Here is a 1,153,433-nt window from a genome sequence, read left to right as displayed (position 1 = left end):
AGTTCTTTTGTGCACTTTGAAAATGATAACTTCTACAAGTGATTTTTTAAATTCTTCTTGCTCCCCAAGTTCCTTTGAGGGAGACATGAAGCAAGACTTGTCCGCCATGGTGGATATGGTGAGAGAAATGTATGAGGATGGAAGGTAGTGCACCATACTTAGAGAGCAATTGAATTCCATGGAGGAAGGGAAGCAGATGCTTTCTAGAAAATTGCAAGAAATGGAGAGGCAACTTCATATTGCAAATATGAACCTGAAAAGGATGCATGAGTTGGAGTCACAACTCTTTGTTGCTAAAGAAGCCTTGGCCAAGTATCAACTTCAAGAAGAGGTAAACCATTCCTGTTTGTCTTCAAATTCTTCTAAGAATGCTTATATTGGTTATTTTCAAAAACGTACCAGAGGCATAGGTTCCACGCTAATGTCCAAGATGGTCTATGAAGGAAAAGGATTCGGCAAACATGCACAAGGTATTGTTGAGCCAATAATTGTTGAGGAAAGGCCTAATTATTTGGGTCTTGGCTATGGACAGTCTTATGGAGAGAATTCCAAAGCTGCCATGAATGCCATTGGAACAATTCCAAAAAGGAGTTTCATTGCAGGTCCTCTACCTCAGAAGTGTGAAGATTTTATTCAAGAGGAATGCAATAGCTCGAAACATCGTTTGCAGGATGTAGGTGTTCAGAAGCACACACTTAAACCAAAGAGCTGTGGAAACTCCGACAGCCTTGAAGAAAGTGATGGTGTTCAAAAGGGAGCCATTTCTTCATTTGCTTCACCTCCTCATGAAGGTAATAAAGGTGAAAGAGGTAGGTATAAATCTGGTTCTAAAAACATTCCTTTCGATTTTGTAAAGCATGGAAAAAGAATTGCATGTTCCTTTTGTGGTTTGGATAACCATTATGTTTCTAGATGTTGAAAGAGGATGGCCACATACAAGAAACTTTTGAAGCAAAAGAAGCAAGCAACCAAAGGTCCATAGGACAAGGCAAATCATGGTGTCAAAAGGATGCACATGTGTTGCACTTACTGCCATAAACAAGGGCATCTTACTGAAAGGTATTGGACTTTGAATCCAACATTGCTTCCACCAAAGCTGAAGGAGAAGGTGGAAAAATAAAATGGCAGGGATGGAAATAAAGATTCCATGATTGATGTGTTTCAAGATGATTCACATATTGATTCTAATATGAAAACAAAGGAGGGACCTTTGAAATGGATTGGTAAGAAATGGTTAGAATTATTATCCAATTAAGATTGCATGTCTATTGTTGCATCTGTTTTCATTTCTTTGTGGAATAAATGCAAGTTGCGGGATTTTACCAAAATGGTAAATGGAAAGAGGTTGAATAGGAAACTCACTTTATTGCTGCAACAGTATGATCATTTCAAGTTCAAAATACAATATACTTAAGCAAAAGTTGAAATATGGAATGCATGCATGAGGATGAGGTGCATGTGATGTTGGCTTTGGATAAGTTAACATCGTCTCCAAAATGGAGATAATGATGAAGTGTTTCATTTTTTGGAAAAGAGTCATAAAGGTCTTTTCCTACATGCTTGAATTGAAGAGTCATTTGTTGTAAAGGCATGTTTTATTGGCTTATTATCTAGTCAATCATTTGTATGTAGATATAATACATGGAAGAGTTCACAAGATGTGAAATATGTTTCTTTGTTGAAGCAGGAGTTAGTCCATCTAGTTGTTGTCTGTATGCCTACTGATGTTAATAATTGTTGTTGGCCTCTTTTCAAATAGGTACAAATGAAAGTTTTGTGGAGCAGTTGTACTTCACATTTGTTTGAGCCACGTTGGATCAAGGATCAAGGCAAAGAAGTTCAAACTACTTTCTGTAAACTTCATAGCAGAAGTTCTACATGAAGTCAAGGAGGAAAATAGTTTTCCCGAGACGGTCAACCCATCCAAGAAGGGAAGTGGTCAGAGATTTTGGTTCATAGGCACTATGCAAAGGCAAGTGTAGGGAGGCTGAAAGAAGAGGGTGATGTTACTCTCATTTACTGCTCAGGTCAGTATATCAGTCTTTTGTTGGACCAAAAGTTATTTTAGTGGGAAGGCATGATCCAAAATGGATCCTAAAACTCTCTAAGTCTTCATGAACTCCCTATAATTTATGCCAAAGATTTAAAATATTGTGAACATCAAGCTTATCAGAGGAATTCGCATGACAGTTGCTAACTGCGATAAGCGCGGATCAATGAGGGCCGTCGATCAAGCGCACAGAGCGGTGGACCATGGTAACGTGCGCTATCACGAATTAGCAAAGTGAGTGATGGTTTTAGTCAATGCGGGAGGAATTTGATATGTGATTAGCAACATGTTGCTAATCGCATATCACAGGGAAAACCCCTCAAAGAAGGAGAGCCACATGCGCCCGGACCTAAAAAATCATGAAATGCAGCGGAAAGTGTTTCGGCTCCGTTCAAGGTGGGATTCCACAAAAACTGGCAGTATATCACAAGGGTTTTGAGCGATAAGCGGTTTAGAATGGGTCCCACATGATGCCACATAGCGAGTGACACACGTACAACGAAGGAGAGATAAAACCGCTCACACCGGATGGGTAAATGTTGAGCAAGTTATCTCCCTGATATGTGCGATGACCGTAGGATCTGGAGGGTCCATATCAATGGCAGAGAGGTGTCCCGATGGATGACCTGATTTAACGAAGTTATAAAGTAGATTGTGCAAGACTTTGAAGTTTGACGTGGATGATGAGTTGGCAGAGATTCATGTTTTGTGGGCATTCTTGGAGTAAATGGAAATAATGACCGTTACAAAAGATCGAGTGTTTCTGGTGAACATGACATAATCATCTGTTAAAGGAATAGGTGGCCACCTCCCTATATGGCGTTATGCAGTTACTGTAACTGCCAAAAGAAGGGATTCGAATGGGCAGAGGTAGGGAACCAGAAAGCCGAGAAGCGGAAATGAACAGTCATGAAGCAGATTGGCTTTAAAGCCATATACTGACATAGTAGAGAGGAGAGTAGCCCAGGAAGTAGTAAGTAGACCTGGAAGTAGAGAAACCAGAGTCTAGCTCACTGTAATAGTCAATTCCACCAGAGGTTGGAGGCAAAGCTGCAGAGCTAGAGAGCTCTAATAGACTTCTGAAGAGCCACGAGGTTGCAGTGAAGTTACAACACAATAGGAGATTAAATGATCAAGATGTGGCTAGTTGTCTGAGGTGTGTCAAAGACAGGAGAAGGAGTTCCAGAGACAAATGCAGAATTCTGAGGGAGTCGGAGAAGCCAGAAGCTCGAGAAGCTCAAAGCACTGACTGAAGGAGTCCAGTCCATAGAAGCCTAAACCTATTTACAGAACAAGGACAGCCAGGGGTAAGATGGCATTCTAAGCCCATTGGTTCAGCTGTAAACTAATGGAGTTAAGTGTAGCACTTGTAAAAGAATTGAAGCCATAATCCCAGAGAGCCTAATCGAGTTGATTAGAGCTCAAGGAGACATAGCCGAAGATATCAAGGTGAACTCCATATTATATTGTTGTCTTATGGGTTTGTTGAATTGCTGCTTTATTTTTGTGTTTCACATCAGCATAATCAAATAAACATAAGCACTCAACAGTAAAAAATAAATACAAGCATACACCTATATTTTCAAGCATTTCTTAATTTTGCACTAGTTAATCATTAAGATTTGGGAAAATGTAAAGATTTGGAAGTGGGAGAGGTTCTTGTAAGTTACACAAGAAGCCTAAGTGCCCCATTTTCAGATCAATACCACGGGTCAATACCATGGATTCTTAATACCATGGGTCATTTTTAATTTATTTTTATTATTGATTTTTATAGGGTTATTTTTATTTTACTTTAAGAGCATTAAAATGTTCATATTATATTACATTACATTAAGTTACACATCTCTATTATATTTTATTTTATTTTTTCTGACTCAAAATGTATACATTAAAGTTAGACATCTCTAGCATCCTCGACACCTCTCAGCCCAATAAAAAATGAGTAATTTTATTAAAAACAATAAAAAATATTATATTGTATTTTAAAAAAAGTATTATATTCAAAATCTAGAATCCACCAACCTTAAATTAACTATTTTACTTTAATTATTTCACGCTTTCTCACAAATAAAATTCCACTTTGTCACGTGAGACCAATTCCAGTTGAAATTTTGTAAAACCAATATGAAATTTATATTTTGTTTATACATAATAATTATATCAATTTTTAATTAGGAATGATATTGAAATTAGATCTAAAATTATATTAAATTTGTTAAATGTTAAATGTTAGACATTTGCAGTTGACATCTACCTCATATTGGGCTCTTGCAACACTTTATTCATAACTTTTTTTTAAGTAAAATTAAAATATATTAAAATAAAACTAAATATATATTTCACATTAATAAAATTTAAATGGAAATTAGCATAATTTTGTCAATATATTCTTGATTTAAAAAAATAATGTAAATTATAAATTTAAAAAAGATGATCTTGTTTATTGAAATTAATTTGATAGCAGAAATTTATGAAAAATTAATGATCATGAAAAATAGTGTATTGAAATCAAAATCTAATCTTCACACATATTCAATATTTGAAAAAATGATTTTAATTTTTTTTTTTCCGGGGAAAATAGAGTGCGTAATTTCTATTAAGAAGTAGATAATAGAGATTACATGTTGTAGATGCCTAAGCATATGCAGTAGTGTGGCGATGCCACTGAACAGAAATATTTACATAAAGTTCCAGAAGGTGGCGCTATGGATACGAAGAGGCTGTATCCATAACCAAAAAGAATGCTATACTTTTCTGCCCTTCTTCTTTTCCACCCGCCTCCAGCCGCCTGAGTCAGGAGTGGGTGAAAGAATGGCAAGCTGGTTCTCCGGAGAGGTCAGTGGAAGTTCCTTTTCAGATCCAGATCCCTCCGATCCATGTGTTCTTTTTATACCACTAACTTCCAGGTGAGGTTCATGCGTCTGTTGAGAAATATTTGGCTCCAGATTAGCTTCCGGAGGAGTTTTCTCCTGATAGTGTTCCTGTCCAGAGAAAAAATCAGATTCCATTTGGTTCTCTGGAGGTGCTGGTTGTATGTCCTCCTCTTCTTCCTCCTCTTCTTCCGGCAGGTCAGTCTGCTGCCAGCCCTTGGGCTTTTTTTGTTGTTTCTTTTTCCTTTTAGGGTCTTTTTTGATCAGCGGACAATTGTATTGGAGATGACCGGTTTGCAGGCAGTTCCGGCATCTAAAAGCAGTGTTTTCATAGTCTAGCGGTTGAGTTCTGGAAGTATTTTTGTAAATCAATGTGATATGATCAGGCAGTCCTTGACTCAGGTCTACCTCAACACAAATTCTGGCAAAAGTGACAATTCCTTTGGAGACTCTATCTTCATCTATTTTTAGGAATTTCCCCAATGAGTTCCCAACCGCTGTTAAAACTTTGTAGTGCCAAAAATGCAGAGGGAGGTTATGGAGCCTAACCCAAACAGGCATTGTAGAAATTTTCATAGTGTTTGCATCAAACCCATCAAACCATGGAGTAATGAAAAGGCCAGCATTGCCCCAAAACCAAGGCCCCTGTTGGATAATGCTGTCTCGTTCCTGTTCAGTACAGAAGCAGACTATGAAGAAACCCTTTGAGCAGAGGTGAACATCACAGTCTGTGGTCCATGAAGAGTAAATCCACTGATGCAGAGCATCGGATTTTGGCCAGAAGCCATTGAATCTACATATAACTGCTTTTTTGGAAAATTCAGAGTGTAGTTCCATTACCTCAGCTATATGTACTTGGAGCAATGGGGCTTCCTTTTTTTGTTCAACTATATAGGGTCCTGGTAACTCTGTTTCTGTCACTGTTTTATTCTGCGCTGATCCTTTTCCTTTGACAGCGTCCCGGAAGGAGCCAGAGTGTTTTGTGCTGTCCCTGTTGCAGCCACCACGCAGGCGTAGGTTAAGAATAATAGTTGAGTCATTTTTGATACTATACCCCTGAAGAGAGAGGTGGTCCTGTAGACAGCGTCCGGCGAAAATCAGGTTTTGGTGTTTGATGGGAGTCCCTATCTGGTTCTGTATTTCCTTCTTAAGCTCCTGTATAAGTAGCCCCCTTTTGAGCCTCATACAGTGATATCTTCCGTCTGTCTTTTTGATAAATATATTTATCCAGTTTTCAACCGCGCAGCTTGATTTTATAATTTTGGGCTCCCAGCAGGTAAAACTGGTCGATTTTCCATCAGACCCCACTGATTCCCAGCAGATATTTGCTTGTCTGTCTTCTGAAGGATTCAATAATGGGAAATGCCGGTCGTTTTTAATATATTCAGTCACCGCACCACAAGCAATGTGGCCCTTTGAGGTCGATCCACCTTCCCTTGCGCTACGATACCACAGAGTGAGTTGGGGCCAGGACGCTGTGAAGCCCTTTTCGCTAAACCGCGCACATATCGGGCCAATAGTGTTAGATTCGATGTCCGGGGATGGCGCAGGTAGAACAGGGGATGGAATGACCATATCAGATGTCAAGGAGTCATGAACCCCAGTCACCGACCCCTCGAAAAATGGCGGAAAATATCGAGGACAGCGTTCCAAAAAGAAAAACAGATGGACAGAACCCCTGCTGAGGAAACCGAGTTCTTGGACCTGTGTATATATCCAGAAAAATCCATTTTGGTTTTGAGGAAGTTGGAGAGTTACCTGGACCGGACGATAAATAACCAGCCCGAGCGGGAGAAAGCCAAGCGACCGGATGCCACCATCTAGCACGAAAGAGTGAGCCCGGGGGAAGGATCCATCACTGGTCAAAGGAGCGATCGCCATGGAGGGTTGAGCACAGTTCCCGCTCTCTCTGAAATCCACTAACCCTACTAATGCCTTGTTCTGAAAAAAATGATTTTAATATTTTATTTATTAGATTAATTTAAATTTAATTTAATGAATTTTTTTTTATAATAAATTTTTTGTTTTCTTTTTTGTTTTTTTTTTTGTTTTTATATATTTGACATGTATTTAATTTATGTATATGGGATTTATGTTGTCACATAATATTATATTAAAAAATTAAAAATATGTTTCACTAATTAATTAAAAATAAGAAATAATATTGAATATATTGTTCCAATTAAACTTTTTAACAAAAACACATAGACAAAATCTTATATTTAAAAATTAAAAAATTAAAAAATATGTTTTGAGAATATTTTTCAGCGAAAATCAGATAGAGATATGGCTAGATAGAGATATGGCTAGAACATCAGTAGTTGCTGGCTCCCAGCCCTCTCCTCCTAGTCGTTTTCTTCCATTCTTCCCCTCCCTTAAATAAACTATTAAATAATTTTTTTTAAATATTGAAATATTTTTCTAACACATGAATTCTCTAATATTTAGATATTTAAACTCTTTGATTATTAATTTAAATTATTTTTTTTAATTAATTTAAAATTAATTTATTTTATAATTAATTAATTTAAAACTAATATTCTATTTTTTACCCTTGGTAAATTATTAATTAATATTGTAATATTTTTTAAACACTTGAATTCTCGAATATTTATATATCGGAAAACTCTTTGACTATGAATATGAAACTAATTTATTTATTTCAATATATATTTATAAATATATGTCCCTTTAACTTATATTTTAAAATATAATTAACTATTTATAGATTACTCTATTTTTAACTTGTATAACTAACTAATATAATATTTTATCTAACAATTTTAAATTAATATATATTTATAAATACATGTCCCTTTAACTTATCTTTTATTTAAAATATAATTAACTTATATTTTGTTTAAAATATAATACTCTATTTTTAATATTTATATATAATAACCTGGATATCTAACAATTGGTAATTATTTTATTTTTTTATTTACTTAATATAATATATTAACTCACTTATTCTAATATATATTTATAATTATAAAGTAGTCCATTTACATTTATTTTAATAAGAATATTAATAACCGAATTAAATTATTTAATTAAATAAAGTTTATACCCTTCATCATAGTCAAACTAGCCATTTCCCGGTCAAATCTAGTTGTTGTCATTTTAGCCGTTACCTTGTCTAGAAATTTGGTCATTGGATATTCTACCCTATCTATTTAATATGCATAGCAAGATCTGCTCATTCAACTTGTCCTGACGATGAACCACATTGGTTGGTTCGAAACGCGTCGACAAAAATATCTCTATGTGATTTTCGCCGAAGAATCTTCTCAAAATTGATATGGATCACAGAAGCCTAAATTCAATAAAAAATATGTGTCAGCTAATTAATGAAAAATAAGGAATAATATTGAATATATTGGTCCAATTAAACTTTTAACAAAAACACATAGACAAAATCATATTATGGGATGAGAAAAAATCAACAAAAAAAAGAATATAAATTTCATTTAGTGAAGGAGGCTGTAACATCCCCAGTAAACCTTGTATTAAAACACAAGATTAGAAAATTTTTACACAATTACCAACATGTACTTTCCAAATTACTATTCCATAATATTTAAGGACTATAAAATATTATCATCACTTAGAGTAGCTTTAGTAAAGGAATAGTAAGTTACATTAACATTAACAAGCACTTTTGTAGCATATCATCATAAACTTTTTGATGTAACCTTTCATTATTTATATTATTCTTTTAACTAGTTAGTTAATCACGTACATGATAATATAAACATCACATGATGCAAGGAATGAACATCACAAGGACTGAAAAATAAGAAAAAACATCATTGAACATCGATATATCCTATAAACCCCATACACGAAAACCAACAAACATTTAATTTTATTATTAAATGCTCATGAGGTGTTCACCACTCACACAATGGTTATATGCGAGTCCATCCCTTGACCATTGTCATGAATGATTACATATAATATCATCTAAAAAACAACATAACTAGCTATAACCCATTACAATAATCATGGCATCATTTACGCACTATCATCATGACCTCATTTACCCACAAACCCTTGAGCATTGTATCTTTGGGGCCTGGTTCTTCCCATAAGTGGATTGTCCTGTAACTGAAATTCCTTCAAATTGCATATACCACTAGCATATTTTCTGCCATAATGGTAAACCTACTCCATCTTTGCATATGCCACATTCTTTTCCTGCAACTGCTACTGTCAACAAACTTTGATATCATGATTAGATCAGAGTATTAATCAAACCAATAATAAATGTACACGAGTGATACTTCATTTATTCATGTGCATTCATGAAATGTAAATAAAATATCATGATATGCTTCTTTTAACAACATTGAACATGCATTAATTATAATCATATAACGGTCAAATCATGTCTATAAATAAATATTGCATTAATTATTTTTCCCCTTGCATAAACACATGTTCTTTCTAAGGAAAATCATTACAACTTTTGAGACATTCCTTTAAAGGAAAATGAGACATAAATTATGATCTTCGTGCATGTGATTACATAAAATTTATCAAAAGAAACTAACCCTTCAACTATTACTTTTGGTACATGAAAATACATAAAAGAAAGTTAATAGAATGGATGTTGTTCCTATGTATGCAAATGCATATGTTTTCCAAAATAATCTTCCCAAAAAACATCTTAACACAATAGAGCATGCAAATGCATGTTTTCTTTTATATAAAACTAATACAATAAAACATACAAATACATGTCTTCATTTCCAAAATATTAAACCACCACTAATGTAAATGCCTCATCCCACATTTACCCTATTTTACAAGCTCCCCCAGGTAAACATTAGATGAGTGCTACTATGACATGAGATGAATTCCAAGTTCAAGTGATGGAAGTGGGGCCTACAAATCGTAAACTTTTTGACATCCGTTAGGGACTACATACCACTCAGGAGTAACATAACCACCCTAGGTGATTAATCCTTGAGTTGAAACCTTTTTTCATTGAACTAACTCCATAATCACACCCTTGACACACTGTGCATGTAGTTATGACACTATAAACACAGTCATAAGCCTACTTCCATGTAGTTATGACCCCAAAACTCGATTTCTATGTCAGCGGTTTCGAAATCTGAGCCACTTCTCTAGGATAGGCTCAATAACACTGCCCAAAACTTCCTATAACTTTATAAAAAAATAAAAAAATACTAATAATGCTAACCATTCAGAACTTGAACAAGAAATTGACCTAGACATGCCTAATCCATGATAAAAATTTTGTCAAACATATGATAAACATATAAGATTCAGGTCATGAATGCATATATGATCATAAACTTCATAGATTCAACTGAGAATCACCAAGAAGGCCTAATTCACTCTCAAGATAGTTGCAATCAAATGTTTTACCCCATACATTCATTAACAATTCAATAAAATATAAAATCATGTGCAAGAGCCATATCTAGAGCACATCATAGAACCATGCTTATAACCAACATATAATGGTAATAGAAACCATGACCTTCATCCCTAAAATCCACATAATAACAAGTACATGTGCTCATTAATTACATTACAAGAATAACTCATATTATGTTATGTAAAATCCAACCAAGTCAGGTACTTCCACATACCACCTGACCATATATTGGGTTGAAACAGATATTTATTTCATCCAATCACGCTTGTGCCATATTACAAGCATGAATGCGGGATGTCATGGGATAAACCAAAACAAAATCAAAGAGGGAATCTAGAGGTTAAACCACCTTCACCCTCAAGCTACCATCATTCGACCTAAACTAGTCCTGAGATCACAACACCAAACCAAGCTTGAATGCCTTTGAATTCCTTCACCACACCTTCAGGAATTTTCCTATCTCCACCCACTTGTTGAGGGCTTCCCAGGGAAAACCATATCCACCCCCAACCCTTGGTATTTTCCTAGGATCACCTCACCCAATTCCAAAACCTTTTGTAAATCTAAAGCTCAAGTAAGAATGAATCCCATCACACCATAACTATCCACGAAATGGAAAGGAAAGGCTAAAACCACCGTCAAACCAGGTAAAACCCATGCAAATGAAAACAAATGAACCAAATAAATAAATCCATGGACCATGCATTCACAACTCATTTAGGAAATCACACATGCAACCTATTACCTCCAAAATCCTTCTACTGAAGCTATTGATCCAACCTTCCCCTTATGCTCCCTTGCTTTCCTTTGTTTTCCTCTTCTTATACTTTTTTTTTTCTTTCCCTTGCTTTCTCTCTCCTCTTGTAGGTATCTCTCTCTCTCTCCTTCAATTGGTCCAAGCTAAAACTCACAAAAAGTTGCGAATTGTTTCTTTGATGCATTTTTATTATTGAGATCTTGTTTTTCTTCATTTTTCTTCATTTTCCTTCTAATTTCCCTTGCATGCATATTTGTGTCTCTTCACCTTCCTTTTCTCCTATTTTCCTTTATTTTCATAATTAAATTCCATTTATTTCTTATATTCCTTTTCCAATTCCTTTGCCAATCTCCATAGCCATTATTAAACCACAAGTGATGCCCACTCAAGTATTTTCCCAACATTGAACTTGGAGTATGTTTTCCATAAGCTTGGTATTATTTTTCCTTTATTATCCTTTATTACATGGAACTTTAACCTAGGGATTTTACAAACCCATCCCCCTTAGGGGAAGACTATCCTTGGTGTTCTATGACACCTATGACCAACAAAACATACTACCTATGGTGATTTATAACATAACTCGATGTAATATTACATTAATATGCTGTTGAAAAGAAAAACAAACATACCACTTATTGGAGCTTTATAACATATGTCATTGTGGTATTTACAACCATATACATACATACATACGTACATACGTACATACGTACATACATACATACATACATACAAACATACATAAATACATACATACATACATACATACATACATACATACATACATACATACATACATACATACATACATACGTACATACATACATATACATATACATATACATATACATATACATATACATATACATATACATATACATATACATATAGCGAAGACACATTTTCTTGAACTAGAAAATAATTAACGGTACAAATTCCACATATGATCAATCATCTCCCGTGTATCTTCATCAGGCCAAAAGTGCTTCCACTGCCATTTAACTTGATATATTTCTTGGTTCCGGAGCATGATATGTTTATGCTGCAATAGGAACTAAGGTTCTGGTTGAATCTCTCCCTCTGGTTTCCTCTATAATACAGAGAAATCAATCATATGATCAAAATCTTGCACATATCCCTTAAGTAATGAACATGGAAAATATCATGGACCATCACTATTGAAAACAGTGCAAGTTTATAGGCCAATGGTATAATGCTCTCAAGGATCTCAAAAGGCTTGTAATGCATAGGTGCCAAATTGGCAGATGATCTAATCTTCAAGGAGCTTCTCTTGGGCTTGATGTGTAAGTACACATGCTCCCCAACCTGAAACTCTTTGTATTATCTATGTTGATTTTCATAAATATTATTCCTTTCCAGTGTTTCCTTTAAATTCCTCTTGATAACCCGCATCTCTTTCTCCATCTTAGCCAACGTATTTGGTCTAATAAGAACCTTATTCATTAGATCACTGCAACTAATAGGTGTATTAAAATTCCACTCCTAAAGAGCCTCAAATGGACTCATACTCAAGGAATCCTGATACCCATTATATATGCAAACTCTACTAGTGGAAGGTACTCCTCCCACTTCCTTTGTTGATGCATGACATACATACTGAATATGTCCTCAAGAATCCTCTTAACCTTGTTTGTGTATCCATTCATCTGCGGATGATAAGATGCACTGGAATCTATCCTTGTCCCTAATCCTGCAAAAACATATCCTTCTTAAACCTCAAATTGAACTTCGCATATTTGTATAATATGATTTTCTTGGGAACACCATGCAACCTCATTATCTCCTTGATGAATATATGAGCTACCTCACTAGTTGAATTAGTAGACCTCACCGCAATGAAGTGAGCTACCTTGCTCAACCTTTCAACCAAAACCATCAAAAGGTATTGGTGTCTGGATGTCCTCAAAAACATTGTGATCAAGTCCATGGAAACGACTTCCCATTTCCATTCTGGAATCAGAATAGGTTGAATAGACTAGTTGGGTGCTTACACTTAAATTTCACCTACTCACAGTCCAAATATCTAGCAACAAATTTGGCTAGCTATTTCTTCAAGTTTAACCAATGATAGAACATCTTGACTACTATCAAAGTTTTCTGATATCTTGGGTGAGTGAAATATGGCTCGGAATGAAACTCCCTTAAGATACGTTTCTTCATCTCACTACTATCTAGTACATAAATCTTGTTCCTAAATCTCAACAAGCCATTTGTTGTGAGGTGATACTCCTCATCTCTATCAATTTCACCCTACTACTGAAATCCATACTTTAGTTGTTGGTACCTATCATCATGTTGGCCTACTTGTGAGTTCCACTATTGTAATTTTGTCCCAGAAGAGCTCACACTAAAATATGATTTACCTACACTCTCCTACCAAGAGAATATACAACCTAATTATCCTTACCCTAAATGTATCTAATCCCAAAGTCAAACTCACTAAGGGTAGCCAACCACATAGCTTTCCTGGAATTTATATTGGGTTGGTCAAATGAGTACCTCAATCCACTATTATCAGTCATCAGAAAATAGCTCCTATGAGGAAGATAATTCTTTAATATCTTTAATGCATGAATGATAACTTCCAACTCAAGATCATGAGTCACATAGCTCTTATCATCCTCATTAAACTTCCTTGAATCATAGCATGCCAAATTTCCTTCTTTCATCAATAACCCACCATTTCCTTCCTTGAAAGCATCTATACATACCATGAATTCCTTATCAAGATCTACAATCTTCAAAACTAGAGCATTTGTAACCAAATGCTTCAACTAATCAAAACTAGTTGCACACTCCTCAGGTCATTAAAACTTCTTTCATTTTCTCTACAAATATGTAATAGGATATGCAAAAATTGAGAATTTATTGATGAACCTCCTATAATATCCTGCTAATCCCATGAATGATCTTATCTTATCCATACTTTTAGGAGTTGGCAACTCCATGATAACTTTAATCTTTTTCGGGTCCTTTACTATCCCTTCGTTAGAAACAACTTGTCCTCAGTAATGAACTTGATAATGAAATAGAATGCACTTGATAAGTGATCTGAATTATATATTATATTCATTTTCATCCATATTGATGCATTTGGAGTGGAAAAAGTTGAGGAATCAGCTCACGGGACCGTTTTTACCAATATGACCTAGTTTGGCGAAATAGGTTCTGAAACCTTCTGGGAGAATTTTGAGGCATCAAATGCAAGTTTTTAGGGGTAAAAGTTTCACACTTTTGTGCTACAAAATTTCATGTTATTCTACGCACATAGGCCTTTCGAATGATGCAAGAAGTGTGTCAATCAGAGTCTGTATGAAAAGGTTATGCCACTCAAAAGTTGACCTTCTTATTTTCACACCTACAGTTCAGGAGGATGCCGCGTCAGCCCCGAAATTCATGGAAAAGGTTATAGTCACGTGTTTGTGATGTAAAAGACTCTAGAAGAATCTATTTTGTAACTCTAGTTAAGAGTTGATGTAGTCAAAATTAACCACTAGTAGGCTATTGGGTTGTGTTATAACCAGACCGTTAGGAGGAAGAGGCATTCCACGCGTTTGAGAGAATTTTAATCCATAGTTGAGCAAATATGGCCAAGAGAGATAGGAGGTAGAACACATAGAGAGGATATATGAATTTTAGTAGCTCACGGGCCACAAACATTACTTCTTTGTACCTGCAACCATATTTCCAGACAGAGAAAGAGAGTGAAGCGACCTCACCTTCTAGTTGGGTTTTTTCCTGAAAGCTTTTCCGAGAGAGAATATCTTGTGTCTTATATGTGTGTGATCTTATTCTGTCATTCTCTATGTTTCTTCTTAATTTTAATTCGCATGTATGCCCTAATTACAATTAAATCCACAAATCTTAAAGTTTAATAAACTGTGATAGTGTAGAATTTTCAAAGTTTTAATATAGTATTATTAGATATGTTGTGACAAATTTTCTAGTGGAATATCCACATCTGTTTATAGATCTTTTGGTATCATAGAAGTTTTATTTAGGTGTTTTGTGGAGATTGCAGTGACCTCGGTTTTCGAGACTGAAAATTGTAGAACCCTAATCATGGGCGACGAATTTGTAAATGAACCTCGTGATCCTCCAGAGGTAAGGTTTCATGGCTCGAGCAACAAGTTGCGGATATAAACCGCAATGTAAACCTCCTCATGGAGGCCTTATGCAACAAGCTAGGGATATTTGGAGAATATCGGGGTTCGAATGTAGAGGACAAATCAAAATGCGAATCAGGAGATTAGGAAGACACGGAGAACCAGTCGAAGAAAGAAACCAAAAAATATCAACCTAATATGAGTGTTGTTAATCAATACTCGTTCAAAATGGAAGAAAAATTCGATATAAAGACGTACCATAGCGAGATCAATGCTCTGAGGTTGAAGCACTAGTTGCAACAACTGGAAGTGTATTTCAGCATCCATCAGATTGAGGAAGGGAAAATGATCTCATTTGCTTGGCTGAAACTAGAGGGCCATGCACTAACTTTGTGGGAGAGCCACATAGAAACCCTGAGGTTGGAAGGAGAACCTCCAGTAAATAAGTGGGAGGATTTCAAAATCATCATTAAGTCACATTTTTATCCCATTGGGTACATCGAGGAACAGTGGATCTGGTGGTATTACTTCAAGAAAATGTCAGGCCAAAGCATGCAGGAGTACACCACAAAATTCAGAAATATGGCTATAATGTTGGATATGTCTCCAAAGAACCCAAATGTACTCCTCAAGTATTTGGGGGGTCTGCACCTCTATCTGTGTGAGCAAGTGATGTTGTTCAAGTCTAAATCGGTGGATGAGGCAAACATAGGTATGAAAAAAGCTCAATCAAGTGGATTGAAAAAAAAGGAGCAACAAGAAGCTTCTAAGGAAGGGAAGAAGAAGCAAAAATGGGGAAAGTTAGAAAGACGACAGGCACAACACACTAATGCAAATCTCCTAGAAACTACTTCAACCACTACAACATTGATGGACATACAGAGGAGAAGTGTTGGATTTAGCATCCTGATCTAAACCCAAAGAATAAGAAGAAAGATAATAAGAAGAAGAATCTCATGATCACTGATTCAAGAAACCAGGTTGAAAGTAGCTCGGATGTGGATGAGAAGATCATCTGTACATCAATGTATAAGGAGGTGAGTCTGAGTAGCCTTTAACAATAGGAAGAGGAAGAAATGACCAAACTCTTCCATATAAAGATACAAGTCAAGAAGACAAAGATTGATGCTCTTTTTGACTTAGGATCATGGGTGAATCTCATTGCAGTAGAGCACGGGGGCTTCATTGCGGGAGAAATATCATACCACGTGCATTCATATTGGGGGATATATATTGAGGAAAAGGTGACACAATATATTGAGCATATATTAGGGGGTAAAGGGTTTTTAAATTGGAAGGTACAAAAATGGAGCTTTGAGTTAATGAAAAAATATAAAGGGGTATAAAAAATGTTAATGAAAAAAATGGATACCTACAATATCTAGTGAATCTAAGGGTTTTTTAAATTGGGATGGTGTATTCGGTTCATATTGGTAGGGGGTTAAATAATGTGATTTTTAGAGGTATTTTCCAATATGTAGTCAAATTAGCAGTATTGTTTAGCATGTCACGAATGCACGTGATATGTTACATGTTCATTGAGTGAAGCGCCCGTGCAGTAGAGTTGGTCAAGAAGTTGGGGTTGGAATTTTATGATCATCCAAACCCATATCCATTGAGATGGGTGAATAAGGATGCAGAGTCGAAGGTAAAAGAACAATGAAAAATTAGATTTTCTATCAGTGTTTATTTATTGATAAAGTAGATATGAATGTCATTCCGCTCGATGTATGTGGAGTTATCTTTGGGAGTACATACATGTACATGCATGAGGCAATATTCACAAGGAGAGCTAACTATTACTATCTCATCAATGATGGAAATCATTTATCATCAACGTGCAGAAAGGCAAGTCAAAAATTTCACTGGTAAGTGTCAACCAAGCCAAGAAATTGATCAGATCCAGCAAGAAGTATGTTTTGTTGTTTTTACGAGAAAGTCAGTATGAAGAGGATTCAATAAAAGGCAAGGAATCCATGGAGGGTTGTACTAAGAAATAGAAAAAATAATTTTAGGAGTTGTTACAGGCATACAAGCATGTGTTATGAGATCCTAAAGGGTTACCACCTAAGAGAGAAGCGGAGCACAAGATTCAGCTATTTCCAGACTCCCCATTCCCAAATATTTGGTTTGACAAGCAATTTGCTATAGGAGAAAGTGAGGTGAAGAAATAATTGCATTAGCTACTAGAGTAGGGTGTCACTTGACCAAGTACATCACCATGTGAGTCACCCATCATTATTGTGCCAAAGAAGGATGGGACTTTGTGGATGTCTATAGATTATAGGGCATTGAATAAAATCACGCTCAAGAATAGATACCCCCACCTAGGATAGATGATTTGCAAGATCAATTGCAGCAAGAAAAGTATTTCACCAAGATGGATTTGAAGTCTAGATATCACCAGGTTTGAGTCAAAAAAGAATATACATGGAAGACTACCTTCAAAACCAAGCAAGGTTTGTATGAGTGGTTAATTATGCCATTTGGCTTAAGTAATTCACATGCTACATTTATGATATTAATGAATGATATATTGCTTCCGTTTATAGATTCATTTGTTATTTTATATCGAGATGAGATACTAGTATATAGTGCTACCTGGAGGAGCACATTCCACATTTGACACAGGTGATGGAAACATTGAACAAGCACTAGCTGCTAGCAAATCTCAACAATTGCGAGTTTGCAGAGAAGTCCTTGGTGTATTTGGGGTATGTGATAGGTGGAGGAGAGATTAAGATAGATCCTTATGAGATGGAGGCCAGCATGAAATGGGTGGTTCTTACTAATTTTTCTCAGGTTAGGAGTTTCATTGGGGAAAAAAATTACCTAAGGAAATTCATAGCCCTGTTTTCAGTAGTAGCAACACCTCTCCAAGCCATAAAAACAAGTGGCAAGAGTTTCCAGTGGAAAAAAGGTTAGCAAAAGGTTTTTGAGGAGCTAAAGAAGAAGATCAGTCAAGCACTAGTTCTGGAATTACCAAACTTGCAGTGACCCTTTGAAGTGAATACAAATGCAAGTGGGTATGCTATGGGAGTTGTCTAGATGAAAGGAGGAAGGCTCATTTTCTACCGTTCTGAAGTATTTTATGGGGTATTTCTTAACTACCCTACCTACCATAAGGAGCTCTATGCCATGGTGAAATATTTGAAGAAGTGTAAGGACTGTCTAATGGGAAACGAGACAATAATCCACACAGATCAACAACTATTACAATACATGCAGGCCCAGAGTAATCTATAACAAACTAGGCATTACAAGTGGATGGAGTTTTTATAACAGTTTCAGTTGGTGATCAAGTATAATAAGGGAAATATAGAAAATTTAGCTGATATCATTTCAAGGCCACCCACATCAAAGATTACAACTTTGGGGACCCTTATCCACATGGATCTGTTCAACCATTATGCATACAGAGAGGCATATTCAGAAGATGAGGACTTCAAGGAGGTGCATCAATAGTTGCAAAGTCAGAGTCATGTCCATGATGGTGAAAACACCATTGAAGGGTTACTTTATAGGATGGATAAGCTATGTGTTCCTAAAGGTGAGTGTTTGTAGCTAATTATAGAGGCTCACACCTCCAAGGTTTCAGGAAAATTTGGTGTAGGCAAGATCGTGGCTAACTTGCAGAGCTATGTTTATTGGCCCAAGATGCCATAGTAGGTAGCTGGGATGCATGATTCATTGTACCAACAAGCCTAGCAATAAGAAACATGGTCTGTATCATCCCTTACCTTTACCTACTCATCTTTGGGAAAGCATTTCCATGGAATTTGTGCTAGGTTTACTGACAACCAGGAAGGGACATGACTACCTATTCGTGGTAGTTGACAAGTTCAACAATATGTGTGTTTTGATGCCATGTAAAAAGACCATTAGTGAACAAGAAGTAGCAAACTTGGTCTTTGAACAGGTGAGGGTGCACTTTGGGATACCAAGGAGCATCATTTCAGACAGGGACATAAGATTTCTTAGTGTATCCTGGAATACATTATGGGAGAATATGGACACAAAGTTGAAGAGATATACAACATTCCATTCACAAATAGATGGGCAGACAAAAGTAGTTAATAGGACTTTGGTGTAACTTTTGAGAGGATACAACTAGAAGCATCTGAAGACTTAGGATGAAAATTTTGTATATATACAACATTCTTATAATAGAGCATTCCACACTTCTACACGAAAGTCCCTATTTGAGACTTGTTTTGGATATTTTCCACCTTCACCTTTGGATATTGCATATGGGTAGCAACAAGGAGTGACGAAGGATCTTAAATGAGATGCTTTGGGGGTTGAAATATTTATAGAGAAGATCAGGCATATCCATCTACATGTACAGAAAACACTACATATGTCGTAGGAGAAGTATAAGGCCATGCATGATCAACGCAAAACAATGATATCATTAAAGGTGGGAGACAAAGTATGGCTACAAAGAACAAGGAGAGGCTGAAGGGGCTTGTTAAGAAAATCAAGGCTCTATGATATGGGACCTTTGATATACTGGAAAAGGTGAGTGACAATGGATATCAACTTAGTTTACCACCATATATGTGCATTTACTCAACTGTGAATGTAGAGAATTTGAAACTCTATGAGCCTTCCATGCTGGATTAGGAAGACGAAAAGGTCCTACCCACTGTGAAGGATTTGGGACCAAATGCTCAGGAAGAGTTGAAAAAAGATATATTTTTGTGGAAGAGGTTGAGAACCACAAGAAGGGGGTAGCATGACCTTTGATAGATTGGGTTGAAGGGACAACCTCTAGGAAAAGCTAAATGGTACACTAGAGAGAAGGTAGAGGAAACATTTCTTCACCTCATTCAGTAAAATATAGTTGGGAAAAAAAGCCTCCCAAAATGGGGAGGTTTGATCCAAATTGGATCATTATATTGTTTTTCATCCATCATGATGCATTTGGAGTGGAAAATGTCAAGGAATCAGCTCACGGGACCATTTTTACCTCTGGGACACATTTTGGTGAAAGGGAGTCTGAACCATTCCAAGAGAATTTTGAGGCATAAAATGATGTTTTTGGCAGTTAAACTTTACCACTTCAGTGCCACACATTGTCATGCTATTCTAAACACAAATATCTTTCCAACGATGCAAGAATGATGTCAATCATAGTCTGTGTGCAAAAGTTATGCCATTCAGAAGTTGACCTTGCTGTGTTCACACCTATAGTTCGAGAGCATGTTGCACTAGCCCCCATTATTCATGGAAAAGGGGCTATTCACGTGTTTTTTATGTAAACAACTCTATAAAAATCTATTTTGTAACTCTACTTAAGTTTTGATGTAGTCAAACTTAATCACTAGTAGGCTATTGGGCTGTGTTATAACCGAAACACTAGGAGGAAGAAGAATTCCATTCTTTCGAGAGAATTTCGTTCCATAGTTGAGAAAATATAGCCATGAGAGATAGGAGGTAGAACACACAGACAAGATCTATGCATTGTGGTAGCCAATGGACCACAAGTCTTACTTCTTTGTACTTGCATCCATATTTCCAGGCAGAGAAAGAGAGCGAAGTGGCCTCACCTTCGAGCTGGGTTTTCTCCCTAAAGGGTTTTCTAGAGAGAATATATTGTGTCTTTTGTGTGCATGAGATTATTTTGTCGTTCTCTACTTTTCTGCATAATTTTCATTCACCTACATGCACTAATGACAGTTAAATCTACAGATCTTAAAGTTTAATAAACTGTTATACTGTAGAATTTTCGGAGTTTTAATATAATATTATGAGATATGTGTTGACAAACTTTCCAATGTTATATCCAAAGAAGTATATGAATCACTAATATTGACATACAACTAATGGTGTCTCAACAATCTTAATACTACTACCAGGTTCTCTACATGCTCTTCTTCATTCTTATAATATATTAATAAATCATCAATGAAGACAATCACAAACTTTTCTAGATAAGGATGCACCACATTATTAATCAAGCACATGAAAGTTGTTAGAGAATTACTAAGACCAAAAGGAACCACAACAAACTCATAATGCCCATTCCTTGTATAGAGTGCATTCTTGTAGATATATTCTTCTTTGATGTGTGCCTAATGATATCGTGATCTCAAATCAATCTTTGAGAATACTATTGCATCCTTCAATTGATCAAACAAGTCATCAATCTGTGGCAATGGATACCTATTCTTGATAGTCACCTTGTTCAACTGCATGTAATCAATGCACAATCCAGGAGTACCATCCTTATTCATTACAATAAACATTAGTGCTCCCCAAGGTGATACACTTGGCCTGACATAGTGCTTATCATGAATTTACTTTATCTACAACTTGAATTCTACCAACTCCGGAGTACTCATCTTGTAAGGTGACGTTGATGTTGGTGTTCCTCCTTGTACTAGATAAATAGAGAAATCCACTTCCTTATGAGGTGGTAATTTTGAGATCTCTGCCAGAAACACATCTTGAAACTACTACAAAATAGGATAGCTCTTTAGGACTTCATCATCCTCCACATCCTTCCCTTTGTTATTAGAAATACACATTGCAAATAATACACACCCTTTCCTACAGTTGTGCTTATAACCATCCTGACTAATGTAGGTTTCTTCTTTCACTACAAGATTGTCTTCTCTCCAGTATCATCCAGGAACTCAATAGCTTTATCATAAAAATCTACTTTGCTCCTATGAGTAAACAACTAATCCATGCCCAAAATAATATTATATGATCCAAAGGAAGCACATTTAGATGTGTCTATGTATCCATATCATTCATCTCAAATGCACAAGATATCACCCAATGATGAACTCTTCTCTTGGTCTCTCTAGCCAGCTATACCAACCACTATTTTGCATGCAATTTTTTACTCAAATGACACTGATCCACCATGTCAGGACTAACATAATTATAATTATATCTGTGATCAATCAAAATGGAAACAACTCGATCATAGAGCTTATGTTACATTTCAATAATGGATTCTTGATGATCTTCCTACCTATTATGAAGTGTTTCATAGATTCAAGGAATGCTCTGACCAACAACCCCAACTTTCTACACCTCCTGGGCACTGTAGATCCTAGGATTGCTACCCTGTTATAATGGACAATCCTCGATGATCCTTGACACAATATAACACTGCAACAATTCTCTACCACTACCTTTATTCTATATCTCTCCAGCCTGAGGTGCATGTTCCTTCTTAGTTGCACTAAACTTCTTATAAGGAGCCACATTTTGTTTCTCACATGCATCCAGATATCTTCCCTGCTTCTGAGGCCATTTTCATTTAGCCTTCACATTCCCTTTCCAAGCATGCTTATGCTTAGACTTGCACTTCGATTGCTCATAACAATGCTTCAATTTTCCAATGACTTCCTCCAATCACTAAGACTCATCATACTCAATCCGATCAAACATACCTTAATGAATTTTAGGGGAGGCTATTGCGTCTGCACATTGCAGTCCATATTAGCATGATATACATGTATGTACCCATAATGACATCATCCTATCAAAATCTCACATCATGCATGATAACATAAGTTGTAATAGCAACTATATACATGGAAACTATAACCATTTTAATGCATGCATATTAGTCACACATATGACTAACATGCATGCCTAACAATCATGTCTATCCCATCCTATCTAAGTGTTTGAACTTGGAATCTCTCATACCAATTTATAAATTCTTCCTCCCATATTTACCCACTTTTACAAGCTCCCTAGAGCAAACATGATATGAGTGCTATTATGACATGACCTGACCTCCAAGTTTAAGTGACAGAAGTGAAGCCTACAAACTAAAATCTTTCTCACATCCCTCAGGTACTAAAGACCACTAAGGAGTCAGATAACAACCCTAGGGGATGAATCCCTGAGTTGGAACCTTTTTTTCACTAACCTAACTCCATAACTGTGCCCTTGACACAATGTGCATGCAATTATGAGGCTATAAGTGTTGGGTTGTCTTATATTCTTTCCATGACTAGCCCACGTAGTTAACTAGGGGGTTAGAAGGGGGGCAGAGCCCCCCTTTAGTTGCGCTGATTGCGTAGTGGAGGGAGTCAGAGGGGTTTTGAGGGGTGCAGGTAACCCCACTCTATGGGGCAATGCGTCGAAATTTTTTTGTTTTGGAACCTATGTTAGGTTGGGCGGACCCACCAATGGTTTTGAGCATGATTTTCGCACATGTTTTTGAACACAATGGTTTTCAGTCCATGGTTTTGGACGCGATGGTTTTGGTCCATGATATTGGATGCTTCGACATGTATAAATATGTATTGTAACATTGAAAGGAAAATAATAAAAAATCAAGTTGGTAGTCCCGATTTTGGGATCCAGGGGAAAATCTCTGTGTATATGTGTTTTATTTGTTATGCTCTCGCATTGTTTAAATTATGTGTTTTAGAGTTCATATGCAAGTAATTTCTCTACGGGGTTAAAACCTACATTTGGTATCAGAGTTGTTTTGGCTTCAAGGGGACACCTTTACTGCTCAGGGGTTTCGCTCAAGCCTGTGGTAGAGCTTGTTCAGTGGGAGATTTGCGAGATTGATTCTGGTGGTGAAAGAAGATTGTGAGCAGTGGAAAGATAGAGATCGAGAAATTTAATGGTTAGAGTTTTGAGTTGTGGAAACTCAAGATGGAGGATCTGTTCATGGATAAATATCAATGGATCGTGGTATATCCAGGTACAAAACCAATGGGAGTGTCTGATGAAGAATGGAAGAAGTTGGATCAAAAGGAAAAGAGCACAAGATGATTTTGTGTCTCAGATTCAGTATTGCTGAATGTATCAGGGGAAGCTATGGTGAAGGCGTTATGGGACAAGTTAGGGACTTTGTACCAATCTAAGTCGTGAATAAACTGTTTGTGCAGAAAAAGTTGTATAACGTGAGGATGAAAGATGGAGACTAGGTGACAAAGCATCTGAATGCATTTAATATTGTGGTAACCCAGTTAGCATCTGTTGATATTAAAATTTCAGATGAAGATAAGTACATCATTTTGTTAGGTTCTCTACGAGATTCGTGGGCTAGTCTGCTTATTGCAATAGGTAGTAATGACACTGCCTTGCAGTTTGATGAAATAGTATCATCCTTGTTGACGGAGGATATTGGAAAGAAAAATATGGAGAGCCAGAATGGTAATGCCTTGTCTGTATGATGATGGTCCCATAACAAAAACAAAAATAAGACATTGAGTGGGAGATCTAAATCTCCAAGAGAACTTGTAAAGGTGTTGTGTTGGAAATTTGGAAAGGAAGGGCACCACAAAAGGGACTGTAAATCTAAAGCTCTCGATAAAGGAAAGGGATCTGATGATGCTCCTTTTGCAGAGGTGAAAGCCACCTCAGATGAAGGTGGGGGTGTGTACTTGGCTTCTTCACATGTAGATCATGAGGCATGGTTGATTGACTCAAGTGTATCCTTTCACTTCACTTCCCATAGAGAGTGGTTTTGCAAGTATGAGAAATAGGATGGTGGTGATGTCTTCTTAGGGGATGATAGGAAGGCTAGAATCATTGGTCACGGAAAATTAAAGTTGAAGTTGCAAGGTGGAAGGTTTAGAACACTTCTGGGTGTTCTACATATTCTTGCATTAGCTAGAAATCTGATTTCTGTAAGCAAGTTGGATGATGCAGGTGCAAAAACAGTGTTCATGAAGGATACATGCAAGATAATTTTGGGAGCACTGGTATTGATGCGGGGAGTTCAGATTCGAATTCTGTATAAGCTACAAGGTAGCATGGTTGTTGATGGGTGCAATAGTTCTGTGGTTCCTGAAAGTTGAGTAAAAAATCTAGTTGTCTTTGGAGAGAAGACCATGTTGTGGCATCAAATGCTTGGACATATTGGAGAGAAGGGCCTTTGAATACTTCATGGTAAAGGTATGGTAGAAAGTATGAGTAATAGCTCTCTGGATTTTGATTTCTGTGAAAATTGTATATATGGGAAGCAGAATCGGGTGAGTTTCGCCTCTAGTGGTAAGAGGGCAAAACATATATTAGAGCTTGTGCATAGTGATGTGTTTGGACCTGTGAAGGTTCCATCACTGGGTAAGTCTATGTACTATGTATCATTTATAGATGACTTCTCAAGGAATACATGGATATATTTCCTTAAGAAGAAATCTGAAGTCTTTGACAGGTTTAAAGAATTCAAGGCTCTAGTGGAAAACCAGACAGAGAAGAAGATAAAGGTGTTGACGACAGATAAGGGTGGAGAGTTTTGCAGTTAGGAATTTGAAGATTTCTGTAAGAAGTGTGGTATAGCACAGCAGAAGACTACTCCATATACTCCTCAGAAAAATGGAGTTGGAGAAACAATGAATAAGACATTGATGGAAAGGGCAAGAAGCATGATCAGTGGTGCCAGGTTAGGATAGGAATTCTGGGCAGAGGTGGTGGAGACAACATGTTACCTAGTCAACAAATCACCTTCATCAGTGTTGGAGGATAAAACTCCACAAGAGGTATGGAAACCCTCTCTTTCACATTTGAGGTTATTTGGATGTGATACATATGTACATGTTCCAAAGGAGAAATGAACCAAGTTTGATAGTAAATCTGAAAAGTGCATCTTTATTGGGTATAAGGATGGTTTAAAGGGTTATAATCTTTGGAACCCAGTAATAAGGAAGGTTGTGTATAGCTGAGATGTGGTGTTCAGAGAGGTGAAAGATGTTATTAAACATGAAGTCCAACCAAAGGAACCTGAGAAGATAAAGTTTGAGCTAAAGAAGGAAGAATCAGACTCTATAGGAGAGGATGAATTAGAAGATGAAGAGCCACAAACTCCGGGTGTGAGAAGATTAGTTCAAGAAAGAAGACAACCAGAAAGGTATAGTCCATCTGCTTTGTGTTCAAATTTTTCTTTATTTATTACTGATGATGATCCCAGAACTATGAAGGAAGCAGTAGATTCAGAGGATGGAAAACTATGGAAAGAGGCCATGGTTGATGTAATGGCATCTTTGCACAAAAATGAGGCTTGGGATTTGGTGGAGTTGTCGGCTGGAAGGAAACCCATTGGAAGCAAATGATTGTTCAAGAAGAAGACAAATGCAGAAGGAAAGGTAGAGAAATACAAAGCTTGGTTGGTAGCAAAAGGTTATTCTTAGGTTCCGCGAATTGATTTTGGTGATATCTTTTCTCCTATTTCTAAGGTAGCTTCTATTAGATTACTTTTATTTATTACTGCTGCTTTTGATTTTGAGGTAGAACAAATGGATGTCAAGACAACATTTCTTCACTAGGATCTAGAAGAGGAGATCTACATGAAGCAATCTGAAGGCTTTACGGTGAAGGGTAAGAAAGAACTGGTATGCAAGTTAAAGATGTCTCTATATGGGTTAAAACAGTCACCAAGGATGTGGTATAAAAAATTTGATACATCTATATGGGGACTTGGCTTCACCAGAAGTAAAGTAGATCACTATGTGTATTTTAAGTTAATTGGTGACCATGTTATTTATTTGGTCTTGTATATGGATGATATGTTGCTGGTTGGAAATGGCAAAGAAATTATCTAGGATTTGAAGACCCAATTGTCCTCCAAATTCGACACGAAAGATCTTGGGGCTGCAAACTATATTTTGGGCATGGAAATTAAAAGAGATTGGGCAAAGAGGAAGCTCTGGTTAAACCAAAGGAAGTATGGCGAGAAAATATTACATAGATTTAATATGCAGGATCGTAAACCAGTGAAGGTTCCTATCCCTGTAGGTGTAAATTTATCTACTGAATAGTGTCCCAAGACACAAGAAGATGAAGAGGACATGTCCCGAGTTCCATATGCAAGTGTAGTCATAGCCTGATGTATGCAATGGTCTATACTAGACCAGACATTGCACATGTGGTGGGAGTATTGAGCAAGTTTATGTCAAAACTAGCAAAGGAGCATTGGACAGCAGTGAAGTAGGCTTTCAGGTATTTACCTGGCACTAGTGATTATGGTTTGTGCTACAAAGGAAGACCAGGATTAGCCAGAGTGTTGGATATTCATGGCTTTGTTGATCTAGACTCTACTAGACATCTGGATGAGAAAAGATCTACAAGTGGGTATGTGTTTCACCTTTTTGGAGGTGCAGTCAGTTGGACGAGTAAGAAGCAATCTGTAGTGGCACTATCAACTACAGAGGCAGAATACATGGCAGCCACTCATGCAAGCAAGGAAGTAGTTTGGTTGCAAATATGGGGTTAGTATAGGGAGCTATAAGGATAGACTATGACAGCCAAAGTGCAATTTTCTTGGCAAATAACCCTGCATATCATTGAAAGACAAATCAAATTGATGTTTAGTATCACTTTGTGAGGGATATGATAGAAGACAAAAAGGTGTTGCTGTTAAAGGTGGACACTTTGAAGAATACTGCAGATGCATTGACAAAATCTGTGAGCTCTGAGAAGTTCTCTTGGTTAGAGAAATAATGGGTGTTGTAGGGTTGGATAAATGACTAAGCTCTCTTGTGGCCCCATGTGGAAAGAAAACAACAAATGGGAGAATGTTGGGTTGTGTTATATTCTTTCCACGACTAGCCCATGTAGTTAACTGGGGGGTTAGAAGGGGAGCGGAGCCCCCCCTTTGTTGCACCGATTCCGTAGCGGGGGGAGTCACAGGGGATTTGATGGGTGCAGGTAACCCCACTATATGTGTTCCAGGGCAGTGCCCCAGAAAATTTTGGTTTTGGAACCTATGTTAGGTTGGGCGCACCCACCTATGGTTTTGTGCATGATTTTCGCACATGTTTTTGAACGTGATGGTTTTTGGTCCATGTTTTTGGATGCGATGGTTTTCGGTCCATGGTATTGGATGCTTTGACATGTATAAATATGTATTCTAACATTGAAAGGAAAATAATGAAAAATCAAGATGGTAGCCTCAGTTTTGGGATCCAGGGAAAAATATATGTGTATATGTGTTTTATGTGTTATGCTCTCACATTGTTTATCTTATGTGTTTTAGAATTCTTATGTAGGTAACTTTTGTACGAGGTTAAAACCTACAATAAGCACACTCATAAGCCACTTCCATGAATTTATGACCCAAAAACTCTAGTTATGTGCTAGTGGTTTTAAGATTTGAGCCACTTTTCCACGATAGCCTCAAAACCACTGCCCAAAACTACCTGTAACTTTCTAAAAAGATAAACAATATGCTAGCAATGCTAAGCATTCAGAACTTTAACAAGAACTTGACCGAGGCATGCCTAATCCATGATAGAAATTTTGTCAAATATATGATAAACATATAATCTACGGGTCGTGAATGCATATCTGATAATAAAATTATGATATTCATTTGAGAATCACCAAGAAGGCCTAATTCCCTCTTAAAATAGTTGTGCTGACACTTGTTATCCCATGCATTCAATAAACTATCAAATCATGAATAAGAGCATTATTTAGAGCACATCATAGAACCATGCTTTTAACCAACAGATAACTGGAATAGAAACCATGATAATGATCTATAAGATCTACATAATAAAAAGAAAATGTTCTTATTAATTACATTATAAGTATATCTCATATTACGTTATCCAAAATCTAACCAAGTTAAGGACATCCATGTAACACCCGAGCATAGATTGTGTTGAACCAAATATTTCTTTCACCCAATCACCCCTGTGCCATATTTCAAGAATGAATGTGGGATATCGTGGGATAACTAAGATAAAATCAAACAAGTAATCCATAGGTTAGAGCACCTCCAGCTTCAAGGTATTGTGATTTCACCTAAACTGGTCTTAAGATAAAAACACGAAACCAAGCTTGGATGCCTCATAATTCCTTCACCATACCTTGAGGAATTTTCTTGTTTCCACCCACATGTAATGGGTTCCAGATAAAACCATCTCCAGCCCCAACACTTGGTATTTTTCTAAGATCACCTCACCTAGTTCCAAAAACTTCCAGCAATTTAAATATTAACCAAGAATGAATCCCATCATAGCATGGCTATTAAGGAAATGGCAAGAGAATGCTGAAACCACTATCAAACTAGGAAAAACCCATTCCATTATAATAAATGAACTAAATAAATAATTGCATGTACCATGCATTCACACCTCAACAAACAACACATGAAAATTGTTACCTATAAAATCCTCCTGTTGAAGCTACTTATCTAACCATCTCCTTCTACTCCCTTGCATTCCTTTGCTTTCACTTTCCTTTTCTTTGCTTATCCTTCACTTTCCTTTCCTTTCCTTTCCCTTTCTAGCTCTCTCCTCTTGGAGCTCTCTTTCTATCTCAATTTATCCAAGATAAAACTAACAAAAAGCTCTGAATTGTTTCTCTAATGCATTTTTTACTATTGACACCTCTTTTTTCTTCATTTTCCTTCATTTTTCTCTAATTTCCCTTGCATGCATATTTGTGCCTCTTCGCCTTCCTTTCACCTATTTCCATTTATTTTAATAATTAAATTCCATTTATTTCTTCTTTGCCTTTTCCAATACCTTTGCCAATTTCCATAGCCATTTTTAAACCATGATGTTGACTAGAGCATTTTCCCAACATTCAACTTGGAATACATGTCTGATGATCTTGGTGTTATTTTTCCTTTATTATCCTTTATCACATGGAACTTTAATTTGATATTTTTACAACTACCCCTATATATATATATATATATATATATATATATATATATATATATATATATATATATATATATATATATATATATATACATATATACATATATACATATATATATATATATATATATATATATATATATATATATATATATATGTATATATATATATATATATATATATAATAAAGAAAGCAACACCTCACTATGATTTTTGTGCATGTAAATTCATCTTCTTTCCCAAAAGAATCTTTTCCAATGAAGGCTAACACAACATGTTATCACTCCTCACATAAAAAGGTATGTTATTTATAAAATAAAGCTAACAAAAATCTTGCATGCAAATATATGATCTTATTCCAAAATAAAGTAACATAATATTTATGATAATTGTTAATCTTGCATGCAAAATAAATATTTCTTTCGAAAGGAAACTAACTAAATCTATATTCAAAAACACATTTCTTTTTCCAAGGGACCAAGTGCAAAACAACCACTCTTTCATGCATGAAAAAAGCATTTCTCTTTTCAAAATGGTGGAAAATAAACACATATTCTTTTAAGATAAATCAACATGATGTTTATTGTTTTGTACATCTCTCACATATTCTTTTCCAAAATCCTGGTAATATAAATTTTATTTATGTGCATTAAGCACATGTTATTCCTTACACGAACTAAAAAAAATAATCATATATATTTTTAAAGAAATCTAGCTAAATAATTGTTCTATCCATGCAAATACATAGAATTTTCCCAATGTAAGCTAACACAATAACAATTCTTTTTTATGCACGAAAATATATATTTTTCTTTTCCAATAAATTACTCTTTTACTACATGAAAATATATATATTTACTTTCTAAGATATTGTTCCTTTTCTGCTCAAAATTTCATAAATAGTTTTTTAATAAAATAATATTTGGTTCTTATTATTCCATGCATGAAATTCTTTCGTTTCAAAAGATAACAGAACTAGTTATCCTTTACCATGAGTTCCTTCCCAAGAAAAGAAATATAACATGGCTAATTTAATATTGATGCATATGTTTTCCTTTTCAAGGAACTAATGCCATAGTATATAACCACACATTATTGTTTTCAAGAAAAATTTACAACACCAAAATTTATGAAGGGTTCCTCCAAAAAATTAGAATAGGTAATGCTTACCAAAAAAATGTACTTGACTAAGATTTTACCCAGATAAGAATTTGAGGTTCCAATCTCGACACATTATCCATATTTATCTTTTCTCCAACGCACAAAGATTGGACTCTGTCCATACCAGTGAATTTCATAGATTAGTCCTTACCATTCCTCCTAACTCTATCATAACAACAACTGGATTTATGAAAATGTGACTCTCCATATCTCATATGGATTTTCCATTTTATAACAACCAAAATCTCCTACAAGGCATCCTTGTTGAGAAAGACCTAGAGGAGTTTTCTCCAAATGGGAGAGAGAAAGACATCTGTATTTGTTCTCATAGTCGAGAGAATCCTCATCGCTCTTTACCCGTAGACGTAAATTCTCACCAGGGACAATTTTAGGGGCCAATATTCACAGGTGGGCTAATATTATAGGCTTTTTCCAAAAAAAGGATTTGCCAATTTCCATTTTTCTATAAATGAATTCGCCTAAATTTTATAGTATAAAATTATTTTACCTTAAAAATCACCAATATTATATATTTTCTAATATAGAATAATTATAAATCGAAACATTTTTACAAAATTCTCATCAAAGATTTTAAAATTTGGATATTAAGGACTAGTAAGATTAGTCAAGGTTGCTAAACTTTAGGATAAATTTCTAGACTTAAAATTTTCCCTGATTCTCACATCTTGTTAAACAAATACTGCTTTGGCATTCTATGATGTTGCTGGTTTTTAGGAGGAGAAACTACCATGAGATGGTCAAGGAAGAGTTGTATATAACTGTCTCACGTATTAACATAAATTGAAGATTTTAGACCCGTGTCCTTTTCTTGATTTCATAGTCCTTTTATATTTTTGAGTTATACAGGTCGTTGAATAACTAATTCTTGAAGAAATAATTTAAACATATATTAAATTCATAATATCCTCATTTTGTAAATATATGAGTCTTACGAGAGTTGTATGAGAGTTTTACAGTAGGAGCACTACATCCTGCCCCCCAAAGACAACATCATCCTCGATGATCATCCCTTGCTGGAAATTTAACTTTTACTCGTAATATAACAATATACATAACCAAAAGGGAATCCTTTCCCTTGAAAATGAAGGATTTAATGTTCAATAATAAAAATCAATAATGTTTATTAATAATCATAACAATTTACATCTACAAAAAAAAAAATTTCTACTTCACTTAACCATTATTCAATTTTCAGAGATAAAAGAAAAATATCTACACCAAATTATAGTTACTTATCAATTACTCTTAGAATTCAAGGTCACTTTATGCAATTTTTCTAACTATAGGTGGTTCTACAACCTCCATGTCAAGCACCCTATAATGTCTGATAAGAAAATTCAATCACATTCATCACAACACTTTCAATCAAACGAGATACTTTTGGCTATCAATCAACAATCCAATGTCACGTGATATTTTAATCATAATATTTCTATAAGTACTCAAATATCACCTAGCTCTCTAATCAGCAAAATGATTCATAAATACACCAAATGCATATTTTCTTAGCCCCTACTAAGATATTCACAATACTGGTAATACAATAAAGGAACTTACACTTCCAGTAATTCCTTTCCGAGCACTAGGTTGTCGGACAACTGATGGTGTTTTTCCTAGTATTCAGCATGAATGTTGGCAATGATGTCAACCAGACTAGAAAGAATGCGTGTTGCAGCAGATGCATGACTCAGAAGGATTCCTCTGGTAGCTGCATGTTGCATGTAGAGGATCATCATGGTGGGTGTGATTTCAGTTGTCCAAAGAGTTAATGAGAAGAGGAGTATTCATTCATATTCCATGTAGCATAAGGACTCAAAGCCTACATCAAAACCTCTTCATTGATAATTTCTCTGAACAAGCTTTCCAACGATATGTGTAAGTCCACAAATGGACTCCAGGATCAAAAGATATGGTCTGCTGAAGTTCCGGGTTGCGATGCCTTATGAAGAAAGAAATATTTTTCATATCAGAAGTCTAGGATATCAACGCATCAGAAATTAGGAGGTCAGCATAATCAACATATCAAAGATCAGAATGTTAGAGGTCCAGCATATTAGCACAATCAAAATATTAGAGGTCATCGTATTGGTGCATTGACATATGGGAGAACAAGATGTCAAAGGTCAACATATTAGTGCTTAGGCATATCAGAAGTCCAAGGCATCAATGTATCGACATATGAAAGATCTGGATACTGGAAAATAAGATGATTGGAGCAAGTGGCACATCAAAGGTTGGCTCCCTAGCACATCGAAACATTGACATATCGAGGATCAGAATATCAAAACTTCTTAAAGTGAGGAACCTTTAAAAGTTGCAATATTTGATAAGTGTCGATAATCCTTTATAAGCATCGAGGAATGCCAAAAGAAGATTAACAAAGGATTTCAGTGCAAAACCAAAGGTTGATGGGCCCTCTTCTCTCTCCTCTAGCAAGACACATGGAAGCATATGATTAGCTCTGATAAGTTACATTGGTGTCTGATGTTAGAATGATGTGGCAGTATGACAAGACACATGGAAAACATATTTAACCTTATTGGGTAGTCTAATGAGATAGAACCAAGTGAAACGTGTCACCTCTAAGGAGTCACCACATGGAGTGATGACGTCATATCAAAGGTTTGCATATGGGAGGTTGATGATATTAGAATTATAGAATAGTTGGAGTTTGGAAAAATTATGATAATGTGGGCTTTTGATATTGTGCTAGCACATGGTTGTGAGAGTTTAGAAAACCAAGGGCACAAAGAAATTAACAAAGGAAGAATGGCCCCTGGGAGGCAAAAATCACCTTAGCACCTTAATATTGAGATGAAATTCACAACCTCAATCTTGTGGAGGAGAAATGATCAAGGAGATTAGTGGCAGAGGAGTATTGGAACATTGCACCACTGTGAAGTTGCGATATGAAGTGTCTCTGATAATACAGTACAATGAATCAAAGGTGTATGGGTCGAAGGCTACAAATATGAATATAGGAACAAAGGAGTTGGTATATCGAAAGCGGTTAAACCTACAGACTACTTCACGTGCATGAATGACTATATTAAATGGGAACAAAGAAGTCACATTTATGATCTGTCAGATACCTGTGGAACAATAAACGATATTGGGACTCTTGGAGAAGTGTGCAGGTAACCTGAGAATTAATTTCTCAACTTGGGAATTCTACATAGTCACACTATGGAGAACTACAAGTTTCATCTCTATTTTGGGTAATGTGATAAGAAACCACAAGAAGATGTAGGAGAGGTAAGGGGAGCCATGCCTACAAATAGTTGGGTAGCTAAAGGATAGACAGGAAAGACTACTTTGTACAGAGTGCCTCAATGGAACAAATGTGTAAGCATGTTGTGTTGTGAGTGAAGCACATCATTACAGAGAGGTTGAAGCACCTGAGTGGACTCTATCTATTAGAGCAACAAGAGTGACGAGAGGGTGGTGTGAAGAATTGCGAGGCAAGTGATGAAAAGAAGTTAGTGAAGAGTCCTTGAAAGTGAAGGAAGAGTGCAGAGGAAGTGTTGTGAGCAACAAGAAGGGATATGTTGGAAGTCATCACAATAGGAAAAGTGCATAAGTTAAGTTTGAAAACAACCATTTATTGGTATTTTAGTTGTATGATTGTATGCCTCTATTTTCAATTTGAAAATTATATGAAATAGTATAACAATGGCAAGGGCAGAGTGGTACCTACATACTGAAGAGGTTGGTGCCTCTTGGTAGGTTGGTGCTTGCTAAATACAGGGGGTTGCTGCTTCCCGTGAATGGGTACTCACAAACAAAGATATGTAATAAAGTGGGTGCTTAATTTACATAATAAACACACAAAACACTGGTGGTTTTTTCCCTCTGGGTTTCAATGGAAAAACATAGTGTCAAATGTTTGTTGCTCATGTGATTGTTGTTTGAATATGTGGGTCTGAAATATTGTTGGTTCACTATTTTTTGAATGAATTCTCTCAGAAATTAAATAATATAAGGGTTTGTAAGCATAACAAGAAAAATAAAAAGAGTTTCCTAATTACTGATTCACCCCCCCGCTTAGAAATTCCTTATTTCAACAATTGGTATCAGAGCCAAGTTCCTTCAGCAAACAATTTAAACACTGGAATATAGATCTATAAGGAATTATGTTTAGGAAACAGAGTCAAGAAGCTTACTCAAGTAGAATGCCAGCCTTTTATGGGACCAACTATTATTTTTGGAAGGTGAGAATGGGGGCATCTCTTATGTCCTTGGGAGTAGATGTTTTGACTTCAATACTAGTATATAGATGTTTTGACTTCAGTACCAATAGAATACAATATCCATGATATTCCTGGCACTGATGTAGATAGAAAAAAATTATATGTGTGAAATGGTAAAGACAAGAATGCCATTCCCGTTAGGCTTAGTCAATTAGGACTTGTAAAAGTTATGAATTGTAAGTATGCTAAGGAAGTGTCGGTAAAAATTAATCAAATTCATGAAGGAGATGACAAAGTCAAGAAAGAGAAACTTCAAAATTTCATAATGAGGTTTGAAATCCTGAGAATGAATGAGAATGAAAGCATAGCATACTACTTCCTCAGAGTTGATGAAGTGACTAATATGATTAGATGACTTGGTGAAGAAGTTAAGGAAGATATGATCATTCAGAAAGTATTAAGATCTCTACCCATGAGATTTAATGCCAAAATCTCAGCTACTTAGGAAATGGCTAATTCAAAGGATCTCAAGATGGATTAGTTGCATTGTACTCTATAAATCTATGATATGGGAGTAGGAATAGAAAAGTCTGAAACAAAGGAAGAGACATTAAAAGTATCTAGAAAGGGGAAGGAGCAAAAATATAGTCAAGATTGTTCCAACCATGAATCTAATCAGGAGTTGGCTCAACTAGCTAGAAAATTGAAGCATGGCTTGGGAAAATATAAAGGGAGGCTTCCCTTTAAGTTTTTTGACTGTGGAAGAGTAGGACATTTATCTTCCAATTTCCGTTATAAATAAAAGGCTAAAAGGGAAGGAGATTTGAAATTTGGAAACAAGTCTCAGATACATCAGAAAAAAAAATCCCTATAAGAACAATGGGTTCTACTCCAAAGAGGATAGCTCAACACCAGAGTCATACTGAGAAGGCACATCAGAGGATGAGTTAGATAAGTATCATCTTATGGCCTTTGAAACAAACTCCAATAAATAAGGCATTATGGAATCTGAAGAGGAAGAAGAAGGAGTAGTATACCTTGGAGGGGAACTCATCAATGCCCTCGACAAATTAAAGAAAGAAATGAGGAAGAATAAGCAACTGAAGGAACAATTACATCATGTAGAGGAAGGTATGTATAAATTTGATAATGAGGAGTTTTCCTATCAAAAAGAAAATCTTGAAGAAGCTATCAAGAGGAAGGAGAGTCTAGTCCTTCTACTGAAAGAAAACCAAGGAAACTCTGAGAGATTTGAAGGGGAGAAGAAGCAGTTGAAACAAGAGATGCTCAAGTTAAAAAGGGAAACAATCTCAAAAATATGCAAATGTGATATTCTGTCTTTCAAAGTTGAGTTGGAGGAGGCTAAATGAAAATAAGAGTTTCTTGAAGTAGAGGTGGTCTCTCTGAGAACAGATATTGAGAAAACAAACGCTAAGAAGTGTCTAAATGAAAAATTTGGTGAAGGAACAAGGTGATGTTGAAAATTCGGCGATCTCGAATCCTACTATAGTAATCAATAATATTTCTTTTATATGTTAAATTACTTGAACAAATAATTTGCAGTTTTCTATGACAAATATAAAAATACATACACTACAACCTTCACAAATACATTTTTCCAAAAGTAAATACAAGGAAAATACTAGCACATAAACACACTAATAGAGTTATTTTTGAACAATTGTCCCCGAAAAAACCCAATGTGGGAAAATCAGTGCATGAGATGAGGGTTTATTTTATTAATCTTCAGCGATAATTTATGTACAAGACACAGATAGAAAAGATAGAGGAGGAATCATAGAGAGAAATTTAATGATGAGTTTCTCACACTCAACATATTTTTTTTTACCCCAAAGAGGACCTCCTACCCTTACACTACCATTTCTACATCACCCTCTGTGTAGTGAGTGTGTAGGCCCTATGTTAATACTCTGCACTAATGACCTGTGTCCCTACTCTATGATGCCACCTCCAGATTTTTCTTGCACTCTCAGACTATGCTGATGCCCTATCTCTTTCACGTGCAACTCACTCTCTGACTCAAATTTCTCTTGCCGAAATTTAGGCATTGCTAAAATCGGTTTACTTGAGAAACTAAGTATCTTCCCTCAAGTGTTCCCCATGTACCCATCTACATATTCTTATAATATTTTGTTGGAGCACCAATGACCAAGATTAAAACATAATTGATAGCTAAGGTTAACTAGAAATCAATACATGTGTTCTTTTAGAAGATTCTCAACATGACTTAATCAACACTTTTTAATTAACCATGTTCCCTAATTTTAGACTTAGGAACCATTAAAAAAAAGTTAATTATTTTAATTAAGTCATCTCTAGGTGGAATTTCCAGAAACGATTTCTTGGTTTCGGACGATACATATATTCTAGCCTCTCTACAATTTTTTTTTGGCTAGAACACGTTCAATGCTACAAAAATAAACACTCCCTCTTAGTGAGGAATGTGTTCTAGTGCTACAATCTACTGAAGCAACATTGTATTTCTGAACCATCTCCTGTCACACTACTGATGTCTAGATGTTGTTGCCCACTAGCAACTATGTAACTTTGATATGTGTTGCATGTGTGTTGTTGTTGACCTTGCTAAATTGTTGTCAACTACTACATCTACACTGCAACTCCCTCTCAAATGCTATTGTTGAGAATCTATTGAAACAAATTCTCCACCATACCCATATGTTATCTAAATTGGATGAACTAAGCTCTCCCTAAAGTTTTTTTTAGTATCTGTGCTACCTAATTGCCCGTGGGGGCATATTGCAACTATACTACCCCATATTTAACTCAATGTCTGATGAGATGACATATGATATCAATGTGCTTCAACCTATCAAGAAACATTGTATTCTAAGAGACTTTTATGCAACTCTGATTATCACCGTAAACCCTGGTCAGTCTCATTTTATTCTTGAACAAACTCCTGAAGTATTTCCTTAGCCATATAGCTTTGCACGTACCCATGTTGACTGCCATAATTCTACTTCTGCTAAACTTAATGCTAATGTCTTCTGCTTAACATAGCGCTACTAACTTCTGCTTCCTACTACACCAATAGATCATCCTTGATCCAATGTTGAAGGAGTACGGAAAGAGACTTTTCCTATCCACTAATCTACATGCCCAATCTGAATCTATGAATCCGATCAACCTGAAATCATATGCTCAAGTATATTTCAAACTGAGTCTGACTGTTCCATGCACATTTACCTAATGTACCCTTCTCAGTTCCACCATGAAATTACTAAGGGTATTGATAGCGAAACAAATTTCTGGCCTGGTGTTGACCAGATACATGTGTGACCCAATTAGTTGACTGTACAAGGTGGGGTCGACTTCCCTGTTCCCCGAGGCATATTTCTTTTTCCAATTGCTAATCATGGGTGTTTCCATGGGTTTGCAATCCTGAATTTTGAATCTCTTTAAAAAAATTTAGCATATCTTCCTTGCCCAAGGAAGATTTCCCCATTCTTCTACCATACTTCCAACCCCAAAAAATAGTGCATCAACCCCATATCCTTCATGTCAAATTTTTTTGGAAGGTTCCGTTTGCAGTCCTCTATGACCCTTGATGATCCTGTTAAAAACAGATCATCTACATATAAAACTAGAATGAGAGGCTCATTCTCTGAGTAACTGTTAATCTGACCATACCATGCCCTGGGTGCTTGCTTGAGCCCATAGAGGTGTTTATTCAATATCAATATATGAGTACGCTTCTCATGAGTTTGGAAGCCTACACGATACTATATGTACATCTCTTCTTCTATCTCCCCATTGAAGAATGTTGTATTGATGTCCATCTGGTGATTTTCCCATCTCATCTGCATTGTTAGGGATATGAAGGATCAGATAGAGGTATATCTAGAAACTAGGGTGAAGGTCTCCCCATAATATATTCCTTCTTTTTCTTCATACCCCTTTGCCATAAATGTAGCCTTATATTTCTCTACATTTCCATCCGCAACAAACTTGATCTTGTAGATTGACGACGAACCCATAACTGATCTATCCTATGGTCTCACCACTAGATCCCAAAAATCATTTATCATGATAGAAGTGTGCTCTTCTACCATGGCATCCACCTACACCTAATGTTGTGCAGCTTCTTGAAAACTAGAGGGTTCTGCAACTTGAGCCAGCACGGCCTAGTATCTGTCAGGTTGTCTGCACTTCCTCTTGTGAGTTCTAAGAGCTCCAAAAAACTCTTCTGCTTCCTTCAAGGCATGGAAAACTTCCCTAATTTTCCTACCATAGATGGTGGGAGGTTCAATTTTTCCTCCTCCTATAGTTGCATCTCTATTTTCTGAGAATGTATTGGATCTCCTTCTATTGAGGAGATGCTAGTACCAGTCACTGTACTCGAATCCTATGACTACGCCCCCACTTTTACTACTTGCAGCCCCTACTACTCCTATACTAAGGTAACATTTGATGAATGATCTCCTGCAGTCATCTCTCAAGATCTTCTAAAAGCTCAGTCTTCCATGAACTTTACATCTTGCCTCACTACATTCTTCTTGTTGCCAAGAATGTAGATTCTGTATGCATTTGAGGTCTCGTTATATCCTACGAGATAATTGTTTTCACCAGTTTGATCCAACTTACTGTGCTTCTCATTTCGAATGTGACAATAGGAAAAACTCTCTAATATGCTCAAATGACTTACCTCAGGATTCTTCCCGGTGAAGACTCCCTCTGGCGTTTTCTTCCCCGAAGCTCTATGAGGTGTCCTGTTTTGAATGTACACTACTGTGTTGCATGCTTCTCCCCATAGGAATCTAGGTAAATCCTAATCATACAACATGGCCTTTGCTACCTCGACTATATTATTTTTCTTCCATTTTGCTGCTCCATTTTGCTGTGGATTGTGGGGAGTTTTCCACTCTGTTTTGATACTTTCCTTTGTGCAAAAATATATGAAGTCTTTATAAGTGTATTCTACACCATTATCTGAACATAGTACCTTGATGTTTTTCCCTTTCATGTTTTCTAAGAGGGTCTTCAACTCTCAAAACCAATCAAAGATATCATCCTTGGTCTTTAGGAAGTAGATAGATGTTTTTCTGGAATGGTCATCAATAAAGGTTACAAAATACTTGTCACTGATAAGAGATCTAGTGGACATAGGGCTACAGATATCTGAAGGTATCAATCTGAACACACCATTGGCTCTGTTATCACTTCTGGGAAGACTTCTTTTACATACTTTCCATGTACACATCCTCGGCATAGATCATCGTGCTCAGTGCCAAGAGTTGGAACTCTTGTTATAGTCTCTCGAAGCATCCAAAGTGTTCCATTCTCCTATTCCATAGATCATTCATCTCCCTCATACTATTCTTATCACTGCCTATCAGTGCCATTGGAGAATCAATCTGCGATATATATAGCCTTTTTCTTCGAGCTCCAATCTATCTCACCTTATTCTAGGTAGGATGCTTGACATATACTTTCCTTCGCACAAAGTATACATTGTATCCCTTGTCTTGCAATTGGGACACTGAAATTAGGTTCATACCCAATCTTGGGACATGCAATATATTCATGGCACTAGTATTGTTCCTGATTCTGTCTAAAAGTATATGGTGCATCTCCCTAATGGGGTAGATTTGATTTTGTTTCCCATAGTGATTTGGAAGTCCATTTTATCCTCCTGATAGCTCGAGAAATATTCCCTTACTCTAGTCACGTGAGATGAAGCTCCACTATTAATATACCAGACACAAACTAAATCCCATCCTCACGGACATGAAAACTCGTCTTCCAATCTGGAAGATAATTCTCAAGATTCTTGATTATCCATAATTTTTTGTGTTATTTTCCTTCCCAACACCGAATTCACAGCTACAAAAATACATGTCCTGCTTTGCATGGAAACTATTATGCTTCTCCCTTTAGTTCTGGAAAACCTCAATCCTAAAAATTTTATTCTCTATCGACTCACTCAGAGAATTATTTTTCCAGGAAAAATTTTCCCACTTAGCAAATGGATTTTGCAGTGTTTCTGGAGTTTCAAATTGCTACCTACGCAGTTCTTTTCAAAATCCTTCTTCTATATGCAACTGATCTCTTCCTACTTTACCAGTGGTCTGATACCATGTAAAAATTCAATGATCCTGAATCCTATTGTAGTAACTGATAATATTTCTTCTATTTGTTAAATTACTTAAAGAAATTATTTCCAATTTTCTATGGAAAATATCAAAATGCATACACTGCAGCCTTCACAAATAAAATTTTGCGAAAAGTAAATACAATAAAATAATAGCACATAACCACAACGACATAGTTATTTTTGGACAATTGTCCCCGAAAAACCCCAATGTGGGAAAACCACTGCAGCAGATGAGGGTTTCTTTTATTAATATTCAACAATAATTTTTGTACAAGACACGAAAAGACAAAATAGAGGAAGAATCACTGAGAGAAATTTAATCGTGAATTTATCACACTCCACAATGTTTTTCCTGACCCCAAAGAGGGCATCCTACCATTTCACTGGTTTTTTTTGTGTCACCCTCTACACAGTGTTTGCGTAGGCCCTATGTCAACCCTCTGCATTAATGACTTGTGTCCCTCCTCTATGTTGCTCACTCTAGAGTTTTCCTGCACTCTTAGATTATGCTAATGCCCTCTCTCTCTCTCACCTGAAACTCACTCTCTAACTCAATTTTTTCTTGCCAAACTTTAGCCACTGAGAAAATCGATCTACTTGAGCAACTGAGTATCTTCCCTAGTGTGTTCTCCATCTACCTATCAACTTATTCTTATAATATTTTGTTGGAGCACCAATGGTCAAGATTAAAACATAGTTGATGGATAATATTACCTAAAAATAAATCCATGTCTTCTTCTAGAATATTCCCAACATGACTTAATTAATACCCTTTAATTAACCATATTTCCCAAGTTTAGGCTTACGAACCATTAAAAAAATCAATTATTTGAACTAAGTCGTCTCTAGGTGGAATTCCTAGAAATAACTTATGGGTTTTGGAGAATACATGTATTTTATCCTCTCCAAAAACAATTGTGGCTAGATCACATCCAATGCTACAACAATCAACATAGACTAGATCATATATTGAATAGTCGAAGGCCTTCATGCATCAAAACCAATCTTATAGATTCTAAGACTCAAGAATCTTCTATTGGGAAGAAAACTTCAGATCCACAGGATTTGAAGAACCAGAAAGCCATGGGAATAAGAATCATGAAAGAAATAATGAAGAGAAAATAGTAGCCAGAAAAAGAGGAGATTGTTAATGGAGAATGAACCAATAAGTTGGACGACCAACATATTTTCCTACACACTCTCATAATGCTTCTAACAATAGGCATGCCTATTTTGTTTATGGTCACTGCTATAGGTGTCATATCTTTGGACATAAAGCAATTGATTGTAGAAGGGTCAAAGTTGAAAGAGATGAAAATCCCAGATATAATACGCATTGGATCTCTAATTCTGAGAAATTCCTCTATCCGAAATCGAAATTTCTTCTCTCCATTACTAAGTGAATTAGAATGCTTGAAATGTAATAATTTTGGGCACAAATATAGTGACTGCAGATGTAGGTTTAAAAACCTATCTAGGTCCTAATATGTTAGATTATCCAGAAGGATAATGGGAGCTGGAAACAAAATACTAAAAAAGGAATGCAGTGTGGACTTGCCTTATCAACTCACAATCAAGAAAACAAATGGTATGTGGATGGTGGTCGTTCCAAACATATGACTGGGGACAAAAGATTTTTTCTTTTTGCTCAAGGAAAAGGACAGAGGAAGGAATTTCACTTTTGAAAACAATGTTCTATCAAGAATAAAGGGTAAAGTTGTAATTAGTCTTGATAAGAAAACATAAGCACAAAATGTGATGTATGTAGAAGGTCTCAAGGAAAATCTGCTTAGTGTTAACCAAATGTGTGATAATGGCTATGATGTGACCTTTCGATCTAAAGATTATGAAATCTGAAACATAAAAAAGGAAAACTAGTGGGAAAAACAATCAAAACTCACAATAATGTATATGTGTTTAATGATTCTAGGGTTGACTATTATTTAAAAAAAAAAAGTGAAGCACGATTGTGGCACAAGAGACTCGGGAATATGAATTTTGATAGTTTTGTAAAAGTAAGAAAGATGGGATAAGTGAGAGGGTTATCAAGACTATCAAAGTCCGATAACACAATTTTCCATTCACGTCAGTTTAGCAAGAAGAATAGGATTCATTTCAAATTGAAAGAGTTCTCCTCATCTAGACTTCTAGAGCTCATTTAAAGAGACATTTGTGGCCAAACCAGAGCAAGAATCTAAAATGGAGAGATTTATTTCATGTTTCTCATTGATGATTTCAGTAGGGCCACTTGGATTGTCCTCTTAAAAGAAAAATCACAAGTGTTCAAGAATTTCAAGAAGTTTAAAGTTCAAGTAGAAAATGAGAAAGACTTAAAGATAACATGCTTGAGATCAGACAGAGGGGGAGAGTACACCTTAAGAGAATTTGAGGAATTATGTGAAGAGCACAATATCAGGAAGAAATACTTAGTGGCTAGAACGCCTTAGGTAAATGGGGTAGTAGAGAGGAAGAAAAGATCAATGCAGGGAATGGCCAGAGCAATGTTCGATGAAGTAGGAGTGTTTCGCAACTTTTGGGGAGAAGCAACCTAGGCAGTAGTATATCTGTCAAACATAACTCATCTCAGGCCTAATAGTGATAAAAACCCCTATGAGTTATGGAAGGGAATAGTTGAATTAGCTAAACAACTCAAGGTACTCAGAAGCAAGTGCTTCATTAAAAGGAATGAAAAGAACCCTTGGAAGTTTGATTCATAAGTCGACAAAGGGATATTGCTCAGGTACTTTACTCGAATCAAATAATATAAGTGTTAGAACAAGCGCACAAGGAAGATTGAGGATTGCATCAACGTAATAGTAGATGAGGTAGGTTCACAACCTGAATCCCCTAAAATAAGTATGAACTTGGATGATGAATAAAGTCCCAATTTGAGGTCCACAGATCTAGAAAAAACAGATTTAGACAATGAATATGAGGAAGCAGGCATGGGATCAAGGCCAAAGACACCCTCCATGTATGTACATAAGGAACATCCTGCGAGTCATATTATTGGAGCTCAAAGACATGGCATCCAAAATAGAAAAATACTTATTGGAAATACTAGGTATATGAATTTGGATCTACTATGACTTTTGGGCATGGAATCCCCCGACAGTGTGTTTTGGGGCTTAAAGCCCAAGTTGTAGTCAAAGGGTTTTGTAAGAGTCTACGATTTGCAAGTGCGAAGTGTGAAGTATAGGTTAAGTCATAGGGTTGTCTGCCCTAAAGTAATGTAATGTAATGTAAAGTCATGTCGGTCTACCCATGGTCCACGGACCATGGGATTGTATAAATAGAGCGAGGCTCTAAATTGTAAAGGGAGCGAAGGAAGAAAAGGAAAGAATATGAATGGTTCGAGCTTAGAGTAGGAGTATAAGTGTCTTGGGTCGTAGTAGTAGGAGGAGGTTATGTAGCTAAGTGCGCAGAGGCCTAATAGAGTCTGCAGCTGAGTGCGCGGACCCCTGCAGCTAAGTGCGTGGGGCAGTGTCGAGTCTGTAATCTAGATTGAAGATTAATAAAGAGAAGTTGATTCCTATTTCTGTGTATTTGTTGTGCATTGCTTTCTTTACGTTTATATTGTTTTATTTATCGCACGCACTAATATGATTGCTGAATATGCAGTAATAATCATTAGTCTTGTATAAACAAGTTAAGTAATTAGATAATAACAAATTAAATGGAAAGGAACTTGGGTATTATATGGGTTTCATAGAAGCAGCACTGCGGGTTGCGAAAGGATAGCAAGTGCACGTAGCGATGGGTCAGACCGCGGACCTCAAGAGCCCATGAGACATCCCCACGGTGTGAAAACTTGGTTCTAGCACCCTCCCATACTACTTTGGGTGAGACCTCAATTCGCGCTCCGTGGAGTGTTGCCAAAAGGGCCATTAATACTGGGACTTGCTTGGCTAAATCACCTCTGAACCTAGGTCAGGCCCATACAGGCCGAAAAATGGTTCCGTTGCCGAGACCGAGATCTACATAAAGGATGTTAGCTATCATGCCACTGGAATCCAACGAAGAAAGAAATTGAAGAGTGGTTGGACAACAATATTCATGAGTTCGCAGCGGAGTAAAATAGAAATCTGCGAGTAAATAAGGAGCAGTGGTTGGAGCGCTACTTGTGTACGGAAATCCATGAAATTTTCTTTACATCCTTACCTTCTGAGCTGTATGAGTGGATCGTGAAGTTAGAGACAGCCAAGGAAGTTGTAGACTCGACAAACCAATAGTGTGGACTCTGGAATTGGTTTGTAGACTAGAATCATCATGAGATAAGATAGCCTGAGCTGTGGACCATTGGCTCAAGCAAATAATAGGAGGATTTATCACTGAATTCTTGGTCAACATGAACGTTAGCTACAGTGAGGTAGAACGACGTTTTCTCAAGGGACTGCGAGGTATGTATATTAAAACTTTGAACACTTGGATTAATATGCTATTGTGTGAAAAGTGGGTTATACGAATAAATTAATGTTTGGGACTATGCGAAGTGGGAACATCTATAGAAGTGGAAATAGTGAAGAGTTAGAAAACAATCCCCTAATTTCACCCTCGCAGGAAAGCGAGGATTAGCTTGTTAAAGTTTCTTCGAGAAGCGCGGTCAATTTGATAAGGCTGCGTATTCCACATTTACCACCTCCACCCACAACACTACCCATCTCACCCTCCTCACCTCCATGTCCACCCACCCCACCTCTGCCACCACCACAGTTCATTATGGCAAGTGCGATCAAACTACCGGTATTCAGAGGAGTGGGAAATGAAGATTCAGACCAATTTTGGTTTGTGGTAAGAGCAGTATGGAAAGCTCAGGGCATCGTGGATGATAATATTAAAAAGGCTACGTTGGTGAGCGTGCTGTAGGATCACGCATTAGCATGGTATATCAAGCATTATAATGACTACCCGAATGCAAGAATCGCAGAGATCCAGGCCGCACTGAACAGGTAATTTAACAAGCCAAGATTAGAAACACAATCAATCATCATGTTTAAGGATATTGTGATGCTCCTCGGTGAGACCCCTTCGGATCTAGACCAAAGGCTAAAGAGTACAATCTGCGAAGCCAATATCATGTTAACGGATGCATAGCATCGCGTATGGTTTGCGGCCTCACTCACGCCACACTTAAGGACGGTGCTGTCATAACAAAAACTTTCCACCTAGGCCGAAGCATTAGAAATGGAAATGAGATTACATGAGGCCACTATACAAGACCCTAGGTTGGGAGTCTAACAAATCCACACGCAACTACAAAATCTGTGTTTGGAAATGCAAATATTGAAATAGGACAGGACACCTCAAACGGAGGTGTGCAAGGAAGTATGGTGCATAAAATGCAAAGGCCAAGGGCACGACAAGGACCACTGTGCAGTGTTCGCAAACTACTTGGCAGGAGGAGGGCTATTGCCATTAATACTGGAGGCATAGGCAGGGCCGAGTGCGGCGTCTACCCTATGGTGCGTGATCTGCCAAATAGGAGGAAAACACACTATGGACAATTGTCATCTGTTTCAGAAGTATACACAGATGTCCCAGCAATTATTTTGTAATTTTTGTAGGTCAGTAGGCCACGATGAACACACTTGCTGAGGCTAGGAACTAATGATAGATTGGACTCCTGCCTACAGAGTGCACACTGAAACACAAACCCTCAACCCAAATTCATGGATGGCACGTGCTAGATTTCATGGGCACGGGCATGGTCAAGGTGGAATGGGACCAGGAAGGGGTCAAGGAAAACTAATTTGTTACAATTGTAGAGGGCCAGGGCATTATGCCCATGATTGTACAAACCTAAAAATAATATCATGTTGGTACTGTACTCAGTTTGATCGTGAGGCAGAAGACTACCCTTTGCTGATCGCGAGGATGTGTAAAAAGGGGGTACTCCAACCTCCTTCGACCTAGAATTTACAAATGATGAGGTCTGAGCTGCACGAAGGAGACCCAAATGTAAACATGATGCTCAGGAGTGCTATGATCATGGGAGATGATAAAAGGGAAGCAACCAGACAAAAGCACATGGGTTCGCAAGGCTCCTACAAAGGAACCCGAATTTTATTTAGAGCATGCGAAGGAGACGTTCATGGAAGCTAAGAAGAGCTTCGTGGAGGCCTCCACTTCAGGTAGTAAGGATCAACTAGAACCAGGAATGTATCCTTCAATGCTCACTACCTTTCTAGAGACATGCATGAAACTACTGTGCGACAACAAGGTGGTTAAAGGACTACAAAAACTTATCACTAAGTGCATAGGGTTAGGAGAACCACACGTGGTCTGGAAACTTGGAAAGCATGCATTGCGCACAAGAAGGGAAATGAGGTTGACTACGCAAATAGGTGAATACTAAATGGATTAAGTAATCCTAGATTTGGGTTTGGACATGAATGTACTACCAAAGAAAACATGGGAATGCATGGGAAAACCCACATTACAATGGTCCCCTATTCAGTTACGAATGGCAAATCAACATAAGATTTTTCCCATGGGAAGATTGCAAGGGGTAGCAGTCGATATTGAAGGTGCGACCGTGCAGGTGGATTTTGAAGTGATGGAGATTGTCGATGACAGCAATCCCTATCCCACGCTACTAGGAATAGACTTGGCCACTGATATGAATGGAGTCATAAATCTGAAGAAGCGCAAAATGATATTTGAGGAAAAGTCACTACGCGTGGTAGTACTACTGGATCCAGCTGAAGGAGCGCGATACACTAAACCGGTGTGCAACAACAATAGTGATGACGATATCAATTTTATTTACAAGATAACTGCATGAGAAGAAGATTGGGTGAATTTGACTATAGATGGAAGGATTTCATGGGAGTGCGAAAGCTCCTGCACTTCGAATTCAGACGAAGAGATAGAGCGATGGCAGAATCGGCTACACGAAGTAACAACGCTTAATTGCAACATGATGATTAGATCATTGCACTATGTGACAACAGAGGCAAGGGAGTTACTGACATATAATGGATTAACAGTGGTGGACGAATTTCTGAGAACATTTGAAAGAGCAGTACCAGAACAACAATGGTTCGATGTGCTGAAGTGGGCAGTGCGTGCAACACCTGCATGATGGTGGATTACACATCAAGCAACTTTGGAGGACTGGTGCAGATGTAGAAGGATGATGCACCTATGTTTTGGAAAACCCTAGCTCCAAACGAAATCCAATCAGCAGTGGCGAAACAACTTGTGCGCCCACCTTTCCTAATGGGTACAGACATATGTTGTACAGTGCGCACAAGTGCACACCACCACCAGACTAGAGAATTAGAGCAAACCACAATAGTAGGAAAGGCGACACACGCTACCAATTGTTCATGATGAGGAATTTGATAAGGTGTGCAGATTACTGAACAAGGTTCACCAGGCGAAACAAACTGATTGGGACTTGTGAGTACTTGTGATTTAATGGGACTATAGGACCATGTGCAAAACCCTGAACACGAAGATGATTCCAAAGATGCGAAACAGAGTAAAAACCATAATTTCTGAAGAGAATACAGAAAGGAGTCCGCACGTAATCTCTCTCTTAGTTGTGAAAGTGCACGATGGCCAGGAGGAAGAAATCACACATCTATGCGAGGACGAACATCTAAGGATTCAGGAAGCCATCTGGCGAGCAAAACTTAGACTTCACGAACTTGAATAAGATGAGGTACGATTGAGGAAGAAAATCATTTGGATGGACGCTGAAATCAAAAGGCTGGAAAACGAGATCACTCAAGCATGTCTCGTCGATAAACCAAGGATGACAAAGCAAGATATGGATTACCATATCACTGCATTAGAATATTGTCACCGAGAGTTTATGACTCTGCTGGCATGGCTACGACTGCACCTCACCAAACGTAGTAATTAGGGAAGCGCACTGCATACAATAGAATGCGCGGCGTCAGTGGTTGCGCAAACAATTGAGGAGTTTCGGTAGACTATGCTAGAAGGCAAATTGAAGTCTCGCACAGGTAGTATGACCACCTGAAAAGCCGTAGGGAGCACAGTCTTAGCACTCTAGACAGTTGATAGAGAGCGCAGGACTCTAAAAGAGTCTATTTGGGGGTTGCACGATGAGGGAGGTGTGTGCAGAATCAGTAGGACACAAGGTTCACGCTCGCACAGGGAGTCTGCGCTACCACGTGAGTAAGCTGGGAAATAACCATTGTTGTCAGAATTCATGATGAGATGTCCAATTTAAGGAAAAGGGAGCAAGTGACGGGAATTTAAGACATGAATTAAGGGCCAGAATTGGGGGGAACGGTCAAATTCAAATTGAAAAGGCACTATAAAACTCCAGGGGCTAACCACGAGACAACACTTGTTCATTTAAGATTTGAGCAGTTGATCAGAGCACAGAGTGTTGAGTTCCAAGTGAGATTGGAGCCTCGAAGTTTGCAAACGACCACAAACAGCTCAAATAGGATGGCGGATACCAAGAGAGGTTTGCGCTCAGTAGAAGGAACCACCAAGGAGGTCACGTAGAACACCATGGTACATTATCTTCCTAGAGACACTAGGGTTAAGCCGGAAATCCCAAAATCGCCTTGGACAACAAGGCCTAAGAAGGATAAGAAAGCAGCGGCACTAGTTCACATGTCCCCGAGGAATCTATGGTTTGGTAAACATTCAATGAAAGAAAAGGGCAAGGCTGTCACAATTGAGACAGATGATGAGGAGGAAGACCTATAAGCTCTCGTCGATGAGATAGAGGTAGCAGAAGACAGGGAAGAGGACATCCATATGGTGCATGCCACAATGAAACTGCCCGAGTACGTCCCTCTGTGGAAAGGGAAAGCTAAGATACCCAAGGTCTTGGATGCCAGTAAAAGAGCACTCCAGACCCCTCTCCTCCTCGATGGAATTGTGTTTGAGGGTTCGCACTTGGGTCGCGTACCCATAATGAATTTTGAGGATTAGGACCTCACGTACAGTGAGAAGTTCCCACACTTGGAGATGGAGAGCCTCATGAAGAAAAGTATGGAGGGGTCATTCATAACACAAGAGCCACAAAAATGGTTGCGCGGTGTGTAGAAGGCTAGATTACTTCATCTACTGTGGATTCCACACTTTCACCATGTGCCCATCACTATTTTTGTCATCAGGAAACTGCTTTTCCTAGTGCCCGATGGGTACTTATGGCTGGAAGAGCCTATTCCCATCACAACGGATCTCGTCCATAGGATTTCTTGGCTGCGCTATAAGGTTAAGGACCCCGTGGCGATAATAGGAAAAAGTGGAGATTTGGCGCTCACAGAGGCCATGAAGAAAAAATACAAACTGAAGAAGAAAAAGAGGGGTTATGCAATCAACAAAATTAAAGATAAAGGGGTGCACGTAGCCACCCAGCTCTTGGCCAGGAAGATAATGAGAAAATGCCACGGAGATGAGGTACCAGCACTGGTAGTTGTGCTGGCAGAAGAATGCACGGAGGCAGTCCAATTCAATTGGGCCAATTTCCTTTGCGAGGAGTTCTTGACCAACTGTAAGGAAGCCCAGGAGCAGGGCAAGACCTTCCACTATGCATGGTTTCTCTTGTCTATTCTACCGGCAATAAGGGAACTTCCCGAGGATAGTCAGTTCCCTAGTATTGAACAAGACTTACCAGAGGTCGCAAAGTACGGGTCTCTCTGGGCCACCAAAGACACCAAGCGGATTCACAAGACCAAGATCTTGTAGGTGCTTCTGGAGGCGAGCATCCATATGTGGATGAACAGATGACCGTGCCTGTCCCCCACAATGTACAACAATTTGTGGAGCTTTGAAGACTTCAAGGCAGACATGCATAACGTGTACATCAAGGCACGTAAGGACCCGATGAAGCAATGGACCAAGATCCCCTTCATCGCTATCGATGATGTGATCTTTTTAGTGCTAGAATCATGCTCCCCTGAGTGGCGCACCCTGGATCTGGTAGAGATGGATAGAACAACAACATAGAAGAAGAAGGATGAAACCAAGTTGCATATCATGAAGTTGGCCCAGCAAAGGCACAACGAACAACCAGCCGCAGAGGTAAGGGCTATTTGTGAGGTAGCAAGGGTAGCCGCAAAGGAGGCAAAGGTCACCAAAGAAGTAGCAATAGTGTAGGAAATAGTGGCCACCACAAAGCCTGATGCGGAGGGCCAAAACTTGTCTACAGGACAAGGAGTAGAGGACATAGAAGAAGGCATGGACCTGGGCACAACGTCAACATAGCTGAAAAGGCTGCGCATCATGGAGAGATTGAGTCCATAAAAAAAGGTCAAGGAATCCAAATTGGCCATCGAAGCAATCACACTGACAGAAGCCGACCTCTACAACATCGGTGACATGGTTTGCGAAGTCACCAAGGAAGCGCTCCAGGAAGCCATGTCAGAGCAGTAGATTCTGTTGGGGGCCCTAAAGGCGCAACTACAGGAACTACAGGTGTGGCCCCCATATGAAGGAACCATAGCCACCTACGGCATAGCAGGTACATCAGCAATAGAGTAGCTTCTACACACAAAGATGGCCAATACCATAGTGCTACCGAAAGGTGCCCAAATAGTAGAGAAAGAGGATGATAGAGCTGCAGTGGGAAGAATCAAGGGACTTGGCCTAAATTTGGCTACCCTTCCGCGAGATACATTGTACTGGCTGTAGGATGGCATAACAACAGAGCTTTGTGCCAGGGAGGGCCGAGTGACTCAGCTAATGAGTGAGTAGAAGATCAACATTGAACATCTCAGCCTGCAACGAGATGAACTGGTGTCACAGAGCCAGCAGATTGTGAAGATAGTGGACGAAGCATGCCGGCGAGTCCCAGAGTTGTCCATCACCATAAACGTACCAACAGAGATGTGTATCCGTTGTCTGGAAAGTGGAGTCTGCAGCCCACGCAAGGAAACAACACGAGTGCAGCTGGAGTTGAACCTCCAGATTGCTAAGCTGTGGATGAAGGCACACCCTTCCACTCCCCCAGAATTTAGAGAGTAGCGCGATTCAAACAGGACTGGAAGAAATTTGACGAGCAGTGCAGGACTGTACCAGTATGTTGGACCAAGCTTTTGACATCCTCACATCCTTGCAGGGGGACCCCAACATACAACACCTAGAAACAAAGGCAAGCGAACTACACGTACATTATGATAATGTTAGGGGAACTGTGCACATAGTCATCCTCACCCAACGACTGGAAAAGATGTTGCAGGCAAGGGCGCTGAAAGAGCAGGTGGATGCCACCAGACAGAAAGAGGTACTTCTCACGGCACACGTCTAGCCTTGGATTGATGAGGCCTTCACCATTACGACCAACATTGAGGTCAAGCTCGCACAGATGTAGGAACTATATGCGTTAAGGCAGGTAGCAGATCCTCACAAAGAAGCATCATAGGAGCGCATGCAATAGGTCCAACAAATTGCATAACAGTGTGTCGCCGACCTTCAAACAGTACAGGACCCGTTAGAAGGGCTCCGCGCCAAGTTTCTCGCACCAGCAGAGTGACTTGGGACAAGTCATGATGATTGTGTTGGGGGCCTATTGGGCATGGAATCCCCCCATAGCATGTTCTAGGGCTCAAGCCCAAGTTGTAGTCAAAGGGTTTTGTAAGACTCCATGATTTGTGGGCACGGAGCGTGAATTATAGGTTAAGTCATAAGGCTATCTACCCTAAAGTAATGTAATGTAATATAAAGTCATGTTTGCCTACCCGTGGTCCACAGACCATGGGATTGTATAAATAGAGCGAGACTCTAAATTGTAAAGCGAGCGAAGGAAGAAAAGGAAAGAATAATAATGGCTCGAGCTTAGAGTAGGAGTCTAAGTGTCTTGGGTCGTAGTAGTAGGAGGAGGATCTACAGCTGATTGCGCAGAGGCCTAGTGGAGTCTGCAACTGGGTGCGTGGATCCCTACAGCTGAGTACGCACGGTGGAGTCGAGTTTGTAATCTGAATTGAAGATTAATAAAGAGAATTTGATTCCTATTTCTGTGTATCTATTGTGCATTTCTTTCTTTACGTTTATACTGTTTTATTTATCACGCGCACTGATATGATTGCTGAATATGCTATAATAATCATTAGTCTTGCATAAACAAGTTAATTAATCCAATAATAATATATTAAATAGCAAGGAACTTGGGTATTATATGGGTTTCACCCCGAATAGGGCTGCACGAGAGCATCACCGTGGGTTGTGAAAGCATATCAAGTGTGCATAGTGACGGGTCAGACCGCAGACCTCCAGAAGCCCATCAAACATCCCCAGGGTGAAGAAACCTGGTTCTATCACCCTCCCATACTACTTCGGGTGTGACCTCAGTCCGCGCTCCGTGGAATATTGCCGAAGGGGCCAGTAGTACCAGGATTTGTCTGGCTAAATCACGTCTAAACCTAGGTCAGGCACAAACAAGCCAACAATGACAGATAGAACTCAAGAACCTCTTTCAAGCAAGTGAAGATAAGTTATGGGTGAAAGCCATAAATTAAGATGTTGACTAGATTGAAAATAATGATAAATAGGAGCTTGTTAAGAGGTCAAGAGAGAAAAATGTTATTGGAACCAAATGGATTTTCAAGAACAAACTGAGTGAATATGTTCAGGTAATCATGAACAAATCTCGATTGGTATACAAAGGGTATGCACAAATAGAAGGGGTAGATTTCGAAGAAACCTTTGGACCAGTAGCTATACTAGAAGCTATAAGAATATTTATTGCTCTTACCATCCATAAGAATATCAAAGTAGATCATATGGATGTGAATTTTGCCCTTCTCAATGATTATTTAGATGAAGAAGTTTACATTGAGCAGCCAAAAGGATTTATACTCTCCTCCGATGAAGGGCTCGTATGCAAACTGCAGAAGGCCATGTATTGATTAAAACAAGCCACTAGAGCTTGGTATGAAAGGCTGGATAGATATCTTTAGCAATAAGTGTTTAAGAAATGCACAGTTGACAGTAACCTTTACGTTAAATATGAAGGAAAACATCTACTGATAGTAGCTATGCATGTGGATGATATAATGTTTGGCAGTGATATGGAGTGGTTGGGGCATCGATTTGCAAAATGTATACAAATAGAGTTTCAAATGTCCATGATTGGGGAACTTTCCTTCTTTTTGGATCTGCAAATTACTCAGTCTCCACAAGGAGTGTTGTTATCCCAATCTAAGCATCTCCAGGAAACTCTGAAGAAATTTTGAATGGAAGATTGTAAACCTGTCAGCACACCCTAACTACATGTTGGAAATTGTGCAAAGAAGATGGAACACTGCTGGTAAATCAGACAGAATACAGGTCAATGATATGAATCTTACTGTATCTTACAACTTCAAATCAAGAAACCATGCAAACAGTGGGGATTGTGACTAGATTTTAGGATTTTCCACAATAAAGTCATGTTGTTTCTCTCAAGAGCATCTTAAAATATCTTCAAGGTACAATAGAGTATGGAATGTGGTATGATAAAAGTGAATATTTCAAGTTGAATACATGGATGCAGATTGGGCTGGAAGTCTTGATGATAGGGAGAGTAATTATGGTGGATCTTTCTTCCTGGGTAAATGCTTGGTGTCATGGGTAAGCAAGAAAAAGGGCTCCATTACTCTGTCAACTGCTAAAGTAGAGTATATTTCTTATGCTTCATACTGTACATAGATTCTATGGATGAAGAAAACCTTAAAAGATGTACAGGTAGAGTTGTCTAGTCACATTCCAATAATGTGTGACAACACAAGTGCCATCAAGATCTCCAAAAACATTGTCATGCATTAAAACATCAAGCATATTCTTACCAAGTTCGATTTATTGAGGGAAGAGGTTGTAGCCAACACTTTTAGACTTAAATATTTGCCCACTAAATAAAAACTGATAGATATCTTTACAAAGCCACTAGCAAGAGAACCATTTGTCTATCTCAGGAAGCAGATAGGAGTTGTGACTCCTCCCTCCAAATGACTTCATTTTAGTAGGTGGTGGCATCTACTCAACACATTGAACTCATTGGAGAGCAGGATGCAATGGTTCAGGGGGAGTTCTTGTGAAGAATTCGTTTGCACTGATGTAAAAGGGAGAGAATATTAGCATTAGAGTAGATCATGCCTAGCCTGAGGGCGAGATTATGGTGTTTCCATTAGTGGAAAAGGGGAATATTGTTCGAAAATTGATGGTGGATGTGCTCGTATTGTACATGAATTTTCACTGATGTTAATCAAACTGGAAAGAATGCATGCTACAACAAATGCATCACTCGAAAGGATTCCTATGGTAGCTACATGCTTCACGTAGAGGATCATCATGGTGGATGTGATTTCAGTTGTCCAAAGAGTCAATGAGAGGAGAAGTCTACAGTCATCATCTAGGTAGCAGAAGGACTCAAAGCCTACATCAGACCCTCTCCATTGGAAAGTGATTTCAGTAACACTTCCAACAATATGTGGAAGTTCAAAAATGGACTCCTTGATCAAAATCTATGGTTTGTTGGGGTTCAGGTTTGTGAAGCCTCAGGAAGGAATAAATATCGGAATATCGGTAGTCTAGGATATCGACACATCAAAATATCAGAGGTCAGCGTAATCAACGCGTCAACATATCAGAGATCGGAATTTTGGAGGTCCAGCATGTCAATGCAATCATAATATCGAAGGTTAGTGTATTAGCACATAAACATATCATAGAATAACATGTTGGAGGTGATCATATCAGTGCTTAGGCATATCATAAGTCCAACACATTGGAGTATCAACATATCCAAGATCTAGATATCAGAACATTGGAGAATTGGCGCAAGTGGCACATCGAAGGTTGGAGCCTTAACACATTAGAACATCATCATATCGGGGATCGGAATATCATAACTTCTTCAAGTGAGGAACATTTAAAGTTGCAATATCTGATAGGTGTTGCTAAGAATTTATAAGCATCGAGTAATTCTAATAGAATATTAACAAAGCATTTCGGTCCAAACTCAAAGGTTGACGGGCCCTCTTCTATCTTTTCTAGTAGGACATATGGCAATATATGATTGGCTCTGATAAGCTATAATAGCGTCTGACGTCAACATGATGTGGCAGTAAGGTAGGAGACATGATAGGCATATTTAACCTTATTGGGCAGTCTAAAGGGTTAGAACCGAGTGACACGTGTCACCTCCAAGGAATTGTCACGTGGAGTGATGACGTCATATTAGAGGTTGAAGATGTCGGAACTATAGAACAATTGAAGTTTAGAAAATTTTCGATAAACGGGGCTTCCGATATTAGGCTGGTACATGTTCATGAGATTTCTTAAAACTAAGGGCACAAAGTAGTTAACAAAGGAAGAATGGCCCATGGTAGGAACAAAGCACCTTAGCACCTTAATACTGCGTTGCAGGTCACAACCCTTGGTCCCATGGAGGAGAAATTCTCAAGGAGCTCAATGGCACAGGAGTATGGGAACACTGCAACACTCTGAAATTGTGATGTGACGTGTCTTTGATAATGCAATACACATAACTAAAGGTGTATGGGTCGACAACTGCAAAATAGAATGTAGGGACAAAGGAATTAGTAGATTGAAAGGGGCTAACCCTGCACACGACTTCGTGTGCATGAATGGATGTATTAAATGAGAAAAAAGTGGTCATCTTCGTCATTTTTCAAATATATGTGGAGCGGTAAATGAGATTAGAACTCTCGAAGAAGTGTGAAAATCACCTGAGAATTAATTTCTCAGCATGGGAGCTCTACATAGTCAGACTATAGAGAACTCCAAGGTCCATCTCTATTTTGGGTATTGTGACAAGAAACCACCAGAAGGCATAGGAGAGACAAGGGGATCCATGCCTATGAATAGTTAGGCAGCTAAAGGATAGACAAGATAGACTGCCTTGTGTAAAGTGCCTCAGTGGAAAAAAAACCATCACTGATAATGGAGAAGATGCAGGAGTTGAGGAAATGTGTGAGCATGTTGTACTCTCAGTGAATTGCATTGTGACAAAAAGGTTGAAGCACGTGAGAGGACTCTGTCTAATAGTGAAATAAGAGAAACGAGAGGGCGGTGTGAACAATTGCAAGGGTAGTGTTAAAAAGCAGTGAGTGAAGGTCTCTTGATAGTGAAGTCAAAGTGCAGAGGAAGTGTTGTTGTGAGAAACAAGAGGAGATATGCTGCAAGTGAGCAAAGAAAGTAGAGTGCATAGAATCTGCAAACAACAATTTATTGGTATTTTACTTTTATGATTGTATGCCTCTATTTTTACTTTGAAAATTATATGAACTAGTCGAACAATGGAAAGGGATGATTGGTGCCCACATACTGAAGAGGTTGGTGCCTCTTGGCAAGTTGGTGCTTCTTAAGCAAAGGCTGGGTTGGTGCATGCATACTAAAGAGGTTGGTGCCTCATGGAAAGTTGGTGGTTGCTAACCAAAGGGGGTTAGTGCCTTCTGCGAGTGGGTTCTCACAAACAAAGAGATGTAATTAAGTGGGTTCTTAATTTACATCATAAACAAACAAAAATTTGGTGGTTTTTTTCCTCTATTTTTTGACGTGAAAAAAACTGTGTCAAATGTGTGTTGCTCATGTGATTGTTGTTTCAATATGTGTGTTTGAAATATCGTTGGTTCACTGCTTTGTGAATGAATTCTCTCACAAGTTAAATAATATAAGAAGAGACTTTAATCATAATAAGAAAAATAAAAAGAGTTTCTTAATTACTGATTTACCCCCCCCAAGCAATTCCTTATTTCAACATAGGTTGTTTTCCTATCAATATGTACACAAAATATCTACACAATTATATAAAAAACATTTTTAACATATGACTTATATGATTACTCAACTTTTTCTGCTATGAGAACCATAATGGAAAAGAAATGAACCTCCAAACCAATGGGAACTCATTTCCACAACTAGATTTCGCCATTTTCACATCGAGATGGTTTTCTTGATGAAGACCATACTAAGTCTAATAAATATTTCCTCTTGGTAGTGTCATGCATATTCCTTTGACAACATTTTATGTGTGAGGAATTTAGAGCTCAATAACTCACTATTTGGGTCTCCTCCAAAAACCTCCAAAATCAATAGAGTTGCCTCTAGATTTTTCTCCTCTGACCCTCTTGGCCAATTATTTTAACTTACTGAGATCATCTATCTCTAGGGAGATGAAATCTAGGTAGGAAACCACCATGAACACATTGGGGTAGGAAATTTCCATCAACCCAATGCCTCATATTCTTTCATAACTGTCCATAACTTTCTACCATGTAAAATTATCTTTTACATGTTTTTCCATTGTAATTTATATAACCGACCATTTTCATATCATCATCAAAGAAAAATCAACTTTTATGCACATCATGTATTCATAATTGGCCCTTAGCATGGGCCCCACAATCTGTAAAAGTAAATTAACAAGAAATCATCACATGTCATATAGGAATTCATTCTAAATTTCCACATAATAACAATCATGCAACTTAGAAAAAAATTATCATATCCTACATATCATAATATTATACTTTTTCATTTGAAGTTGAAAATCACATTGCAATGTTTTACCTTTCATAGGTTACTATGATGCCATCAAGCTACCCCTTCTTAATCACATCAGCAACATTAATCACAATTATTTTTAATAAAACCATACATTCTGAAAAATATTGTTATCCATAAAACATTTGTAAAATACATTCAGAGTGCATTTCAATTTCACATGCATCTATGTTCTCAATATTTTAACAATGTAGAAATGTATTGCTTGTATTACTTTCCATAAACCAACTTTTACACATAAAAGTAATATAACAAGTAAGGATGCATCTTCCAAATGTTAAAACAAAGTTTCCATAAAGTTGTTTTTTCCAAAAAACTATTAAGGGAATAGTACCTTAATCATTAACATTTCCATAATTGCTAACTCATGCAACATGTCATTTCATATATTCATATGCATCTAATCAACAATCATTAATTCATACCAGCTAAAATCATCATCGAATCATCAAATCATAGAGTTGTGAAGTTTAAACAAAAAAGGTGATCAACATCATCTTATTACTACTAGTTCTATCATTTAGTAGAACCATTAAATCGGTTACTTTAACAACACTATTGTACCTTGATCCAAGTTCTTTGTCACCTTCAAGAACTTTTAGCCATATGTATGCATTTCTTAACAATATCTAGTTTTCCAATCTTTGCAATTTCTTGCATACAATAATGTTATGCATAAAAGAATATGCAGAGCTTTATCCATATAAAACACTAATTTAACATTGATGTGTAAATCTCAATAACAATCAGGGTAACAATCAAAACATTCTCAATTTACACTATGTGTTGTTAAAAACAGACGAACACATGAAGTAAACTACCACAATCATTTTTTTACAACTTGCAATAGTATTTAATCAACATATTCAAGCATATAAGTTTCAATATTTCGTCATGCAATACTAACTAAACAATGCTACCTACCATCTTAAATTCAATCATGACAAGACTCAATCATCTTTTAGCCATTACAGTCAAGTCTTACCACTTAAATCATTATTCATTTTAATATATAAAGGCATTCTTTCAATGTATTTTAAAAAATTATGTTTCCCTCTTCAAGGACAAACCTCCCACCCTTTACATTCACACATTCATTATTTATAAGAAGTGCATTGTAAGTTTATTCATGTTCATTGAATGTATCATTAATATTTTCATAATTGAAAAGGTTGGTAGTCAATTCTCACTTTCACTACTAAGTGCTGAGGAATGTTAATAGGTTCAACGTAGGTTTTATTGTCTTTCATCCTTGTCAAGATTCAAATTTCATGAGCACAATTTTGTAGTAGACTTTATTACTTACTATTCTTCAATGTGGTTATAATCATGCATCATGCATCTCATGTCAAAAATAGTCTACTACATATATCGTTAAGTAGTTTGTTAGAATCATACATGTGATAATTCCCACTAGTATCATACATCTACTTCTTCTCTTCTTACCAATTTCCAAAAGGTGCATGTGCTACAACCTTCAACATTGATACCACTTATTACATCCCCTGATAAACCTCGTGTAAAAAAAAGTAGAATTATAATCTTTTTATAGAATTACCAACATGTAACTTTCCAAATTACTATTCCATAATCTTTATTGACTATCAAATATTTATCATCACATAGAGTAACTTTAGTAAAGGAATAGTAAGTTACATTAACATTAACAACCATTGTTGTAGCATACCATCATAAACTTTATGATGTAACCTTGCATCATTTCCATGATTCTTTTAACAAGTTAGTTAATCACATACTTGATAATATAAACATCACTTCATGCAAGGAATCAACATCACAAGTATGGAATAGTAAGAAAACACATCATTGAATGTTGATATACCTTGGAAACCCCATAAGGTGAAAACCAACAAACATTTAATTTTATTATTAAATTCTCATAAGGGTGTTTACCTATAAATCAATGGTTATAAACGAGTCCATTCGTTGACCATTGTCATAAATTATTACAAAAAATATCATCTGAAAAATGACATCACTAACTATAAGCTATTTCAATCATCATGAGATCATTTACCCACAATGAGCATGACATCGTTTACCCACAAACCCTTGAGCATTTTGTCTTTTGGGCTTGGTTACTCCCATCAATGGATTATCCTCTAGCTAACACTCCTTCAATATGCATATACCACTAACCTATTTCCTACCATAATGTTAAACATAATCCATCTTTGTATATGTAACAGTCTTTTCCTTCGACTGCAGCTATCAACAACTATTGATATCATGATTAGATCAAAATATCAAGGAAAGAAATAATAAATATATATTAGTGACGTTTAATCATCTGTTCATGTGTGTTCATTAAATGTAAACAATATATCATGACATACTTCCTTTAACAACACTACACATGCATTAATTATAAGCACATAACTATCAAAGCATGTCTATAAAGGAAACTAACACATCAATTACAATCTTCGTGTATGCCATTATAGAAACTTTATCAAAATAAAATAGCCCTTCAGCTATTATTTTTGGTGCATGCAATTACAAAAAATAAAGCTAACACAATGCATGTTGTTCCTATCCATACAAATTCATATGTTTTCCAAAATAATATTCCCAAAAGAAATCTTAACAAAATAGAGTATGCAAATATATCTTTTCTTTCTTAGAAAACTAATACAATAAAGCATACAAACACATATCTTCTTTTTGAAAAGATTAAACCACCAATACCCATATATACATTAAAGGAATTTTCAGCCTAAAATGCCCATGAAATTTCATGTACATAATATGTAAGAAATCAAAATCTTTTAAATTTAAAAAGAGGTACTTATAAATATTTTGGGGAGAAAACGCTGCTTCTCTAATTATATTTTTGGCTTATCTCCTTACAGGTTTACTCAAATTTCAAGTGTAGACACTCGTTGGATGTAGAATTTAATTCCACATCCAACGAGTACCCATTATACATACTTCTAAGATGACACACATTGATAAAAAGTGAAGATACATTAAAAGAGTGTGTTGAACATGCTTTTTTAACGTATCTTCATTTTCTCTTTAAGTGAGTCTTCTCATAAATATTCATAATAGGTACTCATTCGATGTAGAATTTAATTTCACATCCAATGAGCCTCTACACTTGAAGCTTGAGTAAGACTATAAGGAAATAAGCGAAAAATACAAATAAAAAAAAATAGTTTTCTTCTTTTCCCTCCAAAATTTATAACTATTATTTTATTATTTTTCCTTAAGAAGTCATTTTTAGGCTACAATTTTCTATAATGTATTTTAAAGAATCCAATAGATTATTATGCTTTTTGTGCATGTAAATTCATCTTATTTTCCAAAAAACTTTTCCAATGAAAACTAACACAACATGTTATCATTCCTCACATGCAAATTTATATTATTTCCAAAACAAATCTAACACAAATCTTGCATGCAAATACATGATCTTATTCCAAAAGAAACTAAAATAATAGTTATGATAATTATTCAGCTTTAGTGGAAAATAGAGATTTCTTTCAAAGGAAACTAATTAAATCTTATATGAAAAAACACATTTTTTTTTCCATGTAAGCAAGTGCAAAGAAACCACTCTTTGATGCATTCAAACACAATTTTCTCTTTTCAAAATGGTGGCAAATAAACAGATACTATTTTAGGAGAAATTAGCATGATGACTATTATTTTGTGCATCTCACATATATTATTTTCCAAAAACTTGGAAATATAACTCTTATTTATGTGCATTTAAGAACATGTTCTTCCTTACCAGAACTAATAAAACTAAACATATATATATTTCTCAAAGAAATCTAGCTAAATAACTGTTATATCCATACAATAACATATATTTTTCCCAACGAAAGCTAACACAATAGCCATTCATTTTTCGCATGCAAATATATATTTTTCTTTTACAAGAAATTATTCTTTTCCTGAATGTAAATATCTGTCTTGTTTCCAAATAGTTATTTCACTGCATTCAAATATATATATCTTATTTCCCAGAAATTGTTCATTTTCTGCGCAAAATTTTGTAAATTGTTTTTCAAGAAAATAATATTAGGTTCTTTTTATTTCATGCACGAAAAAATTTCCTTTCGAAAGATAGCACTAGTTATCTTTTACCATGCAGTTCTTCCCAGGAAAAATATAGTAGGGCTAATCTAATCATTATGCATATGTGTTATTATTCAAGGAACTAATGCCATGGTATACAACCACACATTATTGTTTTCGATAAAAAAACCACAACACCCCATTTCTAGAAAATTAGGATAGGTAATGGTTACTTCAAAAATGTTCTTAACTAAGATTTTAACCACATAAGAATTGGAGGTTGGAGTCTCAATACATTAGCCATCTCTATCTTCTCTCCAATGCACAAATATTGGACTCTTTCTAGACCAAAGACTTCCAGAGATTGCACGTTGCGATTCTTCCATGACTTTGTCATAACAACAATGACATTGGTTAAAATATCACTCTCCATACCTCATGCAGATTTTCGATTTTATAACAACCACAGTTTCCTATAAGGAATCTGGTAAATAGTTTTCTCATATCGAGGGAGAGAAATACACGTGTCTCTATTCCCGTGGGAGAGAAATACACGTGTCTCTATTCCCGTAGTCGAGAGCATCCTCATCACTCCTTACCCACATACCTATATTCTCACATCTTGTTCAATAGGAACTACGTTAGCATTCTCTGATGTTGCCACTTTCGAGGTAGAGCAACTACCATGAGATGGGCCAGGAATAACTGTGTATAACTGTGTATAACTGTATATAACTCTTTCACGTATTAACATAAATTTATGTTTTTAGACTCACTCCCTTTTCTTTATTTCGTTTTCGTTTTCTATTTAGACTCACGCCCTTTTCTATTTTCAAGTTATTACTAATTCTTGAAGAAACAATTTAGACATATGTTAAGTTCATAATATTCTCATTTTGTAAATATGTGAGTCTTACTACAATTTTACGTGAATTTTATGGTAGTTCTATTACACAGGATTTGTGGAAAAATATTCAATTAAGGTATGTTTTTTTCTTTGAAAAAATATTAAATCATATTACTTGTAATACATAGTGATGAAATAAAATTATTTGTTTTGAATTTTGACTAGCTTGAATCTTTATTTAGTTATAAATCTTATTAATGCCTCATTCCTTATTCCACTTAGTGTTGAGGGAATTACATAGCAAAAATATATTAAATTTGTCTATAATGTAAAAAATCCTATAAGACTATTTTCCAAAATGTGAAATTGAATAAACACAAGTAAACTCTTATTATGTGTGAAATGTTGCATGAAAAATTATGTAAATTGACATCATACTTAGGTTGTGCTTGTGTAAGGCAAAATTTATCAAAGTGAAAAATAATTAATATTATAGACATATAAGTTAAGTAATTTGGTAGGATAGTTAAAAATGTTTTTGTGTGAGTTAAATTTTGTTAAAGTGAAAAAAAAGTATTTTTTTTATGTAATTAACGTAAATTGATATGATAATTAGAAAAATTTAATAAGTATCTTAAGTATAAGAAAGAAAAAAATATATGTGTGTGTGTGACAGAGGGGGGGGAAAATAAATGTTTAATGATAACAATATTTTGAATGGAAAATAATCCTACTACAAACTATATAATTAGATACCATAGTTAAAGCTTGTTTGTGTGAGGTAAATTTTATAAAAATAAAAGATAATGAATATTTAAGATACATAAAAATTTAATTATTATTCGATAATTTCATTATGAGTTACATTTAGATCACTATTAGAAATATGATCCATATATGGATGTTTAATTTAATTGAACTCAAACTATTTAAATTTGCAAGTTGTAATCCATTAATAAAAAAATAGAAAAATAAATAAAGACTAATTTAAATGTAAAATAAAATCACAATATTTTAAATCAACCTAGATCCATCTTAACTCTATATTTGCGAAGTGCCCAGAAATATCAAATATCTTTTCACTCTAAAATAAGTTTTCACCTCAAGAGATTCCCTATCCACGCTTGGTAGATGTAGAGTTTATGAATCTAGGCTAGTAATTATAAAAAATGATATTATGCTTAATTTTTGAAATAAAATTTAATTTAAATATACATTAAAAATTTAAATAAAGAAATAAAATTAATTTTAATTTAATAATTCTAAATATTGTAGAACTACATAAATAAATGTAACTTCATTAAAAATGACAATACTTAGTTACTAGCACAACCACATTAATAAATGTGGTTGATATACGTTGATAGACATCATTGTATATATATATATATATATATATATAATCATAATAATAATAATAATAATATAAAATATCATTATTATTATATTAGAAATATAATAATAATTACAACAATTATAATGAAATTTTATAATAATCTAAGAAGATATTCGAGATAATTAAATCATGAATCGAAAAGAATCCAATCTCAAATTTATAATAATCATTATTATATTATAATAAATATTGATATTATTGACCAAAATGATTATTAATATTATAAACCCAAGGCATTATAAATCCAAAGAAATTATATTAAACACAAATAATTTATATTATAAACCCAAAGGATTATTTTTATACATCCTCAGATTAATAAACCCAAGAGATTAATATTTAAAGCCTAGGGGATTAATATTGAGAACCCAAGAAATTAGTATTATAAACCCAAGCGATTAATAAACCGAAAGAATTTATATTATAAACCTAATGCATTATAAACCCAAGGGATTTATATTAAACCTTAGGATTAATATTATAAACCCTAGGAATATGAACCCTTAGATTAATAAATATGAGAGATTGATATTATAAACCCAATGCATTAATAAACAAAAGAGATAAGACTAAAAATCCTAGTGAATAATATTAATCCCAAGAGATTAATATTGTAAAGGCAAGATATAAACCTTAAGATAAATATTATAAACTCTAAAACAAACATGGTTGACCATTGTTGATTTTTATATTGAGATAGTCTTTGTCACAAGGCAATGATGGATCATCGTTGACCATCGTTGATTGTCATATAGAGAGAATCTTTGTCACAATGTGATGTTGGACCATGATTGACCATGGTTGATTTTCATATTGAGACAATCTTTGTCAAAATGTAACATTGGATCATGGTTGATCATGGTTGATTTCCATATTGAGATAATATTTGTCACAATGCGATGTTGGACCATGCTTGATCATGGTTTACTATGATTAACCATGGATGATTTTCATATTGACCATGGTTTCCCATGGTTGATTTTCATATTGACCATGGTTGACCATAGTTGACCCTGGTTGATTGTGTTTGATTTTCATATTGAGACAAAGTTTGTCACAATGTGATGTTGGTCCATGGTTGATCATGGTTTACTATGATTAACCATGGATGATTTTCATATTGACCATGGTTGACCATAGTTGACCATGATTGAGCATGCTTGATTTTCATATTGAGACAATTTTTGTCACAATGTGACGATGGACCATGGTTAACCATAGTTGACCATGATTAACCATGGTTGAGTTTAATATTGAGACAATCTTTGTCACAATATGACATTGGACCAAGCGATTTATATTAAACCCCAGGATTAATATTATAAACCCTATGAATAACATTATAGCCAAGGAATATAAACATTTGTATTAGTAAACCAAAGATATTGATATTATAAACCTAAGGGATTAATACTAAAAACCAAAAGAAATAATATTAAAAGTAATAAACGATTTATGTTAAACCCAAGGGAATAAAAATAAAACCAAGAGATTAATATTATAAAACCAAGGTATATAAACACCAAAATAAATATTAAAACTAAATATTTTGGATATATTTCATAAAGAAATATAACATCATTGAAAATGAAAATACCAATTATTAATTAAAATTAAAAAATGTCAGATGAAAAATAAATTTAAGAAAAATTTTAAAAATGTCGCATGAAAAATAAATTTAAGTCAAAAATAATGGAAATACCTCTTCTTCTCTACCATGAGAGTGAGCACAGCTCTCGCAACTATTGTGCTAGTAGACAATATTATTATTAGCATGACCTCACAAGATGGTACATCATTTGTTTTAGATGATAAATGGATTTAACCAAAAATAATTGGCAAGCGGTGCCCTACTATTACAAAAATTATAATATTCATTATTTCACCAATTTATAGGTCCTCATAGCATATTGTATCATTTCATCATTTTATTTTTAAACACATCATCATGAGAAATTGCCAAAATCTATGAATATTCTTATAAAATTTGCCAAAACCTTTGGATATCACTTAGAAAATCTACCAAATCTGGTGTGATGAAAACTCTGACTGATTCTAAGGGTATGGGGACGTAGTGGTAAGACTTTGAAGGAAAGTTATGAGGGAGTGGGAGAAATGGATTGATAACAATGAGACTTTGAAGGCAAGCTAGGCGGCAACATGAAGAATGCAGTGACAAAAATCGTGGATTTTGGTGGAATGTTATATGAAAATCTATGGTTCCAGTCAATAATGGATTCACAGTTAATAATTTAGTATATAATAGCAATTATCAATATTAAATGGAAAGGGTGATACATGTTTCATTTTTTTATTATTAATAATAAATGTTCTATGATGGATTTTAAAATCCATGTCTTCAATTAATTATTTTTCCTGTTTCTAAATAATATGTATATATTTATTTAAAAATTTAGGTGAAAGGTTTTACCATTAAACAAAAACAAGGTTTAGTTTCCATGAGTTCCTAGGGTGGAGTTAGGTGGCACCTATATGTAGTGGTTTAATCATGTGCAACAGTCTTTTGACTTATGAAAACATAAATGGTTCAAAGACCACCTTTATGTCAATGTATCGATTAATGGGTGATAGGGGTGTATTATCAAGGCACTACATGTGACACCAATCATTGAAACCCTTGTTTAGCTCTCCGTATTTGTTGGAGGTTAAGGTACTCGTCCTTGTGGATCACTTCAAGGGTAAGGAACTCCTTATGATGTTATCAATTCAAGCCCTCTACTATCCCTGTGTGTCAGTTATATATTAAGGCACTTGTTAGGATGTTATTTCTTTGAATCCCCTATTAGTCTTGTGTGTCACTTGTAAGTTACAATGTCTATTCCAATTTTCAATGGGGTGCAAACATAAGTGGACGAAGCGATACATATTAAATGGCATTGTGACATGAATAAACATAAGTGGATCAAATTCCACCCCCATATTGAGGTCTAGATCAATTAGTGATATGGGTGCAATATTAGAGAACTCTTTGTGATGTCACTAATTGAAACCCTCAATAATTTCACTCTTTTGATGTCCCTAGTTCAAACCCTTGACTAATGTACTCCTTGTGATGTAATTGGTTCAAAATACTATTGGCCATGTGTAATTTGGGCTCTAGATCAATTAGTAATAAGGTGCACTATGAAGAAACTCATTGTAAAGTCACTCATTCAAACACCTAACAAACCTTGTGTGTCGCTTGGAGGTTAACAAAATCGTTGTGATTTTTCTAGTTCAAACCTCCTACTATCCATTTCTATCAATTCGAGATTGTAGTGCTAATGCCTATTGGACATGGGGTGTGCTATTCAGGCACTTTTTATGTCATAAATTCAAACCCACAACTAGTCCCTGTATGCCATGGGAAGGGTGGCCCTAATACACCTAGAAGTTATAGTATTTGTGATAATCCTATGTCTACATCTAACCATAGTTTCCAACTACATTAGTTCACCCAAAAAAGAATTAATAATAAAATAACCAAATTATAAATTTTAGTAATTAATTATAATATCTTATTGAATATTCAATAATTTGATAAAATCTTAAGTTTAATATAAAATACCCTAATTTTTATTTAAAGATAATGCTATTTAGTTTTAATTTTCACAGATTGCTACTCAAAGATATACATAAAATATGTAATAAACAAATAGTTCACTAGCTATTCCATATAAATTAAATGGTTGCTCAATTCCCATAGGAATTAATCCACAATAAACATCGAAATACTTACTTCATAATACATTGCTGAAATTTAATACTCCCTATCCTATCCTATTGATCAAAGCTGATATAACCCCATTGAAGGTATGAATATGTTTAGATGTATGATGTATAAGAAGAAGCTTTACAACATGGAATCCAAGAGGCCCCTAAAAATTGCTTCTAACTTTAGTCAAAACCCCCACCTTCGCCTCAAGCATGGGTGGCATAAGGATGACCAGTCTTGGCTCAACCATTGGGGAATTGAGGAGATCATTATGGGAAGAAAAGATAGTTTCAAAGATACTATTAACTCCAATTTTAAAGACAATTTGTGGGTGGATAAGGAGCTAGAGGGTAAAAGGAAGCTAAGCTACTATAAGGATATGATTAACCCCACCCTTGATAACTAGAATTATCTCTTTGTGTTCACCAACACTAAGAAAGAAAGTAACATCATTAGGATAAGAACTAATTCTCACGAGCTTCGAAGTGAAACTGGGTGATGGTATACTCCCATGACTCCCTAGAACGATAGAATCTGTAAGATTTGCAATAGTAAGAAGGTGTAAGATTAAGAGCAATTCCTTTTAGACTGCCTGACTCTTACTCACATCCACTCTCATTTCCCTAATACCTATCACACTTCCAATATTCTCAACTTATTAACTCAACCCAACTATAGCGATCTTGGAGTGCTTCTTTCCCTTCTCTTTGATCATAGAAACAAGAGTTTGAACAATCGCACTTAGATTATTTTTATTTTCTTGAGGTCTGATAGGTCACATTGGTCTTAGTGGACGTTAATCATCGTCGTCATCATCATCATCATCATCATTATTAATTATAAAAAATTAATATATAAGTCAACCATATCTATATTTAAAAAAACATATAACAACATTCCTATGAACATTCATTTACTTTATTTAATTATTTTTTACAATATCATAAACTTTGTTATAATATCATGAATCAATACTCTGACTTATCAATAATACATGCCCAAAAACCACAACTTATTTCTTATGAAACTTGGTTATTTACATTTTTTAGTGAATCAATTTAATTAAAAGAATAAAACACAATTATTTGGAAATAAATTTTAACCTCTATAAATTTACTTTAAAAGTTATTTTAAAATATCGTATTGAAATTTAACATTTCCCATCCATGAATTAATAATTAAATTAAATTATAAAATTATAAAAGCTTGTATTCCAAAATGCTTGTAAAAGGTACAAGCTCACGCCAATTCATAAATCGGTGTCAACAATTTTTGGGGCCACTCGACAACGTACATTAGAATCGTGGTCAATGATTTCATCGGTATTGGGAAACTATGTTGTCGAAACCTTTTCAGAATGGTTCTAAACCAAGTAAAAAGACACAAAAGAAAGAAAATTATTTTAACGTCCACGAGGCTAAAGATAGCTTATTGGACAAATTGCTTCTTCATCTCCTTGATGTATTTATCCCTTTTTCTGTGCAACCTCACAATAAATGCTCCCAACTTCTCGACAAAGCCCTCACTAAATAGATTATCCGAAGAGCTAGCTGCCATAATATCTGCATATATTTCCCTACTATCTTTGAAGGCCTCACATTCTAAACTTAAATGATTTCCTGTTTCCACTTTTTCGGAAGAAGAAAAATGGCATACTCTTTCCTCCCACAATTCTTTTTGCCTTTTTGAGCACCCTGTTTCATAACGAAGTTGATGAGTATTAGTCCTTTAGTGAGAAATAATAATTTTGGCTCTACAAGAGATATTGGACTCTATGTATGATTTTGTTTGATGACTATGAGTTTGATTAAACACTTCAATATAGTACTTTTTCTTTCTTCCTAGCTCCTTATCCCAAGTATGATTGTGGAATTTATCCATAACAGAAGCTTTTATCTCTTTGTTGTTTATGGGACACGTGTTCAAGAAAATAACCCATTTACTAAACCATTTGTTGTTTTGCTACATCCAAGGCTTTTTTCTATTGCACACTATGTCATTAAAGTGAACCTTAGGCCATCTACCCACTTCCATTTGCTCCTTTTTTTTTTTAAATACCTTATCACTCACACCATAACAATTGCTTCAATAGGAGTAACCCCTATTTCACTTAACAAGATAGCATAAGGAATTGCACTTTTAGTCTTGAATTTTTCTGTTATCAAACACTTTTGAATTTTCTCAATTTATTTCCATTGCATGTCAGATGTACTACTGGCCCATAGTTCACAACCATAGAGAATCATCAGAATGAGTAGAATCTCAAAAGGAGTTTAAGTGGTTTTCTAGTCCCATAACTTTGCCTCGCTACACTTATTTTGAAAAGCATAAAATGATTTCCAACCCCCCAAATTTCTTTTCTTTCTACAACCATCTGAGCTTAGATTTTTGTTGAAGTCAATTCGGGGTATTTGTAATCCACAACTTCTTCCAGAATGTCCCCTTCAAAGTAGAACTTACATTGGCAAACATTAGCTGAACAATGTGATTTCGAAGCTATTTTATGATATATGCTGGTTTGAAATGGATGTGGTTTTCAGAATAACTCTCGCACACGACAAGGTGAAAGAAAGAAGTATTAGTGCATTAGTATTGGATTGACTACGTTATCCTCCATAACCTTTAGGGTTGCTTCTTTGCAAATGGTGGATCGTATTTCAATGCATGAAGATCTAGAATTGTTTTGGTTGTCGTAGCGTCTTGGATATAAGTTATGGTCGTGATCTGTAACCCACTGAAATATCTGTACAAATGATCCTAAAATAGTTTCCAATCCCACAAGACACGGAAGCCTAGCTACATGAGTGGGTTTTTTTTGGCATCCTCTATGGAGAGGAAATATGCTCGGATGGCCAAAAATGGTAGGCTAGTTTTTAATGGTGGAAATGGATTCAACACCATCAAAAATTCACGGGCACTGAAAATCTTGAATGCCTTTTAAGCGAATTCATGATACAAATGGTTCCAAAATATTCGAGAATCAATGGACATGGGTGAGTTCAAACAATTGTACTGGCCCATGTAGGTTCTAGAATATTCTACGAATTCACAATCAAGTTAAAGATACCCTTAATCCTCACTACAAAGTTTATTGAGGGGAGAGGCTCATTTTGTAAGCATGTGTGTCTGTCTGTGACCCTTTAAAAAAAAGGGGTGTATGTTTAAATCTTATAATTTTCAAAAATATTTTAACCAGAGATTTAAATAAACTATTTGAATATCCATGTTAACTAATTTATGTCAATATCGACTTCATATATAACTATATGTAGAAAGAAAATGTTAAAATAAAATATTTTAATGTTGTATATAAAAATTATTCAATGTAGTGGTTAAAATGTTTATTTAGTATTATATATACTCTATTAAACATTCAAAAATACAATTTAAACAATGAAAAATAGCATTGTATTTTGCAAACTAAAGAAGTTTGCACGTGAAAAATTTTGATATCTCTAACCTCATGTTAGATCCTTAAGATGGATCTATTCTCTTAACATTCCATATAGGATTGCAAAGCGGTATATCATATAGGTATTGAAGGAATGAGATAATATTTTTTATATCTTTTGTTGATAAGATTTTAATGGGTCGAAAAAGGTGAAGATAATCACATTTCAAAACAGTGGATACAATGCCTTCGATATTAGATCAATCAACCAAAAGAGGGAGAGAGCACTTCCAGCTTGATGTTTTGGCTGTGGATAGTAGTAGAGTATGCAAATCACAAAGTAATGGAAAAGCATTTCAAGAACTCCTATGATCAAGGTAATATAGTATTCCCACTGTATAGATAATTAGTTTACTGATTTTTTCGGTGTTTTTCTATAGGTAATAATTTTAGTTATTTGAAATATTATTATGCATCCATCGCTGTAGTGGATAGTGGGAGAAGGTCTCTCGAGTTTATCACATTAGGAGATGACTGCAATGCTGTAAATGTAAGAAGTTGAAATTTGAAATTTTGAATTGGTTTTTTGTTCATGGACAAGCTGGACAAGAAATTGGTGAATTACATTTTTTTGGATTAGACCTTTGAATCTAGACAATCTAAACATGGAATGAAATCGCTATAGAAGACCCATAATTTAGGGGTTTGAATCTGTAATGTTTTTAGGATGAAATAATATGCCTTTATCTATTATACCTGATAAAAATCGATAATGTAAACTATCTTCACATAAATTAATGAAATATCATATTACATATATATAGGAGTATTGTCTCAAGATAGGAAAACTATCTTGGACATACAATCTGTTGGCTGAGAGAATACCTCATCTACACACCAAACTAGGAAGATAGTTAGGAATAGACTCCTCTAGTTAGAAAGACACAACTGAGACAAGTAGTAATTAAATATTCCAACACACCCCCCTAATGAGTACTTGTCTCGATATCAATATGCAAAGTCTACATCTGGTCTAGTCTTGTAATTACACCTTATACCTTGTTCATGCAATTGTCAATGTCCATATAAAGGAACAACCATCTATCGGAATGTATGTGTTCCCAACCACTGTCGCTAGACTACTATGAAGTCCCTCACATACATGGTTCTTGATGAACTCCCCCTAGCTATAAAATTTCACCTCACAGAGTCTGAAACTAATACGGCCCACCCAAGTGTATCCATCCCACATGACACACTCTTCAAGGGTGTTAAAACTTTCTTGTTGAGGGAACACATAAAAAAGGGTATGCATGCCTCTCTGGGTCTTATAACAGGTAAAAAAAACATTTCAATACCACAACTAACCATTAAAAAAGAGTATATGCCATGTATATTTGTTCTAATTACAATATGTGACTCATACTACACCATGAGTCTGTTCCACAAACTCACACTAATTCACACAAACTCGATTGTCCATCATTCTCCAATCTTTTATGCTGCCATTTTCAGTATCTTGTCTTCATCATATCTGGTAATCAATGATTCCTGCAAATTTGTGTATTGTTGGAATGACCAGTTCCAACACACTCAAAATTGTGACAATAGTTGGTCAGACCAATGTCACTTCAATGACAACCAAAAATACCATGACACAATATACTAATGCACAAAAAATGCACCACAAACTAACTTAGAAGTTGCGATGACTTGCAAAACGAATGACTACAAAACCAAAGAATTAAATTCATTGGGACACTAGCAGAAGTTTCTACCATCAAGTGATGACACAACTCAATGAAGCCTTGACTACATTTTAATAACTAAGAGAATGGATGAGTTCATATCAATCTTCAGAACAAGCAGCAATGAACGAATGCAAATAATAGTGGCTCACACCTGGCCACATGCACAATAGTTCCTTCTCATCGGACCTAGGTGCAATCTTCAAATCGTAGCAAATGATGCCCAAAATTAAAGATTCTTCATTGTCTAGAAGTATGTTTTCACCGGTCCACCAAATCTCAAACAATCCGTTCTCCAAGTCCATGATAGGGTCTATGCCCACAATGACTGCAACTGCCCCATCGGGAAAGAGGGCCTAGGGGATGAGGCTATCTAGGTGGCCTTCATTCATCCCTCTGAACATCATGGCTATTATTTCACTGCAGACAAAGAAGATTCGAGATCCTCTATTGTTCTCCGTAATATTCTTCGCTATTCTCATCACCGTGCAACCTGAAAAGAAGCCCTGCTGATATAGCATCACTCTTTTTACAGTGTACCAAAGGCCTATAACATCCACACCACCTTAACGTTACTGGCCACACCACGCTTCCGTTGCGCATGGAGACATCGACCATCCAATATTCCAGCCTATGGGTTTCACTATAGCGAGCCAGCAAATCCACGCTCCTATAAAGTTATCTGGGCTAAAATTGAGGGTAGCAGATTCAATTTCCTTCAATGTGAAGCATTTCCAAGAGGGCATTGAGGCCGTGTCTATGAGATGTTTCTCCAAGTTCCAAATCTGACTGTAGATAGACGAATTTCCTTTTCTTTGATTAAAGACATCTTCTCTTGAATAAGTGGAATTCCCAACACTATATTTATTGCTCCCAGAAAGATGAGAAGGACTTGTAGGAGGAAATGTGGACAATCAGTGTATAGATCTATGCTTCCACATCTGTAGAAAACTCGTCCATCGGAATCCCTTTTCACCAGTTCCTTCCCCCAGTGCGAGGGAGACATTACGATTGATTTCTCCTTCTCCAAGAATGAATTTCTGGTGGGAGAGAAAATACTATCGGAATCCAAACATGAATCTAGTCCCTCAAGAACAGCTCTCGGCTAGCTTCCGCCAGTTCGCTCAGACCAAACTTTGCGACCTTCGTCTTCTCCTTCTTCGTCGTCGTCTTTTTCTACTCTGTCTTCATCTTCTTATTGATTGACATCAAAATGGACTTCAATAACATTTGATTGACATCAAAATTGACACCAGGCACTCGAACGTAGCCTGTCATATCCTCACGTTAGAACAGGCAGTCAACCCACAGACCACGCTCTTGATGTAATCCCTCTCATAGACCACACATTAGCCACAACCACTGCTATTCCTCAGCTCTAACCACAGTCATCCTCACACCAAAACAGAGCGTCCATGCATCAAATGTGAGATCCTTGTTAATCTGGCTTCATCCATGCTATAGGCCAATCCACACTTGATTCTCTACATCGGATCTATCCAATTACGCAACTACATCTCCTCGGTAGAGCAAGGTTTGTGGACTTCCACAAAACAATCGATTTCTCATCAACGGCCACAGCTCCATGAGTCTATGTTAATCGACAAATAAACAAAAAAAAAATTATAGAGATATAATCTCACTCTTATTTTCCTTGGCACATTTCTCTCAGCCCAGGATGGGCCAAGCCCACGAGGGGCCAGGCCCACAGGGCTTTGATACCATGATAAAAACCGATAGTGTAAACTATCTTCACATATATTAATGAAATATCATATTACATATATATAGGAGTATTGTCTCAAGATAGGAAAACTATTTTGGACATACAATCTGTTGGTTGAGAGAATATCTCAACCACACACCAATCTTGGAAGATAGTTAGGAACAAACTCTTCTAGTTAGAAAGGCACAACTGAGACAAGTAGGAATTACATATTCCAACAATAGCATTCCAATTATACTTCCTAAATTATGAAATCATGCAATAGGCATGCTAAAATTGTTCATTAGATCTGATTTAATCTCATATAATTCTGCATGTCCATTTTATCCAGGATGTTCATGTAAATATGATAATCATGGACTACTCTATACTAGGAATATCTGGCTAGGATTTGCTAAAAAAATAAAGGTTTTTAATTCTTTTCAAACATTGATTGAATAGGAAGTTTAAGTTATTTGTTTTGAGGGGATAGTTAGTGACATGATTATTGTTTTATATATGATAATCACCAACTACTATATACTAGGAATCCCTAACTACGATTTGTTAAAAAAAGTAAAGCTATTTTAGTTTTCTTAGAATAGATTTTTTATTAATTTATTTATAATTACTGTAAATTTTTTCTAGATAAATTGTACCAGATTTTAAAATCTAATTTTCTTAAACCTTTACTGAGTTATTTTAGTTCCTTTCAAAAATTTATAGAGTAAAAAATTTGGAATCTATTTGTAAGTAGTCTCACCATTCAGGTGATAGTTAGTGAGATGATTATTTTTTATGAAAACTTCTAGGAGTCCTCAAAGCTAAAAGTGGTTCATGTGGTGCTCATGTCTTGTCATTTCTGGGAAGTGTAGGTAGGATGCCTTTTGTCGAGTACATGTTCTTGTTTACAGGTGTTTTAAATGATTGCATACTTATGGCGTCCTGTAAACTTAGCATGAAGGTGCAGATGAGTTCATAGTAAAGCTTCTACAGGTTTCAAATGTGAAACAACAAAAAATTTATATTTTTCAACTTCATTAGAAAGTGGTAAAATGAACTTATTTTTTGAAAAATTCGTTCAATAATTTGGATTATGCAAAATTGTAGAATTCGAACTTATTATTAATAAATATCCACAATTATCTCTCTCTCTCTCTCTCTCTCTCTCTCTCTCTCTCTCTCTCTCTCTCTCTCTCTCTCTATATATATATATATATATATATATAATATATATATATATATATATATATATATATAACGTTCAATGTACAACAGTTAGTCTATGGAGACTTGTATTTATAATTTGGTTCTCTGATTTGACATCAATGGATTTACACACATCTGTTGTTTTGGAAATTAGGGTAAAGGAACATAACGCATAGTTAGGGTACTTATGATCAACAAAGAGAAAAGAGAAAAAATATTTCACCACAACATGGTTTTTTAGTTATATGGCATTCTTCAATCTCTCATTTTCATAAATAGTGATTCAATATGAGAATTAATCAAAAGGAATATGAGAATCAATGCATGGGAATATAAAACTTAAAGTTTTTAGTATTAATCCCTTGGGTTGATTATCCCTTGAATTAATATTAGTCACTTGAGTTTATAATTCTTTGGGGTTTTAGTATTCACCCGTTGGGTATATTATTATCTTGGGTTTATAATATCAATTCCTTGGGTTTATTAATCTAAAGGTTTATATTACCACGGTATAATATTATTCAAAGAGTTTGCAATTAATACCTTTGGTTTTATAATCCCTCAGGGTTTCAGCATTAACCCCTTGGGTTTATAATTCCTTGGGGTTTTAGCATTAACCCCTTCGATTTATTATTCTCTTTAGTTTATAATATCATTTCCTTTTGTTTTTTAGTCTAAGGGTTTATCATTTCCTTCGGTTTTTTAGTATAAGAGTTTTTGTCCACTAAATTTTAGTGCAATGTGTTCTTGCTAAACATTGGCCCACCCCTCCATAGTTTTCTCCTAAATAGATTTTTGGCGACCACTATCAAATTGTAATTATATAATGCCTTGCAATTAAAGTTCACCATATATTCCAAAGTTCAGCGTGCATTTCTGATTTGGTGCGTCTATGTTTGCTTTGGTTCACAAAAAATTGTAATTGCTAGGAAGTACACCCAAATGTGAGGAGAATATATACAGTCTAGTTCTATAAATCAAAAAATTATTTCAACATAAATGATATCCCCAAGGCTGTCTTTTTTGTTCTACAAGATTACAGGGAAAAATAATTGATCAGTGGATGTCTAAGCATCTACAAGAAAATTGCCATACTTGATCAACTTTAAAAAGAGTATACTTTTGGAAGAGATTCTAAATGATTGCTACAAATCTTCATCTCTCGCAAGATTCAATTGTTGAATTCCATCGCTACCTTAAGGATCTCGTTGGTACATTCTAGATGATGTTGTATTTGCTTCCTTGCACCACTAGATAAACCGTTGGTAGGGACTTTTGGAGTAAGCAACTACAATTTATATTCTTGATGTTAAGAAGGGGACCTGGCACGAACATAGGAATCATCATTTACATCTTCTAACAAAATTCCTTAGTAGATTATAATTATTTTGAAGATCAACAAGTTGAAAGGTTACATAAATCAAGATTTGGTTTACTATTAAAAAAATGGGATCTAATGGTGGAAGAACTCTCAATTGTCTAACAATAGATCTGATGGTACAAAGGAGTGCAAAGGGACAACGCAGGGAGTTTTTTTCTGAAAGGGGAGCACCTTACGGTGTAATGAGACACGTCAAACTCAGATTTATAATAGATATGGCCATTGCTAACCATAATATGATATTCTTTTATTACACTAAAGGAATTTTTTAATGGACACTTATTTTTCAAAGATGTTTGACATTGAATTTTTGCCAATATTGTTGATTCATGAAAAAAGTGTGATTAAGTGTCTTTTGATTTGGAGATATGTATGTTTCATTTTTTTTCTGTGAATGATATTTTCATTTTATTATTATTATTATTATTATTATTGAGTTATAAATTTATAACAAAATTTAAATACATTTAATCAAATAATTTAAATATTATTGTTAATAATAAATGTTATTATTAAATTTGAATTCGAGTCAAATTTACATCTATTGCTAAAAAAAATGGTTAATTTTTGAATTCTTTGTGTTAGCTCATTGAAAATATATCAATTCACATCCCTACTAACTCTATGGATATTATTATTTTTAAGAACTTGTTGTAGCGGCTACAACCACCCTCCAAAATTTTTCCTTAGCTTCGTTTTGGAGCCTCCTTACCAACCTTCACAACAACGCGTCTTGCTTCATCAAGTACACAAGCTCCAGTGGTTTTCTTGTAGAAAGACAACGTGTCAATCAAACCTTAATGCATTCCCCTCACAGGTTGTTCATTCAGACTTGGTGTAGTAGCAAGTTGAGAAGCTCCCTCAAGAATTTGCGCAAATTTGGAGCGTAGCTAACCTTCCCTCCAGAAATTACGCAATCCTGAATGGCAGCCTAGTGGGCCCCAAAATTGTGCAATTCTACTTAGCAAGCTTCACCCAGAAAATTGCGCAATCCTTCCTAGCTAGGTTGCTCAGCCCATAATTTGCAGAAAGCTGGGTAGCAATTAGCAGCTCTGCCTAGAAATTGCGTAAATATTCTGAACAACAAGCCCAACTCTGAGCCAGAAATGTGCATTTTATCCCAGCAGTTGAGCAACCTCTTGCATGTGTAGCTGAGTTAACCGATTCCCTCCGGGGGTGAGTAAAACTAACTTTTATGCATGGGCTACCTCTCCCAAGACAACATTCAAAGGCATCCCTTGTTTTAAGGACCTATTTTTGGTAGTTGGAGGTTACATGCCAGGATCATTTCAGAAACATCCCATGAAGTGGCACTTTCCATAGATTTGTGGCATGCACATCACAACCTCGATTTTATCAAAATTCATCAATCAGATGTTGCAAAGTTCATTCTTCACATCAACCTTATAGCTCTAACATCCGACATCGCTTCTAGGAGCTGTTGGCACATTCAGCTCAGTAGTTTTGGGGTAAGCCTGAATTCTGTTTCTTGTGTTGCATTTTTGGTGCATTTTGTGTTTCGTTTCATATGAATACTATCTACTTGATTTCAGTGAGTGCTTGCTATCATTTTGATGCACACTAGCGTGTACAAGCACCGTTTCAGTTTTCATTAACATCTCACTACTGTCACATGCATGAAACTGTTTTTCACAAACAGTCGTTGATTCGATGAATCGCCTCACTCACATGCATCTTGTTCCACTTTCTAAATTTGTCATTCAACGTTTACATGCATTATGATTCACTTATGCTCACACTCAACATCACCATGCATTCGCATTCACTTTCGCTTTCAATTTCCCATCAGCGAGTCTGAGCATTCTTGGCCTAGACTCTGCCTCACCAAGACAACATTGCACAATCCTGAGATGGAAGGCTCTGTCTTTGTCTCAGTAAATGTGCATTTATTCCCAGTGACTGTCCTCCAGTCTTGCATTGTGCAATTCTGAGGGATAGTGACTGGTCGCCCAGAAAATTGCGCAATACATTCACTGAGCCTGCAACCATTGCTAGTAGAGATTGCACATTGCTCAATTCCAATAGTCAGCAGCCAAACTAGACTGTGCATTGCACAGTTCCAACAATTAGTTAGCCTCTCAGTATCCTACATTATGCCTTGCATAGTCTTGGTAGTCAGTCTCTCATCCTCCTGGAAAAAATTAAGCGACTTCATGATCAATCACACACATATGCTGCAATTCAGTTCTCAAGTTCATTTTGATTTTCGACTGACAAATTTCTTGCCATGAGTGTTTCCATGTCTCCAGGTATCACAAGTGCTCATCTGCCTCTCAGCATCATAGGTACAATGGTTTCTAAGAAAGCAAATTCAAAGACACCATTCGGAGCACACTTGGAGATGAAGTCGATCAAGTGTCTATGAGATTGCCTACTCACAAAGACGTCAAGTTGTTCATAGAAAGGGACATCAAGATATGCTGACAACAACATCATAGCGAGCAATGTCGTGAAGAACAACCGAAGTCAACATACTGGATGCAACGAATGCAAGAGGAAGGTGACAACTATGAGGTGATGGTGCGATCACGTGAAAACTGATAATGATGAAAGCAACTTTGGAGACTCAGGCTATGAGGTGATGGTGCCATCACGCGAAAACAAATAATGGAAGAAAGAAGGAGTTGCAGACACAAGCAAATGAGTTGCAGCAGGAACAGGAACAGCAGGGGGCACAACATGCACTTATGGATTAAACTATGCACATACAAGTTATAGATCCATCCCAGGAGCTGGCATGGTGAATACATGGTGAGCAGTGTTGTTGATCAGATGTAAGGGATTCAACAACATGCATGTCATTGTGTGCATGCATGTGATCCATCCCATTTAGCACACTCAACAAGGCAAAGATAAGAAGCAAGTTCAATTGGAGCTGAGCATGTAGTTGACAGTTGATGCGCATGACCACCAGCACACGCTGGAAGATCAACATGGACACCATGCATTAGTGTGTTACAAGTTTAGTTGCACCGAGAAGACCATGTGCACGCTATTAGAAAATTTTGATGAAGGAGCCACACCAATGCACCCAGATGCAATGGAGGTAATATTTTGCTTCAGTAAGATGTCACCATGGGGTGGATGCACACTATCATGGACGACCAAGCTTGGCATTAGCTCACCACCTTCACCATCCCAAGCATGTCAAAAGAGTTGGTTTCATAGCAATGGACCGAGTGTCAGTGATGTCTTAAATGGGTTTCCCAAGCCATTTTGTCTCACATGAGCACATGTGCATTGTAATATAATGTCTTGTCGATAGTTGGATGCAACAGTCATAGACTAGATGAAGAGTCATGAGGTTAGATGAACTGTCACAAAGGGGAATGTCAAGGGTCATCCCACCCTTTTCTATAAATAGAACCTCATAACTCGTTGTAAAGGCTTTTGGTTAGCCAAGTTGCGATTAGAGTATGTTAGAGAAGCTTGGATAGTATTGTAATGAGCCTTAGATTCTCCACTGCGTAGAGTTAGTACATCTCTTTGAAGGTGCAAGCAATTCTGGCTGTAACATTCCACTATTGGAACTAGTTGTTGGACATGGATGTCTTGTATGACTAGAACTTACATTTGATATAATAGAGAGAACACATTTCATGCATATGTTGCATTGTATTCTATGCTATATGGTTTACTCTAAATGATATATGTATTTGTTTTCTTACGCATGCATGTATGGACTATTCTATATAAGTATTATGAATCTTTCTTAAATGTGTTGTTGGTTTAACCATCACTTTGGATTTCTCGCTAACTTTCTTTCCATCTTGTGGTGCATCTTTGCTCGCGTGTTCCCTTCTAAGCCGTGTACTATTACAAGTTTCTAAGTGCTACACTCAGCTCACCATGAGTGTGTTAGAACCTCTCATGAACCTTCCTTGGCTTGCTACATCTGTCACACCCTTTCTACGAACAGAGACATCTTACTTGCCTCTGTGCGAAATCATGGTCAAGGAATTACCGTACAACCCTCTGTTGGGGCTCCTACACAAAATGACCCGAGGTCTAATTGGGGCTTCTTACTAGGGAGATCCCCTTACATGTTGGTGGGTCTAGCAGCGTCAAAATTTTGGCACTAGAAGGAGGGCCAGATGGTAAGCTAAGTCCTCACATCTGTTTTGAATCTCTACGTATCTATTATGACTAACTACCGAGTTGCTCTTCCGGAGTGCATGTTGTATGGAAATGACTTCATTATCTTGGAAAAGCTCTCGGATAACTTGTCTCATAAAACATATGATGGTGGAGGCCACGTAGCCTTGGTTAGTCATGAGGTCAGCGTTGTAGGCTCATGCGAAAGACATGTATTCTTTGAAGAATACATGAGCTGCGTGCTATTCTTCTACACGCTTTGAGGGCACCCAATGCACTGATGTACCATGCTGCCTAAAAAATCTATTCATTCTCTTGCTCATCTCGTCTCAGAGATAAACTGTGCTTTCAATCACTTTGACTATAAAGAAATCAACAAAGAAATTTTGAAATTACAAAAAGCAGTGGATGAATCCGTTGAATAGTTTCACACTTGTGTTTGTAATCTTTCATACCGATTCCCCGAAGATGATATTGATAATTTGGGAATTTCTAGATGGGAGATTTGAGTGTCTTCTTTACATATTTCAAAATCTGCAATTCTTGAAATCACTAGAATCCACTGCATACTCCAGTGATGGAACTATGTAATCACGAGCAGGCACTATCACTATCACAAATGACTGTCCTCCTTCACTGCATCAAACAATTCCACCACCACGAAGTGATCTGGGAGATTGTGCACATACCTCTGTTGAACTGTCACATCCTCCCACCCCACCTGCTGTTAATATCTGCACAGATTTGTCTTGCAAGCTTGTTGGTTATCATGTGGATTCATTCCCTTGACCTCTGTCCTTGCGTTATGTTGATCCTTTGGATTGCATTGTTTTGTGTTCATCCATTCTGGACTCCTCACTTGTTATAAATGAGGATCAAGTTGTCAATGAAGTTGGTGTTATGCAGCCAACCTATGCCATCATTCATGATGATTGTGTGTGGGAGTATAAAGAAGAATCTACAGAGAAGGATGAATCCCTTCCAACCATGCCTCATTTGCTTTATATTGGCATCCCTTGTGATTTTCCCACTGCTGATTTCCCCCATAAAAATCCATTTCCGGATGTTTCTATTTCCAATCATTTAGAGGACACGTCGATGTTAGTCTATCATTACAATGTACAGAGGACACATCTTCCTCAGAAGATCCATCCAATCTATCATCTATCTTTGTTGGAAGCATAGAGGATCACAATCTTTTCTTCCCATCTACCCCTCTGCCCAATTCATCAAATCATGATGATGCCGACAAACATCTTGAATTTTTTGATCTCGGTTGTCGTGTTCTATCCACTTCCTTATCCAATGATGATGTTGATTCAACCATTGTTAATATGTCTAAGACACTGGTCTACAATGATCTATCAGTCAACAAAGTCGAAATTCCCCAGGCTATCGAGGCACTTTAGCCCGAGCTGATGGTTATGTGAGGCCCTCACTATCCTAAGGTTGCTTTCACTTCTAGTCAGTAAATTATTGAAACAATCAAGGATCTTCATCACTCTATGCTTTACATTGAAGATCAACTGGACACCCAGATTTCGGTTCCTTGACTCGAACTACATAATCCCATCGCTCATGCATTGGAGGAATCTTACACAGCAAGCACACATGCACAACGTAAGTGCTCTACCTTTATGAATTTTTCTTGCTTGTCACAATCAAGAGAATGCATACGCCCAACATTTCCACACAGTGTAGCATAACACCATGGAGAGTCGACAGAAAGCATGTCATGCACTTTCACTTGTCTTTGATCTATGGTTGCTTGTAAACTCCGAGTGTGTTTGTCTTTATTGTTACATCTTTCTCATTTGCTGGTTCACACAGCTGTCTTGTTCGTGAAACATGCCTTCACCAACATGAGTCAACCAATGCACCAATGGTTGTATTAGAAGTATCACTTCATGTGAGATGGCCCATGCACCATTAGTTTAGGATTAGGAGTAGGGTTTGGTTTCAGTGAGTTTGCTTGCATGCTTGTTTTCTTACTTGCTTTGTTTGTTTGTTTGTTTGCTTGCTTGTTTGCTTTCCCACTTTTCTTTTACTTTTTCTTCTACTCTTGCTTTGCTTTGTTGTTTGTTAGTTTTCCTGTTTTGTTCGTAGGTTAGTTTTGCATGAAACCATGTGTGACTCTTGAAAGAAGATGGGTAAAGTACAAGAAGCCTTGTGAAACTATCACTACTTGAATATCTGTCATCCTGCCTCTATATGAATAACTTGTTACCTTTATTCCATGATAAGCTGAAGGAAAATATGTATTGTTCGAAGTGAAACTTGGCGAAAACAAAACACTTGCACACTAACTAGTGTCACATACTCTAGTCGATTGTTTTTGGGTTAATGCTTGTCAACTCAGTCAAGTAGAGTTGGGTGAGGGGGAAAACCTTAACAGGCATGTCAGAGATATAATAACTACTTCTCTTCAGGAACAAGCTCTTGTGCTCTCAATAAGTTTTGATCCATCTTCCACCCTTGAAATGAATAAGTGTTATGCATAGTACAGAGAAGAGAAAGAAGAGAAAGGCTTCCTACGTAGAGAGGTGATCCAAGTAACTCCGTTGGGGTACTGACCAGGGTCACTGGTAGTAGAACCATGCTTGTGTTCCCATGTGACTCCCCTAGGGTACTGTCCAAGTACGCTTGCAGCGGAGCAACACTAGAGATAAAAGTAAGACTCTGACGACTATAATGCTTGTGCATCAATATACCCCTCAACCTCAATCGAAACAACTATGTTGACTTGGCTTAGAATGTGTGTCAATCGACCAAGTGATTGGCGGATTCTACGTCTTACAATCTAGACAGTGTGAAACCAGGACAAGCTAAGAACTGAACAATACTTCAGGAGGTGTTAGACTTGTTTTTCATGAACAAGGTCCATTCAAAGAGCTGGAGTACTACCAGTGTATCGCCATGTGTTGTAGCGGCTACAACCACCCTCCGAAATTTTGTCTTAGCTTCATTTTGGAGCCTCCTTACAAATATTTATAACACCAAGTCTTGCTTCATCAAGTACACAAGCTCCAGTGATTTTCTTGGATTAAGACAGGCTGTCGATCAAACCATCATGCATTCCCCTCATAGGTTGTTCATTTGGACTTGGTCCAGTAGCAAGCTGAGCAGCTCCTTCAAGAATTTGTGCAAATTTGGAGGGCAACTAGCCTTCTTTCCAGAAATTGTACAATCCTGACTGGCAGCTTGCTGGGCCCCAGAATTGTGCAATTATGCTAAGCAAGTTTCACCCAAAAAATTGTGAAATCCTTCCGAGTTGGGCTCCTTAGCCCAAAATTTGTGCAAATTTGGGAAAAAAACAGTTTCTCTGCCCAAAAATTGTGCAAATCCTCTGAGCAACTAGCCTAGCTCCCAGCCAGAAATGCGCATTTTCTCTTAGTAGTTGAGAAACCTCTTGTATGTGCAGCTGAGTTGATCATTTCCCTCCGAGATCGAGAAAAATAGAATTTGATGCATGGGATGCTCCTCCCAAGACAACATGCAAAGGCATCCCTCGTTGCATGGACCTATTTTTGGCAATTGGAGGTTAGATGCAAGGATCATTTCAGAAACCTCCCACCAAGTGTTGCTTTGCCTAGATTTGTGGCATGCTTGTCACAACCTCAATTTTATCAAAAATCTTCAACCGAATGCTGTATAGCTCATTCCTCACATCGACCTTGCAACTCTAACATCCCACATCACATATAGGAGCTATCGACACATTCATCATAATTGTTTTCGGGTAAGCCTACTTTCCATATCTTTTGTTGCATTTCTGGCATTGTTTGCCTTTCACTTCATATGAACATTGTGTTCTTGATTTTAGAGAGCTCTTGCTATCATTTTGATACATACTAGCTTGTACAAGCACTGTTTTAGTTTTCATTAGCATCTCACAGTTGTCGCATACTTGAAACTATTTTTCACGAACGGTCGTCGATTCAACGACTTGCCTCACTCACATGCATTTTGTTTCATTTTCTGAATTTTTTATTCACCACTTTCATGAATGATCATTCAATTATGCTTACACTCAACATTGCCATGCATTCACATTCACTTTCACTTTCATTTGCCTGTCGGCGAGTCTGGGAAACCTTGGATCTGACTCCGCCTCACCAAGACAACATTCCGCAATCCTCAGAGGGAAGGCTCTATCTTCCTCTTAGGAAATGCACATTTCTGCCCAGTGACTATCCTCTAGTCTTGCATTGCACAAATATGTGGGACAGTTGACCCAAAAAATTGCGCAATGCAGTCCCTGAGCCTGCAACCATTTCTAGCTGAGATTGTGCATTATGCAATTTCAACAGTTAGCATCCAGACTGGACTGTGAATTACACAATTCCAGCAATCAGTCAGCCTCCCAACATCCTAGACTGTGCCTTGCACAACGTTGGCAGTCAGTGTCCCAACCTCCTGGCGGAAATTGCGTGAACTTCATGATTAGTCACACTGGTATGTTGCAAGTCAATTCTCAAGTTCATTTTGGTTTTCAACTCAAATATTGTTTTCCATGAGTGTTTCCATGTCTCCTGGTATCGAATGTTTTCATCTTCCTCTCAGCAGCACAGGTACAATCGTTTCTAGGAAAGCAGAGTCGAAGACACCGTTCAGAGCACACTTGGGGATGCAATTGATCAAAAGTATATGAGCTTTCCTACTCATGAAGACATCAGATTTTCGTAGACAGAGACATCAAGGTATGATGACAGCAACATCATAGTGAGAAGCATCATGAACAATAGTTGAATGCAACATACCAGATGCAATGAATGCAAGAGGAAGGTTGTTGACAACGCAAAGGTGGAACAAAGTTGCAAGCTCAAGTAGATCCATTGATGATGAAAGCACTTTGGAGACTCGAGATATGAGGTGACATCACAATCGCACGAAAGCAAAGAATGTAACAAAGAAGGAGATGAATTTGTTGAAGCAACAACTCAAGGAAGAACATGAGTTGCACAAACAAGCGAATGAATTGCAGCATGAATAGGAACAACAGTTGGCGCAACATGCACTCGTAGACGAAATTGCAGTTGTACAAGTTATAGATCCATCCCAACAGCTGGCACAGAGTAGACATGCTGAGCAGTGTTGTTGATCACATGCAAGGGATTCAGTAGCATGCATGTCATTATGCGCATGCATGTTATCCAACCCATTCAGCACACTCACGAAAGCGAAGACAAGAAGAAAGTTTGCCTAGAGCTGGTTGATAGTTGATGTGCATGACCAACAACACACACTGGAAGATCAGCACAGACATTATGCACTGGTGTATTTCCGATTTGGTTACACCAAGAAGACTGTGTGCATGCTAGCAGACGAGTTGGATGAAGGAGCCTCGGCAATTCACTCTGATACAATGGAGGCAAGAGCTCACCTTAGCAAGATGTCACCATGGGGTGCATGCACACCATCACGGACGACTAAGATTGGCATCAGCTCACCACCTTCACCATCACAAGCATGTCAAAGAGTTGGTCTCACCACAATGGACCGAGTGCGAGAGATGTCTTGTGTGGCTTTCTCAAGCCATTTTGTCTCACATGAGCACATGTGCATTGTAATGTAACGTCTTGTCAAGTGTAAGTGAAGTGTCGAGAGTTGGATGTAATGGTCATAGAGTAAATGAAGAGTAAGGGTAGATGAACTATCACAAAGGGGAATGTCAAGGGTCACTCCACCGTTTTCTATAAATAGAACATCATAACTCATTGTAAAGGCTTTTGGTCAGCCAAGCTTCGATAGGAGTATCTTAGAGAAAGCTTGGACAATATTGTAACGAGCCTTGGCTTCTCCACTGCACAGAGGCAGTACATCTCTTTCGAGGAGCAGGAAGTTGTGGCTGTAACATCCCACTATTGGAACTAGTGGTTGGACATGGATGTATTGTATGACTGGAACTTACACTTAATATAACAGAGCCAACACATTTCATGCATATGATGTACTGTGTTCTATGCTATCTGGTTTACTCTAGATGATATATGTATTTGTTTGCTTACGCATGCATGTATGGACTATTCTATATAAGTATATATGAATCTTTCTGAAATGCGATGTTGGTTTAACCATCACTTTAGATTTCTCGCTAACTTTCTTTCCAATTTGTGATGCATCTTCGCTCGTGTGTTCCCTTCCAAGCCGCGTACTATTACAGGTTTCGAAGGGGTGCACTAACCTCACCCTGAGTGTGTTAGAACCTCTCATGCACCTTCCTTGGGTTGTTACAGTTGTCACACCCTTGCTACCAATACAAACAACTTACTTGTCTCTGTGCGAAATCGCAGTCAAGGCATTACCATACGACCCATTGTTGGGAGATCCCCTGGCATGTTGGCGGGTCCAGCACCATAAACAAAACCTTAAGTTGCACTACAATTGTGTGAAGAATAACTACCCAATTTGAAATTTAAAACCACCATAGATCCATCTTAAGTAAGAGACTATCGAGCAGAGAGGCATCGAATTCCTTTAGGTGCAAACTTATTTTAGAGTGCAAAAAGAAATGTGTAAATTTTCATTGTTTAAATTGTATTATTGAATGTTATATATTTTTAAGTAGAAGTAAATATTAGTTCATATTAAAATGTTTTATTCATAATCTAGAAATATTTTTTATATACAACATTAAAACATTTTCTTTTAACATCTTTTTCTATATATAGATATATATGAAGTTGATATTCACATAAATTATTTAAGTTAAACATATTTCTCACATTCCTTCTCTCTCTCTCTCTCTCTCAATATATATATATATATATATATATATATATATATATATATATATATATGTTAAGAGGTACATGTGTCAACTCAAAGTTGAAGACAGACATACTTACACATCGCCTTCACATCTAAGAAACATCTAATTTCCTTGCACTTTTTTTTGTTCCACTAGTAGCCATAATTCCCTTAAACTTCTAGCATGTATTTTAACATAGAACCACCACATTTTGGGTATCAAGAAATCCAAAAGATTAGTTTTACAATCTATGGTTAATCACTTTGAAAAACAACATATTTTTAATAATACTTCAATAATTCTAAAATTAACAATCTAAATTTAAGTAAAATATTTAATCTAAATTTTATATGGAGAATCAATTGAAATTCATTTACACTCATATTTTACGTATATGTATGTCAATGAATCAGTGTATTTTTTTCATGTAAATTGGAAAAATTAGTTACATCTATAAAAAAAATTATTAGTCTTAATATATAACCAATTTAGATCCATTTTAACTTCATATTTTTCAATTATCAAAATTATGGAGCCCACATTAATAATTACCAATTAGAATTACTAAGTTTTTTTATTTCATTTTATTTTTTAAATTTCATTTTCATATAATTGTACCTATTTGAAATATTTATGTAACATGACATTTCATATCTCTTCTACACAACACTAAGCTCCTCAACACAATAAACTTAATATTGAAATAAAAATACACATATTTAAATAAAAAATAAAATAAAATAAACATTATGGTACTTTTAAATAAACAACATTATTCCAACTTGTAAAATTCTAAAACATCAAAGAAAAAAGAAACTAAAATGACAGAAACCAATTTTTTTTCAAAAACAACACTTTACAATTTCAAACAATGATTGAAGTGTGAATGTGTATCTTTAATTTAAAAATATATTTGACATATTGAGGCTCAAATGTGATATTATATATATATATATATTTGTATGTGTGTGTGTTATATTTTTTATTAAGATTTTTGATGTGGTATTTGATTTTTGTAATATAAAAAGCATGTTAAAGAAATTAAGAAATATCTAATTCCCATGCACTTTTTCTGTTTGCCCACAGAGAAATGTCTTTTGCAGTCAAAACTCCCATAAACCTCTCAAGTGTATTTTAACATAGAACCACATTCAGTTATAGTAAATCCTAAAAAAATAGTTTTAGCACAATTTATGGTTAAACATTTTGAAAATATAAAAAAATGTAGTTATAATGAAATAATTAACGTTAATCACTTTGAAAAATAAAAGAATTTAATGACACTTTAATAATTCCAAAAATAACAATCTAAATTTCAGTTAAATATTTAATCTAGATTTTTATTTTAAATAAAATATTTAATCTAAATATCTAGATTCAAAGTCTCCATTCCACTCATACTCCAGGTCAATCAAATAACAATCACTTTACCCAAACATATTTAAATCTTAAAAAAAAATCTTTTATATACACTTTGAATATATAAAAAATAATTTATTTATAAAAAACAATTACATTTTTATTTTTATTTTAAATAAATTATTCAACTTGAATATCTCTATTCAAAATACTATTATGATTAATCTAGGCTCCCCTCTTTTTTTTCTCCTCCCAACCTGATCGAGGCCCGTCCAATATTTGGAACAAGCCTTGGTCGTAACGAGGGTAGCTGCTTGATTGTATTTTTTCATTGTATTGCGGCCTTCACATACACATAAAAGAAAAAGCTAAGTCACACATTTTTTTGACATTAAAGTCTAAATTAAAAATAATTAAATACCGAAGTAGTTCTAGGGGGTCTCATGAATTATAAGGGAGAAAAAACCATTTTGAGTGTAACTGGTCTATGAACTATACTGTTTGGAGAACTAAATAATTAGTAGTTAAGGCAACGCAGTTCAAATTTAAGACACATTGAGTATCAGCCCTGTCTCCCTTTAATTTTCGTTGACCCTCCAGTGTGTAAACTGTAATGTGTGTTACCTGTGACCTACAAACTTTAGCCATGGAACCTGCACACATATATGGACACTATAGGTAGCATAGGAACCAAACTTTCTGACAGAGATAACAGAAGGACAAAATTAGGTTGGATTTCTATATTCTGGTCAGAGCCCTCCCGTATGTGACACGGTCAGTGGAAACTTCCTCTCTGTTAATCTCTTTAATACGTGCAGAATTTGTAAAGAAGTTCGCCAAATTTTCAAATTTGTATAAAGTCAATAATTTTTCACTGAAAATATATTCCTAAATATATAAATGAAAATTTACATAACTGAAATTTCAAAATATTTCCTAGTATTTTTAAATAAAAATTAAAAATTAAACCTTGAATATCAACTATATCTTGCTCTTTCGAAAAACTCGATTGGTAAACTCAATAAGTTGTTATTTTTCTTTGCAAGAACTTTTAAGAATCAATAAGTTTAATGGTTCAGTGAAATTTAAACTCATAAAAACTTTCAGCTTTCTAGTAATAAATAGCAAAAAAATGCAAAGTAACACTGAAAAAATTCTTTCTCCAAAAAAATTTAAACAATATAATTAAAAATTTACTATACCACTTTTCATTGAAGACCTGTAATAATTGATAAAATTTAGATTCATTTGCATTCAGACTTGGCTTGGGTGGATAATAAATAGATAGAATTATGTAACATCTTTGGGCTCTCCATTCACATTCCTCCCTGCGGTGGCATTACTCCGTCACTGGCACGAATGTGTTTAGTTTCACTATGTTTAGTAGATCATAAGTCATAGTGGATCATTGGCGTAGATTTTAACAATATTACATTTTAATAATATTATACTGGTTGAGTGTCGTTATGCTAGGTTGAATAAACAATAAAGCAAGTTGGGTGAATTAGGTTGAATCACCTTATATTTATAGTTGAATATGGTGTATATTTTAGATTTATAAGTTTCGGTTTATTATTTTTTTATAGTATTAGATTTTATTACAATAATATATTATTAATAGATTTTTTAAGTTTATAATAATAATAGTATTAATAACATTTATATAATATTAATAATAATTATTATAAGGGTAATATTATTTATGTTTAATAAATTTACTAAGTTTATAATAATACTAATATTAATATTAATAATATTTATATCATAATAATAATTACGCCGTAAGGTGTTCCCTATGAGAAAGACATCCCTAAAATGTGACGTGTGGGATCCTGAGCCATTGACTATGTGTGTTAGATGATTGGAGTGTTTTCTGTGGTTCGTTTAATCTGTTTTTTTCATATAAAAATGGTTTTTTTCCCATGGTAATGGGCCATGAAAAGCATGAGACTCTTCGCAGAGACTGCCTGCTGGCGATGAGACTCTTCTACTAGCGATGAGACTCTTCGCAGAGACTCTTCATGTCTTTCTTCCCTGCATGCGTAGCCTTGTGGTGTTATATCAATAGCAACCCTGTGCACATGGAAAAAAAATGACCTGCCTTGAGTTTGAGAGAAACTTGGCCCGTTGTTTTCGAGGCTCGTCCAGATCATTCAAATTATATAATTCAGACAATTATGTTGCAAATCGTCTTTAAAAAGTTTTATATTCAAGCACTGTTATTTGCTAAGAGAAACAATTTTGTCCTGTTTTCATACGATTTTAAGGCGATTTCAATTCTTGTTCTTGGCAACTGTTTCCATTCCTAGAGTTGGGCAGCCCGAGGGTATTACAGAGGTATTTATGGTCTAAACTTGTCAATTTACGAATCAGAATTTATTTGTCTTCTGTAAATGTAACTTGGTTAACTATATGCTGTGTGAATTAATCTGGGTTTCTTAAGACATTGGGTTAATCACCACTCTATTTTGTTAATCATCAACTAATATGCTCAAGATTCTTTAATGAAGAGATTCGTTTTGGTTTGTACTTTTATCTTGAAATTTAAATTCATTAACCTTTGACTCACGGCGTGTCACCGTAGATTAGAATTGTAATCACAATGTATGCCGAATGTACATTAATATTTTAAATGGAATTTCCTTGACAATATGAAACCCCATCCAATCTGATATGGCGCTCACACGCATAAGCATCATGAGATTTTGCTTTTGTTTAGACATATTCTAGATTTTTTTTAATTACTGTAATTGGGGTATAATTTTTATGCTATTTATTTTATAGCTTCCTTAATTCGTGTAATTTGGGTGTATTCTTTATTCTAGGTAATTAATTAGTGTACTTTATATATTCTTTAATTATTGTAACTGGTTATAGTTTCTATCTTGTCCTTGTTCTGTTTTTTTTTCTTTTATAATCTTGGATGTATAATCATTTCTTAATTTTCCTATGTATCAATTTTCTTCGATCTTGTATTTTATTTGGTTGATTTTCATTTTTCCTATGTTTCAATTTTCTTTGATTTTTTTAATTTTCATTGTTTCAATTTTCTTTGATCTTGTGTTTCATTTGGTTGATTTTCATTTTATCCTGTGTGTTTTCTATTTTTATATCAATTGTTTGTAGTTGTATGATTGAAATTTGATTGTAATATATGCTGGTGAAGGTTTCTTTTGATCGTGCTTTTTCTTTCACATGAATGGATGAGAAGTAATTTTCACAATGTATATACAAATTGTGCATTGCTGTGCTGGAATGCTATGTTATGGATATATTTAAAATCTACTGATCCGTACTCTTGGACCTTGGCTGTAGGGTGGAAAAATAATAATCGCAAATGTTTGCTGAGAGGAGATATGTTGAAAAATGAAAGGCAATTTGGTAAAGCTTTTCATCCGGCAAGTTACTATGTTATGTTATTTTTGTTGTTGTTGTTAAATCTGATTTTTGTGTTATCTTTCAGATGGACAGAAGAGACTTAATTTTTGTTGTTGATATATAAATTATTGGTGGCTGCGTTTTCTGTTCAGGAGAATTGAGAGTGATATTGTTTCTGAGGAGGAGCATTGCATGTAACTGTGAGTGGTTTTTTGAATGTTACTTGTTTGATTGAACTATGTTTTATAGCCTGTGAAAATGAAAGCCTGTTTTAGATGGTGTTCTTTTTTCTTAAGTTCCGAAAAGTTAATTCAAGTGAAATTTGCCCAGAAGTGTTACTTCGAATGATTATTATTGAAATATAATTTATCACTTCTGATCTTTGGTGATCAATTCTGTTTTGTTTGAAGTACTTTTATGAATAAATAAATATTAATTCGATTAGAACAGTAAGGGCCAGGTGACTTCCACAAGAAAATGTTTGCATGGGTCATTGGGAGACTCTTTTGGTACGGACATCCGAAAAAGCGGGTCTCGGGTGTGCATTCCACTAACAAGAGAGTCCTTCTTAGGATATGTTTGATAGCCAGTCACAATGAGCGATGGCAACACCAAAATAAGAGCCCTATGCACATTGATGATGTACCCCAAGTTGCAGATGTGGAGAGGGCAGGTCAGATATACCATAAATTCAGAGATCAGCCAGAGGCCAAATGTCATACTGGTCATTAGCAAAAGGCTCATTAGAAAACGGGAGCTCATACAATTTACACAAATTTTGGGTCAATTAAATAATCAGCACAAATGAATTCAAAACAAGAGGGCTCTGCTGATTCAGAGAATTCAAGATTAGCAGTTCAGTGAGGTTAAGAAGTGAATTTATACAATGTTCCTTGAGGTTGAAATTAAACGTGAATTCTGCTATGTGATGAACTAGGATTTGGTGCCTATTATATTGATGAAATTTTTGTGTTGAGGGTTACTTTTATTTCAGATCTTCTTTTTCCAGGTTTTTTATTAGGCAAAAATGTTTGTTCTTTTAATGTTTGTTCTTTTAAAGATTGTTATTCACATTTGTAATAACCTAAGATGGTCCTCGTCTTATCTGGTAATCTAACTCAAAATAGTTGGTATCCCTCTTTTTCCAGGTTTTTTATTAGGCAAAATATTTGTTCTTTTAAAGATTGTTATTCACATTTGTAATAACCTAAGATGGTCCTCGTCTTATCTGGTAATCTAACTCAAAATAGTTGGTATCCCTCTCTAAGATAGCTGAGGAAAATGACATTTAAAAGGCTGCAAAGAAGAAGAAACCAAAATTCCTGTGTTTTATAGAACTTATCAAACTTTCTCTAGTGCCCCCTTCATGTTCTGATATTTGTATTATATCAGCATTACCTTTGACAACTCCACAGAGAATAATTCTAATTCCAGTTTCATATTGTTCAAGTTCCTTTGCAGACGATGGTGAAAATGTTCTCAGATTGTTATTCACATTTGTAATAACCTAAGATGGTCCTCGTCTTATTTGGTAATCTAACTCAAAATAGTTGGTATACCTCTCTAAGATAGCTGAGGAAAATGAAATTTAAAAGGCCACAAAGAAGAAGAAACCTTGATGAAGATCAAGCCTGCTAAGTTGCATGTGAAAAAACAACTGTTTAAGATCTTAAGCTGGAACTAATGTATAGACACTTGAGTGACAACTAGAAACATGGAATCTAGCTCAATATCCTTCTCTAGGATAGCATGAGGCAAAGGAATGTTTCAAGACATCTGGAAGTTGGAACCTTAGATTTTTATATCAGAAAGGTGACAAAGAAAAGGAAGAACCTTGATGAATATTAAACCTGCTAAGTTGTATATGAGAAAAACATCTGATTAAGATCTTAAAATGGAACTGTTGCACTTGGGTGACAACTAAAAACATGGAATCTAGCCTTTGACAATTTTAAATTAGTCGTTATCAAAACAAGATGAAAGAATGTAGTAAATGATATTTATAGACAATATCCACACTAAAGAATAGTTAGACAGAAAATGAGATGCTAATATATATGTCACATAAAATGTGTAACAAAAATGAAGGTGGAATTGTTTATTTTGGGAAATTCTACTGTATTTACAAGCGTTTCAGGTATTTTTGTTCCAGGGCATGGAAGCAACCTTTAAGGAAAATCAAAGAGAAAGATGTAAAGATGGGATTATACAATGTGATACAAACCAAGTCATTTGTAGATAAATTGTAGAAGAGAAGATCTATGGTTTATATGTTAAGCTAAATGTGCAACTCTGAGTAGAAGCTATGGGTTCATACTATCACCTCAATGTACTATTATGGGTATTATTCTTCTCTTGAAATTGATGTAACTATTTTATCTCTATTTAATAATCCTCGTTGTTGTTCAGCTATGGAAATATCTTTTGAAAAAGGGTTCAATAAGATGCTAGTGTTGTTCATGGGGCAACTCGGACTGTCAGAACTTAGACCTATGACAGCATGGAGAGGAAGAAATACTCAGAGAAAATGCAGGGTTAGATAGCCTGGAATAACATCAAGAGAAAACTATCAAGATTCAAAACTAGTTTAGATAGACGAAGAAGGACAATAGTTTCGGTGCTGTATCTCAGGGTACAGAAACCAGAATTACAGGAATTAACAGCAGATGTGTCTGAGCAAGTTGAAAACTCTAGGAGACCGTTTGTCTGTAAAACAGAACACAAAATGAAGATGAAGAACAACATTGTGAATATTCTGAATCCTAAAATGACCATGGGGTGGATCTGGAGGAATTTCGTCCCATCCATATAATCAAGACTGTAGATAATAACCTTATCCAAACTCTCCATCGTTCTTGTACTGAAGCATGTTAAAGGACAGAAAACGGGAGCTCATACAATTTACACAAATTTTGGGTCAATTAAATAGTCAGCACAAATGAATTCAAAACAAGAGGGCTCTGCTGATTCAGAGAATTCAAGATTAGCAGTTCAGTGAGGTTAAGAAGTGAATTTATACAATGTTCCTTGAGGTTGAAATTAAACGTGAATTCTGCTATGTGATGAACTAGGATTTGGTGCCTATTATATTGATGAAATTTTTGTGTTGAGGGTTACTTTTATTTCAGATCTTCTTTTTCCAGGTTTTTTATTAGGCAAAATGTTTGTTCTTTTAAAGTAGAAATATCATTATACTAAGAGGAATTTAGTCTTAGAAGAATTGTTTAGAGTTTAGCTTCAATAACAAAGTTCGAAGTCATTAGAATAGAGCTCATCACATCAATCTCCTTTCCGAGTTTTTGCTTCATTTCTATTTCATCCATGGACCATGATAGAAAATCCTCTTCCATCAATTGTACATTAACCACTGATCAGCTACAGAGTCTTATAAATTTGATTCAAAATCATTTCCGATTGAAATGATTCAATTATATATATGCTTTCTTGATAATTTAAATTTTATTCCTTTGTGTTAAACTAATGCAAAGTGGTGCCATCGTGACTGTCTTGTTTCTAGTGAACAGACTCTAGAAAATCTTAGATACAAACTTCAATAGCTTTGCTTATGTCTGTCGGAATTCTGGACTAGTCATATCCCTGTATTGATATTATATTCCACTTGGCATTTTTTTTGTCATCCACACATTAAGAAAGCGGAAAACAAATACATGCATGTACATTTACATTTAGAATGCATGCGGAAATTGATTTAGGACTTAGTGTGTGCTCTCTGCTCTATGTTGAAACAATTTCATTTCTCTTTCCTTAGTAGCTAGGATTTTCACTGCAAAAAAGAAAGTAAACGGTTGTTTATCATCTTAGATTGCATATTTAGGAATTTTATATGTACATCACACGATCAACCTTAAAGGAAAGCTTCTTAAGAAATATCAACTGTAAAATACATTTCAATAAACATAAAAACGCTTTGGAACCTAACGCACACCATTTAGAAGTCTAGGCTAGAGACGTGTTCTGGCATCGTAAAGCCTGGTAACTATCACTTTCATCGTAGGTTGGGTGATTCCTCCTCTTTGAAATGACAAGTGCCAGTACGGACTTGTGCTCCCACGTACCGTCGAGTATATATTGGGAGACCACAGTAGGCTATATCTTGTATCCTTAGGAAGCCGTGTCTGCTGCCCTATCGATCGCAATGCACTGAACACAACATTCGGGAAGATTGACTGTCGTACCATAAAAAGTATTCTGCAATTTTGCGATTGGTTTGGTAATCCCCCTGTCTAGATATCCAGAGTAGTCACTTTCGTTCCTTTTCAGACTCCTTAAAAGAAAAGGACCATCTGAGCACTTGTCACTTCAGGCTCGTTAAAAATCAAAGGCGACTAGAGTCATCTTTAGCTTTTTCTCGACTCTTAAAAATTGAAAAAGAAAATTGTGTCAAAGTGTCATAAAATTTATTTAAATCGGAATAACCTCACTATTCCCTCGTTGGTCTTAGGGTGATAAAATGGAGTCCACCAATCAAGGAATTCCCCTTGCAGGAATCCTGCTCCCTTTTCCTCTAGGGGAGATGTTGGTGCACCTCATATGGCTACATTGTCCCTTCCAGGGCTTGCAATTGGCCTGCCAGTATGCTTTTTCTCGACCTCTGCCGTTCAAAACACCGTGATTCTTGAACAATCAACTCAGCAACCAGATGATACTAGAGTTACCCAAATTGAAGGCGACTAGAATCATCTTTAGCTTTTTCTCGACTCTTAAAAATTGAAAAATCAAGTTGTGTCAAAGTGTCATAAAATTTATTCAAATCGGAATAACATCACTGCTCCCTCATTGGTCTCAGTTTGACAAAATGGAGTCCACCAATCAAGGATTTCCCCTTAGGGGAATCCTACTCCCTTTTCCTTTAGGGGAGATGTTGGTGTACCTCATATGGCTACATTGTCCCTTCCAGGGCTTTCACTTCGCCTGTTGGTATGGCTTTTCTCGACCTCTGTTGTTCAAAACACCATGATTATTGGGCAATCAAATCAGCAACCAGATGATACTAGAGTTACCCCCAAACCTTCTATTTCATTTGTTTCTCCCTCTCCTTCCTCCGCGCTTGGTGGAACTATGCTTAAAAAAAATGATCGTATAAAAGTTGTTGTAATAAATATCTTTCTTCATTATGTTTACAAGCTTAGATGCCCACTCATTTAGAAAAAAACTGAACATGCTTCTTTCCCTTTGCCCTTTAATTCATATTTTTTCAAGTAATGCAGTAGGAATGTAATGAATTTTAAACAACTTACGCGAAGAAAACAACATTTTTGTGTTTTGTTTTGTACCAGAAAATGACAACAAACCTTACTGAAAATGCAATTTCCTCAATGTTATCTATATCAACTCATATTCAACCATACCTACAAATTGTTGAACTTGAGCCAATACAATCAATGCAAAATTCAACTCCACGATATCGTATTGCAATTTCAGACGGAACACATAACAAACACATCATGCTTCCAAAAGATTTCAATGATCTCGTAGCAACAAGCTTGCTACAAAATGGTTCTATTATAAATGTTAAAAGTTGGACTACCTCAGCTATTGGTCCTTCAACGTAAGTTTGTTATAAATTTCTTATTTCAAATTTAACATTTTTTATTTATAACACAACCGCTTCTAACAGTTACTCCTTTGACTCTCATTTGTCGTGTAGGTCTATAAAGCTAATAGACTTTGAAATATCTACTTCATTTGCACCCTTAATTAGCAATCCAAAAACTATGAGTATCCCCATCACATCTGATGAAAACACTCCATCCTCATTGGATCCACATCCTTCATCAAAAAGACACTGCCCTCTTCCAACTACTCCAACTCTGTCTGTCCTACCAGTTCAAATTCCCATCGAATCGTTAAACCCTTACCACTCAAACTAGTGCATAAAAGGATACGTCCAAAGGAAAACAACTCTTCGACAGTTTTAGAATCAATACGGACCTCGTAAAGTGTTTGGTTTTGACCTGTTCGATACAGAGGGTGGAGAAATACATATTACATGTTTCAACAATGTTGCAGATTATTTTTTCGACAAAATCCAAAATGAAAATGTCTACATTGTCTCTAAAGGGAATGTAAAAATGGCTAATAAGCAATACAACCACTTGAACAATGACTGGGAAATTTTGTTGAATGCAACATCTACCATAGAACATGTTGCCAACGAAAAAAAACATAAACCAACAGTGCGATTCAATATAAAATCAATTGATTATATCAGAACAACAAATGTCAACTCCATTGTTGATATTCTTGGTGTTGTCACAAACATTTCCAGTGTATGCACTATACGTAGAAAAGACGGCTCTGAAGTCAATAAACAAACAGTACAGCTTCGAGACATGTCAGGGTATAGCATAGATGCAATCTTTTGGGGAGATAATTTTAATGTCGTGTCACAGGAAATCTCCTCCCTATGTGCTACAGGAAATGACCCCATCATTGCAATCAAATCTGCACGTGTTGGAGAATTTAATGGAAAAAATATCGGCACTACAACGAGATCCATTGTTCCTGTAGATCCTGACATTGAAGAGGCCCATGCGCTAAAGTCGTGGTTTAAAAAAGAAGGTTTGAATGCAGCTTCTACATCTTTGACAACAAGATCTCCTTTTGGCCACCAACAAAAAAAAATAACAATTGCTGACATTTACAGTATGGATTCCTTAGAGAAACCAACATTTTTCCAATTAAAGGGCATAATAACAAAAATTCGGATGGATAGTTTTTACTACATTTCTTGCCCGTCGATTGTTGGTGGAAAAAAATGCTTGAAAAAACTTATTTCAAAAAATACAGGGATGTGGTTCTGTCCAAAATGCAACGTTGAAGTAAGCGACTATGATTACAGATACTTATTGAAAATCGACATACAAGATCACACTCGTGAATTGGCTTCAACTGTTGCTTTCGAAGATGCGGGCTCTACAATTCTTGGAAATAATGCCAAAGACTTCTATCTATTATCTTCAGATCCAGAACTGATCAAGGAAATTATCTCTAGAGCTCTATGGACAGATCATATCTTCACAATATCGTTGAAGACAGAAACTTTTAAAGAACTCCCACGATTGAAATGCGTTATCATAAAAGAAGAAAAACTGCATTTCACGACAGAATGCAACAACATCCTTTGAGAAATTCAGAACATCTTGAAATTGTAGATAAATATTGCAAAATGTATTCCTTGCTTTTTGGCAATTCCTATTGTCCAATTTTATAAATACCACTTTACAAGATATATTGTTTCATGTCTTCTTATGAAATTTTCTTATATACCATTGAAATAAATATTCGTTCTCCATTGTATCTAGCATTATGTGAGTAGACAAAATCACATTTTTTTTCCTTTTATCAGCTTTACACATGAAACTACCTACATGTATGCAGAAAAAATACTAATACGTTCTTTCAAAAACATTTCTCAAATAAAAAAATTCACATAGCACTGTTCAGAACTTAGATTTTTTTCCCTTCTTTCACTTTCACTTGCATTTTTTACCCTTCTTTCGCTTTCATACAATAACATGGTTGTTGTCTCCAAATAACATTCTTCTTTTCCCCTCTCTTGCTTATAGGTACCAAAAATTTTGCGAATGGCTTCTTCTTATAATAATGAACGTGCTCGAAGATACTATGAAACAAATAAAGAACGAATAAATGCATGGCGATGTGAGCTTTACCAAGAAAAAAAAAACATCATAGAATGTCAAAAACACAAAAAACAAAAGGGTGACCAACCTTCCTTGTCTGAAATGGCCCACCCTGAAAACAATCCTCCCTTGCAATTATCAGACTCTTTATCTTCTCAGCAAACCTCTCAAACAAATACATCCATCCCTCATTGCCCTAACCCCTCCTTCACACATGCTTTCAACAACGTTTATACTGATCAAGCACATCGAGATTTCTGTTCAAAGATTGATAAACTTCCACCTAAATGCCCATGCTCCATTTGTCTTGAATCATATCCTGGAATACAAATCTGCAATTCCAACCACATGTGTTGCTGCTCCAGATGTGTCTCTGAAACAAAGGGTCATCGCTTCTCATTATCAAACAACATGGACCCTGGCCCTCAACCAGCTACCCTTACGTCTCTTTCACAAATAAAAGAAATGCTCATTGCTAGGGTTAACCCTATACTGCAGGTAACACATGCACGTGGTGGCGAGTATAAATACAGTGGCCGCACAATTTGTTTTCCTCAAGACATTACAAAAATCGCAAACATGCTGCCACGACATGTTGAACACTTGGACATCCTAATTGTCACGCGTCATAGTAATGACCATAAGGCTTATGATTTCATTGTCAGTAGACATCGCGTTCTCGCTCCATTGGAATACAAATTGGCAAATGACCCATACTATAAGAATATTCGTATTGATTCCAACGCACTCGCATCCTTACCAACAATCCCCACCGATGTCTCCTCCTCCCTTCACCATTCCAATACTACAGAAACCACTGTCCGCCTTCCACTTGAACCACCCCATGAGCTCACCGAAGATTTCACAGACCCATCCGCTGACCAAACATCATCGTTCGTACCCATCATACCTAATACAAATACAGAAATATAAGAAATCCGCCATTATTTGCATGCTTACAACCACCAATCTGGTACTACAATTGAGTGGCCAACAATTAGCTTATCGCCAGTCAATGAATACAACAAAGAAGGTCTACTCTCTATGGCTTTCCCAGCCCTTTTCCCGACAGGCACTGTAATGCCAAATCAACCAAGAATGAAAGCAGTGCAGTTACATGAATATGCACTTCATCTCATACGTTACTACGATAACAGATTTGGAAGCCACCCACACTTTTGTTATTACATATATAATCTCATGATGCAGCATCGCAGTCAAGCAACAACGTCTATTTTTGTGAAAAAAAACATCACAGATAACTTTCCAATATCTATTCAAGATCTGAACATTCGATTAGAACAATTTCCAGATGAGCAATTGATAGAGCAAGTCATGCGATTCGGTAGCTCTTTACGTGGAACAAGGTCATTTTGGCACAAAGCTAAAAATGAACTAACGGACATGATATCTCAACTCGGTTGCCCGACGTTCTTCTTCACATTAAGTGCAACTGATACAAAATGGCCTGATCTTCATGCAGTCATGCCTGGATGTCTTCCTTCTGATATTGCAAAACAACAAAAGTGGAGAAATGATAACATTATATCTAACCCACATTTAACATCACTATATATTCACCATAGGTTCACAACATTTCGTGAGATTATCTTAGAGAAACACTTGAATACAAAAGATTACTGGTACAGGTACGCATTCTACCGCATTTTTTTTCTCCAAGAACTCTAAACAACATTCCTCACCTATTGCAAAATTATCTTACAAAAATGCATACTTGATAGATATGAATGGCAACATACGGGATCTACGCACATCCATGGTTTCATTTGGATAGAAAATGCACCTGATATGGAGAATCGCAACTGGGAAGACATAGAAGCAGTCAATATTACATGGCAGTTCTTCGACAAATATATTTCCGCTTGGAACCCTCGTGCTCCTTCGACTTCAAACCAACCAAATGCTTGGACAAATCCTGAAGACCCTTGCCTATTGTCCACACTGCAAATCTTTAGAACCAATCCTTTCAGTGACTATGAACAACTCGTCAATTGTGTTGAACGTCACACAAAATGCTCAGAAAGAACGTGCCTAAGAAAAAATGGATCCTCACTCCAATGTTGTTATAAAGCACCATGGGAATTACATCCAAAATCGGCCTTATTCATTGATTCCAATGGCCAAAAAACATACACCCCTGCTCGCAACGACGATCGACTCAATAGCCATAACCCTACCATCCTATCTATTTGGCGTGCAAATGTTGACTGCCAATCAGTACTCTCCATACACTCTGTACAAAAATATATCGCCAAATATTCATCCAAAGAAGAAAAAAAATCTGAAATCTTCCACCACATGCTACGTAGAATTGTCCTGGCTTCACCCGTTGCTGACCCAGCAACATCCGCATTTCGAAAATTTCTTGCAGAAACCCTTGTTGATCATGACATTGGAGCACAAGAAACTTGCCATATGCTGCAAAAATTACCATTAACATTATGTAGTCGTCCATTCATTTCTTTAAATGTAAACCAAAAAATTCTTATGTGCCTTCCACAAATGAACACTGCCTCCACTACATCCCTGCACTTCATAGATACATATATCCAGTGCCCTTCTACCCTAGAGTACACATCACTAATAGGATTGGCAAGATCGTGGTCATATGATCCTCGTCGAAAAACAAACAAATGGAAACAAAGGCCTACAAAAGCAATTGTTTGGGTCATACCACCTTACTCCTCCATACCATCCACAACAGAACCTTGCTACACTGACTTTTGAAGGGTTGAACTTATGCTATACAAACCTTTTCGCCATATAGTACAAGATATAGGAGATTCTACTGTAGAATTCATCGCAAATTGGAAAACATTTCGTCCATTCTACAATCCTTGGCATCAACACCGCACACTATCTGATATTGAATCTGTCACAAATGATACCTCAACTATAAACGAAGCCAATCCAACACACACCATGGAAATAAACAAATGGGAATTACTTTCCAATTACACCCTACAAATGAGCTTCTCATAAACGACCTTGACATGCTTGGTCTTCGTGGCTTTGATGACACCCATAACTGGAATCATACCACTATCCCATTGGATCTACAAAATAATGCAATACAATTCATTGAGAATAGCCGCTCCATCCACCACATTCTTCAAACACATCAACATACCCTGCCGACGCTTACTACATTATCTCCAATGCAAAGAAAAGCTCTACATTATTTTTAATCATTTTTCTAGGAAGGATTATTTACCCGCTCTCAGAATGATAATACAAGGCACTACTGGTACGGGAAAATCCCTCCTTATTAATTGCATCAAAGATATGCTCATAGGCCTTGCAAGCCTAGAACCTTCACCGATCATGCTCCTCGCCCCTAGAGGTGTTGCTGCCTTCAACATACAAGCATCGACAATCCATTCTGCTTTGCACCTTCCTATAAAGGATCTTATGCCCTTAGAAGGTAATGCTCTTGCAAAATTCCAAGAAGAACTCAAGCATATAAGATACATACTAATCGATGAATTGAGCTTCATTGGGCCAAAGCTTCTCAGCCATATTGATGAACGTCTTCGCGAGGCATTTCCCCACCAAAGAAACACTCCTTTCGGTGGTTGTTCCATAATATTGGTTGGTGATCTCGGTCAGCTACCACCCTTCAAAGACATACCTCTATATGCAGGGACGAGCCACGAAAGCGCATTGTGGAACACCTTCAACACGGTCATCACATTAGACATAATATTTCGTCAACAAGCTAACGACATCACACAGGTTACTTTCAGGAACATTCTCCAGAACATTAGAGATGCAAATCCAACAATCAACGACTACAACGTACTCATTTCGCGCACAGATTCCTTTTTCTCAGAAGAAGAGATATGTTCATTCCATGATTCCATGCATCTATTTCCAACAAATTCTCAAACAATGGTCCATAATAAGCAAATGATGAAATCTCTAAACACTCCTATCGCACGATCCGTTGCTGAAGATGACAACACATATTCCAGTGTTTCCTCTGAAGATGAGCAAATTGAGCGAATTATATTGCTATGAAATGGCGAAAAAGTTATGTTGACTTCCAACCTTTGGGTTTCAGCTGGTATTGTTAATGGTTCCCTTGGAAAAATTGTAACCATCTTTTACAAAGAATCAACTGCACCACCACAAATTCCAACATTTTTTGTCGTAGATTTTCCCAAGTACATTGGGCCTCCTTGGGATGAAAGAAACCGCACTCACTTGCCTATTCCAACAGTAAAAAGAAATGGTCGTGCACAAATTCCACTGAAGATGGCTTGGGCTTTAACCATACATAAATCTCAAGGTATGACACTTCCAAAAGCAACAATTGACATTGGAAAAACAGAACGTCAAGGTCTCACATTCACAGCTATTTCAAGAGCGCCTTCTGTACAAGATCTCCGGATTAACCCCGCATTCAGTTTCGATCGTTACAGTAAAATGAAGGACAACAAAAACATTGCTCGCAGAAAACATGCAGAAGAAATTCTCCGTTCAATGCCACCTCCAGATAATCTGCTCCAACCCATACTTTGACATCAACAAAAGGTTTCCTCCATTTGTTTACCTCATTCTATTTCATAACATACTTTGCATATCTTTCAACAACAACCAACTTTAATCAATATTAGTAAATAAGCAAATATTAGAATGTCTTTATATTATCTGTACATCTCATTCTAACCTTTTCTTTCTTTTGCAACAGGCCACATGGGCTCAGAAATAACATACCTGCACAACTACATGTAGATTGGCAAGCAAAAAAACTGCATCTCCAGCTGCGCATTAACCTCCAATGGTGTTCAATATGCCGTTATTCACCATGCATCTTCCACTAACAATATATAAATCCCCATAGCAAAGGTAACTTCATTACCATTCATTCCAGATTCATTTTAACACAACTCACCTGCAAAGTATTACTAATAAATTTCTGCAGTTGATTTACATATTACTAATTCTAACAAAATATACATTTTGCAGGTCCATTACTGCTTCTTCAGGTCTTCGCTACCTCCACCATGTTTTCGTACAACTTCAAATATGGAATGACAAGCACAATGTTCTTTAGACTATTATATTCCTTCTCGAACCTCTTTTGTTACAATTCACTGTTTGTATTTTCCATTTCAAACTTGAAAAAGGATGTTTCAAGATCAAATACCGTTTTCATGGTTTGTTTCCTCACAACTATTTGTGTTTTCCATTTCAAACTTTAAAAAGGATGTTACAACACACTATTTGTATTTTCCATTTCAAACTTTAAAAAGGATGTTACAATACACTATTTGTATTTTCCATCTCACACTTAAAAAAGGATGTTTCAACATCAAATACCATTTCGATAGTTTATGTCCTCACAACTATTTGTGTTTCCCATTTCAAACTTAAAAAGGGATGTTTCAAGATCAATACCATTTTGATAGTTTATGTCCTCACAACCAATTCATTGTCAATGGGTTTTAACATATTTTGTTGACAAAATCAATTGATTTTAATGATTATAATACATGTTTTCAATATATCTTCATATTAATTTAATTTTCCATTTGAATAATGATTTCTTAAATAGCCCTTTCCAAATCAATATGTTTTCCGGTTGTTGTTCGCATATTAATTTAATTTCCCATTTGAATAATGATTTCTTAAATAGCCCTTTCCAAATCAATATGGTTGCCCGGTTGTTGTTCGCATGGATTCATTCAATTATCTTCACCTTTAACTCCACAATTTTTACCAACTACAAACAAAGGTCTCTAAATAGGTTCAATGCATATTTATGGCTACTTGCATTCCATTTCAACGGTTTTAGGCATCTCTCCCTCAAATTAAAACTCGAATTCATCGACCCTTGCTTTCAAAAAAGCTCGCAAAAGCCTATTCACATTTCAATATTCTTCCACACACTATGCCTTACGGCGTTTCCTTTGCAACATTAGGTTCAAATGCTAGTTATTATAATGGTAATATTAATTATCTTTATGTTTTATAGTAGGTTTACAAGTCTTCGTTATTTTAGGTTTATAAATTTAGATTTATTATAATAATATATTTTATCATAATAATTTTGGGTTTTATTGAATTTTAAAAAATATGAATAATATTAAGTTTATAATAATATTTACATTAATACTTATTTAATATTAATAATAATTTAATATTAGTAATAATTATTATAATATTAATATTAGTTATTAATGATATTCTTTTAGATAAATATTTATCAAATATACATTAATTATATTGATCATATTATTAAAAATTATATAAATAAAATTAAAATTGGTTATATGAATAAGATTAATATTAATGATAAATTTATAATAATATTTATATTAATATTTATATCACATTAATAATAATAATTATATTAATAACTTTATTAAAAATTATTATTATATTGCCCACGGGGTTTTGGATTGACGGTGAATGGGTGCGCTGTTAGGGCACTCCTTGCGATAGGTCACTGGTTCAAATCCCCGTGGGTACTTAGGTTAGTCTAATAGATAAAAAAAATTATTATTATTATTATATTAATAACTTTATCACATTGACAAGATTACATTAATCATAAAATAAGTATATTATTAATATATTTTATATAACCATTTTTTTTATTAGTATTGAGTTATTAATTACGTTATTAGTAATATTTAATATATTGTGTTATTAATAAAATAATATAATATGTAATAAAATATAATAGTGTGATTTATATGTAATATAATGAGGGTTGATGATAATATAGTAATGTGGTTGATATGTAATAATAATGTAATATGTAATGTAATATATTAATCATGGTCAATGTCAATCAATTAAGGTCAAAATGTTCAATAATAGTCAATCACGATCAACCATAGCTAAAAAATATTAAACATGGCTATGCTCACCCATGATTAAACCATCCTGACATATAGTGGATCACGTCTGTGCCTAGAAAGGTGGAATACCTGCATGCAACCTTGTATAATCCTCACTTATGAATATTGATATAGACCTATCGGTCCTCTAGATTTCCCTCAATGTTGCGTGTGAAAATAGTGTTGATGTCCTGGTATGTGATCTCGATGTCTTTCTCAATACACATATATGTGTTTGTGTAGATAGGCAAGCTCATAGACCCCTGCTCAACCACATCTCCAATACTGCTTTCAACTGTCTTTTGATCGAGCTCTCTTGGAGGCCATGATACCTGTACTACTGTGAAGCTACCCAAAACCTGTGGTACTTGGAGATAGAGAAGACACTCATGGAAAGGCAATGTCAACTAAAAAACATAAAGAAACTCGATAATCAACCAGAAAACAAACTGGGTGACTGTTCGGCAAGATTGCATAGCATTGACGTTGGGAGGCTTGGAGAGTGTCCACTGGAACTGCGCATTGCATAGTCTCAGCTTCCAGTGGCTCACTACTATCTCGAACTATGCAATCCACAATCCAGAGAGGTTCACTATTGACTGGAACTGTGCAATACACAGTTCAGTCAAGATGGGTTGGTAACCGAAACTGTGCATTGCATAGCTCTAGTAAGCAGGATTGGGGCACTATTTCCGAGGATTCCATACAATACAGCTTAGAGCTAGTGTGGGAGACCTCTACACAATTCCTGGAGGCAAGGAAGAACCTTGACTGCCATGAATACACATAACATGTCGGGAGAAGTAAGATCTGGGCCAAGATAGCCCAGATATGCCTAAGGGAAACCTGAAAATGTGAAGGACTGAATGTGTTTGCAAAGCTGGTGTAGATATGAGTGAATAGACATATATGTAATTCAAGCAAGTGTAGAAATTATTTAAACGAAAAAACCATGGAGCTCACGAATAGAGTCACCGCAACAGTGACTGTAAGTGCATAAACAATGTTATGCATGCAACACTAAGGAAAGGCAATGTAAAACTCAAAACAACAATTCTACAAGTTAAAACATATTGAAATGCTAGTGTTCATTCAATAAAACAAGGAAAACAACACTCATACAAGCCGAGAAAAAAAAAGTGATAGAAAAAGAAATAAAAGGCATGAAAAGAAAAACTTATCGGGAAAAGTTCTATCGACTGTGCTGAAGGTTCTTAGACGCCTTGGGAATACGAGAGCCCCAAGATTAAATGTGAAGAATGAGGTCTGAAACATCATTTAAATAGATTTGAAAAACATAGGGTTTATGATGCACATGCCACAAATTTAGGAAAAACGACACTTGCGAGGGAGTTTCTAATGACTTTCCATGTAACTCCCACTGCTAAAAATATATCCCTAAAATATAGGGATGATTTTTCACTTTTTCCTTTTTCTTTTTAGGGAAAAGATGCTTGACATTCAAGCAAGGATTACATAGTTATGGACAAAACGAGCAACCTACCGATACATGCAACAGATAGCCATTGAGGGGAAAACTCCTGCACTATTTCTGGGATGAGTGACCATGGCTGGATGTCAGCTCTATACAATTTTCCATAGCAGGGCTACTTGTCAACTCTACACATTTCTAGAGAGAAGTGCTAGCTCGCCTACTCTGAGCAATTTTCCAGAGCAAGGCTGGCTAGCCTACTCTGAGTAATTTTTTAGTGTAAAGAAATTGTTGGGCTTCTCCGTGCAATTCCTTAGGGGAGGCTAGACTGCCCTCTATGATTGCGTAGTTTTTCTCAATAGCCTAATGAACTGATGTGAACCAAGTGTTGGGTACGCTTGTAGTTAGTCTACAAAACAAGTGAGTGAACACAAGTTGTTAAGCGACAGATAAAATCAAATAATCATAAGTACTTGATGAGTGCAGGATAGCTGCTTTGATTTCGAGGAGGGAGGATCTAAAATGAAGTAAAGGAAAAACTTTGGAGGGTGGTTATAGCTGCTACAATGTTGGCAACGCACAGGTAGAACTCCAGCTCTCTGTATGAAACTTGTTCATGAAAAGTGAGTCTAACTCCTCTGGAAGTATTGTTCAATTCTTTGATTGGCATGGCCTCAACACTAAGCTTGAGTTAAAGATATAGTTCCTGCCATTCTCTTGATTGGTCAGCACACATACTAAGCCAAGTCAGCTAAGTTGTTTCAATTGGTGATGAGGGGTATATCAGTGCACAGGTAATATAGACGTCACAGTCTTAGTTTCATCTTTGGTGTTGCTCTGCTGCCAATAGTCCTAGACAATACCCTGACAGTGTCACGGAGGGAATCAAGTATCAGTCTTCTGCCATCAAGCCTAGTTAGTACCCCAACAGTGTTACTTGCATCACCTCTCTATGCATGAAGGCTTTCTCTTGTTTCGCCTTATTTACTTTTTCCATTTTCAGTTATTTTTTTTTCAAATAACTGTGCATAAGCACTTATTTATCTCGGAGGCAGAAGAGGGATACCAACTTATTGAGAGTAGAATAGATTTCCCCTTCAGAGAAGTATGTTATATATACCTTTGACAATACTTGTTAAGGTTTTTCCCCTCAACTTACTCTAGTTGACTAAGCTGACAAGGGTTAACCCAAAAAAAAAGATTAGAGTAGGCGGTACTAGTTAAAAGTGTGAGTGTTTTGTTTTCACCAACATTCACTCTGAATAGAATGAATTTTCCATCAAGGTATCATTGATTGAAGAAAACAAGATCTTCATAAAGAGAGAGGACAACAGATAACCAAGTGTTGGTATTTATACAAGTCCACACATGGTTTCATACGGAATTAAATCTATTGGTGTACAACAAGAAAACAAACAAGAAAGAAAAGGACAGAAGTAAATGAAATCAAAGAAAGAGAATAAAGAAGACAAATAAGCAACACAAACAAAGTAAATAAATCAAGCATGCAAAGAAAGAAAAACAAGAAAGAAAACACTACCATTCTCCTAAACTAAATGGTGCATGGGTCAGGTCACGTAAAGTGATATTTCCAATGCAGCCATCGGTGCATTGGTTGACCCATGTTCACGAAGGCATGGTTTATGAGAAAGGTAAGTGTGTAAACCAAAAAATAAGAAAGATATACATTGAATACCGACATGCTTTGAGTATAAAAGTGTCTACATAAATGAAAATAATAAAAGTGAAAGATAAAAATTTTGCAAACCTATCATGGTTATGCAAAACACTACAAAGAGACGATAAACACATACACTCTTTTTACCATGACAAATGAGAAAACATGAGAAAGAAATACAACTGACATTTAGCAAGAGTGTTTTTTTATATGATTCCTCCAATGTAAGAGTGATGGGATCGTGTGGCTTAGTTGGAGGGTGTGAATTATCTAAACTAGATTGATCTTCAATGTAAACAGGAGAGTGATGAGGAGCCTTGGATGTTTCAACATATTGCTGATCAGAAGTGGAGCTAACCTCAAGACAATGAGGACCTAACATAACCATCAACTCTGGCTAAAGTGCCTCAATAGCTTGATGGTTTTTGATATCATCAATAGCTAAATCATCAAAGACTGGTGGCTTAGAAAGATCAACAACGATTGAATCAACAGCGTGATCGAATGAAGGAGTAAAGAGATCCCGATAGCCATGATATTATAATTCGATAAGTTCATCGGCATCCTCATGATCTAATGAATCATACAGAGGGGTTGATGAGAAATAATAATGTTCACCCTCTGCATTTCTAGAAATGACAGATGAAATATTAGTGAATTTTGAAGGAAAGATGTGTCCTCTCCTCTATGTAATGATTGAATGACATCCAATGTGTTCTATGAATGATTGGAAGTATATTCATTTGGGAATGAATTCTCGTGTGGAAAATCAACAATTGTAGAATCACCAAAGGTGTGAGGAAAAAGAGGATGAGATGCAGATAGAAGGAGGTCATCCTTCACCAAAGGATCTTCTTCAAATTCCCGCACATACTCTTCATAAATGATAGTGCAGGTTGGTTGCTAATTACCAACTCCATTGAAAAATTGATCCTCTTGAACAACAAGTGTGGATTTTGAAATGGGAGAACAAAACAAAATACAATCTGGAGGATCAAAAGAATGAAGGGATAGAGGTTGAGGAAACAAGTCCACGTGACAACCAACAACCTTACCAGCCAAACCTGCACAGAAATCAAGAGCAGGTGGGGTGGGTGGATGCGATGGTTCAAGAAATGGTTATGCACCTTCTCCCACCTCACACTCTGGGGTTAAATATGTTTGATGAGATGAGGAAGGATAGTCACTTATGACAACAACCTTGTTTGGCTTCAATTTGGTAGCTCCAACAATGAGGTATGCTGGGAGGGGTTTGAAAGATTCTAACAGTTGTCAGTTTTCAGATATGTGAAGATAGTGAAATATTTCACGAAGAAGTTTCTAGTCAATTTCATCCTCTAGGAATTGAAATGCGAGATTACGAAAGCGTTCCCAAAATTACAATAAGGACTCATCAAGGGCTTTTCGCAATTCCATATTTTTTTCTTATGTGATTTATAGTCAAAATTATGGAAATAAAGGTCCATCTCTATAACAAAGAGAATAATATAGTGAATAGATTGATCGGGAATTGTGAAACACCATTGCAATGGGTTCCCTCGAAGTGTGAATGCGAACAACGAGCAGGTCATGTAATCCTCATTGATTTTGTACCTATGACAGAGACTGGGAAAGACAACTCTTCTTCTAAGCCAAGTTGTTTCGCCTTCACCTTCGTATGAGTTTTGTGACAAGCCATTCCATAAATCCTCCGAGATTTCAAGGTCATTCCCATAAGACATACATATCGAAGGATGAAGTGTACGGTTAGTCATGATAGATGTGAAAATATTAAAAACAGATTTTGAGGACTTATCCTGTCATCTAGCCCTCCTTCAAGCACTAGAAATGTTGACGGTGTTGGACTCGTCAACATATCAGGGGATCTCCTTGGTAAGAAGTCCAACTAGACCTCATACCATCTGGATTAGGAGTCCCAACAGTGGGCAATAAAGTTATGCTTTGACTGCAATAGCGTGCAAAGGTAAGCATGATATTTTTGTCAGAAGAAAGTTTGTGACCTTGTAGTGAGTCAAGAGAGATGCATGGGGAGTTTCTAACACATGAAATGGAAAAAAAAATGTGTATGTTAGAAGCATGTAATAGTACGCAACCTGAAAGGAACACATGAGTGGAATGACATCATCATAGATTGGAAGCAGAATAATCCACAATGCAGAGTGATGGGTTAAACCAGCAACACGATTCCAATAAGATTAATACAATCATATACAAATTAGTTAATACATGAATGCGTAAGTTAAGTAAAATAAATTGCTAAAGAAACCAGAATAGTCCAACTACCATAAGAACATATGCATGAAAATGTGTTGGATATGTTATATTATATAAAGTGAAAGCTCCAATGACAACCACTAGCCATAAAAATGGAACATTACAGTCAACATCGCTTGCTCCTACAAAGAGATGTACTCGCTCTGCACTGTGGAGAATCCAAGGATCATCACGATACTCTCCAAGTCCTCTCTAACCAATGCCTAGAAAAATCTTGACTCCCAAAAGTTGGTTTTATCAGTTATAAGGCTCTGTTTGTAACAAAGGGTGGGGTGATCCTTAACATTCCCCTTTGTCACTCTTGGACTACCCTCATGACTCTTCAACTTCATTACATAAATATTTACATTACATATGACCTTTTTAACTCACTAATGACACTTGGAATTTCAATTTACATCATAATTACAAAAATAATATATTTTCCACATAAGCCCATGCGGGAAAAAAATAAGCTTGAGCCAGCTAGACAAAACAACATTAAGACTCAAATGACTATGGAAAGAACAGCTCATCAACATCCTCTCTATGATCCTTGGTGATGAACGGATGCCATGGTTTGTAATGCACAATGGTGTCAGTGAAATAATTGATGATGTCTTCCTAGAAACAAACTCTTTCCTCCATTTCTTCTGTGTACACTGATTTGGAACCTTGGTCCAACTCGTCTTGTAAGATGCACAACATAGTCTTGAGAAAGGTTGAACCACTAATGTACATCTGCATGTTATCTGTGCTGACTTGCAAATATTTGCTGGAGGCCATGAGCACCAACTGATCAAAGTATGCATTGATCTCTAGTCTAACTTGGTTCTTCTCTTTGGTCTTGGTGAGCATACCAATTGACGAGGTGCCATACATTCTCACCATGACATCAAAACTTCTGAAAATTCATTTGTACAAAGCCTCAAGATTGGTGATAAGCAACGCGAGTTCCTCATAGTTCCAAAATGGATGTTGGATGCGTGATTTTTCCAACTCTACCCATGCTTTCATCATCTTGAGCAAGTGAAGTGGGGCTCCCTTGTATCAAAATTTCCATGTCTGTACATGATCAACAATGGCATGTATGTATGTGAGTGTTCATGCTATCTTGGTGCAGTGTTTTTGATGACTATGTAGATGGATAACTGCATTGTGCATGGTGATGAACATATCATATAGTCTCCATGTGATTATCTCAAGAGCCGATACTTCAACACATATTACTCTCTTCATCTCTGCTCTAGCAGATCCTGTTGACTATTCCTCTCTCTGCTTAGCTGCTCGTAACTCCTTAGTCATGATCTCATTTTATGCTATCAAGAACGTCACACTTGATCTTATGGCATTGGCATAAGACTTTATAGCATCGGGCAAGGACATTGGATATCCTCATACATCTAGCATAATTACCCATTCTTCAAAGTGCACAGGTGATGCATGCTCATCCGAGGTGTGCCTGCACAAATATCTGTTGTGACTCATCAAAGGCTATGTTGTACACATCTGTTCCCAGATTATCGTCAAGGATAAAAATATCCCCTTATTCACTTCGGACTTGCTCTACTGTTGGAGTTGGTGAAGCCTATGGAGTGACCTTGGTTTCTTTTGGTACGAGGTCAGTGTCTTGATCCTGTTCCGGCTGCTCCATCTCCGTGTCCATGTGTTCTACTATTGGTTCATCATGCTAAGAAAGTTCTTATTCTTTCATCTTCTCAACTTGTTCCTCATCTGCTTTTGGTTTTGAGTCTTCAACCTGTATCGACACAGTTTGCTCTATCTAAATGCCTTGCACTTTTTCATGTTCTTGTTCCTTTTCATGTTCCTGCTGTGCTTCCTTCTCTCTTCTACACAACTATTTTTCTTCTTTGATCTTCTTCTCTAATTCCTGCAACTTCCTCTCAGTCTCTTCCAACCTTTTCTTATCTATCCTTTTCTGCACTCCTCCCTTGTTGCATTGTCATCTCTTTACTTCTATCTCCAAAGCTACCCTCTTGAGAAGTGGATTTGCTTTGAACTTGTAGCTTTGATCCCTCTTTATTCTTTCACTAATCTTCCTCTTTCCTTTGTCTTGTGCAAGTTTACTAGTTACTACTACTATTGTTCCTGCTCCCTGTGGTGCTACTTCCTTGAGTGTTACTAGCCTCTCTACTGGCATGCTGACTAGTTCATTAAGCTTACTGGAGTTATAGCAATATCTCCATGGGTCTTCATCTAGACAATGACATGCCATGTGGATCCAAGAATAGTACACTCTCGTACAGTGGTCCCTGCATAATCCATGTGGATCATATTGATTGAAACTCCTAGTGCCAAACTTAAATTTCTTGAAGTCCTCAACCTCAACTTCCGCTTCTTTCAAACTTCGGATCACATATAACCCAATCCTCAAAGGAAGGATATGCCATTGTTCTTTCTTCATTCTATGCAATATAGCTGATAACCCTATCGATATGTGGTCTGCAACCTCCTGCATGACTAGTTTGTTTGTGGCAAACCACCGTAACGCATGTAGAGCCTTCTCTGCAATGTACATTCTAATGAAGGTGCCATCGGGTGAGGTGTACCAATATTCAATGTACAACAACACCTCCACTACTTCCTGGGACATGCAAGGTGGATATCATTCATAGATCGACACATACAAAGGGGCGATTCTGACCACCATGTACATCGTCACTATGTTCATCAACGCTTCCATTACTGCCTGGGACATCCAAGGTGGATATTGTTCATAGATCATCGTGTACAAAGGCGTGATCATCGTGTACACTGCTTAGTATCATCATCTCAAGATAAGTGTGTTAGACAATACAATGGATCAAGTATGTGCACAGGAAGGTGGGATACCTGCATCCAACCTTGTATAATCCTGACTTATGAATATTAACATAGACCTGTCGATCCTCTAGATTCTCCTCAAAGCTACCTGTAAAAATATTGTTAATGTATTTCCATATTATATTTTTATCTTTCTTAATGAACAAGTGGGTGTCTATGTACATGAGTAATCTCATAGACCCCTACTCAACTACATCTCTAGTACTAATTTCCACTATGTCTTTTGATCCAGCTCTCTTGGATTCCATGATACATGTACTCCTGAGAAGATGCCCAAAAAATGTCGTACCTGGAGAAATAGAAGAGACTCACTGCAAGGAAATGTCAGCTAAAAAACATAAAGAAGCGCAAGAATCAATGGAGCAACAAACTAGGTGACTGCTGGGCAAGAAAGCCTAACATTGCCTCTGGGAGGTCGGGAGATTGTTAGCTGGAATTATGCATTGCACAATCTTAGCTATCAGTGAGCCTCATTGCTAACTAGAACTGCGCAATGCCTAATCCAGAGAGGTTGACTACTAATTGGAACTCTGCAATGCAAAGTTTAGTTAGGTTGGTTTGTTGGCTGGAACTGCACATTGTGCAGCTCTAGTAGGAAAGACTGGGACACTGCCTCCCAGGATCAGGAAGAGTAAAATTGCAATCCAATCTATGTAGCCTCTGTGTAATTCTCGAAGGCAAGGTAGAGCCTTGATTGCCAGGAATGTGCAGAGCATGCTGGGAGAAGTAAGATCTGGGCCAAGGCAACCTAGATTTGCCTAACGGAAACCTAAAAATGTGAAGGATTAAATGTGTGTGCAAATCTAGTGAAAGTATAAGTGAATAGACATGCATGCAATTCAAGCAAGTGAAAAAACTAGTTAAACGGAAAAACCAAGAATCTCATGAAGAGAGTTGTCGCAACGACAGCTGTAAGTGCAAAAATAATGTTATGCATGCAACACTAAGGAAAGGCAATGAAAAACTCAAAAAAACACTTCTACAAGTTAGAACATATTGAAACATCAGTGGTCATTCAATAAAACAAGGAAAACAACACTCATAATATGTGAGAAATAAAAAGTGACAAAAAAAAGTGGCGAAAGGCATGGAAAGCAAAACTTACATGGAAAAGTTGCACCGACTGTGTCGAAGGTTCCTATATGCCTTAGGAATGTTAGAGCTCGATGATCGAGTATGAAGAATGACCTCTGAGGCATTGTTTAAATATATCTAGAAAACTTAGGTTTTATGATGCACATACCACAAATCTAGGAAAAAGCGACACTTAGTGGGGAGTTTCTAGAATTGACTTTGCATCTAACTCCCATTGCTAAAAATAGATTCCTAAAATATAGGGATGCTTTTTCACTTTTTTCTTTTTTATTTTTAGAGAAAAACCACCTGGTATTCAAGGAAGGAATATGTAGTTCTAGAGAGAACCAAGCAACCTACAAGCACATGCAATAAACATTCTCTGAGGTAAGAGATTCTGCACTAATTCTTGGCTGAGTGGCCCTGGCTGAATGGCTAGCTCTACGCAATCTTCTAGAGAAAAGTTGTTGGCTTGCTCTACGAATTTGCTGACTGGCCTACTCTGTGCATTTTTGGAGAGAAGTGTTGGCTGGCCTACTCTGTTTAATTTTCAATAGCGAGGCTAGCTCGCCTGCTTTGCACAATTTTTTAGTCCAAGGTAGTTGTTGGGCTACTTTGTGCAATTCTTGAGGGGAAGATAGACTGCCCTATAGAGTTATGCATTTTTTCGACAACCTAATGACCTGATGTGAACCAAGTGCTAGGTTAGCTTGTGGTTAGTTTATAGAACAAGTGAGTGAACATAAGTTGTTAAGTGACAGAAAAAATCAAATAAACACAAGTGCTTGGTCGGTGTAGGATAGTTTCTATGATTTCGTGGAGGAAGGCTCCAAAATGATGCGAAGGAAAAAATTTGGAGGGTGTTTGTAGCCTCTACAATAAAGTGATTCTAGTATGTGAGGATTTTTAGATATGTGAAGAAGATATAGAAACCTTTCGTCGATAAATTTCCAATCAATTTCATCTTCAGGGAGTTGAAAAGAAAGATTTTGGAAGCGCTCCCATAATTGTCAAAGATATTCATTAGGTGCCTTCCATAATTTAAAAAAAAAAATGTTGAGTGGTTGAATGTCATCAAGATAAAAAACATGAAATAACTCAACAATCATGTGATCATAAGAGTGAATGGAGGTTTCAGGCAATGTGCGACACAATTTCTTGACGTGCCTTTCAAATGTGTAATCGAAAACCCACAAGAAACATCATCAGAGGGGACTTCATTCTTGTGAAAAAAGCTTGCAAAGGAAACTCCATGCCTTAGTAGGGGTGCCCTAACTTCACCATCATACTTAAGTCATGACAAGTTATCAATGACGTCCTCCAACACTTCTAAATCATCTGCATGAGAAAAAAATACCGAAGGTATGATTGTAATGGAAGTCGTGAATGATGTGTAGAGATTCAGAAAAGAATTTCAGGACTCATCTTGTCATCTAGCCCTCGTTCCAGGGCCATAAATGTTGATGGAGGTGGACCCACCAACATGTCAGTGGATCTCCCCAGTAAGATGTCCCAACTAGACCTCAGACTGTTTGGAGTAGGACTTTCAGTAGTATGTAGTACAATAGTGCCTTGAATGTGGTGGCATGCAGAGGTCAATATGATAATTCTGTTAGAAGAAAGCGTGTGACCTTACAGTGAGTCAAGTGAGGTTCATGGGGGTTCTAATACACAGAGGGGAAAAGGAAGTGTGTCCCTTAGAATCTTGTAGTAGTACATGGCCTGAAAGGAACACATGAGCTGAATGACATCACAAGTTGGAAGAGAAATAGTCCACAAACCAAAGTGACGGGTTAATATAACAACATGTCTTCAACAAGATTCGTACAATCATATACAAAATAGTTCATACACAAATGCATAAGTGAAATAAGATACATTTCTAAAGTAACCAGGATTGTCAATCTAGAATAGCAACATATCCATGAAAACATGTTGGCTCAATTATAATTAAGTGAAAGTTCCATCCATACATACACCATTGACAACCATTATCCCCAATAGTGAAACATTACAAGTAACGTCACATGCTCTGTAGAACTGTAACAAGGGTCTCTTTCACCTCTAGTTATCCCACATTAACAAGCCAATCCGGGAACGTTTTGTTATTGCAAAGAATATCTCATTCCGAGGCTATTCGTCAGAGTAATGCTTAGTAGTACAGTGTTCAGAAAATACAAGAGTAAACGGATGCTGAACTATGACTAAATTACTTCAAAAGGATAAAATCACACAAGGCAGCTTATCAGTCAAGGGTGCAGAAACAATAACCCATCCCTCTAGAAACTGATGGAAAGGAAATTAGAGCATGGACCATAGGTCTGGGAGCTAGGCAGCAACTGCTGAGGCTCACTATAGCCTTAGACCTTCTCTCACACCAAAGCAGCAAAGGTAAGTAAATGGAACAGCAGAAAGTAAAATGGAACAACAAACAGGTAATGGAACAGCAAGTCTAAAATGGAACATCAGTAAATGGAACAACAATCAAATGAACTAAGTCTCGTGAGTCAGAACCAAACTTGCTCTATTGAACCAAACTCACACTCTGCAATAAAATAACAATCTTCTCTCTTAAGGAAAATTGGATGGAATGTACTTTATGGAATGGCACTCATTGATGAATTATGGAACAACAGTAATCGATCATATATACATGCAACACGCTAATATAGTAATCTGACGATTAAGGAGAATACGACTATGTTTCCAAATAGAATAACATTACTTTCGGATTCCAATAATCGAGATTGCAAATGAATCCAATAACAGTAATGTTCAGTACAAACGCTCTGTAACAGAAATAGCTGGTTTAGACTAATAACATGCAATCAACTCTGAAAAGATTCACTCATACATTGCAGAGTCACTACATGAATTTCCTGAAGGAACCATTAATGAATTAACCGTAGCAGAGCATGGAATAGCACATGAAAAGCATATCATATTACCGAGAAATAAAGATAAGCAAACCACGCAGAAATCAAGTTATAATGATACAAAAGCAAGTGTGCTTCGGAGCCAGGCCCTTAGCTTCCAATGGTACACCGCCTTAGATTACTCCAGACGCAAAGATGAAATAAACACCAAGTCTTTTATATTAACGCATCAATAAACATACAGTAAACTAGGTCTCAGTGAGACTCGATGATCAAAGTTTAGTCTGAAACTGAAAGTTACATAAAATTCCCTTTGCTTAACGATGTTGTTCCTTTTTATAAAAGTAACGGCAGAGATATCTAGGTAACAAAATAAGTAAAACAACGATCCCTCAGGATCAAAGATCCTGAGGGATTCGCCAAGCTGTTAATCCTTTACTTTTCTTTCCCTTTTCCACCGAATTGGTATCCCTTCTCCCTTTCCTGGATCGTTCTGCTTTGATCTGCTCAATCTTGTTTGCATCCGGTTCCCTTCTAGAGGGACAACAGTTATTCCTCATTTGTCTTTCCCTATTGAATGGCAGCTCTTCATTTCCACCTTTCCCTGCATAGAAAAATGACAATTATCAGCGATTAAGCTTTCCATACTAATTCTCACACATTTTATTAGAATTCTTTATTTCTTTGAGTTCATGATGCAGAAAAGGTTACAATTGTTACTGAAAAGTCACTAAATTGTTTGTCAAAAACATACCTTTCAAGTGCTCCACACACCCCCTTGCTTACCCTGTTTCATGCCCTCATGAAAACATTATAGTTGACATGCAAGGCGGTAAGAGAAAAGGTCGGAGAGGGAACCTCATGTGGAGGCCTACAACCATGATGAGCAACTAGATCATCAAAGAACTGATTTGTTTGACCTTCAGGCATTTCATACAAGGCCTGATATCCGGGTGCAGGGTGGCAAATGATTGGACTACGAATCGGTACCCTAACCAGGATGGCCCTGCTTGCAAAATATGCTCGCCATAAAGGTTCAATCGGCTGGCAGCCAGCTCAAAATTTTCATATTTGAACGGTTCCCTGAGCTGGATGTTTGGGTTAGAAATCCGGTATCGGAATTTTGCAGCATCGATGGCGAGGTCTTTAATAGTCATAAAATATTTCATACTGTGTCGGATTAGGTCCTCGTGCATGGCTCCTAATGTCTCCATAACACCCGGGGTTCTCATAAGGTTCCTATGTGCTCTCCATAACAGCACTGGGTCTCTAGGCTCAGCTCTCACCCACAAGTCTAGGCTATTCTCCTGTCTCTTAAAAGTGTTATAAGCTCTGAGCCATTTCAGTTGATTAACCCCGAATGAAATGAAGGCTTGCAATTGTATGTCCCCAACAAAAGGGCCAGGATTTAAGTCAGTTTCGTGGTCTAGCACGAGGTTATGCAAGTAAAATTCACACAATAATCTTTGAACCTTAATTCCATAATGCTTGCAACAGTCTATGAAATCATTAACAATATTGATTTGTATAGGGGCACCCGCCCTAACAGCTTTTATCTTTAATTGTAAATATCGTTCAAGCAAAAATAAAGCATAGTTTTTAGCAGGCGCCCTATAGGTCAGAACGTCATTATACAAAGAACACACAGTGTCCATCTGCCTAACAACAATATCTAATCGACGAGTTACCTTGGCAACCTTTTCTTGCTCCTTTTGCCATCCTTCAAAGGCATGGCTCTCAGACTGACTAATATCCCGAAGTTGCTATTCTAACTCTTCATATTTCTCCCGGGGGACTGTTTCTTCTCTCAGCTGTTCAGCTTCTTGCTGAGCTTGCTTCATCATCTTGTGCAAGGTTCTTGTTTTCGGATCCCTTTTCCATAGAGGCATAGAGGCCGGGAGTTTTACCTGAACCTTTTTGTTATGCTGTTTGGAGTTCAGAACCCGAATTACCCCTGAGGGTGGTGCCTCTGTTTGGATCTCCTTATTCTCCTTTTCATTCTTAACATGAATGAAAGGTTGCTGTGGTCCCCTTGTTAATGGAACATCATCCTGTTCCTCTGCCTCAATTGGAACGACAGTCCATTCTTCAGTGTCAATTGGAACAGCAGTCTGTTCTTCAACGTCATTTGGAACAACAGTCTGTTCTTCAATGTCATTTGGAACAACAGTCTGTTCTTCAATGTCATTTGGAACGGCAGTAGGTCTTCCAGCGGGGTTTTGACCAACAGGGCGGCTATAAGTCCTTCGTCTTCTTGTCCTACGGGATTTTGCTGCAGTGGCCTTTTTTCTTTTCCTTGTGGTCCTTCGTATCCTCAGGTTGGCTTTTAGAATCCGAATTTGCTGTCAGAGCTGGGCTATAGTGTTTAGAAACCTCTGCTTTTTCCTCCTTAATTTCTTGATTTCTATTGCCTCAGCAGAGGGTTCATCACTGGCCCTTAAATTTGCTCCTACTCCGTCTAGAATTTCTTCTGGTGTCTTGGGAACAGATTGTTCCCGATTGGTGTCTCTTATTTCTTCATCATAAACAGGCAGGTTTTCTTCTCCTGCCTTTTCTGCATGTGATTTCTCAGGTATGTCTTCCTCCGAAGGTCCGTCAGGGAGGCCTGCTGGGCTAGAGGGTTGGCCATACTCCCCCATATTGGCCAGGATTGCGGCCAATTCGTCTTCACCCACAGGGTCCCACGGTAGGCTGCCCTCCCGTTGTACTACTTCCTCCTCTTGATTGGCCTGCTCAGTGACTGCCTTGGAGTGTTCAGCTTCTGTTTCTGTTTCGGAGTGCTCGTCTCCCTCCTCGACTCCTTCTCCGGCTTGCTCAGCCTTGCCCCCAGATTGTTCAGCATTTTCTTCGGAAGGTCCTCCTTCTGGTTCTGGAGGTTCGTCCATAATCTCGATTGGCTGGCTGGTGCTCTCCTGGATCTTTTCCAGCCTCCCTCGTATCCGGGCTAGCCGGGCTGATTTTCTTGGTCTCTCAGGTTGTTCGGGTGTACTAGCAACAGGTTTTTCTGCTACCAATTTTCTGCATTTTTCTGGTCGTTCCGGTGTACTTGAAGAATGTTTTCGTTTTGGAGCAACATGTTTTTCTGCTGCCAATTCCCTGCGTTTTTCTGATCGTTCTGGTGTGCTAGATGAATGTTTAGGTTTTGGGGATGGTGCAGCCAATCCCCCCTCGATCATTGCAATGAGCTCCTCCCAGCTGCTCTGCTGTTGAGTGAGACTATGGCTCACTATTAATCGAATCAGTCCATGGTGGCTAACAACTGTTTCTACATGCTGTGCCTTTTTCAGGCTTCGGGTTGCATCATGCAATAATGAATTTAAAAGTGCAGGCAGATTTACAGAACATTTTTCTTTCAAAACAGCTAAGAGTTTAAGATGACGTGGTCTTACCATGTCTTTCCTTCCTTCACAAGTGATGTAGCTCTGCACTATCTTTGCTAATTTGGTCCAGGGTTCTCCTAACATTTCTGGTAGAACTCCCTTCCCCTTAACTGTCAAGCTTTGGCCTTCATCTTAGAAAATCTCCATAATCTTTTGTAATCTTTCTTTCTTCAGCGTCCATACAGGTCCGGTGGCTGGCAGTCCCGAGACTTCTGCAATTATATCATCAGTGACCGCTATCCACCTCTCTCTTACTATGGAGTAATCCTCCTGCAGGTTTTGCAGAAACTCTAACGCCACTATTTCATTCGATTCTTGTAGGCGACTGAAATAATTCATCCACCCTGCCTTTTCCAGGATCTCTCGGGCAGCAGCGGAGACTGTCAACTCCTGAGGTTCGCTTCGGATTGCCTTTCCCCCCATGGTTCCACTAAGAATTTCCAATGGAACAGCAACTGCCTGTGCTGTTTGAGACGCAGAGAGGGTGATTGTCACAAGAAAAAAACAGAGTATGCAACAAAAATGGATTGTGGATGGCAACTTTCATAAAAATATAATTATCATACCGTTAAACCATGTCATACCTTCATACACTATCTTCTCTGAATGGTGTGCTGACACGTAATTCGTGGAGTAATGAGGTTACCTTCCCCCCCGTCATATGATAGGCTATCCCAGCCGTCAAATAGAGGAGCAGCAGCCGTTCTGTAGCCAAGTCATAAAGGAACAACATATGAAATTATGCCATGTTTTAGATGGACAATGAAATACCGAAATCGAGGCAAAAAGGTGGATCGCGTTTTACATAAGAGCCTGCATGATATGATGCGAGGCCGAGGGATGGGACGTCTGTCAATCGTATGAAATCTCCAGAGGTCATTTTCAGTTCCTTTGCCATGATTGGTGGTAATGAGTGTTCATGTGATGTATACATCGGGACATAAAATATGACTTATTCATAGGATATAAGAGAAAATATGACTTATTCATAGGATATAAGAGACAAAGAAGTATTGATATCATACCTATTGGTGTAACCATTACGACTTCGATACCATTAACAGAGCTCTGCTGCCGACAGGTGTTCATAACCTTGGCAGAGTTGTTTATTTAACCCCCGGAACCATGATCCTTTGTGTGTATTTTGAAGAGTATTTTGTCAAAATCTAGGCCATTATGCTGGCTTGGTAACCAGGTAGCCATAATGCCATTCACAAGGAAGGTGCGAAACGTGGCCAGGCCGGCTCGTGGTGAGACCCCCTATTCCAAGCTATGTTTATTTAGTGTACCTTTTGGACCATATCCCTGGTGTGGTGGCCATAATGGGAATGCCACTTCGCTTCCATCCTTATGATCATGGTAGGCTGGCTCTTGATGAGACCCCCTATCGTGCATTTGACAATTGATAATCCATATTTACTTTTTTCTTTTTGCAAAGCACTTTTTCTTATTTATTTATAGATAAGGGTGGTTCAACACTCCTTAAGAGTGGTAATGGTGGAAGAAGTCTTATCATCCCAATAGGAAGATATAAATCCTCTACTCTTATCCCTAAGTAATAATCAAAGAATTTTTTTTTAGGGAAATCGTCATGATAAAGATAACCAACCAGAGCAACGGTAATAAGACAATGACAACGAAGATGAGAAGTAAGTGTGTCCCTCCTCTTGTCCTCTTATCAATACTAGGCCTTATAAAGATAGCGATCTATGATCTGCTGACTTCGGTATGTTGTGATTTATGTTCATTGCATAAGTGCATAGTTGTATCTTAAAGACTGGAGAGAACATGGGCGAAAAGCATCCTCAATATAAATCATCACAGAGAGAAAAAACATGGCGATGGTGTTCCTTTTGAAAAAGGAACAGCAGAGAAGAATCCATGCAAACAAATACTTGAGATGCCATTTCTTTAAAAGGAACAACCGAAGATCACGAATGCTGTCCCTTTTGAAAAGGAACAACAGAAAATCACAAATGCTGTTCCTTTTGAAAAGGAACAGCAGAAAATCGCAAATGTTGTTCCTTTTGAAAAGGAACAGCAGAAAATCGCAAATGCTGTTCCTTTTGAAAAGGAACAACAGAAAATCGCAAATGTTGTTCCTTTTGAAAAGGAACAGCAGAAAATCGCAAATGCTGTTCCTTTTGAAAAGGAACAGCAGAAAATCGCAAATTCAAAAGGAACAGCAGAAAATCGCAAATGTTGTTCCTTTTGAAAAGGAACAGTAGAAAATCACGAATGCTGTTCCTTTTGAAAAGGAACAACAGAAAATCACAAATGATGTTCCTTTTGAAAAGGAACAGTGGAAAATCGCAAATGCTATTCCTTTCGAAAAGGAACAACAGAAAATCACAAATGATGTTCCTTTCGAAAAGGAACAACAGAAAATCACAAATGTTGTTCCTTTTGAAAAGGAACAGCAGAAAATCACAAATGTTGTTCCTTTTCAAAAGGAACATCAGGAAATCACAAATGTCGTTCCTTTTGAAAAGGAACAGTAGAAAATCACAAATGCTATTCCTTTTGAAAAGGAACAACAGAAACACAGAAACAGGCAAATGCTGTTCCTTTTGGAAAAGGAACAACAAAGACACGCAGAATGCAAAAATCAAAATTAAAAAAAAGAGAAAGATTAATGAAAATGTTCAGAAAATGTATATACAAAAACTTATGTAGAAGTTATAGAAAAAAATGCATTCCTTACTAAATTATAGGTGAGGAAGATTTTGCTTCCTCTCCTAAAATTTCCATATCAATGTCTCGACGTAGCTGCTGACAGAAGGATTCCCGAGTGAGTGGCTTGTGATAGAGATGAACTCGGTGGCCATTTACCTTGAATGCATATCCAGAACCGTCGATTGTGATCAGAGTGAGGGTGCCATTATCATGTACTTTCTGGATTTCGTATGGTCCCAACCAACGAGTCTGAAGTTTCCCTGGGAAGTCCTGAAACCGAGAGTCATATAACAGAGCCCAGTCTCCTTCGTGAAAGACTTTGTTCTTGATAAGTGCATCATGCCATTTAGCTCGTTGCTGTTGAATAAGTGTTGTATTCTGTAATGCAGAGAGCCTGATTTCGTCCAATTCATTAATCTGCTGTAATCGATTAATTTGTGCCTCACTTAAATCTAGGCCAACTTCCTGTGCAGTTCGTAACGTTTGGATTTCGAATTCTATGGGGAAAATAGGTTGTTTTCCAAACACTAATTGATAGGGTGAATAACCGGTGGTACTTCTCCATGTGGTTCTATAAGCCCACAGTGCTTCAGGTAATCAGGCGGCCCAATCACGCCTATGTGAAGCAATGGTTTTTGTTAAAATTGATTCTATTACCTTATTGCTACTTTCTACTTGGCCATTCGCCTGCGGGTGATATGGGGTAGTAATTTTATGCTGGACGTGATAATTGTTAAGTGTTGCAGCTAATTTGCTTCTGGCAAATTTTGGTCCTCCATCTGTAATTATTTCTCTTGGAAGGCCATAATGTACAAACAAGTGGAACAAGAACTGTATTACAGAATCTTCTGTAGCTCTAGGCAACGCTTCGGCCTCAACCCATTTGGTGACATATTCTGTCGCCACCAAGATATATGTTCTCTGATTTGATGATGGGTTGATGGGTCCAACGAAATCAAGAGCCCATCGTTCAAATGGTTCAATGACTAATTGTGCCCTCAGAGGCATTTTGTCGGCTTGACCAAGTCGTCCTGCTCGGTGGCAGCTGTCACAGGCTTGGACAAATTTCTTCGCATCCTTGAAAATTGTAGGCCAGTAGTATCCTGTCTACAATACTTTATGTGTTGTTCTTTTTTCAGCAAAGTGTCCCCCACATGGTCCGTCATGACAGGCTTTTAAGATGTCGAAAATTTCATCTTCTCGAATACATCTCCTAATTTGCATGTCTGCTCCTGTGTGGAACAAATAGCCCCCAATCCACGAAAATCGAGTACTCTTTTGAACAATCTGCTTACGTTCATTAGGGGTTAAGTGTTTTGGTAGCTTACCTACTGCAAGGTAATTGGCAACATCAGCATACCAGGGTGTTTGAACAGCAACAGCAAACAGGTGCTCATTAGGAAATTGATCCTCCACTGCTGCTGCTTCAATTGATTTTGGTATTTGTGAGAGAAAATCAGCTACAGGGTTTTCCTTGCCAGGTCGATCCTTGATTGTGATATCGAACTCCTACAATAAAATCAACCATCTAGTTATTCTAGCATTTGTGACAAGCTTATTTGCTAAATATTTGATAGCAGAATGATCTGTATATAAAATAACGGGATAGCCTGTCATATAGTGTCTAAACTTATTGACAGCATGTATTATAGCCAGGAATTCTTTTTCAGTGACAATGTAATTTAATTCAGTAGGGGATAAATTTTTGCTGATATAATAGATAGCATATGGTTTTTTATCCTCTTCATGCCCAAGGACTACACCGATTGCTGTATCTGAGGCATCAGATGAGATTTGGAATGGTAAATTCCAGTTTGGTCCTCAAACGACTGGAGTTGTTGATATAAGCTTCTTTAATTCCTTGAAAGCACGGTCACATTTTTCTGTCCACAAGAAATCAATATTACTAGTTAGTGCATATAGAGGTGCGGCAATGTGTGAATAATGTTATATAAATCGTCTATAATACCCAGAAAATCCAAGAAAGCTGCGTACCTCTGTTTGAGTAGTGGGGGTGGGGATAAGAAAAAGTATTTGAATTTTGGCTAGGTCTACCTGAATGCCAACTGCTGAAACATAGTGTCCTAGAATGAGCCCTTCAGTCATCATCATATAACATTTTTCGTGGCTTAAGCAAAGCCTCATAGCAATGCAACGTTGTAGGACTTTTTCTAGAGTGTCTAAAGCTGGATCAAAATCATCTCCATATGGTGTAAAGTCATCCATGTATACTTCAAGTCCATCATTTATTAAATCTGCAAAGATGCTAAGGACAACCCTTTGGAATGTGGCAGGAGCATTACATAGGCCAAAGGGTAGAACTCGATAGGCAAACGTTCCCCAAGGACAAGTAAAAGTAGTTTTATCCTGGTCTTCAGGGGCAATCTGAATCTGATTGTATCCACTGAAGCCATCCAGGAAAGAAAAGAATTTCTTTCCTGCTAAAGTGGCCAATACTTGGTCTATGAATGGGAGAGGGAAGTGATCTTTTTGTGTGGCTTTATTTAACTCTCTGTAATCCACACAAATCCTCCATTTCCCATTCTTCTTGGGTACCACCACAAGCGGAGAGACCCATTTACTATCAGAAATAGGATAGATAAAATTAACATCTAAAAGTTTCTTAAGTTCAGTTTTTACAACATCTTTTAGGTGAGGGTTGAGTCTTCTTTGCGGTTGACGAACAGGACTTGCATCTTTTTCTATATAAATATGGTGGGTGCACAATTGGGGATCAATCCCTTTCATATCAGGGTAATCCCACGCAAATGCTTCTTGATACTTTCGTAACAGATGGATGAGCTTTATTTCTTGGTCCGATGTAAGTTTGGCATTGATATTTAGAGTCTTTTCGGGTTCAATTTCCACTACTTTACTATTGGCAACAGAAGTCACAGGTATTGTTTGGTCATGCGCATCTTTCAAAGGATGTTCTTCTAGTTCGCTATCGAATGTTGCTTCTATCATGAAACATTGTGTGTGAGATCTAGATTCAGTTTGACTAATGAAATTATTGATGGCATCATCTTCTGTTTGGTCTTTAAAGTCTAGAGCCTTCTGTACAGTCAATGGGGATCTGATATTGTCAGTAAGGTATGACACAGGGCGCTGGTTAGTTTTTATCATTGTAAGACTTGGCTGTGCTGGAGGGTATAGAACTAGATTTTTAATATCTGGTCCTCTGGTTATAGTCATATTTCCCTGCCAGCAACCAATGTAAGCATTGGCGGTAGCAAACCAAGGTCTACCTAAAATTAGCGGGTGTCCATCCAGTCGGGTTTTTGGATTAATTATCAGGAAATCGGTTGGGTATTCCCAAGAATCTACAGAGACCATGACATCGTATAGAGTACCTTCTGGTCGAACTACAGATCGGTCGGCCAATTCTAACAAAGTAGAAGTAGGTTCTACCGATGTAATGCCGAGCTTTTGGCAAGTAGAAGTTGTCAAAATATTAATTGCAGCTCCTAGATCAACTAAAGCATTAGTCAGGGTCTGACCATAGATTTGAACAGTTACGATTGGATTTCCTGGATCTTCATATTTAATGGGTGTTCCTGATAACAGGTCAGATAAAGTACCGACTACTTGGACTCTTGGGTTAGTGGTTGCATTCCTCCTTGATTTCTTTATGCATAATTCTTTTATAGTTTTTGCGTATATAGAGATGTCTTGAATGGCTTGGAGGAATGGAATTCTTATGTACAGGTTTTGTAACTCTCCCAGAATGTCAAAGTCTGGATATTGTATAGGTCGTGGTATGACTAATAGTTCTCGGAAGGGAGGAGAGGATGTACTTGCTTGATGATGACTCTGCACCTTATTTACACCCTCTCGTTGTAACGGCTGTTCTGTTGGTAACTGATCTTCAATGTGAACTGTTTTATCTCCCTCTGTTTCTATTATATGTCCAGATCTTAACTGAAGATCATTGCACTCCCTGAGGTCAGGTCCGATTTCTGATGATTCCATGATTTGAAGGGATTGGACCAGTCTATTATTTGGATTGGGATTGGGTTGGGCTGGGAGTTGTGGTCTCAGATTAGACTGGGGGTTTTGTTGTAAAGCTGGCAGAGTCGGTTGAGGGAGCGGAATAGTTCCTGCTAGCTGATATGTTGATTTTGGCCAGTTTGTCTGCTAGGGTGAACCTTGTGAAGTAGGGGGAGTCCATTGTGGAGGATATGGGTTATTCTGCCAATATGGTGGGGCGTAAGGAAAATTCGGCCAACCAAATTGGCTTGTCTGATTCATCCACGGATTTGGAGAAGGAAACGGTTGTGATGACCAGTTCGAAAATGGGGGTTGAGATTGGTTTTGCCACATACTATATTGCTGAGCATTATACTGCGGAGGCTGGAAAGAAGAAGTTGGGTCTGAAAACATACCAGATTGCCTTGGTTGCCATTGGCAACGCTGGTTAATGAAGTACGCTGATTCTGGCTCTTCTTCTGCTTCCTTATATACTGCCTTCAATCCAGGAAGTGAGGGGCAGCTCTCAGTAAGGTGATCTTTTGTACAGATAGCACATATTTGAACTTCATCCAGTAGACATTCCTTGTGGCTATGTTTTCTTCTACATCGGGGGCAGAAGATCGCCAAATTCTGTTCTGCCTCCATCTGCTTCTGTTTAGCCTACACAATATCAAGTTGTGTAGTTAATGTCCCCAGAATATCAGTTTTAAAATTTTCTAATAAATTTCCAAGTTCTACACGTGTTACTCCTTCTGTTGATATTTTGTTATCTATGACAAGCCGATCATATTCTGCTGGTTTTATCCTTGTGCTACCTGTCGAACTCCTGATACATAAATCAATGATGTCAGCAAAATTCTCTTGATAAATATCCCCTTTTCCCATGATATTTAATGTTTCAATCCACTGTTCCTTCATGCCTCCGATCAATGCAGTTTTTAACACATTATCAGGCAGAGGTAATGATGCATAGGGAGATCTTTGTAAATTATACTGAAAACGTTCTACGTATTCTTCTAATGTTTCATTTGGTCTAGCTATCATCTGAAATATTTCATCTTTCAGTTCTCTAGACCTACAGTAATCTTGATATTTCTTTAGGAAAGATTCTTTCATTTGTTCCCAATTATTTATAACTCCACCACATAAACCCATAAACCATCTTAAAACCGCCCCTTTCAAAGTGGAGGGGAACAATTTTAATTTCTGGGGGTCAGTGGTGTAATCATATCCCCTGCATAGCACATCAAATTCAAATATGAATGCATCAGGGTCCTCTGATGTAAGTCCGTGAAATGTAGGAATGTGTTGAAGGGGGATTGCTTTCATAGGAGCATTTGCTGTGGAATCCACTATGGGATATTGTAATGTAGAGGTTTGAGTATTTGGCTGATTCTGCGCCATGGGATCGAATATATGCCAATAAACTTCTGGGATTTCTAGGAGGGTATTCCCAGGCTGAGAAGGAACGGCCCTGACAGGGATTGTTTTAATAGCACTTCCTTTGTCTGGAATAATGAAAGTCCCTGTTGTTTGAGGAGATTGAATTCCCCCAATAATGATTTTTGCCACGCTCCCTTTATCTGGGCTATTTAATGGCTGAATTATCCTAGGAGGAGATCTTGGCTCCCCAACTTCCCCTGTTTCCCCTTCTCCTTCACAAAGATTGCTTAGATTCCCTTCCTGCAGTTGCTCTGGAACAGAATTTTCAATTTCTTGAAAGTCCTGTTCATCAGTCTGACTATGCACCTTAGCGAAGGCTACAGATAGTGATCCTGTGACCTGAAGGGAGCTAGTAGGCTGTTCAGAATTGGTTTTCCTGGGGCCTACTGATGGCTGAGATTCAGTTTTCTTATAGATTTCGTCTATGAAGGTTGTTCGGCCAAGGGTCACCGGCCCTTTGGCTTTTTCCGGTTTGAATGGAGGTTTGATATTCTTTTCTGGCTTTTTCTGCTTAGTCATGCACTCTAATAAACTACTAAATCCTATTCAACCAACAATTCTGCTAGGAAAGCGGACGGTGGAGCAGGGTTTTTACATGCTCCGTACGCAGGTTCTTACCTTTCGTTTTTAAAATCCAACTCTCCCCTAGCAGATTCGTACACTACTCTGTAAAAGACAAATGGGCATACTCTTTCCCCGGCAACGACACCAAAATGTAGAACTGTAACAAGGGTCTCTTTCACCTCTAGTTATCCCACATTAACAAGTCAATCCGGGAATGTTTTGTTATTGCAAAGAGTATCTCATTCCGAGGCTATTCGTGAGAGTAATGCTTAGTAGTACAGTGTTCAAAAAATACAAGAGTAAACAGATGCTGAACTATGACTAAATTACTTCAAAAGGATAAAATCACACAAGGCAGCTTATCAGTCAAGGGTGCAGAAACAATAACCCATCCCTCTAGAAACTGATGGAAAGGAAACTAGAGCATGGACCATAGGTCTGGGAGCTAGGCAGCGACTGCTGAGGCTCACTACAGCCTTAAACCTTCTCTCACCCCAAAGCAGCAAAGGTAAGTAAATGGAACGGCAGAAAGTAAAATGGAACAGCAAACAGGAAATGGAACAGCAAGTCTAAAATGGAACAGCAGTAAATGGAACAGCAATAAAATTAACTAAGTCTCACGAGTCAGAACAAAACTTGCTCTATTGAACCAAACTCACACTCTGCAATAAAATAACAATCTTCTCTCTTAATGCAAATTGGATGGAATGTACTTTATGGAATGACACTCATTGATGAATTATGGAACAGTAGTAATCGATCATATATACACGCAACACGCTAATATAGTAATCTGACGATTAAGGAGAATACGACTATGTTTCCAAATAGAATAACATTACTTTCAGATTCCAATAATCGGGATTGCAAATGAATCCAATAATAGTAATGTTCAGTACAAACACTCTGTAATAGAAATAGTTGGTTTAGACTAATAACATGCAATCAAATCTGAAAGGATTCACTCATACAATGCAGAGTCACTACATGAATTTCCTGAAGGAACCATTAATGAATTAATCGTAGCAGAGCATGGAATAGCACATGAAAAGCATATCAGATTACCGAGCAATAAAGATAAGAAAACCACGCAGAAATCAAGTTATAATGATACAAAAGCAAGTGTCCTTCGGAGCCGGGCCCTTAGCTTCCAATGGTACACCGCCTTAGATTACTCCAGACGCAAAGATGAAATAAACACCAAGTCTTTTATGTTAACGCATCAACAAACGTACAGTAAACCAGGTCTCAATGAGACTCGATGATCAAAGTTTAGTCTGAAACTAAAAGTTACATAAAAGTCCCTTTGCTTAACGATGCTGTTCCTTTTTATAAAAGTAACGGCGGAGATATCTAGGTAACAAAATAAGTAAAACAATGATCCCTCAGGATCAAAGATCCTGAGGGATTCGCCAACCTGTTAATCCTTTACTTTTCTTTCCCTTTTCCGCCGAATTGGTATCCCTTCTCCCTTTCCTCGATCGTTCTGCTTTGATCTGCTCAATCTCGTTTGCATCTGGTTCCCTTCTAGAGGGACAGCAGTTATTCCTCCTTTGTCTTTCCCTTTTGAATGGAAGCTCTTCGTTTCCAACTTTCCCTGCATAGAAAAATGACAATTATCAGCGATTAAGCTTTCCATACTAATTCTCACACGTTTTATTAGAATTCTTTATTTCTTTGAGTTCATGATGCAGAAAAGGTTACAATTGTTACTGAAAAGTCACTAAATTGTTTGTCAAAAACATACCTTTCAAGTGCTCCACATGCTCCTCCAAAGAGATGTACTTGCTCTACGTTGTGGGAAATCTAAGTCTCATCACAATACTCTCCAACCCTTCTCTAAGGAACGCCTAGCCAAAAGCTTGGCTCCCATAAGCTTGTACTATGAGTTATGAGGTTCTATATATAGAAAATGGTGGGGTGACCCTTGACATTCCCCTTTGACTCTTGGACTACCCGCATGACTCTTCATATTACATAGTGATTGTTCACATTCGACTAGTGACACTTGGAGTTTCACTTACAACATATTTACAATAATACAATTTCCACATATACCCACGTGGGAAAAAATAGGCTTGAGTCAGCCTAACAAGACAAACAACATCACTTGGGGTCTTCGGGAAATAACAACTTCATAACATCCTCGCGATTTTCTATGATGATGAATTGATACTAAGCTTGGTACTCTGCTATCATGTCCTTGTAATGTTTGGTGATATATTTATCAAAGAAGACTCTCACATCCATGGCTTCCGGGTATATGGTTATGAGATCTTTGTCTAGCTCATCCTGAAGAATGCACAACAGAGTCTATCCTGAGTGTGTCTATACCATCGATGTACTTTTGCATGTTCTCTACACTCAGCTACAAGTCATCAATGGTGGCTTCACGCATCAACTGCTTTATGTACCCATCGACCTCTAGAATGACTTGATTATTCCTCATGGCTTGAGTGAGGGTTCTGATGGAAGGGATCCTGTGTGTCCTTACTATGACATCCACACTACTGTACAACAATGCATACGAAGTCTTAGTGTTGGTTATGAATGGAGGGAGCTACTCATGGTTCTGGATCAACATCTGAATTCATGATTTGTCCTGTTGCGCTTGTAGCTTCATCATCATACTATGAGTTATGAGGTTCTATATATAGAAAATGGTGGGGTGACCCTTGACATTCCCCTTTGACTCTTGGACTACCCTCATGACTCTTCATATTACATAGTGATTGTTCACATTCCACTAGTGACACTTGGAATTTCACTTACAACATATTTACAATAATACAATTTCCACATATACCCATGTGGGAAAAAATAGGCTTGAGTCAGCCTAACAAGACAAAGAACATCACTTGGGGTCTTGGGGAAATACCAACTTCATAACATCCTCGTGATTTTCTATGATGATGAATTGATACTAAGCTTGGTACTCTGCTATCATGTCCTTGTAATGTTTGGTGATATATTTATCAAAGAAGACTCTCGCCTCCATGGCTTCTGGGTATATGGTTATGAGATCTTTGTCCAGCTCATCCTGAAGAATGCACAACATAGTCTATCCTGAGTGTGTCTATACCATCGATGTACTTTTGCATGTTCTCTACACTCAGCTACAAGTCATCAATGCTGGCTTCACGCATCAAATGCTCTATGTACCCATCGACCTCTAGAATGACTTGGTTATTCCTCATGGCTTAAGTGAGGGTTCTGATGGAAGGGATCATGTGTGTCCTTACTATGACATCCACACTACTGTACAACAATACATACAAAGTCTTAGTGTTAGTTATGAATGGAGGGAGCTACTCATGGTTCTGGATCAACATCTAAATTCGTGATTTGTCTTGTTGCGCTTGCAGCTTCATCATCTTGTGAAAGTAAAGGAGGCCCCCCCTTGTGCCTCATTTTCCATTCCTGTACATGCACAATCGCGGTGTGGATGTCTTTGAGAGTTTGGGCCATCTTCATGCACTTCCACTGAAAATCATATAGATGGAAAATTGCTTTGTGCATGTTGACAAATATTCTATACAGTGTCTGCATGGTTCTCTCCAAAGTTGATATCTCCACAAGTATTACTTTCTTCATTTATGCCATAGCGCATCCTGGGGAATGCTCTTTTCTCTACATGGCCTCTTGCAAGTCTTCACCATCCGATCATTCTCTGCTATCAAGAAATTCACCATCGAACTCATGGTTTGTGCATAAGCCTAAGAAGCCTTGGCCATGGCAGCTAGATGTCTTATAACATCTCATACAATCACCCTTTCCTCTATGTGCACAGGTGATGTGTGATCATTCGGGAGGTGCGTTATATGTGCTTGTACAACCTTGTGTTGTGACTTCTCGAATGACATATTATACACATCCATCTTCGGATCATCAACAAGGAGAACAACCTCTCCTTTCTTGCTTGGGACTAGTTTTGATTCTAAAGGTCGCGGACATCAGGGTGTGACCTCGGATGCTCTTGGCATGAGATTAGCTTCTTAACCCTATCGCTCTTGTTCTGTCTCTATGTTTTTTCCCTCAACCATTTACTCAACCTGCTGAGAAAATTCCTGAACATATATCTTCTCATCCTATTCTTCATCTGATGGTGGCTCTGCTATCTCAACCTGTATAGGCACAATTTTCTCTGTCATTGCACCTTATCTTTCCTCCTGTTCCTATTTCTACTTTCCTCCCCCTTCAATCCTCTTGAGCTCTTTGTATGCTTTCAACTTCATTTCTATTTCCTACAACTTCCTCTATGTATCTTCCAACCCTTTCTTATCTCTGTTCCTCCATTCTACTCTCCTTTTGCGTTGTCACCTCTTTGCATCTATCTCCAAAGCTACTCTCTCAACAAGAGGATCTTCTCTAAACTTGCAGCTTTGTCAGCCTCTTCACTCTAGGCAACATTCCTCTTGCCTTTGTCTTGCATCAGTTTACTTCTCACTTCGGTTGTTGTTGTTTCTTCCTGTGGTGTTGATTCCTATAGTGTTTCTTTCCATTCTACAACTATGCTGACTAGTTAATTGAGCCTAGAGGGGTTATAGAAGTACCTCCAAGGATCTTCCTCTGGCCAATGACATGCCCCGTGGATCCATGGGTAATACACCTTTACACAATGGTTCTTGCATATGTAGTGGGGATCATATGGATTGAAACTCTTGGTGTTGAACTCAAAATTCTTCAAGTCCCTGACCTTGACATCTACATCCTTCAAGGCATGATACTCGTACAACCCAATCCGAAAAGGATGAGTAGGCCATGTTGCCTTCTTCCTCCTTTGCAATCCTGTTGATAACCCTATGGAGATGTGGTATGCGAACTCTTGTATGACCATCTTGTCCATGGGAAACCTTGGTATCTCATGCAGAGGCTTCTCTGCACCAAATATCTTGATTAAGGTGCCACTGCTGGGTGAAGTATAGGGCTTATAAATGTACCAACATTTAATTTTTCAATCCGGAAAGCTTGTGAACTTCGAGGCGTAGTATTGGAAATGCCAGAGAAAGCCCCTCAGAACCTGCAAAACAAATGCTGGTTTATTTTGCGTATTAATCTCATCAATAAATGAAATCCGACACTAAAAGAGAATTTGAGAAAACACCAATCCAAACAATTAAATCATGCAAGAAATAAAAGGAAATTAACAAAGCGAAAGGAAATACAGAAAGGAAATCATAACTAGAAACCAAACAATGTCAACACAATATCGAGAGACTGTAAATGTTGGAAGGAATTCAAAAGAAATTCAAAATCATTCTTCCTATACTAATTTTGCTTGTACTAATCCCATGTGAAATTATCTTGAAACCATTGGCAAATAAATCTACTGTGTAAATAACTTATGAAACAAATAAAATTAATATGAATCTCACCTTCCTTGCCCCTGAAAATAAATCATGGAGAACTGTCGAGAAGCTTAATGGAAAGTAAATATCATTGTTTTCAACATAATACAATTTTCTTTAATGAATATCAGCGCCCCGACATATAAGTAGTATATGGTTCTTGTAAGAATAGATTGAATGAATATGTGAGTACCTCAAAACCATAATCACTCACATCATTTTCATGTTCTGGAATATAAATCAATTAGAACTCATCAATGCATAAGCCGATCTTGTAAATAAGAACAAATGGAGGGACACAATTTGATATGAAGAAATATCCCAAGTGTAAGAAAGAATATCAAGTATAGGAACAATTTCTTAATGCGGCAAATCAATGAATTTTAGAGCTCAAAGGAAAGCGTTGTAGCAAATTAAAAAACATCAATCTGGAGAAGGAAAGAGACTATAAATTATTAAATAAACTTCACATGGAAAATTCAACAATTTAAATTCTAATTAATTTAACAAATGAAGAGTGGTGGCAATCTGGTCTGGTGGCCAACCCAACTAGCTCACACCCTCAATTAACCTGGTTCACACAGTAATCAGAATCATTAGACACAAAAAATAGATAAATAGAACATGTTGGGAATCGCTTCAATTATTTCTTGAAAAAATAATCTTTACATCAAGCAGACAATGCTCAGCTCCAGCAAGACAAGAGGAGAAATCCACCAGTTATGAACTGCATGAGGCTACATTGGGATAGTTCCTATTTCGTTCAGTGCCTTCCTTTGTGTGCACTTCCTCTAGCTCAATAGATTTCCTAATTCTTGTCTGTCTAATTAATTGACTAATTGCATATTTATAATTGCTCCAATCGATTTCTTATGTAGACATCGAATTACATACTGGGCCTTTTAATTCAACCAATTAAAATGCAGAAGATTCTTAGTTTCAACAACTCAACGAAGTAAGAATTAGTTTGAAACTGAGTGTTTAAAGAGGGAATGATTTTGGTGAATCGTTCCTCTTTTCCTAGAGTGGCTATTCCTGGCAGGTGTGATTCAACTACTTCCTCAAATTTCCTATTCAAATAAAATTATTTTCCTCAACAAATTGGGATCACCTAGAGAATTTCTATTTTAGAAATAACATTTTTGACTCCACATTGGATGGGCACAATGTTTCCTCATCACAACTTTTCATAGCCGTAGAAGAACAATTATTTAGCGCAATTTTTGAATTAACAAGGTTTGAAACCATTCTTCTACCTACGTAATTGCCAGTTCAACTGGTGGCTTCACACACGGGATCCATAAGATTGTAAATGCAAATCCCTAGAGTTGTTATTCATAGTACTCCACCGATCCAATTCAATTGTTTATGGGAATGACCCAATTATTGTCATGGGGAGGATTGGAAGATTTAACTTTTTCTCAAGATTGGTGTAGCTCATTGATGGTTAGAAGTCTTCAACAATGCAGTGGCATTTTGAATTTCCTCATTGGTCATTCTTAGAGACATCCTCCTTGAAGTTTGTGCAGATGCATTTAACACAACTGAGAGTCAGTATCTCCAAAAGAGTTGCTAGAAGATTTCCCCAAGGAGGAAGTTATAACAACATGAAAAATTTCCTTTTCAACCTCAGTACCATCTATCACAGCCTTAGCAACCTTACTATGCATGTCAACCTCTCCAATATTCTTACTTGGTGAAGCATCCAATAGAATATTTCTCCAATTCCGAGGGAAACTATATTACAATTATAACCAAGATTGTTCTGTGCAGACCTACGCCTTGTCTACAAGATGCACCACCAATTGGCCAATGGGAAGCGGTGAATCATATAGGAATTTGTAATGGATACACTTAGGACTCATTTGAAGAGATAGCATGGGCTCATCTGTAGTGACACCAACTTCAAGCTAACAATATGGAAATATAATTACTTCCCAAATCACTTCATCACCGAAGATACAATTCATCATAAATTGAGAGCAGCAGCGCATGATCATCAAATCCATGAATCCCAATGGAAGATTTGTGTAATACTAGAACAAGATTAGGGCTCCCGATCAACACATTTCTTGTCTCCTAATGCAGGAATGTGAGAATTCCTCAGAGTGCGTGAATCCATAAAAACCTGCCTAGACTAAACATGCCTTCACTTGAACATGCCTGCACTGGTGTAGGAATCCATTGGATGGTGTAGGCAGGTAAGTGCAATGGTGCAGGTAGGTAAATATAGGTTCAAAGGTTGTATAAGACATGATCGAATTAATTTTTATAACTACAACATACAAACCTTAATTAATAATGTTTTAATCATGTTAAAGGGAGAAAGTAGGAAATATTCAAAACAGTTAATCATTTAACCTAAACACAACATGAGAGAAATGAATGAAAATAAGACAAATTGGAAGCCCAACATCCCCCCATGCTGACCATCTTGCATGTCCTCGTGCAAGGAAATCTGGAACTGTCACTTCCTCGCAAAAAGAAAATTAGAAACATTTGTAGGTATTCAAAATGATGTTCCTGGAATTTTGCGTGATCACACTTCCTGCACTAGTTAAAGCTTGCTCTAAAAATAGAGTGTTTGCTGGATTATTTATTTTCTTAGACTGATTTCAAGAAAACCTAAATGAAAGCTGCCATGAAAAACTAAATTTCATGGATGGTGTTATTACTTGAATAAAATAGCTAACTTTTAAAATTTCAAAAAGTATATCTCGAGGCATCCCTCATCAAAATTTTCACTTCTAATATCCTCGTTGTAAATATGTGTGACAGGATTTAAAAGCATGGTGTCAAAAATAGACATAGTAATACCTTCACATAGTGACCATTTTACCATTATTCATGTATAGTTGTGAATTACCTGCACTAAGGGTCCCCACACCCATAAAAATCATTCCAAAAAGATAGAACTCCAAGGTAAAACAAGAGAAGGATTTTGAAGCCATTCTCAAAGATATTGATAGTGAGTTCAAGGAAAGAAAAAAAAACAAGTAAATTATAGTGTAGAGTCAACTTTAATACCAAAAGCATGGCCCTATTGCCAGTAGGCATCCATAGCCTCAATAGGGGTACCTTTTAACCTTATGAAATGCTTTTGTTCCACCTATTAGATATAGATTCAGAGTCATTTAAGAACATTTTAATTTTGCTCTTTTAAGAAGTTAATTGAAGGTCGCTATCCTGGCTTGGTAACCAGCTATTAACGGTGCCATTCATGAGAACTAACAAGAATGAGCAAGTTGGATCGTGGTGAGACCTATCGTCTTCCATTTTTTCAACTAAAATCCATTACCCTGGCTTGGCAACCAATGCAGTAATGTCATTATCCTTAGGACCCATGAATAATAGGTCGGCTCGCAATGAGACCTCCTATCCATCAATTAATTCATTTACGTTTTTAGAAAAAAAATATGATTATGACTAACCTTAGATGGGTTACATAATAGTCAGGGAAACAAATCTGCTCCTTAAGAGTGCAGAATGGCGTGAAAAGTTTTTAATTACTATTATTTACTAGTTGGTCATGCTACCCTAAGAACGTATTTAAAAAAACATCTCGGATAATGACCAAAAATATTTGTTGGGTTGATCATGTCAGGGTCCTTTATGAAAGCTTATTAGAGTTTTGTAGGTCAGGTCCACCATAGGAGGTTTTTCACTGGTCCCTTTGAAGACAAATTTGAAAATATTTTTTTGGATGATAGTTTGTTAGAATATGAAAAGGTATTACATGTAACTTAAAACAATATCCTTGACTAACACGTTAATCCATAATCAAAGTCACTTTAAAAATATGAGGTTTTGAGTGTAAATTTCTTATGACAAGTGTTACCATGAGAGTGCATGATAATATAAATTTCAAAAAGTTGTGCTTTTGGGGAATCACAAGCTCATGAGTGTTGTTATGAATTTTTATTTATTATTTTCCTATTATCCTACCCTATTTTTAAAGAAATAAATATCACCTTTAAGTGAAGGCATACTTCCAGTGAAGGCATGTGCGTAAACAAATGCTGATTATACTCACACTTAGTTTTAAAGAATAGACTTCAAGACATACCAAAGCATGAGAAACCAATTGTTACAATTCACGTGGTACCAAGAGTTTCCGAATGATGAGGAAATAAGATGGCTTGATGACTACTAGAAACCAAGATTCAATGGAATCCACATATGTATGATTCTCCAACTGATGCAAGTCTTCCATAGTTTAATAGTCATTTTCCTGGTGGCACAAAGAATCTGGTGACAGACAAAAGACAAATCCTCAAATTCAGGCTGGAATATTTGATTTTCAAATTGACAGGAATTGTTGAAAGAGATTCTAGGGTTGCAAGTCTCAACAACATTTTCAGAACAAGTTCCAATGAAAGATTGCTCCTCTGGTGGTCTTTGAATGATGACTTCCTGCGGTGAATATTCTATGGTAATTAGGGTAGTTTCCAAATTCATTCCCTTTATATTAGGGTTTGTTACATGGTTTGGGCTAGGGTTTCGGTTAATGGTTAAGGCTTGGGTTTGGATTGGGATTAGGGTTTGGACTAGGGTTAGGTCTACGGTATGGATATGGGTATGGACTAGGGTTAGGCTATCGATTAGGGTTTGAATGAGAGGTAGGGTATGGGTAAGGATAAGGAGTAGCGCAAAGATTAGGATAAGGGGTAGGCTATGGATTAAGGCTAGGGTATGGTTGCACATGCGGTTGAGACCATGGGGGAGGATAACTTAATGGTGCATTGGAAAAAAATTGTGGTTGTTGTTGGTGCTCCTATGATTGATTTTCATGGGAGATTTCCCTAGAGATAAGGATCCAAATGATTCTTCAGGCCATGGAGGTATCTGGCTCGAGGATGAGGGCCAAAGAGAGGGCCACCACGACCATGTAGTAGGATATTCAATTGGAGGAGGATTACAAGTTTTCCATCAAATTGTAGGATTATAAACATGTTGACGAGTCCGATCAGGAAAATAAGCATTATTCCAAGTATCAAATGGTGATGGGTCTTGGGTTATACCTGGTAGTCGATTTGATTCCTTAATTGATTTCCTCAGTACCAGCAGTAACCTTGGTAGTGATGGAAAACTTTCTGTTGGATGATCCTCTTCACAAATTTTGAAAATTTTCAGGCTACTAAGTGGAAACTTTCCAAGTAGGTGTTTCTCTCTACAGTTGGTGCAAAAGATAAGTGGTGGGCTTTTATCCTCCTCCCTCTCTTCCTACAAATCATCCAATTTCGAAATCAAAAATTCAATAATATTATTTTTATGTTTAATCAAAATATTAAAATTTTCAATTGTTAATTGTTCATTGGATGAATTGTATGTCTCCGTAGCATCATAAAAATCCCTCATTAGAATGATTCCTCAAAATACCATTTTCATGTTTTTAACAAGCCAATTGGTACATTCGTTAGCACATGAATGGTGTATATATATGTGTAGGGTGGATGGGGGGTTCTTAAAACATTAAAGAAAATGAGAAACCTTAAATAAACAGGGCAGAAAAGAAAAAAATTCAAAGAACATAAAATTGCAAAAGGAACTAGGTGAAGGAAAAAACCAAATGCAACAAGTCATGAAGGTCAATCCCCTGAGCGCCTCCCCGGAAACAACACCAAAATGTTGGGTGTAGTATAGGGCTTATAAATGTACCAACATTAAATTTTTCAATCTGGAAAGTTCATGAACTTTGAGGTGCAACACTCAAAATTCCAGAGAAAGCACCTCGCAACTTGCAAAACAAATTCTAGTTTATCTTGTGTATTAATCTCATCAATAAATGAAATCCTGCACTAAAGGAGAATTCGAGAAAACACCAGTCCAAAAAATTAAATCATGCAGGAAATAAAAGGCAATTAACAATGTGAAAGGAAATTCAGAAAGGAAATCATAACTAGAAACCAAACAGTGTCAACACAATATCGAGAGACTGTAAATGTTGGAAGGAATTCAAAAGAAATTCAAAATGATTATGCTTGTACTAATGCTTCTTGTACTAATCCTGCGTGAAATTAACTTGGAAGCATCAACAAGTAAATATACTGTGTAAATAACTTATGAAAGAAATCAAATTAATATGAATCTCGCCTTCCTTGTCCCTGAAAATAAATCATGGAGAATTGTCGAGAAGTTTAATGGAAGGTAAATATCATTGTTTTCAACATAATGCAATTCTCTTTCAAGAATATCAGCTCCGTGACATATAAGTAATATATGGTTCTTGTAAACATAGATTGAATGAATATGTCAGTAGCTGAAAACCATAATGTTATGAAACCAGCTCAAGAAAAGATAGAATAGATAGATCAACGCCTTAGAATTTAGCCTCTTTGAGGTTGCAACCTCCTTTACATTACATAAATGAACAATTCTCGGATGATACAATTGAAAATACCTCCTTTCTATATATAGGAGTCTAAGGGGTCATAACATAATCAGAGCCGACATAACAATAATAATGTAGGGGCACAGTAATAACAATAGTGGGCTTCTATGGGGCACAAGAGTAACAATATGGGCACTACATGGGTACATCAATATAATAAGTGGGTTTTACTAATAACAATAAGGGGTTACACTAGTAGTATAGTGCCCTAACATGCCCCTCTCCTTCAAAAAGCGTTATCCTCAACGCTTGAGTAGTTCTTGATGCTTCTGTATAAAATTCTTGTGCTCCCATGTGGAATCTTCAGCAGGTAAGTTCTTCCACTTGATGAGATACTCTGAAATTGATCTATTTCGTAGCTGTCGGGTTCTTGTTTCTGTGGCTACTCCAAGTTCCAAAATGATTTTTCCTTCCTCTTCAATTTCTGGCTATATTGTTTGAATTGGGGTTTTTTACAACTTTTGAATAAGAGGACATACTTCTTTGTCTTTCTTCCATTCATCCCTTGCTTCGTTTATCCAATCTGGTTGGATAAGAGAAATAGCAAAAAACAATGCTTTCACATCCTCATCCTTGAAGAGTCTTCCCATTCGGTAAGGTCGCCATTTTTTAAGTGCATGTAGTATTGCCAACATTTTCTTCTCATAAATAGATTTCTTGAGATGTAGCAGTAAAAATTCCCAATCACCTACATGAAAACATTTTTCACTACAATGTTTATCTACCTGTTGTTTCATTTGATTTTGCACCGAAGTGGCATTATCCTTTAAAATTTGGAGAACTTGTTGTTGATGCTTGATGTGATCTTTCACTTCTTGAACCTTTTTCTTCTCGATATGCCCTTCTATATTTAGAGTTTGAGGAGTGGTAATTTCTTCCATTCCTTTACAAGATATGGTCGGATTCATTTCTTGACGCTCAATGTGATCTTTCACTTCTTGAACATTTTTCTTCTTGATATGTCCATCTATCTTGATAGTTTGAGGAGTGGTAATTTCGAACAATGAATTACAAGATATGGTTGGATTCATTATTTCTTTCTCGATGTGATCTTTCACTTCTTGCACATTTTTCTTCTTGATATGTCCTTCTATCTTGAGAGTTTGAGGAGTGGTAGTTCTTGCCAATGCTTTACAAGATATGGTTTGATTCATTTCTTCTTTCTCTAGGGTGGGGTCCTGGCATATATCTTCTTCTTTTGATGTTTCTTGATCTTTTTCTTCCTCCTCTTCATATTCTATGTAAAATAATTTCTTCTCAGCACACTTATGACCTTTAGTGCATTTGCTATCACAATTGTAACAAAGCCCTTTTTCTCTTTTTTCTTCCAATTGTTGTGGTGTAATCCTTGTAGGTTGTGGAAGGCTAGGAGGAACAACACTTCCATATTTATAGTTGTGAGAGGTACGCTTCCTGGTTTCCATAATTTTTCTTTCTACTATGTCACAAAGCCCTTTTACTCTTTCCAATTGTTGTGGTGTTTCTCTAAAGAAGGTGTTGCTCTTTGTATCCTCATAATGTGCTATCATTTCCTCCATGAAAATTGACCACGTAACAAGTTGTTTACGAGAACAAAGCCCTTCATACCATAAAAGTTGGTCTGGTTCTAAATATGAAGATGCAATACATACCTTTTGTAATAGTTGTACACCATGTAGATAAAAATATTGCTCCATCTGAAGTATCCAATTTACCGGATCCTTGCCATCAAACTTGCTCATCTTGCTTTTTCTTGATTTTAGGAGCTCGACCTTAAAACGACTATAACTCTATACTTTTAGATCTTTAAGTTCTGAAAATGCAATGTCTCTTCTTTCCAATGCCACGAGTCTGATCCAAATTGGATTTTCTAGGAAAGAGTTATGCACAATCTCCCAAGATGACCTAATTATAGACCTTTCCAGAAGAGCGAACTTGTATGAAGTGCCAGGTGTCACTGTTTTGACCTTTGACTCTAAAAAATACATATAAGAAAACTACAGTCCATCCTTTTTCTTCACCTTCTTACAAAATTTCAATCGGATGCTCAGAAATAAAGTTATGATGATTTCCCTAGGTCACCTATTTTGAATGAAATTCAGGAGTCTGCAAAAAGACCAACTTCCTCAGATCATATCTCCGCAAATATCACGCAAAAAGCTCTAAAATTCGGACCCAAGGTTCAGCGCGATTTCGTCTCACATGGGTTTTGTTTTCGACTTCTGAAACGTCACAGAAAAAAAGTTATAGCAAAAATGCCACGATGACCTGTTTGGAGCAGCGAAACCCTAGAATCAAAGCTTTGATACCAAATGTTATGAAACTAGCTCAAGAAAAGATAGAATAGATAGATCAACGCCTTAGAATTCAGCCTCTTCGAGCGGGCAACCTCCTTTACATTACATAAATGAACAATTCTCGGATGATACGAATGAAAATACCTCCTTTCTATATATAGGAGTCTAAGGGGTCATAACATAATCAGAGCCGACATAACAATAATAATGTAGGGGCACAATAATAACAATAGTGGGCTTCTATGGGGCACAAGAGTAACAATATGGGCACTACATGGGTACATCAATATAATAAGTGGGTTGTACTAATAACAATAAGGGGTTACACTAGTAGTATAGGGGCCTAACACATAATCACTCACACCGTTTTCATGTTCTAGAATTTAAATCAATTACAACTCATCGACGCATAAGCCATTCTTGTAAATAAGAACAACTAGAGGGACACAATTTGATATAAATAAATATCCCAAGTGTAAGCACAAATATCAAGTATGAGAACAATTTCTTTATGCGACAAATTAATGAAGTTTAGAGCTGAAAGGAAAACGTTGCAGCAAATTAAATAACGTCAATCTGGAGAAGGAAAGAGACTATAAACTATTAAATAAACTTCACATAGTAAATGCCAATATAAATGCTAATTAATTTAAGAAATGAAGAGCGGTGGCGAGATGGTCTAGTGGCCAATCCAGCCAGCTCACACCCTTGAATAACCTAGTTCACATAATAATCAGAATCATTAGACATAGCAAATAGATAAATAGAACATGCTGGGAGATTGCTTGAATTAATTCCTAAAAAAAAAATCTTTAAATCAAGAAGATAATGCTTAACTCTAGCAAGACAAGATGAGCGATCCGCCAGTTATGAACTTCATTATGCTACATAGGGATAGCTCTTCTTCCCTTCTGTGCCTTCCTCCCTGAGCATTGCCTCTAGCTCAATAGATTTCCTAGTTCATGTCTGTCTAATTAATTGACTAATTGACTAATTTATGTTTCCTCCAGTGGATTTCTTATATAGACATCGAATTACACACTGGGAATTTTAATTCAACCAATTAAAATATCGAAGATTCTTAGTTTTAACAATTTTCTGAAATAAGAATTAGTTTGAAACTGAGTGTCGAAAGAGGGAACAATTTTGGTGAATCATTCCTCTTTTCCTGGAGTAGTTGTTGCTAGAAGGTGCGATTCAACTGCTTCCTCGAATTTCCTGTTCAAATAAAATTAATTTCCTCAACAAATTGGGATCACCTGGAGAATTTCTATTTTAGAAATAACAATGTTGACTCCAAATTGGATGGGAACAACGCTACCTCATCAAAACATTGCATAGCTATAGAAGAACAATTATTTAGCGCAATTTTTGAATTAACAAGGTTTGGAACCATTCTTCCATCTACGAAATTTCTAGTTCAATTGGTGTCTTCACATGTGTAATCTAGAAGATTATAAATGCAAATCCCTGGAGTTGTTCTTCAAATTACCCCACCGACACAATTCAATTGTCTATTGGAATGACCCAATTATTGTCGTGGGGTGAATTATAAGATCTAACTTTTTCTCAAGACTAGTGTAGCTCGTTGATGGTCAGAAGTATTCAACGCTGCAGTGGCATTTTGAATTGCTTGGTTGGTTATTCTTAGAGGTTTCCTCCTTGAAGTGTGTGCATATGCGTTCACTACAACTGAGATTCAGTATCTCGAAAAGAGTTTCTCAAATATTTCCCCAAGGATGAAGTTATAACAACATGAAAAATTTCCTTCTCAACCTTATCACAATCTATCACAGCCTTAGTGGTCTTACTATGCATGTCAACAACTTCAACATTCTTACATGGTGAAGCATCTAGCAGAATATTTCTCCAATTCCGAGATCAACTGTATTACAATTAGAAACCAGATCGTTGTGTTCAGACCTACGCATTGTCTACAAGCTACACTACCAATTGGTCAACGAGAAGGGGTGAATCATATAGGAATTTTCAATGGATATACTCAGGCCTCATGTGAAGAGATAGCATGCGCTCATTTGTAGTAACACCAACTTCAAGCTAACAATACTCAAATATATTACTGCCCAAATCGCTTCATCACTGAAGATGCAGTTCATGATAAATCAAAGTTTAATAAAATAAAGGGTGTTCTAGTGAAGAAATTGAGAGCAACAGTGCATGATCATCAAATCCATAAATCCCAATGGAAGATTTGTGTAACACTAGAACAAGATCAGGGCAGCCAGATCAACACATTTCTTGTCTCTTGGTGTAGGAACGTGAGAATTCTTTAGATTACATCCTTCAGAGTGCAGGAAACCATGAAAACATGCCTAGACTAAACATGCCTTCACTCAAACATGCCTGCATTGGTGCAGCAATCCATTGCATGGTGCAGGCAGGTAAATACAGGTTCAAGGTTGTATAAGACATGATCGAATTAATGTTTATACCTACAAGATACAAACCTTAATTAATAATGTTTTAATCATGTTAAAACGAGGAAGGTAACAAATATTCACAATAGTTAATCATTTAACCAAATAAAAAAATGAGATAAATGAATAAAAATAAGACAAATTGGAAGCCCAATAGCCACTAGGTGAGGCATACCAATCTGAAATGTTAAGAAATGCACGCATCTCTTCCTAGGACATGCAAGGTGGATACTGTTCGAATATCATCCTGTACAGCAGGTTGATGAAGTGGTTAGAGAGCCTTGCCATGACTCCTTAGTAGCTTCGCTCAGAGAGAAACTTGTAGTAGATGTTCATAGAATCCTTTGATGGTGTTCATGTCTAAACCATGCCAAGGAACTGTTGTTGGGCATAATTTTCATCAAGCAGGTATGCACACATAAAGAATCTTACTTTCTCATCCTTAGGTGGACTCAGGGTGTTAAGCACATGAACTTTCAGCTAAAGATCCAACATAACAGGCCAGTTGAATGACCTTCCTTCATTCTCCAACTGCTTTAACATAGCCACCCAACTCTACAAGAATGTCTCCGTGCTCTCTTAGCCATGTAAGAGACATGCAAAGAAGACCAAGATTTGGTAAACCTTCCTAAGTGATTTCGTCTTGTATACTTGGTTGGGTATCGCTCTAAACTTCGATGGCTCTTTTACCCAATGCTTATGATGTCACTAGTGTTCACAATGTTTTTGGGAGTGTAGAACAATGCATCCATGTAGTTCACCAGTTGCGAAAAGTGATACATATGATGGTAGTTTTATGCCTTGAAGGTGGCAAGTTGTGTTCCATTGGTACTTCTCAATGCCATCATATTGGGATCGACATGTCAAACAATCCAGTGAATGATATCCATGCATGGGAAGGCAGGGTAACTACATGCAACCCAGTACAAGGTTGACTTGTGGATATTGACATAGACTTGTTGATCTTCTAGATCTTCATTGAAGATGCCTACACATATGTCCTTTATTTCTTGTCATGTAATCTTTAGGCACTTCTTTATGAACAATTGCGTGTCTGCATTGATAGCAATGTTCATTAGCACTTTTTCAACCACATCTCCAGTGTTGCTCTCTACAATATCCTTTGATCCATCTCTCTTGGAAACCATGATGCCTATACTACTAAGAAGCTACTTGACAATTGATGAACCTGGAGATAGGGTAGAGACTCAAAGAAATCAAATGTCAGCTTAAAAGGACGAATCACTTGAAGGCTCGATCATGAAACAAATTAGGAAATTGTTGGGAAAGATTGTGTAGTTGTGACTCTCAGAGGTGACGGAATTTCAACTAGATCTATGCATTGTGTAGTCCCAACTACCAGTGAGAGGTACTGTTGACTAGAACTGAACAGAGGGCAATATAGTATAGCTTGTTGTGGACTTGAACTGCATAATATGCAATTAAGTCTGGCTTGATATTGGCTGGGACTGTGCATTTCGCAATCCTGTTGGGTGACACTGGGGATTGTCTCTTAGAACTGCACAAAGCGCAGTTGGAGGTAGTTACTCTCATGCTCTGTGTAATTCCTAGAACTAAGGTAGAGACTTGAGTTCCAGAAATGCACAATGCATGCTGGGAGGAGCTAGATCTGAGGCAAGGCAGCACAGATCTGCCAAAGGGCAACTTGAAAATGAGTAGATTTGAATGTATGAGAAAATGATGGTGCATATCTGAGTGAATGGTCATGCATGCATTCAAAGCAAGTGCATAAATTAGCCAAACAGATGAACAACTAAGATTGTGGTGAGAGTCTCAGCAACACTGAGCGTTAGTGTATAACGGGGTTATGCATGTGATGTCAAGAAAGACAATGAAAAACTTGAAACAACACTTATAAAAGTTCAAAAGAAAACTAAAACACTAGCATTCGTTCAATAAAATACAAAAAACAACACTCACACAAGCCAAGGAAACAAAAACAACAGAAAAAGTAGCAAAAGAATTGTAAATAAAACCTTACCCAGAAAAGATGTGTCGATGGTGCTGACGGTTCCTAGATGCCTTGGGAATGTCAGAGCTCCAAGATCAAATGTGAAAATGATCAATGGAGGTGTCCATTAAATATATTTTATTGATTAGTGTTTATGACGCACATGCAAGAAATCTATTAAAAGGCGAGCAGTGGTGGCAGTTTTCTAAAATTAGCATGAGTGTAACTCCCGCTACTTAAAGTAGATCCCTATTTCCTAGGGATTCTTTTTTCTTTTTTCTTCTTTTCCTTTTTGGGAAAGGCTACCTTGCATGCATGGAGAGATTGTGTAGATTTTGAGGGAACCGGGCAACTTGGCGGCACATGCATCATGTAGCAGCTGAGGGAATGCTTCTGCACAATTTCTCGGTTGAGTGGCTTTGGCTACCTCTCATGCTTTAAGCAATTTCCCATTGAAAGACAGTTGTCATCTGGGTCTGTGCATTTCTGGAGTCGAAGCTCACTACTCAGCTGATGTGTGCAATTATTGAGAGCAAGGTTCACCAATGGGCTACTCTGCGCAATTCCTAAGAGCAAGGCTGCATTCCCTCTAGGACTACACAGTTTGCCAAGCTAGTGCAAGAAATGGATCAACCAAGTCACAGGGGTCAGCTTGTGGTTAGACAACATAGTAGGTTAATGAACACAAGCTGCAAAGCAAAAGATAAACTCAAATGAAAACATAAGTACCTGAGCAATGCAAGAGAAGCTACTAAGAGTTTAGGAGGGAGGCTCCAAAACAAACAAAAGGAAAACATTTGGAGGGTGGTTGTAGGTGCTACAACAGTTTGTTAATAAACTTTATAAATAGGTTTTTTTCTAAAAAATTATATTAGTGAATAAACATAGCCCCCAAGACCATGATCTATATCATTATTCTTATCAGTGGGTCTAGTTTTTCAATACATATATTGGAACTTTGATATCGGAGGAATTCCTTAGCATTATTGATATCCAAATTCCCAAACTATATCATGTGGTTGTAGTTTATTTATGTCTTGAATATCACATAGCCTTTTTCTTAGAAATAACACATATCGAAACCCTATATCAGGGCTAAGGACCATTCACAAAGAAGTGGCTATAGTTCTATTGGACGAACAACTCATATATACTAGATAACCATTCCTCTCTCCATTTTTATCGGAGATAACAGATATCGTAGCTTTGTTATGTGTTACCACAAAAAGCTTTTGATGTCCGATTGTAATACCCTATGAGCCTCCCGCTCCGATCTTTGATTGCTGATCTCTAATCACTGATATCCACATATTCATCACCTTTAGACCCGATACAATTATAAAATTGAGTTTAAAATAATATCGCATCCACTCTCATATCAAAAATTTTGCTATGAGTGACCATTTTAAATCACCAATAAATGAATGTGATATGGTATTAGTTATAATCTAATCACAATATCATGTCGATTCAATCCAAACTTTTGTATTGTGCCACCATTTGAAATATGTGATCGCCAATTTGATAATGGATATAATATTGATATTTAAGAAGGATTCATTATGACATCACATCTGCTCAATCGATGTTTTCATTTGTGTCCATTGTTAAAACTGCTAATATATATTTCTCCGATACCATATGATTTTCGCCACTTGTCATGTCCAGGCGGGTGCTATTATAATAAATGAAAATTTAGTTTTCATTGGTTTTACAGGGATTTTATCATGTTAAATTTCAGTTTAGTTTGTGTCTGTGTTTAATAAAGCCTCTCTTTTAGGGTAACATGGATGAACCCTGAGTCAATAAGGAGAAGTAAGAGTTTGAGCAATAATTCTCGAAGACTTGCTACCATGTGCCACAATGTAGGGATTGTTGTAATAGAGATTGAAAAAGACCAACATGTGAGTAGAAAATCGATACTTTGGCTAAAGAATTCGTTAGATTGTTTCCAAATGTAAAAATTGAAAACAGAAGTATGGTAAGAATGACCTTGAATGCCGTAGGAATTTCTCAATGAAATTGCATAATCAGTCATTGACTTTGAAATGTCTCTCCAGTATAATCATCCATTTACTCTTAGCACTAAACAATGTGCTATCCACTGCATAGAGATGTGCATGACTAAATAATCCACCTGAATTAAAGCCAATGACATATATGTGTGAGACTGGGGAAATTAGGGGAGAGCGAATTTATTACAACTCCAAGTGACTATTGTAAATTATTTTAATTTTAGTAATTGTTTGTGAAAACCACTTCAAAATTCTTTGGCACTTTTCTAGAATTATGAACTATAATTCCCATTCATTGTTATGGAAGGGTTCAGAATTTCTATGAGAAAGCTTCTAGTCTACACTACTGTATCTTGAAGAAGTCTTAAGAGAAAGAGGAACCATTTTTATTTCACTTATGAGTTAAGTTAATGATTGTCTAGTAATATTATCTTAATATCAAAACTATCTTTATCATTTGAATGGTTATTGTATTTGTGTTTTTCACATACATTTCTGTAATTTATTAAGATTTATCACTACTGATGTGTTTAATTAAAAAAATATTAAATGCATGAATGAACAGGAATATTGGATATACGTGATGCATTTCAACAACTAACCTTGTTAACTATTTAACCATATTAGTCATCTATATTTATTTTATCCTCACAAAATATTTTATAATTTATATTGTAATATCTAATATGGGATCCTTATAAGTCACATATCCACAAAATGGTTTCCCCGGATAGAATAGTTTAAGTTTATATATTTCAGTATCTTAGTTTCATTCACATCATCAACCCTACACTTATATACATCACTTTGTTTTTTTTATATCTTTCATTAAGGGAAACTAGTCCCATAATCCCAGTCAGAGCAACCATTCAAAATGGAAAAGGAGCTTCCCTAAGTTCCTAGCCAACTGGTTTTCCCTCGATATTGAGGCAGAGATTTTCAAGCCTTCAACATCTAGCTACAATGATGGTTGCATGGTTGTACACTTATGTGTTATGCTTCTTTCTCCTGTCATGATTATGTTATACATGTATCACACTGATTTGTTGATATTGCAGGCAAGGTATCCTCCCTGAGCTATACTAAGGTATATTAGTTTATTGTGATTTAATTTAACTGACATGGTATGCCTTGCAGGAAGAAATATCAAATGGCTAGCAAGATGTTAGACTATAAAGACTCTCCCTATGAATCAGATGAGAAGTATGGTGTCGCGAACTCTTCCGATTTGGCAGATACACTGAGAATGTTAAAGGAAGAAATAAGGAGTTGTAAGGGAGATAATGACAGAATCGTACAGGAATGGGAGAAGCTAGCAAAGGTAAATGCAGTGATACTTGAGATCTTGTCATATTTGTAGTGACAGGGACCACTTCAAATCAGCCATGAGTAGGAGGAAAAAACTAATGAGGAATATGGTAGTAGGTTGCATGGTGGTCAGAGGTCAGATAGCAATGACAAGGTTAGAGATGGAAGATTGTTTGACATTCGAAATATGAGAAGGGGTAGACACATGTACCATTCTAGTTTTGGTTTTGACAGGCATGATGATCGATATCGTTATCATCTGTACATGAGGAGTGATAGGGGATACATTCCAGATGAGTTTAAGAAATCAAAGCCACCAACATTTGATGGAGAAATGAAGAAATAATAGGATTGAAAGGCATGGTTGCTTGGTATGATGAATTTCTTCACATTGCATGACTATTCAGAGAACATGAAAGCCAGAGTATCTACATTCGATCTCAAAGGTAAAATAGACATTTGGTGGGAATATGTGAAGAATGTGAGAGGTATACATGAGGTGTAATTGACTTGGAATGAGTTTGAGTGACTACTCAAAGGGAGTACCTATCAAAGAGATACTTTGATGACAGGGCAAAGGAATTCTATGAACTAAAGATAGGATCTATGATAAATGATGAGTACACTAGCATGCTCTTATAGCTACTGAGGTATCTGCCTTACCTTAAGGAGGAGAAGGCCAAGATGCATATTCACTAGTGGGTTATTAATGGAATTCAAAGATATGATTGAGTTCAATGAGCCTAAATATTTGGAGGAAGCCATCTAAAAGCTAAGGAATTTTTATGAGTAATTGAAGCATAGATTTGAGACTAAGCCAGATTTGAAAGGTAATGCAAGAAACAAAAGAAAATGGGCCAAGAAATGAGAAAGACCTTAGGATACACATAATAAAGAGAATTTTTCAGCATATAAGAAGTGAAATGCGTCAGATAGAGGACATGGACATCAATCTGAGGAGTAGAATAAGGATGCAAGCTGGAAGCCTATAATTTGTTGGACTTGTGGCAAAGATCATCACATGAGTGATTGTACACAGTATCAGGGAAATAGACCTCAGATATATAGTGCACAGGACGCATAGACTGTTGAGGATGTTTGTTAGAGCATTCCTCGTATATATGTAGAATTGGGTAACAAACAGGTAGACCATCATGCATATATCATTGAGATGGACGATAAGCTTTGTGATCAAGTTATTTCAATTTTTATTGACCTGGATATAATTATAGCTATGTTAGTGGACTGACTTAGTGGATAACTATGGTTTCATTAATTGCATGCAAAATATTTGCTAGTGCAGTTGGCTACTAGTACAAAGAAGTGAGTTTATCATTGGGTAAGAGGTTGTGTATTTGATTTCAATGGTATTCCTACTGCAAAAAAATTGAATGTATTGTCATTGGGATCATGCAATATGTTGTTGGGCATGGATTGGTTGTACCTTCATAGAAACAACGTGGATTTCTATGACAATGCTATTGAGTGCTTGGATGACAATGGGGAACCAAAAGTTTTACATGGAAAGAAGAAAGACACATCAACTAGGATGGTGACAGCTATGCAGAAAATGCGTAGTCACAAAAAAGGGTGTGTGTTATTTGTAGTACACATTTCGAGTGACAAGGGTAAGGAAGTAGAGGATGCAGATGTTTTGAAAAGGTACCTAGTCCTACAGGAGTTTCAGGATGTATTTCTTGAGAACATTATTGAGTTTCCACCTCATAGGGAGGTTTCCTTTTCTATTGAGTTGGTGCTAGGGGAAGCTTCAGTATCAAAAGGACCTTATAGGATGAGCACACTTGAGTTGGTAGAGTTGAAGCTATAGTTGAAGGAAATGTTGGACAAGGGCTATATTAGGAAAAGTGTATCACCATGGGGCACACTGATACTGTTTGTGAAGAAGAAATATGGTACTCTCACATTATGCATTTACTACATGGAGTTCAGCAAAGCGATCATCAAGAATAGGTATTCGTTACCGAGGATTGATGAATTTTTCAATTAGTTGAAGGGAGTAGCAGTGTTCTCAAAGATTTATTTTAGATCCAAATATCAGCAGGTGCTCATCAAAGACGAGGACATTTACAAGACAACATTTTGAGCTTGGTATGGGCATTATGAGTTTGTTGTAGTTCCATTTGGCTTAACTAATGCTCCAACTACATTTATGTGATTTATGAATATTGTGTTGTGTTCCTTATTTGGATAATTTTTTAATTGTGTTTAGTGATGACATATTGGTATACTCTAAAAATGATGAAGAGCATGTTGAGAATTTAGCAACAGTGTTGAGGTTGTTGAGAGAGCATTAGTTCTATGCTAAGCTCAACAAGCATAGTTTCTTTCATACTAATGTACACTAATTTGGGCATGTTGTCTCCAAGGAGGGCATTGTAGTACATCCAGAAAAGATAAGGGCCATCATGGAGTAGGTAGCTCCCATGAATGTTTATGAGGTGAGATATTTCATGATGTTGGAGGGCTATTATTGGAACTTCATCAGGACTTCTCACAAAATTCTTATCCTATCATGTTGTTGCAGAGGAAACATAAGAAGTACAAATGGACAAAGGAGTGTGAGGCTAGTTTTGAGTAGCATAAGCAGTTGTTGACACATGCACTAGTGTTAAATATTCGAGATCTGGATAAATATTTTGTAGTATGCACAGATTCTTGCAAGAAAGGACTTGGTGGAGTCCTTATGCAAGATGGGCAAGTGGTATGATATGTGTCATGAAACTAAATGGGAACAAGCATAACTACCCCACACATGATCTTGAGTTGGTAGTGATTATACATGCATTGAATATTTGGAGACACTATCTTCTGTGCAAGAGGTTTAAATTGATGAGTGGTCACAGTGGTGTGCGGTACCTATTTGACCAACCAAATCTGAATGATACGTAGGCTTGGTGGTTGTCTACAATCAATGACTTTGATTTTGAGACTAGGTATATCAAAGGAAAAGAGAACAGAATTGCAGATGATCTTTGCAAGCAAATATAGGTATATCACTTAGCAGCGATGAGATTCTATGGGACAGAATTACAAGATAGGATCTTGTAGGCAGGTCAGTAGGATGTCACATATATATAGGTATAGGTAGCAGGTACAGGTAGCAGAGTACGTGTATAGCTAAAAGTGGTAATACAGGTATAGGTACAGGTGATAGTACAAGTATAGGTACAAATATAGGTACAGGTAATGGTAGATGTACAGGTGCAGGTGCACACGATGTGGACTATTTCCTTACAATAGATGGTTTTGTTAGGTTTGAAGATATGATATATGTGCCAGAAAATAGTGAGATCAAGAAGGTGATCTTAAGGGAGTTTTATGCGAAACCATATTTGGCTCACCGAGGTTATCAAAAGACAATGAAAACAATGAGGATATTTTATTATTGGACAAATATAAAGAGGGATGTCACAAAGTTTGTGGCTAGGTATCTTGATTGTCAGTGTGTGAAGGAAAAGTGTAAAAATCAAGGTGGATTGCTACAGTTGATTGCTATTCCAGAGTGGAAATAGGAGGCCATTTCCATGGACTTCATCATAGGTTTTCTGAGGACAGTGAGACATCATGATTCCATCATGGTTATTGTGGATAGGTTGACAAAGGTTGAAAATTTCATTCAAGTGAAGTCTACATTCTCAGCTAGAGATGTAGCATATGTATTGATCAGGGATGTGGTCAGATTGCATGGTGTTTCGAAGAAGATTGTGTTAGACAGGGATGTGAAGTTCACTTCTAAGTTTTGGAAGGAATTATTTTTAGGTTTGGGCACAGAGTTGGCCTTCAATACAACTTATCATTCATATAAAAATGGAAATATAAAGAGGGTCAATAGGATATTGGAGGAAATGTTGAGGATGTATGTGATGCATCAGTAGCGATAGTGGGAAGAGTACCTTCCATGGGTAGAGTTCGCTTATAGCAGTCGGTATCAGGAATCTTTTAGGATGAGTTCTTTTGAGGCATTGTATGGGCATAGTTGCAATACTCTTGTCTGTTGGAGTGATCTAGTTAACAGGGTGTTGATTGGACCAAACATGTTGGCATACATGGAGAATGAAATACAGGCGATCAAGAAGAACCTAAATGTAGCACATGATAGGTAGAAGAGCTATGTAGATCAGAAAATGTTATTCAAGGAGCTCGAGGATGGGGAATAAGTGTACTTGTGTATCAAATCGAAGAAGAACTGCTTATGAATTTGATCTTGTGCCAAGCAAGCACCATGCTTTTGGTGACCCTCCAATATTATTAAGAGGATTGGGCCAATAGCTTATCAAATTGCACTACCTCCGATAGTCAAAGTCCATGATGTTTCCCATGTGTTATTTCTTAAGAAGTATGTTAGATATATCGATCATGTGATTGACTAGTTTATATTATAAGTGGAACCAGATGGAGAATTCGAACCAAAGCCTTAGTGTCTATTGGAGAAAAAGGTGTTCATGCTTTGGAACTAAGAAATGGAGCAGGTTAAGGTGCAGTGGAAGAACTTTGGTCCCGATGAAGCTACATGGGAGATGAAAGATCAGATGCGGGCTAAGTATCCTTCCTTGTTTGCCGATTGAGGAAAAGTAGTTTTGGTATGGTGTTTTGGTATATGTTTTAGTGATGTTGCTATATGTGCATGGATGTAAATACCACCATGAGCTATGTCATAAAAATCCAACAAGCGGTATGGTTGTCATGTCATTATGATGTTATGCTGTTATGTTTCATGTTGGTTTGCTTCTCAGCAAGTTGATCATTATAAATACTGTGTCAAGATAAGTTATAAAGCTCCATTGGCAATATATTTTTCTTACCACAATTTTGTGGTTATAGGTTTTGTTGAACACCATGGATGGTGTTCTCCCAAGGGGGAGGGTTTTGTGACAGCCCTAGTCAAAATTCGATGTAATAAAAATTAATAAAGGAAAAAATAATAGCCACAGTTGATGGTACACTTATTCAAAGCTTAATGTTGGGCAAGAAATCTTAATGTGGGTTTGCATTTGGTTATTAATGTCTACAAAAATTTGAGAAGACAATGGATAAGGTTTTGGAAAGGAAAAATGGCATTTTTGGCACATTTATTTATGAAAATAATGGAAACTAGCAGAAAAACGAGGTGAAAGGTCACAGGTTGCATGTGAGGAGGAAAATGAAGGAAAATAATGGAAAATGAAGAAAATAAAGGCCTCATTCATATAAAGGCTTTTGAGGATCAGTTGGTAACCTTTTGTTAGTTCAATTTTGGAGCACTCTCATTATTCTCTCTCTCTCATACTCTTGGATACTTAGAGTTTTCTTGTACCACTCTCGGAGGGTGTGGCATACTTGGACTTTTGGAGCAAGAAAGTAAAGGAAGAGAAGGAAATTGCAAGAGGGCATCAAGATTAGTACCTACATTAGATTTTTCTTGCATGTATCAAGTTGCATGTATGTTTTCCCTTCTATTTTTGGCATTCTTGGAATATGCATGTGGTTTGTTGGCTGTGATCTGTCATTGACATTGAGGATGGCCAGGATTGACAATGGATTGCCTAGCCTTGACATTTCCAGGATATCCACAGTGATTTTGGATTTGTTTTCATTGTTTTTTTTTGGTTGGTTTTCATGTTTCCTTACCTTGGGTTGAGTTATAAGTCCTCGAAGCCATGGTTTGAAAAACACTCTAGAAGCCCTGTAACATCATGGGTTAAGTTACTTGTCCTGGAACCCTTGGTTAGGAAAATGTGATGGAAGCCCTTGATTGGTTGAGTTACTAGTTCTCGAAGCCCTGTTTAGATAAATGCTTTAGAAGCCCGACAAAAGTTGTTGGTTAAGTTACTAGTCCTAGAAGCGTTGCTTCAATAGACACTTTGGAAGCCATTGAAGGCTTGGATAGAGAGCAATCTGATGATGGTTTTGTAATGTATGACCGTGAGGTGGATGGCCTCTAGAAGCCCTAGATGGTTTTTATTAATATGTTCTATGATATCCCACATCCATGCTTGGAATATGGCAAGAGGGTGAATGGCTAAAGAGATATTTGGCTCATCCATTATATGGTCGGGTGGAACATGGAAGTCCCATCCCGGGTTGGATTTTGCATCATCAATATGAGGTTATTTCCCTTTATAATTTTATGAGTATTATACTAGTTGTATGTGGTTTATATGGTTGTGATTTCATTGGTATTTCTGCTCCTATTATGTTGGATATATATATATATATATATATATATATATATATATATATATATATCTGTTTGTGTGTGTGTGCGTGTGTTTTACTATAGTAGCTATGCATGGCTCTCATCATGTTTTTACTAGTAAATGAATGAACAATGTATCTATGACATAATGGATGAAATCATAGTTGGTGTGTTGAGGCATCATTGTTTCTTATCGACTCTAAGCTAATTATGAGACCCCTATATGCAGATATGTTATTTACACCTCTAGATTACATATTCATGATATGTCTGAAGAAATGTCTGTCATGGCTAGTAGGGGTCCAATCATGGTCTTATTCAAGTAATTTCATTTGTACTATCATTTCTCTATTATTTTAGTATTATGAAGATGTCAGATAATTCTCGGTAGTGACCTAGGCTCTGGGCCCGAAAAAGTGGCTCAAAACCCCAGGACGTTGGCACAACACTATGAAAAATAGTCCATTAACACTAGATTACATGCCTATGAGAGCATACAAAGGTCCCTAGACACTGGCATGCCCATAGTTTGAGAGTGTCCAGAGGTCAACTGGTCCAAAATATGAGTGGCACCTAAGGGCTAGTTGGCTGAAAGGTTGGATTGGTTCTTGAGGGTCCTAATGTTTATGTTGAATGTACGTATGGTATGTTTTCGTTGGTTCTAGTTCATTAACATGGCTTAGGGGGTTGAATCATATTATAGTGGCCTCTCATCGCATGTTTACCCCGACTGGCCAGTCGCTTGGGTAGATGTGGAGGAGGGTGTTACATATCCTCTACTCCTATGAGCCTCAAAGAGTAATGACAACGAACCATGTTGTGAGTACATGAACATATTAATGGTGGATCTCTTTCAAACTGTATACTGCCTAATATTTAATACTTAGTATCAAAAGAAAATGTAGGTGCCCATTCTCAAATTTAATTTAGTTGCAGTGGCTAAGAAATAGTATAGAACAAAGAGATAACACTTTCCCTACATAGCCTGATTGAGAATTAATTTTTAGTATGGGAGAATCACATAGGTGCCCATTCTTATGTTTAATCTAGTTGTAATGGTTGGGAAATTTGATGTAATAGTGGCATGGAGAGCCATGATGAGTACACTCTTGGGAAGAATGAGATTAATTGTAGAGACACTGTCGATTAATGTGTAATAGTGAAATAGAAACAAGGGTTGCAATGGAGCAAGTGGTGTGAAGAGGAGATAGTTGATGAGTGCAGTGTTGTGAATGTGCAAGGGAGAAGGTGATTCGGCAAGGTTTGTAACAAAGATACAATGAAATGTAGGGTAGTGACCAGAGATCACTAAGCAATAGGAAGCACAACTTAAAGGAGAACTGCAAAGCTAAAGGAAAGGAGCTGGTATTAATTTATATCAGATTTGAATTTATGTGTAAATGTATTAGCCTCTAATTTTAGTTTGAAAATTATATGAAAAGTACAAAATTGGCAAGAGAAAGTAGTGGCTTGCATTCAAAAGAGGTTGTTGCCTCTAGGCATGTTGGGGCTTGCTAGCTAAAGGGGATTAGTGCCTCCTATGAGTGGGTGCTCACAAATAAACTAATGTAATTGAGTAGGTCCTTAATTTACATAATAATAGGAAACAAATTAGTGGTTTTCTACCTTCGGTTTCCACGTAAAAATACCAGTTTCAATATGTGTGTTCTAATCATTTGATGGAATGTGTGTACATGTGAATGGTTATGTTATTGATTATTAACAATATATTATGAATGCACTCTCATGTGATTGAAAATAGTGAAAAGAAATAAGGAATTATGTCTAAATTTATCAGAAACTCTCTATTACTAAATAACTCCCCCGACTAGTAATTCCTTATTCAAAGAGTAACAATATTTCCAATGAAGCCATCATAAGTTGTCCTCACTTGCAAACATAAAGATAAGAGAAATTAAAACTGATATAAAAGAATATACAACAAAAAAATTATAAGATTGCACAAAACATTGAAGGTTTATCCTACATGAAGAAAGATGTCTCATAACACATGACATTATCCAACCTATAACCTTACCTTTTTTATAACAACATAAACTATACAAACCTCTACAACTCCTTATGAAAGCAACTCCATTTGTTTTTTTCTCCAACATTAAGAAAGATAGAAATATCCTTTTAGCACTAGGGATTCATAGGTAAGATGCTTATAACTAATGATAGATTGGATCATGAAATTCATAACAGTCCTCTTGAAAAGCTTCAAACTTTTGTAAAGGGAATCTTTCAATTATTGGCATAGAATCAGGATGGAAATCTTATAAGGGAAAATGAATCTGATGATGTTGAGAAGGCTTGTCAAGATAGTGAGGGCCTGCAATAACCATCAATGAAAGCTCAAGTGCCTCAACTGCTTGGCAAGTATTTGAATACTGACATGGTAAAACACAAATATCGAATGATATAAAGCAATTATCATGAGATAAAGTAATGGGAAAATGATAAATTGAATGACAGTTATTAGAGCAAGAACCATGATTATATGGGTTGATTATTACATAAGACCCTTGACCATTAGATAGAAAAGACAAATAAGTTTGAACAACTTTACAAATAAGTTGATTGAAATAATCATGTTCCTCATATGTTAAATGTGACAAAATATCTACTGGTGATTACCTATAAGCTAGATTGACATCATCACCATTGAAAGAATTAAAAATCAATTCCATTATGACAAACACATGAAACAAGTCAAGATGTAGTTGATGAAAAATAGGAACTTGATTCACCAAATAATTCAAGAATTCATTAATGCTCAAGATGAGATCATGTGCCAAAATGAATATTATTAATGTCAAGACATTCACAAGAAATATTATAAGTTTATTACTTTTGAAATTATTTGATACGTATGAATACTTCAACCAATTATAATCTTAAAAATGATCAACTTCACTACTTCGTACATCCATGAAAGGTATGAATTCCAAACCTAAGTTTGATATAAGAGATTTAAATGAGGAATGATCAATTGAAACATAATGTTGAATATGGTCTGAAACAAAATCATGAAAGCCTGAAAAGTTATATAAGAAATACCACACAACTCTCAAGAAGGAATTTACATCCAGTGAAACCATGTAAAGGAAAGTCTTTTGTGCAAAGATCCAAATCTGATTTGGTTCGGGGGTATTACAAGATTTGCAAGGGCTTGACATAACCATCAATGGAAGTTGAAGTGCCTTGAATTCTTGGTGTGTACCATAACCTTCAAGAATTTTAGAATTTAGTTGTAAAGATAAAATAAGAACATGCATGTTGTGTGGATAGCTACCACCAGTAATTTCAATAAGATCACTACTATGCAAATGAAAACCATCTACACCACTTATTTGGTGAAAATTTCCACCTTCAACGAAAATATTACCTAATTCATAGGGTTCATCTGACTAAACATCTAAGGATGAATAAATTGAATGAATTTCATGTGTAACCTAAATAAAATAATTTTCTTCATGCAAATCTGGAAATGATAAGGCATGCAATGGATAATTGAAAACTTGATTAACTTCTTCAACATTGGTGACTTTATTAGCCTATGCTAACTCATAATTTAGCTTATCAGGTGGGAAGTCCAAAGAGAAATACATAAAAACAATAGGACACAAGGAACAAGGAGTTGAGGGAGGAGATTTCATAAGAATTTTTTTTTTACCGAATTATATTCAAGATATAAATCTTTCAAAACATTTTTTTCTTGCGAAACCAAAATATCAAATGGTTCACTTGGGAAAAAATCATTACATACAATGTTGGAATCAGAATCATTAGGATGATGATTGTACAAGATTTCAAATTGACAAAGAAAATAAACATCATCTAATACATCACTGAGATTCTTATATTAAAAATCAACTAAGGATGGAAGGACATTATCTTGACACATAGGATTTTGGAAAAGAGAGGAAATATCAAAAGAATGCTTGCCATCCTACTCTCATACTTGTGAGGAGTGACAACCTTGCATCTGATCACTGTTTGGATTCGAGAATTGAGAATTCAAAATATCAAGGGGCAAGGGGTTATGAGAATGAGGTGATAGAGGATGATATGAATCCAAATAAAATTCAATACTAGAGTTATGAGTGACAATAACATCTTGAGAAATGGAAATATTAGTCTTCACCATAAGCTTCATGAACCATTCTAAAGTTTCCACCATTGGATCTAGATCATGGGAAATGGATGAAGGTTGAGAATATGGATGAGGAATTTTATTTCTAGATTTCATAACTTGAACATTATCATAAGGATGCACCTAAATTGTTACTGGAAAAGGAGGAATAGGAAAGAAAGGAATAATAGATTCCTCCAGGATTATATGTGTCTCACAATTTACAAAAGTTGGGTAATAGGAACATGGGGTTTTAGATTCAAACTAATTCAAAGAGCTATGAATCAAATGTTCAAAAATTTTCTTAAAGAAATCCCAATCCACATCTTCTTTAGGAAATTCACAACATAAGTGAAGGAACATATTAGTGAAATCATTAGTTGATTCATTAGCACTCATTCTTAGCTTATTGATTCTTTAATAAAAATCTCAATAATCATACATATCAAAATCTTGATGAATCTCACTAAGAAATTGATGAAAATAATGGATGGAGGAATATGGTAAAGTATAACACAGTCGATTAACATGACCTTAAAGAGTAAGGGTGAACAAAATACACAAAATATATTCATTATTGATTCAATGAGATTTACAAAATCTAAGAAAATAATTTATGTGTTTGGATGAAAATTTACCACCCTCACCATTAAACTTGAATGGATACAATACATGAACACTTTTTGTGGATATTGAATGTTTACTGGTATATAGGTTAGAAAAAAACTCCAGGATTATGATTTGGGAAAGATTCATTTTAGATAGCATAATCAAACATAGTCAACGAGCAAATCTTGTCATCTAGCCCTCCTTCTAGTGCTAGTGATTTGAAAATGGGGCTCTTAGGCTTCTTGTCTAACTTACAAGAACCTCTCCCACTTCAAAAGCTTAAATATTCCCATGTCTTATTGATTAACCAATGTGGAATTAAGAAATGCTTGAAAATATAGGTGTATGATGATATTTGTTTTTAACTAATTATATGCCTTAAATTATGTTGTTGTGTTGTAAGTTGATGTGCTCAAATTGATATGTAAATAACAACAATATTAATTAGGATTTTACCGAAAACTCTTGGGCTACATCTCCGTGAGCTCTAGTCAACTCAACTAGGCTCTCCTAGATTATGTTCTGAGTTCTTTTTAAGCTCTTTGGCTCAACTCCACTGGTTGACATAGAATTCAGTGGGCTTAGAACACCATCTTCTCCCTGGCTCTGAAGCTCTCAGCATTCTGGCTCTCGGCTCACACTCTGGCTCTTGGCTCTAGCTCTTAGCTCTAGCTCTAGCTCTAGCTTCCTTGGCTCTATCCAATTTACAGCTCTTTGGTTTTTCCACTTGAACTCCAAGTGACTCCCTCTACTACTCTATGCTTCAGCTTTTACTTTCTACGCTGCTTGTTTTCATTGCTTCCTTTTTGCGCTGCTCTCTTTTTCCTTACCCTCCCACTTTGGCTTCTCTCTCTACACTCCTGTCTTAGCACTGCCTATGCTCGGTTTCAAAAACAACTCTAATAACCAACCCTCTATCTCTGACATTCATTGCTTTTAAGACAATCAGTGATTGTCGGTTCATTTTCCCTCTTGGCCTCTCTAGCTTCCGGACATGGTCCATCCAAATCCCCTCTCTGACCGTTAAATAATCATTGCTAATGCCTTTAGGGGAAGTGGTCACCTGTTCTATAATGGAATGGAACCATCGACACTTGAATCCCTAAAAACAGTCATTCCCTGTTTACACAGAGAAACGATGTAAAACACGGGAAAATCACCAAATCTTTGTTTATCGAGCTCTAATTACTATGAATTCCGCCCTAAACTCCTATCGGGTCCGCCCATAATCACTATCGCAAGTTGCAATGCCCATGTTTCATGGTTTCTCCTTGTATTTTAAAAATACATTAAAACGCTGAAAATCCCACAAAATGGCCTTATGGCAGATTTGAAATAATATACATTTGTATTTAGAAACCCCTTTCGGGTCCAGATTTCATCGCATCGGCGCTTCCCTTCGTATTTCGTTTATCAAACGAAATACGCGAAATACATAGCAAAATGTCGTTGGGCGGATTTCAAAATATATCAACTGTCGCCTATAGCCCCATCGGGTCCGGCCACTGTATCACATATATCTATATCTATATATATATATCCATATATATATGTATATATATATATATATATGTACATATATATATATATATATATATATATATATGTACATATATATATATATATATATATATATATATATATATATATATATATAACCACCGTGCTCCTTTGCAATGTTCTGATGCAATATGGTGATGCAACTTGTCGCAATTACATATCACATAAGCCCCAGGCCATTTGGTAAGCACTCCTTTGTAATCACCGATTGCAATATCACGATTGTAATTGTCACATAACACGCTCTAATATCCTCTGCCTACCACCGCCGATTGTGATTTGTTAATCGGATGTGGACCGTTGATCAGCCAGATCCCACTGCTCCTATTCATTGTTGTTTTAAGCCTCTAATAGGCCTTATTTCCGCTATTTCTTCATATTTTTGGGTCCCGGTAGTGTTTTCCAGCTTTTCTGAAGGTTCTCATTTTGTGCTAGTTTTGAATATTTTTTAAGATTTTGAAGACCTAGAGGGATTTTAGGACCCATTCTCTGGGGATTTTGCCTTTTTTTCCAAAGGATAAAGGGTAGCTTCGTTTTTTGATAAATTCTACATCCTAAGTCAGTTTTTTCCCATTCAAGTTGCAGTAGATTCAGAATGAGACGATCTTTGTAATGGGGCTAGTTCTAGGAACTTCCTTGGACCTTCATTTTCCTCAGTGAGGAACACTTAGACTTAGAAGTCTATCCAAATTTCATTTTGGATCACGCCTTCCCACTAAAATAACTTTTGGTCTCCAAAACATTGATATACTGATCTGAATAGTAAATGAGAGTGACTCACCCTCTTCTTTCAACCTCCCTACACTTGCTTTGCATAGTGCCTCTGAACCAATGTTTCTGACCACTTCCCTTCTTGGTTGGGCCGGTCTTCCTGGGAAGAGTTTCCTTCCTCCTTGCCTTCCTACAGAACCTCTACTGAAATGGTCATAATAGGTGGTTTGAACTTTTTTGCCTTGATCATTGATCCAAGGTGGCTCAAACAAATGTGAAGTACACCTATTCCATGAAATTTTCACTTGTACCTATTTGACAAGCTGTCAACAACAACTGTAAACAACAACTAGATGGTCTAACTCCTGCTTCCAAAAAAGAAACAGAATTCACATCTTGTGAACACCTCCATGCCTGACATCTGCATTAAAGTGATGGACTAGGTAACAAGCCTACAAAACATGCCTTTAAGAAAAATGACCCTTCAATTCAAGTATGTAGCAAAAGACCATTTGGGATCTTTTCAAAAGATGAAACACTTCATTATTATCTCCATCTTGGAGACTTAACTTATCCCAAGTCAGCATTACATCAAAGGAATCAACCCTACAAGTTAATTACTCATACATGTTCAAAACAAGGAAAGCATCAACATCCCTGTGTCCATGCATATCATTCTCATGCATGCATTTCATCCTACAACTTCTACTTAAGTACATTGTACTTTCAAAGTTGAAATGAAATATAGTGTTGTAGTAATAAAGCAAGTCTCCTACTAAACTTTTCCATTCACCTTCTTGGTAAGAACCTGCAACTTGCATCTCATTAACAAAGAAATGCAAATATATGCATCAATAGACATGCAACCTTAATTGGATAAGAACTCTAGCCATTATCACCAATCCCTTTCAAAGGTACTACCTTTGTCTGCACATCAACATCAACTTGTGAATCATCCTCAGACACATCAGCCATGGAATCTTCCTTCCCATTTCTCCCATCTTCTCTTTCCACTTTCTTCAGCTTTAGTGGAAGCATTTCTAGATTCAAAATCCAACATCTTTTAGCAAGATGCCCTTGCTTATGGCAGTAAGTGAAACACATGTGCATCCTCTTGGTAGCATGATTTTCCTTGCCCAATGGACCTTTGGCTTTTTTATTCTTTTCCTTCAAAAGTTTCCTGTATGTGGCAATTCTCTTCCAACATCTAGAAACATGATGGTTATCCAAATGACAAAAGGAACATGCAATTATTTTCCCATACATTTGTCGACATTTATCATGCTTTGCACAATCAAAAGGAAAATGTTTAGAACTAGATTGATACCTTTCTCTTTCACTTTTATTGCCTTCATGAGGAGGTGAATCAAATGAAGAGGTGGCTCCCTTTGGGACACCATCAATCTCTTCAAGGTTGTTAGAGTGTACCCAACTCTCTGGTTCAACCGTGTGTTTCTGAACACCTACATCCTACAAATGATGTTTCAATCTATTTCATTCCTCCTTAATACCACTTTTACACTCTTGAAGGCCTGCAATGCAACTCCTTCTTGGAGTTGTTTTAATGGCCTTCATGGTAGCTTTGGAACTTTCTCCATAAGCTTGTCCATAGCCAAGACCCAAATACTTAGGCCTTTCCTCAATTATTATTGGCTCAATAATACCTTGTGCATGTGTACCCAAGCCTTTTCCTTCATAGCCCATCTTGGAGATTAACTTGGAAACTATGCCTCTAGTATGATTTTCAAAAGAACCAATATAAGCATCCTTAGAGGAATTTGAAGACAAACTGGAATGGTTTACCTGTTCTTCAAGCTAATACTTGACTAAGGTTATTTGGGCAACAAAGAGTTGTTTCTCCAACTCATGCATCCTTTTTAGGTTCATATTTGCAATATGAAGTTGCCTCTCCATTTCCTGCAATTTGTCAGAAAGCAACTGCTTCTCTTCATGGAATTCAAATACTGCCTAAGTATGTTGCTCTCCCTTCCATCATCATACATTTATCTCACCTTGTCCATCATGATGAATAAGTCTTTTTTTAAGTCTCCATCATAGAGTCTTGTGATGAAGGAGGAATTTGAGGATTCACTTGTAGAAGTTGTCATTATACCAATGAACAAAAGAACTTCAAACAAGATTAATAAAAGGCTTTATTAAGCAACCTTTTGTAACAAACCTCTTATGCTTCAAGGATTGCTTTGAGGCCCTTTGGGATGGAAGAATGCCTTCAACTGCTCTTCCGTCTTGTCCTTCCTAGACTGAGGTATCAATAGCTTTCTCTTTACCTCCACAAACTCATAAAATAGTCAGTCTACAAACAAGCATACATAAAGCAGACAATCAATACTTGATTGCCCAAACACCTTTTAGGCGGGCAATCTTTGCTCTGTCAATCAAGCATTTGAATATATCCTTCCTTGAAGGTGGGGTTAATCAATCTTAAGCTCTGATACCACCTGATCTGAAAATGGGGCTCTTAGGCTTCTTGTCTAACTTACAAGAACCTCTCCCACTTCCAAAGATGAAATATTCCGAAGTCTTATTGATTAACCAATGTGGAATTAAGAAATGCTTGAAAATATAGGTGTATGCTGATATTTGTTTTTAACTGATTATATGCCTTAAATTCTGTTGTTGTGTTGTAAGTTGATGTGCTCAAACTGATATATAAATAAATATAACAATAAATAAAGCAACAGAGACAATGTAGCAATAAAACACACACAGAACAACAATATTAATTAGGAGTTCACCCAAAACTCTTGGGCTACGTCTCCGTGAGCTCTAGTCAACTCAACTAGGCTCTCTGGGATTATGGTCTGAGTTCTTTTTACAAGCTCTTTGGCTCAACTCCACTGGTTTACATAGAATTCAGTGGGCTTAGAACACCATCTTCTCCCTGGCTCTGAAGCTCTTAGATTTTTGGCTCTCGGCTCTGGCTCTAGGTCTTGGCTCTGGCTCTGGCTCTGGCTTCTTTGGCTCTGGCTTCTTTGGCTCTCTACAATTTACAACTCTTTGGTTTTTCCACTTGAACTCCAAGTTACTCCCTCAGCTACTCTGCGCTTCAGCTTTTACTTTCTGTGCTGCTTGTTTTCGTTGTTGCCTTTTTGCACTGCTCTCTCTCACGTTAGCCTCCTGCTTTGGCTTCTCTCTCTGCACTCATGTCTCAGCACTGCCTATGCTCGGTTTTAGCAACAACTTTAACAAGCAACCCACTGTCTCTGAAATTCATGGCTTTTAAGCCAATCAGTGGCTTTTTGTTCATTTTCCCTCTCGGGCTCTCTGGCTTCTGACCACAGTCTGTTCAAATCCCCTCCGTGAGCATTAAATAATCATTGTTAATGCGTTTAGGTTAGGTGGCCACCTATTTTGTAATGGAATGGAACCATCGGCACTTGAAATCCCTACAAACAGTTGTTCCCCGTTTACATAGAGAAACATTGTAAAACACAAGAAAAATTGCCAAATCTATGTTAATCGGACTTCAATACTATGAATTTTGCCCCAAACTCCTATTTTGTTTGCCCATAATCACAAACAGTCGTTCCCCGTTTACATAGAGAAACATTGTAAAACACAAGAAAAATTGCCAAATCTATGTTAATCGGACTTCAATACTATGAATTTTGCCCCAAACTCCTATTGTGTTTGCCCATAATCACTATCACAAGTCGCAATGCCCGTGTTTCATGGTTTCTCCTTGTATTTTAAAAATACATTAAAATGCTGAAAATCCCACAAAATGACCTTATGGCAGATTTGAAATAATGTACATTTGTATTTAGAAACCCCTTTTGGGTCAATATTTCATCGCATCAGTGCTTCCCTTCATATTTTGTTTATCAAACAAAATATGTGAAATACATAGCAAAATGTTGTTGGACAGATTTCAAAATATATCAACTGTAACCTATAGCCCCATCGGGCCTGGCCACCGCATCGCATATATATATATATATATATATATATATATATATATATATATATATATATATATATATATATATAATGGCCCCGCTCCTTTGCAATGTTCCGACGCGATATCGTGATGCGACTTGTCACAATCGCATATCGCATAAGCCTCAGGCCATTTGGTAAGCGCTCCTCTGTAATCACCAATTTTGATATATAGTAACAATTGTCACATAACATGCTTCGATATCCTTTGCCTGCCACCGCTGATTGTGATTTTATGATCGGATTTGGACCGTTGATCGGCCAGATCCCACGACTCTTGTTCATTGTTGGTTTAAGCCTCCGATAGGCCTTATTTCCACTATTTCCTCATATTTTTGGGTCCCGATAGTGTTTTCCACCTTTTTTGAGGGTTCTCCTTTTGCACTAGTTTTGAATATTTTTGAAGATTTTGAAGAATTAGAGGGTTTTTAGGACCCATTATTAGGGGATGTTGCCTATTTTTCCAATGGAAAAAGGCCAGGTTCATTTTGTGATAACTTCTACATCCTAGGTTAGTTTTTTCCCATTCAAGATGCAGTATATTTAGAATGAGATGATCTCACCCATTCTTAGGGGATGTTGCCTCTTTTTCCAATGGAAAAAGGTCAGCTTCATTTTGTGATAACTTCTGCATCCTATGTCATTTTTTTCCCATTCAAGTTGCAGTAGATTTAGAATGAGATGATCTCTGCAATGCGACTAGTTCCAGGAACTTCCTTGGACATTCATTTTCCTTAGTGAGGAACACTTACACTTAGGAGTGTATCCAAAATCCATTTTGGATTAGCTAGAACGTTGACGAAATTGGATACCACCAACATATAGGGGGTCTCCCCATTGTGAATTCCGAATTAGACCTCATGCCATTTTGTGTAGGAGGCCCATCCATAGTATCAGTTGGACCACCATAACTGTAAGCTTCACGTTTGTTTTAACGAATAATTGTAAGCTTCATGTTTGTTTTAACAGATAACATAAGAGATTATATACATAAACCTTGTATAAGAAAGTAAGTCTCTCGAAGGAGGTTATAGTTCTAACGTAAGATAGACACACAACATCATGAAAATGTTCATTAGCGAAATAGTTCACATAACAATTGTTAAATAAAATAAAACACACATTCAACAAGATGAGTACCAAGGCCAGTGAAATAGTTCAATTTCTCCAGTACATATTAACACAACATATATTGTGAACATCCCAAGAATAGTCATAAAACATTCATGATAGATGCATGAAAATTTGTTGGCTCATTGAGTTTCAATTAGGTGAAACATCCAAGTACACAATGACAATGATGAGGCACTAGTTCTAGTAGTGGAACATTAGGTCACTTATTGCTTCTCCAAAGAAAAAGTTTTTTTCTGCTATGCCAAGTAAAGAATCCAAGATTAGCTCTCAGAAGCTTAAGCCCCCAAACACCGCTTGATTGAGTTATGAGGTTGCTTTTATAACAAGAGGAATCAATTTTCATCTCCCCTTGACTCTTGATTTATGCCAATGACTCTTGGACTCCTTGATATTCCCATTAGACTTCTAAACAACTATTGAACTTCTAAACGACCTTTTTAATTCTCTATGTGACATTTGGACATATATGACTATTTGGATCTTCATGTTACACATGTGATTCCTAGAATTCCACACATTACATTTAGTTATTTTCCTTGAAAATACATCATTACATTCCACAAGATGATGTGGCATGACACATGAACACAATTGACCATTATGATGACACTTCTATAAGTTACAACATGACAATGACAACATGGACGTCTTGATAAGGTGTTAATGTGAATTTGTCTTCATTGTTGCTTCATCTTTATTTCTTGATGCTAGATCTGATCTATGCTTCATCTTCATGAAAGATCCACTTTGTTACTTATCTTCACCCTCCAAAGGGTCTTGGATCAACACTGGAATCTTCTGAGTCATCATGCAAAGTATTCTTTTTATGTTGGTACATGATTTGAATTATGTCTCCATGATAACTCTCTTTTGTTCTTCTTGTCCATAGGTACAAGGTGGGAAGGCTTAATTCTTAAATATGTGCCATGGGACTTAGAATGAAATAGAGGAAGACCTAGAAAATGTAGCTTGACTAGTTAAGGGTTGAGAGGAGGCTTCCTTCTTCCTTTCCTTCTATGACATGCATTGAAGAGGAAGGGTCTCGGCGAAGGCTTGCATGTAGAGTGCATAGAGGAGGAGGGAAGGATTAAGGATTCTTGCTTTAGGACTGTACCATGCACGCTAAGGGAGAGGGAATGATCTAAATAGAAAATGGCATCAACCCATGGTATTCATCCACCCATGTTATTCATCCACCAATGGAATTTACCCATGGTATTGTAAGTGGCATCCACCCATGGTATTATAAGTGACATCCACCCATGGTATTCATTCACCCATGGAATTGACCTGTGGTATTGTAACTTAAAATACTATAAATAATAACCCACATTTTTTAAAAAGATAGATATCCCACCATAATGTAGTCTTTACAGTTATTATCTATTTAATAAAAAGTTTCTTTATGGTTTTGTTTATTGGGCATTCTCCTCTTTTTTTTTCTGGAGATTTCAATTTTTCAGATCTTGGGGGCCTCCCCCCCAAGATCCATTTCAATCTTTTAGATCTTGAGGGCGTCCCCCCAAGATCTAGATCAGTGCTTTCAGAGTAATTTATGATTCCATGAGAATAAGGGTTTCATGCATAATTCAGTTTCAAAATTTTCAGCAATATTCAACAAACTTTAGGCATGTTCTATGTCCTCCACAGAGCATTTTTTTGGGCCAAGTGGGAAGATATTTTTTTTTCGTTCTTTCTGCAAGAATGTTTTGGGGCAATGAGTTTGCATATCAGATCTGAAATTTTCGTGACAAAATTTACAAAAAACAAATAACAGATCTGTCTTCCTAGCGAAAAATACCCAAATTAAAAAAAAAAAAACCAGTTGAATCAGAGTCTGTATGAGGGAGATATCGCTGATTTAAAATCAGTTATGTTGTAGAAATGTTTTTGATGGAAATTTGTGGGTGGCGAAAATACTATTCGTTTTTGCAATTTTGGTGCAGAATTTCGGAAACATGACTTTAGATCTAAGCTCCTCCTAAAAAATCGCCCAATTTCAAAAAAAATGGGTCGAATTGGAGTTTGGATGTGGGAGATGTCGCTGATTTAAAATCAGTTATTTTTTCAAAACTTTTGTCATGGCGGAAAAGATGCAGTGCGAATCTGAGATTCTAGTGTGCCTAGATAAGGATTTCCAACACATGGGAAGATGTGAAATGGTCCTTATTTTTCCAAAAATAGGTTATAATAAATATTCTGAGTTATATTGACTGAGTTATGTCCATTTTAATTCTAGAGCAACATTGAGAGTGGGTTCCCTTTGCAGACGTGCCCTCCCATCCCGCTTTAGTAGGCACCTGCTTCACATTCATCAGTTTAAGCATAGCAGCATTCGGCTTGGGCTCTTTGGAGATGTACCCTCCCACCTCAGGCTATGTAGGCACTAGCTACTTCATCAACAACCCACATCACAGTTATGGGTCAACCGCACAAAATCCTTGTCATCAAAGTCCATTTGCTAGGCTACACACTACCAGTATCACAATTGGTCATAAGCATTATAGGGTATCTCTATGATCAGCTCTTCGTTCATCATGATTGTGGGTCATCCAAAACCCACACTTCATAGAAGTCCATTTGCTAGGCCGCACATTGTCAATATCATAGTTGGTCACAAGCATTATAGGGTATCTCTATCCTCTGACCTTTGTTCATCATGGTTATGGGTTAACCACATAAAACCCTTCTGTTCAGTGACTCTTCATATTCAACAAAGGCTTCGTAGGAGGGAACTTCACACAATTTGGATCATTGCTTCTTAAGGAGGGAGGAAAGATCTGAATAGAAAATGGCATCAACCCATGTTATTCATCCACCCATTTAATTCATCCACCCATGGAATTTACCCACGGTATTGTAAGTGGCATCCACCCATGGTATTGTAAGTGGCATCCACCCACGGTATTGTAATGACATCCACCCATAGTATTCATTCACCTTTTTTATTATTCCATGGTATTGTGACACCTACCCATGGTATTCATTTACCCATGGAATTGGCTCGTGATATTGTAACTCAAAAATACTATAAGTAACAAGTCACATTTTGTAAAGGACAGATTGTCCACCACAATGTAGTCTTTATAGTTATTAGCTATTTTAATAAAAATATTATTTGTGGTTTTTTTATTGGGAATGCTCGTCTTTTTCTTCTAGCAATTCAAGTTCTCAGATATTGGGGGTCTCTCCTTCCAAGATCCACTTCAATTTTTTAGATCTTGGGGGCCTCCCCCCAAGATCCGAATCAGGGAAGCATAAAGGATTCAAGCTTCATGATTGTGTCATGCACCCTAAGAGGGGAGGGAAGGATGATGGATTTAGACTTCATGACTATGCCATGACCTTTTAAGGAGACAAAGGATCCTTATTTTTCTGAAGTGTTGTTTGTTGTTCCGAAGTGCATGAAAATAATCCTTGTTCTTCTGTAGTTTTTTTTCCCTAAGTGTTTAAAGTGATCTCACAATTAGTTTGGAGTGCACTCACTGTGATTTTGGAGTGTGCTCAGGCTCGAGCGGGTTCAATTCTCTCAGACAATGGCTACTTGTTTAAATAGAATGTACTTTTCACTAAGGGAGGCAACAAAAGGTTAGGCCACTTATCTTAGGAAATATTAATGCACTTTGAAAGGGATGATACCTTGCAAAATACATAGTGGTCAAGTGTGGGAGGAAAATATATGTTAATGATGTTCATGAATAGGATGTGATCATCACCTAGTAAGAGGGCTATTTCCTTCATGACTTGCACTGAGTAGGAGAAAAACATGAAGATAACACTTGTAAATTTTGAATTACCCTAAAGCTACACATTCTAGAGTGAAGCTAAATGAAAATGATGCTTATTAAAGTGAAAGCAAGTCAAAAAAAAGGTCTCGAATGTGAAAGTGCCATTTGTGGAAGTGAAAGTGTGTAAAAGATGACAGTTGAGAAAACTCAGCAAAATAGTGTTTCAAGTGCAACCAAGGTGATGGATATTTTCAATGAAATTGCACACTGACTATCGACATGAGTTGAAAATCACACAAGAACTATATTGATGACTGATGTTATGCTTTTTTAAGCTTTCATAAAGAAAGTGTGCTTATGAGTTCAACCAAGACTGTGCACGTGTGAGCAAGTGACTTTGACAAGAAGAAATTGAGAAGAACACTTCAACATATCACAAAAGATCAATAAAACATGAAGGTATTATGGAATGATAGATTGTAAGATCCTTAGTAGGCTCCAAAATTAAAGTGTATGCAAAATTTTGGAGGGTGTTGATCATAGTGTCAACACTCAGAGACACAATGGTAGAACTCCAACTTCTTTGTTTAGGTTTAATTCTCTAAGTGTAAGATCTCAATCATTCAATAAGTATTGATTCACCTTTTGGCTTACCTTGGCTTCCCCACTTAACCTATTTTTAGATATAGTCCCCTCCATTTCCTTACTTGGTTAAACACACATTGAGGCTTGCCAAATCACAATTTTTTGATCTATTAAAGGGAAATTTATATCTGTGTGTTTAAGATATTCAGAGTATGAGTTTTCATCTATGGTGTTGCTCCGCTACCAGTAGGCCTAGATAGTACCTTAGTTGAGTCACTTTAGGAACAAAAGAATTCTTTTGTTGTTAGTGAGCCTAAACAATGCCCCAAAAAAGTCACTTGTTTCACCTCTCTGCGTAGGAAGCGTTTCTCTTCTTTCATAATTTATTTATTTTATTTATAGAACTATGCTTAGGAACTTATTTATCTCACAAGAGTAAGAGGGATCACCACTTATTGAGAGCTAGATATGTTTTTTCTTCAGAGAAGGTAATATAAACCTCTAATATTGGTTTGCCTTCTAATTTATTTTCTCCTTTACCTTTCTCTACTTGACTAGATCAACAAGAAAAAAATATTTACTTACAATGTTGAGTTGAGGAATGAGAATCCTAGAATAGATACATGCTTTATAGTTCGACCAGCAACTTTCTAGTCGACTATATCATATTTCCCATTTAGACATCACTGGCTTCAAATATATACAAAACCAGATAGAGAAGAGGTAACATAGTAGCCAACCATTGTTTGTCATCACAATTTCCATTTCCAAGTTTTTCCACATTGTCTTTTGAGCCAAAATTAGCATCTTTCATGCAAATTATTAGTAAGAAAACATGAAAGAAGAGATATAAAAAATTAAATAAAATTGGAATGTAAAGAAATCATTCATCACAAAGAACAAGGAAACAAAATAAATCTAGATATTAGATGGAGAGAAAGATAGAGGGTGGATGTAATGCAAGGGAAACTAAATTATTCTGTACCTACTCCTAACTTAGCCATCTAGAAGGTCAGGGCTAAGCGTAATGATATTTCCAATGAAGCAACCGTAATTGGTCCTGACCTACAAACATAAATTAAAGAGAAATTACAACCGATATCCAATAATGTGCAATAGAAGATATAAAATATTGAAAATGTTGCACAAAACATTCAAGGGCTTGCCTACAAGAAGAAAAATGTGTCATAACACTCGAATTTACCCAACTTGCAACCTTACCTTTTTTATAATAACATAAATCAGAAAAACCTCTACAACTCCTTGTGAAATCACCCTCATCTGTGTTGTCTTCAAACATCAAGAAATAGAGAAATTTGTTTTTAGAATAAGGGCTTGCTAGGTAAAATGATTTAAATCATAGATCAGATCATGAAATTCATAACAGTCCTCTCAAAAATCCTAAAACTGTTGTAAAGATAAATTTTCAGTTATTTCCATAGAATCAATATGAAAGTCTTTCAAGGGAAAATTGGTTCAGCCATGTTCAGAAGGCTTGTCAAGATAGTGAGGGCATGACATAACCACGAGAAAAAGTTGAAGTTCTTTAATTTCTTGGAAATAATCTGAATACTGAGATGATAAACCATAAATGTGAAATGACGTAAAATAATTTTCATGAGATAAAATGATGGGGAATTGAAAAATTGAATGACAATTATTAGAGAGAGAACCATGATCGGATGGGCTAACTAAACCAGAAGATTCTTGATCGGTGGATAACAAATATAGATCGGTTTGAAAATATTTATAGATGATTTGAATGAATGAATCATATTCCTCATATGTTAAATGTGGAAAATTATCTACTGGCGACTGACTACAAACTCGACTGGCATCACAATTATCAAAATAATTAAAAAGGAATGTCAGTGTGACAAACATATGAAACTAGTCAGGATGTAGTGCATGAGAAAGAGGAACTTGATTCACCAAATAATTGAAGAATTCATTAACACTCACGAAGATATCTAGTTCCAAAATGAAAATGATTAACATCAAGACATTCACAAGAAAGACTAAGAGTTGATTACTTTTGAAATTATCTGATAGGTATGAATCCTTGAGCTAGTGGTAATCTTTAAAATGATGAAATTCACAACTTTGTACATCTGTGAAAGGTATGCATTCCAAACCAGATTTTAATATAAGAGATTTACATGGGGAATGATCAATTGAGGTAGAATGCTCAATCCAAATTGAAACAAAATGTAGCTTGAAAAGTTATATCTGAATAACCACAAAGCTATCAGTAAGAAACTTGCATCTAGTTAAGCTATCCAAAGGAAAGAGTTTTGTAGGAATATGCAAATCCAATTTGGTTCAGGGGTCTTACCAGATTTGCAAGGGCATGACATAACCATCAAATGAAGTTGAGGTTCCTTGACTTCCTATTGAGTCCCAAAACAATCAATTGTAGAAATTCATTGTAAATATTGAATCAAATCATGCATGGTGTGTGGATAGCTACCACCAGTAATTTCAGTAAGATCATTACTATCTAAATGGTAACCATCTACATCATCGATTTGGTCATAATTTCCACCTTCAACATATGAATCTTGGACTTCCACACATTACATTCTTTCCTTTTCCTTGAAAATACGTCATTCCATTTGATATCATGATGTAGCATGACACACGAACACGTATTGAAAGTTATGATGACACTTGTAGAAGTTGCAACTTGACAATGATGACATGGACTTCATGATGAGTTGGAAATGCCAATGTGTGTTTGTTGCTATTTCATCTTGCATTCTTGATGATAAATCTCATTTATGCTTCATCTTAATGAAAGATCCACTTTGTTTCTTATCTTCACCCTCCAAAGGGTCTCGGATAAACATTAGAATCCTATGATTCATCGTGCAATGTCTTCTTTTCATTTTGGTCCATGATCTACTTCATGTCTCCATTATGGCTCTATTTTCTTATTATTTTCCATAGGTACAAGGTGTGAATGCTTGTTGCTTAAAGATGCACCATGTTCCCTAGAAAGAAAGAGAGGAAAACTTGGAAAGTGTAGTTTGAGTAGTTAAGGGCTTAGATGTGGCTTCCCTCATCCTTTCCTACTACACCTTGCACTAAAGAGGAATGGTCTAAGCATGGCTTGAAAGCAAAGTGCATAGGGGAAGAGGGAAGGATGAAGGCTTCGTGCTTCAAGACTGTGCCATGCACCCTAAGGGAATAGGGGAGGATGAAGGCTTTATGCTTCATGACTGCACCATGTGCCCTAAGGGAAGAGGGAAGGATGAATGATTTAGGGTTCATGATTTCACCATTCACTTTTAGGGAGACAAAAGATCCTTGTTGTTTTGAAGTGTTGTTTTTCTAAAGTGTGCTCAAATGGTCCTAGTTCTTCTGATTTTTTTCTTTTTCACTCAATGATGGAAGTGTGCTCACTACGTGTTTGTATTGCACTCAATGTGAGTTTGGAGCGCACTTAGACTTGGGAGAATGATGTTCTCTCATATAGTGGCTTCTTATTCATCTGGAATGCTCTTTTCACTGAGGGAGTGTTATAGACATTTTTGGGCACTGCAACCCAAAGCATAAATGTCCATAAACCAAGGGATCCTAAGTCCCTAAAGGTGTTGTTCCAACCCCTAAAAGAACAAGGTCAACTGATTACAGCATCTCCCAGAAGTTCTCCATGAAAAACTACTAAGAACTAGTCAAAACTGGACCATTTCACCTGCTCCTTAGGAAAAGTGCGTTGCATCCCACCTGGATACACACAGTAGGTGTGATGCATGTCAAAAAACCCTTCTATGGGGTGTGATTGGCGAGAAGGGATAAATTGCAAGGTCAATCCACAAGGTGGAGGAGCATGGAATCTCCTAGAAACCTCTCCTGTGAAACTTGCCTCTCTGAATTCGACCAGGGATGAGTAAGGGATCATCCATCTCCAAGTGGAATCAAGAACTATCAGAGAGAAGACACTAATCAAATCTCAAAAGCTGACTCACCTCCCTTGCAGACATCTATAATGGATCCCTCATCCCAGAGATCCAGGAGGCTGGAATTTTGTGTCTTATAAGGAAGTGATGTTGGTTTCTTGGTGAAATATCATAGTGTTGGGTGATCTAAGCTTTTCATGAGGTGAAGAAGGGCTTTCTTGCTGAGAGGATGATGTTGGGTCAGAACAATCGGTTGTAATCCTCTTTTCTCTTTCTTGATTATCAATAAAGATATTCAAGTTTTCCTCCACATTCTTCTATGATTGATGATTTATGCATTTGTGTGGTCAATGTACATCTAATCCTATATTGTTTATGATAATAGATCTATGTTCTTGGATAGTGTTATGCTGCTTTGATTCTACAAGTACTCCTTGAAGCTGGGTAGACAAGGAAGTGAGTGGTAAAGACCTACCAGAAGAGAGAGGAATCGAGAAAGGAACCAAGCGCAAGACAGAGATTGGTCTCCTTATTCTTCTCTTATCTATTTCTCATAAAGGAAAATGAAAGTAGTTTTTAGTGTGTTTGTTTCTAAGGTAGCTACCAGCCTTAGTGGGACTAGCAGCTCTCTATAAACACTAGTTTTCCCGATAACAAAATGGTGACTCCACTAGGGAGAGAATAGATTGTTTGTTCATCTACATTTTTTTACTTTATAAACTTACAGACGGAGGCTGAAGTCAAGCCAGCTAGCCTTCGAACTGCATTTGCTATGCAAGTGCAAAGTAGATCAACGCTGCTTCAGTCTATCTCCGGGTTTTTTTTATGAACTAAAAGATTGATTTACAAGCTCTCTGATTGCCCTCGTGGTGGCTCTAGTAACCTCCTTAGATCTACCCCTGTGATTGATTTACTGATTACCACTTGCTCGGCCTAAATCCCTGAACTAAACTGCAAACTGTGACCTGGAACCCAATCAAAGTCTCGTCCTTGGTCCAGCGCACTGTCTGTTCTGTGAACTTCAAATGCATCGCACTTTCCAAGTGTAGTAGGTGCATTGCATTTTAGTTTCACTGTGTTACAGGTGCGTTGATCAGACAAGGCCCTGTTCCTAAATTTTGGTTTCTGTGTTCACTCTTTTCAGCTCTATTCAGGAGTTTTTCTACCTGTAGTCAGTACACCTTTGTTTGAAACCCCTTTCCTTGTTGTTATTCCACCTCCATTGTGCAAAGAACTGTAAATGTTTTTATGTATTTTTGAGTCATTTTCAGTTGTCCTTTACAAAGAAGTAGCATAATTGTACTGTCATTTCTTGATTTGAAAGTGTTGCAAGTGTTGTTTTCAGTCATAGAAGAGAATTTGATTGTTCTTGATAGTTGAATACATTTTTACTCTTGTATTCGATTTGATTTACTAGTTTTTCAAGTGTCGAAAGCAAGTTTTCAATTCCTAATAACAAAGTGTCATCATTGTCCTCATTTTGTTTTGAAAAGAAACTTGTTAGTAATTGTCACTTTGGAAAATAATTGAAATTTGTGCTTAGCTTTCTTTTTGTCATTCACACATTAAGAAGGATGAAAACAAATACATGCATGTGCATTTGCATTTATATTGTTTGTTGGCTTGATTTAGGACAATGCATATAGTGTGTGCTCTCTGCTATTTGTTGAAAAAACACCATCTCTCTTTCCTTAGTAGCTAGGATTTTCATTGCAAAAATAAGATTAAACGACTGTTTATCATCTTAGATTGCATTTTAGGAATTGTACATCTACATCATGCAGTGAACCTGAAAGGAAAATTTCTTGAGCAAGATCAACCATAAAATAAATCTAATGAATCTAAAAACGCTTTGGAACCTAACACACAACATCTAGAAGTCTAGGCTAGAGACGTATTCTGGCGTTGTAAAGCCTAGTAATTGTTGTTTTCATTGTTGGTTGGGTGATTACTCCGCGTTGAGACAATAAGTGCCAGTACGGACTTGTGCTCCCACGTACCATCGAGTATATTTTGGGAGACCACAATAGGCTTTATCCTGTATCCATAGGAAGCCGTGTCTGCCGCCCTATCGATCGCAATGCACTGAACACAGCATTCGGGAAGATTGACTGCCATACTGTAAAAAGTATTCTGTAGTTTTGTGATTGGTTTGGTAATCCCTCTATCTAGATTTCCAGAGCAGTCGCTTTCGTTCCTTTTCAGACTCCTTAACGGAAAAGGTCCATTTGAGCACTTGTCACTTCAGGCTCATTAAAAATCCAAGGCGACTAGAGTCATCTTTTGTTTTTTCTCAACTCTTAAAAATTGAAAAAACAAGTTGTGTCAAAGCATCTAAAATTTATTTTAAACGGAATAATCATCACCTTTCCTATGTTTATCTTAAGTTGAGAAAAATGGAGTCCACCAACCAAGGAGTTCCCCTTGGAGGAAATCCTAGTCCCTTCTCCTGTTGGGGAGATGTTGGTGCACCCCATATAGCCACATTGTTTCTTCCAGGATTGAAAATCGGCTTGCCCGTATGGCTCTTCTCAACTTCTGTCGTTCAGAACACCGTGATTCCTGAACAATCAAGTCAGCAACTAAACGATATTAGAGTTACCCCCCAACCCTCTACTTCGTCCAATTCTTCCTCTCCTCCTTCCTCTTTGCTTGATGAATTTGGTAAAGCCCAAAATCAAGTAACTGAGAAGAAGAAGGAGAAGAAGAAGAAAGAGAAGAAGAGGAAGGAGCCAAAGGCGAAAAGGGGCAACCAAGCATCGTCTAGCAAAAATCCACACACTGCACTGACTAGGCCTAAATCACCATGTGTCATTTGCAAATGAGACCACTATCATCGAGATTGTCCTTGCATCCCTCAGATTTTAAGGGACTGGTCTCCTCGTTTGCACAATCCGGTGTCATCAACCTCTGACGATCATGCTGAGCATACACCATCAACTAGTGAAAGTGAAGCCCCTGGACAAAAAGGAAAATATAAATTTCATTGTAAATTGTGTGAAGGCGATCACGCCGTCCACCATTATCCCTTCTTAGATGAAGATAAAAGAGTTTTGGACGACCATCTGGTTTCACCGTTACGGCTTCCTCCTGGATACAAGAAACTCTTGCCAAGTCCATCACTAGTTGAAAATCCGGCTAACACGCCCTTGTGGTCGGCCGAAGTTTCTACCATTGAAGATAAACCATATGAATCCATACCAGACGAAAGTCAAAAGGTCGAGGCAGTAGTTGACCCGGTCTTGCCTTCAGAAGGTCCACCTTCAGATGATACAGTCACTGAAGAGAACAAGAACGACACCATTCAAATTCTCTTTGTAAGCACAGACTCCGATGAACATGGGGGCAGTCTACCCATTCCTTTACCGCAGGAAGGAAGTTCGTTAGATTCGTACGCGGCCGTCTATTCGGTCCCACCTCCAAGCAACCTGGTTGTTTCCTTTGACTGGAATCTACTAGGCAGACCCCATTTACCGGCTAGTGTACCATTCCAAATCATTGCTCAAGTATATAGAATGGTTATGGTCAGTACCATCATAGATGAAGGGGCTTCTGTGAGTATCCTTTCCTCAACTGCTTGGAAAGCACTTGGTTCGCCATCGCTTTTTCCTGAGATGAGAAATCTAACAGGCTTTGACAAAGGAACCAGTCGACCATTAGGGATACTTCCCAATGTGCCGATAACATTGAGAAGGAAAACTATTCACATGAACATAATGGTATTCCAAGGACCACTGGATTATAATATACTCCTTAGATGAGACTATATATATTGCATGGGAGCCATTGTCTCCTCACTCTTTAGAGTAATGTGTTTTCCTCATGAAGGAAGAGTGGTCAAGCTCGTAGACCAGCTTTCATTCCCCAGTTCACACATAGCAAATAGTCATATACCAACCCCGAATGGTCTTTTCACACAAGGAATGTCTCATCAATCCCTAGTGCGTCCTCTTGATGAGCACGAGTGATTCGGAGGACATGATTGAAACCCAGGGAGCATGCACCCTGGCCTGTTTCGATAGGAAAACCTTGGGTATAGGGTGGGTTTTCACGGAGAGTATATGACTGGCCTGACACACCCGTCCATTTTGGAAAATGGGATTAGATCGGAATAAGATACCTCTTTTGAGGTAGGCCTTTCCCGATAAAACAAATGTTTTGGCTACAAATTGAGGGGTAACCTAGAAACTCTAGTTCGCTATACCTGGGGGCATGCAAACCTTTTGGCGTGCAAGCAAAGAGCGACCATTTATTTTTTAAAATTTATAGGTCCTCTAACCCTTTAAACTTGTAGGATTGGTTGTTTCCTAACTTGCATAAAGAAAGGACGCAGGGCAAAGCTTTGAAATAATGTCGTTTTTATGAGACATCTTTATTATGCAACTGGATTAATTGAGCAGTTTTAACACGAAATTCAAGCTCGTTAGAAACTATACATAAGCAATGAGCAAGTGTTTCCCCCAGCGTTTAAGCTCATTAATAAATGAACCAATTTCCAGTAAATAACCATCGTGAATGTATTACTTCAGCCTTTGAAGCCTTGGTCGTGTTCTCATCATCACCTCCACTCTGTATTGGTCGATCATTCACCTCCACTTGATTGTTTACCCCTTTTGAGGAACAGCTGCGAAGAGTGATCTTGTTAGCCATCCTTGTGACACTGCCGTGATTGGAAAATTCCAAACCTTACCTGGAATCAGCTGCTACCCGAATCTATCACTCGTTCCTCAAAAAATGAGTCTCCTTTAAGCTCCTTTCAACTGACTCGTAAAATATGAAAAGATTGCCGAGCCATTGGCCTCTCCAGCTCATTAAAGTGACCAGAAGTGCTATTCCTCCTTTAGATTTTAATCTTTTTAGACCTTAGGGATTATTACACAAAAATATCGAGCGCTTGTTTTGTTCGGCTCGTTAAAATTACCAAAAATTCATCCCTTTTGTATTATTTTATACTTTTTTGGACTTAAGGGATTAGATGACAAAAAAGGATTTTTGGAGTTTCCTTTACGTCCCTTTTCAGACTCTCTAAAATTGAAAAGGACCTAGTTATCTTTGTCGTTAAACTCGTTAAAATCTAATAGCGACAAACTTGTCCATAATAGACAAGAACGAGTTTCACTATCGCTAGGCTTGTTAGAACATAGCGATGGGTTTGCCAAAAGGGAAAATTATAGAACAAGCATATGTTATCCTCCTCAAGCTTGAAAAAAATATAGAGGTACTAGTCAGCAATGAATGGGGAAAATTGGGAAGAAAACTTGAAGAAACTTTGTTGGTAGCAAGTCGCTCTTGAACATGACACTTTCACTCCGCATCCGAGTCGGGTCGGGTTGTTCCATTAACTAGTCACATCACCATGGTTCAATCACACCATCCACATTTGGGGTTAATGTTACCAATCCATTATGTCAGTGTCACCGATATGTTCAAGAGAAGTCGCTCAGAGAATTCACCTGTGTCCCACCCACTATAATACATTTTCGCTCCATTCTTTCATGACCTCCACCCTGAACCGTATATCACCAGATCGTTTTCACCTCCATTAAAATAATTTACTCTATTCCATGTCATTGATGTGGGACTCACTAACACCCTCCTATGGCAGATCGCTTCTTGTCGACATCAGCTCATTATCCAAGAAGCCGATCTAGGAACAACCCTTTCAGTACATTAAAGCTTGCATGCCCCAATGGCAAGTGTCTCACTTCTGGTGATAGGTTTACATAAATGGCCTTCGACCGAAAGATTTTGCTTGGTGTTCGATGCCAAGTCCCTTATTCACACCACGTGAATTGTACTGTAGTACCTTGAGGGTCATTATCATTATCGGTGATTCCTCTCGCGCCTGTTAACAACTTACATCATTGGCTGGTAATCAGGCGATGTTTTTTCCATGTTCGACTCCAGAACATCTCTCACATGGATCGAATTGTAATTTGAGTGAAGATCGAACGAGATTGAAGACCTTGGATCTAGTTTCATCCATCCGGGCTACGATATATATTTAGGAAAATAAAGACATCAAATGTACATCATTGCTGCACAGATAATCATCTAATCTAAGGGATGATGGCTCTACCAGAATCATCAGTCTACACTCAGACAATTGTCTCTCCTATGTACATGAAAATGAATTTATAAAGCTGAGCATGGGAATGCCCACCTCAGCTAGATCATGAAAATAATATGAAGATAATGTATTGTATTGTATCTTATTACAGGTCACCTTCCAACTCAAAAAAACTTTGTATCCTCATGATAAAGCATTTCACCCGACATCAAAAGATTAATGACCTCATGCTTTAGGGGGCAACTGTTATAGACATTTTTGGGCACTGCAACCCCAAGTGTAAATGTCCATAAAACAAGGGCTCCTAAGTCCCTAAAGGTGTTGTTCCAACCCCTAAAAGAACAAGGTCAACTGATTACAGCATCTCCTAGAAGTTCTCCATGAAAAACTACTCAGAACTCGTCAAAACTGGACCATTTCACCTGCTCCATAGGAAAAGTGCATTGCATCCCACCTGAATACACACAGTAGGTGCGATGCATGTCAAAAAACCCTTCTATGGGGTGCGATGGGCGAGAAGGGACAAATGGCAGGGTCAATCCGCAAGGTGGAGGAGCATGGAATCTTCCAGAAACCTCTCCTGTGAAACTTGCCTCTCTGAATTCAACCAGGGATGAGTAAGAGATCATCAATCTCCAAGTGGAATCAAGAACTATCAGAGAGAAGACACTAATCAAATCTCAAAATATGACTCACCTCCCTTGCAGACATCTATATATGGATCCCTCATCCCAGAGATCCAGGAGGCTGGAATTTTGTATCTTGTAAGGAAGTGTTGTTGGTTTCTTTGTACAATATCATAATGTTGGGTGATCTAAGCTTTTCATGAGGTGAAGAAGGGCTTTCTTGCTAAGAGGATGATGCTGGGTCAGAACAATCGGTTGTAATCCTCTTTTCTCTTTCTTGATTATCAATAAAGCTATTCAAGTTTTCCTCCAAATTCTTGTATGGTTGATGATTTATGCATTTGTGTGGTCAATGTACATCTGATCCTATATTATTTATGATAATAGACCTATGTTCTTGGATAGTGTTATGTTGCTTTGATTCTACAGGTACTCCTTGAAGCTGAGTAGACAAGGAAGCGAGTGGCAAAGACCTACCAGAAGAGAGAGGAATCGAGCAAGGAACCAAGCATAAGACAGAGGTTGGTCTCCTTATTCTTCTCTTATCTATTTCTCATAAAGGAAAATGAAAGTAGTTTTTAGTGTGTTTGTTTCTAAGGTAGCTACCATCCTTAGTGGGACTAGCAGCTCTGTATGGACACTAGTTTTCTCCATAACAGGGAGGCAGCAAAAGGCTAGGTTATTTATCCTAGGATGTACTAATGCAATGTGAGAGGGAGGAGACCTTAGAAAAGACTTAGTGCACAAGTACGGGAGGAAAATATATAGTAATGAGGCACATGAATAGGTTGTGTTCATCACCTAGTAAGAGGGATAATGCCTTCATTAATTTCACTGAGCAAGAGGAAAATACGAATATGACCCTTGCAAAATGCAAACGACCTTAAAAGAAACAAATTCTAGAGAAATGCTAACATGAAAATTCCACTTATTAAAGGTCAAAATGATGACCACAAATGTGAAAGCGACAATTATGGAAGTAAAAGCGTGTAAAAGATGACAATTAAGAAACTCTCCAAAATATAGTTACAAACAAACGTAAGGTGAGGGTATGATAAAAAAAAATGTGCACTAACTATCGACATGAGCCGAACATTGCCCAAATAGTTTCCTGTTGGATGGTGTTATGCTTGTTTAAGCTTGCATAAAGAAAGGGTGCTCATGAGTTCAACCAATACTCTGCATGTGTGAGCAAGTTAATTTTAAAAGTATAACCTTAGAAGAATACTTAAACATATCAAAAACAATTAATCAATAATGAAGGAATTATGGAATGAAAGATTGTAATATCCTTAGTAGGCTCCAAAAATCAAGTGTAGGAAAAATTTTGGAGGGTGTTGATTGCAGTGTGAACACTTGGTGACACACTGGTAGAACCTCGACTTCTATTTTTTGGTTTAATTATATAAGTGTAAAGTCTCATTATTTTAGGAAGTATTGATTCATGTTGTGGATTACGTTGGTTTCCCCACATAACCTGGTTTCCGGTATAGTTGTTGGAAATAATGTTAATACTAAGAGGGGGGTGAATCAGTATTAAGGTTAAATTTATTTTTTTATGCCAATTTATTTTTAATTCAAACTTGGCATCCATTATATGAGAGAATCCTTTAACATACCATAACAAAAACCATATAAATCATCACAAGAATACACATCCTGAGTGGAAAACACATGACACATGGGGGTTTTATGTGGAAACCCTTTCGGGAAAAAACCAACAAAGCTTGTTTGTGTTAATTATGTAAAATAAGAGCACCTACTCTATTACATCAATTTATCTGTGGGACACCAGTCATAGGAAACACCAAATCCATTTGATTATTTTCTAGCACCCGCTAGCAGGGAGCACCAACTCCCTCCTTTTGTAGACACCTATTCATCTTACCAGAAGAACCATGTGAAGAACCAAATTCATGGATTTGTTGCAAGCACCAACATTTACCTCCTTGGATTTATGCAAACACCAAATTACAATAGGCACCAACCCCCAAGCCTTCTTCAAAAACCCATTGGACATGGAAGCACCAACTTCCTGTATCTAGGCCCCAAACCACACTCAATAAGGAACTAAATGTTCTTAGTCCATAGTAGCCACTCTTCTTGATATCACCTTTTTTCTCTTCTCACTCTTCTCACTCTATAACAACCTATTTTTCTACTCAACAACAATCACTCATCTCAAACCGCACAACACTATGTCCTATGCTCTTCATTAACATACACATAGCTCTCAACCTTCTATTCCTTAGGCTCTCTCACCCTCTCACACCAAAACCACACACTCCTCTTGGCCCTCTTCTATCACAACGTACATTTACCTCTCACAGTATTTCCTTTGCATAGGCACTCTCAGCCTCTCTTTGAAAAACAAGATCAATTGGCCTCACACAGAAGAAAACACACTCACAGAGCTCTGTAGACAACTCTCTCACAACAATGCTCCTTTTCACCACTTTTCTCAACTACAATTCTAAGTAATTCTCCTCTGTTGCACATTGATGGATGTGGCCTCATATTTCATCCACGACAGCTGAGAGTGTACTCTTCATCATGGTTCTCCATACTGTTGTTTCGTTTGACTTGGATTTTTCCATGACCTTAAAAATGAGGATGGGAACATTGGTGATATCCATATAGAGAATTATTTCTTAGTCCACCTATAAACTTGAACCAAGCATTGTCCTCTCTATGAATAAATCTCCTTTCACCAAGGTTCTCCATGCTTATTCATGGCATCACAGATCTTAACTGGTACTTCAGAATGGCTTCTCTATGCTTCACTTATTTCTATAATACATGCACAGGAGATCAGAGTTGGCTTTCTTTCAACATTGGGACAAACCCAACAGTTCTTCTACGAGAATTGTGCTCCTCATCACGTCGAACCAAAGATCTCTGTAGATGCCTTTAACTTCATCAAGAAACTCCTATGCTCTGCATTTAATCTCTAGCTTCCTACCCATTCATCCTTTAACACTCTTCACTACAATATCAGAGCCCTTTCATTTTGTAACTTTTATAAAAATACCTTACGAAATCGCAAAATCTCGATTGGATTTAGCCCTTTCCTACTTAGCTCCTTATCACTTTTCTATCATAGGGCCACTACCTATGAGCTTCGGTTTCATTCTCCTTTGTATCAGAATATCATATCTCTCATATCTTATAGCTTTTGTTAAAAGGATGTTAGGAAATTGAAAGACTCTGATCTGCCTTTGACCCATTTTTCTTAACCTTTTTTTTCTTCCACCATGGAACTATGAGCTATGATGAGCGACTTCTTATACCACTATAGTGTTATAATTAGACAGGACTTACGAAAATTCAAAACTATGAAATTATGACCTCTGAGATGATGTCATGTCAATGTCATCTCTCCACATGGTGTCTCATTTGTTGTGACAAATGTCACCGATCACATGTCCTCTGTACTGCCACATGATGTTGACATCATCTGCCTCGTCAACTTTTTAGGGCCAATCACCTGTTGACATGTGTCCTATCTTGAGGAAAAAGAAAGGGTCCCTCTGTCCTTGGTTATGCAAGAAAATTCCTTTGTAAAATCTACTTTCCGCGACCCTTAACTCTTTTCAATAATTTAGAAGAAATCTCTTCTCCTCGCAACCTCAACACTTTTAATGAATTCCAATCATACAAACTTACGAGGTTCTAAAAACCCAAAATTCCAAAACTCTAAGGTTTTTCTTTCTCCTCATTATTCTTCTGCTCCGAGGTTCCTATATGACATGCTCAGTCCTTCTAATATTTGGTCCCTATGACGTGAGCCTTCCAATATTGGGTTTTGATATTTTTCCTTCTCCGATATCCATTTTAAATAAACCTTTGATGTCTGGACCTACTTCTGATATTCAACCTTCTAAAATTTTGCTTTCCAAAGATCTCCAAACTCCGACCTCCACTAAGTTTGGCATTACAAAGAACATTGGCTATGTGCCAAGACTCCTCCAACAACCTTTCAACTTGCTTTCATGGCTTTAGTCACCAAAATTTGACTAGGAATAACTCCTGCTATAGGATGCTATTTGTAGACTTCATCATACCTTTGGAAAGCTATTTCAGAGCAATTTATAGTCGAGAAGGTCTAGTGTAGGCATTGATCTAAATTTCTACGTAAAAATGGCTACAAAATATCTGTTCTTCTTTCCACATTGCATATTATTCTTCTTCCTAGAATGTTCTCTTCGAAGGCATTTTTTAAGGTTCCACTTACCATTGGAGATGTTTTTCAGAGAACTAACCAACTATGTCATCTCCAAGAGTATTTGAGCTAACCTCTTAAGGCATACCTCCTCCAAACTATGGGACTCTCAACCACCATAGTCATCATTTTATGGATTCTCCAATAAGCCTCCTACTATGGGGATTCTCTACTAAAGACTTCATCAACCATAGAACTTTCCTTGAGCTTGACACATCAAGTACATCAATGCTAGCATATGCTGCCATCACACTAGCCTAGTAGACATCAATGTTGTTTTTCCTAACATCATGCTAGAAAATACATCCATGCTAATATGTTTGACATCAATGCCAACTCTCTTGCTAGCTATCAACTAATTCGAACTTCCAAACTTAATATCCCATCATGGTTGTTGACATTAATGCCAACATACTTACAACCACTAGCCATCTAGGTAGTGCCAATTGTCCAACAATAGTCCCCTCCATTCCCTTACTTAGTTAAACACATAGGAAGGTTTTCCAAATCATAACTTTTTGGATCGAGGATAGGGTATTATGAAAGTATTAGTTTAAGATAGTCAAAGTATGATTTTTTATATTTGATGTTGCTCCTCTTCCAACAGGCTTGGAAAGTACCTTGAGAGAGATAGTTCAAAAACATAAGCATCACTTCACTGCTAATGAGCCTGAACAATACCTTGACAAGGTTACTTGTTTGACCTCTTGGCGAGGGAATCATTTATCTTATTTCATCCTTTATTTACTTTATCTATATAACTATGCTTATGCACTTATTTATTTCATAGGTGAAATAGGGATCCTCACTTAGTGAGAGTAGGAGAGGTTGTTCCTTCAGAGAGGGTAATATAGACATCTAATATTGGTTTTCTGACTAATTGATTTTCGCCTTACCTTCCTCTACTTGATTGGATCAGTAAGAAAAACATTATGTACTTACAATGTTGATTTGAGGAATGAAGATCCTAGAATATATAGAGGATTTATAGTTTGACCAAAGGCTTTTTGTTCAAGTGGTTTGTATTTTCGATTCAGACATCATGGGATTTAAAGATATATAAACCCAAATAGAGAAGAGGTAAAATATTAGCCAGGCATTGTTTGTCATCACAATTTCCCTTTTAAAGATTTGCCACATTGTATTTTCAACCAAAAGGAGCATCTTTCATTCAAAGTCTTATTAAGAAAACATGAAAGAAGAGATATAACAAAGAAAACAAATCTAACATGCAAATAAATCATGCATAAGATAGAACAAGAAAACAAAACAAATTAAGATTCTAAATGGAGAGCAACAAAAAGGGTTGATGTAATGCAAGGGAAACTAAATGAAAACGTATCTACTCCTAACATAACCAGCTAGAAGGTCATGCCTTAGTGTAATAATATTTTCAATGAACCCAGCATAATTGGTCCTAGCTTGCAAACAGAAACGATAAGTGCAATTATAACCGATATAAAATAATGTGCAACAGAAAAGATGGAAGCTTGAAAATCTAGCACAAAATGTTGAAGGTCCTCCCTACAAGAAGAAATATGTGTCATAGCACTTAACTTTACCCAACCTATAACCTTACCATTTTTATAAGAACATAAATCATACAAACCTCTACAAATCCCTGTGAAAGAACTGACCTTTGTGTTAATGTCGTCAAACATCAAGAAATATAGAAATATGTTTTTAGCATAAGGGATTGCTAGGTAAGATGTTTCTAACTGACCACAGATCAGATCATGAAATTCATAATAGTTCTGTCGAAAACCATGAAAATTTTCTAAAGATAAATTTTGAATTATTGGCATGGAAACAAGATAAGAGTCTTGCAACGGAAAATGAATCTGACCATGTTTAGAAGGGTTGTCAAGATAGTGACTAACATAACAATAAATAAAGGCTAAGGTACCTCAACTTCTTCAAAATTATATGAATACTGAGATGATAAACCATAAATATTGAATGATGTAAAATAATTGTCATGAGATAAATTGATGGGGAAATGACAATTTGAAAAACAGTTATTAGAGCAAGAACCATGAACAGATGGGCTGATTAGAACATAAGACCCTTGATCAATAGATAATAACTATAGATCAATTTGAATAACTTTGAAAATTATCTTAATGAAAGCAACATCTTCCTCATATGTTAGATGTGACAAACTATCTACTGGTGACACGCTACAAACTTGATTGGCATCATAATAATCATTGAAAGAGATAAATGGAATGACATTATGAAAAACACATGAAACGATACAAGATGTAGCTGATGAAAAAGAGGAACTCGATTCACAAAATAATTCAAGAATTCATTAACACTCAAGACGTGATATAGTGCTGAAATGAAAATGATTAACATCAAGACATTCACAAGAAAGACTAGAAGTTGATTACTTTCAAAACTATCTGATAGGTATGTATCTTGTGTATAATGATAATATTCAAAATGATCAACTTAACAAATCCATATATCTATGAAAGGTATCCATCTAATCCTAAGATTGATATAAGTTATTTACATGAGGAATGGTAAGCTGAAACATAATGCTCAATCTGACCCAAAACAAAATCTTCAAATATTGAAAATTTAAATCTGCAATACAACACAACTCTCAAGAAGCAATTTTCATCCAATAAAATGATGCAAAGGAAAGTTTTTTGCGATAAGATCTAAATTTGATTTGGTTCAGGGGTCTTACTAGATTTGCAAGGGCTGGACATAATTATAAACGAAAGTTGAAGTGGCTCAACTTCCTAGTGAGTACTATAACTTTAAATAATTGTAGAATTTTATTGTAAAGATGGAACCAGATCATCCATGGTGTGTGGAAATCCATTGCTAGTAATTTTAGTGTGATCACTACAATCAAAATTGTAGCCATCTACATCACTGATTTGCTCATAATTTCCACCTTCAAAAAATAGATTACCCAAGTCATAAGGTTATTCTAACTGCACATCTATGGATGAATAGATTGAATGAATGTCATGAGTAACTTGATTAAATTAATTTTGTTCATGAAAAATTGTAAATGATAAGGAATGGAATGGATACTTTATTATTTTATTAACTTCTTCATCACTAGTGACCTATTTATGTTGTGACAACTTAAAATTAAACTTACTGGGTGGGAGGTCTGAAGAGAAAGACATAGAAACAATTGGACATAAGGAACAAGGCGTTGAGTTTGGATTTTTCATGAAAAAATATTCTTTCACCGAAATAGGTTGAAGATCTAAATATTTAGAAACAATTTCTTCTTGAGAAACTTAAATATAAAATGGTGCACTTTGGAAACCATCATTTCATGCAATAATGGATTTAGAATCATCAGAGTGATGGTTGTCTAATATTTAAAATTGATTAAGAAAATTAACGTCATTTGATTCATCACTAAGATTCTTAGATCCATAATCAACAAAGGATGGAATAACATTTGACATGGAGGACTTTGAAAAATAAAGGAAAGATAAAAATAATCCTCACCTTCCTACTCCTATACATATGAAGAGTGACTACCTTGCACCTAATCACTGTTTGGATTCGAAAATTGAGAATTTGGTAGATCAAGGGGAAAGAGGTTATCGGAATGAGATGATGGAGGATGACAAGAATCCAAATTAGATTCAATACTAGAGTTATCAGTGACAAAAACATATTGTGGAATGGAAATATTATTCTTCACCATAGGCTTCATGAACCATTCTAAATTTTCCTCCATTGGATCTAGAGCATGGGAAATGGATAGATCTTAAGATGATGGATAAAGAATTTTGTTTCTAGATTTCCCAACTTGAACATGATTACCAGGAGGCACCCAATTTGTTATTGGAAAAGGAGAAGGACTAGGAACAAAAGGAACAATAGGTTCCTCCTGTAGCAATGGAGGTGTCTCACCATTTATGAAATTTAGGGAAATAGGAACATCTGACGGTTTAGATACAAACTAATTCGAAGAGATCTAAATTAAATATTCAAACTTTTTCTTAAATAAATTCCAATCCACGTCTTCTTCACGAAATTCACAACATAAGTGAAGGAATCTAGTAAAAAAATAATTAATTGATTCGTTAGGATTCATTCTAAGTTGATTGATTATTTTATAAAAAACTTGATAATCATACCTATCAAAATATTGATGAAACTCCTTATGGAATTGATAAAAATAATGGATAAAAGTAGATGGTACGGTATGACACCACCTATTAACATGATCTTTAAGAGCGAGGGTGAATAGAATACATACAACATATTCATCATCAATTCCATGATATTTACAAAACCGAAGAAAATCATTTTTGTGTTTGGATATAAATGTACTATTGTCACCGTTAAACTTGAATGGAGACAAGAAATGAGCAATTTTCAAGGATATCGAAAGTTTAGTAGTAGATAGTTTAGAAAACTCCGTGATTATGATTTGGGAAAGAGCCATTGAAGATTAGAGATTCAAATAAAATAAATGGGCATAACTTGTCATTTGTCTATCCTTCTAGTTCTAGAATGTTGACGGCTCTAGATACTACCAACATATAGGGGTTCCCCACAAAGTGAAGTCTGAATTAGGTCTCATACTATTTGGATTGAAAGCCCCTTGGAGATTATCAATCCAACAACCATAATTCTAAGGTGTGCCATCGTTTTAAGGAATAACATAAGATATTATATACATAAACCTTGGATAAGCAAGTAAGTACACATTATGAAACATCGATTGCAATGTGAAAAAGGAGACCTTCATGAGTCACAGACAAGTGTGAGTCTCTAGAAGGAAGTAATATTACTAACCTAAGAGAGAAACATAAGAGAATGAAAAGTTCTGTTAGAAAAATAGTTCCATAATGATTGTTAAAGTGCATACAAAACACATTCGACAAGATGAGTACCAAAGCCACTGAAATAGTTCCTTTTCTCCAATACATATGAACACAACATATACCATAAACATCCTAAGAATAATCCTAAGACATTCACGATACATCCATGAAAATGTGTTAGATCCTCGAGTTTCAATTAGTTGAAAGATTCAAGGACACACATACAATGATGACGCACTAGTTCTAGTAGTCGAGCATTAAGTCAACTCTTGCTTCACCAAATAATAGTTATTCTTTCTTATGCCAAGTAGGGAAGCCAAGACTGGCTCTTCAAAGCCTCCAAAGGCCCGTTGCTTGAGTTATGAGGTTTATTTTATAGCAAGAGGAATGCTTTTTATTCTCCCCTTGTCTATTGGTTTACCCTCATGACTCTTGAACTCCTTAATATGTCCTTTATACTTCTAAACATCTCTTGAACTTCTAAATGTCCTTTGGACTTCCCTATGTGAGTTTTGATCATATATGACTATGTGACTCTTCATGTTCCACATACGACTCTTAAACTTCCACACATTACATTTTGTCATTTTCCTTGAAAATACATGGTTACAATCAACATGATGATGTTGCATGACACATGAACATATATTGACCATTATGATGGCACTTGTATAAGTTACAACTTGAAATTGATGACATGTAATTCATGATGAGGTGTCAATCCGAAGTTGTCTTCCTTGCTCCTTCACCTTGTGCTCTTGATGGTAGATCTAATTTATGTTTAATATTCATGAAAGATCCGCTTTGTTGCTTATCTTAACCCTCCATAGGGTCCTAGATCAATTTTGGAATCCTCTAATTTATCATGCAATGTATTCTTTTTGTTTTGGTCCATGATTTGCTTCATGTATCCATGACGAGTCTCTTCTATTCTTCTTCCCCACAGGTAGAAGGTGTGAAGGTCTGTTGCTTAAAGATGCGCCATGTGCCCTAGAAGGAAAGAGAGGAAGACTTCGAAAGTGCAGTTTCACTAGTCAAGGGATGAGGGGAGGCTTTCTTCAACATTTCATAATCAAAATGAGTTGAAGAGGAAGTGTCTAAACAAGGCTTGAATGCAGAGTGCATAGGGGAAGAGAGAAGGATGAAGGATTATTACTTCAAGACTGTGCCATGCACCCTAAGGAAAGAAGGAAGGATGAAGGCTTCAATATTCATGACTGCACCATGCGCCCTGAGGGAAGAGGAAAGGATGAAGGCTTCAGTCTTCCTGACTGCGCCATGCACTTTTAAATATACAGAGGATCCTTTTTTTTCTAAAGTTCACTCCATTGTTTCAAAGTGCACTCAAATGGTACCCGTTCTTTGGAACTATGATTTTTCACTAAGTGTTTCAAGCGCGGTCACTGTGAGTTTGGAGTGTGATCAAACTTGGGAGGGTGCAGTTCTCTCAGACAATGGTTTATTGTTCATCTTGAATGCGCTTTTCATTAAGGGATGTAGCAAAAGGTTAGGTCACATATCTTAGGAAGTACTAATGCACCGTGAGAGGGAGGAGACCTTAAAAAAGGCTTAGTGCAAAAGTATGGGAGGAAAATGTACGTAAATGAGGGTTATGAATAGGCTACGATCATCACCTAGTGAGAGGGATAATGCCTTCACGACTTACACAAAGAAGGAAGAAAACATGAAGACAAAAATTACAAAATGTGAATGACCTTCAAAGTGACACATGTCAATGTGAAGATAACATGAAAATGTCACTTACTAAAGTGAAAGCAAGTCAAAATGACAACGACAAATGTGAAAGGGACACTTATGGAAGTGAAAGTGTGTAAAAGAGATGGTTGAGAAAACTCACCAAAATAGAAGTACAAACACAACCAAGGTGAGCGAGACTGTCAATGAAATTCGCACATACCATTGACATGAGCTGAACATCGCACATGCACTGTCTTGATGGATGGTGCTATGATTTTTTAAACTTGAATAAAGAAAATGCAATAATGAGTTCAACCAACATTGTACATGTATGAGCAAGTGACTTGGACAGATAGGCCGTGAGAAGAGGACTTAAACATATGACAAAACATCAATCAACCATGAAGGGATTATGGAACAACAGATTGTAAGATCCTCAATAAGATCCAAAATTCAATTGTAGGAAAATTTTTGGAGGGGGTTGATTGTAGCATCAACAAAACCAAATATCATAAACCCCAAAATATGCTTATCCTCAAATACATATATTGAAATATGTATACTCATATATATAAAACATCAAACAAAGTAGGTTATATCCAACTCTAACTATGTTAGGTAGTTAAGTATGCTCCTTGGGTCCTAGATGATCTAATATGAAATATGTATTACTAAAGATGAAACCTTTACTCAATGTTGTCTTAACCATTGTGAATTCCTAGTAATAATTCCTAATAATAAATAAGTACATTGAGAATACTGTTGAGAAGAAGTTAAGAAGATGTAGTATTTGATAACTTAAAACCAAATATATAACTAGAAATGAAATATCAATCATATGACTCTACCACATACTATAACAATTATATCAGCACTATGTGATAGGATTTAACCCCGAAACCATAATATAAGCGCATTGAGAATACTCTTCAGAAGAAGTCAAGAAGATGTAGTAGCTGACAACTTAACTCAAATATATAACTAGAAATGAAATATCGATCATATGAACCTACCACATACTATAACAATTATATCAGCATATGTGATAAGAGTTAACCGTGAAGCCGTAATATATGTATTCTTATATATTTCATATTCATCCAAATTAAAATCTTATGAATTTCAAATAATACGACATAATTTCTAAAGTAGCAGACGGCCATATTTGTGGGATTATAGATATATTTTCTACAAATAATTTCAAAGAATGTTAAAGATCAACTGGTCGGGCGCTACTGGAAGCACTTGAATATGTGCGCTAATCTGTCATATGGATCTTCACCTCATGCAAATCTAAGGGTATTCGCAATGACCATATAGTTTATCTTTGGGAATTGAATATTTGAATGTAACCATCACAGATGCATACAATCTATGAAACATGACAAAATGAATGCATGATCTGACGTTAGAATGGGATAAGATACTTGTAACGAAAAATTAGTATTATTTACCTCATTAATAGAATTGAAGAACTACCAAAGGGTTTGCTGTGATGCCAAATTAATTTTAACATTCGCAGAACCTTCAATGGTGAAAATCTATAGAGATAAGCCTAAATGGGTCTGAGGGAAGTGCTTACTGGGGTTAATATAAATAGGCATAACAAAGAGAGGATGAGTAAAGTAGGCCCAGAAACATATTGGTAGAAACCATATAAAAATTTGCAAGCCTAAAGTTATACTTATGAATACGTTGGGAAATTTCAGAACCAGAGAATTCGACATGCAAAATCTCAAGAAATTTTTTTGGTGGAAATTTATGTTTTTCTTTAAATATTTTATCTATCAAAATTTTTAGTGGGACCAAGGATGCCTCTTACTCTTCAGCCTCACCACGTCTTACAACTAATCCAAGTCTCCAACGATGGTCTAAGCTCCAAAATCCTGGTAGAAACAATGATTCGTTACAACATGATAGGCTTCCTTCTGCTCCTATTGTAGGGTAGACGGTACAGGATATGTATGCAATTTAGAAATTACTATAATATAAACAATAAAGAATGAATTGGTTAATTACATTATAATTTTGAATTGAATTGCAAGATGCAACTCATAATTAAAGTATATATTTATTTCTTGATCGATCATCCTATTTACTTGGTTGTTATTTCTCCCAACAATATTGGCTTTTTCATTCATTTGCCTCTCATATAATGTGTGACGCAATGGGGAACTACCGTAGGGTTTCTCCATGATTCCAGACCAATTTTAACATTCGAAAAACCTTTAACAAATGAAGATATATAGAGATAAGATTAAATGTGTTTCAAGTTAATGTTTACTGTGGCTTATCTTAATTATTAGGGTAGAATGCATGTACCTTCTAATTCATAACTACCACGTTCTAGCCTTTTACTGAAATCAGCTGAGAATCTTGTGTGAGAATGCAATAAAAATCAGTTGTATATCTTCCTCAAACTTGTGAATAGCTTAGGAGATTTTCACACATGGCAAATTTAAGAAAATATTATGGTGGACTTTATGTATATCAATAATTTTACCTCAGATTTTATAAATACAAATCTTACTAAATCATTTATTCATGAAAACAAGACAGACACCAAATCTTTTCACCCATAAAAGACTCTTTCAAAAACATTATTTATATCTTAAACTTCCACACGCTGAAGATTTATCGGAGTAACAAAGTGTCTAAGTAAATCGGAATAACATCATAGTAATAGACTACCTAGATTAATTCAACAAACAAATTACACATGAAGAAGGAAATTAGTTGACGGGACTCAAAGTTTTAATACACAGCAACAGGAAAATTATGGCTTATGTGACAGGAGAAGGAACACATGAAATTCAAAATGTGCTTAAGGATGAGGGGCACATTCTCAGAATTTGGATTCAGGAGATGAAAGACACAATTTTCACCTTCCATCGTAACCAAGTCGACCTCTTTTCCCACCTTTCGTAGTGATATGAAGCCTCCAGAATGGAACATACTGGCGATGGCAAGCACAATCGATGCACCAATGATGTGAAGCACCGAACAATGGAATAGACATGCCATGACCTTTAGAACCAAAACAATTAGCATTAAACATATGGCATGGAAGCCCCCATTATAGAAAATTGTGACCATTCATTATCCAAGCTATTAATTCAATCTCTCCTTTTCAAATTTAGATGAAGAATATTCAAAGCTTATGAAATAGTTATCATTCAAACAATTTTTTAATTCTTAAGGAAAACAATTTTATAATTTTTAAGGATTCGAAATGCATGCACAATAATTTTGAAATAAATTATAGTTTTTAATTTAACTAGTACAATTATATTAATAAATATTATTAATATATATCAATATGTATTTTACATAAAATACAAGTACAATGACATTAGTAAATGTGGTTGATATACAAAAATAGGCATATATCAACCACATTAATAATTAGTAATTACATATTATATATTTAATATTAATATTAATTATTATATAATTATAATAATTACATAAGTAATAATTAGGTTTTAAAATATAATTTTTAAAATATTAGGTTTTAATATTGTATTTTATTATTAGTATTTATTATTGAAGTTTTTGTGCTAGATTTTAATAATAGGGTTTTAGTATAGGGTTTAAATATTGGATTTTAATATTTCCATTTAATATTAAAATTATAATATAAGTAATCATAAGATAAGTATTCAACTAAGTGAGTAAGTTTCAATTAACATTGAATTTTTATTTTTTTTAACCCTAACTTTTTGTTTTTATAATTCTAGATTTTTATTCTTGTAACCATCATTATTCTTGTAACAAACAATGATTCATAGCTCAATGATATGCCATGGTTGAGCATTGGTCAAGAGAAGACCAAAGACAAAACTCTCATGATGTGTGCATGTTAATGTTAATATCATTAAAAGCCTAATATTAATATTAATATTTCTTATTATATATTATGTAAAACAAAGTGCTCTAAACGATAATATTAGACACTAATATTAAGCCCAATAATATAAACCATAATATTATAAACCAATTTTATCAACCTAATATCATAAACCCTAATTGTATACCCAATATTATAAACCCTAATATTAAAACCAATATTAAATATCCTACAATTATAAACCCAATAATATAAACCTTAATTTTAAACTCAATATTGTAAACCCTAATATTAAACCGGATATTAAAAAAATAGTATTATTATAAATCCAATACTAAACCATAATATTATAAACCTAATATTATAACTCCTATATTACGAACCCTAATATTATACCCAATATTATAATAGCATCATGGTCAACTATTTAAACAATGACTATCAATGTTGACATTACCTCACTATGTTCACTAATGTAGTTGACTATGATTATTAATATTAATTAATAATAATGGGAGGAGATTACGTTTGATTAAAAATGATAAGGGTTTATAGTTTAATATAGTTGCACATGCTCAACAACATTAGTAAATATGGTTGACTAATTTTGTAATTTTACAATGTAACATTGAATAAACACTAAATTAAACCCAATGTTAAACCCTAATATTATAAAAAACAATATTATAAATGATAATGTTAAACCCAATATTATAAATGTTAATGTTAAACCCAACATTATAAATATTAATGTTAAATCCTATAATATAATCCCTAATATTAAACCCAATATTGTAACACATAATATCAAACCTTAATTTTGTATTGTTGCAAGGTGACATTGAATAAATTGCAATATAATGTGACATTGCAACTATGAGTGCCACATTGGTTGCTACATTACGTCAATGCTCGTCACTCTACAACGTTGGATAGATTTATATATTATTTTAACATTACAATATTAAACCCTAATATCAGACTCCAACATTAAACCCAATATTATAAACCCTAATATTAAACATTAATTTTGTAATTTCACAATGTGACGTTTAATAAATTGAAATGTGTTGTAACTTTGGGACAATGATTTTCACGCTCGTTACCACATTGCAACAATGCTTTTCACAATACGATATTGGATAGATCTTTGTAGCATTCCAATGTCACAATATTGAACCCAACATTTTAAACACAATATTATAAACCCTGATATTAAACTGAATATTATAATATCAGCATGGCCAACTATTTAAACAACAACTATCAGAGGTGACATTCTTTGACTATGTTCACTAATGTGGTTGAGTATGTTTGACTATTAATATTAATCAATAAAAAGGGAGGAGATTATGTTTGACCAAAGATGAGGAGCGATCACTATTAAATATAGGCAAATATATTTGAACATACTCAACAACATTAGTAAATGTGGTTGACTAATTTTTTAATATCGCAATGTGGCATTCAATAAACTGCAATGTAATGTTATTTTGTGACAATGATTTTCACAGTGTGAGAATGTATGCAAGAATGCAACATTGGATGTATTTATGTACCATTCTCACATTACAACATGTTTGATTAATAAAACACTAATATTAAAGTGCAATATTGAAACCCCAATAGTAAAACCTTATTCTAAAACCCAATACAAAAACCACAATACTAAAAACTCATACTAAAAATATGTTAAACAAATGATTGACCAAATTTTATCATGGTCAACTATTTAAATAATGACTATCATAGTTGACTTTGTTTGGTTATGTTTTCTAATGTGGTTGGATATGTTTATTTACTAATATTACTGAGTATTAATTATATGTGACTATGTTTGACTCAAGTTGATGAATGTTGACTATCAAGCAATATTATTATTAGTAATAGCCAACACTATCAACATTAATATTATTCATATAAAACATTTTATATATTGATTGAAATTGAGAAAGGCTTACTTAGATGACCAAGGTTGGAAATGGTTGACTTTGGTGAATTATGGTTAAAAATAATTGAATATGGTTGAGTTAGTTTCGATGCATGTGATTATCAATGAACAAGGTTGACTATTGTTAAATATGTTAAACATAAGATTTACCAAGTTTGATCATTTAAATGCTCACTATAAAGGTTGAATTTGTTTGAATATGTTATAAACTCAACATTATAAACCCTAATATTAAAACCCAACATAACCCATTATTATAAACCCTAATATTAAACCCAATATTATTAAACTGTAATATCATATAAGAAATATATGAAACCCTAATATTAAACCGAATATTATAATCATGATATTAAGGACAATAGTAAACCCTAATTAGGTAATGTCGCCATGTGATGTTGAATAAATTACAAAGTAATGTAACATTGCGATAATGAATGTCACATTGATTGTTACATTGTGACAATGTTTGTCATAATGTGACATTGGATAGAGTTTTATATCATCCCAATGTCCCGAAATAAAGCCTACTATTAAACCTAATATTTTGAATCATAACAATGTAAAACCTAACATTATATACCCTAATATTAAACTCAATATTATAAACCTTTATATTATATGACTAAGGTTGAAAATGTTTTACTTTGGTGAACTATGGTTGAATATAATTTAATATGTTTGAGTTACATTCGATAAGGATGATTATGAGTGAACAAAGCTTACTATTCTTAAATTTGGTAAACATAGGGTTTACCATGTTTGATTATTTTAAAAATGACCATAAAAATTGACTTTGTTTTATTATGTTATAAACCAAATATTATAAACCCAATCACCTCTAATATTGAAACCAATAAACTTAATATTATAAAACTCAGTATTATAAATCATAATATTAAGCATTAATATTATAAACATAATATTAAAAATCATATATAAATTAATATTATAAATTTTAATATTAAACCCTAATATCATAAATCTTAAAATATAATAATCATATCGTTAAAACATATATTGAAATATATACACTCATATATATATACAACCGTGTTATATCCAACTTCAATTATGTTTCGTTATTAAATATGCTAATCAACTTTTTAGTTTCTAATATGAAATATGCTGATGTTACTAAACATGAAACCGTTACTCAATTTTGTCTTAACTTTTTACTTTCTAATATGAAATATGCTCATATTACTAAACATGAAACCTTAACTTAATTTTGTCTTAACCATTGTGAACTCGTAACAAGAAATAAGTGCATTTAGATTAAAATCATGAAGATGTATTAGTTGATAACTTAACCCCAATATATAAGTATAAAGGAAAGATACTTTTAAAGACCAATCATATGACTATACCAAATACTGAAACAATTATACTAGCACTATGTGATAAGAGTAAGTCCTTCAGGCATAGTATATTGATTCTTACATCTTTCACATTCAATCAAATTCAAATCTTATTAATCTCAAATAATACAACATAATTTACAAAGTAATATATAGTGAAATTTGCGAGATTGTAGAGACATTTCCCACAAATGATTTCGATGAATGTTGAAGATCAATTGGTTGGGTGCTGCTGGAAGTTATTGAAGATGCGCCCTACTCCATCAGATCAATGTTGACCTCACGCAACTCCAACAGTATCTGGAGTGACCATAACTAGTTTATCTTGAATGTAACCATCGAAGACGAATACAATGTGTGAATCACGACAAAATGACTAGATGATCTAACGTTAGGGCTGGACAGAATAATCATAAAAAACTTTAGCATCAGTTTCTTCATTAATAGAATCGAAGAACTGCCACGGGGTTTGTCGTGATTCTAGATCAATTTTAACATTCGCGGAACCTTTCAATGATGAAAATATATAGATAAATGGATCTAAGGGCAATGTTTACATGGGTTAATACTAATAGGTGCAACAAAGCGGGGTTGAGTAAAGTAGGCCCAGCCAAAACTTGGTAAAAGCCCTAGAGAAATTTGCAAGTCTAATGTTAGACTTGTGAATATGTTGGGAGATTTTCATACCTGGAGAATTTGGCTTGCAAAATATAGGCAAAAATTTTAGGGGTGGAAATTTATATATTGTTTTAAATAATTTATTAGGTGAAATTTTTATTAACAAAAATTGAAGAGAACAAAACTATAGTACAGTATAATTGTTATTTTCAGTATTACAAATCACTTAAATAAAATTACATTGGAATTCACTTAAAGAAAATTATATTGGAAACATCTGGAGTTAAACTCACTAAACTAAACTAAGTGAGACTGAACTAGGACACTTGGAGGGACTGTTTTGACATGTAACAGGTGGTTGGCATAGGATTCTCCAATTAAGACACTTGTTGGTTTATCTGTCAGCTTAGTTTACAATTTAAAAATTGACTTCAACTTTTCTTATTCTGTTTTTTCAAGATCCTATAGCCTCTAAATTGTTTCTGCATTTTCTTCTTGTTGTATCCTTTAAACCTCGGTTTCTTCATTTCCTTGTGCATATCTTCCATTTTTTCAACCTGTTTAAAAATAAAGAGTTGTATGTAGACTGCTGCCACATATTATCTTCTATAGTGCACTTTTCATTTTCAATTTACTGTAACATAAAACTATCCTATATTTTCATCTCTTCTTTACTCCAATACCTTAAAAATTCATTAATTTCTTCATCATCCATTAATTTGGTTTACATGCACATCTGAAATATTCCAGATACCCGTGATGAGGCTATTTACCTACCGGTGATTTCTCTCAACAATTTTGGCTTACTCGTCCGTTGGCCTCTCATATAATGTGTGATGCAATGGGGAACTACCATGGGGGTTTTCCATGATGCCAAACCAATTTTAGCATTCACAAAACCTTTAATGATGAAAATATATAGATATAAGTTTAAATGGATATCAGGGCAGTTTTTACTGGGGTTTATCTAAATTATTAGGGTAGAATGCATGTACTTGGCTTGATAACTACCGTGTTCTAGCCTTTTGCTGTAATCAACATCAAAACCAATAATTCTAATAAAATTTAACAATTCTAAGCACCATGTTAAAACTAAAGTAATTATATCCTCTCTCAAATTAACCTCTACCAAGAAAAAAACAACTCATGGATGAAATGTTGGAAAACGTCAAACCATTTTTACGTCATGAAAATATTCATATTATTTACCATAGGCCTCTTATAGAAAACGAATAATATAACATTATATGCATTTTGCCTCGACGAAATTGCCTACGTTCTTACAAAAACCTAGTCACTAAAACTGCTCTCTTACGTATGATGTCTATCCATAGTGATCATCTAGATCTCAAATCAAAGCCTCAACTTGGCAATGGCCGACCTCGTGAAGTCTTCAGATATAATCTTTCAGTCGTTTTACATCTGATATCTGTACGGCCTTCAGTATGAATTCTTCTGCGCCTTCGTCCAGGCGCCTGCTCAGTTTAAACTTTACAGAACCCTGTAAGTATAGAATCAATCAAAGCAATTCATTCATTTATGGGACGATCTGGGGAGCTTAATGATGGGAAAATCCGTTAAAATAAGCTGCGGTACTATAACGGTGGAGTTGACTAAAATCCTAAGCGTGTAATCAAGTTTCCATGGCTGTTGAAATTGAATATAATTTCGAGATCTCTGACCACCTCAGCCATGCCACATTTAAATAGCACATAGTCCGGCACTTCTTTTTTTTTTTAACAAAAATATTAACAATTCTAAAAAAGATTTTAGTTTCAGTCCTAAATAAAATACTTCATATCCAAATTAAATAACATAATTTTATACCAACACATAAAAATAAAATAATTTAAATAAAAAAAATCTTATATTTTTATTTTCAATTGTGATAAATATATATAAATAACATAATTTTATATAAAGACATAAAAATAAAATAATTTAAATAAAAAAAATTCTTATATTTTTATTTTCAATTGTGATAAATATGTATAGTTTATTCCATATATATATGTAACATTTGAAAAATATTAATAATTTAATTTAAATCAATTTTTTTTTTACTCTAAAACAGATTTGCATCTCAAAATGATACAGCCTAACCTAGATCCGAAGTTAAGTTGGATCTATGTTGGTTATTTGTGTTGGACAAGTCTTCAAGAATTAGCTGGACTACAACTTTTGGCCATATTTTACCCTAAAATTTTTCAACAAATCTTACATAATCAATGTTTAAATAATATTTTTGAAGGTGGAAATGGATTCAGCACCATCAAAAACTTGTGGGGCACCTAAAATCTTGAAGTTTAACAATTGTAATTTAGATTTACAAAAGTACCTTATCAAAATATTGCAGGAATTTTCATGATTTTCAGCAACTTAGTTAGACTAAGACATTTATCTCTGCGGCTGCATTCTTATGGCATATTATCTCTACGACTGCGTTACTTTAACACGGGGTTTCCTCGTCTTCCATGTGCAGCTATTGATCTGAAGTTTCATCATATTTTTGTTTATCTCTCCGACTGCGTTCTTGTGGCTCCGTTCTTCCGGCATATTATCTCTGCAGTTCCGTTACTTTAACAAACATCATCACAAGATTACCTTTGCGGCTTCATTCTTCCCTCTGTGGCTGTAGTTCTTAGATCTGCGTTATTTTTTATATTTTTTATAATCTGCGAGAGCAAGTCTTCCTTTACGAAATCTCTGGATCGAGTGGTTCATGAAGCGAAAGTTGGTGATTTATTTTTTTCCTGCTAGGTTCTAGATCTAATCTTCTGCGACTAGATCTAGATCTAATCTTTTGCCTTTTTTTTCTGTGGCTGGGTCTCGTCTTTCTATGGGCAAATATGGCTCCGAGCTTCGCATAAATAGCTCTTGGCTCAATTCCGTTTGCTTTTGGAGAGCAAGCTCCTGCCCATATGGTCAGTGAAGCCCCAGCTCCCACTATCTAGGTGGTCTAGACGTCACTCGATGAGGCTTTGAAGTTTTCCAAAAGTCCCCTAATTTGCCGATTCAATGGTTTTTGCCTCTGTTGACAGCTCTCCACAATTGGATCTCGGAGGTATGGAAGCCCGTCATTTCTGATGAAATTAATATGTACCCCTGTGCTAGGGGTTTTTTATAGTAGATTTTGAAAATCCTAAATGTAGACAATGTATTCTAGATTCCGGCCCTTGTTTTTGGGAAAACTCAAGCCTGTTCATGAAGCCATGGAACCCATCATTTGGATGAGATTGCCAAGCCTACCCTTGCATCTCTGGAATCTCTCCTTGCTAAAATCAATTGGAAATGTAATTGGGAAATTTTACTAGAGGTGCCCAGAAATAGAGGAATATGCCAAAGCCACCTATGCATGCATCTATCTGGAAGTGGACTTCAGTGTCAGATTCCCTACTGAAATAAACCTAACAAGTAAAGACTATGTGTGGAACCAGAAATTTGATTATGAGAGTGTCCTCTTCAGATGTCGATCCTGCTTTGAGACGGGCCATCTAGCCAAAAATTGCCCAAAAGGCTCCATGGCAGTCCAACCTGCGAGCTCAAGGATCAATTCCCAAGTGCGCTCCAATTCCGCAACGATCCAATTCAATTCCACAACAATAAAAAAAGATCGTTGTATGAAACATTAGTTTTCCACTGTCACTGCAGCATCCGACATGGCCACCTCACACTGTTGACTCCACCTTGCAGGTAGACTTCACGATCGGTGTGATGATTGCACTAAATTCTGTGTTGATCTCCCTTCAAAACGCGTTGGTCTCTCCTCTCAAGGTTACAGGTAGTCCTAAGCCCTGTAGGTCTTATACCATGTCCAAAATAAGAAGAATCAAATTTATTAATAAACCTGAGCAGTTCACAAGTGTGGAACATCACCTGGAGATTTCCTCTGTAGAACACGCTTTTCCTTACATGCATTACATGAGAAATATATATAATTTACAAAAATTTAGGGAAGTTGAAACAACACCCTAGAAAACAGGAAAAAACTCCTAATCTAAGGTTTGGTTTGAACCATCACTCCATTAAGAAATTTCTTCATTAATCTCAACAACCATGAGGCAAGTTTTCCTTTAACTTTATATTACCTCAACTCAACGTTCTGGCCATCACCATGTCCTCATCCTTTCACTAGATGCTTTTGCTAGAGGTTTTGTATGACCACTATTCAGTAAACATAGCCTTGGAAGAAATAAATTACTCCTATGTTAGCAACTCCCAGAAACTGATGTTGTGTGTTGTTGTTCATGCTATAGGAAAAATAGTCACCAAAACTCATAGACATTACAACCCAATATTCCTTGTATTGAATTGGGTTATTGTTTCAACTTGGTACAATATCGAACCGATTCCAGCCCTAGGATTTTGATCCCCATAATGATTGCAAAGATAGAGAAGGTGTATGAACACATTACCAATTCAAAAATAAAATCGCTAATTACAAAGACAGGAAAAATATGCATGGCCTCAAAAATCAATTCCTTTTATTCATTTCGAAGCCAGTATATTTACAATGCAACATGGGTGTATCTTGGTATTTCTAGAACTACTAGAGTTTAGGTACCTGACCAATTGAATTCCACCACCTAAGATGCTTAGCTTCCCTTTTTGCATGCACCTATATGGGTATTTATAATCCAGAAATATCTTAACAAACTAAAAGCCAATTAGACATATGCCTTAACTCCTAGAAATTAGCTGAACACCTCAGCCTAGGATTTATTTCTTTTACAATGGGCCACATGGCCAAAAGTGTTACCTCATCAAACAAGTTACCAATCCAACTATATCATATCTTTCTATAGTTTGTACACCTATATCAAACTACATAATTTTACAAAAAAAAAAAATCTTTGGGAAACATTTTTTCCTTAAGAATTCTTTTAAGGACCTTCTTGGGCTTAGGAAAAATGAATATCTTGGGCTTGATGCTCCCGCATCAAACTCTCCACATTGAAAATTTGCATGACCTTCTTGTCATGTGCTTCAATTGTTGAATCCTCTAGAATCCTAGATTTTGTGCTATTGTTGACCATTCATTTATCCATGTTGTTGTCCTCCTCTTGTCCTTTCCCATTGTTACATTGTTTTCAATAGTCTTCGAGGCATCCTCCTGTAATGCCTCACTAGCCATTTTGATATAAAATTGCATAGTAAATTGTATGTTGTTGTTGCCTTGATTCCACTTTGATATGTGCCTTCTTAGGCATCCTATTGATTAATAGAGTCCATACTTCATCAGTTTCATTATCTAACTTTGTCCTTAATTGAAAGTTGTTGATGTCATTTACCTTTAGTTCTAATTTTACATGTTGAAAACACACCATTTGGTTTAATAATCTCTCTTCTATGTATTTTAATTCCATCAGCAACTTTATGTCTTCATCACACTTCATGAGGGGTTCATCTAAGTTCTTCTCTTCATATTCATTAACCTTCATCTGGATATCTCCCCAAGCCAACTTTATCTTGTTCATTTCCACATCGCCTTTTTTACACTTTTCCAAGACATTACTTGTATGGTTAACTCCATTGTTTTCCATAACAATATTTCTCAAGAAAAGTGCCTGGTCCATATTACTTTATTTGAAATCAAGTAAAATTTCATTTTTAGGAGACAAACTTGTCTCATGCATCTTATTTCCCCTTCTATGGATAGAAATTTCTTTCCTTCTTCCATAACCCTAGTATACTTTATATCATCTGGTGAAATAAAAAAATATTTGGATGCTTTTATCATCTCAAACTCTTCTTGTTCCCTAATTTCTAGCTCTCCTTCATTCTTTCTTCCTTTTATAATATGCATTAGTAGCCATTATTCTCCACCACTTGCATTGTTACCATTGTCATCTTTGTTCTCTTTTATACCAACTTTCCATGGATGTCCTTTACAAACTCTTATGAGATGCTTGGAGGACCTCTCTTCATTGTCTCCTAAAAGCAATCATCTTTCTCCTTGTCTCAACTTTTGTGAAGTATTCCTTGAGCCTTATGTTTTAGGGAAAACTAGTGTCGATTTGAACTGCTAGTCCCTCCAAGACGGGTAGCTATCTTAGAACCAAAAAATGAAAGCTTTTCAAGAGTTCCTTTAAGTGTGATAGATGGAAGCGAAGAAAAGAGGACCAACCTGGGTCATGCATTTTGATCCTAGCTTAATTTCTCCTTCTCTTGATAGAATTTTCCACTTCTCTCCTACTTGTCCCGCTTCAAAGAGTACATGTAGACTCAAAGTAATAGCAAACTATCAAAGACTCTCTATCTGAAACATCATAACCAAGATGGAATCAGAAACACATTGACCATACAATTGCATTCATAAACAATAAGATTCACAAATACAAGATCATATGGAGGAAAACTCAAAGGGCTTTATTAATAGTAATGTAAGAGAGTATTACAACCTATCTGTCTGATCCAAAACCATCCTCCCAGTTGTAGAAGCCCTCTTCACCTCATGAACAAGCAAATCACCAAACAATGCAATGTCTCTTCTCTCCAAACCAACAACACTTCCTTACAAAATACAAAATTCTAGCCTCTAGATGTCTCAGATGAGTGATACATTTATAGATGTCTTGCAAGGGTGTGAGTCAGCTTTGGGTTTTTGATTAGTGTCATTCCACTGATAGTTCTTGGTTCCACTTGGAGATTTCATGATCTCTTACTCATCCTTTGGCGAATTCAAAGAAGCAAGTGTCACAAGAGAAGTTTCTGGAAGATTCCATGATCATCCACCTTGCAAACTGTCTCTGCCATTTGTCTATTCTCACTCATCGCACCCCACAGAAGGCCATTTCAGAATGCATCGCACTTGGCCAGTTAGGCAGTCAGTATGCATTGCACCTTGCCCATGGAGCAGCCTGTATGGTCCAGTTTTGGCTAGCTCTAAGTAGTTTTTCAGGTGGAACTTCTGGGAAATGATGTAATCAGCTAACCATGATCCTTTAGGGTATGAATCAACACTTTTAGGGACTTAAGGAGTCCTTAGTTTATGGAGATATCAATTTGGGGTTGTAGTGCCCAAATATGTCTACAACAGATGCCCCCTAAAACACGAGTTCGTAAACCTTCTGATGTCCAGTGAAATTATTTATTCATGAGGATTCGAGGTATTTGAACTGGAAGGTGACCTATATAAGATACAATACAATACATCATCATCGTATTATTTTCATGATCTAGCTGAGGCAGGCATTCCCATGCTCAGCTTTATAAATTCATTTTCATGTACATAGGATAGACAGTTGTCTACTGTTGCAGACTTGTGATTCTTCACATGAAGAGTCATCTTCCTTGGCTAGATGACTATCTGTGCAGCTTTTTGTGTACAATTGATGTCTTTATTTTCCTTAATATATTACAGCTTGGATGGATGAAACTAGATCCGGGGTCTTCAGAACTCGTACAATCTTCACCAGATGTACAAGTCAATCCATGTGAAAAGATGTTCTGAAGTTGAACATGGAAGGACATCGCCTGATTACCAGCCAATGATGTGAGCTATTAATAGTTGCGAGAGGAGTCACTGATAATGATGATGAACCTCAAGGTATTATAGTACAATTCACGTGTTTTGAATATATGAGCTAATGTCAAACACCACGCAAAGTCTTTCGGTTGAAGGTCATTGATGTAAACCTGTCGTCGGAAGTGAGAAACTTGCCATTGAGGCATTCAAGATTCAGTGTACTAAAAGGGTTGTTTCTAAGTCAACTTCTTGGATAATGAGCTAATGTCGACAAGAAGTGACCTGTCATAGGAGGGCCTTGATGTATCCCACATCTATGATGCAAAATGGAGCAAATGATTTCTATGGAGGTGAAAACGATCTAATGATATGAGGTTCAAGAATGGCAGTCATGAAAAATGAAGCGTGGATGTAATGTAGTGGATGACGCATTTCTTGGATGGTGAATTCTCTGAATGATTTCCCTTGATCATATTGGCGACACTGATATGGATTGGTATAATTAACCCCATGGATGGCACGGCTGACCAATGGTGACGGTGAAGGGAAACCCAACCCAACTCAATCACGGTGATGGAGTGAAAGTGTCATGCTCAAGAGTGACTTGCTATCAATAAAGTTCTTCAAGTTTTCTTCCCATTTTTCCCCAGTCATTGCTGACCAGTACCTCTCTATTTTTGACAAGCTTGAGGAGGATAACATATGCATGGTCTATAATTTTCCCTTCAGTCAAACCTGTCGCTTTGTGTTTAGTGAGCCTAGCATTAGTGAGATTCGTTCTTGTCTAGGTGGACAAATTTATCGCTATTGTTTTAAGGAGTTTAATGACAAAGATAACTTGGTCCTTTTCTTGTTTAGAGAGTCTAAAAATAGATGAAAAGGAGACTCCAGCGGTCCTTTTTTGCATAATCCCTTAAGTCCAAAAAGGTGTAAAATAATATGAAAGGGATGACTTTTTGATAGTTTTAACGAGCCAACAGAGACAAGCGCTTGATATTTTTGTTTAATAATCCCTCAAGTCCAAAAAGATTAAAATATATGAGAGGGATAGTGTTCCCCTTACCTTAACAATCTAGGAAGGCTAACAGCTTGACGATCTTTTTATGTTTAACAAGTCTAAAAAGAGTTTAAAAGAGGCTTTCTTTTTAGGAATGAGTGATTTTTCCGGGTAGTAGCTGGTTCCAGGTAAGTTTCGAACTTCTCAAAACATGGCAATGTGAAGAGGGTGGCGATCAGAATCACTCGTCGCAAATGTTCCTCAAAAGGGTAAACAATCAAGTGGAAGCGTATGGTCGGCTAAATGAAATGGAGGTGACGGAAGGAACACAACCAAAGTTTTAAAGGGCAGATAGCAAAGCGATCACAAAAGGTTATTTACCAAAGGAAGGTTTATTTTTTAATGAGCTTGAACCTTGTGCCAACATGTGGTCAGTGCAGGTTGATTTTTTAACGAGCTTGAACCTTGCGGGAACATTACTCTTACCAAACTTTTGAAAATGTCTCTTGGTAGATTTATTTTTTAATGAGCTTGATTACTACTATAACATGTGCTCATGACCTTTTTATGTAAGATATAAATGACCAAGCTACGAGGTTAAAGGGTTAAGAACCTACAAACTAAGAAAATCAAGGGTCGCTTTTCACTTGCATCCAAAGGTTTGCATGCCCCCAGGTCTTTCAGTAAAAGGAGAATTTTCCAGGTTATCAAATGAAAATCCTATGGTTAGGCAGGATCATTTCTGTTGGGAGACAAAAACTCTTCCTTTACAATGTCCATCGAAATAGACAAAGGTGATTGTTGTGAGCTTCCAATCACATAACGTACAAAGGTGAATGTTGTGAGCTTCCATTCACAATCATACAAAGGAAATAATCACATCAGACTGATTACATAACCTATACGGGAATGTTATTTGGTCCAAGTATTATGCCCCTTGAATAAAATCTATCTTTTCCTCCGGGTTTGCCTGCCGAAGCAGACTAGGGTGCATGCCCCCTAATCTTTATCACACTCACCAAACTACCTGCGGTAATTAGCTGGATGGGATGAAGACAGAAGAGACATTGTTGATGCAAAGAGACCATTTAGGGATGATGGTTGATTTATAGCTGTGTTTGAACCAAGAAATGAAAGCTGGTTGACAAGCTGTACCAGTCTACCTTCATGTGGAAAACACATCACTCGAAAGAATGTGGAGACAATGGCTTCCATGCTATATATATAATCACGTCCAAGGAGTAGATTGTAATCTAGTGGACCTTGGACTACCATCACGTTCAAACGAATGGTTTTCTTCCTAAAAGTTATAGGATACTTTGGAAGGATCGCTAATGGTCACCTGGTTCCTTTGTTAAAGCCCAAAATTTTATGTTTTTTCAGGCAAAAGCGATGGTGAAGCAAGTGCTTTCCAAGCAGTTGAGGAAAGGACACTTGCCGAAGCCCTTTCATTTATGATTGTACCATACACGATCATTTTGTAAACATGTACTATGATTTGGAATGGTACATTAGATGGAAGGCGAGGTTTCGCTAGTTGATTCCAGTCAAAGAAAACAACTAGGATGCTCAGAGGAGGTACCAGATAAATGTCCTGATAAGTTTCATGAACTGGGTGGTCTCTTCTTGTTCTGAAGGAATGGGTGGATTGCCCCCAATTTCATAAGTTTCATGAACTAGGGGGGTGTCTTCCTATTGTAAAGGATTGGGTAGACTGCCTCCAAGTTCATTAGACTCTATATCTACAAAAAGAATTTGAACAATGTCGTTCTCATCCTCTTTGGAAACTATATCATCTGAAGGTGAATTTTTTGAAGGCAAGACTGGGTCGAATGCCATCTCGACCAGTTGAATTTGATCTGGTATGGACTCAGAAGGCTCAATTTCAATGATAGATGGTTCGATCGACAATTTAGTTATGTCAATCGGGTTTTCAACTAGCGAAGGATTTGGCAAGAGTTTCTTATATCCAGGTGGAAGCTACTGTGGTGAAGCAGGATGGTTATCCAAAATGATTTTGGCTTCATCAGAAAAGGACAACAGTAAAGACTATGATCACCCTCACATAACCTACAGGGAACTCTAGCTTTTCCTTTTTGTCGATTGACTTTGTTTTCACTAGTTGATGGTGTGCTCTCAACCTAACTATCAAGGGTTGATGACACCGAATGGTGCAACCGAGGATACCATTCTCTCAAGATCCATAGGATGCAAGGGAAATCTCGATGGTAATGGTTCTCCTTGCAAATTTTGCATGGATTTTTTGGTTTGGAAACTTTAGTGTGCAAATTTTCGCCAGACGATGCTTTGGTGTTCCCTTATTTAGTTGGCTTCTTCTTCTTCTTCTTCCCCTTCTTTTTCTTCTCAGATGCTTCGCTTTTAGTGTCACTACTTTCACAAAGCAAAGACAAAGAAGGGGAAGGAGAAACAAACGAAGCAGAAGGGGAAGGGGTAACTCTAGTATCATCTAGTTGCTGATTAGATTGTTGAGGAATTGCGGTGTTTTGAATGACAGAGGTCGAGAAAAGCCATACCGGCAGGCCAATTGTGATTCCTGGAAGGGACAACGTAGCCATATATGGAGAACCAATATCTCCCCAAGAGGAGAAAGGGCTAGGATTCCCGCCAAGGGGGATTCCTTGATTAGTAGACTCCATTATCTAAACCTCAGATCAACGTAGGAACAAGGATGTTATTCTATTTAAAATAAATTTTAACGACACTTGGATGCAACTTTCTTTTTCAATTTTTAAGAGTCGATAAAAAGCTAAAGGTTACTCTAGTCGCCTTTGATTTTTAATGAGCCTAAAGTGACAAGTGCTTAGATGGAACTTTTCTTTTATGGAGTTGAAAAGGAACGAAAGTGATTTCTCTGGAAGTCTAGCTAAAGGGTTTACCAAATAGATTGTAAAAATACAAAATACACCTTGGTGATAAATGATAGAGAAATTACCAAGGACTTATGTACGACAGTAAATCTTCCCGAATGCTGTGTTCAGTACATTACGATCAATAGGGTGGCAGACACAGCTTCATAAGGATAAAGGATGATAGCCTATTGGGGTCTCCCAATATATACACGAAGGTATGGGGAGCATAAGTTCGTACTAGCACTTTTCATATCAAAGAGCAGGAATCACCAAACCTATGATGAAATTGATAGTTACCAGGCTTTATGACACTGGAACACATCTCTAGCCTAGACTTCTAGATGTGTTGCCTTAGATTCCAAAGAGTTTTTATGTTCATTGAGGTTTATTTTATGGTTGATCTTGCTTAGAAGTTTGTCTTTCAAGGCTCACCACGTGATGTAGATATGAAATTCCTAAATATGCAATGTAAAATGATAAACAATCATTTATGTTCTTTTGGAAATGAAAATACTAGCTACAAAGGAAAGAAGATAATGATTTTTGTTTCAGGAGAGAGCATAGAGCACACACTAAATGGACTTTCCTAAATCAAAACAAAATGTAGATGCACATGCATGTATTCTTTTTCCACTTTCTTAATGTGTGGATGACAAAAAGAATGCTAAGTACAGATCTGAATTATTTTCTTTCAAATTGACAGTACTAACAATTTTCCTTTTTAGAAATGAAAGGAAGACTAAGACGACACTTTTCAATTTCAAATTTAAAACTGTTTTGGACACTTGAAATACTAATAATTTCAAAATAAAGTACAATTACAAAAGTACAATCACCTATCTAGAAGAGGAAGACTTTACGGCACTCTTCTTTTGATTGAAAAAGACAATTATGACACTTGCATCAAAAAATGACAGTTCGATTAGGCTACTTTCGACAAAGGAGGATTGCAAATGATTGACAAATACACCAAAACATTTACAATTCCTAGCTGATGGAGGCTGAAATAATGTGAAGGAAGATGGTTACAACAAGATGGTACTCATCATGAACAACAAAACTACTGAATAAAGTTGAAAACAAAGAGAAAAACCAAATTTCAGAGAAGAAAACACAGTTTATTCAATCATAGCATCTGTAACACATGGAAACAGGGATGCATCTCACCTGCAACACACGGGAGGTGTGATGCATCTAGGTTGCATAGTTATAAACAATGCGATGGGCCAAGGAGCGAAACTGAGCTTGGTTTTTGCTCAAAACTTGTAGCTAAGTTTAATGATTTGGGCTGAGTAATGATGGATAGTAAACACAAAGCATAAGGGTAGGATCTGATGAGGTTCTAAGCTACCACAAGGGCACCTAAGATGCTTTGTAAGTTATATATTTAGTTCATAAACCAACCCAGAGATTGACTGAAGCAACGTTTATCTACTTCGCAATTTCATAGCAAAGGCATTTCAAAGGCTAGTTGGCATAACTTCAGGCTCCGTCTGTAGTTTATAAAGCAAACAATAAACACACAAAACAAACTATTCATTCCCCAGTGGAGTCGCCATTTTCTTTCAGGGAAAACTAGTGTCGAGTCAAACTGCTAGTCCCACTAAGACATGTAGCTATCTTAGAAACAAACAATGAAAGCTTTTCAAAGTTCCTTGAAGTGTGATATATGGAAGAGAAGAAAAGAGGACCAACCTGGATCTTGCACTTTGATCCTAGCTTGATTTCTCCTTCCCTTGATAGAATTTGCCGCTCCTCTCCTACTTGTCCCGCTTCAAAGAGTACCTGTATGTTCAAAGTAACAACAAACTATAAAAGAATCTCTATCTAAAAAATCATAACCAATATGGAATTAGAAACACATTGACCATAAAATTGCATTCATAAACAATAATATTCACAACTACAATATCATATGGAGGAAAACTCAAAGAACTTTATTAATAGTAATGTAAGAGAGGATTACAACCCAGCTGTCTAATCCAGCATCATCCTCCTAGTTGTAAAACCCCTCTTCACCTCATGAACAAGCAAATCACCCAACAATGCAATGTCTCTTCTCTCCAAACCAACAACACTCCCTTACAAAATACAAAATTCCAGCCTTTAGATCTCTCAGATGAGTGATCCATTTACAGATGTCTTGCAAGGGTGTGTCAGCTCTGGGTTTTTGATTAGTGTCATTCCACTGATAGTTCTTGGTTCCACTTGGAGATTTCATCATCTCTTACTCATCCCTGGGTGAGTTCAGAGAAGCAAGTGTCACAGGAGACGTTTCTGGAAGATTCCATGATCATCCACCTTGCAAATTGTCTCTGCCATTTGTCTATTCTCGCTCATCGCACCCCACAAAAGGCCATTTTAGTATGCATCACACCTCGCCAGTTAGGCAATTAGTATGCATTACAACTTGCCCATGGAGCAGCCTGTATGGTCTAGTTTTGGCCAGTTCTGAGTAGTTTTTTAGGTGGAACTTCTGGGAAATGATGTAATCAGCTGAGCATGATCCTTTAGGGTATGAAGAAACACTTTTAGGGACTTAAGGAGTCCTTAGTTTATAGACATATGAGTTTGGGGTTGCAGTGCCCAAATACGTATATAACACCTTCTTCTTTTGTTGGGACAATCTTTAAGAATTGTCCACCCTCGACTGAATCCTTTTCTTCTTCATCATCTTGGATCAAGTTTATTTTCTTTCCACCCTTTGGACATTATCTCCATGCTCTCGACCTATAACTTCTATTCATAATTTGTTAGTTTGAAAAGCATGAGTCCTCCCTACCTCCTTTGATGTTTCCATCAACAATTATTACTTTTGTATATGGGCCTCCCTCTGGTGGCCTTTATGAGGTAATGGTGTCTCATATTCTATTTTAAAAGAGTTTTGGTTCTATCCTTAATTAGTTATTTGAAAAGAATTCCTCTATTCTCCAAAATTATCATGACAAATTTGGTTGGTTGTCCTTCTTCATGTGTATGACCTGCACATGAACATAATTGATTAGCTTTAAAAATTTGAGGCTTTGAGCCTTTGCCAAAGGTCCTAGCATCCTCTGCTAGTTTGGACTTTTCACCTAGTGCAGGAGACTTCCCATAAAATGATCCAAGTAGATATTGATGGCCACCCACCAAGTCCACTTGGACCCCCACCATTATTTCTTTCAGATTTTCAGTTTCCTTAACTGTAGCATAGTTTACTATTTTTAGCAGTTTTTCAGGTCGTGAACTTCCAGAGCCATTTTGAGGCCCTAAACAACATTTTCTGGGAAAATTGGGAGTGACATGTGTCCATGGACTGATGTTTCTCTTCCCAAAATTGTATTTCTTGGATAGATATTTCCAGCGAGATATTATGCATGTCAAACAAAGATCATATGCCAAAGTTACGACCTTGGGAATTTGATGTACCAATTTACCCAAACGGGGCCCACAGTTTGGTGTTCCATCTTATAGGGTTAGGTTTTTGGATGTTTAGAGTTTTCCATTGTTTCTCAACAATAAATAGACCTTCGAGCCTCATTGTAATGCAGTTCAGAGGCATGTAGCCACCACATCTCTTCTCAGACATAAGCTACCATCACCCTAGCTGGTTTATTTCCATTTTTGTTTGTAAGCATATTTCAGTATTTTACATTAATAAAATGAAGTATTATTCCGACTGCATCTTTGTGTTTATGGTTATCTCTGTAATTTGTTGCATTCTTGTTTAAGTCCGGATTAGTGGTATCAGAGTAGTCTACTTTTTCTCTGTTTTTCTTTACATGTCCCCAACAAGGTCGAGATATAAGGAGTTAGGGATTGAACTAGTCAAACCTTTGCAAGACAAGCCTTTCAAATCCCAATGGCCTACCATGGAAGATGAAAAGAAAGATGAGGGGGTAGGAGATCCTATCAAAATCTTGCTCGAAGAAGCCCTCAAGTGATAAAGGAACGCAATGATGGACAGCTTTTCCCAGATCCTTTGGCGGCTAACCAAGGGCAATGCATCAACTTCCAATAGCTACTCTGCAAACACCAAAGCATTTAAGGTACAAGTTAATTTTGAAATCCTCATGTTCGAGGGTCAGATAGACGCAGATGTCACCGATAAATGGTTAAATCTGTAGAGCTTTATTTTTTTGTTCATGATTTTTCCAGTCGGGAAAAGATTATTTTTTCTCTTCTCAAAGCAGCCCCCCACGTCAAGGACTACTCGAAAACCTACTGCGAGAAGCAGGATGAAAGTACATGCTCACTATTTTCAGCCACACCCACTTGAGATTCATTTCGAGATGCCATCAAGGAGTAGTACTACCTTATAGGAAGCTATGAGGATCAATACATAAAGTGGACCATGCTACGGTAGGAAAGGGACCAAGACATGACAAAGTTTACCAATATTTTCCATACCCTTCGTACAAAGTTGGGTATGAAGGATTCAGAGCAACATTTGGTACTCAAAGATTTTGGTTTCCTGCACAAGTATATCCAGGAGGAAATAGAATTCTTGAACATCTCCTTGCTCGGCACGGCATACCGATATGCCATCAAGGTCGAACAAAAGTTTAAATATAAGAAGTGAGACTTTCAATCTGCGAATCCGAAGTAAGGGAAAGCTGCCCCCAAACCATAAAACAAAGGAGAAAGCCAAGGCAGGATGACCCAAGACAGCCCATGAAAGCTGCAAGCAAATAAAAACACCGAGAAGCCAAAAAGGACATGGGAAAGTGGTGTGAGTTCCATAAGAGCTCCACTCACAACACAAGTGAGTGTTGGGCCAAGCAGTCACTCGTGGCCGAGCTAAAGGTTTTAGAATCAGATGCATGTTCTGACTTTGAGTCAGAATCTAACAAGGGGAATGAAAAAGGGAAGTAGATTATCGATGCAGAGCCCAATGCCATCGTTGCCACAACAAATATCCAGAAGGAGAAACCCGAAGATCTAGAGGAGGAGGAGCATCTCTTCGACTCCGAGATGTGGGTAAAGGGCTCCCCACTACAGCTCATTATCGAGAGCAGAAGCCCAAAGAACCTCATTTCAACAGAGGTCGTGAAGCGGTTGGGCTTACTGACCACAGCACATCCACAACTGTACACCATTGGGTGGCTTCACTAAGGATGAGATCTTCGCGTGAGCTAGCGGTGTCACCTTCCATACAAGATGAAGCCCTTCATGGATGAGGTATTGTGTGACATTTCTCCCCATGAAGTTTGTGATGAATTATTAGGGAAACCATACTTGTGGAAGCGACATGTTGTGTCTGAATTAAGGCCCTGTGCTGTTATTGTTACTTTGGGAAATAAGTTGTAAAAGATACCGAAGCTAGCACTGCCTACTACCATCTCTTTGGTTATTGCAAAACAATGCAGTAACCTCATTTCCAAAATTGGGAAATTTTCTTTCTTGATGATACGCCCTTAAGGAAAGAAGAAGACGGTGACCACAACCTCCAGACAGGGCCCCTCTGCACGACAACTATAGATGGACAAGGTCGTGGAGGAGTATGAGGACATCTTCATCTCCCCCGCAGGGGTTCCTTAGCACTGTCAGGTCATGCACTCCATCAATCTGACCCCAGGTGCACAACTGCCCAATGGACCATTCTATCAACGCTTCAAGAGGTAGATTCAGGAGCTGCTATAGAAAGGTCACATACGTCCTAGTTCATCACCCTGTGGGAGCTTGATCGTGTTGGTACAGAAGAAAGATGGGACTTGGAGACTCTGTATTGACTATCAGGCACTGAACAAGGTCACTGTCCATAATAGGTACCTGACCCTACAGATTGATGACCTCCTGCACCAACTAAAGTGGGGAAAATATTTTAGCAAGATCGATTTGACGGTAGGATATCACTAGGTACCAATCGAACCCTCTAATGTGTGGAAGATTTCATTCAAAGCCAAGGAGGGCATGCTCAAATGGTTGGTTATGCCTTTCGGATTGACGAATGCTCCTACAACCTTCATGAGGTTAATGAATGATAGATTGCATCCATTCACCAACCCATTTGTAGTGGTATACTTGGATGACATCTTGATCTTCAGCCATAGTTGGGAAGAGCACCTGCACCACATTAGATAGGTTCTCCAAACACTGCGGCAGCACAATTTATGTGCCAATTTGGAGAAATGAACTTTTTGCATGACCCGGGCTCAGTATCTAGGATACATTATTGATGAACGGAGGGTGCATGTGGGTCCAGCCAAGATCCAAGTCATTCAAGATTGGCCATCTCCAACCACTCTGACAGAGCTTCGTAGCTTTCTAGTTCTTTCCAACTTCTACTATAGGTTCGTGTTAGGATTTTCTCATACCACTTGGCCCTTGAGTCAAGTCACCAAGGGAGGAGCAAAAGACAAATTCTTTTGGTCTGAATCTAAATAGAAGGAATTCACAGAGTTGAAACATCGCCTCCGCTCGGCACCAGTGCTCGCATTACCAGACTTGCAACAACCATTTGAGGTCGAGACAGATGCCTTTGACTATGATATTGGGGCAATCCTTACTCAACACGGGCATCTGTTGGCATATCACAGTGAGACACTTTCAGACACAATCTGGAAGTATCCCACTTATGATAAAGACATGTATTCCATTGTGTAGGCCTGTCGACAATGGAAGCATTACATTTTGGGAAGGAAAGAGTCATCCACACAGACCATCGACCCCTGTAGTTCATACACACCCAAGGTAAATTAAAAAATGATTACCATCAGAAGTGGTCCACATACCTGCAATAGTTCCATTTGAATATCAAGTATAAGAAGGGTTGCACCAATAATGTTGCAGATTGCCTCAGTTGACTTCCAATCATGGCGTTAACTACCATGCTCAAATCTTATGGGGACGAGACTTATGATTAGCCACTTCTCTACAAAAGTGACCCAGAATTTGGCCACACATACCAGACACTCTTGGAGGGTCAACATGTTCTAGATTTTCACCTCCAAGATGCTCTGTTATCTCACCTGGGTCACCTTTCTGTTCCTTCAAGCAAGCGTGCCAAGATGATTTCAGAAGCACACTATAGTATGGCTACTGGGAATTTCGGGGTTGAGAAAATGGTGGCAGTACTGCAGAAGTATTTCTATTGGTTGAATCTTCGATAGGATGTTGGGAAGTACATCAAATCATGCATTGCCTGTACCATTGCCAAACCAACCATTAAGAAGCAAGGTCTCTATACCCCACTTCATATCCCTAGTCGACCTTGGGAATCCATATCCATGGATTACATGTCAGGCTTGCCTTCCACTAAGCATGGAAACGATTATCTTTTTGTGGTCGTCGACAAGTTCTCAAAGATGGCCATTATGGCAGCCTACAAGAATAATATCATAGCAGAAGCCACTGCTAAATGCTTCTTTGAATGATTGTGGGTACACTTTGGGATCCTATAGCCTATCATCTTAGGTTGAGATAACACGTTACTCAGTACATTTTCGTCTAGTTTCTGGTCGATGTTGGACACCAAACTCATTAAGTCCACAACCTTCCATCCTCAAACTGATGGCCAGATAGAGGTTGTCAATAAGACGATCATGCACATTCTATGCATGTACAACTCAAAGAAACCATGCACATGTGACAAGAGCCTCCACTATGTTTAGAATTCCTACAACAGGGCTCTCCACAGCTTGATTGGCCACAACCCTTTTCTGGTGGGCTTGGGATTCTAGCCACTATGTCCCATTGATGTGGCCATGCCATCTGTAGCTACTCACGTAGATTCGGCTCATGTCCAGTCTGAAACAAGTAAGGAAAACAACTTCATTGAGAACATACAACATATTTGCTAGTAGGTCCATGAAATTCTAGAGAAATCAAGTGCCAAGTACAAGTTTTAGGTGGGCGACAAAGTCTGGTTGCATTTGCAAAAGGAACACCTTACTAGAGCCTATCGAGAACTTAGACCTCTTCGATATGGTCCCTACACCATTACTAAGGCTATCAGAGACAATGCATTTAAGCTCAGCATTACCCCATTCCTTGGCCTACACCTAGTGTTCAATGTGGACCGCCTTTGACGATACTTTCCACCTTTGCTAGACACATCCGAAATTGCAGAACAACTCACACCGACAGGGTTAAATCTAGATTGCATGGAACCAGCTGCAACTAATCGGATCATGGACACACAGATCAAGCATGCTCACTAGCAGAATATCCAACTGTATCGTGTTTTCAAAGTAGGCCAACTCCTTCACCAGGGAAAGTGGCTCACCAAGGACCATGTTCAGCAAAAGTTTCCTCATCTCATGGAGGAACTCAATGCAATGGGGACCATTGCTTCCTAAGGGGGGAGGAATGATCCAGGTGGATATTGGTGGCCACACACCAAGTCCACTTGGACCCCCACCATTGTTTCTTTCAGCTTTTCAGTTTCCTTAATTGTAGCACAATTTACTATTTTTAGTAGTTTTTGGGGTCTTGAACTTTTGGAACTATTTTAAGACACGAAAAAAACCATTTTTTGGGAAAACTGGGACCAACATGGGTCCATGGACTGATGTTTCTCTTCCCAAAGTTGTAGTTCTCAAATATATCTTTATAAAGAGATATTGTGCATGTCAAACAAAGATCGTATGCCAAAGTTATGACCCCTGGAAGTTGATGTACCAATTTACCCAAACGGGGCCCATAGTTTGACTTTTCATCTTCTAGGGTTAGGTTTTTTGATGTTTAGGGTTTTCCATTATTTCTCAACAATAAATAGGCCTTTGAGTCTCATTATAACACAATTAAGAGGCATGTAGCCACCACATCTCTTCTCAGAGATAATCTACCATCGCCTTAGTTGGTTTATTTACATTTCTATTTGTAAGCATATTTTAGTATTTTACATTAATGAAATACTCACCCAATACAGAAGGGAGATATTGAAAGAAGTTCGCAGATTTCAATGACATAGATTTCTCTTAACAAAAAAGAAGACTGACCTCACATTATATTTAAAAAAATGAGATCAGTTTTCAACAATTTTCACATCCTGAAGATGAACCACCGTTGCTGGTTCGAAACGTCGATTATAAAAAAACCTAATGTGATGTATCTAGAAGAGATGCTACATAATCATGAAACTCACAAAAACCTCAAAGACGAAATGAAGTATTATTTCCACCACATCTTTGTGTTTATGGTTATCTCTATAATTTGTTGTGTTCCTGTTTAAATCTGGATTATAAAACTCCTTCTTGTCTTTGCTATCATCCTCCCTAAGGAGTGACCCTTCTTTTGGATCACAATAGTGAAATCCATCTATCAATGACTTTTGTTGAAACTCATCTTCTCTAATTTTCACTCTCTCTACACAAGCATTCAATTTATGCTTCAAGACATTCCTTAGCTTCCTTACAAATAATCATATTCTAAGCCACTTTACCTTCTTTCTCACATTCCATCCTACTCTCTGGTTCTTTTCACTCCCTTTCCTATAGCAGTTGCATTTTTATGATGGTGCTTTCTTTTAAATCGACAAGCTCTCTCATATTACTCTTGACTCATTCTCCACTTTATGCCATCTTTGTTGGGATATTCCCCTCATCTGCTATGGTTTGCACTTGAACCCTTATTAGGACCAACAATGGTAATTTCTTTCCCCTTATCAGTGAGCTTCTCTAAGCTCATCATGACCTACAACTTAACCTCCACATGATACCTCACCAAGCACTCTCCTTTGGCTCAAACTATTGATATCAAAATTTCTCCCTCACTAGAACTCCTTGAGCTTCCTCTTTTCCTTTGGTTGTTACACTACTACTCACCACTCTCTGAAGGATGTCCTCCATCTCCCACTCTCTTCTACATCAGTTGGAATAATTTGTAATAAAACTACTCTCCTGCAAGGGTTTTCTACCACAAGCTTCTATTTTTCTTCCATGAATTACACATGCTCTTCTTTCACTATCATAGCTTCTCTAGTTGTAATGGTTGTTGCAACCATAAATCTTTGATGCTATATTAAGCATAAAATAAGATACCAGTTACTTGTCAATTTTCTTCACCACTAAGATCTTCAAATATCTACTCTTCTCGTTATGCATCTTTATTGATATTTATTTAGTGCCTCTTTAATGCCACCTAAATATGATGAGTTGTTTATGTTATCAATAACTAGTGCCAAAACTCCTTCCCTTGAGCATTCATTTGTTGCTCCTCACTATCAACGACTTTACTCCCAATAATTTTCTGTCATAAAAAATTTGTAATAGGATTTGCATTTCAATCCAATATATGGGTCTATTTCCATCTAAAATTACATAAATGATACAAATATGTTCACACAAGTATTTTCTTATTTATGCAATTCTGTTCAATATCTTCAAATTTCCCCATAACAAGAACCTTGTGCTTGTACATCAGCTTGAATTGGGGTTTAAAAACTATGCCATTAAATCAGTTACTCTATTCCTCCACTTCAGCAGTATATGCTTATATACACGAATAAACATGCATATACTCACCCATGTCCACAATGTCCATTGAATACATTGTTTTCTTTAAGGGAATTTCCCTGGTTTTTCTGCATATGCAAATTTCAGCATATTAAAACCATCAAGTATTGGAGTCTCTACTTATAGGATGCGATCAAATTTGATGATAGGGTGGATGCACTTACCCTCATAATTTTGTATAGCTCTTTAACGTTGATTACTGATCATTGTTTTTAGTTCAGCCTACACATCTTTTTAACAAGAATATGATGGTATTCAGAGCAACCTTTAGCAGTGGCATAATGCTCTATTGAAATGATTCCTCTCCTTTGAAAAAATGCCAGTAGTCATTCCAATCTCAAGAGAATTACAACTGTCATATGACTTAATGCATACATTTCAGCTGCTACCAATTTCCCATCACTCGACACAATGGTTGAAAAGTTTTATTTTCAAAGCCTTCGAAGCCTCACTAGAAATCTTCACTAAGTGGCCCTCAACCAACTGCTGCACCAACATTTAAAACCTCGTTTGTGACTCAAATGGCATCTGTCACAGCCTATCTAGTGCAGTGAGTACTTTCTAAGGTCGAGCCCTGACCTCTAGTAAACCTCAGTAATGTTAGAAAAATTTTACGAGGGCAAAGGAACTAAGAAATTGGTTGCAGAAAAGTAGCCAAGGTCAAATTTAGTTGCGGAAGGGTAAATCGTAGGTTGCAGCAAGGATATCACAACCACATAAGGACTTAATTAAAACACAAAGTTCACTCACAACAAAACAGTGTAAAATAAAAATGGTTGCAGTAGATCTACTCATGAAGTCTTCAGACCACATCGCAACATAACATACTTTTCATTATAATATAAAACATAGGAAATACATTGGCATGATAAATTGGAGGTTGCTACTCCAAGTAAAATACAAAAGACTTACTATGATTTACGCATTACTAGGTTACGGAGTAAACGTCTATAAAACTCCGTAAAAATGGTTTTCACACACCCACCAATATTTCCTCCACCATTTTCTCCTGACTACCTCATAGACTCTCGCTCCCTTTCCCATCATGCCCAACATTACAAACGACATTTTCATCCATATTTATCACAACATACAAATTTGACACTAATTACATGATAGAGAAAATATTTAATAGGCAAGATGGGTGATTTTACATAGTAAATGATTTTCTGAACTTGCAGGTATTGTGGATTGTCGGAAACAGTCACGGAATGAATATTTGCCCATATATAACTAGTATACTTCATTAAATTCTTTAACCTCTGTGATGTGTTGCGAAATGGTCCACTCTGAACTTTTGTTCCAACTTTTCTCATTCTGCCTGCAAACAAAATCGCAACCATGTAGTGTTTGACTAGGAAAACATGATGGTTTTCAGTGCATTTAAGGTGGTAGTTGGGATTATTATTTCCAAGACTCCCCCTTAATCGCAACTATCTCCATTGAAAATTCCCAGACAATCTCTCAGATAAACTAAATTTTCACGTGCCAATGGCTTTGCAAAAATATCAACAAACTGTTCCTATGACCTACAGTGCTGCAACACAATTTGATCATTGTTAATAAACTCTCTAATAAAATGATATTTAGCATCAATATTCTTGGTCTTCTTATGAAAACCAGAATTCTTTAATAATGCAATTACGAATGTGTTATCGCAGAAAATAGTTTCCACTCCCTCTTGGTCACAGCGAAGATCCCTCAACATCCTTCTCATCCAAACTTACTGACACGTCGCTACTGTTGCGATGACATATTTAGCTTTTGTTGTTGACAATGAAACTATCAGCTACTTCTTGGAAGCCCATGAAATGGATCCAAAACCCAAATGAAAAACCTATCCTGACATGCTCTTTCTGTCATCGATACATCCTACCCAATCATTGTCAGTGTAACCAACCAACCTAAAATCATCTGTTGCAGTGTACAAAATGCCATATTGTTTTGTCCCATTGACATATTGCTTGCCAATGTGTCTCCTTGGGTGTCTCCATGAACCTTGACACCAAACTCACTACATACATGATATCTGGCCTAGTGGTGGTAAAATACATCAAGATGCCTATCATACTTTTGTATAATGTCTAATTGACATTGCTGCTACAATCTTCTTTGCTCAACTTCAACCCCATGGTAGTTGGAGTTGGTGCAGGCTTACTGTTATGCATTTTAAACCTCTCCAAAATTTCTGCCACATACTTTGCTTGAGAGATAAAATTTCCCTTTTCTGTTTGCTTTACTTCTATGCACAAAATACATCTTAACAACCCCAAGTGAGTCATTTCAAATTGATTCTTCATGACTTGTTTGAAATCAATGATGAGAAAATCATCACTGCTTATAAAAATTATATTATCTACATATAATACTACCATGAGAATCTTACCACCATTCTCTTTGATGTAGAGAGTAGGGTCTTCGTCACACTTGTCGAAACCATTGTCCAACAAGTAGGCATCTATCCTATTGTACCATGCACGTGGTGCTTGCTTCAGCCCTTAAATAGCTTTCCTCAACCGATACATTTTGTGTTCTTTACCTTCTACCTCATAACTAGGCAGTTGCGCAAGATAAACTTCCTCTTTCAGCACTCCATTCAAGAACACTCACTTTACATCCATTTGATACACTTTCCATTTATGTTGTGTGGCAATCGCAACAATTGTATGCATCATCTCCATCCTCGCGACTGGTGCAAACCTCTCCTCATAATCTCTTCCATGCTACTTCTTTTATCTTTTTAAAACTAGCATTGCTTTGTGCCTTTCAATCTTCCCATCGACATTACTCTTTGTATTATAGACCCACTTCACTCCAATGACTTCTTTTCCTTGCATAAGGTTCACTAAATCCCATGTGTTGTTCCTTTTTATTGCTTCTATTTATTCCTCCATTGCTGCAACCCATTTTTCTTCTTTTACTGCATCTTCAAAGTGGATTTTGTCATCTACATGAAAAGACAAAGCAAATAATTAATTCAGACCAATGCCGCTATCAACCTCATATTGCTTATACATTTCATTTAAATTTATGAATTTTGATCTTCTTATGCTTGTTGAAGATGGGCTTGATATGTTACTTGTTGTTGCACTTTGTGGCGTTCTTGGAGAAGCACTTGCTTGACTGCGTGATGTTGTCCTATTATTTGTTGATGGTGTTCCTTGTTTCCTGCTTTGTTGTGCTTGAATAGGAGTATAGGGAGTTACTGTTGAGGAATTACTTGTTGCTGCTAATTCCTCTTTGTCCTCATGTGGTATACATGCTTTCACATTAACTGTCTTCTCTAAACTTCCATCTCTGCTAATTATGACTTTCTTGGTTGATGGATTGTAGAGCTTGTATGCCTTGGATTCACCACTATATCCAAAAAATATACATTTCTCCCCCTTGCTCTCCAACTCCTTCCTCAATTCATCTAGGACATGTGCATGTGCCACACAACCGAAAAACTCTCATGTGAGTGACACTATCCTTTCTTCCACACCATGCCTCTTCAGGAGCCATGTTCTGGATGCTTTTGGTTGGACATCTATTCAAGATATATGCTGCACATGCCACAACTTCAACCCAATAATCATTTGGCAAATGCTTTTCCTTCAACATACTCGCCATTTCCATAATGGTCCTATTCTTCCTTTCTGCCACACCATTTTGCTAAGGTGTATATCTCATTGTAAATTTCTTGTGAATTCCATGGTCCCTGCAAAATCAGAGCAAGTCATTTGATATGTATTCGCCACCTATGTTAGTCCCAAGGACTTTGATGTAGTGTCCACTTGGCTTCTCAACAAGAGCTTTGTACTCGCGAAAGCACTCAAACACTTCACTTTTCTATTTTAGGAGATAAACCAATGTCTTCCTTGTGTAGTCATCTACGAATGTCAATACATAGTGGTTGCCACCAATTGATGGTGTCTGCATTGGTCCACATAAATATGAGTGGACAATCTCCAAAGATGATTTTTCCCTTACTCACTTTCCTGCTGGAAATGTCTCTCTATGTTGCTTGCCCAAGATACATCCTTCACATAGGGTATCTGGTTTCTTTATGAGTGGTAATAATTTCACCATGCCTTTCCTATGCAGCAAATTCAAACCTCCAAAGTTGTGATGACAAAATCTCAAATGCCACAACCAATTTTCATCTTTGAGCTCTGCTTGATAGTTCACTTGTGTGACAGATACCTGTCTTCTTCCATCTACTTGTGAGTTCATTGATAATTGTGCTTGTGCACCTTCTTTCAAGTTTGATCTTATCTTTAGGGTAAAAATTCTATTGTTTGTCATCTAAACCTTTGTAATCAACTGTCTGCTTTGGAGGCCTATCAAAAATTGTGCACACATCATTTTTGAAGAAGACATTGTAGCCCTTTTGCATGAGCTATCCAATGCTTATGAGGTTATGCTTCAGATGGCGACAAAATAAACATCTGAGATGTACTTCTTCTCTCCATTGTTTGTTAAGATATTAACTCTTCGTTTTCCCATGACAAAGACTTTGCTATCAATCCCTAATATCACTTTGGATTTCACACTTTCATCTATATTGGAAAACATTTATATGTTCCATGACATGTGGTTGCTACAACCTGAATCTAGATACCATATATCACTTTGTTTTTCTTCTGCTACATTACAAGCTAAAAACATGCTATCATGGTTCTGATTTTCTTTTGTGAAGTTTACACTTAGCTTGTTACTAATTTCATATTGCTTCTTTCTACACTCATTTTCATAATGACCATACTTCTTACAGTAATGACATTGAACTTGAGATTTATCATACCTCTGACGTTGTGCTTAATTTTGGCTTGGGCCTTGACTTGGATTTTGATTGTTGCCCCTTCTACTTGATCTTGAAGGGTTACTTCTTCCTTGTCTATGTGGGCTTCTTCCTCTTCCTCTAGCATATGATATTCCTCTGCCTCTACCTTGACCAAATGAAACTTGTTTCTAGATGACATGCCCCAATCTGAAGCTTGTTGCTCTATTCATTCTATGTTCATGCGAAATCAGTGATTCATGATGCTCATCTACTGAGAACTATGAGAGATCCTTTGTCTCTTCAATGGCCACAATAATTGCCTCAAACCTTGTTGACAAACTTCTCAAAACTTTCTCAACTATTCTTATTTCTTCAAGTGTCTCACCATGAGATCTGATTTGAGTAACCAACCCAATTACATGTGTAAAAAATGAGTCTACATTCTCAGAATCTTTCATGCAAAGTGTTTCAAAATCTCTTCTCAACATTTGTAGTTTTGTTGTCTTGAGTTTTTCCATGCCTTGGTAGGCTGTCTAGAGGGTGTCCCATGCTTGCTTGGACTTCGTTGCTGCTGCAACCCTTTGGAAAATACTTTCATGAATTTCTTAGAAAATATAGAACAAGGCTTTTAAATCCTTCTTCCTGTTGTCCCTTAATAGATATCTTTCTGCTTGAGACAAGGCATTGTATGTTGCTGCATCTGCTGGTTCTTGAAAACCATTCTCTACCAAATCCCAAATTTCATGAGATGAAAATAGGGCCTTCATTGTAATAGCCCAATAATCCTAAATTTTTCCATTAAACTTAGGTATCTGAGGATTAGTCAAGCTTGTGCTTGATGTTTCCATTTCTGAGGGTAAAAAAAACTTTCTACTTGCTGGTAAATACACTTAAAAATTTCTGCCCTAAAAAACAAATTTTAATTGCTAGTCAAAAAACTTATTTTTACACTAACAATATTTAAGCGGCTCTGATATCATGTTAGGAAAATTTTACGAGGGAAAAGGCACTCAGAAATCCATTGCGGCAAAGTAGGCAAGGTCAACTTCAATTGCAGAAAGGTAAATCTTAGGTTGCGGCGAGGATATCACAACCACACAAGGACTTAATTAAAACATAGAGTTATCATGAAGTCTTAAGACCACATCGCAACATAAAGTAATTTTGATTATAATATAAAACATGGGAAAATGGATTAGCATGATAAATTGGAGACTGTTGCTCCAAGTAAAACACAAAATACTTATTGTGATTTACACATTACTAACTTGCGAAGTAAACTTTTGTAAAACTCCATAAAAATGGTTTTCACGGGCCCACCAATATTTCCTCCATGATTTTCTCTCCTCACAAACTATTACTCCCTAATTTTCCCAACAAGCCCAACATTACAAATGACATTTTCATCCATATTTATTACAACATAAAAAATTTGACATTAATTACATGATAGAGAAAATATTTAATAGGCAACATGGGTGATTTTACATAGTAAATGATTTTCTGAACTTGCAGATGTTGTGGAGTGTGGGAAACAGTCATGGAATGAATGTTTGCTCATATCTAATTAATAAATCTCATTAAATTCTTTAACCTCTATGATGTGTTGTGGAATGGTGTGCTATGAACTTCTATTATGACTTATGTCATTCTTCCAGCAAACAAAATCGCAACCGTGTAGTGGTTGATTGGGCAACCATGATGGTTGTCAGTGTGTTTAAGGTAGTGGTTGGGATTATTATTTCCAATAGGAAAATGTAAATGGTCGGCTCTCTCTCTAGTTATAACCCTTGTGGAGACTTTTTTCATGTGAGAGCATCTTAAGACCAGTGTTCTTGCCTTATGGTAACCAAATTTTAATGGTTGTGATCAATTCAGAATATCCACATCTTATAAAAATTGTGCACGACCCTCCCCCGTGACATCACAGGAGCGGGAGGGGACGTGCACTGCTAGCTCTCTCCCTTGGTTCTATTGTAACAAATCAAATGGTGGGGAGTCCCTTCACTATTAGAAAGTGTCAGGGAAGGGGGCGGTAGTGTCTACCCCTATGTCAATAACTAGGACGGCAAGGGGTCACACTTGAGGTTTCCCTTCCTTAGGAACATACCTTCTGTGAGACTTTTATGTTTGCATTCACGTCCAAATAATTCATCATTGTGCTTCAACACCTGATATTTACATCAAAGAATGTGGGTTTGCATTACGCAAATACTCCAAACTCCCCTTTTGGGTGAGGCCTCATTCCAACTGCCTAGTCAATTCATGTAGTAACATGAGGTAGGTTCTCCCTTAATCCTGTATTAACTCAAATCGGCATTCTAGCCATCTCCAAGTCTTCATCCTCTCAATAGATGATTTTACTAGAGGTTCTCTATTATGGCCAATTAGTGAATACAACCCCAAAAGAAATAAAGGACTCCTCTGTTCTCGACTCCCAGACCCAATGCTCTACATTGTTGTTCTCACTCTAAAAAGCATAGTTTCCAAAATTCAAAAGTGTTACAACCGAATTCCCCTAGGTTGTTTTTGTATTGAATCTGGGCTATTGCTTGAACCTAGTGCAATATTGAATCCTCCGATTTGGATTCCCATAATGATAACACATAAAGAGAATGTTTCCTAACATATTATGGAATTAGAAAATAAAATCTCTAATTAGACAAACAGACAAAACAACCATGGCCTTGAAACTCAATTCCTTCTATTCATTTTGAACCCATTATATTTAAAGAGAAATTTGTGTATAGATATAATATATATCTTTATGTTATTGGAACAACTCAAGCTCATGTATCTAACCAATTCAATTTCACCTCTTAGCCTCTTTAGATGCCCTGTCTGCATGTACCTATATGGATATTTATAGTCCAGAAATATCTAAACAGACTAAAGTATTAGTATACATTTGTCCTAACTCTTAGAAAATTGACTGACACCTTAGCCTAACATGTGTCATTTTTTTTAAATGGGCCACATAGCCAAAAGTGCTAGCTCCTCAAACAACCTAACAACTCAACTATCCATGATTGCTCTAGAGTCTTATATCAAATGACATAATTTTACACAAAATTATCTTGGAGAAATGTCTTTTACTTAAAGAGAATTTTCATAACCACTTTGGACCTAGGCAAGATGAATGGTTTGGGTTCATTGTTCCTACATCTTAATGTGACTTGAGTGCAAGACTAACTTTTTATAACACTTTCTTTTTCAACCATGTACTCTTATTCTCTTAGAGTGTCATGTTAAAATTATAATATTGCTAGATGCTCATACTTTTATGCTTACAGTAATCCTATTTAAAATTATATATATATATATATATATATATATAATTATAAGTTTTTGACTCATTTATCAAAAGCCATAAAATAAAGGCCTTTAATTATATTTGAATTTTAAATGGGTTGATATTTAGCAATTAAATAAGTAAAATATGATAAATATTCATCCAACTTAGCCATGATTCGGCTTATAAAGTCCCATATGTCATGTCATGGCTTTCTCTACCATTATGATCGGAATTTTCTTGCGTTGTTTGCTACGTGTGCCCAATCCTAGTACCCAGCGAGTTGCTCGGAAACTGGATCTTGCATATATTTCCTTGAATTTCTCCTTGATTTCAAAAGATAAAGGTTGAGTTTTAGAGAATGGCAAGGTGTTGTCTAATTGTGTCACAATTTGGCTTAACTCTGAATTTTTGTGAATTTGGCGAAAAAAATCTTCAAAAAAATTAATTGTGGTAGTGTTTAAATGATTTTTATGACGGAAATGGATTCAATATTATTGGGGCATTCAAAATCTTAAAACTTCACAGCTTAATTGAGATTTTCAAAAAATCCTACCATATTTCTTCAAAATCATGTGGGAATTTCTATAGTAAAATTAGGACTGGGCGATTTAGCAAATTTTGTTATACATTATATTATGGGGGTCGAAAATAATGTATGTGCATGATCGGTTTAAAACGATCATTAAATAATAACCAGATACATAAATGAGACATGGTTAGACATCCAGGAACAATGGAAGAATGGCACTAGAAAATGAAGAAACTAAGGTTTGAAGGATAGTACAAGAAGGCAATACTGAAACAATTTAGAGGCTATAAGATCTGGAAGAAGAGAAAGAAAAGTAAATCTAGTTGAAGTGAATTTTTTAAATTGTAAGCGGACTTGAAACATAGACCAACAATCATCTTAGTTTAAATTTTTTATGTGGTTTTAATTAACAGGGGGTGTTGGAGAATCTAATTCCAACCACCTGTTAGGTGTATAACTGTCCCTCCAAGTGTCTTAGTTTAGTTTCACTTAGTCCAGTGTAATTCGAGTCTCACTTCAGTGTTTTATTAATGATGTTTCCAATGTAATCGTATTTAAATGATTTGTAATACTGAAAAAAACTAATCCTCTTCTTTATCATCATGCTCTCTTCAATTTTTGTCAAGATCTAGTGGGGTGTGAGAACTTGATACAAGAGGGCTCAAATCCGTGAGGCATTAGATCTCGATGCAAGAGGGCTCAAATCTGGAGGGCCATGAGATCGAGGGTTGTGATATTTGGTTGTTACAACACTGCTACCCATTTTTTCTCTGTTCATTTGTTAAGATAGATCTACATACCCAACTAGAAAAACCGTTGAAGCATTGGCTGTCTGCAGCTGTTGTGTGCAATCAAGCTTCGGTTCTCTTGGAGTTTCTTTCTGTTCAGGCATCTGAATTTGTAGGTGGGAGGTATTCTCAAGCTGTGTCACGAGTTCCCTATAACAGATCGGTTCTAGGAAGATGATGTGCATATCGACTATAGACACGTTTGGGAAATCGTCGGTCAATCTGTGGCGACTATTGAAATGTGAGAAGGCCTTTATTTTCTCCATGGTGTGTTTGAAAAATGTTAGACCAAACAATGCACAACGGAAATAAAAATAAACAAACATACACAGCGCATACAAAAAAATCAAAACCATAACACACAGATTTAATGTGGTTCACCCAACCAATCTGGGCTATGTCCACCATAACAGAGGCATCAGAAATCTTATTATTCAACAAGAGATTACAATAATTTTAATTCTTCACACATACTCTCAGCTCACCCTATTTTCTCTACACTCTCTACACACTCACAATCCTCTACAGGATTACATTTCTTATAGCTGGAGTATAAAACTGAATCATAAATTCCCTCACAACAAATATAGGATGCATTAACTCCTCCTCAAAAAATACTGGAGCTAATATAGAAACTAATCCTATTGTTGTCACATACATGAGATTTTTTCCAAAAAATTAATTAACAGAATAATCTCAACAATATCCACCTTGACAACAATTAGCCTGATACCCTCTTCATTTATTATTTTTATCTTTTCTGCAAGCCAAGAGAAGCCAGCCACCAATGTAGCTTCTCTAACAAAACTGGTTTCGTGAACATGTATGCACAATTTTCCTTCTTATGCACCTTTTCAAGAGAAACACCCTTTTCAATGATAACATGTCTTACAAAATGGTACTTGATAGGTATATGCTTTGATTTACTATGATAGGCCGGATTCTTAGTCAAATGAATTACACTTTGACTATCAAAAAATAACTTGATGTTGTCATGTAACCTACCAAACTCACCAATCAAACCTTTTAACCAAACCGCTTCTTTGCAAGCATGCGAAGCAGCTATGTATTCTGCTTCAGTAGTGGATAAAGCAACAATATTTTGTAGCTTTGACATCCAGCTAATAGCTCCACCTGCAAGAGTAAAGACATACCCTGAAGTTGACCTTCTCTTATCCAAATCACCTGCAAAATCGGAATCAACATATCCGCAAACAAATCACTACTTTTTTTATAAGTTATACAATAATCACTTGTGCCTCTCAAATACCAAAGCACCCATTTCACTGCTGACCAGTGTTCTTTCCCTGGATTTTCCATATACCTACTGACAACCCCAACTGCATGTGAAATATCTGGTCGAGTACAAACCATCGCATACATTAAACAACCTACTACACTGGCATATGGAATTCGAGACATATATTCCTTTTCTTCATTTGTATTAGGACATAAACCTAAAGAAAGCTTAAAATGGGAAGCTAAAGGAACTGAAACAGGCTTCACATTGTTCATACCAAACCTCAAGAGTATTTTCTCAATATACTTCTGTTTTGATAGCCACAACTTACCATTGCTCCTGTCTCTAAAAATCTCCATGCCCAAAATTTGTCTTGCTGCTCCTAGATCTTTCATATCAAATGTCCTAGCCATCTGAGCCTTTAACCTATTGATCTCTATTATACTTTTGCTTGCTAAAAGCATATCGTCAACATATACCACTAATATAATGAACATGCCATTACTTAATTTCTTAAAGTAAACATAGTGATCATATTCACTTCTTATATAATTTTGATTCAACATGAAAGAATCAAACTTCTTGTACCATTGTCGAGGCAACTGCTTCAGACCATACAATGATTTCTTGAGCCTGCAGACAAATTTCTTGTTGCGGTCTTGAACAAACCCTTCCGGTTGTTCCATGTAAATCTCCTCATCTAAATCTCCATGTAAACATGCAGTTTTAACATCTAGTTGTTGTAATTCTAAATCAAGTAAGGCAACTAATCCTAATACAATTCGAATTGAAACAATTTTTACAACTGGTGAAAATATCTCATGAAAATCAATGCCTGCTTTATGAGAAAAACCTTTCGCAACCAGCCTTGCTTTGGACCTATCCTTTGAACCATCAACACCCCTTTTCAATTTGTACACCCATTTACATCCCACAATTTTTCTGTCTTTAGGAAGTTCTACCAGATCCCATGTGTCATTTTTGTCTAATGCCATCATCTCGTCCTTCATAGCTTCTTTCCACTTTTCACTTTTAGAACCTTCTACAGCTTCTTGATAGCACAAAGGTTCATCATCATTAGCAGTTAAAGCAACTGACGTAACATCATCATACCTTCTAGGAGGATGTTTAATTCTTGTGGACCTCCTTAAAGAAGTTTCTGGTACTTCCACAATTTGCTAATTATTATCTGTAGGAATTTCTTCATGATCAGCATCTAAATCATGTTCATGATCTACATTTGAAACTTGTTCATGACCTACATCTGAAACTTGTTCATGACTTACATCTGAACCATGTTCATCTTGATCATCATCCATATTTGGACTCGTTTCAAACTGAATGTGTTGAAGCTTAGATACATTATCCTGTTTCAATTTATCATCTACATCTGAATTTTCAAGTGAGGATTCATTAAATTTAACATCTCTGTTAATGATGATCTTGTGAGTAGTAGGATCCCACAATCTGTATCCCTTAGTCCCATCACCATATCCAACAAAGATATATCTTTATGACTTAGGATCTAATTCAGAACGCTGATGTTTTGGAACTAGAGCATATGCATCACAACCAAAAAATTTCAGTTTAGAATAATCACAAGGATGACCTTTCCATACCTCTTGAGCAATTTTGCATCCTATTGGATTTGATGGTAATCGATTTATCAAATAGAAAGTTGTAGCAACCGCTTCTGTCCACAATTCCTTCTGCAAATTGGCATTACTCAGCATACTTCTTGCTCTCTCTAAAAGAGACCTGTTCATGTGTTTAGCAACTCCATTTTTCTGAGGAGTATATACAGTGGTTTATGTCTTTCGATCCCAACTTCCTTGCAATAATTATCAAATTCCTTTGAAGTAAACTCACCACCATTGTCAGTTATTAGACATTTAATAGTTCTTCCAGTGATGTTTTCAACCAATGCTCTAAACTGTTTGAAAGCTATAAACACATCAGACTTCTCCTTTAACATGTAGACCCACACTTTTATAGAGAAATCATCAATAAAAGATACAAAAGATGACGATCCGCCATATGAGGTTATAGGAGATGGACCCCAAACATCAGAATGGATATAATCAAGCAATCCTTTACTAGTATGTTTTCCAGTTTTAAACTTCTGCTTGCTTTTTTTCCCAAACAGACAATGTTTGCAGAAATCTAACTTATCAGACTTTAAATTAGGCAGTAACTTACGATCAAATAAAATATTTAAACCTCTTTTGCTCATATGGCCCAACCTTTGATGCCATAAATGAATAGAATTATTGTCATTTTCAGACACTATACAAACATGTTCTAACTCTATTCTTCCTTCTAACTGAAAAAGATTTCCAACCTTCTTTGCTTTCATTACTAGTAAAATTCCTTTATAAATTTTCATTACTCCACCTTGAATAATGGTTTTATATCCATTTGTGTCCAATAATCCTAATGAAATGAGGTTTTTCCTTAGTTCAAGTACATGTCTTACATCAGTTAAAAGTTTATTTGTCCCATCAAACATTTTAAGCTGAATGGTTCCAATTCCCACAATGTTACATGTGACATCATTTCCCATGTAAACTACTCAATCATTGATTGGTTTATAAGTTTTAAACCATTCCCTATGAATACACATGTGATTTGATGGACCAGAATCTAACAGCCAATGTTGATCATGACTAGACAAATCAACTGATAACACTTCATCACTCATACCTGTCTTGAATGCAAAACCTGTATTTGTCGTGTTTGCTTCTTTCTTCTCTATTGAAGAGTCTTCTTCGAATGCTTGCTGTCTCTTCCAACAGTCCTTCTTCAAATGTCCTGATTTGCTACAAAACCAGTATTTTACCTTACTCTTCTTCCCTTTCTATTTTGAACGTGAGTTGTTGTGCTTACTGGAGCATCTTTCTCTAGAACGACCTTTAGCCATCATTGCTTCTGATGTAGAGGTTTCAGAATTTGACCTCTTCCTTGTCTCTTCGGACAACAAAGCTCCAACAACATCATCAAATTCAAGGGTTTCTGATATACTTAGACTTATAGAAGTAACAAAATGATCCCATGACTCGGGCAACGAGCATAATAAAATTATAGCTTTATCTTCTGATTCAAATTTTACTTCTATACTTTCTAATTGCACCAGAAGAGTATTAAATACATTAAAATGATCATTAATAGTTGTACCTTCCTTCATACACAGACTACACAATTGTCGCTTTAGAAGAATCCTATTAGTTAAGGATTTGGTCATGTGCAGCTTCTCAAGCTTTGTCCACAAACCAGTAGCAACTTTCTCTCACACGATGTTAAACAAAACATCATCCGCCAAACACAGTCAAATATCGCTTAGAGATCTTCCATCCAATTCATTCGATTCATCATCTGTCATGGTGTAAGGCTGTTTGGATTTTCCCAGCAGCGCCTTCACCACACCTTGTTGCACAAGAAGATCATGCATCTTCACTTTCCAAATTTCGAAGTTATTTTTGCCATTGAACTTCTCGATCTCAAAATGAGCACTTTGAGTTTTTGCCATGTTGTAACAAACTGAATCTCCAATTCCAACTTAATAAATAAAGTTAATATTTAACAAAAAATGCCTTTGCCTTCTACTGTGATGCCTTTACCTTATCATACAATCCCTCTACTATACAAACTACAGATTACAAATAAAAAACAAATAACAAAATTGCAATTTTACCAAAGCGATCTTCGCTTGGCATGTTGGCACTTCGTTGACAGCAGATGATCCGCGCCGGAACAAAAACGATGTAAGTGACAAAAAATTGGCGCGCTTAAACACATCGATTTCGCGCCAATTGGGATAGTAGCACTCTGGCGCGAGTATTAAACTCATATCCATGCCACTGGCCCATCTGTTCCAAAATAAAACGCGTCAACCCGATCACTGTCAGAAATTGGCGCGACTGTCTCTGCCGAAACCGTGCCAATCGCCAAAACTCCACCTTCAGCAGCTCTGTCACACGCACCAGGTCCACAACCAGATACCTGTAGGTTATGGTCCCTCCACGCTTCCGTTGTGCCGCTCTGATATCACTTGTTAGACCAAACAATGCGCAACAGAAATAAAAATAAATAAACATACACAACACATACAAAAAAATCAAAACCATAACACACAGATTTAACTTGGTTCATCCAACCAATCTGGGCTACGTCCGCCAGAACAGAGGCATTGGCAATCTTATTATTCAACAAGAGATTACAATAATTTTAATTCTTCACACATACTGTCAGCTTACCCTATTTTCTATACACTCTCTACACACTCACAATCCTCTACGGGATTACATTTCTTATAGCTGGAGTATAAAATTGAATCATAAATTCCCTCACAACAAATATAGGATGCATTAACTCCTCCTCAAAAAATGTTGGAGATAACATAGCAACTAATCCTATTGTTGTCACATACATGAGATTTTTCCAAAAAATTAATTAACAAAAAAATCTCAACAAAAAAAGGGTGTGAATATTTCAGTGTGTTCAAACAAAAGTTTAAAACAACTATTTGTCATGGCTGAATAGTTAACTGTCACTGAACTAATCCATTATTTTTTGAAGTAAATATTTTAATAAGAAAGTATTTTTGTGGTGTACGTTAAGTTTATTATAAGGAGACAAGGATTAAACAATTTTTTTTTATGGTTATAATGATTGGTGAAAAGAATTTATATCAAGTTTGTTTTTGGAGTGAAAATTGTGTTGGATGAGAAGGAGAAATAAGAAGTATTTATAATTGGTTTTGTTTTTTTGAAGTGGGATTTTTTTTTACATCATGTGTATATGGTTTTGGATCTGTTAAATTTGGGTGTAGATTTGGTGGATTTGGGTGCATTTTTGTTGATTGGGACAAATATTTTGTCATTATGTCAAATTTTTTGGCAAAAACTTATTTGAATGAGTTCACAAGAATTGATGGGGAAAATTACGCAAATTGGAAATTCAAGGTATTAACAATATTCGAGGGAAATTATTTATGGCCCAAGTGAGTGGGGTGGATCTCAAACCCACTACAGTTGTAGCCATACCAGATTGGGAAAAATGGGAAACAAAAGAAAAAGTATTGCTACGAATTTCAGTTAAGGAAAACATCATTCATCATATTAGGGACTAAAAAACATCCAAATAAACATGGTATGTTCTCAAAATCTTGTATGAAACATCTAATACCAAACAGATTTTTTTCTTGAAGACGAAGATTTTGTCAATTAAAATGGAGACCAATCAAAATATAACCAATTTCATTTCCCGTGTCAAAGAGCTAAGTGATAAGTTAGGAGACATTGGTGAAAAGGTGTCCAATAATGACTTGATCACCATCACATTAAATGACTTAGTGCAACATTATCAAATTTTTGCTTCAATTCTTTCAGTTAGAGAGAAGCCTCCTACTTTTGATGATTTGATAGCTATTCTTCTACAAAAGGAAGAGAGGATGAAGAACTTCAATTTGGGCTCAAAAATTCAAATTTGGCATTGGTAGCCAAGGGTAAGGAACCATACAAAGGCAATCCATGAAACAAAAGAAAAGGAGGGAAGTTTCAAGAAATGCATAAAGGTATGGCACAATCTAAATTTCCAATATCCTAAATATTGCTATAAAAGAAAATACAATGAGTCTAAACAGAGAAAAATAAGGCATAACGGGAATTTTTTTGAAAAAGACACCTCGACCAATGATGGATTTAAAAATCTCAAATTGTTTGTTTCTGATGTTGTATTGTCCACTCAGGCTGATGACGTGAATGCTTGGTTCATTGATTCTGGTGTATCATTCCACATGTCTTGTAATAAATATTAGTTTGATGGATATCGTGAGAACATTGATGGAACATGTGTATATCTAGGAGATAACATGTCCCTTAAAGTTCAAGTTTATGGAATAATATGTGTGATGTTTCCTAATGGACAAAAGAGACAGATCCATGATGTGATGTATGTTCCCGGTATCAAAAAATAATTTAATTTCTATTTCTACTATTTTCGATCAAGATATAAAGGTGGAATTTGTCAAATTATAGTGTGTTGTTAAAGATATCTAGGATCACTACAAGGTTATTGCCACGAGTACCAGAGTTGGAGGCTTGTATAAGATGGATGTGACCAGGACAGGGCATTAAGCATTGACATCTACAAAAATGTTGACAAAATAGTTGTGGCATCAGAGGTATGGGAATTTAAATCACAATGATTTAATGTTACTTCAAAGAGAAACAAGGGTTGAAGGTCTTACTGTTATGAAGAATAATCATGTTGAATGTGAAGCATGTGCACTTAGCAAGCAACATAGAGAGGAATTTCATGTACATAAAGAAAAAAGACAAAGATACATACTTAAATTAATTCATAATGATGTATGTGGACCTATGCAAACTAGATCTCTTAGAAGAGAATTGTACTTTCTAATTTTTGTTAATGATATATCTAGATATACTTTGGTCTATTTCATAAGAAAGAAAACTCAGTTTTTTGAGTACTTTAAGGAATTCAAAAAATTTGTGGAAAAACAAAATAGGAAATATATCAAAATTCCTAGATCTGATGAGGGGGGAGAATACAAATCAAGAGATTTTAATCAATGTTTCAAAAACCATGGGATTCTACAACACTTTACAGTGCCTCATACACCTCAGCAAAATGGATTTCCTGAGGGGAAAAATAGAACACTAGTGGAATGTGCAAGGATCATGCTCCAAGGTAAAAATATCTCTAATGGTTTTTGGGTTGAAGCCATTAACACTATTGTTTATTTGAAAAATAGGAGTCCAACCAAAAGTTTAGATTTGAAAACACCTTTTGAATAATTTTGTGTATATAAACCAAAAGTGAATCGTTTCAGAGATGTTGGATGCAAGGCATTTTCTCATATTCTAGAATATGAAAGAAGAAAACTTGATGCAAAATCAATTAAGGCACATCCATTTGTTATTGTGATGATAAAAAAGCATACATGGTGTTTCATCCCAGTTCACATAGATTGCTTGCAATTAGGGATGTGGTGATTCATTAAAATGGAGAAGAAGGGGATAAAATGAATAACACGTGTATAGCATGATATTAATTATTATGTCAAAATAGAAGCAAGTGTTGAATAGGAACATGAATAGGTACAACAACATGTATAAGAATAGGTACATTTTCAAGAGTAGGAGGCATCGAAGAGTCATGACACTCCAAGAAGAAAACAAGAGACTCCGTAAAAATGAAATAAAGATGAAAGCAGTAAAAATCTAAAGAGGTCATCCCGTCAAAGTCAACCACCTATAAGGTATAAATATTATTCATTTATGTATCATGTAATGAATGTTGTAGAACCTTCAAGTTATGAAGAAGCTAAATAATATGAAGAATTGGTGAAGAATACAAATTTGTAATGAAGAATGACACATGGGAATTAATAGAATTTCCCAAAGATAAAGTTCCCATAGGATGTAAATGGTTGTTCAAACAAAAATTTAATGCTTATGGAAATATTGATAAGTATAAAGCTAGATTGGTTGCAAAAGGTTATTCACAAAAGGAAGGCATTGATTATGAAGATACTTTTGCACCTGTAGCTAAAATGGATACAATTAGAATCATGATTGCATTGGCTACATAAAAGATTTTGAAAATACATCAATTAGATGTCAAATTTTCTTTCTTGAATGGTCAATTAAAAGAAGAAGTTTATTTAGTTCAACCTTAAGGGTTTGTAAAGGAGAGACTAGAGCATCTTGTTTGCAGGTTAAATAAAGCTTTGTATGGTTTGAAACAAGCACCAAGATCTTGGTATGTGAAAATTGATTCATTATTTTATGAGAAAGGTTTTTGTGTGAAGCAAAAGTGATCATAACTTGTACATTGAGAGAGATAAAGATGGGAATATTTCCTTGATATCTTTATATGTTGATGATGTTACCATAATAAGCAGTGCATTTAGGTTGATTTAAGAAATTAAAATCTAGTTGTCACGAGTATTTGAAATGAAGAATCTTGGTGAATCACATTATTATTTGGGTCTTGAAATTTGGAGGGAATATGGTAAGACAATCATCACACAAAGCAAATATGAAAAGACAATCTTTGAAAAATTCCATATGTTTCAATGTAAACTATTGTCTACTCCTTTGGAACAAAATTCCAAGTTATATAGTGATGATGGATCTAAAGAAGTGAATGGAACTTTGTATCATCAATTTGTGGGAAGTTTTTACTACCTCACCACTACTAGGCCAGATATCACATATTCTATCAGCATACTTAGTCATTTTATGGCTAAGCCTTGTGAAATGCATTGGAAAGTAGCAAAGAAAGTCCTTCGATATCTGAAAGGAACATTTTATTTTGGTATTTTGTATAATGATGAATTTAATGTTTAGTTTGCAGGTTTATTTGATTCAGATTGGGCTGGAAATCCTGATGATAAAAGATAAACCTTTGGATATGCATTCAATTTAGGATTAGGGATCATATCATGGAATATCAAGAAACAAACAACTGGTTCATTGTCATCCACAAAAGTTGAATACAAAGCCTTGACCGATGAAACTTGTGAATCTATTTGGTTAAGGAGGATTCTTGGATATGTTGGAGAAAGACAAAGAGGAAAAACAAGCATCAAATGTGACAACCAAATTTCCATCAAGCTGACAAATAATCCATTTTATCATGCCAAAACAAAACATATTGAAGTCCATCATCATTTTGTAAGAGAAAAGATACAACCAAATGAGATTCATTTAGTCTATTGTAATACGAGTGAGAATGTAGCTGACATATTTACCAAGCCTCTTGGAACGATAAGCTTTGAAATATGTAGCAACATCTAGGCATCGTTGAAAACCCATTTCTCCATTAAGGGGTGATGTTGGCATAATGTCGAAATGGTGAGTCCAGATAGAGTTGTTGAGTTTTTTTGTCGTAGTTAGTGTTTAAGTCTATCTGTCATGAGTTGTGTTTGTTGTACCTTTGAGATAACCTAAGGTCAATTTGGCTATTCCAAATCATATATAATGTTTTGGTTTATTTAATGGTTGGATGACTAGAGAACTGTTTATAAATAGTTGCTTTAAACTTAGACAAATTCTTAATAAAACAAAAGGTTGTTCTTCAAATACATATGGTTATTTTGATTTAAGTGGGATGGATAAGTAGAATATAGAGAAGTATAAGTGATTTAATATTCAGACTGAGTATTTAACCATTTATAAGCAGAAATTAAGAAAACTGTGTTTTCTTAATCAACAAAATATAATAAAGCTATTACAGAAATCTAGTGCAATTTAAGTTCAAAGAGGAATTTACAATAACAGATAGTCTTTTAAATTAATCTCTTATTTAAATTACAACTTCATAGAGGATTCAAAATGAAACTGAGAATCAATTAAATTTTCAATCAGATGATTGTAAAAGAATTAAATTATATGAAGAATACATAATGAAAAACATGATGAAAACAAATCATTGAGGGACAAACCATATGAAGTAAATCCAGAATCTTTTATTATATCAAAAATGCTCCATATTAGTACAAATTTGTTTGATAACTAGTTCAATGTTGCAACCCTAAATACTTCAACAGACTGAAGTATTTAAACAAAATTACAAAATATTACAATAAATGCCTAAGTGACATGACTCTCTATTATTACTTAAAACTAACAGAAACATAAGTAATTAGATCAAAAGGAATGAATGTAAACATCTAGCCCAGTTACAAAAGAGAGAACTTGTTGAGTGGCCACTATTTGGGTGTTGTGCTAATGAAGATCACATGTCCTTTAATCTTGAAATTCACACAACTTTTCCCATCTTTCTTCATCTAGAACAACTATCTTGGTTACCTTGTAGTAGATTTCATCTACCTCAGTGTACCAAGAAAAATTCGGTTTCACAGTGAAAATATATGTTATCTCATGTTGAATAAAACATATGTTGTTGATAGCTTCATAAAGCGCTCTACCTGTCATGGAAACTTTGACATTGGAGAACTTGGATGTATCCCTGGAAATGTCTTGAATCTTCTTCATATAGTCTTCATGGTCATTAATTTATCATTGATCACAAATAGTGAAGGCATACCTTTCTAGTTCAATGCATCAATCCTTGTGAAAAACCCATTGGCTACTACCTATAGAGTGTGACACTTCTCTACCAGCTGTACAACTAAGTTCTTCTTGGTTAGAACTTTCTTCACCTACAGGATGGTTTATGTTCTATTATCCACTCCTAGATCATCCAGCTCATATCTATTTTGCAGTTGAGGAGCTTTATAATTTTGTTGGTTGTAGTAGGCATTTCTCGTAGCTAAGCATTGATATTGGAAATGTTCTACTTTTCCTTCTCCATGAGTTACTTCAACTCAAAGATAATCTAGATACATGGCCAGATTTCATCTATCTCCTTAATGATGTTATTCCATATGATTTACTTGATAGGACCCAGAGCGTGGCCAATAGAAGACCCATTTTGTAACTTCCTCCATACTTCTATTTAATTTTGAGCTCTCTGAAGCTCTGCTGCATGAAAAATGTCAGGTTTCTGGTGATGATCCTCTAGATGTTTTACTCGATCCTATAATGTCTTGATTTATTCAGTCTGGAGAGAAATATTTTGGACTGCATTGGCCAACCGATCTACAACATCTCCCATACTTGTTGTAGCAGATATTGTTGTAGGAATGACTATGATAGGGAGTGCTTCCAAAGGGGCATTCTTTTTAGCAACTTTCTCCTTTTCTTTAATCAACTTCTCCATCTCTGTCTCCATTTGCTTGAGTTGTACAGTCTACTCCATAAAGAGCTTCATCATATCTGCCTTTTGAGTCTGTGTCTCTATAATATCCTTAGCTAGAGGATCTTGTATAGCTCACAATTTTAATTGCTTCCTCAATGCTCCTAAATCCAACTTCTTCTTCTTGACAAGTTCCTCTGCAGCATTAATGTTTGCAGGATCATAACCCAGTTTGATTATCAAATCCTTTAGGGTTTTAATCCTGGTGTCTTTGGCAAGCACAAAGACCTTTTCCATCTTCAGTTGCAATTGGAAATTTCCTATGGTAACCTGCAGTTTTGATAAATTCATGGTAGTTTTGATATACATTCCATCTGATCGATGGGATGTATATCCTTTAGATCAAACTAAAAAGATGTATTTTTGTAGTTTGATGCAATATTGGGCTGGGGAACTTGTGCTTGTAGGAATGCCATTTGCATTTTCCCCTTTTCTGAATCAAAGGTTGACAACAGTCTGCTTTAGGCACCTCACATCTGCTTCCAGAGCTAGTTGTAGGTGTTAATCTTCAAGGCTTCATTTCTGACTTTTATCTCCTTGAAGATATCCATAATACTCTTCCTTGTTTCCCCTAAAGTATATGTGCCTATTTGTATAAATTTTTGTTGTTGTTGTGAAGTTGTGGAGGTGGTGGGAGGTTGTGTTGTCTGATCACCCACTTATGAGGAAACAAGTGGCTCATTAGTGGTGATAATAGTTTTCTGCTCTAAGTCCTTGCTAAGGCTTAGTCTAGAACTAAGCTTGGCCTTCTTTCTATACATTATCTTGAATCGATCACTGGAAATATTAGTCCCTAAAGGGGACTCCTCTCTACTTCTCTTGGCTGTCTTCTCTTGCATTGTAGGAGTCTGCACTATGGATGGTGATATATGTTGTTCTTCTGCCTCTTGTAGGGTATTTTCAACCCATTCTAATTCATTCTTGTAGTTCTCTATCTCTGGCCTCGATGTGTGAAAGTAAGGAGTAGACTAGGTTTCTACCCTTAATTTAGAAATGATCCCTAACAATTCATATGACCAGGTGAAGCTTAGGTTGAACTGCATTTGCTTCAAGAGCTTATCTGCTTCTTCTCGTGCTACCCTACCATTACAAATGAAAGGGCCAACTTGTGTTTTTATTTCAAACTAGGAATTTTCTTGGTAGAAACAAAGTGGATTTCATCCATGTCGATCATCTACCTTATTTATTCCAAAGAAAAAATCCTCACTGGGAGGAATTTTCGCAGCTTGTAAGGTCAAAGTTCACATCCAAATATTCTTATTTCTATATAATTCTCATAAAGGTACGAGTCTCCTATCTGAAATATATTTGATAGCTGCACACCCTTCTAATTTCCTCACTGATCCTCTATTATATTCTGCTGCTTAGGAGACCTATTGTGGGGTGAAAAAACATCTTTGTAAACTATTTATAAGTGTAATATTTTTGCTCCTTCATGACCAGAGTAGTCCAAAAGATGACTGGCTATTGGTTTCCCTTCTCATCCAGCTTTTACCAAGATAGGTTGATGTTGTCCCCCTGAAAGTATAGGAACATCTAGACTAATACAGAGGCATACCTGAATACCTCTTCAGTTAGAAATTTGATAAGCTTCTAATGAATGGATTCTACAAGAAATTGTTTAAAGTTAAATACAACGGAGGGCTTAGAATTAGTAGAGAAGATGGACAAAAATCCTATAATTGCCTCATCTACCCATTGATTAGAGTAGTAGCCAAGGAGGTAGGAAACAACTGCAATAATCTTCTTAGCTCTCTCAAGGGAAAATGGAGGAGGGATAAGGAGGATTTTTCTTTGGTAATGAAGCATTTTATGTCAAAAGCAACTCAAGAGTTTGGGTTCTCTTGGAAAATTCTAGTTTCTAGTATAGTTCAACCACTGCTTCATAGGAAAATGTGGTAGCATTCTCTACTGAGGGGGCTTGCATCATCTGATCAATGGATTGAGGAGTTATGGTAAAAAAAATTTCTCCAATGGGGGTGACGATGGCCTTTTGTCTTGGAAAATGGGATGCATGTCATTTTCTAATAAAATCTAGAGTGTTGTGGGTACGAGGAAAGATGTAGTGATGTAAATTTGACTCCCACAACTGGATGTCATCAGACCTGTCAATTTATTTGTCCTCAAGCCCGCAATACATCTCAAAGAGGTCAAGTTCACAGAGTGTCACATGGATTTTGTAGTCTTTGTCAGCCATAGGAACGTGGTGAAGATTTATGGGAGGAAAGATTATAAGATTGACAATTTCCTCCAGTCCTTTTTTCTTTGGAGGCATCTTGGCTATGGCTAAGAACAGGAGTGAAAATTGGATTGGGAGGTGGAAATATACAAAGAGAATTCAAACTTTACGACCAAAAGTGGAGGTAACAGGTTGGAAATGATCGAATAGAGAGAGTTGATGATGGTTGAAGATGTCAGGATTGAGTCCAACAACCTGTAACAAATAAACTGACAGTGATAATGCAAGAATTTAGTGACATGTTCTCAAATGGGAAGGAGGTTTATATGACAAATTTGGTTTTATATTGAAGGTGCCACAGGTCCGTTGAACTAATGGATAAGCCAATTAAATGCTTAACATGTTAATTATGGAGGGAATGAATGTGATTTGATGGATTTAATGGATGGATGAGGTGGCAGAAGGTGAATGGTGGGAGCACAACAGGTAGGAGAGCAGTATCGAGAGTGAGGGAATCAACTTTTCGGGGGGGGGGGGAAGAGTGGTTATTCGTTTCACTCGAGGGGGTCCGAAACACAGAGTACCTAACATGTCAGGATGGGCGCGGTTTGGTATACCACCCATTTCAGACCCGTCCCTAGCGGTAAAGCTCAGATGGTGGGGGGGGCGAAATATGTTGTGTCTTCGGATGTGGGAAGATTGGCAGAGATGGAGTGTGATATGGCATGGAATTAATTGTGACATGATAGGATACCCGATGGGGTCAACGGACATTAATATACCGCATAATATGGATTATTTATAATGTATGAGGGGTGTAATGACTTAGGGATAAGTGGGTGAAGGGAATTATGAGTGGAGGGGATAATGATTTGGGATTTTATACTTAGGGATACAGGTAATATCAAATAATTGATATATAAACCTTAGAGTAAATCCTTTACTCCTTTGATTTTTGTTCTTCACATGAAAACACATTTGATGTTTGTTTATGGTGCATTTAGACTAGCAGCATGTGCATTTATAAAAGCATGAAACAAAGCCTTTCTTTTCTTTTTGCTTCCCTAGAATTTTATTTTCCTTTTTCCTTCTTTATTTAGGGCAGCTACCACCTAACATTTTATTGATATGGATGCCAAAAAACATAAATTTTTCCTAAGATTTTAACTTTTCATTCTTTTCCATCCATATCCTAACTTAACATTTAAAAATTATTTTTTGACTAATATGCTAACTCATCAAAACAAAATAATGTTACAACATCAGCTCCAGCTGGGGACTGCTTCCCCCTGTGGGATGCAAAGAACAAGCAGATCCAACTGCCTTCTCCTCAGGCTATGGAGTCTTTGTTGAAACAGATACTCACTTGCAATTTTTTCAGAAATTAAATAAACTCTCACGATATTTACAGATTATAAATGAATGGAAAACCAATATTGAATGTAATGTTTCAAGTATCTCCCATTGACTAGAAATGGGGAATAATCTCCTTCCAGATTTTGTTGGATGAATGTATTGTTCCCTTTGAATTCTGCAATTTTGAATGGACCAAGCCAGAGGTTGTCAAAATTTGTGTGCTTTACTTTATTATCTCTCCTTGTATCCCATCTGAGCACTAGGTCTCCCTATCAAACAATTCTTTCATCTTATTTTGATATTTCCTTAGCTTGTACTGAATTTCATCTCTGTCTTCATTTAACTCAATAACTTCACTAATCCTTCTTGATAAATAAACTTTTTCTTCATAGGATTCCATGAAGAATCTTATAACAGGTAAAGCTAAATGAGTAGGAAAAACCGCTTCCTTTCCATAAACTAATTGGAAATGAGACTTGCGTGTTGATCTCTTAGGATAAACCTTGTTTGCCAAAATTGCATGGATTAGATGGTTGTGCAAACTCTTTTTATGGTCTTCAAGAGTCTTCTTAATGACCATGACTAAGCTCTTCCTGGAGGACTCTGCTAGCCCATTACCCTATGGATAGTATGGTGTAGAATGGTGTAAAAGTATTGAATACTTTAGAAAAAATTCAATCATTTTAACACTCTTGAAAGCTACAACATTATTTGTAACAATCTATTGAGGAAATCCAAATCTTGATAGGATGTTTTCTTCAAGAAATTTTATCATGACTGTATCAGTTGCATTTTTAATAGGTATGGCTTCTTCCCACTTGGTGAAATAGTCTGTAGCAGTTAAAATCCATCTGTGTTGATTACTGGAATGTGGATGAATTTCACCTATAAAATCCAAACCCCATTATAGAAAAGGAGCATGGGAAAATACTGGGACCAAAGGAAGTGCTGACAATTTATGTTTTCCTACAAATAATTGGCATGGTTTGCAACTTCTTACTCTTGCTCCAACTTCTTTAAAAGGTGTGGGCCAACAGAAACCTACTTTTAAAAATTTGTAGGCTGCTGCTGTCCAAGCATAGTGTCCACCACAAAACCCTGCATGGGACTGATCTATAATTCCCTCTGTTTCATTTTCAATTAAGCATAGAAGAAGGATATTAAGAGGGTATTTCCAATATAGATTAGCATTTATAATGTAGTATTTTAATTCTTTAAGCATTAGCACTTTGCACTATTTAAAATTAGGAAGAGCTGGACATTCAAAATCTCTAAGAAACTGCACAATATCAGAATACCAATTAGAGAGCAGATATTTCTGATCTATGTGAAGAAGATTGGCTTGCTTTGAAGAAAGAGGTTCTTGTGGATTCTCCCCTTTTCTAACAGGAGGAGGTTCATGTGGATTCTCCTATGATATTAAGGAAAGTTATTGTGGATTATCCCCTAATGTTAAGGAAGGTTCTCGTGGATTCTCCCCACATGGAATTTTAGAAACCATATTAATTCCCAATACTTTACAGTTGGATTCATCTAAGAATTCAGCCTGGCCTTGGCCTTTCACTAGCTTTGTAGTTTTAATTTCAAGGTAAAATTCAAGGATTTTAGAAATTCATCTCCCTCTTCTTCCATCAGTATCACGTTGATTCAAAACAATTTTAACAACATGATTAGGGACATAAGCTATAATGTCTGAATGAAAGATATAGGTTCTAAAGGCTTTCTGGGCTTGAATTAAGGCATAAGCTTCTTTTTCAATAATATCATACCTAATTTCATCATCCCTCACAACTTTGGGAAAGAAGGCTATAGGTTGGTCATCACCATTTGTGTTCTTCTATAAAAGTACAACAACTAAGGTTGTCTCAAATGCAAAAGAAAATATGCTAAAAGGTGAAGAATAATTAGGGCTACCTAATGTAGGGGCCTCAGATATGGCCTTTTTTATGTGATCAAAAGCATATCTAACAGGGACTGTCCATTTCACTTCATTTTTTTCTTAAGCATATTTGCTATATCCTTGACTATCTTAACATAATTTGGGATGAACCTTCTAAGAAAATTGATATTTCCAAGGAAGGTTTATATCTCTTTCTTGTTCCTTGGTAGAGACAGGGTCTGAATCATTGAAACTCTCTTTCGGTCAATTATAACTCCCTCCTTGGAGATTATATGCCCTAGTAATTTCCCTTCCTTCACAAAAAACATCGATTTATTTGGATTGATGGATATGCCAAATTTCCTACACCTCTCAAAAACGTTGCTCAAGTGTTTTAAATGATTTTCGTCAGAATCACAAAAAACAGTAAATTCAGATGCTTTACCTACAAATTCTAGGTTCGTGGCTCTCTGGAAAGTGGCTCTGGCATTAGTTAACTCAAATGGCATTCTGGCATACATGAATGTACCCCAAGGTGTGTTGAAAGCAGTTTTGTCTTGGTCAGCTTGACTTACCATAATATGGTTGTAACCAGAAAATCCATCTAGCATAGAAATCCTATTGGCACTTGAAACTTTCTGAAGTAGATGGTCCATTTTAAGAAATGGATAGTTATCCTTTAAAGATGACTTCATATTTCAGAAGTCTACACATAGCCTAATCTCACCATTTTTCTTTCTGATAGGAACTAGGTTGGCTACCCAATTAGAGTACCTTAAAGGCATAATGGTATGAGCATAAAGCATCTTTTTAAGTTCTTTCTCAATGGTTGGAAGTAATATAGGAATGATTCTTCTTAGTTTTTATTGAAACGGTTTTCCTTCTGGTTTCAAAGGAATCTTATGTTCAATCAAAGATCTATCATAAGTTTTTAAATCATTATAATACCAGGCAAAAACATCTTTGTAGTTTTTAAGAAGATTCAAGTATTTGCTTTTTACATCCGAAGGTAAGGTTGATGACAATTTGATATTTCTCACATCATCCATAGTCCTAATATTGCATTCTTTGATTTCTTCTTTAGGTGAGTGAAACAAGGGACTTTTATGGACATCATTATCATCAAATAATTTTTCCAATGGGGCTAATCCTTTAGGAATAAAATAATTAGATAATTGGATAATATCATGATCAATAATTTTAGGACAGAATGAAGTTTCTCGAATTTTTTGATTTAATTCTGGAATATTGTATTTATCTCCTTCAATTTTCATATTTGAGAGTTCATCAATAACTTGAAGGAAATATTTCAATTGTTCATCATCTTCAAAAATATGCCAGTGTTTAAGGTTATCAAGAATTGATGGCTGATACTTGACTTGGATTTGGTATTCTAACGATAATGGCTTAGGGATTTTGAAAGAACTTGTTGAGGTAGGTAGTGAATCAACATGCATGTTTTCATCTCTGGGAATAGCATTTATGTTAAATCCTTGGAAGAAATTTGCAATTGTATCCTAGGCTTCATTTCTGTAGGACCTAAGCCTCAGGTGCTTTGTTTGACACATATTTCTAACCTAGTTTACTATAAGCTTAGAATCAAAAAAGACACTCAAGTTTTAAACGTTTAAACTCCTAGCTAGCTCAAGACCAAGAAGAAAATCCTCATACTCAACCACATTATTGGTGACCTCAAATTCAAGTTTACATGACTGGGTTATGTTTTCCTTGTTTGGTGATATTAAAAAAATTCCTGCTCCTGCTCCTACTCCTTCTTTCGAGCAATAGACATCAAAATAAAGTTTCCAAATATCTCATTCTCCAACTTTAGGCTATGAAACTATATTCTCAATGCCAAGTTGACTATTCGATGCATTTTGTAAAGACAAGTGAAAGAAACCAAAATCCTGATCTACTGCATAGATAGGGTGGCTTTTTGCTTAATCATACTTACAAATATTATGAAGGAACCTAACTTCCCTATATAACCTTAAATGCTCACCTCCATAAACCGATATAGTAGCAAAAGACATGTCCATCTGAAGTGATCCTCCAAGTTTAACACAACCTGAGCTAGATAGAAGGATACCAAACTTCGAAGGAATATCAGTTAGAACTATGTCTAAAACTATAATTTTGACGGGTATTTGAGCGAAGGTCATAACTAGGTCTTTGATCAATCCTAGGCATTGCACTTTTTTTAATTGAAGGTGTAAAGGTCATGATAAGAATAGCTAACTTGTAACTGAAGCTGGTCCATAATTACCTTTGGCATAAGGTTATGAGAGGCTCAATAATCTAGCATGCAGTTATACAAAAGAAAATCATGAGATTTAAATGTTACATAGAATGGTGGAACAGTTTCATCGATCATATCAGAACTAGGGCCAAACACTACCGACGGCTTCTCATCTCACAGAATAATAACATCTCCCTCATCATTTACACTAGAATAATGTATCCATTTAGACACTTGATTTTTGTAACCAGGATTTTTGGAAGATTTAGCTAAAGGTATTAGAATCTTGACCCTTTCTAAATACTTTTCAATATTAAAAGTTGTCAAAATAGTCTTGTCAGATAAAAGGGTTCTAGTGGATGACTCCGTAGTGTGAGGTGTTGGAGTTTGTGTTTGAATGGTTTTCATTGTAGGTTAAATTATGGTCATAGATTTTGGAGGTCTGCAAATAATTGATCTAGGCCTTAGATCATACCTTTTATTCAATTTTGAAATTAAAAATTTAGATAATTCTAAGTATTTTGAATGTTAAGCATCTCTCGGTTCTTGTTCAAAAGATTGAGGTGAAGGAACTATTACCATTTGTATTGATGAAGAACAAACATTATTGATATCTTCAATAATTAAAGGGCTTGTATCCTGTAACTGTTGATCATCAATCATCAAAGGTGGTTGAATTTTTTGGTTAGAACCTGGTCTCTGAAGAATTCACATTTGAGGAGCTCTTCTAAATTGAGTTTGAGCTTGAGGTCTGAAAACAGTTTGCTGAACAGTTCTAAGTTGTGTTTCAATTTTCGAAATTCTATTAGAAAGTTTCCTTGAGCAAAGTTGTAATTTCGTCAATTTTCTGATCTTCAAGTTTAGGTTTGGAGGAGGATGAATCATCAATCTTAGCTTTTGAGTTTTGTTTCTTCTTTCTCTTCTTTGGCTTTGAGTTTTCCAAAAGCTGATCTATTGGCTTCTACCTCTATACCAATTGTATGCATGTCTTCTAAAGTATTAGAAGACCTTTCCCTTAGCATGACTGCAAAGTCATCATCAAATGCTTTGGAAAATCTAACTTTTGCAGCTGCTACTGGTGGTTTACAATCAACATGCATTTTATGATCGAGTTTGTTAAATATTTTGATTAGTTCAACAACTAATTCACTAGGGTTTTTCTTTAATTCATTAAATTCAGTAAGGAAGTAAACATCATATTATTTACACCCCATTGGTTTTTGAAGATAGTTATGAGCTCATTCCAATTTCTGATAGAGTCAACTTTGAGCTATCTAAAGCAGATCCTAAGATTTCCTTCTAAATATTGTACAAATAATCTCATATAAACATTTTCCTCTTCTATGTTCATATTGTCAGCAAAATCTAGGAAGGATGATACATGATTGTCTCATGAGGGACCTGTTTCTCCACTAAATCTTGGAAGATGTTTTAGATATCCATCAGGGAAATTTACCAAGTTTGCATGGAGAACTAGAGAAGCATACCTAGATTTCACAATGGGTCTGAAAGCCATAATATCAGGAGGAGTATGGGGTTTCTGAGTGGATGTTGATGAGGAAGAGGAAGATGATGAATATGAAGATGAAGGAGATGAAGATGAGTCAGTAGGTGTATTAGTATGTGGAGGAGATGGAGGAGACCTCTTTAAGGATTTGAAAGGGGTTTTGATAACCAATTTCTAAACTCCTGGTGGGAAAGCTTCCTTATTTTCAAACAAAGCATTCAAATAGACATAAAATGTCTCTTCAAGATTAGTAGAGGTTGATGGAATAGAATAAGGAGTTGTAGTAATGATATCTTGAGGTTTGAATTCATGTAAATGTAAACACAATTCTTCCTCAAATGAAGGTGATTGGATAGGAATGGATGGAACTTGATATGATTCAAGTGAGTGTCTTAAAAAGGCTAATGGAAGGTCTACTCCAGTATAAATAAGATCAGAAACCCTAGTAGGTATTTCAGTGCAATCATGATGAGTTGGTATAAATGAAAAGGGATCTATAGATGGAATGTCTTCAGGGTCTAAATTTTAAGAAGAAGGTGTTCTACATCTTCTCCTTGTAGAGGCTCCCCTAATAAGTTTTCCTGGGTCTGGTAGAGGGCTAGAAATCTTAGTAGAAGAACGAGATCAAGTGTGCGTAAAAGTAGCCAGCTTGAACTGGTGGAATCACCATGTGAAAGGTTTTGACCTATAGCCTTATCCTTTATTCACCTTAAAGGAAAGGAAAAATCGGTACCCCAGGGAAATTTAACTTTCAGTTTCTCACTCCCCAGCAACGATGCCAGTCTGATGTTGTACCTTTGAAATAGCCTATGGTCAATTGGATATGCCAAAGCATCTATAATGTTTTGTTTGATTTAATGGTTGGATGACCAATGAACTGTTTGTAAACATGTGCTTTAAAATTAGACATATTCTTAATAAAACAAAAGGTTGTTCTCTAAATACATATGGTTATTTGGATTTAAGTGGGATGGATAAGTAGAATATAGAGAATTATAAGTGATTTAATATTCAGATTGAGTATTTAACCATTTATAAGGAAAAAATAAGAAAACTGTGTTTTCTTAATCAACAGAATATAATAAAGCTATTATAGAAATCTAGTGCAATTTAGTTTCAAAGAGGAATTTACAATAAGAGATATTCATGTAAATTAATCTCATATTTAAATTACAACTTCATAGAGGATTCAAAATGAAACTGAGATTCAATTAAATTTTCAATCGGACGATTGTAAAGGAATTAAATTATATGAAGAATACATAATGAAAAACATGATGAAAACAACTCAGTGAGAGACAAGCAATATGAAGTAATAGGTAGAGGGGGAATGACCTGTTGTAGAGTTTTATGAACCCAACGTTTCGGACTACCAAGTGAGTCCATCATCAGGGGACGATGCATCAATAGATATTCTTAAGATCTTAATGATGTATCCAAGAGCTATAATTAGGGTATATATATAAGTTATTAAACAAAAGAAATAAGAAAATAGGTCGGCTCTTATCTTTTTATTTAATTAATTAATTAAATTATTTATTATTATTATTATTATTATTAATTAATTAATTAATTAATTAATTCAAGGGGATAACTTAATCACTTAATTTTATTATTTATAGAATTAATTATTATGTTTATTAATTCTATTTTAAATAATTGGTTCAATTGATTCATTAATTTGTTTAAATAATAAATTAATTTGTTTGATTAATAAAATTAATTAATTTAATTATGTATTCTTTACTAATATGTTTATTCATTTATTTACATTATTAATTTGATTAATTAATTCATTAATTAATAAGTTTACAGGGATAAATTAATTACTTATTTTTCTATTTATTGAATTAATTATTAGGTTTAATACTTTTATGAATTTTTTTTTTTTGATTGATTAATTACTATGTTTTACTAATTAACTAATTTTCTTTAGTTAATTAAATAAATAGATTAGTTAAAAAATTTATTATTTATTATTTTTTTAATAAGTTTATTAATTTAATTTAATGTACCTATTTCACTATTGAAGTATGTACTATTGATGCAAATCCAGAAACTTTTACTATATCAAAATTTCTCCAACTTAGTAAAAATATGTTTGATAATTGGTTCAAGGGTGCAACCCTGAATACTTCGACAGACTGAAGTATTTAAACAAAATTACAAAATATTACAATAAATTCCTGAGTGACATGAAATTATATTATTACTTAAAACTAGTAGAAATAGAAGTAATTGAATCAAAACGAATGAATGCAAACATCTAGCCATGTTATTAAGGAGAGAATTTACTAAGTGGCCACTATTCGGGTGCTGTGTTGGTGAAGCTGACATGTCGTTTAATCCTGAAATTTTCTAGATATAAAATTCACTATTGAAATTGAAAACAACAACCAACTTCCCTTTCTCGATATCCTTCTAACTAAAAGAGATGGGTCTCTTGGTTTCCAAGTCTACAGAAAGAAAACCCATATAGAAAGTTATCTTCATGCAAATTCCCATCACCACCCTAAACAGAAGATCGGCATCATTAGGACCTTAACTACTAGGGCGGCAAGAATATCTGATGCGGACCATCTAAATGATGAGCTTAACCATCTTCACAAGGTGTTTGAACTAAATGGATACAATAGAAATACCATCAAGAAAGTTATGCACCTATCCCTAAACAAGATTAACAATGATATTAAAAATCAAAATTTATCCACTCCTCAAGTCTCCCTTCCATACATAAAAGGCACCACTCATAAAATCTCTAAAATTCTTAATAAACATAACATTAATGTAGCATTCAGCGCTGCTAATACCATCAGACAATTATTCAACTCTGTCAAGGATCCCATAAACCCTAAACTTCAAAAATGTGTTTATGTGATTCCTTGCTCATGCGGTAAGGAATACATAGGCAAAACGAGTAGGTCTCTTAATATTAGAATTAAAGAACACATTGCTGACTTAAGAAGAGAAAGGACCTCTAAATCAGCCTTAGCTGAACATGTTCACTCTTCCTCTCATTACATCTGCATAGAAGATGTCAAACTGGTTAGAAAAGTAGACCACTATCTCAAAAGGAAAATCAAGGAAGCCATTGAAATAGAAAAAGGAAGAATAACCTGAACCGGGACGATGGATTAAAACTAAGCAACACCTGGAAACCATTACTTGAAACCTTAAAAGCCAATAATTAACTATGTTCCCTTAAAAAACTTAAAAAATAAATAATAAAATAAAATAAATAAACAAATAATAAAATCATCAATTATGTAATATCCTCCTTAAAACAATAGATTTAATTAACAATCATAAACATAAATTAGTAATAGATTTCTTCACTTATAATCATTTGATATCATTAAAAAATAACTAATACAATGCATATAGGTGTAATTACACAAAACTTCAAATAATAATAATAATAATAATAATAATAAATAAATAAATAAATAAACTCTAGAAATTATAGATAAATAACTCACTAAAACCAAAAAAAAAAAAATGAATAAATGAATAAATAAAAAAATTATAGAATAAAAAAATTAATTAATTAATTAATTAAGCAAATAAAACAAATTAATCAAATAAATAATTAATTAAACAAAGAAATAAGTACATTAAATTAAATTAATAAACTTATTAAAAAAATAATAAATAATAAATTTGTTAACTAATCTATTCGTTTAATTAACTATCAAAAATTAGTTAATTAGTAAAAATAGTAATTAATCAATCAAAAAAAAAACAAAAAAAATTTAATTTTTCAAAAAAGTACTAAACCTAATAATTAATTCAAGAAATAGAAAAATAAGTAATTAATTTATCCCTGTAAACTTATTAATTAATGAATTAATTAATCAAATTAATAATGTAAATAAATGAATAAACATATTAATAAAGAATACATAATTAAATTAATTAATTTTATTAATCAAACAAATTAATTTATTATTTAAACCAATTAATGAACCAATTGAACCAATTAGTTAAAATAGAATTAATAAACATAATAATTAATTCTATAAATAATAAAATTAGTCGATTAGGTTATCCCCTTGAATAAATGAATTAATAATAATAATAATAATAATAATAATAATAATAATAATAATAATAATAATAATAATAATAATAATAATAATAATAATAATAATAATAATAAATAGAAAGGAAGGGAAAAATAAGAGGATCTGAAGATGGCCATCGCAGCGAGCTCTTCCTGTGCCGGAAATGGAATCCACGATTGTGCGATCGTTGGAGGCGGTGTGGCAGGGACGGCCATAGCCTCTGGCCTCTACATGTTCGGCTTCAAGTATGTGATGATGGAGCTCCCGGAACCCCTTCGATTAATCAGTATGGACGTGCTTATGTGGCCCAACGCCAGGGAAGCACCCGACGCTCTTGGCATAGCAGACATGCTTGAAGGGCTAAACATATCAAAGGCAGAACGGAAGGAGAAGCTCGGAAAGATGAATGAGGACAGAGATCGGCAACAAATTTTTCGTTTTTTGGGCTCAGAACCCATTTCGGGGGCGGAGAATCGTCAGGGTTTGGCCCGATTTATGCAGGCCCTGCCAGCCGGCTGTTCATCAGGCTAATCTCTCTACTGTCGCCTTTTGCATGCAAAGATGGGGGACTGCATGTAGCAGATCTAATCCATCTCACATCTGCATGGCCCAAATTCTACAGATCCAGGCCGGATCTAACTGATCTGAGCAAGCTTCAAGATTACCCAGAATCCAGGCAGCAGATCGGCGGGAATAGGCATCGATTGAGCAGAGGGTACGTAGATTCTGTCATACAAAAGGTAGATCGACCCAATAGGAGGCAAGATCTGGAAGAATGCACACAGCCAGACCATCTGGCAACCAGCAGCGACACCGGTTCAGGCAGAGCTCAGCCAAAACGCAGACAACAGGTAACCAAAAATCGATTTCAGATTTTTATTAAAACCCTTGAGAAGAAATCTTTTTTAGTATGGGTACATGCAGAAAGCTCTATTTCGCAGCTAAAGCAACAAATTTGGGCATTGACTGGCTATCCTGGCCAGATCCAACACTTAGTCAGTGGCAGGTGGTCTCTCTAGGACAACAGAACCCTGGGAAGCTATGAGATCAGCCCAGGAGAAACCATTGTTTTGGACCTCCGGCTGAGAGGAGGGGCCCCATCTCAGGGACAGCCAAGCAGTTCAGGAAGGGACAAGGGGAAAACAGAACCCCAGCATAAACCTAAGGAAGTTCCATCCTACAAAAACATTCTCCAAGGCAACAGAGAATCAGGATCCCCCCCAAATAAAGGAGGATATACTCCCCGGCCTTACATAGTAGACCAGCTTCGACAAACTCCAGCCTTTACTATAGAATCTACAGGGCCTGATGATTATGTTAAATCCGATGAAACGCAAGTTCTAATATGTCGTTTCAACAGCTTCTGGCCAAAACCAACGGATCTATTTCATTGGATATTTACCACTTGGACCATGGAATGTGACATCCATCTATGCTCCAAAGGGTTTTTCATAGTTAGATTTGCATCCAAGGAGGTCAGAGATACTATCATCAGTAAAGGGCCTTGGTTCTGGGGAACGGCGGGGCTGTTCATGACCCCATGGTTTAAAGATTTTGATCCAAACAAAATGATTGTATCTAAAGTGCCGGTTTGGGTTCGTCTACATAACCTTCCCCTTCACTTTTGGAGTGAACGAGTCTTGGAAGGAGTTGGGAACAGCATAGGGAAATACATCAAAACAGATCTGGAAAGGATTGATGAAAGGATCTTCACTTTCGCACGCATTTGTGTGGAAGTAGATCTAAGTAAAGGGCTGCCAGACAACATAAGGCTGATCTACAAACAACAAAATTGGCTGCAAGTACTAGACTATGAAAATACTGCTTTCAGATGCAGGCTTTGCAGACAAACAGGACACTTGCAAAGCACATGTCCAGAAGCCAAGAAAGTAAACAGTAAAAGAAAGCAGAAAGGGAAGCAGAGGAAAGGATGGCAATTCTCCCCCCCTATCTCAGAGGATGAAGAATCAGAAGCAGAAGAGGACGATACCCCCACAGAGAATGCTGAGGTACCCCAAGCAATGGGAACCCAGAAGGAAAATACATCAGAAAACAAGACTCCACAGTTCTACCCAAATCAGGCAGAGAAGACAAACGAGGATCAGAGCATGGGAGGGATTAAACGAACTCATCAATCAGATACTTCAGATTCAGACAAGGAATTAGGTCCGCAGAGAGCAGAAACACAGTTAGTCATAGCTTCGATCGAGCCTACTCAAGGAGAGTGGCGCAAGGTCGAAAAGAAAAAGGGAAGGAAAACCTGAAGATCCGAAATTCAGTTTTCCTTGCTCCTCCTTTCTTCCCTTTCTTTCTCTTCTTCTTCTTTTTTCTTTTTTTCATTTTTTGCACGCTAGTTGTGTATCGTTGCGAAGGGTGCGAAAGCACTTGAGCCCAATGGGCAGCTTATGGAAATGCTCAATGCATCTGCAATTGTAACTTTTCATTTTTTAATAAAAGGTTACAGATTTTTCCACTGGAAAAAAATAATAATAATAAATAATTTAATTAATTAATTAAATAAAAAGATAAGAGCCGACCTATTTTCTTATTTCTTTTCTTTAATAACTCATATATATACCCTAATTATAGCTCTTCGATACATCATTAAGATCTTAAGAATATCTATTGACGCATCCTCCCTGATGATGGACTCACTTGGTAGTCCGAAACGTTGGGTTCATAAAACTCTACAACAGATCATTCCTCCTCTACCTAAAACTATCTTCACCTGTATGCATTCATTATTTAAAAATATGAAGTAAATCCAAAAAAATTTATTATATCAAAATTTCTCCAGCTTAGTACACATATGTTTGATAATTGGTTCAAGGGTGCAACCCTGAATACTTCGACGGACTTAAGTATTTAAACAAAATTACAAAATATTACAATAAATGCGTGAGTGACATGAAATTCTATTATTACTTAAAACTAATAGAAATAGTAGTAATTCAATCAAAACGAATGAATGCAAACATCTAGCCATGTTATGAAGGAGAGAATTTGTTGAGTGGCCACTATTCGGGTGCTGCATTGGTGAAGCTGACATGTCCTTTAATCCTGAAATTCACACAATTTTTCCAACCTTTCTTCATCTGGAACATCTATCTTCGTTACCTTGCGGTAGATTTCATGTACCTCAGTATACTGAGAAAAAGTTGGTTTTGCAGTGAAAATATGTTTTATCTCATGTTCAATAAAACATATGTTGTTGATAGCTTTGTAATATACTCTAACTCTAATGGAACCTTTCATGTTGAAGGACTTGGCTATATTCATAGCAATGTCTTGAAGCTTCTTCAGATAGTATTCCCTGGTCATTAGTTTATCATTGATTACAAACAGTGAAGGTAGACCCTTTTGGTTCAATGCATCATTCATTGTGAACAACCTATTGACTGTAACCTCTAGAGTGTGACACTTCTCTATCAGCTGTACAACTAAGTTCTTCCTGGTTAGAAATTTCTTCACCTCCAAGATGGTTGTTATTCTGTCATCCACTCCTAAATCATCCAGCTCATATCTATTTTTGGAGTTGAGGAAATTTATAATGATGTTGGATGTAGCACGCATTTTTTGCCAGTTGAGCATTGATATTGGAAATGGTCTTCTTTGCTTTCTCCATGAGCTCCTTCTGGTAAAAAATTATATGGATACATGGCCATATTTCATATATCTCCTCAATGATGTTACTCCATATGATTTCCTTGACACTACCTAGAGTGTGGCTAATAGAAGACTTAGGCGTTGACTTATTTAACACTTCTATTTGATTTTGAGCTCTCTAAAGCTCTGCTACATGAAAGGTATTATATTTCTAATGATGATCCTCCAGAATTTTTTCTTGATCATGCAGCTTCTTGATTTCTTCAGTCTAGAGAGACATATTTTAAACTGCATTGGCCAATTGATATGCAGCATCTCCTATACTTTTTGGAGCAGATATGGTTATAAGAATGACTATGATAGGGAGTGCTTCCAAAGGGGTGCTCTTTTTAGTAGCTTTCTCCTTTTCTTTAATCTTCTTCTCCATCTCTTTCTCCATTTGCTTGAGTTGTGTAGTCTGCTTCATAATGAGCTTCATCATATCTGCCTTTTGAGTCTCCGTCTCTGTAATATCCTTACTTAGAAAATCTTTTGTAGTTGGCAGTTCTAATTGCTTCCTCAATACTGTTATGTCCAAATTCTTCTTCTTGAAAAGCTCCTTTGGAGCATTGATGTTTTCATGATCATAACCTAGTTTGATTACCAAATCCTTCAGTGTTTTAATCCTAGTATCTTTGGCAAGTGCAGAGACCTTTTCCATATTCAGCTATGATTGGACATTTGCTAAGGTAACATGCAGTTTTGATAAAGTCGTGGCAGTGTTAGTGACAATTGAAAATATCATTTTCCCGGTCTCCTTATACATCTCCATCTGATTGATGGGATGTATATCCTTTACATCAAACTCAAGAGCTATCTTTTTGTAGTTTGATGTAGCCTTGGGCTCGGGAACTTGTGCTTGTAGGAATGCCATTTGCATTTTCCCCTTTTCTGAGTCAAAGGATGATAATAACCTACTTTGGGCAACAAAAGTCTACTTCTAGAACTCGTTGTAGGTGTCAATATTCAAGGCTTCATTTCTGACGTTTATCTCCTTGTGGATATCCATAATACTCTTCTCTATTTCCCCTGAAGTAGATGTGACTGTCTGCATAATTTGTTGTTGTACTTGTGAATTCAATTTCCACATGTAACTGTATAACCCCCTATTTTTACAATGGATTTAAGACTTGTTTTCTAAATAATCCATCATATTGCACTAAATTAAAAAATATTAAAATTTGAGGTAGAGAAAAAATGTAAGAAATACTGAACATTAGTCATGTGCATGTATTACACTATAATTTAACACATTTTACACTTTTGAATTACTTATGCTTTATGATGATATCTTACCCTCTCCATAAATTATTTCATTTTATGTTCAAATTGGCGGTAAATTTGTCAAGATTGGAGTTTAACAAAATTAGAAAATATGACTCGGAACTTAGTATTCATATGCCAAAGTGCCCAACTCTTATTTTGTGGTTGCTATCACCTATATGTAAGCACTATCATCCTATTTTGTATTAATCACCTCTTATCATTAATGAATTAGGATGGGAGTGGAGAGAAGATTATTTATCCTCACTAATTCACTTAATTCATTCATGAAAATTTCAATAGCGAGAGCACAACTTTGGAGAAAGATTGCTTTTGAAGAAAAAGAGTGGTTTTGAGAAAGAAAAATTCAATTCTATGATCCATGGAGCGATGAAGGAGGGGTTTCTCTGTAAAATAAGACATCATTGAAGACTAATTAAATTTCATTTCCAATCCATAAATGTTGTTATCCTAAGAAACCTAAAGAGGCATAAATATTAGTCCAAATAAGATTCTTATTGCTAGAAATTAAATCTAGAAGTAGGAAGCCTCTAATGATGAGAAGTGTGGTTTGGAAAAAATTCATAATATTTCTCTCCTTGGTTGTCTTGTGGCTCAACAAGAAGAAGAATTCGATAATTAAATAGAAAAAACCCGAAAATTACTTACCTTGGAGCTTCATCATTCAAATTGTAAGTGTTATTTATCTACCTCAGTTTTTACAAATTTAACAATATAATATTTTGAGATGCAATTTACCTTGAATATTTCAATGAATAGTTTGCCACAGTAGATCTACTAAGATATATTTGAAAATTAGAAATCTACGCAATGAGGTTTAATTTCTCCTTATATTTATGGATTCATTAGTTACTATGTTAGGCTTATGCATGAAGTATAGAGAATGTGGAAAATAGAGAATAATGAAATAAAACTCACAAACCATAAGAAACACAAGATATGATCTAAGAAACTGTTATAGGAGAAAACCCACCGAGAAGGTCAGGCTACTTTTTTTTCTCTTTCTCTGAATGGAAATCGATGTAAGTACAAAACAGTGACACTTGTGACCTATGGGCTACATGAGTGTACAAAACCTCTTTTTGTTATCTCTCTCTCTTTATCCACTCTTAGTTACCCTTCCGATCTATGGAACAAAATGCACTGAACTAGTTGTAACAAAACATGATAGCCTCCTGGAGGTTATGCTTAAATGTTTCAACTCTTAGTTAGAGTTACAATATTAAATCTTATAAATTCCTACACATCATTATCATGTGGTTATCATAGTTTCCATGAATAATTGTGTTTGACATAAGATCCTCTAAAATCATGGTAGTCAAAATAGGAAGGTAGACCTCTAGGAAAGATAACATTTTCTATAGACTTTGTTTGAGGTTTTTCTTATGTTATTGGACATACATCTAACTGTTGAATAAATATGTGGGATGTCACACTTAAGTGGAATTCTTTTATCCAAAAAAATGTTTTTCGATGCCTCAATCTACTTCTAGAAGGTTTTTGTCCCCAATTCATGAGACTGGGAGCTCTTGGCAAAAATAGTCCTATGAGCTAATTCCTCTAGGTTTCTACTTTGAAAGCTTAAAAATGGATTAAAAATAATATAATGATCGAATTGAAATCATATTTCCCTATTTTGGAACGATTTTACTCCCCAAAAGTGTTTTCGATTCTATCATCAAACCTTACTTAGAAGTTATCCCTTCAACCTCGTTTTCCAAAGGCCATCCTAACATTGTCTTGTAGCTCTAAACCCCTTTTAAAAACTCTCACTTTTATCAAATATTCTTGAGAATTTGGTGCTAAATTATCTACAAAAGATAGGACATTCTCCTCTTGCTAATCCAACATGAAATGTGATGATCCATTTTAATTACCTCTCTAATTTCTGAGAGACACACCCAAAATATTGTTCATTTAATTGTCAACCTGGGGTTCGTAGAGGTACTTGTGATTTTTCATTCGCCATATATGCTAGTACAATCGTGCACGTCTCTTGAAGTTGTTGTAACTAAATGATTATCATCATTTAAGATATAAGGATAGTCTTACAAGTCACCAAGTAATATAAATCACATATTCAATCCAATCCATGCTTTTAAGAATGAAAATCACACTATCTAATATATGTTGAACGAAATTAAATCACACTTGCACAAAAAGTAAATCACATCAACATCTGAAGGTGACTTGCTCAAGTGTTGAGAATGGCCTTGATTGTTGTAACTAATATGTTTTTGCACGTGTAATGGAAATGCATTCAATTATAAACCATTACTCACACCTTCTTTTACATAAAATGAAACCGTGACCACATGTGTGAAACAACCAATCAAAATTGTTTAGGAAAATAGAGCTATTAAGATTCAAAAATAATGGTAAAAACAATTTATTTAGATAATGGTAAAAGCATGCATCAATTTCCTGAATTCATTTATGTGACAAATTGTTGCTGAGTCAACTCCTTTTATTGCTCATCCACTTTTCCATGTCATTTTTTGTAATTATAAACATTTTGTAAAATTTTATGATTAATCCAAAACTAACAACTAGATGGTTGACTTTAATATTGGAACAATAAGCATGGAGTTATAGAACTATCACTATGGTAGAAGGAAACAAGAAAAACAAATAATTGTACACCACTAGCATGGGTAGCATGAATTTAACCAACGATTTCATTGATAGCACTAGCAATAGAAATGACAATCGCAACACTGTAGTTGAAGCAATGTTGAGGAGTTTTATCAAAGGTGAAGAGTTGCAACAATAGTGAAGAGTTGCAACAACTGTGAAATGTTGCAACAAAAATGGAGAGTTGCAACAACTACGGTTACATCTAGGGGTTACAACCACTAAACCTTGTCTGACTAGAGAAAATTGTAGTGTTGCAACACGTTCATAAGGTTGCGACACCTTGAGGGAGTTGGAACTTATGTTGAGAGTTATAATAACTCTCAAGATCATGTGTCAATTAATACTTTTGTAGTCCTTGAATTCTCTACACCACTGTACTATAGAAAGGAAATAATTTCATGAAAATTGAGTAAGAATAATCATTAAGATCACACAAAAAAGGGTATTCATGCCTTGAACAAAAGTGTATTAGTATAAATGAAAATGTGATAAGAAAAGGACAAAATATGAAAAAACGTTGGGAAGAAAGTTTTAGATGGTCCTAAATATGTGCTAATTTGGGAACCCATCCTCTTTCCCTAACTAAATGCATTGCATGTCCCCATGCAACCAACAATTTCTGCAAATATAAGAAGGTGCAGGTCCTGTGTAGGTTACTAAGGCTACAATAAGTTTTTCCTACCTCATCTACATGAAAATGTCTCCCTCTTTCATGAATTCACTACCAGCAACCTAATCCCTCTTCCTTTATTAGCTTATATCCCTTCCTGTAGTCCCTACATGGAATCTAGATAAATAGATACAAAGAAAATATAAACTGATAAAAGAACAAGAATTTATTCATAGTTCTTCCAACTGGTGTTACAACATAAAATTGATAATTCGAATAACAAGAAATATTATAAAGAACAATTGTGTTTTTCATGGACATTGGAAACATTCAAATTTACAATTAAAAAAAAATGTAGATGAGGGTTTGGCTACCCTTTATCCTCTTTAAACATAATCTTGAATGGATGTTCTGTTCATAGAATATTTGTAGGAAGGGAAACCCTCCAAATGCATTGTTGTAAAGCATCCTAAATTGTATAATAACTCTTAAGAGAAATAAAACAAATATATTTTTTTAAATTGAAAGAATGTATGTAAATCTTTCGCAAATCTAGCTTGAAAAGGACAAATCTAAGCTACGACGAGACTACCTAATTATATTGTTAAAATATAGTATGCACGTCATATATTTTTAGTCGAAAAAGATAGGGATTAAATTAAAAAGTGTGTTATAGAGTCCCTTTATAATGTAGTACACTCAAGCCGAATGGTCACAACCATAAGAAGGGTTGGGTTAAATATATACATATGTTAGATCTGAGACTTTTGTGACCCATAATGTTGATATACGTCTTTCAGATTTATGACATTGTTAGGATTTGGTCGACGTTTGAAACCAAATAATGTGGTTCATCTTCAGGACAAGGTGAGAAATCAATCAATCTGAAGGAATAAATAGCATGGATGCATCATTGCCTAGAGTTAGCCGTTAACAACTAGCCGTTGGTAAAATATTATTTAAGAAAAAGGTATGGTATTATCTATTTAATTATTCAAAATTTAGTCAAAAAACTAGTTGTTATGTGATAATTAATTATTTAATTTCGATATTACAAAATAATAATTTAATGATATCAATTTATATGCTAATATTATATGAAAGTAGTTAATATATTTATTATTGTTTGACTTAATAAATAGAATATATTCTATTGAAAACTAGTTGTTAGGAATAATTAAGAATTAAAATAATATATTTTAACTAAAAACTCAAAAATTAAAAAAATTAAATATTTCGATAAAATGTTAATTTATTAATATTATCAATTTCTATAATAAGAGTATTTATCAATTTGGACCATTTAATATGATCTAAAGCTTAACTAAAATATTAATGGTTAAGTTGTATTATTAGGGGAAAAGTATAATTATTTTGTAAAAAAAGAAAGAAGAAAAAAGAAAAACTTATCATACTAGTCCTATGAAGATAAAGAGAAAAAATAGGGATAATAGGGGGAAAAGATTAGAAGAGGACAAAAAAATATAAGGAGGAAACAGAGGGAGAAAGGAGGAAAAAAGAAGATGAGTCATGAGGAGATAGCTAGAACCCAACTTCTACTTAATTTCCATCCATCATCCCTATTAAGGTTACTGATATGCCTTTAGATTTCAATCGCTTCCCTAAGTTTCCTGTGGTGGAAATGATCCCTTAACTTTTTCTTAAATAATATTTTACCAATCGCTAGTTCCTAACAACTAACACTGGGCAATTATGCATCCATGCTATTTATTCCTTTAGGTTGATTGATTTCTCACCTTGTACTGAAGATGAACTACATTAGTTGGTCTGACACGTCGACCAAATCCTAATGATGTGATTAATAAGAAAGACTTATATCTATATATACATATGCTTAATCTATTTTAAAAACTTGTAGAGGGTATAGATGAAACAAACTTCTTCTAAAGGTTGTTTCAGACCCTACACCATGTAGTTACAAATAAGTTAAATGGGTATTAGCCTTTCAGTCAAAGAACCCTCAAAACAGAGAAAAACATAGTAAGAACCTGGACAATCACTGGTAAAATTGTAAAGCCAAAGAGCTATAGTTATAACCCTCGACAGTCATGGCTCCAAATAATATCATCTAACCAACAAGAAACCAAGAGAAATTAACAAAATTGTAATGGAAAAGAGAAAGTATGCAACCAAATTATATGGACAATATCACTAAGAAAAGAAGACCTACCTTTTTTTGCATAAGTTTTAGGGTTACCCTTCCATTCATGTATCCAAACAAATCATTATTTTATAGGATGGAGGAGAAAGAGGAATTCTTTTAAAACAATAATATTTGTTTGCAAGAAGGATACGACCCAAGGATAGTGAAGAGCTTACAGGATATTGCATGGCATCCAAACAACTAGTTGCCACATTTCATAACCAGATGAATCCTGCCATAGCACCCCTTCCTTTTTCGTTATGTAACCTATGGATGTAGGACATCTGAGGATTAAAGCCCAAGAAAATATAAATTTAACACTTAACACAAGCGAAAGAAAGACAATGATTTTTTAAAAAATACTACCAACAGAAACAACTTTACAAGCGTTTACAGCGAGGAGGAGTGTAAAAACCTAACCTAGAATTTTTTACATGGGAGGAGCACCATTGTTTGGCTTCATTGTGGATGTGAAAGACTAAATAAATTCAATAGCTGACTGCAAGATGATTGCGGTAAGAAAAATGCATGTACCAAAATAAAATAACAACATGGTTACACAAATCGATTCAAAAGAGAGGAGCAAATGAGGCTAGTGTGGCACTATCGTCGAGGGTGGTTACACCAAAGCAAACCCAAGAACTGCACCGTCAATGATCAAATCCCTAACACAAGAGGATTTTCCAGGCTTGATACCTCACGAGAGCAATAATTAATGATGGAAAATCCAATGTGTAACCAAGACCAACCATATTTCATTACAACTAGAAAGAGATCTAAGCACTAGAAAAATCAATCAACATGATAGACTAGAAGTTGAAGTGTGGTGCCAAGATAACATATATTATAGTGACCGCATTCAAGACATTGACATTCCCTTAAACATTTATATATATCACCATACAAGAGGTCGAGGATAACTATATATACACATGTATGAATCAAAAGGCATCGTGCTACGAGCTCAATAGTTTAGGAAATCCCTTTGTGAGCTTTTCAGAACTTATTATATAGTTAAGCCATTAATATTGGTAAGAAAATGGTAATTTATGTAATATTAATCAATATAAATATAATATATTATATTATATGTGAACATTGAATGTTAGTATCTCTAGTGTTATAATACATATATATAGAGAAGTGTAAAATAAAAGAAGAAACAATGAGGTACATGATGTATAATTAGATAATGACTAGGAACAAAAGTATAAATTGGAAGATATGGTGATGGTTCACATTAAAATTTAATATGTATTGATGTAGAAAGAAATCTAAAATTTGATGTTCATTGTAAAAGAAATATAAGGAAAAGTACATATAAATGTTAATTTTCCTGGCTCATAGTTAAACAATGGTATTTATAATTCTACAATAGTTCTCCAATCACAAACATTGTGTATATCTACAAAAAAAGCATTAACACATAGTAATAAGGTGTTTTTCTCTCAAGGGATGTTACATTACACATCTTTCCATGGTTGCTCTCTCATTTATGTTGATTTGCTTCATACATTTTGTGATTGATACCTATTTGTTCTTAGTTATACACTCTACTTGTTGGTAAGTGAAAAACCACTACTTATGAATTTTAATGAGATGTAAGGGTATGTGGTATTCTCCTCTTACACAAGAATTAGTAGGATAATTATGGTGTGTAATATTACGGGATACGAAGTGTTCTCATGGAGATCTAAAGTGTCATGTTTTCCATTTATAATGCCTCTTTTCTTCTTGAAAGAGATGTGCACATTATCAAAAAATATAGGTTACTTAATTTCTTAGGAATCATGGGTTTGGATGTTTTAGAAACTAATGTGGATGGTTACCAAAATTGATGTGGTAGTCTAAACTTAGACTAATGGTTCACTTAAAAACAAATCAGCAGCGCGTTAAACATATTATATGCGTGTACTTTCTTCCCGAGGGTCCCACTAAGCTGACCAATTAATGTCAGTCCCACCTTGACTTCTTACTCCTTGAGTGCTTCAGTCTCCACCATTGATCTAACTTCTTCAGATCCAACGAATATCGTTTCATATCACGCAGCAACTAGCCCGGACAATCTCCATCGTCGATCTATCCTGTCTGATCCAACGATTACTGCACAATCTCACGTGGATTATTGCAAGGCTGATATCATGTTGAGAGCATGTGAGAAAAGTGGTTTTCCTGTGGTACCTATCACCAGCTTAGGTTAATCATGCAAATTAGAGAAATACCATTTCCCACTTATTTTCTAGATGATATATCACTTACTACTTTTTAATCCCGCTAACGTTCTCAATGCATAACATTAAGAACCACGGTTTATTAAAAGGTTTCGCTTAATCTCAATTTTGAGCCTTAATGCTAATTAACAGTGATTAATGATAAAACACATAAATGGAAATAGTACCTTATTAGGGTAAAGAACAAGGATACACAGACTCAAGCAAATTTCACACCAGAAATAATACACAATGCCACACTTAATCAATTTATTCAATAAAATAGAAATTATAGAGTATTAGCCCTCTTGGCTTGATTACAACAATTTTTCTAACCTTTTTTTCACTTGCAAACCCGATTTCTCTCTCAACCTTTCACATGCTCACTCTTCTATTCCATTCAATCTCTGTCATTACATTCTTTTTTATTTATTTTATGGATCAAATCATATCCTAACAACATTGACAACTCAATCTCTATTTTTATCAGCTCGACTATCAAATCCCTATTCTTGAGCTCTAACACACACTTATACTAACAAATTATCTCATATTCTAAAAATAATACAATGGTTTAATTATTACAATAATTGCAATAAAGATCAATTCGAGATATCCAACCCTCTCTATTAGAACTGATTTTGACCACTCAAGTCAATGAAATTCATCTCATGTTAACCACAACATATGAACATACAATCACATCACTGGCTAAGTCCAAATGCTCCTGCATCAAACTCCTAAGGAAGAAAAGAATCATTCATCAAACTATCAGGATTGACTCTGTACTTATGTAATTTTGCTATTATTAACCAATTGGCATCCTCCATTCGATGTCCCTTCCATTTGACTAAATACTAAGAAGAAACCTATCCTCTGGTTCTTTTAGTTACTCTTTTCTCCAGAATAGTTTCCACTTCTTCCTTGATTGTCTTTGGCATTTGTTCTTCCTATTGTACAGTATGTTATTCATATTCTGTAGGTTCCTTCTGTAACTCTACCTATGTCTCCTTGTATGGATATAAATCTGCAACATTGAAGTTAGCTGATATTCTAATCCCTTCTGGCAACTCAATTTCATAAGAATTGGTTGAAAAGTTCATCACAATTCTACATGGTCATATCTTTTTCATATTTAGTTTATTATAAGTTCCAATAGGAAATATTTCTTTCCTCAAGTGTACCATCACTAGTTCTCCCACTTGGAATTCTATTTCTCTCCTCTTCATATCAGCTCTCTGTTTGTATTTTCCACTGCTTTCCTACAATCTGTCTTTGACATCTTCTTGTAGTCTCTGCATCTGATCTGCAAACTCTTCAGCGTTTGCACTTCTTGTCTCCTGTTTTCCCAAATTTTTGAGCTCATACACACCTCTTGGATTCATTCCAAAAACAATCTGAAATGGACTCATCCCAGTACTTTTGTTTGGAGTGTCATTATAAGCAAACTAAACTAGAGCAGGTGCTATATCCCACAGCTTAGGATTTTTGATACACCAAACTTCTCAATATGTTTCCCAAGCTTCCGTTTACCACTTCAATCTGTCCATCTATTTGAGGTTGATATGCTAAACCTAAAATAACGTTGGCTCCTATTTTCTTCCAAATAGTTCTCCAGAAATGCCCAATAAACTTTGTATCCCTATCATACACAATACTTATGGGCAATCCATGTAACCTTACAACTTATGAAAAAAATAGATTAGCAATATGTGTTCCATCACTAGTAATTTTGCATGCCATGAAATATGCCATTTTAGAAAATATATCTACCACAACATAAATGGAATCATTTCCTCTTCGATTTCTAGGTAACCCCCAAAAAAAATCCATATTAGCTACATCCCATGGTCGGTCTGGTATTGGTAATAGCTTGTACAATCCTATATTTTGGCTTATCCCCTTAGCATGCTGACATATCTTGCACTTCTCAACAAATTTCTTAACATTAGTTTGCATCTTTCACCAGTAGTAAAAAGAATTTACCTAAGAAAAGGTTGTCTTGTCCAAAGTGCCCAGATAACCCTCCACTATGTTTCTCCTTAATTATGTTTTCCCTCATAGAACAATTGGGAATGCACATTTTGTTACCATTAAACAATAAACCTCCTTGGATAAGATAATCTAACCAATGGCTTCTATTATGAACTGTCAGATTTTGTACAAATGCATAAGTATCTTTAAATTATGCATCATCTTTATACATGTCAACCATTTCTTCAAATCCTACAACACCGAATCTTAATTCTTGCACAGTGAAATTTACCCTAATTAGAGCATCAAGAACTTTGTTCAACTTACCACTTGTATGTTTTATCACAAAAGTGAAACTCTGTAAAAATTCTACCCATTTGTCATGCTTCTAGTAAAATTTTGGCTGAGTGCTTATAAACTGCAATGCATGACTGTCAGAGTACAATAAAAAATCTTTTGGTAGTAAATAATTTCTCCATTTTTTTAAAGCTTGCACAATAGCATAAAACTATTTGTTACCAGAGGAATATTTCTTCTTAGTTTCGTTACATTTCCCACTAAAGTATGCTATTGGTCTCTATTCCTGACTTAAAATTGCTCCAAATGCAGCTCCACTAGCATTAGTTTCAACTTGAAAAACTTTTCCAAAATTAGGCAAAGCTAAAACTGGTTTTTTTGTAATTTTCTTCTTCAGCAATTTAAAATTTTTGTCTGTTGCTTTTGTCCACTTGAATGGTTGATTAGTCTCTTTGATTGTTTCAGTAATTGGTGCACAAATCTAACTAAAACTTCTGATAATGTTTCTATAAAAACTTGCAAGACCATGAAAGCTTCTTACCTCAAATATGTTTCTTTGGATAGGCCAATTCCAAATTACTTGGACTTTTTTGGCATCCATTTTCAGACCTTCTTTACAAACTATAAATCCCAAATATATTAACTCTTCTTTCATGAAACTAAATTTCTTAAGATTTATCAGTAGTTTCTCTTTATGTAGACTTCTTATAACCAACTTAAGATGCTTTGGAAGTTCCTCTTTTCTTCGACTAAAGAATACAATATCATCAAGATAAACGATGACAAACTTTCCTACATATTCCTTCAAGACTTTGTTCATTAACCTCATGAATGTGTTAGGTGCATTAGTGAGTCCTAAAGGCATCACTAGCCACTCATACAACCCACTGTTTGTTTTAAATGCAGTTTTTCATTCATCTCCTTCTTTAATCCTTATTTGATGGTATCCACTCTTCAAATCTATGTTAGTAAAATACTTTCACCCACTTAAACAATCTATTAAATCATCCATGTGTGGTAAAGGAGAATGATACCTGATTGTGATTTTGTTTATGGATCTAGAATCAGTACACATACACCATTCACCTCCTTTATTTGGACTAAGTATTGTTGGTACAACACATGGACTAAGACTCTCTCTGATCAATCCCTTATCCATCAATTCTTGCACTTGTCTCCCAACATCTGCATTTTCTTGAGGAGTTAACCTATACACTGATTTATTTTTCAAACTTGCTCCAGGTATTAGATCGATGTGATGACTAATACTGTTGATTGGTGGTAATTGATTTGGTAGCTCAACCACAATAATATCAGCAAAATCATTCAACATAGTTTTTATTTCTTCCTATAAATCATCTAAGTTTGTGGATGTCAAAATTACCTTAGGCCTACCCACAGGGCTTTGGATTGATGGTGAATGGGTGCACTGTTAAGGCACTTCTTGTGATACGTCACTGGTTCAAATCCCCTGTGGGTGCTTACATACCAAAAAAAAAAAAAAAAAAATCACCTTAGGCCTCCCTATGACAACACAACGCATTTCTTCACCTTTTCCAACTTCTTGTAACATCTCCTTTCCACTCATCCACATAACACTATTTCCATTTGTTAATTTTCCAGCTTCATCCTTTAATGGCAATAATGTATGCTTCACTCCATTCTTCTCCAAGGTATAGGTGCTTCTTCTACCATCATGAATGGATTTTCTATCAAACTGCCAGGGTCTTCCCAACAATACATGGCATACATCCATTAGCATTACATGACATAATACTACATCCTTATAAGTACCAATCTGTATCTCCACCTTGCATTGTTATGTCACAACAAGTTGATGACATTTTGCAACCATGATACTTTGTAAGGAGTAGGGTGTACTATTTTTACTAATCGTAACTTGTCCACCATTTATGTAGAAATCAGGTTATCACTGCTTCCACTGTCAATTATCACTTTACAGCCTTTTCCTTTGGACTTTCATGTAGTTCTGAATAAACTCTTTCTCTGAGCTAGTTCTCCTGTCCCTTTCTCTGCTTTAAGCAATACCCTTTTCAATAACAAATATTCTCCTACATCAGGTGATTCTTCCTTATTTTCAGTTTGAGTTTTTTCTTCCTTTGCCTTAGCCACATTCACATTCTGCTAACTTGTTGCTTTATTATGACGATAGCCCAATGGTCCATGTCCCCATTAAGCACATGTGTAACATAGAATTTATCTTCCTCTACCTCTTCCTCTGGGTGCAAATCTCCCTCTACTAAAGTCTCCTCTCTATGGTGGTCTACTACTTGAACCTCCTACTTCACTGTGAGGATGTTGAAATCTTGATCTGGTAGTTCCTCTACCTCTTGCTGAACTTTTCCCTTTGTTCCTCTGATCTTGTTTCCTCAACATCTTCTCCTCTACTTTCAAAGATGCTTGACAGGCATCTTCAATTGTCTTCAGACTCAGCAAGTTGATTTCATCCTGACTGTCATATATCAAGCCATTGATATATTTTCCTACCCTTTCTATGTCATCCTCTGCATGTCCTGATCTAATGCTCAGCTTATAAAATTCTTTTGTATATTCCTTGACAATCAGTCCCTTTTGTGTCAAATTTTCCAATTTTCTGAAAAGATTTAACTGATAATCTTTTGGCATAAATTTAGCTTTCAATCTACTCAACATTTTATCCCATTGTTTGATCTTGGACTTCCAGTTTCTTTCTCAGCATGACCTTTTAATCTGGTAACTTCAAATTTCACCTTCTTTTTTCATCAACCACCTAAGAGTCAAAATACTTGTATAATGAACCGATCCAGTCCTTCAATTCTTCTGCACTGAGATTCCCATAATGCAAAGGTATTTCCACCTTTGGTCTTCCACTTACTTTGGTCAACATTTTGAGAACTTTGGTAGCTTTTCTTTCATCCTCTTCGTCTTCCTCAGAAGATTCCTCTGCAACACTATCATCTCCTTCATTAGCTCCTCTCCTTTGGGCATTTTCCATTGTCTCCATTATTGTACACATACTTTGAATATCTTCGAGCAGAACTGCATTAGCTACAGGTCTCCCCTGACCTATGCCAACTAAACTCCTAGGTGGCATGTCTACTGTATCAGACTTAATCCTTGGGCTCTTATACCAAATGATGTGGATGATTACCAAAATTGATGTGGTAGTCTAAAATTAGACTAATGGTTCACTTAAAAAGCAATCAGCTAGGCGTTCAATAGATTATATGCTTGTACTTTCATCCCCAGGGTCCCACTAAGCTGACCAATTACCGTGGGTCCCACTTTGACTTCTTACTCCTTGAGTGCTTTAGTCTCCACCGTTGATCTAGCTTCTTCAGATCCAACGAATATCGTGTCATATCACATGCCAACTAGCCCAGATGATCTCCATCGTTGATATATCTTGTCTGATCCAATGCCTACCGCACAATCTCATGTGAATTCTAGCACAACCGATATCAGGTTGAGAGCACATGAGAAAAGTGGTTTCCCCATGCTATGTGTCACTAGCTTAGGTTAATCATCCAAATTAGAGAAATACCATTTCCCAATAATTTTCCACACGATATACCACTTACCTCCTTTTAATCTCGCTCGTGTGCTAAATGCATAACTTTAAGGACAATTTTTTAATAAAAGGTTTGGCTTAATCTCAAAATTGAGCCTTAATTCTAATTAATAGTGATTAACGATAAAACACATAAATGGAAATAATACCTGATTAGGGTATAGGACGTCGATACATAGATTCAAGCAAATTTCACACCAGAAATAATACACAATGCCACACTTAATCAATCTATTCAATAAAATAGAAATTACAGAGTCTTGGCCTTCTCGACTTGATTACAACAATTTTTTTGACCTCTGTTTCACTCGTAAACCCTATCTCTCTCTCAACCTCTCACTTACTCACTCTTCTATTCCATCCAATCTCTATCATTACATTATTTTTTCTTTCTTTTATGGATCAAATCCTATCCTAACAGCATTCACAACTCAATCTCTATTTTTATCAGCTCAACTATTAAATCCCTATTCTCAAGCTCTCATACACACCTACCTTAACAACACATCTCCTATTCTAAAATAGTACAATGGTTTAATTATTACAATAATTGAAATAAAGATCAATTCGAGAGATCCAACCCTCTCTACTAGAACTGATTTTTACCACCTAGGTCACTGAAATTCATCACATGTTAGCCACAACATGTGAACAGACAATCACATTGCTGTCTAATTCTGGAAGCTCCTGCATGAGAAACAATTTTCCCATGAACAATAGCCTCTATCTCTTCTTCTTTTGAATAGAGTTCAAAATTTCTGGTAAGACTTTCCCCGAAAGCTTCACTTGTTGGTCCTTATTACATCAAGTTATTCTTTAGTTCCTTTGTAGGGTCAGTAGAAAATAATTCTTCCTCTATCTCACTTGTTGCTTCTTTTGTGTCATCGTGGTATTATGGTGTGTAATCTTATGGAATACGGTGCGTTCTCATGGAGATATGAAGTATCATGTTTTCCATTTCTAATGCTTCTTTTCTTATTGAAAGAGATGTCACTACTACACCAAGGGCACTTTTAAGACATTTTTTAAGACAAAATAAATATTTTGTCTTAAAAGGTCACCTTTTATTCTAGTTATTTTACACGAAAATTTAATATCAATTGAATTGTCTTAAATATAAAATTTAAGACAAAAATATTTTAAGACAAAAATATTATAAGAAAAAAATTATATTTAAGACAAAAATAGATTGAGACAAAAATGTTTTAAGACAAAACATTATATTTAAGAGAAAAATAGTTAGAGACAAAAAAATTTTAAGATAAAACATTATATTTAAGACAATGGGCACTTAAGACGAAACCCATTTAACAAAATTAATGATTAAGACAAAAACATATCAATTTAATAATTGACTATGAGGATACCCTTTCTCCTGTAGCAAGGTACACACTCATCTATTAGATCAATTCTTGCTCTGGTTATGAAAATTGGGGGGAATATCCATGAGATGGATGTAAAAATAACATTTCTAAATAGGGTTATTGAAGAGGAGGTGTACATCGAGAAATGCGGTCTTGAGGGGGCATGACCTAGGTTCAGAGTTAATTATCCAAACAAATCCCAAGACTACTGGCCCTTTCGGCAACAACTTGCGGAGAGTGGACTGAGGTCTAACCCTAACCAGTATGGGGGGATGTTGGAACAAAGTTTCCGCACCCTTCAGATGTATGAGGGGTCAATTTACTCCAATTGTGAATGGCTTCGCGCAGGTCACTTCGTGTACTGCCCTAACCTGCGAGGCCTTCATGATCTATTATACTTGCCTTCACGCAGCCCTGACTAGGGGTTGAGGTGATTTTGCACTGCTAAGGCAACAATCTACGCTATTTCCCCAAGTTACACCACGGATCCTACTTACCTTCTTATAACTATTATTTAACTTTTCATAAACATATACTTTATCTTATATTCACTTAATCAACACAATTGTATAGGTTCGCACATCATATAAACAATAGAAATGTAATTTATCCCCAATATATTCAATGCAGAAGACAGTAAATAAATAATCATTAATGGTATAAAACTTCTCTTGATTAATGGTTCAATTGGTTACAAACTCAACCTGCCCTACGCACTCAGCTACAGGGGTCCACACACTAAACTGTGGACTACTAGGCCTCTAAGCACTCAGATGCAGAGCCTACTCCTACTCTATGACCCAAGACTCAACACTACACTTAAATAAGAGTCAATTCTTCCTCTTCCTTCTTCAATTGATTTGGTGATTTACAACTTAGAGCCTTGCTCTATTTATACAAGCCCATGGCCCACAGACCATGGGTAGATCTCTAAAGCTGAGATTACATTAAAAAAATGAGGGTAGACAAACCTATGAGTCATTTACAAGCTTGTGCTCTGCACCCACAAAATGCGGAGTCTTTACATTGGATTTAGTCAAAATTTGGGCTTTAAGCCCCAAAACTTCCCTTGGGGGATCCTGCGCCCAACAAGCCCCCAACACAAACATCGTGACTCACCCTCAAGTTACTCTGTCGGTGCAGAGATCTTCACATGGAGACCTCTCAACTTTGCTCAGACCGCTACAAGGTTGGTAGCGTACTGAGCGGTTGCCTATTGTACATCCTGGACACATTATTCAGAGACTGTGGTACTTGAGCTACTTCCCTGCATCTGCTCCTGCATTCCATGTATTTATGCAAGCTAGGCCTCGATCGAGGCCCTAATGATAAATTCCTCATCAATACATGGTTGGATGCATGCCTTCAAACCCACTTCCTTATGTCATGCCATGTCTACCTCCTCCTTGACCACTTTTTCCTGTTGCATCCGCGTGAGCCTCTATGTAAGGGAGACCATCTAGATGGTCCCTTTTATATCGTCATATCTTTGCTACAACTCATGTGCCTCTACTTCTGACCGCTGCATGTTTGGTTCCTCCTGCAGAGTGGTGAGGACCTCAAATGACTCTTTCAAAAGTTTGGTGCAATCCTTCACTGCACTGTTGATCTCCTCTATTCTTGTTGTGATCGCACTGGTGCGTTGTTCCCTTACCTCTAGTGGAGTTGAAGGTTGTGACTTCAATTGCAGCTCAGCTAACTGAAGGTTCAACTCTAATTGAACCTTAGCCATTTCTTCTTGTGCCTCGTGGACCCCTACTACTAACCTCTGGATGCGAGCCTCTGCTAGTTCCTCTGCTACAATGGCCAGCTCAGGGACCATCTGGCATGCCTCTTCAACCACTTGCACTAGATACCTATTATGTGTTATGACCTCGTTGCATTGTAGGCTTAACTGTTCCACGTTAACTCACTGTTCACTCAACACCTGTAGCGTGCGACCCTCCCTAGCTTGCAGTTCTGCAATTACTACGTCCTGTAGGACATAGAGCGTCTCCTAATGGAGTGCAACTATGCTGATCCCCACTCCTTTTAGTGCACTTACCATAGGCCTGTTGACCTCATTTTTTGTAACCAGTGTTCCCTCAAACAACACTATAGTATTGTTCATGTGGGCATGCATCATTTCCTTAGCTGTGGCCGCTCCTAGTGTGAGGATGGTCGATAGAGTACCCACCTAAGGAGTGTGCACCTGTCACTCCTATATCTATGTGCAGATGGCTCCAACACCATCTGATTTTCCTCAATGAACTGCTAGAGGGCCTCCATGATGACTTCTCCCACTGTCTCCCCTATGTCATGTAGATCCCCCTCATTGAGGGTGATTGGGTCGAAAGAAACCTTGGAGGCTTTTGACTTCTTCCGTTGCCCCACCTGCTCTCTCGGGCACTAGCGCTTCAACTATGTAGACATTGTCTATGGGTCTGTGCCACCTTCCTCTATCTTAGGCTCTTCCTCAGGCGACGATGACTTATGGCTCTCGAGCTCCTTATTTGTTTCCTGTTTTTGTTCTATGGTTTCCTTCTGTTGTTCTGTTGTTGCCTTCATAGCATCCCACGCCTCCTGTGGCTCTACTGCTACTGCCTCTTCTCTTCTCTTCTCTACTAACTATGTCATTCATAGCTTTTCCTCTTTATTCTTCCTTTCTACAGCCAACTTCTCCGTTTCCAACATGAAGATAGCTGGAGCACAACACTCCGATAGCCACGACTCAAGTACAACGAATATGACATCGTCCGTGGCCAAGTATGGCAGCTCCTTCCACTTCTCCATGGGGTCCTTGTGTGCCCTGTTATACATGTGATGGAAGTCCACCTTGAACTCTACAAAGCTTTGTAGATTATTATAGATAGTGGACAATAACCACAACCTGCAGTTAATCCCCATTTTGATGTTCATCTCCATGAACACCCAGAATATATTATTGTCTTGGATCCTCTATGCATCTTTAGTGGCCCACAACAAAGTGTACTTTGTTGCATCCGGAGGATCCCATGCAATTGTGGGGAACTAGATTTCCTCAAGAAATTCCCAAGCCACCAACACTATGGACAGTAGAAGACATGGATAGTGAAGGTCTTCCCCTGTTCCTATGCCTCGCGGAAATTCTCCAGGAACTCTTTGCAAAAGTACTATGACGAGTTAAACTAGACCCCTTCCATGCATTGCGTGGTAAGTGCTATCATCAACACGGGCACCTCATTCACACGACACTTCGTCATAACATTTCCAGCCAGTATCTGGGTGGCAACTCTGACTGCCTTCTTGTTGATTCTAGAGATCACGTACCCTCTCTTCATTTTCTCTAGCTTGAATTTTGTCTTCATGGCCTTTGCGATGGCTAAGTCGATGCTCTTACCCTTTGAAATATCTATTGGGTTCTCCCCCTTGAAAGGGAGTTAGGTAATTTTGTGGATTAGGTGGTCCATGATGGGGATGGGCTCCTCCAGCCAGAAGCAACCATCATGCACCAGGAAGAGCAACTACTTGATGACAAAGATAGTTACTAGGGCGCGATGGCAATGCACCACCTAAAGAAGGTTTAACAGCCCTAATTTCTCTACTCCACATAACCACTTGTGTGGCTCCAACTTTATGACTCCTTCCACTGTGTTTTTCTTCAGCTACATTAGCTGCGCGGTTGGCAAGTGTGGGAATTTTTCATCGTCCGCGAGATCCCAATCTTCAAAATTTAGAGCTAGCACCCGTCCTAAGTGTGCTCCTTCAAAAATGAGATCATCAGCGAGTAGTGGAGTCTATAGAGAGCTTTTGCTCTCATATATGTCGTTAGGTACCCTTGCTTTCCATTTCTATGGAGGAACATACGCGGGAAACCTGGTTAGAGGGTTCACACCATGGGTTTCTTCCTCCATTTCTTCATCCTCCTTCTCTTCCACCAAGATTTCCTCAAGGTCTTCCTCCTCCTCACAGTTTCTAAATTAACTACTTTCTGCTTTCCTTCCATGGTCAGTTTAGCTCTCAGTGGGTTTCGAGGGGACACACGCATCAGAACCATAGGCTTCTTATCTTTCTTGGGCCTTAGTGTGCACAACAACTTAGGGATTTCTCCAACTATCCCGACACTTTATGGGGCATCTCCTATCATCATGGCCTGCATGGCCACTTTGGCATTCATTTCTCCGATATCCATGGCTTCTTTAGATGCTGTCATATTGCTGCTCCATAATTCTCTCAATGGTTCAGGTAGGTGCTCAAATAATTCCTTCGAGTGCAAAGAGTAGAACATATCATAGTTGCTAAATCTCAGGACGCGCAATAGCTCAATTCTCAAATGGCCAAGTGTTGTTTTTTAGGCAACCCTTTTCAATTTATAGTGCCTTTTGAATTTGAATTTGACCGTTCCCCTCAAATCCTGTCCATTAATGCTCCCTTGCTGGTTAGTTTTCCCAAATCTAGAACATAAAGTCTTCCTTAAATGCCTACCACCTACTCCATTTGGTCTCAAACCAAGCATCACATCATGAATATTGGCTACAACAGTCACTTCCTAGCTGATCCTCGTGGCAGCGCAGCTATTTTTGCGTTGTCGCGAACCCTATGACACTTCACTCCTGTGCACAGTCCTGACATTGTGAAGCTCCTGGGCAGAGTATTTTATAGTCTCACGCCTCCTTTCAACTTCCTAGAGTGCTACGATTGTGCTTCCTATGGCTAGTCAGCTGGCCAGGCCACCTGTGTATGGCTTCAACCGACCACCATTTACTTTCCTTGGGAAGAGTTCACTATTTAACTTCTTGAACTGTACCACACAACCATCTGTGATTTCCTTAATACAATACAATCCCATCCATTACATTAAATTGATAAACTCTCAGTGGTAGTCCCCAAGTTTTTCAACGTAATCATGCTCATCCTATTTTATCACCACATTTTTTTTTATCAAGAAAGTCCCTCTTTATTTCTTCCTCAAGCTTCTGGACTTTTGCTTCCGTCAGGGTACTTTTCTCCATCAACCAAGCTCTTTCATTCATGAGTGCTTGGAGCCTAAAATCACCCTAATGAATCTCTTTATTGGGTCCCAAGCATTCTTCTTTGAGTTCTTCCAACTGCATGACCTCGTCTTCCAAGGCTCTGTGATCCATCATATCCATGGGCGCTACTACGCACAAACTAGGCATGATATATTCCATCGATATTACGACGTTCGCTTTATAGGCCAGCCTAGAAGGTGTCTGTGTTGTCAGTTTCTTTCATGTTCTCCTATAAGCCCATAAAACTGCTAGTATGCGTAGGTCCCAATCACTTCGCTGCACACTACATACTTTGTTTAGTGCTTCGCACACCTCGTTATATGATTCTGTGTGAATAACCTTCTACACGATCATTCTCTCCACATTCTGTTGTTCCAACTTGAGGAGCCATTGGCACATTTTCCCCCCCAACACATGCTTATTTACCATATCTCCCATGGCGAAGTTCATGTGCATCCACGTAGGTTGTTTGCCATATGCCTATACCCACCTGGCTAGATGTGCACATGGATTATCGTGCCCATTTCATTTATCTATCAATCGCACTCTAGGCTTCCCAAACCATGTACGCATCACACTTCTATATTCTTGCCGGTCCTCAATACTCCCTTTGTGCATACCCCACTACCTCATAGGCGTAGCGTGCAGTACCCAATTAAAAGCCTAAAACCATTGCTTTTCTGGCACCTCCCTTTCAAACTTATCCAAGAAAGTATCTACCTCAGTTAACCCATCATGAGTAGGCAGATCCCTCACTTTTCTCGATGTGCAGCGCAGTGATCTTGATCTTTTCATAATATTACAGTTCAACGTGGTTACCTCATCTAACTGGTTCTACCATCACTCTATCTCATCATCAGAATCTCACATACATGAGCTTTCCTGCTCCCATGAGATCCATCCGTCCGTGGTGGGATTTACCCAATCTTTCTGTCACCCGGTTATTTTGTATATGCAGTCCAAATCATCGTCACATTCATAGTCGCACACTGCCTTTGTATAGCACGATCCTTTCGCAGGTGATGATCCTCATCATTGGGTAGTTATATGGGCCTTAATTCACCTCCTAGCTTAGTCAAACATACTATTCTCGCAACTTATTGCATACTTTTGATCATATTTTGTTTATGAGATGAGTTAGAGTTGGATATTTTTATTTGTGGTCTAATGTGCATTTAATGCAAGATTAAATGATAAAAGCAAGGAATTTTAGCAAAGACCTTGGTCAAAACTTGAATGGGACAAAGGAGAGGATCTATAGGAGGGAAATCCTCCTCATTTAGTATCCTTGCATTTGAATATTCCTCCATTAGCTTGGTGTACAAAGAACCAAATCATGAGGACTAGAAGGCAGTTGAGAAAGTGGAAGTCAAAGCACCATTTTATCTCAAGTTTGGGAGCTGAGCGTCCCTAATTTTAAGGAAGTCGTTGGAGACTTCAAACGTATAAGTAGAGATTCCTAGGAGCTTAGTAGGATTCAAACTTTTGAATGTGAAGCTCTACTTTAGTTTCGAGCTGCAAGACTTGTGACAGTTTCTGATGTAATCCATTTTTTTGATAATAAGAATGAGTTTTGCTAGCACTTTGTTATCACAGAGGGCTAAAGATCTTGGGTTAGGGCCCAGCCCTAGTAGTTAAGGCTCCTCTTTATTGTACGTGTATGCTAGCATAGATTCATGGTTTAATCTTCCATTTTCTTAAGTAGCTGCATTCCCATTACAGTAGTGTAGCATAGATTAGTTGTGTTTTAGTTTTCTTCCATTTGTGCCTTTTTTCAATTAGCAGGTTAGCGAGGACTTCTTGCATGAAGTTTGTTGTCTTGATTCAATACGAGGTTCATTTCATTGTCATCCTTTTCCATCACTTTTTTCTCATATGCTTATTTCCTTCAACATGAAATGCTTAAGCAGAAGCTAATAAAATAGGTCTTGATCAGATTATACCCATAGATTTCCTTACATTTGATACACAACAAACGTGACCAATCACCGTTTGATTCACTTCAACGCTTAACTTTATGTGCTCTAGATCTCCGCTGTCGATCTGTTTAGCTTGATCGAATGGCTATCATGAATTATTCCACCTACTTTATGCATCCAAATCTCCACTTTCAATCTGTCACACCCTCGATCCAATGGCTATCGTGTCACCCAATCGCTAACTAGCCTCACTGATCTCCACCGTTCATCAATCCCACATGATCCAACAATTATAGTGCAATATTCCATGAATTCTTGCACAACTGATATCCGCCTGAGAGAATGGGAGAAAAGTGGTGTTCTCATGCTACATGTCACTCCCTTAGGCTAATCGCGCAAAATTTAGGAATTCCACTTACAGCTTTCAGGGTGCCCAAGAAACTGTTTACCACCTACAAAGACTGCTCCATCATTCTGCATGTTTTCTTTCCTTATATCGCCATGTGACTTGATGTGATCCATCCATCTCTTTGCTTCATCATCACAATAATATCTCTGCCATTCATCTTCATTAATCTTGTTCATCCATCTATTGACTTAACCTCCCGAGGTAAGATATTTGCCACTCATCTTTTGTTAATCCTGTTCATTGATTGATCCATCCATCTACTCACTTAATCCCCACGATAAGATCTACGCCATTAATCTCCCATTAATCATGTTCATCCATTGATTCACTCAAACTCCACGATAATATCTCTGCTGCTCATCTTCCATTTTTATTTTTCGTCGATCGGTCCAACGACTCCTATGCACTATTGCTTCATTACGTCCTCCCTTCGCTAATTTCAATATTCCATTGCTTTTCTGCTCCACTCCTTCCCAAACTTTTTTCTGCATATCATTTAAACGCTGCCACTTCTAAGCTTCGATTTGGTTATTCAATCAAACTCTAACAGTATCCAATCATCAAAAACCCAGGAAAGTGAAAACAGATTTAGTTTAGTTCCCTTGTTTTCTCATTAGTTTAGTTTGATGCTCTTTACTTCTGTAACTTAGATAACAACATTCGGTTAGTGTTGATTTATCAATTCTGCTTAGCATAGTTGTTTAAATGGTTAATTATGATATGGTGTGATATTAGCATTACATGTTGTTTTCTTCATTACTGTAGTATAGTGGCTCTCTTAGAATAGATTTGCTCTTCTTCCATCAAATAATCAAGCTTCTTCTGACTCTATAGAAGTCTGGCTTGGAACCCTTGGGGTCTCTCGCCAAATGAACAAGTGACAATAGGAAGGACCTTCACTTCTACTTGTGCATATAGCACTGTCACCTCCAACTTTGTACGAACCCCAAGTTGATAAGTAAATTTGGTAGCCTAGGAGTTGCATCATCCTTACTACAATACTAGTGCTCATCATTTTTTGGCACCGTTGTCAGGGAGGTGTCTGAGTAGAATGTGAGTACTTCTCTCTTTTCTTGTATTTCTAGTCTTCTTTCTTTTCTTCTATTTATAGTCTCCAATTTTCTTCCATCAGTTTATTTCTGAAAATTAATCTAGTAGCTTCCTTTCTTTTAGTTGTTATTATCTGCTTTCCTTTCCATTCTGCAAGTAGAATTTCAATTCAGCCAGTTCTTTCTTTTTGTCAGTAGTTTTCATTTAATCAGCATTTTCATTTCTGTAAAGTACTTTCCAGCTTAAAAAAATCTTACAAAATCAAACCCAAAATAATTTCCTTTCATGCCTCATAGGAGTAGAGACAATTTAGGGAAATTCTTGCCAAATACCCCCACTGCATCCAAAAACCATCCTTCTCTCTTCTTCAGTGGTTGTGCACTGGAGGGACCTTTAGGTGAGCAACCTTACATATTTGAAGAACCTATAGGGGAAGAAGAAGAAGAGGAACCCATTCCTACTAAACCAATGGCTGAAAATATAAATGATAGAGGAAATAGAGAGAGAATTGAGGGTGCCTTCTGTTAGGACTCCATATTGTCTACTTTTGACCTTATACTTTGTCATAATTTTACCCTCTTCAACCCATAATTGAAAGCCTTTGCTAGCATTTTGTCCTAATTAGTCCAAAGGTATGAAGTAACTCTCCTCATTGCTATATGTTTAATCATTCAACACATAATCATGTTATCTTTATAATTAATCGTTGAAGTTGACTAAGTTTCTAAGTAATTATTGAAACTGTTCAAAGTCTACAGAATTATATTTTGCAGTTGCCGAAATAGCAGAAACAACAACTGTCTAAAGTTGGAAAAACCAGTTGCCAAAATAGCAGAAATAGTAACTGTCTAAAGTTGGCAATACCAATTGCCGAAACAGTAGAAACATCAACTGTTTAAACCTGGTAAAACCATATTTTGCAGTCGTTGGAACAGCAGGATCAACAACCGTCCAAACCGGCAAGACCTCAGTCGCAGATGCTAAAACAGTAGAAACAACATGAGAACTTCGAGGAAACAGTTGAGATTTACCAAATCTGCAACAATGGTGAAACAGCAAAGGATAACACATGAATTTCAAGGAGACGGTTGAGATAGAAAAGGGATCCGATCAATGAAGGAATATACAGTTACACACTGTTGTAACAGCATGCTGTAACATGAATTGATTTACTAGTTTTGTACAAAAGGGTCAAACTGAAATGAAAAATGACAATCTATTGTAATAGATTTCTCCTCTATAAAGGGGAGACATCTGCATTAGAACGGAGGGGAACAAGTTGTAACAGAGGAAATTGTAGTGAAGGAACAAGATTGAATCTCTATTGTAATTTGGCATATTGGCAGATGAATAAAGCACTGCTCTGAGTATTTTAACTTAGCATCTGTGTCCTGGGGAATCCTGTGAGAAGGACAGGGCTCACCTTCATCAGAAGATTCACACATTCCTTTTCTGTTGAGTGTGTGTGTGTGATTTCTGTGTATCTCTAGTCCATGAGCATTGCTTCTGATATTTTACCTTTGCTGCTATTCTATTTTCTTAATCAATCGATGCTGTAAAAGAGTGTCTCACCGATGATTAGGATTTACAGAGTGTAATGGCGAACCGGATAATAAGGGCATGTGTTGAATGTTCTTACTTTGAGGGTAGGGTCCTGATCATCTGTTCCAAGACAGCCATCATTTCTTTTTGCAAATTTGTTACCTTTAATTAGTCATCCATTTCATTCCATTCCTGCAATAGATTATAACTGTTGTAACACAGAGTAAGGGTTTGACAAAGAATAGATTGTTTATACTACATCCTTTAATGCTTTTAGAATTGAGTGCATACAGTACAAAGTCACCTTTGAGATGAAAGGACTTTCCTGGGTTGACAATTTAATGTGGTACTCGACAATTTAATTAATAAAAAATTAGAGCAGCCAATATTTTGGCGTCGTTGCCGGGGAAGGTGACTAGAGATTTTAAAGCCATTAATGATTTTCTTTTAGAATAATCGGATGCATGAGAGGACGCAGGAAAGCTAACCTTACAGGCGGCAAAGGCAGAGGAGGAGGAAGAAAAACTTTCATTGACGAGATCATTTCAAGAGCTGAGACATCCTAGAGGACAAGTTCCCGAAGGCCTCAGATCCAACATTCCTCCCAAACAGATCACCAGACGGAGGATGTACTAGGACCTGAAAGGAAGCTGGAAATAGCAGAGCACATTGAGGAACCGGTAGAAGAACCTGAAGAAACAGAAGATATTGATGACCGGGAAAGCGATTCAGGAAAAAGACCAATGGAGGAAAACAATGATGGACTTTACGGTGGAGGTCGTAGAGCAGAAGGAAGGGGAGAAAATTCTCTCTCCACCCTGGAGTTCCCTATTGGGGAGCTCCCAAGAGGAGCAACCCCCATGAAGAACATTCCACTCTCAGCACTACCCAACTTTCATGGGTTATCCTCTGAAGACCCTGATGAATTCCTCTTTGAATTTGATATACTGTGTAGGAGCTATGATTATGTAAACCCTACTGAGAAATTAAAATTGTTTCCAGCAACATTGAAAGGGAACGCGTTAAGATGGTTTATGAGCTTAGGAGCTCATGTCATCACTACATCGGATCAGAAGAAAGAACGTTTTCTGGCCAAATATCAGGATTATTGTCGAACAAGAGAAAGGAAGGAAGAACTGTTTAAGATGGTTCAGAAGGAGGACGGGAATCTGGAGGACTTCGTGGAATGACTGCAGTATAATCTACAACGATCTGATCATCCAGATATGAGTAAGCATATTCTTAAGACAATACTGCTAAAAGGGGTACGAGATGATTGCTTGGACATGCTGAATATGCTTGGAAAAGGGGATATTTCCAAAGAATCATTTGATGAGATTGTCAACCTCTGTAAGAGATGTTCAAGAGAAGCAGCAAGCAGACCAAAAAGCAGGGATAGTATATACTCAATAGTCCAGAAATCAACAAGTGGAGGAGCGACAAGGGCTTAAATAGGTAACTTACTTGAAGAATTTAAAACTGAAATGTTAAGCTCTTTTGCTTCACAAATTGATGCTTTACAGGTTAAAAAGAAGCAAGCAGAAGCAAAAGCTGCTCTGGCTATTTTCTATTCTAAATGCAGAGAAAAGCAACCACTGAGGGAATGCCCACTGGACAAGGTACCAATTTGCACTATTTGTGAAAAGGACCATGAGACTCAACAATGCCCTTCTTTGCCAGGAATAAAAGCAGCGTTGCAGTCAACTGAAGAAGAAGCTGAAGCAGTGTACCTGATGACCCAGAGGAGGCAATGGCAACCACAAAGACAAGGTATGAATTCTAACACATCATTTAGTCGTTGGAATAATCACCTTCCTTTTCAAGAAAATTACCCACCCTTGAATCAAATGCAATACCCACCCTTTAATCCAATGCATTTCCCACCCATGCAGTAGCCAAATCCTCCTTTTGTTGATCCTACCATGTGGAATCCTTGGGCTCCATAGCAATCCTATTTTAATCAATGGAATCTAAACTGGACAGCCCAACAGATTCCATTTCCCCAGCATCAACAATTTCTTTCCTTACCATCTAATGCTCCACCAAATAACCAAACAATCAGACCCCAGCTGCCTGTACAAGCTAACCCCAACCCAAATAACAATAGATCTCTGCAGGTAATTGATATTCAAAACCAACCTGTTTCCCCTATGCAATGCGATGATATTCATTTACGCTCTGGGAGAATAGTTGAACCCATTATTGATGACATTACTGACTCTGATAAAGAAGAAACTAGAAAAGAAAAGTCATCTAACAATAATGCTGAAACAGTTGAATCATCCTCTAATAAGACTGCTGAAACAGAAGAGTTGCCATTCCCTGAGCGTCTGGGTCTTACCAAAACACTTGAGCCACCTGCTTTTAACCTTTTAGGAGAACTGCAGAATTTATATGTCAAAATTCCACTTTTACAAGCACTGAGAGATGTACCAATTTATGCTAGAACTGTTAGGGATATTTTCATTAAGAAACCTGGAAGAAAAGCTAAACATCCCCTCACAGTTCATGTGATGGGAGCACTAACTGCTTTAATGACAGAAAAAAACCCCTCTGTGAAATATGGTGACCCTGGTCAGCCTACAGTCACAGTTTAGGTTGGTAAAAACTTTGTTTCTAGAGTTCTAGTAGATCTGGGTGCTGCAATAAACATCATGACACTTGAAACATCACAGTTACCATAGTTAAAAAAAATAATTAGGGAAACCCCAACCATTCTAGAGCTGGCTGACCGCTCCACAATCAAATCTGAAGGAGTCATTGAAGATCTGATAATCTCAGTAGAATCTTGGAATTACCGAGCCGATTTTGTTGTCTTACAAACTAAAACAAAGTTGCCGGGTCATCCGCTAATTTTAGGAAGACCTTGGCTGGCTACAGCAGATGCCTTCATCAGCTGTAGGTTAGGATCAATGACAATCTCTAATGGGCAGGAAACTAAGCAGCTTACTCTTTATCCTCATGCTACACCCATGATTAATAATGATAATTCTGTATGGTTAGATTATGAGGATGAGGAAACCCAACCCATCTTGATCGTCGGAAAAGCTTTAACTTTTAAAGATTCAACCGAAGATTAATTAATCAGCAACTTTATTTCTAAACCTTCTTCGGTTAGCCCTGAAATACATGATCACTTGACTGCAATCTTGGAATCTGAATTTCAGCAAAACCTTAGAACTGAAAATCTATCTCAAACATCAGCTGGCAGCTCCTCCAAAAGTATAACAGTAGAAATCAAGCCTGGCAAAACATTAAATATAAATCCTAACCTAACAGATGATGAAAAACAGCAGTTAATAAAGCTACTCCTTGAAAATAAAGAAGCATTCGCATGGGATTACACAGATATGAAGGGGAACTCTCCAGAACTATGCACTCATCGCATTTATATTAAATAAGGATCTCGCCCAGTCTGTCAACCCGAACGACAAATGAATCCCAATTTAAGGGAAATTGTGAAGGAAGAACTTCAAAACTGTTGAATGCAGGATTTATATATCCTATATCTGATAGTGAATGGGTTTCTCCACTAGTAATTGTACCCAAGAAAAATGGGAAATGGAGAGTATGTGTAGATTACAGAGCTCTAAATAAATCCACCCAGAAAGACTATTTCCCTTTACCATTCATTGATCAGGTACTAGATAATTTGGCAGGTAAGAAATTCTTTTCGTTTTTGGATGGATTTAGCAGATATAATCAGATCAAGATTACACCCCAAGATTAGGACAAGACCACCTTCACTAGCCCATGGGGGACCTTTGCCTATAGGGTTCTTCCATTTGGGCTATGTAATGCCCCAGCAACATTTCAAAGAGTAGTGATAGGGATTTTTTATGATATGCTTAATGATTCCTTAGAAATATTTATGGACGACTTTACTCCTTATGGTGTGACTTTTGAAGATGCATTACAGAACCTTGAAAAAGTACTTAAGCGATGTATAGAAGGACATCTTGCCCTAAGTACTGAAAAATACCATATGATGATGAATCAAGGTATTGTATTGGGATACTTCATCTCATTCCTAGGAATTCAAGTTGATCCAGCTAAAGTACAGGTAATTCAGACTCTCCCTATCCCCAAAACACAAACTGATGCAAGAAGCTTTTTAGGACATGTTGGATATTATAGAAGTTTTATCAAGAATTTTTCTAAAATAGCTTCTCCTCTGTTTGTGTTACTCACAAAAAATGTTGAATTTAAGTGGACTGATGACTGTGAAAAAGCATTTAATGAACTTAAACATCAGTTTTCTACAGCTCCCATTTTAAGAGGACCTGACTGGGCACTCCCCTTTCATATATCCTCTGATGCCTCAGATACTGCAATTGGAGCTGTCTTGGGTCAAGAAGAAAACAGTCTTCCCTATGCTATTTATTTTATTAGTAAAAATATGACCCCAACTGAACTTAATTATACAGTTAATGAGAAGGAATTCCTAGAAGTTATTTATCCTATCAATACGTTTCGACATTATATTACTAGTTACACTACTTTTGTGCATACTGATGACTCGGCCATTAAATATTTAATGAAAAAATCAGCTACAAATGCTCGAGTTACCAGATGGTTATTATTATTACAAGAATTTGATATCACAATTGTAGCTCGACCAGGTAAAGAGAATGTAGTTGCTGATTTCCTTTCTCGGTCAAAAACTGATGATAATATTGCAGTAGATAATTCTTTTCCTGATGAGTATTTATTTGTAGTATTTGATCACTCACCTTGGTATGCAGACATTTCCAACTACTTAGTTGCAGGGAAACTACCATCACACCTATCGCACATAGAAAAAAGAAAGATCATTCAGCAAAGTGCTAGGTACAACTGGATAAGTGGGTGTCTTTTTCACACAAGACTTGATCAGGAAATTCAGAGATGCATCGGTGTAGATGAAATTTATGATGTACTGAAAGCTTGTCACGATGGCCCTTGTGGAGGGCATTTTGCAGATAAAAAAATAGCACACAACGTTCTTAGAATGGGTTACTGTTGGCCCTCACTCTTCAAGGATGCAAGGAAATATGTAAGGGCCTGTGATAGCTGTCAAAGAATGGTCCAGCCTAATCACAAGGATGAAATGCCACCCAATCCCCAAATAATTCTTGAACCTTTTGAAAGATGGGCACTATATTTTATAGGTCCCATTAATCCTCCATCCAATCAAAAAGTTTATATACTAGTTTGCACAGATTATATGACTAAATGGGTAGAAGCTAAGACACTCCTCAAAGCTAATGAAGAATCAGTACTAACGTTTTCATTTGAAGAAATCTTTGTTAGGTTTGGTTTTCCTATAGAACTAGTCACATATGGAGGACCTCCTTTTAACTCTCATGGATTCAAAGATACACTTCAGAAATATCATATTAAGCATAAAATGACTACACCTTATCACCCCTAGGAAAATGGGTAGGTGGAAAGCACCAATAATGTCATAGAAGCCATTTTGACAAAAATGATAAAGGAGAATAGAAGGGAGTGGTTTCAAAGGTTGTTTGAAGCACTATGGGCTTATAGAACCACTTAGAGGAACACTACGGGCTTTTCACCTTATGAATTAGTTTTTGGTAAAAATGTTGTTTTCCCTGTGGAGTTTGAAATCAAAACCTTAAGGATTGCTTTAGCTGTTAACCTTGACTTGACTGATGCATAGACAGCCAGGTTGCAGCAGCTTCAGGAATTGGACGAAAAGAGGTTGGATGCCATCCATCAAACAACCATGATACAACAACAAAGAATCAGGTGGCGGGACAAAACCATTAAGCAAAAGCAGTTCCAGAAAGGTAATTGGGCTCTACTGTATGACTCCCGTTTTGAAATTTTTCAAGGTAAATTAAGAACAAGGTGGCTAGGACCTTATGAAGTAGATGTTGTTTTACCAAATGGAACAGCTAGACTCCTAACGATTGATGATAGTAGAACACCATTATTAGTGAATGGGTATCGACTCCGTTTGTATCAACGACCTGTTTCTAAAGAGGATTTCGAAGCTACTTGCATGGCAAACATACATTATGTTTTTTCAGGGGGACCAGTTGTCCCTCAATGCACTTAAATTTCTATTTGTTTATTTATTTTAGATTAGATTTCTTAACTAATAATCCCTGTCAAGGGTTGCCATGTTACAATTAATTATTTTGCAGATATTAGTTTCGGAGGATGCCTGAGAAAAAAAATTCCAAAATAATCACTTTTCAGCTTGGGAACCTCTTTTAGACCATAAATCATTCCTTTCACCATTTCCCGTTGCTGCAAAACCATTCCCCGTTGCTGCAACACCATTTCCCGTTGCTGCAACACCATTTCCCGTTGCCAAAACACCACATTCTAGTGCTTAGCAGCAATCTTTTTCATTTTTACTAAAGAGTACCAATTTCCTCATTTTTGTTCCCGAAAATGAACCATTATTCTGATGGAACATATCATTCTTCATTAAAGGAACCAGCCATGCGCCCTGATAATTACATTTCTTCACTATTACTTCCTATGAATAATGAAAAATGCCTGTATTTTCATACTTTTAGACCCTTTTTAATCATTATTGATCCAGCGAAGACAAGATAATACTTTTTGGCACATCAACTTAAGGTAAATATAAAGGTACGCATGTTTAAGTGTGAATATTAAATTATAGTTAATGCGGAGATGTTGATATGATTGCCCAAACCATCATACTACCAATCAGATCATTCAGTCGTAGCTTTGCGGATATTACCAAAACATCGTAATTATGACATAACACGTCAATCACCACCATCCCTAGTTATCGCGGTACTATCTAAGTCACCTCGACTGTACCTTATCGTGTCATAACCTCATTTGTAACAGTTTACTTTGTCTCAACCTCGGCTACTCGGCTCTGCACTGTGTATTTTGTCTGAACCAACAACTATGGGGGGAAATCTGATTACACATGAACATGGCTCAACAACACTACTGGAACTCTACCCAGAGGCTTACCAAATATTTCTTCAAGCAGGATGGGTAGAGTATTTCAGAAGACTGTTGGATTTTAATACACAGCAGGTTCTGGAATTTGCATGCAACTTAAGGGAAGGATTCTCCATTGTCCAAGGGGTGCAAATTCCAGTGACAGAAGAAGACATAGTGCAAGTTTCCGAATTACCAACCAATGGTACTCGCTGGTTCAGTAGGAAACATCTTATTCTTAATGCACATCAAGACTTTCTGCTACCAGGCGAGCATGTGGAAACCAAAGGCAGAGGGGTCGCACTTCTGTCACTGCCCCCACCATGGTCAAAGGTTACAAAATTCGTTAAGCAATATTTCATTTGCGAAGGTCGTTTTCAGGTAATCTACCAACACGACTTCGTTTTACTAAATCATTTGAGGCATGGTCATTTAATAAACATGCCCTATTATCTATTGGGTTGCCTAAAAAATATGTCACGTTATCCTGTGAATGCAAAGCATCAGCTCCTTTCCCTCAAACACCATCGTTTAGTCCAACTCCTAATAAATAGAGGCTTTGCCCTGAACCGCCCACCTCTCCTCATTAACCCTCCCCAGCAAACAGAAGAAATTCCCCAGCAAACAAAGGAAAATCCCCAGCAAGCTGCTGAAAATCAGCAATCAGCAGTAGAAACACCCCAAGTAAGCACTGAAAATCTGCAGAGGACCCCATGAAGCTGAACCATCCACTCCCATAGTTGATATTTCCACTGATGACTCCGATGATAATACCCCCATCATCTTTTGAAAAAGGAAAAAGCAACAGAAGGATGTAACCCCACCAAAAAGAAGAAGAACCAGGGCTTCAGTTAAGGAAGCCAGTATTCCTGATAGTTCCCCTATCCTAACGAAAAGTGGTCGTAAGAGAAAAATCACTGATTTTCCTACTTCCTTACCAAGGCGACAAACAAGGTCGTCTGCAGCAATTGAACCCATTGTCCCCAGTATCCCCAGTTCCCCACCCATCATGCTAAGATCCCGTATTCCAACTAGCTCTGAGTATTCACCTGCCTCACCCTCTGGTGCTGAAATGCAGAGCGTTGACAATTTTGTGACATTATTTTCTTTAAAAGAGGCAGTTGTTACACAAGAACCAGCTGCTGAAACATCTAAAGTAAACATCCAAGATGATATTGGGCATGTGGCTGTTACACAAGAACCAGCCACTGACCCAACAGGTGTTACACAAGAACCACCTGTTGGGAAACAAAAAGACAATCACCTGCATGTGGCTGTTACACAAGAACCAGCCACTGACCCAACAGGTGATACACAAGAACCACCTGCTGCGGATACAAATGATCAAACTGATGCCGAACAACGATCCCTTCCTCCACTGTAATCTGCAGCTACACAAGCCCCGGCTACCTTAGCCTCCCTGCAGGAAGAAATTTAGTTTTTAAAATTTCAAAGTAAGAATTATCAGCAGGAGATAATAATGGTTAAAGAATCCTATCAAAACGAATTCAATCTGCACATCCTAGGATGGGTAGCATCTACAACCAAAAAGAGTCAATACAATGAATATATGTGCAGTGAGTGTGGTGAGCTTTACACTCAAGCGGGATACAAGATAGTTGAAGTTCCAATGACTGGAGCCAGCCCACAGACTTCTCCTGTTGTAATCAAAACAGAACAACCTGTTGTTACACAAGAACCAGCAGGCTCTTCAAGAATTGCAGAAGAAGACACAGAACCACCCTGGCCTACCCAAACTATCACAGAGCAGAAATCTTTTACAGATGCCTATACACAGACTGAACCTCCCTGTGTCAGCACTGCTTACACTGAGACCTCTAGTTTTCAAGAACTAAAGGATACATGGAAGACAGAATATGAGCTCTCACAAGGGAGGGAATTTCAGCAACAAAAGTCAACCTGGTTCAGCTATGCATACAAAAATTGGGAAGCCCTCGAACAGTCTCGAGCTCAACACAAAGAGAATAGGAAATTAAAAGCTAGGCTATCCTATATCTTTGACTTGGTCCAGAGGGTACTTGCTACAGGGAAACCTTCTTTTAATTATGCAGTATTCTTGAGAGAATTCGTAGCGTTCTTACAAATAAAGTCAATCAAAGATGGAAGACCCCACCAGGTTGCTACACCAGAGCAATTTATTGAGACTTTCATAGAAGCACCAAATAACGACGAGAACTTGCTCTGTGAACTCTATCTTCACAATGAGGCTATGCCTGAAGATAGAAAGATGAATATACTCCCTCTTGTTGGCGATATCCAAATAAGAGCCTTCATTTCTTTCCTAGCCAATCAACTTACTTGGCAGAATGCTTTTATGTCAGCAACACACAATGAGCAGAACTGCCTTCTCTGGATTCGTTCTGAACCATAGAGTGCAGCCACCTTCATTGCACAACATCAACAAAATCTAAGCAAACCAAGGATGGTTGATTATATTAGGAAACTACAAGGAGCAGTCTTGCAAGACTGCCAACATTATGTGAAAACAAAGGGAGCTCTGGCTATCAAAGAAAACAACTTATTTTGGGAACATTGTTCGAAAGAAAGACAGGAATATCATCCTTACAATCCCCTCAATCTTCAGGTCGCAATTTCATGCATACCTTATTATGTTAAATGTATGGGACAATGTGCTGAAAGGTGGATTGGTTACCGTTTTCATTTCCCTCTCTTGTGGTTACCTGGTCAGCAATATAAGGCTCATTTTAAACTGGCCAAAAAGGAGGATTTGGTAGCATGGCAGCAACTACAGACTCTCTATGGGTTCAGAAACAGGTTTGAAAACACCTTCTATAGCTACTGTGTAAGGAACTTACACTCTTCATCCCAGTATTTTGACTCAGATTCAGAATAAACATTGCATTAGGACATGCAACCCTTTCATTTGGGGGGGATGTTAGGACTCCATATTGTCTACTTTTGACCTTATATTTTGTCATAATGTTACCCTTTTCAACCCATAGTTGAAAGCCTTTGCTAACATTTTGTCCTAATTAGTCCAAAGGTATGAAGTAACTCTCCTCATTGCTATATGTTTAATCATTCAACACATAATCATGTTATCTTTATAATTAATCTTTGAAGTTGACTAAGTTGCTGAGTAATTGTTGAAACTGTTCAAAGTCTACAGAATTATATTTTGCAGTTGTCGAAACAGCAGAAACAACAATTGTTTAAAGTTGGCAAAACCAGTTGTCGAAACAGCAGAAATAGCAATTGTCTAAAGTTGTCAAAAGCAGTTGCCGAAACACTAGAAACAATAACTGTCTAAACCTGGTAAAACCATATTTTGCAGTCGCTGGAACAGCAGGATCAGCAAACGTCCAAACCGGCAAGACCTCAGTCGCAGATGCTGAAACAACAGAAACAACATGAGAACTTTGAGGAAACAGTTAAGATTTACCAAATCTGCAACAATGGTGAAACAGCAAAGGACAGCACGTGAATTTCAAGGAGATGGTTGAGATAGAAAAGGGATCCGATCAATGAAGGAATACACAGTTACACACTGTTGTAACAGCATGCTGTAACAGGAATTGATTTACTATTTTTATACAAAAGGGTCAAACTGAAATGAAAAATGACAATCTATTGTAATAGATGTCTCCTCTATAAAGGGGAGACATCTACATTAGAACGGGGGGGAACAAGTTGTAACATAGCAACTTGTGGTGAAGGAACAAGATTGAATCTCTATTGTAATTTGGCATATTGGCAGATGAATAAAGCACTGTTCTGAGTATTTTAACTTAGCATATGTGTCCTGGGGAATCTTGTGAGAAGGACAGGGCCCACCTTCATCACAAGATTCACCCATTCCTTTTCTATTGAGTGTGTGTGTGTGATTTCTGTGTATCTCTAGTCCATGAGCATTGCTTCTGATATGTTACCTTTGCTGCTATTATGTTTTCTTAATCAATTGATGCTGTAAAAGAGTGTCTCACGAGTGATTAGGATTTACAGAGTGTATTGGCGAACTGGATAACAAGGGCAGGTGTTGAATGTTCTTACTCTGAGGATAGGGTCCTGATCCTCTATTCCAAGACAGCCATCATTTCTTTTTGCAGATTTGTTACCTTTAATTAGTCATCCATTTCATTCCATTCCTGAAATAGATTATAACTGTTGTAACACAGAGTAAGGGTTTGAAAAAGAATAGATTGTTTATACTACATTTTTTAATGCTTTTAGAATTGAGTGCATACAGTACGAGGTCACCTTTGAGATAAAAGGACTTTCCCGGTTTCACCATTTAATGTGGTACTCGACTCTTTAATTAATAAACAATTAGAGCAGCCAACACCTTCCCCATCAGAGAGACCAATATAAGCCCCTCTGCTCTACCACATTTCCATGGCCTGACAACAGAGGACCTAGAAACTTTCCTATTTGAGTTTTTTTTTATATGCCAAACCTATGACTATATAAATGAGGAGAAAAAGGTAAAACTATTTCCATCTACGATGCAACATTGCGCTAGTTCGTGGATTTACTTGGAGATAACATTACAACTTGAGCTCAGACGCAACAGGGTTTTAACAATAAATATAGGGACTACTGTAAGTCAAAGGATACTAAAGAAGAGATTTTCAGAATGACCATGGGCCAGGATGAATCCTTAGAAGACTATGAAGAAAGATTCTAGCTCAGGTACAAAAGGGCCAGGTGCATACTTGACCTTGAGTCACTAAAGTTGGTCCTGCTCAGGGGAGTAATGGAAGATCTTCTGCATACCTTACATTTGTTAGTAGTAGGAGATATCTACCAATTATCCTATGAGGATATCAAGACCTAGGAGTAGGAGTAGTCAACCTATGGCTAGTACATCATCTTCCAACTCATCCATCAGGGGTGAAATTCAAAATATGATGGAAGATTTCAAAAACGAGATGCTACAAACCCTTGCCTTGCAATTGGACACCATTAATATCAAAAGGAAGAAAGAGGAAGCAAATAGAGCCTTAGACATATTTTTTCCTAGATGCACCAAGAGACATCCTAGCAATGAATGCTGATTCAACTGCATTGAGATTTGGTCGGTCTATGAAGAAAACTAGTCCACAAACTAGTGCCCTTCTTTACGCAGACTCAAAGTTGTATATCAAGGAGCTGAAGGGGTCACTGAGCAAATTTTCTACTATTAGCTTGTTGGGGCCTGAACCAGGTTCAGAAGCGATTTAGCCCAACAAATGCTGGTACTACTAGCCCTTTTGGCAACAGTCAATGGAGCGTGGACTGAGGTCTCACCCGAAGTAGTATGGGAGGGTGCTAGAACCAGGTTTCCACACCCTAGAGATGTTTGATGGTTTCAAGTGGTCTGTTGTTCGACCCTACACGCATGTCGCTACATGCACTTACCCATACTTCGCAGCTTGAGATGTTGCCTTTGCGTAGCCCTACTCGGGGGCCAAACAATGTTATTACCCAAGTCATTACTAGTAACCCGATAATAGTTGATTAATATTAGATTATTTGTATGCTTTTAGTTATACTTAACAATATTCTCAATTCATACAGGTGCGCACAGTAAATAAATAGTATAATTGCAAATGATATCAAACATGTAATAACTCAGTACAGATGCACATAATAGGTAACATACTCTTTATTTATTAATCTTCTTCTCTGGTTACATACTCAACTCTACCCTGTGCACTCAGTTGTAGGGGTCCGCGGACTTAGCTACGGACTCTAGTAGGCCTCTGCACACTCAGCTGCAGAGGCTCTTCATACTACTATGACCCAAGACACACTTAGAATCTTCCTCTATGCTTTTCTATCTCATTCTATCCATTATATTCTATGACCATGATGATCCTCTTACAGCTTAGAGCCTCACTCTATTTACAGCCTGACATTACATTCAAACTTAGGGTCAACAGCCCTATGACTCTAACATACATTTTGCACCCCCAATTTGTGGAGCTTTACAATAATATCACTCAAACCTTAGGCTTTGAGCCCCAAAACATGTTGTGGGGGGATTCCATGCCCAACAGGCCCCGAACACAAACATTGTGACTCACCCTCGAGTCACTCTGTTGACGGAATGATCTTGGTGCGGAGTCTCTCCAACTAGTCTTGAACAGTCTTGATGTCCGTAACGCACTAAGTTGTTGCTTGTTGAACATACTGCATCCATTCTTGTGAGACCTATGCGGTTAGTATGTTTTCCTCCATCTTTGCATGCATCCCCTGAATTTGCGCGAGCTTCCCTTCAATATTCACTGCGGTTGTGAAGGCCTCATCAATCCATGGTGGAACGTGCGCTTTGAGAATTGCTTCCTTGTGGTGCACCATGTCCACTTGCTCCTTTAATGCCTTGGCTTGCTACATCCTCGCAAGAAGCTAAGTGAGGACTACTATCTGCACAGTGCCTCTGATATTGTCATACTGTTGTTAGATTTCTCATGCCTCTATCTCTAGGTGGCGGATGTTGGCGTCCTCCTACAAAGTCGCGACGAGCTCAAGTACCTATTCCAACCAGTTGGTGCAGTCGAGCACTGCACCTCCAATTTCTTCCAACCCTGCTGTGATAGCGCTATCGTGATGTTTTCGGATTTCCGGGCGAGTGGAAGGCTACGCCTTCAACCACAACTTGGCAATCTGAAGATTCAGCTCCAACTGAACCTTTGTTATCTCTTCTCTGGCCTCGCGAACTCCTGTTTCCAAACTGTGGATCCACACTTCTACTAGTAGATCTGCTGCGATGGCCAACTCCAGGACACATCGACAAGTGTCATCTACCATCTGTACTAACTATTTATTTTGTGACACCAATTCATCGCACTATAAGTTGAGCCGTTCTATGTTTATTTTTTGCTCGCTAAGAACTTGGATTGTGCGGCTCTCCGTAGCGTGTAGCTCTATCGTTATCCCATCCTGCAATTGATACAACGTTTCCTGGGGAAGGGCAGGTAGACTAAGGCCAAGGCATTTCATCATGCTAATCGACATCCAATCCATCACATTGGACGAAAATAGAGCTCCCTCTGGCAACACTATTGTGTTTTCCATCCTTGCATACAACATATGCTCTGTTGTTGAAGTTCCTACTATGACGTATGTTGATAGAGTACCTTCCTGAGGGGGCCACACCTGTAACTACTACAGCTGTGCCCTGAGGAACCCCAACACAGTCTGATGCTCCTGTATGAACTCTTGAAGTGCTTCACTTGTGACATCGCGGACCGTCTCATCGATGTCATGGAGATCACCTTCGGTTAAGGTGATTAGGTCAATGGCCAACTTCGAGGCCTTGACCTTATTCCTTTGGCTTGATCTCTCTGTGATGCGTGGGTGCTTTAACTCTGGGGATGCGGCTCCTGGGTCCATGCCGCCTTTTATTATTTGGGTTTCCTCTACCTCCTGACCTGAGGGTGTTGCTTGGCCCTCGTCTGCCTGTGTTATTGTTGCCTTTGCTACCTATGTTTCTGCTACTACTTTTACAGTCTTCTTCTGCTCTGTAGCTTTCAATGTCGCTTCTCGTGTTGCCCTGACTTCAGCTGCTGCTTTTTCATTTTGCCTTTTCTCTGCCAACTAGGTGACGCACAATTTGGCATTATCCTTTTTCTTCTATGCTACCACCTTCTCTAGTTCTGCCAGATCCAAGGTACGCCATTCAGGAGGCCATGTCTCCAAAATAGTAAAAATTGCGTTGTCAGTGGCTACAAACAGTAGCTTTGTCCACAGCTTCACTAGATCCTTTCATGCTTTGATATAAATGTTGTGCATATCAACTTTGAAGTCTGCAAAACCCTACAGACTATTGTGCACTGTAGGTGACAGGCACGGCCTCCTACTAATCCATGTATGCATGCCTTCCTCCATGAGCACCCATAAAATTTTGGTGTCGCAAATCCATTTCGTGTCCTTGGTGGCCCAAAGCGAAGTGTACTTCGCAACCTCTGGTAACTCTCTGTCAATGTTGGGGAACTAAGTGTCCTCTAGTAGTTCTCCCACTGCTAGCAATATGGATAATAGCAACCATGCATAGTGGAAGGTCTTACCCTGCTCTTGGGCTTCATGACAATTTATCAAAAATTCCTTGTAGAGGAATTCGACCCAGTTGAACTGAACCCCCTCTGCGCACTGCTCGGCCAGCGCAACCATCGAAACTGGTACCTCACCGGCACAACATTTTCTCATAATTTTACTGGCTAGGAGTTGGGTTGCTATGCGCACCGCTTTGCCCTTGATGCTAGAGATGGTGTAACACCTCTTCTTCTTCTCCGGCTTATACTTTGCCTTCATGGCTTCTATAAGAGCCAAATTGCTACCTTTTCCAGCTATAGTCATGGGGTCTTTTCCTTTACATGGGATTCGAGAAATATTATGAATGAGGTCTATTGTGATGGAAATAAGCTCCTCCATCCATAGATAACCATCATGCACTAGGCAGAGTAGCTGGCTGCTGATGAAAATGGTGATGGGCATGCGGTGGAAATATGGTGTCCATAATAGGTGCAGCGACCCGACATTTTCCACACCTCGTAGCCATTTCTGTGGCTCTAACGTTATCACCATCCCCTCAATGTTCTCCTTCATTAAGTTCTTGGTCTTTACGTGTTGGAACTTCTTGCTGTCTACGAGGTCCCAATCTTCAAATTTCATGGTTGGCACGTGGCCTAGGTGTCTGCCCTCATATACAATGCCATCAGGGAGGAGTGGGGTATGGAGTGAACTCTTTGTTTCGTCCAGATCCTTTGGTACTTTGGTTTTCCCTTTCCACGAAGGGACATACGTGGGTAGTTTTATTGGAGAGCGCAATGGTTGGATATCCTCCTCCACATCTTCTTCTTCTTCTTCTGCTATGGCTATCAGGGCCTGGAAATATTCTTCTTCCTCATCTATTTCTATTGTGACTACTTTCCCTTTTCTTCCATGGATAGTTTGTTGTGTCACTGATTCCTTTCGAACATGCGTACTGGACCCATTTCTTCTTTATCCTTCTTGGGCCTTGGTGCTTGCGGTGATTTGGAGATTTCTATCACCACCCCGGCACCTTCTGGGACATCCTCTACCATTTGGGTCTGCGTAGCCTCGTGGCGGTTACCTATTCAATTCCCAACCCATATTTATTGGTCGTCATCATCTCTGGACTGTATTCGGTCTCTGGCGAACTTAGGGGCTCAATTATCACTCGGTTCTCAACACTCTATGCTCTGCTCAAATGCTTAATTCTCAAATGACCAAGTTTTGTTCACTGGCCAACCCTTTGAGTTTTATATCACCTTTCAAATTTGAATTCAACGATTTCCCCCAATTTCAGGCCATTAATTCTTTCTTGGTGGAAGATCTTCCTAAATCTTTCCCATAACTCACATCTTAAATGCCCGACGCTTACTCCATTTGGCCTCAAATCGCACATCCTATCATGAATAGTGACACCAATGGTCACTTCCCAGCCAACCCGCTTGGCAGCACAACCCTCCATTTCTGGTCATGAAACCTACGACGTTCTATTTCTACACACATCTCCAATATTGTGTAGCTCCCAGGAAGAATAACTTATAGTCTTGTGCTCCCTTTCAACTGCCTAGAGCACTAAGACAATTCTTCCTACGAATAGGCAGGTGATTGCACCACTCATGTGGGGCTCCATCCCATCCTCCAACAAGGTTTGCAGAGAATCCCCATCCTCCATTATGGTGATTAGCTTCACGCATTCTACTATTTGTAACGTGATACCCTGGTCACTTCATTTGGTGATATGTGGTCCAAGCCATGACAACAGACCAACTAGTTCACGGTGATAGTCCTCCAACCTGTCAATATGATCGTACACACCTTGCCTGGCCATCCTCGGTTTCTCGATGAGAAACACTTCCTTTATTTTGTTTTTTAGCTTCTTGACCTCTGCATCCATTAAAGTGCTTTTCTCTCTTAGCCATACCTAGTCTTTTTTAAGTTTGTGAAGTCTATATTTCCATCATTAGATGTCTTGATCATGTCTTATATGTTCTACTTTGCATAGCTATGTGATTGCTTCATTCTGGTCTGCGAAGACCATCGTGTCTATCGGTGCTGTTACCTGCGAACTCGGTTTCGCATGCTCCATAGGGACTACATTCCCTAGTTCATACTCAAGCTTTAGAAGCACTTTCACGGTCAGAGTTTTGCACATGGTCCTATAATCCCATACAACTGCTGGTATGCATAGGTCCTAGCTAGTGCATCTCATAAGGTGGAGCTTATTCAACACTTCACACACTTTGTCAAAGGCTTCCCCATGTATGGTTTTTGGTGGGCTAGGTTTCATCATACTTTTCAATTCACACACTTGTCTTGCCTACTTCTGCTTGGTATAGTTGTTTCCTATCATGAGAGTTGAGTGCATTCATGCGGGCTGCATACCATATGCCTATACCCATCTAGAAAGCTAGGCGTGCGGGCTATTTTCATTCATCATGCTTAGTGTTCATTCTCATCCGAGGCTTCCCGAATCGTAAGCACATTATCTATCTGTATTCGCGCCAATCCCTGAAACTCTACTGGTGCGTACCCCAACACTTTCCAGTCGTAGCACATAATGCCCATTTAAGAGCATCAGATAGCTACTATTCTAGCACTTCTCTTTCAAATCTATTCAGGAATTCATCCATCGTTGTCAACCCTTCATATATAGGCGGATCCTTTAGCTCTATTGTCACCCGGTACAGTGATATTATCATCATGTTGCAATTGAGCGTGGTTACCCCGTGTAATTGGTTCTACCATCATTCTATTTCTTCGTCTGAATCTGAAGTGTGGGAGCTTGCATGCTCCCATGAAATTCTTCCATTTGTTGTTGGATTCACCCAACCCTGCTCCTGAGCAGTTATCTTGTAGATACAGTCAAGATTGTCATCACTATCATCATCGCACATGAATTATGTATAGCATGCTCCTTCGGCAAGGTCTAATGTTACCACTACACGTAGTGAATTTTTCTCAAAAATCATTTTGCGCTTCTTAAGATTTAAGACTCCGTTCATATCAGTGGCCCAATCGATTCCTAGCAGCGTGGGATAGGATTACTACCATCAACATTCTCTATCACTTCAAAGTTTACCAGGGCACTCGTAGCCTCGATGTCTACGGGTATTCCCTACAATCTTCGCATCGGTAGGATCTTCTGCTAGTTCACCATTCACACTAAATAGGTGACCATTGTAATGCGGGCCTGCCCATGTGCTCCCATGTCTGCTTTGGCAGTACATTCGCGTCTGATCCTAGATCTAGAATCATTTGATCCATTTCATATTCTCTAGTTTCTGTAGTCAATCTCATTTCCATTCCTATTCACAATGCATGTTTCCGAGTTATCGGACTACACACGATTCTCCTGACCCAACGCACCTAGTGATAAGTTCCTACAATCCTTTTATAGCCTTGCTGTCACACGACATCTTCACACATGTCTCCAGAAAGGTAGTGATCATTGAAGAATCCATCATCGGTTCTAGTTGATCCTTAGTACCTGAAGTGGAAGCCTCCATGAATCTCTTCTTAGCTTCCATGAATGTCTCCTTTGTGTGCTCCAAATCAAACACAAGTTCCTTTATAGGCACCTTGCAAACGCACGCACTTTCTTCAGGCTACTTTCCTTTGTCATCTCCTTTCGTGATACCACTTCACAGCATGTCGTTTACATTCGGGTCCACTTCACGTGGCTCAGACCTCATCATTTGTAGGTTTTGAGTATGGGGAGGCTGGAGTACTCCTTTATCGTTCCACCTCACTATCAGCATAGGGCAGTCCTCCATCTCATGATCAAATTATGTACAATATAAACATGATGCTCTTGTCGGATTTGTACAATCGCAAGCATAATTCCCTGGCACTCCACAATTATAACAAATCATCTGTCGGCGACCCTGTCCTGGTCCCATTTCACCTCGACCTCGTCTGCGCCCCTAAAATCCAGCGCATGGCATCCCTGCATTTGGATCGAGGGCTCGTGTTTCAGTATGTACTTTACAAGCAAGAGTCTAATCCACCATCAGCTCGTAACTTCTGCAGGTGCACTCATCGTGGCCTACCAACCTACAGAAATTAGAGAACAATTGCTGGGACATCTGTGTATACTTATGTAATAGGTGATAGTTATCTATAGTGTGCTTTCCTCCTATTTGACAAATCTCACACCATAATGCAAGCACCGCGCATAGTCCTGCTTGTGCCTCTGGTCTTAATGGAATCGACCCTCCTCCCACCAAGTAGTTCACATATACTGGACAATCGTGCTTGTCATGCCCCTGGCCTTTGCATTTTATGCACCATACCTCCTCACATGCCTCTGGCGAAGTTGTCATGTCTTCTTTCAAACTCTGCATTTCCAAACACAAATTTTGTAGTTTCACGTGGATTTGTTGGACTCCCAGGCTAGGATCTTGTATTGGGGTCTCATGTAGTCTCGTTGCAATCTATAAAGCTTCAGTCTAGGTGGATAGCTTCTGCTATGACAACGTTGTCCTTAAATGCGTTTTTAGTGATGCGACAAACTATGTGCGGTGTTGTCCATTTGTTAAGGTCATGTTGGCTTCATGAATCATACTCTTCAGTCTCTAGTCTAGATCCCATGGGGTCTCACCTGGAAGCATCAGGATTTCCTTAAACTTGATAATCAATAGTGTCTTTAATTTTGGCTTGCTAAATTCCCTTTTCAGCGTGACCTAGATTTCTGCGATCCTTGTGTTTGGATGGTCATTAGAGTGCTTAATGTACCATGTTAGTGTGTGATCCTGCAACGCGCTTACTAGCATTTCCTTCTTTATATTTTCATCCATGACTCCTTGTGCTTCCCATACAGCCTTTACTACAAACCAAAATTGGTGGAGATCTTCGTTCCCTACTCCTCTGAATACCAGAAATTTTATCACGCTCACCATATTGAACTTTGGTGGTAGCGGAAGTGGCATGGGCAGAGATGGATGTGATGAAGGTGAAAACAATGGCGGTATGGGTGGGGGTGGAATTCGTGGAATTCGCTGCCATATCATACTGATCGCGCTTCTCAGAGAAACTTTTGCGAGCTCTTCCTACCTTTCCCACCGAGAAATCAAGGGGTTGTTTTCTGTCTCTACGCTACCTTCATTTCTATAGATCCTCCTACCTCAAGTAGCCCCAAACATCCATTTATTTGCATAACCCACTTTTCGCGCAATAGAATTTTAATCCAAGTGTTCAACGATTCAATGTACTTACCTCACGGTCCTTTGAGGAAGCGTCATTTTGCCTCGCTATAGATTATTGTCGTGTCTATTGCGAACTCGGTGATAAACCATCCTATGATTCGATCGAGCCAATGGTCCATAGTGCACGCGATCTTATCTTCCAATGCTTCTAGTTTGCGCACCAATTCTGGAGTCCACACAATCAGTTTGTCGAGCCTACACCTTCCCTTATTGTCTGCTAGCTTCATGATCCACTCATATAACTCAGAGGAGAAGGATGCAAAGAAAATTTTGGGGATTACAATATATATGTAACACTCCAACCACTGTTCCTTTGATACTTATGGATTCCTATTTTCCTACATCGCGAAATCGTGAATCTTTCTGTCCAACCACCCTTCAATTTTTTTCTTTGTCGGATTCCATTGACACGACATCAGACATCCCTTATGCAGATCTCGGTCCCGGAAATGGAACCATTTATTGGCTTGTTGGGGCCTAACCCAGGTACAAATGTGACTTAGCCAAACAAATACTCATATTACTGGCCCTTTCAGCAACACTCCATGGAGCATGGACTGAGGTCTCACCCGAAGTAGTATAGTAGGGTTCTAGAACCAGGTTTCCCCACCCTCGAGATATTTGATGGTTTCAAGTTGTCCACCGTTCAACCCTGAATGCACACCGCTATGTGCACTTACCCATACTTCGCAGCCTAAGATGTTTCCTTCGACCAACCCTACTCGAGGACTGAATAGTGTTATTACCCAAGTCCTTACTAGTAACCCGATACTAGTTGATTAATCTTAGCTTATTTGTATGCTTTCAGTTATAATTAACAATATTCTCAATTCATACAAGTGCGTGCAGTAAATAAATAGTATAATTGCAAATGGTATGAAACATGTAATAACTTAGTACAGATGCACTAAATTGGTAATAAACTCTTTCTTTATTAATCTTTTTCTTTGGTCACAGACTCAACTCTACCATATGCGCACTCAGCTGTAGAGACTATTCCTACTACTACGACCAAAGAAACACTTGGAATCTTCCTCTATCATTCGCTATCTCATTCTATTCATTAGATTCTATGACCATGATGATCCTCTTACAACTCAGAGCCTCACTCTATTTATACAATCCCATCTTTCGTGCACCATGGGTAGGCCAACCTTACATTCAAACTTAGGGCAGAGATCCCTATGACTCTAACATACATTTCCTGTCCATAATTCGTGGAGATTTACAATAATATCACTCAAAACTTGGGCTTTGAGCCCCAAAACATGCTATTGGGGGATTCCATGCCCAACCGCTACATCAACCAAAGGAGACCTCCTTGGCGTAAAGCATACTAGCAGGGTATGGAAGGGTTATCCCATGCATATTACAACCCCAACCAAACCACAACTATACCTTCTTTCAGACCCCTTACTCATTCTTCCTATTGTACACCCCCTCCTTTGTCCTATACATCTCAGTATCATTCCCAGCTAGCCAACCCGTCATTTCAACCTTATGTTCTGCCACAACCTCAATGGAATACCCCACACTAGGGGTGGAGACCCCAATATAACAATTCTCTAGCTCTATTGCATCCACCACCTAGCCAACCACAATTCCTACACTCTACTCCACCCAAACAACCCTAGATGCCTACCCAGCTAAATCTGAATCAAAATAATAGGTAGGCTCAACAAGTATACAATGGAGAGACACCATACCTAGCTTATGTTGTATAGATCTAGGAGATGAACCTAAGATCTAGGAGAATTATCTCAGATAACCAACCTCCATCTCCACATAGGAAGGTTGAGGAGGAAAGAGCGGAAAGCAACCTTTAATTAAATCCACCCTTTCCTAAGCGATTAGCCCAACCACTCTAGCCTACCCCAAAAGAACTTGAACTTCTAGGAGAATTGAAAAATCTCTATGTAAAGATCCCCCTTCTCCAAGCAATAAAAGATGTTCCCATTTACAATAAGTTTATTAAGGAGAAATTCTTCAAGCATCCACCAAGAAGAAAAAGGGATGCCCTACCGTTAACGTCATCAGGTAACTGTCTGACTTAATGCTAGGGAAGGTAATATGTCCAAAATGTTTGTACCCTGGAAGTCATGTAGTAGATGTGCATATCGATGGCACCATTGTCCCACACACTCTGATCGATCATGGGGCTGCCATTAATGTGACGACCAAGGACAGCATGCTGAAGCTCAACCTCCAAGGGTCATTAAGGGAGACCGCAACAATTTTGCAACTTGCAGATCGTTCCACATTCACCCCTGAGGGAATTGTGGAGGATTTGATGGTATCCATTGACTCCTGGGAGTACCCTGCAGAATGTTCTCCAACTTAAGGTTAAGCTTATTTGTGGCCCTCTCAACCTTTGGAGGCCATGGTTGGCCATAGTTCATGCTTACATTAGTTGTAGAGGTGGGAATATGACCATAAAGAATGGGCATATGTCCAAGCAATTTGTCCTATACCCTCCTACTCAACCTTCCCTAGATCATGATTTACCTTTATGGTTGGAGGATGAAGAAGATGAGGCTTATTCAGCCCAACTTTATGCTTTAGAAGAAACCATAGGAGGAGCACAGTAAGATGAAGATGACTTAATTTAACATCTGCTCCAAAGTCCAACTCCTAGTTCATTACCATCAGAAGAAGAAGTAAGGGAAACCTAGAACAATCATCGAACTGACTTATTCCTGGCCAATTCCACCCACTCTATGTCAAAACCATAGAATTTAGCCCAGAGAAAAATTTAAAATTAATCCATCTCTTTCTTCTCTTGAAGAGGAAAAGCTATCCAACATGTTGAGATAAAACCTAGAAGCCATTGCTTGGAGTTACAAGGAAATGAAATCAGTACACCCCTCAATGTGTACTCACCACATATACGTTAAAGAAGGTTGCAAGCTAGTCTGACAACCACAAAGGAGGAAGAATCCAGCTCTTAAAGATATAGTCAAAGAAGAACTGCAAAAACTGCTAGATGCAAGATTCATTTACCCTATCTGACAGTGAGTGGGTCTCTGCTTTAGTGTTAGTTCCCAAGAAAAATGGTAATTGGAGAATTTGTGTCAATTATAGGAAGTTGAGCAAAGCCACAAAGAAGGATCATTTTGCCCTACCCTTCATTGACCAAGTGCTAGATGGCCTAGCAAGGAAGAAATTATTTTATTTCCTAGATGGATTTAGTGCATACAACCAAATCTAAATCTACCCAGAAGACTAGGATAAGACCACATTCACTTGTCCTCAGGGTACTTTTTCCTATACGGTCCTTCCTTTTGGCCTATGCAATACTCCTGCCACTTTCTAGAGAGTAGTCTTGAGTATTTTCGATGAATTAGTACATGATGCGGTGGAAATTTATATGGATGATTTTACACCTTATGGTTGTGATTTTCAAGAAGCCCTGACTAACCAAGGCAAAGTATTTCACAAATGCATTGAGATGAACCTATCTACGTATAAAAATGTGAATTATTAATGACTGAAGAGGCTGTGGTAGGTCATTCAATATCTCAGCAGGAATTATAGGTGGACTCGAACAAATTAGTAATCATCCAAAGGGTTCCACCTTCACAAAAGTAGAGGGATGTCAGGAGTTTCTTGGGGTTAGTTGGATACTACGGAAGGTTCATTAAGGACTTCAGCAAGTTGGCCTCTCCTTTATTTGGGTTGTTGGCCAAAGATTTTGAGTTTATCTGGTAAAAAAACTATCAAGAGGCCTTAGAAATTTTAAAGGGTAAGTTAACCACTGCACCAATTCTTCGGGGTCCAAACTCGGCCCTCCCTTTTCATATTCATTTTGATGCCTCACAGAAAGCCATAGGAGCATCCTTAGGTCAGGTAGACGAGAAATTGCCCTATGCCATATATTTTATCAATAATAACCTGTCGAAGGCTGAGCTAAACTATATTGTGACGGAAAAGGAATTCGTGGCTGTTGTGCATTCATTAAACAAATTTAGGCATTACATTACAGGCTATCAAACATTTCTTCATACTGACCATGCTGTGATCAAATATTTAATGAACAAACCAGATGTGAATGCTAGAATTATAAGATGGTTGCTTTTATTACAATAGTTTGATCTAACTATTTTTGATATGCCTGGTAACGAAAATGTATTTGCATACTTTCTATATGGGATTAATTTGCCTGCAGGTGAAGAAGGAATGGTGGATGACCAGTTACCAGACAAGCATTTGTTTGCTATTTCAGTTCTCTCCCCATGGTTTGCTTATATAACAAAATATTTGGTATTAGCATAGTCCGACCAAACTTTCCCTCCAATGAAAAGAGAAAGATAGTCAGGAAAAGTGCTCCCTTCACTTGGATTGGGGGAAATCTCTTCAAACATGGCCCCGTTCAAATCTTGAGAAGCTATATAAGGGAAGAGGAAGTTTTTTACATCCTTCTGACCTACCATGATGGGCCTTGTGGAGGTGTCTTCACAGCAAAGAGGACAACATTTAAAGTGTTACAAGTAGGCTACTATTGGCCCACTCTTCATCAGGATGTGAAAAAGTACATTAGTCAGTGTGGTCGGTGCTAGAGGATTGGAAGGCCTACTCCAAGAGATGGAATTCCCCTACAACCTCAAGTGACTTTCGAGCCATTTGACAAGTGGGGCATGGACTTCATTGGGAATATCAACCCTCCTTCAAAGAAAAAACAATACATTATTGTGTGCACTTATTATTTGACTAAGTGGGTTGAAACCAAGGTGATTAAGGCATCAACAAAAGAGAATGTGGCCAAGTTCCTAAGGGAGAATGTATTCTACAAATCTGGGTACCCTAGAGAGCTAGTCATATACCAAGGTAGCTAGTTTATCTCCAACATGATTGAAGAACTACTCAGCCATCACAAAATCAAGCATAAGACCTCCTCTCCTTATCATCCACAAGCTAATAGGCAAGTGGAGGTGACCAACAGGGCACAAGGGAGCATCTTAACCAAGGTACTGAGCAGAAACTAGAAGGATTGGGTAGAGAGACTAGTTGAGGCCACCTAGGTCTCTAATACAACACAGAAGACCACCACTGGATTTACACCCTATGAGATGGTCTATGGGAAAAAGGCTTTGCTATCCATTTAATTTGAATACAACACATTGAGGATGGAAACCCAACTAGATTTGGATCTCAGTCATCCACAACAAGAAATATTGTCCATTTGAATGGCTTGGATGAATTTAGAATGCAGGCCCGCCTACATAAAAAGATAGTTCAGCTTCAGTGGAAGATTTAGCATGATAGACTTATTCAGGGGAAGAGATTTCAAGAGGCCGATTGGGCATTATTATATGATTCTAGTTATAAAGACTTCAAGGGCAAGCTAAGGACAAGATGACTCGAACCTTATGTGGTAGAAACATGCCATGATAATGGTTCAATGTAAATCAGGACTATAGATGAAGAAGCCATTCCATTGCTTGGTAATGGACACTTATTGAAAATGTACAAGAGGCCTTTATCAAAATAAGATTTCATTGAAAATATCAATAAGACAGTGATGATGTTGGAGCAAGTTCCAAATCCTCCCTCATTAGGTCACTAAAAAAATAAAAAAGGAAAAAACAATAACGATTCAGGTGAAAACCTCCATGAGGCGCCTAAGTCCCATCTTTGGGTTGAAAACCTCGTGAGATGGCCTAATGATGAAAAAAATAAAAAAATAATAAGAAGATCCCTGGGTGAAAACCTTCCTTGACACACCCAGGGAAAACATCTAGGGTGAAATCCTCTCCGAGGCAACCTAGGTGTTTTTAGACAAAAAGACATAATTGTTATTTGCAGGTGGGAAAGAAAGACAATAAAGGAGAAAAGAGGGGATCCAAATGGAACCTTGCCTCCGATATATTCATCTCCTACACTCCTTACCATGCATCTCTCCATCAATTCCATTATTTTTTTCACTTCATTACTTCTATTTAGGTGAAGATTGTGTTTCCTACAGGATCCCCCGAAATCCTACAGGGGTCAATCCAAGGGTGTATGGTAGGTTTGTCATGTCCTGTAGTAGCCTATCCCACATAATATTAATAATCAGCTACAGGTCTTCACTAGGATGATCCAGGAGCTCCATACAATAGACAGAAGAGGAGGAAGAAGAATGACCAGCCAGCAAATAAACAACTCAACACCTCTGATCTTCGACAACTGCAGCATGGCATTGAGACCACAGGTAAGTATACCACTCACTCACTCATATGCATCATTTGATCAAAACTTGTAAGGGTTATGGGGTAGTTGGTTTATAAGTGAAAATATGACTAGTTAACTTGGCCACCTTCAACAAAGCAGAAAATCAAGTGGAAAAAAGGAAATTCTTTTTAAAATTAAAAGAGAATGAAAGAGTATGAAAACAATGATTTATCTTTTATGGCATTCAAATCTGATGTAAGGTGGGGCCCCAACCCATATTAAAGTTCGAGCGGTATCAAAAGATAGAAGCATGGGTTCGAGAGGCAGATAAAGTGCTCTACGAGGAAGAAACGAGCACGAGCTATAACTCAGGCTCGACCCCCATAGTTGACCATGATGTCAAGGTGTTTGATCAATATATATGACCTGAGATTGCTGCGAGGGGGGTTCAAGCCTGATGAACACCCCGTAAACTCCCTACTCCCACAGTGTGCCACCCTAATCACTCTACTTCATCTCATCTCCTCCACATCATCTGTCACCCTCGTTTATTACCATCCACTTCATTCACCATACCCTGTCACATCATCTGCCACTCCATAGATATAGTCTTGTTTATGGCTACCATTTTAGGATGCTTAAAGTATTAAGATTTGGGGTAGAAACACAAGTTCACCAAAGACTTAGCATACCCTATTTCTTGATGCAATCACTCATAGAATCCAACAAAAAAGTAAAGGAACAGAATTTCCAACAATTGGCTCATGATGGGTTCATCAGGATTCTCATTGAAGATTCCCTCCGACACCTCAAGATCCCTTAACATGGACAGTCATCATAGACTTACCAGCAGAGGATGAATGCATAACCCTCACCTCTGATGTTAGTACTTTTGTTAGTGAGGAGGAGGAAAAACAAAAAGAAGAAGATACAGAGCTAGATGGGGATGAGATGGATGAAGAAGAAACTAATATAGAGGAACATGATGAAGGCTAAGAGAAGGAGGATGATGTTGAAACAGAGGAGGAAATGAAGGAAGAAGCTAATAGAGATAGGAAAGAACGGTAAGAGGAAGAAGATAATAAAAACATAGATGAAGAAGGCATTGAAATAGAAGGGGAATAATATGAGGAGGAGTCACCTAGGGTGTCTCTAGAGGCCACTGATAGGGAGGCAACAACTTCCTTCACTGCTCTCAACACCCCAGTCAAGCAAAAATGGAAAAGAAGGAGGCAAACCCATCTATATTTCATAACAAGAAAGAGCACAAGAATCAAACAAGGGAAGCCACAAATATCAACAAAAATCACTATTGAGAATGAATATTCCCCTACACCAAGCAACGGAGAGGTAATAATGAGAGATTGACTTCAGAGGGAAAATGCATGGCTAAGAGGACAACTACAGGAAATGGAAAAGAATCTAGCATGTATGGCCAGCCTCTCCTTGGAGGCCATCCAGTGTAGGATGTCAGCTAAATCCTATGCTCTTTACCTCAGAGAATAATGGCTACAATTTCAGATTAAAGCACTAGCATGAGGGGGCACCATGCCATTTCAAGACTACATGTAGTTTATTGATCTTTGTGACCAAAGTACACTAGAGGATAGGGCCAAAATGACTGAGTTTTACTTGCGCAACATGGCCCTCACAGACATGAATGTTTAGGATCCTAATGCCGAGCTAGGAGATGTACATATAATGGCTTTGGCATCACGGATGAACCATGAGGAGTCAATGACTACAAAGATGAAAAGAATATTTTCCAGAGATCAAAATGAACCTCTTTTCATTAGAGTTGAACAATCAAATCCCATGGCCCTAATCAACAACCATAATCTAATTGCAAATGTTCCTCAGCTAGCACCTAGATGTCTTGCTGCCCAAGAGCAAGCAATTTCACATTTTGACAATATGTTTAGGCTGCTAGGAGAAGATATTATACATTCCTGCTTAAGGAGATGTAACACACTACCACACAGCTTGAAGATCAGAGAATATCACTCCCCTCAATGGTTGAGAGAGGGACTCAACAGGACACTAATGTATAAGCAATCAATGCAAAGGTTGAAGGTCAATTGCATAGGCCTAAAACTTAGTCCACCACTACTCCTAGGGATGCTAGAAGGAAGAAAATAAGAAGAGGAAAAGAGGTAGTGGGAAGAAGTAGAAAAGAAAGAAAGCTTCTATGAATAAGAAGAAGATACCATAGTAGAAGCGTGGGATGTCAAAGAGGCTACCACAACGATGAAGGACATGGACATTGACTAAGTTACTCAAAGGATGAGTAACACTTTCAGTTGGTGGGTGATGATGAGTCTCATCATTGGGTAATTATATGGGCCTTAACTCACCTCCTAGCTTACTCAAACCCACTATTCTCACAACTTATTGCATACTATTGATCATATTTTGTTTATGAGATGAGTTAGAGTTGGATATTTTGCTTTATGGTCTAACGTGCATTTAATGCAGGATTAAAGGATAAAAGCAAGGAATTTTAGAAAATACCTTGGTGAAAACTCAAATGGGACAAGGGAGAGGAATTATAGGAGGGAAATCATCCTCATTTAATAACCATCCATTCGAATATTTCTCCATCATCTCAGAGTACAAACAACCAAATCATGAGGACTAGAAGGAAGCCGAGCAAGTGAAAGTAAAAGCACCAGTTTATCTTGAGTTTGGGAGTCGAGCCTCCCTAATTTTAAGGAATTCATTGGAGACTTCAGATGTATAAGTAGAGAGGCCTAGGACCTCAGTAGGATTAGAACTTTTGATTGTAAAACTCTACTTTGTTTTCGAGCTGCAAGACGTGTGATAGTTTTTTATGTAATCCATTCTTTTGATAATAAGAATGAGTTTTATTTCGAGCCAGCACTGAGTTAACTCAGAGGGCTAAATCTCTTAGGTTAGGGCCCAACACTAGCAGCTAAGGCTCCTCTTTATTGTACATGTACGCTATGTTAGTTTCATGGTTTAATCATTCATTTACTTAAGTAGATGCATTCCCATTACAGTAGTGTAGTGTAGATTACTTGTGTTTTAGTTTGCTTCCATTTGTGCCTTCTTTAAATTAGTAGGTTAGCCATGAGTTCTTGCATGAATTTTGTTGTCTTGATTCAGTACGAGGTTCATTTCATTGTCATATTTTTCCATCACTTTTTGCTCATATGCTCATTTCCTTCAGCACGAAATGCTTAAGCTCAAGCTAATAAAACAAGTCTTGATCAGATTATACCCATAGATTTCCTTACTATCTAATCCACAACAAACTAGACAAATCACTGTCTGATTCATTTCAGTGCTTGTCTTTATGCACTCGAGATCTCCATGTCGATTTGTCTAGCTTGATCCAATGGCTATCGTGAATTCTTCCAACTACTTTATGAACTCCAAATCTCCACCATCGATCTGTCACACCCTTGATCCAATGAATATCGCGTCACTCGATCACCAACTAGCTTGGTCGATCACCACTTGTTGAACAATCTTGCATGATCCAACAGTTATCGCACAATCTCAAGCAAATTATTGCATGATTGATATCTGCCCGAGAGCACGTGATAAAAGTGGTTTTCTCGTGCTATGTATCACTCCCGTAGGCTAATCATGGAAAATTTAGAAATTCCACTTACAACTTTGAGAGTGCGCGAGGAACTACTTACCACCTATGAAGACCGCTCCATCATTTCACACATTTTTTCCCTCTTGTCACCACGTGACTTGATGTGATCCATCCATCTATTCACTTCATCGCCGCGATAAAATCTCCACCATTCATCTCATGTTACTCTTGTTCATCCATCTATTGACTTAATCTCCCGCGATAAGATCTCTGCCACTCATCTTTCGTAAATCCTATTCATTTATCGATCCATGCATCTATTCACTTAATCCCTGTGATAAGATCTCCACCATTCATCTCCCATTAATATTGTTCATCCATCACTTCACTTAAACTGTGCAATAAGATCTCCACCTCTCATCTTCCATTTTTATTGTTCGCTGATCGATCCAACAGTTCCTATGCACTATTGCTTCATTACATCCTCCCTTCGATGATTTCAATCTTTGATTTCTTTTCCAATTGACAACTTCCCAAACGTTGTTCTACATATCATTTAAATGCTTCCACTTCTGAGCTTCGATTTGGATATTCAATTAGACTCTAACACTATTCGATCATCAAAAAACCAAGAAAATGAAAACAGATTTAGTTTAGTTCCCTTACTTAGTCATTAGTTTAGTTTGATGCTCTTTACTTCTGTAACTTAGAAGCATGAGGTTAGTGTTGATTTAGCAATTCTGTTTAGCATAGCTATTTAAATGATGAAGTACGATATGGTGTGATATTAACATTATATGTTGTTTTCTTCATTACTGCAGTAGAGTAGATCTCTTAGAATATATTTTCTCTTCTTCGATCAAAGAATTAAGCTTCTTCTGACTCTATAGAAATGTGGCTTGGAACCCCTGGGGTCTCTTGCCATATGAGCAAGTGACAACAGGCAGGACCTTCACTTCTACTTGTGCATATAGCATTATCGCCTCCAAGTATTTATGAACCCTTGGTTGATAAGTAAATATGGTAGCCCAGGAGTTGTAGCATCCTTGCTGCAAAACTGGCGCTCATCAGGAGGGTCCAAAGGTATAACTACCCGTAGAGAATTATTTTCAAAAATCATCTTGCGCTTCTTCAGATTAATCACCCCATTCATGTCAGTGGCACAATCAATTCCTAAGAGCATGGGGTATGGATTTATGTCATCAACAATTTCTATTACTTCAAAGTCTTCTAGTGCGCTCGCTCCCTCAATATCCACAGTGATTCCCTGTAGTCACCCTATAGGTATTATCTTCTACTGGTTCGCCATTCGCAGTTAAATAGGAGACCATTGCAGCATAAGCCTCCCCATGCGCTCCCATGTCTGCTTTGACAGAACATTCGCATCTGATCCTAAATCCAGTTTACTTGGTCCATCTCATATTCTCCATTCTACGCAGTTAACCTCATTTCTCTTCCCGTCCTCGTCGTATGATTTCCAATCTTTTGGACTATGCACGGTTCTCCTAGCATGGTCCCAGTGCATTTGTTAATGATTTCTTGTAGTCCCTTTACAGCCTTACTGTTGCACAGTAGCTTCACGCATGTTTCCAAGAATGTTGTAAGCATAGATGGGTCCATTTATAGCTCCCGTATATCTTTGCTTCCTAAAGTGGAGGCATCAACAAAGCTCTTCCTAGCTTCCATGAAGGCTTCCTTAGTGCGCTCCAAATCAAACTCTGCGTCTTTTGTCAGAGCCTTGTGAACCAAAGTACTATCTTCATGTTGTTTTCCTTTATCACCTCCCATCGTGATTTCCCTTTGAAGCACAATATTCACATTTGGATCTTCCTCGACTCATACCTCATCATTTGCAAGTTCTAAGTCAGTGGAGGCAGTAGTGCTCCCTTTTCACGTATCCTAGCTATCAGTGTAAGACAATCTTTCATCTCATGATCAAACAAGGTACAATATAGACATTATGGACACGTTGGATTCATACAATTGTCAGCATAATGTCTTGCCTCTCTACAATTGTAGCATATCAGTTATCTGCGACCTGTTCTAGGTCCTCCTCCACCTCAACCTTGTCTGTGCCCCTGATATCCGATTCACACCACTCCTGCATTCGGGTCTAGGGGCTGTGATTCAGCCTGAACTTTGTAGGTGGGATTTTTATCAATCATTAGCTCGTAGCTTCTACAAGTGCACTCATTGTGTCCCAACGATCTAGAAAAGTTACAGAACAATTGCTGCAAATTTTTTGTATCTTTCTATAACAAATGGTAGTTGTTTGTAGTGCGTTTCCCTCCTATTTGACAGATCGTGTACCGTAAAGAAGGCACCGTGCTAGGTCCTACTTGTGCCTCCAGTCTTAGCGACATTAGTCCTCCTCCCATGAGGTAATTTGCGAACACCAGTCAATGTTCCTTATCATGACCCTGACCCTTGCATTTTATGCACCACACCTCCTCGTGCACTTCTGGTCGAGCTGTCTTATCCTATTTCAGACTCTGCATCTCAAGGCATAAGTTTTCCAACTACGCATGGATCTATGAAAATCCCAAGTTAGGATCTTTCATCCAGGTCTCATGCAGTCTCATTACGATCTCTAAGGCCTCTGCCTGAGTCGTTAAATTATGCTATCATAGTGCGCTCCTCAAATCCGGCGTTAGCAATTCTACAAACCATTCATGCTGTTGTCCATCCATCAGATTCATATTAGCTTCGCGAATCGTACACTTCAACCTCTGATCAAACTCCCAAGGAGTTTTTCCTAGTAGCATCATGATTTCTTTCAACCCAATGATTGATTGTGCTTCAAACTTCAGCCTGCTAAATTCCTTATTTAGTACAATTTGGATATCTATGATTCCTTCATTCGGATTATCATTAGAATGCTTAATATACCAGGTCAGCACATGGTCCTGCAGGGTAATAACCAATGTCACTTTCTTTCTATTGTCATATGTAACTCCTTGCACTTCCAATACGGCTCATATCACAAACCAAAACTGGTCCGAATCTACATTTCCTTCTCCCTTGAACAGAGGAAACTTTATCGTGCTTGCCATACTGACTCATGGTTGTGGTGGTGGTGGTATCGGTGAAGATGTAGGTGAAGGTAGTGAAGCTAGTAGCGATGGGGTGGGGTTGGTATGCATGGAATCCTATGTCTTATCAAATGGATCACACTTCGAGGAGAGACATTCGCAAGTTCTTCCTTGTCCCCTCATGGAGGTGAAATCAAAGGGTTATTCTTTTGTCCCTTACTTCCTTCATTTATGTAGGTTTTTCCACTTCGCGTAGCTCTAAACGTCAAGGTAATTGCATAACCTTCTTTTCACACAATAGCATTTTAATCCAGGAAGTCAGAGACTTTACATACTTACCTCGCAGTCCTTTGAGAAAGCATCGCTCTACCTCACTATAGCTAACTAAAGCATCTACCTCGAACTCAATGATGAATCCTACTATAATCCAATTGAGCCAATGATCAACAACGTGCGTGATCTTATCCTCTAATCCTTCCAATATGCACATCGACTCTGGGCTCCACACACTAGGACCATCGAGCTTCCACCTTCCTTGGCTATCTACTAGCTTCCTGATCCACTCATACAACTCAGTAGGGAAATATGCAAAAAGGATCTCATAGATTTATGTGTACAAGTAGCAATCTAACCACTCTTCTTTTGTTAGTCATGCATTCTTGTTCTCATACGCCACAAACTCGTGAATCCTCCTCTCCAACCAACCTTTAATTTCCTTCTTAGCTGGATTCCAATGATACGATATTAGACATCTCTATGAAAATTTCGGTCTCAAAAATGGAACCTTTTGTTGGCTTGAGGGACCTGACTCGGGTTCAGAGTTAATTAGCCAAACAAATCCCTACACTACTGGCCTTTTCGGTAATAGCCGTAGAGCACGAATTGATGTCTCACCCAAAGTAGTATGGGGGGATGCTGCTACCAAGTTTTTGCACCCTTGAGATGTATGAGGGGTCGATTTAGTCCAACTATGAATGGGTTTTTGTAGGTCACTCCGTGTACTACGCTAACATGTGAGGCCTTCATGATTTGTTATACTCACCTTTGCACAACCCTAACCAGGGGCTGAGGTGCTTTCACGTTGCTAAGGTAGCGATCTATGTTATTTCCCCAAGTTACACAATGGATCCTACTTACCTTCTTATAATTTTTAGTTAACTTCGCATAAATAGATACTTTATCTTATATTCACTTAATCAACACAACCATATAGGTTCACGGATCACACATAGCTTAGAAAAGTAATTTATGCCCAATACATTCAATGCAAAAAATCATAAATAAATACACAGGAATGGTATAAAACTTCTATTTATTAATGCTTCAATTGGTTACAGACTCAACCTACCCTGCGCACTCAGCTATAGGGGTCCATGCACTTAGCTACAAAGCCTACTCCTACTCTATGACCCAATACTTGACACTATACTTAGATAAGACTCAATTCTTCATCTTCCTTCCTCAATTGATTCAGTTATTTACAACTTAGAGCCTCGCTCTATTTATACAATCCCATGGTCTACATACCATGGGTGGATCTCTAAATCTGACATTACATTATAGAAATGAGGTTGGACAACCCTATGACTCATTTACAAGCTCATGCTCTGCTCCCACAAAATGCAAAGTCTTTACATCGGATTTAGTCATAATCTGGGCTTTAAGCCCCAAAAATTCCCTTAGGGGATCCCGCACCAATCACGAAACTAAAAGATTTTGAGACATTTGAATGAGATTCTCATGTATTGAGACTCAAGCTTGCATTGTATGGTTTCAAACAAGCACCCTGTGCTTGGTACACCAGGAACGATAATTATCTCACTGGTTTAGGCTTCACCAAAATTGAAGTGGATGAAAACCGCAATCACATTTTGGTAGAAGGTACATTTCTTATTATTGTCTTATATGTTGTTGATTTGATTTTAACAAATGATGAGCAGTTGATCATTTCTTGCAAGAAGGAACTTGCAAGGTTATTTGAAATGTAGGGCATGGGTCTCCTGCAGTACTTCCTCTGGTTGGCACTATGGGGAGACAACAGGGAATTGTTTATCTCTCAAGGAAAGTATTCAAATGAGATACTACAGAGATTATGCATGGAGAGATGTAAATCCGCAGAGACACCTCTATAAAACAACTGGAGGAAGGAGGATGTCACTTCAAGTGAATAAGTGGATGCTACCATTTATCAACAACTATTGGGCTCACTCATGTGTCTTGTGAACACATGACCATATATGTGCTATGTAGTAAACTAGTTAAGCCAAGTTATAGTTAGGCCAACCAAATTATTTTGGAAGCTAGTTAAGCATGTTTTACGGTACCCTAGAGGCACTAGTCAGTTTGGACTATGGTATAGATGGGCATATGGAATTAAGTTGTGTGGCTTCATAGATGTAGATTGGGCATGGAGTCCATCAGACTAAAAGAATACATCAAGTGGAATTTTCAGTGTTGGGTTTGAAGTTTTTTTCTTGGTACACCATGAAGAAAAGATATGTGGTGCTCAACTTGGCAAAAGTGGAATACATAGCTACAAGTCAAGCAACATGTGAGGTGATATGGATGAGAAATATGCTTATTGGACTATTTATAGTCAGAGGACGGATCCAACTAGGATCTACTGGGATAATCAAAGCTACATCAAACTCTCTAAGAATCCTGTATTTTATGATCGATCCAAGCATATAGATATGTGGTATCACCATTTACGGGACTATGTGAAAAGGAGGATATTGTTGCTACAAAAGATTCCAATAGAGGAACAAGATGCTGGGATTTTGAAAAAAGGTTTGTCAAGAGGGAAGTTTGAATTCCATACGTGCAGGATAGGGGTGGTTGATATTCCCTTTCTTACTGAGACAGAGTGTTGAAAAATGGAGAAAGAAATTATCAATTTGATTTTTCCTTGATTAAATTGATAAAATTTGAATTTCCACAACAATAGACAACTTGGATGTAGTTAACTTGTGTGACATGGCTTTTGTCACTTGGTTTACTCAGTAAGTTTGAGTTGGAGGAGATAGACTTTAGTTAATCACGTGGGATTTCTAATGTGTAGAAACCAAAGTTAGTTATCGCAAGTTGTTTTGAGTTAAACTAGTTCCAACTATTAGAGGATCTAGTGGAAGGTCAATTATACAGTGGGACTTCAGTGGCAAGACACCTATGGATGGTGACTGCAAAGTGAGTTGTGAATTGATGAATCCAACAATAGACCTTGTTGATGATGGTGAAACTTCTAATAAATAAGTGAATAACATGTGTGATTTAGTTGGTATGATTGTAGTTTATGATGACCACTTTGCATCATAGCACGAGGCATTTATGTTTGAGAGTAGAATGAAAAGATGATATTATTGGTATTGACTGCACCTTATTTGGAGACCTCATTTGTATTTTAGGGGTTGGTACCTTTCCATTGGATCTGGTTGGTGATGTGAAGAATACTCAACTTCTAGTAAATATTCATACTAACTCTAACAAGCCTATGGAGGCTTGTTTACAAAGGGATACCCCTATCTAATCAGCTCATTAGATCGTTTGTTTTTTCATGATATTTGTTGTTCTCAACCATCCTTATCTAAGAGTTTGAGACTATTTTCTTAATTTATTTTAAATGGCCCAATGAAAGAAGAAGAATGGATGTTGTCTCCACAACTTTTCCATTTCACTAAGTTACAAATAAAAAGAGTCCAATTCTATTGGAAGTAGACTAATTGCCTCTTGACACACCTTTGGTGGGCTATGCATAGCTCTCACCTATTACCTTATCTCAGTGAAATGGAATCTAATATATCTCATGCGAAAGAGTTCAATTTTATTCCCAAGACATTAGTAGAAATGGAGTAGTTGTGAAGGAAATGATCTCCATTGGGGATTTCCATTTTTATTTCAAAAGATAAGAAGAATCTTGGTGTTGGATGAGATGATAAAATATCGCTACCAAAAACATAATATCATCATTCTCCTGGTGCCATTAGTTTTTGTTAACTCATTCAAATGCATGTAATGTATAAGTATTTTTTAGTGTATATCATATTTTCCCTCTTTCCAATAGAAAAATAGGTTCATCCTAGTATTAGTATATAAAATAAGGTACATAATATGTATGGTTCAATTTCGTTTGATGATCCTATTTCTCCAAAGCATATATTATTTTTTATTTTTTTTGGTTTAAGATTTGGTGATACCTTTAAATATGAGTTCATTTTCGGTAAAATTAGAAGTGGAAAGACAAGTTGGGGTTTGAATTTGCTTTGTAGTAGTAGGCTACTTGAATTTTCCATCGAAATGTTTTGTTGTGGGCCAACATAGAATAATATTTCGATGGAAAGGTTTGTTATGGGTGGTATAGTTTTTAGCCCTTCGACTCATTATATTCTTTTTATTTTCATGGTATTTGTTGTTATCAACTTCTATTTTCGAAGGGGTTTGTTGGGTCCCTATAATACTAGTGATTACCCCATTACTATTGTAGTTATACCCCTTATTTATATTCTTGTGCCCTTATTACCCCCATATTGTTATTTCTGTGCCCCATAGAATCCCTCTATTGTTATTTTTGTGGCTTTATATTATTATTGTTAGGTCGGCTGGATTATATTGTGACTCCCTAGACTCCTATATATAGAAAGGAGGTTTTGTCATTTGTATCATCCAAGAATTGTTCATTTATGTAATGTAAAGGAGGTTTCCCCCTCGAAGAGGCTGAATTCTAAGGCGATGATCTATCTTTTCTATCTTTTCTTGAGCTGGTTTCATAACATTTGGTATCAGAGCTTTGGATTCTAGGGTTTCGCTGCTCGAAACAGGTCATCGTGGCATTTTCGCTATAACTTATTTTTCTATGATGTTTCAGAAGTCACAAAAAAAGCCCATTTAAGAAGAAATCGCGCCGAACCTTGGGTCCAACTTTCAGAGCTTTTCGCAGGATATTTGCGGAGATATGATATGAGGAAGTTGGCCTTTTTGCAGACTCCTGAATTACATTCAAAACAGGTGACCTGGGGAAAATCGTCATAACGTTCTCTTTGGGGATCAGATTGAAATTTCGTAAGAAGTTACAGAAAGAGGACGGACTATAGTTTCTTGTATGTGTTTTTTAGATTCAAAGGTTGAAACAGTGACTTGTGGCACGTCGTACAAGTTCGCTCTACTAAACAAGTCTAAAAACAAGTCACTGTGGGAGATTTCACATAACTCTTCCTTGGAGAATCGAATTTGGCTCAGACTTGTGGCATTGGAAAGAGGACACAGAAGGCTACTACAGGTAGCAATTTCAGAATTGGATGATCCGAAATTACAGAGATACGTCAGATTCAATATCAGGCTTCTATAAAGTGAAAAAAGGTGTGTAGTTTTTTTTAAATTTTTGTGTAAGCTTGGTTTAATGGAAATCAAAGGGCATAGTAAAGCATTATTATCGGTAATTGATGCCCTGAGGAAAAAAAATGCAAACACCTAGTAAGGAACCTGAAAGCTCTATCATGACCCATGAAGAAGAGGAAGAAATGCTACATGATCTATCAAAATTACAAGAACAAGTGCAACAAATGTCACGCTCACAAAAGCTAACAGAAACTAAGATAAGTGGCGTGGAATCTAAGATAAATGGTGTGGAATCTAAGATAAAGGGCATGGAAGCTAAGATGGATGATTCGAAGACAGATTTGAAGAGAGACATGGCAGATTTGAAGATAGATATGAAGACAGACATGGAAGAATTGAAGAAGTTGCTACAAGAAAGGGTCACTAATGGTGAAAAGGTAGTAAAGGAAACTCATGATGAGAACAAAAGAAATGTTAATCATGATTCCATAGACGCTAATGTTGGATCGAAGAATCACCATATTCCAAAAATCGATATGAGGAAGTTTGATGGCAAGGATCCCGCCACATGGATATTACAGATGGAGCAATTCTTCGATCTCAATAATGTGCAAAACGCACAAAAGGTACGTATGGCAAATGTATATTTGGAACCAAATCAGTTTGTATGGTATCAATGGCTTTGCTCTCGTAAACAATTTATCACTTGGGCAATTTTTACGGAAGAATTGATAGCACATTATGAAGATACAAAAAGCAACACTTTTTTTAGCCAATTGATAAGTCTCAAACAAAAGGGTTCAGTAATGGAGCACATTGAGGAGTTCCAAAAATTGAACATAAGGGTAAAAGATATTCCAGAGGAGCATAGGATTGATGTGTTCATAGGGTCTTTAAAGGATAATATCCAACATGATGTTCGCCTTTGGGAACCTGATTCATTAGAGAAGGCATTCAGGTTAGCAAGAAAAATGGAAAGCAAATTATGGCAACCAGGAAGCATACCACTCACAACTATAAAGACGGAAGTGTTGTTGCCCCTAGTCTTCCACAACCTATAAGGTTGACACCACAAAAATTGGAAGAAAAAAGAGCAAAAGGGCTTTGTTACAGTTGTGATAGCAAATACACAAAAGGTCATAAGTGTGCTGAGAAGAAATTATTCTACATAGATTGTGAAGAGGAAGAAGAAAAGGAGCAAGAAAGGTCAAAAGAAGAAGATATACTCCAGGAACAAAGCCTAGATGAAGAACAAATAAATCCGACCATATCTTGTAATGCATTGGCGGGAATTACCACTCCTCAAACCATCAAGATAGAAGGACAAATCAAGAAGAAAAAGGTAATAGTGTTGATTGATTCAGGAAGCACCCACAATTTTATTCATTGTAGGGTAGCAAAAGAATTGAATTGCTTCCTATATCCAGCACCAGAGTGTCAAGTGATGATTGCAAATGGAGGAACAATAAATTGCTCTGGAAAGTGCCATAATATCAAGCTATCCATGGGAGAATATGTATTGACTAGCCCAATGCTTTCCATTCCAATGGGAGGTGCTGATGTTGTACTAGGAGTCCAATGGCTACAATCCTTGGGTACAATAGCTTTTAATTTTCAAGAACTTTTCATCAAATTTTCTACGGAAGGAAAGGAAGTTGAATTAAGGGGTATTGCAGGGAAACCAGGAAAGATAATCAGCTCTAATGGTATGACAAAGCTTCTAAAAAAGGAGCAAAGAGGTGTAATTGCACAATTATGTTCGCTAGATGTTTCCACATTGAAATCATCTATTTCTCCAGATCTCCAAAAAGTCCTGGACAATCATTCCAAGGTATTTGAGACTCCCAAAGGTCTCCCACCTATGCGTGATCATGATCATGCTATTCATCTGATTCCAGGAAGTGTTCCTCCAAACATCAGGCCGTACAGATATCCCTATGTCCAAAAAAGTGAAATTGAACGTATGGTTGCAGAAATGCTAGAGGCTGTATAATTCAACCGAGTCAAAGTTCTTTCTCAGCTCCAGTAGTATTGGTGCACAAGAAGGATGGATCATGGCGCATGTGTCCAGATTATAGGGAGCTCAACAAGCTCACTATTAAAGATAAGTTCCCCATTCCTGTTATTGATGAATTACTGGATGAATTGCATGGATCAATTTACTTCACCAAGTTGGATCTTCGTTCGGGATATCATCAAATCAGAATGAAGATTGAAGACATTCCAAAAACGGCATTTAGAACTCATGAGGGTCATTATGAATTTTTGGTCATGCCTTTTGGCCTTACCAATGCACCTTCAACATTTCAAGGTTTGATGAATTCAATTTTCAAACCATTCCTTAGAAAATTTGTGTTAGTATTTTTTGATGATATACTAATCTACAGCAAGTCTTGGAAGGATCATGTTGAACATGTTGACAGGGTGCTACAACTATTGGAGGAGAAACAATTATATGCAAAAATATCCAAATGTTTCTTTGGAGTCCAGGAGGTGGAATATTTGGGTCATATTGTATCTCATGAAGGAGTTAAGGTAGACCCTAGCAAAATTAAAGCCATTAAGGAATGGAAAATCCCCACATCCATAAAGCATCTGCGAGGATTTCTTGGGTTGACAGGGTATTATCGCAAGTTTGTTAAGAATTATGGGAGAATAGCAGCACCTCTAACAACATTATTGAAGAAAGATTCATTTTCATGGACTCCGGAAGCAACAAAGGCCTTTGAACATCTTAAAGAGGCAATGTGCCAAGCACCGGTCTTAGCTACACCGGACTTCACAAAAACCTTTATTGTGGAATGTGATGCTTCAGGAAATGGAATTGGTGCTGTTCTAATGCAAGATGAAAGACCCATTGCTTTTGAAAGTCGTCCAATCAAGGGAAAGTTTTTAAGCAAAGCTATTTATGAGAAGGAAATGTTGGCAATACTCCATGCACTTAAGAAATGGCGACCCTACCTAATGGGAAGACACTTCAAGGTAAAAACGATCATGATAGCCTTAAATACTTTTTAGAACAAAGATTATCCTCTGAAGAGCAACAAAAGTGGGTCACAAAGATGTTGGGTTATGACTTTGAAATCATCTACAAAAAAGGGAAGCAAAATGTGGTGGCAGATGCACTCTCAAGAAAGGATGAGGATGTGGAAGCATTGTTGTGTGCCATTTCTATTATCCAACCAGATTGGATAAACGAAGCAAGGGAGGAATGGAAGAATGACGAAGAAGTGTGGGCACTTATTCGAAAGCTACAACAAGATTCCAGTACTTCTGATACATTTAGCTGGAAAAATGATTCGTTATGGTACAAAGATCGCTTATACCTCTGTAAGAATTCCCAGCTAAAACAAAAGATTCTTATGGAATTGCACACTTCTCCCTTAGGAGGGCACTCAGGATTTTTAAAAACTTACCACAGGGTTAAGAAGGAATTTTTTTGGGATGGCCTTAAATCAGATATTCAAAAGTTTGTGGCGGAATGTTTGGTTTGCCAGCAAAATAAAGTTGAAACAATTAAGACACCGGGTCTATTACAACCTTTATCCATTCCAAGCCAACGTTGGGAGGAGGTTTCAATGGATTTTATCACAGGTTTACCCAAGTCTGAGGGAAAGAGTGTCATCATGGTGGTAGTTGACAGACTTACCAAGTATGCACACTTTTGTGCATTATCACATCCATTTAAAGCCAGTACAGTTTCTACTGCATTTATGGAAACGTTCAAAAGCTACATGGAAACCCAAAGATTATTGTAAGTGACAGAGATCCCATTTTCACTGGAAATTTTTGGACAGAATTATTTTCTTGTCTTGGTACTCAGTTAGCTCATAGCTCATCTTATCATCCTCAATCTGATGGGCAAACTGAGATAGTAAACAAATGTTTGGAAGGATATCTTCGTTGCTTTGTATCTGATAAACAGACACAATGGGTCAAATGGTTGCCTCTGGCTGAATGGTGGTATAACACTTCCTTCCATATAGAAACAAAATTGACCCCATTTATGGCACTTTATGGCTATCAACCACCATCCATCACATCATGTTCAGGCAATGGAACATCACATCGAACATCAACAACAAGTCCTCCAACTCTTAAAGGATAACCTCGTGTTGGCACAAAATAGAATGAAACAACAGGCAGATCAACATCGCAGTGAAAGAAGTTTTGATGTAGGTGATTGGGTATTCCTACGGCTACAACCATATAAGCAAATGTCCCTAAAGCAAGCTAAGAAGGATAATAAATTATCACCAAAGTATTATGGTCCGTACAAGGTGTTGCAAAAGATTGGTACTATGGCATACAAATTGGAGCTTCCTGCAGCTTCTCGATTGCACCCAGTTTTCCATGTTTCATGTTTAAAGAAGGTTATAGGTGACAAGCTCCCAATTCAAACAATATTGCCAGAACTTGACGAGGAAGGAAAAATTATATTGGAACCGGAAGCAGTCACAGAAACAAGAACTCGACAGCTACGAAATCGATCAATTTCAGAGTATCTTATCAAGTGGAAGAACTTATCCGCTGAAGATTCCACATGGGAGGATGAGAATTTTATGCAGAAGTATCCAGAACTACTCAAGCGTTGAGGACAACACTTTTTTGAAGGAGAGGGGCATGTTGGGTCCCTATAATACTAGTGATTACCCCATTACTATTGTAGTTATACCCCTTATTTATATTGTTGTGCCCCTATTACCCCCATATTGTTATTTCTGTGCCCCATAGAATCCCTCTATTGTTATTTTTGTGGCTTTATATTATTATTGTTAGGTCGGCTGGATTATATTGTGACTCCCTAGACTCCTATATATAGAAAGGAGGTTTTGTCATTTGTATCATCCAAGAATTGTTCATTTATGTAATGTAAAGGAGGTTGCCCCCTCGAAGAGGCTGAATTCTAAGGCGTTGATCTATCTTTTCTATCTTTTCTTGAGCTGGTTTCATAACAGGGTTGATATAATTTACTTTATTCATTTGTCATGACCTAGTGAGAGAAGAGGAATGCAGCTTGTTTCCACAACTATTCCATTTCCCTAAGTTACAAATAAAAATAATCCAATTCTATAGCCAAGAGACTAATAAACTCTTAATACACCTTTAGTGAGCTATGCATGAATAACTTGGATGAGCGTATAACTAAAATATAGGTTTTTGAACTCAAGAGTTTGTTCTTACACACATTTAAAATCTACCCCTTTTCCCATTTGATCATTGTTTTCATACTGATATTTTATATTATAGATCATTTGGTTAAAATTTGTAAGTCTATATAAATGTATTCATGATTTGGAAGACATATTTTGATGTAAATGAAGCTTCTATATCTTTGAGAAATACCTTTCCTAGAGTGGACAATGAGGTAGTGCGAAAGTTTATATGTTGACAAATGCTATGTTCCTAGTGTTTGGCTTATTATCTTGAATTTATTGGTTATATCATTGTTTACAATTCTTGCATCTTAAATTACTTTGTTCGCATTTTATGCTCATGTTTCTTAGGCTATATTGATCTCATTTTTTTGGTTTTTCTCCAAATATCTTAGTGAATTGTTGTCACTATATTTTAAATCAATGGTTGCCGATTCTTCACTAGCATCCTAAAGTGGAGGAAAATAGCTACAAATATTTTGAGTGCCATGGTTATATTGTTGACCATTGTATAAGAAATTGAAATATCCTAAAACAACCCCATTACAGTTCGAACTGGATTCCAAAAATCTAGCTATGTTAGCATGATCAACATGATCCAATGTTTCATGATGAGAATAAATTAACAGTCGCATATTCGGGGATCACATGTAGTCACTCTCATTCATGGATGATGTAGTGTAAGTCCATTACTTTTTTTTTGAAGTTGGGTTATAAAAAAAGGAGCCTTCAACTCGTTTCAAGTTGTTGTAGCCATGCAAGGTATTTGAAACTTGGAGTCCTTGAACCTGTAGACCATTATGCCATTGTAATATATATTGCGACTTATGGTTCTTACATTTTTTATTTCTAGAGATGGCTAAATTTATTGAATTTTTAGTAGCTTACTCTCATTGCTAAGAGATGCAGATTCTTCGAACAGGAACTATGGAAAATTAATATGTACTTTGCAAGCCTCAATATTATTCGAGATTATCTCACCCTTAACAAGTTCTTTCTTTATCCAAGACTTCTAGCAATTTTAAATATCATTATCTATTCTTCTAGGTGGATGGAATGCTATGTATGCCCACTTGCAGATATTTATTCCATTAAAATATATATTAATGTGAGTCCTTTAATGCACCACCAAGAACTAATAAATTGATGAATCTTAAACCAACCTATTTCTAAAAATGGTATGCAGATGAATGATAATATTTTATTCATTTGGACTAAAACTACCTCACTTGATATCAACTCTCAAGTAGTTGATCCATCGCAATATGTAGCTCTTTCCAAAATGAATGTTGAAGACCTGCCATGAAAGTAAATATGAATCGATGCACAATAATACTAGAAAAAACCATAGTTTTAGTTATTGTTATGCATGCTATTTTTGGGTAAGGAGGGTTTATAGAAATAGGAATTGTTGGTCCCACATTTGTTCAACCAATATTTGCACAAGGATGGAGTTTTGGGAGTCTCTCGATTTATTGGAGATTTGAAAAATACCCATGTCCTTAACTTCTCCACACCAGAGGAACCCTTGGAGTGGACTCACCATGCAGAGCCTTGAAAAACTATTTTCCCTACTAGACTTACTGTGCATAGCCCTAAAAATCTTTTTTTCCCGAGCTATTGATGTAATTAATTAAATAAACTTTACCAACTACATTCAATGGTTATGTGCTTAAACCTGATGACGGGACAATAACAATGTTCAAATATGATGAGTGAAGCCCAATAAATGCCATATCGCCAGAGCTAGATCCTTTGAAGGAGAGTCTCAAAACATACCATATATTTGTGACTCATCATTCTTACTCATGGTTGAGGTTGCATCCACACTTATGTTGAATAGGATATTGAAAAGGATGTATTAGATTTTCCGCGACATCAAACAAACAAAGCATGTTGAAACATAGCAACAAACTATGCAAGTGGGATAAAGAAAGTGTTAAAGAGTTTGCACATGTAACATCCCTCACTAGGGATTCCACAAAAACCCTCAGGAACACTAGAGATTTTTTCTTTTAAATAACATCTTTAGAGTGCACTCAAAACAAAATACCTCTAGACAAGAAATAACATCGACCATATATATAAGTAATTACAAAATTCATAATATTTCAACAAAGCAAGAAATTCATTGAGAGTTTGTTAATTCATTATAGTGTACAGTCTCTCTTTAGAGTTTGGACTTTAATCTATGATACATGAAGATGGGAGTATATTTCTCATTAGTCCTTTTCATCTATGACATGGGACTATACTACTGATTGTATTAGTTAGCATTTGTACTTGTGCATATTAATCCAAAATTTTTATGAACTTTACCATGTTCATAAAATGATGACTGTTCTCAACCTATAAATTTGTAAATTTAAATTTGAGGACCAGTAAGATATTTGATGGTCTTATTTTGCCTCTTCCCAAGGAATAAAAACCATATCATTGATATTATTCATACAATATCTCTGTTCCTATGCATTTATTTGATTCGTATTTCCAAGATTTAAAACTAATGCTAACATTAGTTTATAAACATCAAATGCTACCTATAACCATGGAAACAATGAAGAGCGCTAGATGGATGTGTGCATATTGGTGTGGTATATAAGGAATTAGGCCCTTGTTATTCTTGTTATTCTTCTCCAAATAAAAATGAACAACTACCTTCATATTTAGTTGTAGCTCTAGACTTCTTATTAGGGTGAAGAAACTCTCCTCTACTTTAGCTTCACAACCCAACTTCAAGTCTAAATTCTTTAGCTTGAAAACCCAAATTCAAATCTAAGGCAACTGATTTTATCTTTGACAATGGAGTTGTGGTTGGTGCTGGTGCTAGTGGGATTTAAGACTCATCCAAGCTACCTAACATCTACATTTGAGCTTTGGTGAGTGCATCTCACATAAACTGCAAACATTCGAGGGAAGATGATGTCCAAAACCATGATTGGTAAAAATTTCATCTCGAAGTATGCGATGTGATTTTTGTGTAGCTTGGGAGGTACTCCAAGCCCTAGTGTTTGAGCGTTGGAGGTCAAAGCGCCACAAATAGGCTTGGGGGCTTGGAACCCAAGTATGGGGTTTTCCACTCATCGATGTTTGGGCCAAAACCATGATGACTTTTTGACATGTGATGAATAAGGATGATAGTGCTCATCAAGATGATTCTAATGTAATCAAAATCATCTGATTTTGGGTTGTCTTTGAGGAGAAATGAATTTTTGAAGTTGACAAGTAATTATTTGTTTCCAAGTCATGTAGGCTTGATGTAAAATTTGTCCAACAAATGTGTCTCTTCATTGATTCGTGGAGCCCCTCATTTGGATATAAATAGAGGGTGATTTTATGGATTTTATATCATCCAATGTGAAACATCTTCTTAAGGAAGAGGATCTTGGAAATTGGGATTCAAGAGAAGCCTAGACAAAATGAAAGAGGTCAATCCATAGCCACAGTAAGCGAGGTACACCACAGGAAGGTCGAAGAGTTCTTTTGGGTGGGAACAGGGATCCAAATTTTTCATGATAAGGGCCGAGGAGGCTGGCCGTTAGGCTGAGTTCCTTGTGGGAAATATCGTTGATGTTTAGAGTTTGTTTGGACACCATTTTGAGGATTGTATCACTATTGGAGGCTTGTTGTGTTATGACACATTCCATAGAACACAAATGGGTTTGTTTAATGGTTTTGAAAGGTTTACATATGCCTTAAATAAGTAGTGTAGTTGAGGACGAGTACTCTTAAGGTGTATCATAGCCATTTAAGGGCCTATTTAATGACTGTTGGGAGGATTTAGGGCCATAGAAAATGCCCTAACTAGGTGTCATGAACAACAAGGTGCATGTTGCGTTGTGTTATATTCTTTCCATGACTAGCCCATGTAGTTAACCGGGGGCTTAGAGGTGATTGCATAGCAGGGGGTCACAGGGGGTTTGAGGGGTCAGGTAACACCCCTCTATCGGGTCCAGGGTAACGCCCTAGAAAATTTTATTTTTGGGACCCTATATTAGGTTGGCTAGACCTACGTATGGTTTTGTGCATGATTTTCACACATGGTTTTGAAAGCCATGGTTTTCAAACCATGGTTTTGGATGCATTGGTTTTTGGTCCATGGTTTTGGACGTGATGGTTTTTGGTCCATGGTATTTGATGCTTTGGCATGCATAAATATCCATTGTAACATTGAAAGGAACATAATGAAAAATCAAATTGGTAGTCCCTGTTTTGGGATCCAGGAGAAAATCATTGTGTATATGTGTTTTATGCATTATGCTCTCGCATTGTTTATTTTTTTTGTTTTAGAATTCGTATGCAGGTAATTTCTATACGAGGTTAAAACATACATTCGGTATCAGGGCACTACAAAAGGGATTGTAAATATAAAGCTCCTAATAAAGGAAAGGGATCCAATGATGCTCCTTCTACAAAGGTGAAAACCACCTTAGATGAAGGTGGGGATGTGTGCTTGGCTTTTTTAAGTACACATGTAGATCATGAGGCATGGTTGATTGACTCAAGTGCATCCTTTCACTTCACTCCCCACAAAGAGTGGTTCTGCGAGTATGAGAAATACGATGGTCGTGACGTCTTATTAGGGGATGATAGGAGGGCTCAAATTGTTGGTCGCAGAAAAGTAAAGTTGAAGTTGCAAGGTGGAAGGGTTACAAAACTTTCGAGTGTTCTGCATATTCCTGAATTGGCTAGAAATCTGATTTTTGTAAGCAAGCTGGATGATGCAGGTGTAAAAATAGTGTTCAAGAAGGATACTTACAAGATGTTTCGGGAGCACTGGTATTGATGTGGGGAGTTTCGATTAGAACTTTGTACAAGCTACAAGGTAGAACTACTGTTGATGGGTGCAACAGCTCTATGGTTCCTAAAAGTGGAGCAAAAAATCTAGTGGTCTTTGGAGAGAAGACCATGCTGTGGCATCAAAGGCTTGGACATAATGGAGAGAAGGGCCTTCGAATACTTCATGGTAAAGGTATGGTAGGAAGTATGAGTAATATCTCTCTGGATTTTGATTTCTATGAAAATTGTGTATATGGGAAGTAGAATCAGGTGAGTTTCCCCTCTCGTGGTAAGACTATGAAACAAATATTAGAACTTGTGCACAATGATGTGCTTAGACCTATGAAGGTTCCATCACTAGGTAAGTATGCGTACTATGTATCATTTAGAGATGACTTCTCAAGGAATACATGGATATATTTCCTTAAGAAAAAATCTCAAGTCTTTGACATGTTAAAAGAATTTAAGGCTCTGGTGGGAAACCAAATAGAGAAGAAGATAAAGGTGTTGAGGACAGATAACGGTGGAGAGTTTTGCAGTAAGGAATTTGAAGAATTCTGTAAGAAGTGTGGTATAGCATGGTAGAAGACTACTCAATACACACCTAACCAAAATGGAGTTGTAGAGAGAATTAACAAGATGTTGATGGAAAGGGCAAGAAGCATGTTCACTACTGTTGGGTTAGGAAAGGAATTCTTGGCAGAGGCGGTGGAGAGAGCATGTTACCTGGTCAATAGATCACCTTCATTAGCATTGGAGGATAATACTCCACAAGAGGTATGGACTCATAAGAAACCCTCTCTTTCACATATGAGACTATTTGGATGTGATGCATATGTACATGTTCCAAAGGAGAAATGAACCAAGTTGGATAGTAAATCTAAAAATTGCATCTTTATTGTGTATAAGGATGGCTTAAAGGGTTATAATCTTTGGAACCCAATAACAAGGAAGGTTGTGTACAACCGAGTTGTGGTGTTCAGAGAGGTAAAAGATATTTTTAAACATGAAGTCAAACCAAAGGAACATGAGAAGATAGAGTTTGAGCTTAAGGAGGAGAATCAGACTCTACAATAGACGAGGAATTAGAAGATGAAGAGCGGAAAAATCAAGGCGTGAGAAGATCAGTTCGAGAAAGAAGGCAGGCAGAAAGGTATAGTCCATTTTCTTTCTATTGAAAATTTGCCTTATCTATTAGTGATGATGGTCCCAAAACTATGAAGGAAGCAGTAGATTTAGAGGATGGAAAACTCTAGAAAGAGGTCATGGTTCATGAAATGGAATCTTTGCACAAAAATGAGACTTGTGATCTAGTGGAGTTGCCGGCTAGAAGGAAACCCATTGGAAGCAAATGGATGTTCAAGAAGAAGACAAATGCAGAAGGAAAGGTGGAGAAATACAAAGCTCGGTTAGTACAAAAAGGTTATTCCCAGGTGTTGGGAATTGATTTTGGTGAGATTTTTTCTCCTGTTGAAAAGTTAGCTTGTATTAGATTACTTTTATCTATTGCTGCTACATTTGATTTTGAGGTAGAACAGATGGATGTGAAGACAACATTTCTTCACAGAGATCTGGAAGAGGAAATCTACATGAAGCAACCTGAAGGCTTTGCTGTGAAGGGTAAGAAAGAGCTGGTATGGAAGTTAAATAAGTCTTTGTATGGGTTAAAACAATCACCAAGGATGTGGTATCATAAATTTGATACATTTATATGGGGATTTGGCTTCACCAGAAGAAAAGAAGATCACTGTGTGTATTTTAAATTAATTGGTGACCGTGTTATTTATCTGGCCTTATATGTGGATGATATGTTGCTGGTTAGAAATGACAAAGAAATTATGTAGGATTTGAAGACCCAATTGTCCTCCAAATTCGACATGAAAGATCTTGGTGCTGCAAACTATATTTTGCGCATGGAAATTAAAAGAGATCAGACAAAGAGGAAGCTTTGGTTAAAAAAGAGGAAGTATGTCAAGACAATACTGCAGAGGTTTAATATGCAGGATAGTAAACAGGTGAAGGTTCCTATTCTTGTAGGTGTGAAGTTATCTGCTGAACGGTGTCCCAAGACACAAGAAGAGGAAGAGGAAATGTCCCATGTTCCATATGCAAGTGAAGTCAGTAGCCTGATGTATGCAATGGTCTATACTAGACCAGACATTGCACATGCAGTGGGAGTATTGAGCAGGTTTATGTCAAAACCAGGGAAGGAGCATTGGACAACATTGAATTGAGTTTTTAGGTATTTTCATTGCAATAGTGAATATGGTTTGTGCTACCAAGGAAGACCAAGATTGGACATAGTGTTGGATATTCGTGGCTTTGTTGATGTATATTGGGCTGGAGATTTGGATCAAGGAAGATCTACAAGTGGGTATGTGTTTAACCTATTTTGAGGTGCAGTCAGTTGGATAAGTAAGAAATAATCTCTAGTGGCACTATCAACTTGTTGTGGCCACCAACAACCCCCCTCTTTGTTTGGTATTAGCAATAACACCAAGCAAATGGGGACCCTTAACAAAAAATCCAATTTTTTTTTTTTATCAAAATTTTTATATTTTAACTCCCTAAAGCTGTATCGCATCGCGAGAAGAGAGTGAGACGTTTTCCTATGCGCATAATAAGCTACGAAGAAGCGACACGAAATTCATCGCATCCCTTATATTGTGAAGCGCTCTTAAATGAAAAACTTAAGGAATCGCCGACGGCCGATATGCGACATCGCATATCGCAACATCGCATAAGCAACACACAATGATTGGATGATTAAGTGCGATCTGCGATATTGCGATCTGCGATTTTTGATCCGCGATATTACGATTTGCGATGAATGTGATCATCAATTCCTGCGATGACACATCTTGATGACGCAATCCTCGATACTGCGATGCGAGTCGCAGAAATCACTCAGCGCAAAATTTCCTCGACATAGTGTTCAAGGAAAGCTGTCTGTAGACCAAAATTGGGTGCGCGCCTTAAAAGAAATTAATGATTGTACGCCAAAGTATTCAAGAAGGATTGCGTTGTGTTTTTTGAATAGTCAGTTCATTATGAGTGTCATGATTATGCATTCATTAGAGCTTAAAGCTTTCATGTCAATCTTTTTGTCATTACTCTTTTCCTTTGCGTAAACTGTAAGACAGCAACTAACATAAAGCAATGTGCAGGAAACATCTAAGGAAAAGGGGAAAGCGTCAATACTTGGAGAACAGAGAAGAGATGCCTTCACAAACGGATGCCGCATGCAGCAGGACCACGGATTCCACAGTATCACTCAACAGATACTGATGGAAATAGACTATCGAAGACTCAGAGTCAAAGGCGCACAAAAGCAGCATGTTTACAAAAGATCCTGAAGCTTAGACTGGGTAAAGAATTAAGAAAAACGCTAAAGAGGGAAAATGGACCAGAAAAGCCTGGAACAAAGAACGGAAGCAGTTTTCAATACAGAAAATTGTTCAGAGAGCAAAGTCCCTAACTTATTCAGTCATTCGCAAGGCCGAAAACCGAAATAGCAACAACACAATCAGTTTGAGAGAAATTTGGGTTATTACCAAGTATACACACAGTGAATACACCAAGCCAGAGGAAGATTTTCAAAAATATCTTCTAGTTTGTCAAAAAGTGGTGCCAGCTCTTGTTATTTCTATTTTCGTAGCTCAAACGAAAGGAGAAGACAACCAGCCGACTCTTCCCAGGCGAATGTTGCATTGCTTACAGCACTGAGGAGCAAATACAGAAACGGTTAGAAATTATATTCGATTTTTAGAAATAAATTCGCTTTAGTAGAAGGGCGGTCATTTGAAACCATGTCCTAAATTTATGTAATTAAGATTAATTAGTTAGCAGTATTTCAACCCTTCTCAGGCATTTGGAGAAGGGTCCGGAAATTTGTCAAAAAACTTGTCCTCAGAACATGCACTTTTGCACCCTCGGAGGGGGTTTTTGATGAATGGATGGATCGAGATTTATCAATGTTTGCATTTAATGTCTGCTACTGATGTTGCACTTTTGTACTCTTAATAGATGTTAGAACAAGTAGAGATAAATCGTTATTGCTTGAAGCTTATGAGTGGAACCAGTCATAAATGGTACTTTTATCTCTTGACCAATTTCTGCTTATATTATTAAAGTGATATGCAGTTTTCAGTTGTTTATATGTTAATGCATGAATGTGTGGGTTACCATTTGGCACTTCTGTACGGTGGAGTCATTTATTTGTGCTTGATATATGAATAACTTATTATGCAATATGCTGTTCACAACTGTTTTGCTTAACTTTTTATGCAGAATGGTTTATCTTAATTGATTTCTATTCTTATGATAGCTGAATGATCTTTATTACCAGTTATTGTTTGAAATCTCTTTAGATAGCATAATAGAAGAAATACACCCCGGGTTAGCGTAGATTAGATGTGTTGTTTCTCATTAGATTACAATAGCATAGAGTTAGTTTAGAAGTTTGAATTAAATTAGCTTTAAATACTCCTAGATCAGCATTATCCAACTCTACACACACACACACCCATTAGATTGGGAAATTAGTCCCATTATCCCCAGTCGGACCCACTATACCAAATGGATAAGGAGCTTCCAACCAAGGTCCGGACCAGGTGGGTATTCCCCTTGTTGTCGACCCGATTTTCAGGGCTTCAACATATTTGGCACTAGAAGGAGGGCCTGAACTATGAATGGCACCTAAATCAAAATCTAAATACCATTCTGCGAGTAAATCGCCCTCATCCACTCCCCCAAATTCCCCAGTACGTTTAAATCCAGAGTCAGAAGTCGCTCGAGTATCAACCGCTGCTACATACCCTAATATTTCTGACCAATTTACCATTGAACCCCCAAAAGTTCAAACTCTGATTCGCAAACTCCAGGGATTTTCTATTTTTACTCAGAGGTCTGATAAATCTCAAAGCAGCGTGACTTCGCAGTACAATCCTGCTCATCCCCTGACCAGATTAAAGAGTGAAAAATTTGGCATCCAGCCTACTGAATTCCCTCTCCCCACCAGGAAAAGATCGAGGAAAACACCACCAGAGTCTGACAGTGAGACTCTTTCATCTACGTCATCCATTTCAACTCCCTCACCACGAAGTCAGCCACCCACATCTTCATTCCAAACCACTCATCCATCTTCCACAGCCCCTCCTCCTCAGTCATCAAAGATCATAATATCTTCATCTTCCCAGCATCAGGGATCATCCTCTGCACTTTCATTTACTAGCAGCTCAATGATGGCCTAGTCTCCATGGAACAATCCTGGGGCAGTTTTAATGCCTCCACCCCTGAGCCCAATACCGGTCCATCCTGAGAAATGGCTACCCAAGTTCAATCCAGAAGCAGGCATGCTAGCTGAAGAGCATATTAATAATTTCATGCTTTCTGTTAATCTCAACGGAGTTACCAACGAGGATGCTGTCGTCCGGATTTTTCCCTACACAATGCAAGGAACAGCCGGGTCATGGTACTTTTCATTACCTTCCGGGTCTATCACAAGTTGGGACATTTTTCAAAGTCAATTCCTTACCAAGTTTGGTGATGACAGATCAACGGTGACGTTAATCAATTACCTATCCAATCTTAAAGCTGAGGCTAGAGAACCCATCAAAGATTTCAATTTACGGTTCAATAAAATCCTCAACAAAATTCCCACTGCTTCCCAGCCCAGCGAAGAAGTGAGATGTGAATGGTATATTACGGCCTTACCATCAAACTTGGCAATCTTCGTGGATAGGGCAAATAAGACAACCTTAGTTGAAAACTTGACAGAGGCGATAGCAGTAGAGAAACGCGTAGTAGCCCTGGAAAAATGATCTGCGATAGAGGAACGCAAATCTAAGAAAGTCTCCTTCAAGGAAGACCCCAAGAAGAAACAAACGAAAGACCCTTTCGATTTGGAAGGATTACAAAAAGTGTTAAAAACCATGTCCAATGAGATGATTGACATAAAAAAACAAGTAGTAGAAACTTCTTCAAAAAATCCCTACAGAGCTTTTAAAAGAAATCCTTCAATGGATGTGAAACCACCCAACGCTATCTCAAACATCGAATCCGAAGAAGAGGAAGAAGAAGAGAATACCACTGAAGGGCAGACCGATGATGAAGAAGTTGTGGAACTACAAGGAATGTGGGATTTCATCCTCCTGCAAGAAGAAGATCAAGAAGTATTTCCGGTTAGCACACGAAGCAAAAATCAACTTGATCCTCCCCAAACTACCCCTAAGCAGAAGGGTGCAAGCCCTGCAGCAAAATATAAAGTCGTAACAAAGAAAACAACCGCTAAAGCGACTCAATCTAGCCCAGTCCAATCAGATCAAACACCTCCATCAAGAACACTGATTGTGTCGGATGAAATGGAGTACAACATTATTGATGACATGAAAAAGACTAGGGCACTCTTTATGAGTTGAGCAAATTGAAACATCAACAGAAGGTAATGATGAAAGAATTACATGCCGTGCCTACTACATCTTTGCCTACAGCTGTAGCTTCCCACAACATAGGAAGACCTCCAACCAACACGATCAATAAGGTTGACCCAAATGACATCGCCTTGATTGGAGGAAGATCAAGGTCTCGCACTCCCCCTTTTCTTCTCACTTATGAAATTTTCAACAAAAATGTGCACAATTGTTTGGTAGATTCTGGTGCTTCAGCGAATATTTTACCCAGATCAATATGTGCCAAGTTGAATGTTCAACCACAAAAATCCGCAGTGCGCATAGTTCAGCTTGATCGATCTCAAGTCGAAGTGATTGGTGAACTTAATCAAGTGACCATAATATTGTCGTCTAACCCAAAGGTATGTCAGGTTATTGACATTCTAGTAGCTGATATCCCTGAATTCTATGGCTTAATTCTTAGCAGGGATTGGTCCAAAAAGCTCCATGGATACTTCTCAACTGACTGGTCGCACATGTGGTTACCCTACAACGGTAAACCGAACCAAATAAAGGTTGAACGAGAGTTACACCAAAAGTACATAGTAACGGAATTGGAGGGAGAAAATGAAGCAATAGCATACAACAGCAGTATCATAGGCAATTACTCGGTAGATTCTTTCCTCGGCAATTTCAATGCTCATACCTCACCTTACTTAGAAAATTTAGTTTTGTCCCAAGTTGAAAATTTTTCCCAAACTGATAATTCAAAGTGTGTTAATTTTTTAGATAACCCTGTAAATACATCTTTGTTTTGGAAATTATATTTTGATGGCTCTAAATCTAACGAGGGAGCAGGAGCAGGATGCATTCTGATTAGCCCAGACAGAAATAAGACCATGCTTACGTGCAGACTTGAATTCGATTGCACAAAAAATACAGCGGAATACGAGGCCTTGGTGCAAGGCCTATACAAAGCAATCAGGTCGAACGTTAAGTACCTTCAAGTCTTCGGAGACTCTGAGATTGTCGTCAAACAGGTACGTAACACCATACATTGCCTATCAGGTCATTTGAAGCACTATCAATCTTTAGTACAAGATCTGACTGCACATTTCATAGCATTCAATATTTCTTCAATCCCAAGACTCCAAAATGCGAGCGCAGACCTGTTAGCTAACGTAGCCTCTAGACTTATTCCCTCCGAAGATTTTAGTCCAGATAGATTCTCAATAGAATTAATCTTTAGACCATCCATCCCTGACAACATTACAAACTGGAGAGTATTCAATGATGATCCTGACATTATAAATTTCCTCACTTCTGAAGGATCCTACTCAAATCAAATAATTGACGAAGACCATCATGATCACCAAATACAACAAAATAGCACCGATAATGCTATACCTAAATCGGTGGTTAAGTTAGAAGACTTATATGATTTGAAAAGTTGGTTTAAAAGGTCTACCAATTCTAAGCTCTACAGTTCGACTCTGAACTACGAATTAGTAAAGCTAGGAACCGATGAGAAACCACAAAACGTTAATCTAGGCCACGGCCTAGCCCCTGAAGAAAAATTAGCGTATATCCGTCTTTTGAGACAATACAAAAATGTTTTTTCCTGGAATTACGATGAGCTGAAGACATACGACATTTCTATCATTCAACATACTATCCCTATGATTGACAATGAAAAACCTGTCCAACAGAAACTCAGAAAATTCCACCCCAATTTAGAGAATTAGATCAAGACTGAGCTAAATAAGTTATTGAGAGCCAGAATAATTTTCCCCGTCAGACATTCCAAATGGGTCTCCAATATGGTACCCATTAGAAAGAAGAACGGAGATATTATAATTTGCATCGATTTCTGGAATCTCAACAAAGCTTGTCAAAAAGACAATTTTCCCCTCCCACCTATGGAGCAGATATTACAGGTAGTAGCAGGCTCAGAATTAATGTCTTTTTTGGATGGATTTTCAGGATACAGTCAAGTGCTGGTACATCCTGATGATCGGTTAAAAACCACATTCCGAACTAAATGGGGCACATATGCATATCAGAAGATGCCATTTGGTTTGATCAATGCCGACACTACATTACAGAGAGCCATGGACATCGCATTCAAAGGTTTAGTCAATAAATCTGTAGTGATTTACCTGGATGATATAACTATGTACTCCAAGAAGCGAAGCGACCATCTCAAAGACTTGAAACAAATCTTTCAACAATGTTTAAGGTATGGGATTTCACTTAACCCAAAGAAATCTTTTTTCGCATTAAGTGAAGGAAAACTTCTAGGATTCGTAGTGTCAAAATCTGGTATTCACATTGAACCTGACAGAATCAAATAAATTTCTGAAATATCCATGCCTCATAACAAAAAAGCCATGCAATCTTTCCTTGGTCAAATCAATTTTGTGAAGAGATTTGTCCCAGATTTCTCACGTATTGTTTCTCCTTTGCAAAATATGATTAAAAAGAATTCAAATTTTAAATGGGGTCAAGATGAGCATGAAGCATTCAACTTGATCAAACAAGCTATCATTAACACTCCATCTTTAGCGACCCCAAGTTTTTCAGAATCTTTTATCTTATACACATTTGCCTCAGAGAAATCTTATGCCGCGATTCTAACTCAAGCAAATCAAGAGAAAGCGGAAGCTCCAATCGCATTTTTTAGCTCGAATTTACAAGGTGTTGAACTCAACTATTCAGACGTGTTGAAACACACATATTCTCTTTTCAAAGCGATCAAATATTTCAGACCTTTCTTACTTAAAGCCCATACTAAGGTCATAGTACCGTTTCCAGCGGTAAGAAACCTTCTGATACAGAAGGATGTGGGCAAAAAAAGAGCAAATTGGATCACCGCTTTACAAGAATACGATCTTGAGATCAAACCAGCAAACATTGTAAGAGGTCAAGGCTTCTGCAAAATGTTGGCTGGAGCATCGCAAATTCCTGAGAATTCATCCGAAGAGGTACATACATATGAGGTAAGCCTAAACGATGCAGAATCATTATATGCTGACACCATTTATTATCTTAAGAACGGGTATGCTCCATCACACCTGGATCACACCAAGAAAAGAGCTCTGAGATTGAAAGCTAAACAATACAAGCTCATAAATGATGTTCTCTTTAAAAGGAATTACGATTCTGTGCTTCTTAGGTGTCTTGAGAAAACTAAAGCTGAAAAGGTTTTGCAGGAACTCCACGATGGACCAGCAGGCGGACACTATGCTGGAGATGCTACTGCACATAAAATCTTACGTGCAGGATATTATTGGCCCACGCTGTTCAAAGACTCACACAGTTACGTGAGGAAATGCCAAGTCTGCCAGAATGCTACAGGGAAACAAAAGAAACCGTCCATGCCACTACAGCCGGTTAACATCGATCAACCATTCAGTCAGTGGGGCTTGAACATAATAGGTGAGATCGTTCCTCACTCTTCTAAGCAGCATAGGTACATCCTCACGGCAACAGATTATTTTACTAAATGGGTAGAAGCAGTTCCTCTCAAGACATCTAATTCTGAAAACATTATTGAATTCATAGATCAATTTATAATCACTAGGTTTGGATTGCCAACGGCCTTAATGTTTGATAATGCTTCATACTTTTCTGGAAATACAATGACTGAGTTTGCACTTAAAAGAGGGTTCAAACTGAAATATTCGGCCAACTACTATCTGCAAGGTAATGGATTGGCTGAATCAACAAACAAAAACCTGATCAGGATTATTAAAAGAACAGTCGACCAAAACCAAAAGAATTGGCACAAAGCGTTGGTAAATGCTTTATGGGCAGATAGAATAACGAAGAAAGCTTCAATCGGCACTTCTCCCTTTAATTTAGTTTATGGGAAAGAATTGGTTCTTCCAACTCACTTAGTCATCCCCTCTTTGTCTTTAGTACAACACATCGATGAGGTATCTACCTCCTCCATACAACTAAGACAAATGGAAATAATAAAATTAGAAGAACGATGAGAACAAGCTAAGAAAACCCATGCCCATCACCAAGCGCTGATAAAATCCTCTTTTGACTCAAGCATAATGACCAAAAAAAAATTTCAGATGGGAGATTTAGTTTTGAAATGGGATAAGGCTCATGAAGAAAAGGGAAAACATACGAAAATTCAGAAACTGTGGCTTGGTCCTTTTCAGATTGTAGAAGTCATAGGCCCATCGACGTTTGTGTTGTAGGATTTAGCAGGTAGAAGAGATTCTTTGCCTGTTAATGGACAAATTCTTCAAATATATTTTCCATAGAAGATCGCTCTTCTATTTTTGTAGGATAGTTTTAGTTTTTATTTGTTTTTCTCTTTCTATAAATAAAACCAGTTGTAGATGGTTACTAAAGGGTTCATGAAAAAGACACCAATTCTCTATCAGATTTTTAGCTTTTTACTTGTACAAGTAGCAAAAATTTTCGAAAAATCTGATCTTTATTATTGACAGGTAGAGTTAACTTTAGCCTAGACATGATACTAGTTTCAACTTCAAAAATTTGATGAAAGCAACCTTTGGTAAGAAATTGTTTTATATCAGCACAATGAAAGGTATCAATAATAAAATAAATATTCTCTGTAAAGCTGCTATTTTCAAACTCTATTATTGTCATCCAGAGCTTTCTTAAGGAAAAACAATGACTTCCTCCCTGCTAAAGGAAATCGTAGCATTCAGAGGAACAATCCGGGAAAACACTGTATCTCAAAGAATAAGAGGTCTCATCACGAGCCGGCTTATCATGATCACAGATATTATAACTTGCTGACTTTGCCAATAGTGTCTACCAAAACAGGGCAACGACTCAAGATTGTTGCAATCAAAAGACAAGGGGTCTCATCACGAGCCAGCTTGTTCAGCAAAAGTGTAAATCAAGTGAATGACTGTGTCATAATTTGGCCACCAAACCAAGACATTGTTCTTTAGAGAATAAAAAAGGAAAAAGTGTCAAAAAAGGGTTTTCCTCTGAAAAGTTGTAAATAACCTCAAGCAGGATAAAGGATCATTACTAGGTAACAGGTAACCCTGTGGAGGCTATGGACGCTTGCGGGCAGCGGAGGCTCTACCTACGACAAATGAGCATATTTTAAAAGCCGGCACGCAGAGAAGACCTTATTTTATATTTAAAAGACCAAGTAATGTCTGGTGTGAATACAAGAACTAAGCCTGAGGAAACAAACAATTGGAATATGAAAAGGTTGAGATGAAGTATGATTGATAGGATAAGGCGTAATATACTCTATCTGTCCATAACAAAATTTAGACATATGAAAATTTTTCTGCTTCGGAAGTTAAAATTCAATAGAAAAACAGAGATAACTGGTTCTTCACAGTGAATCGCCATTGTTGTGGCCACCAACAACCCCCCTCTTTGTTTTCTATTAGCAATAACACCAAGAAAATGGGGACCCTTAACAAAAAATCCAAAAAAAACATTTTATCAAAATTTTTGTATTTTAACTCCCTAAAGCTGTATTGCATCGCAAGAAGAGAGTGAGACGTTTTCCTATGCGCATAATAAGCTGCGAAGAAGCGACGTGAAATTCATCGCATCACTTATATTGTGAAGCGCTCTTAAATGAAAAACTTAAGGAATCACCGACGGCCGATATGCGACGTCGCATATCGCAACATCGCATAAGCAGCACACAATGATTGGATGATTAAGTGCGATCTGCGATATTGCGATCTGCGATATTGCGATCTGCGATTTGCGATCTGCGATATTGCGATCTGCGATGAATGCGATCATCAATTCCTGCGATGACACATCTTGACGATGCAATCCTCGATACTGCGATGCGAGTCGCAGAAATCACTCATCGCAAAATTTCCTCGACATAGTGTTCAAGGAAAGCTGTCTGTAGACCAAAATTGGGTGCGCGCCTTAAAAGAAATTAATGATTGTACGCCAAAGTATCCAAGAAGGATTTCATTGTGTTTTTCGAAGAGTCAGTTCATTATGAGTGTCATGATTATGCATTCATTAGAGCTTAAATCTTTCATGTAAATCTTTTCGTCATTACTCTTTCCTTTATGTAAACTGTAAGACAACAACTAACATAAAACAATGTGCAGGAAACATCTAAGGAAAAGGGGAAAGCGTCAATACTCGGAGAACAGAGAAGAGATGCCTTCGCAAACGGATGCCACATGCAGCAGGACCGCGGATTCCAGAGTATCACTCAACAGATACTGATGGCAATAGACTATTTAAGACTCAGAGTCAAAGGCACACAAAAGCAGTATGTTTACAAAAGATCCTGAAGCTTAGACTAGGTAAAGCAAAAAGAAAAATGCTAAAGAGGGAAAACGCACCAGAAAAGCCTGGAACAAAGAATGGAAGCAGTTTCCAATACAGAAAATTGTTCAGAGAGCAAAGTCCCTAACTTATTCAGTCATTCGCAAGGCCGGAAACTGAAATAGCAATAGCACAATCAGTTTGAGAGAAATTTGGGTTATTACCAAGTATACACACAGTGAATACACCAAGCCAGAGGAAGATTTTCAAAAATATCTTCTAGTTTGTCAGAAAGCAGTGCCAACTCTTGTTATTTCTATTTTCGTAGCTCAAACGAAAGGAGAAGACAACCAGCCGACTCTTCCCAGGCGAATGTTGCAATGCTTACAGCACTGAGGAGCAAATATAGAAACGGTTAGAAATTAGATTCAATTTTTAGAAATAAATTTGATTTAGTAGAAGGGTGGTCATTTGAAACCGTTTCCTAAATTTATGTAATTAAGATTAATTAGTTAGCAGTATTTAAACCCTTCTCAGGCATTTGGAGGAGGGTTCGGAAATTTGTCAAAAAACTTGTCCTCAGAACATGCACTTTTGCACCCTCGGAGGGGGTTTTTGATGAATGGATGGATCGAGATTTATCAATGTTTGCATTTAATGTCTGCTACTAATGTTGCACTTTTGTACTCTTAGTAGATGTTAGAACAAGTAGAGATAAATCGTTATTGCTTGAAGCTTATGAGTGGAACCAGTCATAAATGGTACTTTTATCTCTTGACCAATTTCTGCTTATATTCTTAAAGTGATATGCAGTTTTCAGTTGTTTATATGTTAATGCATGAATGTGTGGGTTACCATTTGGCACTTCTGTACGGTGGAGTCATTTATTTGTGCTTGATATATGAATAACTTATTATGCGATATGTTGTTCACAACTGTTTTGCTTAACTTTTTATGCAGAATGGTTTATCTTAATTGATTTCTATTCTTATGATAGCTGAATGATATTTATTACCAGTTACTGTTCGAAATCTCTTTAGATCGTATAATAGAAGAAATACACCCCGGGTTAGCGTAGATTAGATGTGTTGTTTCTCATTAGATTACAATAGCATAGAGTTAGTTTAGAAGTTTGAATTAAATTAGCTTTAAATACTCCTAGATCAGCATTATTCAACTCTACACACACACACACCCCTTAGATTGGGAAACTGGTCCCATTATCCCCAGTCGGACTCGCTATACCAAACGGATAAGGAGCTGCCAACCAAGGTCCAGACCGGGTGGGTATCCCCTTGTTGTCGACCCGATTTTCGGGGCTTCAACACAACTATAGAGGCAGAATACATGGCAGCCACTCATGAAAGAAAGGAAGCAGTTTGGTTGCAGAGATTATGTTCAAGTATGGGGTTAGTACAGGGAGCTATAAGGATAGACTAGGACAACTAAAGTGCAATTTTCTTGGCAAGGAACCCTGCATATCATTCATAGACAAAGCACATTGATGTTTAGTATCACTTTGTAAGGGATATGATAGAAGACAAAAAGGTGTTGCTGGTAAAGGTGGACACTTTGAAGAATACTACAGATGCATTGACAAAATCTGTGAGCTATGAGAAGTCCTCTTGGTGTAGAGAAACAATGGGCATTACAGGGTTGGATAAATGACTAAGCTCTCTTCTGGACCCATATGGGAAGAAAACAACAAGCGAGAGAATGTTGGGTTTTCTTATATTCTTTCCATGACTAGCCCACGTAGTTAACCGGGGGGTTAGAGGGGGGGAGGAGCCCCCACTTCATTGCATCGATTGTGTAGCAAGGGGGGTCACAAGGGGTTTGAGAGGTGCAAGTAACCCCCCTCTATCGGGTTCGGGGCAATGCCCTAGAAAATTTTGTTTTTTGACCCTATATTAGGTTGGGTGGACCTACCTATGGTTTTGTGCATGGTTTTCGGACATGGTTTTGGACGCGATGGTTTTCGGTCCATGGTATTGGATGCTTCAGCCTATATAAATATCCATTGTAGCATTGAAAAGGAAAATAACGAAAAATCAAGCTAGTAGTCCTAGTTTTTGGATTTAGGGGAAAATCTCTCGTATATGTGTTTTATGTGTTATGATCTCGCATATTTTTATTTTCTACTTTTCAGAATTTGTACATAGGTAATTTCTGTGCGGGGTTAAAACCTATAGTGCAAACATTATTACAACAATGTTTCTTGGGGATGTTGGGTCAAAGACTTTGAACAATGGCTGGATCCATTCAGTGGGATGTTGTAGTAGACCCTAGGAGTTGTTTGGAGGAGCTCACGTGGACCATTGGGAAGCCTACCGAGAAGCCAAGATGACAAAAAGAACATTAAATGAGAGTCAAGTGGATAGTAACAAGGAGAGTTGTAGATGTTTCCTTGATGAAATTTGGATAGATGTCCTAGGTGAGGACATGGTTGGTGCCCAGATTTGTGCAATAACTCCTCTATTGCAGAAGCAAAGGGAATATTGCTAAAGTTTGTTGGAAACTGTGTGTAGGGGTATCCTAGGTGTGGGATGCACTAGATAGGTGCAGATGCTATATCATGGACTTGGTCACTCGTGGTCTGTTGGAGGGTAGCATGAGAGTGGACAAAGTGTGGACAAGATTGGGCACTTATGGTCTTCTAGAGGACAACGTGATAGTGTCCAAGTTAGGGCTCAATTAGGAACACCTTGATGGACAAAGGTAGTTGCGAGAAAGGCAGTTGTTGAGATCAAGGGTTTAAGAACCAGAGGAGTAGATATGGAGCACAACACCTCGAGTGTTATATTACCGGTACTCCTCCTATATTAATGAGTTCTTTTAATGGTCCTTTAACTCTTTATCATTAGCTTTAAAGATAATCCTTTCAAAATATAAATCATTGTTTGACTTTTTCATTTTTCTATGTAACTTGTCCTCTTATGATCCAAAGATCCCAAGGAAAGGATCCCTCTCTCTAGATTTATGGCTTCTAGAATCCTTTTTCTAGTTTCCTAATTGGTTAGAAAAGGTGGTAGATTATCTCCAACCCATTTACCATATGCTTTTATTGCAACAAAATTAGCAAAATAATCTCAAGGATGAAATCATTGCATTGTATCCAAGGTTAGAAATAAGAGATTCATTATTGTTGTAATGTAATCAAAAATGTTGTCTTGACATGAGGGGATGAAGTAAGATAGGAATATGTTTTACGTTTTATAATCTATAATATTGAAATAATTTATAAATGTTATATAAAAATAGATTTATAATAAAAAATAGTATTAATTAAATAATCATTTTTTATAAAATTTTGTATATATAAAAATATTGTTGTGAAAAGAAATAATTTTAATTATTAAAAAGTGAAATATGAAAATTTTGTGTTCATATAAATTTGTATTATTTTCAAGTGTGAATTTTGTGATAAAATATGTTTATATATTATATATGATTAAAATGATAAAATCTAGCCCAATCAAATAAATAAATGATAGAAAGGGCATAAATTTTTTCGAGATAATCATAATCTTTCATTAATGGGTATTACAATAATACTCTAGCATATTTTATCGAGTTTAAATCTCAACCGTCCACTTATTAATTGTTCATAATTAAATTAAAATTTGGGAGATAATCACAATCTTTGATTTACAACTACAACATAAAATATTCTAGCATATTTTATCGAGTTTAAATCTCTACCATCCACTTATTAATTGTTGATAATTAAATTAAAATGTGGAAAGTTTTATCCCAAAATAAGCATTTTGTAGTGATTCAAGGTGTCATTCATTACCCTGGAAGCCTAAAATCTTCGTTGATGGCCTGATACTTAAGTTTGTTCGATTACCACATACAAGTTTCGGAAACTAGTAATTAATGGTCAAAAACTCATAATGTTAATTAACCCCATTTAGAGACCGAAGATACCTTGGCAAGGTTTTTTTTGGTGTTTAACACATTGATCATATATACTTTAGTAATCTTTACTACCTAAGCATGGGTTTCCTCTTTTAAACATGCCCAACCAGATACCCATAGCTAATGCTCAAAATCCCCTAATGATGTGAATGTCCCTACTTTAAGGTTAAAGATCCCTTAAATATGTCATCTACCATGTCACCTATGGTTCTTTATCATAGCATTTTTTTCATGGCTTTTCTAGTCCTAAAATTTTGAGGCCATTTTGAGGCACTAAAAAATATTTTTTTGGTCATTTGGGGGCCCTGGTGTTTCCACGACATTACATAGTCATAGCTAAAAGTTGTAATCCCTATATAGTTCTTTCTAATGAGCTACTATGAGCATACTATGAGCCTAAAATAGATATCGTATGTGAACCCTGCACCCCTAGGAAGTTGGTGCACTAGATAACCATTTCAAGACCCTCGAACATTTTAGTGCTTATTATTGTAGGTTATGGTATTGAAAGTTTAGGTTTTATTCTTTATGTTAAAGGGAATTCTTTTCTCGCCTTGTAGAAAGTTTTGGAAATAATCATAACCTGCATCTCTCTCTTTATATTTAGGATACCACTATCCTAGCCAGTTAGTGTTCTATAACATTATGTTATTTTATTTATCATAGTAATATGGTTTTTACAATATTATTGCTCCCTACACTAAATTTCTCTCTATGTGTTCCATTTCCTTTCCTACCTTTCATCTTGATCTTTGTACAACCCAGATAAGGTGTGCCAAAATTGAGCATACTTAGCCTAGGATATGCATCTCTAACGTCTTATTAAGATTTGGCTTTAAACATGTAAGTCATATGTATCCACAATTTTTAACCAAGCATTCCAAACATGCACATTAGACAATTCTAGACACAATGATTTTCCTACACTTATGTGACAACAACCATGTCTAATGCATAATCCCAAAAATTATAATAGGACAAATTATAAATGTATTAGAATAGCCTTGGGTGACAACCCATCCCAAAATTTACAATGATAACATATGCAAGGACACTCAACCATAAGCATGCCATAATATCTATTCAAGACACCTCTGATATACATTTCCCATTTACATAACTCCGACAATGCATGCCACCCTTGTACCAATGCAAACAGATTTCACTAGACCCATTGTGTGGATCTTGTACAATACTTTGAGAGAAATCTTCATGCAACCCTGCATCACCTTCATACAACCTATGGTGGGAATTTCTCTATGGCGCATGCAAGTATGTTGTGTTTATTCCTAATCTTTTCATCTTGTTGCATCATGCTATATATAGGATTTGGTTCATTGCATGAAATGGTCACATCATTTCATGTGGTCTATGATGAATTATCCACCTCTTTCTTGTGCATAAATTGAACACCTCAAATTTAGTGTGATGGTTCAAGTCAATGTCTCCTTCTTTATGTGTTTTCCATCTCAATTGATTGAACATCCGAAAGTGTATCGAATTAAAATCTTGGTCAACTCCTATTTTTGTTTCTTATGCCTAATGTGGAGAAATATCACCCATCTCTTTTTTTATGGCGTACAACCCCCCCTCCATCATCCATACATCCCTTAATTTCTGAAAGTCTTATCCATGTTCCCATCCAAATTCCCATGCACTCACCAACTCCACCCAATTGATTGGAAAACTAAAGTGTACACTGTGCATCTCATGCATTTTCCAAGTATCTAATGCTTGGGAATATCCCTATGAAGAATGGGAAGGAATTTCTTCAGTAGGAGCATGAAGGGATAGAGACAAAGTCAGCCAGTTTTCTACCCAGTATATTAAGGCCGAGATTGAGATGCTTTTCCATTTTATTAGCCATGCCTAACATCTTTACCCATTCCATATCCAATTGGAGCTCGAACAGAAGATCTGAGTGTGGATAAAGAAGTTTAATTGGGCCATTAAAATTAAGGCAACAACAAAGGGGCGAGGTAGCTAGAAAATAAAAGGGATTAGAGGGAGCAGAAGGGGTTGGTCTACTGCCCCTGTTAATGGGGATAGGGAGATAGATCTAGTGAGACCCTAAATCATAGGAATAATGAGATCGGTATGAGAATGAAACTATTTTATGAAACGTCAGACATAGGGGTGCTGATGGAGTGGTAAAAAATGGGAAACAATAGGAAACAGGCTAGCTAAAATGACTGAAAATAGAAACACTTCGGCTGAAAATGGAAACAAGCTAGCTGAAACAGATGAAATTTTTTTGGTGTAGAGTCCAAAAACAATTTGGCACCAAATTTTTTTATTTTTTTTATGCAGGGGCTTCCATTGTGATTTTTCAGTTAGATTTTATGTTGGGTTTAATAAAATTAAGCAATCTAGAGAAGCATTTGAACTAGTAGCAAGGGACAGAGGAAAGGTACTGGATGCTGAGCTAGACGTATCAAGGAACACAACAAAGGGTTTATTTTCCAATGGTATTTTCCTTGCAATTTGATATAACTAGTCTTATGTACCTTTCACTCTTTCAAACTCTTTCAACTTTGTATGGTCACTGCTTGGTTATTAATTCATTAGTGTTTCAAATGTAAATAATTTCCTATCTCGAAAATGATGTGAAATTTATATTGGTTTAGTTGGAGGGGATGCCTCTCCTCATTCGTATTAAATTTCTCCACATGTGGGTCACTTCTCCTCAGCATCATTGAGACTAATCTAGATAAATCCCCTCAAAAATATGCCACTTCACTCCTTATGGATCCCTCTAGCATCTCACATATTCGAAGGAACATGCCATTATTTCATGACCATTGGAGCATTTCCTTGGATCATGGTAGTTGTTTTCAACCTTCTTTGCATTCATTTAGTCATTAACATAGATTAAGGGAGTGGTTGTTGCCTTCAAGGACTCACACATGACCATTGGAGCATATTTACAAGAACCATCCACGTTTGGGAGTCGAAATGTGCCTCATGTGTAACTAGAGGACGTTGCATGAGAGCCATTTTCTCATTTGACTGGTCAATATTGATTTAAGGCCCTACTCCCTCAATAATTTCAAACTAATTTTTTCACAATTTCTATTAAATTAATTTTCCCTTCATTGCTTCAATTCGCCTATGCACATCTCTAGCTTAAGAATTTTATCACCATGCCAAGCATCCTTGGCTTTTTACATGATTTCTCTTAGTCTTGTGTTTGGTTTTTAATATGCTATGTATTTGTTTAGTTTGTGGATTTTCGGTATAGTATTTTTTGGTTCACGGAGATAAATTATTTCTTAGAAATGGTGAGTTAAATTGTATTTAATTTTAGAATTTCAGTGTTTCTATTCATCTATGCTCTATTGCCAGAAATAATTCTCTTTCATTAGTTCGTATTTTTTTGTGCATTGTATTCTATTTAACACTCTTTACCATGAATGAATGAGCGGCTAATGAATGAAAGAAGGAAAGGGGTTGTCGATGTTGCTGAGAAATGAATGAAATAAAGAAATAGGTTGTCGAAATTTCTATTTTTCAAAATGTTACGACGAATCCCTACACTGTGGCCCTGTATCTTTACACCATGTTTGATTAGTTTAAGCATGGTTCTTTGGCCATTTTTATTGGATTTAAGGCTCTTGTTCCTCCACAATAATTTCAAATCTATGTGTCCACCATTTGAATTAGATTCAATTTTTGCTTCATTTCTTCAATCTGTTTATCCATGCATGTCTTTGGCTCTAACTTAACCAGTTTATCCACATTTCATTTCAAGGCTCACTGAAATTTTGCATGACTTCTCATAGCCCTATTTTTGGGTTTAATTTTCTATGTGTTAGTTTAACTCGTGGTTCTTTTGTTGTGTATTTTGAAGTGTGTTCGTTTAACCCAAGGTTTTTGGGTATAATGTGTTGTATATTGTTCTTGTGTCTTGTTCATTGGCACTAATCCAATTCTCTAGCATAGAAGATCTAAATCTTTCTATAGCTTAAAATATTAATATTTAGTGGAATTTGATTTTAAATTGTTATCTCAAACCACAAGTAAAATTCAATCAAGTGCATATATATTACACTAATGAATTCTTACAGCAACAGACTAAGATAGTTAATTTTATGATTAATATAGAAGGAAGCATATACATTTTACATTGGTTTCACAGGGAGAGGATATCTCAATTTCTAATTTCCCATGATATCAGTTATTTGTTTGTATGAGCTCAAGATCATGGGGTCCACACAAAAATGTTTGAAAGAATGCACCATGCCCTTTGAGAGGTTGATGACTTGATCATTTGTGCCAAGCAACAACCACGATGTCTCGGCTTGTAACGAACCTAGCCTCTCAAACAATATGTTTTAATACTATTTCATTAGTCATATAAATCTCTCTATTTAATTATTAATATAAGCATTTGCAGTTCATTATCTCCATAGAAATATAAACTTGATTTCCTAACTTTACTTATATATATCAAGGAACTAACTACGGTAATACTTCTATCCTAAGGTGATTCATGTATTCTGTTTAGTGTCACCATATCCCATTCAATCTTACTTTGTGGTGACATAATTGCAACATGTTATTCGTTCCTAATTAATGCTGGTTTAATGGTGTTGTCTATCGTGTGTCTGTCGCTTCATGGCTGCACGAATTTCCACTTACTAGTGTGTACCCCTTCACCTACGAGGTCCAATATCTATCCATCCAGTGTACTGGCTCACATGGGTGTGCATCGCATCTGTTAGTAGAAATGCACAGATAGTTGGAATGGGTGTTTCATAATCAATGACTTAAATTTGTTTTCATCTTATGTTATTTAGTTAACCCTAACTTTCAAAACTCATTGTTGAATTTGGGGTTTCATTCTTCTGCAATGCTCTGTCCTCTGGAATTTCTCCTAGGTATTCAAGCCTGCCGATGGGGATACCATTCACATCTTCGTCACTATCACCCAGGTATGGATCCCTGTCTGGCTATTCTTCATCATTTTTCACTTTCTTTGTTGGTTCCTAAGATTTGGTTTCAATTGGTTTAAGGGTTTCCCTTTTTCTCTTTTTGCTCTAGGTTGGGAAGAGACTTCAAGTGTCACTGTGCTGGTCCAATCCTCTATGAATCTAGTGCATCGGTACATCCATTACCTCTTTTCTAGAACCCTCAGGTCAGAGGTTTGATCCTACTTTTAATATTCTATTACTAGTACTCTTGACTTACGAGTTATAACTAGGTTTCTAATTTAATAGTTGTGTCGGTTTCAACATTGTTACCGGAATGCTCATTTTGGAAGAGGATTGGACTAGCCATTTCCCTAGACTCATGCACCCTCTCCCTTTTTGGAACACCTACTAGTTGTGCATATGATTCGAGGAATCCCTTGTTTAATGAAAGGATATCTTCCTCCCTAACAATTTATTGCTAGTGAATTGAATACCTTGAATTGCCATGGTTTATGAATGGTTCGGTTCATCGAGGTTGAATTTGGACATCCTTGGAACCCATAGGTGGGGTCAATAATGTTTATTCTTCTAATTATCTTAGGTGAGGTTTTATTGACATGTATGAATTTCTTGGTGCAACTAAATGTTGCCTCTTTCATCCTTCCTAGTTTTAGTCTCATGCATGGTCGGTCTTACAAATCAGACCCTGAGGCTCAAACTATGTTTTTTTTTGGGCATTTTGTCTTTATGACCAACCCCATATCTAGTATCTTTGGAAATGGGGTTAAACCTCCGTGTAGTGAGTCACGCCTTTAGGGCTGCTTATGCTAACTTAGTTCCATTTGAATAGAGAGATCCTCTACCTAGAGTTCTCAGATATGATGAGTTTGTTTTTTATTGTTCCTTTTGTTATCTTATATGTTAGGCCTCAACCAAATGTATTTTGGATACTATTATGCTGTAATATAATGATACTACCATTTTCTCAATATATGGGCATTATGGTCTACTAGCACTTGACTTATGAGAACCCCATTTGGGTAATAGTTTTTAGTACCAATAAGTGTACATGTAACTTCTTTTATCTGTCAATGTCATTACAGTCTCACTTGTCCTTTGAATTTTAATACACTTTACTTTATTACAATCGATTTGATCCCTGTATATGTACTTTTTCTACTTTTCATTGATTGTTGATGCATATCTGAATAACGAATGTTAATGGAATAGATTTTCCCTTTGAATGTTAATTTATGGGTGTAATGTATTTTTACTATTGCTACTGCATTATCTCGCATGTTATAATGGTCCTTCACCTTCTTAGATCTGGTAATACCTTTATTAGGCTTTTGTCAAAAAAAAATTCGTTATTTTCCTTGTTGTATACTAACTTGGGTAGTTAATACACCGTGTCTGTTTTGTTCCATACTAAGTTTAGTCATGGATATCTCTTCACTTTATTTTTCCATGAATCTAGTGTTAAGTGTGTAACCTATTTCTACTAAGAGATAAGTAACAGGATAAACGCATGATATCCCATTATCATAGACTCTATAGCAGGTTTCCTATGTGATAAGGGTATTTATTTGATGTTGCCGAAAAGTTTAGTTATCATTTACATAATTTCCACATCTGAACTTAAATGTTAAACCAATGAGAGGTTGTACTTCTTTGCTAGTGAACATTTCATGTTAGTTTCGTGGACTATTTTATTAGAACTCTCGATTTAATCTTTTCTACTCATAATATTTGCCTTTATAATCTAGTCATTCCTAACTTCCAGTAACATTTTGGTTTATAAGTATATTATTTTGTTTATAGTGATCCAGAATCCTTTATATATTTCAATGACAAAATTCTTAAACATTTGTCCCCTAAGTATAAAGTAGTCATACATATGACTATGCCCATGGTCGTAGCTAAGGGTTGTCTACTGTACCCCAGCTAGCCGAGTTTACCAATTCTAATTTAAGATTTGAAACGAAATTATATTTTTACCAAATATTTTTTTTCTACTAGTGGATGAGTGAGTAGTATACTTGCTAAAGTTAACTAGCTATATCAATGCATTATGATTTTTATGTTCACCTCTACATGCATAACTCTCTACATCTCTTTTTTGATTGGATTGTACTGATTATTCCTAAATAATTGATTATATTCGATACAATTTACATTCGAAATTATTCTACATGCCCTTTTACAATGATTTCATGCAACCTCCCCTCAACTATGGAGTCTATTACAATTTTCTGCCTCATCGAGCAGCATGTTAATTTATTGTCATGTTGCATCTAATTATATCAAACATGTTACCCTATTGCAACTAAATAATCCACATAGTGGTGTAGAGTTATTAATCATTTATGATGCACAACATATTATTTTTCAGTATATACGTATATATCATATGCATTTAAAAATACAAGTATAATCAATTTTAATCATATAAGCATTCACAACCTATTATTTTTCAGTAAATAAAATCCGTCATATGCATGTGAAGCTACAACGAGTCATATACCATTGTAGGAAGCTTAATATTAATATACAATATTTAATGGAAATAACATAAAATTATCCTAACCAAACCAAAGATATGAAGAAGATTGGTTGTCCCGAAACTGGCATAAGAAGACACTATCCTCACAACTGCAAACTGCCTCCACTTCTCCCCCGAGCGAGATTAGAAATTCCCAGGGAATCAACCTCTTGTTGATCTACTCCTTGGGTCTTTAATTCCCTTCTTCATGATAATTTTTCCAATTCAGTGGCATCCCACTTTTGGTAAGCTTTATTACTTTCTCGCCTAGGATTTTGCTTTCAAAGACTGCCTTTATCACCCACATTGCTTTAAAGGCAACTAGTCTTAGCCTTTTTCTCTTGCTGAGTTGTTTCTAAGGGACTTTATCTCCCTCCCTTATCTTATCTAGAATCTTTAAATATTCTAATCATGAATATTTACAATCCTACCTCGAGTGTATCACCTGAGTGCATAATTTTCCTCAAATACTTATTTCTTTTATAAATCAATTATTTACAATCATTAATCCAATTGTTTGGCTCTATCGCCATTTATGACATGACTATTTAAACTAATCGTTAGTTACTAGGGGATGTCACACAACTGCTTCCCTCCATAATTCCAAGTTATTCACCTAATATAGATATTCGAAGACAAGATTTGATTGATTATTTGAAAATCTTGAAAGGATATTTCAATCTCAAAGTATACTCAACAAATTGTGTCCAACATGTTCCATACTCACTCTTTGTAAGGTCAACCATTGAACTGCTCATATGCACCTGCATTGGTGTTAGTACATCTCTATTTTTTAGCACTAGTGGGTCTAGGTTGAGTTGGAGCGATTATATGTTGGCTCGATTCAAAATTTATATGACACAATGCATTGTCAATTAAGATTTGAGTTTATTTTCTTTTAATCTTTGTGCACCATCAACATTGAATTGAACTTTTTCAGACTATATGAGCATACTCTACTATTAGTTATTACTTTTTAATAATATTATTTGCTTCTGTTATTAATGTCAACTCCATATAGAGTTATAATCTGGAATGAAAATGGTCTTTGTATTATAAAGTGGATTTAGGTCGATGTTCACATCATGAGTACTATTTTTGATGGCACACCCATTGAAATATTTCTTTGATATCAATCTCAACTTCTTGCAAAATCTAATCTTATTCTGAATGCCATATTTTTTTTTCCTGGTCTTTAAATTCAAGTTCATGAAATGAGTATTATATATTTTTAATTTAGTTATTAAAATCATTGTAGCACATGGAAATGCTATTAATAGGAAGGTTTAAAAACACATGTGGCTGGAGACAAAGTATGAACTTTTTTGAGTTCTTTAAGTGTGTTTCTTGGAAATTTTAATTTGATTTATTGAAAATATATTATTGATTATAACCATATGGATAGCGAGCTTCTTCAACAAAGTCATTTATTAAATGATGAATTACAAAGCATTCTTGCAAAACATGATGATATAGCCTCAGGGTCTCCTTTACCACAACAACTTGTGATTTCTAGCTCTCAAACACCATCTTCTAGTGACCCTTATGAGGAATATGAGGTTGAAGATGACTTTGTAAAATTGGCTCGTAGGTAATGTGAATATGTTTTCTATTTTAGGCTACTAGAGGTAAGTTTAAATAAATATTTCATTGTTGTCTTCATATGACATATAGTTGTGGAAACAACATAATAACAAAATGCATTCACATAATAGAAATTTTGAGTGTTGAAACAGACAATAAGAGAAAAAGTTTCCATAGCTAACCAATGTTCTCGGTGATCTCGATACTGAATTAACCCTCATGTGTATTTTTTGTATGCCATTTTGAAATTAAATTCAATTCCAAGAGAAATAGAGAATTTTACTAGGGCCCATCCAATTTTTTTTGAAAGAATGCACCATACCCTTTAAGAGGCTAATGACTTGATGATTTGTGCCAAGAAATAACCATAGTGTCCCATTGTTGTTCCCTCCACTTGTTCCCTCCACAACCCCAAGTTGTCCACCTAAATTAGAGATTGGAAAACGAGATTTGATTTATAATTTGAAGAGCTTGAAAGGGTATTTTCAGTATCAATGAATACTCAACAGGTTGTGTCTAAATTGTTCTGGACTCTGGCTTCTTAGGGTTGACCATTGAATCCACTCATTTGCACCTGCATTGGTGTTAGTGCATCTCTATTTTTGAGCACTAGAGGGACTAGGTGGTGGTGGAGTGATTATATGTTGTTCGATTCAAAATTTATATCACATTGTGCATTATCAATTAAGGTTTGAGTTCATTTACTTTCAATCTTTATGCACCATCAACATTGAATTGAACTTTCTCAGACTATATGAGCATATTCTAACATTAGTTATAACATTTTAATAATATTATTTGCTTCTGTTATTAATGTCAACTCCATATAGAGTTATAATCTGGAATGAAAATGGCCTTTGTATTATAAAGTGGATTTAGGTCCATGTTCACATCATGATTATTATTTTTATGCCACACCCATTGAAATATTTGTTTGATATCAATCTAAACTTCTTGCAAAAGCTAACCTTATTATGAATGTCTTATTTTATTTTTATTTGGTCTTTACATTGAAGTACATGAAATGAGTATCATATATTTTTCATTTAGTTATTAAAATCACTGTAGTACATGGAAATGTTATTAAGAGGTAGGCTTAGAAACATATGGGCTTGGAGACATTGTAAGAAGGTTTTTGTCTTCTTTAAATTTGTTTCTATGAAATTTTAATTTGATTTATTGACAATATATTATTGATTATGACCATACAGATGATGACCTTCTTCGGCAAGGTCTTTTATTAAATGATGAATTACAAAGCATGCTTTCAAAAAATGATGCTATAGCCTCAGGGACTCTTTTACCACAACAACTTGTGATTTCCATCTCTCAAACACCATCTTCTAGTGCTGCTTATGAGGAAGATGATATTGAGCATGAGTTTGGATAATTGGTCACATGTAATGTGAAGATGTTTCCTACTTTACGCTGCTAGAGATAATTTGAAATAAATATTTCACTGTTGTCTTCAAATGACATATAACTGTAAAAACAACATAAGAATAAAATTCATTCACGTAATAGCAATTTTGAGAGTTGAAACAGACAATAAGAGAAAATTTCCCATAGCTAACCAGTCTCTTAGGCAAATCCAGTGAAACAAGAAAATACAATGATATCTTACTATTGTGTAAACCTAATTATATTAGAAATCAACTCAATTTTTGGGTGCCATTTACAATAACATGGCCAAGAATAAACTTACACATGGCCATTTAAATAGGCAATTCACATGGCCATTTCCCAGATTACTCAATTTCAAAACTAAATGTATCAAATATCGAAATTCATTCAGTAAATAGCGATTTTGAGCATTGAAACAAAAAATAAGAGCAAGATTTCTCATAGCTAACCAATCTCATAGACAAATCCAGTGAAACTCGTGCAACCCGGACCTTCTGTAATCCAAATAAGAATTGCATCATTTTCTAGATCTCTTTTTGACTTGAAACAATAGTAGAAAAGTTCTCTTCCAGTAACCTCACTAATTGTCACGCACCTGCATGAAGAAAGCATTGAAGAACCACATCTTTAACCACTCCATATATGAAATTTAGCTCTTCTTTACTTCATACAACAATTTTGACTCCAATTGTCATTTTCTTTAGCTTCAATTGTTACAGAATTTTATCAAATTTCCATAGATATTAAACTTTGTTCAAACATATGTCAAACTTCAGTGTGTTCATATCAATGTAAATCGCCGCTTTTTGGATGTAAATAGAGATATGTGTCTTTTATCTTTTTCTCTCTCTTTCTTTTCTCCTATTAACATTCATTCTACTATTAAAAGTGTATATTTATCAACTCTTTGGTTATCATGTTAATCTTCACATAAATACACAATTGATTGTTTATTTCTCGAATTCATATCAACCTAGAATATTCTATGTAGGTATGCTAATTTTAAGTTTTTAACATGGACTGTATATAAGATTAAATAGGGTTTACTATGAATAGATATGACACTTACCCAACATATTGCCATTGTAGCCTAAAAATGAGTCTACTCTTGCATTTTCATGTGCTCTGGAGAATCAGGCATGGAAAGGAAAGTGATAATGAAGAAATACTAAAAGTGCACACATTTCTATTTCAGGTACGCACTACATTTATTTTATTTTACTTCATTAAGTAGCTCTTTTGGAAATGGTCGAGAAATGGTATAAAACTTTCCTTACAAGAAGTTTTATTCTTAACAGGAAGAACGATGGGTGGTTTGGTGTGCCTCCAAGAAACGATTAACTGCCCAGAAAAAGCTAGTGATAGAGACCTCTCTGCAACTTCATCTTGTTATGAAGTTGATCAGAATAGTTCATTACCTGAATTAGATTCATTAGATATGAAGCTTCCTCAGGTACTAGATCACCACCAATTTGGACACCAATTGTAACAATTGTCATGTTGCAAATAGGGGAAGGAGCCAACTCGAATTATGAATGATAGTAGTGGAGAAGATAAATTTGTAGGTCACCAATAGATTGAGAATTGGCCTATATCATGTTGCTAGGACCTGTGTCAATTTTCCATCTTTTGTAAAACCTTCATCAAGACAGGATTGATAATCAATTGTTGATTCAAATGCATATGCATTCTTACAAATCTTTGTTGTCAGGGAAGCCAATTCCAATTATACAAAGGTCTTGAAATTGTGGATTTAACAACTTGACATGAATTTAATTTTGAAATTGTGGATTTAACCATTGGATATGAATTTAATTTCGACCATTTAATGTGATTCAAGCTTTTGATTTATATGTTAGAGAGTAATCCCTCTTGTAGGATGGAGAAATCTTGAACATTTTTCTTTTGCCTCATATTATGTCATAAAATGAAGTTCCAACTGAGGATCATGCATGTTCAAAATGACATGAATGTATTTTCAACAAATATAAGTGTGTTACCTTTTTATTTTCAAGGTTGGTTTCCAGAATTGTTTTTTCATTTAGATTTAAAATGGCTTTGTTGTTACATTTAAAAATAATGGAATTTATTTATTTATTTTTTCTGTTATCCATAAAGAGCAGATATTTAAAAATATAGATTTAAGGTAATTAAAATCACTATTTGGGAACTTTGAATGTTGAAACCACCTTAAAACAACATTTAAAATGTTTTTGTTTATTTTTTAAAATATTATTTTATATTGTCGCTAGAGAGACAATAGTAGGAACTATGGACATATAGTCTCTATAGAGACAATATTTTTTTGAATGTTGAAACCATCTTAAAAGAGCATTTAAAATGATTTTGTTTATTTAAAAAAATTGAAAAATTATATTGTCTCTAGAGAGAAAATAGTTGGAATTATGGACATATAGTCTCTACAGAGACAATATGTTTTTAGTCTCATCTATTGTCTCTGAAAAGAGAAAAATGTAATTGTCTCTAAAGAGACAAAAATGAAAGTGTCTCTACAAAGACAAATGAAATTGTCTCTACAGAGACAAATGAAATTGTATCTTAAGAGACAATAATTAATGTCTTTATAGAGACAATAATAATATGTGTTCTATATTCTCTTTATAGAGACAAAGTTTTAAGACGATAATTTTGAGACACTAATTTTGAGACATCTGCTTAAAAACAATATTTAAGACAATACACAAGATTATTTTTGTCTTAAGTTAAGACAATTGACTCCAAAATTGTCTTAAATATCCCCTTACATGTAGTAGGGTGTATAAAATATCAAATAACATAGGGTAGTTATTTAATTAGCCATCATGGGTTTGTATGTTTCAGAAACAATTTTTCCATGAAAAAAAGCCTCTGTCTCTTCTTCTTTTGAATAGAGTTCAAAATTTGTGGTAAGACCTTCCCCAAAAGCTTCACTCATTTGTCCTTATTACATGAGGTTGTTATTTTCTCAGCTCCTTTGTAGGGTCAATAGAAAATAGGTGTTCCTCTATCTCACTTGTTTCTTCTTTTATGTTAGCATGGTATTTTGTCTCAAACATTTATGTTGGTTCTTGTGAAGTAGGGAATGTATCTCTTAGTGTTGTAACTTCCTCATATTTTACCCCTACTAGCTATTATTTTGTAGTAGGGATTACATGTTGTTCTTATAGAGCTATAGCCATAGGTTGTAGCTGGTTCTCTTTTTCTTGGGCACATAAGATGACATCTTCATCATCCTGCTTAATGATTTGGTAGTGGGTTTACTATTTATGGTCTCCACATCATTGTCCTCATCCTTATATGGAGTTGTAGTGTTATCTTATAAGGTTTCTTTTTCAACAGGCATAGGTGGGTACTCAATGGTGAAAGAAATTGTACCAATGTATTCCTTGGCTACAACTACAAGAGTGGTAGTATTTTTTGCTTCAAGAGTTGGAGGATTATTATCCCACAATGGAGTTGTATCTCCTACTTATCTAATTGGTGGAGTTATAACTCATCTAATCTTGCTAGTGGAGTTAGAGCTTTTATATTATTTTCTAGTGGATTTACAGCTTCTATAGTCCCTACTAGTGGATTTTCCACACTTACTATTCATGTTCCCTAACAACATCATTCCATGTTATACCTTCTCATCTCAAGGCCCGTTCTATCACCTAAAAAGTGATCAGCTAGCCATATTTTACTAGGTTGATTGAAATACACCATGTGGTATTGGTTTTACACCTTAAAACATGCTTTTGCCTTGGGAAATAATTTAGGGAACCACTTTTCCTAAATTATTTCCACTTAATTAATTTACCCATATGAAAATAATTTGTATACTCATTCAATTTAATGTTATTTTCATATTTACCCATTTATTGTGAAAACAATTAAAATGTTTTCACCCATTTGTACTATTTCCATATAAATATCTAAATAATTCATTATTTATTTATTAGTGCTTAATCATTTAATATTCTCATGGGAAGTATTTGTCAAATTATTATTTAGTAATTGTTTTTAACTAATTTTGACCATATCACCTAGAAACAATTAATAAATCATTTTCATTTATTAATTATTTCACCCACTTTTCTTAATTGAATCAATAATTATTTTCTAAGTTAGTTAACTAAATAAGCAGTATTGACCATTTCTTTAATCTTTTTGTCTCACAAAAATAATAAAATTCTCATAATAGTTATAACCTGATTTGGTCTACCAAATATTTTATTATTTGACCATATCAAGTTTAACATAGTATTTTGCTATATAGAGAGAGATGTTTTCCCTTTACTATTGACACAAAACCATTATCATTATCATAACTATGATTCTATAGCATTTGAAATTTCCATCTAAGTTCTCAAACCTTCTAACTAACATTCCATTTCCCACTTCCATATGAAAGTGAGAGTTAACATCTTGTATTACCAGTGACACAACAAACCCTCCCATAGAGGAGGATCTTATATGCCAACATTCATAACTCTCCCTCTCTTGGTGTAATTTGTTATTTTAACTAATAATAAAGAAAAATATACCTTTTTTTTCTTAAAGAAGATTCATGCCCTTTTTTCCATTAAGTCAAACATAATTACAATACTTACAAAGAACAATGAAAAGGTGCTCTACTGTCTCTAAGCTTTCTAACCTCTAAGAGTTCCACATCACACACTCTCGGGTACCGAAACAAAAGAGATCCGGGCCAAAACCCCATGCCAACCCGCTTTCTGACCACTAAAGAAACTCTGCCTCCCAAAACTTAAGTAAAGACCTATGTTGTAGAAAACAAACATTACAAAATGTAGCGAAAAGACAACCCTCCGACCCCACTAAAACCTCACTTAATCCTGAGTGTTGATCTAACAAGAGAAAAGTCGACAGTGGAGAAGAATATCACACACCCTAACTTGATAGAATTTTAACGTGCGATGAGGGTGGTTTCCCGGACCGTCCCTCATCGATGTGGCAAGCGATGAAAGGTGTTGCTGCCCAATGAATGAAGCCACAATCTACCAAAAAGCAGTGCGATCGCACCACAACCGCCCAAGAGGTGGTTTTGCAACTTTTCCATGTGAGGAAAGGGAAGTGATGCCACAAGAACATTTCATGTTGTCATTCTTGCTCCTAACAGTGTAAACCCAACACCTGTGTTTAGGGCTATTCGGTGGACTAGTGATTAAAGCTGCTGATTCCTCCTATGACATGCTATCTTTTGTTGATCTATCTAAACAACCATAAGTATTCTGCAGAAAACTACTCATTGCGTCGTGGCGTCCTTGGTTCTAAGCTAATACACTCTTTTGTCCTCTTCCGCCTGGGAGTGGCAAAGAGCTTTTAGTTGGCTTTATGGCATTTCTCGCCATCTCATAGAATTACTTTTGTCCTTACAGATGACGCCTTGATTGGCAAGGATTTATACCAATTTGTTGGCTTTTCTACACACTTGGTTGAATCTTAGTGTGCGAATTCCTTAAAGATGGATTTGAATTTTTTGGAGCACCCTTATTAACCACCAATGATTTGTTACTTTTTTTGGTCCTGTGCCATGACTAAGTTTTTTGGCTACGTTGATGACTAACTCCGAATCAGCTTCTATCATGACCTTGTGGTAGTTGTCTTGCTTCAAAAAGTCTAATCATTGATCCAGAGCCATTAGTTCCACCATGTTAATGGTAGCTCTTCCTAAATGAAAATGGAAGAGGGAGATGATGTTTCCTGATTCATCCCTTAGAGCTCCTCCAAAACCAGCCATTCCAGGGTTATTTTTTGACACTCCATCAATGTTAAAATTTAAAAAGCCTTCCAGGGGGGGTCCAGAAATCCTCAATCGGTTCCCTTAAGATGATTTTCCTGTTTGAGCATTAAGGAGTAAGCCCTTGCATCTCTAGCTGTTTGAGAATATTCAGCTTTGTTTCTGAGGGAGGATTTTTGGGGAGATCCCTAACTATTGTGCCCACTGTTTCTTTTAGCTGTTTCGAGATTTGCTCCAGCAGGCAGAGAGAGGACTTCTTTTCTTCTTTTAAAACTTTGTTATTTCTTTCTTTCCAAACATTCCATATTATAAAACTTGGCAAGAGAGCCTAGGCTGAGTTAAGAACCTCATGCTCCATAAAATTATCCTTCCAATTGTTTATGGTGTTTGTGATACTGTCTCTGTCTCTGTCAAATTGATTGAATATGGAGGCAAAAAAATCCCATATCCTTGAGGTGTAAATTCAGCTATTGAGAAGATGTTCCATTGTCTCTTCTTGTGCTTCACAGAGTTGGCATCAGGAAGGTCCCAGCATGCACCTCTTTCTAATATTATCCCAGGTTAAGATTTTCTTATGGTGGACCAGCCACATAAAGAGCTTGATTTTGATCTAGCCTCTGTTCCTCCAAAGCTTCTGCCAAGATCTGACCAGAGCTTATGAAACCAGTCCTAGGAGAATACCTTTTACTTCCTTAATGTTAAAGTTTCCCTCTTTATTGCTAACCCATCTTAGTTGCTCCTGCCCTTTAGTGACTAAAATCATCCTTTGATCCAACATCTTTTTTAGGGTCTCTGCTTTGTCGTTGAGGGTTTTGTCTTCTCTACCATCTATTACTTTCCATGTTCTCCATTTTTCGTTATTACGAGAATGTTGCCAAAAGTCCTTTACCTTTACTAGTCCCTCGTTATCTGTCTCTTGCTTGAGTCCTGAAAAATCCTCTGTCAATAGTTTTGGTTCTTACTGCCATTTGTCCTCCCAGAAAAGAGTGTGATCTCCATTTCTTATTTCCTAGAAGCTATTATTTCGCTCCACTCCTTTGTTTTCCCAAGCTTTGTTCCATATGGGAGAGCCTTTCCTGCTTCCCATCATTCTTATTAACTCAGAGGCTTGCCAGGAGCTTGCATATTTTTCCTTCCAGATGCTTGCCCATTGAGACTCAGGATCCTTGATCGACAAGGATAATTTTAGGGGTGAATGTTCGCCCTTTGGCGAAATTAAGGGGTTTTAAATTTTTAGTGGGCGAATATTTTGTATCATAGTACATTTTTACAAATCACCTCAAATAGCCCACCTTATTTTAAGGGAGAGGGTAAAAAAGGTAAATTTAGCCCTTGAAATTAGGACTTACAACCTTCCATTCGCCCATTTTCAAGAATATGTTTTATTTAAGTGAATCCATTCACCCATTTTCAAGAACAAGTTTTATTTAAGTGAATCATATGGGCCAAATACCATACTTATAAAAGAGGTATGGTAAATTAATAAAAATATAAATAAATGAGAGGTATGGTAAATAAATAAAATATTTTTTATATTTACTCCATAAGTCACCTTATATACATGCAAGGGTGTAAACAAATAAAAATATAAGTAAAGTGGAGTTATGGTAAATAAATAAAACGTCTTTTTATACTTACTCAAAAGGTATGGTAAATAAATAAAAATATAAATAAACTAGACGTATTGTAAATAAATAAAACTTCTTTTTATACTAGCCCATAACCCTCGTTCTATTTATGAAGGCTCAAGAAAGAGGTTTTATTTAAGTGAATCCTATGGGCCAAATACCATATTTGTAAAAGAGGTATGGTAAATTAATAAAAATATAAATAAACGCGAGGTATGGTAAACAAATAAAACATTTTTTTATATTTACTCCATAAGTCACCTTATATTTACGAACACTCAAAAAATGGGTTATATTTAGGTGAAACCTACGGCCAAAATACTATGGGACAAATACCATGGACTAGATTGTTATTAATACCATGCAAAAAAACCATTATTAACCCTAATATTAGAATTAATAAAAACAAAAATGGCACATGGTATTGACCCTATTTAAATGGGGGAATTAAACCAGCATGTAGCCTATGCTAAGATTCACTAGGACTTTACAAAGTTTTATTATTTAGTGAAAGACTCGCCAAGATCTTACAAGATTTTATAATTGAGTAAAATATTCGCCATGCCTGGTGAGAGATTCGCCAAAAAATTATATATACATGTTATATTATTGATAAAATCGCGTTCCATTTTTCCTATATACCATGGAGATTTGCCCATTTATTATATTTATAAATTTAGGGGGGGTTCTTAAAATTTTCCCTGTTGGCCGACCACCACCAAAGTTTGGCTCCTAGAGCCTTATTGAGAATCTCTGGATCATTGAGTCCTAGGCCTCCTTGCTTCTTAGGGTTGCAGATCTTTTCCTAAGAAACTAAGGCCCATTTTTTCCTCATTTCCCCCTTGCCCCAAAGAAAATCTCTTTGGATATTTCTGAATTGCTGTAGGACTCCTTTTGGGGCAGGAAGAGCTCATAGCATAAAGATTGGGATAGCTTGGAGCACTGCTTCTGCAAGAGCTAGTCTGCTGGCTAGATTTAAAGACCTGACAATCCACTTTTTGACATTGTCTTGCATCATGCTAATTAACGGTTCCCAAATGCTCTTATGCAAAGGATTAATCGTTAGAGGAACTCCCAGATATTTCGAGGGGAGGGACTCTCTTTGGAAGCCTAGAATCCTGGAAACATTTCTCTGGATGGCAATGTGAGTGTTAAAGAAAAAAAAATTAGATTTGGAGAGATTGACCACCATACTTGATGCCATTGCAAATTCGTTCAAATTTTTTTTGTAAGCGAGCACTTCCTTGACAGTGGGAATTCATTGTAACATTGTGTTGTCTACAAATTGTTGGTGGGTCAGAGCCTGCCTATTCTCCGATAGTTGGAGTCCTTGAATTTTGCCTGTTTCTTTAGCATGCTTAATGGACTGCCCCACCCCTTCCATCATGAGGATGAAGAGAAAAGGAGAGAGCGGATCACCCTACCTAAGTCCTCTAGATGGAAGAAAAACACCTGAGGGAGAGCCATTAACTAAAATTTCAAGCTGGCAGAAGTCACTAGGGCCATCACCCATCTGATCCACTTATGATCAAAACAAAATGCAGAATGCACTCTTTTGATATAAGTCCAGTTTACTTTATCATAAGCTTTGGAAATGTCCAATTGCATTATCATACCTACTTTTCTTTTGCTAGTAAGCGAGTGAACCACCTCATGAGCTTGAACGATGTTATCAAGAATTTGTCTGCCTTCCACATACCCAGATTGTTCACCCGAAATGATCGTAGGCAACAAGGGTTTGAGTCTGTTGGCCACTACTTTGGAAATAACCTTGTAAATAACATTGCATAAGACAATGGGTTTGTACTTCTCTGGCATTTGGGCATTATCAAGAATTTGTGAATCGCCTCATGAGCTTTAACGATGTTATCAAGAATTTGTTTGCCTTCCACATACCCAGATTGTTCACCCGAAATAATCGTAGGCAACAAGGGTTTGAGTCTGTTGGCCACTACTTTGGAAATAACCTTGTAAATAACATTGGATAAGACAATGGGTTTGTACTTCTCTGGCATTTGGGCATTATCCTGTTTTGGAATAAGGGCGATGAAGGAGGTGTTGAGAGCTTTCAAAATAGTTTTGTTCAACCTGGAGTCTTCCACAACCCTTACAATATCCTTATTGACAATGTTCCGCAAAATTTGAAAAAATCAACATTAAATCCATCCAAACCAGGGGCTTTGCCATTTTGCATTTCCTTGAGAACCTCGCTTACCTACTTTTCATTTATAGGTCTATTGAGATTATCATTGTCCTCTCTGATTACCAACCTAGGGATGTGATTAGTGAAATCGTTGATGAAAGGCCCCCTTACAAAAATGTGTTCCTGGGCTATACCCCTGAAGTGATTAACTAACACAGCTTCAATTTCCTCATGGGTTTACTGGATCTGCCCATCCTCATTCTTGAAATAAGAGATCTTGTTTTGAGTTCGGTTAGCAATGGTAGATATGTGGAAAAATTTGGTGTTGCGTTCTCCTTCCTTAAGCCATTGCACTCTTGATTTTTGTTTCCAAAAAATTTCCTCTTGTTTACACAACTTTTCCCATTATAGATGGTATTTTCCTACCTGTTCATTTTTGTTCTTATCAAATCCTTCCTTGATCATAGTTCGGTTGAGCTCCGGAATTTTATTTTCCACCGATTTCTTACGTGCAAAAATATTTCCAAAAATATCCTTGTTCGAAACTTTTAGCTTCATCTTGATGTGCTTTAATCTCTTGTGTAGCAGGAACATTGACGATCCCTGAATTTGGAGATCTTCCGCCCACCAGTTTTCAATGTTGCTAATAAAATCACGGTGTGACAGGCATATGTTTTCAAATCTGAAAGATCTGTTTCTAGGGGTGCCTACGCCCTTGATCTCCATTTGTACCGGCCAGTGATCTGAGCCACTATAAGCAAGAATTCTTGCAATTATTTCCTTATCTAAAGGCATGAGATCCTCCAAGATCATGAATCTATCTAACTTAGATGCTACCTGGGAATTCCCTCCTCTTTTATTATTCCAAGTGCAGAGGCCATTGTTTGTCTCAATGTCAACTAGCTTCATGTTTTCTGAAAAGTTTTGGAAGGCTGCGACATCCTTGTTTAGAACTCTTGTACCCCCTTTTTTTTCTGAGAGAGATCTTATCATATTGAAGTCTCCTCCTATGACCCAAGGTAACCCTGCATACCTGATCTGGAGATCAACCAAGGAATCTAAAAACTTGATTTTGTCATCGAATTTTTGGGGCCATAAACATTCGTGACTAGATAGGTGTTCATGTTAACTACCGACTATATGACCATTGATGAATAGTTCCTTGCTTCCTCCGCATAGATTATTCCAATCTTTAGGGGATTCCATAGCGTGAGGATACCTCCTGCTGAGTTTTCTACTTTGACTTCTAGAAACTAAATTCTGCTGAGCCATTTACTATGGATTTGCTTTAGCTTTTGTATAGAGCATTTTGTTTCTTGGACAAAAATTATATCTGGAGATGCTTGTTTCATCCTATTATCTAGCATTCTCTATTTTCTTCTACTACCTAAACCTCTAATATTCCATGTTTTGAACTTCATAATTAAAGATTGGTGAAAGAGTAGCTGGTTAGATCTTTCATCTTACTTGAGTCTACCATGAGCTTTCCACATTCCATCAGGAGCTCGTTCTATTTTTTTCTGCCTCCTTTTTCTTTCCGGGATTTCTGGGTGCTAGCCTTGGAGCTACTTTTATTGCTTTCCCCCCTTCGTTGTTATGTCTTTCAATGTTATTTGCTTCCTCCTAAATCTTTGCTCACATTTTCCATAGGAATAGCTGCTGTATTCTATTGATCTTTTCTTGTGGTAATGATTCGACTCCTCCAAGAGTTCCCTAATTCAAGAATCCTTCTAGATCTAGGTTTTCTCTCTCAAGAATCTCCTGTAACTCACTATCCTCCATTTCCATCTCACTTTTGTTCATTTCCTGATCCATTTCTTGTTTTGAATCACTGAACATGTGCCTTTTCTCCTTTTCATTTTCCTGTGTTAGATCATTATCTTCTTCCCCCTCCATATTCTGATAACCCTCCTTCATAGCTTGATCTTCTACCTCTGTCTCGACATCCACTTCAAGAACATGGTACTGATTCTGATTGTCCTTTTTCCCTCTCGCTTGATATTGTTTTGGCCCTTTCTTGCCATTTTTTCCTTTTTGGACTACCTTGTGAAAGTTGTCTGTGTCTTTTATTGTGTTGTTTTTGTTTTTGTTTTCTTCTTTACTACGAGGGCAGTCTCTCAACAGGTGTCCATGTTCATGGCATCTGCAGCATCCGAATGGGATGTGTTCATAGTCTACTGTCTACACCCAATCCTCATCAAAAACCTCCAAGATAACTTCATCCAAAAGAGCTCTAGATAGATCCATCTCCACATAGATCCTAGCAAAGGAAGTATATTTTCCCCTCCTTGTGGCTTCAGACGCTTTGATAAACCTCCCTAACTTATTTCCTATGACAGCTAGCGATTTTATTTACCAATAATCCAAATGTAGAGAATAGGGTCTTACCCAAACCAAGACCGAGGTAAGAGTTTCCCTGTCCGGAATGAAGTTCATTTTCCAGGGCCTCATATAAAGCCCTGTCGTAGCATAGAAGTAGGGCCCACCCTCAAACACTCTATCTTTCTCCTCGATGTTGGTGAACACCATAGTGAAGAAACACTTTGACCCCAGATGGAGGTCAATGTTCCCTTTGGGTTTCCAGTGGTATCAGATCCAGGATTGTAAAGAATTTTCAGTGGGCCATAAGCCCATAAATTTGCATATGATAGCATACATCTACATGTGCTCCCTATAGGCCTACAGCTCTGGATTATTTAATACTACTCTAGGAGTGATTTTAGGCTTGGGTTTGCATGATCCCTTCTGATTTTTGTCTTTTGTTCCCTATCTTTTGTCAATTTTCTCCTTGTCTTTTTTGCGCTCAAGCTCCTCCGGTTTGGAGCCTTCTGCTTCCTCTTCCTTGTTTCTCCTTCCTTCCTCCGCTCTCCCTCTACCTCTATCAGATGGTGTCTTGCTTTTGTTAGCTAACACTTCCTTGTAGGAGGGAGTGAAGCCCCCTCCTCTCCCCCCCTGCATGGTTAACCCTTCTGCCTCAGACTGTAACCCTTTCGTGCCTCACCTTTCTTGCTCCTGCCTTTCACAACTCGGCATCAACTCTCCCAAAAATCCTAATAAAGAACAATATACGTTTATATAGGGTTCATGGTTTTAATTCAGAATACTTTATTGCATGGTACATAACTATTTTTGGTGTAGATCTTGAAACTTTTGTTTACATTGAAGCCTAGGGTTTCATTCACTTTTTATGATGTTAGGCTATCCAAGTCATTGATAGTAAAAGTGGAAGTTTGGCACACTTTCTTAGAATTTCAACACTAATAGTTTCAAGCATCAATGATTTGGTCATGCCATGATTTGGAAGCAATTCCCTAGGCCATCCAGATTTCTATACTTGCATTGTCATAGTCTACATCATTTTGAGGAGAAATTATGGCATGTTGATGAATTTCCCATGCCTTAAAGGGTCCATAAATAGAATATATTAGAGGTACATGATTTCGTGGTGGCCCTTGCAAGATTTATGACCAAGATACATCTTCCCATGGGTGTGCCAACGGCCTCCTATCAAACCATGTCCCCTTCTTTACTAGGGCTTCCCTAGGCTCCAATAATTGTTCAATGATTTATGTCTTTTACCTTCTCTTACTAAAGTCTCTCTCTTTTTTCTCCTAACCTTGTTACCCAATCCAAAATTTCTTTTACGATCTGCACAATCATGCCCTCTACCATTGACCAATTTTCCAAAAAAATTAAGAGCAAACTCCAAGGCTAGTTCACTATTATGCACTTACAACCTTTGGATATATTCAGCTAGCCCACTTGTTGAAATATTAACCAAAAAATGATGATATTCTTGTAGTAACAAATATTTTGTAGGTTCTTTACAAGTGAGCGAGCCTCCCATGACTTCCTTTCTTTGTCAAAATTTAAAATACTATTACTCTCGTTAGACGCAAATGTTTGGAAATAGGGATTTATAATTATGTAAGAGGGGGCTTCATGATGAGAGATCGTGTCATTGTTTATGGGAGTAGTAATGATGTAGATTATTTGAATCAAGAGGTAAATTTGAATTATTCCAATCAATTTTACTAATCATGCAAAATATTAGAGAAACATACATGTCCTTACTTATGATAAGTGGCTCTAGCTAAGACCTTCATGTGCTGCCATCCTAGCCCCATAAGTAGCTCGAATTCATGTTTTCTATTATATTTTTCACATGAACATGGAGTTACAAAAACATGTTAGAGTTGTAGGAACATACCATAGCTGCAGAAACAATGTTGGTAGAGTTGCAACCGTAGTCTTCAAGCAATATTGCAATATTGGCATTAGTCAACCATGGTGTTATGGAAGGAATAATTATTAACCATTTTTACTATTAAAATTGTGGAAATGGAATTTTAACAATTGTTTCCTATAGTTGAGTTGTCGCAAGGGTGGTGAGCAAAGTAGAACCTTAGGATGCTACATCCTCTTTTCAAGCCATTATAAACATACTTTGCTAGAAAATTGGGAAAGGGGAACATATTTAGCATTTAAAGGACCCTTGGGTTGGCAGTAAAAATGACTATACTCTCTTTGGAAATTGTGCAAAAAATAAATGATTAAGATAAAATTTCCTACCTACAACAAGCTTCACATGGAGAGGTCCTTTTGGGCGCAAAAATTGTTGCTCGCCTAAAGAGCTATTTTTTGAATAATATTTAGTGAAGGAATGGCTGTCTTAAACAATTATACTATAGCAATCTTTAGTCAATATTTGAAATGAAGTGGATCTTCTAGCTTAAGAAATAAGCGTCACAAGGGAGTATACCCAAAAACTGAGGTATCAAGCTTTACTTGTTTAGCAATGTAACTGACAGTCTCACTAGTGGGAAAAGTAGCTATTGAAATTAAAGGCTCCTCTGAAGACCAAGCTATTCATGTGCTTGATACTCGAAGGGAAATTCCCCAATATGGATATCTTAAAAAAGAGATTCTTTTATGTCCCAAGTTACCACCCATTATGTTCAAAGGACTCAAAATTGTTATTAATATTTTTTAAAGGTTGCATATTAATGTTATATTAAGAATTGAATGAATTACACATATCCCACTTACTAATTTCAATGTGAAGTAATTGGTTTTTCTAAATTTTCAATTACTTATTTTCTGTAGGCATTGAGATATATAATTACGGTCAACATTAAAATACTTTTTTACTTTCTCTATATATACATATATCTAAAACTGATCTTGAAATAAATTAGTTAGCATGCACATTGATATAGTTTCTTTAACTCACATATTGACATATTTTTTAAAATTAGAAGAATTATACATCTTCCTTAAACTTAGTGAGAATATAAGATATTTTAATTTTATTTACTTTATCTCTCTTTAAAAATGATACAAAACAATGTTACTTCTCATGGACGTTGAAATATATTATTTATGGATGAGTGTGAGAGTGAAAAGTCAATATCCATCTTATTCCATTAATAGTTTCTTTATAATTTAAAGTATGAGAGAGTTTTGTAATTCCTTCAATGTTAAATATGGAGTTGACATAATATTTTTAAAAATATTAATAAAAAAATAATTCAATGCATCTCTCTCTCTCTCTCTCTCTCTCTCTCTCTCTCTCTCTCGCTATATATATATATATATATATATATATATATATATATATATACATATACATACATATATGAAGAGAGAGAGAGAGTGAGAGAGAGAGAATATCGTATGGAGATAGGTTGTCTACTCTCAAGATGAGGAAGCATATATTTACCTTTTAATGTTTAGAATGTAGAACATAAGTAACATATCTTAGGGTTTATATTAAATAAGATAATTTTATATCAATTTTATACAGAGAAAAATAAAATAATTTAATGTAAAAAATTTCTTATATTTTCACTTTCACTTGTGAGGGACATGCGTAAATTATTATATTCTTAATATTGAGCTTATATATTGTTACGATCACATAACCAAGAGAAGTGGTGGTGTTTAAAGACATCATTAATTGAAAAACACTAGTCGCAAAGATGAATTTACATGGATTTATTCTGCCTTTAAATAGGCTTAGATTACGCATGAATAACATGTGTCAATACCATGACTTCTCATACACCTATATATTCAGTACAACCAATAACTTGACCAAGTTAAGTTTACATGAACTCCCTAGAAAATTCCTCCTTTAGACTTGACTCAAGGAGATTATCATGGTCCCAACCATTTTATTGAAGTCCATATAAAAATACTAGCATCTACTCAACTACATGGGTAACTAGCCATTGTATATTCCAACTATCTAGGACACATTTTTTCATACATGGTTCATTAACTATATGAAATTCTCACATCCCCCCCAAATCTACGACATGTACCTAGGCGATTCACCTTTTCGACTTTTGCTCAAGGCTCAAGGATGGATCGAAGATCAAAGAAAGAAGATCAAGGATGGATCGAAGATCAAGGAAGGCACAAGTACACCTTTCACCCTAGTTCTTATCCAAGTAGTCCATTCCACAATTTGATAACTCCAAGCACCACTACACTACGTGTATGCCTAATAAAATTCCTAAGGTCTTATCAAAGTTGACCTCAAGCTAGCTGTTGTGGGGAAAAATGCCTATGCAGGATGATCCTATCCACCTAAGGTGTGATAGTGCCTTAGCAACAAACAGAAACAGCTATTCTAGTATTCTTCCTTTATGAATTAAGAATGAAGAGAGATGGATGGACTAACCGGTGTGTTCTGTTTGTCCCTCGATCCGGTTTCTCTTCTCTTTGGGAGTTCCCAGCTACTTGCCTTCTCGCTCACCCAGCTTCAAGAGGTTTCTGCAAGATCACAAGAAGAGAACACTACACAAAGACATAGATTCATATTCATAACTAGTTCAGGATTAGAAATAAACTAAACATACTAATGCAATCATACATAAAAGATGCACCAGTATATAGGAGAAACCAAGATAGCTTTATTGATGAATAACAAGGTTCAGGAAGAGATACAACCCAGAGGGCTCCATTCCAGCATCTCCTTCCTAGCAAATGAAATTCCTATCTTCACCTTCCCTCAAAGCATTAAGCACCCAATGATTCCAGTCTCAAACCAACAACAGTTCTTTGCAATAACAAAATTCCAGCCTCTAGATCTCATGGAGGAGAGATCCATATATAGATGTTTGGAGAGAGGATGAGTCAGCGTGAGATCTGACTAGTGTCCTCTCCCTCTGTCAGTTATTGATTCCACTTGGAGGTTCTTGCTTCCACTTGGAGATTGGGAACCTCTTACTCATCACTAGTCGAATTCACTAAGGCAAGTGTCATTGAGGAAGATTCTGGAAGCTTCCTGGGTCTTGACACCTCTTGGAATGAACTTTCCATTTGTCAACTCTCGCTCAGCGCACCCTGGTAGTGCTTCTACCTGCGTTGCAGTGCAGGTAGCCAGTGTTGACTTTGCATTTCAGCGCAGACAGCTAGTGGAGCCACTGAATTGATCCTGAATTGACTTGTTTTTGAGCAGTTTCTGGTGGAGAACTTCTGTGAATTGCTGTGGTTTGTTAGCCTTGTTCCTCTAACATGTTTAGGGACTTTGGATCCCTTAGATTATGGACATTTCATGCTTATAGCTGTAAGGCACAAAAATGTCTATAACAGTTGCCCCTTAAATTATGAGGCCGTTTACTGGGTGAAATGCTTTATCAGGAGGATCCGAAGTTCATTCATTGCTGGGAGGAGACCTGTAATAAGATACAATACAATACATTATTTTTCATACTGCTTTCATGATCTAGCTGAGGCGGGCATTCCCATGCTCAGCTTTATAAATTCATTTTTTTGTACATAGAACAGACAATCGTCTGATGGTAGACTGATAATTTTGATGAAATTATCATCCTTTGGGTAGGATGATTATCTGCTGCAATGATGTACATGTCAATGTCTTTATCTTTCCTGAATATATATCGCAGCCCGGATGGATGAAACTAGATCCGGGGTCTTCAAACTCGTTCGATCTTCACTCTAAGTACAGGTCGATCCATGTGAGAAATGTTCTGAAGTTGAACATGGAAAGACATCGCTTGATTACCGGTCAATGAGGTGAACCGTTAACAAGCGCGAGAGGAATCACCGATAATGATAATGACCCTCAAGGTACTGCAGTACAATTCACGTGGTGTGAATAAAGGACTTGGCATCGAACACCACGCAAAATCTTTCGGTCGAAGGTCATTGATGTATACCTATCGCCGGAAGTGAGAAACTTGCCATTGAGGCATGCAAGCTTCAAAGTACTGAAGGGGTTGTTCCTAGATCAACTTCTTGGATAATGAGCTGATGTCGACAAGAAGCGATCCATCAAAGGAGGGCCTTAATGAATCCCACATCAATGACACGGAACGGAGCTAATGATTTTGATGGAGGTGAAAACGATCTGTGACATATGATTCAGGGTGGCGGTCATGAAAGGATGAAGGATAATGTACGGCAGTGGATGGGACACGGTTGACTTTTCTGAACGACTTCTCTTGAACATATGGCAACATTGATGCGATGGATCGGTAGCATTACCCCAAATATGGATGGTATGGCGAGACCATGGTGATGTGACCAGTGAATGAAACAACCCAACCTGATTGTGGTACGGAGGAAAAGTGTCATGTTCAAGAGCGAATTGCTACCATCAACGTTTTCTTGAGTTTCTCCCAATTTTTCCAGAGTCATTGCTGACCAGTACCTCTTTATTTTTGTCAAGCTTGAGGAGGATAACATATGCTTGTTCTATAACCTGCCCTTTGGGAAGCCCATCGCTATGTTTTAACGAGCCTAGCGATAGTGAAACTCGTTCTCGTCTAAAGACAAGTTTGTCGCTATTTAATGATTTTAACGAGTCTAACGACAAAGATAACTCGGTCCTTTTCATTTTTAGAGAGTCTGAAAAGGTACATAAAGTTAACTCCAAAAGTCCTTTTTCGTCATCTAATCCCTTAGGTCCGAAAAATTATAAAACAATACAGAAGGGATGAGTTTTCGATAGTTTTAACGAGCCGAATAAAACAAGCGCTCGATCCTTTTGTTCAATAATCCCTCAGGTCCAAACAGATTAAAATATAGAGGAGGGATAGCACTTCCTGTCCCTTAAACGAGCTGGAAGGCCAAGGACTCGGCAATCTTTTCATATTTTACGAGTCAGATGAAACGAGCTTAAAGAAGACTCGGCTTTTGAGGAACGAGTGATGAAACGGTTAGCAGCTGATTCCAGGTACAGGTTGGAATTTTCCAATCACGGCAGTGTCACAAGGATGGCTAGTGAAATCACTCTTCACAGCTATTCCTCAAAATGCGTAAACAAACATATGGAGGTGAACGATCGGCCAATGGAAAAGTGGAGGTGACGGTGCAAACACAACCAAGGCTTTAATGGTTGATAATGTTACATTCACAGTGGTTATTTACCGCGATAGTTCATTTTTTAACGAGCTTAAACGCAGGTGGAAACATTTGCTCGATCTTATGTTTATTTTTTAACGAGCATGAACTATGTGCTAAAACTGCTCGGATCTTGCGTTTATTTTTTAACGAGCATGAACGGTGTGCTAAAACTGCTCGATAAATCCAGTCATATGATAAGAATGTCTCATTGAAGATGCTATTTTTTATGGAGCTTAGATCTTACAAAGCTTTGCTCCGGATCCTTTCGTTATGCAAGTTCGGAAACGACTAATCCTACGAGTTTAAAGGGTTAGACCTACAGGTTTAAAGGGAGGACCTAAAAATTTAAAAAATAAATAGCCGCCCCTTGCTTGCACTCCAAAAGGTTTGCATGCCCCCAGGCATAAAGTACGATTTCAAGGTTACCCCTTCTTTAGTCCAATAAAACATTTGTTTTACCGGAGAGGCCTACCTCTTTCAGGTTACCCAAAGATTGCTCCATTCGCGGCCACGAATAGAACACTTCCTCGGCGATGTCTATCGAAATAGACAAAGGTGAGCGACGATGCCCGCCAACTCACATAACTTTGAAAAAAGAATCTTATTCTAGAACAACCCCTCTTCCACTCACGGACGGGGTACAGACTAGTCATATTCTCCCGTGGAAACCTACCCTATGCCCAAAGTTTTTCTGCCGAAGCAGACCAGGACACATGCCCCCTGGGTTCCAGTCATATCCTCCCAGATTACTCGCGCTCATCAGGAGGACGGACCGTGGGTTGAGACATTTCTTGCGTGAAGAGACCATTTAGGGGTGGTATATGACTATTTGCGATGCGTGATCCGGGAAATGAAAGCTGGTCCACGAGCTTGACCATTCTTCCTTCGTGCGGAAAACACATTACTCTATAGAGTGAGGAGACGATGGCTCCCATGCAATATATATAGTCTCGTCCAAGGAGTAGGTTATAATCCAAGGGTCCTTGAATGACCATCACATTCATTTGAACGGTCTTCCCTTTCAATGTTATGGGCACATTGGGGAGGATCCCTAAAGGTCGATTGGTTCCTTTATCAAAGCCTGTCAGATTTCTCATCTTAGGCAAAAGCGTTGGCGAACCAAGCGCTTTCCAAGAAATAGAGGAAAGGATACTCATAGATGCCCCCTCATCAATGATGGTGCCAACCATTACCATTCTATATATTTGAACGATAATTCTGAATGGTATGCTTGCTGGCAAACAGGGTCTGCCTAGTTGGTTCCAGTCGAACGAGACAACTAGGTTGCTTGGTGGTGGGACCGAATAGACGACCGGGTATGACTCTGACTAAGTTCCTTCCTGCGATAAAGGAATGGGCAAATTTCCCCCTTGTTCGTCGGAGTCTGTGTTGATGAAGAGAATTTGGACGGTGTCGTCTTTATTCTCCTCTGTGATGGTATCATTCGAAGATAGAGCCTCTGAAGGCAAAACCGGGTCAACTGCCGCCTCAACCTTTTGAATTTCGTCAGGTATGGATTCAGACGGTTCATCTTCAATGATAGGTGCTTCGGCTGACCATCTGAGTGGGCCAGCCAGGTTCTCAACTGGTGAAGGACTTGGCAGGAGTTTTTGATATCCAGCAGGAAGTTGCACTGGTAAAACCGGGCGATCTTCCAAAACTCTTTTCGCCTCGTCTAAGAAGGGACAACGGTGGATGGCATGGTCGCCTTCACATAGTTTGCAGGGAAATCTAGCTTTCCCTCTCTGTCCTGTGACTTCACTTTCACTAGTTGACGGTGAGCTGTCAACATGGCTATCAGAGGTTGACATCACCGAATTGTGCAAACGGGGAGACCAGTCCCTTAGTATCCAAGGGATGCAGGGACAATCTCTGTGGAAGTGGTCTCCCTTGCATATGACACATGGCGATTTAGGCCTAGTCAGTGCTGTGTGTGGATTTTTGTCAAACGCCACTTGTTTGCCCCCAGTTGCTTTTGGCTCCTTCTTCTTCTTCTCTTTCTTCTTCTTTTCCTTCTTCTCCTTAGGAACTTGGTTTTTTGTTTTACCAGTTCCGTCAAGCGAAGAGGAAGGAGGAGAGGGAGAATTAGATGAAGTAGAAGGCTGGTGGGTAACTCTGGTCTGGTCTGACTGTTGATTCAACTGTTCAGGAATAGTGGTGTTCTGAACGACATTGGTTGAGAAGAGCCAGACCGGCAGGCCAATTGTCAGTCCTGGAAGCGACAATGTGGCCAAATGGGGCGCACCAACATCTCCCCAAGAGGGGAAGGGACTTGGATTTGCACCAAGGGGAATTCCTTGGTTGGTGTGCTCCATTTTCTCAACCTAAAGATCAATGCAGGAATAGGGGTGATTGTTCCGTTTAAAATAAATTTTAACGATGCTTTAGACACAACTTGCTTTTTCAATTTTAAAGAGTCGAGAAAAAGCTCCTTCGATGTTTTAACGAGCCTGAAGTGACAAATGCTCCGATGGACTTTTTTCATTATAGAGTCTGAAAAAGGCCAAAAGGAACTGCTCTGGAGTTCTAGGTAGAGGGTGTGCCAAACTTTTCACAAAACCGCAGAATACTTTTTAAGGTAGGGGCGGTCGATCTTCCTGAATGCTGTGTTCAGTGCATTGCGATCAGTAGGGCGGCCGACACGGCTTCCTAAGGATAAAGGTTTTATGCCTATAGGGGTCTCCCAATATATACTCGATGGTACGTGGGAGCACAATCCGTACTGGCGCTATCGTCCCTCAGGAGGAATCACCCACCATCAACGAGATCGACAGTCACCAGGCTTTACGACGCCGGAACACGTCTCTAGCCTAGACCTCTATGTTGTGCGTTATGTTGCAAAGCGTTGTTTGGTTCATTCAATTTATTTTAGGTTGATCTTTTTAGAAGTTTGCCTTTTGAGGTTCACCACGAGATGTATGATACAATTCCTAAATGCAGTCTAAAGATGATAAGCAAGCTTTTTATATCTTTCAACTTATGAAAATCCTAGCTACAAAGGGAAAAGAAAGACACCATCTTTTCTCAAAGAGCATTCAGCACACCCTAATGCACTTTTCCTAAATCAAACATGCAAACTATCAAGATGCAAATGCACAATGCAGGTGTTTGTTTTCCGCTTTCTTAGTATTGATGCCTACAAAGAAAGCTTTTTGTACAACTTTGAATTTGTTTTTAAATGACAAATACAAACAAGTTTACTTTTTTGAAATCAGAGAGGGTGGAAGAGATTACAACACTTAACTATTTTCGAAATGAATACTTGTTTTGACACTTAAAAGAGACAAACTCAAATCAAAAGTAAAGTGAACTCTCTCCTAAGATCACAATCAACAGATCTGAATCAAGGGCTACAGGATGACTATTTCACTCTTGCAAAGGAAGCCGTAAATGACGCCACAAACACATAAAAACACTCACAGCCTTTTGTACAAAAGGAGGTGGAATTTAAGCAGAGAAAAGGAGTTATCAGACAGGTACCTATGCTGGTTACAGGCTGCAAAAATCAGAGATCAAAACAAGGCAAAACAGAGCAGAGAACCCCAGCTGCACAAGGCCTAACTGGATCAGCGCACCCTCAACACAGGGGTTTTCACATTCAGCGCAGGTAACCTTCACGGGACCTGCGTTGAAATACATAACCTCTTCACAGGGTCTGCGCTGAAGGAGAAACGAGAGTTTCTCACTGGGTTCTGGGTCACAGTTTGCTATTTAATCTACAGTTTCAGGCAAAATCAAAGCAACAAGCAAGGTACAATCAAAGGGATGCTTTGAGGAAGGGCTAAGATCTATCACAAAGAATCATCAAATCATTTGTGAATCCATTGTTCAGATCATAGACAAATCCAGTGATTGGATCAAAGCAGCAGCTGTCTACTTTGCATCTGAGAAAAGCAGATGTAGTTCGATTGTTGTTGTTGAGTCTATGAAACAAACAATGATAGAAACACAAATAAAATGACTAAACAGATCTCCCCAGCAGAGTCGCCATTTTGTTGTGGGGAAAAATGCCTATGCAGGACGATCCTATCCACCTAAGGTGTGACAGTGCCTTAGCAACAAACATAAACAGCTATTCTAGTATTCTTCCTTTATGAATTAAGAATGAAGAGAGATGGATGGACTAACCGGTGTCTTCCGTTTGTCCCTCGATCCGGTTTCTCTTCTCTTTGGGAGTTCCTAGCTACTTGCCTTCTCGCTCGCCCAGCTTCAAGAGGTTTCTGCAAGATCACAAGAAGAGAACACTACACAAAGACATAGATTCATATTCATAACTAGTTCAGGATTAGAAATAAACTAAACATACTAATGAAATCATACATCAAAGATACACCAGTATATAGGAGAAACCAAGATAGCTTTATTGATGAATAACAAGGTTCAGGAAGAGATACAACCCAGAGGGCTCCAATCCAGCATCTCCTTCCTAGCAAATGAAATTCCTATCTTCACCTTCCCTCAAAGCATTAAGCACCCAATGATTCCAGTCTCAAACCAACAGCAATTCTTTGCAATAACAAAATTCCAGCCTCTAGATCTCATGGAGGAGAGATGCATATATAGATGTTTGGAGAGAGGAAGAGTCAGCTTGAGATCTAACTAGTGTCCTCTCCCTCTGTCAGTTCTTGATTCCACTTGGAGGTTCTTGCTTCCACTTGGAGATTGGAAACCTCTTACTCATCACTAGTTGAATTCACTGAGGCAAGTGTCATTGAGGAAGATTCTGGAAGCTTCCTGGGTCTTGACACCTCTTGGAATGTACTTGCCATTTGTCAACTCTCGCTCAGCGCACCCTGGTAGTGCTTCTACCTGCGTTGCAGTGCAGGTAGCCAGTGTTGACTTTGCATTTCAGCGCAGACAGCTAGTGGAGCCACTGAATTAATCCTGAATTGACTTGTTTTTGAGCAGTTTCTGGTGGAGAACTTCTGTGAATTGTTGTGGTTTGTTAGCCTTGTTCCTCTAACATGTTTAGGGACTTTGGATCCCTTAGATTATGGACATTTCATGCTTATAGCTGTAAGGCACAAAAATGTCTATAACACTAGCATATGAGTACAACTACCACCCTCATACTTATCTAAGTGGTTCATTCAATAACTTGAGTCATCATGTGCTCTGGCACAATATGTATGCCTAAAATACATTTCTTACAACTTCCTTCCAAAATACACTTTCCTAAGGAAAAAATTCATAACTTGGAACAATAACCCTTAGGGTGTTCACGCATCATTGGCATTATCGCACCATTATGATTGTAATCGCCTATTGCCTCCTTCACTAAACTTTAAATCATTGACTACATCTATGTTTTCTCATCCACATCACCTCTTTTTGCTATCTTTTGTCAACCCATCTTTAAGACTTGATGTTACTTTATTGTTTATGATCTTCAAGCTACCAATGTAGCTTTATTTGAATTATTCACACGTGAATACAAAACACACAACCCTTTTCTTTGTCTTATTGACTAATTCCTTCACAATATCTAGCATTTTTTTTTTGTAACTGTCACATACCCATAGAGCACCGAATTCAACCTTGACATGACATATAATATTTAATTTTTTATTTTTAATCGTAAACCCCATATAATTTTCAACAATGAACCTTCCTTCCATCCAAAGATCACCTTTGACATTGTTCCACATATAACACCAGTGAGTGGAAAATTGATTTATCATCTCCACTAGACTTTGCTTTGTCAAGATCATTATAACTCACCTATTTAACCTACTACTTTTTAGCATGACTAGTAATTTTTATTAGATCCTACGTGAATCCATGAATATGGTTTACACTTTTGGCCAAATGTGGCAATGAAATTTCATCATTTTACTCTTTTATTGAATTGAAGCCCTCAAAATCCATATAATCTTTAGAAGTTTGATTTGGAGTAAAATGACAATTTGTGGAGAATTATGTTGTTGTTATAACAATATTTTTTTGAAAATATATTGGTGTCATATAATTTGACAAATTTTCATTAAATTAACTGCTCTTTCTTGTAATTTTTCGCATGAACACAGAGATAACTATTAAGGTGTGCAAAAAATTACTAGGAAAAGAAATTTAATTTAACGGAAATTTGAGCATATATATATAATTATATATATATATATATATATAATATATATATATATATATATATATATTATATATAATATATATATATATATATATATATATATATATATATATATATATCTATATATATATATTATAATATATATTAATAATATATATATATATATATATAATATATATAAACAAAGAGAGAGCTAATCAATGCAGATTGAAACTTTGTTTTTTTTATGTGAAATAATAATTTTTATTACTTTTCAAGATTTGTTAATTAATATTTGAATTCCATTTTTCAAAACACATATATTTGTGCATGATTTTTTATACTATTTAAATAAATTAAAAAACCAAGATTACCCCTTTGAAGAGGACTTGTAAATGAAGTCAATGGAATTTTTTTAATTTTTCCGTCTTGTATATTTTATGTTATTGATTTTTCCTTTAGCCCTTCAAAATTATCCAATTTGTTTTTAGTCATAAGACTTAAAATAAATTAGATGAAAAATATCATATGAATTCAAAAATTTCAAACCCATATGCCATTGGATAGAGGATTCCATCATGAATCCAATGGATTAACTCCACCACCTAAAAACAAATATTTCCTTCAATCTGTTATGATACAAAATGGTGTTGCAGAGAAATCTATATAAAGGGAGCTAAAACTTTATTTTTTAGGCCCTCAAAATCATAATCAAACACTTCAGAAACTTGATGAATAGATTGATGTGAAATTTGAAATAGATTTATTGAGCGTTTAATCATCCCTTAATCAAACTGCTAGTGGGATAAGAAAAACAATGTATCAATCGAGGAATCGAGGAATGTAGCTTGACCTAGAAAATTTTTCTCCTTAAGCAAGCTACTATTTCAATGCCCATGCATGTTGGTACAATCTTCCCATGATTTCAATAATGTGTCAGAGGCATCAAGCCCATTTTCATACCATCAACAACATTGACACTCACTACTTGAGCCTCAGCTTGACTCTAATCATCTCAACCAATGGGTCCTCAGCCCAAATGTTCGATGCCTGGACTATGCACTTAGATCTCTCTAAAGCCTAGACTATGCCATGAGCCCTACATTTCCCCTTCCCATCTACATCCAACATATTTGGTATGATCACTCACATTAGAACAAAAAGGTTACTCGATTATTTGTGGCTCACACCTAGCACTGCACTACAACTTACTCGCTTATAACTTAATCAGAAGCTCACTTTACACATGAAATTATTTATCCATGAAACCACTTCTTTCCTTATCTCAAACCCTTTTATCACAAAATTGATGTTGTTGTTTCACAATGCTTCCTATCACGTGCTACCTCTTGGAGGCTCCCTTTCCATCATCTTCTAATTACTTGCATTCTAGGGTCTCATTTTCATTCATTCAAAAAAAAATCCATACATCTCCATCATAGTCTTCTAAGTGTTTTGTCATGACCACATCCACAACCTCCACACAACCATGAGAAGTGCTAGTATGCACACCTCCATGTGGAAACAATTATGTGTGACTTGTATACGTCATAAAGCTCACCTTCGGATCATGAACATCATATTCTCCTCTAGTAAAGATATCACATTATTTTTCTATCTAACTTGAGGCCAACTTTGCCTATCTTGGATTCCCTCAACCAAGGCACCTTTCTTCTTCATGTATTCTCTATATTTATACAGAACTCTAGCCATTCATATTTATGCTCTAATCAACAAAAAAAAACCAATTTTGGATAGAACTTTGATACAATGTATTAGGATCACAAAACTATAAGAACTGATGGTTATTAAAGATACCATTTCTTGGGATCCCAATGGCCACAAAGAAAAAATTTCCTCAACTTTTTCTGCCATTAAATACACTATAGTCCATATGAATAACATGGGTCAATAACATGAGTTTTCATAAACCATGACAACTTCACAGAGTCAAGTTTAGTTGAACTATCATAATATATATCATTTATATATATATATATATATATAATATTTATTATGGATTATAAATAAAATAATTCAATATTCTTGTTCAACAAATTTTTTGGTACCACAAATATCTATCTATCTATCTATCTATCTCTCTATCTATATATATATATATATATATATATATATATATATATACACAAAGAGCTATAGACTTATTATTAAATTAAAAGACTCTTATTCCAAAGACTAGGAGGCATGTATTGACATTTTAATATGTAGAATGTGAAACATAAATAAAATATTTCAATTTCCATATTAAAAAACATAATTTTCTATTAACTTGATACAAAGAAAATTAAAGTATAATCTAAATTAAAGAAAATATACTTATTTTTCAATTTATTTCATTATTAATATTTAGTGTATATATAACAATTAAAATCCTCTCAATAAAACAAATGTTTAATGTAGGCTATAAGTTAAATATTTCAATATGCATGTTGAGTAAAATATTTTAGCAATAAAGATATGAAGAAGTTGAGAAACAAAGAGAAAGGTAGTTCTTATTGATTCATAGCATACAAGTGCTTTCTAATTATTTCAATGTTTAATATGGAATTGATGCGATATTTAAAAAAAATATTAGTAACTAAAATAATTCTATCTTTATTTAAAGAGAGATTCTCTCTATTTCTAAATATGATGAGTTATACATGAACATTAACATTTTAGTATAGAGAATGTGAAACATAAATAAAATATTTTAATATCAAATACAAATATCTTATATAAAACAAGTGAGAAAAAATAAATTCTTATACTTAAAACATAACATTTTATTAGTGTGTTACTAGAAACTAGCATAGATATTTGAGATCTAAAAAGAGTCAAGAGGGTTCAAACCTTTTTTTAAGTTTTAGAATCAAAAAAATGTTTACATCCTTGAGAGATTGGATCGTTGTCCACTTTTGAGAGATATATAATTAATATATAACATTTTTAATTAACACTAAACAAATATATATATTCATTTTATCTTTTATTATAACCGAAATATAAATATAAATTTATTTCAAATAAGAGAAGTTCTAACTCAATAATAATTGCTTAAAAAATTAAAATGTCTCTCATACTTAACTGTAGAATTTCCCTTTTTTGCTTCAACTTTTTCACCAAATATTAGCTTGAAGGACCACATATATTTATTCTCATGATAGATAGAGTTAAGATGGATGAACCTTTATTTATTGATTTGCTTAGATATTTATTTCCTGATAATTTTTTTTTGAGGTATATTCTAGCTAGAGTATAAGAGTTATACGTGATTTTGTGAGTGGTAAGATAGAGTTAAAATCAATATTAAAAAAATAGAACATATTTTTTACTTAGGTTAGAAACACTAATTTAATTTATTTTATATTTTTTTTAAATGTTTTAATATAAAATTTAAATAAAATATTTATATATTCATGTTTTTTTTTGCTAAGTATGATTAATCTATTATTTACAAAAAGAGTATTGTTACATCGATTGAGCAAAGAGAGCCATCATGCCTGAAAGATAGGCCGTTTGAGCATGACTAAGTCAAAAACTGGGAGTTTAGACGAGATATCCCGCGGAGGGGAATCAGAGAGATACAAACAACTAGTGAACACAACAAAAACTAGACAATGGACCCGACACAAGAACATAGAGAAAGTTTGACAAACAGAGCCAAAAATAACCTTTTCCGCCTTTCCATTGGGCTTCAAAAACTGATGGACAGCTGAAACACAAGTTTACTTGTCGGGTGGCTCCTCCACAATCCTACACTATCCCTCTTCCGGTTCCTACCTGTCCGGCTGAGCAAGAGCAACTGACACTATATTGACGGCGCTGGCTGGCTAAGATGTCCCATGTTGCATATCAGTAGAAGGCCTCGAAGAGCTAGGATTTTGATCTTCCTCAGTGTGAGGCAAAGGGGCACTAGGCTCACCCTCATCTTGGGCTTCTTCTAAGAAGAGAAGAGAGACATGATCCGTAATCCGAGGGCGATTGAGAGAACAATTGAACGAGAATATAGATGAGCCAAAGGACGACGAATTGGAGGAGTCTGGAGAGTTTGGGTCCAGGTATTGACTTGGTCTCAGAATGCTCTTTGTTCCTAGAGGAAGAGGAGCTTGCCCTATGGAACCAGACCCAGTAGAAGGGCGCGAAGGGTTGACCCAGCCAGAGCCTCTACAGCTGAGCATGCGCTGGTGGGGTCTCGGCATAGCGGACAGAGAAACACGAACAACAAAGTTGAAATCTCCTTCAGTAGAAATTCCACGACCAGTAATGAGAATTCCACGAACACCATAGGGAATGCTGCGAACAGCTGAGGGGTAATTACGCACCATGAGCACTGCCTCAGGCGCAATCCGAAGACAGCAACTGGAGCATGACCCCCCCCAATCCCAATCTCTATCCAATCTCTGAATCGTCCCAAGAAGAATGAAACACAGTAGCATGTTGTTGAAGCTGAAGCTATTAAATACGCGAGTGCCACCCCCTCGGTCCTCACCCGCCATTACTATGGCAATCAATATCATTGCAGGCAGAAATCCTCCAGTGCAGGCAAAACTGGACAACGATTTAATGTCGAGACCAAACAAACAAACAACCATAATGTTTATCACTTGCGAGTTCATAACCTCCCACCTGATATTCTGTCTGACGAGCATGTTGCGCCGTCCTCCGTCCATCATAGTAAATGCCTTACAGATCACCCGCATCTGGGGGTGTAGCTTCTTCTTGAACCAGCTAATTGCATTCCTATATTTTATCATTGTTTGGAATTATGTTTATTGATCCTGTGAGTAAGGAGAGATTGCTTTCTACCCTGACATTGGCTAGGATGTCGGTGACTTTGTTGCCATCCCTCTTAACGTGAATGAAGATTATTGCTCTGTTTTTAAGAAGCTCGAGTTCTATTGCTTCTAATCTGGCCTGCAGTCTCCAACTCGTAGCAATCTTGCTAGCATGAGAACCATTGAGGAGTTGTTTGACCATATTGATAAGGAGCAGGGAGTCTCCCTCTACTTCCAGAGGATGGTAATTGTGTGTTCTTGCTAAGAGGAAGTTACGTTGAAGATCCTTTATTCTTTTTATAACCCATTTGGGTGCTGCAAGAATTGAAAACAGGTAGAACGGCGTAGCCTGAAGCACAGCCTTTATGAGCACCACTCTGCTAGCAATCTTAAGAGTTCAATGCATCCAAAGATTTAGACGAGAATCCAGCTTCTCAATTAAGGTGCGCCAGGTGGAATGCTTGATGGCTGAGTCAATGAGGGGGGCTTCAAGATATTTAGAAGGGAGAGAATCAATGGGGAAACCGAAAATGCGGGCTATTGCATGCTGTGCCACAGGGGCTGTATGAAAGAAAAAGATTTGAGATTTGGCATTGTTAACACTGGTGCTCGAGGCTTCAGAGAAGTTGTTGAGAAGAGATTTGAAGAGGGAGGCTTCCTAAACCGAAGGGTAGCCAAACAACATATTATCATCAACAAACTACTGATGGGTTATGGCTCGGGTACCATGGATGGAGAGCCCTTTGAGATGATGGGAGGAAAGAGAAGATTTGATATGCCGTCCTAATCCTTCGGCTATTAAAACAAAAAGGAAGGGGGAAAGAGGATCGCCCTGCCGAATTCCTCTGGAAGTGCTGAAGGGTTTAGAGGGAATGCCATTCACAGGTATGGAAAAGAAGGAGGAGGATATAAGACTCATAATCCACCACGCCCTCATGGGTGAGAATCCATAAGCATTTAACATTTTTTCATATAAGTCCAACTTAGTTTATCAAATGCCTTTGAGAGATCAAGCTTCAGTAGCATACTTGCCTATTTTTGATGCTTGAGGGAGTGAATAACTTCATGCGTGAGGATGATTCCATCGACGATCTACCTCCCTTCTACATAGCCAGATTGTTACGGTGATATTAGCAGAGGCAGAAGAGGCTTTACCCTGTTTGCAACTACTTTAGAAATGACTTTGTAGATGACGTTACATAGTGCTATAGGGTGAAATTTATTTGGTGTGTTAGAAATCTCTTCCTTTGGGATGAGGGCAATAAATGTTGCATTGAGGGCAGGTAAGAGCCAGTGCAGAGCTCTGGATTCCTCCACAACTTGCCAAACCTCGTCTTTTATCATCTCCCAGAACTTGTGATAGAAGGTGGTTGAGAAACCATCGGGTCCCAGGGCTTTGCCCTCTTTGAGCTGGTGCATGCTGTATCCACCTCCTGAGGGAGAATAGGGCATAGGAGGAGCTCATTATGTTCTTCAGTGACAATTTTTGGAATCTTTTGGATGATTTTTTCGATGGCTGGATTTCTGTTTGCCTTAGGCTCGCTGTGCACCTGTTTGAAATGTTGAAGAAATTCCTCCTCAATTTCTTCATGCTTTTCCACTCTTGTCCCTTCTTGATTCTGAATGAAGGATATGTTGTTGTGCATTCATCTTTGGACAATAGTTCTATGGAAGAATTTAGTGTTCCTTTCCCCCTCTTTTAACCATCTTATCCTAGACTTTTGCCTCCATAGGATTTCCTCTTGCTTTCTCCTCTCCTCCAATTGAGTATTTATGTGTTGCTCCTGTTCTAAGGTCCAATTGGTGTGTCCCTTGGTGATGATTTGTTGCTGAAGATCTTCCATTTCCTTGTTTAGAGTTTGTTGCTCCTTGAAGATATTTCCAAATGTCTCTTGATTCCATTTATTAATTTGGTTTTTTAGATATTTAAGTTTCTGTTGAAACTAAAACATTTTAGATCCTTCCGGTGGGCGGAAGGTACCCTACACTATTTTGACAAAGTCCTTGAAAGCAGGATGTGTAAGCCAACACTCTTCGAAGCGAAAGGATCGCTTGATTGTGTTTCCGGGCCTTTGCCATTGGAGAGATATGGGCCAATGGTCAGATCGTGAGTAAGGGAGAATGGCGGTTGCTATATCCCCTCCTAGATGAACCGAATTATCTGTGATGAGGAATCTGTCTAACTTTGAGGCGATTTGATACTTCCCGGCTCTGTGGTTGCTCCAAGTATGTATGCCGTTGCAGTATTGCAAGTCGATGAGGGAGTTGTTTTGTATGAAGTCTTTGAAGTGGGCATTTTCCTGATCCAGCTTGATTTGCCCACCTTGTTTTTCCTCTAGCTTGGTGATCATATTGAAATTCCCTCCAATGATCCATAGAGGATGCATTCTGCTTAAGCTTAGAGCTTCTATTGTATTGAGTAAGGCTATTTTGTTTCCAGCTTCCTGAGGGAAGTAGATATTAGTAAGGTTGCCATGAATATTAGTACCTATGATGTGGAAGGTAGCCTGTATGATATTGTGGGAGGCATGAAAATCATGGAGAAAGATCATTTGCGGGTTCCACACTATAGCTAGTCCCCCTGATGCTCCTTCTGTGTCCACTGCTACTGATTGGCATCCTGGCCAAGCTCTGGAGAGGATGCTTCCTAGCGTATTGCTATTGCATTTAGTTTCTTGAAGAAAACACATTTGCGTTTTCTCCAACTTTATCATGTTTTTTAGAGTTCGAAGTTTCCCTGGGCTGTTGAGCCCCCTTAAATTCCATGAGGTGAGCTTCATGATTCACTATTGATGAAGGGTTTGTAGTACTTCGTCAATTTTGCATACCTTCCTGAGTCAACCAGGATCTTTCCTACTTCAATTGTTCGTTGAAGCTCCGTTCTTCTCCCTCTCTTTTTGAAGTCTCTTGGGGGGAGGCTACCATCCCAGGAACTGCTTGGTTGGATGCCTAGTTGCTTCTGCTGATACACCTTCGAGAGAACTATTTCTAGCTTGTTGAGTTGCATCTCTGGGATTTGATTGTAGTTTTTCTTTTTGCATGCTTGCTCGAGCTCAAGTAAGTCGAGTCCTTCCATGTCGAAATTTTCAGGATCTTCATCCATAATCTTTGGTTGACTTCTTTCACCAGTGATTTCTTCGAGGGAGATGAGATGGTTCAAAAATCCATCTACTTCCATTTCATTCGATTTTCCTGTACTATCATTTTGATTATCCATGGGGGAAGCCTTTTTGTCCTTTGAATTGATTGTAATAGGGGTGGAGTTGGAAGGATTGTTAATATCGGGTGTGGATAGCGATAACGCATTTGGCTTTGAGCTTAAGGGTTGATCTTCTGAGGTTTGAGCCAGAATCTGAAAACTGTTACTCGTGGAAGGAAGAGATGCAGAGTCTTGTTGGGGTTTCCTCCCAGCAGTAGGCTTTTTGTGAGCTCTTTTTCAGTTATGGACTTTGGTAAAGCCTTCTTGGGCTGACATATCAGTGGGGTCAGAGGGGTTAGAAACAGGGTTTTGAAATTTAGTGGGAAATCCCTAAAGAGATGCCCATGAGCATGACACTTGCGACATTGAAACGGAACATGTTCATAGTCCAGAGGTTGGATCCATTCATAGTCGTCATGAGATAGACTTATCGAGTCAAGTAGCGCTTTGTCTAGTCGCATGAAGACACAGATGCGGGGGTATGAAGTGTATCTTCGTAGCTTTATTTCTTCCACCACCTTTATGTATTCCCCCAGTCCATTTCCAATGTCCTTGAGTATTCCTTCATCCCAGTATTCTTCTGGAAGAGAGTACATTCTGATCCAGACAGGGGCCCAAGTGAGGTCTTCCTTGTCCGGGTTGAATCTTGCTATCCATTCTCTCAAGTACAAGCCTGCTGAGTTAAAGAAGTATGGGCCTTGAGTTAAGATTCTGAACTTGTCTTCTAAGCAAAAAAAGATAACAGTAAAAAAACCCTTCAGTCCTAGCTGCAAAGTGATGTCGCGCTTGGGTTTCCACTTTGCCGAGATCCAGCCATGCAACCATTTTTCTATTGTCCACATTCCTATGAACTTTCCTATGAGTGCATGGTCTATCATGTACTGTATTCTCTCATTGATCTTCTCACTCGACAGTTCTATCTTGGGTCTTTCCTCTGCTATGGGCTTGTAGGTTTTTGAAGTGACCTCGGTTTGTTCCTCTGGTTTGTCTTTCCCTTCTGGGTTTTCATCGTTCTTGTCAGTTGGTATTGCCGTATCTTTCAACTTGTTCTGCTGCGGTGATGTCTTAGTGTTCTTGTCTGGGTGGATCGACCCAAAGATTAGGGATCCCGTGTGCTTTGGCGGCGCCGTGTTTGGCAGAGGGGAGGGCTTTGAGGCCCCCCCTGGGGAGGGTCCATGTGCGTCGAATGATTTCATGAGGCTCTTTGTCAGGCGCTCGAGGTCAAACCCTCGCAGGCTGCAGAGCTGTTCCTGTATGCTATCGCACAAGATGATTGTCGGAACCCTAGTTGCAGAGCGCGCACACTAAGCTCTAGAGGATTTCCTTGTGAACAAGAAAGATCCAATGGTCTCTCGTCATTTATATATTCATGTTAATTAATATATTTAAGTGTTAATTAATTTATTTATTTTATATCCACCGGTAAACTCTCTTTTTTGTTAAATAAATTTGTTATTAAGATAAATCTATACTAGATAAATGTTTTTATTATACAAAAAAATATCTTGTATCAGCTTATAAATATTTCAATATAGAACCATATATATATATATATATATAAATTGAAAAGAAATCAGTTATTTTAGATAGAAATGTATAATTTATTTACTTCTTAATTTAAAAGTTGTATGTGACATTATTAATAATAATAATAATAATAATAATAATAATAATTCAATATATGTTATAATTAAAATATTTTACTATACTAAGGTATGAAGTATTATTGTGTGAAGAATTATTGTGTATTTAAAAATATAGTAATTAAACAAAATATGTAAATGTCAAGTTACATAAAATATTTCAATGTAAATTATGAATATATGTATATACTATATAAGTAAATTGAAAGGAATAAATTTTTGTAGGTAAAACACTTTTAAATGTTTCAAGTAGTCTTACTATATTACATTTTATTCCTTCACTTATTTTGTTGGATCAATTTTATCTAAATATTGAAAAGATGTGTTGAAACGACAAGTTTAAGTTTTGTAATCTACACAATCTATGCATTATATCCATTTATACATTAAAAAAAGCATTTTATAAAAAATAAAAATTACATACACAAAGACATAGATAAATATATAAAGAACAACTATATAACCATATTGACCATGAATTTCTCAAGTTATGAGAGGAATTAAATATCTTGAGGTACTGATTTTTTTTTCAAGATTTACATTAAAATACATATTGGCAAATGAAGAAGTTTGATTTGTCTCGAGGCTTAATAAATCCATAATTAAAATGGATTATTTAAAATGAATCTACACTAGGATATATAGATATAACATACCAACTTCATATTAAACATTTACTTTTACAGGTGACTATATCATATTTTTCTTTTTAAATTTAATTATATTTTTAAAAATAAATTTATCTATAAATAAAATTAAATTATATATATATATATATATATATATAACTTTTCTAATTAGCACCATAGATATCTCTCACTATAGCTAAAACATACCTAAAGATAATCAATAAACAAAATAATTAGGGTTTAAGAAATTGATACTAACTCCTATAAATTTCAAACCTTAAGTGACCTACTAAAAATTTCAAGGCACAAAATCTTTACATCGAAACCAGTAATTCTAATAGAATTTAACCGTTCTAAGTACGTTCTAAGTACCATCTTAGAACTAAAGGAATTACTAAAAATCCTCTCTCAACTTAACCCCTACAATTAAAAAACTAATGGATGAAAATGTTAGAAAAGATTAAACCATTTTCAGATCATCAAAATTTCCATATTATTTACTCTTTTGTACGTGGTGACCATAGGATCTTCTAATTAAAATTCTTCACGACCCTGAGCGAAGCCAATCTGAAAATTGCAACTGAAATTTAAACTGCGAAATTCAAAGAACGGATTATGTAATAATCCAAATCAATTGAAGTTTTCAAATTGAGTGAAATGCTGTCCAGACATTAAAACTTCTCAAAAGTTTTCCACCAAAGAGAACCTTTCCCTGTTATTATAAACTCCAACTTAATTAAAGAGAAAACCTTTCCTTTTTATTATAAACTCGAACTTAATTTAATGAGTATGAGTAGAATGGATAGATAAGAATATTTTACAGTCTTTACTTATATAAGGAAGGAAGAAAAAGCACTGGCTCTACTTTCAGAAGTATTGATGATGAAGTGCTGTACGTAGTAAATTAATTATCGACAATTTGCTCATCGATTTATTGCTCCGCCATTTTTCTAATTAAATAAAAATAATGTTATTTTTACTAAATAAGATTGAGAATAAATATAAAAAGAAAGAAAATGTTTATTTATAGAAACATGTTTACAAAGTGCTCAAACAGTCGTGAACTTATAGAAAGAAACTTACTTACGAAGTTCCCAAACATTAACTAATCCATTCATTTAGCGGTCCATAAAGGCACTCTTCGGAACATTCCTCTTACTTTTCACTGCTGCACTCGCGTATTTCAGGGATACTATTTGCAGCAGTGCAGAATGACCGTGGGCCTCCTAACAAAAAGAATCCGCTAATATTATATATATTTTTGTTAGGTTTTCAGTAGACTGAAACTCAAAATCTGAAACTCAAAATATAGGCCGGTATTCACAAACTCTCAAATTATTATCATTACCTTTATGGGTGATCCCACTTTGGCCAAGGCTATGACTGTTTTCCATTACACCAAAACTTACTAAACCATTATCATTACATTTATGAGTGGTCTTATTGTGAAACCCAACATGATAGTTAATGTACATGATTGATTCCCAATAAAATAAGTTTGAAAATCCAACAATTTTATCCCAAAACTGCTCTCTTAGGTATCATGTCTATCGATATTCATCACCTAGATCTCAAATCAAAACCCCAACTTGGCAATGCCCAACCTCGTGAACTCTTCAGATATAGTTTTTCAATCGTTTTACATCTGATATCTGTACAGGCTTCACTATGAATTCTTCTGCGCCTTCGTCCAGGCATCTGCTAAGTTTACAGAACCCCGTAAGTATACAATCAATCAAAGCAATTATAACATTACACTTTTTACATATATTAAAACAAATGATCATGTAGTCTGCGATTTCCTTTTGACCTGCGCTTTCGAGAGGCATTGTTCTCAGAGGACACGACAACCACTGGAATTTCCTTGAGCTTCGAGGATTCCTACACATTTAGGGGAAAATAAAATTCATATCACACATTATCGACTTCAAAATGAAGAAATAAAACTTTCCATCCACTAAATGTTTGGAAAAAATAAAAGTACCTTTACTTTTTTGAGCAAATCGTGACCAGACATTCCTGGCATACTGTAGTCCGTGATTATCATATTCACTTCAAGGTCCTGAATCAGAGACGACATGAGGGAATTTATGAGATAGAAGAACTGATGTATTCAACAATTTTGTTTTGTATTTTGTATGATATTACGATTATGGTGATTTGTTTAAAAATTTCTCATTATATATAGGACTATTATATGATACCACTATTTTGATGAGTAATAATGTATTTAGAATAAAGTTAAGATGATTGATAAATTGATTTTAAATATTAAAATTTTAGAATAAAATTTCTAATAATACTTGTTTTCTTCTTACGTGTACCTTTTAGAAAAATTAATTCATCAAACTTTTCAGCTACTTACATTTACAACATTCTGATCATCTCCTAAACCCAAAAACTCTAAAGCACTTCGCCCACTGTCTACTGTGGTAACTGCATTCATACAGACGTACATAATAAGCTTTGAAATCACTAAAATTCCTACTAATATGAGCAATTTATCAAAATATGAATGATGCAAATCAACCCCAGTCTGTATACAATATTACCTTTGTAACAGGACTTCCTCAATAGCTTTTCGATGACTTTTCGGTCTGTAACGCTGTCATCCACGGCCAGCACATGAAGCTGGGAACTGCACCCTCCCTCTTCTCTTGAATGATCTGAAGTCGAAGTCATGGTTTTCTCCATTTTCTGGAGTGAATGATCTGAAGTCGAAGTCATGTTTTTCTCCATTTTCTGGAGTGAATTGACCGATGATTTCCTCCCCATTAAATCTTACTCCACAACGATGCGCACAAACAAATAGTCTGATCTGAACCTGTGTACCTATTGGAATTGCCGCGTACCAATGCGAGCGTGAACAGTACTAACATTCGAAACAAAAAACCCCAAATAAACCAAGAGCTGAATTCATTCATTCATGGGACGATCTGGGGAGCTTGATGATGGGAAAATCGGTTAAAATAAGCTGCGGGGTTATGACGGTGGAGTCGACTAAAATCCCGATCGTGTAATCAAGTTTCTATGGCAGTTGAATTTGAAGATAATTTCGAGATCTCAGACCACTAACATTTCAGGGGACTCAGGGACTCAGGGAGGCCATTTTTAAATACCACTGACTCTTGGACACGAAACCAACCCAGATCTTGCGCATTCAATCACGACTCGTACAAAATCCGAAAAATACAACCCTATTTCTATTTCTGATAGCACATGAATGGCGCACATCATATATAATCGAATCGCTTCCCAATCAAAGTCAAAATTTTCCACCACAAGCTATTTCCACGAGGTCAGCCCAGCTGTTGAATCCCCACGAGATCACTGACCCGGACTAACGCAATCGTGATCCATAAAATATTATTTTTTTCCTTCGTGGATATGGGGTAGTCAGAAATTCTACCAAATCAATAAAAATATAGGGAAATCATCGAATGTGATTCAGCCATCAATATATAAAATATATGATAAATAAACAAATATTTTGAAGTTTATTAAATATTTATTAGCTATTCAATTTATAGGATAAGTCCTAATAACTAGTATTAATTTATATGGTTACTTTAGATAAGTCATCATAATTAGCATATTTTTATGTTAAGTCTATCAAATATTTAGAGGCATTAAATTTTTCATTATGTAAATTTATTTTTGTGAGGAAAGATTAAGGAAAAATTTGCATTTGAAGAGATTTTATTAATGCCTTATGATGTTCTTATTTTGGCTCATTTTATATGATATGAACATAGTTCATATGGAAATATTTTATTTATGATTTACATTTTCCACATTAAAATGTTAATACATGCCCTCTTATATTTAGAAGTAGAATATTTCTCTCTCTCTTTCTCTCTCTATATATAGCATAGATATATCTTAACTCCTCATCTACCAAGGGCAGAGAGGTATCAAATCTCCGAGGATGCAAACTTCTCTTTGACACCACATATTGAGGAAATGCTTGCATCTCAAGAAAATTTATTAATACTATGAGATATTTTAATTTTCATTCATTTTATATGAACATAGTTCACATTGAAATATTTTATTAAGCTTTAGCATTCTCAACATTGAAATGTAATCCCCTCATATTTAAAAGTAGAAAATCTCTCTCTATATGTATATATAGATATATATTTATATGTTATAGATATTTTTTAAGATGTTACATGTTTGTCCATTTATATAGCCAAGTTTATATATATGTATGTGTGTTTGTGTGTATATATTGAACTATTCTTCTTGTAAATATTTTTTTAAATGCCATATCTCCTGTCAGTATTAAACATTGAAGGAATTACAAATCTCCCTCATATCTTGAAATAGAAAGAATTTATTGAATTTTTCTTGTGTGAGCTACCTTAAATATTAAAAATGGAATAAATTACATATCTGCTTCATAAGAATTTTTTTAGTTTAATTTATTTTATTTGTCAAGTGTATCAAGTAAACATAAAATGGATTACATATCATATAATATCAATAATATTATTTTTACATGAAATCTATGAACTCCATATCACGTAGTGAAGGAATTACATAACTTTCAAATACTTTATCTCTATATAAAGTTGATTTAAAATTAAAGATCGAAATTCAACTATTTTATTTATAGCTTTTACGTGACATCTCCCTTATACCTGGAAACTATCATTCTACCAACATAGATCCATCTTAATTGCAGATCTAACATGAGTCAAGACACATCAAATTTCTTCACGTGCAATTGTATTTTCGAATGCTAAATAGAGTATATATAGGACCAAATAAATGTTTTCGCCATAAAAACTTAATTCCTTCGCCATAAAAACTTAATTCGTTCATGATGTATACATAATCTTTTTAAAATGTTATATAATATATAATTAATTTATATTAAAATATATCAAATGTATGTTTACACATTTTATGAATCAAATTATAATGGTTTTTTATTATTAATATATTTTTAAGTATATGTCAATATTAATTCTTATTAAAATATTTTATTGATAACCCACATTGAATATTTTTTATATACAACATTAAAATGTTTTCTATATATATATGAAGTTGATATCGAAATAAATTAGTTAACATAGATCCTCCAATAGTTTATTTAAATCTCTTGTCTAAATATTTTTGAAATGTATAAAATCTAAATATCATATTTATATTTTTCTTACTTATATATTTTTTATTATTATAACTGAAATTTGTGTTTTTTAATTATAACTAGCATTATTTTTCTATATAAAATATAATTTTTAATTTTTAATTTTTATTTTATTTTAAAGAGACATTGAGGGAAGAACAGACTTTCACATCCCCTCACACGCCAAAACTTAAACACTCCATCACATACTATTATTGTGCGCTCGAATCTACTAAGGTTTAAATGATATAAAGTTAATAAGTGTTTTTCATCATAACTTTTTTGTAATCAAATTTCTTTTCAATGTTTAAATATTATTTTGGCCACATTTATATTATACGTATTATTATTAATTTTTTGTTATATGTCATTTTATTAGTGTTTTGTTGTGAAGATAAAAGTATTTTTTTATTTATATATGTTTTGTATACTTAAATAAATTCTACTTTGTCCAAAAAAATATGGTTCAACTATGTAATATATAGATGTACATATTTAATATTATTATAGAAATATTAAAAATGTTTTTTTATTATAATAGGCTTGTTAATGTTGGAAGTAATGTTTCTATGCCATGTATAATTGTTATTAAGAGTTACACGATTCAGTTTAGAAATTGTTGTTTCCAATGTCTCAGTCGTATATCATGATCTAGGTGTGTTTAAGTTAGTAATTTATGTCCTATATATTTATACCTATGATAATCAATCATAGTATTAAAATATGATTTATATGTATCAATGTATCTCTGATCTCCTTGTATTTTCTAATATGGTATCATAGCCATAACCCATCAGTTCCAGGTTTGATGCTTCTTGTAGGTGAAGCTCTTGATAGTGGATCTGTTAGATATGACTCATTCTATGCCTTTAGAAATTCAAATCACTTGTGGTCTTTAAGAAATAACCACTCTACCCATATCTCTAATGCTCATGCCCATGCGTGTGACGTTGTATGTGGTTTAAACACTAGAATTATGTGGTATGCCTTTGAGAGAATTCTAGTGTTCAATATTGGGTTAACAATAGTTTCTTGGTATAACAGGAATCATAGATCAATTGTACTTAGCTCAGAAGAAGTAGAGTACATGAATACTAGTCAATCAGCTTGTGAAGCTATCTCAGCAAAGAAGATCATTTTTGGGTTATTTGGTCATAAGATGGATCCTAAAGTGATTTACTATGACAATCAAGGTTGTATCAAACTCTCTGAGAATCCAGTTTTTCATGATCAGTTCAATCATATTGACATCCGGTATTGCCATCTACGAGATTGTGTGTAGAGGAGAATCATGTTGCAGGAGTACATTCCTACAGAGGAGCATGATGCATGTATTTTGGCAAATGCATTGTCAAGATGCAAATTTGAGTTTCACATAGGCAGGATCAAAGTAGAAGATAATTCATTTCTTTTTGAGACAGAGTGTTGAAAAAATGCAATAAGAAAAATCATAATTTAATTTGTCTTTAGTTAAATTACAAACTAAATTGTAATTTTAATTCTCATAGAAATTGGTAGTTAATTAATTTGACTTAGTTGGCCCAGTTAATTCAAGTTGGGAGTCTATCTAGAGTCATGTAGAGTGGTTCCTAAACTTTAGGGTCATAACTTGAAATATTTTGAGTTGTAATTATTTAATTCAATTTAATTGAGTTAAATTCAGTTAAACCCGTTCCAACTGATGGAGGAATTCGTGGGAGATCTAGTAGTTGTGTCTAACCTACAATAGTGGGGTGTAACTAGCATTGCTCAACTAGTAAGCTAAATATGCACTTGTAATTAACTCTTGCATGTTAGATCAGAGAAAGACCCAGCTGATATTGGAGTTCAGGAATAGTGTACTATCAAATATAAAATCATTTAAATTAAACCGATTGTGCATGCAATCATAGGAAGGCCTATTGATAGGTTGCACAATTATGGATGAGGAATTTCCCAATTAAATAGTAGCTAATTCCCTAGTAAACTATGCAAATAAATAGGAGCTTGGGAGGTAGAATATTTGGTTAAGTATTGGTTGGAGCTTGCTTGTGAAGCAGTGAAATAGATTGTGATAGTGCAGAGCTTTATCAGGCTTGTTGGGATAGGGTCCCTGGGCTAAATATTGTAAGTTATTTTTGTAAAGATGTAAAGTCTCCCCATTTTGTGGAAGGGGAGCATGAATATAGTAAATGTCAAAGGGGCTTTGTTCCCTTAGGTGGGTTGGTGATAGGAAGGTTTTGAGACCCGCCCATGGTCCGTTGACCATGGTATTGTAAGCAAAAAGGCTATAAATAGAATATTCATAGCGAGTCTCGGAAAAAAAACATATATAGAAATATTTGTAAGGGAATGTAAACGAAGGCATGTAAGGTATGTTTCCTATAGTTAGGCAAAGGGGAAGGCTCCTGCAGCTAAGTGTGTGGAGACCTTGGTAAGTCCGCACGCCCTACAACTGAGTGCAACGGAGAAGGATTTGTATCTGAATGATCACATCTAGTAAAGATTGTTTTGATCCAATACGTTTTTATCTGTGTATTATTTCTTACTTCTGCAGTCTTTGGTATTTTCACTTTGTATCACAATTTATATGAATAAATGCTTATCTTGTGTGTGAAAGTGGTAGATCAGTACTATTTATGGATGTTACAAATAATTAAAGGCTTTAATGAAGTTCTAGATAATGTTAAAGTGATTTACTGAATCTATTTGTGTCGAAACAGTTAGGGTTCATGAAGATAGATATAAGCCCTATGAACCACAAGAACCTATCACACAGGTTGTTGGATGTAAAAACCTAGTTCTATCATCCCCCAAAATTGTTTTGGGTGAGATTGCAGCTTGTGCTACATGGGTTGTTGCCGAAAGGGCCAACAATTTAGGGTTTTATTGGTTGGTGCAGATAACATTGAACGTGGGTTACGACCCATCAAGCCAATAAATGGCTCCATTGTCGGGACTAGGATCTTGCTAAAAAGATTTGTGATAAGTGGTTCCCCACTAAGAAAGAAATTGAAAAGTGGATCGATTAGAAGTTGTAGACATTTGAATCTCACGAGAATAGAAATTGTGCTTATCGAATGAAGAGTGGCTGAATAAATACATATATACAGACTAACATGAAATATTCTTCTGCTCTTTCTCTTGTGAATTGCACGAGTGGTTGTCCAAATTAGTAGATAGTGAGGGTACATGGAAGGTTGGCGACCCTATTGTGTGGACCCCAAAACTAGAAAAGCACTTGGAGGTTTAAGAAAATAAAATTGCATGGGTCGTCAACCATTGGATTGATCACATTTTGGGAGGATTCATCACTGATTTCATGATCAATATGTCCACCAGCTACAATGAAGCAAAGCATAGGTTCTTGAGAGGAAAAAGAGGTAACTATCTGAAATCTTTGAAGACTTGGATTGAGATGTTATTGTGAAAAAAGTGGGTTATGCCTTTAAATTGATGTTTGGGACTATGCAAAGTTGGAGAGCATCTAGAAGAAATGAAGAATCATGCTCTGAATATAGTTTGTTGTTAGGATCTTCTAATAGTCACGAAGAGGGTAATATTCTAAGAAGTTTGAGAGAATTCTAGTGTTTAAAATAATAATAATATACAAGTGAGTTTGTTGAACAAGGAAGAAGGATGGACAACTCTTCGAAGCACCTTGATCAACGCAACCTACTTGCATTCAAAGTTATATATGAATGTATTGAATAAATTATAGCTATGCTAAACACACATTTGAGATTTCCATATCTAACCATAAAATAAATTTATTTTTTTAAATAAACCTATTTTATAAAAACCTATCATATGTGTACCACCCCTAAAAAAATACATTAAAAAAAATCAAGTCAAAAGACAAAATAGCTATTTCATCCCAACAAACAAGAAAAATTGATTATATTATTTTTATTCGACAACTAAAAAAACCACTCAGTTTGATTAGTCCATGGGTGTGAGAAAGTCACTTAACTCTCAACGTTTAAGGTTTAGATTTCAATATTTAAGCTTTAGATATAGCTATACATAATACAAGAATAATCGATAAGTGTCAGCAAGTCACTTCATTCTCAACGTTTAAGGTTTATATTTCAATATTTAAGCTTTAGATATAGCCATACATAATACAAGACTGCATGATATGAGTGGAACATGAAGATTCCTATTTCTAATGCTTTCTTTTTCTAACATGTCCTTGCATGCTTTGCTCAAGCCTCATGCTAACATTACAATATTGTGTACACTAAATAGTCTGATGTTTGCATCGAAATTTTAATCATCGTATTTACAATTCCATACCTGAATTTTCTTGTGTTGTTCACTCCTTGTGCCCAATCCTAGTTAGCCAGGAGTCGGCGGAAAAGACGATCTCACTTAGATTTATTTCATTTTCTCTTCGATCTCAAAAGATCCGGTAAATTTCATCATATACTAAGTTATATAAGATATGTGCATGATCTGTTTAAAATGGTCATTTAATAATAGGCAGGTACATAAAGTACAAGACAACCATAACGAAATTGAGTACAGGTAAACGAGAGCATCATAATAAAGTTGAAATTGTCAAATGAAGAGGACATTATTGTATATAACTGCCCATGGTTATCAAGACCAAATGCTGTGTATAACACCCCTGAGTGGATAACAAATAAGTCATTTTAATAATTTTAATTTACAATTCGTTCCCTGGGTTTGCTATAGTTTTATACCAGACCTATGTAAGTTTGATTTCAAAGGATGACAAGGAAGAATATGCTTTCATTGACGAGGTTATGTGGTATTACATAAACATCCCTCGTGTATATAGCATTGAAACGAAATTTGAAAATTTTGTTTTCATTATAGTTTAAATATAAAACAATTGTATTATATAATATCTTGAAATTATATTATATTTTTATAATTGTTTTTGATAATATAAGTATTATTATAATTTTTTTTAATCTCATATATATATATATACTCAAAAACATAAATATATCATAAGCAATAAGACTTTGAAAAAAAAATCCATCTCAACCTGTATCCTTATAAAAATTGTATGTATTAGTTGGACCGAAACATAAACCACACCATCAATACTCAATACAAGCCGTGGAATGATTACAAACATTAGCCCAAGATCCCATGGCAAAAACGAGCTTGGAATTTCGAACTCATTAAATATGTATGTTTAAAATTTTAATCTATTAACACTATTGACCATTATTAAACACATTTATTTCTTAAAAACTATTTCATATAATACTTTTTATTTATGCCATTTATCTTATACTAAAATGATGGTTAGATCAAATTATTTTTAAAAATATATATTCAATATGATTTTATTAAATATAACAAATTTCGTATTAGTTTTTTTATAAATTTTAGAGAAAAATAAAATTAAAAAATTCTATAAATATAACAATAAATAATAATATAGAAGTCAACTAAGTTTAGTTAGAATAGTCCTGAGAAATGTTATTGTCCTCTCTATGTGGGTAGTTTTCACATATGATATGTCAAGTTGATAATGTCTATTTTTTATAATGAATTTGAGTCTTAATTTTTGTAGGTATTGCACCTATCTTGTACAAAATTTAAAAGTCATAAAATTTGAGATTGAAAAAAAAATTATAAGAAATACACACATTAATTATGAGGGAAACATTCTATAATAAAAGAGCCTAAGGTTGGGAGGAAACCAACCAATTGATATTTTGTCACAAGATCTACCAAAATATATTTTAAAATTACGAAAATATATTTCAAAATTAAAAACATACACTATGAGGGTTAATTTCTCTTTATATTTGGGGATTCATTAATTATTGTGTTATGCTTATGTATTAAATACATAAAATGTGGAAAATAGAGAACAATGAAATAAAACTCACAAACCAAAAGGAACACAAGATATCATTTGTGAAACCCTTACACCAGAAAACCCAGCTAGAAGGTGGGGCTTCTTTGCTTTCTCTTTCTTTGAATGGAAATTGATACAAGTACAAAGAGGTGAGACTTCTAGCCTATGAGCTACACCCATGCACAAAAAACTCTTTTATTTCTCTCTCTATCCGCTCTTAGTTATTCTACTCATCTATGGAACAAAATGCACTCGAATAGAATGGAACCTATTTTACTCCTAATGGTTCAATTATAATAAAACATGATAACCTCCTAGAGTCTATGCTTCAAGTCCTTCAAGATATTATAGTCAATATTTTGTCACAAGATCTACTAAAATATATTTGAAAACTAGAAGACTACACTATGAGGGTTAATTTCACTTTATATTTATGGATTCATTCATTATTGTGTTATGCTTATGCTTGAAATAAATAAAATGTGGAAAATAGATAACAATGAAATACAAATAACAAACAAGGAACATAAGATATCATACCGGAAACCCTTACAAGAGAAATCCCATCTTGAAGGTGAGGCTTCATTGCTTTCTCTTTCTCTAAATAGAAATCCATGCAAGTACAAAGGAGCGAGATTTCTAGCCTATGGGATACACCAATGAATACAAACATCATTGTTTACTCTCTCTCTATTCGGTCTCAATTACTCCTCTTATCTAAGGAACAAAGTGCACTAGAATAGAATGGAATCTCTTTTACTCCTAGTGACCCACTTATAATAAAACATGATAGCCTCCTAGTGGTTTTAAATCCTTCAAATATGAACTAGAGTTACAATATTGACTCTTTCAAATTCCTATTCATCAAGACCATCTTGGTAATCACTTTTCCATGAATAATTGGGTTCACTGTAGTATCTTGTCAAATCATGATGGTGAAAATATAAGGTCAACTTCTAGGCAATATAAATTTTTCTATATAATATGTTTGAGGTATTTATAGTGTTATTTGAAAGGTATACACATGTAGAATAGCACTATGGTATATATCACTTAAGTGGAAAATTTTTATCCGAAAAAAAATGTATTTTTATGGGTCAATCTAGATCTAGAAATGTTGTTTCTGCATTTCACCAAACTAGGACTTGTTGGAAAAAAAATGTTCCTCTAATCTTATTCCTCTAGTTTTCCACTCTGAAGGCATAAATATCAATGAAATAATATAATGATCTAATCGAATCATATTTTTTCCATTTTGTGATGATTTTCGTCCCCTAAATATTTTACTAAATGATGTGAGGAAGTCTTTCCTCCAACTTCTTTTGGTTGTACCATTTGTACCATTTAACCTTTCTTAGACGTTATCCTTTCAATGTAGTTTTCGAAAGGTCCTATTATCACCCCCTTGCAGTCCTAGACCTCTTCTAAATGTTGTATATTTTTTCATCTTTGCTTGATCATTTGGTTCTAAATCCTTTGTGGGAGGTAGGAAAAACTCCTCTTCTTAATAAAGAATGCAAAGTGATGGTCGCTTTTAATTACCTTTCTAATTTCTTGGAGATATAACCAAATTACTACTCATTTAATTGTCAGCTTGGGTTTTGCAAAGAAACTTGTGAATGTTATTTCATTCTATATGCTAGTACAATATTGTATGGGTCTTGAAGTTGTTGTAACTAAATGATTATCATAGTTCAAGATATAAGGATAGCTTTAAACGTCACCAACTAATCTAAATCACAACTTGAATCCAATCCACTCTGAAATCACACTATTTAATCTATGTTGTAGGAAAGTAAATCAGAATTGCATCGAAAGTAAATCATAGTTTCATTTGAAGGTGACTTGTTCTAGTTTTAGGAATGAACTTGATTATTCTAACAAAAATTAAATTGCACGTGTAATAGAAATACATTTAATTACAAACCATTAACTCACAATTTCTGGTAAAGAAGTTGAAATCATGAACCAAATGCGTGTAATAACGAATCCAAATTATTCAAGAAAATAAAACTACTAATATAATGTAAATATACTAATGTAAAGCTACAATAGAGTTGTAGTAATGAGAGTTGCAACAAGAACCCTAACTCACAAGATGTTGTAACTCATTAACAAAACAAATTAGAGAGTAAATACAAATAATAGTAACACATGAGTTGCATCAATACATGTATAGTTTAGAATTGCAACAATTATAAATTTATTAGAGTTGCAGGAATTAGCAACTTGGAGTTGCAACAATTGACAATTCAAAGTTACAATAATATGAAAAATACAACATATATACAAATGAATATAAATATAAATTATAACTACAATTTCATTATGGATATAGATAATAGTTGACTAAGAAGGGGGTATACCTCCTTGACAAGGCACTGGTTAGAAAAGCGATAAAATCTAAATGCTCAACAGGCCATTACTCGGACAAGAGAAATTGTATTATAGAAATAAAATCCTTAGTTCTGATTACAAGCTACCCAATTTAAGTTTATAAGTTCTCCTCCTCCTATCTCAAGGAAAATAGGGGATTTTTATACTAAATAACTTCTATGTAAAAATAAACCAAATGGGTGGATGGATAGCCTTGAAAATTGGGAGTTTCATCCTATTACATAAATTTCTTCATATAATAGTAAAAACATGGATGACATGACTCAATTCATCTATGCAACAAATGGTGGGTGAGTGGACTCCTTTTCTTTGTCATCATCTTTCCCATGTCATTTTCTAGCTTTAGAAACTTTTTATAAACTCTTATGGTTGGTCCAAAACTGGTATATGGATGGTTGACTATTGCATCTGGCACAACAGGAATGGAGTTGTGGCATAGTTGCTAGGGTTGAAGAAATCAGGAAAAGCATAGAGTTGTATCAATCAAATCACTAGCATAGGTAGAATGAGTTACAATGACAATATGAATGATAAAATGAGTCATATTATTGAAAATTGAAACATTGTAATTGTAGAAACAATGATGACTTACTAGAATGGTGAGGAGTTGCAACAACATTGAAGAGTTTCAAAAACTGTGAAGAGTTGTAGCAACAATAGAGAGTTGCAACAACTATGGTTTCATCTAGGAGTTGTGACCATTGAACATTGTCCACAAAGAGAGTTGCAGTGTTGCAACACCTTCATAGAGTTTTGGAAGTGTATCATTACAAAAAATGACTCATTTTATGACTCTTATATAGTTTAAGGGTTTTATTTATTTCAGGAAAATAGAAAAAGAAATGTGATTAATTATTGTTTTATTTTCCAACGCAAATAAAAATGAACACGAAAATTTATGTTAGAAAATTTGATTCTCTCGTAAATGGGTTACAAGCTAACATGAGAGACTAACCTTTAACTGTCAGGGTAAACAATTGAAGTATTTATGCCTAAGGTGTAGGAAAGATAAAGAGAGTAGCAAGAAAAATTATTGTCATATGTCTCAAAAAAAAAAAAAAAAAAACAAAAACAAAAACTCATTCAACCTTTGTGAAAAAAACGACTAGACAGGAATTACAAACCACCTAGATAGTGGCAAGAGGGGAGGAAAATACCCTATCGTGGAATCTGAAATGGATATACAGTATCTCATGAAGCCTTACAAGTGGGAGAGAATGACTGGTAAACCCAAGTAAGATTTTGTAGGACACTACATAGGGTGGGGAGGAACACCTCAAAGGATCTTCCTAGTTTACCCAACATATAGAGGGGAAGCTCTTGTGTAACTACCTAAAGAGGATAGTTGAAGGTTTGGAGTACCATGGAAGACTCTTGTATAATCTGAAAGAAAACTAGATAATTTCATTTAAATAGAGCTTTGTGGCTAAGTAAACACTAACATAGTAAACTAGTATGAATTGTTGTATTACTAATATTGCATGAACATGAAATAAAACTAAAGAAACATTTGTTTTTCATGTAAAAAGTGGAAACAAGGAACTGGAATTCTTATAATAATAAGAGAAAATAATGTTTACTCTGATGAATGAAAATGGTTGAAAATAACTAGATTCTAGATACATGTGGTAAAATTATGTTAACAAGTGGAGAACTATTTCTTAAAAAATTAAAATATTTTATGTTTTTTGAATCAATACTTAACATATAATAATATATTAAATACTATAAGATAAGTTTGGGTTTTTAACCTAGGTTGAATTCTTAGTTCTTGGAGGAAATATATATTTGTATGGTTTTAAGAAAATTGGTTTTGAGCTCTAGAACATAGGTCTCAAGGAACAAACCTTGGTTTCCTGGTTAGTGGTAACCATGGAGCCTTGGACTAATATACAATGAATATGAATAAAAATATATACAGATATAAATATATTTGCATATTTAACTGGTATAAATTACATTTACAATAACTTGATGCACAAAGAAAAGCACACAGATTTCATATGCATGAGGAATACAAATTGAAAGCAATATGGAGTCCAAATAAAGAGAAGTAAAAGAAAAGTAGTATATTTAATATTTATAAGTGAATAAGAAAATATGTTCAAGTTGTTAAAAGGAAAGACAATGTTTCCTTTTATACCTTTTAGAGAAAACCCATACCAAAACCCTTCAAAGTTATAAAGAACAAGAAAATAACTAGTTCTTGAACAAATAACTATGGGGATAATCAGTGAGGTGGATAAGGCCATGGAAGGCCTGAGTAATTAACTGTCAACTAGATACCAAACCTCATTACTAAATTAACCAAATAAGTACATACAATCCCATGCAAGTAATTATGTACACAAATATATCAGAAAGGAGAAGTAAAAGAAAAATAGTATATTTAATTTATAAGTGAATAAGAAAATATGTTCAAGTTGTTAAAAGGAAAGACAATGTTTTCTTTTATAGCGTTTAGAGAGAATTCATATCAAAACCCTTCAAATTATAAAGAACAAAAAAATAACTAGTTCTTGAACAAATAACTATGGGTAAGGCCATGGAGGGCCTGAGTATTGAACCGTCAACTAGATACCAAACTTCATTACTAAATTAACCAAATAAGTACATAGAATCCCATGCAAGTAATTATGTACACAAATATATCGAAAAGGGATGTGACTTTGTTCGATATACAACCCTGACCTCCACTGAGTTAATACCATAAAAGTAACATTATACACGAAGGAAAAACTAGATATTTAATATCTGTGCATGTGGCCAACGAAGGCCACAAATACATCGAAATTAGTGCCTAAAAGAAATAGTAGAAAGGAGCAACATCATAGCCATTATTCATTCATTTCCCAATAATTTACAATCATAACCTTAATACAGTCATCGAGGGAAATACTAAAAGTATTGTAGCCTAAAATATGCTTTGTTACACAAGTGCGAAAGCCCTTGGATTCGTAGCAATTCAACCTGGTGGAAAAAGGAAAAAACTTAGAATGAACCTAGAAATCTTGCTCAAAATTTGAAGGAGAAACATATACTATGTCCCAGAACCCTTTCATTTAATATCAAATCCAAACTCCAACCGTACTTGATGATATAGTGGCACTTTTGGTTAGATGGAACCCTTAAAGTATTGTACTATTAATAAAGTGCTAAGATAATAAGAGACCAGAGATTTTCTCACCTATAACGGTCAATGGCATAGTGTGTCCCTGTGGGTAAGCTCTGCGAGAAAACAAAAATGGTATTAGACACTAAATGTCCTTACGAGAGGAAAAAGGAAATAAGTCAACAACGATAATAAAAAGAAAATGAATCATAAAATTACCTCAAGCCTTGGCTGGAAACCCATCAGGCATCCCAGTAGTGATTGTGATAGGATACTAAATATTACCTCCATAATTATAACTCAATCATTGAAATAGAGTTGAAAAACCTGGTAATTGCATTGCTGAGAAGTTAAAATACGATGACATCTAAAGAATAGGTTCGAGAAAAAAAAAATATACAGTCCTTAAATAGGATGAAACAGCAAAAATAAGAAGTCATACCATAGAGTTAATGTCGAGAAGCTTATGCCACTCTTCCAAAAAAAACTAAAGGGTCTCACCAGTGAAACAATTGTCGTGTATCTGTGAAAAATAAAATTAATAGTAGGGTTTGAAATTGGGAAAAGAGATCCATTATGTCAATGAAGATATGCAAATGAGGCGTTGTTGGTGGGGTTGGGTACGCTATTTACCATAACCCCTTGTCGATCAATCCACACCATCCATCCTCAGATGAAATCTAGAACGCTGAGATTTCCAACTAGTTCAAGTTCAATGTGGATAGTAGGACCATCCACTGGTGGGACTGTAATGGCCAACAACTGGATCGAAATATCTAGAACCATGAAAATAACATAATGTTAATATATCCAAATTAAACCATTCATGTGTTCTCATTACAAAAACAATAACCCTAACTATACAACACGTGGAATGTGAAATCAAATAATAAAAAAAAATGAGTCCATACATTGTGTTTTCGTAGTGAGTCGAAAATATGACTGTATGTAGAGTTCGCAACATTCATCCATAATATGAATGTATGTAGAATTCGCAACATTCATCCAAAAGGCATATACATATATGCACTATTATGGTTGATATATACATATCAATACTATAAATAGTAAGAAAAACTATCGAAGCTATGGAAGTTGTAAGGGGATAAATAGTTGAGCTTTAACCAAACACATAATATGAGTAGTAGCCTATGCCATAGAAAGCAAGAGTTCCTAGTATTAATTTTTAAAAGTAAGAAAAAAAAACCCTAGAATTTATTAAAAGTGAATAGAGGAAACATCATTACAAGAAAAAATATTATATGTCTTGTATATTAAGAGAAAGAACTTGGAAATTCAGTAGTAAGCATAAACTAAAAAGGAAATTTAGTTCCTTAAAAAAAAATCATTGATACCAATGATTTTTGCCTTCACTAATTAATCACTTAATGATGAATTGGAGATGTGACATATGGTATGAGAGACAATTTTCAGCACTCATACCTTGAGCTAATCACGCTATAATTAATTATTGGTGTTTGTGAGTATATAAAAAAGAAGAAAATCAAGATATGGATATTCTTGACATTACAATAATAGATAGACAAGAAGAAGGGATTGTTCGGTGTGGAGCATGATTATCTTCCATATTCAAAGGTATCACTACATTGGACCCCAATTCAAAATGGGGTAGCAATGCCGCTCGTAAAATATTTGCTACAGGGGGGGTCTAGGGGGAAAGGCTGCTAATAATAGATGTAATCGTAATTTCGTAGTCAATCTGGGTTGTTCATTAGGCAGAGATTTGATGGTAGAAGTTATATTTAATTTAGGGTTTCTTTCCCTAGAAGGCAACCCCTCGCTGTATATGAGGGAATTGTATTGCGTCTATGTAGAGCTGTATTTTGAATGAGGAAGAGAGAGGAGATTGAGAGTGAAGAGGGAATTACAACGGATATGTTGTAGATTGTATCTCTTTAGTTTGTTGGATAGTATAAATCAAAGGACTCGTTGTTTCTCTGTGGATGTAGCCCTAACTAGGTGAACCACGTATATTTATGTCTCTCTTGTTTTATGCATTTTCTGTGTTTATATTTCTGCAATATTTTATGTATTCCATTTATCTGTAATATATAATTTAGTAACATGGATGGTAGTTATGGAGGAACAAAGTTCTTCAAAAATGGAGCCGAAATCAGAATAGAAACTTCAGGTGGACCTACAATGCGAATTTAGAAAGATCTTACCCCCAACTTTTGACAGGGAAAAGGAAGAGGTTGTTGAAGCCTTGTTGTTGAATATTAACAAATATTTCCACGTATATGACTATTTTACGGAGCTAAATCCAAGTTGGCCACCTATTAGCTAGAAGGAAAGGCTTAGAGGTGGTGGGAAGAGATGATAATAATTCATAATCTAGAAGGAAAGGTGGTTGATTGGGAGGAGTTTCAATGATATTTTAAATCAAAATATCTAACAAAATGATATTTTGATGACATAACTAAGGAGTTCCATGAACTGAAACTAACGCATATCACCAAGGATGAGTTGATCAATAAATTTAATCACTTACTACAATATGTTCCTTACCTTAAAGATGAAAAAGAAAAAATACAATGGTTCATAGGTTATCTTCCAGTTGCATTTAAGGAGAGGATTGATTACGATAACCCAAAAAACATGGATGAAGTGATTATGAAGGCTTGAATATGCTACCAGTAGGCCAAACAAAAAAAAACAGAGTTTTTGATCATGGTCAAATAATAAAAGAGATTGAGTGACTCAAGCAGAAAGAATTGGCATGTTTGGGGCACTTAAATAGTGAAGGAGAAATAGGCAGAGCCAAAATTTGAACAAAAACAATAGTGAGGTAGGAAAAACATCATGTTAGCCCTAAATTGGGTCTAAACAAATTGTGGTTTCTGAGGGATCAAACGAGTAAGGAAAAGGAGCCTTTAAAGTGTGTGGGTTATGGAGAACCTCACTTATTGTGAAGTTATCCTTACAACAACTGATCTATGCAAAACGTATAACACCTTCACGAAGCCTCTACAATTAATGACATAACTAGGAATGTATCATGGATCAATGCAATTATGGATGGAAACCAAGCAAACTATCAATCCATAATGGTGGAAATTTAAGGTACCATTATTAATCACTTTATTTCTATATTAATAGACCTAGTTTCTATAATGAGTTACGTTAGCCCCAAAGTGGTATAAAATTGTAAATTAAAGTATGAGAAATATAAGAATGTCTACCTAGTTGAATTGCCCATGGAAATAAAGAGGGAAGTTTCAAGTTGGATGAAGGCATGTCTAGTGACCCTAACTAGGATTCAAACTTCTTTAGATTTAAATATTGTTCTGTTGGGCTCCTACATTGTTTTAATAGGGATGGATAGGTTAGAGAAACAATGCAAAATTGTAAACTAGCTAGACAAAATAATCACCTGCAAAACTAAAAATGGAGAAGTGTAGGTTGTGAGGGGCATACCTAGACCTATGTTTGTGCAAAAAATATTTCCGTTACATATGAAAAGAGATGTAAGAAAGGGATATAAGTTTTTTTTCCATCCAAGTGGAGGATCACTCCCTAAATCATAAAAACAAAATTGTAATGATTTATAGGTCATCCAAGATTACCAAGATGTGTTTCTGGATGAAATTCTGGGACTGCCTCCAAAAAGAGAAATTGATCTTTCCATAGAGGTAATACTACGGTGTTAGTGTAAATATTTCATAAAAGTTTACCAAAAATGCTTCACTAAAGTGACTCGTGACAAGTGATCCTAACAACAAGATGTGGCCGCTTTTATGCTTTAGATCTGCAAGAAAAAGTGATAAAGTTCTCCAAGAAAATATATGAAGCAAGCCCGAGACATATAGCAACACTAAAGAAAAGTGAAATAATCCAATAGAAGGACATCAAATGAATAATATTTTATTAAAATAATTGATGAGGAAGATTTACAACATGGTTATGTAGATCCCCCTTTGTAGGATGGATCCTTTTGATGCCCTTGTGCTTCAACGATCTTGTTCCTCTCTCTCAAATACGCAGAAAACCAAAACGCAAGATGGAACTCAAGAGGAAGCTCAAATGTCATGAGATGATAATGGGGATGATTATAATGATTGTGGCCAAGAATTAATGGAAAACACTCTTATTTATAAGAAAGTATTGAGCTAAATTAGGAACCGGAAAATAATAAAATATTAATATATTGGCAAAAGCTAAATATAACCATTCAGAATACTTTATTATAATTTTTAGAGAGAGAAAATATATTCAAAATGATCAGATATCTTTATTTAGAAAATCGTTGAAGTAATTAACAAATAAAATGATTTATTAATCACTTTGTGAGGATTAAGAAAAGTGTGAATTTGAAATAGTTATTATATAATCGTTTAACAATTATTCTAAAAATAAGGATAAGGAATAATAAATAAATAGTGCTTTATTTAGTTATTCCAAGGTTATTTAGTGAAATGTGTTAAGAAATAATTATCAAATAATTTTTTCTAGGGAAAATTAAATAAATAATGATTTATTCAATTATTCTCATGGGGTTTTTTAATTTTAAACAAAAATAATTTAATAAAAAATGTTTACTAAATTATTTCCTATGGTGAAATTGGTTTTACCATGGTAAAATTAATCCTACATTGTTTATTTTGATTCACCTAGTTAGAAATGGATAGGTAATAATTTTTTAGGTGATAATAGATTCTCTCCCAATGTATGGGCATCAGGCAAAAAATTGTATGACCGAAATACATTGTAGGTTATACTTCCAAAAGACACCAAAGGGGGGAGGGAAAGAGAGATAGAGAGAGAGAGAGATGAGGCAGTGCAAGGAAGGATAAAGAAATGGAGGGGGCAAGACCTATTAATATGGTATAAGTCTCATTTTATTTTGAAGTACATGATCTCAAAGGAGGCTGGGGAGGCATACCCATACCCGTCGAGATAACTGAGTACAAATATTAATGGTGTTCCCAACAATGTGGGACTAAGCTACAAGGTAAATGATACATTACACATGATATGTTGGCATCAATGGGCCAAAATTTCATACAAAAATACAATGAGTCCCAAATACATAATAAGTGTTGAAAAAATGCTACAAGAAAAATCCTAATCTAATTTCTCCTTGAATTAAATTAGGAATTAAATTGTAATTCTAATTCTCATAACAACCTGTAGTAGTTAACTAAGTTAATTTGACATAGTTGGCTCAGTTAATTCAAGTTCGGAGTCTATCTAGAATCATCTAGAGTGGTTCCTAAATTTTTTGGGCCCAGGTTGAGTTCGTTTGTGTTGTAATTATTTAATTCGATTTAGCTGAGTGAATTTCAGTTAAACTAGTCCCAACTGATGGAAGAATTAGTGGGAGATCTAGTAGTGGGGTGTAAACTGTAGTAGTCAGGTGTAACCAAAACTAATCAACTAGTAAAATAAATATTCACTCATAATTTGTTGAAAATAGCAACAAGAAATGCTAAAAATAGCATTGCTATAAATAACATTTCACGATATACTCCAACTCTATTGGAAATAGCAAAAACTAGAAATGCCAAAAACAACATTGTTATAAATAGCATTTTGGGATATATTCCAATTTTGATTTGTCCTTGAATTAGAATTGAGAATTAAAATTTGAATTTAGTCTCACCAGCTCCTTGAAAAATAATTAATTAATTTATTATGGATTGATTATTTGGAGAAATTCAAGCTATAAGTCTTTGCGAAGTCATGCAACAGTTATCCGTTAAACTAAGGAAGTTATCCATTAATTAAGGAGATAAGGATGAGTTGTAATTAGTTAGCTCAGTTAACTGAGTTAAGTCCAGTTAAATTAGTTCCAAACAATTGGAGGAACTAATTGTGAGTTTAGTTAGTTAATGCATGCATGCATGCAACTAGTGTTGTCTAGATAACTGAATATTCTCTCATAAATAACCAATGCATGATAGTTTAGATAAACACCTAGTTGAGATTAAAGACAGTGACATTGTACTATCAGTTGGAGGAATTTTCCTATAAAGGAAACTCATCCTTGCAGAAGGAATTCAACTCCTTCACGATTGCATAGTTATTTCAAAGGTCAGAGCAGTGTGTGAGGTGAGAAACACACAGGTGGTAGCTGGGGGACCCGGGAGAAACTGTGAAAGGAAATTGGGGGCTTGGAGGACTAAAGTAAGGCAAATTTGTTGTCTATTATGTCTATGAGCAACAACGAGGGATTGTACTGAGATTTGGATAGCTTGAGAGCTAAAGCTTTATGTAATCGTAAGATATTTCCACTTGTATGATAATACAGATAATGAGGTTTTTAGCTGAGGCTTTCCCCAGAGTATTCTACCATGTTTCATGTGTGATTGAATCTGCTTCTTTGTTATATGTGTTTGTTTGATCTTGCTCAAAATCTATGAAGCTTCTGAAAATTTGATTGTAGAAGTAGATAAAATATTTTGCTTTAGTACATTGCATAATTAGATTAATATATAGTGAGAATTTCTACATAATTAACTCATGCATGTTAGATTAGAGAAAAACTTAGTTGAGATTAGTGTTCATGGATAGTGTACTATCAGTTGTAAAATCATCTAAATTAAATTGATTGTGCATGGAATCAGAGTGGTGAAAGTGTGTGGAGGAGGCAAGAAGGATTATCCTGAAAGGAGTTTGAAATCATATTCTCTCGAACCTCCATGCTAAGAAAACTCCATTCACAATCTATAAGGCGTTGATACACCTACTTCGGAACAAAAGGGACCGCATGAATATAGCACTGAAGGAAAAGCTCACAACTATTAAGATGGAGAAGGGAAATACACTATCAATGTAATTGACCAAGTTCACCCAATGTCAGGATGATCTTGGAAGTGTCGTTGTTATAGTTGTTGAAGATGATATGGTGAGACTAGCACTTCTTGGACTTCCCAAGAGCTAACACAACTACTAGGACTCAATTTATGGGAGGGAGAATCTCCCAGACTAGGAAAATTGTGCTTTGACTTGGTACAAGAAGAGATATAATGGAAATCCATAGATGGATCCTCATCCAAGCATAATGGTGAGGAGAACTGGGCCTTAGCTAGAAAGGCAAAGAAAGGGAAGGAGAATTCAAAGCATTCAAAATAAGATTCCAGTCAGGCCAAAAAGAATAAGGACATGTTGAAGATTAAATGCTTTCACTATCACGAGTTGCGACACTATGCCGGAAAGTATCCACGTAGGAAGGTGGCTAAGAAGCCCTGAGGTGGAGCAGCGGGTCAAGATTTTGCTTCACAATTCAAATTGGACTTCACCCTCATCCCTTGTATTGTCACATTGGTGGTAGTGTGTGGTACATGGATATTGGATCCTAGTTAGGACTGACAATAAATAGTTCTTTAGTGACTTGGAGGAGAATTACCTCTAAATGCACATTGATATGGGGTATGATGGTAGGTATAGTGCGACTGACATTGGTATTGTTACCTTTCAGAGGGAGTTTGGTTCTCTTGTGACATTAAAAGATGTCATGTATGTTCAAGGTTTGAAGAAGAATTTGGCTTCAGTTTCCATGTTGGAGGACATGGCTACGATCGGATATTTATCAAGGGAAATGCTTTCCCTCCTCGCATAACCTTAGTATAGGTGAAGCAGATCGAGGTTTGGTTGAAGAACCTCTAAAAATTAGATGTAGAAGATTGTGCTTCTTTGAGCACTAAAGAAGAGAAGGTGCAAAGCTAAGACATCGGTGAGTAGTGGCATAGAATATTGGGTCACTTGGACCACGGAGCTTTGAAGATCATGAAGTAAATTTCTATAGGACTTTCTAAGGGTACATTAGAGTAGAGAGACACATGAAGAGGATGTACATTGGGGAAGTCCACCAAATATTCCTTTCACGATAAAGACAGTCGAGCATAAGAAATCCTTCATAGAGTTCACTCATATGTGTGTGGACCATTCTTAACAACCTCCCCCACCCTAGCACATGTATTATGTAATATGTGTTGATGATTTTTGTCGTAACTACTAGATTTTCTTCAAGTGGAAGAGAGATCAAACGTTCGCTAAATTTAGTGAATTTAACACACTTGTCGAGAAAGATATTGGCAGGAAAGTTAAATCTTTTAGAAGCAGTAAAAGTGTATAATATGTGTCAAATGAATTCAGGAACTTATGTACATTAGAAGGCATTAGATGACAGTCAATAGCACCTCATAACCCACAAAAACATGGGGTGGATGAAAGGAACAAAAAAGGTATTATCAGAGTGGCCCACATGATTGTACATGATCAGGGCCTACCATTGTACTTGTGGGCTAAAGCATGCAACATAACTATTCATTTTCTGAACAGAAGCCCTAATCGAATTACTAGGATGAGTATACCATAAGAAGCGTTCTCAGGTAAGAAACCATATGTGGCACACATTAGGATATTTGGTAATCAGTTTATTGTCATGTTAGTAAGGATGCAGAGAAAAAACTACATCCAACAAGTGAGTTAGGAATATTTATGGGGTACACTAATACACCTTACAACTATTAGGTGTACCTGCCATCTAGTAAGGTGAATGTGGTTCATAGATATGTGACGGTTGATGAAGAAAAGGCTATGAGATGTTCCCTTGAGATGGAACTTCAGTTACATGCAGAGGAGGAGATTTTATCTCCAAAGGAGGAACCTCGGGATGATGTGGTGTAGCCACACATGGAGGAGAAGAGAGTGGAAACACCCACTCATGCAGAGACTTCCATAGATGGAAGGAATCACACCAAAGAGGCTGTCAGATTGATGAATGATGCTAGAGAGAATGTTGGATCACCCATAGCGAGAGTGTAAAGATTGAGGCATACTCATTCGAGGAAGTAGTGAAACAAACAATATGGGTTGATGCCATGGTTGATGAGTATGACTCCTTTATCAGAAAAATTGTTTGGGAAGTAGTCCGAAGACCAGTAGACAAGTCAGTGGTATGTGTTACATGAAAATTTGGGCACATCAACCCTGACTTCCAGATCCATATTATTACGGTCCATTAACCCCTAATTCAGTTGTTTTCAGTCCCTAATGAAGTTAATGTACATCATGCTTGCCTCCCAAGAGTTTCCATAACACCATTCATCGAAAAATTGTTCATAGGGATATCAGTGTAGGAAGCCTTCTATCAGGCTGCAATGCAATGCAGGAGCTACACTGACTGGGTGCTATGCATTGCACTTAGCCTTTGTTTCACCTATGATGAGTGAGATTCATCGAATTTTTTAAAATGAATCCATTGGATTCCTCATTCAATGGATGATTTTGGAAGCTTCCAGATAGATGGAGCTCGCTTTTGGATGAGGAAGAGGATGAATGAACCTTAATCGATTATCCCTTCCTCCATGGAACCACTTCCCAATTTTGGCAAACAATTCATGAGGGCCATTAATGGCTTAACCTCCTCCATTCAATTATAAATTGACCAAGCATTCAAAGGCTGGTCTAGGTTGGAATTTCTTAAGGAAATGTTGTTTAAATGAGATTAGCAAGAGTATTGTAATGATGTTGAATTGTTGCTTCATGAGGAGAGAAGGGTTTGAAGCTAGAAGGATGACACTGAATCGAGCATGCATATACATGGGTTGTAATCTTTCCTTCTATCAATAAAGATTGCTTAGCTTTTTCCATTCATGTGTTTATATTATGTATATCGTATTCTTGGTTCTATGATATGTTTAGTTAACAGATCGTCATTATTGTATGCTTTGATGGGTTTTTGTCTTGGCTTGTGTGAAGGTACTTCCCAAGCAATTTAAGTACAGGAAGGAGTGGTGAAATCACTCAAAGGAGAGAGGTATCAAGAAAAAGCTACAAGTTAGTACCTTTTTCCTTCTTTCTCTTATCTTTTAACTATAGGAAAAGCAAGGAATTACTTTGTCTGTTATTTCTAGACTAGCTAATAGGTCTATAGGGTTAGGCATTTGTAGAAACACTAAATTTTCCCTAAACAAAATTGTTACTCTGCTGGGGAAGGGATCCTATCCCTTTTAGTAGCTTATCACCTCCTTAGACACCTTGGACATACTTTACTTGTTGTAATTCAACCTTTTACATTGAATTTTGGTCAAAATTTGAGGTTAGATGACTCTTGAGTGGCCTCACAGGAATTAGTGTAGGCTGGATTTAGAGACAGTGTGATGCATTACACTTTGGCCTTCTTTGACCTGTGCTGATTAACAAACGAATATTTTAATTAGCGCGGTTTTTCCCTCTTTGGCCTGCGATGATTAATGCAGACTGGCCCTCTTTGACCTGCACTGATAAGTTTTCAATTCATTGAAATCAGTGCAGTTTTTAGTGAGAGACAGTGCTATGCAGTGTAGTTAGCCCCTCTTTGACTTGTGTTAATCAACCTTAGGTTAAATTCCCACCTTTGGATTCAGTTTTTGCCAAAATTCTTCTGGTTGCTTACTTGTTCAATATCAATGATATCTTATCTCTGAAAACAGTTTTTTCATCTCCTTAGCCAGCCAGCCTTACTTTGATTGGATTGATTAATCTTTCCTTAATGTTTTCTTTGTCATTATCAATCTATATTCAAAGTCAGAATATAGTTGATCAACTATTTTTTCGATAGAAAAGTTTCGTAAAATTGTCATTTTCTTCGAAAAAATGAAGTGTCGTAATGTCTTCCTTCATAAATAATCGATTGATTTATTTGTGCATTTGATTTCTATTTTCATTTAAAGTGTCGTAAATCTTCATTTATTTAAAATTGAAAGTGTCCTATACTATTCCTTTCCCTTTAAAAGAAATTGTCACAAATCGTCATTTTTTGTGAAAAGAGTTCTGAATCATTTGTGCACTAGTTTTTCTTATTGCATCATTCACATTAAGAGAAACTAAAAAGAAAAACATGCATTGTGCATATTAAAGTTTTTGAATGCTTTAAAGTAATGGTTTAGGGAATTTCATTAGTTTGTACTCTTTGTTTCTTGTTCAAAAAGTACATGTATGCTTTATCCCTCATAGCTAGGATTTTCATTGTTGAAAACAAATGGAAAGAGTGCTTCTCATTCTAGTTGCATTCTTAGGAATTTCGGAAAACATATAGTGGTGAACCTTCAAAGGAAAATTTTAAGCAAGATCAACCTAAAATTTAAATCAATTAATCTAATAACGCGTTGGAACCTAACAAAAACATCTAGAGGTGTTTAGGCTAGAGAGGTGTTTCAGCATCTTAAAACCTAGTGGTTGTCATTTTCATTGAGGTTGGGTGATTCCTCCTCTCTGAACCAATAAGTACTAGTATGGACTTGTGCTCCATGTACCGTTGAGTATATAGTGGGAGACCCCAATAGGTTTAAATCCTTTATCCCTAGGAAGCCGAGTCTGTTGCCTTACCAATCACAATGCACCAAACAATACATTCGGGAATACTGACTATCGTACGGTAAATCCCTGGTAATTTCTCTTTTATTTACAACCAAGGTGTATATTGCAGTTTTGTGATTAGTTTGGTAATCCCTCTTGTCTAGTATCTCCAGAGTAGTCACTTTTGTTCATTTTCGACTCTCTAAAAGTAAAAGGATCATCTGAGCACTTGTCCTTTCAGGCTCATTAAACATTGAAGGCGACTAGAGTCATCTTTTGTTTTTTCTTAACTCTTTAAAAATGAAAAAGCGAAGTTGTGTTCCAGTGTCATAAAAATTAATTAACCGCAGATAACATCCTCCACACTAGCTCCTTAGTTGATCTTAGGTTGAAACATATGGTGACAAATCTAGAGTCCACCAATTAAGGAATTCCTTTTGATGGGAATCCTAGTCCTTTTCATATATTTGGAAATATTGGTGCTCCATACATGGCTACATTGTCCCTTCTGGGATTTACCATTGGCTTGCTAGTATGGCTGTTTTCAACCTCCTTAATTAAAAATGTTGTGATTTCTCCGCAATCAAGTACACCTCCAACTAGACAATATAAACCTTCGGTTGATCCTAAAGTTGACCCTTTGCCTTCTTCCTCGGTTGTTTCTTCCTCCCCTTCTTCCTCTTCGCCTAGTGAAAGTATTGATACTAATAACTAGGTGGCTAAGAAGAAGAAGAAGAAGAAGAAAATTTAGGAGAGGGGCAACGAAGCAACCATTGCTTTGAATGTAACATCTGATGAGAAACTATCCATTAATCCTCACAAAGTTTGATATCCATACAAACTTTGCACAGGAGACCATCTTCTTGAAAATTGTCCTGATATTCCTCAGATCTTAGAAGAATGGTTTTTCGTTCACATCATCCAGTGTCATCAACTTTTGGAGATCATGTTGGTGACACACCATTAACTAGTGGCAGTAAAGGTCATGGAAAGAAAGGGAAAGTTATGTTTCGATGTGGGTTATGTGAAGGGAATCATCCCATTCACCTTTGTCCCTACCTAGATGAAGCCAAAAGAGTCTTGGATAATCATCCTACTTCACCGCAATGACTTCCATCTAGTTACAGGAAACTATCCCTTAATCCTTCATTGGTTGATGAGATGACTAACTCAAATCAACCATCGGTCAAACCCACTCTCTCTGAAAGTGAATCCTCGAAGTCTATACCCGACCCAAATCAACAGGTAGAGGTAACAGTTGACCCGATTTCACCTTCAGCTAATCGTACCTTTCCCGAAGAGAGTGAAAATGATGTCACTCAAGTTCTTTTTGTTACTTCAGATTCTAATGAGCTTGGGGGCAATCCTCCCATTCCATCAAGACAGGAGGAAAATCCTCCCATTCTCGTAACTCAAGGGGTTAATTCTCTTATTTCTATGGTACCCCATCCAAGTAGTCTAGTCATTTCCTTTGATTGGAATCAACTCGCAAGATTCCACTTTCCTTCTTATGTGCCCTTCCAAATAATAGTACAAGTTTGTAATATTATTGTATCGGGCAATATTATAGATGAAGGTGCATCAGTGAGTATCCTTTCCTCAACTGCTTGGCAAGCGCTCGGTTTACCGCTGCTTGTTCCTGTTACCAAGAATCTGTTGGCTTTTAACATGAGAACAAGTTGACCATTAGGGATCCTCCATCTACTACCCATTACCTTGGGAGGAAAAACCATTTATCTAAACATGATGGTAGTCCTAGGACCCTTAGATTACAATTTACTTCTTGGGCACAAATATGTTTATGACATGGGAGCTATGGTTTTAACACTCTTTTGAGTGATTTGTTTCCCACATGAAGGCAGAATTGTCACCGTTGACCTACTTTCATTTCCCGGTCCAAATATGGATTCCAGTCAACCATCTTCCCTAAGTGGTCCTTTTGTACCAATGGTATCAGCCCTGCCACAGGTTAATTATGTGGCAACCTGTTTCATACCTACATCAACTGATGATCAATTCAGTGATGTTGTTCATCATGTATTGGGGGCATTGGAACCAGATCTCTCCTTCATGATCACTTATGAGTTGTGATTGAAAAGTTCCGTGAGGATAATTTTTGGTCTTGTGTCAACCTCGTTAAAAAATGAAATCAAGGAATATCGAGGAGATTTCCTTGTCTTGTGTCAACCTCATTTAAAAAATGAAACAAGGGTCTTCGAGGAGAGTTCTTTGTCTTGTGTCAACCTCGTTAAAAAATGAAACAAGGGGTCCGAGGATAGCTCGTTGTCTTGTGTCAACCTCGTTAAAAAAATGAAACAAGGGTTTATGAGGATAGTTCTTTTACTGTGTCAACCTTGTTAAAAAATGAAACAGGTCCATGAGGATAGTTCCTGGTCTTCTGTCAACCCCATTAAAAAATGAACCCAAGGGTATGAGGAAAGTTCCTTGTCTTGTGTCAACCTCATTAAAAAATGAAACAAGGAAGCCAAGGATAGTTCATTGTCTTGTGTCAACCTCGTTAAAAAAAGAAACAAGGGGCATGAGGATAGTTATTTTATTGTGTCAATCTCATTAAAAAATGAAATAGGTTTGAGGATAGTTCGTTGTCTTTTTTCAACCTCGTTAAAAAATGAAACATGGAATCCAAGGATAGTTCATTGTCTTGTGTCAACCTCGTTAAAAAATGAAACAAGGAATATGAGGATAGTTCATTGTCTTGTGTCAACCTCATTAAAAAATGAAACAAGGAATTCGAGGACTGTTCCTGGTCTTGTGTCAACCTCGTTAAAAAATGAAAAGGAGGATATGAGGATAATTCTTTTACTGTGTTAACCTCGTTAAAAAATTAACCCAAGGGTATGAGGATAGTTCCTGGTCTTGTGTCAACCTCGTTAAAAAATGAAACAAGGAATCTAAGTAGAGTTCCTTGTCTTGTGTAAAGATCATTTAAAAATGAAACAAAGTTCCAAGTCGAGTCTTTGATTAGATCTTGTAAAATCCCAGTCGAGTCTTTCATTTTAACTCGTAAAATAACCTTCATTCCATCCACTTGATAGCCATGAGTAGTCTACTTAGGTGAATGTACTGAAGCTTGGGCGGCATGCACCTAGTGGTAAAGTTAAGTTTCCCTATAGGTTATGTGAAGGGAATCACCCCATTCACCTTTGTCCCTATTTGGACAAAGAAAAATAGGTGTTAGATAACCATCCTCCTTCATCATAGTGACTTCCATCTGGTTATAGTAGACTCTCCCTTTCATCATGCTGGGGGCATCTAAACTAAATCCAAGCATAGTTTTTCATTTTGCGCTTGTGTAAAAATAGTCTGTTCTTTTCAAGCTTGGGTAAACATGAAACTGAATCCATGCATAGTTCCCTATGGTTCAAGCTTGTGTAAAAATGAACCCATTTCCATTTTAACCCTTTCGATTGCCATTCTATCATCCTTTTTAGTGAGATGAGCCTTGGTTGTTTTCATTCCATTGCTGCCATCCCTTTGGCTAGTCATACGCTTTCACTTGGTTGTTTTACCCTTTTTGAGGAACAGTTGAAATGAGTGGTGTTATTAGCTAGCCTCTTCACATAAATCAACATGTTTTGAGAAGTTCCAACATCACCAGAACTAGTTTCGATCCTACACACCACTCATTCCTCAAAATGGAGTCCTCTTTAAGATCTTTTTAGACTCTCTAAATATGAAAAGATTTTCGCGAATTTGTCATTTCTAGCTCGTTAATGGATTAGAATCGGTATCTACTTAGTATAGTTTTACCCCTTCTTCGGGCTAAGATAGATTAACTATGAAAAAGGTAGTTGTTGATCAAACATGATCAATAGGTTCTCTCTTGTATTGTTTTATGCCTTTTCAGACTTGACAGATTTTTGTACGAAAAAGAACTTGTGGAGTTTTCTTTTTGTCCCTTTTCAAACTCTCTAAACATGAAAAGGATCGAGTTATCTTTATCGTTAAACTTGTTAAAAGCATCAAATAGCGAGAAACTTTTCCATCTAGAAAAGACTGAGTTTCACCTTCGCTACACTCGTTAAAACATGAAATAGCAATGATTTCACCTGAAGCGTGAAATTATACAACAAGAATATGTTATCCTCCTCAAGCTTGATAAAAAAATAAAGATGTAGTGGTTAGAAATGACTGGGGGAAATGGAAAAAGTTGGGAACACATTATGGTAGTAGGTCGCTCTTGAACATGACACTTTCACCTCATCACTGTGACTATGTGGGTTGGGTCATTCAGCATGATTTTTATCACACCCTTGGTCTACCATACCATCCATCACTTTGTTTTGGGTCATTTCTACCAATTCACTTCAGTGTCACCGATATGTTCAAGAGAAGTCATTTAGTTCAAAACTTCATCCTTTACAATAGAATAAACCTTCATTTTCATGCTCACCATTCTTGAACCTTGTGTCGTCAGTTGATGTTTCATCTCAAAAATCATTTACCTCATTTCGTGTCATTGAAATGGGATGCATCAAGGTCCTCCTACGATGAGTCGCTTCTTGTCAACATCAAGACATCATCCAAGTAGTTGAGTTAGAAACGTCACTTTAGTACCTTGAGGATTGCATACATCAATGTAGGTTTCTCACTTCCGGTGATAGGTTGACATCACTAGCCTTCGACTGAAAGACTTCATATGGTGTTCGACATAAAATCATTTATTCATAACATGCAGAATGTACTGCAGCACCTTGAAGGTCATTATCATTATTGGTGATTCCTCTCGCGTTTGTTAACGACTTACATCATTGGCTGGTAATCAGATGATGTCTCTCCATGTTTTACTTCGGATCATCTATTCACATGGTTAGACTTGTACTCGAGGGAAATATTGAACGAGATTGAAGACCTCAGATCTAGTTTCACCCATTCGAGCTGCGATATATATTTTTAGGAGTACTATATCAAATGTACAAAGGCCTTACACTCATGGTCATCCATTCATGGGTCTATATCTGTAGATGACTATATTTGTACATGTAATGAAAGTTTATAAATTGAGCATGGGTATGCCTTCCCTCAGCTAAATTTTGAGAAAAAATCAAAGTATCATGATATATGTATTGCAACTGATGCAGGTCTCCTTCCGTTTTGAAACCTTCTCTCCAAGTGGTAAAGAATCTCACTCGACATGTTTATATTCGACGTCATGCTTTAGGGAGAAACTATTATAGGAAAATTTGGGCACATCAACCCCGACTTCCAGATCCATATTATTAGGGTCCATTAACCCCTAATTCAATTGTTTTCATTCCCTAATGAAGTTAACCTACTTCATGCTCTCCTCCAAAGAGTTTCCATGTCACCATTCATCTAAAAATTTTCGCCATGGAGATCAACATAGGAAGCCTTCTATCAGGCTACAATGCAATGTAGGAGCTACACTGACTGGCTGCTATGCATTGCACTTCTCCTTTGTTTCTCCTGTGAAGAGTGAGATTCATCGAATTTTTAAAAATGTATCCATTGGATTCCTCATCCAATGGATGCTTCTCGAAGTTTCCAGATGGATGGAGCTCGCTTTTGGATGAGGAAGAGGATGAATGAACCTTACTCCATTATCCCTTCCTCCATGGAGCCACTTCCCAATTTTGGCAAAGCATTCATGATGGCCATTAATGGTTTAACCTCCTCCATTCAGCTATAAATTGACCAAGCATTTAAAGGCTAGTGTAGGTGGGAATTTCTTAAGTTAAGGAAATTCTATTTGAATGAGATTAGCAAGAGTATTGTAATGATGTTGAATTATTGCTTCATGAGGAGAGAATGGTTTGAAGCTAGAAAGATGACACTGAATCTAGCATGCATCTACATCGGCTGTAATATTTCCTTCTATCAATAAAGAATTCTAAGATTTTTCCATTCATGTGTTTATATCATGTATATTTTATTCTTGATTCTATGATATGTTTAGTTAACAAATTGTCATTATTGTATGTTTTGATGGGTTTCTATCTCGGCTTGTGTGCAGGTACTTTCCAAGCGAGTTAAGTAGGTGAAGGTGTGGAAAAATCGGTCAAATGAGAGAGGGATCGAGCGAAAGTTATAGGTTAGTACCTGTTTTCTTCTTTCTCTTTTATGTTAACTATAGGAAAAGCAACAAATTACTTTGTTTGTTGTTTCTAGACTAGCTACTAGGTCTACAGGGTTAGGTGTTTGTAGAAACACTAAATTTTCCCATAATAGTGAGTTCTACATGGATTTACAAAGTAAAGCAAACAATATATGGGAGTGTGCAGAAACACAAGGAAAAAATTGTTTCCATAGGATTCTCTCAAGTGGAGGGAATTGATTATGATGAGACATTTTCTCTAGTAGAAGGGTACTCATCAGTCAGGTCTATTCTATCACTATCAGCATAGATGGGATGGAAGATACAACAGATGGATGTGAAAACAACATTCCTCAGTGACATGATTGAGTTAGAGGTGTATATTGAGTAGCCAGGAGGATTTTATACCTTCAAGAGGGAGTCTCATGTGTGGATACTCGAGTGAGCATTGTATGGACTAAAACAAGCACCCTCTACTTGGTACACGAGGATTGATAGCTAGTCCACCGGGTTGGGCTTCACCAAAAGTGAAGTAGATGTGAATATTTAGCATATTATGGTTGAAGGTAAATTGTTGATTATAGTATTACATGTCAATGATTTGGTTCTGAAAAGTGATGAGAAGCTAATAAAATCTTGCAAGAGAATTTGAGATGAAGTACCTAGAGCTCATGCATTACATTCTTTGTATGGAAATATGACAAGGAGATAAGGCACTCTTCCTCTCTCAGGGAAAGTATGCTAATGAGAAACTGAAGAAGTTCAACATGAAGAGTAGAAAACCGATGGAGACTCCTTTAGTAGGTAACTGAAAGAAGGAGAATACTACTTCAGGTGTAGTGGAGGCTACTATTTATAGAAAACTTTTGGGTTCACTTATGTATTTGGTTAACACATGATGGGGCTTGTGTTTTTCAATTAACCAACTTAGTTAATCGAACCAAAATTTATTGGAAGGAAGCTAAACATGTGTTGAGATACCTCAGATTAACCAGTTAGTTTGGTCTTTCATATAGATGGATAGAGGGAGTGAAGCTTCAAGGCTTCACAGATGCAAATTGGGAAGGGGTTTCTTCTGACAGAGACAGCACATCAAGGGGAATCTTCAATATTGGGTCAGCAATAGTTTCTTGGTAGAATAGGAATCATAGATCAATTTTACTTAGCTCAGAACAAGTAGAGTACATGGCTGCTATTCAATCATCTTGTGAGGCTATCTCAGTGAGGAAGATCATTTTTTGGTTATTTGGTTAGAATATGGATCCGACAGTGATTTACTGTGACAATCAAATTTGTATCAAACTCTCTAAGAATCCACTTTTTCGTGATCGGTCCAATCATATCAACATCTAGTATCACCATCTATGAGATTGTTTGCAGAGGAGAATCATGTTGCTGGAGTACATTCCTACAGAGGAGCAGGATACATATATTTTGGAAAATGCATTTTCAAGATGAAAATTTGAGTTTCACATAGGCAAGATCAGAGTATAAGATAATCCATTTCTTGTTGAGACGGAGTGTTGAAAAATTGCAATAGGAAAATTCATAATTTAATTTGTAATTGAATTAAATTAGGATTTAAATTGTAATTTTAATTCTCATAGAAATTGGTAGTAGTTAACTAAGTTAATTTTACTTAGTTGGCCAAGTTATTTAAATTTGGGAGTCTATCTAGGGTCACGTAGAGTGGTTTCTAAATTTTAGGGTCCTAGGTTGAGTTCCTTTGAGTTGTAATTATTTAATTCAATTTAACTGAGTTAAATTCAGTTAAAGAAGTTCCAATTGACAGAGGAATTAGTGGGAGATCTAGTAATGGTGTAACCTATAGTAGTGGGGTGTAACTAACATTGCTCAACCAGTAAGCTAAATATGCACTCATAATTAACTCTTGCATGTTAGATATGTTAGTGTCAATATTTGCACACCTCCATCAGGGATAAAAATTCACTCTTTCCATTTTCATTTTCGGTGTCCCAAACTGAAATTTTTGCATCATTCCATTAGATCATGACACACTAATCCACTGATGGTTGTTCTCTCTTCAGAAAATCTAATTTTTTTCCCTCATAGAGTATACTTGATGATCATTCTTCAAATTGACTTCAGTTATGTAGTCACCATTTCATTAGGTCAGAGGACATGATTTCATTAGGTCTTGGGGTTTCACCACCAAGGTCAAAGGTTTGATATTAAGAGGTAAAAAAAGGTTCACAAGGGTATGAGGATGATTGATAAAACAAGCATGATGATTTGTAAGTCATAGCTCTTAGTTATTATCTTTTAACCTAATGTAATTTTCACCTAAGAAACATGTTTTTGAGGTGAAAATAAAGTATTTTTAGTTATTTGTATTTCATATGTAGTTTTAAGTTCCTATATGTAATAATTGATCTCAGTTGCACAAGATCATTTCTCCTTGCTACAAGACAAAGAAACACTACAAAATTCATGTCAAATTGAGCATTTATCCACCTGCAAAGAAACAATAAAGAAGAGGCATTAAAACAAAGTTTAAAGAAGAACAAGAAACATTATAAAACTGGGCTTTTTTTCAAATGAAAAATCAAAATTCACTAATATTTAAGCCCTCGCATTTCATTTTCAAATCCACTATCTTCATTTGCTAAGCAAGGAGTGAAAAGGTGACAAAGAAAGACAAGTTTGAGTGAGTTAGAGTTAAGAAAGCGTGATGCTACACTTTTGCCAGATTGGCACTGCGCTTTTGGCTGAAGCAGACTGGTAATGAACTATTGGAGACCGACGCTACGCTTTTCACCTAGCACTGCACTTTTTCCTGATTTTTACAGACAAATTAACATGGGTGCTGCGTTTTTCACTTGGCATTGCACTTCTATGTGTAGGTGCTGTGATTTTAGCAGGAGAGCCCAAAAACCTCTGAACCCTCAAGAAAACCTCAAAATTGCTCTTACTCTCCATTATCACAGGTAACTGAATATACTTTACCATGGTTTTGATTTGCTAATCTAAGTTACAAGCATCATTTTTCATGTTTAATCTCAAATCCTAAAATCCCCTAATGATGCTTAAACCCTAACTCCTTCATATTCATCCTAGAACCTAACCCTATAGTCCTAAATTTCCCCTATCCTTATTTACCTATCACCCTATCCCTTTTTTCTCTTTACCACTATTCCTTCACATTCCCCTTTGTCCCTCTTCCCCAAGAGAAAATCTCAAGGCACAAAACCCTTCCTCTCATTTCCTGCTCCTCCATTCATTTCCTAGCAACAAACTTATCTTCCATCCCCTCATTCCTCATTTCGATACACCTCCACCTTGCAAACATGGACCCGCAAGTCCAATACTATGAGGGCGAGAACACAAGTAGTGACACTTCAGCTGATATAGCCATGAATCAAGAAAAACACACAAGGGAGGTAGGATTATCAGAGAAGATCCATCAAACATTAGGGAATTGGAGGCTTTTGAGTTGGTTGTCACATACTTCAGATACCTTGTCTGCTATGAGTTCTGTGAAAAGGCTGAAAGAGTGCAATATCACTCAGAGCTCACTAGACTTTTTGCAGCACATCTTCAAGACAATAGGGTGACTCTTGCTAGGGTAACCTTCACCATTTCATCTTCCATTATTTCAGATGCCACCAGTTTTCCCAATGTAGGGGATAAATGATTCAAGCACCAGGATCTAGATGAGTATTATTATGAACCTTATATCAAACCCCAATATAGAAATTAGGTGAAGAGACTATTTCCTTTCAGGCTCTTTGAGAACAAGTATGTCCCCATGATGAAAATCATCATGAAGTATTTCACTTGTGAGGGCAGGTTCTCCAGGCTATACACTTATCACATCAGGCTCCTCATGCATTTTACCAGGGTGAGGATGTTAAACCTCCCTTAGTACTTGTTCAAGAGTATTGAGAATATGACTTTTATTATCGAAGGGAAAACTTACCCTTAGTAGATGAGCAACCCTTATCATTACTCTCTTATCAAGGTCATTATGCTTCATCATCTCAGTCTCCTTAACATCCCTTGGAAGACATTTATTTCTCATTAGATCTTTAGGGGTCCTCAAATTCCTCCACTAGTGCCCCAAGAAGCAGGAGGAACTTCTAGCCCAGTCAAAATAGATGAGGAGGCCAAGGAGACAAGAATTACTAAGGTGCCTGTTTACATGACATATCAGAGGGGCACTAGGACATTATTCGTAGTAGATAGGCAAGTGTTTTCTCCCAGGATGTGGAAAGGGGCCTTGCCTTCTTCATCAACACAGTAGGTACAAGTTCAACAGGTGCACAAAGGAAAGGAAAAGATGTTGAATGATGATGAGGAGGAAAGGTACTTTGACTTAACAAAGCATGATGAGTCAGAACAACACCATCTCATCATGACATGGAAATCATTGACTTAAAGGCCCATGAGACCCATGAGAAGGAGACAATAAAAGAGATCATCATACTGGAATAGGAGACTCAAGTACATGTTCTGATGGAAAATTTAGAGAGGGCCAAATATGTCATCACATAATTAGAATAGGAAAAAAAATAGTTGAGTGACAAACAAGTCCTCATGGAGTTGGAAATGCTCAAGGCAAAAAGGAAAAATGGCAAAGAGGCGTAAGTCACTTTGACTACTATTGAGCAGGAGATTGAAGTTAATAGGGAGAATTGGCTTGAGAGAGTCAACCTACACCTCGAAAAGTTGCTACAATAGGCCAACAGAGATAATCAGATGCTCAGACACATGTCCTACCATTACACGACCCGCAACAGGATTTGCAACAGGAGGGTCAAGAAAATGAAATCTAGGCTAAGACGGGCCTTGAAAGGCAAGAAACAGGAGGATAAACTTAGAATGCTAGTTGAGGCTTTCCTGGATCATCAAAGGACATAATGGTGGTGCTTCACACAAATTTTGGGCAAGTTTTGAGCAAATTTTGTCATTTGCAATTTTGAATTTCATTACATAGGAAAAGTGCCTAAAAGCGCAGTGCCACCAATGGAGCACTTTTCCTAGGGGTACCCATTGAATAAATAGCTTGCATTTCATGATTTATAGTGATGAGTACATGCACCCTAATAGTCGTAAATTTTTTGTGGCAGAACTGGTCCACCAAAAGGTCAAACAAACCCCTAAAAATGACATTTCTTCCACTTTTTGGACACACAAAAGCAGTCTTGGAAGAATCAAGTTTTGAGGGTCAAATGAGCCTCAAATACAGAAATTACAAGTGTTTTCGGAATTATACTTGAATACCTTTCCAACGAGCTATCATAGGCTCAATTTGGATGTCGGGAAGGCCTCCAAAAGTTACTTGAAAGTGGCGCTACACTTTTGGCAGTTTTGCTCAAGGTTGCTATTTTTCCAGTTTTTTGACTATAATCATGGATTCTCTCTCATGGTGGATGATTTACCATTGTAAATGATAACGTGGAATCTAATTATGATGAGAAAATAGTGATAGAGGGTAGAATCATTACTTTAGGAGTTATTTTGAGCTCAAATGAATTAGCTTTTCACTTTTAGAGGCAAGTTGTTGATGATGCCTATATTCTTGTTTCTTGTTCAGTATCAGTTAGATTAGCTCCTCATCTTAGTGATTCGACCCTTGAAGATGGGAGGAGCTTGAATAATTTTCTATATCTTCTTCTTATTTCTCTTTGTTGAGGTTTTGACTCAATTTCATGCTCGGAGCATGATTGTACACCTTTGTAAGCAGTTTGGCAGGAGATTAATAAGAATTGCCGCTATTTTTATGGGATCCCTATGGTATGGAGTTTTAGTACAGTTTATTCTTATGTGATTATATGTTTATATCTTTCAAGTATGTCGTCAATAATTTCATTGCTTCTAGTTGAATGTTTTCAAGTTTGATAGGCATAATTCATTGCATCAGTGCTCTACCTCGGGTAACCATTCACCATTTCATGTTTTCTGTAGTCCAGGAAGGATCCATGATTGTCACATGCCCTTCTTAGATTTTCACCAGTATAAAACACCTCACCCCATCTAGCCCAAGAGCGTTAAAGCCTATGCCTACCTTGCCCCATAGAACACCCTGCATTTTTTACCTAATTTCCTAGGCCTAAACTACCCAGCTCCTCCTGATCCAGCAAAACCCATACAAAATCCAATCAAAACATTTGAGCTACTATACCTAGCCTAAAATCCTTTACCTGATCCAATCATATTGACTGAGATCCTTACAGAGAGATCCCTCTCCTGGTCTAGTAGGGCTAGCTACTTAGCTAAGCTTGGTTTGTGGTTACCCGGGCATTACCTCCCTTCAACCTGAGGTCAATCTAGGTGATAACAAGATCAGAGAAAGACCCAGTTCATATTGGAGTTCAAGAATAGTGTACTATCAAATTTAAAATTGTTTAAATTAAACCGATTTTGCATGCAATCATAGGAAGGCCTATTGATGGATTGCACAATTATGGATGAGGAAATTCCCAATTAAATAATAGCTAATTCCCTAGGAAACTACACAAATAAATAGGAGCATGGAAGGTTGAAGATTTGGTTAAGTATTGGTTGGAGCTTGCTTATGAAGTAGTGAGATAGATTGTGATAGTGCAGTTTTCATGGGCTTGTTGGGATAGGGTCCCTGGGGTAAATATTGTAATTTCTTTTTATAAATATGTAAAGTATTTGCATTTTGTGGAAGTGGGGTGTGAATATAGTAAAAGTCAGAGGGGCTTTGTTCCCTTAGGTGGGTAGGTGATAGGAAGGTTTTGAGACCCACCCATGGTCCGCAGACCATGGTATTGTAAGTGAAAAGGCTATAAATAGAATATTCATAGCAAGTCTAGAAAAAAAAACATATATAGAAATCTTTGTAAGGGCAAGTAAACCAAGGCACAAAAGGTATGTTTCTTATACTTAGGCAAAGGGGAAGGCTCCTACAGCTGAGTGTGTGGAGACCTTGGTAAGTCTGTGGGCTGAGTATGTGGGCCCCTACAGTTGAGTGCAAAGGAAAAGGATTCTATATCTGAATGATCACATCTAGTAAAGATTGTTTTGATCCAATAGATGTGCATTTGTGTATTATTTATTACTTTTGCAGGCTTTGGTATTTTCGTTCTGTATCAAAATTTATTCGAATAAATGCTTATCTTTTCCATGAAAGTGGTATATAAGTACTATTTATGCATTTTATGAATAATTAAAAGCTTTCGTGAAGTTCTAGATAATGTTAAAGTGATTTACTGAATCTATTTGTGTCGAAACGTTTAGGGTTCACGAAGATAGAAATAATCCCTAGGAACCATAGGAACCTATCACACAGGTTGTTGGATGTAAAAACCTCGTTCTATCATCCCTCAATACTGCTTCAGGTGAGATTACAGCCTGTGCTATGCAGGCTGTCACCTAAAGGTCCAGAAATTTAGCTTTTTGTTGGTTGGTGCAGATAATGTTGAACCTAGGTCAGGCCCCATTATTCCAACCAATGGTTACATTGTTAAGACCAGGATCTTGCTAAAGGGATGTGTGATAAGTGGTTCCCCACTAAGAAAGAAATTGAAAAGTGGATTGGTTAGAAGTTGTATCTGTTTTCAGCTCAAGAGAATAGAAATCACACTTATCGAATGAAGAGTGGCTGAATAAATACCTATATATAGACGAACACGAAATATTCTTCTTCTCTTTCTCCTGTGAATTGCACGAGTGGTTGTCGAAATTAGCGGATAGACAAGGTACGTGGAAGATTGACGGTCCTATTATGTAGAACCTAGGACTGGCAAAGTTCTTGGAGGTTTCAAAAAATAAAATTGAATGGGTCATCGACCATTGGATTGATTATATTCTAGGAGGATTCATCATTGAGTTTGTGATCAATAAGTCCACCAGCTACAATTTGGGTTATGCCTTTAAATTGATGTTTGGGACTATGCAAAGTGGGAGAGAATTTAGAAGAAATGAAGAGTCATGCTCTGAATATAGCCCATTATTAGGATCTTCTAATAGTGACAAAGAGGGTAATATTCTGAGAACATCGTGAAGTGCGCTACATCTTCTATGTCAGGGTATTGTGGGGATACCTCATCTGTCCACTCCACTTTTGCCTCCACCTTTGCCTCACACACCTACACCTCTACCTCCACCTGCACCTTCACCTCCACCTCCATAATTTAATATGCCAAATAGAATGAAGATACTTGTGTTTAGGGGTGTGGGGAATGAACACCCTAAACATTTTTTTTTGTCACATATTTTGTATGGATGACATAATAAATCAATTATCACAGCATGAAAAAAGCACAGCTAGCCAAATCACTTCAGGATAAAGCGTTGGGTTGGTGCATCAAGTTCTTCACAGATAGACCCAATGTGACTATGCTAGACACCCAACAAGCATTGAGTAGTGAATTCAAGAAGCCTAAATCTTAGGCTCAATCTGTAACAGAGCTCAAGGAGATTCAACAAAGGCTAAATGAGTCCTCATGGGACTTTGATCAAAGATTAGAATCTCTGATTCAACAAGCTAATATGACCATTATAGATACTCAACATAGAGACGGTTACATTGCTTGCCTACTACCACATCTGAGATTACCATTGTCACAATAGAAAATAGGAACGCAAGAAGAATAATTGTTGATCACCATGAGATTAGAAGCTTCACTAGTGCAAAATATGAATATAGGGGTATAACAGATTCAATCACAGTTTCCTAGCCTGCACATGGAATTGCGGAGCTTAAAGAACCGAAAGGAAAAATAGCCCAAGGGTCATGACAAGGACCACTCTCATGTTCATCATAACTACCTCACTAGGGGAGGTCGTGTTCCTTAAAACCAGAAAACATCATTGGACCCAGTGCAGAAGTACCCTTATGGTGTCCTATCTGTCACATAGCGGGAAATCACGCGAATGACAACTGTCATCTCCTACAAAAGCTTGTACAGACACCACAACAATTATTTTGTACTTTCTATAAATTAGCTAGGCATGATCAGTGCAATTGTTGGAGCTATGAAATGATGATTGAGCATGCCAATACATATAGAATGCAGATCGAAAATTGGCCTCAAGATAAGGGCGTGGTTGAAACATGTCAAGGATTATAGGGTGTGGAAGAGGATCAGGAGGAGGGATTGGAAGGGGTCACCAATAAATCATCTGTTATAATTGTGGTGAAGTAGGTCATTTTTCACATGACTGTCAGAACCCAGCACATCAATCTTTCCAGTATTGCTGATAGTTTGATCATGTTATGAAGATTGCTCGGTACTAATAGCCAAGATGTAGGAGAAGAAGATGCAAACACCTATGCAGAATATTGAAAAGATGAGGGCTGAACCTCGTGAAGAGGAACCTAACATTAATATAGTAACGAGAAGTGGCATTTCCATTGGAGAAGATAAGGGAAAGCAGCAGGAAACTGAATGATGGTTATGCAAGGTCACGGAGAATAAAGTTGTATTCGATATAAATCGAGCAAAATAAACCTTTATAGAAGCCAAAAAGATCTTTGTTGAGGTCTCTACATTAGGAAGTTAGGATAATTCTGGTAAAACCAATGAAGCACATGACGTAGATCTTTCACTATTAGATACCTTTCTGAAGACTTGTATGAAGTTCTGATGGGATAGAAAGGTGGTAGAAGGACTCCAAGAATTAATTGATAATTGTAAAAGTAAATTCAAGACACCTCCAGAAAATAATGTTGTATGTAAAGTGGGAAAAAGTAAGAAATTAATAGGTAATGAAATGAGGCTAACAAGACGTATCAGAGAATACGAGATCGATCATGTAATTCTCGATCTAGGATATGATTCGAATGTGCTACTAAAAAAAACTTTGGAAAGAATGGGGATCTTTGCACTATAGTGGTCTCCTATCTAGCTTCGCATGGCCGATCAACAAAAAATAATTCCTATGGGGTGCCTGTAAGGTGTTTACGATGGATATTTAAGGAGCAAGCAATTTTTCCGATTTTGAAGTGATCGAGAGAGTGGACGATAGTGATCCTTACCCTCTCCTATTGGGGATTGATTGGCCCTTTGACATGGATGAGATAATTAATGTTAAGAAAGGAAAAATGACATTTGAGAGGAAGGATCTCCAAGTAATTGTTCCCTTGGATCCAACTAAAGGTGCATGATACATGGAACTAGTCTGCAATTATGAATAAGAGGATGATATAGATAAAATATATAAGATCATTGTGTGTGATGATTGAGAATTCGCACAAAAAATGACATCAAGTCTCTAATGGTGGTGTTGGACCTGCCAACATTTAAGGGAATCTCCCAATTAGACCTCAGATTGTTTGGTGTAGGAGTCCCAGCAGTGGGTCATACAGTAATGCCTTAGTACAATGTCTCTATTAGTAGCAATCGTGTGATAGCTGCAGCAAGCCAAGGAAGGTACATGAGAGGTTCGAACACACTAAGGGTGAGGTGAGTGCACCCCTTGGAAACCTGTAATAGTATGCAGATTGGAAGGGAACACATAAGCGAAGATGCATCACAAGCTGGAAAGAAATTTAGCGAGCAATCCAAGGTGATGGTTAAACTAGCAACACATTTAAGAAATATTCATACATACTTATACGGAATAGTCCATACATGCATGCTTAAGAAAAAAAAATACATATATCATTTAAGGTAAACCAAATAGCATAAAATACAATACAACATATGCATGAAATGCGCTAGCTCTGTTATATTAAGTGTAAGTTGTAGTCATACAATACATCCATGTCCAACCACTAGTTCCAATAGCGGAACGTTACAACCACAACTGCCTGCTCCTCCAAAGAGATGTAGTAGCTCTGCGCAGTGGAGAAGCCAAGGCTCATTACAATATTGTCCAAGATTCCTCTAAGATACTCCTATTGAAGCTTGGCAGACCAAAAGCCTTTATAATGAGTTATGTGGTTCTATTTATAACAAAGGGTGGGGTGACCCTTAACATTCCCCTTTGTGATAGTTATCTACTCTCATGAATCTTCATCTACTCTATGATTGTTACATCCAAATATCGAAACTTGAACTTCCACTTGACAATACATTACATTACAACGCCCATGTGCTCATGTGAGAAAAAGTGACTTGAGAAAGCCATGCAAGACATCAGTGTAACTTGGTTCGCTGCGGTGAGAGCAACTCTTTGACATGCTTGTGATAGTGAAGTTGGTGAGTTGATGCAAAGATTGTCCTTCTATGATGGTGTGCATGCACTCCATGGTGACATCTTGTTGAAGCGAACTCTTGCCTCTGTTCCATCCAAGTGAATTGGTGTGGCTCCTTCATCCTACTTGTCTACTAGCATGCAGACGGTATTCTTGGTGTAACTAAACCAGCAACACACTGATGCATAGTGTCCGTGTTGATCTCCGAGTGTGTGTTGGTGGTCATGCGCATCAACTGCCAACTACATGTTTAGCTCTAGCTAGAATTTCTTCTTGTCTTCACCTTATTGAGTGTGTTGAATGGGTTGGATTGCATGTGTGCACACAATGACATGCATGTTGTTGAATGCCTTACATCTGATCAACAACACTATTCACCATGTCTTCTCTATGATAGCTCTTGGGATGGATCTATAACTTGTACAAGCGTAGCTTCATCCCTGAGTGCATGTTATGCCCCTTATTGTTCCTGTTCCTACTACAACTCATTCGCTTTTCTATGCAGCTCATGTTCATCCTTGAGTTGTTGCTTTAGCACATGCAACTCCTTCTTTGTTCCATTCTCTATCTTCACTCGATCTCACCATCACCTCATAGCCTGAGTCTCCAAAGTTGCTTTCATCATTAGTGGATATGCTTGACCTTGCAACTTTGTTCTGCCTACGTGTTGTCAACAACCTTCCTCCTGCATTCGTTGCATCCAGTATGCTACCTTCAGCTATTGTTCATGATGCTGCTCATTGTTATGTTTCTCCCAACATATCTTGATGTCCTTGTCTATGAAGAACTTGATGTCTTTGTGAATAGGAAATCTCAAAGACACTTGATCGATTACATCCCCAACTATGCTCTGAATGGTGTCTTCGACTCTTCTCTCCTTGAAACCATTGTACCTATGCTACTGAGAGGAAGATGAGCACTTGTGATACTTGGAGACATAGAAACAATCATGGTAAGAAATATATCAGTTGAAAACCAAAATGAACTTGAGAACTAACTTGTAATATAACTGTGTGACTCATCATGAAGGTCGTGCAATTTCCGCTAGTATGTCGCGAGACAAACTGCCAAGATTTCGCAAGGCACAATTTGGCCTGTTGGGAGGTTGATTGATTGCTAGAACTATGTAATGCACAGTCCAATCTGGCTGTTGACTATTGGAATTGCGCAATGCACAATCTCAACTGGCAATGTTTGCAGGCTCAGTGACTGCATTGCAATTTTCTGGGCCAGCAGTCACTGTCCCTCCAAATTGCACAATGCAAGGCTAGAGGATAGCCACTAGGTAGAAATGTGCATTTCCATAGAGGGGGACAAATCCTTTCCTCTCAGGATCCCATAGTGTTGTCTTGGTGAGGCGAAGTTTGGGCCAAGGTATCCTAGACTCACAGATGGGAAACCGAAAGTGAAAGTGAATGCGGATGCATGACGATGCTGAGTGTAAGCATAAGTGAATGAATGTGCATGCAAATAGTCAATGATAGATTCAGAAAATGCAAAAACATGCATCTGAGTGAGGTGAGTTGCTTAATTGACGACCATTCGTGAAAAATAGTTTCATGCCTGCGACAACAATGAGACGTTAATGAAATCTAAGAGAGTGCTTGTACAAGCTAGTATGTATCAAAATGACAACAAGTGCTCACTAAAATGAAGAAGACAACATTCACGAAACACAAAAAGCACCAGAAATGAAACACAAGACATGGAAAGTGAGTTTACCCCAAAAGAGCTGAGTTGAATGTGTTGACAACTCCTAGATGCGATGTGGGATGTCATAACTACAAGGTTGATGTGAGAAATGAGATATGCAGCATCCGGTTGATGAGTTTTTATAAAACTGATGTTGTCACATGCATGCCATGGATCTAGGGTAAGAAAAACTTGGTAGGAGGTTTCTGAAATGATCCTTGCATGTAGCCTCCAACTGCCAAAAATAGGTCCTTGAAATGAGGGATGCCTTTGCATGTTGTCTTGGGAGAAGTAGCCCATGCATGCAAGTCTATTTTGCTCAGTCTTGGAGGTAACCGGTCAACTCAGTTGCACATGCAAGAGGCTGCTAAAGCATTCAGAGAAAATGCACATTTTTGGTTGTGAGCTGGGTTGGCTCCTCTAAATATTTGTATAATTTTTGTGCAGAGCAACTGACTATTGCCTAAATTTGTGTAAACTCTAGGTTGAGAAACCCAGTTGGGAAGGATTGCACAATTTTCTAGGTGAAGCTTGCTCAACATAATTGTGCAGTTTTGGGGCCCAGTAGGCTGCCAATCAAGATTGTGAAATTCTTGGAGGGAAGGTTGGTTTCTGTGTAGATTTGTGCAAATTCTTGAAGGAGCTTCTCATCTTGCTACTGGACCAAGTCTGGATGAATAGCCTATGAAGGGAATGCATCAAGGTTTGATCGATGGGCTATCTTTCTGCAAGAATATCACTGGAGCTTGTGTATTTGACGAAGAAAGACATGTTACTGTGAAGGTTGGTAGGCAAGCTCCAAAACGAAGATAAGGAAAATTTTTAGAGGGTACTTAAAGCCGCTACAATAGTTGGCGACACACTGGTATAACTCCAGCTCTCTGAATAGACCTTGTTCATGAAAATCAAGTCTAACACCTCTAGAGGTATTTTTTAGTTCTCGGCTTCTCTTAGTTTTCACACTATCTTGATTGTAAGATGTAGCATTTGCAAAGCTCTTGGTCGATTGACACACATTCCAAGCCAAGTCAACACAATTATTTCAATTGGATTTTAGGGGTATATTGGTACACAAGTAGTATAATCATCAGAGTCTTATTCACATCTCTCATGTTGATGTGTTGCGAGTAGACCTGGCTAGTACCTCAGCAAAGTCACATAGGAACAACATCATGGCTCCATTACCAATGAGCCTTGTCAGTACCTCGGCAGAGTTCATTTCATCATCTCTCTGCACAAGAAGCCTATCTCTTCTTTCACCTTATTCATTTTTCATTTTCTCAGGATTTTTTCACTCTTTCAGTTTTTCATTTTTCATCTTCATAATTGTGAATAACACTTATTCATTTCAGAGGCGCAAGAGGGGTCCTAACTTATTGAGAGAAGAAGAGGTTGTTCCTGCAAAGATGTAGTTTATTATACCTCTAATGTTCCTGTTAATGTTTTCCCCCTCACCTTACTCTAATTGACTGACTTGACAAGGATTAACCCAAAAAAAACCGACTAGAGTATGTGATACTAGTGAGTGCGCAAGAATTGTGTGTTCACCAAGGTTCACTTTGAACAGTATGTGTTTTCCAATGATGCATCATGGACTAAAGAAAACATGTTCTTACATAAGAGAGCAAACAGCAGATAACCAAATGTTGATAGTTGTACAAGTCCTCTCGTACTTTACTTAGCTTTCTTCAAGAGTCATACATGGTTTCATGCAAAACTAACGTATGAACAAAAAGAAAACAAACAACAAAGCAAAGAAGAATAAGAAGAAAAATCAAAAGGAAAGCGAGTAAGAAATTAAGCAAGCAAGCGAACAAACCAAGAAAGCAAGTAAGAAAGCAAGCATGCAAGAAAACAGACTGAAATCAAACACTACTCCTACTCCTAAGCTAATGGTGCATGGGCCATCTCACGTGAAGTGATAATTCGAATGTAACCACTGGTGCATTCATTGATCCATGTTGGTGAAGGCATCATTCACAAACAAGACAGCTATGTGAAACAGAAAACAAGAAAGATATAACAATGAAGACAAACACACTCCAAGTTTACAAGCCACCACAAAACAGAGATGAGTGAAAGCGCATGACATGCACTCTATGGATTTTCCTTTGTGTTGTACTACACTACATGCAGATGTTGAGTGTGGGCATTCTCTTGAATATGACATGCAAGCAAATGTGGAAAAGGTAGACCACTTTTGTTGTGCGTGTGTACTTTCTGTCTAAGATTCATCCAACGCATGAGTGATGTGATCGTGTAATTGGAGTGGATTAAGTGAAATATGGGTGCTTTCTTGACCTTCAATGCAAATCAAAGAATGATGAGGAGCTTTGAGTGTTGCAACAAGTTCCTGACTGGAAGTGAAACCAATCTCAAGATAGCGAGGGCCTGACATAACCATCAGCTCGGGCTGAAGTACCTCGACAGTTTGCAGGGTTTCAACTTCATTTACAGATAGATCATCGTATACTAGTGTCTTGGATAGATTAACAATGATTGAATCAACATCGTGATCGGATAGGGGATTGGATAGATCACGAAAACCAAGATCATAAAATTTAGGATGTTTGTTTACATCCTCATGATTTGATGAATCAGGTAGAGGGGTACATGGGAAGCAAAGATGCTCACCTTCGATGTTTTGAAGAAGGATAAATGACACATTGGATGGATTTTCTGAAGAAGATGTGTCCTCTCTGCACTGTAATGATAGACTGGCATCTGACGTGTCCTGTGAATGATCGGAAGTAGAAACATCCATAAATGAGTTTTCACAAGGGAAATTAGAAGTGGGAGAATCACAAGGGATGTCAGGATAAAGTGGATGAGGCATGACTAGAAGGGAGTCATCCTTCACCATGGGTTCTTCTTTAGATTCCCACACACACTCATCATGAATTATGGCGCAGGTTGGCTTCACAAAACCAACTCCATCTATAGCTTGATACTCATTCATAGTAGGTGAGGAGTCCAGAATGGAAGAGAAAAAGAGAGTAGAATTCGTACGATTGATAGAATGGAGGGACGAAGGTTGAGGGAATGAATCCATGTGACAACCAAAATGGTTGCAAGTTAAATATTTGTATATATCAAGAGCACATCGAGTGGGAGGATGTGCCATTTCAACAAATGTGTGTGAATGATCTCCCACACCACTCTGCGATGGTGGAGCTATTTGATGAGGTGAATGCGGATAGTTAGTTGTGACAGCAACTGTGTCTGCCCGTGATTGCGCAATTCCATCATTGGAGTATGAGCGAGAATAGACTGATTCCAAGAATTGCGGATTTTCTGATATGCAAAGAAGATACTCAAATCTCCCATCAAGAAATCCCCAATCAATATCATCTTTGCAGAATTAGTAGGCAAAATTACAAAAGCGTGTGTGAAACTATTCAATAGATTCATCAGGTTCTTTTAGTAATTTCAAAATTTCTTTGTTGAGTGCTTTAGAGTTAAAGTGATTGAAATCATGCTCTACCTCTACAAGTAGATGAGTAAGAGAATGAATATATTTTTTTGGTAGCGTGGCATGCCAGTGAATTGGGTGCCCTCAAAGTGTGTAGACGAACAACATGCAACTCATGTATTCTTCAAAGGATCCATGTATTTCGCATGAGCCTACAAAACCAACTGCGTGCCTAACCAAGGCTATCTGGTCTCAAGCATCATATGTTTTATGAGAAAATATATCGAGAGCTTTTCCGAGATAATGAAGTTGTTTCCATAAGACATGCACTCTGGAAGAGACTCAGTAGTTAGTCATGATAGAAATTTAGAGATTCAAAATAGATGTGAGGACTCAGCTTGTCATCTGGCCCCCTTTCTAGTGCCAAAATGTTGATGGTGCTAGACCTGCCAACAAGTAAGGGGATGTCCCTGGTAAGAAGTCCCAATTAGACCTCAGACAGTTTGGTGCAGGAGTCCTAGCAGTGGGTTGTACGGTAATGCCTTGACCATGATTTCACATAGATTCAAGTAAGATGTCTCTATTGGTAGCAAGGGTGTGACAGCTACAAAAAGCCAAGGAAGATGCATGAGAGGTTCTAACACACTAAGGGTGAGGTGAGTGTACCCCTTGGAAACCTTTAATAGTACGTGGATTGGAAGGGAACACACGAGCAAAGATGGATCGCAAGCTGGAAAACAAATTAGCGAGCAATCCAAAGTGATGGTTAAACCAACAACACAGTTCAGAAAGATTCATACATACTTATACAAAATAGTCCATACTTTCATGCATAAGAAAGCAAATACATATATCATTTAGAGTAAACTAGATAGCATAGAATACAATAAAACATATGCATGAAATGTGTTGGCTCTATTATATTAAGTGTAAGTTCTATTCATATAATACATCCATGTCCAACAACTAGTTCCAAGAGTGGAACATTACATCCACAACCATCTGCTCCCCCAAAGAGATGTACTAGCTTTGCGCAATGGAGAAGCCATGGCTCATTACACTATTGTCCAAGATTTCTCTAAGATACTCCTATCAAAGCTTTACTAACCAAAATACTTTACAATGAGTTATGAGGCTCTATTTATAGAAAAGGGTGGGCTGACCCTTGACATTCCCCTTTGTGACAGTTCATCTACCGTCATGACTCTTCATCTACTCTATGACTGTTACATCCACCTATTGACACTTGAACTTCCACATGACAAGACATTACATTACAATGCACATGTGTTCATTTGAGACAAAATAGCTTGAGAAAACCATGCAAGACATCACTGAAACTTGTTCCATTGTGGTGAGAGAAACTCGTTTACATGCTTGTGATCATCAAATTGGAGCTGATGCCAAGCTTGGTCGGCCGTGATGGTCTGTAAGGACCCTATGGTGACATCTTGCTAAAGAAAACTCTTGCCTCTACTGCAGCCAAGTGTGTTGGCATGGCTCCTTCATCCAAATCATCTACTAGCATGTAGATAGTCTTGTTGGTGAAATCGAACCAGCAGCACACTAATGAATAGTGTCTGTGTTGATCTTCAAGTGTGTACTGGTGGTCATGCGCATCAACTTCCAACTACATGCTCAGCTCGAATCACACTTGCTTGTTATCTTCACCTTCGTGAATGTGATGAATTGGTTTGATCACATGCATGTGCACAATGACATGCATGCTATTGAATCCCTTGCATGTGATCAAGAACACTACTCACCATGTCTGCTCTGTGCGAGCTACTGGGATGGATCTATAGCTTGTACAGGTGCAGTTTCATCTGTGAGTGCATGTTACACCCACTTCTATTCATGTTCCTGCTGCAACTCATTCCCCTATCTATGCAACTCATGTTCTTCCTTGAGTTGTTAGTTCAACACATGAAACTCCTTCTTTGTTCCGTTATCTGTCTTCATGTGATCGCACCATCACCGCATAGTTTGAGTCTCCAAAGTTTCTTTCATCATCAGTGGGTCTACTTGAGCTTGCGACTTTGTTCTACCTCCATGTTGTCAACAACCTTCCTCTTGCATTTGTTGCATCTGGTATGCTACCTTCAGCCACTATCCATGATGCTGCTCATTGTGATGTTGATACCATCATGTTTTGATATCGTTTTCTACGAACAACTTGATGTCTTCGTGAGTAGGCAAGCTCATAGGCACTTGATCGACGACATTCCCAAGTGTGATCTGAATGGTGTCTTCCACTCTGCTCTCCTAGAAACCATTGTACCTGTGCTGCTAAGAGGTAGATAAACACCTATGAAACCTAGAGACGTGGAAACACTCATGGCAAGCAATCTGTTAGTCAAAAACCAAAATGAACTTGAGAAATGACTTGCAACATACTTGTGTGACTTTTCATGAAGGTCGTGCAATTTTTGCCTCTAGGTAGAGATACTAATTGCCAAGACTGTGAAAGGAATAGTCTAGGCTACTGGGAGGCTGACTGATTCTTGGAACTACGCAATGCATATTCCAGTCTGGTTGCTAACTACTGGAATTGCGCAATGAGCAATCTTAGCTGGAAATGTTTGCAAACTCAGTGAGTGCATTGCGCAATTTTCTGGGCCAAGAGTCATTATGCCTTAGAATTTCACAATGCAAGAATGGAGGATAGTCACTAAACAAAAATGTGCATTAACTAAGAGGAAGACAGATCCTTCCCTTTGAGGAATGCACAATGTTATCTTGGTAAGGTGAATTCTAGGCCAAGGGTGCCTAGACTCGTCGAAGGGCAATTGAAAGAAAAAATTAATGCGGATGCATGGAAATGTTGAGTGTAAGCATAGGTAAATGATCATGCATGCAAATGGTGAATGATAGATTCAGAAAATGGAATAACATGCATGTGAATGAGGTGAGTCATCGAATTGGTGACCACTCGTGAAAAACAATTCGATGCATGTGATAACAATGAGGTTTAATGAAAACTAAAATGGTTCTTGTACACACTAGTATGTATCAAAATGATAGCAAGCACTCACTAGAATCAAGCATACAACATTCATACGAAGCAAAACCCAAAAAGCACTAGACATGCAACACAAGACATGGAAAGTGAGCTTACCCCAAAACAACTAAGTTGAATGCGCCGATAACTCCTAGATATGATGTAGGATGTCATAGCTACAAGGTTGATGTGAGGAATGAGGTCTGCAGCATCCAGTTGATGACTTTTGATAAATTCGAGGTCGTGACATGCATGCCACAAAATCTACAGAAAGGAACACTTGGTGGGAGGTTTCTGAAGTAATCCTTGCATGTAATCTCCAACTGCTAAAAATAGGTCCTTGAAATGAGGGATGCCTTTGCATGCTATCTTGGGGGAAGTAGACCATGCATGCAATTCTTTTTTTCTCAGACCCGGAGGGAACCATTCAACTCAGTTGCACATGCAAGAGGCTACTCGACTGCTAGGAGAAAATGCACATTTATGGCTAGGAGCTAGGCTAGTTGCATAGAAGATTTGCACAATTTATGGGTAGAGCAGCTGACTTCTTCCCAGATTTGTGCAAATTTTGGGTTGAGCAGCCTAGTTGGGAAGGATTGCGCAATTTTCTCAGTGAATCTTGCTCAGCAAAATGCCCCAATTCTAGGGCCTAAAAGATTGCCAGTAAAGATTGTGAAATTTATGGAGGGAAGGCTCGTTTCCCTCCAGATTTGTGCAAATTCTTAGAGGAGTTTCGCAGCTTGCTATTTTACCAAGTCTGGATGAATAGCCTATGAAGGGAATGAATCAAGGTTTGATCAACAGGCTATCTTTCTACAAGAAAATCACTAGAGCTTGTGTACTTGATAAAGCAAGACATGCTTCTATGAAGGTTGGTAGGGATGCTCCTAAACAAAGCTAAGGAAACATTTTGGAGGGTGGTTGTAGCCACTACAACAGTCTCCTAGCCACATTCCAACTTGTTGACAAAATCACTTCACTGTGTTTCCATAGAGGTAAGAAATCTACCTCATTATGATGAATTAGATGATGTTAATTTCTTTTTGGATAAGACTGAAAGGGAGGTACCATAAGAACTTCAGTTTTAGACACTAGATCTACCGTTGTGTGCTATACCGACCCATTGGTGGGGTACGCAAAAGCAAATTTTTTTTGATTTGAAAGAATATAGGCAAATGATGAATTTAAGGTTTGAGTATGCCAATACCCGTACGACAGAGAAATACACTGGAAAAGATGATCTGTGCGAGCATCTGGTGTGGTGGACTAAAGCATGGGTAGAGAATCCTTACCCTGAATGGGTACATATATCTTTTCAAACATTGGATACCATTGCGATGAATTAGTAGTTGGAAATGGAGCTACATCATGGAACAACTGAGTGGGATATCCTCAAGGAAATTTTCGTGTTAACCTTCAACTTTGAAGATGGCTTTGAATGCATTGATGAAACGCTACAAGAAATTAAGGCTGCAATCTTTAGAATGCTTGAGGACTCGGTAGAATGCGTTCAGCCATATTGGAATAAACATCTATGAATTGTGGTGGAATGCTATAATGTGACCATAGAAGAAGAAGACGATGACCCTAAGAATATCAATATTTGAGAGTCTGAGGGACAACGCGAAGTTGAAGGACCCAAAGCAGTGATCCCTAATGCTGCAAAACCTTTGAGGACTAGATAGGTAAATGTTGGATCAGACGAGTAGCTGAATTTTGAAAAAATATGGGACTATTGGGATGAGGATATTGTTGATAAGGTCATGGAATTGCTGCGTGAATACCAAGACTTGTTTCCCACCGAGTTCTCTGATCTGAAAGGGATAGTATGCTATTTGGGTGTGATGAAGATTATTTTGAAGCCAAATGCGAAGCTTGTAAAACAACAAACCTACCATTTGAATCCCAGTTATAAGGAAAAGGTGTGCAAAGAGTTGAACAAGATGCTCGAAGTTGGGATCATTGAGCCAGTGGAGGAATCAAACTGGGTAGGTCTCATGGTAGTTCAGGAGAAAATACAATAGGATGAAATCTAGATATGCGTAGATATAAGGAAGCTCAATGATGCATGCATTCATGACCTGTTTCCAACACCATTTATAGATGAAGTCCTGGAAAATTTTGGAGGGAAGGAAGCTTATTCATTCACTGATGGGTTTTCGGGGTACCATTAGATCATGATCATGTTGGGGTATTGTAACAAGACCACCTTCACGATAGAATGAGGATGTTTTCAATATAGAGCAATGCCATTTGGATGGAAAAATGCACTTGCGATCTTATCATGAGTAGTAATTGAAGCTTTCAAGGAATTCATCCACAGGTTCTTATACGTCTACTTTGATAATTGGATTGTATTCGGGTTGGTAAAGAAGCATGTTGCAAGTTTGTGTCTCATGTTGGACACCCGTTGCAGATATCAGATCGCCCTGAATTTGAAAAATGCATCTTCTTTGTTCCTTATGGAATATTGTTTGGTCATGTGATTTACAAGCAGGGATCGATGTTCGATACTACAAAGATAATAGTTATTTTCAATTTGGAGGCCTCAAAGAACGTAAAATAGTTGCATGTGACACTGGGCCATATAGGGTGTTATAGAAAGTTTATCAAGGCCTATGTGTAAATCACTGTGCCAATGGAGAAACTATTACAGAAAGACACAACATTCTATTGGGATGAAGAGTTCTAGAATAGTTTATATATTCTAAAGAACAAAATGGTCATCATGCCCATTCTAGTATTCCTCGATTGGAAAAAGTAGTTTCATGTGCATGTGGATGCTTCTTGTACCGTGCTAGGTGTTGTGTGGACCCAACCAGGTAAAGGTGATATTGATCATCCTATAGCATTTGCGAGTAGGAATTTGTCTAAGGTGGAGAAGAACTATTCAACTATAGATCCTAAAGGATTGGCTATGGTGTACGCACTACAGAAATTTCGGCACTATCTGTTAGGCTAGCGTAGAGCGATAAAAAGGGTCTCTTTCACCTCTAGTTACCTCACATTAGAATGTCAATCCGGGAACGTCTTACTATTTCAAAAGAGTTTCTCAGTCTGAGGCTTAGCACTTGTCAGAGTAATGCTCGTAGTAAAACTACTTAAAGGCTACAAAAGTAAATGGCTGCATGTCTACAACTTAACTACTTCAAAAGGCTAAATCACACCAAGCATTGCATCAGTCAAAGGTTCGGTAGCAATAACCCATCCTTTTCATAACTGCCGAGAACAAATCCGAGGTCTGGGAGCTAGATAGCAGATGCTGGGACTCACTACAGCCTGAGAGCGTCCTTGATGAATATAAATGAAACGACAAGTAAAGGAAATAATGATGAAATGGAACAGCACATCAGCCAAGGGTTTGGTGGCAATAACCTATCCCTTTCATAACTGATGGGAGCAGATCAGAAGTCTGGGATCCAAATAGCAGAAGCTGACACTCACTACAGCCTGAGTCTGTCCTTAATGAATATAAATGAAACGACAAGTAAAGGAAGTAACGATGAAATGGAACAACACATCAGCTAAGGGTTTGGTGGAAATAACCTATCCCTTTCATAACTGATGGGAGCAGATCAGAGGTCTGGGAGCCAAATAGCAAAAGTTGACAGTCACTACAACCTGAGTCTGTCCTTAAGAAATGGCAAGTAAATGAAACAACAAATCAGCAATCTTGAAATAGACCAGCAATTGAAATGGAACAACAATTCAAAAATGGAACAACAACTAAATGGAACAGCAATTCAGAAATGGAACATCAACTAAATGGAACAGCAACTGGAATAAACAATAACCAAGTTCATCAAGCTGTGATTCTATTTAACTACTCCAATCAAAACATCAATCCCGCAGTCTCAAAGGAATTACAATCCTAGAAACACAACGTGCGCAATCTGCTTCTATTATTGATCTGAATAAATGCCTGTGATTGCATTTCAAGATATAAACAGTAACATTCGATAATCATCTGAAATCAGATTCCCCAAGATAACTTGTCATAATGCTAAAACACAATCACCATGAACTTTGTACTAGAGTAATACGATCCTGTAGAGATTAATCAACACTTCAATAAATTGGTAACAGAATGCAGTGTCAATATAAGACTTCAATTTGCAGGAACATTAAACAAGTTAAAAATATCAGAGCATGTAATATAATGTTCATAAAACACAACAGATTATCAGATGACACCTATTATCAAACCACACAGAAACCACGCGTAATGGTACAAGAGCAAGTGTCCTCCAGGGCTGGGCCCTTAGCCTCTAGGGGTACACCGCTTAAAGTTGATCCAAGATCAAAGATAAAAGAGTAACCAAGTCTGTATTAATGCATGAAATAAACTTACATCAGAGCAAGTCTTAACAGGATATAAAGATCATAGTCTTGATCTGTTAAAAAGGAATTACAACAGAACCTCCCCTATAGCCAACGATGCTATCTCTTATATAAGGATGATGACGGAGATATCTAGATACAAAAAATAGATAAAATAGCGATCCCTCAGGATCTAAGATCCTGAGGGATTTGCAGAATCATTAACCCTGAGTCACTTCCTTCCTTTTCTGCTCCGAACTGGTATCTCCGCTTCCTTTTCTGGGTTGGTCCGTTTTGATCTGGTCTGTTTGCGGTTCCCCGTCAAAGGGGCAGTAGTTAGCTCCTCTTTGTCTTTCCCTTTGAGATGGCTAAATCCTGCTTTTCCTCCTTCCTGCACGTAAGAACGACAATTATCAGTTTTGCCTATTAACCTCACGTGTTTCGTCATTATCTAAGTTTAAAATGCAGAAAGGTTTGTATATCCTAATGAAAAAGATACTGAAATAACCATCAAAACATACATTCTTTGAGGCTCTACACACCCCCCCGCTTACCCTTTTTCATGACCTTATGAAAACATTGTAGTTGATATGCAATGCAGTGAGTGAGTAAGCTAGAGATGGAATCTCATGTGAGGGTCTACAGCCGTGATGCGAAACCAAATAATCAAAGAAGTGGCTTGTCTGACCTTCAGGCATCTCATATAGGGCTTGGTATCTGGGTGCTGGATGCCAAATGATTGGACTCCGGAACCTATATTCTAACCAGGATGACCCGACTCTCAAAACAATTTCACCATAGAGGGGAAAACGGCTAGCAGCAAGTCTAAAGTTCTCGTATTTAAATGGTTCTCTGAACTGAATATTCAGATTAGACACTTGATATCGAAATTTAGCTGCATTGATGGCAGGGTCCTTAATAGAGGAAAAGTATTCAAGTCCCTGTTGAATGATTGCCTCATGTATGGGTACTAGCGCTTCAATCACTCCTGAAGCCCTCATAAGGTTTTTATGACTCCTCCATAACTGCGCTAGATCCCTAGGCTCGGCTCTTACCCAAAGATCTAATCCGTTCTCTTGTTTTTGAAAAGCGTTATAAGCTTTGAGCCATTCAATTTGATTAACTGCAAATGAGATAAATGCTTGCAATTGAATGTCCCCAACAAAAGGGCGTGGGTTCAATTTAGTCTCTTGTTCTAGTATAAGGTTATGCAAGTAAAATTCACATAATAATCTCTGCACTTTCACCCCGTAATGTTTACAGTAGTTTATGAAATCATCCATAGTATTAATCTGTATAGGAGCGCCTGCTTTGACAGCCTTTATTTTTGATTGTAAATACCTCTCCATTAAAAATAGGGCACAATTTTTGGCAGCGGCTCTACATGCTAGAACGTCATTATATAAAGAACACAAGGTATCCATTTGTTTAATAACTACATCTAATCTACGGGTTACCTTGGCAGCTTTCTCCTGTTCCCTTTGCCATCCTTCAAAAGCTTGGCTTTTAGATAAGTTGACGTTCCTTCGCTGCTGCTGTAATTCTTCATATTTTTCTCGGGGAACCATTTGCTCCCTGAGCTTTTCTGCTTCTTGTTGGGCCTGCTTCAAATGTTGGTGGAGGGTTCTTGTTTTCGGGTCTCTCTTCCATGCATTCGTGGAGGCTGGGAGCTTTACTTAAACTTTCTTATTACGATGTTTTGAGTTCAGAGCCCTTATTACTCCCAATGGTGGTGCTTCGGTCTGAACCATCTTATCATCCTTTTCAATTTTAACACGAACTCCAGCCCACTACTGTTCCTTTTCAAATGGAACAGAAGTTTGTTTTTCAGCTTTATTTGGAGCAGCAGTTTGGCTTCTGTCAGGGTTTTGAGCAGTGGGACAGCTTCTGGTCCTTCGTCTCCTACCCTTAAGGGGCCTTACTGGTGTAGTCAGACCTTTTCTTCTTGAAGTTCCCTTCACCCTTTGCCTTTCTTTTAGAATCCTAATCTGCTGGTGAAGCTGGGCTATTATGTTCAACAATGTCCGCTTTTCCCTTCGTAATTCCCTTATTTCCATCATTTCTTCTGAAGGAACAGTAGGTTGTTCGCTGCGGTTTGGATTGTGGCTGGCTTCCTGATTTTCTTCCTGAGGTAACTGTTCTGGGGTAAGAACCTTACTTGGCTCTGTTATTTCTTGGGCCGATCTCTCTTCTGCCCTTATTTCCTCCGGACTTTCTTCTAGTGGCTTCTGACTAGGAATGGGTTGTTCCTGCTCAGCATTTTCTAATATCTTCTCATTATGAACAGGCAAGTTTTCTATTTTCTGCCTCTTCTTCATGCAATTCCTTGGGTGCATCTTTCTCTTGGGTTTTGTCTTTGGCATGGAGGTTTGATGGACTCAGGGGTCGGCCATATTCGCCCATATTGGCCAAAATGTCGGCCAATTCATCTTCCCTTAACAGGTCTTGTAATGTGCTCCCTTCCTACTCTTCCATTCCTTCCTCTTGCTCGAACTGCTCAACTTCTTCCTTCTCATCTCCTTTTTCTTCAGTCTGCTCATCTTGTTCTTCTTCTTCTCTCCCTGCAGATTGCTTTGGATCCTCCTTTCCTTCTTCTGTTTCTGCCTCTGTAGACTGCTCTTCTCCTTCGATGTCTCCTTCTTCCGTTTCTGTTTCTACATATTGTTCTTCTTCCTCGGCATCTTCTCCTTCCGTTTCTGTCTCTACAGACTGCTCTGTTTCCTCACTGCCTTCTTCCTCTATTTCTGTTTCTGCAGATTGTTCATCTTCGATTTCTATTACTTGGCTTGTGCTTTCCTGGGGCTTCTTTAGCCCTCCTTGCAACCCTGCGAGCCTTGCTGACTTTCTACGCTTTTCTGGCTGTTCGGGTGTACTAGCGTCATGTTTCCGCTTTTCGGGTCGTTTTTCAGATTGTTTTTCAGGTTGCACCTCTGTGCAAGTGTCCTGTTTTCGTTTCTCTGGACATTGGGGTGTGCTATCAACTCGTTGTCGTTTTTTCGGACGTGTAGATGTGGTCGTCCCTTTATTGATAGCAGCAATTAGTTCTTCTCAGCTGCTCTGCTGCTGGGTGAGACTATAATTTACTATCAAGCGAATTAATCTGTGGTGGCTAATAACTCATTCTACGTGTTGTGCCTTCTTCATACTTCGTGCGACATCATGCAATAGAGAATTCAACAATGCAGGCAAATTCACAGAAAATTTTTGTTTTAAGACAACTAGGAGTTTAAGATGTCGTGATCTTACCACGTCTTTTCTGCCTTCGCAAGTGATGTAGCTTTGGATGATTTTGGCCAATTCCGCCCATGGCTCTCCTAGCGTTGCTGGTAGCACCCCCTTTCCTCGGATTGTCAACTTCTGACCCTCATCCTGAAAGATTTCCAAAATCTTCTGCAGCCTTTCCTTCTTTATTGTCCATACTAGTCCCATGGTCGGTAGTCCTGTGACTCTTGCTCTTATTTCGTTGGTGACTTCAATTCGCCTTCCTCTTACTGTGGAGTATTCTTCCTGTAAGTTCTGTAAAAATTCTCTTGCTACTGTTTCGTTAGACTCCTTCAGGCGGTTGAAATAGGTCAACCATCCTGCTCTTTTCAGGATTCTTCGAGCTGCAGCCGAAACAGTTAATGTTTGCAGTTCTCAGCGGACTGACCTTCCTCCCATAGTTCACTGCCAATTTTTAAAGGAACAGCAGCTGTTTGTTGAAGCGCAGAGAATCTGGTAGCGTATTCCTCGTTCAAATTTAAATGCAACAGCGTATGCAATGGAAATAGCTTTGAACATCAGCTCATGCAGAGGAAAAGAAAAATAGCAAAAGATCATACCGTTGAGCCATGCCGTGCTTCAGTGCAAAATTTTCAAATAACGGACTGACACGTACTCTGGGAAATGATGAGGTTACCTCCCCCCCCCCGCAAAGTGATAGGTTGTCCCAACCGTCAAATAAAGGAGCAGCGTCTGTTCTGCCGCGAGGTCTTTATGGAACAACTTATGGATGTATGACATGTTCGCCAAAAACAACGTAATACTGAAATCGAGGTAAAAAGTTAGATCGCTTTTAATATTATGGGGTTGCGGTGATTTGATGGAAGTTCGGGGATAAGACATTTGCCATAAATAGAAGGTATCATGTGGTCACTGTCTGTAGCTTCGTAATGATTGGCGATGATATATAGTCATGCGCTATATGGTTGGGTAATATTATATAATTTAATTATCACGGCATAGGAAGCAAAAGGATGTAATCTTCTTACCTATTGCTGTAAACATACGACTTCAATACCATTAACAGTGCTCTACTGCCGACAGGTGTCCATAACCTTGGCAGAGTTGTTTGTTTCACCCCTGGAACCATAGTCCTTTGTGTATGCGAGGAAGTGTTTGAGCAATGTCAAAATGTAGGCCACTATGCTGGCTTGGTGACCAGTTAGTCATAATGCCATTCACGAGGAAGGAGTGAATAGTGGGCAGGCCGACTCATGGTGAGACCTCCTGTTTCAAGGGTTATTTGTTTGATATACCTTTTGGATAATTTCCTAGGTGTGGTAGCCCTAATGGGAATGCCACTTCGCTTCCATCCTCATGATCATGGTAGGTCAGCTCGTAATGAGACTTCCTATCCTGCAATTTGACAATCTTTAGAAATTCTGTTTTTCTTCTTTTTAATAGAGAGCCTTTCCTGTTTATGCACAAAGGGTGGTTCAACACTCCTTAAGAGAAGGAATGGTGGAAGAAGTCTTAATATCCCAATAGAAAGGTATAGATCTTTTGATCCTATTTCCATATGATAATTAAAGAAAAGGAACCATCATTATTCATATAACCAATCAAAACGAAGTTAGTAGAACAATGGCAGGAAAAGCTGATAAGTAAGAATGTCTTTCTCTGCATCTTTTCAGCAAGTCAGGGAAGTTTCTTATAAAGATAGCGATTTATGATTTAGTGATTTCAGTATGCTGCGTTTTCTCTTTAATTTCATAAATGTATAGTTGTATTCCAAAAGACTTGAAAGAACATCAGCAAAAAACATCCTTAATTTGGGGTAGAGGGAGCAAGCTGTTTCAAAATCATATGAGTAATGTTCCTTTCAAGGAAGGTCATAACAATAGTTCACAGATGTTGTTCGTTTGGAGAAAGGAACAATAGTTTCAAGGAAATGTCGTTCCCCTTTTAATAAAAAAAAAATCGGCAGAAATCAAAAGTGTTGTTCCTTTTGGAAGCAGCAAAAGCACACAAGTGTTTTTCCTTTTGGAAAAGGGACAGCAGAAATCAAAAGTGCTTGTTCCTTTTGGAAAAGGAACAACAGAAATACAAAGTGCTGTGCCTTTTGGAAAAGGAATAGCGGAAATCAAAAGTGTTGTTCCTTTTGGAAAAGGAACAACGGAAATCAAAAGTGATGTTCCTTTTGGAAAAGGAACAGCGGAAATCAAAAGTACTGTTTTTTTTGGAAAAGGAACAGCGGAAATAAAAAGTGTTGTTCCTTTTGGAAAAGGAACAATAGAAATCAAAAGTGTTGTTCCTTTTGGAAAAGGAACAACAAAAATCAAAAGTGTTGTTCCTTTTGGAAAAGGAACACCAGAAAACAAAAGTGTTGTTCCTTTTGGAAAAGGAACAACAGAAATCAAAAGTGTTGTTCCTTTTGGAAAATGAACAGCAGAAATCAAAAGTGATGTTCCTTTTGGAAAAGGAACAGCAGAAATCAAAAGTGATGTTCCTTTTGGAAAAGGAACAACAGAAATCACAAGTGATGTTCCTTTTGGAAAAGATACAGCAGAAATCACAAGTGTTGTTCCTTTTGGAAAAAGGAACAGCAAAAATCACCAGTGCTGTTCCTTTTGGAAAAGGAACAACAAAAATCACAAGTGTTGTTCCTTTTGGAAAAGGAACAGCGAACATCACAAGTGTTGTTCCTTTGGAAAAGGAACAACAAAAATCAAAAGTGATGTTCCTTTTGGAAAAGGAACAGCAGAAATAACAAAACATACTGCAAAAAATATGTACAAAAATAATTCGATAAGTTATATACAAATTATGAAGAAAAGTAGATTTTTTAGTGAGTTACAGGCAGGGAAGACTTGTCTTCCTCCCCTAAGATCTCCATATCTGAATCCTGGCGTAATTGTTGGCAGAAGGACTCCCGAGTAAGTGGTTTGCGATAGAGATGGACTCGATGGCCGTTTTCCTTGAAGGTATATCTAGAACCATCGATAGTAGTCAAGGTAAGGGTCCCATTGTCATGCACTTTCTGAATTTCATATGGTCCCAACCAACGAGTCTGGAGTTTCCCGGGGAAGTCCTGAAATCTAGAGTCATACAAAAGAGCCCAGTCTCCCTCATGGAAGACTCTATTTTTAATGAGAGCATCATGCCATTTAGCTCTCTGTTGTTGTATCATAGCAGTGTGTTGAAGTGCAGAGAGCCTAATTTCATCCAGCTCATTAATCTGTTGTAGTCGATTAGTCTGTGCCTCAGTTAAATCTAAACCAACTTGTTGTGTTGTTCGTAATGTCTAGATTTCAAATTCTATAGGAAATATAGGTTGTTTTCCAAACATTAGCTGATAAGGTGAGTGACCAGTAGTGCTTCTCCATGTTGTTCTATAAGCCCAAAGTGTTTCTGGTAGTTTGGCTGCCCAGTCGCGTCTATGTGATGCAATTGTTTTTGTTAGAATCGTCTCTATTATTTTGTTACTTCTTTCTACTTATCCATTTGCCTGCGGGTGATATGGGGTGGTAACTTTATGTTGAACATGATAATTATTGAGTGTTGCCGCTATTCTGTTCCCAGCAAACTGTGGTCCTCCATCTGTAATTATCTCTCTAGGGAGGCCATAACGCACAAATAGATGGAGCAGGAACTGTATAACAGATTCTTCTGTAGCTCTGGGCAAGGCCTCTGCTTCAACCCACTTGGTGACGTACTCTGTTGCCACCAAAATGTATGTTTTTTGGTTTGATGGCGGGTTGATTGGTCCCACGAAATCAAGAGCCCAACGCTCAAATGGTTCGATGACTAACTGTGGTTTCAAAGGCATCTCATCTGAGTGACTAGGGCGTCCCGCTCTCTGGCAACTGTCACATGCTTGGAAGAATTTCTTTGCATCTTTAAAAATTGTGGGCCAATAATACCCTGTTTTTAATACTTTATGTGCAGTCCTACGATCAGCGAAATGTCCACCACATGGTTGGTCATGGCATTCTTTCAATATATCAAAAATTTCATGTTCTCTAACGCATCTTCTGATTTGCATGTCTGCCCCTGTATGAAACAAATAACCTCCAATCCAGGAAAATCTGATACTTCGTTGGACAATCTGTTTTCACTCATTAGGGGTTAGATGCTTTGGTAACTTACCTACTGCTAGGTAATTGGCGACATCTGCATACCAGGGTGTTTGAACAACAACAACAAAGAGATGCTCATCTAGAAACTGATCTGAAACTGTTGCTGCATCGACTGATTCTGGCACTCTTGAGAGGAAATCAGCTACCGAGTTTTCTTTCCCGGGTCGATCCTTGATTGTAATATCGAATTCCTACAATAAAATCAGCCGTCTAGTTATTCTGCCATTTGTGACAGGCTTATTTGCTAAATATTTTATAGGAGAATGATCTGTGTACAAAATAACAGGATATCCAGTAATGTAATGTCTGAATTTATTGATAGCATGTATAACAACTAAAAATTCTTTTTCAATGATAGTATAATTCAATTCAGCAGGGGATAGATTTTTGCTAATGTAATAAATTGCATATGGTTTTCTATCCTCCTCTTGTCCAAGGACCACTCCAATGGCTGTATCTGAGGCATCAGATGATATCTGGAATGGCAAAGCCCAATTTGGTCCCCGAAGAACTGGGGCTGTAGATACGAGCTTCTTCAGATCGTTGAAGGCACGTTCACATTTTTCTGTCCAACAGAAATCGATATTACCAGTTAATGCATACAATGGTGCAGCGATACGTGAATAATGTTCTATAAATCTTCTGTAATAACCAGAGAATCCAAGAAAGCTACGTACCTCTGTTTGAGTAGTAGGACTAGGAATAAGCAAAAGTATTTGGGTTTTGGCTAGGTCTACCTGAATGCCAGCTGCTGAAATGTAATGCCCTAAAATAAGTCCTTCTGTCATCATCATGTAACATTTTTCATGGCTTAAACAAAGCCTGGTAGCTATGCAATGTTGTAGGACTTTTTCTAGTGTCTCCAATGCTGGATCAAACTCATCTCCGTATGGAGTAAAGTCGTCCATATATACTTCCAGTCCTTCGTTTATTAGATCTGCAAAAATGCTAAGGATAGACCTTTGGAATGTGGTAGGGGCATTACATAAGCCAAAAGGTAAAACTCGGTAGGCGAATGTTCCCCAAGGACAAGTAAAAGTAGTTTTGTCCTGATCTTTAGGGGCAATTGTATTTGGTTATACCCACTGAAGTCGTCGAGAAAAGAAAAGAATTTCTTCCCTGCCAAAGTGTCCAATACTTGATCGATGAACGGGAGAGGAAAGTGATCTTTTTGTGTTGCCTTATTCAGCTCCCTGTAGTCCACGTAGATCCTCCACTTCCCATTCTTTTTTAGTACCACCACAAGTGGGGAGACCCATTTACTATCAGAGATAGGGTAGATGAAGTTAACATCTAAAGGTTTTTGAAGCTCAGCTTTTACTACATCTTTTAGGTGAGGGTTTAGTCTTCTCTGAGGCTGCCTAACAGGTCTTGCATCATTTTCTATATAGATGTGGTGTGTACATAACTGCGGGTCAATTCCTTTCATATCAGGGTAATCCCATGCAAATGCTTCTTTATATTTTCTTAAAATATAGATGAGTTTTGTTTCTTGTTCGGGTGTAAGGTCAGCGTTAATGTTTAAGGTCTTTCTAGGTTCAATTTCCACATTTTTACTATGTGCAACTGAAGTGATAGGGATTGTGTGATCGTGTGCATATTTCAGAGATTCCTCTTCTACTTCGTTATCAAATGTTGCTTTTATCATATTACACTGGGTACGAGATGTGAGTTCAGTTTGACTAATGAAATTACTGATGGCATCATCTTCTGTTCGGTCTTTGAACTCTAGTGCTTGTTATATAGTCAATGGAGATCTGATGTTGTCAGTCAGGTATGATACAGGGTGCCTATTAGTTTTAACTATAGTAATACTTGGCTGCGCTGGGGGATAAAGTACTAAATTATTGATATCCGCCCCCTTTGTTATAATCATGTTCCCTTGCCGACAGCTGATGTAGGCATCAACGGTAGTGAGCCAAGGTCTTCCTAAGATTAGTGGATGTCCATCAAGTCGGGTTTTAGGGTTTATTATCAGAAAATCAGTTGGGTATTCCCAGGAGTCAACCGAGACCATGACATCATGCAGTATGCCTTCCGGTCTAACCACAGACCGATCGGCCAATTCTAGCAGAGTTGAGGTAGGTTCTGCAGATGTAATGCCTAGCTTTTGGCAAGTAGCAGTTGTCAATATATTGATTGTAGCTACAAGATCAACTAAGGCATTGGTTAGGGTTTGACCATAAATTTGAACAGTTAATATTGGGTTTCCTGGGTCCTCATACTTAATAGGTGTTTCCTTTCCTAACAATAAGTCAGATAAAGTACCGACTACTTGAACTCTTGGGTTATCCATTATATTCCTCCTTGGACTTTTTATGCACAATTCTTTAATAGTTCTTGTGTATATCACGATGTCTTGAATGGCCTGAAGGAATGGAATTTTTATATACAAATTTTGTAATTCTCCCAGAATGTCAAAATTAGATTGTTGTATTGGTTGAGGTATGACTAAATGTTCTAGGAACGGGGGAGAGGATGTGGTTGCTTGATTATGAGTTTGTTGTCTATTCATATCCTCTTCTTGTGACAGATGTTCTCTAGGTAACTCTTCTTCAATCTGAACTGTTTATTTCCCTCTGTTTGGATAATACACCCAGATCTTAGCTGAAGATCATTGCACTCCCTCAGATCGGGTCCTTCTTCTGGTGTTTCTAAAATTTGGAGTGCTTGGACCAGTCTGTTATTTGGATTGGGATTGGGCTGGGCTGGGAGTTGCGGTCTCAGATTAGCCTGGGGATTCTGTTGTAAAGCTGGCAGTGTAGGTTGAGGGAGAGGGAAATTTCATATTGGCTGATTTGTTGGTCTCCGCCAGTTATTCTGCCAGGCTGAACTTTGTGAAGTAGGGGGAGTCCATTGTGGAGGATATGGGTTGTTTTGCCAATATGGTGGCGGATAAGGAGGATTCGACCAACCGGATTGGCTTGTCTGATTTATCCATGGATTAACAGAAGGATGTGACTGTGGTGACCAGTTTGGAAATGGGGGCTGAAATTGGCTTTGCCATGTATTATACTGTTGAGCGTTATACTGGGGATACTCAAAAGAAGAAGTTGGATCTAAAAACATACCAGTTTTTCGTGCCTGCCACTGACGACACTGGTTGAGCATGTACACCGTTTCTCGTTCTTCTTCTGCCTCCTTATATACCGCTTTTAGTCCAGGTAGTGAGGGACAACTTTCTGTCGAGTGATCCTTTGAACAAATGGCGCATGCTTGGACTGCATCTAGTGGGCATTCCTTATGGCTATGCTTCTTCCTACATCTGGGGTAGAAGATAGCTAAATTCTGTTCTGCCTCCATTTGCTTTTGCTTGGACTGCAAAACGTCCAATTATGTAGTCAGTGTTCCTAATATACCAGTTTTAAAGTTTTCCATAAATTTCCGATTTCAGCCCCGTTACTCCTTCTGATGAAATTTTGTTTTCTCTTGCAAACCGATCATGTTCTGCTAGTTTGATCCGTGTACTGCCTCTCGAACTCCTGATGCATAGATCAATTATGTCAACAAAATTTTCCTGATAAATATCCCCTTTTCCCATAATGTTTAAAGTTTCAATCCATTGTTCTTTCATGCCTCTTATTAATGTTGATTTCAACACATTATTGGGTAAGGGTGATGATGCATAGGGCGATCTTTGCAAATTATACTGAAAATGCTCCACATATTTTTCTAATGTTTCGCTTGGTCTAGCCACCATCTGGAATATTTAGTCTTTTAGTTCTCTAGACCTGCAGTAATCTTGATATTTTTTTAGAAAAGATTCCTTCATTTGATCCCAATTATTTATAGCCCCACCACCTAATCCCATAAACCATCTTAAAGCAGCCCCTTTCAGGGTCGAGGGAAACAGTTTTAGTTTCTAGGGGTCAGTGGTGTAGTTATATCCCCTGCATAGTACACCAAATTCAAATAAAAATGCATCCGGGTCTTCTCATGTAAGTCCGTGAAATGTAGGGATATGTTGAAGGGGAATTGCTTTCATAGGGGCATTTTTTGTAGAATCCACTATGGGGTATTGTAATGTAGAGGTTTGGTTGTTTGGTGGATTTTGAGCCATTGGGTCAAATATATGTCAATAACCTTCCGGAATATCTAGAAGAGTTTTCCTTGGTTGAGCGGGAAAGGTTTTGATAGGATTAGTTTTAATAGAACTTCCTATATCTGGAATTCCTATTTGAGGGGATTGGATCTTTTCAATAATAATTTTTACCGCACTTCCTTTGTCTGGGCTATTCAATGGTTGAGTTATCCTAGGAGGAGATCTTGGCTCTTCCCCTGTTTCCCCTTCTCCTTCACAAAGATTACTAAAATTCCCTTCTTGCAATCGCTCTGGAATAGAATTTTCAATTTCTTGAAAGTCCTGTTCGTAAGTTTGACTATGCACTTCAGCAAAGGCTACAGATGGTGAACCTGTGGCCTGAAGGGAGCTAGTAGGTTGTCTGGAAATAACTTTCGCAGGTCCTACTGAAGGCTGAGATTTGGCTTTCTTATAGATTTCATCTATGAATGTTGTTCGACAAAGGGTCACCGGCCCCTTAGCTTTTCCTGGCTTCGGCAAAGGTCTGGGATTTTTCTGTGGCTCTTTCTGCTTAGTCATGCACTCAATTTAACTACTAAATTTTTCTTAAGAAGATAGCAACAATCCTGCAGGAAAACGAGCAAAGGAGCAGGGCTTTTACATGCTCTGCACGTAGGTTCTTACCTTCCGTTTTCAAAACCCAATTCTTCCCTAGCAGGTTCATACACTACCCTGAAAAAGACAAATGGCTACACTCTTTCCCCGGCAATGATGCCAAAATGTAGAGCGATAAAAAGGGTCTCTCTCACCTCTAGTTACCTCACATTAGAATGTCAATCCAGGAACGTCTTGCTATCTCAAAAGAGTGTCTCAGTCTGAGGCTTAGAACTTGTCAGAGTAATGCTCGTAGTACAGCTACTTAAAGGCTACAAAAGTAAATGGCTGCATGTCTACAACTTAACTACTTCAAAAGTCTAAATCACACCAAACATTGCATCAGTCGAAGGTTTGGTAGCAATAACCCATCCTTTTCATAACTGATGAGAACAAATCCGAGGTCTGGGAGCTAGATAGTAGATGTTGGGGCTCACTACAGCCTGAGAGCGTCCTTGATGAATATAAATGAAACGACAAGTAAAGGAAATAACGATGAAATGGAACAGCACATCAGCCAAGGGTTTGGTGGCAATAACCTATCCCTTTCATAACTAATGGGAGCAGACCAGAGGTCTGGGATCCAAATAGCAGAAGTTGACACTCACTACAGCCTGAGTCTGTCCTTAATGAATATAAATGAAACGACAAATAAAGGAAATAACAATGAAATGGAACAGCACATCAGCCAAGGGTTTGGTGGCAATAACCTATCCCTTTCATAACTGATGGGAGAAGATCAGAGGTATGGGAGCCAAATAGAAGAAGCTGACACTCACTACAGCCTGATTCTGTCCTTAAGAAATGGCAAGTAAATGAAACAACAAATCAACAATCTTGAAATAAACCAGCAATTGAAATGGAACAACAATTCAAAAATGGAACAACAACTAAATGGAACAACAATTCAGAAATGGAACGGCAACTAAATGGAACATCAACTGGAATAAACAATAACCAAGTTCATCAAGCTGTGATTCTATCTAACTACTCCAATCAAAACATCAATCCCGCAGTCTCAAAGGAATTACAATCCTACAAACACAACGTGCTCAATCTGCTTCTTTTATTGATCTGAATAAATGCCTGTGATTGCATTTCAAGATATAAATAGTAACATTCAATAATCATCTGAAATCAGATTCCCAAAGGTAACTTGTCATAATGCTAAAACACAATCACCATGAACTCTGTACTAGAGTAATATGATCCTGTAGAGATTAATCAACACTTTAATAAATTGGTAACAGAATGCAGTGTCAATATAAGACTTCAATTTGCAGGAACATTAAACAAGTTAAACATAACAGAGCATGTAATATAATGTTCATAAAACACAACAGATTACCAGATCACGCCTATTATCAAACCACACAGAAACCACGCGTAATGGTACAAGAGCAAGTGTCCTCCAGGGCCGGGCCCTTAGCCTCCAGGGGTACACCGCTTAAAGTTGATCCAGGATCAAAGATAAAAGAGTAACCAAGTCTGTATTAATGCATGAAATAAACTTACAGCAGAGCAAGTCTTAACAGGATATAAAGATCATAGTCTTGATCTGTTAAAAAGGAATTACAACAGAACCTCCCCTATAGCCAATGATGCTATCTCTTATATAAGGATGATGACGGAGATATCTAGATACAAAAAATAGATAAAATAACAATCCCTCAGGATCTAAGATCCCGAGGGATTCACATAATCATTAACCCTGAGTCACTTCTTTCCTTTTCTGCTCCAAACTGGTATCTCCGCTTCCTTTTCTTGGTTGGTCCATTTTGATCTGGTCTGTTTCTGGTTCCCCGTCAAAGGGACAACAGTTATCTCCTCTTTGTCTTTCCCTTTGAGATGGCTAATTTCTGCTTTTCCTCCTTCCTGCACGTAAGAACGACAATTATCAGTTTTGCCTATTAACCTCACATGTTTCGTCATTATCTAAGTTTAAAATGCAGAAAGGTTTGTATATCCTAATGAAAAAGATAATGAAATAACCATCAAAACAGACCTTCTCTGAGACTCTACAGCTTGCAGTTCAAGATGTATACAAACCATTCTACTCTAAAATACCTGGTCAATAAGCTTGTTTTGGGGGTGAGGATCTGCAGATCGTTGTTGCTCTTTCAGGAGTATGATTTTGAGGTAATTGTGAAGCTTGGTCGATTAAATGTTGGTCCTGATCATCTCTCCTAAACTGACACTGGTGATGAGCCTACTAGTTTGGAAGAAGGTTTTCCTCATGCGCAACGTTTTGTTGTTCGGGCGATAGATGATCACTTTGCTGACATAATCCAATTTTTAAAAACTGGCACAACCCGGAAAGGATATTCTACAAAGCAAAAGAAGGAATTGGTGCTTAATGCGCATGATTTTTCAGCAATCACTAGACACCTATACAAAATGGGTTACGATGAAATACTGTGTTGATATGTCCCAGAGTTTGAACGACCGAGCATCCTCACAGAAGCATATGGAGGAGTAGTAGGGGGCCATTATGCAAGAAGAGTGACTACGCGTAGGAATTTGGTGGGAAATGGTATGTAATGATGCAAAAGGATATTGTAGGGCATGCAACGCTTACCAAAGAATGAGGAAACCATCGCGGAGGGATGAACTGCCTTGAATCCAGGTGTTAGGATAAGGTCCCTAGGGTAAAATTTTGACAATTTTATAATAGTGTTTGTAAAATAATGTAAAGTCTCCATGAAATAAGGAAGTGGAGTACAAAACTAAGTAAGCATCAAAGGGGAATTAGTCACTTGTATGGGTAGGTGATAGGTCAGTTTTGAGACTCACCCATGGGCCACGAGCCATGGTATTGTAATGAAAAAGCTATTTATAGTTGAGTCATAGCAAGTCTAAAGATAGAAATTGATAGAGAATCACTGTAAGGGCAAGGTGCTAAGGTATTAAAATCTTTTTTCCTGTACTTATGTGAAAGAGGAAGGCTCCTACAGCTAATTGTGTGGAGGCCTTGCTAAGTCTACAACTGAGTGTGCAGTCCCCTGCAGCTTGGTGTGCAGGGCAAAAAGGGTTTGTAACTGAATGCTAAATCTAATAAACACTATTTTGGATAGAATATAATGCATATGTGCCTTGTTGTTTATTTATGTTAATTTTATGCATCTTCACTCAATGATCTGATTTATATGACTAATGCTTTGTTTCTGCGTGAAAAGGATAGATCTTTAATGTTTATGCATAATAAGTATAATTAACCTCCTTCGTGGAGATATGAAATACATAAGAAATAGTTCTTTGTAGTTTACTGTTCGAAAAGGGTAGATCTGTGTGAAGGAAGATCGAAGGTATAAAGGTTGTAGAATACCTAATTTATTCTTTGAAAGTAGTAAACCAATCTGTTTTATGCTAGTTAATTACAACTGAACACCTTCACAAAGTTCTGAAGGTCATTTCGATAGAGTTGCAAAAGATGATAGTTAGAAGGAATATATCTACGCGGAGGAAAATCTAAGCTATAAATCCTCGGGAAGACCATCACACTGGGCTTTGGATGTAGAAACCTAGTTCTGGCATGCCCCAATACTACTTTTGGTGACGCTGTAGCCTACACTGCATAGGTTGTTGCTGAAAGGGCCACTATTTAGGGTTTTGTTTGTTGGCACGAATAACTCTGAACCTAGGTCAGCACCCCTTAAGCCAAAAAATGGCTATGTTGTTGGGATTGCGATCAATCTGAGGAATGTATGATCTTGAATAAGGTGTTCCCTACAAATAAGGAAATTGAGAAGTCACTCGATTGAAAGGAACACATCTTTTTGACTCAGGAGAACAAAAACCCGTAGTTATCCAAGGAATAGTGGTTGAGTAGATAACTATACTTAGATGAAATTGAGAACTTTTTATGTTTCTTCCATAGCGAACTACATGAGTGGTCATCTAGATTGGTTGATAATCAGGGTACGTGGAGACTTGATATCCCTATGGTGTGGACTCCAGAACAAGTGAGGTGCTTAGAAGCTTCAGAAAACAACATCACACGGGTTGTTGATCACTGGATTGATAGAACACTTGGACCATTTGTGTCTGAGTTCATGATTGATACAATTGTTAGCAACTATGGAGCGAAGCACAGGCTCTTTTAGGGACCATGAGGTAAGTACTTATACGATATTTGGAAACTTGGATTAAGATGTTGTTATGAGAAAAATGGGTTATGCCACTACCTTGATTTTTGGGACTACGCGATGTGGAAAAACTTTAAGAAGGAACGAAGAATCAGGCTTTGAGTATAGTCTGTTGATCGAATCCCCTTTGAGCGATGATAAAGGGATAGTCCTAAGTATACCCGAGAGTGCGGTACATCCCATTAGGCATGGTATCCTATGAATACCTCACCCATACACTCCACCTCCACCTCCACCTCCACCACCACCATTCAACATGGTGAACTCAATGAAGATGCCGATTTTTAAAGGGGTAGGGTGTTATTACCAAAAAATTGATCATCTAGCCTAATTTATTAGATGGATCAAAGTACACCATGTAAAGCCAATTTTACCATAGTAAAATTGCTTTCATTGTGAGAAATTACTTAATAAACCATTTTTGTTAAGTAATTTATAATTACACCAATGAAGAATAATTAAATAAATCACCATTTATTTGATATTCCTTTAGGAATAATTAATTAAACCATTGTTCAATTATTATTCCTTGTCATATTTGACCCAATTATGAAAAGTCAATAGATAAATTATTAATTATCTTATTTTTCTCTAGGAAAAATTAATTAATCACTAATTAATCATTACTTGTCAAATTTGACTAAATCCCTTAGGAATAATTAAATAAATCATTCTTTTTTTATTATTACTTAACCAATTCCTTGATATGATAAATAAATTATTTATTTATTTATTATTTCTAAATAAAAGTTTAAGTACTTTTTCCCTCTTAAACAAATGTAATACAATATTCCAAGTGGTTATTCCAAGAAGCGGGTTAGTACTATTTTATTATTGCTCATTAATCGAGGATAACTCAATATTTTGTTATAAATATAAGGGTTTTCCATTCATTATTCACTTTTGATTATTTTCAATGTTGCACTCACTACTGTAACTCTGATTATTTTCATTGTCCACCACCATTTTTCTTCCCTTTCCATTCCCATTGAGCTCAAACATTTCATTTTCTAAGTTTACTCATTATAGAGGATGGAGACTCTACACATGATGAAGGTGTTTGAGGATAGCCAAGAACCCATCCCATCAAGGGGTACTAGTAAGATTTATTTGTTCCCTTCATAGGCGTTATAATAAAAACTAATCTTTGTAGATCCAGTTTCCATTGGATGATTGGAGTTATTACTCTTTCTTTTTACTGTTTAACTATGATTGTGGCATATCTCAGGGATTTGGTAGGTTTTATTTATATCAATTACTGCAGATCTACAATGTTTAGCAACCACTTATATTATTGAGACTGTTTGTCAGCCACAATATTAATTGGGTTATTTTCATACATATTTGAGAAGAAAACACTACAACAAAATTGGTGAATCCATTGGTTTTATACTTCAGATCCAGAAACCTGGGCAACCTTCACTTTTCAGCTTAGAGTTTCTTCTTTTTTCAGTCTCTTAATGTTATTTACTATATTTTTAACCATAGATCTATTAAATTTCTGTCTTTTGCAAGTTTTCTAGTCTTTTCCATAGGTCATAGGAACCAGTCGCGATAGAGACGACAATTTTTTTTTAGATTTGCTGACCAAGAACCAAGGAGCAGAAATTGTAGATTTTAGCCCAAAAAGTGTGATCTAGAGACCAAAGTCCATCTTTCAGCTCAAAAAGTGTGATCTCACCTAAAAACAGGTTAGTACTTGCAATTTTAGGGTTTTTAGGTTTCTATTAGATCTATTTTTTGGTTTTTATCTACTCTGCTTTACTTGTCAAAGTGGAATTTAGTCCCCTAGGGGTTCTAGTATGCTTCCACCCTTATAGGAGGAGTTTAGGAGTGAGTACCCTGAGTTTTTGCAACACTTTTAGACATATTTTCTATATTTGTAAGCTTTTATTTCAAATCTCTAAGGTTAGGTTGTCACCATCCATAGTTTCATATTAAACGTTGTTTGGTCATTGGCCTTAGGGTCCCATTGGTTGTCGTAGGTGTTTCACCCATCTCCCTATCTCTTTTGTAGTGATCTTCCTCTTTGCTTTTTTGCTGTAGTTGCACCACTTTCTAGTAGCCTAGTGTCATTTGATCCCAGTCACATAGATAATTAGATATCTTGACCTTCTTAGTGTGTTTTTCAGTCGATTTTGCCACCAACCAGCATAGTGTTTTCAAGCTTAGTTTTGGTGCAGTTTAGTTAATTGTTTTGCTATTTATTTTCTGTTGTTAATTTCAGTTTACTTTCAGCAAGCCTTTTTTTGTTTTACAAATGTGATCTAGGCTTATTCAATAAATAAACTTGCACACACAAGGACACCTTAAGTGAAGGGCATTTGGTTTACACCATTAAGCCAAGACTTAAAATAATAAATTCATCTCCCCACATTGAGATAAAGATATATTATTGATATACCTTCAACATTTCCATGTCATGTGTGTCTTACCACCACTACGCCATCAAGGAGTTTGTCATGGAGACTATTAGGCATTCACCCCCAATTTCTGCTTGCAGATATTACCCCTCCCCGTCAGGTTCTAGTTCATAGCCCTTTGAGTACCCATACCGACTCCTCTCCTGGTTCATTTGATTCCTCTTCAAATTTTATGACTCCTTCATCGCATATCGTCACCATGTTTGAACTCAGATTTGGCATAGGAACCCAACCTAGTGTTGGCCTAGGTTCTATCCCAGTAGTCACATCAAGAGGAACAATCTCAAGAACCATTCCGGTAGCCCCCATGCTCCCTTTTATGGCTGGGTTAAGTTTCCCAGATTTTAGCGAGTTGATAAATGACCCTATACACCACAATGTTGGTTGGCTTGCGATGCTTACTAAGCTTCTCTTAGACATCCCAAATTTTGAGGGTAATGCCAGAGAGGATCCTACCAACCATTTCTGCTCCTTCCACATGTGGTGTTCGTCCAACTCCATTACCGATGACTCCATTGATCTTTAGCTATTCTAACACACACTCACTAGAGACACTGCAAAATGGCATGTAGACCAGCCTGCTACATCTCATTCCATTTTCGCAATGCTTCCTAAAGAATTCCTTTCATAATTTTGGTTACCTCTCCAGTACGACACTGGTACGGAGCTATTGACCTCATTCCGTTAGTTCGCTGCTACTCGCCTTTCCGACCATGTTTAAGAGTGGCATGGAAGGAGGAGCACATGTTTTTCCCTACCCTTTGAAGACCATGTCTATCTAGATTAGCTTCTTAGGCGCCTTTTAGCACCCATTGGAAAATATGTTGTGTCCCATTTTCCTTAGACCAAGGAAGAAGCTCTCCAAACCACTCTAAGATATGACGTGATTTACGCACAGTCTGGTTATATATATACCATCATTCCAGACCTTTCCGATCTTCGAGGTGCCAATCCATCAAGGGCATCCCATGCCATTGACGGTAGTGTTGGAACCCTTTAACACCCTTCAGCATATACTCAGCTAAGTTATGACTATTCGTAGGGGGACACCAGATACTCTAACACTAATGCACCTGCTGCTAGTAACAAGTTTTCAGGGCCCCAACCTATCTAGCAAATTATTGTTCCTCCTTATGCACAGTCGAGCGGTCCAACCCCTCAAGCATTACCGTCATAGCATCCCATGCATCCTCATCTTGGCAACCACCTCCCCCTCAGGGTCAAGTGTTTGCACAGCAAAGTGCAACGAATCCCCAAAATTCAAAGAAAAAGAATAAGGGAAGGGTAACAAGGCTAACTAGGGTAATCAAGGTAATCAACCTAGTGAACCCAAGCGGAACCTTACTAACACCAACAATAAGCAACAGGGAAGACAACCCAAGTAGAACAAGGCTATTTGTATAGACAAGCCTTCTGCATGTTGTGGGGTACATGGGAATTATACACATCAGTGTCCTCTCTTACCCCAGATGCGCCAAATGTGGGAAGCTCAAGCAACTTCTAGAGGTCAACAATCGCCTAAGAATCATACACCATCTCAACTAGCAGTGCTTACAAATCCTTTCCCTTAGAAAGGATTTTTTGCTACTCCATCTCAACCAGGTCAAGTAGCCCATCACCCCCAACCTTCTCATCTCGGTGACTACCAGATCCTTATGGCTAATTCGGATGAGGCTAAACCCTCAAATATTAACCTACAAACTCGGTCATGTTAATATGACAAGTCATTGACTTCATCCGCCACTGAGTCCTAAACCAAAGCATCTGTTGAACCTCTTATGACATCAAATGGCCCACTGCAGATCCCTCAACCAAAATTTTAGGCAATTCCTAAGATCTTCTTTATAGTGCAAGACTTGCCAAAATGTGAGGGGATCTCCCTGGTAAGCAGTCCAAATTAGTCCTTAGACTGTTTGGTGTAGGAGTCACAATAATGGGTCAAATAGAAATGCCTTGGCTGCAATTTTGCATAGAGGAAAGTAAGATAACTCTATTAGTAGCAAGGGTTTGACCACTGTGGTGAGTCAAGGAAGGTCCATGAGAGGTTCTAACACATGTGGGGTCTAGATGAGTGTGCCCCTTTGGGAATTGTAACAGTACTTGAATGGGAAGGGAACACACAAGCAAAAATGCATCATAAGCTAGAAATAAAGTTAGCTGGCAATCCAAAGTTATGGTTAAACCAATCAACACATTTGAGAAAGATACATACATTCTCATACATAACAGTCCATACATGTGTGCATAAGAAAGAAAATGCATATGCCAGTTAGAGTAAACAAGATAGCTGGAATACAATACAACATATGCATGAAACGTGCTAGCTCTTATTATATAAAGAAGTGTAAGTTCGAGTCATACAATACATCCATATACACCCACTAGCCCCAACAATGGAACGTTATAGCCACATCCACCTGCGCCTCCAAAGATATGTACTAGCTCTGTGTAGTGGAGAACCCAAGGCACGTTATAATATTGTCCAAGCTCTCTCCAACATAGTCTTATCGCAAGCTTGGCTGACCAAAATCCTTTACAATGAGTTATGAGGGACTATTTATAGCAACAGGTGGGCTGAACTTTGACATTCCCCTTTGTGACATTTCATCTACCCTCATGACTCTTCATCTACTCTATGACTACTACATCCAACTATTGACACTTGACTTACACTTGACATGATGTTACATTACAATGAACATGAATTCATGTGAGACAACATGGTTGATCAAGCCATGCAAGACATCACTTACACTCAGTCCGTTGTGATGATACCAACTCTTTGACATGCTTGTGACGGCGAAGGTGATGACATTATGCCAATCTTGGTCGTCCGTGATGGTGAGCATGAACGCCATATTGACATCTTGCTGAAGTGAACTCTTGCATTCATTGTGTACAGTGCATTAGTATTTCTCCTTCATCCAACTCGTCTGCTAACATGCACAGGGTCTTCTTGGGTGTGACTGAACTAGAAACACACTAATGCATAGTGTCTGTGCTGATCTTCAAATGTGTGCTAGTTTTCATACACATCAACTTTCCTAAGTACATGTTTAGCTCTAGTTGGTCTTGCTTCTTGTCTTCCCCTTGGTGAGTGTGCCGAATGGGTTGGATCGCATGCGTGCACACAATGACATGCATGTTGTTGAATCCCTTTCATGTGATCAACAACACTGCTCACCATGTGTGCTCCATGCTAACTATTGGGATGGATCTTGAACAGGTATGGCCATAGTTTCATCCATGAGTGCATGCTGCACCCACTGCTATTCATGTTCCTACTGCAACTCATCTGTTTGTCTATGCAGCTTCATGTTCTTCCCTGAGTTGTTGCTTCAGCATATGCAACTCCTTCTTTGTTCCATTCTCTGTCTTCACGTGATCTTCATGTCATGCCGTTACCTCATAGCCTAACTCTCCAAAGTTTCTTTCATCATTAGTGGATCTTCTTGAGCTTGCAACTTTGTTCTGCCTCTGTGTTGTCAACAAATTTCAACTTTAATTCGTTCCATTTGTTGCATTTTTTGCATTCGATATGTTGCCTTCAATTATTGTTCATGATATTGCTCATTGTGATTCTATTGTTGTCATATCTTCATGTCCTTGTCTACGAACAAATTGATGTCTTCATGAGTAGGGAAGCTCATAGACATTTGATCGGATACATCTCCAGATGTTCTTTGAATGTTGTCTTCTACTCTGATTTCCTAGAAAGAATTATACTTGCACTGCTGAGAGGTAGATGAACACTTGCAATAACTAGAGACATGGATAAACTCATGGCAACCAATCTATCAATTGAAAACCAAAATGAAATTGAGAACTAACTTGCGACATACCTGTGTGACTGATCATGAAGGTTGCACAATTTCAGTCAGGAGGTTGGGAGACTGACTACCAAGGTTGTGCAAGGCATAGCCTAGGCTGTTGGGAGACTGATTCACCATTGGAACTACATAATGCATAGTCCAGTCTAGTTGCTGACCGCTAGGAGACTGATTGACTGGTGGAACTGAGCAATGCATATTTCAGTCTAGCTGTTGACTATTAGAATTGCACAACGCACAATCTCGGGTAGCAATGGCTACATGCTCAATGACTGCATTGCACACTTTTCTGGGCCAACAGTCGTTGCCCTTCAAAAATGTACAAAACAGTCATGGAGGAAAGCCACTGGTAGAAATGTACATTTCCTCAAAGGAAGATAGAGCCTTCCCTCTCAGGATTGCGCAATGTTGTCTTGGTGAGGCTCTTGGTGAGGCAGAGTTCGGGCCAAGGCTGCCTAGACTAGCAGATGGGTAAATAAAAGAGAATATTAGTGCGAATACATCGTAATACTGAGTGTAAGCATAAGTGAACAATCATGCATGCAAATTTTGAATGATATATTCATAAAATGGAACAAAATGCATGTGGGTGAGCTGAGTTGCTGAATCGACGTCCATTCATGAAAAACAGTTTCATCCATGCACCAGTAGTGAGATGTCAATGAAAACTAAAATGGAGCTACAAAAAGCTAGTATACATGTAAATGATATAAAATGTTCAAAGAAATCAAGCAAATAGTACTCAGACAAGTGAAAACACAAAAAGGGACAGAAATACAACATAAGGCATGGAAAGCAAGCTTACCCGAAAATATTTGAGTTGAATGTGCTGACTTCTCCTAGATGTGATGTGGGATGTCACAGTTGCAAGGTTGATGTGAGGAATGAGCTTTGTATCATCTGGTTGATGAGTTTTGAGAACATCAAGGTTGTGACGCACATGGCACAAATCTACGGAAAGCGACACTTAGTGGTAGTTTTCTGAAATGATCCTTGCATGTAACTTCCATTTTCCAAAGATAGATCCCTAGAATAAGGGATGCCTTTGCATGTTCCCTTGGCAGAAGCAACCCATGCATGCAAGTTGTTTTGCTCAGTCCTAGGAGGAACAAATCACCTCAGCTACACATGCAAGAGGCTGCTCGACTGCTAGGAGAAAATGCACATTTTTGGCTCGGAGCTAGGGTCGCTACCTGTTGTACCTCTGAGTTGATAATGGTCATCTATCAAGCCAGACCATCTAAGATAATCGTCTTGGGGTTTTTTTTCTTAATTTCGAGAACCAATGAATGAAACAGATGTAATACTATAATGCCTAACATTTTTAATAATTTTAATACCAAAACAAAGGGATTTTATAAAATTTGACACAGTGATAAAGCTTGAATAGTGATGAGTAGAAACAAAAAATAATATGATTGTCACAATTTTGAGATAGAAAATTAAATAATCATAAGTATGAAAACCTTTGACTAATGTTCAGAAAGTTCAAGAGAATATGATTATGCTTAAAACAAGATGCTGATGATTTATTGATTCAGAGGGAATTAATTAAACAGACAGTCCATTAATCCTTTCTCTTTATAGATAATCACTTCAGAAGCTTATAGGAATATATTGAAGCACAATTATTCCTACCTAGTTATATCTGTAAGTCATAAGAATATGAAGAAAAACATAATGATTGTTACTGGAAAAACTTACAGGAAACACAAATTATGTAAAACTGAATTTACAATCCTTTGCTTTGTATTAAGGGTCCAAAAAGGCTAAGTACATCAAATGTTTACAAATGATTCATCAAGGTGCAACCTTTCTTCAAGAGTGCAATTATCTTTCATTGGTCAACCTGGTTAAATGGTGAACCCATAATAACTTGTAAGGAGAGTTATTTATACAATAGTACAACTAAGAAAATATCGTAAACTTCTTTTACAAAAATAGATTTATTCAAGGAAAAGAAAATATATTCATGCAAGAAGATAGAGATAGCTATTGAACTGCTGCTTGTTGTCCCTATTATTTATGTTCTGCTAGCTTTGGTCTTTGATCTTTTTCACTTTAAGTTGCTTGGCTATTTGTTCTTCATGCTGGATGTCATATTTACCTATGACCTTTCATCTGATACTCTTCGACCTTGTTGACATGTCAATAACGTTTACTGTGCTTTTTACTTTTACTCTACTTTTCAAGTTTTTACTGTGTATTTCAACAGTAAATCATTAGTTTTTTACATATCTCAGTGTATGGTGGTTGGATATTGATCATCTTTCTGTATTTCACTTCTTTGTCTTTTAACTGTATGTTTTATCTGCCTCCTCTATTTTAACATTTACTATCTCTGTGTAAAGGAATTCTTCTTTGTTTTAACCATTGCTATGTAAATGATAATTGTCTTTTTCTACTGAATAGAGGCCTTTGAATGGATTTTCTTGTGAATCTAGAACAAATGGGTTTTATATGATCGCTTGCAAAATACAACAATTGTTAAGAAAAACATAGGCTGATAGGGAGGGCCACAATGGCTTTAGGGAATAGGAAAGTCTTTGGATGGAGTCCTAATAATGCTTTGAATGTAATCGGAGGTCAAATCGAGTTGTAGAGGCTCAGGGAAGCACATGAAGGGTTAAACATGTTTCACTATGTAAACGGGTGAAAAGAGTGAAAACGAGGGTTTCAGCATTTAAACGGGAAATGGTTAAATTTTTAAAATTTGGTGTTGAAACTGATAAGTGAACAGTGACTGTTTTGGCCTTCATGGGGAGGTGGTTTCGGAGGCTCATCGCACTGATTTTGGCCATGGGGTGGTTTTTCTTCAAGGGCACATGAGTTAAAATGGGATTGCCACGTAACCACATGGGGACTGAGCAAAACCACAAATCTCGCGTGCTCTCCTGTGGGTAAAGCTAGGAGATTAGCAGCGCACGATATTGTTGTGGGTCGTTGGATCTAGGAGCGGATGATCTGATGGCTATCACGTGATTGAGATGCATGGAGGGAGCATGTGCTCAGAGTAGCAGGGCTCAGGGAATAATTAGAAAGGATTTGCAATTATTTTAGTGAATAAGTGAGGTTTAAACATAAGCGGGTTAAAACATAATGCACGAGTTTATTGAGTGGGACCAAGGCTAACGGCAGTGAGGTTTATTTAACTACACCAAGGGTGGTGGATTTAAAGAGTTCTTATATCAGAAAAAAGATGATTCACAGAGGTTTTTTAAGTAATGCAGGGTTTAATAAATCTTAGGTTAAAAGGGGTTTTATCGGTTTTTATGGGTTTTCTAGGAAAAACAGGAAAAGTACAAGGGGAAAGTGATTTCTTCAAAAGGGAATGGGTTTCACACTAGGGAAAAGCGGTTTTTAGGTAGGGGAATGAGTTTGGAGGGTAAATTGCTAGGAATATCTATGAAACCAAGGGGTAAAGGTGAAAATGAAGGGAAAAGGGTATTTTCCTAGGAAAGGATGGGATAATGAGGAAATTAGTAAGTATAGTAAGGGGTGAAATGAATGAGGGGAAGTTAATGAAATCAACTTGTGAACATCTTTTCACTTTCAGAACTGCTCCTTCACAATGAAACACATGATCAAGCATGATACATGTGCTTATGCCTCAATCAACTTTATACTTCTGCAACCTTTCTTCTACCTACACTTTACTTACCCGAATACTTTTTCTTCATTGAATTGGGTGCATTTAAGCTAGAAGACCCTTTATTTCATTTTTCTTTGGAAAATAAAATTATCTAATTCTAACCTTGTAAAATCAAAGGGCTCAGATTAAACTAATGAGCTCCTTATTATTCTCTACCTAATTATTGATCTACCAAGATTAAAAATTTTGGCTAGATCTTAATTCTCTAGCTATAAACATGAAATTTAAAGCATGAACTAGTCATGATTAAACAATTTGATTTTCTTGGGTTGTGGCATTTATGACAAGCTGCACACAACCATTATTTTGCATAATAAAGTAAAAGTAGTGGCACTTGGACTTGCACACTTTCACAGTTTATTGCTTTTTTCTTTTCTCTCTAACTTAACATTTTATTTTTCCCTTCATTTTTTAGGGCATCTATTCTAACATTTTCTTTGATATGAACATATTTATCAAAATATTTCCTAACATTCTTATTCAATATTTTTTTTTTCCATATCCTAGCTTAACAATTTTTTTGTAAAATATTTTCATTTTTTGACTAATTGATTCCAACTTGGACTGATTTCTCCTATAGAATGCCGAAAACTTAATGTTCCATGTGCCTTCTCCTTGGGCTATGGAGTCTTTTGCTATAAAAAAGTGACACTGACAGCTTGAAAAGTTAAAGAAACCGGAGTTTTTGCAATGGTAGTAATGAAATCTACTTCAACTTCTCAGTACTGAATGTAATGTTTGAGAAACCTTCCATTTACAGGATAAGTGGAATGTAGCCCCTCAAGATTTTGTAGTACAAAAGTGTTTTTTCCCTTCACTTCAGCAATTTGTAAAGGTCCAAAACACGGGTTGTTAAACTTTCCATGTTTTCCCTTTTCTTCTCTTGTAAAATACCAACTTAGGACAAGGTCACCTTCCTTGAAGTCCCTTTCCGTGGCTCTTCTGTCAAACAAGTTCTTCATCTTATTCGGATATTTTTTCAATTTGTATTTAACTTCATCTCTATTTTCATTTAGTACAATAATCTGATTTATTCTCCTTGAGAAAACATCGGGTTAATGTATTGAATCCTACAGGAATTTTAAAACAGGGAAGGCCAAATTGGTAGGTAAGATTGCATATTTCCCATAAACTAAGTAGAAGGGATATTTTCTAGTAGATATGTTTGGAGTGATTTTGTTTTCCCATAGTTCATAAACTAAATGAGTGTCCCAACTCTTTTTATGATCTGCTAGAGTCTTTTTTATTAGCTTTACTAGACTTTTATTAGAGGATTCTGCAAGTCTAGTACCTTGTGGGTAAGATGGAGTTGAATGATGTAACAGAATTTGATACTTCTGGAGAATCTCAATCATTTTAACACTAGAAGAGGTTGTTGCATTATCAGTGACAATTTGGGTTTGGAAACCAAATCTAGATAACATGTTCTCTTCAATAAATTTGATTACTACTGAATTAGTAGCATTTCTCACTTGAATTGCTTCCACCCATTTAGTGAAGTAGTATGTTGCAATGAGGATCCATCTATGCTAATTACTTGATGTGGGATGAATCTCTCCTATAAAATCTAATCCCCATTGTCAAAAAGGTTCTGAGACTATTAATGAACCAGTGGAAGAGCTGCTAATTTTTACTTACTAGCAAGCATTTGACAAGGAACACAACTTCTGACCTTTTCTCCTACTTGTAAGAACAACGTTGGCCAATAAAATACCCCCGTTAGTATCTTATACATTTTTTCTCTCCAAGAATAATGTCCTCCACAAAATTCTAAATGAAACCGGTGGGGGGATTGGGGGCAACGGCCCCAAAGCTAAGAATAGATGTAAAATTGCCTTGTGAAATGTTGTAATTTCATAGTCAATCTGGGCCATTCATTAGGTAGATATCTGACGGTAGATGTTATGTTTAATTTAGGATTTTTTTCCCTCAAAGGAAACACCTCGCTATATATGAGGGAATTGTATTGCATCTATGTAGGTCTGTATTCTGAGTGAGGAAGAGAAAGGAGATTGAGAGCGAAGAGGGAATTACAACAGATATGTTGTAGGTTGTATCTCTTCAGTTTGTTGGATAATATAAATCGAAGGACTAGCTGCTTCTTTGTGGATGTAGCCCAAACAGGGTGAGCCATGTATATTTGTGTCTCTCTTGTTTTATGTGTTTTCTATGTTTATATTTTTGTAATATATACCTTTATAACACGTCAAGTGCTTTAGATGTTTCTGATCAGATTTAGAAAAAACAGTTATGTCATGAAGATAAATGACAAAAAATTTATTTAGTTAACGCACAAAAGCTACATCCACAACTCTCTTAAATGTTTCTCCAACATTAATTAAGCCAAATGGCATTCTAGCATATATGAATGTACCCCAGGGTGTAGTAAAGGTTGTCTTCTCTCTGTTTGCCGAATCAACATTTACTTGATTATAGCCTAAAAACCATCAAACATAGAAAGTCTTTGTGCTCTTGAAACCATTTGAACTAACCGATCCATTTTGGGCAAAGGATAGTGATCTTTTAATGATGCTTTGTTCAAATTTATAAAGTCCACACAAAGTCTAATTTCTCCGGTCTTCTTTCTAACAGGAACTAAATTTGCAATCCAATTAGAATACCTAAGAGGGAGAATGATATGGGCATCTGACATTTCCTTAATTTTCTTTTCCACAGTTGGTAGAAGAGCTGGATTGATCCTCCTAAGTTTCTGTTGATAAGGAACTACTTCTGGCTTTAAAGGAATTTTATGTTGTATTAATGAAGTATCATAGATTTTTATATCAGCATAGGTCCATTCAAAAACATCCTTATAAGTTTGAAGTAACTTAAGATATTGAGGTTTGATCTCAGGATAATTTTATTTTTTTTAATATCATCATTTGTTCCAATATTAATTTCTTCTATGTCATCTTGTGAAGAAATAGACTGAGGGTTTTAGAGGACATCATTTTGGTCAAACAATTTTTCTAAAGGAACGATGCCTTTGGGAATAAAATTGTTAGACAATTGAATAATGTCATGATCATAAATTATTGAATTCAAATTTGAAGTTGCATTTTCATTTATTTATGTTCTATATTCATCAATTTCTAGAACTGAAAAATCATCTATAACCTGCAGAAAAGATTTCAAATGTTCATCATATTCAAATATCTACCAATGTTTTAGATTGTCTGGGATGGATGGTCTATACTTGACTTGTATTTGATAGAATACATTGGTCTGGTAAGGAATTTTAAATGAACTAGCAGAAACAGCTAATGAATCTGCATGAATATTATGATCTCTTGGAATATAATTGAAATTAAAAGCATCAAAGAAGTTTTCAACTGAATCCCAAAATTCATTTCGATATGACCTAAGTCTAGGATGCTTAGTCTAGAATATATTTCTCACTTGTTTGATAATAAGTTTTGAATCAGTAAAAACACTTAAGTTTTGAACCTTTAAGCTTTTGGCTAATTACAGTCCCAAAAGGAAAGCTTCATATTCTACCACATTATTTGTAACTTTGAAGTCAAGTTTGCATGATTGGGTGATATTTTCTTTTTCTGGTGAAATTAAAACTACCCTAGCTCCTACCCCATATTTTGTACAAGAACCATAAAAAAAAAGTTTCCATAGATTTGTTTGATTTGTTACAGGACTTTCAATTACATCTTCTATTTTAACTTGAGTTTCATGAATTTGGTTTGAAGAGAGTTGAAAGCAACCAAGATCCTGATCAATTGCATAAATGGGATGGTTCCTTAGCTGGTCTATTTTGCAAATAGTGTGCACAAATATTACCTCTCTATATAACCTTAATTGTTCTCCCCCATAAACTTGAATAGTGGGATAAAGACATATCCATCTAAGGAGTTCCCCTTAATTTGGCACAACAAGACCTAGAAAGGAGCATTCAAAATTTGGGAGGGATATCTATGACAACTATATCAAGCACTACACTTTTCACTAGAATTTTGGCAAAGGTGACTACTAAATCATTAATCAATCCTAAGTGGGGCACCCTTTTAGAATCAAAGGTGTACAAGTCATCATAGGATCTAGTTATGTCAAGTTTCAAATGGTCCATGATATTTTTTGGCATGAGGTTATGTGATGCTCCGGAATCAAACATAAAATTATATAAAATGGAATAATTTTTCTTAAGAGTTACATAGAAATGAGGCCCTATTTCATTTATCGTATCTGAGTTAGGACCAAGGAAAAATGTTCATTTTTCATCTTGCAGACTGATGATATCACTTTCAGCATCAACCGAGGTGTCTTTTATCCATTTGGAGACTTGATTTCTATACCGAGGGTTTTTGGAAAGTTCTAAAAGTGGAATTTGGATTTTAACTCTTTCTAACTCTTTTTCAACATTAAATATAGCCGAAGCATTCTTATCATTTTGAGTAGTGTCATTTGACTAATTTAATGGTCGAATAACAGTTGTTTGAGTTTCAATGGCTTTTGTATAAGATTCAATTATTGGAGTCTCCTTAGGAGGTCTTCCAGCAATGGGTCTAGGCTTATGATCATATCTCTTGTCCAACTCTACAATTAAAAATTCATAGAAGTCATGGTATTTAGAAACCTGTGAGGATTCTTGATCTTCTTGAACCTGTTTTTGTTGTGAGAGAGGGACCAAAATTGTTTGATTAGAATATGTATCCATGTTATTGATATCATCAGGTTGTTGGTCATCTATCAGTAAATGACTGGGAGCCTACTGATCATTACTAGGTCTCTGAAGAATTTTTAATTGGGAATTCCTTCTATACTGACCTTGACTTTGATTTTGGGGTCTACTAACTGTTTGTTGAACTGTCCTAGGTTGAGTCTCAAACTTGGAAATTCTATTAGATAGATTTCTAAGAAGAGAAGTTATTTCATATATTTTAGAATCTTTTGTTTTATTCTTAGAAGAACTTAGAGGAACTAGAGGCTTCTTAAACAGAATTGAGTTTTCTTTGGGCCTTTTCCTCTTTAGCTTTCAAGGAAGTCAAAGCATCCCTATTTGCTTCCATGTATATAGAATTTTTTTGCATATATTCAAGAGTTATTCAAGTTCTCTCTCTTAGCATTACAACAAAATCATCATCGAAGGCTTTAGAAAACCTAGAGTTAGTTGCTGCTATAGGGGGTTTATAATCACGGGGAATCTTATGATAAAGTCAATTGAACCTCTTGATAAAATATGATACAAGTTTATTGAAGTTTCTTTTAAGTTCTTCAAACTCAGTCAAAAAGTAAAGAGGATATTTCTTTATACCCCATTGTTTTTTAAATATGTTTGTAAGCTCTTTCATTTTCTAATGGAATTTACAGGGAACTGCCTAAAACAGATTCTTACATTTCCTTTAAGTGATTGTACAAACAATCTCATGTAAAAATTTTCTTGTTTGATATTTATGTTGTTTGGAAAGTCTAAAAAAGACTGAAGATGGTCCTCAGCATAGGGACGAGTTTCTCCATTATATCTGGGAAGGTATTTCAAATATCCAACTGGGAATGCATCAAGATTAGCAGGTAAGACTAAAGTTGAATATCTATCCTGTACAATAGGATGGAATGTCACAGTAGAAGGTGGTGTATGAGGTGCTTGTGTACATGAAGAAGAAGAATATGTAAAAGAAGAAGAGGAAGAAGAGAAAGAAGAAGGTGATCGAGGGTGTGTGTGACTATATGGAGGTGAAGAAGGAGGGGATCTTCTGAATAACTTTAAAGGAGTCTTCAGAACTAACTTTGGGACCTGTGAATGGATACCCTATTTTGTTTCAATGAGTGGATTTGTATATATAGAGATGGTCTCTTCTGGTTGTTCAGAAGTATAAACTTCAAGTTTTTCAGAAGTGGAAGGAAATGAATAAGTGGTAGGGGATATGAAATCGGTGGGTTTGTATTCAGGTAAATGAACACCCAACTCAGACTCAGTTTTAGTTGATCCTCGTGGTAATGGGGGTTCTGGATGCCTTTCAAAAAAATGAATAAGGAAAGTTGAATCTAAATCAACTCCCTTATCTGATAGCTCAAAAACCCTAGAAGGTATTTGTGTCAAATTGAGATCATATGGAATATTACTAAAAGGATCAAATGATACTAACTCTTTAGACTACAAGGATGAAAAGGAAGAAGAACATGGTTGATGTCTCCTTTTAGCACTGGTGTTTCTTAGAATTTTTTTAGGATCTGACAGAGGGTTAACTAAGTTAGACTCTGAATGAGACTTGGTGTGCTTAAAAGGTGCCAGTTTGGGTTAGTGGAGTCACCAGGTGAAAGATTTTAACCTTTCTAGACCTTTAGTCACCTTAAATGAATAAAATGAATATCATTGTACCAGGAAAACTTAATGGAATTCAAATCCTCGGCAATGGCATCAGACTGATGTTGTACCTCTCAGTTGATAATGGTCAGCTATCAAGCTAGAGCATCTAAGATAATTATTTTGGGTTTTTTGTTTTTAATTTGGAGAACCAATGAATGAAATAGATGTAACACTATAATGCCTAACCTTTTGAATAATATTAATACCAAAACAGAGGGCTGCTATAATATTTCACACAATGGTAAAGCTTGAATAGTGGTGAGAAGAAACAAAAAGTAATATGATTATCACAATTTTCAGATAGAAATTAAATAATCATGAGTATGAAAACCTCTGACCGTTGTTCATAAAGTTCAAGAGAATATGCTTATGCTTACAACAAGATGTCGATTATTTATTGAGTCAGAGGGAATTAATTAAACAAACAGTCCATTAATCCATTCTCTTTATAGATTGTCACTTCAAAAGCTTATAGGAATAGATTGAATCATAATTATTACTACCTAGTTATCTCTATAAGACATAAGAATATGAAGAAAAACATAATGAGTGTTACTAGAAAAAATTATAGGAAACAAAAAATATGTAAAACTGAATTTAAAATACTTTTCTTTGTATTAAGGGTCCAGAATATCTAAGTACATCAAATGTTTGCAAATTGTTCATCAAGGTGCAACCTTTCTTCAAGAGTGTAATTCTCTTTCAATGGTCAACCTGGTTCAATGATGAACCCATAATAACTCGTAAGGAGAGTTATTTATACAATAGTAGAAATAAGAAAATATCCTAAACTGTTTTTACAAAATTAGATTTATTCAAGGAAAAGGAAAGATCTTCATGCAAGAAGATAGAGACAGTTATTGAACTGCTTCTTGATGTCCCTATCATTTAGGTTCTACTGGATTTGGTATTTGATATTTTGCCCTTTAAGCTGCTTGGCTGTTTGGTCTTCATGCTAGAAGTCATATTTTCTTATGACCTTTCATATGATAAACTTTCGTCTGATACTCTTTGACCTTGTTGACCTATTAATAACCTTTACTGTGCTTTTTAGTTTTATTGTACATTTCAAGTTTTTACTGTGTATTTCAAGTAAATCATTTAGTTTTTTACATGTCTCGCCATATGGTAGTTGGATATTGATCATATTTTTGTATATTTCATTTGTTTGTCTTTTAACTGTATGTTTTATTTTCCTCCTCTTTTTTAACATTTACTGTCTTTGTGTAAAGGATTTCTTCTTTGTTTTAACCATTACTGTGTAAATGATAATTGTCTTTTTCTTCTAAATAAAGGCCTTTGAATGTATTTTCTTGTGAATCTAGAACAAATAGGTATTATATGATCACCTGCAAAATACAACAATTGCTAAGAAAAACACAGGTTGGCAGGGAGGGCCACAATGGCTTCAGGGAATAGGAAAGTCTATGGACAGAATCCTGGAAGTGTTTGGAATGTAATCAGAGGTCAATCAAGTTGCAGAGGCTCAGGGTGGCATAGGTAGCGTTAAAAAAATTTAACTTTTTAAATGAGTGAAAAGAGTGAAAATGATGGTTTTGGCGTTGAAACGATAAATTGTTAACTCTTTAAAATTTGGTGTGGAAACTAGTAAGTGAACAGTGATGGTTTCGCCCTTCGTGGGGATGCGGTTTCAGAGGCTTATTGCACCGCTTTTGGCCAAGTGGTGGTTTTTTCTGAGGGCACGTGAGTTATCATGGGAGTACCACATAACCAAAAGGGGACTGAACAAAACCATGAATCTCACGTGCTCTCGGGCGGGTAAAGCTAGGAGACTGGGAATGCACGATATTTTTGTAGGACGTTGGATCTGGGAGAAGATAGTTTGATGGCTATCACATAGTTGAGATGCATGGAGGTAATAGGCACTGAGATTAGCAGGGCCTGGGGAATAATTACAAAGGATTTGTAATTATTTTAATGAATAAGCAGGGTTTAAGGATAAGCAGGTTAAAACATAATGCATGGGTTTATAGAGTGGGACCAAGGTTAATAATGGTGGGGAAGGGTGGTGGGTTAAAAGAGTTCTTATATCAGGAAAAACATGATTCGTGGAGGTTTTTTAAGTAATGTGGGGTTTAATAAAACTTAGGTTAAAGTGGGTTTTATGGGTTTTTTATTGGTTTTTATTTGTTTCTAGGAAAAGTAGGAAAATTACAATGGGAAAGTGATTTCTTCAAAGGGGAATTGGTTTCACACTAGGAAAAGGGGTTTTTATGTAGGGGAATGAGTTTGGAGGGTAAATTTCTAGGAAAATGTGTGAAACTAAGGGGAAAAGGTGAAATGGAAGGGAAGAGGGTATTTTCCTAGGAAAGAGTGGGATAATGAGGAAATTAGTAAGTATGTAGTGAGGGGTGAAATTAAATGAGGGGAAGTTAACCAAATCAAATTGTGAACATATTTTCACTTTCATAACTGCTTCTGCACACTACAACATGTGATCAAGCATGATAAATGTGCTTATTACTAAATGTACTTTGTACTTTTGCAACCTTTCTTCTACCTACCCTTTACTTAGCCTAACCTTTTTTCTTCACTTAATTGGGTGCATTCAAGCTAAAAAGCCCTTTATTTCCTTTTTCTTTTCAAAAGAAAACTATCTAATTATAACCTTATAATATCCAAGGGCTCAGATTAAACTGATGAGCTCCTTATTATTCTCTACAAACAATTTGGTTAGTTCTTTATTATCTAACTATAAACATGAAATTTAAAGCATGAACTAGTCAAGATTAAACTATTTGACTATCATGGGTTGTAGAATTTATGAAAAGCTACACACAACCATTATTTTTCATAATAAATTAATAGTGGCACTTGGACATGCACACTTACAGAGTTTATTGGCTTTTTCTTTTCTCTCTAACCTAACATTTTATTTTTGCCTTCATTTTTTAGGGCACCTATTCTAACATTTTCTTTGATATGGACATATTTATCAAAATATTTCCTAACACTTTTATTCAGTATTATTTTTGTTCATATCCTAGTTTAACATTCTGTTTGAGAAATATTTTTGTTTTTTAAATAATTCATTCCAACTTACCAAAACCAAGAAATGCTACAACATTGGCTCCAACTGGGGACTGCTTTCTCCTATAGAATGCAGAGAACCTACAGATCCATGTGCCTTCTCCTTGGGCTATCGAGTCTTTTTGTGTAAAAAATCACATCGATAGATTGAAAAGTAAAAGAAACTGAGTTTCTCCAATTATAGTAATGAAATCTACTTCAACTTCTAAGTACCGAATGTAATATTTGAGAACCTTCCATTTACTGGATAAGAAAAATATAGCCCCCCAATATTTTGTAGTATAAAAGTGTTGTTTCCCTTCACTTCAGAAATTACTAAAGCTCCAAACCACAGGTTGTCAAACTTGCCTTGTTTTCTCTTTTCTTCTCTCCTGGAATCCCACCTTAGAACTAGGTCACCTTCCTTGAAGTCCATTTCCCTAGCTCTTTTGTCAAATATGGTCTTCATCTTATTCTGATACTTTTTCAATTTGTATTGATCTTCATCTATGTTTTCATTTATTTCAATAATTTGATTTATTCTCCTTGAAAAAGCATCTGGTTCATCTGTTGATTCCTACATAAATTTTAAAACAGGGAAGGCCAAATTGGCAGGGAAGATTGCATCTTTCCCATAAACTAACTGGAAATGATATTTTTTAGTACATCTCTTTGGAGTAATTCTGTTTTCCCATATTGCATAAACTAAATGAGAGTCCCAACTCTTTTTATGATCTACTAGAGTCTTTTTTATTACCTTTAATAGGATTTTATTGGAGGATTGTGCAAGGCCATTACCTTTTGGGTAATATGGAGTTGAATGATGTAACAAAATCTGATACTTCTAGCAAAACTCAATCATTTTAACGATAGAAAATGTTGTTGCATTATCAGTGACAATTTTAGTTGGGCAACAAAATCTAGATAAGATGTTCTCTTCAATAAATTTGATTACTACTGAATCGATAGCATTTCTCACTGGAATTTCTTCCACCAATTTAGTGAAGTATTCTGTTGCAGTGAGGATCCATCTATGCTAATTACTTGAAGTGGGATGAAACTCTCCTATAAAATATAATCCCCATTGGCTAAAAAGTTCTAAGACTATTGATGGAACCAGTGGAAGAGTTGCTAATTTTTATTTACCAACAAACATTTGACAAGGAACACATCTTCTAACCATTGCTCCTACTTGTAAGAAAAATTTTTGCCAATAAAATCCTCCCTTTAATATATTATATGTTGTTTCTCTCCAAGCATAATGTCCTCCACAAAATCCTTTATGAAATTGGTTAATGATTCCTTCAGTTTCTGATTCTGTTAAATATAATAACAAAATATTTAGTGTGTATTTCCTGTACAAAATTACATTTATGATATAGTACTTAACTACTTTCAGTTTTGGAGTTTTACACTGGCTTTTGGAGAATGATGCTGGACATTCAAAATGGATCAATAAATTTACAATGTCTTGGTACCAATCTAACAATAGAAATTTGTCATCAATGCATAAAGGGTGGATCTGATCTGAAGGTAAAGGTTCTTGCAGATTCTTTTCTTAATGATGAAGGGAAGGTTCGCGTGGATTCTCCTCTTCAGGATGAAGGGAAGGTTCGTGTGATTCTCCTCTTCAGGATGAAGGGAAGGTTCTAGTGGATTCTCCCTTTCTACAATGACATAAGGCTCTTTTGTATTCTTCTTATCTGACGTTTGAGAAGGTTCTTGTGGATTCTTCCCTTGTATCTCCAAAATCGAATTGATTCTGAGCACTCTACAGTTGGATTAAGCTAGAAGCTTTGCTAATCCTTGGCCTTTTACTAGCTTTGTAGTTTTGATAGTTAGATCAAACTCCAATATTTGAGTGATCCATATACCTATCTTTCCATCATTGTCTAGTTGGGCTAAAACAATTTTCACAACATTGTTAGGAACATAGGCAATAATAGGAGAATGTAAGACATACATCCTAAATTATTTCAAGGCCAGAATAAGGGCATAGGCTTGCTTCTCAATTATGTCATACTTAAGTTCAGAATCTCTCATAAGCTTACTGAAAAAGGCTATGGGTTGATCATGGGAATCTTCATTCTTTTGTAGTAGAAACACAACAAGGGTTGTTTTTGAGGCAAATGAAAAGATACTGAATGCTTTAATGTAGTCAAGTTGGCCAAGGTGGGAGCTTCATAGATAGCTTTCTTGATCTGATCAAATGCATGCCTGGAAGAGATAGTCCATTTAACTTCATGATCCTTTTAGAACATGTCAGCTATATCTTTTACATTCTCTGCATAATTTCGGATGAATCTCCTTAAAAATTTAATCTTGCCTTGAAAATCTTGAATCTCCCTCTTGTTTCTAGGTAAGGTCAATGTTTCAATATCAGACACACACTTAGGATCAATAACCACTCCTTGTTTTGAAATTATATGGCCCAACATTTTTCCTTCTTTCATAGCAAACAAAGACTTTTTAGGATTCAATGATATTCCGAATTTTCTACACCTATCAAAAACCTTCATCAAAGTGCTTTCGATGTTTCTAATCATATTTAGAAAAAATGCTTATGTCATCAAGATAAATGACTACAAATTTATTTACTTGACCCACAAAAGTTACATGCATAGCTCTCTTAAATGTTGCTCCAACATTGGTTAAGCCAAATGGCATTCTAGCATACATGAATGTACCCCAGGTTGTAGTAAAGGTTGTCTTCTCTCTGTCTACTGAATCAACATTTACCTGATTATGGCCTAAAAAACCTTCAACCATAGAAAGTATTTGTGCTCCTGAAACCATTTGAAGTAACTAATCAATTTTGGGCAAAGGATAGTTATCTTTTAATGATGCTTTGTTAAAATTTATAAAGTCCACATAAACTCTAATTTCTAGATTCTTCTTTCTAACAGGAACTAAATTTGCAACCCAATTAGAATACCTAAGAGGGAGAATGATATGGGCATCTGACATTTCCTTAATTTTCTTTTCTATAGTTGGTAGAAGAGCTAAATTGATCCTCCTAAGTTTTTGTTGATAAGGAACTGCTTTTGGCTTTAAAAGAAACCTTATGTTGTATTAATGAAGTATCATACTTAGTTTTTATATCAGCATAGGTCCATGAAAAACCATCCTTATAAGTTTAAAGTAATTTAAGATATTGAGCTTTGATCTCAGGATCTAGAGATGCACAAATTTTAATGTTTTTAATATCATCATTTGTTCCAATATTAATTTCTTCTATGTCATCTTGTGAAGAAATAGATTGAGGGTTTCGGAGGACATCATTTTAATCAAACAATTTTTCTAAAGGAATAAGGCCTTTGGGAATAAAATTGTTAGACAATTAAATAATGTCATGATCAGAAATTTTTGAATTGAAATTTGAAGTATCACTTTCATTTGCATTTTCATTTATTTATGTTCTACCTTCATCGATTTGTAGAACTCAAAAATCATATATAACCTGTTAGCGCTTGAGATTTCACCCTAGGCTGAGGAAGGTAAACCTTCAAGGCTACATCAAACCATTTCGCCTCGTAGCTAGCCCTACGAGGTATGAGAAGGCTCTCTCGGGTCAGATTTGATAGATCTTATAATATAATTAGGCTGACCAAATAGAAATAAAGATTTTAGGCTAGTAAATTGATAGGGGGTTTGATTTGATGATTTGTGGGGTTTTTTAATGGAATGACGGGGCTTTTCTGGGCTACATGGGCAAAATCACAGCTTCAAACAGAGAAATATAATGACTACACAGGTTATCAACTGAGGCAAGGTAGGCATGCAATTTAACACCAAATCTAGTTTCAAATGGGATGGCAAGACTGGTGAGGAGCTAAGGAGGGCAGACAATAACTCTGAATCTTCCTTAAACAGTAGAAAACATCGAATGCGAACAAACTTATAGGAGGAGCATATAATACTATGAATTCCTACCTAATCACTTCATTTGTTCAGCTTGAAAGGGTCATGAAATGAAATGGAACATAACTGATTACATATGAGACAAAGGGAAAAACTTATGCTAAATCAACATACCACATGAATCTCAGCAAACAGAGCTTTGAAATTCCATTAAATTCTCTGCAGAAAACTGTACAATACAAAGCTCTCTGCTTCTCCAGCAGCTCCCAGCACTCAGAAAAAACTCTCCCTCCTTCCCTCTCTCACTCTCTCTGAGCATTTCATTGAATATTTCTCCATACCAATGTCCACGAGGGTTCCTCCCCTCAATACAAGTGACAAGTGTCACAGACATTTCAACTACGGATTGCCAAAGCTGTTCACTACCAGATATATTCCGACAAGTTGCATCAAGAATTACATCCTTGTACCAAAAGAGCTCAGCAGAATTCAAATTCTTTGCTAAATGGACAAGAGCTATCATACCTTGACCCTTCACTTCAGGAGACCAATGATCTAAGGCTGTCAATGCACAAGGGATAACCAATGTACATAATGGTCCTATATATGGATGTTGAATCTGGTTGAGAGAGATCCCCTTGTATCACCGGGCACTGGAATATGCTGGAAATCTGCCTTCAGTTGCAAAACCACCTACAAGTAACTCTGTAGAATAAATCCAATGACAACTGTTTCTCCATTTTGTAGATGATCAATTACAGGGAAACCATTATGACTATTGCTCTGTAGCATTGCAACTACATCTCCAACCTTAACGACACGTGGAAAATATGGAACCCTTTGATTTACACAAGCTTCTTGGCAATCATATTGCGCATGTACTGTTTTGGCCTCGATTCGAGCAATGGGATGCCTCTCAGCCGAGCTTGCTCTTCATAAAATCCTCCATTAAAAACATCACCAACAGCCTTAGATATGAGAAGAACTAGCATAATCAGGGGCAAAAGCTGCAGATTGTTTGTGATTTCGACCATAATGACACAAAAAGACACGATCATTCTCATGGATCCTCCAAAAAAAGACGCAGCTCCAAGTAAAGCATACGTTCCCTCACAAAGTAGCACCTATTGATCCTCAGAATGAGCGAAGAGATGCAGCTTCAAGCACATCTTCCTTTGGCAGCGTAGTCAAGATTCGTTGTTACCTCTACACTTCATGTCCTCTCGGTGAAAAATAAATCGTCCCCGGAAATCTTTGCAGATTCAGACATCCATCCATCGTTTGCTGTACAACAGAACATGAAGCCTTTGAACTCTGATGATGAGCTTGATCGTTGGGAATAATCTCAGAGAGAAATTCATGAGTCGCTTCAACAAGATTGTACACCATTACACGCCCCTTTCGAGCCTTGGAGTTTGTTTGATCTGAAAACATTGATTGCAACGGGTGGAGATCCTCTTCTGACAACCCCCCCATGGTCGAATATGTAGTTTTGAAGCCTTGTATAGATACCCAGGCAAGCATCTCACTAATAACTCTACAGATATATTCTTGTGAATCTAGAACAAATAGGTATTATATGATCACCTGCAAAATACAACAATTGCTAAGAAAAACACAGGTTGGCAGGGAGGGCCACAATGGCTTCAGGGAATAGGAAAGTCTATGGACAGAATCCTGGAAGTGTTTGGAATGTAATCAGAGGTCAATCAAGTTGCAGAGGCTCAGGGTGGCATAGGTAGCGTTAAAAAAATTTAACTTTTTAAATGAGTGAAAAGAGTGAAAATGATGGTTTGGCGTTGAAACGATAAATTGTTAACTCTTTAAAATTTGGTGTGGAAACTAGTAAGTGAACAGTGATGGTTTCGCCCTTCGTGGGGATGCGGTTTCAGAGGCTTATTGCACCGCTTTTGGCCAAGTGGTGGTTTTTTCTGAGGGCACGTGAGTTATCATGGGAGTACCACATAACCAAAAGGGGACTGAACAAAACCATGAATCTCACATGCTCTCGGGCGGGTAAAGCTAGGAGACTGGGAATGCACGATATTTTTGTAGGACGTTGGATCTGGGAGAAGATGGTCTAATGGCTATCACATAGTTGAGATGCATGGAGGTAATAGGCACTGAGATTAGCAGGGCCTGGGGAATAATTACAAAGGATTTGTAATTATTTTAATGAATAAGCAGGGTTTAAGGATAAGCAGGTTAAAACATAATGCATGGGTTTATAGAGTGGGACCAAGGTTAATAATGGTGGGGAAGGGTGGTGGGTTAAAAGAGTTCTTATATCAGGAAAAACATGATTCGTGGAGGTTTTTTAAGTAATGTGGGTTTAATAAAACTTAGGTTAAAGTGGGTTTTATGGGTTTTTTATTGGTTTTTATTTGTTTCTAGGAAAAGTAGGAAAATTACAATGGGAAAGTGATTTCTTCAAAGGGAATTGGTTTCACACTAGAAAAGGGGTTTTTATGTAGGGGAATGAGTTTGGAGGGTAAATTTCTAGGAAAATGTGTGAAACTAAGGGGAAAAGGTGAAATGGAAGGGAAGAGGGTATTTTCCTAGGAAAGAGTGGGATAATGAGGAAATTAGTAAGTATGTAGTGAGGGGTGAAATTAAATGAGGGGAAGTTAACCAAATCAACTTGTGAACATATTTTCACTTTCATAACTGCTTCTGCACACTACAACATGTGATCAAGCATGATAAATGTGCTTATTACTAAATGTACTTTGTACTTTTGCAACCTTTCTTCTACCTACCCTTTACTTAGCCTAACCTTTTTTCTTCACTTAATTGGGTGCATTCAAGCTAAAAAGCCCTTTATTTCCTTTTTCTTTTCAAAAGAAAACTATCTAATTATAACCTTATAATATCCAAGGGCTCAGATTAAACTGATGAGCTCCTTATTATTCTCTACAAACAATTTGGTTAGTTCTTTATTATCTAACTATAAACATGAAATTTAAAGCATGAACTAGTCAAGATTAAACTATTTGACTATCATGGGTTGTAGAATTTATGAAAAGCTACACACAACCATTATTTTTCATAATAAATTAATAGTGGCACTTGGACATGCACACTTACAGAGTTTATTGGCTTTTTCTTTTCTCTCTAACCTAACATTTTATTTTTGCCTTCATTTTTTAGGGCACCTATTCTAACATTTTCTTTGATATGGACATATTTATCAAAATATTTCCTAACACTTTTATTCAGTATTATTTTTGTTCATATCCTAGTTTAACATTCTGTTTGAGAAATATTTTTGTTTTTTAAATAATTCATTCCAACTTACCAAAACCAAGAAATGCTACAACATTGGCTCCAACTGGGGACTGCTTTCTCCTATAGAATGCAGAGAACCTACAGATCCATGTGCCTTCTCCTTGGGCTATCGAGTCTTTTTGTGTAAAAAATCACATCGATAGATTGAAAAGTAAAAGAAACTGAGTTTCTCCAATTATAGTAATGAAATCTACTTCAACTTCTAAGTACCGAATGTAATATTTGAGAACCTTCCATTTACTGGATAAGAAAAATATAGCCCCCCAATATTTTGTAGTATAAAAGTGTTGTTTCCCTTCACTTCAGAAATTACTAAAGCTCCAAACCACAGGTTGTCAAACTTGCCTTGTTTTCTCTCTTCTTCTCTCCTGGAATCCCACCTTAGAACTAGGTCACCTTCCTTGAAGTCCATTTCCCTAGCTCTTTTGTCAAATATGGTCTTCATCTTATTCTGATACTTTTTCAATTTGTATTGATCTTCATCTATGTTTTCATTTATTTCAATAATTTGATTTATTCTCCTTGAAAAAGCATATGGTTCATCTGTTGATTCCTGCAAAAATTTTAAAACAGGGAAGGCCAAATTGGCAGGGAAGATTGCATCTTTCCCATAAACTAACTGGAAATGATATTTTTTAGTACATCTCTTTGGAGTAATTCTGTTTTCCCATATTGCATAAACTAAATGAGAGTCCCAACTCTTTTTATGATCTACTAGAGTCTTTTTTATTACCTTTAATAGGATTTTATTGGAGGATTGTGCAAGGCCATTACCTTTTGGGTAATATGGAGTTGAATGATGTAACAAAATCTGATACTTCTAGCAAAACTCAATCATTTTAACGATAGAAAATGTTGTTGCATTATCAGTGACAATTTTAGTTGGGCAACAAAATCTAGATAAGATGTTCTCTTCAATAAATTTGATTACTACTGAATCGGTAGCATTTCTCACTGGAATTTCTTCCACCAATTTAGTGAAGTATTCTGTTGCAGTGAGGATCCATCTATGCTAATTACTTGAAGTGGGATGAAACTCTCCTATAAAATATAATCCCCATTGGCTAAAAAGTTCTAAGACTATTGATGGAACCAGTGGAAGAGTTGCTAATTTTTATTTACCAACAAACATTTGACAAGGAACACATCTTCTAACCATTGCTCCTACTTGTAAGAAAAATTTTTGCCAATAAAATCCTCCCTTTAATATATTATATGTTGTTTCTCTCCAAGCATAATGTCCTCCACAAAATCCTTTATGAAATTGGTTAATGATTCCTTCAGTTTCTGATTCTGTTAAATATAATAACAAAATATTTAGTGTGTATTTCCTGTACAAAATTACATTTATGATATAGTACTTAACTACTTTCAGTTTTGGAGTTTTACACTGGCTTTTGGAGAATGATGCTGGACATTCAAAATGGATCAATAAATTTACAATGTCTTGGTACCAATCTAACAATAGAAATTTGTCATCAATGCATAAAGGGTGGATCTGATCTGAAGGTAAAGGTTCTTGCAGATTCTTTTCTTAATGATGAAGGGAAGGTTCGCGTGGATTCTCCTCTTCAGGATGAAGGGAAGGTTCGTGTGGATTCTCCTCTTCAGGATGAAGGGAAGGTTCTAGTGGATTCTCCCTTTCTACAATGACATAAGGCTCTTTTGTATTCTTCTTATCTGACGTTTGAGAAGGTTCTTGTGGATTCTTCCCTTGTATCTCCAAAATCGAATTGATTCTGAGCACTCTACAGTTGGATTAAGCTAGAAGCTTTGCTAATCCTTGGCCTTTTACTAGCTTTGTAGTTTTGATAGTTAGATCAAACTCCAATATTTGAGTGATCCATATACCTATCTTTCCATCATTGTCTAGTTGGGCTAAAACAATTTTCACAACATTGTTAGGAACATAGGCAATAATAGGAGAATGTAAGACATACATCCTAAATTATTTCAAGGCCAGAATAAGGGCATAGGCTTGCTTCTCAATTATGTCATACTTAAGTTCAGAATCTCTCATAAGCTTACTGAAAAAGGCTATGGGTTGATCATGGGAATCTTCATTCTTTGTAGTAGAAACACAACAAGGGTTGTTTTTGAGGCAAATGAAAAGATACTGAATGCTTTAATGTAGTCAAGTTGGCCAAGGTGGGAGCTTCATAGATAGCTTTCTTGATCTGATCAAATGCATGCCTGGAAGAGATAGTCCATTTAACTTCATGATCCTTTTAGAACATGTCAGCTATATCTTTTACATTCTCTGCATAATTTCGGATGAATCTCCTTAAAAATTTAATCTTGCCTTGAAAATCTTGAATCTCCCTCTTGTTTCTAGGTAAGGTCAATGTTTCAATATCAGACACACACTTAGGATCAATAACCACTCCTTGTTTTGAAATTATATGGCCCAACATTTTTCCTTCTTTCATAGCAAACAAAGACTTTTTAGGATTCAATGATATTCCGAATTTTCTACACCTATCAAAAACCTTCATCAAGTGCTTTCGATGTTTCTAATCATATTTAGAAAAAATGCTTATGTCATCAAGATAAATGACTACAAATTTATTTACTTGACCCACAAAAGTTACATGCATAGCTCTCTTAAATGTTGCTCCAACATTGGTTAAGCCAAATGGCATTCTAGCATACATGAATGTACCCCAGGTTGTAGTAAAGGTTGTCTTCTCTCTGTCTACTGAATCAACATTTACCTGATTATGGCCTAAAAAACCTTCAACCATAGAAAGTATTTGTGCTCCTGAAACCATTTGAAGTAACTAATCAATTTTGGGCAAAGGATAGTTATCTTTTAATGATGCTTTGTTAAAATTTATAAAGTCCACATAAACTCTAATTTCTAGATTCTTCTTTCTAACAGGAACTAAATTTGCAACCCAATTAGAATACCTAAGAGGGAGAATGATATGGGCATCTGACATTTCCTTAATTTTCTTTTCTATAGTTGGTAGAAGAGCTAAATTGATCCTCCTAAGTTTTTGTTGATAAGGAACTGCTTTTGGCTTTAAAAGAAACCTTATGTTGTATTAATGAAGTATCATACTTAGTTTTTATATCAGCATAGGTCCATGAAAAACCATCCTTATAAGTTTAAAGTAATTTAAGATATTGAGCTTTGATCTCAGGATCTAGAGATGCACAAATTTTAATGTTTTTAATATCATCATTTGTTCCAATATTAATTTCTTCTATGTCATCTTGTGAAGAAATAGATTGAGGGTTTCGGAGGACATCATTTTAATCAAACAATTTTTCTAAAGGAATAAGGCCTTTGGGAATAAAATTGTTAGACAATTAAATAATGTCATGATCAGAAATTTTTGAATTGAAATTTGAAGTATCACTTTCATTTGCATTTTCATTTATTTATGTTCTACCTTCATCGATTTGTAGAACTCAAAAATCATATATAACCTGTTAGCGCTTGAGATTTCACCCTAGGCTGAGGAAGGTAAACCTTCAAGGCTACATCAAACCATTTCACCTCGTAGCTAGCCCTACGAGGTATGAGAAGGCTCTCTCGGGTAAGATTTGATAGATCTTATAATATAATTAGGCTGACCAAATAGAAATAAAGATTTTAGGCTAGTAAATTGATAGGGGGTTTGATTTGATGATTTGTGGGGTTTTTTAATGGAATGACGGGGCTTTTCTGGGCTACATGGGCAAAATCACAGCTTCAAACAGAGAAATATAATGACTACACAGGTTATCAACTGAGGCAAGGTAGGCATGCAATTTAACACCAAATCTGGTTTCAAATGGGATGGCAAGACTGGTGAGGAGCTAAGGAGGGCAGACAATAACTCTGAATCTTCCTTAAACAGTAGAAAACATCGAATGCGAACAAACTTATAGGAGGAGCATATAATACTATGAATTCCTACCTAATCACTTCATTTGTTCAGCTTGAAAGGGTCATGAAATGAAATGGAACATAACTGATTACATATGAGACAAAGGGAAAAACTTATGCTAAATCAACATACCACATGAATCTCAGCAAACAGAGCTTTGAAATTCCATTAAATTCTCTGCAGAAAACTGTACAATACAAAGCTCTCTGCTTCTCCAGCAGCTCCCAGCGCTCAGAAAAAACTCTCCCTCCTTCCCTCTCTCACTCTCTCTGAGCATTTCATTGAATATTTCTCCATACCAATGTCCACGAGGGTTCCTCCCCTCAATACAAGTGACAAGTGTCACAGACATTTCAACTACGGATTGCCAAAGTTGTTCACTACCAGATATATTCCGACAAGTTGCATCAAGAATTACATCCTTGTACCAAAAGAGCTCAGCAGAATTCAGATTCTTTGCTAAATGGACAAGAGCTATCATACCTTGACCCTTCACTTCAGGAGACCAATGATCTAAGGCTGTCAATGCACAAGGGATAACCAATGTACATAATGGTCCTATATATGGATGTTGAATCTGGTTGAGAGAGATCCCCTTGTATCACCGGGCACTGGAATATGCTGGAAATCTGCCTTCAGTTGCAAAACCACCTACAAGTAACTCTGTAGAATAAATCCAATGACAACTGTTTCTCCATTTTGTAGATGATCAATTACAGGGAAACCATTATGACTATTGCTCTGTAGCATTGCAACTACATCTCCAACCTTAACGACACGTGGAAAATATGGAACCCTTTGATTTACACAAGCTTCTTTGGCAATCATATTGCGCATGTACTGTTTTGGCCTCGATTCGAGCAATGGGATGCCTCTCAGCCGAGCTTGCTCTTCATAAAATCCTCCATTAAAAACATCACCAACAGCCTTAGATATGAGAAGAACTAGCATAATCAGGGGCAAAAGCTGCAGATTGTTTGTGATTTCGACCATAATGACACAAAAAGACACGATCATTCTCATGGATCCTCCAAAAAAAGACGCAGCTCCAAGTAAAGCATACGTTCCCTCACAAAGTAGCACCTATTGATCCTCAGAATGAGCGAAGAGATGCAGCTTCAAGCACATCTTCCTTTGGCAGCGTAGTCAAGATTCGTTGTTACCTCTACACTTCATGTCCTCCGGTGAAAAATAAATCGTCCCCGGAAATCTTTGCAGATTCAGACATCCATCCATCGTTTGCTGTACAACAGAACATGAAGCCTTTGAACTCTGATGATGAGCTTGATCGTTGGGAATAATCTCAGAGAGAAATTCATGAGTCGCTTCAACAAGATTGTACACCATTACACGCCCCTTTCGAGCCTTGGAGTTTGTTTGATCTGAAAACATTGATTGCAACGGGTGGAGATCCTCTTCTGACAACCCCCCCATCTGGTCGAATATGTAGTTTTGAAGCCTTGTATAGATACCCAGGCAAGCATCTCACTAATAACTCTACAGATATATTCGAATTGTTTAGTCCACTGTCCATCGAATAAGGCCTGACAGTTATAGAAAGTTGAGGAGAAGGACTCTCGCATATGATTTTAAAGTCCTCTTGAAATATTGAAGATCACAGGAATCTCAGATTCACTTATTTGGATGTTACAATCACCACTACCATCAACTGCACTCTGTTTCCCCCTGTTTCTGGTACCTTAAGATATTATTTCGCCATTGACAAAATTTAATCTTCATCCTCTTTTAGCTTCTTGCTGTTTTGATAAATATGATATTCCTTCATATATGCAAGTGTTAAAATCAAAGTGATGCGAGCAAGAACCACAAATAATGGATGAAGGAGCGGAATTTTTGATTTGATTTTTTTTTATTGCCAGACTTTGATTTGCTGATGATGCTTTGAACTGTGTTTGTGCGTTTTGCAGAGATAGGAATTTGAAGTTTGTTGTTGCCTTTTGAAGAGCTAGAAAATAAATTACACAAATTAAACAACATATTAATGATTTCTTCTTCAAAACAGGGTTTTGAAGAAGAATCAATGTCTGATATGAGACGGAGTCTAACATTGGCTCCATTTGGGATGGCAACTGCAGCTTCCTGGAGGTGCCAAGAACCGCAGAATTTTGGGAGAGCAGACCGTGCCTCCACCATTGGGCAATGGAGTCATCATCAACACAACTCTGGATTTATTTTCACACTGAAACTGAACTCAAACAATCTTCAAGCAAACTAAAACAAGATGCCTGCCCTTATGGCTGCTTATTTATGTACATATTCTAATCTGCCGTACAAACAATAGATCAGGTAATGCTAAAATGCCATATTAACCACTCGAGTAAACCTGGAAATGAAGCCGCTTGAGAATGCTGCCACGAAGTCACAGATGCAGTTGTCGGCAGCCCTTCATGCACATACTGATCCTGGTCACCAAGAAGACAGCCTGATCTGTCAATCAAAGTGAAAAACATGTCCATATATGCTGCAATAGGATCACGGAAACCGGCCTCTGTTGGCTGCCCCAACTCTGCAATACATACTTCCAGCTGCACATTGTCAATGTATACCTCTATAGGCAAATCTGTTATTGCTTGTTTTGATGGAGGAAGGATTTCCAAAAACTTTTTAGGGTCTTGGAAATCATAAGAGTGAATCTGCTCATCTAACCATTGAATCTCATCTTCAATTCTTTCCACAAGTAACTCACAGACGCTAGGATGATAATTCGGAGATTTCAAACATTGAAGGAAAAAACTTAAAACTTCTTCATTAATTTCAACATCCACTAAGCTTTCTCTAAATTCATTTAGAGCTTCACACAGTGCAGGGTCTGCCACATACCCTACCATTGCATGAACATATCAACAGGCACTGGAATGTCTGGATCAAGTTGGAGTCGCCAGGTGAATAGTTCAGCCTGCATAAGTGTCTGACTGCTGTCCACCATCAGCATCAGATCTGAATTTGATACATGTACTGGGGTAAAATACAATCGAAGTGCTATATTCACAAATCCCACGGAGATAGACTGAAGCAGCGTTTATCTACTTGCGCTGATGTAAAACAAGAGCGTTTTCGAAGGCTTCTGGCGTAACTTCAGGCTCCGTCTAAGACTTATGAAACAACACACTCAATGAGCAAAGATTTAGATGTTCTTCCCCAGTATGGTCGCCAATATGTTAGCGCTTGAGATTTCACCCTAGGCTGAGGAAGGTAAACCTTCAAGGCTACATCAAACCATTTCACCTCGTAGCTAGCCCTACGAGGTATGAGAAGGCTCTCTCGGGTCAGATTTGATAGATCTTATAATATAATTAGGCTGACCAAATAGAAATAAAGATTTTAGGCTAGTAAATTGATAGGGGGTTTGATTTGATGATTTGTGGGGTTTTTTAATGGAATGACGGGGCTTTTCTGGGCTACATGGGCAAAATCACAGCTTCAAACAGAGAAATATAATGACTACACAGGTTATCAACTGAGGCAAGGTAGGCATGCAATTTAACACCAAATCTGGTTTCAAATGGGATGGCAAGACTGGTGAGGAGCTAAGGAGGGCAGACAATAACTCTGAATCCTCCTTAAACAGTAGAAAACATCGAATGCGAACAAACTTATAGGAGGAGCATATAATACTATGAATTCCTACCTAATCACTTCATTTGTTCAGCTTGAAAGGGTCATGAAATGAAATGGAACATAACTGATTACATATGAGACAAAGGGAAAAACTTATGCTAAATCAACATACCACATGAATCTCAGCAAACAGAGCTTTGAAATTCCATTAAATTCTCTGCAGAAAACTGTACAATACAAAGCTCTCTGCTTCTCCAGCAGCTCCCAGCGCTCAGAAAAAACTCTCCCTCCTTCCCTCTCTCACTCTCTCTGAGCATTTCATTGAATATTTCTCCATACCAATGTCCACGAGGGTTCCTCCCCTCAATACAAGTGACAAGTGTCACAGACATTTCAACTACGGATTGCCAAAGTTGTTCACTACCAGATATATTCCGACAAGTTGCATCAAGAATTACATCCTTGTACCAAAAGAGCTCAGCAGAATTCAGATTCTTTGCTAAATGGACAAGAGCTATCATACCTTGACCCTTCACTTCAGGAGACCAATGATCTAAGGCTGTCAATGCACAAGGGATAACCAATGTACATAATGGTCCTATATATGGATGTTGAATCTGGTTGAGAGAGATCCCCTTGTATCACCGGGCACTGGAATATGCTGGAAATCTGCCTTCAGTTGCAAAACCACCTACAAGTAACTCTGTATAATAAATCCAATGACAACTGTTTCTCCATTTTGTAGATGATCAATTACAGGGAAACCATTATGACTATTGCTCTGTAGCATTGCAACTACATCTCCAACCTTAACGACACGTGGAAAATATGGAACCCTTTGATTTACACAAGCTTCTTTGGCAATCATATTGCGCATGTACTGTTTTGGCCTCGATTCGAGCAATGGGATGCCTCTCAGCCGAGCTTGCTCTTCATAAAATCCTCCATTAAAAACATCACCAACAGCCTTAGATATGAGAAGAACTAGCATAATCAGGGGCAAAAGCTGCAGATTGTTTGTGATTTCGACCATAATGACACAAAAAGACACGGTCATTCTCATGGATCCTCCAAAAAAAGACGCAGCTCCAAGTAAAGCATACGTTCCCTCACAAAGTAGCACCTATTGATCCTCAGAATGAGCGAAGAGATGCAGCTTCAAGCACATCTTCCTTTGGCAGCGTAGTCAAGATTCGTTGTTACCTCTACACTTCAGGTCCTCCGGTGAAAAATAAATCGTCCCCGGAAATATTTGCAGATTCAGACATCCATCCATCGTTTGCTGTACAACAGAACATGAAGCCTTTGAACTCTGATGATGAGCTTGATCGTTGGGAATAATCTCAGAGAGAAATTCATGAGTCGCTTCAACAAGATTGTACACCATTACACGCCCCTTTCGAGCCTTGGAGTTTGTTTGATCTGAAAACATTGATTGCAACGGGTGGAGATCCTCTTCTGACAACCCCCCCATCTGGTCGAATATGTAGTTTTGAAGCCTTGTATAGATACCCAGGCAAGCATCTCACTAATAACTCTACAGATATATTCGAATTGTTTAGTCCACTGTCCATCGAATAAGGCCTGACAGTTATAGAAAGTTGAGGAGAAGGACTCTCGCATATGATTTTAAAGTCCTCTTGAAATATTGAAGATCACAGGAATCTCAGATTCACTTATTTGGATGTTACAATCACCACTACCATCAACTGCACTCTGTTTCCCCTGTTTCTGGTACCTTAAGATATTATTTCGCCATTGACAAAATTTAATCTTCATCCTCTTTTAGCTTCTTGCTGTTTTGATAAATATGATATTCCTTCATATATGCAAGTGTTAAAATCAAAGTGATGCGAGCAAGAACCACAAATAATGGATGAAGGAGCGGAATTTTTGATTTGATTTTTTTTTATTGCCAGACTTTGATTTGCTGATGATGCTTTGAACTGTGTTTGTGCGTTTTGCAGAGATAGGAATTTGAAGTTTGTTGTTGCCTTTTGAAGAGCTAGAAAATAAATTACACAAATTTAAACAACATATTAATGATTTCTTCTTCAAAACAGGGTTTTGAAGAAGAATCAATGTCTGATATGAGACGGAGTCTAACATTGGCTCCATTTGGGATGGCAACTGCAGCTTCCTGGAGGTGCCAAGAACCGCAGAATTTTGGGAGACCAGATCGTGCCTCCACCATTGGGCAATGGAGTCATCATCAACACAACTCTGGATTTATTTTCACACTGAAACTGAACTCAAACAATCTTCAAGCAAACTAAAACAAGATGCCTGCCCTTATGGCTGCTTATTTATGTACATATTCTAATCTGCCGTACAAACAATAGATCAGGTAATGCTAAAATGCCATATTAACCACTCGAGTAAACCTGGAAATGAAGCCGCTTGAGAATGCTGCCACGAAGTCACAGATGCAGTTGCCGGCAGCCCTTCATGCACATACTGATCCTGGTCACCGAGAAGACAGCCTGATCTGTCAATCAAAGTGAAAAACATGTCCATATATGCTGCAATAGGATCACGGAAACCGGCCTCTGTTGGCTGCCCCAACTCTGCAATACATACTTCCAGCTGCACATTGTCAATGTATACCTCTATAGGCAAATCTGTTATTGCTTGTTTCGATGGAGGAAGGATTTCCAAAAACTTTTTAGGGTCTTGGAAATCATAAGAGTGGATCTGCTCATCTAACCATTGAATCTCATCTTCAATTCTTTCCACAAGTAACTCACAGACGCTAGGATGATAATTCGGAGATTTCAAACATTGAAGGAAAAAACTTAAAACTTCTTCATTAATTTCAACATCCACTAAGCTTTCTCTAAATTCATTTAGAGCTTCACACAGTGCAGGGTCTGCCACATACCCTACCATTGCATGAACATATCAACAGGCACTGGAATGTCTGGATCAAGTTGGAGTCGCCAGGTGAATGGTTCAGCCTGCATAAGTGTCTGACTGCTGTCCACCATCAGCATCAGATCTGAATTTGATACATGTACTGGGGTAAAATACAATCGAAGTGCTATATTCACAAATCCCACGGAGATAGACTGAAGTAGCGTTTATCTACTTGCGCTGATGTAAAACAAGAGCGTTTTCGAAGGCTTCTGGCGTAACTTCAGGCTCCGTCTAAGACTTATGAAACAACACACTCAATGAGCAAAGATTTAGATGTTCTTCCCCAGTATGGTCGCCAATATGTTAGCGCTTGAGATTTCACCCTAGGCTGAGGAAGGTAAACCTTCAAGGCTACATCAAACCATTTCACCTCGTAGCTAGCCCTACGAGGTATGAGAAGGCTCTCTCGGGTAAGATTTGATAGATCTTATAATATAATTAGGCTGACCAAATAGAAATAAAGATTTTAGGCTAGTAAATTGATAGGGGGTTTGATTTGATGATTTGTGGGGTTTTTTAATGGAATGACGGGGCTTTTCTGGGCTACATGGGCAAAATCACAGCTTCAAACAGAGAAATATAATGACTACACAGGTTATCAACTGAGGCAAGGTAGGCATGCAATTTAACACCAAATCTGGTTTCAAATGGGATGGCAAGACTGGTGAGGAGCTAAGGAGGGCAGACAATAACTCTGAATCTTCCTTAAACAGTAGAAAACATCGAATGCGAACAAACTTATAGGAGGAGCATATAATACTATGAATTCCTACCTAATCACTTCATTTGTTCAGCTTGAAAGGGTCATGAAATGAAATGGAACATAACTGATTACATATGAGACAAAGGGAAAAACTTATGCTAAATCAACATACCACATGAATCTCAGCAAACAGAGCTTTGAAATTCCATTAAATTCTCTGCAGAAAACTGTACAATACAAAGCTCTCTGCTTCTCCAGCAGCTCCCAGCGCTCAGAAAAAACTCTCCCTCCTTCCCTCTCTCACTCTCTCTGAGCATTTCATTGAATATTTCTCCATACCAATGTCCACGAGGGTTCCTCACCTCAATACAAGTGACAAGTGTCACAGACATTTCAACTACGGATTGCCAAAGCTGTTCACTACCAGATATATTCCGACAAGTTGCATCAAGAATTACATCCTTGTACCAAAAGAGCTCAGCAGAATTCAGATTCTTTGCTAAATGGACAAGAGCTATCATACCTTGACCCTTCACTTCAGGAGACCAATGATCTAAGGCTGTCAATGCACAAGGGATAACCAATGTACATAATGGTCCTATATATGGATGTTGAATCTGGTTGAGAGAGATCCCCTTGTATCACCGGGCACTGGAATATGCTGGAAATCTGCCTTCAGTTGCAAAACCACCTACAAGTAACTCTGTATAATAAATCCAATGACAACTGTTTCTCCATTTTGTAGATGATCAATTACAGGGAAACCATTATGACTATTGCTCTGTAGCATTGCAACTACATCTCCAACCTTAACGACACGTGGAAAATATGGAACCCTTTGATTTACACAAGCTTCTTTGGCAATCATATTGCGCATGTACTGTTTTGGCCTCGATTCGAGCAATGGGATGCCTCTTAGCCGAGCTTGCTCTTCATAAAATCCTCCATTAAAAACATCACCAACAGCCTTAGATATGAGAAGAACTAGCATAATCAGGGGCAAAAGCTGCAGATTGTTTGTGATTTCGACCATAATGACACAAAAAGACACGGTCATTCTCATGGATCCTCCAAAAAAAGACGCAGCTCCAAGTAAAGCATACGTTCCCTCACAAAGTAGCACCTATTGATCCTCAGAATGAGCGAAGAGATGCAGCTTCAAGCACATCTTCCTTTGGCAGCGTAGTCAAGATTCGTTGTTACCTCTACACTTCAGGTCCTCCGGTGAAAAATAAATCGTCCCCGGAAATATTTGCAGATTCAGACATCCATCCATCGTTTGCTGTACAACAGAACATGAAGCCTTTGAACTCTGATGATGAGCTTGATCGTTGGGAATAATCTCAGAGAGAAATTCATGAGTCGCTTCAACAAGATTGTACACCATTACACGCCCCTTTCGAGCCTTGGAGTTTGTTTGATCTGAAAACATTGATTGCAACGGGTGGAGATCCTCTTCTGACAACCCCCCCATCTGGTCGAATATGTAGTTTTGAAGCCTTGTATAGATACCCAGGCAAGCATCTCACTAATAACTCTACAGATATATTCGAATTGTTTAGTCCACTGTCCATCGAATAAGGCCTGACAGTTATAGAAAGTTGAGGAGAAGGACTCTCGCATATGATTTTAAAGTCCTCTTGAAATATTGAAGATCACAGGAATCTCAGATTCACTTATTTGGATGTTACAATCACCACTACCATCAACTGCACTCTGTTTCCCCCTGTTTCTGGTACCTTAAGATATTATTTCGCCATTCACCAAATTTAATCTTCATCCTCTTTTAGCTTCTTGCTGTTTTGATAAATATGATATTCCTTCATATATGCAAGTGTTAAAATCAAAGTGATGCGAGCAAGAACCACAAATAATGGATGAAGGAGCAGAATTTTTGATTTGATTTTTTTTTATTGCCAGACTTTGATTTGCTGATGATGCTTTGAACTGTGTTTGTGCGTTTGCAGAGATAGGAATTTGAAGTTTGCTGCTGCCTTTTGAAGAGCTAGAAAATAAATTACACAAATTTAAACAACATATTAATGATTTCTTCTTCAAAACAGGGTTTTGAAGAAGAATCAATGTCTGATATGAGACGGAGTCTAACATAACCTATAGAAAAGGTTTCAAATTTTCATCATCTTCAAATATTTGCCAGTGTTTTAGATTGTATGGGATGGATGGTCTATACTTGACTTGTATTTGATAGAGTACATTGGTCTGATCGAGAATTTTAAATGAACTAGCAGAGATAGCTAAGGAATCTGCATGAATATTCTGATCTCTTGGAATATAAGTCAAATTAAAATCATCAAAGAAGTTTTCAATTGAATCTCAAACTTCATTTTGATAAGACCTAAGTCTAGGATGCTTAGTCTGGCAAATATTTCTCAGTTATTTGACAATAAGTTCTGAATTAGTAAAAACACTTAAGTTTTGAACCTTTAATCTTTTGGCTAATTGTAGTCCCAAAAGGAAAGATTCATATTCTGCCACATTATTTGTAACTTCAAAGTCAAGTTTACATGATTGGGTGTTATTTTATTTTTTTGGTGAAATTAAAACTATCCTAGCTTGTGCCCCATCTTTTGCACAAGAAGCATCAAAAAATAGTTTCCATACATCAGTTTGATTTGGGACAAGACTTTCATTTACATCTTCTATTTTAACTTGAGTTTCATGAATTTGGTTTGAAGAGAGTTGAAAGCAACCAAAACCTAATCAATTGCGTAAATGAGATGGTTCCTAGGCTGGTATGTTTTGTAAATAGTGCGCAAAAATCTTACCTCTCTATATAAACTTAATTGTTCTCCTCCATAAACTGGAATAGTGATATAAGACATATGCATTTGAAGGTTTCCCCCTAATTTGGCACAGAAAGACCTAGAAATAAGCATTCCAAATTTGGGAGGGATATCTATGACAACTATATCAAGCACTAGGCTTTTCACTGGAATTTGGGCAAGGGTGACTACTAAATCCTTAATTAATCCTATGTAGGGACCTCTTTTAGAATCAAAGGTGTACAAGTCATGATAGGATATAGTTATGTCAAGATTGAAATGGTCCATGATAGTTTTTGGCATGAGGCTAAGTGATACTCCAGAATCAAACATACAATTATATAACATGGAATCATTTGTCTTAAGAGTTACATATAAAGGAGGCACTATTTCATCTATCATATCTGAGTTAGGACCAAACACCACTACTGGTATTTCATCTTGCAGACTAATGATATCACTTTCAGCATCAACTAAGGTGTTTGTATCCATTTGGAGACTTGATTTTTATACCCAGGGTTTTTGGAAAGTTCTGAAAGTGGAATTGGGATTTTAATTCTTTCTAACCCTTTTTCAACATTAAATGTAGCCAAAGCATTTTTATCATTTTGAGTAGTATCAGTTGATTGATATAATGGTCGAATAATGGTTTTTTAAGTTCCAGTAGCTTTCATACGAGGTTCAATTATTGGAGTCTCCTTAGGAGGTTTTCCAGCACCGGGTCTAGGCCTAAGATCATATCTCTTATTCAACTCTACAATTAAAAATTCAGAAAAGGCATGGTATTTAGAAACCTGTGAGGATTATTGATCTTCTTGAACCTGATTTTGTTCTGAGAGAGGAATCATAACTGTTTGATTAGAGCATGTATCCATGTTTGTGTAGATCATCTTCTGGATTCATCGCATTAGTTTTCTTTAGATCGACTTTTCGAACTAGCAACGGTGGTTCATCTTTAGGATGTGAAAGAACATTCAAACTTATGAACTTTTTTATATTATCTCCCTTCTGTATTGGGTGAGTATTTTGTCTTTAAGGTTTCTACGATCTTCAAATTTGTGTAGATCATCTTTCGGATTCATCCCATTAGCTTTCTTTAGATCGACGTTTCAAACCAACAACAGTGGTTCATCTTCAGGATGTGAAAGAACGTTCAAACTTGCGAACTTTTTTCATTATCTCCATTCCGTATTGGGTGAGTATTTTGTCTTGAAGGTTTCCATAATCTTCAAATTGTGTAGATCATCTTTCGAATTCATCGCATTAATTTTCTTTAGATCGACATTTCGACCTAGCAACGGTGGTTCATCTTCAGGATGTGAAATAACGTTCAAGATTGCAAACTTTTTTCATTATCTCCCTTCCATAACGGGTGAGTATTTTGTCTTGAAGGTTTCCGTAATCTTCAAATTTGTGTAGATCATCTTCTGGATTCATCACATTAGTTTTCTTACATCAACGTTTTGAACCAACAATGATGGTTCATCTTCAGGATGTGAAAGAACGTTCAAACTTGCAAAAAAATTTCATTATCTCCCTTCCGTATTAGGTGAGTATTTTGTCTTTAAAGTTTCTGCGATCTTCAAATTTGTGTAGATCATCTTCCGAATTCATCGCATTAGTTTTCGTTAGATTGACATTTCAACATATCTATGTTATTGATATCTTCAGTGATAATCCTATTATTTTCATCAGGTTGTTTGTCATCTAGCAGTAAATGAGTGGGAACTTGTTGATCATTACTAGGTCTCTAAAGAATTCGTAATTGTGGATTCCTTCTATACTGACCTTGATTTTTATTTTGGGGTCTAGTAACCATTTGTTAAACTGTCGTAGGTTGAGTCTCAATCTTCAAAATTCTATTAGATAGATTTCTAAGAAGAGAAGTTATTTCATCTATTTCGGAATCTTCAATTTTAGTCTTAGAAGAACTTAGAGGAACTAGAGGCTTCTTGAATAGATTTGAGTTTTCTTTGGGCCTTTTCCTCTTTATCTTTCAAGGAAGTCGAAGCAGCCCTATTTGCTTCCACCTCTATAGAATTTGTTTGCATATATTCAAGAGTTCTTGAAGTTATCTCTCTTAGAATTACACCAAAATCATCGTCAAAGGATTTATAAAACCTAGACTTAGCCACTGCTACAGGGGGTTTATAATCAGGGGGCATCTTATGATAAATTTTATTGAACCTATTGATAAAATATGATATAGGTTCACCAAAGTTTCTTTTAAGTTCTTCAAAATTAGTCGAAAATTAAAGAGGATCTTTATTTACACCCCATTGGTTTTTAAATATGTTTGTAAGGTCTTCCCAATTTCTAATGGAATTTATAGGTAACTGCCTAAACCAGATTCTTACATTTCCTTAAAGTGACTGTACAAACAATCTTATGTAAACATCTTCTTGTTCGATATTCATGTTTTCTGCAAAGTCTAGAAAATATTGAAGATGGTCCTCAACTAAGGGACCAATTTCTCCATTGTACCTAGGAAGGTGTTTCAAGTATCCATCTAGGAATGCATCAATATTAGTAGGTAAGACTAAAGTTTCATATCTAGCCTATACAATGGGTTGGAATGCCATAGTAGAAGGTGGTGTATGAGGTGTTTGTGTGGATGAAGAAGAGGAAGAAGAAGGTGATTGCGGGGGTGTGTGACTATATGGAGGTTAAGAAGGAGGGGATCTCCTGAATAACTTTAAAGGAGTCTTAAGAATAGAATTTGGGACCTGTGAATTAATACCCTCTTTTGTTCCAAAGAGTGGATTTGTATAAAAAAATATGGTCTCTTCAGGCTTATCAGAAGTAGAAGCTTCAATTCGTTCAGGAGTGGAAGTAAATGAATAAGTGGTAGGGGATATGAAATGTGTGGGTTTGTATTTAGGTAAATGAAAAACCGAGTTAGAATCAGTTTTAGGTGATCCTAGTGCTAATGGAGGTTCTAGATGCTTTTCAAAAGAATAAATGAGGAAATCTAAATCTAAATCATCTCCACTATCCAATAGTTCAAAAACACTAGGAGGTATTTGTGTCAAATCAGGATCCGATGGAATATTACTAAAAGGATCAGATGATACTAACTCTTCAGACTGCAAGGTTGAAGAAGAAGAATATGGTTGATGTCTCCTTTTAGAACTTGTGTTTCTTAGAATTTTTTCACGATCTGACAGAGGGTCAACTATGTCAGATTCTGAATGAGATCTGGCGTGCTTAAAGGTGCCAATTTTGGCTACTGGAGTTTCCAGGTGAAATATTTTAACCTTTCTAGATCTTTAATCACCTTAAAGGAATAGAATTAATATCATTTTCCCATGAAAGCATAATGGAATTTAAATCCCTGGCAATGGCATCAGACTACTTTTGTACCTCTGAGTTGATAATGGTCAGTATCAAGCCAAAGCATCTAAGATAATTGTTTCAGGGGTTTTGTTTTTAATTTGGAGAACCAATGAATGAATCAGATGTAACACCATAATGCCTAACCTTTTGGATAATATCAATACCAAAACAGAGGGCTGCTATAAAATTTCACACAATGATAAATCTTGAATAGTGTTGAGAAGAAACAAAAAATAATATGATTATCACAATTTTCAAATAGAAAATCAAATAATCAGAAGTATGAAAACCTCTGACCGATGTTGAGAACGTTCAAGAGAATATGCTTATGCTTACATCAAGATGTTTATTATTTATTTATTCAGAGGGAATTAATTAAATAGATAGTCCATTAATCCATTATGTTTATAGATTATCACTTCAAAGGCTTATAGGAATAGATTGAAACATAATTATTCCTACGTAGTTATCTCTGTAAGAAATAAGAATATGAAGAAAAACATAATGAGTGTTACTGGAAAAACTTCCAGGAAACAAAAACTATGTAAAAGTGAATTCAAAATCCTTTTCTTTGTATTAATGGCCCAAAAAATCTGAGTACATCATATGTTTACAAATGGTTCATCAAGGTTCAACCTTTCTTGAAGAGTGAAATTCTCTTTCAATGGTCAACTTGGTTCAATGGTGAACCCATAATAACTCATAAGGAGAGTTATTTATAGAACAATAGAACTAACAAAATATCCTAAAATGTTTTTACAAAAATATATTTATTCAAGGAAAAGAAAATATCTTCGTGCAAGAAGATAGAGACAGTTATTGAACTGCTGCTTGTTGTCCCCGTTATTTAGGTTCTGCTGGATTTTCTCTTTGAACTTTTGCCCTTTAAGCTGCTTCGCTATTTGGTCTTCACACTGGATGTCATATTTACTTATGACCTTTCATTTGATACACTTTCATCTGATACTCTTTGACTTTTTTGACCTGTCAATAACCTTTTCTGTGATTTTTACTTTTACTGTACATTTCAAGTTTTTACTGTGTATTTCAACAGTAAATCATTTAGTTTTTTACATGTCTCAGCATATGGTAGTTGGATATTGATCATATTTCTGTATATTTCATCTGTCTGTCTTTTAACTGTATGTTTTATCTTCCTCCTCTGCTTTAACATTTATTGTCTCTTTGTAAAAGATTTCTTCTTTTTTTTAACCATTACTATGTAAATGATACTTGTATTTTTTTCTGAATAAAAACTTTTGAATGGATTTTCTTGTGAATATGGAACAAACATGTTTTATACAATTGCTTGCAAAATACAACAATTGTTAATAAAACCATAGGCTGACAGGGAGGGCTGCAATGGCTTCAGGGAATAGGAAAGTCTGTGGAAGGAGTCCTAGCAGTGTTTGGAATGTAATCGGAGGTCAAATTGAGCTATAGAGGCTCAGGGTGGCATAGGGAGGGTTAAAAATGTTTCATTGTGTAAATGGGAAAAAAGAGAGAAAATGAGGGTTTTGCCATTTAAATGGAAAATTATTAACTTTTTAAAATTTGGCAGGGAAACCGATAAGTGAATAGTGATGGTTTTAGCCTTCACGGGTAGGTAGTTTCGGAGGCTCATCGCACTGCTTTTGGTTGTGGGGTAGTTTTTATCTAAGGGAATGTGAGTTAACATGGGACTACCACGTAACCACAAGGGGCCCAAGAAAAACCACGAATCTCACACGCTCTCGGGTGGGTAAAGCTAGGAGATTGGGAGCATGCGTTATTGTCGTGGGTCATTAGATCTGGGAGCAGATGATCTGACGGTTATTGCATGGTCAAGATGTACCAAGGGAATAGGCACTGAGATTAGTGAGGCTCAGGGAATAATTACAAATGATTTTTAATTATTTTAGTGAATAAGTGGGGTTTAAACATAAGTGAGTTAAAACACAATGCACGAGTTTATGGAGTGGGACCAAGGTTAATGGTGATATGGTTTATTTAACCACAACAAGGGTGGTGGTTTAAAAGAGTTCTTATATCAGGAAAAAGATGATTGCAAAGGTTTGTTAAGTAGTGTGGGGTTTAATAAAACTTAGGTTAAAATGGGTTTTATGGGTTTTCTAGGAAAAATAGGAAAATTACAAGGGGAAAGTGATTTCTTGAAAGGGGAATGGGTTTCACACTAGGGAAAAGGGGTTTTTAGGTAGGGGTATGAGTTTGGAGGGTATATTGCTAGGAAAATATGTGAAACCAAGGGGCAAAGGTGAAAATGAAGGGAAAAGTGTACTTTGTTAGGAAATTATCGGATAATGAGGAAATTAATAAGTATGTAGTGAGGGATGAAATGAAATGAGGGGAAAATAACCAAATCAACTTGTGAACATCTTTCCACTTTCATAACTCCTCCTCCACACTACAACACACGATCAAGTATGATAAATGTGCTTATGCCTCAGTCAACTTTTTACTTCTGCAACCTTTCTTCTACCTAACCTTTACTTACTCTAACCTTTTTTCTTCACTTAGTTGGGTGCATTTAAGCTAGCAGACCCTTTATTTCCTTTTTATTTTGAAATTAAACTATCTAATTATAACCTTATAACATCCAAGGGCTTAGATTAAACTAATGAGCTCCTTATTATTCTCTACCTCACTACTGATCTGCCAAGATTAAACAGTTTGGCTAGATCTTTATTCTATAACTATAAACATGAAATTTAAAGCATGAACTAGTCAAGTTTAAACTATTTGACTGTCATGGGTTGTGGCATTTATGACAAGCTACACACAAAAAATATTTTCCATAATAGAGTAAAAGTAGTGGCACTTGGACTTGCACACTTTCAGAGTTTATTGCATTTTTATTTTCTCTCTAACCTAACATTTTATTTTTTCCTTCATTTTCTAGGGCATCTATTCTAACATTTTCTTTGATATGGACATATTTATCAACATATTTCCTAACATTTTTATTCAGCATTATTTTTTCCATATCCTAGCTTAACATTTTTCTGAAAAATATTTTCATTTTTTTACTAATTGATTCTAACATACCAAAACCGAAAAATGCTACAAACTGCCCAGGATATTTGTGCAATTTCTGGGTAGAGATGTTTGTTGTTGCCCAAATTTGTGCAAATCCTTGGCTGAGCAGCCCTACTCGGGAAAATTGTAAAATTTTCACTGCGAGTGTTGACTACTAGAATTGCACAATTCTGGAGCCCAATAGGCTACCAGTCTGGATCGCACAATTTATCGAGGGGAGGCTAGTTGCCCTCCAGAAATATAAAATTTCTGGTGGGAGCTACTCAGCGTGCAAATGGACCAAGTTTCGGTGATCATCTTGTGAGGGGAATGCATCGAGTTGCGATCGACATGTTGCCTTTGTCCAATCAAAAAAATAAATCCTGTGAACTTGACGAAGCAAGGGAAGATGCTGTGAAAATTTGGAAGGGAGGCTCCAAAATGAAGCTAAGAAAAAATTTTGAAGGGTGGTTGTAGCAACTACAACACTTGGCAACACATTGGTAGAACTCCACCTCTCTTAATGGACCTTGTTCATGAAAAGCAAGTCTAACACTTTTGGAAGTATTGTTCAGTTTTCAACTCCTCTTAGTTTCCACACTAGCTTGATTGTAAGATGTAGCATCTACCAAGCTCTTGTTCAATTGACACACATTCCAAGCCAAGGAAACACATTTGTTTCAATTGGGGTTGAGGGGTATATTGGTGCACAAGAATTATAGTCTTCAAAGTCTTAGTTTCATCTCTGGTGTTGCTTCGTTGCCAGTAGGCCTGGACAGTACCTCGATCGAGTCACATAGTAACACAAACATGGATCCACTGCCAGTGAGCCTAGTCAATACCTCGGCAGTGTTTCTTGCATCACCTCTTTGCACATTAAGCCTTTCTCTTCTTTCGCCTTAATGGTCTTTCATTCTTTTCAAACTTTTTTGACTTTTTTCATTTTTTATTTTTGTAACTGTGCATAAGACTTATTCATTTCAGAGGCAGAATAGGGATCATGACTTATTGATAGCAGAAGAGGTTTTTCCAGTAGAGAAGTAGTTTATTATACCTCTGACATGCCTATTAAGGTTTTCCCCCTCACCTTACTCTACTTGATTGAGTTGATAAGGGTTAACCCAAAAACAACCAACTAGACTAGGTGACACTAGTAAGTGCACAAGTGTTGTGTTTTCACCAAGGTTCACTTCAAATAGTACGTATTTTAATTTGATGTATCATGGAATAAATGTAACAAGTTCTTCATACAAAGGGACTATGACATATAACCAAGTAGTGATTGTTGTTCAAGGCCTCTTATACTTTACCCAACTTGTTTCAAGAGTCATACATGGTTTCATGCAAAACTATCCTACGAATGAAAAAAGTGAACTAACAGAAAACAAAGAAAAGAAAGAGCAGAGGAAAAAGTGAAGGCAAAGAAAGTAAGGAAACAAGTAAGAAGACAAACAAACAAACAAATAAAGCAAGCAAACAACTAAAATTCAAACACTACTCCTATCTTAAACTAACAGTGCATTGGTCATGTCACGTGAAGTGATACTTCTAATTCATCCACCGATGCATTGGTGACCCATTTTGGTGAAGGCATGATTTGTGAACAAGATAGTTGTCTAAACCAGCAAAAATGAAATATGTAACAGTGAAGACAAACACACTCTGAGCTTACAAGAGACCATAGAAAAAAGATGAGTGAAATTACATGACATGCATTCTTTGGAATTGCCATGATATTTTGCTACACTACATGCAGATGTTGAGTGCATGCATTCTCTTGACTATGACATTCAGGTGAACATGAGAAAGGTAGACCACTTGTGTTATGGATGTGTGCTTTCTGTGCAAGATTCCTCTAATTCATGAGCAATGGGATCGTGTAGATCGAGTGGAGGAAGTGAAATATGGGTGTTTGGTTGATCTTCATTGCAAAGCAGAGAGTGATGAGGAGACTTGAGTGTTTCAACAATTTCCTGACCGGAAGTGAAACCAACCTCAAGATAGCGAGGACTTAATATAATTATCAGCTCTGGTTGGAGTGCCTCGACAATCTGGGGGGTTTTGACTTCATTCACAGATAGATCATCATTGATCAGTGTCTTGGACAGATTAACAGTGGTTGAATCAACATCGTGACTATATGAGGAAGTGATCTGATGAATCAGGCAGAGGGGTAGATGAGAAGCAAAGATCTTCACCCTTTGTGTTTTCAAGTAAGGTAAATGACTGATTGAATGGATTTTCTGAGGAGGAGGTGTCCTCTCCATATTATAATGATAAACTAACATCCGAGGTACCCTCTGAATGATCGGAAGTAGAAACATTCAGAAATTGGCTTTCATAGGGGAAATCAACAGTGACAATATCATAAGGGATGTCAGGATGAAGTGGATGAGGTGTAGCTAGAAGAGAGTCATCCCTCACCATTGGCTCTTTTTGAGATTCCCGCACACAATCATCATGAATGATGGCGTAGGTTGGTTGCATAACACCAACTCCGTCAATAGCTTGATCCTTGTTCACAATAGGGAAGGAGTCTAGAATGCGAGAACACAAGACACTAGAATTCGAATGATCAATGGAACACGAGGATAGAGGGTGAGGCAATGAGTCCACGTGGTGACCAATAGGATTTCAATCCAAATCTGTGAAAATTTCAAGAGCGGGTAGGGCAGCAGGATGTGCTAGTTCAACAGAGGTGTGTGCATGATCTCACACATCACTCCACGGTGGTGAATATGTTTAATGAGGTGAAGGTGGACAGTTACTTTTGATTGCAACTGTGCCTGCCTGTGATTGCGCAACTCCATCACCGAAGTATGTTGAGCAGGGCTTGGATATGTGAAGAAGATACTCAAATATTCCATCAAGAAATTGTCAATCAATATCATCTTCCAGGAATTTCTATGCAAGATTACAATAGCATGTGTAAAAGTCTTCAATAGATTCATCGAGTGATTTTTGTAATTTCATAATTTCTTTGTTGAGTGCCTGATGATCGAAGTGATTGAAAGAACAGTCTATCTCTATGACTAGATGAGAAATAGAATGAATATATTGTTCACGTAGTGTGGCACACCAATGCGTGGGGTTCCCTCGAAGCGTGTAGATGAACAACGCGTAGGTCATGTATTCTTCAAAGAATCCATGTCTTTCACATTAGCCTACAACACTGATTGACTATGCCTTACCATGTCTACATAGCCTCCACTATCAAATATTTTGTGACACAAGTTACACGAGAGTTCTTTTTGAGATGATGAAATCATTTCCATAAGACATACATTCCAGAAGAGCAGCTCGGTTGTGATTCATGATAAATGTGTAGAGATTCAAAATAGATGTGAGGACTCAACTTGTCATCTGGCCCTCCTTCTAGCACTAGATTCTTGATGGTGCTGGACCTGCCAACATGTAAGGGGATCTCCCTAGCAAGAAGTCCCAATTAGACCTCAGACGATTTGGTGTAGGAGTCCCAGCAGTGGGTTGCATATCATTGCCTTGATTGCGACTTCACATAGAGGAAAGTAAGAATACTCTGTTATTAGCAAGGGTGTGACCATTGTGGTGACTCAAGGAAGGTGCATGAAATGTTCTAACACATGCAGGTTGAGATGAGTGCACTCCTTGGAAACCTGTAACAATACTTGGATGGGAAGGGAACACACAAGTGAAAATGCATCACAAGTTGGAAAGAAAGTTGGTTGGCAATCCAAAATGATGGTTAAACCAATCAACACATTTCACAAATATTTATACATGCTCATATAGAACAGTCCCTACACGCGTGCGGAAGAAAGCAAATATATATGCCATTTAGAGTAAACAAGATATCTGGAATGCAATATAGCATATGCATGAAACGTGTTGTCTCTTATTATATAAAGAAGTGTAAGTTCCTATCATACAATACATCCATCTACACCCGCTAGCCCCAACAATGGAATGTTACAACCACATATGCCTTCTCATCCATAAAGATATATTAGCTAAGTGCAGTGGACAAGCCAAGGTGTGTTAGAATATTGTCTAAGCTCTCTCTAGGATAGTCTTATTGGAAGCTTGGCTGATCAAAAGCCTTTACAATGAGTTATGAGGGACTATTTATAGCAAAGGGTGGGGTGACCCTTAACATTCCCCTTCGTGACATTCCATCCACCCTCATGACTGTTCATCTACTCTATGACTGTTACATCCAACTATTGACACTTGACTTTCACTTGACATGGTGTTACATTACAATGCACATGAATTCATTTGAGACAACATGGGTTAAGCAAGCCATGCAAGACATCACTGACACTCGGTCCGCTGTGATGAGACCAATTCTTTGACATGCTTGTGATGGCGAAGGTGGTGAGTTGATGCCAAGCTTGGTTGTCCATGATGGTGTGCATGCACCCCATGTTGACATCTTGTTAAAGCAAACTCTTGCCTTCACTGCCTACGGTGCATTGGTTTGGCTCCTTCATCCAACTCATCTGCTAACGTGTGAATTATCTTCTTGGTTGTGGATAAATTGACAACACACTGATTTATAGTGTCTATGTCGATATTCAAGTGTGTGTTGGTGGTCATGTGCATCAACTTGCTGAAGTACATGTTCAACTCCAATTGGACTTGCTTCTTGTCTTTTCTTTGGTGAGTGTGTTGAATGGCTTGGATCACATGCGTGCACATAATGACATGCACGCTACTGAATCCATTTCATGCAATCAAAAATACTTCTCACCATGTCTACTCCATCCTAGTTGCTGGGATGGATATTTAACATGTACGGGCACAATTTCAACCGTGAGTGCATGTTGCGCTCATTGTTGTTCCTGTTCTTGCTGCAACTCATTCATCTATCTGTGTAGCTTCATGTTCTTCCCTAAGTTGTTGCTTCGGCACATGAAACTCCTTCTTTGTTCCATTCTCTGTCATGTGATCTTCATGTCACGCTGTTACCTCATAGCCCGAGTCTCCAAAGTTTCTTTCATCATTAGTGGATCTACTTGAGCTCGCAAATTTGTTCCGCCTTTGTGTTGTCAACAACGTTCCTCTTGCATTCGTTGTATTCATTACATTTGTTGCATTTCTTGCATTTGATCACTTGACTTACTACGAGTCGGCATCAATGACCTACCTTGAGTCCATTATCTCGCCAATGTGAGATAAGTAGTCTCCAACTCCTCTCACAAATGTTTCACCTGGAGTCTATAAAGGTTCCTCGTTATTGGGTGCTTTACCAAATCCTCCCCCTCTCATCTTAGAGCATAACTCTTTGAGTGTTTTCATGTTACATGTGTCACGGGCTGGCATCAAGAAGTCTGGTACATCCGATCAACAACCAAAACTTTAGCACCCTATTTTTGCCATCCCAGATGAGCCCTTCGGATCCACCCCACCAGGACCCACCCTATTTCTGGGTGCATCTCCTATATTTCCACCAAGAACTTTTCGTCCACCTATCAACCACCCAAGAGCTCTCCGTCGAGACATTACCCTGCAAGCTAGATACCATTCTTATTTCCCCCTCTGGGAGTATTTTATGTTCCTCTCATGGCTTCATTGTTCCTTCCAAACATGAATTTGGGTATCCCTATATGGTACATAGATTCCTGTGCAAGCATTTCGCCTGGTTAGCTTAGACCTTACCATGCTTTGACCCCATTTCAACCAGTCACTATAGCCCCTGCCACTGCTTCAGTTCCATCACAACCTCAAAAGGAACCCACTCTTGTTGTGAAAGCATTTAGATAGGGGACAAAGCTAAGAGGAAAGAACCTAAGGACAAGGCTCCCTAAGCTCTGCCAGCCCCTAAAGCCCCAAAGGTGTCACCTTCATGCACTTTGTGTAAAGTTGTTGGGCACGCCATCAATAATTGTCTCGAGCTTCCTTATCTCAAACCTTTGGTTCACAAAACATTCCTTAAGTCAAATGTCCTTGAAGTCCATGTTAACTTACTGAGCCAAACCAAGAAACTCAAAATGCTGCACACATATCAACCTTGTGCCCTGTGTGATCATCATGGTCAGTATTCCCATTGTTTCCTTCATCTCGATTAATTTTTGATTTCCTTTAAGCTCTTCACGAATACGAGACCACTCATAGTGGAACACCTACTCCTTTACCCATGGCTTCTAGTACCACTAGTAAACCAGAATAGGGGGACTCTCGTCCCACCATTGTGATCTGTCATTCGATGTCAATATGACAGAAACCAGAGGCCATATCCATTACCTCTCATCATATTTGTTTTTGTCACAGGAAAACCTTTCTGAGGTTTCTCCGCGCGCTTCTTTCAAACCTCTTTCAACAGAATCCCATGTCTCAATGTCCTTGCAACATCCATCTACTAGCACGTCATCTACCATTGAAGATTATGCATATGTGAACCTTCTTTCCCAAGTTGATGCACTAGGTGCCACCATTGCATCATGTAGTCATCATTCCTCCCATTTGCCCATCTTTCATTCTAATGAGGACATCATGGAAGCTATGTCTACCCCTGATTACCCTTGCACTTAGGCAAGGGGGCATATGTTTGGAGGATTCTTGAAGGCCATCACCTCCTTGATTCTCCCAATGCACTCTACCTCAAGAAATTTTTCTCATAGCATATCTCTTTGATTTTTGTGTCTTTATTTCTGCCATGAAGATATGTAGATTGCATGATCTCATCTATTGCCTTTTGCAGCTCTCATATGGATCCATCATCCACACCGTATATCGGTCATGCCAATGGCTTAAGTCGCTTCTCCAAGAATCTAGCCTTGGAAGTCTGGGCCATTTTTATGCCCTTGCATACATTAGTCCTTTTGAACGATGTGTACATTCGATCTGACACCAATAACTGGGCTGAATATGATACAGTGGTAGATTTGTTAGTCGATGCCCTTGCTCATTGCATCCTTCATCTTCATGTTCTTTTATATTCCTTGCTACTTGTCATGCAATTGAATGTTGTGTATCATGTGCATAACCAAGTCCTATTTAGAAAATATCTATGAGTTACGCTATTGGTACATGAATTTGAAACCATTACATTCAGTGATGTTCCTGTTAGTCTTAGTCTTTGTAGCCTTCCTCCAGTGATCAAACATGCTCTTACAAAGTGATTTTAAGGTGTCAAGGTCAAATTTTGTCATTTCAGTGAGTCTTCAAGCAAAATTTGGTCACTAGGCATTAGGTCTAGGGTTTACTTTTACTCCTTCAAAGTTGTCCAAATGTCAGTCAATGTCACCATTCAGCTGAGTGTACCATCATTCAGAAGTTTTCATCATCATGTCATGTTCTAATGGGTCATTTTACACCTTGTTCATACTTCAGTTGTGCCTAGGAAAGGTTCATTTCCCTCTCCTAGGGTTTTGAAGGCAATTTCTCTTGGATGGTCAAATCATCAGCAAAACTTGTACCCTGATGTTCATACACCTTCCCCTATCCTTAATGTACCTTATTAAACACTTCCCATCACTGGGATCACCCAAATTCCTTATTTTTCCACAAACCCTAGTTTCTTGCTACAACTTGGCAATTTTCTAGGCTAGGCCTGTGTTTTGCCCTTTTGGACCTCTTCCCATCGCTCAATTTCTGAGATTCTATTTTCCCCTACTTCCTAACATCCCTCCCTACTTCTAAAAATTTTCTCAAGAGTTTAGAAGCCCCTTATCCCCTTCATTTCGCTCCATTTCAACAAATCCCCTGTTCCACACATCGGGGTAGGTTTTACTCAAAAGATTTTTTTGAGAAACAAAAGATGAATTCAGGAAACCTGAGAGAGGCTTTTGTCCACAATAGGCCATGGAAGGAAAACCTCCTTCAATTTTTACACGGGTGTCATGTCTTAGGAGAAATGTCAAAAATGCATTTGCCTCGGAGAATTGATGCACCCCTGAAGTGACCTTGGGAAAATCAAGTTTTCTCCTAGCTTGGTTGGAAAAATGACTTGCTTGATAAGTCAAATGAGAACTAGACGCTAATATCTTCCAAATGAGCTATCATGAGCTCAATTTGGAGTTAAGGAAGCCCTTCGAAAGTTGCCTGCAACAACACTTTTCCTTTAGGCAGCCTCATTTGGCACATTTTGACCAGTCTTGGAAGATTTGATTTTTGATAGGGAAACTGAACTCCAAATTCAAAAATTTTAGTTGCGCTAGAAAGTAGACTCAAGGAACTTTCCAACGAGCTATCATGTGCCCAATTTTTACATAGGGAAGGTCTCCAAAAGTCTCCTGCAAAAAGAGTTATGCATAGGGCAGGTGGCGCGATGCACACAACTGGTGTGGCGTATTGGGCTCAAATTTCCAGTGTAAAAATACACTGGCGCGACGCATAGAGAAGGCGCAGTGCACTGGGCTTGAGGCGCGGCGCATAGAGCTACCAAGCCTAATTTTTTCAGCAATTTTCTCCAAACTCGCCCAAAATGCATGGATTGCCATTGGTACAAGTAGGTTGAGCTTCTCTCATAGCTTTTCATCCCAGGTTGATGGTTGTTTCATGGTGGTTGATGTATGGTGATTGTTCAAGCAAGTCAAACCCTACCTCTTCAAAATTTTCAAAGGAAATTGCTGCCTAGGGTTAGTAGTGACTGTTTTGGCTACCAAATCCGCTTACCACTCCCTTACTCCATTTTTCCTTTGATTTCCCTACTCCCTAACCTCACATACCCCTAAATTCACTAATCCCCTATCCCCATTCCCATTTCCCAAAGTTCCAAACATAAAATCCCAAACCATAATCTTATACAAAAATCCCAAAAAATCCCACATTTCCCTAAACTAAAATCTATCCCAAACAGTCCCTTAATTCTCCACTATCTTTCCCTCACCTTAAACCCATCATCTGTATTAAATCCCCTGTTCCTGTACGTCCCAAATCACTTATTTCTAAAGTCCTATTTTCCTATCCCTAAACCCTACCATACCCTATTACTCTCTATTTCCCATACCATTTGTAAAATTCCTAAATCCCCAAACCTCACACTCCTAAAAAACAATCAAGTGACTGTCCTCACATTGCAGACTTCACTTGATTGAACCATATCCTTTCCCTCACTCGATTATACCTACTGTTCCATATTTCTCACAGTCCCTTATTTCCCTTTGGCATATTTGGCACTTGGAGACAAGGACATCAAGTCTTCATTTCTCATTTTCAACCAACCAAACATACACTTCACATACACCTTGCAACACCATGAAGATGGACACCGACATATCATATGAACAAGATAGTGATTTCCACCACTGAAACTGCATGCACCAAGAGGACACTAAAATTTCCAAAAAGAGGATGAAGGACTTCAAATCTTGGTTGAGGCTTCCTTGGCCCCTCTCAGCACTTGATAGAGAAGGTCCAGCCCAAATTTCAAGAAATTTGGAGCAATTTTTGGCATTTTGAAATTTTTTGCACTAAAGAACAGGTTTTGCCTCCCTATGCGTCGCGCCACGTGGCACTTGCTTTTGCTAGAAGGCTCCAAATCCAAAAAAAAAATCATTTCTAGATTTTTTATGATAAATGATGGTTTTTGGTGCATGGCCAAGAAATTTCGGCAGGTTTTGAGTCCTCAGGGGGCCAGGAACACTAAAACAATGACCTCACTGCCCCTATTTTGACACATAGGAAGCAGCCTTGGGAGATTGAGGTTTTGGAGAGGCAAATGACATCCAAATTCAGAAATTCCACTTAAGTTGGAATGTAGACAGATAGTTATTTCCAACAGGCTATCTTAGGCTCAATTTGGACTTCAGGAAATGTCTCAAAATTAGCTCCAAAGTGGCGCGACGGATAGAGAATCAAGCGCGGCGCATAGAGGATTTTTGCCTATTTTTCACTATTCAGCTCAAAAATTCACCCAGTTTTGACCAGTTTTTCTTCTTGATGTTACTCTTGACCTTTTATGATGTAATTTGATAACCATCATGTAATATTGGCACATTTTTACTTGTTCTAGAGGATCCATTCACTAAAAAGTTAAAATTGAATGAATGAATTAGTTTCCTAGCATATAGGGGTAAGTTGTTTGACTACCTAGATTTTAGTTCCTTGTTTAAAATTGGTTCAAATAGCTCCTAGAATGATGAGCTCAAACCCTAGAGGCAGGGAGGAGTTATGCTTGTCTATATCATGTAATTTCTCAGTCATTTTCAGTGTTGGATACTTGGGATTGCTTGGCACTCTATTGTACATTTCATTTCTACAATTTTGGCAAAGGAAAGACCACGGTTTTGTAGCACTTCTTGGGATCCATGTGGCTCTATGTTTTGATGGTGTTTTTATCTAAGTAATTGTAAGTTCACTGATTATTATGTGTATCATTTTCCCTTCTCTTTTCTTCTGCAATTAAACAAATCAGTGATTGAGGTAGAATTCATTGGACTGCTCTGCTCTGCCTTGAAATTTTGTTTAATATTACATGTTTTCACCTATTTGAGGAGGACTCTTGAGACCCTGTTGCCCTCCTTAGATCCTCACCAGTCTGATCCATCCATTCATTCAATCCAAAGAATCAAAAGGACTACCTTCCTTGCCCCAATCAGAACTCTACAAAAACTAGGCCTCATCTCCAGACGCAAAATTTGTCTTTCCCTTTTTCCAACAAAACCCCCAAAAACTCAAATACCCTTGCACTTCATACGTAGCCTAAGATTAGTTGTAAAATCAGTCATCTCAAGCCCCATTTGATTATTTTTTGCTGAGATTGACCCGGAGAGAGCCCTCTCTTGTCCTCATAGGGCTAGCTATGAGGCTGAGCATGGTCTGATGTGGACCTAGAAGCTTACCTTTTCAGCCTGATGTAAATATAGGCTCTAACATAGTGGCAACCATACTGGGAAGAAAATGGTTTGCTTGTTGATGTCATTTGTTTTATAAGCTATAGATGGAGCCTGAAGTTATGCCAGGTAGCCTTTGAAATTCTCTTACTTTGCATTAGCGCAAGTAGATAAACGTTGCTTCAGTCAATCTTCGGTCTAGCTTATGAACATGAAACTTGACTTGTGAATTAACCCCAGTAAATCAGATCATTCGAGACTTTGGGTGATGAGTCTAGAATTCGATAGGCTGAAATCATTCACCTAGCGACTTCATTCATTGAGAAATCCAGAGATCAATGCTTCATGGTGAATCCACTGTAGGAATATTAGTAGCTTTAAGATTTTCAAGATGGAACGAGTTGCGAGAAGATACGCTCCTATGAGCCAAGATCACATTCCAGGTTTTCCAAATAAAATTCCCAAGGTAGATTGGCAAAAGAATTTGCCTACGTTTAAGGATGATGATAGGAAGGATGCTACTTTACATATGGTTAGATTTCACATACATATTCGCAAGTTGAAGGTTTATTTTCCTGAAGATTGCTTGATGAAAATATTCATGGCCACTATGGAAGGTGAAGCTTGATCTTGGTATGAAAGTTTGCCCCCTGCTTGTATTTACTATTTGAAGGATTTTCATACCATGTTCTTTGAAAGGTATAAATAATTTTATCCATCATTAAATTTAGTCTAGAACTATTGTAGCCATGTTCATAGTTTTATTGAAAATCTTGAAAAGGTTTATGAAGATGATGACTTCATGGATGATGAGATCATGGAGGCCCTATATGAAAATCCGTTTCAACAACATAAAAAGAGCTTAGAATATACTCATCAAGATGCTCGGGAAACTTTGTAGCCGGATCAAGATCTTAGCGCAATGGGAACTGATGAAAGAGAGGGTTCTATTTCAGATCTGTCCATAGAAGAAGACAACATGCAGGGAAATCAACTTTCAATTTCAGAATGTGATAAAGTCAGGTAAGCTATTTCAGATCTAGATTCAGATCGTGATGATCAAGACAACCTTGTGCTGAATCCCATAAAGGAGAGCTCTGCTATTGAGATCGTTCTCAATTCATTAGAACACGGCCTTCATGAGGAGGTAATCCAGTCAGTCCATGAAAAACAGAATGAGATCTTTGTTTGAGTAAGTGATAAATCTTCTTTCAATAATTCAGTGATAAATGATAATCTGATTGCCATGTCATATGAAAACAATTACTGTTTGAGTAAAAGAAGATAAAAAGCATTATCTCCTTTGTCTGAAAATGAGATAGATCAACTCTTGAAAGGTCATGTTACAGCCCAAGCTAAAGTAGATTTGCAGTGCACACATGGTCAAGAAAGTGTAGGTGAAACTTCTTCCTCTTTTGAAAACGATGACGGTCTTGTAATCAGTTTTATAGATCAGCAAACAGATAATATTTTCTTTCACAAAGATGATAAGGCTGTCATTTTTGACAATCTTGAAGATTGATTTTTGTTTAAGAATGACCTAGACCATGAAGTTGAGGAATATGAGCTTGAGAGAGACAATATGCCAGGATTTCTCATGGTCAAGGAACCTATAGCTAACACTCAGATGGTAGAAGCACATACCTCTCTATGCATTCCTATCCCTCGTAAATCAATTGCTCTTTCAGATCAAAATGGAGGGAGTACTTGTATTTTTGCAACTGGATCTCAAGATAAGCCAGTGCTTCAGGATTTTCAAGATCCCTTTGGCATTCTTCTGCAAGCATTAGAAAAGATAAATATTGCCTTGTTCATTATCATAAGCCTTGGTTTCAGTGGTTATTATGAGTTGCCTACAGGTTCATCGTTTTGCCTGCTCAAGAAAAGTGACAGCATAAATATGCTATGTAGCCATCTGCTGGATTGGTTACATTGGACAACTCATTACACATGATTGTACATATTTCATTAGTATGCAGGTGGTTGTCATCATGATTTGAAATCTTGATGGACTGTTGCCCTTCAATAAGCTTTGTAAGTCTTGTTTTAGTTAAGTCAATCATGAGTCATTTGTGAGTCAGTTTTTAGTCTTGTTGTTAAGTTATTTTGTGTCGGTTTTCAGTCATGCATTTTAGCTTGAGTTTTGACTCCATTGCCCAATGGATGAAGGCAATGTCTGCTCTGCCAAAGCTCTGCGGTTCTTGGCACCTCCAAAGACCTACCATCCCTGTTGGAGCCAATGTTAGTGTCAACCTTTGCAGCCTTCCTCCAGTGATCAAACATGCTCTTACAAAGTGATTTTAAGGTGTTAAGGTCAACTTTTGTCATTTCAGTCAGTCTTCAAGCAAAACTTGGTCACTAGGCATTAGGTCTAGGGTTTGCTTTTACTCCTTTCAAAATTATCCAAATGTCAGTCCATGTCACCATTCAGCTGAGTGTACCATCATTCAAAAGTTTTCATCATCATGTCATGTTCTAATGGGTCATTCTACACCTTGTTCATACTTCAGTTGTGCCTAGGCGAGGTTCATTTCCCTCTCCTAGGGTTTTGAAGGAAATTTCTCTTGCATGGTCAAATCATCAGAAAAACTTGTATCCTGATGTTCATACACCTTCCCCTATCCTTAATGTACCTTATTAAACACTTCCCATCACTGCGATCCCCTAAATTACTCATTTTTCCACAAACCCTAGTTTCTTGCTACAACTTGGAAATTTTATAGGCTAGGCCTGGGTTTTGCCCTTTTGGACCGCTTCCCCTCACTCAATTTATGAGATTCTACTTTCCGCTACTTCCTAACATCCCTCCCTACTTCCAATAATTTTCTCAAGAATTTAGAGGCACCTTATCCCCTTCATTTTGCTTCATTTCAACAAATCCCCTGTTCCACACATCGGGGTACGTTTTACTCAAAAGATGTTTCTAAGCAAGAAAAGATGAATTCGGGAACACTGAGAGAGGTCTTTTTCCACAACGGGCCGAGGAAGAAAAATTTCCTTCACTTTTTACACAGGTGTCATGGTTTAGGAGAAATGTCAAAAATACAGTTTCCTCGAGAGAATTGATGTACCTCTGTAGTGACCTTGGGAAAATCAAGCTTTCTCCTAGCTAGGTTGGTCAAATGACTTTATTGATAAGTCAAATGATAATTAGACACAAAGATATTTCCAATGAGCTATCATGAGCTCAATTTGGATTTAAGGAAGCCCTTCAATAATTGACTGCAACAGCACTCTGCCTTTAGGCATCCTCATTTGGCACATTTTGACGATTCTTGGGAGATTTGACGCTTGATAGGAAAAATGAACTCCAAATTGAAAAATTTTGGTTTGGTTGGAATGTAGACTCAAAGAAATTTCCAAATATCTATCCTACACCCAATTTTAACACTAGGAAGGCCTCCAAAAGTCTCCTGCAAAAAGCACTATGCATAGTGCAGGTGGCGGGGCGCATTGGGCTCAAATTTCCAGTGAAAAAATACACTCGCGTGGTGCATAAAGAAGGCACAGAGCATTGGGATTGAGGTGCGGTGCATAGATCTGCCAAGCCTGGTTTATTCATAAATTTTCTCCAAAATTGGCCAAAATGCATGGATTTCCATTGGTGCAGGTAGGTTGAGCTTCTCTCATAGCTTTTCATCCCAGGTTGATGGTTGTTTCATGGTGGTTGATGTATGGTGATTGTTCAAGCAAATCAAACCCTACCTCTTCAAAATTTTCAAAGTAAATTGTTGCCTAGGGTTATTAGTGACCGTTTTGGCTACCAAATCCACTTACCACTCCCTTGCTCCATTTTTCCTTTGATTTCCCTACTCCCTAACCTCAGATACCCCTAAATTCACTAATCCCCTATCCCCATTTCCCAAAGTTCCAAACATAAACTCCCAAACCCTAATATTATACAAAAATCCCAGAACATCCCACATTTCCCTAAACTAAAATCTATCCCAAACATTCCCTTAATTCTCCACTATACCTTAAACCCATCATCCGTATTAAATCCCCTGTTCCTCTACATCCCAAATCACTTATTTCTAAAGTCCTATTTTCCTATCCCTAAAACCTACCATACCCTATTACTCTATCTTTCCCGTACCATTTTCAAAATTCCTAAATCCCCAAACCTCACACTCCTAAAACACAATCAAGTGGCTGTCCTCACATTGCAGACTTCACTTGATTGAACCATATCCTTTCCTTCACTCCATTATACCTACCGTTCCATATTTCTCACAGTCCCTCATTTCCCTTTGGCATACTTGGCACTTGGAGACAAAGACATCAAGTCTCCATTTCTCATTTTCAACCAACCAAACATACACTTGACATACACCTTGCAGCACCATGAAGATGGACACTGACATATCATATGAACAACACAGTGATTTTCACCACTGAAACTGCTTGCACTAGGAGCACACTAAAATGTCGAAAAAAAGGATGAACAACGTCAAATATTGGCTAAGGCTTCCTTGGCCCATCTCAGTACTTGATAAAGAAGGTCCAGCCCAAATTTCAAGAAATTTGGAGCAATTTTTGGCATTTTGAATTTTTTTGCACTACAAAACAGGTTTTGCCTCCCCATGTGCCGCGCCACATGGCACTCGCTTTTTCTAAAGGGATATAAATCCAAAAAACTTTGCATTTATGGATTTTCCATGATAAATTATGGTTTTTGGTGCTTGGCCAAGAAATTTGGGTAGGTTTTGAGTCCTCAGGAGGCCAAGAACACTCAAAACATGATCCTCACTGCCCCTATTTTGACACACAGGAAGCAGTCTTGGGAGATTGAAGTTTTGTAGAGGAAAATGACATCCAAATTCAGAAATTCTATCTGGGTTGGAAAGTTGACAGGCAGGGCTTTCCAACAAGCTATCTTGGGCTCAATTTGGACATCAGGAAGTGCAAAAAAATCAGCTCCAAAGTGGTGTGACGCATAGAGAATCAGGTGCGGTGTATAGAGGATTTTTGCCTATTTTTCACTGTTCAGCTCATAAATTCACCTAGTTTTGACCAGTTTTGCTTCTTGATGTTACTCTTGACCTTTTATGATGTAATTTGATAACCATGATGTAATATTGGCACATTTTTACTTGTTCTATAGGATTCATTCACTAAAAAATGAAAATTAAATGAATGAATCAATTTCCTAGCATATAGGTGTAAGTTGTTTGGCTACCTAGATTTTAGTTCCTTGTTTAGAATTGCTTCAAACAGCTCCTAGAATGATGAGCTTGACCCCTAGAGGCATGGGAAGGAGTTATGCTTGTCTATATCATGTAATTTATCAGTCATTTTCAGGGTTGGATACTTGGGATTGCTTGGCACTCTATTGTACATTTCATTTCTGCAATTTTGGCAAAGGAAATATCAGGGTTTTGCAGCACTTGTTGGCATCCATGTGGCTCTGTGTTTTGATGGTGTTTTTCTCTATGTAATTGTAAGTTCACTGATGTTTATTTGTATCATTTTCCATTCTCTTTTCTTCTGCAATTAAACAAATGAGTGATTGAGGTAGAATTCATTGGACTGCTCTGCTCTGCCTTGAAATTCTGTTTAATTTTACATGTTTTCACATGTTTGAGGAGGACCCTTGAGACCCTCTTTCCCTCCTTAGCTCCTCACCAGTCTAATCCATCCATTCATTCAATCCAAAGCATCAAAATGACTACCTTCTTTGCCCCAATCAGAACTCTACAAAACCAGGCCTCATCTCCGGACCCAAAATTTTCCTTTCCCTTTTTCCAACAAAACCCTCAAAAAGTCAAATCAAATCCTTGAACTTCATACCTAGCCTAAGATTAGTTGTAAAATCAGTCATCTCAAGCCCCATTTGATTATTTTTTGCTGATATTCTGTCCTCATAGGGATAGCTACGAGGCTGAGCATGGTTTGATGTGCACCTAGAAGCTTACCTTTTCAGCCTGAGGTAAATCTAGGTTCTAACAATTCCTAAAGCCAAAAATAACTATGTAGATACCATTACAAATAACATTCTATATTGGAATTTATCACACATATACCATATAAGGTTACCATAAAAATAACACATGGTGAACCATCATCGTCATATAAAAATGAATAGTCATATTATTTATTATATAAGCGTTATAAGCCCATAGCTCTAAATACATCAAATATTCCCATAGCATGCTAAAAAATTCAAAAACAAGGGAGCCCACATGTCTCTATATCTAGTCACTTTCCAGCAGATCTCATGCCAAAGGCTCTGCTCCACCTACATGTAGACGACGTACTGCCTGACCAACCATCACCATGCACCACATGATACCTCGCCCCTTTGACGGAAGACCAGTACACTCATCTATCTATCGATTGTTGAAATCATGCCATCCACTCTCTAAAACACCGGTCAAGAGTACCTCACATCTATGATGTAGATCAGTGAGTATCACACTCTCCTCTGGACCTTGATATGACGATGATGTTCCCTGACCTGCAACCCCAGGTGCTGCGTCTCGTTCTGCATATCTTGTCAGTTTTTCCAGTGCTATGTCTCCATACAACATATTTTACACTCATTACCATATACATGTGATATAAATATTAAATGCACCATAAAATAGCAACTTAACACTTACCGTCTAGTCCCCATGCTCACCCAGGAGAAAGTGGAATGTGAGGATCTCCTTGATAATTCATCCTGTTATAAGGGTAATCGTCCTGTAGAGGGGCATATGTTAGGTGTGGAGTCTGATTATCTTGTTTATTAGGAGGTATCACCACATTGGACCTAGTTCGTAATGCCATCTGTAATATTTGTGTTACAAGGCAGGTTCAGGGGGGGTAGCATTGATCTTTAGGAGCCCCCCTGGGCAGGGGATCGGGGGCAGTGCCCCCGAAGCTAAAAATAGATGTAAATTTTCCTTGTAAAATTTGTAATTTCGTAGTCAATATGGGCCGTTCATTAGGCAGAGATCTGATGGTAGAATTTGTGTTTAATTTATGGTTTTTTGCGCTAGAAGACAACCCCTCGTTATATATGAGGGAATTGTATTGCGTCAACGTAGATCTGTATTATGAGTGAGAAAGAGAGAGGAGATTGAGGAAGAGAGAAGATGGAATTACAGTTGATATATTGTAGGTTGTATCTCTTGACTTTGCTAGATAATATAAAAGGAAGGACTATCTGTTTCCCATGGACGTAGTCCAAATTGGGTGAACCATGTATATTTGTGTCTCTCTTGTTTTATGCATTTTTTGTGTTTATATTTCTACAATATATTTTATGTGTTCCACTTCTCTGTAATATATAATTTTCTAACAACTGGTATCAGAACCAAAGGTCTATTTGGATGATAAACTCACGGGAGATAAGGGTTCCTGGTTCAAGTGGGAGAAATGATTGAAGATGGTAGATTTAGGATTGAAAAATTTAATTGCCAAAACTACTAGCTATGGAATATGAAGATGGAAGATTATATGTATCACAAAGATCTATACCTACCATTGAGTGGAAAGGCAAAGAAGTTGATGAGTATGATAGACACAGAGTGGGATATTCTGAACATAAGGGAACTTTGAATAATATGGATGCCTAGCAGTGTTGGTAGCACTTAATATTTCAAAGGAAATGACAACAGAGGGTTTAATGTTGGCATTGGCCAAACTATATGAAAAACCCTTAGCCTAAAATAATGTATTTCTTATGAACCACTTATTTAATATGAAGATGTCAAAAGGTAGATCTATTGGTAATCATTTAAATGAATTTAATACAATTACCAGTCAGTTATGTTCTATAGGGTTAACTTTTGATGATGAAGTTAGGGATCTGTTATTTATGTGCTCATTGCAAGAAAGTTGGAATGGTTTAGTTATGGCCACTAGTAACTCTATCTCTAGATCTAGTACTTTAAATTTTGATGATGTTGTGAGTGCAATTCTCAGTGAGGAAATGTGACACAAAAGCTTCGGTGAGACTTCAGGTAATTCTTTGACTGTAGAGACTAGGGGATGAAAAATGGAAAGAGAAAGAGCCTAGGATATCGTATTATGTCAAGGAAAGGTAGATCCAGGACTAGATTAGGGATAGTGTGCTAGAAATGTGGGAAGAAAGGACATCTAAGAAAGACTGCAAGTTTCAGAAGTGAAAAGAAGGAGATCTGCAGCAAGAAAACAACCATGAAGTGAATGTGATAGGTGATGTGTTGGAATATGCTTTGATTATTTCCTTAGAAAATATTATTGATGTCTAGGTGGTAGATTCAGGGGCCTCACTCCATGCCACACCTGATAGGAAAAATTTTCATGATTATGTTCAAGGATATTTTGGGCAAGTTTGATTGGGTGATGATAAACCCTACAAAATCATTGGAATGGGTACAATTTTCATAAAACAATAGAATGGAAACCAATGGCTATTAAAGGAGGTAAGGCATGTTCCAGATCTAAAGAAAAATCTAATTTCAACAGGCAAGTTCGGAGGTGAAGAATGTGTAACAACTTTGACAAATAAAACTTGGAAGGTCACTAAAGGACCCCTAATAATAGAAAAAGGAGAAAATGTTGGTACATTTTATTTATGCAATGGAATTTCTAATTCTATTAATCAATTAACCTCTACAGGAGAAGATATGGCATTATGGCATCATATGCTTGGGCACATGAGTGAGAAGGGGATGCAGGTTCTTCACTCAAGAAATTTGTTGCCAGGTTTGAAGCATGTTGATTTCAAATTCTGTGAGAATTGTGTTTATGGAAAACATAAGAGAGTCAGATTCCTTAGAGTTGGGAAAGAAAAGAAGAGTGAAAAAATGGAGCTTTTTCATACAGATGTATGGGGACCTGCTCAGGTATCATCTCTTTGTGTCTCTCGTTATTATGTTACTTTTAATGATGATGCAACCAAAAACCTGGGTTTACTGTATTCAAAATAAATATGATGTATTTGATACTTTCAAGAAATGGAAAGCTTTTGTTGAAAATGAGACAGGAAAAAGGTTGAAGTGTCTCAGATCAGACAATGGAGGTGAATATTGCAGCAAATAGTTTGATAGGTATTGTTCAGAGAATGTAATTCACAGAGAGAAGACAGTTCCAGGAACACCACAAGAAAATGGTGTGTCAGAAACGATGAACAGGATAGTCATGGAGCATGCAAGGTGCAGGAGATTGCATGCAGGATTTCCTTTACAATTTTGGGCAGATGTTGTAGATATTGTTGTTTATCTAATAAACAGAGGGCCTTTAAAGTTCCTTGGATGGTTGTATTCCATAGGAGGCTTGGAAAGGTGAAAAGGAAAACTACTCATTTTTAAAGACTTTTGGTTGTGAAGCCTTTGTCCACATTAATAAAGAAAATAGAACAAAGCTTGAGGCAAAATAAAAGAAATGTAATTTTATTGGATATGGTGTTAATGATTTTGGTTATCACTATTATGATTATGAAAAATACAAAATCATTAGGAGAAGAGATGTCATATTCAATAAAAAGGTTTTGTATAAGGATCAGATGCAAGAAAAGGAATAGGAAAAGGAAAATAGAGAATACACAGTGCTTGATGAGATAACAGAAAAAGCGAACATGCCTGAAAATCATAATGATCAATAGGCAAAACAACAACAAGAACAACAACAATATCAACAAGCACCTCAAACACCTAAAAGTGGTATTAGAATATCTACCAAGATAAGTAGAGCTCCTGAACGATACTCTCCTTCATTATATTATGTATTGTTGACTGATTTTGGTGAACCAAAATGTTATGAAGAAGCAGTGCAGGTAGAAGCTAGGAAGAAGTGGGAGCAAGCAATGAAAGAAGAGATGGACTCCTTAGCACATAACTAGACTTGGGACTTAGCCAAGTTCCTTGCAAGTAAAACAAAATTGCAGAATAAATGTGTTTGCAACTTGAAGGAAGAAGATGGTGGTAGAAAAAGGTATAAATCTAGATTTGTGGTGAAGGTGTTTGCACAGAAAAAGGGTATAGAATTTGATGAGATATTTTCTCCTGTTGTTAAAATGTCTTAAATCAAAACTATTTTAAGTATAGTAGTAGCTGAATATTTGCTTCTTGAGCAATTAGATGTAAATACAACCTTTCTCCATGTGGATTTGGAGGAAGAGATATATATGCAGTAACCACAAGGATATGACGTAAAAGGGATGGAGAAACTAGTGTGTATGTTGAAGAAGAGTATGGCTTAAAATAGGCTCCAAGGCAATGGTATCTAAAATTTGATAGGTTTATGTTTGAACAAGGTTATATTAGATGTCACTCTGATCATAGTGTTTATCTCAAAAGGGAAAATGATGGTAGCTATATTATATTTTTATTTTATGTAGATGACATGATTGTTGTAGGTTCTAACATGCAGGAAGTAAATGCACTCAAAAGAAAATTGCAAAGCTCATTTGCAATGAAGGATTTGGGTGTTGCAAACAAATTCTTGGTATGAGAATAACTATAGAAAGGAAGAATCACAAATTTACATTGTCTTAGAGTGAGTACAAAAAGAGGTGTTGAAAAGGTGCAATATGCAGAATGCAAAACCAACTAGTATACCTTTGGCTAGCCATTTCTAACTAAGGAAATGTGTCCCAAGACTCAGGAATAAATGCATTATATGTCCAAAGTTCCATATGCATCAACAATTGGAAGCTTAATGTATGCAATGGTTTGCACAAGGCCTCATATTGAACATGTAGTGGGAGTTGTAAGTAGGTACATGAAGAATCCAAGAAAAGAACACTGCATGGCAATGAAGTGGATTCTTAGGTATTTGAGAGGTACCACAAATAAGAAATTATGCTTTGGTGGTCCAATATTGCTCTACAGGGATATGTTGATGTAGATATGGCAAGCGATAGAGATAATAGGAGCACCACAGGGTATGTTTTTACTATAGGTGGAACATTTGTTAGTTGGTTTTCAAAATTGCAAAGTGTTTTTGCACTCTCAACAACGAAAGCACAGTATGTTGCTGCTACTGAGGCTAGTAAAGAAATGATTTGGTTACAAAGGTTTCTGGATGAATTGGGTAAGAAGCAAGAGTTGGGCAGGTTATACAGTGACAACTATAGTTCCATACATCTTGCAAAGAACTCTACATTTCATTCCAAGACTAAACATATACAACTCAAGTACCATTTCATATGGTCAATGTTGGAAGATGGACTGTTGAAGCTAAAAAAAGATACACATTAGCAAGTAGATATGTTAACAAAAGCTCTGACCAAGGAGAAACAAATATTCTATTCAGTTTTAGTTGGTGTTTCAGTATGATGAAGAAGCCAAGAAGCAGCCAGGTCCAAAGTGTAGTCATTGTCCAGCAAATGAGGCAGTGGTGGAGTTGCTATAATCAGTATCCAAGTGGTAGATTATTGGGTGTGGAGGCTGATTATCTTCTTTATTTAGAGGTATCACCGCATTGGACCCCAATTCATAATGTTGTGGAAATGCTGCCCATAATCTTTGTGCTACAAGGGGGTCCAAGGGGGGTGACAATGATTTATAGGAGGCCCCCCCCCTAGCGGGGGATCGACGGCTGCACCCCTGAAGCTAAAAATATATGTAAAATTTTCTTGTAAAAAGTTGTAATTTTGTAGTCAATCTAGGTCATTCATTATACGCAGATTTGATGGTAGAATTTATGTTTAATTTATGCTTTTTTCCTTAGAAGGCAACCCCTCACTATAAATGACGGAATTATATTGCATCTATGTAGATCTGTATTCTGAGCAATAAAGAGAGAGGAGATTAAGGAAGAGAGAGGAGGGAATTAGAGTGTATCTATTTTTGGATGTATCTCTTTAGTTTACTAGATAATATAAAAGGAAGGACTGGTTGTTTCCCATGGATGTAGTCCAAATTGGGTGAACCACGTATATTTGTGTCTCTCTTGTTTTATGCGTTTTCTATGTTTATATTTCTGAAATATATTTTATGTGTTCCATTGCTATGTACTATATAATTTTCTAACAACATTTGGTCCCAATGTGTGAAAAACTCAAGTCATAACACCCATCTAACTCCCCCTCCTCCTCCTCTCCATAGTAGCTACCCCTAGTGGTGCCTCTTGGGCTCTTGTGGGTCCCCATCTTGAATTTGTACATCAAGAAGGATGGTGGGTGTCTTCTCAAAGAAGAATGCTCAAAATATTGTACCAAAAGCATAGTTATAGTTTAGCTATCTCCTACATCATCTGGGCCAACCCATAGAAAGTCCCAGCCAAAACACTCCTAACCAGCATCATCTTCTCACCAGTGATGTGGTGGAATGCCTGGCTGCCCAAGACGCGTAACACAGTTGCAGAAATAGTCCATTCCTCTAGTTGGTCTAGATCACCAATCAGGATAGTCACACCCTTGACATGAGCATCTCGTGGAGAATGGTGCCCCACAAACTCAATAATGTTCCTGTCACGAAGCAACCTCAGATGAATATCCCCCACAACTCTAAGGGGAGGTAGTGTAGTCAAGAAATAAATATCCTGTAATGTGAGCTCAATCTTGTGTGCTTGCACTAGGAAGACCTCCTGGTCTAGATCCTAATAGCTCACAATTCTTGATAGCAAGGGCTCAACTACCCTCATCAATGGGTTCTCTACCAACTTGAGAACCCCATAATGAGCCAATGCACCTTGAACCCCCTGATCCCTCTAAATCTCACACCGAAGGGTATCCAAGTCTCATTCATGCTAGTTGATTTTACGCTTTTCCATGCTTGTAAAACACCAAATGTCTTGTTAGCTCATAAAAGAAAACATTGGGATACACTGATCAACATAGAACCCTCACTGGGTTAGTAAACCACCCCTTTTTTTAGCTGCAAATCGAAGTTTTATGCCAAAAAGGTGCCAGCTTATAGGTCTTCACTTGTTTCCTATGAGCCAAATTTCACTTTTGGGTCAAAAAACTGCGATGCAACCATTAAGAGGAGAAGGGGTGTCCTAGGGAGCTGTCGGGTGCTAAATATCAAGAAATAAACCACTGAAATTGAAGAGATGAGTAAGTCCACCTATCTAAAAGTCATAGATCCTCATTTCAACAGTCGGTTTTTCTTCTATGATCTCCACAAGATTTAGGGCCTTTTCCTCCTCTCCAAATTCACCACATATCACTTAGAAAATGAATTCAAATTGGAGGGAAAACGTCCTTTCATAGAAAAATCCATAATTTTTCTGTCACCCATTGTGACCAAACCATACCTTGATCTTGATGAACCATCACCACCATTCAAAATCTCTCATTGACTAATATAATGGGTCTTCCTCATTTTTTAATGATTTGACACTTCTCTAGGAAGCCCTTCTCCCAGGAAGGGTCACTTCGTCACCTCTCAAAATCAAATTTCTTCATAAAGTGATAGTTGTATTTTGTGGTCCACCTCCGTTTCATTCTTCTTGTACCACTTGTCAATTTCGTCATGAGTAACCATCATTTATTCATGTTTTGATGGTCCCCACCAGGTCTCTTCTATGTGGCAGTGCCATCGAGTCACCCTTGTTTAGAGCATCCATGATGAGTCACCCTTACATCCATGGAGTCTTTTTCACGTCCCATTATATCATGCCATAGTATAAAATCCATATTTGCATACCATTCATCCTATGTTGCCCATTTTTGCCTCCAGTCATACTTTTCTCATCCCCTTCGGAATTGAGTCAGTTGCAACAAGGTCAACCATGCAAGTTATGCTATCACAAGGAAAGTCATCTATTTGTCCATCAATACCACTTTTCCTATTATCCCTAGTGTTATTCAATCAGTCACGTTACTATTTTCCCCCGCACCTTAGTTGAGGATCCTCATTGCCTCACCTATCGTGGGCCCTATTCTATTGACATCGTCGCATTTATTCCTGAAAAATGGCCTAGAGGGTTGTGTATCTTGCCTCCAGCTTCCATTCTTGTTCAGTACCTTGAATTGAACACTTGATTGTCCAGTGATGCAATAGATGCTACTAGTGGTTCCCGGTTGTACATGAGATGTTCCAAACCTCATGACGGGGTGTCCCTTTAGGTAGTCCCCCACATGCTCGGATTCATTCCTATTATTCTACAACCTCAGATGAAATTCCACAAATTCAATGGGTTCGGTTCCTACTGATCCCATTGTTCATAGCATGCACGTATCCTTCAGATGATTCATTCAGTTTTGCAGAGCCCTTCCCCATTCAGCAAGGCTTCTTCGATTGTTCTACCCTCCTTCCCACCCATTTTTGGGGGAAGGGCCATTATATCTCATATACTCAGATATTATTGTATTCAATCCCGGCTCATATTTTTCTAGGTTTATTATGTATATGGGACACATTGTATTATTTTTTGGCTCTGTGATGCCAATGTGTCATGTACCATTCAACATGTACTTCCTTAGTTTTATTTTTCTAGGCACATCATTATTTATATACAAAGTTATCTTGGTGGGTATGGGTATGCCTCCCCCATCTCATTGAGGTCTAGTACCATAACATAAAATGAGGCTTGCATTTGTCTCGCCCCCTTTGTCCATATCCTCTTTCGCTTTAGCTCTATTGGTCTCTCTCTCTCTCTCTCTCTCTCTCTCTCTCTCTCTCTCACTTTGTTGTCTAGTGATTGTGTCTTTACAATGTACTTCAGTCATACATTTTTCTCCTAACACTCATGCTTTGGGGGGAAATCATTTATCACCAAAACATCGATCATCTAGCCTAATTTACTATATGAATCAAAGTACACCATGTAAAGCAAATTTTACCATACTAAAATTGATTTCATTGTGAGAAACTACTAAATAAACCATCTTTGTTAAGTAATTTATAATTAAACCCATGAAGAATAATTAAATAAATCACTATTTATTTGATTTTCTTCTAGTAATAACTAATTAAACCATTTTTCTATTATTATTCCTTGTCATATTTGACCTAACTATGAAAAATCAATAGATAAATTATTAATTATCTTATTTTTCTCTAGGAATAATTAATTAATCACTAATTAATTCTTATTCTTTATTAAATTTGACTATATCCCTTAGGAATAAATAAATAAATCATTATTTTTTTATTATTCCTTAGCCAATTCCATGAGATGACTAATAAATCATTTATTTATTCATTATTTCTAAATAAAATCTAAACTACTTTTACCCTCCTAAGCAAATATAATAAAATATTCTAAGTCGTTATTCCAAGAATGGGGTTAATAATATTTTTTTGATTGCTCATTTTTCAAGGATAACTTAATATTTTGTTATAAATAGAAGGGTTTTCCATTCATTACTCACTTTTGACTATTTCCATTGTTGCACTCACTGCTTTAACTATGATTATTTTCATTGTCCACCACCATTTTTCTTCCATTTGAGTTCCAATTGAGCTCAAACATTTCATTTCATGAGTTTACACATTATAGAGGAAAGAGACTCTACATAAGCTAAATATCTTTGAGGATATAGCCAAAAATCCATCCCATAGAGGGGGACTAGCAATATTTATTTGTTCCCTTCAAAGGTCTTATAATAAAAACTTCTTTTTATATCTAGTTTCCATTGGATGATTGGAGTTATTATTGTTTCTTTTTTGTTGTTTAACTATGATTGTGGCATAGATCAGGGCTTTGGTAGGTTTTGTTTCTATCAGTTGCTATAGATATACAATGTTTAATAGGCATTTATATTGTTGAGATTGTTTGTCATCCACAATATTAAGTGGGTTATTTTCATACATCTTTGAGAAAAAAACACTACAACATAGGTGTTAGCGCTTGGAATTTCACCTCAGGCTGAAAAAGGTAAATTCCAAGGCAACATCAAACCACTTAGCCTCGTAGCTAGCCCTACGGGACAGGAGAGGGCTCTCTCCGGTCTATCTCAGTAAAGATCTTCAATGGGAGAGATGACCAATAGGGAAACACTGGTTTTAGGCTAGCAAACTGATCAAGAGGTTTAATTTGGGTTTTTTAATATTTTGGTGGAAAATTGGGGAATGACAATTTCAGGTGCGGGGATTGGACACAGTTTTTGCAGGGGGTTCTTTGGGGCGAGGTAGGAGACAGTATTGATGCCTTTGATAGAGGTGTATGGATGAGAATGATCGGTGAGAAGTTAAGGAGAGCAAGAAATAACCTTGAATTCCCCTTAAACAGTTGAAAACATTGATATTAAGCAAACTTAAAAGCAGAGCATGACAGTCATGAATTCTACTTTAGCACTTCATTTGCCTAATTTACAGAAGGAAAAGTAAGGAAATGATTCACATAACACACTTACAAGTACAAAGAGAAACACACCATCAATACATGTGGCCACAAGAATCCCAAAAAGGACTGCAAAACCCTGGTCTTCCTTTGCCAAAAATTGCAGAGATACAATAAGTAATACAATAGAGCTTATCCCTCAAGAGTCCAACCTCTCCAACCTTTGAAAATGACTAATGAAATACATAATATAGGCAAGCTAACACCTTTCCTTGCCTCTAGGGGTCGAGCTCATCCTTCTTGGAGCTGTTTCAACCAATTCTAAATTGAGCACTAAAATCTAGGCAGTCAAAACAACTTGCCTCTATAAGCTAGGAAACCAATTCATTCATTAAATGTTTGCTATTTCATGAATGAATCTTCTAGAATAGGTAAATAAGTGTCATGTCATCATGAAAATACATTAATTACATCAAATAGGGTGAAAAATCCCATCACAAGTCAAAACTGGTCAAAGCTAGGCGAATTCCTGAGCTGTAGGTTGAATTCCTGTGCAAACTGCCTGATGGGTCGCGCGCAATTCCTGGATGGGTCGCGCGCCTTTGGAGGCACTGTTGAGGCACTTCCAGGTGTCCAAATGAGGCAAACGTGGGCTTGTTGGAAATTTCTGGATGTCTACTTTCCAACCCAAGTGGAATTTCTGAATTTGGTTGCCATTTGCCCCTCCAAAATTGCAATCTCCCAAGATTGCTTCCTGTGTGTCAAAAATGTGGCAGAAAGTCATTTTTTGCTTGTTTTTTTGACTTTCTGGAGGCCCAAAACTTGGTGAAATTTCTTGGTAATGGCTAAGCAAGTGTAACTTTCCATGACAAATCCAGAAATGCTAAGTTTTTCCAAAAAGGAGTTGCTCATAGAAAGGGTCGCGCGCCGTTGGGGAGGAAAACCTGTGTTTGGCACAAAAAATTCACAATTGACAAAATTTTCTCCAAATTTCTTGAAATTTGGGCTGGGAGTCCCCAATCAAGTACCATGCTCAGTCAAAGAGGCTTTGGCCAAAATTTGGAATGGATCGGGCCTTTTCCGTCATTTTAGTGCCTTGGCCAACCTCCTTGGATCTAGCGATTGCAATTTTGACTTTTCTCTAAACCCATGACACCTGTGCAAAATGTGAAGGAGGTTTTTCTTCTTTGGTATGTTATGGACAAAAACCTCTCTCAGTTTTCTAAAATTCATCTTTTATTGCTCTGAAACGGCTTTTGAATGAGACTTATCCCGATGTGTGAAGCAAGGAATCTCGTGGAAATGAAGCGAAATAAAGGGGATAGGGGGCTTCTAAATTCTTGGGGAAATTTTTGGGAGTGGGGAGGGATGTTAGGAAGCAGGGGAAAGTGGAATTGCAGAGATCGAGTGAGGGGAAGGGGTCCAAAAGGGCAAAACACAGGCCAAACCTAGAAAATTGCCAAGTTGTAGCTAGAAACTAGGGTTTGTGAAAAAATGAGGAATTTGGGGGATCTCGGTGATGGAAAGTGTTTGATAAGGTATATGAAGGATAGGGGAAGGTGTATGAACATTGGATACAAGTTTTTCCGATGATTTGACCGTCTAAGAGAAATTTCCTTCAAAACCCAAGGAGAGGGAAATGACCTTGCCTAGGCGCAACTGAAGCATGAACAAGGCGTAAAATGACTCATTAGACACTGAGATGATAATGAAAACCCTATGAATGATGATAGACTCAGCTGAATAGTGACATATATTGGCATTTGGGAAACTTTAGAAGGAGTTAAAGCAAACCCTAGACCTAATGCCTAGTGACCAAATTTTGCTTGAAAACTCTTTGAAATGACAAAATTTGACCTTGACACTCTGAGACCACTTTGTAAGAGCATATTTGATCACTGGAGGAAGGATGGAAAGACTGACACTAACATTGGCTCCAATGGGGATGGTAGCTCCTTGGAGGTGCCAAGAACCTCAGACCTCTGCGAGAGCAGACCAGTGTTTTCCAACCATTGGGAAATGAAGTCATTATTTGACAAACAATACAAGACTTTGACTCATTTATTGACTGAAACTTGATTCAAACCAACTCAATTATGAAACCTACATGATTGAAAACTGACTCACAAATGACTCATGACTGACTTAACTAAAACAAGATCTTACAAAGCTTATTGAAGGGCAGCAGTCCATCAAGATTTGAAATCATGATGACAACCACCTATGTTTCTTACAAGACAATATACATCAAACTATATCAAAATGCCAATGTAACCAATCAAGCAGATGCCTTCTTCATTGATTCTCCTGATTAGATCTTCTGGTCAACAATACAAACCTATCACTGGGCATCCAAAAACATAGTTGACCATGGCTTCAACAAAACACTGTAATAAACACTTCCACTGCTGACTGCAACAAACTTGCTAGAGGATCGTAAAAAACATGAAGACTTGACATTGCCACCTCCTGCTGAAAGATCAAGGTGTCCTTTATTTCAAATTCTGATCTGCCTTCATCATGTGCTTCGGTAAAAATATGCTCATGGGCTTCAAAAAGCTCTGAACTAATGGATGGGCAGAACTCTTCTTGGAAAAGCATTTCAGCACATGAAACATATGAAGAATCTGAAATGGAATCCTGAATAGTCTGATCTTTTGTAGTTTGAATATATGGTAAATCATCCTCATATGATATGATAGCCGGATTCTCATTACATTCATTAATCATGAGAAAAGAAATTTCAGATGTTTCGTAAAACCCAACACTAACATTTCTATCAGCTACCATAGATTCATCCAGAGAAAACTTTTCACTTACTTGAACGAAGATCTTTTCTTGTTTTTCACAGAGGCAATGAACTACCTCCTCATGGAGATCTAGTTTTGGTGAGATGAGAGCATTTAGGTCTGCTACTCCATTTTCTTCATTTGAGGCAGCCGCGACAATACAACTCTCTTTTATGAGATCCGGAACAACATGTTTTGCCTCATCACAATTTATCTCTCGATCTGATTTATCATCATCACTTTCTGAGATTGTAACATTACTTTCCAGCGTTACCTGCATGTTGTGTTCTTCTATGGACAGATTTGAAACAACATTTTCTCTTTCCTCATTTTCAACCATATGGAAATCTTCAGCCTGCTGATCTTGACAAGTATCCTCTAAGATTTTTGTGTGCTGCTGAAACGGATTTTCATATAGAGCCTCCATAATCTCAACGTCCATAAAATTATCATCTTCATAATATTTCTCAAGGCTTTCAATAAAACTATAAGCATGCTTGCAACAGTCTTGAACTAAATTTAATGATGGATAAGATGCTTGATATCTTTCAATGAACAAGGCATGAAAATCCTTTAAACAGTAAATACAAGCAGGCAGCAAACTTTCATACCATGATTGGGCTTTACCTTCCAGAGTGGCCAAGAATATCTTCATCAAGCAAGCTTCAGGAAAATCCACCTTCAATTTGCGAATATGCATATGAAATCTAACTAGATGTAAAGCAACATCCTTCTTACCATCATCACTAAATTTAGGCAAATGCCTTGACCAATCTACCTTCGAAATTTTATTTGGAAAACCAGGGATGTGATCTCGGCTCAGGGGAGCGTATCTTCTAGTGATTCGGTCCATCTTGAAAAGCTCAAAGCTACTAGTCTTCCTGCAGTGAAGTCACCATGAAGCATTGATCTCTAGAGTTTTCAGTGAAGGAGTCACCAGTGAATGATTTCAGCCTTGTCAGTGTCTGATCGTTGTTCACCATCAACAATCAGATCTGAACTTGATACATGTACTGGGGTAAAATGAAGATGAAGTGTTGTATTCACAAGCTCACGGAGATGGACTGAAGCAATGTTTATCTACTTCCGCTTATGCAAAGCAAAAGCGTTTCGAAGGCTACCTGGCATAACTTTAGGCTCCGTCTAAGACTTATGAAACAAAAACATCAATCAACAGACAAGTTGTTCTTCTCCAATATGGTCGCTTGGCAACAAACACATCAATCAATATATCTAGTTTCCATTGGATGATTCGAGTTATTATTGTTTCTTTTTTGTTGTTTAACTATGATTGTGGCATAGATCAGGGCTTTGGTAGGTTTTGTTTCTATCAGTTGCTATAGATATACAATGTTTAATAGGCATTTATATTGTTGAGATTGTTTGTCATCCACAATATTAAGTGGGTTATTTTCATACATCTTTGAGAAAAAAACACTACAACATAGGGAGTGAAGACCTCGAACAGTTATGGTTCATTGCAGGCATTGTGTGGACAATGTAATAGATTACGAATGATAACTACAAGAAAGTGCAGCTGGTCATGGCCTTACAAGACCAAGAATTAGCATGGTACATCCAGTACTACACTGATAACCCCAATGCAACAATGGAAAAATCACTGTAGGTGCTGAATAAAGAGTTTGAAAAGCCTAAGTTAGAGGCACAGTCAGTAACTGAGTTCAATGAAATTTGAAAAAATACAAATGGGCCATCTTAGGATTTCAATAAGAGGTTGAAATGTCTAATCAAGTAGGCCAATATGGTGATTACAAATCCGCAACATCGAGACTGGTATATCACGTCACTATTACCACACTTAAGATTGCCACTATCACATCAAAAAATAGGAACACAAGAAGAGGCGGTAGAGATCACGATGAGGTTCAAAACCTCACTAATACATGGTACTTGAACATTGGAGTACAACAGATTCACTCATAGCTGGAAAGCCTGCATTTGACGTTGTAGAGGCTGAAGAGGGGAAAGGAAGCCCAACCTGAGGTGCACATTGAAGTTTGGTGCTTGAAATACAAGGGCTATTATCACGATAAGGACCATTATCTTGTTTATCGGAATTATTCTATGGGAGGGGGTCCTATCCCCGTGAGGCCTGAAAATCCTACTGGGTCGAGTGAATGACGACTGTCATGGTGTGCTATATGTCACATTACAGGACATCATGTGATGGATAATTTCCATCTACGCCAAAAGTCTGTATAGATCCCTCAGTATTTCTTTTGTAATTTCTACAAGTCTGTAGGCCATGATGAGAGCTAGTGTCAGAGTTATGAACTCATGATCGATAGGACCCCTACCTACTGAATGTAGACAAAAAAATATGCCACAAGGTCAGAGCATGGGTGCAGTGGATGAAGTATTCCAAATCCATGGAAGAGGAAGAGGAGGAGGGGTTGACAGAGGCCTTGGGAAGGTGGTCTGTTATAATTGTGGCGAAGTTGGACATTTCATGCGTGACTTTCTGAACCCTACACATCTATCATGCCAATATTATAGATAGTACAACTGTGTGATTGAATATTGTCTCATCCTTATAGAAAATATGTAAGAAAAGAAGAGACAGCCCCAACAGCCAACACAAAATATCCCGATGATGAGGGCAGAGCTGCATGAAGAAGATCACAGTGTTAATATAGTAACATTCAGCGGTATGGCCACGAGCAAAAATAAGCAAAAATAGTGAGAGACTGAGGGATGGGTGAGAAATACTAATGAAAAGGAAGTGAGGTTTGGCCTCAACCGAGCTAAAGAAACTTTTATGGAGGCAAAAAATAATTTTGTTGAAGGTTCTAGATATGAGAGTTAAGAAATGTTAGTTGGGAACAATGAAGTGCAATATGTGGATCCTTCAGTGTTAGCCACTTTCCTGAATACTTGTATGAAGTTGCTGCACGATAAGAAGGCAGTAGAAGGAATAAAAGATCTAATAGAAAATTGTGTAGGTAATATTAAGCCTCCTTTAGACTAACACATTGTCATGAAGCTTGGTAAGAATAAGAAGCAAGCATGGCACGAGATGAGGCTGATTGCGCATATAGGAGAGTATGAAATGGACCAGGTAATCTTGGATCTTGGGTCAAATGCAAATTTCTTGCCTAAACAACGGTGGTAAAGGATGGTAAGACCTACGATTCAATGGTCTCCTATACAGCTACGCATGGCCAATCAATATAAGATTAACCCAATGGGGTGATTATATGTTGTAATGATAGATATTGAAGGAGAAAGTGCTCTGGTAGATTTTGAAGTAATAGAGATAGTAGATGACAACAATCTGTATCCTACACTACTAGGAATTGATTGGGATTTTGACATGGATGTGGTAATCAACTTGAAGAAGTGGAAGATGACTTTTGAAAGGAAGGCACTTAGGGTTATAATGTTGCTAGACCCTGCTTAGGGAGCACGCTATACTTAACCTGTTCTGAATTTATGGAGGATGACGATGATCTCGATAAGATATAAAAAATAACAGCATGCGACAAATATTGGATTAATCTTATGGGTCATGGATGAACTGCATGGGACATGTATAGTTCATGTACTTCAGACTAGGATGAAGAGCTCGAACACTATCAAAAACAGTTGCACGAAGTATCTACGCTCTGATGCAATGTGATGACCAAATCACTATTGTGTGTCGCAACTGAGTTAAGAAAGCTTCAACATTATGATGGGTTGACATATGTTGATCTGTTTTTGGATGAATTTGAAAGGGAAGTTCCTAGAGAACATCAGTTCCAAGTGCTTGAATTGGCACTGCACGCTACACCTACCCATCGGTGGGGTATGCACAAGGAGGACTTCAATGATTGGAGATAATATAGAAGGATGATGAAATTAAGGTTTCGATATGATAATACCATAATGGCTGAGAAGTACAATGGGAACGATGATCTTCGCGAGAATTAGGCTCGATGGACAAGAGCTTGGGGAATAGAGCCACAACCAGAATGGGTGCACATCTTTTTTCATAAATTAGATACAATCCCAATGAATTGGTATTTGGAAATAGAACTCCATGGGACATCTTAAGGAGAGTTCTTTTACTGATGTTCAGCTTTGAGTATGGGGTCAAATGCGTTGATGAAGACTTAAGGAGATAAAATATGTTATCTTTAAGATGCCTAAGGAACCGGTAGAATGGACTCATCTAGATTGGAGTACACAATTGTGCCATGTTTTGGAATTCTATAATATGACTACTGAGGAGGAAGAAGAAGATCTGCAAAATATCACATTCCAGAATTGGAGGGATAACGCAAAATTGAGGGACCTCAAACAAAGAACCCTGATGTAATAGAGCCGCTGAAAACTCAGAAAATAAATATTAGATCTAACATAGAGCCTAAGTTTGCGAAGATAGGGGACTCCTGGGATGAAGATACAGTTGATCTATTCCCAGCAAAATTGTCAGATCTCAAGGGTATTGTAGGATATTTGGGCATTATGAAAATTACTTTCAAACCTTATGTGAAACCCATCAAGCAGAGACCTTATTGGCTCAATTCGAAGTATAAAGAAAATGTGCACACGGAGCATGATAAGATGCTTGAGGCTGGAATTATTGAACCAGTAGAAGAATCTGATTGGCTAAGCCCAATGGTTGTCTAGGAAAAGAAACAACAAGGTGAAATCAGAATATACATAGATCTGAGAAGGTTGAATGATGCATTTCTTCATATAAAGATGAATTATTGGAGAATTTTAGCAGATAGGAGGTTTATTCATGCATTGATGGGTTCTCTAGCTACCATCAAATTAATATCGTGCTGGAGGATCATAGTAAGACTACCTTCACGAATGAGTGGGGTTTCTTTCAGTATACAATAATGCCATTTGGATTGAAGAATGCACCCACAATCTTCTCCTTTGTAGTAATTGCGACGTTCAAGGAATTTAATCATAAATTATTGGAACTATATTTTGATGACTAGGTTGTGCTTGGATTGGTAAAATGCCATGTTGCAAGTCTCCACCTCATGTTGGATACATGTCACGGATACCATTATCACGCTGAAATTGAAAAAATGTATATTTTGTGTGCCTTTTGGAATTTTTCTAGGCCATGTACTATGAAAACAAGTATTGATGATTGACCCTCCGAATGTAGCAGTAAGTATGAACTTAGAAGCTCCCAAGAATGTTGAGTAGTTGCACCCAACGCTACGCCACACAGGATACTATAGGAAGTTTATCAAGTCTTATACCCAAATAAATGTGTCGACGGAGAAATGTCTAAGGAAGGATGAGACTTTCTGTTGGGTTGAGTAGTGTCAACAAAGTCTTCATGTGTTAAAACACAAGATGGTAACTGTGCCCATCTTAGTATTTCTAGATTGGAAGAAAGAAATCCATGTGCACAGAGATGCCTCATGTATTGTGTTGGGTGCGGTATTGACCCAGCCAGGGGAGGGTGCTATTTATCATCCAGTACATAGCACGAAGGGTTGGTGATGGTCTACACACTACAGAAGTTTTGACTTTGCTTGTTGGGCGCACATTTTAAAATGTATACAAATCATTCTGGGCTCAAATACCTAGTCAATAAGCCTGTGATGGGGGAGAGGATTTGTAGGTGGTTTTTGCTATTTCAGGAATATGATTTTGAAGTGATTGTGAAGCCTAGACAATTAAATATAGGTCCAAATCATCTTTCCAGAATTGAAACAGGCGAAGAACCAACTAATTTGGATGAGGGATTACCAAATGCACAGATCTTTGATGTGTGCATTGTTGATGATCATTTTTTGGACATTATTTAGTTTCTAACCACCAGAACAACCCCAGAAGGATATTTTACTCAACAAAAGAAGGAACTGGTGGTCCGCGCTGCTGACTTATTTGTTGTAGCGGGACACTTGTATAAGATGGGGACTGATGAAATATTGCGCAGATATGTTCCGAAGCTTGAGGGCGCTAGTATCCTCACCGGGGCCCATTAAGGAGAGGCGGGAGGACACTCTACAGGTAGAGTTACTGTGTAGAAGATTCTGCACATAGGGTTATGGTGGCTGATAGTGCATAAGGACTCTAAGGCATTTTGTAAGGCATGTGATTCTTGTCAAAGGATGGGGAAGCCTTCATGAAGAGGTGAATTGCCCATAAATCCTTAGGTTTCGCTACAAGTATTTAAAAAATGGGCAACTGAATTTCTATGTCTGATACAACCACCAGGAAGGAAGACAGGTGTGTAGTACATTATTACTATGACAGAGTACTTAACCAGATGGGAAAAGCACAACTGGTGAAGGATTGTACTATTGCTACCATTGCAAAGTTTCTATTTGAATATGTCTTAACACGATTTGGGTTCCATGAAGTATGGATGAGTGAAAGGAGTATGGATTTCTTGAACAAAACAATCAATGCGATGCTCGAAGAGTTCCAATTATACCATCATAAGAGTATGCCATATCATCCCAAAGACAATGGTGCAGTGGAAGCATTCAATAAGATTCTAGAGAATTTACCAACAATGGTTTGTAATTCAAAGAGGAACAATTGGGATGTATGCATCCTAACAGTTATATGGGCATATAGGACGACGTGCAAAAAATTGACAAGCCAAAATCCATTTAGGTTGGTTTATGGGATCGAGGTGGTGATGCCTATGGAATATATTTTCCCAAGTTTGTGCATTACAACTTTGGCAGAGATGACAGATCGTGAGATGTTGGAGGAATGACTCGCACATTTGATGGAATTGGAAGAAGACCAATTTCTTCAGTACAAGAAAAAATGTCATTGGTGAGGGTCATGCTTGTGACAGACCTTTAAGGTCCATCACCAATGTCACATATGGTGATGATATTTAAAAAAACGTTGTTGTAAGTGTATATAGTAATGGTCCTTTAAGGTTTGTCACTGAAGCCATTTTTAGTGACACTTTTGGTGAGGATCGTTAAAATCCCATCACTAATTCTCTCTTTGGTGACACTTTTGGTGAGGGTCATTAAAGGCCCATCACTAATACTCTCTTTGGTGACACTTCTAGTGACAATATTTTATTGACCGTCACCAATGATCTTTTGGGTTACTTTTGGTGACGGTCAATAAATGTTTGTCATCACTGATCATTCTAATGAGTTTTTGATGATGCTTCATGCCTATGATGCACCTTTAAGGTCCATCACCAATGTCACATATGGTGACGGTCTTCAAAAAATCGTTGTTGTAAGTGTATATAGTGATGGTCCTTCAAGGTTTTTCACCAAATCCATTTTCAATGACACTTTTGGTGAGGTTCGTTAAAGGCCCATCGCTAATTCTCTCCTTAGTGACACTTTTGGTGAGGGTCATTAAAGGACCATCACTAATTCTCTTTTTTGTGACACTTCTATTAATGATATTTTATTGACCCTCACCAATGCTCTTTTTGGTTACGTTTGGTGACAGTAAAAAAAATTTCGTCATCATTGATCATTCGACTGAGTTTTTGATGATGTTATGTACCTATTACTATATTTTTTTTCAAAGGATAACGATTCAAGATGATTGTTGTGGAGTATTTTTCATTATGTGTCAAGGTCATAGTAGTTATAATAGTCAGTCAATTTGTTAGAAGTAATTAGTGTGTATCATTTCCCTCAAGTCATAAGAATATATTTTTCATATGAGTCAACACATGATTCATCTCTATTAGGTTTATTATCTATCAAATTTCCTTTAAATAAATTTCCACTAGTGTATGTAAGAACTATATTATTGTCAATTCTATTAATGAGAGAGAGATAGCACTCCTCAACACTCGTGGCACACCTTAACATGCTTTGGAATAGTACACTAACACTGCTTGGCACCTCACATGTCTTGGAACATATTTGTACCTAGAACATATTGCCATGAGTAGGATGCCCAAGCACATGTTGGCATGCCCTAGCATAGCATAGAACTCCCCTATCATGTGTTGGCATGCCCTGTAGTCTCTAGCATGCCCTAGAACACCTTGGCATAATATTGTATTGACAAACATTAGCACTTGGCATGCATTGACAATTGGCATGTATTGGAACATATTATTAGTGTGCCTAGCATGCCCCTTTTCAAAAAGATAAAGTCCTAACTTATTAACCCTCTTATGTGTTCATTTCCTTGCATTTTAGCTTGGTTAATCTAGCAAATTCACTTTAGATAAAATTCCACTAGTGTGTGTAGGAAATATATTATTTGATAAATAATCAATCTCTGCCAATTATATTAATGAGAGAGACCTAGCGCTCCTCAACACTCATGGCACACCTTAACATGCTTTGGAACATGCTAACATTCCTCGACACCTCGCATGTCTTGGAACATCGTTGTACATAGAACATATTTCCATTAGTAGGATTCCCAAGGACATGTTGTCATGCCCTAGCATAGCATATCACTCCCCTATCATGTGTTGGCATGCCCTACAGTCCCTAGCATGCCCTAGAACACCTTGGCATAATATTCCATTGGCATACATTAGCACTTGGCACACATTGGCACTTGGCATGTATTGGAACATATCATTAGTGTGCCTAGCATTCACCTTTTGAAAGAGATAAAGTCTCAACTTATTAACCATCTTATGTGTTCATTTCCTTGCATTTTAGCTTGTATATTCCTTTTGTTGCCTTGAAACTCATTGAAGGATATTGGCATACTCTCGTACCTTGCACATCGACCTAGCATGTCTTAGCACCTGGCATGTTTTGGCATGCCTCATCACTATTTGGCACATGTTATCACACCCCAGAACTACCTAGCACACTCTAGCACTTCTTGACATGCCTTGATATTCCCTAACATGACTTACCCATGCTTAGCATATCTTGTCACTCCCTCCTTGGCATGACATCTAACACTCATTGACACTCCCTGACACACCCTCATATTCATTTACTTCCATGCATTTTGACCTAGTGCTCCCTTGTGTTGTCCTAGTAATCCCTAACACTCCTCGGCATGCATTGGCACTCTCTAGCACACCCTAGCACTCTTCCACATTCTCTGCCACTTCATAGCATGCACCACACTCCCTGAAACACATTGACACTTGGCACATGTTGGCACTTGGCAAGTCTTAGCATGTCTTGAGATGAATTGGTATGCTTTGGCGTAGTTTAATATTAAATTTATTTGAGATCAATTATTCGAAAGTAGATGAGAAGAAAAGGAGGAAAATTTGGCACTTAGAATACACTGACACTTGGCACTTGGCACCTGGTCTTGGTGTGCCTAGCATGCCCTCGTGGAATAGGTAAATTGATGACTTATTAACCCTATTATGTGTTCATTTCCTTGTAGTTTAACTCGTTCCTCCCTTTTGTTGCCTTGACAATCCCTGGAATGCATTTTCACATGCTTGCACATCTTGGCATTCCTTAACACTTGGAACATCTTAGCTTCTTTGATGTGCCTTTGTACTATCTGGCACATGTTAGCATGCCCTAGCATTCCCTAACACAACTTGGTAGTCATGCCGTCATAGCTAGCATTAGATTATTCCATGACCTGGGAACCGTACATTCCCTAGAACACCTTGCTACTCCCTAGTTGTCATGCCCTCATAGACAACCTTACTTCTTTTATGTCTTCGGAAGCTAGCCAATTCATTAGAAAAACAATATTGTGCCCAATCCAAACTCTCGCTTTCTCTTAAATTGCTTTGTCCATGCCTTATCACAACCATAGTCTTGCCTCATGCAAGTCATATTTTTGAACTTCTCCTAAAACACTTCATCCTTGGGACACCTGGAATTCACTGACACTCCTTGGAACACACTCTTATTCGTTCATTTCCAAGCATTTTGACCTAGTTCTCCCTTGTGTTCCTCTGACACTCCCTATTAGTGTCGGTATCTTCATCCCTCCGTCAGTGATCAAACACTCTTATTGTATTGCATGTTAGGTGTCTCACCCGATCAGTTGCATTCCATTAGGGTAATGTATCATCTGACAATAGTGGATTATTATACATTTTCCCTCATGTGATGGCCTATTTTCATTCATTCAGAACTGCTGCAGTCAATTTTTGTCTTTAAATATGTAAAAGTCATTTTTAGGCTTTTAGGTCTCTTTAGGTCCAGGCCTTTCATCAATAAGGTCTCAAAATTCTCAGTGATGGTCAATAGGCACATGGGAGGTCAAATAAAGTTCTAGCAACAATAATTTTCATGATCAATCACTCAGTGATTGATTTTTCCTCAAAACCCTGTTTTGAGGAAAACAATAGTATTTTATGTTATTATCTATAAATCTGATGTAATTTCAATTTTTCCATATGTAAGCAACTTCAATGGAAACCCTGGTCACCAACAAGCTTCAGAAACTCCATCCCCTGCAAGGCAAACAAAAAATCAAATCATTCAGTTCATCAAAGGCAAAAATGAAGCAAACTGCACAAAAACACAGTTGAAAAATTAAAAGTAAAAGTGGGTTTTATGAGTGAAAAATTAAAATCTCTTGTATATAACTCATTGGTCATGTTCAAAGAGCTCATTTGCATTCAAAAGAGAAATATTGAGCAAGAGAAGGTCGTGTTGGAGAAAGGGAGAATGTTTGAAGAAAAACGGTGCAAGTTCAAGAGCACGACGCATTGGGTCGTGGGCGTGGCACGTAGAGCAGGCGTGGCGGATTGGGCCACCCTCCACAATGTAAAAAATACACTGACGCAATGCATATAGAAGCCGTGGTGCATTGGGTTTGTGGCGCGGCACATAGTTCTACAAGCCCAATTTCACCATAAATTCCCTCAAATTTCCAAGTTTGCTCAATCCTATGGTGTGCAAGTAAGTCAAGATTTCTTCCATTGCTACTGAAAGTGTTTTTCTTAAAATTTATGGTGGTTTAGTGTGATAAAACTGAAACCCTGCCTCTTTGTAATTTTTTCTCAAAACCAATTGCCCAGGGTTTGCATTTGTGTTTCTGCTACCATGTCCACTCCATCACTCCCTCACTCTTTGACTTCTCCATTCATTTTTCACTTTCATTCACTCATTCCCTAATTCCCATATTCCTAAAATTCCCTAATTCCCATATCCCTAACTCCCACTATCCCAAACCCTAGTTACAAATTCCTAAACCCTAATTGTTGTCCCTAAGCCTACATACTATTCCCTAAGCCCCCTATTTCCCAAAAAACTTGTCAATATCATTCCCAAAACCCCTCATACCCTCTCCCTCCACAATCCATCATACATTCTCATCCTTGGTCGCAGAAAACTGAAAACACCATAAATCTCTTCATACTCATCAAGAAAACTCACACATTAGCAAACACTCCCTAACACTCCTCAACATCCATTGACATTTTCTACCATGTGTTAGCACACCTTCCCATTCCTTGGCATGCTTCACTCCTTAACTATCATGCCCTCACAGCTACCCTTACTTTTTTTAGACTTGGGAACCCAACCAAGTCCTGGCTCGACTACAACAACTTAACCAAGTTATAGTTACTACAACTAGACTATTCCATGTTCACCTAAGAACTGCCTATAACACATCTTAGGCTACTCATGTCCAAACTCAAATCATCCCACTTAACAAGTTACCATGTCAAGGCTCACGTCCAACCATGGCCATAAAACAATTAAGCAACATCATTTACATCTTGACATGCCATACAACTTGGCACGTCTAATAATATCTTAGCCCTATGTGGCACGTGTTCGCATCCCCTACATTTCTTGGCATTCCATGCACTCCCTAGCACTCCTTGACATGCCTTAGCAGTCTATCATGGCTTGGCACTACCTAGCATAGAACCTTGTCACTCGCCCCTTAGAACACTTGGAACTCATTGACATTCCCTATCATATACTTGTATCTATTCATTTCCATGCATTTTGAACTAGTTCTCCCTTTTTTTTATGTGGCACTCCCTAATATTTACTGGCACACATTGGCATATCCTGGCACATGACACATCTTGGCATGTTCCCTTGGCACTACCTAACATATCTCATCACTCCCTCCTTACCACACCTAGAACTCACTAACACTCCCTGTCACACACTATTATTCATTCATTTCCATGTATTTGAAGCTAGTGATCCCTTTTGTTTCCTTGGCACTCCATAACACTCCATGGCATGCATTGTCACACCCTAGCACCTGGCACATTTGGTATGTTTCCCTGGCCTCTAGCATGCCTTAGCACTGCCTACCATACCTTGTTACTCCCTCAACACACTTGTATCTCATTGACACTTCATGTCAGAAACTCTTATTTTTTCATTTGCATGCATTAACCTGACCTAGGGCTCCCTTGTGTTTCCCTGGCACTCCTTAACACTTCCTAGCACATTTTGACACACCCTAGCACTTGGCACATCTTGGTGGTTACCATGTCACTCTCTCCTTAGCACACTTGGAACTCGCTAACACTCCCTATCACACACTCTTATTCATTAATTTCCATGCATTTTGACCATAGTCTCCCTTATGTTTCCCTGGCACTCCCTAACACTCCTTAGCAAATATTGGCACACCTTAGGGCTTGCAGGCACATCTTGGTATGCTTCCCTAGCACTGTAGCATGCCTTGGCACTGCATAGCATACCTTGACACTCCCTCCTTAGCGCACCTAGTACTCATTGCCACTTCATTTCCATGCGTTTGAAACTAGTGTTCCCTTATGTTTTCATGGAACTTGGCCCTAACACTCCCTAGCATGCATTTGTGCCACACCTTGACACCTAGCACATCTTGGCATCCCTTAGCAGTTGGTTTGTCTTAGCATGCCTAACATGCCTTGGAATTTTCTACCATGTGTTACTACTTCCTAGCATTTCTTGGCACACCTTGACACTCCCCAATTGTCATGCCCTCATAGATAGCTTTACTATCTTTACGATTTGGGAACCCAACCAAGTCATTGGAAAAATAGTGTTGTGCCCAACCCAAAGTCTCCCTTTCTCTGAAACTACTTTGACCAACCCCTTATAATTGTAACCATAGGCTTGCCTCCTACAATTCCTATTCCGACCTTCTCCTAACACAATTTGTTGTTGAGACACCTGGAATTCATTAACACTCCTTGGCACACATAATTATTTGTTGATTTCCATGTATTTTGACCTTGTTCTCCCTTTTGATTCCCTAACACTCCCTAACATTGCTTAGCATGCATTGGAAATGCTTGACATGTGTTAGCATGCCTTTTCATTCCTTGGCATTCCCTCACACTCCTTAGATATAATTTCCTCACAACTACCCTTACTTTTTTTGGGTCTTGGGAACCCAACCAAGTCTTGCCTCGACTACAAAAACTTGACCAAGTTATAGTTACTACAACTAGACTATGCCTTGTTCACCTAAGAACTGACTTAAACTCATATTTGGCTACTCACATATAGTTTCAACTTATCCAACTTAACAAGTTACAAGTTACCATGTCAAGGCTCACGTCCAACTGTGGCCATAAGACAACTAGGCAACATAGTTTACATCTTGACATTCCATAGCACCTAGCACATCTAACAATCCCTTGGCACTATGTGGTATGTGTTGGCACCCCCTACATTCCTTAGCATACTTTGGCACTCCCTATCATGTAGGTTTTAACCCCGTACAGAAATTACCTGCATATGAATTCTAAAACACAACAAATAAATAATGCGAGAGAAGAACACATAAAACACATATACATAGAGATTTTCCCCTGGATCCCAAAATTGGGACTACCATCTTGATATTTCGTTATGTTCCTTTCAATGTTATAATACATATTTATACATGCCGAAGCATCCAATACCATGGACCGAAAACCATCGCGTCCAAAAGACGTGCGAAAATCATGCACAAAACCATAGGTGGGTCCACCCAACCTAACATAGGGTCCAAAACCAAACTTTTCTAGGGCGCTGCCCCGGACCCCATAAAGTGGGGTTACAGGTGCCCCTCAAACCCCCTGTTAACTATGTGGAAAGAATATAGCACAACCCAAAATTCTCCCACTTGTTGTTTTCTTTCCACAGGGGGCCACAAGAGAGCTTAGTCATTTTCCAACCCTGAAATGCCCATTGTCTCTCTACACCAAGAGAACTTCTCAGAGCTGACAAATTTTGTTAATGCATCTGCAGTATTCTTCAAAGTGTCCACCTTTACTAGCAACACCTCTTTGTCTTCTATCATATCCCTCAGAAAGTGATACTGAACATCAATGTGCTTTGTCTTTGAATGATATGTGGGGTTCTTTGCCAAGAAAATTGCACTTTGGCTGTCAGAGTCTATCCTTATAGCTTCCTGTAATAAGCCCATACTTGAACACAATCTCTACAACCAAACTGCTTCCTTACTTGCATGAGTGGTTGCCATGTATTCTGCCTCTGTAGTTGACAGTGCCACTATAGATTGTTTCTTACTCATCCAACTGACTGCACCTCCAAATAGGTTAAACACATACCCACTTGTAGATCTTCTCTGATCTAGGTCTCCAGCCCAGTCTACATCAACAAAGCCATGAATATCCAACACTCTGCCCAATCCTAGTCTTCCTTGGTAGCACAAACCATAATCACTAGTGCCATGCAAATACCTGAAAACCCACTTCACTGCTATCCAACGCTCCTTCCCTGGTTTTGACATAACCCTACTCAATACTCCCACTGCATGTGCAATGTCTGGTCTAGTATAGACAATTTCACACATTAGGCTACTTACTGCACTTGCATATGGAACACGGGACATGTCCTCTTCCTCTTCTTGTGTCTTGGGACACTGTTCAACAAATAACCTCACACCTACAGGAATAGGAACCTTCACCGATTTACTATCCTGCATATCAAACCTCTATAATATTGTCTCAACATACTTCCTCTGGTTTAACTAGAGCTTCCTCTTTGATCGATCTCTTTTAATTTCCATGCCCAAAATATAGTTTGCAGCACCAAGATCTTTCATGTCGAATTTGGAGGACAATTTGGTCTTCAAATGCTGGATAAATTCTTTGTCATTTCCAACCAACAGCATATCATCTACATACAAGACCAAATAAATAACATTGTCACCAATTAATTTAAAATACACACAATGATCTGCTTTGCTTCTGATGAGGCCAAGTCCCCATATAAATGTATCAAATTTCTAATACCACATCCTTGGTGACTGTTCTAACCCATATTGAGACTTTTTTAACTTACATACCAGTTCTTTCTTACCCTTCGCTGCAAAGCCTTTAGGTTGCTTCCTATATATCTCCTCTTCTAGATACCCATCAAGAAATGTTGTCTTCACATCCATCTATTCCACCTCAAAAGAAAAAGCAGTAGCAAGAGATAAAAGTAATCTAATAGAAGTTACCTTGGCAACAGGAGAAAAAATATCACCAAAATCAATTCTCGGCACCTGGGAATAACCTTTTGCTACCAACCGAGCATTGTGTTTCTCCACTTTTCCTTCTGCATTTGTCTTCTTTTTGAACACCGATTTGCTACCAATGGGTTTCCTTCCAGCAGACAACTCCACCAGATCCCAAGCCTCATTTTTGTGCAAAGATGCCATTTCATCAACCATGGCTTCTTTCCAGAGTTTTCCATCCTCTGAATCCACTACTTCCTTCACAGTTCTAGGATCATCATCAGCAATAGACAAAGAAAAATTTGAACAGAAAGCAGATGGACTATACCTTTTTGGCTACCTTCCTTCTCGAACTGATATTCTCACAGCCAGAGTTTGTGGCTCTTTATATTCTGATTCCTCCTGTCAGGCGGAAAGAGTTAATAGTGCGGACACAACCAACCTCCCTAGGAGCCTAAGACTCTCTAGTGACAAACAAGACAAACAAGAGCAATCCTTCTCTAAACATGCATTTACTATATAAGAAATCAAGTGTTTAGATCCTACCTGTAATCCAACACTGTTGTAGCAGTCCAGCCTCACTGATCCAGATGAGCTCCTCCTTCACTTTGAAACCTGCATCCACTAACAATCAAACGATTAAATAGCACTTGATAATCTCATAGAATAAAACATATTTAACATATAGACCAAGGAGTACATGAAACAACTCATAAATAACAAGTTATTGAGAAGAATGGACTCATTTGCATTAATAGGAAACAAAAGGAACAATTACAACCTGAGCCTTGGTGTTGTGCAAGTCCCTCCCAGGGTCCATCAAGAGTTCTCCTTTACTTTGACAAAGCTCACCCACTTCCAAATAGAACAAGCAAATATGATAATCTCTCCTCACAAGCTTCTAAATGGGAGTCCTAATTCCAGCAGCATCTACCCTTAGAAATGTTTAGCTTCCAACCTCCCCTCCTTCTGGCCCAATGCCTGTATTTATAGTGGTCTAGAGGAAGTTATTCAGGTCCACCATCAATTGGATAAACCCCTTTTTGGATGGGATAGCTCCCTCATTGATGGGATAAGTTCCTCTTTGGTAGGGGTACATGAACCATCTGGAGGCGCTCAATACATGTCGAACAACCTTCTAGAATGCTCTAGAAATGACCACAAGTAACTTTTTAAAGATGAAACTTGCGCATTTTGACCTTTACATGGGGACGCACCTGCCCCTTTACATACAGAGCGTACAAGTACGCAGCTTTTGTGAACATTGGGTGCGTACCCGCAGGTAAGGTTGAGAGAACCTGCGTACCCAGAGATAAATACATTTATAAAGACTTTCCCTCTTTTTGGAGTTTGACATGGAGAGCAGAGGCATAAGACTTGCCTAAGAGGATAGCATGACTGTTGATAGAGCCATACTAACTGTAAATAGTCATGGTGACATTTTTTAGTGTAACAGATTGCCCCCTAAAGTGTGAAGCCTGTAATAGATTAGGGTTTTGTATTATCTAGGAAGGGTGAAGCGCTTTATCATTTCAAGGATTATCTCGTGGAGATCCTGGTCAGAACCTGCAATTTTCAACACAAAATACATGTATAAGATTATATCATCACTGAGGTAGGCATTCCCATACTCAGATCAAAACTTTAACTAACAGACTAACTACTCCGATACAGGAATGATCTTGTAGTACATCATAATCATATACTTTTGTAGACACAATATGGGCGCAGCCATCTATTTATGATTAGTCTACTTAGATAATTAATACAAAACTCCTCGCAGCCTGGATGGTGGAAACTAGATCCAGGGTCTTCATTTCTACTTCCCGAATTGGTACGATTCTAGCCATGCGAATAAATGAGTTGATGTCGAACATGGTAGAAACCACTTGATTACCAATCGATGATGTAAACTGTTAACAAGTGTGAGAGAGACCACCAGTAATGTCAATGGTTCTCAAAGTACCCAGTACAATCCATGAGATGTGAATGAATGAGTTGATGTCGAACATTTCACGGAATCCTTCGATCGAGAGTCAATGATGTAAACTGACGTCAAAGGCGAGAAACCTGCCATTGATGCATGCAGACTTCAAGGTACTGACGATTTCTAAGTCATCTCTCTAGATAATGTGTTGATGTCGATAGAAAGCGACCCTTTGCAGGCAAGCCCACAACACGAAATCATTGTTCAAGTTGAAGAAATGTTGTTGTAAGGACTGACTCAGGGATGGTCAAATGGATGACAAGTATTTTGCAAATGAAAGTTTTTGCTTGCAGACCTCTTGAACAGATAACGACACAACAGATGGCTTGGTGACAAACGACTCAAAGTTAATCCCCAGAACCCGGCTGAAGTCTTTCAAAGTGGTTTGATCAACTGTGAGGTAAAGGATTTCCCAACCCAGGTGAATAAAGAGTGTCGTGTTCAAGAGTGGTAATAAAGTTTCTTCTGAGACAAAAGATAACAAATAGGCTCATTATTCTCTCTTTTCCCCCACCATTTCTGGCAAGTACCTCTTTATTTTTAACAAGCTTGAGGAGGATAACATATGCTTGATTATAAGCTCATCCTTCAGATGAGTCCAACCTAGTTTTGATTCGAACCCTAGGAAGGAGTGGTTCGTTCCTGTTTGTAATTGAATAGGTCCTTTACTGTGAAATTTTTAACGAGTCCAGTATAGGAGAAACTCGGCGTTTTTCAATTTTAGAGAGTCTGAAAAACTTAAGAAGACTCCAGGTTGAACTTTTTCGTAAATTTGTGTCCCTCAAGCTCGAAAAAGTATAAAATAATACCTGGGGGAACCGCTTGATCTTGTGACCAAGGAGTACTTTCATAATTAGTGCCACTGACCTGAAAAGTAAAAAGCGATCAAGGACACGTCGTTTTATTTCCAGTATCGAGTTTGAAACAACAAAAACCCGGCAACCTTTTCCTGTTTTTACGGTCAGAAAAGGGCTATAAGGGGACCGTCTTTTAATTCCATTTTAACGAGTGTAAAAGAAACGCTCGGCAATCTTTTCATATTTTAGGAGTCAAAAAAGGGCTTAAAAGATGACTCTGACATTTTGGTTCGTGAAAAATGACAATTTTCCCTCTAAATCCCTTTGTCCTGCACAAAAGCGACACATTACTCATACCTGTTTAACATAGGCAAAAATACATTGAAAAATATCCTTCCATGGTGAAAAATAAACAAACCTAGCATTCATTCATCCAAAAAACATATAAAAAGTTTTTTACCATGTCATTTTTACCATTTTACTGTTGAGGTTGAGAAAAGGGCTTTTGGCAAGAAACTTCCCGTGGTCATTGCGGAAAATCTGACCGTCAGAATCGAACGCCGTCTATTCCAGGTATTTCACAACATCCTCCTCTTCAATTTCATCCGATTAAAATTTTGTTTTAGGTTTTATTTTTGGTTTTTGGGGGGTTTTAGGTTTTAAAAATCGCTCTGCGGGGTACGCAGGTGCCCTAAGGGTGACCTGCATCCCCCGACCTTTTCCTACACAGGAAAAAGGTCGGGGTACGCAGCCCACCTTCAGGCCAGCTGCGTCCCGGCGCTCTGTGTCCTAAACGCGGGGTGCGTCCCCCGCGAAGGGCGGAATTTGAAACCCCAAACCCCAAAAATAACCATTTGAATTTTCCCAAATCAATTCTAATCTTTATTTCTTGGTGTGTAGGGCACTCACCATGTTGGATTGGAGAGAAAGAGAGCACGAGGACGTTGATTTAGCTGCAATTGGTCACCAACCTTCCATTGATGCCCTAAAAGCATGCAGACTATATAAATACTGGGCCATACCTGGCATGAGGGCTCAGGTGAGATTCTTGGAGTGGTTGGTTGAGAGATGGAACATTCATGAGCAATGCTTTTACATCGGAGGGCACCAGCTCGAGATAGAGCCCTCTGACATATACTTTCTCACTGGCTTGCCAAATAGGGGCGAGCAACTCAATCTAGCCGGGACTAGGCCGGGTGGCCAATCCCTTGGTAGTCTCCGGGCAGATTGGTGCATACCCAATCAACACCATGCGAAAGGCATAGAAATCAAATACATCTCTCGGCGTGAACTCATGGTTATAGCTTTCACGGTTACCAGAATTTGCGGCGCAGCCGCTTTACATATTGCCACCGGGTCCCAAATGCGGATGGAAATTGACTGTTTCCAAGGCACCATTTTCAACTGGTGTGATGTTGTGTCGGCTAATATGAAGGGCCAACTGACTAGGGCAAAGAACGAACAACTTAAGACCTTTGGATATGGGCCTCTAGTTGTGAGCTTTGCCTTAGAGAGAGTTCCGATGCTGATCCCTCAACATCTCACTGTTGATATCTTGGGTCCTCGGGAGCCAAAGCTGATACGATGGGTTACGGTGATGGCCCGACATCCTGACGAGGGCGCGGCAGTTGTTCGATTCCCTGCTGGTTATTTTCACTGGTTAGAGGACCAGGTCTTTGCTATCCAGGACTTTCCGTATGCCGGAGTAGATTTTCGAGGTGATCCGGACATGGTTCTTCCACAGGGAGAACAATGGGACGACAGAGGTACTTTATTTTTCACAAGTTTTAAATTTATCTATTTTTTTTGTTTTTTATATATATCGTCTCAAAACTGACAGTAAAAATTTTCAAAATGCAGATGTTGGTCCACAGCGCCCAGCCAACCTTCGGCCTTTTGAGAGGAGACATCCAGTTGCACCAGTACCGGCTCCACAGGACGCGGCTACAGAGTCACTAGCTAAGTTGGAGCAGGATCTAGAGCGTCTGACGGTGGATATACCTGAGACTACCATAGATGATATTCCTATCAGACTTCAGCGCTATGTAGTCGCAGTCCCTAGACCGTTTAGGAGGTTTTTGTGTAAGGTAGCCCGTGCAGTGGTGTCGTATAGAGAGCACCACCAGTGATTGGCTAGTCACTTTGTAGACACATGTGACATTTTTGACTTTTTGTACTTATCATTTTGCCGATCATAAGGTGTTTTTCAACCTATGATCGAAGACGATGTATATTTTTTGACACACTCCTATCTATATATATATCATTATTATCGGCTTATCTTGTTTAACATATGTGATGAAATGTTTTTAAATTTACTTGCATGATTATTGTAAATGTCTGTCCAACATTCGAGAAGCAATTTCATCTGCTAATGTATTTAAAGACCTCGGAATATGTTGATATTCAATGTAATCAAATTCACGTTCCAAGAGACGCACTCTCAAAAACAACCTTAATAACATAGGATTTCTAATGGCATATACTCTATTAAGCTGTAATACAACAAGTTTAGAATCTAACCTCACTATCAAATGTCGAATTCCAAATGAAATAGATTCGGATAATAATTCAACCACTGCACTGTATTCTGCAATGTTGTTCGTTGTTTGACCGAGGCTTACCCCATGCATAGAAACTAACTTGTCAGAGAGCGAATAGATAACCCAAGCTGCGGAAGAGATATTCCGTGTACTACGACAAGCACCATCAGCAAATCCGATGCATGTTTGGAGAGGCGTCGACATCTGCAGTATCAAGAGTAAAACCAAGATAAGCCAGAATAACGACTAAAAACACACTTTCTAAGCTAAGCACACTGACTAAACTAACAAACATACTATCTAGAAAGAAAACCTAACCTAACTAACATTCTCCATACCCATCATTTAAGCATAATACCTCTTAAGGTAAAGTCCATTTCTGGGTTTACCTAAAGAGTCCCCATCAAAATCTACCAGCTCATAGGCCCCTTTTGCTAGCTTTCGCTTTACAATGTAGGGTCCATGCCACATAGGAACGAATTTTCCAGCACCTAGCTTATCGTTAGCTTGATCATATAATAGCACTAGGTCTCCCTCCGAAAAACTTCGAGGGGTCACATTTCTATCATACTGAGCTTTCATTCGCTTCGCGTGAGTCTCGATTGCCAATGCAGCGTCACGTCGAGTCTCATCTAATTTAGCTAAGTATAATAAACGCTTCTCCTCTTCGGAAGTAGCTGGAAGTAATTCGACAACCATTTGAAGTGATGGGATTTCGCATTCAATGGGTAACACAGCTTCCAAGCCATAAACTAGCTGGAAAGGAGTGAACCCTGTTGAAGTCTTCACTGAGGTTCGGTATGCCCATAGCGCTGAAAATAACATGTTGTGCCAATTCGACCGATGAATACCAATGGTTCGTCGGATCATGATAACCAAAACTTTGTTGATAGACTCAATCAAACCGTTGGCTTGCGGATAATAAGGAGTAGAGCTATCGTGGCGCAAACCAAGCTGGCTTGTAAGCTCAGTCATCATGATGTTTCAAAAATGGCTCCCATGGTCAGTGCTGATTGCTTGTGGGACACCAAACCTAGTTATAATATGATTGAATACGAAAACTGCAGCTGTTTTGCCGCTTGCGTCGAATGTAGGCATCGCCTCGGCCCATTTAGTAAAATAATCAACCGCGAGGATGATATACGCATGCCCCCCGGCCGAGTGAGGGTTACAAGTAATAAAATCGATACCCCATTTGGCGAATGGACCAACGACAATTATAGGGTGGAGAGGAGCAGGTGGTGCGCGCATCTTGCGATCAAACACTTGACAGTTGTGGCACTTCCGAACCGCAATGATACAATCTTTAAACATGGACGGCCAGAAATAGCCAGCGCGCAACACCTTCTGAGCTGTGGCATACCCAGACATATGCCCGCCACATGATCCAGAGTGACAATCATTCAAAACCCTCTCAGCCTCTTCGTGAGTTAAACAACGTCGAAAAAATAAGTCTGCCCCCCGGCGATAAAGTGTATCTCCAACAATCTTGTATTGCTGGGATTGAAACCGAATTTTTCGACGTTCCGACTTTGAAGCTTCAGGCCGAAAGGTTTGGGTTTGGAGATAGATGATTATATCCCCGTACCACGGATCTAAAGTACTGATAAGAAACACAGATTCGTCCGCAATGGACTCCTCTACCACAGTTTCTGTGTCAGCATGCGGGAAATCACACATCAATTCTGCAAAAACTAAGGATTTCTTAGACTTGGACTTTTCAAACTCCAAGTCGAACTCTTGCAGGATAACGATCCATTTAGAGTACTTGCCCCCTAGCAGTTGTTTTGTCAAGATATAAATCATAGGGTTGCAATCCGAAATAACTATAGTTTTACGGAGAAGAATGTAGTGACGAAAACGCTGGACAGCTTGAACGGCTGCCAGGGCCAATTTCTCCACATGCGAATATTTTAGCTCAGTGGGGTTTAATGTCCTACTAAGATAATATATCACATGTTCTGCTCCGAATTCATCTTCTTGAACTAACACCATTCCAATGGTGGAGTGCGAAGCTGCGAGGTATAAGAAGTAGTCCTGGTTGTAGTTGGGAGGATGCAACATCGGTGCATGGGTCAACGTGTGTTTAAGTGCATCAAAAGATTGTTGGGAAATCTCATCCCAAAAGAATTGAGCGTTCTGTTTCAACAACCGTGTAAAACCTTTAGTGACCTCGGCGTAGTTTGGAATGAATCGGCGTAAAAAGTTCGCTTTCCCTTGCAAACTTTGGAGTTGACGCAAACTCGAAGGAGGAGGAAATTTGATGATAGCTTCGACCTTCGAGGGATCGACGCGAATGCCGGCTTTTGAAACAACAAATCCCAACAATCGACCCGTCTCTATACAGAAAACACACTTGTGGGGATTCAACCGAATTCGATAATGCCTACACCTCATAAAGATTGCTCGTAAGTGGACAAGGTGATCAGCTCGATGTAAAGAATGAGCAGGCAAATCATCGAGGTACGGTTGCACAATGTGCTTGATGTCATGAAATGCATAAGACATCGCCCGTTGAAAAGTGGCCCCGGCATTCTTAAGTCCAAAAGGTAATTTTCAATAAGCAAATGTCCCCCATGGACAAATGAATGCCGTTTTTGGTTGGTCGGCAGGTAGAATATTGATTTGATTATAGCTTGAAAAACCATCCATGAAGGAAAACATTTCACTTCCGGCACAATCATCAATAATTTGATCGATATAAGGCGTAGGATAATTGTCTTTTGGACAAGCTCGATTTATATCCCTATAGTCGATACAGATTCTTATTGTTCCTTGTTTCTTGTTGACCGGAACAATATTCGATACCCAATCCGTTAACGGGATTGGATAAATGAAACCTGCTTTCAACAACTTTTCGACTTCTGCTTTAATTGCAGCCGCTTTCCGAGGGTGAATTTGACGCAACCGTTGCCGGACGGGTTTAGCATCCGGGTAGGTCTTTATTTCATGAACAACAATGGCAGGATCGATTCCCGGCATTTCCTCGTAAGACCAGGCAAACACATCGCGGAATTCTTGGAATAGGGCCTTGTAAGTTCAGATTTCATCTTCTGTACATGAGGCACCTATATGAATGTTTTCCTCGATTCTGGCCTTCACTGAAATATCAATGGGAATAGTGCGAGAAATATTCCCTAAATTCAACTCTGAATCAGAATGTTTCGTTGGATTCTGACCGTCTTTGACATATTCAGTGGTAAAGATAGATGAAAAATCATTTTCAAAAGCATCATCCTTAGGTAAAAACAAAGATCTGTGATGGAGATCTTCCCATGGTAGATCGTCTACACTTAGGATTTCGCGAAGTTGTTCGTCAGATGACACGACTTCGGGAAGCGCTATCCGTTCTAAGGTTGATGTGAAAAGTGATTCTTCACTGACCACATTCATTAGGTCGATTTGGGTTGAACGCGAGTCGGTAGAAGACATGATGGCTTCATAAGCATCACCGAATGAGTCTATCTCAGATTCAGATGGGACAATCCAAGGATCATCATAAATAATGTTGTCTGATGTAATCATATGAATTGATGCAAATGAAGGGTCTGCGTTGATTGGAGGGAAAGGAAAAGTTCCCAGTAAATCGGAATCTTTAACTAAACCTACGCCAACATCCCTATAAGGGATTGTCGTCTTACCGACATGCTGGATACTCTCTGAAGAGGCTGGGTCGGATGAAAAGTATGACAGCTGATCAATGGTCACGATCTTACCGTTATATGGAAACTTTATTACTCTGAAGACCGATGAAACGACTGCTGTCATAGCATATGACCAACTTCGACCCAAAAGAAGGTTGTAGCCTAGAGGGGCATCAACCACCTCCACATCCAGACTAACGGTTTTACCTTCTACCCCTATAGGCAATTCCTATAGAATACCAAACGGACGGAACCCACGGCCATCAAAGGCCTTAAGGATGGTCGGGGATTAGTTCAACGAAGGAGAACCAAGCGATCTCCAACATTGAATCGACATAATACACGTAGAAGCTCCCTCATCAATCACAGTCCGATGAATAGGCTTGTTTTTGACTATCACTGGAATTTGGAAAGCCATTTGATGGGGTAGACGTGGTGTACTATTTTCTAGATCGAATATTATCAGGTTCAGGTCCTGAACATCAACAGCTCCGATAGCCGACAAAAGTAATTTTCGTTGTGCTGGGCATGATTGCAGCACTTCTAAAGCCGACATTGTTGAGGATGAAACAGCTGTAATTCTGGGCCGCTCTCGCATGTGGATTGAAAGCAGACCTTCGAAGTACACCCTTGGCGGGTGGTTTGATTACTAAGTCCGGGTTAGGTTTTTCGATCTGTAGTGGATCAGAACCGGGAGCTGAGGTTGATGGAATAGAATGAGAAGATTCTGCTTCCTTACCATCAACAGGAGCCTTACTACCATAATCTTGCGATCGAGTCGCAATCCTCACATGAGACATCATCAAAATGGGTTCTTCACTCGCAGTCGAGGAAGAACCTATCATCTTACTTTCCTGCTTTTGAAATGGATCTTTTAACACAGCAGGAGTGGGAGAACCTTTTACTATTTTCACAACCTCGGCCCGATGAGGGCAATCTCTTGTAAAATGATCCTCTTCACAAATAAGACAAGGATATCGAGGTTTGCGCTTTTCGTCATTGGTTTCAAATTTTTCGTTTTCTCCTTCGGAGCCTTGTCTGCTTTAGCCTTCTTCTTTCCTTTCTTCTTTCCACCGTTTTTTGATTTGGCCGTAGATGACTCTACAGCGTGAATATCGGCGGAAAGTTCAGGAGAAGACTCTCCTGTCGGGGAATCGGGCAAAGTGATTATAGGAGTAGTTGAAGCCTTGGAAGACTTCTTCTTGCTCTTTGTATTCACGATACCAATCATACCATCAGCGGCATGAGATCCCGAAGGAGCAGCAGCGATTTGATTCGACTTTGGAAGATCTGGAATCTTCTCGTGTAACATACCCGACTGAGTGTAAACTAAGTCAAGGTACTCTGCCTGAGCAATGACTTGCTCCTCAGTAACTACTCCGGCCTTAGCTACATCTTCAGTAATCTTCGGTAATAATGATTTAACAAACCATTCAGCTAAGATTTGGTCCAGAATAAAAACTTTCACTAGCCTTCTTCGACATCTCCACTCATGAATGTGATCAGAAATATACGTGGACATCGATTGTTTTAGTGAAGTTAATAACTCCGTGCCGTTATCGTATCTGACCGGCAACTGAAAGTGAGTTAAGAACGAGGTAGCTAACTGGCTGAAATTGTAAAAAGAGGCCCGTGGTAACTCAATGAACCACTTGGCCACGAGACCAATGAGTGTACGCTGGAAAAGACGTAAGCGGATTGAATCATCCGAGATAGAATTTGAAGCACACCAGAGGTGGTAAGTCATCACATGATTGGACGGATCCTCTTCAGACTTACCTTTGAACTTGGGTATATCACTGGGCAACTTATTTGGCATTGGCGGCCAGAACGGAAGATATTGAATTGGATCGTTCATTAGGCGCGTCAAGTCTGGTAAATCCAAAGTTGCGATAAACGGTAACTGCCGGTTAGGATCTCTAAAACTCTGGGTCACAAGACCAGTCCCAGGAGGAGGATATCCAGGATAACTAGGAACAGGAGTCGCATTAGGGATATTATATCCTCCTGGAAAACCAGGATTAACCGGATCGTACTGGGGTTGTTGAGGTTGTTGATAAGTGTACCCAGGATACGGTTGATACTGGTAAACCGGCTGTTGGACAGCTTGCCCATGTTGGTACTGTCCCTGGTACGGTTGTTGAACAAATTGAGGTTGAGTAGTGACAACCGTACTTATACCAGGTTGACCTGTAGGCATCTGGACCGTGGTTTGAATCATAGATCCAGACAACGGTAAAGATGTCTGAGGAGTGGTTATAGAGACAGTAGAAACCGGAGTTGTCGATACTCCAGAAGTAAGTGCGGCAGATGTAGCGGTAGTTGCAGCAGTCGTTTGAGATGGAGTACTAGGTGCAATTGGCGGCTGAGTAACTACCGAAGTTACAGAAGTTTGAACATTTGACTGGACAGGTTGCGGTTGCTGGGGTGGACCAGAAACTACGGGTTGTCCAGCTTGAGGTACCAACTGTATACTTGGCTGCAACACCTGTTGACCCTGTGATGGATCCCACACTAACATTCCGGGGTATTGACCCGTAACAGGTTGAGGATACTGAGATCCATAACCGGATTGAGGATATGATTGATAATTGAAAGGTGCAGTTCCCATACCTTGAACATATGACTGACCTTGAGGTGGTTGATAACCTTGACCCGAGTATTGACCTTGAGGTTGATAACCTTGAGGTAAATACGGATATTGGGGTTGACCTTGACCTTGAGGTTGATACCCTTGAGGTTGATACACTTGAGGTAAATATTGATACTGAGGTTGACCCTGGGGTAAATATTGAGGCTGGGGTTGACCTTGAGGCATGTATTGCACCATAGGTACATACTGACCTTGAGGTTGCCCCCCAGACACGAATTGTGTACCTTGAGTTTGCCCCCCAGGCGTTAACTGAGGCTGCCCACCAAGCGTTAACTGAGGCTGCCCCCCAGGCGGTAATTGGCCACCTTGAGGTTGGGAAACGAGAACTGAACCTGACATCATGTAAATGTCTCCTACACCCAATGGTATATTACCATTGTTTCCAGCTAATAACCCATGATCAACGGGTTGAGGAGATGCCCCCGCAAAGGTACCAGAAAGTGATTGATACCCGGTGGGAACAGAAGGACCGCCGTGTAAGAAAGATTCAGGAGTTTGAGTAAACACGGACGATTGACCAGACATATTTACAGGAGTATAAATACCTCCAGGTGGAAAGGGAGTACGAGGTGTAGAAAAACCTACCCCTGAGTTGTCTAAATAATTGGTTAACGAAAAGTACCAAGTAGTACTTCTAGGAGGACTGTAAAAGATAGATTCACGCTCCCTGAGCTCAATAGTAAGTTGATTTTCAAGGTTAGAGACGCCTATTTCTTCCTCTGGAGCAAGTTCTTCGATAGCAATCAGACTAGTAGGAAGATTTTCGGTGATAACTCGTTCTACTCTTGGTGAATCTGGAACACTAGAAGTCGGAGTAACAGGTTCAGATATTTCAGGTTCTTTGCCTGTATCACTAGCAGATGAAAAACTACCAACAAGCTCAGAAACTGTAATAGCTTCGGGATTATAACCTGTCTCTAGACCTTGGTAATCTGAATGGACTACCAAGGAAGATTCTCCTTCTTCAGGTGAACCTACTCTACTGCCACTAGGAGGAGTTACAAGGACCTTCAAACCTTCTAGATTACTGGGGTCGTCTCGAGGAGGTTCACCCCAAAGTCTACGGGATCTTCTCAACAATTTGGCCACAGAAACAACTTCAGGAGACTGGCCCCGAAGTCTACGGGACTGTCTCGGTAATTCCGCCACAGTTAAAACTTTTAACTACTACACACGAAAACAAAGTAAAAATTCAAATCAAAACCACCTAAAGTCTCCAAAGAACCAAACAAATTTGAATCTTACGCCTAAAGAATCTAGGGCGTCAAACCAAGCACAAATAGTAGCCTTCCAGACCGAAAACGCTAGTTGGAGATGAAACCCAACATCGCCGGATTCAGTACAGAAGTGGCGGGTGGAACAGTTACCCCGGCAACCTGCTTAATGAATAGACTGGCACAAGTTCCTCCACTTTAACCGTCTCGAGTGAAGTGAACCCCCCGGAAAATCCAAGTGAGTCTAGCCGACATCTGCTCCAGGTACAGTGGGATCTTCCCTCCACCGTCACCTCGGTAGAATCCTAAAGATAATGGTCACTAAGGTTACCAACCGCAACAAATGCACCTGGGGGAACAATCTACACTCCGACAGCACGCAAGGGCAGAGTATCAAGCTCAATCCCCTTGCCGGTTCCTTGACAATAATCCAAGGTTTACCGACAAGTGACCCCTCGCTCCTCGACAATGGTTAATCCGAGGTTTACCGTTTGTAATACATGCGTGTCTGGTGTCGTTCCCAACGAGGGGGGTTTGATCCCCTCACTGGTTCGGACACGAGCTCGTGCTTCTCCTTTAAGAAGAGCTTTCCCAGAGTACAAATGAGACAATTGGATTTATTCTATCACAAGATAAGCTACTTGTTTGGTTTTGTTGTCTTGGAGAGTTAATTACTCACCTACTCCAAGACACTAGCCTGATCTAAATTGGTGTTTCAGATCCCTAGTAAATAAAAGTTACTACGTTGATTTTACTTTAAGCGTTAATTTTATGGTTTTTCTTAAAGACAAAAGGTAGCGGAAGTGAAACCAATGGTGTGTAGACTCGACTCAAACCACTACAAAGATGCACTTAAGATGATTTACACTATTTTTCTCTTTCAATGAAATTCCTAACTAAGAGAGTTGAGAAATGCAAATTTTATAGAAAACAACTTTCTTAGTAAAGACAATCAAAGAAACAATTCTCTTTTATCTTTCCAAGCATACAAACATGACCACTCCTTACGTGCACGAAAAACTCTTTTTCTTTCAAAACTCTTCAAAGCTACTTGAAACAAAACTTTTCAAAGGAGATGTTTTTGTATTTTCTCTTATTTAATAAAGCATATAAATCTATTTTAACGAAAATCAATCTCAAAAGCTATAAAAACTATGAAAACTTGACTCACAAGAAAATCAAAAAGAAATTTACTCTAAGCAAACCTAACGAGGCAAAAGCCTACAAAGAAGATTCTAGGTTGTTTTACTTGACCATAATCAAGTCAAGGACCAGCTAATGTAGAATCAAAAGACCAGTCAAAACAAAACTCAAATCTTTTTGTTCTTTTTGTAAAATGGAATTCAATACTCAATCAACAAGTACTTCGAAATTTGCCAAAGAGACAACTCGAAAGTAAGTTGCTCTCACAGGTAGACTTTGTGACAGGTCTGACTTCTAAGAATGCTGACAAAACCAGAGAGATCTAAGGCTTGACAACTTCTACCACCAAAGTCACTACAAGACCTACTCAAAAATCAAACCCTAGGGCTTAAACTTCTATGAAATCCACTAAAACACTCAATGCTATCGAAACAAGTTCAGGTGAAGATCTTTGACAAGAGACTAATGGATCTGGGCAGTAAAAACTAAGAAAAAGCAAAATCTAAGAGAAAAAATGCAAAAAATGGAAATTTCTTAATTTTTAGCAAGGGACGCAGGCCACCTGTTAAGCCAGGTGCGGGCCCGCTCTGTGCACACAGAAACAGTGCGTACAAGTACGCACTGTGCAATACTCAGAGGGTGCGTCCTACTGAAAAAACCAAGAAAAACTAAATTCAATGTAACACTAAGCTAACCCACCCAAAAACAAAGTCACAGAGCCAAAAACCAGAAAAGAAATGACTTTTCTCAGATCAAAGTTGCATACAAAGGAAAAGACTTTCACATCAATGGAATCCCTAGTATGGTCGCCAATTTGTCAGGCGGAAAGAGTTAATAGTGCGGACACAACCAACCTCCCTAGGAGCCTAAGACTCTCTAGTGTCAAACAAGACAAACAAGAGCAATCCTTCTCTAAACATGCATTTACTATATAAGAAATCAAGTTTTTAGATCCTACCTGTAATCCAACGCTGTTGTAGCAGTCCAGCCTCACTGATCCAGATGAGCTCCTCCTTCACTTTGAAACCTGCATCCACTAACAATCAAACGATTAAATAGCACTTGATAATCTCATAGAATAAAACATATTTAACATATAGACCAAGGAGTACATGAAACAACTCATAAATAACAAGTTATTGAGAAGAATGGACTCATTTGCATTAATAGGAAACAAAAGGAACAATTACAACCTGAGCTTTGGTGTTGTGCAAGTCCCTCCCACGGTCCATTAAGAGTTCTCCTTTACTTTGACAAAGCTCACCCACTTCCAAATAGAACAAGCAAAGATGACAATCTCTCCTCACAAGCTTCTAAATGGGAGTCCTAATTCCAGCAACATCTACCCTTAGAAATGTTTAGCTTCCAACCTCCCCTCCTTCTGGCCCAATGCCTATATTTATAGTGGTCTAGAGGAAGTTATTCAGGTCCACCATCAATTGGATAATCCCCTTTTTGGATGGGATAGCTCCCTCATTGATGGGATAAGTTCCTCTTTGGTAGGGGTACATGAACCATCTGGAGGCGCTCAATACACGTCGAACAACCTTCTAGAATGCTCTAGAAATGACCACAAGTAACTTTTTAAAGATGAAACTTGTGCATTTTGACCTTTACAGGGGGACGCACCTGCCCCTTTACATACAGAGCGTACAAGTACGCAGCTTTTGTGAACATTAGGTGCGTACCCGCAGGTAAGTTTGAGAGAACCTGCGTACCCAGAGATAAATACATTTATAAAGACTTTCTCTCTTTTTGGAGTTTGACATGGAGAGCAGAGGCATAAGACTTTCCTAAGAGGATAGCATGACTGTTGATAGAGCCATACTAACTGTAAATAGTCATGGTGACATTTTTTAGTGTAACACCTCCTCTGTTGTAGAGTCTGATTCTTCCTCCTTTAGCTCAAACTCTATCTTCTCAGGTTCCTTTGGTTTGACTTCATGTTTAATAACATCTTTCACCTCTCTGAACACCACATCTCGGTTGTACACAACCTTCCTTGTTACTGGGTTCCAAATCCTATAACCCTTTAAACCATCCTTATACCCAATAAAGATGCACTTTTCAGATTTACTATCCAACTTTGTTCTTTCCTCCTTTGGAACATGTGCATATGCATCACATCCAAATACCCTCAGATGTGAAAGAGAGGGTTTCTTACTAGTCCATACCTCTTGTGGAGTCTTATCTTCGAACGCTGATGAAGGTGGCCTATTGACCAGGTAACATGTAGTATCCACTGCCTCTGCCCAGAATTCCTATCCTAACCCGGCACCACTGAACATGCTTCTTGCCCTTTCCATCAAAATCTTGTTCATTCTTTCTGCAACTCCATTTTGCCGAGGTCTATATCAAGAAGTCTTCTGCCGTGCTATACCACACTTCTTGAAGAATTCTTCAAATTCCTTACTGCAAAACTCTCCACCATTATCTATCCTCAACACCTTTGTCTTCTTCTCTGTCTGGTTTTCCACTAGAGCCTTAAATTCTCTAAACCTATCAAAGACTTCAGATTTCTTCTTAAGGAAATATATCCATGTATTCCTTGAGAAGTCATCTATAAATGATACATAGTACACAGACTTACCTAGTGATGGAACCTGCATAGGTCCAAACACATCACTGTGCACAAGCTCTAATATATATTTCACCCTCTTACCACCAGAGGGGAATCTCACCCGATTCTTCATCCCATATACACAATTTTCACAGAAATCAAAATCTATTGAACTATTACTCATAGCTTCTACCATACCTTTACCATGAAGTATTCGAAGGCCCTCCTCTCCAATATGTGCAAGCCTTTGATGCCACAGCATGGTATTTTCTCCATAGACCACTAGGTTTTCTGCTCCATTTTTAGGAACCACAGAACTGTTGCACCCATCAACGACAGTGCTACCTTGCAGATTGTACAGAGTTCCAATCCGAACTCCCCGCATCAATACCAATTCTATCCAAAACATCTTGCTGGTATCCTTCTCAAACATTTTTTTTACACCTACATCTTCCATCTTACTAACAAAAATTAGATTTCTGGCTAATGCAGGAATATGCAGAACACCTGGAAGTGTTCTAACCCTTACACCTTGCAGCGTCAACTTTACTTTTCTATGACCATTGATTATAGCCTTCCTGTCATCCCCCAAGAGGACATCACTTCCATCATATTTCTCATACTCACAGAACCACTCTCTATGGGGAGTGAAGTGAAAGGATGCACCTAAGTCAATCAACCATGCCTCATGATCTACATGTGTACTTGAAGAAGCCAAGTGCACATCCCCACCTTCATCTGAGGTGGTTTTCGCCTCTACAGAATGAGCCTCATCAGATCCATTTCCTTTGTCAGGAGCTTTAGATTTACAGTCCCTTATGAAGTGGCCTTATTTTCTGCATCTCCAGCACACCACCTTTACATGTTTTCCTGGATATTTAGATCTCCCTCTAGATTTAGATCTCCCACTCGATGACTTATTTTTGTTTTTGTTTTGGGACCGTCCTTGTACAAACAAGGCATCACCATTTTGGCTCTGCATATTTTTCCGTCTCATCTCCTCTGTCAGCAAGGCTGAGACTATTTCATCAACTGCAAGGCCGTTGTGTTGCTACCTATTACAATAACTAGACTATCCCACGAATCTGGTAGAGAACACAACAAACTGTTGCACTTATCTTCATTTAAAATTTTAATATCAATAGATACTAACTGACTTACCATGGTATTAAATGAGTTCATATGCTCTGTCACCGAGTCTCGATATTTTATCCTCAGGTTATATAGCTTTTTCCGCAGGAATAGTTTATTCAGTAGAGACTTAGATTGGTACAAAGTCCCTAAGTTGTCCCACAAAGCCTTTGCTGTAACTTCCCCTGATACATTCATCAATACTGAATCTTAGACACACAATTGTATTGTTCTTTTTGCCTTCTGATCCAACTTCTTCCATTCTTCAGCAGACACTCCCATTGGTTTAGTACCTGGATCTACCGCGATCCACTGATCTTTATCCACCAATAGATCCTCCATATTGAGTTCCACAACTCGAAAATCTGACCATTAAATTTCTCGGTCTCTATCTTTCCACTGCTCACCATCTTCTTTCACCACCAGAATCGATCTCGCAGATCTTCCACTGAACAGGATCTACCATAGGCCCGAGCGAAACCCCTCAGCAACAAAGGCATCCCCTTGAAGCCAAATCTGCTCTGATAAAAATGTAGGTTTTAACCCCCTACAAAATGTAGGTTTTGAGCTAGTTCCCCCTTGTGTTTCCATGGTATTCCCTAGCACTCCCTGAGACCTCACACAATGCCAATTTTATTATTCTTGGCTATGGTGTTATTATTTTATACATGTGACCATTGACTATGACATGAAATCCTCCAAAATATTCTTAAAGGGTGGGAGATCCTCTTCATGCGTGAAGCTAGTGGAATGTGACAAGTTATCCAAAATTCATCCAAATATGTAATTTGTGCCTTGGGTAATGTGAGAGGTACCCTTGGTGGAAAAACATGCATAAAGATTTATGACCAAGTTCCCTAAATGTGAGATGTTTGCCACTTGTCAATTGTTTCTCTTATTGATGATGAAAGTGACACCCTAGTTGTGCAAGGCTCACAAAGTGTCAATGTGCATCAACTCAAGGTTGTTTCCATTGTCACCTCAACAATGAATACTCCTCAGAGTGGATTAAATTGAATCCTAGGGGTGTCCCAAAGCACAAATTTATGGGTTATTTTCTGCGACTAGATCACTAGCATTGAAAACCATATTTACATTGGATGGTTTAACATCTTGATGATCCCTGTGCTATTGACCACAACTTTTGTATTCATTATTTCTTTCATCACAACACCTCCAGTAGATATTGATGGTCTTCATGAGCCTATTTCTAGTTATGATAAGGGGATTATGGGCTCCCTTATCACAACCCATAACCCCTAATGTGTTTAATGCCTTAGCCAAGGGGGCCTAAGGGTGTAGTTGTAGGGCCAGTGGTACCAAATTTGGGGGTTCATAACATTAGGAAAAGTGGAATGGCATGACCAAAAAGGTTGTGTGGGGGTATGTTATGGTGTATTAGATGGGTAAAGGGGACACAAGGGTAGCATGGATGCTAGAAATTAGAGGTAAAAGCATGGTTTACTAAGATCTATAATCGTAGCATGACTATTATGAAACCAAATCACAAAGAGATAGAAAAGATAGATAATCGCCTTAGAATTCAGCCTCTTCGAGGGGGAAACCTCCTTTACATTACATAAATGAATGATTATTTGATGATTCAAATGAAAAAACCCCTTTCTATATATAGGAGTCTAAGGAGTCAAAATATAACCCAGTCGACCTAATAATAATAATATAAAGGCACAAAAATAAAAATAGAGGGATTCTATGGGGCATAGTAATAACAATATGAGGATAATAGGGGCACAAAAATATTAATAAGGGATACAAATACAATAGTAATGGGGTTGTAATATCCCTAACCCAGAATATTCCTCAAACCCCAGCAAAAATTCCAACCAAATATGTGTAAATGATATAACAACCCAAAAGTGATAAAATAACAATGGAACAACATATAATAATGTAAACCGGAAATATAAGCAGATACACAAGAAATGTAGCAAGAAATGCTAAGGCATTTTATTATACTGAGCAATAAATGAGTACAATAGGTGATTAGAGAGATGGCACCTCGACTTGCACAAAGAAAGTGAAGAAATACTCTCAGAATGACAAGAATGGCCTCTCTACGTGGATAGTGCTATTGTGCTACTCCTGTTGCTCGAAAAAAAATGATTATTTGGGGCTGCTCCGCTCCTTAGAAAAAGCTAAAACTCTGGATTCAGGCTCTACTCAAGAAACTTAGAAAAACCCAGAAAGATTTCCTAGAATGGCCTCACACCGATCTGTGTCCCAGCTATTGGGAAACTATCGTGCTTTTGCTGCTGCTAGAAATTGAATATGGATTTGGGGCTGCTCCCCTCCTCAGAAAAGGCTAAAAGTTTGGAATCAGACTCTAGTTAAAAAACCGAGAAAAACCTAGAAATCTTTTCTGAAGTGGCCGACCCCCAAAAATCACATCCTTGGGGTTCTGCATAGTTCCTAAAAGACACTGACAAAACTGCTGTTGAAATGCTGATGAAACTGTTGTTGAAATGTTGTTGAATCTATTTCTAGAATTCCAATGGAAATACCTTGCCTGAGCAGGCACTCAAAGTCCCCGGGGCTAAGGGTGAGATCTCTGAACGAAGACACTCAATGCACTAAACAGTGCTGCAGACTAGCTAAACATCCAATGTGCTCTAAATCGAAATGACTATCACAAATGCTCATAAATAGAATGATCCAAATGAGGGAGCTCCTCTCTCCTTTATAGTATTGGCCCTTCTCCAAAACCCTAAATCCCAAGCCACCTATCCAACTGCATAGTTCCAAGTGTCTGCGTGGCCCCCCATCTTTGTGTGGTCCTTTAGCCTTCCCCCCTTGGCTACTCTTAAGTCACAACGTTGTGCTACCTAGGAAGTGACTTTATTCTAAAGGTGAGCTATGTCCCCGTTCACCTTTCTATTTTAAAAAATAACTATAATAGGGAAAATAGAGCAAAATCGAATATTCCAATTAGGCATACCTAATTAGGAATATTACAAGGGTAATCAGTAGTATTATAGGGACCTAACATACCCCTCTCCTTCAAAAAAGTGTTTTCCTCAATGCTTAAGTAGTTCTGGATGCTTCTGCATAAAATTCTCATCCTCCCATGTGGAATCTTCAACGGATAAGTTCTTCCACTTGATGAGATACTTCGAAATCGATCGATTTTGTAGCTGTCGAGTTCTTGTTTATGTGACTACTTCTGGTTCCAATATAATTTTTCCTTCCTCATCAAGTTCTGGCAATATTGTTTGAACTGGGAGCTTGTTGCCTATAACCTTCTTTAAACATGAAACATGGAAAATTGGGTGCACTTGAGAAGTTGCAGGAAGTTCCAATTTATATGCCATAGTACCAATCTTTTGCAACACCTTGTACGGACCATAATACTTTGGTGATAATTTCTTATCCTTCTTATCTTGCTTGAGGGAAATTTGTTTATATGGTTGTAGCCGTAGGAATACCTAATCACCTACATCAAAACTTCTTTTGTTGCGATGTTGATCTACCTGTTGTTTCATTCTATTCTACACCAACACGAGGTTATCCTTTAAGAGTTGGAGGACTTGTTGTTGATGCTCAATGTGATGTTCCACTTCTTGAACCTTAGAATTTTCTCTTAAATATGATGTGATGAATGGTGGATGATATCCATAAAATGCCATAAATGGGGTCATTTTTGTTGTTGTATGGAAGGAAGTGTTATACCACCATTCAGCCAGAGGCAACCATTTGACCGATTGTGTTTGTTTATCAGATACAAAGCAACGAAGATATCCTTCCAAACATTTGTTTACTATCACAATTTTCCCATCAGATTGAGGATGATAAGATGAGTTATGAGCTAACTCAGTACCAACACAAGAAAATAATTATGTCCAAAAATTTCCAGTGAAAATGGGATCCTTGTCACTTACAATAATCTTTGGGTTTCCATGTAGTTTTTGAATTGTTTCCATAAATGTAGCAGAAACTGTGTTGGCTTTAAATGGATGTGATAATGCACAAAAGTATGCATAATTGGTAAGTCTATCAACTACCACCATTATGACACTCTTTCCCTTAGACTTGCGTAAACCTATGATAAAATCCATTGAAACCTCCTCCCAACGTTGGTTTGGAATGGATAAAGCTTGTAATAGACCCAGGGTCTTAATTGTTTCAACTTTATTTTGTTGGCAAACCAAACATTCCGCCACAAACTTTTGAATATCCGATTTAAGGCCATCCCAAAAAAAATTCATTCTTAACCCTGTGGTAAGTTTTAAAAAATCCTGAGTGCCCTCCTAATGGAGAAGTGTGCAATTCCATAAGAATCTTTTGCTTGAGTTGGGAATTCTTACAGAGGTATAAGCGATCTTTGTACCATAACAAATCATTTTTCCAGCTAAATGTATCAGATGTACTCGAATCTTGTTGTAACTTTCGAATAAGTGCCCACACTTCTTCATCATTCTTCCATTCCTCCCTTGCTTCATTTATCCAATCTGTTTGGATAATAGAAATGAAGCACAACAATGCTTCCACATTCTCATCCTTTCTTGAGAGTGCATCTGCCACCACATTTTGCTTCCTCTTTTTGTAGATGATTTCAAAGTCATAACCCAACATCTTTGTGACACACTTTTGTTGCTCTTCAAAGGATAATCTTTGTTCTAAAAATTATTTAAGGCTATCATGATCTGTTTTTACATTGAAGTGTCTTCCCATTAGGTAGGGTCTCCATTTCTTAACTGCATGTAGTATTGCCAACATTTCCTTCTCATAAATAGATTCGCATAAAAACTTTCCCTTGATTAGATGACTTTCAAAAGTAATGGGTCTCTCATCTTGCATTAAAACAACACCAATTCCATTTCCTGAAGCATCACATTCCACAATAAAGGTTTTTGTGAAGTCTAGTGTTGCTAATACTGGTGCTTGGCACATTACCTCTTTAAGATGTTCAAAGGCCTTTGTTGCTTCTGGAGTCCATGAAAATGCATCTTTCTTTAATAATGTTGTTAGAGGTGTTGCTATTCTCCCATAGTTCTTAACAAACTTGTGATAATACCCCGTCAACTCAAGAAATCCTCGCAGATGCTTTATGGATGTGGGTCTATCTTAACTCCTTCATGAGATACAATATGACCTAGATATTCCACCTCTTGTACTCCAAAGAAAAATTTGGATCTTTTTTCATATAATTGTTTCTCCTCCAATAGTTGTAGCACCCTATCAACATGTTCAACATGATCCTTCCAAGACTTGCTATATATTAGTATATCATCAAAAAAATTTACTAGCACAAGTTTTCTAAGGAAGGGTTTGAAAATGGAATTCATCAAACCTTGAAATGTAGAGGGTGCATTGGTAAGGCCAAAAGGCATGACCAAAAATTCATAATGACCCTCATGGGTTCTAAATGTTGTTTTTGGAATGTCTTCAGTCCTCATTCTGATTTGATGATATCCTGAACGAAGATCCAACTTGGTGAGGTAAATTGATCCATGCAATTCATCCAGTAATTCATTAATGACAAGAATGGAAACTTATCTTTAATAGTGAGCTTGTTGAGCTCCCTATAATCTGGACACATACGGCATGATACATCCTTCTTGTGTACCAATGCTACTGGAGCAGAGAAAGAACTTTGACTAGGTTTAATTATACCAGCCTCTAGCATTTCTGCAACCATACGTTCAATTTCACTCCTTTGGGAATAGGGATATCTGCATGGCCTAATGTTTAGAGGAACACTTCCTGGAATCAAATGAATAGCATGATCATGATAATGAATAGGTGGGAGACCTCTGGGAGTCTCAAATACCTTGGAATGATTGTCCAAGACATTTTGGAGATCTGTAGAAAAAAATGATTTCGATGTGGAAACATCTAGCAGACATAATTGTGCAATTACACCTCTTTGTTCCTTTTTTAGAATCTATTTCATACCGTTAGAGCTAATTATCTTTCCCAGTTTCCCTGTAATACCCCTTAACTCAACTTCCTTTCCTTCTACATAAAATTTCATGAAAAGTTCTTAAAAATTAAAAGCTAGTGTACCCAAGGGTTGTAGCCATTGGACTCCTAGTACAACATCAACGCCTCCCATTGGAATGGAAAGCATTGGGCTAGTCAATACATATTCTCCCATGGATAGTTTGATATTATGGCACTTTCCAAAGCAATTTATTGTTCATCCATTTTCAACCATCACTTGACACTCTGGTGCTGGAGATAGGAAGCAATTCAATTCTTTTTCTACCTTACAATGAATAAAATTGCGGGTACTTCCTAAATCAATCAACACTATTACCTCTTTCTTCTTGATTTGTCCTTCTATATTGATGGTTTGAGGAGTGGTAATTCCAGCCAATGCATTACAAGATATGGTCGGATTAATTTCTTCTTTATCTAAGCTTTGTTCATTGAGTATATCCTCTTCTTTTGACCTTTCTTGCTCCTTTTCTTCTTCCTCTTCACAATCTATGTAGAATAATTTCTTCTCAGCACACTTATGACCTTTAGTGTATTTTCTATCACAACTGTAACAAATCCATTTTACTCTTTTTTCTTCCAATTGTTGTAGTGTCAACCTTATAGGTTGTGGAAGACTAGGGGCGATAATGCTTCCATCTTTATAGTTGTGAGTGGTATGCTTCTCAGTTTCCATAATTTAGCTTTCCATTTTTCTTACTAACCTGAATGCCTTCTCTAATGAATCAGGTTCCCAAATGAAAACATCATGTTGGATATTATCCTTTAAGGTCCCTATGAACACATCAACCCTATGCTCCTCTGGAATATTTTTTACCCTTATGTTCAATTTTTGGAACTCCTCAATGTGCTCCATTATTGAACCCTTTTGTTTTAGATTTATCAATTGGCTAAAAAAAGTGTTGCTTTTTGTATCCTCATAATGTGCTATCAATTCTTCCATAAAAATTGCCCAAGTGATAATTTTTTTACGAGAGAAAAGCCATTGATACCATACAAACTAATCTGGTTCCAAATATAAAGTTACAATATGTACCTTTTGTATGTTTGCACATTATTGAGATCGAAAAATTGCTCCATCTGTAATATCCATGTTGCGGGATCGTTGCCATCAAAATTCCTCATATTGATTTTTGGAATATGGTGGGTCTTTGATCCAAAATTAGAGTCTATGGAATCATGATTAACATTTCTTTTGTTCACATCATGAGTTTCCTTTACTACCCTTTCACCATTAGTGAGTATTTCTTGTATAAAATTTGTCAAAATTGTCTTCAAATCTGTCTTCAAATTGTCAATCTTAGCCTCCACACCATTCAACTTAGCTTCCATGCCCTTTATCTTAGATTCCACACCATCTATCTTAGCTTCTATTAGCTTTTGTGATAGTTAAATTTGTTGCACTTGGTCTTGTAATTTTGATATATCATGTAGCATTTCTTCCTCTTCTTCATGAGTCATGTTAGAGCTTTCAGGTTGCTTACTAGGTGTTTACATTTTCTTTCCTTGGTGCACTAGTTACCGATAATAATTCTATACTATGCCCTTTTAATTCCTTAAAAATGATTTTACAAACCAAGCTTAAGCAAAAATTAAAGAAAATTCTACAAACCTTTTTTCACTTTGTAGGAGATTCATATTTCCTCTGATGCATCTCTGTAATTTCGGATCATCTAGTTCCAAAATTGCGACATGTAGTAGCACTCTGTGTCCTCTTTCCAATGCCACCATTCTAATCCAAATTGGATTCTCCAAGGAAGAGTTATGCCAAATCTCCCACAGTGACCTGATTATAGACTAGTTCAGTAGAGTGAACTTGTACGACGTGCAACATGTCCCTATTTCAACCTTCGGCTCTAAAAAATATATACAAGAAGCTACAGTCCGTTCTCCTTCTGTGCCTTCTTATGAAATTTTAATCCGATGCTCAGAGGGAAAGTTATTACGATTTTCCTCAAGTCACCTGTTTGGAATGTAATTCGGGAGTCTGCAAAAAGACCAACTTCCTCGGATCATATCTCATCAAATGTAGTGTGAAAATCTCTGAAATTCAGATTCGAACTTCAGTGTGATCTCGTCTCAAATTGGTTTTTTTTTAGCTTTTGAAACGTCGCAGAAAAAAGTTATAGAGAAAATTCCATGATGACCTATTTGGAGCAGCAAAACCCTAGAATCCAAAGCTCTGATTCCAAATGTTATGAAACCGGCTCATAAAAGGACAGGAAAGATAGATCAACACCTTAGAATTCAGCCTCTTCGAGGGGCAACCTACTTTACATTACACAAATGAATGATTCTTTGACGATTCAAATGACAAAACCTCCTTTCTATATATAGGAGTCTAAGGAGTCACAATATAACCCAGCCGACCTAACAATAATAATATAAAGGCACAAAAATAACAATAGAGGGATTCTATGGGGCACAGTAATAACAACATGGGGACAATAGGGTCACAACAATATTAATAATGGATACAAGTACAATAGTAATGGGGTAATCACTAGTATTATAGGGACCTAACAATTAGAGAATGAAAAAGGAGCTTAGGACCTAATTTCATAGGGTCTAGGGGACCTAGAGGGAAGGTAGAAAGAGAAATTGATAGGGGAACCCTTGATAGTGGTGATAAGTGGATTAGGAGTCCAATTATCGCAAACCATAAGCCCTTAACCCATAACCACCAAATTCCCTATCCCATTAACTGCCAATCCATAATCCCTTAATCCCTACACTCACAACTCATAATCCATAAACCCCTTGACTCATTAAATCTTAAGATGCTAACCCCTAACCTATCATCCATCAACCAAATCCTAAGCCATAACTCCTTATCCTCTTAACCTGTGACCCTTTTAACCCCTAACCCTTCACCACCTAAACACCTTAACTGCTAACCCCTTAAGCATGAACACCTAAATCCCCTAAATCTTAAGTCCTTAACCTCTAAAATCAATTGTGTCAATATAGAATAATATACATAAGAGAAAATAAAATGATATTATCCACATACATGCTTGAAATAACCTTAAATTAGCCATGAGTGGTGAGAAAGGGGGTGAATGTGGGGCACTATTAACGTTATATCATGTTTAAAGTCCTTTTACATTATGAGGTTGTTCTCCAATAGGGTTGAAGCATCATCACAAGGAAGAATGACACATTTTTGTGGGGAAGCGATTGAAGTTGTAACAAAATTCAACTAATTTACACCTCCAATGTAAATGAAATCATTGTATGTTTGTGTCAGGCTGTTAGAGAGGTTATTTATAGACAATACATTCAATGTACTTAGACTTCATCTTTTCAGGGCCTCAACTCTAACATCGATTTGTACTAGGAACACTTCATGTAAATGAAATGGGGCCTTCTTGTTTAACCATGTACACACAAGAGCACCAGATGTTGCCCTTCAGATCCCCCTTGGTGCATTCAAAGTGGGTTTACATTTGTGGCGATTTGAAACTAATCATAATAACCCTCCTCTTCTTAAATATAACATCTGCTATCTTTTTCATATACACGAGATACTATAATTAAAGGATATCCAAATACCCCAAGGAACAGTGAATGGTGGTATCCTAAAGGGATTTAAATATTTAATATCATCCAAAAACTTTATAAAATCTTCAACACTTTCTCCTTGCTAGATATTTTTACAACATATTAAATCTCCCAACTTTGACAAAGAAATCCTCGTATATGGTAGTTTATAAGAAAATGTATAATATTTTTCTTGGATTATCGGCATAAAACACATTGTCCCAACCCTTGCCAGCTCTTTCTTTAAAAATCCTCCTGTGTCAAAATCTTTTTTTTTTTTCCAACTGTACAAATATGCAATTCTTCAAAGGGGTTATGGTATTCCATAGATATTTCCACCCTGATTTGAATCACCTTGTATTTCATTTGAAAACATTTATTTGTATCCTACTCACATTGTTTAGTTCTCAAATGTAGGATTTTTGAAGCAGATATACTCATCCTATTCTTCTCCTACTCCAACATGACTCTTGATAAGCCTCCTAAGGTAATAATTCCATTATCCAATATGAAGCCTTTCTAGTCCCAACACATTAGAATTCATCTAGTCGTGGTACCATAAGGATGTATTTCTTGGATCAACAATCCATGTTGAAGGAAAAAAATATACACCTTGCAAAACAACTATGAGCTCATTTGGAAGTCTATAGAAATTACAACTTAGAACCCATAAGTCAACTCCCATCATAACCATCTACCCCATTACATGTCTTCCACATAGTCCAATTTCCAAATAGAAAAAAATATGGTACTAATGTTTTCCACACAGTTTAGTTTCCTACTAGAGAGAGGATAGTATCTTATATGCTTTCCACTTAATTGATCCATTTTGAAAAGTTTTATTTTGCCTCCTTATCCATTCTATCAAAGACAAAGGTATATGTACTTTTGAGTCATTCTGAAATTTCCACAATCTTTCTAAAGTTGTCTTCATGGATTTCTTATTGCAAGTGTCTCACCAAAGTGATTTTTAGGGAACTATGTATTGGTCTTGAGGATATGTGTTTGTGGGTAATGCCATTATTACCATGTATACCAAATGTAGAAAAATTGGATAATTTGCAAAACCTTGATCTAAATTGCTCACAATATCTACACTTCATGTTGATATGGAGCATGTAGTGCTCTCTCACATAAGGAGTTGGAAATGAATAGATCACCCATAAAGACAAGGCATGTCCAACCCTAAAGCACAAGGAGTGAACCTTTACAAATATTATGTTTGCTAAAAAAACTAAATTGTGTCAATGTAAAATACTATACATAATAGAAGATAAAAATATATTATCTGCATCAATGCTTGAAATAGCCTCACATTATCCATGAGTGGTGAGCTAGGGGGTGAATGTGGGGCACTATTAAAGTTACGTGATGTTTAAATTCCTTTTACATTGTGAGGTTTTTCTCCAAATAGGGTTGATGTATCATCACAAGAAAACATGACACATTTTTGTGGGGGAGCGATTAAATTTGTAACACAATGCAGGTGATTTACACCTCCAATGTAAATGACATCATTGTATGTTTGTGTAAGGGTGTTAAAGAGGTTATTTATAAGCAACACATTCAATGTAATTGGACTTCATCTTTTCAGGTCCTTGACTCTAATATGGATTTGTATTAGGAACACTTCATGCAAATGAGAGGGGGCCTTTTTTTTTAACCACATACACATAAAGAGCACCGAATGATACCCTTTAGTTTCCCCTTGATGTGCTCAAAGTGGGTTTACATTGGCATCGAGTTGAAACTAATCATCATGATCTTCTTATTCTCAGTAAAATTTGTTAGCTTTTCCATATACACAAGATAGAATTAGAGGATCACCTCACCTATAGATTCCCCATTTATTTCGACATTCGAGGGATGTTCTATCGTCTTTATTAAGATTTATATGGCTCATTGTCTACATTCTTTAAATACATGTCTAGCTCTTTTTATGAGGGAGGTCCTTGGATTTATATTTTTATATAAGGTGTTATGTGGCCTTCCCCTTTGTAACTCTTCCAAGGGGGTCACCTCTTTCCATGTTTCCTTGCCCACTTAGGGACAAATTGACTAACAAAGATTCAAACTTCTTCAACTATCAAATTATTGAGGTGTCATACCTATTCTTTACCCCATCAATGAGATATATTTCTTCATAGTACTTTTGAGGATTTCCCATTGTAGATCACAAGTTGGATTCCATAGGATCTATTACCCCATTTTCTATATGGGCTTTTAGATGATATTTTAAAATTTTCATTGTCATCTCAAACCCTATGATTCTTGTCACATTGAACATTTTCCAACTAAGATACATGGATCTATATGTAATTCAAGGATGTACCATTGGTTTGATGACAACTTACCTTAGCCATCTAGGACACTGGGTGTAGGAAGATGTTCATTTATCTACCACATTTAGCTTCATATGTATGATCCATACATATATGATATCTCTAATTTGTATTATTTTTATTGTGTTCACTTAAGCACTCTATTATAACTCTTGATGATTTGGCTATAAGTTTTAAGTTGAGTTGTTCCATGGTGTTCCATAATTTTACTCAGAAAACTGTGTCATCTTGATGGTTTGGGTATATTCTTGGTGATTTGAGTAGGTGCTACACGTTGATATTATTGTACCCCTTATTTCCTTTAGTCAAATTTTATCCCATGTCTCTCTTAACAACACATGAAGAGGCCTTCTAAACTATGGCTGGACCCTAATAGGGTATTTTTCAACTCTAAGTGAAGTTCCTAAAAAATAATGCGCTACCTATAGCTATATGAATTTATTGATAACATTATTAACATATTTGAGAATGTTTGTGATCTCTTAAAGGATTAGTGGATATTTTCCTGATGTGTAAACCTCATGTCTCTCTCCCCTCCTTACATAAACATAGTTGCTTATATTAAAAAACCATTATATAGTTTTTATTGTATTAAAAAAGCATTATATAATTTTTATTGATGTCGTAATTAGAACAACATTATGTCTTTATGAGCTTTCAAAATTATTATTAGATATAACCTCTATGTCAAGTGAACTCCTTTTAGTTAAATGAAAGAAAAAAATCTTAAACTCAATAGTGGAAACATAAGCTACCAATGACCATAGTAATCGCCTTATAATATTTTACTACCTATTAACCGATCTATTAGACTCTAATTTAATTTCCTGCTACTTTAAAATCTAAAAGTGATCTATTAGAGTCCAATTTAATTTTCCACCACTATTATTTCATCCCAGGTTGGGTGAGAGTTCAGTGTGCTCTCTCTCTGCTCATAATCTCTAGAATTTCATCACAGATACCCCTCTATAATATTCAATCCTTCACTGCCCTATGGGTTTGACGAGATTTTAATGTGAATTTACTAGATGAGATTTGTGTTCTCTCTTTTTCTAGCTTTAATTGAGATATTTTGCTCCTAATTGGGGGGTTTTTGTTGCAATGTGGAGCAGAAAACATACTATCTGCTTATGGAGATAAAATGACAACCTTCAAGGATCCGAGAAGAGAGTTTGTATGGATATGTTCAAAAGGTATTTTTCTGATATCACTTCTATGATTTTTATTGTTAAAACTTCGAAGGGGTTAAAATTGTATACCAAATTATGGATAAGAAGGTAGAGTTAGGATTGACAAGAGTTTATAAGTTCAATCATATTCGTTTTATGATTAACAAGATTGAGAATTCCTGTGGAATTGTGATCTTAAATTTTTGAATGAGCGCTTTGGGAAATTTAATGGTGATGTGGATTGATGAAGTGTTTAGAGCTGAAGATGCAACTTTAATGAGTGTATTTGGTGTTATTAATTTCGGACAATTTATGTGTTAATATTTCTTTCTAATGCAAACTAGGTCACCTAGCATTGGGATTGGATTTGAGTGTTTGACATAGACATGAAATCCCCCAAATAGGACTTGAGGGATACATGTGTATATAAAATTAGAAAGGATTAAAATTATAGAAACAAATGTAGACAGAAAGATGTAATTTTTTTTAACATCTAGAAAATAGAACTATATCAAATACACAAGAATATGCCATGGATCATATATATAGAACCATGAAGTTGGGAGTAAGAACTGTAGTTTTCAACATCAATAAATTGAATTTTACATAAATAAGATGTTATTATTGATGGGAATGTTAATGGAACATACAAAATAGGGTGGATTCATAGAGGAATCTCATGAGTGATGAGTCACATGCTATATCTTGTTCTTTTGCATCTTATAATCAAAATCATCAAGATCACCACCATTGTTGTTGTGCTCTCCTTCAATGTCATTTATATCGATTCCAATATTGGCATCAACTTGTTGATTTTCCATGACACTTAAGAATCTAGTCTATGTCTAAAATCATGATCATAAACACACTCAAATGCCTCAACACTTCTACTTTGCACAACAGAATAACAACCATCAGTGAATCAACTAGTGCACATGACAATTTTTAACTTTTTAAACCCACTACTTGTTATATTACAAACTATAATACAATAGTCTTAGCACTCTCGTACTATGGATCATGACCCTTACATACAACCCTGATACAAGGACACAACTACGGATTGGTGTCAACAAATATGACCACCAATCTCCCATGAAAAAGATACACTTGACCTACTTATTGATGTGGTGCCCCACAACCCTTTTTGTCCATGTACCTTGAACACATCTGGTTGGTTCTCTTACATCCTAATCCTTTGATCACTACAACTGTATCTTCAATTGTCCAACCTGCCACTATAAATGATCACAACTCCTTTTGTGTCACTGATCTATCCACTAGTATCCCTCTTGCTTCCTTAAGAAGTCTACTCATCGGGTCTTCTAAAACTGCCCTCTTATCAACCATATGGCTCCTTTCATTAGCTAGACTAGGGATCCCATCAAATTGCCTCTTGAAAACCCATTGGTTCCTTTCATGAACATTGCACTTGAGGTCTTCAAGCTACCCACTAGATTCTCTTTCATCCTTCAAATGTACCAACACGTAGGGCTTGAAAACCTACCCTCTTATCACTAAAATGACATTTTCATTTTCCGATCTAGGGCACAGCTTTAATTAACTTTCTTGACGGCTATTCTGGCTGCTTCAAATATCAGTCCTTAGGGCTTCCAAAATTGTCCCCTTATAGTCCCCTTTTTACTGATCTAGGGCATCCATGACACTGTTGTTCATTACCCATGAACATATCTCCAAACTTCTCCACTAATATGCCTTCTCTAGCCTTCCTTCCTCCATGCCAGCTACTTCCATCACTTTTGTCCACTCACTTATACTTCTGTGCACAAGGTAGAGTACTCACAACCCTATTTACGTTTTGTTGACACCTAGAAACCCCTGTACAAATACAATTAGGTCTGCGGCCTTCGTTACAGAGATAACCAAACTATGTCATCACTATCTTAGGGTCACGACCCTCCCATACATTGGCATATATTGGGTGAGAAATTTATAATCCTAGAGATATCCAAATAGTGGTAGTGTATACTTATGAGGAAGCCCTACCAAGGGCTAAAATTGCTATCCTAAATACTTTAGGAACAACCCTTACCAATTTCACCAAACCTATAGTATTTCTTCTTGAAAGCATTTTACTAGGTCTCCAAACAACTTTGTATTTGAGCACATTACACTATGAGGATTTTGAACCTCTTCTAGCGCTTCTATTGCAACTATAGAGAAGCCCTAAATTTGGCCTCCATCCATACCTCTTCAACCAGGTGTAATCTTGCTTTTATGCCACCAAAACTTTGCACTGGTCCTCCAATGTACATCGCCTTATTCCAACTTGGTGACATGCCTTTCAGCCTTCCAAAATAGTCACCCTTTTGGACTCAACCTACCTCTCAAGAACCAAATATTCTGTGCCCTATGATGCTATGGTATTTTTCCCAAACTTGTGCCCAAAACATGCCTTTAAAACTTGGCTAACCCTCCTCCTTTTACTCAAACAAAACTTGAGACATAAAGACAAATCACTCACCTTCTTTCTGCTCCTTATCCAGCTCATCTACTTAAGGAATTCAACCTCCTAAGCTCTTTTTTCACTTGAGAAGAGATGTCATGTTGATTGATCAAATGAGTCTCACAACTTCCATTCTTATAGTATTCTCATGAGGGTAGATGTTTCCCCCAAAAGTGTCTTTTCAAGCCTATGACGACTTGAAGTTTCTATAAAAACCCCTACTAACTCAAAGAAAATTATTTGCTTCATTTGATTAAGACCTTTCATCATAGCCTTAGGTCATGCATGAAAAATAGTTTTAGGTCTCTCTGTTGTGAAGGCAACATGTGTGAATGAAAAATAGCAGGAGAAAACACAAGTGCATGTGATATATGGTTGCTTCTAATGGTGCAAAGGCTAGGTGATATATGCATTGTATTCACCTACAACATCCCCTCCATCCACTCGTATCATTTTTCCTTTGTACATTTTCATAAAATTACTAGTTAATAATTTAAAAGACTAGAAAACACTTAGTGATTTGAAAAGCATCGTCTCAAGAATATGTAATGTGATTTACCGAAAGAGTTATCTTGAAAAATAGCTATGAATCACATAAGTTTGAATTCTCAACAAAAAGGAAGTATTATAACAAAAAATTTGAAATTAAATCTCATAGGGGAGATTTTTTTTATATTCCATTAGGAGGGAAAGACATCTCTTTGCCTTTCCTTTTTAATGAACTATCTCACTTTTTGAAACATTCACATATTTCCTCTAATTCATAATTCATGGAGGTCGACATTTTTTCCTCCTATTGCCCACTTTAAAACCCTTTGTTTATGTAGGTATAGTTATGCTCTAGTAGAAAGAAGGTGACAATATCTCCCTTTATCTTCTGGAATTGCTTGATGCATTCATCATCCCATTTAAGATCTTAGTCCTTCAACAAATTTGATATGGGTTTGGTAATCTCTACAAAATTTAGTATGTACCTCTTGATGAAATTTATTTTATCGAATGAAGGTTGCCTTAATTTCTTGCTTCTAGGTAATCAAATTTGTTGAATTTCTTATATCATGGTTGGATTGATTTTGATGCCTTCCTTTGACACTATGTTCCTAGGGAGCTTTTTTTCATAAACTCTGACAACTGACTTCTTTGGATTCAAGGATATCCCATACTTTTGACTTATAAAGAAAACTTATTAAAGGAAATCTATTTAAGAATATGAACATGGGAACTTTTTTTGGACATAGATTACCTTAGGGATCCCTCCCTTGTATTGGATAAGAGGTAAGCTAATGTGAGGGAAGGTACCACTGAGCTGACAATGGTAGTCTTTATAAGCTTCCCTCGGGGTTTCACATTTATAGTTAGGGCTTTTTATCATAAGTGATAAACTGGGTGGTAACAATTTGGTGCCATTTCCAAGCATTCCCATTTCCTCATGTATTGAATTTTTACATTCATATATTGATGATCCTACATTTAAATGTTATAAAAGTCCATCTGGTGACCCTGCCTAAGGAGGTTGTGTTGAAGAGATATTCTACAATAACATGCTCATAGGGAATTTTTCACTAGATTGCAAAACTGGAAAGCTATTATAGAAGAAAGGTATACAAACTAGCACGCCAGTCACAAAAGTCATGTAGCTCAAGTATTTAGTTTGTTGATGATATAAGTTCCTTATTTTTAATAGATATGGCCACACCATGGTTAGATGACATCTACAAACCACTTGAATTCTCTCAAATTAATGAAGCTCCACATGAAATTCTAGAAAATGCCATTGATAACATTCCTACATTCCAAGAAAATAATGTTCTTTTTTCCTTGGATCATTGGCCAAAATTAGGAGTGTGATATTTAAAATGGGAGGAGTGAGACACTTAGATGTCACCACAAAGTTGTTTACATTGTCTCCTGTGGATGGTGTTGTGGAATGGTGGAAAGGAATTCTTGATAATTAATTCAATGCATGGCCCCCTTCAAAATGATTTCCTTGAGAAATGGGGAGAACGAAAAGATAATAGATACTTATTGGTTGCTCTTAGTAGTTCTAAAGGAAATCAGACTGAAACTATAGAAGAGTTTAATAAGTGGTTTGACCAGATTGTGTAAAAATCACCATGCAAATAATAAAAGTCTAGAGGAAACCATACTTATATATTACCTTGATTCAATTGATGGAGAACTTAGTTTCCATATCAAAGAAAATGATGCCCAGGACCTTAAGGCAATCCAAATATGTTGAGTTTAGGAATAGCTACATTATCCTCCTTTGCTAGATGATGATGACCAATGAATTAAATTACCCAGTCCATGATATCCAGACATCCATATTCATAAGTCTATATTTCATAAGTCTATATTTCATAATCAGGATGTCAAGATCAGGGTCCTCACAGTTCCATCTGCTTATCATGCTTGTCAAGACATAGGATTTGATATGTTTTCATGCTAACAAGGGTTGTTAGATTCAACTGATCGAGAGCTTGATTTCTAGATCAAAGAAAATGATCCCCATAACCTTAAGGCAATCCAAATTTATTGAGTTTAGGAATAAATACAATATCCTCCTTTTCTAGATGACGATGACCAATGAATTAAATTACCCAGTCCATGATATCCAGGCATCCATATTCATAAGTTTGTCTTTCGTAAGACCTTGGCTTAATGTGTCAAGGAGCTCAATAACATAATCAGGATGTGAAGATCAGGGTCCTCATAGTTCCATCTGCTTATCATGCTTGTCAAGAGATACGATTTGATATATTTTCATGCTGATAAGGGCTATTATAAGGAATATCTCCAAAAGTGCCATTCCCTTTTTCTCCTAGCTGTCAGACTTCCAAGGATACTCAAGGGTACAAATATAAAGGTGTTGCATAAAATTCCATTACTCCAGCTGCTAGAAAAAGATGTAAATGATTGCTCCTTCCACCATCATTGCTCCTTTGATTATCGTTACAATTCACTACATCCAATACCACCATCATTTCTTTAAATGACTATTGTTGTTGCTCCTCCATTCCTCCTGCACTTCTCTGTTTAAAAACATTTTTCTAATCGCTTAACTCATCAAGTTCTTGTAGAAATTAAAGTCAAAGATATTCTCTTATTGATTATTTTCATGAACACTCCAAGTGGAGCCTCTAGTGTCTCTAAACTTAAAGGGTCTAGTCTAGAAAAATATATTAATCAAAACCATCTGAAAAAACTCGCATATTATACTCTGTTCTGTATGTGTTAATGATAATTACACCTAAAGTGCAATGATCCTCTTTGTACTTGAAGCATCTTGTTATCAACAGTACATCACAAGGATTAGACTGGTTGATTCTTTTATGTTCCCTTCATGTTGATGGCCTTGATCTACAAACCACTCATTCAATACCATGCCAGCAAACTCTAGGAGATCTCTATGCTAGTAAAATAGTGTGACCTTCAAAACTTCCTTACCGCAGGTATTCTTTAGTTAGGCCCAAAGGTGGACTATCATGAAAACTTTAGGATTACTTTCATACAAACGGTTACTATCAAAATGGTGATGTGTTAAATTGATATTCTTAAGCAATCACTGTAGGGAAATGATGAATTTTCTCTTCCCTTACTACTATGAAAGGATGCTTGACCTGTTGTAGTAACATTGCAAATATTGATGAAGTCCTGTCAACTATAATATTGAAACTATCCTTTAAGTCTCTTTACTGTAAAGGCCATATCAGGGATACATATACAATCATTGAGATGAGCCTTCAATTTTTCCTTCTCCCAAAAGTGCACTATGGCTTTCATTAGGAATTTTTTATTCAAGTTTCAAGAGAATGACTTCAACATGTCTCTTACTTTTCTGTAGGTAGATAATCACTTTCCACTTCGCTTCTCAATCGAAAATTATACAATGAAGCCCGAGCTTGGAGAATGCCTTTCAGTGACCTAAACCTTCAAGATTTTTTTTGAATTGGTGCCCTAAACTCTTTGCTACCCAGAAAATACAAAATAATTGTCACAGATCCTTCACAACTTCACAAGAATGATGTCATATATAGTCTTGCATTGAAACTACAGAAGATGAGACTTAGTTTAGGAGACCTGTAACAATCCTTCAAGACCTGTAGAATATTATCAAATCCAAACCAACAGAGATTAGACACAAACTTCATTATTCACCTTGCAGAATAGTTGCCCATAAACAAGAGAATTATGTTTTGTCTTAGGTTTTTAGGTCTACAAAATAGAAAATCCCTTCCATGATTCAAATCAATCCCTGAGATTTAATTAGAATACCCTTTATTACATATTAACATCCTACATGTTTAGCGAAACAATCAAGTCTATATTTGCCTAGTCTTTCTTTACAAGGGATTTATTTTAGTCAACATGGCTAACATGCACACCATGTACTCGATTACATCCTAAAATTAAATGGAATTAAATATGCACAAATAAAACAAATTGAAAGGCCTTGAGCTTCTAACGACCATAATTTTGTAATATGGTGTACCTTCAAGGTCCACAACCACTCATTTCATTAGGACTGAGAAGTCCCATACAATGGGAAAGCAGGCAGAAGTTGAAACTTTTTTTTAATTAATCCATATAGGGAAACTGGTGGAGGGTCACTAACAATGAGAGCCAAGGTATATATGCTCTCTTGTATATCTTAGAAAGGGGCCATGACTTTATAACTCTTTGTGAATACTAATTATTGTAACCAACATTATTACTAACATAACTACTAGTACTTTTATCAGAGTTTTTAGTTGGGACTGTGAAGATGTTTTAATCTAACTTGTTTTGAGTTAAAATTTCACTCATCATCAAAGAAGTGAACTCTTTAAGAAAAATGTGTCAGATTAAATATTTTTACACAGTTCATACCAAAACTTAATAGTGTTGACCTGAGAAATCCTCCACTTGACTTCTACTTGATTATTACTGATGTACATCAACTATAACATGGCAGATCAAAACCATTTTTTGAGCATCTCTCATAATCTTTTTCATTATTCTAGCACTTAACATCTATTTTTTGAATGATTTGTTTGTGTGGATGCATGTTAGGATCTTTTGCAGGATGTTATTTTTATCACTATTGAAGTTCTTCAAAAATGAAATGCCTTTAGAATTGAGATTCCTTTGGTACTATCAATTTTAGAATGGTGGCATTTGACACTTATACATCTTCTTTAAAATATATTGGGCATGGAGCTTCAAATAGCTTATTGTCGAATCTCTACTTGACCTAAAGGAATAAATTTTAGTACCATATAACATGTTTTTTGCATGATAACAAGCATCCTAACAAACTTTGCTTTCTCTAGAACTTATAAACTATCTAGACACAAGCACCTTTTCAAGTTTGGCAATGAAGAAAGTGTGATGCCCCATAGTTTCAATTTAAAATTGTTATAATGATACCCAGAGACAATCAAAAAATGCATTTAAATCATAATGCATAACCAATTTTGTACCAATACCCTATCCATTACCATCATGAAAGGAAGGTTCCACTTCCAAACCAAAGAATAGCATTCCATCCTCATTCCCCACTGGTAGTAAAATCAGCTTTTCTAACATATAGGTCCATTATATTGAATGATCAGATACATTCTCACACTAAAAAATAAAATCTTGAATAAAAGTGACAATCTGAAATCAAAACTTCAGTAAGTTAGATTCTTTATTACATTTTATGAGGAATAATTCTTTGTAGTTACCCATTTTGTTTGGGATAAAAATTCTTTAAATGGTGTTTCATGTAATTTATTTAAATCTTGTTGGATTGTGATCAAACAAAGTTATAATTTGTACCTTGGTTTTATAGTTTTTGGGATTCCTCTATAGAGATTTACAACGAAGCTTGGTGGACCTAGATGCTCTTTTTAACATCTTAAGGTAATTTTCTTTGATAAACCCTAGGATAAATGTTGATTTTTAGTTTTTCAAGACTTCAGAAATGCCATTAGCTTTATGTGTGACCTAATTAGTTATATTTTTTGCATGTGCATGTTGGAGTGTACATCTAAACCAATTTAATCATTTTACTTAAAAATTTGTTTAGAATATTAAAAAACCATAGTCTAGAGTAAGAGGGTGCATGCATTTGGGGTGCATTTATTTCTCTAGCATGATTTTCCATGCAGGTTGGGAACTAGGACAGATTTAGTCCAAACTTGACTGTAACTCATGACCCTTTGCTATAGTTATAAAAGCAGGGCATGAGAGTAGAGTGAGGTATTCTAGTTTTGGGACTTTCATTGTGTATTTAGTTTTCTTCTTATTTAATGCGATGATAGTTGCAAGTTTGAGACTTTGAGTGTTTAAGTTTGAGAGTTTGAGAGTTGTATTTGTTGTTCATGAATCATATGTATTTCTAGATCAATGTGTTGTAGCTCTGCTTACCATGGTCTGCAAATTTAACATGGTATGAGAGCACGTTCTAAAATCTTCTAGGATTCCATGTATATGGATAGTTGGGCTAATACCTAGGATAGGGAAGTTTTGTTAGAATTTTTTAAGCATGGGATGTCCAAGATCCATTTTGGACCTATGATAGTTTACTGAAGGTTGTTGCTTTTTTTTTTTAGCTCTGTGTTGTAGGAGTGACAATGTAACCACCTTTAATCTCAAATATGAAGACTGATTGGAAGGCCCCTCCAATTTTTTTTCTTTTATATGTCGGTTGCAGTTTCTTTTGAAGGAGCATGGGCCTTGGCATCCTGTCAAAGGTTGCAACATTATATTTCTAAAATCTGATTTGCATGTCTCTAGACTTTTGCAAATTAGAAATTCTGAGTCAAATTGAAAAGGAGGACAAATTTCAGATGTATGTGAAACCATTACTTCAATCTCATTATTAGGTAATATTAATTGATGATTAATTTATTTCTCTTAGAAGCTCTATTTTTATGTCATGAACACTAGGGATGAGGTCGTTGGGAAGTTTTGAGAGTTTAAATCTTTTGTAGAAAAATCAAATAGGTGAGAATATTAAAGTGTTGAGATCAAATAATGGAGGAGTATATACCTCCAAAGAGTTTGACACTTTTTGCAGGGAAATAGAGATCAAGAGCGAGTTGACAGTGCCTTACCAAACACATCAAAATGTGGTTGTAGAGAGGAAGAATAGGCCCATCATAGAGACTTCCAAGGCAATGATCCATGACATAGATTTTCCCATTTGTCTTTGGGCATAAGCATGTTGTAAAAAAAACTACATTTCGAATATGTGACCTCACTAGTTATTGAAGGATAAGACACTAGAAACATCTTTCATTGGTGAGAAACCACAAGTATCCCATTTTGGTGTTTTTGGTTGTCTTGTATACATTCATATCGCTGGGGAAAAATAACCAAGTTGGAACCCTCTAGGCTGAATGGTACTTTGGTGGGATAGAATGAGACATATAAGCCTTACAAAGTCTACATTTTGTCTAAATGGAAGATTGTTTCCAGTTGAGATGTCAATTTTGATGAGGATGAATGGTCTTTCAAGACTTATTGTCATGCAACAAATATTGGGGAGGAAGAGAAGCTTGCTTCCTTAAAGGTTGTTCCACAAATTGCAATGAAATCAAAGTGAAATAAGTTAGATACCAGTACAATGGAGGTACAAATATCATTTTTCCTTCTAGTTCACTTAGGAGGATCGAATGGTTTACCTAGATAGTGTAGTGCAAAAGAGCAACTAGGAGGACATAAATCCTTGTTTTGAGTGTGTCATCCTCCTGAGAAGTTTCCTAATTATGGTGCATCGATTTCTTCCTATTCCTTAATAAGAAAATGGTAAGTCATTTGTTCATAAATACTAATTGTCAAAATGTTTAAATGCTATTTGAAAATTTATTTGAGAAACCCTCACAATGAGACTACTATATACTCTATCAAGTCAATTGGCTTGAATAATGTCATATATCATGTTTGGAAAGTTTGTGTATCTATTGGTCAATTTTTGAAAAACTAGACTTGGACTAATATTATTTCAATGACTTGATTTACCAAAAAATATATACGACTCCAAACTATTGAAACAGAATGTGAAAATCTCTGCTCATGGCACATACGTATACCATGTAAGGTTGAATATATCAAAAAAAAATTGCACCGAGTCCAATATATATCAGTGACAATTAGACTCTAAATGCCCTCCATAAGCTTTAGAGTTTGAAAAACATGCTACAACCATCTCCTTTTGGCCTAGCCTTTTCTTCTTCAAATTTTGCAAGATGGTTTTTCAATTCAAATCTAATATGTCCAATCTCCTCTAATGGGCCATGCGTGGGAAACTTGGCCTCTTATACTATCCATGTATTCGTTAAATATATGAATTCCCACCCCCTTGCCCTTCTTAATGCATAGTGTTTACAATAAATTTTCACATCATCGAGATTAGCATGGATCCATGTAGGATCTTTGACTCTAAGGGTATAAACCATGGTAAAATTCCAATCTGCATTTTGAAAGAGAACATTTGATCTCTGAAATTCGAGTGGCATAATTCTAGACCTGTGCAAATCAAAAAGTTTGAGTCAAATTCAAAACAGGAACATATTTCTGATGATTTTCATTTGTAATTTAAAGAGGCACATATTTGAATTTTGAAGAGAAGAAGATTAAAAACACGGACATATTTCAAAGCATATGCATTTGCAAATTAAAGAGATGGAAAATATGTCTGGAAATGAAAATAATGGGAAGTGGACAGAAGAATTTGGTCCACAACTCCTCCAAGCTTCAAAATACATTGTAGCCTCTTGATTAAGCTACCTAAATCCATGCAAATAACCTCAAAAAAATTCCAAACTAGCGCCAAGCTCAAGCATCATGATTCTCTCCAAGATTTCAGCTCTTCTTGAAAACTTGAAATGCTCACAAATTCTCTATGAGGAAGGTGTGACACAAATAGAGGGGTTTGATATCTCTTTATAGAACTTTGATCAGTTTAATGCTTTATTTTTTTTGAGCTTTTTAATAGAATAGTGAATTTTTTCTTGGATCCTGTATGAGGTCGTCATGCATCTACTTGGCTGAGTAGCTCTTTTTTCGTACCAAACTGGCCCATCAAGCCAAGTCAGACCAAGTTTTAGAACAATAGTGTTGGGCCCTTGTCCATTGTCTTGTAATATAATCAAAAGAAAATAATACTAAGTATAGTTGGGTTGTTTTCCACTAAATAATAGATGTAAGACAAGCCAGTGTTGTATATAGCTTGGCTACTAGCCACTACATCCTATGCTCTTAGAACAATAGAATTAAAATATATAAACTAAACCCTCATAGAGAGGGGGACATAAGATTCTTCATTTTATTCATGCACTTCAAGGAAATGGGATGGTTGATGTCTTCTCTAGCCTCGTGGTCTTCCCTTTGTCTCTCATCCCTAGCTTTTGGAGCAAGCTCTGAACCTTGGAGGGCTTTCAACAAGTAGTATTTACTATTCATCATTGAATTGTTGTAGCTTTCCTTTGATACCATTCAATAGGGGGTTCTTATTTGAGGTTGGTTCCATGTGACAGGTTATCATTTCCTTGGCATGCTATTATAGATCTGTGGTCAAATAGGGGTTGCTCTTGTTGTTTTTGAAAACTCTGCATTAGGGATGGCGTGAGACAAGTCCTTTTAGATATGCTTGTTGTTGGTAGCAACTTTTTGTCCATTAACCTGCTCCTCCAGTCTACCAAGATTATGAACTGCATTGTATCTATGTGCCACTTATTGAAACCTTATGCTATACATTGAGACTCACCTTTTAGCATTTGGTTCCAGTTCTTTCAACAGAATCTTCTTGAATGCTTATGTTTAGTGATTTATATCCATAAATTCTTTGGCCTAAACATATCTTTGAATCTATAATAAATAAAGCTTGTCAATATTTTCTTTTCAATTATTAAGTTATACATATGATGTTTTATAAATGTTAAATTTAATATATTTATTATTTGATATATGTTATATTGAAAAAATTATATGTAAGTTTTTTATATAGATATATTTGAATTTAATGGTGAATTTTATTGAATTTTTGTATGGGGTTATTTTTTTTTGAATTTGATGTTCAAACATGAACACAAACAAGGTAACTATGATTCTAGGGAGATGTACAAGGTGAAGTGTGTTACTGATGATAGTGTTGACTACCCTTCCACATCTCTTCTCTACTAGAGCTTTATGAGCGAAGCCTGTGGTATCATGGGTTTAGTGCAATAGCATTAAACCTTAGTCGAAAGAGGCTTCAATCTGCCTAGCCACTTTGACTTTACCAAAAAATCATTTTGGATCACTCAACCTGATTAATTAGTGATCTTCTCATTCTATACATGCAAACCTTAAATATGGGGTGTAACTCTTATAACCACCTTGGGATTTCACCATTTTATAATGCATGCTATGTTATGGAATCTATCTAATCAAACATGATTTATATAAAAATCTTGGTTGAGTATCACGCTTGGGATTTCACCATTTTATGATGCATATTATTGGGTGGAATCCCTTTGATCAAACATCATTTATATGGACATCCTAGTTGAGTTTTACTCATGTGTCTCCAATGGATTCTGGAAAGGAAAGTAAGAGCCTAGTGGCATGAATTTCACAGCCTTTCTATGGCATAAGGTTTGGAGTGTGGTTTACAACATTCTCTTTTGTGGATATATTCACATGACTGTTCTTGAATGTTTCAACAATATGAGAAAAAACCAATATCCAAATTTAAAGACAAAAAATATCATTCAGCCAATAATGAAGCTTTCAATACCTTGCCAAAATTTTAAAATACAACACCCTAGAGTCAAGGTAACGATAATGCGGAATCCTTTCAAAGATTTTTCGTTCAGAACGCCCATCTATATATGAATCTATGCATTTATGTTAGTTTAATACTAACCAAAACATATCATTCTTACAAGATCCATGAGATTTAAGCAGATATGTGCTATGCAATATTTGATTGGCTTCAAGGAACTGCATAACAAATGTATTGATCAAGACAAACAAACAATGTTTTAGAAGTTGGAATTGGTATTGAAACTGGTCAAGGGTTAGACTAGACTAGAACCATCTAATAAATTGGTCACTCTAATAATTTATGAAGGATTTGGGTTGTGTGATTCTCTTAGAGCCCATGAATAGTCATTTTCTAGAGTTTGAGCCCATATGCATTAGCAAGGGCATTATGTTTTATGCAATACATAATAGTCTTCTACGCTTTGATTGTTCAATTTGATAAATGCTTGTAGGTAGAAAACCATGTGTACCATGTTCAAATTTATAGGGATTATCTGGTAGCCAACTGTTGGGATCAACCTTGTTATAGACATTTTTGTGCCTTACTGCATGAAGCATGAAATGTCCATAATCTGAGGGATCCAAAGTCCCTAAACATGTTGCTACTGCCCCTAGAGGAACAAGGTCAGCAAACCACAGCACTAAATATCAGTTCTCCACCTGAAAACACTCAAAAACAAGCTAATTCTGGATCATGTCAACTGCTCCACTGAGCATCTGCGCTGAATGTCAACTGCTCCACTGTCTACCTGCACTGAATGTCAACTGCAAAGAAGGCTACCTGCGTTGGGCGAGTTGGGACATGTTGCACAGTCATTCCTCAAGGTGTCAATGCCCAGGAAGCTTCCAAAATGACACTTGGATCAAGGAATTCGACTGGTGATGAGTAAGAGGGTCTAGATCTCCAAGTGGACTCAAGAACCTCCAAGTGGACTCAAGAACTGAAGAATAACTGAAGTGGGAGGGGACACTAGTCAGCTTCATGCCAACTTCAAGCTGACTCATCCTTTCTCCAAAACTCATATAAATAGAGCTCTCTCATGAGGTCTATGGAGGCTGGAATCTTGTGAATGTAAGGAAGTGCTGTTGGTTTGAGTTTAGAACTATTGGGTGATTTGCTTTGAAGGAGGTGAAGAGGAGATTTCTTTCTGTTGGGAGGTGATGCTGGATTGGGCCTTTTATGGTTGTATCACTTCCTCAACTTTACTTCTTCCATTAATAAAGCATTTTAGGTTCTTCTATATGCATGTGTCTCAATGGTGTATTGTTATGCTTGTGTATTTGATTTATTCTAATCCTTGAATCAATTATGAATGTATGCTTCTTGTAGTTTCTCTCTCTTGCCATTTTGCAGGATCTTGGTGTAGCTGGGCCAGTGAAAGAGCAAGGAGCTGGGAGCAAGCAGCAAGGAGAGAAGATTGGATCAATCATTAGCGAAAGACATCGGTTAGTGGATCTCTTTCTCCCCTGTTTTACTTTCATAAAGAAGAAATCTTAGATAGCTTTGCTTCGATTGTTGCTGAGGTACTATCACCCTTAGAGTGGGATAGGGTCATTCCGTATTCGATACTTTTCCCAACAACAAATTGGCGACTCCACTGGGGATCGTATCTTGTTGGTTGTTTGTGTTTTTGCTATTCATTTCCTAAACAAAGGGAGTACCGAATCGAACTGCATTTGGATCTTTCAAATGCAAAGTAGAGGGCAGCTACTCTAGCTCAGTTTCTGGGCATGTTTATGATTTGAAGGACTGATCCACAAGGACTCTGAACAGCTCTTAGTGATAGCTTTTCATCCTCCTAATTACCCTTTAGTGTGTACTTGATTGATAGCTTCTGATTTGGCCAAAAACTGTGAATTTTTTAGCAATCTGTGACCCGGAAACTGAGAAAAAAGAAAGTTTATCTCTTCATTGCAGGCACTGTGAAGGCAGTCTGCATTTCATCGCAGGTCCCGAAAGGGCTACCTGCGCGGAAGGTCAAACTGCCAGTGTACTACCTGCGCTGAACCAATTTTGCCTAGTGCTACTAGGGTTCCCTCCTGTTTATTGCCCTGTTTTCACCCTTGTTTTTGCAGCCTGTTATCAGTCAATGTACCTATCTGAAACCAACTTTCTTTGCCACTATTCCGCCTCGGTTGTATAAAGAAACTGTATTTGTTCTTTGTGTATTTCTTATATCATTTACAGTTTCCCATAACGAAAATTGAACTAGTCTTGTTGTGGCCTCTTAGATCTAGACCTGTGATAAGTGTCGTTTTGATCTTATGAGTTAGTTTGTTTGCTGTTCATAGCTGATTGAGCTTTTGCTTTCGTCATATGGTTTGAATTTATATATTTCTAGTGTCGAAACAAGTAAATCTTAAGGTGTCTTTTGATTTTGGACAAAGCTTGTTTGCTTTCACTTGAAATTGAATTCAAAGTTATACAACAGCTTTCTTTTTGTATTGCACCAACATTAAGAAAGAGAAAAGAAATACCTGTGTAGAGCTGTAACAAGGGCCTTTTTCACCTCTAGTTATCTCACATTACAAGTCAATCCTAGAGCGTTTTGTTATTGTAAAGGGTATCTCAATTTGAGGCTATTTGTCAGAGTAATGCTTAGTAGTATAGGTCTAAGAAATACAAGCGTAAACGGATGCTAAGCTATGGCTAAATTACTTTTGCATAAAGAAATCACACACAGCAACTTTCCCGTCAAGGGTACGGAAATAATAACCCATCCCTCTAGAAACTGATGAAGGAAAAGGAATTAGAGTATGGATCATGGATCTGGGAGCATAATAGCGTCTGTTGTGTCTCACGACAGCCTTGATCCTCCTCACACACCAAACCAATAAATGCAAGTAAAAAGGAACAGCAAGAAAGCATAATGGAATGGCAATTCAGAAATGGAACAGCAGTAAAAGGAACGGCAGTAAAGAAACTAAATCTCGCGAGTTCAACACTCTCAATTCTTGGCATCCACTTACATACAAAGAAAGAGCAGTCTTTTGTACAAGTAGACAGCTTAATCAAATGTAACAGCAAACCACCATAAACAGGAAACGTCAATCATATACAAAAGTAGACAGCTGAATCAAATAAACAGGAAACGTCAATCATATGTACACATAATCTGAAATGATCACCTGTAGTCCACACACAACGTTAATTCCACCTTCTTATGATCGTCACTCCAACCATATGTAGCCAAAACATTTCACTCATAAATTCTGTAACATAAGTGAACAACTCAGAACAATGTTACGTGATTAATTCTGGAAATATGATGTAAACTTGTTACAAAGGTTTACAAAAGGAAAAACTACTGATGAACGAGTAAGGAACAGCATGTAAGTATATCAGATTATTAAGAACAATAAACAAACCACACAAAGCCAAACTGTAATTATACAATCAGCCAGTGTCCATTGGAGCCGGGCCCTTAGCTTCCAATGGCACACTGCCGTAGCTTACTTCAGATGCAGAGAGAAGGTAACACCAAATATATTATATTAACGCATCAATGATAATACAGCAAAACTAAGTCTCAAAGAGACTCGATAGTATGAGTTTAACCAACTGTGAAGTCTGTAAACAGAAATTAAAGATACAAGATAATCAAAAAAGTCCCTGAAGTCTTCGATGCTGCCCCTTTTTATACAAGTAATGGCGGAGTTAACTAGACAACAAAATAATTGAAAGTAACGATCCCTCAGGATCAAAGATCCTGAGGGATCTGTTAAACTGTTAACTCCTCTCTTTTCTTTGCCTAGCCTTTCGAACTAACAGTCCTTCATCTCGTCCCGGATTGATCTGCCGTGATTTACTCGCCCTGGTCTGGATTTTATTTGGTTTTGGAGGGACAGCCGTTATCTCCTCATGGAACTCTCGTTTTGCACCGCGCCTTCCTCCTTTTGTCTTTTCCTGCATAGAGAAGATAACTATTAGTAATTGGGTCATTCGTGCTCATTTTCATTACATTCTCCTTATTTTATAACAAATAAAAGGTTACAACTATTGCTTGAAACACCACTAAGTTACTCGTTAAAACATACCTTTCCAATGCTCTACACACCCCCCGGCTTACTCTATTTCATGGCCTCATGAAAACGTTATAATTAAAATGGAGAGCGGTAAGAGAATAGGCGGGAGAGGGCACCTCGTGAGGAGGTCTGCAACCATGGTGAGCAACCAGATTATCAAAGAATTGATTCAATTGATCTGCAGGCATATCATACAAGGCCTGGTACCCAGGTGCAGGGTGCCAAATAATTGGGCTACGGAACCGGTATCCTAACCAAGACGGCCCAGCTTGGAGAATGCGCTGGCCATAAAGGCTCAACCGTTCAGCAGCCAGCTCAAAATTCTCGTATTTGAATGGCTCCCTGAGCTGGATGCTTGGGGTAGAAGTCCGATAACGGAATTTGGCAGCATCCAGGGCAGCATCCTTAATAGCCAGAAAGTATTCCAAGCTATTTCGGATCAAGTCCTCATGCATGGGTCTTAGCAGTTCTATGACGCCCGAGGTTCTCATAAGGCTTTTGTGTGATTGCCATAGGTGGACTGGGTCTCTAGGCTCGGCCCTGACCCATAGATCTAGGCTGTTCTCCTGCCTCTGAAAGGCATTGTAAGCCCTGAGCCACTTTAACTGATTAACCCCAAATGAAACAAAGGCTTGTAGCTGTATATCTCCCACGAAAGGGCCAGGGTTTAAATCAGTTTCCTGCTCAAGCACCATGTTGTGCAAATAGAATTCACATAGTAACCGTTGGACCTTAACCCCATAATGTTTGCAACAATCAATAAAATCATTAACAGTATTAATCTGAATAGGGGCACCTGCCCTGACAGCTTTTATTTTCAATCTTAAGTATCTTTCAAGGAGAAATAAAGCATAATTCTTTGCAGGGGCCCTGCAAGTCAAAACATCATTATACAGCGAACATACAGTGTCCAATTGTTTAATAACAGCATCTAGTCGACGTGTTACCTTGGCAACCTTTTCCTGTTCCTTCTGCCATCCTTCAAAGGCCTGACTCTCTGATTGACTCATGTTCCGCAGTTGCTACTGCAGTTCTTCATATTTTTCCCGAGGGATCATTTGTTCCTTTAACTACTCAGCTTCCTGCTGCAACTCCTCATATTTTTCCCGAGGGATCATTTGTTCCCTTAGCTGGTCAACCTCCTGTCGGGCTTGCTTCATCTTGTGGTGCAAGGCCTTGGTTTTTGGATCCTTTTTCCATGATTTCTCAGAGGCAGGGAGTTTTACCTAGACCTTCACGTTTCGCTGCCTGGAATTCGTATCCCGAATTATCCCTAAAGGTGGTGCCTCAGTTTGGACTGCTTTGTTTTCCCTTTCTTTCTTAACATGAATAAAGGGGTACGATGGCCCCTCTGTAAATGGAATGTCGTCGTGCGGCTCGGTTTTGATTGGAACGGCAGTTGGTCCCAATGGGCTATTTGGAACAACAGTCTGTTCCTCAACGTCAATAGGAACGGCATTCTGATGTTCCATATCAGATGGAACGACATTTTGTTCCTTAGTGCTGGTTGGAACAGTCGTAGGTCTATCAGCGGAGTATTGACCTACGAGACGCCTATAAGCCCCTTTCCTTCTCTTCTGACAGGACCCTACTACATTTGTCCTTCTTTTTCTCCTTATGGTCCTTCTTATTCTCAGACTGGCTTTCAAACTTCGAATTTTCTGCCGAAGCTGGGCTATAATATTCAGCAGTCTCTGCTGTTTCTTTCTCAATTTCTTAATTTCTCTTGCCTCGGCAGTGGGCGCATGAGTGGCCCTCAGTTCTGCTCCTCTTTCATCGAGGGTTTCTTCTGGCATTTTGGGAACGGACTGTTCCCGATAAGCGTTTTCATTCCCCACGTCATCAACAGGTGGGTTTTCTTCTGGTGTCTTGGGAACGGATTGTTCCCGGTTGGTATTTACATTTTCTTTGTCAACAATAGGGAGGTTTTCTCCTCCTGCCATTTCTTCATGCAATTCTTCATGCGTCTCTTCCCCAGAGGGTCCTTCAGGAGGGTTTGTTGGACTGGAAGGTGAAGCATAATCTCCCAGGCTGGCCAAGATAGTGGCCAGCTCTTCTTCCTCCACGACGACCTGTGGAGGGCTGTCCCCCAATTGTTCCATCTCCTCCTCCTGAATTGGCTGCTTAGTGGCTGCCTTCGTATAGCTGGTTTCGGCCTCAGAGTCAGAATGTTCATTTCCTTCCTCGGCTTCTGCTTCGCTCTCAATTTGTTCCACTTTTTCCCTCAAGGGTTCCTGTTTTGGCACTGGTGGCTCATCTGTTATTTCGATCGGCTGGTCAATGGTTAGCTGGATTTTCTCCAGCCTGCCTCTTATTCTTGCCAACCGAGCTGACTTCCTAGGCCTCTCGGGGTGTTCAGGTGTGCTGGCCACCTGTTCTTCCACCACCACCTTTCTGCGTTTCTCAGATTGTTCTGGCGTGCCAGAGGAATGCCTATGTTTTGAGGCAGCACGCTCTTCTGTGGCCCGTTCCTTATGTTTTTCTGCATGTCCAGATGCTCTAGAGGAACGTTTTCGTTTTACTGACTCCGTGCGTTTCTTGGGTTGCTCGGGTGTATCCGAGGGATGCTTGGGTTTTGGTGATTCTCTGGGCTCCTTGGGTGCTTCAGAGGTACTAGCGGGATGCTTAGCCTTTGGGGATGGTGATGCCACTCCCCCTCCAATTGCTGTAATAAGCTCCCCCCAGCTACTCTGCTGCTGAGCAAGACTGTAGCTCACTATCAGGCGAATCAACCCATGGTGGCTAACGACTGCGTCTTCATGGTGTGCCTTTTTCAGGCTCCGAGAGGCATCATGCAGTAATGAATTTAACAATGCAGGGAGGTTCACAGAACATTTTCCTTTTAACACAGTCAGGAGCTTAAGGTGACGCGGTCTTACCACATCTTTTCGCCCTTCGCAAGTGATGTAGCTCTGCACCACCTTTGCCAATTCGCTCCAGGGTTCTCCTAGCGTTGCCGACAGCACTCCTTTTCCCTTCACTGTTAGGTTCTGTCCTTCGTCTTGGAAAATTTCTATGATCTTTTGCAACCTCTCTTTCTTTATCGTCCATATTGGTCCTGAGGCTGGTAATCCTATTACTTCTGCGATTATTTCCTCCGTGACCATTATCTGCTTTCCACCCACTACGGAGTGTTCTTCCTGCAAATTCTGCAGGAATTCCATGGCCACAGTTTCATTTGATTCACGCAGGCGGCTAAAATAAGTTAGCCACCCCGCCCTTTCTAGGATTTCTCGAGCAGCTTCGGAGACTACTAGCTCACTAGGCTCGCTTCTAATAGCCTTGCCTCCCATGATTTTGTTTCGAGATCCTAGATGGAACAACAATTACCTGTCGCAAAGAACGTAATCGCAGCAGGAAAAAAAAACACAGAGCATGCATGAAAATTGATTGTAAATAACAACTTATTGCAAAAATAGCATTGTCATGCCGTTAACCCATATCGTACCTTCGTACCATATCATCTCCGAATGATGTGCTAACACGTGGCCGGCGGAATAATGAGGTCACCTCCCCCCTCGCAATATGATAGGCTGTCCCAGCTGTCAAATGGAGGAGCCGCCGTCCCGTCACCAAGTCATAATGGAACAGCATATAGAGTTTTGCCATGATTCAGATTAGACAAAGAAATACCGAGATCGAGGCGAAAGGTAGATCGCATTTTGCATAAGCCTGCGTGATGTGATGCAAAACAGGAGGATAGGACATCTGGCACTCATATAAGGTCTGAGGTAGTCATAGTCAATACCTTTGCCATGATTGGTGGTGATAGATATTCATGCGACGTATCCATCAAAGTGTAAGATATAATTATTACAAGGATAGAAAGAAGTATTTGATATGATCCAAATTGGTGTATATATTACGACTCTGATACCATTAACAGAGCTCTGCTGCCAACAGGTGTTCATAACCTTGGCAGAGTTGTTTATTTCACCCTGGAACCATGGTCCTTTGTGTATTTTTGAAGAGCAATTCTTTGTCAAAATGCAGGCCATCATGCTGGCTTGGTAACCAGATAACCATGATGCCATTCACCAGAGAGGCGCGAAACGTGGGCAGGTCGGCTCGTAATGAGACCCCCTGTTCCAAGGTTTGTTTATGTAGTGAAACCGTTGGACCATATCCCTGGTGTGGTGGCCATGATGGGAATGCCACTTCACTTCCAATCCTATGATCATAGTAGGCTGGTTCTTTAATGAAACCCCCTATCCTGCATTTGACAAGTAATTTGTTTTTATTTTGCTTTTGCCTTTTTTTTTTTTTTTTTTTTTAAACAGACTTTGCTCTTGTATAATTACACATAAGGGTGGTTCAGCCCTCCTTAAGAGTGGGAATGGCGGAAGAAGTCTTGTCATCCCAATAGGAAGATATAAATCTTCTATTCTTATTTCCAAGTAGTAATAGAGAAAGTTGTAGGAACTCAACATGATGAAATTTTCCAACAAGGCAGAGGAGGTGAGACCATGACAGCAAAAATGATGAGTGTGTGGATCCTTCCTTTGTTGTTGCATCAATACTAGGGCTGTTAAAGATAGCGATTTATGATATGCTGATCTCAATATATCCTGACTTTTATATTCATTGCATAAATGTATAGCTGCTACTTATGGCCTTGGAAAGAGGATGGACAACACATCCCTTTTATGAAAGGGACAAGAGCATACTACTCCTTTTTGAATGGGAGGGTGAGGAGGAGTTCATTTGATGTATTGCCTTAAAAAAAAGGCAGCAAGAGCACACAAATGCTGTTTCCTTTGAAAAAGGAACAGCCAAAAATACTCAAGTGCTGTTCCTTTTGAAAAGGAATAGCAAGAACACACAAGTGCTGTTCCTTTTGAAAAGGAACAACAAAAACACACAAGTGTTGTTCCTTTTGAAAAGGGACAGCAAAAACACACAAGTGTTGTTCCTTTTGAAAAGGGACAGCAAAAACACACAAGTGCTATTCCTTTTGAAAAGGAACAGCAAAACACACAAGTGTTGTTCCTTTTGAAAAGGAACAGCAAAAACCCAAAAGTGTTGTTCCTTTTTGAAAAGGAACAGCAAAAACACACAAGTGCGGTTCCTTTTGAAAGGAACAGCAAAAACACTCAAGTGCTGTTCCTTTTGAAAAGGAACAACAAAAACACACAAGTGTTGTTCCTTTTGAAAAGGAACAGCAAAAACCCAAAACTGCTGTTCCTTTTTGAAAAGGAACAGCAAAAACACACAAGTGTTGTTCCTTTTGAAAGGAATAGCAAAAACACTCAAGTGTTGTTCCTTTTGAAAAGGAACAGCAAAAACACACAAGTGCTGTTCCTTTTGAAAAGGAACAGCAAAAACACTCAAATGTTGTTCCTTTTGAAAAGGAACAGCAAAAACACTCAAGTGTTGTTCCTTTTGAAAAGGAACAGCAAAAACACACAAGTGTTGTTCCTTTTGAAAAGGAACAGCAAAAACACACAAGTGTTGTTCCTTTTGAAAAGGAACAGCAAAACACACAAGTGCTGTTCCTTTTGAAAAGGAACAGCAAAACACACAAGTGTTGTTCCTTTCGAAAAGGGACAGCAAAAACCCAAAAGTGTTGTTCCTTTTGAAAAGGAACAGCAAAACACACAAGTGTTGTTCCTTTTGAAAAGGAACAGCACGCACAAATACTAAAAACATATATACAAAATTTACAATCTTATATACAAGATGTGGTAGTAAAAGATGAATTTCTTACTGATCTATAGGTGAGGAAGTTTTTGCTTCCTCGCCCATAATCTCAATGTTAGTGTCTTGGCGTAACTGCTGACAAAAAGATTCCCGAGTGAGCGGTTTGCGATACAGACGAACTCGGTGGCCGTTTACCTTAAATGTATATCCAGACCCATCGATTGTGATCAGAGTAAGGGTCCCATTGTCATGGACTTTTTGAATCTCGTATGGTCCCAACCAACGAGTCTGAAGCTTCCCCGGGAAATCCTGAAATCTAGAATCATATCACAGAGCCCAGTCTCCTTCATGAAATATCTTGTTTTTGATAAGCACATCATGCCATTTGGCTCGCTGCTGTTGAATGAGTGCTGTATTCTGTAATGCAGAGAGCCTTATTTCATCTAATTCATTAATTTGTTGTAATCGATTTTTCTGTGCTTCACTTAAATCCAATCCGACTTCTTGGGCCGTTCGCAGCGTTTGGATCTCGAATTCTATAGGAAAAATGGGCTTCTTTCCAAACACTAAGTGATATGGTGAATAGCCGTTGGTGCTTCTCCATGTGGTTCGATAAGCCCATAGTGCCTCGGGTAGTCGGGCGGCCCAATCACGCCGATGTGAGGCAACAGTTTTTGTCAAAATAGACTCTATTACCTTATTGCTGCTCTCCACTTGCCCATTTGCCTGAGGATGGTATGGGGTAGTAATTTTATGCTGGACATGATAGTTATTGAGTGTTGCAGCTAATTGATGCCCCACAAATTGTGGTCCTCCGTCTGTAATTACTTCCCTCGGAAGACCGTAACGTACAAACAAATGGAACAAGAACTGTATTACTGAATCTTCTGTGGCTCTAGGCAATGCCTCCGCTTCAACCCATTTGGTAACATATTCAGTTGCCACCAAAATGTAGGTTCTTTGGTTTGACGGCGGGCTGATGGGTCCGACGAAGTCCAGAGCCTAGCGTTCGAAAGGTTCGATCACTAATTGAGGCTGCAAAGGCATTTCGTCGGCTGGACCAGGTCGTCCTGCACGCTGACAGCTATCACAGGCCTGGACAAATTTTTTCGCATCCTTGAAAATTGTAGGCCAGTAATATCCCGTTTGTAATACTTTATGTGTTGTTCTTCGATCAGCAAAATGTCCTCCACATGGCCCGTCATGGCAGGATTTCAAGATATCAAAGATTTCGTCCTCTCGAATACATCTTCTGATTTCCATATCTGCTCCTGTGTGAAACAAATAGCCCCCAACCCACGAAAATCGATTGCTTCTCTGAACAATCTGCTTCCGTTCATTGGGGGTTAAATGTTTTGGAAGCTTACCTACTGCAAGATAGTTAGCAACATCAGCGTACCAGGGAGTCTGAACAGCGACAGCAAATAAGTGTTCGTCTGGAAATTGGTCCTCGACTGCTGCCGCTTCAACTGATTTTGGTATTCGTGAGAGGAAATCCGCTACAGGGTTCTCCTTCCCCGGTCGATCTCTGATTGTAATATCAAACTCCTGCAACAGGATCAACCACCTGGTTATTCTTCCATTTGTAACAGGCTTATTTGCTAAATACTTAATAGCAGAATGGTTTGTATACAAAATAACGGGATAGCCTGTAATATAGTGTCTAAATTTATTAACAGCGTGTATCACAGCTAAAAATTCTTTTTCGGTGACAGTGTAATTTAATTCAGCCGGAGCCAAATTTTTGCTGATGTAATAGATGGCGTATGGTCTTTTATCCTCTTCTTGGCCCAGAACTGCCCCGATTGCTGTGTCTGAGGCGTCAGTTGAAATTTGGAATGGGAAATTCCAATTAGGTCCTCGGAGAACTGGAGCTCTAGATAGCAGCTTCTTTAATTCTTTGAAGGCTCGATCACATTTCTCTGTCCATAAGAAGTCAACATTTCCAGTTAATGCATGTAAGGGTGCGGCAATATGTGAATAATGTTGTATGAATCGTCTATAATACCCAGAAAAACCAAGAAAACTGCGTACCTCTGTTTGATTAGTGGGGGTTGGAATAAGCAAAAGTATTTGAATTTTAGCCGGGTCTACCTGAATACCAGCTGCTGAAATATAGTGTCCCAGAATGAGTCCTTCGGTCATAATCATGTAACACTTTTCGTGACTCAAGCAAAGTCTGGTAGCGATGCAGCGCTGTAGGACTTTTTCGAGAGTATCTAGAGCTGGATCAAAGTCATCTCCATATGGCGTGAAGTCATCCATGTAGACTTCCAATCCATCATTGATTAAATCTGCAAAGATGCTAAGAACAGCCCTTTGGAATGTGGCTGGAGCATTACATAAACCAAAAGGTAAGACTCGATAAGCGAACGTTCCCCAGGGACAAGTAAAGGTAGTCTTATCCTGGTCTTCAGGGGCAATCTGAATCTGATTGTATCCGCTGAAGCCATCCAAGAAAGAAAAGAATTTCTTGCCTGCTAAGGTGTCCAGTACCTGATCTATGAATGGAAGAGGGAAGTGATCTTTTTGTGTGGCTTTGTTTAATTCTCTATAATCCACACAGATCCTCCATTTCCCATTCTTTTTAGGTACTACCACAAGTGGAGAGACCCATTTGCTGTCAGAAATAGGATAAATAAAATCAACATCTAAAAGTTTCTGAAGCTCAGCTTTTACAACATCTTTTAAATGGGGGTTGAGTCTTCTTTGCGGTTGTCGAACAGGTCTTGCATATTTTTCGATATAAATATGATGTGTGCATAGCTGGGGATCAATCCCTTTCATATCGGGATAGTCCCATGCAAATGCCTCCTGATACTTTCGTAACAGCTGGATGAGTTTTGTCTCTTGATCTGGTGTCAGATTAGCGTTAATGTTTAAAGTTTTCCCCGGTTCAATTTGTACTACTTTGCTATTAGCGACAGAAGTCACAGGTATAATTTGGTCATGTTCGTCTTTCAGAGGATCCTCCTCTAACTTGTTATCAAATGCCGCTTTTATCATAAAACATTGCGTATACGATGTGGATTCTGTTTGATTAATGAATTTATTGATGGCATCGTCTTCCGTTTGATCTTTGAAATCTAGCGCTTCCTGGACTGTTAATGGGGGTCTAATATTGTCAGTGATATATGAGGCAGGGCGCAGGTTGGTTCTCATCATCGTGATGCTTGGCTGCGCTGGAGGGTACAAGATTAAATTTTTGATATCCGACCCTCTGGTTATGGTCATGTTTCCCTGCCGGCAACCAATGTAGGCGTCAACAGTAGCGAGCCACGGTCTACCTAGAATTAGCGGGTGTCCATCTAGTCGGGTTTTCGGATTAATTATCAGGAAATCGGTCGGGTATTCCCAGGAATCCACTGAAACCATGACATCATACAAGGTGCCTTCTGGTCTAATTACTGATCGGTCAGCTAGTTCTAACAAAGTGGAAGTAGGTTCTACCGATGTAATTCCGAGCTTCTGGCAAGTCGATGTTGTCAGGATGTTAATTGCAGCCCCTAGATCAACTAAGACGTTGGTCAAGGTCTGCCCATAAATTTGAACAGTGACAATTGGGTTTCCAGGGTCCTCGTATTTAACTGGTGTTTCTTTTCCTGATAGGAGGTCGAATAAGGTGCCGACTACCTGGACTCTTGGGTTAGAGGTTACATTTCTTTTTGATTTTCTGCTACACAGGTCTTTTATGGTTTTTGCATATATGGGGATATCCTGTATAGCTTGAAGGAATGGAATTCTTATATACAAGTTTTGTAGTTCTCCCAGAATATCAAAATCTGGATATTGTGTTGGTCGCCGAATGGCCAATCGTTCTGGGAAAGGTGGAGGAGATGTAATTACTTGCTGATGAGCCTGGTCTTTATTTACATCTTCCTGTTGTGACGGCTGTTCTATAGGTAGCTGATCTTCAATGTGAGTTGTTCTATGTCCCTCAGTTTCTATTATTCGCCCAGATCTTAACTGAAGATCGTTGCATTCCCGCAGATCAGATTCAATCTCTGAGGATTCTATAATTTGAAGAGATTGAACTGGTCTATTAATTGGATTGGGGTTGGGTTGGGCTGGGAGCTGCGGTCTCAGATTAGGCTGGGGATTTTGTTGTAAGGCTGGCAGAGCTGGTTGAGGGAGTGGAATTGATCCTGCTGGCTGATATGTCGATTTTGGCCAGCTTGTCTGCCAGGGTGAACCTTGCGAGGTAGAAGGGGTCCACTGCGGAGGATATGAATTATTCTGCCAATATGGTGGGGGATAAGGGAAGTTTGGCCAACCAAATTGGGTCATCCAAGGATTCGGAGTAGGAAACATTTGAGGTGACCAATTCGAAAACGGGGGCTGAGGCTGGTTTTGCCACATATTCTGTTGCTGAGCATTGAACTGCGGGGGTTGAAAAGAAGAGGAGGGGTCTGAAAACATACCAGATTGCCTAGGCTGCCATTGACGACGCTGGTTAATAAAATATGCTGATTCTGGCTCCTCTTCTGCTTCTTTGTATACTGCCTTCAAACCAGGAAGTGAGGGGCAGCTTTCAGTCAGGTGGTCCTTGGTACAGATAGCACATATTTGGACTGTATCCAGCGGGCATTCCTTGTGGCTATGTTTTTTTCTGCATCGAGGGCAGAAAACCGCTAGATTCTGTTCCGCCTCTGCTTGCTTCTGTTTAGCCTGCACAATATCAAGCTGTGTAGTTAATGTCCCCAGGATATCAGTTTTAAAATTTTCTAGCAAATTTCCAAGTTCCACACGTGTTACTCCCTCTGTTGATGTTCTGTTATCTCTGGTAAAGTGATCATATTCTGCTGGTTTTATCCTCGTGCTGCCTCTTGAGCTCCTGATACACAGATCAATGATATCAGCAAAATTTTCCTGATAAATGTCTCCTTTCCCCATAATATTCAACGTTTCAATCCATTGTTCTTTCATACCTCTAATTAATGCGGTTTTCAACACGTTATCAGGCAGAGGTAACGATGCATAGGGAGATCTCTGCAAGTTATATTGGAAACGTTCCACATATTCTTCTAGAGTTTCGTTTGGTCTGGCTGACATTTGAAAGATTTCATCTTTTAGTTCTCTTGACCTACAGTAATCCTGATATTTCTTTAAAAAGGCTTTTTTCATTTGATCCCAATTGTTGATAACCCCACCACCTAAGCCCATAAACCATCTTAAAGCGGCCCCTTTTAATGTGGAGGGGAACAATTTTAATTTCTGGGGATCGGTGGTGTAATCGTATCCTCTACATAATACATCAAATTCGAACAAGAATGCATCCAGATCTTCTGATGTAAGGCCATGAAATGTGGGGATATGCTGGAGAGGGATAGATTTCATGGGCGCATTTGCTGCAGAATCTACTATAGGATATTGCAATGTGGAGGTCTGGACGTTTGGCTGATTCTGCGCCATGGGATCGAATATATGCCAGTAATCTTCAGGAATTTCCAAGAGAGTGTTTCTTGGTTGAGAAGGGGTAGTATTAACAAGAATTGTTTTGACAACACTCCCTTTATCAGGGATGATGATGGTCCCAACTGTCTGAGGTGAATGAATTCCTTCAACGAGGATTTTTACAGCGCTTCCTTTATCCGGGCTATTTAAAGGTTGGTTTGGTTCAATAGGAGATCTAGGTTCCCCGATTTCCCCTGTTTCTCCTCCTCCTTCGCAAAGGTTACTAAGATTCCCTTCGTGCAATAGTCCAGGAGTCAAATTTTCAATTTCTTGAAAGTCCTGCTCCTCTGTTTGACTGTGCACTTCAGCAAAGGCTTCAGATGGTGATCCCGAGGCCTGAAGGGAACTAGTAGGCTATTTAGAAGTGATTTTCCTATAACCTACTGATGGCTGAGAGTCGGATTTCTTATAGATTTCGTCTATGAAGGTCGTTCGTCCAAGGGTCACCGGCCCCTTGGCTTTGGATGGAGGCTTTTGATCTTTCTCTGGCTTTTTCTGCTTAGTCATGCACTCCAATTAAACTGCTAAATCCTATTTAACCAATCAATTCTGCTAGGAAAGTGGACGGTGGAGCAGGGCTTTTACATGCTCCGTACGCAGGTTCTTACCTTCCGTTTTTAAAATCCAACTCTCCCCTAGCAGATTCGTACACTACCCTGTTTAAAAGACAAATGGCTATACCCTTTCCCCGGCAACGACGCCAAAATGTAGAGCTGTAACAAGGGCCTTTTTCACCTCTAGTTATCTCACATTACAAGTCAATCCGGGAGCGTTTTGTTATTGTAAAGGGTATCTCAATTTGAGGCTATTTGTCAGAGTAATGCTTAGTAGTATAGGTCTAAGAAATACAAGCGTAAACGGATGCTAAGCTATGGCTAAATTGCTTTTGCATAAAGAAATCACACACAGCAACTTTACCAGTCAAGGGTACAGAAATAATAACCCATCCCTCTAGAAACTGATGAAGGAAAAGGAATTAGAGTATGGATCATGGATCTGGGAGCATAATAGCGTCTGCTGTGTCTCACGATAGCCTTGATCCTCCTCCCACACCAAACCAATAAATGCAAGTAAAAAGGAACATCAAGAAAGCAGAATGGAATGACAATTCAGAAATGGAACAACAGTAAAAGGAACGGCAGTAAAGAAACTAAATCTCGCGAGTTCAACACTCTCAATTCTTGGCATCCACTTACATACAAAGAAAGAGCAGTCTTTTGTACAAGTAGACAGCTTAATCAAATGGAACAACAAACCACCATAAACAGGAAATGTCAATCATATACAAAATTAGACAGCTGAATCAAATAAACAGGAAACGTCAATCATATGTACACATAATCTGAAATGATCACCAGTAGTCCACACACAACGTTAATTCCACCTTCTTATGATCGTCACTCCAACCATATGTAGCCAAAACATTTCACTCATAAATTCTGTAACAGAAGTGAACAACTCAGAACAATGTTACGTGATTCATTCTGGAAATATGATGTAAACTTGTTACAAAGGTTTACAAAAGGAAAAACTACTGATGCACGAGTAAGGAACAGCATGTAAGTATATCAGATTATTAAGAACAATAAACAAACCACACAAAGCCAAACTGTAATGATACAATCAGCCAGTGTCCGTTGGAGCCGGGCCCTTAGCTTCCAATGGCACACCGCCGTAGCTTACTTCAGATGCAGAGAGAAGGTAACACCAAATATATTATATTAACGCATCAATGATAATACAGCAAAACTAAGTCTCAAAGAGACTCGATAGTCTGAGTTTAACCAACTGTGAAGTCTGTAAACAGAAAGTAAAGATACAAGATAATCAAAAGTCCCTGAAGTCTTCGATGCTGCCCCTTTTTATACAAGTAATGGCGGAGTTAACTAGACAACAAAATAATTGAAAGTAACGATCCCTCAGGATCAAAGATCCTGAGGGATCTGTTAAACTGTTAACTCCTCTCTTTTCTTTGCCTAGCCTTCCGAACTGACAGTCCTTCATCTCGTCCCGGATTGATCTGCCGTGATTTACTCGCCCTGGTCTGGATTTTATTTGGTTTTGGAGGGACAGCCGTTATCTCCTCATGGAACTCTCGTTTTGCACCGCGCCTTCCTCCTTTTGTCTTTTCCTGCATAGAGAAGATAACTATTAGTAATTGGGTCATTCGTGCTCATTTTCATTACATTCTCCTTATTTTATAACAAAGAAAAGGTTACAACTATTGCTTGAAACACCACTAAGTTACTCGTTAAAACATACCTTTCCAATGCTCTACAACCTGCATTGTGCATGTGCATTTTGACAGCTTGCATGTTGATTTAGGGAAAAGTGCATTAGTGTGTGCTCTATGATCTGTGTGAAAAGATGATGTCTTTCTTTTCCCTCAGTAGTTAAGATTTTCAAAGTTGAAAGATTGAAAAGCTTGCTTATCATCTTAGACTGCATTCAGGAAGTTGTATTATACATCTCGTGGTGATCCGTAAAGGCAAACTGCTAAACAAGATCAACCTTAAAATAAATTGAATTTACATAACAACGCATTGAAACATAACGCAAACACATAGAGGTCTAAGCTAGAGACGTGTTCCGGCATCGTTAAACGTGATATCTTAGCGTTGAGTGGTTGGGTGATTCCTCCATGATGAAGCGATAAGTATCAATACAGACTTGTGCTCCCATGTACCGTCGAGTATATATTGGGAGACCCCTATAGGAACAAAGCCTTTATCCATAGGAAGCCGTGTCGGCCGCCCTACTAATCGTAATGCAGTGAACACAACATTCACGAAGATCGACCACCCGTACCGTAAAACGTATTCTGTGGTTTTGCGAAAGGTTTGGCACACCCTCTGCCTAGAACTCCAGAGCAGTTTCTTTTGGCCTTTTTCAAACTCTATAACTGAAAAAGTCCATCCGAGCATTTGTCACTTCGGGCTCGTTAAAACATCGAAGGAGACTAGAGTCATCTTTAGCTTTTTCTCGACTCTTAAAAAGTGAAAAAGCAAGTTGTGTCTAAAGCGTCGTTATAAAATTTATTTTAAATGGAGCATAATCACCTCCTATTCCTGCGTTGATCTGTAGGTTGAGAACATGGAACGCCCCAACCAAGGAATTCCACATGATGAAAATCCTAGTCTTTTCTCCTCTTGGGGAGAAGTTGGTGCGCCCCACATGGCCACATTGTCGCTTCGAGGACTGACAATTGGCCTGCCAATTTGGCTATTCTCAACCAATGTAGTTCAGAACACCATGGTTCCTGAACAGTCGAGTCAACAGTTAGATCAATCTAGAGCTGCCCACCAGCCTTCTACTTCCTATAACTCTTCCTCCAATCCCTCGTCTTCGCAAGGTAGAGCCGGCAAAAGCCAAGCTCCCATGGAGAAGAAGGAGAAGAAGAAGAGAGAGAAGAAGAAGAAGGATCCTAAGGCGACTGGGGGCAAGCAAAAGACATCTGACAAAAATCCACACACAGCACAGACCGGGCCTAAATCGCCATGTGTCATATGTAGAGGAGACCACTTGCATAGAGATTGTCCCTGTATTCCTCGGATACTAAGGGACTGGTCCCCTCGTTTGCACAATTCGGGAGCATCAACCTCTGATAGCCATGTTGAATGCTTACCGTCAACCAGCGAAAGTGAAGGTTCAAGACAAAGAGGGGGAGCAAGATCCCCCTGCAGACTGTGTGAAGGCGATCATGCCATCCACCGTTGTCCCTTCTTAGACGAAGCGAAGAGAGTTTTGGAAGATCGTCCGGTTTCACCGTTGAGACTTCCTCCTGGATACAAAAAACTCGTGCCAAGTCCTTCGTTGGTTGAGAATACAGCTGGCCCACTCAAGTGGTCAGCTGAAGCGTCATTCATTGAAAATGAACCTACTGAATCCAGACCGGACAAAAGTCCAAAGGTCGAAATGGCAATTAACCCGGCTCTGCCTTCAGAGGTTTCATCTTCAAATGACACCGTCACTGAAGATTCATCTTCAAATGACACCCTCACTGAAGAGAATAAGGATGACACCATCCAGATTCTTTTCATCAACACAGATTATGATGAGCATCAGGGCAATGTGCCCATTCCTTTATCGCAGGAAGGAACATCGTCAGGGTCATATCCGGCCGTGTATTCGGTCCCACCACCAAGCAACCTGGTTGTGTCCTTTGATTGGAATCAACTAGGCAGATCCTGGTTGCCAGCCAGTATACCATTCAGAATCATCGTCCAAATATACAGAATGGTAATGGTTGGCACTATCATTGATGAAGGGGCATCTGTGAGTATCCTTTCTTCTATTGCTTGGAAAGCACTGGGTTCCCCGGCGCTTTTGCCTGAGATAAGAAATCTCTCGGGTTTCGATAAAGGAACCAGTCGACCATTAGGGATCCTCCCCAATGTGCCTGTTACATTGAAAGGGAAGACCGTTCAAATGAACGTGATGGTCGTTCAAGGACCCTTGGATTATAACCTACTCCTTGGACGAGACTATATATATTGCATGGGAGCAATAGTCTCCTCACTCTTTAGATTAATGTGTTTTCCACACGAAGGAAGAATGGTCAAGCTCGTAGACCAACTTTCATTTCTGGGATCACGCATCGCAAATAGTCATATACCAACCCTGAATGGTCTGTTCAATCAAGAAATGTCTCCACCCCCAGTCCTCCTTCCCGATGAGTGCGAGTGATTCGGAAAGATGGGACTGGAACCCAGGGGGCATGCATCCTGGTCTGCTTCGGGCAGAAAGAACCCTAGGTATAAGGTAGAATTTCCGCGAGAGAGTATGACTAGTCTGTACCCCGTCCGTGGATGGACGAGGGGTTGTTCTGGAATAGGATTCTTTTTTCAAGGTTACGCGTTTGACAACAGTCATTCACCCTTGTCTATTTCGGTAGACAGTGCCGAGGAAATGTTTTGTTTGAAAGATTAACGAAACAATCTTTGGGTAACCAGAAAGAGGCAAGCCTCCCTCAATAACACCAATGTTTTGTCTTTGAGTAGTGTTCTTCTCTTGTCGCAAGTAGCTGCTCTCTTGTCGCAAGTAACTGTTCTCTTGCGATCTTGCAAAAGATCTGTTAAAAGTTAGGCTGACGGGAAGACAAGTACCGCATAAGACCCGTTAAAAATAACGAGAAGACAAGTATCGTTAACATTAGACTGGCAAGACGACAAGTAGCTGTGAACACCCAAAGAAAAGCACAGGTGGGGGAGAGGAGGGGCAGCCTTGAAATTGTATTTTATACCTGGGGGCATGCAAACCTTCTGGAGTGCAAGCTAAGAGCGGTTATTTATCTATTTTTGGGATTAGCCGTTTCCGAACTTGCATAAAGAAAGGATATGGAGTAAAGCTTAGTGAAGATGAAACTCCTTAAAAAATAGAGATCTCACAGGAGACATTTCTTATCTTATGACTGGTATATCGAGCAGTTTTAGCATAAAGTTCATGCTCGTTAAAAAATAAATGCAAGATCCGAGCAATTTTAACGCGGTCTTCATGCTCGTTAAAAAATAAATAAAAGCAGTGAGCAATGTTTCCCCCAGAGTTTAAGCTCATTTTTAAATAAAAAATGAACCTATTCCGGTAAATAACCTTTGTGATCGTAAATTTATCAGCCATAAAAAGCCTTGGTCGTGTTTGCACCTGCCACCTCCACCGTCATTTGGCCGATCGTTCACCTCCATATGATTGTTTACCCATTTCGAGGAACAGCTGCGAAGAGTGATTTCACCTAGCCATCCTTGTGACACTGCCTTGATTGGAAAATTCCAACCTGTACCTGGAATCTGCTGCTATCCCTGTTTATCACTCGTTCCTCAAAAGACGAGTCTTCTTTAAGCTCTTTTCATCTGACTCGTAAAATATGAAAAGTTTGCCGAGTTTTGGCCTTCCAACTCGTTAAAGTGACAGGAAGCGCTATCCCTCCTCTAGATTTTAATCTTTTTGGACCTGAGGGATTATTGCACAAAAAGGTCGAGCGCTTGTTTTATTCAGCTCGTTAAAGTTATCGAAAACTCATCCCTTCTGTATTGTTTTATACTTTTTCGGGCTTAAGGGATTAGATGACGAAAAAGGAATTTTGGAGTTAACTTTCTGTACCTTTTCAGACTCTCTAAAAATGAAAAGGACCAAGTTTTCCTTGTCGTTAGACTCGTTAAAATGATTAAATAGCGACAAACTTGTCTTTAGACGAGAACGCGTTTCCCTATCGCTAGGCTCGTTAAAACATAGCGATGGGCTTTCCCGAAGGGCAGGTTATAGAACAAGCATATGTTATCCTCCTCAAGCTTGACAAAAATAAAGAGGTACTGGTCAGAAATGACTGGGGAAAAATTGGGAGAACCTCAAAGCTTTAATGGTAGCAAGTCGCTCTTGAACATGACACTTTTCCTCCGTATCACATCGGGTTGGGTTGTTTCATTCACCGGTCTCATCACCATGGTCTCGCCAAACCATCCGTATTTGGGGTAATGCTACCGATCCATCGCATCAGTGTCGTTATATGTTCAAGAGATGTTGTTCAGAAAGAGTCAATCGTGTCCCATCCACTGCCATACATTGTCCTTCATCCACCCATGATCGCCACCCTGAATCATATGTCACAGATTGTTTTCACCTCCACTAAAATCATTAGCTCCGTTCTGTGTCACTGATGTGGGATTCATCAAGGCCCTCCTTTGACGGACCGCTTCTTGTCGACTTCAACTCATTATCCAAGAAATTGATTTAGGAACAAACCCCTCAGTACTTTGAAGCTTGCATGCCTCAATGGCAAGTTTCTCACTTTCGGCGACAGGTATACATCAATGACCTTCGACCAGAAGATTTTGCGTGGTGTTCGACGCCAAGTCCTTTATTCGCACCACGTGAATTGTACTGCAGTACCTTGAGGGTCATTATCATTATCGGTGATTCCTCTCGCGCTTGTTAACGGTTTACATTATTGACCGGTAATCAAGCGATGTCTTTCCATGTTCGACTTCAGCGCAATTCTCACATGGATCGACTTGTACTTAGAGTGAAGATCGAACGAGTTTGAAGACCCCGGATCTAGTTTCATCCATCCGAGCTGCGATATATATTCAGGAAATATAAAGACATTTGATATGTACATCATTACAGTAGATGATCATCCTACTCAAAGGATGATAATTTCAGCAGAGAATTATCAGTCTAGAATCAGACGATCGTCTGTTATATGTACCAAAATGAATTTATAAAGCTGAGCATGGGAATGCCTGCCTTAGCTAGATCATGAAAGCAGAATGAATGATAATGTATTGTATTGTATTTTATTTACAGGTCACCTCTCAGCGATTGAATGAACTTCGGATCCTCCTGATAAAGCATTTCACCCGATAAATGACCTCATACTTTAGGGGGCAACTGTTATAGACATTTTTGTGCCTTACAGCATGAAGCATGAAATTTCCATAATCTGAGGGATCCAAAGTCCCTAAACATGTTTTTCCTGCCCCTAGAGGAACAAGGTCAGCAAACCACAACACTAAATATCAGTTCTCCACCTGAAAACACTCAAAAGCAAGCTAATTCTGGATCATGTCGACTGCTCCACTGAGCATCTGCGCTGAATGTCAACTGCAAAGAAGGCTACCTGCGTTGGGCGAGTTGGGACATGTGGCACAGTCATTCCTCAAGGTGTCAATGCCCAGGAAGCTTCCAAAATGACACTTGGATCAAGGAATTCGACTGGTGATGAGTAAGAGGGTCTAGATCTCCAAGTGGAAGCAAGAACCTCCAAGTGGACTCAAGAACTGAAGAATAACTGAAGTGGGAGAGGACACTAGTCAGCTTCATGCCAGCTTCAAGCTGACTCATCCTTTCTCCAAAACTCCTATATATAGAGCTCTCTCATGAGGTCTATGGAGGCTGGAATCTTGTGAATGTAAGGAAGTGCTGTTGGTTTGAGTTTAGAACTATTGGGTGATTTTCTTTGAAGGAGGTGAAGAGGAGATTTCTTTCTGCTGGGAGGTGATGCTGGATTGGGCCTTTTATGGTTGTATCACTTCCTGAACTTTACTTCTTCCATTAATAAAGCATTTGAGGTTCTTCTATATGCATGTGTCTCAATGGTGTATTGTTATGCTTGTGTATTTGATTTATTCTAATCCTTGAATCAATTATGAATGTATGCTTCTTGTAGTTTCCCTCTCTTGCCATTTTGCAGGATCTTGGTGTAGCTGGGCCAGTGAAAGAGCAAGGAGCTGGGAGCAAGCAGCAAGGAGAGAAGATTGGATCAATCATTAGCGAAAGACATCGGTTAGTGGATCTCTTTCTCCCCTGTTTTACTTTCATAAAGAAGAAATCTTAGATAGCTTTGCTTAGATTGTTGCTGAGGTACTATCACCCTTAGAGTGGGATAGGGTCATTCCGTATTGGATACTTTTCCCAACAACAAACCCCCACAAGTGATTTTTGAAAATAGCTTTAGCATACCCTAAGAATTCATGTTACGCTGACAAGTGGCATACTAGTTTGATATCTGAAATACATGGATGACATGATAAGAATAATAGTGTAGCTTCAAGGTTATGCATGGCTATTCATACTAATTGGTATGGTTTCCCAAACTGTTTGTAGCAGAATTTGCAATAACAACTTCACAAATTATTGGATCTCTTTTGAATTTGAGATCTATTCATCACAAAGAATACAATCCATTTGCTAGAGTCATTTCTTATATGGAGGAACAAGAATCTATTTGTCTTTCTAGTCTAGTACTTCTAACATTTACACATTTATTACATACATGGCTACTTATTTGAGAGAAAGCACACATTTAGCACACTAGGTCATGGTTTGGATTTATACCATGTGCAATGTTTATGGATAACCTTTGGCAAAAAAGACTCAATTATTCATGCCTAACTTGACTTCTAATGTTAACTACAACATAATAAAGGCAGAATAATTGCTTAACTCGCTAATCCTCATTGGAACAACATTTGGCTTTTCATTTATCTCTAGGTTCATAGGTCCCTGCTCAAAGGCTTAATTAATGCCCGATGTTGCAAAATACTCAACTTTGACAAGCATCACAAGGAAATTCCTCACCCCACAGTCTTTGCATCCCTTACATATCAAATAGAAACATTTGGCATCTGAAGGGTTAATTGTTGTAGGTGGAGTTGTGATTGAAACAAGACTGCAATGTAAGGAATACTGGAGCAATAATATCAAATTAGTTTTCTCCAAATATGAACTCTCTCACCTCTCAAAGAGTACAACATGATGATATTGGTCACTTTCATAGTTCTTGTAAACAAGCTTGAATTTTGGATCATTGATTTTGGGTTGTAATGCATTACACCAAAGCTAGTTAAGTTCCCTCTTGTGCTATTGATTTTCTTTGGAAAATGCTCAATGTGCAAACTTGACTACGGTTAGTGCCAATAGTGTCATGGAAGTAGGCACAAAAAGTGCTACTAAGATTGTAGTGGGAAATTTACAGTCTCCATTTCCATTCCCATTGGTGGCATCCCTAAAAAACACTAGGCATGCCCCATCATTCATCTTCTAATTTGCCACAAACCAATAGCAGTAGTCTTTTAGTAAATTTCATTAGCACTGACATGCAACAGGCCAAATGTGAAGGTGTTTTGTTTGAAAATAATGGTGATGTTGGAGGATCATCTAATTATGGAAATAATGCATCTAATCATCTTTTTGTCATAACAGAAGCAACTTCTTGTGCCCCAAAATTTTAAGTGCCACCTTCAATACTCCTAGTTACAACACAACCAAATTATAATTCTATGGATCACTATAGTAACACTCCAAGTGTCAATTACCGATTTGATGATGACTAGAGCTATTGTAAAATATTTTTTGTTGATTACTTTTGTAGCTAATGCTAGAAAGCCTCCAAAGATTTTATGAAAATATACATTTTTTGTGATTTCTTGCTAGAAAATCCTATTTTTTAAATTAAGAAAGTGGATAGAGATTTTGGAATTCAAAATTTCCAACAAATTCTACGTGAGGTAGCTACCAAAATTATGTATTCAGGTTTTGTAGTTATTGGGTAAGTGTTGTTACAAACACATTGTCTCCAAGAAATCAAATCATTTTAGTTTTTGTGGATTAATCAAACGAGGCACCTCAAAATTAATGTTGAGGTTGGGAACATGAGTGGATGTAGCACTGACAGGCTATGAAGAAAGATTATCCCTAGCCAACAGAGCTTGGTAGTGTATGTGAAATCCCAAAGGCCTTAGAAACAACAAAGACTACAAAGTTGTTGAAGGTATTTTAACCAGAAGGATCATTTAAAGATCTATAAGTTGAAAACATATTTTCCCTACATATTGGGGCTTCGGGTAGACTAGATTTTATACTTAATGAATAATTAGGGAGCATCATTACAAGGAACACTTAATTAGGAACTCTTTCATATGGAAGGAAATGAGGCTTACCGTGTAAGAATGGGGATTGAATAATTGTACTCAAAAGAAGGAATAAATGAAGGAATGTATAGAATTGATATTTTTTTGTGTATACTAAAAATAAGGCCTACCAAAACCTCCTCACTTACAAGTAATAAAACGTCATTAAGCTCAATTTTCTTTGCAAGTGATGAAACACTAATTCAATTAGCTATAGTAATCTAGAAGATCCCTTGAAATGGCAAAAGTCAAGCTAGAGGAAGTTGACTTGGTTTTGATGTGTACGTCTACTTGAGATGGTCTCTTTGGTGGTGCTCCCTAAGTAAGTATCATATGATATTTATTTGATCTATAGCTGAATAATTATTGTTAACTTTGCTATGACACTTTAATGTATTTATACTCCATATTTTTTTGCTTTCCCATGTTTATGCTTGGTTCAAATTGTTTGATTTAATGTTTTCTATAATATGGGAGCTACTTGGAAAAGAGATATTATGCTATATCATTAGAATTTTTATGGGAATTTATTAGTTATAGAATCCATATCATGATGGTATCATTTTTTATTGATGTTATAGAAGTTAACATAAAGTTTAGATGCATTTCATTGAGTGGCAAACAATTCCTTTTTATCATGTATTGATTGGCTTTGTGAGCAATTGTGTTTGTATGGGCTAATCTCAATTCAGAGGTGTTGGATTTTTAAATTATACAATTCACAATTTTTGTTGATATCAAAACTCCCCGCATTGCTATGTTTTTGGTTTTGAGATGATGTTTGTAGCCAACATTTTGGATTTGTTGTGACAATTTTTATGTAAAGTTTGATATAAGGGTATGCATTTAAAATTTAAACTCATTACCTTTGTTGCATTATTTAAAATAGAAGAATCTACCTAACCTAAAAATGAACTGTAGTGGCATTGAAGTTAAATGTGAAGTTCTACATGCATTTATTTGTTAACTTGTTAATGTTAGTTTTTGTTGTAGGGAATCACTTTGATGTTGGGTTGTTTTGTGATAATTACCATTCCATTGGCTAGAAATGTGTCTTGAATTCATGTAAGTGTTTCCTTGGGGTGTGTTGAAAATCCTTGGAAATAGGCACATGGGGGAGCAAGTAAATGCAGATTTGATCAAGCTTATTCTTAAAGGAATAGAAAGGGATATGGTGATAAACTGGAGGCCAATCATTTTACTTAATGTTTTGCACAGTGTCAAGGTTTGAGGAGGTTTGATCTATCATCATGTTGAAGGTTTGTTCTCAAAGTCTATTCTACCCTTATGTGCTATGATGTTGGTCACTTCACTAATACTGTTATTTAGTCTTGCCATAGTCTTCAAGACACCCCTTTATTCACTGTTGATATGGACATGTGGATGTTGCTTACAAAAATATTGTTATGAATTGCGATGTTCTCATGCCAAGATGGTCTTCAAAACTATCAATAGTCAATGGTGGCTATGACTTATCAAATTATCAGTTATAATACATGGATGGCTAATAGTAGCATGCATTAGAATTTTCTTTTTTGGTTTTAGTTATAAACTTGTAGTTTTACTCTTGTCATTCCTGAATGGTTTTGATTATTGACTATTTTTTTTAATTGTCTCTCTTTATATATATTACAAAATATTTTTGTACTTGCCATATTCCTACTATATTTGGATCCTGAATTTTAAAAAATTTGTTAAATCTGTGTCCACTTCCCTATATGTCTCCTCTTGAACTTAGATTGTAATTTATCTTTGTATCATGTCACCAGATAGCCATGCAGTCCCAAGTAACTTCCTCCATTTTTTATCAATGGTGTGCTAAGAACCAAGGGTGTTGTTGACTGTTGGATACAAAGATTGCACGAAATATTTTCCTGTTAGGATTGTGTTCTTTGTGCCATAATCACCCTCATGTTTTTTATGGATTGGGATTCTAAAGGTATCCCTAGTAGGATGAGTAGTGGAGTCTTCAGAACTATGGTTTTCATTATCATGTTCACTTCCATTTCTTCCTATTTCTTCTTGCATATATTTTGCCTCATGTTATAGATTTCAATAGTAGCTTGCATGTCAGATTATAATTTGGCTGAGTCTTTAGATAAATATTGAATTTTCCCTACTATAATTTCTAGGTGTTTTTTTGACATTCAGCCTATCTATAACCACCATCCCACCAATTTCCATGGGACAATAGTTGCATATGATTTCATCCCCAACTATTTGGCAATTGTTCCATGTAGGATCCTTTTTGTGCATGGAAGCCATGGCATCTTTTCTACTACATAAATAATTTGCAAATAAAGCCTTACATTTAATTTCTAGATTTTTTTTAACAAACTCTCTTAAGAGAAATAGGGTTTGAAGAACATTTGTAAATACCTTTACAAGTTCCAAGTCTTCACTCTGAATCAGTTCCAGGAGTAGATCTAAATCAATTGCAGGAACAAATTGAATTAACATCTGGAATCAGCAAAAGAGTAGCTCCAAAAATTAGTGTTTCAAACATTGTGATTATCATGGTCCTTTTACTATTGCAATGTCACAAATTTTACCCCAGAATGATATTATTGCCGCTAAACTGTGTAGTGCTTTCATTCTCAAAAATAGCATGAGAAAATTATAAACATCTCGATATTATCATGATATGCATGAAATTATTTTCCTTACTCATCGATGGAGGGGATTAAAGTCAATTATTTGTGTCTTTGAATAATTTTGTATTTTTTAAATTTGCCTATATTTTGTGATATCTTCCTGATGTTGTCAATATTTCCTTTTCCTGATTCTTGGTGATATTTTTCTTGATATTATGTTTACAACATTACCAAAAACACAAGAATCACCCCAATCAAATCTTCAATTCATAAGTTTTAATCCAAATCAGGTTTAGTAATAGATCCAAGAAACTCCCCAATCAAATATTGAGTGCTCCAAATCATCGGATGAAACTCTCTGAATCAAACTAAGAAGCGCTATGAATAAACACAAGAATATTGTTTAATCAAAACTCTTTTCTACTGAAATTGTCAATGAGAAGGGTTTGAAGCAAATATATGGGGAATGATTAAATAAAACGGAAATGAGGTTTATGGCAGACTTAAGTTTTTTTGTAGCTTTATTTTTTCCTTTTTTCCATGATTGGGGCTATAATGGTAAAAAATTGGTCAAACTATCTAGTTTGATCGGTTTTTTTTTTGAACTAAAAGTTTTGGGAAAAACTGATCAATTCTAGTTTCATGCGTGGGTTTTCACTGGAAATTCTCAAAGCAATACTAGAACTAATTGCTTCTGGTTTGGATTGTCCATTTTAACTACAAGTTGATGATAAAATGGTTGACATTATCCTTTGTTATTCTTGCGTCCCCCGCAAAAAAAAAAGAAAAAGAAAAAAAAAATAACATACCCACCATTCTGGTTTTTTGGAGAGTAAGGAAATGTCCCTTTGTGCGATGGATTTCATTGGGAATGAGGGGACTTGTTGGCCATACCTGAGACATTCCTGGAAAATTTCAGGGATGTTCTTGTATGTAATTTCTCTTATATAGGGTAGGTATTGTATATAATTTCTCTTATCAAAATTATTTTGCTGCATGTGGAGGAATCTGTACATGTGCAAATTTCTGACCTAAAGCATATGATTGTTACCCTAGTTTAGTCTGTTACTTCTCACAATTAGTTTGTATTGCCTTGTGAAAATCCTTTTTCTTTCTGAATGGACTTATGCCTTCTATTTGCAAATATATGAGTCAAAGATGATCATTCTATCATATTTTGGTATGTTATTCCCTACAATTAGTTTATAGTGCCTTGTCATAATATATGCAAAGCATCATTAGTTTCCACATGCTAAGCATCCCTATCTTCCTTATTTTATTAGCTTGCTTCTTAGTGACTGAGGAGAATTTTTAATAACAACATCACTGTCAATATCCTCTATCCTTTTGGGGAATACCTGTATTTACTATTTAGCCACCTATTCAGGAATTTGTTTGAGCTGAGTCTGGCAGTAGTTCAAATCCGATAAAAAAATCATTAAGGAAATAACCTATAAGATGTATAAAAAAGAAGCGTGTAACAGTTTTTTCATTCCCTAAGGAGACTTTGTTGTTCCCTTTTTTAAAGTTGAATTTTTTCTTGGACAGTGAAACCCTCATAGTTGAGAGTTGCCACGTGCCAGCATATCCAAACATGTTTTCAATACCTTTGCAGATCAAATAGGGCATGTCTATATCACCATATATAAAATTCTATAAAATTTATAGAATTTTATATATGGTGATATAGACATGCCCTATTTGATCTGCAAAGGTACTGAAAACCTCTTTGCATATTGCATAAAGAAAAAAAATTACAAATGATTGAAAAAATTGATACTAGATGGAGGGTAGAACACAAGAAAACTAGAAGCAGACCATAACGAAGATGAGAAAGTGAGCATACTTTTCATATGACTAACTATACTAACCGACACAACATATGAAATATCACTGTTAAGCAGATCATATTTTAATCATTCAATTAAATTTGATGGTCCTCTAACCCACATGTCCCATGGTCAGTAAACCACACTTTAGTCAATAGTTAGGTTTAATGTTTTGAATTTTCAACAAATGAGCTTCCTTCAATGTTGTGGGCCTTGTGATTGAGGCTACATTTGTTACCTATGCAAGGTAGAAACCAGTTTCAAATGTATTTACATAGAATTAATCAAAGAACTTCACTGTAAGAGTTTCTCATTGGGATTCATTTGGAAATCACTAGCATGATTTGGTGTCTTCAAAACTTGTTCTTGTGCACTTGTGTATTATGTTTTTAAAAAATTGCCAGTTATCTATTAGTAGTATTTTATTCTCACATATGTAATAAAATGGTACCACAAAGTATTCCATATATATCGATAATTATGTTGGTATGTGAACATCTTTTTACAACTACATTCCTATTGGGTTTGAATGAAAATTGCATGCGATAGCCACCACAAAGTGTCTTGCCTCGTGATATCCAAATGAAAAGTAATTGATATTAATGATTACACATCTGTTGATTTTATGGAAATATATAATTGTTCCATTTTTTAAATGGGATCCAACCAAGGGTCTATTAAATATTTTTTTTTTCAACTCTCAAATGTTCCAGTTTTTTTGGATTTCATGTTATTGTTAGGATTAAGTTTTTGCATGCTGACAACCTATGTCTTTAGGAAATATCCTTTTTTACCCTTAACCATATTAAATTGGTATTTTTTGTGTCAAGTTGTATAATTTTAACAAACACAGTTTACTACATATAGATTTTAGATATTTTTCTCTAAATTTTTGCATTAATTATTCATACTCATGATTCTATATTAGAAAAAAATGCAATTTTTATCAGGTGCAAAGTGAGGTGGTTTGTAAAAATGCCCTCGCTTTTGACATTACAACTTCTTGTAATGGATTTGTGTTGGGTCTTCTAACAACTACATGTTTCCTGAAAGGTGAGTTGTTGTGCCTATTCTGATTGTTGATAAATCCATTTTTTTTTATAATTCATTTACTTGTGGTTTGTGTTCTTGGAACAATGACAAGGGGTGGATTTAAAAATGTTTTGGTTATTGGAGAAGATGCTCTTTCTAGATATGTTGATTGGATAGATCCAAGCTCTTGCATTCTTTTTGGTGATGGAGCTGGTGTTGTGTCGTTACAAGTAGACATCTCTTTTTAGCCTTGAAATTAAATTACCTTTACAATAGTCTCACTACTTTGACAACCGTAGCTCCCATATTTATTAATCCATTTCTGTTGTTAAACATGATTTTATACCTTTCTATTTATTTGTAAACAAAAAACTTGTTAAGTATTTGACGTATCCTTTCAAGTGTTAGTAGTTTTACCTTGTTGTCGCTATAATCTTACATACTAGAATACATAATTAGATGCTATATTGGTTAACTCATTATGGCTGCCACAATAACTGTTAGGGCTGAAACATCAACCATTCTGAAATAATGGTTACTTGCATAGCCTGCACAACTTGCATGATGACAAACTTATAGTTTTCAAAGATCTTTTCTATTTTTTTTCTTGAGAAAAATTGTCTTTTTAATTTAGGTAGTGTAGAGTGCTATCGTCAGACATATGCTATGATATAATTTCCTTGATAAATAGACAGAAGTGTTGTACAACATATTATTTTTTAAATATAAAAAAACAATGTTTTCAAATACAAGGTTTATTAATTAAGAACATCTTTTAGACTTCTTTGCTAAGTTATGATTATATTTCAGTAGGGGATTTTTTGTATGCTGATATTGTGTTGTCTCTTTGGTTTCTGTCAGGTAACAATGGTTAATAAGGAATGTGTTCTTGAGCAGTAGACACACATATTATTATATTATCAACAAGAAACTCCATGGTTTTCAGGCATGCCAACAAAAATGCAGATGTTAGTGTGATAGTCAAAGTCCGTGTTGGATGAATTTAATACTAGTGATGATTTTGATTCATTGTCAGATAGAGAATCTCATGAGTCAAATTCCAATAAATAGAAACAACTCAAGAATTAAGGTGAAGCTATTGCTTTCTGTCCAGGTAAATTTTTTTTATCTGTTGGTTGCTATCATGTTTTAAGTGCAGACTTGTGAAATTCCAAATTGTATGTTGGTTTATGTAAAGGGGATATATATAGTCAAATTCCAATAAACAAGAACAACTCAAGAATGAAGGTGAGGCTATTGATTTCTATCCAAGTCAATTTCTTTCATTTTTTGGTTGCTGTCATGTTATGAGTGCAGATTTGTGAAATTCCAAATTGTATGTTGGTAATATGTCGTTCATGGTTTCCGAAGATCCGTCTTACATTTGCACAAAAGTTTAAATATCATTCAGATATCTAAACACCAAACAACAACATTGAGATTTTTCTTTCACTCAACCTATAACATATTGCATATGTCTTCATCAATGTTGTTCTTCCATATGCTATCCACTTATGACATTTCCTTTGCAATATTTGGTGCATTTTCTAGTTATAGGTCATCTATAGATTATAAATGTCTTCAGAGTTTCAATTCTAATTAAGTATTCAACTAAACAGATTGATTCTATTATAAATAATTATTTTTCCCTCCACCCACTTTTCATAACTTCCATAACCATTGGGTAAGGACCTGCAACTTCAATGTTTCTTTGGTTGTTTAGTAAAATATTATCGAGACTTTAATTTATTGAAAGTTACCGAATTTACAATTTATGAAGTTTCAAGGTCTAATTTTTAAAAGTCTAATTCTTTAAAGGGTGATAGCTCAATGGAAGAGCACCTTCTTTACAAGAAGGAGGTTTGTGGTTCGATTCCATCATGCTCTGACATCCATATGGAATAACAAGGATCAACTTTTAGTGACAGAGGCTCTTTTGACCATCACCAATGAGCTTTGGTGACATTTTTCAACCCTCACCAAAATATGAAATGGTGATGGTCAACGAATGCCACCATATATACGCATCAATAGTGACGACCTGCAAAGGTCTATAACCATACATCATTGTTGCTGATATGAAATGGTGACGATTGTTGTCTGCCATTATAGTCATTATTCGTGACATACCTTGAATGTCACCACAACACCTATACTTCTAACAATGCAATTTTTGGTGATGGTCAACGAATGTCACCATATATATGCAGCAATAGTGATGCCCTTGAAATATCCATCACAATAAATCATTGTTCATAGGAAATGGTAACGGTCACTATCCGTCATTATAATCAATATTCATGACGGACTTTGAACGTCACCATAACACCTATACTTTTGGTGATGCCACCTTTGTTGACGTTCAAGTTTTGGTGACGGAGGCTATGGTCCATCACCATTTCTCGTATGAAATGGTGATGGTTACTATCCTTCATTATAAATAATTATTGGTGATAAAATTTGAATGTCACTACAACACCTATATTTTTGGCGATGCCACCTTTGGTGACATTCATTTTTTGGTGGCGAAGGCTATGGTGCGTCACCATTGCTCATATGAAATGGTGACAGTCACTATCCATCATTATAAATAATTATTGGTTATATATTTTGAATGTCACTACAACACCTATACTTTTGGCGATGCCACCTTTGGTGACGTTCAATCTTTTGTGACAAAGGCTCTTTTGACTGTCACCAATGAGCTTATGGTGACATTTTTCACCCCTCACCAATGTCATCTTTTCTTGTAGTACTTGCAGGATTTCACTAGCAAGTACAAAAGGAACATGATAAGGCTTAGAATGATAGGCATATTAAGTTGCGCACATTTAAGTTGAATGATTTTGTTCTACTCTCTAATAGTAAGTTCGCAAAGTTTCCTGGTTAATTTCAAATGCAGTGGTTGGGACCCTATGTCGTCTAGGAAATCACAGATGGTGGCGTAGTTAAGCTTGCGAAGCTTAATGGTGAATTATTCCCTACAAGGGTGAATAGAAGTCAACTGGAGTTGTATATGGGGGGATTGTGCCCTGCACAATGACTATATGGTGGCAGGATAGTCTTACTGCTTTGGGTAGTTGAAAGGGAGAGTAGGACTATAAACTACATTGTCCAAAGAAACAGAAAATGCAGTAAGGAAGCTCTATGATGGACGAAAAAGGTATGACTGAAGAAGTTGTGATAGAAAAAGTTGCGTCTGAAGAAACTGTGACAGAAGAAGCTGCAATGAATGAGCTATGCCATGTGGATTGGTGCCACATAGCCAAGTCTAAAACTAGCCATTGCAGTCATTGTTCATGACTGGATAGAAAAATTCCCTTTAGGAGGAGTGGGTAGGTGACATTTATGGAGAAAATATTTGGAGATATGCCACCAAAGATGCATTTATGGTAAGAAAATGGAGGGAACGGTCAGATTTGAATTCAAAGTTGTCTATAAATCAAGCATGTTGGTCGGCCGAAGAACAATTTGCTTTCTTAAAGAGTTGCATAAGCCCTCTTATTCCCGCTATATGAATCAGCATGTTTGGGAGGATTTAGTTTCCAGTTTGGCATTTGTGAGACTACCAAAGTGGAATAAGAAGATTATCCTTGAACAAATGCCTGCTCCCGTAAGTTTTAAAGTTGGGGTCTCTCAAGAAAAGACCCTTGAAGTTGTGTTGATGGAAGCTACGTCATCCGTGCCTACATCAGTGAGGATGCCTAGGTCGAAGAAATCAGATGCTAAGGACAAACAGAAGAAACCACAACCTCTACCAGTAAGATAGTCACCAAGGAAGAACTAGGATGTTTGGCAAAAAGAAAGGAAGGACAAGGCAAAGAAGTTAGAGGAACTAATGGATTTGGAAGCAGAAGAGCTCTGCGATTGTGTTGATGAACTAGACGTTGAGGAGGGAAATCCTATCATAAGTCTCTGCACATCTATCCCTCCACAGAAAGGGAAAGCCATGGAACCAAGGACCTAGATTTGGGCAAATTCATGATCTCTACACCATTTTTACCCAAAGAAATAGTTTTTGAAGGTGCTCTCTTAGCATGTATCTCGATGTTAAAGATGGAATATTGGGATATCATTGATCACGAGAAATTACGTCACTTGGCCACCAATAAATACATGACTAATATTTACTATGAAGAAAGTGGGGTCACAAGGTTGTAACTAATGAAATGGGTTAAACGTGTCGAGCAGGCCAAGTTACCACATATGCTTTGTGTGCCACACTTCCATAGATCAATTATCAATACTGTCTATGTACGCTAGTTGCTCACACTGGTGCATGATGGGTGTTTGTGGTTAGACGAACCCATCTCCATAATGGATATGTTGATCTATCAAATTACGAAGTTTCCCTAGAAAGGGGTAGACCCTGCAAAGGAAGCTGGAGGCAAGAGCAAAGAGAAGGAGCTCGTGGATAAAATGAAGTTTGAGTCTGGACTAATTAAGAAGTCGCACGGATATTCTATCCGCTCAATTCAATACCAAGCGGTGGAGTTTTCCGTTAAAATTTTAGCCAAGATCATAAGAAAATGTCGCGGGATGAGGTTATGGTGCTAGTAATTTCATTCACTTCACAATGCGCGAAGGGGGTGTAGTATAGTTGGGAACAATACCTTTGCAAGGAGTTCTTAACGAACTGCCACGAAGCACAATAGGAGAGAAAGGAATTCCACTATGCCTGGATCTTATTGTTAATTGTATTAGTGGCATGGAAACTGCCATAGGATAGTCAGTTCCCTCCACATGAAGAAGATTTACTATAGGTATCAAGTTTCACTTCGCTATGGGCAAAGAAGGATTCGAAGAGGATCATGGAGTCTAAATTTTTCTACATTTTGGTCCAGATGGACCTCCGCATAGTGATAAGTCAGAGACCAAGGTTGTCCCCAACCTTTTTTGAGTAGTTGGGGGCCTTAATAGAGCTTAAGGTTAACTTCCATAATGTCTTTATCCAGGCTAGGTGAGACACTAACAAGATTTGGCACAAGTTTCCATACCTAGTTTCATAGACACATGTGTAGGAGATTGTGGCGAGTTGGCTAGTGGGATGGTGACAATCCATGAATGTTGGCATAGGTACCAATACGGGTGGAGAAAGCTCTTCTATGTAGGCAACAACTGAGCAAAACAAGAAAGAAGTAGAGAAAGGAGCAACGCATGAGAAGGTCACTCAAAAGAAGAAAGACATTGTTGCTAAGATAGATACTACTAAGGAAGCTGTTGAAAAAGAATGTGTTGAGAAAGAGCATGCTGAGAAATAGCACGCCACTAAAAAGGACACAGTGGAAGTTGAAGCATCGGCTTCCCAGCATACTGAAGAACAAGAACTCTCAAAGAAGGAAGGAGGTGGGGGTGACATGCAAAGAACTCCCTTCAGGTTTTCTAAGTGAAAAAAGGAGACCATTGCTGGATCGTGGAAAAATAAAAATTTAGACAAGAAACCACGCATTGACCTAATGGTACTCACAGAAGGCGACCTTGACAAAATTGGGGACAAGGTCTAAGATACCACAACGAAACTCTGGCAATAGGTCAAGCAACAATACATGCAGATGTTGGGGGTCGTCCAGAAGGATTTGTGTGAGTTGCAAATTCAGACAGTCAGAATTCATGGAAGTGTTGGACAAGTGAGTGTGCTTCAAGCGAGCCTACAACAAGCAAGGAAAACATTAAGGATGGAAAATTATGTCGAATTTTAAAAACATTCATGAATCTCACTAGTCCCTAATATGCAAACTATAAAATGTTTATTGATGTATTTGTAAAATTATTCAATTTTATATTGATTTTATATACACTCTCTATATAATGTTGGTGATTTTTAAGGTAAAATAATTTTATATTGTAAAATTTGGGTGAATAATTTCTATAAAATATGGGAGTTAATGAATGTTTCTTTTAGAAAAATCATGGAAAATTAGTCCACGTGGAAATATTAGCCCCTCAAATTTTCCATGGCAGCAAGAGAGCGTGAGTGCCTTGGAACTATAATAGACTCGAGATGTCAGATTCATTTCCTTGCCAGAAGGAACATTGCGCGTGGAGTTAGAGGAAGACAATGCCCAGCTTGGAAAGATCAAGGGAGTGGGTATGAATTTAGTCATGCTGCCACTTCAGACCCTCCACGTGCTTCATCAAGGGGTCTCAGATGAGCTTCATATGAGATCGTAGCACACGCTAATGATGATAAATGAAGGGAAAATGAACAATGAGCAAATCTTTGCTGAGAAGGTTCAAGCTCTTAGGGAGAATGAAGAGTTTGAAGCATGAAGCCAAAGATTAGAAGCAGAAATTACCCAAGTGTGTAACCCAGTACCGAAGCTACACATTCCAAAGGATGTGGCCACGTCCACAAAGGTTGGAAAATTGGCCGTTATAGTTCGATAGTCCAAAGAAGAGGTATGTCGAGTTACTTTCGACTTCCATATGAAGATCTCATAATTACAATTGATGTTGTAGCCAACTACTCCACAAGAGGTCAAGGAGCAGTGTGGTGCAACAATCAAGGAACATATAACTACCTTGGATAGTGCAGTCACAAACTACAATTCTATTTTTGAACATGCAATGGAGCTATGGGCCACTTTACAGGAGGACTCAAATTTGAAAAGATTTGGTACATATGTTAGAGAGATGCAAGAGAAAGTCAATGAGCTTAGGGTGACTACGTGCATTTTGGTGCTAATCCAGCACTTCACACACTTACAGGAAATGAAGGTGCCTCAAGGACAGGTTGAGGATTTTTAGCACAAGGAGAAAGTTTTGAAGGCTTGGCTCTAGCCATGGACAAAGGAAGCAAGCCTGGTTATGCTGGCTATCCAAGGGAAGCTAAAAACATTCCAGTAGATTCAGAGAACCATGTTCTTGGCGATGGAGTGGAAAACTACAAAGAAGTTGGTTGAAGAAGCACAACAGGCCATTGTACAAAGCATGGCGTACCTTGAAGTCTTGAAGATGGAGTTTAGTGAACTCTACTAGAAAGTGGAGAAACTAGCTAAGTGACACGAGGGTGAGTCACCATATTTGTGTTGGGGCCTATTGGGATAAGGTCCTTAGGGTAAATGTTTGACAATTATATAATAGTTTTTGTAAAAGAATGTGAATTCTCTGCGAAATAAGGAAGTAGAGCATGAAGCTAAGTAGGAGTCAAAGGGTAATTAGTCCCTTGTATAGGTAGGTGATAGGTAGGTCTTGAGACTCAACCATGGGTCACGGGCCATTGTATTGTAATGAAAAAGCTATATATAGTTTAGTCATAGTGTGTCTAAAGATAGAACTTGATAGAGAATTTAAGGGCAAGGTGCTAAGGCAGGAAAAGTATGTTTCCTGTACTCAGGCTAAAGGGGAAGTCTCATGCAGCTGAGTGTGTGGGCCCCTGCAACTAGGTCCATAGGGCATAAAGGGTTTGTAACTAAATGCTAAATCTAATAAAGACTATTTTGGATCAAATATATTGCATATGTTCCTTGTTATTTATTTCTATTAAGTTTATGCATCTTCGCTAAATGATCTAATTTATATGACTTAATGCTTTATTTCTGTGCGAAAAGGATAGATCTATAATGTTTATGCATAATAAGTATAATTAACCTTGTTTGTGGAGATAGGAAATAAGAAATAGTTGTTGTAGTTTACTCTTCATAAAGGGTAGATCTGCATCAAGGAATATATAAGGTATAAAGGCTGCATAATACCTAGTTCATTGAGTGAAAATAGTAAGCCTATCTCTTTTATGCATGTTAAGTACAATCAAACACCTTCCCGAAGGTCTGAAGTTCATCTCGATATATTTGCAAAAGTTGACAGCTAGAAGAAATAGATTTGCATGAAGGCAGATCTAAGATGTAGATCCTTGGGAAGACCATCACACAAGCCTCTAAATGCAAAAACCTAGTTCTAGCATCTCCCAATACTGGTTTGGGTGAGACTGCAACCTGCGCTACACAGGTTGTTTCCAAGAAGGCCAACAATTAGGGTTTTGTTGGTTGGTCCGAATAACTCTGAACCTGGGTCAGGTGCCCTTAAGCCAACAAATGATTCAGTTGCCATGACCGAGATCAATATGAGGAATGTGCGATGTCAAATAAGTGGTTCTCTACCAAGGAGGAAATTGAGAAGTCACTCAATCGAAAGGAAGACATGTTCGTGGCTAAGGAGAATGAAAACCCATGGCTATCTAAGGAAGAATGGCTATGTAGATAAATATACTCAGACAAAACTGAAAAAAAATTCTATTTCTTTCCTAGTAAACAATAGGACTGGCAGTCTAGATTAGCATACAGTCAAGGTGAGTGGAGACTTGATGGCCCTATTGTTTGGACTCTAAAGCTGGTGAGGCACTTAGAAGCTTCAAAAAACATCATTGCGTGGGCTATTGATCACTCGATTGATCAAACACTTGGAGCAATTGTTACTGATTTTGTGAAAGATACAATTGTCAGTTATAGTGAAGCAGAGTGCAGGCTCTTTTGGGGACTACGAGGCAACTATTTATGCTCTTTGAAAAACTGGACTCAGGTGTTGTTATCTAAGAAATAGGTTATGTCATTACCTTGATGTTTGGGACTATGTGAAGTGGAAAGCCTTTAAGAAGGAACAGAGAATCAGGCTCTAATTATAGTCAATTGACCAGATCCCCTTCAAGCTATGATGAACACATCTACCTCCACCACATACACCTTCACCTTCACCTCCACCTCCACCTGCACCATTGAACATGGAGAAGTCAATGAAGATGCTAATTTGTAAAGGGGCCGCAAGCGAAGACCCTGAACAGTTCTAGTTCATTGCAGGAGTTGTGTGGAGAACATAACATATTATGGATGATAACATCAAGGAAACACAACTCGTCATAATGTTACAATACCGAGCATTAATATGGTACATCAAATACTCCACGGATAACCCCAACGCAATGTTGGCTGAAACCCAACAGGCAATGAAAAAAGAGTTTAGAAAGCCTAAGTCAGAGGCACAGTTGGTAACTGAGTTCAAACAAATTTGACAAAATATAACTAATTCATCCTAGGATTTTAATCAGATTTTGAAATTTTTGATCATGCAAGCTAATATGGTGATTACAGATTCCTAGCATCGAGACTGGTATATCGTGTTGCTCTTACCACACTTAAGATTGCCACTATCACAAAAAATATAGAAACGCAAGCAGAGGCACTAGAGATCGCGATAAGGTTGGAAGCCTCACCAATCCAAGATACAAACATTGGAGTACAACAAATTCAATCGCAGATGGAAATCCTACATTTGGAGTTGTAGTCATGTGGGCGTATAAAACTACTTGTAAGAAGTTGACAGGCCAAACCCCCTTCAGGGTCCTCTATGGGCAGGAGGTTGCGATGCCCATGGAATATATTGTCCCGAGTCTATGCGCTACAACACTGACCAATATGGCTGATCGCGAGGCTATGGATGAGCACCTCGTGTAGCTGATGGAATTAGAGGAGGATCAATATTTAGCAAGATTTCACCAATAGGTGCAAAAAGAGCATGAAAAGGCATGGCACGATCGACATATAAAGAAGCACACATTCTAGGTTAATGATTTGGTCTTATTATATGACAAAAAGTTTATGAAATTTCCTTGAAAGTTTCAAATGCATTGGCTTGGGCCATATGTCGCAAAGGAAATTACAGATGGTGGTGTAGTTCAGCTCGTGAAGCTGAATGGACAATTGTTCCCAGGAAGAGTCAATGGTAGTCAATTGAAGTTATACAAGGGTGATCCCACCCCTGTGCAATGACTATATGATGCTGAGATAGTCTTTGTACTCTAGGTAGCTACAAGGAAGTACGAGATTATAAACCACACTACCTGGAAATTGGAAAACTGAAGTAAGAGGGTTGCACAATGGATTGAGGTAAGGCGCCGAGGGGAGCTACGCCACAAGGATGGGTGTCATGTAGTTAGACCAAAAATTGACCATTGGAATCATTGTAGATGATTGGATGGTTGAATTTCCATTGAAAGGATTCGACAAGATGCATTTATGGAGCATACCTTGGGAAATATGCCACCAAAGATGCATTAATGATCGAAAATTGGAGGGAATGGTTGGATATGAATTTAAAATCATCTATAAATATGGCATACTACATCGCATTAGAACACTTCATCCTAAGAATTGATTGTAATTTTTTCTCCCTTGTTTTGTGCGAAGAGATGAACTATAGACCGAACCAAGATTGGGAAGAGCTCTTTTCATGACTAGGGTTGGCTGACATACCTGAGTTTCTCCGTGAATTTTTTCTAGCCAAAATGACTACACCTACCCCCGAAACACAAGAAGAAGCCTTCAAAGCCGCACCCTCAGCTGAAATAGCACCTTCTGTTCCTAAGAGAGTTCCAACTACAAAAGCTAGGTCTCATAGATCTAAGCCCTATACAATTCATAAAAAGCAGAAAAAGCCACAAAAAGTGTCGGTGAGGCATTGACTGACGAAAATTCCAACAGAAATCCAACATAAGTGGAAAATGGAAAAATTGAACCATCTGCATGAGCCCCTTGACTTAGATGAAGAAGAACTTCGCGGAGGCATCGAGGAGACGAATGTTGAAGAGTGTGAGCCTCTGACTCAGCTCCCTAAGTACATCCCACTTCTTAAGGGCAAAACCAAGGTGCCTAAAGATCTAGACACCACCAAATTCATGGTATCTACACCACTGCTTCTAGAGAAGGTGGTATTTTAGGGTGCGCTATTGGGCCACATTTTGCCGCACAAGCTAGAGGATTGGGACTTGGTATATCATGAGAAGTTCCCTTAGCTTGGGCCAAAATAATATTTGGAAAAAATGCATTAAGTGGGTTACACAACTAGAGCCTACGAAGTGGGTTGTGGGAGTTGAGAAAGTGGGTCTTCTGAACATTCTCTAGGTGCCGCACTTCATCCAGACAAAAATTAACACCATGTGTGTTAGACAATTACTCACATTGGTGCACGATGGGTGTATTTGACTGGGAGCACCCATTAGTATTAATGACATGTTAATCCATAGGATCACTTTGCTTCCTTATCAAGGTGTGGATCCAGTAGAGGCATTTTGAACGAAAACCAAGGAGAAGCAAATCGTAGAGTAGATGAAAAGCAAGTTTGGATTGGTGAAGAAGTCATGTGGATATTCCATCTGATCCATTTTAGAGAAAGTGCTACAGTTCACCGCACCAATTTTGGCATGAAAGATCCTGTGGAAGTGCCACGTGGATGAGGTTCTAGCACTAATAATTTCCTTAGTTGCATAATGTACCAAAGGGGTCTAGTACAACTGGACTCAGTACCTATGCAAAGAATTTTTGGCGAATGGTCATGAGGCCCAGGCTAAGGGAAAATAATTTCATTATACTTGGATATTATTGTTGATTGTCTTAGCAGCATGGAGGATGCGAGAGGATAGTCAGTTTCCTCCTCAATACCCAGATGTTACCGAGGCAGCGAAGTCCGCTTCAACCAAAGATGAAATGTGGGTCACAACGACCAAGTTGTTTTGCGTTCTCATGGAGATGGATCTACACACAATGATCAACAAAAGGTCGAGGTTGTAACCTACCCTATATGAATAACTTAAACCCTACACGGAGTTCAAACCGAATTTCCATTATGTATATACTCGCGCACAATGGGATCTGAAGAAGGTATGGTATAAGTTTCCTTACCTTGTTAGTAAGGAAGATGTCCAAGAGATTTTTGGTAAGTGGCCAGGGGAGTGGCTTGTTCCATCATATCCAGGAGAAGGATCGAGTAAGGTAGTGGAATGTACAACTGCACAGAATTTAGCAACAGACAAACATAAGGAGAACCCACAGGTTGTAGCTCAAGATAAATATGTGTAGCAGAAGGAGATGACTTCTAAAGAAACTGTTGCTAAGGCATGTTCTTACAAAGAGAGAGCATATAAGGAAACTACCATAGAGGTTGAGGAGACTGAATCTCAGTAGAACCAAGACCAGGAGGAGTCAGATGTCGAAGGTGGCAGGGGCACGAAGCAGAGCACCCTCTTTATGGTCAAGAAACGATTGAAATAGAAAACCTCATGGCCGTAAAATAAGCAAAAGTCAACCAGATTCTACCAAGTGGATGTGCTAGTCCTCACTGAGGGGGACTTAGATGAGATGGAGATAAGGTCTTGGATACAAAAATAGAGCTATGGACCTAATTTGAGCAATAGCACCAGTAGGTGTTGGGAAATGTGCAGAAGGACTTGCGTGACCTATAGAGCCAGACAAGGTAATTGCAATCAAGCATTGGTTAAGTGAGTGAGATTTAGGCGAGGGTGCATCAAGAGAGAGTGACAATATTAGACACTGATCAGAATCTGAACCTCTTTGTGATTCAGTTTTCAAATGGGGCTCTACATTCCCAACCAGAAGAAGCCAATGACCAACTTTCACATATCAAGGATATGGGCATCAACCTCACGACACTCCCTATCCAGACTCTACATGAATTGCACCATGGCGTCTCAGATGAACTAAGGGTTAGGGAGCAGTGTGCGTTGTCTTTCATTAATGAATTCAAGACCAAAAACCAGCATATATTTGAAGAAAAAGAGCATCCACTAAAGGAGAAGCAAGAAATTTCCAGGCACAACAAGAACTTAGAAGTAGCAATTACACAGGTGTGTAATGTGTTGCCTGAGCTCAAGACTGCAGCAGATGCAGAAGCAACATAGACGATCTAGAAGTTGGTTGCATTGGTAAGAGAGTATAAAGATGAAATCGGTTGAGTCTGATTTGATCTTCATTTACAAATTTCAGAGCTACAAATGAAGTTGGAGCCAACAACTCCGCAAGAGGTTCCTGAGCAGCGCGGAGCAGCTATCAAGGAGAGAATGGCCACACGAAACACAACAGTCAGGGACTGTAGAAAATTATTTGAGCAAGCCATGCAGTTTTGGAAATATCTGCAAGAGGACCCCACTCTGTATAATATTGGCACTCACCTCAGGGAAAAGCAACACTAATTTGATGAGATAAGGTTGACTGTGCACACTCTAGTGCTAGTACAATAGTTCACGTGGTTATAGGAAGGCAAGCATATGCAGACTGACATTAAAGAGTTGTGCTAAAAAGGGGCCATTCTTAGGCCTAGATCCCAACCTTAGAGAGAAGTAGTCAGCCACCTTACTCTATCAATGCACAACAAGATAAAGAGCATCCAATAGACATAAAGAACAATGGGCATCGCAATGGAAGGCCCCACTACAAATAAGCTATTCGAGGAAGTGCAGTAGCAACAATGCAGGGAACAACTAATCTATAGGTTTTGAAGTTGGAGTTTTGTGAACTCCAAGCCAATATTGAAGCGCCAGCTGAGTGACTTGAGGACAACTCACCTAATTGTGTTGGGGACCTATTGGGATAGGGTCCCTGGGGTAAAATTTGTTAAATTTTGTAAGTTATTTTGTAAAGATTTAAATTCTTGTTTATGGTGCTAGACCTACCAACATATCAAGGGATCTCTGTGGTAATAAGTACCAATTAGACCTCGCACCATTTGGTTTAGGAGTCCCAACAGTGGGTCGTACAGTATTGCCTTGATCACGGTTGTGCGCAGAGTCAAGCAAGATGCCCCTGTTGGTAGAAAGGGTGTGCCATATGCAGCAAGACAAGGAAGTTGTATGAATGGTTTTAACACATAGAAAGTAAGGTGAGTGCGCCCCTTAGAAACCCGTGGAATCATGTGGCTTGGAAGGGAACACATGAGTGAAGATGCATCACAAACTAGAATGTAAGTAAGCTAACAATCCAAAGTGATGGTTAAACCAGTAGCACATCTCTGTAAGATTCATACATACTTATATAGAAAGATTCCATACATCCATGCGTATGAAAACAAATAAATGTATCATTAGAGTAACCAAGATAACAAAAATACAATAACAACATATGCATTAAATGTGTTGGCTCTATTATATTAAGAAGAAAAAGTTCCAATCATACAGTACAACCATTACCAACCACTAGTCCTGATAGTGGTACATTACAATCACTATCGCCTGCTCCTCCAAAGAGATGTACTAGCTTTGTACTATGGAGAAGCCAAGGCTCATTGCAATACTCTCCAAACTTTCTCTAAGATACTCATACTGGAAGCTTGGCTGAATTATGAGGGACTATATATAGAAAAGGGTGGAGTGACGCTTGACACTACCCTTTGTGATTGTTCATCTACCCGTGTGACTCTTCAATTAATCTATGATTGTCACATTCAACTATCAACACTTGAACTTCCACTTGAAAAGATGTTACATGCAATATGTACGTGTACCCATGTGAGACAAAATAGGCTTGAGAAAGCCATGCAAGTTATCACTAACTCTCAAAAAATGTGTGGTAAGACCAACTCTTCGACATCCTTGCGATTATCGATGGTCATGAACTAATGCCAATCTTGGTCATTCGCGTGCTTAATGGTGACATCCTATTGAAAGAAAACTCTTGCCTCCATTAAATATGGCAACACTCATATGGATCCTTTGTCCAACTCATCTGATTAACATGCACATCATGTCTCGAGTGAAACTAGACCAAACAAATACTATGCATAGTGTCTGTGTTGATCTTCAAGTGTGTGTTGGTGACCATGCACATCAACTTGGTGGGATTGCATGCATGCACATAATGAAATCCATGCTCCTAAATACCCTTGCATGTGATTGATAATATTTATCACCCTTTATAATCCATGCCATTTCTATATGGGTCCATAACCTCTATGGGCATAGCTTCATCGATCTGAGCATGTTGTGCGTCTTGTTGTGCTTGTTCCTGCTACAACTCCTTCTCTCATCTATGGAGCTCATGCTCTTCCTTGATTTGCTACTTTAGCACCTGAAACTCCTTGTCTGTTTCTCTCTCTCTACCTTCATGCAATTTTCTCATTGCATCGTTGCCTCATAGCCTCAATATCCAAAGCTTCTTTCATCACAGGTGGATCTGCTTGAGCTCTCAACTTTGTTTCATCTCTACACTGTCAACAAAATTTCTCTTACATTTCTTGCATGCAGGTGGGCTACGTTCTACTTGTATTAATAATTCTTCTCACTGTGATGATGTTATCATTTCATCTTGATATAATTTTCCATGAACAACCTGATGTCTTCAAAGATAGGCAGGTTCATGGACACTTGATCAACTACATCCCCAGTTGTGCTCTGAACGGTGTCTTTGACTCTGCTCTCCGGGAAGCCATTGTACTGTTGTTGCTGAAAGGCAGAAGAAGACCTGTGATACCTCAAGATATAGCAACACTCATGACAAGCAATCTGTTAGTCGAAAACCAAAACAAACTGGAGGATTCACAAGCAACATACCTGTGTGACTATTTGTGAAGATTGTCCAATTTTTACTAGGAGGCTGGGAGACTATCTCCCAAAACTGCGGAAGGCATAGTTCGCTCTGTTGAGAGGCCGACTGACTACTGGAACTATGCTCACTCCAAAGTTGGAGCTGAAAGGAAGAATCATTGCTCCTAGAAATTAGTAGTGAACAAGCAGGAATAGGAATAAAATACTAACACCGAGGACACGTCTGCTAGGAAGGGTAGAAGGAAACAAAAAATATCCTCACCCTCCTCTGACCTGAATGAATTTCATAGACGATAATTTTGAGTGAATTAGAGATCAATTGGTTGATGCTACTATAGCCAAGTATGATCAACTATGCCATTTGTTAAAGGAAATAGGTACCAAATTGACCATTTCTCTAGGATTGGAAGAAGGACCATCAGTAGTGCTAGGATCATGACCCCAGGCAAGGCTTCAAGCTTATGTGACTTTTTCATCTCAAAAAAGATGGAGGACATGCCATATCCTAGGTACCACAGTAGAGATATGGAAAGTGACCACACAAAAGCCCCTAGTAAGTGATGTCGAAATTGAGGTTACGCCGATAATTTTGGAGACAAGGGTTTTGGTATAGTTGTAATTCAGTGCAGCATGGGAATTTCAGGACCATCTTAGGACTATGTTAGAGTATTTTGGATAGAGTAAAGCAATAGAAAAACCATTATGTCAATAAAAAAAAAATGTTAATGGATATTGAGTCAGAATGGCACAAAGTCATTATGTAGGTTTATAAATAGTTCATTAAATGCACGATAGAGGATATGGTAGTGAAGAGAAAAGAAGCTACTCAGGACCTCAAGATGTCAGTCACAGAAGATGCCACCAAGAGGGAGATTAGGTATTGATAGAGGATCAACAATTGGAGGAAATAGTTCAATTGAAGGAATAACAATTGGCATCCTATAAACGGTGATGTCAGGAAGTGATAGAACGAGTTGAACAATTGTGTAACAAACTATCTTAGGTTCTGGTAGTGCATAGGATGGTTGAGAAAGTCAAAGCAACGAACGATAAAATTTTACACGTCGGCCTAACCATAACAATAATGAGCCTCTATAGGAAGAGGCAATCCATGTAAGATGAGAAACAACTTAATGAAACTATGAGAAAGCTCCATGAGGAACAATAACCATGGGAAAATCTCTAGTATAAGATTATTGAAGTCGCAGATGAATTCAACAAATTACTGAAATAAGTGTAGACCTTGTAAAATAAGGATTTCAGTGCAGTCATTGAGGAATCGAACACTAAAATGGAGCACATTGCAGCCGAAATCAGGGTGTAGGAGGCAACCTAGGCGACCTTGTAGAAAGTTGCAGAGGAGCAAATTGCTTCAGTGAAGGACTGAGTGGCTCGAGGACAAGCCAAATTTTTGTGGTGGGGGCCTATTAAGACCCAAAATTTTTTGATAAATTTTTTTATAGGAAGGACCATGCAGTAGGAACAACAAGCATGAAATAAGATTGAAAACAACACAATAGAGGTCTGGCAAAAGACATAGACATGTAATAGGGAGTTGACGTGAGGAAGGAGAGTGCGATATTAGGTTGGGGTGAATGTTGGGAGGTGACAAAGGAATATGCTAGGTAGTCAGAAGATAGTGATGGAAAGAGAAAAGTGTCACGGATAGGGGATCATGGTCTTTGTGATTCACTCGGAGGAGCAGGTCAACTAAGGAGGTCATGACCATGAGATAGTCATGGATATTTTGAAGCATGAGACATTGGACAGAGTGGAACTGAAGCTGGATGAATGATATTTTGAGGCGAGAAGAAGAGATCCTTTGAGAGAGATATGGAAGCATTATAAAATGGGATCTCTAAGATAAAACATGGGTTGGGTTGAAGACTATAAGAGGAATGATGTATTATTGGTGTTTAGTAGATTGTTATTTTGTTATAATCCTGAGATTCATAGTCAGCCTGTATGTTAGTGTTTGGTTACTTTGGTTGGTTTAGTTGCTAATAAACAACATCATTGTTAGACAGTGAAGGATATATAGTAATGTTTCTAAGTAATTTATTGGTATTTTGTCTCAAATAGACGTTCTAGAGGCTAGAGGGCCGAGAAGTTTCTACATGTATTTTAGGCTATTTTTTCCCCTTTTCTGCTAAGATATATATATATATATATATATATATATGATATAGATATATATATATATATATATATATATATATGGATATGGAATGGTATTTTGTATGTCCAACATGTTCCTATAATGGTTTTAATTTTTAATGAGAAAAATGTGCATTACATTTTTTGCACTACTATGTGACTTTAATTATAAAGATTGTTAAATTATGAATGATCTCGGATTATATATATATATATATATATATATATATATATATATATACTGACTATAAGCTCTTTTGGTAACTCGAGGTTGGATGGTATCATTGATAGGTTCTTTGGTATGTAAATTAAGTGCTATGTTTATGCGGTTGTTTTTATTTGTCATGGTAAACGACGTTGATGATATTTATTTATTTGGTTTGATAATGTTGTGGCTATTAAACCCGGTCATGCAGTTGAATTTATTTCTCACTTGGAATGGACAGAGTCAAGGGTTGTTGCGACCTGCCAATATTGACTGTGTGGCTGTCGCATGATGGTCAATACGCTAAAGGGTTATGAGATCATTTTTTGTGGTTCTTAGTCATGACAAGATTTTGTAGCAGTTGAGCGAGTTAGTAAGTGATGCGGAGCACAATACAATAGAGCACAGTGATGGATAATAATGGGACATTTTGCCTTATGTCAGATAGAAGTTATTCCTCAAATATTTAAGACAATCCCATATGACTATGGAAACCTGGTTTCGATAGTCACCCATTAGCATCTTGGCTAAGACTTCACTCACTTTGTGCGTGTTACGAAAAGGTTCGATGCTAAGCGGGGATTTTTTGGCCATTTTGTCGCAAATCCTGAGTGTGACAACATCTTGCGTGCTAACACGTTTCTCTTTTATTGCATGAACAATTTTCATTTCATTTTCAAAGAATTTTTTTGTTTATTTCATGGAATCTAACATTAAATTATTTTCATAATAGAACGTTGATGTTCTGAATTTGAGTTATGTCATTTATGACAAAACAAATTTTAAGTTGAATATGATATATTTTTATCCAGTGTTAAATATAATCCATGCTTTCCATAAGTCACAATCCTTTCCTGCAATTACTACTGTCAACAAACTATGACATCATAATAATTATCAAAACAAATAATAAATATTTACTAGTTATGCTTCAAACATCCTTTCAATTTCTTAAACAAAATTCATACAAAGTATCAAAGCATACCCCTTTTATTGACATCACACATGCATTAATTAAAATCACATAGATACCAAAACATGTAGATTTATGTTTATGTGTGTATGTCTATGGCACAAGTATATCCATCTAAATATCACATGAATAAACCAAAATACATAGGATTATCAAGCATGCATATCTACCCATACTCATAACAAAACTATAATGTTCAAAAGAATTGCCATGGTTATCATAGTAATATTTAAAAGAACTTCCATGGTTATTAGTATCATTTTCCACAAGAATTGGGGAGTCATTCCATGAGATAAACACCACAACTTCTATTACATTCTTTTCATAAGAACACCTTCTTTTCCAAAAGAATAAACCATCATCACTAATGACATATATTTTTAAAGAAAAATAGCACAATAACTATTATCTTTATGCCTGAAAAATATATAATCTTTAACCAAAATAAACTAACTCAACAACCACAATCTTGGTGCATATAAACACATATTTCTCTAATACAATGCTATTCGTTTATGCATGCAATACATGTTTCTTTTCCAAGAAATCTAACATGATAGTCGTTACTTCGTCGTATAAAAACACAAAATATTTTTCAAGAAAATTAACATGTATTCTTATCTTTAAATGCAAAATATTCATATGCAACCTTTCAAGAAAAAACCTTGATTTTTACCACTTCATGCAAAAGGTTCATATGCAATTCTTCAAGAAAATAACCTTGACTATTATTGTTTCATGTACAAGAATTCATATGTAATATTATTGTTACTTATAACTTTATGGAAAATATTCATATGCATTATTTTCCAAAAGATTAGCATAATTAATTTATCCTTTACCATGCACTCTTTTCCAGGAGAGTAACATAGCTAACCTTTTTATGTAAATGGAATTTTTATGCATTCTTTTTCCCAAATATTAATATAGTTAATTTACTATTTACCATGGTATTTTCCAAGTAAATTTAGAAAAACAAATGCATATTCTTATTCAACAAAATTAGGAAAGATACTTAACCTTCTTGCATATAACTTGATGTGAACTATCTCTCCATCTACATAATATCCCCAATTCTTGTTGCAATGTGTGGAGCCCTTGAGCCAACAAGTTCTTGTTATGCTTGCATGGTCTCATGCCCAAGCCTTACTACTCTATGGTGATCCATGGCTGGAGGAACTAAAGATAGTTGTGATCATAAGTAAAGTTGACCAATTCTCACACACGATTCTCCCAGTTCTTTGTATAGGATTTGGGACCTTCATCCAATGCTTTATTTATTCTCTGTGGCTCATGGTTCCATTCTTGTTTCTCATATAGATTCATGCAGGCATCTAATGGAGAATATTTTTTACACATACACTATTTCCACTCCTCCATTGATTCATATGTCATGTTAGTGTTGGCTAGATCTTGGAAAGATCTAATTGATAGAAAGTTAAGAAAATTTATTGCATGGGTTTTTGACTCTTCATCTCTTGTTGTATAGTAATACAAATTCATAAGATGATTTTTAGGTAGGAATTCTCATAACATTACAATAACAACCACTCGATTCCCCTCATAGAGTGATAGCTATATCTTCCCTTCAATATTCATCCATCACCGTATTAACAATAGATATCTAGTGGGGCAGGAAAACTTATTGAATTAGTTAGGTACTAATTATAAATAATTATTCATATCACTTTTTTGTTGGCTGTGTGTTATATTGTTTCCACGACTACCCCAGCACGGGGGGTGGTAGACTCCCCCACACATTGCGTCAGGTGCAATACGGGGTCACTGGGGGTGCAACTAGCCCCCCCGGTTGGGGGGTATGTAGTGCGCGGCAGACCCCCTACACAGGGCCCGAGGTAGCACTCCTTTATTTTTTTTGGAATCTATATTAGATGGGCGAACCTACCTATGGTTTTGTGCATGGATTTTTCACATGCTTTTGGGCATGATCATTTTATGTCCATGGTATTTTGTAGCTCCAGTCTAGGGAACTACGGTTATGTTCTAATCCATAGTTAATGGATTGGGTTTATGGATGCTTTGGAATCTATATATAGGCATTTTAATATTGAAAGAAACATAATGAAAAATCAATCTAGTTGTCCTGGTTTTTGATATAGGGGAAAATATTTTTGTATATATGTTTTATGTTTTATGCTCTCGCCATTGTTTATTGTCTGCTTTTAAGAATTTGTTAGCAAGGAATTTTTATATGGGGTTACAACCTACATTTGGTATCAGAGTTGTTTTGGCTTCAAGATGATGCCTTTACTGCGAAGGAGTTTTGCGCGAGCCTGTGGTAGACCCTGTTCAGTGGGGGATCTATAGGATCGATTCTTGTGGTGAAAGAAGATGGTGAGAAGTGGAAAGATAAATATTGAGTAATTTATTGGTTAGAGTTTTGAGTTGTGGAAAATCAAGATGGAGGATCTACTAGTGGATAAAGGTTAGTGGATCATAGTAGATCCACGTACTAAACCAATGACAATGTCAACTGAAGAGTGGGCGATGTTATATCGGAAGGTAAAGAGCACTTTATGATTGTGTGTCCTAGATTCAATATTTCATAATGTATCAGGTGAAGCTTCGATGAAGGCTTTGTGGTAAAAGATAGGGACTTTGTACAAATCTATGTCTCTAGTGAATAAATTGTTCCTAAGGAAAAATTTGTATAACCTAGGGATGAAAGAAGAAGACTCAGTGACAGATCATCTGAACGTCTTTAATACTATGGTAAGCCAGTTATTATCTATTGATATTAAAATTTCAGATGAAGGTAAGTGCATCATTTTGTTGTGTTCTCTACCAGATTCATGGGATAGTCTAGTTGAAATAGGTTGCAATGTAATTTCCTTTTATTTTGATGAAATAGTCACATCCTTACTTTCAGAGGAGATGAGACAGAAAAATATGGAGGGACACAATGGTGACGCCATGTCTATACGAGGATGGTCCCAAAATAGCAGTAAAAATAAGTCCTTGAGTGGGAGATCTAAATCTATAGGGAGATCTAAATCTCTAGGAAAGCATATAAAGGTGTGATAAAATTTGGAAAGGAAGGGAACTTAGAAAGGGATTGTAAATCTAAGGCTCTTGAGAAAGGAAAGGGATCCGATGATGTTGCTTCTAGAGAGGCTAAAACCACTTCACATGAAGGTGGGGATGTGTGTATGACTTCTTCTTCAAGTAACATGTAGATCATGAGACATGGTTGATTGACTTAGGTTCATCCTTTCACTTCACTCCCGGTGGGGAGTCGTTATGTGAGTATGAGAAATATTATGGTGGTGATGTCTTCTTAGGGGATGAGAGGAATGCTAGAATTGTCAGTTGTAGAAAATTCAAGGTGAAGCTACAAGGTGGAAGGATTAGAACACTTCTAGGTGTTTTGGATATTCCTACTGGCTAGAAATCTGATTTCTGTAAGCAAGCTCGATGATGCAGGTGTAAAAATAGTGTTTGAGAAAGATACTTGCAAGATGGTTAGGCGAGCACTTGTATTGATGCAGGGAGTTTAGATTGGAACTCTGTACAAGCTTCATGGTAGCACTCTTATTGATTGACACAAAATTTTTATGGTTCCTGAAAATGGAGCAGGAAATCTTGTGGTCTCCAGAGAAAAGACCATGCTATGGCATTAAAGGCTTGGACATATTGGAGAGAAGGGCTCTCCAATACTTCATGGTAATGGTTTGGTAGAAGGTATGTCTAATTTGTCTCTTCATTTTGACTTATATGGAAATTGTGTATATGGGAAATTGAATCGGGTGAGTTTCCCCTTTGGTGATAAGAGGGAAAACAAATATTAGAGCTTGTGCAGAATGATGTGTTTGGACCTGTGTTAGTTCCATCAATGGGTAAGTATTTGTATTATGTATCATTTGTGTATGACTTCTCAAGAAATACATGGATATATTTCCTCAGCATGAAATCTAAAGTCTTTTAATGACAGGTTTAAATAATTTAAGGCTTTGGTGGAAAACTAGATAGAGAAGAAGATAAAGGTGCTGAGGACAGATAATGGTGGAAATTTTTGCAAGAAGGAATTCGAAGAGTTATTTAAGAAGTGTGGTATAGCACGACAGAAGACTACTCCATATACACCTCAGCAAAATGGAGTTGTAGAAAGAATGAATAGGATGTTGATGGAAAAGGCAAGAAGCATGCTCAATGGTGTCGGGACAGGATAAGAATTTTGGGCAGAGTTGATGGAGACTTAACGTTACCTAGTCAATAGATCACCTTCATCAACGTTGGAGGATAAGCCTCCATATGATGTCTGGACTGGTAAGAAACCTTCTCTTTCACATTTAATGGTATTTGGATGTGATGGATATGTGCATGTTCCAAAGGAGAAAAGAACCATGTTGGATAGTAAATATGAAAGGTGCATCTTTATTGGATATAAGTATGGTTTAAAAGGTTATAATATTTGGAACCTAAAAACAAGGAAGGTTGTGTACAACCATGATGTGGTATCTAGAGATGTCAAATATGTTATTAAGCATGAATTCCTACCAAAGGAGCCTGAGAAAATAGAGTTTGATCTAAAGAAATAAGAATCAGACTCTCAAGCAGAAGAGGAATCAAAATATGAGGAGCCACAAACTCTAACTGTGAGAAGATTACTTCAAGAAAGAAGGCAACCAAAAAGGTATAGTCCATATTCTTTCTGTTCAATTTTTTCTTTATCTATTACTGTTGATGATCCCAAAACTGCCAAGGAGGTAGTAGATCCAGAGGATGGAAAACTATAGAAAGAGGCCATGGTTGATGAAATGGCATCATTGCACAAAAATAAGGCTTGGTATCTAGTGGAGATGTTGGTTGGAAGGAAACCCATTGGTGGAAAATGGGTGTTTAATAAGGAGATGAACGCAGAAGGCAAAGTGGAGAAATACAAATCTCAATTGGTCGCAAAAGGTTATTCCCTGTTGTCGAGAATTGATTTTGGTGATATATTTTCTCTTGTTTCCAAGGTAGCTTCTAATAGATTACTTTTATTTTTTTATTCTCCTTTTGATTTTGAGGTAGAACAGATGGATGTGAAGACAACATTTCTTCACGGGGATCTGGAAGAAGAGATCTACATGAAGCAACCTAAAGGTTTTGCGGTGAAGGGTAAGAAAGACCTGGTACGCAGGTTAAGAAAGTCTATATATAGGTTAAAATAGTCACCAAGGATGTGGTATCAAAACTTTGATACATATATACGGGGACTTCGCTTCACCAGAAGAAAAACGGATCACTGTTTGTAATTTAAATTAATTTGTGACCATGTTATTTATTTCATCTTGTACGTGGACAATATGTTTTTAATTGGAAATGATAAAGAAATTATCCAATATTTGAAGACCCAATTGTCCTCCAAATTCGACATGAAAGATCTTGGTGAAACAAAATATATTTTGGGCATGGAAATTATACAAGACTGAACAAAGAGGAAGCTCTTGTTAAAACAAAGGAAGTATGTCGAGACAATACTACAGAGGTTTAATATGTACGATAGTAAACTAGTGAAGGATCCTATTCTTGTAGGTGTAAAATTATTTGTTGAACAGTACCCCAAGACAAAACAAGAGTAAGAGGACATGTCCCATGTTCCAAATGGATATGCAGTCAATAGCCTAATGTATGCAATGGTCTGTACTAGACCAGAAATTGCATATGTAGTGGGAGTATTGAGCATGTTTAGGTGAAAACCAGGGAAGGATCATTGGAGAACAATGAGGTAGATTTTCAAGTATTTGAATGGAATTAGTGATTATGGTTTGTGCTACCAAGGAAGACTGGGATTGGATAGAGTTTTGTACATTTGTGTCTTTGTTGATGCAGACCAGGCTAGAGATCTAGATCAAAGAATATCTACAAGTGATTATGTGTTTAACCTATTTGGAGGTGTAGTTAGTTGGATGAGTAAGAGACAATCTGTAGTGTAACTTTCAACTACAGAGGTAGAATACATGGAAGCCACTCATGCAAGAAAGGAAGTAGTTTTGTTGCAGAGATTATGCTCAAGTATGGGTTTAGTATAGCAAGCTATAACGATAGACTATGACAGCCAAAGTGCATTTTTCCTAGCAAGGAACCCTTCTTATCATTCAAAGACAAAGCACATTGATGTTTAGTATCACTTTGTCAGGGATATGGTTGAGGATAAAAACATGTTGTTGTTAAGTGTGGACACTTTGAAGAATATTATAGATGCATTGAAAAATTTCTCCGAGAAATCAGAAGTTCTCATTATGTAGAGAAATTATGGGTGTTACATGGCTAGATGAATGACTAATCTTAACTGTGGCCCCCTCTGGAAACAAAACAACAAGTGGGAGAATGTTGGGTGTTTGTTTTATTCTTCAATGACTATCCCACATGTGGGGGATTCACAGGGGGGCAGAAACCCCCCTATAAATTGTGTCGGGTGCAATAGGGGGGCAGTTTCCCCCCTTGTTAGGGGGTATGCAGTGGGGTGGTACCCCCCTACAGGAGGTCTAGGGTAGTGACACACGAATTTTTTTTGGATCCTATATTAGGTGGGTAAGCGTACCTATGTTTTTGTGAATGGATTTCGCACATGGCTTTCGACATCATGGTTATCTGTTTATGGTATTTAGTAGAGCTGGTCAAGGGAACTACGATTATGTTCTAATCCAGGGTTAATGGATTGTGGTTTATGGATGCTTTGACATGTATATATATGTATTGTAACATTTAGAGGAACATGATGAAAAATCAATGTGGTAGTCCTGGTTTTGGGATCCAGGGGAGCTCTCGCCATTGTTTATTTTCTACTTTTATGAATTCATTTACAAGTAATTTCTATACAGGGTTATAACCTACACATTTCGAGGCATGTCAACGTATTAATCACCATATTATTTTACATTATTGAGTGATGAATGTCAAAGGTATGTTATATTGATAGGGATATGTTATAGACATTTTTGTGCCTTACAGCTATAAGCATGAAATGTCCATAATTCAAGGGATCCAAAGTCCCTAAAGATGTTGTTACAGCTCCTAATGGAGCAAGGTCAACCAATGACAGCTTCTCCCAGAAGTTCTCCACCAAAAACCACTCAGAAATAGTCAATTCGGGATCAATTCAGAGGCTCCAGTAGCTGCCTGCGTTGAAATGCAAAGACTACACTGGCTAGGTGCACTGCAATGCAGGTGGAAGCACTACCAGGGTGCGCTGAGCGGGAAATGACAAATGGAAAGCTCATTCAATGAGGTGGAAAGACCCTAGAAGCTTCCAGAATCTTCTCCAATGACACTTGCCTCAATGAATTCGACTAGTGATGAGTAAGAGGCTCTCAACCTCCAAGTGGAAGCAAGAACTGACAGAGAGAAGCCACAAGTCAAAACATAAGCTGACTCATCCTCTCTGCTTACATCTATATATGGATCTCTCACCCAGAGGTTCAGGAGGCTGGAATTTTGTACTTTGCAGAGAATTGTTGTTGGTTTGAGATTGAGATTAGTACATTGTGTGATTTATGCTTTGTTGGAGGAGAGGAAGGGATTCCTTTGCTGGGAGGTAGATGCTGGATCGGAACTCACTTGGTTGTATCTCCTCTTGGACTTTCTTATTCTATCAATAAACTATTTGAGTTTCTCCTACATGATGTGTACCAATGATGTTTTGTTATGCTTACATGTTTAGCTTAATCCGATCTTGAGCTTTTTATGAATGTATATCTGTATCTTTGTGTAGTTTCTCTCTCTTGTGATCTCGCAGGAATTCGGTGAAGCTGGGCCGGTGAAGGAGCAAGAAGCTGGGAACTACTGAAGAGAGGAGTGATTTGGATCAACAAACTAGCGTAAGGCACAGGTTAGTTACATCCTTTCTCCTCATTTACATTTCATAAAGAAGAATACTCAATTAGTTTACCTTGTTTGTTGCTAAGGCACTATCACACCTTAGAGTGGGATAGGGGCATTCTGAATTGGATACTTTTCCCAACAACAAATTGGTGACTCCACTGGGGATCGTATCTTGCTAGTTTATTTTTTTTTCTATTGTTGTTCTTCTCATAAACTCAGGAGTGCCGAATCGAAATGCATTTTCCATTTTCAAATGCAAAGTAGAGATCTGCCACTCTAGTCCACTCACTGGGACTGTTTTTATGATCTGAAAAGCTGATCCACAAGCGCTCTAACAGCCCTTTGTGATAGATCTTAGTCCTCCTTTAAATCATCCTCCTAATTGTACCTAATTGATAGCTTTTATCCGGCCAAAAACTGTAGATTAAACTCCAAACCGTGACCCAGAACCCAGAAACAATTCTCGTTTCTGCTTCAGCGCAGACTCTGTGAAGAGGTTCTTCATTTCAACGCAGGTCCTGTGAAGGATACCTGCGGTGAAGTTCAGTTTCTCTGTGTTGAGGGTGCGCTGATCAGCGTTTGCCTTGTGCAGCTGTGGTTCCCTGCTTCCTTTTGCTCAGTTTTATCTCTTTTTTTTGCAGCCTGTTATCAGTTAGTGTACCTATCTGAAACCCCTTTCCTTTGCCTCAATTCCACCTCAGTTGTATAAAGAAACTGTATTTGTTCTTTGTGTATTTGTTACATCATTTGCAGTTTCCCATTACAAAAGTAAACTAGTCATACTGTCGCCCTTAGATCTAGACCTGTTGTAAGTGTTGTTTTTATCTTAGGAGTGAGTTTGTTTGTTGTTCACAGTTGATTGAGCTTTTACTTTTGTCGTTTGGTTTGAATTTATGCATTTCTAGTGTCGAAACAAGTAAATCATAAAGTGTCGTAATCGTCTTTTTGATTTCGAAAAAGGGACTTGTTTATGTTTTCACTTGAAATCGAATTCAAATTTGTACAACAGCTTTCTTTTTAGGCATCAATATTAAGGAAGTGAAAACAAATACATGCATATGTGCATTTGCATTTTGATAGTTTGCATGCTTTGATTTAGGAAAAGTGCATTTACAGTGTGCTCTATGCTCTTTGAGAGAAGTTTGTGTCTTCCTTTTCCCCTTGTAGCTAGGATTTTCATTGTTGAAAAGATATAAAAGCTTGCTTATCATCTTTAGACTGCATTTAGGAATTGTATCATACATCTCGTGGTGATCCAAAAAGGCAAACTTCTAAGAAAGATCAACCTAAAATAAATTGAATGAACTTAACAACACTTTGTAACTTAACGCACAACATAGAGGTCTAGGCTAGAGACGTGTTCCGGCGTCGTAAAACCTGGTGACTGTCGATCTCGCTGATGGTTGGGTGATTCCTCCTGAGAGACGATAGCGCCAGTACAGATTGTGCTCCCACGTACCGTCGAGTATATATTGGGAGACCCCTATAGGCATAGAACCTTTATCCATAGGAAGTCGTGTCGGCCGCCCTATTGATCGCAATGCACTGAACACAGCATTCGGGAAGATTGACCGCCCGTACCTTAAAAAGTATTTTGCGGTTTTGCGAAAATTTTGGCACACCCTCTACCTAGAACTCCAGAGCAGTTCCTTTTGGCCTTTTTCAGACTCTATAACGGAAAAAGTCCATCTGAGCATTTGTCACTTCGGTCTCGTTAAAACATCGAAGGAGACTAGAGTCATCTTTAGCTTTTTCTCGACTCTTTAAAATTGAAAAAGCAAGTTGCGTCTAAGCATTGTTAAAATTTATTTTAAACGGAACAATCACCCCTTTTTTCCTGCATTGATCTTTAGGTTGAGAAAATGGAGCCCACCAACCAAGGAATTCCCCTTGGTGGAAATCCTAGTCCCTTCTCCTCTTGGGGAGATGTTGGTGCGCCCCATATGGACACATTGTCGCTTCCAGGACTGACAATTGGCTTGCCGATCTGGCTCTTCTCAACCAATGTCATTCAGAACACCACTATTCCTGAACAGTCGAATCAACAGTTAGACCAGTCCAGAGTTACCCACCAGCCTTCTACTTCCTCTAATTCTTCCTCTCCTCCTTCCTCTTCGCTTGACAAAACTGGTAAAACAAAAGACCAAGTTCCTAAGGAGAAGAATGAAAAGAAGAAGAAAGAGAAGAAGAAGAAGGAGCCAAAAGCGACTGGGGGTAAACAAGTGTCGTCTAACAAAAATCCACACACAACACTGACTAGGCCTAAATCGCCATGTGTCATATGTAAGGGAGACCACTTCCACAGAGATTGTCCCTGCATCCCTCGGATACTAAGGGACTGGTCTCCCCGTTTGCACAATTCGGTGGCATCAACCTCTGATAGCCATGTTGAATGCATACCGTCAACTAGCGAAAGTGAAGTCCTTGGACAAAAAGGGAGAGCTAGATCCCCCTGTAGACTGTGTGAAGGCAATCATGCCATCCACCGTTGTCCCTTCTTAGACGAAGCGAAAAGAGTTTTGGATGATCGTCCGATTTCACCGTTACGACTTCCTCCTGGATATAAAAAACTCTTGCCGAGTCCTTCGTTAGTTGAAAATCCAGCTGGCCCGCTCAAGTGGTCAGCTGAAGCACCGGTCATTGAAGATGAACCAGCTGAATCCATACCCGACGAAAGTCAAAAGGTCGAGGCGGCAGTTGACCCGGTCTTGCCTTCAGAGGTTTTGTCTTCGAATGATACAGTCACTGAAGAGGGTAAAGATGACACCATCCAAATTCTCTTCATCAGCACAGACTCCGACGAGCACGGGTTCAATCTGCCCATTCCTTTATCGCAGGAAGGAAGTTCGTCAGAGCGATACCCGGCCGTCTACTCAGTCCCACCACCAAGCAACCTAGTTGTCTCCTTCGACTGGAACCAACTAGGCAGACCCCGTTTGCCAGCAAGCATACCATTCAGAATTATCGTCCAAATATACAGAATGGTCATGGCTGGCACCATCATTGATGAGGGGGCATCTGTGAGTATCCTTTCCTCTATTGCTTGGAAAGCGCTTGGTTCGCCAGCGCTTTTGCCTGAAATGAGAAATCTGACAGGCTTTGATAAAGGAACCAGTCGACCTTTAGGGATCCTCCCCAATGTGCCTATCACATTGAAAGGGAAGACCGTTCAAATGAACGTGATGTTCATTCAAGGACCTGTGGATTATAACCTACTCCTTGGACGAGACTATATATATTGCATGGGAGCCATCGTCTCCTCACTATTTAGAGTAATGTGTTTTCCGTACGAAGGAAGAGTGGTCAAGCTCGTGGACCAGCTTTCATTTCCTGGATCACGCATCGCAAATAATCATATACCTTCCCTAAATGGTCTCTTCACACAAGAAATGTCTCAACCCACGGTCCGTCCTCCTGATGAGCGTGAGTAATTCAGAGGGATATGACTGGAACCCAGTGGGCATGCATCCTAGTCTGCCTCGGCAGGAAAACTTTGGGTATAGAGTAGGTGTCCGCGGGAGAATATGACTAGTCTGTACCCCATCTGTGATTGGAAGAGGGGTTGTTCTAGAATAAGATTCTTTCGTCAAAGTTATGTGAGTTGGCGGGCATCGTCGCTCACCTTTGTTTATCTCGGTAGACATCGCCGAAGAAGTGTTTTGTTTGAAAGATTAACAGAACAATCTTTGGGTAACCTGAAAGAGGTAGGCCTCTCTCGGTAAAACAAATGTTTTGGGGGATGTGAAGTAGAGGTAACCTTGAAACTCTGTTTTATACCTGGGGGCATGCGAACCTTTTGGAGTGCAAGCAAGGGGCGGCTATTTATTTTTCAAATTTTTAGGTCCTCCCTTTAAACCCATAGGTCTAACCCTTTAAACTCGTAGGATTAGTCGTTTCCGAACTTGCATAACGAAAGGATGCGGGGCATAGCTTTGTAAGGCGCAAGCTCCATAAAAATGGCATCTTACATGAGACATTCTTATCATATGACTGGATAATCGAGCAGTTTTAGCACATAGTTCATGCTCGTTAAAAAATAAACATAAGGCCGAGCAGTGTTTTTCCGCGTTTAAGCTCGTTAAAAAATGAACTACCCTCCGGTAAATAACCACCGTGAATGTAACATTATCAGCCACTAAAGCCTTGGTCGTGTTTGCACCGTCACCTCCACTTTTCCATTGGCCGATCATTCACCTCCATATTGATTGTTTACCCATTTTGAGGAACAGCTGCGAAGATTAATTTCACTAGCCATCCTTGTGACACTGCCATAATTGGAAAATTCCAACCCTTACCTGGAATCAGCTGCTAACCCGTTTTATCACTCGTTCCTCAAAAGACGAGTCTTCTTTAAGCTCTTTTCATCTGACTCGTAAAATATGAAAAGATTGCCGAGTTTTGGCCTTCCAACTCGTTAAAGCGACCGGAAGTGCTATACCTCCTCTAGATTTTAATCTTTTTGGACCTGAGGGATTATTGCACAAAAAGATCGAGCGCTTGTTTTGTTCGACTCGTAAAAACTATCGAAAATTCATCCCTTCTGTATTGTTTTATACTTTTTAGGACTTAAGGGATTAGATGATGAAAAAGGACTTTCGGAGTTACCTTTACGTACCTTTTTGGAGTTATCTTTGTCGTTAGACTCGTTAAAAACATTAAATAGCGACAAACTTGTCTTTAGACGAGAACGAGTTTCACTATCGCTAGGCTCGTTAAAACATAGTGATGGGTTTGCCCGAAGGGCAAATTATAGAACAAGAATATGTTATCCTCATCAAGCTTGACAAAAATAAAGAGGTACTGGTCAGCAATGACTGGGGAAAAATTGGGAAGAAACTCAAAGAACTTTATTGGTAGCAAGTCGCTCTTGAACATGACACTTCCACTACGTGCCTGAGTCGGGTTGGGTTGTGTCATTCACCGGTCACATCACCATGGTCTCGCCATACCATCCACCTTTGGGGTAAATGCTACCAATCCATCACACAAGTGTCGCCGATATGTTCAAGATAAGTCATCCAGAGAAGTCAACCGTGTCCCATCCACTACCATACATTATCCTTCATTCTTTCATGACTGCCACCCTGAACCATATATCATCAGATCGTTTTCACCTCCATCAAAATCATTTGCTCCGTTCCGTGTCACTGATGTGGGATACATCAAGGACCTCCTTTGACGGATCGCTTCTTGTCGACATCAGTCATTATCCAAGAAGTTGATCTAGGGACACCCCCTTCAGTACTTTGAAGCTTGCATGCCTCAACGGCAAGTTTCTCACTTCCGGCGACAGGTATACATCAATGACCTTCGACCAAAAGATTTTGCGTGGTGTTCGACGCGAAGTCCTTTATTCACACCACGTGAATTGTATTGCAGTACCTTGAGGGTCATTATCATTATCGGTGATTCCCCTCGCGCTTGTTAACGGTTTACATCATTGACTGGTAATCAAGCGATGTCTTTCCATGTTCAACTTCAGAACATTTCTCACATGGATCGACTTGTACTTAGAGTGAAGATCGAACGAGTTTGAAGACCCCGGATCTAGTTTTATCCATCCGGGCTGCGATATATATTCAGGAAGAATAAAGACATTAACATGTACAGCATTGCAGCACAGACAATCATCCTACCAAAGGATGATGATTTCAGCAGGATCATCAGTCTATCATCAGACAATTGTCTGTTCTATGTACATAAAAATGAATTTATAAAGATGAGCATGGGAATGCCCACCTCAGCTAGATCATGAAAATAGTATGAAAAATAATGTATTGTATTGTATCTTATTACAGGTCTCCTCCTAGCATTGGAAGAACTTCGGATCCTCCTAATAAAACATTTCACCCGATAAACGGCCTCATACTTTAGGGGGCAACTGTTATAGACATTTTTGTGCCTTACAGCTATAAGCATGAAATGTCCATAATTCAAGGGATTCAAAGTCCCTAAAGATGTTGTTACAGCTCCTAAAGGAACAAGGTCAACCAATGACAGCTTCTCCCAGAAGTTCTCCACCAAAAACCACTCAGAAATAGTCAATTCAGGATCAATTCAGAGGCTCCACTAGCTGCCTGCGTTGAAATGCAGAGACTACACTGGCTAGGTGCACTGCAACGCAGGTGGAAGCTCTACCAGGGTGCGCTGAGCGGGAAATGACAAATGGCAAGCTCATTCAACGAGGTGGAAAGACCCTGGAAGCTTCCAGAATCTTCTCCAATGACACTTGCCTCAATGAATTTGACTAGTGATGAGTAAGAGGCTCTCAACCTCCAAGTGGAAGCAAGAACTGACAGAGAGATGCCACGAGTCAAAACATAAGCTGACTCATCCTCTCTGCTTACATCTATATATGGATCTCTCACCCAGAGGTTCAGAGGCTGGAATTTTGTACTTTGCAGAGAAGTGCTGTTGGTTTGAGATTGAGATTAGTACATTGGGTGATTTATGCTTTGTTGGAGGAGAGGAAGGGATTCCTTTGCTGGGAGGCAGATGCTGGATCAGAACTCACTTGGTTGTATCTCCTCTTGGAATTTCTTATTCTATCAATAAACTATTTGAGTTTCTCCTACATGATGTGTACCAATGATGTTTTGTTATGCTTACATGTTTAGCTTAATCTGATCTTGAGCTTTTTATGAATGAATACCTGTATCTTTGTGTAGTTTCTCTCTCTTGTGATCTCGCAGGAATTCGGTGAAGCTGGGTCGGTGAAGGAGTAAGAAGCTGGGAGCTACTGAAGAGAGGAGTGATTTGGATCGACAAACTAGCGGAAGACACAGGTTAGTTACATCCTTTCTCCTCATTTACATTTCATAAAGAAGAATACTCAATTAGTTTACCTTGTTTGTTGCCTAAGGCACTATCACACCTTAGAGTGCGATAGGGGCATTCCGAATTGGATACTTTTCCCAACAACAGGTTATTACATACAACCTCCATAAAGATAACACTCTTCTCAGTGTTCATATCTTGTTTCTTTCATCATAATTATGTTTTCCCAAAATTTATATCTCACTAGAACCATCTTTTCATTCATATTTCTTTTATCTTTAGAATATTCTTTTAGATAATCTATTAATCATGATATCTATCTCGAGTCATGATAGTTCTATAACTAGAAAAACTAGAAAGCGGGTCCTTCCCCTTCAAAATAAAGGAAATTATTTTAGGAATATTAATAAGTAAAAACAATGATGTTTTTATTAATAGTAAGAAATATTTAAATCTACAAAAATAATCAATTTTACTTTCAATCTGTTATCCATTTCTCAATTTTGGAAAGAAAACAAGAACAATGTCTTTATAAAACTTATTATTACGTGCCAATTACTCTTGGAAATTATGACAACTTCACGAGATAATCATAATTATACGTTGTTTATCAGTTGTGGAAAGCATTCTAAGACTGCTTTATTATCCCAAGAACAAGCACCATGGGTGGTTTATCAGCCTCCATGACAAGCACCTCATAGTGTATGACCAACAAATGTAAATAGTATCTCTCAATCACAATCATATTGTTTTGATCAGAACGTTTTTCAACTATGAATTATCTATTCAATTTCAGACGATATTTTAATCCTGATACTTCAACAATTACTTAGAGATCACGTAGCTCTGTAATCATCAAAATGATTATAGTTGTCATAACTGAACAAAGTGCATAATGTCTTAACCACTCGCTACACGAACCCACAAGACTAGTAATACAATAAAGGTACTACACTTCTAGTAGTGCCTTCTCGAGTGTTAGGCTCCTGTCCTATCATGATGTACAGAAAAATCTCACACAAACATACATACATACATACATACATACATACATACACACACACACACACACACACACACACACACATATCTATATCTATATATATATATATATCTATATATATATATATATATATATATATATATATATATATATATATATATATATATATATAATATAATTTTAACACATCACTTAGATTATTAGTTAACTTAGTTTGCCACAAAAACCACAATGGGAAGAAAATTCTCCTCCCAAATAATGAGAACTTCTTTCCACTAACCATGTTGAGCTAATTTCACATCCAGGATACTTCCTTGATAGTCATCACACTTGGTCCAACACAGGATTCCTCTTGGAAGCATCCTACGTATTCCTCTAACAACATCCTATCTTAAGGAATTTTAGCTCAACAAATAACTATTTTTTCCCTCCTCCAATAGGCTCCAAAACCAATAGGGTTTCATTAGGATTTTCCCCTACTGAGATTTTCTATTTCTAGGGAGAGAAAATTTGGGTAGGAAATTTCCTTTGCCCATGTCCCTCCTTGGGTCTTTCCCAATTTTCCTATAATTGTCTTGGATGTTAAATTCTCTTTAGAACCTTTTCCCACTGTAACGTACATAAATGACCATATGTGCATTAACATTAAAGAAGAAGGAACATTTATGTACATCATTTGCTCATACTTGACCCTCAGCAGGGGCCCCATACTCTGTAAAAGTATTTTGATAGGAAATCATGGCATATCATGTCATATAGGTGGTTTTCATTTCAATTTTTCCCACCTAATAATCAATATGCGATTTAGAAATAAAATTTACTATATCCTCTATGCACAAATCATGCATGGCATAATGGTAAACACTACCTTCACATTTGTAGTTGGAAATCACATTACAACATTTTAGCTTGCACCAGTTCTTGTATTCTATGGTACTATAGTTTTAGTAACATTATTATCTTGCCATTACGCTACACCTTCTTAATGACACTAACAAAATTAGTCAGAATTTCTTTTGATAAAACAATACCTTCCATAAAAAACTATTATTTACAAAATAGTTTGTCAATTTTACTTTGCATATGCATCAATGTTCTCAACATTTCAACAATGTGGAAAGTTATTAGTCCTATTTATTTTTCAAAAACCATTCCCATGAATTAGGATTAAGCATAGATAATCTGAATACCTCTTCCAAACTATATATACTAAAATTAAAACAAATTATCCATGAAGTTATTTTCTAAATAAACAATTAAGGGAATAGGACCTATTTAAAAGGTATAAACATTTAATTCATTGATATCCACCATAGTTTAAATTCATTATATATATATATATATATATATATATATATATATATATATATATATATATATATATATATATATATATATATATATATATATATATATATATAGATATATATATATATATATAGATATATATATATATATATATATATATATATAATTGAAGTCAAACACATAGACTTTTCTTGGTTAAACAAATTAATAAATGCTAGCATATTCAAAATGCCATCCATATTTTTGTTTCATGATAAAAAAAAAAGACACCATATGTCCACAACATAAAGGACTTAACTAATTAGGGTTAATATGTAGTGTGACCACAATAAACATGCAATGGATGAATTTCTAAATGATGAAATTAACATATTTGTTTAGATGTATGATTCATACTAGTGAACATTATAATTGAATCATCAACTTGTAGATTTGTGAAATTTGAGAAAACAATGTAATCAACAACATCTGATTATTACTAGTTCTATTCAATAATATTGGCTTTTCTCATCCTCTAAATTATCATTTATGTATGCTCATATGGAAATCCACAACCATTTTTTGTTTCTATTTTTATTATTAACATAAAAATGAATTTTTATTAAATTAGTAATTTTTAAAGAGATTATTGTTAACATGATGTAAGTTCTCTGTAACATTCAAGAACTTCTACAATCATCAAACTTTTCTTGCATAGGCATAAAAGCCATATACAAAGCTTCACTCTAACAAGAGAACTAATTTAGCATTAGCACTTGAGGGTCAACAACATTTACGGTAACAATTTATAAGCCAATCAAGCCCAAATTCAAACAACTTATTGTCACCATTAGAATAGTCTACCATGATCACATTGTTTACCAGTATAACAATAACCTTAAATAAAGAACTAAATGATGCATATTCCAATATAGTTTGTCAATTGGTCACCTACAAGATTTTAAAATTGCAATTACCAATCATGATGTCATGCAATACTAATTCATGAAGGTAGTGCAATATACTAAACAATCGATGCTACCAACCATCATAACACAATGAAAATACATGACTAGACTCAAACGACAATTATTTATTGAAGTCAAGACGTACCACTTGAATCGTTGTCTATCTTCAACATTCAATGGGGTTCTTTAAATTTCTTTTAAAACATTCTGTTGTCCTCTTCAAGGACAAATCCCATCTTTCTACATTTGTTTTCTATCACATAGAACAATACATGCATTCATTCCTTTCTTATGAGCAGTGCGTTGTAACTCTAATCACATTTCTTTGAATGAAGCATTAAACATTATCATAATATTGTTCACGCAAACATTGGTATCTAATCCATAATATCACTAATTACAATGTGAGTATTCAAAATTGTTCATGATTTAGCTACAAACAATGCAAGAAAAACTCTTATTTCCTTTTATCCACATAAATACTCAAATACATGAGAAACGTTATTCTTTTAATGCATACATTAACATATATCATTCCTTAATGTAGTTATTAACACCATCATGTATCTCATATCTAATGCAGTCTACTGAATACATACCCATGTATTTTTCGTTAATGTCATACATTAACTTATATCCATTAGCATCATACCTCTACTCCGTGTTCTTACATAACCCAAAATGTGCCATTGTTGCAACCTATCTTTGAGACCACTTATAACATCCCCTAATAAGCCTCGTGTAAAAATACATAAGATTAGAAAATTATTACTAGATTTACTAGCATGTTATATTCCCAATGAATTTTTCCATACTTCCTAACTGATCATCAAATAAAATTACCATAGTAACATGAAGTAATTGTAGAAATAGTGTTGTGGATTGTGTAAAGCAATAGTCGGAAGTTCCATTTGTTAACATGATATAGTGCCTTCCTTTCACTGAGTAATTAACTAATATTATTTCAAAACACAAGATGATTATCCAATGTTATGTAAAAGGACCATATCATCAAGATTAAGAAGTAGGAAAGCACAAAAGTGGATGTAGATATATCCTAGAAACCACGAGAGAAAAACCAACAAACATTTATTTTATTAAATGTTTCATGAAGGTGTTCACCCCTCACTCAATGGAAATAAGGGAGCTCATCCCCTGACCATTCTTAAAAAATTACAAATAAATATCATATTAAATTCAATATAGCTAGCGAGAGGCCATTGCATTAAACATGATATCATTTACCCCACAATTGCACGAGCATTGTGTCTTTGTTGCCTAGTTGTTCCCTACAATGGATTATCCTACATTTGTCAATCCCTCAATATACATGGGTCATTAGTTCATTTCCTGACATAATGTTAAATACAATCCATCATTTCCATAAGTCAAAATCCTTTTCCAAAAATTACTACCATCAACAAACTCTTAAACCAAAATAATTATAAAACCAAAATAAATCTTTATTAGTTATTCTTCAAAAATATTTTTATGGGAATAAATAAAATGCATACAAAGTATCGAGATGTGCCTCTTTTATTGACACCCACATGAATTACTTAAAATAATGTAACTAGAAAAACATGTTGATTTATCTGTACATGTATATTCCTATGACAGAATTATATCTATCCAAATCTTACATGTATAAGGTAAAATACATAAGATTACGGAGACATGCCTATCTACCCATACACATAAGAAAACGATAATATTTAAAAGAATCGTCATGGTTATCATAGTAATATTTCAAAGTATTGTCATGGTTATCACTATCTCTTTGCACAAGAAGAGGGGAGTCTTTCCATGAGATAAACAACACAACTTGCATTACGTTCCTTACATAAGAACACCTTTTTTTTTTCTAAAATAAAAAACCACTGTAACTTCCCATATATTTTTTTAAATAAAAATAACACAATTGTTTCTTTCTTTTTGCATGCAAATACATGATTTAGAAATATGGTGATAGAATTTCAACTGCTCAAGAAATTTAATCTAAATCAAGAGACACAATTCTACTCTACTTCTCTACGTAAATTAATTCGCAATTTAGAACAAAAATCACAAATATGCATCAATCGCATACACAAGTAAACAAAATTACCTAGGGGAAACCAACTACTAAACACCCCTTAAGCCTACCTGCATTAATAAGATGAATATAAATTGTATTACAATTTCTTTCTCACTCTGAACTCAACCTACAAGGGAATAACCACGGTCTATGCTTAGTGAATAGCTCTGACCTAAACTTTATCAATTTCTACCTCCACCAGAGCTCCTATTTCCTTGCAAAAGTCCTGATGAAATTGGCCCCTATTTTTTAGGAATTTCCTCCAAATTTATTGTGACATTCCAAAGGATTGATCTGATCCAAGTGGATATTGGTGGCCACCCGCTAATTCCACTTGGATCCCCTCTAGTGCTTCTTACAGTTTTTATCAGTTTCCTTAATTATAGCACAGTTTACTATTTTTAGCAGGTTTTCGGGTCCTAAACTTCCGGAGCCGTTTTGAGGCCCTAAACGACGTTTTTTGGGAAATCCACCGCCAGCGATTTTTTTGATAAAAATTGTCTTTTCCGTCGTAGTCCTCGGAGAGATCTTTCCAACGGGCTATCATGCACGTCAAACGGAGATAGTATGACCAATTCGGGAGCCCGGGAAGTTGATGTACCAACTTACCCAAAAACGGGGCCCACAATTGGGCGTTTCATCTTCTAGGGTTAGGTTTTGGAATGTGAAGGGTTTTCCATTGTTTCTCAACAATAAATAGGCCCTCGCGCCTCATTGTAACACAGTTCAAAACAGTTCAGAGGCATGTAGCCGGCACATCTCTTCTCAGAGATAAGCTACCATCGCCCTAGCTGGGTTATTTCTATTTGTAAGGATATTTCAGTATTCTCCATTAATGAAATGAAGTATTATTTCTGCGGCATCTCTGTTTTTATGGTTATCGCATATTATTATTTCTGTTGCATCTCTGTTTTTATGGTTATCGCATCTCTGTATTTATGGTTATCTCTGTAATCTATTGCGTTCCTGCTTAAATCCGGATCATGATCACTAATTGCATGCAACACCTGTACACTCAAGACTAGTCTATAATTGATGTTACACCACCTTAGAATTTTCCCCACAACTAAGAAATTCTAATTCCTTTCATTCATGAGCTATCTTAGGTTGACTGATTAGTTAATTAGATGATCTCTAAGTTATATTGTTGTCTCACTACACAACTGACATCCAAATAGTTCTATTAATTGTTAGAACTAGTTTAAATAAGTACTACTAGTAATTATTGAACTGAATTTCTAAAAATTAGCAATCAACACATTCCAAATGAACTCCAATACCACTAACTCAAGTTTACTTAGCTAACTAAGTGAGAATATTCATGTCAAGTTAGTTAAATGCCTCCATGTTATTTGGTGAGGTCGAAATTTCGAATTTTCTCAATTTGACCAAGGCTAAGTCAAATTGAGCCTTTCTTGCTACATTTCTCAACACTCTATCATAGAAAGGAAGGGGTTTTCAATTACCCCTATCCTCCATCTATTATTTTCGGGAAAATTAGTATTTCTAAGAAATGCTAACCCTCTAGGTTTGATAGCTAACCTAGAAACAATAGTTAAAACAACTCACTATTTTTCCTATGAATGAAAGATAAGAGAAAGATTATGAAGAGCGAACCTATAACTTCTACTTGATTCCTCGCTTGATATCTCTAATACTTTTCCTCAATACTAAAACCTATAACGATTTTGAAGACTCTGAGTCTAGTTTCATCCATCAGGGCTGCGATATATTTAGGAGTACCAAATCAAATGTAGAAAGGCTTTACATAGATGGTCATCCTAATCATGGATCACAAATCTATATCTGTAGACGACTGTCTGATCTATTGTACTTGTAATGAGAGTTTATAAGCTGAGCATGGGAATGCCTCCCTCAGCTAGTTCATGATGAAAATAATATTCTCATGATGTATTGTATTGTAATTGAGGCAGGTCACCTTTCGGTTCGAAACTTTCGATCCTCATGATAAAGCATTTCACCCGACATAGATATTTACGACCTCATGCTTTAGGGGGCAACTGTTACAGGCTTATTTGGGCACATCAACCCCAACTCATATGTCGATGATTATTAGGGTCTATCAACCCCTAATATAGTTGTTCTATGCCCTAAAGAATCTAAGTCCTTTGAATCCTTCATTCCCTAAAAGTTCCATTACAAAATTCATCCAAAAAAGTTCCTCTAAAGAGATCACTGCAGGAATCCCTGTGTTAGGGTGCTATGCATAGTAGGTGTCACATTGTCCAAGTTCTATGCATTGTAGTTATACCTTCTCTAAGGTGCAATGGTTGAGCTTAGAAAAATTATAGGATAGTTTGAGGAATCAGTTACTCATGGAAACCTCTAGAATCTTCTCCAGTGCCACCTACCCCTCTGAGTTCGCCTAAGGATGACTAAAGGAATTAGGAAAAATCCACCTATTCCCCTCTTTCATGGAGCCAATTGCTAAAAATAGAAAGCATTCATCATCCTCATTAATGACTCAACCTCCTTCACTCATATATAAATGGATCCCTCATCCAAAAGATCTAGGGGATGAATATTTATGAGTGATAAGGAAGTGCTGATGGTTTTAGTATTGAGGAAAAGTATTGTTTTAATGTCATAATTTCTTGCATTTCATGAGGTGAAGACGGTTTGAAGCTAGGCGGATGGCACTGGATCAAACTTATTTTATCTGTCCTTCAGCTGTCTCGTTACTCATCCCCATACTTAACATGCTTGGAGAGTACCTACGCAATTACAGAAACATAGACTCGTCAAAGCATAATGATCCATAATTCGTAAAAATCATAGAATCAAAAGTATGATAAACATATAATTGCATTGAAAGATTACACAATCATAGGGGAAAAATCTTGAAAAGCTTTATTAATAGAATGGAGGATTACAACCCATAAGTTCGATCGAGCGCCATCCTCCCAGCTTCAAACCTTATTCATCTCATGAACAGCAAGAAATTCTAACATTACAACAATACTTTTCCTCCATAATAAAACCATCAACACTTCCTTATCACTCAGAAATATTTAGCTCTAGATCTCTTGGATGAGGGATCCATTTATATATGAGTGAAGGAGGTTGAGTCATCAATTATGATGATGAATTCCTTTCTATGTTTTGGAATTGGTTCCATGAAAGAGGGGAAGAGGAGGTGGTTTACTAATTCCTTTAGTAGTCCTTAGGTGAACTCAAAGGGGCAGGTGGCACTAGAGAACCTTCTAGAGGTTTCCTTGAGTAACTGATTCTTCATACTCTCCTGGAATTTTGTCGAAGTTCAACCATCGCACCTTAGAGAAGGCCTAACTATGATGCATAGCACTTGGATAGTGTAGCACCTACTATGCATAGCACGCTAACATAGGGCTTCCTGTAATGATCTCCTTAGAGGCACTTTTTGGATGAATTTTTTAATGGAACTTTTAGGAAATGAAGCATTCATAGGACTTAGATTCTTTAGGGCATAAAACAACTATATTAGGGGTTGATAAACCCTAATAAAATTGACATATGAGTTGAGGTTGATATGCCCAAACAAGTCTGTAATAGTTGCCTCGTAAAACATGAGGTCATAAATATCTATTTCGGGTGAAATGCTTTATCATGAGGATTGGAAGTTTTGAACTAGAAGGTGACCTGCATCAATTACAATACAATACATTATGATAATATGATTTTCTTGACGAACTAGCTGAGGGAGGCGTTCCCATGCTTAGCTTATAAAATCTCATTACATGTACAATAGATCAGATAGTCGTCTATAGATATAGACTTGTGATTCTACAGATATAGATTTGTGATCCATGATTAGGATGACCATTTGTGTAAAGCCTTTGTACATTTCATTTGGTACTCCTGAATATATCGAAGTCCGAATGGTTGAAACTAGACTTGGGGTTTTCAAACTTGTTCAATCTTCACTCAATGTACAAGTCTAACCATGTGAATAGATGTTTCGAGGTCAAACATGGAGAGACATCATCTGATTACCAGCCAATGATGTGAGTTGTTATCAGGCGTGAGAGGGATCACCGATAATGATGATGATCCTCAAGGTACAAAAGTACATTTTGCATGATGTGAATGAATGATCAAGGTACAAAAGTACATTTTGCATGATGTGAATGAATGATTCAATGTTGAACATCATGCAAAATATTTCAGTTGAATGCCATTGATGTCAACCTGTCGCCAGAAGTGAGAAACCTGTCATTGATGAATGCAAGCTTCAATGCATTGAAAGGATGTTTCTAAGTCAACTTCTTGGATGATGAGTTTATGTTGACAAGAAGTGACTTGTCGTAGGAGGGCCTTGATATATCCCACATCCATGACACGAAACAAAGTAAATGATTTTTGGAGATGAGAATCGATTGATGACACAAGGTTCAAGAATGGCGGTCATGAAAATGAAGGTTTGTAGTATTGCAATGGATGAAATTTTAACTGGATCACTTCTCTTGAACATATCGGTGACACTGATATGAATTGGTAGCGTTGACCCAAAACAAAAATGATGGATGGTGTGGTAAACCAACGGTATGATAACCATTAGATGGAATGACCCAACCCAACTTAGTCACGGAGATGAAGTGAAAGTTTCATGTTCAAGAGCGACTCACTACCATAAGTTTTCAATACTTTTCCCATTTTCCCCAGTCATTGCTGACCAGTGCCTCTTTATTTTTTATCAAGCTTGACGAGGATAACATATTATTGTTGTATAATTCACCCTTCGGGCAAACGCATCACCATTTTATGTTTTAACGAGTCTAGCGACGGTGAAACTCGGTCTTGTCTAGATGGACAAGTTTATCACTATTATTTTAACGAGTTTAATGACAAAGATAACTTGGTCCCTTTCATGTTTAGAGTTTTAAAAGGGACAAAAAGAAAACTCTATAAGTTATTTTTCGTAAAATAATCCCTCAGGTTTGAAAAAGGATAAAATAATACAAGAGAGATGTCGTTTCCAATACTTTTACGAGCCGGAATAGACAAGCGCTCGAAAAACTTTTCTTGGTTAGAGAGTCTAAAAAGAGTTTAAATACGACTCCATTTTGAGGAACGAGTGGTGTTTAGGGCAGAAACTAGTTCTGGTGATGTTGGAACTTCTCAAAACATGTTGATTTATGTGAAGAGGTTGGCTAATAAGACCACTCATTGCAACTGTTCCTCAAAAAGGGTAAAACAACCAGGTGAAAGCATATGATCAACCAAAGAGATGGTGGCGATGGGATGAAAACAACCTAGGCTCATCTGATGAAAGAGGCTGATAGAATGGAAATCACGACCGTTAAAAATGGAAATGGGTTCATTTTTTTTTTTTACACAAGCTTGAACAATAAGGAACTATGCTTGGATTCAGTTTCATGTTTACACAAGCTTGAAACAAAAAATTATGATTGAATTCAATTTCATTTTTACACAAGCTTAAAATGAAAACATATGCTTGAGATTGGTTTACATGCCCCCATCATGATGAAAGGGAGAGTCTCCTGTAACCAAATGGAAGTCGTTGCAGTGAAGTAGGACAGTTATCCAACACATTTTTGGCTTTGTCTAGATAGGGACAAAGGTGAATGGGATGATTCCATTTGCATAACCTACAGGGAAACTTAACTTTACCACTAGGTGCATGCTCTCCAAGCTTCATTACATTCACCTAAGTAGACTACTCAAGGCTATCAAGTGGATGGAGTGAAACTTCTTTTATGAGATCAAGTTGAAAGACTAGACTGGGATTTTACAAGATCTAATCAAAGACTCAACTTGGAACTTTGTTGCAGGGGACCTTGTTTCATTTTTTAATGAGCTTGAGACAAGACAAGGAACTATGCTCATACCCTTTTGTTTCGTTTCTTAACGAGGTTTACACAAGATAGGGAAGTATCCCCATCTCCTTAGTTTCATTTTTTTAACGAAGTTGACCCAAGACCAGGAACCATCATCATACTCCTTGTTTCATTTTTTAACAAGGTTGACACAAGACAAAGAATTATCCTCGTGGACCTGTTTCATTTTTTAACGAGGTTGACATAGTAAAAGAACCATCCTTATAGACCTTTGTTTCATTTTTAATGAGGTTGAAACAGTAAAAGAACTATCCTCGAACTCTCGTTTCATTTTTTAATGAGGTCGACACAAGACAATGAAATATCCTTGGATTCAATCACAACTCATAAGAGGTCATGAAAGAGAGATCTAATTCCAATGCCCCCAGTACATGATGTACAAAATCACTGAATTGATCGTCAGTTGATGTAGGTATGGAACAGGTTTCCATATAATTAACCCATGGCGAGGATGATACCATTAGTAGAAGAGGACCATTTAGGGAAGATGGTTGACTAGGAGCTATATTTGGACTAGGAAATGAAAGCTGGTCAACGGTGACAATCATGCCTTCATGCAAGAAACAAATCACTTGAAAGAGTGTTGAAACAATAGCTCCCATGCCATAAACATAGTCATGCCCAAGAAGTAAATTGTAATCTAAAGGTCCTGGGATTACCATCATGTTGAGAGAAATGATTTTTCCTGCCAAAGTAATAGGTAACCAAGGGAGGATCCCTAACGACCAACTGGTTCCTCTGTTAAAGCCCAACAGATTTTGTGTAATAGGCACAAGCGGTGGTGAACCAAGTGCTTGCCAAGCAGTTGAGGAAAGGATACTCATTGATGTACCCTTTTCTATAATAGTGCTAGATATAATCATATTACAAACCCATACTATGATCTGGAAAGGCACATAAGAAGGAAGGTGGAATCCTGCCAATCAATTCCAATCAAAGGAAGTGACCAGACTACCAGGAGGGGGTACCGTAGAAATAGGAGGATTAACCCCTTGAGTTAGTGGAGGATTTTCCTCCTGTCTTGATGGAATGGGTGGATTTCCCCCAAGCTTATTTGAATCTGAATAAACAAAAAGAACATGAGTGGTATGGTGTTCACTCTCTTTGGAAAAGGTATGATTTACCAAAGGTGAAATTGGGTCAACTATTACCTTGACCTGTTGATTTTGGTCAGGTATAAACCCATAGGATTCACTTTCAGAGAGAGTGGGTCTGACCGACGACTGATTTTGGTCGGTCAATTCATCAACTAGTGAAGGACTTAGGGAGAGTTTCCTATAACTAGATGGAAGTCGTTGCGGTGAAGCAGGACCGTCATCCAACACTCTTTGGGCTTCATCCAGATAGGGACAAAGGTGAATGGGGTGATTCCCTTCACATTACCTACATGCAAACTTGACTTTTCCCTTCATTCCATGGACTTTACTATCACTAGTTGATGGTGCGTCACCAACATGATCTCTAGAAGTTGATGACACAGGTTGACATGAACGGGAAGACCATTCTTCTAAGATCTGAGGAATATTAGGACAATCTCAGAGAAGATGGTCTCTTGCACAAATTTTGCATTGATATTGAAATTTGTGAGGCTTGACGGAAGATTTCTCATCAGATGTTTCATCCAAAGCAATGGTTGCTTGGTTGCCCCTCTGTTGAATTTGCTTCTTCTTCTTCTTCTTCCCTTTCTTCTTTTTCTTAGCCACCTGGTTACTAGTTCCAATACTTTCACAAGGTGAAGAGGAAGAAGGGGAGGAAGAAACAACCAAGGAAGAAGGCAAAGGGTCAACTTTAGGATCAACTAGAGGTTGATTTTGTCCAGTTGGAGGTGTACTCGATTGCGGAGAAATCACGACATTTTTAACCAAGGAGATTGAAAACAACCATATTGGGAAACCAATGGTAAATCCTGGAAGGGACAATGTAGCCATATATGGAGCACCAATATTTCTGAAAGGAGGAAAAGGATTAAGATTTCCATCAAAAGGAATTCCTTGATCGTTAGACTCCAAATTTGTCGCAATATGTTTCAACCTAATATCAACTAAGGAATGAGCACAGAGAATGTTATCCACGGTCAATTAATTTTTACAACATTGGAATACAACTTTTCTTTTTCATTTTTAAAGAGTTGAGAAAAAACAAAAGATGACTCTAGTCACTTTCGATGTTTAATGAGCCTGAAAGGACAAGTTCTTAGATGATCCTTTTACTTTTAAAGAGTCGAAAAGGAACGAAAGTGACTGCTCTGAAGATTATATACAAGAGGGTTTACCAAACAAATCACAAAACTGCAATATACACCTTGGTGATAAATTAAATAGAAATTACCAAGGACTTTAAGTATGACCGTCAATCTTCCTGAATGTTTTGTTCATTGCATTGTGATCAGTAAGGCGACAGTCTCGGCTTCCAAGGGATAAATGATTTCAACCTATTGGGGTCTCCCACTATATACGTGATGGTACAGGGAGCAGAAGTCCGTACCAATACTTATCGGATTAAAGAGGAGGTATCACCCAACCTTCAGCGAAAACGACAACCACTATGTTTAAAGACGTCAGAACACATCTCTATTCTAGACCTCTATATGTGTTGCGTTAAACTCCAATGCGCTATTAGATAAATTTAGATAAATTGTAAGTTGTTCTTCTTTAAAATTTGCCTTTGAAAGTTCACCATGTGATGTATGTTTGAAATTCCTAAAATGTAACTATCATGATAAACAAAATTTTGATTTAGTTTCAGCAATGAAAAACTTAACTACTAAGGGATAGAGCAATTAGATCTTTGACAAAGAGAAAAGAGCACATCAAACACAATTTCCCTAGCTATTCTTGTCAAGCATTCAAAAACCTTAATATGAACAATACAAAATGCATGTATTTGTTTTCATTCCCTCTTAATGTGAATGATACAAGAAGAAGAACTAAATGCACAAACGATTCAAAATGTTTCACACAAAATGGCAATTTTCGACAATTTTTCTTCAAAGAGAGAAAGGAGGATTAAACGACACTTTCAAGTTCGAAGAAATAAAACTTTTTGACACTTTGAATGAAATCAAATCAAATGCACAAAAGAGTTTAATCGATTAGCTATGAAGGATTATTTTTACAACACTTCACTTTTTCGACGAAGTTGAAGACTACGACACTTTCTCTATCGAAACGACAATCTATCAATACTACTTTTTGACAATGGATTGTAAATGACAAAAAAAGTACATAAAAACATTCACAAATCCTAGTCTAAATAGGGCTAAATTAAGCGATGAATGTTGGTTTCAGTGATGAGACATCATTCATGTGCAGAAAGCAATCAAACAAAGATGAAAACTAGTCAAAAACCTCAATTCCTAGATGGGAAAATTGAGCTTCAGTCAATCATCATAGACTGTAGTGATAGACAGTGCGATGCATAGCACTTTGTCCATTTGGGAACTGCTATGCATAGCAAGTCACAGTTCAGGACAGTGCGATGATCACAGGGAGTGATTCTAGAGTTGTTTTTGGCTCAAATTTTATGCAATTTTCAGTGGATTAAGCTTGAATTCAAAGAAAAATAGCAAGTAAAGTGAGTGGAATGTTCTAAGAGGCTACTAAGCTACCAAAAAGGGAAAAAATGACCCCAGCGGAGTCACCAATTTGTTTTCAAGAAAATTAGTATTTCTAAGAAATGCTAACCCTCTAGGTTTGGTAGCTCACCTATAAAAAACAGTTAAAACAATTCACTATTTTTCCTTTGAATGACAGATAAGAGAAAGATTATGAAGAGCCAACCTGTAACTTCCACTTGATTCCTCACTTGATCTCTATCTCCTTTGGTTGATCTTGTTACTCCTACCAGTACTTAACACGCTTGGAGAGTACCTGCACAATTACAAAAACATAGACCCGTTAAATCATAATGATCCATAATTCGTAAACATCATAGAATCGAAAGTATGATAAACATGTAATTGCATTGAAAGATTACACAATCATAGGGGAAAAACCTTGAAAAGCTTTATTAATAGAAAAGAGAATTACAACCCATAATTTTGATCTAGCGCCATCCTCCCAGCTTCAAACCTTCTTCACCTCATGAACAATAAGAAATTCTAACATTACAACAATACTTTGCCTCAATACTAAAACCATCAACACTTCCTTATCACTCAGAAATATTCAGCTCCAGATCTCCTGGATGAGGGATCCATTTATATAGGACTAAAGGAGGTTGAGTCATCAATGATAATGATGAATTCCTTTCTATTTTTAGGAATTTGTTCCATGAAAGAGTGGAATAGGAGGTGGTTTCCTAATTCCTTTAGTCATCCTTGGGTGAACTCAGAGGGGTAGGTGGCATTACAGAAGCTTCTAGAGGTTTCCACAACTAATTGATTCTTCAAACTCTTCCGGAATTTTGTCTAAGCTGAACCATCGCACCTTAGAGGAGGCCTAATTGTGATGCATAACACTTGGACAGTGTAGCACCTGCTATGCATAGCACCCTAACATAGGGCTTCCTACAGTGATCGCCTCAGAGGCACTTTTTGGGTGAATTTTGTAATGGAACTTTTAGGAAATGAAGCATCCAGAGGACTTAGTTTCTTTAGGGAATAAAACAACTATATTAGGGGTTGATAAACCCTAACAATATCGATATATGAGTTGGGGTTGATGTGCCCAAATAATTTTGTAACACCTATGGAATTCAAACTTCACTCTTGAAAAAGCATTTGTTAAGATGTCAACATCATATTCCTCTTTTGGAATGTATTGCAGCAACATTATCCTCCTATGCACATAGTACTGTAAATGATGATACCAAATATCTATATTCTTGGATCGATTATGAAATATTATATATTCAAAGAGCTTAATGCAACTCTGATTATAAAAATAGATCACAGTTGGATCCATCTCCTCACCAAACAATCCCAACATTATCCTTCTCATCTAGTTTGCCTCACATTTTGCTTAACTTGCAGCCATGGATTCATCTTTTACAAAGTTTAGCACCATAGACGTCTACTTCCTGCTATACTAGGGAATTGTTGTGGAACCAACACTGAAAATTCCACCTGATCTACTCTTTTGGTCAGATGGACTCCCTGCCATATCTGAACCTATGAAGCGACATAGCTTGGCTGCCTATGTCTGTTTGTACCATAATCCATACTAGGTAATGCCTCCAAGGTACTGTAACACATGCCCTGCTCTCTTCCAATACAATTTGGTTGGCCTAACCCTAGCTTCGCTTATCTAGTTGACTGCATAGTAGATATCTAGTCATGTGTTCACAAGATACATCACTAAAACCACTAGTTTTTGGTAAATGGTAGCATTAACCTCTTCACCTGAGGTGGCATTCTCTTTCCTCCACTTGGTCACTAAACGTGTCTCCATGGGCTTACAACTCTCCATGTGAAATATTTGCAGTATCTCGGTGGCGTACTTGCCTTAAGACACAAAACATTCCACATCAACTTGCCATAATTCTAGTTCAAGCAAGTAGTGCATGATACCCATGCCTTTAATCTCAAATTCCCTTCCAAGGTCCTCCTTGCAAGAGTTGATCAGCTGCTCATTACCTGTCAATATTAAATCATCAAAATATAAAACAATAACAAGAAATTTACCTTCTACCAGAATATAATAGCGTTTCACATCTGTGTCACTTTTAGTGAAGCCCAATCCAGTGAGATAACTATCAATATGAGTGTACCAAGCTTAGGGTGCCTATTTTAGACTGTACAATGCTTTCTTGGCACTGCACACAAGAGACTCCCGACCAAATGTCTCAAAACCTTTTGGTTTATCTATGTACACTTCCTCCTCAATAACACCATTGAGAAATGTTGGCTTTACATCAATCTGGTGCAGCTTCCACCCCATGTGTGCAACCATTGCAAGAAATGATCTAATGGATGAATACCTTGCTACGAGAGCAAAGATTTTGTCATAGCAAATTTTCTCTCTACTTGAGAGAATCCTTTGGACACAAATATGGTCTTATAATTCTCTATGCTTCCATCTACTACATGATTAACCTTGAAAATCCATCTCGAGCCCATAAGTAATTTACTTCTCGGTATTGGGACCACTTCCCAAACATTTTTCTTCATGATGGATTTGTATTCTTCCACTGTTTCATCAACCCAAACTAGTTTCTTAACTTCTTCCTCAAAAGATGATGGCTTATTCTCTACAGGCTCAGTTATTAGAGCTATGTAGCTACTGTACCTCTCAACTGATATCCTTTTCTTGCAAAATTTTAGACGAGCTCCCACATTCTCCCTCACATCCTGCACCAATCTATCAGTTTCCTTAGTTCTCTTTCCACCTTCTTTGGATGCTTCTTCTTGAGTGGATTTCTCCACTCTACCTCCTCTTTGTTCCTCCATTTGTGGTTGCTCCACAACTTCATGAGGCTCCACCTTTGGAGCTAAAAGCTCCTCTTCTGGTGGGATTTGTAACTCCCTCTTGAGAGAGAATTTCCTTTCTTTCTTTTCATCAAAATTTACATCCCTTCACACATATGTCATTATGAGGGAAGGTAAGTACACCTAGTAGTTTTCTGGAGTTTTGGTGTAACACAAAAAAACGCCCAATTCTATTTTCGACTTAATTTATTCCTCGAATATTTATAGATATGATAGTAAACATAATCTCCAAAAATTCTAAAATGAGATATATATGACTTTCACCCTAAGAAAGTTTCCTCTGGTGTAATCATACCAAGAATCCAAACATGACTCCCTTTTTGCAAGTAGATTGTTGTGTTACATGAGTTTTCGCAAAAATGCACTGGCGGTCCTTAGTCATGTAGCAGAGCTCTCCCAGCTCCCACAATTCTCTGAATCTTCCTCTCAGCTACCCCTTCTTGATGTGGGTTATAGGGAGTTATCAGTTCTCGTGGAATTCCTTATTTGGCACAAATTCAAAACATACTCTCCTCCATTCTCACTCCTGAGAGCCTTCACCTTGTTGTCAATCTCTTTCTCAACTTGTGCCTTGAATTTTAAAAATTTTGAGGATGTCTCATCCTTCTTCCATATGAATACGATCCAACACTTTCTTCATAAATCATCAATAAAAACAACATAGAACTTATGTATGGAAGTGGAGGTTGTTGAGAAGGTTCCATAAATATCAAAGTGGAATCTCTCCAAGATTTCATTTGCTTTGTTGTCTCGACCATGGAATGTGGATTTTACATACTTCCCCAATAGACAACCCTTGTAAACATCATGTTTCTCAAGTGATTCTTTAGGGAAGATGATGGTTATTTATTCGATAATTTTAAAGGCACCATCGTGAAAATTTCCAAGTCTTTTGTGCTAGATTTCACTAACATCTCGACTTTGCACCTTCCCTGCCTTACTACTTAATGTGATGAAATATTACACATCAAGTTTATACAGGTTCTTCACATGAACCCTGATCTGTTTCACCTCCCTAGTAGCTATGTGTCTCAGAAACGATTTCCCTTTACTGAAGATCACAACATAGCCACAATACTCCAAAACCGCTCTAGAGATGAGGTTCTTCTTCAAGCCTGGTACAAATATGACATATTTGAGGTGAAGATGGGATCCAAACACCCTCTTAAAGGTCAATGTACCAATCATGGTAGCACTATACCTTCCATCATTCTCAAGCTCAATATGCATCTGAAGATGTTTCTCCTCCAATTCACTGAAAAAACTCTACACCTTGTCATGTGGAATGAGGGACATGAGTCCAACTACTACACACTCCCCATCATAGTGTTGGCCATGCATGTGATCAACATGAAATCTAGCTCAAACTGTGAAGTTAATGCCTGACCTCTTGCTCCTCCTGAGTTCTTCTTTCTATACTTTTTATGTGGATGCTTTGTGGAATAGTTCTTGAATTCATGAAAACTAAACCATTTTATTCTGGAAATGTCTTTCTTCTTGCCCCTTTCACTAGATTCTAGTTTGGTTTGAGATTTATTCTATTTTCCACTCTTTCTCTTTCCAACCAATGTAAATTTTTCTTCATCCTCTCTGTTGGATGAACCTCCATCTCCAAAATTTCACTTGGTTTCTTCTTGTGCCAAATCAAATGATAAGAATCCCCCATTCGGTAATTTCCCCCTCCCATTCACTAAGTCTTAGTAGTTATGCCAGCTTTTGGGAAGCTCTAGAAGAGCTACACTCATCAAGTCATATTCTGCAACACTCACACAAACCTGTCCAAGCTCATACCAAACTTGTGTAATTATGGTAATATACTATGAAATAGGATCATTCTTCTGCATCTTAATGTTTCAAAGTATTTCCTTCAGGGCTAGTTTTCTATGGTCATTTTTATTCTCGAATGACTCAGCTAGTCCCTTCCACATTGTAAAATAAGTTTATTTTCCATGGATCTTTGAGATAATGTGGTTTCTCACTCCCTCGAGGATTGTTCTCCTCACCTTGGCTACATATTTTTTCCACTGGGATAGGTTTTGGGCATCAAATGATCTTGGTTATGGAATTGTTGTCCTAACATAATCTAACAATCCGTTATCGTCAAGAATTGCCTCCATGTGATCCTTCCATGAAATGAAATTTGTGCTTCTTTTCAAGGCATACTCTAATCTCAGTCCATAAAATGCCATTCTCCCAACTCTCAAGAAATATTTCTACACTAAAGCTCCAAATTCAAACTTCATGGGAAACAACTTCAAAATTCTAGTTCTAATATGAATCCTGCTCTAATTCCATGTAGAAATATGGTGATAGAATTGCAACTGCTCAAGAAATTTAATATAAATCAAGAGATAAAATTCTAATCTACTACTTTATGGAAATTAATTCCCAATCTAAAATAACATTTGCATACATGCATCAATCCCATACAAAAGAACACATATTTATCTAGGGGAAACCAACTGATAAAAACCCCTTAATTCTGTTTCCATTAATCACATGGATAAAGAATGCATTACAATTTCTTTCTCGCTCTGAGCACAACCTGCAAGTGAATAATTGTTATCTCTACTTAATAAATAGCTCTAACCCTCACTTAATCAATTTATCCCTCCACCTGAGCTCCTATTTCCTTGTGTAATTCCTGAGTAAATTGGCCCCTCTTTCTTAGGAATTTCCTCCAAATTGATTGCATAATTCCCAAGGATTGATCATTGATTACATGCAACACTTTTACACTCAAAACTAGTCTGCAACTGATGTTACACTTCCTTGGAGTCTCCACCACATTTTAGTAATTCAAATTCTTGGCATGCATGAGGTATTTTTGGTTGATTGATCAATTAACTGGATGATATCTGAGTTAGATCATTGTCCCACTCCACATCTAACCTTCAACTAGTTCTACTAACTGTTAGAACTAGTTTATCTTAGTACAACTAAAAATAATTGATCTGGATTGCTACAAATTAGCAAACAACACATGCAAATTGAACTCCAAGCCCACTAAATTGAATTTACTGAGCTAACTGAGTGACAAGAGCTATGCCACATCAGTTAATTGCATCCAAGTTGTCTATTGATGTGTAAATTTTGAATTTGCTCAATTTGACCAAGGCTAAGTCAAATTGATCCTTTCTTGCTACACTTCTCAACAAACCTCCAACAAGTTCCATTAATTGTTAGAACTAGTTTAACATAGTGCAACTAGAAATAACGGAACTAGATTGCTATAAATTAGAAATCAAGACATACAAAATGAGCTCCAAGCCCACTAAGTAGAATTTACTAAGTTAACTGAATGACAAGATCCATGTCACCTTAGTTAACTACCTCTAAGTTGTTTGCTAATGTGGAAATTTCGAATTTGCTCAATTTGACCAAGGCTAAGTCAAATTGATCATTCATTGCTAGAGAACATGTTTATTTTCCAATAGATCTAACATGATAGCCATTAATTTTGTGTATGCAGCCACATAATCTTTTTCAAGAAAACTAGCATGGATTCTTATCTCTACATGTGCAAGATTCATATGCAACCTTTAAAGAAAATAATCTTGATTCTTACCACTTCATGCACAAGATTCATATACAAACTTTCTAGAAAATAACCTTGTCTCTTATCATTTAATGCACAAGAATTCATATGTATCTTTCAAGCAATAACATGGTTAGTTATGATTTTATGAAAAAATTCATATGCATTCTTTTCCAAAAGATTAGCACAATTAATTTACCCTTTACCATGCAGTATTTTCCAAGAGAATGATGTAGTTAATCTTTTTATCCAAATAATATTTATATGCATTCCTTTTCGCATATATTAGTATAGTTAATTTACTTTTTACCATAGTATTTTCCAAGTAAATTTGGAAAAATAGCTGCATATTCTTGTTCAATAAAATTGGCAAAGATAGAAAGCCAAATAACTGCATATTCTTGTTCAATAAAATTGACAAAGATACCTTTCTTTCTTGCATATAACTTGATATGAACCCTTTCTCCGTGTACATAATATCCCCAATTTTTGTTGCGTTGCGTGGAGTCCTTAGTGTGGAGTCCTTGAGGGAGCGGATTGTTGTTATGCTTGCATAGTCTCATGCGCATCCCTTACTACTCCGTGGTGATCCATGGTCGGTGGAAGAAAAGATAGGGGCAAGCACAAGAAATGATAACCAACTCTCACACATACGATTCGCCCAACAATCTGCACAGGATTTGGGGTATATGTCTAGGACTTTATCCTTTCGTTGTGGCACATGGTTCCATTCTCGCTACTCGTATACATTCTTACAAGCATTTAAGGGAGCATTTTTTTAAACATACACTCTTGCCATACCTCTATTGATTTAGATGCCTTAACAATGTTTTCTGCATCTTGGGAAGATATTACCAAAATTACCAAAATTACTGACATACAATTACCAAAATTTATTGCTTGGGAATTTGACTCTTCCACACTAGTTGTATTTGCGATACAAATTTACGAGTTGTGTTTTAGCCGGCAATTCTATTGACATTACAATAATTACCACCCCATTGCCCTCACAGAGAGGAAACTATATCCTACCTTCAAAAGTCGGCCATCACTGTATTAACAACAAAGAATAAGTGGGGCAACAAAAATTATTGAATTTGTTAGCAACTAATTACAGGTGATTTTTTATATCAACCAGTTCGGGGCACATCAACATATTAATCACCATAATTTTTTACATTATTAAATCGTGAATATCAAAGATAGGTTTTAGGGATAGGGATATTACAAAATGATTTCATCAGAGCATGTTTTATCACATCTCATATTTACGCCGTAAGGCGTTTCCCTTTAAAATAGACTCCCTCTCGATACCACTTGTTACACCTTAAGGCGTTTCCCTTTGAAATAGACTCCCTCTCTATACCACTTGTCTCATTGTGCATCGTCGATCTTATATGTTAGACAATTAAAACAAATTCTACCGTTCGATTTGTAACTACCGAAACGCCTTACGGCGTAACTACTGAAACATGAGTATTTATTGTTCAAAACATTAGGGCTACGAGGCTCCATGCCACTGGTAGGTTTATGTGGCAGTTAGGTCTCGCTTGGTTTTTCTGATAGCTAGGTCTTGCTACTCCGCTCCGTGTCACTGTGTGTCGTTGTGCATCATCTAATCATTTTGTTAGACGATATGATTGGATTATTATATCAATCGCCTGGTGACATATCTATATTCTTATGTTCGTATGTTTTAATAAGTGAAGGGTTTGCACAACATTCAAAGTTGCAGCCATAGTTTCAAAAAGGATTCCGGAGGAGCTCCAGGATTTGCAGTGGTAACCCCAAATATCTTGCAACGCAGTTATTTTTACACCCATTTCAGATTTTCCCCTTAAATTGATTCTTGGGTTTTCAAGCGAATGTTTGTTTTGTTTTATGCAGCTCTCTGGCGCAAAGAATATGTAACTGTTCCATCTTTTTTTATGTATGATGTTCTAGCTTTTTGTATGCGGGTTGCGTTTTTTTAAGGGTTCGAAAGTTACCTGCATATGTATGTTGGATGCTTCCTCCCTATTTAACCATAGTTTCAATTGGATTCGCTCCACAATATCGAGAAATGGCATTCCAATGGGCAACTATTATAGTTTGCCTTTTCCCTATTTTAGTTTACTCGATATGCATGTAATTTCTGGTTTTGGTTTTTTTCGATGGTGTGTGTTTCTTAATTGCATTGCTCGCTTTTTTTTGGGTAGGATTAAGTTTATGTGTTTTATTTTATTTGTGGGGATTTCAATTTATGGGCTTTATTTTGTGCTTCTTTCCTTTTTATGGGTGTCAAGAAAGATTGTAAAGGAGCTCACGGATTCGCAGCAGGATCCCCTAACATCGTGCAGCGTTGGTATTTTTATACCCATTTCAGATTTGCCCCTTAAAATGATTCTTAGATTTTCAAGCAAATGTGTGTTTTGTTCAGTAATTGTTCCAACTTTTTGTATATATGTTGTTCTAGCTTTGCAGCAGAAAGTGCGATTGGATAAACTTTCATAATTACGTGTATGATGTCTTTTTATTTGTATTTAAACGGACTTCGGCTTTTGCTGGTTTTGTTGCCCACTTCTAACCATGAAATTCCCAGTGCCATATTATTTTCTCTGTTTGACAATATATGCCACCATAATCCATGTAGTGCAATTCTTGCCGAATCGATCTTGAGACCTTCTGACCACCAACCCTTCTGGTTGTCTCCCGCTGGGTTCCTACCCATGCTCAATGCTCATTTGCGCGTTCCCTTCAGCGTGCAAGTTGACCCTTCCCTCCCTGCAACTTACAACAGGAAAACTGGGGCATCGAGGGTTCTGACAGTAGGCACTCTTCTTTTATCTTTAATTTTTGCATAATTTTCTCTTTCCTCTTAATTCTCTATTTGCAGTGATTAAATAAATATGTATTTGAGCCATGGATAGCTGATGGAGTTATTTTTCATCGAGAACTCACTATCGTTGCAGGGTGGACCAAGAAGAGATTGGGTGTCTTAAGTGATTTTATTTTCTATTATACACAATCAACTTAAACTATTCATCGAAGTAATTAGTATACTTATTGCCATAAGGAATATTACAGATAAAAAATGAAGTATCGTTGCAGGGTGGACCAAGAAGAGATTGGGTGTCTTAAGTGATTTTATTTTCTATTATACACAATCAACTTAAACTATTCATCGAAGTAATTAGTATACTTATTGCCATAAGGAATATTACAGATAAAAAATGAAGTCACTGCGCACAACTCAAATGTAAGTTGGATTTACAGAAAAACTAGAGTAATTCTAAAATTGGTAAAATATATATTTTTGTATTCACGCATATTAAGTTTTATTAAGTTTGTAATACAAAATCGGTAAAATATTTTTTTTGTTCCTGCATATTAACTTTTATTAAATATTTAACACAATGCCGGGTGGGTAAATTTATCACTAATTTTTTTTACAGTAATATGTGAATACAATTGCATTATTCATGTCATAATTTTTACATTTAAAATATTTATACACAATTGCATTATTCATGTCATAATTTTTACATTTAAAATATTTATACTTGCCAGAACAGCTTCCACCGAAATGGATTCCGTAATGATTTCTTCCTTAGAGAAGAGATACCCTTCTTCAAACCCCAGATGCAATCCTCCTGGAGCAATAAAAAATAAGTGTCCATGTACACATCAATATAGCCATAGCTTCCCTTCTTAACACAAGGGAACCCCTTCAAACAATTTCCCAAAGCCTCATCATATGTTTGTAAACCTGTAATTTAACCTGTAATTTCAGGTAACAACGACATTTTATTCCATGGAAGATTGACGTTCGTTAAGGAAATTTCATTTCCCGCCTAAGCGGTGAGCAGACCCAGAAGGAACTGGCAGTGGCAATCAATGTTTTCTCCACTCTTTCTTTGAAACACCATGTCATTCAACAACGACAAAACATCATAAACAATTTCAGGACAGTATTATGCAAGGCGTATTATGAACTTCTTGAGCAGCTTTTCTGCTAAAGCTGAGTTGAATATATGTACAATATACTCTTCCAGAGACCAATGCAAGAGAGAAGTACCACTGAAAATCCTATAGAATTTCTTCAACCTTGCAGTATATAATTCTGCCTCGTTCCCATGCGAGATAATGTTAACTAACTCTAATACAGAGTATACAAGTTTAAAAACCGACTTCTATAAATTTAATACCTGCAGAAATCCAGCTGGGCATTTTCTATTGTCTCGCAGAACATTTCTTTTGGTGCCTGGAATATCTTCTTTTGGTGCCTGGAATATCTTCTTGGTGAGTTATGATTATTCGTTATGATAATTCAGTTACCCTACGAGCTAGAAATACTGAAATCTTCTCCGGTCTATTGGCTAAAATCTTTCTCTTGCAGGTTCATTGCATACTTGGGTGACAATCCAAGGGCGACAAGTTACATGGTGGGATATGGACCAAAGTATCCTCGTCAGTTCCACCACAGGGCTTCTTCCATTGCATCACAAAGAGGTTTCAACCTTTCTTAGTTGCAAACGAGGATATTCGATATGGTTTGACTGCTAGTGGAATGACCCTAATGTTTTATTTGGTATTGTTGTTGCAGGACCTGATAACAATGATAACTTCGTAGATGCAAGAGACAACTATCAGCAGACAAAACCTACAACCTACAACAGTAGGCCTATGGTGGGATTTTTGCCCAGACTTTATAGGGGAATTGCTGGAAATGACCAGAGTTTTCCAAGTAGCCTTCTCTTATAGGATGCAATTAATTTGGTTTTGGTTTGTTTTAGTGATGATGTTGTTGGTGGTGTTCTAATGGTTGCTTCTTTAAATTGTTGTTCTTAGGCCTGGATCAGGTTCAAGTTCCCCTGCTCTAACTCATGATCTACCTCAAAATCCAAAACCTAAGCCAAAGTCCTCTCCAAGAAGTAGGAGCTATACACAGATTGTTTTCCAACGGTTCTCTTTACAGAGAGAGGGTTTCATTTATAGTGGAAGTCCATAGTGAGAAGCATCATTCCAACCAATTGTGCTCTCCTTTTGTTGTAGAGCATAAAATAGAGAAGATGCACACTCTGCATTGGAAATTGTTTGCTTTAAGATTTCAAAAACTAGGTCAACATTCACAGCCATGATCCCTGAAATTCTTGAGAATTCAATCAAAAGCCCAACGTAAGCTGAACTGTCACTTGTGATGCTTTCCACATGACATATCCACACTCTTATGGACTTGGAGTTTCAGTGTGCATTCGGAAAGCTCTGGCAGATGTAGGAAGTTTACCAAAGGAGGTCAGTGTTTTTGAGTTTTTTAATAAAGGATTATCAATGTTGTAGAATTACTACAGTTTACCAAAGGAGGTCAGTGTTTTTGAGTTTTTTAATAAAGGATTATCAATGTTGTAGAATTACTACAGTTCTAATATTTTATTGAAACTTGCAAATGCTTAATTACTAATTATCATATCCTCAATAACAATGAAGGTCAACTATATCAATGCACATGCAACCTCAACCCAAGTATATCAGGCATAGATTAATGCTATCGATAAGGTTTTTAAGGATACTTCTAGTATTAAATTGAATGGAATTTTACCAGAGATATAGTTTGGGCTGCATGATAAATTTAGTAGACAATTGAAATTTATATGTGGTTTATTATCAGTTCCTCATGCAAGGTAGGGGTCGGAAAAACCTAGCAGTTCTGCAACAATACCAACAAAAAGATGGGTATTACATGTGTGCATGTGAAAAGCGAATTCCACAATTTGAAGAGAAGGGTGATAGAACAAGAAGTAGAATTAAAATTTAAGATAATTAAGAGAAAAATTGTCTCAGATCAGGAAGCGGTTGGAGATTACAAAAAAGGGAGAGCAGCATGGAGGACAAGAATGGACTATTATTGAATGATGAAGCTCCTTATAGAAATTCTAATCCATCTTTTAAAATATTGAAACATGAAATAATATAGGGAAGCAAGGCACTACATAAGGAACCAGACAACCTTTTAGATACCCTGCTGCCCAAAAAGGCACCACCTGCCATCCTTTTTGTCATTTTGATCTATAGGATGATATCTAATAATAGTTTTTGTGGGTGTCATGGATTAGTTGTATAACTGGAAAAAAGGAAGATTGCCAAAATCCCATGGCATATGGAGAGTGCAGTGGCACAACATATGCTCTTTGGCAATGGACTCAGAAGTTTCCTAATCGATAGCAGAATGCTAGCTATTAGCAGTCAATGCATCAGTACATGGTGTTGTGATTATACAAGTGTATTTTCATAGAATTCAATGAACCACTGTTGTGATTATACAAGTGTATTTTCATAGAATTCAATGAAGCACCGAAGTTTTCTTGCACAATTGAAATGGTCAAATTTTTGGAACAAGTAGAGGAACAAATCGTGCCATAGTAGAGGATTGCAATAGTTAATCAACTTAAAGTCTTAAACTATTCATCGAAGTAATTAGTATAGTTCTTTCCATAAGGAATATTACAGATAAAAAATGAAGTCACTGCACACAACTCAAATGTAAGTTGGATTTACAGAAAAACTGGAGTAATTCTAAACTTGGTAAAATATATATTTTTGTATTCACGCTTGTTAATTTTTATTAAGTCTGTAATACAAAATTGGTAAAAAATATATTTTTTGTTCATGCATATTAACTTTTATTAAATATTTAACACAATGTCGGGTGGATAAATTTATCACTACTTTTTTGTTACAGTAATATGTGAATACAATTGCATTATTCATGTCATAATTTTTACATTTAAAATATTTATACTTGCTAGAACAGCTTCCATTGAAATGGATTCCCTAAACATAACCATTTTTCCAAATCTTCAAGTGCCTTGGCCCATCCTGTAATGACTTCTTCCTTAGAGCAGAGATACCCTTCTTCAAACCCCAGATGCAATCCTCCTGGAGCAATAAAAAATAAGTGTCCATGTACACATCAATAGAGCCATAACTTCCCTTCTTAACACAAGGGAACCCCTTCAAAAAATTTCCCAAAGCCTCATCATATGTTTGTAAACCTGTAATTTCAGGTAACAACGACATTTTATTCCATGGAAGATTAACGTTCGTTAAGGAAATTGCATTTCACGCCTAAGCGGTGAGAAAACCCAGAAGGAACTGGCAGTGGCAATCAATGTTTTCTCCACCCTTTCTTTGAAACACCATGTCATTCAACAACGAAAAAACATCATAAACTGTTTCAGGATAGTATTCTGGAAGGCGTATTATGAACTTCTTGAGCAGCTTTTCTGCTGAAGCTGAGTTGAATATATCTACAATATACTCTTCCAGAGACCAATGCTAGAGAGAAGTACCACTGAAAATCCTATAGAATTTCTTCAACCTTGCAGTATATAATTCTTCCTCGTTGCCATGCAAGACAATGTTAACTAACTCTAATACAGAGTATACAAGTTTAAAACACGACTTCTATAAATTTAATACCTGCAGAAATCCAGCTGGGCATTTTCTAATATCTCGCTGACATTGCTTTTGGTGCCTGGAATGTCTTCTTGGTGAGTTATGATTATTCGTTATGATAATTCAGTTAGCCTACGAGCTAGAAATACCGAAATTTTCTCGAGTCTATTGGCTAAAATCTTTCTCTTGCAGGTTGATTGCATACTGGGTGACAATCCAAGGGCCACAAGTTACATTGTGGGATATGGACCAAAGTATCCTCGTCAGTTCCACCATAGCGCTTCTTCCATTGCATCACAAAGAGGATTCAACCTTTCTTAGTTGCAAAGGAGGATATTCGATATTGTTTGACTGCTAGTGGAATGACCCTAATGTATTATTTGGTATTGTTGTTGCAGGACTTGATAACAATGATAACTTCGTAGATGCAAGAGACAACTATCAGCGGACAAAACCTACAACCTACAACAGCAGGCCTATGGTGGGATTTTTGGCCAGACTTTAAAGGGGAATTGCTGGAAATGACCAGAGTCTTCCAAGTAGCCTTCTCTTATAGGATGCAATTAATTTGGTTTTAGTTTGTTTTAGTGATGATGTTGTTGGTGGTGTTCTAATGGTTGTTTCTTTAAATTGTTGTTCCTAGGCCTGGATCAGGTTCAGGTTCCCCTGCTCCAACTCATGATCTACCTCAAAATCCAAAACCTAAGCCAAAGTCCTCTCCAACAAGTAGGAGTTATACACAGATTGTTTTCCAACGGTTCTGTTTACAGAGAGAGGGTTTCATTTATAGTGGAAGTCCATAGTGAGAAGCATCATTCCTACCAATTGTGCTCTCCTTTTGTTGCAGAGCATAAAATAGAGAGGACGCACACTCTGCATTGGAAATTGTTGGCTTTAAGATTTCAAAAACTAGGTCAACATTCAAAGCCATGATCCCTGAAATTCTTGAGAATTCAATCAAAAGCCCAACGTAAGCTGAACTGTCACTTGTGATGCTTTCCACATGACATATCCACACTCTGATGGACTTGGAGTTTCAATGTGCATTCGGAAAGCTCTGGCAGATGTAGGAATTTTACCAAAGGAGGTCAGTGTTTTTGATTTTTTAATAAAGGATTATCAATGTTGTAGAATTACTACAGTTTTAATATTTTATTGAAACTTGTAAATGCTTAATTACCAATTATCATATCCTCAATAACAATGCAGGTCAACTATATCAATGCACATGCAACCTCAACCCAAGTAGGAGATCTGGCATAGATTAATGCTATCGATAAGGTTTTTAAGGATACTTCTAGTATTAAAATGAATGGAATTTTACCAGAGATAAATGGATAGTTTGGGCTGCATGATAAATTTAGCAGACAATTGACATTTATATGTGGTTTATTATCAGTTCCTCATGCAAGGTAGGGGTGGGCAAAACCTAGCAGTTCTGCAACAATACCAACAAAAAGATGGGTATTACATGTGTGCATGTGTTCAAAAGAATGGAGAAAACGTACAAAGAACACCAGATTTGTTTGTCTTGACATTGATTTGTCTTCATGAATACATTATACACCTATGCTCTATCTTGATAACAAGTCACAAAGTGGACTAAATGAGTGTTTCTCTGTATTCAGGTGGACTGTTGTACTCACAGAAATGGAACAATATGCATGTTGTGACAAGTGCCTTATTCCTGCTCATATTCTACTCTGATTATTTGTCTTCTGTTGGAAAGCAATTCCAATGTCCTCGTAAGAATAACCTTGAGAAGGGAAAATAGTGTGGAAGCTGACTCAAAAAATGTGAAAAGCGAATTCCACAATTTGAAGATAAGGGTGATAGAACAAGAAGTAGAATTAAGATAATTAAGAGAAAAATTGTCTCAGATCAGGAAGCGGTTGGAGATTAAAAAAAAAGGAGAGCAGCATGGAGGACAAGAATGGACTATTATTGAATGATGAAGCTCCTTATAGAAATTCTAATCCGTCTTTTAAAATATTGAAACATGAAATAATATAGTGAAGCAAGGCACTACATAAGGAACCAGACTACCTTTTAGATACCCTGCTGCCCAGAAAGGCACCACCTGCCATCCTTTTTGTCATTTTGATCTATAGGATGATATCTAATAATAGTTTATGTGGGTGTCATGGATTAGTTGTATAACTCGAAAAAAAGGAAGATTGCCAAAATCGCTTGGCATATGGAGAGTGCAGTGGCACAACATATGCTCTTTGGCAATGGACTCAGAAGTTTCCTAGCAGTCAATGCATCAGTACATGGTGTTGTGATTATACAAGTGTATTTTCATAGAATTCAATGACCCACCAAAGTTTTCTTGCACAATTGAAATGGTCAAATTTGTGGAACAAGTAGAGGAACAAATCATGCCATAGTAGAGGATTGCAATAGTTAATGCATTCTATATTTCCAATCTACCAATAGTTATGTAAATATTGCAACACAATCTACCAACTTCAAGTAAACTGGTTAGAATTTTGTTTATCAGTCTTAGATGGCAGTAGTCAAGAATCGAGAATATAGAAAGATTGTATATACATATAAAGATTGTATATACAAATCAAAAAGAAAATTGTAAGTCGTCTCTAAACTATCTCAGGGTGCACAAGTAAATCCATCAGAATTGTTGGCATTTGCTAAGTCACACGTATAGACCAATGATCACCTAAATTTGATCTGAGAACCAATGTCTTCTTGGTGGGTTATGATTATTCACGATGATAATTTAGTTTCTCTAAGATCTAGAAATACTGAAATTTTCTCCAATCTATTGGCTAAAACCTTTATCTTGTCGGTTGATTACATATTGGGTGACAATCCAAGGGCCACAAGTTACATGGTGGGATATTGACCAAAGTATCCTCGTCAGGTCCACCATAGGGCTTCCTCCATTGTATCAAACAAAGAGGATTCAACCTTTCTTAGTTGCAAAGGAGGATATTCTATTTGGTTCGATTGCTAGTGAAATGACCCTTACCATATCTTTCTCCTATAATGCTTTCAATACAGGTCGATAGGCCTTGTAAAATGTAGGGCTTTCAGCTATCACAATATTCGAGCTCGCACAGAAGAGTCAACCAATTGCCTGGATCTCCGCTTCTCCTGTTCTGCTTCTTCCATCCACAATCCTTGCAAACATGATCTTTCCATTCACTGAATATTCACAGTGAGCCACAACACCCCAAATTGGGGACTCAAAGTTCCCTCCATCATCAGAGAGACAAAGAAGGCTTCCGGACAGTGGACGCTTATAATTCTTCAGCTTCTTTACATGTATAGCCACAGTTGTGAATAGCTTCCACCGAAATGGATTCCCAGAACATAACCATTTTTCCAAATCTTCAAGTGCCTTGGCGCATCCTGTAATGAATTATTCCTTAGAGCAGAGATACCCTTCTTCAAACCCCATAAGAAATCCTCCTGGAGCAATCGAAAATAAGTGTCCATGTACACATCAATATAGCCATATCTTCCCTGATTCTTAACACAAGGAAACCCCTTCAAACAATTTCCCAAAGCCTCGTCATTTGTTTGTAAACTTGTAATTTCAACTAACAACGACATTTTATTCCCTGGAAGATTAGCGTTTGTTAAGGAAATTTCATTTCCCGCCTGAGCGGTGAGCAAACCCACAAGGAACTAACAGTAGCAATCAATGCTTTCTCCACTCTTTATTTGAAACACCATGTCGTTCAACAACGGAAAACATCAGAAACTGTTTCAAGACAGTATTCTGCCAGGCATATCATGAACCTGTTGAGCAGCTTTTCTGTTGAAGCTAAGCTAAATATATCTACAATATACTCTTTCAGAGATCAGTGCAAGAGAGTAGTACTACTGAAAAGTCTATAGAACTGCTTCAACCTTGCAGTATATAATTCTGCCTCGTTGCCATGAGAGATAATGTTAACTAACTCTAATACAGAGTATACAAGATTAAAACCTGGCTTCTGCAAATTTAATACCTGCAGAAATCAAGCTGGGCATTTTGTGATATCTCGCAGAACATTGCTTCTAGTGCCTGCTTGGCATTGGCTCAAAAGTGTCTCCAAGTAAAAAGCTAAATCTTCTGAACTTCTTGGCATGCATTGCACTAAGAGGGCATAAATTGCCCTTGGCTTGTCTGGCGATTCATTGGAAACAAATTCCAAAATATCCCCTACTTCCAGCTGGATCATGCTTGTCTCTTTGAATGATGAAACTCCTTACGGAAATTCTAATCCGTCTTTTAACATGATGAAACATGAAATAGTCTAGTGAAGCAAGACAGGACATAAGGAACCAGGCTACGCTTTTAGACATCCTGCTATCCAGAAAGGCACCACCTGCCATCCTTTTGTCATTTTGATCTATAGGATGACATCTAATAATAATTTATACGGTTGTCTTGGATTAACTGTATAATATTACCACTGGAAAAAAGCAAGTGTCTTGGATTAGTTGTATAATATTACCACTGGAAAAAAGCAAGATTGCCAAAATTCCATGGTATATGGAGAGTGAAGTGCCACAACACATGCTCTTTGGTAATGGACTCAGAAGTTTCCTAATCGATAGCAGAATGCAGACCATTAGCAGTCAATGCATCAACACATGGTGCTGCGATTATACAAGCATATTGGCATAGAATTCAATGACCCACCGAAGTTTTCCTGCAAACCGAAATGGTCAAATTTGTGGAACAAGTGGAGGAAAAAATCATGCCATAGTAGAGGATTGCAATAGTTTATGCATTCTATATTTCCAATGTAAATGGGAATGTTATGTAAATATTGCAAGGTCATAGTGAGAAGCATAGTTCCTCCCAACTATGATCTTCTCTTGTTGCAGAGCAGAAAATAGAGAGGACACACACTCTACATTGGCAATTGTTGCGCCATCCACTCGCTTTAAGATTTCAAAAATTAGGTCAACATTCAAAGCCATGATCCCTGAAATTCTTGAGAATTCAATCAAAAGCCCAACGTAAGCTAAACTGTCACTTGTGATGTTTTCCACATGATCGATCCACACTCTGATGGACTTGGAGTTTCAATTTGCATTCGGAAAGCTCTCGAAGATGCAGGAATTTTACCAAAGGAGGTCAGTGCTTTTGGTTTTTTAATAAAGGATCATCAGTGTTGTTGAATTAGTACAGTTTTAATATTTTATTGAAACTCGTAAATTCGTAATGACCGATTATCGTATCCTCAAAACACTCCAATTCAACTATTTCAATGCATATGCAACCTCAACCCAAGTAGGAGATCTGGAAGAATTAAATGCTATCAAGAAGGTTTTTAAGGATACTTTTGGTATTAAAATGAATGGAATTTTATGAGAGGTAAATGGATAGTTTGGGATGCATTATAAATTTAGCAGGCAATTGACATTTATATGTGGTTTGTGATCAGTTCCTCATGCAAGGTAGGGGTGGGCAAAACCTAGCAGTTTTGCAACAATATCAACAAAAAGACGGGTATTACATGCGTGCATGTGTTAAGAAGAATGGAGACAACATACAAAGAACACCAGCTTTGTTTGTCTTGACATTGATCTGTCTTCATGAATACATTATACAACTATCCTCTATCTTGATAACAAGTCACAAAGTGGACTAAAGGAGTGTAGGAGTGTTTCTTTGTATTCAGGTGGACTGTTGTACTCGCAGAAATGGAACAATATGCATGTTGTGACAAGTGCCTTGTTCCTGCTCATATTGTTCATGCTCATAGTTTATACTGATTATTTGTCTTCTGCTGGCAAGATGGATAGTTTGGGTTGCATGATAAATTTAGCAGAAAATGACATTTATATTTGGTTTGTGATCAATTCCTCATGCAAGGTAGGGGTGGGAAAAACCTAGCAGTTATGCAACAATACCAACAAAAAGTTGGGTATTGCATGTGTGCATGTGTTTAGAAGAACAGAGACAATTTACAAAGAACACCAGTTTTATTTGTCTTGACATTGATCTGTCTTCATGAATACATTATACACCTATGCTTTATCTTGATAACAAGTCACAAAGTGGACTAAAGGAGTGTTTCTCTGTATTCATATTACAGAGTTCAAAGCCTTGAATTCACTCTCATTAATAAATTCCAAATCTTTGACTTGTGACTCTAAGGAATGTGGCCTTCATCAAGGCTTAAAACACCTAGACTCTTTATAAGGTACCTTCCTATCTGCTTTGTCTCTTCAGACATTTTGACATTTCTTCATGGGTGAAAGTGTAAAACAAAGAGTGGCTTCGTATCAACACACTTTCCTTCTTATGCCACTCATGTCGCATTTTTATGTTGTAAATATTATATACATGTCTGGGTGCTTTACATGACACAAACATTACAAATCCTCTAAAAGGGGACTCCCTTATTGTGAAGTCTCTTAATTGTGAAATCTTGTAATCGGTGATCTTTTAATGGGCTCAAAATATAAACATGAACGATAACGTTCCACTTTTTAAACTCTCTTTGTCATCTAGAGAGTATGCGTTTGGGGTTAATGATTAATGGTTTGCAACTAGAAACATACTCAGATAACTTTGTACGCAAATTTCTTCTTTTATGCTATTGTTTCTTATGCTACCGCCTTACGACGTTTCCTTTGCAACATGTGGTGCAAATGCTAGTTATAGGTGTTTTCTCTTTGCCAATGTAATCATAAAGGAGGAAACTATAACATAATCTTGTAACATGATCTTAAGAATTCTACAATGTCTCTTTATTATAAGTTTCATGTTTTAAATTTTAAAATGTTCACACAGTGTGAATTCAATCTTGTTAATATTATTGTATATCACATGATCCAATGCAATTCTGTAATTTATATGTTAAAATGTATACTTTATCTTTACATCCAATAGTATATATTAGATTATGTAAATCATAACATAAACCAAATTAATTAATCTACTTTTCATTTTTTTTAATGATAATATTCAATAGTTTCACCATGTTTGTTATTTTATATGTCCCATAGGATCTCCTTAATGATATCTCATATATAAAAATGTTATGGCACGTTTGGGTGATTTTAGTTTCCAAAGATTTTACGTAGTGTTCCATGTAATTTCAAAGAAAGATTCAAGATTTAATAAGTCATTTGTGTGTTATGGTCATTTTGTTGTTTCTTTAGGATAAATATGTGATTTTTTTAACGGAACTCTATCATTGAATGGTAAGTTTTTTAATCAAGTCCTTATTGATGACGGCTTAACTTATTATTTGAACATCTCTTAAGGGAAAAATATTAAAGATAATGAGACAGGAAGCATAAGGACCTAGGACCTAAAAATGTGATTTTTTTAAAGGAACTATGTTATTGAAGGGTATGTTTTTTAATCAAGTCTTTATTGGTGAAGGGTTAACTTATTATTAGAACATCACTCAAGGGAAAAATATTAAAGATAATGAGATGGGAAGCATCAAAACCAAGCGAAAAAAAAAATGTCTTGCGTGTAAAGAGAAATCCAAATTCCAGTTTATTCAACTATAGCGAGGGATGAAAGTTAAGGTATAAATTTTCTACACAGTGTTTCAACACAACATTAAGTATTGTTGAAGAACATTGATATTTATTGACTTTGTTTACAATATGTAATTTAAAAAACCATTATTTATAGTAAGTAATTTGAACATTAAATATTGATACATATTAATTTATAACAAGACCATACTAATTAAATTGAATATTTAATTTAAAAAAATATTGTTTTAATTTTTTTTTAATTAGATAAAAAATTAAAACTATAAATATTAAATTTTTAAATTAAATAATTTATAATTTTATTTTATTTATAAATTCAGAACTATAATTACATTAAAATAACAATTCCATTTTTATGAATAATTGTAATATTCAATTTTTTGGATATCCATAAAATCTTATGGTCAAAGTTTAGACTTGTCCTCCAAAAACCTAATAGATTTACCCATTTTGTAATGGGCAAAGCCCTTGGATTATGTCGACGGACATGGGACTGGGACTTGATATGACTCCCTCACTAAATTTTCATCTGAGAACTTGGGCCGAGTTAATAGACGGACGGCCCTTAAATTTTGTTGAGTATGAACGATGACATTTGACGTTATGTTGGAGATCCAGATTAAATTTTATTTATCAGAATAAGGGTAATTCTGTGGATAGCGAGTTAGATGCAATTTTATCTCTTACTTTTTAAATGAGGATTAATTTCTAAACGTTTCATGATAGCGAGTTAGATAAATTTTATTTCTTATTTTTTAAATTAAGATTAATTTTTAAATATTTTATTTTTATGTTTTTTCATTACTTAAATTTTTTTATTTTTTTTTTCAGCAACACTAACTAATTTATATTAATGAAACCAGAAGCTTGATTATGAAAGTGTCCTCTTCAGATGTCGATCGTGCTTTGAGACGGGGCATCTAGCCAAAAATTGCCCAAAAGCCTCTGAGAAAAATTTTGCTAGAAAAAACCACCACAGATCTACATGGTGGGAAGGAGCACAAAAAGAACACTACACTGTCATCAAGGAAGAATATTCTAGAGAAAACTCTGAGTCACAAGAAATCAAGGAAGAAGGAAACAACTCTCAAAGCAAGCAAGGAGAAAGCCCGCCCCAACAAATCAACAGTTATGAGGATCTGAATATCGCAGAAAATAAATCTTCATTTAACAGCAAAGCAGATCTCCTAAACCAAACTTCTCCGACTATAGATCGCGAAGCTAAGACACCAATGTCCCAAGAACCAGAAGAGATGAAGGAGATGCAAGACAAAGGAAGTTGGAAAACCGTAGAGAAAAGAAAGAAAGCTACAACACCAATCTCGCCAAGAAAGACGAGGAGTCAGACAAGTAAAAATTAAGAAAATTGTAGGTCCGATAGACCAATTTGGTCTCAGTGGACGTTAACCATCATCATCATCATCATCATCAATATATACAGGTGAACTTTACATCCAAAAAGACTATCTGCCCAGGGCGAACTGTGGCTCCTTGGGTGACTCTATCATTCTCAAACTTCTGCCTCACAGGGCGATATATCCAGACTAGATCAGTATTCATGACTCGGTGATATTTCAATGTTGCAACAAAACAGCCCAGGCAGGGGCATCCCACAAAAGACACACAACCCAGAAAGACTGTAGACGCTGAGAACATAACACAGAACACACAAGAAACAAGCATAGACATAAGACGTATACCAGACATAAGACGCCAAACCCAGCAAGACTGTAGTAGCCGTTACCATGACTGAGAATAGGAAGGAAACAAACCAAAACATAAGACGAAAACCTGAAATCAACCAAGACCCCGTACCGGACTTGAGCGAAGGAAGCCAATGCGAGGGAGAGCCACTGTGCAGTTATTCCTCTGGTTTTTGTTCCAGAATTCTACTCCCTCCTTGTCCCTCTGGGATGCCATCCCACATAGCCATGGGATCCTGCGTGGGGGCTGACCTCTCTTGTTCTCGAGCTCGGAAGGGGGCTTGCTGAGGCTCCCTCTCTGAATAATCCTCTGCATTCGATGGCTCCGCCATTGGGCGCTTCCCCTTGATGCTCTCGGAACGATCCTCAGCAGGTACCCGTGGCGGTCCTTCCTCATTCTCCTCAGGAATTTTGGTGAAAGGCACTGAGATGTGTGCATTGATTCCTGCATTGTCCCTGGAGCTACCCAGTGAAAAAATGACTGAGCCAAACGCTGGGAGCATGGGTGCTCCATCATTAGAGCTACCAGCTTCCAAAAACTGACTAGTTGGAATTGGGGTGGCTCCTGCCCTTCTGTAACAGTAGCAGCAGCAGCAGTGATGGTGGACATCCGCTGCAGGGGGACGAGAGGATTCTCCACGCCCCGAGCCTCTTCTGCAAGGCATCCTTTCTCGCAGCCGCACCATGGAATCCTCAAATTCCTTATCCTGTTCCAGAGCAGAGGAGGGCGTGCCCTTCCTGAAGCTTGTTGTCCCCAAATTGAGTCGAAGCTGAGCTCAATTGAGCATAGACAAAAACCAGTGAAAACAAGCAAGGAGCGGACCCTGTCCGAGCTCTCATCAACCAAATCAAAGCATCTACGCTCAGAGTTCTGAGTATCCTTCTCGTCATACTGAACTCCGCTCCCCAACATTCCATCATACTTAAACCCATTATCATTCCCTCAGAACTTGCGAGCATTGAATGCGCTCTGCAGGTTTGCCATCGCCACCAGCTCCCTCATTAAGACTGCCCTTATGCTTCACCCAGCCTGAAGTCTCGGCGGGGAGAGGCATTGAAGGCCCCTGATCCTCATGTGGCATCCCGGGCATGTGGCTCACCAATAACTAACTTAATGACACCAGCATCCGGGGTTCATTAGTTAAAAAATTAAATTTATGGTAGTTTTTTATAATTTTCTCAAAATATATGTATTAATTTTTTAAAATTATTTATTTAACTTTAATAAAATAACTACTTTGATTTATAATATCTAATAATTTTAATAATTATATATAATTATGTTTAATTAAATATTTTCACAAAAATATTCTTAGATATTCTATAATTTATTTTTTATTTTTAAAATTTTCTATTATTAATATAATCTCAATATCATTTTAAACAAAATTTATATAACTAAATAAATATATTAATTATAAAATAATTAAATATTTTTTTTTATTAAAAAATATACAATTTTGAGAACCTTGTTTTATTTACTTAAAAAAAATATCAAGCTTCAAATATATTTTTTTAAAGTGCAATTTAAAGACCATTAATTATTTTTATCATATTAAAAACCAACATTAAACAAGGGGAAAATAAAAACCAACATAAACAAGGGGAGCTGCGAGGCAGCGAGTCCCTGCGAGGCAGCGAGTGCCTGCGTGAAGTTGAGCCTGTCTATTACGCACTACAGGCATGTGTCCATTACAGATGGAAGCATATCAGCCAGGCTATGAAACAATTCAAGATTGCTCGGCAAGTAGCTCAATATTCTTTGTTTGGTGGAGAACTGAATTCAGGTTAACAGAGAATCTGCGTGAAGTTGAGCCTGTCTATTACGCACTACAGGCATGTGTCCATTACAGATGGAAGCATATCAGCCCGGCTATGAAACAATTCAAGATTGCTCGGCAAGCAGCTCAATATTGTTTGTTTGGTGGAGAACTGAATACTACAGGCATGTGTCCATTACAGATGGAAGCATATCAGCCCGGCTATGAAACAATTCAAGATTGCTCGGCAAGCAGCTCAAGATTGCTCAGGTGACAGGATCAGAACTTCAAAGTTTAAGTAAAATCTAAATGAGTCATTTATTATTGAGCTTTCCAATGTTTAGTAATTTGATTGTTTAGATTCTCTAAGTGTTGAGATACTTGCCTAATTTTGAATCAGTTGAAAAATATTTTTCAGTCTTTTGGTGTTGCTTTTTATTAGCAAGTTTTCTGTATGAACAACTCGGATATCAAGTTTTCTATATGAACAACACCGATTTCTGCTAGTAACAGTCATATTCCTATTTTGGAGAAATTTGTTTTTAAGATTGGAAAAGTCTTGTTTTCTATAATATGTATATGTTTTTTTTTAATTTCGAGTGTATAACTAAAAAAATATTAAACTTAATAAATACATGCTTTTTTAAATCCAGTGAATAACTACATAACATTATTGTTATGACTGACTCCATAATCTTATTATATAAAAGCATGGACAGAAAGCCCGCAATTAAAAAACTGTGAATCACTCCGACACATCTGAGCATCTTTGAGGGCAGCCCACTCTTCTGTTGCGGGTATATTCTGTCTCAGCCACCCTTAGGAAAATGAGATATTCATGCCGTGAGAAAAAAAAGGGATATTTTTGACTTTGACAATACCGCACCATTGAGATTTCTTGATTAAGAGAAATCAACCAGAGCTGCAGGAGCACATTTAATATAAATAATCAAAGAGAGGTCACAGCTTAAAACAAATATGATGTTAAAGAAAACTTTATTAAGAGAAGTCAAGGATACCATGGAAATTAGATATAAAATAATTTTGTTAAGAGAAACATATTTAAATTTATTATGGAAATTTTCATACCTAAATTTTGTTAAGAGAGGTTAAAACAAATATGATGTTAAAGAAAACTTGATTAAGAGAAATCAAGAAGAGCTGCAAGATCACCCAATAATAATATCTTAAAGAACTCAGAGCGTTGCATACGATTCCAACGGTCGAGTGTTTCCAACGACAGGTGTTGGAAGGAGAGGCACAGTGCCCATGCAAAGAACGAAGGCTTCTCTTAACTGAGTGTTTCCAACGACAGGTGTTGGAAGGAGAGGCACAGTGTCCATGCAGAGAACGAAGGTTCTCTTTTCTTGTATTCGTGTGTCAGCAGCTCCCATGGCTTCCTGTAGCAATCTGCTTCCATCTTTATCACTGCACAGACTTGGATCACTGCACAGACTTAGAGCTGCTCTCGGCCTGGACTGAACATACCTCAGCACTCAATCTCCTCAAGTATACAAGCCATCCAAACCAGCATACACCAATCTCTCTCTTCCAGTATATATACGATGTCTCTATTCTAATTCTGAGGCATATTTCGGCCTCTTCAAGGGCAGATCTGGCCACAGATCTTGTAGCTCATTACTGTTTCATGATGTATGTGCAAGTTCCAGCTCCAGTGCGTACTAAGGATAAAAAAGGTACTAGCTCCGGCCTTCTTCATCACCAAAGCGATTTTTTTCTGCACAGAAGAATGTTTTGAATTAGGAATTTTGATAAGTAATGCTTTCAGGTTGAATTTAGAGCAGTACCTAGAGTAGCCTCCGATTCTGATGTCCCTCTATATATATCTGAACAGATAAATCAGATAGTACATTCCTATAGGCTCAGTTTCATTAATTTTGATGTCTTTTAATTCTTCTGGACAAACAAAAAATATAAAGAGAGGAGAATCCACTTTATATATTACTTAGTATACATTGAGAATGCGAGGATTCATTTTACGAAAATCAGTGTTTAGATAAAGACTCGAGTGGAAACAAATCGATGGTGTTCACATAGAACTAACTTAACAAAATCCAGTCTATTTGATGTTTTGTCCATGTCTTGGTCAAGGTCCTCCAAAATTCTTTCCTGCAGGCAAAGGCAGATTTGTGGTACGCATCAGTCGACATGATTCACTTCTTTAAAGAATTGATAGGCAAACACTGATGAACTCGATCACTTGAATGCATTAGATCATAGTACTAGCAGTTTAATGCATTAGATCATAGTACTAGCAGTTTAATAACCAAAGGAACAAATATGCCCAAGAAAATTAACCTGTCCCATGAGCTCCTCATGTATTGTGAGACCAACACTGCCAAGTCTCTCAACACTGGCACTAAGCGCATCTAACTCTTGATCTTGTTCTCTGGTCACCAGGCAAAGCAAGTTAACAGGCTACCAGATCAATGCTATTCAAGAAAAAGGCTGACAGGTGTAAATTCTTGGAAGAGAAAAACAAATTTTGAAAAAGGCTCTTTAGCAGAGGTGTCCGACAAGTGTAAATGCTTAGAAAGGAAAAACAAAGTTCGAGAAGGCTCTTAACCGTAGGTGTCTAGACTCTAAAGCACTGTTATAAAAAAAGCTATATTTAAAAGTGATCTTCAACAACATAAATTTGATCATACTTCTAATAACAGAATAAACATATTGGGAATTCATAGAAAGGATAACAGTCATTGACGGATTTGAACTGCAGGAAATACCAGCAAAAAAGTCGCTATATTGCGAAAGCTAGTATTGCTAGTGGCCATCCCACAATTGTTCTTGTCAGAGAATCCACGGCCTCTAATCCTGAGAAAGCCCAGCTCCTCGAGTCCTTCAAGGCCTCAGCTCCTCGAGTCCTTCAAGGTAATTGTTTCCAAACCCACTGCTATTCTATCAAGTAATCATGTTATGATGACCAAAATTTAATCCTATGATCAGTTTCACATTAGAAATCTCACCTTGTTCATTGCTTCTCACTGCAGGAACCGTCTGCTTTTGCAGAGAGCATTAGAGGGTCTGAGAACGCTCTGCCTTGGAGCAATCCAAAACCAAAAGTCCGTAAGAAAAAATGCAAATATTTGCAGGAAGCGTACACAGTTTAAACCCTGCTGCTCGCAGATTGTAAAGAAAAACCGAAGGGTAGCAGTGTATTTAATGAGATGCAGTGGGCCGACGTCACAAAGACACGGGTGCAGGGCATGCACAAAGACACGGGTGTAGGGCAGGACCTCTCCACACCCCTGACGGTTAGCTGAAAATGCACCGCACTTAATTGCTTTAACATATGGTTTAACACCTTTGCATACCCGCCAGAAGTAATCCTAGCATTAAAACCATACACCCCTGACGGTTAGCTGAAAATGCACCGCACTTAATTGCTTTAACATATGGTTTAGGTTCGGATTAGCTTCGGATTACGTTAGGTCCTCGGGAGGAGGCCAAATAACGTGATTTATAAATATGTCTTCAGAAAGCTTGGTATATAGTTGATGACCGGGCATCACAAGCAGGTCAATTAATGCTAAATAGCTCGCGAATGATTATAATAGTCCATGCCTGAGGGCAGGGACTAAAAATATATTTTCATATTACGATACGATCCACTTTCAAACCAAGCTTAAATAGCTAAAAGACTATATTAATTATATAAAAAAGTACATATTTATTTTTATTAAAATATATGGCGATTTTGGAATCTTTATTTTATTCATTTAAAAAAATATAAAATATATTTTTTATTCTAATTTAAAAAAAAATTATATATATATATTAATAATAATAATCGTCTTCATAAATTAATATAATTGACTCCCATATACATATCTAATTATTTTTAAAAAATTAATATATATATATATATATATATATATATATATAAAATTAATAATAATAATCGTCTTCATAAATTAATATAATTGACTCCCCATATACATATCTAATTATCTTTAAAAATTTAATGTAATATTTTTCTTATTTAAAATTATTGCATTTTTAAAATAAAAATACAATCAATGAATCTATATGTATATCAAAATTAGGGAATGATAATCCTTATCATACATTAATATAATTGCCTCAACAAATACAGATATTCTAAATAACATTGGGTTTTATAAAAAATACTACATATCTTGATTTGAGACTTATTTAAGCAAATTAGGTTCTTTTATTTTTTAAATATTTTATATAAATAATATATTTGAATGGTAGTTTTTATGAAAATAAGAATATATATATATATATATATATATATATATATATATATATATATATATATATATATTTATAATAAATAATTATTTAATTAATTATGTAAATTTCTGATGAATACAAATTGATGAAGATGACGATGGTTAACGTCCACTAACACCAAATTTTGGTCTATCAGACCTAAAGAAATGAATTATTTAGTTTGATTTAATATTTTATTTTTATGCTAAAAAAGTTTGGAGAGAAGCCTCCAAAGCTCATTGTAATTTTGACAACTTAAAAGGCGAGTAAAGTCAGTATTGCAACAAAGACTTTGAAACTGAGATCTAATGTGGTTGTATGCAGGGTACTCTAAGAGGAAGTGATTTTCATCCTCTATGTTCATATTCTCACAAAGATGACAAAACCTTTCCATCCACAGTGTTTTAGGAACTGCCCAATGACCCGTTTCACTATGGAGCTCATGAGAGTTCATTCTAATCTTTGCTATATTAATTTTCTTCTTTGAGCTAGTTAAAACAGAGAGATACTTTTGATCTTCTAGGGTGGGGTTGATGACCTTCTTATAATATCTTAATTTTCTTTTAGCTGTTAAAACTTTCTCACACAACATTTTTTTTTGAACTTAGAAGTAACAATATTTTTAATGTTATTAATGTTTTGTAATGCAACATTCTCGTTGATCTCCCAATGGTTTAACTAGGCCCTCGTGTCTTTATACCAACCTCGTTTGAGCCTTAGGTGGTTTTGGCTGGAATTTAAAGCTAGCTTAGGAAGTCTATGGTCTCCTATGTTATTGCGTTTGTGCTTATACATTAGAAGCCTAGTCATAGCTAGGCTCTCGATAGGGGAAAGACCCACTTCTATAAGGAGAATAGGATAGGGTGTGTTGCTTTTAATTTCGAGGTTATATGTTATAAAACGCTTCTGGATTTGCTCAATCATTCTCCATGATTCTCTAGAGATGCTACAACCCCAAACCTCACATCCATATAAGATAACTAGAGTGAATAAAGATTCAAAGAGGAACTTCTTTTTATCCCACATTACCAGGTTTGTCATTTTACAATTATTTTCAAAGCCAAAATAAGCTTTCCACCCCCCATTAATCCTTTTCTCGACGTTATAGTTCTAGTTGAGCTTGTGATGAATATCAATTCCTAGGTACTTGTAGGAAGACACTTCCTCCAAGTTACTATTGTCATACATAAAATTAGTGTAAGTTTCCTTCTTAGATTTGATAATCATAACTTTTGTTTTGTCAGTGTTAACAATCATACCCATGGTAGAGGAGAAATCCTTAAGAAGTATAAGTTGCTTATCAAGATCAGATGGGAACCTTGCGGGAAGAACAATATCGTTAGCGTAGCGAAGAAGGATGATGACTATCCCAGCTAAGATCGTGCCAACACATCCTGCTTCCTCTAAACATCCTTCCATCTTGTCAATGTAAATGCCAAATAGGGTAGGGGAGAGGGGGAAACCTTGTTTAACTCTGATATTACACTTAATATCTTTCAACCACCCATCATTGCTCTTTAACTTGGGAATTACATTCTCATATAACCTTATAGCGGAAGCTCTCAACTCAAAAGAAACATTTACCTCTGCTAATCTGTTCCAAATGTTGTTTCTAGGAACCGTATTGAAAGCCTTTCTAAAGTCCACAAACCAACAAAAGAGATTAGATTTATCATTGCGGCATTCCTCCATAATGATCCTAAGCGTAACGAGGTGGTTTGTTGTTGAGTGTTTCTTTCTAAAACCCACTTCGACTTTAGCCTCCTTACCTTCACTTTCAAACCATATGCTCAACTTCCTTTCCAAAATAATACCATATAACTTGGCTAGGAGAGGGCTGATCATAATTGTTCGATAATTAGAGGGGTTATTTGTATCCCCACTTTTAAAAATAGTGATAATGAGGCTTTGAGTCGATGGTTTCGGGAACACTTGCTTGAATACTTGATTGAAAATCTTCTGAATGTGGGGGATGAGGACAGGACCTCCAATTTTCAAGATTTCTGCCTTGTAACCTTGAATGTCCTTAGATTTCCCATTAGCCAAGCAATTAAATCCAAAATCAATGTCTTCTAATGAGAAAACTTCTTTCATTGTGAGTAGGGTTTCAAAGTTATCCATGACATTAGGAGATTCATAAAGCTTTTTAAGATAAGAATTCTAGTCATGTAAAACAATTTTATTATTATCTTTAGTTTTCCTAGTTAGAATATGCCTCCAGAATTTCTTAGGAGCTACCTTAGAGAGGTGTAAGAGATTCTCTTGTCTTTTACAAATATATTGCCCTTTTTTCCTTTTAGTTAGGGATTTGCATATTTTTATCTTGCCAATTTTAAGAGATTGACCAAAATTTCCTTAATTGCTCTATGTAGAGAAACTGTGCTAGGTCTACCTTTGGTAATCTTTGGTAATTGTGGTGAATTATTCATACCTGAAAATATATGAGCAGATATGTATTAGAAAAATATAAGGAATGTGTGCACCTGATATGAGCATGCCGGACCGCAGACGCACATGCCCCAGATTGTTTCTCTATTATGGCAGAGAGATCGTGAATTATTACCGCAGAGTGATCGTAAATTATGACCGTAGAGATCGTAAATTATTACCGCGGAGAGATCGTAAATACATCACCATAAATTATTACTGTGGAGAGATCGTAAATACATCACCTTAAATTATTACTGCAAAGAGATAGTAAATACATCACCCTAAATTATTACCGCAAAGAGATCGTAAATACATCACTCTAAATTATTACTACAGAGAGATCGTAAATACATCACCCTAAATTATTACCACATAGAGATTGTAAATACATCACCCTAAATTGTTACAGCAAAGAGATCACCCTAAATTGTTACAGCAAAGAGATCATAAATTATTACCAGAGAGAGAGAGTAAATACATCACCCTAACTTATTACCGTAGAGAGATGGTAATCTTTGGTAATTGTGGTGAATTATTGATACTTGAAAATATATGAGTAGATATGTATTAGAAAAATATAAGGAATGTGTGCATCTGATATCAGCAAGCCACGCAACAGATGCACGTGCCCTGGATTGTTTTTCTATTACCACAAAGAGACCATGAATTATTACCGCTAGGATTTATAAAAACGACCCTTACAACTGATATAATTGGAAAGAAATTACTGACATTTATGATCAAAAGACCTACATAGCAATCTGTTATCCCCCCCCCCCAACCCATCAATTCTAACTTCTATAAGAAAAAGAATCTAGATAAAAGTAATCCTTACAATGGTTTAGATAATGATATTTCTAGCCTAAGGAATGAAGGCAATATCCTTTTAATTGGTGACTTTAATGTTCAAACTTTAAGCAACCGAGCCATTCTTCTAAGCAATCATTCCGACCCTAATCCTCTTTGGTTAGATGAAGACCTTCCTCTCACTAGCCGATACAAAAGGATCTCTCAAGACCTTAGGGAGAATTTGTTTGGGTCGAAGCTATTCAAGCTATGTACTGCTCAGGATCTCATAATTTGCAACGGTCTAAAGAAATGGCCCAATTCTAGACAGATTACTTGCATCCATGGGCTTCGTAGCAGCGTGCTAGAATATGTTATCTCTCATCTCCCTCTATACAATGAAATAACAAATTTTAACATCTTAAACCACCACGAGCCTCACTCTGATCATAGGACTTTACTAATAGCTCTCAATTTTGTCATGCATAGAGATCCATAGAAGATAATCCTTATAGCCAAAAGAATTTAATCTTTGATAGAAATAAAAAAGATCTCTTTCTAAATGAATTAAAAACTAATTTGCTTTCTTTATCTAGTATAGACAACATAGAAGATCTCCATCATAATTTTAATACAACCCTCTCATATTCTATTAACAAGTTCTCAATTGAAGTTTAAGTAATAAAAGAAATAGCAAAACCAACTCATGATATGACAAAGATTGTAAAAGTGCGAGGAGAGAGATTAAAGAATTTGTTGATAAAACTCTTAAAATTGACCAAATAAAAATATACAAAGCTCATCTGATATTGAATAATACAAATATTCATTAATAATAAAAAAATTATTAAAATTTAAATTAAATAATAATCCGTTTTTTAATTATTTAAAATAAATTTAATTAAAAATAATAAAATAACAATTTATCCTTATAAATCATCAATTTTTTTATTAAAAAGAATTAAATAAAAAAACACTAGGAAATTCCAAGTAACAAATAATGATTGTGGTAATGTGCTTATGCTCCATAAATGTGATTATGGTCCATTGACAAACTAGTTATTTTAGCCGAAACTCCGCTTGACTCCACGCTCACCGTTAATACATCAGTCCGATTGTTAAATCATGTTGACCGAGGAGAACAATGATATTAGATTTTTTGGATTTCCGTGATATTATTTTATGGTTAAACTTTAGACTTGTCTATCTTGGAGCCGGTTTATCGCTCGTATCGTGATTGGATTTCAATATTTTAATAAAAATTGTGAATATTAATTATTAAGATTGATAATTTAATAATTAAAAAAAAAAATCTTTATATTTGACATTGTAATTTAAATAAATAAAAAAAATACGTTTTCACTAATAATTACATGAATATATTACAAAAATTCTAATAAAAATAACTTAATAAAATAGACAAACTTAAATACCTCGGCCGAATCAATACAGGGGCGACCCTTAAATTTTGTGGAGTATGAACCATGCCATTTGAGTTTTTTTCAGCGAAAAAAAGATATTTATTGTTATTAAAAAATAATTATAAAACAAAAAACTAAATGAGAGTGTAATTTTCCAAAGGTACACTGTGGGTATTAATATAAACAACAAAAACAACTTTATGTTGGCTGGATACTTCAGATTTGATTTTATAATTACTGGAGAAAGACAGTGCAAAAAGACATGGGAAACATGGCCCTTATAATGATTAAAAAATGTGTGTAAACTTAAGTGGACAAACAAAAACAGTGAAAAGAAATGTTTATTATAAACAGATATGGATATCCTTCCCAAGAATGTTTAAAACTGGAAAGTTATAAGTAGAATATTGCTTGCAAAGTTGTTTAAGTTCTGAAAATTTAGCCATCAGCTTAAAGGAATTGTATGAGCACTTTGAAGGGTTGATCCATTGAGTTCATAATAAATAACTGTGCATTTTTTGATAAGTTGTTTGTAGTTGTATGGACCGTTTTGCCAATATATTATTGATATTCTTTTTTCTTCTCATCAATATTTCTCTTCTATAATGCAAGGTTAAAAAGCTCTAGTTGTGTTTTATCTACCAGCAATCATTTATACATTTGGATTGCCTGAAAATTTGAATGCCTTTAATGTCTTTTAATGAGGCTAATAATGTGAGTACAAGTTATCACCCAGATTGAACCTCATGATGAAGGAAGGCAATGCCAAGGTAACTACAAACCACGCTTAGCCAAGTAGCTAGCCCTACAAGGCTGGGATAGGGCTCTCTCCATAAGGATCTCAGCCAAGGTGATTGGATGAGGAAAAGGATTTTAGGCTAGGTATAGTAGCAAAAAAGTTTTGATTGGATTTTAAAGCGGTTTTGTGAGGAGCTAAACAGTTTAGGTCTAGGGGAATATCATGGTGTTCAATGGGGAAAGGTGGGCATAGGCTTTAGCACTCAAAGGCTTGATGAGGTGAGATGTTTTACACTAGTGAGAAGCTAAGAAGGGTAAGTGAAAACCATGGGTCCCTCCTAGACTGCAGAAGACATGAAATGATGAATGGTTTCCCAACGCAGAGAACTGATGAAATGAATTCCACCTATCAATCTTGAAAACATGCAACTACAAGTAATGAACTGATTAAATAAGCACATAAGACACATTAACACATGATTACAGAAAGAGAAACTATACTAGAACTCATACCACATGGATACCATAAAAATAGTTGCAATTATTATCAACTCCTGCCAAACTGCTTACAAAAAGTGAACACTCAAAGTCTGAGCATCCAGTTGAGTCCAACCACCTACAAAGAGAAAGAAGAAGAAGATATAGACATGATTTCAACCTCCTCCCATCCTCAAGGGTCGAATCCCTAAGATGGGGAGCTAATCTAACTAATACTGAACAAGAAATGGGAATATAGGCATCATCAACAACTTGGCTCTAAAAGTAAAAAACTGATTCATTTGAGCTCAAACTAACTCCTAAAGCAATTAATCTACCCTCTATCCCCATTTATCCATCGTAATTACATGCCAAGTCATCGGCTAGAATGGTAAATCATCCACCATGAGAGAGAATCGACGATTACAGTTAAAAAACAGGAGAAATAGCAACCGTGAGCAAAACTACCAAAAGCGCAATGTCACTTTCAGGTCCTTTTTGGAGGCCTTCATGGCATCCAAATTGAGCCCATGATAGCTCATTGGAAATGTATTCAAGTCTACTTTCCAAAACAACTTTAATATATGAATTTGAAACTCATTTGACCCCTCAAAGCTTTATTCTCCCAATATTGCTTCTGTGTATCCAGAAAGTGGCAGAAAGGTCATTTTTAGGGTTATTTTTTTACCTTTTGGTGGATGAGTTCTGCCACAAAAACTTTGAAACTTGCTAGGGTGCATGTCCTCATCTCTATGAATCCAAAAATGCAAACCATTTTTTCATTGGGTCTCCCTAGGAAAAGCGCAACACTTCTAAGCAGTTTTCTGTGTATTAAATTCCAAAATTTGCAAATGACAAAATTTGCTCCAAATTTGCCCAAAATTGGTGAGAAGCACCATCATCAACTGCTATGATGAGCCAAGGAAGTTTCAGCAAACAACCTAAGCCTATCCTCCTCCTTTTTTCCTTTTAGAGCTCGCCTTAGCCTAGCTTTCATCTGTTGATGTGTCATTGTCTGTGTTTTCCTCCTCCTCATAGTCTCGGTCCCATGTGTCCATGTTCGTAAGGCTGGAGGTTGTATGAAGGGAATGATTGAAAGTGTTTTACGAGTGAGGGTATCAAAAATGGCTTTATGGGCTAAAAATGAATGAGGGAGTAGGAAATGAGAGGGACAGTTTATTTTTTTTGATGCCCTTGGTGAAGAGGGATAAAAGGATGGGAATGATATGGAATCGTGATAAGGCGATAGGGAAATAGGGATAGGGGAATCTAGAGCTCTAGGGATAGGTGATAGGATGAATAGTGAGGATTTAGAGTATTAGGCATCATTAGGGAGATTTTAGGGTTTCATTTCTAACATGGAAAATTGTTAGAGCCTAGATTTGCCTCAGGCTAAAAAGAAAAGGTTCTAGCTCCACATCAAACCACGCTCAGCCTCATAGCTAGCCCTACGAGGACAGGAGAGGGCTCCCTTCGGGTCAATCTCGACAAAAGATAATCGATGGGGCTCGAGATGACTGAAAAGCAAACTAATTTTAGGCTAGGTATGAAGTGCAAAGGATTTGATTTAAGCTTTTGGGGTTTTGTGCTGGAAATAGGGAAAGGAAAATTGGGCTCGGGAATGAGGCACAGTTTCTGCAGAGTTCTGATTGGGGCAAGGAAGGCAATCATTTTGATGCTTTGAATTGAGTGAATGGATAGATCAGACTCATGAGGAGCTAAGGAGAGCAAGAGTGTCTCAATAATTCTCCTTAAATAGATGAAAAGATGGAAATTTAAACAAATTCAAAGCCAGAGCATAGCAATTAATGGATTCTACCTTAATCACTCATTTGTTCAAATTTAGAAGAAGAGACAAGAAAATGATACACATAACACTAATTAACTTACAATTACTTAGAGAAAAACACCATCAAAACATAAAGCCACATGGATCCCAAACGATGCTACAAAACCCTGGTCTTTCCTTAGCCAAAAATGCAGAGATAGAATGTACAGTGGTATGCCAAAGCAATCCCTAGTGTCCAGCACTGAGAATGACTTAGAAATTACATAATATAAACAAGCCAAACCTATTCCCTTGCATCTAGGGGTCAAGCTCATCATTCTAGGAGTTGTTTTAACCAATTCTAAACAAGGAAGTGAAAACTAGGTAGTCAAACAACTTACCCCTATATGCTAAGAAACTAATTCATTCACTCACATTTCACATTTTGGTGAATGAATCTTCTAGAACAAGTAAAAATATGCCAATATTACATCATGGTTTTCAAATTACATCATGAAAAGTCAAGAATAACTTCAAGAAGCAAAACTGTTCAAAACTGGGCGAATTGGTGAGCTGAACAGTGAAAAACATGCCAAAATTCTCTATGTGCCGCGCCAAAATCTGTATGCATCGCGCCACTTTGGAGCTGATTTTGAGTTACTTCCTGAAGTCTAAATTGAGCCCAAGTGTGCTTTTTGGAAAGCCCGGCCTGTCTACTTTCCAAATCAAGTGGAATTTCTGAATTTGGTGCTCATTTGCCCCTCCAAAACATCAATCTCCCAAGACTTCTTCCTGTGTGTCAAAATAGGGGCAGAGAGGTCATTGTTTTGAGTGTTTTTGACCTCCTGAGGACTCAAAACTTGCCCAAAATTCTTTGACATACACCAGCAGTCATGATTTTTCATGAAAAATCTAGAAATTTAAACTTTTTTTTTATTTGGAGCTCCCTAGCAAAAGCGCGCGCCATGTGGCACGGCGCATAGGGAGAAAAACCCTGTTTTTTGTGCAAAAAATTTACAAAATGCAAAAATTGCTCCAAATTTCTTGAAATTCGGACTGAAGGTGCCTCATCAAGCATCATTCTCATCCAAAGAGGCTTCAGCCAAGATTCAGCGTCTATCCTCCCTTTTATGGTGTTTTAGTGTCCTCCTAGTGCATGCAGTTTCAGTTGTAAAGTCACTATCTTGGTCATATAATGTATCAGTGCCCACCTCCATGGTGTTGAAAGCCTATGCCAAGTGTATGTTTGTTTTGTTGAGAATGAGAAATGAGAACTTGGTGTGTTGTTTCAATGCCAAATGTGTGCCAAAGGGAAATGAGGGACTGTGGCAAAAATGGGACAGTAGGAACAATGAAGTCTTTCCAAGTGGTAGTTTGCCCTTTGACGATAAAGACAACCCTTTGAATGATGGCACATTCATCTGAATGGTGACATAGATCGACATTTGAACAACTTTGAAAGGAGTGAAAGCAAACCCTAGACCTAATGCCCAGTGACCAATTTTACTTGAAGACTCACTGAAATGATAAAATTTGACCTTGACACCTTAAAATCACTTTGTAAGAGCATGTTTGATCACTGGAGGAAGGCTAGAAAGACTGACACTAACATTGGCTCCAATGGGGATGGTAGCTCCTTGGAGGTGCCAAGAACTACAGATCTTTGTAAGAGAAGACAAGTGCCTTCATCCATTGGGCAATGGAGTCGATGACTCAAGTTGAAATGCATGACTGAAAATTGATGACTTCACAACACAACTTGACTCTCACTCAACTAAAAACTGACTCGATACTTGAACAAAACTGAAAAACTGGGAAATATGCTCAAAATGGACTTTATTCATCAAAACCTACTCTAACAGTTTCATTCATCACCTAATCAAGTGAAATGAAACAACCAATGCAACCAAGTAAGTATTCTGCCTGGTGTTTGAATTCTCCTCAAGTGCTCGCTTATGAACAACAAGAGAGAACTACTGAAAGGCGACTCCCATGACAACTTGGAAACATTTCCATTGAATGCTATGGATTCTCTATCCGCCTCCAAAAACACTGCATAATGATCTTGAAATTCATGCACAATGTGACTTAGCTCATCCAATGGATTACTTCTCCTCTCTTCATACCACGAATGTGAACTTTGATCTGAGCTTTGTGACGAGATTCCTGTTGAAAATGACAAAGAAACTAGCTGTCGGGTCAAGTTTATATCAGTACACGTTTCAGGCTCACATGTAGTCAATGGAGAAGGACTTTGACTGCAAACCTCATCCAAAACATCAGCTATTGGATCATGAAAAACTTGAAAAGACTGTTGCAACCCATTTTCTATTGGTTCCAATGTCATTACATGATTGCCTACATGCTACTCATTCTTTACTGAAGATGTACTATGCAATTTTCCCTTCAAAAACTGAAATGATTCGAAAAAAATCGTATGGAATCATCTTGCATCATCTAAGCATATGTTCCAACTTCCAAGTCTTTAGTTGCAACTTGACAATCAAAGGCATTCGGGGGCTGCAAATCTGGAAGATGGTCCAAATCAGGACTTGTTGATAGCTGATTTTTGATTGCATGAATGTTGTCTCTAATGAACTAAAATGAAGCAAAAAAAAAAAGGCAATGACCCTTCACTTACTTCAAAGTTTACTGCACTTTCCTCGTCACTTTCATAGCTGATATACATCGGTTGATCACTGTACTCGAGCTGCTGAAAGTGAAATTCATCCTTCCAAAAACTTGTTGTTGATTCCTCTGCAAGATTAGCTTCTATTTGGAGAACAAAATCATCGTCATACTGATCAAACTGAGGCAAATCGTCAATATAAAACACATCATCAAGCATACATGTCATATCAATAGATATTTCTTCTCCAAGATGATCTACAAAACAATCATTATCAGATCTATGACAACTGGGATAAGAAAGAAGATGTTTTGGATTAGCAACTTGTTCTTCCTCAATCAGTGAACCATGGGCTTGATCATCATAATCATTCCTTGTGATGATCCTTTGCATCATCTCTTCTACTGCACTTACAAAAATGTCAAGCTTTACTCCCAGAGATGTCAATTTCTCCGGATCTATGTTTTTTGTCTCTTCTTCTTTCAGCCTTGCCCTTTGGATCATCAAGTGAGCCTCTACATTTACTGCACTGTTCTTCATCTCCTCAAGTGTTGCGAGGTTTCTTTCTCTCAGCGGAAACTCCATTTCTGGATCAAAGGCACCCGGATAGTGCAAGAGAGCATATCTAGGAGGTCTTATATCAACCGGAATTGAATAATAAACTTGATTAAATCTGGCTGAAAACTATTGTACTATCTCCCCTGGGAATCTTTTCCGCTAGTTATACTCTTCTATAATCAAGAAATGGTTTCGTCCGATCATCCACCTATCGAGGAAAACTTTGACGAACTTCTGGAAATCTGAGATGCTTGCATCAGGCAGGGTTTTGAACCAACTCTTGACTTTTCCTTGCAACGAAAGAGAAAAAAGCCTAATACCGACATCTTCTTCATCAACTTCAAAAAGGTCAAGGAAAGACTCAAAATTTAGTACATGTCTCTCAGCAGTGATATTATCGCGTTCACCATCAAATCTTGGTAGATATAAATCATGATTTTTAGGGAAAGCATGGGATATAGGAGGTAAAATCAGAGGCTTGTATTGATCTGGAATTTTACAAGGTATAGGGGTATGTATAGAAGGTATAGAATCAGTCTTGGTCTCTTGAAGCTCATCATTTTGAAGACAGTCATCACAAGATTTAGAAGAAGGGTCTTGATCAAGCTCAAAGGCATGCAAATCTTTGGTATTTAACATCTTCAAAGGGAAGGAATCAAATGCAGGCCTAGGATCTTTTCTCAAGCATAGTATACTTTGCAAAGCCTTGTTGACATTCTCGGGAAAAGAGAAGAAATAATTTATAACAAAGAACAAAATATCTTGGATGAAATTCCAACAGGAATACCTGATCTGTCCATATTGTCCTTTCATGTTTTTGCTGGTCAGGTTCATCCTCTAGTGGAGTCCTTGGATCTGATCTCAAAACTAATTTAGAGTCACTAGGTGAACGATTTCAGCCTTGCTTTGTCTGATCGTTGTTCACCATCAACAATCAGATCTGAACATGATATATGTACTGGGGTGATCGTTTTGAACAAATGTTCAGTTTATAAACTAGACCGGAGATTGACTGAAGTAGCATTTATCTACTTTTGCTAATGCAAAGCAAGAGTGTTTCGAAGGCTACCTGGCTAACTTCAGGCTCCGTCTGTAGTCTACAAAGCCAAAAAATGAAAATAAACTTTCTTCCCCGGTGGAGTGGCCACTATGTTAGAGCTTAGATTTGCCTCAGGCTGAAAAGACAAGGTTCTAGGTCCACATCAAACCACGCTCAGCGTCGTAGCTAGCCCTACGAGGATAGGAGAGGGCTCTCTTTGGGTTAATCTCGGCAAAAGATAATCAATGGGGCTCAAGATGAATAAAAAACAAGCTAATTATATGCTACGTATGAAGTGCAAAGGATTTGATTTAAGCTTTTGGGGTTTTGTGCTGGAAACAGGGAAAGGCAAATTGGGCTCGGGGATGAGGCACAATTTCTGCAGAGTTTTGATTGGGGCAAGTAAGGCAATCGTTTTGATGCTTTGAATTGAGTGAATGGATAGATCAGACTGGAGCTAAGGAGAGCAAGAGAGTCTCAAGAATTCTCCTTAAACCGATGAAAACATGGAAATTCAAACAAATTCAAAGGCAGAGCATAGCAGTTAATGGATTCTACCTTAATCACTCATTTGGTCAAATTCAAAAGAAGAGACAATAAAATGATACACATAACACTAATGAACTTACAATTACTTAGAGAAAAACACCATCAAAACATAAAGCCACATGGTTCCCAAACGGTGCTGCAAAACCCTGGTTTTTCCTTAGCTAAAAATGCAGAGATAGAATTTACAATGGTATGCCAAAGCAATCCCTAGTGTCCAACCCTGAGAATGGCTTAGAAATTACATAATATAGAAAAGCCAAACCTATTCCCTTACCTCTAGCGGTCGAGCTCATTATTCTAGGAGCTGTTTGAACCAATTCTAAACAAGGAAGTGAAAACTAGGTAGTCAAACAACTTACCCCTATATGCTAGGAAATTGATTCATTCACTCACATTTCACGTTTTGGTGAATGAATCTTCTAGAAAAAGTAAAAATATGCCAATATTACATCATGGTTGTCAAATTACATCATGAAAAGTCAAGAATAACTTCAGGAAGCAAAACAGGTCAAAACTGGGCGAATTGCTGAGCTGAATAGTGAAAAACAAGCCAAAATTCTCTATGCGCCACGCCAAAACCTGTATGCATCGCGCCACTTTAGAGCTGATTTTGAGGCATTTCCTGAAGTTAAAATTGAGCCCAAGTGTACTTGTTATAAATCCCTGCCTATATAATTTCCAACCGAAGTGGAATTTCTGAATTTGGTGCCCATTTTCCCCTGCAAAACTTCAATCTCCCAAGACTGCTTCCTGTGTGTCAAAATAGGGGCAGAGAGGTCATTTTTTGAGTGTTTTTGACCTCTCGAGGACTCAAAACTTGCCCAAACTTCTTGGCCATGCACCAGCGCTCATGGTTTTTCATGAAAAATCTAGAAATGTAAACATTTTGTGATTTGGAGCTCCCTAGCAAAAGCGCGCGCCACGTGGCGCGTCGCATAAGGAGAAAAACCCTTTTTTTGTGCAAAAAATTTCCAAAATGCAAAAATTTCTCCAAATTTCTTGAAATTTGGACTGAAGGTGCCTCATCAAGCATCATGCTCAGCCAAAAAGGCTTCGGCCAAGATTCGAAGTCTATCCTCCCTTTTATGGCGTTTTAGTGTCCTCCTAGTGCATGCAGTTTGAGTTGTAAAGTCACTGTCTTGGTCATATAATGTATCGGTGCCCGCCTCCATGGTGTTGAAAGTCTATGCCATGTGTATGTTTGGTTTGTTGGGAATGAGAAATGAGAACTTGGTGTGTTTTTTCAATGCCAAATGTGTGCCAAAGAGAAATGAGGGACTGTGGAAAAAATGGGACAGTAGGAACAATGATGTCTTGCCAAGTGGTAGTTTGCCCTTTGACGATTTGACAAACTTTGGAGGAGGGGAAAACCACTGAATGTTGGAGTAAATTGGGATTTTACAAATGAGATGGGGAAATAGGAATTATAGGGAATGATGTGACTTAGGCATAGGAAAAAGGGGCTTAGGAGTGAATGAAGGAGCTTTAGGGATAACAGTTAGGGTTTGGGATAGTGGGAGTTAGGAATATAGGGTTAGTGAATTTAGGGATATGGGAATTAGGGATATGGAGATGAAACTAGAAAATGGATGTGGGAAACAAAGAGTGTGGAAGTGAGGGAATGGAATTTTGCAACAAAACACCAACTACAAACCCTAAGCACTTCTTTGTGAGCACAAATTGCAAGGTATTAGGGTTTGAATTTTCTTTTACACAACCACCATAAATTGCATGAAAAACGCCTTCACTAGCAAGGAAGAGGGATTAAATTGCTCGCACACTAGAAGAGTCGAGTGATTTTGGAAATTTGAGGGAGTTTTTGAGAGAAATTAGGCTTTTTTATCCCAATGCGCTACGCCTTCCCAGTGTGCCGCTCCGGTGTAAATTTACACAGGAAATTACTGCCCAATGCGCCGCGCCTTCCCAGTGTGCCGCGCCTTTTTCTGGGTGACGTTTGAAGGCCTTCCCTATATCCAAATTGGCTGCAGGATAGCTTGTTTGGAAGGCCTTTGATTCAGCTTTCCAACCCAACTGGAACTTTTCAATTTGGAGTTCATTTGCCCTGTCAAAAATCAAATCTCCCAAGACTGGTCAAAATGTGCCAAATGAGGCTGCCTCAAGGTAGAGTGTTGTTGCAGTCAACCTTTGAAGGTCTTCCCCAACTCCAAATTGAGCTATTGATAGCTCATTGGAAATATATTTTTATCTAGTTATCATTTGACTCATCAAGCAAGTCATTTGGCCAACCAAGCTATGAGAAAACTTGATTTTCCCAAGGTCACTTCAGAGGTGCATCAATTCTCCTCAGGAAATTTTATTTTTGACATTTCTCTAAAACCATGACACTTGTGTAAACAGTGAAGGAGGTTTTTCTTACTTGGCTTGTTTTGGAGAAAAACCTCTCTTTTATTTCCTAAATTCATCTTTTATTTCTCAGAAACATCGTTGGAGTAAAACCTATCCTGACGTGTGGAACAGGGGATTCGTCAAAATGAAGTGAAATGAAGGGGATAAGGGGCTTCTAAATTCGTGATAAAATTTTTGGAAGTAGGGAGAGATGTTAGGAAGTAGGGGAAAGTGGAACCTTAGAAATTTAGTGAGGGGAAGGGGTCCAAAAGGGCAAAACACAGGCCTAGCCTAGAAAATAGGGCTTGTAGCAAGAAACTAGGGTTTGTGCGAAAATGAATAATTTGGGGGATCTCAGTGATGGGAAGTGTTTAATAAGGTATATTAAGGATCGGGGAAGGTGTATGAACATCATGATACAATTTTTGTTGATGATTTGACCGTCCAAGAGAAATTGCCTTCAAAACACTAGGAGCGGGAAATGACCTTACCTAGGAGCAACTGAAGCATGAACAAGGTGTAAAATGACCCATTGGACTTGACATGATAAGGAAAACCCTTTGAATGATGGCACACTTATTTGAATGGTGACATAGACTGACATTTGGACAACTTTGAAAGGAGTGAAAGCAAACGCTAGACCTAATGCCTAGTGACCAAATTTTACTTGAAGACTCACTGAAATGATAAAATTTGACCTTGACACCTTAGAATCACTTTGTAAGAGCATGTTTTATCACTGGAGGAAGTCTGGAAAGACTGACACTAACAAAAATGACGGTTATAAGTTTGATTTGCAAACCAAAACTGAAGTGAGGGATGTCCACTTACTTGTAATGATGGAACGAGAGAGAAATTTAGAGTTTTCCTAATGGTTTGAGGGTTTTTAAGCTCTCATGTCAAAATCACAGTGCCACCACTTCGAAGCACACCACCAAGCCAAAAGAGCAGTGCCTGTATAAATTTGCACTGGGAAAATCTGCCAAAAGTGCAATGCTAGGCCAAAAGTGCAATGTCGGTCTCCAAAAGTGCAGTGCCACTTCAAACCCACTTTTGACTACCTTCCCGATATCAAAATTAGGCGCCAGATAGCTTGTTGGAAATATTTTTGAGTCTAACTTCCAGGACATCTTTAATTTTTCAATTCCGAGCTCATTTTCCTTGTCAAAAGCTCAATCTCCCAAGATGGGTCAAAATGTGCAGAATGAGGCTGCCAAAATGAAAAGTGTTGTTCCAGTAAACTTTTGAAGGTCTTTCTCAACTCCAAATTGATCTCATGATAGCTCATTGGAAATATCTCTGTGTCTAGTTATCATTTCACTCATCAGGAAAGTCATTTGGACACTCCAGCTAGGAAAAAGATTGATTTTCCCAAGGTCACTCTAGAAGTGCATCAACTCTCATGAGTCAGATTATGTTTTAGACATTTCTCTAAAACCATGAAACTTGTGTAAAAAGTGAAGGATGGTTTTCTTCCTTGGCCTATTTTGGACAGAAAAATCTCTTACCTTTTCAAAATTCTTTCCTATTTGGTCTAAAACAGAGTTTGAAGAAAAACTGGCCCTATGTCCCGCAAATGATTTGTCCCTTGGAATTACCTATTGAAAAATGATGGAGACATGATGTGTATGAGTTGGAATGGCCTCATAGTAGCTGAAATGACCTCTCTTGTGCCTCATATACTCAGATGTCTCTAATTTCATAGCCAAACCTAGCTCAATGTGTGAGGAAATTAGGGTTTAGTGCTTGTGGAAAATGATGATTTGGACACTGTTGGAAAAAATAACTTCCTTTGGCATGCACTTAACTCTTTGAAACTTTACCCTTTCACTTGACTATTTCCTTTGTAAAATTTATCTTTTGATGGTATGACATCTTTAGAACACTGATTTAATAGATTGGGATGGTGAAATAATTACCTTTGAAAGACATAAAATTCCATAATGAAATAAGAATTTCTCTTTACAAATCATCTTTAGATGGTGAAGGGATGTTATTTGATCACCCTTTACTTGTTGGTCTGATGCAATGGGATGGAAGCTTAGACACCCTAATGACCTAATGAAACCTTGAAACACCCTAAAGACCTAATGAGACCTTGAAGGAATGAATTTCAAGATGACATAATGATTTCATGAATGATACAAATAGTATGATAAAAATAGCTTTATGGATGATGTTCAGTCAATAAGATATGAAAATACGCTAGAAAGTAATCACGTTTAGGGAATAGAGATGTTTTTGGACTAGGACTACCATAAGTGACTAAGTTTTTTCATGACCTAGTGGAATGATAAAAAATTGCTGAATCAGACCCTTAAAATGATATGAAAAGAGGATTTTTTACCAGTGACGAAGGATGGAAATATTGACACTAAGATCATCCTTATTGGGGATGGCAGCTCCTTGGAGGTGTCAAGAACACATAGACCAAGTGCTTAACCATGTGGGCCAATATGGTCAAAAAATTACAATGAAATGCATGACTGAAAACTAACGACTTGATGACACAAACTTACTTTTACTCAACTAAAAACTGACTCAATACTAAAACACAACTAAAAAACCAGAAAAGATGCTCAAAATGGAGCTTATTCAATAAAACCTACTCTAATTGTTCCATTCATCACTTGAGCAAGTGAAATGAAACAACCAATGCAACCAAGTAATCATTATGGCTATTGTTTGAATTCTCTGCAAGCGCTTGTTTATGTGCAAGAAGAGAGAACTACTGAAATGCAACTCCCATGAAAACTTGTAAACAGATCGAAATTTTCCCAGATTTAATAATATGGATTCTCTATCTGACTCCAGAAATAATGCATAAGGATCTTGAAATTCATGTGCATTGGGACTTAGCTCATCCAATGGATTACTTTGCCTTTCCTCATACCATGAATGCAAACTTTCATCTGAGCTTTGTGATGAGATTCCTACCAAAAATGACAAAGAAACCGACTACTGGATCAAGCTTGTATCAATACTTTTTTCAAGCTCAAAGTTAGTTAATGGAGAAGGACTTTGACTGTAGATCTCATCCAACACATCCACTATTGGATCGTGAAAAACTTGAAAACGGTGTTGCAACCCCTTTTCTATTAGTTCCAATGAGATTGCATGATTTTCTATAGGCTTCTCATTTGAGGATATACTATGCAAAATTCCCTTCAAAAACTGAAATGATTCAAAACACAATGTTATGGAATCATCTGGCATCATTTGATCATATGTTCCGGCTTCTAAGTCTTCATCTACAACCTGACATTTAATGGCATTCAAGGGCTACAAATCTATATATGAGAAGTCTTGAACAAGGATTTTATTGCCCTCTAGATAGTCTAGATCAAAACACACTGGAGGTGGATTTCTGATTGCATGAAAGTTGTCTCTGATGAACTGAAATGAAGTAAAACAAAGAGGAAAAGATACTTCACTTACTTCAAAATTTGTTTCACTTTCCTCCTCACTTCCATAGCTGATATGCATCGACTGATCATTGTATTCAAGTTGTTGAAAGTGAACTTTCTCCTTCCACGCACCGGCTGCTGATTTGTCTGCAATACTAGCTTCTATTTGGAAAACATAATCATCATCATATTGATCAAACTTATCCAAATAATCAGTATAAAAGACATCATCAAGCATACATGTCAGACCAACAGATCTCTCTTCTCCAAGATGATCTATAAAACAATCATTATCAGATCTATGACAACTGGGATAAGAAAGAAAATTTTTTGCATCAACCACTTGTTCTTCTTCAATTAGCAAGATATGGTCTTGAACATCATACTCATTCCTTGTGGTGATCTTTTGCATCATCTCTTTCACCGCACTTACCAAAATGTCGAGCTTTACCTCTAAAGATGTCGATTCCTCTAGATCTATGTTCTTCATCTCTTCTTCCTTCAACTTTTCCCTTCTGATCAACAAATTAGCCTCTACATCTACTGCATTTTTTTGCATCTCTTAAAGTGTTGCAAGGTTCCTCTCTCTCAGCTGAAACTCCTTTTCCAGATCGAAGGCTTCCAGGTAGTGTAAGAGAGAAGATCCAGGAGGAGGTCTTATATTAGCAGGCATCGAAAAATAGACTTGGTTAAACCTAGCAGAAAACTATTGTAGTGTCTCCCCTGGCTATCCTTTCGACTAGTTATATTCTTCTAGAATCAAGAAAGGTTTCTGTCTCACCACCCACTTGGCAAGGAAAATTTTGATGAACTACTGGAAGTTTGAGATACTTGCATCACACAGGGTTTTGAACTAACTCTTGACTTTGCCTTGCAAAGAAAGAGCAAAAATCCTAACACTAACATCCTCTTCATCAACTTCAAAAAGGTCAAGATAAGACTCAAAATTCAATACATGTCCCTCAGCGGTGATGTTGTAACATTCACCATCAAATCTTGGTGGATATATGTAATGATTTTTAGGGAAAGAATGGAATATAGGAGGTAAAATCAGAAGCTTGTATCTATCTAGACCTTTACAAGCTATAGTAATATATACAGATGCTATAGAATCAGTCTCGGTCTCTTTAGGCTCATGAATTTGAAGACAGTCAGCATAAGATTCTAAAGAAGGGTCTAGATCAAGATCAAAGGCATGCGAACATTTCACAATCTTCAAAGCGAAAGAATCAAATGCAGGTCTAGGATATTTTCTCAAATACAATATACTTTGTGAAGCCTTCTTCACATTCTCAGGAAAAGAGAAGAAATAATTTATAACAAAGAACATAATGACTTGGATGAAATTCCAACTTGAATACCTGATCTTTCCATATTGTCCTTTCATGTTTCTGCTTCTCAGGTTCATCCTCTAGTGTAGTCCTTGGATCTAATCTCAAAACTGATTTAGAGTCACCAGGTGAATGATTTCAGCCTTCCGGTGTCTGATCGTTGTCCACCGTCAATAATCAGATCTGAACTTGACACATTTTACTGAGGAACATAAAACTACATCCCCACTATGGTTGCCACTATGTTATCACCTGGATTGAACCTCAGGCTGAAGGAAGGCAATGTCAGGGTAACCACAAACCACGCTTAGTCAAGTAGCTAGCCCTACTAGGAAAGAAGAGGTCCCTCTCCGTAAGGATCTCAACCAAGGTGACTGGATCAAGGAAAGGATTTTAGGCTAGCTATAGTAGCATGAATGTCTTGATTGGATTTTCAAGGGTTTTTCCAAATTAGGAGTAGCTGGATAGTTTAGGTCTAGGGAATTAGGTCAGAATTGTAGGGCGTTCATCGGGCAAGGTAGGCATAGGCTTTAGTAATCAAAGGATTGATGGGGTGAGATGTTTTAGATTGATGAGAAGGTAAGAAGGGCTTGTGAAAACCATGGATCCCTCCTAGACTGAAGAAAACATGAATGATGAATGGTTTCCCAAGGCAGAGAACTGATGAAATGAATTCCACCTATCAAACTTGAAAACATTCAACTAGAAGCATTGAATTGATTAAAGAAGCATACACGACACATTAACATACAATTACAAAAGAAGAAACTCTACTAGAATTCATACCACATGGATCCCATAAAAATAGCTGCAACTCTTATTAACTCCTGTCAAACTACTTACAAAATGTGAACAATCAAAGTCTGAGCATCCAGTTGAGTCCAAACACTTACAAAGAGAAACAAGAAGAATATATAGACATGATTTCAACATCCTTCCATCCTCAGGGGTTGAATCCATAATATGAGGAGCTAATCTAACTAATATTGAACAAGAAACAATAATATAGGCATCATCAACAACTTCCCTCTGAAAGTGAAAAATTGACTCACTTGAGCTCAAACTAACTCCTAAAGCAATGAATCTACCATCTATCACCATCTATCTGTCATAATTACATGCCAAGTCATCAGTTACAATGGTAAATCGTCCACCATGAGAGAGAATCCATGATTACAGTAAAAAAATAGGAAAAATAGCAACCTTGAGCAAAAATGCGAAAAGCACAGCGCCACTTTCAGGTCCCTTTTGCAGGCCTATCCGACATCCAAATTGAGCCCATGATAGCTCATTGCAAATATAGTCAAGCATAATTTCCAAAACACGTGGAATTTCTAAATTTTAAGCTAATGTAACCCCTCAAAACTTTATTCTCCCAAGACTGCTTCTGTGTGCCCAATAAGTAGCAGAAAGGTCATTTTTAGGGTGTTTTTCGACCTTTTGGTGGACCGGTTCTACCCCAAAAACTTTGAAATATTATAGGGTGCATGTACTCATTACTATAAATCCAAAAATGCAAACCATTTCTTTATTGGGTGCTCCTAGGAAAAGAGCAGGGTCGGTGGCACTGTGCTTCTAGGTAGTTTTTTTTGTGTATTAAATTCCAAGATTTGAAAATGACAAAATTTGCTCCAAATTTGCCCAAAATTGGTGAGAAGTACCATCATAAAGTGCTCTTATGAGCCAAGGAAGCTTCAATAAGAAACCTAAGCCTATCCTCCTCTTTTTTTCCTTTTAGAACCTACCCTAGCCTAGCTTTCATCTGCTGAGGTGTCACTGCCTATGTTTTTCTCCTCCTCGTAGTCTCAGTCCTCTGTGTCCATGCTTGCAAAGCTGGAGGTTCTATGAAGGGAATGAGTGAAACTGTTTTAGGAGTGAGGGGATGGGAAATGTCTTTATGGGCTATAAATGAATGAGGGAGTAGGAACTGAGAGGGAGGGTTTGTTTTGTTTAATGCCCTTGGGGAAGAGGGATAGAGGGATAGAAATGACATGGAATAGGGACAAGGGAAGAGGGAATAGGGATAGTGGAATCTAGTGCTATAGGGATAGGTGATAGGATTAAAAGTTAGGATTTAGGGTTTTAGGCATCATTAGAAAGATTTTAGGGTTTCATTTTTAACAAGGAAAATGACGCTTATAAGTTTGATTTGCAAACCAAAAGTGAAGTGAGGGATGTCCACTTACTTGTAATGATGGAAGGAGAGAGAAATTAAGAGTTTCCTTGAGGGTTTGAGGGTTTTGAACCTCTACTGTCGAAAGTGTAGTGCCACTGCTCACAAGCACAGTGCTAGGCCAAAAGCTCAGTTCCTGTGTAAATTTGCACTCAGAAAAACTGCCAAAAGGGCAGCGCCAGGCCAAAAGCACAGTGCCACATCAAACCCTCTTTTTCTACCTTCCCGATGTCCCAATTGGGTGTGGGATAGCTCATTGGAAATCTTGTCAATTCTACTTTCTAGAACATCTTTCATTTTTCAATTTGGATCTCATTTGCTCTGTCAAAAGCTAAATCTCCCAAGATGGGTAAAATTGTGCAGAATGAGGATACCAAAATGCAGATTTTTGTTCCAGTAAACTTTTTGAGGTATCTCTCAACTTGAAATTGAGCTCATGATAGCTCATTGGATAGACCTCTATGTCTAGCTATCATTTGACTAATCAGGCAAGTCATTTGGATAGTCCACCTATGTTATAGACATTTTTGTGCCTTACAAAATGAAGCATGAAATGTCCATAATCTAAGGGATCCAAAGTCCCTAAACATGTTGTTCCTACTCCTAGAGGAACAAGGCCAGCAAACCACAGCACTTAATAAAAGTTCTCCACCTGAAAACACTCAAAAACAAGGCAATTCTGGATCATGTCAACTGCTCCACTGAGCATCTGCGCTGAATGTCAAATGCTCCACTGTCTACCTGCGTTGAATGTCAACTGCAAAGAAGGCTACCTGCGCTGGGCAAGTTTGGACATGTGGCACAGTCATTCCTCAAGGTGTGAATGCCCAGGAAGCTTCCAAAATGACACTTGGATCAGGGAATTCGACTGGTGATGAGTAAGAGGTTCTAGATCTCCAAGTGGAAGAAAGAACCTCCAAGTGGACTCAAGAACTGAAGAAGAACTGGAGTGGGAGAGGACACTAGTCACATCTCAGGCTCACTCATCCTCTCTCCAAACTCCTATATATGGATCTCTCTCCCATGAGATCCAGAGGCGGGAATCTTGTGAATGTAAAGAATTGTTGTTGGTTTGAGTTTAGAACTATTGGGTGATTTGCTTTGAAGGAGGTGAAGAGGAGATTTCTTTCTGCTGGGAAGGTGATGCTGGATTGGGCCTCTTATGGTTGTATCACTTCCTGAACCTTACTTCTTCCATTAATAAAGCATTTGAGGTTCTTCTATATGCATGTGTCTCAATGGTGTATTGTTATACTTGTGTATTTGATTTATTCTAATCCTTGAATCAATTATGAATGTATGCTTCTTGTAGTTTCCCTCTCTTGCCATTTTGCAGGATCTTGGTGTAGCTGGGCCAGTGAAAGAGCAAGGAGCTAGGGGCAAGCAGCAAGGAGAGAAGATTGGATCAACCATTAGCGAAAGACATCGGTTAGTGGATCTCTTTCTCCCCTCTTTTACATCTCATAAAGAAGTAATCTCAGATAGCTTTGCTTTGATTGTTGCTAAGGAACTACCACCCTTAGAGTGGGATAGGGTCATTCTGTATTGGATACTTTTCCCAACAAAAAATTGGCGACTCCACTGGGGAACATTTCTTGTTGGTTGTTTGTGTTTTTGCTATTCATTTCCTAAACACAGGGAGTACCGAATCGAACTGCATTTGGATCTTTCAAATGCAAAGTAGAGGGCAGCTACTCTAGCTCAGTTTCTGGGCATGTTTATGATTTGAAGAGCTGATCCACAAGGACTCTGAACAGCTCTTAGTGATAGCTTTTCATCCTCCTTTGAATCATCCTTTAGTGTGTACTTGATTGGTAGCTTTGATTTGGCCAAAAACTGTTGATTTTTGAGCAATCTATGACCCGGAAACCAAGAGAAACGAGAGTTTCTCTCTTCATTGCAGGCACTGTGAAGGCAGTCTGCATTTCAACGCAGGTCCCGAAGGGGCTACCTGCGCTGAATGTGAAACTGACACTGTTCTACCTGTGCTGAACCAGTGTGGCCTTGTGCAACTGGGGTTCTCTGCTTTCTGTTGCCCTGTTTTCATCCCTGTTTTTGCAGCCGGTTATCAGTCAATGTACCTATCTGAAACCACCTTTCTTTGCCACTATTCCACCTCGGTTGTATAAAGAAACTGTATTTGTTCTTTGTGTTTCTTACATCATTTGCAGTTTCCCATAACGAAAGTGAACTAGTCTTGCTGTGACCTCTTAGATCTAGACCTGTGATAAGTGTCGTTCTGATCTTAAGAGTTAGTTTGTTTGCTATTCATAGCTGATTGAGCTTTTGCTTTCGTCATATGGTTTGAATTTATGGATTTCTAGTGTTGAAACGAGTAAATCTTAAGGTGTCTTTTGATTTTGGACAAAAGCTTGTTTGCTTTCACTTGAAATTGAATTCAAAGTTATACAACAACTTTCTTTTTGTAGTACACCAACATTAAGAAAGAGAAAAGAAATACCTGCATTGTGCATGTGCATTTTGACAGCTTCCATGTTGATTTAGGAAAAAGTGCATTAGTGTGTGCTCTATGATCTGTATGAAAAGATGATGTCTTTCTTTTCCCTCAGTAGTTAAGATTTTCATAAGTTGAAAAGATTGAAAAAGCTTGCTTCTCATCTTTAGACTGCATTTAGGAGTTGTACCATACATCTCATGGTGATCCATAAAGGCAAACTGCTAAACAAGATCAACCTAAAATAAATTGAATTTACATAACAATGCTTTGAAACATAACGCAAACACATAGAGGTCTAAGCTAGAGACGTGTTCCGGCGTCGTTAAACGTGATATCTTAGCGTTGAGTGGTTGGGTGATTCCTCCACGGTGAAGCGATAAGTATCAATACGGACTTGTGCTCCCACGTACCGTCGTGTATATATTGGGAGACCCCTATAGGAACAAAGCCTTTATCCATAGGAAGCCGTGTCGGCCGCCCTACTGATCGCAATGCAGTGAACACAGCATTCACGAAGATCGACCACCCGTACTGTAAAAACGTATTCTGTGGTTTTGCGAAAAGTTTGGCACACCCTCTGCCTAGAAGTCCAGAGTAGTTTCTTTTGGCCTTTTTCAAACTCTATAACTGAAAAAGTCCATCCGAGCATTTGTCACTTCGGGCTCGTTAAAACATCGAAGGAGACTAGAGTCATCTTTAGCTTTTTCTCGACTCTTAAAAAGTGAAAAAGCAAGTTGTGTCTAAAGCGTCGTTATAAAATTTATTTTAAAACGGAACATAATCACCTCCTATTCCTGCGTTGATCTGTAGGTTGAGAACATGGAACGCACCAACCAAGGAATTCCCCATGATGGAAATCCTAGTCCTTTCTCCTCTTGGGGAGAAGTTGGTGCGCCCCACATGGCCACATTGTCACTTCCAGGACTGACAATTGGCCTGCCAATCTGGCTATTCTCAACCAATGTAGTTCAGAACACCATGGTTCCTGAACAGTCGAGTCAACAGTTAGATCAGTCTAGAGCTGCCCACCAGCCTTCTACTTCCTATAACTCTTCCTCCAATCCTTCATCTTCGCAAGGTAGAGCCGGCAAAAGCCAAGCTCCCATGGAGAAGAAGGAGAAGAAGAAGAGAGAGAAGAAGAAGAAGGAGCCTAAGGCAACTGGGGGCAAGCAAAAGACATCTGACAAAAATCCACACACAGTACAGACCGGGCCTAATCGCCATGTGTCATATGTAGAGGAGACCACTTCCATAGAGATTGTCCCTGTATTCCCCGGATACTAAGGGACTGGTCCCCTCGTTTGCACAGTTCGGGAGCATCAACCTCTGATAGCCATGTTGAATGCTTACCGTCAACCAGCGAAAGTGAAGGTTCAAGATAAAGAGGGGGAGCAAGATCCCCCTGGAGACTGTGTGAAGGCGATCACGCCATCCACCATTGTCCCTTCTTAGACGAAGCGAAGAGAGTTTTGGAAGATCGTCCGGTTTCACCGCTGAGACTTCCTCCTGGATACAAAAAACTCGTGCCAAGTCCTTCGTTGGTTGAGAATACAGCTGGCTCGCTCAAGTGGTCAGCTGAAGCGTCAGTCATTGAAAATGAACCTACTGAATCCAGACCGGACGAAAGTCCAAAGGTCGAAACGGCAGTTGACCCGGTTATCCCTTCGGAAGTTTCATCTTCAAATGACACCGTCACTGAAGATTCATCTTCAAATGACACCCTCACTGAAGAGAATAAGGATGACACCATCCAGATTCTTTTCATCAACACAGACCCTAACGAGCGTCAGGGCAATGCGCCCATTCCTTTATCGCAGGAAGGAACATCGTCAGGGTCATATCCGGCCGTGTATGCGGTCCCACCACCAAGCAATCTGGTTGTGTCCTTTGATTGGAACCAACTAGGTAGACCCCGGTTGCCAGCCAGTATACCATTCAGAATCATAGTCCAAATATACAGAATGGTAATGACTGGCACTATCATTGATGAAGGGGCATCTGTGAGTATCCTTTCCTCTGTGGCTTGGAAAGCACTGGGTTCCCCGGCGCTTTTGCCTGAGATAAGAAATCTCTCGAGTTTCGATAAAGGAACCAGTCGACCATTAGGGATCATCCCCAATGTGCCCATTACATTGAAAGGGAAGGCTGTTCAAGTGAACGTGATGGTCGTTCAAGGACCCTTGGATTATAACCTACTCCTTGGACGAGACTATATATATTGCATGGGAGCAATAGTCTCCTCACTCTTTAGAGTAATGTGTTTTCCACACGAAGGAAGAATGGTCAAGCTCGTAGATCAACTTTCATTTCCGGGATCACGCATCGCAAATAGTCACATACCAACCCTGAATGGTCTATTCAATCAAGAGATGTCTCCACCCCCAGTCCTTCTTCCTGATGAGCGCGAGTGATTCAGAAAGATGGGACTGGAACCCAGGGGACATGCATCCTGGCCTGCTTCGGCAGGGGAAATTTGGGTATAAGGTAGAATTTCCGCGAGAGAATATGACTAGTCCGTACCCCGTCCGTGGATGGAAGAGGGGTTGTTCTAGAATAGGATTCTTTTGTCAAAGTTGTGTGTTTGACGGAACAGGGTCATTCACCGTTGTCTATTTAGGTAGACATCGCCGAAGAAATGTTTTATTCGTAGCCGCGAACGAGACAATCTTTGGGTAACCAGAAAGAGGTAAGCCTCCCTCAATAACACAAATGTTTTGTCTTTGAGTAGTGTTCTTCTCTTGTCGCAAGTAGCTGTTCTCTTGCGATCTTGCAAAAAATCTGTTGAAAGTTGGGCTGACGAGAAGACAAGTATCGTATAGACCCATTAAAATTAACGAGAAAACAAGTATCGTTAAAATTGGACTAGCAAGACGACAAGAAGCTGTGAACACCCAAAGAAAAACAGAGGTGAGAAGGAGGAGGGGCATCCTTGAAATTGTATTTTATACCTGGGGGCATGCAAACCTTTTGGAGTGCAAGGAAAGAGCGGTTATTTATCTGTTTTTTAGATTAGCCGTTTCCAAACTTGCATAAAGAAAGGATGAGAGGGAGCATAGCTTTGGTAAGGCGCAAGCTCTATAAAAAATGGAATCTTTCAGGAGACATTCTTATCTTATGACTGGTATTAACGAGCAGTTTTAGCAAAGTTCATGCTCGTTAAAAAATAAACGCACAATTGAGCAGTTTTAGCAAGAGTTCATGCTCGTTAAAAAATACATGCACCTGTGAGCAAGCTTCCCCCCAGAGTTCAAGCTCATCCAGAAAAAATGAATCGGTAAATAACCATTTGAGACCGTAGATTCATCAGCCATAAAAGCCTTGGTCGTGTTTGCACCGTCACCTCCACTTTTCATTTGGCCGATCATTCACCTCCACTTGATTGTTTACCTATTTTGAGGAACAGCTGCGAAGAGTGATTTCACCTAGCCATCCTTGTGACACTGCCGTGATTGGAAAATTCCAACCTGTACCTGGAATCTGCTGCTATCCCTATTTATCACTCGTTCCTCAAAATATGAGTCTTCTTTGAGCTCTTTTCTTCTGACTCGTAAAATATGAAAAGATTGCCGAGTTTTGGCCTTCCAGCTCGTTAAAACGACCGGAAGAGCTATCCCTCCTCTAGATTTTAATCCTTTTGGACCTGAGGGATTATTACACAAAAAGATCGAGCGCTTGCCTAGTTCGGCTCGATAAAACTATCGAACATTCATCCCTTCTGTATTGTTTTATGCTTTTTCGGACTTAAGGGATTAGATGACGAAAAATGACCTTTGGAGTTAACTTTATGTACCTTTTCAGACTCTCTAAAAATGAAAAGGACCGAGTTGTCTTTGTCGCTAGACTCGTTAAAATGCATTAAATAGCGACAAACTTGTCTTTAGACGAGAACGAGTTTCCCTATCGCTAGGCTTGTTAAAACATAGCGATGGGCTTGCCCGAAGGGCAGGTTATAGAACAAGCATATGTTATCCTCCTCAAGCTTGACAAAAATAAAGAGGTACTGGTCAGAAATGACTGGGGAAAAATTGGGAGAACCTCAAAGCTTTAATGGTAGCAAGTCGCTCTTGAACATGACACTTTTCCTCCGTACCACATCGGGTTGGGTTGTTTCATTCACCGGTCTCATCACCATGGTCTCGCCAAACCATCCACATTTGGGGTAATGCTACCGATCCATCGCATCAGTGTCGTTATATGTTCAAGAGATGTTGTTCAGAAAGAGTCGACCGTGTCCCATCCACTACCATACATCATCTTTCATCCTTTCATGAGCGCCACCCTGAATCATATTTCACAGATCGTTTTCACCTCCATCACAATCATTAGCTCCGTTCCATGTCACTGATGTGGGATTCATTAAGGCCCTCCTTTGACGGATCGCTTCTTGTCGACTTCAACTCATTATCCAAGAAGTTGATCTAGGAACAACACCCTCAGTACTTTGAAGCTTACATGCCTCAATGGCAAGTTTCTCACTTCCGGCGACAGGTATACATCAATGACCTTCGACCGAAAGATTCTGCGTGGTGTTCGACGCCAAGTCATTTATTCACACCACGTGGATTGTACTGCCGTACCTTGAGGGTCATCATCATTATCGGTGATTCCTCTCGCGCTTGTTAACAGTTTACATCATTGACTGGTAATCAAGCGATGTCTTTCCATGTTCGACTCCAAGAAATTCTCACATGGATCGACTTGTACTTAGAGTGAAGATCGGACAAGTTTGAAGACCCCGGATCTAGTTTCATCCATCCGGGCTGCGATATATATTCAGGAAATAAAGACATTGACATGTGCAGCAGATGATCATCCTACTCACAGGATGATAATTTCAACAGAGAATTATCAGTCTACCATCAGACGATTGTCTGTTCTATGTACAGAAAAATGTATTTATAAAGCTGAGCATGGGAATGCCCACCTTAGCTAGATCATGAAAGCAGTATGAAAAATAATGTATTGTATTGTATCTTATTACAGGTCACCTCTCAGCGATTGAATGAACTTCGGATCCTCCTGATAAAGCATTTCACCCGATAAATGACCTCATACTTTAGGGGGCAACTGTTATAGACATTTTTGTGCCTTACATCATGAAGCATGAAATGTCCATAATCTAAGGGATCCAAAGTCCCTAAACATGTTGTTCCTACCCCTAGAGGAACAAGGCCAGCAAACCACAACACTTAATAAAAGTTCTCCACCTGAAAACACTCAAAAACAAGGCAATTCTGGATCATGTCAACTGCTCCACTGAGCATCTGCGCTGAATGTCAACTGCTCCATTGTCTACCTGCGTTGAATGTCAACTGCAAAGAAGGCTACCTACGCTGGGCGAGTTTGGACATGTGGCACAGTCATTCCTCAAGGTGTCAATGCCCAGGAAGCTTCCAAAATGACACTTGGATCAGGGAATTTGACTGGTGATGAGTAAGAGGTTCTAGATCTCCAAGTGGAAGCAAGAACCTCGAAGTGGACTCAATAACTGAAGACGAACTGGAGTGGGAGAGGACACTAGTCACATCTCAGGCTGACTCATCCTCTCTCCAAACTCCTATATATGGATCTCTCTCCCATGAGATCCAGAGGCGGGAATCTTGTGAATGTAAAGAATTGTTGTTGGTTTGAGTTTAGAACTATTAGGTGATTTGCTTTGAAGGAGGTGAAGAGGAGATTTCTTTCTGCTGGGAAGGTGATGCTAGATTGGGCCTCTTATGGTTATATCACTTCCTGAACCTTACTTCTTCCATTAATAAAGCATTTTAGGTTCTTCTATATGCATGTGTCTTAATGGTGTATTGTTATACTTGTGTATTTGATTTATTCTAATCCTTGAATCAATTATGAATGTATGCTTCTTGTAGTTTCCCTCTCTTGCCATTTTGCAGGATCTTGGTGTAGCTGGGCCAGTGAAAGAGCAAGGAGCTAGGGGCAAGCAGCAAGGAGAGAAGATTGGATCAACCATTAGCGAAAGACATCGGTTAGTGGATCTCTTTCTCCCCTCTTTTACATCTCATAAAGAAGTAATCTCAGATAGCTTTGCTTTGATTGTTGCTAAGGAACTATCACCCTTAGAGTGGGATAGGGTCATTCCGTATTGGATACTTTTCCCAACAACAACCTAGGAGAAAGATTGATTTTCCCAAGGTCACTCGAGAAGTGGACATTTCTCTAAAAACATGACACCTGTGTAAAAAGTGAAGGAGGTTTTTCTTCCTTGGCTTATTTTGGACAAAACAATATAATGCACTGCGTAATCCCCCATACTTAAATTCAAAAAGAGTCAAGGGATCTCTACTTGAATGGTTCATGAGGCACAATACTTGCTAAGGTTTTGCAAATGGGGTAGCAAGCTAAGTGGGCTTGATTGTGGGGAAAAACTCCAAAGTTAAGCGCGCTTGAGCCAGAGGAGTTCTGGGATGGGTGACCTCCTGGGAAGTCCTGGTTACCGGGTGCAAGCCCCGGAAGTGATGATTGATGCTATGTGATTCGTTCTCCACATTTCACTAGTTTCAATCCCACTTCTTCACCCCTGTGAGCATCACCCGATGCAATGAGTGCTAAGTGAACTATTCAAAAATCATGAGAAATTAGTCAGTTACGACTACCTCTCATGGAAATGGTCATACGTTTGAATGACTTACTTAACGCAGTTGAATCCTAAAAATGATATCTAATATCTCATGTTTTCCAAATTCTTCCTTGTTTGGTCTAAAACATAGTTAAAAGAAAAATAGGCGCTATGTGTGGCAAATGATTTGTCCCTTGGAATGACTTATTGAAAAACGATGGGGACATGATGTGTATGAGTTGGAATGGCCTCATACTAGACAAAATAATCTCCCTTATGCCTCATAAACTAAGATGTCTCTGATTTCATCGCCAATCCTAGCTCAATGGGTGAGGAAATTAGGGTTTAGTGCTTGTGGAAAATGATGATTTGGACACCCTTGGAAGAACAAATCCCTTTGGCATGCACTTAACCCTTTGAAAGTTTACCCTTTCACTTCACTATTTCCCTTCAAAAATTGATCTTTTGATGATCTGGCATCTTTAGAACATTGAGCTAACAGCTTGGGATGGTGAGATTATTACATTTGAATGACATAAAATTACATAATGAAATAAGCATTTCTCTTTACAAATCATCTTCACATGGTGAAGGGATGCTATTTGATCACCCTTTACTTGTTGGTCTTATAAATTGTAATGGAACCTCGGCAACCCTAATGACCTAATGAAACCTTGGAAAACCCTAAAGACCTAATGAGACCTTGAAGGACTGAATTTCAAGATGACATAATGACCTCATGATTGATAAAATGGCATGATAAAAATAACTTTATGGATGATCTACAGTCAACAATATATGAAACTATGGTAGCAAGTAATCACATTTATGGAAGAGTAATGTTTTTGGACTAGGACTACCATGAGTGATGAATTTTTTTCCTGACCTAGTTGAATGATAAAAAGTTGTTGAATCAGACCCTTAAAATGATATGAAAAGAGGATTTTTGATCACTAATGGTAGGAAGCAAATACAGATGCTAACATCAACCTTATTGGGGATGGCAGCTCCTTGGAGGTGTCAAGAACATGGTACACCAAGTGCCTAACCATGTGGGCCAATACGGTCAAAAAATTAAATTGAAATGCATGACTGAGAATTGACGACTTGACAACACAAACTGACTTTTACTCAACTAATAACTAACTCAATACTAAAACACAACTAAAAAACCAGAAAAGATTCTCAAAATGGACCTTATTAGATAAAACCTACTATAATTGTTCCATTCATCACCTAATCAAGTGAAATGAAACAACCAATGCAACCAAGTAAGCATTCTAGTTGTTGTTTGAATTCTCTGCAAGTGCATGTTTATGAGCAAGAAGAGAGAACTACTAGAATGAAACTCCCATGAAAACTTGTAAAAATATTCAAATTTTCCCATATTGAATAATATGGGTGCTCTATCTGACTCCGAAGATACTGGATAAGGATCCTGAAGTTCATGTGCACTGGGACTTAGCTCATCCAATGGATTATTTTTCTTCTCCTCATACCATGAATGCAAACTTTCATCTGAGCTTTGTGACGAGACTCCTGTTGAAAATGACAAAAAAACCAGTTTCTGGACCAAGTTTGTATCAATACATTTTTCAAGCTCAAAGTTAGATAATGGAGAATGACTTTGAATATAGACATCATCCAACATATCAGCTATTGGATCGTGAAAATGTTGAAAAGACTATTTCAACCCATTTTCTATTGCTTCTAATGAGATTGCATGCTTTTCTACAGGTTGCCTATTTGAAGATATACTATGAAAAATTCCCTTCAAAAACTGAAATGATTCAAAATATAATGGTATGAAATCATCTTGCATCATTTGATCATATGTTCCAGCTTCTAAGTCTTCATCTACAACCTGAGATTTAATGGCATTTGGGGGCTGCAAATCTATATATGAGAAGTCTTGAACAAGGATTTCATTGCCCTCAAGATGGTCTAGATCAAAAATCATCGACGGTAGATTTCTGGTTGCATGAAAGTTGTCTCTAATGAACTAAGTAAAACAAAAAGGTAAAGATTCTTCACTTACATCAAAGTTTGCTGCACTTTCCTCCTCACTTCCATAGCTGATATGCATCAGCTGATCACTGTATTCGAGCTACTGAAAGTGAACTTCCTCCTTCCACACAACAGCTGTTGATTTGTCTGTAAGACTATCTTCTTTTTGGAGAATATAATCATCATCATATTGATCAAACTTAGGTAAATCATCAGTATAAAACACGTCATCAAGAATACATGTCAGATCAACAGATCTCTCTTCTCCAAGATGATCTATAAAAAATTCATTATCATATCTATGACAACTGGGATAAGAAAGAAAATGTTTTGGATCAACCACTTATTCTTATTCAATCCGCAAGCCATTGTCTTGAACACCATACTCATTCCTTGTGGTGATATTTGCATAGTCTCTTCCACTACACTTACCAAAATGTCGAGCTTTACCTCTAAAGATGTCGATTCCTCTGGATCTATGTTCTTCATCTTTTCTTCCTTCAACTTTTCCCTTTTGATCAGTAGATTAGCATCTACATCTACTGCATATTTTTTACATCTCTTCAAGTGTTGAAGGGTTCCTTTCTCTCAGCTGAAACTCCATTTCCAGATCAAAGGCTTTTAGGTAGTGTAAGAGGGCATATCGAGGAGGAGGTCTTATATTAGCAGGCATCGAAAAATAGACTTGGTTAAACTTGGTAGAAAACTGTTGTACTCTCTCCCATGGCTATCTTTTGAATTGGATATATTCTTCTAGAATCAAGAAAGGGTTCTGTCTGACCACCCACTTGGTGAGGAAAATTTTGACGAACTACTGAAAATATGAGATACTCACATCAGGTAGGGTTTTGAACCAACTCTTGACTTTGCCTTGCAAAGAAAGAAAAAAGAGCCTAATATTGACATCCTCTTCATCAACTTCAAAAAGGTCAAGATAAGACTCAAAATTCAGTACATGTCCCTCAGCAGTGATGTTTTCACATTCACCATCATATCTTGGTAGATATAGGTAATTATTTTTAGGGAAAGCATGGAGTATAGGAGGTAAAATCGAAGGCTTGTATCTATCAGGAACTTTACAAGGTATAGGAATATATACAGAAGCTATAGAATCAGACTTGGTCTCTTTAGGCTCATTAGTTTGAAGATGATCATCATAAGATTCGAAAGAGGGGTCTTGATCAAGATCAAAGGCTTGAGAAAATTTTGTATTCACAATCTTCAAAGGGAAAGAATCAAATGCAGGTCTAGGATCTTTTCTCAAATACAATATACTTTGTAAAGCCTTCTTCACATTCTCGGGAAAAGAGAAGAAATAATTTATAAAAAAGAACATAATGACTTGGATGAAATTCCAACTTGAATACCCGATCTTTCCATATTTTCCTTTCATGTTTCTGCTACTCATGTTCATCCTCCAGTGGAGTCCTTGGATCTGATCTCGAAATTGATTTAGAGTCACCAGGTGAATGATTTCAGCCTTTCGGTGTCTGATCCTTGCCCACCATCAACAATCAAATCTAAACTTGATACATTTTTTTGATGAACATAAAACTATATCCCCAGTATGGTCGCCACTATGTTATTACCTCGATTGAACCTTAGGTTGAAGGAAGGCAATGCCAGGGTAACAACAAACCATGCTTAGCAACGTAGCTAGCCCTACTAGGCCATGAGATGGCTCTCTCTGTAAGGATCTCAGGAAAGGCGATTGGATCTGGAAAATTATTTTAGGCTAGGTATAGTAGCACAAAAGTTTTGATTGGATTTTGAAGGGGTTTTGTCGGATCAAGAGGAGTTGGACAATTTAGGTCTAGGGAATTAACTCAGAATTGCAGGGCCTTCAATGGGGAAAGGTAGGCATAGGCTTTAGCACTCAAAGGCTTGATGGGGTGAGATGTTTTAGACTGGTTAGAAGCTAAGAAGGGCGTTGGAAAACCATGGATCCCTCCTAGACTGCAGAAAACATGAAATGATGAATAGTTTCCCAAGGCAGAGCACTAATGAAATGAATTCCACCTATCAAACTTGAAAACATTTAATTAGAAGAAATATATTGATTAAATAAGCATAAAATACACATTAACATATGATTACAAAAGGAGAAACTATATCACAACTCATACCACATGGATCCCATAAAAATAGCTACAATTCTTATTAACTCCTACCAAATTGCTTGCAAAAGTATAACAATCAAAGTCTAAGCATCCAACTGAGTCCAACCACTTACAAAGAGAAAGAAGAAGAAGATATAGACATGATTTCAACCTCATTCCATCCTGAGTGGTCGAATACTTAAGATTAGGAGCTAATCTAACTAATACTAAACAAGAAACATGAATATAGGCATCATCAACAAATTGCCTCTAAAAGTGAACAACTGATTCATTTGAGCACAAAATCACTCCTAAAGCAATGAATATACCATCTATCACCATTTATCTATCATAATTACATGCCAAGTCATCAATTACGATGGTAAATCATCCACCATGAGAGTGAATCCATGATTACAGTGAAAAAACTGGAAAAATAGAAACTGTGAGCAAAACTGCCAAAAGTGTAGCACCATTGGCCAAAAGAACAGTGCCACTTTTAGGTCCCTTTTGGAGGCCTTCCCGGAATGCAAATTGAGCCCATGATAGTGAATTTTAAAGGTCTTTAAGTATAGTTTCCAAAACACCTATATTTTTTAATTTGAAGCTAATTTGACCCCTCAAAACTTTATTCTCCCAATATTGCTTATGTGTGTCCCAAAAGTGGCAGAAAGGTCATTTTCAGTGTGTTTTTTCACCTTTTGGTGCACCAGTTGTGCGCCAAAAACTTTGAAACTTGCTAGCATGCATGTCCTCATTATGAATCCAAAAATGAAAACCATTTTTTCATTGGGTGCTCCTAGGAAAAGTGGAGTGCCTCTGTGTATTAAATTCCAAAATTTGCAAATGACACGATTTGCTTCAAATTTGCCCAAAATTGGTGAGAAACACCATCATCAAGTGTTGGGATGAGCCAAGGAAGCTTCAGCAAGCAACCGAAGCCAATCCTCCTCTTTTTTTCCTTTTAGAGCTCGCCTTAGCCTAGCTTTCATCTGCTGAGGTGTCACTGCCTGTGTTTTCCTATAGGGAACTAGGGATAGGGGAATCTAGAGCTATAGGGATAGGTGATAGGATGAGTAGTGAGGATTTAGGGTTTTAGGCATCATTAGGGAGATTTTAGGGTTTCGTTTTTAACATGGAAATTGATGCTTATAAGTTTGATTTGCAAACCAAAATTGAAGCGAGGGATGTCCACTTAGTTGTAATGATGGAAAGAGAGAGAAATTTAGATTTTCCTTGATGGTTTGAGGGTTTTTAAGCTCTCCTATCAAAATTCTAGTTCCACTGGTCAAAAGCGCTAACACTAGCCCAAAAGCGCAGCACCCGTGTAAATTTACAATGGGAAAATTTGACAAAAGCACAGTGCGAGGCCAAAAGCGTAACGTCGATCTCCAAAAGTACAACACCACTTCAAACGCACTTTTGACTACCTTACTGATGTCTAAATTAGGCATGGGATAGCACGTTGGAAAGCTTGTCAAGTCTACTTTACTGAACATATTGAATTTTTTAATTTGGAGCTTATTTTCCCTGTCAAAAGCGCAATGTCCCAAGACGGGTCAAAATGTGCGGAATGAGGCTGCCAAAATGGAAAATATTGTTCCAGTCAACCTTTGGAGGTCTTTCTCAGCTCTAAATTCATCCCATGATAGCTCATTAGAACGATATCTATCTCTAGTTATCATTTAACTAATCAAGAAAGTCGTTTGGACATTCCAGCTAGGAAAAATATTGATTTTCCCAAGGTCACTCGAGAACTTCATCAACTCTCCTGAGGCAAATTATGTTTTAGACATTTCTCTAAAACCATGACACCTGTGTAAAGTATGAAGGATGTTTTTCTTCTCTAGCCTATTTTGGACAAAAAACTCTCTCACATTTTCCAAATTCTTCCCTGTTTGGTCCAAAACATAGCTTGAATAAAAACAGGCCCTATGTGTGGCAAATGATTTGTCCCTTGGAATTACTTATTGAAAAATGATGAAGACATGATGTGCATGAATTGGAATGGCCTCATACTCACTGAATTGACCTCCCTTATGTGTCATATACTCAGACGTCTCTGATTTCATAGCCAACCCTAGATCAATGGTTGACGAAATTAGGGTTTAGTGCTTGTGGAAAATGATGATTTGGACACCCTTGGAAAAAACAACTCTCGTTGGCATGCACTTAACCCTTTGAACTTTACCCTTTCACTTGACTATTTCCTTTGAAAAATGATCTTTTGATGGTTTGGCATCTCTACAACACTGAGTTAACAGCTTGGGATGGTGAAATTATTACATTTGAAAGAGATAAAATTACATAATGAAATAAGCATTTCTCTTTATAAATAATGTTCAGATGGTGAAGGGACTTTATTTTATCACCCTTTACTTGTTGGTCTTATGCAATGGAATGGAACCTTGGACACCCTAATAACCTAATGAAAGCTTGAAAAATCCTAAAGACCTAATGAGACCTTGAAGGAATGAATTTCAAGATGACATAATGACCTCATGGATGATACGAATGGCATTGTTACACAGTAATTTGTCACTGTCTCCCTGTCAGTCTTCCTACTGTGTCATGAATTCAAAATAATCATGCTCATGCTCTCTAAACTAGCCAAATGACCCACTTTGCCAAAGTTTTGCTATCAGCGCGACTTTTGTCAAAATAACCGCGTTGATGGGCGCTCCATAATAGACCGAATGCGCTGTCAGCGCAGAAATACACGTGTTTCCCGCACTGATCGAATTTCATGAGCCAACGCATTTGTTATTCATATCTGATCGCGCTGACATGACCTTCTTTGTTATTCAGCTGTGATGTCAGCGCTCTAGTGCAGTTATGGACCCGCGCTGATCCAGTTTGGGCGAGTTTGTTCTAACAGTCGGCCTTCTAGATGACTCCAGACCTGGTTGTTTGCCTTGTCAATGTCGCCCTCCCTTCTCTGGCATGTTTGTTTCGTCATTTGAGCCACCTTCCTTGGAGATAAGCTCATCCTCCCACCATTCATGGAGACTCCTTCTCCTATTTAAGCCTCTACCATTTCCATGAGCAGCTAGTTTTTTTGGATAGTTTGGATAGTGTGGAATTCATAGTGGTTAAACTGCTGTTGTTAGTAGGTAGTTGGTGTGATAAGTGTGGTTTTGCTAGAAGGAGCTTAAGGAAGGTTGTGAGTATTGCTTGTGTGAGAGAGAGCTTTGTTTTGGGAGAATCTACCTCCAAGGGTGAATGCTTACGAGACTTGCCGACTGGACCCTCTAGAGAAGGACTCAGCGTCAGAACTTTGGTTGTACCTTTCTCTGTTATTGATTTAATAATAGATGACTATTGTTATGGTTCCATTCTCATTTGTCTTTATAATGGTCAATGTGAATTACATCCTTTCTGACTGATGTATAATTGCTTTTATTAGATTTCACACTTGTGTTTGTCTTTCTCTTTGTGTGTGCAGGTATCTATTCACGAAGATCGTGGAGGATCATGACCGGCCAGAGCGAAGGAGCGAGAGCGGAATCTCTTCATCAAACAATAGCGTTGGAATCCAAGTAGGTGTTCTTTGCCTCTCTTTTATTTGCAATTAGGAACTTGCACAGTAGCATTGATTGATTGTTGCTAGACCCACTCTGGGCTAGTAGGGATCGCCTCTATCTGTAGAGGGGATTTACCTCTCCAACAATTTGGCGACTCCGATGGGGAGTTGGCCTTTGTCTCTTTTCGTTTGTTCTTGTGTTTGAGTTTGATTGTTACTCTCTTTTAAAAATTGGGGATTAGTTCTCTGCTTTTAGACTTCTTGGGTCAGTCTGGGAGGTGTATAAATTGTTTAAAGAGTTCTGGCCTTGGTTTGGGAGTTTTTTGGCTTGATTCTGCCTTTTTTTTAGCCTCAGCGTGGCTTATATCAAAACAGTTGCGCTGACAGCGCATAGCTGTCTCTTTGACCCCGTTGTCATCGCGCTTGTACGTAAAACAGTCGCGACGGTTCTGAAATCGAACCATCGCGCTTAAGTCGTGTCCTTCCGCGTTGACAGCGCCTAGTTGCTACGCGTGACTTTTTGTCAGCGCATTGTTGCTGAGCGCTACCCGCGCTGATCCTGTAAAATTGAATTTGTTTCAATTTTGCCTCCTGAGCCTGTTGGTTTGACTATCTCCAGCTCTTCCTACTTGGTTTATGACTTGGTATTTATTGTTTGAATTGTGAAACACTTGCTTGCGAAGTCTTGTCGAACGAATTTCGTTTTTGTGTCCCGTGACCTAGTGCCATCACCCAGCTTTCACTGGATTGACCTTGTTTTATTCACTTGTTCACAAAAGTTCGTTGCTACTTGCCTTTGCTATTGCGGAAACCTTCCTCTTTTTGCTTTCTTTGCTTGTTTGCTTGAGGTGATTGTTGTTGAACCGATCCTCGGATTGTTTCACTACCCAGACACAGATCACAGTTGCTAGGGTTCAATCAGCTCTTTTCACGCTTGTTGTGCTTTGCATTCAGTGATTTTACTTCTTTTTGCTCGGTGTTGCTGTCTCTCAAAATTCATTTTAAAGTGCATAGTGCCATTGAAAAAGAAATCAAACTAGCATCTTTTACATTCAATAGTTAATGAAAAGAAGAGCATTTCATTGATTTGTGTTCTCAAAAGAAAAATTTCAGTTCTTTGTCATTAGCCGCATTAGATTGTTTGACTGTTTGAGTTCGTTTTGTTTGATTCAAAGCTCTTAACCCTCTCATAGTTAGAATTCATCGAACGAAATGGTATTCTTTGGCATGTAGTTTGCATCTAGGTAATTGTGAGAGATCACACGATAGGACCTGAAACCGAAACTTAATTCAAGATCAACCATAAAAATAAACTGAATAAACCTAAAAACGCATTGGAACTTAACGCAAACATCTACAGGTCTAGGTTAGAGACGTGTTCCGGCATCTTTAAACATCGTCACTATTGTTTCACATTACGGTTGGGTGATTCCTCCTTCTGTGACTCGATAGTGGTCTAACACGGACTGTGCTCCCACGTACCATCGCGTATATAGGGAGACCCCACTAGGCTTTTATCCTTGATCCATAGGAAGCCGAGTCTGCCGCCCTGCGAACCGTAATGCACCGAACACAGCATTCGGGAAGATTGACTGCAGTACGAAAAGTCCTTGGTTCTCATATGATTGCCAAGGTGTATAAGCAGTTTTACGGATTGCTTGGTAAACCCTTTGCCTAGAATCTCTAGAGAAGTCACTTTTGATCCTTTTCAGACTCCCTAAAAGAAAAGGTGCCAGTGAGCGTCTTGTCACTTCATGCTCATTAAACATTCGAAGGAGACTAGAGTCATCTTTTCTTTCTTTTCTCGACTCTTGAAAAATGAAAAGGTAAAGTTTAGTTCCTGTGTCTTAAAAATTTATTCGGCCACGTTAACATCACCTGGTTAGATGTTTTGTGCGTTAGCTCGAGTAGGTTTCTTTTTGTTTGCCATGGCAACTTTTCTGGGGTTCACCAACCCAAGTTCCCCTCCTGACGGGAATCTTGGTCATTTCCCTCCTCTCGGGAATGTTGGTGCTCCTTATATGGCAACGTTATCCCTTCCGGGGTTAACTGTCGGGTTGCCTGTTTGGTTGTTTTCAACCTCTTTGGTCCCTGCTGTGTCGGCTGCTAGTCCATCAGTCCCTCCGTCAGAACAACATCATGTTGATCCTAAGGTGCATCTCTCCCGTTCGACGCCTACTTCTATGTCTTCCTCTTGTACTTCGCCTGGTGAAAGTCTCGATTCGACTAACCAGGTGGCTAAGAAGAAGAAGAAGAAGACCAAGAAGAAGAAGTCTCCTAAGAGAGAGGCTAGAAGTACAACTCTTACTCTGATTCCCCCTGAAGTCGGGCCACCTTCCCTCTCCTCCGCGGGAAGTTAAGTTTCCTTGTCGATTATGCAAGGATGACCATCTTCTTCGCGATTGTCCTGGCATTCCCAAGGTACTAGAAGTATGGTCTTGTGATCTGGCCCACCCCCCATTGTCCTCTGAAGCTCATGGCGATGCTACCTTATCAGTTGGGAATGGTAAGGGAAAAGGGAAGATTCGAATCCCCTGTATACTTTGTGAAGGCAATCATCCCCTTCACCTTTGTCCACTAATGGATAAAGCCTTTGTTGTCTTGGAAAGTCTTACAGCTCCTTCACCCCAACTCCCCGTTGGATATCAACGTCTTTCTGCAGCTGCAGATCATCCGCCTCCCGACAATGAGATTGGTTCACATTCTTCTCTTGTCCAGGCCCCTCTTCCCGAACCCGGCTATGTCCAGCCTGTTCCAGACCAACCATTGGTGGGAAAGAGTGTCGACTCGAGTCCACCACTCGCTCACTCTGTTTCGGAAGAGAATCGCGCCCATATTCTTCTCGTCTCTTGAGATTCTCCTGAGTCCCGAAATGACTCTCCTAACCCAGCTGCTCCCGAAGGTTCTCCTTCGGTTCCTTTAGCATAGGGGGGCAATCATATGATTCCCCCACCAAGTGTCTGGTCGCTTCCTTTGATTGGAATCGCCTGATCGCTCGTCGCCTTCCATCCCATATGACTTTCCAGATCACAGTACATGCCTGTGCTAAGGCAGTACTTGGCACTGTTTTGGATGAAGGGGCGTCTGTCATCCTTATGCCGTACACTACTTGGCAAGCCTTAGGCTCCCCGCAGCTTGGGCCAGTCACTCAGAATCTGTTGGCCTTCGACGGAGGAGCCTGTCCATCTCTAGGAGTCCTCCCGAAGTTCCCTATTACTTTGGGAGGAAAAACTGTCTATATAGACGTCTTGGTTACCCAAGGTGTTTTATACTTTAGTCTTCTCCTTGGTCGTGACTATGTTTATGCCATGGGGGCACTTGTTTCTTCACTTTTCCGTGTGGTTTGCTTTCCACACGATGGAAGAATTGTGATTATCGATCAATTGTCATTCGTTAGTCCCCCAATGCCTCCTGCGCAATTGTCGCCCCCTCCTAGTTTTTATCCACCAGTTGTATCTCCCCCACCGCAGATCAACTACGTAGCCACCTACACTGTGCCTGTATCCAGTGATGACACCGTCGTGCATAGTGTCCTGGGGGCATTGGATCCTAACTTCCGAGATGTTGACCTCCCATTGGGAGTGGCAATCTTGGAAGCCCCGACTTCCTATTCATTATGATGAAGGTCGGGTGGAGCACAGTTCCTTGTCTTGTGTCAAGCTCGTTAAAAAATGAAACAAAGTGTTCGGAGCATAGTTCACTTTCCTATGTCAAGCTCCCTAAAAAATTAAATTGGGTCTGGTCAGAGCATAGTTCATTTTCATATGTAAAGCTCCCTAAAAAATGAAATTAGGCTTGGTCGGAGCATAGTTCATTTTCCTATGTCAAGCTCCCTAAAAAATGAAATTAGGCTTGGTCGGAGCATAGTTCCCGATCTTGTGTCAAGATCGTTAAAAAATGAAACAAGGGTTTTGAGGATAGTTCTTTTACTGTGTCAACCTCATTAAAAAATGAAACAACTCCCTTTCCAAATCGAGTCTTTGATTAAGATCTCGTAATATACTAGTCGAGTCTTTCATCGCTCTCGAGAGTGAACCTTCGTTTCCATCCACTTTGTTGAATGCAATGAAGCTTGGGGGGCATGTACCTCGATTTGCATCATTATGCTGGGGGCATGCGAACTTATAACAAGAATAGTTTTTCGTTTCAAGCTTGTGTAAACATGAAACCGAATCCAAGCAGACTTCTCAATGGTTCAAGCTTGTGTAAAAATGAACCCATACCCGATTTACATCTCGTGATTGCCTTTTTTTTATCCGCTAAGTTCTGCTAGATGAGCCTTGGTTGTTTTCATTCCATCGCCACCATCTCTTTGGCCGATCATATGCTTTCACTTGGTTATTTTACCTTTCCGGAGGGACCGCAGCGATGAGTGGTTTTATTAGCCAGCCTCTTGACCATTACATGTTTTGAGTAGTTCCACCATTGCCGGAACCAGTTGCTACCGTTTATACCACTCGTTCCTCTAGGAGGAGTCACCTTTAAGCTCTTTTCTGACTCGTAAAATGTGAAAAGATTGCCGAGTATTTTCCCTTTTTAACTCGTTAAATAGAATGAAAATGGAGGTCTGCTTTCAGCTCTTTTCTGACCGTTTAAAGACGAAAAGATTGCCGAGTCCCCCTCTCGGCTCGTTAAAAGGAACGAGAGGTGGTCGCCTTTAAAGCTCTTTCTTCGACCATTTAAAGTAAAAAGATTGCCGGGTGTTTGTCGTTTCGCACTCGTTATTGGCTCCAAAACGACGTACTTCTGACCGCTTTTTTACTTTTTCGGGTCGAAGTCACTACTTACGAAAAGTACTCCTTGATCATACTGGTCGAGCGGTTCTTTCGAGCATTGTTTTATACTTTTTCGGGCTCGGGAGACACAACTTTACGAAAAAGGACCCCCCTGGAGTTTTCTTTTCCGTTGTCTTTTTAGACTCTCTAAACAAGAAAAGACGCCGAGTTCTTCCTTTGTCAGGCTCGTTAAAACTTAATGACATCGGACACCGTCGAAATGACGCCTTCCAAGCATATGCTATCCCCGTCAAGCTTGTCCGCCAAAAATAATCGGGGTACCTGCCAGAAATGGTGGGGAAAATAAAACTTTAATAATGGTCGTGTCGGCAGTATGTCGCTCTTGAACATGGCACTCATCTGCATTCCTGTCTGGGTGGGGATTTCTCATCTTGTTTTACACTAGCCTCTGTGGGTTTGGGTTATCCTATTTGACCTCTCATCTGCTCATTGCCTTGTCACCATGACCTCTGCTCAGTTGATGTCAGATACTGCCAAATCCGCTGTCGTGTCGCCGATATGTTCAAGAGAAGTTGGCCTCTGCAAGCTTACCACCTCCCTCTGATGTCTCACAAAAAACATTTTATCCTTCTCTATCTCGTGTCGATGATGTGGGAAATGTTATGGCCCACCTTCGATCGAGGTTACTTCCTGTCGACTTCAACTCATTATCCAGGAAAGTGACCTAGAGACTCCCTTCAGGTGCCTTAGAGCCTGCATGCCTCAATGGCAGGTTCTTCGTGTTTGACGTGAGATTCTCATCATTGGCCTCCAATCGGATGATTCTGCGAGTGTTCGACACCAGCTTACTGATTCACACGCCGTAGATTGCACCTATAAGTACCTTGAGGACCATTGTCATTATTGGTGGTACCTCTCGCGTCTGTTAACAGTTTTCATCATTGACTGGTAATCAGACGATGTTCATGCATGTTCGACTTCAGCTCATATATTCACATGCTTGGACTTGTACTTTGTTCGGGTTGGGATGGAGCGCAAGACCCTGGTCTTTGTCTGTTGCAAACCAGGCTGCGATTTTGTGGATTGTTATTGCATGACTCATTGATGGATGGCTGCGCCCATACCTGAGTCTTTTGGGATGGCTGCGACCATACCTTCTTATCATCATGGTCTCTTCAGCTGGGTGGCTGCGTCCATACCACAGACCTTCTTCATATGTTTTTTGGATGGCTGCGCCCATGCCTAGACTACGTGTAATAGAGATATCAGTTGTACATATATGCAGGTTCTTCCTGGTGGTGTTCCAGTTCGGCGAGTTTTGTAAAGCATTTCACCCCTACCACTCTCTCGGGCTTCATGCTTTAGGGGGCATCTGTTACACAGTAATTTGTCACTATCTCCCTGTCAGTCTCCCTACTGTGGCATGAATTCAAAATAATCATGCTCATGCTCTCTAAACTGGCCAAATGACCCACTTTGCCAAAGTTTTTCTATTAGCGCGACTTTTGTCAAAATAACCGCGCTGATGGGCGCTCCATAACAGACCGAATGCGCTGCCAGCGCGGAAATACACGTGTTTCCCGCGCTGATTGAATTTCATGAGCCAGCGCATTTGTTATTCATATCTGATCGCGCTGACATGACCTTCTTTGTTATTCAGCTGCGATGTCAGCGCTCCAGTGCAGTTATGGACCCGCGCTGATCCAGTTTGGGCGAGTTTTTTCTAACAGCCGGCCTTCCAGATGACTCCAGACCTGGTTGTTGGCCTTGTCAATGTCGCCCTCCCTTCTCTGGCATGTTTGTTTCGTCATTTGAGCCACCTTCCTTGGAGATAAGCTCATCCTCCCACCATTCATGGAGACTCCTTCTCCTATTTAAGCCTCTACCATTGCCATGAACAACTAGTTTTTTTGGATAGTTTGGATAGTGTGGAATTCATAGTGCTTAAACTGCTGCTGTTAGTAGGTAGTTGGTGTGATAAGTGTGGTTTTGCTAGAAGGAGCTTAAGGAAGGTTGTGAGTATTGCTTGTGTGAGAGAGAGCTTTGTTTTGGGAGAATCTACCTCCAAGGGTGAATGCTTACGAGACTTGCCGGCTGGACCCTCTAGAGAAGGACTCAGTGTCAGAACTTTGGTTGTACCTTTCTCTGTTATTGATTTAATAATAGATGACTACTGTTATGGTTCCATTCTCATTTGTCTTTATAATGGTCAATGTGAATTACATCCTTTCTGACTGATGTATAATTGCTTTTATTAGATTTCACGCTTGTGTTTGTCTTTCTCTTCGTGTGTTCAGGTATCTATTCGCGGAGATCGTGGAGGATCGTGACCGGCCAGAGCGAAGGAGCGAGAGCGGCATCTCTTCATCAAACAATAGTATTGGAATCCAAGTAGGTGTTCTTTGCCTCTCTTTTATTTGCAATTAGGAACTTGCACAGTAGCATTGATTGATTGTTTCTAGACTCGCTCTGGGCTAGTAGGGATCACCTCTATCCGTAGAGGGGATTTACCTCTCCAACAGGCATGATAAAAATAAAGTTATTGATGATGTACAGTCAATAAGATATGAAACTATGCTAGCAAGTAATCACATTTAGGGAAGAGTGATGTTCTTGGACTAGGACTACCATCAATGACTAATTTTTTGCATGACCTAATGGAATGATAAAAAAATTGTTGAATCAGACCCTCAAAATGATATGAAAATAGGATTTTTAATCACTGATGGCAGGATGAAAATACTGACACTAACATTGGCCTTATTGGGGATGGCAGCTCCTTGGCGGTGTCAAGAACATCGCAGACCAAGTGCCTAACCATGTCGCCAATACAGTCAAAAACTTAAATTGAAATGCATGAATGAAAACTGACGACTTGACGACACAAACTGACTTTTACTCAACTAAAAATTGACTCAATACTAAAACACAACTAAAAAACTGGAAAAGATGCTCAAAATGGAGCTTATTCAATAAAACCTACTCTATCTATTCCATTCATCACCTGATTAAGTGATGAGCTGAAACAAAGTAAAACAAAGACGCAAAGATCCTTCACTTACTTCAAAATTTTCTGCACTTTCCTCCTCACTTCCATAGCTGATATGCATAAGTTGATCACTATATTCAATCTACTAAAAGTGAACTTCCTCCTTCCACACACTAGCTATTGATTTGTCTGCAAGACTAGCTTCTGTTTGGAGAACATAATCATCATCATACTGATCCAACTTAGGAAAATCATCAGTATAAAACACATCATCAAGCATAAATGTTAGATCAATAGATCTCTCTTCTCCAAGATGATGTATAAAACAATCATTATCAGATCTATGACAGCTGGGATAAGAAAGAGAATGTTGTAGATCAGCCACTTGTTCTTCTTCAATAAACAAGTCATGGTATTGAACATCATACTCATTCCTTGTGGTGATATTTTGCATCATCTCCTCCACTGCACTTACCAAAATGTCAAGATTTACCTCTAAAGATGTTGATTCCTCTAGATCTATGTTCTTCATCTCTTCTTCCTTCAACTTTTCCCTTCTGATCCGAAAATTAGCCTCTACATCCACTACACTGTTTTGCATCTCTTCAAGTGTTGCAAGGTTCCTTTCTCTCAGTTGAAACTCCATTTCCGGATCAAAGGCTTCCAGGTAGTTTAAGAGAGTAGATCCAGGTGAAGGTCTTATATTAGTAGGCATCGAAAAATAGACTTGGTTAAACCTGGCAGAAAACTATTGTACTGTCTCCCCTAGTTGTCTTTTCAACTTGTTATATTCTTCTAGAATCAAGAAAGAGTTCTGTCTGACCACCCATTTGCCAAGGAAAATTTTGAAGAATTGCTGGAAATCTGAGATACTCGCATTAGGTAGGGTTTTGAACCAAATATTGAATTTGTGTTGCAAAGAAAGAGAAAAAAGCCTAATACTAACATCCTCTTCATCAAATTCAAAAGGTTTAAGATAAGACACAAAATTCAGTACATGTCTCTCAGCAGTGATGTCGTCACATTCACCATTAAATCTTGGTAGATATAGGTAATGATTTTTAGCGAAATCATGGAATATAGGAGGTAAAATCAGAGGCTTGTGTCTATCTAGAACTTTACAATGTATAGGAATATATACAGAAGCTATAGAGTCAGTCTTGGTATCTTTAGGCTCATTAATTTGAAGACGATCATCATAATATTTGGAAGAAGGGCCTTGATCAATTTCAAAGGCATGCAAACCTTTTGTATTCACAATATTCAAAGGGAAGGAATCAAACATAGGTCTAGCATCTTTTCTCAAATGAAATATAGTTTGTAAAGCCTTCTTCACATTCTCAGGAAAAGGGAATAAATCATTTATAACAAAGAACATAATGACTTGGATTAAATTCGAAGTTGAATACCCGATATTTCCATATCGTCCTTTCATGTTTTTACTGGTTAGGTTCATCCTCCAGTGGAGTCCTTGGATCTGATCTCAAAACTCATTTAGAGTCGCCAAGTGAATGATTTTAGCCTTTCGGTGTCTGATCGTTGTCCACCGTCAACAGCCAGATCTGAACTTGATACATTTTGCTAAGGAACATAAAGCTATGTCCCTAGTATGTTTGCCACTATGTTATCATCTGGATTGAACCTCAGGCTGGAGGAAGGCAATGCCAGGGTAACCAAAAATGACACTTAGCCAAGTAGCTAGCCTTACTAGGTCGTGAGAGGGCTCTCTCCGTAATGATCTCAGCCAAGGTGACTGGATGAGGAAAAGGATTTCAGAATAGGTATAGTAGCACAAAAGTTTTGATTGGACTTTGAAGGGGTTTTGTCAGATCAGCAGGAACTGGATAGTTTAGGTCTAGGGAATGAGGTCAGAATTGCAGGGTATTCAATGGGGAAAGGTAGGCATAGGATTTAGCACTCAAAGGCCTAATGGGGTGAGATGTTTTAGACTGGTGAGAAGCTAAGAATGGCATGTGGAAACTATGGACCCCTCCTAGACTGCAGAAAACATGAAATGATGAATGCTTTCCTAAGGCAAAGCACTAATGAAATGAATTCCACCTATCAAACTTGAAAAAATTCAACTAGAGGTAATGAAATGATTAAAGAAGCATATAAGACACATTAACATATGGTTATATAAGGAGAAATTGTACTAGAACTCATACCACATGGATCCCATAAAAATAGTTGCAGTTCTGATTAACTCTTGCCAAACTTCTTACAAAAGGTGAACAATCAGAGTCTGAGCATCCAGCTGACTCCAAACACTTACAAAGAGAAAGAAGAATAAGATATAGACATGATTTCAACCTCCTACCATCCTCAGGGGTTGAATCCCTAAGATGGGGATCTAATCTAACAAATATTGAACAAGAAACAGTAATATAGGCATCATAAACAACTTGCCTCTAAATGTGAAATACTGATTCATTTGAGCTCAAACTAACTCCTAAAGCAATGAATCTACCCTATATAATCATTTATCTATCATAATTACATGCTAGGTCATCATTTACAATTGTAAATAATCCACCATCAGAGAGAATCCATGATTACAGTCAAAAAACTAGAAAAATAGCGACCCTGAGCAAAACTGCCAAAAGCGCAGCGCCACTAGCCAAAAGCGTAGCACCACTTTGAGGTCCCTTTTATAGGCCTTCCTGGCAACCCAATTGAGCCCATGATATCTCATTGGAAAGGTATTCAAGTATAATTTCTGAAACACCTAGAATTTATGAATTTGAAGCTCATTTGACCACACAAAACTTTATTCTCTCAAGACTGCTTCTGTGTGTCCAAAACGTGGCAGGAAGGTCATATTTAGGGTGTTTTTCGACCTTTTGGTGGATTGTTTCTTCCCCAAAAACTTTGAAACATCCTAGGGTGAATTTCCTCATTGCTATGAATCCAAAAATGCAAACCATTTCTTCATTGAGTGCTCCTAGGAAAAGCACAACGCCAGTGGCGCTGCGCTTCTAGGCAGTTTTTCTGTGTATTAAATTCCAAAATTTGATACAAATTTTCCCAAAGTTGGTGAGAAGCACCATCATCAAGTGCTTTGATGAACCAGGGAGGCTTCAGTAAGCAACCTAAGCCTATCCTCCTTTTTTTCTTTTAGAGCCTGCCTTAGCCTAGCATTCATTTGCTGAGATGTCACTACATGTGTTTTCCTCCTCCTCATAGTCTCGGTCCTTTGTGTCCATGTTTGCAAGGCTAGAGGTTGTATGAAGGGAATGAGTGATAGTGTGTTAGGAGTGTGGGGATGTGAAATGGCTTTATGGGCTAAAAATGAATGAGGGAGTAGGAAATGAGAGGGAGGGTTTGTTTTGTTTGATGCCCTTGGGGAAGAGGGATAGAGGGATGGAAATGAGAAGGAATAGGGATAAGGGGATAGGGAAATAGCGATAGGGGAATATAGGGTTGTAGGGATAGGTGATAGGATGAACAGCGAGGATTTAGGGTTTTAGGCATCATTAGGGGGATTTTAGGGTTTCGTTTTTAACATGGAAAATGACGCTTGTAAGTTTGATTGGCAAACCAAAACTGAAGTGAGGTATGTTCACTTACTTGTAATGATGGAAGGAGAGAGAAACTTAGAGTTTCCTTGAGGGTTTGCGGATTTTTAAGTTCTTCTATAAAAAGCAGAGTGCCACCACCCAGAATCATAGAGCCAAGCCATAAGTGTAGTGCCTGTGTAAATTTTCAATCGGAAAATCAACCAAAAGCACAATGTCAGGGAAAAAGCACATCGATGGTCTCCAAGAGCGTAGTGCCACTTCAAACCCACTTTTGGTTGCTTTCATGATTGGAAATCCTGTCAAGTCTACTTTCCAGAACATCTTTAATTTTTCAATTTGGATGTCATTCACGTTGCAAAAGCTCAATCTGCCAAGACGGATCAAAATGTGCAAAATGAGGCTGCCAAAATGCAGAGTGTTGTTCCAGTCAACTTTTGGAGGTCTTTCTCAACTCCAAATCTTGCTCATGATAGCTCATTGGAAATCTTTTTATGTCTAGCTATCACTTGATGCACCAGAGAAGTCATTTCGATAGTCTAGCTAGGAAAAAGATTGATTATCCCAAGGTCACTCGAGAAGTGCATCAACTCTCCTGAGGCAAATTATGTTTTGGACATTTCTCTAAAACCACCACACCCATGTAAAGAGTGAAGAAGGTTTTTCTTCCTTGGCCTGTTTTGGACAAAAAAATTCTCTCACTTTTTCCAAATTCTTCCCTGTTTGGTCAAAAAACATAGTTTGAAGAAAAACCAGCTCTTTGTGTGGAAAATGATTTGTCCCTTGGAATGACTTATTGAAAAATGATGGAGACATGATGCATATGAGTTGGAATAGCCTCATACTCGCTGAAATGACCTCCCTTGTGCATCATATACTTAGATGTCTCTGATTTCATAGCCAACCCTGGATCAATGGGTGAGGAAATTAGGGTTTAGTGCTTGTGGAAAATTATGATTTGGACACCCTTGGGAAAAAACAACTCCCTTTGACATGTACTTAAACCATTGAAACTTTACCCTTTCACTTGACTATTTCCTTTGAAAAATTGATCTTTTGATGATCTAGCATGTTTATAACACTGAGTTAACAACTTGCGATGGTGAAATTATTACATTCGAAAGACATAAAATTACATAATGAAATAAGCATTTCTCTTTATAAATCATCTTCACATGGTGAAGGGATGTTATTTGATCACCCTTTAGTTGTTGGTCTTATGCAATGGAATGGAACCTTGACAACCCTAATGACCTAATGAAACCTTGAAAAAACCTAAAGACCTAATGTGACCTTGAAGAACTAAATTTCAAGATGCAATAATGACCTCATGACTGATACAAATGGCATGATAAAAATAACTTTATGGATGATCTACAGTCAACAAGATACGAAACTATGCCAGGAAGTAATCACATTTAGGGAAGAGTGACGTGTTTGGACTATGACTACCATCAGTGACTGATATTTTGCATGACCTAGTGGAATGATAAAAAATTACTGAATCAGACCCTTAAAATGATATGAAAAGAGGATCTTTGATCACTTATGCTAGGATGCAAATATTGACACTAAAATCGACCTTATTGGGGATGGCAGCTCCTTGGAGTTGTCAAGAACACCATAGACCAAGTGCCTAACCTTGTGGGCCGATATGATCAAAAACATAAATTGAAATTCATGACTAAACACTGAGGACTTGACAACACAAACTGAATTTTACTCAACTAAAAATTGACTCAATACTAAAACACATTTTAGAAACCGAAAAAGATGCTCGAAATGGAGCTTATTCAATAAAACCTACTATAACTATTCCATTCATCACCTAATTGAGTGAAATGGAACAACCAATGCAACCAGGTAAGCATTCTGGCTGTTGTTTGAAATCTCCACAAGTGCTTGTTTATGAGCAAGAAGAGAGAACTACTGAAATGCAACTCCCATGAAAACTTGTAAATAGAGTCAAATTCTCCCAGATTGAATAATATGGATGCTCTATGTGACTCCAAAGATACTACATAAGGATCTTGAAATTCATGTGCACTGCGGCTTAGCTCATCCAATGGATTACTTTGCTTCTCCTCATACCATGAATGAAAACTTTCATCTGAGCTTTGTGACGAGACTCCTGCTGAAAATGACAAAAAAACTGGCTACCAAATCAAGTTAGCTAATGGAGAATGACTTTGACTGTAGACATCATCCAACACATCAGCTATTGGATCGTGAAAATCTTGAAAAGACTGTTGCAACCCGTTTTCTATTGGTTCTAATGAGATTGCATGATTTTCTACAAGCTGTTGATTTGAAGATATACTATGAAAAATTCCCTTCAAAAACTGAAATGATTCAAAACACAATGGTACTAAATCATCTTGCATCATTTGATCATATTTTCTAGCTTCTAAGTCTTCATCTGCGACCTAAAATTTAATGGAATTCGGGGGTTGAAAATCTATATATGAGAATTCTTGAACAAGGATTTCATTGCCCTCAAGATGGTCTAGATAAAAACTCATCGATGGTTGATTTTTGATTGCATGAAAGTTGTCTCTAATGAACTAAAACAAAGTAAAACAAAGAGGCAAAGATCCTTAACTTACTTCAAAATTTTCTGCACTTTCCTTCTCACTTCCATAGTTGATATGCATCGACTGATCACTGTATTCGAGCTGCTGAGAGTTAACTTCCTCCTTCCACACACCAACTGCTAATCTGTTTGCAAGACTAGCTTCTATTTGGAGAACATAATCATCATCATACTAATCAAACTTAGGCAAATCGTAAGTATAAAACACATCAGCAAGCATACATGTCAGATCAACAGATATCTCTTCTGCAAGATGATCTATAAAACAATCATTATCATATCTATGGAAATTGGGATAGGAAAGAAAATGTTTTGGATCAATGACTTGTTCTTCTTGAATCAGCAAGCCATGCTCTTGAACATCATACATTTCTTGGGGTGATCTTTTGCATCATCTCTTCCACTGCACTTACCAAAATGTTGAGCTTTACCTCTAAAAATGTTGGTTCATGTAGATTTATGTTCTTCATCTCTTCTTCCTTCAACTTTTCCCTTCTGATCCGAAAATTAGCCTCTACATCTAGTATACTGTTTTGCATCTCTTCAAGTGTCACAAGGTGCGTTTCTCTCAGCTAAAACTCCATTTCTGGATCAAAGACTTCCAGGTAGTGTAAGAGAGCAGATCTAGGAGGAGGTCTTATATTAGCAGGCATTGAAAAATAGACTTGGCTAAACCCTGCAGAAAACTATTGTATTTTATCCCCTGGCTATCTTTTCAACTGGTTATATTCTTCTAGAATCAAGAAAGGGTTCTGTATGACCACCCAATTACCAAGGAAAATTTTTACGAACTGTTGGAAATCTGAGATACTCGCATCACGCAGGGTTTTTAACTAACTCTTGACTTTTCCTTGCAAAGAAAGAGAAAAAACCTAATACTGACATCCTCTTCATCAACTTCAAAAAGGTCAAGATAAGACTCAAAATTCAGTATATGTCTCTCAACAGTGATGTTGTCAAATTCACCATCAAATCTTGGTAGATATAGGTAATGATTTCTAAGGAAAGCATGGAATATAGGAGGGAAAATCAGAGGCTTGTATATGACTGGAACTTTACAATGTATAGGAATATATACAGAAGTTATAGAATAAGTCTTGGTCTCCTTAGGCTCATCAGTTTGAAGAAGGTCATCAGAAGATTCAGAAGAAGGGTCTTGATCAAGACCAATGGCATGTGAAAATTTTGTATTCACAATCTTCAAAGGGAAAGAATCAAATGTAGGTCTAGGACCTTTTCTCAAATACAGTATACTTTGTAAAGCCTTATTCACATTCTCGGGAAAAGAGAAGAAATAATTTATAACAATGAACATAATGACTTGGATGAAATTCCAACTTGAATACTCGATCTTTCCATATTATCCTTTCATGTTTCTGCTGGTCAGGTTCATCTTCTAGTGGAGTCCTTGGATCTAATCTCGAACCTTATTTAGAGTTGCCAGGTGAATGATTTTAGCCTTCCGGTGTCTGATTTTTCTCCACTGTCAACAATCAGATCTAAACTTGATACATTTTGCTAAGGAACATAAAACTACATCCCCAGTATGGTTGCCACTATGTTATCGCCTGGATTGAACCTCAGGCTGCAGGAAGGCAATGCCAGGGTAACCGCAAACCATGCTTAGCCAAGTAGCTATCCCTACTAGTCCAGGAGATGACTCTCTCTGTAAGGGTCTCAACCAAGGTGAGTGGATCAGGAAAAGTATTTTAGTCTAGGTATAGTAGCATGAAAGTTTTGATTGGACTCTAAAGGGGTTTTGTTCAGTCTGGAGGAGCTGGACAATTTAGGTCTAGGGAATTAGGTTAGAATTGCAGGGTGTTCAATGGGGCAAGGTAGGCATAGGCTCTAGCACTCAAAGGCTTTATGGGGTGAGATGTTTTAGACTGGTGAAAATCTAAGAAGGGAATGTGAAAACCATGGATACCTCCTAGACTGTAGAAAACATGAAATGATCAATGGTTTCCCAAGGCAAAGCATTGATGAAATGAATTCTGCCTATCAAACTTGAAAACATTCAACTAGAAGCAATGAAATAATTAAAGAAGCATACAGGACACATTAAAATATGATTACAGAAGGAGAAACTGTATTAGAACTCATACCACATGGATCCCATAAAAATAGCTGCAATTCTTATTAGCTCCTACCAAATTACTTACAAAATGTGAACATCAAAGTCTGGGCATGCAGCTGAGTCCAACCACTTATAAAGAGAAGGAAGAAGAAGATATAGAGATGATTTCAACCTCCTCCCATCCTCAGTGGTTGAGTCACTAAGATGAGGAGCTAATCTAACTAATACTGAATAGGAAACAAGAATAAAGGCATCATCAACAACTTGCCTCGAAAAGTGAAAAACTAATTCATTTGAGCATAAACTAACTTCTAAAGCAATGAATATATCCTCTATCACCATTTATATATAATAATTACATGCCAAGTCATTAGTTACAATGCTAAGTCATCCACCATGAGAGAGAATCCATGATTATAGTCAAAAAATTGGAAAAATAACAACTCTAAGAAAAACTGCTAAAAGCGGACTGCCACTTTTAGGTCCCTTTTGGAGGCCTTCTGAACATTTAAATTGATCCCATGATATCTCATTCGAGGTATTCAAGTATTCTTTCCAAAATACCTATAATTTCACAATTTGAAGCTCATTTGACCACTCAAAATTTTATTCTCCCAAGACTGCTTCTGTGTGTCCAAAAAGTGGCAGAAAGGTCATTTTTAGGGTGTTTTCTTGACCTTTTGGTGGACCAGTTCTACCCCAAAAAATTTGAAACTTGCTAGGGTGCATGTCCTCATTTCTTTGAATCCAAAAATAAAAACCATTTCTTCATTGTGTGCTCCTAGGGAAAGTGCAGTGCTGGTGGCACTGCGCTTCTAGGCATTTTTTTGTGTATTAAATTCCAAGATTTACAAATTGCAAAATTTGCTCCAAATTTGCCCAAAATTGGTGAGAAGCACCATCATCAAGTGCTCGGATGAGACAAGGAAGCTTTAGCAAACAACCTAAGCCTATCCTCCTCTTTTTTTTCATTTTAGAGCCAGCCTTAGCTTAGCTTTCATCTACTCAGGTGACACTGCCTGTTTTTTCCTCCTCCTCATAGTCTCGGACCTTTGTGTCCATATTTGCAAGGCTGGAGGTTGTAAAAATGGAATGAGTGAAATATTTGTAGGAGTGAGGGTATGGGAAATAGGTTGATGGGCTAAAAATTAATGAAGGAGTAGGAAATGAGAGGGAGTGTTTGTTTTGCTTGATGACCTTGGGGAAGAGGGATAGAGGGATGGAAATGATATGGAATAGGGATAAGGGGATACGGGAATCTAGAGCTATAGGGATAGGTGATAGGATGAATAGTGAGGATTTATGGTTTTAGGCATCATTAGGGATATTTTAGGGTTTCATTTTTAACATGGAAAATGATGCTTATAAGCTTGATTTGCAAGCCAAAACCGAAGTGAGGGATGTCCACTTACTTGTAATGATGGAAAGAGAGATAAATTTAGATTTTCCTTGAGGGTTTTAGGGTTTTTAAGCTCTCCTGTCAAAAGCGCAGTGCCACCACTCAGAATCGCAATGCCAGGCCAAAAGCGTAGTGCCTGTGTAAATTTGCACTGGAAAAATCTTCCAAAAGTGTAGTGTCGGTCTCCAAAAGCACATCGCTACTTCAAACCCACCTTTGACTACCTTCCCAATGTCCAATTAAGCATGGAATAGTGCAATGGAGAGATTTTCGAGTCTACCTTCTAGAACATCTTGCATTTTTCAATTTGGAGCTCATTTTCCTTGTCAAACTCTCAATCTCCCAAGACGGGTCAAAATGTGCAGAATGAGGTTGCCAAAATGTAGCGTGTTATTCCAGTCAATTGTTGGAGGTCTTTAGAAACTCCAACTTGAGCTCATGATAACTCATTGTACATATCTCTGTTTCTAGCTATCATTTGACTCATCAGGCAAGTCATTTGGACATTCCAGCCAGGAGAAAGATTAATTTTCCAAAGGTCACTCTAGAAGTGCATCAACTCTCTTGAGGCAAATTATGTTTTGAACATTTCTCTAGAACCATGACACTTGTGTAAAAAGTGAAGGCGGTTTTTCTTCCTTTGCCTATTTTCCAACAAAACCTCTCTCACATTTTCCAAATTCTTCCTTGTTTGGTCTAAAACATTGTTTGAAGAAAACCCGACCCTATGTGTGGCAAATGATTTATCCCTTGGAATGACTTATTGAAAAATGATGGACACATGATGTGTATGAGTTGGAATGGCCTCATACTCACTGAAATGACCTACCTTATGCCTCATATATTCAAATTTCTTTGATTTCATAGCCAACCATAGCTCAATGGGTGAGGAAATTAGGGTTTAGTGCTTGTGGAAAATGATGATTTGGACACCCTTGGAAAAAACAATAACCTTTGGCATGCACTTAACCCTTTGAAACTTTACCCTTTCACTTGCCTACTTCCTTTGAAAAATTGATCTTTTGATGGTCTGAAATCTTTAGAACACTGAGTTAATCGCTTGGGATGGTGAAATTATTACATTTGAAAGACACAAAATTACATAATGAAATAAGCATTTCTCTTTACAAATCTTCACATGGTGAAGGGATGTTATTTGGTCACCCTTTACTTGTTGGTCTTATGCAATGGAATGGAACCTTGGCAACCCTAATGACCTAATGAAACCTTGAAAAACCCTAAAGATGTAATGAGACCTTGAAGTACTTAATTTCAAGATGACATAATGACCTCATCACTAATACAAATGGCATGATAAAAATAACTTTATGGATGATGTACAATCAACAAGATATGAAACTATGCCAACAAGTAGTCAAATTTAGGGAAGAGTGATGTTTTTCGACCAGGACTACCATCAGTGACTAATTTGTTGCATGACATAGTGGAATGATAAAAGATTGCTGAATTAGACCCTTAAAATGATATGAAAAGAGGATTTTTTATCCGTGATGGAAAGATTCAAATACTGACACTAACATCGGCCTTATTGGGGATGGAACCTCCTTGGAGGTGTCAAGAACACCATACACCAACTGCCTAACCATGTGGGCCAATACAGTCAAAAACTTAAATTGAAATGCATGACTGAAAAATGACGACTTGACGACACAAACTAACTTTTACTCAAGTAAAAATTGACTCAATACTTAAATACAACTGACAAGCCGAAAGGATGCTCAAAATGGAGCTTATTCAATAAAACCTACTCTAACTATTCCATTCATCACTTCATCAAATGAAATGAAACAACCAATGCAACAAAGTAAGTATTATGGCTGCCGTTTGAATTATCCACAAGTGCTTGTTTATGAGCAAGAAGAGAGAACCACTGAAATGCAACTCCCATGAAAACTTGTAAACAAATCCAAATTTTTCTAGATTGAATAATGTGGATGCTCTATCTGACTCCAAAAATACTGCATAAGGATCCTGAAATTCATGTCCACTGGGACTTAGCTCATCCAATGGATTACATTGCTTCTCCTCATACCATGAATGCAAACTTTCATCTAAGCTTTGCGACGAGGATCCTGCTAAAAGGGGCAAAGAAACCTACTACTGAATCAAGTTTGTATCAATACTTTTTTCAAGCTCAAAGTTAGCTAATGGAGAAGGACTTTGAATACAAAAATCATCCAACACATCAGATATTGGATCGTGAAAAACTTGAAAAGACTATTGCAACCAATTTTCTATTTGTTCCAATGAGATTGTATGATTTTCTATAGGCTCCTAATTTGAAGATATACTATACAAAATTCCCTTCAAAAACTAAAATGATTCAAAATGATGCAAGATGGTACAGAATCATCTTGCATCATTTGATCATATGTTCCAGCTTCCAAGTCTTCATCTACAACCTGACACTTAATGGCATTCGGGGGCTACAAATATATATATGAGAAGTCTTGAACAAGGATTTAATTGCCCTCAACATGGTCTAGATAAAAACTCATCGATGGTTGATTTTTGATTGCATGAAAGTTGTCTCTGATGAATTGAAATGAAGTAAAACAAAGCGGCAAAGATCCTTCGCTTCAAAATTTGTTGCACTTTCCTCCTCACTTCTATAGCTGATATGAATTGGTTGATCACTGTATTGGAGCTACTGAAAGTGAAATTCCTCCATCCACACACCAGCTCTTGATTTGTCTAGAAGACTACCTTCTATTTTCTAAACATAATCATCATCATACATATCAAACTTAAGTAGATCATCAATATAAAACACATGATCAAGCATACATGTCAGATGAACAAATCTCTCTTCTCCAAGATGATCTATAAAACAATCATTATCAGATCTATGACAACTGGGATAAGGAAGAAATTTTTTTAGATCAGCCACTTGTTCTTCTTCAATTAGTAAGCCATGGTATTGAACATCATACGCGTTCCTTGTGGTGATCCTTTGCATCATCTCTTCCACTGCAGTTACCAAAATGTCGAGCTTTACCTCTAAAGATGTCAATTCCTCTAGATCTATGTTCTTCGTCTCTTCTTTCTTCAACTTTGCCCTTCTGATCAACAAATTAGCCTCTACATCTATTGCATTCTTTTTCATCTCTTCAAGTGTTGCAAGGTTCCTTTCTCTCAGCTGAAACTCCATTTCACGATCAAAGGCTTCCCAATAGTGTAAGAGAGCAGATCCAGGAGGAGGTCTTATATTACCAGGCATCGAGAAAACACTTGGTTAAACTTGGCAGAAAATTGTTGTACTGTCTCCCCTGGCTGTCCTTTCAACATTTCTATTCTTCTAGAATCAAGAAAGGGTTTTGTCTGACCACCCACTTCGCGACAAAAAATTTGACGAACTACTGGAAATTTGAGATACTCGCATCACGCAAGGTTTTGAACCAAGTCTTGACTTTGCCTTGCAAAGAAAGAGCAAGAAACCTAATACTGACATCCTCTTCATCAACTTAAAAAAGGTCAAGATAAGACTCAAAATTCAGTATGTGTCTCCTAGCAGTCATGTTGTCACATTCACCATCAAATCTTGGTAGATATAGGTAATGGTTTTTAGTGAAAGCATAGAATATAGGAGGTAAAATGAGAGGCTTGTATCTATCTGGAACTTTACAAGGTACAAGAATATATATAGAAGATAGAGAATCAGTCTTGCTCTCTTTAGGTTGATCAGTTTGAAGACAATCATCATAAGATTTAGAAGAAGGGTCTTGATCAAGGTCAAAGGCATGCGAACATTTTGTATTCACAATCTTCAAAAGGAAAGAATCAATTGTAGGTCTAGGATCTTTTCTCAAATACAATATACTTTGTAAAGCTTTCTTCACATTCTTGGGAAAAGGGAAGAAATAATTTATAACAAAGAACATAATGTCTTGGATGAAATTCCAACTTGAATACCTGATATTTCTGTATTGTCATTTCATGTTTCTGCTGGTCAGGTTCATCCTACAGTGGAGTCCTTGGATCTGATCTTGAAACTGATTTAGAGTCAGCAAGTGAATGATTTCAAACTTTTGGTGTCTGATCGTTGTCCACCGTCAACAATCAGATATGAACTTGATACATTTTGTTGAGGAACATAAAACTACATCCCCAGTATGGTCGCCACTATGTTATCACTTGGATTGAACCTCAGGATCAAGGAAGGCAATGCCAAGGTAACCACAAACCATGCTTAGCCAAGTAGCTAGGCCTAATAGGCCGGGAGAGGTATGTCTCCATAAGGATCTCAGCCAAGGTGACTGGATCAAGAAAAGGATTTTAGGCTAGGTATAGTAGCATGAAAGTTTTGATTTGATTTTGAAGGGGTTTTTCCAGATCAAGAGGAGTTGGACAGTTTAGGTCTAGGCAATTATGTCAAAATTGCAGGGTGTTCAATGGGGCAACGTAGGTATGGATTTAGCACTCAAAGGCTTTATGGGGTGAGATGTTCTATATTGGTGAGAAGCTAAGAAGGGCATGTGAAAACCATGGATCCCTCCTAGACTACAGAAAACATGAAATGATGAATGGTTTCCCAAGGCAGACCACTAATGAAATTAATTCCACCTATCAAACTTGAAAAAATTCAACTAGAAGAAATGAAGTTATTAAAGAAGCATACAAGACACATTAACATATGAGTATAGAAGGAGAAACTGTACTAGAACTTGTACCACATGGATCCCATAAAAATAGTTGCAATTCTAATTAACTCCTGCCAAACTACTTAGAAAAGGTGAACAATCAAAGTCTGAGCATCCAGTTGAGCCCAACCACTTACAAGGAGAAAGAAGAAAAATATATAGACATGATTTCAACCTCCTCGCATCCTCAGGGATCAAATCCCTAAGATGACGATCTAATCTATCTAATACTGAACAAGAAATAGGAATATAGGCATCATAAACAACTTGCCTCTAAATGTGAGAAACTGATTCATTTGAGCTCAAAATAACTCCTAAAGAAATTAATCTACCATCTATCACCATTTATCTATCATAATTACATGCCAAGTCATCAGTCACAATGGTAAATCGTCCACCATGAGGGAGAATCCACGATTACAGTCAAAGAACTGGAAAAATAGCAACCCTGAGCAAAACTGCCAAAAGCGCATTGCCATTTTTAGGTACCTTTTGGAGGCCTTCCCGAAATCCAAATTGAGCCCATAATAGCTCATTCGAAAGTCCTTCAAGTATAATTTCGAAAACTCCTTGAATTTCGGAATTTGAAGCTCATTTGACCCCTAAAAACGTTATTATCCCAAGACTGCTTCTGTGTGTCCAAAAAGTGGCAGAAAGGTCATTTTTAGGGTGTTTTCTGACCTTTTGTTGGATGAGTTCTACCCCATCATCAAGTGCTTTGATGAGCCAAGGAATATTCAGCAAGCAACCTAACCCTATCCTCCTCTTTTTTCTATTTTAGAGCCCGTCTTAACCTATTTTTCATCTGCTGAGGTGTCACTACCTATGTTTTCTTCCTCCTCATAGTCTTGATCCTCTGTGTCCATGTTTTCAAGGTTGGAGGTTGTATGATGGGAATAAGTGAAAGTGTTTTAGGATTTAGGGGATGGGAAATGGCTTTATGGGCTAAAAATGAATGAGGGAGTAGGAAATGAGAGGGAGAGTTTGTTTTGTTTGATGCCCTTGGGGAAGAGGAATAGAGGGATGGAAATGATATGGAATAGGGATAAGGGGATAGGGAAATAAGGATAGGGGAATTTAGAGCTGTAGGGATAGGTGATAGCATGAACAGTGAGGATTTATGGTCTTAGGCATCATTAGGAAGATTTTAGGGTTTCATTTCTAACAAGGAAAATGATGCTTATAAGTTTGATTTGCAAACTAAAACTGAAGTGAGGGATGTCCACTTACTTGTAATGATGGAAGGAGAGAGAAATTTAGAGTTTCTTTGAGGGTTTGAGGGTTTTTAAGCTCTCCTGTAAAAAGTGCAGCACCACCACTCAGCAGTGTAGCACCAGGCCAAAAGCACAACGCCTGTGTAAATTTGCACTGGGAAAATTTGCCAAAACCACAACACTAGGCCAAAAGCGCAATGTCAGTCTCCAAAAGCACAGTGCCACTTCAAAGCCACTTTTTGTTTCCTTCCCGATGTCCAAATTGGGTGTAGGATAGCTTGTTCGAAATATTTTTGCGTATAATTTTGAGAACATTAATTTTTCAATTTGGAGCTGATTTGCCCTGTCAAAAGCTCAATCTCCCTAAATTGGTCAAAATGTGCAGAATGAGGCTGCCAAAATGCAGAGTGTTTTTCTAGTCAAATTTTGGAGGTATTTCTCAACTCGAAATTGAGCTCATGATAGCTCATTGGAAAAATCTCTATGTCTAGTTATCATTTGACTCATTAGGCAAGTCATTTGGAAACTCCAGCTAGGAGAAAGGTTGATTTCCCAAGGTCACTCATAAAGTGCATCAACTCTCCTGAGGCAAATTATGTTTTGGAATTTCTCTAAAACCATGACACCTGTGTAAAAAGTGAAGTAGTCTTTTATTTTTGGAAATATTTTGGACATAAATCTCTCTCACGTTTTCCAAATTCTTCCTTGTTTGGTCTAAAACATAGTTTGAAGAAACACTGACCCTATTTGTGGCAAACGATTTGTCCCTTGGAATGACTTATTGAAAAATGATGGAGACATGATGTGTATGAGTTCGGATGGCCTCATACTTGCTAAAGTTACCTCTCTTATGCCTCATATATTCAGATGTCTCTGATTTCATAGCCAACTCTAGCTTAATGGGTAAGGAAATTAGGGTTTAGTGCTTGTGGAAAATGATGATTTAGACACCCTTGGAAAAAACAACTCCCTTTGGCATGCACTTAACCATTTGAAAATTTACCCCTTCCCTTGACTATTTCCTTTGAAAAATTGTTCTTTTGACGGTTTGGCATCTTTAGAACACTGAGTTAACTACTTGGGATGGTGAAATTATTAGGTTTCAAAGACATAAAATTACATAATGAAATAAGAATATCTCTTTAAAAATATCTTCACATGGTGAAGGGATGTTATTTGATAACCCTTTACTTGTTGGTATTATGCAATGGAATGGAACCTTGGCAACCCTAATGACCTAATGAAACCTTGAAAAAACCTAAAGACCTAGTGAGACCTTGAAGGGCTGAATTTCAAGATGACATAATGACCTCATGATTGATACAAATGGCATGATAAAAATAACTTTATTGTTGATATACAGTCAACAAGATATGAAACTATGCCAGCAAGTAATCACATTTAGGGAAGAGTGATGTTTTTGGACTAGGACTACCATCAATGACTAATTTTGCATGACCTATGGAATGATAAAAAATTGCTGAATCGGACCCTTAAAATGATATGGAAAGAGGATTTTCGATCACTGATTGAAGGATGCAAATACTGACACTAACAGTATCCGTGGAGCAATTAGTTCCACTTTAGTATTTGTTCGCATTCCTAAACCACCTTTGAAAAGCATGGATTTATCCCCTATCATTTTGATCATTCTCCCTTTCCACAATATTCCTCTTGTTCTGTAATAATCGTGATTGCATCATTATATTGTTTGTCATCCATTTCAATGCATTCGAAGTGTGAAAAGGCGATAAATTAGCTCATGGGACCATTTTTAGTGGTGTGACCCAGTTTGGCAAAAGGGGGCCTGAAACCTTTCGGAAGTTTTTTGAGGCATCAAACAATATTTTTCAGTTTCCCCTTTGGAACCTGTTGTGGTAAAAACACAACCCCCCCATTATTGGTTCGCTGAACTCAAATAATGGGGACCCTTTCTATTAAAATTGGCCAAATACCTTTTTGGATTTTTATTTTAGTTGATTGCCCTACGCTTTTGTTAATTTTTAGTTTTCTTTGGATTCTTGTTTTGATTACTTTGTTAGAATCGATTTTTTATAAGCTTCACATTGACGCTTGTTTCACCTCATTTGGTCAACTGGTTTGAAAATGGCGCTCCTTTGAAAGACTGATCATTTATCTAGCCTGGGTTAAAAATGCATAAAATGTACAATATCGCATTTTGTAAATAAATTAGTTCAATAATGCATTCAGTTTAAATATTAACTCGTAGAAAATTTTACTAACATTTTTTCATTTTTAGTTATGCGGCCAAATCATTAATTATCGAGATTTAAGAAATTTACTCCAATTTCCAAATCAAATCCTAATCTCAAAAATCTAAATATTCAAGTGGCTGCAGTTTATTTTTTATTTATTTTCTAAATGGCTGTAGTTTAGAAACTTATGTTCATAAAAATAAAACAAAAAAAAAAATTAAGTTTAAAATTAAATTTTAGATTAATTAAATTAATTAATATATTATATAATTAATTTAATTAAATTAAAATTTAAAACAAAAAAAAAACATATAATAAAAATGTTTGATCGCGGACTTTTTATCGCATCACAAGTCTTATTCGCAACACATTTTCAAAACCCCCGATGCGATATCGGGTCGCAAATTTGGTTGGCAGCATGTTTTAAAATCTCATTAGTCACCCCCCGATGCGATATTTCGCATTGTATTAAAAACCCGATCACCAAAATATAAGTCTGCCTTTATCGCATCGGAACTTTATATAAATCAAGTTACACACTCCTCCGCAGGCCGACGCCGATTCTCCGATCATTAATAAATATTAGCGTAAGCTTTATTACGCTTTGGTTTTTTGTTTTGGATTTTTAAACTCACTCATACGTGAGTGGAATAAGTATGAGGTAAGTTAGGTGAGTTTGTTTTAAAAATTTAAATAGTCTAAATATTTAATAATAAATTTTAAAATAATTAACATTAATTAATATATAAAATTTAATTAATTTAATTAAATTAAAAATTAAATTTTGTGTATTAATTAGTTTATAAATAGATTATATTAATTAGTTATATTAAGATTAATTAATAATAGTTTAATAAATAATTAGTTTAGTTTATAATTAACAGTTAATTTAGAATTAATTAGAATTCTAATTTAGGATTAAATTTTTAATTAAAATTCTGATTTTTAGGCCAGTAACAGAATTTCGAGATTCATGCTAAATTTGACTCATCAACTTTCGAAACTCATAGAATGAGTTTTACTTGGCCAAATGAGGCCCAGGACGGCTCATTGGAAAGAGAAAATCAAGGAGAACATTTTGGAGGAGGTTTCACTAACAGATTTAATCATTTATTGGGTCAAAAATTAGGCAGAAGATCAAGCTACGAATTTTGAAAACAAAAACAATTTTCTGAGTTATTTTCTTCATTGTCATTTGTCCAGAACCTCTTCTAATTGCAAATCCATTGGTTAATCATATCTCTGGCCAATTAAACCATACCAGGCATCAAGAGAAAGTTTATAGTTTATTTTCAATTATTTATTTAAATAGAATTTGATTGGATTTGATTTAAATGCCAGCGATGCCATCATTGATTTTATTGTTGCATTTTAATTTATTTTGATTTCTTTTTGCAGAAAAACAGTGGAAAGAATATGGAGAAAAAGATCTTAATCAATGAGAAGGCTCCAGCAATTGAAGATTAGGATTTTTGAGCAAATAAAATTGGATTTAACAGATTTCTCTTCAACAAACTCTTCTCTCAAGAATTCCTTCACAAATATTATAAATAATAAGATTGCAGAATGTAAAAGGGGCTGCTCTCCTCTGCAATTCTAGACTTCTAAAAGCACTACTGTAATAGGAATTTAGAGTTGTAGGAGAGAGGAGAGAAAATCTCAGATCTGGAGATTATTGAGGATTTTTCCTTTGTATCTTGAGTTATGTATGAGGGGCAGAGTTTTCACTTTTGTGGCTTTAGCTTTGAAGGGAGAAGTTCAAGCAATGTAAAGGACTGTTGGAGACCAAGATCAAAGAAATGGATGCAATAAATTGGTATTTTTAATACTACTGTTTTAAATATCAGTTTCATTTTTATGGTAACAAAAATGTGTCATTTTATTCATCTTTGTGCACAATTGTCAATATGGGTAGTTTGTCTCAATGTTGTTATCATGTATCTCTGTTCTTATGGATTAATTTCTGATTTCTGAGTAACTATTTACTCAGAAATCTGCCTTATTAAAACTGATTTATTGAGTGGTAATATGTTGTGAACTATTTCCACATATTATTGTTTAGTTATTGGATTTGCTGATTTGATAATCAATATCACTTATGTGAACTATTTCCTGAGTGTTGTTGGTTTATTATTTCAGTTAAAAGGTCTCAATAGGATGTGTTTTGATATCCATAATATCAGTTAATTGAACTACTTCATTAACTTGATATTCATTATAAACAAGACATATTTAAATCTCAATACTTTAATTATCTTGCTCTTAGTTGGGTTAGATCTATATCTGCCTAATTAAGATAGGATTTAGATTAGTTTCTTTTGCTTGCATCATAGAATAAGCTTGCATTTAGCGTAAATTCTACATTCTTTTAAGTCCTCTCCTCAAAGAGGCAAAATTTTAGTTGTGGCTTGGCTGAACCCAAATCAGCTTAAGGGTCATTCTCTTGCCTGATCAGCAAGAAGAAGTGATCTGATGTCCCTGTCTATTGGTAGTTAAAGATACACTATAAACCAATAGCAATAGGGAGAAGGTAACTGGACCTAGTTGAACAGTTGGAGCCGCCACACCAAACGGAAAAGGAGCTGCTTTAAGGTCCGGACCGGGTGGTTATCCCCCAATGTTGTTGCATCGATTTTCGAGGCATCAACATTTTTGGCGCTAGAAAGAGGGCTTGAGATTTTTTGTCTATTGGAGTCTTTTCGATTTTAATATTTTATTTATTGTGATGACTGCTCTTAAAAATCCAATTTGGAGTTGTATTCATGGACGTGCATCCTCCAATACCCCACCCGAAGTGGTAAGACTCTTGTCTCAGGTAAAATTCAATGGTAAGAGAAATTCTTCTGCTTTTAACCATGTCTTTCAATTTATTCGAAACATTTCAAATTATGATTTTCAAGGAATTGATGAAGGCATCTTATGCATAATTTTTACTCTTACATTTGTGGAAAAAGCCAGAAGCTGGTGTAGAACTCTTCCAGTTGCTTCAATCCACAGCTGGGATCAATTTGTTACAATTTTCATTTGTAAATTTGACGGCTATAATTATGAACATGTATGTGAAGAAATTGAATATCTACGTAGGTTTGAAAATGAGTCTGTTAATGATTTTAATATTCGATTTCATTTGAATTGCTTAAGATTTAAAGATGAAGATAAACCTACGAAAGAAGAATCATTAGATTGGTTTGAATATATTTGTTCTCTTCCAACCATTCCCAATCCATATGAAATTAATTCGAGCTTTGTTCCATCCCCTTCTAATATAAATGAGAATCCCAATATGGATGTGCAAATAAATGGTGATGAAGTGGTTTCATAAAGCTTGGAAAATATTTCCATTCAAATGCAAGAAGAAAACAATAGCAATTTTGGAGAAAAAGCTGCCTTGAAATCTGAAAGCTACTTTGAAGTAAATTCGGAAAATAAAATCGCAAATCAGCAAGTACAAGCACCAATCAAAGTAAATAAAATACAAACTGCTGTACAAATTTCTGAATTTCTCCATGATGAGCAAATGTCAAAATCAGAGCAGCAAAGCAGCGTTCTTCAAGTAAGCATATGCACACAAAGGAATGATCAGCAATCTGAAAATTACAATGAGCATAATGCACAAGAGCTCTCGAACAGAGACAATTTTAAATGCATTGTTTTAGGTTCACATTTTTCCCTTTATCCTGATATTTTTAATGATAGTAATTTTTCTCCTCTTAGTATCAATGATATTTCAGAAATTAAAGAGGATGATTTAAATGAATTACCATTAATTTTTTATCAAGATAAAGAAACAATAATTGATCATTCTTTTGCCACTAATGAACATGAGATTTTTGTTTCTCCTTGTTTTGGTATATTGGATGAAATCGAAGGGAATTCCAGACAATCTTGTGAGGTCATTTATGATGATTACTCTGACATTGAGGATGTTGATTTCTATTATTCTCAAGAGAATCCTCATGATAAAATTCAAATAACATCTGAGGATGAGGAACGCTTCAATTTAGGAATTATCCCAACTAATCCTCATTTTAGAGCAGCAAATTATCTTCATCATTTCACCATTCAAGAAATCATTACAATTTATGATTCATATGAGGATCAAAATCCCATTCCTATTCATAATCATAATTCGTTTTCTATTTCACAAGTTGGAATTCGAAATTACCTAAATTCCATAATTCTGGCCATTCCTGTGAAAATGAAATCATTTCAAAACGATCCCAAATGTGCTGTAACATTAGTTGTAAAAATAGTAATTTCATTTTATTTTTATTTCCCCACTTATTTTGTATAAAATCAGATTTAATTTTTCAAATTTTCCACACTTTTCGCTAGCATATTGAACACCTTACTATCAAACACTCAATTGATGCATTGCCCAATTGAGAAATTCAAGTTTCATATTATAATCATCAACGTCGAAAGATATTAATATTGCAATTTATATCAATGCTAATGTTTCATCAAAAGCTTCTATCTTTTCAAAGGCAATGTCAACAAGAGAATGTATTTTTGCAATCTGGCGAGCAATTCAATTCAATTAACAAATTGTCATTTTATTTGAAAGGCTTCCATCCATTTTTCATTGACTCATTTGAAAATTGTTTGGAAATTTTTCCTTCAAGGAAAATTGTCAATGATTTAACATTTGTACATAACACTAACAAATTTTTTCAGGTCAAAGAATCCAAAAGTTCATCTTCACAATCTGGCCTGTTATCTCTTCCTTTGAACATTTCTCAATCCTTAATAGAAATCCATCCAGATTTTTATTATCCAATTGGTAGTCAATTGGAAAGGAAATTTCAGGAGAGAGAGATTTTAATTAAGTTCTTAACAATAACTGTACATTCTGATTTCATATTTAGTTTCCTTAGTTTAGTCCAATCTGTATTTTTATTACTAACATTTGAACTGTACATAAACGCGGGAATAAAAATGAGAAAATGGCTACAATGGAAATATGACTATACCTAGTCATTTCCATGTATATGGTTAGAATAGAAATAGGATTAATTTAGTTAGTTTGTTTTATATAGTTAATTTGTTTTTAATAGTTTTGAAGATATAAATAAAACAAAGCAATCAACTTTCTCATGCATGTCCACTGAAACATTTTCTCCTTATCAGAAAGTTTTAATTCTTGCTTTCCTTTTTAAATTTTCTTGCATCAATATCTCTACTCTGCTTATTTTGAATAATGTCTTGATTAAATTCAATTGAGGTTGCACTTGGCATCGATTGCCTCAAAGCCACTTTTCTTTATTTTGAGATTTCCTTCTAAGATTTTCTTTTAAAATTTATATGATAAAGGTTGAAGATATAAAAGCTTCATCATTTCATTATCCCATGAAATGTATGACTGTTTATGATAAGCTAAATTTTAATTCCATCATTATTAGTCAGTCCAACCTTTCACGGTAATCATATGAAGTTCATATTATCTTCCTCGGAATTTGCCAAAAGCTGATCTTAAGGATGTCCATTTTGCCAAGTGCACACATTCAAATCTGTTTTGACATTTTTCCTCAATTAGTGGCTTTATCTCATTCTAATCTTTAGTTTATTATTTGATGCTGTAAAATGCATCATCTTTATTTACTGAAGGCATCATTGAACAGTCACTATAAAAATACAGATTTTTCTCAAGATTAATTCGGAATCAGCAGAGGTAATAAATTGTTGTTTCACTTCGAAAGGGAAGCATAGCTTAATATTTATTTCTGATAAATTTTATATTCCTTAGACATGAATAAACAGATTTTATTTAGGCTGATTGCACGCTTAGATTTAGAATAAATAATGAGATGATTTTGAACAAGGTCAAAATTTTGATAAATCAAAGGAAGAATTTGAAGATTCGTAAGGTAAAATTCGCAAACAATTTCCTTCCAGGTACGCATTTGCAAGTTCGTTCTCATCTCTTATTAGTTTCTCTTTTCCTTAGTTTATTTTTGATTCGTGTTCTATTTTATTTACAGGTTTTCATTGGTTTTCAAAAACTTGAAGTAAGTAGTAAACCCATTTCAAATTTGCAATAGGCTCAGGGAAATTTTATTTGTGATGCATTAGAATTTAAGCGTTTTTTAATTTTGCTTTTATCCACTTAGAAAACGCAATTGACATTCCAAGGAATATCATAAGACCATTCACATCATAAGATTTCATCGGAAGTAATTTTTAGCATTTCTTTGCTCATCAAAGACCTCTAATGTATTATCTTACTCATATGCCATATCGCATTTCGCATATCGGAGGTTTGCAAGTGAAGTATACTTCCATGATCAGTGAATCGCTGATCTCCGATAAATGACTTTACCGATATTGCGATGACCACATAATTATGGACCCGATATGAAATTCGAATCAAGTTTATAAAAAATATCGCGTCCGTTTAATCGCAATAATGGTAGGAACATAATTTTAAAGAGTCGATGTCTCGGATCCGATATGTTATCAAATTTTCATCATAAAATTATCGGGTCCACTTTTCATCGCATATCGGCATATCAAATATTGTTACACTATGTGCTTAAAATTGCCGATCGTCGACTAGCCACGTCATTCATCGCATATCGGCATCACAAGAATCATATCGTGTTACATCGGGTACCAAAAGTTTGCCAATCGCCGATATCGAAATCGCTTCGTCGCATTGTTATTTATGCTTACATCAGATCTCTGATTCTGCGATGTGCGATGCGCGATGTGGGAAGCACAGTGTCAATATTCCCCAATCCCTGGTATAATATTTCTTTAAAGATGCGATCACTCCATATCATAGCACAACTTCTCATCGCATATTTTCATATTGGCGATTCGCCATTGCAACATTTGATGCAAGAACTTCCAATGCATGCCTATAAGCCGTTAACATTTAATCAATATATGGCATAGCAATAAAATTGAATTCTTGCAAATTAAACTTAAAGCATGGTGAAGAAACATGTTGTGTGGATCATCCGATGAGGCGATGTGTTAAAGCGAGCTTGGGAAACCACTATGGGAAAAAGGCAATTGATGACAAATTTGCGGCGTACAGAAAATCATTTCAATTTCTCATACATTTTAGTTTTAAATATATAATTCCATAATTAAAAATGGAATTCCAGACCTCTATCTTCATATTTAAATTTTATTTTCTTGGATTTGGTCGTGATTCTGGACAATTTATCAAATCATGGAATTTATATAAAACTTATAATATTTTGAGGAATAGTCATTACTGCAAATTCTCATTCTCATTTCTGATGCATTTGTTTTAATTTCAATTCCCCTGAGCACTGAGCATTCTATTTTGACATTTTACTGCTTGCTTTAGTTTAAATAAAATAAATAATGATTTTGGGTTATAGGATTTTGGTTAGTGTGACTTCTTCATGTTTTTAATGTTAATTAAAATAAGGAGTCAGCTAGTTTGGAGAAATTGATACCTTTCAGGTAAGATCAAAAGCAATTATCCAATGGTAAGATTCATGTACCCACTTTCATTAATTTCCATTTCATCACTCTAGTTTCATTTTTGTTTTTAAATTATGCTGATATAAAACTCTGTTTTGCAGCTCTCCATTTGAAGTTTCCAATCCTCCGCCAAATCATATTTTCGAAGTCCACACTCTTCTCCTGGCTTTATTTCAAGAAGCAGCGATAATCCTCATGGAAATAGCCACACCAGGAAGTTTCTGAATCTTTAGTTTGTTTCTTTAAGCATTCCTTTTATTAGAAAATAATTAAGATGATGCTTAGAAATAATAAGATTCATATCAAACAAAAATTATTCATTGTGGCTGAATTTTACAATCACTGTTATGTAAAAGCCTAAAGCATTCACAACTCTGCAAAGTATGTTTTTCTAAATCTCAACATAAGAAGGAATGATTACATGCTTATTTTCTTTTTCTTCATATTGTTGGAGACATTGGTATAAACATTCTTGTTTGAGTTTATCTTGCGAAACTTGGATTTTCCTTTCCATTTTTAGAAATTTCTTTGTTTTTATTTTTGTTTGTTGATTTCTTTTCTCATTTTAGTATAAGAATTCTTTTCCTTTGGATTTCAGCTTTGATTTTGGTGACTTTGCCATTATTTATATGGAAGGCCTATTTGTTACTTAACAATGGTCAGGATACGTGTAGAAAAATTGTTAATAGTCACCTATTAACTTTTTTTTAAATCTCTTAGTAAAGTTTGATTTTCTTATTATAAAAGTAGACATACTTAAGGAAGAGATTACCAATCAAGAGAAGTTGGAAAAGTATCATAAAATCTGAAAAATTTCTTTTTCATCAAATTGTAATCATTTTGAGATTTCAAAATTTCATTAGGATCTTTCAGAATTTTATTATCAGTCAAGAAAAGTTATTTTTAACCAAGTAAAGACACTTTACAGCAAAGCACCTTTAACTCTGAAATTGTCATTCTTAACTCTTAAGGAGTCAATGATTCTCCCTGTCCCAAAGAGTCTTATTTTTCTAGAGTATGATCCAGAAATATATTTAAACTTAAAAGATAAGAGGTCTCATCATGAGCATGCTTACCATGATCATAGGGGAAAAATAGGCTGACATTACCAACACTGCTAAACAAACCAGGGTAATGACTTATGATTGCAAACAATTATAAGACAAGGGGTCTCATCATAAGCCAGCTTGTTCAGTCCGATTATAGCCAGTGAGTGGCATTGTCAACTATCTGGCCACCAAACCAGGACAATGACTTTTAAGATTTATAACAAAAATAAAATTAAAAAAAATAAATAAACATATATTGATGGATTTATCTCTAGGTCAATAATTCTTGGAAAGATGGGATTCTGAATCATTTATGATTAAAAGGTAACCCTGTCGAAACTATAGATGTTTGCTGGCAGCAGTGGCTCTACCTGTGGCAAATGAGTATATTTTAAAAAAGCTAAAGTTGTAAAGTGACCCCTGCTTTATCTCTACAACTAATTAATGACTGATATAGAGTTTTGAAATATTTTAATTTATGAGAAATTTTAAGAAAAATTACAGTTAGATGACTCTGGTTTTTATTCAGACTAACGAACCTAGTCAAGCATTTCACGCAAAATTTTCTCTTCTTTAATTATTTTTACTTTAATTTTAGGAAAATCTCATTCATAACAAAGAGAGATAACTGGTTCTTCTCCCGTGTGTCGCCATTGTTGTGGTAAAAACACAACCCCCCCATTATTGGTTCGCTGAACTCAAATAATGGGGACCCTTTCTATTAAAATTGGCCAAATACCTTTTTGGATTTTTATTTTAGTTGATTGCCCTACGCTTTTGTTAATTTTTAGTTTTCTTTGGATTCTTGTTTTGATTACTTTGTTAGAATCGATTTTCTATAAGCTTCACATTGACGCTTGTTTCACCTCATTTGGTCAACTGGTTTGAAAATGGCGCTCCTTTGAAAGACTCATCATTTATCTAGGCTGGGTTAAAAATGCATAAAATGTACAATATCGCATTTTGTAAATAAATTAGTTCAATAATGCATTCAGTTTAAATATTAACTCGTAGAGAATTTTACTAACATTTTTTCATTTTTAGTTATGCGGCCAAATCATTAATTATCGAGATTTAAGAAATTTACTCCAATTTCCAAATCAAATCCTAATCTCAAAAATCTAAATATTCAAGTGGCTGCAGTTTATTTTTTATTTATTTTCTAAATGGCTGTAGTTTAGAAACTTATGTTCATAAAAATAAAACAAAAAAAAAAAAATTAAGTTTAAAATTAAATTTTAGATTAATTAAATTAATTAATATATTAAATAATTAATTTAATTAAATTAAAATTTAAAACAAAAAAAAACATATAATAAAATTGTTTGATCGCGGACTTTTTATCGCATCACAAGTCTTATTCGCAACACATTTTCAAAACCCCCGATGCGATATCGGATCACAAATTTGGTTGGCAGCATGTTTTAAAATCTCATTAGTCACCCCCCGATGCGATATTTTGCATTGTATTAAAAACCCGATCACCAAAATATAAATCTGCCTTTATTGCATCGGAACTTTATATAAATCAAGTTACACACTCCTCCACAGGCCGATGCCGATTCTCCGATCATTAATAAATATTAGCGTAAGCTTTATTACGCTTTGGTTTTTTGTTTTGGATTTTTAAACTCACTCATACGTGAGTGGAATAAGTATGAGGTAAGTTAGGTGAGTTTGTTTTAATAATTTAAATAGTTTAAATATTTAATAATAGATTTTAAAATAATTAACATTAATTAATATATAAAATTTAATTAAATTAAAATTTAATTTTGTGTATTAATTAGTTTATAAATAGATTATATTAATTAGTTATATTAAGATTAATTAATAATAGTTTAATAAATAATTAGTTTAGTTTATAATTAACAGTTAATTTAGAATTAATTAGAATTTTAATTTAGGATTAAATTTTTAATTAAAATTCTGATTTTTAGCCCAGCAACAGAATTTCGAGATTCATGTTAAATTTGACTCATCAACTTTGGAAGCTCATAGAATGAGTTTTACTTGGCCAAATGAGGCCCAGGACGGCTCATTGGAAAGAGAAAATCAAGGAGAACATTTTGGAGGAGGTTTCACTAACAGATTTAATCATTTATTGGGTCAAAAATCAGGCAGAAGATCAAGCTACGAATTTTGAAAACAAAATCAATTTTCTGAGTTATTTTCTTCATTGTCATTTGTCCAGAACCTCTTCTAATTGCAAATCCATTGGTTAATCATATCTCTGGCCAATTAAACCATCCCAGGCATCAAGAGAAAGTTTATAGTTTATTTTCAATTATTTATTTAAATAGAATTTGATTGGATTTGATTTAAATGCCAGCAATGCCATCATTGATTTTATTGTTGCATTTTAATTTATTTTGATTTCTTTTTGCAGGAAAACAGTGGAAAGAATATGGAGAAAAAGATCTTAATCAATGAGAAGGCTCCAGCAATTGAAGATCAGGATTTTTGAGCAAATAAAATTGGATTTAACAGATTTCTCTTCAACAAACTCTTCTCTCAAGAATTCCTTCACAAATATTATAAATAATAGATTGCAGAATGTAAAAGGGGCTGCTCTCCTCTGCAATTCTAGACTTCTAAAAGCACTACTGTAATAGGAATTTAGAGTTGTAGGAGATAGGAGAGAAAATCTTAGATCTGGAGATTATTGAGGATTTTTCCTTTGTATCTTGAGTTATGTATGACGGGCAGAGTTTTCACTTTTGTGGCTTTAGCTTTGAAGGCAGAAGTTCAAGAAATGTAAAGGACTGTTGGAGATGAAGATCAGAGAAATGGATGCAATAAATTGGTATTTTTAATACTACTGTTTTAAATATCAGTTTCATTTTTATGGTAACAGAAATGTGTCATTTTATTCATGTTTGTACACTATTGTCAATATGGGTAGTTTGTCTCAATGTTGTTATCATGTATCTCTGTTCTTATGGATTAATTTCTGATTTCTGAGTAACTATTTACTCAGAAATCTGCCTTATTAAAACTGATTTATTGAATGGTAATATGTTGTGAACTATTTCCACATATTATTGTTTAGTTATTGGATTTGCTGATTTGATAATCAATATCATTTATGTGAACTATTTCCTGAGTGTTGTTGGTTTATTATTTCAGTTAAAAGGTCTCAATAGGATGTGTTTTGATATCCATAATATCAGTTAATTGAACTACTTCATTAACTTGATATTCATTATAAACAAGACATATTTAAATCTCAATACTTTAATTATCTTGCTCTTAGTTGGGTTAGATCTATATCTACCTAATTAAGATAGGATTTAGATTAGTTTCTTTTGCTTGCATCATAGAATAAGCTTGCATTTAGAGTAAATTCTACATTCTTTTAAGTCCTCTCCTCAAAGAGGCAAAATTTTAGTTGTGGCTTGGCTGAACCCAAATCAGCTTAAGGGTCATTCTCTTGCCTGATCAGAAAGAAGAAGTGATCTGATGTCCCTGTCTATTGGTAGTTAAAGATACACTATAAACCAATAGCAATAGGGAGAAGGTAACTGGACCTAGTTGAACAGTTGGAGCCACCACAGCAAATGGAAAAGGAGCTGCTTTAAGGTCCGGACCGGGTGGTTATCCCCCAATGTTGTTGCAGCAATTTTCGAGGCATCAACAGAACCACACCATTCCATAATGTTTTACACATAGAGATGTTTCCAAAAATGCAAGAAGCACGTTAATCAGAGTATGTATGTTTTCACACCTATAATTTAGGAGGATGTCGCATCAACCCCCATTATTCATGGAAAATAGGATAGTCATGTGTTTATGATGTGAAATACTCTACAAGAATCTATATTGTAACTCTAGTTAAGAGTTGATGTAGTTAAAATTAACCACTAGTAGGTTATTGGGTTGTGTTATAATCGGGCCAATAGGGGGAAGAGACATTTCCTTCTTTCGAGAGCATTTTGTTCCATATTTGACCAAAGATAGCCACGAGAGATAGGAGGTAGAACACATAGAGAGGAATTGTTGTAGGTTTTAACCTTCTATAAAAATTACCTTCAAATGAATTCTTAAAAACAAAAACTATACAATGTCGAGAAACACAAAACAAATAAATGGAAATTTTCCCTCTGATCCAAAAATTGGGACTACCAAACTGATTTTTCATTACATTCCTTTCAATTTTACAATACATATCTATACATGCCAAGGCATTCATAAATCTAATCGATTAACACTGGATTAGAACATAATCATAGTTCCGTTAAGCGGATCTACAAAATACCATGGACAAAAAACCATCATGCTCAAAACCATGTGCAAAACCCATGCATAGAACCAGAGATAGGTCCACCCACTTAATATAGGGTCCAAAAAATAAAATATTTCTCGAGGCACTACCACCGACCCTGTGCAAGGGGGATACCGCCCCCCTGAAACCCCGCGACACTAGGGGATATGTGCCCGATGTGACCCTCATGATGCGCTTAGTGCATCAAACAGAAAGGACTATCGCCCCCTCCTATCATCCCCTTCCCCGTGCGACTAGTCATGGAAATAATATAACACACGCCAAACATTTGCGCACTGTAGCAATGCACTAGCCACAAACATTACTTTTTTGCACTTGCATCCATATTTCCAAACAGAGAAATAGCAGGAAGTAGCTTCACCTTCTAGCTCGGTTTCTCCCGAAAGGGTTTCCCAAAGAGCATATCTTGTGTCTTATGTGTGTCTGTGAGCTTATTTTTTCATTCTCTACTTTTCTACATAATTTCCATTCGCATGCATACACTAATTATGGATGAATCTAGAGGTCTAGAATTTTAAAAAAATTGTAATTCTATAACAATTCAATATTTTATTACATTGTTATCAGATCTATTGTGACGAACTGTCAAGTGGAATATCCATGACAATTTGTCAATAATTTCGTGTCGAAGTAGGTTTATTGGGGTATTTTGTGGAGATTGCAAGGATCTAGATTGATGGGGCCAAAAATCGTATCACCCGAATCATGGTTGACGAATTTGTAAACGAACCTTGTGATCCTGCAAAGGTGAGGTTTTGAACAAAAACTCACAGATATCAACTGCAAAATAAGCCTCCTTATGGCAGCCTTGAATAGCAAGCTAGGGATATTTGGAGAAGATGGGGGTTTGAGTGGAGAGTAAAAATAAGAACGGGGTCAAGAAGATCAGGGAGGAACAAGGAACTAGTCGAAGGAAGGACCCATAAAAGATCAACTCTTTTCGAGTGTCATAAACCAATCACAGTCTTTGTTTAAAATGGAATTAAAAGTCTATAACAAGCCTTACCACAGTGAGATCAACGCTCTGAATCTGAACCACTGGTCATAACAACTAGAAGTTTATTTCAATATCCATTAGATCAAGGAAGGGAAAAATATCTCTTTCACATGACTGAAATTAGATGTTCATACATTGACTTGTTGGGTAAGCAACACAAAAACCCTGAGGTTGGAGGGGAAACCTCCAGCTACTAAGTGGGAGGATTTAGAAACCCTCATTAAGTCAGAGTTTTGCCCCAACGGGTATGTGGAGGACAAGTGTATCTGGTGGCATTACTTCAGGAAAACTTCGGGCCAAAGCATGCAGGAGTACACCATAGAATTCAAAAAGATGGTATAGTGTTGGGTCTCTCTCTAGTGAACCTAGATGTAGTCCTCAACTATTTTTGGGTTGTGCACCACCATCTACATGACTAATTGATGTTATTCAAGCAAAAATCAATTGACGACGCATGTGTACAAGTGTAATACCATGAAAAAATAGGCCTAAAGAGAGCACAATCAAGTGAATCAAATTAGAAGATGAAATGAGATAATTCTAAGGAGATGAAGAGTAAGCAAGAAGGGGGAAAAGATAAAAATACGACAACCATGGTGAATCACTGTAAAGATCCCAACAACCACTGCAACCATTGCAATGTTGATGGCCATACATAGGAGGAGTGCAGGAAATTGCATCCAGAACTAAACCCGAAGAAGAAGAAGAAGAAAGATAACAACAAGAAGAATCTCATGGCCACGGATTCGAGCAACCAACTTGAAAGTAGCTCAAATGTGGATGACAAGATAATTTTTACATCAGTGTAGAAGAATGTGAATTTGAGTAGCCTTCAGGAGGAGGAAGAGAAAGAAATATCCAAACTCTTTCATATAAAGGTATAGGTCAAGAAGACAAATATTGATTCTCTTTTTGGCTCAAGATCATAGGTCAATCTCATTGCAGCATAGATGGTCAAGAAGTTGGGGCTGGAAATTCATGAATATCGAAACCCATATCCACTAAGATGGGTAAATAAGTATGCAGAGATGAACGTAAAAAAATAGTCTAGAATTAGATTTTCTATGGATGTTGATTTTATTGATGAAATAGATCTACAGGAGGTTCTCCTTGATATATGTGGATTCATGTTTGGGAGTCCATACATGTATATGCACGATGTAATATATATGAGAAGAACCAACCAATACATTCTTGTCAAGGATGGAAAATCGTTTGTCATCAATGAACACAAAGGAAGGTTGAAAGTTTCACTACTAAGTTCCTACCAAGCCAATAAATTGATCAATTCCTGCAAGAAGTATGTTTTATTTTTTTTAAGAGAAAGTTAGTCTAAAGAGGAGTCAATACGAAGCAAGGCATCCCTAGAGGGGTGTGCCAAGAAACATAAAAATCAATTTTAGGATTTGTTACATGCATACAAGGATGTGTTCTGAGAGCCTAAAGTGTTATCACCTAAGTGAGAAGTGGAGCATGAGGTCCATCTATTGCAAGACTCCCCATTTCCAAATATTGGGTTTTATAGGCAGTATATTACAGAACCAAGTGACGTGAAGAAATAGTTGCAACAACTACTAGAATAGGGTGTCAGTTGACAGAGTACATCACCATGTGGGTCACCCATCATCATTGTACCAGAGAAGTATGGGACTTGGTGGATATGTATAGGTTACATGGAATTGAATAAAATCACACTCAAGAATAGATAGCCCCTGCCTAGGATAAATGATCTATTAGATTAGTTGCAGGAAGTAAAGTACTTCACCAAGCTAGACTTGAAGTCTGGATATCACCAAGTTCGAGTCAAAGAAGAAGATACCTAGAAGGTTGCCTTCCAAACCAGGCAAGGTTTGTATGTGGTTAGTCACGCAATTTGGTCTATGAAATGCACCGGTGACATTTATTAGATTAATGAATTATGTATTGTGCCTTTTTATAGATTCATTTTTTATTGTCTATCTGGATGATATACTGGTATAATGCTACCTGGGAAGCGAATATTTCACATTTGACGCAGGTGTTGGAAACATTGAAGAAGCACCACCTGCTAGAAAATTTTAAGAAGTGAGAGTGTGCACAACATATTTTGGTGTATCTGGGGTATGTGATCGGTGGAGGAGGTCTCAAGATAGATCCTTCCATGATGGAGACCATCATGAAATGGTTGGTTCCTAGTAATGTTTCTGAGGTTAGAAGTTTCATTGGAGTATCACACTACCCAGGGTGATTCACGTCCTCTTTTTCAGCGGTAGCAACATCACTTCATGACATAACAACAAGTGGGAATATATTCCAGTGGGGAAAAGATGAGTACAAGGGTTTCAAGAAGCTAAATAAGAAGATCATCCAAGCACCAGTTATGTCATTATGAAACTTGCATTGACCCTTCGAAGAGGAGACAAATACTAGAGGATATGATATGGGAGTTGTATTCATGTAGGAAGGAAGTCATGTACGCTACCATTCTAAACTTTTTTATGGGGCAGTTCTTAACTACCCTACCTATGAAAATGAGCTTTATGCCATGGTGTAAGTTGTGAAGAAGAGGAAGAATTATTTGCTGGGAAAGGAGATAGCAATCCAGATATATCACTAACTGTTGCAGTACTTATAGACTTGAAGTAAGCTACAAAAAACAATGCATTACAAGTTTATGGGTTTTTACAACAGTTTCATTTGGTGGTCACGTATATGACGAGAAGCACAAATAATTTTACCGAAATTATTTCAAGGCCACCTACATAAAAAATCATAGCTTTTGGGACTCTTGTACACATGGAGCCATTCACCCATGATGCATATTGAGAGGTATATTTAGTGGATGAGGACCTCAAGCAGGTATATCAACAGTTGTAGGGTGAGAGACATGCGCACAATGGTGATAACACTGCTAATTATGATCTCCAGGAAAAGTTACACTACATGTTGGATGAGATATGTGCTCCTAAAGGTGAGCGATTGCAACTAATTAGAGAGGCTCACACCTCCAAGGCTTCAAGGAACTTTTGTGTAGGTAAGACCATGGCTAACCTGGAATGTTATGGGTATTGGCCCAAGATGCAAGAGCAGATAGATAGGTTCTTAAAAGGATGCATGCTTTGTTGTACCAACAAGCCTAGTAATAGGAAAAATGGTCTATATCATCCATTACCTGTACCTACTCATCCTTGGGAAAGAATTTCAATAGAATTTGTGAGAGGTTTACCGACAACTAGAAAGGGACATGACTACATGTTCATGGTAGTTGATAGGTTCAACACGATATATGTTCAGATGCGCTGTAAAAAGACCATCAATGGGAAAGAAGGAACAAACTTGTTCTTTCGATAGGTCTGGGTGCACTCTAGGATACCAAGGAGCATCATTTCAGATAGGGATAGAAAATTTCTTAGTGTCTTTTGGACTACATTGTGGGAGAATATGGACAAAAATTTGAAGAAATCTACAACATTCCATCCATAGAGAGATGGGTAGACAAAAGTAGTCTACATGAATTTGGTAGAGATTCTAATGGGATTCAACCAAAAGAATCCGAAGACTTGGGATCAAGATATGGTATATCTACAACATTCTTAGAACAGACAACCCACACTTCTACAAGAAAGTCCCCATTTGAAACTTGTTTTGGATATTTTCCACCTTCACCTTTGGATATTGCATATGGGAAACAAGGAGTGGGGGAAGATCTTACAGGAGATGCTTTGAGCTCTAAAAAATTATAGAGTAGATCATGTAGATTCATTTACATGTACAAGAAACACTACCAACGTCCTAGCAGAAGTATAAGGTTAGACATGATCAACATAGAACAGAGTGTTGGCTAGGGAGCCTAATTATCTTATGTATTCAAAGGTATCGTCGTATTGGACCCCAGTTTGTAATGGGGTGGCAACGGTGCCTAGAAAATATTTGCTGCAGGGGGTCTAGAGGGGAGGCTGTGGGGGGGATCAGGGACAGCGCCCCTAAAGCTAAGAATAGATGTAAATTTTCCTTGTAAAATGTTGTAATTTCGTAGTCAATCTGCGCCATTCATTAGGTGGAGATCTGACAGTAGAAGTTATGTTTAATTTAGGGTTTTTTCCCCAGAAGGAAACTCCTCACTATATATAAGGGAATTGTATTGCGTCTATGTATATTTGTATTCTGAGTGAGGAAGAGAGAGGAGATTGAGAGCGAAGAGGGAATTACAGCCGATCTGTTGTAGGTTGTATCTCTTCAGTTTGTTGGATAATATAAAAGGAAGGACTGGCTATTTCTCTGTGGACATAGCCCAAACTAGGTGAACCACGTATATCTGTGTCTCTCTTGTTTTATATGTTTTATGTGTTTATATCTCTACAATATTTTATGTGTTCCATTGCTTTGTAATATATAATTTTCTAACACAGAGAAATCACTGAAGGTGGGAGAGAGAAAATGGCTACAGTTGAACAAGGGGACATTGTAGTGGTGTGGTGAGAAAATCAAGGATATGAGGTACAGTTCATTTGAGATACTAGAAAAGTTGGGTGATAATTCCTATCAAATCAGATTATGACAAAATATATACATTTACTGAGTTGTCAGGGTAGAGAATGGGAAATATGTGAGCCTTCCATGGTTGATCAGGAAGAGGAACGAATGCTACCTTCTATGGAGGATTTGGCATTAGATTCTTACATACAATTGACAGAAGATACAATTTTGTAGAAAAGGTCTAGAACTATAAGACAGAGGCAACATCACCTTTGGCATATTGGATTGAAGGGACAACTTGTAGGGAAAGTTAAATGGTACACCAGAGAAACGTTGGAGGACACATTTCCTCACCTTATTCATTAAAAGTTTTTTGGGACCAAAATCCACTCAAAATGGGAGGTGTGATCCAGTTTGGATCATTATATTTTTTGTCATCCATCTTGATGTACTCAAAGTGAAAAACGTGGAGGAATCAACTCATGTGACTTTTTTTACTGGCGGGACACAGTTTGCCAAAACAGGTTTGAAACCTTCCAGGAGTGCTTTAAGGCATCAAATGACATTTTTTGGGTGTAAAACTTCTTCGCTTTAGCGCAGACACATTTCATGATGTTCTACACAAAAATGTCTTTCAAAAAATGCAATAAGTGCATTAGCTGGAGTCTGTATGCAAAAATTATGCCTTATAAGTTGACCTTCCTGTTTTCACACCTATAATTCGGGAGGATGCCACATCAACCCCAATTATTCATGGAAAACAGGCTAGCCACATGTTTATGATGTAAGATACTCCTGAAGAGTCTATATTTCAACTCTATTTTACAGTTTATGTAGTCAAAATTAACCACTAGTAGGCTATTGGGTTGCGTTATAACTGAGCCACTAGGAGGAAGAAGAATTCCATTCTTTCGAGAGAATTTTATTTCATATCTAAGAAAAGATGTCCTACAGAGATAGGAGGTAGAGCACATAGAGAGGATTTGTGCACTGTAGTAGCCCATGGGCTAGAGGCATTACTTCTTTATATCTGCAGCCATATTTCCAGACAAAGAAAGAGATTGAAGCAACTTCACCTTCCATCTAGGTTTTCTCCCAAAATGGTTTTCAAGAGAGAATATTTTGTGTCTTATGTGTGTGTGTGTGTGTAAGCTTATTTTTTCGTTCGCTACTGTTATGCATAATTTTGATTCGCATGCATGCACTAATTATAGTTGAATCTAGATATCTAGAATTTAAAAAAAACTCTAATAGTATAAGAATTGGATTCTAGACATCAGTGGTTTGTATTTTTTGAGTTATTTACCAGAGAACCCACAGTAATAACCATATTTTGTCAACGTTTCAAATCCCAACAGGGATCCATCATCAGAACTATTTTTGAATGTTGATAATAGAAGAGCTAAATGAGAGTTTTAAATAGTTATGAGGTGAGTTCTTTTGATGAGATGAAGGTCAGTTCTTAATATTTATTATTTTCCATATTTTTAGGTTTTTTAATTTTTATTGTAATTCTTATAATTTTTAGTTTATGAAGATTTTAATTTAGAGGTTAATTCATTAATCAGAGGACATTAAAATAATAATTATTACAAAGTACTTATTATTAAATCTAATTATCAATAAATTTATTATATGATTTATAGAACTATTATTAGTCTTGATCTAAATAATTCTTAGTATAAATTAATAATAATACTCATAATTAATTAATAGTAATAATTAATAATTGATTGTAGTAATATTAATTATTAATAATAATTTATAAAAATAATAATTATTAGTTATTAGTAGTAAATATTATAAATATTAATTCTTATTATTTAATAATAATAATAATTAATAGTAATAATTTATAATAATTTATAATAATAACAACTAATAATGATTATAAATATTCACTATTAATTCTTATTAATTAATAGAAATAATTAATACTAATAATAATTCTTATTAATTAATAGTAATAACAATTATTAATAATAATACTAATAATTAATTAATACTAATAGTAATAATAATAATAATTTATTTTTTTGCTAAAGCAAGAGACGGTCCTTCTAAAAAGCATATGTATTGAAGAGCTCTGAACTTTTGGGATCAACTGCAATGGCATTTGCGGAAGGTTTTTCCGATCATGAGATTGTGTATCGAAAGTTGAACGTGAAGAACAAGATCTATTTCGATTGCATCGCAAAAAGCCTCATTTGGGCATCTGGGACATATGGACTATTCATTTGTCTTGATTGTTTAGCAATGCATTGGAATCTTGGTGTTCATGTCAGGTTTGTATGGGCTCCTGCAGCGTTTACTATTACTGACGCTCTGCAAACCGAGGAAGGGAGATTCTTAGGATCATATCGACGCCCTTTTGCAGCCGGGCGAATAGATCTCAGGCTATGGATAGTGTTTAGGTCTAGATCTGATATAAGGCATGTATTATCCCTCGTGGATTGCTCTCTCCACAGGACTGATGCTGATAGGTTCTTCAAGTCCTGGCCAATCCATGTTTCCACTCACTAGAACGAGATAGAGATAGGCCACATTAGAACAGGGTATAAAGGAGAGCCTCGGACGGTCATGAGCGTCTTCCTAGCAATGGTCGAAGGGGCGGCCACAAACCTTGACATTTCATTAATTCCCACACTTTGGTGGAAAGAAGCCTGGAGCCAAGGTCAGGTCTTTCACCATAGATCTGATTCAATTTGTTTTTGCCTAGATCTGGAACATGGGAAAGAAACAGATCTCATTGATAAGGAAATCTTCAGAATCGAAGGAAATAACAATGCAGAACCGGAGAAGCCAGCTAGGGCGTTGATAGATCGGGAGCATCTCTAGCTGGCTGATTGCGTATCCAGGAAGCTGGGGCTATCAAATGCAAAGATCTCTCTCGATCTCTACAATGGCATTGGGGCAGAAGCAGTGGAAGCCACATTAGCAGGGAAGGAAGTCCTCCAGAATGAATCCCGACCCCAAATCGCCAGTCCTAACCCTGCCAGGACAGAACCCAATCTTTTCCAAATCCTCGATAGAGCACCCACAGGAAATACAATCTTGATTTGGACTTATGCCACAGATAGGGTAATAGATTTGAAAAGCAACATAACTAACTAGATTGGTTATCCGGCAGGTGAGCAACACCTAGTAGCAGGGGGCAGATCGCTACAAGACAACAGAACCTTGAAGGAGTACAACATCAAGCCAGGATCTACAGTTATTCTCAATATGAGACTACGAGGAGGTGCAACAACCAGCAAAACAACAGAAGGAGGCAGTGGGTCCGGATCAAATCGTAATTGAGATCAACACCAGTAATACAGAAGCGAAGGAGTTTCTTACAAGCATATTGTACAAAGTGGGAGAGCTCCTCCAATAGTTCCAAAGTAGGCTGGAACAGAGCCAAGTCCAAACATAGTGGAGAAACTGCAGCATACACCAGAACTAACAATCGATATAGGAGAAGCAGAGAAGGTATGTGACAGCTATGAAAAGAAAGCCATCATCTACCGTTTTAATGGTTTTTTGCCCAAACCTTTGGATCCGTCTCATTAGATACTCACAAAATGGTCTCTGGACTGTGAGATCCACCTCTATTCAAAAGGATTTTTTATAGTTAAATTTCAGTTGCCAGAAATCAGAGAGCTCGTGATTCAGCAAGGACCGTGGTTCTGGGGCTCTTCGGGTCTCTTTATTACTCCATAGTTCGCAGAGTTTGACACAAACACTTTTTTTGTATCTCGGATGCCTGTATGGATACATCTTCATAACCTCCCTATCCATTTCTGGGACCAAACGATACTTGCATGCATAGGCAACTCCATAGGCAGATTTATCAAAATGGATACACAAAGAATCGATGAAAGAACTTTTACTTTTGTACACATATGTGTACAACTAGACCTTAGTAAAGGATTACCAGGAAGCATAAAACTGAAACACAAAGATCGCAGCTGGTTGCAGTCATTAGACTATGAAAATACAACTTTCAGGTGTAGAATATGTCGGCAAACTAGACACCTACAAAATGCATGTCCGAAATACAAAAAGAACAACCGCAGAAAGAAGAAAATAGGTAACCATCAAAAGGGATGGAAATTCTCCTATATAGAATTAGATGAGGAGGAAGAACCCATCCTAAATGAAAACAACCAAACAAAAACTCAGAAGACTTACCCCCAAGAACCTATGGAATCACAATCGGGAAAGAACTCAAATTCAATGGAAATCAGTGGAACCAAAAGGTAGCACTCATCAGATTCCTCTGATTCAGACAAGGAAAATCCTCGACCCGGCAAAGAAAATCCTCTTCAACTTGTTCCCATAATTCCATCCCAAGGAGAATGGAAAAAAGTTGAGAAGAAAAAGGGGAGAAATTCATGATTTCTCAATCTCTTTTTTTCTCTCGCTGCGGTCCTTTCTCATGCTTTTCGTTTTTATTTTTTTAAGCTCTCAACCTGTATGGGAAAAGGCCCAAGCATTCCTCATAATGAGGAGGCTGTGTATATGTTTAGTGTTTTTCCCTACATGTTTAGCTAGACGAGGCTGAGTTTTCTCATCCAATGAGCTCTATGATTCGCAAATTATAGAGAAAAATGAATGCTACAGCATATACTATGTAACTTTTTATCCTGGTAATAAAAAGTTCAATTTTTCTTTGGGAAAGAAAAAGAGACGGTCCTTCTATTCACTTTAGGAAAAAATTATAGATTTTACACAGGATACAACGAACTTGCACAAAGGGAGAGTGAAAAAACTCCAAGATCCAACAAAACATCCAAAAACAAAGAGTAACCAAGTTGGGACTACCCTAGAACCAAAAGCGGGCAAGAGGAAACAAAGTCCACTCCCCAAAACCCACCGAAGAACTGACTCCTAGCGATTCAGCGGTCAAGAAATAACTTGCGCGAAGGCCAATCCCACGGTAAAACCCCAAATACCATGATTGATCCAGGTGGATGTTGGTGGCCACCCACCTATCCCATTTGGACACCCACAACTGTCTCTTTCAGTCTTTTCAGTTTCCTAAATTGCAGCACAGTTTACTATTTTTAGCAGTTTTTCGGGTCCTGAACTTCTGGAGCCGTTTTGAGGCCCTAAACGACGTTTTTTGGGAATCTGGGGCAACATGGGTCCATGGACCGATGTTGCCTCCCAAAGTTGTAGTACTCGGATAGATATTTCTAACGAGCTATCATATGCGTCAAACGGAGATCATATGCCAAAGTTACGACCCCGGGAAATTGATGTACCAATTTACCCAAATGGGGCCCACAATTTGGCGTTTCATCTTCTAGGGTTAGGTTTCGGGATGTGAAGGGTTTTCCATTATTTCTCAACAATAAATAGGCCTTCGAGCCTCATTGTAACACAGTTCAGAACAGTTCAGAGGCATGTAGCCGCACATCTCTTCTCAGAGATAAGCTACCATCGCCCTAGCTGGTTTATTTCCAGTTCTGGTTGTAAGCATATTTCAGTATTTTCCATTAATGAAATGAAGTATTATTTCCACTGCATCTTTGTGTATATGGTTATCTCTGTATTTTATTGCATTCCTGTTTAAATCCGGATCCGTGGTATCAGAGCGGTCTGATTCGTCTCTGTTTTTCTTTGCATGTCCCCAACAAGGTCGGGATATAAGGAGTTAGGGCTTGAACTAGTCGAACCTTTGCAAGACCAACCTCGGAAATCCTGACGGCCTCCCATGGCGGATGAGAAGAAAGACGAGGGGGCAGGAGATCCTATCAAAATCTTGCTCGAAGAAGCGCTCGAGCGGCAAAGGAACGCGATGATGGATAGCTTTGCACAGATCCTTCAGCGGCTACCTAGAGGCGACGCATCGGCTTCCAACAGCGACTCTGGAAACGCCACACCATTTAAGGTACAAGTTAATTTTGAAATCCCCATCTTCGAGGGTCAAATAGACGCAGATGCCGTAGATAAATGGTTAAATCTGCTAGATGGGTATTTTTCTGTTCATGAATTTTCAAGTCAGGAAAAGATTGTTTTTGCTCTTCTCAAAGCAGCCCCCCACGTCAAGGACTGGTGGGAAACCTACTGCGAGCAGAAGGATGAAAGTACAGGCTCACTATTTTCAGCCGCACCCACTTGGAATGATTTCCGGGATGCCATCAAGGAGCAGTACTACCCTGTCAGAAGCTATGAGGACAAATACATCAAATGGACCACACTGCAGCAGGGATGAGACCAAGATGTGCCAGAGTTCACAAACACTTTTCATACCCTTCGCACACAGTTGGGTATCAAAGATTCTGAGCTGCATCTGGTACTCAAATACCGTGGTTGCCTGCACAAATAGATCCAGGAAGAGATGGTGTTCTTGAACATCTCCTCACTCGGCACAGCATAGCGATACGCTGTCAAAATCGAGCAAAAGTTCAAACAGAAGAAGCGAGACTTTGGATCTGCAAATTCGAAGCCCAAAGGACAAAGCCAAGGCGGGGTGACCCAAGACAACCCGTCGAAGCCGCAAGAAAAGAACAACACCACGAAGCTGAAGAAGGACACAGGAAAGTGGTGTGAGTTCCACAAGTGTCCCACTCATAACACAAGTGAGTGTCGGACCAAGCAGTCGCTGGTGGCCGAGTTGAAGGCTTCCGAATCAGATGCATGTTCTGACCCTGAGCCAGAACCCGACAAGGGTAATGGCAAAGGGAAGCAGATCATTGATGCGGATCCCAGCGCCACTGTTGCCACTGCCAAGATCCAGAAAGATGAGCCCGAAAATCCAGAGGAAGGGGAGCGTCTTTTCCACTCACAGATGTGGGTGAAGGGTTCACCGCTACAATTCATTGTCGACAGTGGCACCCAAAAGAACCTCGTTTCAGCAGAGGTCGTGAAGCGGTTGGGCCTACCGACTACACCACACCCACAGTCGTACAGTATCGGGTGGCTTCATGAAGTACAAGATCTCAAAGTTCGCCAACAGTGCCGCCTTCCCTACAGTATCAAGCCCTTCACAGACGAGGTATTGTGTGATGTTACACCTCTGGATTTTTGTGATGTATTATTAGGCCAACCATACTTGTGGAGGCGACATGCTGTGTATGAGTCAAGGCCTCGTGCTATTATTATTTCTTTGAATAATTCATTATACAGGATACCAGAGGTAGCCCCACCTACTGCCACATCCTTGATCACTACCAAGAAAGGCAGCAAGCTCATATCACAGACTAGGAAATTCATCTGTCTGGTTCACTCCCAAAGTAAGGGGAAGATCGTTGATACATCCATGACCCCTGCAAAGGGTTCCTCCACACAGCAGCAACAAGAAAGGGATACGGTCATGACGAAACACAGGAACGACTTCTCCTCACCCACAGGGGTACCACACAAGTTTCAGGTGGGCAAAAAAGTCTGGTTGCATCGACAGAAGGAACGCCTTACCAGAACCCATCAGAAACTCAGGCAACTCCGACATGGTCCTTACACCAGTACCAAGGCTACGGGCAACAATGCTTCGAAGCACAGCATTCCTCCATTCCTTGGCTTGCACCGAGTGTTCAATGTGGACCGTCGTCAACCATGCTTCCCACCATTTTTGAACACATCAGAGATTGCAGAACAGCTCACCAGAGACCCAGCTCAGTAGAAGCTTCCTCATCTCAGAGAGGAACTCAATGCAATGGGGACCATTGCTTCCTAAGGGGGGAGGAATGATCCAGGTGGATGTTGGTGGCCACCCACCTATCCCATTTGGACACCCACAACTGTCTCTTTCAGTCTTTTCAGTTTCCTAAATTGCAGCATAGTTTACTATTTTTAGCAGTTTTTGGGGTCCTGAACTTTCGGAGCCGTTTTGAGGTCCTAAACGACGTTTTTTGGGAATCTGGGGCAACATGGGTCCATGGACCGATGTTGCCTCCCAAAGTGGTAGTACTCGGATAGATATTTCTAACGAGCTATCGTACGCGTCAAACGGAGATCATATGCCAAAGTTACGACCCCGGGAAATTGATGTACCAATTTACCCAAACGGGGCCCACAATTTGGCGTTTCATCTTCTAGGGTTAGGTTTCGGGATGTGAAGGGTTTTCCATTGTTTTTCAACAATAAATAGGCCTTCGAGCCTCATTGTAACACAGTTCGGAACATTTCAGAGGCATGTAGCCGCACATCTCTTCTCAGAGATAAGCTACCATCGCCCTAGCTGGTTTATTTCCAGTTCTGGTTGTAAGCATATTTCAGTATTTTCCATTAATGAAATGAAGTATTATTTCCGCTGCATCTTTGTGTATATGGTTATCTCTGTATTTTATTGCGTTCCTGTTTAAATCTGGATCAATGATCAACGCTGACCACTGATCTGAAACTTCAGATCAAATGGCTGATGTCCATATCGCGTGGCTTAAAATCCCGCGTAATAACATGCGATGAAGGCGGTTTACTTTTCTCAACCTCCGCCACATGTTGCCTCCTGAGTTGAATCTCTAGCTTTTGGAGAAAACCGAATTTATTTTAGATAAAACCTGATGTAGGTGGTAAACCACTTGTTGTTTTGTCCTATCGGGCCCACTAACATGCACACCAAAAGGTGGCCATAGATCTACCTTCTCTGGATCAGACAACCACAAAACAAATTGGACCTCACAACTGCTCGTGTAATACCCAAGAAAGAAGGCGGTAAACCTTGTTCTTCCCCCTCTACACATCATAAGTTGAATGGCATAGCTTTTTGTCTTAGAAAACCGCAGAGGGTGCCCAGAGTAGGTGGTATATCTCAAGTACTTCGTGACCCCAGTAATATCTTCCTTTGACCTCCGCCATCTTGTACGAGGAAAACCAGGCCAGAAGGATGGCCTCTTACATGGAATGTCACCTGGAATCCCTTATCCTTTGAGTAGATAACTACTGTCTCGATTTCTGCCTTTGTTTCTAGAAGCACGCTTGGAGAACCAAGAGTGCAAATCCTCTAAAATACTATATGAAGTGAACTTATTCATCGTTGACATGAGATAAGATTTCATCTCTTGAAGTTTCCTCAAACTGTTGTCTATCATTGAGGGCCCGGGATGAGCATCCCCTCTTCATCCTGACATCCATTACCTCCTCCCACCAGCAGCACAAGTCGATATGTTTGTTTTGAACCCCCTCATTGGCAAGCCAGTCTACAACTTGGTTGGCTTCCCTATGGACATCCACCAGCCTAAGAGTTCGTAACACCATTAGGTGTGATCGGATTCTTTGGTAGACTTGTAGAAGTCGCCAGTGGCATGATATTTTCTTAGGTGCAACGCCAACATTAACTGTCTTCATCGAATTTATGACTAATTCTGAGTCAGCCTCAATGATGACATTGTGAATGTTGTGCTTGAGCACTATTTCCAAGCATAGTTCCATCACCGTGAGCTCAACCACATTGTTGGTTGCTTTTCCTAGATAACTATGGAAGATGACCATAATGTTTCCTTCCTCATCCCTCAAGACCCCTCCATACCCTCTTTCACCCGGATTTCCTTTAGAGGCCCCATCAATGTTAAATTTTAAAAACCCATGAGAAGGGGGATGCCAAGAAGCTTTTCTAGTAGAGGTATTCTTGTTGATCCACATAGAACACTAAGGGAGATGTACCTTAAGCTTTAACTTTTCCAAGGTTCTGGCCTCTCTTTGTGCTATGATTTTTCCAGTATCAGCACCTCCTAAGATATGCACAGACTCTTTGAGTTGTTCAAGGATTAGCTTTAGACTCACTCGGTTCATATTATCCTTGAAAATCCTGTTATTGCACTCCTTCCAAACATTCAAGATTAAGAACCCTGGGGTCAGCACCCAGGTGGAGGTTATTATCTCATTCTTTGAAAAAAGTTTCCTCCAATTTATCAATGTAGCCATGACGTCATTTAAATTTATGTCTATTTGCTCAAAGACATCACCAACCCAGTGCCAATGTATTGTGGTGAATGAGCATCTATTCAGGAGATGATTGGTGGTTTCTTCCTATTGTCCACATAGGCGACATCTTGAGGGTCCAACAAAGCCTTCTTTTCCTTCGGTTATCCCATGCCAGAATCTTGCCCTATAGAACCAGCCACTTGAATAGTTTGACTTTCATCCAATGAGGATTATCCTAGAGTTCTTTCCACATTTTATCAGTGTTTAGATAGTTAAGTCCTGTGTCTATCCTTTTGGCTTCCTTAAGGGTTAAGAGACCTATCTTATTCTTTCCCCTTCTTAATTGATATGCCAAGGTTGAGGTTAAGATTTTCCTCTTTTCCAAAAGATCGTTAAGGGCTATAGCTTGAGTTTGCATCCTGCCCCTTTGTCTGTAATTTGGAAGTTTCCATATTATGCATTTCTCATTGTTCCTTGAGTGATCCTAATAGTCCCTTACCTTCCTTAAACCTTTGTTGATGGTATATATGTGAATGTCTGCTAAATCTTCACTGGGAGATTTTCCTCCTGCTTCCAATTTTCCTCCCACAACCAGGTAAGATTTCCATTTCTGATCTCCCAGAAATAATGATTTTGGACTATGGCCTTGTTCTCCCAAGATCTATTCCAAACTGAAGAACCTTTTACTTGTCTTGTCATTCTTATGAGGTTCTTCTCCCGCCAATCTCTTGCATACTTTTGCTTCCATAGTTTTTCCCATGGGGCTTGAATTTCCTTTAGCCATCTCCACCATATTTTTCCTCGGAGAACTCTGTTAAGAATTCCTGGGTCATGAAGACCCAAGCCACCATGGGATTTTGGTTTTCATACCCTATCCCATGCCACTAGGGCCCATTACTCATTTTCTTCATCTTTCCCACAGAGAATGTCTCTTTCAATGTTTCTTATATTAGTAATTACACCAGTTGGTGGCGAAATGGCTGATAACATATAGATAGGGATACTTTGGAGGATAGCCTTAGTTAGAATCAGCCTCCTTGCTAGATTTAGGGCTCTATTTGATCTTATATTTTAGATTGTTTAGAACAGGCTCCCAGATTTCCTTGTGTAACACTTTATCAGTGAGGGGAACTCCTAGGTACTTCATGGGCAATGACTCTGTTTGAAAGCCTAAAATCCTGGAAAGATTTCTCTGAATCGAAATATCTGTGTTAAAAAAGAAAATATTTGATTTAGAAAGACTTACATCTATGTCTCAGCCATGGAAAACTCACTTAGAATCTTCTTAAATTCTTTGGATTCCTTGACTATTGGTGTGCCTTGAAGCATAGTGTCATCTACAAATTGCTGATGTGTCACCGTGTCCCCACCTTGAGTCAGTCTCAGACCCTGAATTCTTCCTTCCTCCTTAGTAGCTCTGATTTCTCTTCCTAACCCTTCCATTATTAGAATGAAAAGGAAAGGAGAGAGGATCCCCTTGCCTGAGTCCTCTCGTAGGCTTGAAGGTTTTGGAGGGAGAGCCATTGAGAAGAATTGAACAGCTAGTAGTGGTAACTAGCTCCATGACCCATTTGATCCAACTATGATTAAATCCATAGGCTTTTATAACTGCTCTTATGTATGAACAACTAAGTTTATCATAGGCCTTTTTTATATCTAGCTGAATTATCATCCTTGCCTATTTATTAGTACTGAGTGAAAGAACCACTTCATGTGCTTGAATTATGTTATTAAGAGTTTTTCTTCCTTCCACATAGCCCATTTGCTCCTTTGACACTAGGGTAGGGAGGAGTGGTTTGAGACGGTTGGTAATTACTTTGGATATTATTTTATACACTACATTGCATAAAGCTATATGTCTAAATCTGTCTAGAGAGGTGGCCCTTTCGTGTTTGGGGATTAAGGCTATAAAAGATTCATTGAGCACCTTAAAGACTGTCTTAAATCTCCAAGATTCTTCTAAAACCTCCAGAATATCTTGTTTTACTATCCCCCAAAAAGATTTGAAAAAGTCCACATTGAATCATTCCGGGCCTGGTGCTTTCCCATTGTGCATCTCTGTAATGACTTCCTCAGTCTCTTCCTCTGTTACTAGTCTATTGAGATTGTAATTCTCATCTCTAGAGACCAATTTAGGAATGCATTGAGTAAATATTTTCATAAATTGATATCTAGCTCCTATGGTTTCCTCTGCAATCCTCTGAAAATGCTGGATTAGAACCTCTTCCATCTCTTCATGAGTGTTTCTTTCTATTTCATGTTGATCTGTGAGTTTCACAATTCTGTTGTTGTTTCTATGAGCTATGGTGGATCTATGGAAGAATTTAATGTTTCTCTCCCCTTCCTTAATCCATTGTACTCTGGATTTATATCTCTAGAATATTTCCTCTTGTAGACATCTGTTTTCCCAATCATGTTGGAGTGACTCTGCCATCTCTTTCCTTTCATCTGTATAGCCTTCTGTGATAAGAATTTGGTGTATTTCCTTTATTTTCTTTTGCACATCTCCTTTAGCTTTGAAGATATTTCCAAATTCATTTTTATTCCACTCCTTGAGCCTTCCTTTAATGTGCTTGAGCTTGCTGTGTAGAAGGAACATCTTTGTACCTTGAAGCGGTAGCTCTTCCTTCCACCATTTTTCAATGTTTGTGAGGAAATTTGAGTGTGTGAGCAAATCATTCTCAAACCTGAATGGGGAGTTCCTTGATTTACCAAATAGAGAAGCTTCCAATTAGATAGTCCAATGGTCTGAACCTCCAAAAGGTACGATGAGCGTATTTAGGCTACTTCCCATGAGAAGAAGTTCTTCTGAGATAATAATTTTGTCTAATTTTGAGGCTACCTGGGTAGGGCCACCCCTTTTCTTATTCCAAGTGAAGATTCGATTTCTGGTTTCCATGTCAACCAATTTCATATTAGTGATGAAGTTCTGGAAGGCAACTGAATCCCTACCAAGAGTTCTAGTACCTCCTTTCTTCTCCGTGAGTGATTTTTTCATGATAAAATCACCTCTTAGAATCCAAGGTAGACCTGGGTATCTTTTCTTCATATCCTCTAGAGTAGTGAGGAGTTGAATTTTGTCCTTCGTTGGTTGAGGATCATAGAAATTGGTGATCATGTAACATTGCCTATCACCCATCGGTTGGAAAGTCAAAGAGAGGTGATGTCTGGAAACCTCCGCATCAATCACACGAAATTTCTGTGGATCCCATAGATTGATAATGCCACCAACAAATTTATTTGCTTTAACTTCAAGGTATTCATATCTATTTAACAATTTGTTATGTTTTTCTCTGATCTCCTCCACTGAGCATTTTGTTTCCTGTATGAATACTATGTCAGGATTTTTCTCTTTGATTCTATTACCTAGATTCCTCTGTTTTCTCCTACTCCCTAGTCCTCTAATGTTCCAAGTTGTGATTTTCATTGAGGTGGGGATTTGATGGAGTAACTAGAAAGTTCTTTCATCCTTCCTAAGTCAATCATGAGTTTGCCACACTCCAATAGTAGTTCTTTCTGTCTTTTTCTTCCCCTCCTCTTTCGTGGGTTTTTTGTTAATTTTCCTGTTATTAATCCTATTGTGGAAGTCCCTTTATTTTTCTGGTTATCATGTCCTCTTTTGACTCCTGCAGATGTTTGACGTGACTTGTTAAGGAATATCTATTGTACCTTGTCAATGTCCTCCTAAGGTATGGAGTTTATTCCCAGGTTTCCTCCTTGTTCAAGAAAATTTTCCAGCTCTAGGTTCTCCCTTTCCAGGATCTCCTGTAAGTCTTGGTCCTTTTCGCCGCTTTCACTTTGAGTCATATCATGGTCTTTTTCTATTTCCATGCCACTCAAAGGTCCGTTGCCTGTTCATTTTGTTCCTGTGTGAACTCCATGCTAGTCTATTTTCCGTTCTCCCTTACTCTCTGATTCTCTATCCTCTTTTGATCACCTTCATCTACATTTTCTTCTCCTAAGATCTCAAAATTGTTGTGCTCTCTTGTTTTTCTATCCTTATCAGTATGGTTCTTTTGAGTCTTCCTTACCCCTCCTTTTCCTTTTCCTCTAACTTTGGTGAAACTTGTCTGATCTTTCCTTTTACTCGTGTTTATATCTTCCTCCCTTCTATTAAGAGGATACTCTCTAGATAGGTTCCCATGTTCATGACATTTATGACATCTAAACGGGATATGTTCATAGTCAACTGTTTGAACCGATTCCTCGTCATAGACTTCTAGAATGACCTCATCTAGAAGGGCTCCTGATAGGTCCATCTCCACACAGATCCAAGCATAAGTGGTATGTTTTCCTCGTAGATTTTCCTCTGAAATCTTTAAGAAATGACCTAATTTATTGCCTATAGCTTTTAAAGATTCTGGTATCCAGTAATCTAAAGGTAAGGAGTAGAGTCTAATCCATACTGGTACCGAATTGAAAGTTTCTCATTTTGGCACAAAGTTCATTGTCCATGGCCGCATATAGAGTCCAACAGCTGCAAAGAAGTATGGTCCTCCTTCAAAAATCCTATCTCTGTCGTCCATGTTCGTGAATACCATTGTAAAAAAACCCTTGGATCCAAGATGTATATTTAACTCCCCCTTTGGTTTCTAATTGTATTTTATCCAAGTGTACAATGCTTTCTTTGACAGCCAGATACCCATAAATTCGCATATGATGGCATAGTTTGCCATGTGATCCCTGTGCTCTTGCAGAGATGGATCAATTAAAATAACCCTCGGTTATGGTCTTGGGTTTATAGGGACCCATCCTGGTTTTGTTCCTTGTTTCCTGACCTCTATCTTCCACTTTCTCCTCATGTTGGTTCTCTTCGTGGGTCCCTTATTCTACATGGGTTTTGTTGCCTTCCGCCTTCTTAGTTTCTTTTTTTCTGCTTTCACCTCCAAAGGTTGTGGAGGCTTGTTCTTATTCCTTGCTCTTCCCTTGCTTGCAACGTCGTTACTGTAGGTCGGAGTGGAGCTTCCTCCTCCCTGTGCTTCCATGGGTGCTTGTTACCCTCTGCCGAACTCTTTGTTGAACCCTAGAGCCTTGATCGTGCCTCCACTCTCAGTAATAATAATAATAATTAATAGTGGTAATAATTAGTAATTAATGGTAATAGTTTATAATAATAATAATTAATAATTAATATTATAAATATTCACTACTAATTCTTATTAATAGTTTTAATAAACATTATAACTTTTATTAGTTATAACAAATGTTATAATAACTATTATTGTTATAAATAATTATTATAATCAATGTAATTACTAATTATTAATTATAATGAATATTAATACAATTATTGGCTAATAATTTAGAGTTTAATTAATTAATTGGGTTTAAAAATATTTACTATTAAATCTTATTTTTAAGAGAATTAATTAGTCTAACTATAAATAATCTTTAAAATGTACTAATAATAATACTAATAATTAATAGTCATAATTAATAATTAATAGTAAATATTATAAATATACATTCCTAGTTTCTATTAATAGTTTAATTTATTAATAATTATTATAATTAAATATTAATTATCTATTAAGAGTAACAATAATAGTACTAAAGGTAATAAAACTAATTTTTTTACTAATTTTTAACCTAAGATGGATAGGGAAGGGAGATAGCTACCTACTGAGTGTTATACCTAGGATGTATTGGTGGTCTTAATTTCTCTGATTAAGGGAAACCAACTACTGCTGATCTCGATACCATTGTCCCTGTTAAGATTATGTGGATGTTTCATAATCTCAAGAGCCTCTCTAATCTTTCGCCTCTCATGATGTTCTTCCCTAGCGACAATTGAGCCATTTTCCAAACAGAGATGTTGCTTAGTTTTAGAGGAATGCTCTGCCACGGTCGAAGTATGAGACCTTTCATTCATAATATCAGCTACATGTTCCTTCAGTCTTGTTTGCAAGGAAAAACCGCTTGGAAAAAGTTACATTGGTGAAACAAGTCGTTCCTTGCAAACAAGACTGAAGGAACATGTAGCTGATATTAAGAATGAAAGGTCTCATACTTCGGCCTTGGCAAAGCATTCCTCTAAAACTAAGCACCATCTCTATTTGTAAAAAACCTCAATTGTCGCTAGGGAAGAACATCATCAGAGATGAAAGATTAGAGAGGCTCTTGAGATTATGAAACATCGACATAATCTTAACACGGAAAATGGTATCGATATCAGCGATAGCTGGTTTCCCTTAATCAGAGAAATTAAGACCACTAATACATCCTAACTATAACACTCAGTAGGTAGCTATCTCCCTTCCCAATCCATCTTAGGTTAAAAATTAGTAAAAAAATTAGTTTTATTACCTTTAGTACTATTATTGTTACTATTAATAGATAATTAATATTTAATTATAATAATTATTAATCAATTAAACTATTAATAGAAACTAGGAATGTATGTTTATAATATTTACTACCAATTATTAATTATGACTATTAATTATTAGTATTATTATTAATACATTTTAAAGATTATTTATAGTTAGATAAATTAATTCTCGTAAAAATCAGATTTAATATTAAATATTTTTAAACCCAATTAATTAATTAAACTCCAAATTATTAGTCAAAGACTGTATTAATATTCATTATAATTAATAATTAGTAATTACATTGATTATAATAATTATTTATAACAATAATAGTTATTATAACATTTGTTATAACTAATAAAAGTTATAATGTTTATTAAAACTATTAATAAAAATTAGTAGTGAATATTTATAATATTTATTATTTATTATTAATTATTATTTTTATAAATTATTATAAACTATTATCATTAATTACTAATTATTATCACTATTAATTATTATTATTATTAGTATTACTATTAATTAATTATTAGTGTTATTATTAATAATTATTATTACTATTATTACTATTACTATTAATTAATTATTAGTGTTATTATTAATAATTATTATTGCTATTAATTAGTATTACTACAGTTAATTATTAATTATTACTACTAATTAATTACGAGTATTATTATTAATTTATACTAAGAATTATTTAGATCAAAATTAAAAATAGTTCTATAAATCATATAATTAATTTTTTGATAATTAGATTTAATAAAAAATAGTTTGTAATAATTATTATTTTAATATCCTCTCATTAATGAATTAACCTCTAAATTTAAAATCTTCATAAAATAAAAATTATAAGAATTACAATAAAAATTAAAAAACCTAAAATTATGGATAATAATAAATATAAGAACTAACCTTCATCTCATCAAAACAACTCACCTCATAACTATTTAAAACTCTCATTTAGCTCTTTTACTATCAACATTCAAAAATAGTCTTGATGATGGATCCTTGTTGGGATTTGAAACGTTGACAGAATATGGTTATTACTGTGGGTTCTCCGGTAGCTAAGTCAGAAACTAAAAAAATTCATTATTTTAATATATTATTGTCAGATTTGTCATGACAAACTATCCAATGGAATATCCATGACAATTTATGGATCACCGACCATCAATATCTAATAGTATATTCCTTGAGCGAGAAAGCGTATTTCATTCCTCTTATGTTCATTCGAAATTGTGGCGAAGAGTCTTCACTCTAGTGAAAACAATCCTAGATGAGAGATGTAGAATATTTAAAGTCACATTTTGAAATATTATCTTGTTGCTTAGAATCTAGAAACCATAGACAACAAATATAGGGAGAGAAAAAAGCTTTTTAAATACTCCCACCCAGTGTTGTAGAAAGTCCATGAAACAAGTATGTACAAGATGTTTTTCAATTCCTAAGGCAAACAAGAATGAATGCTAGATTTTCTTAGAAATGTGGTAGCTAAGGAAGATATCATCAATAGTTTCATCCTGATTTCTACAAAAACAACAATGGTTTGAACCCACGAAACCTCTTTCCTGCAAACTTCACGAGTTCTACAATTTTGTTTTGTAGAACTAGCTAGAAAAAATATTTAAGTTTATTTGGAATGTTCCATTTCAAAATGATGTTGGTCCACCATACAATGTAGCAACGCCAGATTTTAAGTTCATGTAATAAACGTTAATAAAGGAAAAATAAAACAGACGTCAAGGGACACTTATTCCAAGTGGAATGTTGAGAAAGATATCCTAGTGGGCATCACTTGTTGTGTTTATGGCTAAGGGGAAATAAGAAAAGGAAATGAAAAAGGCTTTGAAGAGGCAAAGAGGCATTAATTGACATTTTTTTAATCAAAATAAGGGAAATTAGGAGAAAAGGAAGGTGAAATGTCACAGGGTGCATGTGAGGATTAAATTGAAGGAAAATAGAGGGAAACTAGTTTGAATTAGAGGCACCAGTAATAAAAAGACATCAAAGCATCAATTGGTATCCTTTTGTTAGTTGAGTTTTGGTGTGTCTCGGAGAGGAGAAGAGCACCGAGAAGAGAAGGAAAACAAGGAAGAAAAGGAAGGACAAAGCAAGCACAAGAAAGTAAGGATGAAGTAAGGAAAGGTTGGATGAGGTAGCTTCAGTGTGAATACTTACAGGTAACATATTACATGTTTGATTTCCTTGTTGTTTTTCTGCATGCATGGAATATGTGTGTGTGTATTTTGGCTTATTTGTTGTCGGTGGCATGGATTTTGTCGGGTTTTTGACAATCGTTTCAAGCTTGCCTTATCATTTCTGGATAGCCATTGTGTCATGAGATTATTTTTTATTGAGCTATTGATTTATAGATGTTTTTGGATCTAGGTGAGGTGGTCTCAAGAAAATCCCAAGGTTTGGGGGTGGAGATGGTTTTCTCTAGGAAGCCCTCAATAATTGGGTGGAGACAGGAAAATTCCTCAAGGGATAGTGAATAAATTATGAGGCATCTAGGTTTGGTTTTGTGATCTTGGGATTGGTATACGTGAGATCAAGGTATGGTGAGGGTAGGGGTGGTTTAACCTCTGGATTCCCTTGGTTTTTTATGGACTTCTTTTATCCCATGAGATCCAATATTCATGCTTGGAATATGGGCATGGGGGTGATTGGTTGAAAAAAAGGTTTGGCTCAACATAATATATGTTCGAGTGGTATGTGGAAGTCACTCACTTGGTTGGATTTTTCATATGGTTGATAAGAGCTAAGTTGCTCTTATTTTGATGAGTAAATGTACTTTTTATTATGTGACTTTAGTAGTTGTTCTCTCATTGTTATTTTCTAGTTATATAATGGGTATGAGCATGGTTAATTGATAGATCTAAGTGTGACTCTTAACACATTTGTGTAAATGAATGTATGGATAATGAATGCAAGAATTAATTGACGTTATAAAAGATATTGCAAGAAGGCATTGTTCCTTCTTGTTTATCTTCAAATATGTTTTCAGATCATTATCTTCACATTTGCATTCATGACCTATAGGTTGCATGTTCAACATGTGTTTGATGGAATGTCAGTCCTAGTTGTGAGGGGACATGTCAAGTGGTGATCACCAGTATTGCAGCAAGAATGTTGCAACTCCCGGGCTACCAACTTTACTTTTATCAACCCGGTAGTTCGTAACAAACTTGGAAGCTTCGGTGTTATATGCACAAGTACTAGTTCTCACTCCAGGTTGTCACTTGGTCAGTCGGCACGAGATCGCTAGGAGTTTAAGCAAACTTATATAGATTTCAGAAGAAGCTCTATGTGTGATGAGAGGAAAGAAAGATTACTCTACAGATGCTATTCTAACTGCAGAAAGGAGAAAGACTTGAATGTAAAGCAAAACCTAATAAACCCTAATTAACAAGCTAATTCTACTTTTTCCAAAAAGACTATTAAAACCATGAAAGGAATGACATTACCTACTCAAGGGAGTCAAAAACATCTAACCATGGTATTTTTGGAAGTAAATAAGCAACAAACATATTTTCGGATTTTTATGTGTTTTTATGTGAATTTAATATGCATTTAATTTATTGTGTGTGAGTGTGGCAGTAAGCAGGTGGAGTTAGAGGGTAGTTTTGGAGCTTGGGAGGATGTAGGATGGTGTGGATGGGTCCTAGGAGGTCTTACGTGGCCTTTTGGAGGCTTTTCTCACACTCGGCCTTAAAGAGAAAGCCTATAGGAAAAACTACAGGAGGACACAAGAAACTACAGGAGGAAAATAGGGAAACGAGAAGAGGCCTATAGGAGGAGGCTGAGAGAAATTTTCATTTTTTTGAGGGTGTGAGAGTGTGTAGAAAAGGTGGATGAAGGTTGGAATGAGGTGTTAGGGTACCTAAGGTCTACCATGAATCATCGCGAGAGGGAAAGATGATTGGGTTTGCTCAAGGAGAGAGGAAGAAGTTCTATGAAAAATGAAGGAAACTAGGGCATAATTTAGGTGAAGTTTGGGAGACCTATAGGGCATGGATCAGATGGAGGGTGTGATTTCTGGTAAGCTAGCCTATTTCTGGAAGATTTATGCTACATACAAACTAATAGTCCACCAAGAAAATCAAGCAACCAATGAAATGAGTGCATCCTAGGAAAAATAGACTTTTGCATTAAAATGGCCGAAACTATGATGTATAGAAGGAAATGATGGGAAATGTTGTAAGAAAGGAAAGCATGCAAAAGTAATATTGCAAATCAAGAAGTGAATATGATAAATAAGACCTAAAGTAAAGCAAAACTGGACTATCAACCTACTAGAGAGCTGCAAACACTAGAAGTCTTAGGAATGAGGAAAATCTATGTTTTTTGGGTAGAAAGAGAGTCTTTGACTAACATCATGGTCCCAGAGGGAGGAAGAGAGGCCAAGGCAGTGTTTCTAGCCTTTTGAATCATCTCTGATCACTGCTTAACCTGCTACAGAAAGCAAAAATGGAATCAAGCTATTAAATCATCAAAAGCAACCTATTCTTAACCATAAGAGAAATACATCTAACAACAAACTAATCTACAAACTGAAGTAAAGCATACAAATCCATGTAAAAAGAAGCTTGGCTGCTTGCATTAGGCCCTAAACCAAGAGCTTTAGCCCTCTGAGTTAACTCAGTGCTAGCTCAAAAAGGATTCCATCTTCATTATCAAAAAATAACAAGATTACATAAAACTATCATAAAATAATAAGCTCAAAATTTGAGCAGTGTTTACACCAGAAAAAAGTCAACCCTATTGAGGCCCTAGGTCTCTCTACTTATACATCTAAAGCTACCAACAACTTCCTTAAAATCAAGGAGGCTTGGCTCCCAAAGCTTGAGATAACTATCAATCATCTTCCACTTGCTTGGCTCCCTTCTAGTGCATGATTCGGCTACTTGTAGTCCGAGATGAATGAAGGGGAATTCGAAGTGAGGAGAAATAAATGAGGGGGATTCCCTCCTATAAGTCCTCTCCTCTTTCTACTTTGAGTTATTGCTACAGCTTGACCAATAGATCCTTGACTAACTCAACTCACACTATAAGCATAAATATAATCAGAAAATCATACAATAAGCTAAGAGAATGGTTGATTTGACTAGGTTAGGAGGTAAAATGAGCCCATATAATTACCCATTTATGAGGCTCATCATCACCCCCTTATTGAAGGTGTTTCTCATCCTCTGAGCAACCTAGTCAATCTCTTAGTCTTTCATGGCCCTGGTGGCCTCCCTAGCATTCCAAGCTTCTGATGTGGTCTACTCGTATTCTCCATAAAATCCTACCTTTCTGTCTATGTCCTTCCACTGCTCCTTTTCTTCTTCTCTTGTACCTTCCAGCATGCCTAATATGAGTGGAGGACTCAGTTTGAGACCAATCCAGTTGACCTTCAACCTTTGCATGGAGCACTTGTACATTGGCACTCTTTTCAATGCCTCCTTCAGCCTCATGGGGAAATGGTATTCTATGTTCTACAAGTTGTGGGGTAGGGTATTCCATCTTCTCATGCATGCATTCACACAGTCATCCCTAAGTAGCCTAAGCATATCTTCAAAGTGTGCAATGGCTTGTTCCTGATTGGCTAGATATTTAGGGGCAATATGAGGTTCATTAACAAGTAGGTTGTGTGTGCTAATGAGTGCCATAGGATCTGATGGCTTAGTTCTTATCATCAATGGTTAATTCTTCTCTTTTAATAACAATCTTTTCATTTCTGCTGCCCTTAATTCTGCATGGTTCATCCATGATGCCATGGCAATTAATTGCAGATCCACTATCTTGGCATTGGGGTCCCACACATTCAGGTCTGTGAGGGCCATGTTGTGTAGATAAAATTCTGCCTTCTTTTCTTTGTAGTCAAAGGTTATTTGGTCACACAAATCCATGAATTTCCTATAGTCTTGGAAAAATTTCCTCTTGGCAGTTTGGCCAATTATTTTCTCATCTTTACTCCAAGGCAGCCCAAGAGGAAGTGTAGTTACCCTACTGATGAATTGAGAGGTTATTTTAATGGAGAGGCCTCTAATGGTTACTGTAGCATGAGTTCTTGTGTGAGGGACCAGAGAGAGAGAAAATTCATGGGCAATTTCATCATCAAACCCTCTAAACTTCTCAAAGAAATTCATCCAGTTTGCCCTTGTAAATATTTCCACCACTTGAGGATGTGCATGGAGTCTAGTGGAGTTAATGGGCTCTTTTCTCATAAAATCCCTATCATACTGCCTGTACTTATTTTTAAAAACAAGATATGAAGGTGGAGACAAATAATTTTGAGTGAAATAGAAAACTAGAGAGGACTATGTCTTTTTTCTAAAACTATATTTTTTTTTATGTATTTCTACCCTCTTAAAGACTCATTTTATCTTCAATTTGAGACCAACTCTTTCACATTTCGATATTCAACAGAGAGAATTCATGAACCCTACCTTTTCAAAATAAAATTCGTGCCAAAAATCATGTATCCTCCCTTCAAAATCACTCACTTCCTCTCTTGTAGAAGCTCGATGTCCCTCCTGTAGATATCTTGTAGGTTCTCCTATATAAAACCTGTAGGGCTCCTGTAGAAGATTGTCAAGATCAAAAATATGGAGGAAATAAATGGAGGATGGTGGATATGAGGCTGTGGGGGCATAAGAAGATTGCTGTGTGGCTGAGTTATGAGGAGAAACTGAAGAAAAGGTGGTGAGAATGCGGGGAGGAGTGCTCATTACCTTTTATGGCTGTTTTCGGTTATGAGTGTTAAGTTGGCAAGGAATACATTGCCCAAATTAGGACCATTGGTCCCCACTTGCTTGGTCATCATAACCCCCCTGTAATGATCCTGTCATTATTGCATCAAAGTTAACTCTTCCTCACACTACCTGTCCTTCCCATCTTTTGCTTGAGTTGACTGTGCACACGTGTGGGTGATATCTCAGTTAAGTGGAGTCAACTAAATGAAGGTGGCCAAATTAATTGGCCACCTTTCCATCTTTCAATTCCAACCATCTTGTTGCCTTCATATGGTTCCTAATTACACAAATGTAGATAAAGGAGTGACTTAGCTACTTACCTGTAATCCAAGTGTATTTGCTGCCATCGACTGTGAGGTGCTATGGCTTTCTCTGCTGCATGCCTTCATTTTCCTTCATGCATGCTGTCTTTCCTTGCTCATTTGTCTTTGTGTGTTTTTGTAGGTTCTTCTTTTGATGGAGCTGAGCTGCACGTGCCTTTTCAACCTTCAGATGTGTTGTCACCTGCTGCTGGTGCTGGACTTCTATGGGATCAGCTGCTACAGGAATTCCTATAAGAGCTCCTGTAGCTTCTTCTCCCCTTGAAAATTCAGCTATTTCCCTATCCTTGGAGCTCAATAATGATGCTAGAGGTGGAGATGAATGATGGAGGGATAGTAGGTAAGCTTCAGGTAAAGTTAATGGTGCCTTTTCCTCATTTTATTTTTGTTTTTTTTCTAAAAACTGAAAAAATGTTTTTCTGTGCTTTTTTGTGGAAAGGAAAAAAAGTAATAATGATGCATGGAGTGTGATGCAGGCTTGGAAATGATGGTGATGAGGTTTGAAGATGGTAAGAGGGATTTTAGGTTCCTCATGAAGCTTTTATCATCCCTCAAACTACCTCCTGTAGACACTTTTGGCTCTTTGTAATTCCTATAGGAGCCTCTTGTAGAAAACACAGGTTTGGAAGAAGAGGTATAGTGGGGTGAAAGAGATGCCAAAAATGATGGAGGAAGGTGTGAAGAAGATGAGATGGATGCTGGTATGAATGCCAGGGTCCCCTTGGAACCTTCTTATGCTCCCTGTAGTCCTCCTACAAACCTACAATGCAATAAAAAATTCATTTTTTCTTTCTGTTCTTTTTTTTTTTGAAAACAACTAGGGCACCTCAGAGAGGTTTTCACCTTAACTGCCTTCCATGGGCACCTCCAAGAGAGGTTTTCACCTAGGGATCTTATTTTTTCCCTTCTTTTTTTTGACATCACTGGGCCGCATCAAAAGAGGTTTTCAACCCAATGATGGGACTCAATCGCCTCATGGAGGTTTTCACTTGAGTCCTTATTTTTTCTCTTTTTTTTTTCAGTGATTGGGTGAAGTGGATGCTAAGACATGCTCCACTACCATCACTGTTTTACTCAAATCTTCAATAAAATCTTGCTTGGAGAGGGGTTTCTTGTATACTTTCAACTGATGTCCATTGACAAGCATGGGGATGGCTTCGCCATTAATCATAGAGTAGGGCCCAATCTACCTCTTGGAATTACTTCTCCCTGATATTTCTGTCATGTCATATCTTTCTCTGAAATTGAACTGCCTCTGTATGGAGAAGGGCTTGCAATCTGTATTCATCCAATCCATTGAGCTAAATTAATCTCTCCTTTTTTGCATGGTTGTGATCTAGGTCCTGTTGAGCTGCCATCCTTAGGGTATTGAATTCAAACTCTATTGACAGGAAAGCCTTCTTCCTATAGACCAATTCATAGGGTGTGAATGCGGTGGTGGTATTCCATGTTGTGTTGTAGGGCCAAGTGGCCTCAACTAATCTATCCGCCCAATCTTTTCTGCTGTTGTTCACTACCTTGGTTAGGATTCCTCCAAATGCTTTGTTAGTGACCTCCACTTTCCCATTGGCTTGTGGATGGTAAGGGATGGAACTCCTGTGGTTGATCTTATGATGTGTGAGCAGGTCTTCAATCATGTTGGAAGTGAATTGACTGCCTTGGTCTGTGACCAACTCACTCAGATACCTGAACTTGTAGAATATGTTTTCCCTCAAAAGCTCAGCTACTTTTTCCTTTGTCACTGCTTTGATTGCTTTTGTCTCTGCCCACTTTGTGAGGTAGTCAGTGGACACAATGGTGTATTGCTTCTTCTTTGAAGGAGGGTTGATAGGCCCCATAAAGTCCATGCCTCACTTCTCAAATGGCTCAAAGGTCACTTGAGGCTGCATGGGAATTTCATCCTTTGGAGTGGTTTTCCCCATCCTCTGACACTTATCACACTGGCTCATGTATCTCCTCACATCCTGATGAAGAATGGGCCAGTGGTAGCCTGCTTGCAATATCTTGAAGGTAGTTCTTTTTTCTGCAAAATTACCTCCACAAGGCCTGTCATGACAAGTTAGGAGGATGTCAAAGACTTCCTCCTCCTTGACACATCTTCTCAAGATCTCATCTGGGCCAAGTTTGAAGAGATTGCCTCCAATCTAGGTGAAAGGGGCGCTTTTCCTTACTATCTTTCTCTTCTCTTTTGAGGATAAGTGTGGTGGAAACTATGTTGAAAACAAGTAGTTTGCTATATCAGCAAACCATGGAGAGAGTATTGATATAGAAAATAGGTGTTCATCTAGTATTTGGTCATCCACCATTCCTTCTTCACCTGCAGGCAAATTTACTCTAGACAAAAAGTTAGCAACAACATTCTCTTACTAGGCTTATTAATCATGGTTAGATCAAATTGCTGCAGTAAAAGGAACCATCTAATAATGCAAGCATTTACATCTGCTTTGTTCATTAAATATCTAATTGTAGCATGATCAGTGTGCAAAAAGGTTTGATATCTTGTGATATAAAGTCTGAATTTGTTTAAGGAATGCATGATAGCTAGGTGTTCCTTCTCAGTCACTGTATAGTTTAACTCTACCTTTGACAAGTTTTTGCTTATAAAGTATATGGCATAAGGTAACCTTTCATCAATTTTTCCTAAGACTGCTCCTATTACTTTGTTCGAGGCATCTATGTGAATGTGAAAGGGTAGGGCCCAGTTTGGGCCTTTGAGAATTGGAGCAGTCACTAGTTTTCTCTTCAAGGTATCTAGGGCTTCTTGACAGTTTTCCGACCATACGAACTCAACATCTTTGCCTAGGAGGCCAAAAGAAGGAGAGGCTAACTTGCTAAACTCTTTAATGAATCTCCTGTAATATCCAACTAAGCCTAGGACTCTTCTGACATCTCTCACCTTTTGAGGAGGTGGTACCCTTTGGATGATGGAAATTTTATTGGGGTCCACCTGCAGTCCTTATTGAGATATTTCATGACCTTGCACGGTCCCTTCAGTCATCAAAAATTCACATTTTTCTAGACTGAGGGATAAGTTCATCTCAATACACTTATATAGAACTTTTCCTAGGTTAAATAAAGCTTCCTGAAAGTCAGAGCCATAAGGAGTAAAATCATCCATGTATATTTCTACTACATCATGAACCAGTTCAGAAAATATACTCAATACCGCTCTTTGGAAAGTGGGTGGAGCATTGCACAAACCAAAAGGAAGGACCCGGTATGCAAAGGTACCCAAACGACAAGTGAAAGTGGTCTTATCTTGGTCTTTCTAGCTGATTTGAATCTGATTGTACTCGTTAAACCCATCTAAGAAGGAGAAAAACCTTTTCCCTACCAGACCATCTAACACTTGATCTATGAAAGTTAAAGGAAAATGGTCCTTTTTAGTGGCTTTGTTCAATTCCTGATAGTAGACACCGATTCTCCACTTACCATTTTTCTTTGGCACTAGCACCAAAGGAGAGACCCATTCACTATCAGAGATGGGATAGATGAATCTTGCATCAAGCAATTTCTACAGTTCTTCCTTAACAATATCTTTAAGTGTTGGGCTCATCCTCCTTTGAGGCTGCCTGACTGGCTTGCAATCTTCCTTGATGTATATATTATGAGTACATACTGAAGGGTGCACTCCCTTCATCTCCTTAAAACTCTAGGAAAAGGCATCTAGATGTTTTCTCAATATGCTGCATAACTCCTTCTCTTGGGAAGTAGATAGGGATGGATTGATTTTTAATGTTCTTTCTGGGCTAAACTCTATAATTTTAACACAAATAGAAGTGGGTTTGGCCAGACAGAGATCAGTTGAGGGGTTGTTTTGGGTTTCTCTTATTATGTCTTCTAATGGTGATACATTGGGAGGTGGATTCTGAATCAATTTTTCAATCATGTCATCCTCATCATGCGGTTCTTCCCCCATGTCGATTTCTAATATACAAAATGGTGCAGAATAAACTTCATTCTTATCCTCCTCCTCCAACCAGAGAGGTAGATCATGTTCTAGCAAGGGTTGGGCAGGAGGATATATGATTAACTACTTGTACATGTGTCTGTTCTTTATGGTCATGTTCCCAGCTCGACAGTTGATGTAGGCATCGATTGTAGCCAACCAGGGTATTCCCAGAATGAGAAGGATACCCAATGAGCTTTTCCTTTGGCTGGAGAACTATGAAATTAGCAGGGTACTTCAAGAATCAATGGAGACCATCACATCTTCCACATTCCCCTTAGGGGTCACTGTGGAGCGGTTTGGTAGCTGCAACACTATCGTGGTCTTCCTCAAGGAGCCTTAGAGGTTCTGTTTGAGCATTATGTCCTTTGTAATCACATTAATAGAAGCTACCAGATCAATCAAGTTATGTGGGACCATTGTGCCATTGATGTGGACATCAACTACTGGGCTTCCAGGGTCCAGATATTTTGGACAGATTATCTGCCCCAACATCAGGTTGGACAATTGTCTTATTACATTGATGGTTGGGGCATCTCTCTTGTGCCTTCCTGGATTCCTAAAGCACTTCTCTTTGATCAACCTATTGTAGATAGGCACATCTTTTATGGCTTGGAGAAGTGGTATCTTCACACATAAATGTTTCAATTATCTCAGGAGTTTAGTCTCTTTTGGGGTAGGCTAGATTTTTATGGATAGTCTCTCAAGAAAGGGTGGATTTTCTTTAGGTTCACTTTCCTGTTTATCTTCCTAAACCTCCCTGGGTGGAGGCTGGCTATTTGGGAGAAATTTCCTAGATCACAAGTTAATTTCCTGAATCTCCACAACATAATTTGGGCATGATGGTTCCCCACTATACACTTGTTGAGCTTGTCAGTTGTTCGGGTTCATATTTGGATGGGTAGGCATTTGGGGTTGCCTTGGTAGAGCTAAAGGTAACGGTTGTGATTGGCCAGGTGGTGGAGGCAGAAGAGAGCGAAGAGAGTTGTATTGGGGCCTCCACCCCTGATGAGATGCATTGCATTGAGGTTGCAGTTGAGCATAGGATTGAAATGAATGGGTGGCTAGTTGGGCATGATATTGAGATGTGAAGGATCAAGGAGGAGGCATGGACCAGGAAGGATGCGTTAGGGGGCCCCAAGAAGGTATGGAGGTGACTTGGTTGGGTTTGTAGTATGCCTGATATGTCCCTTGCATCCCTTACTGGTATCGTCTAGGTCCATGCAGCCTACTTTGGTTTATGTAATAGATCTGTTCAATGACTCCTTCAGCCCCTTGGTAGACAACTTTAAGTCTGGGCAAGGAAGGGCACTTATCTGTACAATGATCTTCTTCACAAACTCAATAAACCCCTATAGAGTTCAACGGGCATTCATTCGTAGGATACCTCCTGGTGCATCTAGGGAAAAATATGGCCAAAGCCCTCTTTGATTCCTCTTGTTTTCTTTTGATATGAAAGGTATCCATTTGCATGGGAAGAGTCTACAACATCTCACTCTTGAAGTCTTCCATCATGTTTCGAATTTCACCTTTAATGGATGAACTGGAAGAAGAGGTATTCGCTATGGGTTGACTTGCCCTTCCTTTCTTTCTGGTTGCTCTAGAATGGTTTCTAAAAATGCTATTTATGTCCTCATAGGATAGTTGGTAGATGTCTCCCCCAGCCAGTAGATGGAGGGTGTCTAAAAGGTCTTCCTGAATTCCCTTGAGTAGGACCAACTTCAAAGACTCAGGGTCAAGTGTACACGTGGCCCTTTTTTAATTGAGATGGAACCTATCTTCATAGTCTTCCAGGGACTCATCACTTCCTATGGTCATTCATAATATTTCTTCTTTAATATCTTTTGACATACAATAGTATCGATACTTGTAGTTAAAGGCATGCTACATCTGAGCCCAAGTTGTGATTCTATTGCCAAGTAATCCCATGAACTAGTGCAGTGTTGCATCCTTGAGAGTGGAAGGGAACAATTTCAACTTTTTCTCATCTTCTACATAGTCATACGTTCAACAGATGACAGAAAACTCGAATACGAATGTGTCAGGATATTATGTAGTCAGACCATGGAAGTGAGGTAGGGTTGAAGGACTTATATTCTTCGTTTTAGTGTCCCCATTGGTCTCCTGAATGTGGAAGGTACCCCCTATTCTCTCTCCATTTCCCCCAGCATTTTTGTTTTCAGCCATTGGCTCTAGAGGAATGTTATCTTCTTCTTCTTCCCCGATATGTTATTCAAATATGTCTAGATGTTCACTAAAGGGTTACTCTTGATTGCAGCCACCAAAGAAGAGAGAAGGTTGGTTGTGTGAAGCAGTGGGGGCATTGGGCAAAATTTTTCCTAAGTTATCTCTACTCCAACGAGGCATGAAAGGAAATATTTTTGGTTGTTTTTTTGTTTCTTTTCCCCACACTAAAAGTACCTGTAGAAACTGAAATTGTTATTGAACAAAAAAAATTGAAACTAGCTGAAATGAACTTGCTGAATGGAAATTTGTAGAATTGAAAAGGAAAACAAGGAAATTCAAAACTAAAAGAAAAGAAATGACTAGTCTACTTTTGCCGAAATAAACTATTAACATAATGTTGCAATAGGAAATAAAAGAAAGAATATAATACTCTGACGATTCCTCAGAAATGGTGCCAAGAAGTGGTGAGAACTAGTATTGCAGCGAGAATGCTACAACTCCTGGGCTACCAACTTTACTTTTATCAACCCGGTAGTTCATAACAAAATTGGAAGCGTCGGTGCTATATGCACAAATACTAGTTCTGTGTGCAGGTTGTCACTTGGTTAGTCGGTGCAAGACCACTAGGAGCTCAAGCCAATTTCTATAGATTTCGGAAGAAGCTCTATGTGTGATGAAAGGAAAGAAATATTACTCTACAGATGCTATTCTAACTACAGAAAGGAGAAAGATTGGAATGTAAAGCAAAACCTAGTAAACCCTAATTAACAAGCTAATTCTACTTTTTCCAAAAACACTATGAAAACCATGAAAGAAATGCCATTACCTACTCAAGGGAGTAAACAACATATACTCATGCTATTTGTGGAAGTAAATAAGAGAAAAACATATTTTTGGACTTTTATTTGTTTTTATGTGAATTTAACATGCATCTAATTTATTGTATGTGAGTGTAGCCGCGAACAGGTGGTATTAGAGAGTGGTTTTGGAGCTTGGGAGGATGTAGGATGGTGTGGATGGGTTGTAGGAGATCTTAGGTGGTCTTTTGGAGGCTTTCACCATAGTTTGCATCCAAAATAAAGCCTACAATAAAAACTACAGGAGGACATAGGAAAACTATAGGAGGAAAACAAGGAAACTACAGGAGGCCTAGAGGAGGAGGCTGAGAGAAATTTTTATTGTTTTGAGGGTGTGAGAGTGGGTGGAGAAGGTGGATAAAGGTTGGAATGAGGTGTTATGGCACCTCGGGTCTACCAAGAATCACTAGGAGAGAGAAATATGATTGGGTTTTCTCAAGGAGAGAGGAAGAAGTTCTATGAAAAATGAAGGAAAGTACGGCATAATTGAGGTGAGGTTTGGGAGAGCTATAGGGCATGGATCAGATGGAGGGTGTGATTTCTGGTAAGCTAGCCTACATCTGGAAGAGATATGTTGCATAGAAACTGACAATCAACCAAGAAAATCAAGCAACCAATGAAATGAGTGCATCCTAGGAGAAACAGAGTTTTGCATTAAAATGGCCTAAACTATGATGTATAGAAGGAAATGCTGGGAAATGCTATAAGAAAGAAAAGCATGCAAAAGGACTATTTCAAATTAGGAAGTGAAAATTATAAAGGAGATCTAAAGCAAAGAAAAACTGGACTATCAACCTACTAGAGAGCTGCAAACACTAGAAGTCCTAGGAATGAGGAAAATCTGTGTTTTTGGGGCAGCAAGAGAGTCTTTGCCTTACATCATGGTCCCAGAGGGAGAAAGAGAGGCCAAGGCACTATTTCTAGCCTTTTGAAACTTCGTTTATCTCTACTTAACCTACTACAGAAAGCATAAATGGAAGCAAGCTACTAAATCATCAAGAGAAACCTATTCTTAACCATAAGAGAAATACATCTAACAACAAACTAATCTACAAACTAAAGCAAAGCATACTATTACAAGTAAAGAGAAGCTTGGCTATCTAGATTGGGAACTAACCAAAGAGCTTCAGCCCTCTAAGGTAACTCAACGCTAGCTCAAAAAGGATTCCTTCTTCATCATAAAAAAATAACAAGATTACATAAAATTGTCATAAAATAGTAAGCTCGAAATTTGAGCAGAGTTTACACAAGCAAAAAAAGTTGACCTTAGTGAGGCCCTAGGCCTCTCTGTTATAGACATATTTGGGAACTGCAAACCCAATCTTATATGTCAATAAAAAAAGGGCCATTTAACCCATAAAAGTGTTGTTTCATACCCTAAAGTATCGTGGTCAACTAATTACACCATTCCCCAAACGTTCCACCTGAAAAACCACTCAGAACAGGCCAAAACTGGACCATACTAACTGCTCCATTGTCAAGGTGCGATGCATACTGACTCCTACACTAGCCTGGTGTGATGCATAGTGAAGAGGCCTTTTGTGGGGTGTGATGAGTGAGAATGGACAAATGTCAGAGACTGTTTGCTAAGTGGATGCTGATGGAATCTTCCAAAAACTTCCCCTATGACAATTTCCTCTCTGAATTCACCTAGGGATGAGTAAAAGATCCAAAAAATCTCCAAGTTGAACCAAGAACAACAAGTGGAATGACACTTATCAAAAACTCAGAGATGACTCACACCCTTGCAAACATCTATAAATGGATCCCTCATCTGAGAGATCTAGAGGCTAGAATTTTGTAATTTGTAAGGAAGTGTTGATAGTTTATCTTTGAGAAAAGACATTGTATTGTTGGGTGATCTTGCATTTCATGAGGTGAAGAGGGCTTTTATGCTAGGAGGATGATGCTGGATCAGACAACTGGGTTTTAGTTCTCCCTTCTACTATTAATAATGTTCGTTGATTTTTCCTCCATATAATCGTGCATTTGTGAATGTTGTTATTTGTGAATGCCATTGTATGATCAATGTATTTCTGATTCTGCATTATTTATGATATAATAAATCGAGATTCTTTGATGGTGTTTTTTCACTTTGTCTCCACAGGTATTCATTGAGTGGGATAAGTGGGAGAAGAGGTGCAAGCTCTATCAAAGGATATAGAGATCAAGCAAGGAGTCAAGCAGAAGATCTAGGTTGGTCCCTTTGTTCCTCTCTTATCTATCATACATAAAGGAAATCACAAATTGCTTTGATTGTTTGTTTCCAGGATAGCTACCAATCCTAGTGGGACTAGCAGATCGAAAATACACTAGTATTCCCAAAAATAAAATGGCGACTCCACTGGGGAATGAATAATTTTTTTGTTTATTGTTGATTGTTTGTTTTATAAACTATAGACGGAGGCTGAAGTTAGCCAGATAGGCTTTGAACTACTCTTGCTCTGCAATTGCAAAGTAAATGAATGTTGCTTCAGTCTATCTGCAGTTTATTTTATGATTTAAACATCTGACTTACAAACATTATAGATGCTCTGTTGGTAGCTCAATAACCTCCCAAGCTCATACCCCTGTACTTTGTTCTTTACTGTCCATAATAGCTCAGCTTAACTCACTAAATTCAGCTGCAAATTTGAGCCAAAACCCACCTCAGTTGCGCTCCCTGGCCCATTGCACTATCTACCACTGGAAACTAGTATGCATCACATTTCCTCAGTGTAGTAGGTGAGATACATCCCTATTTCTGTGAAGCACAGGTGCGATGACTGAGGAGTCTTGTTTCTCTCCTTGAAATTTGGGTTTTTTGTCCTTATTTTGAGCTCTATTCAATTGTTTTGCTGCTTATGAACAATATCTCATTGTTGAAGCCTCCTTGCTTTACATAGTTTAGCCCCCATTCATTAGGATTAGTAAATTTTTTATGTATTTGTCCACCATTTGCAATCTTTTTTCGAAAAGTTGCTTAAATCCAACTGTCATTTTGGTGCAAAAAAGTGTCGTAACTGTCGTTTTGTATCAAAAAGTGAAGTGTCATTGAGTCTTCCTTCCTTGGATAGTCGATTGAACTTGTTAGGTATTTGATTTTATTTCTTTATATTTTAAAGTGTCAAAAGCATCTTATATTAAAAAATGAAAAGTGTTGTTTAGTCTTCCTTTCATTCTGAATAGAAATTGTCGACATGTTGCTTTGAAGAAAATATTTCAGATCTATACTTAGTTTTCCTTTCGGCATTTATCACATTAAGGAACTGAAAAAAAATACATGTAGTTGCATTTTCATTTAGACTATGTGTGAAAAATGATTTAGGAAAAGTGCATTTAGTGTGTTCTCTTTGCTCTCTATTTGAAAGATCGTAATCTTCTTTCCTTAGTAGCTAGGATTTTCATTTCTAAAAATAAACAATGATTGTTTATCACTTTAGAATTTCATATTTAGGAATTTTAGATCTACATCATGCAGTGGACCTTGAAAGACAAACTTCTAAGCAAGATCAACTCTAAAATAACTTTCAATGAAATTAACAATGCTTTGGAACCTAACGCAACAGATATAGAGGTCTAGGCTAGAGATGTGTTCCGGTGTCATAAAATCTAGTACCTATCATTTTCATCAAAGGTTGGCTATTTCCTCCTCTTTGATATGACAAGTGCTAGCATGGACTTATGCTCCCCATGTCATCAAGTATATATTGGGAGACCACAATAGGCTTATGTCCTTTATCCATAGGAAGTCGTGTCTGCCACCCTATTGATCACAATGCACTGAACAGAACATTCAGGAAGATTGATTGTCGTACTTAAGTCCTTGCTAATTTCTCTTTAATTCATCACCAAGGTGTATTTTGTAGTTTTGTGATTGATTTTGTAATCCCTCTGTCTAGATTTCCAAATTAGTCACTTTAGTTCCTTTTCGACTCCTTAAAAGAAAAGGTCCATTTGAGCACTTGTCACTTCAGGCTCATTAAAAATTGAAGGGGACTAGATACATCTATAGCTTTTTCTCGAATCTTAAAAATTGAAAAAGAAAAGTCGTTTCAAAGCTTTGTTAAAAATTATTAATTTCGGAATAATATTTTTCCCCTTAATTTTGAGTTGATCTAGTAATCCACAATCGTGGTGGAAAGTCAATCAAAACCCCATCGTTTGTGGAGACTAGTGAGTCAACCGTCTTTGACTCCAAAAACGAAACCTTTCTAGGAAAGACGGTCTCATTTAACTGAGTCCAATTCACTTGATTTATTTGAAACTTGTGTTTCAACATCATTAAGACTATAGTTACTCCGATCATTTCTGGTACATCTACCTTTAGAGAAGGAATTCCGCATTTGCAAGAGGACATTATAACTGATCCTAGTGTAACAGTAAACACTTCTTTACCTAAAACAACTCCAGATAGAGCTAATCTAGAAATTGAAGTTCACTTACCTGAACATCTGGAAGTTGAGTTCTAGAATTCAGAAGGTGTCACCCCTCCGGTATCTGTCACTGCAAAAGAAATACCTTCTTTGGCTCCAGAAGTATTTTACGGACCTGACGGTCTACCCCTTCCACCTAGACTGATTGAAATAGAAGAGATAGTAGAGGATCTTCCATCCAGTACCTCATTTCATTTTGGAACTGGGATTCACTTATATCCTTCTAATCCTGAAGTTAGATCTTTTAATAATCCTTCATCGCAAGTTCCTGTTGAATAGCTAGAAAATATTTTGGATAGACTAAATATGTCTGAACGACCATCAACATCTAGGACTATATCATCTAATATAGCTACAGTAGAGCTTCCTGCTGCCATTCCTACAATCTTTGCTGGCATACCATCTGTCCCGGCTAGTTACCAATCACTAGCTGGAGTCCATTCAGGGACTGTTTTGATGACATGCTCTATTCCTATTAGTTCATCTGTAATCCCATCTGGTATTTCTTATGATGAAACTCAGCAAATTGATCCTACATGCCAATATCAATTGGGGTTGTCCAGTCTTCAAAGACTGATATATCCTTTGAACACTATACTGCTGCCATATGGAGGGTAGTATGCTTTTTCATTGTTCCCTCCTGGAGAACAACCATATGAGAGTTTACAACAAAATTCAGGTTAAACTGGAATTACATCAAGCATTTGCGTACCAATACTGTCGCAACAACCAAGGGTTGTATATTCAATGCAACCAACCCAACCTCTGTCAAATATTCCCACTACACCTACTATTGTGAATATGTCGCAAATACAAGCGCTACCTGTTGTATGTCAACCTCAAGTCTCTTAGGTTGCAATACAACAACCTCTTATCTCAATGGCTCAATCGTAACCTTAGGTTAGTGCTTCCTTGCCTAGAACGACTTTGGCCTAAATAGGTATGATCACTCCGCATCTTGCTAAATCTTCGAGTATTGGGCAAAAACAAATGGTCCAACAACCATGGCTGGTACAATACCAACAACCGGAATTCCAGCAAACCTACCAAGGACCTGAACAACAAGGCTTTGTAGGTAATGGATAACTGCATTTTCAAAATGGTTATCAACAACCATACTATAATGGTTATGCCCAAAAACCTTATCAAAGTTACCAACATCAGATACACTATGCTGGTATGCAAAGACTTATTGCTCAGGTGATTCCATCTTATCCTGGGTATGCTTCGCCTAACATGAATCAACAGTTTCCTTTTGTGGCAACTCTAGAATCACTGGATTTGACCCGGTTGACAAATGATCCAATTGCTTAGGCCCCTTGGTGGCCAGCAATTCCACATAAACTTCCCTCTAATATTCCTAAATTCAATGGAAATCCAGGTGAAGATCCATCGAATCACATAATTACCTTTCATTTGTGGTGCTCATCTAACACCCTAAATGATGATTCGATTAGACTTCGCCTTTTTCAAAGAATGCTCACTGGTTTGGCAACAAAATGGTATATTGAATTTCCTAGAGCTTCATTTGATAACTTCTGCACCCTTGCCACTACCTTTTTAACCCATTTTTACTTACCCATAAGGTACGAAACAGGGACAAAACTCCTTTCCAATTTTAAAAAACAATAGCCACTCATATATCTGATCATATTCATGAGTGGCAGCATCATCCTCGAAGGGTAAAGAAGTATGTTCCTGATCATCTTTTAGCTGAATGGTTTATTAAGTCATTATTGCCCTCTATTACAGAGGATGTAGCTATGGGAGGAGTTGTCACCGAAGAGCAAGTCATTTCTCGTGCACAATATTTAGACTTGATCTATACTTAGTCTGGCACACTCTATGACAATATTCCTGACACTCCTAGACCAGAATTTTTCATTCCTCCCCCTCCTAAATCAAACAAGGACTCTCATGTCGGTGATGGCATGATCGGTAACACAAGCCCGGAAACCATGAAGGCTCCATTTAAAAAAACCCTTGTAGTTTCTAGTCAAAAAGAAAATGAAGAACCTCTTGCCTCAAAGATTAATGTTGTGTCATCTGACTAGGGAAAAAATTCAAAGCAACCCGGGGGCAAGAAGAAAGGGAAAAATAATAAGAAGAAACAGGAAAATTCATCTCCTGAAAAATCTTCTGAAAACCCTACTAGGCAAAAGAAACCTCGTCAACCATGTTTTATATGCGACGACAAGCATTAAATGAAATATTGTCCACATAAAGATGAAGTTATGAAATTTTTAAAAACTTCAAGTTTCTCAGCAGTGTTGACTGATTCGTTTCCGAGCCGAGAAACCAATTTTGGTTGCTATCGATCATGCTTCCCCATCTCAAATGCTTATGTTATCCATCTCAAAATAGCAAAATGGTGCTTTGATATCGACAAGGCATAAAGATTATGGGAATCCACAGTCTTCGAACGATAAGGCTACAGATCAACCTAGTATTTTGACAACAACTTTGCTTGAAGTTGTTCCGCCCATCATTCCTGAACTAACTATAAAGCCACCAAAGGGAGTAGTACATAAATAGATGTTTAATACTTGTGCTCGAGTAGTATAGAATTATAATGTAGTGGAGGATTTTTCTCAATCGCCATCCGCTATGTCCACACTTGAAGTACTACAAAATTGCCACTCCCAAAAGTAGGCTTTGTTACTGGAGCAATAAGTGGGATTGACCTAGCGGCTTCCAATCTTGTGGCCTTCAACCATAAAGGACATGAACCTTAGCTACCGGCCCAACTCGTTTTCCTTATACAGGTAAAAGCCCGCAATAAAGCTATTCATCAGACAATCATTGATGAGGGGGCATCTACCTATATTATGTCAATGAGTTACTGGAAAAATTTAGGCTCACCACCCTTGTCACAATCATCAATGACATTAAAAGTGTTTGATGGAAGAACATACATGCCGTATGGGATATTAACTAACTTTCAAGTTGAACTGGGGGGCAACATAGTAAAAATTGAAGTCGAGGTCATTAACGGAAACCTTGACAACAATATATTGCTAGGAAGGCCTTGGATTTATGCTATGGCCGTTGTTGTGTCAACATATTTTATAAAGATTGAATTTCCCTTCCAAGGTGGAATTACAATCGTTGACCAACTAACCTTTTTCCCCAATAGTTCACAAGCTACAGGAAGCATTCCATTGATCCATGGAAATTCTCAATCGCTTCAACATGTCAGAGTAGGTCTCCAAAAGGACCCTTCCTTAATGGGTACTTTTGCCCTCCCGCCTCCAAGTAATCTAGCGGAAGTGGCCACAGTGGAAGCCTATCATATGATATCTTCTACATCATCAAAGATTAAGAAGAACTATAACCATTTTGACAGTGTGGATCAGCGCGAGGTGTTCCCTCCAAATCCCATAGAATCTTTGTAGCAATCAATTTTCTAGGCCTGGGTAGTGAATCCAAATCAACGCTCAGCGAGTGTTTGGATAGATAGGTCTCTATATTATGGTACCTCTTCCGATCCTTGGTCTCATATACATTCTACGAATGAAGGAATCATTCAGTCTATGATGATAGAAGAGACGTTGTGGGAAGGTTACCACCATCATTCCCACCTTCAAGAGAACAATGAAGATTATTCAAGCGACCTTAAACATCCATCAATCTTTGATTTTCTATCAAATACTATAAATACAATGGATTCCGATAAAAATCTGTCTAATATTGAAGAAACTATAGCCATTAATATCTCAACCAAACCTAATGTTGTAGAGAATATTCATGCTGGAAAATCATGTTCTTCATCAAAACTGGAAATTTACTACGCTCCCTTTCGTGAATTCAAAGACGTCTTTGCATGGTCATACGAAGAAATGATGGGCATTAACTCAAGCATCATTGAACATGAGATCAAGATGTACCCAAATGTCAAACCAGTATGACAACGGCTTCGACTTGTGCACCTGAAGAAAGCCGTTGCCATTAAGGCAGAAGTTGGAAAACTTTTGTATGCTGGTTTAATTTACCCTGTTCCTCTCACTAATTAGATATCGAACATTTTTCCTGTAATGAAAAAGCAAGGAACAATTAGAGTGTGCGTCGATTATAGGCATGTAAATCAATCTTGTCCAAAGGACAACTATCCTACACCCTTCATCGAACAGATAATTGATGAATGTGCTGGATGCAAAATCTTTTTATTTATTGATGGATTTTTCGGATACAATCAAATCAATATCCGCCCACAGGACGATTCAAAGACTACATTTATATGTCCATGGGGCACATTTGCATACCGCAAATTACCTTTCGATTTGAAGAACACGGGGGCAACTTTTCAGAAGGTAGTTAACTATGCCTTCCATCACATTAAGCACATCGTTCAACCATATCTCGATGATTTGTTGGCTCATTTGTGAAAGAGGATTGATCATCTGCAACATTTGAGTGGCATATTTCTATGTTGCCCACACTACAAGAAACGAATCAATCCGCACAAGTGTGTGTTTTGTGTTGGTTCTACTCGATTACCTGGTTTCGTAGTTTCTAAGGACGGAATTCGACTCGACCCATGAAAGGTTCAGGCAATTCTTGACATGCCTCCACCTTCAAATTTGCTTCAGATATAAAAACTCCAAGGAAAAGAAAACTTTCCGAGGAGGTTCATTACACATTACGCCGAACTTGCTAAAGGTTACACGTGCATTTTGAAAAAATAAGTAACCTTCAACTAGGATCAAGTTGCGCAAGCTTCCTTTGATGCTTTAAAACATTTTTTGATAAAAGCATCATTAATGTATGCTCCTGACTATCAAAATGACTTTAACCTGTATCTCGCCACTGCAGATATAACCATCGCTATGGTTTTAATGCAAGAAAATGATGGAATAGAACATCCTATATATTATTTAGGTCAAAACTTGAATGATACAGAAGGAGAATACTCCTATGTTGAAAAGTTGGCTTTAGTAGCTATTCAAGAAGTACAGAGATTTTGATACTATATACTCTTTCGCAAAACTACCATTGTGTCAGATTGCAACCCTATGACCTACATTCTTGTTGTGTCAATTACTGGGGGTCAAATATTCCAAATGGATAGCGATTTTGCAAGAGTTTGAGCTGGAATTCACCAAATCCAAATCAAATAAGTCTCTCATCTTTGCAAAGTTACTTTGTGGCCTTCCATCATCATCCAACGGATTTAACATCTAAAGCATCAATTGTGGATGAAGCTCTATTTTTGATATCGTCAATCGATCCATGGTATGGAGATATACTGATCTATTTCCAAACCCAAAATTTTAGGCCAAACACCTCTCGCTCAGGAAAACGACATATTAGATACTTAAGAAAAATACTACACGATCGTCGGTGATACACTTTACCATCAAGGTGTCGATACAATTTTGAGAAGGTGCCTCATGCATGAGGAGGCCGAAATAATTCTGAATGACTGTCATTCAGGTGCGTATGGGGGGCACCTATCTGGTTACACTACTGCACAAAATATCTTACGAGCTAGTTACTTTTGGCCCACTATATTCAAAGATTGCATAATTGCAGTCAGAAGTTGCCATGGTTGTTAGATTTTTTATCGTAAACTTGATTGCCACCTGCACCACTGCATCCAGTAGTTGTTGTTGGGCCATTCACTAAATGGGGCATTGATTTTATGACATGTAACCCCACCTCGATTAGGGGGGCATGGGTATATTATAGTCATTGTCGACTATTTTACAAAATGGGCCAACGCGATGCCTACATTAAACAACAGCGGTGAAACGGCTACTCTTTTCTTTTTCAATCATGTAATCTCCAGGTTCAGTGTTCCACAGGTTATAGTCGCATATTGTGGATCGCATTTTTGCAATCACATGATGGTTGAATTGACTACCAATTTAGGAATGTCCCACGATAGTTCTACTCCATATTATCCATAGGCTAAAAGACAGGTTGAGGCGATCAACAAAGTCCTCAAGTGCATGTTGTAGAGAATGATTAGAGTCCACAAATGGAATTGGCATTTAATCCTATACATAGCTCTATTGTCATATAGGACATTGGTAAGAAATGTGATCGGATTTACATATTTTCAGTTGGTGTATGGTCTGGAAGCTGTCTTGCCAATTCAGTGCAAAATTTCATCTCTCAAGCTCGCAATTGATCTGCTTCCAGAAACCTCGGAAGAAGAGGCTAGTTTCTTGGAACTTATCCACTTGGATGAAACCCGTCGTGAAACTGTGCTGGCCAACAAAGCACATAAGGAATTTGTCAAGGTGAAATTTGACGAAAATGTCAAGCCTCATGTCTTCTCAGAAGGTGATGTGGTCCTGCTTTACGATCAGGACTCTGACAAATTGGGAGTAGGCAAATTCGAACCATTATGGATGGGCCCCTACATTATTAAATGAGTATTGAGAAAAGGAGCCTACGACCTGGTCAATTATGATGGGATTCCACTGTCGCAGCCCCGAAATGGGTTGTATCTTAAGAATTACTATGCTTGATTAAGTGTAGTGCACTCTTTGTATATATACTTTTGTTACATTTTTGTTTTCTTTTAAGAGTTATCATTTTGGTTAGGTAATCCAATTTACATTTGATTGTAGATGTAAGTATTTTTGGAACCATTTGTTTGGTATGCCAACGGAGCTAGTCGTAGTACATAGAATCTACCTTATGCGGCCTGGGCCATTTTCACTCCAATCGGTGAGTTAGTGAGTTTCAAGGGGATATGTATTGGTCAGTCGATGAACAACATCACTAAGTATAGTGCGTTGATTGAACTTCTCCCTAGTTCCATGTCATGTGGTATACGCCGACTTGTTGTCAAGCTAGATTCACAACTTGTCATTCTATAGCTTATTGGCGTTTATTCTATTAGGAACCTAGCTATTTATTGCATGTTCCTAAGAGTAAAATTTTTGAAAGATAGTTTGATTCCACTCAATATCAACATATTTCTAGAAACTTAAACATATTAACCGATTCATTAGCAAATTATGTGTTAGATAGACATTTGCAGCATCTATAAAGAAAAGCATTTCACATTAACATTTGCATCAGGATCATATAACTTAACCAAAATAAAAATCTGAAAATAAAAAATATATAACTCTTTATAGTTCTTTACAAAATGTTTTGTGTCCAAGACAAAATTGATCATATGACCAAGAAACTCAAAAATGAATGCAGAAAAGAATCCTAGACTAATGATGCTGGTGATAACATGTCACCGCTTGTGCGATCATACGCAAGAGCCTGGTCCATCGATGTGGCAGACCGGTAGTATGGCATTGTAGCCTTGGAGGTAACTCGTTGGTCCTCACATCCTGGATACTAAGAGTGAGACCCTCAATCTAATCCTTCAGTACTACCAGGGTCTCCACTATGTCCAGATTGCAAAGAACGACGCTCCCTACAACCTATCTTGCAAGAGCGTCAGCTGCCACCTATGTGTGCGCCACTGGTTTCACTGGCCCAATATCTACACACGCATGAGTTCGTTTATTCTTGATAGCATTTAAAAACCATTAAAACATTAAAAAATTGATAGACAAATACGTGGTCAAATCACTTTACCTATAGCACTCCACTGCTCGCCAGCTGGTAGCGCCAAATCTGAGTTGCCTCGCAAATCCATCGCAACATATGGATACTCGGTAAAGACCATCTCTTGACTGTCGAACCACTCAAAGAAGGCATCAGAGAAATAAATATGTGTCTTACCAGCATTTCTGGCCATAAGATCAACCCATCTCTGCATCCGTGGTTCCCCCGGTGCTGGGAATCCTAATGAAATGTACTAAGGCTACATTAGTGGAATCCTCTCCAAGGAAAAAGCAGTCAATATGGAACCATAGCCAAAATTCTTGGATCTTCCATTCTTAACCTTGGAGAGTTGTTATTTTATAACAGGAGGAACCACCTCACACCAGTTGAACACCTTCTGTTCCAAGCATTCTAAGGTGTACTGCAAGATCTGTTTTCCAAATGAAGAGCCGTGCTGCCAGCCAATCTAGCAAAGGTAAATGAAATGGTCCTCCAGGGCTGATTAGTGACATCTCTGATATTGATATTTCCATCCCTGCTAGGCTGAGATCCATCTCTACAAAACTAGCGAATATAATCTCTCACAGATTCACCCCCACAAGCGGATCCTGATAGTAAGCGAGGCGCACCACGCCTCGATAACCCCGTCAGAAAGTAGATATCCTCGACTGTCAATGGAATGTATTTGCCTCTAATCCAAAATACCTGGTTGACTAGATCCCAAGCATCGAGAAAATACTACAAAAGACAGATTTGTTGCCTCATGTTGGATATGCAGAAGAATTTGAGCAAACCACAGTTTTGTAATGTAGTAATCGTGCGCTGATCGTGTAAGGAAATCATGTCCTCTTCTTCATGTTCACGTTCACACCATGTAACAACCATATTTATCCAACAAATATCTAAAACAAGGACAAAAGATAAGGTAGGATCCAAATTTGAGCAAAAATAGGCAAAACTTTCATGAGAAATCACTGTGCAAAGTCTCCCTTTTGTGCCCATTTCACCCTGCCTTTGAACAAGGTGAGATGCATACTTACTGGCCAGTGTACAGCTCAGTATGCATCACTCCTTTCGATTTGGGATAGGTGCGATGATGGGAGAACGAGTTCTTCAAACCCCAAGGGCCCATAAGAATAGGAAAACTTACTCAAAATAAAAAAAGGATGAAATGAAAATGAAGAGCTCACAGTTAGCTCCCACCTAGTCCTGACGGCATGGAGAATAGTCCACCGGATCTCCCGAAATTAGCTGGTGAAATTTAAGGCAGAAAACCACTCCAGAGCTGCAAAATCCCAAATTCGAAATGAAATAATGAAAATGAAAGGTAAAGCTACTTTTTATGCTTACTATTCATGTACTTGAAGTAAAATGTTAGTTTTCATTCATTTATCATGCATAAATATGTATTTCTAATCAATTTGATGGAGTGATTGAGTAGTTTGAATGACCTATGAAAGAATATAATGTGCTAAATGGTGAATTGAACACTTTTTATTGCTAATATGAGCAATGTTATCGTATGGTTCAAGCTCATTAAAAGATAAACCTACTAGTGAGCAATGTTATCATATGGTTGAAGCTACCTAAAAAATAAACCTACCACTGAGCATATGTTCCCCCAGAGTTCAAGCTAGTTAAATAAAGAACCCATCTTTGGTAAATAACCCTTGTGATTGCAATTATATTAGCATTTTGAACCTTGGTTGTGTTCCCTCCATCACCTCCATCCGTTTGGCCAATCATATGCTTCCACTTGATTGTTTACCATTTTGAGGAACAGTTGCGACAAGTGGTCTTGTTAGCCACCCTCTTCACATCACCATGTTTTGAGAAGTTCCAAGCTCACCCAAAACCAATTGCTACCCTGAAACGCCACTCGTTCCTCAAAAAACGAGTCCAATTTAAACCCTTTTCAGACTCGCTAAATATGAAAAGATTGTCTAGCAATTGGCCTCTCCAGCTCACTAAAGTGACTGGAAGCACCATCCTCTTGTATATTTTAAACTTTTCAGACCTGAGGGATTATCTCATGAAAAAATTCGAGCGCTTTTCTTTTTCGGCTCACTAAAGTAATAGGAAAAGTCATCCCTTTGTATTATTTTAATCTTCTTTGGAGTTAAGGGATTTTGCTATGAAAAAGAACTACTAGATTTTTCTTTTCGTCCCTTTTCAAACTCTCTAAACATGAAAAGGACCGAGTTGTCTTTGTCATTAAAATCGTTAAAAAAATAGTGACAAACTTGTCCACCCAGACAAGAACGAGTTTCACTGTTGCTAGACTCGCTAAAACATAGTGACAGGTTTGCCTAAAGGGAAAATTATAAAACAAGCAAATGTTATCCTCCTCAAGATTGAAAAAAATAAAGAGGTACTGATCAGCAATGACTGGGAAAAAAGGGGAGAAAACTTGAAGAATTTTATGGTAGCAGGTTTCTCTTGAACATGACACTTTCAGTCCATCGCCATGATTGAGTCGGGTTGGGTCATTCCATTCATCGGTCATATTGCCATTGCTCCTCCATACCATTCATTTTTGGGGTTAGTGCTACCAATCCATCTCATTGTTGCTAATATGTTCAAGAGAAGCCATTCAGAAAATTCACGATCCAGTTAATGTCTCATCCACTGCAATACCTTCACCCTCCATTTTTCATGACCGCCATTCATGAACCTTGTATTGTCAAATCGTTTTTCACCTCCAGAAAATCATTTGCTTCATTTCGTGTCGTAGATGTGGGATTCATTAAGGTCCTCCTACAATGAGTCACTTCTTGTCAACATCAGCTCATTATCCAAGAAGTTTACTTAGAAACAACCCTTTCAGTACTTTGAAGCTTGCATACCTTAATGGCAAGTTTCTCACTTACTACGACGGGTTTACATTAATGGCCTTCGACCGAAAGATTTTCCGTGGTGTTTGAAATTGGATCATATATTCACACCATGTGAATTTTACTGTAGTACCTTGAGGTTCATTATCATTATCGGTGATTCCTCTCATGCCTCTTATCAACTTACATTATTGGCTGGTAATCAGGCGATGTCTTTCCATGTTCGACATATCTTTTCACATGGATCGAATTGTACATCAGGCAAAGATTGAATGAGTTTGAAGACCCCAGATCTAGTTTCATCCATCTGAGCTATGATATATTCAGGGATATAAATACATCAAATGTACACAGAAGTTGCACAGATAGTCATCTAAGCCCGGGAAGATGACTCTTCACAAGAAGAACCAATTTGCAACTGCAAACAATTATCTGTCCTAGGTACATGAAAATGAATTTATCAAGCTGAGGATGGGAATGCCTGCCTCAACTGTATCATGAAAATAATATGATGATGATGTATTATATTGTATCTTATACAGGTCACCTTCCAGTTCGAATACCTCGGATCCTCATGTTAAAGCATTTCACTTGACATCAAAAGATTTACATCATGCTTTAGGGGGCAACTGTTATAGACATATTTTGGAATTTCAACCCCAGTCTTATATGTCAATAAACCAAGGTCTATTTAACCCCTAAAAGTGTTGTTTCATACCCTAAAGTATCATGGTCAATTGATTACATCATTCCCCAAAAGTTCCACCTGGAAAACCACTCAGAACTGGCCAAAACTGGACCATACTGACTGCTCCACCGTCAAGGTGTGATGCATACTAACTCCTACACTAGCCAGGTGCAATGCATATTGAAGAGGCCTTCTGTGGGGTGCAATGAGCAAGAATGGAAAATTTTCAGAAACTATTTGCTAAGTGGATGCTCATGGAATCTTCCAGAAACTTCTCCTATGACACTTGCCTCACTGAATTCGCCCAAGAATGAGTAAGAGATCCAAGAAATCTCCAAGTGGAATGACACTAATAAAAAACCCAGAGATGAGTCACACCCTTACAAATATCTATAAATGGATCCATCATCTGAGAGATGTAGAGGCTGGAATTTTGTAATTTGTAAGGAAGTGTTGATAGTTTATCTTTGGTAAAAGACAACGTATTGTTGGGTGATCTTGCTTTTCATGAGGTGAAGAGGGCTTTGATGATGGGAGGATGATGTTGGATCAGACAGCTAGGTTGTAATTCTCCCTTCTACTATTAATAAATTTCTTTGTGTTTTCCTCCATACAATCCTGTATTTGTGAATGTTGTTATTTGTGAGTGCCATTGTATGATCAACATGTTTCTGATTCTGCATTGTTTATGACATAATAGATCGAGATGCTTTGATGGTCTTTTGTCACTTTGTCTCCGCAGGTATTCATTGAGTGGAATAAGTGGGAGAAGAGGTGCAAGCTCTATCAAGGGAGAGAGAGATCAAGCGAGGAGTCAAGCAGAATATCCAAGTTAGTCCCTTTGTTCCTCTCTTATCTATCATACATAAAAGAAATCACAAATTTCTTTGATTTTTGGCTTCTAGGATAGTTGTGGGACTAGTATATTGAAAATACACTAGTTTTCCCAAAAACACTCTCTACTTATACATCTGAAGCTACCAACAACTTCCTTAAAATCAGGGAGGTTTGGCTCCCAAAACTTGATATAACTATCAATCATCTTCCACTTGCTCGGCTACCTTCTAGTGCATGATTCGTCTACTTGTACTCCGATTTGAATGAAGGGGAATTCGGAGTGAGGAGCAATAAATGAGGGGAATTCCCTTCTATAAGTCCTCTCCTCTCTCTACTTTGAGTTATTGTTGTAGTTTGACCACTAGAACCTTGACTTTGACCTCGAAATACATCAATAATCTACATTAAATACATGTTAGACCACATAGCATAATAACTAACTCAACTCACCCTATAAGCATAAATATAATCAAAAAATCATACAATAAGCTAAGAGAATGGTTGATTTGACTAGGTTAGGAGCTAAAATGAGCCCTTATAATTACCCATTTATGAGGCTCATCATCAAGTCATGGTTCAAATTTTTGTTTATAATCTTTGTTTCTATGTCATTTATAAATTATGCAAGTTTCATTAAGTTCTAGGGAGAGGCCTGAATCTTGGCCCTGGAAATGTGGCTCATAATTTGGGGTCGCTAGCATAGAACTGACTAGAAATTTCCACAGTTGCATGGAAGCAAGCTTAGCAGTATGACTGGAGAGCTATAGTTGATCACATTCCTTAGAAAGTGAGCAATCGAGGCTCTACGTAAGTGAAAAATGTTTTATCTTAGGGATTGGACACTTGGAGGAGTTGTATTTCTCGTGAAGGTCTTTTAGCACCTAAGGGGAGTCACAGAGGTATTAAGTTGTTGACTGCATTTATTTAAGTTGTTGACATCATCACAGTCATCATCATCATCATCCTTATGGGAGCGGTAAGTACTTACCTAAGGAGTTCAAGAATGTTAAGCCACCTACATTTGATGGAGAGGTGAATAAGTCAAAATATGTAGATTCATGGTTGATTGGGATGAAGAATTTTTTTAGATTGAATAGTTATAAATAGAAAATGAAATCCAATATAACCAACTTTAGTCTCAAAGGTAAATAAAATATTTGGTGGGAAAGTGTGAAGAATTTCAAGGGAATTTGGGAGTAAGAGTTGATTTGGGATGAGTCTGAGAAACTCTTCAAGAAGAAGTACTTGTCTGAGAGGTATTATAATGACATAGATAAGGCATTTTATGACTTTTAGATGAGTTCTATGACAAATGATGAGTATACTAGTAGGTTCCTAAACGTATTGAGGTATGTGCCTTATCTTAAGGATGATAAGGATAAGATTCAGAGATTCATCAATGGGCTTCAATCGACATATAAATACTGGATTGATTTTGATGAGCCTCTATCATTGGAGTATTCGATATAGAAGTTGAAGCATTGTTATGAGAAGTCAAAGTGAAAAGTTGGGCCCAAGTGTGACTTGAAAGGAAATGAGAAAATTAAAGGGAAATGGCCACTGAGGCACGGAAGACCTTAGGATGAAGGTAACAAATAAAATGTGGTTCCTTACAAGAAGCTTAATGTAGTTGAGAAGGTTCATGCCTCGAAACCTAGAGAGAAACATAACAAAGGTGATGGTGGGGGACCATTGTAGTGTTGGATATGTGGGAAATATCATTGCAAGAAGGATTGTCCATTGTACCATGGTGGTAGGCCTCAGATATGTAGTGCTCAGGAGGCCCAAACAGTTGGGGATGTTGTTCATACTATTCCTAATATATATGCAGTTGTGGACAACACGCATGAAGATCACCATGTATCCATTATTGAGATGGAAGGTAAGCTCCATGTTCAAGTTATTTCTATGTGGACTGATCCTAGATCTAATTATAGTTATGGTAATCCTAACCTAGTGGATAAGTGTTGGGAAATGTTATGCAAAAAACTCACAAAATAGAAGAAAAGATAGATCAATGACTTCAAAATCAGTCTCTTTGAGGGGGCAACCTCCTTTACATTACACAAATGAATCATTCTTGGATGATACAAATGACAAAACCTCCTTTCTATATATAGGAGTCTAAGGGGTCACAATATTATCAAAGCCAACATAACAATAATAATATAAGGGCACAAAAATAAAAATAGTGGGATTCTATGGGGCACAATAATAATTATATGGGGACAATAGGGGTACATCAATAACAATAAGGGCTACAATGACAATAGTAATGGGGTAATCACTAGTATTATAGGGACCTAACATGCCCCTCTGCTTCAAAAAAGTGTTGTCCTCAATGCTTGAGCTGTTTTGGATGCTTCTGTATAAAATTATCATCCTCCCATATGGAATCTTTAGATGGTATGTTCTTCCACATGATGAGATACTCTGAAATTCATCGATTTCGTAACTGTCGAGCTCTTGCTTCTGTGACTGCTTCAAGTTCCAATATGATTTTTCCTTCATCATCAAGTTCTAGAAATATTGTTTCAACTAGGAGCTTGTCACCATAACCTTCTTTAAGCATGAAACATGGAAAACTAGGTGCACCTGGGAAGCTACAGGAAGATCCATTTTTTATTCCATAGTACGAATCCTTTGCAACACCTTGTATTCACTGTAATACTTTGGTGATAATTTATTATTCTTAGCTTGATTGAGGGACATTTGTTTATATGGTTGTAGTCGTAGAAATAGCCATTCACCTACATCAAAAATTCTTTTGTTGCGATGTTGATATGGCTGTTGTTTCATTCTATTCTATGCCAAAGTGATGCTATCCTTCAAGAGTTGGAGAACTTGTTGTTGATGCTCGATGTGATCTTCCACTAGTTGAACCTTAGAATTTTCTCTTAAATATGATGTTATGGACAGGGGATGATATCCATAAAGTGCCATAAACATGGTCCTTTTTTCTGCAATATGGAAGGAAGTGTTATACCACCATTCAGCCTGAGGAAACCATTTGACTCATTGTGTCTATTTATTAGATACAAAGAAACAAAGATATCCTTCCAAACATTTGTTGAATATCTCAATTTTCCCATCAGATTGAGGATGATAAGATGATATATGAGCTAAATGAGTAACTAGACAGGAAAATAATATTGTTAAACAATTTCCATTGAAAATGGGATCTTTGTTGCTTACAATAATGTTTGTGTTTCCATGTAGGTTTTGAATAGTTCCATAAATGCAGTATGAACTGTATCGGCTTTAAATGGATGAGATAATGCACAAAAGTGCACATACTTGGTAAGCCTATCAACTGCCACAATTATTACACTCTTTCCTTTAGAATTGGGTAAACCTGTGATAAAATCCATTAAAACCTCCTCCCAACATTGACTTGGAATGCATAAAGGTTATAAGAGACTTGGGGTCTTAATTTTTTCAAATTTATTTTATTGGAAAACTCAACATTCCACCGTAAACCTTTGAATATCAGATTTAAGGTCATCCCAAAAAAATCCTTCTTAACCCTGTGGTAATCTTTTAAAAATCCAGAGTGCCCTCCTAAGGGAGAGAAGTGCAATTCCATAAGAATCCTTTGTTTGAGTTGGGACTTCTTACAGGGGTATAAGCGATCTTTGTACCATAATGAATCCCTTTTCTAGCTAAATGTATCAGATGTACTGGGATGTTTTTGTATCTTTCGAATGAGTGCCCACACTTCTTCGTCATTCTTCCATTCATCCCTTTCTTCGTTTATCCAATCTTGTTGGATAGTAGAAATGGCGCAAAGCAATGCTTCCACATCATCATCCTTTCTTGAGAGTGCATCTGCAACAACATTTTACTTCCCTTTTCTGTAGATGATTTCAAAGTCATAACTCAACATCTTTTTGACTCATTTTTGTTGCTCTTCTGAAGATAATCTTTGTTCTAAAATGTATTTAAGACTGTCATGATCTTTTTCTACCTTGAAGTGTCTTCCTATTAGGTAGGGTCAAAATTTCTTAAGTGCATGTAGTATTTCCAACATTTCCTTCTCATAAATAGCTTTGTGTAAATACTTTCCTTTGATTGGACGACTTTCAAAAGAAATGGGTCTTTCTTCTTGCATTAAAACAACACCGATTCCATTTCTTGAGGCATCACATTCCACAATAAATGTTTTTGGGAAGTTTGACATAGCTAGTACTGGTGCTTGGCACATTTCCTTTTTAACGTGTTCAAAGGCCTTCATTGCTTCTGGTGTCCATGAAAATACATCTTTCTCCCATAATGTTGTTAAAGGTGCCACTATTTTCCCATAATTCTTAAGAAACTTGTGATAATACCCAGTCAACCAGAGAAATCCTCAAGATGCTTTATTAATGTGGGGATTTTCCATTCCTTAATGGCTTTAATTTTCTAGGGTCTACATCAACACCTTAATGAGATACATTATGACCTAGATATTGCACCTCATGTACTCCAAATAAACATTTGGAGGTTTTTTCATATATTTTTTTCTCCCCCAATAGTTGGAGCACCCTGTCAACATGTTGAACATGATTCTTCTAAGAATTTCTATAGATTAGTATATCATCAAAAAATAGTAACACAAATTTTCTAAGGAAGGGTTTGAAAATGGAATTCTTCACACCTTGAAATGTAGAGGGTGCATTGGTAAGGCCAAAATGCATGACCAAAAATTCATAATGATCCTCATGAGTTCTAAATGTTGTTTTCAGAATGTCTTCAGTCTTCATTATGATTTGATTATATCCTAAACGAAGATCCAACTTCGTGAAGTAAATTGCTCCATGTAATTCATCCAACAATTCATCAATGACTGGAATGGGAAATTTATCTTTAATAATGATCTTGTTGAGCTCCCTATAATCCAGACACATGTGCCATGATCCATCCTTCTTGTGCACCAATACTACTGGAGTAGTGAAAGAACTTTCATTAGGTTAAAATATACCAACCTCTAGCATTTTTGCAACCATATGTTCAATTTCACTCTTTTGGGCATATGGATATCCATAAGGCCCGATGTTTGGAGGAATGTCACACGGAATTGGTCAAGGGTGCGGACACAGCTGACCTTCCTAGATGTCTAAGACATTCTAATGACAAACAAGACAAAATGGAGTGATCTTTCTCTAAATACACCTTTTATAACATGAAAACTACAAGTGTTTAGGCTTACCTTATTCCAAAACGCTGTTGTTGAGGTCCGTTCTTGACGATCCGGATGAGCTCCTCCTTCAAGTCAATTCCTGCAACCACAAACAATCAAACAATTACCAAGCACTTGCATTTCATATAATAAAACATATATTCAACATGCAGACCAAGGAACACATGAAATAACTCATTAACACAAGCTATTGAGAAAAATAAACCAGTTTGTATTAATAACGAAACAAAGAAACTCTTACAACCTGGCCTTGGTGTTGTGCAAGTTCCTCCCAGGGTCCATCAAGGGTTTTCCTCTACTTTGACAAAGCTCACCCTCTTCCAAGTAGAATCAAGTAAAGACAATCTCTCCTCACAAAGGCTCTAATGGAAGACCTAAATCCTGCAGCATTTACCCAAAGAAAATGTATAGCTCCAACCTCCTCTCCCTCTGGCTCAATGTCTTTATTTATAGTGCTGTAAAGAGGTTATTCAGGTCCACTATCAATGGGATCATCCTCCTCTTTGGGTGGGATAGCTCCCTTATTGATGGGATAAGTTCCCCCTTAATAGAGATACATGAACCAACTGGAGGCGCATCCATTTCATCAAACCGACCTCTAGAATGTTCTAGAAGTAACCACAAGTAACTTTTTCAAGATAAAACTCGCGCATTTTGCCTTTTACAGAGGGACGCACCTGTCCCTTAACATACAGAGCGTCCATGGACGCAGATTTTGTGAACATGGTCAGCGTCCCCGCAGGTAAGGCTAGAGAGAACCTGCGACCCCAGAGATAAACATAGTTTTTACAAGACTTTCTCTCTTCTTTGAGTTTGAGATGGATAACAGAGGCATGAGACTTGCCCAAGAGGGTAGCATGACTGTTGATTTGAGCCATACTAACTGTAAGTAGTCAAGGTGACATTTTTTAGTGTAACAGATTGCCCCCTAAAGTGCGAAGCCTGGAATAGAGTAGGGTTTTGTAATTCTAGGAAGGGTGAAGCGCTTTATCATTTCAAGGATTGTCTTGTGGATGGCCTGGTTGGAACCTGCAATTTTCAACACAAAATACATGGATAAGATTATATCATCACTGAGGTAGGCATTCCCATACTCAGATTCAAAACTTTAACTAATGGACTAACTATTATGATACAGGAATGATCTTGCAGTACATCATTTTTATAGACTTTTGTAGACACAGTATGGACGCAGCCATCTGTTTATGATTAGTCTACATAGATAATGAATACAAAACTCCTCGCAGCCTGGATGGTAGAAACTAGATCCAGGGTCTTCACTTCTACTTCCTGAATTGGTACGATTCTAGCCATGTGATTAAATGATTCGATGTCGAACATGTTAGAAACCACTTGATTACCAGTCGATGATGCAAACTGTTAACAAGCGTGAGAGAAACCACCAGTAATGTCAATGGTTCTCAAAGTACCAAGCACAACCCGTGAAATGTGAATAGATGTTTTGATGTCGAACACTTCACGGAATCCTTTGATCGAAAGTCAATGATGTAAACTGACGTCAAAGGCGAGAAACCTGCCATTGATGCATGCAGACTTCAAGGTACTGTCGATTCCTAAGTCATCTTTCTAGATAATGTGTCGATGTCGATAGAAAGCGACCCGTTGCAGGCAAGCCCACAACACGAAATCATTGTTCAAGTTGAAGAAATGTTGCTGTAAGGACTGACTCAGGGATGGTCAAATGGATGACAAGTATTTTGCAAATGAAAGTTTTTCTTGCAGACCTCTTGAACACATAACGACACAACAGATGGCTTGGTGACGAATAACTCAAAGTTAATCCCCGAACCCGGTTAAAGACTTTCAAAGTGGTTTGGTCAACTGTGAGGTAAAAGATTTCCCAACCCAGGTGAATAAAAAGTGTCGTGTTCAAGAGCGGTAATAAAGTTTCTTTTGAGACAAAAGGTGACAAACAGGTTCATTCTTCTCTCTTTTCCCCCACCATTTCTGGCAAGTACCTCTTTATTTTTAACAAGCTTGAGGAGGATAACATATGCTTGATTATAAGCTCATCCTTCGGACGAGTCCAACCTAGTTTAAATTCGAACCCTAGGAAGGAGTGGTTCGTTCCTGTTTGTAATTGAACAGGTCCTCTACTGTAAAAGTTTAACGAGCCCAGTATAGGAGAAACTCGGCGTTTTTCAATTTTAGAGAGTCTGAAAAAACTAAAGGAGACTCCACGTTGAACTTTTTCGTATATTTGTGTCCCTCAAGCCCGAAAAAGTATAAAATAATACCTGGGGGAACCGCTTGATCTTGCGACCAAGGAGTACTTTCATAATAGTGTCGTTGTCCTGAAAAGTAAAAAGCGATCAAGGACACGTCGTTTTATTTCCTTATCGAGTTCGAAACGACAAAAACCCGGCAATCTTTTCCTGATTTTGCGGTCAGAAAAGAGCTAAAAGGGGACCGTCTTTTAATTCCGTTTTAACGAGTGAAAAAGAAACACTCGGCGATCTTTTCATGTTTTAGGAGTCAGAAAAGGGCTTAAAAGATGACTCTGATATTTTTGTTTGTGAAAAAATTACAATTTCCCTCGAAATCCCTTTGTCCTGCACAAAAGCAACACATTACTCATACCTGTTTAAAATAGGCAAAAATACATTCAAAAACATCTTTTCATGGTAAAAAATGAACTAATTCATCCAAAAAACCTATAAAAAGACCTTTTACCATGTCATTTTTACCGTTTCACTGTTGAGGTTGAAAAAGGAGCTTTTGACAAGAAACTTCCCGTGGTCGCTGCGGAAAATCTGACCGTCGGAATCGAACGCCGTCTCATCCAGGTATTTTACACATCCTACTCTGCATTTCTATCCGTTTAGAATTAATTTTTAGGTCTTAGTTTCATTTTTTGGGGGGTTTTGGTTTTGGAATGCGCCTCTCGGCGGACGCAGGTGCCCTTCGGGTGACCTGCGTCCCCCGACTTTTTCTCATACGGGAAAACGGTCGGAAGACGCAGCCCGCCTTCAGGCCAGCTGCGTCCGGGCGCCCTGTGCTACAAAGCCGGGGTGCGTCTTCCGAGAAACGCGCATTTCAAAACCCCAACTCTCTCAAAAAACCACCAAATATTCCCAAATCAATTTCTAATTGCTATTTTTGATATGCAGGGCATTAATCATGTTAGACTGGAGAGAAAGAGAGCATGTAGAGGAAGATGAAGCTGCAATAAATCATCAACCTTCCCTGGATGCCCTAAGAGCATGCGGATTATACAAATATTGGACCATACCGGGCATGAGGGGCCAGGTAAGATTCTTGGAATGGCTGGTTGAGCGATGGAACGTTCAAGAACAATGCTTTTACATAGGAGGGCACCAGCTCGAGATAGAGCCCTCGGATGTATACTTTCTCACTGGCTCGCCAAACAGAGGTGAGCAACTCAGTCTTGCGGGGACTAGGCCGGGTGGCCAATCCCTTGATAGTCTCCGCGAGGATTGGTGCACACGTGGGGCTCACCATTCAAAAGGCATAGAGATAAAACACATCACTCTACCGGAACTCAAAGTCATAGCGTTCACGGTTACCAGAATTTGCGGCGCGGCCGCTTTACACATTGCTTCCGGATCCCAAATGCGGATGGCAATTGACTGTTACCAAGGCACCATTTTCAACTGGTGTGAAGCTGTGTCGGCTCATATGAAGAGCCAACTGACCAAGGCAAAGAACGGACGACTAAAGACTTTTGGATATGGGCCTATAGTCGTGAGCTTTGCCTTGGAGAGAATTCCAATGCTGATCCCTCAGCAACTCACTGTTGATATCTTGGGTCCTCGGCAGCCAAAGCTGATACGATGGGTTGCGGTGATGGCCCGGCATCCTGACGAGGGCGTGACAGTAGTTCGATTCTCAGATAGTTATTTTGACTGGTTAGAGGGCCAGCTTTTTGTGATACAGGACTTTCCGTATGCCGGAATGGATTTCAGAGGTGATCCGGACATGGTTCTTCCACAGGGAGAACAATGGGACGACAGAGGTACTTTTATTTTCACAAGTTTCCTAATTATGTATTTTTTGTATTTTTTATATATATCGTCTCAAAACTAATAGTAAAACTTTTTCAAAATGCAGATGTTGGACCACAGCGTCCAGCCAACCTCCGGCCTTATGATAGACTACATCCAGCTGCACCGGTACCGGTCCCACAGGACGCGACAGCAGAAGTACTAGCTGAGTTGGAGCATGATCTAGAGCGTCTCACGGCAGATATACCTGAGACTACTATGGACGACATTCCTATCAGGCTTCAGCGTTTCGTAGTCGCGGTCCCTGGACCGTTTAGGAGATTTTTTCGTAAGGTAGCCCGCGCAGTGGTGTCGTACAGAGAGCACCACCAGTGATTGACTAGTCACTTTTGTAGTCACATGTGACATTTTGACTTTTTGTACTATCATTTTGCCGATCATAAGGTGTTTTCAACCTATGATCGAAGACGATGTATATATTTTTTGACACACTTCTATCTATATATATCACTATTACCGGCTTATCTTGTTTAACATATGATGAAATGTTTTTAAATTTACTTGCATGATTATTATAAATGTCTGTCCAACACTCGAGAAGCAATTGCATCTGCTAATGTATTCAGGGACCTTGGAATATGTTGATATTCAATGTAATCAAATTCACGTTCCAAGAGACGCACTCTCAAAAACAACCTTAATAACACAGGATTTCTAATGGCATAAACTCTATTAAGCTGTAATACAACAAGTTCAGAATCTAACCTCACTATCAAACGTCGAATTCCAAATGAAATAGATTCGGATAATAATTCAACCACTGCACTGTATTCTGCAATGTTATTCGTTGTTTGACCGAGGCTTACCCCATGCATAGAAACTAACTCGTCAGAGGGCGAATAGATAACCCAAGCTGCGGAAGAGATATTCCGTGTATTACGACAAGCACCATCAGCAAATCCAATGTATGTTTGGAGAGGCGTCGACATCTACAATATCAAGAGTAAAACCAAGATAAGCCAGAATAATGACGAAAAACCACACTCGCTAAGCTAAGCACACTGACTAAACTAACACACTTGCTAGCTAGAAAGGAAATCTAACCTATCTAAAAATTTCTCCATACCCATCATTTTAAGCATAATACCTCTTTAGGTAAAGTCCATTTCTGGGTTTACCCAAAGAGTCCCCATCAAAATCAACTAACTCATAAGCCCCTTTTGCTAGCTTTCGCTTTACAATGTAGGGCCCATGCCACATGGGAACGAATTTTCCGGCACCTAGCTTATCGTTAGCTTGATCATATAATAGTACTAGGTCTCCTTCCGAAAAACTTCGAGGGGTTACATTTTTATCGTACTGAGCTTTCATTCGTTTCGCGTGAGTCTCGATAGCTAAAGTAGCGTCACGTCGAGTCTCATCTAATTTAGCCAAGTATAATAACCGTTTCTCCTCTTCGGAAGTAGCTGGAAGTAATTCGACAGCCATTTGAAGTGATGGGATTTCGCATTCAATAGGTAACACAGCTTCTAAGCCATAAACTAGCTGGAAAGGGGTGAAACTTGTTGAATTTTTCACTGAAGTTCGATATGCCCATAGCGCCGAAAATAACATGTTATGCCAATTCGTTCGATGGATACCAATGATCCGTCGAATCATGATGACTAGAACTTTGTTGATTGACTCAACCAAACCGTTGGCTTGCGGATAATAAGGAGTAGAGCTATCGTGGCGCAAACCAAGCTGGCTTGTAAGCTCAGTCATCATGACGTTTCGAAAATGGCTCCCATGGTCAGTAATGATTGCTTGTGGGACACCAAACCTAGTTATGATATGATTGAATACGAAAACTGCAGCTGTCTTGCCGCTTGCGTCGAATGTAGGCATCGCCTCGGCCCATTTTGTAAAATAATCAACCGCGAGGATGATATACGCATGCCCCCCGGCCGAGTGAGGGTTACAAGTAATAAAGTCAATACCCCATTTGGCGAATGGACCAGCGGCAATTATAGGGTGGAGAGGAGCAGGTGGAGCGCGCATCTTTCGATCAAACACTTGACAGTTGTGGCATTTTCTGACGGAAAGGATACAATCTTTAAACATAGACAGCCAGAAGTAGCCAGCGCGCAACACCTTCTGAGCTGTGGCATACCCAGACATATGACCGCCACATGCTCCAGAGTGACAATCATTCAAAACTCTCTCAGCCTCGTCGTGAGTTAAACAACGTCGAAAAACTAAGTCTGCCCCCCGGCGATAAAGTGTATCTCCAATAATTCTGTATTGCTGGGATCGAAACCGAATTTTTCGACGGTCTTCCTTGGAAGCTTCAGGCCGAAAGGTTTGGGTTTGGAGATAGATGATTATATCCCCATACCACGGATCTAAAGTGCTAATAAGAAACAAAGATTCGTCCGCAATGGACTCCTCTGCCACAGTCTCTGTGTCAGCACTCGGGAAATCACACATCAATTCCGCAAAAACTAAAGATTTCTTAGACTTGGACTTCTCGAACTCCAAGTCGAACTCTTTAGAGTACTTGCCCCCTAGCAGTTGTTTTGTCAAAATATAAATCATAGGGTTGCAATCCGAAATAACCGTAGTTTTGCGAAGAAGAATGTAGTGACGAAAACGCTGGACAGCTTGAACGGCTGCCAGGGCCAATTTCTCCACATGCGAATATTTTAACTCAGTGGGATTTAAGGTTCTACTAAGATAATATATCACATGCTCCGCTCCGAATTCATCTTCTTGAACTAACACCATTCCAATGGTGGAATGCGAAGCTGCGAGGTATAAGAAGTAGTCTTGGTTGTAGTTGGGAGGATGCAATAACGGTGCATGGGTCAACGCGTGTTTAAGTGCATCAAAAGATTGTTGGGCAATCTCGTCCCAAAAGAATTGTGCGTTCTGTTTCAACAACCGTGTAAAACCTTTAGTGACCTCGGCGTAGTTTGGGATGAATCGGCGTAAAAAGTTCGCTTTCCCTTGCAAACTTTGGAGTTGGCGCAAACTCGAAGGAGGAGGCAATTTGATGATAGCCTCGACTTTCGAGGGATCGACGCGAATGCCGGCTTTTGAAACAACAAATCCCAGCAATCGACCTGTTTCTATACAGAAAACACACTTGTGGGGATTCAACCGAATCCGATAATGCCTACACCTCATAAAGATTGCTCGTAGGTGGACAAGGTGATCAGCTCGATGTAAAGAATGAGCAGGCAAATCATCGAGATAGGGTTGCACAATGTGCTTGATATCATGAAATGCATAAGACATCGCCCGTTGAAAAGTGGCCCCAGCATTCTTAAGCCCAAAAGGTAACTTGCAATAAGCAAATGTCCCCCATGGACAAATGAATGCCGTTTTTGGTTGGTCGGCAGGTAGAATATTGATTTGATTATAGCCTGAGAAACCATCCATGAAGGAAAACATCTCACTTCCGGCACAATCATCAATAATTTGATCGATATAAGGCGTAGGATAGTTGTCTTTTGGACAAGCTCGATTTATATCCCTATAGTCGATACAGATTCTTATTGTTCCTTGTTTTTTATTGACGGGAACAATATTCGATACCCAATCCGTTAACGGGATCGGATAAATGAAACCTGCTTTCAACAGCTTTTCGACTTCTGCTTTAATCGCAGCCGCTTTTCGAGGGTGAATCTGACGCAACCGTTGCCGAATGGGTTTAGCATCCGGGTAGGTCTTTATTTCATGAATAACAATGGCAGGATCAATTCCCGGCATTTCCTCGTAAGACCAGGCAAACACGTCGCGGAATTCTTGGAATAGGGCCTTGTAAGTTTGGATTTCTTCTTCAGTACATGCGGCACCTATATGAATGTTCTCCTCGATTCCGGACTTCACTGAAATATCAATGGGAATAGTACGAGAAATATTCCCTAAATTCAGCTCTGAATCAGAATGTTTCGTTGGATCCTGAGCGTCTTTGACATATTCAGCGGTAAAGATAGATGAAAAATCATTTTCAAATGCATCGCCCTTAGGTAAAAACGAAGATCTGTGATGGAGATCTTCCCATGGTAGATCATCTACACTTAGGATTTCGCGAAGTTGTTCGTCAGATGACACTTCTTCGGGAAACGTTATCCGTTCTAAGGGTGAGGTGAAAAGTGACTCTTCACTGACCACATTCATTTGGTCGGTTTGGTTGAATGAAAATCGGTAAAAGACATAAGAGCTTCATAAGCAATCTCATACGGACTCAACGGCATAACATCACCGAACGAATCTAGCTCAGAGTCAGATGGAACATACCAAGGATCATCATAAATAATGTTTTCTGACGTGATCATATGAATCGTTGCAAACGAAGGGTCTACGTTGAGTGGAGGGAGAGGAAAAGTTCCCAGTAAACCGGAATCCTTAACTAAACCTACACCAATGTCCCTATAAGGGATTGTCGTTTTACCAACATGTTGAATACTCTCTGAAGAGGCTGGATCGGATGAAAAGTATGTCAGCTGATCAATAGTCACGATCTTACCGTTATGTGGAAACTTAATGACTCTGAAGACCGATGAAACGACCGCTGTCATAGCATATGACCAACTTCGACCCAAAAGAAGGTTGTAGTCTAGAGGGGCATCAACCACTTCCACATCCAGACTAACGGTTTTACCTTCGACCCCTATAGGCAATTCTTGTAGAATACCAAACGGACGGAACCCACGGCCATCAAAGGCCTTAAGGATGGTGGGGGATTGGTTCAACGAAGGAGAACCAAGCGATCTCCAACATTGAATCGACATAATACACGTAGAAGCTCCCTCATCAATCACAGTCCGATGAATAGGCCTGTTTTTGACTATCACTGGATTTGGAAAGCCATTTGATGGGGGAGACGCGGTGTACTATTTTCTAGATCAAAGATCATTAGGTTCGGGTCCTGAACATCGACAGCTCCGATAGCCGACAAAAGCAATTTTCGTTGCGCTGGACATGATTGCAGCACTTCGAGTGCCGACATTGCTGAAGGTGAAACAGCTAAGTCCTCAACAATGTTGTAATTCTGGGCTGCTCTCGCATGTGGATTGAAAGCAGACCTTCGAAGTACACCCTTGGCGGGCGGCTTAATCACTAAGTCTGGGTTAGGTTTTTCGATCTGTAGTGGATCGGAACCAGGAGCTGAGGTTGATGGGTTAGAGTGAGAGATTCTGCTTCCTTACCATCAACAGGAGCCTTACTACCATAATCTTGCGATCGAGTCGCAATCCTGACATGAGACATCATCAAAATGGGTTCTTCACTGGCATTCGAAGAAGAACCTATCATCTTATTCTCCTGCTCTGAAAATGGATTTTTTAACACAGCAGGAGTGGGAGAACCTTTGACTATTTTCACTACCTCGGCCCGATGAGGGCAGTCTCTCGTAAAATGATCTTCTTCACAAATGAGACAAGGATATCGAGGTTTGCGTTTTTCGTCATTGGTTTCCGACTTTTCCGTTTTCTCCTTTGGAGCCTTGTCTGCTTTGGCCTTCTTCTTTCCTTTCTTCTTTCCACCGTTTTTTGGTTTGGCCGTAGATGACTCTACAGCGTGAATGTCGGCGGTGAGTTCAGGAGAAGACTCTCCTGTCGGAGAATCAGGCAAAGTGATAATTGGAGTAGTTGAAGCCTTGGAAGACTTCTTCTTGCTCTTTGTAGTCACGATACCAATCATACCATCAGCGGCATGAGATCCCGAAGGAGCAGCAGCGATTTGGTTTGACTTTGGAAGATCCGGAATTTTCTCGTGTAACGTACCCGACTGAGTGTAAACTAAGTCAAGGTATTGTGCCTGAGCAATGACTTGCTCCTCAGTAACTACTCCGGCCTTAGCTACATCTTCAGTAATTCTTGGTAATAATGATTTGACAAACCATTCAGCTAAGATTTGGTCCGGGATAAAAACTTTCACTAATCTTCTTCGACGTCTCCACTCATGGATGTGATCAGAAATGTACGTGGATGTCGATTGTTTTAGCGAAGTTAATAATTCTGTACCATTATCGTATCTGACTGGTAACTGAAAATGAGTTAAGAACGAGGTAGCTAACTGGCTAAAGTTGTAAAAAGAGGCCCGTGGTAACTCAATGTACCACTTGGCTGCGAGACCAATGAGTGTACGCTGGAAAAGACGTAAGCGGATGGAATCATCTGAGATGGAATTTGATGCACACCAGAGGTGGTAAGTCATCACGTGATTAGACGGATCCTCTCCAGACTTACCTTCGAACTTGGGTATATCGCTGGGCAACTTATTTGGCATTGGCGGCCAGAACTGAAGATATTGAATTGGATCGTTCGTTAGGCGCGTCAAGTCGGGTAAATCTAAAGTCGCAATAAACGGTAACTGCCGGTTAGGATCTCTAAAACTCTGAGTCACAATACCAGCCCCAGGAGGAGGATATCCAGGATAACTAGGAACAGGAGTCGCATTTGGGATATTATATCCTCCTGGAAAACCAGGATTAACCGGACCGTACTGGGGTTGCTGAGGTTGTTGATAAGTGTACCCAGGATACGGTTGATACTGGTAAACCGGTTGTTGGGCAGCTTGCCCAGGTTGATACTGTCCCTGGTACGGAGGTTGAACAAATTGAGGTTGAGTAGTAACAACCGTACTTGTACCAGGTTGGCCTGCAGGCATCTGGACTGTGGTTTGAACCGTAGGTCCAGACAACGGTACAGATGTCTGAGGAGTGGTTACAGGGACAGTAGAAACCGGAGCTGCCGATACTCCAGAAGTAAGCATGGTAGATGAAGCGGTAGTTGCTGCAGCCGTGTGAGGTGGAGTACCAGGTGCAATTGGCGGCTGAGTAACTACGGAAGTTACAGGGGTCTGAACACTTGACTGGACAGGTTGCGGTTGCTGGGGTGGACCAGGAACTGCAGGTTGTCCTGCTTGAGGTACCGACTGTATACTTGGTTGCGACATCTGTTGACCCTGTGACGGATCCCATGTTAACATTCCAGGGTATTGACTCGTAACAGGTTGAGGATACTGAGATCCATAGCCGTATTGAGGATAGGGTTGATAACTGTAAGGTGCAGTCCCATATGATTGCCCTTGAGGTGGTTGATAACCTTGACCAGGGTATTGACCCGTAGGTTGATAACCTTGAGGTAAATACGAGTACTGGGGTTGACCTTGACCTTGAGGTTGGTATCCTTGAGGTTGATACCCTTGGGGTTGATACCCTTGGGGTTGCCATCCTTGAGGTTGCCATCCTTGAGGTTGATATTGATACTGAGGTTGACTTTGGGGTACATATTGAGGCTGGGGTTGATACCCTTGGGGTTGATACCCTTGAGGTTGCCCCCCAGTCACGAATGAAGTACCTTGAGGTTGCCCCCCAGGCATTAACGAAGGTTGCCCCCCAGGCGGTAATTGGCCACCTTGAGGTTGGTTAATGGGAGTTGAACCTGACATCATATAAATGTCACCTATACTCAATGGTACATTACCACTGTTTCCAACTAATAACCCATGATCAATGGGTTGAGGAGATGCTCCCGCAAAGGTACCAGAAAGTGATTGATACCCAGTAGGAACAGAAGGACCGCCATGTAAAAATGATTCGGACTTTGTGAAAACACAGATGACTGACCAGACATATTTACAGGAGAATGAATTCCTCTAGGTGGAAAAGGAGTACGAGGTGTAGAAAAACCTACTGAGTTGTCTAAAAAATTGGTTAATGCAAGGTACCAAGATTCACTTCTAGGAGGACTGTAAAAGATGGATTCACGCTCCCTTAGATCAAGGGTAATTAGATCTTCAGAATCAGAAACGCCTATTTCTTCCTCTGGAACAAGTTCTTCTATAGCAATTAATCCAACAGGAAGATTTTCGGTGATAATTCTTTCTATTCTTGGTGAATCAGGAACACTAGGAGTTGGAGTAACAGGTTCGGAAATTTCAGGTTCTTCGCCTGTTTCACTGGCAGATGAAAAACTACCAGCAAGCTCGGAAACTGTAACAGCTTCGGGATTGTAACCTGTTTCTAAACTTTGGTAATCTGGATGGACTACCAAGGAAGATTCTCCTTCTTCAGGTGAACCTACTCTACTGTCACTAGGAGGAGTTACAAGGACCTTTAACCCTTCTAAATTACCTGGGTCGTCTCGAGGAGGGTATCCCCTAAGTCTACGGGATCTTCTCAACAATTCGGCCACAGAAACAACTTCAGGAGACTGGCCCGCAATTCGACGGGACCTTCTCGGTAATTCCGCCACAATTAAAGATTTTTAACTACAACACACGAAAACAAAGTAAAAATTTCAAATCAAACCACCTAAAGTCTTCTAAAGAAGCAAACAAATTTGAAGCACACGCCTAAATAATCTAGAGCGTCAAACCACACACAAACAGTAGTCTTCCGGACCAAAAGCGCTAGTTGGTGATTAGGCCCAACCTCGCAGGATTCAGTACAGAAATGGCGGGTGGAACAGTTACCCCGGCAACCTGCTTAATGAATAGACCGGCACAAGTTCCTCCACTTTAACCGTCTCGAAGTGAAGTGAACCCCCCGGAAAATCCAAGTGAGTATAACCGACGTCTGCTCCAGGTACAGTGGGACCTTCCCTCCACCGTCACCTTGGTAGAACCCTAAAGATTATGGTCACTAAAGTTACCAATCACAACAATTACACCTGGGGGAACAGTCTAAACTCCGACAGCACGCAAGGGCAGAGTAACAAGCTCCAATCCCCTTACCGGCTCCTTGACAACAATCCAAGGTTTACCGATAAGTGACCCCTGGCTCCTCGACAATGGTTAATCCGAGGTTTACCGTTTGTAATACGTACTGTCTGGCGTCGTTCCCAACGAGGGAGGAATGATCCCCTCACTGGTTCGGACACGAGCTCGTGCTTCTCCTTTAAGAGGAGCTTTCCCAGAATGTAACTGAAACAATTGGATTTGTTCTACTCAAGATAGACTATCTGTTTGGTTTTGTAGTCTTGGAGAGTTAAGTACTCACCTACTCCAAGACCCTAGCCTAAGCTATGTTGGTGTTTCAGAGCCCTAGAAAAATAAAGATTACTAGATTGATTTTAATTTAAGCGTTACTTTTAAGGTTGTTTCTTAAGTCAAAAGGTGATGGAAGTGAAACCAGTGGTGTGTTGACTCGACTCGAAACCACTACAAAATGCACCTAGAATGATTTATCCACTACTTTACTTTTTCGATGAATTGCTTAACTAAAAAGTTGAGAGAATGCAATCTTTATAAAAGCAACTTCTTAATTGAAGACAATCAAAGAAACAATTCGTTTTTCTTTTCCAAGCATAAAAACATAACCTCTCTTTACATGCACGAAAAAACTCTTTTCTTCTTTCAAAAACAAAAAGCTACTTGAAACAAGACTTTTAAAGAAGATGTTTTTTGTATTTTTCTTTTAATAAAGCAAATAAATCTAATATAACCAAAAATCAATCTTAACAACTATTAAAATCTATGAAAATCCACTCATAAGCAAACTAAAAGCAAATTTATTCTAAGCAATTTAACGAGGCCAAAACTAACAATGATTATTCTAAGGTGTTTTACTTGATCACAATCAAATCAAGGACTAGCTTATTGCAGAACCAAAAACTAGCCAAAACAAAACTCTAATCTTTTTGTTCTTTTTGTAAAATGGAAATCAATACTTTATAAACAAGCAATTCGAAATTTGACCCAAAACAACTTAAATGGCAAGCTGCTCACACAAGGAGACTTTACGACAGGCCCGACTTCTAAGAAGGTTGACTAACCAGAGAGATCTAAGGTTGGACAACTTTCTACTATCAAAGTCACTACAAAACCTATCCAAAAATCAAACCCTAGGTCTAAACTTCGTTGAAAACCACTAAAACACTCAAAGCTCACAAAACAAGTTCAGGTGAAAATTCTTGACAGGGTACTAAAGGATCTGGGCAGAAAATACTAAGGAAAATCAAAATCTAAAAGCAATTTAAAGCAAAAATGGAATTTTCTTAAAGTTTACAGGAAGACGCAGGCAACCCGTTACAACAGGTGCGGGCCCGCTCTGTGCAAACGGCAACAGCGCGTCCAAAGACGCACTGTGCAGTACTCAGAGGGTGCGTCCTTCTGGAAAAATGAAGAAAAACCAAATCTAACTAAATCTAAAGCTAAGCCACCCAAATACTAATTCTCACAGTCAAAAACCAGAAAATAAAAATGATTTTCTCAAAGCAAAGTTCACATAAAGGAAAAGACTCTCTCATTAATGGATTCCCCAGCGGAGTCGCCAATTTGTCACACGGAATTGGTCAAGGGTGCGGACACGACTGACCTTCCTAGATGTCTAAGACATTCTAATGACAAACAAGACAAAATGGAGTGATCTTTCTCTAAATACACCTTTTACAACATGAAAACTACAAGTGTTTAGGCTTACCTTATTCCAAAACGCTGTTGTTGAGGTCCGTTCTTGACGATCCGGATGAGCTCCTCCTTCAAGTCAATTCCTGCAACCACAAACAATCAAACAATTACCAAGCACTTGCATTTCATATAATAAAACATATATTCAACATGCAGACCAAGGAACACATGAAATAACTCATTAACACAAGCTATTGAGAAAAATAAACCAGTTTGTATTAATAACGAAACAAAGAAACTCTTACAACCTGGCCTTGGTGTTGTGCAAGTTCCTCCCAGGGTCCATCAAGGGTTTTCCTCTACTTTGACAAAGCTCACCCTCTTCCAAGTAGAATCAAGTAAAGACAATCTCTCCTCACAAAGGCTCTAATGGAAGACCTAAATCCTGCAGCATTTACCCAAAGAAAATGTATAGCTCCAACCTCCTCTCCCTCTGGCTCAATGTCTTTATTTATAGTGCTGTAAAGAGGTTATTCAGGTCCACTATCAATGGGATCATCCTCCTCTTTGGGTGGGATAGCTCCCTTATTGATGGGATAAGTTCCCCCTTAATAGAGATACATGAACCAACTGGAGGCGCATCCATTTCATCAAACCGACCTCTAGAATGTTCTAGAAGTAACCACAAGTAACTTTTTCAAGATAAAACTCGCGCATTTTGCCTTTTACAGAGGGACGCACCTGTCCCTTAACATACAGAGCGTCCATGGACGCAGATTTTGTGAACATGGTCAGCGTCCCCGCAGGTAAGGCTAGAGAGAACCTGCGACCCCAGAGATAAACATAGTTTTTACAAGACTTTCTCTCTTCTTTGAGTTTGAGATGGATAACAGAGGCATGAGACTTGCCCAAGAGGGTAGCATGACTGTTGATTTGAGCCATACTAACTGTAAGTAGTCAAGGTGACATTTTTTAGTGTAACAAGGAACACTTGCTACAATCAAATGAATAGCATGATCATGATTACGAATAGTTGGTAGGCCTCTGGGAGTCTCAAACACCTTGGAATGATCATCTAAGAAATTTTGAAGATCTGGAGAAATAGATGATTTCAATGTGGGAACTTCTAGTAAACATAATTGTGAAATTACACATCGTTGTTCTTTATTTAGAAGCTTTGTCATGCTATTAGAGCTGATTATCTTTCCTAGTTTCCCTTCGATACCACTTAATTCAACCTCCTTCCCTTCCCAACAAAATCTCATAAAAATTTCTTGAAAATTTAAAGCTATTGTACCCAAGGATTGTAGCAATTGGGCTCTTAGTAAAACATCAACACCACCTATTTGAATAGAAAGCATAGGAATATTCAATACATATTCTCCCATGGATAGCTTGATATTATGGCACTTTCTAGCACAATTTATGGTTCCTCCATTTCCAACCATCACTTGACACTCTGGTGCTGGATATACGAAGCAATTCAATTCCATGGCTACCTTACAATGAATAAAATTATGGGTACTACCTGAATCAATCAAGACTATTACCATTTTCTTCTTGATATGTCCTTCTATCTTGAGAGTTTGAGGAGTAGTAATTCCTACCAATGCATTACAAGATATGGTGAAATTCATTTCTTCTTTCTCTAGGGTTGATTCCAGATGCATATCCTCTTCTTTTGTTGTTTCTTGTTCCTTTTCTTCCTCCTCTTCACAATATATGTAAAATAATATATTCTCAGAACACTTATGACATTTAGTTTATTTGCTATCGAAGCTGTAACAAAGCCCCTTTTCTCTTTTTTCTTCCAATTGTTTTGGTGTCAACCTTGTAGGTCGTGGAAGAATAGGGACAACAACACTTCCATATTTATAGTTGTGAGTGGTAGGCTTCCTTGTTCCCATAATTTTTCTTTCAATTTTTCTTTCAAACTGGAATTCCTTCACCAATGACTGAGGTTCCCAAAGGTGAACCTCATGTTGTATGTTATCCTTTAAAGTCCCTATGGACACATTAATCCTATGCTCCTCTCGAATATCATTTACCCCTATATTCAATTTTTGGAAGTCCTCATTGTGCTCCACCCTTGAACCATTTTGTTTGATATTTATCAATTGGCCAAAGAAGGTGTTGCTCTTTGTATCCTCATAATGTGCTATCATTTCATCCATAGAAAAATACCAAATGATAATTTGTTTACGAGAGAAAAACCATCGATACCATAAAAAATGACTGGGCTCCAAAATATAAAGTTGCAATGCATACATTTTGTGTGTCTTGTACATCGTGGAGAACGAAATATTTTTCCATCTATAATATCCATGTTACAAGATCGTTTCCATCAAACTTCCTCATATCGATCTTTTGAATGTGGTGGGTCTTTATTCTAATGTTAGAGTCTATGAAATCACAATTAACATTTTTTTTTTCTCATCATGAGTTTCTTCTAATACATTTTAGCCATTAGGAAGCCTTTCTTGCAACAACTTTGTCAAACCTTCCACATCATTCCTCAAATCTTCAATGTTGTCATTCTTAAAATCATGATTACCATTTCTTTTGTTATCATCATGAGTTTCCTTTCCTACCCTTTCGCCATTAGTAATCATGTCGTGTAGCAGCTTTGTCAAATCTATCTTGAAATCTTACATATTTCCTTTCACTTTTTCTTCCATACCATTCATCTTAGCTTCCACACCATCCATATTAGCTTCCATACCATTCAAATTAGCTTCCATGTCTTGTTTTAAACCATCCATCTTATCTTGTGTTACTTTTTGTGAGAGTGAAAATTGTTGCACTTGGTCTCGTAATTTTATATATCATATTTCATTTCTTCCTCTTCTTCATGAGTCATAGTAGAGATTTCATGTTTCTTACTAGGTATTTCCATTTTCCTTCTTCAGGGCATCCATTAATCATAATTATGCCTCACTATTCGCATTGAATCATTTCAAACTAATTTCTCAAACCAAACTTATGCAAATTAAAAAAAAAACTACACACCTTTTTTCACTTTGTAGGAGCTCGATATTGAATATCTTGTATCACTTTAATTGTAGATCTCCAAAGTCTAAAAGTGTGTCCTATAGTACCCCTCCAAGTCCTCTTTCTAACCCCACTAGTTCAATAAATAATGGATTCTTCAGGAGAGAGTTATGCAAAATGTCCCATGATGACCTAATTATACACTTGTTTAGTAGAGCAAACTTGTATGACCTTCCACATGTCACTGGTTCGACTTTCAAAACTACAACCCATACAAAGAAAAATAAATTCCATCTTGTTTCTATAACTTCTTACGAAATTTCAATCCAATGCTTGGAGAGAAAGTTATGACGTTTTTCTCAAGGTCACCTGTTTGGAATGTAATTCGAGAGCTTGCACAAACCCTAAATTCCTTACATAAGTGAATTTTGAGGTCTAAAATGTGCCTCCTAAGAAAAATGTGCAACCAAAATAAACTTTATAAGAACAAATAGAATTTAAGATGATGATTTCAACCATGGGGTAGGATTCATCGTTTTTGGAGTAAAAAGGTAAAAAGATTAAAAAATAATAAAATAATAAAACTATTTTTTCAACTTATCTTCCTAAGGCTTTACTCAAATTTCTAGTGGGAGTACTCATTGGATGCAATATTTAATTCCTCATCCAAGGAGTACCCATGTTGCATACTTTTGATGGGTCCTACTACATGAAAAATGAGAAATACATGAAACAACATGATTGCAATCACGTTTTTCATGTATTTATTATTTTTTCATGTAGCGAGGTCCATACAAAGTATGCAACATGGGTACTCCTTGGATGAGAAATCAAATTTTTCATCCAACGAGTGTTTCCACTCGAAATTTAAGTAAATCCATAGGGACATAAGTTGAAAATACGAGTTGAAAAAATAGTATTTTCATTTTTCCCTCTAAAATTTAATGATGTAATCTAATCTTATTTTATTATTTCCACTATTAGTTTATAATTTACATAGGAGGCCCATTTTATACCTCAAAATTTCCATAATGGGATAATATCTCTGAAAATATAGAGACCAAATATCTAAAATTCAGACCCAAGGTTCATCACGATTTCAGCTCAAATTGGTTTTAATTTCTACTTCTGAGATGTCGTATAAAACCAATTATTGAAAAAATTCCAAAATGGCCTGTTGGAGTAGTGAAATCCTAGAATCCAAAGCTCTCACACCAAATGTTATGCAAATAGCTCACAAAATAGAAGAAAATATACATGAACGACTTCAAAATCAGCCTCTTCAAGGGGGAAACCTCCTTTACATTAAAGAAATGAATAATTCTTGAATGGTACAAATGAAAAAACCTCCTTTCTATATATAAGAGTCTAAGGGGTCACAATATAATCAAAGTTGATGTAACAATAATAATATAAGTTCACAACAACAATAATAGTGGACTTCTATGGGGCACAATAATAACAATATGGGGACAATAAGGGCACATAAATAACAATAAGGGCTACAATGACAATAGTAATGGGCGAATCGCTAGTATTATAGGGATCTAATAGGAAATTAAGTGCATGCAAAGTCTTGGTTGGTGTGGTTGACTACAGGTACTATGAAGAGAGTTCATCAATGTGTAAGAGCTTATGCATTCGAGCTAAATGGTATGATTAAAATAGCACACCTGAATTTACTTCCACTAGGAACATATGATATGCTTTTGGGTATGGTTTGGTTGTACCTTCACAAGACCAAAGTATATTTTTATGACAAGGCCATAGAGTCCCTCAATGATAATGCAGAAGAGATAATTCTACAAGCAAAGAAGAGTCCTACATCAGTTACAATGGTCACAACTATGTAGGCTAAACTCAATTGCAGGAAACGATGTGTGATATTTTTAGTCCATATCTCTAGTGATAAGCGTAAGGATGTCGAGGATGAAGCAATATTCATGAGGTATCCCATATTACAATAGTTTCAGGAAGTGTTTCCAGCAGGGATTCCAGATTTGCCTCCTCAAAGAGAAGTGGACTTTTCTATTGAGTTGGTACTAGGGGAAACACCATCATCAAAGGCACCTTATAGGATGAGAACACCATAGTTAGTATAGGTGAAGTTGAAGTTGAAGGAAATGCTTGATAACGGATACATTCGTATCGCCTTGGGGTGCACCGATATTGTTCGTAAATAAAAAGGATACACTAAGGTTGTGCATTGACTATAGGTAACTCAACAAGGTTATGATCAAGAACGAGTACCCTTTTGCAAGGATTGATGACTTGTTTGATCAATTGGAGAGAGAAAGAGTGTTCTTGAAGATTGATTTGAGATTAGGATATCAATAGGTATGCATCATAGAAGAGGGCATCTACAAGACTTCTTTTAGGACCATGTATGGGTATTATGTAGTTCCATTCAATTTAACCAATGCTCAAAATACTTTTATGTGCTTGATGAATAGTGTGTTGCGTCGTTATCTCGACAAGTTTGTTATTGTCTTCAGTGATGACAACCTGATATATTCTAAGAATGAGGAAGAGAATTCCATGGATCGAGAAGAAATGTTGAGATTTCTAAGAGAGAATCAATTGTATTCCAAGCTTATCAAGTGAAATTTATTTCAGAAATAGGTGCATTACTTGGGACATGTTATTTCCAAGGAAGGAATAGTAGTGGATCCGAAAAAGATAAGAGCTATCATGGAAGGGGAAACTCCTAGAAATGTGGATAAGCTAATATAATTCATGGGATTAATAGGTTATTATAGGATGTTCAACAAGAAATTTTGTCACATTACATATACTATTACATCATTGCAAAGGAAAGGTAAGAAATTTTAATGTACATAGGAATGTGTATCTAGTTTTGAGTAGTTGAAGTAGTTGTTCACAAATTCTGTATTTCTTAAGAGTGAAAATCTAGATAAAGAGTTCATGGTGCGTATAGATGCCTACAAGAGAGGACTTGGTGTATTTTTGATGCAAGAGGGATAGGTGGCATGCTATGAGTCCAGGAAAGTGAATGAGCATGAGCATAAATATGTGACTCATGATCTTGAGTTTGCATCTATTATGAATGCATTGAAGATGTGGATACACTATCTTCATAGTATAAGGTTTGTATTGATGGGTGACCATAGCAGATTGAGGTACCTATTTGACCAAAAAAATCTGAATGTCGAGAAAGCTAGATGGTTTGCCACCCTCACTGAGTTTTCCTTTGAGATCAAATACATCAACGATAAGGAGAACATGGTTGCCAACACTCTCAGCATGAGAGTGGAGATGAACCATGTTGTAGTAGTGAGCTCATATCAGACATATTTACAGGATCATATCTTATAGGAAAGACAACAAAATGACATGTACATCGATTTTAGGCATAGGTTATAGTGGCAAGGTACATTTTATCAGGATGTTGACTATCATATCGCAACATATTATTTGGTAAGATTTCAGGACAAGATTTATGTGTCGGATGATAGTCAGCTCAAGAAGCTTATCTTGAGGGAGTTTCATGTTAAGCCTTATTTAGGAGGCGCACGATACCACAAGAAATTCACAACAATGACAAATTTATACTATTGGAAAAATCTTCAGAAGGAAGTGGCAGATTTCATGGCTAGATGTTTGGAATGTGAGGAGGTGAAATCCAAATGTAAGGATCAAGGTAGATTGCTTCAGCCTATTCTTATTATAGAATGGAAATGGGAGTTCATTTCCATAGACTCAATTACAAGTCTTCTGAGGACATCTGTTAGTGTCGGTATCTTCATCCCTCCATCAGTGATCAAAATTCTCTTTTTGCATGCATTGTAGGTGTCTCATCTGATCAGCTGCATTCCATTAGGTCATTGATCATCTGATGGTAGCAGTTCTTTGTCAGTTTCCCTCATGCTTTTCATCTACTAGCCTATTTGCACATGTACAGATCATTTTGTGGTCATTTTTATTTCATTTCAATTGCAAAAGTCATTTTAGGGTTTCAAGATTTATTAGGTCTACGGTGTGCCACCATAGTCATGTAAAAGCTCAATAATGGCCAACAGGCACATGAGGAGGTCTAGTAAGGTCTCTAGATCAAAATTTCAATAATGATATACTCAATAATTGATTTTTTTCCTCAAAACCTTGTTTTGGGGAAAAGCAAAGTTTATGTTCTATATATCAAAATTTCATGTAATTTTAATTTTCATATATGTAATAAGTTCAAAAATGCAGCCTTGGGTCACCTTGCCAAATTCCTACACTCCAGTTCTTGCAAAAGACACAAGAAAATCCAAGCATTAGTCCATCGAATGACAAAATGAGAGCCAAACTACAAAACAAAGTTTTTAAAGATCAAAGTGAAAAGGAAAACCTTAGAATGTGGGTTTTCTAAATGAAAAATTAAAGTAAAAATTATATAAAGGGATCATTGGTGTTGAAGACTTCATTTGTGCTAAAAGTGAGAGAGAACAAGGCAAAAATCATGTTTTGAGGTGAAAAGAGGGAAATGGCAACAAGTTTTGAGATTTCTCTTAGCACGGCGCACATGGGCATTGACGCAGTGCACCTGCCTAGTGCGGTGCACCAAGTGTAGGAATTACAAAGAAATTTGAACGTGCGTGGTGCACCTAGGTGTTGGCGCAGCGCACGAGTCTGTCAAGCCAAAAATTCATTCAATCAACCTTCTAAAGCTCCAAAATTTTTCAAACACTATTCCTCCAAGTAAGTAAAACCTCCCATTTGCCATAGCAAGACATTTTATCATCCTTAATGGTGTTTTAATAGGTGAAAAATCAAACCCTAAATTGTTGCACAGTTGTCTTGCAAACTATCTATGGTTTTGAAGTTTTTGTCATTCTTGCCGTTTGTTTACTCCTTTGCATAATTTTTCCATATCACATCCCTCTTCACTACATTTCCTAAATTTTCTTCCCCTTTCCCTCTCTCATTGACACTTATCCTACCCTATATTCCCAAACCCTAAAACCCTAACACCTAATTCCCACTATCCCCCAAACCCTAATCTTCATTTCCCAAACCCTATCACTCCCTAACAGTCCTACAGCCTGCATCAAAACCTTCCACTCATCAAATCTCACTCATCTGTCTCACTCATCAAATCCCAAAGAAGAAAACAACAGTCACCTATTCTTGAAATAAAATCTCTTCATACTCATCATTTTACACCATACAGTGCCAAATATGGAAACAGATTCAACTTATCGAAGGGATGAGGAAAATGTGAGTGATTCCTCCCAAGATATTCATGCACTAAGAAAACCACATAAGGGAGGAAAACACATCCGGGAGGAGCCCACCACACTCATAGAGTTATTAGCTTGTCCTTTTGTAGTAACATGCTTTAAACATCAGTCTTGCTACCAGTTTTGTGAGATGGTGGAGAGGGTGAAATACCACCATGAACTTGCTAGGCTATTTTTCCTTCATCTTCACAAAGGCTAAGTGAACTTAGCTAGTGTTTTATTCACTTTAAAACCTGAAACTATAGCTGAAGCAACAGGTATTCGAAATGTGGGTGAACAGTGGAACAAAGGACAGCTTGTGGGCAAAGAGCATTACGAGCTTTATATCAAGGCTAGTTATCAAAAGCAAATTAGTAGGGTCTTTCCCTTCGGATACCTACAGGACAGTTATGCTCCACTCGTGGATCTTATAATCAAATGCTTCAGCTATGAAGGGATATTTTCTCATTTATACACTTATCATGTCAGATTATTGATGCATTTCACTAGAGTGAGGATGATGAACCTCCCCTATTTCATATGCAGAAATATTAAGAAAATGGCTACATTGGTGCAAAGAAAACCTATTCATCAATATTTCAAGAACATTTATCACTTTTCATTGATCAATATTGTTGTTTTGCATCAGCTGAGCTTGTTGAATGTTTCATAGGATGCTTTCATTTCACATGAGGTTTTCAGAAGCCCTCAAGGGACCCCATCAGTATTTCAAGAGGAAGGAGGGCCTTCAAATCAGTAAGAGGTTCATGAGACTCAAACTACAGGTGTGCCAATATTTTTCACTTATGAAAAGGGCACAAGGAGATTATTTGCAGCTGCCAAAGAAGTACTATCTCCGCCTGGGGTGGAAGGGGTCTGTTTTCTTTCATCAGACCACAGGCAAATGATATCTTCACCCTGGGTGAAAGGGGCTTTTCCTTCTTCTTCAACAAAGTAGGGACATGATAAAGGGAAGAAACCATTACATGAGGAAGGGCCTTTTGAAGGTTAGGAGAGAGATTTTATTTTGATTCAGGAGGAGGATACTAATTTGGGCTCCCAAAGCTCAAGACTCAAAGAGATCATCAAAGAATAAGAAGCTGACATCCATGCCTTATCTCTTAACCTTGAAAGCAAAAAGTGGATCATTAATTACCTTGAGCAATGGAACAAGCAATTGGAGGATAAACACAAAATTATGGAGTTGCAAACCATAAGGGAAAACAAGCAAGCAACAAAAAGAAGGAAAGTCAAATTGACATCGCTTGAGCAAGAGATTGATGCTGACCAAGAATCTTGGCTAGAGAGGGTGAATATGCACTTGGAGAAGCTACTTGAGAAATCCAACAAGGAGAAAAAGATGTTGCGGCACATGGCCTATCACTATTTGGCACAGAACAAGATTTGCAAAGCAAGGATAAGGTGCCTAAAAGACAAGTTGAGGAAGACTTTGAGGAGCAAAAAGGGGAAGTGAAGCTCAAGATCTTGGCTGAAGCTTCATTGGCCCAACATAGTACTTGATGTAGATCACTAATGCCAAATTTCAAGAAATTTGGCAAACTTTTTGGCAATTTTGAATTTTTCAAGGAAAATACAGGTTTCCCCAGCATGTGCGTAGCGCCACCTGTCACTCGCTTTTGATAGGGACCGCCTTTGGAGGAAAAATTTATATTTTTGGATTTAGTGTGAAAAGTTATGCATGCCTAGAAATTACTAGGAAATTTTGACAAGTTTTGGACATCCAAAAGGGCCAAAGACACCTCAAAAATGCCTTCTTTGCCACTTTTTGGCCACACAGGAAGCGGTGTTGGGAGAACTAATTTTTGGAGGGGAAAAATGGACACAGAATTCAAAAATTCTAGTTGTCCTAGAAATCGGACAAATAGAAATTTCCAACAAGCCAACATGGAGAAAATTTGGTGAAGGGGAAGGCCTGCAAATTTAGCTGGGAAAAAGCGTTACGCACAGAAAAAGTGGCGCTACGCACAGGATGAAAAAGTGCCAATTTTGCTCAAAAAATCTGTATTTCGCCTAGCTTTCTTCTGGTTTGACTTTTTCTCTCTTATGGTCAAATTCATGACATGAAATGATGTAAATTGATGTACTATGATGTAAAAATGATAAAAATTGACTTGGTAAGGTAAATACATCAGTTGTAGGTGGTTTAAAGTTGAATGAATCAATTTCCTAGGTTTTAGAGGCAAGATTGTCCACTGCCTGTTTTTGTGTTCCTAGTTTAGATATGGTTGAAACCACCCCTCTTCTCATGGATTCAACCCCTGAATGGAGAGCACAGGTGGTTTGGATGTCTATATCATGTGTTTTTTTAGTCATTTTTAAAGGTTCGACTCTTGTGAATGCTTTGAGCATTATTGTAAATTCATCTCTGCAATTTGGCAAGGAAATAGACCAGGGTTTGCAGCATTTTGTAGGATTCTCGTGGAAAGGTGATTTAGTATTGTTTTTCCTATTGTGATCCAAGTTATCATGTGTTTATGTGTGCCATCATCTCTCTCTTTTGAGCTTAACTAAATGAATCAAGTATAAAAGTGGAATTCATTGATGTTGTAGTGCTCTACCACAGGGTTTATTTGGTTATACATGTTTTCAATTGTTTGAAGAGGATTCCTGATACTTTCATGCCCTCTAAAACTGCTCACTAGTCTTAAGACTCTCCATTTCACTTAATTCAAAGTACTAAAGCACTTGCTATTAGAAAATTATATATTATGGAGCAATGGAACACATAAAATAGTATAGAAATATAAACACAGAAAAACGCATAAATCAAGAGAGACACAGATATACGTGGTTCACCTAGCTTGGGCTACATCCACCTCGAATATCCATTCATTCCTTTCTATTATCCAGCAAAATGAAGAGACACAACCTACAGTAAATCCGTTGTAATATCCTCTGTTTTCACTCACAGTCTCACCTCTCCGTTTCTCACTCACATAATACACATCTCTATCTCAGCCTAAAATACAATGACCTAATACAAAGAGAGGGGTTTCCTTCTAGGGAAAAAAACCCTAAACTAAACATAAGTTATACTATTAGACCATCCACCTAATGGACAGACCAGATTGACTAGAAATTACTATACTTTTGCAAGGCAATTTTACATATGTTTTTAGCTTCGGGGGCACTGCCCCCGAGCCCCCAGACCCCCCATGCGGGGGGGATCAGCCCATCCTGGACCGCCGCGGGGGGGACAAGTCCTCCCCACACTCCCCAACATGGAGGGGTGTACAAACTTCTTGGGGTATACATCTGGTTGAAACAGATACCTCTGAACAATCATGCTCCACACACAACAGTCTCCCACATGGAGAATTATTGTACCAACTCCATCGTGACTTCATTTGTTGGAAAATGACTCCTCTTTGGACCTGGTTGTTTCTCATCTTCATCGTCATCCTTCAAGACCAATTGAAACTGAGCATATTCTCAGTTTATCCCTGGTTACAACTTTTGTTAGCATATCTGCAGGATTCTGGCTAGTCTTTATCTTTTCCAGCTTTAACTGTCCATCTTCCAACACTGATCATATGAAATGGTACTTGAGCTATATGTGTTTAGTTCTATAATGAAATGTTCAGTTCTTTGCAAGATGAATGGCACTTTTGCTATCACTGTATAACGTGCCCATATCATTCTCCTTACCCAATTCACCGATAAACCTTTGCAACCAAATCATTTCTTTACTATCCTCTGTAGCAGCAACATACTCTCCTTCTGTTGCTGAAAGTGCAACAACCATTTGGATTTTTGAAACTAAACTAATAGCTATTCTACCAATAGTAAATACATATCATATAGTGTTCCTCATGTTATCTATGTCACCTGCCATATCTGCATCAACATATCCCTGTAGAGAAATGTTTGCACCACCAAAGCATAAGGCTTGATTTGTGGTACCTTTCAAATATCTGAGAATCCATTTCATTGCCATCCAATGTTCCTTTCCTAGATTGTTCATGTACCTGCTTACAACTCCCACTACATGTGCAATATTAGGCCTTGTGCAGACCATTGCATACATTAAGCTTCCAACTGCTGATGCATATGGAACTTTAGACATATAATCCATGTCTTCTTGGGTCTTTGGGAACATTTCCTTACTAAGTTTTAAATGGCTATAAAAAGGTGTATTAACTGGTTTTGCATTGTGCATATTAAATCTTTTCAACACCTTTTGTATGTACTCATTCTGAGACAATGTTAATTTGCAATTTTTCCCGTCTCTAGTGATTCTCATACCAAGGATTTGTTTTGCAGCTCCCAAATCCTTCATTGCAAATGAATTTTCCAATTTTCTTTTGAGAACATTTATTTCTTGCATGTTAGACCCTGCAACAAGCATGTCATCTACATACAATAACAATATAATATAGCCGCCATCATTTTTCTTTTTCAGATAAACAAAATGATCAAAGTGGCATCTAGTATAACCTTGTTCAGACATAAACTTGTCAAATTTTAGATACCACTGTCTTGGAGCCTGTTTTAAGCCATACAAGCTCTTCTTCAACCTGCACACTAGTTTCTCCTTCCCTTTCACCTCATATCCTTGTGGCTGCTACATATATATCTCTTCCTCCAAATCCCCATGGAGAAAGGCCCTCTTTACATCTAACTACTCAAGATGCAAATCTTCAGCTGCTACTAGACTTCAAATAGTTCTGATTGAAGTCATTTTAACAACAAGAGAAAATATTTCATCAAAATCAATACCTTTCTTCTGTGCAAACCCCTTCACCACAAGTCTAGCTTTGTACCTCTGTTTTCCTCCATCTTCTTCCTTTAGCCTGTAAACCAATTTATACTTCAATGTAGTTTTTCTTGCAGGCAACCTGACTAAGTCCCAAGTCTGGTTATGCATTAAGGAGTCCATCTCTTCTTCCATGGCTACCTCCCACTTCTTCCTGCTTTCAACCCAGATTGCTTCTTCATAACATTCGAGTTCACCAGAATCGGTCAAGAATAAATAAAATAATGAAGGAGAGTATCATTCAGGGGGTCTACTTGTCCTAGTAGATCGTCTAACACCACTTTCAGGTATTTGGGGTGTCGATTGCTGTTGTGGTGGTTGATTTTTTTGATTATTATTTAAGTGATTTCATCAAGAACTCCATATTCCTTGTTTTCTTTTTCCTGTTTCTTTTCCTGCAACTGGTTTTTATACAAGACCTTTTCATTGAATATTACATCTCTGCTCCTAATTATTTTGTGATTTTCATAATAATATAAGCGATAACCAAAATCATTAACACCATATCCAGTAAAGGTACATTTCTTTTACTTTGCCTCAAGCTTTGTTCTATTTTCTTTATCAATATGGACAAAGGCCTCACAACCAAAAGGCTTTAAAAAAGAGTAGTTTACCTTTTTTCCTGTCCGTGCTTCCTTTGGAACACCACCATCCAAGGAACTTGAAGGCCCTCTATTTATTAGATAAACAATAGTATCTACAACATCTACCAAAACTGTAAAGGCAATCTTGCATGTAATCTCATACACCTTGCATGCTCCATGATTGCTCTGTTCATCCTTTCTGACACACCATTTTCTTGTTGTGTTCTTGGAACAATCTTCTCTCTGTGAATTCCATGCTCTGAACAGTACCTATCAAACTCTTTGTTGCAATATTCACCTCCATTGTCTCAATCTCAACCAAAGCTTTCCATTTCTTGAAAGTATCAAATACATCAGATTTATTCTTAATAGAATAAATCCAAGTTGTTCTTGTTGCATCATCAATAAAAGTAACATAATAATGAGAGCCACCAATAGATGATACCTGAGCAGGTCCCCATACATCTGTATGCACAAGCTCTAACTTTTTTCTCTTCTTTTCTTTCCCAACTCTGAGAAATCTGACTCTCTTCTATTTTCCATAAATGCAATTCTCATAGAAGTCCAAATCAACATTCTTCAAACCTGACAACAAATTCCTTGAGTGAAGAATCTTCATCCCCTTTTCACTCATATGTCCGAGCCTATGATGCCATAATGCTGCATCTGCTCCTTTGGAAGTTAAAACATTAACATATTTAGAAATACCATTGCATAAATGCAATGTACCAACCTTTTCGCCTTTTGCTATTACCAGGGCTCCTTTTGTGACCTTCCAAGCTTTATATATGAAATTTGTCACACAACCTTCACCTCCTAACTGCCCTCTTGAAATCAGATTTTTCCTTAGATCTAGAACATGCCTTACCTCCTTTACTAGCCATTGGTTTCCATTCTCCTGTTTTACAAGAACCTTACCCATTCCAACAATTTTACAGGGTTTATCATTAGCCAAACGAACTTGTCCTAAATCTCCTTGAACATAGTCATGAAAGTATTTCTTATCTACTGTGGCATCGAATGGGGCCCCTGAATATACCACCCAACAATTAGTAATATTTTTGAAAAAAATAATCCAAGCATCTTGTAACACCTCACCTGTCACATTTTCTTCACGATTTTTTTCTTGCTATTCATCTCCTGATTTTCCCTTCCGAGATCTACAGTCTTTCTTTAGGTGTCCTTTCTTTCTACATCCCCAGCACATTATCCCCGATCTGGACTTGGATCTACCTTTCCTTGATTTACTGCGATATCCTGAGCTCTTTCCTCTTTCCATTTTTCTTCCCCTAGACTTTGCACTCAAAGAATTACCCGATGTCTCACCGGAGCTTTTCCGTCGCATTTCCTCGCTAAGGATAGCACCGACAACATCATCAAAGCACTAGATCTAGAGACAGAGTTACTAATGGCCATTACTAAACCATTCCAACTTTTTGGTAATGAGCACAAGAATAACAGAGCTGTAACTTCATCTTCAAATTTTACCCCTACAGAACATAACTAACTTGTAACTGCATTAAAATAATTTAAATGATCTAGAACAGATCCACCTTCTGACATCTTCATATTAAATAACCGTTTCATAAGAAATAACTTGTTTGAGGCCGAGGGTTTTTCATATAGTTTCAACAATGCCTGAATCAAACCCTCTGTCGTTGTTTCCTTCGAAATGTTGAAGGCAACTAACGCAGCGAGGCACAACCGTATTGTTCTGAGTGCCCTTCTATCAAGAAGGTTCCATTCTTCATCTTTCATAGCATCGACTTCTTTGTTTTTCTGCTCAATGGTAGGTATAGATCTTTCTGATACAGATAATATTCCAACTGCATCTTCCATAGCAAGAAGTTTTGGCCGTTAAATTTCTCAACCCTAAACTTACCATCTTCTGCCATTTCTCCCACTCAAACGAGGAATCCTTCTTCCCTATGAGTTTACCAGCCAAATAGACCTTCAGCTCTGATACCAGTTGTTAGAAAATTATATATATTACGGAGCAATGGAACACATAAAATACTACAAAAATATAAACACAGAAAAACGCATAAAGCAAGAGAGACACAGATATATGCGGTTCACCCAGTTTGGGCTACGTCCACCTCGAACAGCCAGTCCTTCCTTTCTATTATCCAGCAAAATGATGAGACACAACCTACAGCAAATCCACTATAATATCCTCTGTTTTCTCTCACAGTCTCACCTCTTCGTTTCTCACTCATAGAATACACATCTAAATCTCAGCCTCAAATATAATTCCCTCATACAAAGAGAGGGGTTTCCTTCTAGGGAAAAAACCCTAAACTAAACATAAGTTCTACCATCAGATCATCCGCCTAATGAACGGCCCAAATTGACTATAAATTATTATACTTTTACAAGGAAATTTTACATCTGTTTTTAGCTTCAGGGGTGCTACCCCCGAGCTCCCGCCGGGGGACCGCTGGCCCCCGAACCCCCCAGCCGGGGGGGATCGCCCCCCCCCAGACCACTGCAGGGGGGACAAGTCCCGCCCGCACCTCCCCGCATGGAGGGGTGTACAAACTTCCTGGGGTATACATCTGGATGAAACAAAGACCTCTGAAAAATCATGCTCCACACACAACACTTGCCTACCTCGCCCCACAAAAAACTCTACAAGGCTGAGCTCATTCCCCGAACCCAAAACTGCCTTTCACATCTGATCCAACAAACCATCACAAAACTCAATCAAATTCCTCTCAACATATTCCTAGCCTAAAATTAGTCTTTACATCATTCATCCCAAGCCTCATTTGCTATATTTTCCTAAGAATGACAACGAGAGAGCCCTCTTGTCTTGGTAGGGCTAGTTACCACGTTAAGCGTGGTTTGATGTTACCCTAGACCTTCCTTTCTCAACCTGAGGTAGATTTAGGCCATAACAACATCGAGGAAACATGATTCTATCATGGTTGTGGTCGATAGTTTGAGCAAGCTATCTAGCTGAATTCTAGTAAAGACTACATATTCAACTAGGGAGGTGGCACACGTTTTCGTCAGGGAGATCGTGAGATTGCATGGTGTTACAAAGAGTATTGTGTTGGATAGTGATGCTAAGTTCACTTCAATGTTTTGGAAGGATTTGTTTGTATGTTTTTGGAAAAATTTGGCCTTCAGTACAACTTATCATTTGTAGAAAAATGGATAAATAGAGAGGGTCAACATGATTCTAGAGGATATGTTGAAGATGTATGTGATGCATCAGTAGAGGAGATTGGAAGAGTACCTTCTATTGGGCTACTAATTTGTCAATATTATTATCACTTCTTAACATCCATTTCATCCATTTCTACTATTCTTTTATCACAATATTTATCATAATTTATTATATAATTCCATTTCATAATTATTTATTCTCTTGCAGATATGTAATATTTCCTCTCCTTTATTTTTAATAAATTAATGATTATTATGCATGATTTTCTCAATAATGGTTTATTGATAATTTTTTTATAACATCACTCATGATTTTAGCCTTCAAGGTCTCTTCCATATTGCAGATTTCATCTTCAGCTCATAATCAAATATTCCAACTGAGAAATTCGCTTGAATAAAAAGTGACAGTTTTGCGTTGGACATTTCGGGAAAAAAGAAGAATATTGAAAATCCAAGGCATGGGTTTTGTGATGAACGGACCAAGTTAGTTTCCCACTAAGTACATTTCCACAATTTAGTCCAGATTGGGAGAAAATAAAGGTTCTTCGAAGGACATATTCATAGATTTTCTATTGTGGTTGTCTTCCAAATTGCCCAATTGCAATAAGTAGATTCGATTTGTTCGAGTTGAATCATGATGGAAATATCTCTCAAATCTCATATTGTTTATTGATATTTTGTAATAAATCTAGATTGTATGGGAAATCATTTTGTAATTAGTTTGCTGAAAATTTCCCTTTGTTGTTTGTATATTTAAAATATAGATCAGAGAGAAAAGGGATATAACACATAGAAGGAGAAGATCAGATATTGAGGATTTTCCTTCGAGAATGTAATAATAGACTTATGTATTTTCCTTTTGATTAATGTAATCTCTATCTTGTGAGTATTATCAAGCCGTTGATATTTTTTCCACAACCCTAATCGGGGAGTTGGGCCCACTCTCCTGATCAGCTGTTCTTGGATTAGTGGTGTGTATATTTATTTTTGTTGTGATTATTTATTTATTGTTGTAATGGTTTGTTAAGTTTGTGTTTTTATGAATCCTAATTTGTTGTCACTCTTATTTTTGTTACTATTATTTACTATTATTAAACATTGTTATATTGATGATTGAATACTCAATACTGGGTAGGGAAATAGTGGCCTGCATATACTATGCACGATAGCCTTGAAATAACAAGATGAGCCCCAGATTGATAATCAATATCAGGAAGGGTGAATTCTATAATTCATATCTGAACACCAACATTTTGGCGTTGTTTTTAGGAAGGTATCTCATTTAATAGAAAATGTATCATATTTAGCGTCAGCTCGTACATCTCACGATTATTACCACGATAGTCCATAGCAATCTGTAACCCCCACCATACCTTGCACATATATCCACACACGTTGGAACTTGAATCATGTACTACGACATTAACTTAGTGAATTAGAAATACTTTTAATGGTCTACGTCCTATTTGGCATAATGATTGGGTTGTCAATTTCTCTTTTCTTATCTCTAAACATTATCTTATTTTTAAGGAATAATTATGCATTGATGATTTCATCATGCAAAATTTCAACTTTCCTAATTGGTCAAATCCATGATCTTGTAAAATTAACGATGACGACCATAAAATTGTATTTAAATATATTTGTCACTATCTAATGGACTATTCCTTAACCCCAATATTGGTAAAGAAAAATATATTTATAAACAATCATTTGAAGGTTATTAATTTTTGAGAAGCAAAACTACCCGACTTGAAAATAGTTACTACAAAACATTTTACGCCATGCCTAGCTCTTAAGGAGATCGCCTACCACCCCATCTATTATGTAATAATTTTTTATTAACAATAACCATAGTTAAATTTTAAACATAAATAGTCAACTGGAGGATAGGAGGTCTCATCACGATCTGACCTACCATGATCTAGGTCCTAATACAATTACATTACCACTACTAGTCACCAAGCAAGGGTAATGGCCTCTAGTCATAAAACTGAAGTACAAGAGTCTCATCATAAGCTGACTTGCTCACTTTTGTTAGCTCTCATGAATGTCATTGTTATTAACTGGTTGCCAAGCCAGAACAATGATTTTGAATAGACATCTAAGTAAATTGAAATGCATTTGTAACTATTTAGTTATTTCTAATATACAAGACACTCGCATCTCAATGGGTTAAAAAGGCATCCCATTCGAGGCTATGGATGCCTACTAGCAACAGTGGCCATGCATATGGTATAGAAGTTAATTCAATATTATGATATACTTGGTTACCTAGTTTTATCAAAACTAACTGTCGAAAAGCCCATTGTTGCATATATAAGGTTTGCTACAACTCATGGTTAATGCGGTAATATTTAATAAATTCTTAGATGATGGTGGTTATGGTTTATATCTAGTATTGAGTTATAAATATTCATTTTACATGTCAAGGATAAAATTTTAGGATATTTGATATTTGCAATTTTGTATCATCTAATATATCATTCTTTTATTCTACAAGTATCATATCTTTAACCAAAGATAGTTGCTTTTCCCAATCAGTTACCATTTATTCATAGCTTAACAATACTACTATTTTGGGGTAGCATAAAGAGGCCTAATTCTTATTTTGAATTCGAGGCAATTGGTCAGACCTTTAGAAGCAAAGAATGATATAACTAATTTTCATAATTTTTGTGTTCATAATAGCCAAATCTTATGGGTATAGGGAATGCATCCTTTCCCTTCTTATCCATTATTATCCCATTTTGTTCACAACATGATTATGCCACTTTTATATATAATGAGGTAATTGAGGTGATCAATTATTGATTCAGGATACTCATGAGATGTGTTATAAAAATCTTGATGACAAAGAAGCTAATCAGTTTGGGGGAAGGAAGTCATGTTAGACTTTCTGATTACTTTCTTTCATCTTGCATAGCTTCCACCTTCTGCATAACTTTTAGCATCAGCTCAACCCACATCAACTTCAACAAATGTCAATCCATACATACCATTCCACATTTTTATGGAGGTAAAATGTGACGTAAAATAGCATAAGTTTTTGATTTATTGAAAGTTTAGGAGAATGTCATGAAAAAACACTGAGCATTATTCACTGATATTTTTCAACCATAATTCCCCCTTCTTTACCACTTCTCGTTTTTCAGAAATAGAAAATCTTTCATTTTGGGGGAGTGTTACCTTCATTAATTTGTTCATCATGACCACGCCATTAATATTCTTTATCATCCGTCAATCTCCTTATTCATTTTCAAAACCTCCCTTCTTTCATGTTATTACACATGAAGCAAAGATTTCAACAACAATTGTATCTACAACCTCAATTTGTTTTTTAGTGTAGCATGAGTGCATCCTAATTCTCCAATTTGGGGGGAGAGTTGCTATGAATGATGAATGTTTTCTCATTTCTTCTACATTTATTGTATACAATTTCATTTTTTTTTACAATGCATATATTGATTTGTGTATATCTTTAAAACTATCAACCGATTCTTGAGATTTTTGGACAACAAAGAGGTATCATTAACCCATAAATTTTTAAGTGAAACCAGTTGGTAAATTCAAAAAATCATGCACTATTACCTACAATGATTTTTCTGATATATTGAAACTCGTTCATTGGATTGCTTTGATTTTTGGTGTGGATAAGTATTAAGGTAATAGGAACAAACTTGTAAAATTTCAAGCAAAATTGATTTATAATTTTTGGGAAAATAAACATCATTACCTACAACCACTTTGTTTATATCTCAAGATGAGTGCATAAGATAGATTTGATTTTCAGATTGGAGAAGAATTGTTATAGTAGAAGTTTTCTTGTAGAATTTCAACAAAATATGGTTTGTAATTTTTGAGAGAATGGTTAATGAAGTTTGTTTTTACTTGTATCATACTTTGCTGCAAATTCATATGATTGAAATTAAATATGAAAAAATCTTACAACTTCACCAACATTGCTATAATTTAATAACTATTGTTTTAAAGACGCATTTTGGGAAGAAGCCTTCTGTTCCATCAATATCATGAGTTGGGGTGAGCATTTTGATTATTGTATTACAACTTGGTTAGTACACAGACATTGGGTTTCATGAGGACATGCAACATGTTCAGTTTGGGGGAGATGTTGGGCTACTAATTTTTCACTATTATTATCACTTCTTAACATCCATTTCATCCATTTCTACTATTATTTTATCACATTATTTATCATAATTTATTATATAATTCCATTTCATAATCATTTATGCTCTTTTGGATACATAATATTTATTCTAGTTTATTTTTAATAAATTGATCATGATGATGCATGATTTTTCTAATGATGGTTTATTGATAAATTTTTATAACATCACTCATGATTTTACCCTCCAAGACCTCTTCCAGATTGAAAATTTCAACTTTAGTTGATAATCAAATATTCCAACTCCGAAAATTCACTGGAATAAAAAGTGATAGTTTTGTGTTGGACATTTTGGCCAAACAAAGAAGAATGATGAAACTATGAGACATGGGTTTTGTGTCGAACTGACCAAACTAATATTCCATTGAGCACCTTTCCACAATTTATTCTAGACTGGGAGGAAACAAAGGTTCTATGAATGACATATTCACAGATTTTTTGTTGTGTCCATTTTCCAAATTGCCCAATTGCAATAACCAGATTTGACTTGTTCCAACTGAATCACAATGGAAAGATCTCTCAGATCTCATCTTTCTTCTTGATATTTTGAAATCAATCTAAATTATATGGGAAATCATTTTGTAATCAGTTTGTTGTAAATTTCCCTTTGTTGTTTGTATATTTAAAAGACACAAGTCAGAGAGGAATGGGAGATAACAAATATATGGAGCAGATAAGATATTGAAGGTTTTCCTTTGAGAATGTAACAATAGACTTCTATATTTTCCATTTGATTAATGCAATATTGATCTTCTGAGTATTATCTAGCCTTCGATCTTTATGCCACAAACCTGATCGAAGAGTTGGGCCCAGACTCTTGATCAAGTGTTATTGTATTAGTGGTGTGTGTAGATTTATTTCTGTTGTGATTATTTATTTATTGATGTAATGTTTCATTAATTTTGTGTTCATGTGAATCCAAATTTCTTTCTACTATTATTTCTTGTTGTTACACATTTTTGTATTTTTTATTGAATGTTAAATGTTGGGTAGGGAAACTATGGCCTACATAGACTTTGCATAATAGCCTTTAAATAATAATATGATCACAGTATTGATAATTAATGTGGGGAATGATGAATTCTATAATTCATATATGAGCACCAACACCTTTCATTGGTTGAGTTTTATTACAACAACGGTTGTCAAGAGTCACTGAGGATGAGTTTATTTGAGGCATTGTATGGCTAGAATTGTAATACTCCCATCAGTTGGAGTGATCTAGTGAACAGGATATTCTTAGGACCAAACATGTTGGTAGACACGAAACATGAAATGGAAGTTATAAAGAAGAATCTAAAGGCAGTACAAGACATGTAGAAAAGTTATAAAGACCAACGTAGGCCATTTAAGGAGTTTCAAGATGGGGAGCATGTGTATTTCTAGATCAAGTACAAGAAGAGCTCCTTGAGGATTGGATAATGTGCCAAGTTGGAACCATGGTATTTCACAGCTTTTGAGATCCTTTAGAGGATGAATTAGTGGCCTACACCCTTGAACTCTCTCCGATAGTAAAATTACATGATGTTTTAAATTTTTCATTCCTTAAAAGATATGTAAAATATGTTGATCAGGTTATTCATTGGTTTATATTGCAGGTGGAACCATAATGGGAATTTTAGATGGAACCTAGTGTATATTGTAACGGAAACAACTCAAACTCCATAATAGAGAAATTGAGCAAGTTAAAGTGTAGTGGAAGCACTTTGGGCCTGATGAAGCTCCATGGGCGATGGTTGATCAGATGCAGGTTGTGTATCATTCATTATTTATCGGTTGACTATAACCATTTTTGGTATATGTATATATGTACATGGATGTAAATACCGCCATGAGCTATGTTATAAAGCTCAAATAAGTGTTATGGTTTTCATGTTCTTATGTTTGTCATGATGGTTTTGCTTTTGAGTAGCTTGTTCACTATAAATACTCCAACAGCTAGGGTATAAAGCTCCATGGGAAATATGTTTTTATTTTCGATGATTTTTCTAGTTGTAGGTGTCATAGAACACTGGGCATGGTGTTCCCTTAAGGCGGAGGGATCTGTAACAACCCGAGGTTAAAATTTCATGTAATAAAATATAAAAAAGGGAAAAGAAGACAAAGGTCAATGGACACTTATTCTAAGTCGAATGTTGGGAAAAATATCCTAGTGGGCATCACTTGTTGTGTATATGGCTAAGGGGGCTTTGGAAAGGGTAATGGAAAAGGATTTGAAAAGGAAAAGAGGCATTAATTTGCATTTCTTTTATGAAAATAAAGGAATTTAAGAGAAAGGGAAGGTGAAAGGTCACAAGGTGTATGTGAGGACGAAATTGAAAGAAAATAAAGGGAAAATGAAGAATTTAGAGGAATCAATAATAAAAAGGCATCAGGCATTAGTTGTTAACCTTTTGTAAGTTTAGTTTTGGAGTTAATCTTAGAGAGGAAAATAGCACCTAGAAGAGAAGGAAAGAAAGAAAGAAAAAAAGGACAAAGCAAGCAAAGGAAGGATAAGAAAAGCAAAGGAAAACAAGGGTCAAGTAAGGAAAGGTTGGATCATGTAGTTTCATAAGGAATACATGTAGGTAACATATTTCATGTATGGTTTCCTAACTAGTTTTGGCATGCATGGTAAATGCGTGTGTGTATTTTGGTTTTTTTTGTCGGTGGCATGAATTTTTGTCGGGTTTTTGAAAATGGTTCCATCCATCCTTACCATTTATGGATAGCCATGGTGTGATGATATTCTTTCTTATTGATCTATATATTTCTAGACATTTTTGGATATGGGTGAGGTGTTCTACAAAAATCCCAAGGTTTGGGGGTGGAGATGGTTTTCTCCATGAATCCCTAAACAAGTGGATGGAGAGATGAAACTTCTTCAAGGGTTGTTGAAGGAATTCTGAGGCATCCAAGACCGTTTTGGTTTTGTGATCTTGCGATCGGTTTAGGTTAGGTCATGGTATGGTGAGAGCATAGGTGGTTTAACCTTTGGATTCCGTTGGTTATTTATGGATTGGTTTATCCCATGAGATCTGACATTCATGCTTGGAATATGGCACTATGGTGATTGGTTGGAAGAAATGTTTGGTTCAACCTAATCAATGTTTGTGTGGTACATGGAAGTTGATGACTTGATTTATTTTTACATATGGTTAATAAGAGTTAAGTTCTTATGGTTTTGATGAGTAAATGTACTTTTTATTATGTGGCTTTAATGGCTTTTCTCTCATTGTTATTTTTTTGGTTATATGTTGATTATAAGCATGGTTAATTGATAGATCTAATTATGGTTCTTAACACATTTCTATTAATGAATGCAAGACCTAATTGGCGTTATGACAACTATTGTGAGAAGGCATTGGCCCTTCATGTTTCTCGTCAGGTAAGTTTTTAGATCATTATGTTCAGATTTTCATTCATGACTTGTAGGTTACATGTTCACCATGTGTTTGAAAGAATGTCAGTCACAGTTGGGATGGGTTAGCCATTTCCTGGTTCAAATTTTGATTTATAATTTTTATTTCTATCTCCTTTATCATTTTTAGAAGTTTCACTGAGTTCTAGGTAGAGGCCCGAGTCCTGGGCTTAGAAAAGTGGCTCATACTTCGGGGTTCATGGCATAGAATTCATTGGAAAAGTCACAAATCGCATGGATACATGCTTATTTGTGTGACTGGAGGGCTACAATCGCTTGCATTCCTTGGAAAGGGAATGTCTAAGGCTCTAGGTTAGTGAAAAAAAGAGTTATCTCAGGGGTTGGACACCTAGATAGTTTGGGTTGCTCATGGAGTTGTTGTAGCACCCGAGGGAAGTCAGGAAGGTATTAATTTTTCAATTCAATTTCCTTAAGTTCATGTAGGTGGTTGGGTCTTATCATAGTGACCATTAGCTCATTTTTACCTCGCGAAAACTAGTGAGAGTGGGTCAATGTGGGAGGAGGTGGTTACATCTAATATCCCAATCCACAACTTATTAGGCAATAGATTTGCATTCCAAATTATATTTAACCCTGTCCACAACATTATCTGAAATCCATACCACTTGGTCCTCCAAATTATTTAGGTCCATCGGAAGTATGCAACAAGGGTACTCCTTGGATGCGATATTAAATTTGGCATTCAACGAGTGCTCCCACTAGAAATTTGAGTAAAATTATAAGGAGGTAAGTTAAAAATATGATTTGAAAAAGTAGTTTCTTATTTTTTCCCTCAAAAACCTAATGAGGTAATCTATTATTATTCATTATTTTCACTATTATTTTACAATTTTCCTTAGGAGGAACATTTTAGACCTCAAAATTTCTCTAATACAAAATCCAATTCTAGAAGGATTGAAAGATTCTCCAATAGTCTATCTTGCAAGATCTAAGATATGAATATTACCATATTATTCACCAACTAATCAACTGAAAATACCCTATCAAGATGCTTTGAAATACCTTCCTCTCTAATCCGACCATTTATCCAAGTAGGAGCTAAAGGAAAAGGTGTAATCTCATGGAGATTGGAATGTTGCAGCATTTCTAAAAATATGTGTCCAAAGGATATGAGCAAGCTCAGGACCCCAACAACTCCCCAACTAAGGTAGTGAAGCTTAAATATCCTTCTAAGAGGAGAGAGAGATCCAATAGCAATCCTCTAGATTGGATGTTTTTCCAAAAGTCTTCCCTTTCACTATAGGGGCCATAGCAGTTACTAAATTGATGACGTGAAGGAAACCTCTTATAAAATGATCCAAAATGATACCAATAGAAGAGGAGAATGCCTAAAACTGATGCAGGAGCATCATAATAGGCCAGCAATGTGAAAAATCTGTTCACATGTTGTGGCTTGATAGAGTGAATTTCATTTACTGTTGGTCCATTTTAGTTATTGTGGAAGTTGATTTACTAATAGTTTGTTTGAAATAAATGTCACTGTTCTATTTGAGATTTAGTGATAAGATTTGTTACATAGGTGTAACCGTGAGTGAGAAGATACGAGATTTTTCTAAAAATAGAAGATTATGTTATCTATTTGTTAGAAGAATTAGAGGAAGAAATATAGAAAAAAGTTGTAATAAGCGAGGAGATTCTTCAGAGAGAATTAGTGAGGTTTGTAGTGTGGAGCGAGAGCTCAAAATGGAGTGAGGATTGTGTTTCGTAACAGAGATTTTCTTTTGTAAACTCACCAAGGGCGAACTCTGTTTTCCTGTATTATGAATAAAATCGTTGTTATATCCATCGCTGTATTGCGAGTATAAACGATTGATTCAGTTGTTTTCTTTTGAAGTTGTTGAATTAGGTTGATCTATGTTTTATTTGCAAAGATTGCTATGTTGAAACAAATTTAAGTAGTTGAGTCTGTGCGTATGAAAGTCATTAACAAAGAAAAATTGTGAAATAAACCCCTTCAGAACTTTGGAATGGATTTATAATATATTTTGATTGGTTTTTGATCCATCGGGTCTGTGTTGATGCCCCGAAAATCGTCGCATCAACATTGGGGGATAACCACCCTGTCCGAACCTTAATACAGCTCCTTTTCCATTTGGGATGGTGGCTCCAACTGGATATAATGGGACCAGTTTCCCAGTAATGAATAAAAAGGGGATGGATGAGTGATTGGTTTTCTAATAAATGATAATGAATGGATGACTTAATCTAGAAGCGAAAATACAAATGACTATTCTATCCCGGGAAGATTCTATTCTTTCAAGTGCAACGCTTGATGATCTCTGTTCATCGATAGGCATATAGATGACTGTACTCAATAAACATAGACATTTATACATTTAATGATTGCTTTGTTCAAATAGTTGAACAAAGTAATTAATAAAACATTGTTACACTTATCCTTTTATATTACTGATACATGTATGATTAAAAGAAAAGCGTGATGTAAACATCCAGTAGTGGAAAGTATAAAGAATGCTATTAAAAAACACATGCATGTATCCGATAATAGCAAGAGTGGTCAAATAAAAATTCACATAAAATGAATGAACTCAAACATAGATAGTAGTACCATATGAGATGCGAATCATTCCCAACATCAATCGCTATTTGAATTCCTTCTTCCGACTCAGAAATACTTTTAAGTAAAGGCAGTAGTGCACATCCACATAAAAGCTTTATTATCAAAATTGGAATAATTGGCCCAGTCTTTATAAAAAATATGCCTGAAGTACAGTAGTGAAACTTCAGGTTTAAGTCATATACAAAAACTTACGACCCTTTCCAATGCATTGAAAGGGTCTATAAATACTTGATTAAGACTAACTAACTATAAAATTAAAATGCTACTTAATTGGTACAACTTGATCTGGAATATCTTCCTCATAGCAATCTGGCAGTCGGCAGCATGATTCATCACTCTAGTTGTTTGCCTTTCGGCCTGAGTTTGCATATCGCTAGCATTGGTTCCACTTCTTGAGGGCGGCTGAGACGAGAATTGAGTTGAGCAGCATAGGTGGCATATTGTATATCGGGAATGATACACCCGATTGCATCTGTTAGGCACTTGAGGGCGGCTCTCTAGCTTTATGGTTTTACTAGGAACAACCAAAAGGTGTCCCAAGTTAAATTGTTAATACCTGCGATCAACCTCCCATTCTTTTCCAGCTCTTCATAACATGACTGCTCCAATTTTTTAGCCGATAGTAATTTACCTGACATACATTGAGAGATCATATTACATAAATAGAGAGTATCATTAATTAATTCAACCAAATTGCTTGTGGTTAATTTGCATCTAGGAACTACTCTCTCTGCCTTCATGAACTGGGACTGCCATTCCATAAATAGGATTTCTTTATGCGATTCTAAGATTTTTGGAAAATTAGCTGCTTGTCCCTCATCAGTGTCCTGCCAATCAAGAAAATTTGTCAAGGTCTCCTCGACCTGCTCTATGTCTGTTCTAGAATCAACTGATTTATCGATTATTGATGTTGTTATGTCACATAAGGGTTCCGCTTGAACAATTTTCTGGTATAATAGTCTTATTTGTGTTACCAATGCCTTATTGATCTGTAGTGCTTCTGATTTGAACTCGACAGGCTACAGAAGATTCTTCTACTTTTCTATTTGGCCTGATAATTGAGCAATTTGCTCATCTTTCGTCTTCACCATTTGTTCATTCACTGCTTTCAATTTTGCCAATGCTTCCGACAACTCTTTCTGCTTAGAATTGCACTTGAATCAATCCTTTGTTTCTCTTCCTGCAACTGATTATTCAATCGATTATTTATTTGTTGCTGCATCGACAATTGTTGTTCGAGTTGTTCTGCTTTCTGTTGTGCCTCTGATAGCTGTGCTTGTAGCGAAGCGATTGCTTGGTCCTTTTTTCTTAATAGATTACTCACTTATGATGCCTTGTCCATGGTGGCCGTCGAATAGGCTCCAGCATATTGGGACAATTTTGTTAGGTCATCAGAAGGATCAAAATCCTCTTTCCAAACCACGTTGGCTATCTCTGTTTGTTCAGGGAATAGGGAAGGTTGATCAATCCTTCTCCTTTTCCACTGTCACTTTACTACAGCCCTGTGCTTTGGGTTGTAAAAGACATCCAATGGAGGTATATCCTGCACTTGCAAAATGATCTGATCCGAAGGATCTTTGGGAATTATTTCTATGTCTGTAGTAGGGGGTAGGCCGCTAGTTCCACTTGAAACCTCTTTTGATGTTGTATCCTGTGTATCAGCCCCTTTAGATGTATTGGCTTCCTTTGAGCTTTCAAGATTGCTTATGATTGAATCGAATTGCTGCCATTCCTGGAGCAACTTCGGGTCAATCTAGGCATCAACATTCGCGTTCGTGCTGCTCTGCTCCTACTCTTTCCTCTGCACTTCCTCCTGCTCTTTTGTTTGGATTTCTCCAGCAATTCCTGATGTAGCAGGAGGTTCATTGGTAAGTCGCTATTCAGGCTCGCTTGACTGTGTCATTGGGGCCGTTGCTAATAGATCTAGAGGCAGAGTTTACAACCTCTGCTCTCTAAGTCTGTTAAATTCGACTAACCCGTCGTCGTGATATCTCATTCTAGCTAGTGTTTGAACCTGAAATAATGACTCGGTTGAGGAGAACAGGTCATCAAACTCATCATCTTTATGTTCAAATTTAGTCAGTTTTTCCTGTTCAAGTGCATTATAGGTGACTTTGTTTGGATCAAATCGCCTGTTAGGAAGAGTGGCGAGATTCAGTGTATTAATCTTTTCTACTTCTTTCTCTGTATGTTTGTAGTCATGCAGAGCGTAAATGCCACACCTTAAAGGAAAACGAGGCCAAACCTGCTTCTTTTTATTCCTTAGAGTCAGTGTAACTCCTTCGGATGTAAGTTGATATGCTACCTCTCGAGCCAATAGTTTGTTGGGTGTATACAAGGGGAGGACATGAGGCTTGGCATGACTGCCGAAAACTCTTACATATGTGAATTTTTCTTCTCCGAACCATCTCCCTATGGCTGTCAAGTCAATCTTTGCTTGTGAGGAAATCTTAGGAGCAGGTTTGTCAAAAATGGCATAGTGAATGGGTAACATAAATCCATTGCAAACTTGACATAGGTGGTGTTTATAGTGGGCTTTCCACAACTTATGGTGGTATATATGAATGGGCATGCGGTCCTGTGGAGTCCATATCCACCCCAACATAGGAAATTGGGAATTAAAACAGGGAGTATCCAAGATATAGGCACTATGGTAAAATGGAGGAATGAACTTTTCAGTAACGTGGGATTTTTTTCTGAATTCAAGAACAACTGTTGCTAACTTATCAGACAGTATATTCCCCCAATCCATTATTTCGATATTTCATGTTGCTTCCATTAAAGGTACCATATCTATAGTGAAGTTTGAGGAATCATGCAACCCCCAAATCCTACACATCATTACTCCGGCATAACAATAAGGGGAACACAAGGAATCGACAGAGTACTTACCCGAAGACTCATGCTTGTGTTTCGCTGGGTTTTGTCTCCAATCCCGTATAGGTTCTGATTCAATGTCATTTTCATTTCTAAACTTCTCTAGAAATGCTTTGTTGTACTTCTTCTCCGATCCAGGCAAATGGTACATTTCCCTCAAATCATCGGGTTGAAACGAGCCGAACACTCTCCTGTCGATGGTGCAAAATGTTATGTTCTTAATTGGGATTTTCTCAATTGCCCATCTTACCACATCTGTATATGGAAGAATTTGCTCTCGAGCTGCTATCTGATGCAGGTAAGAGTCGTCCAAATCCTTTAGAGTAGCATCAGACTTCCGGGTCAGGTCTGTTGTGGCTTGCACTGTTGTTACCTGAGGCTCTTCGGCCTCAATCAGATTATATATGCTCATCCAAGTAGTTTTACTGAGTCCTAGACATGTGGTGTGTGAGATCAATCCCTTTTTGCTTGCTCCTGGATCGGCAATGTGTTGTCCTGTTACTGCAGAAGTTGAAGCTGTTCCAGATTTCTTAGAATACTTCCCCATTTGGCCTGAATTTGCTGCTTCAAAGGAGCTTTGCACAGGAGATAAAATGAACGTAATGCGGAGAATAGGTGGCACAAACCAAATATGAATGAGGTATATTAATCAATGAATGATGGAGGATTAACTTAAGGTGGTCGCGGATACAATCTCTGAACAGATTTTGGCCTTACTGTTCCATTAAATGGCTGTTTAAACATGTCAATCCTTTAAATGCTCATCGTATCATTTATTGGCTGAATAATTCATTTAAGCATGTCTTCGATGTTTTGGCGGTTGAGCGTAAGTGAATCACTATTGGGAAGAGAAAGGCCTTTAATATTAATTAACCATAATATATCCCGGCCTTATCAATCCTTTTTGAAATCTGTGCCTAGCTTTATCGCAATCGGCGATCGGGGGAATGCTTAAGTTGTTATATTGGTGTCCTTTCAGAATCCCCGATCGCCGATAGCGATATTGCCAATTTTCATCGGGAGTTTTTAAACAAGGGCTTTTAGATGCATGCATGCTGCATTCCCCGATCACCGATAGCGATATCGCATCGGAGCAAAGAGAGAGGCCTTTTGTTATGATTGCTTGTCTTCCCGATATCCGATAGTTATTCGTGAATTGTCACATCGGGGAAAACCAATGGGTCTTTTTGTCATGCATCCTTTGTTATTGTGATATGCAATCTTGTGATTGCTTTGTCGCAATAATAAAGGATTATTCATTTTTTATTATAAGACTGATTATGTGCTTTATCAAAAAGGTTTATAACGTTTTATTTCTTCGGACCTTTTGAGGAATGATAAGTTGATACCAATTTAATCTAAAAGGGACCCATTTCATATTATAGTTTTGAAAATAAAATTTTTATGAAATGGGGGGTTGTTGTACAGCACAACGGTCTGGTAAGACCATCACATTGGATTAGGAAGGAGTTCACAAATCACATCGATGGACAATAGAAGGATGCAATTAGTTATAGAATAGTTCTAAAGGAGATCGAGTCTAGATATCACATCGCAGATTTGGAGAATCAAAGGCAAAAGTGAAATGTGTGATTTGTGAAGTCAACAGTTGAAATTGCGATCCGCGAACTCCAATAACCATCGCATCACATTGTGGAATAGATGTTAATCGAGTGATATTACAATTTTACGATTTGCGATCAATGAGATCTAAGGTTGCAGCATATATATATATATATATATATATATATATATATATATATATATATATATATATATATATATATATAGTGTATATATATATGTGTATATATATATATACACATATATATATACACTATATATATATATATATATATATATATATATATATATATATATATATATATGAAACTATTTTAAAAGGAATCAAACACTTTTATAAAAGGGGTTAATGTTTTAAAAGAATTATATTAGTATTGAAAGGAGAATTGATTTTTTTTGTAATCCATTTAAGGGCTCCGATTCCAAAATATATATAAAAGGTGATTATGGATTGTAAAATTTCTGTTGTGGGTTTTGTTTGATACCATTGTTGCTGCTGCGTCAAATTTTTGGTATCAGAGAAGAAGAGAAAAGTATTGTAGTGAAAATTTTGCCGAGAAGGGGAATTGATCGAGGATGACCAGAACCAAATTCCATTCTGTTGGAAGAAGTGCGGAACTTGCGTGCACGAATGGAGACAATGGAGACAGCCCAAAGAAGAGAACCTGATGAGGGAGCTGAGAGTTCTTCAGAAGAATCTGATGTAGATGTGGAAGAAGAAGAAGAGAATGACAATGTCAAATTCATCAAGATGTTGGCAAAGGTTGGAAGCAAACCCAAAATGGAGATTCCTATGTATGAAGGGAGTCTGAATGCCAAGTACTTATGGATTGGATCAAATCCATAGTTCACTATTTCGATTACGAAGAGGTTGAAGAGAATAAGAAGGTAAAGTTTGCAATCACTAGATTGAAAGGTCATGCAGCCGTCTAGTGAGATGAAGTACAAACATCAAGAATGAGAAAAGGGAAATCTAAGATCAAGTAGGGGGATAAAATGGTAAGTAAACTGAAAGCCAAGTTTTTACCTAAAGATTATCATTTCAACCTTTTCAAGTAGATGCAAAATCCGAAGCAGAAAGGAATGTCTGTTAAGGAGTATACAGAATAATTCTACAGGTTAAGTATCAGAACAAGGCATGTAGAAGATGATTTGGAGAAAGTAGCTAGATATCTTAATGGGCTAAGGCATGAGATCCAAGATGAGATTAGCATGTTAAGTTTGAAAACTGTTGAGGATGCCTATCAAGCAAGTCTGAAGGCAGAGGAGAAAATATTAAGATAACAGATTCAAATAAAGAGAGGAAAGAGTTCAATGAGAGGTAGAGGAGTTGCTAGATCTAGAGGAACATAGCATCAACATGAAATAGGAAGTTCAAGTGGCAAATCACTACAAATGGGTGAATCTAGTAGAGGAAGATTCATGCCTAGAGGAAGAGGGCGAGGAAGAGATGTTAGATGTTATGCTTGTGGAGACAGGGGACACATATCAAGGGATTGTCCTTATAAAAAGTCAGCAAGCCAGAGGGGTGCAAATGTGGCTGAGGCAGAGCCAGAACCACCTCGACTTATGGAGAAGTAGGAACCACCTGAAGAAGGTGAATCATTGTTGCTTAGAATAACTCTACTGAGATCAGAAAAAGAGATTAGGGAACCTGCGCAAAGGAAGAATTTGTTAGGACTACATGCAAATCAAAGGGTAAGTGTTGTAAGGTTATAATTGATAGTGGGAGTACTAACAATCTTTTGTCTACAGAGACGGTGGAAAAGCTTAGGTTAACAAGGAAAGCACATTCTGCACCTTAAAAAGTATCTTGGCTTCAAAAGGGTCATCAAGTTGTCATGACAGAGCAGTGTAATGTGGAAATACAGATCGGCACATACAAAGACGTGATCTTATGTGACATAATGCCCATGGATGTATGTCACGTGTTATTGGGAAGACCATGGCAATTTGACCGGAAGGCGATTCATGATGGGAGAGGGAATACATATACCATAGAGAAGGAAGGAATTAGACACACATTGCTACCATTGAAGGATGATGGTGATAAAGGATTGCCAGAGAATAATATTATGTTGATAAGTGGCAAAGAACTATTATAGGAGGTCGATAAAAGCTAAGAAGTGCATTTCGCTATTGTAGGGAAGCCCCAGGTAATTTTAACCTCCATGAATTTAAATGATTTTCCTGAAGAAATTCAAGCCGTGTTAATTAATTTCATGGACATCATTGTGGATGAATTGCCGAATGAATTACCATCGATTAGAAGCATCAGTCACCATATCGACTAAATGCTAGGAGCAAGTTTTCCTAATAAAATTGCATATAGACTAACTCCCCAAGAAAACGCAGAAGTTGAAAGACAAGTTCAGGAGCTGATGGATGAGGGGCTGATTCGAGAAAGTCTGAGTCCGTGTGCTATGACAATGGTGCTTAGTTCGAAAAAGGGAGGAGAATGGCGCATGTGCACCGATTCCAGAGCTATCAACAAAATAACAGTCAAGTACAGATTTCCTTTGCCCAAAATGGATGATTTAATGGACTGTTTAAGTGGATCCACGTACTTTACAAAAATAGATTTAAAAAGTGGATATCATCAGATTAGAATTCGAGAAGGCAATGAATGGAAGACAACGTTCAAAACAAATAATGGACTGTATGAATGGTTAGTGATGACTTTTTGGGTCACTAATGCGCCAAGTACATTTTTGAGACTAATGAACAAGGTCTTGAAAGAATATACAGGTAAATTTTTTGTTGTTTACCTTGATGATATTCTGGTTTTTAGAAAAAGTAAAGTGGAGCATTTGGAACACTTGAAGTTAGTTTTGAAAACTCTACAGAAGGAAATACTACTAATTAATTTAAAGAAATGTAGTTTCATGAAAGAGGAGATGGTATACTTGGGATTTCTGATTTCCAAAGAAGGTTTAAAAATGGATCCGGAAAAGGTACAAATAATCAGAAACTGGCCTACTCCCAGAAGTGTACTCAAGCTAAGGAGCTTCCACGGACTTGCTAGTTTCTACCAACAATTTATAAAAGGGTTTAGTCAAATTTTTGCACCAATCCTTGAGACAATTAAGGAGGTCAATCAGCCATTTCAATGGATAGAAGCATCTGACAGAAATTTTAATTTGCTGAAAAAGAAGATAACAGAAAAGCCAATTCTAGCATTGCCAAATTTCAAGAAAGTATTTCAAGTGGAAACTGATGCAAGTGGAGAAGTAGTTGGTGCGGTGTTGAGCCAGGAGCAAATACAGATAGCGTATTTCAGCGAAAAGTTAAATGATGTGAAAAGGATATATTCTTCATATGATAAATAATTCTACGTTATTGTGCAGACATTAAAAAAGTGGAGGCAGTACTTATTGCCAAAGGAATTCATTTTATATTCACACAATCATGCTTTGTAGTCCATGAATAATCAGCCAAAGTTAAATCAAAATCATGCCAAGTGGGTGGAATTTCTGCAAAGTTTCACTTTTGTAATAAAGCATAAAAGTGGTAAGTCAAATAAAGTGGCAGATGCATTGAGCAGGGTAAGTTTTCTTTTACAAGAATTTAAAGTGGGTGTTGTAGGTTTTGATGAAATGATAGAAATGTATAAGGATGATGGCGATTTTAGAGACATCTACACAACAGTGCGAAATCTAGTGAGCCATAATAGAATTCAGTGGATGGACTACCTTACTCAAGGAGGCCTATTATTTAAAAGAAAAAAATTATGTATTCCCATTATGTATTCATATTCTGCACATTTTGGACAAGATAAAACCTTCACTCAGGTAAATGCTTTTTATTATTGGCCTAAAATGAAAACTGATGTTAAAAAGCTGGTTGAGAAATGTAGGGTATGTCAATATGCCAAAGGAAGAAGTCAGAATACGGGACTATATCAGCCATTGCCCATAACAGATCGACCATGGGATGTAGTGAGTATGGACTTTGTTCTGGGTTTACCAAAAACTTAGAGAGGAAATGTTTCTATTTATGTTGTTGTAGACAGATTTTCAAAAATGGTTCTATTTATTGCTTGTAAGAAGACTAATGATGCAGCACACATAGAAAATTTATTCTTTTCAGAGATTGTAAGATTGCATGGTTTACCTGTAAGCATTGTATTAGATCGAGACACTAAATTTGTAGGACATTTCTGTAGGACACTTTGGAAGAAGCTGGGAACTAAACTCAGTTTTAGTTCAGCATACTATCCTCAGACAGATGAGAAAACTGAAGCAATAAACATGAGCTTGGGGAATATATTAATGAGTCTGGTTCATCAGAATCCCAAACAGTGGGATTTGGCATTAGCTCAAGTTGAATTCGCTTACAATGATACACCAAACCGAAGCACTGGAATGAGTCCATTTCAGATTGTCTTTGGAATGCATCTGAGAGGAGTATATGATCTTAGAGACTTGGGAAAATAGGAATCCAGGAGTGCAAGTGCTAAAAATTTTGTTGAACAAATGCAGAAGCTACAGGAAGAAGTTAAAGGTAAATTGCAGGAAAGCAATAAAAGATACAAGTAGAGAGCAGATCTGAAAATAAAGTAAAATGAGTTTCAGGTAGGAGATTTGGTCATGGCATATTTGAGGAAATAGATATTTCCTACAAAGACTTATAATAAGCTGAAATTGAAGAAAGCAGGACCCTGTAAAATCAAAAGGAAGTTTTCAGCCAATGCATATGAGATTGAGTTGCCGAAAGGTATCGAAATATCCCCCATTTTTAATGTTGAAGACTTATATCCATTCAAAGAAGCAGAGACCAAGTTGCAAACTGAAGTTACAAGTGATGAAGTTCAAACTATAGAGTGGGAGGAACAGGTACCAAAAGCATCTAAAAAGGAAGTTGAAGATATCATGGATCAAAGAATGCTTAAGAAAACTCGAGGACAGACATATTTCCAGTATCTTGTCAAGTGGAAAGAACAACCAATGGAAGATTCCAGTTGGTTGACAACATCTGAACTACAAAATTATGGAATAAGTCCTGAAAGTTTAAAGAAAAAATATTTTCTTCCATGAGAGTCTGATGCAGGAGCATCGGAATAAACCAGCAATGTGAAAAATCTGTTCACATGTTGTGGCTTGATAGAGTGAATTCCATTTACTGTTGGTCCATTTTAGTTACTGTGGAAGTTGATTTATTAATAGTTTGTTGTTACTAAGGTAAATGCGACTGTTCTATTTGAGATTTAGTGATAATATTTGTTACATAGGTGTAACCGTGAGTGAGAAGATAGGAGATTTTATTGAAAATAGGAGATTTTGTTGAAAATAGAAGATTATGTTATCTATTTGTTAGAAGAATTAGTGGAATAAATATAGAAAAAAATTGTAATAAGCGAGGAGATTCTTCAGAGAGAATTACTAAGGTTTGTAGTGTGGAGCAAGAGCTCAGAATCAAGTGAGGATTGTGTTTCGTAATAGTAATTTTCTTTTGCAAACTCGCCAAGGGCGAACTCTGTTTTCTTGTATTTTGAATAAAATCGTTGTTATATCCATCGTTGTATTGCGAATATAAACGATTGATTCAGTTGTTTTCTTTTGAAGTTGTTGAAGTAGGTTGATCTGCATTTTATTTGCAAAGATTGTTGTGTTGAAACAAATCTGAAATAGTTGAGTCTATGCATATGAAAGTCATTAACAAAGAAAAATTGAGAAATAAACCCCTTCAAAACTTTGTAACGGATTTATAATATATTTTGATTGGTTTATGATCCATCGGGTTCGGTAAGACCATCACATTGGATTAGGAAGGAGTTCACAAATCACATCGATGGACAATAGATGGATTCGATCAGTTATAGAACAGTTTTAAAGGAGATCGAGTCCGGATATCGCATCGCAGATTTGGAGAATCAAAGGAAAAAGTGAAAAGTGCGATTTATGAAGTCCACAGTTGAAATTACGATTTGCGAACTCCAATAACCATCACATCTCATTGTGGAATAGATGTTAGTCAAGTGATATTACAATTTTGCGATTTGTGATCAATCAGATCTAAGGTTGCAGCATATATATATATATATATATATATATATATGTATATGTATATGTATATGTATATGTATCTATATCTATATATATATATATATATATATATATATATATATCTATATATATATATACTATATATATATATATATATACATATAGATATATATATATATATATATATATATATATATATATATATATATATATATATATATATATATATATATATGAAACTGTTTTAAAAAGCATCAAACACTTTTATAAAAGGGGTTAATGTTTTAAAAGAATTATATCAGTATTGAAAGGAGAATTGAATTTTTTTGTAATTCATTTAAGGGCTTCGGTTTCGATATATATATATATATATATATATATATATATATATATATATATATATATATATATATATGGTGATTATGGATTGTGAAATTTTCGTTGTGGGTTTTGTTTGATACCATTGCTGCTGTTGCATCAGAAACATTGCAACTTATGGGTTCCATATAGAGAATATACCTCCATATAGAACAGTAGAGTCCATGGAATAGAAAAGCCAACTCGGACACAAGGACAAAATGCTTCTCTAACCTTCTACCCCTAAACCATTGTCTCTTGAAGCAGTGTAATAGATGGTCTACATTTATCGACCCACATTTTGAGGGATATTCTTTTGGAGGTTCCCCCTCACCGCCCCAATGTTTAGAGACAAGATAATCATTTTGAAAGAGTCATGGGGGCCTTGTGCACTCTAAGGACTCTGGAAACAATATTGATGTCTGTAGGAGGAGGTAGACTAAGGCCTCCCTAGATATGCTTTGAAGGGATTCCATCCCTAGCCTGAAATTTTTTATGTTGATTATTTTTTCTAATTTTTATGTTTTGGAAAGAACTACTAATACAGGGTACCGCAGAGAACGATGGGATGGGAGTAAAATTTAGAATTTCCTTATCAGATAGAGTAGAGGGATCACAAATCTATAAAGGATTAATCACAGGTTGATTTGTCTTAGTGATGAGGAAGGTTTGAAGCATGAGAGTAGGAACAAATCTAGGATCAGATTCTATAGAAATCAGATGTCTAAGTATATTAGATGAAGGGATGTCTAGACTTGTTTTGAAAATTGCAGTGATAGGCTTACCTTCCCTTCTTAAAACATATTTGTTTCTATTTAAGCTAATTTTAGTTATGGAAGTGTTGACAGATTCTGATTCCATAACATTGTTACGAATTAGTGAAGAAAATGAAGAGTCACCTATGTTGAGGTTGGGGTTATTTAGAGATTTATTTTCAATATGACCTAATTGCAAAGAATATTCATATCATAATGATTGAATTAGTGAATAGGTATATAAGGAAGGCTTACTTGACTCCACATGGCTTTCATTAGAGGGACCAATTGAATGAATAACAATACAGCCACCCGTGGCTAAGACCTCTACTGTAGTTTTACTTCCACCAATAAATTTATCCTTGACCTTTTCTATAGCAAGTCCAGGGAAGGGAACATCTCCTAGAAATTAACATAGGTATTCATCCAATGTGTTATGACCATTAGTTGGTTCATTCATCTGAGCCACGAGTGAATTTTCTATTGATGTCACCCTGTTAGAAACCAATTTCATATTCTTTGGATGAACAAAGTTTGACTTCCAAACTCCCAAGGTCTCCTGTAGTTGTGTGGAATGGTTATGTGATACTGGTGGAGCAATGGACCTAGTCGGACCCCATTAGAGATTTTGTGGTCTATAAACCTCATGAGAAGGTAAACTATAGGAACATACTAAATGACCTACAACATGATATCTTAGGCATCTAAAATGAGATTTCCAAAAATCCAAAGGTTGTAGGATAACCTTCTCATCCCATTGAATTTATCTTAGGAGGTCCCCTTGAGATGTCTATTTCATCCAAGACCTGGATAATTATCTTATCAACCACAATTAGGGAAGATATCAACATGAAAAAGAGCTTCCAAGGGGGTTAGTGATATTTATTAGAGCCTCCTTTGACCATATTTCCATAGGAAAACTTGGCAACATCACCCACAGGTTCCTAGGATTTTGTTGGTCAGGTCTCAAGAAAAAGATTGGATGCCAACATTGCAACCATAAGGTATACCTGCCAATAATCGACAACATATTTACAATCAAATTGATGTTATATTTATTCATGAAATTGAAGTGTATCCATTTATTCCCCAAAATACTAACCATAAGAGTATATTGCACGAGGGGTTTCCAAGTCTCGTTAACCCAAGAGAGAATCTACAATTGGTTCATGGAGATATAACTAAATCTACCTACAAGGGCTTGCATAGATAGAAATTCTACTTTGTCCATATTCACATCTAACCCAATGGTTAATTCCTTCATTTATGCTAGAGCCTTGTAGGTTTTTTGTGCTCATTTGTTTTTTTCCCTCACCCCGTAACAATTTCAATAAGTCCCTACTAATCTCACTCCCTTTTCCATATATAATGCTTGAGACAACTACACCACCGTGACATCTTGGTCTGTTAATCCTCTGGCACCGGTGGGACACAATAATAATTACGTGTATAATAATCGTTTCTAACACCCTTGGGTGTAGAACCCGAAAGGACTATCGCACCATTTTCTAACTAGGAAAAAGTGAGTCCATAGTAGCTTCTTCTCATGATTCAGCCACATGGTTTGAGAGCTTAGGGGAACTCGACATTGTTGTCTCTAGAAAAAACTATATAGGTCTTGATTTGAAAAGTAGTAGCTCAAGAGAAAAAGGTAAGACCAAAAGAAATAAATGGATAACTTTTAATTGGTCACTTATACCTTTAGATAATAGGAGAGGGCTGAGAACTTGTCCGCAAGAATGCACCACCAATACAGGGCTAGAGAATATACTATAGTTGAAACCCTAGACTGTAAATTTTTTCCATCGTTGTTATGCCTCCACACCATGATTACAACACCATGATTACAACTGACACCATGATTATAATGGAATTCCACGTTATATTAGAGTTTAAGTTTAAGCTTTGTTTAAAAGTTTACTCAATTTCTATGACATCGAGTAACCCAAATTTAACCTAAACTTTATTAAAACATAAGTCATGTCAACCCAAACATATCTAATCTATGTTGGAACTCATTTTAAGTGAGACATGTATACTATACGAAACACCAAAAGTTTACAATTTTAATAACTTTTTGTAAAACATTTTTCATATAGGAGAATAATGGTAACTATGTGGTCGCTATTTAGATATAATTTTATCTCTTATTTTTTAAATAAGGATTAATTTTTGAACAAATGTTTTCAAGTTTGACATTGTTGAGGGTATATTATGGTCATGTCTAAAATAACCTCAAGTAGGGTGGGAAATTGAACTCATAATTTAACATCTCGGAGTGGCTTAACAACGGTCACGATCATCGTCTATCCAAGACCCCATGGACAATTTTTTGACATATTACTTTTATTCTTTTTAATTAATTAAAAACACAAATTCATATATTTTTCTTATAATTTTGTCAAAGATATATTTTTGTTTTTTTTATTATTTATTTAAATTATATAAAATAAATATTTCACTTTATAGCACTCTAAAATTTTCCAACTTATATCATTTTTGTTTTTGTGAATCAACCATTTCTATTAATTCATAATAAAAATACAACGTGGATTACACCCATTCAACATATCGAATGCCTCACTTCTATCAGATTTTTTGGCCCTTAAGTAAAAAAAAGATGACATAGATAACAGTCATTCTAAATAGAGAGATCAATGATTTACAACACTAAAGGCCCAAAATTGGCCAAAAATTAAAAGTTGTACCAAAATTATAATTCAACCAACCATATTACCCAAATATACGTTAGGAGGAGTGTCGTGTCCATGATGTTAAAATGCCTCATGCACATGTTATTCCATATAAGCCATCCTTAATTCGAGAGCATCCTTCAACTCCTCAAGTAGCTTTTGGCCTCTTCGAATGGAAATTTGTCTATCTAAGATGTGTCATTGATTTTGTCTAATATCCTATAAAAAAACCATTACCTCATTGTGATCATGTTGTCTTCCTCTTTCCTGTTGCCCCAATGTCATTATCACCACCTAGATTTGGGCCTCTAGTGAGTCAAAGGGAGGTGGGAGGTCCAAATGCCCAGGCAAGGAATCTTACAATTGAACTAGATCTTCCTCCTCCTCATTCGGGGCAACCTATCAAGTAGCACCATGCCCACAATTGCCTCCCGCCAGCTTTAGCCTCCCATTTGTCGAATCATCACACGACCCCATTAGGCTATCCATGACCCCGTCACAAAAAATTTAGGACCACTTATGTAGAGAAAAAAGGACTGCTCACCCTCAATCATGAGAACAAGATCTTTACTAATGTCTTGTCACCATAGAATAGAAGCACCAATTCGGTAATCCACTCGAACATACCACCCTTCTCCCCGCTTATTGATTAATACATGAAGAGGAATCAAGAAGACTCTATTGACCACTTGCACAAGGATTACCCAATATAACATTGCCATACCATAAGCGACAAACCTCTGAACCATTCCACCTCTTGCGGCAACTAACTCACTACAGATTGAGAAGCTTGTTAGGCAACAAAAAAATCCCCACCTCTTAGAAACATACAAGGGGCTTGAAAACTACATCTGGTGTTCCTAAGAACTAAATCGACCATAGGATGAAGACCCCCACAACCTCTGGTAGGGCTCAAGATTCTTGTGAGCCTCTACTTAGCACACACACCCTAGCCAAATTAGAAACAACTCTAACTAAGAATTGACAAAACAAAGACAATACACATAAACAAAAACAAGAGAGAGGCTTACGTTCCATAGTTGACAATTGAAGGCCAACATATAGACACCATCCACCCTCCTATCATCCTTCCCTATCAATATTGTGCTTACTAGAGAAATCTGTGAGCCTAGGTTGTAAGTAGTGAATTGCAGAAACTTGGGGTTCCACAGTTCCACATTTTCCCTTCCCAAACATTTGTTCGCAAGCACGTGCAACCTAGAGAAAAAGAAAAGTTGAGAAACATAAGTTTCCACACTTCGAAATTTTCCCTTCCCGCACATTTATTCGCAAGCACATTCAACCTAGAAAAAAAGGAAAGTTAAACAACATTCCCTCCCTTTTTTGCAACTATGTTTCTACACTCACTCTTCTCCTTCATCTCCTACCCGAGACAAATGAATTGGAGTCACCATTCCAATTCACAAATACGCAAAAAAAAAACTTTCCAAAATCTTTATCGTGCCAACTTACCATTGGGATTTCAGTACCTCCTACCTAAGCATTAATTATGTGTTAATTGTTTTATAATAGTGTGGGCTTGTACTCCGGATATCCAACTACCACCCCATTATAAGAACTTACATAAAATTATTAACATTGGAATAGTTTCATAAAAATATCATTAAATATTTTAAAATTTGATTTTCATTTTTAAAAAAATCCCATTATAAATCTTATACTCAATATTATTTGAATCTCATTTTAAAAATACAATAAAAAAACCCCTTTCAATGTAAATTTAAATAACTAAATGTAAATTTAAATAACTAAACTTAAATATTCTAGATCATATTAATACAAGTTCAAAATAATATAAAAATTGATACAACATAAGACATTTATTATATCAAATTATATAAAACAACCAAAATCACTTATACTTTAAAATTAATATATTAATTATAAAAGGTTTACATATATTATATTAACAAATTGATTTCGATAAAAAAACAATGATTTTAGAATGTTTATTTTAGTGATTTAAGGAAAAAAAAATCCAACAATTTTTCGATAAATCTAATTAATTAATTATTATCTTATAAAAAATATAAGAGAAAAGTTATCTAACGCTGGAATAATCTACCATTATGAAAATGTAAAAATAATGAAGACATTGAACCCTAATTTAGTAATGATAGCAATTCACATGGTATGTTTTCAAATTTTCCCTATAACGTGTGTTAATTTAATTTTTAAATTTAATGTTACTTTTTGAATTAGAAAGGCGAGTATATACATGTTATATAAATGATTATTTTTAGATGGAGTTGTTTTTAGTATGATTTTTTGGATTTTCTAATGATAGAATTTGGTAGAGAATTTTGAGATTTTCATTTGTGTTATTTAAATTGGTTTTTTGACTATATATGGATTTAGTACTCTGAAAAATTTCTAGAATACTTCGATTGTGTAGAGATTAGCCTTGAAACTTGTGACTTCAATAAATTCGTGCTTGATTTTAGAAAAACTAGATCAGAAAAATCTAGAAGAAAAGCTTCCAAAAATATTACTAAAAACAACTCGTTTCTAAGTTATCAAACTATAATAGTAATTGTTGAAATGAGGCTTTTGTGATCCATTTCAAAATTATCAGAAGAAGTTTTTCACGGTAAATCACATGAAAATACATGTCCATGATCATGTTGGAAAGTATTAAATAATGTTCATTTGTAGCATTCTAAACTTTATTAAAATTCAGAACATTATAAAATATAATGATATCCACCCTAAGACATTGAATAACTATTTATCTAATTATATTATTATTATTAAATAATTTAAATAGTCAAATCTAGCCCTTTCTTGGTCCATTATAATAGTTTGTCTAGTCTAGTCTAATATAGTATTTTTCTATTCAAACCTAGCAGTTGGAAGATCTGCTATCCCTATTTGAAATGTAGCTATAATGTGATTCTTCAACTTGTCCTAACTATGAACCACACTCATTGGTCCAAAACGCGGCAACATACGTATTTTCATGTGATTTAGGCCGAAAAACTTTAATCTATAAAAGTAACATTGTTAATAACATTAGAAAAATAACTATTAAATATATTTTACCATTAATTGTTTTTATATAATTAAGAATCAGATAAACCCATAAAATCCTTTAGAAACCTAAACACATTTTCTATTAATTTTAAGTATTTTTTAAAAGATGAGATCAAGTAAAATATGAGTATATTGGAAGGAAAATCCCATTATACAAATTTGTATACTCTTCTAATATACTCATATTTGGAAGAGTTTGTAAAATATGGTTTGCAAATTCTTTGAGTTTATAAGGAGAAAATTTATTGGTTATAGTTGTGATATCAAATATTTATGAAGTATGTGGTTGTGATATGAAGTATTTGTGAGATATGTGGTTATAGGTTTAAATCTCTATAATTATTGTGGGAAATTGATTTTTAATTTTTGTTAATTCATATTCTAAATAGTTTTTTTTATTATATAGATTAATTAAATTAATTATGTTAAAATTAATAAGTAAACTTATAGAATTAATTTTGATATTCATTTATATGATGTACCAACTTAAGCAAACTTTAGAAAGTGCATAAGGATATAAGTAGTATACTATAAATATTAAAGTACAATAATGGCTTAAAATGAAAGAGAATGAACAAGTTGGTTTACTACCCATAGTCCATATATTGCCACATTATGATAACACTAAAACTCGCATTTGCACCAGATGTTGCAAAGGAAATGCCATGCATATGGAAGAAGAGCATAGATGAAAAAGGATGTGATATGTTACATGATCTAACTATAGCCGAATTTAAGTGAAAATAAATGCTAATGTTAAATGTAATACAATCAAATAATCTACTAAAAAAGAGGCACGAGCAACTATCTTCCTAAGTGCTCAATCTAAGAGTTGCATCCGAGACCAGACCTCCTTTGACTTTCATTGTCTTCTTTTGTTTTTCATTCCTTTGTCTTTCATAGTTTGAGCCAGATTGAGCCCTTACCCTCATATGGTAATGGTTCTAGATCAAATTTCTTTGTGAGTAATCTCTAGAGGTGTTTCCATTTATACACGTCTCCATTTATACATAGTTTCATTCACCAATCTCCAAGAAGAGAAGGCAAATATGTGTGTGGAAAGTGAATGGAGCAAGTTAATCCTTCTTTCTTCTTTGCAACTTCAAATACAATATCCTTCAGAGTGTAGTAAAAATTGGGCCTATGTGTGTCAAAGCAAATGGAGAAAGGTAATCCTTCTTTCTTCTTTGCAGTTTCAAATACAATATCATTGAGAGTGTAGTAAAAATTGGGCATAGGTAACCTAGGAAGTTCGGCTGAGATTTATGAAATGGACCAATGTAATATTTCCCCTGAAGATAGATATACTATAAATTCTCCACATTAGGCAGAAGGGCATCTAACACATTACTCAACATTCTTCCATTGCTTGCATAGTTCTGCTCATATTGTTTCCATTATACACATCTCCATTTATATACAGTTTACCAATCTCCACGCAGAGAAGCCAAATATGTGTGTCGAATGTGAATGGAGCAAGTTAATCCTTCTTTCTTCTTTGCAACTTCAAATACAATATCCTTGAGAGTGTAGTAAAAATTGGGCATACTTAACCTAGGAAGAAATGGACCAATGTAATTTCCCCTTGAAGATAGATATATTATAAATTCTCTGCATTAAGCAGGAAGGCATCTAACACATTACTCAACATTGCTCATATTGTTTCCATTTATACATGTCTCTAACACATTACTCAACATTGCTCATATTGTTTCCATTTATACATGTCTCCATTTATACACAGTTTACCAATCTCCAAGAAGAGAAGCCAAATATGTGTGTCGAAAGTCAATGGAGCAAGTCAATCCTTCTTTCCTCTTTGCAACTTCAAATACAATATCCTTGAGAATGTAGTAAAAAGTGGGCATAGGTAACCTTGGAAGTTCAGCTGATATTTATGAAATGGACCAATGTAATTTCCCCTTGAAGATAGATATACTATAAGTTCTCCACATTAGGGAGGAGGGCATCTAACACATTACAAAACATTCTTCCATATAACACATTAACATTCTTCCATTTCTTGCACAGTTCTACTCATATTGTTTGCACAATTCAGTTTATCCATTGCTTGCACAATTCTACTCATACTGTTTGCACAATACTACGCCTCTCTCTCTGCTAACCTAAACAACCCATAAGAGATGGGTGACATATATAAACATTAAAAATACTAATAAAGAAACAACTTAAAAATTCAAGAAAGTGAGATCATGTATTATAGATTCAAACATTAAACATACAATAAATCCTCAAGGAAATTCCACTTCATATAAATTTTCAAAAGTTTTTTTATATAAATTCATATTCTCAAAAATTTTATTTTATAATTCAATATGAATAAAAACAACTCAAAACCTAAAGAAAGTGACATCATATATTTTATATTGAAACATTAAACATACATTAAATTCTTAAGGGAATTCCACTTCATAAAAAAAAATTCCAAAGATTCTTTATCTAAATTCTTAATTTTTATTTTATAATTCAACATAAAACACCTTAAAACTTAAAAAGAAAATGTGATTGTACTTTATAGATTAAAACACTAAACTTATAATTAATCCTTAAAAAAATTCCATTCACATAAAATTTCCAAAATTACATAAATTCATATTTTCGATTTTTTTATTATAAAATTCCATATATATAACATAAATACTAAAACAAAAATAAAAATATGCATCCCATTATAATTTTTTTAATAGACAAATTTACAAACCAGTAAAATATTAAGAATATAACAATAAAGAGATTCAATTTATTGTTTTTATTAAAAGATTATTTACTTGATGCATATAAAAATAAAAATAAAAAACAATATTTATTTTTTAATATTTTAAAAAAAATATAATAAATATAATTATCTTTAATATTTAATATGAAAGGAAAAAGAAACCTGAAACCAAAAAATATCAATGAATGAGAATTGCATTGGAATATATTTTAAATTTCATTAATATTTGATATAAAATTGTTTTAATATATTTTAATATAAAATTATTATCATATATGTATACTTAAATGTAATATTGTTTATTTGATATTGAATTAAAAAAAATAAAAACTGCTCAATTATGCACATTTAACATAAAATTTTAATTGTCCAGAAATATGTGGGAACAGTAAAGAGGTAGAAAGAGTTAAAATGAGAAAGTTAAATAAAAAACAAAAAAATATCTACATGTAAAACTCTTACTAATTACACTAAAAAAACATAAATTTCATATCTATGAACTCATTCACGGTTATCGCAGCGGTTTACTCATAATCAAATTTTCAGTAAGTCAAGAATTTTACCACACAAGTGGACCTTAGTCACGTTTTTGGATACCGAAACCAATTTGTTTATTTTACTAAGTTCTGTAATTTGTAAGGTCGACCCATAGTGTTTCGATTTAATTTAAAGCAGGGTAATGTATGTTATTTTGGTATTGTGCATTAACCTACCTACGGTAACCATGTACCCAACTTACACAAAACCTTCTCGAATCACGGTCCTCACTCGCCAGGTGTCAGTTGCATGGTCAAGGGTTCACTATAACCCTTGGATCATCGAGTTGAACATCGCACTGTCATGGGCTGCCAGAGAGTTTGTTTGGGTAACGAAAACCTACCCACTTCGCTTCACTAGTAGTTCATTTGTGTCTGGACTCCGCGGTGCCAAGCTCTGCAAATTCGACAACCTCGCAAACTCTCCCGTGCTGCGGCTTCAAACACAGGTAAATTCTTGCTACAGACATTCTGATTACTAGAAACAGTATTTCTCTCATGCTGCAGGGTACTATTCATTACTTTTTTTTTATGTACAGGGTTTCAATGTCTCCTTACACAGGGTATAACGGATAATGCAAACCTCCCTGTTTATCTCATTCTGTAGAGATTACTTTCTCGACACCCTTAGCAGACAGTAGTGATGGCTTACCTGGAGTTTCGATTCCCTCATTCACAAAGTTTCCCAACAGGTATAGCCTTGATCATGCCCTGAAATGTTTAATTTAGATTTTAGGTCAATTTCCCATTTCTAATTTGAGTTAAATTAACTGTGATGCGTAGGGTTCCTCCCAGGTTCCCTGAATCCATCACGCAGATGACTTCTCTGCTGAATCCAAAGACCCCACAGGGAAATTTCTGATCTAATGTGAAGCGTAAACCCTGGCAAGTGATCGCTGACAATTGCAAGAATTCCATTTGTTTTCCGATTAGGGTTTTACAATAGATTCCTTATTTCTTCTCTTGGTTGATCTGCAGGGTGTCGGGGCGTCTACTGTGAAGGCTAATTTTAGTTATAAGAACGGTGTTGCATGAGGAATAACTTAAGAATCTGGTCTTCTATGTCATTCACCATTTCAGGTGCTTGCTCATATTCTGCCCTTTCAGGGAGGTTTTTGTGTGGGTTTGGCATAATTTTTTATTTTTTTTTTGTCGATTTTGAACTAAGATCAGTAACTAAGATCACACTGATTGTGTAAATAATTTGGACTCTGTCTTCCTTTTCTTGTTCCTCCACTAAATTATCGTGTAGGACAGAGGAACCCATGAATCTCTATGCTTTCTGGTTAGATTGTTTTATATATATATATATCCATATTGTCTTTGTTGATATTATATACTTTGCAACTTTGATATTACAGGAACATCACTGCTTTTTCTGATACTAATGATAAAATTCAACTATTTTGGTTCATTGTAATGTATGGTTCAAAATGTTGGTAGGAAAACTACATGACAAAATACACTTAAAAATTGATTCATTGTAATGTACGGTTAAAAATTGATTCATTGTAATGGACGGTTCAAAATCTTGGTATCCCTACATGACAAAATACACTTAGAAATTTAGAAATTGTAATGTACGGTTCAAAATGCTGGTCTGAAAACTACATGACAAAATACACTTAAAAATTATTAGAGATGTATAGTAAAGAACTGGAATGTCCCTTTCCACATAAAAGGGCAAATGTGGAAAAGGCAAATCTGTAGAGAAAACTGTCGAGAACCAGCGGCTTGCAAACTTAGATGGCATGATCATTTGCTCCTCAAAATGTTTCCCTAACTCTGGTAGTTTCTCCTTCACAAGTGTATCAAAGTCAAATAGGCATTTGTTGAGTAGAGGTAGATCTTCCAAGTATAGCCCTCCCAATGGAGTATTCGCTCAGCCTTTGAGCAGCACAACCATCACCCAAAACGCGGACATGTACAGCCGAAGCACGCCTGCTATGAAACTCATCGCCTGCGTATACCCCACCTCACTGTCATCACTGTCATACACTGCATATGCCTTCAACACATTGTGAGCACGCCTGCTATGAAACTCATCGCCTGCGTATACCCCACCTCACTGTCATCACTGTCATACACTGCATACGCCTTCAACACATTGTGGAGAGACCTTTGCGCGAACTGAAAATTTAACAAACTTGTCAGTTGAGCCGCAAGAGTCAGTTACACTTATGAGATAAGTCAGTGATTGAGCGGCCAGAGTCAGTTATGAGATCAATGGCAGCGAAATTTTTAATTGTATAACACTAAATCTAATGGTACGTAACCAAGACAGCGGGGATCATAGGATAGTTCATTTCAAATGGAAACACTTTACGGCCTAAAAATAGGATTCTTTAATAAATGCATCTTAGGATATCAAGAACCATCAAATTACCAATTCCCTTACATCTTTTAGAAACACTTAATTTAATTATTGAATTTATTAAACACTTAATTTAATTATTGAATTTATGAATGAAAATCTCAGATCTTTTAATTATTGAACTTTGAATGAAAGGTATGAACCAGTTGGTTTATTATCCATACTCTATCTATTACCATATATTACCACATTAGGATTAGGATAAAAAATAAGATCCCTCTATAGATGCATCTCAAGATATCAAGAACTATCAAACTACCAATTCCCTTGATCTTTTGAAAAAGAAAAATTATTATTAAATTTTTATAATATAATCCATTTTAAAAATATTAAAAAAATTGTGTATATAATACAAATGTTATATCATATATACCAATTCCCTTAGATCTTTTGAAAAAGAAAAATTATTATTAAATTTTTATCGTATAATCCATTTTAAAAATTTTTAAAAAAATGTGTATATAATACAAATGTTATATCATATATTAATATAAGTTATATTAATATAGGTTAGAAGTTATAGACTTCTCAATCCAAACATGAGCCTCACCCAAGTACCATCAAGTTATCAATTATTTTAGATCTTTTAAAAACTAAAATGAAAAAAAATATTAGTGACCTTTAGTAATTTGATTTATCTTACACATGTTTAAAAGAAATACATTTTATGTATATATAATGCAACTATTTTCTTATTTATAATATCTGGGAGAAATAATAAAGATAGGCAGAGATAATTTTAAGGATGAAAATTCATTTTAAAGTTCAAAATTATTGGCAAATTTTACTGGTTCATGATTTGAAATCTATAAACCTTTAGGTGATATTTTTGTGAAAATATCCAATTTTATAATAATTTTATATGGTGCTTGAATAAAATTCTAGTGATTTTAAACTTAAATTTTTTTTATTTAATAAAATTTGGGCCAAACATTGTTAGAAAAACATGGAAATTAACAAAAAAATTTTGGAAAAAAACATGGAATATTAGAATATTAACCCCTAAATTTTTTAAGTTTCATCAAATTACAATTCTCTTAGATATTTTTAGAGAAAAAAAAAAAATTTTAAGTTTTCTTATAGTGTATATATATATATATAACTCACTTATTATCTCATAATTATCCTAGGTTAAGAATAATAAAAAAATAGTATTAAATTGTTATCATGTGATATAAATCTAAAAAAATAAATATTGAATGGAAAAATAATTACGTATCTATCTAACATAGTTCTAAAATTTTTAAATCTTAATAAAATTATTTAAAATTGTTAAACAAATTTATAAAATTGGAAAGACCAGTAAGTAATTACATTTTTTATAAAATTATATTTTATATCATTTAGAATTCATATAAACAATTGATTTTATTAAATTTTATATTAATTTAAAAAAATTATATTGTATTAAATGGATATCAACCTCCTTAGAAAACCACTTAGATTCTTCTTCAATCTGTCACTGCATCTCCCAATACGGTTGTGGTTTCTGGCAATAGGGTTGTGCTTTTATGGTGGAAACTGGAGGCAGTGATACAGTTGAATTGTTTGGATTGTATTAAATGGGTATCAACCTCCTTCGAAAACCACATAGATCCTTGTTGGATCTGTCACCTCCTTTCCCAATAGATCTGTGGTTTTATGGTTGAAAAGGGAGGCAGCTATACATTTGAATTGTTTGGATCGTATTAAAATGGGTATCAACCTCCTTCAAAAACCACTTAGATTCCTATTGGATCTGTGACTACATCTCTGAGGCTGTGGTTTTATTGTGGAAAAGGGAGGCAGCCAGACATTTGAATTGTTTCGATTGTATTGAATGGGTATCATCCTCTTTTCAAAACCACTAAGATTCCTTTGGGATCTGGCACTGCGTTTCCCAATAGAACTGTGATTTTAGGGTGGAAACCAGAGGCAGCCAGATATTTGAATTGTTTGGATTGTATTAAAGGGTATCAACCTCCTTCAAAAACCATTGAGATTCCTCTTGGATCTGCATCTCCCAAATAGAAGAGAAATCTCAGTGGTTTTGGAAGGAGGTTGATACCCATTTAATACAATCCAAACAATTCAAATGTCCATCCCTTTCCACCATAAAATCACAGCACTATTTCAGACATAGTGACAGATCCAAGTGGAATCTTAGTGGCTTTCGAAGGAGGTTGATACCCATTTAATACAATCCAAAAAATTCAAATGTCTCGCTGCCTCCTGTTTCCAACATAAAACCATAACCCTATTGGGAGAGTCAGAGGAATCTTAGTGGTTTTCTAAAAAGGTTATACCCATTTAATATAATGCAAAGAATTCAAATGTCTCGCTACCTTCTGTTTCCACCATCAAACCACAACCCTATTTGGGAAACGCAGTGATAGATTGAAAAGGAATCTCAGTGGTTTACGAAGGAGGTTGATGCCCATATAGTACAATCCAAACAATTCAATTGTCTCCCTACCTCCCGTTTCCACCATAAAATCACTTCCCTGTTGGGAGACGCAGCGACAGATCCAGGCGGAACGTCAGTGGTGTGTGAAGGAGGTTATACCAATTTAGTAGAATCGTTTCCACCATAAAACCGCTTCCCTGTTGGGAGACGCAGCGACAGATCCAGGCGGAACGTCAGTGGTGTGTGAAGGAGGTTATACCAATTTAGTAGAATCTATTTTTTTTTCTAGTATACAATTCAATAAAATAAAGTTTAAGTGTTTATATGAATTCTATATTATATAAAATAAAAATGTGATTATTTATTGATTTTCCTAATTTTATAAAAATTTCAACCAATTTAAATAATTTTATTTATAATGTTATTTTTAAAATTGAATCATGTTCATTCAAAGATATATATATATATGAATTGAGATTTAAAAATTTTAAGACATTAGATACCTAATTTCTTTTCCCATTCAATATTTATTTATTTATATTTATATGACATGTTAAGAACTCAATACTATTTTTGTTATTACTCTCAAGCTATGTTAATTATATGACCTAATAAGTGAGTGTTATATATATATGAGCGTTTTTTGTTTTTAAATATTTGTAGCATAAATAATATTATAAGAAAACCCAATAATAGTTTTTCATTTTTATTTTCTAAAATGATTTAAGAAAAATGATAATTTGATAGAAACTTAAAAAAATTCTCTCAACTTTTATAGAATATAATAAATTTAAGTTTAAAATCACCAGAATTTTAAACTAGTAAGATATAAAATTATTATAAAATTGAATATTTTTACAGAATTATCATTGAAGTTTTTAGAGATTGCATATCATGAACGATTGCATATCATAGACCACTGAGGTTCGCCAAGAATTTTAAACTTAAAAATAATTTCTCATCCTTAAAACTATCTATAACTATCTTTATTATTGCTCTTAGCAAATGTGATAAATAACATAATAATTGTGTTATATATAGATAAAATGTATTTTCTTTTAAAAATGTGTAAAGTAGATCACATTACAAAAAGTCATTAATAATTTTTTTTTCATTTTTAGTTTTTAAAAGATCTAAAATTATTGATAGTAGTTCACTGAGGTTCATGTTTGGATGGGGAAGTCTATGACTTCTAATCTATTTTAATATATGATATAATAATTGTATTATATACAATTTTTTTTAATATTTTTAAAATGGTTTATATTATGAAAATGTAATAATATTTTTTTTTTTTTTCAAAATATTTAAGGGAATTGGTAGTTTGATAGCTTTTGATATCTTGAGATGCATCTATTGAGGGTTCCTGCATTTTAGCCTTATCATAATGTGGCAAAATATGGAGTATGGGTAGTAAGCTAACTCGTTCATACCTTTGAAAGTTCAATAATTAAACTAAGTGGTTAGGAACCCTAGCTATAAAGCCTTGTTCTTATTGTCATTCTCTTTTATTTTAAGTTATTATTGTACTTTAATATTTATAGTATACTACTTATATCCGTATGCACTTTCTAAAGTGTGTTTAAGTTGGTAGAGCATATAAATGAATATCAAAATTAATTCTCTAGGTTCATCAATTATTTTTAAGATAATTAATTTAATTAATCTATATCATAAAAAAATATTTAAAATATGAATTAATAAAAATTAAAATCAATTCCCCACAAAGTGTAGGGATTTAAAAGTATAACCATATATCTCACAAATACTTCATATCACAACCTCATGCCACCCCTTATAAACTATTTACACATTTTTATACTCTTCCACTTATATGTTTATCTCTTAATCTCATTCTGGATTTATATTATCTTCATTATTTTATATTAGGGTTATGGTTTCTTTTACTATTTCACGTGTGACTATCTTTATAATGAGTTTAATTGTATAATTTTATCGGTTAATTTCAACTCAAGTAATTTTATGGAATTTTATATTAACTTAAACAAAATTAGATTTTGCTAAAGTGGTATAAGCTCCTTTGGAAGCCACTAAGATTCCTCTTGGGTCTCTCAATAGGGTTGTGATTTTATGGTGGAAACGAGAGGCAACAAGACATTTGAATTGTTTGATTTGTATTAAATGGGTATCAACCTCCTTCAAAAACCATTGAGATTCCTCTTGGATCTATCATTGTGTCTCCCAATAGGATTGTGGTTTTCTGGTGGAAACGAGAGGGAGGGAGACATTTGAATTGTTTAGATTGTATTAAATGGGTATGAAACTCCTCCAAAAACCACTCAGATTCCTCTTGGATTTGTCATGCGTCTCACAATAGGGTTGTGGCTTTATGGTGGAAATGAGAGGCAACGAGACATTTGAATTGTTTGGATTGTATTAAATCGATATCAACCTCGTTCGAAAACCACTAAGATTCCTCTTGGATCTGTTACTCTCTCCTAATAGGGTTACAGTTTTATGGTGGAAACTGGAGGCAGTGAGACATTTGAATTGTTTGGATTGTATTAAATGGGTGTCAACCTCCTTTGGAAACCACTGAGATTCCTCTTAGATTTTTTACTATGTCTCCTAATAGGGTTGTGGTTTTATGGTGGAAACGAGAGGCAGTGAGACATTTGAATTGTTTGGATTGTATTAAATGGGTGTCAACCTCCTTCGAAAACCATTGAGATTCCTCTTGGATCTGTCTCTCTGTCTCCCTATTGGTAGACACAGAGACAGATCCAAGAGGAATCTCAATGGTTTCCGAAGGAGGTTGACACCCATTTAATACAATATTGAGAGACACAGTGACAGATCAACAAAAATATTAGTACTTTTTGAAGGAGGTTGACACCCATTTAATAAAATCCAAACAATTCAAATGTCTCATTCCATCCCGTTTCCACCATAAAACTACAACCTTATTGGGATACAGAGTGACACATTTAGGAGGAATCTCAGTGGTTTTTGAAGGAGGTTGATATGCATTTAATACAATCCAAAGAATTCAAATGTTTCCCTCTCTCCCATTTCCACCATAAAACCACAACCCTATTGGGAGGTGCAGTGACAGATATAAGAGGAATCTCAGCCGTGTTCAAATTAAGTTGATACCCGCTTAATACAATCCAAACAATTCATATGTCTCGTTGCCTCTCATTTCCACCATAAAACCACAACCCTATTGGGAGATGCCATGACCGATCCAAGAGGACTCTCTCTTTCCACCATAAAATAAGATTTTATATTTTTAATAATTTTAAATTATTGAAATAGATTAATAAAAATAAAATGGTACAAAAATATACCTGATACATTAGTGTTCATCTTTTTTTTTTTTGTAAACTACTACATTTCTATTATCTACATCAAATTTAAAAATACAAACTAAGAAACCTCAATCCGCCCAAATGGGAAACCTGATCTGTTGGTTCCTCTTCATCAAACATTCAATATTGTTTTTCATTCTACATACTGTCGTTAAAAACTTGCAAGACATTAAAGCTTCTTAATCCAAACTTTTCCAAAAACTGTGCATTCAAAGATCTGCTGAAAGACCTATCTTTACTGCTACTGTTCAGACATGCAAACGAATTTCTAAAAAAAAAAAGAGCAATAGTGTCTAAATTCAAAAAACACTGTTAACAAGCCTCTCAATTCTCTGCGCTTCCCCTTTTGGTTTCATTGTTGTCTTTGGTCTTCACCAGCTCCTTCAGCATCTCCCGAATCTCCTTAATTTGTTTGTTTTGTTGACGCAGTATACCTTCAACATTCGCCACCTCCTCCTTCACCGCCGATGCTTCCTGAGCCATTTCCACGATCTCTGCCACAACTTGCTCCATGGCCTTGGCCAAAAGATGCTTCAATACCCAGTACATGTGAAGAGCTCGGTGGTATAGATTTAATCTGCCTCTGGTGTTGCCTGGGTCAGGCAGTTGGGTTGTCCATTCTTCCATCTCAGGATCTGATGGTTCCTCCAAGACTCTGTCTTCCATAACGTCAATGATTTTCCAGATATCTTCATTCGTTTCTAGATTGTACACCTGTTCTCCCTCATGCATTGTCCTGTGGATAGATTTCTTCCCCCTTTTTCGCCTTCCCTAAGGCTGATTCCCCTCCTCACTGTTGTTTGCTTGCCGGGGTCTACCTCTGCCTCTCTGTTCGCGAGCTTTCCCTCTTCCATCTTCTCTACCTTGTTTAGCACCTTTGCTCCTCTGAACTGTTTCAAAAGTCTTACTCCGAAAACCCTCGTCCTGGTTATTCTTTTAAAATAATAAATGAAGAAGTAAAAAATGAATTACTAGCTCGTATTTTATCAAAAGCTAGTTGAGGTTGGGGTGTTACCTCCTCACACAAACACTATCAATATTGCTCAAAGACCCGAATTCCCACTAGTTGTGGTTGAGAGTCCCATGCCCTCACATAAACAATGAGCCTCACTTCCTTGAACCCAACTATTCCTACAAAACATTGTTTGGTCTGAGTCCCCACTGCGGACTTGCACATTTCACTTCCAAAATTGTGATTACAAATAAAAACATAATAAGTTTCCTTAGGCAAAGCCATGTTAATGGTCTCAAATCATTTTTTTTTTTTTTTAGTGTTTGACAATTATATAAAGAATATTTTAATAGTGCTACACTTATTTATCAATTATTTTGTACCAAATAAAGTATATAAAATAAATTTTAATAAAAATTGAACAAAATTCTTAATTTTCATTGTGTTTTTCCCGTTATTGTATTATGTAAATTTTTACTGGAAATAAATGATTCTTGTCTTTCTAGTTGAATGACAAATGAGGTGATAATGGAAGAAGCTCCACTTACACGATGTTTATACATATATTTAACCTTATTTTAGCATTGACCAACTGTATAGAGATTTATTTTTAAGATTAAAAATGCATTTTAGCTAATTACTCTGTCACAACAATAGAACACTCAGCTTGATAAAAATTTCTCACAATTTTAGATTTATCAAAGATTTTATAGGTGAATATTCTACTCTAGTATCCCATAATAATTTTCCAAAAAGAAAACTAATTGATCTAACATAACTGAAGTGAATGTTCAGTAAAGAATAAGATCCATTTTAAAGTAGCTTGCACACTGGTTCCGAGACATTAATATCATTGTTTGATGCATGTGATTTCAATATGCATCCAAATTAGAAGTTTAAACGGATTTATTATTATTCTTCACCCACGAGAAAGTTTTCTTCCACTTTGTAGGCTTTAGGGTAAAATATTTAGAGAAGTATTAATGGAAAAATATATATTTAGAAGTGTTAGAGTTGGCATAGTCAGAAGTGTTGGAGTTGTGATTTCATTATGAAATAAAGGAAGACCGAGGCCCGATGCTGACCTCAAGTCGAGCTCGACCTCCCGATTGCTCCATTGGGACCCACTGCTCCAACATTAATAATTTATTCCCCAGGGTCTCTCAATTCTCAAATGTGCTCTCTTGATTCTCAAATTCGGGGCTACTCGACAAAAATTTAAGGTCAATTTATGCATAGTAATTATGATCCAATGAAATTCATGTTTATAGATAGTAATTCAAGTTGGGATTCTTTTTATCTTGAACTTGAAATATTCCTTCATTGAAATCTTCATGGGTAACCTACAAGTAAGATATAGAATCATCATTTAGCATTGCAACCCTTCATAATGATAAGAATCACAATAATTATAAATTAGTTGACAACCTTTGTTTTGTATAGTTATCATTTAATGATTACATGTGAAAACAAATGACAACAACTCAACGAGGCATGGTACACATGAATATTTTAACGTTCACCAGATAGATGTTTGTGATTAGTTATCAACTTCTAAAGCAACATACTCACTCGCTCTTAATGTTATTCTTTCTTTAGAGATAAAATTTGAAAATATATCCTAGTATTATCGTAGTGGCGAGAATATTTATGGTGTGTTGTAAATACTATATATAGAAAATGAAAGGAAATATCAACCTAACTGTTGTCACTCTTTCTAGAACCTATAGCAGCAGTGCTTCAGGAGATATAGAAAGCTTCTTGGAGACATCCTATCGGTTGATTATAGACCAGTGCCTAGGACATCTTATATAGAGGAGTGCATGGAATATTATATGTGAGGGGGTTTATGTAGCACTCCAATTGTCACGTAATAAAAATATAATAAAAGGGGCTTGGTTGAATAGTCTGTCATCTAAGTAAACTCAAGCCAATAAATGAATCCAAATGCGTAGGGGGTAAATTTGGGTAACCTCAAAGAGAAATGTCTTTTTCTGGTGGCTGACACATAACAACAAGTAGCTTAGCATTGAAGTTTTAGTAAAATGAAGAGGGAGAGAGAAAAGAGAGAAATAGATGCCTAGGCCCGTAAACAAGATAGAATCCTAAGCAACAATTTTCTAACAAAAGTATGGAAGGCTGAGAAGATGAAAGATCAGAAAGAGTGGAGGGTGATTTAAGCTCTCATGCATATACATGATAGGTACCCCTATCACAAAACAATGTGAGTAAATCTCTTCTCATATAGGTACTATAGGTTAATCTAATAACACAAGTAAATCTGTAATTACTACATGTACTGTAGGCTATTGAATAACACAAGTAAATATGTAATATACACAGGTATTTTTCTCTATTTAGTGGCAAAATATAGGACCATGAAAACATGAGACCGATATCTTCATTACACAATTTCATTAGAAAGAAAATCATATATCAAATGAGATTTATAGAGGGGAATCCATACTACACATTGCTCTGATTGGAATCACCAAAGAGTTTCATTAATCCAATATGAGTCCAGCATACCAGTGCATTACATTCATCCAGATGTCACTCAAGTCCCCATGGATAGGAAAATAGAACCAAAAATGGAATCACAGAATTTAGATCGTGCAGGTGAAAAATTCTGGAAACTCTATTAAGTGTTTCTTCCCCCTATTTATAGCAAGAAGGGGGGATTTGAATCAACATTTACAAAAATATCTCACCCTGAGCCAGCTGTCCAATTGACTAGCTGTCTTGGCCTGTGATAACTTTACTATCCAAAAACATTACAAAGGATTTGATTCCTTCTTCAAAATTACAGAATAATAGAAATTACAGAAAAATAGAATGAAAAGAAACTGAATGATGATGGATGGAAATATCCCTCTCATATTCTTGTGATCACCCTCGATTAGGCCACGTCTCTATCATGATGTGCTTCTCCTGCTACTCAGTCAGTTCCTATTACTTTCACCTTAACTCCTTGAATCGCGTTCATTCTCTAGTTCTTGGAGTGATTTGACTATGGTTGCTTGGTACAAAGTAGAAGTGGAGTTTTCCGAGATAGTCCTTTACATTTATGACTCAGTGGAGCTCCAATTTGAGCCATGAAGTCCTTTGAGCCTCCATACTAATTTTTTACTACACCACGCCTTCATTTAGTACTTCAACTTCTGACCCATCCAACTTCAAAGCTCTATACAATGCTATCGGAACATTACCGCATTGGGAATTTACTCTAAAAGGCATCACATAACAATAAGTTTTGTTGTTATTTGGCCACATTTGGTTTAGCCCCTGTCTGCATTTCTTCTGAAATGACTGGGGGTTATGACTGGGTGCTTAGCCCAATATAGGAGTCTTCTTATCATCGGCTTGCAATCAGGGACTTTTAACTTCAAGTTGAGACATTTAACCTTCGCCGATCACCCATAGCCCTTTAGTGCTTAGCCTTTGGTTCTTCAGCCCTTTATGTGACCGTGGGTCAACCCCCTTATCGAATCCCCCTTTATTACATGATTTCAATTGTTTGATTTCCTTTGTATGACATGCCTCAATCTGCAAACGTTGATTTTCGATCACTAATATGATGTCATCTCTGTAGTGCCATGTGTCCTACATACTTGTCAAGTCATTTCTCCATTGCCACGTCATATCCATACTACCATATCATGATGACATCATCTGCCACGTGGGTTTATTGTGACCAATAGTATTATGTCACATGGCCTATTGGAGGAGAGAGAAAAGGCCCTCCCTTCTGTGTTTTTGCAACTGATTTCCTTTATAAATTGCTTTCGGCCCTCGTCGACACTTTGACACTATCGACATATTCCTCTACAATTCCTTAAGAGTGGTTTGTTGAAAACGCCAATGGATAACTTGCGAAATGTGATTGTGATCTCTAATATCTCTTAACTACTGGGACCTATGATAGACTATGGGCCATAGACCTCTGATTTCCGATTGCGATTTGCGATGAGCCAAAACATTCGATCACCGACAAACTATGGGCCATGGACCTCCGATCACCAATATTGGCGACCTCTGATTGAAACTTCATTGTACCCACTCCTATTGATGCTTTCATAAAACACTGTTTCTGATTTGCGATGAGTCAGGACCACTGATATGTCGGGACCTTACCCTTGGTCCTTTTATCTTTTTTGTCTAGCTTTCAAAGGGTTACTTCAATATATTGTAAATTCTGATCCAAAAGTCTATTTTTGAACTTCCGCATACCATTGGAAAGCTTATTCTGAGCACTATCCAATAGAGATGTTACAATTTATCTTTGGGATATTTCATGGCTTGGGATATGGTTTAAAACATCATTTCCCTTTTGCACTTTGGATGACTGAAAGCTCATCATGCAGTGATTAACACTGCCTCCAACTGGGACAGTGCCTTGCCAGAAAGGCACTGAGAACCTTGAGACCTGTAGCTTTCACCATTGGGCATAGAGTTAAAAATATAATGAATCTTATATAACCATAAAATCTCCAGAAACTTTATTTTCAGAGAGTCCTTTCCTCATCAAACTAAAATGCAGAAAAATAAATTTTACCAACTCGAAAGTAAATTCTCAACTAGTGAGCTTATTTACATAGAATCCCACTTGAGTATAGGGCTCAATTCACCTAAGTGATTTCAACCCTCCAATGGAGCCAGGCTATCATTTGGGTGTTGGACCTAACGCCTCCCTGTTACTGAAATTTAAAAATAAAAATAAGCATGCACCATGAATATTCAAACAAAGAACCTGATGCATACTCTAGGAATAACCTTTCTTGCTGACCTAAGAATTTGGTCATGTAATCATCTACAGGGTCATATAACTGACAAGAAAAATTTGCAGCTACCTTATTTTCATGAGAAATATACTAACCAATATCTTCTTGGCCAGGGCAACCATAAATACTCTGCAACTCTTCAACTTTAGATTTTTCAAGAAAAACTTGTTGCTAGGCTTTTGCTACCGATTTTTCAATGGGCCAAACCTCTTGGAAATCTACAATAGATTCTTCATTGTATAAAATATAAGAGTCATAGATGGGAGAATCTACTGAGAGTTCCTCGTAGGAATATTTCTGCAAGTAGCAGTCACAGACTCTACTTGGTCCTTCAACTTTCGGATCTTCTTGAAAACCTTGTTGTTCAGAGATTGCTCCCCACTTGCTGGTAAATAATTCCTTATAAACCTCCGCGACGATCTCACCCTCCTCTAAATAAATATGAATCATAAATTGGAGGAGGTTCTTTAACTTGTTCTCCATCTGAAGGATGTGCATTGTAAAGTGGAGCCTCTTCTTCTTATGAATCTCCCCATGACTGGGACTATTGTAGTTCTGCATCACTTTATTTCCAATTGGATTTAAACTCATCATAAGAGGGAGGATCATGAAATTCAGTTGAATAAGATCTCTGAGTGTTTATTTGTAGCTCGATGACGTTTCATTCTTTTATTTCTTGATCACTAGGCATTGATTCTTGATGTGAATAGATATATTCTTGGAATGGAGTCTCATAAACATCTTCAACTAGGTCATTAACCTCAAGAATATTTTAAACATTAAAATGTGTGCAATAATCTTCAAACAGAGAATTCGATGGATATGATCTATTGCAATAATGATTGAATTCTATATGAAGACATTTTAAGGAAGATATGCAGCCATGAGGTATTTTTTTCTATGAAACTCTAGTATCCTCTCCTAAATAATACATGAACAATTTCATTTGTACATCTTCAAGAAGAATACCATGTCGTTCCATGCATTCGTGAAAATATTTGACGTGCTGGTCAACCCTTCTATCTGTCTTTCCACTAAGTCTAGGCAAATAGGTATCGCATTCATGAAACAAAGAGACATGATTGGGATAAAAAGCAATAGAAGAAAAGTTCAGTGGGGAAATTTGTTGGCCAGGAATTCAGGAATGGCCATTTCGAACACCTCCCTAGATGAGTGATCTCAGTTTCAAATGTAGGGAAAGTTTTTGGCTACTTTAGCATCATAGTGAGTATGAAGCTGCTTGAAAGCTAGGACGATCAAATAGAGATATGGAAAGTGGAGTTGCTGGGATGTTTACCATAAAAATGAAATAATGGAGTCGCCAAGGTGAGAGATGTTTAAACCAAACTTCCCTTGCTCACCTAACAAAGGGAATGTGAAACTTTTTCATACCCAATGAAAAATATTCTAATCCATTCCTCGGCAATGATGCCAGAAAGATGTTGTCCATTTTTCTAGCACTTACCACAACAATTCTTCAAGAGATATAGAAATATCCCTAAAGACAGCCTCTCAGATGATTGTAGACCAGTGCCTACGATTTATTAGGTAGAGGAGTGCGGGAAGATTATATGTGAGGGGGTTTCTACAACACTCCAATTGTCACATAATCATAAGATAATAAAAAGGGCTTGGTTTAATAGTCTTTCATCTAGGTAAACTCAAGCCAACACATGGATCCAAATACATACAGAGTAAATGAGGGAAAACTCAAAGAGAAATGTCTTGTTCTGGTGGCTAACACACAACAACAGGTAGCTTAATATTGAAGTTGTAGTTTAATGAAGGGGAAGCGATAAAGGAGGGAAATAGTTGTCTAGGGATTTAAACAAGACAAAATCCATGCAACAATGTTCCAGTAGAAGTATGGAAGACTGAGGAGATGAAATATCAGAAAGAGTGGACCTTGAATTAAGTCTTAATGCATATACATCATGGGTACGTCTATCACCAAACAATGTGAGTAAATCTATGCTCATAAAAGTACTATATATTAATCTAATAACATAGGTAAATTTGTAATTAATATAGGTATTGTATGCTATTGAATAAGACAAGTACATTTGTAATATACATAGGTATTGTTCTGTATTTAGAAACATATATGAAATGAGATTTAGAGAACGGAAAACATATTTCACATTGCTCTAATTGGAATCACCAAAGAGTTTTATTAATCCAATTTTACTCCAACATACCAATCCATCACATTCAATAATATATCACTCAAGTCCCCCATGAACAGGCAAATTGAACCAAAAAATGGAATCACAGAATTTAGACCTTGAGGGTGCCAATTTGTGGAACTTGTATTAAGTGTTTATTCCCAATATTTATACTGAGAAGGGGGGATTTGAACCAACATTTAAAAAAATATATTAGCCTCAGTTAGTTGCTCGATTGTCTAGCTATCTTGGCCCGCGATAACTTTTTTGTCTAAAAGGATTACAAGGCATTCTCTTTCTTCTTCAAAATTATAAAATAATAGAAATTCCAGAAAAATAGAATCAAAGGAAATTGAATGACGATGGAGGGAAATATTCCTCTATTATTCCTATGATTTCCCTTGATCAGGCCGGATCTCTGGCATGATGTGCTTCTCCTATTTCTCGGTTGGTTCCTATCACTTTCACCTTAACTGCCTGAATCGCTCATTCTTTGAAGTTGGGAGTGGTTTGACTATGGTTTCTTGTTACAAAGTAGAAGCAGAGTTTTTGGGAAAGTCCTTTACATTTATTACTAAGTGTAGCTCCACTCTGAGGCATTAAGTCTTCTAAGCCCCCATATCGATTTTCCACTGCACCATGCCTTCATTTAATAATTCTCTTGTTGACCCATCTGCCTTCAAAGCTCTATACAATGCTATTGGAACATTACCGCATCAGGAATTTAGCTCTCAAAGGTGTCACAAAATAAAGAGTTTTCATGCTCTTTTGCCCCCTTTGGTTTAGCACCTGTCTTCATTTATTCTCATATGACTGGGTTCTTAGCCCAATATCGAAGGATTCTTATCGGTGGCTTACAATCGAGGACATTTAACTTGGAGTTATTACATTTCAACTTCCCTAATGGCCAATTGTTGATATCCCTTTAGTGCTTAGCCCTTGGTATCTTAGTCGTTTATGTGATGGCGGGTGAGCCCCCTTATTGGGGCCCCCTTTATTGCATCATTGCAATTGGTTGCTTTCATTTGTGTAATGACATGCATCAACATGCAAATGTCGATTTCCGATCTCCAATATCACGTCATCTCCGTACTGCCACGTGTTCTCCATACTTGTCAAGTCATCTCCACTCTACCATTTCATCTTCATACTTCCACCTCTTGATGACATCATCTAACATGAGGGTTTATTGGGACAAATAGTATTCTACCACGTGGCCTTTTGGAGGAGAGAGAAAAGGTCCGCCCTTCTCTAGTTTTGCAATTGATTTCCTTTGTAAATCGCTTTCAGCCCTTCCTGGATCTTTAACACTATCATCATATTACTCCAAAATTCCTTAATAGTGGTTCGTTGAAAACGTCGATGGCCAATTTGCAATATGTGGTTGCAATCATTGATATCTCTTGAATTCTAAGACCTCTAATCACTGATAGACTGTGGACCATGGACCTCCATTTGCCAATAACTGATGCCGATGATCATTGATCACAAGATCATTGTGCCCTGTGTTTTTGTTGCTTTCATAAAATACTGATTGCGATTTACGATGAGTCAGGACCCTCGATATGTCGAGACCTTACCCTTGGTCTTTTTCTCTTTGTTTTCTAGCTTTCAAAGGGTAACTTCAATATTATCTAACTTCTGATCCAGAAGTCCATTTTTGACTTGCACATACCATTTGAAAGATTATTCGGAGTAATATCCAATGGAGAGGGTCGAATTTAGATTTTAGAAATTTTGTGGCTTGGTATATGGCTTCAAACTTCACTTCTCTTTTGCAGTTTGGACAACTGAAAACTCATAACATTGTGAGTGACAACAAAAACATTGAAAATATTTTTATCCTAATGATCAGTAAACCTTTACCTTAGTTTCATCTCAACAGAGAACAAGCATACAACATTTTAGACAAAAAGCTTTCAATTGCGCACCATTGAAATCATTAGTAGAGCATGCAAGAAGATCATAGATGTTTACCAATATTCATTCTTTTACATATTTTAAATCTACCTACAAAATTCATGCACATGCATCCTTTGTTGGGTGAGGAAATTCTATTTTCTGCTCTAGACAGTCTAAACACATAAGAGATGGATCTAATATATCTACATGATTTATTATTGTTATGACCTATACATGACATCGAATTTTATCTCAGTGAGTTATCCTAGATCATGTTATGCTTGAAATAAACACCACATAATGAACATGAGATGAGTGATGAATCAACATACAATGAGAAATAGTTTTTCCCTTATGTTAAAAATACAACTACCAATAATTTTCTCAAAATACAAACGTAGTACTAGTATTATATTTTATAAAAGAAATAAGTTCTTTGCATATGGTAATTACGAATTTGAATAATAGATGCTAAGATCACTATCACATTTGTAATATGTATGTCACAATCACAATCACATATGTTATGTACATCACAATTGATAACATAGAAATAATTTTAGGAGAGTATTATCTATGAAAATATATAATTCAGTTGTCTGGACTGTGGTCTAATGAAAACTTGGAGCGGTTTTCATGAAAATGAGAAAGGTTCTAATCCTTCTCAACATGCACCCTCCTAGCATAATGTTTATACTATGTGACAAATGATGTTGAAGAAATCTTCATGAAACTATTGATATCACAAAATGTGTCATTAATCAAAGTGTGGGAGGGTTTTTAGTAGATCTAATGTATTTGAATTTAAATACTAGAAATGATGAGGAAGAATGAGATCACATGGGTAGATGCAGGGCGAGGGTGTTCATTTATTACTAGATGGGTACAAGATCTAAAGTTTTGCAATATAACTTGGAACCATTTGAAATAGTGCTTAGGAGGAAAATAAATTTACTCCACAAGAAGGGTGCATAGTCAGAAGTCTTGGAGTCAGGATTTCATTATGAAAATGAAGGAAGACCAAGGCCCAACACCTACCTCATGTCGGCAAAGATCTCTCAACTGCTCAATTGGGAACTAGTGCTCCAACATTAATAATTTATTCCAGATGGTCTATAAATTATCAAATGTGCTCTCTTGATTCTCAAATTTTTGGCTCTTGGATAGTGATTTTAGGTTGGTTTCTAGTTTATATAAACATACAATCTCATACCATTGTTGTGATATAAAAAATCTACTTGAAAGAGTTCTATAAAAATATGCAAGACTCACTCCTTATCTCAGAAAGGGTGCGATAGGATAATAAATTTTTGTAATATAAAAATTTCGGAGGAATAGAGAATATTAATGGCATGCTGTATAGTATGACATTTTTCCTTGAAATCACTATCTTGGGACATGGTCGTGCGCTGATGTCACTTGTTATAAAAATATAAAAATCAATAGTTATCTTTGGAAATTTGAAAAACATTCACAATACAAACTAAAAATTCCGCAGTACAGACTAGATTAATAGGTTGAAAGTGGTCACATATGTCAATGCGCAAGAAATGACATAAACATGCATTATATGTATATAATGATATATAAGAAAACACTCATTTTAAGTTATGGTTAAGCTAAGCATAAATTGGTGTATGAGTCTTTCTTGTTTTTGAGACAAATTTGTGTATGAGATTTCTCTGTTTGTGGGGCAAGGGACTTCCTTTTAAATTTGAACTTATAACCCTTGTGGTGTATGAAACTTCACTATTTACAGAAAAAATTGGTGTATAAAACCCCTTTTTTTTTAATTATAATTAGTTTTATTATTCCATATTATTATAATTTATTATATCTTTTTTATTTGTATTATATTTTCTAGAAAGATGTCTTTTTTTGGCTTCCACATTTTCCTCTTTTATATATACAGAAACATTATAGCTTCAATTATATAACATATTAATTTAATTCATGAAAATAAAATAATTTGGCGTGGCCATAAAATCTAGCTTGAACTTATTCGATGGTTTTTGCATTAAATATTTTTATTGGTCAATTTTTTCCATTGTTTTTTAATTGTTTAATAAAATTTGGGTATAAAAAGTTGCGAGCATTGCCCAATATATTAAAAGGGTTATTTGATTGATCGAATTATTTAATAACGTAAAACCCATCACACATTTACTCACTTTCACAAGCTCTCCAGGGTAAAAATGACATGATAATTATTATGACATGTCCCAACATCTAAGTTCTAGTCACGGAAGTGGGTTCTACTAACCAGAAACATACTGCAACTTCCCAGGAGAATCACATCACCCAGATACTAGTCAACATCTATTGTTGAGCTTGGCTTAGGTTGAAACTTTTGTTTTCCGATACCTTACACCCTAACCACACACATGCCAAGTTGTGCATGTGGTTGGAAGTCTCCATATTTAATCACATGCCTTCCTCCATGTAATTGCAATGAAAATCTCTTAGTCCAAATTGCGTGGCTAGAAACTCAAATAAAAGTTTTAAAGGATAGCTTTAGACTAACTACCAATAAAAACCCAGAACTCTACAAAACTCAGTCTAAAATGATAATAAGTCTCATTGATAAGTATTAAGGCTAGATCTTAATCAGAAGTTTCTAAATACATGAGAAACATTTTATCAAACACATGCTAAATATAGTAACTACAAGTCATTAATGTATATATGTTCAATGTCTTGTTAACTTCATAATAGAATCATTAAGAAGGCTCAACGCCCTCTCAAACTAGCTGCAACAACACTACTTAGACAATGAATTCATAAAGCCATTCAATAACTTATCAAATCATGAACACACTTCATAACAAGAGCACATGATTTAACCATTCATATAACCAACATTTAACTGAAAGAAATCCATGAGAAACTATTCATAAAATCACCATAATAACTAGTACATGTGCTCATTGTTCAAAATAAGAAAATAATTCATATTAGCTTATGAGAATGATAACCAAGTTAGGGACTTCCATGTATCACCCAACCATAGATTGTGTTGAACCAAATATCTCTTTCAACCAATTATCGCCCTGTCATATTCCAAGCATGAATGTAGGGTCTGATTGCATAAATCAAAATAGAACCAACCAAGGCTTCGAGAGGCCAAACCACCTCAATGCGCAACCACACTTATTTCACCTAAATAAGTCCATAAATCATTAGCACCAAACAAGATTTGATGCCTCCACCTTTATTCACCATACCCAAAGGAATTTTTCTGTCTCCACCCATCCATCAAGAGTTCTCAGAGAAATCCAATCTCCACCCTTGACCCTTGGTAATTTTCCTAAGACCACCTCACTGGGATCCAAAGTCTACCAGTCATCCAAAGCTTAAACCAAAACAATGAATCCACAACACCATGAATATCCAGGAATGGAAAGAAAAGGCCAAAAACCATTATCAATCAATGCAATCCCATGAAACTGATACCAAAGAAAAAAAATAACCAAATGCATGTACCATGCATCCAAATATCAACAAGGAAATGACAAATGCAACTTGTTACCTGCAATGTTTTCCTACTTTAGCTACACTTCCAACCTTTCCTACTTCTCCCTTTCTTTCATTTGTTTACATGTTTTCTTGTCCAAGTGCCCCATCTATCTTATTTTACAGCTCTATTTCTGAAAGTGATCAAAACATAGAAATTTCCAAAGATGTCAATTGTTTCTCTGATGCCTTTTTATCATTCATGTCTATTGTCTCTTGCATTCCTTTTTCTCCTTTGATCCATTTTCCATCATTTTCTCTGTAATTTTCCTTGCATGCATATTTTTTTCCATTCATCTTCCTTTTCTCATATTTTCCTTTATTTCTAATATTAAATTTTCATTTATTGTCTTTTTTTCATTTTCGAGTTGATGGGCCTTAAAATTAGACACAAATTAAAGCCCATCTAACTTCTTTTGGGCACATAAAGGTTATATTAAATCTCCTTTTACAATTAATGTTTTTTATAGCTTTAATATGTTCTTGGAAGGTTTAGAGATAATTTCATATTATGTGCCTAATATTATTTATTTTCTCAAAATATTGAGAGAATATTGTGTATATTCTAAATGATATAATATAGGGAATTGATCCCTACTATAGGATGGAAAAATGTTGCATAATAAATGAACAATATATTATGAAATTATTGAACATATTATAGAGCTCCAACGACATAGAAAATCTAAGAGTTTGCTCCGTGTCATTTAATGCAAATTCCTAGTGTTTGGGAACTAGATCAATTTTTGAGGGATTTTGGAGTGGAAAGCTCCCTACTTTTAAGGAGAATATTTCCTCATCACCTTCATAAGTAAAAATTTGATCTTTTCTCTACAGGAATGTATTTCTTGGCCTTCTTGTGGGAAAAAATTGTTATTAAACAACTCCACTTTCAATTCTAGAAGCGATGTACTTGGATTGATTCAAATAATGCAGTTTGGTGCCATTTTTAGCTTCTAAAGCTTGGCTTCCTTCATATGAATCTGATTTTCCTTGTGCTTGGCCATCCCAGGAGCCTTGGATCCCTCTTGTACAATCTTTTTATTTCATTTGAATGTCTTTTCCACCTGCATCTCTTATTTTTTAATTTAGTGTTCTTGCCTCTTTTGTCGTAGGTAATATTCGTTAAATTATTGAAGTGATTTGTTTTGTATTTTATTTATAGAGTAAAAAGCATGATTCATCTTTAGAAAAAATTTGAAAATTCATATTCATCATTGAGCTACTTGGATTGGTTTACTAGTTCATGAATCTAGAATTTTTGAAAGTCTCTTGTAGCAAAATAGTAGTAATTTTATGCTATTTTTTAGAATGTGCTAATGAGATTCATTTGGGGTGATTCAGATTTTATTGAGTCATAAAAATAATAAATTTATTAAAAGAATTCACCCCATATAATTTTCATTTGAGCAAGTTATGCATTTGATAGGTTAACTAGCTCACTAATTCTTAAATTTTCACTTTTTAGAGTGGCAATTTTCTGCTTTTTTTAGCACGTGTTAACGATGGTATTTTTGAGTGATTCCACTTGGAATGGAGTCCTATGATATTATATTTAATTTTAAAAAAATCCCATCTCGTTTGTATTTTATTTTCTTGGGCATATGGCAAGTTATGTCGAGGAGTAGCAGTCTTATAACACTGTTTAAAATTGGCCAGATTCACTAAAAAATCGTGGATTTTGTCCCTTAGGCTTGAATAATGACCTCCATACTCTAAATCCATGATTTACAAGGACCCAAGAATAGTTTTAACTTTCATTTTTCTCACTACAAACACAATTATGTATTTAGGGGTAGGTGATAGATTTATAAATTGGATGGTAATGATGATTATCCAATGAAATGCATATGAACTATGTTACTCCAGCCAAGTACCTTTGAACATAGTGAATAAAAGGGTGACTTTACAATGTAAAGTATACTAGGCCTATTTATTTGAATTCATGCTCTTAGGATTTCAATTACAAATTGTTGTTCTTACATAGAATTAATTTCTTTTCAAGGTAACTTTTGACATTCTGCAATTAGACTAATGATTCACATTGTTGTAAGTAGCACAAGGTTCACATTATACAAAAAAGAAATTACTTTTCATTCCTACAATTAGCATAGCCTTTGTGGAACTAGTGCCAACACTTTAAATTGAGCAAACATCATTTCCTTTTCTTGCAAATATAGTAGCATTCCCATTTCTACAATTAGTTTAGGCTTTTATTTTATGGGATTCACTTCATTGCATCATACCAACAAAAGGAGGAAACATTGTATGTTTCACATATAGTGCTCCCACCTCTTATGTTTATATGAACCCTAGGTTGATAAATTAAGTTGGTAGTCTTTGGAGTTGCAACATTCTTGTTGCAATACCGGGTCTCATCACCAGTGCCTTTTCCAATTCCATAGACATTAATAAACCACAAGTGATGTTCACTATAGTTTTTTCCCCACCATTTATCTTGAAATGCGTGTCCCATGACCTAGGTTTTATTTTATTTACATAAAAAAATAACCCGAGGATGTTGACGTTTCATTAGTTGTTCATGCGTACAATCAAGTAAATTTCTTTAAGTTTTAAAATAGATTCATGAGAAAAATAGCTTCAAAAAAAAATATTGAATAGAAAACATGTACATTACAACAAACCATCAAGGGGACACATTGACACAGTGTTTTTATGAAAGAGTTCACCCCTCCTGGGCTACATCTCCTTTTTCCAGCTTCCATGGCTTGGGGCTCTGTATTAGCTCAACGTGGAAAAAATATTGTTTACAAAGATCTAGCGCTTCTGATACCTGCACCAATGTATTCAGAATGTCCAAATTAGCAAAAAATGACTATTAGATATCTAAGAACTAACTCTAGATCATCTGGGCATGACCTCCTTCCCTGGTGGCCCTAAGTTTCCGTGAACTTCCCTGTGCCAAAATCACGTGTAGAAGTCTTCTATTTCCTCGGCAACCTATACCAATTATTTCAGAATGTAGAATTAGCTTAGAACACCTCGTTATGAGCTCAATTTGGTTGAAAATTGATTAAGATATGCTTCATTAAATTTTTCCCTAGGAAACTCTGCTAAACCTAGAGAAGACTTTAGTTAGCACGGCCAAAACTGGCCATTCCGCCGAATTTGGCACGCCTCGAAAACTACTGTCATCTTTAATTACATATCAATTAAAATTAACCCAGATTAATGGCGCCTTAAGCGTGCTCAAATTTGGCATTGGCCCATGGTCTTTAATGTATGGTTGTATGGTGAGCGAGCTGGCCTGCAGGGTTGGCTCCCTTCGATCCGCCATCCGCATATATTATAAGGATAAATAATATATCGTGGCCATGGTTTAAAAAATGCGCCATTGGCGCAATGGTTTGCAACTGAGTTTGGGTTGGGGGGGGTCATGAGTTCGACCCACCCTCTACCCATCCCTTAATACATTTTTCCCATCGAAATGAACCTTGCTCTATTCAAATGTTTTGGTGTGCCTTTGATATAGTTCGAAACTATGGTTTTCTTATATATATGTGGATTTAATATTTACAAGGTTTATATATATATATATATATATATATATATATATATATATATATATATATATATATATATATATATATATATATGTATATATATATATATATATATATTAAAATAAACAATTTCCACATAATATTCCCCATGAACTCATAATTACAGCTTGGAGGGAATTGGGAAATTTCACCTTCACACAACCAAACTAGCGAATCTTGAAGTGACACTTTTCATAGCCTCATTGGGAAAAAACTGAGGAAGATTCCCACATTCTGACTATACTACCATGTCATCATTCTGTCATGTTGTGCTATCTCTTAGTTGTTTATGAAAACAAACAACAGGCCATTTCTCCTTCATCTGGACTTGATTTTCAGTGAAACAAATTCATTGTGATTGTATTGATGAGATGGATGTAGTCGTACAATTTTTGAGCTAAATACTGACCATCTGATCATTCCTCCCAACTAGAAGCCTTTTGGACCCAAAAAGATCACTATTATCTGACAAGTAGATGAGGGTACAGCCCCCTCACCTTTCTAAGCTTGATCCAATTGGATTTTTACAAATTTGTTTCCTTGAGCTCCTCTTTAAGGAAATAAACATTCACTTGCCTTGAGGACCCCATTCTTCTGTCACAGATGGCATCTTGTTGAAATTGATTCAGAAATTTTGTAAGAATGCATTCAAAATGTGAAATTTAAACATTCTCTCCTTTTTCAACAACTTGAAGCCTATTTTTTCAAAACTGACACCAGCTTGAGGCGTCGACTTGAAACCTATGATTGACATAATACATGTACTTGTCTTTTCCTTTTCAAGCTGACCTTGCATCGTTTGTTGCGACATTTTTAGTCGTTGATAGAACCGATGGTATTTTCCATGTCACCATCAAAAGCAACATCCTTCGTACCAAGACGAAATAACAAAATATAATGCAAATGGATGAAAAATTTCACTACTTGGTTTACATGAATCAAGCCTGATTGTACATCTTGGAAGCATGAAATTTTGTGAACATAACTTTCATGTAAAACATAATGCTGCCTGAATACAAAAATTACATAACCAATATGCCTAAAAGGCATAACAATGAACTTGTTTTTTATACCTTTGTTGTACCTTCAAACCAGCTGAAATTTTTTACAAGTATCCATCCAATGAAAGTGCATGGATTGCTGCAACTTTATTTTACACCATGGAAATATTTTAATGAAATAAGATGGTAAATTTGATTGCATAAACCTAAAGCTCAGATGAACCTTTCAAGTTTGAAAGAGTACAAAAGAGAATTTAACTGATCTTTTCGTTTGAAGCAACACATGCCTCTTGATGTTTGCCACCCCACTGGAAGAATTTCCACACACATGACAATGCATGCCAAGGAGCTTCGAAAGAATAAATGTCAACAAAAATTCTCCTCCAACATTTGACTGCACCCAACAAACCTCTTATCAAAATGACGATCTTGGGTGTTGACTAATCAACAATGGCATCCAAATTGGAGAGGCCTTCCCTCAACTTACCTCCTCCAATATCATGCCTCAAATACATTAAATAAGTGAAACCAAACTTGTACTTTGATAACTTCAAAACATCAAACAATTTTCCTTCATAGATTACATGTGCATTAGAAAACTTTCTAAACATGTTTATTTCACCCTCTTCAAGAAAGGACTCTTTTTTTCCATAATTCAAATACATGTATGTAATAGAAGTGATACAAAGAACATACAACATTAAAAGCCATACAAACCATTCTTGTTTGGCATTATGTATATTCCTGCACTCACCTCTTTTTACAACTTTTCTTTGGCTAAAACTACTCATTTTGTCCTCTTTCTCGAAATTTTTACCATTCCTCTTTGGTACCATAACCATCGGTGCACAACATGGTGTAAGGCATGATTGAATGAGCCCATTGTTCAAAAAAAAAAAAATCATTGCACTGGTGTCTCTACTCTTTGAAATTTTGTAAAACCTTGCATGCTAACATCACAAAGAGAAACCTCTTGCTGTAAAAATATTTCACGTCAACTTTCTTTCTCCTTGAAGGACAATTATTTCATAACCTGAAATATTTTATCACTCTGATGAACTGAACCAACCAAACGAGAATTGGAACTTTCATTACATGCAACAAAATTTTCATAAAGAATATCATCATTTGGCTTGAACATGAGAAGTACTAAACTTTTACTTGAATTCACGAGTCGATTTTCCTGTCTTGCATTAACAACTGATATGTTTAAATTTTTGCGATGGGCTCTCACTATATACTCCACACCATCCTTGAACAAGTGATACTTGCTTTCATGGCGGTAAAAGACCACTTTATGGTCATACAAATATGGACTACCCAACACCACACCTGAAATATCAAGCGGCTCCACATCTAACTCTACTTCATCAAAAAAATTTGCAGTGACTACAAACCTAAAAAAAAAAGAAACATTTTCTTGTAACCTATAAACTAGTGTCTCTTGTTATCCATCCCAAAGGGTATGGTTTATGGTGAGGTAAATTTTCAATATTCAATCCATTGAGTAAGTCTTCAGTGTTTAGATTCGATTGTGACCCACTAACGAAGAGTGTGTCAATCTCTGTGTGTTTAGATATGACCGAAACATGAAATAATTCAATTCGTCTCTTTTCATATGGAGTAGTAGTAGTGTTACATTTTTCTCAACTAATGTTTGAAATATCTTGTTTTTATTTTATTCCCTTGACAATTATTTTATTTTCATCACCTGATTCAAAACCTAAATGTTATTGACTGTAGTAGTTGTTTTTTGTTTCCATTTATTGTTGAATTTATTTGGTATCATTTCTGGATGGAGTTTCCAGCAATGATCCTCAATATGTCCCTCTTTTGAACATTGTTTACACATAAATTTCTCCCCTTCTTTCTTCACATTGGTATTTTTCATTCCCTTCCATTTCCCTCCTTTCTCTTTCTCGTTACCCTTAGGTGGCCTTTTATTACTACTCTCTTCATAAGTGTTCTTTCCTCTAGATTCAAGATGCATGGCTTGCACACATACTTCATCCAAATTAGTTGGATTGAATATAAGAATAGTGTGTTTAAGATATGAATGTAAACCCCCAATATATCTCAACAGTGTATCTTGGGAATTAAAATTCATTCCTAACAACAAAGCCCTTTTCCTAAACGCATGTGTATACTCTTGGTTTGGCCTTTATGTTGCCTAAAACTTTTCCAAATCCTAATGGATTTTTTCATATAAGCTAAACGATAAAACTATCTTTCAATTGCAAAAACAAATTCAACCCAAGAAATGGATATCTTACCATGGATTCGCATTTCCTCTTGAGTCTTTGCTTCCCACCAAACTAGTGAAACTCCTTCTAGCCTTAATGAAGCCAACTTGATATTTATGTCATCTTCTTGAAGGTTCTAAATTTTGCATTATACCTCCAACTATCAAATCCAATTATCCAACTTTTTTGCATTCACCTATCCATTGTACATGGGAAGTTCGAATTTTATGTCCAATTTCAGTAATGGAGTCTCTCCTTTTGTGGTTTTGGAATGACTATGGGTAGTTTCAGTGGTGGTAGTGGAAGATGATGTTGTGTGAGATGATGGAGATGATGAGGATGGTGGAGATGGAGGTGGCTTTCCACCATTCCCTTTAGAATCCTTCTTCTCATATTTTTTGTCCTCTGAGTTTCCTTCTCCATGTGGAGGTTTAGAACTCTCTCCAACCATTATAGTGTTTCTCTGTTCACAGAGGACTTTAACCATCTCAGTCAAAGTATAGAAAGATTTCTTGAATTATTCCTCTTCTTAAGAGGGACCTTCAGGCTTTCTTTTTCCATACATAATGGCTATGGATTCAGGCTCAAAAATTAGTACTGATTGTACCTCTTCAATCTAAATTGAAGGAAAAACCTGAGGAGTTTTAAATTCAGCTGGAATTGGAACTTTTGGTGGTGGAGATTGTGGCCTTGTGGCTTTCCTTCTTCTAGGCATCATCTTAGGAGTTGTAACCTATAGCTTCCCTTCTCCTTTACGCAATTTTAACCTTGTAAGCATCACAATTTTGCAACCATTAAAACCCTAATTTCACAAACTCAAGCAAGCAAGAAATTCAACCTTATTCTTTGATATCAAATCAGTTTATTTTTGTATGATTAGTTTTGTTTTGAAAATAACAATTACAGATTTATAAATATGCTCATGCTTATTACTCCTTGCGTTGAGGTTTCATTAGTTGTTTATCCATACAATCAAGTAAATTTCCTTAAGTTTTAAAAGAAATTCATGAGAAAAATAGCTTCAAAAACAAATACTGAACAACAAACATGTACAGTGTAGAAAACCATCAATGGGACACATTAACACACTGTTTTGATGAAGGAGATCACCCATCCTAGGTTACATCTCCTTGGTCCAGCTTCCATAGCTTAAGCCTCTATATTAGCTCAATGTGGAAAAAATATTGTTTGAAAAGCTCTATGGCTTCTAATACATGCACCAATGTGTTCAAAATGTCAAAATTAGTTAAAAATGACTATTAGATCTCTAAAAATTGACTCTGGCATATTTGGACATGACCCCCTTCCCTGATGGTCTTAGGCTTCCCTCGACCTCATTGTGCCAAAATCACCTATGGAAATATTCTATTTCCTCTACAACCTATACCAATGAGTTTAGAATGCCCAAATGAGCTAAGAAAACCTCTTTCTAAGCTCAATTTGGTCGAAAATTGATTAAGATATGCTTCATTCAATTTTTCCCTGGGAAACTCTGCTAAACCTAGAGAAGACTCCAGTTAGCACCGCCAAAATTGGGCATTCCATCGAATTTTTCATGCCTCAAAAACTATAGCCATCTTTAATTAAGGATTAATTAACCTTATCTCAGATTATTGGCACCTTAAGTGCGGTTGACCTTAGCGTTGGCCCACAATTTTTAATGTATGGTTGTATGGTGAGGGAGCTGGCCTGTAGGGCTGGCTCCCTCCAATCCATCATCCACATTTATTGTAAGGATAAATAAGATATCGTTGCCATGGTTTAACACACAAGTTTTTGGTGCAACGATTTTCAACTAAGTTTGGGAGGGGGAGGTCACACTAATCCCTTAATACATTTTTGCCACCAAAATGAACCTTGCGCTATTCAAACGTTTTGATGCGCCTTTGATATAGTTCGAAACTATGGTTTGTTTATATATATATATATATATATATATATATATATATATATATATATATATATATATATATATATATATATATATATATATATATATATATATCTATATATCTATATCTATATCTATATCTATAGATATATATATATAGATATATATATATATATATATATATAAACAATTTCCACATAATATTCACTATGAAGTCATAATTCCACCTTAGAGAACATTGGGTAATTTCACCTTCAAACAACCAAACTGGTGAATCCTGAAATGACACTTGTCATAGCCTCATTGGGAAAACACTGAAGAATATTCCCACATGATGATTTTACTACCATGTCATCATTATGTCCTATTCTGCAATTTTTTTAGTTGTTTAGGAAAATGAATAACAAGCCTTTTTTCCTTCAACCAGACTCGGTTCTCAGTGAATTTAATTACATTGTGCTCGTCTTGATGAGACGGATGTAGTTGTACAATTTTTTAGACAATACGATAACTTTTATTTTTGAGCTAAATATTGAGCACTTGATCCTTTAGAACACATACTTCCTTAAAATACCTTCGTCAACACAGGAATTGAACTTTCCTAATTTTTTGTCTTCTCTTTTGATGTAACATTTACCTCCAAATATTTTAAGGTATTTAACGTTAGACGAACTTCCATTCCATAGTTCGTATGGAGTGATGTTACAATTGTTCCTAAGAAAACCTATGTTTACAATCAATAAAATATTATCAGTTTCTTCAAACCATAATTTATCATCTAATTTTGAGTCATTTAACATTGTTCTCATAATTTCTTGCAGGATTATGTATTTCCTTTCAATAACTCCATTCTGTCTTTGTGTTCTGGCTATTGATAATTTCTTCTTTTTTCTCCATTTTGATCATAGTACTATTGAAATGGCTTGGAAGTGAATTATCTACCATTATCTAATATCAGACATTTGATCTTCAAATCAGTTTCATATTCAACCAATTCTTTATAGATTTTAAAGCACTTGAGTGCCTTTGACTTTTTCTTTAACAAAATGATGGTTGTCATTCTAGTGTAATCATCTATCATTAGCATAAAGTAAAATTCTTCGTATAAACCTTTTGTTCTCATTGGACCACATGGATCATTATGTATTAATTCCAGTGGACATGATGTAAAGTGTTCTTTTGTCTTGAATTCAGTCTTGGTTTGTTTACCGTGTTGACAAGCTTCACATATCGCATTTGTAGGTTTTGAAAATTTCAGCATATCTCTTACTGCTTCCTTTTTATTGATCCTGACCAAATTGTCGAAATTTATGTCCCATTCTTTTGTGGCATAACCAACTTTCATCTTCTTTCACCAAAAATCATCCTTTATTTGTATCATCCACAATATATATGCCATTCGGATCTCTGCTTGCTTTAGCCACAATTTTACCAAACTTACCTTTCCGGATTCGACATTTCTTAGAGTTGAATAGCATCGTTTGTCTTTGATCACACATCTATCCAACACTGAAGATATTTTGATCCATTTTTTCAACCAACAACACATCCTTTGATAATGCATCCTTACTTCCAAGAGTGACTGTTCCTGCTCCTATGACATTTGAAGACCCATCATTTCCAAAAGACATTGTTCCATCCTTATTTTCCTTTAAGGATATGAACATATTTCTATCTCCAGTCATATGCAATGAGAAACCACTATCAGCATACCAAAAATTTATGTTGCTTTGAGAATTCAGAGCAAGAGCACATTTTTCAGTCTTCTTTTTCCATATTTATTCATTCTTATTTTGTAATAATTATATTGAAGAACTTCCAAGTTTACAATTTTTGCCAATTGTACAAAATTGTTACATTTGTAACATTCAATGTCATCTCACAAATGATCAAATATATTGATATTCTACTAAGTTCTTGAATATCGATTTCTGAAATATCTCAAGTAACTATATTCATTCCAAATATACGTGAAAAATTCTACAGATCTATGTCCAGAACTTCCATAAGAATAATAATAACCATAGAAGATAGGTTGATACCTAGGAGGAAATCTTCTTCGAGGAATTTTCTTCCAAGGTTCTTCCTATGAGTCTTGATGTCTTAATTTAGCTGAGAGGTCTACCTGCTTAATCAATTTTGCATACGCATCTTCTTTTTTTATCATAGAAGGACTTGACTCCTTTTTGTATTTTTCTTAGTAACCAAGAGCAGTCTTGTCACTGTATGATTTTTGATCGTTGATGAGTTCTTCCAATGCCTTTGAGTTGTTGGCATAGTTTCGAACATTTTTTCCATTTTTTACATCCTTTCGTAGAGAGACTATTTGAACTTCTAGTGCTTATCTTTCCTTGTTGTTTCCTTTAATTCTTTCGTGAGTGATTCTTCAATTAGTTTGTATTTCGCATATGTTCTTTTTCTATATTTAATTCTACTTCAAGAGTATTGTCGTGCTTCTTCTCATCCTTGAGCTCTTTGATAACCCTTATCACTACATTTTGAAATTTAACCTTATTCATCTCTTCTTGTTCGTCTCCTTCTTTGTCAGATGCTTCTTTTCTAATTGTTCATGGCCATAAAGAAAACTATTCTGTTGATTTCTTCTCATTTAATTGTCTTCATCGGATGAGGAGATATCTTCTTTGGAGAAAAAACTTTTCCTAAAACATTTCTTATTATGTTTCTTATTGAAATTCGTAGGGCCTTTCTTTCCTTTCATAACAACCTCATTCTTGTGAGGACACTCAGCTGCAAAATTCCCAACCTCACCACAATAAAAAACTATCAATGGAAGTTTACCTTTGAATTTTCCCATATATGTTCTCATCTTTCCTGTGAAGTAGGAAAATTATATAATCTAAAAATTCTTCTTCATCTTCCTCCTTTTCTTTGTTATTACAGCTGCACGTTTTTTCCTTTTGATTCTGCTTGTCCTTACCAGTCTTCTTGGATGCAAAAAATGTTTTTTCTAAGTGTGATTTTACACCCTGTTCTTCAATTCTCATTTCATATGTCATAACAATTCCATGTGATTTGTCTATTTTGAGATTGGTCATATCTAATATATCTTCCAAGATAGATACCTTTAGGTTGAATCTTGCTGGAAAGGTTCTGAGGATTTTTCGGACAAAAATTTTCATGTCAATAGGTTCTCCCAAACCTTCCAATATATTTGTTGTTTCATCAACAAACTAAAAGTATGCAACAATATTTTCATCTTCCTTCATTTTGAGTTGCTCAAATTTTTCCCTGTAAATTTTAAGCTTTGCTTCTTTCACCTTTGAGTCACCTGCATATATATTTTCAAGCTTTCCCCATACCTCTTTAGCAGTTTTGTAACTCAATACCTTTATGTAAATAGATTCGATAAGCCCACTGATAATAAGATCTTTATCCTTTGCATCATATACCATATTTTTCTTACCTTGTTCATCCTAGATCAGTGTGAAGCCATTATCAATGATTTCCCGTACATTTTATCCTTGTGCCAATAAATGAACCTACATACCTCCACTCCAAAGTGCATAGTTATTTCTATTGAGCAAAGTAAATTTATTCTTAGTGTACTCCATGATATCCTTCTAGTTGTTATTTCTATTGATGGAACCAAGCTACGATTATAATTGTTGGAAATATTGAAAGGGGGGGTGAATCAATATTCCCTACCAATTATCACTTTCAAATATTGTCAGAGAATTAGTTAATATTCAATTATTATTAATGTTTATCCTGGATCAATAGTAAATAAAATAACATAATAGGCACAAGAAGTTTAAGTGGAAAATCCCCTTTGGGTCAAAAACCACCAAACGCTTTTCTAATAAATCCTTTAATCTTCAATCCCAACTGAAATGAAAGTTACAACTTCCTATATTTCTAGAAAATCCTTCTTCTCTAGCTCCCACTGGAAGGATGCCCCAATACCCTAGTTTCTTTAGTAGTCAACTGAATGGGTGCCCCAACCTCCTAGACAAACCTACCACCTTGAAGTGCTCACAGGCTCCAACCTATAGACGACTTCGTGCACCTTCTTAGTACCTCCCTGCCAGCCTATAATAATGAGGAGTGAGACAAGAGTGTGGTCTCCGATACCAGGGACAACAATCCATGATACAATATGATTTACAATTATTTGCTTGTACTTGACTGAACACCCAATCACACTATGACCTGCAACCCAACCACATCGTCCCAATAGTGACTCCTATACATCCCAACAATGCCTCTTCAACTTTAGGCAGATTGATGCTTTTATAATAATGACTTTCAATGATCACTCTTTTACAAATTTACAATGATTATCCTTAAACAAATTTACAATGATGACTATTTTACAACATTGGTTTTTTGACAAAACCTGACACTAGACTCGACATTTCTTCTTGGATCACTTGTAGCTGCTAAGGTACTATTTTTCTTTCTTCAATTTTTGGTACTTCGACATTGGATGTCCTTCTAGTATGTGTTTGAATTGTTTTAAAGTGTGATCCTTCCTACACATGCATTAACAATCAAGACCCAAACAAGTTCAAAACAATATACTTATGTTGTCCTACAAAAGAATATGTGAGAGATGATACTCAAAATTCAAATGCAAAAACTAATCATACATATCTTGTTGTAGCACACATACCCTTAACTAGTGATGTGTGGTCCTTACTGCAGTGATCCTTGAATGCATACATTTTCTTGCCTTCTAGGAGATCTATATTTAATCTATTGTATCTATGTAGTTTCAGATCTCCAAGGTCAAAACATTCACCTTGTGGTAACCCTCTGAGTCCTCTTTCCAACCCCATAGCTCTGTCGAGATTGGATTCTTCAAGAAAGAGTTATGCCTAATCTCCCATGATGACTTGATTATAGACAATTTTAGTAGAGCGAACTTGTACGAAGTGCCACATGTTACAGTTTTTTCCTTCGGCCTTGAAAATAATACCCAAAAAACTACATTCCATATTGTTTCTATCATTATTGACGAAATTTGAATCCAATTCTCAGAGACAAATTTATGACAATTTTCCTGACGTCATATTTTTTACATGGAATTCGGCGGCTTGAAAAAAGCCTAACTTGCTTACATCATATCTCCGAAAATATGTTGAACACAGTTGTGGAATTCACTCACATGCTTCATCAAGATTTCTACTCAAATCAGTTTTAATGTTAGCTTCTAAGGGTTTGTAGAAAAAAATTTATAGTGAAAATTCCACTATGACATGTTTGAAACAGTGAAATCCTAGAATCCAATGCTCTAAACTTGCTTCAAAACATAACTTAGAACTTGATCATTATTATTTTCCCAAACCATACCTCAACAAAACCTTAAACTACCAGTAGTAGGTCCTCCATTATAAGTTCATGAGGGTTGAAAAGTTATATAGGTCTTCTCACGAGATAGCTCGTTGAAAAGTGCTCGCTAGAGGAGGATATGAGGGTCACTATTTATAAAAATGTCTTGAGTTGAGATGATCCTCAATAAGTGAACATTTAAGGGATTCTAGGAGAATAGAACATTATTAATAATTGACTATTCAATGACGACAACTAATGATGAGTGCCATGGCACAACCCAATGGGGTTTAAGCCCACTAACTGCGGTTGTTCAATTCAAACGTGAATAACCCTCAAACTATGAAGAACTACGTGGCATGCCATATATCAACATAAGAATATTGATGATTAGAATCCATTTAGAATATTCTTGACTGAGAATAGGATGATTTTTCATGTCAAAATGCCCATGCAACCTCGGGGTAGGCCTTAGTGCTGCATGGGTTGACATCAGTGACAACCATTGATCAACAATATCCCCCTCATTGATGGAAATACAAGCACTCCCCCTGTGATCATGACACCTCTTCCTATTGCCTTATCTCCCCCTTTGTCATCTGTTATCACTCAGGTTGTTCCCCAAAGTTGTAAGAAAGTGAATATGGCCGAGGTAACCATAGACCAATCTTTTTGACACGGATTCTAGCCAATCTGCATCCATAGAGGGCTCTCTCTTTATGATTTAGCTTTTTTTTTGAAGTGTTTTAGGCTAGTAATGATGTTCAAGGGTTTTTTTTTGTGTTTGGATGGTGGAATCCAGTAGAATAGTGAGGTAAACTGAATAATTCAGTCCATTGGGCATGATGGAGTCAAGGAAGGATAGCTTCCTGGATTAGGTTTCTTGACAGAGGAAGGGATCACAAAGGTACTCAAATATGGAACAATTTATAGGTTGGAATCAGATGGAATGGATTCGAATGGATGAAGGGCAGTTAAGAATCTCTCAGCATATCGAAAGAGGGAAAATGGATGATTATTGTTAAGGAGAAATTAAGAATTCCTTAGCAAATGGTCAAAATGAAGAACCAGGAAATAGGAGAAATTAAGAATTCAGTGTTTATTTTAATTCTGAAGAAAACATAGAAAAGAAGAAAGATTGAAGACAGAGTGTAATCAAGCAAATTATAAATTATTCTTTCTCTCTATTATTTAGGTCATGAAACATAGATGATATATTAAATGTAGATACTGTAAAACACAAGGTAGAAGGGACTTATTGATCCATAATATGATTCAAGAATTCTATAACAGGTCCTTAGCATCGATTCCTCATATAATAGGCCATACAAAAATGGTTCCAACAGTATTTTGTTCCAGAGAATTTCAGTATTACAGTCAAAAGCTATGAATACCCACCAACCAACCCCAAATCCTTCTCTTGGGGGGTATTTATACAAAATATGAAAATATCTTACAAAATATCTGATAGAAATAATATCTAGTGATGACTAATCCCTCATTTACAAAAGATAGATACAAACAGTGTCGAAAACAGGGAAACAATAAATTGTCGCTGCGCTGGTTGTTCTATCTTTATGGGATGTACCGGAGGTAGGTTCTGCGAGTCGGTTTATAGCTATCTTCCACTGATACTTTTTGTTGGCTACTCTGTCTTTGTATGATGTGTTTTAATCCCTTTTCATTATACTTTGATTTGTTTGATCCTTGTTTAACTCTACTTATCTTTACCGCGGGAAAAATAGCCCAGAAATGTGTGTTTTAGCCAAGAGGAATTTACAAGATCCCTAACATGTCCTCACACCGTTTTTTCTCTGGCAATTCATGTCTTTGGAGTTTCCTCAAGGTTTCGTCAACTTCTATATACCTGATAAAATTAGGTTGGAGCTGAAACAGATGTTTTACCTCATGTTCAATATAAAATAAGCTTTCCAAATTATCATAGAGACTTGGGCTTGTGGGGAGTGATTTTACACCTGAAACACTTTTTGACGAATTAACTTGATCAACCACATATGTGTTCAACTTATGTACATAATCTGCATGTTTAATAAGCTGGTCATTTTCTCTTGAAAGACTTGGTAGCCCCCTATCCTGCAAAATTGTAAAGGTTTGCATGAAGGAATTAATTTCTACTTGCATATCCTGGCATCCTTTTTCCAAATTCTGCATTAAAGTTCTCTTGGTTAGAACGTTTTTGATTTCCAAAATGGTGTCTATCCTATCTGAGATGCCATGTTGTTCCAGCTGTTCTCTATTTTTGTAATTCAAAAAATGTATGAGTTGGCTGGCTTGATCAAGCATTTGTCCTAATAAAGCCCTTGCTTTTTGAATTTCTCCATGTGTTGCATTCACAAAATCAATCTCCTCATAAAAAGTTTGGATAGAAGGCCAAACATTACTTAGGGACTAATTAATGTTGGTCCAAAGAATTCCTTTGATTTCTGTTAGAGGCTTATCCATAGTGAGATCCTTCTCTAATGCTCTCACTTTATTCTCTAATGTTTTAATCTCTCTTATTTTCTCTGCCACTCTTATTTTCGATTTATCATAACTTTTTTCCACCTTTGCCAATTTTTCTTTTACTTGTTTCAACTCTAACACTTGGAGTCTCAATTCTTCCATGGCCTTTATTAATTCCTCTGTGCTGATACTTGTACTACTGCCTCGTGCTATTGTTGTTGTTTCTGTACCTGTAATTATTTCTGTTGTAGGTGCTAGGACATTCAGAGCTAATGCTGATGCAATTGTTGAGGAGACTATAGTTGTGACTATAGGAATTACCTCAGGTGGCTGGGAGGTCGACTCTCCCTACTTCTCTCTTAATGCTTTTTCCAGTCTGCTCTGTATCATCTAATCTTTCATTGAGCTTCATGAGCAGGTCCATAATATTTTTCTCTTATTGCTACTGCACAACATCTGCAGTCTGTGGATGCATGGAAGGAGGCAGCTTCAGCTGTTTCCTCATAGTAGCAATGTCCTCTTCTTTATTCTTTGTAAGTGCCTTTACAACTTTAGCATCTTTGGGATGATGTCCCAGTTCAATGATGATTTCTTCTAAAGATTTGATCATGTTGTCCTTGGCCAGAGAAGAGGCTTTCTCCAATTGTAATTGAGTATAGGTATTGTCGAAGGAGCCTTGCAACTGATGGGCCAACATTGCTTTGTCATCTAGTGTAGAATAAAGCATTTCTTCAGTTTGCTTATGGAGTTCAATCTGGTCCATTGGATGAATGTCTTTGGCTAGGACCTCCAAATTTGTTTTGATAAAATATGCTGCTGACTGGGGTTGTTGCACCTTATGCTTAAAGTAACTCATTATCATTTTACCCTCTTTGATGTCATATGCAGACATTAATATTTGCTAGTTTTAAGGGGCCATCTTTAAGTATTGATTATACATTTTAATCCTTACAGGCTCATTTTTAGCCTTAATTTTTGTGAAAGTCTGTTTAGTGTCTGAGGATTGTTTTCTTTGTGTCCTAGTGGACAATACCTTTACACTGTGCTGCTTTTCTAGCTCCTGTCTATGCAAGCTAGTTGATGTATCCACTATTGGGGAAGTCTGTTGGCTGACTACCCTCTCACCTATTAGACTGTCTGTTGTTTCTTCAATAAGTTCCTCTTCTCACAGAGGATTCAGCCTTTGTCTCTTTGCTCCTAGTTGCTCAGTAGGTCCACTGATAGGTGTGGCCTCTTCTTTGTCCCTTTTGTTGCCTTTTTCCTCATTTAGAAGAGTTCGTAAAGTTCGGATCTTTGCTGCCTTAGATTGGGCTGGAGGAATTTGTACTTGTTCCTTATAGCCTGTTTCTTACCCTTTTGTCACTTATGAAACTACATTGGTCATATGGTACCCACTGAAAATGCTTCTTGATTTTAAGGTGGTCTTCTAAAATCTGCTCAGCATCTTTCGAGGCATCCCTAGAATTTATGACATAAGGGCCTAACAAGTTTCTGATTCTTAGCTGAACCTTCTTCTTTACATTACAAAAGTGGTTTAAATTTGCATAGATGAGCTGCCTGACATATTATAATGAAAATAACCTCATAGGCACATATCTAGGCAAGTTGAATGGGCATAGTTAACATCCATATATTCTGATTTCAGTGTGATTCTGGTAGATGTATCAGTCACCTATCCTATATTGTTTGGACAGCTATAAAATCTTCTTCATATCACCAGTAATTCGAGGAGGAGGAGCTCCTACAAACAGAGTGGAGGTTAGTTGTACAAATAAGTCAATGAATTCACTATAGGTATAAGGGGAGTCACAGTCATGGAAAATTGAGCTCCAAAAGATCACAGACCTTCGATTTCCCTTTGAGTCTAGTTTCCTGATGGGAAATGGAAAGCTATCTGGCTGATAATATAACAACAGATGGTATATATAAGAAGTGTATTTGAAAACTCCTTCTCTCTCCAAATTCATGAATTGGGCATGGATTTTGTCAACAATGAAGGTGGCATAGTCGTATTTGACAGCAGGGGGCTGTCCAAGAGTAAAGATAGATAATAGAACCAGGGTGATATCATCTACAAACTCACTAGATCCAAATACCAGGATCAGGTATATCATGTCATGAATGATTTTTCCAGTCTCAGTGAAAAAGGCGCACAAATAAGGAGTAGGGCATATAGGCTAGTGCTTTGGTGACATGAACATCTAGGCAATCCAGGTTATCTCTAAGTTAGGCAATTGAGAAGTTTTTTAAAGTAAAAATCCCATGGAGAGACAAGAAAGGCACTCAGTGGAATGGAAATGTATCATGTCATTGATGCATTTAGTGGTTATAAGAAAAAAGGACGGTTTGGGAAGGTGATAGAACTGCTCTGTGGACAGGGTCATAGCTGGCACAACATGGACTTAGGGAAGGAAGTACATGGGAAGGTTTGATTCCCATAGTCCAAAAATGTCAAAGTTGCTTAGATGACTATTTGTGATTTGGAAGAAGGCTTGAAGATGATTGTTGTCACCAGTTAAGTATTTTATTTAGAAATCTTTGTCGGCCAAGGGCAGATAATTCAAGTCTTTATGAGGTGCATTCATGGGTGCGACATTCAGGGCTATGGGAGCTTCTATGTTTGGTTCTTGTGTATTTAAATAGGAATTTAGGCTTTCTTTGGAGAATTGGACTAAACAAAAGGTTTAGGAGGCTTTTTACGAATTAAACAGGCTGATTTGAACTCAAAGTTGGCTTTTTTCAGGTAGAATTCTCTGTGGAAAAGTAAAATTGCAGGTATGTAGGGTAAACACGGATAAATACCTGGATTGCAAAGGTATAACTATGAATTTGCAGGTCAAATGGGAGACATATGAGCATGATGTTGGACCTTCTTGGCTGCGTGACAGGCTAAATACTCGAAAAGTCGATTGGAAGTGCTTTGCATGGAGCACAGTTCGCAGAAAATTGGGACTGACATTTTATCGTTTATTTAACAAATATCGACTTGGCGGTTATTTTTTGTCATTTTATGATTGGATGATGTCTGCATGACGGGATATGTAGTCTCATAGCGGAGGGTACATGACGGTGACCTGGCGGATGGTTAACAAGGAGTCATCGAGAGGGCAATGAGTGGATTTACCCCACATCGCTTATCGGCTCAAGAGGTTTCAGACAGGAGGGCCATGAGCAATGTGGGTGGTCGACACGCGTCTGGGTACGGGCGGCAATACAACCAATCTCCTAGGCGGTAAAGTTCGGCGGATGGAGGGCTAGCAATATGATCTACAACCATCGGATGCGAGGGCCGAGATTGGACGATGGGCGCTGCATGGAGATGATAGGTGGTTAATGCGTGGGGGACCGATAATATTTAATGTTATTTAATGGTTTCAGGATTTGTCTGATTGGTTGGCAGTGTGATTTTTTAATTAATTAATGTGGGGTTAATTAATTTCAAAACTGTGCACGGGGAAAAGTTATTATAAGGTTTCAAATAAACCTATAATTCCATGTAAAAGAACGATATATGGCTCTAGTTTAGCCGGGGCAGGGAATAATAAAATTTTGGGATTTTACATATATTAACATAATAGGGGAAAGGGGAATAAGTATAGGGAATTTATACAATAATGTCAATGGTTAATATGGGAAATGATATAAAAAATAAGCGCTAAGTTATAAAGCTTTTTTTAAAATCTTAGTCTTAAGAAAAAAAAAAAATCTATGTGATTTTGTACAATTTACTCAGTAAAAAGGGTTTTACTTAGGCCTTTTATGAAACGGAATGGAGTGATTTGGGGATATTAAGCAGACCTAAATATCTCTGGGCGGAGATTAGTAAGTGATTTGGGAAAGGAATGAAGGGAGTTAGTCAAGTTTTGCTTTGTGTGTGTCCAAACATCTACCATGGTACTTGTGATAACAGTAAGATGAAAGACTTAAGAAACAAAATCAACCACAACTATGCTTCTGCAACACCAAAACTGCCTACCCTTCCTACTATACCTAACATTTTTTCTCTTTTTCAGTTGGGTGCACTTAAGCTGGCAAACCCTCAATAATTTTTTTTCCTCTTTGCATGATAAGCCTATATAGATCTGCACTTATTTCTTAGAAGGGCTCATATTAAACAATTGAGCTCCTTTACTTCTCTACCTATCTACTTATTTGCCAAGTTTAAACAGTTTGGACAAATTTCTATTTTCTATCTCTAAAGCAGGAAATTCAACCATGAACTGGCCAAGATTAAGCTATTTAGCCATTCATTAACTATGATAAATAGTTCAACAAGCTGTACATAATGCTTTGTTTATTGAAAATGAAATAGTAGTGGCACTTTGACTTGCACACTTTCTTGGTCCTTTTGTTTGGGGTTCATTTCTTCTCATTTTTTCTTTTGTCCATTTTATTCTTTTTTACCCTTTTATTTTCTTTTAGGTTATACGCTCTTTACATTTTTTTTTTAATTTCTTATTTTTTAAGAATATGGACAAACTTTACAACAAGAAAAGGTATGTACATATTGCAGAGATAATAAAGTGAATCATGAAATATGACACCTATTGGTATAGGAGCATAACACTTGCTCCACTTGGGGATGGCTTTCCCTGGTGGAAAGTCAACAACAGCAGGTCATATGGCCTTCTAAACCACTCTTGTTGTGCTCTAAACTCTTCTCTCACTAAAAGTAGAAAACCGTACAAACGGATCATTTAACATATACACATTTTTCTCAAGCAAAAAAAAAATGGTAAAATTCCTTCACTGTTTCTCAAAATTTTCTGCACCTTCCTTCCTATTCTTATTTCTGCGAAAAGTTGCAGAAATTGAACTCGCCTATGTACAAATTAGAGCCAGGATATGTTTAAAAAACTAGATCAAAATAGTGTTTCAGCATTCGACCATTCACTGGTCCATCTTCTGCTTCTGTACCATCCAGGCTTTTTAGAAAGTAAGTATTGTTGCCTTGTGAAGCCTGAATAATAAAAGGTCCCTTCCATAGGAAGTCAAACTTCCCATGTTTTCCTTTATCTTCTCTTCTGGATTCCCATTTCAAAACTTTGTCTCTTATGTAAAAACCTTCTGCTTTGGTTCTCTTATCAAAAATTTTCTTGAGTTTTTCTTGTAACACTTGGGATCTTTGGTACACCTCTTCTCTGGTTTGCTGTAAGTGGATGGTCTGATCTATCCTTCTTTGAATGTCATTGGGCTGTATCTGAGCTTCTTGCAAAAATTTCATTACAGGGGCCCCTAATGATGAAGGAAATACAACCTCCATACCAAATACTAATTCATAAGGGCTGGTCCCAATGGATCTCTTGGTAATAAATCTATTTTCCCATAGTGCATTGGTAAGTTTCTTGTGCCAGTTTTTCTTGTTTTCTTCCAACACTTTTTTAATAATATTAATTAGGCTTTTGTTGAAGGATTCAGCTAAGCCATTACCTTGAGGGTAATAGGCTGTGGAATGGCCTAAGGTAATGTGGTATTTGTGACAGAAATTTATCATTTTCTTGGATTTGAAAGTGACATCATTGTCAGTTATAATCTTTTCAGGACAGTCAAATCTAGACAAGATGTTGGTTTCTAAGAATTGTATGATTACTGTATCATTGGCTTGTCTACAAGGGATGGCTTCTATCCATTTAGTGAAATAATCTGTGGAGTGATGATCCATTTATGTTAGCTGGAATATGGAGGATGGATTTCCCCAGTGAAGTCCAAACCCCATTGTTGAAATGGTCTTTCAGTGGAAATTGGTCTAAGGGGTAGGGCAGAAGTTTCCTTTTTCCTTCAAAAATTTGGCATTTATGGCAAGCAGTGACAAACTTCTTGACATCAACAAATAAAGCTAGCCAGTAAAATCCAACCCTTAGGATTTTGTCAGCAGTTGATTTCTAATATAGGTGTCCACCACAATCCCCTGCATGAAATTCTTTGAGTACCTTGTCAACTTCATCTTTTATTAAGCAATTCAATAGAATACCTTCATGATTTTTCCAAAAAAGAACACCATCTAAAATACAGAATTTTGAAGCTTTCATTTTTAAAAACCTTTTCTTTTTTCTGGATAACACTGGAGGAGCTTGTAGGTTTAGTAAAACATGAGTTATATCAGCATACCAAGGTGATTATAAGAAGACCTGGCTAATTTGTGGAGTCGCCATCTCCTGTTCATTATCCAGTTCATTGATATCCAAGGCTTGGCAATTATTTTCAGTCATAAGTTTAGCCAATCCCTGTCATTTTATAAGATTTGTATGCTTTATTTCAATATCATATTCCAATATAGTAGCGATCCATTTACATATTTTTCCTTCAATCCCCTCTTGGGTCAGGATATCTTTAACAACAACATTTGGTACATAGGCTATTATATGGGAGTATAATATGTAGACTCTGAAGTCTTTGATAGCTTTCACAAGTGCATAATCCTGTTTTTCCATGATTTGGTTTTTTAGTGGTGCATCTCTGAGTGCTTTACTAAAGAATGCTATGGATTTTTCACATCCTTGATCATCCTTTTGTAGTAAAATAGCAGCAATAGTGTGTTCAGATGCAAATGAAAAAATTATGAAGTCTCTGCCAAATTTTGGGCTTGTAAGGACTGGTGTTTTGGTCAAATCTATTTTAATTTCTTCAAATGCTTGTTTAGATTTTAATGTCCATTTAACCTTGGAATCCTTTTTCAACATATTGTTCAGCAATCTAATTAATTCAGCCAGATTAGGAATGAATCTTCTTAAAAAGTTAATTTTTCCCAGGAAGGCTTGTAGTTCTTTGATATTTCTGGGGTGGGGTATTTGTAAAATGGCTTCTATTCTATCAGGATCAATTTTGATGCCATCTTGGGAGATTATGTGACCGAACAGTTTTCCTTCTTGTAGACCAAAAAAGGATTTCTTAGGATTCAAGAAAATGCCATACTTTCTGCAAGTTAAAAACACTTGTCTCAAACGATCTAAATGTTGCTGATCTGATTTAGAAAACACAGTAAGATCATCCAGATATATGACCAGAAAATCATGAATTTCCTTTGCAAAATCTATGTCCATTGCTCTTTGGAATATTGCCCCTGCATTCTTATGTCCAAATGGAATTTTGACATATTTGAAAGTTCCCCATGGTGTTGTAAAAGTATTCTTTTCCTGCTCATTAGGATGGACTAGAATCTGGTTAAAGCCTGAAAACCCATCCAATAGTGAAATCCTAAAAGCACCTACTAGCCTTTGTAAAATGTAGTCCATCTTAGGTAACGGGTAGTGGTCTTTCAAAGAAACCTTATTTACATTCCTTAAATCAACACACAATCTTATTTCTCCTGTTTTCTTTCTAGTGGGCACTAAATTGGACACCCATTCTAAAAATTTGATAGGAGCAATTATCCCAGCTTCATACATTCTTTTGACTTCTTTTTTAATTAAAGGGAGTAGCACAGGGTTGACCCTTCTGAGTTTTTGCTTGAAAGGTTTCTGATTTTCATTTAGGGGTATTGTATGTTGAATTACAAAAGTGTCATAAGATTTCATATCTTCATAGCTCCATGCAAAAACATCCTGAAATTCCTTGAACAGTTCAACATATTTAAGATTTTGGTCAGGGGGTAGAGTTTTGGATAGTTTTATCATTTTAGGATTTTCTTCAGTTCCTATGTTACAATGTTCAATGTTTTCATTTAGAGGCTGCATTTTGGGTTTCCTAGGGATATCATTAGAATCAAAGAAATCTTCCAAAGGAGTTAATCCTGTGGGCAAATAGTTGTCTTTTAAATTAATGAATTCAGATTCCCCTCCAACAATCTCATCAATGTCTACTTATTTAAGCTCTTGCAAATTTTTCTTGGTAAATTTCGTGGGATGAGGTATTTGAGTTGCAGCTTCTGTTGAAATCTCTCTTTCAATTTTTTATATTTGATGAACCTCACTAACAGTGTCTGTGTCTATATTTGTGCTAGAAAATTCTTCTTTTAGGTCCAAGAAATTGTTAATCTGAATATCATTGTCAAACACTTCCCAGTTCTTTACATTGTTCAGTATGGTTGGCCTGTGTTTAATCTCAGTTGTAAACTGATGATTGGGTTCAAATGGAAATTTACAAGTGCTGGCAAATGTTGCCAAATTGTGAGGATGCAAATTATGTTTTCTTGGAATTCTGGCAAGCTGTGTTTACAGAAATGTATTGAGGATCTCAACTGCTGCCCCTCTATAAGATCTTAATCTGGGATCATTTGTGAGGAATTTCCCTTTCATCTATTGAATGACTAAATCAGAGTCTCCCAAAACTGATATCCTAACTGCCCCTAAAATTTTGATCAATTTAAGTCCTAGCAACAGGGCTTCATATTCAACCATATTATTGGTGCATCTAAAGCTCAATTGGTAGGCATGCCCTTCAGCATGATCATTTTCTAGATTATGTACCCAAATCCCTGCTCCTGCCCCTAATTTATTAACAAAACCATCAAATTCTAAATACCTTAGGATGTCATGTTCATAGTTAGAATCAGGAGTTTTAGAAGTTTGTTTACTGGGGAGATCTGGTTTTTTTATTTCATCTTGCTTCTCTTGAGTGTCTGATATATCATTGTTCACAGATATTTCTTGAATTTGAACACTGGAGTTTTGGTGTATAATTTCTTCTTGTCCAATTGCTAGAACTTTGACATCAGTTGAAGGATTATTTTCAGCATTGCATAGAATGAAAGAATCCATATCAAAGTGCATGAAGTAGATGGGAAAATTCAGGGGTTTTTCCTGGCTACTTACCACATATTTTGTTAAAGTTTCTCGGTACAATCTCTTAGGCTGACCAAATACTGAAATAGTAGCATAGGACATGTCTAGCTGTAAAGATCCTTGGAGCTTTGCACCCCAAGATCTAGACAATAACATGCCATATTTTGGTGGAATATCAGCTACCACTACGCCCATTAAAATGGTCTTGGCGGGGTATTGAACTAATGATACACATAAATCTTTGATCAATCCTAGATATATGGCCTAGCTTGAGTCAAAAGAGAATAAGTAATTGTATGGCCTGGTAATATCTAGGTCTAAATTCTCCATTACAGATTTAGGCATTAAGTTATAAGAAGCACCAGAATAAAACATTGTGTTATGAAGTATTTTATCATGTATTTTAAAACTTGCATAGAATGGAGGAACCCCTCCATCTACTAATTTTCCATTTACCTTGGGGCCAAAAATTAATTCAGGCTGGTCATCCAAGACATTTACTAAATCTCTGTTCTCTGAAATTTTGAGTGATCTGCAGATTTGACCTCTATAGGAATCATGCTTAGCCAATTCTGATAATGGGATAACTATCTTTAATTTTCCAATTTCAGTCTCAAAATTGAAAGGTTTTTCAGTCTGAATTTTTGTATTTGGGACTGTGAGATTGTCTTTTTCTGATATATTTTCAGTGCTGTTTTCTTTTTCAGGAGTGGTGTTACGGGCTGAAGTTGCTTCCAACTCAATTTCAGGAGGCTCTTCCACATTTCCCTTAGGATGATTAGGAACTGAAGGTTGTTGATTGTCTGATACATCTTCAACTGTTGGATTATTTGGGTTAGGACCTATTTTACGAAGGGTTTGTACAGAGGGGTTCCTGATCTTAGCTTTGTTAGGTTGCTTGGTTTCTTTCTGTTTATTTTTTTCAGGGACATCTATCCTTCTACTCATGATCTTGTACTACTTGTGAACTTCATAGATGGTTGTATCATATCCCCCCCTAAAATCAAATGATTCACCTGATTGAATTTGGAATTGATTAAGAGTGTGAGCCTCTTGGTCTTCTTGGGTCAAGAAAATTTGTTGCTCACTATTGAGACCCATTAAGTTAATTTGAGTATCTTCTATTGGTTCACTGGAAGTTGAAGCTTCAACATAATTTTCCTAGCATGGAGGTCTAATGTTTTGGTTTGGCCCAACCTTTCAAGTATTCGGGTTCTGGTTTTTCCTAAAGTTTGGATTTCTCCCAGTGTCACTTGGTTGACCATCCCAAGGAGATTTCCTCTCAATTTTGTCTAATATATCACCAAGTCTATACATTCCTTTAATAATAGCATCTAATTTTTTTTCAAAGACAAAAGGTTCTTCTTTGAAAGGTGTCCTCCTCTCAGCTGTGGCTCGAGTTCGTTTAGAAATCAGAATGGCCTCAACACTGACAAGTATACTCTGTATCTCTTCTAAGTTTCGAGGAGCTCTTTCCCTAAGCTGGTATGCCATATCAAAGTCAAATTCATCAAGGAATTTGATCAAGGCCAAATCTGGAGGAGGTCTGAGATTCTGAGGAATAGCATTGTATACATTATTAAATCTGGTACAGTAATCTTGAACAGTTTCTTGTGGGCCTCTTTTCAAGTTTTCATATTCTGATAAAATGTGGAGAGGATCCTTCTTTGTTGGAAATAATACTGAGAGGGGGGGTGAATCAGTATTATCAGATCAATCAAACTTTTTCAATGCTCAGAAACATATACGCTACTTCAGTTAAGTGAAACAGCGTGTACACGCTACTGTGACTAAATAAAACAGCGTATAAGAAGAAAACTCATAATTTTAGTTGGATTAATCTTCAGTTAAGTGCATCAGGACATTATTCACCACATTAACAGTAAAGAGGTGCAGTATAACAGAACAGATCAAAAGCCACACACATGAACACCAAGATATAAGGTGGAAACCCAATGTGGGTGAAAACCACCTGCTGCAAGTCGTCTCTATCTTTCTTTAATATAAAACTTCAGTTTACAATCTTTTTGTACTGGTGCAGCCTTATACCAGTACGCAGGCTACTACCTGCAGAAGGCTACAACCTTCTCTCGTTCTCCAAGCTTCCTTGGAAGGGAGCTCCAACCCCCTTTGCTCTTGTACTAGCTAAGATACTAGTACGTAGGTGCTGGCCTACAATCTTCTTTCCTTCAGGTACCACTTTTCATACATTTTCAGACTGGATATTCCTGAAGCACAACATTATAATCTGAAGACCACAATTCATTCACCTTTCACAACAGATCATTGAAGCATAAAACAACCAAACTTTGAATCACTGAACCACTGAACCCTGTCAATCACCAGTTACCAGAACACAGAGCAGACTACAGAACTCTGTAATAACAGTTAGACCCAACTGTAAACCCAAAATCAAGCTTCAAAAGATATACGCTACTTCAATGAGAAAAACCTGCGTATACACGCGCTTTTACCGAAGCCAACATGCGTACAGATCTAAAAATAAACTCTCTCAATTTGCAGCTGTACCAGACATCAGTTAGACCCAGAACATAACATTGCGACAGTATGCAGATCTAGAAATACGCATAATCAACCATATCATAATAGTGCATTTCAAACCATTAGATCCCGATCTATCCTTAGATCTAGTCTTCCATCAACCAATGTGATCTCTCCTTGGCTTAGATCAAGCAACCCAGAACCTGCATATCAGATCTCTTTCCTTTTCAGATATTCAAGCCTTTTCAAAAGATGATCTTGCCTAATGATCTTCTTCTCCTTATATAGCCTTAGGCCTTGCTCAATACCAAGAGCCAAAACCATAGAAATCCAAAACCATCAACTTCAAAACTAGAGATCTACACGACTGTCGAGGTACTTTGGTCCAAAGACATGGGCACAAGTACCGAGGACTAACTACCATGGACCAAAAGGAAACTTCCCGACATATACGCACTTTTCTGTTCATGCATCTGCGTGTATACGCGCCTTATTATATAGCTCTCCTGCGTATACGCGACTTAGTATGCATATCACCAGCGTGTATACGCAACTTGGACTTAATTAACCTGCGTATATGAGATTTCTCTTCATTCTGTAGACTGAACGGAGATCTGTCATCAAAGAGAGTTGCCATCAAGGACAACACCTGTATCATAGCGCCATACCTGAGCCAAAATGCCAACATTCTTCTTTTCCCATCTGTTCAAGAAGGTCTAATAAAGAGCTTCGTGTTTTCAGGGAGTGCTCTAAACCAAGTCCTAACCTCTCCAGTTAAACTTTGAAAAAAGACTTTCATTCTGACATCATCATCATCAATCTCATAATTTTCAAAATAGTCTCTCATTTTCTTGGTATGTTGTTGAGCTGTGTAAGTGCCAGTACCATCAAAATAGGTGATTTTCGTTTGATAATCTTGTGGCATGGCCCCTGGATTTGTAGATAATTGCAGGAGAACATATCGGTTTACCATATTTGCAGAGATAAGTGTGACAGCTGGAAGAGTAGGGGTAGCAATGGAAAGATATGCTGCAGATGGAGGAGTGAGAAGGATAGCTTGAAGTGTTGATGGAGAACTTGAAGAAGCTGCAACAATGATTGAAAAAATTGGTTTTTTCCCAGGGGTAAGCTCAAATTGGATAGGGTGCTGTAAATGTTTGTCAAGGTGTGAAGTAGGAGAACGTTCTTGGTTCTCTTGGCTTCTAAGGATCCTAGCAATCTGATTAGGATTCTAAAACATAGGTGGGGAATTTGGATCAGGATTTGATCTAGTGTAAGAGATGTTTTTCTTTGGAGCCAGTTTATGAGTATATTTTTTTTTATTTTTCTTGGAATATTTTAACAATGCAACTTCGACAGTATATTGTAGGAATTTTTAGATATGAGGACTTAAACTTTCCTAAAGAATTTTGAGAAAGGAACTAATCAATAATTTGAAACAGCTATTTTAATACATAAACTAGACTGGAGATAGACTGAAGCACCATTTATTTACTTCTACAAATGCAAGGCAAAAGTAGTTTCAACAGCTACCTGGCTAACTTCGAGCTCCATCTGTAGCTTATGAAGTAGATAGAAGTATCAAACAAATTAGTAAGTCCCCAGTCGAGTCGCCAATGATGTTATCACTTAGGTTGTTCCCCAAAGTTGTAAGAAAGGGAATACGGCTGAGATAACCGTAGACCAATTTTTTAGAAATAGATTCTAGCCAATCTGCATCCAGAGAGGGCTCTCTCTTTATGATTTAGCTTTATTTTGAAGTGTTTTAGGCTACTTATGATGTTCAAGGGTTTTTTTTTGTGTTTGGATGGTCGAATACAATAGAATAGTGAGGTAAACTGAATAATTCAGTCCATTGGGCATGATGGATTCAAGGAAGGATCGCTTCTTGGATTAGGTTTCTTGACAAAGGAAGGGATCACAGAGTGAGGGACTCAAATATGGAACAATCTATAGGTTGGAATCATATGAAATGGATTTGAATGGCTGTTAAGAATCCTTCAACATACTGAAAGAGGGAAAATGGATGATTACTGTTAAGGAGAAATTAAGAATTCCTTAGCAAATAGTCAAAATGAAGAACCAGGAAACAGGAGCAATTAGGAATTCACTGTTTATTCTAATTCTCAAGAAAACATAGAAAATAACAAAGACTAAAGACAAAGTGCAATCAAGCAAATTCTAAATTATTCTTCTCTCTATTATTCAGGTCATGAAACATAGATGATATAGTAAACGTAGATACTGTAAAACACAAGGTAAAAGGGACTTATTGATCCATAAGATTATTCAAGAATTCTGTAACAGGTCCTTAGCATCAAAGCCTCATCCAGTAGGCCAGACAAAAATGGTTCCAACAGTCTTTTATTCCAGAGAATTTCAGTATTACAGTCAAAAGCTATGAATACCCACCAACCAAACCCAAATCCTTCTCTTAGGGGGTAATTATACAAAATATCAAAATATCTTACAAAATATCTGATAAAAATTATATCTAGTGATGACCAATCCCTCATTTAAAAAAGATAGAGACAAACAATCTTGAAAACAGGGAAACAATAAATTGTTGCTGCGCTGGTTGTTCCATCTTTATGGGATGTACTGGATGTAGGTTCTCTAAGTCAATTTACAACTATCCTCCACTGATACTCAGTGATGGCTACTCTGTCCTTTTATGATGCATTTTAATCCCTTTTCATTATACTTTGATCTTTTTGATCCTTTTTTAACTCTGCTTATCTTTACAACAGGAAAAATAGCCCAAAAATGCGTGTTTTAGCCAAGAGGAATTTACAAGACCCCTAACATGTCCTCCCACCATTGTTGCTCTGGTAATTTATGTCTTTGGAGTTTCCTCAAGGTTTCATCAGCTTTTGTATGTCTGATAAAATTAGGTTGGTGCTGAAACAAATGTTTTACCTCATGTTCAATATAAAATATGCTTTCCAAATTATCATAGAAACTTTGGCCTGTGGGGAGTACTTTTACTCCTGAAACACTTGTTGATGAATTAACTTGATTGACCACATATGTGTTCAACTTATGTACATAATCTGCATGTTTCATAAGCCGATCATTTTCTCCTGAAAGACTTGGTAGCCCCCTATCTTGAAAAATTGTAAACCTTTGCATGAAATAATTAATTTCTACTTGCATATCCTGGCATCCTTTTTCCAAATTCTGCATTAAAGTTCTCTTGGTTAGAACTTTTTTGATTTCCAAAATGGTGTCTATCCTATCTAAGATGCCAAGTTGTTCGAGCTGTTCTCTATTTTTGTAATTCAAAAAATGTATGAGCTAGCTGGCTTAATTAGGCATCTGTCCTAATAAAGCCCTTGCTTTTTGAATTTCTCCATGTGTTGTATTCACTAAATCAATCTGCTCATAAAAAGTTTGGATCGAAGGCCAAACATTACTTAGGGACTGATTAATGTTGGTCGAGAGAATTACTTTGATTTATGTCAGAGGCTTATCCATAATGAGATCCTTCTCTAATGTTCTCACTTTATTCTCTAATGCTTTAATCTCTCTTATTTTCTCTGCCACACTTATTTTGGATTTATCATAACTTTTTTCCACCTTTGCCAATTTTTCTATTACTTGCTTCAACTCTGACACTTGGAATCTCAATTCTTCCATGGCCTTTATTAATTCGTTTGTGCTCATACTTGTATTGCTGCCTAGTGCTATTACTGTTGTTTCTGTACCTGTAATTATTTCTATTGTAGGTGTTGGGACATTCGGAGCTGATGCTAATGCAATTGTTGAGGTGATTGCAGTTGTGACTATAGGAATTACCTCAGGTGGCTGGGAGGTTGACTCTCCCTGCTTCTCTCTTAGTGCTTTTTCCAGTGCCTGCTCTGTATCAGTTAATCTTTCATTCAGCTTCATGAGCAGGTCGATAATTTTTTTCTCTAATTGCTACTGCACAACATCTGCGGTGTGTGAATGCATGGAAGGAGGCAGCTTCAGCTGTTTCCTCAGGGCAGCAATGTCCTCCTCTTTCTTCTTTGTAAGTGCCTTTACAAATTTAGCATCTTTGGGATCATTTTCCAGTTCAATGATGATTTCTTCTAGAGATTTGATCCTGTTGTCCTTGGCCAGAGAAGAGGCTTTCTCCAATTGTAATTGAGCAGAGGTATTGTCCAAGGAGCTTTGCAACTAATGGGCCAACATTGATTTGTTAGCCAGTGTAGAATAAACCATTTCTCCAGTTTTCTTATGGAGTTGAATCTGGTCCATTGGAAGAATGTCTTTGGCTAGGACCTCCAAGTTTGTTCTGATAAAATATGCTGCTGACTAGGTTTTCGCATCTTATGCTTAAAGTAACTCATTATCATTTTACCCTCTTTGATGTCATATGCAGACATTAATATTTGCTAGTTTTAAGGGGCCATCTTTTAGTATTCATTGTACATTTGAATCCTTACAGGCTCATTTTTAGCCTTAATTTCTATGAAAGTCTGTTTAATGTCTGAGGATTGTTTGCTTTGTGGCCTGGTGGACGATACCTTTACACTGTGCTTCTTTTCTAGCTCCTGTCTATCTGAGCTAGTTGATGTATCCACCATTGAGGAAGTCTGATGGCTGACTACTCTCTCACCTCTTAGATTGTCTGTTGTTTCTTCAATAATTTCCTCTTCTCACAGAGGATTTAGCCTTTGTCTCTTTGCTCCTGGTTGCTCAGTAGGTCCACTGATAGGTGTGGCCTCTTCTCTGTCTCTTTGCTTGCCTTTTATCTCATTTAGAGGAGTTTGTAAAGATGGGATCTCTACTGCCTTAGATTGGGCTGGAGGAATTTGTACTTGTCACTGTTCTTGGGACCCCCCTGGATGATCAGTCATGATTGGCTATTCGGTTGTTTCCACCTCTTTTCCCTTTGAAGTCCTTGTGACTGATGTGCTGGTTCTCTATGCCGGCTGCTGAGAAGTTCCAGTAGAGGATGTCCCAACTCCTGACTGTTGAGGCCACTTGAAAGATACCTATTTAAAGAGTCCAGGTCAAGGGTTTTTCAAGATATTTCATAGCTTTTTCCATCTTTTCTTGTTCACTAAGTTCCTCTACTAATGTCCCATCTACCCATTCTTCCTGATATGTATATTGTTCAATTTCTGAAATCCTATGATGTACGTATACTGATATCCTGTTTCTTACCCTTTTGCCACTTATGAAACTACATGGGTCATATGGTACCCATTCAAAAATCTTCTTGAATTTAAGGTGGTCTTGTAAGATCTGCTCAGCATCTTTCCAGGCATCCCTAGAATTTATTACATAAGGGCCTAACTGGTTTCTGATTCTCAGCTGAGCCTTCTTCTTTACATTACAAAAGTGGTTTAAATTTGAATAGATGAGCTTCCTGAAATATTCTAATGAAAATAACCTCATATGCACATATCTAGGCAAGTTGAATAGGCATAGTTCACATCCATATATTCTGATTTCAGTGTGATTCTAGTAGAGGTACCAGTCACCTATCCTATATTGTTTGGACAGCTATAAAATCTTCTTCATATCACCAGTAATTCGAGGAGGAGTAGCTCCTATCAACGGAGTGGAGGCTAGGTGTACAAATAAGTCAATGAATTCACTATAGGTATAAGGGGAGTCACAGTCATGGAAAACTGAGCTCCAAAAGATCACAGACCTCCGATTTCCCTTTGAGTCCAGTTTCCTGATGGGAAATGGAAAGTTGTCTGGCTGATAATATAACAACAGATGGTATATATAAGAAGTGTATTTGAAAACTCCTTCTCTCTCCAAATTCATGAATTGAGCATGGATTTTTTCAACAATGAAGGTGGCATAGTCGTATTTAACAGCAGGGGGCTGTCTTGGAGTAAAGATAGATAATAGAACCAGGGCGATATCATCCACAAACTCACTGGATCTAAATACCAGGATCAAGGATATCATGTCAAGAATGAGTTTTCTAGTCTCAGTGAAAAAGGCTTGCAAATAAGGATAAGGGCCTATTTGGTGACATGAACATCTAGGCAATCCAGGTTATCTCTGATAATATAACAACAGATGGTATATATAGGAAGTGTATTTGAAAACTCCTTCTCTCTCCAAATTCATGAATTGAGCATGGATTTTGTCAGTAATGAAGGTGGCATAGTCGTATTTAACAGCAAGGGGTTGTCCTAGAGTAAAAACAGATAATAGAACCAGGGTGATATCATCCACAAACTCACAGGATCTAAATCCCAGGGTCAAGGATATTATGTCAAGAATGAGTTTTCCAATCTCAGTGAAAAACATGTGCAAATGAGGAGGAGGGCCTGTCGGCTGGTGCTTTGGTGACATGAACATCTAGGCAATCCGAGTTATCTCTGAGTTAGGCAATTACGTATCTTTTTCAAGTAAAAATCCCATGAAGAGACGAGCAAGGGGCTCAGTGGAATGGAAATGTATCATCTCATTGATGGATTCAACAGTTATAAAAAAAAGGACGGTTTGGGAAGGTGACATAACTGCTCTATGGATAGGGTCATAGCTGGCACAACATTGATGAATGATATCTGGGAAAACATGGACTGAGGGAAGAAAGTGCAAGGGAAGGTTTGATTCCCATTGCCCAAAAATGTCAGAGTTGCTTAGATGACTATTTCTGATTTGGCAGAAGGTCTGAATATGATTGGTGTCACCAGTTAAGTCTTTTATTTGGAAATCTCTGTAGGCCAAGGGCAGATAATTCAAGTCTTTATGAGGTGCATTCATGGGTGTGACATTCAGGGCTATGGGGGCTTCCATGTTTGGTTCTTATGTATTCAAACAGGAATTTGGGCTTTGTACCCGGATTACGGAGGTATAATTGTGAATTTGCAGGTTGAATGGTAGACATCTGAGCACAATGCTGGACTTTCTTGGCTGGGTGATGGGCTAACTACTCGAAAAGTCGATCGGACGTGCTTTGCATGGAGCACAGTTCATAGAAAATCGGGATGAAAATGACATTTTATCGTTTATTTAACGAAAATCGACTTGGCGAGTATTTTTTGGCATTTAATGAGCGATTACATCAGCATGACGGGATATGTTGTCGCGTAGCGGAGGGTACGGGACAGTGACATGGCGGATGGTCAACAGGGAGTCAGCGGGAGGGCAGTGAGTGGTTTTACCCCGCACCACTTATCGGCTCAAGCGGTTTCAGATGGAAGGGCCACGAGCAGTGCAGGTGGTCAACACGCGTCCGAGTACAGGTAGTAATACCACCAATCTCTCGGGCGGTAAATTTTTGCGAATGGAGGGCTAGCGATATGATCTACAGCCATCGGACGTGAGGGTCGAGATCGGATGATGGGCGCTGCATGGAGATGACGGGTGGTTAATGCACGGGGGACCGATCATATTTAATGTTTTTTAGTGGTTTCAAGATTTTTTGATTAGTTGGAGGGGTGATTTGTTAATTAATTAACATGGGGTTAATTAATTTCAAAACTATGCATGGGGAAAGGTTATTATAAGGTTTCAAATAAACCTATAATTCCATGTAAAACAACGATATATGGCTATAGTTTGGCCGAGGGTGGGAATAATAAAATTTTTGGGTTTTATATATTAATATAATATGGGAAAGGCGAATAAGTATAGGGAATTTATACAATAATGTCAATGGTTAATATGAGAAATGATATAAAAAATAAGCGCTAAGTTATAAAGTTTTTTTTTAAAACTTAGGCTTAAGAAAAAAAAGTTTCTATGTGATTTTGTACAATTTCCTAAGTGAAAAGGGTTTTACTTCGGCCTTTTATGAAATGGGATGGAGTGATTTGGGGATATTAAGCAGACCTCAATATCTCTGGGGGGAGATTAGTAAGTGATTTGGGAAAGGAATGAAGGGAGTTAGTCAAGTTTTGCTTGGTGCGTGTCCAAAGATCTGCCATGGTACTTGTGATAACAGTAAAATGAAAGACTTGAGAAACAAAATCAACCACAAGTATGCTTCTGCAACACCAAAACTGCCTACCTAGCCTACTGTACCTAACATTTTTTCTCCTTTTCATTTGGGTGCACTTAAACTGGCAAACCCTCAATAATTTTTTTTCCTCTTTGCATGATAAGCCTATGTAGATCTGCACTTATTTATTCCAAGGGCTCAGATTAAACTGTTGAGCTCCTTTGCTTCTCTACCTATCTACTTATCTGCCAAGTTTAAACAATTTGGACAATTTTCTATTTTCTATCTCTAAAGCAAGAAATTCAACCATGAACTGGCCAAGATTAAGCTATTTGGCCATTCATTAACTATGATAAATAGTTCAACAAGCTGTACATAATGCTTTATTTACTGAAAATGAAATGGTAGTGGCACTTTGACTTGCACACTTTCCTGGTCTTTTTGTTTGGGGTTCATTTCTTTTCATTTTTTCTTTTGACCATTTTATTCCTTTTTACCCTTTTATTTTCTTTTAGGGTATACCCTCTTTACATTTTTTTTTAAATTTTTGATTTTTTGAGAATATGGAAAACCTTTACAACAAGAAAAGGTGTGTACATATTGCAGATCTAATCAAGTGAATCATGAAATAGACACCTATTGGTATAGGAGCATAAGATCATCAATGGAAAAGGTTAACTTTCCCTAACAATCTGTCATCCCGGGGACCACTACACACCTCCACTCCCCCTTTCTGCTTAGTTAGATAAGAGACAGAGTATAACGAGAACTTGGGAGAATCCCAATATTTTGGCAAAGATACTCAAATGCTTCACGAAGTATTGGTTTGGTAAATATGTCAGCAATTTGTGTTGGAATTATGATACAGGTATGACACAAGTGTTGTCATGAATGGCAACTTTCTCAGATGAAAGATCATAGTATAGTAGGTAAACAACAAGAATGAAGAAAGAAAGGTATACGCAGGTTCACTATATACAAAGTTGCGTATACACACAGGTTCACTATATACAAAGTCAAGTATACGAAAAGGTATACGCAGGTTCACTATATACCAAGTCGTGTATACATGCAGGTTCACTATATACAAAGGCGCGTATAATGTACACATGCATGTTCATAGAAGGAAAGGTGCGTACATGTCAGGAAACTAAGTTTGGTCCATGGTATTTAGACCATGGTATTTTAGTATTGGTCCATGGTATTTGGTCGGAGGTATTGACTCCAGGTATAGGGTCCAAGGTATTGGCCCTACGTGGTTTTGGACCATGTATTGAGAGAGGCATAAACCTAAATAAGGAGAAGAAGATCATTATGCCAAAGTGAAAGTGTGCAAGTGATGAATATCTGATGAAGTGTGAGATCTAGTATGCAGGTTATGGGTATGTGATGCTTTTTTAAGGATGCACCTATGTGGTGAATGAAGGTTGATGGACCGGGATCATGAAGACTAAAATGAATTATCATTATATGGTATGATCATGAATAGTTCAGGTCTGAATACTAACGCATGTCTTATGCTTTATATATGATGATCTAGGTATATCTGAAGTAGAAAATTGCAGCGAAGGTATATGTAATCATTTTCAGATCTGTACGCTGGTTCCCTTTGGTGAAAGGGCATGTACACACTATTTTGACACAACCAAGTAGTGTATACATTATGATATTTCATATTTGATGTTGTTGTTGGTTCTAGTGGTTGTTGCAAAGTTCTGGGTTCTTTTCTATGTTCTAGTAACTATGTTTTGACGATAGGGTTTCAGTGATTCAGTTGTTGGGTGATTCAGAGGTTTTTGATGCAGATATAGTTGATGGTTGTATTGTAGTGTTGATTTATTTTGTATTGATGGATCCAGACTGAAAATTCATGAAACATGATCCCTGGAAGATCGTAGCCTTCTGTAGGCCAGTGCCTACGTAGTAGTAAATATATCAGCTAGTCCAAGAGCTACGGGGTTGTAGCTTCCTTCCAGTAGAAGCTGAAGAACGAGAGAAGGTTGTAGCCTTCTGCAGGTGGGTTCCTGCATACCAGTATGAGTTTGTGCCACAATAAGATTGTAAATAGGTTTTTATTATCTTAAAGAAAACAACAGTAGGTGGTTTTTGTCCCGCATTGAGTTTCCACCTTATATCATGGTGTTCATGTGTGTCTCTTATGTGTAATGATCTGTTATGTTTTTATTGCACCTAGTTTATGTTTATATGGTTAATGATGTTCTAATGAAATGATTAAAGATCAACATATGATGAATTAACTGAATCATAAGTTTGCTGGATATATGGTAGTTGCATTAAACACAGTTGCTTGTACACACGAGTTCCCTTAACTGAAGTAGTGTATATGAATTTGATTATGAAAAAGTTACTGATTTGCTAATATTGGTTGAGTCCCCCACTCTTAGTGTTATTTCCAACAATTGGTATTAGAGAAGGTCCTTCAGAAGAAGCTTGATCGCTTGAAGGAAGATCCATCATCACGAGGAATCTAGAAAGAGAGGGATCCATCAAACCACCAATCTTCGATGGGAGCAATTTTTTTTATTAGATGATAAGAACCACAGCCTATCTACAATCGCTTGGAATAGATATTTGGGAAATAATGGAAGGAGGATATACATTTCCATCAACAATTCCTATAGATACAGTAGGTAGAAAGCAATATGAAATCAATGCCAAAGTTGTTACTATGTTATTGGCAAGTTTGTCGAATTCAAAGTTTGTCAAGGTCATGCAACTCAAATCAGCCAAAGAAATATGGGACAAAATCATCCTAAGCTATGAGGGAGATGCTTAGGTAAAACATGCTAAGCTTCAAACTCTCAGAATTTAGTATGAAACTCTTAAGGTGCATAGTGATGAAAGCATAGCTAATGACTTCCTACGTATAGATGAGATTGTCAATTGTATGAAGAATCTGGATGAAGAAATTAAGGAAGTTTTCTTAGTTAAGAAAGTTTTGAGATCCTTGTCTACTAAATTTGAACCCAAAGTGTCTGCCATAGAAGAAAAATAGGATCTGTAGAATATCACTATGACGCAACTTCACGAAATCTTAACTGCTTTTGAAATGAGAAAAGGAGGACCATCAAATATGAGAGAAGTTGCATTTAAAGTATCAACAAAGGGAAAAGGAAAACTCAATGAATCAAGATACATTTCAGAAGAAGAATATGAGGTAAATTTTTTCAAGAAGCTTCAACGAGGATCTGGAAGGTTCAAAGGTAAGCTACCTTTCAAATGTTTTTCTTGTGGTAGAGATGGACATTACGCTGCTAGATGCCCTCATAACAAAGGAAAGATGTCTGAAGAAGGTAATAGAAGTTATTATACTTATGATAATAGTGATGACTCATCCAATAGTGATGAAGATAATTAAGAAATTAAACTTCTCATGATATATGAAAATAATTACATAGAAAAAGAAGAAGTTACCAGATTAAAAGTTCAGCTAGAGATAGTAACTAGAGTAAGGGAGAAGCTGGAGGATGTAGTAAAAGATCATAGCATAAAAATATAGACGCTTGAATCCAATATCCTCTCTCTAAAAGAAGATCTTGAAGAATCAAAGAAGCAAAATGAAGAAGCTCTTGAAGAACAAGAACATGAAGTGCTCGAATTAAGGCAATAAGTGGAAAAATGAAGAAAATTGGAAGAAAACATAAAGAATGAAATCTGGAAAAGGAAGAACAACATCAGGTTGAGGTAAATATATTAAAAGGTAAATTATAAGAAAAGGATAAAATGTTACGATTTCAAGGCAATACTAATATTTTGGATGATATTCTTAGTAGTCAAAGATCCCCTGTTATCAAAACTGGTCTTGGTTTTTATGAAACTGTTGAAGGTGAATCTAGCTCACAGGGTGAGGCAAGGAACTTTAATGCAAAACCTAAAATGCTCAACAAGGAGATAAGAGGTCAACCCCAGCAACAACCAAGGAAAGAAATTCTTCAAAGAAAATATTTTGCTCCTAACTGTGGAAGTGATAGATGGTTATTTCCTCTGATGAATAATGTTGAATGTTATGAATGTCGTAATCTTGGACATGTTGCAGCCAGATGAAGAAGTAGAATGGTTCAAGACCATCACGTAGAAATATCATCACGTTCCAGGTACTTTAAGGGATATTGTTTTTCCTACAATATGTTTGGTCACAGAGCTATTGATTGCAATGAAAGGAATGTGAAATAGGTAAGATGTTATGCATGTAACACGTTTGGACATAAAGTAAAGGAATGCAGGAGAAAAATTTGGACACCAAAGCAAAAGGAGCATACATCATCTCAATTCCAGATATTGAAGAAGACATAATTAGTGTCAGAAAGATGTGGCATAACTCAGTTAGCAGACAGAACAGACCAAGGGAAAGCTAAAAGTGTAAACCTTCAATACTCCAATTTGCATACGCGGATCTTATGAGGAGAAGTCACGTATATACGTGAGTTAAAGGCTGCAGAGTCGTTGTTACAGGGAAAAGTGTCTACTCAGAACTGCTTATCCCACTAAGGTGTGATAGCTGCCTTAGAAAAAAACAAAGTAAAGCTACTTTCGTTTTTCCTTTATGAAGTATAGATAGATAGGAACAAAGAAGACCTTTGTCTTGTGCTAATCTCCTGGTTCGATTCCTCTCTTCCTTGATAATCTTTCGCTACTTGTTCCCTTGCACGCCCAGCTTCACAGAGTACTTGTAAGATCACAGTAGCATAGCACTATACAAGAACATGGATCTATAATCATAAACAATCTAGGATCAGATGTAAATCGACCATACAAATGCAACAAACATAAATGACACAAGAGTATGGAGGAAAACTTGAATAGCTTTTATTGATAAACAAGAAAGAGCCAAGGGGATTTACAACCATTTGTTCTGACCCAGCATCATCCTCTCAGCAAGGAAGCCCCTCTTCACCTCATACAAAGCTTAGATCACCCAACAATCTGATGTTTGTCTCAAGAAACCAACAACAATTCCTTACAATATGCAAAATTCCAGCCTCTGTATCTCTGGGATGAGGGATCCATATATAGATATCTGGAAGGGAGATGAGTCAGCTTGTGATTTGATTAGTGTCTTCCCTATGATATTTCTTGCTTCCAATTGGAGATTGATGATCTCTTACTCATCCTTGGTTGAATTCAGACAGGCAAGTGTCATAGGAGAAGTTTCTGGAAGCTTCCATTGCCTCTCCACCTTGCGGAATGACACTGCCATTTGTCATTTCTCGCCCATCACACCCCATAGAAGGGATTTTTGAAATGAAATGCACCCACACAGTGTATTTAGGTGAGATGCAATGCACTTGGCCTGTGGAGCAGCTGAAATGATCATGTTTTGACCAATTCTGAGGAGTTTTTCATGGAGAAGTTCTGGGAGAAGCTGTAATCAGTTGACCTTGTTCCTTTAGGGGTTAGAACAACACTTTTAGGGACTTAGGAACCCTTGGTTTATGGACATTTCATGCTTGGGGTTGTAGTGCCGAAAAATGTCTATAACAATTGCCCCCTAAAGCATGAGGTCGTTAATATTTTGATGTCGAGTGAAATGCTTTATTATGAGGATCCGAAGTTCTTTCAAGCTGGGAGGAGACCTGTAATAAGATACAATAAAATACATTATATTCATAATATTTTCATGATCTAGCTGAGGCGGGCATTCCCATGCTCAGCTTTATAAATTCATTTTCATGTACATAGGACAGACAATCGTCTGAGTGTAGACTAATGATTTTGATAGAGCCATCATCCCTTTGATTGAATGATTATCTGTGCAACAATGATGTACATTTGATGTCTTTATTTCCCTGAATATATATCGCATCCCGGATGGATGAAACTAGATCCGGGGTCTTCAATCGCGTTCGATCTTCACTCGAAGTACATGTCTATCCATGTGACAGATGTTCTAGAGTCGAACATGGAAAGACATCGCTTGATTACCAGCCAATGATATAAGTTGTTAACAAGCGCGAGAGGAATCACCGATAATGATAATGACCCTCAAGGTACTGCAGTACAATTCACGTGGTGTGAATAAAGGAATTGGCGTCGAACACCATGGAAAATCTTTCGGTCGAAGGCCATTGATGTAAACCTGTCGCCGGAAGTGAGAAACTTGCCATTGAGGCATGAAAGCTTCAAAGTACTGAATGGGGTGTTCCTAGATCGACTTCTTGGATAATGAGCTGATGTCAACAAGAAGTGATCCGTCGTAGGAGGGCCTTAATGAATCCCACATCAGTGACACGGAATGGAGCAAATGATTTTAATGGAGGTGAAAACGATCTGGTGATATAAGGTTCAGGGTGGCGATCATGAAAGAATGGAGTGTAAATGTATTGTAGCGGGTGAGACACAGGTGAATTCTCTGAATGACTTCTTTTGAACATATCGGTGACACTAACGTGATGGATTGGTAGCATTAACCCCAAATGTGGATGGTGTGATGGGACCATGGTGATGTGACCGGTGAATGAAACAACCCAACCTGACTTGGATGCAGAGTGAAATTTACATGTTCAAGAGTGACTTGCTACCAAAAAAGTTTCTTCAAGTTTTCTTCCCAATTTTTCCCCAGTCATTGCTGACCAGTACCTCTTTATTTTTATCAAGCTTGAGGAGGATAATATATGATTGTTCTATAATTTTCCCTTCAGGCAAACCCATTGCTATGCTTTAACAAGCCTAGCGATAGTGAAACTCATTCTCGTCTATAGACAAGTTTGTCGTTATTAAAATTTTAACGAGTTTAACGACAAAGATAACTCGGTCCTTTTCAATTTTAGAGAGTCTAAAAAGGAACGTAAAGGAAACTCCAAAATTCCTTTTTCGTCATCTAATCCCTTAAGTCCGAAAAAGTATAAAACAATACAGAAGGGATGAATTTTCGATCCTTTTAACGAGCTGAACAATACAAGCGCTCGATCTTTTTGTGTAATAATCCCTCAGGTCCAAAAAGATTAAAATCTAGAGGAGGGATAGCACTTCCGGTCCCTTTAATGAGCTGGAGAGGCCAATGGCTTAGCAACCTTTTCATATTTTACGAGTCATTTGAAAAGATCTTAAAGGAGACTCGTCTTTTGAGGAACGAGTGATAAAAAGTGTAGCAACTAATTCCAGGTAAGGTTTGGAATTTTCCAATCACGGCAGTGTTACAAGGATGGCTAACATGATCACTCTTCGCAGCTATTCCTCAAAATGGGTAAACAATCAAATGGAGGTGAATGATCGGCCAATGCAAAAGTGGAGGTGACGGTGCAAACACGACAAAGGCTTTAAAGGCTGAAGTATTACATTCACGATGGTTATTTACCGGGAATTGGTTCACGTTTTAATGAGCTTAAACTCTGGAGGAACATGTGCTCATTGCTTATGTTTATTTTTTAACGAGCATGAAGTCTGCGCTAAAACTGGTCGATTAATCGAGTCGTATAATAAGAATGTCTCATATATAAAAAACGACATTTTTTTAGAGTTTTGCCCCACATCCTTTCTTTATGCAAGTTAGCAAATGACCAATCCTACGAGTTTAAAGGGTTAGAGGACCTACAAATTTGAAAAATTAATAGTCGCTCTTCGCTTGCATGCCAAAAGGTTTGCATGCCCCCATGATTAAAACAGAGTTTCAAGGTCACCCTTCAAATCACCGACAAAACATTTGTTTTATCAGGAAAGGTATACCTCTTACAGGTTACCAAAGATTGTTCTATTCACAGCGTAAACAAAACACTTCTTCGGTGATGTTTATCGAAATAAACAAAGGTGAGTGACAATGCCTGCCAACCCACATAACTTTGATAAGAGAATCTTATTCCAGTCCAACTCCCTCTTCCAATCCCGGACGGGACTACGGAGGTCATATACTCTCGCGGAAACCTACCCTATACCCGAAGTTTTCCTGCCGAAGCAGTCCAGGGTGCATGCCCCCTGGGTTTCAGTCATGTCCCCCGAATTACTCGCGCTCATCGGGCAGACGGACTGGGGATTGAAACATTTCTTGCGTGAAAATACCATTCAGGGATGGTATATGACTATTTGCTATGCGTGAACCAGGGAATGAAAGCTGGTCTACGAGCTTGACCACTCTTCTTTCGTGCGGAAAACACATTACTCTAATGAGTGAGGAGACAATCGCTCCCATGCAATAAATATAGTCTCGTCCAAGGAGTAGATCACAATCCAGGGGTCCTTGAACTAGCATTACATTCATTTGAACGATTTTCCCTCTCAATGTTATGGGTACATTGGGAAGGATCCCTAATGGTCAACTGGTTGCTTTATCAAAGCCTGTTAGATTTCTCATTTCAGGCAAAAGCAATGGCGAACCAAGTGCTTTCCAAGAAATCGAGGAAAGGATACTCACATAAGCCCCTTAATCTATGATGGTAGCCGGTAAACGGGGTCTGCCTAGTTGATTCCAGTCAAAGGAGACAACTAGGTTGCTTGGAGGTGGGACCGAATAGACGGCCAGGTATGACTCTGATGAAATTCCTTCCTGCGGTAAAAGAACGGGTAAATTGCCCCTATGTTCATCGGAGTCTGTGCTTATGAAAAGAATTTGGATGGTGTCATCCTTGTTCTCTTCGGTGACTGTATCATCTGAAGATGGAACCTCTAAAGGCAAGACCGGGTTAACTGCCACCTCGACCTTTTGACTTCCGTCTGGTATGGGTTTAGATGGTTTGGCTTCAATGATAGATGCTTCAGCCGACCACCTGAGCAGGCCAGCCGGATTCTCAACCAGTGATGGACTCGGCAAGAGTTCTTTATATCCAGGAGGAAGTCGTAACGGTGAAACTAGACGATCGTCCAAAACTCTTTTAGCCTCGTCTAAGAAGGGACAACAGTGGACGGCATGATCGCCTTCGCACAGTTTACAAGGAAATATATATTTTCCTTTTTTTCCTAGGGCTTCACTTTCACTAGTCGACGGTGTGTTTTCAACATGATCATTAGAGGTTGACAAAACCGGGTTGTGCAAACGAGGAGACCAGTCCCTTAAGATCCGAGGGATGCAAGGACAATCTCTATGATAGTGGTCTCCTTTGCAAATGACACATGGTGATTTAGGCCTGGTCGGTGCACTGTGTGGATTTTCGTTAGACGATGCTCGTTTGCCCCCTTTAGCTTTTGGCTCCTTCTTCTTCTTCTCTTTCTACTTCTTTTCCTTCTTCTTCTCAGGTACTTGACTTTTGGCTTTACTAGCCCCATCAAGTGAAGAGGAAGGAGGAGAGGAAGAATTGGAGGAAGTAGAAGGTCAGTGGGTAACTCTGGACTCGTCTAGTTGCTGACTTGATTGTTCAGGAATTGCGGTGTTCTGAACGACAGAGGTTGAGAAGAGCCATACAGGCAAGCCAATTGTCAGTCCTGGAAGTGACAATGTGGCCATATGGGGTGCACCAACATCTCCCCAAGAGGAGAAGGGACTAGGATTTCCTCCAAGGGGAATTCCTTGGTTGGTGGATTCCATTTTCTCAACCCAAGATCAATGTAGGAAAGGGTGATGAATATTCCGTTTAAAATAAATTTTAGACGCTTTGACACAACTTGCTTTTTCAAATTTTAAGAGTCGAGAAAAAACAAAAGATGACTCTAGTCACCTTCTATTTTTAATGAGATTGAAGTGACAAGTGTTCAGATCGACCTTTTCCGTTAAAGAGTCTAAAAAAGAATGAAAGGGACTGCTCCGGAAATCTAGGTAGAGGGATTACCAAACCAATTGCAAAACTGCAGAATACTTTTTAGGGTACGGTTGTCAATCTTCCCGAATGTTGTGTTCAGTGCATTGGGATCGATAGGGCGACAGACACGACCTCCTATGGATAAATGATTAAGCCTATTGTGGTCTCCCAAAATACACTCGACGGTACGTGGGAGCACAAGTCCGAACTGCCACTTATCGTCTCAAAGTGGAGGAATCACCCAACCATCAGTGAGAACAACAGTTACCAGGCTTTACGACGTCGGAATACGTCTCTAGCCTAGACTTCTAAATGTTGTGCGTTAGGTTCCAAAGCGTTGTTAGATTCATTGAATTTATTTTATAGTTGATCTTGTTTATGAAGTTTTCCTTTCAGGTTCACCGTGAGATGTAGATGTAATTCCTAAAATGCAATCTAAGATGATAAACAACCTTTTATCTTCTTTGTGCAATGAAAATCCTAGCTACTAAGGAAAGAAAGACATAATCCTTTCACAAAGAGCAAAGAGCACACTCTAAATGCACTTTCCTAAATCAAACCAATCAGACTGTCTAAATGCAAATGCACATGCATGTATTTGCTTTTGACTTTCGTAGTATATAAATGATAAAAAGAAAGTTGATGCACAAATCTGAATTTCTTTTCAAGCAACAATTATCAACAAGTTTCTTTTCGAAATAAAAAATGGAGACGATCACAACACCTTACAATTTTGAAATGAATACTTGTTTTCGACACTAGAAAAATTACAAATTCAGACCAAAAACAATAGTAACAGGATAATCGACTATCTACAACAATCAAACTCTTTCCTATGATAGAAAACGACACTTGCGACACTTTCAAATCAAAGGACGACAATGCAATTATGTTACTTTTTGCAAATGAGAACTGAAAATGACTCAAAAAACACACAAAAACATTTACAGTTCTTTTGTACAAAGGAGGCGGAATAACAGCAAGGAAAAGGGGTCTCAAATAGAGATATACTGATCACAGGCAGCAAAATTCATGAATAGAATGAGAAAGAATGAATCACAAAAACCAAAATTGCACAATGCCTAGTCTGATCAGCACACCTGTAACACAGGGAATTTGAAATGCAGTGCACCTACTACACTCGGGAAGTGCGCTGAATTTTAGATTCTCAGAACAATACCTATGCTGGGCTAGAAACGAGACTTTGCTTGGGTTCCAGGTCACAGTTTGCAGTTCAGTTCATGGGTTTTGGCGGAGCAAATGGTAATCAGTAATGCAACAATCAGGGGTAGATCTAAGAAGGATCTAAGAGCTACCACAAGGGGCAATCATAGAGTTTCTGAATCAGTTGTTTAAATCATAAACAGATCCCGGAGATTGACTGAAGTGACATTTATCTACTTTGCATTTGCATAGCAAATGTAGTTCGAAAGCTACATGGCACGACTTCAGACTCCATCTGTAAGTTTATGAAATAGATAACAAGGAAGATAAACAAAAAAACTAATTCGTCCCCAGTGGAGTCACCATTTTGTTATAGGGAGAAGTGTCTACTCAGAACTTCTTATCCCACTAAGGTGTGATAGCTGCCTCAGAAACAAACAAAGTAAAGCTACTTTCATTTTTCCTTTGTGAAGTATAGATAGAGAGGAACAAAGAAGACCAACCTCTATCTTGCGCTAATCTCCTGGTTCGATTCCTCTTTTCCTTGATAGTCTCTCGCTACTTTTCCCTTGCATGCCCAGCTTCACAGAGTACCTATAAGATCATAGTAGCATAGCACTATACAAGAACATGGATCTATAATCATAAAAAATCTAGGATCAGATGTAAATCGATCATACAAATGCAGCAAACATAAATGACACAAGAGTATGGAGGAAAACTTGAATAGCTTTTATTGATAAACAAGAAAGAGCCAAGGGGAGTTACAACCAGTTGTTCTGACCCATCATCATCCTCTCAGCAAGGAAGCCCCTCTTCACCTCATACAAAGCTTAGATCGCCCAACAATCTGATGTTTGTCTCAAGAAACCAACAGCAATTCCTTACAATATGAAAAATTCCAGCCTCTGGATCTCTGGGATGAGCGATCCATATATAGATATATGTAAGGGAGATGAGTTAGCTTGTGATTTGATTAGTTTCTTCCCTCTGATAGTTCTTGCTTCCACTTGGAGATTGATGATCTCTTACTCATCCTTGGTCGAATTCAGAGAGGCAAGTGTCACAGGAGAAGTTTCTGGAAGCTTCCATTGCCTCTCCACCTCATGGAATGACACTGCCATTTGTCATTTCTCGCCCATCGTACCCGATAGAAGGGTTTTTTGAAATTCAGTGCACCCACACAGTGTATTTAGGTGAGATGCAATGCACTTGGCCTGTGGAGCAGCTGAAATGATCATGTTTTGACCAATTCTGAGCAGTTTTTCATGGAGAACTTCTGGGAGAAGATGTAATCAGTTGACCTTGTTCCTTTAGGGGTTAGAACAACACTTTTAGGGACTTAGGAGCCCTTGGTTTATGGTCATTTCATGCTTGGGGTTGTAGTGCCCAAAAATGTCTATAAAAGTCACGTATATGGAGCTCTAAAGAAAAAGCAACAGAACATATTCAGGAAAAGAAGTTTGATGTGGTTCGGTCATGGTATATGTTGGTTGGCATAGGTTCAGGGGGAGCATATGCTTCGAATAATGCATTGTTGGCATTATGGTTAGAAGTATTTGGTGATTATTCTTATGTGGCTAAATGATACATCTTGCTACTTAATGTTGGTTGGTCAAGAGAATGGTATTGCAGGTTACGGGTGTGGATGCTGATGACATATGCTTATGGTGCAAATCATATATGCTTTGCGATAGTTGTTGATGCTTATCATGGCCTTGTTAGATTGTTGGTATTTGTTATAAAAGTCATGAATATGATTTGGTGTAAAGGTCTTGCAAAGACCTAATTTGTACCCCCACTATGCATGGGAAAGATGATGTAATAATTTCTACTTTCAGTCATGTATAAACATTTGGCATACCCCCACTTGGTTGGGTGGATGAGTCAAAATGGTGTATCCCCACTTAGTTGGGAGATTGATGTATGTATGAGTCATTGGTGATAGGAAGGTCATATTCACTTAGTTGAGTTGTAGAGTCATGTTATTATTTTCAAAAATATTTTTGCAAACTTAGCATGTGCTTAGGGGGAGCATGGATGGATTGATACATCTTAGCATGTACAAAGGGAGAGCTCAATCAGAGATTTTATCATGTACTCAGGGTGACTATGGACAATAGAATGTATATCAAGGGAGAGAATATCTTGGTTCGCCCTTTGCCCCTGATGTCAAAGGGGGAGAGTGACTTGGTGTGGTTGTTGCCATCAAGTCCAAATGGGGAGATTGTTGGCATTATGATACAGGTATGACACAAGTGTTGTCCTTGATGGAAACTCTCTCAGATGAAAGACCATAGTATAGCAAGTAAACAACAAGAATGAAGAAATAAAGGTATATGCAGGTTCACTATATACCAAGTCGCATATACACACGGGTTCACTATATACAAAATTGTGCATACGAAAAAGTATACACAGGTTCACTATATACCAAGTCGCGTATACACACAGGTTCACTATATACAAAGTCACGTATAACGTACACATGCATGTTCACAGAAGGAAAGACGTGTACATGTTGGAAAACAAATTTTTGGTCAGTGGTATTTGGACCATGGTATTTTGGTATTGGTCCATGGCATTTGGTCTGAGGTATTGACCCCAAGTATTGGGTCCAAGGTATCGGTCGTATGTGGTTTTGGACAATGGTATTGAGAGAGGCCTAAACCTATATAAGGACAAGAAGATCACTACGCCAAAGTGAAAGTGTGCAAGTGATGAATATCTGATGAAGTGTGAGATCTAGTATGCAGGTTACGGGTATCTCATGCTTTGTTAAGGATGCACCTATGTGGCAAATGAAGGTTGATGGACCGGGATCATGAATAGTTTAGATTTGAATACTGACGCATGTCTTATCCTTTATATCTGATGATCTGGTTATATCTGAAGTAGAAAATTGCAGCGAAGGTATAAGTAATTATTTTCAGATCTGTACGCTGGTTCCCTTTGGTGAAAGGGCGTATACACACTGGTTCGACACAGCCAAGTAGCGTATACATTATGAGATTTGATATTTGAGGTTGTTGTTGGTTCTAGTGGTTGTTGCAGAGTTCTGGGTTCTTCTCTGTGTTCTGGTGACTGTGTTTTGACAACAGGGTTTCAGTGATTCAGTTGTTGGGTGATTCAGATATTGATGACGCAAATATAGTTGATGGTTGTATTTGAATGGTGATTGATTTTGTATTGATGGATCCAGTATGAAAATTTATGGAACATTTTTCCTGGAAGGTCGTAGCCTTCTGTAGGCCGACACCTACGTACTAGTAAATATATCAGTTAGTACAAGAGCTAGGAGGTTGTAGCTCCCTTCCAGTAGAAGTTGGAGAATGAGAGAAGGTTGTAGCCTTCTGCAGGTGGGTGCCTATGTACTGGTATGAGTCTATACCAATGCAAGATTGTAAACAGGTTTTTCTTACATTAAAGAAAACAAAAGCAGGTGGTTTTTGTCCTGCATTGGGTTTCCACCTTATATCATGGCATTCATGTGTGTCTCTTATGTGTAATGATCTGTTCTGCTTTTACTGAACCTCGTTTATGTTTATATGGTTAATGAAGTTCTGATGCACTAATTAAAGATCAACATATCATGAATTAACTAAATCATAAGTTTTCTAGATATACGCTAGTTGCATTAAACACAGTTAAGTGTACATGCGAGTTCCCTTAACTGAAGTAGTGTATATGAATCTGATTATGAAAAACTTATTGATTTGCTAATATTGATTCAACCCTTCCTCTTAGTATTATTTCCAACGATATGTTCCTTTGTACCAACATATTCAAGCTTGATATTATTTTTGGTGACCTGCACTCTAACGAAATGATATTTGAATAGAATGTGTTTTGTTTTGGAATGCATCACAAGATTCTTGGAGATACTTATGGCATTGTTGTTATCACAGAAGATGGGAATAGACCCATAAAAAATTTTCTTGAACATCTTGGAAAGTTTCCTTCATCCAGAGAACCTGAGTACAACAAGGTATTGTCATGATATATTCTACTTTCATTGTGGATAACGAGATTAAAGACTAATTTTTACTTAACCATGAAACAATGCAACCACCTAGAGAGAATGATGTTCGATTGGTACTTTTATGATCATCAACACTTTCTACCCAACATGTATCTATATAAGATTGGATAACTATATCGTTTCCTTTGGGATACCATAAACCATATTATATTGTGCCATTAAGATATCAGAGAATTCCTTTGACAACAATAATATGATATTTTGTTGGTGTTGCTTGGAATCTTGCTACCTATCCAACTTTCTACATTACATCTTGTCGAGAAGCTATCGCATATACAAGGATGCCATCATGGATCTATACAACCTCTAGTCCACATCCTTTGACGAATCTTCTAAACCAACTTGTAACTTGTTACCATTGGGGTTAGGGCATGCTTGCAATATTCCATCTTCAATTTATTGAGAATTTCCTTGATGTAGTTGGTTTGACATATAAATATTCCTTTATCCTGTTGAGAAATCTAAAGCCCTAAAGAGTATGCTAGCTCACCAAGTAGATACATTTCGAACTCATTTTGCATCTTTATGGAAAAGTTTTTACTCAATTTGTCGTCATTGCTTCCAAATATTATATCGTCCACATATACCTCGATAATTGTTAGCTTATCTTGATCCAAGTTCACATAGATATTGTCGTCGATACTTCCTTTCTTGAATCATTGTTGATGTAGATATCCATCAAGACAAGAATACTATTATGAACGAGCTCACAAAAATATAGAAAAGATAGATCAACGACTTCAAAATCAGCCTCTTCAAGGTGTAAGCCTCCTTTACATTACACAAATGAACAATTCTTGGATGATACAAATGACCATACCTCCTTTCTATATATAGGAATCTAAGTGGTCCCAATATAATCAGAGCCTACATAACAATAATATTGTAGGGATATAACAATAACAATAGTGGCCTTCTATGGGGCACAATAATAACAACATGGGGACTACATGGCCACAACAATACAATAAGGGGGTTTCACTAATAACAATAAGGGGATACACTAGTAGTATAGGGACCTAACATTCCCCTCTCCTTCAAAAAGTTTTGTCCTCAATGCTTGAGTAGTTCTGGATGCTTCTGTATAAAATTCTTGTCCTCCCATGTGAAATATTCAGTGGATATGTTATTATACTTGATAAGATACTCTAAAATTGATCGATTTCATACCTGTCGTGTTCTAGCTTCCATGATTACTTCAGGTTCCAATATGGATTTTCCTTCCTCGTTGAGTTTCGACAATATTTTTCAAACTCATAGCTCGTCACCTATAACATTCTTTAAGCATGAAACATGAAGAGCTAGGGTCACTCAAGAAGACGTAGGGAGCTCCAATCTATATGCCATAGTACCAAAATTTTGCAACAACTTGTAAGGATCATAGTACTACGGTGACAATTTATTATCCTTCTTAGCTTGCTTTAGGGACATTTGTTTGTATGTTTATAGTTGTAGAAAAACCTAGTTACCTACATCAAAACTTATTTTGCTGCAATGTTGATCTACCTTCTGTTGGCATTATGATTCAGGTGTTGTACTTGATGGCAAACGCCTTCAGGTGGTAAATCAAGAAGGACGCAGGAAATTTTGTTTAGCAAGCGCGTCCCCGCAGGTATTCCATACAGAACCCGCGTCTAGGGACGCCGGCCAGCCGTTCAGAAGGTGCGTCCGCCCAGTGCACACATTTCAAGGTAGAGAAAAACTCGTGGGGGCTTCTTGTGTGGTATCTAGCCGACGGTTGCGTGTTTCTCTGGTGTCGGCTCGTGGTATTGTTCCACGCTTTGAGGAGAAGCTTGCCTATATAAAGCAAAGGAGTTCATTTGGATTAGGTATCATCTTGGTTGATCATCTCTTGGTGTGATCTAGTCCATATCTTTAAGGGTAAATCTTCTAATGGACTACGATCTATATGGCGCATGATCAGATCTGTGGATCTGAGTGTTTGGGTTGGTTCTGAAGTCCTCTTATCTTCTATATCTAAAGGGACGCAGATTCAGTGAAGGGAAAGTGCGCCGGGACGCAGTACAGTAAAGGATCAGGTGCGTCTCTGAAGCGAAGGACGCGGCGCGACTGTGGTATTGGGTGCGTCTCTGAAGCGAAAGACGCGGCGCGATAGTGTTGATGTGTGCGTCGGTCGCAGACAAGCAAAAGGAACAGTGCGTCTGCACGCAGAACAGCATAAGGTATACTGCGTCCAGTCGCAGGCCACAGAAAGAAAATATGCGTCCCTGTCTCAAGATGATCTGTTAACTGTATATTTCTGTTCATAAGGTGTTCTGGGTTGTTTCTGTAATTACTGATCTGATATCTGTAGTAGACTGTATCTGTTGTATTCTTGTTGATCATTTTGAAAAGAAGTAGGGGGTTGTAGCTCCCTTCCAGGAGAAGTCTGGAAAACAAGAAAGAGTTGTAGCTCTTTGCAGGTTGCAGCCTGCGTGCTGGTAAAGGACTGCACCAGTACAAAATCATTGTAAAAAGAATTTCTTGAAAGAAGATAGAGACATTATTGCAGCAGGTGGTTTTTCTCCCGCATTGGGTTTCCACCTTACATCTTGTGTTCTTTGGTGTGACTGTCTATTTTCTTTATTCATGCTCATTGTTTTATGGTACTGATATGCAAGAATATTTCAAAAGATCAAATAAGGAAGATTTGGTAAATTGCTAGATAATACTGATTCCCCCCCCCCTCAGTATTATTTCCAACAATTGGTATCAGAGCAGGTCCTTCAGAACAGCTTGATCGCTTGAAGGTAGATCGTTCATCATGAGCAACTACGAGAGAGAAGCATCAATCAGGCCACCCGTCTTCGATGGAACAAACTTCAATTATTGGAAGGTAAGAGTTACTGCATATCTTCAATCTCTTGGTACAGAAGTTTGGAACATTGTAGAATCAGGCTATGCCTTTCCTTCAGTTACTCCTACAGATCCAGCTGAGAAAAAGCAGTATGAAACAAATGCAAAAGCAGTCAGCACTCTATTAGGAAGTATATCTCAAACAGAGTTCATGAAGGTCATGCACTTCAAATCAGCAAAAGAGATATGGGACAAAATGATCACTAGCTATGAAGGAGATGAACAGGTAAAAGAAGCTAAACTTCAAACTCTCAGGATTCAATATGAGACTCTCAAGATGTATAATGATGAAAGTGTGGCTAATTATTTTCTTCGAGTAGATGAGATTGTTAATTGTATGAAAAATTTGGGTGAAGAAATAAAAGAGACTATAGTAGTTCAAAAGATTCTAAGATCTTTATCTCCCAAGTTTGAATCTAAAGTATCTGCAGTAGAAGAAAAGGAAAATCTCCGTGTTCTCACTATGTCTCAGCTGCATGGAATTCTAACTGCTTATGAAATGAGAAAGGGAGGTCCATCAGATAGAAGGGAAGCTGCTTTTAAAGCATCAGGCAAAGAAGATCACTATGAAGCATGTCATGTTCCAGAAGAAGAGGAAGAAGAATCAAACTTTGTCAGAAATCTTCAAAGGGGTTCTGGAAGGTTCAGAGGTAAGCTACCTTTCAAATGTTTTGCTTGTGGAAGAGTAGGTCATTATGCTGCAAAATGCTCTTATAAGGATAAAGGAAAGGAACCAGTTAGATGGAACAAGAAACAGGGTACAAATAAGAAAAGCTACTACACCCATGAAGATAGCGATGGCTTATCAAACAGTGATGAAGATGAACAAGGTAACAAATATAGATTGTTAATGGCATTTGAAGATGACAATTATGAGGATGCTATAGATGTGGATAACCTTTATGATGAAATTACTAGACTCAAGAGATGTATAGAAGAAAAGAACATGATTATTGATACTCTACAATTTCAGATTGATGAAAAGGAAAAACATCTTGAAAAATTAGAAGGTGAAATTGTTGGTCTTAGAAAAGAAATTGAGAAAACAAAAACTATTAATCTCAAGTTTGTCAAAGGATCTGAAACGTTGAATGAGATTATCAGTGTGCAGCGATCTCCTCTAAATAAGACAGGTCTGGGCTACAATGGAGAAACTTCTCAAGCTTCCACTTCAAAAAGTTATCTTGATGCCGCAAGAAGAAATGAGCAAGAACACAAGGAAGATCATCAGGTAAAGCAGGGACAAACTTCAAACTATCAGGGGCAATCCAGCTTAAGGGTGAACAAAAGCCACAACCAGCCACAGGTAAAACCTTCTCAATTTGGTTCAAGAATAGATGAAAATAGAAATTACAATCAGTCGGCTGGTAGATTCAATAATCGCAGAAACTTCTTCAATGGACAATGCTTTTCTTGCCATAACTTTGGTCACAAAGCAGCCCAATGTGTTGCGTATAAAACAATCATGACTAGGGAAGCTCAAAAACAAAGAAGCATGACAGGGAATACAAAAAGGACCTATAACAATTTTTCAGCTCTTGAAAATGAAGTTGAATGCTCTATTTGCAATAATTTTGGACATGAAGATGTTGAATGCAGAAGCAGGTTTCCGGAAAAAAAGGTACAAGAACAAAAAAGGGAACAAACCTCAGGCACCAAAACATGGAAAATAAAGGAACCTCAAACAGAAAGATGTGGGATAGCATTCTATGCAGAAGGACAAGAAAATCTATGGTACATTGACAGTGGATGTTCAAAGCACATGACAGGTGATAAAGAAAAACTTGAATCTTATTCTAATTTAGAAAAGGGAAAGAAAGTCTCTTTTGGAAATGATACTCCTGCAACTATAAAAGGAAAAGGTATTGCTCCTTTAAAAGAAGATGTTAAGGCTGGAAATGTTTTGTTTGTTGATGGACTAAAGCATAATCTTCTAAGTGTAAGCCAGATGTGTGATCAAAGAACCGAGGTTATATTCAGATCAAATGGATGTCTTGTTCGTGATCTTGATACAGGTAAAACAGTTCTCAAAGGAAAAAGAACTTCAAATAATCTATACATTTTTGATGAAGAACAACAACAATGCTATTTAAGCAAGGATGAAGAGCACTGGTTATGGCATCGAAGATTGGGACATCTAAGTTTCTCACAAATAAGGAAAGCTTGCAAATATCAGGCAGTTCGCGATCTTCCAGATATCAAAATTCCTGACAACACCATGTGCAGATCATGTCAGTTTGGAAAACAGACTAGAACTAACTTTCCAGAGAAAGAAGGATCAGCCAGTATGCCTCTGGAGCTAGTACATACAGATGTATGTGGACCATTCAGAAAAAGAACACCTAGAGGAGAGGAATACTTGATATTATTTATTGACGATTTCTCCAGGTTTGTTTGGTTGGGACTTATGAAGCACAAAGATGAAGCTTTCGAAAAATTCAAATCCTTCAAAGCCTTGGCTGAAAATGAATCAGGTCACAAGATTAAGTGCCTCAGATCCGACAGAGGTGGAGAATTTACTTCAAATGAATTTTTCGATTTCTGTGATGAACATGGAATAAGGAGAGAATTTTCTACAGCTAGAACTCCTCAGCAAAATGGAGTAGTGGAAAGAATGAACAGAACAGTCCAGCAAATGGCTCGTGCTATGCTTGATGAATCAGGAACTCCTGCAACCTTCTGGGGTGAAGCTGCACATGCGGCAGTTATTATTCTCAACAAGACAAATGTTCGAGTGAACAGCACTCAAACTCCTCATGAGCTCTGGAGTGGTAAAACTCCTTCAGTAAAGCACTTCAAAATCTTTGGGAGCAAATGCTATATCAAAAATACTGAGGAGCAGCTTGGCAAACTTGATCCTAGAGCAGATGAAGGAATTCTTCTTGGCTACTCTCCACATAGCAAAGCATACAAATGCTACAATAAAAGACTTGGCAGAATTGTTGAAAGCATTGATGTAGTGGTTGATGAGAAAGGATACATTCCTAGGCAAATACATCGTGAAGACATTGAAGAAGATGAAAGCTACCCTCAAAGACAGAATGATGAAGAAGAAGAACCGCAAGAACAATTTCAAGACGGACCTCACGAAGAAGCAGAAGAAAGAACAAGAATAGAAGAAAAGACTCCATCCAGATATGTTCAAAAGAACCATCCAGAATCTCAGTTCATGGGACAAAAGGAAGCAGGTATACAAACTAGAAGAACAGTTGCAGAAGCTTCAAGTTATTTGGCATTACTCTCCTCTACTGAACCACAAAATGTGAAAGAAGCATGCAAAGATGAATGTTGGGTGAAAGCAATGGATGAAGAACTTGAGCAAATCGAAAAGAACAATACTTGGGAGCTGGTTCCTAGACCAAAGGATAAGAATGTTATCGGAACAAAATGGGTGTTCAAAAATAAATTGAATGAAAATGGAGAAGTAATTAGAAACAAAGCCAGACTTGTTTGTAAAGGGTATGCACAGCAAGAAGGAATAGACTTTGAAGAAACTTTTGCTCCTGTTGCAAGACTTGAGGCCATCCGAATGTTTCTTGCTCTCTCAAGTTGTCAGAACTTCAAAGTATTTCAAATGGATGTGAAATCAGCTTTTCTGAATGGAGACTTGGATGAAGAAGTGTACATTGAACAGCCAGATGGTTTCATTCTTGGAAACGATCCAAATCTTGTATGCCGATTAAAAAAGGCTCTCTATGGTCTCAAACAAGCTCCAAGGGCTTGGTACTACCGGTTGGACAAATATCTTCATCAACAAGGTTTCTCAAAAGGTTCAGCAGATAGCAATCTTTATATAAAAGTTGAAAATGACAAATTACTAATACTTGTTGTGTATGTAGATGACATTATTTTTGGCAGTAATGAAGAAGCTATGAGTCAAAGCTTTGCCTCAGTCATGCAGAAAGAATTTGAGATGTCCTTGCTAGGAGAACTGACATACTTTCTTGGTTTGCAAATCCAACAAAAGAAAGGAGGAATCCTTTTATCTCAAACCAAGTATCTCAAGCAGATTTTGAAGAAATATGGCATGGAAGATGCAAAACCAGTATGTACACCCATGGTCACAGGATGTAGTCTCAGTGCAAATGACGAATCTGCAGCAGTTCATCAACCAACCTACAGATCTATGATTGGAAGTCTACTATATTTGACAGGTACCCGACCAGACATCATGCATGCAGTTGGAATAGTTGGAAGGTTTCAGGCAAATCCAAAGGAGACTCATCTTCAAGCAGTAAAGAGAATCTTCAAATATCTTCAAGGGACTCAAAATTATGGCCTATGGTATCCTAGAGATCCAGATCTCACTCTTCATGCTTATACAGATGCAGATTGGGCCGGAAGCGTGGATGACAGGAAAAGCACAAGTGGTGGTGCATTCTTTATGGGTTCTAGACTGGTATCTTGGTTCAGCAAGAAACAGAGTTCAATTGCCTTGTCTACAGCTGAAGCGGAATATGTTGCGGCTGCATCTTGTTGCACCCAACTTCTTTGGATGATGCAGACTTTGCAGGATTATCAAATCACTTGTACACCTCCTATTCCTATCTTATGTGACAACACAAGTGCAATCAGCATCTCAAAGAATCCGGTTATGCATTCAAAAACCAAGCACATACCAATCAAGTACCATTTTCTCCGGGAACAAGTACTTGAACAGAAGGTCAAGTTGGAGTATGTTCCTTCTAAGGAACAAGTTGCTAATATTTTCACCAAACCGTTGCCCAGGGACACTTTTGAATACCTCAGGCAAAAGCTGGGGGTTGTTGATGCATCATCTCACTATTGACCATCTTCCTATTGATGGTATAGGCTCAGGGGGAGCACATAATGCATTGTTGGCATTATGGAGAAGGAGATCTTGGAAATAGCTGCAATATGTCTCTGTCTTCTTCATGATGGATTTCTGGTTACAATTCTGGAGAAGCATGAGCATAGGGGGAGCATACCCTTTGCTCTTGATGTCAAAGGGGGAGAATGATGAAGCTGAAAGTTTATGTGGTTGCCATCAAGTCCAAAGGGGGAGTTTGTTGGCATTATGATTCAGGTGTTGTACTTGATGGCAAACGCCTTCAGGTGGTAAATCAAGAAGGACGCAGGAAATTTTGTTTAGCAAGCGCGTCCCCGCAGGTATTCCATACAGAACCCGCGTCTAGGGACGCCGGCCAGCCGTTCAGAAGGTGCGTCCGCCCAGTGCACACATTTCAAGGTAGAGAAAAAATCGTGGGGGCTTCTTGTGTGGTATCTAGCCGACGGTTGCGTGTTTCTCTGGTGTCGGCTCGTGGTATTGTTCCACGCTTTGAGGAGAAGCTTGCCTATATAAAGCAAAGGAGTTCATTTGGATTAGGTATCATCTTGGTTGATCATCTCTTGGTGTGATCTAGTCCATATCTTTAAGGGTAAATCTTCTAATGGACTACGATCTATATGGCGCATGATCAGATCTGTGGATCTGAGTGTTTGGGTTGGTTCTGAAGTCCTCTTATCTTCTATATCTAAAGGGACGCAGATTCAGTGAAGGGAAAGTGCGCCGGGACGCAGTACAGTAAAGGATCAGGTGCGTCTCTGAAGCGAAGGACGCGGCGCGACTGTGGTATTGGGTGCGTCTCTGAAGCAAAAGACGCGGCGCGATAGTGTTGATGTGTGCGTCGGTCGCAGACAAGCAAAAGGAACAGTGCGTCTGCACGCAGAACAGCATAAGGTATACTGCGTCCAGTCGCAGGCCACAGAAAGAAAATATGCGTCCCTGTCTCAAGATGATCTGTTAACTGTATATTTCTGTTCATAAGGTGTTCTGGGTTGTTTCTGTAATTACTGATCTGATATCTGTAGTAGACTGTATCTGTTGTATTCTTGTTGATCATTTTGAAAAGAAGTAGGGGGTTGTAGCTCCCTTCCAGGAGAAGTCTGGAAAACAAGAAAGAGTTGTAGCTCTTTGTAGGTTGCAGCCTGCGTGCTGGTAAAGGACTGCACCAGTACAAAATCATTGTAAAAAGAATTTCTTGAAAGAAGATAGAGACATTATTGCAGCAGGTGGTTTTTCTCCCGCATTGGGTTTCCACCTTACATCTTGTGTTCTTTGGTGTGACTGTCTATTTCCAACACCTTCTTTGTCATTCTATTCTTTGTCAAAGTGAGGTTATCCTTTAAGAGTTGGAAAACATTTTTTTTTTTAAGGTCTACCTTAACGCCTTCATGAGATACAATATTACCCAAATATTCCACCTCTTTTAATCCAAAGAAACATTTGGAGGCTTTTGAATATAATTATTTATCCTCTAATAGTGTGAGCACTCTATCAACATGTTGAACATGATCCTTCCTAGACTTGATATAGATTAATATATCATTATAAAATACTAACACAAATTTGCTAAGGAAGGGTTTGAAAATGGAATTAATCAAACCTTGAAATGTAGAAGGTGCATTGGTAAGGCAAAAAGGCATGACCAAAAATTAATAATGACCCACATGAGTTATAAATGATGTTTTCAGAATGTCTTTAGTCTTTACTCTGATTTGATGATATTCTGCATGAAGGTCCAACTTGCTGAACTAAATTGCTCCATGAAATTCATCCAATAATTCATTAATGAGAGGAATGGGAAATTTATCTTTAATTGTGATATTTTTAATCTCCCTATAATCTAGACACATGTTCCATCATCCATCCTTCTTGTGCTCCAATGCTACTGGATCAAAGAAAGAACTTTGACTAGGTTGAATTATACCAGCATCTAGCATTTCTGCAATCATATGTTCAATTTCACTCTTTTGTGCATAGGGATATCTATAAGGCCTGATGTTTGGAGGAACACTTCATGGAATAACATAAAGAGCATGATCATGATCACGAATAGGTGGAAATCGTTTGGTATTCTCAAATACCTTGGAATGATTGTCCAAGACTTTTTGGAGATCTAGAGAAATAGATGATTTCAATGTGGGGACCTCTAGTGAACATAATTGTGCAATTACACCATGTTTTTCTTTCTTTAGGAACTTTTTCATGTTGTTAGAGATGATTATCTTTCCTGGTTTCCCTGCGATACCCCTTAATTCAAATTCCTTTCCTTCTGAAAAAAATTCAAGAAATTTTCTTAAAAAAGAAAAGTTATTGTACGCAAAGATTGTAGCCATTGGACTCCTAGTACACCATCAACACCACCCATTGGAATGGAAAGCATTGGACTATTCAACACATATTCTCCCATGGATATCTTGATAATATGGCACTTTCTAGAGAAATTTATGGTTCTTCCATTTGCAACCATCACTTGTCACTCTGGTGCTGGATATAGGAAGCAATTCAATTCCTTCACTATCTTACGAACAAATTATGGGTACTTCCTGAATCAATCAACATTATTACCTTTTTATTATTAATATGTCCTTCTATCTTGATAGTTTGAGGAGTGGTAGTTACAACCAATGCATTAAAAGATATGGCCAGATTTATTTATTCTTTCGATATGGTTTTTTCTTGGTGTATATCCTTTTCTTTCGACATTTCTTGTTTCTTTTCTTCCTCCTCTTCAAAATCTATGTAAAATAATTTCATCTCAGCACACTTATGACGTTTAGTGTATTTGCTATCACAACTACAACAAAGCCCTTTTTCTCTTTTTTCTTCCAATTGTTGTGCTGTCAACCTTGGAGGTTTTCAAAGGATATGGAAACAAGACTTTCATTGATATAGCTGTGAGTGGTAGGCTTCCTTGTTGCCATAATTTTTCTTTCCATTTTTCTTGCCAATCTAGATGCCTTCTCCAATGAATCAAGTTCCAAAAGGTGAACCTCATCTTGGATGTTATCCTTTAAAGTCCCTACGAGCACATCAATCCTATGCTCCTCTGGAATATCTTTTACCCTTCTATTCAATTTTTGCAAGTCCTCAATGTGCTCCATCATTGAACCGTTTTGTTTGAGATTTATCAATTCGCTAGAAAAGGTGTTTCTTTTTGTATCCTAATAATGTGTTATCATTTCTTCCATAAAAATTTCCCAAGTGACAATTTTTTTATGAGAGCAAAGCCATCAATCCCATACAAATTGATTTCGTTCCAAATATAAATTTCAAATTCGAACCTTGTGTGATTGTTTCACATTGTGGGGATCGAAATATTTCTCCATCTATAGTATGCATGTTACGGGATCCTTGCCATCAAACTTACTCATATTTATTTTTCGAACATGGTGGGTCTTCAATCCAACATTAGAGTCTATGAAATCATGATTAACATTTCGTTTGTTCTCATCATGGTTTTCCTTTACCCTTTCATCATTAGTAAACATTTCTTGTAGCGACTTTGTCAAATTTGTCTTCAAGTCTTCCATTTTTCCTTCCATATTAGCTTCCACGTAATTCATCTTAGCTTCCACGCATTTCTATAAAACATAGATCTTAGCTTCCATGTCTTTCTTTAAACCATCCATCTTAGTTTCCACGCCACTCTTTAAACAATCCATCTTAGCTTCTATTATTTTTTGTGAGAGTGAATTTTGTTGCACTTGGTCTTGTAATTTCTTCTTTCCTTGCTTGTTGAACTTCCTAGGGCCTTTCTTTCATTTCATAACAAACTCATTTTTGTGATGACACTTGGCTGCAAAATGCCCAACCTGACCACAATAAAAACATATCAATGGAATTTTAGCTTTGAATTTTCCGTAACTATTCTCATCTTTAATGTAAAGTAGGAAGATTCTTTATCTGAAAATTCTTCTTCATCTTATTCCTTTCTTCATCTTTACAACCGTAAGTGTTGGATTTTTTAGTCTTCTTGTCCTTACTAACCTTCTTGGATGTGGAAAATGTTGTTTCTAAGTGAGATGTGCCACCCTCTTCTTCAATTCTCATTTCATATGCCATAAGAATTCCATGCAATTTGTCTATGTTGAGATTTTTTAAAATTCGATCTATATTCCAAGAAAGATACCTTTGGGTTGAATCTTGTTGTAAAAGTTCTAAGTATCTTTTGGATAACAATTTTTGTGTCGATGGGTTCTCCCAAAGCTTCCAATATATTTTTTGTTTCATCAATAAGCTGAAAGTATGCAACAATATTTTCATCTTCCTTCATTTTGAGTTGCTCAAATTTTTCCCTATAAATTTGAAGCTTTTCTTCTTTCACCTTTGAGTCACTTGCATATATATTTTAAAGCTTCCCCCATACCTCTTTAGCAGTTTTGAAACTCAATACCTTAAAGTAAACATATTTGATAAGCCCAGCCATAATAGAATCTTTAGCCTTTGCATCATATACCATATTTTTCTTACCTTCTTCATCCTTGGTCAGTGTGAAGCCATTGTTAACGATTTACCATACTTTGTATCCATGTGCCAACAATTGAACATGAATTCTTCCACTCCAAAGTGCACAGTTACTTCCATTGAACAAAGGAACTCTATTCTTAGTATACTCCATGATCTCCTTCCTGTTGTTAGACTACTATTGAAGGAACCAAGCTCCAATTTTAATTGTTGGAAATGCTGGGCAGGGGTGGGGGCAAGGCGGGGGTGGGTGCGAGGGTGAATCAATATTCCTTAGCAATTATAACTTTTAAATCTTTTAATAGCATTAGTTAATATTCAATTATTATTAAATTTTATCCAATAACAACAGTAAGCAAAAGAACACAATAGGAATAACAATTTTAGGTGGGAAACCCCCTCCAGGTTAAAAACCACCGAACTCTTTTCTAATAAATTCTTTAATCTTCATTCCCAACTGAAATGAAAGTTTCAACTTCCTAAAGTTTTAGAAAAAAATTCTTCTCGAACTCCCACTACAAGGATTCCGCAATGCCCTGGTTTCTTCAATACTCAATTGAATGGATTCCCCAACATCCTAAACCATCCTACCACCCTGAAGTTTTAACTAGCTCCAAACTATAGGTTACTTGATGCACTTGTCTTGCTCTTCGCTTCCACCCTATTACACAAAAATATCATCACCATGATTATTTGCAGTCAGTATGGGTCTATCATCACTTGTACTGTCCTCCTAAGCAAGTCTCAGACCTCAGCTCTTCAAATCAAGCTTTGGAAATGAGAGAAAGACATTAAAAATCAATGTAACTCTGGTTCCGAACTTTCTCTCATAGTCACCTGCGGTCCCACACCTTCTGTGTACAAAAGCTGTGTACTCGCCCGCTCTGTCCCTAACGTTGTAGGTGCAGACCCCTGTGAAAGTCAAAAGGCGCAAGTTTTATCTTAAAAAACTCACTTTGGGTTAATTCTAGAGGTTTCTAGAAGGAATTTTGACGTGGATTGTTCGCTCTGAGGTGGTTCTTCCATCCCAAAAGAGAAGGAGCTAATCCCTTGATGAGAGGATCTATCCCTTTGAAGGAGGGCTTTATCCCTTTGAAGGAGGACGTAGTAACCTCCCTCCATTGAACTATAAATACAGGCATTGGGCTGGTTGTTGGAGAGGTTAGAAGCTGAACATTTTTGAGGGTAAATGATGGTGAAATCAAGACTTCCTAGTTAAGGCTAAAGAGGAGAGATTACATACCTTTTTGGTTTCATTGGGGAGTGAGTGAAACTTGTCAAAGTAGAGGAGACTTCTTGTTAGACCCTGGGAGGAGCTTGTACAATGTCAAGGCAAAGGTTGTAAGGTTCTTCTTCTTTTGAATTAATACAATCAAACTCATTTTTCTCAACAAGTATCTTATGTTATTTGTTTCATGGACTCCTTGACTTTCATGTTAAATATGTTTTATGCAATTGGCTTTGCAGGTGCTATTTAATTTGCTTACCTTGTTTGTGTTTGCAGATTTGCGAAGAGAAGCTCATTTGGATCAAAGGAGTGAAGGCATCCACAAGCTAGCGTTGGACCTAAGGTAGGCCCTAGAAACACTTGTTTGCTATTGTTTATTAAAGCATATTTAGAGAAAGATAGTGTCTGGTTGGTTTGCTTGTCATTAGGTCTTATTTAGATTCTAGGAAGGTCTATCTTGTCCGCAAGATCGACTTATTCCGTGTGACAAAATGGCGACTCCGCTGGGGAATTGATTGTTTTCCTTGTTTATACTTTGACTTGAGAAACTCTATTTTTGTTTCTGTTTTTGGCTTGATGATTGTGGGATTGGGTGGATTTAGTTAATTTTGAGTTAGTTTTTATTTTTCATAGTTTTGGGAGAAGTACGCACCCTCTGAGTTAAGCAGAGTGCATACCTGTACACGCTTTTGCTTTGCGCACAGAGCGTGAACGCACCTGTGTAAATAGGTTGCCTGCGTACCCTGTAAAAATTTTGAGAAATTTTAAATTATTCTCTTTTTTATCAGTTTAGAATTTGTTTATAGGTTTTAGCCATTGCCCAGACCTGCGTGTACCCTGTCAAAAACTTTCCTTGGTTTAATTTCACTAGTGTTAGGGTCTTAGGTGAAATTCCTAGGAGTTTTGCTTGTTGGGTTTGTTTTTCATTTTGGTTGTGTAGTGGCTCTGAGCTTAGAAGCTATAGGGACTTCAAATCACCTTAGTGTCTACCAGCCTTCTTATGAGTCTGACCATGTATGAAATCTCCCCTTGTTTGAGGAATCCGCTTTGAGTTTTCTCTTTACAAAACTTCGAAAAGCTTGTTTTTGAGAGTTTGTATTTTCATTTTCGAAAAGAAAATGAAATTGCTTGATCTTGACAGATTTGTGATTCTGCATAAATTAGTCCTTAGCTTGCATCTAGCTGAGTAAAACATCCTTAAAAAAGACTTTTAGTAGGCTTGGACTTCAAATAGGTTTTTATAATTTGTAGATCTCAAAGTTAGTCATTTTCATTAGTTTTGAGTGTTTTACAAAAAATATATAAAAAAAATCTCTTTTGGAAAAGTTAGTTTTTTTTAGTGATTGAGTGCTTTGAAATGAAAAAGGGAATTTTTTGTGAAATAATTAGTTGTCTCATTTTGAGTGCTTTGGAAAGGAAAAGCTCTTCTTTTAATTTGTTTAATTGAGAAAGATTTGTGTTTCTAAAGTATTTGCATTCTCAAACTCTTTCTTAGTTTAGAAATTCATCGAAGAGAAAAAGATTGTTTAGATCATCTTAGGTGCATTTTTAGTGATTTTGAGTCGAGTCTTCATACCACGAGTTTCATCTCCGCACCTTTGGACTTAAAAAATAACCACTAAAATTAACGCTTAAAGTAAAATTCACCTAGTAACATTTTTATTTCTAGGGCTCTGATACACCAACTTATCTTAGGCTAGTGTCTTGGAGTAGGAGAGTAATTAACTCTCCAAGACAGTAAAAACAAACAAGTAGCTGTATCTTGTGGCAGGGAAGAAATCCAATTGTTGCATTTATGCTCTGGGAAAGCTCCTCTTAAAGGAGAAGCACGAGATCGTGTCCGAACCAGTGTGGGAATCAATCCTTCCTCATTGGGAACGACCCCAGATATTCACATATTAAAAACGGTAAACCTCGGATTAACCATTGTCGAGGAGCCTGGGGTCACTTGTTGGTAAACCTTGGATTATGTCAAGGAGCCTTCAAGGTGATTGAGCTTGCTACTCTGCCCTTGTGTGCGTATCGGATCGTAGACTATTCCCCCAGGTGTATTTGTCTCAGTTGGTAACCTTAGTGGCCATATTCTTTAGGACTCTTCCTGAGGTGACAGTGGTGGGAAGATCCCACTATACCTGGAGCAGACATCGGCTAGACTCACTTGGATTTTCTGGGGGGTTCACTTCACTCGAGACGGTTAAGTGGAGGAACTTGTGCCAGTCTATTCATTAAGCAGGTTTCTGGGGTAACTGTTCCAACCGCCATTTCTATACTGAACTCTGCGATGTTGGATTTCATCACCAACTAGTGTTTTCAGTCCGGAAAGTTATTGTTTGTGTGTGTTTGATCTCCTAGATTCTTTAGGCGTGTGATTCAAATTTGTTTGGTTCTTTAGAGACCTTAGGTGCTTTTTATTGATATTTTACTTTGTTTGCGTGCGAAGTAGTTAAAAGTCTTTAACTGTGGCTGAATTACCAAGACAGTCCCGTAGACTTTGGGGCCAACCTCTTGAGATTATAAATGTGGCTGAGTTGCTGAGGAAGTCCTGTAGAATTCGGGGCCAACCTCCTGAGGAAGTACCAAGCCAACTTGAAGGCTTAAAAGTCCTCGTAACTCCTAGAGACAGTAGAGTTGGGTCACCGGAAGAAGAAGAATCTTCTTTGATAGTCCATCCTGATTTTCAAACGCCAGTAGCAGAATATAATCCACACTTAGTGTCTATCTCCAAAATTGTTGGTAGCTTTTCATCTACCAGTGGTATAGGTGAAGAACCTGAAATATTCGAGCCTGAAAGTGAATTTGCTGCTACTCCGACATCGGGGTTTGTTTCTCCAACTTTTAGTGGTCCTGGTTCACCTAGGGTAGAAAGAGTAATCACTCAAGATCTTCCTTCTGGACTTATTTCTATTGAAGAACTTGCTCCGGAAGAAGAAGAAGTAGGCATCCGTATCCCTGAAAATAAACCTGTCATTGAACTAAGGGAGCGTGAATCAATTTTTTACAGTCCACCTAGGAGTAGTTCTTGGTATCTTTCTTTAACTAATTATTTAGAAAACTCAGGGTTAAGTTTTTCACCACCTCGTGCTCCTTATCACTCAACACCTAGAGGTTTTTATACTCCCGTAAATATGTCAGGACAGTCGTCCATGTTTACTCAATCGCCTAAATCTTTTTTGTACGGCGGTCCATCTGTTCCCTATGGGTATCAGTCTCTTTCTGGTACTATTTTGGGAGCATCTCCTCAACCCATTGAGCAAGGGTTATTAACTGGGAGCAATGGTACAAAGTCGTTGAGCGTAGAAGACATTCCTATGATGTCATGTTCTATTCCCAATCCTCAACCTTAAGGTGGCCAGTCACTGCCGGGGGTAGCCTCAATTAATGCCTGGGGGGCAACCTCAAGTTACACAATTTGCATCTGGGGGGCAACCTCAAGGACAATACATACCTATGGGGCAGTACGTTCCTCAAGGTCAACCCCAGACTCAATATGTACCCCAAGGTCAACCCCAGTATCAATTTATACCTCAAGGTCAACCCCAGTATCAGTATGTGCCTCAAGGGTATCAACCCCAAGGTCAATACTCGAACCAAGGTTTCCAACCACCCCAAGGTCAAACGTATGTTCAAGGAATGGGAAATGTACCTTTAAATTATCAATCCTACCCTCAACCCGGTTATGGTCCTCAGTATTCTCAACCTGTTATGGGTCAATACCCCGGAATGGATATAGTGTGGGATCCATCGCAAACCCAATAGGTGTTGCAGCTAAGTGTACAGTTGTCATCTCAAACTGGACAACCCCTAGTTTCTGGTACACCCCAGCAACTAGTCCAGTCTAACATTCAAACTTCTGTACCTTCAGTAGTTTCTCAGCCTGGGCCCAGTACACCTCGTACTCCACCTCAAACGACTGCTACAACTGTCGCTACATCTGTTCAATCTACCCCACCTACTTCTGGAGTATCAAAAGCTCCGGTTTCTACTTTTCCTGTATCTACTCCTCAGACATCTTTACCACCGTCTGGATCTACGATTCAAACTTCGGTTCAGATACCTGTAGGAAAACCTGGTTTAAGTACGGTTGTCACAAGTCAACCACAATTCACCTATCAACTATACCAGGGACAATACCAATTTGGTCCTGCTGTCCAGCAGCCAGTTTGTCAGTATCAACTGTATCCTGGGTACACTTATCAACAACCTCAACAACCCTAGTATGGTCCGGTTAATCCTGGTTTTCCGGGAGGATACAATATCCCGAACGCGATTCCTATTCCTAGTTATCCTGAATATCCTCCTCCTGGGGCTGGTCTCATGACCCAGAGTTTTAGGGATCCTAATCGGCAATTACCGTTTATCGCAACTTTGGACTTGCCTGACTTGTCGCGCCTAACGAACGATCCCATTAATTATCTTTTGTTTTGGCCGCCAATGCCGAATAAGTTGCCCAGTGACGTTTCCAAGTTCGAAGGTAAATCAGGAGAGGACCCGTCGAACCATGTGATGACTTACCACCTCTGGTGCGTGTCTAACTCCATCGCAGATGATTCAATCCATCTTAGACTTTTCCAGTGCACTCTAATTGGTCTCGCGGCCAAGTGGTACATTGAATTACCGCGAGGCACTTTTTATAATTTTAGACAGTTAGCTACCTTGTTTTTAACTCATTTTCAGTTGCCAGTCCGACATGACAATGGCACAGAATTGTTAACTTCGCTAAAACAATCGACATCCACGTACATTTTAGATCATATTCATGAGTGGAGACGTCGACGTCGTTTAGTGAAGGTATTTATTCCGGATCAGATCTTGGCTAAGTGGTTTGTAAAATCTTTGTTGCCAAAGATCACTGAAGATGTTGCTAAAGCTGGAGTGGTTACTAAGGAGCAAGTCATTGCTCAAGCACAGTACCTTGACTTGGTCTATACTCAGTCAGGTACGTTACATGAAAAAATCCCTGATCTTCCCAAGCAAAATCAAATCGCTTCAGCTCCTTCGGGATCTCATGTCGTTGATGGTATGATTGGCACGGTTAAAACTAAAAGTAAGAAGAATTCTTCCAAGAATTCTTCCCCTATCATAACCTTGCCTGATTCCCCAACAGGAGATTCTTCTGCAGAGATTTCTACCGATATTAACATTGTAGAATGACCTACAGCCAAATCAAAATCCAGTGGGAGGAAGAAAGGAAAGAAGAAGAACAAAACGGACAAAAGTTCAAAGGAGAAACCCGAAAAGGCGGAATCCAATGACGAAAAGCGCAAACCTCGTTATCCTTGTCTCATTTGTGATGATGAAAATTTTACAAGAGACTGCCCTCATCGTGCAGAGGTTGTAAAGATTGTCAAGGGTTCCCAAACTCTTGTTGTTTTGAAGGATCCTTTTCCAGCTCAAGATAGTAAGATGATAGGTTCATCCTCGGGTGCTAATGAAAAACCCATACTGATGATGTCCCATGTTAGGATTGCGACTCGATCACAAGATTATGGTAGTAAGAGTCCTGTTGATGGTAAAGAAGCAGAATCTTCCCATTCTAATCCATCAACCTCAGCTCTCGGTTCTGATCCACTACAGGTCGAGAAACCTAATCCAGACATGGTAATCAAACCGCCCTCCAAGGGTATACTTCGAAAGTCAGATTTCAATCCACATGCGAGAGTGGCTCAGAATTATAACGTTGTTGAGGATTTAGCTGTTTCACCCTCAGCAATGTCGACTTTGGAAGTGCTGCAATCATGCCCAGCACAACGTAAATTACTTTTGTCGGCTATAGGAGCTGTTGATGTTCAGGACCCAAAACTAATAATTTTCGATCTAGAAAATAGTACACTGCATTTGCCTCATCAAATGGCTTTCCAGATTCGAGTGATAGTCAAAAGGAGACCTATTCATCGGACTGTAATTGATGAGGGAGCCTCAATGTGTATTATGTCGATACAGTGTTGGAGATCGCTTGGTTCTCCTTCACTAAATCAATCCCCGACGATTCTAAAGGCCTTTGATGGCCGTGGGTTTCATCCTTTTGGCATTCTACAAGATTTACCTATAGGGGTTGAAGGAAAAACCATTAGTCTATATGTGGAGGTGGTTGATGCCCCTCTAGACTACAACCTTCTCTTGGGTCGAAGTTGGTCTTACGCTATGACAGCGGTCGTTTCATCGGTCTTTCAAGTAATAAAGTTTCCACACAATCGGAAGATCGTAACAATAGACCAGTTGGCTTACTTTTCATCTGACCCATCCTCTTCGGAGAGTATTCAGCATGTTGGTAAAACGACTATCCCATATAAGGATGTTGGAGTAGGATTAGTTAAAGATGCCGGTTTACTGGGTACTTTTCCTTTTCCTCCAATCAACGCATCATCTTCATTTGCAACCATTCATATGATTACATCAGACGCCATTATTTATGATGATCCTTGGATCATCCCTTCTGAATCTGAGATAGACTCATTTGGCAATTCCATGCCTTTGAGTCCATATGAAATTTCCTATGAAGCCATGCAGTCTTTTGCCAATCCGTGTTCAACCAAAAATGACTTAATGAATGTCGTCCGTGAGGAATCACTTTTCACATCAACCTCGGATTTAACTACGTTTTCTGTACTTGTTCACTCTGATGAGAAAATTCGTGAAATCCTATGTGTAGATGATTTACCATGGGAAGATCTCCATCACAGATATTCGTTTTTACCTGAGGATGATCGTTTTGAAAATGATTTCTCATCAATTTTTACAACTGAATATGTCAAGGAACCTCAGAATCCAATGAAACATCCCGATTCAGAGTTAAATTTGGGAAACATCTCTCGAAATTTTCCTATTGACATTTTGGTTAAGCTGGGAATTGTTGAGAACATTCATATAGGTGCCTCATGTACAGATGACGAAATTCAAATATATAAGGCCCTATTTCAGGAATTCCGCGACGTGTTTGCCTGGTCTTATGAGGAAATGCCAGGAATTGATCCTGCGACTGTTGTTCATGAGATCAAGACTTACTCAGACGCTAAACCCGTCCGGCAACGTTTGCATCAGATTCACCCATGAAAAGTTGCTACAATTAATGCAGAAGTTGAAAAACTATTGAAAGCAGGTTTCATTTATCCGATCCCATTAACGGATTGGGTATCGAATATTGTTCCCGTTAACAAAAATAGGGAACAATAAGGATATGCATCGACTATAGGGACATTAATCGAGCCTGTCCAAAGGACAATTACCCAACCCCCTATATCCATCAAATCATTGATGATTGTGCCGGCAGCGAAATATTCTCCTCTATGGACAGTTTTTCCGGATACAATCAAATCAACATTCTACCTGCCGATCAACCAAAAACGGCTTTCATTTGTCCATGGGGAACATTTGCTTATTGCAAATTACCTTTTGGGCTTAAGAATGCTGGAGAAACTTTTCAAATGGTGATGTCTTATGCGTTTCATGACATCAAACACATTGTGCAACCGTATCTCGATGATTTGCCTGCTCATTCATTACATCGAGCTGATCACCTCGTTCATTTACGAGCAATATTTATGAGGTGTAGGCATTATCGTATTCGGTTGAACCCACACAAATGTGTCTTCTGTATAGAAACGGGCCGATTGCTGGGATTTGTAGTTTCGAAAGCTAGCATTCGCGTTGATCCCTCAAAGGTCGAAGCTATCATCAAATTGCCTCCTCCTTCGAGTTTTCGCCAACTCCAAAGTTTGCAGGGGAAAGAAAATTTTTTACGACGATTCATTCCTAACTACGCCGAGGTTACAAAGGGTTTTACCCGTTTGTTGAAGCAAAACACTCCATTCTATTGGGATGAGATAGCTCAGAAATCTTTTGATGCACTCAAACACGCGTTGACCCATGCACCGTTGTTGCATCCTCCCAACTACAACCAGGATTACTTCTTGTATCTCACCGCTTCTAATTCCACCATTGGAATGGTCTTAGTTCAGGAAGATGAATCAGGAACTGAACATGTGATATATTACCTTAGTCGAACGTTAAATCCAACTCAGCTAAAATACTCACATGTGGAGAAATTGGCATTGGCAGCCGTCCAAGCTGTCCAACGTTTTCGTCACTATATTCTACTATGTAAAACTACGGTAATTTCGGATTGTAACCCTATGATCTACATTTTGACCAAGCAATTGCTAGGGGCCAAGTACTCTAAATGGATCATTATCCTGCAAGAGTTCGACTTGGAATTTGAGAAATCGAAGTCTAAGAAATCTTTAGTTTTTGCGGAGTTAATGTGTGACTTCCCGCGTGCTGACACGGAAACTGTGGCGGAGGAGCTCATTGCGGACGAATCCTTGTTTCTAATCAACACTTTAGATCCATGGTATGGGGATATCATCGTTTATCTCCAGACCCAATCCTTTGGGCCAGAAATTTCAAAGTCAGAAAATTTGATTCCAGTCCCAACAATTCAGGATTATTGGAGATACTCTTTATCGCCGTGGGGCGGACTCTGTTTTTCGATGTTGCTTAACTCATCAGGAAGCTGAAAGGGTTCTAAATGACTGCCACTCTAGAGCGTGTGGTGGTCATATGTCTGGGTATGCCACAACCCAAAAGATATTGCGTGCTGGCTACTTCTGGCCGTCTTTATTTAAAGATTGTATTACGGTGGTCCAAAAATGCCACAACTACCAGATTTTTGATCGTAAGATGCGCGCTCCACCTGCTCCTCTCCACCCTATAATTTCCATTGGTCCTTTTGCCAAATGGGGTATCGATTTTATTACATGTAACCCTCACTCGGCCGGGGGGCATGCGTATATCATCCTTGCGGTAGATTATTTTACTAAGTGGGCTTAGGCGATGGCTACATTCGAGGCAGACAGCAAGACAACTGCAATTTTCATGTTCAATCATATAATCGCTAGGTTTGGTGTCCCACAAGCGATAATCACTGATCATGGGCGTCATTTTCGAAACGTTATGATGACCGAACTTACAGGCCAGCTTGGTTTACGTCACGATAGTTCAACCCCTTATTATCCACAAGCGAATGGTCTCGTTGAGTCCATCAACAAAGTTTTAGTTATCATGATCTGACGAGTCATTGGGATTCATCTGTCGAATTGGCACAACATGCTATTTTCGGCGCTTTGGGCGTACCTAACTTCAGTAAAAACATCAACAGGGTTCACTCCTTTCCAACTAGTCTATGGTTTGGAAGTCGTGTTACCCATTGAATGCGAAATCCCGTCACTGCAAATGGCCATCGAGTTACTTCCAATCACTTACAAAGAGGAAAAGAATTTGTTATACTTGGCTCAATTAGATGAGAATCGACGTGATGCTGCATTGGTGATCGAGACTCACGCAAAACAGATGAAAGCTCAGTATGATCGAAATGTGACCCCTCGAAATTTTTCGGAAGGGGATCTAGTCTTAGTTTATGATCAAGCTAATGATAAATTAGGCGCTGGAAAATTCGTTCCTATGTGGCATGGTCCCTATGTTGTCAAGCGAAAGCTAGCCAAAGGGGCTTATGAATTGGTAGATTTTGATGGGGACTCTTTGGGTAAACCTAGAAATGGCCTTTACTTGAAGAGGTATTATGCTTAAAAGAATGGGTTTGGATATTTTTAGTTGGGATAGTTTTTCTTTCTAGCTGGTGTGTTTTAGTTTAAACAGTGTGCTTAGCTTTGAGACTGTTTTTTCGTCATTATTCCTGCTTATCTTGGTTTTACTCTTGATATTCCAGATGTCGATGCCTCTCCAAACATACATTGGTTTCGCTGATGGTGCTTGTCGTAATACACGGAATATCTCTTCCGCAGCTTGGGTTATCTATTCGCCCTCTGACGAGTTAGTATCTATGCATGGGGTAAGCCTCGGTCAAACAACAAACAACATTGCTGAGTACAGTGCAGTGATTGAGTTATTGTCTGAATCTATTTCATTTGGGATTTGGAGTTTGATAGTGAGGTTAGATTCTGAACTCGTTGTATGATAGCTTAATAGAGTGTATGCCATTAGAAATCCAGTGTTATTAAGATTATTTTTGAGAGTGCATCTCTTGGAACGTGAATTTGATTACATTGAATATCATCATATTATGAGATCTTTAAATACATTAGCAGATGCAATTGCTTCTCGAATGTTAAATAGACATTTGCAATAATCATACATGTAAATTTAAAATCATTCCGTAACATGATCAACATGATTAGCCGGTAATAGTGATATATATATATATATATATATATAGGAGTGTGTCAAAAAATACATCGTCCACGATCATAGGTTGAAAAACACCTTATGATCGGCAAAAATGATAAGTACAAAAAGCAAAAATGTCACATGTGCCCATAATAGGCGATCATCCTATCACTGGAGATGATCTCTATAAGAAACCACTACACGGGCCACCTTGCAAAGGAACCTCCTAAAAGGTCTCGGGACTCCAATCATGTAGCGCTGAAGTCGACGAGGAATGTCTATAGTGGTCTCAGGAATATCTCCTGTCAAGCGCTCAAGATGACCCTCCAACTCAGCCAAAACCTCTGCTGATTCGTCCTGTGGGGCTAGCACGGGTGCAACTGATTGCCTCCTCTCGAAAGGCCGGAGAGCGGCTGATCGCTGTGGACCCACATCTGCATTTTAAAATTTTTACTAACAGTTTTGAGATGATGGAAAAATATAAAAAATAAAATAAAATAGGAAAAATGTTGAAAATGATTTTACCTGACTCGTCCCACTGCTCTCCTGGTGGAAGAACCATGTCTGGGTCACCACGAAAATCTATCCCAGCGTAGGGGAAATCCTGAATGAAAAAAACATGGTTTTCCAACCATTGGAAATAATCAGGTTTGAAGCGAGCAACCTCTGTCCTCTCGTCCGGGTGACGGGCCATGACTGCGACCCATCGCATCAGTTTGGGCTCTCGAGGAAGCCTAGCTCCAACAGTAAGGTGCTATGGGATCAGCATAGGAACCCTCTTCAGGCCAAAACTCACGACCAAAGCCCCATAACCAAAGGTCTTTAGTTGTCCGTTCTTGGCCCTGGTTAGTTGGCCTTTCACATTGGCCAACACGGCATCACACCAGTTGAAGATGGTGCCTCGAAAGCAATCAACTCCCATATGCATCTGGGATTCGGTGGCAATATGTAATGCGGTAGCTCCGCAAAGTCTGGTGACAGTAAGCGCAATCACCATGAGTTCAGGATGGGATATGGTCTTTATGTCTATCCCTTTGTCTCTAGCCTGGCTGTTGCAGTACTCTAGCCAGAGGCTATCGACAGACTGGCCACCTGGCCTAGTCTCGTGCAGAGTCAATTCTTCACCTCTCTTAAGCAAACTAGTCAAGAAATAAATGTCCGCCGGCTCGATTTCGAGCTGGTGGCCGCCGATGAAGGAGCACTGGTCTTGTATGCTCCATCTGTCAACCAACCACTGTAAGAAATCCACCTGAGCCCTCATGCCAGGAATGGCCAGAATTTGTACAGCCCGCACGCCTTCAAAGCATCAAGTGAAGGTTGATGATTCCATGTGGTAGCATCCACGTCCTCGTTCTCTCATTCACGCCAATCTAGCATGATGTACTCTCTGCATCAAGTATAAAGATTAATTAAATTACTAGAAAATATTTTGATTGGTCCATTTTTTAGAATTTTTGGGTTCAATACCATTGCGGCTGGGTACGCACCCTCCGGGTCAGACACAGTGCATGGGACCGCACTTTGTCTACATGGAAGGTGCGGACCCCGAGCTTTTTCCCAATGGAGAAAAAGTCGGTGTCTGCGAGTCCGCAATGGTAAACCTGCGGGCCCCGCGCGCGGGTTTTGCACCTAAAAGCCCTCCCAAAAGTTAAAATAAAGGACTAAAACAAAAAATTAAATGGTTAAAAATGAAGAGTAGGATGATGTGGATTACCTGGAGAAGATGGCACTCGATTCCGACGGTTGGATTTTCCGCAATCTTCACGGGAAGTTTTCTAAGAAAAAGCACTATTTTCTCACCCAAACTCAAACGGTACAAATGAATTGACAAAGGCCCTTTTTATAAGTTTTTTTAGTAAATAAATCACAAATTTGTTTATGTTTCACTTTGAGAAGGTATTTTGCGACATTTTTATCCATTTCAAACAGGTATGAGTAATGTTTGTGTTTTTGTGCAGAATAAAGGATTATTCAGGCGAAATCTATTATTTTCAACGAAAAAACATGTAGAGTCATCTTTAAGCTCTTTTCTGACTCCTAAAACATGAAAAGATTGCCGAGTGTTTCTTTTAGACTCGTTAAAACATAATTAAAAGATGGTCCACTTACAGCTCTTTTCCGACCGTAAAAACATGAAAAGATTTCCGGATTTTTGTCGTTTCAAATTCGATATTTGTTTTAAAAAACGACGTGTCATTGATCGCTTTTTTACTTTTTCGGGTCAAAGGCACTAATGACGAAATGTACTCGTTGGTCATAAAATATCAAGTGGTTCTCTCAAGTATTATTTTATACTTTTTCAGGCTTGGGAGACACAAATTTACGAAAAAGGTCAACCCTGGAGTCTTCTTAAGTTTTTTCAGACTCTCTAAAATTGAAAAACGCTGAGTTTCTCCTATACTGGACTCGTTAAAATTTCACAGTAAAGGACCTGTTCAATTACAAACAGGAACGGACCACTCCTTCTTAGGGTTGGGATTTAAACTAAGTTGGACTCATCTGAAGGATGAGCTTATAGTCAAGCAAATGTTATCCTCCTCAAGCTTGTCAAAAATAACAGGGTACTTGACAGAAATGGTGGGGGAAAAGAGAGAAAAATGAGCCTGTTTGTCATACTTTGTAACCACTCTTGAACACGACACTTTTATTCACCTGGGTTGGGAAATCCTTTGCCTAATAGTTGATCAAACCACATTGAAAGTCTTCAGCTGGTTTCTGGGTATTAACTGTGGGTCAATTGTCACCAAACCATCTGTCGTGTTGTTATGTGTTCAAGAGGTCACTGCCAATAAGCCATTCATCTGCAAAATATCTGTCATCCATCTTGACCATCCCTGAGTCAGTTCTTGCAACTAAATTTCTTCAACTTCATCTATGATTTCGTGTTGTGGGCTTGCCTACGACGGATCCCTTTCTATCGACATCAGCTCATTATCTAGAAAGATGATCTAGGAATCATCAGTACCTTGAGATCTGCATGCATCAATGGCAGGTTTCTCACCTTTGACGACAGTTTACATCATTGACTTTTGATCAAAGGATTCCGTGACATGCTCGACATCAACACATTTATTCGCATCTCATGGATTGTACTAGGTACTTTTAGAGCCATTAACATCACTGGTGGTTTCTCTCACACTTGTTAATAGTTTACATCATTGACTGGTAATCAAGTGGTTTCTACCATGTTCAACATCAACACATTCATTCGCATGGATAGAATCGCACTATTTCGGGAAGTAGAAATGAAGAGCCTAGATCTAGTTTCCACAATCCAGGCTGCGAGGAATTTTGTATTCATTATATAATGGACTATTCATAAACAGATGGCTGCGCCCATACTATGTCCACATGAGTCTATACTTGTGATGTTTTACAAGATCATTCCTGTATCAGAAAAGTAGTTAGTTTCTAGACAGTTTTTATCTGAGTATGGGAATGCCTACCTCAGCGATGATATGATCTCATATACATATCTTGCATTAAATTTTTTTACAAGTTCTGACCAGGTTCTCCACAAGATGATCCTCGAAATGATAAAGTACTTCACTCTTCTTAAATGATAAGAAATCCTCATCTACTACAGACTTCGCACTTTAGAGGGCAATCTGTTACACAAAAATATCGTCACCATGATTATTTGCAGTCAGTATGGGTCTATCATCACTTGTACTGTCCTCCTAAGCAAGTCTCAAACCTCAGCTCTTCAAATCAAGCTTTGGGAATGAGAGAAAGACATTAAAAATCAATGTAACTCTGGTTCCACACTTTCTCTCATAGTCACCTGTGGTCCCGCACCTTCTGTGTACAAAAGTTGCGTACTTGCCCGCTATGTCCCTAACGGTGTAGGTGCAGACCCCTGTGAAAGTCAAAAGGCGCAAGTTTTATCTTAAAAAACTCACTTTGGGTTAATTCAAGAGGTTTCTAGAAGGAATTTTGACATGGATTGTTCGCTCTGAGGTGGTTCATGCATCCCAAAAGAGAAGGATCTAATCCCTTGATGAGAGGAGCTATCCCTTTGAAGGAGGGCTTTATCCCTTTGAAGCCCCTTTGAAGGAGGACCTAGTAACCTCCCTCCAATGCACTATAAATACAGGCATTGGGCTGGTTGTTGGAGAGGTTAGAAGCTGAACATTTTTCAGTGTAAATGCTGGTGAAATCAAGACTTCCTAGTTAAGCCTAAAGAGGAGAGATCACATACCTTTTTGGTTTCATTGGGGAGTGAGTGAAACTTGTCAAAGTAGAGGAGACTTCTTGCTGGACCCTGGGAGGAGCTTGTACAGCATCAAGGCAAAGGTTGTAAGGTTCTTCTTCTTTTGAATTAATACAATCAAACTCATTTTTCCCAACAAGTATCTTATGTTATTTGTTTCACGGACTCATTGACTTTCATGTTAAATATGCTTTATGAAATTTTCTTTTCAGGTGCTATTTAATTTGTTTACCTTGTTTGTGTTTGCAGATTCGCGAAGAGGAGCTCATTTGGATCAAAGGAGCGAAGGCATCCACAAGCTAGCGTTGGACCTAAGGTAGGTCCTAAAAACACTTGTTTGCTATTGTTTATAAAAGCATATTTAGAGAAAGATAGTGTCTAGTTGGTTTGCTAGTCATTAGGTATTCTTTAGATTCTAGGAAGGTCTATCTTGTCCGCAAGATCGACTTATTCCGTGTGACACACCCTATAATTATTAGAAGTGAGACAAGAGTGTATACTCCCATACCATGAACATTGATCCATGATACAATATCATTTACAATGATTTTTTTGTACTTGACGAACACTCAATCACATTATGAACTACAACCCAACCATGACATCATCCCAATAGTGACTCCTATAACTCGCAACAATGCCTCTCCAACGATAGGAAAATTTAATCTTCTACAATAATGACTCGTTCAATGATGACTCTTTTATAAATTTACAATGATGACTCTTTTACAAATTTACAATGGTGACTCGTTTACATCATCAGTTTTTCAACAAGAGGTGACACTTGACTCGACATTGCTTCTTGGATCACTTGTAGCTCTTGAGGTACTATTCTTCTAACTTCAAGTAATGGTACTTTGGTAGTGCATGTCCTTCTAGCATGTGTCTGAGTTGTTATAAAGTGTCATCCTTCCTGCACATGCATTAACAAGAAAGACCCAAACAAATACAAAAAAATATACTTACTCTCTCTTGAAAAAAATATGTCAGAGATCATACTCAAAAATCAAATGCAAACACTAAGAATACATACATTACTGTAGCATACATACCGTTGATTTTGATGTGTGGTCCTTACTAAAGTGATCCTTGAATGCAAACGTTTCCTTTGCTTCTAGGAGCTCGATATTGAATCTATTTTTTCCATGTAATTTCTAATCTCCAAAGTCTATGGTTTCTTAACATGCTAGCCCTCTAAGTCCTATTTATAACCACATAGGTCTTATTGATATTGGATTCTTCACGAAAGAGTTATGCACAATCTCCCATGATGTCCTGATTATAGATTGGTTCAGTGCAGAGAACTTGTACGAGGTTCCATGTGTCATTGTTTCCAAATTGGGCTCTAAAAATGATACCAAAAAAACTATATTCGGTCCTAAGTTTGTTGCTTTTTACAAAATTTGAATCCAATTCTCAAAGAGAAATTTATGATGATTTTCCTGAGCTCACCTGTTTGACATGGAATTCAGGAGCCTGCAAAAACCTTAACTTCCTCAGAACATATCTCTGAACATATAGTGAAACAAGATCTAAAATTTTGTCCTAAGGTTCGTTGGGATGTAGACTCAAAAGGGTTTTAATTTCAACTTCTAAAGGTTCGTATAAAAAATGTTATAGTGAAAATTACACGATGATCGGTTTGAAGTAGTGAAATCCTATAATCCAACATTCTAAACTTTCTTGAAAACATACCTTCAAAATTGATCATAATTTTGTGCCCTAACCAAACCTAAATGAAACCTTAAACTCCCTACAACATATCCTATGTTAGAGGCTCATGAAGGCCACAAAATTACAGAGGTATTCTCACAATATAGTTCATTGAAAAGTTCTTGCTAGAGGAGGAGATGAGTGTTAGTATTTATAAAAATTTCTTAAGCTAGGAGGGTCTTCAACAATTGAATGTTGGAGGGATTTTAGGAGCATAAAAAATATTTATTATTGACTATTCAATGATGACAACCAATGATGAGTGCCATTCCACAATGCCATGCGGTTTTAGCCCACTAACTAAGGTTACTAACTTCAAACATGAATAAATCTCAAACCATGAAGAACTACGTGATGTGCCATATGTTATCACTCAGGTTGTCCTTTTGATCAGCAGCAAAAGGATACGGCCGAGGTAACCACAGACCAACTTTGGATTGCAGGTTCTAGCCCACCTGCAGTCAGAGAGGGCTCTCTCTTTCTGATTTAGATCTGTTGAAGATGATTTTAGGCTAGATATTGAGTTCTAGGGGTTTTGTTTTGATTTTGGTGGGAAGATTGATATTTTCAAGAAAGAGGCACGTATAGTGTGAAAGTTTCAAACCATTGGGCATGGAGTCAAGGAGTGGGACTGCTAGTGCATTTTCTTGGTCAAAAGAGAGAGATATGGAGCAAGGTAGTTGCACATGGAACAATGTTTCAGGTTAAAAGGATGGAAAGAATGCTAAGGGATGAGAGGCAATTAAGAATCTCTCAATCAGCTTAACGGGGAGGCGAATGAGCTCTATCTAGGAACAATAAAGAATCCCTAGACAATTGTCAAACACATGTGAATTAGGGTAAATATGAGCCACAGGGAATTCATATTCATGTCCAATTCAGTTCAGATGAAAACATAAAGAAACAGCAGAAATTGAGCCTAGAGTGCAGTTAAACAAGTTCTAAGCTAATCCTTCTTTCTACTATTTAGATGGTGAAAAAAAAATGAAAACAGAGGTAAGAGGCACTTATTGAGTCATGTTGCAGCACAAGAATTCCACATTTACTTCTTCATACCATTAGACACAGAGCACACAATCATTCCTCCAATCTTTTCTGCAATCCTTGATTAAGTAAAACATATCAGGTATACAGTGCGAGTCTCTAGTGAAAATTACCAATCAACCAACCCTCAAAACAATACATAGGGCGGTATATATAGGGAAAATTCTCCAAAATGATCTTATTACAGCTTGACCTAAACAGGTCTAAATGAAATGACTACTTTAACCTAGTCCTATCAGAAATAAATGCAAGAAAATATTTTTGTGCTGCATTGAGGGCCATCATATCAAAACTGAGTAAATGTGTTGTCCTCGGTGGCTTGGTGTAGTGCTTCTACTATAACTGTGCTTGGGTCTCTGCTTCATTTCTGTTCGGTGGCTCTAAATGCTTTAATTGTGATTTGAGAGCTTTAAATGGCCGCCACCACTTTTTTGACTTTGCTGGGGGGGGTCATCAATGTTCAGCTGTTTCAAGCCCCTAAAAAATATTCACTGATACTCGTTGCCGCTTCTTCGATGTGCTGTGGTACTACAATTGTCAAATCAATATTTAAGGGCCGCTGTTCGGCCCTCTGTTTCCTTTAGAACTGCTTGTTGCTCCTTTCTGAATGTATCGCAAAGAAAAGCGAGACTTTCTACGCCTTTCGGGCTTGATGGGGGCTGCGCAATGACGGTCCTTCCACTTTGGCCCATTTCCTGTAGCCATGCGCGATTAGCACTAGGTGCTAATCGCGCATGAAAAACTGCCTCAGAATTTGAATTCGGGCTTCCTAAGCATGATTTTCGCCTTTGCGCCCTTATTGCTAATGACATCAGCATGATGTTAGCAGGTTGACGTCAGCATGCGTGGCGGGTGACATGGCAGTGACACGGTGGCAGGGTGAGTTGGCGGTATGGTGGCAGGAGGCCAACGCAGGCGGATGACGTCGGCGGGTGACATGGTGCTGATGTAGGAGGGCGGAAGCGGTTTTGGTTTTGGGTGCACTGCCTTTGGGTAGACAACGGTATCGCAGGAGGGGCTCTGCCACGGCTGAGAGGGTGATGCGTGGAGGGAGTACGGCGGCAAAACCGCCCATCTCCAGGACGCTAACCCTCGGGCTGTTTGGGATATGAGGAGGCCCGCCCACCGTAGATCTGGGGTGCGGGCGATCGAACGATCGCCAACATGGACGGGGCGGTTGAAGGTTAAGGGACGGGCACGCGAATATTCAAATTTTAATATAATGCCGCCGGGGGGTTTAAAACTTAGGGAATGTGGGTTTTTGGGGATTTTTAAAAGTGAGCGGGTCAAATATTTAGTGGGTAAGACCTTAGGATGAGGCGGAAAATGGGTTTTTTCAGGGTTAGGGCTTAGGGGAAATGGTTATTAGTTCGACCAGAGGTCAAACTAACCCTTGTAAGGACGCGAATGGGCTAAAAACAGCCCCAGCTGGACTGTTTTTTCCCGGACTTAGATGAATAGGGCTATAGTGCCAAGGAGGGGGTATTATTATATTTTTTGGGATTTTGTACATAGTTTTAGTAGGGGGAGGGGAGATAGATAGGGAGCTATATAATAAAGTTAGAGGTTAATATGAAAAGGACCAGAAAGCGCTAAGGTAAGGGACCTTAGGCTATTAGGGGGGAAAAGTGACTTGTAGAGGAGGAATGAACAATCCTTGAGTGAAGCAAATTTTCACCAAGGCAACTGATATGGAGAATGATGAAATTAAGAGGAATCAAGCAGATCTTGACCTCTTCGGGAAGTTAGTAAGTGATTTGGGGAAAAGGGAGAATGGGGAAGTTAGAGATATCCAGCTTGAGCTCCTCCAAATGGAAAACTGCATCATGACTGTGATCTGAAAATATATAACACTTTGAAACACAAAATTGATCATAAATCATCATTCTGCAACCTCAAAACTACCTACCCAGCCTACTTTCCTAGCATTTTTTCCTTCTTTTTGGTTTGGGTGCACTTAGACTTGCAGACCCAGCTTTACAATTTTTCTTTTTTCTGTCCTCCTATTTAAGTCTACACTTATTTTTGCCAAGGGCCCAGATTAAGCAGTTGGGCTCCTTTGATTCTCTACCTATCTACAAATCTGCCAAGATTAAGCTGTTTGGACATATATCATTCTCTATGTTCCAAAACAAGAAATTGAAACCTAGGGAGGCCAAGATTAAATTGTTTGGCCCTCCCTTTTATAGAACATTCTTCAAAAATGGTTAAGTCGTCAGAATTGGAATTCAGCAGTGCCATTTGGACTAGCACACTTTCACAGTTTCTTCTCCGACCTCTTTTGGAAATATGGAACCTTGCAGCATGAAAGATGACATATTTGGCATGTAAAAAATGTCAATCATGAAATATGGACACCTGTTGCAACAGGAGGCTAACAGTGGCTCCACTTGGGGATGACTTTTCCTTGTGAAAAGCCAATAACAGCAGGTCAGAATGCCTGACCTTCTGCTATTGCTGTAGATTGAAGAAACTTCTTTATGCTGCCTATTAGATAATTGAAACTTTGTAATATGAACAACCCTCTCCTCAACTGAAAGATTGTGAAATGCATAGCACTGCCCGCTTTCTTCTGCGTACTTGCTATGATGCAGAATGTTGCTTGAGCATTGTACCTTTGAAACATTCTCAAAACATGGATCAAAACTAATGTGTTTGCTTTACTTTTGCTTTGACCAAGGGTGCTGATATGAAACTAAAACACTCCTCTGTTTTGATATTTTTGACCGAAGACTACAAACAGCTTCCCTTTACCATGAATTGTTGTGATGCGACTATGCTACTCTTGTTGTTTTGTTGAGATTAGTGTAGAGACAGAGCTTTTTAAAATTGGAATACTTGCATTGGCCGTGTCTTCACAAGATTTACTGTTGCTCCTCTAACATTCGGAAAAATAAAATAGAATGTTGATATATACAAATATTACTGTAAAAAAGATATATACAAAGCTGCGTTGTATCCCTTAAAAGGGATCATGGTAATGTTTCAGCATACGGCCATTAACAAGGCCTTCTTCAGCAGAACTATCCTCTATAGATTTGAGAAAATAAGTGTTATTTCCCTGAACAGCAGAAATAACGAATGGTCCTTTCCATAAAAAATCAAACTTGGCATGTTTGCCGTTGTATTCTTTTCGTGAGTCCCACCTTAGAGCTTTGTCACCAATGTAGAAATCCTCAGCTTTAACTCTCTTATAAAACACCTTTTTGAGTTTTTCTTGCAAAATTTGAGCATTGTCATAAACTTGCTCTCTGGTTTGCTTAATGTGAATGGTCTGATTAATCCTTCTTTGAATGTCATTTGGTTCAGCCTGAATTTCCTGTAACAGTCTGATAGTAGGGACGCCCAAGGATGAAGGAAATCTGGCCTCCATGCCATATACTAGCTCATAAGGGCTCATTCCAAAGGATCTCTTTGTTGAAAGTCTGTCTGCCCATAGGGCATTCACTAGCTTTTTGTGCCAGTTCTTCTTGTTCTATTCTAGCACTTTCTTATGATGTTGATGAGGCTCTTGTTGGATGATTCGGCCAAGCCATTACCTTGAGGGTAATAGGTTGTAGAGTGGCCCAAGGTAATATGAAATTGGTGGCAAAAATTGATCATTTTTTTGGATTTGAAGGCAGCAGCATTGTCAGTGATGATTTTCTCAGGGTAGCCAAATCTAGAAAGGATATTGCACTCAAGGAATTGGATAATGATGGTGTCATTGGCTTGCCTATAGGGGATGGCTTCAACCCACTTGGTTAAATAGTTAGTGGCTGTTAAAATCCATTTGTGTTAGCCTGAGGAAGAGGGATGGATTTCTCCAATGAAGTCAAGACCCCATTGTTGAAAAGGTCTCTTGGTTGATATGGGTTTCAGGGGCAGGGGCAACAACTTTCTTTTGCCCTCAAAGATTTGGCATTTGTGACATGACATGGCAAACTTCTTTACATCTGCAAAAAGAGAGGGCCAGTAAAAACCAGCCCTTAAGATTTTTTCAACAGTGGACTTCTAGTATAGATGTCCTCCACAGTCACCTGCATGGAATTCTTTCATGAAATTGTTAGTTTCATTCATGGTTAAACAATTAAGAAATATACCTTCATGATTTCTCCAAAATAGTGCACTATCTATAACACAAAACTTTAAAGCCTTCATTTTCAAAAATATTTTCTTGGTTCTGGACAATCCTGGGGGAGAAAATAGGTTTAACAATACAAAACATATATCAGAATACCATGGGGATTGCAAAAAGGTTTCACTGATCTGTGGAGTCGCTAGCTCTTGTTCATTGTCCAGTTGGTTAATGTCCAAGGCTTGAAAGTTTGTTTCGGACATCAGTTTGGCTAAACCTTGTCCCTTTATCAGTTTGGTTGGTTTTATCTCTATGTCATACTCAAGGATGTTTGCTATCCACTTGCCTCTTTTCCCTCTAATCCCTCTTGGGTTAGTATGTGTTTTACAGCAGCGTGTGGGACATAGGCAATCACATGTGAATATAAAATGTACACTCGGAAATCCTTGATAGCCTTAACAAGCGCGTAGGCCTGCTTCTCCATTATTGGGTACTTCAAAGGGGCATCTCTTAAGGCTCGGCTGAGAAAAGCAATTGGCTTTTCAGCTCCCTATTCATCCTTTTGCAAAAGGACAGCAGCTATAGTATGATCAGATGCAAAAGAAAAAATGATAAAATCTTTGTCAAATTGTGGGCTGGTCAGACAGGGGTTTGGGTTAAGGAATATTTTATACTCTCAAAGGCCTGCTTGGTTTCAAGAGACCATTTTACCTTGGCATCATTTTTTAGCATGTTACTTAATAGTCTTATCAGCTCGGCTAGATTTGGAATAAATCTCCTTAGGAAATTGATCTTTCGAAGGAATGCTTGCAGCTCTTTTATGTTTCTTAGATATGGGATTTGGAGGATGGCTTAGATTCTTTCAGGATCAATTCTAATCCCATCTTTTGATATGATGCGGCCAAGTAATTTGCCTTCTTCAAGTCCAAAAAGAGACTTCTTGGGATTCAGGGAAATGCCATATTTCCTACATGTCATGAATATTTGCCTTAAGTGTTTGAGGTGCTCCTGATCAGATTTGGAAAATGGGGTCAAGTCATCAAGGTAGACAACTAGGAAATCATGTATTTCTTTGGCAAATACAATATCCATTGCTCTTTGAAAGGTAGCACCAGCTTTTTTGAGTCCGAATGGCATCTTAACATACTTAAATGTTCCCCACGGTGTGGTAAAGGCTGTCTTGTCTTGGTCATCGGGGTGAACAAGTATTTGATTGAAACCTGAAAATCCATCTAGCAAAGAGATTCTAGATGACCCCACTACTCTTTGTAGGAGGTGATCCATCTTGGGCAAAGGATAGTGGTCTTTTAGGGAGACTTGGTTTAAATTTCTCAGATCTACACAAAGTCTAATCGCACCTGTCTTCTTTCTTGTGGGAACGAGATTGGATACCCATTCAGAAAATCTGATGGGCGCTATGATACCTGCTTCAAACATTCTTTTCACTTCCTTTCCAATCAAAGGGAGAAGCACAGGTTTGATTCTCCTCGGTTTCTGTTTGAAGGGTTTTTGGTTTGGTTTTAAGGGGATGGTGTGTTGAATTACCAAGGTGTCATAGGACTTCAAGTACTCGTGACTCCAAGCAAATACATCTTGGAATCCTTTAAATAAATCAATATACTTGGGCTTTTGATCAGGTGGAAAATTTTTGGATAGTTTGATCATTTTTGGCTTCTCTGTTGTCCCAATATTGTGTTTCTCTATATTATAATTCAGTGGTTGCATTTTTGGTTTTTTAGGAACATCATTTGCATCGAACATGTCTTCTAATGGAGTTAGGCCAGCAGGCAAAAAGTTATCCTTTAAGTCAATGATCTCTGTCTCTGTTTTGGCTATTTCCTCCAAATGCATTTGCTTCAACAGTTCTATGTTTGGTTTGTCAAAAACAGTTGGATTTAGGATTTGTTTGGCTGTTGCAGCTGTTACAGCCTGCTGAATTTCATTTGTTTGCTGTTGGGAATCGTTCATAGCATCCATGTCAATGTTAATATTTGCAAACTCATGCTCAAGAGTAAGGAAATTATTAATCTGGGCATCATCTTCGAACACTTGCCAATCTTTAACGTTATTTGGGACAACAGGCCTATGTTTTATTTCAGTTGTAAAATGATGATTTGGCTCAAAGGGAAGCTTGCATGTACTAGCAAAGGTGGCTAGGCTGTGTGCATGAATGTTATGCTCTCTTGAAATCTTGGCCAGCTTGAATTCAGTGAATGCATTGAGTATATTAGTGGCAGTAGTCCTATAGGCCCTCATTCTATTTTCATTGGTAACAAAGTTACCTTTTATCTGTCGTATGATTAAATCAGAGTCACCTAAAATGGACACTCTTGCAGCTCCTAAAGCTTTGAGCAGTTTAAGGCCTAAAAGCAGAGCCTCATACTCTGCCATGTTGTTGGGGCATTTAAAATTCAGTCTGTAAGCATGACCTTCTGCATGATTCTTATGTGTATTGTGAATCCATACACCTGCCCCTGCTCCTAACTTGTTGACAGAGCCATCAAACTCTAAATACCATGTGATTTCTTGCTTGTGGTTAGTACTGAGAGTTTCAGTCATTCTTACAGTTGGCAGATTTGAAATTTCTGTTTGGGGAGTTTCTTCTTGTATGGTAGTTGCATTATCTGTTTTGACAATTTCATCAGTATGTGCAACCGATTCTTCATTGATGTTTGTTTTTTGTTCTAGAGCTAAAGGCTCATCATCAGTTGGGGAATTTGTGTTATCATTAAACAAAATAAAAGAATCCATATCAGAATGGATTGAGTAAATGGGAAAATTTTCAGGCTTACTCTCACTACTTACCACATATTTCATGAGTGTTTCTCTGTACAGCCTCTTTGGTTGCCAAAAGACTGAAATAGTGGCATAGGAGAGGTCTAACTGAAGGGATCCTTGGAGATTTTCTCCCCATGATCTTGATAGGAGCATACCATACTTTGGTGGGATGTCAGCCACCACCACATCCATGAGGATGGTCTTGTTGGGAAATTGGACTAAGGAGACACACAAGTCTTTGATGATGCCTAAACATTTGACTTGACTTGAGTCAAAGGAAAATAGATCTTTGTAGGGTCTTGTGATATCAAGGTTCAACTTTTCCATTACTGCTTTGGGCATAAGATTGTGCGATGCTCCTGAATCAAACATGGCATTGTTCAAGATTTTGTCATGTATATGTAAACTGACATAAAAGGGCAAGACAGATCCATATGTTGACTTTCCATTAACTTCTGGACCAAATAGCAGTTCAGGGGTATCATCCAAAACATTTACATCATCCTTATTCTCTGGTATTTGAAGTGATCTTTGAATTTGTTGCCTATATACGTCGTGTTTGGCTAGTTCTGAGAGGGGGATAACATCTTAAGCTTTCCAATCTCTGCCTCTAAATTAAATGGCTTTTCCAATGGATTCTTGGTGTTGATAATGGCAGTTTTTTCTGTTTCATTTGAATTATCAGTGATTTTCTCTTGTTTATCGGCGTTATGGGAATTGATTGCTTGTGGTTTTTAGCTTTAGGAGGTATTTTCGGAATATTGGTCGAATTTTTCTCAGAGGAAGGAGGTGGCAGAGGCTGATCAATAGAAGGCTATATTTCTGTTATGTCTTCTACAGTCACATGATGCGGGTTTGGGACAGGTATATCAGCTGGTTCTGTTACAACAACCTTGCCTTTAATCTTGTTGGGCGGTTTGCCATCCTTTGGTTTGCTGGGTTCAGAAATATCAATGGTCCTAGTTCTCAGCTTATATTGTTTGTGGACCTCATATACAACAGTATCATAACCTTGTTTAAAATCAAAAGACTCACTAGACTTAGTCTGAAATTGACTAAAGTCATGCTCATCTTGGTCTTCTTGGGAAAGAAAAGTTTGATGCTCACCCTTTAGATCCATCAGATTGATGTGAGTGTCTTCTATGGGTTCATTGGAAGTGGATGCTTCTACATAATTCTCATGGAAGGGGGGTCTTATGTCATGATCTGGGCTTGACCTACCAACATTTGTGTTCTACATTTTCCTAAAATTTGGGTTCCTTATGGTATTGAACTGTTGTCCTTCCCATGATGACTTCCTCTCAACACTTTCTACTCTGTCTCCCAGCCTTTGCATGCCTAGCATCAAGCTTTTGTTATAAGGCTGAGGGTTCTTCCTTAAAGGTGGTTCTTATTTCCATTCTAGCTCTGTTTATTCTGGCAATTAGGTTGGCCTCTACGCTAACATCAACATTTTGCATGTCTGCAAGGGTCTGAGGAGCTCTTTCTTTTAACTGGTATGCCATATCCGGGTCGAATCCATCAGGGAATTTATACAAGGCAAGGTCAAGTGGGGGTCTTAAGTTATGTGGTATTACATTATAGACATTATTGAACCTTGCACAGTACTCCAAAATAGTCTCCTGGGGACCTCTTTTTATTGTATCATATTCAGCTAGTATGTGTAAGGGGTCTTTATTTTTCTCCCATCTGTTGGTAAAGGATTGGTAAAGCTCATTAACAGTGGTTATAGAATTTGCGGCAAGTGATCTGAACCAACTTCTTACATCACCTGTTAGAATTTGAACAAAAATTTTCATTCTCACGCTATCATCATCTATTTGGTAGTTTTCAAAATAGTCCTGCATATTCTTGGTATGCTGTAGTGCAGTGAAAGGACCAGTACTATCAAAATATGTAATTTTGGATTGGTAATCTTGAGGCAAGGCCCCAGGATTAGCAGGCAATTGCAGGGGTGCATATCGATTAGCCATATTGACAGGGATAAGTGGAACAACAGGTACGACAGGGATAATAGGAGTAACTGGAATAGCAGTAGTGGTAGTTGTAGTATGTGCAGTGAATGGAGGTGTCGATGGAGTGCTTTGAGATGTGGATGATGAACAAGGGGAAGTAGGGGTTGAACGAAATAAAACTTTAACAGGAGTTGGAACACAACTTGGGTAAGTTGTTTCTGGAGTATTATCAGCAAAATCTTCTTGTGTTTCTTGCTTCCTAAGGAACTTTGGGATTAAGTTCATATTTTCAAAAGCAGCTGGGGGATTTGGGTCTGGATTTGACCTTGTGTATCGTGGATTTTTCTTGGGAGCCAGCTTCCCAATTTTTTTTGGTATTTTTCTGGGAATGCTTTTAGAATTGGCAAGGGACTGATCAAATTTTGGAATATCTGTGTATAGCCTAAAACTAGCATGAAGATTGACTGAAACAGCTTTTATTCACTTCTGTTAATGCAAAGAAAAAAACAGTTTCAAAGGCTTCCTGGCTGATATTCAGGCTTCATCTATAGTTTTAAGGAATCTACAACAATTAGAAAATCGATTTTTCCAACCTGCTTTATAAAATTAACTGAGGATGGTCCCCAGTGGAGTTGCCATTATGTTATCACTCAGGTTGTCCTTTTGATCAGCAGCAAAAGGATATGGCCAAGGTAACCACAGACCAACTTTGGACTGTAGGTTATAGCCCACCTGCAGTCAAAGAGGGCTCTCTCTTTCTAATTTAGATCTTTTGAAGATGATTTTAGGCTAGATATTGAGTTCTAGGGGTTTTGTTTTGATTTTGGTGAGAAGATTGATATTTTCAAGAAAGAGGCAGGTATAGTGTGAAAGTTTCGAACCATTGGGCATGGAGTCAAGGAGTGGGACTGCTGGTGCGTTTTCTTGGTCAAAAGAGAGAGATATGGAGCAAGGTAGCTGCACATGGAACAATGTTTCAGGTTAAAAGGATGGAAAGAATGCTAAGGGATGAGAGGCAATTAAGAATCTCTCAATCAGCTTAACGGAGAGGCAAATGAGCTCTATCTAGGAGCAGTAAAGAATCCCTAGACAACTGTCAAACATAGGTGAATTAGGGTAAATATGAGCCACAAGGAATTCATATTCATGTCCAATTCAGTTCAGATGAAAACATAAAGAAACAACAGAAATTGAGCCTAGATTGTTGTTAAACAAGTTCTAAGCTAATCTTTCTTTCTACTATTTAGATGGTGAAAAAAAAATGAAAACAGAGGTAAGAGGCACTTATTGAGTCATGTTGCAGCACAAGAATTCCACATTTACTTCTTCAGACCATTAGACACGGAGCAGACAGTCATTCATCCAACCTTTTCTGCAATCTTTGATTAAGTAAAACATATCAGGTATACAGTGGGAGTCTCTAGTGAAAATTACGAATCGACCAACCCTTAAAACAATACAGAGGGCGGTATATATAGGGAAAATTCTCCAAAATGACCTTATTACAGCTTGACCTAAACAGGTCTAAATGAAATGAATACTTTAACCTAATCCTATTAGAAATAAATGCAAGACAATATTTTTGGGCTGCGCTGAGGGCCGCCGTATCAAAACTGAGAAAATGTGTTGTCCTCGGTGGCTTGGTGTAGTGCTTCTACAATAACTGTGCTTGGGTCTCTGCTTCATTTCTGTTCGGTGGCTCTAAATGCTTTAATTGTGATTTGAGAGCTTTAAATGGCCACCACCACTTTTTTGACTTTGCTGGGGGGGTCATCAATGTTCAGCTGTTTCGAGCCCGTAAAAAATCTTCACTGATACTCTTTGTCGCTTCTTTCATGTGCTATGGTACTACAATTCTCAAATCAATATTTAAGGGCCGTTGTTCGACCCTCTATTTCCGTTAGAACTGCTTGTTGCTCCTTTCTGAATGTCTCGCAAAGAAAACTGGGCCATTCTGCGCCTTTCAGGCTTGCTGGGGGCTACGCGATGAGGGTCTTTCCACTTTGGCCCATTTCCCATAGCCATGCGCAATTAGCGCTAGGTTCTAATCGTGCATGAAAAACTGCCTCAGAATTTGAATCCAGGCTTCCTAAGCACGATTTTCGCCTTTGCGCCCTTTTTGCTGATGACGTCGGCATGACATCAGCATGATGTCAGTAGGGTGACGTCAGCAGTACGGCAGGTGATGTGGCAATGACACGGTGGCAGGGTGAGTTGGCGGTACGGTGGCAAGAGGCCGGTGTAGGCAGATGACATTAGCGGGTGACGTGGTGCTAACGCAGGAGGGCAGAAGCGGTTTTCGTTTTGGGCGCACCGCCTTCAGGTAGACAGCAATATCGGAGGAGGGGCTCTGCCATGACCGAGAGGGCGACGCGTGGCGGGAGTACGGTGGCAAAACCGCCCATCTCCCGGACGTTAACCCTCGGGCTGTTTGGGATATGAGGAGGCCCGCCCACCTTAGATCTGGGGCGCAGGTGATTGGATGGCCGGCGGCATGGATGGGGCAGTTGAGGGTTAAGGGACAGGCGCGCAAATTTTCAAATTTTAATATAATTCCGCCGAGGGGTTTAAAACACAGGGAATGTGGGTTTTTGGGGATTTTTAAAAGTGAGCGGGTCGAATATTTGGTGGGTAAGACCTTAGGATGAAGCAGAAAATGGGTTTTTTCAGGGTTAGGGCTTAGTGGAAATGGTTATTAGTTTGACCATAGGTCAAACTAACCCTTGTAAGGATGCGGATGGGCTAAAAACAGCCCCAGCTGGACTGTTTTTTCCCGGACTTAGATGAATAGGGCTATAGTGCCAGGGAGGGGGTATTATTATATTTTTTGGGATTTTTATACATAGTTTTAGTAGGGGGAGGGGAGATAGATAGGGAGCTATATAATAAAGTTAGAGGTTAATATGAAAATGACCAGAAAGTGCTAAGGTAAGGGACCTTAGGCTATTAGGGGGGAAAAGTGACTTGTAGAGGAGGAATGAACAATCCTTGAGTGAAGCAGATTTTTACCAAGGCAACTGATATGGAGAATGATGAAATTAAGAGGAATCAAGCAGATCTTGACCTCTTCGGGGAAGCTAGTAAGTGATTTGGGGAAAAGGGAGAATGGTGAAGTTAGAGATATCCAGCTTGAGCTCCTACAAATGGAAAACTGCATCATGACTGTGATCTGAAAATATATAACACTTTGAAACACAAAATTGATCATAAATCATCATTCTGCAACCTCAAAACTACCTACCCAGCCTACTTTCCTAGCATTTTTTCCTTCTTTTTGGTTTGGTGCACTTAGACTTGCAGACCCAGCTTTACAATTTTTCTTTTTTCTGTCCTCCTATTTAAGTCTACACTTATTTCTGCCAAGGGCCCAGATTAAGCAGTTGGGCTCCTTTGGTTCTCTACCTATCTACAAATCTGCCAAGATTAAGCTATTTGGACAGATATCATTCTCTATGTTCTAAAAAAAGAAATTGAAACCTAGGGAGGCCAAGATTAAACTATTTGGCCCTCCCTTTTATAGAACATTATTCAAAAATGGTTAAGTCATCAAAATTGGAATTCAGCAGTGCCATTTGGACTAGCACACTTTCACAGTTTCTTCTCTGACCTCTTTTGGAAATATGGAACCTTGCAGCATGAAAGATGACATATTTGGCATGTAAAAAATGTCCATCATGAAATATGAACACTTGTTGCAATAGGAGGCTAACACCATATATCAACAGAAACATATCGACGAGTAAAATCCATTGATAAGATCTGTGACTCAGAATAGGATGAATTTCCAAGTCAAATTGCCATGCAAGGTTAGGCTAGTCCCTAGTGCTGCTTGGGTTGACATCAATGACAACCACTAATTAACCAAATAGGTGGAACATGCGCAACGACCATGTTATTGTATCCACTACCATGTATTCCCATTTGTATTTCTAATATTTCCATTATGATGGTCAGCTCCAAAATCTTGTTCATCATTAATTAACCTTTTATCAAAATTTTAAAAATTACATCATTTAACCATATTTCAGTTGAAATTATTAATTTTGTTAGTAAAAAAAACAAATGGGTACCCATCTATGATATATATTAGTGATCAACACATTTTTCATCATAACATCACTGTTATGAAGACGTTGGAAAAAAAGGAGGCCCCAACTAGTAAGATGTTTAAAGGCTTACTGAAATTGCCTAATTTACCGTGATGTTATTAGTTGTAACTAAGCCCTGACTTGAATTCTTGTAAATTCATCCAAAATATGATGTTTCTTATTCTCAATGTTGCAAATTTGGTTATTACAAACAGCTCCCTCCATTTACGGAGCACTGCCTCATCGAAGGTGATAAAGCCATCTAATGTCATTATCGTTGTGTGCACTAGAGGTAGGAGTTTTATAAAGACTTGATGGTATAGGTGGATACAATATATTTCTAACAAATATGAACCGTGCAAAGATGGATGTGACCTATATGAGTTTAAAATATTTCAATATATATAAGAAAACATAGATTGCTTATTCAATGAGGTTGAAAGCAATTTGAATGTATCTAATCATCTACTAAATGGTATGCCAGAAATTGACCTTTTTCTAAACGTTGGAAAAAACATCCGCCCTATGATGTTAAACCATGAATTAAAGGTTAGACAACATTTATTAGCATACCCTCCATGGTTTGATGCTATGCTACTAAAATCATATGTTGTACCTGCCATTTACAAAAAGAAGACCCAAGCCATTTCAACCAATGAAATGAACGAATATTAAAATTCAAATAATTTCAAAAAATAAATTAATTCTTTTTATAATATAAACATTGGACGAGCCATTTTTTTTCAAATACCAAAATAATTCAATGTTAATGCATTATCGAATGTGTTATACCTTTCCATGAAAAGGATAGTAATGTAGAGTCATAACATGAAAGGATGTGATAAAGATAAAGACTTGTATAAAATGAGGGATTAAGAATAATGATAAAATATAGAATAATAATAATTATAATAAATGATATAAAGATACCTGTACATGTGCTAAATTAGTAAAAATGAAAACCATGGAAATAAAGGAAAATAAATAAATAAATAAATAAAATGAGTTTAAAAAGAATAAAGAAATAGGAACATATGTAAAAGCTAAATTAAAAAATGTAAGCAATTAAATATAAATTAAAGTTTAAATAAATATTTTTTTGGATTAATTTTGCATTACCTCAAACAATATCATTATAGTTTATAGAGTTTTCGAAGCCATATTAAGCTCAACATAGGTGACATCGACTTTCACATGTGAATATAGATATATTAATCTCCCATATGCAACAAAATGTCTAAACAAATCTTCATTGTCCTCTATAAGAAAAAATTTATGTCTAAAATGAAAAAATTAAACAACCTAAAACAAGAATACATGGAAAACGCATCATTCATACGACATCATCAGAGCATGATCTTTAGAGTTGAATCCTTATGGGTTGGTTGTTTAGACTAACACTAAAGGTGGCTCTACAAGTAAGATAATGGAGACTCCATATGCTCTAGCCAATATATTTGATTTGACTGGGCACATCTCATATCTAACAGACCTGTAACTATGTTGTATTGCCTCGCTTTCTTTTCTTTCAGTGCTCGACCCAAGATGGTTTTCAAGTACCATTGCAATGTGATGGTGTTGAGGTATTGATTACATATTTGTATGGTAGTACTAGGATTGGGACGCCTTAAGCACCCTTATTTAGGACATAAAAATTAGAGAGGGCTTGTTCTTCAGATAAAAATAGTGATTCCACGTCATGAAACTTGGATCGAATTTCAGATTGTGTAGCTAGCTTATAAATTGATGTAGCTTCTTTCACTTGATTCTAGGCTAATGTTCATCCTTGAGGGCCATGGTCACCCCAGCTCGATGGTTATCAATGTAGTACGAAGGAATGGCTACCAAGGAGCAATAAAACCTAGAACCAAATGATATCCATGAAGCTCAATATGAGAGAGAATGAGGGCAAGTATCGATGACAATAAAATTAAACCTAACTAGAATGAGATTCCAAAATAGGTATTCCCAATAGAAAAGACCACCACAACAAGGTAACAACACAAGAAAAATCCAAAAGGTAGAACAACAAGGAAACCATTGTAGTAGAGATTCTGGGAAACTTAATGAAAAACCACATGGTTGATGCTAAGAAGAAATTAACCACCACATAAAAGCCTCCAACAAGATTAGAATATATATATATATATATATATATATATATAGAGCACATAAATTTTACCCATGTTGAGGTCAATGATGTTTCCAACCTCTCTAGGTGCAGGTGAACATCTAGTGCCATAGAGTCAAACCTTAAGATGGAATACGAATTTGGAGGGCACCACAGGTGCGCATAACTTATGAACTAGATAAAAATTCCTTCTTTGGAAAATATTTTCTAAAAATAATGATCTAAAGTTCCCATACCCCATTGTCCTAACTCATTGTAACCACCTCAACAACCCTAACTACTGCTAGTTCAGAAATGGAAACAAGCAGGGTGCAAAGAATGCATTTTAGCAAATACGATTGCACATAAATTCCATCCCCACCATGAAAAAGTCTCCCCATGATGACATGTCTGATAACTCCCACCTAGAGCAGGGGATAAACAAAACAAGACAATAATTTCACAGGTCGAACCCTCTTTTGAACAAGAATGAGAATGAGAATGTTTCACTCGATATTCATGTTTTACCATGATGTCACATGATTGGACATATGGTGGGTTAGCCACACCACCCCCTTTGTAAATGAATTATGATAAGGTGTGGTGACAAGCTCTCCCCCCAACACCTAGCCCTACCTCATTCTCCACCCCCATTGAGGAAAAAAATATTTTAAAAATGTATTACAATTAAATAAAAAGAATAATGATGATTTTTCTAATTATTTAAAATAAATTTAGTTAAAAATAGTAAAATAACTATATATATCTAGTTATAAATAATCCATATTTTTTATTAAAAATATTTTAAATAAAATTCACTTGGAAACTTCACCTTAACTTCAAATAGGACAAGAATTTCAAATCTAAATCACCTGTCAAATTTGATAGTTTCCATTTGTTTTTGAAACCCTAATGTCCATTTTAATAGCTTTAACACAAAATGTTTATAAGAGGAAACAATCATTACGTTTAATGGAAAAATCACCTTGTGATAGAAAAATTTTACTCGTAAAATTCCATCCCTGAATCGAAGCTGACTCTCACCCTTAAGCATTACAAAATTGTCACATCAGCCAGATAATTAAGTAGTCTACGAGAGTGTTAAATTTACATCGAAATTAAGGCCCATTGTCACTGTCGGTCCCTTTACTAAGTGGGGTGTCGATTTTACAACTTGTAATCCGCCTTCAAAGGCAAATCACAGGTACATTATCGTGGCTATAGTCTACTTTACAAAGTGGGCCGAGGCCATTCCCACTTATAAAAACGATAGTGACATGGTAGCATTGTTCCTTTTTAATCAGATTATATCAAGATTCGGTATCCCGAGAGAGATAGTCACTGATCATGGCAGTGATTTCCATAATCAACTAATATCTGAATTGGCTCTCAAATTTGGTTTCCTGCAGGAGCATTCATCTCCTTATTATCCTCAGGCCAATGGACAGGTTGAGGCAGTCAACAAAACTCTTAAGACGATCCTGCAATGGCAATCGACAAAAATCGGTCCAATTGGAATCTTATGTTTTATCTGGCTATTTGGGCATACCGGACCTCTGTGAAGACTACTACTCATTTGACACCTTTTCAGTTAGTTTATGGGATGGAATCTATTGTTATGAAACCAGCTCAAGAAAAGATAGAAAAGATAAATCCACGCCTTAGAATTCAGCCTCTTCGAGGGGGCAACCTCCTTTACATTACATAAATGAACAATTCTTGGATGATACAAATGATAAAACCTCCTTTCTATATATAGGAGTCTAAGGAGTCACAATATAATCCAGCCGACCTAACAATAATAATATAAAGCCACAAAAATAACAATAGAGGGATCCTAAGGGGCTCAGAAATAACAATATGGGGGTAATAGGGGCACAACAATATAAATAAGGGGTATAACTACAATAGTAATGGGGTAATCACTAGTATTATAGGGACCCAACATGCCCCTCTCCTTCAAAAAAGTGTTTTCCTCAATGCTTGAGTAGTTCTGGATACTTCTGCATAAAATTCTCATCCTCCCATGTGGAATCTTCAGCGGATAAGTTCTTCCACTTGATAAGATACTCTGAAATTGATCGACTTCGTAGCTGTCGAGTTCTTGTTTCTGTGACTGCTTCCGGTTCCAATATGACTTTTCCTTCCTCGTCAAGTTCTGGCAATATTGTTTGAACTGGGAGCTTGTCGCCTATAACCTTCTTTAAACATGAAAGATGGAAAACTGGGTGCAATCGAGAAGCTGCAGGAAGCTTCAATTTGTATGCCATAGTACCAATCTTTTCCAACACCTTGTACGGACCATAATACTTTGGTGATAATTTATTATCCTTCTTAGCTTGCTTTAGGGACATTTTCTTATATGGTTGTAGCCGTAGGAATACCCAATCACCTACATCAAAACTTCTTTCACTGCGATGTTGATCTGCCTGTTGTTTCATTCTATTTTGTGCCAACACGACGTTATCCTTTAAGAGTTGGAGGACTTGTTGTTGATGTTCGATGTGTTATTCCACTGCCTGAACCTTAGAATGTTCTCTTAAATATGATGTGATTGATGGTGGTTGGTACCCATAAAGTGCCATGAATGGGGTCATTTTTGTTGTTGTATGGAAGGAAGTGTTATACCACCATTCAGCTAGAGGCAACCATTTGACCCATTGTGTCTGTTTATCAGATACAAAGCGACGAAGATATCCTTCCAAACATTTGTTTACTATCTCAGTTTGCCCATCAGATTGAGGATGATAAGATGAGCTATGAGCTAACTGAGTACCAAGACAAGAAAATAATTCTGTCCAAAAATTTCCAGCGAAAATGGGATCTCTGTCACTTACAATAATCTTTGGGTTTCCATGTAGCTTTTGAACTATTTCCATAAATGCAGTAGAAACTGTACTGGCTTTAAATGGATGTGATAATGCACAAAAGCGTGCATACTTGGTAAGTCTGTCAACTACCACCATGATGACACTCTTTCCCTCAGACTTGGGTAAACCTGTGATAAAATCCATTGAAACCTCCTCCCACCGTTGGCTTGGAATGGATAAAGGTTGTAATAGACTCGGTGTCTTAATTATTTCAACTTTATTTTGTTGGCAAACCAAACATTCCACCACAAACTTTTGAATATCTGATTTAAGGCCATCCCAAAAAAATTCCTTCTTAACCCTGTGGTAAGTTTTTAAAAATCCCAAGTGCCCTCCTAAGGGAGAAGTGTCCAATTCCATAAGAATCTTTTGTTTTAGCTGGGAATTCTTACAGAGGTATAAGCGATATTTGTACCATAACGAATCATTTTGCCAGCTAAATGTATTGGAAGTACTGGAATCTTGTTGTAGCTTTCGAATAAGTGCCCACACTTCTTCGTCATTCTTCCATTCCTCCTTTGCTTCGTTTATCCAATCTGGTTGGATAATAGAGATGGCACACAACAATGCTTCCATATCCTCATCCTTTCTTGAGAGTGCATCTGCCACCACATTTTGCTTCCCTTTTTTGTATATGATTTCAAAGTCATAACCCAACATCTTTGTGACCCACTTTTGTTGCTCTTCAGAGGATAATCTTTGTTCTAAAAAGTATTTAAGGCTATCATGATCCGTTTTTACCTTGAAGTGTCTTCCCATTAGGTAGGGTCGCCATTTCTTAAGTGCATGGAGTACTGCCAACATTTCCTTCTCATAAATAGCTTTTCTTAAAAACTTTCCCTTCATTGGAAGACTTTCAAAAGAAATGGGTCTTTCATCTTGCATTAAAACAGCACCAATTCCATTTCCTGAAGCATCACATTCCACAATAAAGGTTTTTGTGAAGTCCGGTGTAGCTAAGACCGGTGCTTGGCACATTGCCTCTTTAAGATGTTTAAAGGCCTTTGTTGCTTCCGTAGTCCATGAAAATGAATCTTTCTTCAATAATGTTGTTAGAGGCGCTGCTATTCTCCCATAATCCTTAATGAACTTGCGATAATACCCTGTCAACCCAAGAAATCCTCGCAGATGCTTTATGGATGTGGGAATTTTCCATTCCTTAATGGCTTTAATTTTGCTAGGGTCTACCTTAACGCCTCCATGAGATACAATATGACCCAAATATTCCACCTCCTGGACTCCAAAGAAACATTTGGATCTTTTTGCATATAATTGTTTCTCCTCCAATAGTTGTAGCACCTTGTCAACATGTTCAACATGATCCTTCCAAGACTTGTTGTAGATTAGTATATCATCAAAAAATACTAACACAAATTTTCTAAGGAATGGTTTGAAAATTGAATTCATCAAACCTTGAAATGTTGAAGGTGCATTGGTAAGGCCAAAAGGCATGACCAAAAATTCATAATGACCCTCATGAGTTCTAAATGCTATTTTCGGAATGTCTTCAATCTTCATTCTGATTTGATGATATCCCGAACGAAGATCCAACTTGGTGAAGTAAATTGATCCATGCAATTCATCCAGTAATTCATCAATGACAGGAATGGGGAACTTATCTTTAATAGTGAGCTTGTTGAGCTCCCTATAATCTGGACACATGCGCCATGATCCATCCTTCTTGTGCACCAATACTACTGGAGCTGAGAAAGAACTTTAACTCAGTTGAATTATACCAGCCTCTAGCATTTCTGCAACCATACGTTCAATTTCACTTTTTTGGACATATGGATATCTGTACGGCCTGATGTTTGGAGGAACACTTCCTGGAATCAGATGAATAGCATGATCATGATCACGCATAGGTGGGAGACCTTTGGGAGTCTCAAATACCTTGGAATGATTGTCCAGGACTTTTTGGAGATCTGGAGAAATAGATGATTCCAATGTGGAAACATCTAGCGAACATAATTGTGCAATGACACCTCTTTGCTCCTTTTTTAGAAGCTTTGTCATGCCATTAGAGCTGATTAACTTTCCTAGTTTCCCTGCAATACCCCTTAATTCAACTTCCTTTCCTTCCACAGAAAATTTCATGAAAAGTTCTTGAAAATTAAAAGCTATTGTACCCAAGGATTGTAGCCATTGGACTCCTAGTACAACATCAGCACCTCCCATTGGAATGGAAAGCATTGGGCTAGTCAATACATATTCTCCCATGGATAGCTTTATATTATGGCACTTTCCAGAACAATTTATTGTTCCTCCATTTGCAATCATCACTTGACACTCTGGTGCTGGATATAGGAAGCAATTCAATTCTTTTGCTACCCTACAATGAATAAAATTGTGGGTGCTTCCTGAATCAATCAACACTATTACCTTTTTCTTCTTGATTTGTCCTTCTATCTTGATGGATTGAGGAGTGGTAATTCCCACCAATGCATTACAAGATATGGTCAGATTTATTTGTTCTTCATATAGGCTTTGTTCCTGGAATATATCCTCTTCTTTTGACCTTTCTTGCTCCTTTTCTTCTTCCTCTTCACAATCTATGTAGAATAATTTCTTTTCGGCACACTTATGACCTTTTGTGTATTTGCTATCACAATTGTAACAAAGCCCTTTTGCTCTTTTTTCTTCCAATTGTTGTGGTGTCAACCTTGTAGGTTGTGGAAGACTATCGGCAACAACACTTCCGTCTTTATAGTTGTGAATGGTATGCTTCCTAGTTGCCATAATTTTGCTTTCCATTTTTCTTGCTCACCTGAATGCCTTCTCTAATGAATCAGGTTCCCAAAGGCGCACATCATGTTGGATATTATCCTTTAAATACCCTATGAACACATCAATCCTATGCTCCTCTGGAATATCTTTTACCCTTATGTTCAATTTTTGGAACTCCTCAATGTGCTCCATTATTGAACCCTTTTGTTTGAGACTTATCAATTGGCTAAAAAAAGTGTTGCTTTTTGTATCCTCATAATGTGCTATCAATTCTTCCGTAAAAATTGCCCAAGTGATAAATTGTTTACGAGAACAAAGCCATTGATACCATACAAACTGATTTGGTTCCAAATATAAAGTTGTCATACGTACCTTTTGTGTGTTTTGCACATTATTGAGATCGAAGAATTGCTCCATCTGTAATATCCATCTGGCGGGATCCTTGCCATCAAACTTCCTCATATCAATTTTTGGAACATGGTGAGTCTTCGGTCCAACATTAGCGTCTATGGTATCATGATTAACATTTCTTTTGTTCTCATCATGAGTTTCCTTTACTACCTTTTCACCATTAGTGACACTTTCTTGTAGCAACTTCTTCAATTCTTCCATATCTGTCTTCAAATCTATCTTCAAATCTGCCATGTCTCTCTTCAAATCTGTCTTCGAATCATCCACCTTAGCTTCCATGCATTTTATCTTAGATTCCACGCCACTTATCTTAGCTTCTGTTAGCTTTTGTGAGCGTGACATTTGTTGCACTTGTTCTTGTAATTTTGATATATCATGTAGCATTTCTTCTTCTTCTTCATGAGTCATGCTAGAGCTTTCAGGTTCCTTACTAGGTGTTTGCATTTTATTTCCTCGGGGCATCAGTTACCGATAATAATTCTTTACTATGCCCTTTGAATTCCGTTAAACCAAGCTTACACAAAAATTTAAAAAAAAAACTACACACCTTTTTTCACTTTATAGAATCCTGATATTGAATCTGATGTATCTCTGTAATTTCGAATCAGCCAGTTCTAAAATTGGTACCTGTAGTAGCCTTCTGTGTCCTCTTTCCAATGCCACAAGTCTGAGCCAAATTGGATTCTCCAAGGAAGAGTTATGCGAAATCTCCCACAGTGACTTGCTTTTAGACTGGTTCAGTAGGGCGAACTTGTACGACGTGTCACGAGTCACTGTTTCAACCTTTGAATCTGAAACACACACAAAAGAAGCTAAAGTCCATCCTCTTTCTGTACCTTTTTACGAAATTTCAATCCGATCCTCAGAGAGAGAGTTATGACGATTTTCCCCAGGTCGCCAGTTTTGAATGTAATTCAGGAATCTGCAAAAAGGCCAAGTTCCTCAGATCATATCTCCAAAAATATCGCACGAAAAGCTCTGAACGTTGGACCCAAGGTTCAGCGCCAATTCTTCTCAAATGGGTTTTTTTTGAGACTTCTGAAACGTCATAGAAAAAATTTATAGCGAAAATTCCACGATGACTTGTTTGGAGCAGCGAAACCCTAGAATCCAAAGCTCTGATACCAAATGTTATGAAACCAGCTCAAGAAAAGATAGAAAAGATAAATCCACGCCTTAGAATTCAGCATCTTCGAGGGGGAAACCTCCTTTACATTACATAAATGAACAATTCTTGGATGATACAAATGAAAAAACCTCCTTTCTATATATAGGAGTCTAAGGAGTCACAATATAATCTAGCCGACCTAACAATAATAATATAAAGCCACAAAAATAACAATAGAGGGATCCTAAGGGGCACAAAAATAACAATATGGGGGTAATAGGGGCACAAAAATATAAATAAGGGGTATAACTACAATAGTAATGGAGTAATCACTAGTATTATAGGGACCCAACATCTATCTTCCCTATTTAATGTGAAAGTCCATCGCTTAAGTTAGTCGCTGAGCTCCTTCTAGAGACTTCGAGTCTCGAAGAGCGCCTCCTTCATTTGGAACATTTCGATGAACAGCGTCGAGATGCCGCCACGATGAATGAGGCTCATAAGAAAAGGGTTAAAACATAGTATGATAAAGTTGTCCATCCTCGAGTCTTTTCTGAAGGTGACCTTGTCTTGGTCTATGACCAAGGTAAGGACACCTTGGGGGCAGGCAAGTTTAAGCCTATGTGGTACAGTCCCTTCATTATTAAACGAGTTTTAAAAAAAGGGTCGTATGAGTTAATTGATTTTGAGGGAAACAAGTTGGTGGAGCCCCGAGACGGTATCTACCTAAAGAAGTACTTTGCTTAAGTAGTAGTTAGGCAATGGCTTCTTTGTACATTATGTATATTTGTACATATCTCATCGAGAGTTTTTGATATCAACACTTTTTGGTCTACTGTGGCAGGTGTTTATGGATGACTTTGTTAGGCGCCTATACTACTAGTGTAACCCCTTATTGTTATTAGGACAACCCACTTATTACATCCCATATTGTTACTAATGTGCCCCATAGAAGCCCACTATTGTTATTATTGTGCCCTTACATTATTATTGTTATGTCGGCTCTGGTTATATTATGACCCCTTAGACTCCTATATATATATATAAAGGAGGTCTTTTCATTTGTATCATCCAAGAATTTTTCATTTATGTACTGTAAAGGAGGTTCACCCGTCGAAGAGGCTGAATTCTAAGGCTTTTATCTATCTTTTCTATATTTTCTTGAGCTGGTTTCATAACATTTGGTATCAGAGCTTTGGATTCTAGGGTTTCGCTGCTCCAAACAGGTCATCGTGACATTTGCGCTATAACTTTTTTTCGTGACGTTTCAGAAGTTGAAAAAAAACCCATTTGAGAAGAAATCACGTTGAACCATGGATCCGCATTTCAAAGCTTTTCGCGTGATATTTGTGGAGATATGATCTAAGGAAGTTGGTCTTTTTGCAGACTCCTGAATTACATTCAAAACAGGTGACCTGGGGAAAATCATCATAACTTTCTCTCTGGGGATCGGATTGAAATTTAGTAAGAAGGTACAGAAAGAGGACGGACTGTAGTTTTCTTTTATTTACTTTTCAGAGTCAAATCTTGAAACAATGACACGTGGAACTTCATATAACTTTGCTCTACCGAACTAGTCTACAATCAGGTCACTGCGGGAGATTGTGCATAACTCTTCCTTGGAGAATCCAATTTGGATCAGACTGGTGGCATTGGAAAGAGGACACAGAGGGCTACTACAAGTAGCAATTCCAAAACTTAAATATCCACAAGTACAGAGTTACAGTCGTTTCAAGTTCGAGGTCCTAAAATCAAGAAAAACCAAGATGAGGAAGTTTGATGGCAAGGATCCGGTAAATTGGATACTTCAGATGGAGCAATATTTTGATCTACATGGTGTACCACTATTACAAAAGGTATGTATTGCATCTCCATATTTAGAACTGAATCAATTTTTATGGTATAAAGGGCTTTGTTCTTGTAAAAAACTTGTTACGTGGTCAATTCTCACGGAGGAAATGATAGAACATTATGAGGATACAAAGAGCAACACCTTCTTTAGAGCAACACCACAACAATTGGAAAGAGTAAAAGGGCTTTCTGACATATTTGAAAGTAAAATTATGGCAACAAGGAAGTCTACCCTCACAACTATAAAGATGGACGTGTTGTTCCTCCTAGCCTTCCACAACCTACAAGCGTTACACCACAACAATTGGAAGAAAAAAGAGGAAAAGGGCTTTGTTACAATTGTGATATCAAATGCACTAAAGGTCATAAGTGTGCTAAGAAGAAATTATTTTACATAGAGTATGAAGAGGAGGAAGAAAAGGATCAAGAAACACCAAAAGAAGAGGATATATGCCAGGACCTGACCCCAGAGAAAGAAGAAATGAATTAGAACATATCTTGTAAACTATTGGCAAGAATGACCACTCCTCAAACTCCCAAGATAGAAGGAAATATCAAGAAGAAAAAGGTGCAAGAAGTGAAAGATCACATCAAGAAAGAAGAAATGAATCCAACCATATCATGTAATTCAATGGTTGGAATTACCACTCCTCAAACTAGCGAGACAGAAGGACATATCAAGAAGAAAAATATTCAAGAAGTGAAAGATCACATCGAGCGTCAAGAAATGAATCCGACCATATCTTGTAAAGGATTGGAAGAAATTACCACTCCTCAAAATCTAAAGATAGGACATATCAAGAAGAAAAAGGTTCAAGCAATGAAAGATCACATCGAGCATCAACAACAAGTTCTCCAACTTTTAAAGGATAGTGCCACTTCGGTACAAAATCAAATGAAACAACAGGTAGATCAACATCATAGTGAAAAATGTTTTGATGTAGGTGATTTGGTATTTTTACTGCTACATCTAAAGCAAGCTATTTATGAGAAGGAAATGTTGGCAATACTACATGCACTTAAAAAATGGCGACCTTACCGAATGGGAAGACTCTTCAAGGATGAGAATGTGGAAGCATTGTTTTGTGCTATTTCTATTATCCAACCAGATTGGATAAACGAAGTAAGGGATGAATGGAAGAAGGACAAAGAAGTATGGCCACTTATTCAAAACTTGCAAAAGATCCCAATTCAAACAATATTGCCATATATTGAAAAGGAAGGAAAAATCATATTGGAACCTGGAGCAGTCACAGAAACAAGAACCCGACAGCTACGAAATCGATCAATTTCAGAGTATCTCATCAAGTGGAAGAACTTACCCACTAAAGATTCCACATGGGAGGACAAGAATTTTATACAGAAGCATCAAGAACTACTCAAGCGTTAAGGACAACGCTTTTTTGAAGGAGAGGGGCATGTTAGGCCCCTATACTACTAGTGTAACCCCTTATTGTTATTAGTACAACCCACTTATTATATCCCATATTGTTACTAATGTGCCCCATAGAAGCCCACTATTGTTATTATTGTGCCCCTACATTATTATTGTTATGTCGGCTCTGGTTATGTTATGACCCCTTAGAATCCTATATATAAAGGAGGTCTTTTCATTTGTATCATCCAAGAATTGTTCATTTATGTAATGTAAAGGAGGTTGCCCCCTCGAAGAGGCTGAATTCTAAGGCGTTTATCTATCTTTTCTATCTTTTCTTGAGCTGGTTTCATAACAAACTTGGTCTATTTTGGGTTCGCTGATGGTGCTAGTCCGCACTTGAAATCTCGCTTCCGCAACTTGGGTACTCTACTATCCAACTGGTCAATTGATGGTATCAAGGGGCATATGCATTGGTCCCGCTTCAAATAACATGGCTGAGTATATTGTCGTCATTAATTTACTATCCGAGGCAATTTCATATGGAATCGACTCGTTGGTAGTTTATCTTGATTCACAAGTGATAGTGTCACAATTGAACAACATTTATCGGGTAAGGGATCCATGTTTATATCGCCAGTATTTAAGGGTGAGGTTGTTGCAAAGATCATTTACTTATATTAATTATTTTCACATTCCAAGATCTCATAATTGGTTAGCGGATTGTATCGCTAATCAAGCATTAGACTGGCACATTAATCATTCATCACAACAAAGTCAAGCATCAAAAAGTCGAACTGTATATATATATATATATATATATATATATATATATATATATATATATATATATATATATATATATATATATATATATATATATATATATATATACGCTAAAGCGTAATGACATATATAATAGCAACATTGTCTGCAATTAGATGAAAGAAACACCTTAAGACGAAGACGATGTTACCACCGGTCAAGGGGAAAGCTTGAATAGGAGGGGGCAATGCTGCTAAGGTCAATAAACATCATCGACATCGAACTCGACATAATCATCCATATCCACCACATTAAGAATCCGTTTCAGAGAAACCTGGGTGGATGCTTCTCTTTTATGTCTGGCAGCGGTGGACACTTTCTCTTACTTTCCCTAAGGCCCCATATAGAGTCAATTATTAACAGTAGTCTGAAGCTGTAGAGTAGAACTACTAGTTGTAGAGTAGTAGCGGTAGAGTAGGTTTACAGGCTGTAGGTTCAAGGTTGAGAGGTTCAGTCAAAAGGTGAAGTTCCTTGCCCCCCGGAGGGACAAGCGGCTTCACATTCCTTGGTTATATATATATATATATCTAAAACATCTCGAGTGTACATAAGTCTATCCAAAAAAAATATACGAAATTGGGACTCAAATGCCCATAATTGTGTCTGGTATATCTAATGCCCCGGCTCAGGATGACCAGCTAAGTAGGTAGCTATCGCATTGGCTACACGCCTAAAAGTGTGAACAGAGTCACATGGCATGCAAACCACATGACGTTGCATATCCTCAGGAAGGTCCTCTACGGCAGCCATCGGTACTCGGTGAGTTAGTCTCACCAAGTGTCGCTGAACTATATGTAGAAGTCATTTTGTATCAATAGCCACCTCTTCGGTTCCTCGGTCGCACCGTTCATGCCGTGGGAACCCATATGGTTGTACCGACCCAATATCTGGAACATGATCATCATATTAGTCATTTGAATCCCATAAAAAAACATTTTTCAAAATTCATTATTATATTTGAAAAATCCAAAAAAATCATAAAATCAAAAAATACTTACGAATGTCACCCCATGCTGCGGTCAGTGGTAACGCAAGATCAGGATCTCCTCGAAAATCCAACCCACCATAAGGGTAGTCATCTTTGGCGATGATCTACTGATCCCACCAGGAAAATAAGTCATCGTCAAATGCAGTCCATGGGACGTCCCCACCCCCTAGACATTTCATCAAGTCGGCCCACCTGCCCATGCGTGGATCTCGCGGGGTGCTGATGGAAACTGTTACCCTAGGGTGGAGTGCTCTGACCCGCTCAAAATGGAAAGAACACAGAATAGTCCCATATCCATAGTTTTTGGTCTGCCCCGTCTTGATAGAAGTGAGCTGGCTCTTCATGCTAGCCAGAAGAGGAGTACACCAGTAGAATACAGTGGTGAGACAGTCAACTACCACGCTCATGGCTAGCCGTGATGCCTGGTGCAGAGAAGTTGATTCGTTCACTCGAGCTATGGTGAACAGGATTATCCTCAGCGGTAAACTCGCCACACGTGTGATGGAAATTTGACTTCCAACCTTCTTTGGATGTCCTGCCTCGGGAATGTACTACCTCTTCCCTTCAGGAAAGGCCTGTGATGAAATAGATATCTTCCACTTCTATCCTGAGTGGCATCTGGTCAATCATAAAGGCATCCTCCTCGATATTCCAGTAATCAATGAGCAGCTGAAGCAGACGTGTGTTTGCTTTCATATTCAGCAGTTTGAAGAATTTAAGCAAACCACATCCCTGTAGGGAATCCAAAGCATTAGGATCGTTCACGACCTCATCATCCACTATGGTATGCTCTTTTTCTCGCCAAGTGACCGGCATCCTAAACAAAAAATTATTTTGAACCGTTAGTTTTTTTTGTTTAAAATGTTCGTGGCGTATACGTGGTTCCCTTTGCACACAGTCGTGTATAGGGCTCGTGTGTACGCGGACTTCATATTACCAACCCGTGTATACTCCACGGTGAAATTTTTGGCAAAAAACTCAATGGTAAAACATAAATTAAAAATTTTAAGACTAGTCACAATGGATTACAAGACAATTATAAGAGTTACCTAGGGATTTTGGAAGAATCTGAACGGTTGAATTTGGTGTATGGAAAACTTGCTTCTTTTGCTCCACTTCTCCACTCTCAAACTCAAATGGTGAAAATGGTGAGCCCAAAAACTCTTTTATAGGTTTTGAAATTTCAAAATTTTTTAAAAATTTTATTTTGTTTGGCCTCATGTAACTTTTAACTTGGGAGATTGGAATGCCGAGAATGGTTTGATTTTCCAGACATTTTCGACGTTTTCCGACAGTTTCGAAACGGTTCCATGACTGCTGACCCATCATGGCAGGTATCATTTTCTCACTGGCATATAGGTTAGGGAAGCCATTTTTCTATTACATTATGCATACTAGCCTCTATTTGTCGATACATCTGCCGTAGGGTCGATCCCATCGTGTTATGGTTCGTAAGCCATCTTCACTCGCCGATTTATTAAATCATGGCACGATGGTAGAAGCCATCCTTTACATGGGCATCGTTGTTAGCACCTCACTGACATTTGTTTCCCATGCTACTCTGATCTGAGTAGGCTCGGGAGTCCTCTTTAGTCCCGCCATGACTTATGTGATGAAGCCTCATTCCTCCTTGATTCTTCGCTTCGTTCTGGCCTTATACACTAGAGGCTCCTTTGTGTTGATTTGTACCACTGCATTGGATTTTGACCATTTACACCTTTTGGCCTTGATCCGGCTTCACTTGGACTCGTGTTTAAGCCAACTTTTGACCATGCCGACTGCAAAATCAAACTTGCATACCTTTAACTTCTGCAACTTGACGCACCTTGACCCATGGAAGGAACACACCTTTGAGTGTCACTGACTAGTTTTCACCTCCCTGGATTGAGCATAGGAATGTTCCAATCCCAAGAACTAGATCATCTGTTTCACCGATGCTCGCTCCTTCCATTGTACTATAGCATTCTTTTATTCTTTTTCCAACTTAAAAGAAAAGGACAAAAGAATTATATATTCCAAAAAAGAGCGGGAACGGGACAATATTTCCATTTATTGTTGGCAGCTAAAGTGAGTCCTGTCGCCCTTGAACAAAGCACTCAAAACAAAGTCTCCTCCGTTTGGGCGAGATTTAGTTTGACCTAGGTACGCCTTAACCTTGTTATTGAGTCAGTTCTCCCCCGATTGGTTATCTCTTCCAATCATATGGAGGGTTCGTTCATGCCGCCTACATGACCAACTTATATAGAGTCATCATATGCTGCCATGTAGTCACATTGAGTCGTGCTTTTGTTCAAGGGAAGTTAGCCTGAGTCGGCCTCTCTACAGTGTCTCTTGACTCATTTTTCAGTCGGCCATCCCTGGTTGTTAGTATCATGTCTATCATCACATCAGTTATATTGGTCCTTCACTCATGCCAGTTCGAGAAGGTCTCCATTGACTTCTTGTTGGCGGGTCTTGTCCTTATTGACGACAACATCTTGCTCTGAGGAGAGGCCTAGAGCTGCACCCTAGCCCTATTTTCATTATTGATAGGTCACCTTGTGCTCAGCATCGATCAGTATCACGGGTCTTTGACTGAGTGGTTTCCCTTGTGTTCGACATCAGCTTATATTATCGCACATTGGGATTCATGCAGTACCTTGGTTTCCATTTGACCCTATTGGTGGATACCTCGCCTCTGTGTAAGCTTCCATTATTGGTTGGTTTAGAGGGTTTTTGTCATGCGGTAGCCACATCTTGTGTACGCCGGAAACGTACTTTAGTCGGGTTACTACATCTCTTTCGTTCGATTCCTTCCACATTATTGGCCTATGGGTTACACTCGAGCTACATTGATGAAGGATGCCTTAATTCCTTCCTTCTAGCAGATCTTTTCCTATCGACTCTGACTCATTACTGTCGGGCAAAGATCTAGAGTCCATTTGGCAGTACTTTGGGGTTTGTAGTTATTAGTGGCATATCCTTTGCTATCGATAGTGGGAAACCATCATTGTCTCTTGATCAATAGATTCTTACAGGTGTTCGACTCCAGCTCATCTATTCACACTTGTTAGATTGTACTGGGTACCATTACACTCATTATCATTATCTATGAGTAGTCTCGTGTTTGTTAACGGTATACATCAATGATCGGTAATCAAATGATTTCTCACATGGTCGACTTCAGATCATTTATACCTATGGTGTAGAAATGTACCACGGCGGTCGGGAAGACCTCAGGTTGTATCAGCATATTAGTTCACTTCATAGTTGCTCTTGTTCCTTCTAATTGATACCATTCCACCTTATATGTTGCAGTCAGTCATGGAAACATTCTATATGCTGGCACCTGAGTTTGCGGTGTAGTACCATCCTATTCCATCATGTTCAGTTGGTACCTTTTGGGAACAGTTTTCAATATTAGTGATTCGGTTCATCCTTCAGCATTGTTGACATTCTTATATGTGATATTCATACATGTACTTGTTTGATCATGATCAGATGATCCATTATGTTTTTCCAGTTCTTTATACTTGTATACTTAGTGGATCCGCTTGTACTTGATATGCGGACATGCTTTAATTTTTTTGAGCATGGGTATGCCAACATGAGATAGTGTTTCTTTCCGATCTCCTCTTGTGGCTTGGCAGGCTGAACTCTGGTGAAGTCTTTCTCGGTTTTGACAGATTTCCTTTCCATGTACTTGCTTAATACATTTCGGCCATCATGTAGCCCTTCTAACCTCATATATGGGGGGCATCTGTGATGGCTCCAAATCTCACTCTTGGGGTTTGTGATGCTGCACTCATGGCCCAGGGCATCCCCTCCTTCCAGACCTAGTCCAAAATTTAAAAAATAGTGTTTTATTCTCTATACGCTACATTTCCTTGAGCTAAACACATGTATACGCGGGTATGTGTATACCCAACTTGCGTATATGTCTTAAAACACTTAAAAAAAAATTAAATCTCCTTAATTTCGGGCGGAGATTGCGGGTTTTACCTGCTGATCACCTATTAGTGCCCATGGCCCATCTATTCCCAACGAATTCCCAACTAAAAAACTACTTTGGGAGAAGTATAAAAAGGATTCAATGGGAAGGCCTAAGGGAGGAGAGAAGAGAGAGAAAGGTTATTATGCTGAGATTTCCCTGACTAGGTCTGAAGGTCCTAGAGCCTCCTGCACTTCCCCCATTTTTACAGGAAACCCTTGTTTCCTTGTGTGATGATGTCCATCCACTACTTGTGATGTCATGGAGTAAGTCATGGAAGGAGTTTGTTAAAGGCTTGAGACTAGACGAATCGAGAGGTCGGTTTTCTTGGAGCCTGCGAAAGGATGACTCAGGTGAAATTATTCCTTTCTGTACTTTATTTGTCTATAATAAAAGAAGCACTTGTCTTTGTTCCTGATATAAATCTTCTTCATGTTTATGATATCCATGTTATGATTCATGTATGAATGGTTGTTTAATTGCGTAACTAACTACCTTCCTTTATAATATGAAGATGGTTTCTTTATAATGTTTAGTCCATATGCTGTTGTACTTTATTGAATTGATTGTTTTGCAGGTCAAAGGAGCAAAAGGAAGTCCAAGAAGGTTTTGGACCCTAGAAATACCTTCTCAAACATAGGACCTCAAGTACGCCGCTTATCGTAGAGTTCGCTTATATTAGCATTACGGTTGTATGGAATGTGTGTTTCTTTGTATAGAAACCTTTCAGTCTGCTAGGGTATCAGCCCAAGACCCTAGGGTAACTTTTCCCTTAACAGAATTGGTGACTCCACTGGGGACAACACCATTGTTGTTCCTAGTTTGGGTGTGTTCAAGCCAATCAGGGCTCAACTGTCTGTTTGCTTGCTGTTGCTGTGTAGTTTGTTCCTGTAGGAACTTGAATTGTAAGTTTGGTCAATTTCTTCAGACTATTTTTTATTTTTTTCTTGAAAGCTTTTGTATACATTGTTTTTATTGTTTACAGAAGCATATATATGCATGTTTCCTTAAGTTAACCCACGTATATGCAGGTTTCTTTAGGCACAGTCGCGTATATCTTCCAATTTTCAAGATTTTTTTAATTCTTTTTGCCTCTGAAGGTCTGTCTGCTAGTTTGATTCAATCCTGAATAGTTACTTTCTAGTGTCAGTTGTTAGTTTTACAGCAAGTATCTGATTTCAAATTCTCTCTGATTGTGAGAAGTGTTGGTCTTGTTTTTGTTTTTGAAAGCGTCATCATTTTTGCTTAAGCACGCAAGATTTCTTGCTGAGAATATTGGCTGCTCTGATTTATCAGGGCAGGAAGATTGATCTCAATCTTTGCGTTAAATCTTGTTTTCGGTGACCTTTTTGTTTGCTTGACAAAATTTCTTTTTTTGACCATCTACTTTTCTTGTTTCATGAAAGTCGTTGATTGACACTTTCTTGAAAATTGTCTTTTTGATGTTTTGGTCTTTGTTGCCAAAGCTTTCATTCCTGCCTTTGATTGTTAAGAGTATCTTTAAACACATTCCTTTTTGTTGAGTTTTCATCCATTGTGTGTTGTCAACTTGCAAAAGTGTTTGTTTCCTATTCTTCAATCATAAAGTTTCAGTCTTGTTAAGAGCATTTTTGAAAAGACATTTTTGTTTTTTCTTTTGAAAAAAACTTTTTGAAAAACTTGGTTTTGCTTTCTTGAACTTTGTTTTGATTTGGTTTCCTTTAGTGAATGAAAGTGCATTTTTGTTTCTCTTGAAACTTGTTTTTACTATTTAGATGAAATGAATGGTAGCAACTCATATTCCATCTAAACATTTTAAGTCGCAAAATAAAAATTGATAAACAAGCAACTTTCATTTCTTGATTTAGAGTAGTCTTAAGTCTTGCATCAGCATGTACTCATTGCATTAGGATAGATTTGGACATAATTTTAGGCATCCATAGCTTTGTTAACTTTTGTGAGTGTGAAATGTGAGTACAAGAGAAGAAAAGAAAAATTGTTTTTTCTTGAAGTTCCTCTGAACCCTGTAGAAATTTCTTTTCATCGAAAAATGAAAAAAAGTTCATTTTCATGTAGTTTGGTTTTTATTAATTTCTTTTGCGTCAAAACACCACTACTTTCACTTCTGCTATTCCCTTGACTTAAATAACAGTCCATTTAAAAGCAAGTGCTAATTAAAATATACTAGAACTTTTTATAATTGTCAAGTTAGACACACCAACAAGTTTTAGGATATTTTAGGGCCTTGGATTAGGCGAGTGGAGAGATAACTCTCCAAGGCCATTTAAACTGTCAAAAATAGGAGTCTGAATAGTGAGTGAAAATTCAATAGCATTAGGAAGACCAAGAAAGCTCTTGATCTGGGAGTTAAGCAAGAGGGTTTTTGAAGACAGGGAAGAGAGATGGCCCCTCTCCTACTTGTTCGATCTTACCTCACGACTGTTCTGCCTAGAGTCTACAACGAGTTGGTATCCATAGTTGCTACTCCTTGGGATCTACATAGGTGGCTGTGGAGGGGAATCCCGTGGCACCTGAGGTAGACATTGTATCACTCTCAACGATACTACTGGAGGGCACCCTTGCGAAGCTTTGGGGCTTGCACCGGCGTAGGCTATTGTTAGGAGGTTAGCGTAACTTCCTCTGTTACCTTCACTGATAGGACTGGGCTATCATTATCCCAGACTATCTTCAAAAGGCCCCTTAATTCACTTTCTTGTATTTTGGTGTCCGGTCCTAATCACCCAGAGCAGAAATACTTGGAAGTTGTTTGACTGGCTGATATCTTTTAGGGACTTTATAATGTGTGCTATGTGCTCTTAGTTGGCCTAGCTTTCAATTTTTTGAGTCTTTAGTAAGATCTTAATAAAAAATTCAAAGTGGCTGACCGATCATCTAGACAGTCTCGAAGACTTCGTGGTCTTTCACCATCAAGTTTAGAGCCTTCTCCTAGAAGGCGCAGAGGTAATACTGCTGGTGGGTTTTGTCCCACAGCAGCTGACGCATTGAGGAATGATCCTCCTCTCGGGGGCATTAGTGTTCAAGTAAGGCCTAACACTTCTGCAGAACAAGAGAGGAACACTCGAGTTCTTTCTCGAGTTCTCTTTCAAACAAAGAATAACATAGAGGTAGAATAACTCTCAGATTCGTTAGCGGCTCCGAATTCTCCCCTACCATCTAGCTATCTAGAAGTATTACAATACATTGGGACTCTGACGCATAGACCGTCAAGTCCAGGTCACATTACGCACTTACCGTTGATGACCACTACTGGAAGCATGGCTTCTACTACAAGTGCTACAACTATGTAGACTCCAACATCAATACAAGGGGGAGGAACGATTTCCATCTCCTCTGCTTCTTTGTTTGGGTATTTTGCTAGCACATCTTTAGTTGGGTCTACCTCCATTCCTGCCACGAGTGGAAATTCCCAAACCATTTCTTTTAGTTCTGGATTCTTCCCATTTGGCAGCCATTCACAGGGTATTCCTTCAGTTCTGTTTGGTGCCTCCACATCAATGATGAGTGGATCAAATTCAATTCCAGAGTTTTCCTTTCGGAAGTGGTCATATACCACATTCCAACTCGATAATTGGATCTATGCCTTTCTCTTCTTTAGGAGAAAGCAGCAATCCCTTTCAAGGTTGGACTAACCCTGTGTTTAGTGGCATGGGAACTGGGAATTCGTTTTTCGGCCAACAAGGGAATAGGCCATACTCCACAGTTAGTTCATTTCAAAGTATTCCTCCTTTAGCTTCTTCTTGGAATCCTTATCAGGGGTTGTCAACTCCTTATAATCCTTTAAGAGGAAGCTTCGCCGGTTATGGAGGTTTTGCGGCCGGAGTTGGTCAAACTCTGAATTTTGTTGGATCACAAGGCTTGCCTTTTGGTTCAGCTAGTTCTACTGGTTACTTCGGGCAGCCTAGTACCTTCCAAATTCCAAGCCAATCTTTTCAGAACTTTGGGAGCTCCTCCCAGTCCGGGGGGAATCTCCAAGGTCCTCCTAGGCTTCCTTCTCTGGCAACTTTGAACTTTCCAGATCTCACGAAATTAACAAACGATCCAATCAAATATAATCTGGCATGGCCTCCAGTCCCAACCAAACTCCCTTTGAACATTCCAAAATTCGAAGGGAAGAGCGGTGATGACCCAGGCGACCATGTAACCACATTCCATTTGTGGTGCTCATCTAACTCCCTTATCGATGACTCAGTTAGGTTGAGACATTTTCAATGCACCTTGACTAGTAATGCGGCCAAATGGTATATAGAGTTTCCAGGGGGCAACATTACATCTTTTTCCAACTTAGCTAATATTTTATTAAATCGTTTCCAATTGCCTGTCCGTTATGATGCTAAAGCTGAACTTCTAGCCAATTTTCGTTAGGAAACGACAACTCACATTTGTAATCATATTTAGGAATAGAGACGGAGAAAGAGGCTCATTAAAGCCAAAATCCCTCTGTATTACAATCTCGAATGGTTTTTGAAATCTTTACAACCAGAGATCTCTAAGGATGTCTCCATGTCCGGAGTCTATTCTGAGGAGAAAGCCATTTTTAGGGGCCAACAATTAGAATTGATCTATTCTCAGTCTGTGATCCTACAAAAATACTTGCCAGATGCTCCTAGGTCTAAGGTTGATATAGCCAAGTCGAAGCCAGGTCCCCATGTAGATGGTGTCATTGGATGGGTAGACACAAATGCGGTGAACTTGTTGAGCCAATTGTAGCAGTTGTCTTTGCAAACTGCTCCTAACAACCAAGTCACATTGTCCAACCCTCCGGCTTCCCAACCCTCTTCGATTAATGCCATCCAATCTGATCACCCTAAAGGAAATTAAAATTCCAATGGGAAGAAGAAAGGATGAGATAAGAAAAAGAGTCAAGATGGGAAGACTGATGCAAATAATCCCGACAATAATGCTTGTGGTGGTAGAAATGAGTCTAAAAAGAAAGTCAAGTTTCCATGCAAGTTATGCAGTGGAGACCATTTAACTCACCTCTACCCCAATATTGAAGACGCTCAGTGATTGTTAGGGCAACAAGGGACTTCTAGTTCTCAGGCTGTGTTAACCAACCCTTTTCCCCAAGGGCAACAACTTCTTGCTGGCGTGAGCTCAAACCCTGGGACCTCCGCAAGGGGCAACAGGAAGGGGAAAATTCATCAAATGTGTTCATGATGGGTTCCAAAGTCCAAGTGTCCACTCAGTCACGTGATTATGGTGAAGCTGAAACTTCCAAGGACAAGACTACTCCCGGAAATACTGCCTTCATATTGAGCGACCCCCTGTTGAGACTATACCACGGATATCGAAAGGTTCCACTAAATGCATGACTATTAATCCTAATGTTAGGGCCGCCCAGAACTACTCCATTGTTGAGGATCTAGCTCAGATTTTGTGTGCCATGTCCGCTTTAGAGGTTCTCTAGTCGTGTCTGGCTCAACGAGGTGCTTTACTTTCCGCGATTGGGGCATTTGATCCAACTAACTCTTTAGTGCTCACTTTCGACATGTTAGATGTCAAAAAGTGACTCCCTCATCATATGGCTTTCCAAATAAAGTCTACATACCGAAAAATTAACATTTTTCGTACCATTATTGATGAAGGAGCTTCCACGTGCGTCATGTCAATGTCATGCTGGAAGGCTATTGGATCGCCTTCGGCTGTTCCTTCACCTACCGTCCTGACTGAATTTGATGCTCATTCTCATAAGCCACATGGGATTATCCTGGCCTTTCCTTATTTGTTTGGGGGAAGGTCGTTAACATTCAAGTAGAATTTATTGATGCTAACCTAGACTACAATCTCCTCTTAGGAAGGAACTGGGTATACGAAATGGAGGTCATTGTTTTGACTCTGTTTCATGTCATTTGCTTTCCTCATGAATGGAAAATCGTTAAGGTTGATCAATTGGATTATTGCCTAGTCGATCCCTAGGCAATCTCTACTGTTCCTTTAGAGGATAACCCTCGTCCGCCTACTGAGAATCTAGGAGTTGGGATGTATTCCTCATTAATGGGTACCTTTGATCTTCCCTCTCCTATCGCTAGAATCAATTTCGTTTCATCATCTAAGGAGTCTCCTTAAGAAGAGTTCTTCCGAACTCATTATTTTTCAGACCCTTGGACCTTGCCTTCAGCTACGACCACATTAGCTGAAGGACAAGTTAATGGAATGGCATTCCCTATGTCTGCAGCTGAGCTAAGATACCAGTCTATCGTTGACTCTGCAGATGACCACTCTACTCCTTTTTTTGAGGAGGAGCTAGATGGTGATGTGGCCCCGGCCTGGAGCCTTGATTCTACCTCTGCCTTGGACTGCATAGATTCGGTTTTTCCTTCTGAAGAAGCAATCCTCGAAGCTATGATGGGTATAGATCGACATGGGGAAGACTTACACCATCTTCCATACTATATTCCTCCATTGTCAGAAGTAGAATATAGGTTCTCCGAGCTCTTTACTAGTGATGTTTGTACGGTATCAAATCCTTTGGCTCTAGCACACTTTCGTGCCAAAGGTAATATGTTGGTGATTTCACAAATGATATTTATAAACATCTCTAGGGACCCTAACGTGATTGAGAATCCCTTCATCGGAATCGAATATTCCCCTGAATAAATTCAAGTTTACACTGACCTTTTCAAGGAATTTCAAGATGTATTTGCTTGGTATTATGAATAAATGCCTGGCATTGATCCTTCTATAGTTCAACATGAGATCAAGACGTATGAAAATGCCAAACCAGTCCGTCAGAGGCTTTGACCGGTTAATCCTAGGAAAGTAGCAGCAATTAAAGCTGAAGTCGAGAAGTGTTCAGGGCGAGTTTTATATACCCTGTTCCTCTTACTAATTGGGTTTCTAATCCAGTCCCTATGGATAAAAAGCAAGTAACAATCTGAGTATGCATTAATTTTAGGGACCCAAACAAGGCTTGTCCGAAAGATAATTACCCCACGCCATTCATTGATCAGATTATCGATGAGTGTGCGGGTAATGAGATTTCTTCCCTCATGGATGGTTTTTCCGGTTATAATAAAATTTCTATCCATCCTGAAGATCAACATAAGACATCTTTTATATGTCCCTAGGGTACTTTTGCATACAGAAAGATGGCTTTTGGTCTTAAAAATGCTGGAGCCACTTTCCAACAGGCCATGCCATATGCTTTCCATGACATTAAACATATCATCGAAGCATACTTGGACGATCTCGCTGCTCATTCTCGAAAGAGAACTGATCACCCTAGTCATCTTCAAATGGTTTTTGAGCAATGCCTTTTTTATAAAATCCAGTTGAATCCCAACAAGTGCATTTTCGCGGTTACGTCCGGTCGGTTGTTAGGGTTCATTATGTCAAATGAAGGGATTAGGGTTGATCCCTTCAAGGTAGAGGCAATAATTCAGTTGCCTCCCCCATCCTTAATTCGACAACTTCAAAGTCTTCAAGGAAGGCTAATTTCTTAAGATGGTTTATAGCGAACTATGCCGAGATCACTAAAGGGTTCATGTGTTTGCTATGGAAAGGAGTTCCATTTGTTTGGGATGACTTTACGCAACAGTCGTTTGATTCTTTGAAAAAGGCATTAGTCTCTGCCCCACTTTTGAGTCCACCAGATTATGGTAGGGACTTCCTTTTATATCTTGCTACAGTAGAATCAACCATTGGTATGGTTCTCGTTTAGGAAGACGATGCTCTCACAGAGCATGTGATTTATTATTTCAGCCGAGGCTTGATAGGTCCTGAACTTCGCTATTCTTCGGTTGAGAAGTTGGCCTTGGCAGCTGTCCATGATGTGCAACGGCTCCGCCATTATATATTGCTACACAAAACTTTTCTCTTAGAATGATCAATCCATTCCAGTTTGTCCTTAGTAGGCGAGTGATTGGGGGCAAATATAATCGATGGATAGTCATTTTACAAGAATTTGATCTCAAGTTCTTGTCCACCAAGTCTAAGAAATCTATGGTCTTTACCGAGCTAATTTCTAAGCTGCCTTGTGGATAGGATACTGTTTATGAGGAAAGTTTTCCCGACGAACATTTATTCCTCATCTCTTCACTCAACCCTTGGTATGGAGATATCATTGTCTATATCCAGACTTTAAAGTTTCCCTCTACTTTCTCCAAGGATGAACGTCGAAAATTACGTCACCTCGTTAAAAATTATGTTATCATTGGTGATACATTATATCGTCGAGGGGTTGATTTAATCCTTCGACATTGTTTAACCTTAGAGGAAGCAAATTCAGTGCTAAATGACTGCCACAGTGGAGCTTGTGGTGGTCATCTATCAGGGCTTGCTACATCCCAGCGCATCTTGCGTGCCGGCTATTTTTGGCCTTCGCTCTTTAAAGACTGTGTTGAAGTAGTCAAACGCTGTCACCCCTGTCAAATCTATACTCGAAAGATGTGCACACATCCAGCTCCTCTTTTTCACGTTGTCACTATCGGTCCCTTTACTAAGTGGGGTATCGATTTTACAACTTGTAATCCGCCTTCAGCAGCGAATCCGAGGTACATTATCGTGGTTGTAGACTACTTTACGAAGTGGGCCGAGTCTATGCACACTTATAAAAATGATAATGACACAGCAGCATTATTCCTTTTTAATCAGATTATCTCAAGATTTGGTATCCTGAGAGAGATTGTCACTGATCATGGCAGTCATTTCCAGAATCAACTAATGTCTGAATTGGCTCTCAAATTGGGTTTCCGGCAGGAGCATTCGTCTCCTTATTATCCTCAGGCCAATGGAGAGATCGAGGCAGTCAAAAAAACTCTTAAGACGATCCTACAATGGAAAATAAAAAAAAATTGGTCCAATTGGCATCTTATGTTGTATCTGGCTCTTTGGGCATACTGGACCTCCGTGAAGATTGCTACTAGTTTTACACCTTTTTAGTTAGTTTATGGGATGGAATCTATCTTCCCTATTGAATGTGAAATTCCATATCTTAAGTTAGCTGTTGAGCTCCTTCCAGAGACTTCGAGTCTCGAAGAGCACCTCCTTCATTTGGAACATCTTGATGAGCAACGTTGAGATGCCACCACGATGAATGAGGCTCATAAGAAAAGGGTTAAAACGCAGTATGATAAATCTGTTCCTCCTTGAGTCTTCTCTGAAGGTGACCTTGTCTTGGTCTATGACCAAGATAAGGACACCTTGGGGGCAGGAAAGTTTAATCCTATGTGATATTGTCCCTTCATTATTAAACGAGTTTTAGAAAAAGGGTTGTATGAGTTAATCGATTTTGAGGGAAACAAGTTGGCGAAAACCTGAAACGGGCTCTACCTAAAGAAGTACTTTGCTTAAGTAGTAGCCAGGCAATGGATTCTTTGTAAATTATGTATATTTGTACATATCTCATCGAGAGTTTTTGATATCAACACTTTTTGGTCTGTTGTGGCAGGTGTTGATGGATGACTTGGTCTATTTTGGGTTTCCCGATGGTGCTAGTCGGCACACTCGAAATCTCGCTTCCGCAACTTGGGTACTCTACTATCCAACTGGTCAATTGATGATATCGAGGGGCGTATGAATTGGTCCCGCTTCAAATAACATTGTTGAGTATACTGTCGTCATTAATTTACTATCCAAGGAAATTTCTTATGGAATCGACTCATTGGTAGTTTATCTTGATTCACAATTGATAGTGTCACAATTGAACAACATTTATCGGGTAAGGGATCCATGTTTATATCGCCAATATTTAAGGGTGAGGTTGTTGCAAAGATCATTTACTTATATTAATTATTTGCAAATTCCAAGATCTCATAATTGGTTAGCGGATTGTATCGCTAATCAAGCATTAGACTGGCACATGAATCATTCATCACAATAAAATCAAGCATCAAAAAGTTGAACTGTATCTATATATATATATATATATATATATATATATATATATATAGATATATATATATATATATATATATATATATATATATATATATCATAAAACATCTTGAGTGTACATAAGTCTGTCCAAAAAATATACAAAATTGGGACTCAAATGCCCATAATCATGTCTGGTATATCTAATGCCCCAGCTCAGGATGAGCGGCTAAGTAGGTAGCTATCGCATTGGCTACACGCCTAAAAGTATGAACGCAGTCACGTGGCATGCCAACCACATGACACTGCATATCCTCAGGGAGGTCCTCTATGGCAGTCATCGGTTCTTGGTGAGTTAGTCTCACCAAGTGTCATTGAACTGTATGTAGAAGTCATTCTGTATCAGCAGCCACCTCTTCGGCTCCTCGGCCGCGTCGTCCATGCCGTGAGAACCCATCTGGTTGTACCGGCCCAATATCTGCAACATGATAATCATATTAGTCATTTGAATCCCATCAAAAAACATTTTTCAGAATTCGTTATTATATTTGAAAATTCCCAAAAGATCATAAAATCAAAAAATACTTACCAATGTCGCCCCATGTTGCGGTCGGTGGTAACACTAGATCGGGATCTCCTCAGAACTCTAACCCAGCATAAGGGTAGTCATATATGGTGATGATCTGCTGATCCCACCAGGAAAAGAAGTCATCGTCAAATGCAGTCCGTGGGACGTCCCCACCCCCTAGACGTTTCATCAAGTCAGCCCACCTACCCATGTGTGGATCTCATGGGGTGCTAATGGAAACTACTACCCTAGGGTGGAGTGCTCGGACCCTCTCAAAAAATAAAGAACACATATTAGTCCCATATCCAAAGTTTTTGGTCTGCCCCCTCATGGTAGAAGTGAGCTGGCTCTTCATGCTAGCCAGAAGAGGAGTACACCAGTCAAATACAGTGGTGAGACAGTCAACTGCCACGCTCATGGTTAGCCGTGATGCCTGGTGTGGAGAAGCTGATATGTTCACTCGAGCTATCGTGAACAGGATTATCCTCAGTGGTAAACTCGCCACATGTGTGATGGAAATTTTACTTCCAACCTTCTTTGGATGTCTCGGGCAATATATTTGTATGTAGTCCTCGATCAAGAGACTGCTACATGTCCTGCCCTGAGAATGTACTACCTCTTCCCTTCGGGAAAGGCCTGTGATGAAATATATATCTTCCACTTCTATCCTAAGTGGCATCTGGTCAATCATAAAGGCATCCTTCTCGATATTCCAGTAATCAATGAGCATCTCAAGCAGACGTGTGTTTTCTTTCATATTCGGAAGTTTGTAGAATTTAAGAAAACGACATCCTCGTAGGGCATCCAAAGCATCAGGATCATTCATGACCTCATCATCCATTGCGATATGCTCTCTTTCTCACCAAGTGACCGGTATCCTGAAGAAAAAATGAGTTTCAACCACTAGTTTTTTTTGTTTAAAATGTTCACGGTGTATACGCGGGTCCCTTTGCACGCAGTCGCGTATAGGGCCCGCGTGTACGCGGGTTTCATATTACCACCCATGTATACGCCGCGATGAAATTTTTGGCAAAAAATTCAATCGTAAAACATAAATTAAAAATTCTAAAACTAGTCACAATGGGTTGCAAGACAAGTATAAGAGTTACCTGGGGATTTTGGAAGAATCTGAATGGATGAATTTGGCATATGGAAAACTTGCTTCTTTTGCTCCACTTCTCTGCTCTCAAACTCAAATGGTAAAAATGGTCAGTCCAAAAACTCTTTTATAGGTTTTGAAAATGCAAAATCTTTCAAAATTTTATTTTGTTTGGCCTTATGTAACTTTTAACTTAGGAGCTTGGAATGTCAAGAATGGTTTGATTTTCAGGACATTTTGGATGTTTTTCGACAGTTTCAAGATGGTTATATGACTGCTGACCCATCATGGCAGGTATCGTTTTCTCACTGGCATATAGGTTAGGGAAGCCATTTTTCCATTACATTATACGTACTAGCCTCCATTTGTCGATACATCTACCATAGGGTCGATCCCATCGTGTTATGGTTCGTAAGCCATATTCACTTGCTGATTTTTTAAATCATGGCATGATGGTAGAAGCCATCCTTTACATGGGCATCACAGTCAGCACCTCACTGACATTTGTTGCCCATGCTGCTCTGATCTGAGTAGGCTCGGGAGTCCTCTTTAGTCCCGCCATGACTTATGCGATGAAGCCTCATTCCTCTTTGCTTCTTCGCTTCGTTCTGGCCTTATACCCTAGAGGCTCCTTTGTGTTGAATTGTACCACTGCATTGCATTTTGACCATTTCCAACTTTTGGCCTTGAGCCGGCTTCACTTGGACTCGCATTTAATCCAACTTTTCACCATGCCGATTGCAAAATCAAACTTTCATACCTTTAACTTCTACAACTTGACGCACCTTGACCCGTCCAAGGAACACACCTTTGAGTGTCACTGACCAGTTTTCACCTCCCTGCATTGAGCATAGAAATGTTCCAATCCTAGGAACTAGATCATATGTTTCATTGACACTCATTCCTTCCACTGTACTATATCATTCTTTTATTCTTTTTCTAGCTTAAAATAAAAGGAAAAAAAAATTATATATTCCAAAAAAGAGTAGGAACGGGACAACATTTCCATTTATTGTTGGCAGCTAGAGTCAGTCATGTCGCCCTTGAACAAAGCACTCAAAAAAAGTCTCCTCCGTTTGGGCAGGGTTTAGTTTGACATAGGTACGCCTTAACCTTACTATTGAGTCAGTTCGCACCCCATTGGTTATCTCTTCCAATCATATGGAGGGTTCGTTCGTGCCTCCTCCATGACGAAGTTATATAAAGTCATCATATGCTACCACGTAGTCACATTGAGTCATGCTTTTGTTCAATGGAGGTTAGCCTGAGTCGGCCTCTTTGCGGTGTCTCTTAAGTCATTTTTCAATCGGACATCCCTGGTTTTCAGTATCATGTCTATCATCACATCAGTTATATTGGTATTTCACTCGTGTTGGTTCAAGAAGGTCTCCATTGACTTCTTGCTGGCAGGTCTTGTCCTTATCGACGACGACTTGCTCTTAGGACAGGCCTAGAGCTGCACCCTGGCCCTATTTTCATTATTGATAGGTCACCTTGTGCTCAACATCGATCAATATCATGGGTCTTTGACTGAGTGGTTTCCCTTGTGTACGACATCAGCTTATATTATCACACATTGGGATTCATGTAGTACCTTGGTTTCCATTTGACCCTATTGGTGGATACCTCACCTCTGTGTTAGTGTCCATTATTGGTTGGTGCAGAGGGTTTCCGTCATGCACTAGTCACATCTTGTGTACGCCAGAAATGTCTTCGGTCGGGTTACTACATCTCTTTTGTCCGATTCCTTCCACATTATTGGCCTATGGGTTACACTTGCGCTAGATTGATGAAGGATGCCTTAATGCCTTCTTTCTAGAGGATCTTTCCCTATCGACTTTGACTCATTGCTTTGGGGCAAAGATCTAGAGTCCATTTGGTAGTACCTTGGGGTTTGCAGTCATTAGTTACAGATCCTTTGCTACCAACAGTGGGAAACCATCATTGTCTCCTGATCGATAGATTCTTAGAGGTGTTCGACGCTAGCTCATCTACTCACACTTGTTAGATTGTACTGGGTACCTTGACACTCATTATCATTATCGGTGAGTAGTCTCCCATTTTTTAATGGTATACATCAATGACCGGTAATCAAATGATTTCTCACATGGTCGGCTTCAGATCATTTATTCCCATGGTGTAGAAATGTACCACAGCGATCGGTGAAGACCTCAGGTTGTATTAGCATTCATTGGTTCACTTGATATTTGCTCCTGTTGCTGCTAGTTGATACCATTCCACCATATATGTTGCAGTCAGTCATGGTGACATTCTATATGCGGGCACCTGAGTTTGTGGTGTAGTAACATCCTATTCCATCATGTTCAGTTGGTACCTTTTGTGATCAATTTTTGATATCAGTGATCCGGTTCATCCTTTAGCATCGTTGACATTCTTATATGTGATATTCAGACATGTACTTGTTCGATCATGATCAGATGATCCATTATGTTTTTCCAGTTCTTTATACTTGTATACTTAGTGGATTTGGTTGTACTTGATATGCGAACATTCTTTACTTTTTCTGAGCATGGGTATGCCCGCCTCAGACAGTGTTTCTTTTTTATCTCCTTTTATGGCTTGGCAAGCTGAACTCTGGTGAAGTTCTTCTTGTTTTTTGGTAGATTTCGTTTCCATGTACTTGCTTAATACATTTTGGCCATCATGTACCCCTTCTGACCTCATATATTAGGGGGCATCTGTTATGGCTCCAAATCTCACTCTTGGGGTTTGTGATGCTGCACTCATGGCCCTGGGCAACCCCTCCTTCCAGACCTGGTCCAAAATTTAAAAAACAATGTTTTATTCCCTAGACGCGACATTTCCCTGAGCTAAACATGTGTATATATGGGTCTGTGTATACCCAACCCACATATATGTCTTAAAACACTTAAAAAAAATTAAATCTCCTTAATTTCGGGTGGAGATCATGGGTTTTACTTGCTAATCACCTGTTAGTGCCCGTGGCCCAACTGTTCCCAACGAATTCCCAACTAAAAAACTACTTTGGGAAAAGTATAAAAAGGCTTCAATGGGAAGGCCTAAGGGAGGAGAGAAGAGAGAGAAAGGTTATTATGCTGAGATTTCCCTGACCAGGTCTGAAGATCCTAGTGCCTCCTGCACTTCCCCCATTTTTACAAGAAACCCTTGTTTCCTTGTGTGATGATGTCCATATACTACTTGTGATGTCATGGAGTAAGTCATGGAAGGAGTTTGTTAAAGGTTTGAGACTGGATGAATCCGGAGGTCGGTTCCACTTGGAGCCTGTGAAAGGATGACTCAGGTGAAATTATTTCTTTCTGTACTTTATTTGTCTGTAGTAAAAGAAGCACTTGTCTTTGTTCCTGATATAAATCTTCTTCATGTTTATGATATCCATGTTATGGTTCATGTATGAATGGTTGTTTAATTGCACAACTAACTACCTTTCTTTATAATATGAAGATGGTTTATTTATAATGTTTAGTCCATATACTGCTGTACTTTCTTGAATTGATTGTTTTGTAGCTCAAAGGAGCAAAAGGAACTCCAAGAAGGGTTTGAACCCTGGAAAGACCTTCTCAAATGTAGGACCTCAGGTATGCCCCTTATTGTAGATTTTGTTTATATTAGCATTATGGTTGTATGGAATGTGTGTTTCTCTATATAGACAACTTTCAGTCTGCTAGGGTATCAGCCCAAGACCGTAGGAGAACGTTTCCCTTAACACTTGTCTTATCTTCCAGACTTAGACAATTCTTTTATTTACGAGTTATCCCTATAAGTGTAGGAGAGTGCATGATACACTCTTAGGCCATAATTTAGACTCCTCCATTATTCAGAAGTGTCACATACACCCCTTAATGTTATCGGGAAATCTAGTGTCCACTCGGATCTGCTAGTCCCACTAAGACTAGTAGCTATCTTAGAAACAAAAAAACTAAAACTACTTTCGTTTTCCTTTATGAGAAGTAGATGAGAGTGGAATGAAGGACACCAACCTAAGTCTTGCGCTTGGTTCCTTGCTCGGTTCCTCTCCCTTCTGACAGATCCTTGCCGCTTCTCCTTTGTCTACCTAGCTTCGAAGAACACCTATGGAATTAAAGCAGCATAATACTATCGAAGAATAGAGATCTACAATCATAAACAATATAGGACCAGATGTACATTGACCACACAAATGCATATATCATCAAACATACAAGAATGTGGAGGAAAACTTGAATAGCTTTATTAATAATCAAGAATAGCAAAGAGGATTACAAGCAATTGTTCTAACCCAGCATCACCCTCCAGCATGAAAGCCCTTCTTTCACCTCATGAAAATCTTAGATCACCCAAAACTATGGTATTCCAACAAGAAAACAACAACACATCCTTACAAGATACAAAATTCTAGCCCCTGGATCTCTGGGATGAGGGATCCATATATAGATGATTGCAGGGGGTGAGTCAACGTCTCAGATTTTGATTAGTGTCCTCTCTCTGATAGTTCTTGATTCCACTTGGAGATAGATGATCTCTTACTCATCCCTGGGTGAATTCAAAGAGGCAAGTGTCACAAGAGAAGTTTTTGGAAGATTCCATGATCATCCACCTCGCAAACTGTCTCTACCATTTGTCCACTCTCGCCCATCGCACCCCATAGAAGGGATTTTCAGTATGCGTCACACCTCCCATGTGCATTAGGTGGGATGCATCACACATTGACCATGGATCAGGTGAGATGGTCTAGTTCTGGCCAGTTTTAAGAAGTTTTTCATGGAGAACTTCTGGGAGATGATGTAATCAGCTGACCTTGTTCTTTTAGGGTATGGGACAACACTTTTAGGGACTTAGGAGCCCTTGGTTTATGGACATGTTTGACTAGGGTTGTAGTGACCAAAAATGTCTATAACAGTTTCCCCCTAAAGAATGAGGTCGATAATCTTTTGATGTCAGCTGAAATTCTTTATCATGAGGATCCGAAGTTTTTTCGAGCTGGAAGGTGATCTGTAATAAAATACAATACAATATATTATCTTCAAAATATTTTTCATGATCTAGCTGAGGCAGGCATTCCCATGCTCAGATTTATAAATTCATTTTCATGCACATAAAATAGACAACTTTCTGTATAGGAGACGGATGATTCTAATAAAGTCATCATCCTTTGATTTGGATGGTCATCTGTGCAGCAACAATGTACATTTGATGTCTTTATTTTCCTGAATATATCGCAGCCCGGATGGATGAAACTAGATCTGGGGTCTTCAAACTCGTTCAATCTTCACTCGGAGTACAATTCGATCCATGTGAAAAGTGTTCTGGAGTGGAACATGGAAAGACATTGCCTGATTACTAGCCAATGATGTAAGTTGTTAACGGGCGCGAGAGGAATCACCGATAATGATGATGACCCTCAAGGTACTACAGTACAATTCATGTGGTTTGAATAAGGGACTTGGTGTCGAACACCACGCAAAATCTTTCGGTGGAAGGCCATTGATGTAAACCTATCGCTGGAAGTGAGAATCTTTCCATTGAGGCATCCAAGCTTCAAAGTACTGAAAGGGTTGTTCCTAAGTTGACTTCTTGGATAATGCGCTGATGTCGACAAGGAACGACTCGCCATAGGAGGGCCTTAATGAATCCCACATCTACGACACGGAATAGAGTAAATGATCTTGGAGGTGAAAATGATCTGATGAAACAGGGTTCAGGGTGGCAGTCATGAAAGAATGGAGCATGAATGTATTGTAGCGGATGAGACACAGGTGAATTCTCTGAGTGACTTCTCTTGAACACACCAGCGACACTGACATGATGGATTGGTAGCGTTAACCCTGAATGGATGGTGTGATGGACCAACGGTGATATGACCAGTGAATGGAACAACCCAACCCGACTCGGATGCGGAGTGAAAGTGTCATGTTCAAGAGCGACTTGCTACCATTAAAGTTTCTTCAAGTTTTCTTCCCAATTTTTCCCCAGTCATTGCTGACCAGTACCTCTTTATTTTTGTCAAGCTTGAGGAGGGTAACATATGCTTGTTCTATAATTTTCCCTTCAATTAAGCTCGTCGCTATATTTTAACGAGCCTAGTGACAGTGAAACTTGTTTTTGTCTGTATGGACAAGTTTGACGCTATTCGGTTTTAACAAGTTTAACGACAAAGATAACTCGGTTCTTTTAAATTTTAGAGAGTCTGAAAGGGATGTAAAGGAAACTCCAATAATCCTTTTTCGTCATGTAATCCCTTAAGTCCAAAAAAGTATAAATAATACAAAAGGGATGAATTTTCGGTAATTTTAACAAGCCAAACAAGGCAAGCACTCGATATTTTTTTGTAATAATCCCTTAGGTCCAAAAAGATTAAAATCTAGACGAGGGATAGCACTTTCGATCACTTTAATGATCTGGAGAGGCCAATCGCTTGTTAATCTTTTCATGTTTTACGAGTCAGGTGAAAAGAGCTTAAAGGAGACTCATTTTTTGAGGAACGAGTGATAATTTTGGGTAGCAACTAATCCCAGGTAAGGTTTGGAATTTCCCAATCATGGCAGTGTCACAAGGATGGCTAACAGGATCACTCTTCGTAGTTGTTCCTCAAAAGGGGTAAACAATCAAAAGGAGGTGAATGACTGGCTAAAACAGAGTGGAGGTGATGATGAGAACACGACCAGGGCTCAAAAGCTGATGATAATGCATTCACAATGGTTATTTACCAGAAATTGGTTCATTTTTTAATGAGCTTAAACTCTGGGGAAACGTTTGCTCATTTCTTATGTTTAATTTTTAACGAGCTTGAACTCCACATAAAATCTTCTTGTACCAGTCGTATAATAAGGATATATCATCTAAGATGCCATTTTTATGGAGCTTGCACCTTACAAAGCTTTGCTACGGATCCTTTCTTTATGCAAGTTAGGAATGACCAATCCTATGAGTTTAGAGGGTTTGAGAATCTACAAACTAAGAAAATAAATGGTCGCTCTTTACTTGCATGCAAAAAGGTTTGCATGCCCCCAAGTATAGTGAAAAAATTTCCAGGTTACCATATAGAAGTTCCTGCTTTCACAGGATAATTTCCATCCACACCGCAGATAGAAACACTTCCTGGCTTATTCCATCTAGACCAGGGTGGTTATAAATCCCAACCTCCTAACCTTGATGAAGGAATCTTATCCCCGTTTAATCCTATTTTCCTAAACGGATGGGTGTGTTAGACTGGTCATATATCCTCCACAGAAACCTACCCTATACCCAAGGTTTTCCTACTGAAACAGACCAGGGTGCATGCCCCGTAGGATTCAGTCATGTCCTCCAAAATCACTCGCGCTCATCAGGTGGATGGACTGGATATTGATGAGACATTCCTTGTGTGAAAAGACCATTTGGGGATGGTATTTGACTATTAGCTATGTGTGAGTCAGGAAACGACAGCTGGTCTACGAGCTTGACCACTCTGCCTTCATGCGGAAAACACATTACTCTAAAGAGTGAGGCGACAATGGCTCCCATGCTATAAATATAGTCGCATCCAAGAAATAGATTAGAATCTAGAGGTCCTCGAACTACCATTACATTCATTTAAACAGTTTTCCTTCTCAAAGTTATGGGCACATTGGGAAGGATCCCTAACAGTTGATTGGTTCCTTTGTCAAAACCTGTCAGATTTCTCATCTCAGGAAGAAGCGATGGCGAACCAAGCGCTTCCCAAGAAATTGAGGAAATGATACTCACAGAAGCCCCTTCATCTATGATGGTACCGACCATGATCATTTTGTAATCTTGTACAATGATTCTGAATAGTACATTGGTCGGTACCCGGGGTCTCCCTAGTAGATTCCAATCGAAAGAATGACTAGGTTGCTTGGAGGTGGGACTGAATAGACGGGAGGATATGACTCTGACGAACTTCCTTCCTACGGTAAAGGAACGGGTAGACTGCTCCCATGTTCATCAGAGTCTATGTTTATGAAAAGAATTTGGACGGTGTCATTCTCATTCTCTTCGGTGATTGTGTCATTTGAAGATGGACCTTCCGAAGAAAAGACCGGGTTGACTGCCGCCTCAACCTTTTGACTTTCGTCTGGTATGCGTTCATCGGGTTTATCTTCAATGACAGATGCTTCGACCGAACACAATGGCGTGTCAGTCGGATTTTCAACCAGTGATGGACTTGGCAAGAGTTTCTTATATCCAGGAGGAATCTGTAACGGTGAAGCCGGATGGTCATCCAAAACACTTTTAGCTTCATCCAGGAAGGGACAACGGTGGAGGGCATGATTTCCTTCACACAGTCTACAAGGAAATTTACATTTTCCTTTTTGTCTAGGTACTTCATTTTCACTAGTTGACAGTGTTCTCTCAACATGATCGTCAGAGGTCGATGACACCAGATTGTGCAAATGGGGAGACCAGTCCCTTAAGATCTGAGGGATGCAGGGACAATCTTGGTGGTAGTGGTCTCCTTTGCAAATGACACATGGCGATTTAGGCCTGGATGGTGTAGTGTCTGGATTTTCTCTAGACGATGCATGGTTGCCCCCTTTCGCCTTTGGCTCCTTCTTCTCATTCTTCTTACTAGTTACTTGGTTTTGGTCCTTACCGACTTTATCGAGCGAAGAGGAAGCAGGAGAAGGAGAATCGGATGAAGTAGGAGGTTGGGGGGTAACTTTAGTATCATCTAGTTGTTGACTTGATTGTTCAGGAATCATGGTGTTCTGAATGACGGAGGTCGAGAAGAGACATATTGGCAAGCCAATCGTCAATCCTGGAAGTGACAATGTGGCCATATGAGGTGCACCAACATCTCCCCAAGAGGAGAAAGGACTAGGATTTCCTCCAAGTGGAACTCCTTAGTTGGTGGACTCCATTTTCCTCAACCTAAGACCAACACAGGAATGGTGATATTATTCCGATTAAAATAAATTTTAGACGCTTTGACACAACTTGTTTTTTCAATTTTTAAGAGGTGAGGAAAAACAAAAGATGACTCTAGTCACCTTCGATTTTTAATGAGCCTAAAGTGACGAGTGCTCAGATCGACCTGTTCTTTTAAGGAGTATGAAAAGGAATGAAATATACTACTATAGAAATCTAGGCAGAGGAATTACCAAACCAATCGCAAAACTGCAGAATACTTTTTTACAGTATGGAAGTCAATCTTCCTAAATGTTGTGTTCAGTGCATTGCGATCGATAGGGCAGCAGACATGGATTCCTATGGATAAAGGATATAGCCTATTGTGGTCTCCCAATATATACTCGACAGTACATGGGAGCACAAGTCCATACCGGCACTTGTCGTCTCAAAGAGGAGGAATCACCCAACCAACAGTGAAAGCAACAGTTACCAGGCTTTACGACGCTGGAATACGTCTCTAGCCTAGACTTCTAGATGTTGTGTGTTAGGTTCCAAAGCATTTTTAGGTTCATTAAATTTATTTTATAATTGATCTTTCTTAAGAAATTTTCCTTTCAGGTTCACCACATGATGTAGATGTACAATTCCTAAAATGCAATCTAAGATGATAAACAATCATTTAATCTTCTTTTTGCAATGAAAATCCTAGCTACTAAAGAAAGAGAGACGGTATTCTTTGAACATAGAGCAGAGAGCACACACTAGATGCACTGTCCTAAATCAAACCAACAAGCAGTCTAAATGTAAATGCACATGCATGTATTTGTTTTCAGCTTTCTTAATGTGTGAATGACAAGAAGAATGCTAAGTACAAATCTGAATTATCTTCTCAAAGTGAGAGTACTAACAAATTTCTCTTCAAAAAAAAAGGAAGATAATGATGACACTTTACTATTTTGAATTGAAAACTGCTTTCGACACTTGAAAAACTACTAATTCAAATCAAACACAAGAGTAACTGTATAATCAACCATCAAGAAAAATAGAGTTCTTTTCTTTGACTGAAAACGACACTTGCGACACTTTCAAATCAAAAGACGACAGTTTGACTATGCTACTACTTCATAAATGAGAACTGAAAATGGCGGAAAATACATAAAAACATTAACAGTTCTTTGCACAATGGAGGTGGAATGATGGAAAGGAAGGGGGTATCCACAGTGGTATACTAATCACAGATAGAAAAACTCCAGAATAGAGCTGAAAAGAGTGAAGAAAAACCAAGACGTGGAGGCAAAATTAGCGTTTTCTGATCATCGCACCTATAACATAGGGAAACAGGGATGCATCCCACCTACTACACACGGGAGGTGCAATGCATACTGGTTTCCTTGAAGAGAGGGTGTGATGGTACCAGGACAAGACTTTTCTTGGCTCTTGGTCACAGTTTGCAGCTCAGTTCGGGGATTTAGGCAGAGTAAGTGATGTACAGTAAATAGAAATCATAGTGGCTGATGTAATGAGGTCACTAGAGCCACCACTAGGGCAATTAGAAAGCTTGCAAATCGATTGTTCAGTATATAAACAAAACCCAGAGATAGACTGAAGCAGCATTGATCTACTTTGCACTTGCATAGCAAATGCAGTTCGAAGGCTAGCTAGCTTGACTTCAGGCTCTGTCTGTAAGTTTATATAACAAACAAATATGGACAAAAAAACAATCTATTCACTCCCCAGTGGAGTCGCCATTTTGTTATCGGAAAATCTAGTGTCCACTCGAATCTGCTAGTCCCACAAAGACTGGTAGCTATCTTAGAAACAAACAAACTAAAACTACTTTCGTTTTCCTTTATGAGAAGTAGATGAGAGTGGAATGAAGGACACCAACCTCAGTCTTGCGCTTGGTTCCTTGCCTGGTTCCTCTCCCTTCTGACAGATCCTTACCACTTCTCCTGCATCTACCCAGCTTCGAAGAGCACCTGTCGAATCAAAGTAGCATAATACTATCAAAGAACAAAGATCTACAATCATAAACAATGTAGGACTAGATGTATATTGACCACACAAATGCATATACCATCAAACATACAAGAATGTGGAGGAAAACTTGAATAGCTTTATTAATAATCAAGAATAGCAAAGAGGATTAAAACCAATTGTTCTAACCCAACATCACCCTCCAGCATGAAAGCCCTTCTTTCACCTCATGAAAAGCTTAGATCACCCAACACTATGATATTCCAACAAGAAACCAACAACACTTCCTTACAAGATACAAAATTCTAGCCCTTGGATCTCTAGGATGAGGGATCCATATATAGATGATTGCAGGGGGGTGAGTTAGCTTCTGGGATTTTGATTAGTTTCCTCTCTATGATAGTTCTTGATTCCACTTGGAGATTGATGATCTCTTACTCATCCCTGGGCGAATTCAGAGAGGCAAGTGTCACAAGAGAAGTTTCTGGAAGATTCCATGATCATCCACCTCACAAAATGTCTCTGCCATTTGTCCACTCTCGCCCATCACACCCCATAGAAGGGCTTTTCAGTATGCATCGCACCTCCCATGTGCATTAGGTGGGATGCATCACACTTTGACCATGGAGCAGGTGAGATGGTCCAGTTTTGGCCAGTTCTGAGCAGTTTTTCATGGAGAACTTCTGGGAGATGATGTAATCAACTGACCTTGTTCTTTTAGGGTATGGAAAAACACTTTTAGGGACTTAGGATCCCTTGGTTTATGGACATGTTTGATTGGGGTTGTAGTTCCCAAAAATGTCTATAACACCCAAGAGTACATAGAGAAATCCTCAACATGATTCCCCTTCATTGTTCTAAATTGTACCCTTAACAAAGATTTCCTCCTTTTTGAGCACATGCCACACTTGAGAAGGTCAAAGCTTCATCCCTTTAGCCTTCAACAACACACTGTATGTTTTCCTTGGCTCCCTTGAGTATATGGCACCCTGGGCAATCCAAAAGCCCAATTCTATAGCATTTATCCTTTTGCCCTGTACCCTCTTATCTTCTCTTGAGCTCATGGCAAACTTGGGAAGGATTAAGGTTGATCCCTTAAGCCTTCGATAGTGCACGTTGTTCCATTATTAGATTCTTTAACCTTATAGTGCGCTTCTAAAGCAATTATAGCCTTACTTTGTCCTTTGGACTTGTTCCTTGTGTCAGTCCTTTAGCTTCTTTTCCAAATTGAGTGCACCTTGAAGCCCCGAACCCCCGAAGCACTGGGTCTTTCATCCTTGGCAATGTGCCTGGTGCCTACAAGCTTCCATTTTTCCTCTCAAGGACACTTTGAAGTCACAAATAGGAATTTACATGAAACATTTTAGAATAGGATACTTTTTAGACTAATTTGTACTTTCCATGTGTGCTTTCAGTTGTAGTTAACCTAGAACAACATAGCAAGGATGCATGAGGGGAATCTGAAAAGAGAATAGTCAAAGAAGAATTCAATAAGGAAGAAAACATGATGAGAAAAGATTAAGAAAATTGAAATCTTGATGATCAAAGTAGCTCAAAAAAATCCATATGATTAGAGACCCTTTGGAGGGTCAATATATCGACAACATGGAATATGCATGCAAGATTGAAGATACAAGTGGCGACACTGTCACCTATCAAGAATGTCAATGTCATCAGTGATAATGAATTTTCATTCCCTCACCACATGATGATGTGGAAACGAAGACGTAATGTTGTAATTATTATAAAGACAAAGAAGTAGAAGTCCAAGAGTCATGGATGGACAAAAGAGCCATGTGAAGAAGTCCAAATGACATGTAATCTGAGGAGTCATGTAATTCCAAAAGTCACATGTAATTAAAAAATTCATTTAGAAGTCCAAGGGTTACATAGAAGTCCAAATGTCATTAAAAGTGGAAAAGTAATATGAGGAATTCAAGAGTCATGAGGATATGAAAGGTAATGCCTCAAGTTATAAAAGGATCCTCATTACTCAAGCAAAGGAATTATAACCTTCTTTTCTCCTAGAAGGCATTAGAGAGATTGAGATAGTGCATTTTAGGAGAAAGTAGTGGCTCTCATGCTCCACTATTGTAGTTAGTGATGTTCATTTTAATTATGTATCTTGGAATTTTGTTTAATACTTGAATCCATTCAGCAACACATTTTCATACATGGGTCGTAGATGTTTTAAAACTATCCTTATAATGATTATGGTTTATATTGGATTTCATATGTACAAAAGAAATTGAACTATTTCAGTGAATTTGGTGTTGAACTTGTTGGAAATGTGTTGTGATGATTTTAATGATCATTGCATCTATGTGAAGTATTCCACTTAATCTTTAACTATTCCTCCTTGTTTATGTGTGCGCAACTTTACTAGAATAGTGCTATTACTTCTATTTTAGAGACTCATTTTTCTCCCTTGCAGAAAAGAACCTTCATACATCTACAATCAAGAATTTTTCATGGCACACTCTCTTGCCCATTAAAAATCATATGTGTGCTACTCTCTCACACTCACCTCCTAATGGGTGATGAGAATTATTTTTGGATGGGAATCCTACACGAAACCATGTGAGGTCTAATTGGGACATGATATCGGGGAGATCACCTATATGTTGGTAGGATCCAACACCATCAAAATTCTTTCATTAGGAGTAAAATCAATTTTTTATCGTTGAAAACTCATTAAATGGAAATCATTCATATTCTGGAAAAGATAGTGATATGTTGAGTACCACACCAACTCCTATTCCCAAGGTAGGAGGGTCTTATTAACCTAGTCTGAAGTTGACCTACAAAGTTACCTATGAACAACTCCAAGAAATTTGGATTATTACCCATCCATTTGTGAAAGCTATCGATTTACTCCCCACTTCCCATAATATTCCTCATCATCCCAAGAAGAAAGAAACAATGTGTATCACCATATTGCTTCCATTGGAGTTAGATTTGGTTTTAATGACCCTTGAGGAATTATCAATGTCTTTATAATACATAGTCCAAAAAGAGTCGCTTCCACACATTCACAAAGAGTATGAGGAAGATCTTGTTCTTTCTGACGAAGAAAAGCCAATAGTTGATTTTGAGTTTAACTACACTGAAGGAGAAGGCTCATCAAATTCAGAAAAGGAGGAGGAATGAGGAGACAAAGAAGTGGTTGATCAAGAGCTGGATCGGATGGCCCAAGGGCCACTCTCTCTTCCAGATAACCTTTATAAAATGCCTAGGCATACATAGAAGTTGTTATCAACTTTTTATCTTGATACTAAGATTAAGGGAGAGGATCATATTGTTGATCTCTACATGCATCTACGAATGATAGAGGTACGGTACAATGATGTTCCTTGTAGGATTTTACCTTTCACTTCAGCAGGTATAACAATAACATGGTACCATAGTCTGCCTGTTAATTCAATCTATGGTTGGAGGGATTTTAAGAAATTATTTTTGGAGAATTTTTCTGATGATAAGACTCTGACCATGTTATTAAAAGTGCTGAGAAGCATTAAGATGCGGGAAATAGAGAAATTCAAATATTTCAACTGTATATTGAACAAGTTTCCCCAAAATATGCAATGTCGTGATTCTATCACTACAGATTATTATAAAATTACCTTACCAACAAACATTTTTTCTTTTGTTAAGAGGGTTATAAGGGAAACATTTAATTTAAAGTTTTTTGAAGAAATCATCATGGAGAAATACTTGTGTTTCATTAGAGCTATTACTAACGATGAAGAATATAAAGTCTCCTAGGAGACTAGCAAAAAGTATCAATCTTCTTCAAGTAAGGCTAAGGAAAAGAATTATTGTTGATATTGAAATATTGACTAAATATTTAAAGGCACTTACTAATGAAGTCTCGGAATTAAAGAGGAAGTTAATCCAAGCTTCTACCAGTAGCAAGCCCCCTAAATATTTCTTATTTAGAGGGTATAACAATAATCAGTAGACTAAGACTACCTAGAGTTCTGATGTTGTGTTGAATGTTGAAAGTATACTCATGTATAGTTATTTCTTCTTCCATTAAGAATGGAATTTAGAGAAAAAATTCCCACAATGGAACCACAACATGAATTCTCTAGCAACACATATTGTTGTTACTTTACTGGTAGATATGTAGTTTTAGCAGATAAAAGAAACAATTGAGACTACAACAGCTAATGAAAGTACAAGGATTGGAAATGGAGTTAACACTTTTTATTTTATTCTTAATATTGACAAGAAGAGTGTTGAAGCACCAACTAAAAGTGAAACCGCTCATCAGAAACAAATAGATTGTTATAGTTTGAGGAGAAAATTGCCCATTTCTGAATAGGAGGTGACAAGGCAGGAGTTAAAGAAGAAATGTTTAAGGATCTCACCACCAACCAATCGTGCTTGGAATGAAAAAACTAGCGTGGAAATGTTGCTACTTATAAGAACACTCCCACCAACAAAGAAATCATGTCTATCACTCTAGAAGTTTCAAAAAAAGCTACACCTCTAGGAACTTTATAATTACGTACTAAAAATGAAGCTATTGATTATAATATCATTGAAGAATTTAATATAGCTCATGCCAAAATTTATATCTTTGAGCTAGAAAAGATAGCAATCCAATGTGAACTTCTTGTCCAAGCCTTCTCACATCCTTCATCAGGTGAAAAAGCTTTTACATCTTGAAACGTGTCTGGTAAGTCTTATGGAAATCCTTAATTTGTAGTTTATGTTGTAACTTTGGATGCTAACAATCTCTACCACCCACTTTTAATAAATTTGGAAATAATTAATTACAATGTACATAATTTTTTGGTTGATTTCGGTGCATCTATGAATGTAATGCCATTATTTGTTGCTAAGAAAATTAATGCTAAATGGGATAATATTGATGCACATATTATTCAGTTGGATATATCACTTGTCTAAGGTATTGTTTAACTCAATAATGTTATTATCTATTTTTTATCTGACCACTAGGTACACCAATGTGATGAGCCTAGGTATTGCAGCAAGAATGTTGCAACTCCTAGGGCTACCAACTTTACTTATCAACCTAGGGTTCGTACAAACTTGGAGGTGATTGTGCTATATAGAAAAGCAAAAGTGAAGATATTGCTTATTGTCACTGCTCATCTGGCAAGAGACCCCATGGGTTCCAAGCCAGACTTATATAGGGTCAGAAGAAGCTTGATTTTGATGGAAGGAGAACAAACCTAGTCTAGGTGAGGGCTATTCCACTGCAGAAATGAAGAAAGAAACATGCAATACTAAATCACACCATAACCTAACTAACCATGGGAATAGTTATGCCTTAACAAAATTGGAAATTAACACTAACCTATTGTTGCTATTTGATTTTCTGAGGCGAAAAGCATCAAAACTAGGCTAAGGGGTAAACAATGGAAACTAGGCTAGGTCTTTTTGTAAGCGGAAGAACAATAGAAGATCCAAATGGTGAAAAAAGGATGTGATGGAGAAACAACACATAAAGACTGTTGGATCAGGCGGGTGAAAGGTAAACAAATGGCTAATATCGGAATGCAGGAGGGTATGTAGGTAAATGGGTAAAGACAATGAGCTAATGTGATGGATAGCTAGGATTATATCATGCGGGTGGAGTCAGGCGATGGACAGATAGGATTAATCGGTAGTTGGATGACTTAGATTAGGTCACGGGCAAAAGTAACATGCGGAAATGGTATCAGGTGAAGCGACAACCATCAGATCTACTGAGGCAGATCGACGGTGGGAGTTCAAAGTGATAAAGTGATCTAGTGATGCGATGGTCGCCATATCAGGAGATAGATCAACGATGGAGATGGAAGTGGGAGAAGAATGTGCAGAAATGGGAAAGTGGGTTTAGAGGGCAGTAAGCAGTATATCGCATGCCCTCAAAGTTGTAAGCAATTTTGTATAATTTCATGCGATTAGCCTCCCCGACTGACACATAGCACAAGGAAACTGCTCATATCATGTGCCCTCGGCTGGGTAACAGTCGAACATGAGATCCCTGCGATATTGCACAAAGGCCGTCAGATCTAGCAAAGTAGATCTATGGTGGAGAGTTCACATAGAAGGTTGGTGAGCGGGTGTGTGATAGTCATCCAATTTGATAAGGTAGATCAACAGTGGGGATTTAAAGGGTGAAAATTCAAATGCAAAAAGTGAATTTGAGCGGTGACTGGTCAGTTTTTCTTGTGAAAGGCATTTTACCAGTAAAACCCATTTAAACATGAATTATCAGCTGCTGCTCAGGCATTCTGTGCTGAAGAAGAATGAAAGGGAATGTGAGTGAGGTCAGATGATAGGAAGAGAGTAAAGGGGTGGATGACCATTAAAGGATCAAAGTAATATTAAATGAACTTGGTGACTATGTTAAACAGTAAACCCTTTGTGAAAACCAAAATCTTGTGCTTTTGGGGTAGCTGCAAGGTTTCTTGCTCACACCATGGTCGCAGAGGGAGGAGGTGAGGCCAAGACACCTATGAGAAACCTTGTTGATCTTTTCTTTGCTACCAGGATAATTGAACGAAAGAATAAATGAAGAAAACGAAAACACAACTAATTTGTTCTACACTACTGTAATGTGACTACAACTATTCAAGCAAATGAACAAAGTACAGGAAGGTACTTAAGTACATGAACAGGAAAGCCATAAATTTGTGCTGAACCACTGTAATGAAAATGCATCTATTTAACCAAATGAACCATCAAACCTTGCATCTATGCTACTACTGTAATGGAAATGAACTGCTTAATTAAATCAACAGAAACTAGGAATCTAAGCTAGAATAACAATACAATAAAGAGGAGCTTTGGCTGCTAGGGTTGGGCAATAACCCAAGAGCTTCAAATTTCTGAGTTAACTCAGTACTAGCTGAAATCAAAACACGTATTCATTATAAAATAACATTTTGTTATATAAAACTGTTACAAGTATGCACTTGACTATTGGTGACTGAATAGATGACTAATTACTAGCTAACTGCCTAAAAAGACCGAGGTCCTAAAACTCTCTATTTACACATCTTAAGTCTCAACGACTTCCCTCAAAATTAGGGAGGTACAACTCCAAAATTAATTGTAACTTGTCCTTTCACTTTCACTAGATCAACTACCTTCTAGTAGGGAGGCTGCTTGTACTTCCACTTGCTTGGTTGTCTTTTATTACTCCTAATTTGGTTGTTTGTACTTTTAGCTGATGGAGGGATATTGAAATGGATGGCTAGTAAATGAGGAGGATTTACCTCCTATGATTCCTCTCCCTTGTCCCATCTGAGGTTTTAGCAAGGTTGTTTACCATATTTCCTTGCTTTCACCTTTTATCCTTGGATTTCCCTGCATTTCCCTCACTTTTATCCTTTATTCATGCATTACATGCACATTAGGCCACGAAGCAAAATATCCAACTCTAACTCATCTCATAAGAAAAATATAATCAAAAGTATGTAATAAGTTGTGAGAGTAGTGGGTTTGAGTAAGCTAGGAGGTGAATTAAGGCCAATTAAGGCTCATATAATTACTTAATGATGAGACCCATCACAATGCATACACATTGTAATCACAAAAATCCATGAATACTATGGCTTACTTTTAAGTCGAGACTGGTCTAGTAAATTGCAAGCATATTTTTCTATAGATTGGTCACACTTATGGATTCCATATAAGCGTATAAATAACCAGATTTGATTGGAGAGTGAACCCTGCATGAAAAATACTATGACACCAATTGAGGGTCATTGCATTTATGGACCTTGTTTTTGGAAATTGTTTCTTAGAAATTGATCATGGGTGTTATCAAGCACAACCGCCACCCATCACATAAAATACACAGTTGGAGCTTCTTCCCTATACTGTGACTGGTGCTACTGAATCTTGTAACATATACATACATAATAGTAGTAGTATAGGAGCATGTTTAGTAGCTAATAAGGTTTGGAATTTGTAATTTGATGGTTAAAAAATGTAGGATGGCTCAAGATAGCTACATTCTCATAGAAGCACATAATAATAATTACATACTATCATGTCATTTGGATTTTGAGTGCACATATAATACTGTAAAATTTGAAGCACTCGTATTTCGATTAAATAAATCCATAGACCTAGACCTAGAATTTATCAAGGTAATTAGTGACTCAGAAACAGTTACTTGTCAAGTACAAAAAAATATCCACAATGTTTCAACAAATATAAAAGCTTACCAATAGGATTTATGGAGAGTGATTACTTATTTTATTGATTTTAGTATTAATTTTGTTCCTAGAATTAGAAATGTCATAGCAGACACAATAGATAATGCAATAGCTAGAACACATGCTTTAAGGAATGGTTTTTCTTAGAGATTATATATAAACCATTTTTACCTAATCACGTAACTAATTTTCATGTTTTCAATGATGAAAAATAGATACTATATTTTATGTCTAACACATGCATGTTAAAAGATGCAACCATCGAGAAGGAGAAGCATGATAAGGATTTGTAGGAAACATCTGATGCAATGAAAGGAAATACTATGCCTAAGGGTGTAGTCTGCCTAGAAAAATTATAATACCTACAAAACCAGTTCAAACAACCAATTAATGCTAAGATGCAGAGCTCAAAGCCATCATTCTAACAATTCAACTTTGGAACTCAATATGATATGAAATATGAAAATCTCAGTACATGTTTTTCTTCACAAGAATGACAAGAATTCATCCGCTTGCTCAAACATTATCGAGATATGTTTTCATGGACTTACAATGATTTGAAGACATATGATACTCGTATTATCCAACATGTCATTCCCATTAAAGAATGGGTGAAGTCTTTTCATAAAAACCTAAGGAAAGTTCATCCAACACTAGAAACCTTAATCCAAAAGGAACTGAGAAATTTGTTGGATGCTCAGACCATTTTTAAGGTTAAAAATTCTACATGGGTTTCACCTTTGGTCCTCGTGAGGAAGAAGGCTGCTGAGACAAGGTTATGTGTCAACTTTCACAATCTCAACTAGACATTAGATAAAGATAATTACGTAGTTCCAACAATGGCAGAAATCCCCCAAACAATATTTGGGTTTGAGATGTTCTCACTGCTAGATGGATTTGCTAGCTACAATAAAGTGTTAGTGGTAGAACCAGACCACCTCAAAACCATTATTAGTAACAAGTGAGGAACATTCACGTTTAAGTGCATGCCATTAAAGTTTATCAATACTGATGCTACATTTCAAAGAGCAATAGACATCACTTTCCATGGCCTACTTATGCCAAAGTGTACTTGTTTATCTAGGTTGCGTTATTGTGTTCTCCAAAAGAAGATTAGACCATGTGCGTCATTTGAAACAAATATTTGAGAAGTCTCACAAATATGGGATTTGTCTCAATCCCAAGAAAACCATATTCAGTGTGTCAGAAGGAACTCTCTTAGGACATGTTATTGCAAAGAGAAGAATCAATTTTGATCCTGAAAAGGTCAAAGTGATAACTCAGATCTCATTCCCACTAAATAAGAAGGCCATGCAATCTTTCTTGGGAAGTATTAATTTCCTCCACAAGTTCATCTTTTACTATGCTCAGATAGTTAAACCATTGCAAGAGATGATAAAGAAAGATGCAATCTATAAATGGGATAAAAGGGGAAAATATGCTTTTTCTCATATTAAGGAAGCTATTGCTAATGAACGTGCATTATTTAGTTTTGATTATGGAAATGATTTCAGGCTTTATAATTTCACCTTAGATTAATCTATTGTAGTGATATTCATGTAAAAGGATGTTGAAGGAAATGAATGTCATATTTCTTTCATGTGTGATAGATTGTACGGGTTCGAGTTGAACTGCTCTACCATTGATAAACAAGCTTATGTTGTATATAAGGTAGTAAAACATTTTGGGCACTACCTCCTTATATCTCGCACGATCATATATGTGCCTCATCCAGTGGTTAGAACAATATTTGTTTAACAGAAGCTACATGAGAAGAGGGAAAAATGGATGACTTGTTTGCAAGAATATGGTATGGAATTTAAGCCAGTTCATCCTATTAAGTTTCATGGCCCTTTTCAATTAGAAGTAGAAGCAAGAGATGCTCCAAAGCAATACATTTCAAGATGAGAATAGGAAACAAGAATGTATAATGTTGAAGTAGTTCCTAACCAAGCTCAACAACACCATGGTATTTAGATATATGACAATTATTAGAGAATTGTACCTTGTCATCATATTTATCAAATAAACAAAAGAGGGAAATCGACCTTAAATATTTATCTTATCATCTCACTCATGGAGTGCATTTTAGAAAGCACCATAATGGTGTCTTGCTAAGATGCCCAAAGCCTCAAGATATGGAGAAGGTATTAAGAGATCTTCACGACAAGCCAGAAGATGGGAATTATGCAGGAGATACAACTGCACATAAAGTAATGAGGGTTGGTTATTATTTACATACTTTATTGAAGGATGCTCATGCTTATTCCCATAAGTCCATCTTGTAAAATATGTGCCAGTTGAGATTAGAAGTTAGTCGCCACACTCCTACTAGTAATAGTTAAGGAATGATTCCAAGAGTGGGGACTAGATGTTATAGGCAATATCTTCCCACATTTGTTAAATAGATACCAATACATCTTAAAAACAATGATTTATTTCACTCAGTGGACAAAGGCAGTTCTTTTAAGACAAGTTAATGACTAGGAAGTCATCCAATTGCTAAAGTAGAAAATCATAATGATGTTTTGCATTCCAACATCTCTTTTCTTTGATAATGCAACTTATTTTTCCCCATTCAAAATTTACGAGTTTGCATTAGAGAATTGTATTGTATTAAAATATGCATCAAATTATTTCCCATGCAGAAATGCTTTAGTAGAATCAACAAACAAAAATATGATTCGCATAATCAAGAAAACCATTTTATCTAAGAAAGGGAATTGGCACAATGCTTTGGTATATGCATTATGGGTTGGACATTTAACTCCTAATCCTTCCCTAAAATCTCACCATTATTCCCCATATATGTTAAATATGTTACCTTGCCTCCCAACCTATATCTCCCAACCTTACAACTCTCCCAAGAGTCCCAAGGTAGGCCTTCCCTTCTGGTTCAAAGAAGGATATATACTTTTAGTAAACTTGATCAATAAAGGTTCAAAGCTAAATAAAGATTCACCATTCACCAAATCCCTATTAAGTGTTGGTTTGACAAGAAATCTATAGCGACTAAGAGTTTCAATGTTAGTGACTTAGTATTGAAGTGGGATAAAGCCCCAAAAGAGAAAGGAAAACAAAAGAAGTTCCAATACTTTTGGATTGGTCCCTATACCATCAAAGATAAGTTGAGTCATAATGCTTTCAAGTTTAAATATTTATATCGGAGGACTAACCCCCTTCCCATTAATTTCCGATATTTGAAGCATTATTTCCAGTAGCAGCTCTAAGTTGTGTTTCCTATGGAGTTTATTTATTTATCATTGTTTTTGTTGTTAGTATTATGTTTGTGGGTCAACTCATGTCCCATCAGGTTTTGTATCTCGATCATTGTACATAAATAATAGCTTGTGTGAAAGAGTGCATGACTCAAAAGGGATTTTTAGCCTATGTAAGAGGAAACATGACAACCACAATGCTTGGTTTTCTATTAATTCTTCTTATTTTTTTAGAAGATTCAATAGTTTGAGGTATGTATGGATGAAAATTATTATCCATCCAAAAGGAAAGCCTTGAGAGACCCTATTAGATCCACATTTATTCTAGTATCCAAACTCCTCAACTTGGCCCTTAGTCTACTTGGTGCATTACATGGTGATCCAAGCTACTAGAGAATGGATAAGGGGAATATCTATAGCGAGAAAACCAATATCAGAGGTTATATTAATAATTATTTTAGAAGTTAATAGAAATTTTCTACTACTGATGAATTCAAACTGAAAACAAGAGATTACAAATTTCCTCTATAATTCTGTGAAATAAAAATCACAATTTAGAAACACATGTAATGACATGCAACCATCAAAACCACAAGAACACAGCGATTTACAGGGGAACCTTACTGGGAAAAACCCATCCACTACTTTTCATTAATTAGATGAGAATGAGAAACTATTACAATGTTTTTCTTCAACCCTGAATCACACCCTGCACTATAAACTTGTTCCCATCTTGACTATTCTATTATAGAAAACACTAAGCCAATTCAAGGCCCCAACTTCCTCCCATTTGCTTGTGCAATTTAGGAGAAACTGAGATCCTAAAGAATAGGGAAATTTTGTATTTCCTTGCCCAATTCCCAATAAATAGATCACTTTCTTAAATTCCAAGCATGTTAACTCACCTAGTAAATAATTGATGATTACAATGTGCCTTTTCCTCCATTCCAACTAGGCAATTCGAATCCCATGTGTGTATATGGTAATTTTAGCTGATTGACTAGTTTAAATGAGAGATCAGTGAGTTAACAACAATTATACTACTCAAATGACCTTTACCTTACATCTCTAATTCAAGCCTATAACACAAATTTACTGGCTTAACTAGTAGACAAGGCCATGTCACCCTATCTAACTCCAATCCATATCATCCTGCTAATGTGGAAAATTAAATTACTCAATTTGACTACGGCACATGTCAAATTGAGCTTTTCATGCTACAATTTCTAACACTCCCTCTTAGCAATAAATGGATTTTGTCAAGATATTTGAATCATTATACTTAGCTGGAATGTATTGTAGCATCATAATTCTACTTTGCGCACAATCCTACAAGTGATGGTACTAGATATCGATGTGCTTGGACCTGTCATGAAATAATGGTTTTGAAAAGAGTATAATACAACTCTAATTATCACAATAAATCACTATCAGATCCATTTTCTAATTGAAAATCCCCACAAGTATTCTCAGTAATGTAATTAGCCTTTGTAGAGATGAGTGCCACATACCTTTGTTTCCAGCTATAGCATGAAATAGCCATAGACCTAACACTAAAGATAGCACCTAAAGTACTTTTCCTATCTGGTAGAATCCCTACCCAATATACATTAATTAGGCCTTGGATATTCACTTCATCTCTCATGTTGTACCATAACCCATACTTGGTTGTGCCTCTCAGGTATCCTAACACTCACTTTGTTTCCTTCTAATACAACTTGGTAGGATTCATCATGGCTTAACTCAACTGATTAAATGCATAGTATATGTTGGGACTTGTGTTCATGAGATATGTCAAGGATACCACAAGCTACCAGTAGATGGTAGCATCTACTGCCTCTCCCAAAGAGGAATTCTCCTTACTCCAGTTTTTAACTAGAGGAGTGTCCATAGGCTTGTAGTTCTCCATGTGAAATATTCAGAGGAATAATTCCCATAAATCACAAACATCTCACCATCACTTTTCCATACTTCCATTATGTTATTAGGAAATTTCCATCTACAAATAAACACAATTTCCCTAGGTGGTTAGCTACACCTAGAACAATAGATTTAAAGTGCTTAACCTTTTTCTATAGTAGATAAATAGGACAAGGAACCTACTTGTTATCTTTTACTTCCCTTTGTCTCCTTTATTTGGATCTCATCACTCCTTCTTGAACTTAATCTACTCGAAAAGTACATGCAATCATAAACAGAGGACAAAAACCAATGAAAGCAAGAAATCTATCTACTATAAGCAAATGGAATCGAAAGAATTTACACATATAATTATCATAAAAGAATACAAGAATATGGGAAAAGGTGTAAACAAATTTATTAGCTATAAGGAAGAATTACAACCATGAAGTCCAATCTATTGTCACTCTTCCAGCTTGGGTTCCAACCAACATCACCTCAAAAGCACAAAACTCTCACAGCATAGAAATACTTCCTTACAATCTCAAACATCACATCGAAATCATCTCCTTATAAATTCTCAAACTCCAACCCTTGATCACTTAGATGAGTGCTCAATTTATAGTAAAATGATGGTGGTTTGGTCATAAATGAGGGTATTGAATGGCTTTCCAAATGTAGAGTTAGTTTCCATGGAGGAAGGGATGAGAGGATAGGAGGTTACTTAACTCATTCCCTATCAAATTTTAAGCTCATATGAGATGATAAGTGTGGTAATATTCTAGATGGCTCAAGAAGATAAGAATATTCCCATAACCCTATGATGATTTCGCTCAATCTCACCCAGCTTAGGTAAAAGTGGGCCTAAGTGCTCTGGAAATCACCCTGACATGGGCCTACCTACACTGAAGCACACTTACCCCTAACCAAGGCTGCACTGGTCTCACAAGGGGGCATTTCTAGAGGGCTTCAGGGTAAGAAACTCTCACAGAAGGAGGCATTCAAAGTGTTGACTTGTCTAGGGCATGTAGCAACTGAATTAGGGTTTGATGAACCTTAATAGAACTGATCTGAATGATGGGAGTGTTGTGCCAAAATTGATCTATAATAGTTTCCCCCTAAAGCATGAAGTTGAAAATGTTAAGGTCGAGTGATATGCTTTAGAATGTGATGAGGAGATTCTGAGGTGGATTGTGACGTGCATCAATTACAATACATAATATCATGATATTTTGTTTCTTTCTCATGAATTACTGAGGGAAGGCATACCCATGCTCAACATATGAAATTTCATTACAAGTACATAGATAGTTGTCTACAAATATAGATCCATGATAGGATGACCATCAATTCTAAGCCATTTTATGGATCATTTGGAACATTTCCTGAAATCGCTTCCCATATGGATGAAACTAGATTCGGGGTCTTATATCTCATTCAATCGTTCTCTCAAGTACAAGTCTAACCATGGAAATATGTGATCTGAAGTCGAACACAGGAGGACACCATCTGATTACCAGCTAATGATGTAAGTCGTTAACAGACACGAGATAAATCACTGATAATGATAATGATCCTCAAGATACTACAGTACATTCTGCATGGTGTGAATGGATGCTTTGATGTCGAACACCATACAAAGTATTTCGGTCCAAGGCTAGTGATGTCAACCTATCACTGGAAGCGAGAAACCTAGCATTGATGTATGCAAGCCTCAAGGTACTAGAAGGATGTTTCTAAGTCAACTTCTTGGATAATGTGCTGATGGTTACAAGAAGTGAATCATTGCAAAAGGGCCTTGATGTATCCCACATCAATGGCATGAAATGAGTGTAATGATTTTCGGAGACGGAAAGAGACTGATGACACAAGGTTTAGGAATGGCAGTCATGAAAATGAAGGCTTTTGAGTATTGAAAGGATGAATTTCAACTGAGTTCCTTCTCTTGAACATGTCAGAGACATTGAGTGGCTTAGCATAATTGACCCAAAAAGAAAGTAATGGATGGTATGATAGACCAAGGTATGATGACCATCAAGAAAATTACCCAACCCAAATAGTCACAGTGATGAAGTTAAAGTGTCATGTTCAAGAGCGACCTGCTGCCCTAAAGTGCTTTACCCCTTTTCCCATTTTTCCCAGTCATTGTTGACGAGTACCTCTTTCATTTTATCAAGATTGAGGAGAATAAAATATGCTTGCTGTATAATTCCACCCTTTAGGTGAATCCATCACTATGTGATGTTTTAGCGATTCTAGCAATGGTGAAACTCAATCTTGTCATGACGGAAAAGTTTGTTTCTATTTGATGTTGTAACGAGTCTAATGATAATGATAAGTCGATCCTTTCATGGTAAGAGAGTTTCAAAAGTGACAAAAATAAAACTCCACAAATTCTTTTTCGTATATTTGTCTTTCAAGTCCGAAAATGTGTAAAACAATACAAGAGAGAACCTATTGAACATTTTCGATCAACGTGTTCCTTTTTCGTATATAATTTATCTCAGTCCGAAAAAGGGTTAAACTTATACTGAGTAGATTTCGTTTCCAATTTGTTAACAAGATGAAAAGGACAAGCACTCAACAATATTTTCATATTTAGAGAGTCTGAAAAGAGATTAAAGTAGACTCCAAGGGGGTTCCTTTTTCGATGTTTAACAGAGTTCGAAAAAGAGATAAAAGTATGCTCTGTGGTCAAAGTACAATTCACGGTTGTGCACGTTAAATTCTGTAAGTCAGTTGTAAATATGTCCAAAGCAACACTGAATGGATTAAACATATATGTTTCATTGGTAAAATAGGTAAATACTAAAGTTTACTCATTTAATTCTCATGAAATAAACATAAAAACAAGAATTTACTATGTTATTTTGACCATTTGATATTTACCATTCAGTTTGTTCTCTAACCCTATTTTTACCTCGACCTTCACTAACTAATTACGAGAGATTCTACAGATCATTTCTTGTGTCACTTGGACTAGGCACGATATCTACCCCTCCTCTTTCTTTTAATGTCATTCTTTTATAGTTTCATGCAAGTTTTTATGGCTTTCACCTTGGGATCAGCGTAGGCTTCCATGTCAAAAACTGCACTAGGGAGCACTGAAACAAAAGGTTTGTACATTGTAGCACACTGTCTCCTTGCCTGGGCTACACTGGGCGAGTTTCACAAACTTGTTTCACCAACTTGGACCCAAATTTCTCTAGTTTTTTGCATGAAAAGGGTCCTAACTAAGTTTATGGTTTGATTTCAGGCTTTCATCGGATCAGAATGTCTATTACATGGTGAGAAAGAGAGCATGAAGAACAAGACATGGTTGCCCTAAATAATTTGGGTACAGTTGAGGTCCTTAGAAAATGTGGGTTGCTCAAATACCTTAGGTTGTCCAGAATGAGGAAACAATCAAAACTATTGCAGTCCCTAGTTCATGCATGAGATCAAACAGATCATGATTTTCACATAAAGGGAAAAATTGGTCCCTATTATGATTGATAATGTTTATTTTCTTATAGGGTTGTCAAGACGTGGTGCACTCATATCTCTTTCAGGTTCCTCTTATGGAGGGGAATCAGTGAGGGACTCTATTCGACAATTTTGTTGGCCAGGTACACAACCTAGCAAGGATAGAAATATAATCATCAAAGATATTCATCATTTTCCCTTGAGAACAATCCTTTTCACCATCACAAAGTTTGCAAGAAGTGTGACACTCCATTTGGCGAAGAGATCATACATGCAATATGCACTTGCGTGTCTTGAGCCAACCTTATTCAACTGGTGTGAGGCGGTACTTCACTAAAAGAGCAGCCAACAAATGTAAAGAGCGGTAAGACCAAGAATTTTAGCTATGGATCACTATTAATTGCTTTTACCTTAGGAAGAATTCCATTGATACAAGCCCAACATGTAACACTAGGTGTAGTTGGTCCTAGAGATCCACAGATGCAAAGGTGGGTTGAATTGATGGCTAGACATGTTGGTTAGTCATCGATTACATTTTCCACCACATTCTTCAGTTGGCTTGATTGACAACACATTGTCATTGAGGAGCATCCATACACATGGATGGATTTTCATGGAGATCCAGAGTTGAGTTTACTAGTGGGTGCTCAATGGGGTGCTATAGGTAAATTGTTTTTTGACAAAAAAGTTTTTTGATTTTTAAGTTCCTACATGCCTTTGTGTTTTCATGTTCCCAAGACTAAAATAAAATCATTCTCATGCATGCAGATGTTGGTACTATTTGACCTATGAGACACCAATAAGAGGCAAGTGAACCAGCATGGAGAAATGTTGGGAGAGCGGTTCTCGAGGATTTGTATTTGGTCGAGACACTAGCAGAGTTGCAGGATCATGTAGATAGATTAACCCTCGGTATTTTGGATGTCTCGATCGAGGAGTTACCTATGACATTGCAATGCAATACTATTGGTTTTCCTGGCCATTGGATGTAGCACTTACGCATGATAGCTGAGGCTATGACATGTTATCTTGAGCATCACTAGGTGTACTTAGGATTATTTTTGCACGCATTTTGAGTTTTTAGGTCAAATTACCAAACATGTCTTGGACACAAATTTTATAGGAAAATTTAAAACATCTATCTATTTTACTTTCAGAGTTTTTGATATATATGGTTATATGCAATCTTATTCAACTAATGATGTGAATTGAAAATTTACTTTTACACGTGTCACAAATGTCTGTTTAACACATAGTTCACTAATGAATCAGTTAATGTGTTAAAGTTTCTGGAAATATGTTGATATTGAATGTACTCAAAATGTCTTTACAAAATACGAACTCTAAGGAACATACGAATAAATTTTGGGTTTCGGACGGTATAAACGTTTGTTAGTTGCAGTACAACGAGTTGTGAGTCCAACCTAATGATGATTCGGTGAATGCCAAGTGCAATGGAATCAGATAGAAGTTTAATCAATGAACTATACTCAACAATATTGTTCATTGAACGATCGATACAAATCCCTTGGAAACTCACTAACTCGCCACTTGGAGAAAAAATGGCCCATGCTGCAGAAGATAGGTTGTGAGTACTGCGACTAGCACCATCAGCATAACCAACAAGTGGTTCTAAATATTCTGACATCTGCAACAAATGCAAAGCGAATTACTTAGCCACATAGAAACACTAAAAGACACATTGACACACACACTCATGCAATTAAAGGATATATACAGTGGTTTTACTACACTAAATTAAGCATGGTAATGTTTGTGGTACAACCCGTTTCGGGGCTACGACAATGGAATTCCATCATAATCCGCTAACTCATAGGCACCTTTTGCCAAAACAGGGTTGAAAATATAAGGAACCATCCATAGTGGTTCAAATTTTCCTGCTCCAAGTTTATTAGCTTCATGATCATAAACCAAGACCAGGTCTCCATCCAAGAAAATGTGAGAATTGACATTTATGTCGTATTGTGCCTTGATTCGTTTCTTATGTGCTTCGTTAGCAAATGCGGATTCACGATGGGTTTCATCTGGATGGATGAGTTCTAAGAAACATGCTTCTTCATCAGAAGTGTCCGGTAACAGGTCAATCACGAGTTTAAGAGATGAAATTTCACATTGTATCAGCAAGATGGAATCCAGAACATACACCAATTGAAAGGGTGTGAATCCAGTTGCATTTCTCACCAAGGTTTGATATGCCCACAAAGAAGATTATAGGATTAAATGATAGTTTCATTTATGAACCCCTATCATTCTTTGAAGAATTCAATTCAGGAATTTTTTGATGGCCTCAACTTGTCCATTCGCTTGCAGATAATAAGGAGTTGAGCTATCATGTGAATGTTATAACTTGGAAGTTAACTCACTCATCATGTGATTGTGAAAATGTGACCCATGATCTGTAACTATATCCTACGGTACATCAAACCAGGCAACCACAGGGTTGAAAAATAAAAGTGTAGCCATCTCACCATTGTTATTTAATGTTGGCATCACCTCGGCCCATTTTCTGAAATAGTCAACGACGACTACAATGTACCCATGCCCCCCGACTGAGGTGGGGTTACATGTCATGAAGTCAATGCCCCATTTGGCGAATGCTATAACAACAATGACGGGATGCAATGGTGTAGGCAGTAATCTAGCTTTACGGTCATAAATCTAGCATGCATGATAGCTTCTGACAAAAATAATGCAATCTTTGAATATGAAAGGCCAAAAGTAACCAGCATGGAGAATTCTCTGCGTGATAGGATAACGACATAAGTATCCACCACAAGCACCTGAATGGAAATAATTCAAAACTTTCTCAGCTTCCTCATGAGTGAGGCACCTTCATAAAATCATATTAATACCATGACAGGAAAGAGTGTCACCAACAATCACATAATCTTTGGCTTGGTATCAGATACGTCGCTATTGCGAGCGAGAGTTATCAGGCTGGAAAGTTTGGGTCTGGAGATAAATTAGTATATCTCCATACGATGGGTCAGATGATAAAATTAGGAACATAGACTCATCGAGAATTTATGGTTCTAAAGTTGAATCAATAGTATTCGAGGGAAGTTCGCAAAGAAGATCGGTGAAAACACGATATTTCTTTGATTTGGATTTGATGAATTCCAAATCAAATTCCTACAAATGAGAAAATTATCATTTTGTGCTATGCAATGAAAAAAAGGTCAAAATAGTAAGTCTCTAGGCTAATACCCTAAGCAATTGACGTGACAAAATATATTTCATAGGGTTGCAATCTGAAATGACAGTGGTATTTCGGAGCGGGATATAGTGGCGAAATCTCTATACAGCTTGAACAGTAGCTAGAGCTAGATTTTCGACATAAGAGTACTTAACTTCTATATCACTGAGATTGTGGCCCAAATAATATATCGGATGTCCAATCCCATCTTCCTCTTAGAATAAAACCATTCCAATGGTTGTATCCGCAATGCCCAGATACATGAAGTAGTTGTTTTGATAATTCAAGGAATGCATTAATGAGGCTGTAATGAAGGTATCTTTAAGAGCATCAAAGGAAGCTTGCGTAGCCTGATCCCAATGGAAGGGTATCCCCTTTTTCAATAAATAAGTAAATCATTTAACCGTTTCAGCATAATTGGGAATGAACCTCCTCATAAAGTTAGCCTTCCTTTGGAGTCTCTGTAACTGAAGTAGATTTGAAGGTTGAGGCAAGTCAAGAATTGCTTGAACCTTAAGTGGGTCGAGTCAAATTCCTTCCTTAGACTCTAGGAATCCTAGAAAATGACCAGAACTAATACAAAACACACATTTGTCTGGGTTGAGTCATATTTTGTAGTGTCGACACTGTAAAAATGTAGCTCTCAAATGCTGGGGGTGATCAAGGTATGGTTGAACAATATGTTTAATGTCATGGAAGGCATAATTCATCGCCCTCTGAAATGTTTTCCCTACATTATTCAAACCAAAAGGGAGTTTCCTGTAAGTGAATGTACCCAATGGAAAAATAAAAGCAGTTTTGGAATGGTCCTCTCGGCATATATTGATCTGATTATAGCTAGAAAAACCATCCATGAATAAGAATATTTCACATCTGGCACATTCGTCAATAATCTGGTCGATAAAGGGAGTAGGATAATTTTCTTTTGGACAAGCTTAATTAACACCCCCATAATTGACACGCACTCATATTTTCACTTGTTTCTACATGGCAGGAACAATATTGGAAACCCAATCAGTGAGAGGAACAGGATAAATGAAACTAGCATGCAAAATTTTTTCAACTTCTATTTTACTAGAAGCATCCTTCTTTGGATGAACAAGATGGAGGCACTGTCACTTTGGTTTGGCTTCATGATACATTTTGATTTCATGTTAAACTATACTAGAGTCAATTCGTGGCATCTCTTCATATGACCATGCAAATATATCTCGAAATTCACGAGAGCATGGTAAATATCAAGTTTTGATGGAAAACAAGATTTTCTAGCATGAATTTTTTCTACAATGTTAGGTTTGGTTGAAATATTGATAAAAATCATTTCTGTGATATTTGATAGGTTTCGTTCAGAATCTACTGTATCTATGAAAAAAAAATTTGACAGGAAATCAACAACTAAAAGGTGATTAAGTTCATTTGAACAGTATTGTACGTGATCTGCAAGATGGGAATGATGATGATAATATTCCCATGGTTCTTCTTCTGTCATCATTGATTGGACGATTCCTTCATTAGTAGAAAATATACATGAAATAGGGTCAGATAAAGTACCATATTATAATGAGTGATCTACCCATACAATTGGTGAAGATGGATTTGGGTTCATCACACAAGCCAAAAAGATTGATTGCTATGCAATCTCAATAGGGCTTAGCGGCATGATTTCAATATTTCTATCAACTTTAGAACTATTGGTAATCTCCCTTAAGTCAGATGAAGTGGAAGATATCATGTTGCAACTCTCAACTTTTGCCACATCTTCCAAATTGGATGGTGACAATAGTGAAAAAGTACCCATTAGGGAAGAATCCTTGAAGAGACCTACACCAATGTTTTGAAGAGATAGCAGGGGTCCATGTACTAATGGAATGCTTCCAATAGCCTGTGAACTAGAGGTGAAGAAGGTGAGTTGGTCGATCACTGTGATTCCACCCTCATGAGGGAATGTAGTTGTATGAAAATACGTAGAAGCCACAATAGCCATAGCATAAACCTACGGTCTTCCTATAAAAATGTTGTAGTTAAGGGGTCCATCAACAAACAAAACTTCAATAGTTACTATTTTTCCTCTTAGCTCGATTTGTAGATTACTCAATATTCCACAAGGCGTATATGTGTGACCGTAAAAATATTTTAACGTTGTTGGTGAACGTGACAAAGGCGATAAGCCAAGTGTTTTCCAACAATTCATAGACATAATACAAGTAGATGCCACCTCGTCAATAATTGTTCGATGAACAATTTTATTCAAGAAATTTACTTTAATCATGAATGCTAATTACGCTGGTAATTGATGTGTATAACCCACATGGTTGAAAACCAAAAGATTGGAATCAGTTGGATAGATTCTACCAATTTCTAACAACAAAGCCTGCTTTTGGGAGGGACAATTTTGAAGCACTTCAAGTGTCGACATAGCAGAAGGTGACTGAGCCAAATCTTCTACTATGTTATAATTCTGTGTAGCTTGAGCTTGAGGGTTAAATGTCGATTTATGTACAACTCCCTTAGGTGGTTTTATTGCTAACTCTGGTGCAATAAGCCATGGAATAGGATCAGACAAAGTTGAAGTCAAATAGTTAGGTTAACCAGCCTGGTTATTCGATGATGACGGTTGATTTCCATAATCTTTACTACGTGTTAACACCAAAACATCAATTGTAGTCTTAGATGTGGATAGAATAATCACTTGGGAAGTGCAAGCATGGTCTGTAGCAACCATACTTTTCTTCGGTTTTGGAAAAGGATCAGTTAATACCACGGATGTATTATAAGTCTTCAAAAGGTTTGAGACTTCGGAGTGGTGAGGACAATCTCACGTAAAATGCTCATCGTCACAAATCAAACATGGGTAACGTGGTTTCCTAGCCGAAGGAGAGGAATCAGATTATTTCTCTTGAGGGGAATTATTTTGTTTCTTCTTGTTTTTCCCCTTCTTCCTGCTTCCTGGTTGCTTTTCATTCTTTCCTTTATGCGATGATACAACATTGATTTCGGAAGCAAGAATGTTATCAGGTGCGTTTGTCGCTTGATTGGAAATGGCAAGTGCTTGACCAAATATTCTACCTTCTGTTCGTGTGCTCGAAGAACCAATCACACTCATAGAAAATTTTAGGGGCGAATGTTCACCCTTTGGCGAAATTAAGGCATTTTAAATTTTTAGTGGGCGAATATTTTGTTTCATAGTACATTTTTACAAATCACCTCAAATAGCCCACCTTATTTTAAGGGAGAGGGTAAAAAAGGTAAATTTAGCCCTTGAAATTAGGAGTTACAACCTTCCATTCGCCCATTTTCAAGAATAGGCTTTATTTAAGTGAATCCTTTCGCCCATTTTCAAGAATAGGTTTTATTTAAGTGAATCCTATGGGCGAAAGGCCCAAATACCATATTTATAAAAGAGGTATGGTAAATTAATAAAAATATAAATAAACGAGAGGCATGGTAAATAAATAAAACATTTTTTATATTTACTCCATAAGTCACCTTATATACATGCAAGGGTGTAAACAAATAAAAATATAAGTAAGGTGGAGGTATGGTAAATAAATAAAACGTCTTTTTATACTTAGTCAAAAGGTATGGTAAATAAATAAAAATATAAATAAACTAGAGGCATGGTAAATAAATAAAACCTCTTTTTATATTTAGTTCATTACCCTCGTTCTATTTATGAAGGCTCAAGAAAGAGGTTTTATTTAAGTGAATCCTATGGGCCAAATACCATATTTGTAAAAGAGGTATGGTAAATTAATAAAAATATAAATAAATGAGAGGTATGGTAAACAAATAAAAAAAATTTTTATATTTACTCCATAAGTCACCTTATATTTACGGACACTCAAAAATGCATTATATTTAGGTGAAACCTATGGGAAAAATACTATGGGACAAATACCATGGACTAGATTGTTATTAATACCATGCAAAAAACATTATTAACCCTAATATTAGTATTAATAAAAATAAAAATGGCACATGGTATTGACCCATGGTATTCACCAAAATGGCACATGGTATTGAGCCATGGTATTCACCTGGAATGTAGCATAGATCCATCTTTACTCTGGATCTACTAACCCCCGAGAGGTATCAAATATCGTGATATGCAAAATAGCATAGAGTGAAAAAAATATTTGATCCGATCAAGAGTAAAAATGGATGTTGTAATTTAATGTATGTTAAACATTTTAGCTTGGTTAAAATAAAAAATAAAATAAAAATCAACTATTAATTTTATTAATTTTTATAAATTACTAATAGTAATTTTTAAGCTCGAGGTTTATGATAAGCCATGGTATTGACCCATGGTAATACCATGGTATTCATGTGAGCATAGACTATTTAAAGTGGAAATTCTATCATCTTAGATCCATCTTAATTATGGGTCTACCAAGTGCTCAAAGGGATAAATATATTTCATCCCCCTAAGAGTGGTAGATGTGGAGTTAAGATGGATATAGGTTGGTTTTTATGATAATGAAGATATTAAATAGACTTAGGAAATTATATTGTAAAAAAATCTTAAGGTGAATGATTAAAGCATAAACATTGGACAAGTATATTTGTATACTTCTGTTTTAAACTAAAACAAATCTAGGGCTAAAAGGAATGGATTGATTGCACTAGTCATCCTTCGATAACTTTCCAACATATGTTGGAGTAAACAAATTGTAATTTGGGTAATTTTTCTAATTGCAAACCCACTAGGTTATCGATATGTAATTTTCGTAATTTTGGTTTCAAAATACATTTTAAAGAAATGCAATGATTTCATTTGTGTATTCAATAAACACAAGATTTTATAATTGTGTAAAATATTCACCATGCCTGGTGAGAGATTCGCCAAAAAATTATATATACATATCATATTATTGATAAAATCGCCTTCCATTTCTCCTATATACCATGGAGATCCTCCCATTTATTATACACGTAAATTTGGGGGGGTTCTTAAAATTTTCCCTGATCACACTGTCACTAGCATGAGAGTCCTTACTGAATGGTGGAGGAGGAACAATGAAAATTGGTCGAGGTGAATTCAGGATCTTGTCATAGAGCGTGTCAGACTATGTATAAAGCAAGTCCAAATATTGGGTAGCGCAATTACTTGCTCTTCGTTGACAACTCGACCCTTCACCACATCCTTATTGATAGATGGCAACAATGATTTTATAAACCACTCAACCAAAAGTTGATAAGGAACATAAGTCGTAACCACTCGATGATGACGATGCCACTCATGAATATGATGAGAGATATGTGTATTAGTAGTCTATTGAAAGTTGGTTAATAGTTCCACTCCAGTCTCATATGGTATGGGTAACTGGAAGTGGGTTAAAAATGTGGTAGTTAAGGTATTGAAGTTATCAGAAGAATCTCGTGGTAATTCAATGTACCACTTCGCAGCAGGACCAGTAAGCATTCTCTAGAAAAGACGCAGCCTAACAGAATTGTCACTCAAGGAGCTTAATGAACACCATAAATGAAAATTCAAGACATGGTTGGACGGGTCTTCTCTAGGTTTTCCATTGAATTTCAAAATATCAGAAGGTAATTTATGAGGAATCACTAGCCACCAAGGTGCATAAAGAATTGGGTCATTGGTGACTCGGTTTAGATCTAGTAATTCAAGTGTTGCAACAAAAGGAAACTATCTATTGAGTTTAGGTTGAGCATATCTAGGGTAAGATGGGATTTCTTGGGCAATAGGCCTTTGCATACAAACATAAGGAATCTGTTGTTGGTAAGCTTGATAAGGGTAAGATTTTTGGGAAAATCCAGCATAAGGTTGTTGTTGAGCACTGAGATACATTTTTTGTTGTCCAAATCCAACATAGGCTTGCTACCCAGGACTTGAATGAAATTGTTGCCGAAAAAACCCCACATAGGGTTGTTGACCAAGTCTAGCTTAGGTTGGTATTGCTGGAATTGTTGTTATTGATATTGGGGCTGCCAAGGCCGTTGAAGAAACAGTTGTTGTTGTTGATACAAAGGTTGTTGATTTAACGATTGTTTCCCACCAATGTAAGTTTTACCAGGTTGTGAATACACTAGACTAGTGTAAGTCTAAGTCATTCCACTAAAAGGTAAACTAGCTTGAGGTTGTTGGACTCTAGGCACAAGTGGTTGCTGTAAAATTGTGTAAGAAGGTTGAATCTGCACACCTAAAACTTGAGGGTCTGAGGGTTAAGGGCTAGATTGCATAGGTTGAGATAGAACAATCTAAGCTTGTGACTGCGATAAAGCTATAACAACATGTGTTGTAGGTATGGATGAGATAGATTGTATATGTTGTGATGGATACATAAGCCTAGGTTGAACTGGTATTGTTGGATGCCACTAACAAATAGTCTTTCCAGGCTGACCTAAAGATGACGACATACCGACATATGGTTGCCCCCTAGAAAATGGAGGATAAAGAGAATGTGCATATTTTTCTCCATATGGGGGTAGTCCAATGTAAAGCAGATACATAGGATGGTAGCTAGATGAACCAGGTTGATATGAACTTGATTGGTCTAGCTATTCGATAACCATTAATGAAGAACCAGATAAAATTCCAGTAGAGGAAAATGCTGAAGACCAAGGGCTAGAAGCAACACCTAAGTAAGTTCCTGATAAAGATTGGTAACTAGATGGGAAAAATGGAACAACATACAAGTGTGACTCAGGTATCATAGTAAACATCGAAAAAGTTGTGACAAAAGATTCTATCGTAGCCGTAACATGTGGTATGGTTTGGGATGTTGACTCTGCAATAATCAAATATCCAAATAAATTTCCTAACGAATCAATAGGTGTCTAAAAGTAATTAATATCAAAAGGAGCAGTAAAATGAGGAGTATAAGGATATAGATACAGTCCATTTCCAAAATGGAATGGAGTTCTAGGTGATTCTAACTTAGGTTCCTCCTTAATCAAAATCAAACCAGGTGGAAGAATTTCACCGTTAGGTTCGTAATAGATTTCTGGTATTTGTTCCTGAAATAAAGAGGAAGTTTCGAGAGTTACGGATGTCTAAGGATGTATCAGTCAATATTCTTCCAGTAAGGTAACAACTTCTGATTGTTCAACCTCAAGATCCAAATGTTCTGGTAAAAGAAGTAGTTCAGGTTGGGCTTCTTGAACAACTTTTGGTTCAAAAATAACTTCTAATTTAACAATGGTAGGTTGAGGATTAACATCTGATTGAATAGTGTCAAGTTTAGAAGTAATTTCTTGTTGAACAACTTTAGGTTGACCATCAACTTGTTGTTGAACAACATGGGTTATCATTTCACTAGGTACAGTTCTAGTTTCCCCAGGTGATTGTGGCGATTCCTCTTTAGTAATAGATGTACCAGTAACTATAGGATTAACTAGAGTCATAGTACTTAGTAGAATAGGTGTTTTTGGAAATTGAGATGAAGAAAAGTTAGCGAAAAGTGCTATGTTTCACGACATCGGAACACGTCTCTAGCCTAGAACCTCTAAATGTTTTGTGTTAGGTGACAATGCTCCATTAGGTTAATTGATGTTAATTTTAAGTTGATCTTGACTAAGAATTTTCCTTTCAAGGTTCACCAAGTGATGTATTTTTTCAATTCCTAGACGACAACTAATATGATAAGAATCTTTTTCATTCAATTTTGATAATGAAAACCTTAGCTAGTAGGGATAGAGCAATCAGATTCTTGTAATCAAAGAAAAAAGAACACATCTAATGCAATTTCCATAAACTATTATTATGAGCACACACAAACTCTTTCAATACACAATTCAAGTTTTTATTTTCAATTCCCTTAATGTTGAGATGAACAAAAGGAAACTAATGCACATACAATCAAATTTCAATCAATCTTTTTCCGAGAACGAAGATGTTACGATAGTTTCATTTTGAAATAAATGAAGATTTTTATGAAAATTTCTTTTGAACAAATATTAATTGACTATAAACTAACTTCGAAAATGAATTGATAGTGATAAATAAATAATTTAAGAAACACTAAACGATCAGGGCAAAAGTAGGGATGGCAAAGGAAACACAAGTTGATTTTAGAGGGACAAACATCGTTGATCATTCAACAAGCAGAAACAGAAGGCAATTTTGGAAAAATCAAGTCAAATGAGGGATTTTTGACCTAACGAGGATCAGCGCAGCCTTGAGTGGGAGACAATGTGCTTCAAAGCACTCTCCTCAAGGCAGGGGTGCTCTGCAATGCTCTGTCTCTTGACCAGACCTAAGCTAGTGCGAAAGTGATCATCCTAGGGGCTTGCAAGCACAATTTTTACCAAAAACCACTTCAAAAAAAGCCGAAACAAGATAAATGGAAGCATGTAGAGTCTATTAGAGTGTACTAGGATGAAGTTAAACTACCTGGAGTTATAATCGTTCCCCAGTAGAGTCACCAATTTGTTATGTGGAATTTTACATCTACGGATAAACACAATTTCCCTAGGTGGGTAGCTACACTGTTATAGCTCCAAATCCCACTCTTATGGTTTGTGATGCTGCACTATTGGCCTAGGGCAACCCCTCCTTCCAGAACTGGTCCTAAAATTTAAAAAACAGTGTTTTATCCCTTATACGCGACATTGCCCTGAGTTAAACACGTGTATACGCAGGTTTGTGTATACCAAACCCGCGTATATGTATTAAAAAACTTAAAAAATATAAGACTCCTTAATTTTGGGCGGAGATCGCGGGTTTTACCTGCTGGTCACCTGTTAGTGTCCGTGGCCCAACTGTTCCCAACCAACTCCCAACTAAAAAACTACTTTGGGAGAGGTATAAAAAGACCTCAATAGGAAGGCCTAAAGGAGAGAAGAGAGATAAAGGTTATTATGCTGAGATTTTTCCCCTGACCAGGTCTGAAGATCCTTGTGCCTTCTGCACTTCCCCCATTTGTACAGGAAACTTTGTTTCCTTGTGTGTTGATGTTCATCCACTACTTATGATATCATGGAGTAAGTCATGGAAGGAGTTTGTTAAAGGCTTGAGACTGGACGGATCCGGAAGGAAGCTTTGCTTGGAGCCTGCGAAAGGTGACTCAAGTGAAATTATTCCTTTTCTGTACTTTATTTGTCTATAATAAAAGAAATACATGTCTTGGTTCCCGATATAAATCTTCTTTATGTTCATGATATTCATTTTATAATACATATGTGAATGGTTTTTTATATTTCATAACTGATTACCTTTCTTTATAACATGAAGATGGTTTCTTTATAAGGTTTTATCCATATACTGCTGTGTTCTTTGGAATTTTTGGTTTTGCAGATCAAAGGAGAAAAAAGGGAACTCCAAGAAGGGTTTGCACCCTAAAGGGCCTTCTCAAACATAGGACCTAAGGTACGCCCTCTTATCATAGAATTTTCTTACAATAGCATAATGGCCGTATGAATGTGTGTTTCTCTGTATAGACAATTTTCAGTCTGCTAGGGTTTCAACCCAAAAGCCTTAGGGGAACATCTCCCTCAACATACACCTAGAAAAATAGATTTAAAGAGCTTAACCTTTTTCTTTAGAAGATAAATAAGATGAGGGACCTACTTGTTATCTTTTGCTTCCCTTTGTCTCCTCTATTTAGCTCCCGTTGCTCCTTCTCGAACTTAATGCACTCGACAAGTACCTACAATCATAAACAGAGGACAAAAACCAATCAAAGCAAGAGCTCTATCTACTATAAGCAAATGGAATCGAAATCATTTACACATATACTCATGATTCATGAAGATAAGAATATGGGAAAAGGTGTAAACAACTTTATTAAGTAGAAGGAAGAATTACAACCATGAAGTCTGATCCATTGTCACTCTTCCAGCTTGGGTTCCAACCAACATCACATCAAAATCACAACACTCTAGTAGCATAACAATACTTTCTTACAATCTCAAACCTCACACCAATAGTATCTCCTTAAAAATTCTCAAATTCCAGCCCCTGATCACTTAGATGAGTGCTCAATTTATAGTAAAATGATGGTGCTTTGGTCATAAATTAGGGTATTGAATGGTCTTCTAAACATAGAGTTAGTTTCCATGGAGGAAGGGATGAGAGGATACGAGGTTACCTAACTCATTCCCTATCCAACTTCGAGCTCATAGCAGATGATAAGTGTGGGAATATTCTATATGGCTCAAGAAGATAAGAATATTCCTGGAACCCTATGATGGTTTCACTCAATCTTTCCTAGTGTAGGTCAAAGTGGGCCTAAATGCTCTGGAAAGCACCCTGACATGGGCCTACCTACATTGAAGCACACTTACCCCTAACTAAGGCTGCGCTAGTCCCTCAAGGAGACATTTTTGGAGGGATTTAGGCCAAGAAACTCTCAAGTAAGGAGGCATTCAAAGTGTCGACTTGTCTAGGGTATGTAGCAACTAAATTAGGGTTTGATGATCACTAATATTACTAATCTAAATGATGGGCATGATGTGCCCAAATGGATATGTAACAGTTTCCCCCTAAGGCATGAGGTAAAAAATGTTAATGTCGAGTGATATGGTTTACGATGTGATGAAGAGGTTCTAAGGTGGATGGGGACCTACATCGATTACAATACATAATATCATGAAATTTTGGCTTTTTCTCATGAATTGCTAAGGGAAGGAATACCCATTCTTAGCATATAAACCTTCATTACAATTACATAGATAGTCGTCTATAAATATAGACCCATGATAGGATGACCATCAATGCTAAGCCATTGTATGGATGATTTGGTACATTTCTTGAAATCGCAGCTCGGATGGATGAAACTAGATCCAAGGTCTTTTATCTCGTTCAATCATTCGCTCAAGTATGAGTCTAACCATGTGAATATGTGATCTGAAGTCGAACATGGGAAGACACTGTATGATTACCAGCCAATGATGTAAGCCATTAACAGTCACAAGAAAAATCATTGATAATGATAATGATCATATGGGTACTACAGTACATTCTACATGGTGTGAATGGATGGTTTGATGTTGAACACCATACAAAGTATTTCAGTCGAAGGCCAGTGATGTCAACCCATCGTTGGAAGCAAGAAACCTGCCATTGATGTATGCAAGCCTCAAGGTACTCGAAGGGTGTTTCTCAGTCAACTTCTTTTATAATGTGTTGATGTTGATAAGAAGTGACTCATCACAGGAGGGCCTTGGTGTATTCCACATCAATGACATGAAACGAGTGTAATGATTTTTGGAGACGGAAATTGACTGATGACACAAGGTTCAAGAATGGCAGTCATGAAAATGAAGGTTTATGAGTATTGCAAAGGATCAATTTTAACTGAGTGACTTCCATTGAACATGTGGGTGACACTGAATGGATTGGCATAATTCACCCAAAACCAAAGTAATGTATGGTATGATAGACCAAGGTATATTGACCATCAAGTAGATTACCCAACCCAAATATTCACAGTGATGAAGTGAAAGTGTCATGTTCAAGAGTGACCTGCTGCCATAAAGTGGTTTATCCCTTTTCCCATTTTCCCCAATCATTGCTGACTAGTACCTCTTTATGGCCATAAATGAGGGTATTGAATGGCCTTCCAAACATAGAGTTAGTTTCCATGGAGGAAGATATGAGAGGATAGGAGTTTACTTAACTCATTCCGTATCCAATTTCAATCTGATAGGAGATGATAAGTGTGGGAATATTCTAGATGGCTCCAAAAGGTTCTAGAATATCAAGTCATCAACAAAGAATACCAAGATAAGAAACTTTCCATGTACCTCAACGTGATAGAGATTGGCATTTACCTCACTTTTTGTGAAGCCAAATCCACAAAGATATGTGTCAATCTAAGTATACCATGCTCAAGGCACCTGCTCAAGACCATATAGGGCTCTCCTGAGTCTACACACATGTGTATCCATATAATATGCCTCAAATCCCTATGGTTGTTCAATGTGAATTTCTCCATCAACAAAACTATTAAGGAAGGGAGTCTTCATAATCATCTAATGGATATTCCACCCTATCTCCGCACCTAATTCAAGGATGGTTATGATCGAGGAATATATTCCCACTAGGGAAAACATTGCCTCAGAGTCGACTCCCTCTACCCGTGAGAAGCCTTTTGCCACAAATATGGAATTGTACTTTTCGATTCTCCCATCGACTGCATGCTTCACTTAGTAGATCCCTATGGAACCAACCACTAACTTTTTCTATGGTATTGACACCACCTCCCATACAATTTTCTTCATTATGGATTCATACTCCTCCACCACGGAACCAACCCATGCTGGTTGAGAAACTACTTCCTTAATTAAAGAAGGATATTATTCAATGAGTTATTTCATGACAACCATAAAACATGTGTATTTGTCTAGTGACCTTCTCTGCCTACACAAGGATCTAGGAGCTCCCCAATTATTCATAACATCTTGCACTAACTTGTCAACTTCTCTAGTTCTCTTCATCCCCTCTCTAGAAGATTCTGGTTGAGTGGGTGCCTCCACTCGACCTTCTATCTTCTCCTCCACATGTGGCTACTCCACAACATCTTGAATAATTGCATGAGGTTCATCCTTTGGAGATATAAGATCCTCCTCTAGTGGGATACTAAAACCTCACTCTAGGGAGTATATCATACCGTTCTCCTCATCAAAATTGACATATATATTCACCGTTGTCATGCTGAGTGATGGGAAATACACCTAGTAATTAGGTGGTGTCTCTTTGTACCTGATGCAGGAGAATTCAGGCCAAGAAGACTCATTGTATTCTAGTAGACATAGGGGTATTGTGTTTTCAAGGAAGTTGGGGAGTTAAATGTAATTATTAATGTTTTGAGTGATTTTAATGAGAGAAGCTAGAGTAAGGAATTAATTGAATATTGTCAGGCATATTTTTAAATGTTCCTGAATATAGGAAAACATGAGAGATTTAGGATAGTTGAGAGATTGGGGGATTTTAGAATTGATTGTAAATCCTAGATTAGGAGTCACTTCACAAATTTAGGGATTAGAGAGGAGTTTTAGGAACAAGGAAGAGATTTATGAATTTTGTTAAGGAATTCATGGATCTAAACCAGGGATTGGTTTTAGAGTCCTTATGTATAAATGTAAGCCTAAAAGGAAAATATAGGGGTTAGATAGGTTAGAAAGTTAGATAATTAGATGGTTAAGCTAGAGTGTGGTTTTGAGCCTACGGGCAAAATGTAAACAGAGGCCACTGATATTAGAAGATCAGGCTGAGAGATTGAGCCTCAATCTATAATTATTTGTTATGTTTATATATACAGAGAGTGATTAAAATATGTATAAATGAGTGAGATATATATATATATATATATATATATATATATATATATATATATATATTATATTTATTTATTTATTTATTTATTTATGCAGGAAAAGTGTAGTGAATGCAAAGAGGCAGAGTTCGGCGAGAAACAGAGAGAAGAGGAGAACATGACAGAGGATCACGATGGATCTTTGAATCCATTATAAGACAAGGTAAAGATGAATAGAGGTAGATATCAAAGGAGAATGCGTAGAAATCAATATCGAAAGTGAATTAAGGAGCGGAAGAGCCAAGGGCTGAAACCCTAAAGAAAATCCAAAACCACAGAAAACTAAAGAAATGCGCAAAAATCTAAGTATAGACGAAGGCAGAAGAAATGGAGTATGGGCAAATCATAGCTGTCGGATCTTTATGATCAATGGCCGAGATTAGATTGCATCAGTGATTAAGAGATCTCACCATCGAACGGACATCAGACACTAAAGTAATCGGGGTTTAATTGAGAAGTCAGACCCGAACTTTCTTAGATTGGGAACTTATAATTTCCATCGGGTCCGTATAGCTGAATAACTATCGGGCTTGTCATCAACCCAAAATTATTGTGACCGTTGGATATACTAAGTTCAAATCAATGGTAGAGAACCATCGGAGCAGCTTTCGAGATCGGGAGAGTTAAGGACCATTGGATTGGAAGGTGGATCAACGGTGGGGATGTGATCGGATCACAATATTTAAAGGAATAGACCTTGGCTTTAATACATGCGACATGTGATTATGCAAAGGGCCAATGAGATCGGACCCGATAGGGAAAGGAAGAATAGTTAATGTTATTTGGAATCCATAGGTTAATCGCATATCGATGGAGATGGGGAACAATTGGTAATGTGGCCCGTGGAGAAGTAATTGCTAATTTTGATAAAGGTAAACGTCGGGAAATGCACCAAAACAGTACTAGGGAGAAAAAGGTATGGTTGCATATATATTTCCTTTGTAATTAGTCTATAAAGGATTAGGCGCGATATACGGGATTTATATATAAGTCCAATGATGAAGGTTTAATGCACGACTTATGGGTTAAATAAAGGATAATGAAGGTTGTGAAGGGGTTTTAAAGTCCCGATATGAAGGATTGATATGGTATAATGTCTCAATAGGACAAAATATAATGAAGTAATTTAATAAAGTAATAGTGAAGGATAAGGGGTGATTTAAGTTCGATACATGTTTAATGAATGAAGGGTTAGACCATATTGGGCTTTAATAAATCATTCAGCATAGGAAATTGACAGATGGGCCTTAAAACTTAGTTAATGAATATTTTAACTCAAGGAGAGTTCAAATTCCTGGGACAGACAAGATGTATGCATAATACATGTAAATTGTGGGTAAAGTAGGGGTAACCATGTGTCATTTGGTATCAGAGCATAATTGATATTAGAAAAATTGATATTAGAACATAATAAGGGAATTCTGTAGAAAAGGACTTAGAACAGAGTTGTTTTCTAAGATGTATATGCAGGCAAGGGAGATCAGATTGTAAAGTAATGAATAGTAAGCACACAAAGATGATGTGTAGAAAAATTTGCAGATTCAAGAAAATGAGGATAATCCATTCACAGTACAGGTAAATGGTGGAAGAAGATCATGCAAAGTTCTTCAAGGTGAGATGACATGCTTTGTTTGATTTGATTTGAAGATTGGAGAATGTATGGATTTTATATTGATGCAAAGGTAACAACATAAGGAGGTGAGAAGGTTGCAGCAATAGCCTAAGAGAAAGGGGTGTCAATTGGTTCCAAAGAAAAGGATCAGAGAGATGCTGAAAGACTGAGCTCAAAGGAGTGAAGCTTAGTAATACATATGTAGCACGAAGGAGACTTATTACTACAAAGATATTGTTGCAGATCACAAAAAGTAATTCCACAAAAGGATGTGGGTAGCATTGGTAAGGTAATGAAGGAAGCTGGTAAGACTTTCTAAGTGAAAGAAGAAGTGGTCAGAACCAAGTATTTCATGGTGATTGAAATACAAGAGGATAGTTGTGTTCTTGAGAAGGTGCAGATGAGTTGAAGCCGAAAGGAGTAGAGAAGAGTGCTCAAAGGAGGTTACATAGATAGAGAACAAATTACTTACCAAAAGACTGAGTGAGGAGAGCTTTGTGAGGTAAGTGGTAGTAGGGAGGACTTGTTGTTGTAGAGGATGTAATGCAGCTCATAGTAAGTGAGTAAGGAGCTCACAAAGATAGAGAAGAATATGGCTACTGATAGGCATAGTAGAGGTTCTGAAGAGGACCACAGTAGAGGAAATATGGAAGAAGAGGATGCCAAGGAAAATTACATGAGGATGAGTCAAGAGGAGCTTGACAAAGAGATGGCAGAAATGAAAGAACAACTCAATGTATTGATGATGATACTTGAGGAAAACTAGAGACATGGTTGGGTCTTGAGGAAGAAGCTAGTGAGGTGGCATAAACTACAAAGGAGGCTACAAAAGAAGAGAAGTCAGTAGGTGAATATGAAATTAGCAGAAGCGCTGATGAAGCTTGAACAGGTATTGGGTGTTCAATTGAGATCTCAGGAACTCAAAGAAGCTGAGATGGAAATGGAAGTATCCATTTGTGAACCAGAGCAGGGCGAAGTGCTGAGTGAAGATGATGACTTGAAGACTAAAACTTCAATTGAGATCAAAGGATCACAAGATTTTACATCTAGAAATTTGTTTATGTTTGCAGGTGAAACATGTAAAGAAGCACAATTTTCTAATATTTTCATAAAGGGGGAAGAAGATAGGCAGAATATAAATTATGTTTTAAAAGTGGAAGTAGGAAAGGATATAATCAATCATGTAAAGGACTTGATGAGATTGTGGAGAAGACCATCGAAATATTTGTAAGTCATGTAAATAAATTGGAACAACAACTGGAGATAGTGATTGAATCATCAAATGAGACGATGAAATCTCATGGTTTTACAACTAACAGGTTGTGTATGAATGCAAGTATTTCAGAAGATAAACCATTTTATGGAAAATGTCTTGAATGAAGTTGAAAATTGCCAGGTAGAGTATGATGATGATTGTCTTTAAAATTAAGATCAAGTTGAGTTATTACAGCAAAAGGAGTTCACACATTCAATGCTTAACGGAGGAAATATATTCAATAGAGATGAGACAGATGTGCCCTATGATAAGTAATTTTCTATTGAAGAGAATAACGAGGAATTGATTTTGTTAAATGATCAAAGGGAGAGTGATGGAAACACATCTAAAAATATCAAAGGGACAGAGGATCAGAATTTTATTCTAATCGATAATGAAGAAATAGAGTCAATAAGTTATGCTTGTGACTAAGAAGAAGATAGGGAGAATTGTACAAAATTTTTGGGAGAAACTCCAAGCGAGTTGGAAAATTTGTGGCAGGAGTTAAGCCTTTTGGAAAAAAGGTTAGAAGACCAAAAAGTAAGTGTCCAGGTTGTAAAATAAGTATTGAACGAGAATGAAGGAGTTCACTACAGTGGACAGGGATAGAGAGACATCATTAGAATAGATGGTGTGGAGGAGGGACTAGCTGACAGTCTCATGAATTTTTCTGAGAATTCAAATCAGCATACTGATGTGCTAATAGAGGATAAGAAAATAGTGCAACAAACTAAATTGTTTCCAAAGGGAGATAAGGCACAGAAGCCTTATGATTTTTATTTCAACAAGTGTTTTATGAGTGTAGGTTTAGTTGCAGATGCTAGAGGAATTTCGGAACAAATGACCAGCCAAATAAAAATGGAAGAAGAAGATTCCATGGAAGAATTTAATCCCTGGAACATAGATATTCAATTGTTGGAGAGAATTTTGGACAGTCATGATTCAATGAAAAAAGAAGCAATGATGAAAGAGGGTAAGGAGGAAAGGGAGGCAGTCGGCATAGGAGTTAGAGTAAGTAAAAGTAACCTAGAATAGTTTGAATAGTTAGTGGACAACAGCAACAACCTGAAGCAGAGAGAAAGAAATAGAAGTAGGAGGCAAAGTGTAGACTAGCCCAAAGATGTGCTAGACACAGAGATTGAAGAAATGTGGTAGATAATGATGAAACGATCCATATGGAGGAGATTAATATAGCATGGAGAGCGATCAATCAGAGTGTGAACCTGATTGACAAGGAGAGGAAGATAGAGTAGAAAACAACAGACATACATCAACAGCAAAGGAGAAAAGAGTTTGGGCAACTACAAATTGAATTTTGGGACCCTGGAGCTTTTTCAATCAACTTATGAAGACACATGATCAGGAGATCATGGAAATTTTCTACTTGGGGAGTCTGATGCAGGAGCATTCAGGCCAAGAAGACTCACTGTAATCTAGTAGACATAGGGGTATTTTGTTTTCAGGGAAGTTGGGTTTCTAAGAGGGAATTACAAGTAATTATTAATGTTTTGAGTGATTTTAATGAGAGCAACTAGAGTAGGGAATTACTTGAATATTGTGAGGCATATTTGTACATGTTCTTGAATATAGGAGAACATGATAGGTTTAAGATAGTTGAGAGATTGAGGGATTTGAGAATTGATTGTAAATCCTAGATTAAAAGTCAGTTCATAAATCTAGGGATTAGAGAGGAGTTTTAGGAACAAGGAAGAGATTTAGGAATTTTGTTAGGGAATTCATGGATCTAAACCAGGGATTGGTTTTATAGTCATTATGTATAAATGTAAGCCTAAAAGGAAAAGACATGATTTAGATAGGTTAGAAAGTTAGATAATTAGTTGGTTAAGCTAGAGTGTGGTTTTGATCCTACGGGCAGAACATAAACAGAGGCCACTGATATTAGAAAATCAGGCTGAGTGATAGAGCCTCAATTTATAATTATTTGTTGTGTTTATATATACAAAGAGTGATTAAAATATGTATAAATGCGTGATTAAGTGTTGAATGATAGATTGAGTGCAACAGAGGATTGCATATATATATATATATATATATATATATATATATATATATATATATATATTTAGATATGCAGGCAAAGTGCAGTGAATGCTAAGAGGTGGAGTTCGTCGAGACACAAAGAGAAGATGAGGATGTGACAGAGGATCACAGTGGATCTTTGAATCCATTATAAGACAAGGTAAATCTCATTAGAGGTAGATATCAAATGAGAATGCGTAGAAATCAATCTCGGAAGTGAAATAAGCAGCGGAAGAGCCAATGGTTGAAACCCTGAAGAAAATCCAAAACAATAGAAAACTGAAGAAATGCACAAAAATCTAAGTATAGAGAAAGGTGGAAGAAATAGAGTATGGGCGAATCATAGCCGTTGGATTTTTATGATCAACGGTTGGGATTAAATTACATCAGTGATCGAGAGATCTCGCCATCAGATGGACATCAAGCGCTAAAGTAATCGGGGTTTAATTGGGAAGCTGGATCCGAACTTTATTATATTGGGAACTTATAATTTCCATCAGGTCCATATAGCTGAATAACTGTCAGGCTTGTTATCAACCAAAAAATATTGTGAGCCATTAGATCTGCTAAGTGCAGATCAATGGTAGAGAACTGTTAGAGTAGCTTTGGAGATCAGGAGAATTAAGGAGCATTGGATCAGAAGGTCGATCAATAGTGCGGATGTGACTAGATTGCAATATTTAAAGGAATAGACCTTGGCTTTAATACATGCGACATGCGATTATGGAAAGAGCCGATGAGAGTGGACTAGATAGGGAAATGAAACATAGTTAATATTATTTGTAATCCGGAGGTTAATCGCATATCAGAGGAGATAGGGAACACATGGTAGTGTGACCCATAGAGAATCGATTGTCGATTGCGATAAAGGTAAACCTTGAGAAATGTGCCAAAACCATACCAAGGTGGAAAAGTTGTGGTTGCGTATATATTTCCTTTGTAATTAGTCTATAAAGGATTAGGTGTAGTATATAGGATTTATATATAAGTCCAATGATGAGGGTTTAATGCGCGACTTATGTGTTAAATAAAGGATAATGAAGGTTGTGAAGGGGTTTTAAAGTACTGATATGTGGAATGATATGGTATAATGTCCGGATAGGATGGAATATAATGAAGGACTTTAATAAAGTAATAAGTGAAGGATAAGGGATTATTTAAGTCTGATACATGTTTAATGAATGAAGGGTTAGACCATATTGGGCTTTAATAAATCATTCAACATAGGAAATTGATGGATGGGCCTTAAACCTTAGTTAATGAAGATTTTAACTCAAGGAGAGTTAAAATTCCTGGGATAGACAACATGTATGCATAATACACGTAAACTGGGGTAAAGCAATTGTAACCCTACATCAGTATTCTACGAAGACCCACATATCAGTTGTAGCTTCCAATTTCTTCTTGCTATCCTTGGAGACATGACAATACACAGTAGCTACAAAAATTCTAAAATGAGATACATCTTCCTTCCTCCTAGAGAAATCGTCCTCAGGTTTGAGCATGCCAAGTATTTTTTGAGGGCTCTTATTTTGCAAACAAACTATGATAGTGCATGCTTCCATGCATAGATGTAGTGACAACCCTAGGTCATGCAACATGGCCCTTTGTGCACCCACTATGATTTTGTTCTTACTTTCATCCACCCCTTTTTACTATGGATTATTGGGTGCTATTAGTTCTCTTATAATACCCTGCTTGGCACAAAAATACTTAAAGGTGTTAGAAATAAATTCTCCTCCATTATCACTTCTAAAGGCTTTTAATTTCTAACTAATCTCCTTTTCATCCTATACTTTGAATTGATCAAATTTTTCAAATGCTTCACCCTTTTGCCTCATGTTCATCCTTTTCCCTCATGAAGAAAATCAAACATTTTCTATAAAATTAATCATTAAAAATCACATAATACCTCTGTTTCATTGTAGATGTTGTAGAAAAAAGTTCACATATATGAGAGAGGAATTACTCCAAAATTTCTCCCACTCTACTATCTCAACCCGGAAAGGTGGATTTGACATATTTCCCCAATGTCTATCCATTGGAGACATCATGATGGTCAAGGGTGCATTTCAAAATTACTGTTGGTGATATGCCGCATGATTTTTAAGGCCCCAAGGTGTAAATGTCCCATGCACATGTTCGAAAGTTCTCCAACATCTTGACTCTACACTTTTTTTACCTTTCTACTTAGTGTAGCACAAGATTCCACCTCAAGTTTGTAGATATTTATCACTCTAACTCTAATCCATTTTGCTTTCCTGATAGCGACATGTCTGAGAAAAACTTTCCCCTTACAGAAAAAAACATCATAGTCTCTATCCTCCAATACATCTACAAATATCAAATTCTTCTCCATCCTAGGTAGATACATGACAACTTTCATTTGACGGTGGGAATCTAACTCCCTCTTAAAGTTTATAGTTCTAATTCCTTTAGTGTTGTACCTCCCATCATACCAGGTTCCATGTGCATATGGAGATCATTCTCCCCTAGGCATCCTTTAATATGGGATGAGGAGTCTAAATCTAGATACCACACATTCCCCATTATAGTGCTTTCTATGCATGAAATCAAGGCGAAGTCCAATTCAAATTGCGAGGCAAGTGCTTCATATCCTACTCCACCTAAAGGTTTATTGTTAGACTTCTTGTGCAAACACTTTCTTGCATAGTGCCCATATTTGTGGCAATTAAAACATTTTATCTTGCTTAGGTCCTTCTTCTTGTCCATAAGTATAGGGGAAAATATATTAGGTGATTTTTCTTACTTTATAACTTCTTGTGACATATTTTTACTTAAATTGATTAGATTCTTCTTACACTTTATTATTACTAGTGTTATTTATCATCAAACAACCACCAAACAATAAAATCAATGAGACAATAGGAGACAAGATGTAGGCGATCAACGCGGGAAAAACCTCTTCAACTTAGAGGAAAAACCACAAGGATTCTTCTCTTCTTATAGAACTTCAATTAACGAATTCCAAGACCTATGACCATTTACCAAGAGGCTCCAAGACTAAGTCAAACCTTTGTTCTAGAAACTTTTGCAATTTTGACTTACCTAACTGATTCTTTTGGGACTTTGATCTTACTAACAAATTCTTATGCAACTTTGACCTGCCCAACAAACTCTTCTACAACTTCCACTTGCCCAAAACTATAACTTCGATGTGCCCAACAATTTCTTCTTTCCAATAAATTATTTTGTGCAACAAAGACTTTTACCAAACAAATGTAGAAACCCTAACACGAGAGAGAGAGAGAGGCCTACAATATTTGATCTAGCTCTTCTCTTTATTTTTTTTCCTTTTCCATATTCTATCTTGAGAAGATCTAACTTGCTTGCATGAGTCTCCAAATGAGGTCTAGTTACTTCTTAGTTATAGGATTGTGAGTGGTATGAATTTCTATCTTTAGGCCAACTTATCCCTTCATGTAGGATGACTTGATCTTTGAACCATGACGAGGTTCTAGAGGGTCTTTTGACTATATTTTGACTCAAATAAATTTTATTTACAATATGTAACATGCTCAAATGGGTCTTCAATACACGACAATGAATCAATTGACTTTATGACAATCCTAAAATCACTCAATGGGTTCTTGACCTAAAAACAAATTTTCCTTGAGCATGACACCCATGCCTTAAGAAGAATGATAATAAATTTATTTTTCTCTTTTCATTAAATATATAGAATAGTTATTACATGTGACATTATGAAGACTGAACCTAGCTGCATATTTCAACATTCCCTCTTAACTAAGTAGGTATTCATGATCCATAAAAGGTACTTGGACATTCTCAATCTGAAGAATTCTCATCGGATGAGTCAGATTGGTAACCCATATATGTAGCATCATATCATCCAACATTATCACATAGGAGTGTTGTAGGGAAAAGTATCCGACTCGGATGACCCTATCCCACTCTAAGGGTGATAGTACCTCAGCAACAACTGTAAAGAAAACTACTTAAGGTTTACTTCTTTACGAAAGCAAGAGAGAATGAGGAAATGCACTAACTGTTGCCTTGCGCTTAATGTCGAATCCAAACTCTTCTCTTTGGTTGCTTGCTCCCAGCTCCTTGCTCTTTTGCTAGCCCAGCTACAATGAGATCCTGCAAAATAACAAAGAAGGAAACTACAAGAAGCATGCAATCATAACTGATTCAAGGATTAGCATAAATCAAATATACAATTATCACAATATATCATTGAAACAAGTGCATATAGAAGAACCTCAATAGCTTTTATTAATGAAGAAGTAAAGTTCTGAGAGAGTTACAACCATTGAAGGCCCCAATCCAGCAACACCTCCCAGCAGAAATAATTTCTCCTCTTCACCTCCTTCAAGCAATCACCCAATAGCTCTATAGTGAAACCAACAGCATATCTTTGCACAAAATTCCAGCCTCCTGAGCTCATAGGAGAGAGCTCAATATATAGATGAATGGAGAAAGGATGAGTCAGCTTGCAACTGAGGTGTAGCTGCCTTGTGTCCTCTCTCTCTTCAGTTGATCTTCAGTTCTTGAGTCCACTTGGAGAACCTTGCTTCCACTTGGAGAAACAGAGCCTCTGACTCATCACAAGGCGAAATCCCTGATCCAAGTGTCATTTTTGGAAGATTCCAGAGCAATGACTCAGTGTGCCACTTGTCCCATCTCGCTCAGCGTAGGTGGCCTTTGTTCCACTTGCTTTGCAACGCAGGTACACCATGGAGGATTTGAGTTTCAGCGCAGAAGCCTAGTGGAGCACCTGCTTTGATTTCAGGATTGCTTGTTTTTGAGTGTTTTCAGGTGGAGAACTGATCTGAGAGCTGTTGGTTTGCTGACCTTGCTCCTCTAGGGGTAGGAACATCATGTTTAGGGACTTTGGATCCCTTGGATTATTGACAATTCATGCCTGATGCTGCAAGGCACAAAATTGTCTATAACAAATGCCCCCTAAAGTATGAGGTCGTTTATCGGGTGAAATGCTTTATTAGGAGGATCCGAAGTTCATTCAATCTACTGAGAAGTGTCCTGTAATAAGATACAATACAATACATTATTTTTCATTCTTTTTCATGATCTAGCTGAGGCGGGCATTCCCATGCTCAGCTTTATAAATACATTTTGGTACATAGAACAGACGATCGTCTGATGATAGACTGATAATTCTCTGCTGAAATTATCATCCTTTGAGAAGGATGATCATCTGCTGCAATGATGTACATATCAAATGTCTTTATATCCTGAATATATATCGCAGCCCGGATGGATGAAACTAGATCCGAGGTCTTCAATATCTTCCGATCTTCACTCGATGTACAAGTCAATCCATGTGAGAATTTCTTGAAGTCGAACATGGAAAGACATCGCTTGATTACCAGTCAATGATGTAAACCATTAACAAGCGCGAGAGGAATCATCGATAAGGATGATGACCCTCAAGGTACGGCAGTACAATTCACATGGTGGGAATAAAGGACTTGGCGTCGACCACCATGCAAAATCTTCTGGTCGAAGGTCATTGATGTATACATGTCGCCGGAAGTGAGAAACTTGCCATTGAGGCATGCAAGCTTCAAAGTACTGAAGGGGGTGTTCCTAGATCAACTCCTTGGATAATGAGCTGATGTCGACAAGGAGCGATCCGTCAAAGGAGGGCCTTAATGAATCCCACATCAGTGACACGGAACGGAGCTAGTGATTGTGATGAGGTGAAAACAAATTGTGATGTATGATTCAGGGTGGCGGTCATGAAATGGATGAAGGACAATGTATGGCAGTGGCTGGGACTCGGTTGACTCTTTGCAGAACAACATCTCTTGAACATATAACGACACTGATGTGATGGATTGGTAGCATTACCCCAAATGTGGATGGTGTGGCGAGGACCATGGTGATGAGACCGGTGAATGAAACAACCCAACCCGATGTGATACGGAGGACAAAGTGTCATGTTCAAGAGTGACTTGCTACCATTAAAGCTGTGAGGTTCTCCCAATTTTTCCCCAGTCATTGCTGACCAGTACCTCTTTATTTTTATCAAGCTTGAGGAGGATAACATATGCTTGTTCTATAACCTGCCCTTCGGGCAAGCCTATCGCTATGTTTTAACGAGCCTAGCGATAGGGAAACTCGTTCTCGTCTAAAGACAAGTTTGTCGCTATTTAATGAATTTAACGAGTCTAACGACAAGGATAACTCAGTCCTTTTCTTTTTTAGAGAGTCTGAAAAGGTACATAAAGTCAACTCCAGAATTCCTTTTTCGTCATCTAATCCCTTAAGTCCGAAAAAGTATAAAACAATACAGAAGGGATGAATTTTCGATTGCTTTAACGAGCCGAACAAAACAAGCGCTCGATCTTTTTGTGCAATAATCCCTCAGGTCCAAAAAGATTAAAATCTAGAGGAGGGATAGCTCTTCCGGTCGTTTAACGAGCTGGAAGGCCAAAACTCGGCAAACTTTTCATATTTTACGAGTCAGTTAAAAGAGCTCAAAGAAGACTCCTCTTTTGAGGAACGAGTGATGAACAGGGCAGCAGCAGATTCCAGGTACAGGTTGGAATATTCCAATCACGGCAGTGTCACAAGGATGGCTAGGCGAAATCACTCTTCGCAGCTGTTCCTCAAAATGGGTAAACAAGCATATGGAGATGAACGATTGGCCAAATGAACGGATGGAGGTGAGACTGCAAGAACACGACCAAGGGCTTTAATATGGCTGTCAAAGGTTACATTTACCAAGGTTATTTACTGGTTCATTTTTTCTGAGTGAGCTTGAACTCTAGGGGAAGATTTCTCACAACTTATGTTTATTTTTTAACAAGCATGAACTATGTGCTAAAACTGCTCGGATCTTGCGTTTATTTTTTAAACGAGCATGAACATTGCTAAAACTGCTCGAATATACCAGTCTTAATACAAGGAACGCCTCAGGTGAGGTAGTCATATTTAAGGAGCTATACCTCACTAGTTACTCCGATTTGGCAAGTTTTAACTTTTGCCCCACATCCTTTCTTTATGCAAGCCGGAAACGGCTAATCCTACGAGTTTAACGGGTTAGACCTACAGGTTTAAAGGGAGGACATAAAAATTTAAAAAAAATAAATAGTCGTCCCGTGCTTGCACTCCAAAAGGTTCGCATGCCCCCAGGTATAAAGTATAATTTCAAGGCTACCCCTCCTCTGTCCCACCTCTGTTTTTCTACTTGTCGTCTTGCTATAATTTTAACAATACTTGTCTTCTCGTTATTTTTCGGTGCCGACGGTACTTGTCTTCCCATCAGTTCACTTTTTTATTTTTGCAAGATCGCAACAGATAAAACATTGGCGTTACGGAGGGAGGTTTGCCTCTTACTTATTATCCGAAAAATGGTTTTGTTCGCTACCGCAAACTAAACTCTCTTTTCGGCGATGTCTATCATTAGGTTGCTAAGGATGGTGACTACTTGTTGCAGCAATTTCATCTCTTTCTTTGGAGGCTGCCCCTACTTATCCTTCAAAACATATGTTTTAATGGGTGAGGCTTGCCTTCAAAGATGGTGGCTACTTGCCGCCACAAATGGATCTCCTCCCTCAGGAGAGCCTACTTTTTAGAAAAAGGGAGCGAGAAGCTGATTATCTCACTCACATAACTTTAACAAAAGAACTTTATCCTAGAACAACCCTCTCTTCCTTCCTTCGGACGGGGTATGGACTAGTCCCATTCTTCTGCGGAAATTAACTTTATACCCAAGGTTTCCTCTGCCCAAGGCAGGTCAGGGTGCATGCCCCCTGGGTCCCAGTTACATCTTTCCGAATCACTCGCATTCATCGGGAAGTAGAACTGGGGGTGGAGGCATTCCTTGAGCGAATAAACCGTTAAGGGATGGTATTTGACTATTTGCGATGCGTGATCCTGGAAATGAAAGCTGGTCTACGAGCTTGACCATTCTTCCTTCGTGCAGAAAACACATAACTCTAAAGAGTGAGGACACTATCGCCTCCATGCAATATATATAGTCTCGTCCAAGGAGTAAGTTATATACCAAGGGTCCCTGGGCGACCATGACGTTCATATGAACTGTCTTCCCTTTCAATGTAATGGGAACATTGGGGAGAATCCCTAACGGGTGACTGGTTCCTTTATCAAAACCCGATAGATTTCTCATCTCAGGTAAAAGCGTCGGGGAACCCAGTGCTTTCCAAGCAATAGAGGAAAGGATACTCACAGATGCCCCTTCATCAATGATAGTTCTAGCCATCACCATTCTGTAGATTTGGACGATGATTTTGAATGGGATACTGGCTGGTAACCGGGGTCTGCCTAGTTGATTCCAATCAAAGGATACAACTAGGTTGCTTGGTGGTGGGACCGAATACACGGCCGGATACGACCCTGACGATGTTCCTTCCTGCGATAAAGGAATGGGCGCATTGCCCTGATGCTCATCAGAGTCTGTGTTGATGAAAAGAATATGGACGGTGTCATCCTTATCCTCTTCAGTGAGGGTGTCATTTGAAGATGGGTCTTCAATGACGGAGTCATTTGAGGATGAAACCTCTGAAGGAAGAACCGGGTCAACTGCTGTTTCGACCTTTAGACTTTCGTCTGGTCTAGATTCAGTAGGTTCATTCTCAATGACCGACACTTCAGCTGACCACTTGATCGGGCCAGCTGGATTTTCAACTATCGAGGGACTTGGCACGAGTTTTTGGTATCCAGGAGGAAGTCGTAACGGTGAAACCGGACGATCTTCCAAAACTCTCTTCGCCTCGTCTAAGAATGGACATCGGTGGATGGCGTGATCACCTTCACACAACATACAGGGTGATCTTGGTCTCCCTTTTCGTCCTTCACTCTCGCTAGTTGACGGACTGCAATCAACATGACTACCAGAGGTTGATGCTACCGGATTGTGCAACCTGGGGGACCAGTCCCTTAGTATCCGGGGAATACAAGGAAAATCACGATGGAAGTGGGCCCCTTTGCAAATGACACATGGCGATTTAGGCCCGGTCAGTGCAGTGTGTGGATTTCTGTCAGATGTCTTTTGCTTGCCCCCAGTCGCCTTCGCCATAGGCCCCTTCTGCTTCTTTTCTTTCTTCTTCTTTTCCTTCTTCTCCATGGGAGGCTGACTTTTGCCGGCTCTACCTTGCGAAGATGAAGGATCAGAGGAAGAATTGTAAGAAGTGGAAGGCTGGTGGGTAGCTCTAGACTGGTCTGACTGTTGATTCGACTACTCAGGATTAGTGCTGATCTGAACTACATTAGTTGAAAAGAGCCATACAGGTAGGCCAATTGTCAATCCTGGAAGTGACAATGTGGCCATATGAGGCGCACCAACATCTCCCCAAGAGGAGAAGGGATTGGGACTTCCGCCAAGGTGACTTCCTTGGTTGGTGGGCTCCATACTTTTCTACTGAAAGATCAACGAGGGAATAACAGGTGATTATGTTCCGATTAAAATAAATTTTATTAACGACGCTTTAGACACAACTTTGCTTTTTCATGTTTTAAGAGTCGAGAAAAAGCTAAAGATGACTCTAGTCTCCTTCGATGTTTTAACGAGCCCGAAGTGACAAATGCTCGGATGGACTTTTTCAGTTATAGAGTTTGAAAAAGGCCAAAAGAAACTGCTCTGGAGTTCTAGGCAGAGGGTGTGCCAAACTTTTCGCGAAACCACAGAATACGTTTTACGGTACGGGTGGTCGATCTTCGTGAATGCTGTGTTCACTGCATCGCGATCAGTAGGGCGGCCGACACGGCTTCCTATGGATAAAGGCTTTGTTCCTATAGGGGTCTCTCAATATATACGCGATGGTACGTGGGAGCACAAGTCCGTATTAGTGCCACCGACTCTCAGGAGGAATCACCCACCTTCATAGAGATCGACAGTCACTACGTTTAACGACGCCGGAACACGTCTCTACCTAGACCTCTATGTGTTTGCGTTATGTTACAAAGCTTTGTTATGTAAATTGAATTGATTTTAATGTTGATCTTGTTTAGCAGTTTGCCTTTAAGGATCACCACGAGATGTATGTAACAAATTCCTGAATGCAGTCTAAGATGAGAAGAAAACTTTTCAATCTTTCAACTTTGAAAATCTTAACTACTGAGGGAGAAGAAAGGCAAATCTTTTCACACAGATCATAGAGCACACACTAATGCAATTTTTCCTAAATCAGCATGCAAAGAGTCAAATGCAAAATGCAAAATGCATGTATTTTCTTTTCCCTTTCTTAATGTTGATGTATTACAAAAAGAAAGTTGTTATATAACTTTGATTTCGATTTCAAGCGAAAGTAAACAAGCTAGTCCAAAATCAAAAGACACCTTAAGATTTACTTGTTTAAACACTGGAAATACATGAAATCAAACCATAATGAAGAAAGTAAAAAGACTAATCAGCTATGGACAGCAAACAAGCTAACTCTTTAGACCAGCAAAATGCCTAACACAGGTTCAGATCTAAGAGGCCAAAGCAAGACTGGTTAACTTTCGTTATGGGAAATTGTAAATGATGTAAGAAATACAAAAGAACATGTACAATTTCGTTATATAACAGAGGCGGAATGATGGCACGTAAGGTTGGTTTCAGAATAGGTACAAGACTGACAACTAGCAGCAAAATCTATAGTGAAAACAGGCAAGAAAAAGGGAGGAAACCCCAACTGCACAAGGCAAAATTGGGCCAACGCAGGTGCAGCACAGCCAGTCTAGCTCTCAGCGCAGGTAGCCCCTTCGGGACCTTCGTTGCAAAGCAGGTAGCCTGTGTACTACCTGCTTTGGAAAATGAAAGTTGCGTTTTCTCAGTTTCCGGGTCACAATTTTCTCAAAAATTCACAGTTTTTGCTCAAATCAGAAGCTATCAGTCAAGCACACAGTAAGGGATGACAAGGAAGATGAAAATCTATCACTAAGAGCTTACAAGGATCCTTGTAGATCAGCTCTTCAAATCATGAACATGCTCAGAAATGAGCTAGAGTAGCTGCCCTCTACTTCGCTTTTGATATAGTCAAAAGCTTTTCGATTTGGTACTCTTTTGTTCAGGAAATGAATAGCAAAATACTACAAACAATCAAACAGATACGATCCCCAGCGGAGTCGCCAGTTTGTTGTAGGGAAAAGTATCTGACTCGGATGACCCTATCCCACTCTAAGGGTGATAGTACCTCAGCAACAACTGTAAAGAAAACTACTTAAGGTTTACTTATTTACGAAAGCAAGAGAGAATGAGGAAATGCACTAACCGTTGCCTTGCGCTTAATGTCGAATCCAAACTCTTCTCTTTGGCTGCTTGCTCCCAGCTCCTTGCTCTTTTGCTGGCCCAGCTACAATGAGATCCTGCAAAATAACAAAGAAGGAAACTACAAGAAGCATGCAATCATAACTGATTCAAGGATTAGCATAAATCAAATATACAATTATCACAATATATCATTGAAACAAGTGCATATAGAAGAACCTCAATAGCTTTTATTAATGAAGAAGTAAAGTTCTGAGAGAGTTACAACCATTGAAGGCCCCAATCCAGCAACACCTCCGAGCAGAAAGAATTTCTCCTCTTCACCTCCTTCAAGCAATCACCCAATAGCTCTATAGTGAAACCAACAGCATATCATTACTTTGCACAAAATTCCAGCCTCCTGAGCTCATAGGAGAGAGCTCAATATATAGATGAATTGATAAAGGATGACTCAGCTTGCAACTGAGGTGTAGCTGCCTTGTGTCCTCTCTCTCTTCAGTTGATCTTCAGTTCTTGAGTCCACTTGGAGAACCTTGCTTCCACTTGGAGAAACAGAGCCTCTGACTCATCACAAGGTGAAATCCCTGATCCAAGTGTCATTTTTGGAAGATTCCAGAGCAATGACTCAGTGTGCCACTTGTCCCATCTCGCTCAGCGTAGGTGGCCTTTGTTCCATTTTCTTTGCAACGCAGGTACACCATGGAGGAGTTGAGTTTCAGCGCAGAAGCCTAGTGGAGCACCTGCTTTGATTTCAGGATTGCTTGTTTTTGAGTGTTTTCAGGTGGAGAACTGATCTGAGAGTTGTTGGTTTGCTGACCTTATTCCTCTAGGGGTAGGAACATCATGTTTAGGGACTTTGGATCCCTTGGATTATTGAAAATTCATGCCTGATGCTGCAAGGCACAAAATTGTCTATAACAAGGAGGGCCTTAACTAACATCTCTATCTCTTGACAATATCAAAGCACAATGTTTGTGAGATCAATGATTTAAAAATACCTTTATCATTATATCTAAACGAGCATACCCCACTTGAGTGCTCACAAGGCATGTCCCTCTAGGACTATACTTATCTTGGATTACCAATCCTCAAAGAATAGGTCCTTCTACAGCTAATATTATCTTAGATGACCTACCACATCATCAAAGAGTATCAGATAATGAATTCTTACCAAATCCTCCATTCTTTCTTCCCAAAGTGAAGAGAATAATGATGTGTCTAATTCTCCCTCTCAACTAGGGAGGATATAACCATTCGTATAAACGAATGTACCATTCCTATAAAAGGAATGTATCTAGGGTCCCTCTTATCTAGGGATTTTACCAAGCTCCCTCTTAACGAGGGACTTGCTTCCCACCTCCCTCTTAACCAGGGACTTGTTTCCAACAACAAATTTCTTCTTTTGTGGAGATCATGGGAATTTTAGCTACTTGTTGAGCTCATCCTTTCAATCTCATGAATTTTATCTTCATTATTATGGAGCCTCCATCTTGTAGGTCATTGAACAACCATTACTTTCCTCAAGCTAGTCATGTCATCCTTCCCCTTATTAGAAAGTGATTTTCTAGTCCACATCTCCTTTCCTTCATTAAGCTACCTAGTCCACATCATGTTTCCTTTAGGATCTTCCATCCCACCACATGAGTGCTAGTTGTAGGTGAAATCCACAACTATTTTTCTAGTAAACCTGCATTAACCCATCCAAATGTTATTCAAAAAATTAGAAATAAACATCAAATAAAAATTACCTTTTCTGATGGCCCTTCATCATGACATATTCTTGTTGTAACATCAACATCTTGCACACACACACACATTGACACATCTCCAAGATATTCATCTGTCAAGAGTGTTTTTTTTAACTTTATCAACATCTTTCCCATGAAGATATCATAGTCAATTCTTTTTTTCATTGGATGTTGATTTTATCTAGTCAATATGTGATCCATGCCTTTATGCATCCTTTTAATGAAATATATACTTTTCCCTTGATCATGCTCATGAGGTACAACATGCATCCTTACTATATGCAACTATATAATGGCATGACTTGACTCATTGAACATATCCATACATACCTCTATTTTCTTTGGTCATCTAGAATTCCTTCACCAAATTACTATCCTTGATTGAGAGTGCTTCAATCATGTTTGACCTACTGCATTCCTTTGTCATAATACGTCATGCTTCTAACCAATGTATCCCATCCGTGGTGGAATTATTAGCGAGGAATATCTCAAGAGATGAACTTTCTAATGAAGATTCTAGCAAAGGATCCTAATTATCCTCATGTTGCAAATGCTCCTTCCCAATATTTTATGATGAGATTTATACTAGATGATTCTCATTTTACCCATAAGTTCTACTTATTCTTCTAATTAGGTTAACAAGAGCTACTTCCTTCTAATGATGACTATCATACAATTTTACTTCAACTTTCTTTCATGCTTCTTATAATGATGTCTTGAACTCTTGCTTCAGTCGTATGCTCCTATGATGTCATCTCCTTAAATGATGTATCCTATCCTATTTCTAATTATTCCTACCATGATAACCATATTTTACAAGAACTGAAAAGAACTAGGTGGAGAATACTTATCCCAGTCACAGTAGATATCTTTTATTTCTTCCTTCCTAGACTTCTTTTCATATTCTTCCAGTTCTTTAGTGACATGGGCTTTTTCTCTTCCTCTTTTTATGTTGCCCTCCTTGAGTTTTGGAAAATCTCTCTTGTAGTGTCCATATTCCTGGCACCCATAGCATTGAACATTCGCCATATTCTTATTCCTTTTCTGAGGGCCAAATTTCCCAATGTCTCCTTTCTTGTTTGCCATGGCGGCATATGCTTGATTTTTCTCATTTGATTCTACATCACATTTTCCCATCAACCTAGTTTCTTCATTTTTTCATACTAAACATAGATCATTGGATGGAGTATCTTCCTTCTTCACATAAATTCTTGATGTAAATTTAACTCATCCCTCCAGCAGTGCATTGAGTACTATAGTAGTGATTTCTTTGTTAGACATTATCTCCCCTCACTCTTGTAGTTAGTCCGTTATTTCAGACACCCTCATAAATTACAAGGTTATTTGTTTTTCCTTTGATATCATCATCTTGTAGAGATCTATTCTCAATGATACCACTTCTACTACAAAACTCCCAGAGAATAATTCCACGATTTTTTCATAGATGTCTTTTGAATTTTCCAATTTTGCTACATAAGGATTCTTTGAGCCCTTGTTCGCCTTTTCATGTATTCAGCTACAACTTGAGCTTCTTCCTTTGGATTTTTAGTGACAAAACCCTTAACTTGATCAATGGCTTCATTTTCTATCATGATTAAATATATCCTCTTTTTCCATGCACGAAAGTTTGAAAACCCAACTAATTTGTTGCTCTCCTTGTAAAATGAAGTCATCTCGATAGATTCAAATATAGATACAAGGATACGTACTTGTGGAGTGAATATTATCTTGGATGTTAATATATTAAACTCTATGCTTTCTTGGTTTTGATGAATATGTCTTCCTTCAAAAATGATCCTTCAACGAGAGGGAGATGACCTTGATTCCTTGATGATGATGATTTCGCTTCTGCCTACTTCTTTAGAACATAGAGACTTTTATATGCTTCGATGTATAGTTATTATATGTATGAGTTAGGGTTCTTGAGGTCTTCTTAATTCCTTCCAATCATGCTTTCTAAACTTACAACTTCATATTTTGGCCCTAACTCAGTGTTTTCTCTAGTGATTGCAAGCCTGCAATTTTAGCTTGTTTTGTAGAAACCCTAGGTCACATGTGTGGTTGGAATATGAACATATTTGGCTCCTTTTGACTTTGCTTAACCTTGAATTCTTATCTTGAGAATTAAACTTTCTAAATAGTCATTTTTAAAATGAAATTTGGTTCCTTTGAGTGATTGCAATTTTTCAGCTTCTATGGCTACAGGATAATCCCCTAACCTTCAAATGTATCAAGGAGATTTAGCCCAAAAACAGATCAGAAAATGTGTCGCTCTTCTTCGTTCTTCCTTTTCTAGGAATAAGGCTAGTTTCTATTTCTTGATCGAACTCTTCTTGATGCTTCTTAGATGCTTTTCTAGTGCTTCAGCCCTTGAGTTTCCTTCTTTAGTTTGCCTTTCCTTATCTTGACACCTTACCTCTTATACCACGTTGAGAAATTTAGGGGCATATTGTGATGTATTTTTACTTAACATTATTAGATTCTTATTACACTTGATTATTGTTAGTGTTATTTATCATCAAACAACTACCAATTAATAAAATCAATGAGATAATAAGAGACAAGATGTAGGAAATCAGCCAGGGCCAAAACCTATCCAACTGAGAGAAAAACCCACAAGAATTAATATCTTCTTATAAAACTTCAATTTAAAAATTCCAAGACTTATAACCCTTGAACAAGACCATCCAAGACCAAGTAAAAACTTACTTCCAACAACTTTTGTAATTTCAACTTACCCAACATATTCTTCTTGAACTTTGATATTCTCAGCAGATTCTTCTACAACTTCAACCTGCCCAGCAAACCCTTATACACCTTTGACCTGCCCATAAAATTCTTCTGTTACTTTGATGTTACTAGAAATTTCTTCTGTCCAACAAATGCTTCTTCCTAGAAAATGTATAAACCCTAACATGAGAGAGATAGAGAGAGGCCCAAAAACTTTGATGTAGTTCTTCTCCTTCTTTTTTTCCATTTTCCAGCTTCTATCCTGAGAAGACCAAAGTTTCTTGAGTGAGTCTCCAAATGAGGTTGAGTTCCTTCTTATTTATAGGCTTGTGAGTGGTATGATTTGATACTTTTAAGCCGAATTGATATCTGCACCATGACAAGGTATTGGAGGGTCTTTTGAATCTATTTTTACTTAAGTAAATTTTCTTTATGATATGTAACATGCCCAAATCGGTCTTCAATAAATGAAAATGACTCAATTGACTTTATGACAAACTTAGAAGAATTCAATGGGTGCTTGAACTAAAAATAAATTTCCCTTAGGCATGAAACCCATGCCTCAAGAAAAAAATAATAAATTTATTTTTTCTTTTCATTCAATACATAAAATCATGATTACCTATGTCATTATGAAGACCCAACCTAGTTACATATTTCAAGACTTCTTTCCATTGTTCCTACCAGAGTTTGGCTTGATTTTTGCCTTCTTTCCCTTATCTTTTTTTCCCTTTTGAACCAAAGATAAATTCTCTTCCTCCTCAACTTAGGATGTGTTAATATTTTTGGACCTATTGACATTTAGGGGATCTTCCCGATATGAAGTCCCAACTAGACCTCTCATCGTTCGGAGTAGAAGTTGCAACAGTGGGGTGTTAATGATGTTCCATAGTTGTGAAAACAGACAGAATGGTACATGGTAACTTTGGTGATAGTAGGACTATGACCCTACAGAAGGTCAAGTGCAATGCATGGTGGTTCCAACGCACAAAAGGAAAAGGACATGAGCCCCTTAAAATATTATAATAGTATGTAGCTTGAAAGGAACACATGAGCATAATGACATCACAAGATAATATGCAGAATAGTGCATAGGTTAACATTGACGAATTAATACGAAAAAATACATTCAACAAGATTCATACAAATACAAATGAAATTGTTCATAAGCATAAGTGTAAGTTAAATAACATACATTGGAAATACAATAAGAATAGTCCTACTATATTCACAACATGTGCATGAAAGTGTATTGGCTATGAGCTTTTATTAAAAGTGAAAGTTCCAATCATACATACACCATTGACGAACCACTAGCCCCAATAATGGAACGTGAAGTGAAAAACACCTGCTCGTCCAAAGAAGTATACTCCCTCTTATGCTATAGAGAAACCAAGGTTCTCATAAAACTCCCAAGCTCTTTCTAAGCCTAATCCTCACCAAAATCTTGGCTCCCAAAATCTCTTTACATGAGTTATGAGGTTTTATTTATAACAAGAGGGTGTGACCCTTCAACTCCCCTTTGTGACCTTTGGGCTATCCTCATGAATCTTCAACTTCTTTGCAAAATAACTCATTAAATTATATCATGAATCATCACATTCCAATATTGACACATAGAATTCAACTTACAAATTGATTACAAATAATATTACAATTTACACTCGTACTCATATTAGACAAAATACGGTAGAGACAACTTGACAACCTAAAAATACAAAACACTATGATGCTTGAGTTTGGCAAAACTCTAGCTCAACAACTTCCACTTGATGCTTCTCTATCATGTATTGCTACTAAGCTCGCTATTGTGCATTGTCATCCCCAAACTATGCGATGGCTTCTGGATGGAAGAGGACTCTAGACTCGATGGCATCTGGGTAGAATGTTTTGGAACGAGTTTTTACTTCCTTCTAAAGCATGATTAACATTGTCCTCACTTGGATAGGTCCACCAATGTAGTTGTGCATGTTATTTCTATTCACCTCCAAGGCCTCCTTGATGGAAATCTATCTTAGCTACTCCAAGTATTTATCTATATCCTCCCTAACCTTGTTCCTGGGTTTTTCATTAGTGAATGAGCCAAATGATGGGATTTTGTGGGTGTTCCCTAAAGAATCCAGACTATTTTATATATTTGCATTCAAGGACTGAATGCTACCAAAGAATGAGGCTATTTGTTTCTCATTTTGGATTAACTTATGCACTCCTTCTTTCCCCATATCTGCCTGTGGCTTCATTTTCTTACCTGAGTCAAGAGGTGCCACTTTTTAGATCGCATTCTCCATTCATTCACAACACCAATTATAGTGTCCATATTTATAAGAGTTTTGAGAAAGTATTTACACTACAACTACAAAACAAAAACACGAAAAATTTGCTTATGCACGGTAACAGTCTCCTCATAAAGATCATGTATGGTCTCTCTAAGTATCAATACTTCATTAAATATTGTTGGCTTCATTTCTTGTAAGTGGAAATGTGTAGAAGCTCCATTCTCAATTGTTGAGTAGAGTTGTTCAAACTCTTGCCTTATAACTTGCAAGTTCTTTTCTAATTGCTTATTCTTGGCCATCATACACTGAGTGTTTGACTTTTCTACACCTGTGAAGGCAATGTTGGTTTAGGAAATGGCTTAAGTATGTCTCCTGGTTTTGGCCACAATTACTCATTCTCTCATAAAAGCAATAGATGTGAGATCATCTAAAAAATGCTTCTTACATTCTTTTACAATATTTTTCTAGAGTTCATCATACGACATATTATATGTGTCAATAACTGGATCATTGTGAAGAGGAACAACTTTCCCTTCCTCGCCTGGAGTTGAATATTATGTTGGAGGTGGTGGAGAATGAATGGTGACCAGTTTTGTGCTACGCATCAAGTCAACGTCTTGATTCTGGGGCTCTAGTTCTGTCTCTCTGTCAGCAATATCTACCAATTATTGAATCTATTGAGCAAGCTCCTTATCCTACATCTATCTGCCATCCTCCTTTGTTGGTTTTCGATTTTGTACTTGATCATCAACTTGTTTTTCCGCTATTTATTTTATGATTTCATGTTTCCTTTCTCATCTTCTTGGTTTTTCTTCTATTCTTGTTCTTGCTTCTTCTTTTCTTCTTGCATTCTCTTCTTCTTATCTTCCCTCTTCTTCCCTTCTACTCTCCACATCCTTCATTTCCTTATTTCCTCAATTTATAAAGCCACTTTTATAATATCTAGATCCACTTTCATCTTGCAGATTATTTATCTCCCTAGACTGTGAGCAACCTTTCTCTTTCCTTTATCCTGCATGGGGTTTTTCCCTTCTACTAGCACTACTGGAGTTACTGACTTCTTCGAAGTGACTTGTGAGGTCCTATCCAAACTGACAAGCTTGCGTGTCTTCGAGACATTATAGCAGTTATTCTATGGATCCTACTGCTACCAATGAAATGTCTCGCTGAGCCATTGAAAGTGAATTCTCATGCATTTGTTCTTGGAAATACACAGGGATCATATGGATTTAAGTCTCAAGTACCTAATGCAAACTTCTCTATCATGTTTCCTTTAGTATGCATGAATTCTATGTTCTTTATCTCGTACAGTCCAATTTACATAAGAAGTGTTGGTCAAGGTTATTTCTTCTTCTTGTGGAAAGAAGTTGACAACCCTGTGGTGGGATGATATGACACTTCCTGCATGATGAGATTTTTAGTGGCATACCTTGGAAAAACATGTGGCAACTTCTATCCTTTGAACACTCTAAGGAAGGTGCCATCAAGAGAGGCAAATTAATCTGTGATCTCCGATATTGCCTCCATTACTGCAGACAACATGCAAGGTGGTTCTTACACAAAAATCATCCTATATAACAAAATGAGGAAGTGGTCAATTATCATCCTCATAACTCCTTGATGGCTGCAATTGGAGAGAAGCTTACAACGGATGTGCACAACAAGTTCTCAAGGTGACCAAGCCCAGTTCATACCAGGGAATGTGTTATGTTCACATATTGCATCCAATAAATATGCAGACATATAATATCTTACTTTCCCTTCCTTCAGAGGATTCAGGTCATTACCTACATGGATGCTTAACTATTCAGAGAGCAAATCTCACCAGCTGAGTGACTTCCCATTTCTCACAACCTAGTTCCAAAATATTTCCCACCCTTCTAGAAAGGCATATGTGTTCTATTGATTATGGATTCTGTAAGCTAAGATGATCAACAACTAATAGGCCCTCGTAAGCGACCTTTTCTTATATGTGTTAGTGGGTGTCTGCCAAAAATTGGATGGTTCCTTCACCTAGCCCTTAACAAAATACTTCGTGACCATATAGTTGTTGGTAGCATAGAAGAGTGAATCCATGCATATTTTTGGCAGATGAAAATGGTACATACGTTAGTAATATACTGCTAGAAAAATAGCAAGCCTCCGTCCACTGGTGCTGCTCAAAGTCATGATGTTCACATCAGTATGTGAGAGAATCCAGCTAATGACATATGCACATGGGAAGGTTGGATACCTACATGAAACCCTATGTAGCCCCAATATTTATACATTAATGTATGCCTACAGTTCCTCTAGAGTTGTTGCAAATTCCTTTGTCAAGAAAGCTTCATTTAATTTCTACCATGTAAAATATTAGTATTTTTCTACATACAATTGAGTGTCTAAGTATATTGGCAATTTTACTAGAATTTTCTCAACTACTTCCCCGATATTACTTTCAGTGGTGTCTTTTGAAGAATTTCTCTTGTGTTCCATGGTAACAGTGACTGTTGGAGAGAATTTCTCAACAACCATGGTATATGTGGGACAAAAAAAACACTCATGGCAAGAAAACAATAGCCTTTTTCAAATATATCTTCATTACAAGATCAGTCAGTAGCTTGATGCACTTGTGAGAAAAATTTTCCAATTTTCTTTGGGAGGTGTGGGAGACTGGCACTGGGAGTTGTGCTTTGTGTAGTCTTAATAGCCAAGTTGGAATCTAAGGCTTGATACTATGGAATGTGTAGTATAGCTTGGGCAGTGTCTGAGAGAGACTGTACATTGCGTAGTCTTAGTGGCTAAGGGGCATACTAAGCCCTAGAACTATGTAATTCATAGTTGGGCTAGCCTGTATAGTGTACTGTGGAGGCTGACTTGTGCTTCTAAATTGTGCAATGTACAACTGGGCACTGACAAAACTGACCAAGGAAAACTACGGATATGCCTAGTGGAAGTGTGGGAAACAAGCGAATCTAAGTGATGATGTGAGTTTAAGCGTATATCTAACTAAATAAATATGCATTAATGTAAATCAAGTGCAAAAACTTAACAAATAGAAGGAAAAATAAATATGTGAGGAGAGTCATGGAAATGGAGATCACCATTGTGAAAAAGCAAGAAAATTAACTTGACACTAATGAAAGGCAGATGAAAAACAAGAAAAACAACACTTACAGAAGAGAAATAACAAAAAGTGATAAAAAAACCAGCAAAAGATCACAAAAGAAAATATCACTCGGAAAATCAACGACAACTCCACCGAAGGTTCCTTGATCTCCTTGGGAATGATAGAGATCCAAGATCAAATGTACAAATCAGGTCTAAATGTGTCTCTTAAATCGATTTGAGCAAATCGGGGTTAATGACATGCATGCCTAAAATCAAGGAAAAAGTGACACTCAAGAGAAATTTATAAATATAGGGATTGTGCCACCTATGGGAAACTAACGATGAATCCATACTTTTTATGGATTTAGTTTTTCTTTTTTTTCCTTTTTTTCTTTTTATTTTTCGAGAAACATTCCATGCACATTTATGGGAAGGATTGCATAATTCTAGGAAACATGGTAACTTTACGGCTCAATACACTGTGCATTTTATGAGATTAGTGATGGATTGGACATTTTTTGGCCTCAGTGTTGGGATTCCTTCAATGACTACACAATTTCTAAGATCAACGAAGAATTTCCGATCTCAATTGCACAATTCCACTCATCAAGGTTGACTTGTCGTCATGGATTGCATAGTTTCTGGAGGCAAGCCAAAACTTCTATAAAGCCAAGTCCAAATGATAGCTTGTGACTTAAAAGGATCATCTATGTAAGGAATCATGCAAATGAAAGCATATGTAAAATAATAAGTCTCAATGAGAACATGAATACTTGACAATAGTCGAAGCTAAGGTTATGCCAATACAAAGGAAGGCTCCAAAATCAAAGCATAGGAAAAAATTTGGAGGGTAGTTGTAGCTTCTACAACACTTGGCGACACAATGGTAGAACTCCAACTCTCTATATGGTCTTCTATCATGAAAAATAGGTCTAAATCTTTCAGAATTATTTTTCAATTAATTGATTACCATATCTTCTTCACTTAGCTTGCGTTAAACATATTATCCCTACCATTCTCTTGATCGTAAAAAAACTATATGAAACCAAGTCAGACTAATTTGTTTCGATTGGGGATGAGGATTATATAGATTCACAAGTGAAAATAAATGTCAGTATTAGGTTTCATCTCTTGTGTTGCTATGCTTCTAGTAAGCCTGAACAATACCTTAGTGGAGTCACTTCAATAACAAAAACATTGATCCACTGCTAATGAGCCTAGACAGTACCCTAATAGAGTTGCTTGTTTCGCCTCTCTCTATAGGAAGACTTTCTTTTCTTTCACCTTCATCTTTTTTTTTTTTGTTCATAGAACTGTGCATAAGCACTTATTGATTTAGTGATGCAGAAGAGGTTTCCCAACTTATTGAGAGCATAAGAGGTTATCCCTTCAGAGAAGGATATTTATTTATACATCTAACAAACTTGTTAAGGTTTTCCTTCCCTCACTCTACTCAACTTAACTGACAAGGATTAACCAAAAATAAAAGACTGATTAGAGTAGGCGGTACTAGTTACAGGTTCAAGCATAATTATTCCACCATGGTTTTGTCACAAAGGAACGTATTTTCCATCAAATTATGATTGACTAGAATAATGCAAGACTCACGTAAAGGGAGAAGATAAACATATAACCAAGAATTGACAATAGCACAAATTCGTCATCAGATTCACCATGCTTTCTTGGGAAACCAAACATGGTTTCATGTGGAAGTTATTCTACTACTAAAAAGAAATGAAAAACCAAAAAAGGAGAAAGGCAAAAATTGAATCAAAGAAAAGAAAAACAAGTCAAAACAAAAAAGAAAAATAAACAAATACTTCTACGCCTAACCTAATTGGAGAATAGGCCAGACTCACATGAAATGAAACTGACAATGTAGCCACCGGTGCATTGGATGGCTTACGTTAGCGAGGGAATTCATATCAATAAATATATTCGACAGTACACAAAAGAAAGAAAGATAATATAGTACATAACAAAAAGTTCGAGGTTTGAAAATGCATGTAGAAAAGTATGAAAGAAACATTCACAAAAGACAATCTACAAATGATTACGGTGTTTAGACACACTGCAACTTGAAGATACACAACAATAAACTTTTGAACTATGGAAACAAGTGAACATAAAGAAATAAGAAAACATTTTTTTTGCAACTGTGCTCGACAGGTATGACTCCTCCAACTACTAAGCAATAGGATTGTGTAATGTAGATGGAGGATGCGAAAATTGTGAAAGAGATTGATTTTCAATGTGTGTGGTAGAGTTATGAGGAGCCTTGGGGAATACATCAATGTCATGATCAGAATTGGAACTGGTCTCAAGACTGCAAGAACCTGACATAACCATTAGCTTGGACTAACGTTCCTTGACATCTTGTCAAATTTCCAAATCATCAGAGGATAGATCATCAAACACTGGTGGCTTAGAAAAATCAATAATGGAAAAATCAGAATTGTGATTAGATTAATGAGTAAAAAGATCATGACCACCAAGACCAAATAGTTCAATATAAAAAAAATAGATGATCATAATAATGAGATTATAGATTGGGGGGATTTAAAGAAAAGATTTTTTCTCTCTGCATTTAGATGAAAAACTAACATTCCAAGAGTTTTGAAAATGATCAGGAGCAATAATACCACATAAACTAAATTTTTCTAAGATTCAACATGAATTACAGTATTACAAAAAATGTTAGGATAATAAGGGAGAGATGTGGAAGGATAAAAATCAACATTCATCATAGATTCTTATTCAAATGTGGAATCCCACACATAGTCATTGTAAATGATATCACAAGTTTTTTTCTCAATACCAACTCCATCCTGAACTTGATCCTCATGAGCATCTAGAGAAACATTTGAAATAACGTAACACAACAACTTAGAATCTGAAGGACCAAAGGAACCAAAGTATGGAGGATGAGGAGATAACACTTCATTACAAACATCATATTAACACATCAAACTTGAGTTGGAATTTTGAGTATGCGGGTTGGGAGAATATGGTGTTAAATTAGTGGATGAGTTCCCAAGTTTCCCCGCCTCAACCTGCAGAACTAGAACTGTGTGATTAGAAGGAGATGGAGAGTAACTTGGAACAGCAACTTCGTTCGTCATTGATTTTGAAGATATAACACCACAGTGTGTTCAGAGACATTCAAAATATTGATATTCATGTGGATTCATCAAAATGTGACCAAGAAATTCAAATTTCTCTTTTATTAAATGCTAATCAATATCATCTTCATAAAATTCAAGAAAAATTAATGAAAGGATCATGAAAATCATGAAGAGTTTCATCAAGCGCTTTTCACAATTGGATAAAATTCTTGAACACAAATTTTTAATCATACCTACCAAAGGCATGGAAAATTTATACGGCAAGATGTCCAAAAGAATATATGGAAACATTGATAACTGTGTGACACCATTCCCTTACGCACCCTTCAAACGTAGGAGTGGAAATCGTAAAAGTAGCCTCCTAGAAATGGATATTGTGCTTCGGGAAAAATTGAAAGAAACAAGTGTACTCAAAGAAGGTTGTTTCACCCTCAACATTGAATTGTAGATTTGACAAGTCATTAATGATTTCTACTGAAATTTTTAATTTACAAGTTTTAGAAAAAAAAAATTGGGGGTAATATATGGGAGGAAGTGATTAATGAGTGGGAATTTGAAACAGACTTCATGGGCTTAACTTTTCATCTAGCCCTCCTTCTAGCACCAAGAATGTTGATGGTGTTGGACTTGCCAACATTCAAGGGATTTTTGTGATATGAATTCGCAACTAGAATTCACACTTCCTAGAGTAGGAGTCCCAAAATTGGGATGTTAAAGATGTGCCTTGGTTGTGAAAATGCATAGAGTGGTGCATATTAACTTTGGTGAAAGCAAGTGTGAGACCTTATGGAAGCTCAAGTGTGATTCATGGTGATTTCAACACATGAATGGAAAAGGAAGTGATCCGCTTGAAAGCATGTAATAGTATGTAGATTGAAAGGAACACACAAGCATAATGACATCACAAGATAATACGAGGAATATTCTAAAAGTTAATAGTGATGAATTAATACAACAACATGCATTCAATAAGATTCATACAAATTCAAAGGAAATAGTTCATAGGCATAAACGTAAGTTAAATAACATTCATTGGAAATACAAAGAGATAGTCTTACTATATTCAAAACATATGCATGAAAGCATTCCGACCCTGAGCTTTTATTAAAAGTAAAAGTTCCAATCATACATACACTATTGATGAGCCACTAGCCCCAATAGTGTAACTTGAAGTCAACAACACCTACTCCTCCAAATATGTATGTTCCCTCTATGCTACGGAGAATCCAAGGCTCTCACAAAACTCCCAAGCTCTTTCTAAGCCTAAGCCTAGCCAAAATCTTGGCTCCCAAAATTCCTTTACATGAGTTATGAGGTCCTATTTATAACAAGAGAGGGTTACCCTTTAACTCCCCTTTGGGACCTTTAGATTACCCTCATGACTCTTCACCTTCTTTACAAAATAACTCATTACATCACATCATGACTCTTAACATTGCAATATTGACAATTGGAATGCCACTTATAAACTAATTACAAATGATATTACAATATACACTCATAACCATATGAGACAAGATAGGGTAAGGACAACTTGAAAGCCTCGCAAGACAAAAAACTATGATGCTTGAGTTTGGAGAAAATCTAGATAAAAAAATTCCACTTGATGCTTCTCGATCATGTATTGGTGTGAATCTCATTATTGTGTGATGACATCCCCAAACTACATGATGGTGTCTAGCTGGAAGCAGAATCTAGTCTCGATGGCATTTGGCTACAATGTTTTGGAACTAGTTTCTACTTCCTTTCGAGGCATGATTAACATTGTCTGAAGTTGGATAGGGCCACCAATGTAGTTGTGCGTGTTCTGTCTATTCACGTCTAATTCCTCCATGGTGGCAATATATCTCAGCTTCTCCAAGTATTCCTCTATCTCCTTCCTAACTTGGTTCCTGGGTTTTGTTTCAGTGGGTGAGCCAACTGCTGGGATCTTATGGGTCTTCACAAAGGAATCTAGACTATTATATATTTGTTCATATAAGGCTTGAATGTTACCAATGAATGAGGCAAGATGTTTTTTTCTTCTCGATCAACATCCCACTCTTTCTTTCACTAGCTCTACATGTGGCTTCATTTTCTTACCCAAGTGAAGTGGTGGCCTTTTTTATTGCATTGTCCATTCATGCACGACATTGATTGCAACATACATATTTCTTAGAGTTTTGAAAAAGTATTTACACTGTTGTTGTAAGCTAAGCACGCAAACAACTTCCTCATGCATAGTAAAAAGCTCCTCAAAGAGATCTTGCATGGTCTTGCAAAGTGAAAATACTTAATTAAGTATTATTTCCTTCATTTCCTCCAAGTCAACCTATGTTGAAGCTTTGTTTTTAGGTGTCGCGTGGAGTTGTTCAACCTCTTGCCTCGCATCTTGTAAGTTCTTTTCTAATTTCTTATTCTCATTCTTCAGAAACTAATTGTTCTACTTCGTCACACCTACGAAGGTCAACCTGGCTGGGGAAATGGCTTCCGGAACTGTCCTGGTGTCAGTCAAAGTTACCCATTCTCTTATAAATTAAAGATATGCAAGATCATTTGTAAAATGCTTCTTATAAATTTGCACAATGTAGTTCATTATATGACATATTGTACATGTCTATAACCAAATCATCAAAATGAGGAACAACTTCTTCTTCCTCACTTGGAGCCAACTCTGCTACTGGAGGTGGTGGAGACTAAATAATCACCCATTGTGTATTGGGCATCAAGTCAAAATATTGATTCTGCGGCTCTAGTTCCACCTCCGTGTCACTGATCTCTATTAATTGTTCAATCTTCTAAGCAGGCTCTTAATCCTACATCAGTCCACCCTCCTCCTCTATTGGTTGTCGGCTATGTTCCTGCTCTTTGACTTGTTTCCACACTTTTTCCATTGTGATTACATTTTGTTTTTCTTCTTCTTCCTTCTTCCTTCTTCTCTTCTTGTTCTTGTTTCCACTTTTTTTGTTGCAATATCCTATGCTTCTCTTCCTTCTTCTTTCACTCTACTCTCTCCATCCTTTGTTTCCTTGTTGCCTCAATTTCTAAATCCGCTTTCATAAAAGTTGGATCCGCTTCCATCTTGTATCTTATTTCTCCCCTAAGACAGTGAGCAACCTTTCTCTTTCCGTTATCCTACACAGGGTTTCTCCCTTCTTTTGGCATTGCCTACGGAGTTGCTTCCTTCTATGGAGTGACCTATGATGTTCCTACCAAACGGATCAACTCACGGGTCTTGGAGGAATTATATAAATTCTTCCATCTATCCTCCTTCTACAAATGAAATGTCCCATTGAGCCACTAAAAGTGAATTCTCACACATTGGTTCTTGAAATTACTACAGGGATTGTATGTATTGAAGTCTCAAGTATCGAATGAAAACTTCTCTATCATCTTTCCTTCGGTATCCATGACTTTTAGGTTCTTTTTCTTGTACAATCCAATTTTCATAGGAAGAGTTGTCTAAGGTGATTTCTTGTTCATATGCAAACCACTTGACAACCTTGTGGCACGACGATATGAAAATTCTTGCACGACGCGTTTGTCGGTGGCATACCTTGGGAAAACATGTGGTGGCTTATCTCCACCTAACACTCTAAGGAAGGTGCCATCTAGTGAGGAAAACCATTTTGTGATCTCTGATATTGCTTGCATTGTTGTAGGTGACATGCAAGGTGGTTATTCCTCAAAGATCATCCTGTTTAATGAAATGAGGAAGTGGTCATTTAAGTTCTCCATAACTTCTTGGTGGATGCAATATGAGCGCAACTTGCAATGGATGTGCACGGAAACTTATTGAGGTGACCAGGCCCATTTCATACCATGGAATGCATTACATGCACATATTTCATCTAATAAATATGCAGACATATAGAATCTCTATTTCCCTCCTTTGGTAAGATTCAAGGCTTTGACTACATGGATCCTTAACTATTGAGCCAAAAAAATCTGACCAACTGAGTGACCTCCCATTGTTCACAACCTAGTTTAGAAATACTTACCACCCCTCCAGAAAGGCCTTTGTGTTCTTATGACCATGGATTCTTCAATTTCAGATGATCAACAAGTGATAGGACCTCGTGAAGGAAATTGTCTTATATTTGTTGGTGGGTTTCTGTCAAAACATTGATGGCTCCTTCACCTACCCCTTAACAACATCCCTTATGACCACATAGTTGTTTTGCGGCATAGAAGAATGAATAAATATGTGTTTTTGGCTCAAGAAAATGGTAGATACGTCATTAATATGCGAACAAAAAAGTAGCAAGCCTCCATCCACTAGAACTTCACAAAGTCACAGTCTTCACGTCAATATGTGAGACAATCCAGCGGACGACATCTGCACATGCCAAGGCTATATATATAAATGAAACCCTATGTATCCCTCATCTATGGATATTAATATATACATGTTGGTCCTCTACATCTTCCGTGAAGTATTTTTCCAAGAAAGTTTCATTTACTTTATACCATGTAATATTTGAGTCCTTTTCAACATATAGTTGTGTGAGTGTGTATACTAAAAAGATTGTTGGCATTTTCTCAACTTCTTCCTTGGTATTTCTTTTAGTGGTGTATTTTGAAGCAATTCTCTTTATTTCCATGGAGATAGTGACTCATGGAGAGAAGTTCTCAATAATTGTGGTACCAGTGAGACAAAAAAGACACGCATGGAAAGCAAACATTGTCCTTTTGCAAATCTATCTTCACAATAAGTTTAGGCAGGAAACGGTTGAACCGGTGAGAAACATTACAGAATTTTCTTAGTAAAGTGAGGGATGCTGGCAATGGGTATAGTGCATTTCACATTCCCAATAGCCGAGGTGGTTACTGAGGCTTGATAATATGGAATGCACAATCCATCTTGGGCAACGACAAGGAGAGACTGCACAATCTGCAATATTAGTGTCGAAGGGGAAGACTAAGCCCTAAAATTGCACATTATGTTGATAGGCTAGCCTGTACTATTCACTGTGCAATCTTAGTGGCCAAGCCTCAGCTTGTTGGAAATAATACTGAGAGGGGGGATGAATCAGTATTATCAATTCAAATATTCCTTTTTTCAAAATCAAATGATATACACCACTTCAGTTAATTAAACCCACATATATACGCAACTATGCAGACGGAAACCCGCTCATACAATGCAAACTTTTAAATGACTTTATCTTTCTGATGATGATTATTAATTTGTGTTTGAGATTCAAATAACCAGTAACCAGAAACAGTAAAACAGAGCAGAAATACAATCGCACACAAGAACACAAGATATAAGGTGGAAACCCATTGTGGGTGAAAACCACCTGCTGCAATTCGTCTCTATCTTCTCTTTAATTAGAAACTTCTTTTTACAATTGTACTGGTGCAGTCCTTTACCAGTACATAGGCTGCAACCTACAGAGAGCTATAACCCTCTCTCGTTTTCCAGCTTCTCCTGGAAGGGAGCTACAACCCCATTAGCTCTTGCACTAGCCATGATACTAGTATGTAGGTGCTGGCCTACAGAAGGCTACAACCTTCTCTTTCTTTGAGGGACCACATTTCATGAATTTTCAGACTAGATCCACAATTAGCATAAATCAAACATCAAGAGTTTCTGCATCAACCAATCACCTTTTCACCAACCAAAACTGAATCAAAATAAACACTTCTCTGACGACTGTACCCAAATCATAGTAACAATAACCACGCACCAAAAGTGAACCCAAAACACTGCAGCAATAAACAGAACCACCAAGATCACAACTCAAAATATATACGCTACTTTAATAACCTGAAACCTGTGTGCATATGCTTCTGCATATGGAACAACCTACGTATACGTTGTTTTCATTCATTGGACTAGCATATATACGTGCCTTGGCTTCACTGAACCTGTGTACAGATCTATAAAAAATAATTCGCTCTTTTAGATATTCAAACACCAATTAACCCAGATTATCAGTTTTATAGATCAAGCAAGTGCCACATGTAACATATCAAAATCATACAGAGATACTATCATTCAAGCTTAAAGATTATGATCCATCAAGAGAACTTCTCCTTCTCTTTGCGCTAAGGTTCCTCCTTCATTCAGATCTAGATCTGCAACATAACCCAATTACCAGTATTCCAGATCTAGCACTTTATCAGATATTCAACAATAATTCAGATGATACCTTGCCACATGATCTCCTTCCTCTTTTATAGTTTTAGGCCTTCCACAATACCATGGTCCAAAACCATAATAAACAAATACCATAGACCCAATACTTGGGATCAACACGTCTGATGAGGTACCATGGTCCAAAACCATAGGTTCAAATACCGAGGACTAACTACCACGGACCAAAGGTAAGTTCTCCAACATATAGGCGATTTTCCTTGCATGAAAGTGCATGTATATGCATACGCGGATTTGGAACGTCTAATCCACATGTATACGTGACTTCGTCTAGATTAACCTGCGTATATGTCTTTTCTTTCATTCTGAAATCTTCCACTGAGATCTGTTACCAAAGAGAGTTTCCATCAAGGACAACACCTGTGCCATAGCTCCAAACCTGCTACCATAATGCCAACAATCTCCCCCTTTGGACTTGATGGCAACCCAAAATCCTCAAAGTCATTCTCCCCCTTTGTCATCAACGACAAAGGGTTGTGCTCCTGAGTACATGGTGAAATTTCTGCCTTGCTGTGCTGACCATGCTCCTCCTGACTGTAGGCAAGATCTGTAAAAGATGTTCTTCAAGAAGAACCATGACTTAAGCATCATAAAAGACCTTCCTATCACCAAAAGACTCAATACATACATCCATCACCCAAGCAAGTGGGGATACATCAGAAATTTACATATGACAACCAAGATCATTCCATGTTCATCCCATGCATAGTGGGGAAACCAAAATAGGCCATTACATGACCTTGACACCATAAAAGAGATACCAAAAAAGAGATACATGACATGGAGATGAAATATCTAGAACAAGACTTATGAAAGTCACCAATAACTGATAGCAGCAGCATCTGTCAATCACCATTCAGATCAGCAACCAAGATTTCCTTCTATTCCCCCTCTGCTTATGTTCCATTTGAAACCAACAACAGCTATGAACTAGAACCAAAAGCTTCTAAGGTACTACCAACAATGCATTATTAGAAGATTATCTGCCCCCCGTGAACCTGTGCCGAATGGTCTCTGTCAAACCCATATCAGAATATCTTCAACTAGAGCTTGTCCCTACTGATATACATCAAACCTCCATATACGCGACTGTCTCTGCACAAACCGGCGTATGTACGCGGATCCTCCTCAGGCAACTCGCATACACCCATTTTTCTCTGAAACAGATGAGTTTTAACAACAAGATGATGCATCAACTACTCCCAGCTTCTGTCTGAGGTATTCAAATGTCTCCCTGGGTAGGGATTTGGTGAGAATATCAACAACTTGTTCCTTAGAAGGAACATACTCCAATTTGACCTTTTGTTCCAACACTTGTTCCCGAAGAAAGTGATACTTGATCGACATGTGCTTGGTCTTTGAATGCATGACTGGGTTGTTTGAAGTGTTGATTGCACTTGTATTATCACATAAGATGGAGATAGGTGGTGTGCAAGTGATTTGAAAATCCTGCAAGGTTTGCATCTTCCAAAGAAGTTGAGTGCAACAAGATGCAGTAGCCACATATTCCGCTTCAGCTGTAGATAAAGTAATCGAACTTTGTTTCTTGCTGAAACAAGATACTAATATGGAACCCATAAAGAATGCACCACCACTTGTGCTCTTCATGTCATCCATGCTTCTAGCCCAATCTGTATCTGTCTAAGCATGAAGAGTGAGATCTATATCTATAGGATACCATAAGCCATAGTTTTGAGTTCCTTGAAGATACTTGAAAATTCTCTTCACTGCCTGAAGATGAGTTTCCTTTGGATTTGCCTGAAATCTTCCAACTATTCCCACTGCATGCATGATGTCTGGTCAGGTACCTATCAAATAAAGTAGACTTCCAATCATAGATCTATAGGTTGGTTGATGCACTGCTGCTGATTCATCATTTACACTGAGGCTGCATCCTGTAACCATGGGGGTACATACTGGTTTCAAATCTTCCATGCCATACTTCTTCAGAATCTGCTTGAGGTACTTGGTTTGAGAGAAGAAGATACCACCTTCATTTTGTTGGATTTGCAATCCAAGAAAGTATGTAAGTTCTCCACGAAAGGACATTTTAAATTCTTTCTGCATCACCAAGGCAAAGCTTTGACTCATAGCTTCTTCATTGCTTCCAAAGATAATATCATCTACATAAAAAACAAGTATTTGCAATTCGTCATTTTCAATTTTTATATAGAGATTGCTATATGCTGATCCTTTTGAAAATCCTTGTTGATGAAGATATTTGTCCAAATGGTAGTACCAAGCCCTTCGAGCCTATTTAAGACCATAGAGATCCTTTTTTAGTCTGCATACAAGATTTAGATCATTCCCAAGAATGAAACCATCTGGTTGCTCAATGTACACTTCTTCTTCTAAGTCTCCATTCAGAAAGGTTGATTTCACATCCATTTGAAATACTTTGAACTTTTGAAATCTTGAGAGAGCAAGGAACATTCGGATGGCCTCAAGTCTAGCAACAGGAGCAAAAGTTTCTTCAAAGTCTATTCCTTCTTGTTGAGCATACCCTTTACACACAAGTCTGGCCTTATTTCTGATTACTTCTCCATTTTCATTCAACTTATTTTTAAAGATCCATTTTGTCCCTATGACATTCTTATCTTTTGGTCTAGGAAACAACTCCCAAGTGTTGTTCTTTTCGATCTGCTCAAGTTCTTCATCCATTGCCTTGACACAGCATTCATCTTTGCATGCCTCTTTTACATTTTGTGGCTCAGTGGAGGAGAGCAATGCCAAATAGCTTGAGGCTTCTGCAATTGTTCTTCTTGTTTGTACACCTGCCTCTTTCTGCCCCAAAATCTGAGATTCTGGATGATTCTTCTGAACGTACCTGGATGGAGTCTTATCTTCTATGCTTATCTGTTCCTCTGGTGCCTCTTGGGGTTCTTCTTCATCATCAGTCTGATTTGGAGAGTAGTCTTCATCCTCTTTGATATTTTCATAATTTACTTGCCTAGGAATGTATCCTTTTTCATCAACCACTACATCAATCCTATCAACAATTCCTTCAAGTCTTTTATTGTAACACGTATATGCCTTGCTGTGGGGAGAATAACCAAAGAGAATGCCTTCATCTGCTCTAGGTTCAAGTTTGCCAAGCTGTTCATCATTGTTCTCAATATAGCATTTGCTTCCAAAATTTTTGAAATGCTTTACCGAAGGAGTCTCACCATACCAGAGCTCATGAGGAGTTTGAGTGCGGTTCATTCGGAAATTTGTTTTGTTAAGAATAACAACGACAGCAAATCCAGCTTCACCCCAAAAGGTTGCGAGAGTTCTAGATTAATCAAGCATAGCACGAGCCATTTGTTGGACCATTCTGTTAATCCTTTCCACCACTCCATTTTGCTAAGGAGTCCTAGCTGTAGAGAATTCCCTTCTTATTCCATGTCGTTCACAAAAATCGAAAAATTTGTTTGAGGTAAACTCCCCACCTCTGTCGGACCTGAGGCACTTAATTTTGGGATCTGATTCGTTTTCAACCAAGGCTTTGAAGGATTTGAATTTTTCGAATGGATTGTCTTTGTGCTTCATAAGTCCTAACCAAAACATCCTGGAGAAGTCGTCAATGAATAATATAAAGTATTCTTCTCCTCGAGGTGACCTTGTCCTAAATGGACCACATACATCTGTATGGACTAGCTCAAGAGGCCTGTTAGCTGATCCTTCCTTCTCAGGGAAGTTAGTTCTAGTTTTCTTACCAAACTGACATGATTTGCATATTGTGTTGTCTGGAATTTTGATATCAGGAAGACCACGAACTGCTTGGTATTTGCATACTTTCCTTATTTGTGAAAAGCTTAGATGCCCCAACCTCCGGTGCCATAACCAGTGTTCATCATCCTTGCTCAAATAACATTGTTGTTGTCCTTCTTCAAATATGTATAAGTTATTTGGACTTCTTCTACCTTTGATCATTGTTTTTCCCGTATCAAGATCACGAACACTACATCCATTTGATCAAAATATTACCTCGGTTCCTTGATCGCACATCTGACTGACACTTAGTAGGTTGTGCTTCAAGCCATTAACATACAAAACATTTCCAGCTTTGACCTTTTCTTTCAACTGAGCAGTGCCTTTTCCTTTTATAGCTACAGGGGTAACATTTCCAAAAGAGACTTTCTTTCCCTTTTCTAAAGCAGTATATGATTCAAGTTTTTCTTTATCACCCGTCATATGCTTCGAACATCCACTGTCGATGTACCATAGATTTTCGTATCCTTCTGCATAAAAAGCTATCCCACATCTTTCTAGTTGTGGTTCCTTTATTCTCCATGTTCTGGTGCTTGAGGTTTGTTCCTTTGTCTGCCAAAACCTGCTCCTGCATTCAGAATCTTCATGATCGAAGTTATTATAAATAGAACATTCAATTTCATTTTCAAGGGCCGAAAAGATGTTATAGGTCCTTTTCGTAATCCCAGTCATGATTGTCTTATAGGAAACACATTGAGCTGCTTTGTGACCAAAGTTATGGCAAGAGAAACATTGGCCATTGAGGAAACTTCTGCGATTATCAAATCTACCAGCCAAATGATTGTAATTTCTATTGTCATCCATTCTTGAAGAAAATTGAAAAGTTTTTACCTGTGGCTGATTGTAGCTTTTGTTCACCCTTAAGATGGATTGCCCCTAGTTTACCTGGTAGTCTTTGTTTGATCTTGATGTAATTCGTCCCTGCTTTACCTGATGATCTCCATTGGGCTTTTGCTCATTCCTCCTTGCTACATCAAGATAACTCTTTGAGGTGGATGCTTGAGATGTTTCTCCATTATAACCCAGACCTGTCTTGATTAGTGGAGAACGTTGTACACTGATAATCTCATCCAGAGTTTCAGATCCTTTAACAATTTTAAGATTAAGAGCCTTTGTTTTCTCAATTTCTTTTCTAAGGCCAACAGTTTCACATACTAACAAATTTTTCTTTTTCATCAAGTTTAAATTGCAGGATATCAATGGTCACATTCTTTTCTTCTAAACATGTCTTGAGTCTAGAAATCTCTTCATAAAAGCTATCCATGTCTATAGCGTCCATGTAATCATCATCTTCAAAAGCCATTAAAGTTTATAGTCATTACCTCGTTCATCTTCATCACTATTTGATAGTCCATCATTGTCTTCATAAGTGTAATAGCTTTTCTTATTTGCATTTTGTTTCTTGTTCCATCTAACAGGTTCCTTTCCCTTTTCGATATTATCCTTATGAGGACATTTGGCAGCATAGTGACCTACTCTTCCACAAGCAAAGCATTTGAAATGTAACTTACCTCTGAATCTTATAGTACCTCGTTCAAGATTTCTGACAAAATTTGATTCTTCTTCTTCTTCTGACACGTGTCCTGACCCATAGTACTCTCCTTTGCCTGAAGCCTTGAAGGCAGCTTCTCTCCTGTCTGATGGACCTCCTTTCCTCATTTCATGAGCAGTTAGAATTCCATTCATCTGTGACATTTTAAGGTTTTGTAGATTCTCCTTTTCTTCTATTGCAGAAACTTTAGATTCAAACTTAGGGGATAAATATCTTAAAACTTTTTCAACCACAACATCCTCTTTTATTTCTTCACCCAAAATTTTCATACAATTAACAATCTCATCTACACGAAGAAAATAGTTAGCCACACTTTCATCATTATACATCCTTAGATTTTCATACTGAATCCTGAGGGTTTGAAGTTTTGCTCATTTTACCTGATTATCTCCTTCATAGCTCAGAACAATATTGTCCCATATCTCTTTTGTGGATTTAAACTGCATTACCTTGACAAATTCTGATTGAGATAGACATCCTAATAGAGTATTGACCGCCTTTGCATTTGTTTCATATTTCTTCTTCTCAGCCGAATCTGTAGGAGTTGCTGATGGAAAAGTATACCCTGTTTCTATGATATCCCAGACTTCTCTACCAAGAGATTGAAGATAGGCAGTAACTCTTACCTTCCAAGATACAAAGTTTGTCCCATCAAAAATTGGTGGCCTGATTGATGCTTCCCTCTCATAGTTGCTCATGATGAAAGATCTTCCTTCAAGCGATCAAGCTTCTTCTGAAGGACCTGCTCTGATACCAATTGTTGGAAATAATACTGAGAGGGGGGGTGAATTAGTATTATCAAGTCAAATATTCCTTTTTTCAAAATCAAATGATATACGCTACTTCAATTAATTAAACCCGCGTATATACGCAACTATACAGAAGGAAACCTGCGTATACAATGCAAACTTTTAAATGACTTTATCTTTCTGATGATGATTATTAATCTGTGTTTGAGAGTCAAATAACCAGTAACCAGAAACAGTAAAACAGAGCAGAAAGACAATCGCACACAAGAACACAAGATATAAGGTGGAAACCCATTGTGGGTGAAAACCACCTGTTGCAATTCGTCTCTATCTTCTCTTTCATTAGAAACTTCTTTTTACAATTGTACTGGTGCAGTTCTTTACCAGTACGCAGGCTGCAACCTGCAGAGAGCTACAACCCTCTCTCGTTTTCCAGCTTCTCCTGGAAGGGAGCTACAACCCCCTTAGCTCTTGCACTAGCCAAGATACTAGTACGTAGGTGCTAGCCTACAGAAGGCTACAACCTTCTCTTTCTTTGAGGGACCACGTTTCATGAATTTTTAGACTGGATCCACAATTAGCATAAATCAAACATCAAGAGTTTTTGCATCAACCAATCACCTTTTCACCAATCAAAACTGAATCAAAATAAACACTTCTCTGACGACTGTACCTAGATCACAGTAAGAGTAACCACACACCAAAAGTGAACCCAAAACACTACAGCAATAAACAGAACCACCAAGATCACAACTCAAAATATATACGCTACTTAAATAACCTGAAACCTGCGTGCATACGCTTCTGCGTATGGAACAACCTGCGTATATGTTGTTTTCCTTCACTGAACCGGCGTATATACACACCTTTGCTTCACTAAACCTGCGTACAGATCTATAAAAAACAATTCACTCTTTCAGATATTCGAACACCAATTAACCCAGATTATCAGTTTTATAGATCAAGCAAGCGCCACATGTAACAGATCAAAATCATACAAAGATACTATCATTCAAGCTTAAAGATTATGATCCATCAAGAGAACTTATCCTTCTCTTGACGCTAAGGTTCCTCCTTCATTCAGATCCAGATCTACACCATAACCCAATTACCAGTATTCTTGATCTAGCACTTTATCAGATATTCAACAATAATTAAGATGATACCTTGCCACACGATCTCCTTCCTCTTTTATAGTTTTAGGCCTTCCACAATACCATGTTCCAAAACCATAATAAACAAATACCACAGACCCAATACTTGGGATCGACATGTCTGACGAGGTACCATGGTCCAAAACCATAGGTTCAAGTAGCAAGGACTAACTACCATGGACCAAAGGTAAGTTCTCCAACATATACGCGCTTTTCCTTGCATGAAAGTGCATGTATACACATACGCGTATTTGAAACGTCTAATCCGCGTGTATACACGACTTCGTCTAGATGAACCTACGTATATGTCTTTTCTTTCATTCTGAAAGCCTGCACTGAGATCTGTTGCCAAAGAGAGTTGCCATCAAGGACAACACCTGTGCCATAGCTCGAAACCTGCTGCCATAATGCCAACACAGTTTGTGCTTCTGAATTGCATAATTCCCAAATGCAAACTATGAAAATAGGCCAAGCGAAAATGTGGATCTTCCCGGTGGAAGTGTGGGAAATAAGAAAATATAACTAATGATGTCCGTTTAAGTGCATATATGACGAAGTAAATATGAATTAATGTAAATCAAGTGTAGAAACTTAACAAAGGGAAGGAAAAACACATGTTTGATGAGACTCGCTGAAATGATGATCACTAGTGTGAAAACATAAGAAAATGAATGCAACCCTTATGAAATGAAAATGACAAACTGAAACAACACTTCTACAAGCTAATACAATTGAAACACCAACAACCATGAAGAGAAATAGGAAAAACAACACTCATAGAAGCGAAATAATGAAAAGCGATAGAAACAGTGGAAAAAATGACAGAAGAAAAACTCACCTAGAAAAGTGATGATAACTACACTAAATGTTCCTTAATCTCCTTGGGAATTATAGAGCTCCAAGATTGAAGGTAAAAATGAGCTCTATTTGTTTCTATTAAATATATTCGAGTGAATCAAGGTTTATGATGGGCATGCCTGAAATCAAGGAAATAGTGACACTTGGCAGAAATTTATGAAAATAGGGACTTTACCACCTTTGGGAAACTAGTGATGAATTCCTACTTTCTACGGATTGCATTTTTTTTCTTTTTTTTCAGAAACTTTCCATGCACATTGTCATGAAATATTGCACAATTTTGTAGAACTCGGTAACTTTCTGGCTAAGTGAACTACACAGTTTCTAAGCTCAGTGATGGATTGTGCAATTTATGGGCTTAATGTTGGGTTGCCTTCCATGACTGTGCAGTTTATGAGATCACGTTAGCAATTCCAATCTGGATTCCACAATTCCACTCATCAAGGCTAACTTTCCCTCATCGATCGCGCATGTTGTTGAGGCAATCCTAGAACTATTGTAAGGCCAAGTCAGGAGGTTAGCTTGGGACTTAGAATGATCATCTAAATAAGGAATCAAGAGAAAACAAGCATAGATAAAACAATAAGTCCCAATGACAACATGAATACTTTACAACAATCAAAGGTAAGGTCATGTCAATAGAAAGGAAGGGTCCAAAATCAAAGGATAGGAAAAAATTTGGATGGTCATTGTAGCCGCTACAACATGATGTTACTCCATCTATTATGTTCCTTCAAATTTATTCCTAGACCAAATCGGACCAAAGTCTCTCCCAACATGGAAAATTATCCCTTCCATTTACAAAGGCTTGGTAACTATGCTAGTATTATGAAAGGCTTAGGAGAGGTAGGATCACAATTTCAGATGAAGAAGCATTTCCTCTTACTCCTCCAAGTTCATCTCAAACCTGAGTGAGTCTGGAGAGATAATGTGGAATGGTTTCATTTTTCTACAATCATATGTTTATGAGCTTGTCTCCCAACTCCAATTTCCTGGCATTAATACTATTTTTGATAACCTAATGAGCCTCTTCCACATAGCAAATGGAATTTTGTTGCTACATGAATTTGAGACTATGTGATCTCTCACACCCTTCAAGATGATCCTCCTCGCTTTTGTGGTATCCGTCTTTCACTGGGCTAACTGTTATGCATCTGATACTGCTGGTTTTGGAATGCCAATTTTGGTGTACTCTAACACTCCATTATCATTAAGTACAACTTACACCTCATCCTTCCAAACTATGAAATTTTTTCTCCCTCGAGGGAATACTCCAATCTCAAGCCACTGAAAGGAATCTTCCCACGTGGAAGAGAAATTTCTTCACTCAATCTGTAAATCAAAATTTTTCAAGGAGAAAATCCATTGACTGTTTGTTCTTATGATTTCGAGCTCCAATAACATTTAAAAATTAGCATAAAATTTCTATTACTGATGAATTCGAACTAAAAACAAGATATTATAAATTTCCTCTACAATTCTACGAAATGGAGATCATAATTTAGAAACACATGCAATGTCATGCAATGTCATGCAACCATCGAAACCACAAGAACATAATTATTTATAGGCAAACCCAAATGGGAAAAACCCTTCTACCGATTTTGATTAATCAGATGAAGATGAGAAAATATTACAATGTGTTGCTTCAACTTTGAAGCACACCCTGCACTATAAACTTGTTCTCACACTGACTATCCTTCTCAGGAGAAAAATTAGCCAATTTAAGGCCCAAACTTCTTGATATTTCCTTGTGAAATTTAGGAGAAATTTAGATCATAATGAATAGGTAAATTCCTTATCTCCTTGCTCAATTCCCAAGGAATCTGTGACCTTCTTAACTGCCAAGCCTATACACTGACCTAGTATACAATTGATGATTACAATGTGTCATTTCCTCCACTCTAGCTACAAAATTTGAATTACACACCTGTATGGGCTATTTTTATCTTTTTGACTAGTTGAACTGAGAGATCAGTGAGTTAAAAATAGTTCTACTACTCAACTAACCTTCAACTGACTCAATTAATTAATTGAGCTTCGCTAATCGAGTTCAATTGAAAATAACTAAACTAGATTGCTAAAGTTTAGCAATCACTACATGCACAACTCTGCTCCAAGCCTATAACTCAAATTTACTAACTAAACTAGTAGACAAGGCCATGTCACTCTACCTAAGTGCAATCCAAGTCATCTTTCTTATTCAAAAAATTGAATTACTCAATTTGACTAAGACACAAGTCAAATTGAGCCTTTCTTACTACAATTTTTAACAGTTATTTGAAGGGGAAACCCCTTCTATTGTCAATAAGTTGGGATATCTCTTCCACCCATTGAAATAATAAGTGTTGAAGCAAAATTATATCAAAAAAATAAATAAAGGGTAAAAGAAGACAAAAGGCTTCCTGCACAGGGAGGTGAAGAAAGTGACTTCACCGCGTTACTGTTCAACCTCATTAGTAGTGAAGCAATGTTTGTTCTCTTGTGGTGACTCCACCAGGGTATTGTTCCAGCCTGTTGAAAATGGAGAAACACCAGAGATTAAACTAATGCTCTGAATATATTAAGCTCTCTATGCATACTACCATTTCGTAGATTGAAATAATTGTGATATGGAATATTTGTTGTGGCTTTGAACCAAATAAAGATAAGTAAGGTGTTATGTATACAACCATGTTTAAAGGGGAGTCAAGGAAATATAATTTGTCAATAAATACTTATTGAAGGACTAACCCTTTAATTGAAAGCTATTCCTAGGAATAGAAGTTGAAGTTTTTCCAGTGCGTGACCAAGTGTTGTTGCTGCTGCAACACCCTCCAAAACTTCACTACATTCAAAGTTTAGAGCCTACAAAACTATTGCATCAAGTGTTGCTTTGGTCACCAGTTTTAGTTTTCATTCATTCCACATGTTTCAAGTGTTCTTGATCTTTAATGGCTGTCAATTCATTGTTCAGAGGATATTTAATTCACATCATGGTTATAATACTTTTGTTTGTTGTAAAATGATACTTTTGGTCAGAGTCGCACAAAATTTTCCCATTATACTTGGGGAGTGTTTGTAAACTGGATTTCCGATGTCTATTTCTGATTATTCAGGTTAGGCTAAGTCTTATTTATGTTTTGATATTTTCACACTTGGTTTCATGTCTAAACTCATTACATTCCCCGCTTATCTGATCTTCCAAACTTTGACAAATTTTGGTTGTACAAGTTATCCATCTAAGTCTAGGAGAGCATATGGAACACTCTTAAGCCTTAATCAGGACTCCTTCATTGTTCGTAAGTGTTCCATGCACCTCCCAAGAGCACATGTCACACTCGTAAGCGTGATTCCCCTTCCTTTTTCTGAATTGTTCCCTTAAGAAATAGTTCCTCCTTGTAGAGCACATGGTGTACTTGGGAAGGTTAAAGATTCATCTATTCAACCTTCGACACTATGCCATGTGCCCTCCTCGGATCGCTTGAGTGCATGGCTTGCTTGGGAAGTCCGGAACCTAATCCTTAATCCTTCATCCTTGTACCGTGCTCCCTCTTGTCTTCTCTTCAGCGCATCGCACACATGGGAAGGATGAAGCTTCATCACTTCAACCTTCAACAACTGACCCTATGCCCTCCTTGGTTTACTTAAGTGCATAGTACACACTTGAAGACTTAATAGCAATCATTCCTCCATCAGACCTATCTCATGTGCCCTCCCTTGAGCTTCATTTCCCAGTTGAGTGCATGAGTGCACATTTAAGCCCTGAATCCTCAAAGCACTTAGTCTTCCCTCATTGGTAGTGTGCCCTACACGCAGAAACTTTCATTTTTCCTCTCGATATCACTATAAAGTCATGAACATGAATTTACATGAAACATGTTAAAACAAGATATTTTTTATATTGATTTGTGATTTCCATGAGTGATTTTAGTTGTAGGTAACCGAGACCAGCATGGAAAAGATTCATGAGGGGAATCATACAATGAGGATAATTAAATAAGAATTCAAGAACGAAGAACATGTGATGGGACAAGATGAATACCATTGAATCTCAATGATCAAAGTAGTTTAAAAGACTCCATATGGTCAAGGACCCTTTGGAGGATCAATACATCAACAACATGGAAGTTTCATGCAAGATTGAAGATACAAGTGGCAACATTGTCACCTATCAATAAAGTTCATGTCATCAATGATGGTGACCTTTCATGTCCTTACAACATGATGATGTGCAAACCATGATGCAATGATGTAATTATTGTAAGGAAGAATAAGTACAATTCCAAGAATCATGTATGGACAAAATAGGCATGTGAAGAAGTCCAAAAGACATGTAATCTCAAGATTCATGTAATTCAAAAAGTCACATGTAATTCCAAAATTCACTTAGAAGTCCAAGGGATACATAGATGTTCAAAGGTCATTACAAGTTGAAAATTCATATGAGGAACTCAAGAATCATGATGATATGAAAGGTCATGCCTCAAGTTATAAAAGAATCCTCATTACTCAAGAAAAGGAATTTTAACCTTCGATTCCCCCACAAGGCATTAGAGAGATAGAGCTAGTACTTTTGGGGAGAATGTAGTGGTTGTAACACTCCATTGCTAGAGCTAGTGATGTTAATTTTACTTTTGTATCTTGAAACTTTTGGTTAATACTTGAAGCCATTGGGCCGACAACTTCTCATTCATGGATCATGGATGTTTTTAGACTATTCTTCTAATCTTCATTATTTATGTTGGCTTTCATATGGACTAAAGTGATTGAACTATTTTGGTGAATTTGGTGTTGAACTTGTTGGAAATGTGTTCTGATGATTTTAATTATCATTGCATATATGTCAACTATTTTTCTTAATGTTTCATGATTCTTCCTTATTTATGTGTGTGTCTTTACTAGACTAGTGCTATTACTTCTCTTTTATAGGCTCACATTTTCTTCCTTGCAGTAAAGGAACATTGGTACATCTATAATCAAACATCTAACAAGGCACACTCTCTTGCTCATTCAAGAACACATGTGTGCTACTCTCTCATGCTAACTGATTAAGATGGTGAAAATATCCAAGTTCATGGTAGTTGGTCCTTATTTTCTGATGGAACTCCTACATCAAATGGTGTGAGGTCTAATTGAGGCCTCATATCAGGTAGATCCCCCATATGTTGGTGGGATCCAACACCGTCAACACATGTAAAAGTTGAAATGATGTGGAAATAATGTTCTTGCCTCTTTAAAATGGATAGCAAGCTTTTGAGACTTTTTAATTGTGCATGACAGATCTTTGAATGTCATTTGTTGAAGTTCCCCATGGGATTCAACAAGATGGGGGGCATTTATTTGTTGGAGATACTTTCATTAGATTGGCTACATGAGCTAGAGCCTTAGTGTTCCTAGTAGATAATGGTGCAATCCCTTAAAAATGAAAGCATATATTTGTTTAATCGTATTAGAAAATTTAGATAGGGTAAGAATAGAAAAATGGAAGGCCAAAAGATGAAACAGTTTTCTACCATAGACACTAAATAATTTATAAAAAGGTATTTGCAAGTGCATAGTAAAAAGCTAGATTGTTTCCCTAGTGAATTTTGGTCTAAGGAACTCTTGTTTTCCTATAAAGTATCTTTTTTTCGTAAAATTCCATGATTTTTGTATTAATGATAATAATCTGTATACTAACCAAATGGAAAAAGACCATCATTAAAGAAAATTACAATGTTTTATTCAAGGTACTTAATACTTCATTCTTTGTAACCTATTACTTTCCATTTCACTTTGGTAAAACTTAGTAGCAAAATCAGTTAAGCATCCTTGTAATAACCTAAATTCAACAAAACTACATATTTTCTCACTTGTAGTATTATTACCACATGTTGTTGTCATGAATTTTTTTCCCTCTGATTTGAATTATGTTC

At 37.3% G+C, this 1,153,433-nt stretch overlaps 1 protein-coding gene across 1 annotated transcript; it reads right to left on the bottom strand.

The window, feature by feature from the left end:
- Positions 1-404,144: 404,144 nt before the first annotated feature.
- On the bottom strand, positions 404,145-405,303 carry LOC149232371 (two-component response regulator ORR3-like). Its single transcript, XM_089381895.1, has 5 exons — positions 405,081-405,303; positions 404,894-404,964; positions 404,513-404,590; positions 404,339-404,409; positions 404,145-404,226 (listed from the first exon to the last, which is right to left on the bottom strand). Exons 1-5 carry the CDS (start codon positions 405,301-405,303, stop codon positions 404,145-404,147), a joined length of 525 nt encoding a protein of 174 aa, XP_089238021.1.
- Positions 405,304-1,153,433: the final 748,130 nt, after the last annotated feature.

Source organism: Pinus tabuliformis, chromosome J (genome assembly GCF_031772625.1).
Source record: "Pinus tabuliformis cultivar Carrire ecotype Pingquan chromosome J, CPIR1, whole genome shotgun sequence".
Classification (NCBI taxonomy): domain Eukaryota; kingdom Viridiplantae; phylum Streptophyta; class Pinopsida; order Pinales; family Pinaceae; genus Pinus; species Pinus tabuliformis.
This window is presented reverse-complemented; position numbering and strand designations above follow the sequence as displayed.

Coding starts and splice junctions, on each gene's coding strand:
- LOC149232371 (XM_089381895.1), bottom strand. CDS start 405,303: ATGGGGAGGAAATCATCGGTCAATTCACTCCAGAAAATGGAGAAAAAC. Junction 404,965..405,080: donor GAGGAAGTCCTGTTACAAAG/GTAATATTGTAT, acceptor GTATGAATGCAG/TTACCACAGTAGACAGTGGG. Junction 404,410..404,512: donor ATTTGCTCAAAAAAGTAAAG/GTACTTTTATTT, acceptor CTAAATGTGTAG/GAATCCTCGAAGCTCAAGGA.